Consider the following 1153433-nt stretch of genomic DNA (forward strand, 5'->3'; position numbering starts at 1 on the left):
AAAGTTTTATTGGATAACCCTGGCTTGGAGAAAAGGGCCAGGTGTCAACAGGAGGTCTGTTTATTTCACTAGTCGCCTCACTCCTGGACCAGGCACTGATTGGGATGGATTGGCTGTTGGAGTCACTGGGAGATTGGCAAGCGCACGTGCGTACATGTGCAGGTGGTAGACAGTCGGGGTTCCGCCTTTCAGCCTTCCAGATGAGCTCATCCCCACTCCCCACTTGCCAGGCTGGACCGTGGAGTCAAGTCACAGAATGAGAGCCTGCCCCAGAGGTCCCAAACCTGCCCCATTTGTGAGGCAGGAAGGCTGGGAGAAGCCCACACCCTGCAACCCAGTTCAGACATCGGGTCCCAGGAGGAAAAGGCCTCCCAGGGAGGAGAAAGACAGTTCACATGAAGCTACAAGATGCAGGTATGCAGCCCTGATGGCTACTTTGGTTCAGAGTCTAAAAGAAGGACGCAGTGGGTAAAGCAAATGGGCTCCCCAGGGAATCTGTCCTCTAAAGTCACGGAAGAGGCCCTGGCCGGTTGGCTCAGCGGTAGAGCATCGGCCTGGCGTGCGGGGGACCCGGGTTCGATTCCCGGCCAGGGCACATAGGAGAAGCGCCCATTTGCTTCTCCACCCCCCACCCCCCCTTCCTTCCTCTCTGTCTCTCTCTTCCCCTCCCGCAGCCAAGGCTCCATCGGAGCAAAGATGGCCCGGGCGCTGGGGATGGCTCCTTGGCCTCTGCCCCAGGTGCTGGAGTGGCTCTGGTCGGGGCAGAGCATCGCCCCCTGGTGGGCAGAGCATTGCCCCTGGTGGGTGTGCCAGGTGGATCCCGGTCGGGCGCGTGCAGGAGTCTGTCTGACTATCTCTTCCCGGTTTCCAGCTTCAGAAAAATACAAAAAAAAAAAAAAAAAGTAAAGTCACGGAAGAAAGGACTGGGCGTTCCAGGGCCAGGCCTGTCCTCCCTGAGCACCTCTGGGTCTTTCATTCAAAAACATTGCATTCTCTCAAGTTGTTCCTGGTCACGAGGGAAATGTGACTCTTCTCCATCAGGCCTACTTCTCAGGGACTGATGACAAGCTTCCCACCCAAGTCCACTTCTGGGCACCAGCTATGTCCTAAGCAGGTAATGACCATAAGGAGAAGCAGAGCGTGTCAGCCCTGGAGGCCCAGGCGACTCCCTGGAATTGTTCTGCAGAGATGCCTGCCCTCTGAAGTGCCTCCACCCCCTGCATTCATTCATTCATTCATTCCATTTGGAAGTCATTGGAGCCGCAGGCCTCTGTGCTGGCCTGCTCCTTGGGAGACCATCTCCATGGAATATGATACACCTCTGAGTTAGGAGCCCAGCTTTTGGAGTCAGCCCTGTACAACCTGCACAAGTCACTTCCGTTCCTTCAACTGCATGCAAAGAACAGAAGCCCCCCTCGTAGGGCTGTTGGGCTTAATGAACGAATCAGCACGGTGCCCCAAATACAGCAGCTATTACTGTTATTATTATTCTTATTAAGCTGTGGTGACACACAGAGCTGAGCCCATACAACTCTGGGGGTAGCAAAGGGGGTCACTGTGGTGGGTCTGAGAGACAAGCAGGGTCATGCTGGAGAGGGAAGTGAGGAGGACCATTGTGGGAGGAGGACAGTTGCTTTGCTCTGCCCTTGGGGCTACTGGACTGGGCTGACACCCTGAGTCTCACCCATTTCTCCCTCCCTAGGCCAATCAGGGGACACCTTGATGGGTAAGAGGGAGGGAGGGAAGAGGTGGCCACGATCTGTGCCCTGGTTTGGGATGGACAGAGATCTGAGGGCTGGATAGCTCTCCATCCCCTCTTCATATCTCTGGCCATAGTGAGCCCCTGTCCCTGGGAAAGTACAATTGGGAGTCAAGAGCAAAGCAGTGTCCTCAATATAAGCGGCCTGGCCCTGGCCAGTTGGCTAGTGGTAGAGTGTTGGCCTGGCGTGCAAAAGTCCCGGGTTCAATTCCCGGCCAGGGCACACAGGAGAGGCGCCCATCTGCTTCTCTACCCCTCCCCCTCTCCTTCCTCTCTGTCTCTCTCTTCCCCTCCTGCAGCCAAGGCTCCATTGGAGCAAAGATGGCCCAGGCGCTGGGGATGGCTCCATGGCCTCTGCCTCAGGCGCTAGAGTGGCTCTGGTCACAACAGAGCGATGCCCCAGATGGGCAGAGCATCGCCCCCTGGTGGGCGTGCCGGATGGATCCTGGTCGGGCGCATGTGGGAGTCTATCTGACTGCCTCCCTGTTTCCAGCTTCAGAAAAATACAAATATATATATATATATATATATATATATATATATATATATATATATATATTCTGATGGTGGCCTCTAGGAAGAGAAGGTCTCCTGCCACTGCAGCGTGGATTACCCTGACTTGTAATGGGAAGTGAAGAACAATGGCAATCATTTCTAAGAGCTGTAATTTTTCTGTTAGCAATTTCCTTTCGCTACAGTCATGATTCATTCATCCAGAATACAGTATATGGCAACCTCACTCATGCAAAACAAAGCACAGAGTCAGAAGTCAAGCGAAGAAGAACAAGCTGCAGAAGCTGATATAGATGTCACAAGATGGAAGCAGTGGTGCTTTCAGATGCCATTTATCCTTATGTTAAGCACCATTCTAACAGCCTGGGTTACTTTCTGAGTCTCAATTAGATCGAGCAATTTAGAGAGTAGTTATTGAGACAGGCACCCTGACAGTCATGAGAAGTGGCAACTGACAATGAAGAGAGCCCACAACACACAGCAGCCTGGATCTGGTTCAGCAGCAAGTGTTTGAGGACCTCCCTGCAGTTCCTACAGAGTTCCATGCTCTTGCCAATGGGCTCAGAACACACACCTCTGGAAGTCCAACGGGTGAATGAATGGCCCAATGGTTAGAATTACGCTTCTACGGGGCCAGCTCTCACCCATCCAGTCTCAAGTTCTGCTCAGCATGTAACTAGGAATAAGTATACTACTGATTTACTGATCTTAGTTGGACTAGCCATAAAAGACAGCTAAATAAGAACAGACAAGAAAAGTAAGCTAACGAAAGCATTCCTGTAAAATGTTAAATCCAGTTTATTGCGCTTACAGCCATGATTCAGTATCACCAGTTTGGTGACCAGTTATGTATTCTGTAACAAGTCAATAGTGTATAATCAATCCTGTGCTTTCACCTCTGGCCAACCTCTCATTACAGTTAAAAGGGCTGCTCCCCTCGGGCTGACACAGATCAAGGGTTAACATCTGGGCAAGAAGAGTAAGCGAGCATGAGCCCGGGGCCTCCCCTCCTTCTCCTCACTCCCACCACCCGGAGGCGTGCAGTTATGATTCCAGCTCAAGGCCAAGAGGACAACCTGACCGTGGGAACCTGTTACAGAAAACAATAACTCTCGTTTATAAGTTACTTGCTAGCTTCAGTTTCTGTAACAATCAAAGAAACAGACTCGGCCTTCAGAGATGCCAGCTCCAGGAGTTTGCTGACCTTCAGTTATCGGAACACACTGCCTGGCTGGCACATAGCTCCCCGCTCAGCAAAGAACTCTCAACCCCCTCCTTTTGATTCCTTTGTTCTGTGTTTTATTCATTTCCCCTTCATCTCTCTTCTTATGAAAACCCCTTTCTGCATAGCCCTAGGAGTAAGATCTGCACATGAGCGAGACCACACGCACAGCCCATTGACTAATCAATCACCGTTTTTCTGTTTTCCTCCAGGTCTACATTTATTGGGAACGTATCTTTAATCACACAGTTAAGACCTCAATGTCTGGTCTTCAAGTGAGAGGAGATTCACCTTGCTTGTAGGAGCTGGGCTTCCAGGAGCCCCAAATCCTAGACCTGCGTGGGCGGGCACCCCACAGGCTGTAAGAAGTGCCTGCTAATTCAGTTGTCACACCTGCACTGGGTTGGGACTTCCCAGGGGCTGGGGTGGGCAAGTAGAAGCCTAGGAAGCTAAATTTAAGGAGGCACGCACTTTCCGGGTGCCTATCCTGCACCTGCGTGACTAAGGGTATGTGCTTCCTTAGACTTTGAGCCTTAGGTGGCCGGTGTTCTTGGGACATCACAGTTACCTGCGACTTGTGACCACCTGGCCACTGCGCTTTGCTGGCCTTCGCTGTTGTGCTCTTGGGGTACTTTGAAGCGCCAGGCTCCAGTCCTAGGAATTTCTGGTCTGGGCAACTCCGAAAAGGGGTGAGACTGCTCAGCGACAGAATCTTCCCACCACGTGTCACTATTTTTGACCCCAGGAAGCCTGCAGACCGTTGACTTCTCACTGGTCTCTAAATTTTGCGTTGGTGATTGCTGGGGCCCGCTGGTCCACCCTCTTCTCGTCTCCCCTGCTAACTGCTCCCCTAGCAGCAGACAGCCTCTCCTGGGAGTCGCTGGGCGCAGGGGGCCTGGGGATGCTTTTACGCCAGCCTCAGGTGCGGGAGGCCAGGCTGGAGACTGGCTGCTCACCTGAGCTCAGCTCCAAGCACTCACATCACCTGGGAGAGGCAGGCCTGGAGCTGGGCTCCGCCCCTGCAGGGGGCTGCTTTGCAGCTGGCACCCGGGGTTGTTGGAGTTGAGAGGGCCCCTCCCAGGAGGGCTGAGAAGCACAGGGATTTTCCAGGGCCAAGATTTCCAGAGCCAACTCAACTTCTGATAGTCTTTGCTCAGTTGGCAAAGTTTCTAAAGAGAGGATTCCCCAACCCAAGAAAGCAGATCTCCTGGGGATGAACATGGTCCCGGCAACTTCTGTAGGAAATAGAAAAAGGAGCCCTACTCTGGGCACTTGTAGTCCCTCGGGGGTGTGGCTTGCCAAGTGGACAGAGACGTTAGGTAAAGAAAAATCTTCCCTCCCTTTGGGGAATGCAGCCCTGGGCTGGGGGTGGGGTGCCGTGGACTGCGGAGCGTGGACTGCGGAGCGTGGACTGCCACGTACCCTCTTAGTGCATTGTTGTGAGTGGTGGTCCTGAGTAGGGGGGCTGGTGAACCCCTGCAGGTGATGCTGATGGTCAGCCAGGTGGGAGCCTCTGAGGCCTGGAGAGCAGATGTGACCAGATGTGGCTAGCATGTGGCACCATGGCCACCACTTTCCTGCTGGCGATCCTCAGACATGCCCAGGCTGAGGTTTGACCCCACACAAAACAAGCAAAAAAGAAAGCCTGCCGTGCAGGGGTAAATTCTAGGGAATGGGGTGAAGGAAGAAAAGGGGAGGAAGGGGGGAGAGAAGGCGGGAAGGGTCCTTATCTATGTTGAACAGGCCCGCTCTGCCTGCTGGCACAGCTGAGTCATGCGGCACATCCTGCTCCACCCCTCCTGGCTAGGAGACAGCTGCCAGTGGGTTGGGTTCTGGGGGGTCGGCAGGGTGGAGGGCACTGCTGGGGAAGCAGAGTCTAGGCTGACCTCCCCCAAAGGCCGGCTGAACCCCACGGAGAGAGTGACAGCGCAGGGGCACAGGGAGGTGGGCTGCAGGGCGTTCGTGAGAGGGCACCCGCCCCCTCCACGTCAGGGAGATGTTCCCGGCCATATAGTACAGGTAGGGTTTGAACTCATGCTTAGGTTCCAGAACCCAAGCTCTAGGCAGGCATCCCCAAACTACGGCCCGCAGGCCGCATGTGGCCACCTGAAACCATTTATACAGCTCCCGCCGCATTTCCGGAAAGGGGCACCTCATTCACTGGTGGTCAGTGAAAGGAGCACTGTATGTGGGGGCCCCCCAACGGTCTGAGGGACAGTGAACTGGCCCCCTGTGTAAAAAGTTTGGGGACCCCTGCTAGAGCAATGCTTTTCAAGAGTGGTTTGTGTGGTACTGCTCTATGACAAGATAAGAGCTGAAATTGAGAGTGAATCTGGAAACTGAGCGCAGCTGGGCATTGCCACGGCATTCAAGGGCACGAGTGAGGCCTTGTCTCATTGCACAGAATATGCCTCAGTCTGAGTGGTGTACACGGCTCTGGGAAGCTGTGTGTGGTGGAGGCTGTGTCCTAGTCATGCACACAATTGTCCAAGACTCAGGAGACGTGAAAAATGCCAGTCTTCACCACAGACGGTGTGGGGAGCACTGCCCTGGAACCCTGGGCTGGGCCTGCCCTGGGCTGTGGCAGGCCAGGGAGATACGGTGGCTCATAATCTGTATCTGCGCTCAGCATCTGTGATTCAACCAACCTCTGGTCAAAAGTAGTCAAAAAAATGTTCCACTGTTACTGACAGGCCTACGATGGTTGTCTCTCTGCTGAACATGTACAGACATTTTTCTTGTCATTAGTCCATAAACAATACTTTATTAGCAACTATTTATATAGCATTTACATCATATTAGGTACTATAAGTAATCTAGAGATGGTTTTAAAAATATGGGAGGACGTATATAGGTTATATGCAAATATTACTCCATTTTGTATAAGGACTTCAGCGTCTCAGAGTTTGGTATCCATGGGGTCCTGGAATCAGTTCTCCAATGGGTACCAAAATGTGACTGTACTCCTTGTCAATCGAAGTGATACCTTGTTTACACTTGGTGTGTGAGGCCTGGAGGCAGGAACTGTGCTTTGCCGACCACGGCACTTGGTTTATGTCTTGTACACAGGACGTCTTCAGTACAAGTCTCCGGTGCCAGTGAGTGAATGATGGCACTGATGGGCGAATGAGTGGATATATTTCTGGTTGTAACAGGGCAATGGGCACATGTCTCTTCCAGGTTTTCCTGCTGTCTTCCCTTCTGATTTGCCCCTTTTCCCCCTTTTTGTCTCTGCCCAAGTTTTTAAGTGCCTTCACCGTGCTCTTCTGCTGCCCAGGACCCCACACAGCCTCCTCTTCCTGTGATAGTACCTTCCTTTGGGCCTCTTCCTGCCCTCTTCCCCAGCACGTTCTCAGTTCCGAGCCTCTTCCTGGGGACCTCCTCCGGCTGGCTGACTCCTGGGAGTCCCCAGAGGGTTAGCACGACAGAGATGACACAGAGCATATGCAACTGGCATGGTCTCTGTTGATTCTGATAAAATCAGCAAAAGTTTCTAGAAATACTACACTTGATGTTGGTATAGACACCTGAGACTGGTCTGATCGTACATGTCTGGTGAGGGCATCACGCGGTACATTTCTGGAAGCAGTTTGGTGATATATATCAAGAATTTAAAACATTGATGCCCTTTAACATAAAATTATGCTCTAGACATTTTATGAAATAATTTTTCATAATGTTTATAAAATAGTCAAGGATGTGACAATCAAGGGTGTGACAAAATGATTATGTACAGAGATATTTATTATAGCACCATTCACACAGTGAAACAGGGAATTCCGTCTAAATGGAAATGATTAACTACATTACGACACAGGCACGGTAAAATATTACACAGCCATTAAAGTTCTATTTTTGAGTTGTTTTTAATGGTTTGATAAGATGCTTCCTAGCTAGTATCAATGAAAAAGGAAGGGCTCAAAACTTTTAAATAAAAGTTAATAAAAATATACGTGCATGTAAAAATGTTCACCGTCTGTCTAGGTGATGGGATTTGAATGGTTTTTATCCTTTTTGGCATTTTCTATAACGAGCACAAAGCATTTTCACAGTTGGAAAAAAAAACAGAGAACATTGTTTAAAGCCCTTCCTGATTTTGCAGACAGAGCTCTTCCTGGCCTGCAGTCACTGCTCCCGCAAGGGCAGCCCCGCTGGGACGTGGCCACCGCTGGGGCCATGGCCCTGGGCTGAGAGCAAGCCTTCCAGTACTTACGCTTGTAGCCTATATCCTAGTCCTGGCTTTGCCAGTAACTGGCTGTGGGACTGCAGACAAGTCATTTTATTTACTTGAGCTTTGGCGGGGGGTGATCATTTACAAAATAAAGTGCCTAGATTTGATGATTTAAGGGCTAGATTCTGGTTCTATGATTTTGATATATTCACTAAATCAAGGGATTCATTGTGAATAAGACTCCATGATTTACCCTTCTTTACTGTAGGTATCTTAAACAGGGGATTCTCTTTTTTTTGTTTTGTTTTTTTTTAATTTATTTATTCATTTTAGAGCGAAGAGGAGAGAAAGAGAGAGATAAGTGGGGGAGGGGAGGAACAGGAAGCATCAACTCCCATATGTGCCTTGACCAGGCAAGCCCAGGGTCCCAAACCAGTGACCTCAGCGTTCCAGGTCAACACCCTACCCACTGCGCCATCAGAGGTTAGGCGAACAGGGGATTCTTGTCTATAGCTAAAGGAGTGGCTCTCCAATAGCGGAATAACATCAGACTGGAATCACACCCACACAGTGGCCTGATAGCTCTCTACAGCTCACACATTCTAGACATTATCAGGCCCTTCTGAGAGAGTCAGGGTCCCCTCCATGTCAGCCTCTGAGCCTGAAAGAAAGAGGAGAGATGTCTGCCTGAAAGAGCAAGTCAAGGTCCTGGGTCCTAAGCTTTGTTCCCTTCCCTGCTCCCTTCCCCCAGTCTCAGCTGTTCACTACCTTCTGTCTGCTTCCTCTGTCTCCATCCTCTTCCCTGTGGTGAGTCGGGCTTATGTCAGTGTGGTTCCCTAGCGGAGTGATGGGTGAGCCACCGCAGCCAGGGGAGTGGGGGTGTGACTCATGCCCGGGTCCAGTGAGTCAGACTTGGGGTGGGCTGGACCAGGGGCTTCGCTAGGATGGGGTGGTGAGGCTCTAAGTATACAGAGGACTTAGCTCCTTCCTGGTAGGGGCGCTGCCAAGAGAGAACCAAGCTTTCTCTCCCTTTCTCATTTCTTTGAACTCATTCAGGAGCCCTTCTTGCCAAAGACAATGCCACCTCTTCTAAGCCTCAGAAGGTTGTGTCTGGGTAAGGCCAAAACAAACTCCATGCTAACTGCCTGCTCCCCTGGCATCTGGGAGGAAGAAGAAGAGTAGGTCATAGTTAGAGCCAAAGAGGATAAGAATTTCCTGTTCCAGCTTCTCATGTCCTGGGTTCCAGCGCCACAGGTTTGAGCTCAGATTATTCTTTCCTCCTCTTCCCTGCGCATGAACTGAGGAGCAAGTGCATTCACGCCGCCCTGGAGTTAACAATTGGTGACCATTGACAAGTTTTTTAACTGCTTTAAGTTTCTGTTTTCTTGGCTTGAAAGAATGGAATAATAAACTCGCCTCATGGGGTAGCTGTGCCTTAAAAAACCTAACACCAAACCCCCCCCCCCAATAAAAACCTAACACCCACTGTAGGCCTGGCTTCAGAAGGTGCCGAGCCAGTGCCCACTCTGAAACGGATTGGAGGCACCACTGCTTTAGGACTTGCTGGGAGATCCAAAAGTCAGTCTGTGCAGAACCTGTGTGGTTTAGGTGGCAGCTCCAGGCTGATTTATTTTTATTTTTATTTTATTTATTTATTTATTGATTGATTGATTGTATTTTTCTGAAGTTGGAAACAGGGAGGCAGTCAGACTCCCGCATGCGCCCGACCGGGATCCACCCGGCATGCCCACCAGGGGGCGATGCTCTGTCCATCTTGGGGCGTTGCTCTGTTGCAACCAGAGCCATTCTAGTGACTGAGGCGGAGGCCATGGAGCCATCCTCAGCACCCGGACCAACTTTGCTCCAATGGAGCCTTGGCTGTGGGAGGGGAAGAGAGAGACAGAGAGGAAGGAGAGGGGGAGGGGTGGAGAAGCAGATGGGCGCTTCTCCTGTGTGCCCTGGCCGGGAATCGAGCCCGGGACTCCTGCACACCAGGCTGACGCTCTACCACTGAGCCAACCAGCCAGGGATTCCAGGCTGATTTTGAAAGGCACGGCTGGCCTTCCACAGTCTGGGGCCCCTTTTCCCAGGCTAGAGCCTTTTCTTCCCTTTTAGGCATTTGGGGCCTTTCCCCTTCCTAATGAACCCTTCTAAAAGTGTGTAGTACAAATAACAAATAAAATGACTGTGTCATAAACATGAACTAGACAGAATCAGTATTACTGAGGTTTTCTTTCATTTCGGGCTCCAATATAATCTGTTGTTGATTTAGTTATTTAAAATTTTTGATGTTTTGTTCAACATGGATTTTTGCATTAATTTTAATTAAAAAAATATTGTTGTAAAAATTATTTATCTAGGGTACTGAGTTCCTTGGCATTCCCTTAAATTTTGCCCCTAAAGATAAAATGATTAGCCCTAGCCCTTGTGAGGGAAGGTAGGTATTGGGGGACAGAGGGTGCATGCAGGGGGACTGTGCCTGCTTCCTTGAGCTGTGACCCTTGCTAATGGGAGCTTTTCTTCGTCCCTGCAAGAGGCCAGGATAAAGTTCCTAGTCCGGCACCACCCCATCCGCGCTTGTACCCTTGTTTCCATTGAACTCAGATGACTCTAAATGAGTGATTTTTGACCATTGTGCTGCAATAATTTTTAAAATATGCGATACCTGACTATTTAGTCAGGGGCACTGACCCCTTTTTCCTTAGACTGTCAAATAACAAAATGACAACAAGCCAGTACAACAGTAGCCCTCTCGTGTGAATGCCCTGTCTTGAACCATAAATATTTAGGTCAGATAATAAAGTTGTATCTTATTCGTCACGTGGCATAATAAGGTTGCGTCTGACTGGTTAATTCTTTTAAAATTTATTAGAGAGAGAAAAATTATATCATTATTTATTTATTTTAAAGATTTATTGATTGATTTTTACAGAGAGAGGAGAAAGAGGGAAGAAGGAGCAAAAGCTATCAACTCATAGTTGCTTCACTTTAGCTGTTTGTTAATTGCTTGTCTATGTGGCTTGAACCAGCAAACCCGAGGTTGGGAACTAGAGACCTCAGCATTCCAGGTGGATGCTTTATCCACTGCGCTACCACGGACCAGGTGAGAGAAATAGCAATTTGTTGTTCCACTTATTTATGCATCCATTGGTTCACTTTTGTATGTGCTCTGGCCTGAGATAGAACCCACAACCTTGGTGTATTGGGACAATACTCGAAGCTACCCAACCAGGCAGGGCTAGTTAATTCTTGGTACCAGAAATAAAAGGTACCTGATTTTTTAAAAGTCACTTTGGATCTAAAAGGGTAGGTAATTACTTTTTCTTTATAAATCAATCAAAATCATACCTATTTTTTTTTTGTCAGATCAGCAAAAACTACATTTTTTGGTGTACTGCAGAATTTTAGTAATTAGTCTATGTGTGCCATGAGATTAAAAAAAGGGTTGAAAATCGCTGCTCAAAATTCTTGAAATCCTTTCAGTTCCATTTAATACCAAAACTATCACTCAAGGAAAGTACACTCAGTGCCAGGCAGGCAGCGGGTTGAGGCTGGGTAGGAGGTGCAGAGCGCGCTGGGGAACCCGGTTGGGGCGCCCTGCCCCGCTGGGGAGAGAGCCTGGGAAGGCCCCAGGAGGCGACAGCAGCGGCAGATTCTGTTCCCTAAGGACTAACCTGGGCACATTGTGGAGGTGGGGGTACGTCAGCTATCCCATCCCGGTCTGACTTCCTCCCTGGGCAGCCCCGCGGCGGTGTCGGCTCTGGACGCCGGCCAGAGAGGCGGCACCGCGCGGGGTCGGAGGCGGTTCCTGGGCGCAGCGGCCGCCCAGGAGCGGAGCGCGCGCGGAGGAGCAGGCGGAGTGGGGACAGAGCACCTGGAGGGCTGTCTGGCGCTCAGGTGGCGACATGGAGGACGGCGGCGTGCTCAAAGAGGGCTTCCTCGTCAAAAGGGTGAGCGCGCCAGAACCTCTCTGGACTTTGCCCGAGGCAGCCCTGCGGTGGGCGGGAACCCATCCACCTGAGCGGGGTCCCCAGCCCGAGCCCTGCGGTGGACGGGAACCCATCCACCTGAGCGGGGTCCCCAGCCCGAGCCCTGCGGCGGGCGGGAACCCATCCACCTGAGCGGGGTCCCCAGCCCGAGCCCTGCGGTGGACGGGCGCCCGCCCACCTGAGCGGGGTCCCCAGCCCGAGCCCCACTGCAGATCGGACCACCTGGGCAATGCTGGGCAGAGTTCCTGTCTGTGGGGAGAGCGTGGACAGTGGCTGGGCTCAGCTTTCTATAGAAGGGTTCCAGAGCACAGGCAAGGAGGGCAATCCCCATTGGCTAGGGCAGGTGGCAGCTACCAAAATGGATATCTTAATGAAAACAACTTATTAAAATATGAAGAGTTCAGGATTTAGATGTGAAGGACTAAAGCAACGTAAGCGCGCGCGCCCTGTACTTTAGGGCGCCCGTCCACGGAGTGCTCGCCTATGGGCTTCACAAGCACCCATGAAGAAGGAGCAAGCCCATGTTTCTTCAGCGCTCACTGTGCACCGGCCTGGAACATTGTCTCCTTTAGTCCTCCTGACAGCCCCACAGGTGGCAATACCACATGGCCCCCTTTCTCCAAGGGGAAAACAAAGCTCAATGAGGCAGCGAGGTAACTTGCTCAGGATCTGAGTGCTAGCCAGTAACAGAGGAGGATCAAACCCACTCAGGTTGACTCCAGACCTTCTGTCCACTGCAGGGTGGGTATTGTTATCACTCTGTCGCAGATGAGGAAACTGAGAGTCAGAAAGATGAAATCGTTGGCCCAGAACCCCAGGGCTAATAACAGGTAGGACTGGAACCTCCATCCTCAGTGCTTTCCCGTCACCCCACCATGGCCTTTCCCATAGTAAGCAGGAGTCCAAACAAAAACGGGATACGCAGGATCAAAGTAGAAAATGAACCAAAGAGCAGGTGTAAGAGGGATTTCGATGTTTTAAAATTCTTTTAACATTGATATTCACGCTTAGCTTTTATGCTGTGAGCCAAGCATAAACCTGGGCACCAGCCTTTGGCTCTTACGTTGAATTCACTGCTTTGGGAAGGGCTCCCTTTGCCATCCCCTCCTCTGACTTCGGATCAGCCCTGAAGTCTGGTGTGGCTTTAAGGTCCATAGGTAACATAGTCATGTTTTGTTGCACCTTGATTGATAGTGGAGAGTGGGTGTGTTGTTTGCTCAGAACTGTAAGCAGAGGAGTGCTGGAAGGCTGAGCCGGATCAAGGGTCAGGCTGGATATAGTGAGGTACAAAATTCCACACCTGCTTCATGCCACTCTGATTAAAGTCATAGTCTGAGCCCTACGGTTTGTGGAGGCAGATGCACCTCAGAGAGTCAGCCTGTGGGGGAACTTCTGTGGAGGCAGATGCACCTCAGAGAGTCAGCCTGTGGGGGAACTTCTGTGGTCTCCACTTCCATGGAGCTTCTGAAGTTGGTCGGGCAGGGGGTTCTGTGGGCATTGCTGATTGCTGGGGTAGCTGGGTCCTGATAGGGGCCTGTGGAGGACAGACCCCCTCAGATGGGCCCTGTGGGCCTCCCCCTGTTCCTAGGGGTTAACTTACACAATTCCCCACCCCTGCCACCACACAGAGTTAGGGGAAGGGAGGATGTGAGTTCTCTTCTGGACAGGCACCAGTGCTGGGTGTCCAGCTTACAGAGTCCAGGGTGCAGGGAAGTGAGGATGGTCAACAGGTCTGACCAAGAAACCTGCAACAGGGGCTTGGCTGAAGTACATAAAGCTCATTCCAGACAAACCCAAAGACAGGAGTTTGGAGCCTGACCCTGAGGCAAGCAGAAGCCACACCCTTTCCTGCAAGGTGATTAGTGGGCCCCTGCCTACTGACCAATCTCAACTTTTTCTCTTCCCCATATCCCCTTTCCTGGAAGCCCCTGTGTCTATTGGAGAAGTTGTGGGCTATGGCCGGTGGGATTCCATAGATTTAGGAGGGTTTGCATTTCAGAGGTGGGGCAGGGCCCGAGCTGGAAGCTCAGTGTACAGAACAGTCATCACCAGTGAGGGTGAAGCAAGGGCAGGCAGGGGCAAGAAGGATTTGGCTCCTAATCCTGCCCAGACAAGAAAGAAGCAGAGCTCCAGGCAAAACGCAGGGTGCTCAGTAGGCCTGGCTTTAGAGGAGGGGGAGGGGAGGGGAGGAGGAGGAAGCCAGGATCAGTGTGGGTAGGACAGCTTTTCCTTTCAGAAGAGGCTGAGGCACTCGAGGCATTGCTGCCCTGTTCCCACCTCCAACAGCACTCTTAGAAAACAACGTGGCTCTGTTAACACGCTTTGGCCTAGACATTTCATTGGTGGGGTGCTATCCCAAGGAAACACCATAGAAGGTTTATAAACAAAGTGTTATTTATGTAGTGAAAAATTGAAAACTACCTATATAGACCCCCAAATAGACAAATGATTAAGTGAATTATGCTTATCCAGATGTTTAAAATGTTCATAATATTATAACTTAAAGAGAAAAAATATAAAAGGTATAAGTAAGAAAAAATGTGCATAGAAGAGAAAAGTCTAGGCATTCTGGAGGCTAAAAGACTGAGATCAAGGGGTTGCCATGTTCCTCTTTTTTTTTTTTATGTGACAGAGACAGGGAGAAAGAGACAGAGAGAGGGACAGATAGGGACAGACAGACAGGAAGGGAGAGATGAGAAGCATGAATTCTTTGTTGTGGCTCCTTAGTTGTTCATTGATTGCTTCTCTATGTGCTTTGACTGGGAGGGCTACAGTAGAGCGAGTGACCCCTTGCTCAAGCCAGAAATCTTGGGCTCAAGCCAGTGACCTTGGGCTTCAAGCCACAGACTATGGGGTCATGCCTATGATTCCATCGCTCAAGCCAGTGACCCTGCGCTCAAGCCGGGTGGGCCTGGCTCAGGCCAATGACTTAAGGGTTTTGAACCTGGGTCCTCTGTGTCCCAGGCGGATGCTCTATCCACTGTGACACTGCCTGGTCAGGCACCATACTCCTCTTGAAAGCTGTAGGGGAGGATTTTCCCTTGCCTCTTTGCTTCCGATATTTGCAGGCTGTAGAGGAAAAACCCAGCCATTTCCTTCCTATGTAGAGAAATCCTAGTTCTTCCCTCCTGTGTGTGGGTGTTTACCCTGTGAGTCTCCTTTTCTTTTATATAGAACACTTCTCTTCTGACACTTCTGGTCACCAAATGTGTGGAGATTTTCTCCACTCCAAGCAATTCTTTGGGATAGCAGCTGGGTGTCCTACACTTCAGCTCAATTCTGACACTGTCTATCCAGAGACAGTGTCAGATCCTAGGTTCAAGGCTCAGTCCCACAAGACTGTCCCATCCCCAACACACATACACGCACACACACACACGTACACGCGCATGTACACACATGCACGCACACATGCACGTGCACACACACGTACACGTGTGCGCGCACACGCATGCACACACATGCACGCACACATGCATGCACACACACGTGCACACGCACACACACACGCACACACACACACATCTCAGCCTGTTTGCCACCTGTGTTCTGACCAAACAGCTGTATAGATATAGATGGGAGGTTCTAATGTCCCCTCCACCCCTCCTTGGATCTGATTAATTTGCTCGAGCGGCTCATGGGACGTAGGTAAACGCTTGTGTTTACCGGTTTACTAAAGACTGTGCTAGAGGACGCAGATCAGCAGCCAGACGGACGGGATGCACAGGGCCGGGCATGTGGGAAGGGGTGAGGGGCTTCGCGGCCCCTCCCAGCACCCACGCGCCCAGTGCTCAGCGCCCAGGAGCTCTCCGAACCCCGTGCTTTGGGATTTATGGAGGCTTTGTCACCTAGGCACTGCTGATCATTAACTTCATCTTCAGCCCTTTCTCAAGAGAATGGGGTCCGGGGCTGAAAATTTGATGCTCCTAATCATGGCTTCGTCTTTCCGGTGACCAGCCCCCGCCCAGGAGCCTCATTGGACAAGGGACATTGCTATCACGTCGGAAATCACAGGGCTTTCAGGAGCTCTGTGCCAGGGAACTGGGGACAGAGACCAATAGATGTATTTTCCAGTTTCTTACACAGGCAAGACCTGGTGTTTCTCAGCTTGTAGATGCATCTCTCTAATCTCTGCCTCCATTGTCACATGACCGTCTTCTCTCTGTGTCTCTCAGTGTGCAAATTTTCCTCTCTGTGTAAGGACCCCAGTCATATTAGTGTCACTGGGGTCATCCTAGTCCAGTATGACTTAATCTTAACCTGATTACATCTGCAGAGACCCTATTTCCAAATAAGACCACATTCAGAGGGACCAGGTGTTAAGACTTCAATACCCTTTGTAGGGGGGCAAAATTCAGCTCATAGCAAGTACCATACCTGCTTCTTTATAGGTTTGTAAAGTCTTGGACAGACCTTTCTGAGCCTCATTGTTCTCATTACAGTTAGGGAGTGGTACACACTTTTTCAAAGGGTCCCTCCCGCTGTAACATTCTGGCCTCTTAAGCCCAGCCTAGAGTTGCCATCCCAGCTCTGGGCTCTCATCCTGCCCCCTAAAGAAGCTGTAGGGACTCCCAGCCACTCATGGTCCAGCTGGTTTCTGGCCCCAGCCAGCTACTTACAGACAAGGAGCCCGGAGAGGGAGGAGGCTGCCCAGGTGGAGGGCCTTGTTCAGCTTCTGCTTACTGTGATTTTGGCCTCTGACCCTCTTTGCCGGCGACTTTGGACCATGCCTTATGCCCCCTGAACATGGCGCAGCTTATGTGTAGAGCAGGGGTGACGGTGCTCTCTTCCCATTCCGTGGTCAGTACAGCAGCCGCCCGCTGCGCAGCCCGCCCAGCGCGGCCTACTTTATCCAGCGCTGCCAGTGTGGTCAGGGCAATCTTTGTAACAGCAGAATTTATACTCTCACCCTTCTGCTTAAAAGTCTTCAAAGACACCCCTCCAGCCACCATATAAAGATCAAACTCTACAACACAGAGCCTGACGCTGACTGGGCCCCCCTCGCTTCCCAGTCCCTTCCTCACGGCCTCTGAGCCCCATCCATACAGAACTAGCTGGAGTTTTCTAGAAGTCGGAGCAGTTTTCTGCTCTCCCTTCCGTGCCTTCCCAACCCGGCCGGCTCCAGAATCAGCTCCTCGGGGAGCCTCCTTCACTCTCCCTCACCCCCTCCGCCGCCTCCCAGAGAGCTGCGTTCTCCATCTGAGCTCGTCTTTGGGGTTTGCACCATGCCCTGCATTCGTTATCTGTTGTTGTATAACAGTCACTCCGAAGCTTAATGTCTTAAGACAACCAACATTTATCTCACACAGATTCTAAGGATCGGGTAACCAGGAACAGCTCAGCTGCAAGATTCTGGCTCAGACTCCCATGAAGTTGTAGCCAAAATGTTGCCCAGTGCGGCAGTTGCCTGAAGGCTGCACGGCCTAGGGGACCCATTTCCAAGCTCACTCACATGGGTAGTGGCCGGAGGCCTCGGTTTCTCACGGGCACAGGGGCTGCTCAGTGTGGCAGCCAGCCTTCCCCAGAGCGGGGAGGGATGGTGGTGGTGGGGGGAGAGACAGAGACAGATCACATGGGTAGTGGCCGGAGGCCTCGGTTTCCCACCTGCACAGGTGCTGCTCAATGTGGCAGCCAGCCTTCCCCAGAGCGGGGAGGGATGGTGGTGTGTGTGGGGGGAGAGACAGAGACAGACCCAAGACTGCAGCTGCAGAGTCCTTTCTAACCTAATGTCAGAGCTGACAGACTATCTCTCTGCCATGTTTTCTTGGTCACACCGACCAACCCCGCCCAGTACAGCGTGGGAAGAGACCGACCAGTGTAACTTCTAGAAGGTGGGGGTCTTGGGGGCACCCCCCCCAGTCATCTGTCCTGGAACTTACCACACCGGGAGGGGTCTTCGTCTGTCTTCCCCACTATCCTGGGTCAGAATGTTGTTCATTTTCGTCTCCCTGCTGCCAGTGTTGGGCTTGGTGCAGGGTATTTAGTCATTCGTTGTTGAATGAACACTTTCTCTAATCATCAGGATTTTTAAAAATTTGGACTTAAATTCATTTTCCATTATAAAAATAATGCATGCATATTATTATTATTATTATTATTTATTTATTTATTTATTTATTTTAATGGGCCGCTTCACAAATTTGCATGTCTCCCTTGCTCAGGGGCCATGATGATCTTCCCCGTGTCATTCTGATTTAGTCATGTGCTGCCGAAGCAAGCGTTGTGCGTCTTATTTTTAAACACTACAAAACTACTCAAGGGTGTAAAATGAAAAATAAGTTTCTATTTTAACTCCCTGCAGCCAGTCTTAGCGCCTGGAGGTGATGACCACTAACATTTCTGGGGTGTCCTTTCAGAAGTGTTCTGAAATAACTGGCAGGGTTATTCTTGGGTATCATATGAAGTAATGTAAGTGAAAGTGCTCTGCTCATGTCAGAGACCACGGCTGCTCTGACTCTTGGTGGCTCAGACTGCTGGGGCTGACCTGGGGACCCCCAGTGGCCTCCCTGGTCATCCGTTAGGACCGGAAGCCCGCTTCTGCAGCCACAGTGTTGTTACACATTAGAATAGCTTGCATTTATTTTTTACTGTTATAAGTTGTGATCCTCTGAGTGTCTTACTGCATACAATCTTTTCCAGATGATTTATTTAGCACAAATCCCTATAAGTGGAATTACTGGGTCAAAGAATTTGTATATTTTTATGAGGGCCACCAGCTGCCTGGAGTTTTCTCCCTGCACAGTAAATGCTCCTCATCAGCCTTTCCCCTCAGACCTCTCTCCTTTGCCAGCTGTCAGGGTCAGCTGCTCACAACACAGGCTACTAGCAGGTCTGAACAGGGGGTTTCACTGTGAATTATAAATACAGAGGAACTCGGGAATATTGGGGAGGGGCAGAGAACCGGGCTGGGATGCCATACAGCCGGGACGCTGCAGTCAGACAGAAGTACCTCACAGCACCCCGGACATTTCTAGTGGAAACCGCTGCTGATGCTGTTTGCCGGTTGTGCCTGACAACCCCGGGGTTGGGTGTCACAACAGCAGAACCTGTTCTTCCACCACGGCCTTGCCAGAAATTCCTGTTTCCCGTGTTTGGTTGCTGCCAAATGGGCCTCAGTGCTCCATGCCTGTGACGGGCAGCAACTCGGTCACCAAGCTGCTCTCTTTGGGTCAGGCATTCTGGGAAACGTAGCACTTGGTCCAGGAAAGTACAGTGTCTCCTCACTGGCTTGTTCTGCTCCACATGTGTTGGTTACACTTTTGCCTGTAACATCTCCACCTCCTTTCTCCATTCCCTGGTGATTTATTTTTCTAGGGCTGCCATAACAAGACACCACAGGCTGGATGACTCAAACAGAGAGGTCCGGTTTTTCACAGTTCTGAAGGCTAACGTCCAAGGTCAAGGGGGCAGCCGGATTAGTTTCTTCTGAGGCCTCTCTCTTGGGCTTGCATATGGCCCCCAACTTGCTGTGTGTTCACATGGTCCTTCCTCTGTGCCCGTCTCCCTGATGTCTCTCTGTGTGTCCAAATTTCCTCTTGGCTCCAAGGACCCAAGACAGATTAGGGTCCACCTCCTGTCTTATTTTAACCTAATCACCTCTTTAAATGCCTTATCTCCGAATGGAGTCACATGCTCAGGGAGTATGGGTTTGGGCTTTAAATATGATTTGGGGGGCGTAATTCAGCCCATAGCACCTATGCTTTAAGATCGTTTCATCTTCTCCCCTTTGCTACCTCGCCCCAGCACCCACACCACCAACTTTGACTGCATTCTCCTCCCCGGCACAGACCATGTGTCGTGTGCCAGCAGCTTCCTGGAGCCCCTCAGTGGGGGTCACGGGAAAGGCCACGTGGAGAGCAGTGGAGAACCCCCACTGCTGAGGAGTCGGAGCCAAATCTTTTCTGTTTCTTTAAACATGTCTGCCCACGTCCAGGAAAGCTGTCCACTGTCATATTGCACATGGATTCCAAGGACAGGACAGAGTGAGGACAGCAAGAATGTAAAATTCAACCTGACCACCTAAGTGCTCTCCTGTGAACAGCCTGGTAACACTTAAACATACTAATGAGCTCTTTATCAGATTGACTTTGTTAAATGTTTGATTTGGTTGCCACCGGAAATTCTGTTGGGCACAGGCCAGTGTTTATGAGGTCAACTCCTTTAAACTTCCGGCTCCCTAGTAGCACTTGGTAGAGCTCAGCGTGGAACAGCATCACTGCCCCGCAGGCATGAGAGCGGGGGGCGGGGGGGGGGGGGGCTCTGAAATGAATATGTGCTGGGTAAGGAGGTGAGTCTCTGATTCAGATGAAGTGCACCTCTCTCGGCTAGAATCTATCCTGCCTGAGGAAAACATGGAAAGAAAGTTGCTTTCATGAGTATGTTCTAAGTCTATTCCTTTCTGACTCCTCAGTAGACATTTCTCATCTATTGGTCTGTTCTAGCAACAGGCTCCCTGCCTTCACCTGACTACCCTGTCCACTGGCTCTGTGGCCCACCTGAGAGCCCCCCAAACTGCCCTGCCTCTCAGGCCTGTCGTACCAGGCTAAGCTGGCATTCTTAGCACTGGTAGACCGTGTGTGGCTTCCACTTTACAAATTGTCCACGTCCTTTGACTAGTAATATTCTCTCTCTAGGAATATATCCTAAGGAAAGAAATGAGAGGTGCAGATCAAAATATTTGTGCAAGGGTATTCATTGCAGAATTGTTTATAATAGTGGAAAATATGAAACAACCTCAGTTACAAACACAGGAGACTGAAAAGTAAATGATGCATCCACCTAGTGGTCATTTAAAAATACGGTTTAAAGACATTTAATGTTGTGAGATGATGCTCAGCAAAGGTCAACAAAACAAAAACTAGGAAATAAAAGTATGTGTAATTTGGCCTTGATTTAAAACAAACAAACAAACAAAAACTAAGAAGTACTAAAAGGAAAAGAGACTGGAGGGAAAGATGGAAGTTAGCAATGGCTGTCTCCTGGTAATAGGAGTTTCTCTTCTGTATACTTTGCAGTATCTTCCAAGGTTAATAACCAGAAAAAAGGCCAAATGAGAATAAGAAGGCCAATGTCAACGGTTTTTGTTAACATACTCAAAGGGATGACAGAGATATCCAGACAAAAATGAAAATAAAACATGATTCTGGACTGGATCCTTTGGCCATTAAAGTCATTATTGGGGCACTTGGTGAAACTTGAGCTGGGTTTGTGGAATAGCTGGAAATAACATATTAATGTAAATTTCCTGATGTTTATGGCTGGATTGTGGTTTTGTTGGAAATATCCTTATTATTATTTTTTTTGTAGGCGATACACAATAAAATATTCAGAAGTGATGGAGCCTCATGTTAAAAACTTACCCTTAAATGGTTCTGTGAAATAAGTTCATCTTTTCTCTGAATTGCAATTATTTCAAAATAAAAAAATTAAATGAAGCTAAAAAAATGATAATGCTATCCCCCTTGTTGGAGAGTCGGTTCCATGCCACAGACTGGCTACCGGTACCGTGGGCACCTCTCCCTGGACGCAGTGCTGTCTCCGAGCCACCTCACCGCGGGGCTCTACCGTCTGTCCTCAGGGTCACATTGTCCACAACTGGAAGGTGCGCTGGTTCGTCCTTCGGCAGAACACGCTGCTGTACTACAAGCTCGAGGGCGGTCGGAAGGTGACCCCTCCCAAGGGCCAGATCCTTCTGGACGGCTGCACCATCACCTGCCCCTGCCTGGAGTATGAAAACCGACCCGTAAGTGAAGGAAGGCCCCGGCCTCCCAGCAACTCCCTGGCCTGGACCCTTACCTCCGGCCTCTTTGGTGAAGATGGTGTGGGTAATGGGAAGAGAGAGCTCTGTTATCACTGAAAAACTTAGTGCAAATCCTGGCGATGCCACATGCTGGGTATGCGGCCTAGGGCAAGTCGTGAGCCTCTCAGAGCCTTTGCATTTCCTGGGCTCACATCAAGGGGTGTATGCCCCAAAAGTCAGGACAGCTTCCACACTACCTTCAAAAAAATGTCTGAATCAATCGTTTATTGGAAGGCCCAGTATGTGCCAAGAAATTTGTTAGGCTTGGAGGAGTCAGGGAAGAAAATGTCAGGTAAGATCACTTCTCCCTGAGTTAATAACTGTATTTTGAAAGCAAGTGGTTAATTGAAAAACATTCAGAGATACATGTTGATTCAAACATTACTAGCCATAGAGAACGCTGTACCGTGAAGAGGAGGACGTCCGCTCAGGAACGGCTTTGCGGGGAATAGAGGTTTGAGCAGAGATTTACAAGAGGAGAAAGATAGACGTTCCAGGCAGGTGGAGGGTCTTGAGTAAAAGTAAGGGGAGAGAGAAAGATGGATTTGGAGATGAGGATGGCCAGTGTGCAAGGAAAATGTTCACTGAGGGAGCAGTCGTGGGGTGGGGGCAGATGGAGGTAATGGGGAGTCACTGAAGGTTTTGAGTAAGAGATTAAACTGACGAAAACCCTCTTAGGAAGAGCAAAAGTCAGTTCCTAATAAGATTGCTAGAGCCATAAAGAAGATATCTTGCCTGACCAGGCTGTGGCGCAAGGGGTAGAGCGTCAACTGGGATGCTGAGGACCAAGGTTGTTGTTGGCTTGAGCGCAGGATCATAGACACGACCCCATGGTTGCTGGCTTGAGCCCAAAGGTCGCTGGCTTGAGCCCAAGGTGGCTGGCTTGAGCAAGGGGTCACTGGCTTGGCTGGAGCCCCCTCCCCTCACCCCCGTCAAGGCACATATGAGAAAGCAATGAATGAACACCTGAGGTACCGCAACTATGAGTTGATGCTTCTCATCTCTCTCGCTTCCTGTCTGTCCCCCCATCTCTCTCTCTTTCTATCTCTCTCTCTCTCTCAAAAAAAAAAAAAAAAAAAAAAAAAAGGTACCTTCCCCCTGAGTCTAGCCGGCTGTCTCTCCCGCAGTTCCTCATTAAGCTGAAGACTCGCACGTCCACAGAATACTTCCTGGAGGCCTGCTCGCGAGAGGACAGGGACGCCTGGGCCTTTGAGATCACAGGGGCCATACATGCCGGGCAGCCGGGGAAGGTCCAGCAGCTCCACATACTGAGAAACTCCTTCAAGCTGCCCCCTCACATCAGCCTGCAGTGAGTGCCGTCCCCCGGATCCTCAGCGGCCTGGCTTTGCTGCGGCCTCATCTGTCTGTGGGCAGCGGGAGGGGGCTCTGTGGTGGCCACACAGGCCTGGCGGCCACCACCTCAGGCCTTTCGTTTGTATTATTTTCTCTCTGGCGAATCCCCCCCCCCCCCGTCACTCTGGGGGCCTCTGCTGCTTCAGCCCGTCTCACTGTCTGAGGGCCTCCCCCCCAGTGTCGGGGGTGGGGGGGGCTCAGGCTGTGTCACAGCTCCCCAGGAATCTCCACTCGCCAAGTCGTGGGGCTTGTTTGCAACCTGGTCGCAAGAGTGATGAGTTCTGGTCACAGTGGCATTCTTGCCCTGTGGTGTTCCTCACTGGTTCATTCATTCACTCGAGAAATAGTTCTTGAGTCCCTACTGCATGCCATACCCTGGGCTAGATTCTCAGGAGGTGCAAATGGGACCAAACATGGTCTCATCGCGGGGGCTTCCCAGCCCAAGTCCATACGTAGAAAATGAGAAAAGAGCTTCCATCGGTGGCAGGAATCATCCCACAGAAGAGAAGGAAAGCGGGCCAGTGGTGGGGTTATTCTATGAAGTAGGGGTGTTTGAGAGGAGCTGCCCTCATGGAAACTGTTACAACAGCCCATTTGTAGGAAACACCCCTAACCTTCCAAGCGCAGACGTGTTCTTCCCGTCAGAGATGCAGTGTGAGTTCATTCCTGGGCTCACAAAAAACTCCATAGCTGGCCCTGAAATCATGACTGGGAATCCCAGACCACGGGGAGTGCAGGGAGCAGCAGCGGCAGGTCAGAGTGGATTCAGTGACGGACGACTTTGAGAAGCAGCTGCAGGAGTTCGGACTTGACACAGTAGGTCATAGGGACTCACTGCACATTCTTTTCTTTTTAAATGAAAAATCACAGCTCTTTAGTTTTACAACAAAGCGATACCTGTCTGGTATAGAAATATTAGAACATTTAGATGAGCAAGAAGAAAAGAAAAGATCCGAAATCCTACCTCTCAGATTCCGACCCCTCTTTTTTGTGATGTGCGATCTCACTGTTGGCCACTTTCCTGATAGCCTTAGCAGCTGTCCTTGGCCCCTTTCTGATATCTGTCTGTGTGATGAGGGTCCCCTCTCCTTTGTCCTCCTCCTGCGTAGTCGCATCGTGGACAAGATGCATGACAGTGGCTGTGGAATCCGGCCAAGCCCCAACATGGAGCAGGGAAGCACCTACAAAAAGACCTTCACAGGTGAGCCTGCCCTCCAGGGCAGTGGGAGCCTGGGGCAGGGCGAGCTGGGGCTTAGCCGTGCCTGCCCAGCTTGTGTTGAGGCCAGAGCTGCCTGCTGTCCGGCAGGCTGGCCCGAGATGGCCGCGTCACATGTGGGTGTGGCCACAGCTCTCTATAACAGGTGTGGCCTTTGGTCTGCTTTTGTGTGGAGCCCCAAGGCTGCCCAGGAGATCAGAGTCAATGAGGTCACAGCCAGGCACCCTAGAGGAGGCTGGTCCGCAGCCTGTCTCCTGACGGCCGCTGCCCTTGTGCTGATGCAGGCTCCTCCCTGGTGGACTGGCTCATCTCCAGCAGCTTTGCAGCCAACCGTCTGGAGGCCGTGACCCTGGCCTCCATGCTCATGGAGGAGAACTTCCTCACGCCGGTCGGTGCCCGGAGCATGGGAGCCATTCGCTCTGGGGATCTGGCCGAGCAGTTCTTGGATGACTCCACGGCGCTCTACACTTTCGTAAGTTATGGACCGGGTTTCTCTGGCTGCCATGGTAGAGGCAAGGAAGGGGACGCAGAGTGGAGGCCAGCGGGCCCACAATCATGGGTTTGGGGGACAGCTTCACCCCCAGGTAGAGTGGGTTTCTTTTCTTTCCTTTTCTAAGTGAGAGTAGGGGAGATACAGAGATAGACTCCTGCATGTGCCCTGACTGGGATGTGCCCACCCAGCAACCCCCATCTGGGGCTGGTGCTCTGCCCTTCTGGGGCCATGCTTACAACTGAGCTATTTTTAATGCCTGAGGTGGAGGCTCCATGGAGCCATTCTCAGTGCCTGGGGCTGATGTGCTCAAATCAATCAATCCATGGTTGTGGGAGGAGAAGAGAGAGAAAGAGAGAGAAGGGGGAGGGGGGGGACAGATGTGCCCTGACTGGGAATTGAACCTGGGACATCCATATGCCAGGCCGACGCTCTACTGCTGAGCCAACCGGCCAGGGCCTAGAGTGGGTTTCTGTATGGAGGATTTTCCTTTCCCCTGTGGGAGCCCCATAGCCTATAACTGGGACTTTTTGTAACAGAAGCTTTTCTCTCTTCCCACTAGGCTGAGAGCTATAAGAAGAAGACAAGTCCCAAGGAAGAAATTAGCCTCAGCACCATGGAATTAAGTGGCACAGTGATAAAACAAGGCTACCTGGCCAAGCAGGTACGGCTGCCTTGCAGCAGGGAGGAGATGGACAAATCTCAAACTCAGGGGAGACAGCAGTTTCCTCAAAGGCTGGGAAGGGCTGAGACTGCTGGAGGGCACTAGCTATCAGCAGAACCAGCTACAGCAGGAGCCCAGCAGCAGCCACAGGGACCAAGGCATGCAGGTGTTTGTGCCCCTGTCCCAGACACAGGGGTGTTCAGGGAAAGGTTCCACACAAGTAATTATCACATTACAAAATATCATCTATGTCACGTATTTGTCTGGAAGGGCATCGCTACTGGGTTGTTCTGCATTTGCCACCTTATGCTCTCTGAGGCTTTCTGGGGTCTCTGCTGTCTCTTATAGGACTCTGCATGCCCCCTTGATACATTTTCCCAACAAAAAGTATTTTCTCCCCCTACTTCAGTAGGTTGAAGGTGAAATTTTACAGGGTCATCTCAGTGTTTAGAAACTGACCATGGCCACTCCTCCTAGGCATGTCTGGGAGAGCAGCCCTGTATAACGGGAGACGGCCATGTCACAGTCACACCTGCGGCATTTCCACCTGTGCCTAACAAAAACTACCGCATTCGGCACGTGAGGTGTGAGTCGACCTCCGCAAATCCCTCGTGTGTGTGCACCTTACACACTGTGTGAACGTGCATGTCTGTGCAATGGGCACGTGCTGCTCAGTGCCACTGTTACTCAGAGCCCCTGGTGTTGTCGTCATCTGTTCCTTGCACATCAGGATCCCCACCGGCTCTCCAGTTATTCACATTCATGACGCTGCCTGGTGACAGTCTAGTGAAAGGAGGTGGTGAGGTCCTGGGAGGCCACGGGGTGGATGGGGGAGGGACATGGGTGTTCCAGACTAGCAGGGTCAGGAAGCTTTGTGACCCAGGGGGCGGTGCCAAAGAGAGACATACACGCGTCAGTATCTTAGACATTTAGATTTTAACGCCTGATCGATCATTTCCTTTTGTGACATAGAATGTTAAAGTGGATTTTGCTGTATATGTGTACACACATATACATGCAGCTGCAGGTTTGTTTTGACACTTAAGTTGGTGCCCTTGGGCTCAAGTTTGCTTGTGAGCTCTCAGTTCAGTTGACATCTGCCGCCTTCCTGCCTTCCTTGTGCCCTGAGTGGTGTCCGGGTAATGCTCCTCTTTCCTTCAGTGCTGACCCTCTTTGGCTCTGTCAACTCAACTAAATGTGACAGTGTTTTTGCTAAGTGTCACTGAGCAGCGAGGTCCATGACACATCACTGCAATCCTTGGGTCTCCGGCAGGCCCTTCTTAGAAAGTAGTCCCATTGGAGCAAGCTGGCCTGGAGGTTGGGCGTGCAGTACAAGGAAGTGGGAGGGAGTGACTTTGAGCTGTCACCAATGAGCCTTGAACCCTTTCCTGACTTCAGGGCCACAAGAGAAAAAACTGGAAGGTGCGGCGCTTTGTCCTGAGGAAGGACCCGGCTTTCCTGCACTACTATGACCCTGCCAAAGTGAGTACTGCATGCTCACTTAGTACCGCGTGAGGCACTACTATGACCCTGCCAAAGTGAGTACTGCATGCTCACTTAGTACCTGCGTGAGGCACTGCTACGACCCTGCCAAAGTGAGTACTGCATGCTCACTTAGTACCCGCGTGAGGCACTGCTACGACCCTGCCAAAGTGAGTACTGCATGCTCACTTAGTACCCGCGTGAGGCACTGCTATGACCCTGCCAAAGTGAGTACTGCATGCTCACTTAGTACCCGTGTGAGGCACTGCTATGACCCTGCCAAAGTGAGTACTGCATGCTCACTTAGTACCCGTGTGAGGCACTACTATGACCCTGCCAAAGTGAGTACTGCATGCTCACTTAGTACCTGCGTGAGGCACTGCTACGACCCTGCCAAAGTGAGTACTGCATGCTCACTTAGTCCCCGCATGAGGCACTATGACCCTGCCAAAGTGAGTACTGCATGCTCACTTAGTACCCGCGTGAGGCTTCCTCTCTCCCAAGCATGGCCGCAGCCAGCTGTACCCCTTCCTTCTGCCCGCCTCCCCACCGTACTGCCGCACTCTACCTTTCCCTCCACAGTCCGTGCTACTCTTGTGAAAGCACAATCACTCTTTCCTTTCTCACCTCATTGCCTGCTCAATGGAGCTTCACTGATTCGCAAGGAAAAGCATCTTTTACTTTCTCCAAAGCTAGCTGTGTGGCTGCGGAGGGTGAGGTGAGCTGATAGATGTCTACCAGGGGCCTCCCAGGCTCTTCCCCCCATTTTTATCAACAGATTTTGTGAATTCTGTCTCAACTTCTAGTCCCACCAGTGTTTTGAAAACTTTCTTTTACTATATAATACATAAGCCATAATTTACCAATTTTCTTTTTTTTCTCACTGATCGAAGAATTGCTATTCTGAGTTTCAGATATAATACTGCCTGCTGAGTTGATACAATTCCAGTCAAAAGAAGAGAAAAATGGCCTTTTAGTTGGCTGGTTGAATCTTGTCTTTGGTAGATGTATGATTTTCACTTAGTTTTTGAAAGAGTGAAGACTGGGCAGTCCCTCCCTCATGAGCGTCAGGCAGAAACCCCGACCCTACACCTGGAATGTGAGGAGTGTGAGGGAGGTCCCGGGACCCTGCCAGACCCCAGGGAGAGCCCGGGGCCACAGCGGGGTGTGGCACTGCTGCAGCTGCTGTGAGATGAAGAAGCCTCAACTTCCTCACTGGTGCTTCACTATTGGCCACGTGATGTCCAAGTTCAGCCTCATCTTCTGTTACAAATGACTCACTGACTTCTTTGGCACGACTGAGGGTGGCTATAGGCAGGTGCACCTCTTCCCTTTTGTCTGGTCACACAATTCCTAATCAGGTCTCCTTTCCTCTGCAGGAAGAGAACCGGCCAGTGGGTGGCTTTTCTCTTCGGGGGTCACTCGTGTCTGCTCTGGAGGATAATGGCGTTCCCACTGGTAAGATGCAGCTTCGGCCCAGCCTGAAGAGCTCAGGGGCCTCCCTCCTGCAGTCTCCAAAATGCTCTGCTGACGAAGGACTGAGCTATGGGAGCTGATAGGGCTTTCTTAATGAGATGATGTTGTGAGTTTTGAAGCCAGTTTCAGAATTAGAGAAAAGGGCATGTGTTCTTAGTGTTTTAATAATACAACTGTATAATCCTTGCCTTTAATATATAAAAATATTCTTTCCCCTCAATTTCTGTGTTTCCTGGTCCATAAGTTCCCACCTAAGAATATTGGCTTACATAGTGTTAAGGGTTAGTAACACACTTTTTTTTTTTTGTATTTTTCTGAAGTTAGAAGTGGGAGGCAGTCAGATAGATTCCCGCATGCACCTGACGGCGGCCCACCCGGCATGCTCACCAGGGGGCGATGCTCTGCCCATCTGAGGCATTGTTCCATTGTTGCTGGAGCCATTCTAGTGCCTGAGGTGGAGGCCATGGAGCCATCCTCAGCACCCAGGCCAACTTTGCTCCAATGGAGCCTTGGCTGTGGGAGGGGAAGAGAGAGACAGAGAGGAAGGAGAGGGGGAGGGGTGGAGAAGCAGATGGGTGCCTCTCCTGTGTTCCCTGACTGGGAATCAAACCCAGGACTTCCACACGCTGGGCCAATGCTCTTACTGCTGAGCCAGCTGGCCGGGGCCTTGACACATTTTAATACTTATTATCACACTAATACTCAGCGAGGGTAGGAAGATAGTATTATTCTTATTTTATGGATGTGGAAATTGAGGTTCAAAAAAGTTAAACAATTTAAAAGTCAAATCCAAAATCTGTGCCTGCTTTTTACATAAGCATTCTAGATTCTTTGGTGTGAACAAAACTGGAGATCTACGGTCAGCATAGGGGACAGGCCAAGAGGGCTTCCAAGAATGTCTGGACATACCACTGGCCGGCGTAAGGCACCGGCGAGGGAGGGACTGGGAGGGAGGACAAGCGCAAAGCATACTGCGTCTGCTGCTGGGATTCCCTAACCTTATGTTTGTATTTAATGAATACTTCATTATTTGTGCTTTTGTCTGCATCTCATTTGATTTTCAGCTGGTTCTAGCTGAAAGCAGACATGGATATTAATTCACTGATTTTTTTTTTTTCCTGCCTAGGTGTTAAAGGGAATGTCCAGGGAAATCTTTTCAAGGTGATTACTAAGGATGACAAACACTATTATATCCAGGCCAGCAGCAAGGCTGAGAGAGCCGAGTGGATTGAAGCTATCAAAAAACTAACGTGACAAGGACCTGCGGGGACAGGGCCAGGATTCCTCCTGCCTATCAGATGATTCAGACAGGATTTCCTGGAAAATGAGTGTGTCAAGACCTCTTTATTTGGTACTGCTTGGGAGTGAGACTGGTGTTGCGTTCCCTAGATTACAACTGGCAGTGGTGCTGTTTTCTTCCCCACCTCCATGTTAACCTGGAAATGCTAGAACAGCCCTTGGGCATCAGCAGCTTGACTTTTGCCAATCACCACGGCCAGCTGTTCGTCGGGCGCCAAAGTAGGTCTTCCTTATAACACTACCTAGCCACGTTATAATACTAAGTAGAACGCTAGTCTCATTGGTGGTTCTTTCTGAAATGTTGTCAACAACTCTTAACTCCTTCTTTGGACTTAATAAAAATTGACTTTTGTTTCTGGCTATTAGAATTCCTTTACAAAACTTCATAGTTTTCAGAAGTTTTTCATGCTTGAGGCTGTATGAATTCAGCAAGGTGATCCTAGAGACATCTCGAGATCTCTGGTGTGACTAAGATGTGCTTCATCTTGAATTGGGAATGGTGGCAAAATTTTACTTGAATATTCAAAGAACAGTGTTTTCCTTTGAAAAATAAGCTTGTGTAAGTATTATAGACCACAGAAAAATCATGGACTCAGTTGAAGAGATTAGTCATACATACCCCCCTCCCCCCCAAAAAGGTAAAATTATTGTTTTACTATGGAAAATGGCATTTAGAAAGATGCAGAGCAGGAGCTCTCTAAAGGATAGAGAAAGATTAACAGGAAGTTAAATCGAGGCATGGAATTTTGGTTTTAAAGTGAATGTTAACTGAGACAAATAGGTACCAACAAGCTTCACCAGTTGGGAGGTTAATCTGAAGTAGTGAAAAGTCTGTATCATACAATATTTTTAAAAACATTTTTATTGCTTTCAAGTTTATACAGTAATCTGGCACAAGCTACTGCCAGCATTCTTGCTGAGTACAAGTGCTTAAACCTTCCTTTAATGAATAGGTAAGATACGTAACTTACACTTAAGGGGAGTAGTTACTTTCAAAGTATTTAGGTAAAAATTTGTCTTCTTAAAAAGTTTGAACTGTCTTCTTTTAATCTCATCTAGAATACCTGACCTGAACAGGAATTCCAAGCTAATGAGCTTTTACTTCATTCCTTACATTGTAAGAGACTGGCTTTTAAAGCACCATTTCCCATTTGGCATTTTACCAAGGCCTAATGTCCCTGGAATGTTTCTTTATTGCTTTTTGAATATAGACAGGTGTTTATCTGAATTCAACTGCATTTGGTCTGAAGGCTTGACTCTAAACTGGCACAGCTGCAGCGCACTGTATAGGAGACAGCAGAATCCTCCCGCATTGAAAAGTAGATGACCATCGCCTTGAGGAAGATTAGGGGACATCTCTTGTCAAGGTACCAGCAGCTAAATCAAGAGTGTATGAAGGAACAACTCAAGTGCTGCAACAAGTTTATGCTTCTCATTTCTCTCCCTTCCGGTCTCTCTCGCTAAAAGAACAAAACCAAAAACGTTTTCAAGTATGGCTGCCGAGTCATTACTGCTTAGTGTGTCTCTGTAAGTTCCCACTGCTTGAGCATTACCCAAAGTATTGGTTTGTCTTCTTTTGCTATAAAAACATTAAGGGTTTGAATTTATTATTTTTTGTTGATCATTTTCAATTAACCATGCATAAGACCCAAGCTATTGCTAATCTTGTTTGGAGTCGATATCCGCTTGACCTCAGTCAAAGGCAGAATGGGAAGTAGCTTAACATCAATTTTTAATGAAGAGGTTTTTGGGGAAGAGATTCAAGATTCAGTTAACTAGTCAACTGTCTTTGTCAATCCGTTCAAGTTATTTGGAGCTGGGTATGTTTCTTGTCCTCAATTTTTAAAGTGATACTTTTAGGGCAGCAGAGTATTTGTATGCTTTAGGTTTAGTTGGTTCTCTTCGTATTACTGAGGTATTGGTCTTTCCTCTGGCAAGGGTCACAAATTCACAACTGTTACAGAACTGAGCAAAAGGCCTGCATGAGATAAATTCACTCATCATGAAGGCTACCATATTTCTCAACAGTTATGGCTTTTGAAGTATAAAAATATTCAGTAAACAAAAATTCAATTCCCGTCTATAGCAAATATTTAAGGAGCACCTGTTATATTTTTGATGACATCTTGATGCTGTGAGCTTTACAGACTTTTGACTCCTCAAAAATACTGTGAAAATTATGTGCCAATCTTGAATGCACCCCGACTCTTCTCTGAGTATTCCCAGAAGGGCATACTAGCTTGCAATCATGGCTCCCTGGTTGAAATGGCCATATAAAGTCAGACTTCTGGATTTGAAAAGCTAGGACAGGCTACTATATTAAACAAAGGGAGAACCTTCACATATGGCACACACTGTCTCACCAATACTTCTGTTTTCCAGTCCCTTTAATATTGAGTTTAGTCCTGGATTGATGAAGGTGGGTATGGTTTAATCTTCCAAGTATTTAAATATCTATTCTTAGGAATAATTAATAAAATTAATATATCTAATGCCTCAAGTACATTAAGAGACTAAATCTATAAAGACAAAGTAACTCAAGACTTTCCCCACTGGGTTCTGTAGCTATAACTTCAAACCATGGGTTATCTACAAATTTATTTACTTTTATTATTTATTTACCTTTAAATTTACATACCTTTAAAAGAATTAGTTTTTAAAGATAAAAATTATGGAACTATAGAAAAATCACTGTAACTGTATTTTCAAACAGACCCCTATTCTGCTGTCAAGAACAATGGAGCTCTTTAGGTAGACTCAGTGAGTATTTTAATAGAAAAAAATGTCAAAAAGTTGGGCGATGATATTCAAAATAACTAAATTAAAGAGCAGCATCTTAAAAAAACAAAACAAAACTTTACCACTCTGAATTACAAACTCAAGGCAAGCAGCTTAGTATACCAACTGGGACCAGTGTCATCAATTCTCCTCATACATGTCATCAACCTCAGAGAGGTAAAAGGCACACAACCAATGTAATCCTTTAATTGCATTTTAAGGCTTTCCCCCCAAGTCAACTTTCACTGTGGTTAAAATTAAAATTATTTTCTCTAGCCTCTCCTTTCGAAAGGATCTGCTGTGTAGATCCTTTGAACACCTGCCCTGGTATGTCTACATCCAGACTAAAATGAACAGAATTAGAGTCTTTGTAATCATGGTGCTTTTAACTGGTGACAAGAAGGAAGAAACCTACAGTTAAATATCCCAGAAATTTATTTAATGTTTGCTTGATACATTTATATAGAAAGGTTGGGACCATTTGCTTTGGGTGCCCCGGCAAATTACACGGAGGCACTGAACTACAAAGAGGTGTCAATCTGGAGACATAAGAAATGGAAAGCCCAATTTTATGACTGTTCTTAAAGATTTGTCTCTAGTGAAATTAGGCCACTCCCTTAAAAAATGCTCAATGTGTTGGAGCTACTGTGTGAAAACAGCTGACATTTTAGGAGGGCATTTCACGTTTTGGTCTGTTAGAACATTTAAATACTTGGAAATGAAAAATATTCAGCTTTGAAGTTTTCAATACTGGAAAACTTTTAAGTCTAGGGTTTACAGCCAGGAAGGGCTGTTTCGTGTTCCTTAAACTGGACTGTTTCCCACAAGTTAATCTTCAGCTTTGGCTTCCATTTCTTCCGCATCATCATCTCCGTCCACTTCTGCATTTTCTCTCTCAAGCCTCTCCAGCTGCCTCGCAAGCTCAGTTTCATCTGTATCTGTGACCACTTTTGGCTGTGGAAGCAGAGGCATAATTTCAAAGTGAAGTAGTTAAACTACACAATTCAATTTCAATGCTATTACTGCCTAGTATTTTAACTCTTAAAGTCACACTTTTCTTTCTAACAATTCTGCCATATCTCTCCACTTTTGAGTACTGACACATCACTAATAAATTGTTAGATCAATAATGAAAGAAATTTATGAGAGTAAGACAATATAGGAAAAAGAAATAAGTGTGTATGAAAATTAAATACTTATTTTTACAAGCTAAAACTGAAATATGTATAAAAATAATCACAGAGGCTGTATCTTTCAAACCCAAAGGAAGTCCTATCAAAATGCATCTTCTAGATTCAAAATAATTATTTTACTATTCTTTTCCAGAGAAGGAATTTTTTGTGTGTATATACATACATACATATGAACATTAGGTTTATTCTTATTGAGATGAGGAAAATATAGGCAACTACTCTTGTTTCTAATTCTGAAGTAAAATGTTAAGTATTTCACATTAAATTCTGACAATGATCAATCACTAGTTTTCATTGTCTATGTTTCTCCTTGGGCGGGGGACAGAGGAAGGACAGGACACTACACCGCCAGTGCCCACAGCTCTTAGGAACCATCCCCTGGCAGTTCTAACTCACAAAAGGCCCGTTCAGGGACCCTCTGACTCAATAGTTATTTTATGCTTAGTAGAGTTGTAATCCTAAATAGACCTTATTTTTTAAGATATCTAAAATGCAAATAAATTATTTAGATGTTTTAAATTTCTTAAAAACTTTAAGATCAAAGCAAAACCATCCTGATCTCACCTCCATTTGAACATTGAAGACACCCCTCTTTTCTTCGATCTTCTCTTTTATGACAGCCATAGCCTGGTTGAGGACAGAGAGGCCTTCTGTCCTCTCCAGGGTGGTTGTCGTCATCACATACCGAGGAGGGGCTATGAGATTAATCTGAGGAAGAAGACTAAAAGTTCAGTAACAACAGAACACCCACCTATTAAGAACTGTTTTGCTAACCTGCTGCTTAACATCCAAACTACAGCCAGCAATTTGGGGTAGTTTGTTAATTTAGCAAAAGCTAATTGATACAGCACTCCAATCAAATCTACTGGAATATTAAATATAAAAAATTATGACTTTTGGGTGTCTTTGGTGGCTAAACTAACTATAGCCATCATGAACAAAATGGTTAACAAAAATTCCGATCTGGTTTTAACCTAAACTGACAGAAGAAATTCTTCTAAGGGAGTTAAATAACAACAATTCAGTTAATTTTATTGGTATGAAAGACTCAGAGCAAACCTCCTGTAAGTGTGTGAATAAGAAAGAATATGTTGCCCTTTTCAAGATTCTGTGAGCACTATGGGTATAACTCTTTATTGTAAAGGAGCCCTCTGCACTGAATACCAATATGAACCTCTATCCACTGTGACAGCAGCAATAGCTACAGCAAAAAGCCTGATACAATTGTAAATATCCCCTAGAAAAATCGCTAAGAACCACTTTTCCTAAACTTGTAATGAGACATGAACATAAACACATCTGCTGTGGCCTCGGTGGCGATTCAAGCAGGGAGGGAGATGGACGCTTACCTTGATGGGCATAGTCTCCGTGGAACAACTCAAACCTGCTCTCAGGGCTTCTTTCACGGCATCGATGCCTTCATACCCGTAACAAGCCACTTCAATATCTAGGATTGTAAAATTCAAAAGTGTACACAAAAAATGTGACAGATACATGAATATTCAAACACTTAGGAAAGCTCTCATCCTTTAAATCAGAAACAAATCCCAACTATTAGCTTTCATAATTAAAACTATCTGAAATAATATCCTTTCCAGACACATTTAACAAACACCTTGAATTCTGGATATGCCTGGGTTAAAATCATGATCTCAACTCCTCTGTACCTCAACTTCTCATTGTAAAATGAAGAAGAGGGGGAGCATTTTAAAGACTGAATGAAACAACTGCAAATTGTTGAGAACAGTTCAGCAATTGCATAACACTTTGGATCAGCAATTCTATTTTTAGGAATTTGCCTTACAGAACACTTACATAAATGGGTAAGTTACATATGTGTAAGAGTGAACACTATAAATTAACACCCTTATACATTTATAATTTATGGTGTTTTTTATAGTAATAAAAAAATCAGCACAGCTATGTACACCAAGTGGGAAAAGCTAGCTGGAGAAAATTTTGCATAGTATGAGCTCATCTTTGAAAAAAATAAAAAAGGTTCTATCTGAATGTAAATAACATAAATTCTTATTCTTATTAGCCTATGGGAATAAAAAAAAGTGTCTGAAAGAATATATTCAAAACTATTAACAGTGATCCAGAGACATGGCAGAATATTACCGTGCTGTTAAACCATTTTAAAGTATGCATTAACATTAAATAACCACCCCCTTAAAAAGGGCTACCTTAAGATTAACTTGTGCAATATTAAGGTGACCAACCATCCTCCTTTTGTAAGTTCCATCTTCCTCAAAAAGTGTTCTCCTACATGTCCTTCTTTTTGATATTGAAGACTAATCTGTAAATGTCCGTATTCGATCAATGCAGAGTCGATCCATTGCGTGTGATATGATGTATTTGTATCTAAATGAGTTCTTTTTTCTTAGTTATTATTAAAAATAGGCATGTAAGCATAATTACAAAATAAAATATTACAAATGCTTTTATTATGCATTTATCATATTATAGTGTATTACTGTTGCAATGAATAAAATGTTCCTTTTATTTACGATATTGTTTTCTTCAATTTATTTTTGTCCTCCTTTTCATTGTAAAAAAGTTCGTCACCTTAGCAATATATACATTTTATGATGAATCAGCAAAATAATTTAAGTTCTTAAACTTAAGAAAAATACACATTTAGAAAAATTTAGATATTGATATAGTAACATATTCTTTAGTAAGGCAAATTATTTAACAACATTTCTGATACAAATCTTTTAACATCATTTTAAAAATCATTTACCTGCTCGGATTTTGACAGCCTGTGGGGTCAAACGCCTATTAATATTGTTAATGAGTACTTCCCGTTCATCTTCATTCAAATCTAAACTATCCAAAATAGATGGGTCTCTGATTAAAAAAAGAAACCAAGAAAAGGTCAAGGTTACTTTACTGACAAATGCAACACTAAACATAATACCACAGAATAATGTGTAAGAGCAAAGGCTTTAGAGTTAGAACCAGTTCTAATTTTAGCTTTGCAGTGTGGTAACTATGTGTCTTTGGGCCTTTCCAGACCTGTTTCCAAACCTGTCAAGTGAGGATGAAAACAGTGTATCTTACTAGATCATGGCATTAAATGGGATAATGTAGTATTCAGCAGTATATGATAAACAGAAAACACTTAATTGATCATTATTAACAGAAAAATTTTAGAGATCTAGTGAAAGCAAGCAATTTAAAATGTTTCCCTGCCTGACCTGTGGTGGCGCAGTGGATAAAGCGGATAAAGCGTCGACCTGGAACACTGAGGTCGCCAGTTCAAAACCCCAGGCTTGCCTGGTCAAGGAACATATGGGAGTTGATGCTTCCTGCACCTCCCCCTCTTCCTCTCTCTCCTCTCTCTAAGATGAATAAGTAATTAAGAAACAAAATAAAAGTAAAATGTTTCCCAATATATCTGAAGTCCCACTATAATTAAGCACTTCCATGTAATTAGCAGTCCCTACTTCAGGAAGCTTACAATCTAACCTGAAAAGAACAAAAACATAGAAAAAATAAAAAATAAAACTGAATCCAGGCCAAACCAGTGGTGGCACAATGGAGAGAGCATCAACCTGGGACACTGAAGTCCCAGGTTCTAAATCAGGGGTCTCAAACTCGCGGCCCACGGGCTGCATGCAGCCCGCCGAACAATTTTGTGCGGCCCGCAGACTAATCCACGAAGTTCAAAATATTTTGGATAAAATTAAGTAAGCCTAGGGGCCTACTTGTATTTTTCATTTCTCTAGCATCCTAGCTAGATATTAGCTTAGTTAACAGCAGTTGTGATGCGAACTACAGTTTCTGGTCGTTTTGTGACACTGAGTAAACTGCATGTACGATTGTGCTTGTTGTACTGATTTTTTTTTGTTTTCAACTGCAGTGAGAAAAGTGTTGCGTAACAGTTGCCTTTTGTAGACCTAGTGTGGCCCGCCGAAGGGCTGTGATATTGCTCTGCGGCCCACATGCTGAGTTGAGTTTGAGACCCCTGTTCTAAATCCTAAGGTTGCTGGCTTGAATGCAGGCTTACCAGCTTTAGCGTGGGATCATTGACACGATCCCATGGTTGCTGACTTGAGCCTAATGGTTGCTGGCTTGAGCAAGGAGTCACTGGCTCAGCTGGAGCCCCCCCAACTTCCCGGTCCAGGCACATATAAGAAGCAAACAATGAACTAAGGTGACTCAACTATGAGCTGATGCTTTTCATTTCTCTCCCTTCTGTCTGTCTCTCTTGCTAAAACAAAACAAAAAAAGCAAACAACCCCCCTATGCATCCCTGGGTAATAGGAGAGAAAGGTATTATTTCTAATCAGTGGGTCAGCAAAAGGTTCATGGATAAAGTGGCATTTCCTCTGACCTTTCTAAGTGCCACAAGATAGGAACCAGGGGCTTAGTCAATGACATGGTTACTGAGCAAATGACAAAGGAAAATAAATGAAATGACTAAAAAAATGATGGGATTTTAACAAGCAAAGGTAGAACTGTTTTAAGAAAGGTGTTTCATTAAATAGATAAATAAATGGAACGAGCAAGCATCAGGCTTAACAGCATCGGTTAAGGAATGAAAAGCAAAAGAAATCTGGGTGGAGAGAACTTGCATTCAACTAATACTGCCTGCAAAGCACAAGAAGACAAATCAACAGAAAATGGGCAAATAAGATGAACAGTAGTTTCAATGAAGAAATATAAATGGTCAATAAACATGAAAAGCTGTTAAGTTCACCAACAATCAATAGAATGCAAATTAAAACAAGACACCATCCATCAGTTTGGCAAAAGGAAAAGAACGAGACATACACCAAATGCTGTAGAGGACAGAGAAACAGGGATGCTTATACAACCGCTAGAGAATACAAATGGAGAACCAACCTGCAGAGCACTTTGGCAGGACGGAGTAAAATTTAAAGATGCAAATAATAAATCCTATTCCTATCCTATGTATATACCTTAGAACTCCCCAATGTGTATACACAAAGACATGTACATCAGTAGTCATCACAGCACTGTTTGAAAACGGGGGGAAAACAGAGGGCGGTGGGATTACCTAATATCTCTTAATGGAGGAACAGATAAAGCACATCCTCACAATAAAATACTACACAGAAATTAACATGAAGTAGGCATACAGCTTCATGGATAAAGTGGAGATTTGGAGAAATCCTGTTTAATAACAGCCTTATAAGTAAAAATTCAAGTTACAGAAAGACAAATTTGTATTTTAAATACAAAATAAAATCTACATGTACTTTCTGAATACATATATTTATTAATACTAATTTCAGAATAGTGGTTACCACTAATGAGTGAGGGGAATAGACTGGGAAGGGTATTTTTTTTTTTTTTGTATTTTTCTGAAGCTAGAAACGGAGAGAGACAGTCAGACAGACTCTCGCATGTGCCCGACCGGGATCCACCCGGCACGCCCACCAGGGGACGATGCTTTGCCCCTCCGGGGGGTCGCTCTGTCACGACCAGAGCCACTCTAGCTCCTGGGGCAGAGGCCAAGGAGCCACCCCCAGCGCCCGGGCCATCTTTGCTCCAATGGAGCCTCGGCTGCGGGAGGGGAAGAGAGACAGAGAGGAAGGGGGGGGGGTGGAGAAGCAGATGGGCGCTTCCCCTGTGTGCCCTGGCCGGGAATTGAACCCGGGACCTCTGCACGCCAGGCCGACGCTCTACCCGAGCCAACCGGCCAGGGCCTGGGAAGGGTATTTTTAATTTTTCCAATTATTTCCAACTATCTCAGAAATTTTATTTCTTAATTAAAAAATATGAAGCACACGTGGCAAAGACTCAGCATTCCTTAAACCTAGACAGCCTCTACATGACTGATGACGCACAGCCGGCTAGGGGAAAGGGAACACGCCCGCCAGGCCTGAGCAGAACGGAGGGAGTGCTGGAGACGGACGCTAGAGAGGGAAGCCGGACGACAGCCAGTCACGCTGGAAACATACTGACTAAGGAGTACAGGACTGACGTCAGGGAGGGCAGAAATATAAAGCAGTGTTTAATGATTAATAGCATGAACTCTGGATGGAGCCAGATGCTTAGGTTTGAATCCTGACTCTACCACTTGCTGTGTGAACTTGGACAAACTACTCTCTGCATCAGTTTCCTCATTTATAAAATAGGGATTACCAGAACTTACACCACATGTGGTTTTGAGAATTATATAAATATTAGCTATTATAATGATTACTGTTCTCACCTCTCTGACAGTGGGATATGAGGGGGTAAACTGGAAGGGATGTGCAGAATCCACGAGTCAGCCAGCCACGGGCTCGGGCAGGCCCAGGCCCCTCGGGCCTTCTGAGGGCTGAGCACCATCACCTCGTGGCAGCACAGAGGCTGGGAAAGCACCCTGGTGCCGTGGGAGGCTGCCTGCGGGGCACTGACATTTAGGAAGGACTGAGAGGTAGAGAGAACTGAAGTCTGCTGTTTCAAGCAGCTTACTCAGGACAAAGTATAGAGAAGGTCAAGTTTGTTTAGTGTAAATGGGAGAAATCAGAACATATTTTTATGCTGCTGGAGCAAAAGCAATGAAGAGAAAGACAAGGCCCAAGGAGGGAGTAACAGATGGAAAGAGGCCCCTTAGCAGTAGCTGGGCACAGGCGGTCAGATTAGTTGGAGTTGAAAGGACGTGAATCCCAGTGACAGGAGCACAGGAAGGAGAATGATGGGTGGGCTGGAGATAAGTTTCTGAGACAGTGGAATGTGCGAGCATGTGCAATGGCTTCTTTTCTTTTTGAAACAGGTAGTGAGTGCACCAGGAGAGAGGGAGAGCAGAGGGGTGGAGGGTATCTGAGGAAGAACGTGGAGAAGCTGACCAGCTGCAGAGACAACGTGGAAGAACAGTTAAGGCCCAGCTGAGGCTGGAACCATGAATGTGCAGGGGCACCAGCCTGTAAGTAAGACTGGCTTTTCCCAGCAGCACGCAGCAGGCTGCAAGTGCAAAGGCAGGAACACTGATCCGATCCAAGGCTGGATGCAACAGAAGGAGAACAGGGCCAAAGCTCATGATATTGGCAAGAAAGTAGTTGAAATGATGGCCCATGGTATATGTATGCTGAATAAGAAAGAGAAAGCAGAAAGATTTTGTGAAAAGGCAGGGAGAAAAAAGGTCAGGAACCAGAGCCTGACATAAGAATTAAGAAGACGAAGAGTAAGACTAATTACGTGGGAGCTGGAAGGACAGGGGGCTGTGTAAAAAAAATAGAACGTGTGAGTTTAAGGTTTTGGAGGCAGAGCAAGTGCTGGTGACAGCAGACCCAGGGTGAAGCCATAGGGAAGACTGGCTGAAGCGGCACAGGCTGAATGGAGTTCTAAGGAATTGTAAGGAAACAAAAATAAGTTACAGTTTTAGATGAGACACCTAAATTGGCCCTGAAGTCACCTAGGATAAAAACAAACAAACAGGGCCCTGGCCGGTTGGCTCAGCGGTAGAGCGTCGGCCTAGCGTGTGGAGGACCCGGGTTCGATTCCCGGCCAGGGCACACAGGAGAAGCGTCCATTTGCTTCTCCACCCCTCCGCCGCGCTTTCCTCTCTGTCTCTCTCTTCCCCTCCCGCAGCCAAGGCTCCATTGGAGCAAAAGATGGCCCGGGCGCTGGGGATGGCTCTGTGGCCTCTGCCTCAGGCGCTAGAGTGGCTCTGGTCGCAACATGGCGACGCCCAGGATGGGCAGAGCATCGCCCCTGATGGGCGTGCCGGGTGGATCCCGGTCGGGCGCATGCGGGAGTCTGTCTGACTGTCTCTCCCTGTTTCCAGCTTCAGAAAAAAAAAAAAAAAATGAAAAAAAATAAAATAAATAAATAAAAATAAAAAACAAACAAACAAACAAAAAACTAGAAGGAAATGGATAAGGGAGTAGTATGAAATGAAACCATATGGTTTATGAACCTGTATAACTGATATAAGAAATTATATAGGCTTGCTATATAGGATTGGCCCAAATGATGGGCTTTTTATACTGAAATATTTCAATTTCAATTTGGCAAGGACTTAACACATGGATGTTGTACGAATACATGTCAGGCTGTCAACTTGCATGCTAGACCCAGCAGCTCTGATATGGAGGCAGAAGCAGAGCCAAAAAAATGTTCTTACGAGACTGCATGCTTAAATGCATCGTAGGCACCGTATCCGGGTCTCTTGTACTTGTCATCGAAGACCCAAGCGGTTCTCTGGAACAGGCTCTCCAGCTGCTCATCCTTAGTGTACTCTAACACCTCAGCGACGTGACGGAGAATGCTGTAAACCTAGGGACAAAATGAAGGGCTCAACAATTCAAAGGTAAGAGACCTACTTTAAAAAACATAAGTATCATTACACTTCACTAGATAGCCTATAAAAACAAACCTTTGGTTAATTTCACTAAAATAATTCTTAACAAAAGACTGCCATACAACAAATTCTCCATAAAAAACTCGCTTTCCCATAATAATAAACTCAACTAGGTACAACAGGTAGAAACAGTAGAGAACTTAGTGTCCTAACATCCAGATTAAGTCCTGCCTCAGACAAATGAACCACTCTGCATTTGTTTCCTCATCTGGGAAAGGGAGATCCTAGTCTCTCCTTTCTACTGCACAGAGATAGAACAACATATACGAATGCACAATATAAACGGAGAACATCACACAAATGTTCTATACAAATGTATGAAATTTGTATATTATACAAACCCTGTTAAACAAATGTAAGCTATTATTACTAAGACTCCATATGAGATCACAGAACCAGGCTGGAGATTTTAGTATTTGCTCTGTTATCATTCAACAGTTATCTTTCACTCTTACCCACTGTTGCCAAACTTTTTCTAGTATCCAAATAAAAGGGCTAAAGGGGAGAAAGAATATATGAAATGAGGTTTTCATATTAATTATATATGAAAATTGAGTGAGAGAAGGTACCAACACTGGCTATCCATTCTATCATCTTATCCTGATAAGATCTCCTAACAGTCATTTTATACCCCGGTGACAAAACAAAATAGAAGTTTTCCAGAGCAGTAAGTCTCAAATGTGGATTCTCAAACTTGTGGGACTTGAGGTCCTGCATTTCTAATAGGCAATCCGATAATGCCAATACCGTTGGCCCACAGACTATATTCTGAGTGGCAAGGGTCTAGAGCAGTGGTAGTCAACCTGGTCCCTACTGCCCACTAGTGGGCATTCCAGCTTTCATGGTGGGCGTAGTGGAGCAACCAAAGTATAAATAAAAAGGTAGATTTAACTATAGTAAGTTGTTTTATAAAGATTTATTCTGCCAAACTTAGCGAAAATCCGACATAAAGTACTTGGTAAGTAATTACTATTATATGTTTTAACTTGCTGTAACTCTGCTTTATACATTTTATAAAGTAAAGTTACTTCCCTACTTTATAAATCACCATTACTGTGGAACCGGTGGGTGGTTAGAAAATTTTACTACTAACAGCGATACAAAAGTGGGCGGCAGGTTGACTTAAAAGGTTGACTACCCCTGGTCTAGAGTTTATAAAAAAGGGATTTTAGCGATAGCACTTTTGAATGTGTAAACCACATTGCAGTAATAGTAAACAGATCAGTAAAACAAAGAGAAAGATTAGGTAAGACAGCCGTCCCTTGCTATATCGTGGTTCACTTTCCGCGGTCTCACTGTATCATAGATTTTTAAATTGTACATGTTATTCTAATGTATACCATCAGACTAATGGCTTTTAGATTAAAAAAATTATTTGTTGATTTAGAGAAAGAAGATAGGAGAGGAAAAGAAACATCTATCTGTTCCTGTATGTGCTTGAACCAGGGATGAACTCACCACCTTTGGGTACTGGGATGACATGCTAACCAACCAAGCTATCCAGAGTACTTTTAGATTTTTATTGTTTTATTAGGGTTAAGCAAAACTTAAAAAATACTCTCTTCACTTAAACATTGTTTTCTTGGAATTTTATCTTGAGGGCAGCAACACATATAGCAGACAAGAGACCCAAGAGAAGGACAAACAAAAAAGAAACAATGGACACAGTGTCATCAAGAACTGAGGATCCAGGGAACAAAAGATAATCTAAACAGGACCAGAGAACAGAACAATACAGACCGAAGATGAATGCAGAAAAAACAAAACCTAGTATAGGCCCCTGCCTTGCTTTCCTAGCTTCACAAACATTTTGTAAACCTTTGTTCATTCTTAACATACAACATATCCCAGAATAGGGGCAAAAGTCAACAACTACATGTTATGACCTATTCCTAAAACAGCTTGAAAACACTAACTTCTGGTACTGTTTTGAGAATATTATCATAAGCAATACTTTAAGGTAAACATTGTAGTAATACTCTCTTGAAATTGTCTTTAAATTATTTTTCTATGAAATAAAAATACAGTCCAGAAAATGTAGGTTTTGTTTTTAATTTTTTGCCAGAAACATGGCTTATTTATTAAGTATATCAAATAGTGAATTAATTTGACTCAAAAATCAACTTACAGTTTTAGATTTGGTGAATTTATCTTCACATTTAATTGCTTCCTCTGGAGAAACTCTTCTTTTTGACAAATCAATATATCCTGTACAAAAAAATTTGAAAAACATTATCCCTGTCCAGATGCCAGCATACCAATGTGACAGATTTTCGCAGCCAGCCGTGTGATTGGTATACCTACAGTAAAATCCTATAGACAAAATACTGCCTAAATACAAAATAAATTTTTTATTTTTCAAAATGTATCTTTATTATCATGAAATTATACACTCTCTATTGCCTCACTGGAAGGAACTAATGACTCTAAATTATCCAAATGAATACTAGTCAAAAGAGTCTCTATTTGTCTGTTTGGCATTCATTAATCACAGGCTCAATTATGTTAAGTATATTTTCTGTATTCTTTTTTTCTGTACAATCTGTTAGTAGTACTTTGATCAGAGAAATTCGAAGTCCATCATACCAGAGGGGTTCTGAAATTTCAGGTTGTCACTTGGATTACGGACTGTAAGGCCTCAGCTTGTCATACTGGATGAGGTTTCCCCAGGAGATAGACCTATAGCTACACCAGCAAAGATACCAGGAGAGTCCTAGTCTTCTAGCAGGGGTCTGTGGGTGAGAGATACTGATATACACAGTGAAAAGAAGAGTTGGATATTTCACCCTCATCAGGAAAACTTAAGCTCCATGATTTGTGCTATGCCAAGGGCATCAGAGTACAACGTGGGAACTGAGGCCACCAGCCCCCCCCCCCCATCCAACTGAGAAGCTTGCATTTGGACATCAATTGTGGGCCTCAGTGCTGACAGAGTCCCATGCCCAAGTGGAAGGGCCTAAGGACTGAGGTGTAATGGAACTAGAGAAATCTGAAACATACAGGAAAAAAATAAGGACTGGTTGATGCTGTGGATGACATGGGCACATTCTTGGCTGGAAAACTCTGGTTTGGTTGCTTTAGTGACAGCTGTTTTTGCTGTTGCTGCTTCCTCAATTTGACTCACAGTTCCTAAACCAGGTCTTTATTATTCACTCTGGTAGGGTGAGTTTCAAAACGAGTTCCTTCTGGAGATTTTTATCAGGAAATATGGAGTAGGAAAATAGAGCCTCCCACTGTTCATGCTGTGGGTGCATGAAAGAGGTACGTTTTCGGTGTGTCTTCATATCATAGGACTAGCTGGATTCTGTGGTGCCCAGTTCATGCTGGAATGACCCATGTGGATAAAGGATCTGGCTGGTGATTCTCTGGGGCCACTTTGTTTACCAGGGTGTTGACATCTGGGATGACAAGCTGTGATCAACTTTGTCTTATTATAGCGTGTTAATACTGTAATCATGCACGTGGATAAAAGAGTGGGTCCGGGGAGTCCCAGAGGCTCCTCTGTTCATCTGAGCACCAGAGGGCTGCATTGGCATGCTGAAATTTGTGGCCTGGCTGACTGGGTGGGGAGAGAAGCCCCTTCCCAGGGCTAGTCAATTCTTACAGATAGCAAAAGGTTCCACTGGAGCAGCCTTTCACATGCAAACCAACCAATCGAGAGTGCAGAACCCCAACCATCTCATCAAAGTCTTACACACCAAGACAATATCCCCCCTGCCCTAAATCAGCCCAGAGCCAGGTCCAGACCATTTCAGAACAGCCCTGATGCCACAAGGCCTGCCCAAACTATTCCAACTACCCACTGTCTGTTCACTCCAGACAGGCCTTGCATTTTCTGTGGAAATCTTAATGAAGGCTCGGGCTTTTCCCTTGCTCCTCCTACCTCCTGACCAAATCTGGTACTTCCTCATGTGGCCCAGCCTGCATGGGACAGTCAGGTCCCCATCTCCTGGGAAACTGAATAAAAATCTTTAAAGGCATTGGACTCTCTGTCATCAGTCACCTCCATACATTGAAATCCTACCAGTACAAAATGAGAGCAGCTAAATGTATTCTAACGAATTTAGGAAGGAAAAAAAGGTCTTTAAAATTTACCTACATAGTTTTGATTTTAGGTATAACATTTCTTAGGCCTGCACAATTCTTTTACCATTTCTTTTTTTTTTTTTTGACAGAGAGAGGGACAGATAGGGACAGACAGGAAGGGAGATGAGAAGCATCAATTCTTTATTGCAGCTCCTTAGTTGTTCATTGATTGCTTCCTCATATGTGCCTTGACCAGGGGGCTACAGGAGAGTGAGTGCCCCTTGCTCAAGCCAGCGACCCTGGGCCCAAGCCAGTGACCTTTGTGCTCAAGCCAGTGATCATGGGGTCATGTTGATGATCCCATGCTCAAGTTGGTGAACCTGCACTCAGCCAGATGAGCCTGCATTCAAGACAGCGACCTTGGGGTTTTGAACCTGAGTCCTCTGCATCTCAGTCTGATGTTCTATCCACTGTACCACCCACCTGGTCAGGCCCTTTATCACTTCTTATAATGCTGGTCTATTTGGTAATAAATCCTCTTAGTTTCTATTTAACTGAAAAGGTCTCATTTTGGTCTTCACTGTTGAATATTTTCTTTATAGAATTCTGGTTTGACAGTTTTTATTAGTGCTTTTAAGATGTCATTCAATGCTCTGACCTCCAATATTTCAAATAGGAAGGCACAGTAATTTATATTACTGTTTTTCTGTAAACAATGTTTCATTCTCCTTGGCTACTTTGTGTGTGTGTGTGTGTGTGTGTGTGTGTGTGTGTGTGGCGGGGGGAGGGAGAGACAGAGATAGGAACACTGAGCTGTTCCTGTACGTGCCGATCAGGGATTGAACTGGAAACCTCTGAGCTTCCGGACAATGCTCCAACCAACTGAGCTCTTCAGTCAGGCTTTATTTTTTATTTACTGACTGATTTCTAGAGAGACAGAGAGGAAAGAAAAGTGGGGAGGGGGAAAGGGAACATTCATTTGTTGTTCCAGTCAGTTGTGTATTGACTGGTTGCTTCCCATGAGTGCCCAGACCGGAGATCAAACCCACAACCCTGTCGTTTCAGGACGACGCTCTCACTAAGCTAGCTGGCCAGGGCCTCCTTGGCTACTTTCAAGATTTTCACTTTATCTCTTTTTCAACAGTCTGATATGCCTAGATGTGATTTTATTGGTACTTATCTTTGAGGTCTGCTGCGATGCTCCAATTTATAAATTTATATTTTTTCAGCAAATATGGGAAACTTTTGGCCACAATTTCTTCAAATATATTTTCTGCCCTGTCTCTCCTTTTCTTCTGAAATAGAACTTTTAATATTTGACAGTTTTCCCCCCTGTTCTTCAGATTGGTTACTGAGCCTTCTGTCATCTTTCATCTGTTAAGTCTATCCAGTAAAATTTTAAGGTAATACACTTTTGATTTGTAAAATTTATATTTAGTTCTTTGTGAAATTTTCTAATTTTTCTACAGAGATTTCATTTTGTTCATTACAAGTATATTTTCCTAATATCCTTGAGCAGTTACATCTACTTTAAAATCCTTAATTTGCTAATTCCAACATAACGGTCATCTCTACATCAGTCTTCATTGATTGCCCTTTCTCTTCTGTAGGGGCCAGATTTTCCTGTTTTGTCAAATGTTTGGCAATTTTGGACTACACCTTGAACACTGTGAATGACGTGTGACAGACCGAACTCCTTTACATTCCTCTTAAGGATTCTGCTTCTGCTTTAGCAGGCAATTTGTCTGGATTCAAAACAGTAAGTTGTCTCCCCAGGTGGAAAGCACCTGAAATCTGTTTAGATCTTTACCCTGTTGAATTGCTTGCAACCCACCCTGTGTATTAGTAGTTCAGGGGCCAGCCAGAGATTTCAGCAGAATTTATATGTTAATTTAAGGGTTCTTCCCTGTGTCTTTCCTTTCTCTGATCTCTAAAACTATTTTCCAACCACTGTGATTGTCCAGAATTGCCACCTCTGGTTCTTAAGCCATTAAGTAGATCTCCACTAGAATTTAGATGTCCTGCTTGAAGCCACCTGTAACATGCAATGAGACAAAAAACTGCAAAACTTACCCAGTGCAATTCCTTTCTTCCTTCAATTTCGGCCTACTTTTGATTGTTCCTATTGCCTTTAGGTAGTTTTAAATTTTTTTCTGAATATTTACTCAGGGTTTATAGCTGTTATTTTTAAAGGTCTGTCCAATTGGACCTAACCTTCTAGTACAGCGGTTCTCAACCTGTGGGTCGCAACCCCAGCGGGGTCGCCTAAAGCCATCGGAAAATACATAATGCATATCAGGTACTTACATTCCGAATCATAACTGTAGCAAGATTACAGTTATGAAGTAGCCATCAAAATTATTTTTTGGTTTGGGGTCACCACAACATGAGGAACTGTATTGCGGGGTCCCAGCATTAGAAAGGTTGAGAACCACTGTTCTAGTATCAGAAATGGATCCCCTCCACAGGCTCTTCTGTACTTTGCTTTTTTCCTTATCTTATCCCCAGTCACCTTTCCGCATCAGAATATTCAAATCTCATTCTATATAAAACTGCATTGTGTGCATGTGTCAAGATTTATTTAATCATAATTTTGATTATTTCCTGTTTTTAATTAATACTGTAAACGATGCAATTATGGAAATCATTTTTACATGTATCTATTATATATGCAACTTTTTCTGATAGCAAGTGGAAATTTGACTCTTTCTTGTGTTATATTTTATATAACAGAAATATCAGGCACCATTCTAGATCATTCTGGGGCAGTGATATGAAGACTAAGTTTAAGTACTATACCTCTCTTACTCATAGGAGATACAGTTCAAGACCCCTGAACTGTGGGTGCCTGAAACTGAAGATAGTATTAAACCCTGTATATACACCATTTTTTCCCCTATACATACACACTTTTTCATTTAAAGGATGTACTTCACGGCTTTTGTTTGGCATAGCCAAATTGTTACCAACACTACACTTTGCTCTTTGGGACCATTATTAAGTAAAATAATGGTCACTTGAACACAAGCACTGCAATACCTTGCCAGTCGATCTGATAACTGAGATGGCTACTAGGTGACTAATGAACAGGTAGTGCAGACAGCGTGGATACGCGGGACAAAGGAGTGATTCACGCCCTGGGCACGACGTCTAGAGATTTCACCATGCTACTCAGAATGGTGTGCAATTTAAAACTTAATTATTTTACCACGGTCCAAAAAAAATTAAATGAAAAATTCCTCTGAGAATAAAATTCAAGTTATTTGACCCATAAAAATAAGCCTTGGGATGTATTAATTAAACCACTAACTTAAGAGACCTTGTTTAGCTGGCGCATTGACATCCTTCTTTAACAACTTTGTACATAAAAGAATTTATAAAAGGTTTTTTTTTGTTGTTGTTGTTATTTTTCTGAAGCTAGAAACGGGGAGAGACAGTCAGACAGACTCCTGCATGCACCCAACTGGGATCCACCCGGCACACCCACCAGGGGGCGATGCTCTGTTGCGACCAGAGCCACTCTAGCGCCTGGGGCAGAGGCCAAGGAGCCATCCCCAGCGCCCAGGCCATCTTTGCTCCAATGGAGCCTCGGCTGTGGGAGGGGGAGAGACAGAGAGGAAGGAGAGGGGGAGGGGTGGAGAAGCAGAGGGGCGCTTCTCCTGTGTGCCCTGGCTGGGAATCGAACCCGGGACTTCTGCACGCCAGGCCGACGCTCTACCACTGAGCCAACCGGCCAGGGCCTAGGTGTTTTGTTTTTTTACTGCAGCAGGCAATTTACAAAAAAATTTTTTTATAATAAACCATTTTAAATCTGAAATTTACACAGGTTAGGGCAAAATTAGAGGTACAGTTGTTTGTATGGAAAATACAGTAATTAATAAATAATAATACAAGAATAAACTTTCACATATTCACAATTATAAAAGTACTTTTGTCCCACCCTGTATTTTAGATATTTTTCTCACTTACCTTTTTCTTTGTCCACTCTAATGACAACAACGCATTCATTCCTGCCAATTCGGATGAGTTTGTTTATAGAACGAATTCGTCTTCTGGACAACTCACTAAGAAGAATCATGCCTTCGATATTATTGTATTCCAGCAGGCTGACATAAGCCCCCATTTCAGCAATGGACCTTACATTCACCATCACTACATCTTCCACCTCAGGAAATTTGTGTTGATAAAATCTACAACTTAGACCCGGCATTCTGCAATTTAAACAAAAGAACCAAGTAAGTGCTTAGTTAAGATTAAAATAAAGGTCGGTTTTCCACATTTTGCCACTGGAAGACACTGTTAGTCTTCTTGCCTCTTTAAACTTCTTAAACAGTATCAGAAAACAGATGATGCACAGGAACCAAGCTTTAATTTTTTTATTCTGCTCATTTGTGTAAGGCTTGGGTGATTCTTTGCCATCACTTTCAGAGGAATCATAAAAAATAATGACCCTCTATAAAGTACTCTGAGATCTAAGATTAAAGCTACACCTCAAGAGTAAACTACTACCTTAATATCACCACCTCAAACGATGGGAAGCATCGTTTACCTATCAGCAAACTCTAAAGCTAGTCTTTCTCCCAATCAGCTATAAGGCTACTATCTACTACATAAAAAGGGAAGAATCTTCTTAAACCCTAACCATATATCAAATGATATATCCTGTAACTTATTATAGCCAAAATTACAATATCACATGTCAGGACAAGTAAAAGTTTATTAATCACAAAAGATATGAAATTTAACTAACATGTATCCTCCTTTACAGATTCTTTTCCCTTTAAACCTGAATTTAATTCACAAGTACCATAATTTCTAGCTTCTATTTTTTCCATTACTCCCAAATATTCTTCTCTTTTGCGGAAGAGGTAAACCGAATCTTGAGAATAGCTTTATAGATCGCCATTACTATAAAATTGAAGTTTCTATTAGCCTCCAAGCATTATATGTATTTTAAACTATTCCCTTTGATCCACCCAACCTCCTTTCATCACCATTCATTCCTTTTATGACCCACAAGCCTGAAATCATACCATGACTAAAAATATGGTTATAAATGGAAGCTCTCAAAACTAATCATAGTTGATGAATTTCATATTTTTCTAACTTGAAAGCTCAGAAGACAGGCAGACTGACATAAATACCTATGAAGAATTTTTGAAAATTCACATAGTTTTTTCTTATTAACTGAGAAATAAGGTTGCCATTACTTGATCTTAAAGACAGAACATCCACATCCAGCTCACAGGGCACCAGAGTTCTGCTGCAGTGCAATCTAACTGCTAACTGCAGCCACATGTATCTTTCCTGTGGCTCCCACTGATTTATATACACCTTTCCACTACCTGCAGGTTCCTGTGTGATCTGGCTGTGGCCTCATGTCCTGAGGTTTCACTTTCTCCCTAGTTCTCCCCATTTTCTAGATGAAGAAACTAAAGCACAGGTTAAGCAACTTGTCTATGATATACTAATAACAGTGACAGTGTTAGAATTTGATCCTATGAAGTTTGGATCCATTGTCTGTGCTATTCAGCAGGCAGTATTTCCTCTCAACATTATTGATAAGTATTTTATAAACATCTTAAACAAAGAGCAATATTAACATACACATTTAGTGCTGAAGCACACAGTAGAGATTAGTGAAAACTTTTGGTACTAACCTATCCTGTTTAACAAAAAAATAAACCAATACATTGATAATAGAAGAGTTGTATTTGTCTTGTAGCTTGACAAAATAGGGATTTAGCAAACAAAAGGAAGAAGACATTCAATGGCCAGAATTACCCAATTAGAGAACAGCTGAGTTGGTCACTTCATTTTTAAGCAGGGCTTTTTTTCTGGGGGGGTAGGGGGACAACTATTGTCAAATATCTGTATATAAAGTGCTAAAATTTGATAGCTAAAAAAGTTTTGAACTGGGTATCAGAATAAAATGTCATGGAAATGTGTGAAATAGTTTTAAGAACTTTAACATGTACTAACCACATTTACTTATCAAGTTTCTTTACACACTAGAGCTGATAATTTGGGGAAAGCGAGGTTTAATTTCATGGCTAAAGACCACAGGCAATAGTGTAAAAGAATCCTGGAGGGAGAGATAAAACACTACAGCTTCAGGAGGTTCAAGTCTCTGCAATATAAAGGGTAAATAGAGGTACACTGCTGATGGTATGTTACTGACAGACAAAAGAGAAAACAGCTGCTAAGTGCAAAAAGTGCACAAAGAACCTGCATACTGGTCGACAGACTTTGACTATATCTTCTGATGTATGCTAATAAACACTAACTTAGAAACATCAGTCAGGAAAACAGAAGCCACCAGGTATGTACTGTCAGCCCTTTACGTCATTTTCAAAGCACACTGACTTATTTTATTTGGCCCTCAAACAGGTCCTCAAGTCAGGCAAGCAGTACAGTGAACTCTGGGAACAGCTGTAGATGGGTACCAGTCCTTGTTCTCTTACATGCTAGCTGCCTTTGTGTGGGAAGTGTACTCCCATTTCTAGTCTGAGCCACGAACCTCACAGATCTGTGAATATCAAATGAGATAAAACACGTAAATACATTTTCAGAATGTAATGTGCTATACAAATATAGAAAACATTTCCATCTTTTTTTTTTGTGTGTATTTTTCTGAAGCTAGAAACGGGGAGAGACAGTCAGACAGACTCCCGCATGCACCTGACCGGGATCCACCCGGCACGCCCACCAGGGGGCGACGCTCTGCCCACCAGGGGGCGATGCTCTGCCCCTCCCGGGCGTCGCTCTGTTGCGACCAGAGCCACTTCAGCGCCTGGGGCAGAGGCCAAGGAGCCATCCCCAGCGCCCGGGCCATCTTTGCTCCAATGGAGCCTTGGCTGTGGGAGGGGAAGAGAGAGACAGAGAGGAAGGAGAGGGGGAGGGGTGGAGAAGCAGATGGGCGCTTCTCCTGTGTGCCCTGGCCGGGAATCGAACCCGGGACTTCTGCACGCCAGGCCGATGCTCTACCACTAAGCCAACCGGCCAGAGCCCATTTCCATCTTTTAATTTAATTCATTAAACAATTACGTACTTCTGCAGTATCTACTACATATTAAACACTACCAATAAAACAAGACGCTTATCTAAAGAATTTTAGTTTAGAGTGGAAAACAAAGCAATTGGAAATGATTGCTATATAAGGTATTATGAAGGATCATAGTGGTACAATCAACAGGGAACCAAGGAACAAATTATTAAGTGACTTCCTTAAGGACAAATGCTTAATAGGTATTAGTGACATTAAATCCAGTGTCAAGAACCCACAGAACCTCAGTATGTCACAGTACTATAATACTATATGTGTTCTTTGTTAAAGAACACCCATCTTTCAGAACATATTAACTCAACTCCAAGCTAATTTCAAGTAACCTGCACTGTCAATAATGTCTGGTCAAATGGTAGGAAGGACTTCTGTCTTATACCAGTGTATGGTGAAGTCACCATAATGGACACAGGAAGTCCACATTCTTTTCCAAAGTGCAGTGTATTGTGTTAGAAATAGCTCTTGCAGTAATTTTAATTAGACTCTAACACTTATGCTCTCTGAATGCTAGTTTTTTGTTATAAAGCTTTTAAATGATCTCACTGTAGTTGAAAAAGGAAGCACCAAAATCTACAAACATCAATGTGTGTCTCTGTGATCTTTTGAGAATGTCATTTTGCATCGGGGGACTGAGAATTGGCAGTACTGCTCTATAAACAGAAAAAATTGCCAATCTGTTCAAAGACACAGGCTCTTAAGTTTTGTCCTTGAATAACAACTTCAATCGGGAGAAAAACCAAGATTTCTCGTGTACACCTTTTCTCTAAGAAACAATGTTTCTTGTTTAATGAAAATTAAAGTAGCTTAATTTTGGCGTATAATAAAAGGGACCCCCATGTTGAATATGTATCTAACCATAAAATTCCCTTATGTTTTAGTTTTACTTAACTAAGACCACAGCGTGTAATTGTATGTATAATTCTGTTCTCATCGGTGCTGAAATACGACAAACCGGCAGGATGCGTACTGAACTCTTCAACAGCATGTTTTCGTTTCAAGAAGTGACTCATTCTACAGAAATGCACATCTCGAGCGCAAGGCAGTATGAACTTAAACTTTAAAATAATAAGCGATCAAATGAGTAAACCACTCATGGACCCTTTATAATCCAGCTGGTGTCAACACTGTGACCCTTCCCACCACTGGTCCCCTGAAGTGCTCGGTCTGCATTCCACTGAGAGGTAGTATCGTCTGGGACCGAAAGGTAAAAAAAAAAAAAAATTAAAAAAAGAAAAAGAAATCGAAATTCGCAAGCCCGGAAAAAGCAAAGTGCTCGGCGTCCTGGGGCGAGGGTGTCACTGCGTCCTCCCGGGGCGCCCCACCTCAGGCATCCTCATTTCTAGTACACCGAAGAGTGTACAGGCACGGGGCCCACTTTCCTTCCCGAGGTTCCTCCGCTCGTACAGAGGCACCTCTGCAAGACCAAAAGAGCGACACGAAACCCGCGGGTGGTGGCGGTGGTGTCCAGACACTTCCCGCGCAGGGACGGGAGAGCTGCTAGCCCAGGGCCTAACCTCTAGACCACCCATGTACTGGACCAACCACAGTGAGTTCTTTGAGAAACCGACCTAGGGGACTAGTCACCTGAGGTATCTGTAAGAATCCTGCTGTGGGGTCCCGGGCCACGCTCTTTAAGCCGAGAGATCAGACCTGATCCACCCGCAGCAGCCGATTCTCCTCAGCGTGCGCTCTGCTCAACTCTACTGCGCATGCGAACCACCTCGCAACACGCAAGCGCCAACAGAAGAGGGGTTCCTCTTCGTCACTGACCATAGAGTCCAGGTCCTCCCAGAACAGGGAAGAGCGTAGATCACAGGAGGACCTGAAGAGTACCCTGTCTCGCTCCCTTTAGTTTTTGGTAAGGAACCTTCAAGGCGTAGGGAAGAGGTAGGATTCTGATTCCTTGTCCCTGAAGACTAAATCCTCTCTCAAGTCTCCGGTCAATCATGAGGTGGCGCTGTGACCGAAGACAAGCAGAAGACGAGAAGGAGTATACTCTTCTTTCCTGTTCTTTCGCTTCACGGTTGCAGAGCCTTGCGCAGCCGCCTGGAAACAGGAGCGGGAGGGGCTAGGAAGCGAACCGGAACTGAGGGGGCCGTCTCGTGGTGCGCGCGCCTCATCATCCGGGCATCGTTATCTTCACGCCCGCCCCTTCCGCCTGCCCACAGCCCTCTATCCGCCCCCAGCCAACAGGAAGCGGAAGTGGAGAATGAGTATCCTTGCGGCCTCTTAGCAACGCGAGGAAAGGGGGGCGGGTCAAGTGACACGACCAGCTGACTCCAGTAGAGGAAGATACTGTGGTTGGGTCTGTAGTAGCCGCGATTACTCGGCCGGGAATCCGAGCCGGACAGTAATCGTCAGGATGTCGGGCAAAGACCGAATTGAAGTCTTTCCCTCACGAATGTAAGTAAAAGAATGGGACCAGCAGCCCTCATCAGGTTCAGGAACGCCTGGCGGGATTCTCGGTGCCTCCGTCCCCCGGACCGGCAGCCAGGTTCCTTATTTCCTGGGCGGATCCTGCGCGCTCTCGGTCTCTTTTCGTGAGTTCAGGGCACGGCTCTTTGACGGCCCCGCACACATTCCTTTGAACCGAACAGCGCTTCCAGCCCCTAAGAACAGACGCCCGGCCTGCTGGCTGGTGTGGAGGTCCGCTGAGCCTACTCAGTAATCGAGCCATTCATTCCACACTCCCTGTTGAACCGGGCACTGGATTTATATAACCGAGTCGTCGCTACTCCTGCTTTAACAGCTCTGTTTAGCGGAGAGATGGACAAGCCAACGAGGTTTGATAAGTGGATTGAGAAGGGAAGTTTACCGCAGTGGGAAGCATATAGAAGAGACTTCTAAGGCGAATTGGGTGTCGAATCGAAATACCCTAACGTGGACGTCAGATTCGATCTTAGATCCCCTTAGTCGTTTTCCAGGATCCCGTGAAATGTTACCTGCGGTGGGAAGTTATCCCTGAGTTTCTGAGGCGCTCCCCTTGCACTGTCACCATTGCGCCTTGCCTGGTCCTCTGTTAATGTTATCCATCACGCTGTAAAGTGGATCGTATTTGTTTACATGTTTCCCACTGGTCTTTGAGCTCTCTCCAGGATGACAGTGTGTCGATTATTAATCCACAGACAATCCACAAAAAGTGTTCCTTGAATGAACCCATGCTTTGGCATCTGCTCAGCTTTGGGCTGGCTTTCTCTTTTGGCCTAATTTCATTGGCAGGAGAAATAGCACATCGCCCTAGGTTTTTGGCCAGTCTGTAAAGAAAATTTTGAGGTTTTCTCAAATGTACCTAACTATGTGAGTGAGGAAAGTAAAGATTATTTGTCCTCTCTTCCTTTTTTCCTCTTCCTCTTTTTTTCAGTGAGAAGAAAATCTGACATTTAGATCTTTATTGTAGTCTGATCTTTTTGTAAGTATTCTGTTGTTTTTCTTCATCCTGGCCTTTTTTTCTCAGAGAATCTGAGGACTCTGAAAATGAAAGAGTTATTTTCAAACCATAAACCTAGATTTCTGCCAGCTCTCAGTGAAATGAAGTTTTGGCTTTTTGTGTATTGCTTTTTACTTTAAGTAACAGCTGTTTGTACTAGGTGGGAATCAAGTCAGTTGTGGAGAAAGGCAGTGCTTGTGAATGAAATCAGTAAGGGCCAGAACTGTGCTGGGATAAGGAGAACTGCAGAATTTTCAGCACTTGATGACCGACTATCCAAACCTCTACATTGAGAGACAGCCAAGCTCCAGCATAGCTTCCAGCAGCCTAAGGCTGTGTGTTCCTAGCATGACACCAGCCCCCGTTAAAATGTCTGCCTGAGAAAAGCTCAGCGCTGCCAGGAGAGTTGACTGTTCTAACGCCAACTCCTGCTGGTAGATCCCTGACCTTCCTTTCCTAGAGCATGTACTGAGGGCTTACAATTAGGAATCCTTCATTTTCCCATTGAGTTGTTTATGTCTCTTCTCCAGATTAGAGGTATGTTTCTCAAGGACCTAAAAACCATTTCTTTGAAATGTAATCATCAGGAAGGATGTCTGTGAGGCTAGAATCCTAACTTCCATAATTGCCAGCTGGCAGACACAGCTGGTGCAATCGTATCTCCACTGACCAGTCCTTTGTCTTTTTACTTACCTGACTCTAGTTGAGTCCCCTTATTCCTCTCCCTATTCTTCCGTTAAAATGCCGGGTCACCTCTGCACAAATCAGAAGGGAGCTCAGCTCTTGCCCCTTGGTGGTTGCTGAGTAAAGCCTGATTTCACTGCTTCGGCTCAAGTTTGGCTGTGTTTATCTTAGTAGTCAGAATGTTAACAGTTTTGTTTCTTTTATTTTAAAAGGTGAAAATAGACTTCTTTGGGCTTCGACAAGAAGAATGTGATAGGTTTGAGAAGGGGGAAATTGCTATTTGAGGGCACTCAGCTTGCTGTTCTAGGAGGAAAATCAGGTGCAGGGAAGAACTGCTTCTCTACAAATATTTTCCCCCAGGTACTTTGTCATGTAATCAGATGTCTTTGATTCATGTGGAAACAAAGTTATCATCCTAGCTGAAGGTCAGACCCTTTTTAAAAGGGCTGAGCAGCTCTCAAATTTTTGAAAAAACAGGTATTTTTAAGAGCTAGGCTAGAAAATACACTAGTGACTTCTGTTTCAGACAGTTCCAGTTAGTCTGAACAGTGGAGCTGGCACCCACTTGTGCACCAGAGAGAAAAACAAGTTTAGGGTAGAATCAAAAGAAGCATGAAGGATGTGAAGTCAAGAGAAATCAGTTAAATCCAGGTTATACTTACAAGGGCGGGAAGCCGGGGCAAGTCACTTTGGGTGTCAAGAGTAAAAGGTTTTCTTATTTTGCAGAGGTGCCATTACCTAAGAGGAAATTTAAATTAGCATGGTAAATTCAATTTTATCAACAAGTGTGCCTTTTTAAAAAAAAATAATTATTCATTTTAGAGAAAGTAGAGAGAGAAAGAAGGGGGGAGGAACAGGAAGCATCAACTCCCATATGTACCTTGACCAGGCAAGCCCAGGGTTTCGAACTGGCGACCTCAGCATTCCAGGTCGATGCTTTATCCACTGCGCCACCACAGGTCAGGCAACAAGTGTGCCTTTTTATTATGAAATTGCCAGAGTCTGCATTTTTGGAGTCTGACTTAAATGTGATCCAACTCTTTGAGTCCACATTCTGGTGGTTAGTGTCAACAGTCCGTTATGTTTAAATGTACACACTGGGGTGGTTAGGTCCTGCTCAGGCAGGAAACTGAACCTGCTTCACTTGGTTAGACCTCCAGTCAGTGCAAAGTCAGCCCCTGACAGATACGAGAGAGCTGTTCATTTGGTGCTATTTATAATCTGTAGGGGAGGCATCGCCCCATGTAACTGGGACACAGTGGACCTAGGTTTTAGCCCGAGTTTGAGCCTTGGGCAAGTCACTGGATTCAGAAATCTGGTTCAAGTCCTGCTCTGCTTTTTCTTTGACCTTGGGAAAGTTGTGTCATTTTTCTGAGTCTCATTTTCCTAACTTTCAGGAAATGAATAAAGTTCCTTCCAGCTATAGAATTGTCTCCGTATCATTTGCCTTTTGGTAAAACATTTCCATGTAATCTGAAAATTTACCCAAAAGGTCCATTAATAGTCACTATGATGCAGTTGGTTATAACACCATTCATATGACATTATATCCCCTTAAATCACTTTAAGTATCTAAATTAGATAATCTGTTGTTGAATATTGTTTCCCACGTGTTTTCTATTAACTTTTATCTGGCACACGATAGCAAGAACAGAAATGTATCTGCTGGTGGTTTTTTGACTTTGGTATTGGGGTTTCTGATGGGAAAGATTGAAATAGGAGGTAAGGAGACTTGAGTAGCTTATTGTCTTTCAGGAGTCTATTTATATATGTCATTTATAAGTTACCCGAAGTTAGATTCATTTGTTAGGTAAAGTCACCTACAAATTAGTAAAATGATTGGTAGTAGGGTCTTGATTGATGATATCAAAACACTTTATACCACACTTTTAGTAGAAAAATACGTTGTGAAATAAAATACAAAAGCTACAAAAGAATATGGTAGTTAAAAGTAAATCTTTTTTTTCAGTCAGCCACATCTCCCAAAGGAAACTGTTACCAGTTTCAGTGAACGCTTTTTAGTCTATTCTATCTATAAATGCATATTTATCCTTCCTTACTTTGCATAGCTAATACCCTGTAATTTAGGGAGCACATGTAGATCTACCTTCCTCTTTTTTTTATGACTGCATATCATCCCATTGTATAATGAACCATAATTTATGGAACATTAACTTGTTTGCCCCCATTTGGTATGAGAACTAATGCTGGAACACTTAACCTTGTACATGGTTTTGTATACATGTTGGAATAAATCTTTAGTATAAGTTCCTCAGAGTGGAATTGTTGCTCTCCTGAAGGTAAGTGCATTGTGAACTTTGATATAAAAACTTTATGCCTTGGCCAAATAGCTCATTTGGTTAGAGCATCAACCCGAAGCACAGAGGCTGCTGGTTCGATCCCCAGTCAGGGCACATACAGGCACGGCTCCATGCTCCTGTCTCTCTCTCTTGCTCTCCCTTCCTCTCTCGCTGAAGTCAATAAAACAAAAATCCTTTATACTTTTCGAATGGAAATAGTTTTAATTTACAAATCAAGTAAGTATTTAAACGATGCTAGTATCGAAAAATAGTGTTCCTGATAAATTTTATTATGAGTTCGTAAACATTTATTCCAGGTATTGATTAAAACATTATTTCAGTTTTAAAGAAATAAACTTTTTACCTCTGGAACACTCAAGGGTGGCAATCTGCATTACTGAGAAACCAATTAAACCTGGCTGCTATAAATGCTGTATATTACTCTGAAGACATCAAAGAATAAAATATAATTTTAACATTATATTGGGAAGGTGTTTTTCTTTTAAACAATGGGAATGAATGTCTTTCATTTCATTTCTATAGGGCACAGACCATTATGAAGGCTCGATTAAAAGGAGCACAGACAGGACGAAACCTCCTGAAGAAAAAATCTGATGCCTTAACTCTACGATTCCGACAGATCCTAAAGAAGATCATAGAGGTAGAATGAACTTGCTTAGAACAGTCTTTACAATACCTTAGAAATAGCTAAGGAAAATCCAGCACGGCTGTTGCCATTTTAATTTTCCTGTTATTTTAATATTTTTCTTTCAAAAGTAAAAGTACCGTTACAGAATGATGAGTTCCACCTAGTTCATTTAATAAAACCCAAGCTCCTATTCTTGCCCGGTAGCCCCAGTTGATCTAACCTGACCGGCCTGCCCCTCTGACCTTATGTGTTGCGATCTTCCTAACATTCTCCTCCAGGGCTTTGTGTTAGGTTTCTTCTGCCTGAACTGCTCTTTTCCTGGAACTTCTGGCCATTCTGGTCTCTTCAGAGAGGAGGCCATCCCTCTCTCTCTTCCCCCTCCCCTTCTCCCCTTCTCCCTCCCCTACTCCCTCCCTTTCTCCCTCCCCTTCTCCCCCTCTCCCTCATCTCTCAGTCTCTCACTTGGGTAGCACATACCACAAGGATTGCTTTTGTAAAGTATATACCGAGAGTATCATGTGTGGCTGTATGTCCACACACAGATGTTTTTAGTAACAAACATGCAGCTATTTTATATCTATATCTATAATACTTTCTGCCCCACTCCCCCTTCCTTCACTCCACGGAAGAGTATGGACAGCTTTCTACGTCAATAAATATAGATGGGTCTCATTCTTTATAATAGCTGCATGGTACTCCATCTCATGGATAATGGAGTTGAAGCATTACTTTGTTGATGGATGTGTAGTTTCACCATTTTGTGGAGGAGGGTACTCTTAAATCCTTCTGTGTATATATGCTCGCATTTCTCTGGAAAAGAGTGTTAGAATCTTGAATGTGAGGGCGATCTGGCTGTGACATCTGTCACCCCATTGATCACCAGGGTTGATTCGGCTGATCTGGCTGGAATGGCGGGTGTCCTCTTCCTGCCTCACTGCTCTCTGTGCTTCCCTCCTGAAGCTGTGCGCTTATTCGAAGAGGACGACCTTCCCTGATAGAGGACCGTTCTTCGGTCAAGGGTATGAGTAGCTGCGCTCCCCTGCTAGAACCTCCAAACAAGCTCTCAAGAGTCTTAGAATCTCAAGAATCATTTAAATGTTTGATAGGTAACTGCCAAATTGCCCTCCAAATTGCTGTACTAATATACTTTCCTACCAAATGATTAGTGAGGATCTGTTTTCTTAAAATCTTCTTAATTGGGTGTTTATTTTTGCCAATCTATTGGGCTAAAGTTGCGCTCATTTTAGTTTGTACTACTTTTGATTATTTGTGAGGTTGACCATCTTTTCATCTTTACTGATAATTTGGTTTTCTTGGTGAATTTCTTCTTTTATTTTTTTTGTAGAAGTTCTGTGTATATTCAAGTTAGTGTATAAAATGCTAAAATTATTTCCTTCAAGTCTAACTTTCTTAAAAATGGTATCTTAATCTTTTATGGGTCAAATCTGTTACTTTTTTTTTTTTTTTTTACAATGACAGAGAGAGAGTCAGAGAAAGGGATAGATAGGGACAGACAGACAGGAACAGAGAGAGATGAGAAGCATCAATCATTAGTTTTTCGTTGCGACACCTTAGGTGTTCATTGATTGCTTTCTCATATGTGACTTGACCGTGGGCCTTCAGCAGACTGCGTAACCCCTTGCTCGAGCCAGCGACCTTGGGTCCAAGCTGGTGAGCTTTGCTCAAACCAGATGAGCCCACGCTCAAGCTGGAGACCTCAGGGTCTCGAACCTGGGTCCTCCGCATCCCAGACCGACACTCTATCCACTGCGCCACCACCCGGTCAGGCTGTTAGTCTTTTTCTTTATATAGCTTTTGGGTTATGTATAATGCTTAAGAAGGCCTGAAAAGATTAGAAAAATATTCTGCTATATTTTATTTTGTAGTTTTTTAAGTAAACCTTTATTTTTAGGGATTTAGCTTTATCATTTTGTAAGTGGATGGCCAGTTGAATGGTCTCTTTAACTAAATTCCAGTATAATCCTGAGCTGTTTCTGAATATTTCATTTCATTGACTTATCTGTATGAGTACCAGATTTATTTCCTTATCGTGGCTATACATTTTTAATACTTGGTCAGGGAACTCTCTACCCACCTGCCTCAGTTATGCTTCTGTTTCAAAAAAAAGTAGGCCCTGGCCATTTGGCTCAGTGGTAGAGTATCGGCCCAGTATGTGGAAGTCCAAGGTTTAATTCCCGGCCAGGGCACACAAGAGAAGCGCCCATCTGCTTCTCTACCTTTCCCCCCTCTTCTTTCTCTCTCTCTCTCTCTTCCCCTCCTGCAGCCAAGGCTCCACTGGAGCAAAGTTGGCCCAGGTGCTGAGGATGGTTCCATGGCCTCTGCCTCAGGTGCTAGAATGGCTCCAGTTGCAACAGGGCAATGCTCCAGATGGGCAGAGCATCGCCCCTGGGTGGATGCCGGTTGGGCACATGGGGGAGTCTGTCTGCCTGCTTCTCACTTCAGAAAAATACAAAAAAAAAAAAAGTTATTGGATACTCTCAAACGTTAAATATTTCAGATTTATTTTAGAATCACAATGCCATTAGGATTTTGACTGCACTGCAGTGAATCTAGGAGATTAATTTGAGCAAATCATCATGGGCCCATTCAAAAATAGTATTGTCCTACAGTAAAGATTCAGTTTTGTATTTCTTAATATCTTTATTTTGATCTTTTAATTATAAAACTCGTGGTTTTACAACATTGTTAGTGACCATAACCAAAACTGTTCAAGCAAAATTGGAGATTTTTATTTTATCATCAAATCAATGTTTTATTTTATCATCAATCAATGTTTACTTGACATACAAGACTGATGGTTATTAAAGGAACACGATTATATGATTTTTCCTTGTCATAAACTTGGTTGAATTGGGGATTGGTTTATGCCTTTCCAGACTAAAATGTTGATGGGCGAAGTGATGAGAGAAGCTGCCTTTTCACTTGCTGAGGCCAAGTTCACAGCCGGGGACTTCAGGTAAGAAGACTCAATGGGGAGTTTTGAAAAATCAAAGTGCTTTTATGTTCATAATTCCATTGAAAACGATGTAAGCATTAACGACAACTGATATACTAGTAATAATGACACTTTTAATGCCATTGCTCGAACAGCACCTTCTTTATTACTGTCCACCTGAATCTGTTACGTGGTTGCAGGCCCAGGATATTTAATATCTTATAGTTCCTTTTCATTTAACATTGTACTAAACATTTCTCCTTATTTTCACTTAGCTGCACACTGGTTCTCTGGACATACCATCATTTATTAAGCTTTTCTCTTAATGGTGGACCTTTGGGTGATTTTCATATTTTTGGAATATTAGACAAGGTACCATGAATGTCTTCATGCATATGTATTTTTGTTCCTATTGAATTCATTTCCTTAATATAAATTTTTGAGGGTGGAATTGGTTGTTTAAAGCAGTGGTCCCCAACCCCCAGGCCGCGGACCAGTACTGGTCCGTGGGCCATTTGGTACCGGTCTGCAGAGAAAGAATAAATAACTTACATTATTTCCGTTTCATTTATATTTAAGTCTGAACGATGTTTTATTTTTAAAAAGTGACCAGATTCCCTCTGTTATATCTGTCTAAGACTCACTCTTGACGCTTGTCTCAGTCACGTGATACATTTATCCGTCCCATCCTAAAGGCCGGTCAGTGAAAATATTTTCTGACATTAAACCAGTCTGTGGCCCAAAAAAGGTTGGGGACCACTGGTTTAAAGGGCATGAATTTTATGGCTTTTGTCATGTTGATATCTGCTTTACAAAGCATACAAAATGGTTTAGCTATTGCTTTACAAAAGGGTTTTGCTTATTTACATGTTATGTGATTCCCCAAATAAGCCTGTTGTTATACCAGGGAAGCATTTACTCTCAATGTAAGTTTGGTGTCTTCCCGAGTCAAATGGCTATTAAGGGGAAGAGGTGCAAGTTATTTTCAGGGGTTTTGATTTTAGTCATTCTTAGTTTTTTTCTCTAAGAGCATTGCCTGGTGGGTGGGTCTGACAGCTGAGGGGCAGTAGACTGTTTGCCAGTGTTGGTAGGATAACGGCTTGCACGGACTATTCCAGCACAGGGAGGGAGGCAGGGGTGTGAGTGGTATGTGCATCTTTTCGGGTAGCTATGGGGAGAACACTTCTTGATAACAATGAGTAGTCAGGCAAAGCCAGGTGGCAGTTAGAGGAAGCTCTAGGGCAGGGGTCCCCAAACTACGGCCGTGGGCCACATGTGGCCCCCTGAGGCCATTTATCTGGCCCCGCCGCACCTCCGGAAGGGGCACCACCATCTCATTAGCCAAAAGCTGGCCCATAGTTCTCATTGAAATACTGGTCAGTTTCTTGATTTAAATTTACTTCTTTATTTTAAATATTGTATTTGTTCCCGTTTTGTTTTTTTTTACTTTAAAATAAGATATGTGCAGTGTGCATAGGGATTTGTTCATAGGTTTTTTTTATAGTCCGGCCCTCCAATGGTCTGAGGGACAGTGAACTGGCCCCCTGTGTAAAAAGTTTGGGGACCCCTGCTCTAGGGGAAAGGAATTGTACTCCTGCTTAGCCAAACTGAGAAGGCTTGAACAGCAAACCTAAAAAGAAGGAAAGTTTTCTCTAAATTACATTAGCAGGATGAAAATTCCAATGTCTGAAAATTTAAGCAGTCCGTGCACTTTAAAGTCATTCTTTTATTATTCTCTTACGGCTAATTTTTTGAATGTTGTTCATTCTGTGCTCTCTGAGGCCCTCCTCTGGAAGCAGTGGTTTTTCTCTTTTTCTGGAAGAAGACAACTATTAAAACATAATTGTAACATCTCCCTCTTGTTAACTTTACCCAGTGGGTCCCTGTAGGTTTATTTCTCTCTCTCATAACTGCACTAAACCCAGGCCTTTCCCCCTGCAGCACCACGGTTATCCAAAATGTCAATAAAGCCCAAGTGAAGATTCGTGCGAAGAAAGATAACGTAGCAGGTAACTTTTCAACCTTTTAGAACCCTTGGGGGAGAAAAGGTGACATTTTAAAATTAATCTGTTTGTACAGCAAGATGTTGATATCCCAGTTAATCTTTTCTACTTAGAACAAGTTTATTGGCTTTACGTGTTAAACCCACTGTAACTGGTGGTTACAGTGGGTTGGGGCTCAGGAACAGGGTTGTACAGGATGAATACATTCTAGAGATGTGCTGTACTGGATAGTGCCGATGGAGTAATAGGCTGTTGTGCACTTAGAAACTTACGAAGATAGTTCTCATGTTGCGTGCGTGTGCGCACACACACATACAGAGGAAAAGGGACACAAACAATCTTTTGGAGATGATGGATGTTTTGTACCTTAATTTTGATGATGGTATTATGGATGTATGTGTATGTCTAAACCCATTGAAATGTATATATTAAATATGTGTAATTTTTTTTGTATATTAAGTATACCTCAGAGTTGAAAGGGAAAAAACCCCACTGTAACAATTAGGTCCCTTTATTACTTAGGCTGATTTAACCTTTGAATGGACTGAACACTTAAGGCACGTTCCTAAATTCATTCCTTGAGACTAGTTATAATTCCAGACAATCTGTTGACTTTTTTCTGTGTTTAACAGGTGTTACTTTGCCAGTGTTTGAACATTACCATGAAGGAACTGACAGTAAGTGTGTCTCTCTGGGTTCTAATTCCTCTTTAAATGAACCTTGTTCTGGGACATGGTGCTAGATTGAGTTTGAGGTTAGAGCCTTATCTAATACAGTCAGGACAGGAGTCAGTGAGTTAACCAAAGTGTATGGCAGGGAGTCATTAAACATTGTATATGTCTTAAAATATTTTATTTCAACCTAGAAATAGATGAATGTAGTCATTTAACATTTTAAAAATATAAGCTCATGGTCTTTCTTTGCATATGAATCTACTGTGATTAGGCTTTCATGTTGTTGTTTTTGCATAAACCACACCCATAATGCATTGTTTATCATTTCCAGTTTGGGTCTCTTTAAAGTAGAATAAGATCTAGGACATTGTGACATAATCATAATGCTGAATCTTCCAGATTTTTATAGTCTCACTTTTTCCTAATTTGACAGCATTTTTGTAGTAGTAAACATCTTTACTGTGTTTGTCAAAAGTAGTATTTTTAAAAATAGAAACAACAGTCTTCTTACTTTGGCACTTTCATTAGTTCACATAAAATACTTAGTATAGCTCGAATAAAGCAGCAGAGCATTCTGGAGAGCCACCTGTTAACAGACTGAATGGTGCATGTTGGTTACTCCAACAATCTGGTTAAGTGAGGGTTGGTTAGAAACCTCCGTAGTAAGAATAGTATCCTTGTGGAAAACAATTCAGCATCATGTCCTATGCGTTTAGAGCAGTGGTTCTCAAACTTTTTGAAGTTAGGGTGCATTTAAAATCCTACAAATAGGCCCTGGCCAGTTGGCTCAGCGGTAGAGCGTCGGCCTGGCTTGCGGGGGACCCGGGTTCGATTCCCGGCCAGGGCACATAGGAGAAGCGCCCATTTGCTTCACCCCCCCTCCTTCCTCTCTGTCTCTCTCTTCCCCTCCCGCAGCCAAGGCTCCATTGGAGCAAAGATGGCCCGGGCGCTGGGGATGGCTCCTTGGCCTCTGCCCAGGCGCTAGAGTGGCTCTGGTCTCGGCAGAGGGGCAGAGCATCGCCCCTGGTGGGCGTGCCGGGTGGATCCCGGTCGGGCGCATGCGGGAGTCTGTCTGACTGTCTCTCCCCGTTTCCAGCTTCAGAAAAATACAAAAAAAAAAAAAAAAAAAAAATCCTACAAATAATTGTAGGCACACTATATACAAATTTCTGAGAAATATGTTATAATAATTAAGTCAAATATTAAAGAAAAAAAATAAAGTCCAAGCATGCTTTTATGGTAATTAAATGAAATAAATATGACAAAATTAAATTTATTCTGACATTTAAAAATATTTTTATTTTTTGTTATGCTTTTTAGAATTTGTAAAAAAGAGGGGTTAAAAATTACAAAAATAATAAAAAAGTTATCTTTTATATATATAGATACATTCTTAGTACGATTTAGTAAATTTGGCAGGTCCCGGCATGAATGTTTTAAGTTTTTTCATTCTTATGTTTATGAGAAACATGAGCCTGATGTGTCCTAGCGATTTCTTCAATGTTTGGGGATATATTTAAAAGGCAAACTCTCATTTCCTCGTCAATACATTGAAGAATTCCTCTCTTTTTATGCTTGTGTTGAGTGCAGAAAACCCCCACCATACATATCATCTTAACTTTACACCAAACAAAGGACAGAAGAAACTTGCCTCCAGTCTTTCCGGGGAACATGGGGGGTAGTGTAAACAATCCAGCACCACAGCTTAACAGCCTTTTGCAACCTAATCAGGCAAGTGAGGTGGGGGGTTGGGCAGGCTGTCAGCTTACAGCCAATTCCCCACACTTCTGTCCCCCAAAAATCTAAACTCCAAAAACCCTGTTGGTTTTTTGGTCCCCAATAGCTACCTATTTCTCTGGAATACCATAGGGCACACCTGGAAATCTTCTAGGGCTCACACTTTGAGAATCACTGGCTTAGAGAGATGGGCACTTCGTGTTTGCATTTAACAGTGATAGGGGATTTGTTTTTCTATTCTGACATTGTTCTGATTTATCTTCTTTTGGGGAATTTTAGGGGAAGATTATTATTCTGTAATTACAAATGTTGTCTGACTGGTTCTTCCAGGTTATGAACTGACTGGTTTAGCCAGAGGTGGGGAACAGTTGGCTAAATTAAAGAGGAATTATGCCAAAGCAGTGGAACTGCTGGTGGAACTCGCCTCACTGCAGGTAGGTAGAGAACTGCCCCTGGTTTCTTGTATTTAGTGTGGGAGACTCGGTTCTTGACTTGGCACACTCTACTTGGTTTTCTGTTCTCATGACCTTCTGTGAGACAAGCCAGAGATGTGTCGATTTCTGAAATGGTGGCTTCTGCACTCTTGTCCAAACTTTTGTTATGAACAGAATGTGCAGTGGTGTAGTTTCACTCTACTGGATGAGAACAGCTACAGTCAATGCTAGATTTAAATGCAAATGTAACATGGTTTATGCATGAAAGCCACGCTTTTTTAACATGTTGGAAAGGAGTAGTCTTGGTTTCCAAATATTCTCTACAAGTGCTGTCTGAGTGGAGCCACAGTGAGGAGGACACGCTTAGGGAGTCTCCGTACTTATTATTTGTCCTTTTATTTTAGACTTCCTTTGTTACTTTGGATGATGCTATTAAGATAACCAACAGGCGTGTAAATGCCATTGAACACGGTGAGTGCAAGCTGCTGAGGCTCTTTGTTCGTCCCTGTTACACACCTGCCGGGACCAGGCACTGCCTGCCAGGTGGCAAAACACTGCCCACGGCAGTGGGGGCAGCGCAGTGAGTCAGAGAGCAGTGAAGTGTTAGGTGCTTTCACAGAAGGGGGTTAGATGAGATAGGTGAGCTCAAAATTATGAAAAATTTTGATCATTACTGGTAACACATGAATAAAGGGTAAAGACGATTTCTCAAGAGTTCTTGTGTTTTCTTTAGTTCTTTCCAATGATTGAGTGAATGATACATTTTTGAACACATTAAACATTTACCTTGAAATCCTTCTCCCTTAGGCTTATGTCCTTGGTTTCTGAAAACAAACCAAGATGCATTATTTTCCATCTCTCTCATTATTTAACAATTAAGACTGCTTAGTATTTTTGCTTAAGAAACTCAGTTTTCATTAAAGGAACATTTTTCCCATTTTAAGGTAATAAAGGAGCAAAATTTGAATAGCAAAGAAATTATTTTGCTTGGGCTCTATTACTGTTAAGAGGTAGTTACCTCACTTAAAATTCTTTTCTTTTTCCTTTTTACTGCATTTTTTAAAACTTAAAACACATTTCCTGACTGCTGGCTAGTGGCAGCCCTCGTACACTGTATTGCAAGCAAAACAAAATGGATGAGGTAATAGTTCCAAATCTTGAGTTCACATTCTAGAAGCAGAATAGGCAAATTTTATGTAAACTAGAACCTTAGACTGACTCAAAACTCGGTTTACTGCATTCTGTGGTCATATAAATTCAGTGTCATATGTATCATGGTCCAGTGTTATCTGTCCACAGAAAAGACACTAGGGCATATACCAAATACTTGTAATAGTTACTTTTGGGTGGTTGGATTATACTTCATTTTGTTTCTTTTTATGTTTTTGTTTTCTAAGTTTTCTGCATTAAATGTACATACATTGACTTTATAATTACAGAAAATAAGTGATATACAAAGGAGCACTGGCAGTTTGAAAAAAGGTTTGAAGTTCTCACGTGTGTGTATTTTTTTAAACCCTAGTCATCATTCCCCGGATTGAACGTACCCTTGCTTACATCATCACAGAGCTGGATGAGAGAGAGCGAGAAGAGTTCTATAGGTTTGTTGGAATTGGCAATTACCGACCACTTTCTGTCTTCCATAATCCAAAGACTGTTTGTGGACGCATTAGCTTATGCTCTTTAGAATTAGCACAGCTTGTATTTTATTCTAATACAGATGAAACAAGAAATAATATTGCTAAAGGCTGTGAAGACATCTATGGTATCTCTAAAACTTTGGTCAGAGGAGACTATTAACAAACTTGATTATTTTGAAAAGTGAAACAGTGATTTAAACTGGGTGTCTCCCACATAAAAACAGACTTAATCAACCAGTACGTACTGCATGTTGAATGTCTTCCATGAAAAGAGGATATGACGTAATAGTGTCAACTGGACCATTAGAGAATTAGCGCAGTACTGGGAGAGACTTGGTGCACGTACATAACCGGTTATGAACATTAGAGCTGGGAGGGACAGTAAATACTGAATATGTGGTGTACACGGGTCAGTGTGCCAGACTCCGAGAAACGGGAGACAGGTGAAAGCAGGCACATTCAGGTAAGACATGCTGACTTGAACCTTGAATAGCATCTGAGTATGATCAATAATCTTAATTATCAAAGGCTACTTAGTTTCTGCTTCATTGACAAAGTTGTGGTGATCCAAAATTTTAGTAAACGTCTGAATGCTCAAAATCTGTTCCATTATTAGGGAATGGATAGCAAAGTTTATTCACCTTGGGACAGGCGCTTTTGAAATCAGTTATTAGCTTAAAATATTTGTAGTCTACCTCCAATCCCTTTTTAATGGGCTATAAATTACTAAAATAGAAATTAAAGCCAAAATTTGTTCTAGTTTATTATCCTTGTTACAAAACTAGAAGAAAACAAATCTTAGTACTGAATTGGCATTTAGAAAAATCCTTTATTTCACAGGTTAAAGAAAATACAGGAGAAGAAGAAGATTCTCAAGGAAAAATCTGAGAAGGAGTTAGAGCAGCGGAGGGCGTCGGGGGAGGTGCAGGAGCCAGCCAACCTTCTGGCTGAGGAGAAGGATGAGGACCTTCTGTTTGAATAATCTCTCCTGCTCTGGTTCTTTCAGAAGTCCTAACAAAGCACCATTTTAGTTCACTGTGTGCAGGTTTGGTTTGTGTGGCTGTTTATTTTCTGGCCTAAGAATTTCATTGGTTGTAAAATTTCCCTCGATGTCCATTTATGGGATTACCTTTGCAGAATCCCAATTTAATAACCATTTATCACAGATGAGATTTAGAGAACCTGCCCAGGAATTTGTAATTTATTCTGCAGAAGTGTCACCTGCTCTATTTACATCTGTGTTAGAAGTGACCAGCTTACCTAGCATATTAGGAAATCCCCCTAGGAACCAGCAGTGGTCTCAGGCCAGCGACTGCGGGAGCGTTTGGTCCTACCCACGCGCACACCCTGGCGCTGTGGTCTGAGCCACCACAGCCTTCCTAGTGCTACTGTGGCACGTCTCCAGCTCTGTGAAAGCCTTCACGCATCTTACTTTGCATGGCAGGTCTGTCTCTGTTTTGTCTGTCACGGAACAGTTTTGCCAATTTGAATGTGATTATGGTGTAAACAATAAAATGAACTTGAAGACAGACTGACTGGTCATTAGATATGCTGAAACCTTGAATGGCAGAGGCTATAAATACAGCAGGAGAGAGTACTCAGTGACATTTTTTTATTTGAAATATAATTTTACTTTTATTTTTACAATACAGTGTGCAGTATGACATCTCAAAATAACAGAGTGCAGATATAGGAGAGTACACAGGACTAACAATACATGTCAGAAACGTTACCTTAGTAAGGCTAAACCCCTGGTTCATATTTTCCACACACATTCACAAAGTTACATTCAAATTATTCCTCATCAATACTTATTCCTTAGGCTTGAGAAAAGAAGAAAACAAATCCAGACATTAGATTTTCATAGAAAGCAAGTCTGGATTAGTCTTTAAAACACTATTTTCCTTTCTGTTTGTTCTGACTTAAGAAAATTTACTAAAGGAAGACATTTCCTTATTTGAACTAACTAACATGTGCATTTGATTAGCTATTGGTATCATTCCTATAAATGGTTAAGGACGCCTCCCCCACTGGGGTCTCCAATCAACCACAGAGGGACAGGAAATGGAACTGGCCACAGCGGCTTGACAGCCAGGTGTACGGCAAGGTTTTCCACTATCTTTCAGGGACATCAGCAACAACTCAGTGTTCACCGTGTTTAGGGACTGTGTTGAATATCAGCACATCCATATTCACTGGGACAAACATTTCTATCCTTCTGTCATTGCTGATGGGGAAAGAACTGTAAGACTTCTTGACCCCCAAAATATCTGTCCCCTTAGACGTCCTACCTGAGTCTTAGCACATGGCCCAGTGTGGCTCTGTGGTCTGAGGCTCACTTGGAATGGGGCAACAGCCACACTGACACTGCTGAGCTCTCATCTCACATAATTCACACCGCCAACACTTTAGATCTCCGAGTTGAAAACAGTTGTCAGTTATAAGCTGCTCAAAGAATGCCACATCTACCATAGACTACTGCTCATTCCTGAGGAGAAAGTAAACTGCAAGTGCTTGTATTCCTTATTTTTTGTGTTCCTTCCATTGAAAATCAGGGTGAGTTTTGCACTGTCACCTGAAGAGATAGCATGTATAGCCTGCCTTCCTTTCGCCAGGAATGTTACTTTCTTCCTAACGAACGTTATCTTGAAATTATTTCCACGTAAGACGCCACAGTCAACTTCAAGGCCATGCAAACTTGAACAGAAAAAGGCAACTCAAATGGTCTATATTTGTTCAAATAAAATTATGTAGAAGAAATATATATACATGACACTGAGACAGACTACTCATTAAAAACAACTGCTTACGTTAAATTAAGTGACAATTCAATATTATTCCAGTGTTTAGCTTTGAGAATAGGAAATGCGGTAGCTAAAGTCATCATAAAAATGAAGACATTCACATTTGAGGTTGTTTGTCACACATCACACCATCCCTAAAGGCTTGAAAAGATGACAAATTAACTTTCCATGCCAGTGTGAAAATCCCATTAGCTTAAACATTTATGATTTAGCAAGCCATTGCATTTACTTGCAGAACTTGTTAGGATAAAAAAACCTCTTTATATATGCTAATGCTCCCCACCCATTTTTCCTAAAATGTTCAAATGACTTTCAGGTCATCTTTCCCTCTGATCTCAAAGTCAATTGTCATAGTATTTTCCTCAGAATTTTAGTCCAATGCTGACAAGTGTGATCAGTGACCATTTGTCAATGTATTAAATATTAGTATACAGTACAGCAGCTATCTTCACCACAGAATTCCAGTTTATTACCTATGTATAGCACAGTCAAGTTATACTGTGATCCTATATAAAAATGCAAAAACTGTCAAATGTGCTGTGTCCTCTCATATATAAAAAACTTTACATCATGATAACAGTCAACACAGCTTACATGAACATCTGCCATTCATAAAAATGTGATATACATTCTGTTGTGCTATGCAGATCAGAGAAAGGAAGCAAGATTATCATATCAGTTGTGACAATTTAAGGGAAAAAAATCAGAAAATCTTATCTTTAACAAGATCTGCATGTTGTGTACATTTAACTAGACCAGAATCTGCTGTGTGCAGTGAAGTCCAATCCATAAAGTTTGAGCTAAAAATTGGTGCTTCTAGTGGAATGTTTTTCAAGAATTAAAAGACATATAAATGATTTCAAGGCTAACAGAGTAGCTCCACACCAAAATGACACCTTAATTTTTTTTAAATCACTATAAACAATATTTAATATATTTTTTGTAATAAGTTCTTGAAATCTGGTGTGTATATTATACTTTCAACACATAAATTTTTTTAAAGTATTTCTGATGACCAAACCAGTTTTCTAACCAAATAAAGCTCAGTACACAGAAGTACAGTCCCTACCCCCCCCCATCCCCATGAAGTCATTTAAGTTAACTGTTAAATAACATCATTTATAACTATGTGAGACACGACTGTTGTGTACACACACACACATTTTTTATGGAAATACCACTAGGCAGAAAAGATTTAGGTGGAAAAAAGTTTTTACATGAATAAAATGGAACTGATCTGTTGAAAGCCTCCATTTAGAATCCCCCAATGAGGCAAGAATAGGAAGCCATGGAGCATAGAGACTGCTGTACACAATTTACCGAGGGGGTTTCTTCTCAGCTGAGACCTAAGGACAGGTCTTGGTCACCTGCCACCTTACCGTCACAGCCTCGAGTATCAGGTTTACCTCCTAGCAGTGTGCCAGATCAAGTCCACTCATGCCACAGAATGGGTGTTTCCTTCACCTCAGCCAAGTGGACGGCACCCACTGAGGTTCAGTATCAAGTTTGTTAATTAACCGAAGCAATTCCTGGTAGGCTTTATCGAGGTCTGAATTCACAATTGCCGTGTCAAAGTAGTGGCCGTTGTTCTGCTCCATCTCTCTAGTTTTCTCAATGATTTCCCTCAACTCTTCTGGCTGTAAAGAGCAGATAAACACTGTGAGGTTAACTCCATTCTTTACCAAAATATATGCATCAGAGATGGCCGAAGAACAAGAAATAACCTTACACTGCTTTCCTTCTCTCAAAATATTCACCTTGTCACTGCCACAGTGCTCTCCTGTGCTCTGGCATCTTCAGGATTCATACTGTGACTCATTTGGGATTCAATATAATCTGTTTATACTGCGATTTAGGTTTTCATATATTTCTGTCTTACCACACCCACAAGACAAAAGTCAACTTTGAGTTCCCCACAGACATTCATTTTTAAATATTTTAGAGCTTCATAACCTCTTCCTAAAAAGAACAGAGTGAACTTCTCTGGCTGGAGCAAGGGTGGCGGCTCTTAGACCCGTTCTGTCTACTGCAAACTCAGGCAATGCAGACATCACTGGGAAAGCAAAGGATCGATGCAATGGGTATCTTTTTAATAACAACACTGCTGATCAACCCTAGATTTAAAAATCATATACAGCTGACCCTTGAACAACACAGGTTTGAACTGCACAGGCCCACTTACATACAGTTTTTCAAGAAAATATCTGTACCTTTTCGAACTTCAGTTGGGAGTCCGTGGATGTGGAAGTATGCACTGATGAAACCATTTCTTTTCCCTCCCTCCCTTCCTCTTTCTTTCTCTCTTTCATTCTTTCCTTCCTTTCCTTCTCTCCCTCCCTCTCTCCTTTCCCGTTCCCTCCCCCCCTCCCTCCCTCCTCCTCTTTTCTCTCTCTCTCCCTCATTCATCCATTTTTTATGTTGCACTAGGTTAGAATGGACCACCTCAGGAGCTTCTGAGGCGAAGACATTTATTTCTATTACCACAATTACTTAAGCAAGCCTGGTCCCTCTCACTTCTGTAACACTATGCAGCATTAGTGATCGAGTTTGCACAACTTACACCATTTTATATAGGGGACTTGAGCACCTGCAGATTTTGGTATCGGTGAGGGGTCCTGAAACCAATCCCCTGCAGATACCAAGGGCATTTATTAACTTAATGTTTTGGGGGAGTCAAAACTTAAATGGGATTCTTGACTGCACAGAGGTCAGCATCCTTAAACCCCATTGTTTAAGAGTCAACTGTATATATATCTATATCTATATATATAATACATATTATATAAATATATCATATATTCTTTGGGAAATACTCAGCTTGGTATGTTAAATTGCAACTCTTTTTTTTTTCAACATACAAACATCTTTAAGATGCAAAAAGCATCCTAAGCAGTTTAGAAAACGATATAAAGCAAGCTACTTTAAAATACTGTGCGAGGGAAACAACTGCTTCACACAGGCAAGCAGGTGGCAAGGCTGTGTGCCTGATCACCAGGCACAATTCAAGAAAGTGAAACTGCCTCGAGGGCCACCCTGTCAATAAAGAGAACTAATTAACCTCAAGTCCATATGTCTCAGCTATAAAAGTCACATAACAATACTATATTGGGTCCACAATACAAAATGACTGGTATCACTCAGCTGCTGAACTGTGTAAGAGCAGGAAACCGAACAAGTGGAGCTCCGGCCGCCCTGAGGCGCTCTCCCCTGTGCGCTCTGCTTCGCGGGTGGAATGCTGTGCGTCTGGCTCCGCACACAGAGCCCTTTGTTCCCTAACAGGCACTAGCTACACTGCTGTCACTGAGCACACTGACATTCTTGCTGAAACTCATGTCTATTCAAAGCTCATTCAAAGCTTATTCAAAGAACATTCCAGAACTCAAAATAGAATCTAAACTTTGTGGTACCAGAGTTGAAATGTAAATGTTAAGCCCCACAAATGACCCCACATAGGGTCACATGAATATCCAACCCACCTAGTTTTTCTTTATCGAATTTAAGGCTCTATTCCTTCTTTTGCCAAAATGGCATCATTTGTTTTAATTTCCTCTTACTTCTCAACTTATAATGCACGACTCAAATAAAACAAAACGTTTTTGCTCAAAAATAAAATTATTTTTTGTTGACGGGTAAGATTAGCCTTCAGGGCAAGGTGACTAGGAGTTTGTACCATCAGTTTACCATACTCAAGCCCCATTTGGACAGAACACATTCCAAGACTCCAGTCAAACCAGATAACTGGTTCTTTACATTTTGCAATTTCACTGACTTAAAACTGAGGAGTTTTTATTCAACACTTCTATTTTGTGAGTGATAAAGCACCACTGGGAAAACCAAAGGAGATAAAACGTAAGAGAAATTAAAAGGCAGTCAGGCCCTGGCTGGCTCAGTGGTAGAACGTCAGGAGAAAGGACCGTCTTTTTCAAGAAATGATTCTAGAGCGACTGGATAGCCACTGGATTTAAAAAACCAAACAAAACACCAACCCACTCTTACCTTACACTAAACAAAGATGAACCTGAGAGAGATCATACCTGAAAGTAAAAGCTAATACAAAAAAGATTTTAGAAGAAACCACAGAATGAAATCTTTATAACCCTGGAGTAAACAAAATTTTTTGTACAGTAAAAATATTAAGCCTGACCAGGCGGTGGTGCAGTGGATAGAGCGTCGGACTGGGATGCAGAGGACCCAGGTTCGAGACCCCAAGGTTGCCAGCTTGAGCGTAGGCTCATCTGGTTTGAGCAAAAGTCTACCAGCTTAAATCCAAGGTCGCTGGGTCCAACAAGGGGTTACTCGGTCTGCTGAAGACCCGCGGTCAAGGCACATATGAGAAAGCAATCAATGAACAACTAAGGTGTTGCAAGCTCAATGAAAAACTAATGATTGATGCTTCTCATCTCTCTCCGTTCCTGTCTGTCTGTCCCTGTCTATTCCTCGCTCTGACTCACTCTCTGTCTCTGTAATACATAAATAAATAAATAAAAATATTAAGCATAAGAAAAATTGAAAAGGGCACTTCATTAAGATTAAACACTTCTGATCTTCAAAGAACTCATTAAAAAGATACAAAGGCTTTGAGAAAATATTTAATATCCACATATAAATTAAAAAAATATTAAAATAAGACTTGAGACATTTCACATAATATGCCTAAATGACAAGGTGAAAAGATGCTATCAAAGTAATCAGGAAAGTGCATAATGATAACACTTCACAACTCTTAGAACTAAAGAACTGTCACAAACCAACAGCAAAAGATGGTTAAATGTAGAGCAAATGGGACCAAAGGGGGAGCACAAAACAGCAAACTGCTGTAACACAGCCTGGCAGGCTTTACCCAGGTAAACATACGCTTAGCGTTGAACCAGCAATTCAAGAGGACGAAAACATATGTCCCTGAAAACTGTAAATGTTTAGGGCAGCTTTGGTCATATGAGCCAAAAACTGCAAAAACCCAAATGGATTTTAATTGATGAGCAAACAAATTGTGATATATTTTGATCATGGCACATAGAGCACTTAGCAATAAATAGATATAACTACTGTTAGATGAATATTAAAACTAAACATACTGTACAGTCCCATTTATATTAACTTCTAGAACAGATAACAAATCTATAGTGACACAAAGTAGACTGTTATTAACTATTAACTTTAAAGGGGCATGAGAAAATCTTTTTGAGTGATGAAAGTATGTATTCTAAATCTTGATTGACATGGTAGTTACACAGGTATGCATTTTGCCTATATTCAATGAATTATACAATTAAAATGTATGCATTTTATTTATGCAATTAACCTCAATAAGTTTAACCTCAATGAAAATTTAGAAAATTCTAATTAGTAAGTCAAGCATATTGTATACTGTTAAAACATTTTGGTAGTGATTAAGTCTGTGCTTTAAAACATGTATAATTGGGACTGACATGTGGTGGCACAGTGGATAGAACAACAACCTGGATTCTGAGGTCCCAGGTTCGAAACCCTGAGGTTGCTGGTTTGAGCGTGGGCTCATCTGCCTTGAGCACGGCGTCACTGCCTTAAGCATGGGGTCCTAGACATGACCCCATGGTCACTGGCTTGAGCTCAAATGTCACTGACTTGAAAGCTCAAGGTCAAAGGTATGAGCCCAAGGTTGCTGGCTTGAGCAAGGGGTCACTGGCTCGGCTGGAGCCCCTGAGTCAAAGCATGTATGGGAAGCAATTAACGAACAACTAAAAGTGCCGCAATTTTGAGTTGATGCTTCTCATCTCTCTCTCTTCCTGTGTGTCTGTCTCCTCTCAAAAACAAAACAAAACAAAACATATACATATATGTATAAATATATGTATGTATACTTGGTATCTTTCTAGACCTCACTCAATTTGGGATGGCTAAAATTTACAATAAAGTAGGCAAAAAAATTCCATGAGAGCACTGCCAGAGACCATTAACCAAAAGAAAGTTGTTTAACATGCTGTGAAATGGTATATGGCCACTGGCATCATATTGAATCCTTGCTGAAGAAAAACCTAACTAAAAAAGAGTGTGCACGTTCAAAAACTGAAAAGAAGGCTGAACAAGTAGAATGAAGTTCACTGGTCCTTAAGGTTCAACTCTGAACAACCATGGTATTCCTTGTTTACCAACGTAGTTACTGGGTACTAAGTCTCAGAGTATTATCATACGTTGTGATCCTCCCTAAGAACAGCAAGTGACCACATTTCATATTTCTTCTGTATCTTCCCAAGTGCTAAGGACAATAGATACTCTGACTCCACTTACTTATGAACTATGATTATGCTGCAAAAGGTAAAAAAAAGGTAGTGCCCTGGCCAGTTGGCTCAGTGGTAGAGCGTCGGCCTGGCGTGTGGAAGTTCCAGGTTCGATTCCTGGCCAGGGCACACAGGAGAAGCGCCCATCTGCTTCTCCACCCTTCCCCTCTCCTTTCTTTCTGACTCTCTCTTCCCCTACCGCAGCCAAGGCCCCATGGGAGCAAAGTTGACCCGGGTGCTGAGGACGGCTCCATGGCCTCCGCCTCAGATGCTAGAATGGCTCCAGTTGCAATGGAGCAATGTCCCAGATGGGCAGAGCAATGCCCCCTGGTGGGCATGCTGGGTGGGTCCCGGTTGGGTGCATGTGGGAGTCTGACTGCCTCCCTATTTCTAACTTCGGAAAAACACACACACAAACAAAAAAAGTAAGAAAAGGTGAAACACGTCTTTATCCAGCTAGCCTACTTAGCCTAAACATTATGTTCAACATGTAGGATGAGAAAGCTCCTGATGTCTTGTCTCAGACACTGAAAAATTCTACCTTCCCATACATACAGATTGAGTAAGAAATGTTAAGTAGGCCTAGAGTAAAAAAAAGTATCTTGAGGTAGAAGAAGGAGGGTTAGTCATCCAGAATTAAAGGAAAGGACGCATTAAATAAATGCAGTTATTTCTGAATGACTTCAAAGGAAGACATGGTTTTATGGCGTTTAAGGAGATTGAGAGGCATAGCAAATGAAATGAGGTCTGAGTGATTCCTCTGTTAAATAGCAATATTTTAAAAAATCAGTAAAAACCAAGAAAGAATAAGTATTTGTTACTTTGACATAGCAATTCACATGAGAGTTTTCATTTTGCACATTTAAACGAAATGCCAATGCTTTCTGGTAATTGGTATATTATCATTTTATTATTATTACTTTTTTGTACTTTTCTTAAGTGAGAAGCGGGGAGGCAAAGAGACAGACTCCAGCATGTGCCTGATGGGGATCCACCCAGCAAGCCCACTAGGGGGTGATGCTCTGTCCATCTGGGGCTGTTGCTCCATTACAACTAAAGCCATTTTAGTGCTTGAGGCGGAGGCCATGGTGCCATCTTCAGTGCCCAGGCCAACTTTGCCCAACAGAGCTTGGCTGTGGGAGGGGAAGGGAGAGTTAGAGAGAAGGGGGAAGAAAAAGAGTAGAGAAGCAGATGGTCACTTTTCCTGTGTGCCCGGACCTGGAATCGAACCCAGGACATCCACATGCCAGGCCAAGGCTCTACCACTGAGCCAACTGGCTAGGGCCTCATTTAATTATTAATAATGTTTGGTAAACTATGGACTTGCTCAACCATGTCCAGAACATAAAATAAGTTTACAAAAATTTTCATTTTTAGATCATGTGAGAAGACCACAGGGAGGAGACAAACAGAATATAAAATTTCAATGAGAAAAAGAAGAAAAACAGGAGCGCTCAACACTGGCTCCCTGCATATGCAGAGTATCTACAGAGAAAAGTGGGCAAGCCGTAAGCATCTGTGTGTGGCGGGTGCCACAGACTCCCTGCGGAAGAGTGAGGAGGGCCAAGGAATGCCAGGGCTACCGTACATTTGGGCTAACAAGAGGGGAATGTGTGGGGAACAAGAAAAGCTGCCTTCTTGGAGAGCTGCCAGAGTCCACCCAGAGGCAATGGTGGCAATTCTGGGAAAGCAGTACGGCAGACAGAATCATCAGTCTGAAAGCTAAGCTGACGTGCTTTTAAGCACTGACATATTATGGCCATGACTGTTTCAGGTTTCTTTTCAATGGAAAAGTACACAGTATAAAACCCTACCTTTGGATTCTTGCCCTCTTTGGCCAACAATGCCCGAAGTCTTTCTTGTGAAGGGGGTGCAATAAAAATAATATATGGTTTCAAGTCTGAATTCCGGAGAGTCTTCAATGACTGAAAAGAAAAGATATTTTGGATCTTTAAAGTAATTTTCATTATTTATCTACTTCCCAATAATATACTTGGGATATAATAATATCTTTAAAAAAAATTACCCATGAGTGTTTCTAAACATTTTTGTAACAAAAAATTCACAGTATTTTAAGATCCTACCATTCACTGTAAAAATATATTGTGTACCTATAAAAATCACACACACACACACACACACACATACACGCTATTGGTTTGCTCTTCCAATGTAATGACAACGAATGATACTGAAGGATTACAACTATGAAATGCTAAAACAGCTTGCTCATAAGATCCATGTATAATAACTGTACTAAAAACCCATTTTTGAGGAATTAGAAATGAGTTGTCACCTCACCATGTGCCAGGGTCTAAATTCAAGCACAGAGAGAAAGACTTTAAATACATATACAAAAAGTAATTCTGGAAAAGCATATCCAAGAAAAACAGACTCTGTGTGGAACAAGAGGTTGTGGCTGTCCCCTCGTCTGCCCCTGCGTGACGGTGTGTCTGCAAACTGGAGTCTCTATCAAAATGGGAATTATAGGGGCAGGCCCCCCTTTTTAACCTGAAAACATTATTAAGACAATATGCTTAATTTCTCTATGTTCTCTGGCACATATGCTAGCACAAATAATATAAGAATTTTGAAGAAATTTACTAAAAAACATTTATACTTCTCTTAAATGTTTAAAATTGAAATAGTAGAGAGTAAACTCTTTTGTCCACTAAAAACAAAGAAAACCTAATTACTATTTCAAGAGAGCCATTTTAGTCAACTCCTGTCCCCTGCTTGTTTAATGACCACTGCTTGTTTCCTGTGTTCACACACACAGTGGATTCCAGCACATTAAGGAAAGTGTTATGCTGAAGCTGTTTAGTTTAAGAAAGCTTTACCACAACAACCTTAAAAATCCCAAATTTCTAAAATTATTTCTTAATGAAAATCTGAGAATCAATTTAGTCAATCTGTTAGTCATTTTTTAATTTTTGCTTAGTCTTCCAAACAACATAAACCAATGGAAGTTTCATTATTTAATACAACGAAGCATTCATTATAATACTTGAACCAGGGGTCCCCAAACTTTTTACACAGGGGGCCAGTTCACTGTCCCTCAGACCGTTGGAGGGCCAGACTATAAAAAAAACTATGAACAAATCCCTATGCATACTGCACATATCTTATTTTAAAGTAAAAAAACAAAACGGGAACAAATACAATATTTAAAATAAAAAACAAGTAAATTTAAATCAAGAAACTGACCAGTATTTCAATGGGAACTACGGGCCTGCTTTTGGCTAATGAGATGGTCAATGTGCTCCTTTCATTGACCACCAATGAAAGAGGTGCCCCTTCCGGAAGTGCAGCGGGGGCCGGATAAATGGCCTCAGGGGGCCGCATGTGGCCTGCAGGCCATAGTTTGGGGACCCCTGACATAAACTATGGTATTTAAAGCCACAACTATGACTTTTATTCTAATTTTTATCAGATCAGAACTGGAAAAGGGATATTCTTTTATAATCTCTAAAACCTTTAAGGTACTACCAGTACTACAGTTACTGTATTTTAGGTTTTAGAAAACAGGTATGTGTGTGTAGGTAGATGCGTATTTCATTCTCTGAGGAAATGGAGATTTAGCAATCTGTCTGATTTCACACAGAGAATCAGTAGGGAAAAGCTGTGTAAGAACTTAATTAGGTCCTGTGGTTCTCGGAGCAAAATGCCATTTCCACTAAGTTACTTTGCAAAAAATACCGTCAAGTTCAACACCCTAAACCAAAACAGCTTTACCTGTGCACGAAGACTTAAAAGACATATTTTCCCAGAGTTGATCACTTGCCGTACAGAATCTATGCTGGTTCCATACAAATTTTTCTCAAATTCACCATGCTCAATGAACTTCCCAGCTGCTATGTCTGCCTCAAATGCTTGCCGAGAAACAAAGTGGTAATCTCGACCGGCTACTTCGTGGTCTCGCCTACTCCGAGTCGTATCTGGGTAAACAAACCACGTAAAAATAATTGGCATGGATCAGGGTAGGACTGGGGATAATTCTGTTAATCAGGAAAAAATTTTATTTTATAATACAGGTTATAAAATATGAATTGAGGACATGTTAAGAACCCAGGTGTTTAACACTGGTTTTATTTCTAGATTGAGAAATGAACAAAAACGTTTTTAGTATCTTAATAGTTACATTTTTAACTTAATACATTTTATGCTTACACTTTAAATTACTTCATCTTGCATTTAAAATACTACTACTCACTTTTCCCCAAAGTTTATTTCCATAAGATTAGGTATTATATAAAGTACCATATAAATTTTAAACAGAGCTTCCATGTTCAGAGATTATGTCTCAATTTTTCTGTCTTCTGCATCAGTTTAAAAAACCAGAAGCTGATTCCATATTGAATAGAGAATTATAAGAAGTCCAAAATGAAATTCATTTAGAAAGTGGTACCCTAGTCTTAGGAAAAATTGAAATTTTCCAAGAAGATTTGGTTAAAACAAAGTTCTTTCCTGGACAATACTGTTTTGATAAAATGGATAAAAGATTTCCCTAGCCAGTTAGGTTCTAAGGTTACAGTATGAAAAGCACAGGACAGTGGGAATGCATCCAAACTTACGGGGAACTGCAGATGCAAAGCGGTCCTTCTCTTTGTTCATGAGCCTCTGACGTAATTCATTCTGGCCACAGTTCTGTGGCCCAATCAAAATGATAGGTCTTTTCCTATTTGCTGGCTGATGATAAAGTGACATTTCCTCATAAGTTAGGATTTCTTCATTGTCATAGTCTTTAGAAAAAGAAAAAGTTAAGCCCTTCAGACAGATTTATTGCTATGTAATAAACAAATACTCATAGATCTTCCAAAAATACTGGAAAGAACACAATTTATTATTAAAAACACTTAGCTTTTTGAATCAAGATAGTATTATGAGTATCTTCCCATGTCATTATATCCTTTCCAGGATACTATGAAAATAAACCAGACAATATATTGTTCTTAGAAATGTTTATTGCCCCTCTTGTTGCAATCTATGTTTGAATGTTTAATATAAATATACTGTGAAAGAGGGTGGGGCACCAGGGGATAAAATAAGGAGAACAGTAGCTATCATTTTTGTAAAATGGAGATACTAACACTTTATTTAGAGGGTTGGTTTGAGGATCAGACATTGTACACGCTGAGCATAGGCACAGACAAACATTCACAACTAGTGGCTACAGCCAGTGGTATCAGAGAAGGCTGGAATGCTTTTCTGTGATTACACAACTTGAAACCAGGTCGTATCTGTGCGATTCACACTTCCTGCATTTATATTTATTCTGGAATACCTGAGGTCATGACTCAAGAAGAGGTGTAAATTACGATAGGTGGGGTAACATTCCTAAAGCCCATAATTCAGATGAAATCAGAGCTGTTAAGTGAGAAGACAAAGGCAGACACAGATGGCATTGCCCGCGGACAGTCCACGTGACTGGGAAGGGCACCAGGTGCCCACGGTGCAGTGGGACTCTCAGCTAGAGGCTCCATGGAGTGGGGAGCTGTCTTAGTCTTGCCAGTGCTCAGCACAAAGCACAGAGTAGGAACTCAAACAAGACTGGTTTCAATTTCAGCTCAACCATATTGTAGCTGTAAGAACTTAAGCAGGTCACTTTAATATCTGAATTTGGATTTATTCACCTATAATCTCAAGGACTTGATTGTGAGAACTAAGTGGATGAAGGTATCTAAAGCATATACAGTTAGCCCCCCAAGACTACAAGTTACTATAAGTGAGTTATTAACAAAAATGTTAATTATGATGACACCATTATAAACAGAAATGTAATTCCTTCGCTTCCCAAAATGCTTTTCACTCTGAAAAATCTGAGTTCCTTCTTCTAATATGTATAATCAGACTGTGGCAGCAATGTAATCTACAGGCTTCGTTTATGATCTGTAGACATCACATTTGTAAATTTTGTAGAGAATAATATCTATTAGAGCTGAACTGATTAACTTGTGTTTCAAAAAATGAAAAACACATTAATCACTTACTCAAGCATAGACAAGTGGCCTAATAATTCAATAAATCTTCTTAGTTACAGTATATATCAATTAGCATGAAGGATATTTATTTTGGAAAACTTTTTTTAATTAATAGATGGAATCTCAGATTTAGTTTTATATGGAGTTTTTCAATACTCTATAACACCTTATTTTCATGTTTAATTTATGCTGCCTAAAAATTATTTCAAGGTATTAAGAGAATAAACCTTATAAATTGTTTAAGAAGTTCAGGATTGCCTTGACTTTATTTTTTAGCCTGTTTCTAACATGAACAAAAGCAGAGGTAGCAAATTCTAATGCCCATAAGGACCAACCAAGAAAGTAAGGAAAGCAGTAAATCAGGTTTAGTTTATAAAAAACTGGATGGCCCGACCAGGCGGTGGCGCAGTAGATAGAGTGCCGGACTGGGATGCAGAGGACCCAGGTTCGAGACCCCGAGGTTGCCAGCTTGAGCGCGGGCTCACCTGGTTTGAGCAAAAGCCCACCAGCTTGAACCCAAGGTCGCTGGCTCCAGCAAGGGGTTACTCGGTCTACTGAAGGCCCACGGTCAGGGCACATATGGGAAGGCAATCGATGAACAACTAAGGTGTTGCAACACGCAATGAAAAACTAATGATTGATGCTTCTCATCTCTCTCCGTTCCTGTCTGTCTGTCCCTGTCTGTCCCTCTCTCTGACTCACTCTCTATCTCTGTAAAAAAAATAAAATAAAAAAAAATAAAATAAAATAAAATAAATAAATGAATAAAATAAAAAAAAACAACAACAAAAAAACTGGATGGTGTGGAAACTGTTGAACTAAAATAGTAGGTACCCAATGTAAAGGCAACAGCCATCATTCAGTCCAGCAGAGTGTTGTCACCTGGGAGTATAAGCCGTGTGTTATTAGAGCTTTTGATTTAAAGAAAAGCTACAACTTGAAAACTCCTGTGTGCCTAACAGCCCGCAGGTAGCCTCTGTGCAACGGGCTAAGATAGTCCTTGTTTACTTAAAATACAATTATACTGTTGTATTACTTTTGCATATAGACAGTTTAAGCATTAGAGGAATTTCAATTCAAATTCCTCAATTTAGAGGACTATCAATGTAATACTATATGTTAATTGTCCTTTAATTTTTATAACAATTTTTATCAGAATTTAAAACACTGCATTACTCATAGGATTCCAAAAGAAAATCATTTTTGCTAAATGGTTTTGTTAAGCCCTTGTGTCATATTATGAGTCAAACAGGACTAGAAACAAAACTCCCTGAAAATACTAATTTAATTTCCTTCCAATGTTAAATAATGGGTCTCTTTTAGATATAATATAAATCCAGCCATTTCTAAGAGTAAAACTTACCATCATTTTTATTGGCATTATATAAAACCTTTTTCCTCTTCTTTTTATTTTTCTTTGCACACCATAGTTTTCCTGTGGAATAATCATAAACATAACTATAAAATGTAGTATTTGTTTCCTTGAATAAAGCTACAAATTGAAGAACTCTATAATAGTTTTTAATTTAAATTTATAAACACATGACATTGTTCATAGGAAAACTATTTTTCAGGAAAGTATTTACAACTTTTCCCATTTACCTCACATTACAGATCAACAATCTTTGATTTTAAATCTTGTCTTTTCTTTCCAGTTCTCAGATAATCGGTTTTGTCGTTCACATCACTCTGGCCACACACACACGCTCCCTGACAGTTCTAAATGACATGTAAACTTAAACACCGTTCCAGATGGATACCAAGAACCCTCTCCTCAATGTCGAATAAAAATGTCAAACCTGATTTTTCTGGCTCCTTATCTTCTTCTATGGTTTGTTTCATGGCTTCCCTTTGCTGCTGGAAGCTTTTCCCTTAATAATAGAAATGAAAAAGAGTAAAATATGTAAGAGACTAGAAGTATTTTTTTTTTTAAATCCAATGGAAAACAACAGAAGTAACCATTTATATTCTCTTCTACTTCCTTCTGCCACTTATGAGAGTGTATCAGCTATGATTATAGGCCTACAAATGTTTGAAGTATGAAGTTTCAACCTCACTTTCAACCGATCCTAAGATATGTATTACTAGAATATATCACCTACTGGAAAAGACAAATATACTAGTGTTAGAAAATCTATAGTTCAATTTTTACAAAGCTTTCATTGAGCCTTTACTAAGTGGAAAGTACTGTGCTGGATCTTACAACAGAGGAACCATTTAGAATGATTTGAAATCAAGCAAATTTATTCTAAGAGCTAACTTTCCAAAACAATACGTGACCATTCATCACTTTTAGACTCCACTCAACATATGTGTAAATATGTGTATATGTTTTAATAATTTTTTTTAAAAATCACTAATTTTTAAAATTTAGTAATTTATTCTTACTAATGATACAAATAAATGAAAGATTGTTTTCCTCGTAGGAATAAGCTTTTCATATAGGAGGCTTTCAAGGTTTCTGACCTTTTTTTTTTTTTTTTAAGCAAAGAGAGACAGACAGGAAGGGAGAGAGATCAGAACCATCAATTCTTCATTGTGGCACTTGAATTGTTCACTGATTGCTTTCTCATATGTGCCTTGACTGGAGGGTTCCAGCTGAGCCAGTGACCCCTTGCTCAAGCTAGGGACCTTGGGCTTCAAACCAGCAACCTTTGGGCTCAAGCCAGAAGCTCTGGGCTCAAGCTGGTGAGCCTGCACTCAAGCCAGGTAAGTCTGTGTGCAAGCCGATGACCTCGAGGTTTCGAACCTGGGTCTTCAGTGTCCCAGGCCAATGCTTTATCCACTAAGCCACAACTTGGTCAGGTCTTCATCTTCTTTTAAGATGACTACCTTAAAACTAAATGTATTTTCTTTGAAAGCAAAAAATAGTTTTACTTAGAAAATTCTGGATTGGAGTTCTACTTTTATATTTAATGTTTTATCTAATTCTTTCCATTTCAAGCCAGGGATTTCTAAACATCAACAGGCAATTTCCATCTACATTGGAATAGTCTGTAGAAGGTAGTATACTTCATAAAAACACTTGAGTGTAACACACATAAGCATGAAAGGAGCCTGACCAGGCGGTGGTTCTAGTGGATAGTGTCAGCCCAGGATGCTGAGGATCCCAGTTTGAAACCCCGAGGTTGCCGGCTTGAGAACGGGATATAGATATGACCCAGTGGTCGCTGGCTCGAGCCCAAGGTTTCTGTCTTGAACAAGGGTTCACTGGCTCGACTGGAGCCCCCCAGTCTAGACACATATGAAAAAGCAATCAATGAACAACTAAGGTGCTGAAACTATGAGTTGATTCATCTCATCTCTATCCCTTCCTATCTGCCTATCCCCGTGTCTCCCTCTTTCTTACCAAAAAAAAAAAAAAAAGAAAAAGAAAAAAAAAAAGCCTGAAAGGAAACCAGGTTGTCTCCAGGGGCTATACAGATTGCATTCCTAAACAAGTAACTGTGACTAGAGGGAAGATTCTAAGAGCATTAATAATTGAAAATGAGTATGTCTCTTTAACATAAAAAAAAGGGAACAAAATAATTTAAATTACTTTACATATTAAAATGTTTAAAAATATTAGTGTCATACTTCTCAGGCACATTTTTATAGTATACACAAATGTAACTATTTTTTAAATAGAAGCAGACGTTAATGAAAAATGGACATTATGAACTCTTAAAAATCCTTCTAACAGAAAACTATTATCAAACTCAAACTAAGGTGGCCCTATTTAATTGTCCAATAAAAAGATTAGCAAAAGATATAACTGAAATGTACTTGACTCATGTACATACTTTTAGAAACTCAATACAATCAATTGCCAATAAACACCAGTTCTAAATATTTCTGGGCAAAGGCTGGCATGGGAAGAGGATATGAAACTGATATCCGGCAGAAGCAATGAGGAGAGAACTATGATGCCTGCTAGTACCCCACATTCCAGAGGAATGCCTGTAACACACTGGGAAGAAGCAGGGTGTAGCTTAATATAAGCAGCTCATTCCTCCTTTCCTGAAATATGATTGAGTATCGACTCCCACAAGTCACCAGCTTTTGGGTATAAAAGCAGACGACTGTGGGAGCACCCTTCTATATAGTTGCCAGATGAGATGCTGCTCAATTCATGAACTGCTTAATAAAACCAATTAGATCTCCAAAAAAAAAGTTGATGAGTCGGGATTTTTTTGTAACCTTCTATTATACACAAAAAGAACAAATGTAAATACTGTATTATGTCATAATTTCATTCTAAAGCCCAACAAATTGGTCACAATTACATTCAATATACTTATGTTACAGATTTAACATAAAAACATGATTACATGAAAAAGGAATTACATCATTTTTTAAAGGAATGAAGAAGTGAGTTTTCACTGTGAAGGTTTGTGTTTTAAATGTTCTTTTAACTACGTTTCCTACTACAGCGTCCTTACCTGGAACAAGCCCAGCTAGAGGCTGATTATCCTCATCCCCTTCCCTGTAGGCTTGCCACCAATTTGGATCTTCCTGACTGATCACATGAAGTATATCCCCTTTCTGAAAAGACAGACCTAACTCTCGACATGGAACATAAGGGTCATCTGAAGGGTCATAGTCAAAATGAGCTTTCACATGGATCTAAAAGATAAGGATAAAAATGAAAAAAAATGATGAATTGGCAACACAAAATATTTAGCATAAAATGTTACATTTTTCATTAGTGCGAAGAAACTAAGAGTTGAAATGGGGGGGGCTAAACAACAGCATTTGGGGGCAGTATTTTCTCAGGCTCATCTGTTTTCTTTGTTTAAGTTCATCTCTTTGTTGACTGCAACCATGTACAAGAGTATGCAAAACCCTGTACGTATTGTTAGCCACCAACAAGCTGATGTGTTAAAGGGCTTCCAAGGCTTAAGAGAAGCAGAAAGAATGTACGAAAGACCCCCTTCTTCTCTCTCCATTCCTGACCTGTAAAAATAGTACCTCTGCAGTGCCCCTCGGCATCTCAAATCTGTAAAATGGACCTCCTGATTTTTCTCCCCAATCCAGATCTTCACCCAGATTTCCTGTTAGTAAGCAGCACCACTACTCACGGGGCTGTTCAAGCATGCTTGCTCCTCCCTTTCCTTTACCCTCCAGGTGCATTACAAGGTCCTGTCACCTGTCATTTCTACTTCCAGAACACAGCCCAGCTGATTCATTTTCTCTACTACCACTACTATCATCCAAGTTTAAGCCATTATCGTACTTCATAATGACTTTAGCAACAGTTTCCTAAATCTCCTTGTTTCCTTATTGGTTCTAGTGATCCAATTTCTACACAGAGGCCAAAAGTGTTTTTTAAAGATATGAATCAGTTCACTTACTGTATTTAAAATCCAAACTCCCTGCCATGGCCAACAGACCTGGCCCTACCTACCTCTCCAGCCTCATCTCTTAGAATCTCCTTCCCTACCTTTCTACTCTCCTACTTTGCTCCATGCCCACAGGCTTTCCAAACACAGGGTCTCTAGAAATTACAGCTGAAAGCTCTTCTGGCAATTGACAGGCCAGGCTTCATCTCATCCCGGAGGTCTCCGCTTCATGTTGACTTCTCCAAGAAGCCTTTCCTGACCATCTTATATAATTAATCCCACTTCTTAGTCTCAATGTTCACAGTCTACTTATTCCTACCTTATCACTTACTGCAAGCTATAATTATTTTATGTCATGTTCGTTATTATAAACCTGATACTTAGTAAACTGCCCAGTACCCAAAATGAATCCAATAGATACTCACTGTAAGGAAGAAAATTATCTGGGACCCTTAAGAATATATTTCAATAATTAAAGCCACTGGGCTAGTGGCTAATTCTACGGCTTATATCCGTGCACTGTGAGGTTATCATCCTCCTATCCTGAGCCTTTAAGTTCCTCATAAACCAATTATTTCTATCTTTCTAATGCAGACCCTATGAATCAAGACTTCACAAAAGCTTGCTCCCAGTCTTATAGAGATATTAGTCTTCTATAGGCAAAAGAAATCCCAAAGCAATTTCAAATACCAAAATCTCATAATATGCTTTCCTTGTCCTCTGAATCCAAATGATCACATAAGTAGTTACTAAGAGGTTAATTCATCTATAGTTATAATTTTCTATCACGGTGATAGGGGGAACTCAAGAGTTAAAATTTTAGCTTATGTAATTGTGGCTTTGGTTGTGGTCAGTGGGCATACTGGCTAATGCAAGTAAAAGCTTTGTTCCAGGAACTGGCATACCTGAACAGGCTTATAGGATTTAACAGGATCTCAAGTGATCCACCTTTGGCCCCAAGATTAGAATGCCTGCTGAATGTGATCCAATTAACTTTGACTATGATCTGATTAACTCTCCTGGAAATTCCAAAACCCTTAGCTACCTTTTCCTTCCCCTTATAAAAAGGTGGGCTGGGGAAAGATGGCTGAGATGATTTGGGAATGTAACCCCTGTCTCCCCAGATTGCCACCCATCTAAATAAAGCCTCCATGAAGATTCTACCCCTGGCCCTGGCTGGTTGGCAGTGGCAGAGTATCGGCCTGGTGTGTGGATGTCCTGGGTTTGATTCCTGGTCAGGGCACACAGGAGAAGCACCCATCTGCTTCTCCATCCCTCCTTTCTCTCTCTCTCTCTCTCTCTCTGTGGCCTCTGCCTTAGGTGCTAAAAATAGCTTGGTTGCCAAGTAACAGAGCAGCACCCCAGAGGGGCAGAGCACTGCCCCACAGGGGGATTGTGGGTTGGATCCTGGTTGGATAGGTTGGAGTACATGCAGGAAGGAGTCTGTCTCTCTGCCTCCATTGCTCTCACTTAATTAAAAAAATCCCGTCTTTACTTTTTGGTTGAAATGATGCAGTACAAACTCCATATTTCCAGTTTCAATGGTGTTCTAATTTTCTTTGGACTGATAATAAACAATAATGCAGAAACCTAGTATTTCATGGCTTATGGGACATTACCTGTTATACTATACTGCAATTAAGAGCATGAGTTCTGAAAGAGGCATGGGTTCTAGTCTTGATTCACCTCTCTATCAATAGCGGGCTTGGGAAATTAACTTGACCTTTCTAAGTTCTAGTTTCAATGCCTATTAAATGGGAATAATAAAGCTATATTCCATAGGCTGGCTGTGAGAATTAAGCAGTGTAATACCACTTCATTTCAATTTACTCCTGTTAGATTAGGGCATTAGACTATTTGAAAAACATGCCTTCAGCTCAAGTATTCTCTTTCCTCCCTCCATATTATTTCAATTACATTGTGGAATATAATTTTAAAATTTACACACTTGTTTGGGAACTCTAAGTTTTTATTTTTTTTTTAAGTCAATATAAAGAGAAAGAAACATACAATTTAAGCAATGCATGTTTCCTGGGATAAATGTGTCAGTTACCCAGGAAGTGAATGACAAAGGTGCCACAACTCTTGTGCTCTGCAGCTGACAAAGCAATCACTCGCTGCCTGTGTGTGATGAATACAGGAGTACTTCTGACAGTTTACTCTCGCCATTTATGATGTTATAATTCAGCAAGTGGTTATTGTGGGGTGTCAGGTAACACTTATTTTGTTTAGCTACTTAAAATATATGTTTCTTTCTAATATCACAAAATGTACGCCAGAAAGCTGCCTATGCTTTTACTAGATCCTGACTTGTACCATAATGATGCTCAATAAACTGGTTTTAATTTCTTAAAATCACAAATCTCAGGTACTTATTCCGCATATGCCAACTATGATGCCCTACCACTATTTTCTTTCTGGAAAGCTTCAGTGTGAGCTTTAGTAATTGTAGTTAATTTTAAGCCTGTTTGATTTGATAAAAACTTTGCAAGAGATACTGCAATTGAGAGTTCTCCACAATGAAAGGAAGAAATGAAGGAAAAGAAAAATATTGAACATTGTTTCTATTTTGAAAAGACCTTGCCTCACCCAATACTGTTATTTTAAAAGAGCATCGTTTCATTTCCTTTCTCTCTCCCTTTCTTTTTGAAGTCATATAAGTAAGGACACATCCCAACCCTCTGCTGTGTCTTCTCAAAGCGCAGAGCTACTCTGAAGTCCAGGGCTTGTTCACTGGAGACGTGTGCAGAAAGGCACAGTGCACAGAGAACAAGGCTCCTGGAATTCAGAGACAACTATTTCCTCACTTCTCCTCCTACAAAACTTTAAACAGAAGTAAGGTTGCAAATGCAGTATTAGCTTTATATGTTCTATAAAGAATAAAGGAAAAACATGGAATGATTACCAAAACATAAAACTATAACTGTAATAAAATATTGAGAAAAAAATAAACTATTCTCTTTCAAACTGTTATGCTTTTATAAATGTTAAGAATAATAACAGATGTAATACTTCAGGCTTCCATGTTAATCCAGCACTTTGAAGTCTGTAATTTTTTAACAGCTTTCTTGAGATATAATTCATATATTATACAAGTCACCCATGAACACAAGTGGATGGTTTTTAGTCAATTCAGAGCTGTGCAATCACCAAAAATTTTAGAACACCTTTATTGCCTCAAAAGGAAACACCAGACTGATCAGGAATCCTTCCCATTCGCTCCTAACTTCCCACCGTATACAGAATGACTCATCTACTTTCTGTCTCTGGATTTATCTATTCTGGGCAATTCATTATAAATGAACCAATAAATGACCTTTTGTGACTGGCTTTCCTCACTTACCATAATTTTATCAAGGTTCATCTATGCTGAAGCATATTATATAAGTACTTTCACTCCTTTTTATTGCCAAACAGTACCTCCTATTTCATTTTCCATTCATTGGCTGGCAGATATTTGGGCTGTTTATACCTTCTGGCTATTATAAATAATACTGCTATAAACACTCATGTACGAGTTTGTGTGAAATGTATTTTCTCAGTTCTCTTGGATATATAATTAGGAATGGAGCTGCTGGGTCATAGGGTAAGAAAGTCTTTCTTTTAATATAGCTACATGAGTAAATGTTTAACATAAAGAGCAATACACATTCTAAGTAAGAGTTGTGCACCCTTTGTAAAAGCACCTTCCCCCTATGCTAATGGTTAAATAAAACCACTATGACAGAAAAAGACAAAGTTCAATGTTACAAGAAGTCATAAAAATTCTGAAAATTGTATGAGTTTACTCAATTTGAAATACTGGTATTTCATATTTATTTAAATAAAAATGACTAAATTTCCATGTTTTTATTTGAGCACAAGAAATGTTTAGGGTGACACTTCTTGATCTTCAAATAACAATATCTGTGGTGCAAGTTTTTATGTGGATCTAAGTTTGAATAAACTGAAAACTTATGCCCACATAAAAACCTGCACAAGGATGTTTATAGCAGTGTAATTTATAACTTCCAAAACTTGGAAGCAACCAAGACATTCTTTTAGTAGGTGAGTAGATAAATTGCTATATATCCAGACAACAGAATATTATTCAGTGCTAAAAAAGAAAGCAAAACAGAGTACAGAGGATTTTTATGGCAGGGAAATGATGCTGTACCATACAATGGTGAGTGAATACAATATTATTCATTTGTCAAAACTCATATAATGTGTACCACTAAAAGTAAATCCTCACACAAACTATGAACTTTGGGTAATAATGGAACCATCAGTTCACTGATATAACAAACATGTGATTCTGGCGCAGGGTGTTGACAGTGGGGGAGATTATGCATGTGTGCGTGTCGGAGGTAAGTGAAACTCTGGACTTTCTGCTCCATTTTGCTGTGAACCTAAAACTACCCCAACAAAAACTTTACTAATTTAGAAAAAAGTGAACAGTATCCATCAGACAAGAAATACCAAACAAGAAAACTTCACTTACTACAGTTTCCTTGGCAGGAGGAGGCTTGATTTGTTGACTGGGAATCAGAACAAATGTCAAAGTACCATGCATATCAGACTGTAACAGAGAAACCAGGCAATTCTTAAAATCTGTATCAATGAAAACCATTTCATGATCTTATGAGCAATACTCCCTAAACTGGATTATTCTGGAACTCCTAGGAGACTTAGATGAATCGCATTTCATCAGTAAGCACAAGCTGTGCCTTTCATGGACTCCATTATAGCAGAGCTACCCTGTAATATGGCATTCTATAACTCTGGCACCCTAGGGAAAGCCATTTAGCACATAAATCTTGGGTTTTGATCTAATTAGGGTAAGTTTAGGAAGATTCCACAAAAGGATTGGACAAAACTAGAGTGTTATAACAATTCTGAGTTATCGACTGTGACATATGTCAATTTTAATACAGTAGAATTTGAGCCTGATCAAGAGGTGATGCATGGATAGAGTGCTGGCCTGGGATGCAGAGGACCCAGGTTCAAAACCCCAAGGTTGCAGGCTTGAAGCCCAAAGTCGCTGGCTTGAGCCCACAGTTGCTGGCTTGAGCAAAGGGTCGCATGCTCTGCTGGAGCCCCCCTGGTCAGGGCACAGATGAGAAAGCAATTAATGAACAACTAAGGTGCCGCAATGAAGAACTGATGCTTCTCATCTCTCTTCCTTTCTGCCTGTCTGTCCCTCTCTCTCTCTTGCTAAAAAGAAAAAAAAAATTGAAATAGTTATTGTGAAAAGTGATAAAAAAATACAAATATTTTCACTTCCCAGATGCATTGTCTCTGTTTTCCATTCTATTTTTAACTACAGAGTCTCACTGTTAGGCTATTATTTCCCAGTACACTTAACTAGATCGTTCAGATACCTCCAGTCTAGACTGTAATACAGTAATCAGAATTTCTGGTCTTGAGACAGCAAGAAGCAGTGCTCAACCTAGAGACAGCAGACAATAAAACAAGGGCTAAACACAATAACCACTGGTACTTTGCTGTACCAAAGCAATGAATGGAGTTGGGTGAAAATACATACATAAGAATGTTCTCTAGATTCTTCGACAGACATCAGTAGATAGGAGAGACTCTACTGTAACAACTGATATTAAGTCAGTGAGAATATAAATCTGGTTTGTGGGTATACGCGCAGTGATCATAAACTGCTTTCAAAAGTTGTCTAAAAATGGCTTCCTGATTACACTAACAGAACTTTCTATGATGATAGAAATGTTCTAAATCTACACCTTAATATGGGAGCCATTAGCTACAGACTGCTCTTGAGCACCTGAAATACAACTAGTAGGAATAAGAATCTCAATTTTAAATTTTATTTAATTTAAATTGAAATAGCTAGCACATGTAGCTACTGGACAATATAGATCTACAGCACTGCTATTATCTAATATTGTTAATGAAACAACAATCAATTGCAAATAAACAAAATGAATATAAAAATCATGAGGGCATGGGCTTTGTTCTGTTACTGTTTCTCTAGCAGGTGGTAAATAACATATGTTGACTGAATTAATGAGATATATTAGTGACTTTAGAGGTAAATAAAATATACCAAATAGTATTTATGCTCAAAAGAAAAGAAATATCAGTATACCCATCCCAAAATGAATCTCTACTGATACTTACAGTAGGAATATCATGTGAAAATTAGGTTCAAAATTATCTAGTGTTCTTAACAGTTGTTTTTAAAATGCTTTAAAATATTTTATCCAGAAGTCTAATAAACAAAAAAACCCAGCTTTAAAGAACCTACCAATTGCCCTGGCCAGGTAGCTCAACTGGTTAGAGCGCTGTCCCGATATGCCAAGGTTGTAGGTTTGATCCCCAGTCAGGGCACATATAAGAATCAACCAATGAATGCAAAAGTAAGTGGAATAATAAACAATGTTGTTCCCTCCCTTTCTCCCTCTCAACCCCCCACCCTTCCTCTCTCTCAAAAATCAATTAAAAAGAAGAGCCTACCAATTATTCTTCTACCTGTGTCAACTTACCAACAAGTCAAAAACCTCATTGACATCTTTCCCTCGAATTTCAATGCCATTAATCTCCAGAACTTCATCTCCTTCATGTAAAAGGCCACTTTTCTCTGCTGCACCTCCTTTTACTATCCGACTAATGATGACAGAATCCATTTCATTACGAACTGTAGCACCCTAAAAAAATTCAACATCCAATTTTAAAATAAAAATGCAATCAACATCCAATTTTAAAATAAAAATGCAATTTTTTGGTTAAGCATTTCTTTATTTTTAAATTCTTATTATTTCCTACTCAATAACACTAGCCTTCAGTTATCTCGAGGAAAAAAAAAACTTACACAGCTAAAATAATCATGATTATTAGGTTTGAAAGCTGACAATTTCCCTCATATTTTCTGCTTCAGAAACATTCTATTCTTTAAAATTCTAAAAATCACGCAGACTTAAGCATACAACAGAAAAATGCACTTGCTTAAAACAATGTGAAGACTTTTAATCAAACTTGTTCTCTACATGCTGGATGCTATTCAAAATAGTTATTCTACATTTAGGTATAATTAATGAACATGACATAACAATAAAAGTCCTTTTATAACATTCAAAATATGAAAGATAACTGCTAATTTGGTTGATTATTACAATGTTAAATATTATAGCTACATCCAATTCACATTAAAATGTATTAAACATTAATATTTATTAATACAAATTAGAAACACAACTGAAATATATACATTCTAATAAAGAAATATAAAATACACAAAAAGGCTTAAAAGTAGAGTTTGTAACATTTTTCTCCTAAACTTTTGTCAGAGCTTTACACCATTTCTTTTTTCTGGTGGGGGAAAAAATAAGTTATGGTACATAATCTGCTCATAAAATATGGTCCTTATTCCATGTACCACACTATTCAAAACACAATTTGAGATTAGGATTCAAGAATATCCTCTGAAAATAAAGAAAATTAAGGCAATAAGAGCAGACTAAGAGACTGAAAAAGGTTTTACATATAAAAACTATAAAACAAGTAATACCATTAAGGAATACAGACTAAGTATATATGAAGTATATATAGCTAGTAATTGTGTTTCAGTAGATTTAACTGAATGAAAAAATTTGATTTTCTAATTTGTTTAAATGCCAGGAGAATAATAAAGCAGGTTACTTGCTCCTTTGTTCCCCAACAGTTATCTCACAAGCTACTATTTTTATCAAATTAGGGATGACAAAGATGAAGAATAAATTTTTCTCTGAATAAGGAGTATGAGGAAGAACATAAGAGAATTCCAAAAAACTGACCTCAAAAGAGAAAAACTACCAGAAATATAAAGGGGTCTTTATCTGCCACAAAGATGACCCCTGTGTAGAAAGGACCTGCGATGGGAGACATGGAATACTTACCAGTGGGATATCTCGAGCCTTTTCTATACGAACTATTTTTACAGTTTCTCCTCCATACTGGCCAATGCTTTCATAAACTCTCTCATCTGTAACGGGCTCTAGCTGCATTTCCTGCTCAGCGACCTTATCATGGGCCAGTAAAAGTGCCTGTTTCAAAAAAACCCACAGTATTTAAGGTAACAGTATGATTTATTTCTCTTGAGAGATTTTACCATCATGTATATACAGGGTATGGCAAAAGTAGGTTTACAGTTGTTTGTAGGGAAACTAATACAATAATAAATGATAATATCAATATAAGAATAAACTCTTATACTCACAACTATAAACCTACTTTTTGCCTATAGTATTCTTATTAAACCCTTAAAAGGAGTGCTATAATTAATGATATATTCAGATCAGTTTCCAAACCTTCCAATGAAGTACAGATGCAACCCTGTATCTTTCATACCTAATAATAACTAAAGATGGGTTGGTTATTAAAGTCTAAAATGCTTATTATACTGAAAAAAAAAAGAAAAACACCAATCAACTTAAAGGTCCAATGCCTTAAATATACATAGTTAAATTTATGAAAAATATAACCAAAAAAGCAGATAATTTTTTAAAAGAATAAGATGTTTCAAAAATAACGTTAGGCTCTGGCCATTTGGCTCAGCAGTAGAGTGTCGGCCCAGCGTGTGGAAGTCCTGGGTTCGATTCTGGCCAGGGCACACAAGAGAAGCGCCCATCTGCTTCTCCAACCTTCCCCCTCTCTTTTCTCTCTGTCTCTCTCTTCCCCTCCCGCAGCCAAGGCTCCATGGGAGCAAAATTGGCCGGATGCTGAGGATGGCTCCATGGCCTCCACATCAGGCACTAGAATGGCTCTGGCTACAACAGAGCAACGCCCCAGATGTGCATAGCATCGCCCCCTGGTGGGCATGCTGGGTGGATCCTGGCAGGGCACATGCGGGAGTCTGTCTGACTGCCTCCCCACTTCTAACTTCGGAAAAATATAAACAACTAAAAAATGTTAAGTATGAAAATATATAATCCAATAACAATTATTTTACAGTGGAAGTTGTGAAGAATCAAAACAATGTTTGAAGTCTCTTTCATCCCTAAAAGACTGATTCAAAGAGACTGAGAATGTTGGAAAAACCACATACAAAATGCTGTCCATTTTCTACCTGAATATGTGGAGCATTCAGCAAAGCTGTTAATTCTTGTCCTTCTTTCTGGTGGATTGGCTTCAAAACAGTTTGTACCTAAGGAACAAAAAGAAAGGTTAATATCACCAGCACATATACAAGTATTTTTAAAAGATACAATTTAAAATAATAAACTACTTATAAGAAAGGTACAAAAAAATTGTTAAAAAAATTATTTTTTTCTCAGAGCTTTCAATAGTTATCATGGTTAACAATACATTTATTATTAATTTTTCCTTTTCCAAGTGAAAGGAAGGGAGACAAAGAGATAGATTCACAAATACGCTGAACCAGGATCCACCTGCCAACCCCTGGCAACTGCCATCTGGGACCAATGTTCTGCACATCTGGGGCCATGCTCACAACCAAGCTATTTTTAGAGGCTGTGGTGGAGGCATCACAGAACCATCCTCAGTGCCTGGGGCCGATGTGCTTGAACCAATCAAGCCATGGCAGTGGGATAGGGTGTGGGGTGGAGAGGGAGGGAGATAGAAGAAGAAGGAGGAGTGGAAAAGCAGATGGTTGTTTCTCCCGTGTGCCCTGACTGAGAATTGAACCCAGGACATTCACACGCCAGGCTGATGCCCGACTGCTGAGGCAACCAGCCAGGGTAACAATACATTTTTTACTTAAGAAACAAACTAACAAAAAAACACTAGATAAGATTTTTGTATTTATGCATGAATGAACTATTTCCTTCCTGTTTCTCACAATATAATGATTACATAAGGGAAGAAAAACTAAGTTATCTTATTTTATAGTTTTTAATCATCTTTATGCAACATTTTAAATCACAGACAACACAAGTTATAGGCTTAAGATAAATTTATATGAGTAACATAACCACCATATTATATAGTGAATTACATTAAAAAATTTCCCAATGTGAAGCAATTCTTACATTCCTAGGATAAATTCCACTTGATTATGATGAATTTTTTAGGCTTTGTTTTCTCATCTTAAATGGCAACTACCATTTAAGGTTTTCAAAAGATTGAGATAGTCCATATAAACTGCTTAAAATATATAATAAATTATTACTTAAATATATTTCTAGATTCAAGTTATTAATATTTTAAGGTTTCTACTTTAATGTTCGAAGTTGGACTGGCCCCCAATTGGTGACTGTGGTCATGTACCCTGGTTTATAGAACTGTCTGGTTTTATTACCTATGTCTTTATAGTCTAGTACAAAAAATTGGAAAATCGTCTGTATTTATGTGTCAAAACAGTTTAATATTAGATTTATATGTTCCTGAATGTTTTGATAGACCTTGTACATAAAATCATTTGGGCCTGGTAGATTTTTCTAGGGATGAATTTCTGACTTTCATCTTTATCCATAGTTATTGATCCATTCTTTTGGCTATCTGTTCTTAAGCCACCTTTGACAGTATTTTCTTAGAAAACCACCCACTTGATAGCACCTTCATATTTAATAATAAAGCTGTAACTATATTATGCTGTTATTTTTAATCTTCTGTCTGTATTTATGCTTTTATATCTTTCCTAATGTTATTGATATTTTTTCAGCAAAGATTTCTCTATTTTCTTGTACTTTTCAAAGAACTAGCTTCAAATCTTCAATCTATTTTTCTTTCCATTTAAACAATTTAATCCCTTTCTTTTGCTTTAGTTTTCCCTTTTTATTTGTTAATCATTAAGCTGTATGTTCAGTTCATTTATTTTCAATCATTTTTCTTCTGTAATCAATATATAAAGGTATAAATTTTGCTCTGTGGGTTACTTTCCCCAAAGATTGTATATATTATGTATGTTCTCATTGTCAATGCCTCTGATTTTCTCCCCTTTTCTATTTCCAAACTCAATTACACACCAAAAAGAGTATTTTGCAATAATGCAGATAACAAAACCAAAATTATCACCATTAATGAAAATATATAGAAGTAAATTCATACATAATTATTATTTACAAAAGTAACTCATGATTAAAACTAGAAGCTAGTAATTCTCACACCTCTTAGGGGTATTTTAAATCACTTTATTAGTAATTCCCTATTGAACCTAAGGGATTGTAATTTTGGGATTAATTTAAAATCAAAGTAATGACAGTAATAAAACCAGCCTGTCCTCTGGTTTTGGTCCTAAAAAAACATGTTTCTAATTGTAGAGTTCTGTATGTATAAAGAGGATGGCCTAGCAATTATCTTCTCCAAGAATTCCATTAAAACCTTACTAATGGACAAGTGCAGTAATCCAAAGCTGTAATTAAATGCTCATTTTAAAAATAGGGTGTGTCTTTCTTTTTAAAATGCAGCAAATCTAAATTAATTTAAAATGAAATTTATAGTCCGTCATCATATATTTTGTAATAGCTGGAGAAAATAATTTTTACAAAGAAAGAAAACTTTGGATTAAAAATGTACCAAGGGTTTACAAAATGTACCAAGCCAACAAATTAATTTTCTGTACAGACATTTTCCCAATTTTTCCTTTTTAATAAAAGTTCATTTAAAAATATTTATTGATTGATTTTAGAGAGAAAGAGATAGAAACATCAATCTGTTTCTGTATGTTCCCTGACTGGGGATTGAACTGGAAACCTTTGTGTCTCAGAACAATGTTCTTTTTTTAAAAATATCTTTTTATAGTTTTGCTTTTTATTTTTGAGAGAGAAAGAGAGAGAGAGGGAGGAAGGGAAAGATGAGAAGCATCAACTCATAGTTATGGCACTTCAGTTGTTGACTGTTTCTCATACATGCATTGACGGGGAAGCCAGTGGCCCCTTGCTCAAGCTAGCAACCTTAGGATCAAGCCAGCGATCTTGGGGTTTCAAACCTGGGACTTCAGCATCCCAGGTTGATGCTCTATCCACTGCACCACCACTGGTCAGGCTAGGACAATGTACCAACCAACCAAACTAACCAGCCAGGAGCTCTATTGTTATTTTTAAATCAATTGCTAAACGTCCCCTACTTATAAAAAAGCAATGTGTTAGATTATTTCACAATTAGGTAATGTTCTTCTATTGGTTTCTTCATCAAGTTAAGAAGATGTGTCTGGCTTCCTAAGAATTTTCATCAGGGGAAATGTATTAAATTTTCTTCAGATGCCTTTTCTGCATCAAGTTGATCCTATAGCTTTCTCATCTACTCATTTAATTTTTAAAAAATATTGTAGAGCCATCATAAATTTTAAATTATTAATGACTTATCTGGACTTTAGGATCTTTTAATATCATATCCTACCCCTTAATAATTATTTAAGAAATATGCCAGGTTTTCTCAGTCACTACTATCTTTGTACCTTTACTAAAGGACAGCTTTTCCTCTTTCTTAGGCTTCTTGGAAAATTCTCAATCATCCTTCAAGACTTAGCAAATTAGGCCCTGGCCAGTTGGCTCAGTGGTAGAGCGTTGGCCTGGCATGCAGAAGTCCCGGGTTCGATTCCCAGCCAGGGCACACAGGAGAAGCGCCCATCTGCTTCTCCACCCCTTCCCCTCTCCTTCCTCTCTGTCTCTCTCTTCCCCTCCCGCAGCCGAGGCTCCATTGGAGCAAAGATGGCCCGGGCGCTGGGGATGGCTCCTTGGCCTCTGCCCCAGGCACTGGAGTGGCTCTGGTCGCAACAGAGCGACACCCCGGAGGGGCAGAGCGTCGCCCCCTGGTGGGCATGTCGGGTGGATCCTGGTCGGGCGCATGCAGGAGTCTGTCTGACTGTCTCTCCCCATTTCCAGCTTCAGAAAAATACCAAAAAAATAAAAAATAAAATAAAATAAATAAAAAGAAAAAACAAGTACAACTGTTAAGTTCAGGTTGGATAAAAACCACAACCGATTCTTGGCAAGTATACAACCTAACTAGTGGGAGTCATGTGTGTATGGCTGCTTTAAAAAAAAAAAAAAAAAGAGAGACTTAGCATATTAAATTTTCTTCTGCTTCCTTTCCCCCATGCCCACCCCCAAATACATCCCCAGAACTAGGCCCATCTTCTTCTCCTGCCCTAACTACCTTCCTCACACTTCTCAAAAGATTGTAATTATTTACTTGCTCCTCCTCATCAACGCAGCTTTTACTGACTAGCTGATGGACCTCTGGGTTGTTTCCAGTTTCTGACTGCTATGAACACTTGTGCGGAAGCCTCTGTGTGGATATGCTTTCATTTTTCTCAGGCACAGACTCGAAGGGGGACTGCTCTGTCATAGTTTATAGGTATATTAGTTTTAACAGATATTGCCAAATTACCAAAGTGATAGTACCAATTCATACTTCAACAGTAATGTATGAGAGTTTCAGTTGCTTCATAAGCTGACCAACATTTAATACTACCAGACCTTTAAAAAATTATTTTAGCCATTCTGGTGTCCATGAAGTGGTACCTCATTTTGTTTTAATTGCACTTCTCTGTTGGCTAATGATGCTGAACACTTCAAATTTCTCAAACTTACTAGACATTTGGATTCTCTCTTTGTGAAGTGTCTGTTCAAGTCCTTTGCCTATTCTTTAAAACCTGATTAGTCTTTTTCTTCTTAATTTGTAAGAGTCCTTTTGGATATAAGTTGTTGTCATACATACTTATACACACCCATGTATATACCTCAGTATCTCAAAATCAAATAATCAAATACCACTTCCCAGTCTGCTGGCTTGCATTTAATGACCAAAAAGCTTGGTTTTCATTTATTAATAAAAATCCTAGACTGTCAAAGACTTAATATGAATCTTCAAATTTGAAGTTTTTAGTCTTTATTATTATACAATTCATGATTGATATTTTAAGTGATAGTAGCAAAGAACACGGATGTTTTAAGATACTCTTTTACTAAATTCCTTGGGTGTTTTTTTTTACTTATTCAAATTAAATTTCCACATAAAAATAATACAACTGAAGTATAAGGTAATTTCTTCTTTAAATAATGCATATTAAAATATGCTGGAATTATGAATGCTAAAAAGCAAGTCACTAGACAATGGGCACACGAGCAGCCTAGTCAGTCAGGCAGTCTTATGCCAGTAACAAATCCTCACCTGGCCTCAATATTCAGAAATATAAAACAAAAAGGTTGAATCAGGTGATTGTTAAGGTTTTTCCAGCTGTAAAACAAAGGCCGTGAGTCCACTGACTCTTTAGTTTTGTTACCAGTCTTATTCCTCTTTGAAGAGCTCTGAGTGTGTACTTTTCTTAAGTGTGATGCACTGTAAGGGCTGCCACACAGGTGTGCACAACTCCAGGGCAAGTCAGTCACACTGCAGCACAACCATATGTTGTGGCCCACGAGGTTCATTACTTTGCACTCATTTTAAGACCCTTTTTAGCCCAACATCACTGTCACCCACATAGCCTACCACCATCAGAGCAATACAATCCTCAATTATTACTGAAGATATTTTACGGATGCGAAAGCCAGCCTTCAGAAAATTTCCTTGATATGATACTTTCAAAATTGTGGACCATGTAAATATGTTAACAGTCTCCCCCCAAAATACCCCTAATATTCAAAACTGATTTTTAAATCCCTTTCCATTTCTTTCTCTCCCAAAGCTTTACTCTTTAAGCCAACTCTATTTCTTTGTCCCTTTCTATCTTAAAACCCTTTAACCTATGTTGCTGATTTTATCCTTTCTTTCCACCCTTTCTGGTGCTCTGTCACATTTTTCAATTGAAGTGATTCTGATCTCTCTTGCTTATCGCATTTTCTTTTCTACCTATTGTTCTATTCAACCAAACAAAGCCCCACAGCTAGCTGGACTAAACCTCCTACTCAAATTGGGAAGAGAAAAAAAGATTTTCTTTTACTTAAAAATAAATAAGATAGGAAAGACAATTGTAATGATTTATTATGTGTTCCTCCCAACCCTATAAAATAGAAGTTACGCTATATTTGTGAGTAAATAAGATTAAAATGGTTCAGAGAAGCCACTTAAACTATGATAAGTAAAGCTACAAGGATAATATCTTAATAAATAAAAAATTTTGCGTATCTAGTCTTGGTTGGGTGGCTCTGTTGTCCCGGAGTGCCAAGGTCACGCGTTTGATCCTGGGTCAGGGCACAGATAAAAAGCAATCATGAGTGCATGGCTAAATGGAAAAACTAAGTGGAAGGAGTTGAGGCTTCTCTCTCCCCACTCTATTCCCCCCTTCAATGAAAAAAAATACTTAAAAATGAACAATTTAGCATATCTAACTGTAATGACAAGATGCAAACAAAGAATAGGTTTCCACTAGCTGTCTTTTAAACTCTAGTGGATGGAAAATTTCTTTTCTAGGAACAGGTCCTTTGGTCATACTTTCTTATCACGGGCAACACTAGACTTCTCTCAGCCACTTTTACACACAGGATCTTTGCCCATCATAGGTATCTAAGTAAAGAAAATATATTCTGTGCTAATTTGAGAAGTGCCTCCTAACCTATTTTATAAGCTCTGGAGGTCCCACCCTTCCCGCCTCCCATTTCCTGTCTTGTGCCTGGATTCAATGAAACCGATTTACTTGATGGGCTTCCAGAATTAATAGTTTTTTTTGCTATCAAAATAACTTAAATCCTATAATAACAACAAAATACCTACCCTTCCCCAAGACAGGAGAAGATGGCTTATTTCTATCTTTTAAAAACCTTTCATTTAAAATATGTTTGCAGGCCCTGGCCGGTTGGCTCAGTGGTAGAGTGTCGACCTGGCATGCAGGAGTCCCAGGTTCGATTCCCGACCAGGGCACACAGGAGAAGCACCCATCTGCTTCTCCACCCCTCCCCCTCTCCTACCTCTCTGTCTCTCTCTTCCCCTCCCGCAGCCAAGGCTCCACTGGAGCAAAGTTGGCCCGGGTGCTGAGAATGGCTCTGTGGCCTCTGCCTCATGCACTAGAATGGCTCTGGTTGCAACAGAGCGACACCCCAGATGGGCAGAGCATCGCCCCCTGGTGGGCGTGCCGGGTGGATCCTGGTCGGGCACATGTGGGAGTCTGTCTGACTGTCTCCCTGTTTCCAACTTCAGAAAAATACAAAAAAATAAAATAAAATAAAAGATGTTTGCAGAACACATTAAAACACTGAGCATCAACAAGCAGCAGAAACTTGAAGTCTCATTGTACGTTAAAATTTATTTTTGAGCTTCTACATAGTTCTTATAAAGGAAAAACTTCAAAACACAGTCATGTACCACTTGACAAAGATAGCTACTGAGAATGCATCATTAGGAGATTTCATCATGCAAACTTCACAGAGCACACTCACAGAAATCTAGATGGTATAACCTACTACACCATTTAGTCTATATGGGGTAGCCTATTGCTCCTAGACTACAAACATGTACAGCATGTTACTGTACTGAATACTGTAAGCAACCCTAACACACTGGTATACTATTATAGGATAGCAGTGCATGTTTGTTTACACCAGCATTACCACAAACATGCTGTGTTAGGATGGCTGCAACATCACTAGGCGATAGGAATTTTCCAGCTCCATTATAATCTTATGGGATCACTGTCATCATTTATGTGGTTCGTTGTTGACTAAATAATGCAGCACATGACCGTATCTACAAGTAACAAATCTTAGAACGTACATATTTATAATGCCTGATTATCAGATATAATTTTTATCTCATTAGTATTCATTTTCTCAGTTCATAATGTAAAATGCTTAAAATAAAACCATACTAAAAATATTTTAAAACTTTCCCCTTTAGTAATTTAGACAATTGTTCCTCTTACTACACAAATATATAATTTTATATACAAAACTCTCTCTCTTCTTTCATGAAATAGTTCTAACTCTGGAATAAGTATATATTTTTTCAGGATAAAATATATGTAGCAAATTTTTCCTCACAATTAATTATTACGTTAAACAAGCTTTATACTCACACCAGTATTTTCCAATAATACTGCCTTACTATTGCTAACAATTACCTTGTACAAGCCAACGATAGCTTTAGAATACATACCTCTTGTGCAAGATCTTGTGCATTAGAGATAAGAGGAAACGGAGGGCTGGCCTTGTTCATGTGGACTGTGACAGCATTGTGTATCTTAAATGCATTCTGGAAATCTTTATTTTGTACAAGCTGTAAAAGCAGTGAAATATCTTCCTGGCTCTGAGAATCAACCAAAGTATGTTGGATATGTTTAAGTGAAGAAAACAAGTCTTCCACTTCTAGTAGGAGAAAGAAAAGACATCGAAAATTAATTTTCTGTCTTAACATTTAAGATAAAATTTTTTGAATCGTAACAATTTACATTTAAAAAAAACTTGCACATATACTTGAGGTGCATGGTCCTTCCACTGATTCTTAAGTAACACTCTTTAAAATTATACAACAGATTAAAATAACATTCTTTGACAGTGTTTTAAATATAAAACTAAAACGAGAGTACAGAAATGAAAAAAAATTAAAATCGACAATAGTCCATCACCTAGAAACAACTTTATTTTAAAAATTGGCCCTGGCCGGTTGGCTCAGCTCAGCGGTAGAGCGTCGGCCTGGCGTGCGGGGGACCTGGGTTCGATTCCCGGCCAGGGCACATAGGAGAAGCGCCCATTTGCTTCTCCACCCCCCCACCCCCTCCTTCCTCTCTGTCTCTCTCTTCCCCTCCCACAGCCAAGGCTCCATTGGAGCAAGGATGGCCCGGGCGCTGGGGATGGCTCCTTGGCCTCTGCCCCGGGGTGCTAGAGTGGCTCTGGTCTCGGCAGAGCGACCCCCCTGAGGGGCAGAGCATCGCCCCCTGGTGGGCAGAGCGTAGCCCCTGGTGGGCATGCCGGGTGGATCCCGGTCGGGTGCATGCAGGAGTCTGTCTGACTGTTTCTCCCCGTTTCCAGCTTCAGAAAAATACAAAAAAAAAAAAAAAAAAAAAAATTTACAGCATTTCCTTTTTTCATTTAACAGTATATTTTAACCCTTGGAATAGTGAGTTTTCATGTTTGCTGACCCCTGGGAGTGAGTTTATTTTTCAAAAAATGAAATTAGTTCCAATTACAGTTTTATTAACTTAAAATCATGTTTGTCTGATAAGCAAATTATGAAACAAGAACATCTGCCTTTTTTTAATGTTGCCTTACATGTTTTTAAAATAAAAATTTTGGTACAATCGTACTCTGGATGGTCAGGAGCACGAGGACATACAGAACATTCGTACTACTCAGAGGGTTGTTTTCCCAAATCGCCAGTTTTTAAAAAACACTATATGATGGCTCTGTGTGTGATATTTTATTACATGCTGAACCATAATTTATAATAACCATTACACTAAAGTTGAGCATTCATGTTGCTTCCAATTTCTGCTACTGTAAGTAAGAGGCATTTCAGTTATATAATGATCATTCCTGCATAAAAATATGTCTGAGATTCTGCTGTTTCCTTAAACGCCTAGAAATGAAATTTTAAAATAAGATTCTGGCATTTTACAAGTAAAACAGCTTTCCAGGGAGATTTTACTAATTTACATCTCATTAGCAATATTTTCACCAATATTCAACATTACTATTTTTTTTTTAATCTTCAATTTCTTTAATGGGATAGTTAAGGCTTATACATATTTACCAGGTACTTCTTTTGTGCTCCAAAAACTCTTATGACAACAAGTCTCCTAAAATTATATTGAAACTTGTGGCAAACGTGTGTGCGTGCTTGTTAGTGTGTATATGTAGCACATGCATTTTTCTGAGAATTATCCCTAAATGGTGAAGATCCAATGGTTGATTCCTGTCATCCCAATGGGGAGATGTGTGCGTTTTTGTGTACACTTCGTCACATTTCTTAGAAATAGCTTTCTAATTTTTCCATTTGTCTGTTAATATATTTGTTGTAGCTTTTACTGTAGAAGTTTTCAACTCTTGTATGAGGAATGGTCCATCTTTTCTTGCATGATTTCTTTCACTGTTTCTATGCTTATAAGCTCCCTTTCCTAGGTCATTAAATATTTACCTAAATTTCTTACAGCTTCCTGTGGCTTCTATTTCATAATAAATATTAATACATTTGGATGAGCTGCAAAGTATAGAATGGTGACAATAATTCCAGTGCCATGCGGACTTTTCCTGGACTCCTGCTCCCTGTGACAGGTCCTAACAGACTGGACTGTGGTTGGGTTGCATTTTTCAGGGATTTGGCATGGTGATGGGGCCAACTTGGACTTGGTGAACATGTTAAGGACACTACTCTTTTATGGATTCTTGCTGTATTGGCCAAGAGTTTGCTTAAAGGCTTTAATCACTGTAAAAAAAATAGAAGACTGGATAAAGAAGATGGGGCACATATACAGTATGGTATACTATTCAGCTAGAAGAAATGAAGACATCGGATCACTTACAGCAGAATGGTGGAATCTTGATAACATTATGCGGAGTGAAATAAGCGAATCAGAAAAAAACAAGAACTGCAGGATTCCATACATTGGTGGGACATAAAAGTGAGACTAAGAGACATGGACAGGAGTGCGGTGGTTAAGGGGGGTGGGGGGAGGGAAGGAGGGAGAGGGGGAAGGGGAGGGGTACAAAGAAAACTGGATAGAGGGTGATGGAGGACGATCTCTCTTTGGGTGATGGGTATGCAACAGAACTAAATGACAAGATAACCTGGAAATGTTTTCTTTGAATATATGTACCCTGATTTATTGGTGTCACCCCATTAAAATAAAAATTTATTTATAAAATAAAAAATAAAAAAATATTAATACATTTGGAATTTATTTTGGTATAGATTTGAAGGAAAATTTTAACTTCATTTTTTTCTTCTGGTTAATCAATTATTCCAATAACATTTGTTGAATTATCCTTCCTTTTCCACTGATTTAAGATGCTACTAAATTCTCAGGTTTATCAGGGTCTGTTTCTAGTATGTTGGTCTATCAGAACCACAATGTCTTATAGTAGCATTATTGTCTTTGCTCATATTGATACTGACAAGTACTTGCTTATTTCCTTTTAAAAATGTCTTGACGATACAAAATAACAAAATTTTTTCAAGATATTTTCTATTGTCTCTTTCCTATTCTCCCAAGAGAAAAGGTCTTAATGAGATTCTGTCAGTTTTATGAGAATAAGTTGAGACCTAATGTATAGCATGGTGACTACAGTAAACGTAGTTACTGTATTGCATATTTAAAATTTGCTGAGAGTAGCTCTTAAGTATTTCCTCCCTCACACCCAAAAGGATACCATGTGAGGTAAAAGAAGCGTTAATTAATGTAACTGTAAAGACTTCACAAGGCATACATCAAACCCTCACATTGTACACTTTAGATATAGAGAATTTTGTCAATTATACTTCAGTGAAGCTGGGGGTGTTGTGGGAGGAAGAACATGGAACGTCAGATTTCATTTAATTCAAAGAGGTTATCATAGAATTACCTAAGTGTCTAAAGAATTCCCCAACAGTATAAAGAATTCAATAGCCTTAAAGTATCTTTAGAGTAAAACATTTAAATATTCTTAAGAAGAAAAAAAAAAGAATTACAAACTAACAAAATAGTTGAGGTAATTAGCTATAACCTTATAGGTACTACTGACTTCTCTGAGTGGATAATGAGATTTCTGCTAAATTTTTAGTAATTATTTAAAGGGGCTCAGCCTGCTTGTCAGGGCAATGAGAAAAATGAGGAGCTTCCTTCCAATCTCAGCATTGACTGAAACCAATAAGCAACTTTCGTCAGCCCAGAAAGCAACCATCTCTCTATTGTATCTCTTCAACCCTTGGGAGATTTAAGTTTTTAAAGGTAAAGGAAATTATGCATCTCTCCTGTGTACCAAAGCTACCCCCTTGGACACTAACATACTGACATTATATAAAAAATTACCTAAAGTTGTAATTTTCAACTATAACTACTGGTGTTATTTTGTTATACTAAATAGCCTTTCAGACTAAAAAAAAAAAATTGCTGATTTAAATATACAGGTCAGATTGTAAATGTTGTTTTGCAATCTATGATTTTCCCATTTCTTTAGAATAAATTCCTACAATAAAAGTACTGATCAGATAATAAAACATTTATAACTTTGATACATATTGCCAAACTGCCCTCCAGATTGGTACAGTACTTATAATCCTACCAGCGATTAACTTGAGTGCCTGTTTCTACAAACACAGACCAAATTAAGGATTATAAATCTTTTCAGTTTTGGTGATCGGCTAGGAAAAGGTGTATTTGCCTAGGAGTGAGGGTGAATAGATTTTCACAAAGTTAATATTTGTATGTCTTCTTTCATTTATTTTCTGCTTTTGCCCATTTTTTTCTACTAGAGTTTTTTCTTCTTCTTTTCATTAATGAGGAATTAAACTGATTTTATTAAATCCCCAGTCTATAATTTTATCTTTTCTTGTTATATTGGAATAATGGGTTTTAATCAACAATATTTATGAGAATTAGTAGGGAAATTTACAGAGATGTTTATACTGAGTTCTACCTCAAACACAATCAGAATCACCTATCTTCTTTAAAGATATAGATATCTTTTATATAAATTAGTATGTATTTGCATGTATATATATTTATTTATTTGATTATAATATACCCTTCTAGGTAAGAACCATTGATTTGAAGGCTTTATTAACATCAGTTATTATAATATTTTAAGACATGATATATTTGGGACTAAGATTATTCAAAACCATTTTCTTCTATACTAAGTAACTTTCATTGCTATATTGTTTCTGCGTTTGTTTTTAATAGTCATGCTATTTCTTCCTTGTCAATGTTTACTTTTGTTCCCCTCTTCTTGCTTCTGTTATAAACTGGGCATAATAATTTTCATATTTAGTATAGTTTAAGTATAATAAATAAGATGCTGTAGTCATCAGGAAGAGAAACTAGGGAAACTAAGGTAGGGTAACCTAAACTAGGAATGGCTTAATGAGAGAAACAACTTGAGACCAACAAATGACCTAATTTCAGGAGATCAGTTAACAGTTGAGACATTGCTCAATTAGAAAATGGGAAATTTTGCAGTTAGTCCTAAAGAAATGATAGCTCTAAAGTTCTAAGAAATTAGTAGGCTTCTCATGTTGATAGGAACTGAAGGAATACAGGTTCCAGAGAAAGAAGAAATCTGGCCAATTTGTTCATACTGTGTTCACAGTGTGGAATCCTAAAGCCATAGAAGACCAAGTAGGACTGTTTAAAATCCAGGAAAAAAATCTTCAGGGTCGAACTGGAAATGTCTTTCACTCAGGAGGTCAGGGACCAAGGTAAAACCTACAGGAACAGGAAGGCTGTAAAGCAGAAGATAAGCGAATCAATCCCAAAGAGGCTAATGACCTAGTATATATAATGGGTCATAAGGATCATGCCAATGCTAGAAATATCAACCAATTTAACTGGGCTGAAGGTTCAAGCTTTTTAGGTTAGCATTAAGACCTATTTAAACTTGTTAATTATTATCTGTTAGAACTTCACTTACCTTTACAAAGTCCTCTTCACATTTTCTTTAATTAGTAAAAACTGTTTTCACTGAAACGATCCTTTCTAAGGAGTTGTCTCCAAACTTATGTCAATGTTGCCAAACTAAATTAAAATCACTTGCACTGAAGCTCAGTTTTACAATTAAATGTTACCATTACTGAAAAACTCTAAATGTCTGTTTGCCCTGAATTACATATTTGTTACTGCCATTACTGAATGTAAAATATATAATACCACCATATTATAGGCATATATATTATTTTATGTAATCCTCACAAAAATCTGAAAAAAATTTCCCAATAAAAACAAAAAATATCAAAACCTGAGACATACATAATTCAGATCAAATCTCTACAAAGGGAGAAAATGATGTCATAAACAAAAATGGCAGCTGGATGAATTAATTTCAACTTCCAAGGCAGTGAATGCTTTTTCTGCCACACGAAGGGAATAACAAAACATAAACTTTTTTTTTTGGCAGGTTCTAGAGCTTGATTGTGATATATTGTTTTTCTGTTTTAGAAAACCTGTCCTTATGTCTTTTCACTCAATATAGCAGCATGTAATACACATTGACAAGTATTTAGAGAAGCTTATACATTCTACGTAGTTGTTACCATGAATCTGTAGGAAGAATTTCCTCCAGTTGACTGTGTATGTTTTCACATATAATGCATGTCTTAATTATTTTATATACTTTTAATAATATTGCTGCATTTTACTTCTGCTATTTGAGGCAAGCGTCTTATGCTTTAAATATTTTTTCAGAGTGTTTTAACTCCAACATTACAATAGTATGCTAGGTAGTACACTGGGAAAAGTTCAGCCAAAGAAACTAAAACTGAAATGTCTGTGAACGTACAGGCTATATATCTTTTTGAGAAATGTCATAAATCTTTGACGTGTTGCACTAGCCTGGGAAGCAAAGTAGCCTAGCAAAATTTGATAACTATGGGCCGTGGCCGGTTTGCTCAGTGGATAAAGCGCCAGCTTGGTGTGCAGATGTCCCAGGTTCGATCCTGGTCCGATCATCTGCTTCTCTTCCTCTCCCTCCCCCTTTTATCTCTCTTTCCCCCGGAAGCTGAGGATAGCTCAGCTGGTCCAAGTATTGACCTCAGGTGCTGAGGATAGCTCAGTTGATTTGAGCAACAGCCTCAGACAGAGGTTGCTGGATAAATCCGAGTCAGAGCACATGTGGGAATCTATCTCCCCTCCTATACTTAAAAAAAAATTGATAACTATGATTTACACAGAGTTTTCTTATCTGCTTTCATGACCAATTTAGCCAGGAAAGTTTCCAGAAAGCAGTTCTAGGCTGGAAAGCTGCCTAAAGTTCTCTTATTCCTCAAGTTCAAATATGTTTCCACTAAAACTTTTTAATGAATAAGTGGAACAGATTAAGTTATCAGACACTCTGAAGAGTTTTTAAAACTTCATGAAATTTATGTAGCTTGTCAAGATATGGACTAAACCATGTGCTACTGAAACAAATGAATATTTAAGAGAAAATATGCAATACCAAATAATACAAAACCTCAGATGAGATTAGTACATATATACTTGTAAGCTTATCAACTTAAAGGACATTAAGAATGATGCTCCCTCTGTCCAGTAACACTTTTAATATCACATAAAAAGACAAGTACCTACAGCATTAGTCTTAAAATACTGATTATGTTATCAAGATCCAACCATTTCTTAATAACATTATACGGAGTGAAATAAGTAAATCAGAAAAAAACAAGAACTGCATGATTCCATACATTGGTGGGACATAAAAACGAGACTAAGAGACATGGACAAGAGTGTGGTGGTTACTGGGGGGGGGGGGGGGAGAGACGGAGGGAGAGGGGAGGGGGGAGGGGGAGGGGCACAAAGAAAACCAGATAGAAGGTGACGGAGGCAATCTGACTTTGGGTGACGGGTATGCAACATAACTGAACGACAAGATAACCTGGAGATGTTTTCTTTGAACATATGATATGTACCCTGATTTATTGATGTCACCCCACTAAAATTAATAACAATTTATAAAAAAAATTTAAAAATACTGATGATAAATGAGTTGTCTTTACTCAGTTCTTTGTTGAAAAATTCTGAATGGAATTCTCATAAAAGGTCTTTTCTTTGACATTAAGTATGATGCCATAAAAAACAATTGTTGGCAACATCAACTCAGAAATTCTCATTTTGACATTCTCATTCATACTACAGTTTCATATAAAAATTCTTAATTTCAAAAGTCAGAATCTTTAGATGCAGATTAAAAAAAACTTTCCAAGAAAAAAAAAACTTTCCTCCTATATGGTACATTTTTAAAAGCACTTTACAAATATCTATTTTTTTTCGGAACAGTTAATTTTCTACCTACTTATAGAAATGTCTCACTCTGATGAAGCAATCAGGTTACATGTTACTTAAAATGCCACCCAACTTCAATATTCTGTGCAATTTTAGAGGAAATTTTAAAAATCTAATCAGATGCAACTTAATCGGTACTGTCAAATGTGTAATAACAGAGATAAGACAGACAACAGAGGCAGGACACTGAGAGAACAGACCCCCAAGCACATAAGCCTCCCTTCCCACTCCCACACACAGACACAAGGGGAAAGACCACATGGACAGAGGAAAAAAGAGGTAAACGGAGAATCACAGGGCTAGTGAGAAAGACTGACACAGTGCAGTGTGGGAGTGGACAAAAAAGGGAATACTCAGGTCGAGAGGTACAGGGGGCAAGGCAGGACAGAGGAGGGCAGAAATGGGATTACTGCACAGGGGAAGCTGAAGGGGAAGGGGAAGCGGAAGGGGAAGCAGAAGGGGAAGGGGAAGGCAGGCATAGCAAATCTGGCTTTGGTGATAAATTCTAGTCTGTAACAACTTCTCTTCAAGTAATTTCTTTATATCTCGTTTATATTCCTTGTCCTACAGTTTGATCTATTTCTTATAAATATTTGGTAGAAATTGTTTCAAGTTTTCATCATCTTCTCTAACATTTTATACAACACTTACATCTTGATTATTTACATTAAAAAGAGAGGATATATTATCTAAAGAAAAATTATATGTGGCTTTGGGATATAATTATTCAGATAACTACAAACACACATTAAGGCCACAAATCTACCCCATGAACTTTCCTCTCTCCCTTTGGAACTCTCCTGGAAACCTAAAATGTAAAAGAAAGAATACTGAAAATAGGCAGAAAGTAATCACCAAGAGTTGCTCTACCTGAAAATTCTATCTTCAAATACCCAGGATGAAGCAGCATTACGCCATTTTTGGCTGTAAGGGTAAACAGTGAGATTATCCAAGGAAGCTGAGGAATCTCCACCTCAAAATCTTTCAAGGCAACAGAGATAACAATCAATCCTGGATTAGCTTTGCTTATTTTTACTTACTGATATTTACACCACACAAAAACAGATACTGTCTAGAGAGCTATTCTAGCATAAAGATACTTTCATTGTTTAAATAATATCAATTCTTTTAACCTATGCTCAGAAATTTCTAGATTTCAACCAACTTCATGACTTCTTTTCTGAAAAGTTTTAGGATTTCTTCTTTTTCTCTCAACTTTACAGTTAAACTGCATATTAAAATGAGGAATTTAATGTTACTGAGTATGAGAAAATTACCTCAGTTGCAGCATATCTATCTGCTGAATCAATATGAGAATTTTCATTCAGGATATCTTTGCTTTAAGAGGGGTAATCTTTTCTTTTTTTCTTTTTAAATTTAAGAACATAAAATTTAGATCTCTGAACTTTGGTTTTTAGTAGACTGGGTCAAAATGAATTTATTAAAAATAAACATAAGCTCATGAAAGATCCTAAGTAGTAGTTACTACTCATTAACAAATTGGGATACAAATTATAAACAAATACAAGTATATAAGCAAAAAAGCAAAAATAGTTCAGTGAGACAGCAGAGAAAAAACCTTGTCCCCAAATATAAGACAATGGAAAACTGTCTTATTTGCTGTGTGATTTTTCTCTGTTGAAATGAGTTTGGTGAGAGAGAAAAAAAGTAGTTCCAAATTTGGAGTCCTACTTATGGCTTGATCAGTTATTAGTTTCATTATATGACACTGGACACCCCACTCCAAGTCTCTGAGCCTTTTTAATAAAACGTGTTTGACTAGGTTAGTATTTCACAAACTTCTGTTGGTGACCCAACAAAAAAAAAATGTGGAATTAAAAAGTATTTTGCCCTGGCCGGATAGTTCGGTTGGTTAAAGCGTCATCCCAAAGTGCAGAGGTTGCCAATTCAATCCCCAGTCAGGGTGCATAGAGGAGCAGACCTATGTTCCTATTCTCTTTCTCTTTCCTTACCTCTCTCTCTAAAATAAATAAATAATAATAAAAAAAGTATTTAAACTCTACATCTGACTCCAGACATCCCCGTATTTTCTAATATACGACGTCATGCATTTCTGAACATAATATAATGATGCAAGTCTTTACAAGAAGGAAGACATTAAAACATTACTTATTAGGTCCAATGAAGTTTTGATACATTGTGTCAAATGCTGAATGGTGTAGCAATTAATCATTTCTCAGTAGAATTATGTATATTTAACAACTAAACATTACATGACTATAACCCATATTCTAGTGAATTTTTAAAATCTTTTATTTTAGGTTAGCTCTAATTTTAGCAATATTAACAAATCAGAAAATTTTCAAATGTTCCCAACACTTTAAATGTTAAACCTAATACCAATAGGTCTAATTATTTCACTTTTAAAAAAAAAAAAAGTCCCTCAAAGAATAGCTAATAAATATCTACAGCAGTGGAGCATAAATTTAATGGGAAGAATAATTAGCTTCTCAGAAGTAGGCTGACCTCAAGGTTTACAGGCAAGGGAATTTTGTTTGTTGGCTTTATATAAGCTTTATTCAAAAGCCAGTCTTAGAAGAAGTTCATCACAACCCAGAAATATTCCAGACTTCACCATGGTCAATCAAAAGTTAAATGTCAGAAATAAATGTGGAAGAGATATTTTACTTTACAACATTAAATACATACACATAAATACTCTACAATGTAAAATAAATATGACTTGAAAGTTTAACTATCCAGAGCTATCTGGCAAAAAATTATGTAGATACTAATCAAGATTGAAACATGTTATTATTAATAATTTAAAAATATTTTATTCACAGTTTTCTTCCCACTGGTGTGTCTTCTGAACTTTTTTTCTTCATATTAATAGAAAGTTCTTATGGTATAAAACAGAAAGCCCTTAATCACCAATTGAGTCTTATTAACCACAAAACAGCTCACCATGGCTGTGTGGGGATGGTTGAGAATGCCTTTCCTAAGCTCTTTTGAAAGATGCAACAATCATATAGTCACATATATGATAGACTACAGTGTTTCTGAGTTTATTTCCTTTAAATATTCTGTCAACTGTATTCACTGGTCCACAACTGTGGTCCAAAATTACTTATTTGTGAAAAACCAAAACTGAAATCTACAGCCTAGACATACCTGAAAATGATCCCACTCCACCTTGTCCCACTCTGTCCCGTGTTCTGTTCTTTCCTCAGGGTTTCTCTCACAAGACTTGTGAGAGGAATGCTTATGAATGAGAACTAAGTAAGTTTTAATAACACATGTCAATTTTAAGGAAAGACTACCTAAAATATCAAAAATTTTAAATAATTTATAATACTAATATTCATTCAGAATTAGTTCAAAAAATTTTAAAAATATATAATTGTTTTATACTTTCTAACATAACATTAATTTTTCATTTGGAATTAAGTTCCCACATCACTATTTTTTAATTTTCAATAAGGTTCCAAGTACTTTTAAACAAGAAAATTCAGTTCACCCGTTCTGAATATTTTCTATTACATTCCATTCCTGTACTTTTTAAAAAAACTTTGGTGATTTGTGCATTTATTTAACAAATTTATCATAGAATTTACTCTACAACAATACTCCTGTAAGTGTGTTAGCAAATTATACCTACTTTATGTACATTTCTATACTCTGAGAATTCAAGGCAAACTCACACTCGTTAGGATGGCTATCATCAGCGCATTATTGGTGGGAATGTAAAACAGTACATCCACTCTGAAAAACAATACGGTAGTTCCTCCATCCCTGCACTTTTATTACCAGACAGTGCCAAATTTACAAATGCTTTCATTAAAAAACACCACCCAGAGAAAGTATCTACCTAACCTTTCCAATCACATTTTCAGTTCTTAAAATAATTATTTTCTCTACTCACAGATAAATGATGATGTACCCTGGAAACTGAAGGCTCTTCTGAAAGGAATAAACCAGCAGCCCTGTCCTATGTACCTCATTTAAAACAAGGATGCTGTTCTGGCTGTGAAAAAGGCTGACAAATTGTCTCCTGGCATGTGAGCATTAATCAAAACACCAGCAGGGAGACACAACTTTAAGGGAGTATGTCTGTTGTAGTATGATGTGTTAGCAAATTATAAACAGGAAAATAAAAACTGGTACAAAGGTATTAAACTTCATTTTAAAATGAAAACTTAAAAGTGAGTACATCTAAACACTTCTGAAGCTCTGAATATAACAACTTTATAACTTACGCTAACTTTTCATGTTTCCTACAATTAACACATTTGTGTTGAGTTCATTAACATTAACTCTGTCACTTATTTCTGAACATATTAAATATTTTCCTATTCAAAAAATGAGTTACAGACTCTACACTTCAAATTACTTTAAAATAAAATAAGTAGAACAGCTTTAGGTTCAAGGACTGCACAAAGGCATTTTTATAAACTACTGTGGATTGCAAGTTGAAAGAAAATATAGCTGTCCTTTCATCTACACTTGTAGGTAAGTTAGCCACGTAATACCATATATAAACAGAAAGAGGAAAAAGCAAAAAATTTAAGATAAATGGTCTCCAGTTTTCTGCGCTTAGGCAAATAAATAAACTCCCTAAATGTCATCTGGTTTAAGCTGTTTTTGTTTCTTTATTGAGATTACATATTATCTTTTAGACGGACATTCATGCCTGATCTAAGTTAAGCAAATGGACAAATACATTAACCTTAAAGAAATTTAAACAGAAAAATCTTCCAGGTTTGGGCTGGATACACTACAATGTAACCTTTCCCAAATCATTGAGAATACCGACAATAGTTTAATTTTAAAAAATGGGGTGATGGGAGATGAGAGCCAGCAAGAGGCAACTGGGAATGAAATATTTTTACTCTAAGAAAACTCTCAGGTAAAAGAAGGGTATAAGATTCCTTCAGATAAATGTATTAAAAAATATGCAATCTTTCTTTCACTGTAACATCGGAAGGCACTTAGCAGATTTCACTGTCACTGAAAATGTCAATGACTTCTTCAAACACTAGTGAAGCATGCACACTGCTTTCTCTCAAAAATGTGGATTCTTAATAAATTTACAGCATAGAAAAAAAGTAGATGATGTGATGCAGCAGAAACTACTTGAGATTTAGAATATAGAGACTTAGTGAGGAACAAATCTAGTACACAAAGTACCTTTGGGCAAACCAGAAAAAGGTATTTCTCTCTTGGCAGCCAGAACTCTGGTTCAGCGAGTTAAAAACAGGTAGGAGTCAGTCTCCACTCAAACTCTTTGCTCTGTGCAATATACCAACTACATATTCAGATCAGGAAATTCAAATTCGGTTCCACTGCTTAATAGCCTGGAGTCTTAAACATGTGATTTAACTTAGGCTCAGTTTCTTTAGTTCCAAAATGGTGATTACAGAGCCCGGTTAACAGGATTATTGTAGGTATCCCACAGAATGATATTTGCTCGCACATATAAGGACAAAAAAATTAACATATACTCCTAATACTAGTTCAGCGATCACACTTGGATGTGTGTAGGAAGAAGGGACGGTAAGTTCAATAGTTGAGCATTCTAAGTTTGTAAATGAAGAAGACACCCAATGAAAAAGAAAATTTTAATTAGCAGCTAAGGCATCTACAGGATAAAACCACATTCAATGAGAAAAAGACTATGTGAGTGATCGGTCTCTTGATTCTGTAAAACCTGTACCTGTAGTACAAAATCCATGTTACTTGAAAAATTAAAAAAAAAGAAAAACTTCTCACATCACATAATAATGCTATGAAAATGTATCCATGAAGGAAATCTAAGGGGAAAGATGGGAGAAAAAAGTAGAAGAATCACAATATAAAAGACTTTACATAACCCACTTCTTATTTGACATCCATCTCTATTGTAGATTCATAATGCCTATTAGCACTCTAAAGACTCTAAGAAGTCCTGTAAATAAGAAGCTGTTCGACTTATTTAACCCATTGTTCTCAAAACTTATTTGATCACAGGCCATTTTTTTGGTTTACATTTATTAAAAACTCACAGAACTAATTTTTTATTTTTTTCCCTACAGAATGGAATTGGGAATATGTAGTATAGGGAATTCTGAGCCATGTTTTATTTGTACAGTGCCATATAAACAGCACTAGTTCCTAATGATGTTAAAATCAAAATTAAGCTACAGATCCTATTTTTATTCTTTTTATAAATCTTTTTTTTTCCAAAGTTGGAAACGGGGAGGCAGACAGACTCCCGCATGCGCCCGACCGGGATCCACCCGGCATGCCCACCAGGGGGCAATGCTCCGCCCATCTGGGGCGTTGCTCTGTTGCAACCAGAGCCATTCTAGCGCCTGAGGCAGAAGCCACAGAGCCATCCTCAGCGCCCGGGCCAACTTTGCTCCAATGGAGCCTCGGCTGCGGGAGGGGAAGAGAGAGACAGAGAGGAAGGAGGGGGGGGGGTGGAGAAGCAGATGAGTGTTTTTCCAGTGTGCCCTGGCCGGGAATCGAACCTGGGACTCCTGCATGCCAGGCCGATGCTCTACCACTGAGCCAACCGGCCAGGACTCTATACAAATTTATGTAAAGGCAAAAGATACAAAAGTGAAACATTTCCTATTATTCTACTGTTTTTACTCACCTAATATTTTCACAGCATAATGAGGACTTTCTAAGACAATTCCTTCTTCTGTATCAAATATTGGGTTATCTATTCCAGTCTTTGGAGGTATTTGGGCTAGTTTCTTAAGCCTCACAGAAGAATTAAGGTCAAGTTCTTGTTTTTTCCCTTCTTCCTCTCGCCTACGCCGTATGTCCTCCTGTTGCTGCCGAATGCGCTCCAGCTGTGCACTCCGGCGTACAGGCATCATCCTGGTGCCCAGGTCCCCAGGGCAGTCAACAGCCATCTCTCGGTGCTTCTGATGTTCCTCTGGTGATGCAAGATCAACATTTTTTACTTCGCTGTCTGATTCCTCAGTAACATGCCCATTCATATGCGATGTTGTCATGGTTATCTATGAAAACTTGTACCACGTTTTATAAATCAATTTTTCCTATAAAGCCAGTCTCTTGATTCTGTAGTATAAAATCCATGTTACTTCAAAAATTTTAAAAAAGAGAAACTTCTCACATCACATAATAATGCTATGAAAATGTATCCATGAAGGAAATCTAAGGGGAAAGATGGGGAAAAAAATATAAGAATTATAATATAAAAGACTTTACATAACCCATTTCTAATCCCTACACAATAAAGAAAATATCCCATTAAATATATAATAAAGATTAAGTACTTTCCTTTGCTATATAATGTACTTTCACTTTACAGATAACACTGAGAAAATCAAGGCGTCCCTCTCCCCCCCAAAAAATCCCCTCCCAAGAATTTGATGCATATTGTTATTTTACAGGTGAGAAAAATGATGCATTGGAAGGTTTAGCAAAATGGGGAAGAAAGTTTGAGAATTAGTTTAGTAGAGCATAGGTTACTTAAGGTATAAAGATATATATATATATCTATATTTTTTTTTTTCCTGAAGCTGGAAACGGGGAGAGACAGCCTGACCGGGATCCACCCAGCACGCCCACCAGGGGCAACGCTCTGCCCACCAGGGGGCGATGCTCTGCCCCTCCGGGGCGTTGCTCTGCTGAGACCAGAGCCACTCTAGCGCCTGGGGCAGAGGCCAAGGAGCCATCCCCAGCGCCCGGGCCATCTTTGCTCCAATGGAGCCTCGGCTGCGGGAGGGGAAGAGAGAGACAGAGAGGAAGGAGGGGGGGGTGGAGAAGCAAATGGGCGCTTCTCCTATGTGCCCTGGCCGGGAATCGAACCCAGGTCCCCCGCACGCCAGGCCGATGCTCTACCGCTGAGCCAACCAGCCAGGGCCAAGGTATAAAGATATTTTAATGATCTTTGTATAGTTGTCTTAACAGTACTTTTACACTCCATTAATACACATAAGATTAAAATAACTTCCTAGTTAACTGCTAAAGAAACTGGCATATAGCATGTCACGTTGGTTTCTCACTTGAGGTAAAGGTAATATTCTACACCCAATGAAAAAGAAAATTTTAATTAGCAGCTAAGGCATCTACAGGATAAAACCACATTTAGTGAGAAAAAGACTATGTGAGTGAACAGTATATCTATAAATGGTCACATTAACAAAACAATTTGGGAGATGACGTCAGAGTAATGGCGGGGTAGGAAGCGATTCCGATAAATCTCCCCCAAAACTCAACAAGATCTTCAACCAGAAACAGAAAAACCTATACTTGGAGCCTCCAGATGCTTCGCAATACACCCAAAGGTATGGTCGAGTGAAAAATTGGCTAAATATATAACCAAACCCCGAAGGAAATAGGGAGTAAGAAATGCTCCGCCTTCCTCACTAACGTAAACAGGGCGGCTTTCTCTGGTAACTGTGAATATAGAAACTGAGACGGGCAAAGGGGGTGAATAGATCCAGGCCGCGGTACAAACGGCCGAACCAGGCTGTGGCACGGAGATCCAAGCCGAGGAAAAACTGATCCTGTGGCAACCCGGGCAATACAAGCTAACACTCGCGCCAAACCCAAACAAAGAAAGACAAGCAGGGCGGCCATTTTACCCGGTCTCCTGGTTGGTGCGCAGTTAGTGGGCGAGAGATTTCTTCCTAGGCCCCGAGAGTGGGTGCCCGTGTTGCCCCACGGAGAGGCAGGGTCAGAGGCCTTTCTGTGGGCCGAGGGCAGAGTCTCTGGGCAGCCCCAGCGCCCTGGGAAAGCCACACACAGGAGGGAGTGAGAACTAATTCCAACGCTGGAAATTTTCCGTGCTGCTGGGGGTTTCACTCAGAGGGAAACGCGGCCGGCCTCATATCCGGGTTTGCGTGTGCAGATAATGAATGAGAGATTCCTCCGAGTGCCTCGGCAGTGCGCGCCCGTGTTATCGCACAGAGGGGCAGAGTCAGGGGCCTTTGTGTGGGCCAAAGTGGAATCTCGGGCCGCCCCAGCGCCTTGCAAAAGCTGCACACGGGGACGGAGCGAGACTCAATTCCAACGCTGCAACTTTTCCCTGCGGTTGGGGGTTTCACTCAGAGCGTGAGACTGCTGGCCAGATATCCTGGTCTGCGCACGCAGCCAGTGAGTGAGAGTTTCCTCCAAGCACCTCGGAAGTGGGCGCCCGCCTGTGTTACCGGACAGAGTGGCAGACAGAGCCAGAGGTCTTTGAGTGGGCGGAAAGCCCGCCTGATTATGCTAGCAGCTCTGACTGACTGAGCCTTACCCAGAGCCCTGTGCTGAGTGGAAATAGAGTGGGGAGTTGCCAGCTCTTTGAGCCTCTTACTATCCAGGCAGAGGCAGCAGCAACCCCATAGCTGGATTATCAGGCTACTAATTGAGGAAGGAAAGACTAGGAGAAAGGCTCCAGGAACACGGACTCTCTCACTGTCGGAGCCTATAAATGCTAATAGCCTCGACTGCCAACGAGACTAAAGCACAATACATGACATTGCCATAGAGACTTATCAGCTGCAAACCTCTACCTGAGCGTGCCAAAGGGGCAGAACCTGGGGTACAGAGTCACTGACCAGGAAGAGGGAGAGAAAAGAAAAAGCAAGAAGATAACCTCTCAAAATCAAGAATAATCTGCAGACTTTATAACCTATCCCATTTTATTATATTTGTTCGTTTGTTTCTCTTATCTTCATTCTTGATACTTTTTTTCCTCCTCCAATTTGGCCGATTAACTCTCTGCCGGTCTTACTCTCTCCTCTCCTTGAACTACACTACCCATAAGTGTTACATCTCCCATTATCTTTTCTCTTCTCTTCCTTTCTCTCTATGAGGGTTGCACTCCAAAACCCTTAACTCTCTCTCTCTCTCTCTCCTTTCTTTTTTCTTCTATTAGTGGTTCCCTCTTTTTTTCTCTCTCTTTCTTTTCTCCCTCTATATTAGTTTCCTCCTTTCTCCTTTACATCTCCTCTAATTCAAACCTCAATAACAAACAAATTATCTTATCTGGGACTCAAACTTATGTTTGTGGCATTTTGGGGGGGGTTTTACTTCACCTTTTTAACTCACTAGCAGTGCTCCCATCCCTGGCTCTCCATTTTATCTAGTTCTTGTTCCACTAAATAGTAATTTTTTAATTTGTCTCCCCATTTTTCCGTTTTCCTCTTATTCCTCTCATCATAACTCTTAGACAGCCATCACCTAAAAGCAAATCATTTTATTCTTGACCCAAATTTTTTCCTTATTTGCTTTTTGTGGGTCTATACGCTCTTTTTTATTCTTTTTTTCTTTTTTTTTTCATTTTTCTTTTTTTTTCTTTTCTTTCTTTTTTTTTGCCCCTTTATTACTTTTCCCCAATTCAGGCCCTCCATCACAGGCATTGTTTGTTATAATTCACAGTTCACCACAAGATTTTCTCAAGAAAGAGGGGAGAGGAGAGGAGAGGAAAAAAGGAGGGGGGGGGAATAATTTCCTTTTTTAAAAAAATTTTATTTTATTTTATTTTTCTTTATTTCATTATTAATTTTTTTTAAAAAAACAACTATTTTCGATTTTTTATTTTTTTTATTATTTTTTTTAACTTTTTATTCTTTATTAAATCTCATTAATACTATCAACAAAACCATCCTCAGATGCCATTAAGGAAGAGAAAATCGAATATCATGGATACAAAAGAAAGAGAGGTAACACAGCTAGATGAGGAAAAATCTATGGAGAAAAAATTTAATATATTGGAAACCTTGGAGCTAAATGACAGAGAATTCAAGATAGAAATCCTAAAAATACTCAGAGATATACAAGAAAACACAGAAAGACAATTTAGGGAGCTCAGAAAACAACTCAATGAACACAAAGAATATATGTCGAAGGAAACTGAAACTATAAAAACAAATCAAACAGAGATGAAAAACTCAATTCACGAGCTGAAAAACGAAGTAACAAGCTTAGCTAATAGAACAGGTCAGATAGAAGAGAGGATTAGTGAAATAGAAGACAAGCAACTTGAGGCACAGCAGAGAGAAGAAGAAAGAGACTCAAAAATTTAAAAAAATGAGATAGCCCTACAAGAATTATCTGACTCCATCAAAAAGAATAACATAAGAATAATAGGTATAACAGAGGGAGAAGAGAGAGAAAATGGAATGGAGAACATACTCAAACAAATAATAGATGAGAACTTCCCAAGCCTGTGGAAAGAACTAAAGCCTCAAGTTCAAGAAGCAAACAGAACTCCGAGTTTTCTTAACCCCAACAAACCTACTCCAAGGCATATCATAATGAAATTGACACAAACCAAAAGCAAAGAAAAAATTCTCAAGGCAGCCAGGGAAAAGAAGAATACAACATATAAAGGAAGGCCCATTAGATTATCATCAGATTTCTCAGCAGAAACTCTACAAGCTAGAAGAGAGTGGACCCCAATATTTAAAGTCCTGAAAGAGAGGAACTTTCAGCCACGAATACTATACCCATCAAAGCTATCCTTCAAATATGAAAGAGAAATAAAAACATTCACAGATACAGAAAAGATGAGGGAATTTATCATCAGAAAACCCCCACTCCAGGAATTACTAAAGGGGGTTCTCCAATCAGATACAAAGAACAAAAAAAAACAGAGCCACAAGTAAAAGCTCCAAGAAGAACACAATAAAACCAAATTTAAACTGTGACAACAACAAAAAGAAAGAGGGGGAGAAGATGGAGATTAACAGTAGCAAAGGACAATGGAGTGCAAAAGTACTCACAAAATAGTTCGCTACAATGAACAGGGTAGGGACCCTTTTCATTACTCAAAGGTAACCACCATTGAAAAAACCACCACAGAAGCACATGAGATAAAAAAGATAGCAACAGAGGAAAGATGTATGGAATACAACCAAATAAAAACAAAAGATAGAAAAACGAAAGAGAAGGATAAAACAAGACACAAAACTAACAGAAAGCAAGATATAAAATGGCAATAGGGAACTCACAAGTATCAATAATTACACTAAATGTAAACGGATTAAACTCACCAATAAAAAGGCACAGAGTAGCAGAATGGATTAAAAAAGAAAATCCAACTGTATGCTGCCTACAGGAAACTCATCTAAGTAACAAGGATAAAAACAAATTCAAAGTGAAAGGCTGGAAAACAATACTCCAAGCAAATAACATCCAAAAAAAAGCAGGTGTAGCAATACTCATATCGGATAATGCTGACTACAAGACAGGAAAAGTACTCAGAGACAAAAATGGCCATTTCATAATGGCTAAGGGGACACTGAATCAAGAAGACATAACAATTCTTAATATATATGCACCAAACCAAGGAGCACCAAAATATATAAGACAGCTACTTATTGATCTTAAAACAAAAACTGACAAAAACACAATCATACTTGGAGACCTCAATACACCGCTGACGGCTCTAGATCGGTCATCCAAACAGAGAATCAACAAAGACATAGTGGCCTTAAACAAAACACTAGAGCACCTGGATATGATAGACATCTACAGGACATTTCATCCCAAAGTGACTGAGTATACATTTTTCTCCAGTGTACATGGATCATTCTCAAGAATTGACCATATGTTGGGCCACAAAAACAACATCAGCAAATTCAGAAAAATTGAAGTTGTACCAAGCATATTTTCTGATCATAAAGCCTTGAAACTAGAATTCAACTGCAAAAAAGAGGAAAAAAATCCCACAAAAATGTGGAAACTAAACAACATACTTTTAAAAAATGAATGGGTCAAAGAAGAAATAAGTGCAGAGATCAAAAGATATATACAGACTAATGAAAATGACAATACGACATATCAGAATCTATGGGATGCAGCAAAAGCAGTAATAAGAGGAAAGTTCATATCACTTCAGGCATATATGAACAAACAAGAGAGAGCCCAAGTGAACCACTTAACTTCCCACCTTAAGGAACTAGAAAAAGAAGAACAAAGACAACCCAAAACCAGCCGAAGAAAGGAGATAATAAAAATCAGAGCAGAAATAAATGAATTAGAGAACAGAAAAACTATAGAAAAAATTAATAGAACAAGGAGCTGGTTCTTTGAAAAGATCAACAAAATTGACAAACCCTTGGCAAGACTTACCAAGGAAAAAAGAGAAAGAACTCATATAAACAAAATCCAAAATGAAAGAGGAGAAATCACCACGGACACCGTAGATATACAAAGAATTATTGTAGAATACTTTGAAAAACTTTATGCCACTAAATTCAACAACCTAGAAGAAATGGATAAATTCCTAGAACAATACAACCTTCCTAGACTGAGTCAAGAAGAAGCAGAAAGCCTAAACAGACCTATCAGTAAAGAAGAAATAGAAAAAAACATTAAAAACCTCCCCAAAAATAAAAGTCCAGGCCCTGACGGCTATACAAGCGAATTTTATCAAACATTCAAAGAAGACTTGGTTCCTATTCTACTCAAAGTCTTCCAAAAAATTGAAGAAGCAGCAATACTTCCAAATACATTTTATGAGGCCAACATAACCCTCATACCAAAACCAGGCAAGGATGGCACAAAAAAAGAAAACTACAGACCAATATCTCTAATGAATACAGATGCTAAAATACTAAACAAAATACTAGCAAATCGAATACAACAACATATTAAAAAAATAATACATCATGATCAAGTGGGATTCATCCCAGAATCTCAAGGATGGTTCAACATACGCAAAACGGTTAACGTAATACACCATATCAACAAAACAAAGAACAAAAACCACATGATCTTATCAATAGACGCAGAAAAGGCTTTCGATAAAATACAACACAATTTTATGTTTAAGACTCTCAACAAAATGGGTATAGAAGGAAAATATCTCAACATGATAAAGGCCATATATGATAAACCATCAGCTAACATCATTATTAAATGGCACTAAACTGAAGGCTTTCCTCCTTAAATCAGGAACAAGACAGGGTTGTCCACTCTCTCCACTCTTATTTAATGTGGTACTAGAAGTTCTAGCCAGAGCAATCAGACAAGACAAAGAAATAAAAGGCATCCATATCGGAAAAGAAGAAGTAAAGGTATCACTTTTTGCAGATGATATGATCCTATACATCGAAAACCCCAAAGAGTCCACAAAAAGACTACCAGAAACAATAAGCCAATACAGTAAGGTCGCAGGATACAAAATTAACATACAGAAGTCAATAGCCTTTCTATATGCCAACAATGAAACAACTGAGAAGGAACTCAAAAGAATAATCCCCTTCACGATTGCAACAAAAAAAATAAAATACTTAGGAATAAACATAACAAAGAATGTAAAGGACTTACATAATGAAAACTATAAACCATTGTTAAGGGAAATCGAAAAAGATATAATGAGATGGAAGAATATACCTTGTTCTTGGCTAGGAAGAATAAATATAATCAAGATGGCTATATTACCCAAAGCAATATACAAATTTAATGCAATTCCCATCAAACTTCCAATGACGTTTTTTAAAGAAATAGAGCAAAAAATCATCAGATTTATATGGAACTATAAAAAACCCCGAATAGCCAAAGCAATCCTAAAGAAAAAGAATGAAGCTGGGGGCATTACAATACCTGACTTCAAACTATATTATAGGGCCACGACAATCAAAACAGCATGGTATTGGCAGAAAAATAGACAATCAGACCAATGGAACAGAATAGAAAGTCCAGAAATAAAACCACATATATATAGTCAAATAATTTTTGATAAAGGGGCCAACAACACACAATGGAGAAAAGAAAGCCTCTTCAATAAATGGTGCTGGGAAAACTGGAAAGCCACATGCAAAAGAATGAAACTGGACTACAGTCTCTCCCCCTGTACAAAAATTAACTCAAAATGGATCAAAGATCTAAACATAAGACCTGAAACAATTAAGTACATAGAAGAAGACATAGGTACTCAACTCATGGACCTGGGTTTTAAAGAGCATTTTATGAATTTGACTCCACAGGCAAGAGAAGTGAAGGCAAAAATTAATGAATGGGACTACATCAGACTAAGAAGTTTTTGCTCAGCAAGAGAAACTGATAACAAAATAAACAGAAAGCCAACTAAATGGGAAATGATATTTTCAAACAACAGCTCAGATAAAGGCCTAATATCCAAAATATACAAAGAACTCATAAAACTCAACAACAAACAAACAATCCAATAAAAAAATGGGAAGAGGATATGAATAGACACTTCTCCCAGGAAGAAATACAAATGGCCAACAGATATATGAAAAGATGCTCATCTTCTTTAGCTATTAGAGAAATGCAAATCAAAACGGCAATGAGATACCACCTCACACCTGTTCGATTAGCTGTTATTAGCAAGACAGGTAATAGCAAATGTTGGAGAGGCTGTGGAGAAAAAGGAACCCTCATACACTGTTGGTGGGAATGTAAAGTAGTACAACCATTATGGAAGAAAGTATGGTGGTTCCTCAAAAAACTGAAAATAGAACTACCTTATGACCCAGCAATCCCTCTACTGGGTATATATCCCAAAAACTCAGAAACATTGATACGTAAAGACACATGCAGCCCCATGTTTATTGCAGCATTGTTCACAGTGGCCAGGACATGGAAACAACCAAAAAGCCCATCAATAGATGACTGGATAAAGAAGATGTGGCACATATACACTATGGAATACTACTCAGCCATAAGAAATGATGACATCGGAACATTTACAGCAAAATGGTGGGATCTTGATAACATGATACGAAGCGAAATAAGTAAATCAGAAAAAACCAGGAACTGTATTATTCCATACATAGGTGGGACATAATAGTGAAACTAAGAGACATTGATAAGAGTGTGGTGGTTACGGGGGGAGGGGGGAATGGGAGAGGGAAAGGGGGTGGGGAGGGGCACAAAGAAAACAAGATAGAAGGTGACAGAGGACAATCTGACTTTGGGTGGTGGGTATGCAACATAATTGAACGACAAGATAACCTGGACTTGTTATCTTTGAATATATGTATCCTGATTTATTGATGTCACCCCATTAAAAAAATAAAATTATTATAAAAAAAAACAAAAAAAAAACACAACAATTTGATTTAATTCTTTATGAGGATTCATTCAGAAAAAAATGGTAGTTACCACTCAAAAAATTTTTAAAGCCAAACTGTACAGAAAATAACATATTGGACATGGAGACCAGAAAACTGAATTTTAATTCTGGTTCTGACACTTCCTTTAGCTTTATGCTCTGAGACTAGTTTCTCTCTCTGAACTTCAGAGTCCTTTGGAAAATTTTTCAGTCACAGGATTGTTCTGAGTTTTAAATGAAATAATGCATGCAAGTTTTAAAACTAAAATATATATATACTTATTAATTTTTAGTATTAATTTTATTCTCTACTTCTAAAAAAACCCTCAACATATTTTAGACAAGAAAAATATTTTACTAGATGACACCGGCTTTTTCATAAAGCCATTTCTTGGGCATAAAAAAAGCAGATTGTTATTATATGTGAAAGCCCACACATTATATCTAATTAGTTTTCTTTTGCTCAAGACTTTAAAAATATTTGCAATAATAAACCTACTACCTCCTTAAACTGAGCACCACTTCAGTAAATAGGTGTGTTACAGCACATGCCTACTAAGCAAAAGCTGAGTTTTCAGACAACATTCCTGATGCCCGCCAATCGTCTTTCAACATCTTTGTCACAGGCTGCTTAACGCAAACCCACTTAAACTACCAGGAAAACCATGAGACCAACAATCAGAAAAATAGATACAAGCTACATGAGCCACTAGAATTACCTACATTTCACAAGAATTTTGGGAGATTTCTCTGTCTTATACCCAAATCTTAGCTTCTCTGTTTATATGATCTATACATAAATACCTTATTTATCATTAGACTACCTTCTTTTCCATTAAAATAACAGCTATAAGAATTAATTAGGCAATTCTTAATATTTTACATATTAATTTATGCAAATGTAAGTTCAGCTTATTTGATGTTTTCATTACAAGTAACCAGAAATTTGTGTAGGAGTTACTCTAGTGCTGAGCTTAATTTTAATTATAAAAACCAGGAGTGTATACACATTTCCAGAAAATTAAACCCAACTTTCTCTATTTACATTTACTGAATATTAAAAAATCAATCCTAATAATAATGTATTTTTTACTTTATATAATAGTCTAAAAAATTATGATCTGAAATTAATACTGTCAGCTTAGAAACAATAAGGCCATGCTCATATTCACTATACTAGATGAAGGGGAGTAGATTATAGATCATGTAAGAAAAGACTGGGCCGGAGGATTCTGGGAGTTCCCTTGCTTAGACTATCATGCTTATTTATCTGATCTAGCCTTTGACTCAGAAAAATGTCTGCAAACTGATATTAACTGAGTTAAAATTCTGTTTTAATCTTCTCCCTTGGAATGTTCATAGTCTACTGTAAGAGACAGCAAAGAAATGGAATGATTCTTCTTTCTCAGTTGGTTTCTCTTCATTAGATTCTAAACTCGTTAAAGACAGGGATCATGTCTTATTCTTATATCCTGCAGTGCTTAACACAATAAATTTAACATAAGAAATGCCCAATAAGTCCTGGCTAGTTGGCTCAGTGGTAGAGCACTGGCCCAGCACGTGGATGTCCTGGGTTCAATCCCAATCAGGGCACACAGAAGAAGTGACCATCTGCTTCTCCAACCCTCCCCCCTTCTCTCTCTCTCTCTCTCTTTCCCTCCTGTAGCCATGGCTTGATTGGTTCAAGCGAGTTGGCCTCGGATGCTGAGGATGGCTCGGTGGCCTCTGCCTCAGGCGCTAAAATATGGCTTGGTTGCTGAAAAATGGAGCTACAGCCCCAGATGGTCAGAGCATCACTTTTAGTGGGCTTGCTGGGTGGATCCCAGTTGGGGTGCATGTGGGAGTCTATCTCTCTGCTCCCCTCCTCTCACTAAAAATTAAAAACACAAACAAACAAACAAACAAAAAAGAACAAAAAAAAAACCCCAAAAGAAATGTCCAATAAATATTTATTCAACTAAACTTAGAAATGTTATAAATTCACAGAAGATGTACAAAGGACTCTAAAACTTTGTGGCAAGGAGTCATAGCAAACAGTCAAAACATAAGAATACAGTTCTTTGAGAGGCATTTCAAGGAACTAAATATTAGCTAGATAGAAAAGACTATTTCAGAAGGAGGGAATCACATGACCAATACAAAGGAAGAGTATAAAAGTACCGTGCTTTCAAAAAAGAGAACAGGGCCCCGGCCAGTTGGCTCAGTGGTAGAGCGTCGGCCTGGCGTACGGGGGACCTGGGTTCGATTCCCGGCCAGGGCACATAGGAGAAGCGCCCATTTGCTTCTCCACCCCCACCCCCTCCTTCCTCTCTGTCTCTCTCTTCCCCTCCCACAGCCAAGGCTCCATTGGAGCAAAGATGGCCCGGGCGCTGGGGATGGCTCCTTGGCCTCTGCCCCAGGCGCTAGAGTGGCTCTGGTCGCGGCAGAGCGACGCCCCGGAGGGACAGAGCATCGCCCCCTGGTGGGCAGAGCATCGCCCCTGGTGGGTATGCCGGGTGGATCCCGGTCGGGCGCATGTGGGAGTCTGTCTGACTGTCTCTCCCCGTTTCCAGGTTCAGAAAGGAAAATAAAAAAAAGAGAACAGAATAAAAAAAAAAAAAAAAAAAGAGAACAGAATAGAATAAGGCTGACTGGGCAATGGGAGTATGTGATACATAAATAATGATAAAACTGGTAAGCCATTTATCCTGAAAGTACTGACTTATTACAAAAATTAAAGCAGGGGATGGCATGATCACATTCACTTTTAAAAAAATATCACTCTGGCAGAAGTGTAGAGGACTAACTAGAGGGTGGCAATGAGACCAGTTTGAAGGCAACTGTAAGAAATGTGGCCCTGAACTTATGACAGTGAAATGAAGAAAAATCATATTAAAGAAATGTGTAAGTTATAGATGCACTAGAACTTAGCTCTGACTGGTTGGCTCAGTGGTAGAGCATCAGCCCAGCATGTGGAAGTCTTGGGTTCGATTCCCAGTCAGGGCACACAGGAGAAGCAACCACCTGCTTCTCTACCCTTCCTCCCCTCTCTAGCTCTCTTTTTTCCACTCCTGCAGCCATGGCTTGAGTGTTTCAAACAAAAGTCCTGAGCGCTGAGATGGCTCCATGGCCTCAGCCTCAGGTGCTAAAATAGCTTGGTTGCTGAGCAACGGAGCTGCAGCCAGGTTGGGCAAAGCATTGCCTGGTAGGGGCTTGCCAGGTGGATCCCAGTTGGGACACATGTGGGAGTCTGTCTCTGCCTCCTTGCCTCTCAATAAAAAAAAAAACAGATACTAGGACTTGGGGTCTATTTCATATAGCAGAGAAAGAAGAAGAAAGAAGGAAAAAGAAATGAGGAGGAGGGGATAAGAGGAGAAAGGGTGGAGAAATGAGGGAGGGGGAAGGGGAAGGAAGAAAAAGGAAGGAGGATGAAGTAGTAATAGTAGTAATAACTACAACTATAACATTTACTGATCACTATGTACTGTACAATACTGCAAGCACTGTACAGCATTCATTTAATACTCATTACAATTGTTAAAGGAAGTCCAAATATGTCCATTTTGTAGATGAGGAATGAGGACTAAAGTAGGCCTTGAAGATAGGATGGAGGAATAAGGGAGAGGCCATGAGCAGGGAGATAAAAGGTATGAGAAAAGTATATATAAGGATAGTTGAACCAAAGCAGTCAGCTTGTACAATAGGATAGTGGCTAGAAGGTTTGTATTCAACTTGTGAAAGGTCTTAATTATAAGTCCTTAATTCTCAAGGTGGTAGAAAAGTCATCAAAGGTTTAGAAAACGGGTGATTTGTACTTAATTTTAATTGAGCATTTATCCCTGGCTATGATCCAGAGTTATAGAGACAGGATCCCTGCCTATTAGTCTACCTACCAAAATGTCCTACAAGGTCTAAAAATTAATGTGTCCAGAATTAAACTCATATTTCCCTTTAATTCTCTCATATTTTCTTTAACCTTCTTCTTCCACTCTCAATTCTAACTAATGCCACTATATCCATCCAGTTATCCAAAACAGCTGAATGCTTGAGAGAACAGGCTCCAGAATCAAACTGCCTGGAATCTCATCGTTGCCTATGCTCTTTTTGAGTCTTAGCTCAAGCATATTCTCCTCTGGATTTCCATGACTCCGCAAACTGAATGTTTAACTCCTCCGGAATCCCACAATCCTGTCACATCTCTGATCAAACTGGACTACAAACTATTTATACCTCTGTCTCTCTTCCTATCAAACTAGAATCCCTAGAGGTCAGAAACCAGGCTGCCCAGTCTCTGGATCTCTGACACTGCCCAGCACAAGGCCAATCAAACAGAAGGCTTCAGGAATTAAGACAGCGTGACGCCAAGGCCACTATTTTTGGGTCACTAGGTAGACGGCGCCATTAACGAAGATTAAGAATAGAGGAGAGGGAAAATTAAAAGGAGCAAAAAATTAAAAGGTCATATGGACTTATTTTTGGACACATTAATTGCAAGGCAACTGTAGATCATAGAGGCAAATAATCTAATCAGCATCTGTCTTATTCGTCTCTCTAGTCCTGATATCTAGTAAGAAATAAACGTTTAATTAAGTATATGAGCAAATCACTATTGTTCAGAACCTCTGATAGCTTTCATATTACCGAAAGAACAGTTTGAACTTACAAAGTAAACCCAAACTTTCTAACTGTATCTTTTACTACTTTACTGCACAAGCCTTCTAAGTTAGCTTCCTCGTTTGTGCCTATCCCATTTTTTTTCTTCCTGCCTAAATGCCTTATAAACTAAGAAATATGTACAGCTTCTCCTTTCTTCTTATGCCTTCAAGATCTACCACAGAGCCCTATTCCTTCAATACGTTTCTCCAGACCACCTTGGTTAAATAATCAGATAACACTCCACATGTAGTATAATGCTCACAAGTTAATTCAGAAAAGCTATGAAAGATTCAAAAAGTTCTTTCAGAATCAGAAACTTATGCTGTGCCTTCTAGTTTTACCTTTAAGATAACATTTTAGACAGGAAAATTCTGAATACCCTAGCTTATACATGTAGTCAATACAGATTAATAAACAGTGGAAGAGTTGAGACCACCTTATGCAGATAACGCAGTTACAATGTGTTGACCCTAAGAGTAGTCCTCTCTTCTCAATCCTCTAATTATAAATTGCTTTATTTATTTTATTTTATTTTTTCTTTTTACAGAGACAGAGAGTGAGTCAGAGAGAGGGATAGATAGGGACAGACAGGAACGGAGAGAGATGAGAAGCATCAATCATCAGTCTTTCGTTGTGACACCTTAGTTGTTCATTGATTGCTTTCTCATATGTGCCTTGACCGCGGGCCTTTAGCAGACCGAGTAACCCCTTGCTCGAGCCAGCAACCTTGGGTCCAAGCTGGTGAGCTTTGTTTTTGCTCAAGCCAGATGAGCCTGCGCTCAAGCTGGCGACCTTGGGGTCTCAAACCAGGTCCTCCGCATCTCAGTCCGACGCTCTATCCACTGCGCCACCACCTGGTAAGGCTAAATTGCTTTTTAAATGCCTCAAAAGCACACATTTCAAATTCTCATAGGAGTCTCAGCTCATACCCATCAATGATGGGAAAAAAAAATTGAATAAAAATAAAATAATAAATCAATCCAAACTCTTTACATAGTCCAAAAAGCAAGAAAATGAATTTTCAGGTCGGCAAGCCAAAGCTTTTTCAATGCTAACTTCAAACTAGTGGGGGAAAAAGGGCTGTGCTTATGTGAATTGGATGCAAGAAAAGGGAGTAAAAAGATGCTAAGTAAGATTCAATAAATACAAATCATTAAAATTTTGGAGCATGAAATAGTGTGAGGAATACTGGCCCACTGAAAACTGCACACCAACAGCCAGAACCATTTGTGTGAGAGCTGGGAAACATGACAGGTTAGCAGGAAGACAATTTCCTATATAACCAACAGCCTAATTTTTAGACAGAGGAAAATGTAAAATATATACTTCATACGCATAAACATGGTTGGCATATACTCTTGTCCAGAACTCTAAATTTATTTTCAATCCATTCTCCCTCTCTTTCTCCCACAAGTAATGCCCTTTGACCAGCAGCTGGGAAGTCTCATTTTAAGTGATCAGCATTCTTCAGACATTCTAAGAACTTGAACCATTTGTTTCCATAGAAACAGCTTTTTCAGCTAACACAAGATTCAGGCCAACAACAGTGAAAAGAACTTACATTATGCTAATTGGAAAGACCTTGTCTACTATTCTTAGTTTCTCTTCTCCGGTTTTTCACAGAACGCAGGCTAACCTTCTTACTCTGTAAAACAGAAAAGAGACAATTAATCAAGTAAAAAAGTCTGCAGTGTTTTTTAGAGAGGGAATGGAAGAGAAAGGTTAATTTAATACAATATCCAGTTGTTTGCGGATAGCAAGCCTTTCTTAGCATAAAGTAGTAAAAAAAATGCAACCCCTCCCAATCTCTAATGGACACATATCAAAAGCAATATAAATGACCTGAAATCCGTGATGAGAAAAAGGTAAACATAAGGGTAAAACCCTTTTGCAGATTATTTTTTACGACACTTTTGACCTCTAGGTTAAGATTCAAACAAAAATTCAGTGTTTTGTTCTTTGTTTTAACTACAATTTCTGGGTCAATTTTAAACATTATGAATAATTTATGATGCCAATAAATAATGTTTCAAAAATGAGAATTTGACAAATGGGAACCACAGTTAATTCAGAAGGGTAAATGTTGATACTACATTGGAGACCAAGAAAGAAGATACTGTGAGAGGATGAGAGGTAGTGAGACTCCCACAAGTGCCATGGCCGGGATCCACACAGCAACCTCACCTGGGGCCGATGCTCAAATCAACCAAGCTATCCTCAGTGCCTGAGGTTGACACCTGGACCAATTGAGCCACTGGCTGCAGGAGGGAAAGAGGAAAGAAGGGGGAGAGTAAGGAGAAGAGAAGCAGGTGATGTCTTCTCCTGTGTGTCCTAACTGGGAATCAACCTTGGAATGTCCATATGCTGGGAAGACACTCTATCCACTGAGTCAACCAGCCAGGGCCAGGCCTGCAATAAATTTTAAAACATGCAACACCTGACTATTTTAGTCAGGGGCATTGACTTCTTTTGATTGTCAAATAAAAACATGACCACAGCCAACACAACAATAGCCGCCTAGTGTGAATTAATCAAAATTATATCTATTTTTTTGTCATATTGGCAAAAAGTGTATTTTTTAGTGTCACAAAGAATTTTGGTAATTAATTTATGTGTGCCATGAGATGAAAAAGCTTGAAAATCTCTGTAGCAGGGTAATAGATGATAAAACGCAAACACAGTAAAATGACTTCAGATAAAGGGCTAGAGAGAACGTAAAACTAGGTAATATTGAAATAGGGTATGTGGCAAAACAGCTGCAACTGATAAAAGGTACAGAAACAGTCAAGATGAAGGCCACCGCCTGACCAGGCAGAGGCGCAGTGGATAGAGCATCGGACTGGGATGTGGAGAACCCAGTTTGAGACCCGGAGGTCACCAGCTTGAACGCGAGCTCATCTGGTTTGAGCAAAGCTCACCAGCTTGGACCCAAGGTTGCTGGCTTGAGCAAGGGGTTACTCAGTCTGCTGTAACCCCACATATGAGAAAGCAATCAATGAACTAAAGCACCACAATGAAAAACTGATAATTGATGCTTCTCATCTCTCTCCGTTCTTGTCTGTCTGTCCCTATCTAGCCCTCTCTCTGACTCACTCTCTGTAAAAAAAGAAAAAAAAAAGATGACGGCCACCACCCACCATATTTAGGGCTTAAAACTGGCAGAGACCAGCTGATAAAAATGTCAACTAATTTCACCTAACAGTAACTCCTACCCTTAGTAGAGGTTCACTGTAAAACATTAGCACGTTAAATGACACATGCCATGATCACAAACAGAAAGCCCATTGAGGGACAAAAAATGGCCAACAGAGATCCTCTGCAAAATTCTACCTCTTTCCCAGGGAGATCCTGAATACTCCTCCCCCTCATGAATACACTAACCCCTGATTAAAAGAACCTTGATAAAGGAAGCAGATACCACTGAAGGGGCGCTGCTCCATTTTAGGGTAGCCCAATCCATCTCATGCTTCACTAATAAACTCACTTTCACTTTAAACTCTATGCTGGCCTGTATTTGAACTCTTTCCTGCACAAAGTCAAGAACTCACAGTGGGTTCCCACACCCCCCAAAAAACCAACATCAATATAATACAGGTTATGATGTTTAGAAGGGGCAACATTAGATAAGATGGTCAAGGAAGTCCTACTTTAAGAGGTGACAGTTGAGAACTGAATATCAACAAAGTGAGTGAGCTTTGAGAAGATCTAGAAATAAAAGTTTCCAGGTTGAGGGACTAGAAAGTACATTTTCTATGGATGTCATCTGGAATCTCAATTTCAATATACAGATGCTCCTCTACTTACGATGGAGTCAAATCACGGTAAGCCCACAATAAATTGAAAATACCATTAAGTTGAAAATGCATTTAATACTACACTGTAGGGCAGGGGTCCCCAAACTATGGCCCGCGGGGCTGCATGTGGCCCCCTGAGGCCATTTATCCAGCCCCTGCCGCACTTTCGGAAGGGGCACCTCTTTCATTGGTGGTCAGTGAGAGGAGCATAGTTCCCACTAAAATACTGGTCAGTTTGTTGATTTAAATTTACTTGTTCTTGCCCTGGCCGGTTGGCTCAGCGGTAGAGCGTCGGCCTAGCGTGCGGAGGACCCGGGTTCGATTCCCGGCCAGGGCACACAGGAGAAGCACCCATTTGCTTCTCCACCCCTCCGCCGCGCTTTCCTCTCTGTCTCTCTCTTCCCCTCCCGCTGCCAAGGCTCTATTGGAGCAAAGATGGCCCGGGCTCTGGGCATGGCTCTGTGGCCTCTGCCTCAGGCGCTAGAGTGGCTCTGGTCGCAACATGGCGACGCCCAGGATGGGCAGAGCACCGCCCCCTGGTGGGCAGAGCGTCGCCCCTGGTGGGCGTGCCAGGTGGATCCCGGTCGGGCGCATGCGGGAGTCTGTCTATCTCTCCCTGTTTCCAGCTTCAGAAAAATGAAAAAAATAAATAAATAAATAAATAAATAAATTTACTTGTTCTTTATTTTAAATATTGTATTTGTTCCCGTCTTGTTTACTTTAAAATAAGATATGTGTGGTGTGCATAGGGATTTGGTCATAGTTTTTTTTATAGTCCGGCCCTCCAACGGTCTGAGGGACTGTGAACCGGCCCCCTGTGTAAAAAGTTTGGGGACCTCTGCTGTAGGGTATCATTGTTTACCCTCATGATCATGTGGCTGGCTGGAAGTTGCAGCTTGCTGCCACTGCCCAGCGGAATGAGGGAGTATCGTACCACATACACCTAAGGAAAAAAAATCAAACTTCAAAATTTGAAGGACAGTTTCTATTAAATGCACACTGCTTTTGCACCATCACAAAATCGAAAACTCCTAACTTGAACCATCATAAGTCAGGGACCGTGTGTATCCCAAACTAACAACCTCTTCCCTACTATTAATTATACCACTATCTTCAAGATCTTTATCTTTCTCAAGTTCTATTATACAATTAGTTGCCAACTTAATTACACAAGGCTGTTTGAACCCATGGAACAGTGGCAGAATGTAACCCCCAAGTATGCCACTAAAAAAACTGTTAAGAAAATGGAAAGGCAAAGATAAAAAAGGAAATATTTGCAAAATATTTATGTCTGCTATAATTACTTACAACCCAGAAGTCAAAAATCAATTTTTAAAAATAGGGCAAGAGCCTGACCAGGTGGGGGTGCAGTCGATCAGCCTAGTATGCAGAGGACCCAGGTTCAAAACTCCGAGGTCACCGGCTTGAGTGCAGGCTCATCAGCTTGGGCGCGGGGGTCACTGGCTTGGGTGTGGGATCATAGACATGATCCCACGGTCACTGGATTGAGCCCAAAGGTTGCTGGCTTGAAGCCCAAGGTCGCTGGCTTGAGCCCAAGGTCACTGACTTGAGCACGGGGTCACTTGCTTTGCAGTAGCCACCCCCCCAGTCAAAGCACATATGAGAAAGCAATCAATGAACAACTAAGGTGCTGCAACAAAGAATTGATGCTTCTCATTTCTCTCCCTTATTGTCTGTCTGTCCCTATCTGTCCCTCTAACTCTCTCTCTGTCTCTGTAAAAAAATTAAAAAATAAAAGTAGGGCAAGAGATTTGACCACTTCAACAAAGACAGGCAAATGACAAAAATAATCATTTGGAGATACTCAACATCATTAATTCTTAAAAAATGCAAACTTAAAACGACGAGATAGTGACATAAGGATAGAAATCAATGGAACAGAATTAAGTGTCTAGAAATTCTCAGATATACAGACAACTGATTTTTAACAAGGGTGCCAAGAATATTAAATGGGAAGAAAATAGTCTCTTTAATGAATAATCTAGGACAACTGGATATCCACCCAAAAGAATAAGGTTGGACTCTTACCTCACACCATATAGAAAAATTAACTCCAAATGGATCCAAGACACAAATATGTATATAAGAATTAAAACTAGCCTGACCGGGCGGTGGCACAGTGGATGGAGCATCGGACTGGGATGCAGAGGGCCCGGATTTGAGACCCCGAGGTCACCAGCTTGAGCGTGGGCTCATCTGGTTTGAGCAAAGCTCACCAGCTTGGACCCAAGGTCGCTGGCTCCAGCAAGGAGTTAGTCGGTCTGCTGAAGGCCCACGGTCAAGGCACATATGAGAGAAAGCAATCAATGAACAACTAAGGTGTCGCAATGTGCAACGAAAAACTAATGATTGATGCTTCTCATCTCTCCGTTCCTGTCTATCGGTCCCTGTCTAGACCTCTCTCTGACTCTCTGTCTCTGGAAAAACAAAACAAAACAAAACAAAACAAAACTAAAACTATAAAACTCTTACAAGAATACACAGATGTAAATCTTCATAACCTTGGATTAGGCAGAGGTTTCTTAAGATAGGACATCAAAAACACAGGCAACAACAACAAAACAGATAAATTAGACATAAAAAAAAACCCCAACTCTGTGCTTCAAAGAACTTCAGAAAAGTGAAAAGTCAGTTCATGGAATTGGAGAAAGCTTTTGCAAATCAGTATGTGACAGGGAACTTGTATGTAGAACATGTAACAAACTCTTGTGACTGTAATAAAAAGATGAAATGGCCTGATTTAAAAATGGGAACAGTACCTGAATACAGTTCTCCAAAGAAGATATAAAAAGATATTCAACATTCTTAGTCACCAGAGAAAAGCAAATCAAAACCAAAAGACCAGTTAGGCTCTGTCAAAAGGACAAGGAAATAACAAGTGTTGGTGAGGACATGGAGAAAAAGGAACCCCTGTGCACTCAGGTGGAAATGTAAATTGGAGCAGCCACTATGGAAAACAGTATGGAGGTTTGTCGAAAAATTAAAAATAGAACTACCAAATGATCTAGCAATTCTACTTCTGTGTATTTATCCAAAGAAAATGAAAACACTAATTTGAAAAGTTATACATACTCCTACATTCACTGCAGCATTATTTATAATAGTCAAGATTTGTTAATAACCTAAGTGTGCCCATCAATGGATAGATAGATGAGTTGGTAACGAAGACGTGATGTAATAAACACACTCTCACAACGCCATAATACTTAGCCATTAAAAAGTGAAATCTTGCCATTTGCAACAACATGGATGGACCTGAAGGAATTACCCTCAGTGAAATAAATGAGATGGAGAAAGAGAACATTGTATGATTTCACTTACATGTGGAAGATTAAAACAACCAAAATAAACAAAACAAAACTCATACACAGGTAACAGGTTGGTGGCTGCCAGAGGGGAGAGGATGCTGGAAGGGGGTGGGTAAAAGGGATGAAGGGAATTAAGAGGAATAAGCTTTCAGATATAAAATAAGTAAGTTGTGGAGGTGTAATGTACAGCACACTTACTATAATCAATATACTGCGAATCTGAAAGCTAAGAAAGTAAATCTTAAAAATTCTCAACACAAACACAAATTTTGTAACTTTGTATTGGAAGAAATAATAACTATACTTACTGTGGTGATCATTTTGCAATGTATAAAGATGTCCAAAAAAAGTCAAATAATTATGCTGTATACTTGAAACTAATATAATATTGTATGTCAATTATACTTCAATTTAAAAAAATGAGAAACCACTTAATATCCATTAGGATAGCTAGATACAAAAAGATAAGTGCTGTGGAGGATGTGGAGAAACTAGAACCCCCATACACTGCTGGTGGGAATGAATGTCAGATGGTGCAGCCACACTGGAAAACAGTATTCCTTAAAAGACTAAACACAGAGTTACTATATGCTCCAGCAATTTCACTCCTGAATAACTCTGAATATACTTAAAGCCACTGTACACTTGAAATAGATGAACTGTATGGTATGTGAATTGTATCTCAATAAAGCTGTTAAAAAACAACAAAATACCATTACAAACATAACAAAATAGCTAAAATTAAAAAGACTGACAACACTAAGCATTGGAGAGGATGTGAAGAAATTGAAATGCTCAAATAACAGTGGTGTTAATGTAAAATGGTTGTCAGTTTCTTAAAATATTAAACATACACTTATGATATAACCCAGTGATTCCACACAAGAGAAATAAAAACACATTTCTATTTGTAAAAATCACAAAGATCTGCATGGAGCATTCAAATATTACTAATAACTTAAAATTGGACATAATCCAGATGTCCTTCAGCTGGTGAACAAATAAAATACGGAATACGATTCAATAATAAAAAATAATGATATGCTACAACATGGGTGGCATTTAAAACAGTATCTAACACAGAATATCTACTGCAACATTCCATTCATATGCTATTTCTAAGTAAAGGCAAAACTAGCACTGTTAGAGAAAGTAGTTTGCTGGTTTCCTACAGCTGGGAGTGGGAGCAGAAGCTAGCTACAAAAAGATGAGGGACATTTCTTTAGGCGATGAAAGTATAACAAAAATATATTTCAGTGATATCTGCACAATATAAAGTTATTAAAACTCAAACTGTATCCATAAAATATGAATTCTACGAAATATAACTTATACTTCAATAAAGTTGGTTTTAAAATTCATCAAATTGGCCTGGCCAGGCGGTGGTGCAGTGGAAAGAGCGTTGGGCTGGAGGCTGAGGACCCAGGTTCAAAACTCCGAGGTCACCAGCTTGAGCGTGTTCTCATCTGATTTGAGCATGGGATCACAAACATGACCCCATGGCAGCTGGCTTGTGCCCAAGGTCTCTGGCTTGAGCAAGGGACCACTGGCTCAGCGGGACCCACCCCTGCTCAGGCACATATGAGAAGCAATCAATGAACAACTAAGGTGCAGCAACTGAGAGTTGATATTTCTCATCTCTCTTCCTTCCTGTCTGTCTGTCTCTCTCTCTTAAAAAAAAATCAAACTGAACACTTAAAATTAGTGAATTTTAATTACCTTCTGAGCTGCTTTTAAGATATACATTTAAAACCGCATCTTATTACATGTAAATTATATCTCAGTCAAACTAATTTTTTAAAGACCATTGTATAAATATAAAAATATTCCAGAAACAAGTCATATATGACTTCATATAAAAAAAACACTTTATTTGCTCAATAAATGTTTAACTCAATGCATAAATTTCAGTTTCCAATAATAAATGGCACACACATCATTTTCACAGAGAATGAACTTACCCATTTGTAAAAAATAAGTAAATTACAAGTGTTAGTCAAATTAGTTTGTAAATATAATGTACTAGCTGTACCTGGCCGGCCACGCGTTGCTGTGGCTCAGTCTGGTTAAATGGAAAAGAAAGAAAAGAGAAAGCGCACATTTCTAATATGTTTAATTTCACAATGCTTGTGGGTATACAATATTTTTTGTTGTTCCATTGTCTGTGCAGATATAGAGATTGTCTGGTTTGCCAACTCTAGAACACGCAACATATAACTGTCCATGTGAGAAGCAATCCGTGCCTAGATCTAAACTGCACAATTCTAAAGACTGGCCCTGAGCTTTGTTGATGGTAATTGCAAACACACGCCAATTGAATTGGGAACTGCAATCTCTTAAATTGAAATGGCATATCCGTTGGAATCATAGGAATGCGAGGAATGAGGACATCTTCACCTTTGAAAGGTCCTGTCGAGATTATTGCTTCTATGGCCCTGGCCAGTTGGCTCAGTGGTAGAGCGTCGGCCTGGTGTGCAGGGGTGCCGGGTTCGATTCCCAGCCAGGGCACACAGGAGAAGCGCCCATCTGCTTCTCCACCCCTCCCCCTCTCCATCCTCTCTGTCTCTCTCTTCCCCTCCCGCAGCCAAGGCTCCATTGGAGGAAAGATGGCCCCGGTGCTGGGGATGGCTCTATGGCCTCTGCCTCAGGCGCTAGACTGGCTCTGGTCTCAACAGAGTGACGCCCCGGATGGGCAGAGCATCGCCCCCTGGTGGGCGTGCCAGGTGGATCCTGGTCGGGCGCATGCAGGAGTCTGTCTGACTGCCTCCACGTTTCCAGCTTCAGAAAAATACAAAAAAAAAAAAAAAAGGGAAAAAAAAAGATTATTGCTTCTACAACGTTGCTCATTAATTTTTTTTACTGCAAGCCGCGTGCTGTTGCAAAGCTTTGGTTGGTTGGTATTTCGCAACACAATAATTGGCACACCAATTTTCAATTGCAGTACGTGTGGTGGCATTCCTGGCAGATCGAGTGAATTCAAAAACTCTGTTGGATAATTAACCGCTTCATCTGCTTCCACAACTGTGTCGACGGACTTGTATGTGACTGCCTTGCTTTGAATGTTAGACTGAATAATATTGTTAAGTTCGTAGACGTCTTTGTTCTTGGCCGCAAGAATAGCTCGTTCACTCAGCCAATCGTGATTTTTATAATTGGTTTGAATATTGGGAAATACTTTTTCAATCAATTCTTCTTTTGACGTCACTAAATTGCAGAAGTTATGAGGCAATGAAATTCGTCCTGAGGTCAGATCAACCAGCACCTTTCCGTTCCCAATTTCCAGCCATTGATGTGAAAATATCTCAGCTGATCAATCATTTTGCAGCTAGACACGCATATTTGTAGTTAATTTTAATGTCTTTATGTGTCGCCACAAAGTAGAGTATTTCAGGCAAGCATTTATTTCATCTGCTGGTGTCGATCGAGGAATTACAGGTAATGTTTGCCTGAAATCTCCTGCAAGCAATATTAATGCGTTCCCAAACGGTCTGATGTTTCCACGCAAATCTTGCAATGATCGATCAAGAGCCTCAAGCGATTTTTGTGTGCCATTGTGCACTCATCCCAAACAATAAGTTTGCATTTCTGCAATACTTTTCCCATGCCGGATGCTTTGGAAATGCTGCACGTGGGAGTTTCAATGAATTGCATGTTCAATGGCAATTTTAAAACGGAATGAGCAGTTCTTCCACCTGGTAGCAATGTCGCAGCTATTCCGGATGACGCAAGAGCTAAGGCTATGTCATTTTGGGATCAAATTGCTGCCAGAATCAATCTAATTAGGAATGTTTTACCAGTTCCTCCTGGCACATCTAATAATATTTCTCCAACCCCGCTATTGACAGTTCGCATTATTTGATTGTAAATGCCTTTTTGCTCAAGCGTTAGCTTAGGAATATTTGATTGCACATACGACAAAAGATCACCCGTGTTGTAATTTTGTTCACGACGCAATTCTACATCGAACAAAGCAGCAGCAGATCAATTCAGTGGTGGCATTCCCGATTGAGAACTTTGTTCAAGATTTCTAAGCACAAATCTTCAATCATTATCAAGGCTTCGTTGTAGATTTCTGCTGTGAAATCCACGTTCATATTTGAATTTTCCTTGCGTATTCGACGGAAAATATCTTCAGCCATGTGTGATTTATATCATATTTCTCCCATATAACATTGAAATGGAATTGTAAAATATTTAGTATAGCGTGTGTTGCTTTTACGTCCAACAGATGGCGCTTTTTTTCAAAAAAGCATGATTTTACCTGTCACAGATGTGACATCTATATAATAGTAGGTATATAAATACATAAAAACACGCATATTCGAATGCAACGCTGTGTCAAAATTTCAAAGCAATTGGTGAAGAACTTTTGGAGATTTAAGATTTTGAACAAACATTTACATTTTTATTTATATAGATGTTTACTCGCTTATAGTTTGCACTGGGTGTGGGAGACAGGCTGTATGCTGGCAAGGTCCTCATAGCCTGAGGCTTAGTTTTAAGATTAAGCCTCTCCCACCCTTTTAACACTAAGATCTTTTCAACATCCTTCTAATACTAAGATCTTCTCAAAACTAAGCTTTTCCCCACACCCTTGACTGTTGCATGATGTGGGGTAGTGCACTCTTATAAGGAATCCCACTTATGTTTCAGATAAGTGGCTTTGTATCAGAGACTTCCTTATTTGTATATTGGCTTAAAAGCTTTAATTTTCTACACTCTAAAATGAAGCAGACTGGGGCTCTCGCTCACTCAGATCCTGCCATCAGCATTGCAGATGAGAGGCAGCCAAGATGGCGGAGTGCTGAAGGAGAAGCCAATCTCTGCAGAGTTAGTGCAAAGAGAAGGAGATAGGGAACAGAGGTGAATAAGGCTGGTAGGGCCTTCAATTCTAGGAATACTCGGGATGAGTCAGTGGCTCTGGGAACCCTGAATGGAAAGGGAAGTGTTTTCCCACTGTGCATTATTTCTTGTCCACCTGGTGTGAGCTAGGATTAAAGGTAATGGCCCACCAGTTCTTGGCTCCGTTGTTTCATTACTGTCTGTCTGAATCAAATGCAAACCTGCATGGGTCAGGTGGCTGTGATGGTGGCCATGGCTACTGACTTTACAACAAATCAAAGCTCAAATATATTTGGACTAGTTGTACAAAGTATTAGCTCAGAAATTATTACTGACAATAATTTAAACAAAAATATATAGACTCAACAAAGACAGCTAAAATACTAAATTTTCAATTATTCTTTACATTAGAAAACAAAATATTTTTAAAATAAAAAAATTGTATATATTTGAAGTAAACTGAACTTGAACTCAACAAGTACAATATAAGTAAGTTTTTCAAGCTATTACCGGTAATGACATATCAAGCCCCTTAAAGCAAGAAAAAGACCATGTGTAAATGTCCTCAGTTTACTTTTTAATGGGACATTAATGGACAAGCCCTACAATAAAGATATTTTGAAAATTCTACCTAATTCATGGTTTAGGTTTCAGATAGAAGTACCTTTGTTTATCATCTAGATCAGGGGCCCCCAAACTTTTTACAGAGGGGGTCAGTTCACTGTCCCTTAGACCGTTGGAGGGCTGGACTATAAAAAAAAAACAACTATGAACAAATCCCTATGCACACTGCACATATTTTAAAGTAAAAAACAAAATGGGAACAAATACAATATTTAAAATAAAGAACAAGTAAATTTAAATCAACAAACTGACCCGTATTTCAATGTGAACTATGGGCCTGCTTTTGGCTAATGAGATGGTCAATGTCCAGTTCCATATTTGTCACTGCTAGCCGTAACAAGTGATATGATGTGCTTCCGGAGTCATGACGTGTGCGTCCCGCGGAAGTAGTACTGTACATGAGCAACACCGCGCTTTGTAGCACCACCACATACAGTACTCCAGGAGCAGCACAGGATGCAGATGCATCCACATCCTGCGCTCCCCTCACTGACCACCAATGAAAGAGGTGCCCCTTCCGGAAGTGCAGCAGGGACTGGATAAATGGCCTCGGGGCCGCATGCGGCCTGCGGGCCGTATTTTGAGGACCCCTGATCTAGATAACTGTGTTCCAAGATGCCATTGCAATCCTCATTAACTTTAAAACTAACTGTATTTAGCCTGACCAGGTGGTGGTGCAGTGGATAAAGGACTGGTATGCAGAGGACCCAGGATCAAGACCCCGAGGTCGCCAGCTTGAGCGTGGGCTCATCTGGTTTGAGCAAGGCTCACCAGCTTGAGCCCAAGGTTGTTGGCTTGAGCAAGGGGTCACTCAATCTGCTGTAGCTCTCTGGTCAAGGCACATATGAGAAAGCAATCAATGAACAACTAAGGTAACATAACAAAGAATTGATGCTTTTCATCTCTCTCCCTTCCTCTCTGTCCCTATCTGTCCCTCTCTCTGACGTTCTTTGTGTCTGTCACTAAATAAATAATAAAATGCTTAAAAGAAAACCAAAAAACTAACTGTATTTAGAATGTACCATGTCAGATAAAATTGTATAGAACAGGGGTCCCCAAACTGCGGCCCCCCGAGGCCATTTATCCGGCCCCCTCCGCACTTCTGGAAGGGGCACCTCTTTCATTGGTGGTCAGTGAGAGGAGCATAGTTCCCATCGAAATACTGGTCAGTTTGTTGATTTAAATTTACTTGTTCTTTATTTTAAATATTGTATTTGTTCCCGGTTTTTTTTTTTACTTTAAAATAAGATAATGTGCAGTGTTCGTAGGGATTTGTTCATAGTTTTTTTTATAGTCCGGCCCTCCAATGGTCTGAGGGACAGTGAACTGGCCCCCTGTGTAAAAAGTTTGGGGAACCCTGGTATAGAAGCTAAACTCCCTTAATTGAAAAATACTTCAAAGTAAAAATCAAATAAAATATTAAAGATTCAAAGGGAAGTAGGGCCTGACCAGGCGGTGGCGCAGTGGATAGAGCGTTGGACTGGGATGCAGAGGACTCAGGTTCGAGACTCCGAGGTCGCCAGCTTGAGTGCAGGCTCATCTGGTTTGAGCAAAAGCTCACCAGCTTGGACCCAAGGTCGCTAGCTCGAGCAAGGGGTTACTCGGTCTGCTGAAGGCCCATGGTCAAGGCACATGAGAAAGCAATCAATGAACTAAGGTGTCACAACAAAAAACTAATGATTGATGCTTTTCATCTCTCTTCGTTCCTGTCTGTCTGTCCCTGTCTGTCCCTCTCTCTGACTCTCTCTCTGTCTCTGTGTAAAAAAAAAAAAAAAAATCAAAGGGAAGTAGGGGTAACACACATTATAAACTAACACCACATAAGTCATCTGCCCTCACAAACCGAAAGAGAAGATATAATTCCTGATGCTCAATTTAACTGGATAGCTTAGAAGACACACCTTTCTCTGATATAAACTTTCAGAGACTAAGCAGCTTTGAACATTCCTGGCAAATATTGTATGTACATAGAACACACCAGCAATGGAAAGATTTAGTCTACAAGTTCCTGTTCTCACCTTGTCATTCTAAGCCATAAAATTGCCTTGAAACAAACAAATAGCTGGAAAAATAGTGCTGTATTTATAATCTACTAAATGACTTTATCCTAAAATACTCATTTAACCAGTTTAGCAAAGATTTATTTACAAATATCAACTTGACTCTTCTTGAACATTTGGATTCTCAATGGTTCTCAACCAAGGGTGGTATTTCCTTCCACCTATCCACATTAGGAGAATTTTGACAACATCTAGACATACTTTTTTACTGTCAGGACTGGGTTGAGGAATGCTACTGGTACCTCCTTAGCAGAGGCCAGGGATGCTGCTAAACAGGCACAGACAGCCTCTCCTAACAAGGAATTATCTAGTCAAAAATGTCAGTAATGCCTGTTATGTGCCCTAACCAGGGACCACTGTCTCTCCCCCCCCCCCCCCCGCCACTCTCCATCTCTAGAATCAATAAATAAATTTTTAAAAAGTTTTTTAATGTCAATAACAATAACACCATAATTAAGAAACCTTGAGTTAAACAAAGCAAAAACTGGAATATCATCTAATCCAAAATTGAGGTGTTCACTCATTCAATAATATTTAGTTAAGTTTCTCATGCATTCAAGACAAAATTTTAAATATCCAAGCTTCCTTTTTAACCACTTAATGGTATTTTAACTGATTGCGTTTCAACTTTTTCTCAAGTACTATGTGTTTCCAAATAATTAATACTGAGCCTGAAAGATCCTTAAATATCAACTATTCCAGTGTTTTCAAACTGTTCAGGAAGGGACTTCAAGGGTCATCTTGGAAATGGACGGGAAGAGCAGAAGCTTACTTTCATCTTTCGTTTTAAGGTTTAAGGGGAAAAAAGCTCTGCTAACTTAAATCTTTATTATATGCGGCTTAAGTGTCTGTCGCCGATAGCTTATTGGTTGCTTGCGTAACTGTACTAGCCAATGGGGTGAAGTTGCCACAGCATTCAAATAGTCCCGCCTTCTGGCATGCCACCTCACAAATTGAGGTTAAAGATTGGAGCAATTATTATGCTGTTAAGAAATCTTAACACCAGAAGGGGTCTTTGCAATGGTACAAGACTAGAGGTTCTCCAATTGAAAATTAATGTCATAATAGCTAAGTCTTTGACTGGCTCCTCTAAAGGTGAAATACATGTCATTCCAAGAATTGATTTGGCTCCATCTCAAACAGGGTTGCCGTTTCAATTGAGACGTAGACAATTTCCTGTAAAACTTGCCTTTGCTATGACCATCAATAAGTCTCAGGGCCAAACGCTTAAGCATGTTGGCATTTTTTTTTACCTGAGCCTGCATTTGGACACGGTCAACTTTATGTTGCCTGTTCAAGAGTTCGTGAAAGAACGGACGTAAAATTAAAAATAATTGATGGTCCTCTGCAAGGCGAGCTTAAAAATGATGGAAAGATCTACACAAGAAATGTTGTGTACAAAGAGATCTTTGACATGTGAATTAACATTTTATTATTTAAATCACCTTTATTTATTGAGCTAGCGGTGGCTCTTAAGAAATGTACCGCCAGTGGTTTCCTTCATTGCACTCTACTTTAAGCAATTAAGCAAGTAGCAGGGGGAAACCCCATGGGGCAGTAAGCAAAGGGGTGTCCTCGCCGCCTGCCCTGGGTAATTCAGTTTGAATTAGCAGACATCTTTGCACAAATCATTTTAATTACAATTTATAATATCTAGAACAGCGGTCATTTCGTATGACCGCCGGGCTTTCTAGTGTTTACATAACAAAACAAACATTGATTTAATGAATTCCTCTATTTTACAAATGACAAAGGAAGGTCCAGAAAATCTAAGTCACTTGTCAAGGTTACACAAATACTTAGTGGCAGAGATCAATAAACCCCAAAATTCAACAAGATAATGACTGCTAACAGAATAGCCACAGAGTAAAGGGAATAAAAACTATTGCCAAATAAACTGCCTTACACTCTATACTGAAACCTGAATAGGAAAGCAAGCCCAATTTTAGTAATCTATTCCAGCACATGATACACTCCCAACCATTAATTAAATGCTTACAATCTAGCGAGAGAAACAAAACATGCATATAAAATTATAAATGGAATAGTTTCATTAAGAGTAGCCCAAACAAGGAAAGTCTAAAAGAAGTATAGACAAAATATAGTTAATGGCCATATTATTTACTGACTGTGTGATAAACATCATGCTACCATACTTAATGTAGTTAATCCTCCAACAATTCTACAAGTTTGAGTACTATTGTTATCCCTGTGACAAATGAGAAGACAGGTTTAAAGAAACAAAGATTCTGCCCAAAGAGCACCTCAAAATAAACATTCAACAGTTATAATAGGTACTCTTGTGTATACGGTTTCACAGCCATTATATCATGATCCTTACAACATCCATGAATGGTATTTTACAAGAGGAAAAAAGTAGAATGATGAAATGATTTGAGTAAGAAGTGAGGGTGACAGTGGTTAATAGTAGAAGTAAAAGCAATAGGACTGCTTGCCAGGCAGAGTGCCAAGAATTTCAAATAGATCATCTTACTCAAGCCTTTTTACTCCTCAAAGTCATCCTCAGCTTATACATGTGAAAAGCTAGTATGAAGAAGTTAAATTGCTTCCCAAGGTCATAAACCTAAATGGCAAAGCCAAGACTCATACCGAGTCTGTTTGACTTCAGAATGGAAATTCTTCATTCTTGCCATTATTTTTTATTTTTATCCAGTACTAAAAGAAGAAAAAGAAAAACCTGTATTGATTATGACGATTCTCAGTTCAGTGTTTTGAAGGGTACCTTTTTAAGATTTTCCTTCACCTGTCCACAGATATCCTTTTTTTGGTGTGTGTGTGACAGAGACAGAGAGAGGGACAGACACAGGAAGGGAGAGAGATGAGAAGCATCAAGTCTTCATTGCAGCACCTTAGTTGTTCATTGATTGCTTTCTCATATGTGCCTTGACCAGAGGGCTACAGCAGAATGAGTGACCCCTTGCTCAAGCCATTGATCTTAGACTCAAGCCAGTGACCTTGGGCTTCAAGCCAGAGACCTCTGGGCTCAAGCCAGTGACCATGGAGTCATGTCTATGATCCCACGCTCAAGTCAGCGACCATGTGCTCAAGCCAGATGAGCCCGTGCTCAAGCCGGTAACCTCTGAGTTTGAACCTGCGCCTTCTGCATCCCAGTCCAACGGTCCATCCACTGTGCCACCGTCTGGTCACGCAATGTTCTCTTTATTAAACAATGAAATTCTATAAAAAAAAGATTTGCAAAACCAAATAGTCTCTTTTTGCTTTTTTATGTTTAAAATTTAGCTCTGGCTGTTGTAAGTATTCCCAGGGGCCAAGGGGATTGCATAATGAATCATCATTCACCGTTTTCCTTTACAAATCTTGATATTACTTTTATAGTAGTACCCTGCAATATAAAAGAGTTGGAAGAACAATAAATATTTTTTTAAATCAGATAATTAAGTTTTCTCTATATTATATGTAATATTCTCTGAAGTAAAAAGTATGTATTTTTTTAATTGAGTGGGTAAATTCTCCATTTGCTTATATCAAACACAAGGTTGAAGGTCTTTGGAGATATTCAAGACCACACACTCATAGTAGGAATTGGTTAAAAGCCAAACAGTATCAAAGATATCAAGTGGTTGGTTACTTGAACTGTCCCATTATCACCTTCAACAACTTTGTAATAAAAGATTAAATGAATCCAAAAGGTTAGTAAAGTTTTTTAAAAGGTACTAGGGCAATAGGTAATTTATAACATTTCAAACTGACTCTGACATTTAAAAACTGGATTTTTAAGCCTGTGGAATAAAATTACTTGCAACATGGCTTTTCAGTATATTGCTAACAATCAAGAATATATATGGCCTAGTTGGAGAACAGTAGTCTTGATAAGGAACACAGCCAATGTAAGAGATAGAAGATAAAGTCACAGTTGACTGAATGCTAAGCTAAATTGTTTGAATTTCTCCTGCAAGCAATGGGAGACTATGGATATGAGTTAAAACAAAAACAAAAAGCTTTCTAGAAAGTTAAATTTATACTGTAACCAGAGTTGACTAGAGGAAATATAAGTAGAGTAGCCAAGAGATACAATGTTTTCACACTTTAAGCATGGGAAGATGAAGTATCAGAAAGAATGAAAAGGAATAATTTCAAACAATAGTCACTAAAAGAATGATTTGACCAGAAGCCTAATATAATTCTAAAATATTAAGCATGACAATTGAGCCTTGGGGAAATTATAGGACCTTAAAATAGAATAGTTCAGAGAATATGGCTCTTCTCCCTGGGAGGGAGAGAAAGGGGATGGGGAGAACTGGAAAAATGATAAATTCCACTTCAGAAGTATTGCATTTAAAGTGAGAATGCTGACAGGCTGTTAATTGCTAGACAAGGAGCCTGACCAGGTGGTGGTGCAGTGGATAGAGCATCAGCCTGGGATCCAGAGGACCCAGGTTCGAAATGCTGAGGTTGCTGGCTTGAGCGCAGGCTCATCCAGCTTGAGCGCAGGGTCGCAGGCTTGAGCATGGGATCACAGACATGACTTCATGGTCGCTGGCTTGAGCCCAAAGGTCACTGGCTTGAAGCCCAAGGTCACTGGCTTGAAGCCCAAGGTCACTGGCATGAGTCCAAAGTCTCTGGCTTGCTCTAAGGTGCCAAAATGAAGAATTGATGCTTCTCATCTCCCTTCCTCCTGTCTGTCCCTCTCTCTGTCTCTGCCTCTCTCACTACAAAAAAAAGAAAAAAAAAATTGCTGGACAAGGAATTCAAAGAGAATAGGCTGGAAATGAAAATTTGTAAGTATTAATTTACATATTCACATATTACATTTGTAAATAAAGCTTTTCAGTTTCTACAGTAAATTCAGACACATCTCATTTGATCTCCATAGTGGCCCTGAAAGGTAAGCAAGCCAGATACCCCCATTTTCCAGAAGATATGTAGGCATAGCAAGTTAAGACACAGAGCTAAATATTAATAGACCAGGAACTAAAATCCAGATCAGTGAACCTTTACGTGGATCCACAGTGCTATGTAAGGTGGTATCATGCTTACTACAAACCTCTTTTCAAAAATCACATAATTACAGTTGATCCTTGAAAAACAATGATTTGAACTGAGCAGCTCCACTTATACACAGATTTTTTTCAATAAATACCTGTATTTTTTTTCAATTTGCAGTTGGAGTCCCTGGATGCGGAGGGCAGACTGTATGTATTGATCTATACTATTCTAAATAAGGGACTTGAACATCAGAGGATTTGGGGATCCATGGGGAGTCCTGGAACCAATCCCCTGCAAATGCGAAGGGTTAACTGAAGTTTCTGAGGAGTCAAAAGTTATAAAAGGATTTTCGACTAGGGGTGGAGGGATGGAGAGGGTCAGTGCCCCTAACTCCCACATTGTTCAAGGGTCAACTGTACATCATTCTTTTACCTTTAAAATATGATTAGAAAAAATTCATCTTTTTCAACTTCCTGCTTCATAAAATGAACTTTAATATACTATTTCACTGTTATAGATGTTAACAGACTTTAAGTTTACCAACAATACCAGACTGCAGTAGCATGATATCTACTGCTGCAAGTTTTTAAATACTCAGCCAAGCAGCAAAGATAGTCAAGTGGAGAAATGGTAAATGCATGTGGTTTTCCCACTCTTTTGAAAAGAGAAATTAAGTTACCAACATTCCAGGTTCCTGGTAGAGTTTTTAAAATTTTAGTCTCTATTCTGTATTGCTCCAATTTCCATATGTGTTATCAAAGTGAGCCCATGTCCTACATTAATAATTTAATAAAGTATTAATTTCTACCTTAAAAAATTAGTATCATAAAAATACAATACACTAGCTCCTGTCAGATAAACCAGCTATCCCCCAGAGTCAAAGTTAAGTATTAAAAATCATAACTATATTATCCCTAAATATGTTAATAACTAAATATATCAACCCATCAATTCTCCCTCCTTAATATCTTCCATATATAAACCCCAGCTCCTTTCTCATACTACTACCTTATATACACATTACTTCTTTCAAGACTTTTCTATGAACTTGATAGTCATCTAACTTGGGTCTTTCTAGTTGCCAATCATTTTCCACAGTACTGCCATATTTATCTTTCTTGAAGCACCTATTTATATCGACAGTGTCCCTTTTTCAGAAGTGTCTGTTGTCTTTCCCCTCTCTTAAACTACTGTTTACTAAGGAATTACTATGCAGTCATTCATTCACTGGACCTGGCATGCATTATCTCATTAACCCTCACAACTATCTTCTTGTTCAATTTTGTAACTTAGCTTAATAAAGACAAGTAACTTGTCCAATGTAAAAAGCTAACTGGCACAACTGGGCACCAAGCTGAAGTCTGTTTGTTACCACCTCGATTTGCTTGGTGCTAGAGCAGAACACATCCTCTTTGAGTTACGTATTCTTTTGCATCCTTGCCCCCAACCTTAATTCCTCATGGCTTCCATGACTTCTGGCTTTGTCTCTTTGTTGTTCTCCCAAGAAAACATAGTGAGAGTGACCCTCTTCTTCCAATTAGAGCAGAAGGATAGAAAGTATAAATATGTAAAACTATTTACTTTGGTTAAGGTTTTTGTGTGTCTGTGCAAGTGACTATCACGTCCAGTGCTGGACACAATATAGGAAAAACAGACATTATATACTGTTGACTCTATAAACTAGTACTATATTATGGAGCATAATTTTGCAATATCTATCAATAATTTAAAATAAACCTTCGATTTATCAATTCCTTTTCTAGAAATTTATCCTATAGAGCAGTAGTCCCCAACCCCTGGGCCACGGACCAGTACCGGTCCGTGGGCCATTTGGTACCGGTCTGCAGAGAAAGAATAAATAACTTACATTATTTGTTTTATTTATATTTAATTCTGAACGATGTTTTATTTTTAAAAAATGACCAGATTCCCTCTGTTACATCCATCTAAGACTCACTCTTGATGCTTGTCTCGGTCACGTGATACATTTATCCGTCCCACCCTAAAGGCCGGTCCGTGAAAATATTTTCTGACATGAAACTGGTCCGTGGCCCAAAAAAGGTTGGGGACCACTGCTATAGAGTATGTTTGGTATAACTTGGGTATGTTGATCTAATTTTCCAATTGCAAACTTAACAAAATCTAAATATAGGTCAAGTATTTTCAGTGAAAATTTATCATTCTAATTGAGAGGTACCATCAATGTAAAATATACTGAATTTTGAACTCAGTATGGAAGAAAAATTGATGTAAAACATCTCATTAACTTTTTTTTGTAGCTAGTACCTGTAGGTGCATTAATATTTTTTATATATTGTGTTAAATAACCTATGCCATTAAAATAAATTCCACCTATTTATTTAAAAAAATTTAATGAGGCTACTAGAGCATGAAGCTATGTGAACTGACGTGGAACAAAAGCAAGTGAATGAAGCAAGCTCTAGAACAGTGTTTATATATCATTCCATTTTTACCATCACATGTAATATACATAGCTTTTAAAGTTCCCAAGAAAAAGTGAGTTTTCATTTATTATCTATGAAAAATAAGAATAGCAGAATTCTCCGGTCTTATTTTCTATTTCGGGATTACCAGGGTATCTCACAAAATATTGACCAAAAAAAGGTTACTTTTATAACTGAGGGCGGGGGCACGAAGATATTACTCTTTTGGGGAAAAAAAAACCTCAGAAACTAAATTACAACTACCTTCTAAAAGTCTACCAAAATAAGCAGCAGCAACAAAGCCCTTTCAAGAGTTCTGGAAGCTTTACACAAAGCTAAGTAGTAAAATATCTTCTGTAAGACCCTAAACAATTTCATAAACAATGCAACACTAAAGTAAGAATTTCTAAGTAAAGCACTTAAACCATTATTAGAATCATGATTCTTCAAGTAGTCCGGACTTTCTCTACAACACAAAAATGAATATACTACATCTGTAATTTAAAAATGACAGGAAACCTGTTCACTAAATGAATAAGGGCATTAATTATAAGAGAAATTCCAAAAGGGATCACCTACACTTTAAAATATAGTAACAAAACTGCTGCCTTTGAGCCCTTCCTGTCGTAGAAATTCCAGAGCCTTGTCATCATTCTGATTGCATCTGTTCTTTCATCACATTAATAACTCACACTGACAACTCTCACAGAATCCCAATTACAACTCACATAGCTATTACTTTGCTTTCTATATGCCTATTTCTATACCTATTTTATATAGATTTTCTCTATCCCTTTTAATCTTGGGTGTCAATCTTCAGTCAATTATTTGTCACAAGTTCAGGTCTCCTAAACATGTATTAAAGAGATTTCAACTTTTGACCTCAAGTAAGTTATAATTTATAGCTTACTACATAAAAAATATGCTTCAAAGGTCAGCAAATTAGTAGATGATTACCTCTACCTACATGGCTTATTGATATACAATTCAACAACTGGCCATAGAAAAGAGAGAACAGTTTGCCTAGTCATTAAAGAAATACCAAATAATTTCATAGCCATTAGAACAAGAACATTAAACAAAATTAATAAAGACTCGTATCTATTGTCATCTATAAATTAAACTAACAGTATTTTTCAAGATCAGAAGTAGGGTTGTATCATCAGAACAAGAAAGAAGAAACTGAGAAGGAAGAAGACTGATAAAGATTCAAATATCACCAAGTTTAGAATCCATTGAACTTTTAGTACTTGTAGTATTACTGACTGAGGGTATGAGCCATGTTCTGATCTTGACCAGAGACAGTCTTTTATTTTTCCTTTTTATTGAATTTATTGAGGTGTCATGGGTTAAGAAAATTGTACAGGTTTCAAGTGCGCAATTCTACAACACATCCTCAATATACCATATTGTATTTATCATTCCAAGTCAAGTCTCCGTCCATCACAATTTATCCCGCCTATGCCCTCCTCAACCCCGGCAATCACCACACTGTTTTACTGCCTATGAGTTTTTCCTCCTTTTCCCCCTCAATCCTTCCACCTCCTTCAGCCCCCCCCCCCCACACACACACCCAATTGACCAGACAGTCTCAGAAGGCAGAAAAACATAAGGGAGTTATTATGCAACAAGAAATAGGAACAGAAGGTAATCTTAAAGATTACTGGACAGCAGATCCTCATTATCTGTGGGTGATATGTTCTATGACCCCCAGGGATGGGATGCCTGAAACTGGTGAGAGCACCCAACCCCCTACGTATACTGCTTCTTTCTCAGTATACACACACACACACACACACACACACACACACACACACACACACCTATGATAAAGTTCACTTACTAATTCGTAATTAGGCACAGTAAGAGTAACAATAATAAAATAGGTCAATTATAACAATATATTCTAATAAAAATTAAGTGAATGTGGTCTCTTTTTTCACTTAAAGGAAGCACTTCATGGCTTACTTTGGCATCCACATTGCCAGCATCACTACTCTTGCACTTGCAGCCACTATTGAGTAAAAGAAGGGTTACTTGAACACAAGTATTGTTGACATCCCAACAGTTGATCTGATAGCCAAAATGACTATGTATTAAGTGACCAATGTGCAGGTAGCATATAGTGTCGATACACTGGACAAAGGAATAATTCACATCCTAGGTGGGGAAAAGAACCACACTACTCATAATGATGCATAATTTAAAATTTATGAATTGTTTATTTCTGAAATTTTCCTTTTACTATTTTTGAACCACAGTTGACCACAGGTAACTGAAACCACATAAAGTAAAACCGTGGATAAGAGGGACTACTATACTGCAAATTCTACAGTTAAAAAGGGTTACAAAACTGTACTTTCATTCAACAGTGTGAGTACCCACTTGGTACAAAACCCTGGATAGTCACTGGCAAGAAAAAGAAACTTAAAATCTAATACGGAAATTAGATAAGTAAACAAGCCAACAAACAAAACCCCTATACAACTGCAGTGCCATTTGATAAGTGCTATACTACAACTGCAGAAAATACTACAGGAGTTACCTGTAGAGAAAGAGCATCCCAAGAAAACTTGTATAAATGGGAAAAAATGTAAGACCCAAGACAGAAATGAAAGATACCAATTATACAAAAGGGAAAAAAGCAAAATATTAATACAAGTACACTGGATAGCAATAAAATTAAACAAATGACTTATCTAAATATAAGATCTTAAATCATTGTAATGCAATTCAAGTTTTTAAATTACATCACTTGGTTTTTTTTGTTTTTTGTCATTTGTTAAGCCTAATTAAAAATATGTAGTAAAAACAACCTAGTGAAAAACACCCTGAAGTAATGCTGGTACTGGTAAAGCTGAGAACTTGATCTCACTACATATGTAAGCTGTTTATTAGTGGGGCAACAAAAATTGCCCCCCCTACTGACTTGCAATATTATTTCAGAGATGAAAAGAACTTTATCTCAGCATATAATTACAGGTATTTATCACTGATTCAGTCTATAATCGATTCACATTTCTTTAAAATTGCTTAATCAAATTATTGATAATCATGTAATCTATTCAAAAGTATATTTATCAAAACATAAGTGCAGTTTATGCAATCTCTGCCCCTGATCTGTGAAGGAGTACAGATTTTTTTTTTTTGGAATGGAGAGGAGTTAAAAATCTTGAATCCAGCTCTGGCTTAAGAGAAATTCAGAAAGAAGAAAAACAACTCTCTTAAGCCTCACTTACATACCAAACATTAGACAAAAATGAGTAGCATACATATATAAGTACTCTTTAAGTACTGTACAACCAAATCCTAGCAGAGTACCTACTCTGGTGTACTCAGAGAAGGCAGTCAATTACTTCAAATGAATGCAGTCTTAAAGGCACTTGTGGAGCACACAAGTAAAATAAAGAAAACCTACTTGCTAGGTCAAATCAAGGTACTATAATACATTTTAAGTGATTTCATCAAACATTTTCCATGACACTGTAAAACCCTCAAAATGTGAAACACAAATTCTCAGCGTTTTTGATTTGTTTTGTTTTTAAGAGAGAGGAGGGGAGATAGTGAGACAGACTCCCACACGCTCCCCAACTGGGAACCACCAGGCAATCCTGTCTGGGTCTAATGCTCGAATCAACCAAGCTACTTTTAGCACCTGAGGCTGCTGTGCTCCAACAGAGCTATCCTTAGCGCCTGGGGGCCATGCGTTAACCAATCGAGCCCTAGCTAGTTGGCTCAATGATGGAGCATCAGCCTTATGTGTGGATGTCCCAAGTTCAATTCCCAGTCAGGGCACAAAGGAGAAAGGCCCATATGCTTCTCTAACCATCCTCCTCTTGCTTCTCTCTCTCTCTCTTGCATGCATTCTCTCTCTCTCTTCCCTTCCTGCAACCATGGCTGGATTGGAGAAAGTTGGCCCTGGGAGCTGAGGATGGTTCCAAGGCCTCCACCTCAGGTACTAAGAACAGCTCAATAGAGCAATGCCCTATATGGGCAGAGCATCGCCCCCTAGTGGGCTTGCCTAGTGGATCCAGTGGGGGCGCCATGTGGGAGTCTGTTTCTGCCTCCCCTCCTCTCACTTAATAATAATAATAAAAATATTAAGTATAGTTAATGAGCATGCATCTTTGTACCACACATCCACAATATTTATGAAAAATTATAGCAAAGAAACCCTGGCTTTAGTTTATTTCATATTTCACTTCACACATTTTTTATTTAATACATTCACTGAATTCCTTCTACTCTGACCAAGCCAAACATTTATCTAATTATTCAAGGGTCTATAGGACATTTTCTGGTGTGAGGAATAAGCATGCTTTTTGATGTTTTTTAAATTCCCATTATTATTTCAAGTAGAAAATCTAATTCTGTCATTTCATCTTCTTCAAAATATACTTCACTATCCAAATACATTTAAGCAACTTGCCTAAATTAACCTAACATAAGGAATGTGTGATTACAATGACACAAATAACATTTTCTTTCTTTCTTTAGTAATTTTAAACAGGAGTCCTCCAATGGTATAGTCCACAAACTCTATTATAGATTAAGAAAACTGACTACAGCCATACCACCCTGAACGTGCCGGATCTCGTCTGATCTCGTCAGCTAAGCAAGGTCGGGCCTCATTAGTACTTGGAAAAGAGATTAAGAAAACTAGCCTGACCAGGTGGTGCGCAGTGGACAGAATATCGGACTGGGACGCAGAGGATCCAGGTTCGAAACCCTGAGGTTGCCAGCTTGAGCGCTGGCTCATCTGGTTTGAGTAAGACTTACCAGCTTGAGCCCAAGGTCACTGGCTTGAGCAAGGGATCACTCAATCTGCTGTATGCTGTAGCCCCCGGTCAAGGTGCATATGAGAAAGCAATAAATGAACAACTAAGGTGCCACAACAAAGAATTGATGTTTCTCATTTCTCTCCCTTCCTGTCTGTCTGTCCCTATCTTTCCCTCTCTGTCTCTGTCACACACATAAACAAAAAAAAAAAAACACTTAAGTTCTACCAACATGTAAAATTGATACAACTGTTAGTGAATATCTTGACTCCCGACTTTATAAACACTTTAGATCACAAAATATTATATTCAGCTCCCTGCATTTTAAAAAGTAAATGTTAATGTACATTAGCCAAAGAAACATAATCCACAGCATCTTTTGTTTGAAACAACTCTCGAGTTATTCCTAGAAACATGCAAGGCTGGTTCAATATTTGAAAATTACTTAGTATAAATCACCATATTAACAGATTAAACACAAAATCAACATGACCTCAACAGATGCAGAACAAGCATTTACTCATGATACAAACCATCAGCAACCTCAGAACAGCAGGAAATTTCTTTAACCTGATTTAGAGACTCTACAATATGACCTCAGCTAACATTTTAAAAATGCAAGACCGAATGCTTTCCCTTTAAAATTGTGAAAAAGACAATAATGTTCCCTTGTACCATTCCTATTCAATATTTCACTTGAAGTTCTAGCCAATGTAGTAAGTCAAGAGAAAGAAAAGGCATACAGACTAGAAAGAAACACAGCTCTAATCACATTACATGATTGTCTACAAAGAAAATCCCTCAAAATCTACCAAAAGACAAAACAAAAAAAGCTCTCAAAATAGATGAGTTTAGTAAACACTCAGGACACAAAGTCAATATGCAAAAAAACAACAACTGTATTTCTATCTCGTCAATGATCAATTAGAAACCCAAGTCTTTTTAAATGACCATTTACAACAGGACCAAAAAAGTGAAATAGTTAAGTATAGATCTAATAAATTATATATAGGATGTATATATCGAAAACTAAAAGACATTCATAAAAGAAATCAAAGACCTAAATAAACAGAGAACACCATGTTCACATACTGGAAAACTACATTTTGTTAAAATGTCAGTTATCTCCAAATTGAGCTATTCATTAAACATAATCCCAATCAAAATTTTAGCAGATTTTTTTTGTGGCTATCGACAACCCACAATTTATATGGAATTCTACAATTTATATGGAAAGACAAAAGAACTAAAATAGTTAAAACAATTTTGAAAAAGAATAAAGTTGGAGAACTCACATTACCTGATTTCAAGACTTATTTTAAAGCTCTAGTAATCGAAACACTATGATACTGTCAAATGATAGACAAACAGATCAATGGAACACAAAAATCTAGAAACAGACCCACACAAATGTAGTCAAATGGTTTCTGACCTAGAGACAAAGCCAAGTCAATAGAGAAAGGACAGTCTTTTCAACAAATGGTCAAATGGTCATGGAACAATGGGACAAATAAATGAAACACAGCCCAAAATCTCTTCATACAAAAATTTACTCAAAACAGAAAACAGACCTAAAATCTAAATGTAAAATACAAAACTTGTAGAAGAAAACGTAGGAGAAAATCTTGATGACCCTGGCTTAGGCAGAGTTCTTAGATACAACACCAAAAGTGAGATTCATAAAAGAAAATACTGATATTTTGTACTTCATCAAAATATAAAACTTCTGTACTTCAAAAGACACTTTTAAGAGAATGGAAAAGGCAAGCCACAGATTGGGAGAAGATCTTTGCAAATCACATACCTGACAAAGGACTATACAGCACTCTCTAAACTCAAAAATACAATTTTTAAATGGGCAAAATATTTGGACAGTTCAACAAAGAAGATATAAAGATGGCAAATAAGCAGATAAAAAGGTGCTCAATGCCCCTGGCCAGTTGACTCAGTGGTAGACTGTCAGCCCGGCACGTGGATGTCCCGGATCTGATACCCTGTCAGAGAACACAGGAGAAGCACCCATCTGCTTCTCTACCCCTCCCCCTCTTGCTTCTTTCTTTCTCTCTTCCTCCTCCTCCTCCCATAGCCATGGCTAGACTGGTGTGAGGTTTTCTTCCCTCCACCTCCACCCCCTGCAACCCCCAGCACTGAGGATGGCTCTGTGGTCTCTCCTAAGGTGCTAAGAATAGCTGGATTGCTGAGCAACAAAGCAATGCCCCAGACAGGCAGAGCATTGCTCCCTGGTGGGCTGCCCCCGATCCTGGTCTGGGCGCATGCAGAAGTCTGTCTCTGCCTCCCCTCCTCTCACTTACAAAGAAAAAAAGGGGTGCTCAATATCATTAGTTATGAGAAATATGCAAATAAAAAATACAAAGAGATACCTATTAGAATGAATAAAGTCAAAAATATTTACCACACCAAGTACTAATGAGGATGTAAAATAATGAACATTCATATATTGTTGAGGGAGATACAAGCTGGTTCAGCCTCTTTGGAAAACAGTATTACAGCATAAAGTTTCCTACCCCATGTAACAAATTATCAGAAACTCAGTGGCTTAAAACAACACAAATTTACTTTATATTTCTATAGGTTAGAAGTCTAAGGACTCCCTACGCTAAGGCAAGGAATTGGCAGAGCTGAATTCTTTTCTGTGGACTCTAAAGTTTAATCCTTTCCTAACTTTTTCCAGCCTCTATAGAGTGCTAAATTCCTTAGCTTATGCTCCCCCTTCTCCACCCTCAAAACCAACCTGACATTTCCAAGTGTGGGCAAGAATGATTCAGATACTGTTGGCAGGAATGTAAATTGCCTTGGCCACCATGAATAATGCAGCAATAAAAAATGGGAGTGCATGTGTCTTTGCTTATTAATGTTTTTCAGGTTTTTTTGGTCAATACTCAGTAAAGGAATTGCTGGGTCATATGGTATTTCTATTCTTAATTTTTGAGGTACCACCATACTGTTTTCCATAGTGGCTGTACCAGTTTACATTCCCATCAGCAGTGAATGAGGGTTCCTTTTTCTCCAAAGCCTCTCCCAACACTTACTACCTATCTTGTTGATAACAGCCAATCCAACAGGTATGAAATGGTGACTTATCGCAGTTTTGATTTGCATTTCCCAAACAGCTAGCAAAGATGAGCATCTTTTCATATATCTGTTGGTCATTTGTTGTATCTTATAGAGAGAAGTGTCTGTTCAGGTCCTCTACCCACTTCTTTTCTTTCTCTCTCTTTTTTTAAAGAGAGACAGAGCAGGAAGAGAGAGAGACAGGAACACCAAGCTGTTTCTGATGTATGTGCCCTGACCAGGGGCTGAACCAGCAATCTCTGTGCTTCAGGACGACGCTCCAACCAACTATCTGGCCAGAGTCCCCATTTTTTAGTTGGATTGCTTGCTTCTTTGTTCAGCTTTGTTATATTTTGGATATTAACCCCTTATCGGAGCTGTTGTTTGTGAGTATCATCTCCCATTTGGTTGGATGCCTTTTGTTTTGTGGCCGGTTTCTTCCGCTGTGCAGAAGTTTTTTAGCTTGATATAGTCCCATTCATTTATTACTGCCTTTACTTTCCTTGCCTTTGGGGTCAAATTCATAAAATGTTCTCTACGGCCAAGGAAACCGGCTCTTCTGGGTTTGATGAAGACAAGCCCGGACTTCTTCCACAGCAAGACCAAGATGAACCAGCTGGCCATGAATGAGACACCAGGAGCCTGGGGACAGTCATTTAATTCTATCCCAATAAACCTGACCACTATACCTCACCCTCCCATGCATATCCCCAAAATGCTTTTCTTCCAATTCTGTGGAAGAACCCAATCTCCACCAGCGAAAGAACTGCTGATACCCTCAACAGCATGGGTGAATGCTCCAAGGTATTGTGCTAAATGAAGGGAACCAGACTCAAGAGATTAAATACTGTATAATTTCATTTACATATATGATACTGTGGAAAAGACAAAGTATGGAGAAAGACAATAGATTATTAGTTTTGCCAGGGGTTACGGTGGAGAAGAGTTCATTATAGAAGAGCAGCTCAAGGGAATCTGCAGTGCTCAAACTGTTCTCTCTCTAGATTTTGGTAGTTGCACAGATTTATGCATTTGTTAAAACAACTGTACAATAAAAAGACTTAATTTCATTTCACGTAAATTAAAAATAAAGTTAAAGTCTTTTTGGAGGAAAGATACAAATGCAACATTTCTCACCCATCAGATTGGCAGAAATATAAAAATCTGACAATGCCAATATGACCATTCCCAGTGTGGGCAAGAATGACTCAGATACTGCTGGCAGGAAAGTAAATCGTTACAAACTTTAGAGGATAATTTGGCTGCAGTTAGTAAAATTGAAAACGCACATTAATCAATGGCCCAGCAATTCCACTTACAGGTAAGTATACATTCTAGGGAAATCTTCACACATGTGCTCGAGCAGAGACGCACAAGATATTCACTGAACATTGTTTGAAATACTGAAAAACTGAAAACAACCCTTCAGTAAGGGAATGAATGAATTAAATGTGGCTAGTGATTATTTTTAAAAGGAAAGGAAAAGGCAGTGGTGCAGTGGATAGAGCGTCAGACTGGGACACAGAGGACCCAGGTTTGAAACCCTGAGGTCACAAGGTTGAGCATGGGCTCACCAGCTTGAGCATGGGGTCGCTGGCTTGAGTGTGGGATCATAGACATGACTCTGTGGTCGCTGATTTAAGCCCAAAGGTCCCTTGCTTGAAGTCCAAGGTCACGGGCTTGAGCAAGGGGTCAGTCCCTCTGCTGTGGCCCCCCAGTCAAGGCACATATGAGAAAGCAATCAATGAACTAAGGTGCTACAATGAAGAATTTATGCTTCGCATCTCTCTCTCTTCGTATCTGTCCCTATCTGCCCCTCTCCTTGTCTCTGTCACACACAAAAATTAAAAATAAAAAAAATAAAAAGGAAAGAAAAAAAATGCATAAGGAAGAGAATCCCGCCGCTGGCTACATACATGATTTTGAATCGAATAGCACTGGGTTGTTTATTTAACGACAGTATATACTGAAAGGAGCACCTCACTTGGAATCTGGAGACAAGCATTTTAGCACTTAGTCCCAACTTTGCAAATAACTAGCAGTCAGACTATGAACTACATAAACCTCACTTTACTTTTCCTGGAAAATTAAGAAGGCTACACAACCACTAAGAATATTTCCAACTCAACAATTCTATGACTCAATAAAAAAATTATATTCTAAAGCCTCAATGCTGAGAAATTATTTTTTTCAGACACCCGGAAAACAGAACCTCTCAGAGAAAGGAGGACATCTTAGTATATTGATACATAAAATCAACCAAATTTCTCAGTATGTCTTGATAAGCTTTTCAATCAATATCACAAGAAAGACATAGAAACAGCTCACTCTCAGGTAAAACATACTGTATCCTCTCTTATTTTAACATTCTAAAACAAAATATTACTGAGCCCTCTTTACTGTCAAGTCAAAAGTCACTCAAATACACAATAAGATTCACTCGCTTTTTTTTAAAAACAATGATAAAATGAATTGCCATTTGCATTTTTGCCTGTTTCACCTATAAAGACCCTTTAAAAACCTGTAACATGCCATGTTCACAGGGTAAAAAAAAAAAAAAAATCAGTACTTCATAATCCAAAAAAGCCATTTAACAATTTCATTACCACCAATGCTTATTTTGCAAAAACACCAATAACCAACATGTCATTCGTTCCTCTCGTAGAATTTAATAGGCTATTAACTTCTGGTATAATCCAAAAGCATAATTAGAATACAATCATTAAGACATATTACTTTTTTAAAAAGCAGAAATATTAACGCCTTTCACATTGTCAGTAAAATCAAAATTTCAAAATCTTTGTCCTATCAGGCTTTCCAAATCTAAATTCTTACAATTCTAAGAGTATGGAGACAAAACATTCACTACATGCTACGGTACTTCTAAAAACCTCCCCTAGCTATGAGATTTTAATTTTAGCGCCAACTGCCAAAAAATAAACCTTTCGACTGAAACCTAAAATTCCGTACACATTACTATATGTCAATCAACTAAACATAAGGTGAGTTATTATTAGGAAGTTACATAATTTGCACCAAAGATTGTTTGAACCGCCTTTCATTAAATGCAGCTTACCACAATTTACAGGCTTCAAAGTTCACCTTGCAAACTGAAGAGGAAATTACCAGAAACTATTTACGAGATTAGGCTTTTCTTTAAAAGTGGTCAGAAGGAAGTAGGAACTGTTTATTTGTTTACAGAACGCAACGAGCTGCTGAATACCAGGAGCTGAGTCAGGCAGAGGAACGCTGACTGCATTCCGTCTTCTAAAGGAAAGCGTTCGCCCGCCGACTTCCCCGACTCGGCCTCGAGGGTGTCCCGGGCGTCCCGAGCCCACCGACCGGGGGCGGAGGCCAGGAGGCGGACGCCGCGCCGCGCCCCCTGCAGCTCGGGCCGCCAGGCAGACAGGAGCCCCGCCAAAGTGGGTCCCCCGTCCAGACAGAGGGGCTGGACAGGCCGGGCAGCGATCCTCCCAGGGACAAAGGTTAGGCTCCCGCCCTCCGCGGCAGGCTGCGGCTCCTGCTGCGCGGGGCAGCCCGCAGAGAGCCGGGGTCCCTCCCGGGCCCAGCGCGCCGCGTGTGGGGGAAGGGGCGAGCCCGCCGCCCCTCCCCCGCCGCGCTCCCGGGACCTGTTGATTGAGACCTCCGCACCGAGCCGCCGCCGGTCTGTCTCTTACCTCTGCGCCACTGCGGCCGCCGTCCTGCTGCCGCAGCCGCCCTGAAATACTGCAGGAACGACAGCTCCCCAGCGGCACTCAGAGATACGGATAAAGAATCCAGAAACTCCCGATTCCCCACCTAGCAATCCTCAGTCCCCGCCCCCGCCCCACAGCCAGCCGCCGCCGTCTCCGCCGCCAGCCACTCCACCTCGAGACCGCGCGAGACCGGCCCCCGAGGCCGCCGCGAGACCGCGCACGCGTCCCCGGGCCACTGGCGTAACGGGCGCGCCTATCCCAGTCCCTCCTGGGCGCGCCCCACCCGCTGCTAGGCAGAGAGGCTGGCGCGGTTCGCCCAATCCCGAGCCGGCGCGGAGACAGGACCCGCTCATTGGTCGGCTCTGCGGCTCCTGCGGCCGGTCGCGCGCACTTGCGCGCCTCGAAGTATAAAAGGCAAGCTGTTTGGGGCTCTCAGGCATCTAGGAGAGCGTTTTGGGGTTCGTCCGTGGGACTAGGTTTGGTGGCGACGCGGCGTTTCTCTGCGAGTAGTCGGTAGCAGGCTGCCGTTCTGTAACCCTTGACTCTTCTCATCATGGATGGCTGTCCGCTCCTGAAGAAACTTGATTCCGTATGAGGCCACTCCTCATGTCCTATGAAACACGTCCGTCACACGACCTAACATTTGTTTAAAAACAAAAAACCTGTGGCGTACTTGAGCACTGCACACAGTGCCCCCAGAAAGAATTCTTTGCTACCGCCGAAGACTCCAAAAGGCTGGCTGCTAGGAGCGAGTTCTGAGAAATCAGAAAGGACGAATGCCAAGGGCCACAGCTGTTCCACAAAACTCAAGTGAATGGGGTTTAGAGTTACCTGGGCCAACCCACATCCAGTGCGAGGAAATCCAGATAAAGTCTCCAGAATTCCCTAGAAAGTGAATGTGAAAGAAAGAAAAAAAAAATGTGTGTGACCTATTTCCTTTTTTAAGTTCTTAAATGCATAAAACAATAATTGAAGAAGACGCCTCTGCTCCTCAATGAATTTTTCTTCCTCTCGCTCAGGACATATCAACCTCGGGGCTCTTGACAGTAGGGCCACATTATTCTTTGTTGTGCAGGCTGTCATGTGCATTATAAGATGTTTAGCACCATCCTTGGTCTCTACAACCTAGATGTCAGTAGCCCCACTACCCCCGTTATTACCATGAAAAATGTCACTAGATATTGCCAAAGGTCCCGGGGTGGGGGGCAAAATCACCTCCAGTTATGAACCATTGATCTATTTAAGAAAGCATCTCATTGCCTGTACATTCCAATTGCCTGGTTCCAAGCAATTTTGCATAACACTCTACCCAAATGAACTCTCCAGCTATGTAGGCTTCTTCCCCAGCGCTTGGACCGCCTCTGTCACAAGACCACACCCTAATATAAAGATGATCACTATCTGTGTGAGATAGCAGCTGATGTCTCAAAATGTGTGGAAATTCCTTTGTAAAGTGCTATACACATGTCAGTTATTATTTTTTACTTCCTGAAGGCATTTTCATTTTAAAAGAGGGTAGACCCTATGGCAAACAAAAAAATTATTCTCTGATTAATAAAGTCCTCCCCAGAATCCTGAAATTACTCAATTCACTGGCCTTGTGTGCAAAAATGAAGGAAAGAGTGGAGAATATAGAAACTGGAGGTAAAATGACTGGATCTAAGTTTTAAAATTGATGCTAACAAGTTCTGTGATTTGCTTGTGTGAGAAGTTTCCTAAACTTTTCCTAAATTTAGTTTCCTAAATTTTCTCATCTGTAATATAACAGATTTCCCCCCAGTTTTAAGATTCTGGTAGCTTCTGCATATGGAATCTAATATGGATAGCATACAGAGTTAAGAAAATATGATTTCATCCCAAAATAGAATGAAATGAGTGATCTGTGGTTTAAACCCCTTCAGAAGAGTTGTTCGTCCTTGTCACAATGCAGATTCACCCACTGAGCCACCCTGGCAAGTTTGTAACCAAGCATATTGGGTGAATAGTGAAAGCCAAATTGTAAAAACAAGTGTATAATGGAGAGGAGCCATAGTAAATACCCTTCCTCCTTCCTCATCCTGGCGTCTGCTTAGCCCTTCATCTGCCAACAGCCTCTATTACATGTTTATGTAATGAAATGTGTTATTTTATTTTGTTACGGGTTTGGGGGAGATATATTACTAATGCATTTAAGCCATTTGCAACCGGACTGAAATCTCAGCTTTCCAGATTCTACCATACAGTTCTGTGTGAAACCCTTAGCTAAGGCTATTATATCGCTTTAGTTTTATCATCTCTATGTACTAGTGAAAGCCAAAGTTTTCATAACTGAATTAGTAGCCTAATCTCTTACAATTGTATAAACCAGATGATCATAAATGATGTAAATTAAAAGAAAAATACTGGTTCAGATATAAGAGAAGCTATGAAACAAGTTATTAGTTACATTATTAAATAACTATCTAACATTTTTAAATACCAAAAAAAAAACCCCAAAAAGTAAACCAATAAACCATGAACTTTTCTAATTTAATTGAGTTTAGTTATTTTGATGTTTTGTAGTACTTCTCAAACTTTCATAAATCTAACTAAAATGATTGTGTCCCTAAGCTAAGGATATTAAGCAGTTGTTGCCATGTGAAATGAGAGGTCCCGCTGTCTTTGGTTAATTTAGCATCAGTATCATTCAGTCCAGGTGAGTATCATTCAACTTAATTGATTTTAATATGTACTCATTTATATATATACACACACTGAGCACTTACTATGTGCTAAGTACTATGCTGTAGGGAACTGAAATGTGACAGTCCCTGTCCTGGAGGAATTAAGTAAGGTGGGGAAAGGGACAAGACAAGTCCATAAAGGTAAAATATTATATAGTAAATGAAAATAAGGCTCTATGAACTCAAAGAGTGGTAAAAATATTTTACTAGGAGAAGCTTTACTATCTAATGAGGAAGGAAAGGCACAAGGACAGAAAATAAACTAATGTGAAAATACTCATAATAATAGAAAAATTAAGATCTGATACATGACTTTAAAAAGATGAAACTTATTTAAAAATCAATTTGAATGACCAAGTGAAGTACAAGAAAACATGAGATTATTATGGAAACAGCAAGTAGTCAACAATAACTTTAGAGTAGCATTATTCAGTATTTAGGATGTTAGTCACTTATCACACTTATCTTTATAGCCTTCTTGGATGGTCCTGTGCTAGGCTGGGGATATGTAGACAAATAAAACATGGTCCTGGAGAAGTTTGATTTTGGAGAGAGAAGGTAGGCAAATTTGGAACTTGGACATTTTTCTAATAAAAGAAAGACCAGGACTGGATGCCAAGAGAAAGGAAATTCTCTTTATTCTCCTAAAAAAGGCTATAAAATTACCCATATCTTTTCCTCACTAAGCTCCTAATCAAATTTCCGTTTTATGTGACAAATCTCAGCTACTGCTTTAATTCATGTCCATATGTAAATATCTCTGACTGGGTCTGGGCTGGTATCTGTGCTGAACTCCAGAGACTTTAAGTCTCATGTCCCTTCTATCCTTAGACTCACTCTGATTGAGATTTAACTCCATCACTGCTTCCAGTTTTTAACAAGGTGAACTATTAGAGCCATTTTGTTAAATGCAGAAGTCAGTTTTCAGTCCTTGTCTTCCTTGACCCGCCAGCAAGTGTCTGATGCCCTTGTACATTTTCTCTATTTTGTCCTCTGGATTCCTGTCCACTATAGCTTCTCTTCCTGCCACTGGAGTCTTCTTCTCTGTCTCCTTTGCTGGTTCTTCTATATCTCCCTAATTACTAAAAGTTGAAGTATCCTAGGAGTATATCTAACATTCAGTATTTTACTTCTCTCTGCCTGGGTTTGAATCCCAGTTCTACCACTTGCCAGTTGTTTGATCAGAAGAAAGTTACTTAATTTCTCCAAGATTTAATGTCTTTATCTATAAATTAATGATTATAGAAGTAGTAACTTCTTACAGGGGTTGTGAAGACTGAATCTATTTATGTAAAGCTCTTAGTATATGCAGGCACTTTACACATTATTTGTCCTTATTCTGATCATCATGTTCTTTATCCCTCACTACCTACCTGATTGTATCTGGCCTCGGTGGCTTTAAATTCCATCTATATACGCTGCTAACTCTAAATTTGTCTCTAGCCAAAACTTCTGCCATAACACCAGAATCATATATTCAACCACTGGCTCAGCATCTCCATTTGAATTTCTAATGATCATTAAAAATTTAACATGCCAGAACTCTTCATGTTTGTTTAGTTTTCTCTTCAGTACATGGTAATCTTACTATTTCAGTTGTTCAGGCTTTCTTTCTACTGAAGATGAAATCCATCGGGAAATCTTTCCATTTCTACCTTTATATCCAGAATCTAACCACTTCTCGCCAACCCCACTGCTACCCCCTACTCCAAGACATCGTCTTCTGATGAATTACTGCAACAGACTCTTTCCCACCTATATTTTCTCTTCTAAATACTTCAGCCATTGTCATCATTTATCATACAGATATATATATATATATATGATTTTAAACAAGTTACTTAACTCTTCTAAGCTTCACATTTACCATCTGTCCATAAAACAGGAGAATAATAATACTCTCAGATTATTGTGAAGATTCAGAATGCATGCAAAGCACATTTTAGAATGACTGGCAGCTTTTTGCGAATGAATTAAGTGGTGGCTTTTAGAAATTCAAACTACTTTTTTGGATGAAGATTGTTGTTTATTTTTAAAAGTATAGGGATTTTTTTAAAAACCTGTCTTAATAAGGCATTGGTTGATTCCATAAATACCATCTCTCAGGCCAGGTGCTCAGCTAGAACTCTAGGACAGAAAGAACACAGTCCTGTTTTCAAGGACCCCACAGCACCCAATCTTAGAAACAACATAATATTGGGCTAATGTCCAAATGAGAAGAGTAAAACCAAAGAGCGTAACAAATTTATCAGCAATGTCGAAGGAAAGAAACCCTACAGATGAAAATTGAGTTTATGAATCAAAAACCTTAAGTTTTGTATATTTCTCTATCTTCCTTTAAAATCAATATCCACGCTTAATTAAGATGTAAGAAATTAGATTGACACATTTAAATGCTTTATGATTAACCGTAGACTTTATTTCTGCCACATGGAATACACTGCACTGTTTTTTCTTTGTGTTGTTTTTTATTGCTTGAGCTGTGCTTCTTTTTTAAGTTTTGTTGTTTGTATTTCTCTGGGGGAAAAAAGATGGAGAAGTCAGTTCAATTAATTCAAAAGTCTGAAATACAGAATAAAGCCATTTCTGTTCAGTAAAAAGCTTTTAAAAACTAAATATGCATAATGTAAATGATTGAAATGAGTAAAAAACAATGTTAAAAAAACCTCTAAATTTCTTTAAATTTTTAAAGCTATTTCCACCCATTTGAGAATCTAATAAATCAAGATGTCAAGATTAAGATTATGGACTTTTATCCTTTTAGATTCACAGATACATCATTGAATTATTTGCAAATTTTTTTATCATTGCTAAACTGAGTCCTAAAATAAGTCATAGATATATGAAATTTACATGCATATAATATATGCTCATTAAAATAAGAGGCCAAGTAACTTTCACAGTACTTCAATTGTAATAACATGAAGTCTTTATTAGTAACAAACTTCTTTTACCATTAAAAAAAATCATCTACATTTTACCACATATAAATGATTCGCCGTTTAAATATTTGAGAGCCACTTTTTAAATTTCAGGAGTCAAGATTTAAATATGGTATGTATAACATCGTTTTTGCCCTTCTTTACAAATTTTATTGTTATGGAATATATCAATCAAAGGATGAAATTGTCGGACCAGGCAGTGGTGCAGTGGATAGAGCATCGGACTGGGATGTGGAGGACCCAGGTTCGAGACCCTGAGGTCGCCAGCTTGAGCGCAGGCTCATCTGGTTTGAGCAAGGCTCAAGCAAGGGGTCACTTGGTCTGCTGTAGCCCCCCCCCCCGGTCAAGGCACATATGAGAAATCAATCAATGAACAATTAAGGAGCTACAACGAAGAATTGATGTTTCTCATCTCCCTTCCTGTCTGTCTGTCCCTATCTGTCCCTCTGTCTGACTCTGTCACACACACATACACACAAGGATGAAATCATTATAGAATATTGCATTATCTTTAAAGGAACTCTCTCTCTAAATTCTATAATATATTGAGAGATAGCAGGACTTGGGACTCTCTGTAGGTGAATGTAGAAACCAGTACATCACCCTGAGTGCCACCCTTCCCTGTCCACCAACTACCATAGAACAATGTTAAGAACATTCTTAAAGGGAAAAAGAAGTGACAAAAGCATAGGCAGAGACCATAGAGTGTATGTGGAGGCCAGGGGACTATTGTGCATGAACGTTTATTTTTTTAGCCATATGGTTTTCCTCTGGTGCATTACCTCTGGCTCATGGTGTGCATCTGGGTGGGAGACTGTATAGACTAAGTGTTCAGTGCTAAACTAGCTGACTTTAGTGGCAGCATGACAGAACAGGTGAAAAAAGAGTGGGCACCTCAATTCTATCCTCATATCCCTGATGAGGTGGGCATTTGGTTCCTGGCAAGGCCATCCTTAGTTCTCCAACCTTCCCTTCCATTCTGCAAATTCAGTCCCTAAATGTGCACATGTATGCATATGTATACACATACACACACAGATACATACAGATACATTAGCTATGTTGGGAGAGGCAGCTGAAAGAGATTCCATTCTTAACTCACTGCCAAGCTAGTGTCTCAAAGAAATTTAGAATACAGTAGGCCAGGGCCACCTCATATAGCTATGCAGGTTATGCACTGCACATAGGCCCCAATGTAAGTGGGCTTCCCAACACTGGGCAGTGTACAATTTGTACAACTGTATGTGGCAGCCCAGTAGGTACTCTATAAATATTTACATAATTTTGGTACGATAGAAGGAGGCCTTGGTTGTGTTGCCTAAGCTCAGAGTGCAGGTTGGGAAAGGGTATGATGAGGGAGGCAAAGAGGAAGAGTTAGAAGCAGAAGGAAAGGAATCACTTAGAAAAGCAGAACAGGTACTCTCCCAGTGCCTCCTCTGAAGCATCCTCTTTTCCTGTGCTGGCCCATTCTGGCCCATGATGGCATTCAGAGCAGAACAAAACCCACCCTCAACATTCCAGTCCTCTTCTATTGTTACTACACTAGAAGTAATAAGATTCAATGTTAAAAGATTCAATTTACGACAACGTTTTTGTGAAAGTGTCACGTCTATGCTTTATATCTATAGAGATTTATAATTGTAGAAAATTACCTTTAGGTTGTCTTACATGTGTTTTTCCCCCATTGGCCTTTTCTTTTTCTGTTTTACTTTCCTTTCCTCACATCCACTCCCCTGAGAAAGGGGGAGACAGATGAGGCACAAGCTTGAGGAGACGAGAAGAGGATTTGACAGGAGGGGAGAGAGAGCGCAAAGGAAAAATAGGGCGGAAAGTGGGAGAAAGGGGAAGTGAGGAAGCAAGACAAAAACCAAAAGCAGGGGAGAGAAAAGGCACAGAAGAAGAGGAACTTATTTGGGGTCTTAAATTCCAATGGTGTTCTAGCCACCTCATCAAAAACATCGTTTTTCTTCCTAACGGAGCTCATTGTTAAATCTCATAGACAGGTTCCCTTTAGGGTCCTCCCTTTCTCTTTTTCATAGGCATAGAATGAACCTGGTTGCTTAGGATTCCAAGGATTTTGATTTGTAATCAGAAAAGAAGGTGGGTGGGGGTGGGGAGGACACTCCCAGTATTTCATAAGTACTTTCCCCCCTCTCTTCTTTTCTTAAATCTCTATTTTTTTGTCTCGTTTCTTTCAATCTTGGAAATGCCATAGGATCATAGATAAGCCTATATTGTTTGGGCTCACTGTCAAAGAAGTCAGCAAAGTTAAGGAGAATAAATTTAAGAAGATAAAACGAAACACAAGAAGGGAGACAGACCTACATCCAGAGGGACAGGTTTAACCTGGGCCCTGCCTCGTAGCCTTTTTGTAAAAGTACATTTGAAGTGCCACTTTATTCAAAATCTTACTCAGAGATGAGAAAAAGTGTGATTCTGTTAACCTGTTGGGAGGTTTGAGAGGTGAATTAGTGACTGGCCATTGCCAGGAACGGGGTGAGTATGACTCTGACCAGGTGAAGGGTGCCAGGGTTTGTCTCACTGCAGTGGGAGCACTATTGTCTTGGCTCCTGCCCAGGAGAGAAATCAGATTTACAGACTCAGTGTTAGTCAACACCCAGTCTAAATTCCATGGGTCAAGGGAGCATGATTCTACTAATCTTTGCTCCTCTTGGGATAAAGAGTGTTAATTGTGAGTAACAGAGTACAAAAAGGGAAAGGAAGTGATTCAGAGGAGGGCGAAGAAGGGGAAAGAAATGCTAACCAGAGGAAAAACTGAAAAGCTATACAATCCTAAGTAAGGAAAAATGGGAAGATAGAAGAGAGGAAAATGGAAAGAATGAGGAAGTATGTGAAAGAAAACAAACAGGGAAAATAATTAATACTTTCGTGACGACTGCATGCCAGATTTGTATCTTGTACCATCCTTGTGATTTCACAAGCTCAGAGTGGAATTCTGCTGCTTGTTGGCTGTTCTTTGCTTTGCTTGTTTCCAGAGCCCTGTTTTGGGCTATCTGCTAAGTCTGCCAAGATGGGCCACCAGGATCACAAACATATGAGTTTACAAAATCCTAACGGCTGAAAGGGCCTTGAGACAGCTAATCATGCCCTCCTCATTCCCGATCCATATGCACACACATTTGACAATTGAGAAACTGAGACCCAGAGAGATTCAAGATGACATTCAGGAAGTAGAGCGCAGTTAGAGGTCAAATCTAGGGTTTTTGATTCTAAGAAACTCAGTGTTTGATAGTTGACTTCTTTCACAAATTCTTTCAATTCCTTTCCCAGCTTGTTTCATGGACTCACTATTTGCTAGTTATGTTGCCTCCCAAACTCTGTCATCTTCAGGGTTTTTTTTTTCTCTTGTCCCCACAGGTAGTCAGTCAATAAATCTTGCTGACTATGTATTCATGTTTTTTTCATCTCACTGTTTCTTACCTGGTTCAAGACTATGGCATCCTTCATCTGGACTATCATTATGATTTCCTATCTCTAGTATCTTCCAGCTTCTCTTAGAAATCACAATTGTCTTAAAACATCACACTAATTTTGTCATCTCCCTGTCATTCAGAGGCTACTCCTTACCTACCAAACAGCACCCTCACTCTCCATACTCCCTAGCCTGGCCCAAGACCTCCAAAGCCTTGCTTTCTGGCTGCACCTTTCATTATTCCCATATTGACCATGGCCAGCACTGTCCCATCCTTTGATTTTGTTCACCCTGTTCCCTATATCCAGGATACTCTTGTTTCCCCTTTCCTAACTCAAAGATTGCCTCCTTCATAGCATCTTTCATGATTTTCTCTTGAGCTAAAACTAGGTTCTCCACTTTTCTCTCAAAGCACCTATCCCATTACAATTTATGTTTTTTTGTGCACATGTCTGGAGGCCAGGTAATGTGTCCTGTTATTTATTTAGTTTTTATCTCTTCCACAATCTGCCAGTCCCTCGTATATAACAGATAGGCATCGAATGCTTGTTCAGTTGAACAAAATTGAGTTTGTGCCAAAAGACTGGTGAATCAGTCACATGCAGGATAAAGATAAAAGTATTGATGTTCTACATTCATTTAAAATTCCCATGGTTTAATTAATGAGTGTTTCAGAGTATGTGTAGAATGTACTAATTATGTGCTAATGCACTATGTATTAGTATTAATGATAAAGCTACCGCTAGATTGATCCTTGACTTTAGAGAATGAGAGAAAAATATTTGCCAGTTGGACATCTCTGGAATGTCTCCAAATTTACTTTTATTTCATTTTGAAGTACAATTTGAGATAGAAATTGATAGATGAAAAATCTATATACTACAAAAGAGATTTTGCATTTTTCTTATGAACTACAATAGCATTTCCCTACAAAGTTCTCAGGTTTAGTACTGTGGATTGTAATATTGGTAAAGCCACGTTACAGTCAAGTTGATCTGTTACTCTGGACATCAAAGCCCAGTGTGAAGGCCCAGGGACAAATCCCATTTGTATAAATACCTCCATTTACTTGCTTTTTGGAGCAGGACTTTTGCAAATGTGACTTAAAAATGCCTTTAAGTGTTAATTTTTTTAGAATATTTTTTTCCCTTCTTCACTAAAGTCCAGTGAAATGTGCCTCTATGTTTCTTCCAAACGTTGTTTTATGTGCATGACTGGAGCCGGGGTCTGCTCTGCTCTCCGGGTTAGACAGTAACTGAGAAAGTGGGTCAGCCGCAGGCAAAGGAAGAGACCACACTGATGCCTATAGGACAGCCTCCCTGTCAAAAGCTTGTGTTATGACTTTAGAATCCTGAGACATGAGAATTTATAAAGAACAAACTGCCAAACAAAACATTAAATAGTATCTCACCTTACTGCAAAGCAGAGGCCAAAGCTAAGCTGAAAGCAGGAAGAAAAGAGAGGCCAGATGATTTCAGATTTACCAAGAAACTTAGTTGCGGACCATTCCTTCTCCAAGTAAGCCAGGACAAGAGGCCCTTATTGTTTGGGTTCTGCCTGCAGAGCTAGCCTGGGAGTGGTTCACACCCGGGAGTTAGATAACTGGGAACTAGGAAACCAAACTCTACCAACACAGAAAAATGTGAAGTGATGCCTTCCACTTGAAAGAGAGCGTGAGGACAGGCTCTGCGCAAGAGGTTCTGCAGTGTAGGGCTCTCCTCTCAGAACCAGCCACGGCAGGATAGGGAATGCATCAAAACATCTCGCTTGATTTCTTTGTTCTTAACGACTCTGCTCTAGGATGCAGAGGTGACTCCCGGACACCAGGGATCACAAAGCAATGTAGTGGCATTTGTTCCATACCTGAAGTGTTTGAATCAGTTCTCGTGCTTCTGTGAAAATAAACAACACATTTCAAAAATTTTGCCAGTGTAACCACAAATATTTAGAAAAGAATTACTGGGTATGAGATAACTGACCATTCTCTAAATGCTTTATAGGTAGTAATGAAACATGGGCATTATTGGGCATTATTGATTATAATGCTTATTAAAGTAAAATTACCTAAATTTCTCTAACATGTAAGCTAGCCAACCTGTAAAAGCCATAAAAGTAAACTGTATGTAATAGCATATGACCTATTTCTATTGTATCAATTACCTGTCACTCCATGAGGCTGAGGCATCATCCCTCAGCTGCTTCTTCTCCAGCCCCTGAAAACTCATTTGGGGCTGAGACTGAGAAGAGCTCAGGGGCTTACCTGAATAGAGTCATTTGGGAATGCAGGCTTTCATAGAGACCTGTGGGTAAATTCTGGAATGGATGGATGCCTGGGACTAGAAGTTATCCACCTCTGCTAACTTCTTCATCATTGTCTCTATAGCTCTGATGGGGGTGACAGTGCTTGGGAATCTTGCAAGTGAGGGGAAGCAGAGTATGCCAAACCCCCAAATATGCATATTGATTATTTTAAGCTGGTTATTTCTAATAAACAAAAGACTCAGAAAGAAGCTTTGACCTTCCCCCTTACCTGCTCGAAGGAATTCAGGTGGTAAAACCTGCTCAAAGGGAGGAAGCTATTACCTTAGTGTCATAATAGGATCTAACTGTGTGGTAGAGAGAAAGAAGCCAAGCGTGGTTGGTTCTTAGAATCCCCTCTGAGTTTCATTCTTTCTGGGTGTCCTGGCAAGATTTGTTCACCAAATGTTTCTTCTTTCTCATCTACCTATGAATTGCCCACCTTCCCTTTGACATCCCAGACCCCTGCCTCCTTCTCCTTAGCCTAGAATGACATATAAACCTCAACTGCCCAATCTGTCCTGAAGCCCTATATTCTTAGGTAACTTACATATGTACATATGTAATAAATCTGGCGATTTTCTCTTGTTAATCCAGCTCATGTTAACTTGATTATTAGACCAGTCAGATGAACTTGAAGGGTAGAAGCAAAATTATTTTTTCTCCCCAACACAGGTGAATAACATATTCAAGTATTTGTTCAAGCCATATTTCTTATGGTTTAATGGATAAAATAGAAGATGAACTGTCAGTTTTTCACATTATTTCACTTTTAGAGATGTCTCTGGTAAAGAAGTTTGTTTTCTGCTCTCCTAATTTTAAAAATTAATAACAATAGTTAAAATACTTGGTTTTTAAACCTCATTGGCATGCTAAAACATAAACCTAAGTCACTTAATTTTCACCAGATATTTGTTTCTTCATCACATTTTCAATACATATTTTGAAACTGTTGCTGTTTGAGTAATAGAAAGTGTTTCAGAAAAATAATTACTTTTAGATAACATCTTTCCCAGATAAGTACAAAGACATAATTATGATCCTTTTCAAGGGTTTTGGCATATCCAGTTCAAGTTCTACTAATGAATCTTTCCAAAGTAAAGGTTAAATTAGTAATTTTCTGAGAAGTTTACAAAAAATGTTCATATAACCTTTATATAAATAGGTCTGGTCATTTAAATGAAGGTTAAGCATAATAATAAAAGTTTTCAAGAGACTGAGAAATATCAAGTAAACATACTTTAAATATGTGCAAATTAAAACAAAGCCTGCCATTATCCTCCATAAAGCAAAGGGAATATGCAAAAAAAATAAATAAATGCTTAATAAAGCAAATCCTTCACTCCTAAAAAATCTAAAGCAACATTATAGATGGCTTCACAATCGTTCACTTATCTAGATTTAAATTGCTGCTGAATTTACAGCTTAAAAATTAATAAATTTGAGGACAAAAATATCTAACAAGGTCATTGTTAATTTTTTTCATTGTTCCAAAGTACATGATTATAAAGTGTCACAGAAATCCATGGTCTTGAAGAAAAAAAAGGGGGGGGGAATTTATTTATCACTTTCTCAATGTTCTGACCCAATCCTAAAAATCCTACAATATCCTCCAAATGTCCCCAGGATAAAGCACCTTGTGAATGATATTACACCTATTACTCATACTGAACATTTTCAAAATTAGACTCTAAACTAGTAATTACATTCCTGATGCAAATTGGCAATAGAAAAGAAACCAGGCTTGATTAAATTGGGCTTAAGAGGATTACTTGGAACCAAAATTTGCTTTTTGTTTTTTAAAAGAATTTATCTATTTATTTTTCTCCCCAGTAGAGTCATCAGATAAATGACATTGAAAGCTGAGGGAATTTGGGATTTGCTAAACTTCAAGATCCCTTTTATCTTTATAAAAGTCTGTGATTTTTTTGTTATTTTTATAGGGACTTATTTTTTTATTTCTAATAGTGATTATACTAGTGGGACTAACAAAACTTTGCACTTACAGAGCATTTTTCATCTAAATAATTTTTTTATCTCACAATTTTAATATTTTAAAAAGCTATTAAGAGCTAATCTAATGCTCAGAGGATTTTTAAGGTAGTGAGACTATTCTTTATGTAATGGTGGATACATGTTATTATGCATGTGTCAAAACCCATAGAATTAGGCCCTGGCCGGTTGGCTCAGTGGTAGAGCATCGGCCTGGCCTGCAGGAGTCCCAGGTTCGATTCCCGGCCAGGGCACACAGGAGAAGCACCCACCTGCTTCTCCACCCCTCCCCCTCTCCTTCCTCTTTGTCTCTTTCTTCCCCTCCCACAGCCAAGGCTCCATTGGAGCAAGGTTGGCCTGGGCACTGAGGATGGCTCTATGGCCTCTGCCTCAGGTGCTAGAATGGCTCTGGTTGCAACAGAGCAATGCCCCAGATGGGCAGAGCATCACCTCCTGGTGGGCATGCCGGGTGGATCCTGGTTGGGCGCATGCAGGAGTCTGTCTGACTGCCTCCCCATTTCCAACTTCAGAAAAAATACAAAAATAAAATACCAAACAAACAAACCCATAGAATTGTACCACACAAAGAGTGAATCTTAAGCTCAGGACTATAGTTAATGATAATGTATCAATATTATTTATTAATAATAATAAATGTACCATACTAAGGCAAAATCTTAATAGGGAAATCTGGAAGTAGAGGAAGAGTGAGGAGTTGGTAGGGGGTGGGTGTGTGGAGTTCTAGTCACTCAATATTCTTTAAATCTAAAACTGTACTTAAGAAAATAAAGTTTTTAAATTATGTGTTTGTTATATTAAAAAGCTAATCTAAGAGCAAGGAAAGAAGTTGAAATGATTTAAACAGTTAACCTTGTGAAATTTCAATTGTAGTGTGTTTCTAAAACCTCAGACAAGGGCAGGGCATGGAATTTGAGATATATGAATGAAATAAAGCCAAAGGAAGACATCAGAGTATTCAGACCTCATCAATTATTCTTTAGGACAAATTACTAAGTTGGATAGATCATTTTTATCTTGTTCGTTTGTTTTAGCACTTTTATGCTTTTTTTTTTTTTTTTAAAGAAAGCCATACTCTTGCCTAATAGTGAAAAGTATGTTTTCTTCTGAATGGCACCTGTTCTGTTCCTCTGTATTTTACAATCCTTTCTCCCGTCTCTCCCTACTTCTGACTGGTGGTTGCTGTTTCTTGTCTCCCTTCCTATTCTCCGTCTCTCTTGGGTTTTTTTTTTCTTTATCTGTGTCTTTCTTTCTCCTCTAACAAATCAAACTTACTAATAGCCCTACAGGTTTAGTTCTACTGAGGAAAGTTAGTGGTTATCATCAAGTAATGATAGATCAGACGCTGCCCAGTTAGCTCAGTCAGCTAGTGTCATTCTGAAATACCAAGTTTGTGGGTTTGATCCCGGGAACACAGGATAATGACCAATAAACACACAAGTAAGTGGAACAACAAATGAATGCTTCTCTTTCTCTCTCTCTGTCTCAAATGAATCAATAAGAAGAAGAAGAAGAAATAGTAGGTCAGTGTTCTGGGGGAGATTTCTCTATTTTAGCTAATTCTCTACTCTCAGTCTGAAACAGAAAAATTTCTTGAACATTGAATCAATTCTTTTACATCATTTTTCTTTTTGGAACCCAATTTTTAGAGCTTGTGGTCATATAGGAAAAATTCCTGAAGAAGTCTCCCATGAGTTCATGTATATAGTTTGTCCTATGACTATAATGGGAGACTCTTGTTTTGGCTATTGGGCCTGAAAACAAGCCCTCAGAGGAAAGGAATCCTTGCTAAACTGTACTTTGTACCCAGGACTGATTTTCCTGTTCTTTTCTTTTTTTAAATTTAATTTTAAACTTATTGTGTTGACATGGTTTCAAGTGTCCCACTCAATATAATACCATATACACTGCATTGTACCCCCTATGCCCCATGCAAAGTCTCTTTCTACCCCCCTTCTCCCCTTTTGCCCCCCCCACCTTCACCCCCTTTTCCCTCTGGCCATTGCTACCCTGTTGTCTGTGTGTGTGTGTGTGTGTGTGTGTGTATGTTATGTATATATGATTTTGGCTAATTTCTTCACCTTCTTTGATCCAGTCCCCTCTTCCTCCTGCCCTCTGACAGCTGTCCATAAGCAATGATTCTCAAACCTGAGCGTGAAAACCTCCTGGAGGTCTATTACAGCACAGAATGCTGAGCCCATTGCAGAGTTAATGATTTAGTAGGATGGGATGGTCCCCAGAATTTACATCTCTAACAAGTTCCCGGGTGATACTGCTGGCCAGAAACACACCGAGAACCACTGGTATCGCATCCCCAGATATTAAACAATACTTTGCTTGAGCAGACAACCAAAAGTACTGAAATTGTAATTGAGATCCGCCAACACCTGGCATGCCTTGGCACTTGGAGAGGCTCTAGGATTGCTAGAACGCGCAGCCCAGGAGCTAAAGTAAACATGACTAATTTCCAGGTTTGTGCACCTCCTAGGGATTACCCATACTACTTTTTTTCCCTTGAAAGCTAAGAAAGAAGGTTAAAAGAAAGCCAGCTTTGGGTGCTTAATTCTCAGTTGGTTAAGATATTGTTGAGTAAAGTGTTGTTTGTTTTTCTGACACAAAACCAAACTTTCTTTTATATAAACTATTGGAATGAATTATCAGTGACAACAGCGATCATGTACTGAGCACCTACTGTGTCCCACACCCTTTACGTACTTTTATTGCTCTACTTCTTGGAACCTTACAACTTACTGAATGTGTTAACTATTTCTATTCTGGTACATTCCATGAAGGACTCCCAGGAACACAGTTATATTTGACTTCACCATGCAGTCAGTCAATCATCTATTTAGCAGTAGATTAAAATTACATAAGAAACATGAACAGGTCTGGATCTCTGGTAGGAGAATGTCTAAAATCAACCCCAAAACAAATGTCTTAATGTTTGTTTTTCAGAAGTTTCCAGGGACAAAGACTTCAGAACAACCACCAGAAATCAGTTCTGTTGTTTAAAAATATCTAATCAATGATCTGTATTAATTTGCTTTTTATTGATTAATTGGCTGTCTATTATATTACTTTACTGTGTAATAACTTTGTTCTCTGTGGGTTAAAGTAATTTTCACTTTAAATTAACTTTTTTTTTTTTTGTATTTTTCTGAAGCTGGAAATGGGGAGAGACAGTCAGACAGACTCCCGCATGTGCCCGACCAGGATCCACCCGGCAAGCCCACCAGGGGCGATGCTCTGCCCACCAGGGGGCGATGTTCTGCCCCTCCAGGGCGTTGCTCTGTTGCAACCAGAGCCACTCTAGCGCCTGGGGCAGAGGCCAAGGAGCCATCCCCAGCGCCCGGGCCATCCTTGCTCCAATGGAGCCTCGGCTGCGGAAGGGGAAGAGAGAGACAGAGAGGAAGGAGAGGGGGAGGGGTGGAGAAGCAGATGGGCGCCTCTCCTGTGTGCCCTGGCTGGGAATCAAACCCGGGACTTCTGCACGCGAGGCCGACGCTCTACCACTGAGCCAACCGGCCAGGGCTAAATTAACTTTTTAAATTTAGCTTTTGGTGGATTTTTTATACATTGAAGATAGTAATTGTCACCTGTTAGCATTTTACTCTTCAGTATAACTTATTTTGTTTGTTTGTTTTGTTTTTTTAAGTCATATTTTAACTAAATTAACACTTTATATAATTACAACAACAATAATAATAGATAAAATGTGAACCCACTATGTGCTGGCATGGTATTAAGTGCTCTGCCTCCATCATTGCTTTAATTATATCAATCCTAGAAGGTAAGTGTCTTATCTGTCTTTTCACTTTATAGATGAGAAAGTTGGGGGTCAAATAATTTAGTAATAATAATAATAATGAACACATATCCAATGATTATAATTTAGTAGGCCCTAATGATAAGAGCACAATGTATTAACTTATTTAATACACACACACACACACACACTGAGTAGATATTATTATTTGTTCTAAATTTTATTTTAATTCTTTTCATTTGATGGGTTTGAGTGTCTTTTTTTCATTTTGACAATTAATTTTAACGGAGTGACATGGATCAATTAGAGTACACAGATTCAGAGAAAACATCTCCAGATTATTTTGACATTTGATTATGTTGTATACCCATCACCAAAAGTCAAACTGTCTTCCATCACCTTCTATTTGGTTTTCGTTGTGCCCCTCCCCTCCCCCCACCCCCTCCCTCTCCTCCCTTCTCCTCCTCCTGGTAACCACCACACTCTTGTCCATGTCCATGAGTCTCAATTTTGTGTCCCACCTATGTATGAAATCATACAGGTCTTAGTTTTCTTCTTATTTACTTATTTCACTCAGTATAATGTTATCAAGTTCCATCCATGTTGTCGTAAATTATACTATGTCATCATTTCTTATGGCTGAGTAGTATTCCATAGTGTATATGTACCACCTCTTCTTTATCCAATCATCTATTGAAGGGCTTTTTGGTTGTTTCCATGTCTTGGCCACTGTGGACAATGCTGCGATGAACATAGGGCTGCATGTGTCTTTACGTACCAATGTTTTTGAGTTTTGGGGGTATATACCCAGTAGAGGGATTGCTGCATCATATAGTAGTTCTATTCTTTTTTTTTTTTAATTATCTTACTCATTTTTATTACTTCTTGTTTTTGTTTTTTTTTTATTAATTTTAATGGGGTGACATTGATAAGTCAGGGTACATATGTTCAGAGAAAACAGCTCTAGGTCATTTTGACATTTGCTTATGCTGCATTCCCATCACTCAAAGTTCAATTGTCTTTTGTCACCTTCTAACTGGTTTTCTTTGTGGCCCTCCCCTCTCCCAACCCCCTTCTTCTCCTCCCCCCCACTCCGTAACCCCCACACTCTTGTCCATGTCTCTGAGTCTCATTTTTATGTCCCACCTATGTATGGAATCATATAGTTCTTAGTTTTTTCTGATTTACTTATTTCGCTCAGTATAATGTTATCAAGGTCCATCCATGTTGCTGTAGATGACCCAATGTCATCATTTCTTACAGCTGAGTAGTGTTCCATAGTATATGGAAAGTGGTGGGGTTTTTTTTTTATATATATTTTTCTGAAGCTGGAAACGGGGAGAGACAGTCAGACAGACTCCCGCATGCGCCCAACCGGGATCCACCCGGCAAGCCCACCAGGGGCGACGCTCTGCCCACCAGGAGGCGATGTTCTGCCCCTCCAGGGCATCGCTCTGTTGCGACCAGAGCCACTCTAGCGCCTGGGACAGAGGCCAAGGAGCCATCCCCAGCGCCCGGGCCATCTTTGCTCCAATGGAGCCTCGGCTGCGGGAGGGGAAGAGAGAGACAGAGAGGAAGGAGAGGGGGAGGGATGGAGAAGCAAATGGGCGCTTCTCCTGTGTGCCCTGGCTGGGAATCAAACCCGGGACTTCTGCACGCCAGGCTGACGCTCTACCACTGAGCCAACCGGCCAGAGCTGTACCAAAGTTTTTTAATCCACTTGTCCTCTGACGGACACTTGGGCTGTTTCCAGATCTTCGCTATTGTGAACAATGCTGCCATAAATATGGGGGTGCATTTCTTCTTTTCATACAGTGCTATGGTGTTCTTGGGGTATATTCCTAACAGTGGGATAGCTGGGTCAAAAGGCAGTTCGATTTTTAATTTTTTGAGGAATCTCCATACAGTTTTCCACAGTGGCTGCACCAGTCTGCATTCCCACCAGCAGTGCAGGAGGGTTCCCTTTTCTTCACATCCTCACCAGCACTTATTCTGTGTTGCTTTGTTGATGAGTGCCATTCTGACTGGTGTGAGGTGATATCTCATTGTGGATTTAATTTGCATTTCTCTTATGATTAGTGATGTTGAGCATTTTTTCATATGCCTATTGGCCATCTGTATGTCCTCTTTGGAGAAGTGTCTATTCATTTCTTTTGCCCATTTTTGGTTTGGATTGTTTGTCTTCCTGGTATTAAGTTTTACAAGTTCTTTATAAATTTTTATTATTAACCCCTTATCAGACGCATTGTCAAATATATTCTCCCATTGTGTAGTTTTTCTTTTTATTCTGTTCTTATTGTCTTTAGCTGTGCAGAAGCTTTTTAGTTTGATATAGTCCCATTTGTTTATCCTGTCTTTTATTTCACTTGCCTGTGGAGACAAATTGGCAAATATATTGCTGCGAGAAATGTCAGAGAGCTTACTGCCTATGTTTTCTTCTAAGATGCTTATGGTTTCACGGCTTACATTTAAGTCTTTTATCCATTTGAGTTGATTTTTGTGAATGGTGTAAGTTGGTGGTCTAGTTTCATTTTTTTGCAGGTAGCTGTCCAATTTTCCCAACACCATTTGTTGAAGAGGCTGTCTTTACTCCAATGTATGCTCTTACCTCCTTTGTCAAATATCAGTTGTCCATAAAGCTGTGGGTTTATTTCTGGGTTCTCAGTTCTGTTCCATTGATCTATATGCCTGTTCTTATGCCAGTACCAGGCTGTTTTGAGTACAATGGCCTTATAATATAACTTGATATCCGGAATTGTGATACCTCCCACTTTATTCTTCCTTTTCAAGATTGCTGAGGCTATTCGTGTTCTCTTTTGGTTCCATATAAATTTTTGGAATATGTGTTCTATATCTCTGAAGTAAGTCATTGGTATTTTAATCAGTATTGCATTGAATTTATAAATTGCTTTGGGTAATATAGACATTTTAATGATGTTTATTCTTTCTAACTATGAGCACGGTATATGCTTCCACTTGTTTGTATCTTCCCTGATTTCTTTTATCAATGTTTTATAATTTTCCGAGTACAAGTCTTTAATCTCCCATGTTAAATTTATTCCTAGGTACTTTATTTTTTTGGTTGCAATGGTAAAGGGGATTGATTCCTTAATTTTTCTTTCTGACAGTTCATTGTTAGTGTATAAAAATGCCTCTGGTCATTCTTAATTTTTTGAGGAACCGCCATACTTTCTTCCATAATGGTTGCACTAATTTACATTGCTACCAACAGTGAAGGAGGGTTCCTTTTTCTCCACAGCCTTTCCAACATTTGCTATTACCTGTCATGTTGATAATAGCTAATCTAACAGGCATGAGGTGATATCTCATTGTAGTTTTGATTTGCATTTCTCTAATAGCTAGTGAAGATACTCACCTTTTCATATATCTGTTGGCCATTTGTATTTCTTCCTGGGAGAAGTGTCTGTTCATGTCTCTTCCCATTTTTTTATTGGATTGTTTGCTTGTTTGTTGTTGAGTTTTGTGAGTTCTTTGTATCATATATTTTGGATATTAGGCCCTATCTGTGCTGTTGTTTGAAAATATCATCTCCCATTTAGTTGGCTGTCTGTTTTGTTGTCAGTTTCTTTTGCTGTGCAAAAGCTTCTTAGTCTGATGTAGTCCCATTCATTTATCTTTGCCTTTATTTCCCTTGCCTTTGGGGTCAAATTCATAAAATGCTTTTTATGGCCAAGGTCCATGAGTTTAGTACCTATGTTTTCTTCTATGTAATTTATTGTTTCAGGTCTTATATTTAGGTCTTTGATTCATTTTGAGTTAATTTTATACAAGCGGACAAACTATAGTCAAGTTTCATTCTTTTGCATGTGGCTCTCCAGTTTTCCCAGCACCATTTATTGAAGAGGCTTTATTTTCTCCATTGTGTGTTTTTGGCTCCTTTATCAAAGATTATTTGATCATATATATGTGGTTTTATTTCTGGGCTTTCTATTCTGTTCCATTGGTCTGAGTGTCTATTTTTCTGCCCATACCATGCTGTTTTGATTATCGTGGCTCTATAATATAATTTGATATCAGGTACTGTAATGCCCCAGATTCGTTCTTTTTCCTTAGGATTTCTTTGGCTATTTGGGGTTTTTTATAGTTCCAAATAGCCTGACCTGTGGTGGCGCAGTGGATAAAGTGTAGACCTGGAAATGCTGCGGTCACCGGTTCGAAACCCTGGGCTTGCCTAGTCAAGGCACATATGGGAGTTGATGCTTCCTGCTCCTCCCCCTTCTCTCTCTCTGTCTCTCTCTTCTCTCCCTCTCTCTCTCCTTTCTAAAAAAATGAATAAATTAAAAAAAAATTGAAAATAAAAAAAAAAGATTCTATAGTTCCATATAAATCTGATAATTTTTTCTTTCATTTCTTTAAAAAATGACATTGAAATTTTGATGGGAATTGCATTAAATTTGTATATGGTCATTTTGACTATATTTATTCTTTCTATCCAAGAACAAGGAATCAAGAAATGTTTTTTTATTTCATTGTATCTTTTTCGATTTCCCTTAACAATGCTTTGTAGTTTTCATTATATAGGTTCTTTACATTCTTTGTTATGTTTATTCCTAGCTATTTTATTTTTCTTGTTGCAACCATAAAAGGGATTATATTTTTGAGTACGTTTTCTGATGTTTCATTGTTGGCATATAGGAAGGCAATAGACTTCTGTATATTAATTTTGTATCCTGCAACCTTACCGTATTGATTTATTGTTTCTAATAGTCTTTTTGTGGAGTCTTTGGGGTTTTCGATGTACAGGATCATATCATCTGCAAAAAGTGAAACCTTTACTTCTTCATTTCCAGTATGAATGCCTTTTATTTCTTTCTCTTGTCTGATTGCTCTGGCTAGAAGTTCCAGCACTACATTGAATAAGAGTGGAAAGAGTGGGTAACCTTGTCTTGTTCCTGATTTTAGAGGAAAAGTCCTTAGTTTATGCCATTTAATATGATGTTAGCTGATGGTTTGTCATAAATGGGCTTTATTATGTTGAGGTATTTTCCTTCTATACCCATTTTGTTTAGTGTTTTAAACATAAAATGATGTATTTTATCAAATGCCTTTTCTGTATCTATTGATAGGATTATATGGTTTTTGTTCTTTGTTTTGTTGTTATGGTGTATTACATTAACTGTTTTACATATGTTGAACCATCTTTGTGATTCTGGGATGAATCTACTTGATCATGATGAATTATTTTTTAAAGGTGTTGTTGTAGTTGATTTAATAGTATTTAGTTTAGGATTTTAGTATCTGTATTTGTTAAAGATACTGGTCTGTAGTTTTCTTTCCTTGTGTTGTCCTTGCCAGGTTTTGGTATGAGGGTTATATTGGTTTCATAAAATGTGTTTGGAAGTCTTGCTTCTTCTTCAATTTTTTGGAAGACTTTGAGTAGAATAGGAACCAAGTCTTGTTTGAATGTTTGATAAAATTCAATAGTATGGCCGTCTGGCCCTGGACTTTTATTTTTTGGGAGGTTTTTTGATAGTTGTTTCTATTTCTCCCTGCTTATGGGTCTGTTTAGGCTATCTATTTCTTCATGACTCAGTCTAGGAAGGTTATATTGTTCTAGGAATTTATCCATTTCTTCTATATTGTTAAATTTGGTGGCATATAGTTTTTCATAGTATTCTATAATAATTCTTTGTATATCTATGATGTCTGTAGTGATTTCTCTCCTTTCATTTTGGATTTTGTTTATATGAATCTTTTCTCTTTTTCCTTAGTGAGTCTTGCCAAGGGTTTGTCAATTTTGTTGATCTTTTCAAAGAACCAGCTCCTTGTTTTATTGATTTTTTCTATAGTTTTTCTGCTTTCTATTTCATTTATTTCTGCTCTGATTTTTATTATTTCCTTTCTTCTACTGGTTTTGGGTTGCCTTTGTTCTTTTTCTTCTAGTTTCTTAAGATACGATTTTAAGTTGTTTACTTGGGCTCTCTTTGTTCATAGAGGCCTGCAGTGATATAAACTTCCCTCTTTTTACTGCTTTTCTGCATCCCAGAGATTCTGATATGTTATATTGTTATTTTTGTTTGTCTGTATGTATCTTTTGATCTTTGCTTTTATTCCTTCTTTGACCCACTCATTTTTTAGAAGTATGTTGTTTAATGTCCATATTTTTGTGGGTTTGTTTACTTCTTTTTTGCAGTTGAATTATAGTTTCAAAGCTTTATTGTCAGAGAATATGCTTGGTATAATTTCAATCTTTCTGAGTTTGTTGATGTTAGTTTTGTGGTCCAACATATGGTCAATTCTTAAGAATGTTCAATGTACACTGGAGAAAAATGTATACTCTGGCATTTTTGGGTGAAATGCACTTTAGATGTCTGTCATATCCAATTTTTCTAGTGTTTTGTTTAAGGCCCACATTTCTTTATTGATTTTCTGTTTAGATGAATGATCTAGATCCATCAGCAATGTATTAAGGTCTCTAAGTATGTTTGTATTTTTGTCGGTTTTTATTTTTAGATCAGTTAGTAGATGTCTTATATACTTTGGTTCTCCTTGGTTTGGTGCATATATGTTAAGAAGTGTTATGTCTTCTTGATTCAGTGTCCCCTTTATCATTATGAAATGACTATCTTTGTCTCTGATCACCTTTGCTGTCTTGTAGTCAGCATTGTTAGATATGAATATGGCTACACCTGCTTTTCTTTGAACAATCAATTGAGATAACTCACTACCTTCGGACCAGCCACCTGCTTTTCTTTGGATGTTATTTGCTTAGAGAATCGCTTTCCAACCTTTCACTTAGAATTTGTTTTTATCCTTGTAGTTTAGATGTGTTTCTTGAAGGCAGCATACAGTTGGATTTTCTTTTTTGATCCATTCTGCTACTGTGTCTTTTTATTAGTGAGTTCAATCCATTTACATTTATTGTAATTATTGACACTTGAGGGTTTCCTATTGCCATTTTATGTATTGCTTTCTGATAGCTTTGTATCTTGCTTGGTTCTTCTCTTTTGTTTTTCTATCATTTGTTTTTGTTTGGTTGTATTTCATACTTCTTTCCTTTGTTTCTTCTTTTTTTAAGCCATGTGTTTCTGTAGTGGTTTTTTCAGGGGTGGTTACCATTGAGTAATAAAAAGGATATATATCCTATTAATTGTAGTACATTATCTCATGAGTGCTTCTGCAATCCATCCTCCTTTGCTACTGTTAATCTTTGTCCTCTTCCTTTTTTTGTTTTTGTTGTCACAGTTTAATCTTGTTTTTATTGTGATCCTGATGGAGCTTTTACTTGTAATATTTTTGTTGTTTATATTTGGTTGAATAACCCCCTTTAGTATTTCCTGAAGTGGGGGTTTTCTGGTGAATAAATTCCCTCATCTTTTCTATATCTGTGAATGTTTTTATTCCCCCTTCGTATTTGAAGGATTGCTTTGATGCATATAGTATTCTTGGTTGGAAGTTCCTCTTTTTCAGTAGTTTAAATATTGGGGTCCACTCTCTTATGACTTGTAGAGTTTCTGCTGAGAAATCTAATGATAACCTAATGGACCTTCCTTTATATGATGTATTCTTCTTTTCCCTGGCTGCCTTGAGGATTTTTTCTTTGTCATTGGTTTGTGATCATTTCATTACGATATGTCTTGCAGTAAGTCTGTTTGGGTTAAGGTAACTCAGTGTTCTGTTTACTTCTTGGATTTGAGGCTCTAATTCTTTCCACAGGCTTGGGAAGTTCTTGTCTATTATTTGTTTGAATATGTTCTCCATTCCATTTTCTCTCTCTTCTTCTGATATACCCATTATTCTTATGTTGCTCTTTCTAATGGATTCAGACAATTACTGTAAGGCTTTCTCATTTTTTTAATTCGTGAGTCTCTCTTCTCTTCTCTCTGTAGTGTCTCTAGTTGCCTGTCTTCTATGTCACTAATTCTCTCCTATATCTTGCCTGTTTTATTAGCTAAGCTTGTTATCTCATTTTTCAGTTCATGTATTGAGTTTTTTTTTTGTTTTGTTTTTAGCTTTTTTTTTTTTTTGCATTTTTCTGAAGCTGGAAACAGGGAGAGACAGTCAGACAGACTCCCGCATGCGCCCAACCGGGATTCACCCAGCACGCCCACCAGGGGCGATGCTCTGCCCACCAGGGGGCGATGCTCTGCCCATCCTGGGCGTCGCCATGTTGCGACCAGAGCCACTCTAGCGCCTGGGGCAGAGGCCACAGAGCCATCCCCAGCGCCCAGGCCATCTTTGCTCCAATGGAGCCTTGGCTGCGGGAGGGGAAGAGAGAGACAGAGAGGAAGGCGCGGCGGAGGGGTGGAGAAGCAAATGGGCGCTTCTCCTGTGTGCCCTGGCCGGGAATCGAACCCGGGTCCTTCGCACGCTAGGCCGATGCTCTACCGCTGAGCCAACCGGCCAGGGCTTGAGGTTTTTTATTTTTTTTTTTATCTCCACTTGATTCCTTTTCATAGTTTCAATTTCTTTGGTGATGTATTCTTTTTGTTCATTGAATTGTTTTTCTTAGCTCTCTAAATTGCCTTTCCATGCTTTCTTGTATTTCCCTGAGTATTTTTAGGACTTCAATTTTTAATTTTCTGTCATTTAACTCCAAGGTTTCCAAGCAATTAAAATTTTTTCTAGAGATTTTTCATCATTTATCTGAGCTACATCTCTGTCTTTTGTAGCCATAATATTTTATTTCTTTTTCCTTAATGGCATTTGAGGGTAGTATTGTTAAAAACACTAATAAGAGATGATTAAAATAAATAAAATAAAAGTTGAAAAAATACAGTGAAAAAATGAAAATTCTATATGATAAGTGGAACAAAAAGTACATAGAATGGGGAGCTAGAGCTGGGGAAAATGACAAAGGACAGAAAATGAAATAAAAACCATACAAAATGCCACAAGAAAAATATAATCCAGAATAAAATAATTTTGTGATTAAGGATGATCAAATGAGAGAAAATGAAAAAGAGAACAAAAGAAGAAGAAAAAAGGTTAATGTTTTTGAAATGTAACCATCATAAAAAAACAAGAATGAAAAATGTAACACCTATGGATAATGAAGTTCAAAAGGAAAAGGAAAGAACAAGATGAAAAGAAGATAAAATGACTAAAGTGAAAAAAAACAGATAAAAAAACAAGAAAAAATTTAAAAAGTTATAAAAAATGTAATTTCTTCCTGGTTTTCAGTGGTAGCTTCTTTTTTTTTCTTTTTCTTTTTGACAGGTGGCGCTGTACTACAGGTTTTGCCCCTGTGGTGCTCTTGAGTAGAGATTTGCTGATGAGTTGCTATAGCATTGATGTACTCTGGGCCTTAGTCCTGTTGGTAGGTGGGGCTTGTTAGGGTTTGCAGGCTCTGACAATGGGAGACTCGGTTTTCCAGGTTCTTCTCCCCACATCTCTTCTTTTCTGAGCTAGCAGCCTGGGGAGTCAGCTGTGAAGTTGCTCCAGCCACTGCTTGTGGAGCAAGAGGCTCTAAGAGCTGCCGAGTCCTTCCTCCAGCACCGCTCAAAGCACAGTTCTGGGTAAGGCTGTGCCAACCAGAGCTGCCAGCAAAAGCATGCAGGCAGGGCAGGGAGCCGATTGCTGATCAGGCACCTTTTTAAGAGCCCCCCAGGCATGTCTAGTATGCCTCAGTGCTCCGTGGTTCTTATCTCCCTTGTGCCTTGTTTGGATGCCTGCAGCTGGACCTCATGACTTCTGCAGTGCACTCGGAGGTCTGCTCCATGGGAATGTGCTTTCTGACTTGTATTGGCTGGCAGAGGTGCCCCACCCGGATAGGTCCAGGCCTAGGGATGCCGGCTCTTGTGCACTTCCTATTCTGTTGGTCAGGGACCTGGGCCACACAGAAACACTGGCTACAGCCCATGTGGAAGTCCACTGCTAACAATCTCGGGCCTAGTCATTCTGCCTGTGAACACATGCGCCCACTCCAGAGGTACCGTGGTGGAGCCACTCACACACCTCCCGTGATCGCGGACCGGGAGCACACAAAGCCCAAAGCCGCTCTGGCGCCGGCCTCCATGGGCAACCCACTGCAGCCACCTTCGTCGAAGTCTGCCAACCGCGCTAGCCTTGCGTCTGTGATCTCAGGCCAAGCCAGCTCATTCTCTCCTCTGCTTGATCATTTTCCCTAGTCTAGCTTCTTCCCTCTGCCCCAGATCCTTCGTTTCTCTTGGTTCCAAGTGAAAGCGGCCCTTCCTCAGATCAGTGAGGAAAGTGGAATACTCTGTTCTTCATCTTATTTCCTTCAGAGTGGATTATATATTCAGCCACCTTTTTGCCCAATCATACCTTTGTCTGCTGTGTATATATTTCAGATGCTCCTGAGATTGTTTCTTTGTCTCTATTTGTTGAAATTTCAGGGGAAGATATCGGGAGCACCCCTCATGGTGCCATTTCTCTGATGTCACTCTGTTCTCTTTTTTGTTTTTTTTTAAGTGAAAGGAGGGGAGATAGAGATACAGACTCCTATATGTGCCCAGATAGGGATCCACCCAGCAAACCCCATCTGAGACCGATGCTTGGACCAACCAAGCTATCCTCAGTGCTTTGGACTGATGCTCAAACCAATCAAGCTGCTGGCTACAAGAGGGGAAGAGAGTAATGGGGGGATGGGGTAAAAGGAGTGGGAAAGAAGCAGATGGTTGCTTCTTTTGTGTGCCCTGACTGGGGATCAAACCCAGGACATCTGCATTCTGGGCCAACACTCTGTCCACTGAGCCAACTGGCCAGGACCTGTTTATTTCTTTTTTTAGGTTTGTTTCCATATGCTCCTTTTTTATATTTAAAAAGAATTCAGATACCATTCATTGCATCTCTCATTTTCATTATTGCTAATATAAGCATTTAGATCTATATTTTCCTCTGATTTCTTACTCCAGAATGATTGAATTACCTTTCATCTTTATAATTCTATAGTGCTTTCTTCCATTCATCTTGCAGCTGAATATTAAAGTTATGAAAATAGTTTTTTCAGATTACTAAGCTATTAGTTCAAAATGTATAAAAGTGTAAGGGATACATAGAGGAGAAAATATAGAGATGCATAAAAAGAAAAAGGACCCAATCTTTGCTCTAGAAATTGTGTCCCCTAACTCCTAAATATGGACCTGTGATTATAGTCTATTTTCTTCAGCATACACAGTTGACACTAAGCAGACAGCCCAGAAAGCCAACTGAATGGTGTGGGAAGCGGGTGTGAAAATAAAAATTAGACAAGATTGAACCAAATGTGGATAATTAAAAGTTGACTATGTCATCATTAGATTATATTGTCTCTATGTCTGAGACTCTTTAGATACAAATGTCCAAGTTGCAGAGACTTTAAAGTTGCACACACTTATTTACCTTACCTCAGCCTTAACAGCCCGCGGCATTTCCTGCGTCACGTACCTGGATTCTTCAGCCTTGAGAGTCGTGTTTTTAAAATCAGTTGTCCTTTTTTCTTTGTTTTTCTTTTTTTTTAAATCAGTTGTCCTTATTTCCAAGGTTCCATCACTCACCTCCTTGCATGTATTTGCCTCACTTCCTTTAGTAGACAAGGTAGTATGAAAACATTTTTCACCTTCAAAAGTCAGTGTTACGTCTGAGATGGTGATGTGTTTTGAGCTTCCTTTTAACTCAGTCTTACTTTTTGTATCTTGTAGACACCCATGCTTCAGAGTGTTTTCCATTTTTTGCTTTGAAAATAACAAGCAGCAGCAAATCAGATAACAGAAGGACATTATAGAGATATACTTTATTTATAGAGCTGCATCTAAAACAGTAATCATTTTATTCATATCTGCTGAGCGCCTTTGAGTGCACAGGCGCATTACGGAGGGAACAATGCTTGCTGTTACATCGAGGAGGCCAGGTTGGGGGGCGGGTGTCGGAGGCTGGCAATGTGGAGACCTGGCACAGCACATTGAAAAACTCATGTAGTATTACACCAAAGTCACCTCACACAGGAAAATAAGTACTTACTTACAGTACTTCCTGTGCCTGAATTGTCAGGGAAAGGAAGGTTTTCTGAACTGCCTTGCTACCTAATCTCCAGTGTGAGGCTATGCTTGATTTAATAGGTGAGAGGAGTTGTAAGTTCATAATAATATTGAAGTGTTTGTTTTTCAAAAGTCTTAGAACCTCTATCTAAAACTTAATATCGTAAAATCTCCCCTCTTCTCCTAATTTCCTAATTTCTGTTAATGCACCACCTCTCTGAGTCACACTCACTGTCTTCCTCAGAATCTCTCTCAGGCCGGGGAGCAATTGGCCAGCCAGTTCTAAAGACTGCGTCTCTTGCATCCCTTGCTTCACACCTACCTAGTCCATAGCCTCCATTCCCTTTCCTTGAAAACAATGCAATCATTTTCTTCCTTAAAAACTTCATTTTGTCTGACAATGAAATACCTATTTATTATAGAATACTTTTTAAAATCCTGTAAGCTATAAAGTAAAAGGAAAAAAAGATATTGCTTGCTTGACACCACTGGTCAGAAATAACTACAACTATGGCACATTTCACTGGTCTTTCTGTCCATTTATTTATTTTTTATCTTTATTTTTTAGTGAGAGTAGGAGAGATACAGAGACAGACCAGGCATGCGCCTGGACTGGGATCTACCCCAACCCCTGTCTGAGGATGATGCTCTGCCCATTGGGGGCTATGCTCACAACTGAGCTATTTTCAGTGTCTGAGATGGAGGCTCCACCTGAGCCATCCTCAGTGCCCAGGGTGAGGCGCCTGAATCAATCAGGCCATGGCTGCAGGAGAGGAAGAGAGAGAAAGAGAGAGAGAGAGAGAGAAGGGGTAGGGGGAAGGGTAGAGAAGCAGATGGTCGCTTCTCCTGTGTGCCCTGACTGGGAATCGAACCCAGGACTTCCACACGCTGGTCAATGCTCTACCACTGAGCCAACTGGCCAGGGTCCATTTATTTTGTATATGTCCGCTTTCTGATTCTATTTGTTTCATATCCTACACTTTTCACTTAATGACTTATTATAAGCATTTTCCTTATATCATTAAAAATTGAATTGTTTTTCATTAAAAGTTAATTGTTTTTATTGTAGGAAACAGAAAATTCAGAAAAGTGTGAAGAAAACATGAATTTCCTATCATCTCCAAATCCAGAAATAAACTGCTGTTAACAATAGGACTTTTTCTCCTTCTATTATCTCTGTGTGTTTTATACAGAAGGGATCATAGTCTTCATTTTTCACTCAACTTTATATCATGAAAAGTTCTCCAAGTAAAGAAAAATTCTTCAACAATTTAAATTGCTACAGAATAGTCATTCATTTAACAAATATTTACTAAGTACCTATAATCCTGCCAAATACATACTATGGTCACTCCTGAATAAGACATATATGGGCCTTCCCCTCATGAATTTAAGTCCATTTAGTCACTTCTTCTGTAGTGAACATTTTTACTTCCCTATTTTCATCATTTCATTTTTGTAAACATGGTATAGATGTGGTATGATTAACATCTTTATATCTAAATCCTCATTCCTATTTCTGACTAATTCCTTTAGAAAGATTTCTAGAAGTGAACTTACAAAGAGTATAAACACTTTTAGGTTCTTGCTTCATAATAGTTTCAAGAAAGTTTGTATCAATTCTCATCCTTACCATGATGAATTCTGCGTTGACCACAGCTTTACTAACATCAACTATTTTTATTATTTTAATTAATAGTTTTAGAGTTATATCTCTCTATATATATATTTGTGTGTGTATGTGTGTGTGTGTATGTGTATGTGTGTCTGAAAGAGACAGAGAGAGAGACAGAGAGAGGGAAAGATAGGGGCAGGCAGAAAGGGAGAGAGATGAGAAGCATCAATTCTTTGTTGCAGCTCCTGAGTTGTTCATTGATTGCTTTCTCATATGTGCCTTGACCAAGGGGCTACAGCAGAGCGAGTGACCCCTTGCTCAAACCAGTGGCCTTTGGGTCAAGCCAGCAACAATGGGGTCATGTCTATGATCCCACGCTCAAGCCAGTGACCCTGTACTCAAGCTGGTAAGCTTGCGCTCAAGCTGGATGAGCCCGCACTCAAGCTGGCAACCTTGGGTTTTGGAACCTGGGTCCTCTGTGTCCCGGTCCAATGCTTTATCCACTGCACCACTGCCTGGTCAGGATAGTTATATATTTTTTCTGAGTTTGCATTTTTTTTATTCCTAGTGACGTTAAACTTTTTCCCAGTGTATTTATTGGAAATTTCTTTTTCTGTGAAACTTCTTCCTTGCCTTTTGCCAATTTTATTATTATTATTATTATTGTGGGCTCCATGGAGGTTCTCTGCAGGAGACCTCAAACTGATTTACCTATAATTCATTCTGCCATCAAATTAATCTTTTAAAAATACAGCTCCTTCACACCGAAAGGATGAAATCCACACTTCTTATTTTGATATTCAGGGTTTGCAAGCAACTGTTCAATCTTATATCCTAATATTCTCTACATAGGTTATACCCCAGCCAAAATGAAGTGACCATTATTAAATATGGCTGTGTTTGTCCACTTTCTGGGCTATACTATAGCCACTCACTTTTTTTGGTATTTTAGTTTCTTATTTCCACCCTTACTTTTACCTATTGAAGTTTCACCCCATTCTTCAATGTACTGCATCTTTTCATATACATTTAAACCTTATAATTGCCCTTATATGATATTAATATCCTCACTTTTGAGATGAGGTGGAGACTCATGCAGGTTCAGTGACTTGGCCAAACTACCATGCAGCAGGTCAAAGTTCTGACCCAGGTCTTCTGATGCGGATCCCCAAGTTCTGTCCATCCCACCAGAACTCTCTGATACTGAGGGAATTTTGGTGGTAAGGGTGCTCACTACCTATTTCAAGAGACACCTAACAAGTTCTTTACACCAGGTTCAAGGATCAGATCTCCTAATTCAAATTACGCTACTCAGAGTAAGTTCAACAGGATTTTGATAGTCAATGTCCAGTAACTAACCAAGAAGAGTAATCTTGGTAATTATTCTTGTTCTTGATTATTAAAGAACGAAACTCTTTGATGTCACATACCTTTTCCTTTTGCTTGGCCCTTATTATGTCGTCATTTTCAAATACCACTTTGACCTCTGAGCTGTTTGTGATGTTATGGAGATCTGTGACTTCTGTGACTTCTGTGAAAATTCTTATATCTGGGGCCTCAGAGACCTCGTTTTCTGGAACATCCGTGAGGTCGCAGATATCGGTGGTGCCTTTAAATTCTGAGAAATCAACGCTTCCTATGGTACGGATAGGGTCTGAACACATGCAAACCTGTGGGGTCTGTGCAGCTGTGAGGGCTGCAATGTCCACGGTATCCCCGGAGCCTGTGACGTCTGTGCTATTTGTGATTTCCGAGAGGCTTGAGACTTCCGACACTTTGGAAGCTTTGGTTTTCTCCTGATCCAAGAGGGAGATGAGTTCCACCCATTGAGAAAACAAGGTGTCCTGTTTGCACGCAGGGGGGCAGAGCTGTAGGTAGTAGCCTCGGCCACTCACCAGCTTTACTCTGAGTTGCATGTTCGCAGCGTTGTGCACAGACAGCGTCACAAACTGCAGAGGGAGAAACCTGCAAACAAACACAGAGGCCTGAATGGAGATTATCCAAAGCTCCTTCCTTTTATGCTTTATAGCAGTTTGAGGAGCGAGACATAGGTCAACAGGCTTGTCTCCCACACAGGCCTGGGTAGGGGCAGGCAAGGGGTGAGGCAGTGCCTTCTTGTGGCCGCCACGCTCCCAGGTCTGGTCCTTCATGTAGGAGGCTTAGAACTTATCGTTTTTAGTACATGTACTCGGGCTCCTGGGGATCATCTCACTTGAATCCATTTACTCCTAAGACTCCGATGTAGTAAAAAAATCAGAGTATCAACTACTTACCACGAGAAATTGTCCTATTTAATCCTGCAAAATTGTGAGTTAGAGAAGTTGGATGATTTGCTGTAGGCCATAGAGCAAGTTGGTGGCTTGGGAGAAGACCACAGCTAATTCTGCTAGAGGTTGGGATGCTGGGGTAGTGGGGGGAGCATAATCTAAGAGAGGCAGTTTGAGTCTTTGGTTCCTGTTACTTAAGTTTAATTTTGTTTTTCAATTGACTTCCTGTTTGACTGCCAGGTTGTCATAAACTATTTTCTCAGACTTTTAAGGTGCAGTTCTCTCGCCTGCAGCAAGGAGTGCAAGTGAGATGCTCCCTTGTAGCAACTGTCACCAGTGATCTCTATTTTCAGCTCCTCAAGGGTAAAGCATATTTTCTGAACCATCCTTCTCCTCGTCCTTTGGCAACTCACCTGGTGAGCACCAGTTTCTCTGGAGAAGGAGATGTGAAGAGACTTTTAAACAGCGGTTCTGAATCTTTCTGGGCGGCGGGCGTCAGATGTGCTAGCAGCATCACGTCGGGGGTGTTGCGGCTGCAATTGGTCGAGCAGATGCCTACAGCCACCCAGTTGGCTCGATTATGAAGGTAAATGGATTCACCTTTCCTGTTGACCTAAGGCAGAGAACAGGAAGAGGAGTTTTCTGATTAGGTGCATGGTCCCGGCAACCCCGCTTATCTAAACAGTGTAGGAAATAATGAGGAAATGAGCATGCGATGCAATTTTTTCACTCACTTATTCATGTGAATTCTTAGAACTATCACAGTGAAAAGGCAGACATGGTCCCTGACCCGTGGAGGTCTCCCAGGGAAGGTGAACATTAAACAACGGTCACTAATTATTACTGTAAGAATCGTTACCAAATCCAAGTTCAGGGTGCTGTGCTGTGGGACACAGAACAGGGGACTTGACTTAGAGGGGGATGGAGGAGTGGTGTGCTGGTAAGTGTGTAACAACTGTCTCTTGGAAGGTACATGGACATATATTTATTATAAATTTTACTGACATAAAATATAAGTATTAATAGAACACAATTTACAAATAGTGATATATAATGCCCTTTTGTCTTAAATTCCATTCAACCAATTGAGTCTCACAAAAGTTGTCATTGACCTTTGCCAAACCCTTAAATCCATAGCCTCAAATGGAGTGAAATAACAGGAATAATGAGCCTTGAGTATCCGTTGCCTCTGCTTTTAATAATTAATTTTTAATAGTGGCTGTGTTTAACAAACACTTGCAAAATGTCTGAACACTCACCAACTGGCCAGTCCTGGACCCCCTGGACATGCGGTTAGAGAAGTCTCCCCTGATGAAGGCACTTCTCACTGAGTGAGAACTTTCAGGCCGAGGATTTGCATGTGCAAAAAGCCCCCAAACCCAAGAACCTCAGCCAGTAGGTTCTCTGCCAGTTGGAAGAGGAGGAGGCTGGGAAGTGGGAGGATGGGGATGTGAAGAAAGTCAGAGAGGTTCCAAGCAACACTTGGTTTCTCACCTGAACAGTAACTTGTTCAAAAAATAAATCACTTAAAGACAAACAAATTCTGAAAGAGGTCATAGCCTACACTATTGATTATGTACCCAATGCCATGCCCTCTTCTTCCCTATTAATAGAATTCTGGTTTTGTTTAGAACCCACCCCAGAGATGGTGCCTCATCTCAGGGGTTAAATGATATTTAACCTAAAGTCAGTCATGGTGACCCATCCCCTGCCAGTAATTGCTTTTAGCAGTGGCATGTGACCCAGGTCTGGCCAACGAGACACTAGTGGGAGCCTCCTGGTTGCTCTGGAAAAGGATTCTGAGCTCTCACAAAGATGTAAGGACAAGAGGCATCTCTTGTTGCTGGAAGCTGTCACTCTCCTGTTTGCAGGGGATGTTCAAGGGGAGCTAGCTTGAGGGTGACAGAGCAAAACGAGGAACCTGGGTCCTTGATGACACTCTCTGGGTGAGCTGATGCCTTGTGGTTCTTGCACTCTATTTGAGATAATTTTTTTTTTCTTCGTTTAAACCTGTTGAATCAGGAACCCTTATGACTTACCACATGTTGAAGGGCCTGATATGGGGCCATGGATGGTTTATAGAATGCTATAAACTGCCTCCCCCAGAGTTCATTAGAACATGCAAAGGTTATTTGAAAAGTGTGCAAGAAGTGTGAAAAATAAAATAAGAAGATTATTAGTAGGAACGAAGCATATGGGAAGTAAAGTACATAAAACGATGACTTATTGCATGAGTTCTGTGGCATCACTTAAACATCAGTGTTTGTGGAGGTGTCGCCTCCGGCCTGTGGCTCCGCAGCTGGAAGGTCTCCCTAGTTCCCAGGTGTCAGTGCAGGGAGGTGTTTATGGAAGATAAAGAGGATGCCGTGCTCCTCCCTGCCACCCCACCGTGGAACCAGCAGAGGAGCTCTGGAATGGGTGTGTTTTTTTAATTTTTTTTTTAAATTTTTTAAAGAATTCCTGCTACAATTTTCTTTTTATTTATTTATTTTTTATTTATTCATTTTTAGAGAGGAGAGGGAGAGACAGAGAGAGAGAGAGGAGAGATAGAGAAGGGGGGAGGAGCAGGAAGCATCAACTCCCATATGTGCCTTGACCAGGCAAGCCCAGGGTTTCGAACCGGCGACCTCAGCATTTCCAGGTCGACACTTTATCCACTGCGCCACCACAGGTCAGGCTGGAATGGGTGTGTTTTGTGCTCGACGTGGTTGTGGCATTGCAGTGAAGTTTAGGGGTATGGCCCACACCACTGAATTCATTTCCTTATTTCTTTGTCTGACTATTTTAACGTCGAATGTCCAAAGGAAAGTTAGGACTGCTTCCAAATGCATTTAAATGTAGTTTCATTCATAATGTAGCTACATTTCTCTGAAAGAAAACTTTTCTCCCTGACACAAGTTGGCAATCGTAATTTACCTTTAGAACTAAGAGCCAAAATTTACTTTAAACCTTATTTGTGTCATAAAGGTTATTCTTTAAAATGTCTTCTGAGTCTAAGAAAGGAGTTATCTGACTGCTCTCCTGTGGCAGGATATCCTAAAGATGACTGCGGGTTCTTCCCGTAATTTTGGGCAGATGAAGATAGACAATTACGGTAGAGTTAGGACAGAATTCCTAGGTTAGAGTTGGGAAAATTTGAAATGAATTTTGCCTTCATATATCATCATTATTTTCAGTTGTTTTTAAAGCTCTAAAGCTGTTCCCTTTAACTGTATCTCACATTCCCTTGTCACATTTAAAACATTTCTCCTCCCAACCTTTCCAGTCATCTTCAGCTAAGTGAGTGAGGTTATTGTAACATAATTCAGGGCTCAGAGACTTACCTGGATAAAACTGCCCTCTAACACAGGAGGCGACAGGTAAGGGACATACTCCCCTCCATCCGACATAGTTTGGAGGTGTCCTGGGCTGAGCGAGGGTGGGATGGCGATGGCATTTTGCTCACTGATCCTCGCGGGAGACTTCCTGTTCTTCTTCCTCATTGTGCTGACACGCAGGTGTTGGGAAACCAACCAAAGTGGGCAGACAAGGAACAGATGCAGAGAAAATTTAATATGACACTTATGTAGCCTCGCTTATTCATTCAACAGCTTTTATCCACGTCTAGGATGTGCTAGGGACTTGGCATACTGGAGATACACCTCAACGGGGCTGATAAGATCCCTCCCCTCAGGCAGCTTTTACACTGTGGGGAAGCAGAGAGCAAAAAACTTAAAAAAAGAAAAAAAGAAAAAGAAAAAGATCTTGGGTGATAAGGGCTACAAAGACTCTAGAACAGATACAGGGAATAAAAGGCGCCTGGGGCTTGGGGCTGGCCCCATTGACTCTCTGGGTTAGGAAAGGCCTCTCACAACATATGCCCCATGCCCCCCAAACCATTATTTTCTGTCTTCTTAATTAATGTACTACTCTCCCTTCCAGCATTCAGGGTTCACAAGTCATTTTTTGTAAATAGATTATAAACACTGTGCTACGCTGAGAGCATGTCTTCCTGACCATTCACCCATGCCCGAGGCGGAGCTGTGGGACGGGAGGTAAATAGGGGATCTGGATCTAATCCATGACAGTTATTCATCTCCTGCTCTCTCTCCCAAAACCTCTGCAGCAATGGCTCTGCATCACTAGGTCTCATCTACTAAGAATCACAGAATCTCAGGAAGGCAACAAGGCCGCAGAATAGAATTCCGTTCAAATGTTCACCCCTCTCTCTTCACAAACTCCATACCGGTTAGAGGAAGAGTCCTTAGCTGGCAGCGGAGCTCCTGTGGACACATTTCCACCTCAGTTCTTCCTAGAGACTTAATTTTCCCCCTGGCCTGAACTAATGGGTACTTAGTGGACCTGGCTCCTTACTGTCCTAGTCAGAGCCGTGGGGCACAGAGGCCACACTGCTGCCTGACATCCTTCGAGCGTATGACTGGGCGCGGTGAGTGTGGGAGCTCCTCACAGACCTTCTGCTGGTGGACACTAAATGAATGCCTCCCTAGCGCCAGCTCACGCTGGAACATACGGGAAGTAAAATGAGTCAAGAAGAACAAAAAAGTAAAATAGTCCAGAGAAGTGAAAACATAAGAAGAATGAGACCAAAAAAAGAAAAAAAAAAAAAAAAAAAGAAGCACTTCAGGAAAAAAAGAAAAAGAGAGAGAAGAAACAAGTGCCACCTAAAATAGAAAGGAAAATAATAACCAACAGAATTTACTTAGTGCTTGTTGTGTGGGAGGCAATAACAGCTTACGTGCCCTCATTTAATTCTGGTGACACTAGGAAGTAGCATTATTAACATAATCATTTGATACATTGTGCAATCGAGGCTTGGAGATAGGAAGTAACTTACCCAGCGTCACACAGCTAAACTCCCAGAGGAGGGAAAGAGGAAAAGAAAGCCTGGAAAGTAGAAAAGGAAGGGAAAGAGAAAGGAGGAAGAGAGACAAAAGGGAAGGAAAGCATGCATGGTGTATCTCACATGGTCTCATCAACACGCACCGTCATATCCTACCTTAACTCATGACCAAGCCCCAGGCCTTTCCGGGAGACTGTTTTAAAACTCACTTCAGTTTGGACTTCTTCTTTTTCATGATGAAGTCTTTTGTGAAAGAAACACAAATAGAAAATAAAGTATCTAGTACAATTTCAAGAAAATTTCAATAGTAATCCTTATTTTTATTTCAAATGTGAGCTTCATGGTTTAAAAAGAGTTCTTCCAGTCAAACTAGGTGGGTGAAATGTTCAGAGGGCTGCTGTCTATATCTGAGCTAAACTTTTGTCAACGGTCCTACTCATGGTCTTTTGGCAAGTAGAATGGGCAATCATAAGTCTATAGCTCATAGTTGGCCAGAAACTGCCAAACAGTGAAATCCTGGGCTCCTATAGCCAATGAAGATATTTGTTAATGTGACAAAGGAAGTAATGTAGATGCAAATAACCTTTATGCAGTGGAGCTTTGTAAGAAGCCTGAGAGTTTTCTTTCTGTACATAAGCCAGAGTAGCATAAACAACTCTCTAACTTCCCAGCTGGTAGTTATTGAATGTATGCATAATATTTATATATACTTATATATGCTTATGCTCAATATTTTGACACTTGTGTACAGTTCTCATATCCTATTGTGATTACAGTCACTATAGACAATTCTATCTCATCTCCATACAATTCTGATTCAGGTAACCCCTTCAGGAATACCTGAACCAGGTGAACTACAACTATAGTTACTATCAGAATTTAAGAGGCACAAGGCCAATGTGAAAACTGGGTTGGTGGGAATATAATGGATTCTGGAGTCAGACACATCCAGGTTTATATTTGGACTCTATCACTTGCTACTTTTGTGTCTTTGGACCATGTTACTAACATCTCTGAGCTCAATTTCCTCATCTATAAAATGAGGATAAAACTAGCCAACTGAATGCAGTGTTGGGGTGAGTGAATGCACACTGATGTATAGAAAACACTGAACAAGGTGTCTGTCTCTCTTGATTATTGCTAGTTTCATATTTCCCACATTTCATCCATTCTAAGAAACATGTTTTTCCTTAGCTTAACAACTCTGAAATGGAATAAATCTTGTGACCACTAGGAATAATGGCATGGTGGTTGTCATTTGGCTGCATATGCATGAACTTAATCATGGTTGTTCATAATAAATTATGTACATTGATTGTAGCTGGGTTGCATTTAATTGCCATTTAAAATATGTTCCTAACGGGTTACCTGAAAACCTTTTGTTGCTATCTTCTGGTAAAATTGAGAAATTCTAGGACATAACTTGCAGAGTGCATGTTGGAAACCCAGGAAAATTTTCCAGAGACTAGAATGGAACACTTCTTTAAGAAATGCACAGAGGATGGTGGCATGGAAGATGACTAATTATGTGTGGAAGACATCTAAGTAATAAGAAAGCATTGAATTATGTAATTAGTAGCATTTTTTTTTTCTTTCTCAGTGTCCACAAAATAATGGTATCTTATAATTGACGGTTGGTTCAGTGGTAGAGTGTTGGCCCAGCGTGTGGAAATCCTGGTTTTGAAGCATCCCCCCTCCCCATATCTCTCTCTCTTTTTTCCCCTCCCATAGCCATGGCTTGAGTGGTTTGAATGGTTTCAGCAAAAGTTGGCCCTGGGTGCTGAGGATGGCTCCATGGCCTTAGCCTCAGGCTCTAAAATAGCTTGGTTGATGAGCAATGGAGCTGTGGCCCAGCTGAGCAGAGTATCACCTAGTAGGGGCCTGCTGGCTGGATCCCGGTCAGGGTGCATGTGGGAATCTGTTTTTGCCTCCCTACCTCTCACTTAAAAAAGAAAGAAAAGCACTGTTAGCTTTCAGTAAAAGGTAGAGAGATTCCATATTAAATCTGATCACAGACCAGAAGCCAATGCCAGTGGTTTAACAAGGAAACTAAGTTCAGAGAAGCAATCCCAGAGAAGCAATGAGCTGCATACATTTCAGGGGTGGAACTACTTCAGTAGTTTGCGAGAGCAAATTACTTTTGCTCTAGCCTTTGCATAATGTCATCAGGACCTCCCTATCTGGATAATGTTCCAAGGATGACCAAGGCCCCATTAGAGCTAAGAATAGTGTGGGTGTGAGGTACTACCCTACGGTGGTGGTGGTATGTCTTCAGTTTCCCAGGAATAAATGCAGTCATTAGGAATTATTTTTTGGAACCAGGAAAGCTTGAGTTTTAATGGAAACTGAGAAGGGGGAGGGAGTGTATGTCTGGGAGACAGTGTAGAAGTGTTTCTGTGGGCTTTTCTGACCGCCTAATTCCGAGTGTTGTCTACAAATGCTCCTACAATGTTCTCTATAAGTATTTGCTATTTACCATTCCCATGTGGTTTCCCCCCTGGTATTTTGTTATAAAAAAATTTCAAACCTATGGCAAAGTTGAAAGAATTCTATAGTGAACACCCATATATTGACCACCTAGAATCTCTTGTCTTTTTCTTTTATGTTATTTCAGTAATGCCAGGAAAGCTCTTAAATGACGGTGTTTACCCATCACCTGTTAAAGCTGTTCTCTGTGATACTTGGTGCCAAGGCTAGTTCTTCACAGTGCTTTGAAGTGTAGCATTTGCTTAGATGAATTTTTCTAAGATTCTTAACACACTAAGAAACATTTTTAGGATTGAGTCCATCACAATTCCAGGTTGCAATTTTGGTTACACCTTTGAGAAGTCTAAATATTGTGGCTTTTCTCTCCTGACAACAAGATCTCCTCAACTAACCTCTGAGCTTTGCATAGAAAAGCCCCGTGTTCCGATCTTCTCTCCCATTTGAACAATTAAAAATCACTGTCTTTCCACAAATTCATTCCATTCTCAGGCACTTGTGGAAGAAAATTGGGGTAACCATTTGAAAAATCAAAATTTGTAGAGAATCTGGAAAACTTATTCTAATTTCAATCTCAAACTCAATGAAATTATTTTTTAAAATTCAGCAATCAGATGTTGTTATTTCTGAGCTTTCCCGCTTGTTCGGGTTATGGTACAAAAAAATGAAACTAGAAGGAAAAGAAGAAAAAAAAACCCAAAAAACCAGACACTTTGTCCTGGGATTATTTGAAATTGCATTGAACTATCCATTCCTTTAACTTCAGGTTCACAGCAAAGTTGAAGTAACTGGAGAGTCACTTACACAGAGGCGAGGTTGAAACAGACCTCCGGAGATCTCCTGGATGTTCATTAGAAGATGAGTCTCCAAATATCACGTTTCCAACTCTTCACATTTCTTTGGCAGAAGGTGTTTGTGTCTAGTGGCCAGGCAACTGACTAGCTAGTGAAAGAAGCCCTGGCAGCCAGGCTGATCCGGGCATTGTTCCATCGCTCCTGCATCATAATGGGCTGACATAGCCTCCCAACGAAGACAAGAGCCATGGGGAGGAGCAGCCTAAAGTGAGGTTCTGAGATTCGGTATTGTCACTATTCCAGGGAAGCCCAGACAGCTCAGGACTGGTCATTCTGGTTGCAGTGTAAGGTTTTCAGATGAAAACTCTGGAGAGAAAAGTCAATTTAGCAATAGAATCACCATAGAAAAGATATACCGAGAAAGTTGAAAATACTTTATATCATTCATCATTCAACTGACACAATTGATACCCGATATCCCCGTTTCCAGAGACAAACATATTTAAGTCACTCTGAGCTTTGGTGAGGAGAAACTTCAAAAGAATGTATGAATCTCAGGGGCAGAGGCCTCTGTCTTCAGACCGCCATCACTGAGTGTATTCTGGACACATCCTGAGTAGGCACTCAGTCTTTGTTGGACGAACGAATGGGTATAAATACACACACAGTATTTTCTTGAGGCTGTGTGATTAGGTTGCCTCCGCTTTTCTGTGTGGCTAGGAGGTTCTCCCCTTCCCTGTGACAGCATCCTCTGTTGCCTTCTGCATTTTGTCACGTACCACAGATGCCTACCTGTGTAGTTAACTCCTCATCTGCTCATGAGGATTGAAGGGCACAAGGGGTGACTAGCTGACCACTGAGGCTTGGAGATGGCCTTGGTGGATTCACTTCCTGTGAGTCACCATATTCTAGATTGAAATACTGGCTTTGGACAGGGCCCAGAGAATACCCAGTCTCTCCGAATAAACATGAACCATCTGAGTTTTGAGAGGATAGTGTTCCTATTTCCTCAAGAATTGTAGCTTCCCTTGGGGACCAGGCATTGGTGTTGGAGAGACCACAGGATCCACTCCCATAGGATGTATATCAGGCAGTTTTCCCAGAGACAAAGTTGAGGGTTGGTGTCTAACTAGACTGTTGAATGGCATCAGGCTCTGGTGACAACTAGCTCAGCCTGCAGGCAAGAGCGGCCTCTCCATGCAGGCTCAGAGGGTTTCCCATTATTTTGGCCTCAGACACACCCTTTGCCATCTCCTCTCTGTAACAACCTCTTTTGGATGAACAAATTCTTCCTCTAGTCATCGGATTGCCCTGGACTAGATGGCCTGCCACCCATTTCTTCATTCAGTATATTTATTGCATGATCCACTTGCCATGGAACTGTTCTTCTTGCCTCAGGGCCAGGAAACATTTTTGCATAAATCTGATCTCATCTCTTCCAAGTTGATGTTATTAATTTAATTATGATGTACCTTGATGAAAGTCTTTGATATTGTCTCTTCCATTTTCTTTTGCAGCTACTGGTATATTAAAAAGTGAAGAAATAGCAAAAGGAGAAAATAAAAATCATGCTATATTTTAAAAATTAACTTTTAAGATATTAATGCTTTTTAACACACACAGAATGTAAAACCTTACATATAAATTTCATTTGGAGTGGATGCCATAAGTCAGAATTTGAGGCTCTTTGTTGAAGTGAGGTTCATGCATGACCAGTTAGTACTCTGTCCTGTACCTCACGAGATTTGCCCGCTTGCTCATGCCTGCATGGTTTCTTCTCTGTAGATCCCATGTTCTAAGCTTGGGATATGAAGTTTTCCTGCCAGGTTCTGTCTCTGGTTTCTTGGTGAGTGTAACCCAAGGTCAATTCTGTTCATCAGCTCGGTAATGAGTACCTACAGCTTACTGGGCTACAAAGGTGAACAGCTTCTGCCTCAAGGAACTTCCTGTCAAGTCTGGGACGGGTCATGTGAGCAGATTATTCCGCGGAGATGCAGTGATAAGCAGGAGCACAGATGAGGGGCACTTAGTTCAGTCTGGGGATTTAGGAAAGGGTTCCTGGAAGAGTTAATGCCCAAGTTAAATTTTGAAAGATTAGCCAGCCTGAGGAAAGGCACTGAGGCATGAAATGACATGGTTTAAAGGGGTGACTGCAAATGGTCAGGTATTACATAAAGTTGGAGGGAAAAAATATAGTTGGTGGAGGGGGAGACTGGATTGTAGAGGGCCTTGAATGCCCTCCTGAGGGCTTGGACCTCATCTGCTACAGTAATTTTCTAAGGAAGCGTTTTAGCAGAGGGAAATTTATGTTCTGGATTGATCATTCTGGTAGCAGCACAAAGGATGGATTTTGGGATGACAGTTCTGGAGGTGCAGAGACCAGGTAGGTAGTAGTAGAATAAAAAACAGGGGGTTAATTTAGGAACTATATATTAACAGAGTTGATAGAATTTGGTGACTAACTGGATGCGGGGAGTGAGAAGAAAGAATGACTCAGAGGTTTCTGGTTTGGGAAACTGGTTAAATGGTGGTGTCATTAACCAGAAAACAAAAATATAGGCAGAGTAGCAGGTGTGGGAGGTAGAGAATGAGTTGTTTGTGGGAACCCTTGTCTAGCATGTTGTCTTGTGTTCAGTGGGTGTTTAGTAAATAACATTGTTTTTCTGAAAACTTCAGTTGCTTCCCAATGCTCTTAGAATATCTGATGTATATCATAAAGTGTGTATATGTGCATTTAGTATTACACCCAAGATCCTATACATTTGTGAGTGTGATCTGGCTCCATTTCTCTCCAACTGCTCACAAAAATTAGGGGATATTTCAAAATGAGTATGAAGCAATAAAATACCCCTAATTTTTGTGAGCAGTGTATATCTCAGACCACTTCTCCCTCCCTGATCATACTTCTGTCTCCCTTCTGATGTATTGTTTAAGCCCTTTTCTGTCTGAAATGCTCTTCCTCCAATTCTTAATGTGTGGGCCTTATTTTCAGATCTGAGTTCAAATGTTACCTGTTTAGAGGGCCCTTCCTCGATCTCTTGACAAGTGATTATCTCTCAGCTCCAAATCCGCCATTGCATTTTGCATTGTGGTGCTGGGGCTGGAACTCTGCAAACTACATTTATTTTGCCAGCTGACTTTCCTGTTAGGTTCAACAATAGGTTGCATTAGATTACAGGGAGCTTTGCAAGCAGAGGGAGGGAAGAAGGGACTTATGTTCCTTCCTGTTTATTTTTGTTTCTGTCACTGTCACCCTGACAACAAAGAGCAACTAGTTCTAGACTTTTTTTCCATCTCTCAGAACAACTGGGCAGTGCCCTCTCCTTAGGGTTGAGTCTTAACTCCAAAGGGTCTGACTTTTGAGCTTCTAGATTCTGATTATTCTAACCTCTTCAGCCCTAGTGTGGTAGTTGTTTCCTATAGTTACCATCTCTGACATCTTAATGTTTCCTTTGTGCTTTTCCATCTTTCCATCTATTTAACCTATTCCTAAAGTCTCCTAGTGTGATTTCTGCTTTTTTAATGGCTGGACCCTGACACAGTAACTGAATATGATTTAGGCCTCCACCCACTTTTTCTCTAATATATCATTGCATTTCTTCATAGACTTTTCATAATCTGTATTTAAAAAAAAGTTTTTTTTGGCTTTCTCATTATCATTTTCTCCAAAGACTGGATATCAGTCTTTGTCTCATTCATCACTGTATCACTAGTGCCTAGCACGGGGACTGGCATACTAGTATAGAAACTTAATAAATGTGTTTAATAAATTATTAAATTATTACAAAAGTTTACAGGAGAAATATTGGTAACTGACCATACAAAATGGTCAGAACTGAGCAATTCTTTAAACTTTTGGTTCTAGGCTAAGTTATTGATGAACAATGTACCTTTCTGTTAGAGTTGGGCTTAATATTTCTTATAAGCATGTTAAAATGTGATGTATTATTTAACTTTGATTCATCACCATTGGAATAACAAGATAGTTTATCTGCTTTGAATTCTATACTTACACAAATCTCCTTTTTTTTTTCTGAAGTTGGAAACGGGGAGGCAGTCAGACTCCCACATGCGCCTGACCGGGATCCACCCGGCATACCCACCAGGGGGTGATGCTCTGTCCATCTGGGGCATCGCTCTGCTGCATCCAGAGCCATTCTAGCGCCTGAGGCAGAGGCCATAGAGCTATCCTCAGCACCCAGGCCAACTTTGCTCCAATGGAGCACAGGCTGCGGGAGGGGAAGAGAGACAGAGGAAGGGGAGGGGGCGGGATGGAGAAGCAGATGGGCATCTCTCCTGTGTGCCCTGGCCAGGAGTCGAACCCAGGACTCCTGCACACCAGGCTGACACTCTACCACTGAGCCAACTGGCCAGGGCCAAATCTCCATTTTTTATAATTGGGAATAATAATGACTTACCTTGTTAGGGTTGCATGAAGATCAAGGGTTCATTAAGGGTTAGATCCACAAAGTTTTATTGGCAAATAATTTTAAAAATGAAAGCCATGCAAAGAATCCACTTGCTGTAATATGCAACATCACTTAATAGCATTTACTTGGTAAACTTAATCTACTTATATTTTTTTCATTGTGTGATAGGGTTTGAAATAACCCACACATAGAACCAAAAAAGCAGGTTAAAAAGAAACTGCTTAATTTCCACACAGCTATAAGCAAAAATCTAAAAATGTCTTCTCTAGTCTTTTATTTAAATATCAACTACTAAGACAAAGAATATATGTCATTTATATGTAATTCTAAAATAATTTTGGTCAAATAAATGCAACTAGATTAGATGATAATGAGACTTCTACTGTGTCAAGTAGAACAATTCATTGAACCTATACTTTTAAATTAAATTTCTTTTGTATCTATTTCAAATGACTTTATATTTTTTCCCTTTTCTAACTCATAAGGAAAAAATGTTTCTTTTCTTCTCCAGGCTAATTGGGCCACGAGGGTCCTTAAATCCAGCCCCTCCTTCTTCTTTCTCCATTTGGAACCTTACTCTTACATTTTTAATATGCCCACCATTGTTTGTTTCTCTTTTCTCAAAACCTACAAAAATGTTTCCTCCACCTTGTTATCTGTTCAAGCTACCATCTGGTATCTTCCTTTGTTATGCACAAGTTCCAAAGAATTCATATTCATGGTTTGTATTCTGCAATGTCTTATTGCCCTCAACCCATTATTGAACTTGCATTTGTGTAGCTCACAAATAATTGCCAAATCAATAAATCTTTCTGAGCCTTCATCTTTCTTGACATTTCTTTTTTACAGTTAATTATTCTTCCTTCTTGAAACTTTCCTTCTTGATTTTTGGACACTGCTCTACCTGGCTTACTCTTGTCTACAAAATGCTCTTCCTTTCATTCCATTCCTGGCCCTTTTCCTCCAACACTCCAAACAAAGATGTGCCCAATGGCCTTGCCCTCTTCTCTAACAATTTTCTGTTTCTATAGCGTAGTGTTTAAGAGTATGGACTCTGAGCCAGATTGCTAAATCTGAATCTTAACTCCTCCTCTTATTAGCTATGTGACCATGGACAAGTTGCTTAATTTTTCTGACTTAATTTCCTCACCTGTAATATAGAAATGTTAATCCTTACAGGGTTTTGTCAAAATTAAACAAGTAAAAAGTTCTGGCTATACAGAAAGCTCTATGTAATGTATTTCATTAAACAAATATGTTCTGATGCCTACAAATATATACATATGCCAGGAAATCTTCTAAGGTCTTGGGGATAATTTAAGTAAATAAACAATCATTCTTGCCCTTATACAGCTTACATTTTACAATAAAATAATTATCATTAATTTCCTATTATTCTCTGGAATACCCTTCTTCCTGCATCATCTTTAAAACTGTATACTTCTGCCTAGTCTGTGGTGGTGTAGTGGATAGAGCATTGACCTGGAATGCTGAGGTTCTCGGCTCGAAACCCTGGTCTTGCCTGGTCAAGGCACATACCACAAGCAACAAACAAGCAACAAACAACTGAAGTGAAGCAACTGAATTGATACTTCTCATTCCCCTCCCCCTCCTCTCTCTGTAAAATCAATACATAAAATCTTAAAAAAAATGTACACTTCTCTTAAGACCCATTAAAATGACATCTTATCCCTTGAAATCTTACCTTTTAGGAGGTTATCATTTGAACTCCTCCAACTCTTTAAATCTTAATTATGTCATCATTTATTACATTTTACACACTCTGTCTTTAAAAATTTTTTTTATAAGAAGTTTATTTATGCATCTGTGTATAGATGGGCTGAGACCCTAATGGCATCAGCTCTACCATGCATTTTTAAGTATCAAACATCAAATATGGTGGTTACATGAATTTTTATTATCTCCCTTGATGGAGTTTAATTTTAGCTACTACCTCCATTCATCTTCGTAAGTAATAGCATGATATACATTGAACTCAAGCACATAGTAGATGAACAATAAATATTTGTTTTTCTTTTCTTTTTTTTTGAGTGACAGGGAAAGAGACAGAATAAGAAGGAGAAAAAGAGATAGAGAGAGAAATAGAAAAGGATCAGCTCATTGTTCCACTTAGTTGTGAATAAATATTTCTTGAATGAATGCCGGTAAAGTACTGTTCATGATCTTTCATTTGACCTCTATTAACTAACCTTATCTTCTTTAATTGCAAATATAAAAGAAAACGTAAAATATAGAACATTTTGGCTCTGGTCAGGTATCTCAGCTGGTCAGAGTATCATCCTGATACGCCAAGGTTGTAGGTTTGATCCCTAGTCAGGGCACATAATTAACCACTGAATGCATAAATGGGTGGAACAACAAATCGATGTTTCGCGCTCTTTCTATAAAAATTAATCAATCAATGAAGAAATTTTTTAAAATGTAGAAAATATTTTATTTTCAACTCTAGAAATACCAAATATTTGTTGTTCACAACTTGGCTTTATTCATTCCCATCATTTGTTTACTTTGTTTACTAGGAGGTCAATTTTTGTTGTTCACTTTACCAAGTATCCCTTACAGCATATTCAATGTCCCCTGTTATCACCATTTGAAAAGTGCCTCTCAATTTTTATTCAAGGAGCCATGTGGCTACAATATATTTCATTTTTTGCATTTTTTTATGGACAAGCACAGATTTCCCCCATTTTTCACTTCCTTTCTAACATGATTAAAAAGGTTGTAGGTATTCATCTGAAATTTTGTGGTTTATTACTTACCTTTCCCCCCTCCATGCCAAAGAACTGTAGATGTTTGAAATTTGTGGCACCTAAACCAAGAATTTAGTTTTTTACCTCCTAAATTATCAATTATCTTTCCTTTAAATTTGCTAGTTATTCTCAGCTGTGACAGGAAAGAGCTGACCGACTGCAGGTTCTCCACTGTTTTCTGATCCATATTTTCACAATGCTACAGATCACATTACTGCAGTAAAACAGAGTTACATTATGCCACATTTCAAATCTCCTTCATATCAGTTAACCTTGTTAGGTCATCTTAAGTATGTCTTTTATCCAGGCAGAACCCCATCAGAATGCGTGACAGTCTTATCTTTTTAATAACAAGGCCAACACAATAAATTTTTATATAATGATCAAGGATTTTTTTTTTATTCATTAAGTTTCAGTATCATTACAGAAAATGTTATGGTACAGAGTTGTTTAACATTATTTTTTCTTTGCTCTTGATTTCCACATGAATGCTGGTAACACTAATATCTGTACAAGATCAGTCTTTGATTTAATTTTTTGTTCTGTACAATTTTAAATGTATTGGTTAAAAAGGCTGTCAGCACTTAAGGAAGCATTTTCCCCCCAGTTTGTTTGTTCAAATAAAAGGTATCCAGTTACTGCCCAAGAGTACTGTGCCGTGAGGCGACTGGGGTGAGAGACGTCCCTGGAAGCTCTGCGAGGATGGTCTCCTGGAGGCAGGCGGGGCCTCCACCCAGTCCCTCTTCTGTGGCACTGTGCACATAAACACGGTACGTGATAAAGAACAAGCAGAAGCTCTCTGGAAAGCGGTTATGAAGCATACTAAGAAGGGAAATCCAAGTGTTGCCTACGCTAGTATAAATAAGCAGACAGCCTTGATTTAAGAGCATAAGTAGTTGTTTAAAGATGAGAAAAACACAAGTTCTGCAGGCACCTACTGCTGTCTACTAAAAGCTATCGCTATCAGATCTAGCATTGAACACACAAAGCAATTTGCAAGAAAGGAAAAATTTGCTTTGATATAATCAGAATAGAGTTGTCTGTTAAGATTTATTTTTAGGTGTTTTTTTTTCTTTAAAAGGTATTTAAATTCTTTGAAATATAGTTCAAGATGTTGACTATACAGATCAACTTTTATCCAAATCAGAAAAACTAGCTGTGCCGTTGCATATTACAGGATACAGTCAATGATATGTGGACATGCATCAAAGCTTTCTCCCGCTGGTGACCATCATAGTCGTCCAATGACCATGACGTCCACCACCTCGCCCTTGTGGAGCTCCACGTACTGCTCTGTCTTTGGAGGTAGCATCAACAGTCCATTGGCGCTGCGCATGCTCATCAGACGGCTGCTCATCTGGTTACCTAGAAAGAAATACTCTCATTACAGTGGCATGAGCATCACAGTGGATACATCTGGAGCCCTTATAGTTCTTTTCAAAGTAAGAACCCATGAAGAGAAACAGGTCTTTGAGAGGAAGAGAAATGATAAGACTTTCCAGTACCTTTTTCAGGTAGCCTTATTACTGTATCTTACCACCTTTCCAATAACCTCTACAAATAAACATTAGAAATTATTGCTTAAACAAATAAAACCAGGATTTTATAGCATCGTGCAAAATGCCACAGAATTTCTCTCTTCAGGCTAAAATGCTATGTGTGTCTGAAAAGAGAGGCTTTTAAAACCTATTAAAATAATAGCAATAATAATAGCAGCAACTACCTGTTCTTTAGTAGTATTTACTAAGTGCCAGGCAAAGTGTCAGGGACTTTATTTAACCCTCTTGTTTAATTTTCACATTACTCAAAAGAGTTGAGGTAACTTGCTTAGGGTCCTGTACTTAACCACTGTTTTAGTTAATATCTGCACTTGGCCCTGGCCGGTTGGCTCAGCGGTAGAGCGTCGACCTGGCGTGCGGGGGACCCGGGTTCGATTCCCGGCCAGGGCACATAGGAGAAGCGCCCATTTGCTTCTCCACCTCCACCCCCTCCTTCCTCTCTGTCTCTCTCTTCCCCTCCCGCAGCCAAGGCTCCATTGGAGCAAGGATGGCCCGGGCGCTGGGGATGGCTCCTTGGCCTCTGCCCCAGGCGCTAGAGTGGCTCTGGTCGCGGCAGAGCATCGCCCCCTGGTGGGCAGAGCGTCGCCCCTGGTGGGCGTGCCGGGTGGATCCCGGTCGGGCGCATGCGGGAGTCTGTCTGACTGTCTCTCCCCGTTTCCAGCTTCAGAAAAATACAAAAAAAAAATACAAAAAATAAAAATAAATAAAAATAAAAAAAATAATATCTGCACTTGACAGGACTTTTGCTTAAAGAACAATACAAATTTATTGGAGTCACATCAAAAATGACATAAAATGTGACTAGAGAAGTTGAGTTAAAAGTTTAAACTCTACAGTACGTAAATATATGGAACTCTGAATTATCAATATGGCTTTACCAACATCCAGGGTATAGTAGTGTCCATAGAGACTCACATTTAACTGGGCTTTAATCTCATCTTTCAGGGTGGCTTGGCCATAACCCATGCTTTTCCTATAACCAAAGTTGTGCTCAGAGCTTATTGATTGAACAAATAGATAAAGACCTTTTATAATTCTAGATTTGTATTTCAAATGTTTTCTAGAAAAACTGGCTCCATGGAATAACTAAACTTTTATTATATATATTTTTTACTCTTGTCCTGTTATGCTGTACTGTTTAGAAAAATTTACCATATTTTTCGCTCCATAAGACACACTTCCCCCTCCCCCAAAAGTGGAGGGGAAAATGCCTGTATGTCTTATGGAGTGAAAAATACGGTATTTTGTTAAATATTTTAACACACCATTTGGTTCAGACTTTTTTTTTCTCTTATTTTCCTCCTTAAAACCCTAGGTGTGTCTTATGGTCAGGTACGTCTTATGGAGTGAAAAATAAGGTAACTCATCTAATCTTTCAAAAAGGAAAATGTATAATAATTTCAAACTAGGTATACCCAAGGAAGGAGGTTATATATATAAAAGTGTGTTTTGGCAGGACACATGCATAGACATACCTGCAGGTGTGAATGACTAACCTGTACTCTGTGCCCAAGGCAGTGGTTCTTGGTGATGCCAAGTCAGTATACACCGATGGTATTCTGGGCGAGGATCCAGTTTTACATCACATGATAACTATAAAGAAGAAAAGAAAACAAATTTGGTTACTTGACCATCTCTTAAAACTACAAGGTGGTGGAGGCTGTGCAAAGAATACAGGGGACATGGAAAATATCTTGACATTCTGCTGTTTCCACCACTGCACCTTATGTTCTTAATGCAGGAAGTCCAGAGGTTGGGTTGCTCTGATGAAAAGAGAAAAGAAGTCCAAGAAGTTGGTATTCATAGTGGGGAAAAGGGCAGATGAAAAAAATAGGGTCTATGTTTGAAGTAAAATATTATGGGTTGTGAGGACAGATACCTCTAACCTATGAATTCAAAAATTTTAACACTGAAAATAAGAGGCACACATAAACAAACAAACAAGATCACTATCCAATTATCTGTATGTCTTTCTATCTGTCCATCCATCCATCCATCTATCCAATATTTACTGAGGTGCTGTTCAGCTACACAATCATATACCAATCTTCAACATAAATGGGATGGCTATTTTCTTTTCCTCTTGAATGTTTCCCTAATACTCCAGTACTAATATATAGGCTCATTGAGACAACCAAAAGTAATCTCTACTAAAAGTTGTATTATTTTGATTTAGCCATATCACTGGTACTAAAATAATTCCTCTGAATGAGTCTTTGTTAGGAAATGGTATCTTTTATATCCTTCTAACAAGGATGGAAGCCTTTCCATCATAGCATCTTCAGTTCACATACATGATATAGAATGACTAACCAACCTTTAACCTGAAGCCATTGTTTATTTATTAATCTGTTAATAAATTCATACTGAAATCTGATAAGTTAAAGTGATAATGTGTTAGTAGCAGATACCTAACAGGTATTCTTTGGACAAGTTTATACAGTATATAATTATGGACAATAACCCAAAGATTAACTCAAACTTAGTGAAAAGATTTATCATAGTGTATAAGAATGAATGTTTTTTAACAATTATTTAAGTTACTCTACCTTAAAATGTTATAGAAATGTGTTATTCAAATAACACAGATATTGATTAGATTAAATGATACAATTAAAATGGAAAATTTTGATTCTAGTAAGTCTGTCTCCAATCCATCCTGGTTACTATGTTTGTAAGCATTCTAATTATTCATTCTGATATTCCAGAGAGATTTTCCTCTGAAATCCAGAATAAAACTTAATTCTAGGGCATTTTTTCTTGATTAAATCACATCCCACTCTTTCACTTAATTTGTTTATGTTTATACTCTATTTCATATCTATTTGAGGCTAAATTGCCATTATTTCTGTTATTTTGTGCTTACCTGAGGGCAAAAATCTCTTTCACTCTTTCTCTGTGTGTATGTGTGTTCTCTAGCACTAAACTATAAGAGCTACTCAACATGGCTGTGTGATTTTCTATGTGTTTAAGCAAGGTTTTTGCCTCCTAATAATGCACTTATTGGTTCATGGTAGTATAGTGGAACAAATGTTGGAATGAGATGACAATTGACACCTTCACTGCTAACTGGTAGCTGTACTAGCAAGTTATTTTCCTTCTCTACACTTGTTTGTTCATCTACAAAATGGGGTTGTTTGTTTTACAGGAGATATTTATATTAATTTAAGAAACAAGAATCAGTTGCATTAAATTTTTTCATAGCTTTACAAACAGCTGTTCCTTTTGCAACAAAAGATTAGATTTTTATGGTACTTCATCAAAATGCAGAATACTTTATTAAACAGTATGTTTAGTTGTTCTGACATTATAATTCTGGTATATTAATTACATCACTTAAGCTTAAATTTAAGAAAGCACATATTTACTACGAGCTTCAACTTACAAGAATAATGTACCATGAATAAACATAGACACAATTTTTGGTGAAAAAGCATTGCAAATGGTTGGTGTTTAACTCCTGATACCTTTTTATTCATTCAAAATGGGTAGTGAGCTGGGGACTTGGACGGTTTCCTTTGCATATTTTCATGGCACACAGTAGTCATGCAAGGGGTAAAACTGTATTATTTGGTGTAGTATTATATGATATGCTGTATATGTAAATGTATAAGGAAAAGAATTAGGAAAAAAGAGAGGTCAACAGAATCAGAAGATAAGCCATAGATTGGGAGAAAATATTTCAAAAAGATTTATCTGATAAAGGCCTGTTATCCCAAATATACAAAGAATTAAAAAAACTCAGCAAGAAAAAGAATAATCCAATTAAAAATGGGCAAGAGACCTAAACCGATTCCTCACCAAAGAAGGTAAGTAAGCATATCAAAAGGTGTTTACCATCATATGTCATTAGTAAACTGCAAATTAAAACAACAATGAGATATCATTACACACCTACTAGAATGACCAAAATCCAAAACACTGGCCACACCAAACACTCTGAGGAATGTGGAGGAACTGGAACTCTTATTCACTGCAAGCAGGAGTACAAAATAGCACAGCCACTTTGGAGGACAATTAGGCTCTTTCTTACAAATTAAACATATTTTTAACATACAATTCAGTAATTATGCTTTTTGGTATTTACCCAATGAACTGAACATTTATGTCTATCCAAAACCTATACAAAAAGATTTATAACGGCTTTATTCATAATTGCCAAAAGTTGGAAGCAACCAAGACGTTGTTTAGGGAGGTAAATGGATAAATGGTGATACATTTAGACAATAAAATACAATTCAGCATAAAAAGAAATGAGCTATCAAGTGGTTAAAAGACAGGAAGGAATCTTAAATGTATATTACTGAGTGAAAGATGCCATTCTGAAAAGGCTACCTACTATATGATTCTAACTGTATCATCTGGAAAAGGCAAAACTAGGGAGACAGTAAAAAGATCAAGGGTTAGCAGGCAGGGAGTGATAAATAGGCAGAACATAGAAGGTTTTTAGGACAGTGAAACTATGCTGTATAATACTCCAATGACAGATATATGTAATTATATACTTGTCAAGACTGATAGAATATACAACACCAACAGTGAACCCTAATGTAAACTATGGACTTCAGGTGATGATGATGTGTCAATGTAGGTTTATTGATTGTAATAACTGTACCACTCTGGTGCAGGATAGAAACAGTAGGGGAGGTTGGATGCATGTGAGGACAGGAGGTATATGGGAACGCTGTATGTTCTGTAAATTTGTGATAATCCTAAATGTGCTCTAAAAAATAAAAAGTACTAATTAAAGAAGCAGAGTACATTTTACCTCCCCCCCCATGCTTATCTTATAAAGAAGTGCCCTCAAAGAATTCTCAGATAGAGTAAAAAATTAATTGTAAATATAGTGTAATGATATTATCACAGTTGTTTATGTGGTATAAAAGAATATGAAGAAGTAATCAACTTTTCTTAGGGACATTAAGAAAAACTTCACAGAGATGTGATGTTTGAGTCTCATGACTAAGGGATTTTCTAAACTGAAAAAGGAGATAGTGGCGGTTAGCGGAGAACCTTCTAGGAAGGGGAATAAACACAGGCATAGACAGGGGTTCTCATGTCCACTGCGGAAGCAGCAGTTAGCTTGGTATGGCCAGACTGCAGGATAGGAAGCAGATGAAGCTGGAGAGGAAAACAGGCCTAGAAATGGAGGGCCTCCTCTGCTCACTTCCACAGTTTGTATTTAACCCTGGGGTCATGGGAAGCATTGAAGGATTTTCACTGGTGATACTGGTATGATTAGAGTTAGACAGAAAAGGGATTTTAGAGGAGGCATGATTAGAAGAAGGCAAACCATTAAATATGCCAAGAGTTATAATCTAGTAAAGGTTGGAGCCATCATTCAGATCTAGGCTTATTTGGCTACAAGACTCAGAGGATGTGGAGTAGAGGGGGCCAGTAAGGAATGGAATAAATTGACCTATGGGATATATAAGGATCATCAAAAGGAATTTTGGCCTCGCTGATTTGTAAATTGAAAGTGATAACTTAAATAGCTGTCAACTCTTCTCTGGTTGTGCTTAGAGGCCTGGGAATAAAAGTGAATGGCAAAGAGGGATTGATCAAAGTTTGTGGATTCTTACAGTAGGTTGTAGTGGAAGGAAGATGAGGATAAAATAAGTTGAAGGTGTTGGAGAAAAGCTAAACTGATACACCAAGAATTTAGATTGAATGAAGAAAGTGGTAAAGCCAGAAGGGGCTTGTAGACTGAGGGAAAAGGAGTGTTTATACTGTTTTACATCTACTGATTGGTAACTTGCCACTGTTCCTAATTTGTACACCAGAGCTGGTGAGTTTTGAAATGGGGCAGTTCTGGTTATTACAAAGGATGTGTGTGTGTGATTTGCTGAAGTAGAAATAAAGGTTTTTAGAATAAAAAAAATAAAACAACTGATGGTAGGAGGTGAGGTAGAGAAGAGAAGTTTGAGGCGATAAAAAGGAGAAGGTGAAAACTTCAAAAGATAGGGAATAGGTTGGGACTAAGAGCTGCACAGATTGGAGAAGAGAGTTTATGAGAAAACAGATGACCAAAGAGGATTCCATTTGGGTGAAGGCCCAACATTTGGGTGAAGGGAGTAAGGCCCTGCTGGGTGCTGAGGTCTTGGCCTCTACTCGGATCTGGTCAAAGTTTCCAGAGTGGTTAAAGGAGCTTTATGCTAAGTTTTTTGACAAGTCCTATAGAAGTTATAAGGCACAATTTATTGGTCTACCAGACAGGACCTTGAGAGTACCACCCTATACATCACCTGTCTAAAGTGTATCACATAACTTTATAACTTTAAAATCCTTGCACATGCAGGTATGGAACAGTTTCAAATTCATTTTTCCCCCCAAATTTCTATTTATCATTTTCATTTCCTAATAATAAGCTAAAGCTGATTTATATTTCTTATAAGTCATGGACAGGTCTAGCATTTTCAATTCTGCTTTTTGATCCATTGGCCATAATTTTCTCATATGACAGGTATCCAATATCTTTTGATGATCAATGACTGATTTTTGTCACAATGAACACATTTCTCTCAACAGTTGCAAACACTTTAGCAATTTTCAAGCAATATAAACATTTTGTTGAAATGCTTTCTGTTTTGTTGTTTATGACATCAGTCAGAAAGCATTAATCAAGTTCTTATAGCATGCAGGACACTAATTTCAAAAGAAGAGGAAAGGTGAACAAATTGAATAGCGTAGTGAAGTACCAACATGCTTGTGCTATCCTAGGACATGCTGATCTGGTCTCATGGGAGATAAAAGTATTTTTCCCTTTTCCTTCTCTCTCTCTCTCTCTTTTTTTTTTTTTTTTGAATTTTTCTGAAGCTAGAAACCGGGAGAGACAGTCAGACAGACTCCCGCATGTGCCCGACTGGGATTCACCCGGCACGCCCATCAGGGGGCGATGCTCTGCCCCTCCGTGGCGTCGCTCTGCTGCGACCAGAGCCACTCTAGCGCCTGGGGCAGAGGCCAAGGAGCCATCCCCAGCGCCCGGGCCATCTTTGCTCCAATGGAGCCTCAGCTGCGGGAGGGGAAGAGAGAGACAGAGAGGAAGGAGAGGGGGAGGGGTGGAGAAGCAAATGGGCGCTTCTCCTGTGTGCTCTGGCCGGGAATCGAACCCGGGACTTCTATACGCCAGGCCGACACTCTACCACTGAGCCAACCAGCCAGGGCACTTTTCCGTCTCTTAATCAATGCCTGAGATGAGGTGAGCTGTTAATACTCACAGGAGTTATGTCATGTATGTTTGCAGTGAAAAATGTTGAGAACAAGGGGCAGTATAGAGTGCTTTGATGGGATAACAAGGAAATACACGATAGGGTGTTTTTGTGGAATCATTAGGTCAATAATTCTATCCAATGAATGGAAGGATTATATTTCTGATTGTCTATTCAAAATCAGAAGTATTTCAACTTCAACTATACCTAACAAAGGAAACAGCAAATATTTATCATAAACTAATGCTCTTCAGAATGTGTTGATATAAAGGGATGACATTTTTTGTGCTGCCCTTTTAATATAATCTAGCATTGCCGTACCCATAGGACCGCTAAATCACAGTCCAGCAGGATGAGTTACTGACACCAGCATTTAACATCCACTCCACATCCCCAAGTGCTGTGGAAATAAGAGAGGCTGCGATGGTGGCAAACATTTCAGAGAACGGTAATAAAAGATGTTTGTAAGCTGCATCCTGGATGGCCAGAAAATAGAGACAATAAGCTTTAACCATGTTTCGAGTAAATGAACAGGATTTTGTTCTAAAGTGTAGGTCAAGTCAGTCAAGGTGAGGGAAAAAAGTTATGTTTACTCCTATGAATATAAATAGGAAGTGAGCTTTGGTTCAGGCAGGGTGCAAGGTATAGCTGGAGAATAAGGGGGGTGATTTGAGAGTAAAAAGCAAGAAGTAAGCAGCTGGCCCTGGCCTGGTGGCTCAGTGAATAAGGTGTTGACCTTGCGCTCCAGAGGTGATGGGTTCAACCTCTGGTCAGGGCACATGAGAAGCAACCAGTGAGCACACAACTAAATGGAACGAAGTAGAATAAGTTGATGCTTCTTTCTCTCTCTCTTTCCTTTTCCTGCCTCCTTCTCCCTCTCCGTTCCTCTTCCTCTCAAGTTAATGGGAGGAAAAAAGAAGTAAGCAGCCAAGAATACTGAGTCGCGCTGGCACTGCTCTATGGGAGAAAGGAACGGGATTCTTAGACCAGTTCTCAATTCTACGGGCTGACAGGAAGGAGCAGCACCATTAGCAATGCACTAAGCTTCAGTCTGATCACAGAGCACTTGCTGATCATTGTCAGACCAAATGGCTGCCCAAATGTCAGTTTTAAAGAAGAGATGGATGGTGGATGTTAAAATGAGAAATAAATAAAAAGATTCATAATAGCTGGGCAAAGTAAAAGAGAAATCCTCTGTCATAATAATATGGATTTTTCTTATTTCCTAAATTTAGTAAATATGAAAATTATAGGCAATTTCAGAATAACTGGTTTAAATGTCTAAATCTAATGTCATGGCTCTGACCTTTTGATTTGATCAGAATCATTGATGTCTTTTTTCTCCTTTTGCCACTTAATTTAAAATAAGACTACCACTGGGGTTATTGAGAAAAATAACTTTAAAAACTTTTACTTCAGAAATATCTGGCCAAACTTGTACTGAAATTTTGAGAACTTTTCCTTTACATACTAGTCTACAAAGTCTCTATATTTAGAAGCTCAATGTTAAAATATCTAAAGCTTAACTTTTCTTAATGTTTTTATCCTATATATTCTCAGAGTAATATTATATTAATACTTCCTCTTACTCTTTTATATTTTATATTCTTCCTAAGAACTAATCATAGCATTTTGTCATATCTGAATTTTTTAAAGAGTTCTTGAAAAGTAATGGTTTGAGTACTGGGGAAACTGTATATTTACATTCAAAAGAATAAAATTGGACTCGTTTTACACCATGCACAAAAATAAACTCAAAATGGATTAAAGACTTAAATGTAAGGTCTAAACTGTAAAATTCCTAGAAGAAAATGTAGGAGAAAATCTCCTTGACGTTCATCTTAGCAATGATTTCTTGGATTTGACACCAAAAGCACAGGCAAAACACCAAAAAGTGGTACTACATAAAATTAAAAAACTTCTGTATATCAAAGGAAACAGTCAATAAAGTGAAAAGGCAACCTATGAAATGAGAGCAAATATTTGCAAACCATTTATCTGATAAGGGGTTAATATCCAAAAAAATAAGAATCTCTGAAAACTCGATAGCAAAAATCAAATAACTTGATTAAAAAATGGGCAAAAGACTTCAGCAGACATTTCTCCAAAGGAGACATGTAAATGGCCAGCAGGCATAAGAAAGGGTTTTCAACATTACTAATATTAGAAAAAGGCAGATTAATACCATAATGAGATATTGCCTTAGACCTATTAGGATAGTTATTATTAAAAAAAAGACAATAAGTAATAGTGAGAATGTGGAGAAACTGGAACTCTTATACACCTTTATTGGGAATGTAGAATAATACAACCACTATGAAAAACAGAATGGAGGCTCCTCAAAAAATTAAAAATAGAGCTACCATATGATCTAGTAATTCCAGTTCTGGGTATATGTCCAAGATAATTAAAATCAAAGAGATATCAGCATCCCCGTGTTCACTGTGGCATTATTCTTAATAGCCAAGACATGGAAACAACCCAAATGTCCGGATGAATGGATAAGGAAAATGTGGTGTATACAGACAATGGAATATTATTCAGCTTAAAAAAGCCTACCATTTCTGGCAACACAGATAAACCTCGAGTACATTATTCTAAGTGAAATAAGTTAGTCACAGAAAGCCAAATATTGGATGAGTTTGCTGTGCTATCAAAAATAGTCAAACTCATAGAAGCAGAGAATAGAATGTTGGTAGCCAGGACCTAAGGGGAAGAGGAGATAGGAAATTGTTTATCAATGGATATAAAGTTTCTGCTACACAAGGTGAAAAAGTTCTAGAGATTTGTTGTACAACATATAGTTAATAATATTGTACACGTTAAAATATGTTAAGAGGATAGTTCTCATGTTAAATGTCCTTACCATGAAACAAACAAATCAAACCAAACCAGTAAGAACACAAGAAAATTTTTGGAGGTGATGGATATATTCAGTACCTTGATGGTGGTGATATTATGGGTGTATGCATATGCCCAAACACATCAAAATGTATATATCAAATATGTGAAATTTTATATATAAATTATACCTCAAAAAAGCCTTAAAAAGTCATGGTCTGGTACTGTAGTGTATATTTCTAATAAAACTCTTCATTAGGTATACAGAAAGTGTGTTACATAATTAGTTGTGTAGTAGTAGTAGTAAATCAAATTGAAGAAAGTGGCAGTAGAGAAGGGAACTCTAATTTCCAAGTGACTTTTACCTGCACGTATAATTCCTCAGCCTTATATGTCCTTTTCCAAACAAAATGGTTACTCTTCCCTTCTTACTCACTAGAGTCTTTTTCTAGCTGTCTTTTTCTTAATTGTTTAAAATTAATCAGTGAGTTTACAGAAAACGTAGACAAGTATATTGCTGTCCTCTGTGAATTTACACAGGGGAAAGGGACTTCTTGCTCCTCCTTCCATACAGGTTTAGTGTGGTTTAGTGCCAGCCACATCTGTCTCCACTCCCATGTGGGCTTCTTGCTGGAGAAAAATATTCACATTATAAATCACAGAATAATTGGGAGAAGATTAAAGGGACTTTTCCCTCTTTATTTTCTATCACAAAGGGGAGACTATAACTGCATTTCTCTTCAAAACTAATATAAAATTCTAGATGTTTCTAGATCTAGATCATATCCTTAGGTGTTATGAGGCTTCAGTTTCGGTTCCTGGTCATTAGAAAACATTACCCTGGCTTTGATGATGGTTGGCCGAGGATCCAAGATGCCCTGCATCTTTCTCAGTGCAGGCACAACAAAGAGATTGCAGGTGACCACGGCTGACACAGGATTCCCTGAAAGTCAACCAAGCAGTTATTTAAAGTACACACATAAAAATTTACCAAATAATTATGACTGTCTATACCTCCAGGTATCATAGAGAGTGAAGTGATTACTAGTCTTTCTCTTTTGAATCATCTTGAATCCAAAAGGATGTCATAACAGATCTATAGACAACCAAATGCCACAGAGGGTACAAACTTGTGGGTCTACCAGTGAGACACAAACTTTTTATGTCCAGAAGCTGTTTAACACTATTTATTTCTACTTTTCTGAGATCTATACATTAAAAGCCATGACTAATCTTGGTAAGTTTTAAAGCAGTTTCTACTGGCTATTTTTAAAGTGTTTAAAAATTTCCATAGTAATATGATACATGCTCAGTACTAAAAATTATTAGAAAGTATGATAAGCATAAAGAACTTTATCCATAATCTTCTCTACCCAGACATTTCTTGATATTTAAAAAATAAAACTCAATGATTTAAAATGTGAAGGATTTGAAGATAAATACTGCATCAACAGAATTGTGTTGTTTTCCCTCCCATTCATTTGATGAAGTCTTAACCTCCAATGTGATTTTAAGGCAGGGCTTTTAGAGGGGTAATTAAAATTATATAAGGTCATAAGGATGAGGCCCTAATTCCATAAAACTAGTGTCCTTATAAAAAGAGTGTATTAGGAGTGTATGTGCACAGAGGAAAGGCCATGTTGGGACATAGTGAAAAAGTAGCCATCTGTAGACCAGAAATAAAAACCTCACAGAAACTAACTTTGCCTGCATCTAGATCAGTGGTAGTCAACCTGGTCCCTACCGCCCACTAGTGGGCGTTCCAACTTTCATGGTGGGCGGTAGTGGAGCAACCAAAGTATAGATTTAACTATAGTAAGTTGTTTTATAAAATTTATTCTGCCAAACTTAGTGAAAATCCAACATAAAGTACTTGGTAAGTAATTATTATTATATGCTTTAACTTGCTATAACTCTGCTTTATAAATTTTATAAAGTAAAGTTACTTCCCTACTTTATAAATCACCATTACTGTGGAACCAGTAGGCGGTTAGAAAATTTTACTACTAACAGGGATACAAAAGTGGGCGGTAGGTATAAAAAGCTTGACTACCCCTGATCTAGCTCATAGGTTTCCAGTCTCTACAACTGTGAGAATATAAGTTTCTGTTATCTGTAATGCAGTCATCTAGTCTGTGATATTCTGTTCTGGCAGCCTGAATAGACTAATACAAACACCAAGTTCTTTTAGAATTAAAAAAAATATTGAGAAATTCAATTGTACCTCTCTAAGAAATCTGGGTGTACCATGCACTTTGAAGAAAGGAAAGGTAGGTTATGGAAAAAAATGACTGTGCTGATAATAACAGATTTAGTGTCCTGTCTGGTACATTAACTAACCAAGCTGTTGTGACCTTGGTGAGTTCCAAATCTTTTTTTTTTTTTTTTGTATTTTTCTGAAGTTGGAAATAGGGAGGCAGTCAGACAGACTCACACATGCACCCGACGGGGATCCACCCGGCATGTCCACCAGGGGGCAATGCTCTGCCCATCTGGGGCGTTGCTCTGTTGCAACCAGAGCTATTCTAGCGCCTGAGGCAGAGGCCATGGAGCCATCCTCAGCGCCCGGGGAAACTTTGCTCCAATGGAGCCTCGGCTGCGGGAGGGGAAGAGAGAGACAGAGAGGAAGGAGAGGGGGAGGGGTGGAGAAGCAGATGGGCGCTTCTCCTGTGTGCCCTGGCTGGGAATCGAACCCCGGACTTCCGCATGCCGGGCCGATGCTCTACCACTGAGCCAACCGGCCAGGGCCCAAATCTTTTTGAGTCTAACTTAACTCATTTACAAAATGAAAGGCTGGACTACATGTTTCTCAATATCCTAAAATTCTAATTTTATTAATACAGTTGTATGTGAATATGTATGTATACACTGGGGACGGATGATGGGCTATTAGATTTTTAGGTTCCCTTGTCCTTGCTATGTGCTGCTAATTATAATACAAAGTAAAAGGCAATGGTCAGTTTAGCCTATTATTAGCTCAAACCATACCTTTAATTTCCTTTTACCTATAAAAGTGGTTCAGAATATATATTTTAAGTTGTAGAAAATGATGAGTGATATTTATTATTTCAACAGAAAAATGAGTTGTGCAACTGAACAGCAGTCTCAATAAGAATCAACACTTTTCCCCTTGCCTCAAAATACACATACATGGAAATTGTTCTGGAAAAAAGCCAGCTATTGTCCATTTAACAATGATTACAGAGTTCCTGTAACTGCTATTGCTTTATAAAAGTATTCTATAAAAGTAGGACTGGAAGGACTGACATAAAAAATTGCAAATAGTGGTTATTTCAGGGGGGAAGGGATTATGAATAACATTTCTTAATGCTTATCAGTATTTTTAATGTTTTTATAGTGAATATATGTTATACAATAATTTTAAAAAGTCACAAAAATAGCAAGTAGATACACAAAACATTTAAATCCCTTTAAAACTCATCAAGATTAGTAATGGCTTTAAAGGCATGGCCCTGGGAAAGCAGAAATAAAATTCTGAATTTTAAAATCCTTGTGAAAGGAACCTCTTTGCTGGTTCTACAATCTCAACATGTGAGCTGTTGCTGCCCTCTTTTGGTTTATATAGGCTCAGCAGATAAACTTTCAAATTAAAGTAGTAATTTGAATATAGGTCATTTAATTATAATTACTTGGGTAGATAAACAATATTTCCTTAGTAATGGTGATTTAGGCTTCCATTCTAATAGTCCTTTTTGTATGTATCACCGATGGTCTTTAGGTTGAGTCATTTCTTCTACGAGGCAAATTAAAGCTAGAAAGAGGATCATACTTTTATATAACAGTTTTTAGAATATTTAAGACTATATTAAAGGGTTTAAGAAGTTCTATATTATAGACAAATTTTGAAGATTATTTTACTTACATGTCCTCTCTCTTAAAATTTCCTATATGATAGAAATCTAATATCTTTTATGCTCATGCATAGGGACTTTAAAAATGATTTTAAAGTTCTATATTTTTCTGCCTGCTTTCTTTTTTTATATCTTTATTTTGAGACTTATTTAATATAAAAAGCAAATAAATATCTTAAAGCTACCAGATTTGTCCTTCTGAAAGAAATAAGTAGGTTATTTTCTGAAGGAACCTGTATTGAAAAAACAGACTAGGACACTGCTAAAGATTAAAGGAAAATTTTAAAAGTTGAAAAAACAACAAGTAGATGCACGAAACGTTTAAACTGCTTTAGAATTTATCAAGATTAGTAATGGCTTCAAAAGCACGGCTTTAAATACACAGATAAAATCAATAAAAAATTGAATTTGAAAGTCGCTGTGAACTGAACCATTTGGCTTTTTAGAAAGCAAAAATAAGCATTAAGAAATGTTATTCATAATCCCCTTCCCCCCGAAATAACCGTCATCTAAACATGTGAGTTTCTGCTCACAGGGCAGTGAGGGTGAGGAGAGTGATGTCGTGTCCATGCTGCCCCTGCCCCAGTCGAAATCTGGCGGTAACCAAAGGCAGTTTTGTGGAGTTTTTGTGCTAGCATTTGCACAGGTGAGTCAAGACCCTTTGGCCCCTTGAGCACAATACTTCAAGTTGTGGGATGTGATTAGACTGCTAACTTTGACTCATTTCCTATATGGAAAAGCACATACCCCAGAAAGATCCAGTGACAGCTGATACTTGGTTATTGTCTTAGGATTTTGAATGTGCTCTGAAAGAGGCTATCTAATTTGACTTTCACACCAACCCTGTGAAGTAGATATTAGCCCCATTTTATAGATGAAGAAACGCTTTCGGTGAGGTTAAGTGATTTGTCCAACTAAGTAAAGCTGGGACTTGAGCCCAGGTCTTTTAGATTCCAAATTAATAGCTCTGATAAAGAACTGGTTACCATGGATTAAAAAATATTTTGGTTATATTTTTTCCAGAAAAAGGCAAAATAAACTATTTCAATTATTCTTACCTGGTAGTGCAAAAATTATTTTTCTTACGCCATCAATATCTAAAGTTGCAAATGTCGTTGGCAGGCTAGAGAAAAAAAGAAGTTGTTAGTGACTGCAGTAGTACAGTGAGTACATTTAGTACTCCAGTTTTCTTGTTCTGTCGCTCTCCACATGGAAAGCTGATCACATAAAAATACTTTTCTGATTATTCTTTAAACCTTTATACCCTGAAGTGTTTCAAGAGCATTTAAATTAATTTGCTTTTAGCATCTACTGTTTCCAAGTAGCCGGACTCCTGGGTTTTCTGTAGCTTGCTTTCCCCCGCTTCCTGCCAGTGTCACAGCAGAGTATCCCAAGACCTGGACTCCCCCCACACCCCAGCCAGCTAATGATGTGTATACTATTGTTGCTGGAGGGTCACAGCCATCACTCTGATTATCAGAAGACTACCGAGCAATACATGCCTATCAGATAACTATTGCTCAAGATGAGTATTTCTCAACCCTTTAAAATGGTACACAGCAATGAACATAAGAACCTCCCTCCTATGAAGGCAGTGTTTTGAAATGTCAACATAAATACCATGGCTAGAACAAAATTAAAGCAACAGCAATTTAAAAATTCTCAAATTATGCTTCCTCAAGATTCCGATGTGAATCCTTCGCATGAGCGATAAGGAGAGAGGTGAGTGAGTGGCATGGAGGAAGTAGGCATTTAAGAATAGTGTTCTTTTCCTATCGACTACCCTCTCTATAAAATTTCAACTAAAATTTTCATTGTATTAATGAAACTTGAGTGATGTAGAACCCTTAGGGAATGCTGAAATTTCCACATAGTTGAAAAGTTATCTTTTTATTAAGCATCCAATTGTTCTTATTTTCAGTTTTAGCAGGTTGATTTTTTAAAAATGGGTTACTCGCCAATTACCTTTAGCAATAATAGTTTTGATGATTTATAGCCATCATTATTAACTTAATCTATTCTTGGTGGTTTGGGGTCACAAGGTTAGTATTATGTGTTTTTTCATTTATAAATCATAACCCCACCCCACGTACTGCTGTGTTTCTTTCTTTTCTTTTCTTTTTTTTTTTAGCAAAAGAGAGAGAAAGGGACAGACAGGAAGGAAGAGAGATGAGAAGCACCTTAGTTGTTCATTGATTGCTTTCTCATATGTGCCTTGATCAGGGGGCTACAGCAGAGTGAGTGACCCTCGTGCTCAAGGCAGCAACCTTGGGCTCAAGCAAGCGACCCTGCGCTTCAAGCCAGTGACCTTTGGGTTCAAGCCAGTGGCCATGGGGTCAAATCTATGATCCCACACTCAGGCCAGCAATCCCTTGCTCAAGCTGTTGAGCCTGCGCTCAGGCTGGATGAGCCTGTGCTCAAGCCAGCGACCTCAGGGTTTCGAAAATGGATCCTCAGTGTCTCAAGTCTATGCTCTACCCCAGGGGTCCCCAAACTTTTTACACAGGGGGCCAGTTCACTGTCCCTCAGACCATTAGAGGGCCGGACTATAAAAAAAAACTATGAACAAGCGGTAGAGCGTCGGCCTAGCGTGCGGAGGACCTGGGTTCGATTCCCGGCCAGGGCACATAGGAGAAGCGCCCATTTGCTTCTCCACCCCTCCGCCGCACCTTCCTCTCTGTCTCTGTCTTCCCCTCCTGCAGCCAAGGCTCCACTGGAGCAAAGATGGCCGGGGCGCTGGGGATGGCTCCTTGGCCTCTGCCCCAGGCGCTAGAGTGGCTCTGGTCGCAACATGGCGACGCCCAGGATGGGCAGAGCATCACCCCCTGGTGGGCAGAGCTTCGCCCCTGGTGGGCGTGCCGGGTGGATCCCGGTCGGGCGCATGCGGGAGTCTGTCTGACTGTCTCTCCCTGTTTCCAGCTTCAGAAGAATACAAAAAAAACAAAAAAACAAAAAAACTATGAACAAATCCCTATGCACACTGCACATATCTTATTTTAAAGTAAAAAAACAAAATGGGAACAAATACAATATTTAAAATAAAGAACAGGCCCTGGCCAGTTGGCTCAGTGGTAGAGCGTCCGCCTGGCGTGCGGAAGTCCCAGGTTCGATTCCCGGCCAGGGCACACAGGAGAGGCGCCCATCTGCTTCTCCACCCCTCCCCCTCTCCTTCCTCTCTGTCTCTCTCTTCCCCTCCCGCAGCCGAGGCTCCATTGGAGCAAAAGATGGCCGGGGCGCTGGGGATGGCTCCTTGGCCTCTGCCCCAGGCGCTAGAGTGGCTCTGGTTGCGACAGAGCGACGCCCCAGATGGGCAGAGCATCGCCCCCTGGTGGGCGTGCCGGGTGGATCCCGGTCGGGTGCATGCGGAGTCTGTCTGACTGCCTCCCCGTTTCCAGCTTCAGAAAAATAAAAAAATAAATAAATAAAATTAAATAAAGAACAAGTAAATTTAAGTCAACAAACTGACCAATATTTCAATGGGAACTATGCTCTTCTCACTGACCACCAATGAAAGAGGTGCCCCTTCCGGAAGTGCAGTGGGGGCCGGATAAATGGCCTCAGGGGGCCGCATGTGGCCCGTGGGCCGTAGTTTGGGGACCCCTGCTCTACTCACTGCACCACCGCCTGATCAGGTGGCTGTGTTTCTATAGTTCTTATTTCTATTTTTTTTTCCCCTGGTGTTTTGCTGTGGTTCCCCATAATGCTAGACTGCTGTCGTTTTGACCCTTAAAGCTCGCTTTAGGCTTGAGAACCAGAGAGTAGTAAAAGTTATGTCACTGGAATGAGAAATATAATAGCAACAATAAAAGCTACTATTTTAAAAGAAACATCTATGCATTACATTCATTATTTCATTTAATTTTCACAGCAGTCTCATGAGGTGACAATCATTCCATTTTTTCAGATAGGAAACTGAGACTCAGAGAGATTAAGCAATTTGCCCAAAGTCAATCAGCTACTAAGAGGGGAAATAAAGATTTGAACCAGGGTTTGCCTAACTGTATGGCTTGTAATTTGATGAGGCTTTCCTCTCATAGGGTATGCTGTATATGGATTTTATAACATCTATATTGGACTACTCTTAGGGCTTTTGAAAATTTATTTTGTTAGATGAAGTAATACCATTATGATTACATTAGAAAATGTTGCTGCCATTGTTCTTATCTGAGATGTACACAAAATGATATGTCTAGAAGTTACTTTAATAATCCAGCCCTCTGTTTCCCCAAAAAGTTCAGGAATGAGGCTGATAAAATAATTATGAAGAAATGTTGATAGTTATAGAAGCTGGGTGATGGGTTTATGGGGAGTTCACTGTACTCCCTACTTTTTTGTGTGTGTCTGAGAATTTTAATATTAAAATGTTTTTAAAGAGAGACAAAGAATCAGTATGGAGAGAAAGAGAAAAAGAGAAAGAAGGAACTAAACATGAGAATTAAAGGGAAAAAGGTTTGGAAAGCTGCTTTGCTTTGTTTATATCAAACTCAGTGATTCATAAGAAAGATGAATTTTCACTTCAGATAGGAGCTCCACGTGGGCAAAGAATTCTAATACTATAACATTTCTTTTATAAGAATGTTATAAAAGATAATCCATACTTGGATATAAAAGCATTTAAGGCTCTGTTAGTCTAAGCAAGCCAAATCAATAATAATAAGATTATTTTCATACCCTGGTTTCATAAAAACTCTGCCAAAATGGATCTGAGCATGAAGATCAATGTCCAGCACCTGCTTGAGATAGTCCTGCAAATATGAAAAATAATCACTTTACTTTCAGGCATTCTAATACCAGACTTTAAGACTTTCAATGAAGATAAAATAAATTTATAAGGTTAAAAAAAAACCCCACCTTATTTTAGTGAAGTTGATTTGCTTATGACAAACATTCCTTCATCCCTCAGTCATTCATTTATTCTTCAATAAATATTAATTAAGCACTTGTTATATACTGAGTACCAATCTAGGTACAGGGGCTATAGCCTTGTATAAAAGACACAATGTTCCTGTCCTCATAAAAAGGACATCCTTGTAGGAGTACTTAGATAATAAACCAAATAATCACATTAACATAAAATTCATTACTTGATGGGTTATTATCTCTCTTTTAAGACATAATTTTATGTCTGAGAAAGAATGTTAGCAAATATGGCTTAAGAAGCTGTGCCTGGGCAGGGGAACCATGTGTGTGTATCCTATACTAATCTGCTTAATACATTTAAAATAATGTATATTTCTTTAGGAGAGACTTGGGGAGTTACGCACAGATTGCCAATTCTAAATAAACCAGCAAAAACAGAAAGTAGGATGGAGCTCTAAACAGAAAGTCAAGGGAGTTTAATTGCTAATAAAAACACAACCAACCTAAGGTTATGATCAACCCAGAGTGATCTGACAAAACCTCGTCTTTAGAAATGAAAGGCAACACTGCCCTGCAGTTGGTTTTTCAGACAGAAAGGGAAAAAAGCTGAAGTCCTTAAAAATTCTCAACCTTTTGATCTATTACTGAGTTTCTTGTTCACTAATCCAAGGGTGAGTCTAGGATTTCATAAGGTAAGGGACACTGTATTTTTAAATTGGTTCCTTTCTCTCTATCTCCTCAGCTTCAGCCAACACCCTCTCACCCGGATTATTGAAACAGATCTCTCTGCCAATAGTCCTGCCCTCCTCCAATCTGTCCCCCCCACAGCAGTGAGAAATACCTCCTGAAAAACAGTTCTCAAGTCACTACATAATACTTCAAGAACTTTCTGGTTTCCAGGAAAAAGTTTCATCTTTTAAATATTGCATCTAGATACTTGTATTTCTAGCCCCCTTTAAATAATCATTGCTCTCATCAAGCAATCCTCACTCAGTCCCATCAATCAACCAACCAATCAATCAATCAATCAATCAAATCAATCTCCCTCCCTGAATTTCTGGGCTGGACAACAGATTTTTTAAATATTTATTTTATTTTTACTTTTTATTTTTTTGATGCTATATTATTAGATAAAATAAATTTAGAAATGTTACATTTTCCTGATGAACTGATCCATTTCAATATATGAATGTCCCTCCTAGTATTTAGTAATCCTTTTTACCCTAATTTTCTCTGGTATCAATATAGCTACACCAGCTATCTTTCAGTGTAATTTTTTCTAATCTTTTACTTTCAATTTCTTTGTTCTTAAATTTAAGATGAAGGAGGGGGTGAGGGAAAGGAGTAAAGAGGGACAAATATATGGTGATGGAAAATAATTTGACTTTGGATGATGGGTACACAACATAATCAACAGTTCAAATGCTATAGAAATGTTTACCTGAAACCTATGTACTCTTATTGATCAATGTTTCCCTTTAAATGTAATTTTTAAAATAAATAAATAAATAAATAAATAAATAAATAAATTTAAGGTGTGCTGCCTGTATCATATAATTCATTGTTTATTTAAATCCACAATGACAATTTTTAATTGAAGGGCTTACTCCACTTACATTTAATATAGTTATTGCTAACGTGGATTTAAAACCATCACCCTACATTTTTTTTCTATTTGTCATTTTTGTTTTTATTTCCTTCTTTCTTCTTGCACTCCTTTTGGATTCACTATTTTTAAAACTTTTTAATTCCTTTCTCTTCTATTAGTTACACCAATCTTTCATTATTATTATATTTATTTGTATTTTTCTGAAGTGAGAAGTGGGGAGGCAGAGAGACAGATTTCTGTATGCACCTGACCGGGATCCACCCAGCATGCCCACTTGGGGGCATTGCTCCGTTGCAACTGGAGCCATTCTAGTGCCTGATGTGGAGGCCATGGAGCCATCCTCAGCACCCAGGCCAACTTTGCTCCAGTGGAGCCTTGGCTGTGGGAGGGCAAGAGAGAGACAGGAAGGAGAGGGGGAGAGGGGGAAGGGTGGAAAAGCAGATGTGTGCTTCTCTTGTGTGCCCTGGTTGGGAATCAAACCTGGGACATCTACAGGTCGGGCCGATGCTCTACTACTGAGCTAGCTGGCCAGGGCTGGTTATTGTTATTTTAGAGATTACAACACGCATTCTTGACTTATCTCAGTCTAGCATAATTTGATATTTTTATCACTTCCCAGACAATATAAGAAATTTAAAACACATTAACTCCATGTATTCTTTTTCTGCTTTTTGTGCCCTAATGTACCACAAATTCTATATACATTTTAAGTAATATATCTATTTATTCTACATATACTGCACAGATAATATATATACTCTATATTATATTTAGTATATATTTATATATATTTTAAACCTCATTTACATATTATCTACATATTAATTCTTTCTCTTTTCAGTCCTTTCTGCATTTCTATGCTTCCATAATCTTTCTGCTTAAAAACTTGCTTTAGTATATAGGTTTGTTCAGGTTTTATTGGACTAAAAATGTCTTTCTTAATTTCTGAAGGAAATTTTGCTGGATACATAGTTCCACACAGGCAGTTATTTTCTTTTAGCACTTTACAAATGCCATTCCAATGTTTTGTGAATTTTATAATTTCTGTTTAAATCATTTCTGTTATTTTTATTGTTGTTCCTTACAGGAAGTGTCCTTCTGGTAAGATTTTCTCTTTCTCCTTGGCTTTCAGTAGTTTTGTTAGAATTACTTAAGTATGGTTTCTTTGTATTCATCCTGCTTGAAATGATCTTCTATTGGTTTGGGAAACTCCGTCAATATCTCTTAAATATTGTTTCTGCTTACTTTCTGTCTCCTTTTCTTACAGAACCCAAATTACACATATGTTAGACTTCTCACCATATTCCATATGCCTTTTATGCTTTTTTCATCCTTTTTCTAAGATTTTCATTTAATTTTTGAGTAGATTCTAGTTTTCTAGTGAAATTATTCAGTTTTTAAATTTCTTTTATCAAACATGTTAATTATAGTGTTTTAAAGTCCATTATTTTTTAGGGATTTTATATCTTGTTTTTCTTTCTTAGTTTTTTATCATTTTGACTGGTACTTTTAAAAAGTGAAGCCCAAATATTACATGTGGAAAACATTAAAGAGGCTCTAGATCAGTGGTAGTCAACCTGGTCCCTACTGCCCACTATTGGGTGTTCAGCTTTCATGGTGGGTGGTAGCACAGCAACCAAAGTATAAATAAAAAGATAGATTTAACTATAGTAAGTTGTTTTATAAAGATTTATCCTGCCAAACTTAGTGAAAATCCGACATAAAGTACTTGGTAAGTAATTATTATTATCTGCTTTAACTTGCTGTAACTCTGCTTTATAAATTTTGTAAAGTAAAGTTACTTCCCTACTTTATAAATCACCATTACTGTGGAACCGGGGGGCAGTTAGAAAGTTTTACTACTAACAGAGATACAAAAGTGGGCAGTAGGTATAAAAAGATTGACTACCCCTGGTCTAGATGATTATATATTCCTCCAGAAAGGATTTAATTTCTTCTGGCAGTCAGTTAAGGTAAACTAAGTTCACTTTGATCTATTCAGAGATTGAGATAATTTGAGGGAGGATTTCAGTCTCTGTGAAGGCTGTTTTTTCCATTTTATCCTTACTCTAGATCACGGCCCTTCAAGGGTTTAAATTGAAAGCCTGAGATATTTGCTTAGGACACCCCTCCATGGCAGGCTCCTATCTCCTATGACTGAAAAATTCTGTTCGTTTTTTTAATTTCTTAGTTAGTCCTTTATGCTTGGCTTCTTGGCCTCTTGTACCATTATGCCTCCCCTTTCCCTTGGCTTAGGAATTAGTAAATGCTTTAAAGAAAAACATGGTGAAGAATCCCAGTTTCATACTTTGTGGTTCATTTTTTCTGATCTTTTCCTTTTTGTTTTTTTCTTCCTTTAAAAAAATTAATATCTTTTATAGTTGTTCTTGGTGGGAGGATTGATCCAAATAAGCCACTCCATCACAGCAGAAGCAGACATATACAGCTCTTTCTTATGTGCTATTATAAATACTACATCCTTCAGACACCACATACTTGTGTTATACTGCTATTGTTAAAAACTGATATGCATCCTTTATTGGACTACAGAGTTTGTGAGAACAGGAACCCTGTATCTATAATGAATCCCTAATGAATAGCACATGCCTTCCATTTATTCTTTAGTTCTACAAATGCTTTTGAGTGTGAATTATGTATCATGAATTCTCTATGTGCAAGAGTTAATGGTGAACAAGAGAAACACGGTCAGTGACAAAAAGACGCTCTGTTATATTTTACTTAGAGAGGCAGCTTACAATAAGCAAACAAATAAAATAATTAATATAAAGTATGGTACATGCTATAAAGAAAATGAGAGGTGCTGGGATAAAGAATGATGGGGTGGGTTAGAGAATAAGAAAAGGCCATTTTAAGAGGTGGTTAAGATGAGAAGGATCAACCAAGTGAAGTGTGGAGGAGTGAGAATTCCAGGCAGAGGGAAGGACATCAAAAGCTTCTAAAGCAGTAAAGAGTGTGCCTAGAACAGAGAAGACAATGGAAGACAGTGAATGAGTAGAAAAGAAGCATAAGGTGAGTTTGGAGGGACAGGAAGTGGCCATACCTGCAGGGTCTTAAAGGTTATGAGGCAGTTTGGAAAGCAGATATACTCATTACATATTTGCTAAATAAATGAAAGTATTTTATTTTTCTTGAAAATAAAATCCCCTTTGTAATTTTTAAAACTGCCCCCAAATTCTTTTTGAACATGAAGGAAGGCTGCATGTTTCTTGTGACAGGGGAAAACCTTGTAACAGCATAGCAATAAAGGATGAGAATCATCACTGTTCATAAGTTTTTGTTTACTTATTGAAGCAGCAAAGATCACTGTCTGCTATTCTAAAAGCTAGAGTTAGATAGAAAAAAAAGAAAAGTAAATGAATAAAAAAATAAGGTCTTTTCCTCATCCCAGGTAAGAATATGAGAAAAATTGTAAAAGACTGAAATGGGCAAAAAGAGATTACTGGATGCCCATTACAGCACAACCTCTGGGTTATCTGGGCCTTTCATTGTCTTTGAGCTATTTTACAAAAATTAAGCTGTAGAAAACTGATAATGAACATGATTATTATTCAAAGAAATGCAAATTAGTTCTGTTCATGGAGATGTAACTTATTATTTACCTGTAGATACAGAATAGTTTTGCATCTATTAGCAAACTTATTTCAGCATTCCTGACTAGATATGTGTGTGTTCTCTGAATTTTCCTTTGAACCAGTTGTAACATCTTATTGGTTATCTCATCAATTGATGAGTTACATTAACTGTGACGTGTTTATTTTATTTATTTGAGATGTATGATTTTATTTTTAAAAGTTATACTTTAATAATTTTGGAGGCTCTACCGAGATGCTCCATTGATTTACCTGACAGAGCCAGGTAAACTTGATTGCCAAAGAAATGCACTTCATGGGTAGCTTAAACCTGGGCACATCTTTCCTCGGTTCCTGGACTGAATACCAAGCAGTAATCAAACTTAAACTCTGCTGACTTTTGGCTTATCTAATTTTGTCCCTCTATTGATTTCAGTTCCATTTTTGTTTCTGTGCATGGTAAGGTATTCCCCCTTGTGGCAGCTATGATTGAAAATCTGGTTTATGGTCTGACCATTTGGTAATTCCTACAAATAAAAGATAGAAATCAATTCTCTGTTAGGTAAGACAAGACAGAGAATCTGGCTTAGTTTTTCTTATTCATTTCTCTTACTGACATTTTAAGCCAAAATCAATTAAGGACTCTGTGACCTCTAGGAAGAAAAAATAGTTCTTTATTTGAGAATCATGAGTGTTTTTTGTTTCTATGTTTACTCTTGACCTGTGGTTGAAGTTATAGAGCTGAAGCTGTTATGTTTTTTTTTTAATTTTTTTTTTTTTTTTGTATTTTTCTGAAGCTGGAAACGGGGAGAGACAGACAGACTCCCGCATGCGCCCGACCGGGATCCACCCGGCACACCCACCAGGGGGCGAAGCTCTGCCCACCAGGGGGCGATGCTCTGCCCCTCCGGGGCGTCGCTCTTTTGTGACCGGAGCCACTCTAGCGCCTGGGCCATCTTTGCTCCACTGGAGCCTCGCTGCGGGAGGGGAAGAGAGAGACAGAGAGGAAGGAGAGGGAGAGGGGTGGAGAAGCAAATGGCGCTTCTCCTGTGTGCCCTGGCCGGGAATCGAACCCGGGACTTATGCACGCCAGGCCCATGCTCTACCACTGAGCCAACCGGCCAGGGCCAGAAGCTGTTATGTTTTTTGTGTGTCTGTGATCCTTAAAGGCATTTATCTCGTTTTGTACGTATGAAATGTGTTCTTATTTCTAGAGGATATTCATAAATTATGTCTGTGAGACTATGTAGAGTGGGCTTTCCTTGGGGTGGGGTGTTGATTCAGGGTAACCCCTACCCAGATCTCTCCCTCTGAGTCTCAGTGTGGAGTTGTTGCGGGGGGGTGATAACACAAGTGCACCTCACGACTAGCTTTCTGGTTTCTGCAGGACCTGGGAGAAGAACCCTGACCTCTGAGCCACTATACAGTTTGTTTTGCCAGTGGGAAAAATACAAACATCAAAACAATTACACTGTCTCTTAAAGGTGCTTTGTTCTGATTGACTTAATTAAGTGCTTATATAAATAAAGTATTCCTCAGATAATGAGAAAATTTAACTTATAATATTTTAAGTATACTGCACTAAAAGTATTCTTATAATTTTAAGAATCAAAGTTCACACAGTTAAGGCAAATCTTTGAGAAATGAGACTAACTTAATTATTTTGGTTATTAAAAAAACCCCAGCCATGTTTTTTCTATTATTTATCAGTGTTAACTATAATTAGGCAAATATATTTTATTACATTTGGGTTTGTTTTTCCTAAATTTATATAGGTTTATTCATCAAATAAGCTAACACTATTCCAACATAATATTTAAGATTGTAAAAAATGTAAAATTGGGTTCAACAAAATCAAGTCATTATTCTGAACAATTTTAAAAAAATTCTTTTATTATATAAGTTTCAGTTATACAGTATTATAGTTGAATATCTGTATACACTATAAAGTGATCACCACAACAAATCTTGTTATGATCCATTACCATATAATTGACCCTTCACCCATTTTGCCCACCCCCTAACTTCCTTCCCCTCTGGTAACCACCAATCTATTCTCTGTATCTATGATTTGTTTTATTTTGTTTGTTCAGTTGTTTTGTATTTGTATTTTTAATTTTCTGGGGAACCTCTGTTTTCCATAGTAGCTGCCTCTATTTACATTCCCATTAACAGTAAATGGTTTCCTTTTCTTCACATCCTCTTCAACACCTGTTATCTCTTGTCTTTTTTATAACATTCGATAGTCATTATGACAAGTGTGAGGTGATATCTCATTGTGGTTTTGATTTGCATTTCTCTAATAATTAGTGATGTTGAATATTTTTTCATGTGCTGTTGGCCATCTGTATATCTTCTTTGGAGAAATGTCTGTTCAAAATCTCTGCCCAGGTTTTTTGTTGTTGAGTTGTTTATTTATATATTTTTAGATATTAACCCCTTATTGGATATATGGTTTGCCAATATCTTCTCTCATTCATCAGGTTGCCTTTTATTTTGAGGATGGCTTCCTTTGCTGTGCAGAAGCTTTTTAGTCTGATGCAGTGTTTTTCAAATGCTGCTTTGTGGACTAGTCCACCAGAAATTTCACACAGTTTCACAAAAGAGTTAACCACTCTGATGTTGTCTGAAGATTACAGACCCAATGATCTTAGTCAAAATCATTTATGCTCAGGGTGATTTCTGCCCTAGAGGTCCCTGAAATAATTCTACTACTTTCACTGGTCCTCAGTGTAAAAAGGAAAAAGCCACTAGTCTAATGCAATGCCAGTTGTTTATTTTTGCTTTTGTTTCCTTTGCCTTTGGAGTCAGATCCACAAAATCATCACTAACAATGGTGTCAAAGAGCTCACCGCCTATATTTTCTTGTAGAAATTTTATGGTTTCAGGTCTTATATTCCTGAATCTATTCAGGAATATAATCTATTTTTTTGTTTAATGTTTAATGTTTTTTATAATGTTTAATCTATTAATTTTTGTATAAACAGTGTAAAAACAGTGGTCTAGTTTCATTCTTTTGCATGTGACCATTTGGTTTTCTCAACACCATTTATTGAAAAACTATCCTTTCTTATTGTATGCTCTTGGCTCCTTTGTTATAGTTAATTGTCCATATCTGGGTTTTTATTTTTGGGATCTCAATCGTTTCATTGATCTGTGTCTGCTTTTTTGTGCCAATATCGTAATGTTTTGATTACTATAGCTAGTAGTATAGTTTTTAAGTTGGGGAGAGTGATATCTCCAGCTTTGGTTTTCTTTCTAAGGGTTGCTTATGCTATTTGGGATCTTTTGTGGTTCCATATAAATCAAGAATTATTTGTTCTAGTTCTGTGAAGTGTACATTTGGAATTTTGATAGGGATTGCATTGAATCTGTAGACTGCTGTGGTTATGATAAACTTTTAATTTCAATAGTAATTATGTTTGTAGGATGTCAGCTTGAAAATAACTTAAAATCTTGAACTGATATTAAGTTAATTAATAAACTCACTGTGCAGTCATGAGAGAAGGAGAACAAGAAAGCTAAATAGAGTCTTAGTTTTATCATGAAAATAATTGTGACCTTGCAGACACACTTGAAGGATTTCAGGAACCCTCACAGGTCTGGGGACTACTCTTTGTTCTAAAGTAAAGTGTAAGTTTGTTCAAAAAATATAAAAGAGCATAATAAAGGACAGAAGTTTGAAAGAGACTTTTCTTTGACTTGGTTTATAATATCTATGTTTGAAATGAAGCTGAGAAATATATTAAAATTATAGTAAGTTCACTCAGGTTTGATGAGCTTATTTCTTTGGTTTACTACTGATTAATGCTTTCCTTATGATATGAAAGTTTATTTTTTTGGTGTTATCTCCTTTTCTGTGCATACTGTTTGCTTTATTTTGCCTTTGATTAAGGCAGTCAAAAAGCAAAGAACTAAGTTTACTCTTTTATGAATGAGCTGAGATTATTTACCATCATGTGACATTCTATGCTTATTTTCAAATATTTTGCTGCTGTTTGAAAATTAGGTAACTAAGTACCATTTCTCAGATACCCACAATCTATCTTAATCAGGTATCTAATTATTTTTTGATAACTCTTGATTTTGCCTTCTAAAGACTGGACCTAAATTTAGAAAAAAGAATAAAATAAATTTCATAGTATCTTTTACAACTAAATTATCTTTGAAATTTCTTGGAGGGCTTCTAGGAAATCACAATGAGTTGTTCTTTTGTCTTATAAAAAGAGATGTTAGAAATAATTAGGTTTGTTTGATACATTACCACTTTAAGAGTTTTATGACAGGGGAGTTGCTGTCATACCTGAGAAGAGATGCCCAATGTGCCCTATGGTTAGATTCTTATAGGTAAAATGTTATTAATGTAACTACTTCAGAAATTGTATGCTTTATGGGAAATGCCTGGAGATCAGATCCCTTGCTGTTCCTTATGTTTTTACCCTCAGGGAAAACACTGATAATTTATTTTTATGAAATGGTTAGATATTGTATCCCATTGGAGAATTTTACTTATCTTCTTTTCTGATATTACTGATTATAGCAACAAGTGATGCACAGCCACTAAGTATCTGTCATTGATAGAAAGTTTCTGTTTTACTCCGGATGCTTATATGTAGGCTCAGCTATAAGCTACAGGCAATAGTTTGTGTCTGCAACAAAGGCAGATTCAGAGCATGAGGGAGAAACGACTTTGAAATATTGATACTTCAAAGAAGAGTCTCTTGGCTTCAGAGATGATATAGCTAGATAACTTTTATTTTATTATTTATTTATTTATTTATTGTATTTTCCTGAAGTTGGAAATGGGGAGGCAGTCAGACAGACTCCCGCATGCGCCCGACCGGGATCCACCTGGCATGCCCACCAGGGGGTGATGCTCTGCCCATCTGGGGCGTTGCTCTGTTGCAGCCAGAGCCATTATAGTGCCTGAGGCAGAGGCCACAGAGCCATTCTCAGCGCCTGGCAAACTTTGCTCCAATGGAGCCTTGGTTGTGGGAGGGGACGAGAGAGACAGAGAGGAAGGAGAGGGGGAGGGGTGGAGAAGCAGATGGGTGCTTCTCCTGTGTGCCCTGGCCGGGAATTGAACCCAGGACTCCTGCACACCAGGCTGATGCTCTCCCACTAAGCCGACTGGCCCGGGGCTAGATAACTTTTATACAGTGCCAGTGGACTGAGTCAGGAATCCCAGGACTTTTGATAGTGGAAACATATGGCATTATGAGAGCAGACTGCTACCCCCAGCTCTAGCAGAATAAGAATGACATAGGGCTGAATGAAATGATAAGGAAAATTTTATTGTACTTATTTGTTTAGAATACTGTTGATTAGTTATAATACACTATTGTTGTATAACTCTAAATTTGCAAAATGAACTTAAGAAGGCCTAAATGGTTAATTAACACCCTTGCTGCTATATCAGGACAAGCCTAGGAGACCAGCCATTTTTTTGTGATCAGTAATTACCTTTGTGATTATTTTGATCATATGAGGTAAGGGAAACACTCTCAGGAAAAATTAGGAAACTCTTAAAATAGGCAAAAGAAAAAAATTATTGGGTGTCCACTCTAGGTGTATCCTTCTTGGTTATCTGTACCATTCACTGTTTTTTAGCTTTTTTCAATTCTGTAGGTTGTAGAAAATTTATAGTATTGCATATAATTCTTTAGTTTTCAGGACAAAAAGCATATTCTGTTTACCTGAAAATTCTGGTGTTTTATAAAAATAAAAACTCTTTGACAGGTATTTGTGGCGCAAGAGGAAGTTGAGGTGGAAAAGATTTTGAGGGAAGCAACTGTGAAAGAGTCATTTTTCTTTGGCTGAGAAGAGGATAGAGGTCTGTGGGTCCCCAGGCATCAGGGGACCCTTTATAAAGAACACCAGTAGGCTCTACTATATTGGCTCTGTTGACTTGTGAGCAAATCCTTAGGATAAATGACATCTTGGTTAGTTATAAGCTGGTTGCCTCTTCAGAAGTATTAGAAAAGAGAAACTTTAGGTATGACAAGTAGATCTTGTCCCACAATCAAATTCATTAGCAACCAAGACAGGTTACACATGAAACACTCCCTGGGAATAAGAAACTTAATATTTAGACACTCAACTTCAGGATTGCTCTTGCAGGCAGTTTGGTGATAATAAAAACAGATAGGTTGCAAAGTATTTCTTATACATGTACTACAATGCAGACTTCAGCCCCTCACCTTTGTGATCTCAGGTCTGCAGCAATTTGCTCTACCTAGGACTATGGACTTTTAGGAGACTTGAGGGAAGATTAACCCAGCAAACAGTCTGCTCTAAGAAGAATCCCCTGCTACATTTCAATAACTTTACTCGGGGATGCAATTTGAGAAGACAGTCTTGGACTGAGATTCTCTCTTTTTCTTCTATGGTTTTGGCATCTGAAGTGAATTCTTAAACTTGAGTTGTAAATGAAAGCAGGCATTCTCTGTTCAGGCCGCTGAATTCTGACATTTGTTTTCAGAGCCAGTAGAGTTCACTGTACAAAGAGTCAGGTAATGAATTTCGGTAGGCTTCTGTTTTTTAGAGAAAGATAAGAGAGACAGGAACATTGAGTTGTTTCTGTATATGCCCTGACCGGCAACCTCTGTGCTTCAGGATGACGCTCCAACCAAATGAGCTATCCAGCCAGAACTTAATTTTTTTTTATTCACTGATTGATTTTTAGAGAGAAAGAGAGAGGAAAGGAGAGAAAAGGGAGTGGGAAGTGAAGCATTCATTTGTTGTTCTACTCAGTCGTGCACTCATCACAACTGATGAGTGCTTCCCGTGTGTGTCCTGACTGGGGATCGAACCCGCAACCTTGTCGTTTCAGTATGATGTTCTTAACTGCCTGAGCTACCTAGTAAGGCCAAATTTAGGTAATTTTATAGCTAGTGAGTGCAGGGACCAAGAACAAGCATATACATAAGATCTAGCTAAAAATAAGTCAAGCTCTTGAAAAATATGAATTTTAGTAAAAGCTGCTATTACGACAACCTTTTTATAATTTTCATTTCAGCCATTAATATGAGATTTAAAAAAAAACAAGGAAAGATATTTTAGGCTGGCAAAACATTCTGTGTCCTGAAATATTAGTGTCAAAACATAAGAACATTTCACTTTTATAACATTATTCAATAGACCCAATAATCATCATGCATCAACACATTTCATTAAGATATAAACTTAATGATACTGGATACTGATATATTCAAATTGCAATTTTATAGGACTAAGCATATAATATATGCAAATATAGTCTTATAAAATCCTATATATATTTATATCTATGTATTTGTATTTTATTTTCTTCATTATTATGATTATGATTATTTGTCAAGAGGGGCAAAGGAATACCTAATCTTCCCTTTAATTCCCTGTAGGGAGCTAAGGGTTCTTTACCAGGTTTGGAATATGTGGTAGGGATAGTCATCTTTAATTTAAATTTAAGTAGAAGGAAGGATCTTGGAGCTTTAACTTAGGAGTAAATATTACATGTAAAGGAAGTCCTAAGATACTGTTGAATGAGCAAAAAGCCAGAAATCTCTGGGGGGGGGGGAGCAAAACTATCATACAAGTTGTGGGATCTTTCCCTGCTTGTATCTTCCTGAGGCAAGCTCTCTGATCCCTTCATCCCTTTTAGAATGCCCAGAAATTTCTGATAGCCCCATGGATTTTCAGCTTTGTGGGGGGCTGGTTATCTATCAGGTATTTACCAGATCACAGTTAATCAACTGCATACAGTAGATAAAATTCCATGAGTCCCATTTTTTCATACCTTTTCCCCCATGGATACACCCCCTGATGTGATGATGACATCAGCACGACTGATACCCTCATTCAAGGCATTGAGTAAGTCATCTGGGCTGGAAAAAAATAAAGATGAATACATTAACACACAGGGAAAATATTTTAGATATAGTGCCCACTTAAAACTAAACCACATTATTCACTGAGTATACACTATATTCTGTATGAAGTAGGAATCAAAAGGGTCTCTGCCCAACTGGAGCATAACTCTTATATTGGAGAAAGAACTGAGAGTACGAAAGTAGTGGCTATTGGTACTTTCATAGTATCTATCTATCTATCTATCTATCTATCTATCTATCTATCTATCTATTTATCACCTATCTATCACCTATCTATCTACAAGGCAACATAATAAGGGGAAACAATGAGGTGTTGGTAGGCTCTCTAACCATCCCAGTTTGCCTAGGAGTATCTCAGATTTTAGGTTGGAAAGTCACATGTTCTAGGAAATTTCAGGCAAACTGGAACAGTTGTTCACCTTAAGTGTTGGAGAGATCACATAAGAGGAAACATGACTTAAGTTAGTTAGTTCTTAAAAAGTGGGCTGAATTTTTATAGGTAGAAAGGAAAGGGAAAGAGGATCAGTCTGTGATGAAGCCTGCAGTGCTTCTAGATCAGTGGTGAAAATAAACTGTCTAGAGTAAAGGACTTGACTTAACTGGGATAGATGGGGTAAGACAAGATTTTGGAGGGCTCTCAGGCTCAAGAATTTGGACTTGATCTAATGGGAGTTCTCTAAAAGTAGAAGGCGCCAGTAGGTATTTCCTAGGGAAAGAAAGGATAGAGTAGAAAAGAACATGGAAAGCAGAGAACATATAAAACATTCTGAGAGGGCAAAGGGACAGGATGAATATTAGGGACTGAAACTAGGCAGATTCCTGATAGTCAACTAAAAAGACAAGTGCGCCAGTCCCTTTGACTGCACAGGCCAAAGGCCTAGGAAGAAGAGATGGAGTGAAATCAAAGGTCTTATCTTCTGGAGATTAGAGGGATGCAAAGGCCTAACTTGAGACTGATCAGAGTGAGAATAAAAACAAAATGTCAGGTGTCAGGGCTTATGGAGAAACAGGAAGGCAGGAAGTAGGTGTAAAGGAATTTAGTTACCATTTTTAATTCAATCCATAAAAGCAACTGAGTGACTTGAACTGCATCTGCATTTTCCTTCAAATGATGGAGTACAGAAAAGGAGCCTTTTGAGGACTATTTGTCCAGACTACATCCTTGTTTTCTGAAAACTACTTGCCCTGTGGGGAACGGAGGCAGGGGTGGGGTGGGGTGTTTCCCTTCCTCTCCCTTGGACATGTAATTTGTACATCTAAAAAGGGAGCAATCCTAGCTTCTGATTTTCTAGTTCTTGCTTTTATACCCTCTTGAGACCTATTTTTGCTCTTGGGTTCCATGAGATAAGGCTACATCTTCCCATAAATCCCTTAGCTTAAGCTAGTTCCATTAGGTTTTGATAACCTGATATTCAAATGATGTCTCAATGAGATAGTATATATTTTCCCAAGTCTTTTGTGGTAGTGAAGTTTGTTCAAGCAGGAGGAAGAAAAGGAGGAGAAAAAGGAGAAAAAAAAATGTAACTAGGACATAATTTTTTTTTCTTTTTTTTTTTTTTTCTTTTTTCTGAAGCTGGAAACAGGGAGAGACAGTCAGACAGACTCCCGCATGCGCCGACCGGGATCCACCTGGTACACCCACCATGGGGCAACGCTCTGCCCACCAGGGGGCGATGCTCTGCCCATCCTGGGCGTCGCTATGTTGCGACCAGAGCCACTCTAGCGCCTGAGGCAGAGGCCACAGAGCCATCCCCAGCGCCCGGGCCATCTTTGCTCCAATGGAGCCTTGGCTGCAGGAGGGGAAGAGAGAGACAGAGAGGAAAGCGTGGCGGAGGGGTGGAGAAGCAAATGGGCGCTTCTCCTGTGTGCCCTGGCTGGGAATCGAACCTGGGTCCTCCGCACGCTAGGTTTTTTTCTTTTTTTTGTGACAGAGACAGAGAGAGGGACAGGGACAGACAGGAAGGGAGAGACATGAGAAGCATCAAGTCTTCATTGCAGCACCTTAGCTGTTCATTGATTGCTTTCTCATATGTGCCTTGACTGGGGGGCTACAGCAGACCGAGTGACCCCTTGCTCGAGCCAGTGACCTTGGGCTCAAGCTGGTGAGCCTTGCTCAAACCAGATAAGCCTGTAATCAAGCTGGCGACCTTGGAGTCTTGAATTTGGGTCCTCTGCATCTCAGTCTGATGCTCTATCCACTGCGCCACTGCCTGGTCAGGCCACTTTTCTTTTTTATCCAGGGTGACAGAGGCAAGGAGAGGATCTTGAGATGTACCAGGGAGGCCCTGGCCGGTTGGCTCAGTGTTAGAGTGTCGGCCCGGTGAATGAGCACTCTGGGTTCGATTCCCAGTCAAAGCACACAGGGGAAGTGACCATCTGCTTCTCCACCTCTCCCCTTCACCCTTCTTTTTCTCTGTATCTCTCTATCTATCTTCCTCTCCCACAGCCATAGCTCAGTTGAAGCAAGTTGGTCCCGGGTGCTGAGGATGGCTCCATGGCCTTGCTTCAGGTGCTAAAATAGCTCGGTTGTCGAGCAATCTCCATTGCAACAGTCCCAGATGGGCAGAGCATCACCCGGTAGGGGGCTTGCCCGGTGGATCCAAGTTGGGGTGCATGTGGGAGTCTGTCTCTCTTCTCCCCCCTTCTCACTTGAGAGAGAGAAAAAAATAGGAGATTAGCTAGTTGGGAGGGGGCATAGCACAGAGACTAAGAGTGTGGTCTCTGGAGTCAGGATGCCAAGTTTAAACCCTGGTGTTAGTACTTGCTAGATATAGAACAAGTTATTTAACTTCTTTTTGTCTCTGTTTTCCATCTATAAAGTAGGGATAATATAGGATTGTTATGAGGATTAGCTGACATACTATAAATGAAACAGTTTATGGAATAAAAGTTTTAAGAAGGGTTAATTGTTATTGCTGTGGTATTGACGGACGTTTATCCTACAAACATACCTAACAAACTGACAGAGTTCAGCTTTAGCCTGCTGTGCAGTTTTTATTCAGGAGAATATCCATGATTAACATAGAAGAAAATCATAAATGGGGCCTCAAATACATTCACACAGCTTTATGTACAAAGTCTAAATGACTTATCAGCAAGCTAGGCCTACTTCTAGTCTTCCTTTTTTTTTTTTTTTTTTTTTTTTGTATTTTTTCAAAGTGAGAAGCAGGGGAGAGGCAAACAGCCAGACTCCCACATGCGCCCTACCAGGATCCACCCGGCATGCCCACCAGGGGGCGATGCTCCGCCCCTCTGGGGAGTTGCTCCACTACAATCGGAGCCATTCTAGCATCTGAGGCAGAGGCCATGGAGCCATCCTCAGCGCCTGGGCCAACTTCACTCCAATGGAGCCTTGGCAGTGGGAGGGGAAGAGAGAGAGAGAGACAGAGAGCAAGCAGAGGGGGAAGGATGGAGAAGCAGATGGGCGCTTCTCCTGTGTGCCCTCGCCGGGAATTGAACCTGGGACTCCCGCATGCCAGGCTGACACTCTACCGCTGAGCCAACTGGCCAGGGCTGGCCTACTTCTAGTCTTAATAGTTTCATTTATTATTATGTTCTTACTGAATCTGGAAAAAATTCTCCTTAAGCACTGGCCTGCCCATGAGTGTAGTGGGGGTTGCTTGGCTCTGAAGAGTGTGCTCCTAAGAAGAAGTAACAAAGTAAAAATTTTTTAAATGGCTCACGAGAGGTTCAACCTATCAAGTCATCCAGTTAATTGCTTATGCAGTCAAAAAGGAACCCAGGTACTCAATAAAGGTAGATCTATGTGTGATACATAGACAACTTGAGAAATATACCAATTTAGTCTTTTGTGTTGAAATACCATAAGATATGCATGTGATGGGTTCCTTGATCACTCCATGCCCAGGGTTCTTGGCCCTTTGCCTTGTTGCATCATATTATCATTAAGCTGAGCCAAATGGTGGGCCTCTGGAGTAAATGGGGAAAACACTGCAAACACAGATTAATGTGGAATGCGGTTCAGGTGAGACAATATTATCTACAAAATACGATTTGTGTTATTATAAAGAGACATTAGCTAATTTCATGAATGTTGTGTAATTTATAATATGATGACTATAAAGCAGCAGTGACATACATATCATCATGGCATTAATCTTCATAGGTAGATAAAGATTCTAGGACAGGCTAGCTGATGACTGCAAATAAACTTTTCAATGATTTCTTTTCTCATTCATTGCTTTCATATTATCTGGGAAAGATTTTTTCCCGTATTTTTTAAAACAGCAGAGTCATAAAATTTCTAAATAAAAATTTCTAATTTGCAGAAACAAACTAACATGGATTTAATACTAAAGCCTTATTGTAATTTATGATATTTCAAAGAGTATGCTTAATGTTACTTTCTACTTCATGATTGGTGGGTTTACATCACTGAATGTCAACGTTGGAAAGGTCTTTCGGGATCATTATGTTAAGTATCACAGCGAGGTGCATCCTTTGAGTCCTGTCCTTCTGTCTCCCTTTTCTTCTCTATTTGACTCTATTCTGTTGTATGCTTCTGATGTCTGGGACAGGTACTAATGTATGACAATAGTTAGAGTATCTGTAACTTCATTTATGTTGCATGCTATAATTCCGTTTGTTCCCTCACTATCTATGTGTAGATTGAACAAGTATTATTATGCCTATTTTACAGAAAAGAAAAGTGGTATTCAGAGAGGAAAAATAATAAATTAAAGGCAGGTAGAGCAGTAAGTGGCAGAGCTAGGACTCTTTGTTAACTCTGGCTCTTTGTTAAGTGTTTGTTCCATCCCACTACCTAATCAGAGAGATGTTCTAGTTTTTCAGGCATGTGACCTGTCATACAAGAAAAGTTCTCATGTGAATGAACAAAAGTATCAAATAGAGGGTGCTAAGGCAGCAGGTGGGGATCTGTCTGGTGACCAGAAGAGCGAATGTGTAGACATGTTAGTATAGTTCTGGGGAACGAAACAAACATGACTATGAATCTAATATGCAGGTGGAAACTAAAATTTTTTTGATTAAATATAACTTTAGGAATTGTTTACAAGTCACAAATTTGCTCTTTTTTTGTGATTCATCTTTTAAGTAGTGAAATATTTCCAACATAAGATAATAGTATAATAAACACTCATGTATCCTTCTCTCTCAGATTTGACAAATGCTAGTATTTTCTCATATTTACTTCATATTCCCTCGCCTTCCATTTTTTTACTTTTAAGAAATGAAAATGGAGTGTGCTTTCTCAGACTAAGATATTATACTAAATAATGGTAAGAGGAATAGGAAAGCCCTGGCTGGTTGGCTCAGTGGTAGAGCGTCTGCCTGCTGTGTGTATGTCCCAGGTTTGATTCCCTTTCAGGGCACACAGAAGAAGTACCCATCTGCTTCTCCACCTCTCCCCCTCTCATTTTTTTTATCTCCCCCCCCCCCTTCTCCTCCCTCTCCTGCAGCCAAGGCTAGATTAGAGCGAGCTGGCCTCGGGCACTGAGGATGGATCCATGGCCTTTGCCTCAGGTGCTAAAAAATGGCTCCATTTGGAACAGAGCAAGGGCCCCAGATGGGCAGAGCATTGCCCCCTAGTGGGCTTGCTGGGTGGATCCCAGTAGGGGTGCATGTGGGAGTCTCTCTCTACCTCCCTTCCTCTCACTAAAATAAAAAAAAGTGGAATAGGTAATAAGGATTATAAATCATGGTTATTATATAGGATAAAAACAATTCTTGATTTTCTCAGTTTTGTTAAATAAAGAGATTGAAGCATATTAATTTACTCAAAGCTAGGAGAGTAAAACTATAAAACATTATAATTTGATCTTATGTTATATAACGTGAGCTTATATAATATGACCTTATATGCCTTATATATGATATTACTTCCTATACATAAGATCAGTTGATATTTAAGAATAAGATCAATGACAATAATATTCAAGTTTTATAAGAGCAATACACTTTCACACATATGTGTTAAATTTACAATTCAATGAGGTAGGCAGGGCAAGAGAGGGCACTGAGGTTCATAGGAGGTAGTGACAGACTCAAGGTCACCCTATATTCATTCTTCTATTCTTTAATAGTAATATTCACATCGTGAAAGGCACTTCTCTATAAATAGTACACCTTCAGATAAAGCTATCATTATCTAAATATATTAATCATACTTGCATATGCCAAATAGTGATAATTAAGAAACAACTTGTACTTTTAAAATCTGAAATATATTATCACCATTGCCACCAGAGGATATGTAAAACATAGCTTATGGGAGTAGCATCCTTTGTCTTGAAGAGCAGCAGATCTTAAAGGGATATTGTGATATCATTTAATTCTGCCTTCATTAACAACCACAGGTGTTTTAAAAAATTATTTATTTTAGAGTGGCAGGGAGAGCGAGAGAGACAGGAACATGGAGCTGCTCTTGTATGTGCCCGGACTGGAGAATCCAAACGGCAACATCTGGCTCCAGGAGGATGTTTCAATCAACTGAGCTATCCAGCCAGGACTTAATTTCTTTTTTATTTTCAGAGAGACAGAGAGAGGAGGGGAGCCAGAGGGGAAGGGGAAGGGAAGCATTCATTTATTGTTCTACTCAGTTGTGCAATCACTGGCTGCTTCCCCTGTATGCCCTGAGAGGGGATTGAACCTGCAACCCAATTGTTTCCAGACGATGCTCTTAACTGACTGAACTAACCAACCAGGGCAACAACCAAGTTTTAATTAGATTTGGATGCTGATCAATTATTTACTTAAAGATAAATAAAAAACCTAGCATTAACTCTTGATTTACTCACACTTTCTATCCATTTTCACTTAAATTAAGTACCTACCCATTGTTCTGTTAAGACTGCCAAATGTTATATGAAAACAATCTATAAGAGAGTTGACTTAGTACTAAATGCTAAAAATTTAAGTACCAGGAACAGAAAATAGAACTGTTAGCTGAAGGCCTAACTGTCACAAGGTCTAGAATCCAATTTTGTTTCTACTACTGAGCTGACTCTGAAAAACCAAGATCATTTCTGAGGCTGCCATCATTTTTATTTGTAAAACAAGAACATTTAAACTAGGTCCCTTCCGTCTCTAACATTCACTAATTTAAATCACTTGAAGCTAACTGGGACCCAGGTTAATAAGGCATCATTTTAAAGCTGACCTAGAAGTCTATCTAAAAAATACTAAGATTACCCTATTGTGAAAGGCTGGGGAAGCCCAAACTTTCACAACTAAATGTCCAGGGAGCACAGAGGCTTCTTGTACTTCAACAGAATACTGGCAGCTTGCTGTTGCTGCTTTGCCAATTCAGGAGTTGTGACTTCCATGCCCGTACCACTTGTGGTCCTCTTTTCTACTACAACTCCTCTCCATCAGGGTCCACGGTACCCTAGCAGCTTCCTGAGGGCTGAGGGCAAACAGAACTCTCAGTAGGCAAGGAAAATACCAGCAATTTAAGAAGTCAGCAACAGGAGGGTGAAATAATAAACATTATATTTAGGACAGCTCATAGTGAAATAAAACTGCTGGGGGAAATATATCATTTTAATGACAACAACAAACAAATAATTAAAGCAAATAAAACAAATAATGGACAGTCACAACATTAAAAGGATGTTTTGGAATAAAAAACCATAGCTTTTAAATTTTAAAATTTAGTAGATGTAGGCAAATAGAATCCCTGTTGAAAACTCAACTAGTGGCCTGGAACATCAAGTGGTAGAAATATCTCCAAGAAATGGATGAAAATACAAAATAATGGAAGTCATGTGGGAAATAAGAGACTTGAAGGACAGAGCAGAGACTGACATATCACCATTAGAAATTCCACAAAGAGAAAAAGGAAATGTTGAAAGGGGAAATCAGAAGAAAATTTCATTCAATTAAAAAGACTTGGGCTTGAAGATTGAAAAGACTTATTGAGTTCCAGGTAAGGTTGCAAACATTCATATATGTATATATGAATGCCCAGTAAAATTTTGTAATTTCAAGGATAAAGAGAAAATATTACAAGCTGCTAGACAATATTAGATTTACCAATAAAAAAGAATATTGGCTTTGAACTTCTTACATACAATATAAAAAACTGTAAAACAGTCTATTAACACCAACATATTCTGAGAAAAAAGGCCTGACACCACAAAATACTACATCCAGTCAGATAGCATTCACCCATCAGGATAGAAGAATGATATTTGGGAAAATATAAAAATTCATATAATAAATCAATAAATAATGTTCTGTATAAATAAATCAGATTAGAGAGCTCAAGATAGGGGAAGAGAAGAAGAAATGTTAGTGAAATACACAAACATTCATATAACTGTATAGCTAAATCTAAGTATATAATGATCAAATAAATGGAGGAATTATAATATATGTTCTACAATATATATGGGTTTTCCCAGAAGTTGTCAAGGCATACTGCAAAAGAAAACTTAATAATAGCCTAGAATTAAGAGCATGATTGTAGCAATACTACCTAAAAGTTGAGGGTGTGGAGTATGGGGGAAGTAAAAGTATTCTAAAGGTCTCACTGGTGTAGGGGCATATAGAAGTAATGGGAATGCTTTGTAGGAGAGACATAGTTAGTATCCTTTTAAAAATATAATAGTGGAGAAATGTATACTTGATCATGAGCATCAGAAATTGGAAGAAAAACTATGAAAGTGATGGTAAAGTAAAGCATAATTTCCAAAATAATAAAGGGGTAAAAAGGAACAAATAACATCTGGATCAAGCAACAATAGGAAAAAGAACAAGGAAGAAGTAACAAAGCTGTTTATATAAATAGTAAACATAAAATTTAACATAAATATAAACATAAAGGAAAAGAGAAGATCAAGAGATGTTTTTTATAGCAAACTTCATGGTCAAGCAAAATGAATTTTATTCCAGGATCAGGGTTACAGTAATTTAAGGCAGATGCAAGATTGAGGGTTTTTTTTTCTCCTTTAGCTCAAATCCCACTTGAGTGTTATTTATACGGGAAACACTTAAAGATAAAAGATTGAAAGTAAGGATAAGGCAAAAAAACACCAGGAGGCAAATGCAAATAAGTAAAAAGTAGGAGTGGCATATTAATGTCAATGTGGAATTTCAAGTTAAAAAAACTAAAAAGGATAAAGAGAAGCAACAAACTGCACACAAGTCAAATTTATAAAGCTGATACAATATATGATTCTCAAGAGACAAGGGCTCATTTTATCTAGGCTTCTTGATTGCCCTCCCAAATCCCTGCACTTTGTAGAAACTCAACAAAGACCTGAATGAACACGGGCCTCTACTCAATCTCTCTCCACAGTAGATTTTTTGAATGAATAATGTACAATTATTACAACTAACTATAGTGTTATCATGGACAATAATACTGTCTATGAATGGAAGAGAAGATACTATTTAACATTTATATAATCAAAAATAGTACTTTCTTTGAAAGGTTGTCATGTATAAGTTAATTTATTTGGTGTTGTGCCCAGTGGGCAGAATTAGAACTAATGGATGGGAGTAACAAGGATACAGACTTTGGCTCAGTGAAATGGAACAGCCATCCAACAATAAATGTGTTGTCTCATGAGGCAAATAAGATCTTTCTCACTAAAAGCATCAAACAAAAACCTGGTGGCTAGTCAGAGATATTATCTAATACCTCTAATGATGAAAGATTTGACTAGGCTAACATCAGAAGTTCCTGTCAATTCCAACATATTGTGATTCTATGGAAATAATGAAATTTATATACATAAATAAAGTGACTATTTCTCTTCACACATAGACTGGAGCATAAAGGGAGAAACTTACTCAAGCACTACAATATAATAATCATATTGCAGATCATACTTTTCTCCCTCTCATCTTCTGAACATCAAGAACATTTGACTGTTTGACTTGAGTAAAAAAAATAAAAGTGTATCTCAAAATAAATCCATCAAAGAATGAGTGTGGCTTTCTCAAAACTTTATGTATCAATCAGTTTCTGTGAAGGAAGAATATGTCAATGATATCTTTCATCTATTATATCTTTTTCTGATTTCAGTGGGCTTTGGGGACCCAATTTTAGTTCAGGCTTTTAAAAATTTGTATCTGCCTTAAATTACCATAATTCTGATTCTGGCATTAATTTTTTCTTTTCTTTTTTGCTTTAACATGAAGTCTTTTATAAAATTCAAAACCAAGACAGAGTTTTTTCAAGTTTAGATTTTATGGATTTCAGACAGGATTCAGAATGCAAATGCCGTTTTATTTTAAAATATTTAATATAAACACACAGATGGACAACAGCTGCTAATTAGTTTTCTGTTTCATCTGTTACACCAACTGTGAGCTATATCATTCTAAGATGAGTGAAAAACGACAGTGGGAGAGTGAGAAAAAATTCTGGGATTGGAGATTAAGGAATAATGGCAGTTGATCATACTAAGATAACAAAAAAAAAGATAGTTCAGACATATCTTAATTTCTTCAGCATCAATGATAGATTCCTCAACTACGATTATTTTCTTGTGTCTATTTATGTGTGGAACCAAACTACATACTACATATCGCATCATTTAGTCTTTCTTCAGTCCTCCTGGGTGTTTAGACACGAGGAGTCATATAAAGATAGGAGAGCCCTGGCCGGTTGGCTCAGCGGTAGAGCGTCGGCCTAGCGTGCGGAGGACCCGGGTTCGATTCCCGGCCAGGGCACACAGGAGAAGCGCCCATTTGCTTCTCCACCCCTCCGCCGCACTTTCCTCTCTGTCTCTCTCTTCCCCTCCCGCAGCCAAGGCTCCATTGGAGCAAAGATGGCCCGGGCGCTGGGGATGGCTCTGTGGCCTCTGCCTCAGGCGCTAGAGTGGCTCTGGTCGCAATATGGCAACGCCCAGGATGGGCAGAGCATCGCCCCCTGGTGGGCAGAGTGTCGCCCCATGGTGGGCGTGCCGGGTGGATCCCGGTCGGGCGCATGCGGGAGTCTGTCTGACTGTCTCTCCCCATTTCCAGTTTCAGAAAAATTAAAAAAAAAAAAAAAAAAAAAAAAAAAAAAGATAGGAGAAAGCATGGTCTCTGGCAAGAGTTTAGGAAAATGAGTGAAATCAGTAATAAAATTAGTATCATTAATTGAATTCAAATATGTTAATTAAAATTAAAGTAACAATGCATATAAGGAGAAATAATATAAATGTTAAGTGGGACATAATGATTATAATTTGTTTGGCATATATTTTTAGCAAAATAAAAATTAGTAATAAAAATACAAATAAAAATAAAAGTGTTTTGGGATAATTAGAAGAGGCTTTTTGGAAGCTGTTCCTTTATATGGGTCAGTAAGAAAATAATTTCTAAATGTAGAGTAAGACCTAGAGGTTATTCTTAGAGGAATTGGTAACATCAACTTTTAAGGATTAAGAAAGTCAACTATAATAGCCCCTAAAAAAAGTCTGTCACTGAGAGTGGAAAGAAACTTTTGTTATTAAACACATGTTTGTTAAAGTAGAAAGAATACTTTTGGTTAACTAATTGAAAATCAGAGCTCTGTGCTGATAAATGGTTAGAATAGAAACCTATTATGTTGACTTGAAAATTAATATTTTGCTTTTGAGCAGAAAAGGGAAGCAGGCAGTTTAAAAAGATGACAAGAATCAATTAAATTTAGATCAAATTCTCCCTGATAATTAGAAATTTCTACTTTTAGAACAGTAGGTAAGCACTAGGAAGTTAGCATATGTTTTGTTCACAAACTGGAAGATGCAAGGCACTGGCTTTGTCCAAGTAATCACTGCACTGTTAAGTCTATCTTGATAATTCCTGCTAAATGTGCCAGTTTTATAAAAGTCCAATTTGCTATCTCAGTGCTTATTCCCCTTCTGTTCATGCTTTAATGTGAAGAGGCAGCTTCATAAATTGGCAGCAGCAGGAGCAGGCAATTGAAATCCAAAACACCATCTATGACAGCCAAGCAAGCCAGCATGACTAAAGTGGGGTATGCTTCTGTGATGGCAACTTTCCAGAATGGGGAATTCTTTTCTTAATTATAGGAATTTCCCTGCCCTTTAGGCCTTGAAAGTTTAGAAGGTTCAAGTAAAGAGTTTGGAAGCTATATTACTGAGCTATTTTACAATTGAGGTAGAAATATAAACAGCTTAATAGTTAAAATCAATTTTAGGAATAACACACAAGTTCAATTAAAATAAGAATACGATTTCTTTGGTTTCTTACACTCACATACAGAAACAGTATACTGCATAGAATTAAAGAGTAGAAGAAGAGTAACACTGGTTAATGAAATTATGTGTTAAAAATTAGCAAAATTTAGCCCAATTCGATCCAAAAACATTACAGTCTTACTCTAAACTTTTAACGTAGATTGTTAAAATTAGAGTAGGTGATAAGAATAACAGTTGAAAAGTAGAATCAAATAGAATTTCACTACCAGACTCAAACCTTTTTTTAAATGAAGAAAAGAGCTAAAGAGCTCTTACTACTCTTATCTGTCATAGCTGAGTAAGGGTTCTGTGCTGGCTGACATTTTTAAGCTATTTCTTTCTCTGCTTTAAATACAGGGTAGTTTCTCTTATGACACCCCCCCCCCCCCCAGCTTCAGGTAGAGGCTTCTGTGTAACATTACTTTCTTTAGTAAATGGTTACACAGGAAAGAGAAGCCTGAAAAGGGAGGCAACCTTCACTGAATATCAACAGGATGCAGATTAAATGTATCTTGTTTCCTTTGCTAAACTCCCAGACCAGATTTCCATTAGAACAGCTATAAATTCTTTCCTTCCACACTCTGCCACCTCTGCATTCTCAACCATTTACTCTGTGCCTCTTCTTTTTTCTTTTCTTTTCTTTTCTTTTCTTTTCTTTTCTTTTCTTTCTTTCTTTCTTTCTTTCTTTCTTTCTTTCTTTCTTTCTTTCTTTCTTTCTTTCTTTCTTTCTTTCTCTTTCTTTCTCTCTCTCTCTCTCTCTCTCTCTTTCTTTCTTTTTGTGTGTGACAGATACAGAGAGACAAAGTGAGGGACAAATAGGGACAGATAGACAGGAAGGGAGAGAGATGAGAAGCATCAATCCTTTGTTGTGGCACCTCAGTTGTTCATTGATTGTCTTCTCGTATGTGCCTTGATGGTGGGGGGGGGGGGCTACAGGAGAGCGAGTGACCCCTTGCTCAAGCCAGCAATCTTGAGCTCAGGCCAGCAACCTTGGGCTTCAAGCCAAGAACCTCTGGGCTCAAGTCAGTGACCATGGGGTCATATGTCTATAATCCCATGCTCAAGCCAATGACCCCACACTCAAGCTGGCGAGCCTGCAGTCAAGCCAATGACCCCAGAGGTTTCAAACCTGGGTCCTCTGCGTCCCAGTCTGATGCTCCTATCTACTGCACCACTGCCTGGTCAGGCTGGGCCTCTTCTATATAGCATTTTAGACTGAGAAAGTCTAGATTTACATCAATCATATATATATTTTAAATTCACTGACTGAATTTTAGAGAGAGGAGAGAGGAGAGAGGGAGAGAGAGAGAGAGAGAGAGAGAGAGAGAGAGAGGCATTCATTTGTTGTTTCACTTACTTATGCATTCATTGGTTGATTCTTGTATGTGCCCTGACCAGGGACAGGGATCGAACTTGCAAACCTTGGTATTTGGGGACAATGCTCTAACTGATTGAGCTAATCAGCCAGGACTCACATCAGTCATATTTTAAAAAAATGATCTGTTTTATGAAGGTATTTCAATCTGAGAAAAGGATATATGCTGGAATACACCAGAATTGCCTATATTTGCTTAGTTATGTTCTTCATATGCTATTTTCAAGATACATTTGGAATTATATGTAATACCAACATCAATTATTAGGAAATGTCTACCATAAATCAACAGTGTGGATTCCAGACAATTAAATATTCATCTCTCTATATTAGACAATTAAATATATGAATCTTTCAATGGTGTTTTGCCCTTTATAGTAAGGTAATAAAAATATATAAAGTATATCAAGTTTTTTTTTTTACATACAAAAGTACCATAATAAGAAAGTAAAATGGACAGAATTATAGAATTTTAGTCCAGAACAGATTAAGGTTAAAATGTAACCTCCTCTGCCTGACTAGGTGGTGGCGCAGTGGATAGAGCGTTTGACTGGGATGCAGAGGACCCAGGTTCGAGACCCGGAGGTCGCCAGCTTGAGCATGGGCTCATCTGGTTTGAGCAAAGCTCACCAGCTTGGACCCAAGGTTGCTGGCTTGAGCAAGGGGTATTCGGTCTGCTGAAGGCCCACGGTCAAGGCACATATGAGAGGGTGATCAATGAACAGCTAAGGTGTTGCAATGAAAAACTGGTGATTGATGCTTCTCATCTCTCTTCATTCCTGTCTGTCCCTATCTATCCCTCTCTCTGACTCTGTCTCCGTAAAAAAAAAAAAAAAAGTAACCTCCTCGATCCCCCCCCCCCCCCCGCCACCAACAGCTCCTTTATCTTATACTGTTTCTCAGAATTGAGTAATGCACTTGAGGCATGGCCAGAGCCAGTGGTAGGTAGGAAACAAAGCCTAGACAACATGGTGAATTTCTTTTATAGAGTTTCAGGCTTGCTCTGTGTTTTTGGAACTCTTGGAGTTGTCTTATTTTTTTCTCAGAAGTTAATTTTTGTCTTTTTAAGATATGTATCTACATCAGGATAATTTTTAGGTGCTTGAAGTTTATATGGAAGGACAGGTCACTGGTCAGGTCCAAATTCAAATAACATATCCCATCCCCCAGACCCCCTTTTATTTTTAGTGGGTTCTTTCTACTCCTCAGGGCTAGAAAGCCTGGATTAGGGTGATATTCAACAGCATGGGTTCCATAAAGGCTGGTCATTTAGCTATGGACATCTCCAGAACTAAACATCCAGGCAAACACAAGTTGTGAAGAATCTAAAAAGAATATCTTTTGAAAATATGTCTCACAGCCTCTACTACAATGTCCTCGAGAAAGAAATAAAATCAGGAGGAAAGAAGAGAACCTTTAAAGGTGAGATGATATAAAAGCTACTGTTTCTCAGGTTACTGGCAAGATGCTGTGCCCAAGGTTTGATCTGTGTTGTGTCTAGTTTGAGCCTAAGCTGGGGTTTATAGGCATGAGAGCATACCTGTGAAATGGTAGAGCAGAGTCCTACCGAGAAGGCACTCATCTTAAGGATGAAGAATCAGGGTATACAGTGATGAACTTTACTCAGTGACAAGGTGGTGATGAGAGGGAATGATGATTTCAGGTGACAGATACATCATGGTATCCACCACTCAGATTTGTTTCCTAGTTTTGTCTCTACCAGGCTAATATTTCAGAATTACTAAAAGCAGGCAACCTCTGGTGAACCGGAAATAGTGCCTGGTGAAAGACAGTTGAGGCCCTGGCCGGTTGGCCCAGTGGTAGAGCGTCGGCCTGGCGTGCAGGAGTCCCGGGTTCGATTCCCAGCAAGGGCACACAGGAGAGGCGCCCATCTGCTTCTCCACCCCTCCCCCTCTCCTTCCTCTCTGTCTCTCTCTTCCCCTCCCACAGCCGAGGCTCCATTGGAGCAAAGATGGCCCAGGCGCTGGCGATGGCTCCTTGGCCTCTGCCCCAGGTGCTAGAGTGGCTCTGGTCGTGACAGAGCGACCCCCCCCCCCCATGGGCAGAGCATCGCCCCCTGATGGGTGTGCCGGGTGGATCCCGGTCGGGCGCATGTGGGAGTCTGTCTGACTGCCTCCCCGTTTCCAGCTTCAGAAAAATACAAAACAAACAAACAAACAAACAACAAAAAAAGAAAGACAGTTGAATAGTGGTGTTGCATGGTAGTGGGATGCTCAGAAAGAACAGATTTGCTTTTGAATACATGAGACACAACTGGAGAATCATAGAAATACTTGGAGAATTTAGCAGAAGGCTGACTTAATTTAGTAAATAAGCTGTTAGAAATAGTCTATAATTATAGTCAACACGTCTCCCTTTGAAATTCCAAGTGAGCAAAGCTTGGAGAAACTCAGGTTACATAACGATACAAAAATAAATACAGAAGCCCTAGAAAACAACTGTACTTAAACTTCAAAGAATCAGTTAGTGATAATTTTGACATTCTCTCTTACTCATCTCACCCATGTCTTGCCTGTCTTTTTTGAAACAGCAAAAGTGTGAATGGGAATAAAACACCATCGCCATTAGTTCCACGAGACTAAAGACAACTCTAACAAAAAAGTTCCCTGCAAACTTAATATAACCATAGAAAAGCAAACTATTTCTCCTGTTGTAATAGACATTCCAGAAAAATGTCTGTTCCTAATAGACACAGATATCTCCATAATTTTTTGGCTTCTGAAGAATAAAATATGCGAAAATTATGATATTTAATTTTTGTCTTTTTAGCAAAAATCCCATCTAGTTAGTACTCCCAAAATTAATATTTGCACAATAACAACTTAAGAATAAAATCTAATACTTACTTGTCTCCCACAATTCCCAAGTTGATTGTGGGGTAACCATGTTCCTGAATTGTGGCTAAGAGGGTTGAACGATTGCTGTCTCGAATCTTTCCTGGTAAGAGGTCATCTTCAGGATTTAGCAGCTACAAAGCCAAAAAAACCACCACAAATTATATTCTTAGGATAATGTTGCCTATTGTTAATGGGGAAAAAAAATAGATCTAGTAAACAGAGTTTAGCATATCCAGTCCCTACAACAGTATTTGGTACATAGAAGATATATGCTCAAAGGATCTTTAAATATTGAAAATATAGGAAATATCCTGCAGAAAGGTAAATGGTGACTGGACAGCAGACCAAATATTACACAAGCTTTGGCTACAATTTGACAATAGTGCTCTGGAGATACTGGCTTTCCAAGTGGTTGCTTACTAGGGCAAACTAAATAAAACAACTTTGATTTTAACTCCCAATATTATTTCTCAATTTGTTTTTCATTGACAACATTTGAGGTAGAGACTATGTGACAAAATATTGTCAAATCTGAAGAGAATAATCATTTACCTTTTCTTTAAGGCTTTTAGTTTCTTTTCTGAAGTGGAATCAACAATACCTAAGAAGTTAGACTAATTTGACAGGGAAGGAGACAGATATTATGTCTCTTCATCAGCAAACTTAAATAAATAATACTTAACTACACATATTCATAATTCCATGTCTCTGAATTGAATCACCTTTAGAGATTTAATATCTACTATTATATGTCTATAAAGGAAAGTACAAGAAGCTTATTCTATGTTAGGATGTTAAAATGAGGCAGTGTGGTATAGTAGAAAGAGCTTGGGATTCAAATGAAGTTCAAATTTAAGTTGCCCAAACGTTATGCCTTAATTTTCTCATTTATATTATATGGTGTGGGCAAAAGTAGGTTTACAGTTATAATACAAATAAATAATACAATAATAAATTATGATACAAGAATGAACTATTTAATGTACTCACAACTATAAACCTACCTCTGTCCACCCCTGTCTTGCAATAACTACATTATAGTAATTATTAGGATTGATTGAGATAATGAATACTCGGTTAATATAAATAGACAATAAACAAGATTCTTTCCTTTCTTTGTGATATATTAAAAAATCTATTTTTCCCTTAATTGTTCTCATACTGTTATCCCTAGATGCCAGTATAGATAAAATTAATTTATAATGTGAATATGGATTTAGATTTATTTGATTATAAAATAATTAAAAGTAGGGGGTCCATGCATACACACACATAACATACAACTTTAGTTTATATATTAATTTTAAGATGCACTTTGATTTCAGAAATATTATAAAATGAATAACCGTATATATTTAAAGTGAGAAAAATATGGAATATTATCTTAGGAGGGTGAAGGCCAGCCTGCACATTTAGATGATAAAGCTGTTAATATAGCTAATACCCAGGGCTTCGTATCTCAGTTCTAAACAATAACCTTTAGCCCCTTCAATCTTCCTTCTGACTCATAAGTGATATCATGTGGCTGGCCCTCTGGCTTTATGTTGGAAAAGTAGTAACTTTGCAACTAACTATCCCCTTATATTAACTTAAGAAAAACTCTGATGTCTTATTCAGTGTCACCTAGGAGTCTTCCCTTCTGCTACTGCACTAATTTAACTTAATCATATGCCACGTGACATTGCAGCCAACTTTCATCCTTAGTTACTGGCAGAGCTTGGAAAATTGCTATTGTAGTGCATTAATATAGATTAATTTTCTGATCTTAATTAACATGTTTATTGAAATTATTTTAATTTTAGAAAGGCCACGGCTTATAGCTCTTTAATGCCATTTATAAGATAACTTGTTTCAGAAGGAATACTGTGCAGTTACATAATTTTTTTTTCACAAAAGGGTAGTTCCTACCACTAAGTAAGACTCCTCTACTATTAGGGTGCTTTCTTTGCCATTCATGCTTGTCTGCTATTTTGGCTGTCAACAGTTTCAGAAATAACAGGACAAGTAGAGATCACTGGAGAGTAATTTGTCTATAAAATTGACATAATGAAATAATAAATAAACCAGGGGATAGAATTTACAGTTAACTTCAAGTATTTTCAAAGAAAGCATACAGAATTGAATGAAATATAAGGCTAAGTATACTAGAATAAATTCACAATATTCCCCTTTAAAAAATGGAATCTTAGGCCTTGGCTGGGTAGCTCAGTTGATTCGAGTGTCGTCTACAAACCAAGGTTGTGGGTTCATTCCCCAGTCTGGGAACACACAAGAAACAACCAAATGAATGTATAAATAAGTGGAACAACAAATTGATCTCTCTCTTTCTCTTTCTCTTTCTCTCCCCCCTCCCACAACCATGTCTAGATTGATTGGAACTATAGTAATTGGCCCCAGGCACTGAGGATGAGTCCAGTGGCCTCTGCCTCAGGCACTAAAAATAGCTCAGTTACCAAGCAATGGAGCAACACATCCCAGATCGGCCAAGCATCACCCCACAGTGGGCTTGCTGAGTGGATCCCAGTTGGGCCCCATGTGGGAGTCTGTCTCTCTGCCTTACTTTCTCTCTCTTAAATAAAAAAAATACAAAGGAAACAAAAGTAGTTGCAGGGACAGTACACCAGCCATAAGCAACGACATTTCATAGATAAGTTAAATTGGTATTTAACAGCAAGGATCCTGGCTTTGGGTTCAAAATGGTAGACTGGGAAACTCCTGAGTTCATATTCTCTTACTGACACCAAAAACTACAACTACATATAGAACCATCTCTGAAAATGATCTGAAGACTAGCAGAACAGATTTTCTACAACTATGGATATATGTGTGCATATATATGGATATGTATACACAGACACACACACATATACATATATACCTACACATATAAACATATACACATACATACACCCAAACATATATAAGGTCAGACTGAGACAGGACACACACACACACACACACACACACACACACACACACACAGTCAGACTGAAACATGAAACAGGTAGGAGGTGTAGAAACTCAGTCTAGTTAAGACCCACAGAGTTCCCAAACTCGCCATGTGGTGACTAGTAAGTAGGAGTGATATCACAACCACAAGGTCCACCTGATAATATAGGAGCCTCTATCTTATCTGGCTTTGAGAACCAGTGAGGGTTAGGTCTGGGAGAGCTAAAGGCCTATAGGAAACCAATGTTGCACTCTTCCTGAGTCCTAGTGAACAGGTAGCAGTTTGAAAAGCACCTGAGTCATACATGAAGGTAACTAATTTTAGGGCATCTGCTGAGGGACAAGGATCTGTTGGAACTTTTTCCAAAGTTTGAAGTGCTGGTGAGAACCACTCTCCTCCTTTTAATTCTCCTTTCACTTACCTGGTCTGATGCTGGCAGATGCCACTTCTGACATTAACCTTGCTAACACTGTCACCTTGTGTTAGTGTTTCTCTGAGGACTCATCCAGGCTGGGAACTATCCAAAATGGTTCCTACTCTGCTACACCTGGTAGATGGCCTCAGTGGCACATAGCAAGGTGTTTGCAGCCAGCCACCCCAAAGGACTGCCTTCTACACCAGAGCACCTGCAACAGGTGCAGCCAGCTGGCTAGAAACAAGCCTCACCTGCCAGTATGTCCATAGAAGTTGTGGCCCAACCACAACAGAAGGCAACACTAGTTCATACAGGGAATCCCTCTGGAGCACCTGGCTCTGGTGACAAGGAGGGATTCCACCACTGGGCCCCACAGAAAACCTTCTAAATAAGGCCACTTTCAGACCAGAGACAGCTGATCTAACTGTTACACAGAAACAAACAGGTAGCCTGACCAGGCAGTGGCACAGTGGACAGAGCATCGGACTGGGATGTGGAGGAGCCAAGTTCAAGACCCCAAGGTCGCCAGCTTGAGCATGGGCTCATGTGGTTTGAGAAAAGCTCACCAGCTTGGACCCAAGGTTTCTGACTCGAGCAAGGGGTCACTCGGTCTGCTGTAGTCCCCTGGTCAAGGCACATATGAGAAATCAATCAATGAACAACTACTAAAGTGCCACAACGAAAAACTGATGATTGATGCTTCTCATCTCTCTCTGTGCCTGTCTGTCTGTCCCTATCTATCCCTTCCTCTGACACTCTCTGTCTCTGTAAAAAACAACAACAAACAAACAAAAAAATCCAAATAGGTAAAATGAAGAGACAAAAGACTATGTTTCAAACAAACAAACAAACAAACAAACAAACATCACCAAAAAACCAAGATAAAACCCCAGAAAAAGAATAAAATGGAGGCAAAGTGTCTACTAGGTAGAGAGTTGAAAATAATAGTTATAAAGATGCTCATCAAACTGCAGAAAAGTGGATAAACTCTGAGAACTTCAACAAAGAGATAAAAATTGTAAAAAAAAAACCTATCAAAACTGAAGAATATAACAACTGAAATAAAAAATACACTAGACAGAATCAAGAGATCAGAAGATGCAGTATAATGGATCAGCAATCTGGAAGACAGGATAGTGGAAATCACCCAATTGGAAGATCAAAAAGAATTAAAAAAAAAAAAAAAGGATAGCATAAGGGACCTCTGCAACAATGTCAAGTGTATTAACATTTGCATCACATGGTTGCCAAAAGGAGAAGAAAGAGATAAAGAGATGGAAAGCCTATTTACAAAAATAATGGCTGAGAACTTCCCTAACCTGGTGAAAGAAACAAACATCCTAGTCCAGGAGGCATAGAGAGTCCCAAGCAAGATGAATCCAAGAGACCCACACTGAAACACGTTATAATTAAAATGTTAAAAGTTAAACATAAAGAGATAATCTTAAAAGTTGCAAGAGAAAAACCACTACTTACATACAAGGGAATGTCCATAAAAGACTATCAACTGATTTTTCAACAGGAACTGTGCATGATATATTCATGATGAAAGGGAAAATCTACAACCAAGAACACTTGACCCAGCAAGGTTACTATTCAGAACTGAAAATGCAATAAGGGTTTCCCAAACAAGCAAAAGCTGAAGGAGTTCATCACTAAACTGGCATTACAGAAATGTTTAAGGGCATTATTTTCTTTATTTAATTTTTTCCCTCTTTTTTAAGTGAGAGGAGGGGAGATAAAGAGACAGACACTTGCATGCACCCTGACCAGGTTCTAATCGGCAACCTGTCTGTGGCCAATGCTCAAATCAACTGAGCTACTTTTAGCATCTGAGACTGATGCACAGTGCTGGGCCAATGCTCAAACTAATTGAGTCACTGGCTGTAGGAGGAGAAGCAGGAAAGAAGTGGGAGAGGGAGGGAGAGAGAAGCATATGATTGTTTCTCTTTTGTGCTGGAAATTGAACCTGGGATGATCATACGCTAGGCCAATGCTCTAAAGGGCATTCTTTAAGTAAAAAAGAAAAGGCCCAAACTAGAAATAAGAAAATATATGTAACCCTCCAAAAAACAATAAAAACTTCACTAGTAAAGGCAAACATACAGTAAATGTAGTAGATTACCACTTATAAAGCTAGTGTGGAAACAATTAAAATGGCAACAACTAATTATCTATCAATAATTACTTTAAATGTAAGTGGACTAAGTGCTCCATTCAAAAGACATAGGGTGGCTGAATGAATAATAAAACAAGACCCTTACATATGCTGTCTACATGAGACTCACTGCAGCTCGAAAGATACACACAGACTGAAAATAAAGGGATAGAATAAGATATTACAAGAAAATAAAAATCAAAGCTGAGATAGCAATACTTTTACCAATCAAAATAGACTTTAAAACAAAGGCTATAACAACATATAAAAAAGGATTCAGCAATTCCACTTCTGATTGCTTATCCAAAGAAAACCAAACACTAATTCCAAAAGATACATGCACTCCTCCTATGTTCATTGCAGCATTATTTACAATAGCCATGATATGGAAGCTACCTAAATGTCCATCAATAGATAAATGGATAAAGAGGAAGTGACACACACACACACACACACACACACCACACACACACACACGTATATTACTCATACACAAAAAAGAATGAAATCTTGCCATTTGAAACAACATGAATGGACTTAGGTATTATGCCTAGTGGAGTGAATCAGAGAAAGACAAATATTCTATATGTGGTGAAAGACAAATTTTCACTTATACGTGGAATCTAAAAAACAAATGAACAAACAAAATAAACAGACTCAGAGATACAGAGAACAAACTGAGAGTTGCCAGAGGGTTAAAAGGTGGGGGGATGGGCAAAATAATGAAGGGGATTAAGAGATAAAAATGTATAGTTACGACATAAATAAGTCACGGGGATGTAAAGTACAGCATAGGGGACACAGTCAATAATATTGTAGTAACTTTGTATGGTGACAAATGGTTACTTTCTGTGGTGATCACTTCATAAGGTATATAAATGTCAAATCACTGTTGTACACCTGAAACTAATATAATATTTTATGTCAATTGTACTTTAATTAAAAGAGCTTTACACTCAAGAATGGGGAAAAAAACAAACAAAGTAAAACAAAATATAACCCATTATCTCCACACCTTGCTACTTTCCTATCTACCACATTTAAATGTCAATTTCCTGTTTCTGTAATTGTCAATGGTACCACTGTCTTCCAGCTTTCAAAAACTTAAGCTTTGATTCCTTTTTTCCCATTGTGGTCCACTATCTTCCTAAATGTCTCAATCATTAAGAATATCCTAATCCATCTCCTCCTTGACCGACATTTTCATTCACTCTTTTACAATACTACTCCCCCGTCCCCACCCAATTTCAGGTATTCAATATGTCTGAATATCTGTAAAAGTCTTACATTTGGTTATCTTGCATACAAACCCTTGCCTTCTGAGAAATAAAACAGAAATATCAAATTGCAAAATTGTACTATTACTTGCATAACAGGTAAACTATACCAAACTGTAGTTATATAGCTCAAACTACCTTAAAAGTCAAATTGTTTTAACATAAGCTTGTTCAGAATTATATACTCCAACATAAGACCATGGACAAATTAAGACCATGGTAACTCTACATGGATTCATATGCTCCAAAGATAAGACTGTTTTTAGCAACTCACCTATTTGACAAAATCTGACCAGTCTCTGCCTAGACTTTGCAAAATTTTACCTTTAAACTACCCCATGACCAACTCTAGTCCTCAAAATCCTATAAGTATCCTTATGTAACTTCTCCCTTTTGAGATACTATTGAGACTCAGTAAAGGTGATGTTTACCCTTGCTCAGAACGTTCATATACAGTATCCAGCTTTTGTGAAATCAACAAACTTCCTTGGTTGTCCTTGTGTTAGAACTTTGATAGTCATAGAGGCCCCACCAAAACTTAGGCAAGACCCCTTGCTACCAGTAGTCTCATACTAGTTACATTGTACTCCAGTGGGGACTCATGAGCCTCCTTGTTAGGGAATTCTTTGTCTATGATAATAAGTCCGGCACTTATATTAGGCTCTGCTCCTTTTTTGTTGAGCTCCCAAAGCTAGCTGATATTCATTTTGTTTGTTGTAAGAATAAAGTGCCCAAGACTTCTTGGCTATTTGATTAAATTTGTCTAATTTTTGTTTTTAGATTGCTGGGAAAAAATATGAGGGAAATCTTAAGGTAAAGAGAAGGAAAAATGAAGGAAACTGTCATCTAGTTTACTTTGAAATATGTTTTAGCTTCATTTTTTTCCATAAAGGTCACCAGTGAGGTCATCTGCCAAGAGAGAGAAAGTAGGGCTACTACTGAAGTTTATAGAGGGTATATGAATAAATGATCTAGTTCAGGAATGCGCTTGGGAATCAACAAGGCAGTTACATCAGAATTACTGAGCAACTTTAAGTGCCAGGTTAACATTAAATTGCAGAAATTTGTAGTGGGTCAGGTTATTACACTTATGAAATTTTCAGTAATATTTTTCTGCTTGGGAGCAAAAATGTAGGTGGAGGATAGAATTATCCAGTTTTGTATTAGCACAGTAGGCAAAGGAATAGATTAGAGGAGTGTAGCTAACTGAAATGTTAGTGAAGGAACTTTAAAGTACTGAGCCATAGTCTTTAATGTGGACAAGAAGTATAATATAGCTAGAAAAAAGTAATGCACTATTTAACCTGATAGATTTCAGAGACTGCCACTAAAAAGTTGGAGAAATGAAATTTAAGAAAGCTCTAGTGAGAAGTATTGTAGCATAGTGGGAAAAAGTCATTACAGCCAAAAGACTTATAATGTGAAACAGGGCTATATCACTTACACAAAATATATTAGGCAAGTTGCTTTGTTTTTGAGTGTCAATTTTCTGTATAATTACACTAGCCTCATAGTATGGCATAGTTATAAAGTTCATAGCAGAGCTGAGCATAGTAGGCACTCAACTTCCTATTTCTTCTCTTATTAGCAGGGACAAAGATATAAAGATTCTAGCTTTATAATAGCAGCTGCTGTGGAAGGCCCCAAAGAACATTAGAAAAAAGTTTCTAGACAGACTGTATATATCTAAAGTTCAAACTTGTTTGTATAGACCTCCGCTATTGACAGTAACCAAGAAAATTATTTTAAAATGGCATAGAATAAGCAAAAACATAGTAGAGATAAATACACTTACTTCTCTCTCTCTCTCTCTCTCTCTGTGTGTGTGTGTAAAAAGAGAGAGAGAGAACATAAATGAATGAATGGGTTATGAAACATGGTTGAAGGTAACTGAAATAGTAACTTCAAAAATAGAAGACCAGCATCTACTGAAAGAATAATTATTGCTAGCACTTTAGTTAAGTAGATAATAAGCATACAATCTTGACTTCCCAAAGATAATGGCAACTGACTGACTGATATTCAGTAAAGAACTGTAGGTCACTAGCTAAAGGTTCAAGGGGACAAGAATATATTTTATAAATAAAGAGATGATGTCATCAAGAGTCAAAATTAGAAAATACAACTGGAATCTATAAAGGTTGGTAAAGAAGAGAAAGATACAACTGCTTCCTAAGTATAAAACTTAAATCTCTTGTCTTTTTTTTTTTTTTTTTTTACAGTGACAGAGATAGAGTCAGAGAGAGGGATAGATAAGGACAGATAGACAGGAACGGAGAGAGATGAGAAGCATCAATCATTAGTTTTTCGTTGCGACACCTTAGTTATTTATTGATTGCTTCCTCATATGTGCCTTGACCGTGGGGCTGCAGCAGACCGAGTAACCCCTTGCTTGAGCCAGCGACCTTGGGTCCAAGCTGGTGAGCTTTGCTCAAACCAGCTGAGCCCACACTCAAGCTGGCGACCTTGGGGTCTTGAACCTGGGTCCTCCGCATCCCAGTCCGACGCTCTATCCACTGCGCCACTGCCCGATCAGGCTCTTGTCTTTTATTTGTACTCATTTTGTAGGTGACTTTATCTAGTCTCATGATTTTACATACTATGTATAGCCTAAAAAAAAAAGCAAACCAAAATCCCCACTATGTATATGTTGGTAACTTCCAAATATATGTCTTCATGTCTGTTCTTTCTCCTAAGCACCAGATTAGATATGTTAATCGCCTATTCAATTATTTCTACTAGGATTTCTAGTAAGTATCTCAAAATTAACATGTCCAAAATAGAATCTCTGGTTTCTATTGCCTAAATCTTTCTCACTGAGAAAATAACTATCCTTAGAATTGCTCAGGTCAAAATGTTGGGAATTCATCTTGACTCCTCACTTTCTCTTAGCTTTGAATTCACTAACAAATCCTATTAGCTTTATCTTCAAAATATATCCTGGATCTGGTTACCTCTCACCACCTCCACCACTACCACTCTGATCCAGATCTTTTGCTGGAGGATTTAGCAGATCCTTCTGACTAGTCTCCCTGCTTTTTTCCTTTTCTTTCTTATATGACATACCATATCGAAGCCAGAGTAAACCTTTTAAAAATTAACACGTTACTTTTTTAAAGAAGACATTATATTCCACATTATGTTTTCCTTCCTCAAAATGGGCTATTTAGAATAAAATGATCTTGTTTCTATTACCTCTCCAATCTCATCTCCTTTTATTTTGCTCCTTTCCCTCTATACTTCAGCCACATTGACCTCTTTGCTGTTCCTCAAACATGACAAGCATGCTCCTTACCTCAGGGCTTTTCTGTTTGCTGTTCCTGATGTTTGGAACACAATTCCCTTCATATGACATATGCCCTCAATGCCTTCTGATTTCCACTTTAATTTCACCTTATCAGTGAGGTCTGATTACCCTATATAAAATAGAAGACTCTATCAATCAGGTCCAGACAGGAAATCCAAAAGTCCTCCAGGTATTTCAAAGGAAGGGGGTGGGAGAAAGGAGGATTTAATACAGGGAATTGGTTACAAACGTGTTGAGAGGGTTGGAGAAACAAAAGGAGAAAAGTGTGTTACCAAAGATCAGTAACTGCAGGAAGTCACCATCATCCCCTGTTGGGGCAAGTGATATAACGGACTGTTAAGGAGTTATAATTCTGGTAATTTTTTTTCCACTTTCTAATATCATGTTAATGCACTCCAGTGAAAAACCTAACAGTAGCACAGCTGGAAAGTCAGCCTGGGAAATAGTTTTCAGGCTTCTAGCCTTATTGTTTAGGAGAGATTATAAAAGGGCTAAAGTGGAGTAAGTTTCAACAGATAAATATCTGACATATACCTCTTCTACTACCACTCTTTTATCACCTGATATTTACACTATTTGTTTGTTTATTGAATAATCCTCGTCTAAATCCCCCCACCCCATTAGAACATAAATTCTGTAAGAGCAGGAATCTGTCTACCTTGCTTGCTGCTATATCCCCAGTAGTCAGAACAGTGGTGGCATCAGTATGACAGCATCTTAAGGGGGAAGGGGTGGTGGGAGTAGTCTGCAGTAGTGGAGAGGAACATTTCATCATTGATCTTATTTAGAATTCCCAGTGCATGGTGATAATAAAAAGCAAAATGACTTGTAGTCAGTTCTATTATTGGTTTCTAATTTTCTACAGATAATTCATCTGTATAGGATAAAGGATTAACAAAACCTTCCTCCATCTTTAAGGACAAATATGACCTTGGGTTAACTTTCTAGCTCCATTCCTCTAGAAATTTGATAAAGATGAATTGTCTACTTTTTATTAGACAACATTTTTAAATAGAAATAATGACAAAAAAGATAACTTGCATATGTACTGAAAGGAACTACAAATGAACTGGTTCACAATACAGTGTATTTACAACTTATAAGAGAACCCCTAAGGGGCATTCCAGCCCTGTAATTAGTTGCTCAAAAATATTGAATAAGCCGGGTGGATCCCGGTCGGGCGCATGCGGGAGTCTGTCTGACTGTCTCTCCCTGTTTCCAGCTTCAGAAAAATGAAAAAAAAAAGAAAAAAAAAATTGAATAAGTGCATGATTTGGGAAACATATGCCTATAATTAGGTAATTACTGGATGTTATTAACTAAATTTTAACATAGTTTGTTGAAATCAACAAGAGTCTACAGAAGCTACTCTATGGTAATTATAGTGTATAATTGTACTGCCCCAATTTTGAAATAACTCCCTCATCCTGAACAAGTTCATGTAGTCATAAAATACTGGACAAGTTTTAAGTATGGTATACATAGACATCTTGCATGACATTCTTGGGTTGCCTGAGGCCACTGTTCTGCTTACCAATATGTCGCACTGGATTCAAGAAGCGGACATATGTGAGGACTTATATGTTAGGGGAAATCAGAAATAATACTTAAGGAGAGCTGTGTTATGAATGACTAAATTATAGACTTGCCACATTGATAGACCAGTGTAATTTCTTTTGGCCTTTCTGAACATAAATGAATGAGTTTTCCTATTGTTTTTTGGCGATATAAGGATCTTAAGCCTTCAGAAGAGATACTACGCTTTATTTATCTCTTTTATCCCCAGTTTTCAGTATAGTGCTATTCATAGAGGTACCCAGAAACATTTGTTGAACTAAACTATATGATCATAGAGAATCATAACAACTAATTTTGGGTGGGAGTAGGGGAGGAATGTTGAGCTAAGTCAAACGAGAGAGTATAGAATTAAGAAGCATTATTCCCTTGGGAAACCATGGTAATACAGCAGGCCAGAGAAAGTAAAAGAAGGAGGTCATACAGAATTTAGCAAAGCCTCTCCCAGAATTATCAAGTCCATGAAGGCAGGAAACTAGAACTACTTAAATTCCATAATGTAAGTATCATCTCTGTTCTCATCCTATCACCTTCCCCTACCACCAGTAAATAGTTTTAATAAAGAGTGTAAAGGAAAGCTTTAAAAAATACTACCAATATACTCTGGGGATAACTGAGAATATTAGTCTAGTTTTGCAAAAGCATCAGGAAGAATATAAGAAATACAGTTGAAACAAAGTTGCCTAACAACTAGTTATTTATGAGTTTTCCCAAACCCCATGAACTCACATAGATATATAAAGTATATAAATAAATCACAATTAGGAATAGTTTATTAAGTTTAAAATGAGTTACTTTCTGACAGTATCAGTTGGTCCTAGGGATATTAAAATCATCAGTATATAATCAACTGAAAAGAGTGTTTGCTTTGGGTCAACCACTAGTTTCAGGGGATGACTAGTATATACACACTGGGGAGCAAGCATACCTAGAATGTTGATTTTCTTCTCTGTTAGCAAAACAAAATATTCTATTTGTTTCTTTTGTTCTTTCCAAAAGAACTATAAGGATAATACTGAGATCCTTGAAAATGTTAATTTCCAAGGCTCTGAGAAATTAAAAATAATGGTAACAAATGTCTTATTTTCAGAGCAAAGTTAGAGCTTAAAAGAGAAAAAAGAAAATCCTGTTATTCTTTCTATAAGTCATAAGGTCGCAAGGAATTAATTTTAAAAATAACAATAGTTTTTGATTATGATATTAGGCTTTGAATTTCCAGCAGATTCACTTTTTAAAATTCCTCGTTTGACCTTAGAGCCTCCAATTGAATTTTTGTATAACCTAAGCAAAGCAAGGAATAGGAAGTTTTTCAAGAGTTCTCAGAAAAAGATTGATTAAATTCACCTTCCAAAATCAGGGCTGAGATGACATTTGACACATTCTAAACAGCATGCCAGTAGAGATGCTATCTTTAGAGAACACAAACCCTGATTATCAAACCCTTCCTGGTGATAAAGTTCTCATGAACACTAGCAAGAAGAAGGCTAGCCATCGTATCCCAATTCACTAAATTATTTCCAACATAGAGGTGGCCTACATCACAGCAGCAGAGTGGGCACAATTTACTTTCCTAATACACTCAGTATTGAATTTGCACAGTTGAATACAGCTACCATATTAGTCAACATTCTTTGTTTATACATGCTGCATGTATGGAAAGGCAACTGGTTGTAATATTTCATTCTAATAAATGGAAGGGATCATTTATATCTAATTTCTAATTCTTTCTTCTCATTTGCCGTACTGAGATCAATTTTTATTTCCCTGTTGTAAGAATGTGGTAATATCTATAATCCATAATATTCTATTTACAACATAGATGTCAGAAATGCTGTTATCTGAAAGTTCCATTCCTCCACCTTCCTTTTTACCTCATTCCCTGTTGACATGACTGCAACCACCGGAAACTTATTCACTTCAACCTCCGTGACACCTACAGTTGCCAGAAGACCAATCTCTGAGGGGCCCATGTGGGTTCCTTTGGCCAACACGCATTCCCCTCTTTTAATGTCATGGCCGATGGGTCTGAAAGTCAAAGCAGAACCATAAGCATGATAGGCACCAAGAATAATATTTTCTCAACTCAGAGGGAAACTTAGTGTAAGAAAAAGAGGATCCTTATTGGGAGAAAAATGTCAAGAGATGAGGCAGGAGTAGAATAATGAAATTAAAAGATTCTAAAAACTCGATGCTTTTAAAATTAAAAATATTAAATCACACAACAGAAGACAGAAATCAGATTTGTATCTATTAGCACTAAACAGAAATATCTTACTTCATATTTGAAAATTATTTTACAAATTGCTTTGTACCACATTACTGTCAAAAACACCAACTGCAAACTTTATTTGCTGTAAGGCAAGAAATTACATGGCATTAATGATAAAAAGTCTATAGCTTGTCAGTTTAGTGGTGAGGAGAATAATGTTAATGAGATTACAGTCATGGAGATAATTTCCACTTGGGCCATTTAGGTTGGTCCTGTTATGTGTACACAGAAGTCCATTCACCTTGGCCTCCTAACACAGGGATGGGAGAAGCATAGCTTTGTTACAATGCTATTTGAGCATATTAGTATTAAGGAAATCAGGAGAATTATATTCCATTGTAAGAATAATAATTTAAAGTATATGCCCTACTTATGATAGGACAAATGGTTTCATCTTTGCTTTTGATTATTTCATTTGCCTTTACCATCTCCATAAAATGTAGGCAGGGTAGACATGGGATATAGAGTTCAGAAAATTCATTTTCCTACTTGCTGAAAACCCTGAACGCTAATGGTTAATTGACTAAACTCTGGAACCCTGCTGAGTTCATGATTATGAAGGAACAAAAGTTGGCTACACATTCTATATGTTATGAACTTACCTGATATCTTGGCCTGGCCGAGCTTGCACCAGAATTCGTACTTCAAGTTCCTCAGTGCCCTATAAGAAGAAGTCATGTAATTTCAAACAGAACAATCTAATAGAATTTCTGATCAATACAATTTAGCTAGTCAGATACTTTTATCATCAGATAGGCCCAGAATAGATACAAATACAGGGAAATAGAAAATCATTCAATAAACCCTTTGAACATTTTGAATTTCTACCACAGAATCCTGAAATATTAGGTTTGATGCCAAGGAATAAATATTTTCACACTTTAAAAAATATACTGATTAAAATAGTGATATCCACCTATCTTTATATACCTACATACATATATACACAGGGTGGATAAAAATAGGTTTACAATTGTTCAAATGAAAAATAATAAAATTATTAAATAATAATTCAAGAATAAACTCAGTGTTTTGCAGACTCACAACTTTAAATCTACTTTTGCATCACTCTGTGTATATATTTGGCTGCCCTAATAGTGCAGTGAATGTGTATGGAGATAACCTATCTCTTCTGTTCCTATGAATCACGGGTTCAGTACTATACAAAGGTTCCCAAATAGATGCAGAAATTTCAGTGAAGGACTTATAGTTTTCCTGGTAATAAATTTCTGTAAATTAATAGGGATCATCAATTTTACATTTATGGGCTGTGAATAATATTGTGACACTGGGACTGTGTTTTGTCATCGAGCAGAGTGTGGATGCATGTGTTCTGCATTTCAATGCTCTGCTGGCTTCCCTGATGCAAATAAATCTGCTGGACAGTTTTAACATCAAGCAATGTGATCTGTATGCCAGGAGTTGAATTTTATAAGCCTTATGTGTAGGAAGATGATTAAAAAAATCCCCAGATCAAGAAAAGTGGCTCTTTCAGTATGGCCAAATTTTACTCTATGCCAGACCAGGAGAATATTACTTTCAACTCCAGCTTTTAAAATATATCTTTAACTTCTTCACAAAACAAAATAAGAGACAATCATAAAACCTCAGTTGAAACTATTTTTTTTTATTGGTAGCTGATCCTCTGGTTTCAATAGTTGTCACTAGTTTCAGTGAGATGAAGGCTTGCTTAGACCAAAGCAGATCCAGGGACTCTTTATTTCAGGTAATAGAGGGGGGAGTGTGCATCAATTTAATATTTCCAGGCTGCCATTTGGTGGCACAGATTTTTCCTGAAATATGGATACCACAGCTGAGTGCCATTTGGTTCAAATGTCTGGCTTAGTGTAATATTCAAGAACTTGACCAAGTGTTCTTTGTTAAATTCTTCTCTATTAAATTCTCTGTCACATTTTATTTGAAGCTAGGGTGGATGAACAAATTTCTCAGCTAGAATGCATGTCAACAATTAATACCTCTGCTCTTCTATCTTGAGTTGGTTTCCTTGTTTGCATGTGAAATTTCTTAGATCAAAGTGTGGTTCAAATTCTGCTATAATCACAGTAATGATCATAAATACGTCTCTTATAATCAAAGATTTTTCAAGCCTAGGGCAATCCCTTATTTAATGGAGACCCGTACATCATATTGTAAGATCCTAACATAACCAAAAAACACTGGGTTAATCCCATAAATATTGCAGAAAACAGGCATGACTTAGAAGACTGCCACAGGAAGGCAGCAGTAAGACCTGGTGATGACGTACATCATCGGACTCCCTGATAAGTTCAGTATCTTCTACTTGTACTACTGCGTCAGCACCGCAGGGGATTGGAGCACCTGTTGTAACCCGCATGACCTGTCCAGGCATGACTGTCTGAGTTGGCTGGAAATACAAACAGGTAAGAAGAGTTGATTTAGTCTACTGCTGCAAAAGAAAAGTAGCATTTTCCTGCAGGAGATGAAACATTTTTTAGAAACAAACCATAAAAGGAAAATCTTACAGTCCTCTTCACTTTGGGCAATGTAATAAAAGTTATCCATAAACAGGTACACTCACACCAAGAGCCTTTAAGTTGATATATGGTAATGACCATTAGATGTCTTTTTTGGTGCCCTGTTTTCCTTTTGAAGAACTTCCACTTACATCTGATTTGGCACTATTGTCTCTCATTCAAATAATGTGAATTTTCTTAATACATGTAAAATGATTTGATTCTTTAAGAAAAAAATACCATGAAACATGATTTTATTAATGACAATTATGAAAAAATCAGCACATTCGTCATCTACTAGAGTTCTGATATTTGAGAAATGTCATAATTTGTAACTAAACCTCTTGCTTAAATATAGGCAAGTTAGAAAAATCATTCAAATTATTGCTTTTGAAAATCTTTCTAAAACCTATTATTTCATCTTCTAATTGATAATAAGTACAGCAAATATAATTAAAGTAATTTTAAAATGATTCCTGTGTCTGTAGTGATTTGGGTGAAACATTATATCTGAGATTTTCACTGTCTGAACTCTCATATAAATGGTATAGAAGACTGACTACAGGCTCTGCCTGGAAAACTTCTCTTAGCACAGGAAAAAGCTTATTTCTGCAAGAGCCATCTGATAGGTTTGCTCTGGCCTCAAAGAGTCACTTGTCATTGGCCATGATTTAGACCAGAATTGGGGAAAATGCTTCAAATGTCCCTGAAAATAAAATTCTAGGGAAATATTAAGTTCCCAATAATAAAAGATCTTTCCAAAGATATTTGCTTCATAAGTATTTATTTAAAATCTTAGGCCACGCCTGACCTGGCAGTGGCGCAGTGGATAGAGTGTCAGACTGGATGCAGAGGACTCAGGTTCTAAACCCTAAGGTCCCTGGCCTGAGCGTGGGCTCATTCGGCTAGAGTGCAGACTCACCAGCTTGAGCACGGGGTCACTGGCTTGAGTGTGGGATCATGGACATGACCCCATGATTGCTGGTTTGAGTCCAAGGTCACTGGCTTGAGCAAGGGGTCACTAGCTCTGCTGTCCCTGCCCCCCTCCCCAGTAAGGCGCATATGAGAAAGCAATCAATAAACAACTAAGGTGCTGCAGCGAAAAATTGATGCTTCTCATCTCTCTCCCTTCCTGTCTGTCTGTCCCTACTTGTCCCTCTCTGTCACACACACACACACACACACACACACACACACACACACACAAATCTTAGTTCACAATAATGTGACTATATTTAACACTACTGTATTGTGCTAAAAAATAATTAAGCTGGTGCATTTTAAGTTACACATATTTTTTTTTGCCCTGGCCTGAAAGCTCGGTTGGTTAGAGCATTGTCCTAAAATGCAGAGGTTGCCTGAAAGCTCGGTTGGTTAGAGCATTGTCCTGAAATGCAGAGGTTGCCAGGTTGATCACTAGTCAGGGCACATACAGAAGCAGATTGATGTTCCTGTCTCTCTCTCTCCTCCTTCCTCTCTCGCTAAGATCAATAAATTAAGTTGTTAAAAAAGTTAACGTATTTTTTAACAGATGGAAAAATTTTGGCTAAGGAAATGTACCTCTCCACTGGATATATAATTGAAGTAAAACTGGGAATTGAATTATTAGAACAGCCTTAAGCACTTCTTTCAATATTATTGCTACAAACAATACTAATAGATAACAATAATGAACCCTCAGTCTATACTAGGTAGAATGTTAGGTGCATTACCATATTCTATTTATATAATAATCTAAGCTCAACAAAAGACAGGAAATTGTTTTATTTTTATTTGCCTCTCCAGATCATATCCTCATACTATCCTGTGCTGTGGTCCAGAAGGCTGACCTCTGTGGACTATTTCCACCAAGTTCCCATTACTGGCTTTTGGTTAGGTTAAGCAGATGGAAGGGGCCAACAAGATATTAGAGTGTAGAAGAGAGAGAAAAGTCAGGGTTGTATTTCCTTTGCTCTTTCCCTGCTGGGTTGCATTTTGGTGAAGGCCCTGACATCTCTACTACAGAGGGGCAATCCTTTCCCATAGCTATGAATCTCCACTTTTTCCCTTTGCTCCTTCAGACAGTGGTGGTAATGCAGTTTCACTGTCAGCCTCTGGGTACTTCACATTCCTTTGTTAGTTTCCCTTAACCCTGTCTATTGGATATAGCCCCTGCATTAATCTTCTTATTCATTTTTTTATTTTAGTGAGAGGAAGGGAGGCAGAGATAGACTTCCACATGCGCCCTGACCAAGATCCACCCAGGAAACCCACTAGGGTTTGATGCTCTGCCCATCTGGGGCCCTTGCTTTGCTGCAACTGGGGTCATTTTTTATTGCCTGAGGCCGAGGACATGGAGCCATCCTCAGTGCCCTGGGGCCAACTCACTCTAATCATAACATGGCTGCAGGAAGGGAGGAGAAGAAAGAGAAAGAGGGGGGAGGAGGGCTGGAGATGCAGATGGGCTTCTCCTGTGTGTCCTGACCAGGAATTGAACCCGGGATATCCACATGCCAGGCCGACACTCTACTGCTGAGCCAACTGGCCAGGGCCCTGCATTAATCTTCTTAATCACCCCTTTCCAGACATATTTATTGCTCTATCATCCCAAAGCCTAGAATGTGTCTGGCGCAAAGTTGATAGTCATAAATATTTCCAGAATGAATAAATGAACATGTATAATCTCATTATCACAGCAACTACATGAGTTATGCAATCCTTTGTGACTTACAACTCCAGCTTTTCTCCCAGTCATAGGAGAAAGAGATTCTTAGGACTGAACTATATATCCTCTTATTCTGTTATCTGAATAAAAGACATTCCAGGCTTATTCAGAATTGCTATATTTTAATGTAACCTTCTACCAAGGTAATGCATAGGATTGAAAATAAAAAGTCTAGGGTCCAATACTTTAAAACTTCTTTAAGTTTCAACCGCAGATACTACTACTACTTATTGTCTGGGACATCTCTTAATTCACTGTATATGACCATTTTCGCAATATAGAGACTTTTTATGAAAAGCATTAAAGATTTGATATTTGTATTTTTTAGTAAAGATGTTAATGTCAAAACAATCTTCTGAGACTGTGGAACAAAGACATTTAATATAGGCCTAATAAGGTCTTTGGCTGAAAATGTATTTTTAGCTAAGATAAAAAGTAAATCCTAAAGTGAGTTTCAGGGCAGTTGCTTCTTATGCCAGAAGTACGTTAGCCTGGAACCCTGCCTTAATTTAATTGGGTTCAATGTACCATATTCTACAAATATACTTTAAGTTTTATTGTAGTTGTACCTGTAATTTTCTCTACTTCTTGGCTTAAACCAACACTTAAGAAGTGCTTCTGTGTGGTTATTAAATAAAAAATTTGGCTCCTCTTCAAGACTAGTCATTCTAAATGGTAGATGAAAAATTACTACCAGCTCACTTATATTAAATCCAATGATATTATTAGATACATAAAGACACTTATGCCTCCACTTAGAGTAGATGTATAAACTATAATTAAATTGAATAAACTGAAAAACTCTAGCAATAGATGAGGTACTTTCTTTAGATTGTTAAGACTAGTAACTGTTTTTTATTTTTTGATATATCTTATATGCTTTATGTAGAATAAAAACAGTTTAAATCTTCATTTCCTTAAAGGAGGTATTGAATTGGAGTTTTTGAGCTTTGTCCAAAGACAGCACTGTATAATTAAGTAATATTTTCTTCGAAAGTGTCCAGTGCTAATCAATGGGACCAAACTAAAAGTTATTTAAGGTAAAATATTTTGGTATATCAAAAAGCCATTTTTAAAATAACTGTCTCAGTTTATGCAATGGCATCCCAACACTCAAGTGTATATACTTTCAGTAAATGAGCAATTTGGCTTAGCTAGATATGCAAGTGATGGATAAAGGACATCTGAAGTAATTTGAAAAAAATCCATTTTCTTGTACAGTTTTGATATATTTTCCCATCAAACTTTTGTAGGAACTTACAAGAAGTTGACAACTTTTAAATTTCACAACTTTTCTTGTGTTCCTGATTCTCTAGTACAGTTGGTGTTTTTTTGTTTTGTTTTGTTTTTGTTGCTGTTTTTTTTTTTTTGTGACGCAGAGAGAGACAGAGAGAGGAACAGATAGACAGGAAGGGAGAGAGATGAGAAGCATCATTTTTTTGTTGCAGCTCCTTAGTTGTTCACTGATTGCTTTCTTATATGTGCCTTGACTGGGGGGGGGGGCATAGCAGAGCAAGTAACTCCTTGCTCAAGCCAGTGACCTTTGGGCTAAAGCCAATGACCGTGGGATCATGTCCACAACCCCAAGCCAGCAACTCCACACTCAAGCTGGTGAGCCTATGCTCAAGCCGGATGAGGCCGTGCTTAAGCTGGCGACCTTGAGGTTTCAAACCTGGATCCTCTGTGTCCCAGTCTGATGCTCTATCCACTATACAACCACCTGGTCAGGCCAGTTGGTGGTCTTAACTAGCAAACAGAGTTTAAGAAGTACACAAAGAATTTAACAATCTGCTACTTATCCCTATGTATACAAGGCTGTGATTACCACAAACTATTTGTAGTTCCCTAAGCATTCCATGCAATTTTAAAAATACTTCTGGAATGTACTTCTATTCAAAACATTGATGTTTATACAGGAAGAAAGAATCATCCAATGACAGGGCTGGAAAATGTTATGGGCGTGTCTGCGAGACATACCAACAACACCATGCCAAATATTAGTAGGTGCCAATTCTTTCAGTTAAGAAAGAACTGGTTCTTTCTCATGGGAATTATCCTTTAATCTCTTTGATAATGTGTCTAATCCTCCTTTAAGATGTTCCATACAATGATGGTAAAAACTTAGAATTACATCCTGAAAGCCCATGGAACTGAAATATTTAGGGCCTGTCAGGCCTGGGAACCTCACCTGTTCACCAGCTTGGGATTCCCCAATGATGAAACGATCTCCTGGGCCATCAGCAGCTGTGAGACAAACAGAACCAAGAACAAACATCAGAATGGACCTTATCAAGGAATTCTAAAATTTGATTCAAATGATCAGGTAAGGCTTTAGGAAAGTGGAATACATTTCCGACCTCCTAGACTAGACATTGGCTTTGTTACTCTGGTTTGATCTTTGGTATCCAAAACTCACAAGTACTAATAGAAGTGTTCCTAATTTGTGCCTTTTCTTGGTGTCAATTGAGATGGTCTTCTTGTTGCTTGAAAATTTCCACACATGTACTTTTTTTTTTTTTTTTTAGAGAGGAGAGAGAGAGAGAGACAGAGAGAGAGAGGAGAGAGAGACGGGGGGAGGAGCTGGAAGAATCAACTCCCATATGTGCCTTGACCAGGCAAGCCCAGGGTTTCGAACCAGCGACCTCAGCATTTCCAGGTCGACGCTTTATCCACTGCGCCACCACAGGTCCACACATGTACTTTTTAAGTAGGAAGTTATTTTTGCCTATCCCCCTAAATAAATACTACCTTGTTCATGGGAATGTTATGTGTCATGTGTGTGTGCACACTCATGGATATCACTATATATAACCATATTCTCCAGTTTATAGAAATTTTAACTATCTCATACTTTCTTATATATCACCCAGTTTAATCTTAATAACCCAGTGAAGCAGGAAGAACATACATCCTTTTCTTCATTTGACATTTGAAGAAAATGAGTTACAGAATGAAGGAACTCAGGTAGAAAAGGTCAAGTACACTGAACAAGTTTTGATTAGTGGTAGAGCTAGTACTAAAATACAGTCCCTTAATTTCAAGTACAATGTGTGTGTGTGTGTGTGTGTGTGTGTGTATATACATACATGCATTTTATAATGGGTCAAAATGCTATTTCCAAATCAGAATACATACACAGTGCTGCATCACATTTTGCATTGACTATTTTTAAATTGGAAAAAATCCTTTCAGAATTGATACAAAAGAAAAACTTTGTATTTATTTTTTTCTACATACAGCATAGTAATGACTGGATAAAAAATATTCCTAGAGATAAATGTATTCAAAAGGGTTTTCTTCACATATGATATAGATTTTAGACCAATACTACTGGTAAGGCAATGCCTAACTAATGAATTTTATGATTAGGACTATTAGTTCCATATTATCTGCATACAGCAGGGTTTGGGATATATACACAGAAAAGGTAACACTTTTTATATGACTATTTTAATTATATTTGTAGTCATGTTGATAAATAATAAAAATATTTCTAATATTTTAAAAAGGACATACAAAATTTATTATTTCTTTATATGACTACAATGCTGTGTTCTTACTGAAGGCTTAGAAACATTATTGTTTATAATGGGTCATTCTTTTCGTGCAGATGGCTTTGGTTAACTTATGGAGAGAGACAAGAATTAACATTGGGTATCTTCTATGTACAAGATGTTGTATCTCGTGCTTCACAGACACTATCTCAGTTAATAAACTCTTGGCTTTCTTATGTTATTTTCTTTTTGAATCTTATTGTATTTTCAGTGTTCACTTATAAAAAAGAGAACATTTTCCCTGCACTGTTATTCTTATTATGCTGTTTTTATGGTTTCTTCTTTTTTAAAACTTATTTTTAAGTGAACAATTTTAAACAAACATAGAAGTCATTGCTTCAACAATTATCAATATTTATCAATTTTGTTTCACCTATCCTTCCACTTATTTTTACAGTATTTTAAGGCAAATCATGATTTTCTTACTGTAGAAAATTAAAAAGTTAGATATCTTTCAGATTTCTGCCCTAAGTGCGTCTCAAATATGAATAAACTTATTTTTAATTATTTTTTACTAAAGGTACTACCAGCTTGCCATCTCCCAGTAGCAACTTAGACATTTTCTCTTTTGACTTTTTTGCACAAGGGGAAATTAGCATGATTTTAGAGTAGAACAAAGCTGAATCTAAATCCTGGTTCTGCCAATTATTAGCCTTAGGACTTTTAGCAAATTACTAAACTTTTTTCTAGCCTTCAGTTTTCTTGTTGATAAAAATGGGAATGATTATACTTTTAAAAGACTAATATCTTTTAAAGCTTTTCATTCCTTTCACTCATTTATAAAATTTCTACTGATTGTCTTCTATGCCCCAAGTGTCATATAGGTGCTGGTATAAAGGGTAAAACCAGGCATTGTTTCTCGTCTACTGCAGTGCCAGTCTGTTACAAATGTTTTTTAACCTCTGGATCACAAATGAAAGTGAGCTGTAAAATCAACTTGTAAACAATTTTTAAATAAAAATAAATAGGAAATATATATATTTTATCACATATGGGTAAGGATAAATACTGTTTCATGAAACTTATTTTTGTTTATATGTATTTGTGCATATGTGTATTTGTATGTATTACATATATTACATGTGTGTTTATCATTGGCTTGTAATATTATATATTCTGTATTTAACTTGTGTCTTCCTACCTGTGCAGTTAAAATAAAATTCTTAAAGCCACTGATGTAATAGGGGATACAGATATAATGAAACAATCATATTAATGAATATATAAACACAAATTAAGAAAACCATTCTATGTTGGAGAGGCTGTGGAGAAAAAGGAACCCTCATACACTGTTGGTGGGAATGTAAAGTAGTACAACCATTATGGAAGAAAGTATGGTGGTTCCTCAAAAAACTGAAAATAGAACTACCTTATGACCCAGCAATCCCTCTACTGGGTATATACCCCCAAAACTCAGAAACATTGATACGTAAAGACACATGCAGCCCCATGTTTATTGCAGCATTGTTCACAGTGGCCAGGACATGGAAACAACCAAAAATCCCGTCAATAGATGACTGTATAAAGAAGATGTGGCACATATACACTATGGAATACTACTCAGCCATAAGAAATGATGACATCGGAACATTTACAGCAAAATGGTGGGATCTTGATAACATGATATGAAGCGAAATAAGTAAATCAGAAAAAAACAGGAACTGCATTATTCCATACGTAGGTGGGACATAAAAGTGAAACTAAGAGACATTGATAAGAGTGTGGTGGTTACGGGGGGGAGGGGGGAATGGGAGAGGGAAAGGGGGAGGGGGAGGGGCACAAAGAAAACAAGATAGAAGGTGACAGAGGACAATCTGACTTTGGGTGATGGGTATGCAACATAATTGAACGACAAGATAACCTGGACTTGTTATCTTTGAATATATGTATCCTGATTTATTGATGTCACCCCATTAAAAAAATAAAATTATTATTAAAAAAAAAAAAAAGAAAACCATTCTAAAGGAACATGGTTTTATGAGAACACATGATGAAAGGACCGAACTACAATGGAGGGTAAAGGAAAGTCACCTGATAAAAGGATTTTTATTTATTTATTTTTATTTTATTTATTCATTTTTAGAGAGGACAGAGAGAGGGAGAGAGAGAGAGACAGAGAGGGAGAGAGAGGAGAGAGAGAGAGGAGAGAGAGACAGAGAGGGAGAGAGAGGAGAGAGAGACAGAGAGAGAAGGGGGAGGAGCAGGAAGCATCAACTCCCATATGTGCCTTGACCAGGCAAGCCCAGGGTTTTGAACCGGCGACCTCAGCATTTCCAGGTCGATGCTTTATCCACTGTGCCACCACAGGTCAGGCGATAAAAGGATTTTTGATTTGAATATGAAGGATGAATCAGGCTAGGTAGGCATAAGATAGATGTGTGTGCGTGCATGTGAGTGAAAGAGAGAGAGAGAGAAAGTGCTCCATCTGAAGATCTTCACCTAAAGAGAGCAGTATGTGTAAAGGCCTCTGGTTCATGTCCTCCTTATGTCTTATACTCTAACCACTCTCAACTTCTAGTACTGTAGCTCTCTGGGATGACTCGCATTTCAGCTCTATAACATACTACTTTCATTGCTTAATTGTCCTTTCTTTATCTGTCTTTGGTGAGACTTCTTAGCTTTTAAGACTTAATTCAAATGTCATTTTTTAATGAAGTCATATCTGACTCCCTTTCCTCAAGAGTCATCACGAGCATCCTTTCGTTTTTCCAGTGTGTTCCTGAAATAATTCTAATTATGGCTTCCTAATGTATTTTTAATTATTTGCTTATTTGTGTCAGGGGGATCACTAGCACTTGCTGCATAATAGGTATTCTATAAATGTTCAATATATGAAGTATTCAAAATGTTCAATAAATAAACGATTGTGGCTCCTATTAGAATAATGCATGCATGAATGAACAAATAAGTAATATTTTTCAGTACAAAATTCTGTCTTTCGAAAGCCTTTCATTTTCTGCTAGGTACACTGGTTTCTTCAAAACGTGTATCAACATTCACCATGTTTAGAATGTTTAGAAAGACTGCTCTGATTAATTCTATATAACTTAGATTATATTGTTATTCAGTCAAACATAGTGCCTAGCTCATCATTAATGCTCAATAAATACTTATTAAAAGAATGAAGATATGACCTGACCAGGCAGTGGTGCAGTGGATAAAGTGTCGGACTGGGATGTGGAGGGCCCAGGTTCAAAACCCCGAGTTCACCAGCTTGAGCACAGGCTCATCTGGTTTGAGCCCAAGGTTGCTGGCTTGAGCAAGGGGTCACTTGGTCTGCTATAGCCCCTCATCAAGGCACATATGAGAAAGCAATCAATGAACAACTAAGGTGCCGCAATGAAGAATTGATTCTTCTCATCTCTCTCCTTTCCTGTCTGTCTGTCCCTATCTGTCCCCCTCTCTCTGTCTCTGTCACATACACACAAAAGAATGGAGATATGTAAACTGACTTGTATGTGTGACTATTGTGTTTTGTAAATCTTTTAAAAATCTCTTATGAGCTCTGTAGGAGGGATCACATCCTTTATTTCTGTTTTGAAACCCTCTGCTCTTCTACCTTCCTCTTGTCTCCTGTTCCCCACACATGCAAGAGCAAATACACTCAAAATGCTTACATCAATGCTCTGTATAAATACTCTTAATAAATGTCACTGAATAATGAGTGGCTGGAGATGATCTGGGGCAAAACTGGTATAGAGTGTCAGGAAAGCCACTATTGAAAGAGCCCTTAAGTGATCCTTTGTGATTATGGAGGTGCACTGACTGGGTAGAGAATATGTGCTCACTTCAACTATGTTCTCCGCCTTGCCTTGGGAAACAGGAAGGCTCAGCCAACCAATATTATAGAAGGCTCCTGAAACCAACAGAGGTGTTCTTTTTTTTTTTTTAATTTTTATTTATTTATTTATTTATTTTGTATTTTTCTGAAGCTGGAAACGGGGAGAGACAGTCAGACAGACTCCCGCATGCGCCCGACCGGGATCCACCTGGCACGCCCACCAGGGGTGATGCTCTGCCCACCAGGGGGCGATGCTCTGCCCCTCCAGGGTGTTGCTCTTTTGCAACCAGAGCCACTCTAGCACCTGGGGCAGAGGCCAAGGAGCCATCCCCAGCGCCTGGGCCATCTTTGCTCCAATGGAGCCTTGGCTGCGGGAGGGGAAGAGAGAGACAGAGAGACAGAGAGGAGGGTGGAGAAGCAAATGGGCGCTTCTCCTATGTGCCCTGGCCAGGAATCGAACCCGGGTCCCCCTCACGCCAGGCCAACGCTCTACCACTGAGCCAACCGGCAGAGGTGTTCTTTTTTATAAGTTCTCTTATAATAGGGCTTATCAGCCCTTAATGTGCATATAAATCACCTGGTGACCTTGTTAAAATACAGATTCTGATTCAGTGGTTCTGGGATAGGGCCTGAGGTTCTACAGTTCTTACAAGCTGATGTTGATGTTGCTGGTTCATGAACTACTCTTTGAGGAGCAGAGAAGTCTGAAGTGAATGTAGACACATTCAAACTAAGGGAAAACTTAAGAAATAAAAAGTCGGCGAACAACAATACAAGTCCTGATTTTACATTAACACCAAAGTTCACTATTTCTTAAAAGACAGAAAAGTAATGACCAAACTATCTAATTTGCTGATCTTTACTTGAAAATATCTATCAAAGAGATATGTAAAAGAAGAAAGTTGCCATTATCAAGATGAATTCTACCAGCTTGGGTGTGAGGGGCCTGAAGTGGAGGAATGGTGGCAGGTGAACCTAGAGCTGGAAGAAAAGTTAAAGTAAGTCACGGTATGCCATTAGAGAGATGGATGGATTCCAAGGATTTCTGTAAAGGCGTGGAATCTTTTTCTCCCCTAATTATAACATTGATGTTAATAAGTTTTCTTTTCTGCTTTGTAATTGTAGAATATAATTTGAAGGAAGGGATAAAAGCAATATAAACCTGATTCTAACAGCAAATGCATTATGTAAGTAATTTATAATGCTTCCTGCTAAATCCTGAAGCAGCTCCCATGTCCACCCTTTTGTTAATGTACAGAAAACAGTTTGTCTTATGTACCTGTTAACTTAAAATTTTTTAATTATATCATTTGATATAAAATAACAACATTCAATACCTATTCATTGTGGCAATATATAGAAAATAATCTTCCCTAAGTCATTTGTCATAGAATTATTACTCATTTTCTTTTTCCAGCCATTTGTGAGCTCTAAGCCTCTTGAAACATTTTATAGCTATTCATTTTTTTTTCAATAATAAAAGAGTCCCATCACTTCCATGTTAGGGCTGAATAAAGTGAGACAATAGAGATAGCATAACTTTCAGAGATCCTAGGTAATATCTTCAACAGAAGAACAAGGCAGAGGGATTAAGAATTTGTTTACTTTGGCCCTGGCCAGTTGGCCCAGTGGTAGAGCGTCGGACTGGCGTTTGGAAGTCCTAGGTTCAATCCCTGGTCAGAGCACAGAGGAGACACATCCATCTGCTTCTCTATCCTTCCCCCTCTCCTTCCTCTCTATCTCTCTCTTCCCCTCCTGCAGTCAAGGCTCCATTGGAGCAAAGTTGGCCCTGGGCGCTGAGGACGGCTTCATTGCCTTCACCTCAGGTGCTAGAATGTCTCTGGCGGCAACGGAACAACACCCCAGATGGGCAGAGCATCGCCCCCTGGTGGGCATGCTGGTTGGATCCCGGTCGGGCACATGCAGGAGTCTGTCTGACTGCTTCCCTGCTTCTAACTTTAAAAAAAATAAAAAATAAAAAAATTTGTTTACTTTGATAATGGAACCAAACTGTCTAAGACCAGGATGATAAGCAATAGGGTAACAGTATTTATGTGTATACTAAAATTAAGATTTTAGGATGAGTAGGAATGGTGAAAAGAAAATGTGACAAGACTAGCACAACAGGATTAATACTTGTTGCAATTATACTGAGGGATTAAATTGGGTGAGTGTGTGTTTTGGAATTTTCAATCTATTGCCTTTTCTTATGAAAAGCAGAGAGCTAAGAGTAGGATAGATGAGTGAGAAGGCATTTTATATCTTTTGTCATAATATTCCAGAAGAAAAATGCTCATTTACTCTTTGTATTGGGAGAAGAGAATTCCTTAAATACAGTACTAACTAAAATTAATTAATCCAAATTATATTTCTGCTCACATGAGTAACATTCTCATGTCATGAGGCTCTCTTCTTCATTCAAAATGTCATATAGTGGAAAGCAACAGGCTTCAAATGAGTTGGAGAACCAGCTGTGGCCAAAGAGGTTTGGAATGGGCAAAATAAAAATCATGGAACGTGACTTACATGAAAGACGAAGAACTAGCTCTACATCTAAAAGGTTATACTGATAAATAAATGCATGAATGGGAAAAAAAGTTATACTGAATTTTAGTATGCAGTTTAACCTATTGGAAGAAAGTAGAACAAAATATTAATAGTGTCTAGGCAGTAAGATAAATATTTTTTAAGTGTTCTTTTTGATTTTCTGTATTTTCCATAGCACATTTTAAAACTGGAAAGTAAAAACAAACAAACAAAAAAACCCCACTTTAAAATCTAACCAAACGGTAAGGATTCTCTTAATACAGTCTTCCAGAATTGTTTGCAACATGTGGTTCTCAAAATACTTACTGGCTTATTCACATTTTTCTCTTTTTCTAAATGACCCCAAAATAATTTCTGAAGGGATAAACTTTCAGGTTGAACACTTTCAAGAAAGCTGAATCTGGAATCCTGAGATATTTTTGCCTTTATTAACATCTAAAAAAAATTGTATAAGAATGAGGTCTAGTTTCTTTTTTTTTTTTTTTGCATGTATCTGTCCAATTTCTCAGCACCATTTATTTATTTATTTATTTATTTATTTATTTATTTATTTTTTCATTTTTCTGAAGCTGGAAACAGGGAGAGACAGTCAGACAGACTCCCGCATGCGCCCGACCGGGATCCACCCGGCACGCCCACCAGGGGCGACGCTCTGCCCACCAGGGGGCGATGCTCTGCCCATCCTGGGGGTCGCCATGTTGCATCCAAAGCCACTCTAGCGCCTGAGGCAGAGGCCACAGAGCCATCCCCAGCGCCCGGGCCATCTTTGCTCCAATGGAGCCTTGGCTGCGGGAGGGGAAGAGAGAGAGAGGAAAGCGCGGAAAGCGCGGCGGAGGGGTGGAGAAGCAAATGGGCGCTTCTCCTGTGTGCCCTGGCCGGGAATCGAACCCGGGTCCTCTGCACGCTAGGCCGACGCTCTACCGCTGAGCCACGCTCTACCGCTGAGCCAACCGGCCAGGGCTCAGCACCATTTATTGAATAGACTACTTCTACCCCATTGTGTATTCTTGCCTCCTTTGTTAAATATTAATTGATCATACCAGCATGGGTTTGATCTGGGCTCCCTACTCTGTTCCACTGATCTATACGTCTGTTTTAATACCAGAACCATGTTGGTTTGATTACTATGGCCTGCCTTGTAGTATAGTTTGATATCAGGTAGCACGATACATTCAACTTTGTTTTCTCAAGGTTGCTGAGACTATTTGTTCTTTGGGTTTTTTGTGGTTCTATATAAATTTCTGGATCATTCATTTTAGTTCTGTCATATACACCATTGGCATTTTATGTGTGTGGCAGGATGGATGAACCTAGAAGGTATTATGCTCATGAAATAAATCAGTCAGAAAAAGACAAATATAATACGATTTCACTTACATGTGAAATCTAGAGAACAAAGTAAATGAACAAACAAAAGTGAAACAGACTCAGAGACACAGAGAGCAGACAGGTGGTTGCTGGAGGGGGGATGGGTTGGGAGACTGGGAGAAAGAAGTAAAGGGATTAAGACGTACAAATTGGTAGTTAACAAAATAGTCATGGGATGTAAAGTACAGCATAGGGAATGCAGTCAATTACATTGCGATAACTACGTATGGTGCCAGTTGGGTCCTAAAATTTTCGAGGGAAACACTATGTAAAGTATATGACTGTCTAACCACTAAGCTGTAAACCTGAAACCAATACAAAATAATATTGAAGTAAACTGTAATTATAAAAAGAAATTGTGAAACAATGGGTACCACCCATATCATCTATAGGAGGGTGTGAATGCATCAAGATGATTGATTGGCTTAATCAGGATGAAGGGAGAAATAACTTGAAAAATATGAAGAATAAAAATATTGCATTGGTCTAATTGATAATATGCTTTTTTTTTTTTTTTAATCTTTCAAATTTACTCTCTCCCAAATGTAGTTTCAGGTTTGTGAGGTCACAGCTCTTTCTATTATTTAAACCATCATCACTTGATTCCTGCCTTCTTCACATTCTGTTTTTTAAAGCTGTTCCTATTTCTTACTTCCTTAGTCATTTTTTACTATCTTGACTTTTCAACCCACATACCTTAAAGCAAGTGATCCTCCAACTGGTTTGGAGTTTTATGCCACATGTTTCTGAAGGATACTGGCTAATGCTTAGTGATCCAGAGCAAGTTAGCAACCTCTTTACACCTAGAGGGTTAGCAATGCTCACAGGTGCCACTGGTTATTACTGGAAGGCCTAAGGCAAAGGCAGAGGAGAAGAAAAAAAGGGAGAATAAAGGGAGTGGGGAGAAAGGAATGGCTGTAAAGGAAGACAGGGGTAGAGAGAAGAAGGCACACGAAGTAGAGTGGTAGAAAACCACAACAGCCTCAAGGATATTCTTTACCAAAACACTGATTGAAGGTGGTATTTTAACACAGACAAGACTAAAACCATGCCTTTTTGTTCACTGACAACTTTGGTTGCTTTAATTCTGTTGTTGCTATATATGCATAGATATACTGACCATTTCCAATCTGACATTTTTCTATGCCTATAATGTTATCTATTATGTGCTATGTCTCTGTTACATGTTCTACAATATATATTAGAGAACTATCAATACTTCATAGGAAAGAAATACTATTAATCAGCTGCATGATATATATATATGTATATATATATAATCTACTGAAACTATGTACTGTGAAATGTCATTTTAGATGTTTTTCTCTGTGTAAAACACTGCCACTTCAAAACAAAAAAAATAAATAAGATACTGACTGGTAACTTCACATAAAAATTTCTTTGATAGAGTCTATAGCAGAAAGGTTCTTTTATAGCTCATGTGGGCTAAATGATCTTTTTGGCAACTAAGGAAAGCTAAAAGCAATAGTTTCTTTTTTGTGTGTGACAGAGACATATATAGACAGAGAGAGGGACAGATAGGGACAGACAGGAAGGGAGAGAGATGAGAAGCATCAATTCTTTGTTTGTGGCTCCTTAGTTGTTCATTGATTGTTTTCTCATATGTGCCTTGACCAGGGGACTACAGAGACCGAGTAACCCCTTGCTCAAGCCAGCGAGCTCGGCCTCAATCTGGTGAGCCTTGCTCAAACCAAATGAGCCCGTGCTCAAGCCGGTGACCTCGGGGTTTCAAACCTGGGTCCTCTGTGTCCCAGTCTGATGCTCTATCCACTGTGCTACCACCTGGTCAGTCAATAGTTTCTTTTTATTGAGCTGCTGTTATTTCATGCAAAAATCATGAAAAAAATTCTGTTTGAGAATAATTCTACCTCAAATAATTTATTTTCTTACTTTACTTTCTCCTACTATATATTACAAAGGATATAAAAAATAGACTTTCTTGTCCCTTTGGTATTTCATCTGTTGTACCTCTTTCTTATATTCTTTGTGAAAGAGGAAGTAAGAATTCTTTGTGATTTTATAGTATCTGTATAAGTTCAAAACAGAATTTACATTTTAGATTGGGAATAAGGAACAAAAGGAGCCAATGAGGCTATCAGAAAATTAAAATAATTTTATTTCTGGACAGTATGCATTATATAATAAACACTGTAGAAGAAATGAATTTGGAAAAAAATTTGTTAGGAATTCTTTATTTATGTTTTCATAAATACTCGAATTTAGTGACATCAAGCTGAATGAGGTACATACAAGACAGTGTTCCTGAGAAAGCATATACTAGTAGGAATTAATTTCCTTACCATTTTATTTACATAGAATATGAGATTAACAATTTAGATAGATATACTTTTTTCAAAGATGTGTAAGTAAAAGTGTTTATCATACGAACACTAGTGGTATAAATAGTTACTATTACTAAACATTAAAAAACACAATTAGTAAGTGCCTGTTTTTGGTGTCAGGATTGTCTAAAAGCCTTTATTAAGGCTTTTTATAGTCTTATTTAATCCTCACAACAACCTGGTGGGTGATGTACTGCTACAATTATCACCATTTTACAGATGAGAAACTGAGGCTCAAAAAGTTTAGGTAATTTTCTCAAAGTTTTATCAATAGAACTGGTATTAGAATCTAGATCACTCTTTTGCTCAAAGCCCATATCCCTAACCATTTACTACACTTCCTCCAACACAAAAAATACTGCTAAGAAATGGCTATGAATGGAACATGGAGATTAATGGATGTATATAATTAAAAAGAGTAAATATTTGAATAGCTAGATAGAGTAAAACCAAAATAACTATAAAAAAAGGTAAGAGATCCTGTAAATGATCATTAAAAAGGAGTTGGCCTTCTTAACAACACTGATAAATTGGGAAATGTTTTTAGATATTTCTTCAATGACATTAGTCTTGAGTTAATAACCAGTAATAGTTTCTAAGCAATTCAGTTGCATTTTCATTTTGGGTTCTTAGATTGGACTTTAGGCAGGCAAATGCTATTCCATATTTGCTTTTAAGCTTTATGCAATCTCAGGCAACTTCGAAGGTGTGAGCTGCTGGTACCAACTGTGACTTCAGAGATTCGAAATATGGCACCTTCCAGGGAATTAGAGGTTTTCCTCATGCTTCCTTTTTATGAAGGCTTTATTGACGTTTCAGATTAAAGCAAGAGAAATGACCACCCACTTCATCCCTATGTTGGGAATATGTTCTTTTTTCTTGTACCATATAGATGTTTTCAACTAGAAAACATGTAAAAGACTTCCAGATCAAGCAAGACTATCTACTCTTTGTATGTGTAGAGACAGAAAGAATAAAACAGTACAGTGTTTTTTTTCTTAAATAAATTTCTACATATATTTGTAAATAAGAAATTTCAGGCCCTGGCTGATGGCTCAGTGGTAGAGCGCTGGACCAGCACGTGGAAGTCCTGGGTTCGATTCCTGGTCAGGGCACACAGAGAAGTGACCATCTGCTTCTCCACTCCTCCTTCTTCTCTTCTCTCTCTCTCTCTTTCCCTCCCACAGCCATGGCTCAATTCATTTGAGCAAGTTGGCCCTGCACACTGAGCATGGCTCTATGGCCTTGCCTCAGGTGCTAAATAGCTCAGTTGCTGAGCAATGGAGCAATGACCCCAGATGGGCAGAGCAGCACATGGTAGGGGGCTTACTGGGTGGATCTTGGTTGGGGCGCATACAGGAGTCTCTCTCTGCCTTCCTGCCTCTCACTTAATAAAAAAAATTTATTTTTAAGTAATTATATTAATTTCACTGAAAAGTTTTAAACAAGATTGTGTCAGACAATATATAGGTATAGATTAACTTTGTTATTTGTAAATGAAATTATTTTGACACCCAAGGGGGAAAACAGATTTAACAGTTGTTGGGTGCCTGTGCTGAGCCAAAAATCTGAAAAAAAAATACAGTGTGAGTTATGATGATACTCAAGAAGGCAAAATATTTACCTCGAACAGCATAGCCATCTTTTACTGATGCTGGGAAGGGGGGTAGGTTATCTTTTGCATATACATCTTGAGCAAGCACTCGGCCCATTCCATCTGAAAGAAAAGAGGCAAAATATAAATGCTGAGAGTAATGGTTAAACAGGCAGTCATAGACAAGATGAGCATGTGCGCTTGTCTGACGAGGGCTCTGTCAGATCTGGTTTCTATCACACAGAATAAGAGACAGAAGGAAGATGTGCATTCTAGTGTCTGAAATGAAGATTATGTTCAGTCAATTAATAGTAATGCTTGCAGAGATTATTTGAATATGAGTACCTACAAAGTCATCAAGATGTGTTCAAGTTGACATGTCATTATTCCTTTGACAACCCAAAGATGACTTTAAAGCCAATTCTTAAACATTTTCATATCCATTGACCCAGTAATTTGACTTGTAGAAATCAATCTTCAGAAAATGAATGAATCTTTATGTACATTTATTTCATAGTTACTTTTATTAGTGAGAAATGGGAAGAAATCAACAGGTCAATAATTAAGAAATTTACATAGACAATGATCTACCATATTTCTCCAAGTATAAGATGCTCTCATGTATAAGACGCACCTGAATTTTGGGGCCCAAAATTTGAAAGAAAATGTATTGCATAAAGTTATTAAACTCAAGTTTTATTCATCATAAAATTCATATAACTCCTCATCACTGTCAAAATTCCCATCCATTAGCTTGTCCTCATCTGTATCTGATGATAAATCACTGTCTTCAACATTGAGTGCAAAAATAAGCACTCATAAAAAAGTGGGAAATGCAAGTAAAAAAACCTACAATCACTGCATATGATGCACCCAGTTTTAGACCTCAAATTTTTGGAAAAAGGGTGCATCTTATACATGGGGAAATACGATATCTTTACAATAGATAAAACCATTAGACAGGCTAAAGTAATATTTATGAAGAATTTCCATTGACACAGGGAAATTCTTATGATATAGTTAAAACATGCAGAATTGCACATGTAGTTAAGATATATGTATATGTATCAATAGAAAAAGATGGGGAGGGCACACATGAAAAATAAAGCATTTGTTATTTCATTATGTTAGAATTATGTATATTTATTCCTTTGCTTCTCTGAAAATTTCTAAGTTTTCTGCAATAATCACGTCATTTTTATAAAGCATTTTTCCTTACAGAGAGAAAAAAAAAAAAAAAAGCTTCCTTATCATTCCATTTGAATTGCAGCCTTGATTTTGGCTTTATTAACCTAAAAAGGTTAATGATTATAAGAGAGCAGTAACCTACTGAGTGAACTGACCATTCAAACCACACATGATAGCAATTATTTTTTACTACACCTCAGGAATTTGAACCAGTGCCAGCAAGAATAAGTTTCAAGAATCATGAACAATTCCTTATATCCTCTAATCATAATCTTCATTATTACTATTTTAAAGAAGTAAAATAATAGTAAATAGGAGGTGAAGAAGGAAGAAAAGGACAAAAAGAACAAACTTCTCTACAACGACTGTAAGAAAGGACTTGATTTATATGAGATGTTTGTATAATTTAGAACAGGGGTAGTCAACCTTTTTATACCTACTGCCCACTTTTGTATCTCTGTTAGTAGTAAAATTTTCTAACTGCCTACTGGTTCCACAGTAATGGTGATTTATAAAGTAGGGAAGTAACTTTACTTTATAAAATTTATAAAGCAGAGTTATAGCAAGTTAAAGCATATAATAATAATTACTTACCAAGTACTTTATGTCAGATTTTCGCTAAGTTTGGCAAAATAAATCTTTATAAAACAACTTACTATAGTTAAATCTATCTTTTTATTTATAGTTTGGTTGCTCTGCTACCGCCTACTATGAAAGCTGGAATGCCCACTAGTGGGCGGTAGGGACCAGGTTGACTACCACTGATTTAGAAGGTTCCATTGTTTCTAGAGCTGGATGGGTAAGACTTTTTTGTTTGTTTTTGGCTTTGTCCTTCATAGTCACCTAGGGCCTCTGGTTTCAAGATGTAGGACCAAGAAGTAAGTACTGAGAGATACTAAATTTTCTAATCTCATCCATAGTGACAGTGGTACTGACTCTTCCCTTACAGGGAAGTAACAGATGAATTGTAAGTGAGAACTTCTTAGCAGATTGTAGCTTAATACACTCCTAGGAGGTTAAAACTGTTTTTGGAGCTATCCTGGAGCTATGAACCATTTTTTTTTTATAAGATCAGGGTAGTGGTGAGACCAAAGGGTCTGTTTTGCATTCACATAAACAACATTAACTTCCAAATGAACCTGAATTTATAAGGTAGTCCCTGGTAGTAAGCCCCATAGCATTTGTCTAGGATCACAATAAACCTCTTGGGGAGACTCCTTATCTGGAATTAATCTGGCCTGGGGTAGCAAATAAATATGTGAACTCTACACCAGTTCAGATCCTAAGAGAATAACTTTGCTGGGGATTTGAATAGCTTAATAATAGTGGTTAATTATCAAAAACAGCACAAGGGTTGAGTTTTTCTGTAACCTGGCCCAGTAAAGTGAGTAAATGTTTATATAGCACTTTATAAATTATTAAATAATATATAATCTCATTTAATTCTCACAAAAATCTAGCAAAGCATTATTATTTTTATTTTACAGATAAAGAGATGTTTAAAGAGGGTAAATGACTTACCCAAGGTCAGATATTTCATAGGTGGCTTTACTACAATGGTAATAGCTACTGTTCATGTTCCCTCCGTAACTGCTCTTCCTCTATTTCTCTGACATGAGAAAAATCTACAAGGTGATTCCTCAAAAAATTAACATGGAATTACCATATAATTCAGAAATTTCACATCTAGGTATATGTCCAAAAGAACTGACAGCAGAAACTTGAACAGAGATTTGTGAAGCCATTATGTTCATAGTGATGCCAAAGGAGGCCTCAACTCGATCCACATTCTTGTCGAGGTCCAAGAAGGAATTCAAGAGCATGACAGATTTAGCAAAGCACAGTAAATTTATTAAAGTGATAGTAACCATCGGTGAAGTGAGGGTGGGTGACCTCAGAGAATGAGAGGTGCCGATGGGATCTGGGTGGAAGGTTTTAATTAAATGTGGGCAAGGGGGTAGGGATTGGGTCGTCATTGGCTTCTGATGCTGGTGGGGTGACTGCTGATATGGCTCGTCCTTGTCTCCCCTCTCCAGTAGATGATTCCTTTCTTTCTTTCTTTTTCTTTTTTATCTCCCTCCCTTTCTTTGTCCTCTCAATTACAGGAAACTGGGGAAGGGGAAGCAAGGGAACAGGTGGTCAGTGAAGGTCATATCTGTGATGTTCTAGCCAAGATGGAAAAAGAGAAGGGGAAGAGGTGGAGGACTCTGTCCTATATTCTAGCTTTCCTGTCTCAATGGCTGCATTATTTACAATAGTCAAAAGGTGGAAGCAACCCAAGTGTCCATTAGTAGATGAATGCATAAACAAAATGCTGTCTATACATATAAAAATATGATTCAGTCTTAACAAAGAAGAAAATTCTGACATATAAAACTTGAGGACATAATGCTAAGTAAAATAAGCTAGTCACAAAAGAACAAATTTTATATATTTACACTTATATGAGGTAACTTGAATATTAGAAATCATAGAGTCAGAAAGGAGACTTGTGGCCGCCAGTGGCTGGGGAGAGAGGAAAATAGGAAGTTACCATTTAAGGAATATGGAGTTTTAGCTGAAAGAGATGAAAAAGTTTTGGAGATCGATGGTAAAACAATATAAATATACTTAATGCCACTGAACTGCACAATTAATAATGGTTAAGACAATAAACTTATGTCATGTGTTTTTTTACTATAATAAAAGAGGAATGAGGTACTGATACAGGCTCCAACATGAATAAACCATGACTTTGTCTTTATTAACCTAAAAAAATTAGTGACCATAAGAAAAGGTCTAAGTAGAAAAAGCTAGTCAGAAAAGATTCCATTATATAAAATGTCCAGAATAGGTAGATCTATAGAGATGGAAAGTAGATCATTAGTTACTTAGGACTGAATGGGGGTATGGAGAGAGTAGGAGGGGGATGTTAGCTAAAGGGGACAGGAGTTCTTTTGAGGTGATAAGAATGTTTTAAAATCGACTATGGTGATGGCTGTACAATCTATGAATATACTAAAACACTGAATTGTATACTTTAAGTAGGTGAATTGTATGGTATATGAATTATAGATCTATAAAGCTATTTTTTTAAAGGGCAAGGATAAGAGAGTTTTTTAAAAAAGAATATTCCTCTCATTCCAACATTTAACTATGCTTAGATAAGTCAAGAAAAATTACATTTATAGCACACACATACCATCTGGACTTTTCTTCCTTTTTATTGAATTTTTGGGGTGACATTAGTTAATAGAATTATATCATTTTCAGGTGTACAATTCTATAATACATCATCTATATCTTGTATTGTGTGTTCACCACTCCAAGTTTAAACTCCTTCCATTACCATTTGTTTGACCTATACTCTTGTCTACCTCCCCTACCTCCCTTTCTTCCTGGTAATCACCATGCTGTTGTCCATGTCTATGTTTTTCTTTTTTTATTCTTAATCCCTTCACCTTTTCACCCAACCCCACAACCACACTCCCCTCTGACAGCTGTCCTGTTCTCTATCTATGAGTCTGTTTCTACTTTGTTATTAGTTTATTCTGTGCGCTAGATTCTACATATGAGTGAAAGCAGATGAACTTGTCTTTCTCTGATTGGCTATTTCACTAGCATAGTATAGCACTCTCCAGGTCCATTCATGCTGTTGCAAATAGTAAGATTTCCTCCTATTTATAACTGAGTAGTATTCCATTGTGTAAATGTACCTCAGCTTTTCCCCCCTCTTTTTAACATTTTTTTTTTAATTTAGAAAATTAAATTTAACAGGGTGACATTGACCAGCCAGAGTACATAGATTTCAGGTAAACATCTCTATATCATTTGAACAGTCGATCATATTGTATACCCATCACCCAAAGTCAAATCATTTTCTGTCGCCTTATATTTGACCCTCTTTACATTCTTCCCCAAAACCTCCTTCCCCTGGTAACCACTGCACTCTTATCTATGTCCATAAGTCTCAGTTTTGTATCCCACCTATGTGTGAAATCATACAGTTTTTAGCTTTTCTGATTTACTTATTTCACTCAGTATAACGTTCTCAAGGTCCATCCATGTTGTTGTAAATAATACTGTTATCATTTCTTATGGCCAAGTGGTATTCCATTGTATATATGTACCACATCTTCTTTATTCAATCCTCTATCAAGGGGCACTTTGGTTGTTTCCATGTCTTGACCACTGTGAATAATGTTGCGATGATCATGGTGGTGCATGTGTCTTTATGTAACAATGTTTTCAAGTTTTGGGGGTATATACCCAGTAGAGGGATTGCTGGTTCTAGTCTTAATTTTTTGGTACTTGATCTTTTTTATTCATTCATCTATTGATGGACACTGGGTGAAAAAGATGAAGGGATTAAATTTATTCCTAGGTATTTTATTTTTTGAAGCAACTGTGAATAGGATTTTTTCTTAGTTTCCCTTTCTGATAGTTCATTATTAGTGTATAAAAATGATTTGTGAACATTTATTTTGTATCCTGCTACTTTACTGAATTTATATTGGTTCTAGCAGTTTTTTGGTGGGATCTTTAGAGTTCTCTCTATACAGTATCATATCATCTGCAAATAATGACAGTTTTACTTCTTCCTTTCCAATCTGGATGCCTTTTATTTCTTCTTCTGTCTGCTTGCTGTGGCTAGGACTTCCACTACTACATTGAATAAGAGTGGTAAAAGCAAATAGCCTTGTCTTGTTCCCAGTCCTAAGGGAAACACTTGTAGTTTTTGCCCATTGAGAATGATGTTGGCTGTGGGTTTGTCATATATGTTTATATTCCCATTTTGATGAGTTTTTATCATAAATGGGTGCTAGATTTCATCAAATGTTATTCTATATATATTGATAGAATCTTGTTTTCTTTTTTTGTTTGTTTTTGTTTTTTTGAGAAGGAGAGGCAGGGGGAGAGAGACAAGAACATTGAGCTGCTCCTGTATATGCCCGGACCAGGGAATTGAACCGGCAACCTCTATGTTCTGGTTGATGCTCTAAAGGTTCATGTGGTTTTTATCCTTCATTTTTTTAATGTGATGTATCACACTTATTATTGATTTGTAGATAATATACCAACCTTATGTTCACCAGAATAAATCCCACTCGATCATGGTATATGATCTATTTAATGTTTTGCTGGATCTGGTTTGCTAATGTTTTGTTGAGGAGGGGTGGATAAGCAGATGGGCGCTTCTCCTGTGTGCCCTGACTGGAAATCAAATCCGGGACATCCACATGCTGGGCCGACACTCTACCACTGAGCCAACTGGCCACGGCCTACTTTGAACTTTATATCTTATAAATTACTTGCCTACATGTAAATTAGCTCTTTTTCTGAAGACTTCTGTTCTTTCATTTGGGGCCTGTGTCTTTGTCTCTTCACTTTGGCTACCTTTTTGTGTTTGATTCTATGTATTAGATAGATCTGCTATGACTCCTAATCTTTGTGGGTGGTCTTATGCAATAGATGTCCTGTGGGGGGTCTAGTGGTGCAATCTCCTGATCACCTGAGCTGCGTGCTTGAGAAACGCCCCTTTTATGGTTATGTGGGCCCTTTGGTTGTAACTAAACCTTGTTGCTATTGGCCCATCTGTGAATGGGATAGATCCTCAGGCTGGCTGGCTGTGAGGCTCAACCCCAACCACAGTGTGTGAGTGGATGTGCAGGTGCTGACCACACAAAGGAAATTTGTCTCAGTAAGATTTGGTGCCTGCTAAGATTTCCCTTTAGATATGTCACTTGTGAAGCTTACTGGATCCTGTTCTGATGTTGTCTAAAGGTGGCCACTGCATGTGTTGGTTCTGGGTCTCTTAGGAAAGAGTCTGGTGCAGGACAATGTCAGACATTGCCTGTGACTGACCCTGGGCAACCCATGTGGAGCTACAAGTAATCCACAGTTTGTGGCTGCCTCTGCTGGGCCTGGGTGTGCATGAGAAGGACGAAGCTGTGCACCAAGGCCTGCTTTTACCAGCTCTGGGCCCGGAGGCAGGTATGAAAAGTTTCAAGGCACCCTGAGATCTGCCTTTGTCTGCCTCTGCCTACTGGCTGCCTGTTAGTCTCAGTCACTGAAAAAGCCTCTGTTGGTAACTCAGGTTGCATGAGGTAGGTTCACAGTGTGTCACCAGATGGAGGTGAGTAGTGTTTGCCAGATTGATACAGGTTCAAATTCAGTTCCAGTGCTGGGTCTGAGGCCATTCAGCAAATGTCCCCAGGTAATCCGAGTCTAGCTGACACCCGCTGGCTGCTTGCATACCTTTGTGTTGAAGTGATGTCTCAGGGAGTCATCAGGGTGAGGCCGGCAGATTTTATTGGGTTCAAACAGACCAAGATTTGACCATATGAAGGGAAAGCCCTGCTCCATTTGGGCATGTGAGGGTAAACTGGCCCCTGTCCTAGAGCCAGAGAACTCTGTCTGTCCCCAGATTCTGCTGGAAGATGAATCTCTGCAGGGTGGGGCCGCTGGAAGTTGGGAGCTAGTGGATGTCCTATGGGGGGGGGGGTGCCAGTTAGACTTTGGTAAAGATAGGGTGTGTGGCCCAGGACCAGATCCACATAGCTCAGTCTGTCCCAGATTTTGCCTCAACTTCAGCAGGGCAGAGCCTCTAGGAGTTGGGGGGGGGGGTATCTGGAGCCCAGAGGGCGATTCTAGCAGATCTCCTGTGAGGGGAAGTACCAGTCAGGTTCACAGGAAAGTGGAGGGAATGACCCCTGCCCAAAAGCCACACAACTTGGTCACTGATATATCGAGTCTACCCAGACTACTACACCCTGAACAAGGCAGCTGACTCCTCAGTAGGGTGTAAGCTCTGCAGGGTCTGGCGAGAGGGAGTCCAGATGATGGGGCTATTGTTTTTCTCCAGGCAGATGCCACAAGAGGGGAGTATTCCACCCAAGAAAGATAGCATCAGCGTATGGGAGAGTAAGTCAGCACAGGGATCCCTGTGGCTGTCCCCTCAGCTCTCTGCCCAGAGCCACAAACTCAGGCTTTCGTCAGATAACTCTAGTCCCCTCCAGCCTCCCTTAGCCAGAGCCCATTGTGAGTGGCTGAGATAGAAATTTTGTGTGTTGGCCCTTTAAGAGGGAGTCTGTGTCTCTAGCAGAGTCCTGTCTCTCCTTGATGGATAGAAATCCTGCTACTACAGACAGATGTTATGTGGGTGCCTCTTCCCAGCTATAGTGCTCTGGGCTGGGGAGTCCGGCTTGGCATTCAGACCCCATGCTTCTTAGCTCCTCCTGCAGCTAAGATATCCTTAGCTGCCTTAGCCGCCACCTGCAGGAGCAGGGCCAGCCTTTTTCATGTCTCCACCCTTCCTACCAGTCTCAATGGGGCTTCCCTTCAGCTAGTCTTCAGATGACTGTTCCATAATTTAGTCGTAATTCCAGTTTGGTCCCGGGAGGAGGTGAGTGTAGCTTTCACTTACTGAACCACCACCTTAGATTCCCTACCATTTGGCCTTTAGAGACCTTTTTAAAATATCATGAAAAGAAAAAGAAAACATTTCATTTGAAAAGAAAGAATGGCTTCATACTTGGGTTATTAATATAAATTTATTAATATATGTACATAATGGGCCAGTTTTATTTTGGTCTTGTGCTAAATATAGAGTTGCTAAGCTTTAATATAAATTAAATCCCTACTGGATTAGTTCTACTTTTGGAGTTGATATTAAATTAACTTATCAGCAGAGTTTAAATCTCTTAAAAGAGAAAAACATGTATTACTTCAAGTTTTAGTCTAAAAGCCTAAAGCAAAAGACAGCATTTATAGAGAGATATATAATTGATTGGAAAATGATAAGAACTGCCAGTCACAGCAGATACAAGAGTACTGAGGGAATAAATGCCAGGTACAAAGGCATCTACTGAATATCCGCATCGCTCAGCAGGCTTCAGGACAAACAATGGACAGCTCTTCCAAGCAGTCAATATTAGAATTCATTCAGTATCTGACCAGGTGTGCATGTGTGTATGTGTGCGCGCGCGCACACATATATGAAAGCATCCCTTTTCTTTACCCATAGGTGGAGCCCAAGTATTAATGTTGAATAAACTTTGGGAATGTGGTTTGAGAGAGAAAACCTCAGTCTGTTTCAGACTTGAATGGAAACCAAGCAGCAGTAACTTCTTAACTAGATATTATGATTGTTTTAGGTTTCACATTTAGTAGAGAAACAACACCGAGCAGCTGAAGCTGTTGGAGCCAAAAGTTTTACTAAAAGGTATTTCAGAAAAACAAGAGCAAAATTCCTTTTTCTCAGATGATCCACTCCAATGAGAGCCCTATTTATAATAAGCAAAAGATGGTTTCCCCAACATGTAATTAAGATTACTAATATGCTTTCTTAGGAGTGGTTGGTGGTGGGAGTTTGCAGCTCTTCACTGTCAGAAGTGAGCCTTTCAGTTGTAGAAAGTTAGGCTGTGTGCCAAGAAGCTATGGTCCCACACCTAGAGTCTGAGGAGATAATGTCCACTGTGTTCCTTTTTCCTTCACCCTGTGTTCTCTAAGTTCTGTATAATAAAGAATGTCTTCAATTTGATGAAAGTGATAACAAATATTAATATTTCTAGATCTGTGGGAGTCAGAAATCTTAAAGGCAGAAGCAGGGCTATGTATCACTAGGGACCCTGGGCCACATATACAATTAAGTGTTCTGAAGAGGTTGATAAGAAGGAGTGGAAAAGACTGACTGATGATTATATTGTTTTGTGCAGTATGCTTACTTGTGCTGCAAGAAGACAGTGATAGAGTGCTTGGTCAAAAGGTGGTATCCTTTTTATGTTGTCAGCAGGAAACACATATATACAAGTCAGCTTTCCACAGAAAACAGCCATTAATGAATTCCCTACTCTTTAGAGTGTTAGCTTCTTTGCACTGGGATGACTGGCCTAAAATATGTCTTCAGAAACAGTCTTCACAAATTCAAATGGCTGACAGTGAACACACATACAAGGAAAATCAAGACAAAGAACTATTTATAAAGTCAAATATGATTTGCGAGCATTAAACCCAAATGTATTCTCTGTAAAAGTAAATATTTAATTTGTTTGGTTGGGCATTTATTCTGGCCAGATAATAGTTTTCTTCTTCTTGTCTAAATTAAGATATTAGGAGAACTGAGTGACTTTTGGATGTAAGAGGGAAAAGCATATTAATTTTTCAGGGTCACTATCACAATGATTTCATAGTTATAATGTTCCTGGTGTAGTTAGTTCTAAGAAGGCTTTGGAGGAAATCAAGGGAAAACCCTTGAGTACAGGGGTCCAGGAAATTAACTCCTTGTCTTCACTTTGGCTACTCGAGATACTTATTAGTTACCGTATTTCCCCATGTATAAGATGCATCTTTTTGGGAAAAATTTGGGGTCTAAAAACTGGGTGCACCTTATACAGTGGCTGTAGATTTTTTTATCTGCATTTCCTGATGAGTTGTATGAATTTTATGATGAGTAAAACTTGAGTTCAATAACTTTATGTAATACATTTTTTATTCAAATTTTGGGCCCCCAAATTAAGGTGCATCTTATACATGGAAGCATCTTATACTTGGAGAAATATGGTATATATTTCGGGAGTGTCAGAAGACTGTGGTAGATAAAAGAAGGATGAAAAGAAAGATAGTATCCAAGACTTCCTAATATAAAACATGGTATCAGTCAGTTTTCTATTGATTATAAACTCCTCAAAAGTTATGTTACTACAACATTTAAAAATCACCATCTCAGGCCCTGGCCGGTTGGCTCAGTGGTAGAGCGTCAGCCTGGCGTGCAGAGGTCCCGGGTTCAATTCCCGGGCAGGGCACACAGGAGAGGCGCCCATCTGCTTCTCTACCCCTCCCCCTCTCCTTCCTCTCTGTCTCTCTCTTCCCCTCCCACAGCCAAGGCTCCATTGGAGCAAAGATGGCCCGGGCGCTGGGGATAGCTCCTTGGCCTCTGCCCCAGGCGCTAGAGTGGCTCTGGTCGCCACAGAGCGACGCCCCGGAGGGGCAGAGCATCGCCCCCTGGTGGGCAGAGTGTCGCCCCCTGGTGGGCGTGCCGGGTGGATCCTGGTCAGGCGCATGCGGGAGTCTGTCTGACTGTCTCTCCCGTTTCCAGCTTCAGAAAAAATACAAAACAAACACACACACACACAAAAAAATCACCATCTCATCCAATCTATGTGAGAGGCTACTGACCTAACAGCTACCCATTGTGCTCACAAAAGTAGTTGAGAAGGCATACTTATATGATACTTACCCTGGCCAAATGATCATTGGTAGGAACAATGTCAACTGAGTGTAAGGATTAAGAAAGTGAAGCATGTACAGATTTGGGTCATTACAACACTAATGAAAAAAGTTTATTATGAAGTATAACATACTTATAGAAAGCTTTGTGGTTATTTAACAGACACTGAACCTTCAATATGATGAGTAACCTCAAGCCTATCTCAATATAATTTATTCCCCAGATTTTGACTGTAAATTTGAGAGACTGGACAATATTGGTACATTATAAATCTCTTACATATAACAGGCTTCACATTTGTGTAAACTGAGAAAGAGTGAATGATTTAGGGGTGAATATCTTTTTGATGAAAACAAGTAAATTAATTAACCTCTAGTGGCTCCAGAAGTCGTGTGTATGGAGTAGTACAATAAAGTCCCTATGCTTTTAGAACGTGTAGCTGTTCAAAGTGGAACTGTGTTGTGCATTTGTATTTTTCCATCTAGGGATGCTCATTATCTGCCAATGTACTGAGTAAGAGCAAACGTTACAGTTCTTCATAAAATGAAAATAAACTGTGTACAAGGAAGGCTACAGAATTTGGATAAATACAAATGTTATAATTATCAGAAATGATTAAGTCATGATTTAGCAATACAAAAAGATGTAATGGAATTGGTAATGAATTAGGTCTTAAGTTGTGTTGTGGTTTCATGATGTAAATTTTATTCTTGAATACTATAACTTATATCTGTATTATATATTAATTTCTATATATTAAATATTAACCTTTAAAAATAATGTGTGTAACTGTAAAAAAGTATTTAACTTAAATGAAAGATTTTTTTTTTTCCTTTTTTTTGTACTTTTCTGAAGCTGGAAACGGGGAGAGACAGTCAGACAGACTCCCACATGCGCCCGACCGGGATCCACCCGGCATGCCCACGAGGGGGCGACGCTCTGCCCACCAGGGGGCGATGCTCTGCCCCTCCGGGCGTCGCTGTGCCGCGACCAGAGCCACTCTAGCGCCTGGGGCAGAGGCCAAGGAGCCATCCCCAGCGCCTGGGCCATCTTTGCTCCAATGGAGCCTTGGCTGCGGGAGGGGAAGAGAGAGACAGAGAGGAAGGAGGGGGTGGGGGTGGAGAAGCAGATGGGTGCTTCTCCTGTGTGCCCTGGCCGGGAACCGAACCCGGGTCCCCCACACGCCAGGCCGACGCTCTACCGCTGAGCCAACCGGCCAGGGCCTGAAAGATATTTTTTTGAGGGAATGTTAGTTTTAAAAAATACCTACCCAATATGTTCTTGAGGTTACAGAAATGTTTCAAATGAGAGTAAATGCTCATTTCTTGTGGTACTTAATGATGCAAACCTTGCTATACCTAGATCAGATGAATAGGGTGTTACTGATAAATGGGTAGAACTTAGTTCCAAGGGATAGGTTTGTTGGTCAAGATTTGGTAAAAACAAACACCATGCTCTTTCTATACTTTGAATAATTTAAATTCTTCTTTATTGGTAATTTCTTAATCACTGTCCTATATAAACTACAATATGTTCCACAGGAAAAAATATTTTCTTACTATAACTTTCATAATTGTAAAACAAATACTCTAGTAACCCCGAAATAATTTCTAACTTTTTCAACATTTATTGTCCTATATTAGGGTATTACTCTATTTTAAAAAGTGGTGTTACAGAATAGCAATGGGGATATAAAGTACATACAGCACAGGGAAAATTATCGTTATTATTTTAATAATCATGTATGGTGATGATCCCTAGATGGCTGCGAGATTTATGGTAATGATCACTGAGTAAGTTATGTAATGTTGAATCACTGGGGTATACACCTGAAACTAATATAATGTATGAATCTAGAGGTCAGGCAAGGTCTGGGTAGTGATACAGGTTTAGAAATCATTTAATAGGCAATATTTGAAATCACTGGCATGCATGAAGTTATTTGAAGTGCATGTGCAAGAGGTGAAAAGGACCAAATACAAAAATGCTATGTTTATATTCAAGGAGAGGACAAAAGAAGGCACACCTACAAAACAGCCGATAATGAAGACAAGTAACCCATTGTTTATCTGTCTCTCTCCTGCACTACACTGAAGACAAGTAACCCATTGTTTATCTGTCTCTCTCCTGCACTACACAGTGAGATCCATGGGGCAGAAGTGTTGTTTTATTCATCTTTGTCTATCCAAGACTTAACATAGCACCTAACATTTAGTAGATATTTCATAAGTATTTGTTGAACAAAATGAATTATGCTTCTATATATAAAGTTTTTAAAACACCTACCTAAAAGTGCCTAAGAGTTTAATTATAATACTTTTGCATTAAAAATTGAGTTTGATTCAAATCAAAGGCTGAATGCAAACCTTACTATTATTATTCATTATCATGGGTGGAAACACTTGACAAGAAATGTAATCATCCATGAAGAGTTTGCTAACTTATAAGTGACAACTGATTTGATGAATAAATGAAGAGGAAACAAGCATATGAAGAAAAAAGAGAATCTGTCTGACAGTTTTCCTTTTTTTTCTAGAGGATGCATGGCCACTTCAATTCTGTTTATTTCCATAAAAGGATTAAAATTTCTGTTTAAATGTAACTTGGCATACACTGAGATTTTTCTAAGGACCAATGTTAGGGAAAGCTCCTCTGATATTGTAAGAGGCCAGAGATGGTTAATTTATGCTTCTAATAGGTAAAATATCATTCAAATTCTTCCAACTTAAGTTTACATTCATATTTTCTGAATTTGTCTTGGTGTTGATGAATATTTTGCCTTTTTTTTTTTAAGTGAGAGAAGGGTAGATGGAGAAACAGACTCTTGCGTTCACCCTGACCGGGATCCACCTGGCAGGGGCTAATGCTCAAATCAACCAAGCTATCCTCCTGCATGAGGCTGATGCTCAGACCAAACAAGCTATCCTCAGCACCCAGGCTGACTCTTGGACCAATAGAGCCACCGGCTGGAGAGGGGAAGAGAGAGACAAGAGGGAGAGAATAGATGGCTGCCTCTTATGTGTGCTCTGACTGGGGATTGAGGGTACAGAACGTCTGTACACTAGGCCAATGCTCTATCCACTGAGCCAACTGGCCAGCACTGAATATTTTGCATTTAATAACAAAAAAAACCCTATTTCATTAAAACTGATTTTGAAATTACATAGTTAATTCTTGACTAATTCCCCACTCTAGTGAGTTTCTAATCTTTATTTCCTTTAATAAGGGCTAATACAAAAACAAAATAAAAGTTTAAGCCATATTTAAAAGAATGTAAGACAGGCATAGGATCAGTGTGACCTATATAAAAACACGTTCTGTTTAAGTAGTATCAGGGAACAAAGAGCTAGAATTTGGCATTTAAATTCTCACTAGTTTTAGGCCTTTTAATTTTAACACTATTTGTTTTGTTATCTGTCATTTTTTTTATATTTCAATACTGGAAGAAGAGCACTATCATGTAGTAAAAAGAAGGAATAAAAGTCTTGAACCTTAGTCCTATTCCTTTTTTGCTGTTCTGAGTGTGAGTTTCCTTACAGAAAGATTAGGGACTTTCTACAGGTACTCTTTAATATTCACTAAAGTAAGAATATTTTATGATCTATGAATAAAGTCTTTTTATGTAATCAATCCTTTCGTGTTGTTTTCATCTGCATAACAAGCATAATTAAGAAACTGTATTTTATTTCACATTGTATTAATATAACTTTCACATTGAATTTTTAAGAAAGAGGGTGTTGATTAAAAACTGAAAACCCTGGGAACACCAGCTCTCCAATTGTCTTTCCCTGAGCTGGTCTCAGTGCACCGCTAAGCTAAGAGCAGAAAGTGAGAAGAGAGGCGAAGCAAGAAACTGAGACCAGACTGCTTGTTCCGTGAACCATGGACAAATTAATGTTGTTTTCACATTTTACATTTAAAACCTATTTTCCACAAAGAAAAACATCATTACAAGACACAGTATTTATCTTCCATTTTTGACATAAAGGACATCAGGAAGACTCATAGTTGACTATTTTCCTCACTCAGTGCTAATTGCCCTCTCTTTGGTTTACAGCATTGGTATTTTGATAAACAGAAGAAATACAGTTTATTTTTATTTTTATTTTTTTTAAATTTTATGAAAAGGGAAGCTTTATAGCTACTTTTCTCTGTATGTCATTAAGGTTGATCTTAGAGCTAAGTAGAAATAAGAAGTAAAAAGAATAATGACAATAATTGTGATAGTAATTAACCTTTCTCTTTCAGGGAATTCTTTATTAATGGTCTATGAATCTTACTTGGAAAAAACAAAAAGACAAGGCAATGGGCAAATACTATTGTACCTCGATAGTTGATGATTTCTGTCCCAAGCACCGGAGTCATCTCCAGGACCGTGATGAAGGCTTTGTCCATAGATGTTAGAGGGAAAGGAGACATGCGGTGTCTTCTGGCCACCTTAGTGATATCGACAGCACTGTGACCTAAAGAGGAAGATAATTAACTAAGAATATGATGCTGAAACACCGATTAAAAAGTGGAATTGATACAAATATCAACAACTCTCAATTTCTTATATTGGTAAATGAAGATTATAAATTGAAAAATTTCCTCTTGCTTCCAAAATATAGTCTGCTTTGGTGGAACATTAAATCAAGTTAGCAATGTTACATCATGTATCAAAACTTGCTAAACTTTAATAATGATATTGCCTAATACTTTTTGAGTGTTACTATGTATTCTAATTTAATTCAATATTCACAACAACCTTACAGGGAAGTTATCATTATTATCCTTGTTTACAGATGGGGATAGAGAGGTTTAGAGAGATTATATGCTTTGATCACAAAGCCTGTAACAGAAGAGCCACAATTCAAACCTAGGTAGCCTGGCTTCAGAGTACACGTCCTTATCCACTATATTAAACTTTGAACAGTTAATAAGCTAGTTAGTAAAATGCAATACCCAAATTTGATCTTCCTTAGGATTTCATAGAGAATTTTCTTTCTTGTGAAAAGTCATAGAAATGATTATTACTTAGCAACTCTCTACATAATCTCATCTATACCCATGGAATTAATATCATCCATTCACTAAAGTTCCTAATTTTCTATCTCTAATTCCAACCTCTACCAGCAACTCTAGATTTGTATGCCATGTGAAGAACCAGTGTAAGTATATCACCAAACTTACAAATCAACCAACATGCACCAGGATATGTAACATAATTCAAACCTAACCTGTCCAAATCAAACTCTTGATTCCCCACCCTCTCATCCTATCCACACTATGTCTTACTCTCTTGCAATTCCCATCTCAGGATATAGCAATTTCATTCTTTCAGTTATTAGTTAAAAACCTTGGTGACATCCTTAATTTTTCTTTTTGTCAGAACTATATCTAAACTATCTTTGAAATACCTCTAAAATCTGATCATTACAATCTCCACTACTAGGACAACAGTTGGAACTCTCACTTATTTCCTGGGAAACTGAATAGCCTCCTAACTGGTCCCCTTGCTTCTATCCTTGTCCACTACAACTTATCCCTCACACAGTAGTTATAGTAATCCTTTTTAAATTGTAAATTAGATTGTGTTCATCTCTGCTCACACCTTCCAATGATTTTTCATTTCATTAAGAGTGAAAGATTTGCTATGGCTTACAAAGCCCAACTGTTCTTATCTACCATTTCCCCCTCATTCACTGTGCTCTAGCTATACTGGTTCCTTGTTTGTCCTTGAGCATGCCAAATACATTTTACTTCAGTCTTTGCTTTTGCTGTTTTTCTACGTGGACCTTTTCCCCCCAGATATTACGGGTCCATTTATCCCTCATTTCTTTCAGATCTTTGCTAAAATATCACCTCATCTGAGGGTTTCTGTTAAACATCCTATATAGACTATTCCCTACCATCACTCTCTATTCTCTTTACCTCACCTTTGCTTTTCTTAATGGATATGTGTGTGTGTGTGTGTGTGTGCGCGCGCACATGTGTGTGTGTATAGATATTGGTATCCACATATCTATAATATACAATATATAATATATACTTATATTTATTTGTTTATAGCCTTGTAAGTACAATGTGAGTTCCATGAGAACAGCAACTTTTCCTTTTTGTTCAGTGTTGTTATCCCCAATACCTATAGCAGTATCTGACACATATTTGACAAAAAATAAATATTTGTTGAATTAATCCATGAATCATTTAATCATTTAATGACAAAAAGAGACTTGTCAGAACACTATATCCTAATTTATAAATAATTTGAACTTTTCGCCTGACCAGGCGGTGGCGCAGTGGATAGAGCCTCGGACTGGGATGCAGAGGACCCAGGTTCGAGACCCCGAGGTCACCAGCTTCAGCGCAGGCTCATCTGGATTGAGCAAAAGCCCACCAGCTTGAACCCAAGGTTGCTGACTCCAGCAAGGGGTTACTCAGTCTACTGAAGACCCACGGTCAAGGCACGTATGAGAAAGCAATCAATAAAAAAAAACAAAAAAAACTAAGGTGTTGCAACGCGCAATGAAAAACTAATGATTGATGCTTCTCATCTCTCTCCGTTTCTGTCTGTCTGTCCCTGTCTATCCCTCTCTCTGACTCACTCTCTGTCTCTGTAAAAAATAAATTAAAACAACAACAACAACAAAAAAATAATTAGACCTTTTCTTTGGAACCTTAAGGGTCTATAGCCCAAAGGGTAAATAAAAAACAGTAACTGCAAACACTGTTGCTTAGCTATGCTAACTGCTATCCACAACTCCCTTCTTCATGAGCCACTTTGCAGCTAGGAGTGTCCATATGATACAGTTCTGGTCAGTGAGATGTAGGAAGAAGTCCCTGGGGCAGGCTTCCTGTTACAAATAAAAAGATAAAGATGTAAAGCTTTAAGAGGAGAATGCTTTTGCCCTCCTACCTTCTTTCTATTATACTTGGAGCATGGCTAGATATTGAAGGTGCTGTAGCATTTTCCAGTTATGAAGATGAAAACCCACTCAGTAAGTATGGAAACAGGAGAGGAAAAAAGAACCCGAGCCTCTGGTGACAATGTTGAACTGCTGACTGGCCTTCGGCCGCCTGCTTCCAGACTTTTGATAAGTGAGATGAAGCTCCCATCACTTTAATCCACTCTATAATGATGGTATATATCTCTCAGTAGTCTGTTAGTTCCCAGTTGGTGCAATTCACTGAATTCAGACTCTTACCCCAACCCCAGAAGCTGCTTCAGATATGTTCATTGAATTGACTTAAAGGTACTTACCTCAAAGAGCTTCTATTCTAAGACGATTAACATTGTTATAAGTACTCAAGAGAAAAATACACATAAAGATGCTTATAATTATGGCATTTTTCTCTATGGACAATCAAAATTTAAAAATTTCAACACTTGAAGGACCTTAAAGATTGCTTAATACTAAATATAAACAGTATTTTCTATTTAGAATATTAGTAAATATTTTAAAAAGGATAATATATGATGCATTATTCACTTACAATTGAAATGTTTATTTATAACTCACTTTCATTGAAGTCCTAGTCTTGTCATTCAACTACTATATTATAAAAAAAATACTGTTACAACCAGTGTAATTGCAGAGAATGATAGAGATGTTTCTGCTTTTTTTTTCTTTTTCTGTATTTTTCCGAAGCTGTAAATGGGGAGGCAGTCAGACAGACTCCTGCATGCGCCCGACCAGGATCCACCCGGCACACCCACCAGGGGGTGATGCTCTGCCCATCTGGGGTGTCATTCTGTTGCAACCAGAGCCATTCTAGCGCCTGAGGCAAAGGCCACAGAGCCATCCTCAGCACCCGGGTCAACTTTGCTCCAATGGAGTCTCGGCTGTGGGAGGGGAAGAGACAGAGAGGAAGGAGAGGGGGAAGGGTAGAGAAGCAGATGGGCGCTTCTCCTGTGTGCCCTGGCCGGGAATTGAACCCGGGAGTCCTGCACGCCAGGCCGATGCTCTACCACTGAGCCAACCAGCCAGGGCCTGTTTCTGCTTCTTATTAAGACTGAACTGGGGTTGGGTTGCATTTTTCAGGGATTTGGCATGGTGTTGGGGCCAAGTTGGACTTGGTGAACATGTTAAGGACACTACTCTTTTATGGATTCTTGCTGTATTGGCCAAGAGTTTGCTTAAAGGCTTTAATCACTGTAAAAAAAAATAGAAGACTGGATAAAGAAGATGTGGCACATATACACCATGGTATACTATTCAGCCATAAGAAATGATGACATCGGATCACTTACAACAAAATGGTGGGATCCTGATAACATTATACGGAGTGAAATAAGTAAATCAGAAAAAAACAAGAACTGCAGGATTCCATACATAGGTGGGACATAAAAACAAGACTAAGAGACACGGACAAGAGTGTGGTGGTTACAGGGGGCGGGGGGGAGGGAAGGAGGGAGAGGGGGAGGGGGAGGAGGAGGGGCACAAAGAAAACTAGATAGAAGGTGACGGAGGACAATCTGCCTTTGGGTGATGGGTATGCAACAGAATTGAATGACAAGATAACCTGGACATGTTTTCTTTGAATATATGTACCCTGATTTATTGATGTCACCCCATTAAAATTAATAAAAATTTATTTATTAAAAAAAAAAGGTTTATAGATATTAGATTTGATCTTTTCTTTATGGTGCAAATTGCATATAATCTCATAAAAGAAGTCCTTTTAAGATGTTGTTTCTGGGAGAAAACTGTACTTTCTAATTGTGCAGTGTTGTTGTTGAACATGTGTTGTAATAGAATAGAACTTTTCTTATTAGAAAGCAAGTTTGATTATCAGTGATATACACACCCATTTAACAAATATTTATCCAATGCATTTTGTAAACCAGGAACAGTTAGGAACTTGAGATACTCAGTGTAAGATATATCCTGCCATGAAGAACATTATAGCTCAACAGAAAGAAAAGACATGTGGCGCTGGCCGGTTGGCTCAGTGGTAGAGTGTTGACCCAGTGTGTGGAAGTCCCGGGTTTGATTCCCAGTCAGGGCACACAGGAGAGGCGACCATTTGCTTCTCCTCCCCCCACCTTATCCTCCGCCCTCCCTTCCACAGCCATGTCTTGATTGATTTGAGTACATCAGCCCCAGATGCTGAAGATAGTTCCTTAGAGCCACTAAGCAGCACCAAATGGGCAGAGCATTGGCCTCAGACAGAAGTTGCCAGGTGTATCCAGTTTGGGGTGCATGTGGGAGTCTGTTTCTTTATTTTTCCTCCTCTCAGTTAAAAAAAAAGACATGTAAGTAGATAAAAAATAAAAGCAGAAGGTAGTAAACCATCTGATGGTTCCCTCTAACTATAGAGGTAGGTAGGTTTCTCTCTCTCTTTTTTTAATTGGAAATTATAGTATGGATATCTACCAGCCTGGACAACTATTCCCCCTCTTTAAAATAATTTGTACCTTGTTTACATTATTCTTGTGGCACCTACCACCTTTCACCTTATTTATATTTAAATATTTGCCTTACCTATGTTAGTCGATTGTAAACTTCTTAAAGGCAGGATCTATATCTTATTAATCTTTGTATCCTTTGTCACATTTAGAACAGTGCTTTCTCCTATACTTACTTACAGTAGTTACTAAATATAAATAGATACCTGTATGTATGAACAACAAATCTTTCAAATGAAGTTTAAAAGTCAGGAAGAAAAAAACAAAGTGGCACCTCCTGCTCTGCCTTTTATTTCTCTACAACCTCCAGTGTTTATATTCTCTGCCATAAAGTGACTGCTCACTGAGTAAATAATCCAAACTTTGATGCTAATGCATTAATATTGGTCCCTGGCTAAACTATTTGCATGTTATCACAGAGATCTCTGGATATAAAACAGATTAACTGAAAGAAATATCTCAAAGGGGGAGTATTTTAATTATCTGGCACATTAGCAGGTGTATGTGTGTGTTTTCAATAAATATTTACTGAGCACATATTTTCCATGTGCCAAAAGGTATCATCCCACTCACAACCCACCTAAAATCACACAGCAAGAATAGTCAGTTCCTTCACCAATAAAGAAGGGTTAACTTGGTCCTATAAATATGAGAAAACAGTATTTGTATCGGGCCTTATACACATAAGAATAAAATTAATGGAATAGACAAAAGCTCCTCTTTTTAAGTACAAGGAACTATTAAATAACATTAGCACACCTAATTGTGTTTTATCCCTTACAATATGCAGGGTGACTATTTGTGTGATTTCATTTAACAAAAAAATTGTAGCCAAAGAAGGTTTAGAAACCATTGATCTAGGGCAGGGGTCTCAAACTCAACTCAGCATGTGGGCCGCAGAGCAAGATCACAGCCGTTTGGCGGGCCGCACTAGGTCTACAAAAGGCAACTGTTACGCAACACTTTTCTCACTGCAGTTGAAAACAAAAAAAAATCAGTACAACAAGCACAATCGTACATGCAGTTTACTCAGTGTCACAAAACGACCAGAAACTGTAGTTCGCATCACAACTGCTGTTAACTAAGCTAATATCTAGCTAGGATGCTAGAGAAATGAAAAATACAAGTAGGCCCCTAGGCTTACTTAATTTTATCCAAAATATTTTGAACTTCATGGATTAGTCTGCGGGCCGCACAAAATTGTTCGGCAGGGTGCATGCGGCCCGCGGGCCGCGAGTTTGAGACCCCTGATCTAGGGTGATCCAGTGCTCTCGTTTCCACATCAAAAGTGAACAAACCATGCTCCAGAGACCACGCCAGGGACACACACAGGGAGGCGTGACAGCTGAAGATCCAGGCTGAGAATACAGCACTTGCACATACAACAGGGGCTCTTATGTTGGTTTCCCAAGGGTGGCCCGTTTTTAGAAAGTATACATTTCCAAAATAAATCTGGTAAGCAAGGAGTTATGTTTCCTTTTTTGGTTTGTTTCCCTTTTTAAAAGAAACACAATTTCAACTGTTTTCTGATGTTGACACCAGTGATTTAGAAGAAGTTTCAAAATAAAAACTTCAGAAAATTTAAGAATAGTTATTTCTGACTGCTCTTATTTTGCAAGTTACAACCTCAAAAAGTGTTCTGTCTTGGGTCATTAGAGAACTCAATCAGGCAGGGTAAAGGATCAAGAAATGTTCTCTCCGAAATCCCAACCCTCTTCTTGATTCTGAAACTAGCACAAAAATCTGACAGAAGAAAAAAAATGAGAATAAAAAAGTATGCACTTTTTGTGTTTTGAAGGTCAGATGGGTTATATAGCCTAGCATCCAGTTTTCGGTGATGGGTTCATAAATCCCACTTAGAAGAAAGAAAGGATAATTTTTTTTAAAAAGTAAGAAGGTTATAATGAAAGAAAGTTTGGTTTCTGGATAGCAGAAAAATCCCAAATTGGATAGAAAATTTGGATAGAGTTTTTCTTATAAAGCAAACAGTCACATGGCCACAAATATATTCTGATTGCCACCTTACAAATCGATACCAATGGTCACAAAGAGGATCTATGAAGACTTTCGCTCCATTCAACTCATACATACTACAACACAAAACAACAGCAACATGTAAAAATATGCCCTACTGAGAAGACTATAGTATTTAAAGGAATATTTATTTTAACTTACAGTACTAAAATTAGCTGGTTATGTATAGTTGTTAGTGCTAATTTGTAGAAGGTCTAGCTAGTTTGACAAAAAATAAGCTATATAGTGCTTTAGGATATGGATATTTACATGGGAGTGAGGGCGGGGATGGGGAAATGAAGTCTAGACATTCTCCCCACTAGTAACAATGGGGAAGTAACATTGTGAGTTATTATAACATCTAAATTGACAGCATTCTTCTATAATGATTTAGTTTTCTGAAATAGATTTGTAGGATTAAAGTGCTTCTAAATTAGCCAAAGATTGATGATCTAAAATTTCCCTAATAAGCCTGGGTTTCCATAAGTCAAACTGAATTTGTCTCATTTATGTTTTCTGGTGCATAAGTCTAAACATGGGGTTGATTATATTAGTTCAGAATCTTTACAGGTACTCAAAATGTTATTGAGATTTCCTATCTTGCATGCAGCAGCTATAATCACCAAATAGATTATATAAGAAGTCAGTGTAAAAACAATACAGGTTCACTCATTACTGTGCCATCAAAGACATGTTTAAATACTAATAGTAATGTCTAGGATGTAGAAGGATTTCAAAGGGACACAAAGTACAAATGGATTCCTTACACTAAGTAGAGTAAACAAGGATCTTCACTGTGTAGCAGTAATATTTTTTTCTTATGGCATGGCTATTTTGAAAGGGAGCTGCTTATACCAATGAAATTATTTTTCCCACTGCAAATGCATCTTTTTTTAAACATATATTTTATAAATTTTAATTTATCGTGATAACATGGATTCAAGTGTCCCACTCAATACAATACTCTTTCCCCTCACCCCCCTGCCCTTCTTTCCCTTCCCTCTGGGATTTCCGTCCTGTTATATCCGTCTGTATCTATATGTGTATATAGTTTCACTAATCCCTTCACCTCTGATCCCATCCCCTCATCCCTCTTCCCTCTGATAGCTCCCTGTGACCCCAACTCTGCCTCTATTCTGTTCCTCAGTTTACTTCGTTCATTAGATTCCACATATAAGTGAGATCATATGATATTTTTCTTTCTATGCCTGGCTTATTTCACTTAGCAAAATGATGTCCAGGTCCATTCATGCCATCACAAAAGGTAAGGTTTCCTTCTTTTCCATGGCTGTGTGGTATTCCATTATGTATATGTACCACAGCTTTTTAATCCACCTGTCCACTGATGGACACTTGAGCTGTTTCCAGATCTTAGCTATTGTAAACAATGCTGCAATAAACATGGGAGTGCATATCTTCTTTTGAATCAGTGATTTGGTATTCTTAGGATATATTCCTAAAAGTGAGACAGCTAGGTCAAAAGGGAGTTCCATTTTTAATTTTTTGAGGAAACGCCATACTGTTTTCCACAGTGACTGCACCAGTCTGCATTCCCACCAGCAGTGCAGGAGGGTTCCCTTTTCTCCACACCATTGCCAGCACTTATTGTGTGTTGATTTGTTAATGTGCGCCATTCTGACAGGTGTGAGGTGGTATCTCATTGTGGTTTTAATCTGCATTTTTCTAATGATTAGTGATATTGAACATTTTTTCATATGCCTATTGGCCATCTGTATGTCCTCTTTGGAGAAGTGTCTATACAGGTCCTTTGCCCAATTTTTAATTTGATTGTTTACCTGCCTGGTGTGGAGTTTTAGAAGTTTTTCTTATAAATTCTGGTTATTAATCCCTTATCAGATGTATTGGCAAATATGTTCTCCCATTGTGTGGGTTGTCTTTTTATTTTGTTCAAGGTGTCTTTTGCTGTGCAAAAACTTTTTAGTTCGATATAGCCCTATTTGTTTATTTTGTCCTTTATTTCACTTGCCTGTGGAGATAAATTGGTAAAAATATTGCTACGAGAGATATTGAAGAGTTTACTGTCTATGTTTTCTTCCAAGACGTTTATGGTTTCACGACTTACATTTAAGTAAGTCTTTTATCCATTTTGAGTTTATTTTTGTGAATGGTTGGTGGTCTAGTTTCAGTTTTTTGCAGGGAGCTGTCCAATTTTCCCAACACCATTTGTTAAAGAGACTGTTTTATTCCACTGTATGCTCTTACCTCCTTTGTTATATATCAATTGAACATAAAGGTGTGGGTTTATTTCTGGGTTCTCATTTCTGTTCCATTGATCTGTATGCCTGTTCTTATGCCAGTACCACACTGTTTTGAGTACAATGGCCTTATAGTGTAACTTGATAAAAGGAAGTGTGATACCTCCCACTTTATACTTCAAGATTGTTGAGGTTATTTGTGTTCTTTTTTGGTTCCATATATATTTTTGGAATATTTGTTCTATAGCTTTGAAGTATGCCATTGGTATTTTAATAGCAATTGCGTTGAATTTATAGATTGCTTTGGGTAGTATAGACATTTTAATGATGTTTATTCTTCCTATCCATGAACACGGTATATGCTTCCACTTGTTTGTATCTTCTTTGATTTCTTTTTTCAATGTCTTATAATTTTCCAAGTAGAATTCTTTTACCTCCTTTGTTAAATTTACTCCTAGGTACTTTATTATTATTATTTTTTGTTGTTGCAATAGTGAAGGGGATTGTTTCCTTAATTTCTCTTTCGGACATTTTATTGTTGGTGTATAAAAACGGCACTGATATCTAAATATTAATTTTATATACTGCCACCTTGACAAATTCATTTATCAGGTCTAGTAGTTTTTTGACTGAGACTTTAGGGTTTTCTATGTACAGTATCATGTCATCAGCAAATAATGATAGTTTTACTTCATTTTCAATTTGGATTCCTTTTATTTCTTCTTGTCTGATTGCTGTGGCTAGGACTTCCAGAACTATGTTGAATAAGAGGTGAAAGGGGGCACCCCTGCCTTGTTCCTGATCTTAAGGGGATTGCTTTTAATTTTTGCCCATTGAATATGATGTTGGCTGTGGGTTTGTCATAGATGGCCTTTATTATGTTGAGATATGATTCTTGTGTTCCCACTTTGCTGATTTTATCAAATGCTTTTTCTGCATCTATTGATATAATCATGTGATTTTTATCCTTCCTTTTGTTTATGTGATGAATCACATTTATTGGTTTGCGAATGTTGTACCAGACTTGCCTCCCCGGAATGAATCCCACTTGATCATGATGTATAATTTTTTTTGATGTATTGCTGGATCTGGTTTGCTAATATTTTGTTGAGAATTTTAGCATCTATGTTCATCAGGAATATTGGCCTATAGTTTTCTTTCTTTGTAGTATCTTTACCTGGTTTTAGAATGAGGATAATGCTTGCTTCATAAAAGGAGCTTGGAAGCCTTCCCTCCTCTTGAATTTTTAGAAATAGCTTGAGAAAGATAGGTGTTAGTTCCTTGAATGTTTGGTAAAATTCGCCTGTGAAGCCATCAGTTCAGGACTTCTGTTTGCTGGGAGTTTTTTTTATAATTGTTCAATTTCATTTGTTTTACTCAGTCTCTAAGTTTTCTGATTCTTCCATACTGAGTTTTGGAAGATTGCATTGTTTCTAGGAATTGATCCATTTCGCCTAAGTTGTCCAATTTTTTGGCATATAGATCTTCATAGTATTTTGTTACAATCCTTTGTATTTCTCTGGTGTCAGTTGTTACTTCTCCACTTTCATTTCTAATTTTATTTATTTGAGTCCCCTCTCTTTTTTTCTTAATGAGTCTGGTTAAAGGTTTGTCAATTTTGTTTACCTTTTCAAAAAACCAGTTCTTGGTTTCTTGATCTTTTGTATTTTTTTTTTAGCCTCTATGTCATTTGTTTCCACTCTGGTCTTTTTTATTTCCTTCCTTCTACTTCCTCTGGGTTTTATTTGTTGTTCTTTCTCTAGTTGTTTTAGGTGCAGGGCTAACTTGTTTATTTGAGCTTCTTCTTTCTTCTTAAGGTATGCTTGTAAAGCTATGAACTTCCCTCTCAGGACTGCTTTTGCTATGTCCCATAGATTTTTAATTGTTGTGCATTCATTTTCATTTGTTTTGAGGAAATTTTTTGAGAATTTTTTTTATTCATTTTTAGAGAGAAGAGAGGGACAGAGAGGGAGAGAGAGGAGAGAAAGACAGAGAGAGAGAAGGGGGAGGAGCTGGAAGCATCAACTCCCATATGTGCCTTGACCAGACAAGCCCAGGGTTTTGAACCGGCGACCTCAGCATTTCCAGGTCGATGCTTTATCCACTGCGCCACCACAGTTCAGGCCTGAGGAAATTTTTAATTTCTTTCTTGATCTCATTGTTAACCTATTCGTTATTTAATAACATGCTATTTAGCCTCCAGGTGTTTCAATGTTTTTAAGTTTTTCTATTGTAGTTGATTTCTAGTTTCATGCCATTGTGATCAGAGAAGATGTTTGATAAGATTTCAATCTTCTTAAATATATTTAGATTTATTTTGTGTCCTAACATGGTCTATCCTAGAGAATGTACCATGGGCACTTGAATGTATATTCTGCTGTTTTGGGGTGAAAGATTCTGCAGATATCAATTAAATTCAGTTGATCTAGTGTGTAATTTAAGGCCGCTGTTTCTTTGTTAATTTTCTGTCTGGAGGATCTATCCATTGATGTTAGTGGAGTATTAAAATCACCTACTATTATAGTGTTGCTGTTGACCTTGCCCTTTATGTCCATCAAAATTTGCTTTATATATTTAGGTGGTCCCTTATTAGGAACATATTTTTACAATGGTTATATCCTCCTGTTGGATTGCTCCCTTTATCATTATGTAGTGACCTTCTTTATTCCTTACTATAGCATTTGTTTTAAAAGCTATTTTGTCAGATATAAATAAGAATTGCTACCCCAGCTTTTTTTTTCATTTCCATTTGCATGAAATACCTTTTTCCATCCCTCCACTTTCAGTCTATGTGTATCATGTTCTGAGGTGAGTCTCTTGTAGATAGCATATGTACTGGTCCTGTTTTCTTATCCATGCAGCTACCCTATGACTTCTGATTGGAGCATTTAACCCATTTACATTTAAGGTTATTATTGATATGTACTTATTTATTGTTTGAAGAAATCATAGCTAAAAATTTCCCTAAATTGATGAAGAAAAAAAGTCACAAGTTCAAGAAGCACAGAGAGTCCCATTAAAGAGGAACCCAAGGAAGGTCTACACCAAGACACATCATAATTGAAATGCCAAAGCTAAGAGACAAAGAAATCATACTAAAAGCCCTGGCCGGTTGGCTCAGTGGTAGAGCGTCGGCCTGGCGTGCGGGGGACCCGGGTTTGATTCCCGGCCAGGGCAAATAGAGAAGCGCCCATTTGCTTCTCCACCCCCCCCCCTTCCTCTCTGTCTCTCTCTTCCCCTCCCGCAGCCAAGGCTCCATTGGAGCAAAGATGGCCCGGGTGCTGGGGATGGCTCCTTGGCCTCTGCCCCAGGCGCTAGAGTGGCTCTGGTCGTGGCAGAGCGACCCCCCCCCCCCCGAGGGGCAGAGCATCATCGCCCCCTGGTGGGCAGAGCATCGCCCCTGGTGGGCGTGCCAGGTGGATCCCGGTCGGGCGCATGCGGGAGTCTGTCTGACTGTCTTTCCCCGTTTCCAGCTTCAGAAAAATACAAATAATACTAAAAGCTGCAAGAGAAAAGCAGTTAATTACCTACAGAGGAGCCCCCATAAGGATGACATCTGACTTCTCAACAGAAACACTTGAGGCCAGAAGAAAGTGGCAAGAAATACTCAAAATGATACAAAACAAGAACCTACAACCAAGACTACTTTATTCAGCAAGGCTATCATTTAAAATTGAAGGAGAAATAAAAAATTTCCCAGACAAAGAAACACTCAAGGAATTCATTACAACCAAACCAGACTGCAAGAAATGTCAAGGGGCTGCTGTAAAAACAGCAAAGGAAAAAAGAAATTGAGAGAAAGAGGATTGTAGATTTAAAAAATAAAATGGCAATAAATAAGTAGATATCAAATGCACCCTTTTTAGTCTGCCAATTCTTAATATACATTGTCTCATTTTGGCTTGAAAATCCACTTTTAAAATTAGAATTGAAGAAAAGATTCTTTTAGATTGAACAGAATATAATACAAATAAGATGTTTATGCAGGTTCTTCTTGATTAAATTAAAAAGCTTAAGAGGAAATTTTGTTCTTCAAAACAATTGGTAAAAAAATTCCCCAACTATCTAAAGGTAAATCAATATTCATTCTTTGAATATAAACAAAATCTCAAGGAAGAGACTGTTCTGCTCTATTACAGGCAGTCCCCAGGTTACAAAAAAGATGTTTTGTAGGTTTGTTCTTAAAATCCATTTGTATGTAAGTTGGAACAGGTACACTTACCTATTAAATGCAACTTTGATGTTTGTCTTAACATAGAATTTATTTTTACTTTTCTATGCTTATAAATACTCAAACATTTTCAAACCTATAGAACCTATCTCATTTGTGACCCAGGGACTATTACTGCCTCTATTCCCCATTGAACTTGCAGCTTGCATTCCTTGTATTCCTATTTCTGGATCTTTGTGAACAGCAAACCACCTAAAATAATAAATAGCATTCTTAAGAAACTTAAAGAGGGAGGATGATAGTAATTATTTTTTAGGTTAAATAGCTAAGAACTTTGGTAAGTCAAAGAATGTGTGGTTCAAATACACAAAGCATTTAGTCTTTCACATAACTCTCTCAAATTAAGTGAAATCAGGTATAGAGCTCTCAGGAACACTGGCAATAGTAGAGTTCTTAGGCTCAGGACTACAGGGCACTTTGTATATCTGAAAATAATTTCTTGTATTGTTTTCAATAATAGCTTTATTAAGTTTTCTATTTGTTTGTTAAAGATAATGAGCATCATAGCATTTCTGATAAAACCTAGAAAACATGGCTAAAACGACTGTGTTAGCCCTGGCTGGTTAGCTCAGTGGTAGAGCATTGGCCTGGCGTGTGGAAGTCCTGAATTTGATTTCTGGTCAGGGCACACAGGAGAAGCCCACATCTGCTTCTCCACCCCTCCCCTTCTCCTTTCTCTCTCTCTCTCTCTTTCCTCCCACAGCCAAGGCTCCACTGGAGCAAGGCTGCCCCTGGTGTTGAGGATGGCTCTTTGGCCTCCACCTCAGGCACTAGAATGGCTCCAGTTGTAACGGAGCATCACCCCAGATGGGCCAAGCATCGCCCCCTGGGGACTTGTCAGGTGGATCCCAGTCGAGCACATGTGGGGTCTGTCTCTCTGCCTCCCTGCTTCTCACTTCAGAAAAATACAAGAAAGAAAGAAAGAAAGAAAGAAAGAAAGAAAAGAAAGAAAGAAAGAAAGAAAGAAAGAAAGAAAGAAAGAAAGAAAAAGATTGTGTTATTTTCTACAGTTGTTTAAGAAATATTAAAGCAAAGTACTATTGATATTTCTGTGCACCAAAATGATAAAACAGGGCATTGTTGTCACAAAATATTTGCTCTATAGTTTATATCATCAGGTCACTATCACTTAACAAGATAAAATTCAAATTCCTTAGAATACTGTATAAAACCCTTCCTTGCTTCCTTTTCAACTCATCACTTCTTACTCGATCACTTACAAATTGATTCCATTGTAGATATTGAAATATAGCATACTATTTCATATTTTCCTGACTTAGCACATTTTGTTCTTTTTGTCTAGAATAAATTTTCTCTCATCTTTTTCCTGGGAAGTTATTATTCTTTCTTCATAACTTTCTTTGGTAAGGAAGAGCTCAAATAATGATGGAAACATATCAAGAAGGTCTTGGGAAACAACTTGAAGAGACCCTTTTAGCTAAACCTGGGATAACTGAAGACTCAAAATCAATTAAAAGCCTGACCTGTGGTGGCACAATAGATAAAGTGTCAACCTGGAATGCTGAGGTTGCCAATTCGAAACCGTGGGCTTGCTTGGTCAAGGCACATATGGGAGTTGATGCTTCCTGCTCCTCCCCCCATCTCTCTCTCTCTTTCTTTCCCTCTCTAAAATGAATAAAAATAATTTTTTTAAAAAAAATTATAAAATAATTACAAAATCAATTAGGAGAATATATTATAACAGATTATACAATCCACTTAAAATAGAGATAAGAACCATTAGCACAGTAATATATATAAATGATTAAATAAATTTGTTTCTTACAACAGAATGTCCACTGGTAAGTAAAGAAATCTTGGAATTGGAAAGTCATCATTTGGCAACTATCACTATAATAACTGGTTCAGGCAAAAATCATCAATGGATACTAAAACTAAAAGGTGAAAACCTCAAGAAAAATAATATTCATATGATTTCAGTGTATATCCCAAGATTTTTAATTACAAAGAAAAATAGCAATTTTACAGTGGAGAAACCTGGCAGACACCATCATAACCAAGTGATGGCACAAAATTACCTCATGAGCATTCTGACTTGACACATAGAGGACACATCACATACGAGGTATTAGTGATGAAAATGTGCAACCTGAATCAGACCATCAGGAAACATCAGGAAAAGTCTAAATTTTTTAGACATTTTACAAAATAACTGACCTATACTCTTCAAAATGGCAAGGTCATGAAAGACAAATAAAATCTGAGGAATTGCTCTCAATAAAGAGGCCTAGAGTCCCATGAAAGCTACACATAATACATGATTCTGGATCGGATCCCAGATCAGAAGAGAACTGTTTTATTTCTTTCCCTATAAAGAATATTATTAGAAAAACTAGCAAAATGTAATTTGAATAAGATTACATAATAGAACTGTGGCAAGGTTCATTTCCTGATTTTGATTATTATACAATGGTTATATAAGAATATATATATATTTTTTAATATTTTTCTTTCTTTCTTTTAAAAAAGGAAAATATACGTTTGGATTAATTAGGGGGTAAAGAATGATCATGTCTGTAATGTATTCACAAGTACTTCAGAAAAATATATTAATACATAGAGAGAAATGATATAAAGCAAATGTGGCAAAATATCAACATTTGGGGGAATCTGGGTGAAAGATACCCAGGAATTATTTGTTCTACTCTTGCAAGTTTTCTAAAGTTTAAAATTATTTCAAAATAAAAAATCTCATCTTTTTTAGTAGTCCCTCCTTTATGAAGCAATGCATAACCATTCCATTGTTTCCTGCACAAGGGCACTATAAAATACTCTATCTTAGGATTCTCATTGCATATTGTATTAACTACTTAGTTTACAGTAATTACACTAATTTATATTCATGTCTGTTTTCATAACTAGGTTATTAGCACTTTAAGAAAGAAAAAAAGTGTCGTAACAGCAAGGCCCAAGAATGATGTGCACACAATGATTGCATAGAAAATTTCTGTTGAATGAGCTTCTAAGTGTTTGATTCTTTTTTTTTTTGTATTTTTCTGAAGCTGGAAACAGGGAGGTAGTCAGACAGACTCCCGCATGCGCCCGACAGGGATCCACCCGGTACGCCCACCAGGGGGTGATGCTCTGCCCATCCACGGCGTCACTTCTGTTGTGACCAGAGCCACTCTAGCGCCTGAGGCAGAGGCCACGGAGCCATCCCCAGTGCCCGGGCCATCCTTGCTCCAATGGAGCCTCGGCTGCGGGAGGGGAAGAGAGAGACAGAGAGGAAGGAGAGGGGGAGGGGTGGAGAAGCAGATGGGCGCTTCTCCTGTGTGCCCTGGCCGGAATCGAACCCGGGACTTCTGCACGCTAGGCCAATGCTCTACCACTGAGCCAACCGGCCAGGGCTAAGTGTTTGATTTTAATCAGTCTAGCATACATACCCTGACAAAGAAGACAGACTGTATAGATAAATATTACATAAATTTCAAACCTTATTCTGGTTATAATTTCAATGTGCTTTTTATTAGAATTATTGATTTTTTTAAAAAAATTGCAAATATTTGTTAACAATAAAAGTAAAAGTTTTTCCTTTTTCCTCTACCTTTTTGTTAAAAGTGGTGAAAGAGTCAATGTAGTGGTGAAAAGAAAAAGGAAAGTAAAAAACTATTTTTAGCTAAGGCCCAGTAATCAGGGAAATGAAAAATTTCCTTTGTTTAATGTATATACAACCACATTTCAGGTTTAATGATAACACTGTAAACAATACTAAAAGTAAATCTTTTACAGGTCAGTTTTGAGATCAGGAGGTTTAATCTATAAGAAAATCACAAGACCAAAGGAAGGAAAAATTTATCTCTCATGGTTAGGGTAAACTGTTTTATAGATTTTTGTCACATATAAGTAAGCTAAAAATATATTATTAAAAAAATAAGACGAAATTAGCTGAAAACAGGATAAAAAAAAGAAAATGGTATTAAAAATATAATGATATAATAGATTTGCTAAAGTAACACTAAAAAAAAGGTTAAATTATTTTTAAAAGCTTTAAATGTAGAGGTCAAGTGCTAATGTTCCCAACAAAGGAAAACAAAGTCTTTTGGGCTGAGGTGGCTTCAGATGATTAACAGGAGTTTTTCATGACTGTCTTTTTTTTTTTTTTTTTTTAAACAGAGGCAGAGATAGACAGGGACAGACAGACAGGAACGGAGAGAGATGAGAAGCATCAATCATTAGTTTCTCGTTGCGCATTGTGACTTCTTAGTTGTTCATTGATTGCCTTCTCACATGTGCCTTGACCGTGGGCCTTCAGCAGACCAAGTAACCCCTTGCTGGAGCCCTGCGACCTTGGGTCCAAGCCGGTGAGCTTTTTTTTTGCTCAAACCAGATGAGCCCGCGCTCAAGCTGGCGACCTTGGGGTCTCAAACCTGGATCCTTCCACATCCTAGTCCGACGCTCTATCTACTGTGCCACCGCCTGGTCAGGCCATGACTGTCTTTTGAAGCTGGACTTTACAACAAGGTGTTTGTAAAGACAGAGCTCTTGAGGAAGACCTCGAATCGAGATCTCTGGGTTCCTGACCTTACTAGCGACACTAGTGCTGAATATACATTAATAATTGTGGATACTGGTTATAGCCACCAAGGCAAAATAAAAGCTTCAGACACAATCTTCCCCTGTTCTGCATTGTTCTTTCATCAGATCTTTCTTGTTTTTGTTTATACTATTGGTTAATTACCCTTTGCTTTGCTGTCACTCTGGTTCAGAAATAGAAATCTCAGAGCTTATATATTATCTGAGCTGAAATCCCTTGGTTCATGCCTGTCCTGCTATCTTATTTTTGTTTTGGTCCCCTTTTTGGTTCCCTGAACTCCAGCTTGCTTTGTTAGGCTAGTAGGATCCTTTATTCCTTAACCCTAAATAGCCAAAAAGCTGATTAAGAATTCTCTTATTCCCAAAGACAGAGGTTGTCAGAAAACAATTTCAGAGGCATTAATATATACTTTGGTCAGCTTGAATTTGTAATGTTTTCATTTTAAGTACAACTGGTATTAAAACGCAAAATTAGAATTTTGTTTAGTTGGTCCTTGTTCTAAATATTCTCTAGACAAGAGTAGAGAAAAAGTAATTTTTCTTTAGTAATCATAAACTATTATTTTATCTCTAAAAGTGGAATCTGACAAGTACCTTTTAAAGCACTTTCTAAGCATTAACCTGGGAAAGGACCAAGAGAAGTTCAAAGTCATCTTTGCAGGTAGAGGATTTTACCAGCTCATAAAGTCTCGTTTGCCTTAGTTGACCTTCTCTACATGATGTTGTTTCTCAAATTGTTATATATTTATATATATATATAAGCACATAGGCTTCAACTTCCAGAATGCCTACTCTATACATTAATTCGATGACAAATAGAAAGTAAATTTCAGTTAATATGTTTTGTAAGATATAAACATTATTAAACATGACCTTTAGGCATGTGGTAGATCCTACTTTGTATAGTTGAGAAAAAAGACCTTTGAATCAATGATTGCTCATAGAGAATGCAAAGACTGAGTCACTGTAATTGGTATTTTGTAATTTAAGGTATTTTGCACATAGATAAAATCTGTATAGTTTATTCTATATTTATTTGGCACTTGATATGACTCAGGTCTTTCTATATGCCTAAAAAGTGGAGTTAATTTACTACTAATTCTGTTGATACAAATGCTACAGTTTTTTAAAAAGTATAAATCATAGTATGATTATTACTGTAGAAATAAAAAACAATCCAATGTATTAGTTGTAGGAATCTAAGTAGTGGGATGAAGGTAATTTTTTTCTTTCCTACTTTTCTGTATTATTCAGATTCTTGACAATGATCATGCATCACTTAAAAATATTTAATAAATGCTTTTTGATATGAAATAATTATTTTCTTAATCAATCTCAGCCAATATTTTCCAAAGTCACGGCCAAAATTCTGGGATTCTAAGGAAATGTCTCAATAGCCTCTGACTGAATTGTGTTTTTAACCATCAAAAGCTTCCTATTGCTCTAAAGTTTTTACTAGAATAATGTGCTAAGTCTTTCATGATTTGTCCTTTCTCTTCAACTTTATTTCTTTTTGCTCTTACACATATCCTTATTCCAGCTATAGCAAACAATAATGTCTAGTACACAGCATGATTTTTCCCCCACACATCTGTCTTAACTGTTCTTCCCCTTCTAGTCCAACAATCAAACACCTGCTTATCTTTTCAGTCTATGAAAATAAGGTATGGGTCATATCAATACAAGGTACTATAATTCACATATTGCCCAAATTAGAAACTGAGGGTCATTCTTAACTTTTTTTACCTTCTACATCTAGTTCCCAATCCTGTCAATTGTGATTCCTTAATATTTAAAAAATTCTCCTTTATTTTTCTATTTTTATTGCTTCAGCTTTAATTCAAGTTCTCATCAGATTCCTGCTTCTGATCTCACCCTGACTCAATCCATTCTCCACATAGCAGTAAATATTCTTTCCAAAGTTTAAATTTGATCTTGTCATTTCCTTGTTTAAATTCCTTTACTGGCCTTTACAATAAAGTCTAAACCCATTAGCAAGGCAATTAAGAGATTCATTTGCAAAACTATGTGGCCAATTGGAGGTCACAATCTGGTAACTTTCTTCTTCTTTCCTTCCTCCTTCCACCCCTTTCTCCTCCAACTATACCTGCTCCTCCACCTGTGTGTCACAATGCATAGTATAGTAAGCTCTCCACTGATGTTAGATACTTACATTAATATTATTAACATTTCTAAAATTGATTTGAGAGACAAAGAGAGAAACATCAATCTGTTGTTGTTTCACTTATTTATGCATTTATTGGTTGGTTAGTGTATGCACCCTGATGGGGGATTGAACCTGCAACCTTGGCATGTCAGGATGATGCTTTAACCAACTGAGCTAACCAACCTGGGCTAACATTCTTTTTAATAGAGCCATTATCTGAGAGAAATAGACTTAAATTATGGTGGGGAGACCACTGAGTAAGCAGCTCCATTTGCTCTTCCACATCACTATCTATCCTTTTCTACCTTGCTCTGTACCCACAATGGGCTAGCATTTATGTATACAACAAACAGTTTCTCTGTCACTTTGGCTTCTGCTTGATTTCATCCAATGGGGAGCACTGGCAAGGGAATGGAAAACAGAAGAATATAGAGAAGGTATTTATTCCTTTGGCCTCCTGTCTGCTAATAGCAGTGGTTATGTTCCTCTACTAAAAACCATCAATTCTATCAAACAGCCCTTTCTAACAGACTGAACAATTTGTAAGTGTAGAGTACAAGTTTTTAAAACTATATGCACATTTGTACAACAGATCTCTAGAAATTTTTCATCTTGTGTGACTATAGCCCTATACCTAGGGAATAATAATGCCTTATTTTCTCCTTCCAGCCCCTGGCAAGCACCATTTTCTTTTGTTCAATGAGTTTTGTTATAGTAAACATAAAATCAAATTAACATAAATGTAAAAAGGAAACCATAAGTGAGTTAGGTGTAACCAGTTATGCTCTTTTGAGATAACTCCATATGTTTCAACTGCAAGCCAATATAATGTGTGAAGTAATGTGATTCACTATATTTTACGTAAAAGCCCACTCTGGAAAGATCGATTAACAAGATGTAATGGTTTTACTGCCTTTTCTGATAACTCTGGTCTGTCAACCTTATCAAGCTCATGTGTGACTTATGTTTGAAGTGTGATAATGTAATCCCATGATGTGATGAATAGCCAAATCAGATCCAAGTAGTTGGGGTGAAGATCAAGGCAGTTGCCCGGGACTTCAACGTAGACTCCACATCACCTGCCAAGATCCCTTGGCAACTGCAGCAAAGCACTGCCTCTCCAGGGAAGTTCGTTCAAGGCCACACTGAAGTGAAGACCTAGACTTAGCTGTCTCAACCGCGAGTGAATTAAAGTCTATGTTATTTAGCTTGCTATGAATGTCTCTTCTTATTCAATTGACTCCTAATTACTTTATGTCGTGAAATATTAGAAATAAACCCAGCTAGAATAAAAATAATATTTTATCACAAGTTCGATTACTTTAGAAACCTGTAATATCTCATGGAGTATTTGTCTTATAGTAATTGGCTTATTTAATTTAGCTAAATGTCTCAGATTCATTCATGTTGTAGCATACGATAGGATTTCCTTTTTTAAGGCTGAATAACACTTCATTGCATGTATGTATTCATTCATTTGTTGATGAACATTTAAGTTGCTTCCATATCTTGTCTATTGTGAATAATACTTCAATGAATATGGGTGTGCAAATATCTCTTTAAGATCTTGTTTTTGCCTGGCCAAGTAGTTCAGTTGGTTAGAGTGTCGTCCCAATAGACCAAGGTTACAGGTATGATCCCTGGTTACGGCACATATAAGAATCAACCAATGAATGCATGGATAAGTGGAACAAGTTGATGTTTTCATTTTTTTCTTTCCCTTCCCTTCTCTCTAAAATCAATACAAATTTTTAAAAATGTTGTTTTTAATTCTTTTGGATAGATATGCACAAGTGAGACAGATGGATCATATGATGGTTTTTTAAGTTTTTGAGGAACTGCCTTAGTTTTCCATAGCAGTTACATCATTTTACAATTTCACCAACAGTATATACAGTGGTTCCAATTTCTCTATATCCTCACCAACACTTGTTATTGTTATTATTCTGGTAGTGGGCATTTCCCTTATGTTTAATGATATTAAGCATGTTTTCATATGCTTGTTGGCATTTGTATTATCTTCTTTGGAGAAATGTCTATTCAAGTCTTCTGCCCATTTAAAAATTTTTGTTTATTATCGAGTTTAGAAGTGTTCCCTCTTCTTAAAAGTCTCATGAGAGTTTGAGAAGAACTGGCTTTAATTCATTTTTAATATTTCATAATTTAATAGCGAAGACCTCTGGTCTTGGGCTCTTTGTTAGGAGGCTTTTGGTTACTGATTCAATCTCCTTACTGTTATAGGTCTGTTCAGATTTACTATTTCTTCATGATTTATGTATGATTTTTTATTTATTCATGTTTCTAAGAATTTATCCATTTCTTCAAGATTGCCCAATTTGTTGATGTATAAATAATTGGTCACAGCAGTCTCTTATTCCTCCTGGTGTCTGCCTGCAGTAGTGCAGGCTCTCTGGTGCTGCAGCCGGCAAGCCACTCTGATCTTTATCCTCCGTTGCCTCCAGGCATCCTAAGTATGCTGGCTCACATGCCCAAAGTCAGCTGAGATAGAAACCAGTCCTTTGGGAAGCTCTCCCCCGAAATGAACTGTGGGACATATGCTCTACTCTTCTCCCTTCTTCCTAAGGAATAAGCTGTGAGGTGGGTGCCTTCTCCCCACCTCACTGAGCCATGACAGCGTCTACACCATTTCAGGCTCTCAAGCAGCCCTTACTTTTAGTGGCCCCAACACACCGAACTATGACAGTTCCATTAGTGCCCCAAGCCAGATGAGATAGACACCAGTTCCTCAGGCAGCCTTCTGAAAGCTAAAATGGTGGATGCACATTCCACTCTTCTCTCTTAGTCTCCCTTCAGTGAGAGGCTGCAAGCCAGTTGTTCTCTGCTGATCATAGTGACCTGTGCTGACTTGTGAAAGGCACAATCACATGTAAAGTAAAAAGGCTCTTTTTTTTTTTTTGTATTTTTTCCGAAGCTAGAAGTGGGGAGGCAGTCAGACAAGACTCCTGCATGCGCCCAACCATGGCATGCCCACTGGGGGGCGATGCTCTGCCCATCTGGCGCGTTGCTCCCTTGCGGCTGGAGCCATTCTAGCGCCTGAGGTGGAGGCCATGGAACTGTCCTCAGTGCCAGGGCCAACTTTGCTCCAATGGAACCTTGGCTGCAGGAGGGGAAGAGAGAGATAGAGAGGAAGGAGAGGGGGAAGGGTGGAGAAGCAGATAGGTGCTTCTCCTGTGTGCCCTAACTGGGATTTGAATCTGGGACCTCCACTCGCCGGGTCGATGCTCTGCTGCTGAGCCAACTGGCCAGGGCCAAGGCTCTTCTCATTTTAATGTAGCTGCTCTTAGCTTGTTCTTGGCTTTGTGCTTACCTAGGGTATTTGCAGCCTCTTAACTGGCTTCTGGAGTTCTCATAAAGGTATTTTGGTCTATATGTTGCTGTTAAGTTGGTGTCTCGTGGGAAAATATGAGTAGAACTTCCTATTCCACAATCTTCTAACTTATACCAGATACAATATTGACTGACAGTGAGGAGGCTACAAAGGTTGACTGAAAGCAATGAGTCACATATTTTCATATAAAATAAAAATGTGATAACCTAGGAAAATAAGACAAATAGGATAAGATTTAAACTGAAGGCAAATACTGCTTATGAATTACTTTCACAAATAAAAACATAAAAATGTTTGCAAACTTGGTAATTAAACTGTATGAGGATATCTAAACAATACCATTGATTTATTTCGGATATTAGATGAGAAAGTTGAGAAGAGCAGTACTTACAAATAGTACCTCACTAAATTCTTATGGAAATGAATTGCTAATTGTCTTTAGTTGTATAAAGAATAAGTGATGCCCTGGCCGGCTGGCTCAGCGGTAGAGCGTCGGCCTAGCGTGTGGAGGACCCGGGTTCGATTCCCGGCCAGGGCACACAGGAGAAGCGCCCATTTGCTTCTCCACCTCTCCGACGCGCTTTCCTCTCTGTCTCTCTCTTCCCCTCCCGCAGCCAAGGCTCCATTGGAGCAAAGATGGCCCGGGTGCTGGGGATGGCTCTGTGGCCTCTGCCTCAGGCGCTAGAGTGGCTCTGGTCGCAACATGGCAACCCCCAGGATGGGCAGAGCATCGCCCCCTGGTGGGCAGAGCGTGGCCCCTGGTGGGCGTGCCGGGTGGATCCCAGTCGGGCGCATGCGGGAGTCTGTCTGACTGTCTCTCCCTGTTTCCAGCTTCAGAAAAATGAAAGAAAAAAAAAAAAAAAAGAATAAGTGATGATAAGCTGCTGTTGTCTGATCCAATAAGTATGCAAATTAAGATGGAAAGGGGAATTTGGAAAATTTTTCTAAAAATAAGAACTATAAAAATTTAGCATCTTCTTCAAGAACTATTTCATAATTCTTTTTTACTGAAAATCATAAAAAAAAAAACCCTTCATGTTTGTAGTAGCAAGGTATATGAAAATTAACTAGAAGACTTATCTCTTTGGGATAGCTTAAAGGGTATAAACTAGAACCAAAAAATATAATAAAATACTCCAGAAAACAGGTAGTTATTGGTTCTGAACATGGGTGGCAGTAGTAAAAATGAATGAAGGGATAAGGGCAGAATAAAAACATGGAATAATGTGAAGAGAAGAAAGTAAAGAAAAAAAGTATTAGTAACAAAGAGATTAGTATTTTTGCTAATGTTTACAGTTTTCCTTCTCTGTTCCAACTCTGATTTCTTATTTGATGTTCTGTTGTTCCTTGCCTGCTCTGCTTGTCCAAAGTTTTCTTCTCATTTATTTACTTACTCCACCCAATCAACCCATTCCGTGAGAGACAGTCATTATACTAGATCCTGGGAATAGTACCAATGAACAAGATAAATGAGGTACCTTCAAGGGGCTTGAGTTGGAGTGGGGGAAACAGCAAAGTACTATACTGTGAAAAGGCTTGCAATAAAGTATGGAAACTACAGGGAACGAGAAAATAACATAGGAGGGAGAGTTTGCTAAGATTTGAGCAGTGATGAAAAGCCTATTGGGTGACATGTAGGATAAGAGGAAGTGATTCTAGGGAAGAGATGAGAAAACAACATTTTGGGAAAGAGGGAACTATTTATAAATGGAAAGTTTCATAAGGCTGATCCACTGATTTCAAGGTGGGAGTGATAGAGGTAAAACTAGAGGTAAGCAGAGCTAGACTGTAAACAACTTTAAGGGGTTGGGATTTTATTTAAGTACAATGAGGCCCTGGCCGGTTGGCTCAGTGGTAGAGTGTCGGCCTGGCGTGCAGAAGTCCCGGGTTCGATTCCCGGCCAAGGCACACAGGAGAAGCGCCCATCTGCTTCTCCACCCCTTCCCCTCTCCTTCCTCTCTGTCTCTCTCTTCCCCTCCCACAGCCGAGGCTCCATTGGAGCAAAGATGGCCTGGGCGCTGGGGATGGCTCCTTGGTCTCTGCCCCAGGCGCTAGAGTGGCTCTGGTCACAACAGAGCGACGCCCCCTGGTGGGCAGAGCGTCGCCCCCTGGTGGGCGTGCCGGGTGGATCCCGGTGGGGCGCATGTGGGAGTCTGTCTGACTGTCTCTCCCCGTTTCTAGCTTCAGAAAAATACAAAAAAACCAAAAACCAAAAAACCCAACAAAACAATGAGAAGATATTAAAGGTTGAATAAAAGTCATTAAAGGAAAACAAAAGATTTAGATTTGCATTTTAGAAAGATCAAAGTAGTTGAAGGAAGAAGGATATAAAAACCAGTTAACAGATTTTCACTTAAGTAATAGTTTTTTTTTTAGAAGACAGTGCCCTCACCCTAAGAACAATTATCATAACAATGACAGTAATACTAGTAGAATAACAGTTATAGCAGCTAATATTTATTGATTATTGTGTACCAAGCATTTAGCTGTTTAATTCTCACAACCATGAGGCAGATACTTTCATTATCCTCATTTTACAGATAAGAAAACTGAGACAGAGATAATGAGCATTTGCCCAAGTTCATACAGCTAGTTAGTAGAGAACCCAAGATTTGAACATAGGTAGTTTAACCATACAGCATGTTTTATAAGGTGAGACAATGAGGATAAGTTTTCGAGGCTTGCAGATTTTTTTTTGAACCTCAAAATATGTTAAAAACTCAAGCACTTGGCTCTACTTATGTTTGTGAATTTGAGCAGATCAATTTAGATGATATAGACTTGTTAAAACACTGATATTGCTTCTTTAAAATTGTTTTATTGCCTCTTAAATTAGAGTTAACATTTGAGATAAGTAATATTTTAAAAACTAAGAAGTTTTAACAGACTGGGTCTATCATTATGGGTAATATTTATCAAACCTGATGGTAGTGGGTGAGGGACAGTTTTCTTAAAAATATTTAAGATCACTATTATTAAAATAATGACAGAAAAAAAGGAATATCTGGCCCTGGCCGGTTGGCTCAGTGGTAGAGCGTCGGCCTAGCGTGCGGAGGACCCGGGTTCGATTTCCGGCCAGGGCACACAGGAGAAGCGCCCATTTGCTTCTCCACCCCTCCGCCGCGCCTTCCTCTCTGTCTCTCTCTTCCCCTCCCGCAGCCAAGGCTCCGTTGGAGCAAAGATGGCCCGGGCGCTGGGGATGGCTCTGTGGCCTCTGCCTCAGGCGCTAGAGTGGCTCTGGTCGCAACATGGCGATGCCCAGGATGGGCAGAGCATCGCCCCCTGGTGGGCAGAGCGTCGCCCCATGGTGGGCGTGCCGGGTGGATCCCGGTCAGGCGCATGCGGGAGTCTGTCTGACTGTCTCTCCCTGTTTCCAGCTTCAGAAAAATGCAAAAAAAAAAAAAAAAAAAAAAAAAAAAAAAAAAAAGAAAAGGAATATCTGACATTTATGTATGGGGATTAAAATTATGTGAAGAAGGTAATATAAGATTATAAATAAAAAGTCATTCATTATCTAATAATTTTAAAGTTTAATATCATTTCTAAAAAACTTTAGAATATTGGAGTATTAAGATCAGTGGGAGAAACCCTAAAAAGCACAAAGTTCAGTTGATTAGCATAAAGCTAACAAACTTTTACACATAAAGTAGAAAAAGCAAAGCCTCACAGAAAGTTAGGAGCTGCAGATAAACTAACAAACCTAAAAATTTTCATTTAATAATTCTAGTAAGAATCTTAACTAATAATATTTATCTTTACTATATTCCACTGAATGCTGTTCTATTATATAATGAATGTCTCCAATAAAGCAATAATGTCTTCAAGTAAACATGCCTTTAAAATAAAATTATTTTAAAATTAAAGTCCATTAGAAACCAGGGATAAATGTGTTAGTCTTTGAGAACTGACAAAACAATTTGGGAGAAAATAGTTGTTTAAAAAAGAGGGCAATGCTGAATCAGTTCAGTAGAGAGCCATGGGAAATCCTTTACTTCAGTAGGGAATCAACTAAATCATTATTCCAGTGTTTGTTACTGAAATACTAAAATCCCTTAATTCATTCCAAGGAGAAAGTCAGTTTTGTTTCTATACTGTATAACCCAAAACCAAAGCCTCTATTTTACTTATTTAATAGTTTATTCAAATAAGAAACTCTATAAATTAGCATAGAATTCTACACATAGTTAAATGAAGCAGGATGCCTTTTCACCAAGTTAGGGTGCAGACAAATTATTTTGTACCCTAGGAATATTTCTGCCTAGATAACTACTGCTAGCTATTACATTAGAATGAGAATTGAGACATAACTGTACCATTCCACACTCTTCATCAACATAACTTTAGTAATCCAGAGAACTCTTGTTTAGGAAGAAAACATTTACAAATTCATTCTAGGAACTTCCTGAAGCACCCATTGGCTCTTAAATAGACATCTTCAAGCCAATTTACACACTAAGATTCTTTTAAGCCATCAACCCCAAATGCTTGCATTAGAGGCAGCTTAGGTACTGCTGTAGTGCAGATCTCCTTTCCAAAATTGAGGCACACTGTGGGCACAGGGCCCTGGCCTCCACTGGGGGCCATCGGGTGGCCTATTGCAGGACTGACAATTGGCTTGGCCTGCCTGGCCCTGAGCCATGGCTGGAGAAGTGGATAGAGGGGCAAATAGGGAGAGATGCCTAGAGTCTTGCACAACAGATCATACTAGTCCTAAGTTTGACATTGATATGTTGGTTCCAGTTCTGATACAAGAAAATGCAAGAGACAGTTGTGTGATAAAAGTTCCTCTAGAGATGAAACATATACATTACTTTGTGACTGGGAGTGGAATCACCAAAAGCCATGACCTACTTCATTGTGAAAATGTACAAATTAGCATAGAATGTGTAAAAGTGAGCCACATGTTAAGATTCAAAGGAAGATAGGTTAGAATACTTAATATTAAGATAGCAATATTACTCAGAGCAATTTATGGATTCACTGCAATACCTATCAAAATCCTAAAGGCTTTTTTTCTTCCAGAAATGAAAAAGCCAATCCTCAAATTCATATGGAATGGCAAGGGGCCCTGAGGAGTCAAAACAACATAGAAAAACACAAAGTTGGAAGACTCTCACTTCCTAATTTCAAAACTTACTACAAAGCTACAGTAATCAAAACAGTGTAAGACTTGCATAAGGGTAGACATACAGATCAATGGAATAGAATTCACAGTCCAGGAATAAACCAGTATATCTATAGTAAAGTGATTTTCAACAAAAATGATAAGACCATTCAATGAGAGAGAAAAGCTTTTTCATCAGCCTGACCTGTGGTGGCGCAGTGGATAAAGCGTCGACCTGGAATGCTGAGGTTGCTGGTTCAAAACCCTGGGCTTGCCCGGTCAAGGCATATATGGGAGTTGAAGCTTCCTGCTCCTCCCCCCCTTCTCTCTCTCTCTCTCCCCCCTCTAAAATGAATAAATAAAAATAATTTAAAAAAAAAAAAAGAAAAGCTTCTTCATCAGTTGGCATTGGGTCAACTGGATAGCCATAAGCAAAATAAGTCGGATCCCTTCTTCACACTACATCAACCTTAAACTATACCACTGCAACACAATCTCTTCCTTGTAATAAAAAAACACTACTCTGCCTGACCAGACAGTGGCGTAGTGCATAGAGCATCGGACTGGGATGCAGAGGACTCAGGTTCGAAGCTCCGAGGTCACTGGCTTGAGTGTGGGCTCACCTGGCTTGAGTGCAGGATTGCTGGCTTGAGTGTGGAATCATAGACATGACCTCATGGTCGCTGGCTTGAGCCCAAAGGTCGCTGGCTTGAGCCCAAGGTTACTGGCTTGAGCAAGGGGTCACTTGTCCTACTGTAGCCCCCCCCCCCCATCAAGGCACACATGAGAAAGCAATCAATAAACAACTAAGGTGCTGCTACGAAGAATTGATGCTTCTTATCTCTCTCCCTTCCTTTCTGTCCATCCCTATCTGTCCCTCTCTCTGTCTCTGTTACAAACAAAACAACAAAAACAAAAAACACTACTCATTGGTGGGTATCTCTAACAATTCTCTGATAGTTCCATATGCCTTCTAACTTTCACCCTTGGACCTTTAACATAGAAACAGCCTTTCCTCCTCTGCAGTATCATTCCTGCTAACTTGATAGGCAGGATGTACTATATAAATGGAATTGCTAGATTAAATATTCTCCAGGTGGTTTTCTTCCTTGAAATCCTTGAGCACTCTCCTATTTGTAATGGGATTATAACAAATTCAGATATTGAAGATCTCAAGGAGATCAAACCCAAATTTAAGATCTCAAAAAGATGACAGATCTTTTACATTTCATAGGCAAAATTTCAACAACATAGAAGGATCACAGGGGTTGAACCCATTAAGATTCAAATCAAGCCATTTAAACCTCTACCCCAAGTACAAAATACTCTTTTATGATCTTTATTTTACAGATGAGGAAACTGAGGCAGTAGATGATTGTACTGCAAGAAACTTCTTCCAGAATCTGTTTTAGCCCATCAGTTTCACTTCTAAGAAAAAACAGATTGCTAGATAGTTAGATTAACAATTTTTAAAAACTAGGAAAAGTGGACCTTGATTTAAGAATCAAAATCCTGATTACTGAAAGAAAATTCTGGATTTCTTTCTTCCTTTCTCAAGCCCCTTTACTTCTGGCTTTACAAGTGGCTGTGTAAGTAGGGAAGGTGCTACATACTAAGATTCAGAAAATAGTGGGTGTGTTACATAATGCCACCAAAAAGCTAAGTAACTCATCACTTGAAAGTTTCACGAAATTACAAAGACAGTGGCTCAGTTGCTTTAGAAATAATATTGGTCTCTCATGGAATAAGATGTGCTGATTTGGGGTAAGAATGTTCATTTAAAAAAATTAATCAACTTATTTTTAGAAAGAGAAGATATACATTGATCTGTTTCTATATGGGCCCTGGCCGAGGATCGAATCATCAACCTTTGCATATCAGGATGACACTCTAATAAACTGAGCTATCTATCTAGCAAGGGCTAAGAATGTTCTAATATGCTTGTAGACTTCTCTGGGATCACTGATATTACTAAAAAAATTCAGGAATCAAATAAAGAAGTCAGAAAATTAGATAATTAGACTAATAATCCTATAACTTGTTCTGAATGCTCCTCACATTGAGAAAAAGATTTATTCTCTTGGCTTAATTTTGTTTTTCCCCCCCCAGTTTTACTGAGCTATATTGCCATACAGATCTGGGTCAGTGTAAAGTGTATACAGAACTACAATTTGACTTTCACATGTTGTGAAACTATTATCACAGTAAGTTTAGTTAACATTATCATCTTATATAGATACAAATATTTTTTTTCCTTGTGATAAGAACTCTTGGGATCTACTTTCTTAACAACTTTCAAGTATACCACAAAGTGTTAACTGTAGCCATCATGGTAGTTTGTACCTTTTGACTACCTTCATCTAATTTCCCCACCCAACATCTCTGGACTTCTGGTAACCACAAATGATCTATTTCTCTATGGGTTTATTTATTTTTTTAATTCCACATACACGTGAGATCATACAGGATTTACCTTGCTTGGTCTCACTTTTTTAATTTATCATAATGCCCTCATGGTCTATCTATGTTTTTGCAAATGGGAGGATTTCCTTCTTTTTCATGACTGAATAATATATATATTATTGTGATACAGGTATATCACAACTTCTTTATTAATTCATTGGTTGATGGACACTTTAGGTCCTTTCCATGACTTGGCTATTGTGAGCAATGTTGCTGTGAACATGGGAGTGCATATACCTTTCTGAGATAGAGATTTTGTTTCCTTTGGAGAAATACTCAGAATAGCTAGCATATAGTATTTCTATTTTTTAATTATTTGAGGAAGTTCCATACTGTTTTTCATAGTGGCTATAACAATTTATAATCCCACCAACAGTGCACAAGGATTGAATTTTCTCCAATCCTTGCCAGCATTTGTTATTGCTTGTGTTTTGATGACAGCCATTCTAACAGGTGTGAGGTGAGATACCACTGTGGTTTTGATTTGCATTCCTGTTATGAACAGTGAGTTTGAGCATCTTTGCATGTACCTGTTGGCCATTCACGTATCTTTTCCTGAAAAATGTCTATTCAGGTCATTTGTCCATTTTTAATTAGATTATGTGCTTTTTGGCTATTGAGTTGTATTAGTACTTTATATATTTTGGATACTAACCTCTTACCAGTTAACATACTTAACAAATATTTTTTTTCTATTCCTTATGTAATCTTTTCACTTTGTTGATAGTTTCTTTTGCTGTACAGAAGCTTTTAAATTTGATATAGTTCCACTTGTTAATTTTTTATTTTGTTGTTTGTCCTTTATGTGTCATATCCAAAAATTATCATTGCCAAACTTATGTAAAGGGGTTTTTCCCCTGTGTTTTCTTCTAGGAGTTTTATGGTTTCTGGTCTTACAGTTAAGTCTTTAATCTATTTCAAGTTAATTTTTGTGAATGGTGTAAAATAGGTGTCCAGTTTCATTCTTCTACACATGAATATCCAATTTTCCCAGCATCATTTATAGAGGAGACTGTCTATTCTCTAATGAGTATTCTTGGCTTTTGTGTCAAATATTAATCGAATGTATATGCTCTTGATGCTGTTCCATCAGTCTATGTGTCTTTTTTATGCTAGGACCATATTGTTTTAATTACTACAGCTTTATAACAAAAGTTTGAAATCAGGACATTGTAAAACCTCCCTTTGTTCTTCTTCCTTAGGACAGCTTTAGATATTTGGTGTATTTTGTGGTTCCATATAAATTTTAGGGTTTTGTGTTCTATTTATGTAAAATGTGTGACTGGAATCTTGATAGGGATCGCATTAAATCTATAGATGATTTTGGGTTGTAGGACATTTTAAAAATCCATGAATATAAAATAACTTTCCATGTATTTATGCCTTTTTCAAATTCTTTCATCATTATCTTACATTTTCAGTGTAGAGAGCTTTTGTCATCTTGGTTAAATTTATTAAGCATTTTATTATTTTTGAAGTGGTAATAAATGGGATCTTTTATTTTTTTGTCAGTTAATTCACTGTAAGTATATAGAAATGCTACTGATTTTTTATGTTTATTTTGTATCTTGCAAACTTACTAAATTTGTTTATTGGTTCCAACAGTGTCCTGGTGAATTCTTTAGGATCTTTTCTATATACAATCATGTCATCTGCAAATAAAGACAATTTCACTTTTCTTTCCAATTTTGATCTTTTATTTTTCTTGCCTAATTGCTTTGGCTAGAATTTTTAGTATTATGTTGAATAGGAGTGGTGAGTACTCCTGACTTTAAAAAAACTTTCAATTTTTCATTGTTGAGTGTGATATTAATTGTGGGCTTGTCATGCATAGCCTTTATTCTATTGAGGTATGTTCTTTTTATATCCAATTTGTTAAGAGTTTTTACCATGAACAGATGTTAAACTTTGTCAAATGTTTTCTGTGCCCATAGAAATGATCATATAATTTTTCTTTCATTCTATTAATGTAATGTATTGCATTTATTTATTTGTGTATATTGAATTCTCCTTGCATCCCAAGGTTAAATTCCACTTGATCAGATTGAGTAATCCTTTTAATGTGCTGCTGAAATCAGTTTGTTAGTACTGACTGAGAATTTTTGCATCTATATTCATCAGGGATATTGGCCTGTAGTTTTCTTGTAGTGTCTTTCCCAGCTTTGGTATCAGGGTGATGCTGGTCTCTGAAAATAAATTTGGGAATGCCCTCTCCTTTTCAGTTTTTTGGAAGAGTTTGAAAAGTATGATGTTACCATATTTCCCCATGTAGAAAATGCACCTTTTCCAGAAAAATTTAGGGTCTAAAAACTGGGTGTGTCTTTTACAGTGGTTGTAGACTTTTACTTGCATTTCTTGATTTTTCGTGCTTGTTTCTGAGCTCATTGTTGAAGACAGTGATTCATCATCAGACACAGATGAGGATAAGCTAATGGATGGGAGTTTTGACAGTGATGAGGAGTTGTATAAATTTTATGATGAATAAAACTTGAGTTCAATAACTTTATGTAATACATTTTTGTTCAAATTTTGGGCCCCAAAATTAAGGCGCATCTTATACATGGGAGCGTCTATACATGGGGAAATATGGTAATTCTTATTTAAGTGTTGGTAAAATTCACCAATGAAACCATCTGCTCCTGCCTTTTCTTTGTTGAAAGTTTTTTTGTTACTGCTTCAGTCTCCTGAATAGTAATTGGTCTGTTCAGATTTTCTACTTCTTCCTCATTCAGTCTTGGCAGGCTGTAATTTCTAAGAAATTTTCTATTTCATCTAGGTTGTCCAGTTTCTTGACATACAGTTTTTCTTGGCTCAATTTTGGATACTCTCCCCTTCTGGCTGAGAAAAGGACTATAAACTGTGATAATAATCCTTTTCACATTGTGCAGCAGGTTCAGAGGTATGATCTCCACAGTTCTAAATGCTGCTATACAGGCACTATCTCATCAACTGGTTCAATAAATCCAACAAATAACAACAAAAAGCACAGGAAAACTGGACACTTACAAAAGTTGAAATAACTTCCTAAAAAGCTGATATACTGTTTAATTCCTTAAGTACAGGTGAAAGCCTAGATTAATTGATTCATCATATCTTCAGATGCTAAAGGTCTATCAGTCTAGGCCACAAAGGGAACCCAGATACTTGAAATAATCTGTAATTACATAGCTGACTGTCTTCATTAGCATAACATTACTATTCCATTATATTTTTATCAACATAACTGTTATTCCAGGCCCTGGCCGGTTGGCTCAGCGGTAGAGCGTCGGCCTAGTGTGCGGAGGACCCGGGTTCGATTCCCGGCCAGGGCACACAGGAGAAGCGCCCATTTGCTTCTCCACCCCTCCGCCGCACTTTCCTCTCTGTCTCTCTCTTCCCCTCCCGCAGCCAAGGCTCCATTGGAGCAAAGATGGCCCGGGCGCTGGGGATGGCTCTGTGGCCTCTGCCCCAGGCGCTAGAGTGGCTCTGGTCGCAATATGGCGACGCCCAGGATGGGCAGAGCATCACCCCCTGGTGGGCAGAGCGTCGCCCCATGGTGGGCGTGCCGGGTGGATCCCGGTCGGGCGCATGCGGGAGTCTGTCTGACTGTCTCTCCCCGTTTCCAGCTTCATAAAAATGAAAAAAAACAAAAACAAAAAAAAACCATAACTGTTATTCCAGAAAAATCTTCCCTGGAAGATAAAAGTTGTGAATAACTTTATTGCTTTTTATGAAAACTTTTTTTTCCCAACAGAATACTACACAGCCATAAGAAACAATGACATTGTAACATTTATGACAACATGGATGAACCTTAAGAACATTATACTGAGTGAAATAAGTAAATCAGAAAAAGCTAAGAACTGTATGATTTCACACATAGGTGGGATATAAAACTGAGACTCATGGACACAGATAAAAGTAAAATGGTTACCAGGGGGAAGGGAATGTGGGGGTAGAGGGAGGGACTTGGATGAATGGGGAGGAAGAAGGGGTAGAAGGGTATAAAGAGGGACAAATATAAGGTGACAGAAAATGATTTGACTTTGGGTGATGGGTATACAACATAATCAACAGTTCAAATGCTATAGAAATGTTTATCTGAAACCTATGTACTCTTTTTAAAATTTTAATGGGGTGACATTGATAAATCAGGGCACATATGTTCAGAGAAAACATCTCCAGGTTATTTTGACATTTGATTATGCTGCATTCCCATATGTACTCTTATTGATCAATGTCACACTGTTAAAGTTAATTTTCTAAATCAAATTTAAAAATTTAAAGTTTATTTAACATTTTTTAAAAATTTTATATTAAAATTTTCTTTTTTTTAACCTTTGAGTAGTGAGGTGTTTTTTTTTGTGTTCACTGACCCCTGGGAGTGAGTTGTTTTTCAAAATATAAAATTAGTTCCAGTTCCAGTTTTATTAAGTTAAAATCATGTTTGTTTGATAATCAATTTATGGAAACAAGAAGAACATACATTTGCCTTTTTTAATGTTGCCTTACACATTTTTAAAATAAAAATTTTTGTACAGTCGTACTCTGGATGGTCAGGAGGCATGAGGACATACATGAACATTTGTACTACTCAAAGGGTTAAGAGAGAGAGAGATAAGAAGCATCGACTCATAGCTGCTTCACTTTAGTTGTTTATTGACTGCTTCTCATATGTGCCTTGACTTGGGGGGGTGCTCAAGACAAGTCAGTGAACCCTTGCTCAAACTAGTGACCTTGGCCTCAAGCCAGTTACCTTGGGCTTCAAGCCAGCCATCTTGGGCTCAAGCCAATGACCTTTGGGATTCTAGCCAGAGATCTTTGGGCTCTCACCAGCAATCTTGGATTATATTGATGATTCTGCACTCAAGCTGGTGACTCCATGTACAAGCTGGCATGCTCATGGTCAAGCCCACAAGCTGGCACTCTAATTAGTAACCTTGCGGTTTCAAACCATTACTTTCAGCATCTTGGGTCAATTCTTAATCCATTGCACCACCATGGGTCAGGCTACAAAAACTTCTTAAATAGAAAGTATCAAAAGACAGTTTACATACCAAGACTCTCAGAATCCCTTGCCTTACTGTGTCCATGATTTCGATATGATTATATCATGATCTTTGTTTAATTCTAATCAAACTTCCATATTAAAAGATTTGCTTTAAATTTAACTTCAAGATCTCATAAATATCCTGAGCTTGCCCTTCCCTTTGTAAGACTCTGATTCTGAAACTAAGATTTAGCTGAAGTGGCATTCTCCCTTACCATAGTAAGAATAAACTCTGCTTTATTATCAACAGGTTGTCTTGATGATATTTTTGAAGAGCCAAAAGAAAGTTACCTCTTACTTGGACAAAGTTATCAAAGTTAACCCTTCCTTGGACAATTCTAGACAAGCCCTATTAAGTACTAACTCTTCTTTTTTCTCTAGGATCCATTGGTGTTATGTTATGAGACATTTTTATATATGCTAAAAAAGATGATTATATCTCAGTTACATAAATTCTTTGTTTTCCCAGTGCCTATAAAAGATGATTATACTATACTGTAGTTCAACAGTATTATGTCAAAAAAATGCATTACCTTAATTAAAAATACCTATTGCTAAAAAATGCTGATCATCCTTTAAACCTTCAGAAAGTCATAATCTTTTTTGCTAGTGAAGAGTCTTGTCTTGATGCTGATGGCTATTGACTGATCAGGGTGGTGGGCTGATAGAGGTTGAAGTGGCTGTGGCAATTTCTTAAAATAAGACAAAAATGAAGTCTGCCATATTTATTGACTATTCCTTTCACAAACCATTTTTCTGTAGCTTGTGATGCTGTCTGATAACATTTTACCCATAGAACTTCTTTCAAAATTGGAGTCAATTTTTTCAAACCCGGCCATTGATTTATCAACTAAGTTTATGTAATAGTCTATCTAAATCCTTTGTTGTCATTGCAACAATCTTCATAGCAGTATATTCTATCATGAGTATATTCCATCTCAAGAAACTACTTTATTTGTTCATTCATTAAGAACAACTGTTTATCTGTTCAAGTTTATTGTAAGATTGCAGAAATTCAGTCACCTCATTAGGCTCCACTTCTAATTCTAGATCTCTTGCAATTTCCATCACATTTGCAGTTACTGCTGCCACTGAAGTCTTCAACTCTCAAAGTCATCCACGAAAGTTGTAATCAACTTCTTCTTAACTCTTGATATTATGACCTCTCCCCATGAATCACAAATAATCTTAATGGCATCTAGAATGGTGAATCCTTTTTAGAAGGTTTTCAATTTACTTTGTCTAAACCCATCAGAGGAATCACTCAACTATAGCCTTGTGAAATATATTTCTTAAATAATATTTGAAGTCAAAATTAGTCCTTGACCCTTGGGCTGCAGAATGAATGTTGTGTTCAAGCAGGTATGAAAACATAGTCATTATCTTTCAGGGCTCTTGGGTGACTAGGGCCATTGTCCATGAGCAGTAATATTTTGAAAGGAGTCTTTTTTCTGAGCAGTAGGTCTCAAAAATAGGCTTAAAATATTCAATAAATTATGTTATAAACAGCTGTGCTGTCATCCAGGCTTTGTTGTTCCATTTACAGAGCACAGAGTAGATTTAACATAATTCTTAAGGGTTCTAGGATTTTTGGAATGGTAAAAGAACATCAGTTTCAACTTAAAGTAACCAGCTTCATTAGCCACTAACAAGACAGTCAGTTTGTTCTTTGAGGCTTTAAATATAGGAATTGACTTCTCATTTCCAGCTGTGAAAGTCCTAGCAGGCATCTTCTTCAAAGAAAGTTTTTGGTTCACATTGAAAATCTGTTGTTTATGTAGCTACCTTCATTAATTATCTTAGCTATCATCTGGATAATTTGCTGCAGCTTTTACATCAGCACTTGGTGCTTCACCTTGTACCTTTATGTTATGGAAATGGATTTTTTCCTTAAACTTCATGACTTCTCTTCTGCAGCTTTCTTACCTCTCCTAGTCTCCACAGAATTGAAGAGAGTTAGGGCCTTGCTCTGGATTAGGCTTGGGCTTAAGGGAATGTTGTGGCTAGTCTGATTTTCTATCCAGATCACTAAAACTTTTTCCATATCAGCAATTAGGCTGTTTTCTTTACTTATCATCAGTTTGTTGGAAAAACACTTTTAACTTCCTTAAATAACTTTTCCTTTGCATTTACAACTTGGCTAAGTATTTGGCTCAAGAAGCCTAGCTTTCAGTCTATCTGAGCTTTCAACATGCCTTCCTCATAAACTTAATCATTTTTAGCTTTTCATTTAAAGTGACTCTTCCTTTCACTTGAACACTTAGAGGCTATGTTGGCCTAATTTCAATATTGTTGTGTCTCAAGGAAAGGGGAGGCCCAAGGATAGGAAGAGATGAGGAAATAGCTGGTTGATGGGGCAGTTAGTACACCCCCATTTCTCCATTAAGTACGCAATCTTATATGGTTTGTGGCACCTCAAAATAATTACAATAGTAACATCAAAGATCACTGATCACAGATAACTATAACAAATATAATGATAAAGTTTGAAGTACTGCATGAATTACCAAAATGTGACAGAGCAAATGCTATTGGAAAAATAGCACAGACAGACTTGCTCAATGCAGGGTTATTATAAACATTCAATCTGTATATAAAAAAACCACCCCACAGTATCTGCAAAGCATAATAAAGGCAAGTACAATAAAACAAGGCATGTGTGTAGAGTTTTCTTTATGTTGTCAACATTCTGGAGATGTTTCTTTGAGGATAGTTAATTCAATAAATAAATGAAAAATGATTAAAGTAAAAGGACTAGTAGGGACATACAAGGAAGATCCATCATGTTGCCTAGGGGAGACTCAGAGAAGGCCTCCAGAAGAGATCAGTCTTGAACTGAGTCTCCACAGGTAAGAATTTTCTATGAAAACAAGGGAAATGGATATTTTATGCAGTGGGGGAAAGGGTCCAGAAGAATAGAGGCAGGGCATAGCATTGAGAGAATGGTGAACTGCTAATAAAATCTATATAAAAAATAAAGGGAAATAAAAGTAGAGTAAGCAATAAGATATTGAAGTTAGGAAGTTCAAAGTTAGAACTGCTTATGATGATGAAAGAGCTCTGGGTGTGGCTAAGGGCATGAATATGAAATACTAAAATGGTGTTGAGAGGAAAGAACTTAAGTTTATTGAAGTCACTGAGCTATAAGTCTATGATGTTAGAAGGGCTCCCTACATGGATCTAAATGGCTATGTGGATCATTGACATGGTGATTTCACCCTAAAAAATATGATCAGAAAAAACTGGACCATCATGATGTCCAGTCAAAGTGAATAATAGTCAAAACAAGCCAATGAGAGCATAACTGAAATAAAAGACGGCCCTAACAACACAAAGAACCATGAGAAGTGTAAAAAGGTTCAAAGAAGCCCGTTCTCCAAAAGAAATTATTTTTGTCCTAATCACCATAATTACTATCAGTTTATCCATCATCATCTCATGATCAAGTGAAAATCATGCAGTAATCAACATAAAATATCATTTTTTAAAGTTCATTTATATCTATTATTTTATTTTAGTGACTATTCAATTATCATTTTCCTGACCCTTACGGTTTCTTAACCTTAGGTTTTAGTATGGGACTACAGGACTTTACATCTCTTATAATTAAAGAGCCTTCCTCAGATGCTCATGTCTTTTAAATGTTGTTGACAATAACAAAGGAATAGAGGTTAAACATGGCTGTCTGGATTTATGTTTATTTAACTCTATTATAAAGGTCTTGAGCAAACAATTGCAACTATTAACTCAAGGGATTCAAGCTAAGGCAACAGATTCACAACACAGAAATTGAAAAAATTTACACTAAAGAAAATAAAACATGACTTGTACCTATTTGAAGTTCTCCAATTATTTTTTGACTTGTTAAATAATATACACATTCTACTGGAAATATAAGTTATTCCATTTACTAAAACTCCTGGTGATATAAGTATCCAATAGGCCCATTTCAGTATGATTCACTTGTACTCCTACTCTTGATAAAGTTTAGGAAGAATAAAGTATGATATCATTAATATTAAGTGAAAGAGATCAATATTAAAATAATTAGCATTTATATAGCACTTTCCTCTTAGGATCCCAGATTTTAAGGTACATTTTCAAAGTCACATCATTTCAAGGATACAGGTAAAAAAAAAGCTATTTATAGTTCCTTTTTATAAATGCATAATACACAAAGTTAAATGACTTCCAAATTAGTGTTATTAGTAATCAAACAAAAAAAATGGTTTCTTCACCCATAGTTCAAGGCACTATTTCTAAAATATGCTGCCTGTGAATTAAGATCTTTTAGAAATTTATATTCACAAAATGATTATAATGTATTTCTCAGAAGTCACTTTATTTTTAGTGAGATTTATTTAGTGAATTTATATGATTATTTTCAGTTAGTCTGTTTTTAAATAACTTTTTGACAGTGGGGCAATTAAAGAGAGCTCTCTCTCATCTTAGAATTACAGAGGAGCTCATTACTATCCTAACTAGGAGCGCTGTCAAAATTTTGCTGTTAGCTTGCAAAAACAATTAAAATAAGGGAACTATCCATTAATATATCACTACTAATAGTTTTAGAAAGTAAAAGCCCTAATATTCATATTTTATTTATTTATTTATTAATTTTTTTAATTAGGGGAGGCAGAGAGACAGACTCCTGCATGTGCCTCAACCAGGACCTACCCAGCCAGCCCACTTTGGGGTGATGCTCTCCCCACTGGGGCCATGCTCCCAACTGGGCTGTTTTTAGTACCTGAGGCAGAGGCTCCCCAGAGCCATCCTTAGCTCCCAGGGCCAACTCAATTGAATTCTTTAATCCATGGCTGCAGGAAAGGGGGAGAGAGAGAGAGAAAAAGAGAGAGAGAGAAAAAAAAAGAGGGAGGCAAGGAGAAGCAGATGGTCACTTCTCCTGTGTACTGTGACCAGGAATCAAACTCGGAACATCCATATGCCCAGCCAATGCTCTACCACTGAGCCAACTGGCCAGGGCCTCATATTCTTGATATGAACATTACATATTATTTTCTTCATTCTTCCATCAAAACGTCATTTTTAGCTCTCGTTCCTGTTGAACAGCTCTAATTCAGTAGTCCGTCTAAAGTAATGACATACTTACTGGCTCTGAGAATGTTTTCCTTGCTGCTGCACCGGGACTGGACCTGCAGAAAAAGCATAAACTCAGTAATTTAGGGTTTATAACACATTTAGTCAGATATATGCATTCCTATTGGGCAAGCTCCTGAGGTCTAGGAGCAAAGGTTTTATATATCTCAGATATCATAACATGTTAGTAAAAAGATGTTACGTTTGTCCCATATGTGTTTTTTATCTTTTCCTTATTTTAAATAACTGATTTCTAGAAAAAGTTCAGAGTACAATATTATAAATGTGACAGAGATAGAACCAAAGGCAATTTTTTATTGATGTGTATTTGAAATGAATATATGGAAAAAGAATATCAAGTTACCACATATTTAGCTGTGAATACAGACCCTTAATTTTAAGGCATTATGCAGATCTCTTGACAGGAATAATGCAATTCAAGTAATAAAGTTGTAATCAAATATTCTACTGTAGTTATATTTGGTTATATATGCTAATAAGGGGAAATCCTCAAATACAATATTTCTGTATGATTCTAATGACCTTTGTTATTTATTATATTTATTAATATTGGTTATAAAAGATGCTTCTGTTGAAAATCAACAAATTTGAACACATTTATTTACCAGTTCTTAGATATGTATATAGTTTATTGATCAGAAACACTTATGCTTTGATTCAAATATTTTCAGTCAAAGTAGAACATTGTTTTCATACTGAAAAACTATTGAATTCAAAGGCGATGTTGAATACCACCACCACTTGTAATTTCAGAGGAAACTCTATTTAAACTCCATACCTTGTCTTCCCAGTTCACAGCAGCTTGCCCCAAATGGATATATACACAACAAACTAATTTCTATTGCTTAACATAATCTACTATTGTAATGAAACAATTTATGAAAGGAATGTTGCAACTTAGGGTGGGTTATGGTTGTCCTTCCCTGAAAAAAAACAATTGTTAATGTTTAAAGAAACAACAACAATAAAAAAAAAAATCACAAACATACACACAAGAAAAACATACACACACATCAAAAAAAGAAAAAAAGGGAAAATAACTCCAGATGTGATTCTCTTTTGGCCCAGATTGTTTAATTGGTTTAAAATATACTAGAATGAAGAAGCTAATATAGAAGACAGTACTCTTATATTCTTTCAATCAGAAGTTTTATTGAGGAGCAATTCTGGACCAAATGGGAAAGAATTAAGGACTACTTGAAGAAAACAATACAGGGAGAAAAACACAAAAAGTGAGAAATAAAAAAAGAAGAGAGGGACTTGAGGGGTAACTCTAGTAGATAGGAAAGAAAGTATGGGTTTATAGAAGGAGATAATATGTAAATGCAGAATATTCTGCTATTTATTATTGAAAATTCGTACCAAGAGGGTAAGAATGACTAATAAACTTGCTGTAAGATAAACAAGCAAGTTGGCATCCTATGGAATGAAAATAAGTACAACTATAGCACTACAGCCTTAAAGGAGAAAATAAACAAACACTAGTAGAAAAATTAATAGACAAGCTTATAAAGAGATAAACTACATTTTAAAAAGTGATTCAAAGAACACAAGAGAAAGCTAAAGAGTGAGAGAAAAATCTGGGAGCGAGAAGAAAAGAAAGGGGAAAATGTTGAAAGACAAAAACAGTTCAAAGAAGTCAAATGGAAGTCAAGAAAGTCTTCAACAAGATGTAGAAACAGAAGGAGCCCAAACCCATAGCGCAAAGCAACGTTTGCGAATGGAAAGCAGCTCCTTTGATCAGTAATAGTTACTCTTAAGTCGTAGCCTCTATTCCTCCAGAGTTCATCTTTAAGCCCTTCCAATCTAGAGTGGAGCTAGTTAATGGATAGAAACAAGAGATTTATAATGAATAGAGCAGTTTAGATGAGTAGTTCAAATTGTCTCATCAAATGTTTCAATAGATTTATATAATGTCTAAATGGAAATGGTAGTGACTAACTAGCTGACTTTATCAAGAAAACCAAAATAAAATACAAACCCAAACCAAAACAACAATAAAAGACACCATCTCCCTTCTTTAGATGACTAAAAAAATTAACAGAAAGTTCATTCATAGCATAAATTTAATAAAGAAATACAAATCTTGCATTGTGGCACCTCAATTTAGAATATTTCAAACAGTTTTGAAAGAGAGATTTGGATGATGAAAACCATTCCATTCTTTGAATCTGAGTTATTTATTTAGGTTTACAAATTGCCAATAGCAGTAAAACCAATGTTTTCTCATTTACGTTACATTGGTTAATTGACCCAGATTTGAGGGAAATCACTTTTAAAATAAATAATTATGTAACTTTTACTTTAGTGATCTTGAGTATATATGTAAAAAAGTGGATAGTAATTGAAAAGATTTAAAAACATCTAATACATATGATGATGCCCCTCTCTCTTATGCCATGAAACATGTCATCTTAATGTATTTATTTTATAAAACCCCATAAAGATTTGACCTAACTCACAATGTAATGAAATTTACTGGAAAGAATAAAGTTAAGAAACAATTATCCTTGTTCTCACTCTTATGAACTATAAAGAAGGTGTTACCCAGGTCTCCCTCAAGTTTTATGATTTATTGTTTTTTTTTCCTTTATTTTATGCTGGTTTTTTGCTCAGTGGGAAAATAAAAAAAGTTTGAAAAACAATACAGAACTAAGCTCTTGGCCTAATACCAAATTTTTCAGGGATTAAAAATTAAAGGTATGGTACTGGATTACCTATTACTTTATTCTATTGGATTAACATCTGACTTTATGGTGTTGACAAAAAAGTCCCCTTTCAATTGGAATCAGAATTAAAATAATGTGTAGAAACAGTATATTGTATTAAGGTCAATGGAGGAAATAAATATACAAGAGACTTACTGAAAATATAGGTATTCATTTACTAATCAAGACTGCTTTCAGACATCAAAAAATTCATTTAATTCAATTCAAAATGTGTTTAGATGTATAATATAATTTTGCTGAAGATCACATTGTCCATCTTAAAGCCGTAAACAGAAAATAAAACGGGGGAGAGCACGTAATAAATGGTAAGGGGAAAAGTGAAAATGCTTTAAACAAAGCTGAGAAAATTTTAACAAACAACCACAATCTTTAGATACAGTGAGAAGTGACTTACCTTATGCTTAGGTCATAACAAGAATAGCACAGTGTTTAAAGTCAGCTCTTCATTATGGGAGGTACAATTGAAAGCCATAGGTTATAATAACATGAATTGCTATACAGAAATGAAGACTTTTGCAGCCCAACATGAAAAGCTAACTCTTACAGGAGAACATTTCAACTTATGTTTAATGCAACATGAAGAACAATTGAGGGTATAAACATCAAAACACATGAATCTGACACCAATAAGAGAGAGACAGCCCAGTCTCTCAGGAACACAGAAGATTTAATCTGTGACCAAAATCTGTGACACATAAGGGAAGGCACATCACTCTAACATTGAAAGATGCATGCATGATGTATAATCATCCACTGACAACCCCACCCCCACCCCATACCACTCGTACACACACAAGCTCACTAAGATACAGGGAAAGAATGTAGTGCCAAGCTGTTATGAAGAAAGCAGGACACACAGAAGCGCAGCAGTGGTCATGTGATTTGAGAGGTGTTCTTCCCTTAAACCATCCCATCACCATGCTTATTTTAAAGAAGCCAGAAAAAGACCCTCTTCAATGCTGCAGTAGCTACGAGCCCCCAGCATGAAGCTAGTGTGTGGAATTTTGATCACCGTTCCCTGCGATGTCAGGGGCTCTCCAGTGGAAGCCAGATGTGTAACACCAGTTAGTGGGGGTACAAATGTGTGAATAACAAACACCCTTTCTCTTCTGCATTTCACAGAAGTGAGGGAGGAGAGAAACAAATAAAATAAAATCCACGCTAAGAATAGGTTCATAACAATATAAAGATGTATAAATATTAAAATGAAGATTACATTTGATTCAAGTTAATACAACTTAGGTTTCTTAAAAACTGTCTCTATTTTGCTGCTCACCAGGCTAATTTGTATTTTTTCTCCTGTAAACACTTGGATTAAATTAATCAATACAATATGACTCATATTGAAAAATTCTGAGCAGTTGGCAAATGGGGGTTAAAGTCAAGAACAAAAGAAGTCATCTTTGGGGGACATTAAGAAAGCCTACTCTTTCTATTTTTAGCATAATTTTACTGGTCAGCAGTTAAATTTAAAATTAGAAATTAAGCTTCTGTATATCTGCTTACTCATGTAATCTGAGAAATTCTATGGCAATTTTTTTGAAACATGTAATTTAAATTTCAATCTTTTTACCTTTTAAAAAGCAAACAACAAAAAACACTATCTATTTAGAAATTGTTACTAACTTTCCCTATGCACTTTTCTCTCTTGTCAATTAAATATGGGCCATTTCTGTTCCGGTCCTGTCAATAATACGGTCATATCAGCTCATTAAAAAAATTTCAAAATTTTTTTCTATAATTGATGAGAGTATCTAACTTCATCTATTTTACTTTTTGTATGAGCTGATTTTGAGTCATGTGTTGCAGGTAATTTAGTAAGCAGATTTTTAGTTGTTTAGAGATCATTTGCTTGTATCACCATTTTCTCTTCTGCATCTTATTCTTAGCAGGCCAAAATATCTTGACTTCCTTGTTAGTATATCTTGATTATTTTATGCTCTGGGTCCTCTTTTAATCTCAGCTTCTTTATGGGAAAAATAAAGACTATAGGCTCATAGGAGATAATACAAATATCAGTGATTTTAGCTATAAAGGTAGAGACAAATGTCAGGAGTTATCAGTGGAGCCAATGACAGTTGTGAAATAACTCTGTAATTACACAACCGCTTACTGTAACTTCTTCATCAGTTCAAAATGGAGGCGAATACTTATTTTTAATTAAAAGAAAAAAAAAAAAGTATATCCATATGGCCATATATACTGGTAGAGTTGCAAGCCACTTATGGAACAAAGTCTGAACTAACTCCTTTAGAATATTCCTTGTACTCTTGAACTCTTAGCCCTTAGACAAACTGTTTCCTCTGCCTGGAATATCCTGTTGCTTTTTTTTTTTTTTATCCTAATACGACATGTCCTTTAAGATCCAGCCTAAATTATACCAGGTGCAAAAATATTCCCCAAGTTCCTTAATCAGAAATATTTTCTTCTTTCTAAACTCTTTTAACAGCCTTACTGAGATATAATTTACCTACCATAAAATTCACTCATTTTAAGTATACAGTTTTATAACTTTTAATAAATTTATATGGCTGTACAACTATGACCACAATCAAGTTTTAGGTTTACCTAAGTTCTTAAAGCCTCTTATGAACTTCTATTTAAAAGAGTTACCACAGTTATTAATATTCCAATTATTGATGTAGGTCCCCAAATATATTGGAGGTTCTAAAGGGAAAGGACTTGACTTTAATTCTCTTTCTACCATGTCAAACACAGTGCTTTGTACAGAATAAGTATTTGCTAAATTTGAATAATTGTTTATTTTGTAGTCTTTCAATCTCAGCAGATTAAAAATGATTTTTTTATAGTATGAGTATGATCATAGCCATTCATGTACTAGCTTAAAAATAATTTTTACTTATTTGGGTCTGCTAATATTAAAAGTAAAATATGAAAAGTATGTAGATTATATCTAAAAAATATATGAGTTCCCTACAGAATGATCTTAAAAGTTTGGAAAACACATTACTATCATTATTACATAAGGTTATTCAAATAGTACCATTTGGAGTCCAATGAAAGTTATTCTATATAAAAGGTTTCAGTTCAGGTTAAGAAGATCCCTTATTTTCTAAGAGAAGAGGCTATTCTATATTTCATATGGTCAAATCATTAGAATGAGAGATATGAGATTTTTGATGCCTTATGGGCCCTTTTGATTTAACGTTTTTACCTTATTAAACTTATTTAAGACTTATCTGTCTATGAAAGAACAAATTTATTGAGTACCATTTACTCATAAAAATAAAATTTAAGAGGACAGAAAAAAGAGAACCTCATTGGCATTTACTCGGATTATTTGCCTCTTTAGCCTACCCAAAAACAGAGGAAAGAAAGGTTTAATTTAAACATTAAGCAAACAACTCTACAATCTCAGACTCCGTAATTCTTTTTCCCTTCTTTTCCCATTTCTTATAGCAAAATAGATAATGGTCTAGAAAAGCTCTCTTGCACAGTTCCATTCATTCATCACTTTATCTATAAATTAGTATACAAGCATTTGGCTCATCTGAGCCTCATGACAATTCATTTGTGTTCAATTAGCTTTATAATATCACAAACATATGTAATTGAAGAACTTAAAATTTTGGCTTATTTATGACATGAAAGATGGCATGACAATGGGAATGGTTTCTAATATTGGCTTTTCCTTTTTCTAGCTGTGTGTGCTCAGACACAACAATCAACATTTTGAAGTTTTAATTTCCTTATCCATAAAGTGGGGAAAAATTAAGTAGGATAATGTATGTGAAAGTGAAAATGATCACAAATAAAAAAGAGTAACATAATCTAAGTCATTATTATTATCCTATGTACATTTTAAATCACCTACATTATATATTAGGAGAATTTGAGACACAATGAGAATAAAGAATTTGCTCCAGATCATGCCATAAATCAGTGACAAGATAACTGCCAATTTCTAGACTAAATCTTCCAAAAGGCTAAGTTAAAGTCTGAGGTTACCTTTGTAAGGATTCATCTAATTTTGTTTTGTATAATTGTAGTCAAGTTATTTCATTTCTATGGGACTTAATTTCCTCAACTGCAAAATGAGGATATTTTCCAGAGGTTTCAATTGAAGTTGATGGACCCTTTGAAAGAATCTGTGAATAAAAGTTAAAAGTCAGGGTAGGGGGAAAAGGGGTGTCCACTCACTGGAATGAAGAAAAAATTATAATTTTTATATTTACCAACCTAAATAAATTTTAATATTTTCTTTCATTATAAACTTGGATAAAAAGCAACAGTAATATTAGCACAATCTATTGCTTCAAATTAAGAGTATCTGAAAATACTGTCATATTCATCAAGATTTCAAATTATAGTAGTCTAAGAGCTCACAAATAGATTATTTAATGGATTTATAAAGCAGTATTATATCATAACTTATTTTATACATATTCTGATAATGATTTCAATGTAGTTTTCTTTGTAATCCAATGTTTTTTATTTTATATATTTAAAAGTCTTCCCTGAAAAGAAGAGTGTCAGCTTTTCCAGATTCCCAAATGGATCCATGGGAGGAAATAGGTCAGAACTAGGTAATTTCTCAGCTTCCTTTTATGTCTAGGATTTTATGGCCTAAGAAACCTTTCTCATCTCCATCTGTTACCCTTTATCAAATCATATATAAAAGAACTCCTTTTTTTTGAAAAACTGATATAAAATTGGTCTCTAAATTAAGAAATTGTCCATTTAATAGGACTATCTATGAAACAAAAAAGGAATATGGTTATCATGAAAGTTATAAAGATCTCAGACTAAAAGAAATTATGCTGTGCTTGCTCTTTTCCCATTGGTATAATTAATTAAATGGAATAATCACTTACCAGTCATCACATTTAAAACTCTCTAACGAAAGATAAACTTGAACACACACACATACGCACGTGCACACACACACACCTTTATCGCTAATTATTTTTTAAACTTAGTCATGTGTTGATCACAGGTGAAGAGCAACAATGCTATTATATATGTATAACACAAGCCTTTGAAAACGCACAGACAATACTTATAAGCATTACAATATTACAAAACTTTTTCCACACGATCCTTTTTAAATGTTTTCCCACTATTGTATAAATTATTAGTCTTAAATTCCCCTGAGCCTTAAGTCCTCGGTAAATGTGAAGAATTGTTTTGTTTTTTGTTTTATTGTTTGTTTATTTTCAGTACTGACCTCTTCTAAAAGAAGCTAGAACTATGACAGGTTACAGAGATGGTGAAATAAATAATAATTACCATTATAAATTAAAAGCCTATTTATGCTGCTTTATAGGTAACTTGGTATGTTTCTTATTCCTAAAGAGTATAATATGTAGAACATAATTCAGAATAAAATTGGTTATCATTCTATCTCAAGGGAAAATAAATTTGAACACCAATGATAAATATTCTTAATGTATTTCCTATGTAAAGCTTTACTTGTATATAGAGTCACTCTCAATGACCTCTAGAAAATTTGTAATCCCTAGCTGGCCTCCCCTTGGTACCAACAATATTTAGAGTTGATGTCTGTTCTGAGAATTTCAATGTTAATTATGAAAAATATGAGGAAAATATACTAAGAATATCTATAAAGCAAAGCTAAAATATTTTTTGACTAATAGGGATTTGGGATTATTCATGACACCACTTTCCAATCTTCAGATGAATAACTGATTATTTTACAAGAAATTTACTTCCATTCTAGAGATGAGAAAGCAGAAATTGTTGCTACCTTTAGATAACACAGTTAAGTAGTGAAGGGGAGCAGAATATGCCACCCCCAAATGCTCCACATTGGCATGTGGATTATTTTGAGTTGAGGCAATCTAGACTCAGCAGACTCAAGAAAAATTTTTACCCCCTAAAAAAATCTGAATAGGTGGCTTGGCTCAGAGAAAGAGAGAGAGAGAGAGAGAGCGCTATTACCAGAGATAACTTTTATCTGCATACTCTGTCTGTATGAAAGGGCAAACATATAATTAACCAATTTATTCTCTAATTGTCTTATGAATTATTTCCTTCCCTTTGAAGCCTAAGGCTCACATCCCATTCCTTGACTCAGGATGGCCTATAAAAGCCTCAACTGCCTGACTTGTTGCTGGGTCTCGTAATTTTATGGGGCTCCCATACACATAAAATTAAAAATTTGTTTTTCTCCTGTTAATCTGTCTTATGTCAATTTAATTATTAGATTACCCAAATAACCTACAAGAGCAGAAAAAAATTTATTTTCCTCAACAGAAGTTATGGAGCTTGGACCTCTGACTTCCAAATTAATTTCTGTGTATAACAGAAGACCCTACCTTTTTAACCTACCAGTGGCAACCATTACATTTCTAATCAGACCATGAATTTTCATTGCTTTTTTACTGCTATTTCTTTCAGTAATGAGAACCATTCAGAATAGGCATGTGAATGTAGGAGTGAAAGAAAAGTGGCATAATTAAAGGCAGTTTGAGGTATAGTAATCTAAAGCAGATTGTCTGGATCTGAATCTTGGTCTATCATTATTGGCTGTGTAAACACTGAATAAGTCATAATCTTTCTATACTTTTGTTTCCTTATATATGAAATGAGAATAATAGCAATACCTATTTCATACGGTTGTTAAGAAAATAAGATAATATATGTAAAGTGCTTAGAAGATGATCTGGCCCAGAGTGAATGGTGTATGAGTATTAGCTGTTGGTATGTTTGTTGTTACTATTATCATTCTTTTGTTTGGATAATATTCTGGGCCTGTAATAAAGAATTTTAAATACAGTAACTTCTCTTGTGATGTTGACAGCTCTCATAATATCAAGTAAGATTAGTTTAGATTAGATTAAACACTTGAAAAGAAAATTTAAGAAGAGCATTTTATGATAGAGACTAAGAGGCAGATACAGTCAATAACATGAAAACCTGAATTATAGAGCATTTGTAATTATTATCATTTTCTGACATTTTTGGAAGAATGTCACATTGGTTTTCATTAAACATGAGTTTTGAAATACTGAGTTTCCAACTAGACTTGATATTCTCCTTGGTTTTCATTGAAGTGTAGCAGAACATGCAATCCCAAAAAATGCCTCTTTGACATAAAGATTATTTTGAATTTACTATTTTGAGAAAACAGATACAGAAGAAGCTCAGTAAAAACAATAAAAATTAGACAAATCTCCATTCATAAGAGTGTCTCCATCTTTGTACCTAGAAAAGAAGGATGACTCTAAATCACAAGAGAATCTATTTTATTTATTTTTATTTATTTTCTTGTGAGAAAGAGAAAGAAGAAAGGGAGGAGAGGAAGAGAGAGAGATGAGAAGCATCCACTTATAGTTTTGGCACTTTAGTTGTTCACTGATTTCTTTTCATAAGTGCCTTGCCTGGGGGGGGGGGTCTAGCTGAGCTAGTGACCTCTTGCTCAAGCTAGCGACGTTGGGCTTCAAGCAAGGAACCTTTGGGCTCAAGCCAGCAAACATGGGGTGATGTCAACTATCCCATGCTCAAGCTGGCAACCTTGTGCTCAAGCTGGTGAGCCTGCGCTCATGCCAGATGAGCCCAAGTTCAAGCCAGTGACCTTGGGGTTTTGAACCTGGGACCTCAGTGTCCCAGGGTGATGCTCTATCCACTGTGCTACCACTGGTTAGGCCACAAGGAGAATCTTATCTATGTAGTAGGCACTGATTTCGTTTTGCATAACATCTTACTCTTCTGTTGTTTTCTGTGCTTTTCCTGGTAACCTCCCCAAAACTGATCTCCCTGCTCCCACCTTTCTTTTGTCTTTATCTGAAATTGATATTTAAGCTTGTAGTTTAGGCTATTTGGGGAAGTTACTCATTTTCCCCTGGGCATCTTCCAAGTATACATTAGGTATACATGTTCATAAACTTGTTTGTTTTTCCCTTATTAATATTTTATCATAGGGAGTCTAAGGCAAGAACTCAGAAAGACAGAATTATTTTCCTCCCCTACACATTCTTAAGTGTTATATCACTCCTTTATTCACTACAAAACAAACTATTGCTTCTACTGAGTATAATATGCCATGTGAGAGTGTGGTTGCATTGTTTTCCTTTCTAAATAAGGCTGGTATACTGAAATATTGGTTTAAAAGTTGTGACTTATTTCTCTAAATGCTTACTTAGCATTCTTAAGGTATGTGGAAGATGTATACAGGTAAAGACATACTTCTATACAGTATTACTAAAGTAGCAATGATTTAGAAAATTGGAAGTTTCTTCAAGGACTGAAAAGAGCTAAATTTTCTGAAGCCTTATATTGCAATCTGTTTGCAGTGTATGTTATGTTGTTATTCAAGCCTCTCATGATCTAACCAAGAAACAGGTAATAGATATAGTTTGATATTATTGTCAGACTCTCATTATGTCCTTTCCACTTTCTCTGAAATCTCAAGTTTTAGAGGTCTGGGCTAAATCAAATGGAAAGAAAGCCCATTGCCATTAAAACTAAAGTTTTAGCTTACAGAGAAGGGATAAACTGTGTTAAAAATTATTATTTTTTAAAAAATGTAAACTCATGGCTCTCATATGAATATAAAATAAATGTATGTCAAATATTGTTATCTAAAATGTTAATGAGCCTGACCAGGGTAGAGCGTTGGACTGGGATGCAGAGGACCCAGGTTTGAGACACCGAGGTCACCAGCTTGAGTGCGGGCTCATGTGGTTTGAGCAAAGCTCACCAGCTTGGACCCAAGGTTGCTGGCTTGAGCAATGGGTTACTCGGTCTGCTGAAGGCCCACGGTCAAGGCACATATGAGAAAGCAATCAATGAACAACTAAGGTGTTGCAACAAAAAACTGATGATTGATATTTCTTATCTCTCTCCGTTCCTGTCTGTGTGTCCCTATCTCTCTCTCTCTCTCTCTGACTCTCTCTGTCTCTGTAAAAAAATGTTAATGAGAGAACCAGGAAGATGTTCTAAATGGTTCAAAACTGAGTTAGAAAACACACATACATGAACCATCAGAAACATTGAAATGAATTTTCACACCAGTTGAGCAAAAATCAATTGCTTCTCCAACTGGACAGAATATACATTTCCATGAATTAGGATAATTTCTATTACTATTCATATGCTATGACTTAGTATTGTACAATAGTTCAGACAATGAAAGGAGATGACTCAGAATGGTGTCCTACACAAGAAAGTCAATAATCTCCTTTTGAATATTTTGAAGTCTTGAACTTTATGGCCTGTGAGTAACTATTAATAGAATTTATGTCTGTTAGATTCTAGTGTATATTTGAGTGTTTATCCCCAAGTATGTACCTTCTGGTGCTAAGATTATATGAAATACCTACTATATTCACTTTTAAATGGACTGTATCTTTGTTTTGACTCTAATTTTAAAATAGTTTATCATATTGAAAAAACTAAAATACACTTAAATAAAATATCTGTCCATTACAAATTTGACTTAAAACATAGTAATTTTCAAGAGTTAATACAGAACAATTTTGTGTTTTACTTTTCACCCAACTCCACAGAGAACTTAGTTTGAATATAAACTTATCTTGTCAAGATTCAATCATGAAAAAATCCAAAGGCAAAGAGACAAACCCATTAAAATCAAAGATATACTATGTAATATAATATAGTATATAAGATAAATATATTGACCATGGATTACTATGTAACTAGGCACTATATTTTCAGAATAAAGTTTTATTTTAGACACCTCTTTAAAAAAGAAAAAGCTAAATAATCATTTGTAAGAAGAATTTTGAATTAGAGGGATAGTGTGTCTTAGAACACTGTTAAATTTAGGTTCACAAGTAGTTTGAATTGTTTTAGCCAATTTAATTGCCTTGCAAAATATGCGTTTGCTCCAACTACATTACTGGTTTTGCTCCTTTATACCAACGTAAGTTCACATGTTCACATTCATTCTGAGGGTGAGCAAGATAGGTTAGATTATTTTAGATGAGTATAAATTATTTTTCATCATAAGCCCTATAGCTGTAGGTCCAGAAACGTGCTAATTTGATCTCATAAAGGTAAAACTTTGCACGTGCAACAAATCCTTTTTTAAGCATTCAAAAATCAGGAAGTTATGCTAGCTACATTTAGCTTGGCTAAATTACTTAACGTTTTAAGTATCTGTTTTCCTATATACAGGAATCAGGATAATTACATCATTCATTTACCAGACAAACACTTCTTAAGCACCTACCTAGTACCAGGCTCTGATCCAGGGGGTAAAACAAAAACAAGATTGACAGGAATCTTGAAGCTTACATTCAAATAGGAATAGACAGATAATAAGCACTTAAACTATCAGAGGTAAATAAGTAAGGTAGTTTCAGATAGCATGTTTTTGTTTATTTACGTTTTACTATAAATTTCTGCATAAAAGCTCTTGTGATACCATATTGCTATTAATCCATGATAGTAACTATACTTGCTGATATTCTCCAGACAGATCTGTACTTAATTGGAAGTATTAAAGCATTTTCAAAGTTTATAAAAATATACATCACACATAAAATATAATTATCATTAAACAGTGATCTTAGCACAACATACACATATATACATATATGCAGGGGTGAACAAAGTGAGTTTACAGTTATTCATATGGAAAAAGCCATGCAGGTTACGATTATTACATTAGACTTATTAACTGTTTTGTGTACTCACAACTGTGAACCTACTTTTGCCCACCCCTGTATTTAGTATATTTACTCATATAGTACCATTTGTGTATGTTTGTGTGTGTATTCTATCTCAATTAGCACATACAAAGCATTAAAAAAATTCCAGTAAACAAGTATTATTTAAAAAATAAATATAAGCAGAGATGTGTCAGGATGTCACAAAAGCAAGAGAGCCTGGGAAATACAGTACCATTCAAATGCAGAGTCAATCTATGCCATACATATGGAAAGAATATATTTCTAATATTCTATCATAAAACATAATTCTATGCAAAGGGAACTTGAGCTTTGTCATAACTTTTTAAAATGTTAAAAGATCTAAAGATACTGTAATAAAAATAATATTTGTTAAATCTAGGTGGTCAGTATATGGCTATTTGTTATTTATTTTTTGTTATATATTTGAAATATTTCATTAAAAATAAGAATGGTAAGAAAAAGAAAGAGGGAACCGATCCACTAAAGAACATTTAAATGAGGTTGCCTAGATGTATAAACCCTTCAGCTTAAATTTCTTGATTTAAAATTTGGGATCAGCTGGATACTCTTTTGCCTTCTTTATGCTAAGAAAAAACACAACGCCAGTGTTTTCAAACAATATATTTTTCATATTTTGGCTTTCATATTTCCCTTGGCTAAGTATATATTGAACTGAGAATGCTGTTAAATTGTTATCATTGTCCTTGGCAGTTTCACCATTAACCAACTTAATCCTTTTACTCTTCTCAGGGTTGCTTCAGAGACCTTTGTTATGCCTTTCATTGCTCAGTTGTTACATGAGGAATACAATCAAGTCCAACCCTACAGAAACTCATCTACCAGATCTTTCCAACTCTTAAATCTCTTCTATACTAATTGTTCTTAAAAATTTTCCACATAGAGAATTCTTTAAAGATAATTATTCCTTCTATAGATGCTTCTTTATTTTTTATTTCTGCTACATTGTCTTTAGAATTACCTTTCTCTTCTCTTTTCTTTAATTTACTATCTTTATTATGGTATTTCTTTCTATTATATGTTAACAGCAATTAACATGAGGGTATTCAAAGGTAACCCATGAATACCCACATTCTTTGCTTACCCATATTCTTCACTGAACATGTGAAAAACAAGACGAACATTGAAAATGAAAAAATAGAAACTGCTGTTGAAAATAATACACATTTGATTTAAAAATATTTCTAAAATTCAGGCCTCTTACTATAGTATAAACCAGGGGTCCCCAAACATTTTAAACAGGGGGCCAGTTCACTGTCCCTCAGACTGTTGGAGGGCCGGACTATAAAAAAAAAACTATGAACAAATCTCTATGCACACTGCACATATCTTATTTTAAAGTAAAAAACAAAACAATTACAATATTTAAAATAAAGAACAAGTAAATTTAAATCAACAAACTGACCAGTATTTCAATGGGAACTATGGGTCTGCTTTTGGCTAATGAGATGGTCAATGTCCAGTTCCATATTTGTCACTGCTAGCCTTAACAAGTGATATAACGCGCTTCCGGAGCCGTGATGTGTGCGTCCTGCGTCACCAGAAGTAGTACTGTACGTGAGCGACGCCATGCTTTGTGGCGCCGCCACATACAGTACTCCGGGAGCACAGGATGTGGATGCATCCTGTGCTCCTCTCACTGACCACCAATGAAAGAGGTGCCCCTTCTGGAAGTGCGGTAGGGGGCCGGATAAATGGCCTCAGGGAGCCATAGTTTGGGGACCCCTGATATAAACTAACCATTTTATTCGTTCAAATCAGTCTCATTCAATTGTTGATTTATTCTGAACCATCAATACATTCTTCTTCAGTCCTCCCCTGCATACATATCTACAATAAAATATTCAGGATCAGTTCACAGTCTTTAACCATAGAACAATTTTGAAGCTAGTTGGCTTTACAAACCTTTAGCCCCGGACTCATTCATTAGCATTAAGTTTAAATTCAACTAAGCTGAAAAAGACACATATATCCTTCTCATTAGTCTTTTCACAGGGTTATTATATGACATAAAATTTTATAGGTAAAAATGTTATACCTAATTAATTTATGTTAATTTCATCCAGATTATCTTTACCACATTCCTGTGAGCTAGTCTGCCTAGAATACAGGCACAGTATATGGTTGGGTTGCCATATTTAAACACTAAAGCAGCTATGCTCATCCCATTTTGTTTCTTTATAGAAAATGTAGATATACATATTAATTTTATCAACAACTATTAAGGTTCATACTCTTTCTTGCTGGCTGAAATGGGTTGAGTTATTATTCATTGAAAAGGGAAAGGAAAATAAGAAACATGTAGAGATAAAAAAAGATAGGTAGTTTCTATTAAAAAAACAAAACACATGCATACAAGGAAAGGGAAAAGCAGCACAGAAAAGAGCAAAGTGTATGAGTAGATAACTCTAGCTGGGGAATATTTCAGAGCAAAGGCTTGAAACAGAGCTCAGGTATATCTGAGAGTTAGGTAACTGCCAAGTGAAAGAACAGTGATATAGATGGAATGAAACAGGGTAACTATGTTCTCAAGAACACTTCAGAAATGCTATAATCTCTGATCTGTAATAGTGAGAATGGCTACAGAGACCCTTGCTATATATGGTGGCAGTTGAGCTTGAATGAATAACCCAAGATTATTTTGACTTGTCTTTTGTTTTTTGAAGTGTGTTACATGGATTAGTATGTAGCCATGCATTAGTTCATGCTATGCTTCTCAACAAGAAGAGTTAGGCATGGCAGCCCAAAGAGAACAATATTTAATTATTGTTTGTTGGTATAGACGAACTAGGGAGATTATAGATAAACTTGCTACATAAAAGGGAAATTAGCTAATAGAGCTCACTTAGATGATTTGAGCTTCTGGCCATACAATATATATATATATTTTAGTTTAAACTTTATTATTAGACTACATATCAAAGGCTAGAGTAATTAGAGAAATGCAAATCAAAACTGCAATGAGATACCACCTCACACCTGTTAGATTAGCATTATTAACAAGACAGGTAATAGCAAATGTTGGAGAGGCTGTGGAGAAGAAGGAACCCTCATACACTGTTGGTGGGAACGTAAAGTAGTACAACCATTATGGAAGAAAGTATGGTGGTTCCTCAAAAAACTGAAAATAGAACTACCTTATGACCCAGCAATCCCTCTACTGGGTATATACCCCCAAAACTCAGAAACATTGATACGTAAAGACACATGCAGCCCCATGTTTATTGCAGCATTGTTCACAGTGGCCAGGACATGGAAACAACCAAAAAGCCCATCAATAGATGACTGGATAAAGAAGATGTGGCACATATACACTATAGAATACTACTCAGCCATAAGAAATGATGACATCGGAACATTTACAGCAAAATGGTGGGATCTTGATAACATTATATGAAGTGAAATAAGTAATTCAGAAAAAAACAGGAACTGCATTATTCCATACGTAGGTGGGACATAAAAGTGAGACTAAGAGACATTGATAAGAGTATGGTGGTTACGGGGGGAAGGGGGAGAGGGAGAGGGAAAGGGGGAGGGGGAGGGGCACAAAGAAAACTAGATAGAAGGTGACAGAGGACAATCTGACTTTGGGTGATGGGTATGCAACATAATTGAACGACAAGATAATATGGACATGTTATCTTTGAATATATGTATCCTGATTTATTGATGTCGCCCCATTAAAAAAATTATTAAAAATAAATAAATAAAGTACTATACTATAAAGTACTATAGAAGTAAATAAGGGAACGGTATAATTCACCAATTCTATCAACATAAAGCTACCTAATAAAGTTATATCATACAAAAAAAAATAAACTTTACTAGACTACACATCAAAGGCTGGAGTAATTGATAGTTGTGTTGCAATTACTTTACTTACATTGATTTTCTTTTTAAGTTACACTTACTAATTTATGTTCATAAAAATGATCTAGGATTATAAAGATTAAATGCTCAATTTCAGGAACATTCACTAGCTTACCATCTGTTCAAGATAAAACTTTAATGTGAAAGGAAAAAAGGAAGATTTTTTTTTTCCCATTTGGAAAAACAGCATCTTAGTTTAATTTATTTTCTAGTAAACAAGAAGTGAATACATGAAACAAGATGACTATTTACTGGAATTAATGAAGGGTGCTGATCACTTGATCATTAAATCAATGCTTCTAGTACATAGTTAAAAGAAGGCATTATTATAAAGATTGCTTAAAAACAGTTGTAACTGTTATGGACATGAAGGAGCAAATCATGTTTGATATATTTAAAGCTATATGATTAAGTTGTGAAATTTGATAAGACAATTAAAGTCAGTCTTAATTTGACCCAAACTACTTCAGACTCTGAGCCAACTATTTGAGATTGAAGATTGACTCAACATTTCCTCATACAACCTCTTTCAAGTCTCAATGGCCCCCTTTTTTCTCTTTGCTACTGTCTCACTCATGTTCATTCTTTGAAGGTATGCCTACCTGCACAACTGAGAAGTACCAGTGATAATTTAGCACTGTTTTGCCTCAGTTTCCATTCTTATTCCTGAGGAATTTCCTTCTCTGTCAAGCACTATACAGAAACTCATTATCTATTACTGGGACAGGTTGCTATAGAAACTTTTACTTCAGTGCAGATATACACAGCAGTCTTCTCAAAGAGCCATTCATTAGTTCATGCTATGCTTCTCAACAAGAAGAGTTAGGCATGGCAGCCCGAAGAGAACAATATTTAATTATTGTGTGTTGGTGTAGCAGCAAGTGGCCAAAGAGGAAAAAAAAAGCAGCAAGCCAAATTTTTATGACTCTAGGCAATATTGAGTGTAGAATGGCACAGACAAAAATTTAAAAATAAACCCTTCTTTTCTTATTTTAAAGCAAACTTAGAAATAGGACAAGGAAAACACCAATTATAATTGAAAACCATGGCTATAAAAGTCCATATGAATCTGAATTCTATTCAGGGTTTCATGGAACATGAATCCAAAAATATCTTTAAGGTACTTCTGAATTGACCCTTGTTCTAAGGTTGCTGCTTATGTTTTGCAACTATTTAATAGGAAAAATTCAGACTAAGAGATCTATTCTTTAAATACTGAGCAGAAAATGAAATAAAAAAAACACTGCTTGTTTTCTTTTCTCATTTCTCCCCACCCGCTTTTTCTTTCCTTTTCTTCCTTAGAATGAAAAACATTTGAGTATCAACATACCTACTTTTTCTCCACTTTCAATTCCAAGGCATATATCCAATATTAGTTTTCCTACGTATAATACAGAGCCAGCTGTTTTATTATAAAATGTTATTTTATATAATAACATTATGTTTCATAATTTTTTGCTTTCTGTAATAACAAAATCCACATGGAAATTGAGTCAAAAGTACTATAAAGGATAGATTCATAAATGGTTCCAGCACATATATTTCAAAAGCTGTATGTGATTTCAATTTATCATCCAATGCATTGATGCTTACTCCTGGATATAGACCACCTCACTCACAAACTAAACATGAGTTTGGATACACAAAACATATAAACTGAAGAGAAATAAGTCAGTATGATAAAATGAGCTTACCTATAAAACACTCTGACATCATATACATGTAATTATACAAGTTGAACTTTTCAAAGCTAATGGAAAGGACATTAACATAGATTTTCTATTTTCACTTCTAGGCTAGCCTATTAATGAAGATGAAGTATGTGGAAAAAACCTCAACACTTCTCTATTCTTAATTCTGTAATTCTTGTTTAAAATGAGAATAAAAATTCTTAGATGCTGCAAAAAGATAAAAGAGCTAAAAAGCTCTTGAAGAATAGGCATAGCACTATAATTAAGACTGTAAATATTATAGATTAATCTACATTGGAGAATGATAGCTGCAATTGTAATATAGGGTAGAAAACACTTACTAGAGAATACAAATAAGAGGCTAAACATACATGGGGAAGACTATCAGTAATATTAATAACAGATTCCATACAATTCAAAATATGCCTTATATTGAATTGAGTGGGCTTAAAATACATTTTTATCAAAGTAAGTCCTTTTCATAAACTAAATCTCCTTTACATATGCTATTCATTTAGACTTACAATGTGTGCTGAGTTCTTTCTCAGTGTCTTCTATTCCACTCAAATATATTAGATAACTCAGAGCAGACAAGAGTATTTAAAGGGTGAAGATTTGCATATTCTTCCAATAACTAACGTTAATAAATAGTAATAGCATGCTTTTCCTTTATCTCTCCTTTACAGAGAGGCCTATACTTGACAAATAAATAAGTCTTACTATTAAGTTAGAAAAACTGACACCATCTCTGTATAGAGAAAAATATAGCCTAAAGAAATATGGCACTTTTAAAGTTATATAATAAGGCCCCAAGAACTCAAACCTATTCTAGGAAAATCTCCCTTAAGCAAGTTCTTTTTTGGGACTTAACAATAATTTGGTGAATTTTTAAATAACTACCCCATGACTATTTTGTGAACGAAAAACAGGGCCCAAGAATGAGAGTTTTCCTATAGATTTTTTTTTGACACTAACACTGAATAGTTTAATGTTCAGCCTGAATACATAGAGTAAGGTTTTTTAAAAACAGATACTATTCCAATTTATAAAATTCTTAAGTGAGGTCCCATTTAAAATGTTTGCTACATTCTCTATATACCTAATATAAAAATATCTTCTCTGCAGTAGAGATGCTCAGTAGATACTTGATTAATCATAACCTAATGGTAATATTAGAAAAACTCAAGGTATAAACAATCAAGTAAGAATAACACAATCATTGCATTCTGACTGAACTTTAATGCAGAAAGCAAAATGCAGAGAGGATAATCAAGATCAAATTCCTTTAAAATTGTGCCGTTAATATTTTAACAGGATAAAAAATCCTGTTTGCTACATTCATGATAAATTAGCTTCCTCATGAATAAACCAGGCAGTAGAAATAACCTCTTTTAATTTGCATTCATAAGTAAAAATAAATTTTTACTTTCTCAGTTGGCTCCAAAATCTATATCTTGTTTACAAGACATTAAGGACACAGAAGATATTTAATAAGTCAGAAAAATCAGCATTCACTAGGAAGAGGTATTCGAAATAGTAACATCACACTACAGAAACTATTAAAATTTAACTATATAAGTATAAACCATTGATATAAATGTTCAGTTTATAAATTCATTCAGCACTGATTGATGCTACTGTGAAGTCCTTGCCCCAAATTGCCAGAATCTCCCTCTCCCTTCCACTGTAATGAGTATTCTAAGGAAGATGTCCCATTTGAGGTGTTGGAGGAAGAAAATAGAATGTAAGATCCTGTTGCCATTTATACTTTGTCAGGGTAAAACTACTTGGAGTAGGCTGAAATCTGTTAGAGGTTAAAATGCATTTTCTCAAGAAATAATATTACAAATAGTACACAGATTCCTACATTAATACAAACATATCTATTTGAAGTTATTAAGGGTAATTGAAACTTTTGAGTACTAGCCTAGAAATCTGGTCACCATTTATAAAGTTATTTTCATGGCAAACTGCTTTGTCCCACTTATAAGTAATGTCACCCCAACAAATTCAATTATAAAATGGTCAGTAAGTGGCTGTAGAATATGGCAAATAATGTATGTAAATCAAGGATAATATGACAATGCAGACAAGTTAACTTGCCTAAGATTACAAAGCTAGTAAGAGGCAGGGGTGGGTTTCAGATCTAGGGTTGGGATTCAAATCTAACTCAAACTCAAGATTTTTAAGCACTATGCCGAATTGATGATCTTCAGTAAGTTATCTCAATACTGTGAGATAACCAATAGATATTAATAACTCCCATCTAAAAACATCTTTAGAGTATGGTTAGAAGCTGGTTAAATTGATTCTTTTAGGAAAATACTTTATTAAGAACTCTCAAATAAATACATTCGTCAAATTTTCAAACCTTAAATTTACATGGCAAGCATGAGGCTATTTAGAGACTTTCCAAAGAAAAAGGCAATAAGCAGACTTCTCAAAGAAGAAATTTTAAGTATGGTTTTAAGTAACAAATGGCTTCAAGAAGTACTGAACTACTTAAAAGCAGAGAAAGAATTATCATATCTTTCTCAACTCTGGGAGAGAGTTAAGCCTAATGTGCTATAACTCCCCTCAATGTAATAAATTAGCTTCTTTTTCCTTTCTGAATCTGGAATGGCATTGCCTTCACAGGAGCTTGAGAAAACAGCCACACAAATCACTTGTTCTGTGGTTTAGATGAGGAATCCTGGTTGAGAAAGGAGGTATTTTTGAAAGGGGAAAAAGGGTGACCAGAGAAAACTGACATTTCTATTTGCTGAAATCCAGGCTATACATTTCATCGTAACTCAAATGCATGTTTGTATGAAGAAGCAAAAGAAAATTTACATTGCTGGTAGAAGATACTTTTCTGAATTTTTAAAAATTAGTCCAGATTTGGTGATTTACGAAACTTCTCATGCACAGCCAGGTATGACCATGAGCTGCTTAGTATTCCTTAAACCTCTATAATTTACAGAAAGCTATGCCAGTACACATATACTACCATCATATAGAAGAAACAATTGGGTTAACTAAGGAATAAAAAAAGACATTGAGATAAAATGCTGGCCTGTGGTAAATAAGGGCGCACAAAGGAAAAGAAAGATGGGCATCAGCCCAGTAAGGAGGAAAAATCACTTTGATGTCTGTTTTCCTTACTACTGAATAGAGAGCAACAAAACAAGCCACTGGAAATTTATATGTTGATCTAAGAGAGAGAGAGAGAGAGAGAGAGAGAGAGAATGAGAGAGGGGGTAAGAGGGAGAAAGAGAGAGAGAGAGAGAGAGAGAGAGAGAGAGAGAGAGAGAATGAAAGGAAGAGCAGGAAGCATCAACTCCCATTATGTGCCTTGGCCAGTAAAGCCCAGGGTTTTGAACTGGCAAACTCAGCGTTCCAGGTTGATGCTTTATCCACTGCACCACCACTGGCCAGGCATGTTCATCCTTCTTTTGACTTAAATTGCCTACCAATACTCCCTTTGTCTCTTGGTAATAAATAAGGAAGCTTTAATCAGAGGCCTATATACAATTTATAATTAATCAGTAACACTGAATTCTGACTTCAATTTTATTGAAAGCTAACTAAGAAATACTTCCTACTGGCTTAACAAACCTCAACTTTCTATATTTTCTGCTTGTATACCAATTCTGATTCTCATGCAAATTTGCAAAAGCATTTTTAATAGAGTTTTAGTCTCCAGTTATTTTCAAACAGAATGTCAAGGATACTGATTGAGGTCACAGAGAAGAAAGCTGCACTGCTCTAGGTATATACTTCAGGTTTCAACAATAGGGAAAGAAACTCAATTCTACAGTTTGAGACTCCCTTTCCTGCTATTACATTCAAAGTCAATAAGGAATCAGAGTTGTAGAGATTGGAATAACTGTTTTATTTCAATAAAGCCAGCCCACACTCAAGAAAAGCTGGGCCAGCTAACCCTGTATTTTTAAAATTTATTTTAAAAAATGGAATGTTCGAATATACTGTGGAAACAGTCAATAAGGCAATGGAGAATTAAAATGTTTTAGAAGCACTGACCTAGATCAGTGATTTTCAACCTTTTTCATTTCATGGCGCACATAGGCTAATTACTAAAATCCTGTGGCACAAAAAAAATGTTTTTTGTTGATCTGTCCAAAAAAATTGGTATAATTTTGATTCATTCATACTGGACAGCTATTGTTGTACTGGCTGTTGCCACGTTTTAATTTGAAAATCTAAGGGAAAAGAAGTCAGGGCCCCTGAATAGTCAGGTATTGCATGTTTTAAAAATTCTTGCAGCACAATGGTTGAAAATTGCTGACCTAGATTAATATATGCTTCAGGAAATTAAAAAAAAATACACACAGATCTTAGTGATATTTGACACATAGAGAATAGGGTAGCTGAGACTGGATTCAAACTTATGACCTGGTTAACATGTGTTTCTAAAATGCATACTTTGTGCTAGATGTGGGAAGGGAATATAAAACCCAAAAGAGGTTAAGTCAATGTCTCTATCTAACCAAGTTTCATTAATAACAGAGAGAATTCTATTATAAACATAGCAACTAGGAAATAATTGTCATTCATTTATCCATTCATTTAACCCATACTTACTGAACCTACTGTTTGCCCCAAACTGATCTAACCTGTGAATTTTAGGTAAAGAAAGAAAAAAAAAAGAAAAAAAGAAGCTGCCTTCAGACTTTAGGAGCTCACAATACAATAGAGAATGACAGTTATCTAAACATCAATTACAACACATCATGGTAAGTGCTGTAACAGAAGGTAGTACAAACTGCTATTGGGGATATGTAAAATGTATTCCTAACTGATGGGAATGTGGGCTTGGGGGAGGGGTTATCAGGAAGGCTTCTTGTAGCTGAGATATATGAGTTGAGTTTTAAGGGACAGTTATAAGTTAGTTAGGTGAAGAAGAGTCAGAGAAAAAGGCAAGTGCAATTCACAGATATTAGGAACTCTCACAACTAAAATGTGATAAAAAGTATGCCTGAAGCTAATTTTAACGATGACAGAGAGAGGTAAGAGGAGTAGTTGATGAAGTAGGTAGGGACCAATTTTAAGGGTTATAGAGTCACTGAAAGTTTTTAAGTAGGGAAATGGCATGATTACATTAATCTTTCTCTTATTTTTTTAGAAAAAAAGAGGACAAACAGGAGAGAGATGAGAAACATCAACTCATGGTTGTGGCACTTTTTAATTTTCATTGATTGCTTCTCCTATGTGCCTTGATGGGTGTGTGTGTGTGTGGGGCTCCAGCCAAGCCAGTGACCCCTTGGTTCAAGCCAGCAATCTCAATCCCACACCACACTCAAGCCAGCAATCTCCTGCTCAAGCCGATGAGCCTGCGCTCAGGTCGGTGACTCAGGGTTTCTAACCTGGGACCTCAGCGTCCCAGGTCAATGTTCAATATCCACTGCACCACCACCAGACAGGCTACATTAATATCTTAATAATTTCATTCTGATGAGCAATGTGAAGATAGATTAAAGATATTTATGAGGTAAATGATGAGGACAGAGGAACTAATTTGGAGACTAACCTAGTAATCCAGATAAGAAATTGGACTAAATCATTGAAAGCAGTTCTGGAGAGAAGGGCATAGATTCTAGAGATACAAGCAGCAAAATCTGTAGGACTTAGGTCATGAGGGATATAAGTCCTAGGTTTCCTGTCTGAACAACTGAGTAGTGTCATTTATTGTAATAGTGGATGAAAGAACAAATTTGGGGGCTGTTATGTTCAAGGTGCCTATAACATTGGAGAGAGATGTGAGCTATAGATGGGAATTGATGCCAAGGTAGTTACTACATAGTAATATGATGGCAATATATATGAAGTTCCTAGAATGATCCCTGACCAAAGTAAGTGCTATATAAATAATGATAGATGGTGATGATCATCATCATATCAATGGCTGATTATGAGACTGAAGTAGGTAGGCAGACAGACATGAGCAGAGCAAGAACTGCAGGCCAGTCATAGAGGGTAACCAGGGTGTGCCCCAGGTTCCTAGCAACAGATAAAACTGGGAAGACAAGGACCTTGCCCCCAGGGTAACCTTTTCTACTCTGGTCATACAGTTCAGACCCCCTGATTTCATATCTCTGGTCATGCGGTCCTTGACCTTTCCTCTTCTGACATGTTCTTAACATGTGGGTTAGATGCCCTTAGAAGGGGGGGTGGAGAACAAGAAGGCCATAAAATTGCACTTAAGCATTAACCCCTAAGGATAACATCTAGGCCTCAGTTGTGTTTCAGCTCCAGGCCCAGAAGAGCAGCAAAAACAGAAGAGTGATGCCAAGGCTGACCTCAGGACCACCTGCATTGACTAATGACTGTTGCCCTGGTGCCGACAATCAGTGAAGACACACCTGGAGAGCTGATGAATATTCTATTGAGATCTTCTCTTGGGACCTCCCATAAAATCTCCATCCTTAAAATTCCTTAGGACTGAGGACCTAGTGCGCTCTTCTTCCTGGGAGCATGCCAGTGCCTTTTCCTCCCCTTCCCTTCTTTTAGGAAATACAGGCATGTATTCCCTAAACTCTAAGGGTTTCAGACTTGCAACCGGAGGAGCAGTGGGCAGCGGCAGCTTGTCTCGGGGTAACCCCCAATCCTGTCACCAATGTCTCCTTTTTCTCTGACTTCCCAGTGGGCCAAAGTAGCCCTGCCTAGGCTCTCCTGTTGCTTCTATTCTAGGCATTTCCTTGTTTCACTGTCTCCAGCTTTATTAAACTGGACTCCTGTTATGAAGTTTTTCCTGCATGAAGTCAAGAATCCACATGAAGTCAAGAATCCACACAGTACTGGCTGGCCTTAGGTAGACCCAAAGGACCAGGTCCCCTGTCCTGTAACAAGATCAACCCTAAGTATATACAGCATTGCTGTCCAAAGAACTTTTTGTAATGATGGAAAGGTTTTGTATTTATACTTTGTACTATGGTAGCCTCAGGTCATATATGACTATTAAGAACTTGAAATGTGGCTGCTGCAACTGAGAGACTAAATTTTAAATTTTATTTAATTTTAATGAATTTAAATTGAAAGGACATATGTGGCTACTGGCTATTTTATTGGACACAGTAGATATATAGTGAGAAATGAAATAAAGAAAATCTGGGAGTGAATCAAGTTGATCATCAACATGAAGCAACAGAAAAAAAACCAGTCCTATAGGCAGAAGGAGAAGCAATCTAAGATAATACTGTCTTTAAGCACAATTGAAAATTCCCTTGAGAGGATGATTAGAGTGAATGGGAGTTGGTAGAGAAGGTTTTCTGGCAGATGATGGGCTAGAGCTATGAAGTGGAAGAAGGTGCTTCAGGAAGACAGAACAGCAGAAACTATGGCCAATAAGAAAGAAGAAACACGATATGACAGGAAGGTTCACCTTGAATGGCGTCATAGGTATGTAAGGAATAAGGGGCCGACTGTCCTCGTTTGCCTGAGATTGAAGGGGTTCCTGGGATGTATAACTTTCAGTTTTAAAACCGAGACAGTTCCAGGATGTGGTACTCTCAGAGTTAAAACCAGGAAAGTCCCAGGTGAACTGGGAAGAGTTGGTTTCTAGAAAATAATGTGAGACAAACAGTGGTTGGTCAAAGTATGAAGGACTTTGACAGAGAGGCATTTACTTGTGATACAACAACCCATAGGTAGGCTATTATAGCTTTTTTAATTGGAGGGCTGAAAGAAATAAAAGTAGCTTGGGAAGATTAGTTTGACATAAAAGAAAAGAAGGACTATAGAAAGGAAATCCAATTATTTAGCTACTCTTATAATCCAAGTTTGAGGTTAGTAGGGCTTTAAACATCCAAGTTAGAGAGAAAAAAAATAAATTTATGTTTACTTAATGCTTACTATATATTATATATCCCAAGTACTCTATTAGATTTTACATAAATTATCTGTCTACTTTCCCTAAAAACCAGATGTAGAAACTATATAAACTGAAAAGTTGATTGGTTTATTTAAGCACTCACTCACTATTTCCCAAATATTTTTTGAGTGCTTCTTATATGACATGCCAAGTTCATTACTTATTTTACTAAAGTCAGGGTTTGAAAGTAGATCTGATTACAAAGTTCACTGTATGTATTAGAAGAATTAAAATGAGATAATTCAAAGGAAGAAATAATAAAAATGACAAAATTTAATGAGATATTGTCAGAAACAGAAAATAAAGAAGAGTAAAAAATAAAGAAGATTTCTATGGTGGGAAACTTTAAGAACATGACCTTAATAACTTTAAGGACATCACAGAGAGAAGGGAATTAGACAGTACAGTTGGATATACTGAGTTTTAGATCATAAAAAGACGTTCAAACAGCAGTTGGAACCATAAGTCTGAATGCAAGCAAGGTATGTCATTTTTGTGCATAATATAATATGCCAACATTTCTTTGGGCTCTAACTATATTTTTAATTAATCTATTTCACTTGTAAAATGGTAACAGCATGACAATAAGCTAATAGGTATTTGTATACAGCTGGATTTCCATATAAGTATTTTATAGACTTTATTATTTCCATGGAGAATATATATTTATATATATCAATTTATTTATATATATAAATTGATATATATAAATAAATTGATATATATCAACATCTGGTCATTTATTTGCATGTTAGAGAGAGGCATGTAGTTAATTTTCTTATTTTGACCCTAACAGTTTATATACTCCAATTTGTTTTTAGAAATTCAAAAGTGGATAGGAGTCAAGAAACTTTGCTAGTAGCAGTTGTGGTATTTTAAAAAGAAACCATTTCTAAGAGATTTTTTTTTACACTATCTCCAAATTCCTAGCTATCATATACAGGAGTGGAACATTACAGAAAATTATTGAAGTAAATAGAAAATCCATTATTAGACTTTCTAAGTGAGATTTTTTTTTTAAATTATTTTATTTTATTTATTCATTTTTAGAGAGAAGAGAGACAGAGAGGGAGAAAGAGGAGAGAGAGACAGAGAGAGAGAAGGGGGGAGGAGCTGGAAGCATCAACTCCCATATGTGCCTTGACCAGGCAAGCCCAGGGTTTCGAACCGGCAACCTCAGCATTTCCAGGATGACGCTTTATCCACTGCGCCAGCACAGGTCAGGCCTAAGTGAGATTTTATATCATAGAAAATCTTATGTGATTATCTGACAGTGTAAAATATTCATTTTTATGAATCTTTATTTTATTACAGTTTCTTCTAGTTTAAAGTTGGTGGTCTTGTTGGTATTTTTAAAATGGCATTTTTTAAAACAGGAAATGCTACAGTATATGAAGTTCACTTTCCCTCCTCCCTTGAATATGTAGATCTACTATCTGCAATTCAACCAAAACTTCCACCTAGAGAATCTACAAACTGTTAGTTGAGGATTGTTTACAAAAGATTGGTGTTCTAAAAGTGTCCTAAGAATTTAAAGGGCAACTGTTTTGCATGTTACAACTTAAAAATGCCAGCTTTTCTTCTTTAGGTTGTTAAGTTCTTCAGCACACAAAAAAATATAATTGTATAAATCTGTCCACTAAACAGGAAAAATCAATTTAGCTTCAAAATTTCATATTATCTAAACCAACCTTGCTACTGGGAAAAATAAGACATTAATGATGGGTATTAAAGGGTTTAATTTTTATTAATTTTTTTGGTCTAGACATTGTTACAAATCATTAAAAATTAATACCTAGTATATATTCCAGCTTTGCAAATAGTACATCAGAAAAGAATACTATTTCTACCAGAAGACAGTACTAATTCTGGCTTTTGTTTAAGCTAAAATAATTCTGAAGCAATTTTTCAACATATTTAAAAAATGAACACTGCTGGAACAAAGTTGAAGGTTACTTATAAATTTGGAAGGTGAGTTCTTCATTTTTTTTTCATGTGGCCTGAAGGAACAAACCAACCTGAGATACTAATCTCTTTATAGTCATGATATTTTTATGCATTCTTAATGTGAAGATAATTCCATATATCAAAAAATAGCTAGCAGATTATAGTTCTATTTAAATAAAGCATAGTAGGTGCTCAATAAATACCTACTGAATGACTAAGTACAAAAAATAAGAATAATGAATTATACAAAGGAATGTCTTTCTAACATTTCCTTGAGTTAAAGTTTTCTATCTTATAGATACATCTACGTCCTCCCTACAATAACATCCAAAATTATATAATCAACCTAAGACTAGTGCATGACATTCAGAGAACTGATGGCTTTTAATAACTCCTGACAAGCAGAAACCATGGTATTTAAGAAAAATTTTCTGCCACTCACCTGGAAACTTTTATGACTTGAGGTAAGCTATCTAACCTCTTTGAGCCTTAGCTTACTCATCTGTAAAATGAGTATGATGATTATATATTTTCCAAAGACAGCTGTAGGGAAGATTCATTAAAATAAAATAAATGAGCCTGACCAGGCAGTGGCACAGTGGATAAAGTGTTGGACTTGGACACAGAGGACCCAGGTTCGAAACCCTGAGTCTTGAGCACAGGCTCACCAGCTTGAGTGCGGGGTCACTGGCTTAAGCATGGGATCACAGACATGGCCCCACTGACTGGTAGCTGGCTTGAAGCCCAAGGTCGCTGGCTTGAGCAAGGGGCCACTTGCTTTGCTTTGCTGCCCCCCCCATCAAGGTGCATATGAGAAATCAATCAATGAACAACTAAGGAGCTGCAATGAAGAATTGATGCTTTTCATCTCTCTCCCTTCTTGTCTGTCTGTCCCTATCTGTCCTTCTCTCTGTCTCTGTCACACACACACACACACACAAATAAAAAATAGATGCAATGTCAAACACAGAACTTGTCACATTGTAAGAGAATTGTATTTTTTATAACGGAGCCATCAACTACATGGAGTAACATTTGTTGAGCAGTATTAAGCAGGTAAGGTTAGAAATTATCTTGTCCTTGTACAACTAACAAAAGGATTTATTTTAATACAAGACTTATTATTTTTTGGTCTTATGCATGCTACAGAAGATAGTGATATGCAATTGGTAAAGCCAATGTGTTGCATTAGGGATTGGATTGGAAGAGTTATTTCTACAGTAGTGGAGGAAAATGAAGATGAGGTAAATGTGAGGGAAAGATAAAACTAAGCCATGAATGTTTGGCTACCTCCACAGTACTGCTATAAAATAAATAATGCACTTTACCAACAGTCCTGTCAAGAGGCTACCATATGAAAAACTTGAGGACATTCCTTGAAATTCTAAAGATTAAGGCTTATAGTCTAAAATTTTGTGAAACAATCATTTATTAAGATGAAATAAAAATCATTACAAAAAGTTACTTCTGTTCAGATGATTATCATGAATATTAAATTCCCCATGAAATTCTTCATGGAATTGGTCTTTATAGCATCATAAATTAAATAGAATACCGCCTATAGCGTGGCATTGAGTGGAATATAGAAACCCTACCACAAGTGACAAAAGAAGAAACACACTTCATGACAAATAAATAAAGCTCATGTGTCACAATGAAAGAAACAAACCCAGATCAAGCCAGAGTTCATTTAAGAGCTGAGTGCTATGGAGCAAATGCCACAGCATACACAATCCCGTCCCCCAGAGGCCAGTTCCACATCCAACCTGAGAGCCCTCCTGCACACATGCTGTCACAGAGAAAGTAATACCCTGATGGATGCTGTAGGCTGTGATTGGAGATGATGCCAATGGTAGACTTCTTATACACTCTCATGGGAAATGAAGAATTGCCTGGATGAAGTGGCAGAAAGAAATGGGTTATATATTTTTTACATTGGGAATCATAATCCTGGGAAATTAAGAAAAGACCTATGAGAAATGAGATGAGATGTTATCAATTTTCTCTTTCAATAGTCTTTGCTGACAATTCATTTGTCTTTTGTTACTTTGCTTCTCTGTACAAATATATATTTCAAGAAGAAATTAATTATCCACAAAATCAGTTTTAAGAAAAAAATATCTGCAACTTGCACAAGAAAAAAAATTTTAAAAGATGGTTGTAATTTTATCGATTCAATAAATTAAACTTTGTGAGCTTTAGTCATACTAGTCCTCCTGGTATTGTAGAAAGTGCCACCTTTCTGTTTCTTTTTGCTTAACATTATGAGATAATATTTCTGTGGTTAGATGGTAAAAATAGTGATCTACACAAGGTAAAGATGTGTAGCAATGTTATATCTTTAACAAATTAAGATCTTAAAATTAATAGGCTATTAAAGTCCTTTTATTTACTAGTTATATTTTCAGGTACACACACTCTTTTCTTTTAGCTACTTAACAGTGCCCCTGCTTTGGAAAGAATATTCAAAGTCTATTAATAATATTTTAATACATCTGGCTTATAAAAACACAAAACCCATTTATGCTATGGTTTAAGACAGTAATAATAAGAAATATTGATAAAACCCCCAAAAAGGCAAAGAACATAAAGGTCAAATTTCATGTAAAATATTTTGTTAAAAAAACATGAATCTCATGAGCTTTTGAATCTTCCAGCTTACAAAAACTTTGTAAAAATACCAGTATCCAGAGTAACCTAATTAGCTTTCTAAAGGGAGTGAATCTTCTGTTTTACATAAAAATAGGGGAATCATATTAGCTTTTCATTTATAATCAGTTTTGGATGCTTTCTTGTTGCTATGGTTAATGGGACAGAGTTGTCATTAATGTAATGTAAAACTTCAGCTATCAGAGTCAGACCTACACAGTTCTGCAAACCGGAATCTTTGTCTTCAGCTAAAATGAGTTTACTAACGAATTACTTGGTTCAAAGGAATCTTTATGTAATTAAGGTGGTGGTAAAATCAAGTTGGGTATTTGGGCTTTAACCATTTCAATGTGATACAGTGACTGCCAGAAAAAGTTACTCAGAAACAGTGCAGTATAAAAATATAGAAATTTCCCCCTAAAACAGCTAACTTTTCCCCTTTCAGCCAAATGCAAAGTGCAAGGCAAAATAAATTAAGGCAAAATGAAAATAAGAAATATGGTGAGGGCGAGCATGTTGTTGACCATGTAATAAAACACGTGCAAAGTATACCTCAGATACACTATAGGTAGATGAGCACGAGGGAAGCCGAGCCTGGTTTTGCAGTGGGGAAAAGAAAACACTGTTAAAGAGGAAATGATAGCATAGTAAGGGTCTCAGAAGTTTAGATGGCTCCATCACCAACACATTCGCCAGATAATAAACAAGCCTTATAAGAAGACACTTGAGTTTGAAATTTCAAGGTTCAAGCTATTTGAGGAGAACCTTGTGATAAAAACAAAAATACCTGGCATATATATATATGTATATATAGAAAAATCCATGACGAAGATGATTCCCTCTGAGATCAGAATCTGGTATAATCTTGCTGAAAAGAGGCTCACTTAAGGTTAACAGGAAAGCAGAACACTGATCACTTTTTCCTATGGTAGCACACTGATCTTCATTGGCTTAACACTAGCAAAGGACATGTGACATTATTTATAGAATGACTCTACTGTACATCTTCCTATTATTCTTTAAAGAGGGCACTAAAGCCAGCATAGTATTGTAATTCTGATGATCTTGTTTCTACTATTCCATTCTCAGTATTACTAAATTTCTCCTCTGACACCCCCATATATATGGCAACAACACCAAAAAAGATATGAGAACTTAAACATAAACTCTTTTTCAAACCTATTTTTTTAATCAGAATGTTTTACTGATTTTTAAAAAGAACTATTCTATATTTGAAATCATGCTTATGCTTCATAACTTTGAACTGATAATTTTCTGGCCTGATTTTCTTTCTAGGTTGTCACACCGCCATATTCAGGTCTGCGGCTTCTTCTTTTACTAGGTTGTCACAATGCCACGTGAGGTAAAATTTTAAGTATGCATTCTCTAGTTACAAATGTCTTCATGAAGTTCCAAAATACAAAGTTAATGTGGGAAAATGACGGTATAGGAAATGTCAAAATGAAGAAATCAGAAATACCTTTATTATTTGATTTGTTCTTTAACTGAATTTCAGAACCCAGCACAGCTAAATGTAGTAGGTGATCAATAAGTGTTTACTGAATGAATGAATATGTAAACTTTTTTCTATCCTTAAAAACAAACAAACAACTGAACTATGTGAAGTAATATTCAGAAGGTTTTACACTTACCATTATAAATATTTGTGATAAAATGTATGACTGCCACATAATGGGTTACTGTGAAGTAGTTTCTAGAATATGGTCAATTCTATACACATTAATTATACTTTTTTTTAAACCACATACACTTCTGATTTTCTTTAGCAAGATGCCAGTTCTAAGAAAATCTTGTTCTTCCTGTTCATTCCGTTTCTATAACTATACCCATAAAAATAAAAAAACTTTGGAAAAAGATTTTTTCTCTCTCAGTTCCCCATTTTTTATTACTTAGGGAATTTCCTTGTCAAAATTTTTTATTAGTACCGTATTTTTATATAAAATTTCTGAGAAGGGCAATTCTGCAGTAAGCATTAAACATTTCACAGATATGTTATTTCCACTTTAAATGATGTCATAGGCTATTGTAGGTGATTCTATAAGTATTAGAGGAAAATTTTTTAGTATGAAGCACGGGATAAATTTTTATATTTCAGTAGAACCCAAACCTCAGAATTATATTAATTTATTTTAAATGTTAAGCAAATTCTAATAAGTGAATGGTAGCAAAATAAGCCTGTTTTCCAAAGAGATAACTCTAAAATTGATTTACTGCCATCTTTATTGTAGTCTGATCATATTTATAAGACATCAGCTATCAAGGTACTTAAAATGTTACATATTATAAATTAAATGCATATAGTTAATATGAGTAAATGCCAAAATGTCAAGACTTAAAAGGCTCAAATAATGTTCTATATACAAAAACCAAGACATAGAAATTTTCCTTAAAAAAGGAGAGTATACAAACTGATGTTTACTCATTTAAAAGCTATTGAATGTTTATTTACCAAAGGGCTAAAGTCCCAGCTGTTCTTCCTCACCTCAAAAAAAGGTGGCTGATTCAATGCAGATAACTTTTAATTTTTAAGTGCTGTATATTAAGATATATATTACTTGTTTCTATCAGGCTATCTTTGTCAATAGTATGACATTTCTTATAGAAGGTATAATTTTAGGTGAGGTCAAACAGGAAATTCAGCAGAAATCAGAAGTTGATCATGGTGTTCAGGGGAAATATCTTTATTAAGAAGTAATGAAGCAATAAACAACAGAAATACAATATATATATAGCAAAAATACTTTAAACACACATTTTAAAAAAGGTTTAAGAAAACAAGAATAGAATTTATCTTTATACAAGCAGGAGTACCCCAAAGAAGAGGAATTTATAATCTATAATTTCTCCATATGATAGTTCTGTATTTGAAGGGTTATCAGCTGGATGATAATTTCATAGTGAGTTTTACTTTCTGTGGGTGTGTGTGTGTGTGTGTGTGTGTGTGTGATGTAAAGAGAGAGCTGGGAAAAAAAACAACATAAAAAGGAAGAATAAAATTGCAAAGGTAGAAGATTTCAGAGGATCAACTCTTTCAACACATGCTTCCATGCAGAATAATCTGAAACTATCCCTAGAAAAATAAACAGCTCCCTTTTCTCAAGCTTAAAATGAAGATAATGTCACACAGCTTCTACTACAATCATTTCTTTGTCAATGTCATCTTGACACACTACCCAGTCACAGCAGTCCTTGGCAAATGTTTTCTGCAAATGGTCAGATAGTAAATATTTTAGATTCTGTGTGTCATATGGTCTGTCCTGCAACCATTCAACTCTGTTGTTATAGTGTAAAAACAACCATCGATTGTATGCAAATAAATGAGTATGGGTATGTTTCAATAAAACCTTATTTTTGGACTCTGAACTTTGAATTTCACATAATTTTCACATCATGGTATGATGTTCTTTTGATTGCATTTAAAAATGCAAATATCATCCCTGGCTTGTGGGCCCACAAAAGAGAAACGGGATTTGGCCCAAGTTTGCTGACTCCTGAAGTATAGTATTAATTTGACAAATATAAAAGCACAAAAAACCCCTAAAGACAATTCATTGAAAAATATAAGAGGTAGCTCAGAATGAAGGCTGAAATAAAAATACTATTATTAAAAAATCTATAAAACCACAACCATCTATTCATGATTTATATTAGCCCTATTTCATATTAGTCTTATTTTGGCATTCAGGATATTGTTAAACAATTAAAAATCATTATTCAAAAGACTTACTACTTTCTGACATGATTCAAGTATTTTTCCTAAACTTAGTAAAACACATGCCAAAGTAATAATTTCTCTCTTTTTCACTTCAGATAATACCATATTTTTTATTTGTGTTAGCATAACAAGTACTTATAATGATCATACTCCTATTTCATCACCTTTCCTTTTAGTTCACTTTGTGCCAATAATCTGCCTTCATAAGTCATCTTCTCTTTTATTGTTTGTGAAAGCCCTTAAAGCAATTAACATATTTGGTTACCTATTTATATATATACGATATATATTTGTACCTGGATATAAATTTACTGTCATACAACATAAACTAAATTAAGGCCACAAAATTTGTGGCCTTTGGGTATTTTTATTCCTTTCCTTGCTTTACTTTTTACTTGTCATTATTTTGTGAACTTTTATCTAACGTTTCTTCTAAATATTTTAATATTCAAGTTGTCCAGTATCCCATTTTTAAAAAAAAATTAACTTCAATTTTGTAAATTTACCTTGATTTATATTATTTAAACAAAGTGTTAGTTTGCCTTTTCTTATCCCATGTTTTCCAATTTTCAACTCTGTCTGCACTATTCTTCAATCTTGTGCATTATTTTTAATTGTCCTCTTACTAGATTCATGCATTTGATTAAATAGAAAATTAGTATTTTCCTTTATGTGCACATAGTTTTATTCTTGTCATTATTTTCAACACATTATCAGTCTAAGGATTTGTAGTAGTTTCAGCAGTCATTAAAGTAGGCAAACTCTGCTTAGGTACAAAATGATAATTTTATTATTATTATTAAAATTCCTAAAAACCCACTGGGAGTTCAGAATACTTCAGCTTTGTACAATGTACAGAAAAAGATGATAAATTCTTAATTTAGAATTCAAGACTCTAATATATCTTATTTTTTGCTAAAGAAAGGTAAATGCAAAATTAAGAAGTATATAAATAAAATGTAATATTATTCAAAAAATTACCTTTTAACAGAATATTCTATTTTATATCATTATCTATAACAAATAAGAATTCAAGATCTTTTTTCTCTAAAAACTAATATATTGTGTAGATGACACCAATTAAAGTATCAATGATTTAATGAAGTCCTTATCCCAAACTTCTGAATGATGTCTCACCTTCTACTGCTATTAAATAAAATATTTAAGTGGCAACATGGTTCTGAATCTTTCCTCTTATTGAAATATTTAGCAATGTTTAAATTAAAAGGCACCCAAAGATTTGTTTTTGTGTGTGAAAACCTACAGTAATTTTTGAAATATTGAATAGTCACTATCTTCCAATTTACCTCATTTTAGAAATAAAATCTGTTTATATAGCCTATTGCACTGAGGATAACTATTCTGTTTCTTAAAATATCTAAGCAAGATTTTTTCATATTCAAGTCATATTCTTTAACCATTCTGGGGTAACAAGAATTCCAGGGGAGGGAGAGAAATTGAACATTCAGCTAAGCATTTGATTTGCAACTTTTCTTAGCTGAATTCTCTAGAGAAGATACAATTTGCCTTTTGATAGTTTTATCTATACTTACCAAGTTAACAGAAATCTTAGAATGATATGCCTCTAGTTAATCTTTTCAGAAAAAAGGTAATCAGAACAAAGTGTGACCCCGTAAAATGAAACAAAAGATGAAGATACTGAGATTAGTCATTATGTACTTATACTATGCAGTGTAAGTGTTGAAAAAAAAGAAACGGAAGAATGGCATGAGAAAAGCTAATTTGCAAAGTATAGAATTTTTAATCCTCATCTAACATTAACTCCCTACCAAATTGAGTTTAGCAACTCTAAATTTTCTAATCTTGGTTTGATTGAAAGAAAAATAATACCAGCTCTCATGATTGGTTATGGGAGAGTATAACACTAAATACACACATTATTAGAATATTTTTAGTTGTTTCTAGAATAGCCAGGTATGTTTATTGCTTTAGTCATAAAGTACATGTTAATTAAAAAAATGTGGAATAGATTCTGATGGTGATTATGGATGATCTTTTAAATTCTATAAGAACATTAATAGAAAAAAAAAGACTGGCTCAAAAGAAAGAAGAAGAAAAATGAGCCATTTGTTATATTTTCCTTCTCTGTTTAGCTATTAAAATTTAATGACTGATATTAATAAAAACAATTTGGACTTCAGCAATCAAAAATTTAATATAGAGATACACATAACTATATATGGATATAATTAAAAACAAGCTGAGGAACCAGAGAATTATCATATCACTATTATTTTTCATTCTACACTTAATAGCAAAACTATCATAGCAATGTGAATTAAATATATGGCAATAATCTTGGGAGAAGTAAAACAGGGCTAGGATTCATAGGAACTTTTTAAAAAAGTCTTAGGAATGGGAGCTCAGGGCTAGAGACAGAAATTATTTACTACAGTAATTTAACTTTACTTCTGCCATAGTTAATACCATATACCATTTTAGAGACTTATCTTGAAAAGAAAGATTCAGTAGAAAAGCCACGTTTCTTGAGCTTAAACTACTGGTCACAAAAATACTATTTTTGCCTCTGATTATAATATATATATATATAGTATTGAGTGGCTAGAAGGTATTGTTCTCCTTCAAAGTATCATCTTGAGTACATTAACTTTTATGTCAATATTTGTAAGATGTTACATGATGGTGTACCTAGTGAGAATTATTACTTTCTTTTTTTTAAACAACAAAAGAAAGATTACTTAAACAAAAAATACCTGACAGTTAATCTCAAAGAATCTGAGTTGAGAAAAGTCTATTATTTCAGGAAAAAAGTCTAACTACCAGAGTACCTATGATAACACTCAAAAATTGATCATTTTTTTAATGCCCAAAACTGAATCATAAAGTCTCTATCACTTGGATTCAGCCTATAATTTATAATCCTGTGGACACACTCAACAGGGGGCAGAAGGCACAATGAATAGGAAAGCTCCAAATGAAGAGACATGAAAAGGTCCTCAGAAAATTATATAATTGTACAAGAAACACAGCTTTTCCAAAGGCAGTGTTTATTTTGTAGCAAAGCTAGAATGTTATTATTATCAACCTCAATGTTAATGTGGCTTAAGGGTCCTCTGCTCTGCCAATTTAATCTTTATTTCATAAACATGAGCATGAAGCTGCAGCTAGGAAAGAAAGAGGGAGAAAAGAGACAGAAAGTAAAAAAGATGGAGATGAGAGGACAAACCAATCAGATTTGGGATTACCAGTCAGTCAGCAGAAGTTTAGGGGGAAAAAAATCACCAAGTGAAATCGTACATTTACTCTGAGAGAGTATCCTTTCACATTGCCTTCTAGGCGATCTCTGAGCTCCTCCAGCTTTCGATGGAGCTACATGTAAACATCAGAAAATGAATTGAAAAGCAACTTGTTCTCTTTTCAGTTTTCCTTTTAAAAATAAGATCATAGCATTATACATTCCTCAATGACTTTGGCAAACATTTTAACACATCAAAGACCTTTGTATAACACAAAAATACATGCTCATAAAACTGACTGGGAGGCCATCATTTTATTTTCATTATTTTATCTTGTCTTCCTAAAGTGCTAGAAAAATAATTACTTATCTTTATAATCACCTAGAGATTCACTTAAAAATTTTCTATTTGGTAGAAATATGGAGTAATATTTAAAAATTATGAAATTTGCCTTTCTTTCCCAAACACACTTTACACTTTGATTTAAGGCCGCATCCATATTAAAATGACTGAACCCTAAAATATATCTTTTGTTCTTATATATAATGTGTGTATATACATAACCGTATTGTATATACACTTAAAAACAATAAACATACAATTATAACCTGAAGTTCTACACACTCAAAAGCTGAATGTAGAAATAATTAAACATGCACACACTCACACACACAATCCAGTTTATAGTAGATGGTGCTGAAATGATGGATGCCATTTAATCTTTATTTCATGATCAGTAATTTCCAAAAAAGTTATATTGCTCTGCATTTTTTTGCTTATGTCTGAGTCATAATCCATAGTCTAAACAATTATGGATTTACATTTCCTTAAAGACAAAGGTAAAATGATACCTCACAGGTAGACAGTGAGGAATGCTACTGATAAGTCATCAGGGTACATAAACTCATATTTTTCTGACTGAGTAACATTAACTTGCCTCATTTTTGAAACAGAAATATAATATACACTTCCCATCCCCTCTGATTACCCTTAGTGAAATAATATTTAAAAATTGCTACCCAGTATATAGCAGTGTTAGAGAACAGAGAGGATGACTTGTCTGGAATAAAGAACACAAACGTACAGACACACCTTCATCCATGTGCACTCACACGCGTGGCACACACACAAATAAATAAACAGACACAAAAAAGAAAAATTAAGAAGGCAGAAGAGGCAAGGAGAGGACCAAGTGCAGAAATTAGTGCTTCATAAATTGTTAAATGGAAATAAATTGAAAGTGTGTTAAATTTTGATTACTGAATTTTAGGACATCCCAGTGCAGTGAAGTATTTGTCATTTTCATTAATTTAACAGTTATTACTGTTGTAACAACAAATGGGATTGAGATATAAGAAATGGTTAATTTGGGGAGAGATTCCTCTGTATATTTTAAAAACTCAAATATTCTATCTTGCATTTATGGCGGCAGCATTAAAAGTTATCAAAGGCTATGTTTGTGTTTCTTAAGAGTGATAACTTGTTTACCTTTTCATTGTAATTAAATATTAGAGTATCAAGTGCCCAAGATATTTAACAACTAGCAAATGGGACCATCAGATCGGAAATCTTTAAGTTGTATATTAGCAGATCACATGTACAAATGGGCAAACATATAGATATATATTATTTCTATTGATTGTTATAGCAATTTTTTAACTTAAAAAAAATAAAACAAAGGGAATTAGGAGTGCTTAAATATTGTTAGCTATATGTGAGCCATTATACTAGCTAGCATCATATGAAATTTCTTTTCTAATTCTTAAGATTTTATATATATGTATAAAATGTTATTAACTCATATATTTATTTTTCAGGAATAAACTAAAAATGATAATGACACTAAAATAACATTTTATTACTTTTTATAAAAAACATAAAAGGGAAGATAATATTCTGAAAATAAATATTAGTTCTCTGTGTGACAGGAACTTAACACATAGTGACATCAGTCAGAGGAACGGTTTACTCTAGAACCCCAAATTTAGGCACCTGAAATGAGGCAGTTGCCCTTTTTCTTGTTTGTGGTGCCATTTAAAGCTAGTTATTTGGCAGCTTGCCTTCAGCTGGTTGCTCTATGTGTAGCTGAAACAAACAAAAAATATGACCCAACAGCCAATAAAAATATTAAAATAAAAAAAATGGGATGGTGAAAAATGGAAAAAGCCCCCTTCCTCCCTCCACCCTCCAAAAAGGAAGAAGTGTAGGCTATAGACAAAATCTTGCCAAAAAATGTTAGAAACATATTTACTTTGAGGGATCCAACTCTACTAGCAACTCCTTTGCTTTCATCCGGCCGTCTAATTTGCTACAATGAGGGAAGATGGGTAAAAAAGACAGAATAAAGAAAAAGTGAACTTAAAAATTTTTCTATGCATTAGTAAGTAATACATGCAAAAACATCAATTGACTCTTTGAGGTACTTCTTAGGAGATCAAGGAGTTAACTAACCCAGAAGCCACATAACATGCTCTGCAAACAGGCTGGTCACTAGAATTCAATCATTGTTATGGCACTACTCCTGAGATGAAGAAATGGGCACTTACTTTCAGTTATCTTGGGGATTTCTGATGAAGCAGTATCTGCAGTAATGTTACATTTGCATTTGATTTATGAAAAACAAAGAATTTAAAATACACCTATGCATAAAACTTTGTCTCTTTCAGTGTTTTAATGTCTATTTCACTGTAATAACAGAAAACATCAAAGATACGATTAGAAACATGAATGTTCCCCAAGTGGAAAGATCAGTCCTGACAAGCATCATTCATGATCAGGTGACAGAGTGAAGCTCCTCGACTTGAGGCTGTTCAGCTGCCACTGAGATTCCCAATGAAACAATTGTGCTGCCCAACCAGAAAATTTTAATGCCAGACCAGTGTTAGATATAGTCACTCCCTCAAAGTTTTCTATATTTCAGCTGCATTTTCCTCTTATGTAAGATAGAAGAAAATAAAGCTGCGATTTAAAAATTTTGTTTTATATCACTATATAAATGAGAAAAGGAAGGTTCTTAACAAAGTGTTTTATCAGATGAAGTATGATCTAAAAATTCCTAATTAAGTTTAGATTGCTTTTTAATAGAGCTGTAACAACAACTAATACTTTGTTTAAAGAGGAAGACAACAAGGAGAGGAAGGAAAGGAAAGAGAAGCTTCATATCGGGTGGATTCCTACATGTGCAGAACGATGGTCTCCATTTAGATCGCCATAGGTCAAGTTAGCTGTGATGCTCTTGCTTGTGTGAGGGGACAGTAGATGATACCAAGTTCTGAGTGTTAAAGCCCCCTGGAAAAAAATCCTGACCATGCTACAGAATTATATTTGGCATGCTATAGATTGTCTTATTGCTTTTAGGAACTCTCTGATAGTATATGGAGATTGCTTAGGAAAAATACCAATTAAATTAACATTTTGGAAAAAAGCATCATTGTGTCAACTTCTGGTTGTATTCAATATAAATAGTTCTTACTAATTCTTCAGCATTAACTATATGTTATATCCAAAAGATAATCAGTAATTCTTAGTAGAATAGAATTTTCAAATATAGAAACAATGGATACTAATTAGAATGGCTACCCTCTATAGGACAAGGCCTCTGGGTAGACAGTGAGTTCCTAATATCTGTTTCTTCTCTTGTGCTATTTTTTTTTATCTCAGAGAATATCTTTATATCAAAAGCTGTTTCCCATTTTAAATGGAGACTCACAATATCTTGATTACAAAGATAAGTAGTTTCCTATAAAAATAAAGGTTTAAGGCCTCATGCTGCTTTCTGAAAACTTTCAGAAACTATAAAAACTTTCAGTAACGAGTGAACACCATTTTCTACCTTTTCTTCTTTTCTAGAAAGCTTAAAATTATATCAAGTCCAGCAACATTAGGTATCTTCTTCAAGGTTACATAGGATGTTAATGACAAATCTAGGAACAACATCCACAGTTCCTGATTTCTACTTTAAAGTTGTATTCCCTTAATAGACCTGAAAATAATTGGTTAGCACAAAAAAATTGATGCTTATAAGATGATATGTATGTATATATCTCTTTGTGTGTCTATCTATCAATAAATTTTGTTATTATATACATTTATGAAAGAAATTTTTCTCTAAACCATTTCAGTTCCAATTTTAAGTGTAAGTACAGAAATTTAAAGAATGAATTATAAGAAAAGAAAAGATAGTCACCATTGAATACTAAACATGAAATAGACTATAATAGTAATTTTAAAAAGACTCAAGCACTGGCTGGTTGGCTCAGTGGAAGAGCGTTGGCCTGGCGTGTGGAAGTCCTAGGTTCAATTCCTGGTCAGGGCACACAGGAGAAGCACCCATCTGCTTCTTCACCCTTCCCCCCCTCCTTTCTCTCTATCTCTCACTTTTCCTCCCACAGCCAGGGCTCCATTGGAGCAAAGTTGGCCCGGGCACTGAGGACGGCTCCATGGCCTCTGCCTCAGGTGCTAGAATGGCTCCGGCTGCAACAGAGCAACACCCCAGATGGGCAGAGCATCACTACCTGGTGAGCATGCCAGGTGGATCCCGGTTGGGCACATGTGGGAGTCTGTCAGACTGCCTCCCCGCTTCTAACTTCAGAAAAATACAAAAAAAAAAAAGATTCAGAGCACACAGCTAATTTTTCAATAGTTGATAACAATTTTCTTTATGTAAAAATTGGACTTTGTAAATTCAAACCAATCATGAGGAAGATTTTAGAAATACAGTGTGGTTATCAAAGTCAGAAGTGTGATTTTTGGCTCCTGAAATGTAATAATAACAAATAGTGAAAATCATTACAGAAAATTTGAAAAAGATTTGCCTTATAAACTAAAATTTGAGAAATAGAGAAAAATCAAATTAATAGATTTTAAAATACAATGCTCTCATTTATTCTAGTCAACCCTTAACCATCAATTATGATGGAGTAGAATAAATAAAATAAATTCACAGCTAACCCAACTGCCTGTATTATTTTTCTTTGATAAGAGTTTAAAAGAAATCACAAAATATTTACATGTGAATAAGGTGAATTAATTACTCTTCATGATAATTTTAAGAGCCTCACATGTTAGATAACTGTATACATATTTCTGTGAGGCTAACCATTTTCTATCAGAAGCTAAGGTTAAACTGCAAATGTTTTGGTTACATATAGGGTCATTGCAATATTAATAAAGTTTGAGAACCGGATGTAAAGAATTATAGGGATTGACTTGGTTGAAATTGTTAGTTTATTTACATATATTGAAAATTAAAATGTCAGTTGCAAAATAAAATGTTATTACTAATAATTTTTCTACCCTGAAGGAATCCTTTTATAAGCATTTCATTGAGATTGTAAAAGATATAAACTAGAGAAAAAAACATTTCAATTTTCTGTTCAGTCTCTTAGCTAAAATATTTAATAAAACATTCATTAAAAAATAGTCTGAAAATATTGCACTGTATTACTTCTTTTACAACATTCAGAGAATCTTTCTTCAGGGATTAATTACAGGGGAATCTATCATTAGGGATTAAATACCATTGTGGGGCCTATAAATCAGTGAAATCATTCTGCTGTTGCAGTTACCTTTTTAATAAAAGTTTGGATTTGAGAAATATGCAACAAAAGTCATTGCCTGGAGGCTAATACAATACGTGTTGTCAATTCTCTTTGTTTTAGACCAATTCTTCAAAACTAAGTTCACTATAAAATCATTTTGACTGCTAACAAGGTAAAAAATAATCCCACCTTACCTTCTTTTGCCAATAATATGCAGTTGTGTTATGTTTTTATAGAAGCAAACATAGATTTTGGAGTAGAAGGCTAACTTTATATTAATTTATTTAAAAAATATGAAAAATTTCAAAGAAAGTTTAGGCTTGCAGAAGTCTCATTAAAGTAAGTGCCTCTATCACTGGTTGTATGCATTTATACATCTCTGTAGTACATGATCTTTGCTGAAAAATTTTGAGACAGGTTGTATATTTTGTCTGTTTGTTCTATTGATAAGAGAACTCAGGTCTAGAGAGGTTCAGTTCCATTCTGGAGAAATATAAATTAAAAAAAAAACACCACTGGTATTAAGTTCTCTGTATCTCAGGTTTTTTCATTAAATTTAGACTCTCTCCTGTGAAATAACTAATGTAGATCTCCTCTCTGTCTCCCAGGATATATTTTTTATTGATTTAGATTAAGATTATGTAGATTAAACAAATTTTTCTGTCTGTTTGCCTGAGGGGCTGAATTGTTTTATATTTAGAATTACCTAATTTACTATGAATTACACTGAGAGACAAAAGTTTTTGTTTTTGTTTTTGTTTTGTATTTTTCTGAAGCTGGAAACGGGGAGAGACAGTCAGACAGACTCCCGCATGCGCCCGACCTGGATCCACCCGGCACGCCCACCAAGGGCGACGCTCTGCCCACCAGGGGGCGATGCTCTGCCCCTCCGGGGCGTTGCTCTGCCGCGACCAGAGCCGCTCTAGCGCCTGGGGCAGAGGCCAAGGAGCCATCCCCAGCGCCCGGGCCATCCCTGCTCCAACGGAGCCTTGGCTGCGGGAGGGGAAGAGAGAGACAGAGAGGAAGGAGGGGGCGGGGAGTGGAGAAGCAAATGGGCGCTTCTCCTATGTGCCCTGGCCGGGAATCGAACCTCGGTCCCCCGCACACCGGGCTGACGCTCTACCACTGAGCCAACCGTCCAGGGCCGAGACTAAAGTTTTTAACTCTAATTATGCCACTTTATTTTTTAAAGTATGGTCATCAATGATCAATGACAGGAAGTAAAACTCTTTTCTTAGAAACTATTTATCTTCCAACCATTATCACTCTGTATGTTGGTATAGTTATAAATTGCTTCCAGTAGTTTTATAATTTGGAGGAGGATATTTTTAAAAAAGTTTTAGCTGAAACCTCAAAATTTAAACATTCTCCTATAAATAAAAATAGGCTGTTTAGGAACTCATTAATATTTCAATTCGCTATATTTTAGCCCTTTCAGTATAATGGTACTTCATTGTAGAACACGTCTGTTTCAGTTGTGATTTATTAAGACAAAATAACACAAAAAATATTTTATATAATATGCACTAAAGTATTCATTGAATAAGTTTCTGAATTAATTTTTGTCTAATGAAAATAGAATGGCTAGGGAGGAGAGCAGATAATCCTGAAGTTTTGGGTGAGAAAAATACATGATCGATTTTAGAATATATCTAATTTTAAAATGTAAAGATCGTGTAGGATATGTTTTTTATTAAAGTGAATGAGACATGGTCAGTTAATTACTACATAGATTTAAACCATAGCTCTGTCTAATAAATTCTGCTGCTGAAATATTGATGGCACAGGTTATTTTTGTTGAACTGCTTTTGCATAAAACATTCCCCAAACCACTAAAAGGAAGTTTATAAGAATCAAAACTGTTAAATTAAATTGAAAGTTACTATTCTAAATTTCACTATTCCTTGTATTCCTAAAGTTCTTACTTCCTTATCTTCCTATAAGTTGAACAAACTCTAGAAGATACCAACAGAATCATTATTTCATCTAACAGAAGCAAGCTTGACCTAAATGAGAAAGATCTTAAATGAAGTTAAACCATTTTCAGTTGAGATATCTAAATTTATATAGCAACATGGAATGCAAAGGCTGAATAAGTAAATGTAAATTATTTAATATTAATTGGATATTAAGATCAGATAGAAGGCTAAACAAAATAGTCATATTTATTCAGTGTTATTTCAAAGCAACAGATTTACAAGCCTACAAGGAAGTTTAGAGGCTACTTATTTTAAGACCATAATGTTACAAAATATAGAAACAGATCTACTTTCAAAATGCTATAAAGTGGCAGACTATAGCTGATCTTTAATATTTACTGCCTCATAGTGCAATATGTTCACATATGCAATATTGCTGTTTTGAAACAACTTGGATCCATAATTTTTAAATGTCTGCCAGTAAATAAATCAAATACAAATGCTAAAAAATACTTTTTCTTTCTAGAATATCATTAACTTAAATTCATCAAGATGCAAAAATGATCTCTTTCTGGTATCCATATAAATTATACAAATCAATGGCCTAAAAATTCTGCATATACTTTAAAGAAAGGTAGAATTAATACAAGTCGCTAAGTTCAAAAAAGCTTTTAAAAAATGTTTATTTTTTATTCATTTTAGAGAGAGGAAGGGGGAGAGGAACAGAGAGAACCTCAATTTGTTCTTGTATTTGCCCTGACTGGGGATGGAACAGACAACTTCCAGGACAGTGCTCTAACTGAGCTATTCAGCCAGGGCAAGTTGCTAAGTTTAATTAAGAGAAAACTATAAAACATTTAACGTCAGAGATCATCACATCATTATTTTTAAAACAGAAGTAACAAACAATTGAAATATAAATAATAGGGGCTGATAAAAAACTATGCTAAATCCACAAATTAAAATGGCAAACAATAATCAATAATAATGTTACATAAGATTATTTAAAACATGTTAAAATGTTCATATTACTAAATGAATAAGGTTAAAATAATGTATAGTTTAATAATAATAGCTAACATTTAGTGAGTATAACTTAAATTTCAAATTTTGTGATTAGTAATTTACATGAATTTTAAACAACCCTATGAGGCAAATATTAGTTTTCATTTTACAGATGAGATAATTACCACAGAGGCAAAGCAACTTTCTGAAGGCCACAAATCTAATAGTGATAACGCTCTGAGATTCATCACCAGGTCTGTTAGACTCCAGACTCTTAGTCTCTATCTTCCCATTATGAAACATTTATATAAAATACTTGAATGCATAGAAAAATATAACAGAATGATATACAGCAAAATTTTAAGTGTATTTTTAGAGGAACTCTTTTTTCCCTTACATAAATTTTCTAAAGTGAACAGGTATATTACTTTTTATAAAACAATAAAAGAAGAATGTAGCTACTTATAGACTATCTAAGCTATAAAACTTAACAGATAATAATGTCTGGTTAGAGTATCTTCTCAGGCTAACTAATCAAATGTCATTTGCAAGTTCAGATTTCAGAGTGGCAATTACACATTTCACAGTTAAGTTATGCTTAGCTTCAAAGATAAATACAATTCTGTGAACATTAAATACTTAGAAAAAGATGGGGGGAGAAATTTCATTTTCAATTATCATTATATATAAAGGAAGAGGGGACAATCAGATGAAGAAAAAAATCTAAATCCTATATATTTAGCAGAGTATCACAGAACAACCATTTAAAATTATTTGTAAACTCAACTTTAATAGCTAAATATATAACTGTTATCTAATTTAAGTTTTATTAACATATAAAACATTTACCATACTAGGTAGTGCCTTTTTCATTAGAATAAACATGTTGTTCTAAAGGAGGAGAAACTAAATAATGAACAAGAGTACAAATCAGTTACTCAAAAGTCTAGAAGAACCAGTTGTTTAAAGCATAGAGGGTACAAAGAATGCAGGCTGAGTACTGATACATGTCTGGTGCTGCCTAGTAATGTTGATCTTATCTTTTTAGGAAAAGCTGAAAATTTTTATTTTTATTTAAAAGCTCACCAATTTTAAATGTTCTAAACTAGTTTTTATAAAAGAGCCCCCTGCAAAATACCTCTAATAAAATTATCTGCCAATAACTAGGTTATGACTTGAAAGAGGGCTCTCTTATCTATTAGTTGACAAGATATCCTAGTTAAACATTAGTTGCTATCCAAATGCAGAAACAGTATCACTTTGGAAATGGGTAGAGTTAACTGGGAATTATAATTTCTGGTCTTGTATTTTCAAAGGTCTTCCTGAAACCTTCTCTCATTTTGAATCAAGGAGGAGAAATTCTGCTCCCTGCTCTAGAATTAATCTGGATCACAGATTGAGGGTGAATCATTTATAATGCTTAAGCTTGGTAGTGGTGGTCATTTACATAAAGGATAAGAACTCTGGTCTGACAATACCACTGTAACATTGTTTCACTGGAAAAATAAGATCCAAAGTACATAATTTTGACCCAGGATATTTTCAAGAAACATAAGCCAAATTGCCCATTTGGTTAAGTGTGGTCCACAACCCCAGGAGGGTCTTTGAGATCCTTTTAGAAGTCCAAAGGCCAATTATTTTAATAATACTACTATGATATTTGCTCTTCCACTATGTTCACATTTTTAATGATGTACAAAAGCAATGGTGGGTTGGCACCTTAGTGCAATTTAAGGCTGTGGATCCAAATAGTATGAATAGTCATTGTATTATTCACTGCCATGTACTACTAACAGTTAAAAAAAATCTAATAGTTTCAAAAAAGAAAAGCTATTCTCATTTAACATTGTTCTCAGTCAAACAGTAAATACTAATTTAACTCAATTTAAACTTGTCCCTTAAGTGTGACAAAATGAGAAGTATGAATAAAATACTTCTCCATATCAAAGGATGATGATTGTTTCAAGAAAAAGCACTTATGCAGTTGTTTGAGTTGCAAGCTGAACTAACCAGGTTTTGAACAGAATACCATTCTTACTTGAAAAACTGAAAGAATACTGACAAAATATGATTATTCAGACTTAGATATTTGGTAGATATTTTCCCAACAATGAATGAAGTGAGCCTGTCAATTAAACAACAACAACAAAACCAGAAAGGAATTGTTGTTTTGCCAAAGATAAAAATTATAGCTTTAAGCAAAAAGTAGAACTGTAAAAAACATGTAATACTGTGAGTTTGAGAGCTTCCAATGTTTCCAAGTCTTTTTTGATGAGGTTGGTGGTTATATTAATGAAAATGATTTTTTAATATAATGAAATTATATCAACACTTGGAGAACTTATATTTCCCGTTACCAAGAAATGTGTTATAAAACCATGCCTGGGTATAAGATCCATTCTGGATTTCAATATATCAGAGTATGGAATGGTCCTTTACAGGATTTTAGATTCTATACTTCAAGTAACTTTTAATAGACTATCAATTGGAAATTTTTGGTGTAGTTTCAAAGAAAAACCACAATTATCTAAAAATGATATTAAAATAGTCCTTCTTTTTCTGATTACATAACTGTGTAAGGCTTATTGTTTCTTCATAATCTTCAACCAAAACAACATATCACAACAGACTGATTACAGTAGCAGATGTGAGAATCCAGCTGTCTTCCATTAAACCAAACATAGAAATATGTTTGAAAAAAATGTAAATGCCATCCTTTTCAGTATTTTTTTTTTTTGTTTTGGAAAATACTGTTTCCATAAAAATCTTATTTATGTTGACATATAAAAGCTTATTATTCTTATTTTGAAGCAAATAAACATTTAAAATTTCTCAGTTTTCATTTCTTTTACAGTAGCTATTGTTAGGGACAACCCACATAAACAAAAGCTATCTGCAATCCTTAATAATTTTTAAGTGTGTGAAGGGGTACTGATACCATTTCATCTGAGAACTGCTAGATTTGACAAATATGTTGAGAACATTATTGCTCAATCCTCCTCAGATGGGGCAATTAACTTTGCACAAAAGACCATATATTTTTGTTTCAAGAATGTACTTTTGATGTCTCTAATTCAGAGTTTTCTAGCCTTTTTTGATGTTTGCTGACTCTACATGTATAACTTATATTTCTATAATGTCATTACAGCTGAACAGATGTTAACATACCAATGTTGATATAATTTCAGACAAAAGCAAAGAACTTAATGTTTAGTGTCGTCTTATAAAGATAATTCAACACATATACTTTTAAATCATTTTATACATTTAAGTTCAATTAGATAAATAGTGTTTATTTTTTCTCCCCATGAGTTAAAAACTAACTTGCAGGTTAGACTGGCAAAAAATTCCATTCCAATCTTTAAGGTACAAAAGAATATGTGACAATTGACGACATTTATTTTTTAAAGTCAAACTTCAGATGTTTAGGGAAGAAAAGAATAAGTGAATTGGTCCTTTAAAATGTTCCCTATTTTAATAACACCTATAGGGAGTAATAAATTGATTGAAGGTTTAGATTTTTTCTTTTTTGCTATGGTCATTATTCTCTTCTTCAAGCCTCATAATTTTTAATAGAGATGAAACCAGCCTTTCATAGTTGAAACCAGCACTCATTGTGAACCATGCTCACTTTAAAATAGAATTTATCTGTTATATATTCTGCAGCACAAACCATTTTTGGAGACTATTACCATTTTATAACTTGAATCCTCTACATATTGCTCACTTCTTATTTAAATAGAATCCACACACTACTTGACTTTTGCTTAGGTACTATTTTAATAGGGAAATAAAAAGTTAAAATCCCCAGATTGTTCTTAAATAATATCTCACTGTATCACAGAGCAAAAAGAATGGAAATCATTTATTATCTCAGTCAGATTTCATTAAAAGAAAATATCTGATATAAAAGAGAAAGAACCTTTTCCCTAAATACAATAAAATAATGTCATGTTAGGCAATAAATATTTGCTGGAGATAATGCATTTCAATGAAAAATTGCTTAGGAAAGTAAATATATATATTTTAATTAAAAACAAAACAAAAATTATAATGATTTATAGTTATCTTTATGAGATTGTGAAGTGTATTAAAAATGAAATCCAAAGTTGGTATATATTTTATAGGTTTTGTTCTCACTACAGCTGGAGAATCTTAAAGGATCAAAAGTATAATCTAGGATGTTATATTGCAGTGAACATATAAAATGTGAATCCAAAATATGTATAAGGTTATATTTGTTGTCATTAAGTGAAACAGATGCACACATGTAAATGTATAGGAAGTCTTCCAGCTTAAATACTGCCCAATAATAAAAAGCTCCAGATGAAAAGGTTGGAATTGTTAGTTTTGAATCCTGATTCGGTTATTTAAAACTTTTGTGTTTTCACAAAGACAAGGTTAAATTCTGATGGTTATTACTAGATTATTCTGTATTTCTGATGATAAATCCTAACACTTCTTATATTCTATTACAATTTGTAGTTGCCTGTTTTGTCTGTAAAAGTAAGAACATGTCTACTAGCTCATGACTGCTCTCTTAGCACCAGGCAAATACTTGTTTTATAAATTAATAAACCCCGCTGTAGAGGCAAAGATTATTGGTTTCATCACAGACATAAAGCTCAAAAAAGTTGAGCAACTTGTTTAATGCAGTGTGGTTATTAAATAAAGAACCCAGCAATTTAATCTAAGTCTTCTACTGTCAAGTCAGGTCTTTCTAATGCTGATCATTGAAAACTGTATTGTATATCTAATTTAAGAAAAATATTTGTACATGTATTCTGTACATGACAGACTGCATCCCTAACCTAAAACATAGAAGGGGAATTTCTATGGAGTTTGGCCAACACTAAAATCAACTAAATTATAAATATCATAACCAAGATGCGGTAACAAAAAATGTTGAACCCAATTGTGTTCTAATTTTGTACTGGATATCATTCCTAGGATGTCTCATACATATCTCACTGAACAGTCAGAATCAAAATGTATTAATTCTTCTTTCTTTTACTCTCAAAACTTGCTTCTTCTCTATTATTACTTAACATAGTTAATATCATCATTAACGCACATCTCAAATGAAAAACCTGACTTTCTTTCTGACTTTTTCTTTACCCTAAATTTTTATGCTAAAAATTAAAATAAATAATTCATCTGAACAGATTTAAGTGCTAAAACTATAGCCTTAAAATCTGATCAGTTGGCAAAGTCAAAACTTTTTCATTATTTAAAATTTTAAAAACTGATATCAAAAACGAATTTTGAAGTCACCGAATTAGACTATTCATGTACAAATGAAGTTTTTGTCTTAGAGTTTTTGAATAGTGATAACTGTCTGGTAACAAATGGCTTTGAATTGATCATTATTGCTAAATATAAATTCTCAAAACCTCTATCCAGCACAAAAGCTTTTGTTTTATGTTTATTTACCCTTCATGTCCTTGGTGAAATACTACTCCTTAGAAAGGTCTTCTCTGATCATCATATCTAAGTAAGGTTTCACTCCTATTATTTTCTATCACTACTTTTTCATTTCTTCTTGCATGAATTTCAAGTTATAACTATTAAGTTATTTTAAAATTATAATTAATAAAAATTTTATCTACCTATTTATTTTAATATACCACTGACTGAAATGCAAAATACAAGAAGGTAGAGATTATATCTATCACTGATATAAAAGCACATAATAAGAGCATCTAATTTAGATTTAATCAGCAGTCTTATAATTTGAGACATTTAATACAAAGAGTAATATGACTTTCTTCACTCATTTAAAATAACAATATTCAAAGTAGTTTTCTTATTATATTAGTATTCTGATTCAGCCTTAACAGTTTAATTTTAGTATTATACTAAAACACTAATTTTATCTTTGAAGAATATATTCTGCTTCTGGTAAAAATCATCTATCATCTAAAACTAACAGAATCTTATTCCTAAATAAAAATATAGAAAAAAATTCCTAGGGAAAAAAAATTCAAATACACTGCTTTATTTGAACTCACTGTCAGCTTGAGCATCTAAGTGTTAACTAAGAAAAAATATCAAGACAAGCCACTTGCTTCCTACAGTTTGCAATAAGCAAATGAACTTAACAAATATTAACATTTTAATTTTTTGAATTTGACTTAATTGAATTTGGAAATACCAGGTGATTTTAAAAATTGGATTCAATATTACTTTTGTAATTAAAATGTAATTACAAAGTTTTAAAAAGGTCCGAGAAAGACTATGCATCATTAAATTATGTTTAAAATATTTATGTTCACAGTATATTGTCAAGGAAGAAAGTTGCTGAGTCTTAGACAGTTCTGTATTCCCAGGATTTAGATCTTAATATTTGGTGAATGGCTAAATGTTACTAATGACTTTAACTTTCAGCTTTAATTGTTTACCAAATGTTATAAATGAGTACAGCTTGTACCATTAGAATTTAATGCAATTAAACAATAAATTATTTTGTTTTATAAATTTAAAAGACATAGATGAGATTCATTTATTCAATTTAAGTTTTGAGCACTCAATATTTTCATTTAGTTGAAGATGCAGTTGCCTGGCATCTGAATGGCATTAACATCCATTTTACATATAGAATGTTCTTATAATTTTTCTTCACTGAAGATTTAGGACCTTAATTCTTTTAAATTATAAATTTAATATCAATTACTTTTGATACAGGTCTAAAAACAATGATATACAACAGTAACACTCTGAAGATTTTGCTGAGAAGGTTATGCTGTGGACTGTAAAAGCAACTGTACTACACATCTTCAAGAACTGCTTGAGATCACATGCAGTTAAATCCAATAATAACATTGATAAATTCAGAAAAGTTGGAATTAAGAAGGACCGCTTAAATTTGATGACAGAGAAAGTCACAATTTGAAAGATTACCTGCAGATCCCTAGAATAAACAGAGTGTATAGCTTGATAGCTAACAGTGTTTGTTATTAAGAAGAATTTTTACTGTTACCCTTTTGATGCCGATATCAAATCCATCCTATCGAAAACATAAGGTACAAACAATTACCTTAATCAGAGAAGGGACATTGCAGGAGAAAACAGTTATAACCATAATTAAGTTTGCTATTTACTTTATCATTTACATGAAAATGTAAGGCAGCAAAAAAATGTCTAATCCTTATTTCCTCCATACATAATCCAGTTCTTGGGAAAATTATAAAAAATAAATACTAAGATACTGCTTCCCTCCCCCAAAGTTTGGCATTAAAACTTTCTTTCTAATCAATTTAGATATGTTTCCAAATATTAGGCAGCAACATTCCAAGTTGAAAATGTTTGAAAAAATTTGGAATGATACTAGAGCAGGGAGGTACCCCAACCTGGACAAGCTAAAAAAAAAATCCCTTTGGTGACATATTTTTTTGTTAATCTTGCTATTTACTGGCCAGAAATGCATTTATCTTATGCATAAAAATGTAACTCCACATTTATACTAATGAGTATGCTAAGAAAATAACAAGTCTACAACAAAGAAACAGGAGCTACAAAAGTGATACCTGTAGCCGTGATGTAGGAGTAGACATTTTGCATGAAATTGTTCTACTGTTGGCCTAATATGACAATTTGTGAAACAATGGGTGGTAACTATCTTATCGTTCATTAATTTTTCATTGTTTTATCATGCATGCAATCCAACCTTGACAAGCAGAGGAAAATATTGGTTAGTTTTTCCAGAGTCACATAAATAGACAAGGCCAAGGAACTATACTTACTTTTGGTGTTGGGCAGGAAGCTGTAGAAAGGCGAGATGTAGCCTGAGCACGAGGCGATTCCGAAGGAGTAGTGCTGAGGGAAGCTGTGTCTCGTGGGAGCACCTGAACACCACGAGAAATTATGGAGTCTGGAATCTGAACAAGGGAAATAAATATAGTTTAATATTCTGAATACCAACAGCATGTAAAATCAATACATATCCACACCTAATTTTCTTCTTGAGTGTGGGAGCATTCTTTGCTCAGTGCTCGTGTATTTCTTCTTATGTACTGCTAGTTATAAATGCATCCAACTATTTGGGATAGAATATAAACCTTCAGATTAAAATATTTTCCCTGGCCAAATAATATTTTATTAAACATTTTTCTCCTAACCACAGTTGCATTGTGCTTAGGAGTAAAGTATTTGACATTCACATAATGGTTCTGCCATTTAATATTTATGTATTTCCTAGATATATTCCATTTCCCTTTCAAATTCATTATCCATTCTTCTTCACCCTCTCTACTCCAGGCTGACTTATGTATAAATAGAATCAACAAACTTCTTGTGTTCTCTGGTTTCTAGTTGGATTCAGCCAATGGAAGGCACTATCAGGAAACTGAGGGTTGGAGGAAGGTAAGCTTTGATATTTATTCCCTTGGCTTCTTCTCTACCGGGTCATCACAGGTTGGCTAGTATGCTAGGATCACAGCTCTTGTCAGATGACACTTGCTTATAATCTCTTTTCTGAAGTCGAATAGCAGCTCCCTCACCTTGTCCCATCAGGATTAGGAGTATTACTGATTTGCACTATTACTAGTCCTAGGGCATTGCATTATGTCTGGTTACTTTCCCTAAAATCTAACTACACCTTTGTAAATACCATAGTCCTTTATTAAACTCTTCTCAGTTATCCATTTAAGTATATTATGACTTCTGCTGGGGCATTGATAAATATATTTTTCTAATCGCTATTTTCATTATCTAAAATATGAAGATAATGACAGCATCAACCTCACTGGATTACTGCTAAGGATTAAATAAGAAAATGTATATAAATTTTCTAGCACTTATAAGTAGTAAATACTTAATAAATGTTGGTCATTATTATTATTATATTATTCCTATAACATCATAAAGACTGATGTAGTTGAATATCACTATTATAAAAATATACAAACATCAGGACAAATAATGTGATTTATTTTTTAAAAAATTACTATATTTATGTTAATTATAAAATTTATTATTTGGGGCTATGCATAATTTAGTTTATGTTCTGGGCTAGTACTAATGGGTGTAGTACTCAATCTTTTTTTTAATTTTTAAATTTTATTTAGAAAATTCACTTTAACAGTGTGACATTGATCAATAAAGAATACATAAGTTTCAGGTAAACATTTCTATAGCATTTGAACTGTTGATTATGTTGTATACCCATTACTCAAAATCAAATCATTTTCTGTCATCTTACATTTGTCCCTTTTAAACTTTTCTCCCACACTTAACCTCTTCCCCCTGGTAACCACTTCACTTTTATCTATGTCCATGAGCCTGACCTGTGGTGGCGCAGTGGATAAAGCATCGACCTAGAATGCTGAGGTCGCCGGTTCAAAACCCTGGGCTTGCCTGGTCAAGGCACATATGGGAGTTGATGCTTCCTGCTCCTCCCTTCCCCTTCTCTCTCTCTCACTCTCTCTCCTCTCTAAAAATTAATAATAAAAAAAAAATCAAAAAAAAAAAATCTATGTCCATGAGTCTCAGTTTTATTTACAACTGATGTATGAAACTATACAGTTCTTAGCTTTTTCTGCTTTACTTATTTCACTCAGTACAATGTTCTCAAGGTCCACCCATGTTGTCCTAAGTGTCACTATGTCACATTTCTTAAGACTGAGTAGCATTCCTTTGAATATATGTAGCACATCTTCTTTATTCAATCCTCTATCAAGGAACACTTTGATTGTTTCCATGTCTTGATCACTGTGAATAATGCTGTGATAAACATGGGGATGCATGTGTCTTTACATACCAATGTTTTCGAGTATTGAGGGTAGAGACTCAGTAGAAGAACTGCTGGGTCAAATAGTAGTTCTATTCTTAATTTTTTGAGGACCCACCAAACATTCTTCCATAATGGTTCTAATCTTAAAGTGAGAACTTGACCACTTTCAAATTTTGTGCATGAGGGAAAAATCATTTGGTAAAAATATATGCAATTAACATTCAATCAATAAATATCACTTACTACGTAACAAGAAAGAGGTAGCAGCCAGGCTTTGTGACTAGAAAGGTGCTCCTCATCTTTTTCTCACAAAGGATATAAAACTATTTCCAAAGAAACTCTTTTATTTAGTTTCTCTACCAACATCCTTAAAACCAATGGTAATGCCACTATTACAAGAGCTTGACAATTTATATGATTTATGAAAAATATCCCCAAACTAGGATGCAAAGCAATGGGAATTCAGAAAAGAAAAATGGTTCCATTTGCCGGTACATTTGAGTACTACATTGTGATAAATATTTTAATGAAATGGAGGTAGCCTAATTTAAAAGAGCTCTATGTTGTCACTTATGTCTAATAAAAAGGCCATGTATTAGAAAGAAGGTCACATGCCCCTATTATAGTTCACATGACATCATGTTCCTATCCTTTTAGCAATGATCATACTTACACATTATAGTGTGATAGTTTGATCAATGTCTATCTCCCATACTAGAATGTATTTTTATGATAACAGAATGTATTTTTGTTGCTACTGTGTGTCCAGTACACAATGAAATAACTGCACAAAGTTGTATGTATGTGTGATACATGTATTACCAGACTTTTATACACACACACACACACACACACACACACACACACACACACACCACATGCCTCTTTCTCTGCTCTGTGGATAAATGTAAACAAAACAGTTTGATATTTAAGGGGGAAGATAGGTTTAAATTTTGGGGTATATCCTTTTGAGTGAATAATCTGGAGATGGCCAATAAGCTACTAGAAATCCGAGAATGCAGTTTAGGAAAGAGGGATTAGATATATATTTAGGGAAATATCAATGGAAGTGGTAGTTGCTGTTATGTAAATGATTCATATCACCCAAGGAGAATGAATAAAAGAACAAAATATAACGGTTAAAAATTCTAGCTGATTATCATATTAAAGGATTAACAGAAGAAAAATAATTGGGAAAAATCTGTAAATGGGATGGACATACATCCCATTTTTCCTTGTGCAATCTGAGTTTATACCTATTATCATGGCTGAATTACTAAAGAGCACACTTTTCACTTTCAAAAGTATTTCAGTTTGGGAGATAAATTATTTCGTCTTCCTCTCTTTAAGAAACTGTTAGAGACAAAAGAGAAAATTAAGAAAGAGCAGAAAAAAGGAAAGAAAAAAGGAATAAACTCTCAAGATGTTAAAAATATTGGAGAAAGAAATAGGAGTAGAATGAGAGTGGAAAAGAAGCCATTAGTTTGATCAATTAAAGAAGTTACCAGAAAAGTAAAAAGAGAAAAAGTGAGTTGAGAAAGCAAATAAGGATGATAAAATAAGGTAATTTGTGGGAAGAGAGACATTCATTATCACTCTTTTCTTCAGTGCTTGGTGTAAAGATCTACTCATGAGAAAATAGGAAGGTAGAGGTGGGAAAGATAATTTTAGACACATCATGGAAATCTGGATAAATGCCTTCAGATGAATAAGCATGGAAGACAACGAGGGGTTCAGCAAAGGAATTATCAACCAGCCTTGTGGATTCAGTCAATATTGATAATCATAAATGTTCAATTTCAATATTTAGCCTGGAAATAAATTTTCAACCTATCTCAAAAAAAAGAAACTTATGCTGGAGATAGAAACTTAAAAATCATTTGCACAGATGTGGTTATGGAAGCTACAGAAATAGATGAGATCATAAAGACAAATGATCATATTGAAAGAAAACTATATATATATATATATATATATATATATATATATATATAGATATAGATATAGATATAGATATATATATATATAGATAGATAGATAAAGGGAAAAGAAACAGACACTAAGTAAGATGGGAGTAGTCATTAGTTGCCAGAGAGAGCTATTTAATTATTTCTTGAAAATACATACCTGATTATAAAAGGTAAATACAAAAGTAGGATGTAAGAAAAAAAGAGGCAGTGAATATAGATTAAACTGTTAATGGACATTTGTATTGTTTCCATTTTGGAGACATTATGAACAATGCCATTATGAACATTCTTATGCATGTATCACAGTTTCCATAGGCATTAATTCTAGCAGGTATATATTCTCAAGAACAAAATTACTCTTATAGGGTATAAATATCCTCTTTTACAAATTTCTAAACTGGTTAAGCCAATGTATATGTCTATCAAGAGAGAATGACAGTTGTTCTTACACCACGATTTATCTCAACCTAATATTGTCAGTATTATTAATTTTTGTCAAATCTGGTAGCAATATCTTATGGTGGTTTTCATTTTTCTTATCTTAACTGTTAATGAGTAAGCACCTTTCTATGTTTATTAGTTTAGATATTCTCTTTTGTAAAGTCCCTGTTCAAATCTTTTGCCCATTTTTTGTTAAATTGTTATATTTATGTATCTATTTTAAATAATTAGTCCTTTATCAGTTTTATATGGTGTAAATATTTATTCCTACTCTTCAGTTTGTCTTCTTACTTTATCATGTCTTTTTTTTTTAAGTGAGAAAAGGGGAGATAGTGAGACAGACCAACCGGGATCCACCTGGCAACCCCCGTCTGAGGCCAATACTCAAATCAACCAAGCCAATTTTAGCATCTGAGGGTGATGTGTTTGAACCAACCTCAGCGCTTTGGGCCATGCTCAAACTAGTTGAGCCACTGGTTGCGGGAAGGAAAGAGGGAGAGAAGGGGGAGAGGGAGGAGAGAAGCAGGTAGTCACTTCTCCTGTGTGCCACGACTGGGAATCAAACCTGGGACATCTGCACACCAGGCCAATACTATATCCACTGAGTCAACTGGCCAAGGCCTTTATCATGTCTTTTGATGAATATATTTTCATTTGAATTTAGATATTTCTATCAATATTTTCTTTTACAGTTAGTAGTCTTTATGTCTTAAAAGGAATCCTTCCTGAGTGACCCAGTGGAAATGGTAAAGTAGTAATGCCAAAAGTCCATCCTTCCACTAAAGAGGTAAATAAATCCATAATAATGTCAAAATCAATTTTACCAGAAATCTAGAAACTAATAAAAAATTTATAGTAACCAGGAGAATGCTTAATCAATTAAAAATAAAAAAACCAAATGCTCATACACTACACAGCTTAGTGGTAGTCTTGAAGACACAGTCCAATTCCTGGTAAAGGTTCTTACACTAAAAGAAGAACAAACCTTCTTCTCAAAAATTGTGAATTTTTTCCACATGTCTGGCAGCTTAATGAAGGACACACTTGAAGGGTCTGCCTTTATTTCCCTTGACTAGCAATACTCTCACAGTTCAGGCAATTAACTGGGGGGGGGCAGTAATTGTCAATTTTTTTTAATGTAGTGAGAGGAAGGGAGGCAGAGAGACAGACTCCCCGCATGTGCCCTAACCAGGATCCACCCGGCAAGCCCACTAGGGGATGATGCTCTGCCAATCTGGGGGCATTACTCCATTGTTCAGCAACTGAGCTCTTATTTAGTGCCTGAGGCGGAGGTCTTGGAGACATCCTCAGTACCTGGGGCCAACTCAATCCAATAAAGCTATGACTACAGGAGGGAAAGAGAGACAGAAAGAGAGAGAGAGAAGCGGGGGTAGGGGATGGGTGGAGAAGCAGATGGGTACTTCTCCTAAATGCCCTGACCGGGAACCAAACCCAGGATATTCACAAGCTGGGCTGATGCTCTATCACTGAGCCTACCGACCAGGGACAATAATTGTCAAACTTTAAAAGCAAATGTATTAACTGCTGTCCTGACAAGGAGTAACAGTTGGGATGAATAACAGAGTAACTGAAATATTCAGGTATAAAGGCTTTGAAAAGTTCCTAGATATTACTGGGAATCCAGAAGTTTATGCACATGCCCAGGGTTAGATTCATTCTCGGAAGACTTCACTTAATTTTTACTTCTTCTTGAACTTCAGACTGCACAATCGGGAAGTAAAGGATAACACAGGATTGTAAACTGCCTGGGGGAGTGCTGTAGGCATGCCCTGATATATACAAAGAACCCATCTGCAAAGAATGGAAGATTTATATATATAAAAATAAATGCATATCCTCCTCCATCTCCTGGCATTTAAGGAAATCTCTGTCCCGAATCACTAGCTGACCAGGAAACTAACAGAACCGAGACTTCAATTGCCATACACTACAAAGAAAAACAGATCTGACAAAAATAGTTCCGAAAAGTTAATCAAGGCCTTGACTGGGTGGCTGAGCTGGTTAGAGCATCATCCTGATAGGCCAACGTTGTGAGTTTGATACCTAGTCATGGCACATACAAGGATCAACCAATGAATGCCTAAGTAAGTGGAATAAAAAATCATGCTTCTCTCCCTAAAAAAATAAAACATAAAATTTAAAACATTAATCAACAAATAAACACCAATTATAATAATAGGTAGTAATATGCCCCAGAAAGAAGGGAGAATCCAATTTCCAGATTGCCACTTATTACATTCAAAGAATCCAGTTTGCAATAAAAAATGATAAAGTTTGCAAAGGAACAAAAAAAGTATGCTTCATGCAGAGAAAAAAAGAAATAGAAATTGTCCTTGAGAAAGCTGAACTGACTAGGCAAAGATTATAAATGAAGTTTTAAAAATATACTCAAAGAGCTAAAAAAAATCCTGGACAAAGAACTAAGGAAAGCATGGAAATGATGTCTTGTTAATAGGGAATATCAATAAAAATAAAGATAAAAATAAACCACATTGAATTTCAAAAGTTGAAAAGTAAAATAACTAAATTGAAAAATCCAGTAGAGGGGTTCAGAGGCAGACTTGAACAAGAAGAAAAAAAGAATTAATGAACTTGAAGATATATCAATTTAGAATACCCAGTTATAGGAGCAGAAAAAAAAACAGGACTCAGGAAACCAATGGGACACCAACAACTGTACCAACATATGCATAATGGGAGTTCCAGAGGAGAGGAAAGAGGCAGAGACAATATTTGAATAAGTAATGCCTGAAAACTTTCCAAATTTGATGAAGATATAAATCTGTATCTCTGAGAAGCTCAACAACCTAAGTGGGTAAACTCAAAAATATATCAACTAAGATATATCACACTGAAACTGTTGAGAGTAAAAGAGAAAAACAGAATGCTGAAAGCAGCAAAAGAGAAGCAACTCATACAGGAGATCCTCAATAAGAGTAACAGTTGATTTCTCAACAGAGAACATAAGGATCAGGAGGCAGTGAAATGACATTCAAATGCTGAAAGATAAATAATACTTCAATCAAAAATTTTATATCTGTCAAAATCTTTAAAAATAATGTAAAAACCATGCCTGGCCAGTGAGTTTAGCTGGTTAGAGTGTTGTTCTGAAACACCAAGGTTGTAGGTTCAATACCCAGCCAGGGCACATACAGAAAGCTACCAATGAATTCACAACTAAGTGGAACAACAAATGAGTACTTCTCTTACTCTCTATCTCACTCTTTTCTTCTCTCTGTCTCTCTAAAATCAATCAATAAAAATTTAAAAAATAAAGGACTAGTCAAGACATTCTCAGCTAAACAAAAACAGAGAGTTCAATGCTAGTAGACCTACCCTACAAGAACAGGGAGGGAGTCCTTCAGGCTGAACTAAAAGAACACTATAGTAATTTGGAATTCACACAAAGAAATAAACAACATTCTTACTCACCATAGGTAAATATAAAATTCAGTGTTGTGTATTTTGGTTTGAAAATTTACATTTATTCTTATATAATTTAAAAAGATATTTCAGGTAAAAAGTAATCAAAAGAGAGCTGGGATGATTATAATAATATCAAACAAAATAAGCTTTAAGATAATAATGGTTATAAGAGATATTATATAATGATAAAAGATCAATTCCATTAGAAGATAGAATAATTATACACATACATGCATCTAACCAGAGTCCCACAAAATATGAAGCAAAAACTGACAGTATTGAAGAGAAATATGGTCAATATTAGTGCTAGGAGATTTTAATGCTCTACTTTCAATAATGGTTAGAACAATTAGTTAGAAGATCAAAAGTAAAACAGATGACTTGAACAACAGTGTAAACCAATTAGACCTAGCAACCATGTAGAAAACAATCAACCTGATAACAATAGAACATACATTGTTATCAAGTGGATATGCAACATTCTCCAGGATAGACAAAATGTTAGGCCACAAAATAATTCTCAGTAAAATATTAAAATCATACAATGTATTTTCTCTGGCTATTAGAAAATATTTTGATATGAGTAAAAATGAAAACATAACAGAGGTCTTCTGGTCAAGATGGTGTAGTAGGTAAACATAGTACTGGCATTCTCCCACAACCAAATCAAAATTTCAACTAACCTAGAGAACAACCATCATTGAAAATGGCCTCAAATCTAGTTGAATTGATGTCCTCTAACTAAGGATATACAGAAGAAGCCACATGGAGACTGGTAGGAGGAATGGAGAAACGGAACATGTGGATCCCACATTCATGTTTGGCAGTTAAAATGGGGAGGGATATCTTAGCTTCAGAGGTTCTCTGTTGAGGAACAAGGGGTCCCAGCCCCACACCATGCCCCTTAGCACAGGTTTCAGTGCCAGTAAGAGGAGTCCACATAACTTCTAGTTGTGAAAACCAGTGGAGAATGTGGCTAAGTGAGACAGAGTTTCTGGAGTCCCAGGTGTTCCCCTTAAAGGGCCTGCACAAGGATTTACGCAGATTTACTCCCTCTGAGCTCCGGCACTGAGACAGCAGCTTCAAAGGTGCCAGGGATATATATGAGAAACTGAATTGTCTGGCATCAATCAAGGGCTGGAGGAGCAGCTTCCTCCTAGACAGAACTGCTGGCAGAAATCATTGTTCTTTGCAGAGACCTCTCCTTGCAAAAGCAGGCCGGTGCCATATCTGAGTCTCCATCAATCTAACATTGTTCACTCCACACTGTTGATTATCTGAGCCTGGCCTCACTCAACTTCTGGGCCCACTGAAGCTGCTTCTGTGGCTTTTCCATACAAATGGCTTGTCTTTCTCATACTGAAGATTTTCCTAAATTCTCTCAAAGGTTAATAAATCCCAAACAAGCAGCATCTGGTCTTGTCATGCCCTACACCTCTTGCTAAGTGGCCTCAGGCCCAGCACTAGTAGAAGCCAGACTTTGTCCACAGCTTGGCCCATCCAGGGCACCTTTAAGAAGACTAGTGCAACTAGCAGCCAGCTGCAGACTGCTTTGTAGTTCATGCTGCATGGCACTAGGCAGGGCATAGGTAGCAAGCAGCTGGCCTTGGCCTGTACCAGAGTCAGTGCACTCTGTAGCCAGCATCAGGCCAGGGTTGAGCACCACCCAACTTTCATAAATGACACACCCAAGGGATGGATACTTTGGACACCAGAGCCCCACTGAAGCCATTTCTGTTCTGTGGGGCAGGTCCCTGTGCAGCAGTTCCTCCACTGTAGTGGCAGGTTCTCATAGCTAATTGTCCAGGGAGTCAATTCCTCCCACTGACATGCCAACAGCAATCAAGGCTCAACTACAACAGGAGGGTGCACACAGTCCAAAAGAAGGAGCACCCAGAGTACCTGGCTTGGGTGATCGGGGAGGCTGTCCCACTGGGCCCTACAGACACTTATTACATAAGGCCACCGTTCTAAGACTAGAAGAGATCTACCTATACATAAAAACAAACAGAGAAACAGCCAAAATGGGAAGACAAAGAATCATGTCCCAAAAGAAAGAACAGGAGAAATCTCCAGAAAAGAACAAAATGAACTGAAGGAAAATAAACTACCACATACAGAATTCAAAACAATGGTTATAAGAATTCTCAATGAACTCAGGGAGAACTTCAAAAGCATAAAAAAATACATATAAACCATAAGAAACAGCTTGTTAGAAATGAAGAATAACTGAAATGAAGGATACACTAGAAGAAATCAACAGATTATTAGATAAAGCAGCAGGTTGAATAAGCAACTTAAAAGGAAAGGTAGCAGAAAACACCCAGTCAGCAAAAAACAAAACAAAAACAAAAAAGGATAGCTTAAGGGTCTCCTGGGACAACATTAAGGGTAACAACATCTGCATTATAAGGGTGGCAGAAGGAGAAGAGAGAAAGCAAGGAATCGAAACTTATATGAAGAAAAAATAACTGAAAACTCCCCTAACCTGGTGAAGAAATAAGACAAACAAATCCAGAAAGCCAGAGTTCTAAACAAGATGAACCTAAAGTGGTCTATACCAAGACACATCATAATGAAAATGGCAAAGATTAAAGACAGAGAGAATCTTAAAAGCAGTTAGTTGCCTATAGGGGAGATCCTATAAGATTAATTTCTTAAAAGAAACTTTAAAAAAAAATTTTTATTAAATTTTAATTTATTGTGTTTACATAGATTCAAGTGTCCCACTGAATATAACTCCCTTACCCCCCCAACCCCTGGGTCCCTTTTTATACCCCTTTTGCCCCCCTTTCTTTTACTCCCTCCCCCTTTCCCTCTAGTATTTGCTGTCCTGTTATCTATACCTCTGTGTTATGTATACTTTAAAGGTTGTAAGGGATTGGCAAGAAATATTCAAAGTGATGAAAAGCAAGGACCTACAAACAAGATTACTCTACCCAGTAAAGCCTTCATTTAGAATTGAAGGGTAGATAAAGACTTTCCCAGACAAGTAAAAGCTAAAGGAGTTTATTACCACCAAACCAGTATTACAAGATATTTTAAGCGAGGCCTGTGGTTGTGCAGTGGATAGAGCATTGACCTGGAACACTGACATAGCTAGTTCAAAACTCTGGCTTGCCTGGTCAGGCACATATGAGAATCAATCAATGATGAAAAACTAAAGTGAAGCAACAAATAGTTGTTCTTTCTCACTCCACCTCCTCACTTCTCTGTCAAGTCAATAAAATCTTAATTTTTTTAAAAAAAGATGTATGTTAAAGAGTCTTAAGTAGAAGAAAAAAAGATCAAATACTTGAATAACAAAAGGGCAATAAATGCATAGCCATCAACAATTACTTTAAATGCAAATAGATTAAATGATAAAATCAAAAGATATAGAATGGCTGAATGGAAAAGAAAACAAGGCCCTTACATTTGCTGACTGTAAGGGACTCACTTCAAATCAAAGACAGAGACTGAAAACAAAAGGATGGATGAAGATAATTCATGAAAATAGGAGCAAAGAAAACAAAAAAAGCTGGGGTAGCAATACTGATAAAGACAAAATAGACTTTAAAACAATGGCTATAATAAGAGACAAAGAAGGACCCAGCAATTCCATTTCTGGATATTACCTGAAGAGACTAAAAAACCTAAATATTATAGAAAAGACATATGTATATCTATGCTCATTGCAGCATTATTTACAATAGCCAAAATATGAAAGCAATATTAAAAACCCATAGCTAACCCATAGCTAATCTCCTACCTAATAATGAAAGACTGAAAACTTTCCTCTAAAATCAGGACCAAGGATGTCTGCTCTCAATACTTCTTTTCAACATTGTACTGTAAGTTCTAGCCAGGGAAATTAGGCAAGACTAAGAAATTAAAGGCACCCATTTGGAAAGGAAGAAGTAAATCTAGCTCTACTTGTACATGAAGAATCCACAGAAAAACTGTTACAGCTAATAAATTCAGCAAAGTTGCATGATACATGAAGAGCCCACAAAAATCAGTTTGATTTTTATATACTACTACAGAAAATTTAAAAAGAAAATTTAAAAAGCTAATTACATTAGCATGACAGAGAAAAAAATATTAAAGAATAAACTTAACCAAAGAGGTGCAAGACTTGAACACTGAAAATTACAAAACATAAAAAGACGTAACTAAGTTGGAAAACATATTGTTAAGATAGCAGTATTATGCAAAGGGATCTACATATTCAATGCAATCCCTATTAAATCCCAACAGATTTTTTTGCAAAAATTAAAAAATGCATCCTAAAAAGAAAGTTGGAGGACTCACACTTTTCAATCTCAAAGCTTACTTCAAAGATACAGTAATCAAGAGTGAAATTTTGGCATAAGAATAGACATATACTGCTCACAAAACTTAGGGGATATTTTATCACTTCATATTCATTTTAAAATATCCCCTAATTTTTTTTGTACTTCTCCAAAGCCAGAAACGGAGAGGCAGTCAGACAGACTCCCGCATGTGCCCGACCGGGATCCACCCGGCACACCCACCAGGAGGCGATGCTCTGCCCATCTGGGGCGTCGCTCTGTTGAGACCAGAGCCACTCTAGTGCCTGAGGGAGAGGCCACAGAGCCATCCTCAGTGCCCGGGCCAACTTTGCTCCAATGGAGCCTTGGTTGCGGGAGGGGATGATAAAAGAGACAGAGAGGAAGGAGGGGGGGGTGTAGAAGCAGATGGGCACTTCTCCTGTGTGCCCTGGCTGGGAATCAAACCCAGGACTCCTGCATGCCACGCTGACGCTCTACCACTGAGCCAACCGGCCAGGGCCTAAAATATCCCCTATTTTTTGTGAGCAGTATATATTTCAATGGAATAGAACTGAGAGTCAGAAATCCCTTACCTTTGAGGTTAACTGATTTTTGACAAAGGTACCATGACAGTTAAGAATAGTCTTTTCAATAAATTGTGCCTAAATAACTGGATATACACATTAAAAAATATAAAGTTGGACCTTTACTTCATACCATATACAAAAATTATCTCAAAATAGATCAAAGGTCTAAATGTAAAAGCTAAAATGATAAAATTCTCAGAAGAAAACAGAGGTAAATATTTATTACTTTAAGTTTGGTAATTATTAGATATGATATTAAAATCATAAAAATATTTTTTAGCCATATCAGACCATCAAAATTAAAAACATTTGTGCATCGAAGTTCATTAATAAGAAAGGTTGAGAAGACAACCTATAGAACTGGAGAAAATATTTGCAAATCATATACAGGACATGGGTCTAGTATCCAGAATATATAAAGAACACTTACAACTCAACAGCAAATGATAAATAACCCACAAAAGAATCCCCCAAAACAAACAAAACCCCCCTCCATTTTATAAACAGAGGCAAAAGGCTTGAACAGACATTTCTCCAATTGAAAAGATGTTCATCATCATTAGTCATCAAGGACACGCAAATTAAAACTACAATGAGATGTTACGGCTGAGGAACAGTAGAGACTGTTCATCGTGCCATCCTCCCAAAACCATCTGTATGTATATATCTTTAAGTCTCTGTCTATCACTTATTCAATTTCATACCTTTTCCCATTCGAGACCACTAATAGACTTGCTGCGGCTGGACCACAACAATTGGCACCCATACGTGTGGCCATCGAATAAGGGAAAGAGGAGAGGAGATGAAACCCCCAGAAGTGTGCACACGAAATCCCAGAATAGACTCGTTGCAGCTGGACTGTGATAGAAGAAGGTTCAGTCAGGAAAACCATAGGAGCATGGGAAGAGCACAGTACAAGGGAGACCTAAAGATGACAGCAGAGTAGACAGACGCACAGACTCCCAGCTCACACCACTGAATTGGATTACAAACTAATTTATGAACAATCAGCATGAAAAACCAAATCTGGACTACAAGAACAGCTCTCAAAAACCAAGGAGCAAAGAAGAAGCCACAACAAACCTGGTAGGGAGCGCCTGAATCTCCCTTGCTTACAGGAACAGAGGGGGAGGGCTGAGGCTGAGAGCCCAGAAGGGATCTCACTCCAAGGAGAAGAGCAGTAAATACTGCTCACAGCCACTTGCCTGGCGACCAGGGAACGAGGTGTGTTGAAAGGGCCAGCTTGTCTTCCAAAAAGAAAGGGGAGAGAGAGAGACAGATGGTGAGGGGCAGAGGAATGCAGGGGATGACCTGAAAAGCTGTCTCATTCAGTGCTGGAGGTGGCCATAGCTGGGGGAGGGGCTGATCCTTCCACAAAACAAAATACAAAGTGCTTCCAGGTCACAAACCTCCAGACATCTCTCCAGCTCCAATCAGCGTAATAAGACAGAGCTGAAAACAAGAAGTGGGGAGGAGGGGCAGTAACTCAGGTCTCCATGGAGATCTAAGATATACCTCCCTCTACTGAAGCTGAGAAAGTAACCTGCCCCCAGAGAGATTAACTGGCAGAAGAGGACTTCAGAGTCTTAGGTTACACCCACCGCATTCCTGGATACAGTTTCAAATAAGCCCCTTGCTGAGATCAGCAAACAAGACAATCACCTGTTAAGAAAACAAACAAATCAAGACTTCAAAGTGACCCAAATTGAAAGTGAATTACAAATAATAGCTGATGCCAACACAAGAAGACCTAGAAATAACACAATTGAAAACTGGAGGCAGACAACACCAAGCCTAGACTCAACTAGCTCTACAAACAAAACACCCAAACACACAGATATAATGAGAAGACAGGGAAGTGCAATCCAAATGAAACCACAAGAAAAAACATCCAGGAAATGAAGTGAGTGATATGGAAATAACCAAACTTCTGGATGTGGAGTTCAAAATAACGATTGTAAGGATGCTTAGGGATCTTAGAACAACAATGGATGGTCATTACGGACACCTAAATAAAGAAATAGCAAGTATAAAAAAGGATATTGAAATATTAAAAAAGAATCAGAGATGACAAATACAATATCAGAAATAAAGACCACAATGGAAGGAATTAAAAACAGGAGGGATAGAGTTGAGGATCAAATCAGCGAGTTGGAGAACAACTGGAATGAAGGCATGAAAGCAGAGAAGAAAAAAGAAAAGAGACTCAAAAAGTCTGAGGAAACTCTTAGAGAGCTCTGTGACAACATAAAGAGAAATAACATTCGCATCATAGGGGTTCCTGAAGAAGAAGAGAAAGAACAAGGGATAGAGACTTTGTTCAATCATATCATAGCTGAAAATTTCCCTAAATTAATGCAGGAGAAACTCTCACAACTTCAAGAAGCACAGAGAACTCCATTAAAGAGAAACCCAAAAAAACCTACACCAAGAGACATCATAATTAAAATACCAAAGCTAAGTGATAAAGAGAAAATATTAAAAGCTGCTAGAGAAAAAAAGGCTATCACCTACAAAGGAGCCCCCATAAGGATGACATCTGACTTCTCAACAGAAACACTTGAGGCCAGAAGGGAATGGCAAGAAATATTCAAAGTAATGCAGAATAAGAACCTACAACCAAGAGTACTTTATCTAGCAAGGCTATCATTTAAAATTGAAGAAGAATTAAAAAGCTTCCCAGACAAAAAAAAAAAAAAAAACTCAAGGAATTCATTACAACCAAACCAATGCTGCAGGAAATGTTAAGGGGCATGGTGTAAACAGATCAAAGTGGGAAAAGAATATAGCAAAAGAGGAACACAGCTTTAAAGAATAAAATGGCAATAAACAACTACATATCAATAATAACCTTAAATGTAAATGGACTAAATGATCCAATCAAAAGACATAGGGTAGCTGCATGGATAAGAAAACAGGACCCATATATATGCTGTCTATAAGAAACACACCTTAAAACAAAAGATGCACATAGACTGAAGGTAAAAGGATGAAAAAACACATTTCATGCAAATGGAAATGAAAAAAAAGCTGGGGTAGCAATACTTATATCAGACAAAATGGACTTTAAAACAAAGAATATAGTAAGAGATAAAGAAGGCAACTACATAATGATAAAGGGAGCAATCCAAAAGGAAGATATAACTATTATAAATATCTACAAACCTAATATAGGAGCACCTAAATATATAAAGCAGACTTTGATGGATATAAAGGGCAAGATTAACAGCAATACTATAATAGTAGGGGATTTTAATACCCTACTAATATCACTAGATAGATCATCAAGAAAGAAAATTAACAAAGAAACAGAAGACTTAAAGGACACACTAGACCAACTTGATTTAAAGATATCTTCAGAACCTTTCACCATAAAGCAGCAGAATATACATTCTTTTCAAGTGCTCATGGTACATTCTCTAGGATAGACCACATGTTAGAGCACAAAAGTGCTCTCAACAAATTTAAGAAGATTGAAATCATATCAAGCACTTTCTCTGATCACAATGGCATGAAACTAGAAATCAACCACAACAGAAAAGCTCAAAAATTCTCAAACACATGGAAACTAAATAGCAGGTTGTTAAATAACGAATGGATTAAGAATGAGATAAAAGAAGAAATGAAAAAATTCCTAGAAACAACTGACAATGAGCATACATCAACTCAAAATTTATGGGACACAGCAAAAGCAGTACTGAGAGGGAAGTGCATAGCACTACAGGCACACTTTAAGAAGCTAGAAAAAGCTCAAATAAACAACTTAACCCTGCATCTAAAAGAACTAAAAAAAGAACAGCAAGTAAAGCCCAAATGTAGTACAAGGAAGGAAATAATAAAGATCAGAGCAGAAATAAATGACATAGAGGCTAAAGAAACAATACAGAGGATCAATGAAACCAGGAGCTGGTTCTTTGAAATGGTCAACAAGATCGATGAACTTTTAACCAGACTCACCAAGAAAAAAAGAGAGAGGACTCAAATAAATAAAATTAGAAATGAGAGTGGAGAAATAACAACTGACACAACAGAAATACAAAATATTGTAAGAAAATACTATGAAGAACTGTATGCCAAAAAACTAGACAACCTAGATGAAATGGACAAATTCCTTGAAACATACAATCTTCCAAAAATCAATCTGGAAGAATCAGAAAACCTAAACAGACTGATTACACCAAATGAAATCAAAACAGTTATCAAAAAACTCCCAACAAAAAAAAGTCCTGGGCCTGATGGCTTCACAAGTGAATTCTACCAAATATTCAAAGAAGAACTAACTCCTATCCTTCTCAAGCTATTTCAAAAAATTCAAGAGGAAGGAAGACTTCCAAGTTCCTTTTATGAGGTGAGCATAATTCTGATTCCAAAACCAAGCAAAGACAACACAAAGAAAGAAAATTATAGGCCAATATCCCTGATGAATATAGATGCTAAAGTCCTCAACAAAATATTAGCAAACCGGATCCAACAATATATGGAAAAAATCATACACCATGATCAAGTGGGATTTATTCTGGGGAGGCAAGGCTGGTACAATATTTGCAAATCAATCAATGTGATTCATCACATAAACAAAAGGAAGGAGAAAACCCACATAATTTCAATAGATGCAGAAAAAGCATTTGATAAAATCCAGCACCCATTTATGATCAAAACTCTCAACAAAGTGGGAATACAGGGAACATACCTCAACATGATAAAAGCCATATGACAAACCCACAGCCAACATCATACTCAATGGGTAAAAATTAAAAGCAATCCCCCTAAGATCAGGAACAAGGCAGGGGTGCCCCCTTTCACCACTCTTATTCTACATAGTCCTGGAAGTTCTAGCCACAGCAATCAGACAAGAAGAAGAAATAAAAGGCATTCAAGTTGGAAAAGAAGAAGTAAAACTATCATTATTTGCAGATGATATGATATTGTATATAGAAAACCCTAAAGTCTCAGTCAAAAATCTACTGGACCTGATAAATAAATTCAGCAAAGTTGGCAGGATATAAAATTAATACTCAAAAATCAGAGGCATTTTTATACACCAGCAAAGAACAGTCAGAAAGAGAAACTAAGGAAACAGTCCCCTTCACTATTACAACCAAAAAAATAAAGTACTCAGGAGTACATTTAACCAAGGAGACTAAAGACTTGTACTCGGAAAATTATAAAACATTGATAAAAGAAATCAAGGAAGATACAAACAAGTGGAAGCAGATACTGTGGCTCATGGTTAGGAAGAATCATTAAAATGTCTATATTACCCAAAGAAATTTATAAATTCAATGCAGTACCAATTAAAATACCAAGACATACTTTAAAGGTATAGATCACATATTCCAAAAATTTATATGGAACCAAAAGAGAACACGAATAGCCTCAGCCATCTTAAAAAAGAAGAATAAAGGGGGAGGTATCATACTTCCTGATATCAAGTTATACTACAAGGCCATTATACTCAAAACAGCCTGGTACTGGCATAAGAACAGGCATATAGATCAATGGAACAGAATGGAGAACCCAGTAATAAACCCACAGCTCTATGGAGAACTGATATTTGACAAAGGAGGTAAGGCCATACAATGGAGTAAAGACAGCCTCTTTAATAAATGGTGTTGGGAAAATTGGACAGCTACCGGCAAAAAAATGAAACTAGACCACCAATTTACACCATTCACAAAAATAAACTCAAAATGGATAAAAGACTTAAATGTAATGTGTGAAACCATAAGCATCTTAGAAGAAAACATGGGAGAATATATTTGACAGTACTTCTGATAAGGGGTTAATAACCAAAATTTATAAAGAACTTGTAAATCTCAACACCAGAAAGACAAACAATCCAATCAAAAATTGGGCAAAAGAAATGAATAGACACTTCTCCAAAGAGGACATACAGATGGCCAATAGGCATATGAAAAAATGCTCAACATCACTAATCATTAGAGAAATGCAAATTAAAACCACAATGAGATATCACCTCACACCAGTTAGAATGGCACTCATCAACAAAACAACACAGAATAAGTGCTGGCGAGGATGTGGAGAAAAGGGAACCTTCCTGCACTGCTGGTGGGAATGCAGATTGGTGCAGGCACTGTGGAAAACAGTATGGAGATTCCTCAAAAATTGGAAATCGAACTGCCTTTTGTCCCAGCTATCCCAGTTTTAGGAATATACCCCAAGAAAACCATAGAACTCTTCCAGAAGGAGAAATGCACCCTATGGTAATGGCAGCATTTTTGACAATAGCGAAGATCTGGAAACAGCCCAAGTGTCCGTCAGAGGACGAGTGGATTATAAAAACTTTGGTACATATATACTATAGAATACTACTCAGCCATAAGAAATGATGACATTGGATCATTCACAATAACATGGATGGACCTTGATAACATTATATGGAGTGAAATAAGTATTTATTTATTTTTTATTTATTCATTTTAGAGAGGAGAGGGAGAGACAGAGAGAGGGAGAGAGAGAGAGAGAGAGAGAAGGGGGGGAGGAGCTGGAAGCATTAACTCCCATATGTGCCTTGACCAGGCAAGCCCAGGGTTTCGAACCGGCGACCTCAGCATTTCCAGGTTGACGCTTTATCCACTGCACCACCACAGGTCAGGCCGGAGTGAAATAAGTAAATCAGAAAAAACTAAGAACTATATGAATCTATACATAGATGGGACATAAAATTGAGACTCAGAGACATGGACAAGAATGTGATGGTAATGGGGGGTAGGATGGGGGGGGTAGGGAGGGGTGAGGAAGGAGAGAGGGTGGGGGGAGGGGAGGGGCACAAAGAAAACCAGATAGAAGGTGACGGAAGAGAATTTTACTTTGAGTGAGGGGTATGCAGCATAATCAAATGTCAAAATAATCGGAGATGTTTTCTTGGAACATATGTACCCTGATTTATCAATATCACTACATTAAAGTTAATAAAAATAAGATTAAAAAACTACAATGAGATACCACTTTGCATCCACTCAATGGCTATCACTTTTTAAAAATGTTAAATAACAAATGTTGAACATATAGAGAAACTGGAAACATTATATATTGCTTTTGGGTATGTCAAATGTTACAGCTCTATAGAAAAGAGTTAAACATAGAATTATCAATGATCCAACAATTCCACTACTAGGTATAGTATATCCAATACACTTGAAAGCTGGTGTCCAAATGAAAATTTGTACATGGATTCTTATAACAGCATTATTTAATAACTAAGAAGTGGAAATAACCCAAATGTCCATCAGTTGATCAGTGGCTAAGCAACATGTGGTTTATCTATACAATGAAATATTGTGTAGCCATAAAAAGGACTACTGATACATGTTACAAAATGGACAAAACCTTGAAAATGTAATGTTAAGTGAAAGAAGCTAAACATAAAAAGCCTTATACTGTATGATTCCATTTCTATGTAATGTCCAGAACAGGCAAACCCATAGAGACAGAAAGTAAATTAGTTGGTTGCCAGGGAACAAGGGGTGGGGGACAAGGGGAGTGACTGATTAATGGATATGGCATTTTTGGGGAAGGTTGGAATTAGACAGACGTGATAGTTGTAAAACATTGTGAATATACTAAAAGCCACTGAATTATACACTTTAAAATGGTTAAAATGGTGAATTTTGTTATGTCAACTTTACTTCAATTAGACTTAAAAATGAATCATTTGACCTTTAAAAATGTTGTCTTATATCAATATATAAAAGCTTTAGTTTTGAATTTCATGTTTGAGTCTAATAAATTTAGAATTTTTATAAATTGTATGAGATAGGGGAACTAATTTAATTTTTATCATATATTTACATATAGCCTGTTATCCCAACATCATTTATTTAAGAAAGAACTTCATTAATGTATAGTACAAATTCTGCCACACACAGTGTCCATATGTGTGTTGGTGTTTTGGTCTTATATTGTACTCCATAGGTCTAAGTGTTAATTCTTGTATCAAGAACGTACTACTTTAATTATATAATTTATGTCTTGATATTTATAGAGGCTTTCCCACTTTGGTCTTTCTCTTTGTCAAGAGTATAGTGATTATTGTTGACCTTTTCCATCTTTAATCTATAAATTTTTGGAAGTAGCTTGTCAAATATCTCTCTCCCTCTCTTAATTACACATACACAAAGAAACAAACACGCCACTTACAGATTAGGATTTTATTTAGTATGTTTGTATAGAAAAGTTTTGAAAAATACTCTCTGATCGAAAATGATTTACTTCTGAAGAAATGTGAAGGCAAACGAGAATGAAATTAGAGGGTGGTTCAAATTAATGTTAATCTTACCTATGCTTCATTTTTATTTTCAATAAGGAGAATATAAATATTCATATACTAGTCACAATTTAAAAAAATTAGTAATGAAAGCATGCAAGAGATGGTTTCAAAATTGATAAGTGGTTACACACTCAACAACTAGGAAAATGTATTATAAAAGAATGAGTACAATGACTTGTACACAGTTGATTACTAATAATTATTTCATAATAATAAAATAGTAAAACCAGTCATTAACTTTGAGAATTACAACCTCTTTTTGAGTATTAACTAAAAAAAATTTTTTAAGCAAAACAAAAAAGAAAAGAAATAAAAACATGTTTAGCCCTGATGATTTTTATTTTAATATAAGAAGCAGCAAGAGCAGAGACTAGGGGAAATGAGGTGAAAAAGTAAAGGTCTGCATCTCATCAACGTATATAAAGGAGTCAATAAGAGATGAACCAAAGCCTTGCCAAGAAGTAGTGAGAATCCACCAAAAGTAAGCAAAATTTATAGTAGATTAAGTCAGCACAAATGAGAAGGAGAAATGCCAAATCACTTTCAGAAGAAATAATATTCCTGCTTTTAGAGAACTAATCTGTATTCCTATTATCTTATGCAACCGCAGCATGGAGAAAGCAATTTGTCCCAGTTGATCTAAAACCCTCTGTAGATATGCAATTAAAAAACAGAATTTTTTTCATTAAGGGAAATTGTAATGGGAATACAATTGAACAAAACCTTCTAGAAGAAGAAATGGTTATATATCAAAAATTAGAATATACAGCCAAAGTACCATTTTTCTTTTTTGAATTCTGTCACCTTTGAAATGCTAGTAAGAATACCAATACTGAAAATATACAAATTTGTTTTTGATGCAAGGGAAATTCATAAGTGAGCATATATTTCCCCCTTTGAATCATTATTTTTACCACTTAAATTTTTTTCTGAAAAAATGTTTAAACTTACAGAAAAGTTGCAAGACTAATATAATAAAAGATCTCTATTATTTGGATTTAATTTTGTGTACCTAGTGAACAAATTTATAATAATTGGAGTTAGTCTCCCAAAGCAGCCATATATGAAGAAGTATGGCTTTCATTGCCACAATTTCTCAGTCTCCTCTGGTAAAGCTTTTGAAGTCCTTGTTCACCTTGGTGGTTAGTACCACAATGTGTACCCTTTCTTAATAACTTCACTGTTTAGAAACCTTTATGGTAGAATGCATTTTCTAAAACTCCTACTAGTCATCTCAGTGTGCAATATAAGATCAGAATAATAAAAATAGATAACATGAATACTTAAAAGGGGTCTTTTAGAAAATATGTGTCATGTCTCTTTCCAGACCTTTGATACTGATCCTTTAAAGGCTATGATTAAGTATAATGACAATTTTACTAACGAACAAAACTATCAAACTAGTGTATCTTGAATTCAGTAAGGTACTAGACAAGTCATTCATAAAACACTTACGGACAAGATAAAGAAAGTGGGTTTTGATGATTGCAAGAGAACTATATGTTAGCTGGTTAAGCAAGTATAGCCAAAAAGGTTTCTGGTAGTATGTGCAATGGCTTATCCTCAAAAAAAAAAAAAAAAAAGTTCTATCAGTGACTTGAATGAAAGCATAGTTAACATATCTGTAGGTGACAGAGCAAGACAAGACAGATAATATACTGAATGCCAATAATGATTTAAAAAATATCTCCTTAGGCTAGATTGATCAGGTGAATGTAGCAAAATAAAATTTAACAAGAATAAATACGAAGACTGAATTTAGATTAAAATTAATGATACAAAAAATCCACAAGAATTTGATTCATAATATACAAAAATATGCACTCTGATTTTGTCTAGACAGTAAACATAAGGTATGACTATACCTTTTTTTAATGTAAAAATTTAAATATTCCTATTAGTGTTTCTTTACAAGGACTATCTATACTTAGCATCAATTTCTGATAGTATACATAAAACACTTAGCCTGGTGTGTGCTCTATAGTTAGCATTCAAAAATTATTTATTATCATTATTACTACAGTTGCTTAATACCATTGATTTACTATTGGGAGAGAATATGATTTTTGTCTCTTTCATGGAAGAGTCCTTATACAACATGAGCACAACAAAATATGTTTTTGTTTATTTATGATTATTAAAGTATAGTTGGCATACAATATTGGCTTTGACTATACAACATAGTAATTTAACATTTATGTATTTTGCAACATGATCAGCATACTAAGTTTAGTAACCATCTGTTGTTATCATGCAAAGTTATCACATTATTATTAATAAGTCTTATAAAATTAATGGACAGCTATTCCTTAGAAAACAGTATTTTTTCATGAAACATATTTAACAGTATATACAGTATATAATATGTGCCAAATTGTGTTGGATGGTGCATGGATTATATAATCTAAGACGTGTGATCCTTATTCTCATGGACCTTATACAGTCTACATACATATAAATCAAACACATGAATAAGTACATAATGGTAAATTGTGACAAGTGCTATAAAGGAAAAGAACAACTATGAGAAAGAATAATTGTAACAATAATTTAAGTTGGAGGAGGCAGATTAGACAAATCTTTCTGTGAGAAAGAGAGAATAGACATTAGCCAGGCAGAGTGGGGTTAAGAATGTTCATACTCAATGATTCTGTGTATGAGATTTTGAAGAGGGGACAGAAACAATCACATTCCCAAAGAAGATGACCATTTATAAAATATAAGAACCACTCACTGAGGTAGGCCTTAAATGATGGCTACAGGTTGAATGAGAAGGAAAAATAAAGGTTTGTTCAGTTGTGTAAAGGAAGGAGGTATGAAGAGAGAATTGTGTAAGCAACATCTGAAGGTTGAATTAGTATCATTGATGATATCAACTCCCTAATATTAAATTTTTTCATCCAGATACTGTTAAGTGCTTTTACATCCATTTTCTTAATTAAATATTCATAAATTACTCATAAAGTGATAATGGAGTTAATATCATTGTTATTTCTATTTTAGAGTAGATTAGGGCTTAGAAAAGAGAAACAACTCACCCAATGTCAGAGATGATAAGTGATTGAGCTAAAGCTACCAGATGTCAGAGCTCATGTTGTAAAGTACAATGCGTACTGCTTCCCAGCTTTGAAAAAGGTGTGTGTAGTTTATTTTAACATACCTATCTACATACTTTATTGATAAAATAATAGTAAACATTGTGAAAAATTTATGAGAACACATTAGCCCAAATATAATTACAACTAATTCATCACACTTATGTACCTATAGTCCAACAATATTACTCAATACCAGGAAAAAAAATTGGCATCCTAATAAGACAATTCCTTTGTTAACTACAATAATTAGATAAAAACTTTAAACATTCATTTATTATTATTATTAAATATTTTACAGAGAGAGGTGGGGGTAGCAAGAAATATCAACTTATAGTTGCTGCATTTTAGTTGTTTATTGATTGCTTGTTGTATGTGCCTTGACCAGGCAAGCCCAGGGCTTCGAAACAGTGACTTCAGTGTTCCAGGTTAACACTCTATCCACTGCACCACCACAGGTCAGATAAAACATTCGTTTATTATTAAATATCACATATAGCCATCTACAAAATCTTGCTATGTGTTGCTTGTAGAAACAAGCAAACAATAGTATAAACAATAAAAATGCATGTGAGGCACAGAAACATCTTTAACAGAAATTTAGGTTTTTTTGGTAAACATTCATGCAGCATGGTATTCTTTCTGAGACAGGAAAAATTGTGAAGGACTCTAAAATGGACAAACAATATTACTAGGTGTCTTGTGCAATGAACCATTCTGGATTTCTACACCGTTCATAGTCTTTCATCTATTTTTTAACTCTAAATTGTAAAAACTGATAGTAATGTAAATGGTTTTGGTCCAAATGATTCTTTTGTACTGTGGAAGTGCAATGGACTGCCTTGCAGACAATGACCAAGTAAGTATTGCATCTATTTGTAAATGCATTTCAGCATTCCTAATGCCTTTAGTTTTGTTCTCTGAATTTTACTGTAAACCAGCTGTAACATCTTTCTGTGATCCTCATTAATAAAATGACATCTTTGAGGTGGATTCATTTGGTATTTGTAAAAAAATATTACCTTTAAAAATTATTATTTTTTTACAGTTTTAGAGATTATCCACTCAGATGCCCAGTGAATTTATCTATAGAACCAGCTAAACTGTGCTGTCAGAGGAGTACACTTTCAAGCACTTGCTTAAGCCCACAGGTGATCTTTTCCTCTTCGCAACCAGAGGTGCATCTGAAATGCCAATAGAACTTCACTTATATAACTGTTTTCCTAGGTTTAAAAAATACTTAAATGAAAACCCCATTATATTAATTTGTTTTTTTTTCTAGTTTGTGTACTGCCAGGAAATTATTGTTCATTAGTGACAGTAATACTTGGGACTTTGATTTTATGGTTTGACCATTTGGTGATTTCTGTAAATGAATTACAAATTTTTATTTCCTATTGGGTGAAAGATGACAGAGAATGCTGTTTATAGTCATTTTTATTTGTCTATTTCTTCATTTTGAGCTCAAAAGAATTAAGAATTTGGTACCCTCTGGGAAGGTGAACAAGTCTTTGACTTTTTTTTTTTTTTTTTGGTGGGGATAAATTTTTGTGTTTCAGTGTTCATTCTAGACCTGTGGCTGACACTGTAGAACTGAAACCATGAGCTTTTTGTGTTTATGTGTTTGCAATTCAGAATGGCCTTTAGCAATAGTGTGAGTGTGAAATGTATCCCAGTCTCTGAAAATTCTTAATTAAGCTATATTAAATTACAGAAATTTTCTTTTGACTTGGCTTATAGAGATAAATGCTTAATTTAGTTATTATTTCTAAAATGCCCCCAAATAAGAAAACTGAATTTCTAATATTTCAAATATTTTAATTAAAAATCTTTCAATATAAACTACCTCATAAATATTCTAAGAATACAAGTTCAAAAAATTAAGGTAAATCTTTGGCAAACAAAACTAGCTTAATAACTTGTTTAAAAATTATTCTTAAAATATTTCTCAGCCCTGGCCTGTTGACTTAGTAGTAGAGCGTTGTCCTGGCTTGTAGATGTCCTGAGTTTCATTCCCAGTCAGGGCACACAGGAGAAGCGACTATCTGCTTCTCATCCCCTCTCCTCTCCCTTCTCTCTCTTTCTTCTCTTGCAGCATGGCTCAATTGGTTAGAGTGCATTGGCCCCAGGCATTGAGGATGCTCTGTGGAGCCTCCACCTCAGGAGCTAAAAATAGCTCAGTTGGAAGCATGGCCCCAGATGGGCAGAGCATGGCCACAGATGGGGGTTGCCGGGTGGATCCCGGCTGGGGCACATGTGGGAGTGTGTCTTTCTATCTCCCCTCCTCTCACTTGTAAAAGAGAAAAATAATTGATCAATGTTAAATATAATACAATTATAAATATTGTTTTTCTTGGGTTGTTGTCCTTAAACATATACAGATTTACTGATTGACTATGCTAACATTACTCTTATATAATACTTAGAATTATAAAAGTTATATTATGTTTAACTAAATTGTATCATTCTGAAAAATTTTACTTCGACAGTATTTATGTTTTTATTTCAGCTTAAAGATAATTTTTATGGATCTATAGCTAACTTAAATTTGTATTGACATTAAATTGAGTTAATTAATTAGATAAACATTAGATGCTTAAGTAATTCTTAAGTAATATGAAATTAGAAAGCATTGATTACAAATCATAATTATTTTTTATTGTGGTAAGATATATGTAACATGAAATTTATCATTTTAACCACTGTTAAGTATACAATTCAATAGCATTAAGTAAATTAACAATATAATGTAAACATCACCACTATCCATTTTCAGAACTTTTCCATCATCCCTAAGAGAAACTCTGTACCTTTAAACTATAACTCCCCATCTTTCACTTTCTCCAGCTGCTGGTAACCTCTATCCTATATTTTGTTCTCTATGAATTTGACTATTCTGGGTACTGCATGTAAGTCGTATCATTGAATATTCGTCCTTTTCTGTCTGGTTTAATTCAATGTTTTCAAGGTTGTAGCGTGTGTCAGAACTTAATTTCTTCTTATGGCTAAATAATACCCCATTGTATGTCTATACCACATTGTGTTTATCCATCAATGGCCATTTTGAATAATGCTGCTATGAACATTGTTGTACTAGTCCTTGCTTTCAATTCATTTTTTGGTATATGCCTAGAAGTGGAATTGCTGGATTATATAGTTAACTTGTAGAGGAACCACAAATGTGTTTTTCACAGTGGCTGCATCATTTGGCATTTCCTCCAGCAATGCATGTGTTCCAAGTTCTTCACCTCCTTTGCCAACACTTATATTCTGTATTTTTTCTTTTTCATTTGTGTATGTGTGCATGTTTGATAATAACGACCTAGTGACTGTAAACTGGTAGCTCATTGCGGACTTGATTTTCAGTTCCCTAATAACTAGTGATATTGATGATCTTTTTGTGTGCATATCATTATTTGTATATTTTCTTTAGAGAGATGTTGATTTAAATTCTTTGCACATTTTAACTGGGTTCTTTGTTTTATCACTGAGTTACAGGAGTTATTTATATATTCTAGATATTAGTCATTTACCAGACATGATTTGGCAATATTTTCTTCCATTCTATGGTTTGTCTTTTCACTGTCTTGATAGTATAATATGGAAAATTGTTAATTTTGATAAAGTCCAATTAGTCTTTTTTCTCTTGTTGCATAGATTAGTAATCATTTTTCTGAGTATATATATTTTTGCTTCTTATATTTATTTCCTGTATAGACACCAAGACTTGTGTGTTATGTTTATGAATATGTTTCTTTCTGCTACTCTAAAAAGCAGTAAAAGAATTGTGTGTTGTAGAAAATGTATTATGTATGTTTTGAGCTTTGTTGTCTGCTAAGATGATTGTCCAATAGTTCTTAATTACCTATTACCTCCCATGTTTTCTCTGTGAAAAAGAAATGTCTTGTTTTCAATTAAAGTTATAATTGATATGAGTCGTTGAGACTGTACTAGGAGCTACAGTGATAGAGAGATATAATTTTCACGTGATTTTTTTTTTTTTTAAGGAAAAGAATGTTTTGTCCTAAAGCTGCAATTTCAAGCTTTTGGACTTTGGACACTTTACACATGGAAAATTTATTTCAACTCTTACAGCTTTAGTACATGTGGGTTATAACTACCAATATTTATAGATTATAAATAAAAAAAAATTTAAAATACTTATTAATTCATTTGAAAAAAGCAATGATTAACATATTGCATATTAAATAAATTATATCATAGTATTATCATAAATTAAGTTTCTCATTACCTGAGAAACAACTTCAGTCCTAGAGTATGTTAAAGAATATACTTTAGGCCCTGGCTGGTTGGCTCAGTGGTAGAGCATTGGCCTGGTGTGCAGGAGTCCCGGGTTCAATTCCCGGCCAGGGCACACAGGAGAAGCACCCATCTGCTTCTCTACCCCTCCCCCCCCTCCTTCCTCTCTATCACTCTCTTCTCCTCCCGCAGCCAAGGCTCCATTGGAGCAAAGTTGGCCTGGGCACTCAGGATGGCTCTATGGCCTCTGCCTCAGGTGCTAGAATGGCTCTGGTTGCAACAGAGCATCGTCCCCTGGTGGGTGTGCCGGGTGGATCCCGGTCGGGCACATGCAGGAATCTGTCTGACTGCCTCCCCATTTCCAACTTCGGAAAAATACAAAAAAAAAAAAATATATATATATATACTTTAAAGCAGGGGCTGGGAAACTTTTTGGCTGAGAGAGCCATGAATGCCACATATTTTAAAATGTAATTCCGTGAGAGCCATACAACGACCCATGTACGTTATGCATTATCCAATAAAAATTTGGTGTTGTCTTGGAGGACAGCTGTGATTGGTTCCAGCCACCCGCAACCATGAATGAACATGAGTGGTAGTAAATGAATGGATTGTAATACATGAGAATGTTTTATATTTTTAATGTTATTATTTTTTTATTAAAGATTTGTCTACAAGCCAGATGTAGCCATCAAAAGAGCCACATCTGGCTCATGAGTCATAGGTTCCCGACCCCTGCTTTAAAGTTTATTCAAGAATATTTAAAAGCATACACTAAAGAATAAATCTTAAAAAGTGAAGTTTATTACCTTTTATTTTTAATACCTGAGCCCCAAAATAAGTTATAAAATGTGTTAAATATCAACAAGGTTTGCTTAATTTTGATGCGCTGTTCTCCATGGCTAATTGATTACTGGCTTTACCTACTATCTATGTAATTACTCAGATAGCAGAAATGTTGTATTACCAAAATAATTTTCTGTGCCAGATCAGATGCTTGAGTATTTAAGGGAAAACAAAAAACAAAGATCCTCATTATGAAAGAGCTAATCTTAACAATTGTATTACCTTTCATGCTTCCAAAAAGGATTTATTGTCATTTTAATTAAATAGGCTACCAAAAACTATTTCATAGTCTTACAGGATCCTATCAAAATGAATTGTGCAACTTTCCTCTGACAACTCAAAATTGAATCCTAAATATAAAACAAATTTTAAAAAATTCAGGATATTGTTTCACTTAAAATGTTTTTTGAATTTTCCAGCAGTCTCCTAGAAATCACAAAATTTGTTCATTCAGTATAGAAAAAGAGTGAAAAAGATATAAATAGGTTTGTTTGAAGTGTTACAACTAACTGCAAGTTTCATGGGAAGTTAACATATCAAAAGAAAAGTCTAGCCTTCTCTAGGTTAAATTTATATAAAAATGGTATTAATATAACTATTTCAGAAATTGTATGTGTAAAGTCCCTGGAAACTGTCAATTCCCCCATAATGTCTTTATGCTAAGCAGACACGCTGCTTAAAATTTTTGAAATTGTTGTATTTTACCCCCAATAGAGAATTTTACTATCTTTTATTCTAATATTGTTGGTTACAGTTAATAACTGCAGCTATAATACCTCTGTTATCTACAGATGGATTTGATGCTTGCCTGAAAGTTATGCTATAAGCTTCAGTTCAGATCTCGTGTATTCAACAAAGAACTGTACCAGATACTTCAAACTACTGATACTTCAAAGAGTAGACTCGTGGGTACAGACTTCTGAAGTGACATTGCTTATATAACTTTTAGGCTATAACAGTGGTTATAGTATTTCTAAAAGCCCTTTTAGTCTGGAAGCGGGAAGCTTCATGAAAGCAGACTGGCATTGATCCAGTGGAATGAGAATTACATGGGACTGAATAAACTGAAGAATTTATTTCAGGGCTACTTGTTTGCAATATTATTGATGTTGTTTCAAGTGTTTTCTTTTCTGATGTGAAGAAGCTCCTTTTCTTTCTCCTTAAGTTATATATAAACCACACAATTTAGTAGAACCTGGTTTTTAAAACTAAAATGAAACATTTAAAATTTGATTGTGCCTCCCCCCTCTGAATTCAGAAACTCTCACTGTCTTGACAATACAGTGATTTTCTTGATAATATAGAGAATTTCCTAGATTTAATAAGAATTTCTCCCTTTTTAACATGATATGACTGGACAAATTTAAAACATTTTACTCTAATGTATTCCCTGAGAATTCAGAATCTCTTATCTTGTCAATATAGTAATTTCCCTAGATTTGATTACAGTGTCCTCCTTTTTAGAAGGATAAAATTGAACAAACTGATGGTGGAACCAAGGATTTATCTGGAATGTCATATCAGAATGGTGCTCACTTAAACTAATAAGATCACTGCTTTTGAAGAACAAAGATTGGTTGTACTCATAAAGTCAGAGCCCAGAAAGCCCTCCCAGGAAAAATGACCTGGTCCCTGGAGTAGAGGGTCTAGGTCTTACATGAAGGTAAGGAGGATCACTTATATATGATAATAAAATTTTGGTGACCTGGAAAAGATCTTACCCAAATGACAGGTACTTGAAGGTGAAATAGGGTAAAGAGAGTTTCTTAGGCTTGGTTTCCTATTCTTGGGATGGCAAAAACGGGCTCCTTTATGAAAAATCAGAGACAGAACTTAATTTTGTGACCTCTATATTCACAAAGCAATCCACCTTGCTGTACCTATACAAATAATCAAGCCAAAATTAAACCATTCTTTTGTGTTCAAATATCATATTTGAGATAATTATGATCATGGGTGGTTGTCAGAAAAATAAAGAGACTATTAAATATCTTGATTTGTATGTCCTTCTGCATTATCTGTACTTTTTATTGTTTTTCACTATTTTACAACTCAGCAAATTATAGAAAATTGATACTAATGCAAATTATTCTTGTCTATAGAAATGCAAATAAATTTTACATTGAGAAGAAACAATCAATTATTGCACAGTGATACTGACCAAGTTTTGTATCTATTTGTATATTCATCTTAGCCTTCAAGACTGTTGAATGTATGTGTCCCTTGAAATTTCCTTTGAACTGGTTATAATAGTTTACAGTTCTCTCAATTAATTTGTTAAATAAAATTTTTGACACAACTTTATTTTATATTTCTATGAGTATTATGACTCAACTTTAAAAATATTATCTTTTAACATATATCATACTATGTTCTCCAAAGTATTTGGTTTCATAGACTTATCTAAATATATATATATCTGACTCCACTGGTTCTTATATCTTAAAGCTCTGTTGCTTGAATAAATAAACTTCTTGAGCAAACATGTTCTATTGTTTACAACTCCTAGGTTGTGCAATGCATTTTATCATTCAAGTATTTAAAGTCAAGGTCTAAATGTCCCAAGTTTCATTTTTGAGAAGAATTTACACGTAACTAGTCATCTCCCAGAAATTTACTCTGTTTCTTTCTCACTTGTGCTGAGATGAGAAGCAGAGTAGTCAAGAATGCCAATTCAGGATCCAGACTGCTGGGACTTGAATGAATATCATCTCAGTCATTAGCTTCTCACATGTCCTTAATGTCTTTGAGCTTCAATTTTCTTATAAGTAAAATGACAATGTATGAAAAGTGTTGATATATGTAAGATATTTAGAAGAGTGACTGGGACACATTTAATATTATTTTAATACACAAAAATCCTGATGATAGAAAGGAACAACATGGTTGTATATGTATAGTTTTATGTTCTTTGATTTCATAATTTAATAAGTATCTGTGTTTTTTTGTGATGGTATCATTTATGTCCAGACACCTCGATGGAACTGACAGGTTGCTAACTCTGACTGGCCATCTGAATTCAGCATATTGTTTTCTCCATATCCTTTACCAAAAGGAAATCAGTCATTCTTTTTCTTCTCAGGGAAAGCAACAGATTCTTAGCAAAAATCATTACTGTGCTGAACTTTTCCAGAAGATTTCATTTTTGTCAGTGAGACAAGATTTCCTGTTCTGTATATCTATGGGTATCTTTTTTCTTTGTCTCAAATTCCTCCTTGACTGTCACTATGACTTGAAGTTTTTAATCTAATAGTTGCCTTGAAACTGCATTGCACAAGTTATAATTTTTACAGATCTGGTTCCAGTCTCCTTGAAAAGACCTTAACAGTTATTTAGTAACCACAGAAAGGCAGGATTTATATTTCTTCTTTTCCTCCTTTGTTTTACATTTTTCTACTCTCTATCCGTTTGAACTAGGATTCTCACTCAAATATGAAACTCAGTTTCCTAGTCGATATATTTCAGTAATTACAAGAAAGAATTTTCATCTCTTTGATGAGACTCTATATTGAGGTCTATTAGTTAAGATGCTTTTTGGTTGCAGACAACAGTATATCCATTTCTATCTCTAATTAGCTTTTTTTTGGGAAAGTAACTTACTGGCTCATGTAAATGAAAGTAAAGAGGTAGGTATATAGTTCAACATGGGCTTGAGTGAGTGGTTCAAAGTGTGAATAGGACCCTAACACCTCTCTTTCTCATACATTTCTTAGGATTGCTTCTTTACTATTGGTACCATTGTTGGGAGGCATTCCTTTCATGGTTCCAAGATGAAATTCTTGAGGTTGTATATTTCTCCATTAATAGCCAGTAAGAAACAGAGTTTGTGTACCCAGTAATTCAAATAAAACTTAAGAAACAGGACCTATTTACTTCTACTGGCCTGAATTATGTTTTTTTAAACTAAAAACTGTGGCTATGTGAAATGCATATGTTGCTTATATTATGCCAATCTATCCTGGAGGATTAGTCAATTCCCAACCAAACTATATGACTGGGAAATACAGTAAAGTAAGAAAGAAGGAATGGAGAATGTCTGCCAGAGAGGCAATTAACATATATCTAAAATAAGACACCTTGCTTGAGCCTCTTTATTTTCTGAAAAAGCAAGCTGATAAGTTTGGCAAAAACTAGTGATCAGTTCATTAGTAACTATTGAAAAGTCAGTATATTCATCAAGTTTCACTTTCTTTATCATAAGAAGGGGATAATTGAATTAGGAAAGAAAAAAGTAATAAAAAGAACTGCATGGACCTGGCTGGTTGGCTCAGTGGTAGAGCACTGGCCTGGCATGCAGGAGTCCTGGGTTCGATTCCCTACCAGGGCACACAGGAGAAGTGCTCATCTGCTTCTCCTCCTCTCCCCCTCTCCTTCCTCTTTGTCTCTCTCTTCCCCTTCTGCAGCCAAGGCTCCATTGGAGCAAAGTTGGCCCGGGTGCAGAGGATGGCTCCATGGCCTCTGCCTCAGGCGCTAGAATGGCTCTGGTTACAACAGAGCAACGCCCCAGATGGGCAGAGCATTGCCCCCTGGTGGGCATGCCAGGTGGATCTTGGCCGGGTGCATGTGGGAGTCTGTCTGACTGCCTCCCCGTTTCCAGCTTTGGAAAAAAACACACAAAAAAACAAAACATGGAATACTACTCAGCCATAAGAAATGATGACATCGGATCATTTACAGCAAAATGGTGGGATCCTGATAACATTACACGAAGTGAAATAGGTAAATCAGAAAAAACCAGGAACTGCATTATTCCATACGTAGGTGGGACATAAAAGTGAAACTAAGAGACATTGATAAGAGTGTGGTGGTTACGGGGGGAGGGGGGAGAGGGAGAGGGAAAGGGGGAGGGGGAGGGGCACAAAGAAAACTAGATAGAAGGTGACAGAGGACAATCTGACTTTGGGTGATGGGTATGCAACATAAGTGAACGACAAGATAACCTGGAGTTGTTATCTTTGAATATATGTATCCTGATTTATTGATGTCACCCCATTAAAAAAAAAACAAAAAAAAAAAAACAAAAACAAAAAAACAAAACAAACAAAAAAAAAGAACTGCATAGTTAGGCTGTGAACTCTTTATAGGCTAGGATAATTCATTTATAGTTGTAGTCTGAGCATCAAGCATAGAATTTGGTGTCTAGAAAGAATTTTGTAAATATTAAATCTAAATTTAAAAAATTATAATTTTCCCCTTTATGCATTACAGATGCAAATAAATAACCTCTTATGACTTTATAGGATGATTATTATTTCATCTTATTGATGAGAAACTGAATCTTAAACTTCAAGTAATTTGCCCCAAATAATAAGTGGTACAGTCAGGGCTTATGTCCAGTTTTTCCAATTTTAAGTTGCATAATTTTACATTATTTCACACTGCTTCACCTGCCTCACAATGAGAACCAACTGAGGAAAATTGTGATTTTTGTTTTCCAATAGGTAATTAGACTCTCCCTTTCAAAACTTAATTTATAAATTTTACAGTGGTAAAGCTTGTAAAAATAAACCAAATAGTTCTCAGCAATATTACAAATGACTATTCTCATGTGGGGATCTAAAACACTGACAATAAACCAGGGCATTCAGAACCAGTGAGGCTCAATAATGAAGCTGGTGCCAGATAAGCACTCACAGGGTTAACACAACTTCTTTAGGAGCACCAAGAACATTAAAAACTTTCCTTTTCATGATTTTCTCTTATCTCTTTCTTCTTTTTCATTCTTTTATGGATGCTAGGACTAAATAAATAAAACATTATACTCTTTGATATATAACTCTGATTATCATGTCAAAAAAAGCATAAAAATGTAAGTCTACTTACAAAACTGAATTATGTGTCCAAAAGACCATAAACACTACTTACAAAGGATTATTAAATATCAATTAATAAATAAGAAATTCCCGGGTGATGCCATATGAGGACATCCAGTAGGAACACGTAAATAGCAATTCTCAACTAGTTCTGCCAGAGAATGAAATCCTAATAACAGAAATCCATTGTGTGTAATAATTAATTTCTCTTCCATACATCTATGATGGTACTAGTTATGTGTAATCCTTGGGAGAACTAAAAAGAGTCACTAAAATAATTTTCAGTATAATATAAAACTCAGAATATATATAATAACTTAAAAGTTTGGTTATGAATACAAAACTTCTAAATACTTTAGTTTGAAACCAGGATGATTATTATAGTTGTGGTTGTTTTATAAGATGAGAAAACAAAAACAATCCTGCTTCAAGTTTGGTGTAATTTTGAATGTGTATAATTTTTAACAAAGCTATAGCTGGATAATTCACATACTAGTTGTCAACTGAAATTTTTAAATAGTTTTACTAATCAATATTTAAATTTGTACTTGTTCTTTGACTAACCCAAGTTTATTTACAACCATGCAGGGCTTGTTCACTATAAGGGTTAAAGACTTCATTTTGTTAGTATATTTCTAAGAGACTACTGATGCCAGCTCCTCACCAACCCTCCACATACCTCCTTCCCCACATTCTGAGTGCTTGCTCTTCCTAAGTTTTAAAGTCAAACTTTACTTTAGTAGTTCTTTTCCCTCTAAGCTTATATTCATATTAGAAATTGAGATAGATTTTTCTTTTTCAGTCATGGTCTCAATTTTATCACTGCATAATCAGTTATACTTGTCAGTTTAATCTTTTCTAGCCTGGCATATTTTGCAAACTATCAGCTAGCCAGTCAGTGACTGAAAGAAGTGATATGTACCCTTAAAAGTCTCTATCTGAAGATTAGGAATCTCAGAATTAGTATCAAAACTCAACTCTCTAAATAGTTGTAATGAGAACACAGTGAGAAAAAAGAAAATAAGATGTAAAATCATGAGCAAAAAAACAACAACAAAATAAACAACAACAACTAAGGCTAATACAAATGAAATACTAGCTTGGCCAATCTGTTTAGATTTTAAGACAAAGTGAACTTCTTACACGGATTACTTTAATTAAGCCAGGTAATTTAGTTGAAGGCATGTGATAAAACTGGTAAAGAAAAAAATTTCTGAACAATGAATTTCTTTGAAGTCATGTAATGAAAGTTCATTGCCACATACCACAGAATCTTAATGATATTAGAGTAGTTTAGATACAGAAGAAACTCTTATAAATTCCTTGATGGAATATACTCAGTGGCATTTACACTTTCACAAAAAAACATGGCTGAAGATCCTTCAGAATAAAATACATCTGCCATAATATGTTATAGCATACCTCCAAGTATAGGAGGTAAGCAATATACTTGCAAAATCATTAATGCAAAAGTCTCTTTGTCTTACCCGTTCATCTGTACTGCCTGTTGCATGATGGGAATAATTGATGAGACCAGGGATGGGCTGCTCACCGTGTGCCATGATAACAGCAGGACTGGTGTAGAATGGATGCTTCTAATGCACAACACATAACAACTATGAATATAGTGACAAGAAAACATGAAACTACACAAGCAAAATGACTGGAAAGGAAAAAGGGTGAAAACAAATGGAAGAATGACATGTCAAATCAGCTTAGATTTCAAATGCTATAAGCTTTTTTCTTAAGACTAAAATTGATGGTAAATTTTATTCTTTTAATAAAGAATAAAAGAGGAAGAACATATATTGATTTTTAAATGTACCTAATTCACCAATTAATTCCATAAAAACAAAATAAAGCAAAACAAAATAAACTTCACACACAACTTAAATGCTTAATAGCAGTAAGTAAGAACTTAATGGATACTTAAATAGATCTGGAGATAGAATCATCTGGTCTTCAGTGAAAGAATCACCTACTGGTTGTCTGAATGGACACTTCAAAAGGACCTCTATGATCTTTGCTAAAGTATATGTTGTCAAAAGACCCTCTCATGCTATCCTCATAGTTAAAAATATCTGGATGATCCATAAAACTTTACAAATTACTTAAGATAGCAATTAAATTTTCAATCTTTATTGGTCTCAATCAATAAACAATCATCATTCTCAGAAGTATGTTACTTTCTGAAGATTATAATCCATACTGGATTATACTAGGTATGGATAATAATGTACGTCATGTTCTATGACTTTAAGATAACTAAATTTACACAAGTACCTTATGGTACTCTACTAACAGAATTTCCCCAAATGATTGTTAATACTTTGGTACTGTCTTAATAATGTTATCTTATAAATTAAAAATTCAAATACCTTATATCCATTTTCTTTCTATACCACTATGGTAATGTGTGTCAAATTACATTTAAATAACTGTTAAGTTAATTGTTGAAAAGTCTTGTATTAAAAAGATCTTTATTAATCTTTTAACTAATTTCTTGAATCATATAAAGTCTTCTACCTTCAGTTTGCTGTTCCTTTTTAAGAATTTGTGAATAATTGATGTTTTGAATATATGAACATTGTGTATTTAGAATGACAACAAAAATGACATCTCCAAAAAGTTCTTCAGTTTAACTTTATTATTGCAGCTATTACTTCACTAGGTAACAGCAGTATGTTTAAGGCCTCAGAACACAGAACAAGCTTTAATGCCTTCAAGGACTCTACATTATGGAGAAAACACAGCAATGGAGTGTCACGATTATCCCAGTTCTTTTAAGGATGCACTTATGGAATGATGGGATGGAAAGGGGGATGGAATTAGTGAATTTACCTGTGGGTCCTTTAGATCTTTGGGTCTCTCTCAGCAGGCTTACCTTGGCAGCAATTGCTGCTGCAGTTATATGTGATGAAGAACTGTCTTCTGTTGAAGCAACACCGCTGTCTTTCTTCTCTTCTTCCTCTTCCTCACATTGAACCCCTTTGTCTTCTGTCTGTTTATGGGGGCTAGTTGTGGGAGGAGGGGAAAGAGGAGGTGGTGGGGAAGGTAAATCTTCAAGTTCATCATGCACTTCCTTTATTTTTACAATGGCATCACGTAAAAGGTCAATGGCATGAGGTAGAGCTGGCAGTATGAACTGAAAGCATTCCTGTATGCAAGAGGAAGAAAAAAATGAAAAGAATGCACTCTTATAGGCATATAACATGACAGCAATCAAATTTATTTGTGATTTTGGATTTGCATGTTTCTCCATCAGTATTAGGAATAAATCAGATTTTAAAGCATTATTATTGTAATATGAAATATTGAGTAAGCATGGCATTATTACAGTCTTCTCTGAAGAACTACAGTACTATATAAGCACATAATACGTTTTTTTAAAAACAAAAATTACTATACAACTTTGGGATTTAAAGATACATTATGGAAAAGAAAAAATAGTTTTCACCTTTCAAATTAGAGCAGAGCACTAGAACGAACTGAACTACTACTGAACTACAATGGACTGAACTACTTTATTCAGAGATCTAAAGTCCTGACTACCATCATAAAGCATAGCTAGACAATATTAGATTTAAGTTTGTACAGAGCACTGCATTAAAGTCAATATAGTCTGCTCAGCTATAGATTATTAGTAATAATGTATCACCAAAAAGAGAATAGGTGAGAACATTAACATTAGAACACAGGGCCTGAGGTGTCTGGGAAATGTTTGGGCAGAGGTCTTTCTCTTTTACATTTAAAGTAACTTACCTTAAAATGTAAGATGTAAAGAAGTATCTTAAATTTATGGAGGGTTACTGGAATATGTGAAAGGGTGCCCAATATTTTGACCTCTCTTTGTATGGCTTAATCACCTTATTGATAAAGGCTGTACAGAACAGAATTTAACCTTAGCTGAAGGGAGGTCTGGCCTTCACTCTCAGATTTTGGGAGGTGATCTCTAGTTACTTGGAATGTCATGCCTGATAGAAGTGTCTTTGTTTGCCTGGGGGCTTCAGCTACTGAACAGTCTAAAAATGTGGTTTATTATGAGGGCTTGGGAAAATATTATCACTTTTGCCTCTGGAGTGAACTAGAGAGTAAAGGCATCATTTTTCCCTCTGAAAAGGTCTAGGCTAAATGTCAGCTATGTGGGCAATATGTGATCAAGTCACAATAAAAACTGAATACCATAGGCCCTGGCCGGTTGGCTCAGTGGTAGAGCGTTGGCCTGGCGTGCGGGGGACCCGGGTTCGATTCCCGGCCAGGGCACATAGGAGAAGCGCCCATTTGCTTCTCCACCCCCCCCCCTCCTTCCTCTCTGTCTCTCTCTTCCCCTCCTGCAGCCAAGGCTCCATTGGAGCAAAGATGGCCCGGGCGCTGGGGATGGCTCCTTGGCCTCTGCCCCAGGCGCTAGAGTGGCTCTGGTCTCGGCAGAGCGTCGCCCCTGGTGGGCGTGCCAGGTGGATCCTGGTCGGGCTCATGCGGGAGTCTGTCTGACTGTCTCTCCCCGTTTCCAGCTTTAGAAAAATACAAACAAAACAAAACAAAACAAAACAAAACAAAAAAAACTGAATACCATAGACAAAAGTGAGGGTACTATGCTAGCAATACTCTGTCATATTGTCTCATATGATGGAGAGGAGGTCATGAGAGGATGACCAGAAGTTCCTCATCTGGTACCTCTTAGACTCTTCCCTAGCAGCTTCCTCCCTTGGCTGATTTGTATTCTTTCCCTGTAATACACTGTAACTGAGTATAACAACTTTCTCAGTGAGTTCTCTGAATCTTTAATTGAATTATTAGAACTGAGGGTGGTTTAGAAATCCCTTGAATTGCAATTGGTGTCAGAAGTGAGAACAGTCTTGTGAAGTGCTCCAACTTTGTAGTTGGTCAAAATTCTTTACAGTTGGTATTAGAAGTAGGAATTGCTAGAAAGACTCTGATGTATGAAATGTGATCCGGGAGGAGGAAGAAAGAGAGGGTGAGGAATGATGACTCTTTAGATCATGAATGAACACAGGGTCATCCACAGAATGGAAATGCAACTGTGCTGTGATTAGTTATTGAAGAAAAAAGTTAGCAATGGAATTTTGAAATGAAAGATCCAGATCCTAAGGATTTGTGTCACTGGATTCATAAATAAATGCAAAATAACAAGATACAGGTACATATCTAATCTGTTGGTTACTGTTATCTGTGTTAGCTAAAATGAACATAAAGGAGAATGTTGGGGTGGATCCTGAGGCTGAGTCAAGCTGAGATTCTGGCTGGTTTGATATATAGCTGTTAGCCTTAGAGCTGCTTCCAAAAGAAAAAGTTAGGTGAATAAAGTTAGACTGATTTATAAGAGAATAGGGAAAGAGAATGAGAGATACAAGGGACTTGTCCTAGCAGGGTGGAAAGTGAGAATATCATGCTAAGTAAAATAAATTGGATGAAAAATGTTAAGAACCATATTATTTCACTTATATGTGAGATATAAAACGGAAAGCAACAAATGAACAAACAAAACAAACAAGATCTCATGGACACAGACAACACCATGGTGGTTACCAGAGGAAAGGGTAGTGGTGGGGTTGGTAGAGGACAAAGGGGGTCCCTTATGTGGTGATAGAAGAAGATTTGACTATGGGTGGTGTGCATATAATGCAATATACAGATGTTTCATAGAATTGTACACTTTAAGTCTATATTACCTTATTAATCAATGCCATCTCAATAAATTTAATTAAAAAAGAGTAAATAAAGTGAGCACTGATGGGGGCAAAACAAAGGTATTAATGTAGCACCGTGTGGGTTGAGTAAACGGATGGGAGCACATGCTGGTCTCCTGATAGGCGTGTCTTTGTTTTCCTGGTGACTATGGCTACTGGACAATGTAACAAGGTGGTTTAATATGCGGGCTCTGGGTCCTAAAATAAACCTCTATTGAAGGGTCCTAGACAAATTTTTTGATTTACCTTAGTTTAGAAATATTTAAAAAGCTAGAAGGCAAAGGATGACATAAGAAACCTCACCTTGAGTCACCTAAAGTGATGGTCCAGTAAGCTAATCAAGATAAAGCCTGAAAAAGGAGTCTGGATTCCTTGGCCCTGTGCAGGCCCAGAAAGCCAAGGCCACAGGCACATAAATGGGTAAAATGGTCAGGGAATGGAGAAAAGATTTTGGGGGAACTTCTTGACATGGGAATCCCATGTACTGTGATTCTAAAACCTGTTGAAGTCCTAATTGGGGGATACTATTAGATTGAGACAATATAGCAATAGGAATTAAGGTGAAAGTCTGGATAAAAATAAAATGTTTGTACAACGAACTTTTAAATGAAGTGGTGAGTCTCCTTTACCTAAATGTATTATGGAAATGGCTATTGTGTTTGACTGCACAATTCTTCCCCTACCTAGTATTGTAATACAGAAGGCATGTAAATCCACTCTTCTGCCAATATAGACTGGATATGCTAAGTGGGAATCAATAAGATTGTTTGAACCCACACAGGTTATTAATTTGCTCTACAATAGCCTTGTGTGGAATATAAACTCGGACTTACGGCAAAATCCTGTGAGTGCCACCTAGCAACAACTGCTGGAATTCTGGACCAGAAAATTTTTATTTGAGAAGACAATTACTAGCTTGTTACTGAAATTTAATTGAGAATTCCTTTATTACTAAAGAACATAATATAATCTCAAAATGTGAAATATCCATAATGTCTTAGGCAATGTTAGAGAAATGCTCTAATGGGGAAGGCAATGTCCAGGCGAGTTCCATAATAAAATGGAAATGGTGGATACAGGATCATGCTACCAGGAGAATGCAAGGAGGTACTCACGAGCAGGTAGCCTCTTTTCACCTAGGGCCGACTTCGGAACCACCTGAGGAGCTGCTGGATCCTATGGCCACTTGGGCCACTTGGGCGGTGCCCTATAAACAGCTTTCTATTGATCAACAAAGAGCTGCTTGGTTTATGGATGGCAATTCCAAGGTGAAGGGAGACATCCTGTTTGGAAGGCCGCCATTCTGATTGAAGAAGGTAAAAACATATCAGCTCGATGGGCTGAAATGCGTGATGTTTGGCCCTATGTTGGGGTTTTTATTGACTCATGGAAAGTGTCTAATGGCCTGGCCATATGGTCCAGCAGAAGGACAATGGAAAACCGTTCTACTAAAGGGATTCTTATATGGGACATGGCCCTATAGAAATATCTCTGGGAAAGCAAGGGGTATATTAAAGTAGGATATGTTAATGTCCATCAAAAGAACCTCCTTCCAGAATTGAAAACTGATTGGGACTGGTGAGCAGATATCAGTGTGCTTCTTGATATGGCCACCTGGGCCCATAAGAGTGAACATTAGGGGGAGGCAGAGATGAGATGATGTAGATACATTCCTCTTGTACCTCTGAGACATAAAATGTCAAAAAGAACTGTTCTGTCAGCTAACAAGAGAGACAGAGATGGCAGAAGGCCATGCAGCAGATTCCATGGGGGAAAGTCCTGCACATTGCTGGCAAGTCTGCCTGATGACAATAATCCCTGGAGGCTACAAATCAGTCCTAACAGGAATAGACACTTGCTCTAGACTGGGCTTTGCTTACCCAGTGGTAGGTACAATTTCTCAGCATAGTATAAAGGACCAGAACAGAAGACATTACATCAATGACCATCATACCAAGAAATACACTTTCACCTACAGAGCAATGATTTGACAGAAAATTGGAACATTTATTGTCTCAAAGGGGAGGAGATAAAGACTTGAAGGGCTGGCTTACACACCTTCATTGGTGTGTGATTGCACTCAACATGAGGGAGCAAGGGACAGTCCCCACCAGACAGATTCCTCTAATGTTCTGGGGAAGAGAGGGTTAGGGGAGGATGCTGTTATGACAGACTTTTTACTTTAAGATTATACTTTTTTTCCCCTATGTCACCTTGATTTTTTTTTCCCTACCAGATGCAATGGTCCTAGGACCAGGGCTGCAACTGTGAGTGCTTACTACTTCTGTATGTAAATAATCCTACCTTACATACATGGAAATGAACTGGGTGGGAGGCACTTGCTAAACAAGTATTACTAATGGTAATCTGGATTGCAGAGTGGTCAAACCAAGTGTTTCATTCAAAGATTTTTCAAAGGAAAAGTTTGGGTATAACCAGTGAGAAGAAATGGTAGCTAAAGGTAAATGAATGAATAAATGGCTTATGCAACAAGGTATATTCAATATTATATTGTGCATCAAAAGAAGTTTAGAACAAGAGATGATATTGCTTCTTAGCTCTGTTCTAACAGTTGCCAGAAAGGGAAAAGCCATATGTGTTGTTGAGACTACTGTTTTTGGAACATGAAGAACTTTAAACCTGAGTAGTGTCATTCTGGGAGGTATTTTTGTCATATGATATGATGATACCAGCCTAACTTTAATGTGCATGTAGGAATTCAGTTATGTGCCAGTATCTTCTGACTTATTTTTCATATTACATCTACTTCTATACTGTAATATGTTATAATATTGGCAGTTTAGTACAATTATAAAACTGATATTGATGGTTACATGGGCTAGGAAAGTGAGTTCAAGTCTACTCAAAATGTAATACCAATGGAACATGACTAGCCTGAACAAGAGAGCCAATAGTTTTACATGAATGTATCATAGACTATAAATAGATCAAGGTGGAAAATCAGTAAATTAGTACAAAAATATGAAAATGGCTAGAGAGGATGGATTAGCTGTTTCTCTAAAACTGTCCTAATCCCACACTGGCTTCTCTAAATTTTAGGCATAGCCACACTTGTACTATTTTTGTATCTATAATAAAAATGCGAGACACATACAATTATTTTGCTATAAGATAGCCTTGGCTAAAGGCCAAGGTGTAGCTTCTTGTCTAATAAGGAATTAACCTATGCCTGACCAGGCGGTGGTGCAGTGGATAGAGCGCTGGACTGGGACATGAAGGACCCAGGTTCGAGACCCTGAGGTCGCTAGCTTGAGCGTGGGCTCATCTGGTTTGAGCAAGGCTCACTAGCTTGAGCAAGGGGTCACTCAGTCTGCTGTAGCACTCCCAGTTAAGGCACATATGAGAAAGCAACCAATGAACAACTAAGGTGCTGCAACAAAGAACTGATGCTTCTCGTCTCTCTCCCTGTCTGTCTGTCCCTATCTGTCTCTCTCTCTGTGTCTGTCACAAAAAAAAAAAAAAAAAAGAATTAACCTTATTCAAAGAGAATCTGGTTTTTGACCTCAGAAACAGAGAAGTAATAGGAGTGTCTTTGCCCTGCAGTCTTGGACCATCACAGTCTAACAGTGTGATTTAGTATTATGGGGGTTTGGGACAATGTGGTATCTATCGGTTTTGTCTCTGGAAAGTGATAGATATTAAAGGTGTCAGCCATACCTGCGGGCAGGGCAAGGGACTAATGGTCAGCCAAATGAGCAGTATGTGATGAGCCCCAGTAAAAACCTTGGACACCAAAAGATTGGAGCTTCCCTGATTGGCAATACTCTCTATGATGTTACACACTGATGCCAGGAGATTAATGCATTCATGACTCCACAGGAACAGAATAACATAAGCTCCCATTTGGTAACTCTCCTCTACTTTAAAGTACTTCTTCCCTTGATTGATTTTACTATGTATCCTTTCCCTACAATAATCCATAACCATGAGTATACCATCTTTCAGTAAATTCTGTGAATCGTTTTATCGAATTATTGAAACAAGAGTGGTTTTGGAAGTGCACTGAATTGCAACTAGTATCAGAAGTGAGGGTATCTTATGGAGTGCTCCAACTTTTTCGTGGGCTCTCACAGATAGCCAAAACATTGTATACTAAATCATATAATTCTCAAAGTTTCTTACCTGAGATCCTTTCTTGCTACCTGGCAAGTTAATTATGAGAGTTTTCCCTCTAATTCCACATACAGGCCTAAAAGGAAAGAGAAAATGGATGAATACTAAATAGCAATGAAAGGTTAATACATTCAACAACAAAGACCAATCACTGTATTTTACATGTGAACAACAGTTTTAGAATAAAACTGTTGGGGCTAGAGATTCACCAATTGCTATACAAATTGGGAAATCTGGCTGAAGTTTTTTACAATAATGGTTAATGTGGTAGATGGGTAACATTCACTGAGCATGGAACCAGAATAAATTAAACCCACTTTAAAGAAATTATGATGATCTTCTTTCCCTAACTTCAGGTTCTTCATATCTCATACAGTTGTAAGACTGCAACAAGACAGTGTGTTAAAAATGCCTAGCATAATAATATTTATGTTCAAAAGTTTAACACATAAGGCACTCAAGAGCTAAGTGAGACATCTGAGCTGTTATCAAGGAGATATAAATATTTTCCCTCAATATATTTGAACTTTTTTTGTCCAAAAATTAAATCAGATTTTAACGGTTAAAAATTAACCTTGAGATGTACTTTTGCATCTATACAATGTTCAGAGTCATTGCAAAGAGTACTTTACTTTACCTTTATATATTCCTTTTTAGTTAACCCTTTGAGTAGTATGGACATTTATGTACGTTCTTGTGCCCCTTAACCATCTAGAGTACAATCATACAAAAATTTTTATTTTAAAAATGTGGGCCCTGGCCAGTTGGCTCAGCAGTAGAACGACAGCCCATCATGTGGAAGTCCCGGGTTTGATTCCTGGCCAGGGCACACAGGAGAAGCGCCCATCTGCTTCTCCACCCTTCCCTCTCTCCTTCCTCTCTCTCTTTTCCCTTCCCGCAGCCAAGGCTCCACTGGAGCAAAGCTGGCCCGGGCGCTGAGGACTGCTCCGTGGCCTCTGCCTCAGAGCCACTAGAATGGCTCCAGCAGCAACAGAGCAATGCTCCAGATGGGCAGAGCATTGCCCCCTGGTGGGCATGTTGGGTGGATCCTGGTTGGTGCATGTAGCAGTGTGTCTGACTGCCTCCCCGCTTCTAACTTTGGAAAAATACAAAAAAAAAATGTGTAAGGCTACATTAAAAAAAGGCAAATGTATGTTCATTTTGTTTCTATAAATTGGTTATCAAACAAACATGATTTTAAGTTAATAAAACTGTAACTGGAACAAATTTCATTTTTTGAAAAAAACTCACTCCTGGGGGGGTCAGTGAGCAGGAAAAAAACTCACTACTCAAAGGGTTAATACAGTATTTTATTAACACTGTCTCATTTAATAATTTCAAAAACCCCGTAAGTACCATAGTTTTAGCATATTTCAGCACTTATTAAACAACTAAAGATCTGCATTAAGTATTATGGAATAAATGCAAACCAGTTCCTTGCAGTTTATAAATTTAATACAGAACATTAAAGATGTAAACAAAGAATTACAAGACAATACAAAATGACACAAATTAGCATAAAATATCATGAATTCAAAATATAAAGAGTAAACTTCTATTTGAGAGTTTAAGGCAAGTCTTTATGTAAGAGGTAACATTTGAGTGATTTTATAAAGGAAAATATTTCAACAGTTATAAAAGGGTGAATAAAGGCAAACAAAAGAGAGGACCATTTAGGTAGAAGGGAAAAACAAGTAAAAGTACAGAGGCAAAAAAAGCATCAAGTGCATTTTGGGTATATTAAATCTCTCATCTAGTAAAAGCACACTGTACTAAGAAGATTAATGTGAAAATGCTGCAGTCTAATAACTTAGTAGTTTCCAAAGTGTGCTCTCTGTATCAGCAACATATGCAACATTCAGTATTCTGTTAGCAATGTAAAAATCCCCCAAACTGTCCCTCTCCTCTTCTCACTGTTCTTCATCTACTCAGAAAAAATGGGTGTGAAATCCAGCACTTAGTTTCTTACCAAACACTAGTTCATTTTAGTCCATGGTTAAGCTTCAGAACTACTATACTAGATTGTCCTTGTATTTTGAGAGTACCATTTCCTATCAGTTATAATCTTGGCTTAGTTACAGAACCTCTTTGATGCTTAGTTTTCAAAATATGAGTTGTGTAAGGATTAATAAAATCAAATTACATAAGAATTAGACACTGGGAGTCATGTATTAATTATAAAGAGCTAGCATATATTCTGAAGAAATTGAGAACCACGGACAGATTCTGTTTAATATTTTCAAGTACTAATTCAGGAATAATAGTCTAAAATAAACTGAAAGGGAATAATGCAAGATATAAAGAAAATAATGTCTGGTAAGAGAAAACACTAAATATAAGTTAAATTTTTAGTTCATTTTCTATGATGTATGTGTTTCAGTACAGTGGTACCTTGACACATGAGCACTTTAAATCACGAGCAATTTGAGATGAGCAGTCACTTGTGGGATTTTCTGCTTTAAGTCACGAGTGGATATTTGAATCACGAGTGTTGGGCAAATGAGTGTAAAATTTGTGTTTTTTGAGTTTGCTCACTTTTATTGTTAAAAATGGCACTGGGCAGCCACGTGTGTGCTTGCCCTCAGAGCAGGGCAGTTGATTGAAAATTGCAGATTACCTTCCTGCTTTGGAAGGGAATTGTTATGGTAATGTTTGCTGGAGGAGAGATTTTGTTGCCAGAAAAGTTTTTAAAAGGAGACAAGAAGGAGGAAGGGAAGAAGCCATGATGGCAGAGTAGAGCAGAGAGGATGTAGAGTGCTGAATGAGGAACCAAGATGGCAGCGAAAGAGAGAGAAGCCAAGATGGCAGGTGCTGAAGGAGAAGCCAGTTTGTGCAGAGAGCAGAAGGGAGAAGGTGTCCAGATGGGGAACCAGAGGTGACTGAGACTGGTGGGGGCCTTTGATTCTAGGAAAAACCAGAGAAGATTCTCCTGGTTGTGGAACTGGAGAATGTGTAAGTGGCTTTGGGAGCCCTGTGTGTATTTACTCATTGGCTGGTACGAGTCTTGAATAAAGGAATGGCCCACCATTTTTTAGCTCCACTGTTTCTTTCTTTTTTTTTTTTTTTCATTTTTCTGAAGCTGGAAACAGGGAGAGACAGTCAGACAGACTCCCGCATGCGCCCAACCGGGATCCACCCGGCACGCCCACCATGGGGCAATGCTCTGCCCACCAGGGGGCGATGCTCTGCCCATCCTGGGCGTCGCCATGTTGCGACCAGAGCAGAGGCCAAGGAGCCATCCCCAGCGCCCGGGCCATCTTTGCTCCAATGGAGCCTTGGCTGCGGGAGGGGAAGAGAGAGACAGAGAGGAAAGCACGGCAGAGGTGTGGAGAAGCAAATGGGCGCTTATCCTGTGTGCCCTGGCCGGGAATCGAACCCGGGTCCTCCGCACGCTAGGCTGACGCTCTACCGCTGAGCCAACCGGCCAGGGCCTCCACTGTTTCTTTACCATCTGCCCGAATCTAATGGGAACCTGCATGTGTATGGTCATGACAGCCACAACTACTGGCCATACATTTGGCATAGTTTGAGGCAGGATTTGGATCAGATAGGTATGGAGCTGCCACCACCCTTGAGAGGTGGGGTAGAGGAGTGGTTGTTGTTATGGTTCCCCATGGCGGTCATTTTGGGGACCATGGGCTGGCTGATTTTTACAGCCTTGCAAGAGGAAACTGAGAGCTCTGTGCAAGAGGCTGCCTGAGACCTGCAAACCGAGGAGCGGAAGGAGTTGGAATGGCCATGGGAGAAAGATGCAGATCCTGGAACTGGAGCAAGCACTGGAGAAGGAGGCTGACTGGGTTTGCAAGTTGCACCTGGAAATGGAGCAGTCTCTGGAGAAGGAATTACAGGTTCATGAGTTGCAGTTTTCCCTGGAAGTTGTGGAGAGCTGGCAGCCACAGGAGCCTAAGCTGCAGCCGTGCCGGCAGAGTGGCTGAGTTGGCAGGAACAGGTGTTTCCAGCTCCTCTTCTGAGGATGAGGAGACTGGGACTGAAGTTGCCATCTGAAGACTCCAGAAGGTAAAAACCCATCAGCAAAGAGTACCTACTAAGCCCCTGGTAGATTTGCTACAATTATGGGACATAAGGGTGGATGGCAGCATGCTCTCTGGAGCAGAGGTGGAAATGTTGGCCACCATTACCACGTGCTCCCCTTGGGGCAGCATCTTAAGAGCTGCCAGGACGGCAGGGATGAGTGCGGAGGCCTGAGGCCCCATGTGCGTGAACTGACTCATGGTCTGTGACCAGAGGGGACATCAGCTCCCTTGTTGGATGAACATGCCGCTTTTGGACAATATGAGAGACCCTGATGGAGGGGGGAGCAGGTCTGGTTGAAATTCTACGACTTGTGCTGTAATTTGTTAGTGTGCTGTACCTAATTCCTTGCACAGGAATGCCTGTGGTATGAATTGCAAAGTGAGAAAAAGGGGTGGAACGTTGGGCAAATGAGTTTGTAAAATTTGTGTTTTTTGAGTTTGCTCACTTTTATTGTTAAAAATGGCTCTGGGCAGCTGTCTGTGAAATTGCTAATTACCTTCCTGCTTGGGAAGGGCTATTGTTATGCTAATGTGTCCTCCCCCTCCACCAGCATCTTCACCTGACCTTGAAGGTAAATACACTTCATAAACCAGTTTATTTCTTTACATTCTCTCTTATTATATATTTATATATGTATTTGTTATTTATAAAGTATATTTTCTTATTTAAAAGCATATAAAAAAATTTGTGTGCTTTCTGGGGGCTGGAATGGATTAATTGCACTCCCATTAATTTTAAATGGGGAAATTTGATTTGATACACGAGCAAGTTGAGTCATGAGCTCAGTGATGAAACTAATGAAAATCGTGTGTCAAGGTACCACTGTACCTCATAAGAACCTTATTTTTTTCTAGTCTTAGGCTACTTCCTTTTCTATTGTTTCTTTTTCTTTTCTTTTTTTTTGGGGGGGGCATAAGGCAGAATGTGACTTATTCTTTTGCTACTAATGATATTGCAGTGAGATTGTAAGGACTTTTAAATAACAACATCTAACTAATGCTTGCTGTATGTCTCATACTTTTTTTTTTTTTTTTGTATTTTTCTGAAGCTGGAAATGGGGAGAGACAGTCAGACAGACTCCCCGCATGAGCCCGACCGGGATCCACCCGGCACGCCCACCAGGGGGCGACGCTCTGCCCACCAGGGGGTGATGCTCTGCCCCTCTGGGGCATCGCTCCATTGCGACCAGAGCCACTCTAGCGCCTGGGGCAGTGGCCAAGGAGCCATCCCCAGCGCCCGGGCCATCTTTGCTCCAATGGAGCCTCGGCTGCGGGAGGGGAAGAGAGAGGCAGAGAGGAAGGAGAGGGGAAGGGGTGGAGAAGCAGATGGGCACTTCTCCTGTGTGCCCTGGCCGGGAATCGAACCCGGGACCTCTGCACGCCAGGCCGACACTCTACCACTGAGCCAACTGGCCAGGGCCTGTATGTCACATACTTTAAAGATATTTTTATATTACTCATAAGAACCCCATGAGGTAAAGATTGTATATTACCTTCAGTTTTTATATGTATATATAAATTACTGTTGCCTTTGACAGCTATGACTTGTCTTTTAGTTTTAATTTTTAGATATTTCTATACCTGATATAGAAGATAAAATTATTATTTTGTCAGCACTATTGTTAGAATACAAACATATTATTTAATGAAGGTTTGACTACAATGAGATACCACCTCACCCCTGTTAGATTAGCTATTATCAACAAGACGGGTAATAGCAAATGTTGGAGAGGCTGCGGAGAAAAGGGAACTCTTATCCACTGTTGGTGGGACTGTAAAGTAGTACAACCATTATGGAGGAAAGTATGGTGGTTCCTCAAAAAACTGAAAATAGAACTACCTTATGACCCAGCAATCCCTCTACTGGGTATATACCCCAAAACCTCAGAAACATGGATATGTAAAGACACATGTAGCCCCATGTTTATTGCAGCACTGTTCACAGTGGCCAAGACATGGAAACAACCAAAAAGCCCTTCAATAGAAGACTGGATAAAGAAAATGTGGCACATATACACTATGGAATACTATTCGGCCATAAGAAATGATGACTTTGGATCATTTACAACAAAATGGTGGGATCTTGATAACATTATACGGAGTGAAATAAGTAAATCAGAAAAAAACAAGAACTACATGATTCCATACATTGGTGGAACATAAAAACGAGACTAAGAGACATGGACAAGAGTGTGGTGGTTATCAGGGGTGGGGGGAGAGAGGACGCGGGAGGGAAGGAGGGAGAGGGTTAGGGGGAGGGGGAGGGGCACAAAGAAAACTAGATAGAAGGTGACGGAGGACAATCTTACTTTGGGTGATGGGTATGCAACATAATTGAATGACAAGATAACCTAGACATGTTTTCTTTGAATATATGTACCCTGATTTATTAATGTCACCCCATTAACATTAATAAAAATTTATTTAAATAAAAAAATAATAATGAAGGTTTGAGATAATTTTTTTGAATTTGTCTATAAAATAAATCTTGGAAATTAAAAAGGAAACAGAAATAAGAATATTTATTTCCTTTGAAAGAAGATTCTATTTTTTCTTCTTCAAACATAAAATTAGAAGAAGTATAAACAACCAAATACATCCAATATTAAATGGTAATGTAAAAGTAGTTTCTTTTTTAAATAAAGAATATATTTAAAAATCAGGTCAATTTAGCTAGTGCACAAGCCAGAGTTATTGATTGAATTGTCACTAATTTCAATATAACTTATCTAGTGAAGACCTATCATGGACAAAAACCAAAAACAAAACAAAAAATCTGAACCTATTTGCCAATTAACTGTGGAATAATTAAACTTATTTTTGTTATTTTAAAACATCTTCAAACTATATAAAGTATGTTTAGCAGAGTGAATTCATTCACTCACTTAATAAATATTTATTGAGTATTTACCATATGCAAAGCAGTGTTAGGTAATGGGGCCATGCCAGTGAGTAAACTGTCTGGCTTTAGGGGAGTTTACAGATTTACAGAAAAATATCAGTAAGTGTTAAGATAGTTAAGCAAGTGCTACAGGTACAGTAAAAGCTATGGCAACAATAGAAAAGTCCTTTAGTCTTTGGTGAGGAAGGTTAAGTGAGAGTGGTTAGGGAAGGCTTCTAGAAGGAAGCAAAATCTAAATTGCTACCTGAAGAACAGGTATATAGAAGTAGAGTGGGAAGAACATTCCAGGAAGAGGACATGTTATGGTCCAAGGACCAGGAAACTAGCAGGAAAACCTGATGTGTGAAGTAATAAAAATGAGAATGGGTAGATGGAATGGAATAAATGTCTGTGTCCTCCCAAAAGTCATATGTTAAACTCCTAACACCCAATTTGATTATATTAGGAGGTAAGGCTTTGCGGAGGTAATTACTAATTACATAGTGATGATGAAGCCTTCATGAATGGGATTAGTGCCCTTATAAAAGGGACTTGAGGAAGCGTGCTCTCTCTCTCTCTTTCTCCCCTACCCTTCACCATGTGAAAATACAACATGAAGTCAACAGTCTACAACCTGGAAGAGGGCTCTAACCAGAACCTGAGCATACTGTACGCTACTCTTGGCCTCCAGAACTGTGAGAAGCAAATTTCAGTTGTTTCTAAGCCACCCAGTCTACAGTCTTGTCAAAATGGCTCAAATTAAGACAGTGGAATATGCTGCTAAAAAGACAGTGGTAACGACTTATACAGGTCTTGAAAAGTAATCTTATAGAGTTCAGCCTTTAGCCATAGAAAAATGAGATTCCCCTGAAGTTTTAAACAGATAACTTACTGATGTTTGCATTTTCAAAAGATTTTTCTGGGCTGAAATGTGAAAATTAAAAGGTGCAAAAAAGGAAGCTAAGAAGCCAGCTAAGAGAACACTGTACCAATATGAGAGGTGAATTAGAAAGACTGCGGTGGTGATAAAAAAAAAGGTCAAAGGGATTAAGAAGTACATATTGCCAGTCATAAAAATAGTCATGGGGATGTAAGGTACAGCATAGGGAACATAGTTAATAATATCGTAAAAACTATGTATGGTGCCAGATGGGTACATGACTTACTAGAGTGATAATTTCATAAGGTATATAAATAGTTAATCAATAAATTGTATATCTGAAACTAACATATTATTGTATGTCAACTATAAATGAAAAATAAATTATATTAAAAAAGAAAAACAGACAGGTTATAGAGTTCTTTAGGTCTATTCTGATTTATAGAGTAATCTTAATTTTGGGGGGGGTGAGCATTGAAAAATAAAGTACTTGCCCTGGCTGGTTGGCTCAGCGGTAGAGCGTCGGCCTAGCATGTGGAGGACCCGGGTTCGATTCCCAGCAAGGGCACACAGGAGAAGTGCCCATTTGCTTCTCCACCCCTCCGCCGCGCTTTCCTCTCTGTCTCTCTCTTCCCCTCCTGCAGCCAAGGCTCCATTGGAGCAAAATGGCCCGGGCGCTGGGGATGGCTCTGTGGCCTCTGCCTCAGGCGCTAGAGTGGCTCTAGTCGCAACATGGCGACGCCCAGGATGGGCAGAGCATCGCCCCCTGGTGGGCAGAGCATCGCCCCATGGTGGGTGTGCCGGGTGGATCCCGGTTGGGCGCATGCGGGAGTCTGTCTGACTGTCTCTCCCTGTTTCTAGCTTCAGAAAAATGAAAAAAAAAAAAAAAAAAGAAAGAAAAATAAAGTACTTATTTGAAATTTAAATACATAAAGAATAATATTTTAAAAATGGGACACACTGGATGAAAACTGGCCCTAGTCCAGTTTTATGTCAGAATTTTGATGTTCTATGTTGTATTTGATCAAAGCAGACATAAAAATTTTTGTGTCCCTTAAAAATAAATTTTAAAGTATTTAATTCATAAAAAATTATAATGCCTGTATGAAATACAGACAATAACAATAAAACATTTACTTGTATACCTACAATTTAGGTTAAGAAACACACTATTATATCTTATAAGACTGTTGTGTGCATTGCTCTGATCTCAAGTCTTTTTCTCCTAGGATAATTATTTTCCAGAACTTTAAAATAATTACCTTATTTTTATAATAATTTAATCAAAATATAATTTATATACTATACAATTTACCTATTTAGAGTTCACAATTCAATGTTTTTTATCAGTATATTCACAGTTATGAAACCACCACCACAATTTTAGAACATTTTTATCACCTTTCCAAAAAAATTCCATACCCATGAGTACAGTAAGTCTGAGTTACAGACACCCGACTTCTGTACAAAATGTACTTATGAATGAAGCGCCATAAGGGCTTTGGTAATCAACTGCAGTTGGACATCAGTGAAAATGATATCATAGAGCTACTTGACTTCCATGGCAAAGAACTACCCAGTGAAGACCCTATGAAACTAGAGCAGGAGATGACAGCATTTAGGGAAGAAAGCACAGACCTAGAGACTCTGGAACCAAAAAAATTTTCTACAAAAGAGTTAGTTGATGCTTTTCATTTCATAGAAGCAGGAATGGCAAAGTCAGAGGAGCAAGATTCTGATACAGAGAGGTTAACCAAAGCTTACTGCACAGTTACAGAAGGCCTGAGATGCTACAGGGTCACTTAAGATGAGAAATAGAAAAGCTCTGTACAAACCTCCCTTGATGCTACTTCAAGAAACTGACTCCAGCAGCAGAATCAAACCTGACATTCTAACACCAGTTCCATCCTCTCCAACAAGCCCATTATCTTCTGCATCATCCAAGATTGTTTAAGGTTGTATTTGAAAATGTTTAAGCATTTAAATGCACAGAAAGGTAAAAATACTATGTTAAGACAAACATCTAAGTTGCATTTAATAGGTAAAAGTACTTGTTTCAATTTACATATTGATACATAGTCCACATTTTCTCCCAAACCCTCCCTGTAGGCAACCACTTATCTACTTTCTGTTTCTGTAGATTTACATATTGTGTGAGATCACATATGTTGCTTTTGGTGACTTGCTTTGAACTTTCACATAGCAAAATGTTTTCAAGGTTCTATGTTGGAACATGTATCAGTTCTTTGTTGACTTAATTAAAAACTTTTGCAATTTATCTAAATATATTGTTCAGTTTAGCCTGTTTTTGAAATCAATACATATGTAATCATAATTTCATATATTGTTATATGACTTGGTTTTTTCACTTAACATTGGGTTTGTGAGATTCCTCCAAGCTGATGTACATAGCTATTGTTCATTTTCACTGCTATAAAATATTCTTTTTTTTTTTTTTGTATTTTTCTGAAGCTAGAAACGGGGAGAGACAGACAGACTCCTGCATGCGCCTGACCGGGATCCACCCGGCACGCCCACCAGGGGGCGACGCTCTGCCCACCAGGGGGCGATGCTCTGCCCCTCTGGGGCATCGCTCTGCTGCGACCAGAGCCACTTTAGCGCCTGGGGCAGAGGCCAAGGAGCCATCCCCAGCACCCGGGCCATATTTGCTCCAATGGAGCCTCGGCTGCGGGAGGGGAAGAGAGAGACAGAGAGGGAGGAGAGGGGGAGGGGTGGAGAAGCAGATGGGTGCTTCTCCTGTGTGTCCTGGCTGGGAATCGGACCCGGGACTTCTGCACGCCAGGCCGACACTCTACCACTGAGCCAGCCGACCAGGGCCTCTATTGTACAACTATACCATAATTTATTATCAGGTCTTCTGTTGATGGATATTTTTTTCCTTTTCTTGCTATTACAAAAAAATACATCTAGTCACATTCTTTTACATTTCTCTTGATACATGTGTGCAAAGCTTTCTCTAAGGCAATGTTCTTCAATTTGCAGGTCAAAATCAATGAATAGGGTAGCAAACTGACTTAAATAGTAATAAGTAGCATCCAAAAAAAGAAAAGAACAGAAAATATCAGAATGCCTTTCTTGTAAGGATAAATATTATTTTCCCAAAATTTTGTACCTTCAGCATACATCTGTGGGCATATGTTTATACATATGTATATATACATACCTACATACATAGAGAAATACACATACATTTATGTATGAGTACTGGATTACAATGTCAAGTATACTTCTTACTGTTGCTCATGATCAAAAAAGTGAAAGCACTGTTTTAAAGTATATAGCTTGACTCATAGGAATAAGCAGATATGCAGCATTGCTATTTAAAAACAAATTGTTTTCCATAGGGTCTATACCAATTTACACTCCCACGAATAGTACTGCTACCTATTCTGACAAGGCCTGATGTTGGCATTTTTTTTTTTTAATGTCTTTTGGATGAACGACTGATAGATAAGTGATAAAGCTACTACAATAAGATGTTAGTGGTAGAATTTAGGTCTTTTAACTTCTTTACACAATATTTTATAACTTTCAGTGTACAAGTTTTTTACCTCCTTGATCAAGTTAGTAACTACAAATTTTATTATTTTTAATGCTATTGTTAATAGAATATCTAATAAGTTTGTATATGTGTGTGTCTGTAATCTTTAGGGTTTTCTACATAGAAGAACTTGTCAAACAGAGAGAAAATTGGAAAGAGACTTTGCATTGGCATGAGGGAGCATGATGCAGTGTGTAGAGGGTGTTATTTTGAGTGTGATACTTGAAACCATTTCAACACAATACATTAAAATAAAAATTAAATAAAAACAGAGGCAGATTTATTTCTTCCTTCCCAATTGCCTAATGCCCTGGCTACGACTTCCAATAGTATTTTTAATAAAAGAGGCAAAAATGAGCATCCTGGTCTTATTCCTGCTCTAGAGGAAGAGCTTTCAGTCTTTCACCATTGAGTATGATATCAGCTGTGTGTGTGAGTTTTTTTTCTCCTAATTCAAGGCCTTGCCTTTATTATATTAAGATAGTTTCCTTCTATTTACAGTTCATTAAGTGTTATTAACATCAATGCATGCTGAATGTTTGTCAAATTATTTTTCTGTATTAATTGCGATTTTCAAAGTGGTTTTTTTATCCTTTATTTTGTTACTATGGTATATTACACTAATTGTCTTCCAGTATGATGAATTATCCTTGCATTCTAGAAATAAATTCGACTTGATCATGGTGCATAATTCTTCTAACATGCTGTTCAATTTTGGTTTGCTAGTGTATTGTTGAATATTTTAGCATCCATTTCATGGTTTTCTTGTATTTTTTTTTCCTTTGTCTGTTTTGGTATCGGTAGTGCTGGGTTCATTAAATTAGTTAAGAAGTGTTCCTTTCTCTTCAATTTTTGGGAAGAGTCTGAGAAGGACTGGTGTCCACTTTCTAATGTTTGGTGGAATTATTTAATGAAGCCATTTGATACAGCTATTATATTTGTAGGTAGGCTTTTGATTACTGGTTCAATCTCCTTACTAGTTATAGATCTATTTGGATTTTCTACTTCTTTGTGATTCAATCTATTAGGCTTTGTGTTTGTAGAAATTTGTATATTTCATCTAAGTTATCCAATTTACTGCCATATAAAAATATAATACTGTTCAAAGTGTTCTTTTATAGTAATTTTTAGTTCTGCAGAAATGGTAGTAATGTCCCTATGTTCACTTCTGAGTATAGTAATCTTAGTTATATTTCTTTTTTTCTTAATCAATATAGCGAAGTTTGTCAATTTGTTGAAAGTCTGTCAATTTGTTGATGTTTTTGAAGAACCAATATTTGGTTTAGCTAATTTTATCTATATTGTATCTCTTTTATTTATTTGTGCTTTAATTTCTATTATTTTCTTCCTCCTGTTAGATTTGAGTTTCCTTTGTTTTTCTCTTTTCCAGTTCCTTAAGTTGTACTGTTAGGTGTTGTTTTGAGATCTTCCTTCTTAAATCTAAGCATTTACAGCTCTAAATTTCTTTATTAGCATTGCTTTCCCTGAATCACTGAAGTTCTGGTAGAAATCCTTAAGCTAGAAAATAGTGGTATAACAGTTTTTATTTTAACATGGTGAAAGAAATAAAAAACAAAACAAAAACCGGTCAATCTAGAAATCTATATCTAGTGAAAATACCCTTCAGGAATGAAGGCAAAATAAAGGTGTCTTCAGATGAAGGAAATCTATTGGAAGGTGTTTTCAGCAGATTTGTCTAAGAACTGGAACTCTCAAACAATAAAACTCAATGATAACACTTAACACAAATAAGAATTATTATAAATCAATTGTTCTAAGCACTTTAAATGGACTCCTCACTTATTCCAAGAAGACTGATACTATTAACATCCTCATTATACAGATAAGACAACAAAAAAGATGTTCAGTAGCTATAAGTAACAGAGCCAGAACAGAGCCTAAGCCAACCACGGGCCTTCAGAGATGATGCTCTTAACCATTACTTGATACTATCTTACAATTTACTTGTACAGAAAAACTACAGTATATTAAGTAATCAAGTAGATAAAAATGAATTGAAAAAGATTTAGTGATTTTAAAAGTTCTCTTTATTTAATTCTGCTCTCTAGAGATAAAAACAGGAATGCAAGGCATTGACTTGATATATTACTTTACCTTGAAAAAGTTCTATTAAAAACTAGAGTGAAATATTGATTTCTCAATAGCAACCATAACAATAACAATTTTTTGAGTACTTAGTATATGTTAAAAGTTATTTTAGGGGTTGAGGATGTAAAAATGAATATGATAAAGCTCTTGTTCTTAAGGATTTTATACAAATTAGGTAGTATAGGCATGTAAGTAAATAATTACAATATAGCATGTATTATAATAGAAGCAAGTACAAAGGCCAAAGTATATACAAGGTAAAAATGCTATAAAAAGGAAGCATTGATCTAATCATGGCTATTTTAAAAATGGAAATTTTAAGAAAGGCTTTAAAAAACACAAAAAAATAAATATTCTATGATTCCTTTTTCTATAACTCATGTAGACTATTATGTTTCAAATCTGTGAAAACTCTCAGTTAAGTCAGCAATGGAAGTCAACAATGAACAGAAAGAAAAGTCAGAAGAATCTGTTACCCTGCTGTATTATGTTTTAATTTTTAAAGCCTTTAGTATAAAGATGATGAGCTTATATAAAGTACTTAGAATCAACTCCTGCTGATTAATTTTCCACTTACTCAGCTTTCCAATACTCAGTAATTATGTGGACTTGAAAAGTAGAAGAGGAATTAATCCATAAAAAAATCTTTCAATAAGACAAAAAGTAATATATCTATACTGGATCAAGGAAGCTATAGTCCATTTAACAGTTGCAAAGAACAAGTTCTAAAGGTTAATTGTGGAATAAGACCAGGCCTTATTTCTTTTTCCATTCTTAGTATCCTTAATGGTTAACATGGCAAATATAGTGTTACTGTGTTTGCTAAATTAAATTTTTATTATAAAAGAATTAACAAGAATGAAGTTTAATTCTTTCTTGACTATATTCCTTGTATGCCAAGAAAGAGTTCTTCTATGTTCAAAGATCAGTACACTTAATTCCATAGAGAAAAGGAATAAAATGTGACCCTTGACCTCATTTGTGTAGGTAATATAAATAAGGGTTAAAAAAAACAAAAAAAAATTAGTAGAAGTTCCTTAAAGACCAGCATGTACTTTTAAATTTAAAAGCTCTCTCACTGTACTTTAATTCTATTTTTGCTCCTTACTAAAATAAAATATTATAATATAGTACATGTGACAGCAAAGGGAATATAGTATCTAATGACCTATTCACATTTCCTTGTAGCTATGACTCAAGTGGCTGCCATTAAACTTAGTCCAAGTAACAGAAAGGGCATTATAACTCATATTCCTTGCATTAAATGAATATATTTATTTCTGTATTAATATTGCACATAGGATCAATAAATGGTTATAAAAATAATTGCAAAAAACTTAAATTACAAAGTTGCTATGTATTTTTAGGTTGCTTTGAGATCAAATGTGTAGTTAGTCAAATGATTAAATCAACAGATTCTCAGTAAGTTGATATTTCTGCTTTTAAATAATACATGCTATCCCTATTAAAGGGGATTTTAATGTAAGAGTTACTAAAATAATAACAAATAAATAACTAAGCCATCAGACTGAGAATGGATGTCAACATCTATGACAACAAAGATATAGTTTTAAATATACTACTACTACTACTACAATAATATACTATCAGTATATTAATTGTGCTTTTCTTCATGACATGTCAATATGTCTAATTACAAATTGGAATAAAAGTTCCTAACTTGTGAGAACGTCTTTTAAAAAACTCTATTGTTGAGTTTTATTAAATTAGTATTTGATGACAACTAATGAATGCTAGATACAAAAAATAATTTTACATTTAAATAAACTGGACTCTCCTCTGGGTTAAGATTGACAACTTTAAGAAGTAATATAATATTTTCTAAAGCTTTAAATATAATATAGAAAAAATAACTTAAAAGAAACAAATGGCTAAGATTTAATGGGACAGGATACTAAGACTTTTAATTCTGGGGAACAAATGGGGCAAACTTAAGTGTTAGAACTCAACTTTTTTGGGTGTATCAGTCTGTTGTAGTGACTAGTTGCATGGAGTTAATTTTATTTGTAACACACTGGTTACTTTCTTACCTAGAGAGCATGCCCAGAGGTGTAACATTAAGTGATCCCATCAGCATTGCCAGGGCCATCCCTGGTGCTTCCCGTTCTATTACTTCTTTTGTGGCCTGTAATTAAAGATTAAATAGCAGACTGAGTGAAATTAGCCAAAAAGAAGGAATGCAGAGAAGTAAAATTAACTTCAAAATAATTATAAACCATCTTTTCTATAAAACATACTTTGTAATTCCCCAAACATTTTTAAGGTATCAAGACTAAGTTCTTGGGGACTACTCAATAAAAGCAGAGGACCAGAACATCTGGGAAACTTTTATATTAGCTGGTGTCTCTTATCTCTTATAATTTAGAAGTATTTGATAAAAGCCTTATCTCACCTAATGACCTATATTTCAAAAGGAAGTCTTAGATTGCTGTTATTACACTTCAGATTTTCATAGGGTAAGAAATCTGGGTGTTTTTTTTTTCCTTTTTTTACTCTTGAAATAATTAGCTCCTGGAAACCTGAGATCATTTTGTATCTTCCTTAGCTTTATAATTTTATGGCATAATTAAAAGGGACTCAAGAATTTACTAGTCAACTTTCCCATGTATTAGATATAGGAAAAACTCTAGATTCCATATATTCAATATAAATTAACTGTTTTAAAAAGTATTAATGAAGTGATAGGCTTTAATCAAGTTTTAAGATAGGGCTTTCTTAGGACAAATGTGTTTAAACCTGGAAAAGCTAATGAAGTAGACAGAAAAATTACATTTTCTAAAGGTAAATCAAAATAGGTAATTAGTTATTTTTCTGTGATGGTAAAGGTATGATTTAGGTTAAAACGTGGGAGTAAAATATGTGATTTAACCAATTTCTAAGCCTGTTTTTTTAATAAATATAGCAGATCACAATACTTGGGAGGCAATACAAAAATGAAGTTTGCAAAAGAAAGTATTCTAATAAATAAAAAATTCAAATGAAATAAAAAGTAAATTACAGAGTAATAAAGGGAAAGGTTGATATTTCAATATTTCATTACAAGTAGAGTGATATTCTTAAGTAAGATTGTAGCTCTGGGGCAATTTTAGGTTGAGGATGGCCAAAACAGCTAATATGTAACAATTATGTGTTAGATGCCAGTTGATGTTATAAATTTTTAAGATGAATATAAATTAGTTAGGCAACCCCTTATAACAATACAGAATAAAGAACTTCTAAGATTAATGTATTCTACTGGCCTATTGAATCCCAGCATAATGCAATATTTAACAATAGCAGAAATTTTAAAGAGAAACTAATATTACCAAAATGCTTTTCAATAAAACATGCTTTAAAAATAGAGGATCAGCAGGCAGGAGAAAAGGAAATTCTTAAATTCCTAAATTTGAGAGTTAATTACTTTCATTTAAATACACAGCTAAAAATTGTCAAGCTAGCATTATCCTGAATCTATCTTTTGTTTTCCAGATTTAATCTATCTGGTATGATTTTGAGGTCTCTTGAGAAGAAACATTATTTCCATATCATAATGATATAGTTGGAAGTATAGTAGCATCTTTATTTAAGGATAAAGAAAATATCAACATAAAGTATAGCTGAGATATACTTTAGCAGATACTTTAAAGCACATTTATCCATCTCTACATTAGTTATTAAGCACCTACTATGTACTAGGTAGTATTCTATGCATTGATGTTGCATTACTGAAAACAAACTTACAAGAGTGTGTAAACTCACTGTCACCTAGTACATTAAAAAATCAATTCGCAGCCCTGGCCGGTTGGCTCAGCGGTAGAGCGTCGGCCTGGCGTGCGGGGGACCCGGGTTCGATTCTCGGCCAGGGCACACAGGAGAAGCGCCCATCTGCTTCTCCACCCCTTCCCCTCTCCTTCCTCTCTGCCTCTCTCTTCCCCTCCCGCAGCCGAGGCTCCATTGGAGCAAAGATGGCCCGGGCGCTGGGGATGGCTCCTTGGCCTCTGCCTCAGGCGCTAGAGTGGCTCTGGTCGCGACAGAGCGACCCCCCGGAGGGGCAGAGCATCGCCCCCTGGTGGGCAGAGCTTCGCCCCTGGTGGGCGTGCTGGGGGATCCCGGTCGGGCGCATGCGGGAGTCTGTCTGACTGTCTCTCCCGTTTCCAGCTTCAGAAAAAAAAAAAAAAAAAAAATCAATTCGCAAATTACATTTGAGAACTACCTGAAAGTGATACAATTCATTAAATTCTCTAATACTCTAAAATTATAATTGGATTTGGCTAGATCACAGTGGTCTACCTGAATACCTCATCTCACTTTTCAAAGAATTGTTTTATTAAACTTTTTTTCTTTTTAATTGATTAATTTTATAGAGACAGAGAGAGGAAGGGGGAAGAGGGAGAAAGAAAGAGAGAGGCATTCATTTGTTGTTCCACTTAGTTGTGCATTCATTGGTTGTTTCCCGTGTGTGACATGACCAGGGATCCAATTCAGTGGTGGGATTCAGCTGGTTCACACTGGTTTGGCAGAACTAACACCTAATTTTTGTTGAGTTCGGTGAACTGGTTGTTAACATGGCACTTATAATCAGGGGTCTCTCTAAGGTGGGTGGCTTGTGGAAATCACAAATTCAAATTCACATTCCTTACTCTTTTTTAACATTCATCTGTGCAACAGCATATTCTAAGCACCTGTAATAATAATGTTCATTCTGTTCATAAGAGAGAAAAATTTAATGGAACTATGCTTGTAATATTTATTTATTCATTTCATAGAACTCCTTATACCTTTGATGAAATACTACATTTTAATTCCCTCACATTTGTTATTTCAGTAAACAAACACATAATGTAAAGAGAAAAAGTGTCAAACAACCAGGGGGTGACAAGCTGTCATTGGAAATATCTTAAATAACAGTTTGATTGCTTTTTGTCAGGTATTATTTAATATTTTTTTCATTAATATTTTAAAACACTTTCTTACAAACAAGCTAGTTTTGTGTACCTCTTTTATTGTTCTTATTTAAATATTAAATGCATGAAATAATGCACCACCTTTTGGTATATTGCTTTTTTTTTCTTTTCTTTTTTTTTCTGAAGCTGGAAATGGGGAGGCAGTCAGACTCCCGCATGCCCCCGACAGGGATCCACCTGGCATGCCCACCAGGGGGCGATGCTCTGCCCATCCCGGGCGTCGCTCTGTCACAAACAGAGCCACTCTAGTGCCTGAGGCAGAGGCCAAGGAGCCATCCCCAGCGCCTGGGCCATCTTTTGCTCCAATGGAGCCTCGGCTGCGGGAGGGGAAGAGAGAGACAAAGAGGAAGGAGAGGGGAAGGAGTGGAGAAGCAGATGGGTGCCTCTCCTGTGTGCCCTGGCCAGGAATCGAACCCGGGACTTCCGCACACCAGGCTGATGCTCTACCACCGAGCCAACTGGCCAGGGTCGGTATATTACTTTTTAATGCAAAAACAGTCATTAGGGCAGAGAACTGGTTATCAAATTATTTAATGCCTGTAAACTTGGTGTTTTGGACAATGCTCTAACCAACTGCGCTAAGTGGCCAAGGCATAGAGTTTCTTTTTTGTGGCATGCAATTGAAACCACTGAAACTCATATTCACATTAGAAAGTATTTGAAGCCACTGTTTAACACATTGCACTGTGGCCTTCTTTAGGAGAATCTACAGAAGAAATCTCCTCGTGTCAAAACTAGGAATGGGTTCTTTTCTGTGCTTCCAGTTTATTTCTAAATTATGATGCTTGCAAATCAAGTTACCCCTAAGCAACAGAGAAAAATTTGTGGATACCTTTTTAGTAGGTTTCCTGAACACAACCTAATTTCATCTTATTGTTCCTTGCCCAATTTTTTCCACACTTATCTTATTAAAAGTTGTGGTTTATGTATTTAAGTAAATCTTAATTATTTTTAGGGTATTAATAAATATACAGATGATTGATGGATGGATTAATGAATGTATGTAGTCTTTACACAGAGGTCTTCATCTTTTCACAACATAATTTAGGGAGGACAATTAATTCTTTCTGAAAATTTTCTAGAAAATTAGGATTTACAGACACAAATCTTGTATATTTTAGAACAGAAAAGAAAAATATATATTGTGGTGATATCACTAAAAGGCATTGATGCTGAAAATGGTGATAGGAAGATTGTCAGACTCTCTAGGATGAGCCAAAAACCAACCTTTTCAATAGGGTATTCCTAAGTCATACATAAATATCATCTTTTTCATACCTATGTTAAATATACATTTTCCATGAATCATAGGAACCTTCTATTTCCCCTTTACCCTCACCCTCTTAAGTTGTTTGGCATAGCAGGAAGATCACCATCTGTGAGGTCAGAGAATACCACTACATAGTTAAGGTCCAGGAGAATAAGGACTGGATATATTGCAGCATCTAGCACAATGCCCAACATACAGTACGAGCACTCAATAATTTTTTTTGTACATATGTTCAGAGAAAACATCTCCAGATTATTTTGACATTTGATTATGTTGCATACCCCTCACCCAAAGTCAAATTGTATTCCATCACCTTCTATCTGGTTTTCTTTGTGCCCCTCCTCTCCCCCCACCCCCTCCCTTTCCTCCCCCCAGGGGGAGGACATTCTTGTCCATGTCTCTTAATCTCATTTTTATGTTCCATCTATGCATGGAATCAATAAATTTTTTGTTGAATAAAATAATTAATGAATAAGTGAACCAATAGGTTTGAAACCTGGCTTTATCACTAGGTTGTCTGTGCAATGGAACAAAATGTTTATCCATTTTGGGGTCGGGAACCTATGGCTCGTGAGCCAGATGTGGCTCTTTTGATGGCTGCATCTGGCTCGCAGACAAATCTTTAATAAAAAAAATAATAATGTTAAAAATATAAAACATTCTCATGTATTACAATCCATTCATTTCCTATCACCCATGTTCATGGTTGTGGGTGGCTGGAACCAATCACAGCTGTCCTCCGGGACAACACCAAATTTTTACTGGATAATGCATAAGGTACATGGGTCATTGTATAGCTCTCACCAAATTACATTTTAAAATATGTGGCGTTCATGGCTCTCTCAGTCAAAAAGTTTCCCGACCCCTGGTATCCTCTCTGAGCGTCAGTATACTTATGAGTAAAATGGAGATAATAATAAAACATACCTCCGTCTTCTGAGAACTAAATGATATAAGTAAATCGCCTAGCAGAGAGAAGGTATTCAATATATGTCAATTCTCTTTATGCCTCTGCTTTCCAATCTTCCTTATATCCCTGCAGTTTTGATCATACTGTATAGTTAGAGAATATGAGTAATACAAAAATCCAGAAACCAAATCTAGAAACAATGGTTGAGAACCAGAGGAAGGAAATGAAAATGGGGAGCAAGAATCTTAATCTTAGAATGCTGGCAAGTGGAGGGCAGGAAGCAGAACTCTGAAACAGCGGGACTTAAGGGAACAAGAGATCAATACAGTGGAAGTTGGAAGATGAACAGGAGGGTAAGAGCTAGTAAAAACATCTCTAAACTGTAGATGGGGAGGCACAACTAGAAGGCAAAGAATGAGAGAACAAAACAAGAAAAAGTTATCTAAATTATTAAATTCAAACAGAAGAATAGTTTTAACAATACAGCTTTATCCTTTCAATCATATATACTAGTAAGCTATAATGCTTATCTGTGCTTTTATTATTCAAGTAGATAACAACTATTCATTATCAATAAGCTATTCATAATCCATGGTAAAAAAAGATGCCATTAAAAGTTTGAAACCGGCCCTGGCCGGTTGGCTCAGTGGTAGAGCATCGGCCTGGCGTGCAGGAGTCCCGGCTTTGATTCCCGGCCAGGACACACAGGAGAAGCACCCATTTGCTTCTCCACCCCTCCCCCTCTCCTTCCTCTCTGTCTCTCTCTTCCCCTCCCGCAGCCTAGGCTCCATTGGAGCAAAGATGGCCCAGGCGCTGGGGATGGCTCCTTGGCCTCTGCCCCAGGCGCTAGAGTGGCTCTGGTCGTGACAGAGCATCGCCCCCTGGTGGGCAGAGCGTCGCCCCCTGGTGGGCGTGCCGGGTGGATCCCGGTCGGGCGCATGCGGGAGTCTGTCTGACTGTCTCTCCCCGTTTCCAGCTTCAGAGAAATACAAAAAAAAAAAAAAAAGTTTGAAACCATTTTTCTTAATTAGCTTAATGTTCCCACTTTCTCACACATTATTAATTTTATTATCAACTTTTTTTCATTGAGCAATAGTAGAAATTTATATCCTTACCTCAGATTTAACTGTTTTTGAACTAGTAGAGTCCAAATTAATGAAGTTTTAATTGGATTTAGCTATTCTAAATAAGACATTTTATCTTTAACTTCTAAATACTTTCTAACTATAAAAGTTGCAACTTTTTACGGAAACCATTTATTATGATCTTTTTATTTTACCCTTGACACTTTGAAGGTAACATTAAAGTCAAAAGATGCTTCTAAGACTGCTCAGTTGCAACAACAGGGTGTCATAAACAATGATTCCATAGGTGAGGGAACTTGTCAATGAAACTTCACAGAGAAAATGACCTTAAAAAATGTTACTGCTAACAGGCAATTACTATGTTTAAATATGTACAGTATACACAATAGTTACATGCAAATGTGTAGAAATTCCTTATATGCATGGTGACTATATAAATCACTTAGTATAGTGCTTTTACTTATTTCTATAGACATTTACTAACAAAGCATTATTTGTATTAATATTTAAATGTTTTTTACTTGACTATGTAGATTTAATAAAATTTCCTCGTAATAATTACTATAGTACCTTCTGCTGCTTAAATAATCTTAAATAACAAAGAATATCCCTGTCTATAAAACTAGATTTTTACCAAAACAGACATATGTGATGAAATGTGAGGAACAAGAAATTGTGAGATAAAGGATAGTAAATGAGTGAAAGAACTAGTGAAGAGAGAAAAAAAATCCCATAAAACAGCTTCTTTGTATTTTAATTATTATTGTAGGGTATTGAATTTTATCATCTCATTTCATCCTCAGTTTTAAAAGTATGGGCCAATTGGGAATAAGAAAAATGAGAACACTACTATTTTTTTAAAGATTTAATTTATTCATTTTAGGAAAGAGAGAGAAAGAGAGAGAGAGAAGGGAGATACAAAGGGGGAGGAGCAGGAAGCATCAACTTCCATATGTGCCTTGACTGAGTAAGCCCAGGGTTTTGAACCGGCAACCTCAGCTTTCCAGGTCAATACTTTATCGGCTGTGCCACCACAGGTCAGACGAGAACACTACTTTTTAAAGGCAAAGATATCCAATCTATTTATTGTCTTGAAATAAAGCTTAACTATGACGTTCCTAGTAAGGATGAGAGAAAAATGTATACTCTTAAGTGTTTGGAGACTATGACATGCTGTAGCTTCATTTAACTTGTTCTCTACAGATTGATTTTAAAGCTCCTAACCTCTCATTTTATGATCAGGATTTTTATACATCATCTAAAACCTAACAGTCCTTCATTATTCACATATTAAATGAATATCAGCTTTTGTTTTATGCTTCCAGAAATTTATCTCTCTCTCAGTTTTTCATTTGTAAAAAGGGGTAATGATATTTGTTACCCTGCTTAAAAATTAGTGTTAACATTACATATAAAGCATTTTTAGTTAACTATAAGGGAATGTCACGATATTTATAATGCTAGTAATAACATTATATAGCACATAAATTTATAATGCTCTGAAAAACTCTTATTTCTCTCATTCAGTACATTGGAGAACTAAACATGAATACTATTATTTAGCTACATAATTCAATAATAGAAGAAATATTCATAAGAGAAGTTATTTATGGTGTCTTTCGTACATAACACTTATATTCTCTATTTAAATAGTTAAAATATTCTTATATTACATAATACAGAGGAGTCATATTTACTTCTCTTTTTGTAAGTGAAGAAATAGATGGAACAATAAATTCTAATCCAAAGCAGAGTAAATCAATAGAAAACTTCACAAGGGAATATAAGAGTGTAGATGCCAATTCAAAACTTAATTCATTAATCTATATATTATTATGTACCTTCAGTTTATAAGGCATTATGCTGTAATAAAATATAGGAAGGATCTGTTACTCTGTTTAAATGAGATAAAAGATATAAAATGCTCACTATCATTCTTAACACATAGTATTTTAAAAATGTTGGGTACTATTATTTGTATTAAAGCACAAATATAAGTCACCTATATTGCAGAAATTGCAGTTATAAGACAATATGAAATAAAGGCAATTATGAAAACCAAACAGTTCTAATAAGAACTATCAAAGCAATGTAGAAGCAATGAGTGTGTCTTCTCAGACTGTGTATAAATTACCAGATGTTTAAAGAATGCAACATGACAGCAAAAATCTTGAAAACTTAATAAAGATTTATCAAGAAGTAACAGTTTTGAAGATTCCAATTACCAGGAATGTAGCCTTGTACATTACCACAAAACCTCTATAGTAGATTGGGAAAAGATTCTGAAAAGACTAAAAATACCTTTTGAAGAAAAAAGACTTAACAGCACCTTCTGAATTTTTGCTTTCACTTAAGTCCAAAAGAAAACAGCAATGCAATTATGTACCTAAGCAAAGATGAAGACATATAAGGAAGTGTCCATAACTATTTGTGTTAAGTAAACTGTTCTAATTGTAATCCAAATACCTTTATATCAATTTTTAATTTCTGTAGGAACCGCAAACTAAAATCCAAAGCTGCAAAAACAATAGAAGCCTAGGCTTTTTCTCTTGTCAGGATGAGATTAAGATTCAGGGTGATATAAAATTGGAAATCACCAAGAGTTCTATACAAGTTGTCTAAGGTGATTAATTATCCTCCTTTAGGAAGGACAGTCCTTCTTTTGTAAGTTTCATCCTCCCTCAAAAAGTGTCCTCTTACATGTACTCCATTTTTTATATTGGAAGACTAACCTGTAAATGTCTGTATTCAATCAATGCAGTCGATCCATTGCGTGTGATGTTACGTATTTGTATCTAAATAAGTATTTTTTTCTTACAATTATTATTAAAAATTAATAGGCATGTAAGTATAATTACAATATAAAATATTACAAATGTTTTTATTATGCATTTATCATATTATAGTGCATTATTGTTACAATGAATAAAATGTTTGTTTATTTACGATATTGTTTTATTTTAGTCCTTTTCATTGTAAAAAAGTTGGTCACCTTAATACAGTGGTTCTCAAACTTTTTGAAGTCAGGGTGCATTTAAAATCCTACAAATAATTGTAAGTGCACTATATATAAATTTCTGAAAAATATGTTATAATAATTAAGTCAAATATTAAAGAAAAAATATAAAGTCCAAGTGTGCTTTTATGGTAATTAAACAAAATAAATATGACAAAATTAAATTTATTCTGACATTAAAAAACATTTTTATGATACAGTTTTTGAGTTATGCATTTTAGAATTAGTAAAAAAGAGGGGTTAAGAAATAAAAAAACGAAGAGAGATGGCACCGTGAGGGGTGATCTTGATATCTCCCCCTGAAATTTCAACAAATTCAACAACTAGAGACAGAAAAACAACCCCAGGATCATCGGAAATACACATACACCAAATAAAGGTACGACTGGGCGAAAAGGTGGCTGAATATATAATCTACTCTGAAAGAATAAGACAGAGAATGGAGTATTCCACTTTCTTCTCTGCTCTGAGGAAGGGACACTTTTGCTTGGAACTGAGAGGAAAGGAGAGTTAGGGGTAAGGAAAGAAGCTGGGATAGGGCAGATGATCAAGCTGAGGAGAGAGCGTGCCAGTGGCTCAGCCTATGATCACGGACGTGGAGCTAACGCAAGCAGCAGTCTCTGGCTGAGGAGGTCGAGAGTTGCCTGCAGAGGCCAGCACCAGAGTGGCTTTGGGCTTTGTTCAACCCTGGTCTGTGATTGCAGGCAGTGTGCGAGTGGCTCCACCTGGCGCCTCTGCTGTGGGCACACATGTTTGTGGACAGAGGGTCTAGGCTGGAGACTGTCAGCAGTGGACTTTTGCTGGGGCTGTAGCCAGAGTTTCAGTGTAGTCCCAGCTCCCCAAACAACAGCAAGGGAAGTGCGCAAGGGCTGGGATTCCTAGGCCTGGACCTGTTCAGGCAGGGAACCTCTGCCAGCTGATACAGATTACAAAGCACATTCCCATGGAGCAGACCTCAGAGAGCACTGCAGAAGGTGTGGGGACTGTGCTGCAGGCTTCCAAACAGGGCACAAGAGAGAAAGCCTGTGGAGATAAGACCCACAGAGTGCTGAGGCATACTAGACATGCCTGGTGGCCCTTACAAAGACATCTGAGCAGCAGTTGGCTCCCTGCCCTGCCTGTGTACTTATGCTGGCAGCTCTGGTTGACAAACCCTTACCCAGAACTGTGCTTTGATGGGGCTGGAAGGGGGGCTTGGCAGCTCTTAGAGCCTCTTGCTCTGTAAGCCGTGGCTGGGGCAAATTCACAAGTGAGTCCCCAGGCTGTTGGCTCAGGAAGGAGAGATGTGGGGAAACACATTGGGAAAACTGAATCTCCCAATGTCAGAGCCTGCAAACCTTAACAAATCCTGCCTACCAAAGAGACTAAGGCATAGCTCACATCATCGCCATAGTGACACCTCAATTGCAAATCTCTACTCAAGAGTGCCACAGGGGCAAAACCTGTGGTACAGCGCCACCTGCTGAAATGAAAAAAAAGAAGAAGATACCTCTCAAACTGAGGGAAAAAATTACAATTTTATAACTTTTTTCCATTGTTTTCTTCTATTTTTCATCTTTTCTTTTTCCACTTTGGTTACTTTACCTTCTTTCCATCTTATTCTTTCCTTTTCATTTTGAACTTCATTACTAATAGGTGTTACATTTTCCATTCATGTTTTTTCTTATGAGGGTTACATTCCAAAAATCTTAACCTTTTTTTTCTTTTTTCTTCTTTTCTCTTTTACTTTTTCTCTCATTCAGCCATCATTTACAAACAAATTATTTTATTCTGGATTCATATTTTTTATTTGTGGAATTTTCTGTTTTTTATCTCTTTGTAATTTTTTTTTGTATTTTTTTGTATTTTTCTGAAGCTGGAAACGGGGAGAGACAGTCAGACAGACTCTCGCATGCGCCCGACCGGGATCCACCCGGCACACCCACCAGGGGGCGATGCTCTGCCCACCTGGGGGCAATACTCTGCCCCTTCGGGGCGTCGCTCTGTTGCGACCAGAGCCACTCTAGCGCCTGGGGCAGAGGCCAAGGAGCCATCCCCAGCGCTTGGGCCATCTTTGCTCCAATGGAGCCTCGGCTGCGAGACGGGAAGAGAGAGACAGAGAGGAAGGAGAGGGGGAGGGGTGGAGAAGCAAATGGGCGCCTCTCCTGTGTGCCCTGGCCAGGAATCGAACCCGGGACTTCTGCACGCCAGGCTGACGCTCTACCACTGAGCCAACTGGCCAGGGCTCTCTTTGTAATTTCCTCCCAACTCTGGCTCTCTGTTCTATGTAGTTTTTCTTCCATTTAGCATAATAGAATTTTCATTTTTCCACTGTATTCTTTCAATTTTTTTTCTTTTTTTAATCATCTCTTATTAGTGTTATCAAAAATTCCACTCTCAAATGCAATTAAAAAAAGAAATTAAATATCATTAATACAAAAGACAGCGATGTAGCTCAGATAGATAAGGAAAAATTTTTTTTTTTTTAAATAAATTTTTATTAATGGTAATGGGATGACATTAATAAATCAGGGTACATATATTCAAAGAAAACATGTCTAGGTTACCTTGTCATTAAATTATGTTGCATACCCCTCGCCCAAAGTCAGATTGTCCTTCGCCACCCTCTATCTAGTTCTCTGTGCCCCTCCCCCTCCCCCTAACTCTCCCCCTGTCCTCCCTCCCCCCACCCCCTGGTAACCACCACACACTTGTCCATGTCTCTTAGTCTCATTTTTATGTTCCACCAATGTATGGAATCATGTAGTTCTTGTTTTTTTCTGATTTACTTATTTCACTCCTTATAATGTTATCAAGATCCCACCATTTTGCTGTAAATGATCTGATGTCATCATTTCTTATGGCTGAGTAGTATTCCATAGTGTATATGTGCCATATCTTCTTTATCCAGTCTTCTATTGAAGGGCTTTTTGGTTGTTTCCATGTCTTGGCCACTGTGAACAGTGCTGCAATGAACATGGGGCTACATGTGTCTTCACGTATCAATGTTTCTGAGGTTTTGGGGTATATACCCAGTAGAGGGATTGCTGGGTCATAAGGTAGTTCTATTTGCAGTTTTTTGAGGAACCACCATACTTTCCTCCATAATGGTTGCACTACTTTACAGTCCCACCAACAGTGAATGAGGGTTCCTTTTTCTCCACAGCCTCTCCAACATTTGCTATTACCCGTCTTGTTGATAATAGCTAATCTAACAGGGGTGAGGTGGTATCTCATTGTAGTTTTGATTTGCATTTCCCTAATAACTAATGAAGCTGAGCATCTTTTCATATATCTGTTGGCCATTTGTATCTCTTCCTGGGAGAAGTGTCTATTCATGTCCTCTTCCCATTTTTTTATTGGATTGTTTGTTTGTTTGTTGTTGAGTTGATAAGGAAAAATCTTTAGAAAAAATTTCAATTGCTTGGAAATCTTGGAGTTAAATGACAGAGAATAAAAATTGAAGTCCTAAAAAAACTCAAGGAAATACAAAAAAGCATGGAAAGGCAATTTAGAGAGCTCAAAAAACAATTCAATGAACGAAAAGAATACATCACCAAGGAAATTGAAAATATGAAAATGAATCAAACAGAGATGAAAAACTCAATTCATGAACTGAAAAACGAGGTAACAAGCTTAGCTAATAGAACAGGCCAGATAGAGGAGAGAATTAGTGACATAGAAGACAGGCAACTAGAGATACTACAGAGAGAAGAGGAAAGAGACTCACGAATTTAAAAAATGAGAAAACCCTACAGGAATTGTCTGACTCCATCAGAAAGAGCTACATATAAATAATGGGTATATTAGAAGGAGAAGAGAGAGAAAATGGAATGGAGAACATATTCAAACAAATATGAGAACTTCCCAAGCCTGTGGAAAGAATTAAGAGATTAAGAGCCTCGAATTCAAGAAGCAAACAGAACACTGAGTTATCTTAACCCAAACAAACCTATTCCAACGTACATCATAATAAAATTATCACAAACCAATGACAAAGAAAGAATTCTCAAGGCAGCCAGGGTAAAGAATAAAACATCTAAAGGAAGGCCCATTAGGTCATCATCAGATTTCTCAGCATGAACTCTACAAGCCAGAAGAGAGTGAACCCCAATATTTAAAGTTCTGAAAGAGAGGAACTTCCAGCCAAGAATACTATACCCACAAAGCTATCCTACATATAATAAGAGAAATAAAAACATTCACAGATATAGAAAAGATGAGGCAATTTATCACCAAATAACCCCCACTTCAGGAAATAGTAAAGGGGATTATTTACCCAGTTACAAAGAACAAAAGAAAACAAAATTACAAGTAAAAGCTCCATCACATCACAATAAAAACAAGATTAATCTGTGACAACAAAAACAAAAAAGGGGAGAGGACAAAGATTAACAGTAGCAAAGGAGGATGGAGTGCAGAAGCACTCATGAGATAATGTACTACAATGAATATGATATGTATCCTTTCTATTACTCAATGGTAACCACTCCTAAAAAAACCACTACAGAAACACATGGCTAAAAAAGAAGAAAAAGAGGAAAGAAGTATGTAATACAACCAAAGAAAAACAAATGACAGAAAAACAAAAGAGAAGAACCAAACAAGATACAGAGCTATCAGAAAGTAATATATAAAATGGCAATAGGAAACCCTCAAGTGTCAATAATTATACTAAATGCAAATGGATTGAACTCACCAATGAAAAGACACAGAGTAGTAGAATGAATAAAAAAGAAAATCCAACTGTATACTGCCTTCAAGAAACACATTGAAGCTACTAGGATAAAAACAAATTCAAAATGAAAGGTTGGAAAACAATTCTCCAAGCAAATAACATCCAAAGAAAAGCAGGTGTAGCTATACTCATATCTAACAATTCTGACTAAAAGACAGCAAAGGTAATCAGAGACAAAGATGGTCATTTTATAATGATAAAGGAGACATTGAATCAAGAAGACATAACACTTCTTAATATATATGTATCAAGCCAAGGAGCACCAAAGTATAAAAAACATTTACTAACTGACCTAAAAATAAAAATCGACAAAAATACAATCATACTTGGAGACCTCAATACCACTGATGGCTCTAGATTGTTCATCCAAACAGAAAATCAATAAAGAAATATTGGCCTTAAATAAAACACTAGAACAACTGGATATGATAGACATCAACAGTACATTTCATCCCAAAACGCCAGAGTATACATTTTTTTCCAGTGTACATAGAACATTCTCAAGAATTGACCATATGTTGGGTCACAAAATTAACATCAACAATTCAGACAGATTGAAATTATACCAAGCATATTTTCTGACCATAAAGCTTTGAAACTAGAATTCAACTGCAAAAAAGAAGTAAACAAACCCACAAAAATATGGAAATTAAACAACATACTTCTAAAAAATGAGTGGGTCAAAGAAGAAAAGCAGAGATCAAAAGATACAGATAAACAAAAATGACAATACGACATATCAGAATCTCTGGGATGCAGCAAAAGCAGTAATAAGAGGGAAGAAGTTCATATCACTACAGGCCTACATGAACAAACAATAGAGAGGCAAGTAAACAACTTAACTTCACATCTTAAGGAACTAGAAAACAAAGAACAAAGGCAACCCAAAACCAGCAGAAGAAAGGAAATAATACAATTCAGAGAAGAAATAAATGAAATAGAGAACAGAAAAATTACAGAAAAAATCAATAAAACAAAGAGCTGGTTCTTTGAAAAGATCAACAAAAGAGAAAGGACTCATATAAACAAAATGCAAAATGAAAGAGGAGAAATCACCACAGATATCATAGCTACACAAAGAATTATTGTAGAATACTATGAAAAAGTATATGCCACCAAAATTAACAATCTAGAATGGATAAATTCCTAGAACAATACAATCTTCCTAGACTGACTCATGAAGATGCAGAAAGCCTAAACAGACCCATAAGCAGGGAGGAAATAGAAACAACTATCAAAAACCTGCCAAAAGAGAAAAATCCAGGGCCAGACGGCTATACTAGTGAATTCTATCAAACATTCAAAGAAGACTTGTTTCCTTTCTTATTCATAGTCTTCCAAAATATTGAAGAAGAAGCAATACTTCCAAACACATTTTATGAGGCCAACATAACCCTCATACCAAAACCTAGCAAGGACAATACAAAGAAAGAAAACTACAGATCAATATCTCTAATGAATACAGATGCTAAAATACTAAACAAAATACTAGCAAATCAAATATAACAATACATTAAAAAATATTCATAATGATCAAGTAAGATTCATCCCAGAATCACAAGGATGGTTCAACATATGTAAAACAGTTAACATAATACACCATATCAACAAAACAAAGAACAAAAACCATATGATCCAGCCTGACCAGGCGGTGGCGCAGTGGATAGAGCATTGGACTGGGATGTGGAAAGACCCAGGTTCGAGACCTCAAGGTCGCCAGCTTGAGCACGGGCTCATCTGGCTTGAGCAAAAGCTCACCAGCTTGGACTCAGGGTCGCTGGCTCCAGCAAGGGGTTACTCAGTTTGCTGAAGGCCCACGGTCAAGGCACATATGAGAAAACAATCAATGAACAACTAAGAAGTCGCAATGTGCAATGAAAAACTAATGATTGATGCTTCTCATTTGTCTCCATTCCTGTCTGTCTGTCCCTGTCTATCCCTCTGACTCTCTCTCTGTCTCTGTAAAAAAACAAAAACAAAACACAAAACAAAACAAAACATATGATCCTAACAACAGATGCAGAAAAGGCATTCAATAAAATACAACACCATTTTATATTTAAAAAGGTGAAAGATTTATGCGATTTGAAGAGAAACCAGAGTATGCCATTTTATGTTTAAAACACTCAATAAAATGGGTATAGAAGGAAAATATCTCAACATAATAAAGGCCATTTATGACAAACCATAAGCTAACATCATATTAAATGGCATAAAACTGAGGACTTTTCCTCTTAAATTACGAACAAGACAAGGTTGCCCATTCTTTCCACTCTTATTCTACGTAGCGCTGGAACTTCTAGCTTCAGCAATCAGAGAAGAGAAAGAAATAAAAGGCATTGATTTTGGGAAAGAACAAGTAATGGTTTCACTTTTTGCAGATGATATAATCCTATATATTGAAAACCCGAAAGACTCCACAAAAAGATTATTGGAAACAATAAAGCAATACAGTAAGGTTGCAGGATACAAAATTAATATACAGAAGTCCATTGCCTTCCTATATGCCAACAATAAAACATCAGAAAACGAACTAAAAAAAAAGAATCCGTTTTACGGTTGCAACGACCAAAAAATAAAATACCTAGGAATAACATAACAAAGAATGTAAAGGACCTATATAATGAAAACTACAAAGCATTGTTAAGGGAAATTGAAAAAGATACAATGAAATGGAAAAATATTCCTTGTTCTTAGATAGGAGGAAAAAATATAGTCAAAATGACCATATCACCGAAACTGATATACAAATTTAATGCAATTCCCATCAAAATTCCAATGCCCTTTTTTTAAATGGAACAAAAATCATCAAGTTTATATGGAATTATAAAAAATCCTGAATAGCCAAAGTAATCCTAAGGAAAAAGAACAAAACTGGGGGCATTACAACACCTGACTTCAAATTATATTATAGGGCCCTGGCTGGTTGGCTCAGTGGTAGAGCGTCGGCCTGGCGTGCGGAGGTCCTGGGTTTGATTCCCGGTCAGGGCACACAGGAGAGGCGCCCATCTGCTTCTCCACCCCTCTCCCTCTCCTTCCTCTCTGTCTCTCTCTTCCCCTCCCACAGCCAAAGCTCCATTGGAGCAAAGCTGGCCCGGGTGCTGGGGATGGCTCCATGGCCTCTGCCACAGGCGCTAGACTGGCTCTGGTTGCAACAGAGCGACGCCCCGGATGGACAGAGCATCGCCCCCTGGTGGGCGTGCCGGGTGGATCCCAGTCGGGCGCATGCAGGAGTCTGTCTGACTGCCTCTCCGTTTCCAGCTTCAGAAAAATACCCCCCAAATTATATTATAGAGCCATGATAATCAAAACAGCATGGTATTGGCAGAAAAATGGACACTCAGACCAATGGAATAGAATACAGAGCCCAGAAATAAAACCACAATCTTTGATAAAGGAGCCAACACACAATGGAGAAAAGAAAATCTCTTCAATAAATGGTGTTGGGAAAACAGGACAGCCAAATACAAAAGAATGAAAGTCGACTACAGTTTTTCCTCTTGTACTAAAATTAACTCAAAGTGGATCAAAGACCTAAATATAAGACCTGAAACAATAAAGTACATAGAAGATACATAGGTACTAAACTCATGGACCTTGGCCATAAAGAGCATATTATGAATTTGACTCCAAAGGCAAGGGAAGTGAAAGCAAAGAAAAATGAATAGGAGTACATCAGACTAAGAAGCTTTTGCACAGCAAGAGAAACTGAGAACAAAACAAACAGTTAATTAAATGGGCGATGATATTTTCAAACAATAGCACAGAAAAGGGCCTAATATCCAAAATACATACTATCTTAACTTTACACGAAACAAAGGATAGAAGAAACTTGCCTCCAGTCTTTCCGGGGAACTGAGGGGTAGCATAAACAATCTAGCACCACAGCTTAACAGCCTTTTGCAATCTAATCAGGCAAGTGAGGTGGGGGGCCCTGATAATTTGTTTAACACTAAGAGTAAGGGCAGACTTCTATACTAACTAAATTTGGTTCTAAGGAAAGAACATAAAACAAAGCAATAGGTGGAAATGTAGGGGTGAGCACACTAAGATTCTGTCATGTCTTGGTCTCCTAGAGTTTTTTTTCTTCTTTCTTCTATTAAGGTAGGTTTCCCAGAAGCTATCAAACTTTTTTACTATTCTCTGAATAATTTTCAGATATCATCACAGCTCCTGCAAATTCTCTACTTTTTAAACCTTTTTACATACAAAACAATGGGTATATATATGAAATATTTTCCTTAATCTTCTTGATCTGTCTCTGTCAGCAGCAATGACAAAAAATATCAGAGAAACAGTAGTTGTTTCAAAAGGAAGGAATCAGAAAAAAAGAAAAAAAGAATAAAATTATGACAGTATTCATTTCCAGCACTTCAAAATAAATTTGGCCTAAATCAATCATAGCAAATGTAGGTGTATTCTTTTTTTTTCCCCTCATTCATTTTATTTATTTATGTATTTTTAAAAAAATTTTTATTAATGTTAATGGGGTGACATTAATAAATCAGGGTACATATATTCAAAGAAAACATGTCCAGATTATCTTGTCATTCACTTATGTTGCATACCCATCACCCAAAGTCAGATTGTCCTCTGTCACCTTTTATCTAATTTTCTTTGTGCCCCTCCCCCTCCCCTCCTTCCCTCCCACGCCCCCCCCCCCCCCCAGTAACCACCACACTCTTGTCCATGTCTCTTAGTCTCCTTTTTATGTCCCACCAATGTATGGAATCATGAAGTTCTTGGTTTTTTCTTATTTACTAATTTCACTCCATATAATGTTATCAAGATCCCACCATTTTGTTGTAAATGATCCAATGTCATCATTTCTTATGGCTGAGTAATATTCCATAGTGTATATGTGCCACATCTTCTTTATCCAGTCTTCTATTGAAGGGCTTTTTGGTTGTTCCCATGTCCTGGCCACTGTGAACAATGCTGCAATGAACATGGGGCTACATGTGTCTTTACGTATCAATGTTTCTGAGTTTTGGGGGTATATACCCAGTAGAGGGATTGCTGGGTAATAAGGTAGTTCTATTTTCAGTTTTTTGAGGAACCACCATACTTTCTTCCATAATGGTTGCACTACTTTACAGTCCCAACAACAGTGAATAAGGGTTCCTTTTTCTCCACAGCCTCTCCAGCATTTGCTATTACCTGTCCAGTTGATAATAGCTAATCTAACAGGTGTGAGGTGGTATCGCATTGTAGTTTTGATTTGCATTTCTCTACTAATGAAGATGAGCATCTCTTCATATATCTTTTGGCCATTTGTATTTCTTCCTGAAAGAAGTGTCTGTTCATGTCCTCTTCCCATTTTTTTATTGGATTGTTTGTTGTTGAGTTTTATAAGTTCTTTGTAAATTTTGGATATTAGGCCCTTATCTGAGCTGTTGTTTGAAAATACCATTTCCCATTTAGTTGGCTGTCTGTTTATTTTGTTGTCAGGTTCCCTTGCTGAGCAAAAACTTTTTAGTCTGATGCAGTCCCATTCATTTATCTTTGCCTTCACTTCTCTTTCCTTTGGAGTCAAATTCATAAAATGCTCTTTAAAACCCAGGTCCATGAGTTTAGTACCTATGTCTTCTTCTATGTACTCTATTGTTTCAGGTCTTATATTTAGGTCTTTGATCCATTTTGAATTAATTTTCGTACAAAGGGACAAGCTGTAGTCGAGTTTCATTCTTTTGCATGTGGCTTTCCAGTTTTCCCAGCACCATTTGTTGAAGAGGCTTTCTTTTCTCCATTGTGTGTTGTTGGCCCCTTTATCAAAAATTATTTGACCATATATATGTGGTTTTATTTCTCGACTTTCTATCATGTTCCATTGGTCTGAGTGTCTATTTTTCTGCCATTACCATGCTGTTTTGATTGCCATGGCCCTATAATATAGTTTGAAGTCAGGAATTGTAATGCCTCCAGCTTCCTTCGTTTTCCTTAGGATTGCTTTGGCTAATCGGGGTTTTTTATACTTCCATATAAATCTGATGATTTTTTGTTTCGTTTCTTTAAAGAATGTCATAGGAATTTTGATGGGAATTGCATTAAATTTATATATTGTTTTGGGTAATATGGCCATTTTGATTATATTTATTCTTCCTATCCACAAACAAGGAATATTTTTCCATCTCATTGTATCTTTTTCGATTTCCCTTAACAATGCTTTGTAGTTTTCGTTATATAGGTCCTTTACATTCTTTGTTATGTTTATTCCTAGGTATTTTATTTTTTTGGTTGCAATCATGAAGAGGATTATTTTTTTGAGTTCATTTTCTAATATTTCATTGTTGGCTTATAGAAAGGCCATGGACTTTTGAATGTTAATTTTGTATCCTGCGACCTTACTGTATTGGTTTATTGTTTCTAGTAATCTTTTTGTGGAGTCTTTGGGGTTTTCAATGTATAGGATCATATCATCTGCAAAAAGTGATACCTTTACTTCTTCTTTTCTGACATGGATGCCTTTTATTTCTTTGTCTTGTCTGATTGCTCTGGCCAGAACTTCTAGCACCACGTTAAATAAGAGTGGAGAGAGTGGACAACCCTGTCTTGTTCCTGATTTAAGGTGGAAAGTCCTCAGTTTTATACCATTTAATATGATATTGGCTGATGGTTTATCATATATGGCCTTTATCATGTTGAGATATTTTCCTTCGATACACATTTTGTTGAGTGTCTTAAACATAAAGTTGTGTTGTACTTTATTGAATGCCTTTTCTGCATCTATTGATAAGATCATGTGGTTTTTGTTCTTTGCTTTGTTGATATGGTGTATTTACGTTAACTGTTTTACGTATGTTGAACCATCCTTGAGATTCTGGGATGAATCCCACTTGATCATGATGTATTATTTATTTAATATGTTGTTGCATTCGATTTGCCAGTATTTTGTTTAGTATTTTAGCATCTGTATTCATTAGAGATATTGGTCTGTAGTTTTCTTTTTTGTGCCATCCTTGCCAGGTTTCGGTATGATGGTTATGTTGGCCTCATAAAATGTGTTTGGAAGTATTGCTTCTTCTTCAATTTTTTGGAAGACTTTCAGTAGAATAGGGACCAAGTCTTCTTTGAATGTTTGATAGAATTCACTAGTATAGCCGTCTGGGCCTGGACTTTTATTTTTGGGGAGGTTTTTAATGGTTTTTTCTATTTCTTCTCTACTAATAGGTCTATTTAGGCTTTCTGCTTCTTCATGACTCAGTCTAGGAAGGTTGTACTGTTCTACGAATTTATCCATTTCTTCTAGGTTGTTGAATTTAGTGGCATAAAGTTTTTCACAGTAATCTACAATAATTCTTTGTATATCTACGATGTCCATGGTGATTTCTACTCTTTCATTTTGGATTTCGTTTATATGAGTTCTTTCTCTTTTTTCCTTGGTAAGTCTTGTCAAGGGTTTGTCAATTTTGTTGATCTTTTCAAAGAACCAGCTCCTTGTTCTATTAATTTTTTCTATAGTTTTTCTGTTCTCTATTTCATTTATTTCTGCTCTGATTTTTATTATCTCCTTTATTCAGCTGGTTTTGGGTTGTCTTTGTTCTTCTTTTTCCAGTTCCTTAAGGTGTGAAGTTAAGTGGTTCACTTGGGCTTTCTCTTGTTTGTTCATATATGCCTGAAGTGATATGAACTTCCCTCTTATCACTGCTTTTGCTGCATCCCAGAGATTCTGATATGTCATATTGTCATTTTCATTTGTCTGTATATATCTTTTGATCTCTGCGCTTATTTCTTCTTTGACCCATTCATTTTTTAAAAGTATGTTGTTTAGTTTCCACATTTTTGTGTTTTTTTTCTTCTTTTTTGCAGTTGAATTCTAGTTTCAAGGCTTTATGATAAGAAAATATGCTTGGTACAATTTCGATTTTTCTGAATTTGCTGATGTTATTTTTATGGCCCAACATATGGTCAATTCTTGAGAATGTTCCATGTACACTAGAGAAAAATGTATACTCTGTCGCTTTGGGATGAAATGTCCTATAGATGTCTATCATATCCAGGTTCTCTAGTGTTTCGTTTAAGGCCACTATATCTTTATTGATTTTCTATTTGGATGACCGATCTAGAGTTGTCAGCAGTGTATTGAGGTCTCCAAGTATGATTGTATTTTTGTCAGTTTTTGTTTTTAGGTCAATAAGTAGCTGTCTTATATATTTTGGTGCTCCTTGGTTTGGTGCATATATATTAAGGATTGTTATGTCTTCTTGATTCAGCATGCCCTTAATCATTATGAAATGACCATTTTTGTCTCTGAGTACTTTTGCTGTCTTGTAGTCAGCATTATCAGATATGAGTATTGCTACACCTGCTTTTTTTTGGATGTTATTTGCTTGGAGTATTGTTTTCCAGCCTTTCACTTTGAATTTGTTTTTATCCTTGTTGCTTAGATGTATTTCTTGTAGGCAGCATACAGTTGGATTTTCTTTTTTAATCCATTCTGCTACTCTGTGTCTTTTTATTGGTGAGTTTAATCCATTTACGTTTCGTGTAATTATTGACACTTGTGGATTTCCTCTTGCTATTTTATAAATTGCTTTCTGTTAGTTTTGTATCTTGTTTGATTCTTCTCTTTTGTTTTTCTGTCATTTGTTTTTGTTTGTTTGTATTCCATACTTCTTTCCTCCGTTGCTACCTTTTTTAAGTCATGTGCTTCTGTGGTGGTTTCTTTAAGTGTGGTTACCATTAAGTAATGAAAAGGGACCTACCGTATTCATTGTAGTACCCTATCTTGCGAGTGTTTCTGCACTTCATCGTCTTTTGCTACTGTTAATCTCTGTCCTCTCCCCCCTTTTTTTTGCTTTTGTTGTCACAATTTAAATTTGGTTTTATTGTATTCTTGGTGGAGCTTTTACTTGTGGTTTTGTTTTGTTTTGTTCTTTGGATCTGGTTGGAAAACCCCCTTTAGTATTTCCTGGAGTGGGGGTTTTCTGATGATAAATTCCCTCATCTTTTCTGTATTTGTGAATGTTTTTATTTCTCCTTCGTACTTGAAAGATAACTTTGATGGGTATAGTATTCTTGGCTGAAAGTTCCTCTCTTTCAGGACTTTAAATATTGGGGTCCACTCTCTTCTAGCTTGTAGAGTTTCTGCTGAAAAATCTGATGATAATCTAATAGGCCTTCCTTTATATGTTGTAATCTTCTTTTCCCTGGCTGCCTTAAGAATTTTTTCTTTGTCGTTGGTTTGTGCCATTTTCATTATGATGTGCCTTGGATTAGGTTTGTTGTGGTTAAGAAAACTCGGTGTTCTGTTTGCTTCTTGAATTTGAGGCTTTAGTTCTTTCCACAGGTTTGGGTAGTTCTCGTCTATTATTTGTTTAAATAAATTCTCCATTCCATTTTCTCTCTCTTCTCCCTCTGATATACCTATTATTCTTATGTTATTCATTTTGATGGAGTCAGACAATTCCTGTAGGGCTTTCTCATTTTTTTTTTAATTTTTGAGTCTCTCTCTTCTTCTCTCTGTTGTGCCTCAAGTTGCTTGTCTTCTATGTCACTAATCCTACCTTCTATCTTGCCTGTTCTATTAGCTAAGCTTGTTACCTTGTTTTTCAGTTCATGAATTGAGTTTTTCATCTCTGTTTGATTTGTTTTTATAGTTTCAATTTCCTTGGTAATATATTCTTTGTGTTCATTGAGTTGTTTTCTGAGCTTTCTAAATTGCCTTTCTGTGTTTTCTTGTATATCTCTGAGTATTTTTAGGATTTCTATTTTAAATTCTCTGTCATTTAGCTCCAAGGTTTCCAATATATTAAATTTTTCTCCATAGATTTTTCCACATATATCTGTGTTACTTCTCTTTCTTTTGTATCCATGATATTTGATTTCTTTTTTCTTAATGGCATCTGAGAGTGGTCTTGTTGATAGCACTTCACCTTCAGGGTGTGAAACTCTCGGATGCTCCGAGGGTAGATTTTTCTGTCTCTGGCTATTGAACCTGTTGAAGTTTTGGGGAGATTTTTCGGTCCGTGTCCCCATGGCGCTATTTCTATGACGTCACTCCTGTAGGTGTATTCTTAAAGTTATTTATAAAAATGTTCTGTGTCATTCACAGAGGTAGGTCCGAAAGCTAAATAAATAGCAATTAATAGAAATCTAAAATACTAGTATGTTCAAGACTGTAAAGATTATATAATGCAAGGACAAATGATATGGCTCATTAGAGTAACAGAAAAGTAACCTCACAATTACTCAGTTGCTATCTCAGTACAATGTGTTTTGAGTCTGATAAATCTTTTTTTTTTTTTTTTTTTTTTTCATTTTTCTGAAGCTGGAAACGGGGAGAGACAGTCAGACAGACTCCCGCATGCGCCCGACCGGGATCCACCCAGCACGCCCACCATGGGGCGACGCTCTGCCCACCAGGGGGCGATGCTCTGCCCATCCTGGGCGTCGCCATATTGCGACCAGAGCCACTCTAGCGCCTGGGGCAGAGGCCACAGAGCCATCCCCAGCGCCCGGGCCATCTTTGCTCCAATGGAGCCTTGGCTGCGGGAGGGGAAGAGAGAGACAGAGAGGAAAGTGCGGCGGAGGGGTGGAGAAGCAAATGGGCGCTTCTCCTGTGTGCCCTGGCCGGGAATCGAACCCGGGTCCTCCACACGCTAGGCCGACGCTCTACCGCTGAGCCAACCGGCCAGGGCCTATGTCTGATAAATCTTTAAAGATAAAAGGACACTGATTTTTGCTGAACTATGGATACCTATGGCATGAGCCTCAAAAATGAGTGAGTTTTCAATCCTGATATATTAAGATTGTTTTGTGGATTATGCTGAAGATTTTCCAAAGTTTTTAAGTTAAATAGAACAATAAAATTATTATATGTCAGAGGCCAAATTATGTGCGAGAAGCAAAACTTTTGATATACTATTTTTATATTAAAATGTAACTATTTTTATTATGTGATGGGAGATTTCAAAAAATTGCTCCCAAAAATATCAAAGTAGAAGGCAAGTAGCATGAGAAAAATTTAAAGTATTGAATACATTAAAAAGAAAAAATATATAATCTTAGAAATTTAATTCATTTTTGAATTATTTTATTTAAATATTAATAAAGTCAATCATGATTATTAGATTAAAAGCATCTAATATGCTTAAAACATATCAATTCTTCTCTATCTAAATCAAATACTATTTTAATGAAAAAACTTTATAACTTTTAATATAAATCACTAATCTAATGGGAAAATGTCATTTTAGAATTTGATATTATTGTTGTCCTGACCTAATAAATATGGTCTAAATGGCTCTATCCAAAAATTTAGAACAAATTTGTGTATTATATTGTGAATCTCAGTAAACATTTCACATATGTACATCACAAAATGGTAAACTATGCAAAGTAATGTCCAATATAACTTTTTCAATACTTTGAAGAAAATTTTTAAAATACTCTGAAGGTATTCAATATATATTTTTTTAATTCTTTCTGCTGTCATTTTTATATAATTGATCTGTCCTTTCTCTGTGGTTACTTTTGAGATCATTTCTTTTTCTCCATTTTTTCCTTTTGGGCTATGATGTAATGTATTTTGGATCTTATTTCATTCTCCATACCTATGTTTCTTTCACATTTCCATTAAATCATGTTTCTAATGTAATTTTCCAATATGAGGTAATTTCCTCAGAAAAATACTTCAGTATGCTAATTCACTCTTCTGCTGGTCTAATTTGCTGTTTTATCTGTTCACTGATATTTTATTTTAATTTTTTAAAATTTATTCATTTTAGAGAGGAGGGGGAGAAAGGGGGGAGGAGCACGAAGCATCAACCCCATATGTGCCTTGACCAGACAAGTGCAGGGCCCCGAACCGGCGACCTGGCCAGGTCGACGCTTTATCCACTGCGCCACCACAGGTCAGGCAGTTCACTGATATTTTAAACTTATATTTTCTTATTTCTTAGTCCCATTTACCCCCAAATTTGCTAATTCATAAATAATGGTCTCTTGTTATGTCTTTATCTTGTTATGTCTTTGTTCTTATGGACTTTTCACCATAGGCAGGTTAAACATACATCCTGGCTTGCTAGGGACAGTTTGATATACTTCTGTTGTGCCTGCTTCCTGTCTGGTTTCACATTTGTCCTAAATGAAAGTTCGCCAGTATGAACAATATTAATCACCTAATTCTTAGATGTCTTATATTTTTGTATTTGACAAGTTCTAGTCCATCTAATGCAGCAGTTCTGAACCTGTGCGTCGCAACCCCGGTGGAGGTTGAATGACCAAAACACAGGGGTCGCCTAAAGCCATCGGAAAATACATATTTATTATACAATACATTTTTAAATAAAATATGTATTTCCGATGGCTTTAGGCAACCCCTGTGTTTTGGTCATTTTCTGATGGCTTTAGGCGACCCCTGTGTTTTGGTCATTTTCCAATGGCTATAGGCAACCCCTGTGTTTTGGTCGTTCGACATGTTCCCACCGGGGTTGCGACCCACAGGTTCAGAACCGCTGATCTAATGAATAACAGTTTTCCTAAATTACTTGTGGTTAGTGAGTTTTGGCCATATTCATTACTTGATCTTAATCTGTTGGGAGGATGGCTGAATTAAAGTGGGGAAATTTCCTTTGGAAAAAAATGATTTCTGTTTCTACCTTTAGCTGAAGGGCACCACTGACAGTTTCTACTTCAGCTTCCCACGTGGGTCTCATAGTCTCAGGGAATCCCAGGCTGAACTTTACACATTACCATTTGTCTGAAGATAAGTATTTCACCAGCAGTGCTGCTATAGACATCTGCCTCAGGGTACCTTCTGTCACTCCTAAGTCCTGGCTTCCTATAGTCCTGGCTCCTATTCCCTGCTGCTCTGACCTCCAAGTCATGGTACTATTTGGGATGAGTGAGTCTAAAGACTGATAGTGCATGTCCTTTTACAGGGTATGCCTCAGAGGGTATGGCCTTTTACTGGTCAAGTTCTTCTACAGAGGAAAGGTTTTTCAAAGTACCAAAGGAACTATTTCAGACTGTATACTATTTGCAAACTGCTTTATTTCCCTATTAAATGAATGTCTTTTATATCATTACATTAAAATATCTGACACACACTGAAGTCTGCCCTACAGAAGGATGGTACCAATTTATCTTCCAAAGAACAATGTGTTTTTCACCCAAACTTGCCTATTGCAGGCAATCTCAATTTTAAATAGCTTCTGAACTGAGGCGTTCAAAGCAATAGAATATTTTTAAAACTTGCATTTCTTACAAGTTATAACAAGTACATATGTAAAAGCATCTTGCATCTTTTTCCTTGCAAATTGTCTATATCTTTTGCCTACTATTCTATATTGAGGGACATGTTCCTCCTATTGAATTATTAGAAAACTTTATATATTAAAAATATTAAACTGTTGGCAGTTAAATGTATTGAAAATATTAATTTATAATTTGACATGTGTAACAGTTTTTGCAAGATGATTTGGCTATTCAGAGGTTTCAAATGTGGGCCTTACCACTGGGTAGATCAGTTGGTTAGAACATCATCCGGATACCAAGGTTTTGATTTGATCCTTGGTCAATGCACATACAAGAATAATCAATCAATGAATGCATAAATAAATGGAACAATAAATTAATATTTCTCTCTCAAATCAATAAATATAAAAAATATTAAAAAGCTTTCAAATGTTTATATAGGAGGTTCTATTAATATTTTTATTATATATTCTGGGTTTCATGTCTCAATTAGAAAGGTTTCTCTCGCCTAGAGACCATAAATAGAACTGATTAATTTTTAAAATATAAAGTTATAGTTTTTGTTTAAATGTTTAATCTATCTATAGATTAATTTTATGTTGCGTGATCAATCTTCTTGACTAAAATAGATATCCAATTTTCTCAACATCTTTTATTGAATGATTCATTTTCCTCCAATGTCTTGAAATGTCGCATTTATAATTATTAAGTTCCAATTTTATACATTTATAGATCAATGAAACATCATTTGGTTGGATTATTTCTGAGTTTGTTTTCATGTAATGTACTGAACACTTACTGTGCTTTGTTTTTACATCTGATTGAGTAAGGCCCTCTCACTAGCAATTTTCATTCATTTGTTCTTTTAAAACTACATTCAGAATCAACTTGGTATATTCTCCCCAAAATCCACTGGGAAGTATATCACATTTACCAATCCATTTAACATAAACTGACAATTTCACAGAAATATTTGCATTTAAGTACATGGCATTACTTCCTAATCATGCAAGTGATATGTATGTCCTTTAATAAAGTTTTCTTTATTCAGAGATGGCAAAGTTCTTAGGTATTATGAAGTTTCCATTGTTCTGCTATAGAAAAGAAGATATTTTTCCATTTATTTTCTAGTGGATTGTTTCTAATTTAAATAACATTAGTCTGTTGATATTTATAAAATAATATATATACTCTTATATTCAGCCACCTGAACTTTTCTTGATTCTAATACTTTTTCAATGGATTCCTTTGGGTTTTCTAGTTGAATAATAATATCTATAAATAAGGGGATCACAACTTTAAAAAAAGTCATGTTAAAGTTCTTCATCTTCCAAAACATTGATAGGCAGTGCTGTGGTTCCAAAAGCTAATCATATTCATTTGCTAAGTCACAAAGAGACCACTAGCTTGACCACTGTCTCAGATAGCAATCAAAATGTCTTTGATCTGATGCTACAGCTTGGTGACTATAAGGAATTTACTGACTCATTGCCTTTATTTTCTTAAGGGAAGCATGTATAAATTAAAATACAGTAATCATTCCATCTAGAGATAAAAACCAGGAACTCTATTAATTCTATACTTCAGACAATTTCTTTCTTATTCATAAAGATGCAATATTTTAATCCTTTTTCCTTTCCTCTCCCAGCTCTTGCTTTTAACACGCATATACACACACACACAGATGTATGCACAGAAGCACAGACCCTCTCTCATTTTTTTCTTTCTGAGCTGAAAACAACTTTATTCATGATTAAACGTATAAATTTAGTGAAAAGTAAAACTAGTGAAACCTAAAACAGCCTGATCTGTGGTGGCACAGTGGATAAAGCATTGACCTGGAACATTGAGGTTGCTGGTTCAAATCAAGGCACATACAGAAAGCACCTACTATGAGTAGATGCTTCCTGCTTCTCTGCTTTTCCCCTTCTCTCTCTCTCTTCCTCCTGTCTCTAAAAACCAATAAATAAAATAAAAAAATAAAAAGGAAACCTAAAACTACAAAAAAAGAAGAGTAAGTTTTAAATTAAAATGAAAACAAAAGCCAATGCTGTTAATCAGACTAGACTAACCAATTTCCTTAAAGATTTCCATCAATTTATTCATTTTCAACAGTGATATTTATTGTTCTACAAGTTTGAACACTAAAGGTAACTCTAGACATTACTTTGCATTCAATTTTCATTATTAATATCTAATTCTATTTTTTTCTTCATTGTTCACATTTTGTATTTCAGTAACACATACAGGTTTTTGAAGGTTTGCTCAGGAAACTACTCTCTGCAATTTTCAGACCCAGTTAGTCAAAAAGTGCTATAAATTCTGTTCAGAGAGTCATCTATCCTTTAAAAATATATATTTTTAAAATTTTAGCCATCTATCCCTTTTTATCCTCAACTGCATTTAGGTTTTCAGCACCTTTGTTTGAATATTCCAATAACCTCCTGATTTATGTGATAACTAAGTTTACTTTCACTCAACCCATCTCTACTCTGTTGCTAAAGTGGTCTTTCTAAATTTCAAATATCATTAAATGCAGTTCTGTTTAATATCTTTAAAAATACCTTCATTGCCTTCTACAGGCAAATCCAAGTTTTACACGACACAGAGAGCCTCCACCATCTGACCCTTTCTGCACCTCTGAGGGTTCTCTCCTGCCACTTCCCTCTCAAAACCCAGTCTGCAGCCAGGCTGACCTACTGGAAGATTTATGATTTCACCCATTGTGCCTTTACAGAAATGATAACTTCTTTACCGTAGAACAAATATCGGCACATTTCTATAACAGACTACTATGTGATAATGACAACGAACAAACAACTACATACAAGAATATGAATTGTTATTACAAACATAATATTGAGCTAAAGAATCCAGACAGAAAATATTACATACTACATGGTTTCATTTATACAAAGTTTAGTAAAAAAAATAATCTATACAGTAGTCACTCTTAACAGTTGGGCTGTAATGGAAAGGCAGCAGCACAAGATGGTCTTCTGGGATGCTGATAATATTCTGGTGTCTGGAATTGGAAGTTGCTGGATATATGAATATGTTCATTTTTTGAAAATCCATTAAGCTATAACTATACTATTCCTGTGCCCTTTGTAAATATAATTAAAAGATAAACAGTATAAACAACAACAACAAAGACAGTTCTAGTATGACTGTGCAAATTTCTCTAATTCCCTCAGGCAAACATTTTCTAGCTCCTAAATATATCAAATATGCACACTACCATATCGATAATCAAGTTGTCCTTTATTGATCCAATTCTTTCCATTTACTAACTATAATGTAACTTCCCAGAGTGCTAAGATCATAACTTTCTGTCCATGTGTCCCCGGCCCCAACACAGTGCCTGGCAGTTAGTGAGTATTCAATAATATTATATAAATTTCTGCATTATTAACATTTGGGGCCAGAGAATTCTTTGTTGTAGGGGCTGTCCAGTACATTGTAGAATGTTTAGAAGTATCCCTGGCCTCTATTCACATGATGTCAAGTAGTACACCTCTAGTTGTGACAACCCAAAATGTCACCAGGCATTGCCAAATGTTCTCTGAGGACCAAAAATGCCACTGATTGAGAATAATATACATAAATAATGTTTCTGTGGAAAATTACAAGCCAAGTGTTAAACACTTACCAAAAAACTTTGGGCTTAAATGGTTAGCGGAGACTAAAAATATAGGCTCTTTTGAGGGAAGCTAAGCTCTGCCTGTCAGAAAACATTTATAAAATGCTTTAAATGTCTAGATAATTAAATGTAACTCACATTAATTGCATACCAGAATATTGTTTTCACTGGAATTCTTTTTTTTTTTTTTTTGTATTTTTCCGAAGCTGGAAACGGGGAGAAACAGTCAGACAGACTCCCGCATGCGCCTGACCGGGATCCACCCGGCACACCCACCAGGGGGCGACGCTCTGCCCACCAGGGGGCGATGCTCTGCCCCTCTGGGGCGTCATTCTGTTGCGATCAGAGCCACTCTAGCGCCTGGGGCAGAGGCCAAGGAGCCATCCCCAGCGCCCAGGCCAACCTTGCTCCAATGGAGCCTCGCTGCGGGAGGGGAAGAGAGAGACAGAGAGGAAGGAGAGGGAGAGGGATAGAGAAGCAGATGGGCGCCTCTCCTGTGTGCCCTGGCCGGGAATCGAACCCGGGACTTCTGCACGCCAGGCCGACGCTCTACCACTGAGCCAACCGGCTAGGGCCTTCACTGGAATTCTTATGGTGCAAAATAATTTGCAAATAGGACTCTATCTTTGGTATTTAAAAAATGTGAATAGTAGCTGTGTGTACTCAATTTAATTATAAATTATTTCCCAAGGTTTTAAAAAATCTATGAACAAAGTATTCATTCTAAAATATTAAGGTTCAAGGCCCTAGCTAGGTGCTTCAGTGTAAAAGGTGTTAACCTGGCGTGCTAGAAGTTGCATGTTTAACCCCTGGTCAGGGCAGGTATGGGAGGCAATTGAGTACAGAACTAAATGGGACAACTATGTGAAACAATGAGTTGATGCTTCTCTCTCTTTCTCTCTCCCTGTATCCACTCTCTCTTAAATCAGTGAAAAAAATTTTTTTAATTAAGTGAGAGCAGGGCAGACAGAGAGACAGACTCCCTCATGAGACCCGACTGGGATCCATCCCGCAAGCCCCCTATGGGGCCATGCTCTGCCCATCTGGGGTGTTGTTCCATTTCTCAGCAATGAAGCTATTCTTTTGGTGCCTGAGGCTGAGGCCACGAAGCCATCCTTGCTTGAGCCAATCGAGCTATGGCTGCAGGACAGGGGAGAGAGAGAGAGATGGTGGAGAAGGGAAATGGGTGGAGAAGCAGATGGTTGCTTCTCTTGTGTGCCCTGATAGGGAACTGAACCCAGGATATCCACACACTAGGCTGATGCTCTACCACTGAGCCAACTAGCCAGGGCCTGAAAAACTTTAAAAAATTAAAATACTAAGGTTCAATAATTTTCTATTCATAAAGTATTTATCATAAACATTTCATTAAAAAGTTAGAAAATAAACTATTGTGCATCAGCTATTAAAAAAAACTCCACAAAGGGCATAAGTAGCTTGCTAGAAAATGATGTGTATTTTATTAACTGCATGCCTTTGATTCAGAAAGTGTTTGAGCTTGACCTCTGTTGTAAGAGGGTAATGAAATAATTGATTCCTATTTTATTAATGGAATTTAAGAAAAGAGAAAGTAAACTGCTATATACATATTTATGTTTCAAATGTTATAGTTAAAATATAAATCTGACTCTGCCAAAAGTATTTCCTGATGAGCAATTCCTTATACTTCTCTTTGTAATTAGAATTGGTCCTTAAGAACAGGTTATTGAGACAAAAGAAAACTGAGCAAAGAAAACAGGTGGTTTAAAAACCCAGTCCATAACTTTCTTTTATATTCCCTAAATTTATAACTTTCTTTTTGGCTTTTTCTTTTCTTTTTACCTTTAATTTTTAGTAAAAATAAAACAAAATTTAATATGGATACTCAGAATTTTCCACATTTCAAGGACAATGAATTAATAGATATATACACACATAGACATATTACACTTGTATGCAAACATACACACTGTAGTATAAATCTACTTAGACTCTTGAAATTGTTTGTTAATGTAACCAAAATTCTCCACTTCTTGATCTTATCTTTTATTTACCTATCAGCGAATAAAACAACAAGCTTGACAATGCAGATAGTTGTTTACTCCCATTTCTTTTTCAATGCCAAGTACTCAGCAAATAATGGAAAAAATGTTAATTTTAAAAGTTTACCCACTCAGAAGAAAAAATGGCCTAAAAGAATGTAAAGATAAATACATCAAAAGGATCTCTAAGGAACTGATATTATATAAATTATGGGGCAGCTAAAAAATGATATTCTCAAAGAAAAAAAATAGATCGAAGTAGAAAGATACTTTAATCTTAACTACAAAGAACTATAATTAATTTATTATTTTTAGAGATGGTACTTTTAAGTTTTAAACAAAATTAATAGGAGTTAATTGTCCTCATGATACCCTAGAAAAATTAGGGAAACTAAATTAGGAAATAAGTGCAGTATATAAAAAATTATGAAAAGATGCTATATACAAGAAACAAAAGTACCTAATAAATGATGTGAAAAGGCAACTGAAGCAAACATAAATCTATTCCTAAATAAAGAGAAAAATGTAGAGTTGTATTAAAAAGATGAAAGGATGGGTGGTAACGAGTTTAAAAGTCAGTTTAGGAGTAAACCGGACTGGACTGTTAAATAGCGAAGCATTTTCATATTTCTAAGATATGTTTGGACAATATATAGGCAACACTTTTCTTGGAAATAAAAATCTGATCAGGGATACAAGACAACAGAGGAACAATGCCAGTGATTTATCAGATGCAGAGAAATATAAAGGAGGCAATATGGGCCAATCACCAAGTTTCAAGACTGAGTACATAGGAGATGAACATAATATCTCAAGTTGATTAATGGGGCAGCCATGTGCAGCAAATAGGTAGTGGAGACAGTAGTCAAGCAAATTCATTCAGCACTCCAACTTAGTGGCAAAAGACAAGTAGAGATAGGTAGCAGAAGTGCTATACAATCTGAACCTACATATAGTATTACAGGCATAGATTGGGCAGGGTAAGATCAGGCAGGCAGATGGCATAGGAGTATGGTAAGAGAGCCAACGGACAATGCTGAGCAGTCTAAAATGCTAAAATAGCAGATGGATATGGCAGTACCAGGCCATTTGCTGATGGACAAAGCACCAGTGAGCAAAGAATGCAAATCAATCAGCAGATGAGTAAACTGGGGCAAAAAGTAGAGAGGAAAAAAAACAAAGGCAGTCAAAGCAAGAAGATAGAATAGCAGAGAGGCCTGATAGATCATCAAAAGCAGTAGGGTACGATAGTGAAAAGCTGTCAGCAGGGGAACAAAACACCATCAGGAAAAAAATGAGACTGCGAAGCAATCTCCTGAATTTGGTGTCTTCCATATAGGAAACAGTCACCAATAAACTGCATGACAATCCACAAGAGAACAGCACACAAATGGAAATAGCCAATGGATCTGAACTCTACTGCCCAGGGATACAGAGTGACCCTAGAACATAGATACATAACAATTCACAAGAAAATTAAATAGATGGGAAAAATGGGTCCAAGCATTTTTATAATGATAAAAAACAAAAATAAAAACTAAAACACTAAAAATTATTAATCTGAAAATGATTGGCTGGGATTGAAGTCTTCGCTTACCCCTTTCTGGAGCCCACAAAATGGGAATGTTGGGAATTTCTGCAGCAGAAAAACAGAAGAGAAAAGGGATTTCTGACTCCCAGTTTGAGGAAAGCAGGTCAAATTTAGGGCTGTATGAACTGGTTCATGGAAATACAAACCAGCCTGAACCTCTCCGTTCCTCAGAATCAAACCATTTCTGAGGTTTAGGAAAGGTTTAGGAAGCCCTCACCCCATCATTTCCCACAACCTCCCCTTTCACACTTACCTCCAGTGCAAACAGTTTCCAGCAAGGAGGTACTTGGGAAAATTCACCCCCATGTTTACACCATGGCAAAATTTGAGACTGGCCTACTCAATAGTACTTCCTTTGTAGGTCAGGTTTCTGATTCAATGAGACCCCTCCACCCTTCGTGTGTGAGCAGAAGGGACAGGTTACTAGAAACGACCTACCTCTTTAATAGTAAGAAAAGAAGCAGGGGCAGTAATACCAATAAAGAAATAGTAATACTACAGGAGGTCCTCAGGTTATGACAGTCTCAACATACTATGTTTAGAGTTTATGACGCTCACTCCCATAAAAACTTTAAAAAATTGAGACATCAATGTTTTGGCTTACACCATTTAGCATTGTACTTAGGGACTATGTGGGCAAACTATGTTGGTTGGGTGGGGTGGAAGAATACGCAGTACCGTGAACAATACAGTACTGTGTTGTTCAAACACAGTGAATCAAACAGAACCTGTATGTCACCCTTAGTTGTGTTTCTATGTTCTAGATTATGATTTTACAACTGTGTTAGGATAGGTAAGTGACTTAGACTAGGGTGTGTTTTGACTTTCACCAAAAGTTGGGTTATATCACTGTTGTAGGAATGGCACTATGTCATAACGCAAGGATACTTTGTAATCAATACCCTAGTGATTTTATCAATTGTCATGAATTCTATTTCTATTAAAATGTTGATGTCTCTAAAAAAATAGTATCTCTAGCCCAGATTTCTCCTCTCCAGATATAAATATCTAACAGCCAACTTAACACTTCCACTTGGATATCTTAAAGGCAGTTCAAGTTTCCACGACCAGAGTAAAACTCTTAATCTTCCTCCTCAAACCTACTCTTCCCACATGGTCTTCTCCATTGCCGTATATGGCTATTCCATCCTTCCAAATGCCCATCAAAATAGTGGGTCTTATACTTGATTTTTCTCTTATTCCATTTGTTACCTCTACCTTAGAAATATATCAATAATGTATATACATTCCTTCTCTGCCTAATAAAAAAATAAAAAAATTATGTATATATATCTCACTACCTCTACCTCTATCACTAATCTAAGTCACTATCATTTTTCATCTATTGCATATTATTTCAATAGCTTCCTAAATGATTTCCCTGTTTAAATATAAGTCAGATCATGCCATGCCTCTGTTCAAAAATCTCTATAAGGGTGACATACAGGTTCTATTTGATTCATGGTTTGTTTCCTCTCCTGCTTTAGGTGTTTGCTCAAATGTCACCTTATTAATGAAGCCTTTCTTGATGGCCTTAATTACAATTACAATCCTCTTTCTTTCCCACACTACCTATCAACCTTCCCTGGTTTATTTTTATCCACAGTACTTAGCACCATCCCTAATACTACATATTTTACTTGTTTACTCATGTAAGTGTCACCCCACTAAAATGTAAATTCCAAAGAGGTGCAGACTTTTCACTTCTTTGTTTTTTTGCTGTACTCCCAATATCTTGAACAGTACTTGGCATATATATGAGGATTTCAGGATATATTTAATTTATTGTGGGGCATCACTTTTTGCTGTCTTAAATTTTCAGAGCCTTCTTCTGAAAGCTTACAAACTATGGGCTTTTAATTAACAGAGAAGATGCTATTTCATCATAGTATAGGAATGTCCTAAAATAGGGTTTGGAAAACTCATAGCCAATGGGACAAATTCTCCTTGCTACCTTTTCCTTTATTTTTTTTCTTTTCATTTATTTATTTATTTATTTATTTATTTATTTATTTATTTATTTTTGCATTGCCTGCAATTTAAGAGTGATCTTTACATTTTTAAATAATTGAAAAATAAATCAAAATAAAAATATTTCATGACATGTGAAAATTATACAAAATCCAATTTCAGTATCTATGAATGAAGTTTTATTGGGTACAACAAAGTTCATTCATTTATATCATCTTATATTGGTTTTTGTAGTACCAGGCTGGCAAAGGTGAGTCATTATAATAGAGACCATATATCCCAAAAAGCATAAAATATTACTATCTAGAGCTCTAAAGAATAATTTTGCTAACTCCTGTTCTAAGTTATTTTTTTTGTTTTGTTTAGAAGGCAAAGAATAACTGAATATGAACAAATATAAACTAGAGCGATATTATTAATTCTGTTGCTATTGTTGCTCAAAATAAATGTATGGGAAGGTATATTTATACTAGGACTGATTTCAATATTATATAAAGCAGCTCTACCATTTCACTTAATATTATTCAATACTGATGGTGATACTTTTTCATCTATCCACCACACAAGGCAGCCCTATCTCAAAGGACAGGTTACATTATAGTAAAGTCTTCAAAATGGCAAAAAGAGAGGAAATGAGAAAGGAAAGTAAAACAGGGCCACAAACAGATCTCATATCAAAGTATCATAATTAACCAAACCTCTAAATATCCTGTGTAACAACAGTGGGAAACTGGCATCACTGTGAATCTCTTCTGAACCTCACGAATGGAGTTAAAAAGTCACCTCATGATAATGAAGGTCTCCTATACAATACAGTCTTAAATCATAGCCAAAAACAGACACATAATAAGAGTCCAATATATTTATACAATATTCAAAACTAACAGTTATCTTTTCATTGGTTCAAATGCCCACATTTTGTAGAGAAGTATTTTTAAAATTTGCCAAACACTATTCAGAATCACCTCCTAATCAAAAGTGACCTTTTTTCTTGGTACATAAAGTTTATCCTAAGAATTATTACATGAAAGGATATTATATCATATACTGCAATCAAACTATGGAAAACAGTGAAGGTGAGGGGAAAACACACTTAAATTATTCCAATGACATCCATCCCTACAATGCTACCTTCAATCTTCATAAAGTAGTATAATTTATTTCCTGTTGTATCAATTGGTCCGTCGAGCACAATCAACTGCTTTTATTACCTTTGGTGTCTCTCTCTCTCTCTTTCTCTCAGTGAAACTGACAATGGTTCATTTTTGGACTCCATACTTCTAACAGTTTGACTGCTTTTTCCTTCTCAGTACCTTTTGATCCAAGAACTTGGATTCTTCCTGCAATTTTTTATCAGGATGTCTGTCATTAATGGTTATCTGAAATGGTTATTCCCTCTATTGGACAATTGTCCTCCATTCTTAAAGAAATAACAGCCATATTCTTTCCAAGTTCCCATATGAAATAATAGCACTTCCAGACTTATTCGAATAATCATATAGTTTATTTTGTTATATAAATCTACTTTCTGACTCTCAGTTCCCTATCAGTTTCCATTTTGGCAAGCAGTAACAAATTTACAAACATTCTGTCCTTCTAATACAATGATACCATTCTAAGAAGCTCTTAGGATTTGACAGATAAAAATCCATTTGTTGTCATTTTTTTTTCAGAGAAAACATCTCCAGGTTATTTTGACATTTAATTATGTTGCATACTCATCACCCAAAGTCAAATTGTCTTTGTCACCTTCTATCTGGTTTTCTTTGTGCCCCTTCCCTCCCCCCTCCTTCTCCTCCCCACCGTAACAACCATTATGGAAGAAAGTATGGTGGTACCTCAAAAAACTAAAAATAGAACTACCATATGACCCAGCAATCCCTCTACTGGGTATATACCCCCAAAACTCAAAAACACTGGTACATAAGACACATGCAGCCGCATGTTCATTGCAGCATTGTTCACAGTGGCCAAGACATGCAAGCAACCAAAGTGCCCTTCAATAGAGGATTGGATAAAGAAGATGTGGTACATATATACTATGGAATACTACTCAGCCATAAGAAATGATGACATTTGTTGTAATTTTATTACATTTTTTTGAAAAGCAACATTAAGTCCATTTTACAGAAGAAGATCTAACATAGAGAGATGAGCACATATTCTTGATTTCAGACAATAGTAAAAGGAGTATCTTGAAATCTTTCATTCTTGCAAATATATCTCTAGATAAACATGCTTTATCTCATATATTGCAATTTATTTAATGACATTTAGTTGCCAATGTCTTAGTGTGTGTATATATAATATATATATATATATATATTTTTTTTTTTTTTCCCCCCCAAAATCAAAGTATTCCAGTATGCCAGACTCTGTTCGTGTTGTGAGAGTATGCTTATACAAATGAGCTGGAAAGGCAATTTCAAGATTTTATCACTAACAGATTCAAGGTAAAAAAAAAAAAATCAATACTTAGCATGCCATCTCTGTTTTTACTTTTCCACAACTCTGCTACTGTAAACTTTAGGTCCTATCTTGCTTGATTTTTCCCCAGAGAAAAATTGTTTCAATATTTATTCAACCATTATCTAATTATTGTATAAGTTAAAGTTTTTGCTATTTATACTGCAGGTAATAATAGCAAATTTTTATGCAGCAAACAAATATTGGTTTTAGTGTTTTACTTACATCAGTTCACATTTATAACTACTCCATGAGGTAAGTACTCTTACTCTTTCCCTTTGACATGTAAAAAACTAGGTATAGGAAGCTAGTCAAGTTGTGTAAGGTCACAAACTATTAGGAGGTAAATCTAGTATTCAAACCCCCGCAGTCTGTGCTTTTAATCACTATGTTATGTTGCCTCATACATGGTTAAATGGGCAATACTACTCTTCTAGTACAAGTTCTATTTAGACATAAATTTTTGTCATAATAAATATATTTGTATTTTATTGATATGATCTCTTTTCCTCATAGGGCTCCCAAAATACTGAGTACACATTTCTAGTACAGTGTAGGCATGCAATTAAGAAATATATTTAAAGGAAAATGAAGATACCATTTTATTTATGGGTTCTTCATGTATAAAATTTTTGTTTTTGCATTATACTCAAAATTCCAAAATTCTCACCTTGAGGTGCAATGTGCTTTTTCCCTCTTTAGTGTGGGTATGTGGAATGGGAGTCTTTTAATGTAATAGTTTCAAATGCAATATCATTTATTGCCCTAATTACTTCATCTAAATAGTTTAATTTTATCCTGTAACTTCTCCACTGGTACTAAGGAGATTTTCTTTTTAATGCATAAATAAAATAGAAGGTGAATGTCTTGGGAAAATCTGTGACTGGTAGAAAAATACGAGTGCAAAATTAATACTAAAGTAAATGGACGTAATGAGGAAATGTAATATTTATCTTCCAGTATTAGAATGGTCATGCAAAAGATGAATTTATCTACTTTTGTGCATTGCAAAGGGCAAAATTAGGACTACGAGGTAGAGAGAGATTATAAGGCACTGAGTTTCAATTTGATATGTTTCGACTTTCAAACAATTAGAGTTCCTCAAGCAACAAACTCCCAGATGGAAGAAGCAGTGATTGAGATGTTCAGGCAAAGGTGGGGAATGATGAAAAGGATATAATAGGATTCTGAATATAGCATCTCCTCAAACTCCGAAAATTGTGATTTCTCCATTACTATATTATTTGTAATTTTATATAAAATGCTAAACTAACTCAAGATTTAACACTGAAAAAATCGATAATAAGAAAACATTGCTTGATTGTAAGAGTAGTATAACTGAAAAGGTTTCCAAACAACTAATCAAAATTGGAACTTGGTACATTATAGCAGTTTAAATTTTATACACAAATAATGGTGTGGATAGTAACTAGATTTCCAGATTACAATGGACTTAAGAAAGAAAAACAAAACAGGTAGGTTTACAGTGTCATCCTGATATGCTAAGTCTGTGGGTTTGATCCCTCGTCAGGGCACATATAAGAAACAACCAATGATGGCATGAATGGGTGGAGCAACAAATCAATGTTTCTCTTTTTCTCTCTTTTCCTCTCCCTTTAAAAATAAATAGAAATTTTAAAAAAACAAACAGGGCATAAAAATAATCTTCAACAAGAACAACAGTGGTCTACTAGAGAATGTATTGATATGCATCCGAATTAATGCCAATTCTCAAAAGGGTCTATTTTTAGAGAGCCTTGATGACATGAATGTACTGTGTGTACTTGTTGATAGTAGACATGAATTCTGGCTTCTAAGGAATCTCTGAATAATGACAGTGGCTGTTTTTCATCTCTACAGATGGTACTACTCTAGCTGTTCTAAGAAAAAGATTAAAATAACATAGGTCTAGTTTATCCATTTTTCTCTGTACAGTGAATTCTCTGCTCTAGCTAGAAAGATTTTTTTTAATGTCATCTTTCTCTGTGGCTTCCCCTTCTTTCTTATTCCCATCAGTAATGTTCTCTTCTCTCCTAATCTAAATACTATTTTTTCCCTCAATCTTAGCTCAAATTCTATTTGTATAAAAATTTCTCTGATTACTGAGCTCTCTCTTAATCTTTCCTTTTAAAATCTCATGGCTTGAATTGGTATGACATTTCTGGTACTAGGTTTATAGGGTCTTAATTTGTCAAATGACTATTTTAGGAGTACATGTACTTTAGCATTTGCTCAATAAAGCCCAAAGTGCTTGATAAATACTTGTTAAATGGAACAAAGAATAAGTGTGCTTATACTTTGTTTTTCAGTGGATAATGTAAAGTAATTATAAACCCCAAGATAAAGTGGACCGTTAAAAAGTATGACCCTGAATATCACATATCTGAGCCATTTAAAGCTATATTCCAATCATTTTAAACTATGGAGGAATTAGAGACTTAAAACAAAATAAATAGGTTTAGGTAGACTATCAGGAGGTATTGAATGCAACTGTACTAAAAATCCACATTCTTCATATCATATAGACTATAGAAATTATTATTTCTTTGTCCTATGCTTTAATGTAGTTAGTAAGGAAATGCTGACTTACATCTTTATTTTTTAGACATATCTACCGGTTATGTTAGTAGCTAACAATATATACATAAAGTACAATGGTAAACAGCAGAATTATTTGAGGTTGCCATGTCTAATTAGAGGTAACAGGTAATAATATTAATTAAACAGAAAGAAAGAGGTAAAGAAAAAAACCAAATGTTTACCAAGCATCTACAAAGGTGCCAGGCATTTCACTACATCCTTTTACATGCATTATTTACACTAGCTTATATAATCTTGGGAAAATTAATTAATTGATCTGTGTCTCAGCAAATCTTAATCTTTTAAACAAATGTTACAATAGTACCTGCCACGGTTTTTTTGAAGGCTAAATAAATTAAATAAATTAACATATGCTTAAAACAGCAACTGACACATAGTAAGTGCTATTTTACAGTGTTAGTTATTATTTTGGCTACTTTTATTATCTCAAATATTAGAGAAACAACCTTGAGAGGTAGGAATTAGCTAAGTTAGCAGATGAGAAAATTGAACTTTGAATATCATAGTTAGTGGTGGAGTTAGGATTCAAATTCAGATTTGTGACTCTATAGTTTTAGTGATTCCTCTGTATCATATACTACATTGTGAAATGTTTAGACAAAGAGAAGACATGGAAACATACAGTGGTACCTTGAGATACAAGCAGACCAACAGATGAATTTCTTTTTAAGATACGAGCTGCGACTTGGTTCATATTTTTGAGATCCGAGCAAAATTCCGAGATACGAGCTGTGATTCGGGAAGCTGCTGCTAGTTGGTGTGTTGGCACATGGGTCCAGTATCAGTAGCACTACACCAGCATCTCGTTCTTTCTTACATGTTACCCACAGAATCAAGTCGAATCTCATGTGCTGTACTCATTCTTGCATCATTTTTGCAGTTTTTACTAACTTTTCTGTATGCTATCATGGGGCCGAAGAAAGTGAGTGTACATGACAGTGGTGAAAAGAAGAAGAGAATGATGTTGATAGAAGTAAAGCAAGAAGTAATAGAAAAACATGAGCATGGTATACGAGTGATTGCACTGACAAGGCTGTATGACCACAATACATATACAATTCGTACCATCCTTAAACAAAAGGATGCCATCAAAAGCACAAATCCAGCAAAAGGAACTACAATTCTGTCCCAATTAAGAACAAATATCCATGAGGAAATGGAGAAGCTTCTGCTGGTGTGGGTGAAAGAGCTGGCAGGAGATACAGAGACGGAGACTGTAATATATGAAAAGGCACATATAATTTACAGCGACTTGAAGAAGAAAGAATCATCAACCTCAAAAGAGGCAGCAGAAGATATGAGTAAGCAAGTCATGGCTGGTTTGAAAATTTCAAGAAGAGATCTGGCATCCACTAGTGGTGAGGCATGGTAAAGCTGCGAGTACAGACATTAAGGCAGCTGAGGAGTACATCGCACGTTTTGCTTCGCTTATCGCAAAGGAAGGCTGCATCCCCAACAAGCGTTCAACTGTGACAAAACAGGATTGTTCTGGAAAAAATGCCCTGAGGACTTTCATCACCACAGAGAAGAAGAGGCTGCCAGGCCATAAACCCATGAAGGACCGTCTGACCCTTGCACTGTGTGCAAATGCTAGTGGTGACTGTAAAGTAAAGCCACTGCTAATGAATCATTCCAAAAATCCTCGAGCCTTTAAGACTCACAAGATTCTTAAAGAAAAACTGCAGGTTACGTGGCATGCCAATGCTAGGGCATGGGTTATGTGGCAGTTTTTATCAAATGGGTAAATCTCGTCTTTGGTCCTGCAGTGAAGAAATATCTTCAAGAAAATAAACTCCCGATGAAAGCATTACTAATCCTTGATAATGCTCCAGCCCACCCACTTGGTCTTGAAGATGACATTCTTGATGAGTTCAAATTCGTGAAAGTCCTCTACCTCCCACCCAACACAACTTCAATCTTGCAACCTATGGATCAGCAGGTCATTTCCAACTTTAAAAAGCTTTACACAAAGCATTTGTTCCACCGTTGCTTTGAGGTAACTGAGAATACAATTCTAACCCTTCGAGAGTTTTGGAAAGATCACTACAACATCCTGATATGTTTACGCATTATTGACTTGGCATGGCAAGAGGTGACAAGAACCTTGAACTTAGCATGGAAAAAGTTATGGCCTGATGTTGTTGCAGGCAGGGACTTCAACGGATTCGAACCAGAGACCGAGACCAAGGTAGAAGTGTTGGAGGAGATTGTATCCCTCGGAAAGTCGATGGGTCTGGATGTAGATGAGGGTGACATAAACGAGCTCGTCGAGGAACATGAGGAGGAACTCTCAACTGAGGAGTTGAAGGAGCTACAGATGTTGCAACATACGGAGCTTCTGAAAGAGATTAGTAGTGAGGAGGAGGTATAGTCGGAGGAAGTGATTTCTACAAGTGAAATTAAAGACATGCTGGCAATGTGGGAGAAACTCAAGTTTCATTGAAAAGAAACACCCAGAAAAAGTTTCACCTGGTTGTGCTTCAACACTTTTTAATGACACTTGTCACATTTCTGAAACATTTTAAAAGGCAGGCAAAAGCAAACCTCTTTGGATAGATTTTTATTCAAAAGTCCTGCAAGTGAAAGTGCCGAAAGTGCAACCAAAAAGGCAAAAAGCAGGTGATGATTAAATGAAAAATACGTAATGTTGCCCTGGCTGGTTGGCTCAGTGGTAGAGCGTCGGCCTGGTGTGCCGGAGTCCTGGGTTCGATTCCCGGCCAGGGCACACAGGAGAGGCGCCCATCTGCTTCTCCACCCCTCCCCCTCTCCTTCCTCTCTCTCTCTTCCCCTCCCGCAGCCAAGTCTCCATTGGAGCAAAGTTGGCCTGGGCACTGAGGATGGCTCTGTGGCCTCTGCCTCAGGCGCTAGAATGGCTCTGATTGCGGTAGAGCGACGCCTCAGATGGGCAGAGCATCGCCCCCTGGTGGGCATGCTGGGTGGATCCTGGTCGGTGCGCATGCGGGAGTCTGTCTGACTGCCTCCCCGTTTCTAACTTAAGAAAAATACAAAAAAAAAAAAAAAAGAAAAAAGAAGAAAAATAATAATGTTAAGCTTAGGTTAAGTTTAAAGTTAAGAAAGTACACTTTTTTACAATTAAGTTTTTGTGGTTTCATTTTAAGTAAAAAAAGTTGTTTTAATTTTGTTTAAAGTAAAGAAAATGCAGTTTTAGTTTACATTTAGTGTTAAGAAAGTGCAATTTTAGTTTACATGTCTACAGTGCCTGCATCCCTTCCTCCCTCCCTCCTCCTCCGCCATTCACCTCCGTTAGCCGCACACATCTGTCTCCAAGGTAAGAATACAGTACTAAATAACACTTTTTTCTTTTATTTCATATATTTTGTTATGCATTGGTAAAGTATACATGTGTGTTTCTTAATTAAAAACATGTCATTTTCATAATTTAGGATGGTTTGGGGATGTTTCACAGGGCTGGAACGAATTAAATCTATCTCAGTTATTTTAAATGGGAGAAATTTGTTTGATATATGAGTTGACTGACTTATGAGCTTGGTTACAGAACGATTTAAACTTGTATCTCAAGGTACCACTGTATTTCCCATGTTCAGGACTCTTTCATAAAACTTGTAGAAAACACTCCTTAAAATGGCATAAAATATAACTTTCTCTGACCATAGAGTACTAGTATATTTTATTCAAATTAGTTTTAAATATTTCAAGTATAAGGGTTTCTTGTAGTCTAATCTATTATCAATTTCATAATGTCAAATCATCCTATTTATATAGAATAATTTTAAGATAATTATAGCTCAATATTGTTATTTTTAGCTTTACCATGTATAATAGGCATTTTATTTTGGACAAACAATCCTAGACTATAAAATATATAGTTAAAGAATTCTTGAGTACCAGAATATATTTTGCCAGGGAAATAGTCAATGTTTTCTAGACAATATAGATATATACTTGAAAACAACTATATATAATATATATATATATAATATATATATTATATATATAAACATATATATAGTTTTTTTTTAATTTTTTAAAATTTTTATTTATTTTTTATTTTTTTAATTTAAAAAAATTTTTTTAATAAAATGTTCCCAATAGGTTGAATGCTAGCAATGTAGCAGAAAGAAAACCTAATGGGAAAATGTTTTGTGGTCATGTCCACGGCAAATGAGTATATATATATATAGTTTAAACGACCTATGTTAGAAAACAAATTCTCTCAAAAACAGTATTATTAATTTTATTTCCTATGCTTTAGTTACTTCTTTATGGCTATTTTTTTAATCTACCAGTTTGTGCTTCTCAGTCTCTTTACCTCAATATTGTGATAACTATATATGGTGCTAGTTGAGGTACTGGAAATATCAAAGGGAACACTATGTAAAGTATATGATTGTTTGATCACTGAGCTGTATACCTCAGACCAGTACAAATGAAATTGAAAAAGATTCTTTTAAAAACAGAAGTTATTAAACATGGTGGTTTTGCTATGCTTCTGCTATAATATAGGAGAGTTTTTCTGATTACTAAAATGTCAAATGTTAACTTCTATGTAAAGCTCTTAAATGTCAATTATCACCAATTTTCAACAGTCATCAATTGTGAATCATTAACATATTGTTAGACACTTCAGGCAATTATGTCTCCTTCCTTTAACTTACACAGTATTCTTGTTTTTGAAGTATTACAAAGTAAGAAAAAGAAATGGTTAATAACTACATGAAATATTAATAATACCTAACTTCAGGTGTTTTGAAACAACCAAGATGCACTTCTAATCCCTTCATCTTTTTCACCCAAGCCCCCAACCACTCTCCCCTCTGGCAACTGTAAGTATGTTCTCTTAATGTGTGAATCTGTTTCTATTCTGCTTGTTTATATATTATGTTTCTTAGATACAATTGTTAATAGGCATTTATTGCCATTTTATTGTTTATATTTTTAACCTTATTTTTCTTCTTAAAGAAGACCCTTTAATATTTCATATAATGCTAGTTTGGTGGTGATGGATTCCATTAACTTTTTTTTTAATCTGGGAAGCTCTTTATCTGTCCTTCAATTCTGAACGATAGCTTTGTGCCTTACCAGGCAGTGGTGCAGTGGATAGAGCTTCAGCCTGAGATGCTGAGGACCCAGGTTCAAAACCCCAAGGTCGCCAGCTTGAGTGTAGGTTCATCCAGCTAGAGTGTGGGCTAACTAGCTTGAGTATAGGATTGCTGGCTCAAGCATGGGATCACAGACATGATGCCACGGTTACTGGCTTGAGCCAAAAGGTCACCAAGGTCACTGGTTTGAAGCCGAAAGTTGCTGGCTTGAGCAAGGGGTCATTGGCTCAGCTAGAGCCCCCAAGTCAAGGCACATATGAGAAAGCAATCAATGAATAACTAAAGTGTCATAACTATGAGTTGATGCTTCTCATCTCTCTTCCATCCTGTCTGTGAGTCCCTCTCTATATAAAATAACAATATTAATATAAATAAATAAATGATAGCTTTGCTGAGTAGTCGTGTTTGTGGATCCTTCCTTTTTATTACTTTGAATATTTCTTTGCAATCCGTACTGGCCTGCAAAGTTTCTGTTGAGAAATCAGCTGATAGTCTTATGGGAACTCCCTTGTTGGTAATTATGATGTGTGTTGGTGTGGGCCTCTTTGAGTTCATCTTGTTTGGTACTCTGTTCTTCCTGTATTCTATGCCTATTTCCTTTACCAAGTTAGGAAAGTTTTCAGTCTTATTTTTTTACAGACTTTCAAGTCTTCATTCTATCTCTTCTTCTTCTGGCACCCCCATGATATGGAAATGTTAGTACACTTAAAGTTGTCCCAGAGGCTATTTATATCTTCATTTTTAGTGATTATTGTTATTATTATTATTTTTTTGCTGTTCTGCTTGGGTGCTTTTTGCTTTCTAATTTTCCAAATCTTTGATTTGATCCTTTCCTTCATCTATTCCACTGTTAATTCCCTATAATGTATTCTTCATGTCAATTACTGTATTATTCATTTCTCATTGGTTCTTTTTTATGGTTTCTTGTTCTATTTTTATGTTTCTTATTTCTTTGTTGAAGTTCTAAGTTCATCAACTCTTTCCCTAAGTTCACTGAGAAGCCTTATAACCACTCTGCATCTAGTGGATTGTCTCCATGTTGGGCAGATAAAATATAAATATATTATGCTCACTTTGTTAAAGATGACGCTGCCTACGTGGAAGCCCGTTGCCCAGGTGATGGTATTGGTTGCCTTCTTGCTTGAGATGGGCGTGATTATATTATGTGTGTTGGGGATGGGCTGTGGGCAGGCAGGATCCTTGTAGTCTGGGGCTTGGTTTTGGGACTAAGCCTTTCCCAGCTTTTTTGATGTGGGGTGGTGCACTCTCATGAGGAATCCCATTATGCCTCAGATAAATGACATTGTATCAGAGACTTCTTTGTATACTGGATTAAAGGTTTTGGTTTCTACACTATAAAGTGGGGCAGACTGGGAGCTTGCTTTCTCTCAGTTCCTGAGATTAGCATTAGAGAGGAGAGCAGGGAAAGGCCATGTGGAGGCCAGGAGAAGCAGCCAAGATGGTAGAGTGCTGAGAGAGAAGCCAGTTTGTGCAGAGTTTGTGCAGAGAGAAGGAGATGGGGAACAGAGGTGAATGAGACTGGTGAGCTAGAAACCTTTGATTCTAGGGAACTCGAATAAGTCAGTAGCTTTGTGAGCTCTGTATAAATGGGTTTTGGAGCCCAGTGTGTGTTTTTACTTGCCTTCCGGGTGCAAGCTAGGATTAAAGCTAATGGCCCACCAGTTCTTGGCTCTGTTGTTTCATTACCGACTGTCCGAATCTAATGTGAACCTGCATGGGCCAGCGGCTGTGATGGTGGCCGTGGCTACTGGCTTTACACTCCATTTTATTTAGTTCTTATTCTGGAAATTTGTTCTGTTCCTTCATATGGAAGGTATTTCTTTGTTCCACATTTTGGCAGCCTCCCTGTGTTTGTCTCTATGCATAGGTAGAGTTGCTATGTCTCTCATACTTGGTAGACTAGTCTACTACACTAGATGTTCTGTCGGGTCCAGGGGCACATCCTCCTTCATCATTCAAGCTAGGCACTCGAGGTGTGACCCCGGGTGGTCTGTATATACCCTCCTTTTGTAGTTGAACCTTAACTGCTGTTGGCACATCAATGGGAAGAATTTACCTCCAGGACAATCAGCTATAAGGACCGGCTCTGACCACAAACCACCAACCTTTAACCAACATGGAGGATCAGCTGTGCATCCCACAAATCAGGATTTACTTCAGCAGGGCTCTGGGGCTGTCTGACTCTGCTTCTTGAGTGTGTCACTTATAAAGGTGTTGGGCAGATAAAATATATTATGCTCATTTTGTTAAAGATGGTGCTGCCCACATGGAAGCCCATCACTGAGGTGATAATATAAATATTAATTGCCCTTCCTGCTTGGGATGGGTGTGATTATATTAATGTGTGTTGGGGGTGGGCTGAGGGCAGGCAGAATCCTTGTAGCCTGGGGCTTGGTTTTGGGATTAAGCCTTTCCCACCCTTTTTGATGTGGGGTGGTACAATCCCATCATGTCTCTGATAAGTGACTTTGTATTAGAGACTTTCCTATTTCGTATATTGGATTAAAGGTTTTGATTTCTACACTATAAAATGGGGGCAGAACGGGAGCTTGCTCTCTTGGTTCCTGAGATTAGCAGAGAAGAGAGAGCAGAGAGCAGAGAAAGGCCACGTGGAGGAGGCCAGGAGAAGCAGCCAGGATGGCGGAGTGTTGAGTGAGAAGCCAGTTTGTGCAGAGTTTGTGCAGGGAGAAGGAAGGAGATGGGGAACAGAGGTGAATAAGTCTGGTGAGCTAGAAACCTTTGATTCTAGGAAACTCGGATAAGTCAGTAGCTTTGTGAGCACTGAATGAGTGGGTTTTGGAGCCCAGTGTGTGTTTTTACTTGCCCGCTGGGTGCAAGCTAGGAGTAAAGATGATGGCTCAGCAGTTCTTGGCTCCATTGTTTCATTACCGTCTGTCCAAATCAAATGTGAACTTGAATGGGCCAGGCGGCTGTGATGGTGGCCATGGATACTGCCATTATAGAAGGTGATTGGGTGGTGTTTTGATGTGGACTCAAGATGTCCAACAGGTGTGCTGGCTCTGGGGCCTCCTGGGAGCTGCAGGCCAAGGTCAGCCACCACTTGTGTTCTGTCTGGAGCAAGCCAGACTGAGTTACAAAGTGATCTGCAGATTGCTGTTCCTTGTGCTGGGATTAGAGGTGCCCATGAAAGGCAAAGCTGTGAACCAAGGCAGGCTGCTACTAGTGCCAGGCCCGGGGCCACTTGGGGAGAGGTATAGGGCTTACTGAGGCCAGATCTTGCTTGTCTGAGAGATTTTAGGAAAATCTGAAGCATGAGCCAGGACAGGACAGTCATATGGAAAAACCTCTGGAAACAGTTTTGGTGGACCTGAAAGTTGGGTGTGGTGGTTCCTCAGGGAATCACCAGGGTGGAGCAAATAGTGTAAACCAGGTTGATGGAGTCTCAGATATAGAGCCTACCTGGGGGCTTTGTGGGGGGAGGGCTTATCAAAGGAACTATGGCCTTTGCCAGCACTTCTGTGTTGGAGAAAGATGCCCCCCCAGCTCTAGTTTTGGTGCTGGATAATTCAGTTCCTCTGGTAAGGTGATCAATTGTCCTCCTTTAGAGAGGACAGTCCTTCTTTTTTAAGTTCGATCCTCCCTTGAAAAGTGTCCTACATGTCCTCTTTTTTGATATTGGAAGACTAATCTGTAAATGTCTGTATTGATATTTGATTGATGCAGAGTTGATACATTGCGTATGATGTGATGTATTTGTATCTAAATGAGTACTTTTTTCTTAAAATTATTATTAAAAACTAATAGGCATGTAAGCATACTTACAATATGAAATATTACAAATGTTTTATTATGCACTTATCATATTATAGTATATTACTGTTGCAATGAATAAAATATTTCTTTTATTTACTATATTGTCTTCTTCAATTTATTTTTGTCCTCTTTTTCATTATAAAAAAGTTGGTCACCTTACTCTGGTAAATCTCTGGTGCCTTTCAAACTGCTGCCTCAGCACTGGAGCTCAGAGGGAGTGAGCTGAGTAAGTCCCTGTGTGGGCCACTGAAGAGGAATTAACTGGTATTTTAACAACCCTCTGTCTCCCTCAGCCTGGTTTTTAGAGCCAGAAGTTATAGAAACTTCTCTTCCTGTCACTGTAACCCTGGGCTAAGGGATCTGTGGGGCTGGGACCCCTTGCTCCTCAGGGGGGTCTTCTGCAGCCTACATAGCTCTCCCAATTTTTATACAACATACGTGAGTGTGGGACCAGCCCATTCCCGGTCTTACCCCTTCTACCAGGCTGATGTGGCTTCTTTTTTTGTTATTAATTTTAATGGGGTGACATTGATCAATCAGGGTACATAGGTTCAGAAAAAACATCTCCAGGTTATTTTGACATTTGATTATTTTGCATACTCATCACCCAAAGTAAATTGTCTTCCATCACCTTCTATTCTATCTGGTTTTCTTTGTGCTCCCCCCTCCCCTTCTTCTTCTTCTTCTTTTTTTTTTTTTTTGTATTTTTCTGAAGTTGGAAATGGGGAGGCAGTCAGACAGACTCCCACATGCACCCGACCGGGATCCACCCGGCATGCCCACCAGGGGGCGATGCTCTGCCCACCTGGGACGTTGCTCTGCTGCAACCAGAGCCGTTCCAGCGCCTGAGGCAGAGGTCACAGAGCCATCCTCAGCACCCAGGCCAACCCTGCTCCAACGGAGCCTTGGCTGTGGGAGGGGAAGAGAGAGACAGAGAGGAAGGAGAGGGGGAGGGGTGGAGAAGCAGATGGGCGCTTCCCCTGTGTGCCCTGACCGGGAATTGAACCCGGGACTCCTGCACACCAGGCCGATGCTCTACCACTGAGCCAACCAGCCAGGGCCTTCTTCTTTAATTCTCTATTTGTAAGGTGACCAACTTTTTTACAATGAAAAGGAAGACAAAAATAAATTGAAGAAAACAATATTGTAAATAAAAGAAACATTTTATTCATTGCAACAATAATACACTATAATATGATAAATGTGTAATAAAACATTTGTTAATATTTTATATTATAATTATGCTTATATGCCTATTAATTTTTAATAATAATTGTAAGAAAATAGTACTCAGTTCTTTTCCATTCCATTGAATGAATATTTTTGTCAATGTATCATCTTGTAACAATATATTGGAAATATCTGAACAAGAAATATCCTTCATATTGAATTTTATGGCAAGTGCTGCAGCTTGAGTATCAACACTGAATCTCGACTTCTCACTTGTCCAAAAATCATTAGCAATTGAAAAAACTCTTTCAACTGCTGCATTAATTCCAGGGCAGCACAATGTAAATTGAACGAGAATAAATAAATTTTCACATGGAATATGTTCATTTTTGAAATGGCTGAATATTTTCACCCATCTTTTATCAATATTGACGTGTTCATTTTCCCATTGTATTAATTTTTCGGAATTTAAATATACATTCAGTCTTCTAATTTCTTCAAAGAGACAATTGTCTATTTTAATGTCTGGCACTTCTTTAGATAAAAACTCAAGACAAGATTCAATATCTGTCCAATATATTTGTGATGAAATAAAAAAACACCATTGAAAACTGTTAATTCCCATGACGTTTGTTTCAGACCATTCTTCGATATGTTGAAAACACGTCTGGTAAAAATTCCTCACTTTATTGATAAACTTTTCTGTTATGCCCGGATTTGATTCCTCTGACAATTTTCTTTTTATAATTAAAGGAAGAAATTTTTCTTCAAAACGAGATTATATTGCAGGATAAAGTCATTCAAAATAAGACTAACTTCCTTAGCTGAAATATGTTCACCTTCAATCTTTTGAATCGTTTTGTGAAAAATAGATGTTTGATTATGTACAAAATACTTTACTGAAAAACAATTCCAGGATTTTAAGACATTTGTCTAAACTTAAAAAATATGAATGAAGAGGCTCAAATAATTGTAGAACATGCTCTATTAGCAGGTGATAGAGAAAGCCATCTAACTTTTGAATATCCTAAAACTTTTTTGTACATTTGCTTCTTCACAAAATTGTTTTAAAGTAGCAACACGAACGGTAAAAGGATTAAAATGCAAATAAATTGTAGTTATTATTACTTCTACATCAATTGGCATGGCACATGATGCTGTGTCGATTGCATTTGACAAAATATGTGCATTACAACCTATTTCTAGTATTTTCTTTTGGAGTAACTCTTATAATTTTACATATATTATTCATCTCTTTGCGTCTTCGCCCACCAAAATTTGTATTTCTATTATCAGGCATTAGTGCAACAACTTTGGATTTCAAATTGTTTTCATTTATTACTCTGCACAGATGGTTTGACAAAATTTCAGAAGTTTCGCCCTCAATGGATTCTAAATATAAAATTTTTACTTGAATGCCCTTGGTAACATTAAAATATCTTACTATTATTGGATACAATTTAATTTCATTATGATTTGATGCATCAGATAAAATCGTTACAAATGCTACCGTTTCCAAGTCCTCTGTAAGTATTTTGTCACAGTAATTTTAAAATACTGATTTCAAAATAGCCTCACATTTTGTCCTGGCACATGAAAATTTTGCATTGTGAAACTTTTTCAATAATTTAGCTGTACAATCCATACTACAAAAACTTTGTGAATTATGGTATGAAATACAAACGTTCCCTCCATTGCAGCCAACTATTTTTCATCTTCAGAATAATTTGAAGTTTTAAAAAAACTTGTTACTTTACAACTGGAAGCTGATGCATCTAATGATTGCTTATGTTTGTTGGTGTTCAAGTGTTTTGTTATCACTGATCTGCCCCCAACTGCAATACAAAATTCTCCACAGCAAACATTGTAGAAAACAATGGTATCTTTCTTTGATATGAGGAATGGAAATTCCTTTTTCAATTTATCATTGAAATGGCATTTTCTCTTTTTTGAATTTTCCATCCCTTAAATGAAATTTAAAATTAAAAATAAAATATAGAGCTACACGAACAATGCAAGCACATTAGGAACTGAAAACCTTACATCATAAGGCAAATTTTCTGGAAGCTAAATTAACAAAACTAAAAATCAAACAAAACCACAAATTTAGAGTAATATTTGGGTGTATTTATCATTTTCTAAATAAAAAGTCTGTTTTATGCAACTATTTAATCAAAATGCGTTATTAATAAATATGGTTTGTGGTTAGATTTCTACTTTAAAACTCGAATTTCAGAAAATACTTGTAAATAAAATTATATGTATTTGGAAATTATAAAATAGATAATGAGTTAATAAAACGTGAATTGTTCTTACCTGTCTATAATTGAATATTCACTGAGAAAGAAACAATCATGACTCTACAATGTCATATGTGTTGTGTCATATTTCAGTAAGAAGTACACAAACCAGCCTGACCAGGTGGTGGCGCAGTGGATAGAGCATCGGACTGGGATGCGAAGGACCCAGGTTCGAGACCCCAAGGTTGCCAGCTTGAGCACTGGCTCATCTGGTTTGAACAAAAAGCTCACCAGCTTGGACCCGGGGTCGCTGACTCAAGCAAGGGGTTACTCGGTCTGCTGAAGGCCCGCGGTCAAGGCACATATGAGAAAGCAATCAATGAACAACTAAGGTGTCGCAAGGAAAAACTGATGATTGATGCTTCTCATCTCTCTCCGTTCCTGTCTGTCTGTCCCTATCTATGATGCTTCTCATCTCTCTCCGTTCCTGTCTGTCTGTCCCTATCTATCCCTCTCTCTGACTCTCTGTCTCTGTATATTAAAAAAAAAAAAAAAAAAAGTACAAAAACCATTTGTGTGCTAGGTATATTGTGCGCTCTCTCAAGGTCTCCCGTGCAGAACACATGCGTCTCATAACCACGTCTCGCTGCACTGTACTGACCCTTGACGAATCGTCAAGATAAATATGAATACATCACATCACATGCAATGGATTGACTCTGCATCGATCCGAATACAGACATTTACAAATTAGTTTGCCAATATCAAAAAGGAGGACATGTAGGAGGACACTTTTCGAGGGAGGTCATAACTTAGAAAAGAAGGACTGAGCTCCCTAAAGGAGGACGATTGGTCACCTTACTATTTGTATAACTTTCATTCAACCAGATTTCAGGTGGTTCTAAATAATTCTGCAGTTTAATTATAATTTTTATGCCTCCCCCTTCCTTTTTTTAATAGAACCTGGGAAGAAATCTAAGTCTATTAAATTATCTGTTTTTCTCTTGGGCAGTGTTTTTCAACTTCTGGTCCACCAAATGTTTGAGTTCGTCTACAAAAGAGTTAAACACCCTGATGTTGTATGAAGGTTATAGGCCCAGTGATTATAGACTATAACCTTCATACAACATCAGGGTGGTTAACTTTTTAATGAACCTGCCTGCATTTTCTGGTAGGACACAGCACCTGTCTGTGGACCAGCAGTTGAAAGCCACAGCTCTAGACAACAACTTCAGATGCTTTATTTCATTCATTCAATTTTTCATTTTCCCTTTCATTTTTTATAACAACACATACATCTCACAAACAATCATTCTTTCTGATTGTAGATGAAATTAATTACTGAAAATTACTCACTATAAAATATTAGTACCTGAAGAGAATTTTATAATACAGATATTTTACCTTTATCATTAATATTTTTTTTAATAAATTACTTCTAAATCTTTTAAAAAATATTTGCAACCCTAAGTTGTATTTAGGTATATGTGGTTTAGAAATAGTTTCCTCTTTTTTTAGGTATAATTATCTAAGACATACAAGTTAAAGACAAATAATTATATTATTACATTCCCCAAATTATATTTCTGGATTCCTCGCTGGCATTTTAGTGTTGTTTTTAAATATCACAAGAATTGCAACTATTCAATGGTGTAGAGGAAATAGAAAATTAATAGAATTATTTTTGAATGGCCCTAAATTGCTTTCATGTTTAATTTTTCAAAGGTTTAACAGTCCTATAGACCTTATTGTACATATTCATAAAGTACATCTATTATTCACAATGAGGTAAGTCACCTATTTTCAAAATAGAGAAGACATATTTATGTATATTTTAAAATCATTTAAAAAAAACCTAATATAATTTTACCCAGTTACTTGATATATGCATATATGAATATAAGAATATCTCTAAGTGTTTCAGGTAACAAACAGGAATAAAGAACTTCTCAATTTCTAATATAATTAAACATACAAGTTCATAGAGACTCTTGTCAACTAACAGTACCTAAAAAAATGGAACAGATTATTAAACAGATATTAGAATGATAAAAATTCCAGACTTCTGATCTATATGGAAGTGGTAAAGGTAAAATATGAATATCAAATTAAAAATAATTTAACAGGATTGTGATGATTTCATGCATATACTTTAAATCTAGTATAAGACTTTTGATTCATTTAGTAGTTACATACAAAAAATACTATAAAATTTGTCAACTTGGTGGTTCTGTAGAAACTAAAAAAAAAAAAAATTACCCCCTGTAAGTTAATCCTTCATAGCACTTACTAAAATAACAGCAATAGTTCTCAATGAATCCTCACAGTCATGTTGGTAGATAGGTACTTTTATTTCCCTCATTTTATAAGAAACTGAGGCACAGAGCAGTTTAATGACTAGTTTACAGTCACCTTGTTAGTAAGTGGCAGACAAATTTTCAACCTAGCATTTTGGTATTTTGAAGTTCCATATAATACGAAATACTAAACTTTGTGATGTAAATTACTTCTCCATAATTAGAAATAATGTTGTTATCTGGTTATAAATGAATTTATGGTAACTTTTTAATATTTTTCTGATATAAAAATAAGTAATTATTATAAAAATATCACACAAGTAGGAACATATGAACCTAATTTCATTTACTTCAAGCACATAATACCTAACTCCCAAAATCAGTGTCTTTATATATGTAGGCAATTTTCTTATATACAAAACAAAATAAAACATAACAAAACACAAACACATCTCTATAGCAGATGGATTGCTTCCAAATGTATTTTTAGGTTAGTCTCACAGTTTGAAAGAAATGTAAAAATTGGTCAGAAGACCATTTCCCCTTAGGACCCTGAATCTAAATAAATTATGTAAGGATGATTTTTTTAAAGCAATTGAAGTTAACAATTTCCCAATATAATATTTTTCTGATTGATTTAAAGGCAAAACCATTTTATTTTTATGTCTACTTATAATAGTATCCAAAAATTTTCATTGTCATGATTTTACATAGAATAGGAACTATTTTACAACTTGCTTTAAAAATTGTATTTTTATATACTAGAATAGTGGTTCTCAAAGCTTAGAAATATGGTCTATGGGCCAGTAACATCTGCATCATCTGGAGCCTTGTTAAAAAGACAAATTTTCAGCACCTGTTGCAGATTTTACTGAATCAGAAACTCTGTAGGTAGGGCCCAGAACTCTGTTTTAACAAGCCCTCTGTTTATGGTGCAGGCCAAAGTTTGAAAAGGACTGTAATTATTTAATAGGTGCAGAGCAAAAGTATCTTGCTCTTCATAAGATCATGGACACAACAGTGTACTGATTTGAAAATAGAAGGACATAGTTACCATTAACTTGAAATTTAGCCAAGAAACACTTTTTTGGGGTTGTAGAGGAAACACTGTCTCGATTGGTAATACAAATTTGCATATGACTGAAAGTGAAACCTGGTTTATGGCTTATTTAAAAAGAAAGACTTCCCCCTACCATTGAGCACTATCTACTCTTCATTCTTTCTCTGTTATTTCCCCCTGTCCAAAGGTTGAGGTGATTCTTGTTGCATAAAGCCTAGATATTATATGCTTTTTGACTTACTAACTTCACATTTAAAATATGGAATATACAACCCTTTCTCATCAAAAGAACTGTAAAATTGGTATAAATATCCTATTGTGACCAGCTCACTGTGCTTTGAGACCAGTGACACAGCTATCTCAAGAAAAGAGAAATCAGATACATTTTGAGTTATATTATGAACACATCAGACCAGACGTCATGCTAAAAGTCAGAGTTTTGTTATCACCAACTTTGGCAATATGCCTGAAGTTCAACTGATACCAAAGACACTGAGCAAATGCAGGATTACCTCGGGACCAGCTCAATCTTCCACATATTATATTATTTATAGGCTCAGTCCAAAGAAAGAAAGTCAAGAAACATTTTTTCAGATAATTCTTCCAAAGCAATTTTTTTTCATTCTCTTGTTCTGTACCGCAAGTCTCTTGTTCTGCCTAGCAGAGTAACAAAAATAATATTAAAAATATTAAAAATAACATAAGCCTGGCCTGTGATGGTGCAGTGGATAACGTGTCAATCTGGAATGCTCAGGTGTCCATTTCAAAACCCCGGGCATGCCAGGTCAAGGCACATACGAGAAGCAACTACTACAAATTGATGGTTCCTGCTCCTTTAATTCCTTCTTTTTTTTCTCTCTCTCTCCCCTCTCTCTAAAATCAATAAATAAAAATATTTTTTTAAATGGTTTTTAAAAAATATCATAAAAAGTTAACTCCTTGAATAGAAAAGCATATTCTATCTCACCTCTGGAGTGACATCTCGTGGTGCAAACCCTGTTCCTCCAGTTGTTAATATCAAATTAAGTTCTTTTTCATCACACCAATCTATCAGGGTTTCCTGAAAAAAAAAAACAGGAAATAATGTCACATGCAGAAGGACATGACTGTCTGCTCAAAACATCCACATACTCAAATACATTATGTCTAGTGAGGAAAAACAAATTCTTTTTAACAATCAACATAAAAATCTTGAACCATAATTCACAGAAAAATCTCACTGTTGATCAAAACACACCATGGTTTTGGGTATTTCTTTTACTCATAGAAAATAAGGATGCAAGCATCAAATTCTTGAAAGTAAATGAAAAACATTTACTTTCTATAAAATACCATAAGATGTTTATAATTAATGTTTGTTATGTACTCATATGGCATATCTAAGTTCTTTTCAGCCATTCAAAATATATTCAGGTTGCCCTGGCCGGTTGACTCAGTGTTAGAGCGTCGACCTGGCGTGCAGAAGTCCCGGGTTCAATTCCCAGCCAGGGCACACAGGAGAAGCGCCCATCTGCTTCTCCACCCTTCCCCCTCTCCTTCCTCTCTGTCTCTCTCTTCCCCTCCCGCAGCCAAGGCTCCATTGGAGCAAAGATGGCCCGGGAGCTGGGGATGGCTCCTTGGCCTCTGCCCCAGGCGCTAGAGTGGCTCTGGTCGCAACAGAGCGACACCCCGGAGGGGCAGAGCATCGCCCCCTGGTGGGCAGAGCGTCGCCCCCTGGTGGGCGTGCCGGGTGGATCCCGGTCGGGCGCATGCGGGAGTCTGTCTGACTGTCTCTCCCCGTTTCTAGCTTCAGAAAAATACAAAATATATTCAGGTTAAAAAATTCCAGCACTATCTATGTGTCAATTATTCAATCTCATTATTAAAACCACACCAATCATACTTTACTTTTATATTTAAAGAAATAGACTCATTCATTTTTTCATTAACAGATTCTAGGAGATCAAGAAACTTATTCACTTATGGGCTCATAAACTAGAAGGAGATAGAGCTAGAATTCAAACTAGATCTATGGGATCCTCAATATATGTTTCCCTACATTCCTCCTGTGATTATGTCAATATTTTCTGCTAAGTTTCAAGATATTTAAGAAAGCTTTACAATTTGGGAGGTAATTATTTTACATGGCTGCATAAAAAAAAAGGTCTAGGGATAGATTATTGCTTCAAGTTTTATTCCCCTACAATGCAATGACACTTAAAAAGACTAGGTTTACAGAATTATATACCATAAAATTTTGGAGTTGGTAGAGATCTTAGAATATTTGCCTCTTCATTTTCCAGATAAGACAACTAAAGTACAAAGTGGTTAAATAATTTACTAAAAGTTACCCAGCTAGTTTGTAAAGAAAGGGAACTAGGATCTCGAGTCACCTTACACTACTGGTAATTCTATTCATTCATTCTGCATTTTAGCTATTTATTAAAAAGAACTATTAAGTGAACATTTAAATCATTTCATTATTTTTTTTATAATACAGGTCCCAAAATTTAATAATACAATTATAATAACTGCTGATAACTAGGTATAAAATACAAGTATCAGGCTAATAAGTAGAATATAATGCCCTCAGTTCTTATATTCATCAGTGATATAAAATGCAGGATAATTAAAAGTACAAATTCAGGATCTAAAAATGATTTTTTTCTCTTTCTTTGCACATTTTTGGATCACAGGAATGGAGAGCCTGAAGCTCCAGATTAAGGAGATTTTCCCATTATGATTTATTAATGGCAACAAACTTTTTTTTTATTTTACAGAGACAGAGAGAGTCAGAGAGAGGGATACACAAGGACAGAAAGACAAGAACAAAGAGATAAGAAGCATCAATCATTAGTTTTTCATTGCGCATTGCAACACCTTAGTTGTTCATTGATTGCTTTCTCATATGGGCCTTGACCCAGTCCTTCAGCAGACCAAGTAACCCCTTGCTCAAGCCAGCAACCTTGGGTTCAAGCTGGTGGGCTTCGCTCAAACCAGATGAGCCTGTGCTCAAGCTGGCGACCTCAGGGTCTTGAACCTGGGTCCTCGGCATCCCAATCCAACGCTCTATCCACTGTACCACTGCCTGGTCAGGCAACAAACTATTTTTAAAAGATAAAAATTATACACTATTGAGAGCCCAACTGAAGACTTCCATCCTTGATATAGTTATAAATTGGTTCTGAGGAAAGCGCACACACAAAATCAATGAGTATTACAATAGAAGTTATTATGAAGTGGTTCACAAACCACTTAAATTTTCCATTGACTTGTGCTTTTATTTAAAAAGTAGAAAAGCATAAATATTTATCATTCAAAGTAGTTATTATTTCTAGTCTCAAAAAAAAGGTTGATATCACAACTCAGCAAAAGGACTAACTGAATTTGGCCTCCCACTAATGGATCTTAGAACACTTTATTTTATTTTTATGTATTTTTCGGAAGTGAGAACCTAGAGAGAGGCAGACAGACAGACTTCCGCATGCGCCCAACCAGGGGGCGATGCTCGGCCCCTCTGGGACGTTGTTCCGCTGCAATTGGAGCCATTCTAATGCCTGAGGCGGAGGCCATGGAGCCATTCTCAAAGCCTGGGCCATCTTTGCTCCAATGGAGCCTTGGCTGCAGGAGGGAAAGAGGGAGACAGAGAGGAAGGAGAGGGAGAAGGGTGGAGAAGCAGATGGGCGCATCTCCTGTGTGCCCTGGCCAGGAATCAAACCTAGGACTTTCACACGCTGGGCCAACGCTCTACTGCTGAGCCAACCAGCCAGGGGAGAATGCTTTTGATTTCTTTTTAACAATTCTAAATACCCCACAGCAGCACTAGAGTGTTGTGCCACAGTTTTCTCATCTCTGACCACACTCCATTTACATCAGATCTTGACTAAAAACAGATATGATATCAAAGTTGTATCAACAAAATATACCAAGTACAAAAAACAAACAAAAACAAAACTCTATACCAAATGCCAATTTTCAGTATTGTCAATACCAAGAGGGTATTCAAACTTTTTAAACTGCAAGATGCTAATATAGTTAAGATAGTCCCTTTATACTGAAGAGTTCTACTGTTTGGTAATAACACAATTCATCCAGTGATTAAGTAAACATTACTGAGTACCTATACTATATATTAGGTTAAAAGTGTAAAAAATAAATGAAAGACTGACCCTTGGTTTCAAAGAACTCATAGACAAGTAATGTTTCTCAACCTTGAACGTCCACTGAAATTATCTGGGGAGCTTGGAAAAATACTGATGCTTGGATCTGATCCCCAGGGGTACAACCTGGGCATTGGGATTTTTTAAAAGCTTCCCACATAATTTTTAAAAATGTAGCCAAGAAACTGAGAACAACTTAGGAGATGATTTTGTTGAGTTATATGAAGATGAATTTCACTTTACTCAACTGGTTGTCAAATAGCTTAAGTTTAGTTGCATGATAAAAATATTACTTGTTTTTCTATTCCCAGGATGAATATCTGGTAACATCTATTATAAAGCTTCTTTCATTAAAAAAACATTTGCTCTCTTAAGCTGGTTGTTCCAGTATTTGAGAAGTAATATTTTGTTGTCTGAAGTAGTTGTATAATGTGCAACAGTTTTTCATTTGAGCAAAATTTTTAGTTAGGCTTTTAGACTTTTAAGACAAAACAGCAATTCTATCATTTACTCAGTTCGTTTCCAAAATATAAGAATTTTTCCTCAACCACCAATATAGAATATGAGTCTTCTAGGCACCTAGTAGTCATACAATTATATATTTAACAAAAATATTTACAGTCATTCTTTTATTCAGGCCAAGACTTCTGTTTTAATGCTATATGTAATAACACTGTAGAACATTTTTTTTTCATTTTCTGTTGCATGAGGTTTTAGAACTGTTTCTATATATTTCTGCATCGCTGATTCCAAATCTGAAATCTGTTTCTTGGTATATGCTCTAGTTTTTATGCAACTTAATTTCTTTTTGTTACAGTTAATGGTATGCATTGGTTTTTAAATTGGAGTTAAAGGGCAACGACTCTTGGATTGAACATAACCACAAGGCAATTAATGTTTTACAAACATCACTTTTACATAATTGTAGTTGTTTTTAACTGTAAAAAATATTATCTGATAAAAAACACCCTCTTATTTTGTGTTAAGACGACTTCTTCGAGTAGGCGTAAATGTAAGAATAGTCCTAACACCTTCTGTTATATATGTAGCTATTACACACTTCAATGTCAAAGGTGCAATATTTCATCATTTGTGACATGTGCATATATTGACTATTTTCAGCGGTTCTAATTGGTTATTCAACTCATCTGCGAGATTATAATGACATAAAAATTGTCCTTGACTTTCTGAAGTATGAGGAGCATAACTGGATCATTTGTGTGGATCTTAAAATGGTAAATTTCCTGATAGGACAACAGAGAGGTTTCACAAAGTATCTTTGCTTTCTGTGTTTGTGGGACAGCGGAGCTTGGGAGAAACACTGGATACAGAAGGAGTGGCTAAAACGTGAAGCTCTGGAAGTAGGGATGCAAAATATTGTGAATGAACCCATAGTTAATCGAGACAGGATCATTTTTCCCCCACTTCACATCAAACTTGGCTTAATGAAGCAGTTTGTTCACTGAATAGAGAAAGTGAATACTTTCAACATATTATTTCTGCTTTACCTGTCTTGTCTTTTGAGAAAATAAAAGCAGGTGTATTTGATGGACCTCAAATTCGAACCCTCATATGTGATGAAGAATTTTGCCAGGAAGATGAAAAAGAAGCATGGCAGTCTTTTGTGGCAGTTACAAAGAACTTCCTTGGCAACAAAAAAGCAGAAAACTATGAACTTCTGGTTCAAAGGATGCTGTTGGCTTTCCGCGACATTGGATGTAACACGAGTGTTAAGATTCACTTCCTGAACAGTCACCTTAAGAAGTTTCCTGAAAATCTTGGAGCTGATAGTGATGAGCAGACTACTGCTGGAGCATCAAACGAGATTGTCCTCAACAAGTACACAAACGCAAGAGCTACAAACGCAAATTTTTCCTGAATAGAATTTAAATAAGTTTTGCGAAAATTTTATGATTAAGATAAGTGTTTTAATATGTTCTATTTTGAATTGTAGATAAATTCTGATGCAATCAAATCTTTTAGTGTATTTACTGCATTATACAAATTATTATATTTTCACAAAGATGATGCCCAAGAAGACATTCTACTTCATTATGATAAACTAAATGTTGAAAATTTTACAAGATGAAAACCTAAAACCTTGAGTTGCAAAAAAAACTATAGTTTACAGAGAAAAACTAATATTAGATTTGAGATCAGCACACTCAAATTAGGTAAGAACAAGTGTTTTTGGGGATGCAACAAAAATTTTGTTCCCCAGTGTAATTAGTAATAGAAACAGTAGAACATTGCTCTATCTATAGCAAAAAATAGCAGAAAGACAGGCAGGCTTAAACTATCTTCAAAGATAGCCAAGAACTGTTCCCTTTACCAGATCAGAGTGTTCTGATGTTGAGAAAAAAATTACCTATTCCATATTATACAATGGTAACACTAACTTCTGTTTTTCTATAAGGGGTTGGGGAACTAAGTGATCAGACATACAGCCGAGACAAAACCTGTAGCAATTTGATATTCTTTATACTTGAAATATATGTATTTTTTCCATCATTTCTCTGGGATGCTCTTACTCTGAGGAGAAGATAACATATGAAAAGGGACTCTCAATTAAATGAATAGTACCAGCAAAGGATGAAAACTGTCATCAGTGAACAGACAAATCTATAAAATTATTTGGTTGGGGAAATGAATAAATTTCCAGTTATAGGATATTACCTGTATGCCTTATAAACCCCCAACATTCATTACTCCCCTCAAACATGATTCTTCCATGAAGTTGTCTAAGCTGAAAAACTAGGTTAATCTTTATTTCTAATCCTCACTTCTCATGTCTACTTGAATCATATATCATATAACTGTCATTTGTGTTTATTGTGTACCAGGTACCATGCTATGTACTTTACAAACATTTAAATCTCACAATAGATCTTGTAATTGAAGCAAAGCATTTTTAGGAAAACAGAATGATTAAGATAAACACAAGGGCGCAATTCAATTACACTGCAGAGCCTGTTTTATTAAGCATTGCGCTATACCTCCCATAATTTTCACTACTGCTGCCACTGATATGAGCCTTGTCTTTATCATTGTTCATCTAGATAGGTATAAAGCAGTGTAAGTGTTCTGCTTTTCTCTGCCTCTTTCCTATTTATTTTGATATGGACAGTAAATCCTCTAAAATAAAATCTAAAAATGTCTTTCCTTCAAAATCTCTAGAAGCTTCCCTCCGTAAGACGTACAAACCATTTAATGTGACTCTAATTTAACTTTCTAGCCCCATCTCCTGCAATTATTCATATATATCCCTTCACTACAGCCAAACATGGCTGTTTTTCTCTTATGAATAACTGTAGATTATGGTCCTATACACAAGTGAGACAAAGTGAAAATTACCAGCTTTTGAGGCCTGTATTGATTATAGTGGAGGCAAGAGAGCTAAAGTGGAACCTATGAACATAGAGGTAAATTTTCTATTGTCATTCATGAATAAAGAAATGGAAACCCACTATATTCTTAATGCATCTCTTACTTAGCTAAATTCCAAATCGGATTGGAGTGATCTGTTTCTCATACTTCCTGTCTATTGGTAGAAAGGGAGACAACCTGACAGATGATAAAACTTTTTTACCAATATGTATCTTTTACATACAAAATAAATTTATAAAAATTAGTTGGCATGCAAGAAAACATGATCTAATATAATATAAAAAACATATTTTAACCCTGGCCAGTTGACTCAGTGGATAAAGCATTGGCCCGGCATGCAATTGTCCTGGGTTTGATCCCCGGTCAGAGCACACAGGAGAAGTGACCATCTGCTTCTCTTCTCCTCCCTCTACCCCTTTGCTATCTCTCCCTCTCTCATAGCAAGTGGATTGATTGGTTTGAGTGTTGCCCCAGGAACTGAGTGCGGATAGCTCAATGGATTCAAGCATTGGTCCCAGATGGGGGTTGCCAGGTGGATCCTGGTTGGGGTGCATGCTGGAGTCTGTCTCTCTACCTCCCCTCCTCTCACTTAAAAACAACAAAACAAAAAGAGATTTAAAAACCCCTACAACAGATGTGTGGGGAGTTTGCAGCAAGGAATTTTAAAATACAATATGGTTAATATATTCAAAAAATAGAAGATAAACAAAACAGATAAAAAGAAGAATTTCACCAGAAAATTGGAAACTAGAAAAAAATTAAAACAAGATAAATAGGACATAAAATTACAATATCTGAAATTCAGATCTAAGTAAATAGGTTTATCAAAATTAAAGAATGTAAACACATTTAAAAATTCAGCAGAACACAAGAATATTAAACTCAAAGACAAGTTAACAAAAAAACACAAATTAATACAGAGAAAGTAGAAAGAATAAACAAACAGAAAATGACAAATATGTGAGACCTACTCAAAAGGTCTAATTTATGTAGAATTAGATACCAAAAGGAGAAGACAAAATGGAAGACACAATAGTCAAAAACAATCTTGTTTTTTTTTAAGTGAGAGTAGGGGAAATTCAGAGAGAGACTCCCATATCTGCCTTCACTGGGTTCCACCTGGTAACCCCATCTGGGACTGATGCTTTGCTCCCCACACATCTGTTGTAGGGGTTTTTAAATCTCTTTTTGTTTTGTTGTTTTTAAGTGAGAGGAGGGGAGGTAGAGAGACAGACTCCAGCATGCACCCCAACCAGGATCCACCTGGCAACCCCCATCTGTGGTGGCTGGCAACCAAGCTATTTTTAGTGCCTGAGGTAGACCACAGAGCCATCCTCAGTGCCCAGGGCCAACATGCTTAAATCAACTGAGCCATAGCTGAGGGAGGTAAAGAGAGAGAGAGAAGGGGGAAGGGGAGGGTTGGAGAAGCAGATAGTCACTTCTTCTGTGTGCCCTGACCAGGAATTGAACCTGGGATATCCACATTTGGAGCCATTGTTCTACCACTGAGCCAACCAGCCAGGGCAAAAACAATGTTTAAAAATTTCCCCAAATTGATGAAAGATATCAAGAAAAGCAATTACTATTAAAAATGATAAAAATAATTATTAATAGTAAAAAAGGTAACAGATGCATGTTGTATTACACCCTGGGATAAATCACACCCCTACACACACATACACAAACCCAAAACAAAACATATTCTTAGTATATATAACTAACAAATTAATAAAAGGAAAATACTGAATAAAAGCTACTTCATTAGAGAAGATGTCTATATTTTCACCATGTATATGTAATACTAAATCCAACTCACTGCAGAATGTCTCATCAAGTTTTGATAAACTGCAATCAGAGAGACAGAATCAAGCACTATGAACTGTATCACCCCAAAACTAAATACTAGATAAGATGAAACATTTCTATAAATGTATTCTAGTTAAATAATTTTAATTCTGTCATTTTTACTGTTGTTTGCATGACATATTATTTTATATCCTTTTAATTTCAACCTACATGCATATTTCAATACACAATATCTATACGGTAGATAACAAGAGTTGGGTCCTTACAAAAAATTTTTATCCATTTTGACAGTGTGCCTTTTGATTGGACTGTTAAATCCATTTGCATTTAATGTTGTTATTGATATGGCTAGATTTATATCTGACATTTTACTTTATGTGTTCTATTTGTCTCTTATTCATTCCTCTATTACACCTTCACTGTTTTCTTTTGCATGGAGTGAACATTTTCTAATATAACATTTTAACTCCTTTAATAATTTTTTCACTATTTTTACTGGAGCTATTGTCTTAGTGGTTGCTCTAGAGCAGGGGTCTCAAACTCAACTCAGCATGTGGGCCGCAGAGCAAGATCATAGCCGTTTGGCGGGCCGCACTAGGTCTACAAAAGGCAACTGTTACACAACACTTTTCTCACTGCAGTTGAAAACAAAAAAAAATCAGTACAACAAGCACAATCGTACATGCAGTTTACTCAGTGTCACAAAACGACCAGAAACTGTAGTTCGCATCACAACTGCTGTTAACTAAGCTAATATCTAGCTAGGATGCTAGAGAAATGAAACATACAAGTAGGCCCCTAGGCTTACTTAATTTTATCCAAAATATTTTGAACTTCGTGGATTAGTCTGCGGGCCGCACAAAATTGTTTGGCGGGCCACATGCGGCCCGCGGGCCGCAAGTTTGAGACCCCTGCTCTAGAGTTTCCATGTACATCTTAGCAGAATCTACTTAGATTTATATTAATTTAATTCATGAGATATAGAAATATTACTCCCATATAGTTCTATTCTCTATTCTTCCTTTTAGTGCTATTACTGTTATCCATGTTACATATATTTTGTACACACATACAGTGTGTCCGTAAAGTCATGGTGCACTTTTGACTGGCACAGGAAATCAACAAAAGGTGATAGAAATGTGAAATCTGCACCAAATAAAAGGAAAACCCTCCCAGTTTCTGTAGGATGATGTGGCAGCATGTGCGCATGTGCAGATGATGACGTAACACCGTGTATACAATGGAGCAGCCTACAGCCATGCCAGTCGAGATGTGGACAGTTCAGAGGAAAGTTCAGTGTGTTCTGTGGCTTGCTAAATTCGAATCCGTGACCAAAGTGCAACGTGAATATCGGCGCGTTTATGACGAAGCGCCACCACATAGGAGTAACATTACTCAGTGGGATAAGGAAACCAGCAGTTTGGTGGAGAAACCCTGTTCTGGTAGGCGATCAGTCAGTGATGAGTCTGTAGAGGCTATACGGGATAGCTACCTAAGGAGCCCTAAAAAATCTGTGCATGAGCCCACATCGAACTGCACTGAATAGGTATGAAACTGGGAGAGTTTTCCTTTTATTTGGTGCAGATTTCACATTTCTATCGTCTTTTGTTGCTTTCCTGTGACCGGTCAAAAGTGCACCATGACTTGACGGACACACTGTATATATAGCAAGTACAATATATTGCTATAATTATAAATAATAAGGAAGCTGAGAAAATAAAGAGGACAAGTATATATTTATAGAGTTTGTTACATTAACCTTCTTATTTACTGTTTCTGTTTCTCCTATTTTGTTCTTGTGAATTAGAAATACAATCTGGTGTTATGTACTTACTCCAATGCAGCTTTGCTTCCCAGCTACCTTCTTTGTGCTGTTATTGTCAAATATATTACATTTGTATATTATAGGTTTAACAAAACAGCTATATATGTATTGTTTATAAAATCAGCTTTTAAATCAGTTAAGAGAGAAAAGAAAGGTGTATTTATACTGTCTTTTATAAGTACGTAATTACCTTTACCAGGTTTCGTGTGTATGTGTATTGTAATTACTGTCTGTGGTCACTTGCTTTCAGCCTGAAATAAGTATTTCTTACAAGGTGGATCTGCTAGGAACAAATTATTTCAGTTTTTGTTTATTTGGGAATTTATTTCATCTTCAATTTTGAAAGACAGTTTTCCTAGATAAAAGATTCTTGGTTTGTAGACAGTTTTTTTTTCTTTCAGTATTGAATATACCTTTTAGTCTCCATTTCTATTGATGATAAGTCATGTAAATTTTATTGTAATTCACTAGTGTGTGATGAGTCATTTTTTTCTTACTGCTTTAAATTTTTTTCCCTGTCTTTGTCTTTTGGCACTTTTAACTTTGATGAGTGGTATGAAATGGAAATTATTGTCTCATCAAAATTCATGTTGATAACCTAATGCAAATATGATGGTATTTGGATTATAAATGGGATTAGTGCCCTTATAAAGAAGAGGCCAAGGAACTAGCTAGCTCTCTTTCTGCCATGTAAGGATATAACATGAAGTCCACTATCTGCAACTCAAGAGGATCCTCACAAAAATATGACTATGATGTAAACTCTAATCTCAAAAGTCCAGTCTCAGAACTATGAGAAATAAATTGTTATTTATGAGTCACTCAGTCTACAGGTATTTTGCTGCCTGAACTGACTAAGACTATGTGTGTAGGTGTGGACCTGTTTGTGTTTGTACTCTATGGAATTGATAGAGCTTCTTGGACATGTAGATTAATGTCTATAATTAAATTTGGCAAGTCTTCAACCATTTTTGCTTGTAATAATTTTTTTCTCACTTTTCCATATCAATATGTTGGTATGCTTAAAATCTTACATTTCTCTGAGGTGTTATTCATTTTCTTCTGTTATTAATCTTGCATAATCTCTACTGATTCCTCTTTAAGTACACTGATTCTTTCTTCTGCCAACTCAGAACTGTTGGTGAGTGAGCCCCTTTAGTGACGCTTCCATTTTGATTACTATACTTGCAAGCCCAGAATTTGCATTTTGGCTTTCTTTACTTCTCTCAGAATGGTGTCCTATAAGTTTTCCTTTTTAAAAAATCATACTCAGATACACTGCTTTGAAATCCGTCTGTTAAATTAAACATTTAGAACCTCTCATAGGCAGTTTCTGTTGTCTGCTTTGTTTCCTGTGTATGGTTCACACTCTCGTATTCATTGCAAGTCTTGTGATATTTATTGAAAACTGGATATCTTATATATCTTAGCAACTCTGGATACTTTCTTCACCCCTCTTTGGGGCTTCGTTGCTGTTTGTTTGTTTACTGAATTGGCTAGGTTACTTTAGTAAAGTCTATTTCCAACCAGTGTGATACTTCTGATACTGCTCCTCAGCCAAGGCAAGCACCAAGTCCCCTTGGGTGACATTGGTTTTAGAAAAATTCTCTGTCTCTTTCCATTCATTGATCTCTCTGTTAAACTATTTGTCTCTTTGCTATCCACACCCAGCTGTCATGATCCATTGATTTTCAGCTAATTGCATTATTATTATAAATAATGCTCAGAACATAGATTACTTTATAGTCTGATCCAATTAAATTCAGGCAAGATAGTTTTTCAGACTACTCTTTGAGGTTTATTCTGACTCAAATGAGGAATTTTTTTAGCTCTTTCCCAGGGTCTTTATGGTAAACTAATTTATCTATCTTCTTGCTCTTGTAGAGCAACCATCAGCTTCTCCTTAATGGTTTATCACCAAAATCTCAATTGTTTTTCAGAGTGACTTTTGGCTTGAACTTCCCTACATTCCATTTCAAATAAGGCCATTCCTTTGGGAAGAGCTTCAGAGCAATATGTTCCTCTGAACTGCTCTGGATAAAATCTTTAAGCCACTGTTTTAAGTGCTGTGTAGGGTTGGTAGTCTTTGGTCTTTCTAACTTGCCTTACCTATGTGGATATTCTCTGCCCAATGAGCAAGCTAAGTTGAGGGTGATCACGCCCCTGTATTCTCAACCTGCTGCACCTGATCTAGAGCTTCCATCCTATGAATGAGTATTAAGTGAAGGAAGGGAGTCGAGTCCCTGACCTTCAGTGGTATTCATCAGGAATTTGACCTCTACAAGACAGAATTGGAGGCATAAGAAATGATGAAGTTCTGTCCACCTTGGAAAAATACTGTATCTCTTAGTTGGGAGCTGAAGGGAGAGGGAGCCCCATACTGGAAGCCCTGCTAAACTGAAATTTCTATCAATCTTAGGAGAGTTAAGGGAGGAATAGCATTATGGCTAAGTGCCACAGATTCACTGTTTCACCTGGTATTGAGATTTACTTGAATGTTTCCTTATTTGCTATTGTGCTTAAAACAATATCCAGGTACTTTAAATGGTTGTTTATCATTTTTACCAGATATGGTTAATTCACAGAAGAATGGGTCCAACAGAAGTCCTCATTCATGATTTGCAGAAGTGGATTTGGCAATAATTCAATTTTTAAAGATACATTATGTCTCAATTATATTAAAAGATATTGATAATGTTAAAACTATATAGAGAAAATATTATGTTTCTAGCATGAAATAAAATAGGACATAACTAAAAGAAATTTGTAAGCCTGACCAGGTGGTGGCAGCGCAGTGAACAGAATGTTGGCCTGGGAGGCTGAGGACCCAGGTTTGAAACCCCGAGGTCGCAATCTAGAGCAGGGCTCATCCAGCTTGAGTGCGGGCTCACCAGCTTGAGGCGGGGTCACTGGATTGATTGTGGGATCACAGATATAACCCTATGGTTGCTGGCTTGAGCCCAAGGTCGCTGGCTTGAGCCAGGGGTCACTGGATTGGCTGAAGCCACCCTCATACCCCCCGGTCAAGGCACATATGAGAAAGTAATTAATGAACAACTAAGGTGCTGCAAGGAAGAATCGATGCTTCTCATTTCTCTCCCTTCCTGTCTGTATGTTCCTGTCTGTCTGTCTGTCTCTAGCTAAAAAAAAAAAAAAAAAGTACAAAGGTCTATATGAACAAGACTAAGATGACTTTACTTACAGACATGTTACATTTCTAAATGTGAATCCTCAGTATTGAAAAGACATATAGTTACGTGACAAATAACCTTTGGGTCAATGATGACCATATATAAGACAGTGTTCTTAGTATTATAATAGAGCTAAAAAATTCCTCATGCCTAAGTGGCACAAATCATGGTGTATTACTCACGTGTTTGTTATGATGCTAGTATCAATAAAACTATTGCATTGTCAGTAGTATAAAGTATACAATTATATACAGTACATAATATTTGATAATAAATGGCTATATTTTTGGTTTATGTATTTATTATACTTTTAATCATTATTTTATAGTATGCTCTTTATACTCATAAAAATAAAAGTATGCTATAAAACAGTACACTGTGTTATGCTGGCAGCAGCCTCATATATCTTCTGTTTACTGTGTCTACTAATTACATTTCTTTTTTTGTTTGAGAAAATGTTTTGTATAGCACATGCTATACAGGCTTGTAGACTAGGAACTATAGAGCTTAGGCATATAGTAGGTTGGACCATTTAAGTCTGTGTAAGGACACTCCATGATGTTCACATGAGAATGAAAACATCTAATAAAGTATTTCATAGAATGTATCCTGTCACTAAGTGGCACAGGACTGTATTTGCTTCTCAAAATACCTGTTAAGTTGATAAACTTTCATCTAAATTCTTGCAGAAATATTTTTCAAAAAAGCTATTTTGTCTCATTTTCTTTCCCATTTTAATAAAAACATTTTTGTTACTGTTGAGTTTGAGAATATTTAATATCTTCTATGTAGTATCCCTTTGTTGGATATGTAATTTACAAATAATTTCTCCCAGTGTTCAGCTTGTATTTTCACTTACAGGTTCTTTTTCATAGGAAATTTTTTCCTTTTCTAAATTGTGCTTTTAATGTTGAGTCTGAAAACTCTGCTTAAGCATAGGCCCTGATCATTTCCCCTTTTATTCTCTAACAGCTTTATGTTTTAACATTTAAGTCTATTATCCATTGAGTTAATTTTTGCATAAAGTATAAATAAGGTTTAGATGAAGTTCATTGTCTTTTTTTTTTTTTTTTTTTGGCTAATGGATGTCCAATTCTTCTACCATCATTTGTTGAAAAGATTATTCACTGAATTGCTTTTGAAGCTTTATTAAAGATCAATTGAACATATTTGTTTGAGTCTACTTATTGGTTCCATCCATATATGTGTCTTTCTTTTGGCCAATCAATCCTACAGTGTCTTCATTACTGCAGCTAACAGTAAATAAACCTTATTATTAGATAGAGACAGGTTGGTTTTTTGTTTTTTGGGTTTTTTTTGCTTTGTTCTTTTTAAAAATTGTTTTAGCTGTTCTAGGACCTATGTCTTTCCATATGATATTACTTTATTTATTTTGGATAATTACATAGGTTACAGGTGCCCAGTTCTACAATACATTGCTGTACACTATATTGTGTTCATTCCCCCAAGTCACATCTTCGTTCATTACCATTTATCGCCCCTATGCCCTTCTCCACCTCCTCCCACCCCAGCAATCTCCACACTGTTGTCAGTGTCCATGAGTTTCTTTTCTTTGTCCTTTTCTGCTCTACCCTCCTACCTCCTACATCCAACCTGTCCAACAGCTGTCAGCCTAATCTCTGTGTATGAAATCTGTTTCTATTTCACTTATATGTTCATTTTTGTTCATTCGAGTTCACATATGAATAAAATTATATGGCATTTGCTTTCTCTTGACTGATTTATTTCACTTAGCACAATAAGCTTCACGACCATCCACACTGTTGCAACAGGTAAGATTTCTTCCTTTTTTTATAGCCATGTAGCATTCCATTGTGCAAATGTACCACAGCTTTTTCATCCACTCATCTACTGAATGGCACTTGGCTGTTTTCTGATCTTGGCTATTGTAAATAATGATGCAATAAATATAGGGTGTATATATTCTTTTGAATTAGTGTCATGGGATTCTTTGGATATATTCCCAGAAGTGGGATCACTGGATCAAAAGGCAGTTCCATTTTTTTTTTTTTTTTTTTTTGGTGCTGTGACTCGGATGGCAGTTCCATTTTTAATTTTTGACATAACTATATACTACTTTCCATAGCACAGGCAGTAAAATCTCAGACATATCTCAGTAATTTTTTTAGATATATCTCTTTGGGCAAGGGAAATGAGAAAAGGTAAACAAATGAGACGACATTAACAAAAATCTTTTGCATAGCTAAGGAAATGATCAATAAAATGAAAAGATAATCCACTGAATGGTAGAACATATTGTATTGCTGACATATCTGAAAAGGAATTAATATGCAAAATTTATAAAAAAACTTTTAAAACTCAACACACACACAAAGGAACAATACAATTAAAAATGGGCAAAGAATCTGAACAGATATTTTTCTAAAGAGGACATACAGAAGGCCAATAGACATATGAAAAGATGCTCAACATCACTAATCATCAGGGAAATGCAAATTAAAACCACAATGAGATATCTCTTTCTATATAATTTTAGAATAAATTTATATAATAGTATATCTACTAAAATTTTGATGGTTTTGGATAGGAATCACACAAATCTTTATATCATTTTGGGGAGAACTGATATCTTTACTATGTTGAATCTTTCAGTCTACGAACATGGTATATATCTCTCCATTTCTTTACATGTTCTTTTACTTCTTCAGCATTTCGTAATTTTCAGCATAGATACATTTGTGTGTTCTCAAGTGTATTAAGTACTTAATTTTCATTGGAGTAACTGTGAATAGTATTGTTTTAAATTTGTTTCCAACTGTTGTGAGTATATAAAAACATAACTAATTTTGGGGGGCAGGGGGTTGATCTTATATGTCCCAACTTAACTGAACTGACTTGCTAGTTGTAGAAATTTTTCTGTAGGCAATTTTTTTCTACAAAGACTCTCATGTAATTTGCAAAGGAGTTTTATTTCTTAGTTTACAATCTTGTGCCTTTTAATATTTTTCATGCATTATTGTGCTACTTATAAATTATAGTTTTTAAAAAAATAATTTGCCTGACCAGGTGGTGGCGCAGTGGATAGAGTGTCGGACTGAAATGCAGAGGACCCAGGTTCAAGACCCCGAAGTTGCCAGCTTAAGCGTGGGCTCATCTGGTTTGAGCAAAGCTCACCAGCTTGGACCCAAGGTTGCTGGCTTGAGCAAGGGGTTACTTGGTCTGCTAAAGGCCCATGGTCAAGGCACATATGAGAAAGCAATCAATGAACAATGAAGGTGTCGCAACAAAAAACTGATGATTGAGCCCTGGCCGGTTGGCTCAGCGGTAGAGCATCGGCCTAGCGTGCGGAGGACCCGGGTTCGATTCCCGGCCAGGGCACATAGGAGAAGCGCCCATTTGCTTCTCCACCCCTCCGCCGCGCTTTCCTCTCTGTCTCTCTCTTCCCCTCCCGCAGCCAAGGCTCCATTGGAGCAAAGATGGCCCGGGCGCTGGGCATGGCTCTGTGGCCTCTGCCTCAGGCGCTAGAGTGGCTCTGGTCGCAATATGGCGATGCCCAGGATGGGCAGAGCATCGCCCCCTGGGGGGCAGAGCACCACCCCTGGTGGGCGTGCCGGGTGGATCCCGGTCGGGCGCATGCGGGAGTCTGTCTGACTGTCTCTCCCTGTTTCCAGCTTCAGAAAAATGAAAAAAAAAAACAAAAAAAAAAAAAAAAAAAAAAAAAACTGATGATTGATGCTTCTCATCTCCCTCCGTTCCTGTCTGTCTGTCCCTGTCTGTCCCTCTCTCTAACTCTCTCTCTGTCTCTGTAAAAACAATAACAATAATAATAATTTATTAATCCTCTGGTTCTAGATGGACCTTCCCCAGGGCAACAGTTTTGGTTCATTATTACTACCTACTATAGCTTTTTAAGGCAATTGTATGGCCTCAACTAACCTGCATAATGACATATTCCAATATCAATCAAAAGACAGTATTATGTTTTCTGTGCTCCAGGCTGAATTATCCAATGAAATAGTGGATATCTGGTTATTTCAGAGGGATATATAATAACAAATTAAATAAGTACAAAACTTGCCCTCTTTCCTCTCAAACTTAGTCCTTTTCTTGTATCTCTTCTTTAAGTTAACAGTTAACACAATCTACTCAGTTTCTTAAGGCAGAAATCTGAGCAATCTTTCCATCTTCTGTATTTTTTAATTCTACTTAAATAATATTTCTTGAATCTGAGTCTTTTCTTCAGCCTTACTGCCTCCACTTTAGCTCATGTTTTAGTAATTTTTGCCTATATTCCTGCCATGTGGTGTCTTCTGTTAATAGATAGAATGCCCTCTTCACTGAAGTCACTTTTCCCACTCATCACAGTAAAACCTAAGTGCAACAAGCTGATTATGTTATTTTCTTTCTTAAAACCACATAATGCCACCCCATAGTTTTCAGTATAAAATCTAAATTTCTTAACAGGGAATAAAGGTCCACTGATAGTCCTATATCTCAACAGGTTTTATTTTACACCCTATGATCTATTGCCATATTATCTCATATTTATGCTCTCACAGAATACAAAACTGTATAAAACTCCAATTTGCTCAGTTCATAGAACACTTTGTTTACCTTAGTCACTTAATGTATTATAATTGTAAATAAGACAGAACACCCTTTAGGGAGATGAATTTCACCTCTATATCCTTTATATAGATGTTGCTTAATTATTTATATATGCATGTATTGATTACTTAAAGTTTCTACAGTCTAAGTTCATATTTCAAGAAGTAATATGCTCATGTTATTCTGATCCATTAAACCTTCGATTATATGATAATTTTGGAAGTAGTTATCGATTATATGATAATTTTGAATTTTGGAGTTCAAACAATTTTAACAAGTTCACCTTCATTAATTCCCATTTTCTCTTTTGAAAAATGAGAGATCTGGATTATATCAATTGTTCCTCCCAACCAACTACTTTGAGAATTTATATCAACTTTGAATAAATCTTGACACTCCTGTATTTTTTTTAATACCAGAATATAGTCATGGCATCAATTTCTGATGTTGACTAAACATAACACCTGACATACTGAAACTAATAGTATGTTACATAATGAATATGAATGAGTTCAACTAACTTGAAAATAAGGTAAACATATTAAAGAATTATTTATTAAGATATGGATTTATTAAACTTGATTTTGAAAAGTTGATCAAATCAGACTTAATGATTTGTTGATAACTTTACATGTCATTCTTAACTACTTAATTCAGTATTGTTTACCCTTGATTATTGCTATCCAATTGTTAAATTTTATTTATGGAACAGGTAGTAAGTTAAGTTCTTCTTATATTGTACATTGCTTTTAAACAAGGGCCACAAGTTATGTTAGAAGACTAATAGTCCAAAGGATTTAGTAAAATGTTAGAGACAGAGATTGTAGTAATGCTATAATCTTCAAAAAGGTCAAATTTTCATTTATTGTACTGTAAACTTTAAACTGAAATAAGCATATTTCCTTCAAAGGAATCAGGAAATATTTACAAGTAGACTGATACTATTTATAATTTGGAAAAGCATATCACAAAAGAAATGAAAACAAGATAAAAAGATAATCCATTTTGGACACTAATGTTTATATGCAATGCTTTCTTAAGTAGATTTTCCAATGAATTCCACAGAAAAAGTTTCCTTTTTGATTCTCCTAATACTTTTCTTAGGCCTGACCAGGTGGTGGCACAGTAAATAGAGAGTAGAACTGGGACACAGAGGTCCCAGATTTGAAACCCTGAGGTGGCCAGTTTGAGCATGGGTTAATCGGCTTGAGCATGGGCTCACCAGCTTGAGGATGGGGTTGCTAGCTTGAGCGTGGGATCATAGACATGACCCCATGGTCGCTGGCTTGAGCCAAAAGATTGCTGGCTTGAAGCCTAAGATCGCTGGCTTCAAGTCCAAGGTCACTGGCTTGAGCAAGGGGGTCCCTCACTCTGCTGAAGCCCCCCCCCCGGTCCAGGCTCATATGAGAAAGCAATCAATGAACAACTAAGGTGCCACAATGAAGAATTGATGCTTCTCATCTCTCTTCCTTCCTCTCTGACTGTCCCTATCTGTCCCTCTCTCTGACTCTGACTCTGTCCAAAAAAGAAAAAGAAAAAAGTAAAAGAAAATGAAATGCATTGATAATGATGTGTGTGTGTGTATCCAATAACTACCATCAAATTTTATATATTTTAAATATATATTCAAATAGGGTAACTGGGAATTAAATGTAGAATAAAAAATAAGCAATTCTTTTTTTTTTTTTTTTTTTTTTTTAGATTTTATTTATCCATTTTCATTGGAGAGAGAGAGAGAGAGAGGGAAGAGATAGAGAGAACAGAGGGAGGAGCAGGAAGCATCAACTCCCATATGTGCCTTGACCAGGCAAGCCCAGGGTTTTGAACTGGCAACCTCAGCATTCCAGGTCGATGCTTTATCCACTGCGCCACCACAGGCCAGGCCAATAAGCAATTCTTGTTGCCCCACTTTCCACCAAGATACTAAGTTGTTATAGAGTTGAAAGATGCCATACTATACCTTGATTTCTTCTATTTCATCTGGTACTATCTTGTATGCTGATATAGTCCCACCCAACCTGAAATCAGGAGAAGAAAATATTCTCAAAACCGGCAATAGTGTATTCAAAAATAAGACTATTTCTTCTATTTGCATCAGAGTGCCACCAATAATGCCTGTTATACACTCCATTAACATGGAGGAAAAATAACCACTTTGTGATTAATTTGCCCATATATTAGTTTAAAAGAAGTAGATAATGAATGACTTCTGGAAGAGGAAACATTAAGTTAGATTTAAACCATAACTAAATTTCTCTGATTGATAGTTTTAATGGTATTGAAACTGCCACTTTTACTGATGAATTCTGTCACAACGAAGATATATCAAGAGTTAAGAGCAGATCTGGTGTTTGCTTTTTTGTTTGTTATTATAATAGACTGTACTTTTTTACAATATTTTTAGGTTTACAGAGAAGTTAAGCAGAAAGTTAAGAAATTTATTTCACAGATTCTCCCATTACAGTTTTCTCTTTTAACATCTTATATTAGTATGGTACATTGTTATAACTGATAAACTGATACTGATTTGGTCTCTTTTAAAAAATAATTTAAACAATGGTCCAGAGACGTGTGTATCCAGCACTGCCCTATAAAAAAACATGAGGGTTACAAATTTAATGCCTAAGATAAGATTTTTGCCTAGTGGCAGTAATGTCATTCATTACATGTCATGTTTGTCTGAAATAATTTTTGGAAATCAGCTAAGATTTATGTAAGACCATTTGCTGGCATGTTATATATTATCTAATTTAACTGTTATAACTGTCTCCACTGTAAAAGTGGAGAAATTAAGACAAAAATATTCAGCAATTTTAAGTAACAGAAAGAACTAGTAAGTAAAGGTGCTAATTGAGAGGTATATTATATGTAAAACACATAACAGATTTTCAATATTTAGTATAAAAATGGTTAATTTTAAAATATTGATTATATGTAAAAATAACATTGTAGGTATATAGAATTAAATAAGTTATATTATTAAAGTTAAATTCATCTGCTTCTGTTTAGTTTTTAAAATGTGCTACTAAAATTTTTAAATTACATATATGGCTTATATTTGTGGCTATTATCATATTTCTATCAGATAGGTGTTCTAGGTCCTTAAATTCCAAGATACCTACTGCTTTCAGTGCTTAAAAAAGGAACTTTCTGATAACTTATTTGACTTTGTAAGCACGTACTCAATATTTTTAAAAAAAGCATCATAAATAAGGCACTTATATATTCTAGATACTTAGGATATTGCCTGTCTCATATGTAAATCAATAAATGATACTCTCATTCTCATTAAATAATTTAATCTAACCAAATTATCTTTATTGAAAATTCTGCTCTTAAACTCATTAATGTTACCATTTGTCTTTGCTAATGGAAGTAGTGTTTAGATCTTGACTTGAAATTTACTAGACTTAAAGTGTCATGACTGAATGAAGAAAATACTAATGAAATTTAATTTAATTCATATTATATAAAGTACATAAGTGACATACTAAATAAGACTAGTATGTAAACAACTAGAATAAAACAACTAGAACAGTATACTAAATGTTACTAAAATGAAAAATTACATGACTGTAGGAAGTTTAAAGTAGCTATTTAAAAACATTTTGATTGTCAATTTTTAAAGCTATTCAATTAGGAGTTGAGATTGTTGGGATATAAGTCATTAGAGCAAAAACACTACTGAAAACTGAGGACTTCAATTTATAGCCTTGCAAATAATGAGCTCAACATTTTATTCATTGAGTTCATATTATGTAATAGATACAATCCAGAGAATGAAGATGCAAAGAAATCATAGTTTTGTAGGGAAACAGATGGGTACACAAATATCTGTAATACGTATAATACACCAGAAGTTGAAAATTTGAAATTATTTCAAAATAAAATTTAAGAGCACTGTAAAACAGACTGGTTATAATATAAGAAGTCTATAACACCTAAAACATAATGGAATAAATTACAGAAATAGTTTCAACTTGTTAGTATAATAACGTTCAAAGATGCCATGGTGATGTTTGATTTCTAGAAGAAAAATAAAAACAAAGTTTCTATGATAAACTTCAGTTGTACTTCAAAAAACAACTTATTTTTCTTTTGATTAATGTTGACTAATATAGCCTCAATATAGCTTTTCCTAGAATCCCAACTCAGGGAAGTTAAGCTTCCAGATTAGTATTTCTACATCAACTTCAAACCAGTCATAATGATTCTGATTGTTAAAAGGACAGGTAAGGGAGATGGGGAGATAGAAGAAGGTAAAGAGGAGAAAAAGGGTGATGAAAGGAGACATGACTTGGGATGGTAAACACAAAATACATTATACAGATGATGTACATTAGAGTTGTTCACCTAAAACATATATAATTTAACATATTTCTACTTGAAATAAAATGGACATATGACATATAAACATTATGCAAATGAATGATATACTGTCAAGTCCCCAAGTTACAAAATCTGACTTACATACAACTTGTACTTATAAACAGAGCACCATAAGGGCTATTGGTAATTAACTGCAGTTGGACATCAGTGAAAATGATATAGAGTTACTCAACTCCCATGGGAAATAACTAACCAGTGAAGACCCTATGGAACTAGAGCAGCAGCTGACAGCATTTAGGGAAGAAAACAGGGACCTAGAAACTCCAGAACTGAAAAAATTTACAACATAAGAGTTTGCTGATGCTTTTAATTTCATAGAAGCAGGAATGGCAAAGTTAGAGGAGCAGGATACTGATACAAAGCGGTTTGCCAAAGTTTACTGCACAGTTACCAAAGGCCTGAGATGTTACAGGGTCACCTAAGATGAGAAAAATAAAACTCTGCACAAACCTCCCTTGATGCTACTTCAAGAAACTGACTCCAGCAGCAGAATCAAACCCTCACTCTCTAACATCAGTCCCATCCTCTCCAACAAGCCCATTATCTTCTGCATCATCCAAGACTGTTTAAGTTGTATTTGAAAATGTTAAAGTATTTATATGCACAGAAAGGTAAAAATAAATACTATGTTAAGACAAATAACAGTCTAAGTTGCATTTACTAGGTAAATGTACCTGTTTCAACTTACATACAAATTCAATATAAGAACAAAACTACAGAACCTATCTTGTTCATAGCCCAGGGACAGCCTGTATTGACAAAACAGTAGGATAATCATATGATCAAGTGGCTAAAAATGCAAGAAAGTTGAAGGGCATCTGTATTATCCTAAATAAAGAATGAGAAAGGAGATTAGAGCTGATAGAAACACCAGAAAAAATCCAAAGAAATAATCTAGAAGCAGTGAAAGGAAATTGAGTCATAAGCATTATTTTTAAAAAAGAATCAAGAATAAACTTACTGCAACCCATCTTTTTTTTCTATTCCTTATGACCAAACTAATAGTAATTTTACCAACAATTAAGTTTGACCTTTGAACTATTTTCTGAAAATGACATTTCTATTTTCATGTTGTCGTGAAACACAGATTGATTTAAAATACCTATAAATTTAATATACTATCACTATTCCATAGTGTAAGGCCAGGAGCCACCATCGTGGCCATTCACATGCAGGTTCCCATTGGATTCGGGCAGACAGTAAAGAAATGGCAGAGTCGGAGGATGGTGGGCCATTCTATTTATTGGTGTCTCACCAAGACAGGCAAACCACAAAAGAAGACAAGGGAAAAGCAGAAAACCAGCTTTTCCTATGAAGGGCAAGGAATCAGGGAAGCCCCTGCAATCATGATAGCAGGAACTGTGTGAGCCAGCTCCTGGTCTGTCCCACTTTATAGTGTAGAAAATAAAAAACCCTTAATCCAATATACAAACAAGGAAATCTCTGATACAAAGTCACTTATCCGAGGCATAATTGGATTCCTCATGAGAGTGCACCACCCAGATCATACAATCAGTCAAGAGTGTGGGGAAAAGCCCAGTCTTAAAACTAAACCCTAGGCTACAACGACCCTGCCTGCCCACAGCCCGTCCCCCACACCCAACACAAATCACAAACAAGCAAACACATATATCATATTTACAAACTCATTTGACCAACACATAGTTACTGCACTTAGGTAAAATTCATTCCAAATTTCATATTCGTTTCATTATAACACACTGTTCTCATTGTAAAAGAAAGAATACGCTTGCGGCAGAGTTCTATTTTACTGTAGTCAATATATGATATATATATGGTATTACATTGGCAGTAACAATAGTACTAAAAGTAGCTGTTGGTCAAATAAGTTTGTAAATATGATATATATGTTTGCTCCCTTATAGTTTGTATCGGGTGTGGAGGACAAGCTGTAAGCAGGCAGGGTCGTTATAGCCTAAGGCTTAGTTTTAAGACTAAGCTTTTCCCCATACCCTTGACTGATTGCATGATGTGGGGTGGTGCAGTATCATGAGGAATCCAATTATGCCTCAGATAAATGACTCTGTATCAGAGACTTCCTTATTTGTATATTGGATTAAAGGTTTTGATTTCTATACTATAAAACGGGGGCAGATCGGGAGGGAGCTTGCTCTCTTGGATCCTGACATTATAATTAGAGGGGAGAGCAGAGAGGAGAGTAGAGAAAGGCCACGTGGAGGAGGCCAGGAGAAGCAGCCAAGACGGTGGAGTGCTGAGTGAGAAGCCAGTTTGTGCAGAGTTTGTGCAGGGAGAAGGAAGGAGATGGGGAACAGAGGTGAATAAGTCTGGTGAGCTAGAAACCTTTGATTTTAGGAAAACTCGGATAAGTCAGTAGCTTTGTGAGCACTGAATGAGTGGGTTTTGGATCCCAGTGTGTGTTTTTACTTGCCCGCTGGGTGCAAGCTAGAATTAAAGAAGATGGCTCACCAGTTTTTGGATCCGTTGTTTCTTTACCAACTGTCTGAATCCAATGCGAACCTGCATGGGCTGGGCAGCTGTGATGGTGGCCGTGGATACTGGCCCTACAGTAGCCATACTATTAGTAGTAGTATACTGAACATTTACTATATGCCAAGCTTATCAGGCTTTACTTCTGTTTCCTCATTTAACTCTTATAACATAAAAATTATTAAGAAAAAAAATGAGATAAGCAATTTTTCAAAGGTCTCACAACTAAGCCGAGTTGGGCTTAAGAACTCAGTTCTGGCCCTGGCCTGTTGGCTCAGTATAGAGTGTTGACTGTAGTGCAGACACCTTGGGCTTGATCCCCGGTCAGGGCACACATGAGAAGCGACCATTCTGCTTTTCTTCCCCTCCCTTCCTCCCTTCTCTCTCTCTTCTCCTCTCACAGCCAGTGGCTCAATTGGTTGGAGGGTCAGCCCTGGGCACTGAGGATAGCTAGGCTGGTCTGAGCAACAGTCTCAGGCACTGAAGATAGCTCAGTTGACTCGAGCAAGGGTGGGTAGGTTGCTAGGAAGATCCTGGTTGGGGTGCAAGCAGAAATCTGTCACTCCTGTCACTTACAATAAAAGGATACAGCTCCAAAAACTGATAAGCAAATTCTAAAACTCATATGGAAATTAAAGGGACACAGATTACTAAATCCTGAAAAGAAGAAAGTTGGAGGATTCCCACTTCCTGATTTCAAGTTACTACAAAGCTTTGGTAAATAAAACAATATGGTACTGGCATAAGGATAAAGTAATAGAATATAACTGAAACTATAGACATAAATGTCTCATTTATAGTCAACTAGTTTTTGGTTTTTTTATTTTAATGTGGTAAATATATTTAATAAATTTGAATTTTAACCATTTTAAGCATACAATTAATTACACAGTGACATTAATTACAATCACAATGATGTGACACCATCTTTATTATCTGTTGGGCAGATAAAATATATTATGCTCACTTTGTTAAAGATGATGTTGCCCACGTGGAGGCCATTGCCCAGGTGATATTAATGTGTGTCTCTATGGGCAGGCAGGATCTTTGTAGCCTGGGGCTTGGTTTTGGGATTAAGCCTTTCCCACCCTTTTTGATGTGGGTGGTATAATCCAATCATGCCTCACATAAGTGACTTTGTATTAGAGACTTCCCTATTTTGTATATTGGATTAAAGGTTTGGATTTCTACACTATAAAATAGGGACAGAATGGGAGCTTGCTCTCTTGGTTCCTGGGATGATTAGCATGAGAGAGCAGAGGGAGAAGAGCAGAGAGCAGAAAGAGGCCATGTGGCCAGGGGAAGCAGCCAAGATGGCGGAGTGCTGAGTGAGATGCCAGTTTGTGCAGAGTTTGTATCTGGGATAAGGAAGGAGATGGGGAACTGAGGAGAATAAGGCTGGTGAGCTAGAAACTTTTGATTCTAGGAAACTCGGATAAGTCAGTGGCTTTGTGAGCACTGAATGTGAGTGGGTTTTGGAGCCCAGTGTGTGTTTTTCCTTCCCGCCAAGTGCAAGCTAGAATTAAAGAAAATGGCCTATCAGTTCTTGGCTCCATTGTTTCTTTACCGACTGTCCGAATCCAATGTGAACCTGCATGGGCCAGGCTGCTGTGATGGTGGTCCTGGCCCTGGATACTGGCTTTACACAGTCTATTTTCAAAACTTAACCAATCTTATAATTACAACAGATGGTTTTTATTTTGGAATCAGAACAGACTATTTTTTTAAATTGAGTCAAGGATAAAGCAGCTAGTTTTAAGTTTAGAGGCTGTATTGTACGTACATGTATTTTTAAATATATAATTATTCTTACTAAGTTTGGTCAGATGTTCACATTATAAGAGCAACTTAGTGACCTATGACCAACTAAGGGCACTATAGATTCAAAATTCTTGTCTCATACTCGAGGGAATAAACACATTGAAAAATATGCTTACAGAACATGCAAAAATTTTTTAAATAATTCTGTACTATTCATCTGATATAATATTTGTGAATATGGTAGGTTACATAGCAAAATAGAATGAAATTGCAGATGAAATTAAGGTTGCTAATAAGCTAACCTGATAAAAAAAGGCATTTATTCTGGATTATCTTTGCATTCCAAATGTAATTGCAGAGAGATGGCAGTGTGAAGACTAGGCCTGCCTGATGTTGCTCACTTTGAAAATGAAAGAAGAGGCCCATGAACCCAGGTATTTGGCCACTATACCAAAGCTGGAAAAGAAAAGGAAATGGATTTTTTCCTAGAGCCTTCAAAAAGGATGCAACCCTGACCATATCTTGACCTTAGCCTAAATAAGATCCTGTACAGGATTTCTGAACTATAAAATTATAAGGTAACAAATTTTTGCTTTAAGCCATTATGTTTGTGATAATTTGGTATGGTAGCTATAGAAAACTAGTACAAAAACAAACATATGACCTCTAAAATTGATAAAGCAAAGGACACAGTATTAAATAAGAATGTAAATATTAGAAGAAGCAACTAAAAAAAATGCTTTTGGAAGCACAATAAAAACAGCTGGATTTTATTGTTATTAACTATTTTAGCATCATTTGACTTTATAGAACATGGGAATGCATTACTTCAATGAACAACAAGAATTAAGTTAAAGAAAAAGAACAAGGAGGTTGTTTATTTAGCAGAAAAATCTGGTTGCTCTTCTAATGTTCTCAGGAGAGTGGAGGAATCAGCGATCACTTTTTTATTTTTATCATTAACCAGCAATCATCTTTCAAACTTTTCTTTTTGCCTCACCCAAAATATACCTATTCTTGCTTCTCAAACTCTAACACTATAGAATAAACAATATAACTAATAGGCAGAAAAGGTTTTTTAATCATGACTTTTAGTAGTAAAATAGTTTATTTTCATTTCTAAGTTAATTGCAGAGAGGTTAGTAGAACTCATCATTGAATTGTCCCACACTATTGATTGGAAACTTGCAGGTAGAGGGATGTGTGGCTGGAGAATATCCCCCAACTTCAGGTCCATAAAATGAGCTCTAAATTCTGGTCAAAATTTAAATGAGGAGTGTAACAAGACAAAGATAGTCTGATTTTTAAAGAAAGAACAGAGTAAATACAAGATGTTTCTAATAAAAACTGCTTGGAAAATAACCTTATCAAGACAAAATGATCTATTTTTTTCTACAGACTTTGAACACACATCGGATATTCCAATTCATTTGGTATGTAATAACATACACTGCCTTGTTTTTGTTATTGTTTCTGATGTGTATGTGTATATGTGTGTGTACTTTCACAATGCATTATAAATTACTAAGAAGCAGGAACAGTTAGTTCTTAACTTTTTTTAAAAAAAGAGAGTCTACTAAATGTTTACTATTCTTGTATGCATATATAAGGCACTTTATATATAACTGTTGAATAAATATTATGAAGATGTTTTACATTGAGCAAGAAGAAGAACAATTAAGGATGTACCTTGTTCATTCTCTATTTCTATTTTCTCTGTTCCCTACTAAGTGGTTCGTACAGGCTTCCTGCCAAAGCTAATTCAACATTCTGACAATTTACCTTAGATATTATAAAGCTACTAAAGTTATAAATTTGAATAGTACTGAATGAACATATCCTTATAGCAGTCTTCATAGTCCAGCAACATGCATTTGTAATAGTATAGAAATTCAATTAAAAAAAACTGAAAAAAAAATGGCACTTTCAATAAGTTTATAATTTTTAATTGCTTTCTCTATGTACTTATGCTCAGTTGAAAAAAATAATCAGCTAACACCATGAGAGTGGCTTTTCAATTGGCAACGATTTTGTTCCCAAGGAACAACTGGCAATGGACACATTTTTATTAGTTACAGTTTGGATGGTGCTACTGGTGGGAAGAGGCCAGAGATGCTGTTTAACATTCTACAATACATAGGAGAGCTTACCACAACAATTATCTGGCCTAAAATGTCAATAATACTGACAGTGAGAAACCTTGCATTAAAGGAATGTAGAAGTCAAATACAAACATGGAAACCATTTTTAGAAATATCCACAATTAACATATCATGGATCTGATATAGATTAAGGTCTACTAGTTCTGCCCCAACCTGTCTTTCCAACATACTAATTTAATAGTAATAATAACTGTCATTTGTTTATTTAATTCAAATAAATTTAATGAGCACGTAGAATATACAAAGCACTGTGTTATGCACTGAAGAGAATACAAAGAAAAAACTTGAGAATACAAGGAACTTTAGCTTTGGCCTATTAGCTCAGCTGGTTAGAGCACTGTCCCAATACATGAAGATTGTGAGTTTGATCCCTGGTCAGGGCATATACAAGAATCAACTGATGAGTGCATAAATAAGTGGAACAACAAATTAATGTTTCTCTCTGTTTATTTTTCCTCTCTCTCCTTTTACTTCTCTCTAAAAATCAATAAATTAAAAAAATACAAAATAGTTTAAGTCATTATCCTGGCCTATCATGAACTAACAATTTGGTTATAAAAATGTGATATAATTAAGTATAATGAAAAATAAACACACTTAAAATAAATGATAAATACAGTTAGAACTATCAAATAGTATAGCATAGAACACAGAAATCAGGATGGATTAGAATGGTTACTCAAGAAAAAATGAAATTAATATAGGGCCTTACATGGATTGAATTTAGATAGGTAGAGATAAAGGAAAAATGTACTTCACATGAGAAGCACAGTACGAATTAAGATAACAAAGAGCTACAAATATTATCTAGAGCATAAGTTAGATGTTCAACTGAGAACCAAGGACATCTTAAATGTTAGGCTGAGAAACAGTTATTATGAAGTTAATGAGGAGCTACTGAACTTTCTTTAATAAGGGAAAGCAGAATTAAAAAGTGTATTAGAAAGCAGAAAGCAATGTATTAGAAGGTTCTTCAGAGAAACAGAACAAATAGGATATAGATTGTGAATATGAACATAATTATACATATTGCTATACATATATAAGGAGATTTTCAATAGGCTCACAGGTTTATGGAGTCCAAGAAGTCCAACAATCAGCCATTTCAATGCTGTAGCACAGGAAAGCAGATGGTATAATTCATTCTGAGTCTGAAGGCCTGAGAACCAGGGAGCCACTGGTGTAAATCTGTATTCCCAAGGTCCTAGAATCAGGAGCTCCAATGCTCAAGGGCAGGAGAAGATGGATATCCCAGCTCAAGAAGAGAGAGAGAATTCATCCTTCTTTGATCTTTTTGTTTCATGTAAGCACCATGTGGACTGGATGATGCCTCCCCACATTGGTGAGAAAAGACTCTCCACTCAGTCTACTGAATCAAATGCTAATGTTTTACATAAAATTAACCATCACAGAAAGATTAGTTTGGACGTAATACTGGAGCATGGGAAAGGCAGTGCTGACAGAAACATCAGAAAGGGATAACTGTATGAGAAAAAAACATAGGCAGTAAATCTCTGACATTTCTCTTAGCAATATATTTTTGAGACATATCTCCTTAGGACAAGAGAAACAACAAAAAATAAACAAATGGAAGAAGATATTTGCCAATGAGACATCGGATAAGAGGTTAATATCCAAAATTTATAAGGAACTCATATAACTCAATACCAAAAAAGCCCCAAGCAATCCAATTAATAAAATGGGCAGAGGATGCAAATAGATACTTCTCCAAAGAGGACATACAGATGGCCAATGGGCACATGAAAAGATTCTCAAAATCACTAATCATCAGATAAATACAAATTAAACCTACAATGAAAAATCACCTCACAGCTATCAGAATGACTATCATCAATAAATCAACAAATGGCAAATGTTCGTAAGGATTTGGAGAAAAGAGAATACTCTTGCCCTGTTGGTGGGTTTGTAAATTTGTGCGGGCACTATGAAAAACAGTATTAGATATACATCTGAGGAAACTCAAAACATAGATTCAAAAAAATATATATGTACCTTTATGTTCACTGTACTGTTACTTACAAGAGCCAAGATATGGAAGCAACCCAAGTGTGCAAATAGACAAGTGAATACAATAGCGGAAGCATACATACTTGGCCATAAAAAAAGAAGGAAACCTTACCATATATGACAGCATGAATAGATGTAGAAGGTATTATGTTAAGAGAAACAAGTCAGACAGAGAAAGATAAATTTCATATGATTTCACTCATATGTGGAATCTAAAGAACAAAGTAAATGAACAGAAAAACAAAATAAAACAGAAACAAACTCATAGACAGAGAACAGGCTGACAGTTGCCAGAGGGGAAGAGGGCTGGGGAACCAGGTGGAAAAGGTGAAGGGATTAAGTACTAGTTAATATTTACAAAACAGTTATGGGAATGTAAAGGTACAGCATGAGGAGTTAGATCAATAATATTTAATAACTATGCATGACGCCAGGTGGGTATTTGAAATATTGGGGGAATCACTGTGTAAAGTATATGATTGGTCACTGTACTGTATATGTGAAACTAATACAAAATAGTGTTCAATGTAGCTGAAATTGTGATTGAAAAGTTAAAAGAAAAGGGATAACTGCAATAATTCAAATATGTGATAATGAGGAAAAGAATAGAGAGAAGCAGGGAATTTAAAGCAAGGAAAAACAAGACTTTGTTTTTTAAAAATGAAGAGTTAACATTCCTTTAAACATTTAGTAGTTTAAAGAAAGTTTGGAATGCGTATTTCAGACATGTCTATAAAACACTCGGCAGAGAATAAAAAAATCCCTAGCATAACAGCTTTATTACTAACAATGAGATACAAGACTTTAATAAATTGCTTAATCTCCTGACAGCCAGATTTTATTATCAGTAAAATGAACAAAATCGTGACCAACCTGAGTATCTCATACCTTTGTTGCCAGAAGCAACTTAAATAATATATAAAATATATATGAATATGTCTCAGGTGGACAAAAATAGAGGTGCTAATGTAAATCATAAATTCCTAACTGGTAGGTCATGGTAGGTTGTTATGACCAGGCATACAACTTCTTTAGTAAAAGGCCCATCTTTGCTTTAAGCAAGCTCTATCCATTGTTCCTGAGCATGTAGGTTAACATATCTTTAAAATATCTTTTTCAGACCCTCCTAAAGCAGAATGCCCTTGAAAAAGCACATATTCTTAACTATCCTTTAATCCAATCTCCATCTTGCTTTCTCCTACCTTCATGTAATCTTTAAATATCTTCCATAATCTCAAGTATAAAAGAAACTTCAAGCTGTTCTCAGGAGCCTCGTTTGAAATCTTGCTCCCCAGCATATGTTGTCCGTTTGGCTCAAATAAACTTACAAAAATTCCCTACAGGTTTAGATTTTTTTTTTATGTTGACACATATAAAGTTTAAATGCAATAGAAACACTATTGTTATTTAATGTAAGAAAAGGTAGACAGTACCTGATAATTTTTATAATTATAATAAATATGGGCTTACTAAGATATGATGATCTTAAAGTAAGTAAAAATGATCTATTTTTTAATTTAAAATGATTAGATACTAAAACTCTATAGATTTTTGTATAAAATTTTACTTTGCTAAATAGGTGTAGTTTATTTTCTATATTTAGTCTGTTGTATACATTTCTGACTACAAAAATGACTTTAAATTGTGTCTTTTCTTATTATAGATTTATACAAGCAGATAACATGAAAATACTGTAGTATAATGGGAAGAGCACTGACTTAGAAGTCATCTGATGAGTTTTATTTCTAACTATTATATAAATTCAGGTGATTTTGTAATGAGTTGGAAACAACCTAAATGTCTAAAAAATATAATTAGTAGAGAAATGGTGGCGTGAGAGATACTCCTGATTTCTCTCCTTAAAATTTCAACAAATTCTACAACTAGATGCAGAGAAAAAAACCCAGATGAATCTGAAATATACACACACTGGATAGACAAAGGTATGATTATGCAAGAAGGTGGGCCAAAGCACAAAGAAAAAAAAATACCAGAGGACCGAATCTCTTTCCTCACAGACCTGAGGGAGGGAGGCACTGTTGACACAGGCTTTGTCTCAGACCTGGTGGCACCGGGAGAAGAGGAGAGTCGGGGGAGGGGAGAGAGCTGAGACAGGGGCGACGACCAAGAACGGGGAGCAGGGCCATTTCCCAGTGTCTGCCGCACCCGTGATTGCAAGACTGGGCGATTACAGGTGTGGGGCGCACACAAAGCCAGTGGCACACTCCCAAGAACTCCAGGTGAACAGCTTGTGGAGACTGGCCCACAGGACACTGGGGTATGCTTGATCTGCCTGCCTTACCAGCACAGTTTAGTCTTGTAGTGCCAAACGTGCTTGATCTGAGATCTGTGCGCCACTAGCTCTGAAGCTCGGGCACCAGCTTGCCAGAGGGAGTTTGGTGTGTGTGGGCAGGAAGCCCCTAATCTGTGATCTCTGCCGCAACTGCTCCCAAAGCTCGTGGACACAGGCTTGAGGTGCGCAGCCCCTGCTCTGTCCAGCGCTGTGCTTGGAGTGCTTACAGTGGTATTGGAGGAAGGACTGGACTGTGTCACTCCCGCTTCCCGGTTCCTCATTGCACCCCTTGCTGTGAGAACAGTGGTGGCATCGGACCCGCCTCCACTAGGTCCACAGACTGCTCTCTCCTGTGAGAGGTGGGGGCACCCGGATACTTGACCCCTTGCTCTGTTGGGATGTGGGGGAGGGCTCTGGAGGACTCCTGGTCGGCCATTGCCAATGCCATAAAATTACAAAGCCCTAACAACAAGCACGACCTACCAATGTGATGACCCTGCCTGCATCATTACAAAGGTGACAGTTAAGCCTTAGCAGAACATCCAAGAATCTCAGAGGCAAATCTTGTAGTACAGTGCTCCCTACCAGAAAAAGGAATAATGATCTATTAGGGTTATTAACAATACCACTTGCAATTGCCATCAAGGAAAAAGAAATCAAATATGGATATAAAAGACAAGAGATGTAGCTCAGATAAATGATGAAAAATCTCAATTACATGGAAACCTTGGAGCTTCATGACAGAGAATTCAAAATTGAAGCTCTAAAAAGACAGAAGAAAACAATGAAAAGCAATTTACTGAGCTCAAAAAACAACTTAATGAACAAAAAGAGTACTTCACCAAGGAAATTCAAACTATAAAAAAGAACCAAACAGAGATGAAAAAAACACATGAACTGAAAAATGAGATAACAAGCTTAGCCAATAGAACAGGCCAGATAGAGGAAAGAATCAGTGACATTGAAGGCAGGCAACTAGACATAGTATAGAGAGAAGAGAGAGACTCACTAATTTAAAAAAAAAGAGAAAACCCTACAAGAATTGTCTGACTCCATCAGGAAAAGCAATATAAGAATAATGGGTATATTAGAAGAGGAAGAGAGGGAAAGGGAATGGAGAACACATTGAAACAAATAATCATTGAGAACTTCCCAAGCCTGTGGAAAGAGAGCCTTGAATCCAAGAAGCAAACAGAACACCAAGTAACCTCAACCCTAACAGACCTACTCCAAGGCACATCATAATGAAATGATCACAAATCAATGACAAAGAAAGAATCCTCAAGGCAGCTAGGGAGAAGAAGAATATAACATATAAAGGAAGGCTCATTAGGCTATCATCAGATTTCTCAGCAGAAACTCTACAAGCCAAAAGACAGTGGACCCCAACATTTAAAAGTACTTAAAAGACAGTAACCACCAACCAAGAATACTATATCCATCAAAGCTATCTTTCAAATATGAAGGGGAAATGAAAACATTTACAGACATACAAAAGCTGAGGGAATTTATCAGCAGAAAACCCCCACTACAGGAAATACTAAAGGGGGTTATCCAACCAGATACAAAGAACAAAACAAGACAAAATTATAAGTAAAATTTTTTTAACAAAACCACAATAAAAACAAGAATAATCTTAACAACAATAACATAAAAGGGGAGAGGATAAAAATCAGCAGTAACAAAGGAGGATGGAATGCAGAAGCACTCACAAGATAATGGACTCTAATAAATATGATAATTTTTCTTTTAATAACCTAATTGTAACCACCCCTGAAAATGCTACTACTGAAACACATAGCTTAAAAAAAGAAATAGAAGATAGAAGTATGGAATACCACCAAACAAAAACAAATGACAGAAAAACAAACAAAAAAAGAATAAAACAAGACACAAAGCTATCAGAAAGCAGTGTATAAAATGGCAATAGGAAATCCTCAAGTGTCAATAATTACACTAAATGTAAATGGATTGAACTCACCAATAAAGAGGCACAGAGTAGCAGATTGGAACAAGAAGCAAAAACCCAACAGTATGCTGCCTTCAAGAGACATATCTAAGCTACAACAATAAAAATAGATTCAAAGTAAAGGTTGGAAAACGATTCTCCAAGCAAATAATACCAAAAGAAAAGCAGAAGTAACTATACTCATATCTGACAATGCTGACTACAAGACAACAAAGGTAACCAGAGACATTTCATAATGATAAAGGGGACATTGTATCAAGAAGACATAACACTCCTTAATACATATGCACCATGCCAAAGAGCACCAAAATATATAAGACAACTACTAACTATCTAAAAGTGTAAACTGAAAAAATATAATCATACTTGGAGACCTCAATACACCATTGATGGCTTTAGATCATTCATCAAAAGAGAAAATCAATAAAGAAATATAGAACTTAAATGAAACACTAGAACAAATGGACACAATAGACATCTACAGGACATTTCATCCTAAAATGCCAGAGTATACATTTTTCTCCAGTATACATGGAACATTCTCAAGAGTAGATCATACGCTGGGCCACAAAACTAACACCAATAAATTCAGAAAGATTGAAATTATACCAAGCATACTCTCTGACCGTATGTCTTTGAAACTAGAATTCAACTACAAAAAAGAAGTAAACAGACCTACAAAAATGTGGAAATTAAACAACATATTTCTAAAAAATGAATGGGTCAAAGAAGAAATAAAAGAAGAGATCAAAAGATATATACAGACAAATGAAAATGAAAACATGACATATCAGATCTCTGGAATGCAGCAAAAGCAATAATAAGAGGGAAGTTCATTATCATTACATGCTTATATGAAAAAGCAAGAGAGAGCCCAAGCAAACAACCTAACATCACATCTTAAGGAACTAGAAAAAGAAGAACAAAGGAAAATCAAAATCAGCAGAAGAAAGAAAATAATAAAAATTAGAGCAAAAATAAAAGAGAACAGAAAAACTATAGAAAAAGTAATACGACAAAGAGCTGGTTCTCAATAAAATCAACAAAACCCTGGCAAGACTCACTAATAAAAAAAAAGAGAAAAGACTCATATAAACAAAATCCAAAATAAGAGAGGAGAAATAACCACAGATATCATAGATATACAAAGGATTAATGCAGAATACTATGAAAAATTATATGACACCAAATTCAACAATCTAGAAAAAATGGATAAACTTCTAGAACAACACAATCTTCCTAGATGAAATCACGAAGAAGTAGAAAGCCTAAATAGACCCATAAGCAGGGAGGAAATAGAAACAACTATCAAAAACCTCCCAAAAAATAAAGTCCAGGGCCAGAAGGATATACTAGTGAATTCTACCAAACATTCAAAGAAGAATTGGTTCCTATCCTTCTCAAAGTCTCCAATACATTTTGAAGAAGAAGCAATACTTCCAAACTCATTTTATGAGGCCAACATAACCCTCATACCAAAACCTGGCAAGGACAACACAAAAAAAGAGAACTACAGATCAATATCTCTATTCATCCCAGAAACACAAGGATAGTTCAACATACGTAAAACGATTAACATAATACAACATAACAATGAAACAAAGAAGAAAAACCATTTGATTCTATCAATAGATGCAGAAAAGGCATTTGATAAAATACAACATTCTTTTATGTTTAAAACACTCAACAGCCTGACCTGTGGTGGCACAGTGGGTAAAGCGTCAACCTGGAAACGCTGAGGTTGCCGGTTCAAAACCTTGGGCTTGCCTGGTCAAGGCACATATGGGAGTTGATGCTTCCTGCTCCTCCCCCCTTCTCTCTCTCTCTCTCTCTCTCTCCCCTCTCTATAATGAATAAATTAAAAAAATCTTTAAAACACTCAACAAAGTGGGTATAGAAGGATAATACTTCAACATAATAAAAGCCATTTATGAGAAACCATCAGCTAACATCATACTAAATGGTAAAAAACTGAAAATTTTTCCTCTAAAATCAAGAACAAGATAAGGCTGCCCACTCTCTCCACTCCTATTCAACACAGTGCTATAAGTTCTAACCAGAGCAATCAGATAAGAGAAAGAAATAAAAGGCATTCATATTGGGAAAGAAAAAGTAAAGGTTTCACTTTTTGCAGATGACGAGATCCTGTATATAGACAACCCAAAGACTCCACAGAAAAGCTATGAGAAACAATAAACTAATACAGTAAGGTCTCAGGATAAAAAATTAATATACAGAACTCTTGCTTTCTTATATGCCAACAATAAAACCTCAGAAAAAGAACTAAAAAGAAATCCCTTTTACAGTAGCAACAACAACAAAAATACCTAGGAATAAACATAATAAAGAATATAAAGAACCTATATACTAAAAACTACAAAGCATTATTAAAGGAAATAGAGAAAGATACAATAAATGGAAAAATATTCCTTGTTTGTGGATAGGAAGAATAGATATAGTTAAAATGGCCATATTACCCAAAGCAATATACAAATTTAATGCAATTCCCATCAAAATTCCAATGTCACTTTTTAAGGAAATGGAACTAAAAATCATCAGGTTTATATGGAACCATAAAAAACCTCGAATAACTAAAGAAATCCTAAGGGAAAAAAACGAAGCTGGAGGCATTACAATACCTGACTTCAAACTATAGTTCAGAGCCACAATAATCAAAACAGCATGATAGTGGCAGAATAATAGACACACAGATCAATGGAACGGAATAGTGAGCCCAGAAATAAATCCATATATGGTCAAATCATCATTTTATTGATTGGTTGTCCTCTGTCGCCTTTTATTTGGTTTTCTTTATTTCCCTCCTCTTCCCCCACCCTTTCCCTCTCCTCCCTTCTCTTCCCCCTGGTAATCACTGCATTCTTATGCATGTCCATGAGTTTCAATTTTGTGTCCCACCTATGTATGGAATCATACAGTTCTTAGTTTTTTATTTACTTATTTCACTCAGTATAACGTTATCAAGGTCCATCCATGTTGTCGTAAATGATCCTGTCATCATTTCTTATGGCTGAGTAGTATTCCATAGTATATATGAACCACATCATCTTTATACAATCATCTATTGAAGGGCTTTTTGGTTGTTTCCATGTCTTGGCCACTGTGAACAATGCTGCGATGAACATGGGGCTGCATGTGTCTTTATGTACCAATGTTTTTGAGTTTGGGGAGTATATACCCAGTAGAGGGATTACTGGGTCATATGGTAGTTGTATTCTTAATTTTTTGAGGAACCACCATACTTTCTTCCATAATGGTTGTACGACTTTACATTCCCACCAGCAGTGAATGAGGGTTCTTTTTCTCCACAGCCTCTCCAACACTTGTTATTACCTGACTTGTTGATAATAGCTAATCTAAGAGGTGTGAGGTGGTATCTCATTGTAGTTTTTATTTGTCTTTCTCTAATAGCTAGTGAAGATGAGTATCTTTTCATTTATCTCTTGGCAATCTGTATTTCTTCCTGGGAGAAGTGTCTGTTCATGTCCTCTTCCAATTATTTTATTGAATTGTTTGCTTGTTTGTTGTTGAGTTTTGTGAATTCTTTGTATACATATATTTTGGATGTTAGCCCCTTATCTGAGCTGTAGTTTGAAATTATCATCCCCCATTTAGTTGGCTGTTTTCAGTTTCTCTTGCTGTGCAAAAGCTTCTTAGTCTGATGTAGTCCCATTCATTTATCTTTGCCTTCACTTCCCTTGCCTTTGGAGTCAAATTCATAAAATGCTCTTCATGGCCAAGGTCCATGAGTTTAGTACCTATGTTTTCTTCTCTGTAATTTATTGTTGCAGGTCTTATATTTAGACTTTATTTCACTTTGAATTAATTTTGGTACAAGGAGACAAACTATAGTCATTTTATTCTTTTGCACATGGCTCTCCAGTTTTCCTAGCACGATTTATTGAAGAGGCTTTCTTTCCTCCATTGTGTGTTTTTTGCTCTTTTATCAAAGTTGATTTGCTGGGAGACGACTGCAGATCTAGCTCCTTCCTAAGGGCCAGCAGACAGGTCTAGCATGTCTCAGCATGCTGTGGGCTGGGAGCAGATTGCAGATCAAGGGCCTTTCTAAGGGCCCCCTGGCATGTCTAGTATGCCTCAGCACTCCAGGGATCTAATCTGCACGGGCTTCTCCCTTGTATCCTGTTTGGTAACCTGCAGCAAGCCACATCACGTGCACACTCAGTCCTCATGACTTCAGCAGTGCACACAGAGGCCTCTCTGCAGAAGCCCACTTAGGGGCACAGTGTCTGTGATCTCAGTCAGAGCTGGGAACGCAGGAATGCACTTTGAAGCCTGTATCAGCCCCATGGAGGTGCCCCATCAAGGCAGTCCCAGGCCCAGGACCTCGGCCTTTCTGCACGTCCAGTGCTGGTGGTCATGGAGGTGAAAATGCACAAAGATGCTGGCAACAGCCATGCAGATGTCTATCGCTGATAATCTCAGGCTAAGCCCTCCAGCCTGCAGGTGTACTTGCCCACACTAGTGGTGCCAGGTGGAGCCACTCTCGCACACCGCCTGTGATCGTGGAGCCGGGAGCACACAAGGCTGCTGGTGCTGGCTCCGGCTCCTGCGGGCACCCAGCACCAGTAACCTTTGTTGGAGTCTACCACCTGTGCACACCACTCGTCTGTGATCTCAGGCAGAGCTGGCATGTTCATTCTTCTGCTTGATCATCCACCTTAACCCAACTTTCTCCCTCTGCCTCTGACTCTCTGCTTCACTCAGCTTCAGATGAAAGTGCTCCTTCCTCAGATCAGTGAGGAAAGTGAAATACCCTGTTCTCCATCTTATTTCCTTCAGAGTGGATTATATAATATATTCAGCCACCTTTTCACCCAATCGTACCTTTGTTTGGTGTATGTGTATTTCAGATGCTCCTGAGATAGTTTTTCTGTCTCTAGTTGTTGAATTTGTTGAAATTTCAGGGGGAGATATCAGGAGCACCCCTCACGGCGCCCTTTCTCTGATGTCACTCAAATCATCTTTGATAAAAGAGCCAAAAACACACAATGGAAAAAAGAAAGCCTCTTTAATAAATGGTGCTGGAAAAATTGGAAAGCCACATGCAACAGAATGAAACTCGACTACAGTTTATCTCCTTGTACAAAAATTAATTCAAAATGGATCAAAGTCCAAAATATAAGATCTGAAACAATAAATTACATAAAAGAAAACATTGGTACTAAACTCATGGTCCTTGGTTGGCGATAACTTTTTACGAATTTGACTCCAAAGGCAAGGGGAGTGAAGGCAAAGATAAATGAATGGGACTTCATCAAACTAAGAAGCTTCTGCACAGCAATAGAAACTGTCAACAAAACAAATAGACAGCCATAAATGAGAGATGATATTTTCAAACAACAGCTCAGATAAGGGGCTAATATCCAAAATATACAAAGAACTCACAAAACTCTGCAATGAACAAACAAACAATCCAATTAAAAAATGGGAAGGGGACATAAACAGACACTTCTCCCAAGAAAAAATATAAATGGCCAACAGATATATGAAAAAATGTTCATCATCACTAAATATTCAGGAAATGCAAATCAAAACTACAATGAGATACCACCTCACACCTCTTAGATTAGCTATTATCAACAAGACAGGTAATAACAAGTGCTGGAGAGGCTGTGGAGAAAAAGGAACCCTCACTCTCTGTTGGTGGGAATGTAAAGTAGTACAACCATTATGAAAGAAATTATGGTGGTTCCTCAAAAATTAAGAATAGAACTACCATATGATACAGGAATCCTTCTACTGGGTATATACCCCCAAAACTCAAAAACATGGGTATGTCAAGACACATGCACCCCCATGTTCATCGCAGCATTGTTCACAGTGGCCAAGGCATGGAAACAACCAAAATGCCCTTCAATAGAGGATTGGATAAAGATGTGGTACTTATATACAATTGAATACTATTCAGCCATAAGAAATGATGACATAATATCATTTATGACAACATGGATGGACTTTAATAACATTATACTGAGTGAAATAAGTAAATCAGAAAAAGCTAAGCAGTGTATGATTCCACACATAGGTGGGACACAAATTTGAGACTCACAGACATAGATAAAAGTGCACTGGTTATAAGGGGGAAGATAAGATTGGAGAGGGAGGGGATGGGTAGAGGGTAGAGACTTAAAGAGAAACAAAATATAGGGTGACAGAAGATGATTTGACTTTGGGTGATGGGTGTATAAGCATAATCGACTGTCCAAATGATGTGGAGATGTTTCTCTAAATCTATGTACTCTGGTTGACCAATATCACCCTGTTAAATTTAATTGTCTAAATAAAAGAAAAAAATATATATAATTAGTTATATAAATTATGGAATGCATAAGTAATATATTAATAAATAAAAAAATTAAAGATCATTTAGTAACAAAAATAATATTAAAAAGATAAACTATGATGTTATTCAATAATCTATAGTAAATCCTACCCCCAATTTGAAAAAAATAAAGGAAATTAAAGGTTTCTCATGAAAATATAATTTTCAAAACTGATACAAGAGACAAAATAAAAGTTTTTTAAAGGCTCAAAATAAAGAAGAAATTTTAAAAGCAGGAAAAATCCACTTTTAAAAAGATATTGTGAGCAGAAACTAGATGGTTTTTACAGGTTAGTCTTATAAAACAGTAAATCAACAGATAGTGCCTATGTTGTATAAACAATTCCAGAACATAAATAAGTTAGAAAGCTTCCCAACATATTCTATAAAGCTATCTTCAACACAGTACCAAAACCAGATTAACGTCTTTTAATAATGTAGATGCAAAAATCCTAAATAGATTCTAGCAGTGTATTAGATAAATAGCATATCATATACAAGTAAGGGAAAAATGGTAAGATTATCTCAATGAAAATGTCCTAACAATGTTATAAGTCTACTCTGATTTAAATAAACAAAAACTAAAGCTCCAAGTAAAGTAGAAAAAGAAGGAAATTTCTTCAACCTGATTAAGGGGAGATACAAGAAATCAAAAGTAACATCACATTAAATGGTGAAAAATTAAAAGTATTATCACTAAGATATGTACAAGGCAGGAAAGCAAAGAACCTTCAGTTTTAAATAAACTCATATTAAAGGCTTAGTACAACAAATAAGAGTTCAATATGTTGGGTGGACATGAGATTAATAAGCAAAACTCAAAATATCAATGACCAAATTATAAAATGTAAGAGAGAATTGAAAGGGCTATGTTCACCACAGGAAATACACATGCTCATACATACACACACACACACACACACACACACTAAAACACATAACCTAGAAATAAACCTAATAAGAAATTTGAAAAATCTGCCTTTTCACCAAAAATAAGCTAGTTGTATGTGTGTCCACTAGCATCTATTTTTTTGTGAAGGCACTTCTTTCAAGTTCAAAGTCCTTCCAGACACCTGAAGATTGATCCCCAATGTCAGAGGTTGGGTTGCAAACCTAAAGGCATGCTAAATTCAATCTTTTAAGGTAATTTCTTTGGATATCTGTATATACATGTTTGTTTATGTGAATGCCTTTAATCAGGGAATTAACTCTCTAAGTTAACACAGGTCCTAACTCCTCTATTACTTGACATCAAGACATTTAGCATGCTTAAAAAACCTGTCTGGCAACTGAAGATAATGAGTTTGTAGCTCTAGGTTTTACTTTTTATCAACTTCAATATAGACTTTCTGAGGACATAAAAGTGTAATCATTTTTACAGCTTCCACAGAAAATAACACAATTACTAGGAAATAAGTGTTTAATAAATATTTGTTGGTTTATTGACTTCTGAATGACTTCAGGGAGATTTTAAAGCAGTGGTTCTCAACCTGTGGGTCGCGACCCTGGCGGAGGTCGAACGACCAAAACACAGGGGTCGCCTAAAGCCATTGGAAAATACATATTTATTATACAATACATGTTTAAATAAAATATGTATTTCCGATGGCTTTAGGCGACCCCTGTGTTTTGGTCGTTCGACCCCCGCCGGGGTTGCGACCCACAGGTTGAGAACTGCTGTTTTAAAGCAAATTTGTGTTAGAACAAAATGCATACATAACATGCAAGATAACTACACAGTTTACACATTTTAAGTATTAAAACAGTTGCTTATAAATTATATTTTGATTGGGCTTATTCCCATGTTTGCTAGAAGATTAACTCTAGTTATATGGTTATAGGTTTATACTCTTAATTCAATGATATGAAAAAGAAATAGTGTAGTTAGAATTTACTGTGGTAAGCATTAATAAACATATGCTTTTGATTAAAATTAGGCAATTTTCAAAGAATGTCAACACATTATAGCAATGAACTTGCTACACAATGGGACTGATAAAAAGCCTTATAGGAAGTACAATAGTGAGAATACAGAGGTTAAGAAATACCCTCTCCTAATACCAAACTATACTGCAATGGCATAGTAATCAAAACAGCATGGTATTAACATAAAAACAGACATGTATATCAATGAAACATAACAGAGCACTGAAAATAAACCTACACCTATATGTTCAATTAATATTTGACAAAGGATGCAAGAATATATAATTGGTTAAAGACAGTCTATTCAAAAAGCGATGATGGGAAATTTGGACAGATACATACAAAAAAAATAAACTAGACCACCTTCTTATACCACATATAATAAAGATGTCAAAATGGATTGAAGACATATATAAGACTCAATACTATAAAAATCTTAGAAGAAAACACAGTCAGTAAAATCTCAGATATTTCTTGTAGTAATATTTTTTCAGGTAAATCTCCTCAGGCAAAGGAAATGAGAAAAGATAAACAATGGGACTACATCAAACTAAAAAGTTTTTGCACAGAAAAGGAAACAATCAACAAAACAAGAGACAACCTACTAAATCAGAGAACATATTTGCTAATGATACACCTGATAAGGAGTTAACATCCAAACTATATTAAGAAGACATATTACTCAACACTAAAAACAAAACAAAACCTCAAATAAATCCAATTAAAAATTATGGGCAAAGGACTTGAACATATACTTCCCAAAGAGGACATACAGAAGGCCAATAGACATATGAAAAGATGCTCAACATCATTAGTTGTCCAGCTTGCCTCTATACCTTATATCCAAAAAGAGAGTTAAGAGATATAAAGAGTATAAAACATTGTAAACAACTATTTTTAATTTTTATTTAAAGACTTTATTCATTTTAGAGAAAAGAGAGAGAGTGAAAGAGAGAGAAGGGGGAGAGGAGCAGGAATCATCAGATCCCATATGTGTCTTGACCAGGCAAGTCCAGAGTTTCAAACTGGCGACCTCAGTGTTACAGTCTATACTTTATCCACTGTGTCACCATAGGTCCAGCCATTGTAAACATTTTGAATATTTATGTCATATGATTAGATGGAGATAAAGGAAAATACAATCCTGAATGGAAGGCAGGTATGAACAGAAGCATGAAGATAGAAATTAAAATAGTACATGTACAGAGGGCATTTTGGTGAAATTCAGTAAAATATAAATGAATGCAAATAAGGAGGGAATAAGTTGTGGAAATACACTATGCACTTTTGAGTAAGATGAAAATAATTTTTACAAAAATAGTATGCAAAATGATTCAACTAGTAAGAGTAAAGACAGAGAAGTCAGGAGGACAGTGAAATATTCCAAAAAATAAGTGATAAGGTAGTGTAAGCCAGCAGAAAAGTTCAGACAAAAAAGATATGAAAAAATATAGATGCAGAAATCATCAAAAAAATTCTAGCAAATTGAATTCATCAACACATTTAAAGGATCATACATGATGAGGAAGTAGAATTTATCCCAAGGTGCAAAATGTCCAAATCACTGTGATGCATCACATTAACAAAATGAAGGATAAAATTTCATAACCATCTCAGAAGATTCATAAAGAGTATTTGACAAAATTCAACACCTTCCCATCATGAAAGCACTCAACAAATTTGGTAGAGAAGGAATGTACTTCAACATAAAAAGTCCACAGCTGCCTGATCATGTGGTGGCACAGTGGATAGAGCACTGGACTTGGACACAGAGGACCCTGGTTAGAAATCCTGAGGTAGCAGGCTTGAGCACGGGCTCACCACCTTGAGCACAGGCTCACCAGCTTGAGCATGAGGTCACTGGCTTGAGCGTGGGATTATAGACATGATCCCATGGTCACTGGCTTGAGCTCAAAGGTCGCTAGCTTGAAGTTCAAGGTCGCTGGCTTGAGCAAGGGGTCACTTGATCTGCTGTAGCCCCCCACCCCTGTCAAAGCACATATGTGAAAGTAGTCAATGAACAACTAAGGTGCCACAATGAAGAATTGATGTTTCTCATCTCTCTCCCTACCTGTCTGTCTGTCCCTATCTGTCTCTCTCTGTTACAAAAAAAAAAAAAAGTCCACAGCTAATATCATACTCAACAGTGAAAAACTAAAAGCTTTTCCTCTAAGATCAGGAACAAGACAAGAATGTTTACTCTCACTACTTCTTTTACAACATAGTATTGAAAGTCAAGCCAGAGAAATTAGGCAAGAAAAAGAAATAAAAGGCTTTCAAATTGGAAAGGAAGAAGTAACATTGACTCTTTCGTAGATGATGTGATACATAATAAATGTGATACATAATAAATGCTACAGAATCCACACATACAAAAAAATGGAACTAATTAACAAATTCAGCAAAGTTGCAAGATAGAAAATTAACAAACAAAAGTCAGGTGCATTTCTATATGCTAAAAACAAACTACAATCTAAAAGGAATATTTAGAAAATAATCCCATGTAGAATAGTATCAAAAAGAATAAATTATTTAGAAATAAACTTCACCAAGGAGGCAACTGATTTGTACAGTGAAAACCTTAAAACATTACTAAAAGAAATTAAAATAATACAAATAAATAAAAGACAGCATGTGTTTATGTATTGGAAGATTGAATATTGTTAAAAAGTCCATATTATCCAAAGCAATCTACAGAATTAATGCAATCCCTATCAAAATTCAATTTTTAATAGAAATAGAAAAAAAATCCTAAAATTAATATAGAACCACAAAAGACCCTCAAATAAACAAAGAAATTGCAGGAAATAAGAACAGAGCTATAGGCATCACACTTCCTGATTTCAAAATATATTACAAAGCTACGCTAATTAAAACACTATGGCATTGGCATAAAACCAGACATATATCAATGGAACAGATTAGAGACTCCAGGAATAAATCAATGTTTATACAATCAAATGATCTTCAACATATCGCCAATAACATAAAATGGGTAAAGGATAGACTCTTCAAAAAATAATGTTAGGAAAACTGGATATATACATGCAAAAAAAAAATAAAATTAGACTCCTGTTTTATAACATGTAAAATAAAGAAAAACAACTTTAAATGGCTGAAGACTTAAATATAAGATCTAAAACTGTAAAACCCCTAAAAGAAAATAGGGGTTAACATTGGTCTTGGCAATGATCTCTTGGATTTTGAATCAAAAGCAGAGGTAACAAAACCAAAATAGACAAGTAGGACTACATCAAACTAAAAAGATTCTACACAGCAAAGAAAAAAATCAGAGTGAAAAGACATCCTGCAGAATAAGTGAAAGTATCTGCAAACCATTTATCAGATATGAAATTAATATTCAAAAAATTTAAGAATCTCCTATAACGCAACAGCAAAATACCGATGATGATAATAATACTAATCCAATGAAAAAATAGGGAAAGGACATGAATAGACCATCCCCAAAGAAGACATACAAATAGCCACCTGGTATATGAAAAGGCACTCATCATTACTAATGATGTTCAACATCACTCATGATCAGGGAAATATAGAAAAAAATCATAATGAGATATCATTTCATATCTGTTAGGAGGACTATGGCCAAACAAAACAAAACAACAATAAAAACAGGTAAGCGTTGGGTAGATGTGGAAAAAAAGAAATCCTTATATAGTGTTGGTGGAAATGCAGAACTGTATGGCCACTTTGGAAAATAGTATGGAGGTTCTTTAAGATATTAAAAATAAACTTCAATATTCTGAGCAATCCTACTTCTGGGTATATCATATATCCTAAAGAACTGAAATCAGGATTGAGAAGGGATACTGCACCATGTTCATTGCAGCACTGTCCACAATAGCCAAGATACAGAAATAACCTAAATGTCCCATCAACAGCGAATATAGTATATGCCTACAAAACAGTATTATTTAGCTTTAAAAATAAAGAAATTCCTGACATTGCAAAAACATTTAGAGGACATTGAATTTAGAGGATCTTATGCTAACAGCCAGTCATGAAAGGACAAATACTGCATGATTCCATTTTATGAAATATCTAAAATAGTCAAATGTCATAGAAGCAGAGAGTAGAATGGTGGCTGCCAGAGGCTGGGGAAAGGGAATATGAGAAATTGTTTTTCAATAAGTATAAAGTTTCTGTTATGCAAGATAAATAAGTGCTAGAGACCTACTACAAATATAGTAACTATAGTTAACAATATGGAATTGTGTACTTCAAAACTTAAGAAGATAGATTTTATGTTACGTGTTCCTTATCAAAGAACAAGAAGAACTCAAAATAATACAAGGAAATTTTTGGAGGTGATGAATATATCTAGTTCCTTGATTATAGTGATGGTAGCATGGGTGCATGCAAAAACCCAAACTCATCAAAATGTATGCAATAAATGTATAAATTTTTGTATGTCAATTATACCTCAATATAGGTAAAATATTCTATAACTTTTTCATAATTTTATTACTATCAAGTGGATCACAACCAATCTAAAAAAAATCATGGTTATATCAAATTGTTAGGAACCAATTAAAAATAAAACTTTTAGAGAAAATTTGATTGAAAATCATAAAATCAATATGATTACAGTTTCTTTTGTCATATTAAGACATCATTATTTTTTTCATTTGTTTCTTTTTGGAATAAGTAACAGATTTTTATAGTAAAAAATTCCAAAATTAAGGAAAAAGTATTCCTCCATACCATGATAAAAGTTTCTTTTGTGTCCCTCCATGCATATAAAAGCAATGGCATATAGAGATGGAATAAATATTCCACTTTTTACACAAGTACACACACTTTGTATACTTCATTAGACATTTAGATAATAATTGTATATTTTTTTCAAAAAAGATGCATTTAGATAATAAATACCTTTAGTCTTGGAGATTCTATCAATAAAAACATATATACCACTAAGTTTTATGTTTTCATATCCTCATTGTTTTTCCCACATATCTCACCTCTATCTCAGACACACCCTTCTCAACTAAAATATCTTGCTCTACTCAGTTTTCATCTTCTTGTATTACCTCCAGTGGTATTCATTTTAAAGAAATAGTAGAAAATTTAATGAGTTGAATTCATGTATTTGTTGGGCAAGCAAGAAAATAACTAATTTAGGCAATTCAAAAACCACTGTGTTACTTCTTCATTAATGCCATGGATTTCTAATCCTGCTTTTAAAAATTGATTTAGAAATACGACTGCTGTTTTTATTTATGTGATTCAAAGTTAAATGAATCAACCTAGATCTATGAAATTTCATGCTCATTATCAAAGATGACTACTATTGTCAGCACATGTGAAATAATCAAAAGTACTCATTTATTTATTGTATATCTTAGTGATAATTATATGTATCTTAATTTTGCAAACATCCCTTAGTCAGTAAAGAACTGAGTATGTGATAAAAGTTTATATAAGAATTTAAGAAATAGTAAAAACAAATGGTTCAAGTCCAGGATCTGTCACTTATAAATCCTTGCAGGAAATAATGTATCTAAACTCCCCAATGCTTACTTGTAAAACAGAATAATACCATCATCTGCCTCAGAGGATTACTGTGACAACAAATAAAGTGTTAAGGCATTTTGCAAACTTTAAATACGCATTAAATAATGGTTAGCTGTTAAAATATTACCATATAAACATTTGATTAGTATTCATATTACATGTACGATAAATCTACAAGCTCTCCATAAGTACAGGGGGTCCTTGGGTTACAGAAGTCTCCACATACGAATGTTTTGAGTTTACAACGCTTACTCCTATGAACACTTAAGAAAATTGAGATGTGTTTCAGCTTATGCTGTTAGCATTGTATTTTTTGCACTCATTTTTTTTGTCATTTTTTCTGTTACTACAGTACAATGTACAGTATATACCCTTTTCCTTTTTCTGTGGCTTAGTTGTGAGTCTAGATTATGATTTTACAACTGTGTTAGGATAAGTAAGTGACTTAGGCTAGGGTGTGTTTCAACTTATACCAAAATTCAGGTTATGTCACTGTCACAGGAACAGAACTGTGTTGTAACCGGAGGGCCCCCTGTACTTTTTAAGTTAATTTGTAAATTACATACTCAAACTTATGAATATATTTAATAAATACTGTTTTGAGAAATAATGTCATATGCTAGACAATGTGTGGGATTGGGTATAAAGGAAAAAATAGTCATGGTACTCATACGTATAATTTATAATAAAAAAAGACATTTAACAGATAATTATAGAAATATTAATTAATTATAATTGTGATGGGTTGGTAGGAAGAAATTCTTGAAGGTCAGGACGTAGGATAAGCTCTGGCATGTATAATCTTGTATTTCTCTTTCTCATTCAGCAACTGAAATATTGTTTGGTACCATTCAGAAAGGTTTTCCTTTAAACTATTCTTTTTACCCTTTTTAGAGAGTAACAACACACTATTCCTGGAACTCCTAGTCAATGGTGCTTTTATCTTTCTATGCATTCTATACGTTGTTACTTTGCTTTTACTTCATTTTGAGTGTTTTCATTTTCCGCAGGAGTGATATTGGCCTGTAATTAATATCTGTACTTCTCTTGCTGGTTTTGGTTTCAGTATCAAGGTTTTACTAGTATAACTGAGTGAATTTGGAACTGTTTTATTTCTTTTCTCCCAACCATTCTTTGTTTTAATTCTTTGTAGATGTTATATAAGATTAGAATAATTTATTCTGTGAAGAGGGGCTCTCTAAACTTTACATTAAAAAAATGAATGTACATTATGTGAAATGAAAACACTAATTCATTAAAGAACTAAATCAATATAATTATTTTTAAAAGGGAGGCAGGGAGAGATGGGATACTGAGTCAATTCTTCACCTTTACAGCAGGAAGTCCATAATATTGTCGAAATTTGACAGAATTAGCAACAAAATAGGGCTATAATTTTTAGTTATGAAAGTAAACATGAGAACAACTAAAATCAGAAACAGTTAAAAGTGACTATCTCACATGTACTGCCATGTTCATCGCAGCATTTTTCACAGTGGTCAAGACATGGAGACAACCAAAGTGTCCCTCAATAGAGGATTGGATAAAGATGTGGTACATATATACAATGGAATACTACTCAGCCAAAAAGAAATAATGATATATTGCCATTTATGACAATGTGAATGGATCTTCAGAACATTATACTAAGTGAAATAAGTATATCAGAAAAAGCTTAGAACTATATATAATGAGAGGTGAGATATAATATCAAGACTCATGGACATTGATAAAAGTGAAGTGGTTACAAGGGGGAGGAGAGTAAAAAGAGACAAATATATTCCCCATATAGATGGGATATGAAACTAAAACTCATGGACACAGATAAAAGTAAAGTAGTTACCAGGGGGAGAGAAGTAAAGAGGGACAAATACATGTAATGAAAAATGATTTGACTTTGAATGAAGAGCACACAACACAATCATCAATTCAAATGCTATAGAGATGTTCACCTGAAACCTATGCCTCTTAATGATCAGTGTCACTCCATTTAATTTAATTTCTAAATCTAAAGAAAAGTGACTGTCTCTAGGGAACCTGTAAAGGGCTGGATGGGAAAAGCAGCATCTTCCTTTTAATTTTGTGCTCTTCATTTCTATATGAATTATGTTACCACTTAGATAAGAAAGAAGAAAAAAATAGATTTCTGAGTGACAGAAATTTTACAAATCTGTCACTAGGTGGCAGTCTCAGCAGAAATCTAGACTTTCAGGTAAAACCAGTGTGTCAAGACAAGCACTTCTTAAACTTAAACATGTGAATTCTGATGGGGGAGATCTGGTGTGGAACTTGAAGTACTGCATAATTTATAAGGTCCTAGGTGATGCCAAGGATCACACCTTAAAAAGCAAACAGAAATCAACTCTACATTCTGTAGGCCTATTCGCAATTACTATATATAAGAAATTCTATAATTTGAGATTCAACATAAAATTAAGACAAAATCACTACTTTTACTTTAAAATTACATTTCCACTGAAAATACACTAAGTAAAAATGTTCAAGTCAGTTTTTAAAAATTTAAGTTGTGTCTGTATCTAAATAAAAAGTAACTACTATATATGAATTCATCTATATTTGTGACAAATCAGTAAACCCCACTTCACAGACACCATAGTGACACATGATATTAAAATTAGACAAACATTGTTTTTTTAAAACCCCACTGAACTATTCTAACTATAAGTTACAAACAAGCAATTATATATGAATGTTACTGAAATCAGCAGATTTAAGTGTTAAAAGAAATTCTTTAGCTTTCATTTGACTGTATCACAAGTGTTTAGTAAAAATCTAAATTTAAGCTCAAATTTGTTTGAATGATTTTTCAGCTATACCCAGAGAAACATGATAAAAGATAGACACATTTAAGTTCAGTAGTACTTAAAAGTTTCTTAGCAGGCTCTTAAAATCAATAGTTCTTCTCATTAATTTAATCTCTCACAATGACACAAAAATTATCAGTTCAGACTTCAGCTATATACTAACTATAAATAAGATATGTGCCATCTTCATTATTTGGATGGATGAAAAAGTAAAGAATAAGAATAACTGTTTGGGAAATTGAGAGCTTTTAATTCCCAAGTCAGTGCTTATAAACTCTAGATTAGCACAGTCCAAAGGAAATCCATGCCAGTTGTATTGTAATTAAAATTTTTCTAGAACCCCAACTTAAAAAGTAAAAAGACATGAGTAAACCAATGTAATATAGATACAATGCAATCTACACAAAAATACCCATGGCATTTTTCACAGAATTAGAAGAATGGTAATATTTGTATGGAATCACAAAACCTCTGAATAACTAAAACAATCTTGAGAAAGAATACTAAGCTGGAGGTATCATGCTCCCCAAGTTCAAATTATACTACACAGCTATAGTAATCAAGACATTATGGTCCTGGCACAAAAACAGATATATAGATCAAGGGGAATATAATAGAGTCCAGAAATAAACCCACACATATATGGTTAACTATCTATGACAAAGCAGGCAAGAATATACAACAGGGATTATTGTTTTCTCAATAAACAGTTTTGGGAAAACTGAACAGCTATATGCAAAAGAATAAAAAGACCACTATCTTATACCATATACAAAACATTCAAAATGAATTAAAGTCTTGAATGTAAGACCTGAAACCACAAAACTCCTAGAAAAAAACACAGGCAGTGAGCAATTTGACATTAGTTTTAGCAATATTTTCTTGGACTAGTCTTCTCAGGCAAGGACAACAAAAGAAAAATAAACAAAGAAATTACATCAAGCTAAAAAGCCTTTGTATAGTATAAGAAACCATCAACAAGGCAAAAGGGCAACCTACTGAATGGGAAAAGATATTTGCAAGTAATATATCCAATAAAGGGTTAATATCCAAAATATATAAATAACTAATACAATTTAATATCAAAAAGATGGGAAAAGATATTTGCAAGTAATATATCCAATAAAGGGTTAATATCCAAAATATATAAATAACTAATACAATTTAATATCAAAAAGACAAATAATCCAATTAAAAATGGGCAGAAGGCCTGAACAGACATTTCTTCAAAGACATTTAGATGGCAAAGAGACACATAAAAAGATGCTCAACATCACTAATTATTAGGGAAATACAAATAAAACCACAATGAGATATCACCTCATATCTGTCAGAATGGCTGTTATCAAAAAAGACAACAAATTACAAGTGTTTCCCACGATGTAGAGAAAAGAAAACACACATGCACTGTTGGTGGGATATAAACTAGTGCAGCCATTATGGAAAACGGCATGAAGATATTTCAAAAATTAAAAGCAGAACTACTATTATGACCCTGCAATTCCACTTCTGGGTATATACCTGAAGAAAATGGAAACAATAATTTAAAAAAATATGCTACCCTATGTTCACTGCAGCACTGTTCACAATAACCAAGTTATGAAAGTAACATATGTGACCATTGATAGATGAATGGATAAAGAACATGTGATGTATATATAATGGAATATTATTCAGACATTAAAAAGAATAAAATGTCATGCTAAATGAAATAAGACAGGCAGAGAAAGAAAAATATCATATGATCTCACTTATATGTGGAATCTAATAAACAAAGTGAACTGAGGAATGGAATAGAGGCAGAGGTGGGGTCACAGGGAGCAGAGGGACAGCTGTCAGAGGGAAGGGGGATGAGGGATGGGATCAGAGAAGGTGAAGGGATTAGTGAAATTATATATACATAACACATAGATACAGATAACCAGACAGCAAATTCCACAGGGAAGAGGCGGAAGGAGTTAGGGAGAGGGGGACAAAGAGGGTGTAATGGGGGTCACGAGGGTGGGGTGAGGGTGTTATATTAAGTGGGACACTTGAATCCATGTTACCACAATAAATTAAATTAATAAAAATTTTTAAAAAAAGTAAAAAAAAGAATAAAATATTCCTGTTTGTGACAACACAGATGAACATAGAGGATATTTGCTAAGAGAAATAAGTCAGACAGAGAAAGGTAAGTGTACCATATAATGTCACTTATATGTGAAATCTATAAAACAAATAAAAAACTCCAAACAAAACAACAAATTCATAGATACAGGAAGCAAAGAGGTGGTTGCCACAGTTGGGATAGGGAGGAGGGCAGGTGTATACAGGAAGGGGAATTAAGAGGTACAAACTTCTCATCATAAAATTAATAAGTAATGGGGATAGAATGTACAATATAAAGAATGTAGTCAATAACAATGTAATAACTTTATACAGTGACAGATGGTAACCAGACTTACTGTGGTGATTATTTAACAATGTATATAAATATCAAATCATTATAACATACACCTGAAATTAATAGAACATCGTATACTAATTATACTTTAAAACATATTGTATAGAAGAGATACCTTTAGAAAGTCACAAGATAAATGACAAACTTAAAAGTACTACCTCAACACACTAGTAGGTAAAGGATTAATGATGAAATAATTCCTGTTAATCAATAAGGGAAAATAAACTCTATGGGAAAATGGGCAAAGGTCAGGAATAGACAGGAAATAAAAATGGATTTTAAATTATGAAATAATTATCAATCTCACTCCAATTAAGAGCAAAGCAAACCCACACAAAGGAAACATCTAAAGTCAACAGAGAAAACATCTTTCCTAAGGGTGTACTAACAAGGATGTGGATAAACAGGCTCTATAGTGACTTATCATTGAGATTATAAATTGTATAGATGCAGGAAATTAGTTGAGGGCTATTAAGCATACATGTATCTTTCAGCCCTGGACTACTGGCTCAGTGGATGGAGGGTCAGCCCGGTGTGCAGATGTCCTGGGTTTGATTCTCTGTTAGGACACACATGAGAAGGACCACCTGCTTCTCTTCCCTCCTCTCTCCCTTCTCTCTTTCTTCCCCTCTGGCAGCCAGTGACCTCAGGCTCGAATAGCTCGGTTTATTTGAGCATCAGCCTCAGATGGGGGTTGCCAGGTAGATTCCAGTCAAGGGTACAAGCGGGAGTCTGTCTCTCTATCTCCCCTCTTCTTAAAAAAATAAAAGTATACCTGTATCTTTGCCACAGTGATCCCTATTATTAATTCATAATTTATTTGCATATGCATGCAAAGACATAACATGGATATTCATGAAGCTTTGTTTATAATAACAAAAACTGAAAACAGTACCAATGTTTATTATTGTGAAGAAAACACATTCAATTTTAATAATTCATACATGGAATACCATGCAACTTTTTTTTAAAAAGGTAATTATAAATGTAAAAATACAGAACATTATGAGGTATATGAAAAAAATTTTAAAGTGCATAAGAGTATGAAGAGCATGCTACTGTTAAATTAATTTTATTACTGTATTTTATTTAACATAGCCAAAAATTATGATTTCAGCAATAAACAAATACCATATTTCCCCATGTATAAGACGCACTCTTTATCAAAAAATTTGGGATCTAAAAACTGGGTGCATCTTATGCAGTGGTTGTAGATTTTTTACTTGCATTCAACAGTGATGAGGAGTTATATGAATTTTATGATGAATAAAACTTGAGCCTAAGTGAATAGAGCGTCAGACTGGGATGCAGAGGACCCAGGTTCAAAACCCCGAGTTTGCCAGCTTAAGCCCAAGGTCACTGGCTTGAGCAAGGGATCACTCGATCTGCTGTAGCCCCCAAGTCAAGGCACATATGAGAAAGCAGTCAAAGAACAACTAAGTTGCTGCAACAAAGAATAAATGCTTCTCATCTCTCTCCCTGTCTGTCTGTCTCTATCTGTCCCTCTCTCTGTCTGTCACACACACACACAAAAAAAAACCCCCAAACCAAACCAAAACAAAAAGCTTTAGTTCAATAAACTTATGTAATACATTTTTCAAAAAAATTTGGGCCCCAAAATTAAGGTGCATCTTCTAGGTGGGAGTGTCTTACACATGGAGAAATACGGTAATTATTATGAGATATTTTATTAATACATTCTTTTTTATGGAAGTCTTCAAATGTGTATTTTATACTTATATCCCATCTGAACAGGCCACTTTCCAACTGCTTACTAGCAACATGTGGCTAGTGGTTAGTGAAAACAAGATGAAAGAAAAAAAGACCAGTCTACTATAGAACAATGCTTTTTTAAAGAGCCTTGAGAAGATCATGACCAAAATGTGAGTACCACAAACTTTTCAATATCATTTACTGTTCTTTTGCTATTTGTTAATTATACAACTTCTAGAAAAAAAATACTATAAATAGGGATCTGACACTGATACCAAAGTAAGACATAAATAATTCTGTTCCAAGGCCAAGAAAATGAGAAGATCAGCCAAAAGATAAACCAGTAGTACAAAAACTTTATTTTCAGAACAATTGTTCCAGCTTGCCTGGCTTGCTGGAATCTAAGCCAACACAGTCTAGTACAATGAGGCGTACTAGTAACACGGGGAAGTCAGTTAGAAGGATCAAAATGATGAAGTCTTAGAACATGTTCAGTTTCATCTCAAATTCATTTATTTGTGGAATTAATCATCAGATTTAATACATGAATAAAATACAAGAAGGCCAATGACATTTATTATTTTACTTAACCTTGTTAAGCTTTAACTTATTTTGTTCCTGCTACCAAAAGAAGTAGTACAAATTGACATTATTATAAATCAACCTTATCTCTGTTTTTTAAAAAAGGCACTGAAACTATCCTTCCTACTACCCTCCCACCCAAATTAATGTGTTTTCCTTATTTTAGAATCCATAAGATTATGGTTACTTCTTTTGTGTTAATCCTTTCCATATTTTCAGATTTGGAAATGAAAGCTTTTACAAGTCTGATTTAGAATCAGAGAAGTGATACTTACAGAGTCAAGTATCAGAACACCAGCCTTCTGAAAGAACTCACAATATATAATAAGATGATTGGATTTGTTTGGGTTATTTTGTTTAGGTTTTATAAAAGCAAAATATTTCAAAAGTAACTTAACTCTCTATTAAAAAAGCACACACATAAATAAGTACCTTGTCCAATGTCATCCCTATTAACATTTCATCCAGTCATAGAAACCATACCTCTTGGCTTCTATGCCAGTATTCAACTTCAACATAATGCTTCTGTCACCTCGTTAGATGAAATGTAAAATAGACATCAAATCTGAGAGCTAATACTGGACACATTATAACTTACATTTATAGACATAAATTTATACACATATACAGTTATAGACATAAATTGTCCATAAAAGAATGTACAAAGTAATTGAGTTGTATGTTAATGATTCCCTGATTGTAGAAGGAATCACCAGACTTTGGCTCTAAAGAGATCCCAGTATTCACTATATAGAAAGGCATATGGACTAAGAAAACATAAACTAAAGGGTGCAGGAGGAGAAAGTAGGACTAGTAAGAAAAATTCTCACAGTTGCTTAATATTCAGAATCTTTTCTGATGTTTCACACAGTAATTAAAGCAAAAGTCATTAGAAAAACGATTGTTTTATTGACAATGAAAGCTGTCTATTTCAACATGTTTGTTGGGTGATTAATCAATACCATTAGTTAAGTTGAGAAATCACAATAAATTCCTTATCATTTTATTTTACCTTAAAATATAAACTTATATCTACTAATCCATCCTTTGATGTGAAGCTGAGGCTCTTCTCTAAGTATGGGTCTTCCAATTGAAGTTAGTTAGCATCAGGTTTCATTAGACATACCAATAATTAATTATCTATAACTACTTAGGTAACCATCATTAGAATATCTTTATGTTTTTAGCCCATAAATAATCTAATCATATGATTTTTACTCTCTTATTCCAACAGTTTTTAATATTTTATTCAGTAATTACAATAAAAGCTCTATTGGTATAAACTAGTTTGGGATAAATACAACTGATCTTTGGAAGTGTAAATTTCAATTACTGGGAATAGAATTATGCAGCTATGATAGAGAGTAGCCTATTACTCTAATTGTAAAGGTTTAGTATATTACAAACATCTGTCCCTGTTTCTTTTTTTAATTGATTTTAGAGAGACAAAGAGAGGAAGGAGGAGAGAGGGAGGGAGGGAGGGAGAAAAAGAGAGAGAGAAAGAGAGAGAAAAGCATTTATTCATTGTCCCACTTAGTTGTGCATTCATTGGTTGCTTCCCATATGTGCCCTGACCAGGGATCAAACCCGCAACTTGGTGCTTTGGGATGATGCTCTAACTGACTGAGCTAACCAGCCAGGGCCTTGTCCCTGTGTTTTACAGAAGCAACTGAGAAAAAAATTAATCTAAGTGCATTGGTTAATGGGAAGTCAATTAATTGTGCATATATTATACTTGTATTCCTTATATTTTGCCATTTGTTTTATTTCATTGATTTTGTTACGATGGTTTTCTACCTTACCACATAAGGCCTTTAAAATGAGGAACTATTTTATTTCTCCAAAGCCAAGAAATATGCCTGACTAAAGGAGGAGCTTTATGTACACTTACTGCAAAAATAAAAGAGAGGCCTCTCAATAACTCATCAAATTGTCTAAACTTCTCATTAATTTTCCTTTAAAAAATGATAAGAATATCCACATTCTGTTATATGAAATAGAAGTATCCTGGTATAGAGAAATTCCTTAAGTCAGAAATAGTAGAAACTGCATTCTGAGTAGTAGATGTAATAAAGTACAGTCAGGAAATGATACTGGGGAAATGGCCCTGGGAAAAGAAGGTAATTATGTAAAGGCATGATAAATGTTCTTAGCCAAAGTTACCAGATTCCAAACTCATTATTTAACTTAATTTTTAATATAGAATTTAAAATATCATCAGTAATATATCACATTTGGCAGGTCTAAAACAATTTTTAAAGTCTATAAACTAATGATATTTTAGTTAAAAGTTCAAAATTTGGTTTAGCAATTCTACATCCAAATGTAGTTATAACAATTTTTTTATAAATAGTTATAAAATTTTTTATAACTATAAGTTATATTTTTTATAACTTTAAGTTATAACAATTTAAACAGCTGTAGTTCAACAAAACATTCTCTGAATGGAGAGATCTGCTCACTGAAACGAAACATCTAAAGGTGGGGGAGTGCGAGCAAGCTGGGGTGGAGGAAAGGGAGAAGAGTAAAGATGGGTGCCATGGACAGACTGTGTCCAGAATTCACTTAGGGTCTTGGAAAAAAGAGAGTAATCAGGTTGTCACCTGCACTCTCTGAGCCAGAGTAGCAAGGAGATCCTGTGAGCTCTGGTCAGTGGTGCTGAGACTGAGTCCAGTGACAGGGTCAGAGATGGAGCACATAGTGGGGTAGAGACAGAGCACAGATGTGTGACTGCAGTTGTCTGGAGGCCACCATTTCCAGAGAGAATAACAAAGCCAAGGAGTCAGGATGCCTCCCTTCAACCTTCCAGGGCTTGCCAACCCGCTGCCCAGAGCAAGTAGCTGGCCCAGGGAAGGCTACAGTGGTGAGTGCTGGGCTACAGAACACATTGTTTGCAACATTGAGCAGCGGGCACAGTTATGGCTGATCCCAGTGAAAGGGAGTAGTGTAGAGACACAGAGGTGAAGTGGTTGAGGTCTGGCAGTCACCAGAACTGAGGAGACAATCTCACAAAGGCACCAGCCAGTCTCTCCCAGCTTACCTTGCCCCCATCACCCATCAAGGCTACACTGCCATCAGTGTCTGGCTGCCTACTCTCACCACTCTTATTCAGTATGTAGTATGGGAAGTCCTAGCCAGAGCAATTAGGCAAGAAAAAGAAATAAAAGGCATCCAAATTGGAAAAAAAAGTAGTATTTTCACTTTTTCAAGATAACATAATTGTTTATATAAAATACCCTAAAGACTCCACCAAAAAGCCATTAGAAACAATAAACAAATACAGTCAAGTTGCAGGATAAAAAAACCAACATACAAAACTCCATGGTATTCCTATATAATAGCAATGAAATTTCAGAAAAAATGAAAAAAAAATTCCTTTTGCAATTGCAACAAAAACAATACCTAGAAATAAACTTAAAAGGTGTGAAAGACCTATATACAGAAAACTATAAGACATTATTTTTTAAAAATTGAAAAAGACACAAAGAAATAGAAAGATATTCTGTGTTCATGAACTGGAAGAATCAACATAGTTAAAATGGCCATATTACCCAAACCAATATACAGATTTATACAATTCCCATCGAAATTCAAATGACATTTTGTTAAAGAAATAAACAAAGAAAGCATCAGATTTGTATGGAATCACAAACAACTCCAAACAGCTAAAATCATCCTGACGAAAGAAAAGAACAAAGCCAGACGTTATCACACTCTCTGACTTCGAATTATACTATAGAAAGTGACAATAATCAAAACAGTATGGGATTGACAGGGAAAAGACATAGAGAATAATAAAGAGAATTAAGAGCACAGAAGTAAATATATATATATGAAAAGAATCTTTGACAAATGAGCCAAAAACACACAATGGAAAAAAGAAACCCTCTTCAATAAATGGTGCTGAAAAACTGGAAAGCCACATGCAAAAGAATGGAACTAGAGTGTTGTCATCATACACAAAAATTAGTTCAAAATGGATCAGACCTGAAAATAAGACCTAAAACAATAAATTACATAGAAAAAAAGTGAGTACTAAACTTATGGACTTTGGTCTTGGAGAGGATTTTATAAATTTGACTTCAAATTCAAGGGAAGCCATAGCAAAAATAAATGAATGGGATTATATCAAACTTAAAAGCTTCTGTGCAGCAGAAGAAACTATCAATGAAACAAAAAGGAAACCAATGGAATGGGAGAAAATATTCATAAACAACACTTCTGATGAAGAGTTAATATCCAAAACATATAGAGAATTCATACAACTCAATGACAACAAAAAATTCCAATTTAAAAAAATAAGCAGAGGGGCAGGATTGGAGGTCCTGGTACCCCAGTGACCAATCCATGCCCACACAATCCCGTGCTACCTTGCCGCGCCTTTCCACCTTTTGGTCACAGATTCAAGTTTTACAACTCCCCAAAATACCTTTGGTCACCAGGCCACTGCTCCCATTGCCATTCTGCTGCAGAATTTTCCAGAGCTAAGGAGGACACATTTGGTTCTTTCTTTCTTTTATTGATTGATCGATTCATTGATTTTAGAGAGAGAGGAAGGAAGAGAAAAAGAAAGATAGAAAGACAAGAACATCAATGTGTTCCTGTATTTGTCTTGACCAGGGATCGAACTGGCAACCTCTCCATTTTGGAACAAGGCCAGGCAGGGCTGGGCTTTCTTTTTTTTAGGGGACAATGAATTTGTTAAAACTATGTTATTGTTTGTTTAAATAAAATGCTATGTTCCAGTAAGGAAGTATTTGCTTTCTATTTGGTCTGGAGACAAAATTGATTCCTAGCCTACCTTTTAAGAGTGCTTTGCCAGAAAAATAAAAATTTAAATGAAAGGTGGAACATGCTCTCTGGTTTAAGTGATTGCTCTTTCCTCAGAGGGTGGGAGACTGGAATTTAAAAAAAAAGGGTAGAGGACGTGAACAGACACTTCTCCCAAGAAGACATACAATGGCCAACAGATAAGGAAAAGATGTTCAACTTCACTAGCTGTTAGGGAAATACAAATCAAAACTGCAATGAAATACCACCTCACACCTGTCAGCATGGCTATCATCAACAGTACAAGTAACAATACATGTTGGAGAGGTTGGAGAGAAAAAAAAAACATTATTCACTGCTGGTGGGAATGTAAACTGGTATAGTGATTATGGAAAACAGTATGGAGGTTCCCCCCAAAATTAAGAATACATGATGACCTCAATGTCTTTATTAGTTTAACTTGACTTCTTCCTGGAGTTTAAGATCTTCATTTTTCAAAATCTCTCAAAGTTCAAGACTACTACAGATACAACATGTATTTGTTTCTCTCATTTTCACTGCTGTGTCTATGACATATCAACTAGTGGGCACTGAATTGTCAAACCATTTTCCCTCCATTTTAATAGTTTTTAGGCTCAATAAGGATGTAATTCAGAACTGACACAGAGCCACAATCAAGTGTTATGGTTCATATCAATAATCTTTGATATAATAAATATAGTTTGCTTTATAAAATAGTAGTGTAAGTAAATTCTTTTTTAAAATTTAGAACAGGGTTACCATAAGATCCAGCAACCCTTCTTTTGGGTATCTACCTGAAAATTTGAAAACATTTATTCTTAAAGATATTATGTACCCCTATGTTCATTGCAGCATTGTTCATGGTGGCTAAGACATAGAAACAACCAAAGTTACTTTTGATAGATGTAATACATATACACATGGCCATAAGAATAAATGAAATACATTTGTGACAACATGGATGAGTTTTGAAAATATCACACTAAGTGAAATAAGTCAGATAGAATATGTAGAATACAAAACTGAAAACAATAAACAAACAAACAAGACAAATAAACAAAAACTCAGTGATACAGACAACAGTATGGTAGTTACCAGAGACTAAGGACTGTGGGAGTGATAGTATAGGCAGTCAAATATACGGTGACAGAAGGAAATTTAATTTTGGGTGGTAAACACACAATGTAATAATACACAGATGATGTATTACAGAATTGGATACTTTAAACCTATATAATTTTATTAAGCAATGTCATATAAATAAATCTAATAAATAAAAAATAAAAATACATAGGGAATATACACACTGAAATAAGATATTTATTCTGACAGAAGATAATTTTAAAAGACTATGAACCAAATGAAGACCAGAAAACCAGGCTTTGAAGATAAGTAGAAACAAAATCAATTCCAAAGGCAGCAGAAAAAAAATGGTCATATTATTTTAGTGGTACAGCATGGCTTGAACTATATCTACCACACATTTCTTCAACCTCAGAACACTGTCATGGTTGCTGGATATTATCACCAATGCGTCCATAAATGAATCCTAATGGAGGATGGGATACTAGCCAGTAAAAACAAGCAAACAAAAATAAACTCCTAATAAATTTCTACAGTAAGAGCTATACAGACTGAGAGGCATATTCAATCCTATCTATCTGGGATAGCATCCACAATACAATGTCCTCCAAACTGCACACATTTGTCTAGTGTTTCTGCTAAGTTTTGTTCATGATATCCCATTTTCTTGTGGTTTTTCATATACACTGTAAAACAAATTATGGTATTTCTCTGAATTTTAGAATAAAGCATAGTTACCTGAGAACTTGCCTTTCTTTCTGTCAGGTGCTCAGAAGCACCAACAGTCATGAACTATTTTAAATTAAATTCACAAATTTAAGATTTTTTGTATAGTCCAGGTGATAAAAATCTGAATTGCAAATTCATTCTAAAATCAGTTTATGGTTACAACTTCTCAGGGACTTTTCTTAAACCATTGTTTTGCCTAGCTCTAATGCATTTTTCTTTTTCAGTTTCAAGAGCTCTGGGAACGGGGCGGGGGGGGGGGGAGATGGGGGTAAAAGGAAGTACAAGGGTAACTACCCTTTCTCCTCATATTTACTGGAATGCTATCTAAAAAGGAAATACGAAAAGAGCACTCAATAAAATAAATATTCATAAAATGGCTAACTGAAGATATTACTTTCCTGGAGTTACAAAGATAATAAAATAATTTTATTTGAAGGAGGCGGGGAGCATACTTTCCTCTTAATATTTCTAACAGAAACTTTCTTAGTTAATTAAGACAATGATTTGAAACATAAATTTACCTAACAGAACTCTACAGTTAAATATATTTATTGTGGGAACAAATATATTGAATAAAGGGATTTCATTTGTGTTTATTTAGTTGGGTTAGGAATTACGTAGATATTTTTAGTAAAATAATTTCATCCAGATATAGAGGGGTTAAAACTTTGTTTTCTATAATGGTTTTTAAACTCTGGTTTTCTTTTTAATGAAGGCAATGCAATGTTTTTCAAATAAGCTTTCTGCATAATTTATTTCTACTCAAAGCAAGACACATGCTATAAAAAATCAAGTCAGTAACAAAGGTTTTCAAGTATTTCCATTTTTCAGATTTTAGTCTAAAATAATTATGGGTATTTAGCAGAGCAGATGGCTTCAAAGATAAATATTTGTAGCTTAACATTTTAAATAGAAACTATACACTTTATAATAAAATAACTTTATAATAGAATGACTTCTGTGACAACAGACTGTTCTTCTGTAACTATTTTGCGATAGGAGGAAAGTCTCTCTTAACATTTTAAAATAAAACAGAAAGATAGTTTTAAATTAACAGTGCTTCAATTTTAACTTGAGTTTTATTACTCTTTTGGAGTAATATTTAAAAATGACTATAGAATAATAAAAACTGGTATCACCTCTTAAAGCCTAGTATACTTTTTCAAAATTTCCTAATTCTTAGGTCAGCCTTATGTTTTAGGTAAATTTTATTATTTCAAATGGTCCTTGGAGAATTAGGAGTTGTTTAGCTGTGGCCAGGGCAGTTGGAATTCTAATTCCACCTCTGAGTAAAGTAACAGCAAATCCACAAAGAAGAGTTCTAATGTTTGTAACTTGCTTCTGACTCCAGTGAACACAGATTCTAGCAAGGGTCTTCCAGAAATCAAACAGGTTGTCTTTTTGTACTATGACAGACCAAGATATTTGCCCTTCCTAGTATACCACATCTAAAAATGTTACACACACATACATAAACACACACACATATATTTAAACTGGGCTGGAAACTAAAAATATTTTTATAAGATCATAAGATAAAAGGAGGTAAAGAACCAAATACATAGAGTTCTGGAGCCAGTATTTGCTGGATCCTGGTGCACTGCTGATATATAGCCTACAGTCTGAGTATTATAGAGCCTCATTCTTAAACATTAGGGATTCAAAATTTATTCTGGACATGAAGTTCTATCATCTGAAATCCATATACAGTCAAGAATCTCCAAATTATAAACCATGAAAAACAAACAAATAAAAACCCAAACAAATTGTTGACACTGACAGAGGCCCATCTGCCTTTGATCTGGGTAGAACGGAAAAAGGATTTTTAAAAAAAAGCTCCCCTGAGAATTAATAACTACAAACCCATACCTATGAAGGTTTACAGCCTCAATTCACACTACCCAAAAATTTAAAGCGGTTCCAGATTGGTACTATCTCCATGTTCATGGGAGAATCACATTTCTCATAAAGAAATGAACTTCACACATTCCAAAGTCAACAAATAAATTTAAAACAAACAAAAAACTACCACAAGAAGTATATATATAGAAACAACAAGCTATAGATTCTGACCTAAAAATATTATAGTATTAAAATTATTCGATTAAAGATTGATATATCTAGACAAAGTACTAAATGTAAGAAAACTAACTAGGCAGACTTGAAAATAATCAATCAGACATCCATGAATGAAATGTACCAAGTATTTTGGGACTGGGGAGAAACTAAGGAGACTGCAGGAGATCAGAGTTGAAAAGAGAATTCATACTGAAGACAGGTCTCAAGAAATGATAGAGAATGCAGCAAACAGGAGTCAAAATATGGACAATAAAAAGCAAAGATTATCCCTCACTTTCCCTCTGCTACTAAGGGCTGTCTGGCCCTATAGACAAACACTTTGAAAAGAATAATAAAATAAAAAATTTAAAAAGCAAAGATTAAAAGATATGGAGACAAATTGTAGTCAAGTTCCATTCTTTTGCATGTGACTTTCCAATTTTCCCAGCACCATTTATTGACGAGGCTTTCTTTTCTACATTGTGTTTTTTTGCTACAATTTGTCCCCATGCACAAAAATTAATTCAAAATGGATCAAAGACTTAAATATAAGATCTGAAACAATAAATTACACAGAAGAATACATAGGTACTAAGCTCATGGACCTTGGCTGTAGAGAATAATTTATGAATTTGACTCCAAAGGCAAGAGAAGTAAAGGCAAAAATAAATGAATGGGACTATATCAAACTAAAAAGCTTCTGCACAGCAAAAAAAAAAAAAGGCCTTGACAACAAAATAAACAGTCAGAAAACTAAATGGAAGATGATATTTTCAAACAACAGCTCAGATAAGGGGTTAATATCCAAACTATATAAAGAACTCACAAAGTTCAGCAACAAACAAGCAAACAATGCAATTAAAAAATGGGGAGAGGACCTGAACAGACACTTCTCCCAAGAGGATATACAAATGGCCAACAGATATATGAAAAGCTATTTGAGAAATGCAAATCAAAACCACAATGAGATACCACCTCACACCTGTTAGATTAGCTATTATCAATAAGACAGGTAACAACAAGTGTTGGAGATATGGAGAAAAAGGAACCCTCATTCACTGCTGGTGGCAAATGCAAATTAGTATAACCATTATGAAAGAAATTATGGAGTTTCCTCCAAAAATTAAGAATAGAATTATGTATCACCCAGCAATCTCTCCACTGGGTCTCTATCCTCAAAACTCAAAAACACTGGTACATAAAGACACATGCACCCCCATATTCATCGCAGTATTATTCACAGTGGCCAAAACATGGAAACATCCAAAGTGTCCCTTGATAGAGGAATGGATAAAGAAGATGTGGTACATATATTTACAATGGAATACTACTCAGCCATAAGAAATGATGACATAGTGACTTTTACGACATGTATGGACCTTGAAAACATTACACTGAGTGAAGTAAGTAAATCAGAAAAAGCTAAGAGTGTATGATTTCACATAGGTGGGATATAAAATGGAGACTAACAGACATAGATAAAAGTGAAGTTGTTAGCATGGGGAGGGGGTTATGGGGTGGGGTAAGGTGTAAAGAGGGACAAATATAAGGTGACAGAAAATTATTTGATTTTGGGTGATTGGTATATAACATAATCAACAGTTAAAATGCTATAGAAATGTATACCTGAAATCTATGTACTTTTATTGATCAATGTCTCCCTGTTAAAGTTAATTTTCTAAATATAATTTTTTAAAAACTTAATAAATACAAATTTTAAAAATTAGATGGAACTAAGTGGGAAAATAAATAAAAGATATAGAGAATGGTCAAGATAATTTAAAACACTATAGAAGATACAGAATGAGATAATAGAGAACAAAAAACAAAAGGCTTTTTATGGGCTCCAGTAATGTTTTTATGCTCTGAAAGCACAAAGGCAAAAAGCACATTCAAAATGAAAAATTCATAGTGAAAGCTAACTCTATAGTACTTGACTTCTATGGACTATTAAACTGTAAATAATCAAACTTAACTGTGTACTCTAAAATAATATTTACTGATTGTCTATTATAATAATAAGGCTGCCAAATATACTAACAAATCTAATAATCCAGAAAATGATACAAACAAACAAAAAAGCCCAACATATATAATATGTGCAGGGTTCTTCCAAAGTGAAGGCAGGGGGATGTATCAGAATAATTGGTTGGAAAAAAACAAACTAAAAACCCCTAACTCCAGCTTTTTTAAGAAAAAAAAAAGGGGGGAATAAACTCAAGAAATAGAAGGGTGGAAAACCAAATGAAGACCAGAAAACCAGGCTTTGAAGATAAGTAGAAACAAAATCAATTCCAAAGGCATCAGAAAAAAAAAATGGTCATATTATTTTAGTGGTACAGCATGGCTTGAACTATATCTACCACACATTTCTTCAACCTCAGAACACTGTCATGGTTGCTGGATATTATCACCAATGCGTCCATAAATGAATCCTAATAGAGGATGGGATACTAGCCAGTAAAAACCCCTAGGACGAAGAATTAACATAAAAATCTAACCTTTAGTGTTTACTTCCAATCCTAAAATCTACAACATAGATCTTTGTTTCATTGACATTCCACACAATTACCCTAAATTGAAAATACAGTAATATGTTCAGTATCACTTCAAAAAGCCTTCATTATAGGGTTCCCATAAACAAAAAAATTACTTGTCCTCCTTCATAAAAATAGCTTAAGCTCTGGAACTACATTTATTTATATATGTATGTATGCATGTATGTATGTATGTAACAGAGACAGAGAGAGAGACAGAGAGAGGGGCATATAGGTACAGACAGACAGGAAAGGAGAGAGATGAGAAGCATCAGTTCTTTGTTGTGGCACCTTAGTTGTTCATTGATTGCTTTCTCATATGTGCCTTGAAGGGTGGGGAGGGGCTACAGCAGACCGAGTGACCCCTTGCTCAAGCCAGCCACCTTGGGGTTTCGAACCTCTGTCCTCTATGTCCCAGTGTGATGCTCTATCCACTGCACTAGTGCCTGGTCAGGCTGGAACTACATTTAAGTACCAGCTTCACCCATTTATCTGTGTAGTCTTGAACAAAACATTTAATTTTTGACCTTTGATTTCTTGCCTATAAAAGAGGAATAATATCACTCATGTCTCAGGATTGCTGTGTATCTCCTCCTCCTGGTAACCACTTTACTTTTATCTATGTCTGTTAGTCTCAATTATATATCCCACCTATGTGAAATTATACAGTTTTAGGTTTTTTTAATTTATTTATTTCACTCAGTATAATGTTTTCAAGGTCCATCCATGTTGCAAATGTCATAAGATTAAAATATAATGTCTGTAACACAGTAAGCTTCCATTGTACTCTATATACTAGTTATAAACACAAATATCTTCTATAGTAGTTCCCAAATTTTCTCAGTTCAAGATGTTCTTAATGTCTCAATCTTTTTCATGGTATTCCCAAGTCAAAAGAACTACAGTTCTGTTTATTAGTTAGGTCCCAACAAATTAATATGTTTTTATGTACTAACAGCTTAGTAGCTATTCATAAACAAAACAGTTGAAAGTAATATTTTAATTTCTTCATTGAATAACCACAATTACTTATCAATGGAATGGGTGCACCTACTAGGACCTACGCATATTCTAATCCCTTAAAATCATAAAGGACACTGCTGCCCTCATTTCCTGTTCTATGGTGATTTTCCTTCAGTATCTGCTTTATTCCACAGTAACCACTGGTATCATCACAAAGATATGGCATCATCAAAAGTACACTCTCATGTTGAAACTGTGAACTATCTTGAGACAGTACTCTCTCTGGTGTCCAAATAATGTTGCTAGGTTTCCCTCAAAAATTTTAACTGTCCTGTATAGTGCCTGGAAGAGTTTGCTTTGACAGCAACCTGAGGCATCCTGGAGCAGTTTGGTAATTATGGGTGACTTCTTGTAGAAAATAACTACTAAAAGTAGTTGATTTCATGAATTCTGATGAGTGTCATTCATCTTCTACACCAGACCCCCAATTACCTGCCATGTTTAGAGTGCATGCTGACAACATTTATTCTTCCTTAACTAGGCAATTCAGCTTGTCTAACACAATGCTGAACAAAGTAAACACTGAGTTTAAATTAGTAATAACTTTATACTTGTGAATGTATATTAATTCTTACCTTTCACTTTATTCCTCTGAAAATGAAAATTTACATTATTCCTTTTCAGCTATAATCCAAAATGTTCACTAATTTAAACTGTCAACATGGGTTTTAATTTTCAGAAATCATCAGTTATCAATATTAATTTACATGGATGCTATTTCCTGTGGTTATGAGCCTACATTACAGTTCAAACTTTACTCAGAAGATGGTGAAATACTCAGGTGAGAAATATATTTATTGAGCACTTAAGTGCCAACTGTTCTTCTGGCAAAACAAATATAAACATAGTGAAACTGCAGTTCTCACAGAACTTAGGCAGATTAAAAATTGAGTAAGAAAACAAAGAGGATAACGTCAGGTCAATGTAAAGTTACAGTGGAGATTACATTAGGCAACTTTATTTGAGAAACTGTCTGAGGAGGTGATGAGTTAATATCCATGAGGCATCCCTATAAAAAGATAGAGAACAGCAACAAGTGAAAGGCACCAAAACAGAAAAAGGCTTAGAATAAAAAGAAAATTTTTTCAATATAAAAGGAAGTCAACAGCCTGACCTGTGGTGGCGCAGTGGATAAAGCATCAACCTGGAAATGCTGAGGTTGCTGGTTCGAAACCCTGGGCTTGCCTGGTCAAGGCACATATGGGAGTTGATGCTTCCAGCTCCTCCCCCCCTTCTCTCTCTCTGTCTCTCTCTCCTCTCTCTCCCTCTCTTCTCTCTCCCTCTCTCTCCTCTCTAAAAATAAATAAATAAAATAAAAAAATAAAAAAATAAAAAATAAAAAAATAAAAGGAAGTCAACATATTGTGTATGAAGAGAGAAAAAATGGCAATAAAATAAGATTTGAGAGAAAGTCAGGAATCAGGTAAGAGTGAAATTAGTAGTCAAAATAATTTTTTTTAACTTTTTTATTACTCAGTGAGAAGAAGGGAGTCAGAGAGACAGACTCTCACATCACCCCGACTGGTATCTTCCTAGAAAGTCCCCTATAGGGGGATGCTCTGCACATCTGAGGCATTGCTCTATTGCTCGGCAACTAAGCTATTTTTAGCTCCTGAGGAGACACCATGGAGCCATCCTTAGTGCCTGTGACCAACTCACTGGAATCAATTGAGCCATACTGCTGGAGAGGAAGTGGGAAAAGAAAGAGAGGAAAAGAGAGAGAGGGAAGGAAAATGGGGGAGGAGTAGAGAAACTGATAGTCACTTCTCCTGTGTGCCCTGACTGGAAATTGAACCTGGGACACACGTTGGGGCAATGCTCTACCACTGAGACAACCGGCCAGGGCAGTAATCAATCTTTAATAGATTAGATTTTATTGTTAAATATTATATAAATCCATTAAAAGATCTTAAGAAAAGTCATGATCTGATTTACAAAATATTTCTCTGGCAGCTGTATAGGGAATGAATTAGAGAATGACAGGAAACAGATACTTAAAAAAGTACTGCAATAAGATTGGCTTAAACCAGGACAGTGTAAGAAGTATGGATAGATCTGATATTTTTTTGCAGGTAGAAGTGATGGGGTTTGATAAAGGACTAGATTGGGTGGTGGCAGTGGTAATTGTGGTGAAGGAAAGGGCACAAACAAAAATATTTCCTAGAGTTGGGAATTGAGTAACAAGGAAGATGATTGTTCCCTTTACTGAAATTAGATAGAATGATGAAGAGATTTGTAGAATAACCAGGGAGGACTGAATATGTAATTATTATTCTATAACCTACTATCAAAATAGCTCAAAATTGTAAGAATATGTTTCAAAATGATTAAACATATGTTTTTATGTTTTTAAAAACACATTCTTTGTTGTTTATAAGAATGATACTAAATTACCTTTGGTACTCTCTAAAATACCTTCTCTTCTATATATGAGAATAGATTTCAATCTTAACAAAAGTTTATCTTTAAGTCTGATATAGTTATATCAGTCTGCAGTTATTAAGAAGTTACTGTGATTATTTGATTAATATTTGCCTTTCCTATTAGTCTATAAGGTTCAAGAGACCAAGAACCATGTTGTTGTTTTTTTAGCACTAAAGCACTCAGAATTTTTTGTGAATAAGTAAATAACTGAATACTCAGAGAAATATAAACGTGATAATCAGTATATTCACAATAATACAATAGAGACTATCATAAGGAATATACTTTAAAAATTGAGTAAAATTTAAAACGTATGTAAAATCATACATTTTAATAGACTTGACTTTTAAAGTTTTTATTGCATTTATTGGAGTGACACTGGTGAATAAAATTATACAGGTTCAGGTGTCCAATTCCATAATAGGTATATCATCTGCACACTGATTTGTGTGTTTACCACCCCAAGTCAAATCTCCCTTCATCATCATCTTTCCCCACTCTCCTCTCCTCCACCATCTCCTACCCCTACTTTCCTCCTGCAATCCCCATACTGTTGTCTGTGTCTATAATTTTTTTCTTTTGCTTAATCACTTCACCTATAAATTAGTTCTCATCTTACATAAAAACGGATTTTAATTAAGTTCTTGGAGGACATAAATATTATGAATTCTATAAGGAATGCTAGGTCTCTGATCATATAAACATTTATTCAACATTTACTGAGTATGTAACAAAATACGCAAGGTGTTCAAAATTAAATTATTATATATTCCTTTCAAGGAGCTTGTAATTAATTGATATGCACTTAGTATTTAGTACATATTAACCAGTACTATTCAGTATAAATTAGTTAAAATGCATCCCTCTCTATAGCTCAAAAACTATTTCTGAAATTAGTTTTAAATACTACTTACGGATATTTTAACACTCCTTTTCTTCTGTCATTTAAGCTTTGTGGCCTTTCCTGTCTTCCAAATAAGCACTGGCATACTAACTTTTTATCTAACCACACATTATCCTTCTCCAATATTTTCTTTTAAAAACAACACCAAAACCTCTAATTCTAAGGTGGAATAATGAATAATGAATTTCCCCTATAGCTTAAAACAACTAAAAAAAAGTCAGGCAAAATATATAAAATTAAGGCATTCAGGCAGTGAAGGACAGTGTTCCCAAGAAAGAAGGGAAACAAATATCCTATGCAATTATCTCCATTTTAAAGGCCTGAGCGAATTTCCAGGTGGCTGGCATAGTAGGAACCCATGTGGAGCCCTGCAGATTCTGGGTCGAGGAGATTGAATACAAAAGAACCATATTTAGGAATAAGCCTAAATCTTATGATAAGTCCTTATTAAGTCTCTCTTATCACAGAATCCTCATTCTTCTGGTGTCCATCCTCTCTTGCTGCAGCAATCAATATTATATTGTTTACAGGCTTATTAATATTAAAAGCTTTTTAACTATCTTAACCTGGAGAGAATACAGTACATGATAGTGCTGGTGATCACCATCTGGTGTATCTTAATAAAAAGAAATTCCTGGCAGAAAGTTGAAGGGACTTTATTGCTTTATATAATCTCGTAAGATATCAAACCAGAATTGCAGTGTATATAAGAAAATTTTCTACCAGAATCTCTTGTTCAATATAAAAAAATGGTCATTGTCAATTTTCTTTCTGACAACCACTAATTAATGCCCAGGAGACATAATCTTTATTTTACATATATTTCGTCTCTTTTGCCATTGCTAAATTGATCTTAAATGCAAATTTAGTCATATTATACCCTTACTCAAATTCTCAAATAAGGTTAACACACACACAAAAATAAATATTTTGTGTGGTATTCAATGATTTTTGACAATTTTATATACTTGACATACTTGGGAAAATGCCATACAAACAAGATATAGAATATTTCCATCACCCCAGAATATTTCCACATGACCCTTCCCAGTAAACATCCTATCCCCCAGGCAACTGCTTTCACATCTGTATAACCTAAATTATATAATTATTCAACTTGCTTTTTTTGTTGTCGTTGTTAGATTTTTCCGAAGTGAGAAGCGGTGAGGGGCAGGGGCTAACAGACTCCCGCATGCGCCCAACCGGGATCCACCTGGCATGCCCACAGGGTGCGGGGCAATGCTCGGCCCATCTGGGGCATTGCTCTGTTGCAATAGGAGCCATCCCAGCACCTGAGGCGGAGGCCATGGAGCCATCCTCAGCGCCCAGGCCAACTTTGTCCCAAGGGAGCCTTGGCTGTGGGAGGGGAAGAGAGAGATAGAGAGAAAGGAGAGGGGGAAGGGTGCAGAAGCAGATGGGTGCCTCTCCTGTGTGCTCTGGCCAGGAATTGAACCCAGGACTTCCACATCCCTGGTTGACGTTCTATTGCTGAGCCAACCATCCAGGGCCTTGCTTTGTTTTTTTAATTTTTTGCATTGATTGATTTTAGAGTGAGGGGAAGGGGGGGTGAAAGAGAGAAGTGGGGGAAGAGGGGGGGAGAGAAACATTGACTTGCCATTCCACTTATACTTACCTATGCACTCACTTGTTTGTGCCCTGACCAGGGATTGAACCTGCAACCTTGACATATAAATGATGATGATCTAACCAACTGAGCTACCTGGCCAACGCTGTTTTGTTTTTTAAGGTGAAAGTAAAACTTTCTACACACAAACCAGATATTCATTCATATATTTTTAACAGATGGATCAGGAAATAGTTTCTAGTAGTGTGTGAACCAGTAGAGATTTTCTCTTAGCTATATGCATTTCTCTTGTGTTCAGAGGAGTTTTCTGACTAACTTTTATGAAATATCTGACCTCATAAAAGGGAATATACTATACAAATGCAACCTAGTAATAACATAACATCATCATATCATCAGCTAGTACTCTGACTATCCATTCTCCAGCCAAATAACTAAAACATTCCATAACATCTCTGGAAAAGTCAGCTTGGCAAGTGCAACTAGATGCAGATAATATAAAAAAGGATTCATTCAATTCTAGGTTGATTTGTTCATCACTGATAGTAAAAAATATGCTAGGTCTTCATCAGAACTCATCTTTATAACACTACCATCTTCTAATTATAATTTGTTGTCAACTTAAGTTTTTCTCTTTGATGAATTTCAAAATACTTCTACTTCTGCTGCTTTTTTCTGACAGACACCATCTTAAAAACTTGGAGAGCTAATTAGTCTAGATTTTTCTATAATAAAACTAAAAAGAAAGTACTGTAGTACATGTTTAAGAATAGTGTGTTTTTATTAATTTAACAGAGAGTAAATAAGGCTTATTTGATTTGTCTTCCAAAGAAGTGATTACTTTGTGGTACTAGTTTGATAATTTGTGCTTTCTAATTTTAAAAAGCTTTAGCAGTATCTGTATGTCTTTCAGCTAAAACAGAATCAGTCTTTATTTCATCTCTTTGATCGAGAACCCAGAAGAAACTGATTTAGTGCTGATGACAAAAATAGCAATAATTATGCTAAAGACCAGATTTATCATCATAGTGCATTATAAATGTCAAAGAAGAGTCACAATTTTGATAGTAAGGTGTCAGAGGACTTTATTGACCTATTTCATGTATGAATTGCATGACCATTTCATGAGTAGATGCCAAACATTAAAAACTGAAATATCTTATTAAAAAGCTGAAATAAATGTTTTATTTAACATAAAAACACTAAATTCAATACTCTGTATTTATAAAATCATGTAGAAATGGGACAATTAAAATTATCTGTCCTATACATAGAAAGGTACACCAGAAACCTATATAATTTTATTAACCAATGTCACCCTAAATATTCAATTAAAAAATAAGTAAAACTGTCCTTTCTGCACTTAAAAGTATTATTTACAAGGACAGACTGCCACAATACAAAGCACATTGTTTTCCAGTGAAGGCAGGGAATATGAGGGGAAAAGGTTAGAACTAAATACTCAACTAAATCAAAACCCAAGAAAATAACTATATACACGTTAAATTTGGTAGCTGTACAACATGAGGCTTGCCAAGTATCATAATCAGTTTATGTGCCACAACAAAATACCAGATTAGATGGCTTACACAACAGAAATTGGTTTTCTTAAAATTCTGCAAACAAAGCCTGAGATTAGGGTACCAACACAGGGGCTTCTGGTGAGAGCTCTCCTCCTGGCTTGCCTGGCACCTTCTCCTGTGCCCTCACATGGTATCCTGATCTATACCTTACAACTTCAATGAACGGGTTAAACCAGTCAGCACAGGGATCATTTCAGGTATATGACGTAAGCCAGCCAATACAATCAGAGTATATCTACAATCTTTCATTGGGAATTCAGAGATATAGAAGTTTTCTCATAAATTCAATTAAATAAAAACAAACAAAAAGAAGAGCTGGAGCTTTGATTAAACCATACTTGAACCCTACCTATAAACTTGTTAAATTTTATAAACCAATATATTCCCTTTTATTGTTTAAGCCAATGTGAGTTGTATTTTCTGTTGTTTCTTAAATGATAAAAACCTACTTTAGTAGAAAGCTTTCTCTTAAATGATAATCTAGAAATATCTTAAGACTGAAACTGTCACACAAAAGAGTAAACAAAAAACTCACTAACAGAAAACAGAACTTTTCTTTTATCATCTAATACCCTATTTTCTGTTTTATTATTTGTCATAAAAATTCTCATTAAATTGATTGATTAATTTTCTACTAAAAGATATCAGCAAGGAGTCAGAACAAATTCTGGCTGTGTTTTGGTTTATGGTACATATGTTTTTATTATTAACTTACTGGCTGTGTTTTGGTTTATGGTACATATGTATATATGTATGCATGTATATAATGTCATATCCTTGACTAATGCCTGCCAGCTCTCTTTTAATATGCCAGCAGACAAGCAGAAAGCAATTACTAATAACCCTTACTGAAATGTTCTAGAATTGTGTTGTGTGCTCACTTCAGCAGCACATATACTAGAATTACATTGATAATAAATACATTTTTTTTTTCTGTGAGAGTCAGAAGGGTCACTGGAGTCAGGGCTCTACTCAACAAATAGACTAGAAAGGATCCAACTCTCCTGAATTTGTTAGAAGACTGGTTTATAGTAAAACTTGTAAGTTCTGTTTTGTTTTGGTTTGTCTTGGGAGATGCTATACAATACAAAGAAAGGTGAATCTAAAAGGGTAAATAATTAAATTTAATTCACACATTATGTAGTTTATAATAGGTTCATATGTATAGTTTCTCCCTTTTTAAAATGATTTTATTCAATATTTATTCATTTTAGAGAGAAAGAGAGAGAGGAGAGAGAGGGGTAGGGAGGAACAGGAAGCATCAACCCTTCTGTGCCTTGACCAGGCAAGCCCAGGGTTTCAAACTGGTAGCTTCTCCCTTTTTAATTAATCCTAGGCCAATGATTTTAAATTTAAACACAATTTTTTCATTCTTCCTATACTTGCTAGTTATCTTTTTAAAGAACTGCAAATGTAGTAATCATAAAAATAAAGTTTTTATGTAGTTTTATATAGGTTATATAAAAAGAAACTATGCTTTTTAGTTTTCTATATATTTCACTATGATACTATAATATATGTAATTATAAATTATAATAATTATGTAATGATCCACCTGACAGATAAAAAACAAATTAGATAGTGACCCATACTTACATATTGTCATATCTGACATCAAATTTTTAGAAATAAAGGTAAACTAATAACTTTTTACATTATTTCCTTAGGAATAATGCTCAACAATGGAATTAACATTTTTATAACTTTTCATAAAAATATCAAATTTATTTCAAAAGTTGGTTTACATGGCAACTAGTAATATCCAAGCATCAACTTTATAATAGTGTGACTGTTACATTTTCTGAAACTTAAGAAAATTTTCAGAAAATGTATCCTTTAATAGGTTTACTTGTGACGATTCTTTAAATGCAAATTTCTGCATTATATCCCTATTTTAATAGGTCAGACTCTCTCAGCTATGACCTATCAATATATAACAACAAATTATTAGCATGTGTACAATAAAACTTTCCCAATAAAGTTTGAGAACTACTCTATTAAAGTATGTATAGTGCTTTCTCAGATTATTTAAAAATCATGAGATAAAACAATGATTATTAGAAGTTATAGAGTGCTTTCTGTTTAATAGAATCTGCTATAAGAGTTTCACTTGTATTATCTCACTTAAGCTTTATAATAAGCCCTAAATAATGTGGTAGGTAAGAATATCATCTCAATTTTACAGTTGTGGAAGTTGAGAACAGTGGTTAAGAAGCCCTGTTAAGTAGAAAACATACTATTTCAATCCAGATTGTTAAGTTAGGATCTGAGCTCTTAACTTTTGTACTATTCTGCCTCCATATGTCAATTATTTTCCCAAATACTACTCCACCATTTATCATTCATTTCCTTAATAAATGTTCTACCTGAGGGCAGAGGGGGGGAGATCTGATTAAGTTGGCTATGGAAAAACTAAAACAGTAAAGTATAAAGGATGATAATAAAATTTTGGAAGTATATAAAATAAAATAAAGGGAGCATAAAATATAGGGAGAAATAATATTTGTCAAACGCCTCAAAAAGAAAATTTATACATATAAGTGCTATTTTTTTTACTCATATATATGTGAAAATAACATATCACGACCTAACAGCTTCTGAAATGTGATGATGCACACACTAAGATTAGATTCACTTAAACACAGCTCATATAATATGTAAAGTGTTTAGGAATTAAAGAGACTTCTCAGACTCCAAACCCTGAATACATTCTGGATTTATAAACAAAGAGGAACAACTTATTAAATGACTGACAACTGGAATCTATGTGGCATATATTTGTAGTTGTATTAGTAATTTTAGCATTTCAACAATTTAATATAAAGTTATCAATTAACTTTTGAAATAAGAGTAACTTAGAATCCAGAGTGATTTATGGGAGTAGAATGTAAAGTATATAATTTCCATGTTTTTCTGATCCAGTCTATTTCATACACACTACTTTCAATCATCCTTATAATAAATGACAACTCTAAACATGCCTTTCCTGCTCAAACATTTTCCTCCTTTTTCATTCAAAGTCCCTTCCTCCAACACAGTTTCCCATTACTTTCTTTTATATGGGAATTCATATAAAAGATTCTCTGCCTAAAATGAGAATCTGTAAAAAGAGGCTAAAAAAACCCTCAATTGTCATAAATCTCCTAGGGAACAACTCTAATCTTCTCAGAGAAGGAGGAGGCAGCACACCAAAACAGACATTGTCACAACAATCCTATCTCTCACCTAGTCTCGTAAGGGTCAGTTTATCTTCCCAGAAAGTCATGTGTTATACCATGAATGACCTCTATCCACATCTTCTAAAAGTCACTTGTTCCCTCTCTCTTCTTTCCTTCCCTTTTCCCTATTGAGATGGTATATAAAAACCCACAAATTCTAACACCAGTTTGAGTAGTCACATTTTTTTATGAATCCTGTACATACATATATGATTAAAGCTGTTTTTTTCTCACTAATCTCTGCCAGTTTAATTCACAGGTCCTCAAGTATTAAATTTAAAAGGTAGCAGAAAAGACTTCCTTCCAAGCCAGTAAATTACAAAATATTTAAATTTATTTATATTTCCTTATATGTTGTTACATATTGAAAGTATTAAACATGTAAAACATCTGTTTCCTTTAAAGGGAGTTATTTTCTCCTATAAATGAGTGCCCAAGAAAATGTTGCTGACTGCCTCTGAATGTGGTTCAATGCTTGTGAACTACAGGAAAGTGGTATTAAAATAACAGAATTTTCAGATCTATAATGAGGTAATATTACACTACTGTATGATCTCTCAAAATATTTATAAAACTTTAGAGATTAAACACCATTATATGCTTACCCATTTTCAAATGAAATAAATATATTTATAATTTGCACAAAACTAAATAAAATTGAGAAGGCCTACATTTTCCAACACCTTACTATGGTGAAACATTGCAAAGAACTATAGACACAAGTTAAAGAGTTTAAAAACTAAAAGGTAAAAGGAAGGAATTCTGAATAGAGCAAAAAGAAGATACCACTGTAGGCCATGGCCGGTTGGCTCAGTGGTAGACCATCGGCCTGGCGTGCAGGAGTCCCGGGTTCGATTCCTGGCCAGGGCACACAGGAATCCCTGCCCCTCTCCTTCCTCTCTGTCTCTCTCTTCCCCTTGAGCAGCCAAGGCTCCATTGGAGCAAAGTTGGCCAGGGAGCTGAGGATGGCTCTGTGGCCTCTGCCTCAGGCATTAGAGTGGCTCTGGTTGCAACAGAGCGATGCCCCAGATGGTCAGAGCATCGCCCCCTGGTGGGCGTGCCAGGTGGATCCTGGTCGGCACATGCAGGAGTCTGTCTGCCTCCCCGTTTCCAACTTCAGGAAAAAAAATACCACTGTAAAAGTATTTAACCTAAAATATTTAAACATTTCAATACTGTTTGAAGATTACAGGCAATTTATTTAAAAAAATAAAAAAGCTATTTTAAAATTACACTTTTAATGTGGCTAAAAACTGTTTAAAGCATGTGTATATGTACAAAAAAATAATTATTCTGATTCTGTCACCTTTTATTATCTTGAGAGAGTATATATAAAATATTTAGGCTCTGGCCAATTATTGGCTTAGGGAATAGAACATCGGCTTGGCGTACGGATGTCCCAGGTTTGATTCTGGTCAGGGCACACAAGAGAAGTGGCCATCTGCTTCCCTTCCCCCTCCCACCCCTTTTTTTCCCCTTCTCTTCCCACAGCCAGTTGCTCCACTAGTTCAAGCATTGGCCCTGGGCGCTGAGAACAGCTTAGTCGGTCTGAGCGTAAGCCTCAGCCAACCGAGGATAGCTCGGTTGATTAGAGCATTGGTCCCAGACAGGGGTTGCTGGGTAGATACTGGTTAGGGTGCAGGTGGGAATTAATCTCTATCTGCCTTCCTCTCACTTAAAAAAATTGTTTAGCTTTATTTTAAAGCACATTCTTATTTACTTTTTAAGACATGATTTTATTTTAGAAGTTTTTCAGTAGACTGGTTTTATGGAGCCCACCAATACACATCTAATTTTCTAGTCAATAATATTTCAAAACATATAATTTTGTTTTAATGTCTCATTTCTCTTTAGACATGAAGTTGTTGGAAATGATAAATTAATTTTATGTTTAGATTACCAATAAACTGCCTGACACCTACTCTACTGCAGTTCACTAACCACCTTGACAAAGATGGAGTCCAAAATTACACTGCTGGAGTTTATGGTAAATAGAGCAAAACTGGCTTAAGACTGAATAAAATGTTGCCTTCCAATAATGAACATTATGAACCTTCTGAGATGAACTGCAGGGAAAACTAAAATTCTGGTAAGGGATTCAACTGTAATCTTACTAACATTTCAAAGTACACTTTGATTACAAATTCTTTAATCACAAACTACTTTCAAGAATACCTCCTTAAAGTTCCATACTTGCACATGTGAGAAATACAGCATGAGGACAAACATTTTTATTATATCAATATCTGAGTAGCAAAGATTGAACATATCCAGATGACCCACAGTTATTTGGATATCCAAAGGACTAATTGAATTATATCCATAGAACAAAATGCAATGCAGCTGTTAAAGAAAGATAGGTCTGTTTATGCTAATACTAAAAGATCTTTGAAATATATTAAATAAAAAACATGTGTTAAAGTATACATTTATTAACACTTTGAGTAGTACAAATGTTCATGTATGTCCTCGTGCCTCCTGACCATCCAGAGTATGATTGTACATGTGTAAGGCAACATTAAAAAAAGGCAAATGTATGTTCTTCTTGTTTCCATAAATTGGTTATCAAATAAACATGATTTTAAGTTAATAAAACTGGAACTTGAACTAATTTCATTTGTTGAAAAAAACTCATTACTCAAAGTGTTAGTAAGTATGTGTGTATTTTTACTCAAATGTATATTAAGTACATGCACACATATATATATACATACATATATATAATTATAAAGATATATACATGTGTGTATGTACCCATACATTCACATTTGCTTATGTGTGTGTGTGTGTGTGTGTGTGTGCACATTCATATGTGCTAGCTGGACAGGGTAGGGCAGAGTCCTTGTGTGTGTGTGTACCCTTTCGTAGCTTCATGATCACATATTTTATACTATAAAAAGCTGAGGGTGGGGAGGACAGGCGGGGAGGGGAGGGGCACAAAGAAACCAGATAGAAGGTGACTGAAGACAGTTTGACTTAGTGATGGGTATGCAACATAACCAAATGTCAAAATAACCTGGAGATGTTTTCTCTGAACATATGTACCCTGATTTATCAATGTCACCCATTAAAATTAATAATAATAAAAAAAACAAATTAAAATACATGAGAAAAATATATTTAAGTGGACCTTTGTTTTTCCCCCCTAAAATGAACAATTAAATGTAAGAATTTGCATAAGTACAAATTTTTTAAAAAGATGTAAGAAACTTCAAGCTTGCAAGAATCCTAGAGAACTGTCCAAGAGCAATAATTTAGTAAATACAGAAAAACATATAAAAATCAGATTATAATAAGGAAATGCAATCTAAACAATAAAATCACAACATGCCTACATGTATTACTGTCAGATTTCCCCCCTAAATCTTAATTACAAATACAATTTTTTCATTGACTCTTAGTTGTAAAATATTTTATTTCTCATCCTATATGGAAGTCTAGTATTTGTGGCAAAAATGAAAATATTAGTTGGATTTATGGTGGCTAAGTGTTTCTATTCAAAAGCTTACAGTTACATTCATTCAATCATCTCATTCTCTCACTTTTTCCTCTAAAGAAAAATAGACACCCTCAACTAATGGAAGCCACTAAAAATGGAGACGGTGGCTTAAACAATCACAAAGGTTTAAGAGAAAAGGCTCACACTGGCCTAACTGAAAAAGTTCACCTCCAATAAGACCACTCTATTAAATAGGAGAGGTGGCTATTTTATCTATTTTATTTGAACCAACACCAAGAATCAAGAAAAATGAAGATACAAAAGAATATATTCCAAACATAAGAGTGAGATAAAACTCTAGAAACAGACTAATAAAATGTAGAAAAGTGATTAACCTAATAAAGAGTTCAAAATCATGGTCATAAAGACTCCTCACTGAGGTGAGGAGAACAATGCATAAACAAAGTGAAAATTTTAACAAAGGGAAAATATAAGAAAAATACCAAGCAGATAACAGAGTTGAATACAAAAACTGAACTGAAAAATTCTACAGCCAGGTTCAACATCAGAATATAGAAGGTGGAAGAAAGGATAAGCATACTTGAAGATTAGGCAGTGGAATTCATCCAACCAATCAAAGGAGTAAAAAGAAAAAAGAAAAAGAATAAAGACAGCTTAAGAGATTTATGAGACACCATCAATCATACCATATATGTATAGTAGAGGTCCCAGAAGGAGAAGAGAAAGGGGAAGAAAGCTTATTAAAAGAAATAATGACTGAACACTTCCTCAACATTGAGGGGGGAAAAATGTAGACCAGGAAGCCCAAAGACTTCCAAAGAGACCTACACCAAAACTAATTATAATTATACTGCCAAAACTTAAAGATAAGAAGAGAATCTTAAAAACAGCAATAGAAAAAGAATTTTTCATATACAAGAAAAACCTATAAGACCATGAGCAGATTTTTAAGCAGAAACTTTGCAGGTCAGAAGGGAGTGGCATAATACACTCAAAGTGAGGAAAGAAAGAAACTGCCAAACAAGAATACTCTACCCAGCCAGACATTCAGAATTGAAATAGAGATAAAGGGTTTTCCAGACAAACCAAATGAAGGAGTTTATTACTACCAGAGTGACTCACAAGAAATGTTAAAATGATTTCTTCAAGCTTACATCCACTGTGGAAAACAGTATGGTGGGTCCTCAAAAATTTTAAAACAGAATTACTATAGGATCTGCATTTTTATTTTATTTTATTTTATTTGAAGCTGGAAACGGGGAGAGACAGTCAGACAGACTCCCGCATGCGCCCAACCGGGATCCACCTGGCACGCCCACCAGGGGCGACGCTCTGCCCACCAGGGCGATGCTCTGCCCCTCTGGGGCGTCGCTCTGCCGCGACCAGAGCCACTCTAGCGCCTGGGGCAGAGGCCAAGGAGCCATCCCCAGCGCCCGGGCCATCTTTGCTCCAATGGAGCCTTGGCTGCGGGAGGGGAAGAGAGAGACAGAGAGGAAGGAGGGTGGGGGTGGGGGTGGAGAAGCAAATGGGCGCTTCTCCTATGTGCCCTGGCCGGGAATCGAACCCGGGTCCCCCGCACGCCAGGCCGATGCTCTACCGCTGAGCCATAGGATCTGCATTTTTAATTCTAGGTACATATCCACATAAATTGAAAACAGGGTCTTTAACAGATATTTGTACAGCAATGCTCACAGCCACTTTATTCACAATAACTAAATGTGGAAGAAACCCTTGTCCATAAACAGATGAAATGACAATCAAAATGTAGTATATACATACAATGTAATATTATTTAGCTCTGAAATGAAAAAATTGACATACACTACAAACAGATGAACTCTAAAGACAATAGGCTAAATGAAATAAACTAGTCAAAAAAAACCAATCATATGGTTCTACTTATATAAGGTTTCTGGAGTAGTCAAATTCATAGAGACGGAAAGTAGCTTTTGCCAGGAGCAATTTCTGGGAACTGGAGAGGAGCACAGAATAGGAGTTAGTGTTTAACAAGTACAGATTTCATTTGGGGAAGATGAAAACATTCTGGAGTTGATGATGGTGATAATTTCACAACAATAAGAATGTACTCATCACTGAAATACACACTAAAATATTAAGATAGTACATTTTAAATTATGTATTAAAAAATTGGGGGGAAAAAGAGGGATCAATCACTTCAGAAAAGATTTTGACCCTTCCTTAAAATAGTAAATATTAAGTTACCACATGACCAAAAATTCCACCCCTTGCGATATATGAAAATAAATAAATAAATAAATAAATAAATAAATAAATAAATAAATAAATAAAACATACTTCCATACATAAACTTTAAAAGAATGCTCACAGCTCTGGCCAGGGGCACAGTGGATAGAGCATCCTCCTAGAGCACTGAGTTCACCAGTTCAATCCCAGGGTTGCTGGCTGGATCCCAGGGTCACCAGCTGGATTCTAGGGTCACCTAGCTCAAGCCCAGGGTCACCCATCTCTAGGGTGCTTCCAATGGCAACAGTTTGATCCTGAGAGCACTGTCATGACCCCAAGGTCACTGATTCGAGACCGGGTAAGGGCACATATGAGAAAATCAATGGGATACAAACTAAGTGAAAAAATGAGTTGACACTTTCTCTCTCTCTCTCTCTCTTTCCCTCCTTCCCTTCTCCCCTTCCTCTCTTTCAAAAAATAAAAATACAAAAGAATGCTCACAGCAGTATTATTCATAATATCAAAAAAGTGGGAAAACCCAAATGCCTGTTAATGGATAAATGGATAAACAAATATATTTAGTATATCCACACAATGGAATACTCTTTGGCAATAAAAAATAACAAAATACTGATATATGCCTACAAAATGGATGAATTTTAAAATACTTTGCTCAATGAAAGAAATCAGTCACAATATATTTTGAATGATTTTATTTTTGCAAAATATCAAAATAGGCAGCTATATGGACACAATGAGTAAGTTGATTAATGGTTGCTTAGGAGAGGGAAGATGGGAGAAAATGGGGAGTGGCTGCTAACAATTCAGGTTTTTTCTGGGGCAATGAAATATTCTGAATTGATAATGTTTATTGGACAAATTTGTGAATATACTAAAAACCATTAAAGTGTACACCTTAAATGGATATACTATATGGTATGTGATTTACATCTCGATAAAAATTAAAACTTTAAAAAAATTTTAACAGATCCCTATGAAAGGAGGGTAATATATCTGATTAGGCTACCTATTCACTCCCTGCTTCCTTAAAAAAAAAAATTATAAATTCACAAAAAATTTAACAGTGGTTGGCAAACTCATTAGTCAACAGAGCCAAATATCAACAGAACGACGACTAAAATTTCTTTTGAGAGCCAAATTTTTAACACTTAAACTATATGGGTAGGTACATGGTTATTAACTTAATTAGGGTACTCCTAAGCTGGCCAAAGAGCCGCATTCAAGGGGCCAAAGAGTGCATGTGGCTTGCGAGCCATGGTTTGCCGACCACTGAATTAGAAGTATAACAAACATAATTTGAGCTAGTTTCAATCTCCTCAGTGACAGCCAGGTCAAATCTAAAACACTTTTACAGATCTATCTTGGTAGCAAAAAGAGTAAACTGAGTTCCATTTTATTACATGGTCACAAAAATTATTACAAGGACTACGCCTACTTTATTCACCATTATTTTGAGGTCCTACCATATTAAGTGAGACACAGTAGGTACTCAGATATACACTGGCTATTTTTTTTTTCCTAAACTCATGGCCTAATGATAGAGTAAAAGAGAATGTTTTAAACTAAGCATTTTAAAGTATCCTAATTACATTTAATTTATTTAGGATTTTAAAAAGCGTCAAGACTTAGTATTATGTTACTTCCAATCTAAACTGTAAGAATTTTTATTCAATGCCAGGTGGCTAAGTAAAATTCTGACCAGAATACAAATGTCATCTCATCCCATACCCTGCAACTCATTTATTTTTCCAGTGTGACCATGCTCTTAGTGGTTTATAAAAGAGGGAGTGATAAGATAGAACTTTAAAGAGAAAAAAGAAAATATCATCTTAACTTTAAATTAACTGTCTTTAAGAAATAAGATAATTTAGGACTGAATTACTCAAAATACTTTTTCCTCCTCCAAAATTATGCTATAAAAGTTTTTCTGAAAGTGAACTGCTCAGAAAAATATACTTTAAAAATGTTTTCAGGGGTCTTCCTTGATTTCACTAGGAAATAATGGAATCCTTTCTTGGTTATATCTGTTCTCAGTATTCTGAGCAGTATGTACATATAAATACAAACCATGGGGATTAGTGAGGTCATCATTTCATTTTGCTCCTGGAGTTAGGTCTCCCATTATCTCATACACACAAAGATGCTGAGGTTGCATATAGAACCTGTGTTGATCAAAGTTTAAATACAGCCATCAAGTTACTTGAGAGTAAATTTTTGTATTGAATAACTCCAACAAAGGCTGAATATTAGAATCAGAACTGTGTGAAGAGTAGGGAAAAAGGCAGGTTTTGCCAGTGTATGTTCACCATACATTGAGTTTGTTACTCTCTTATTTGCTCTGTTATCCAAATACATATTCAGTCACTAAACCACATGTGAATGAATCATTCATTCATCTTTTTTAGGAATATTTCTGGTGGGCCTAGATAATGCTGGTGCCAAGGCCAGGCAGGTTCACATTGAATTCAGGCAGATGGTAGAGGAACTGCAGAGCCAGAAAGCACTGGGCTATTCCTATTTATTCGAGTCTCACAATGGCAGGCAAGCAAACAGGCAGGGGAAAACCTCTTCTCACAGCAGGGGGTGAGCAAACCAGAAAACTGCCCCCCTTGTGATGGTGGGCAAGCCATCTACCAAAACGGCCCCTTGCAGTGGTGGGCAAGCAATCTGTGCCAAGGGAAAGAACTCATAGTCTTACACATGTGGCTTTGCCACGTGCTCATGCACTAATCATGCAAAGTTCTAGTGAGCAAGCCTAACACAGCTGTTTTCCCAACAGCTTACTATTAAGTACTATGGTAAATAGGAGTGATGCTACATTAAAAATGAACTTAGTCTCTGCCCTTAAGGAGGCTATGTTCCATTGAGAAATATAGGCAGTACAGAGACAATGATAATATAATACAGATAAAAGCTATGACAGGTGCTGAGCTAATACGTAAAAGGAGCACATAGGATCGATCATAGAGGGCTCCAGGAGGAAAATACCCACGCTCAACCAACCTTCCTTCCTAAATGGGTTACCCTAAACTTAAAAATCAAGCTTCCCCCTAAACTTCATTTGTATTTATCTCAGAGAGCAAATATATATATATATATATTATATATATATATGGGTTATATATATATATATATATATATATATATATAGGTAATTATCATTTATGACACTGTTTAGGTAGGAGAGAACAGAAGGAGCTGGGTGGCTGGCTTCCTTGAAACTGCTGCCCCAAAGTCTAATATTATGGAAATTTTCCCTGCTGAGTAGAGGTAATTTAATTCTGCATAATCCCTCAAAAAAATAGTATTTTCAAATTTTTAAACTTTCAAAACAGCTAAAAAAGAAACAAATAGTGTCCCCTAGCTTTTCTGTTTTCATTTTCTTTCTAATTGGGCTGAGTCATAAGCAGGTGTTTCATAAAAAGCTCATTAGGGAAGCATACTTAGCAAACTTCTTTACCTGCCTGTTTGATTGTTTTTCCTAACCCACAGCCAGCAATTCTCTACCAACATAACCCACAGAAGCGTTCAGAGAGGAGGACTCAGTTGAGGCTTTTCTTCTTGCAGGTGTTAAATCTCACTTTCAGTCTCACTTTTAGTTTCTGTAGTCTCACTCCTCAGGTAACAACATAAAACAAAACCAAAGGTAACAAAAATTCTATTTTACCTCCACCTCACAAAAACTGAAAACTGAGAAAATAAAATATATATGGTTAGAGAACAAGTAAATAATCATAAATCATACTCTTATCGACCATACAGAAAAAAATACTTTCAGACATTTTAATGTCAGCGCCTACGTGGCCAGTAATGTAAGTCATCATATTTTTAAATAAACTTTGTAACACAAATTAAAACCAAATGTGAAGTCATTGTGCTGGACATCTTAAATTTATACAGTGATGTATATCAATTATATCTCGATAAAACTGAAAAAAAAATTTAATTTAAAAACCAATAAATGTGACACCAAAACCAAGGAAGTCAAAGCTGAGGTGTAAATGGAAAGAGCACAAAACCTGATTGTTAGGTGGCCTATTACTTTAGATAAATCACACTTAGTTGAACTTTAGTTTTTATATCTCTAAATTGATAGGATTAAACTACATAATTGAATATAACTTCCAATTAGGAAGGAACATTTCAAAAGTGTTGTGACTGATAGACCCTGAGGTGATCCCCAACAATTCCCACATCCTGGTTGTAATGCCAGTGGTCGAGGCCATGCAGGTTCACATTGGATTGGGGCAGACGGTAGAGGAACTGTGAAGCCAGAGCATTAGGCCATTCCCGTTTATTAAATTCTCACAATAGTGGGCAAGCAGATGGGAAAACTGCCCCTCACAGTGGCAGGCAAGAGATCCACGCTGAGGGAAAGTAACTGTAGCTTTCTATAGGCTACAAACACATGTGGCTTTGCCACGTGCTCATGCACTAATCATGCCAAGTACAAGCAAGCAAGCCTAACACAGCTGTTTGCCCCACACTGGTGTTCACACTTTTGTGTAATCCCCTTGAATGTGGGTGTAATCTGTGACTTGTTTTTAGCCAAAAGTTTACTTCCATGATTAGGTGACATTATATGGCAAAGATGATGGGAGCTGTGGGTGGAAACCAGCCAAAACCCAGCAAAAACAGGGTATTTAACAACTTCAATTAGTTTGAAGCAATTCTTTCCCAGTGTCAGTCAAATAGTTTGTAAATATGATATATATGTTTGCTCACTTATAGTTTGCATTGGGTGTGGGAGACAGGCTGTAAGCTGGCAAAGTCATTATAGCCTAAGGCTTAGTTTTAAGACTAAGCCTTTCCCGCCCTTTTAATACTAAAATCTTTTCAAAACTAAGCTTCTCTCCACACCCTTGACCAGGGGTCCCCAAACTTTTTACACAGGGGGCCAGTTCACTGTCCCTCAGACCATTGGAGGGCCGGACTATAAAAAAAAACTATGGGCCCTGGCCGGTTGGGTCAGTGGTAGAGCGTTGGCCTGGCGTGTGGAAGTCCCGGGTTCGATTCCTGGCCAGGGCACATAGGAGAAGCGCCCATTTGCTTCTCCACCCCTACCCCACTCCTTCCTCTCTGTCTCTCTCTTCCCCTCCCGCAGCCGAGGCTCCATTGGAGCAAAGATGGCCCAGGCACTGGGGATGGCTCCTTGGCCTCTGCCCCAGGCGCTAGAGTGGCTCTGGTCGTGGCAGAGCGATGCCCCGGAGGGGCAGAGCATCGCCCCCTGGTGGGCAGAGCGTCGCCCCCTGGTGGGTGTGCCGGGTGGATCCCGGTCGGGCGCATGCGGGAGTCTGTCTGACTGTCTCTCCCGGTTTCTAGCTTCAGAAAAATACAAAAAACAAAAAAAAAATTTATATATATATATATATATATATATATATGAACAAATCTCTATGCACACTGCACATATCTTATTTTAAAGTAAAAAAATAAAACGAGAACAAATACAATATTTAAAACAAAGAACAAGTAAATTTAAATCAACAAACTGACCAGTATTTCAATGGGAACTATGGGCCTGCTTTTGGCTAATGAGATGGTCAATGTCCGGTTCCATATTTGTCACTGCTAGCCGTAACAAGTGATATGACGCACTTCTGGAGCCATGACGTGAGCGTCCTGTATCACCGGAAGTAGTACTGTACGTGAGTGACGCTGTGCTTTGGGGCACTGACCACCAATGAAAGAGATGCCCCTTCTGGAAGTGCACCAGGGGCCGGACAAATGGCCTCAGGGGGGTGCATGTGGCCTGCGGGCTGTAGTTTGGGGACCCCTGCCCTTGACTGTAGCATGATGTGGGGTGGTGCATTCTCATGAGGAATCCCATTTATACCTCAGATAAGTGACTTTGTATCAGAGACTTCCTTATTTGTATATTGGCTTAAAGGTTTTGATTTCTACACTATAAAATGGGGCAGAGTAGGGACTCTCTCTTGGTTCCTGAAATTAGCATTGCAGGAGAGAAGGCAGCCAGTGGAGGGCTGAAGGAGAAGCCAGTTTGTCCAGAGTTTGTGTAGAGAGAAGGAGATGGGGAACAGAGGTGAATAAGGCTGGTGAGGTAGAAACCTTTGGTTCTAGGAAACTCAGATGAGTCAGTGGCTTTGGGGGCCCTGAATGGAAAGGGAAGTGTTTTCCCACTGTGTGTATTTCTCGCCCACCGGGTACAAGCTAGAATTAAATGTAATGGCCCACGAGTTCTTGACTCTATTGTTTCATTACCATCTGTCTGAATCAAATGCAAACCTGCATGGGCCAGGCGGCTGTGGCTACTGGCTTTACACCCAGTCAACTCTCCAGATAAAAATGCAACCCAGTCAATATCTAGATTGGAATCTTGGGCAACTGAGCAGAGGATCCAGTTAAACTGTGCCCCAAATCCTGAATCATGGAAACTAAAAGGTAATAAATGTGTGTTGCTTTAATTCAGTAAATTTGTGGAGATTTGTTAGCATAGCATTCTAAAACTAATATAAGTAAACAATAAAATCACCATTTTTGACTCTGAGCATCAATGTCAGATGTGTCAATGTATTTTGGATTAATGAATTACATGGATATCAAAATTTTGTTTTAATCAGTTTTAACCTCCTAGATGCTTATTCATATTCAGCTAAACTGGATTTCTAAGCCATATGATATACTTATGGAGTTTTCATTCTCCTCTTAATCTCTCAATCTCTCTCTCCTCCTTCCCTTCTTTTTTTTTTAACAAAAGCTTCATTTCAAGGATCACCTCTTCTTGAAATACTTGATCAGTGTTCCCATTAAACTTTTATATGCCTCTATAATAATATTCCTCAGGGAAGGTATTATAATGAAATTATAAATGAGAATCTTTTACTCCACTTCCCTTTATGATTTATAATGGTTAAGTTCCTCTTTTTAAGAAACATGGATGCCTTAAACTTAGGGTTTATACTTAAGAAAGAAAGATGGAAAAACAGAAATAACCTTCCACTTGCTGTCTATCTAGATGAAATTAAAGAAATAAATTCATCTCAGTCTTTTCACATTTATGTGTGTGTGTTATACAGTCAATAAATAATATCAGCAAGTAGGGAACAACTATTATCAATTAATTGAATTTCATAGTCCTTTAAAATGAATACAGATATTACTACCAATACTTATCTAATTGAGATACTATGCTCAGGCAAGCAAGATGTTCTACGCTAAGTAACAACATTTCTTGACAAGTATTAGTTCTTCCTTAAATTAACAAGTGAGAATCAGTACAGCATACATCTCTTGGTTTTATCGTTCTTTTTTGGGAACTACCCTGCCCCATTTAATTAAGATATTTTACTATTCTAGACATAGGCATTTGTCCTATGACTACTTAATTAATATAGCCTATACCCCTGGACACAGTGATTGGCTATGGTACCGATTAACTAAATTAGAACCCTTTCAAGGGATTATGTGTTTTAGAGTTGGGAAAGTGAAGAGAAACCAGGGAGCTAGAAAGAAGGAAATTAGAGTAAATTAGTCATTATCCTGGTTTCATGGATACAGCTTGACTGCAATAAGTGAGACTAAAGCCAAAAACAGACCAAAAAGATAATAGCAGTTACACAAACTCCTTAATTCTCTTCTTTGAGGTTCCTAATCCTGTCCTGGTTTCTAATGTTCTTTCATGATTGCATGAGAGGTACTACTTAGTTACATAAGCCAATCAAGTTCCATGTTGCTGTTTAAGCTAATTTGACTTAGGTTTCTGTATCCTGAAAATGTAAAAGTCAACTAATTAAAATAATACATTATTTATTTATTTCATTAAAAATTTTTAATACTGGATTGGTCACCTATATGTCTCAAGTGGACAACTTAGATACTGTCCATCTTCAATCATGTTCCTTGATTTTAAGAATAATGTCTGTTAAATTTAAATGCTGAAAAACTTCAAATAAGTATCTATTACAGATTTTCAATTAAGTAAATTAAAAAACAAATGAACTCTCAAAAAAATTACACATCCATTCTCAGGAATGTATGCAATGATAGAAATGAGGAACATCTTCTAAAAGTAAAATAAAATTTGAAATGTTTGAATTTGCCGTTCTAACACAGAACATAGTACAATAATACCATTGTACAATATGATAACATCAGTCTACATTAAGCTACATTGTCCCAACATACATTTTATAGACAATATATAAACTAAAAATGAACCTGAATAAAAATGATAAAGAATTAGATATTATTATCCACAAGACAACTTTGATATGTCTTAGATTTAGCAACAGAGAAAAATGATCAGTAATGTTTAAAATGCTGCCATTAGAAAAATGCATTTCCACACCAAATACAACTTATTTACAGAATAACAAAATATAACGATATAAAAAGAACTCTTCTATTTTGTTCAATAAATAAGAAAGGTCTCAAAAATACTCTAACTTGATATTTAATAAATGGACGATTAAAAATTTAACTAAATTCATCTACCTGAAAATGTAGTATGAGAATGTACAGCTCTATGGAAAATACCACTTCAAAAATCACTGTTTATCCTCTGCTGACTGGCATTTTTAAGAAATTCAATTCACCATAGCAACCTGTTTTAATACCAGCAGATAAGTACAAGCTATATTTAGATATGATTGCTTCCCAGATGACAATCCTGCCTTCCTTCATATTTAATGCCATGATCCAAGGAACCAAAATATCATTCAGATTGTAGTGTGAAACCAAGTATACTAAAGTGGATAAAGCTGTGTTTCAGAACCATGAAAAGAATAGTTTCCACCAAAAATGGTAATAAAAAAAAGTACATAAAGGTAAATAAAATGTTAATGCCTAAGAAATTTACAATCAGAAACAACTATTTTGATCAATTTTATCTTGTTTTTAAAGATGAGACACTATTATCAAGCACTAATGATCTAGAGTATCAAAAAACATGTAAACTAGCAAGTTATTGTTTTTTAAAAGTATGCTGCATTTCCAATCTGGCATCTTCTAATTTAAAAAATTTTTTTTTGCCCTGGCCGGTTGGCTCAGCGGTAGAGCGTTGGCCTAGCGTGCAGAGGACCCGGGTTCGATTCCCGGCCAGGGCACTCAGGAGAAGCGCCCATTTGCTTCTCCACCCCTCCGCCGCGCCTTCCTCTCTGTCTCTCTCTTCCCCTCCCACAGCTAAGGCTCCATTGGAGCAAAGATGGCCCGGGCGCTGGGGATGGCTCTGTGGCCTCTGCCTCAGGCACTAGAGTGGCTCTGGTCGCAACATGGCGACGCCCAGGATGGGCAGACCATCGCCCCTGGTGGGCGTGCCGGGTGGATCCCGGTCGGGCGCATGCGGGAGTCTGTCTGACTGTCTCTCCCTGTTTCCAGCTTCAGAAAAATGCAAAAAAAATAAAAACAATAAAAAAAAATAAAATAAAAATATTTTTTTTACCTGAAAGTAATCCTTTAAATGAGATACAAGAGCAGTAGTAATAAAGCAAGTAATATAATGCAAATTAAGGAAAATAAATTAAAATAATATTGTTACAAAACTACTATGGACCTATTTATAAACTTCACAATAACAGTGAAAACAGTTTCTGCTTTACTAAATAAGTACCATAGGTTTATATGGTTTACATCACAATATACCAAAGTATCATAATAATGAAACATAAAAAATATCATTTCTTTTTCTTTACTCTGTAGATGAGTTGCATCAAAATCATAATTGAAGACAAGATGTGAAGAAGAAAACTTGAATGAAAAATACCAAGTCCTGGGCCCCGGCTGGTTGGCTCAGTGGTAGAGCGTCGGCCTGGCGTGCGGAAGTCCCGGGTTCGATTCCTGGCCAGGGCACACAGGAGAAGCGCCTATCTGCTTCTCCACCCCTCCCCTTCTCCTTCCTCTCTGTCTCTCTCTTCCCTTCCCACAGCCAAGGCTCCATTGGAGCAAAGTTGGCCCAGGCGCTGAGGATGGCTCTATGGCCTCTGCCTCAGGCGCTAGAATGGCTCTGGTTGCAGCAGCTCAATGCCCCGGATGGGCAGAGCAGCGCTCCCTGGTGGGCGTGCCGGGTGGATCCCCATCGGGCGCATGCGGGAGTCTGTCTGACTGCCTCCCCGTTTCCAGCTTCAGAAAAATACAAAAAAAAAAAAAAAAGAAAAGAAAAAAAAAATACCAATCCCTGGCCGACAGCTCATTTGGTTGGAGCATCATTCCAATACACCAAAATTGCAGGTTTAATCCCCAGTCAGGGCACCTACATATAAGAATCAATCAATAAATGCATAAATAAGTTGAACAACAAATCAATGTCTCTCTCTCTCCCTCCCCTCTCTCTAAAATCAATAACAAAATTTAAAAAAAAAAGCAAGAACATATCACCTTATACTCATTAGGATGGCTACTATCAAAAACAAACAAATGAAAAACAACAAACAAAAACCAAGTAAACAAACAAAAAATAATGACTGTTGGTGAACTGGAGAAATTAGAACTCTTGTGTATTGCTGGTGGGACTAGAGAACAGTATAGACATTAGGAAAAACAATATGGTAGTTATTCAAAAAAAAGCAGAATTGCCATATGACACAGCCATTCTGCTTCTAGGTATATAACCAAAGAAATGGAAGCAGGGTCTCAAAGAGATATTAGCATGTTCATAGCAACATTATTCACAATAGCCAAAAGGTAAAAGCAACCCTGTGTCCACTGAAGAATGAATGAACAAAAGATGGCATCTTTTATTTCTTCTCAAAGAAGACCCTTTAACATTCCATGTAATACAGGTTTGGTGGTGATGAAGCTTTTTCTTGTCTGGGAAGCTCTTTATCTGTCCTTTGATTCTAAATGACAGCTTTGCTGGGTAGAGTAATCTTGGTTTTAGGTCCTTGCTTTGCATCACTTTAAATATTTCGTGTCAATCCTTTCTAGCCTGTAAAATTTCTGTTGAGAAATCAGCTGACAGCCTGATGGGAGCTCCCATATAGGTAACTAACCACTTTTCTCTTGCTGCTCTTCTCTGTCTTTAAACTTTCGCATTAAAATTATGATGTGTCTTGGTGTGGGTCTCTTTGAGATCATTTGGTTTCGAACTCTCTGTATGTCTATATCCTTCACCAGGTTAGAGAAGTTTTCTGTCATTTTATCATATTGGTTGGTTCCCTCCCTCCCTCCCTCCCTCCTTCCCTCCCTCCCTCCCTCCCTCCCTCCATATTTATAATATGTATTTCCGAATATGTATTTTCCGATGGCTTTAGGCGACCCCTGTGTTTTGGTTGTTCGACCCCCGCCGGGGTCGCGACCCACAGGTTGAGAACCTCTGTTTAAGAGGAATGTATGAAACTTCAGCTGCCAACTGTCTCAGTCACAATCCTGGTTGTGAGAGAATACAACCATAAGTTATGAGGACTACTCTTGTAAGCACTGGAACCCTGGGCTGGGGGTTCTGGTTTGGGGCTGGGACCCCTGGCTCCCCTCCACAGCCTAGATACCCCTTCTTATTTTTTATCACCATACATGGATATGGGACTGGCCCTTTCTGCACATCAGTCTCTCCTGCCAGTCTTGATGTGGCTTCTTCTTTATATTCTTAGTTAGAAGACTTCTGTTTAGATTTCAGGCAGTTCTGAATGATGCTTGTTCTGTAGTTTAGTTGTAATTTTTATGTGGTTGTGGGAGGATCCAAGTAGCTTGTTTACCCATGTCACTATCTTGACTGGAACTCCCCTAAACTAGAAAGTCTTGCTTAGGGATTCATAATTTTCTCCTTCCTTCATCATGTTCACACAATATAGTTCACTCAGATCATTCAATCCCAATAATTTCTTTACTCCAATAAAAGCAAAATCTTGAGGTATGTACTATATACAGCATAGATAAATTACCAAGGGCCTTTCATGTTATTCCAGTAGCTTGGCAAGATTTAGAGTATGAATTAGTCAGTCTTGGTTCTGCCTTTCCAGTCTACTCTGGAGCTGTAAACCTCTCAAACTCCACTCATTCATTCACAGACACACAAGCACATAAACACGACTCAGTTTTATTTCTGTTCTTTGTTCAAAGAAATTCAGTACCTGCTCATTTATCTGATTAAGACATGCTATGTATTGCTACGCGTGTCAATAGTGACCACTTTAGTATGGGTTCTCCTCAGCCTGGTTTTAACTTCTTTCTTTATTGTCTTCCTTTCTAAGAACATTAGTGACTGAAATACCCAATTTCTCTCTGCACATCAATTCCTTTTAGTATCAGCAGCTGAAGTACATGAGCCATAATACAAATCTACCAGGCATATTAACACAAAAAGCAATCATTCAATATTGTAATGGTATTTTTAAAAATTTGGGACATTTATTAAAATAATATGAACATGCAATTTTAACAACCTTAAACTAGTCTGGAGTATTCATCAAATGCCATTGATTTTTTTTTTAAGAAGGGGATTTTTATAAAAAGGTTATTTCTGACATATTTCCAACTCAGTGTTGCCACAAATAATTCAACTCCATATAGAACCACAAATTGTACCTGAATCAGTGAATAAATAGTAAAAACTTATGTCATGAGTCTGGGACAGAAAAGAGATAGCTGGCTTAAGAAAATCCTTATGGATGAGTTATGTACTAAGTAAATATTGCTATATAATAATAACTCAGAATAAATTATTTATCATAACAACTGAATAAAGTAGACTGTTTTTCACATTTGGCATGTCATTCCCTACAGTCTTTTACAAAATTAAGAAATATACTCCTAAAATATAAATTAGAGGCATTAATAGTAAATTTTCATAATTCTTAATAAAGAAAAAGTTCTTTCCAAATCCAAGTTACAAGAGCAAAAAAAAATTCCTTTTCACTAAATTCTAACATTCTAGACTAATGCCAAGTTAAGAGAATAATCCTAAATTAAGATAATATCTGGTGGGCCCTGGCCAGTTGGATCAGTAGTAGTGCATCGCTCTGGTGTGCGGAAGTCCTGGGTTTGATTCCCAGCCAGAGCACACAGGAGAAGCATCCATCTGCTTCTCCACCCTTCCCCCTTTCCTTCCTCTCTATCTCTCTCTTCCCCTCCCGCAGCCCAGTCTCCCTTGGGGCAAAGTTGGCCCAGGCACTGAGAATGGCTTGATGGCTTCCACCTCAGGCACTAGAATGGCTCTAGTCACAATGGAGCAACACCCCAGATGGGCAGAGCATCGCCCTTGGTGGGCTTGCTGGGTAGATCCCAGTCAGGTACTTGCGGGGGGAGATGTTTCTATGCCTCGTCACTTCTCACTTCAGAAAAATATAATAAAAATAATAAAAAAGATAATATTTGGCTGTTTTAAAACAGAAAACTCTAAAGTATTTTGTCCATCCCATGGAATAGTAATCTGAGATAAGTATTTCTTAAAACATTAAGATTAAATTTAGAATTTAGTTACAGGCTGCATAATGAATATTATTATTCCACATTCTGGAAAGAAATTCGTAATTCTCTCAAAATATAACAACTCATTATAATTTGCAATTGAAGTATAATTCTCCTCAGCCTTTATACCATTAAAGTCCATATAGGCACATTATTTTTCACAAAGATTGCATTGAACAGATATATAATCCCATTGTACCAAAAATACACCTTAAAAATAATATAATAATGGAACTATTTATTTGTTCAAATGGGTGAAATCTTTAAAAAAATTTATAACATTTCCTTTCACATCCATAAGAAAAATAGAACTCTTCATTCAAATAAACATTATTCAATATTCATCTACTAGGAATATTTACATTCAGAGATTAATTACACTCCTAATTAAATATTTATAGAATTGAAAGGACAACTGTCAATCTTCATTGGAATAAAAATCATGGAGAAAGACTACTGGCAATCCTTTTGAAAGAAGAAAAGAGAGATTAAGAAAAAAATTGAAAGAATTGGTTTTAGAAACTCATTTCTGAACTCTTTACATTAAAACTTTCAATATTCAATCATTTTCAATATCTTGTAACTACATATTTTTTAAATAAATAAAAAATCATTAAAGAATCAATAACCTTCAGATTCAAAACATTTTTTTTTTTATTCCTCACATTCTCAATGAATTACTTACAAAAGTTTTGGAAGTGTAGATTACATGTGATGTGGAAGACTGATTTTCTGTTAAAATATATTCTACTGAATGCATTATACACCATTAAAGAAAGCACTGCCAGCACTCAATTTTCTTTTCTCTGCTGCCCAGGGCTTTACTAGTTTGGATGTTGTTTTTATTTTTCTTCAATAAGAGGTAATCTTCCTGGGAGGATATGTTCATGTAGAAGATAGTACGTGGCTCTGGTTGGTTGGCTCAGTGGTAGAGCATTGGCCTGTAATGTGGATGATCCAGGTTCGATTCCTGGTCGGCATACAGGAGAAGTGACCATCTACTTCTCCACCTCTCCCCCTCTCACTTCTCTCTATCTCTTTTTCTCTTTCTCTTTCTTTCTGTCATCCCCTCCTGCAGCCATGGCTCAACTGGAGCGAGCTGGCCCATGGTGCTGAGATGGCTCCACAGCCTCCACGTCCGGCACTAAGAAGAGCTCGGTTGATCACCAAGCAACACCTCAGATGGGCTGAGCATTGCCGCCCTTAGTAGGCTTGCCGGGTGGATCCTAGTTGGGGGACATGTGGGGGGGATCTATCTCTCTGCCTCACCTCATCTCAATAAATAAATTATAAAAAAGATAGCATGCATAATTTCCAGTAAGTATACAATTGCAAGAATTGATTTATGAAATAGGAAGTGACATCATATTAAAGTACATGCTTATAAAGAATGGGATTGACTCATAAGCAAGAACATTAAAAATTGAAACCTATAAAATTCTTCAAAAATCTTGTGCTGTGTATAGCACTCTAATGTAAAATATTAGAAATATATTTAATATTTTTTTCAAATTATTACTTTATATTTGTAATTAGGCTTACAAATAATGTTAAATTATTTTAAAAAGAACTTAAAATTCATGTATAAACATTCAATCTCTCCTTCCCAAGCAAATAAACTACTAATCATCTTCCCTGCTTGGTATCTATTGCTGTATTGGCAACATATCAACCATTAGCCCTACCTCTTGAAAATCAATCATTAGTTATAATACTACCCCTCTTCTAAAATCTTTTATACTTTTAAAAAGTAACTATCCTATAGCTTCTCTTCTGTTTAACTGTTCCATGTGCTTCATTATATGTAAAACAAATTATTAGAAAATAAAAAATTGCTCAACCTTAAATAAGTTCTCAGTTACATCTCTTTTGAAAAACAATCACACAATAAACTTAATTATAATTAATACTAATACTCACAAAGAAGGATCTTGTACGAGATCTTTGAGATTTATTCCACTGCGGTCTTCTGCAAGATTCCTGAAGCAACTATCACTCACTATATAGGAAAAGGAGAAAGAAAAAGAAAATTAATTTTTGTTTACATTTTACTTAAATTACTGCTGACCAAAATGAATTTTGAAATTTAAACTGACTCTTGGGATACAGTTTTTCCAAACATCAATATTGATCATTTTGGGGCCTTGTAAATCTAGCAACAAGTATTAATATTCAATAACAAACCAATAAGCTAAGCACACAGACTTTATATAACTGCGATATATAAGAGAGTAAACATATGGGTCTAACTTTTGTTCTTCTTTTTAAAAAACTAATTTACCAGCATATAGTGGCAAGTAACTACTTCCACAACTAGAAAAAAAGATAAATTATTCCCCCAAAACATATTTTTAAATATACTGGAGAGCAATGGAAGCAAAATGAGTAAAAGTCTTATCTATTCTCACATAAACTGAGCCTCCTGTTGTTTTCACCTCTAGAAAATATGCCACTTAGATACAGACTAAGAATCAGAGTGACACTACCAAGGAAAAGAGACAACTGCATAGATCTTTATGGTTCATATACTGGTATGACAGACTAGAATCTTATGAAATCCCCTGAAATATTTGCAGAGGGGTGGGACTGCATGAGTGGACTAGGAAAGAACGAGATTGAGTTGGAGGGAAATAATGTTCTCTGCAGTGTTAAGATGATTAGGAGTCAAACTCACACTTCAACAGGTGGCACCTACCACTTTAGTGTAGAATTTCAGCAGGTCTCCCCTAAAGATATTTGCTCTCAACCAAAAGAACCCTACTTTGAGAGGGTGGATGAGAAAAAAAGAGAAAAATCCCAAAAGGTAGAGTAAAATCTCTCACAATTTCAAAGTTCATTATGTACAAAGTCCAACTAAATACCTGCAACACAACCAGAAGTAGACAAGGTATATCTAAAGCTAACACTGACATCATCCAGCTCAAGTCATGGCTGAGTTGAAGTGATTAGTATTTCATCATTTCTTTCTAATATCACAGAGAAAACAACATTTACATAAATCTACAGTAAACAATATTTAATATACAATAATAATTATGAAGCATAGGAAGGGCCACAAAATGTGACCAACAAAAAAATATAAATATAAGTTATATCACAGATTATACATATCATATTTAGAAGACAAAGACTTTAAGAAAACTATTTAACAAAAGTTAAAGAAGGCAGAGAAAAATATTCACAGTAGATGAAAAGAAGAAAATTTGAACAGATAATCTAAATCTATGAAAAAGAATCAAATAGTCACTTAAAATTGAAAAATACAATGTGTAAAATCTAGAAGTCAGTGGCTAAGTTATACAGCTGACTAAACACAGCAAAACACAGGTAAGTGAACTTGAAGAGATCAGCAGAAATTATCCAACTAAAGCAAATAGAGAAAAAACAAATGTAAAGAGCAAAACATAACACACATGTGGGAATCAAACAGCCCAATGTAACTGCAAATGAGTAGAAAAGAGAGAAAATGAGAATGAAGCAACAATTTCAGGACAAAAAAACAAACAAAACAAACCAGCTAAGAATATACCAAAACTGATACAATACATTAATTCACTGACTCAGGAAGTAAAACCAACCCAACACACAATACATTAATTCACTGACTCAGGAAGTATAACCAACCCAACACTGGAAAAAGTGAAAAATAAAAAGTCACATCCAGGAGTCAAATGGCAGAAAATAAAATAAAACGAGAAAATCTTAAATACAGCAAGAGGAGAAAAAGGACAAATCATCATCAAAAAAAAATCAAAACTTACAGATGAGTATTCATCATAAACTATGAAATCCAGAAGACAATGGGATGACATGTTTAAAATGTTGAAGGAGGGGAGAATCTAATAATCTAAAAGTCTATACCTTGATAAAATATTAATTCTAAAATTAAAGTAAAATTTTATATAATATTTTTATACTTGTTAGCATAAATATTAAGTGGCTGATTAGTTTCTATTTAACAGTATCAGTATATATGTGTATTTATAAGCTGCATAAAAACCAAAAAGAATATAACACTTGCCTTGTTTCTTTCAAAGATACTAATTTTTATTTAAATGTCATATTACCTTTTCATACAGCAAGTCCTTTAAAATTAGAAGCTTAAGCTCCCCAAGTCTGGATCATATAAATGATTACTACACAAACAATTACGCATTAAAAATATCTGAAGTTGGGCCGTGGCTGGTTGATTCAGTGGTAGAGTGTCAGCCAGGCGTGTGGAAGTCCCAGGTTCGATTCCCGGTCAGGGCACACAGGAGAATCAACCATCTGCTTCTCCACCCCTCAACCTCCTCTTTTTTCTCTCACCCTCTTTTCCTCCCGCAGCCATGGCTCAAATGGTTTGAGCAAGTGGCCCTGGGCAATGAGGATGGATTCATGGCCTCACCTGAGGTGCTAAAATAGCTTGGTTGCTGAGTAACAGAGCAGCAGCCCCAGATGGGCAGAGCATTGACAGGGGACTTGCCTGGTGGATTCTGGTCAGGGTACATGCAGGAGTCTGTCTGTCTGCCTCCCTGCCTCTCACTTAATTAAAAAAAAAATCTGAAGTTGAAAAAGTTTGGATTCTTTACTAACTCCAAAAAGATATCCCCACTTTTTTTGTAATGAGTGGAGTGGTTTTGATTAATATATAATTTTTATTCCATAATTAAGAGACACTGATCTCAACCTATTGATTTCAGACAAATTTTATACTTTTTATAATTTTAACACAATGTTCTTTATTATACTATTTCCGGAGTAGGGGCAAAAAGAAAAAAAATGTTGGCACACTTTAAGTTGGTTTCCAGCTGAGCTGAACTAAAATTAAAAGTATAATATATACATTTTATCATAAAATTTGTTCTCATAAAGTTTCTTGTTCAATTTGGCAAATAGGAGTGCTTAGTTATAAACTTCAAGATCGTGAAAGTTTGGGAGGCTTAATTAAAATGGAATAAACCTTTGCTCCTTTAAAGGCTTGCTAATCTGCTATCTGTGAAATGAGTTTTGCTTAAAATAAATAAAAATAAATAAATAAAGGCACTTTTCTAAAATTCATGACCAATTCAAATTTTAAGGTAAAGACAGCAAGAAATATAAAGAAACAGTTTAACAAAAATTATGAAACTTTAGCTTCCTCATAAATTCATTTTTAGTTAATATTTCTTCACCAATGCAACAACTATTGTTTCTGCACTATAAATAAGATATAGTACATTTTAATTAGCTAGTGAACATACTTTTTCATGTGTAAATCATACAAAGTAAATCAGTTTTGGTCATATATAATATTTTTGTTGTCTCCCTTCCAGCATACTGCCAACTAAAGGAATTACTATGTTCTCTGTTCCAATAATTAATAAAAATTCTTCAACACGTCATTACAAAAGTCAGATAAAACAAAAGAAATTACAATAAGAACATGTATTGAAACTTTATGGCAGTAACATGAAAATTATAAACTTGCATATCAATCTGGTTTTTAACAACTTGGAGGAGAACAAACAAAAGTTAATTAGAAATGTTTGTAAAATGCACTTGTTAGCAGTTCTTATTCAACCATATGCATACTTTCCTGTAAATAATAATCTTTTGGATCTATAATCAAGATAATTGATACTCGTTGTGTGTTAAGCGTTTCATATTCAATATTTCACTTAATCTTCACAATCATCCAGTGATATACCTATTATTTGTATCCTCCTTTTACAGATAAGGAAGCATAAGCAAGAAGAGATTAAGCATCCTGCTAGAGATCATATATCTAATAAATAGCAGTACAGGGAAAATCTCGACCCTGGAACTCTAGAGCCTACACTCTTAACAACTATGCCATGGTGACCATAGTTCTCATCGATTCCTCATATATTCTTGATTCTCATGCAGAATATATGAAAAATTTCCCATAACTTTAAAACAAAAGTTAGACAATTAAAATTAATTATAAGCTAATAAATACCACTCAACATGTTATTAAAAACTAGTTTTTAGCCTGACCAGGCGGTGGTGCAGTAGATAGAGTGTCGGACTGGGATGCGGAAGGACCCAGGTTCCAGACTCCGAGGCCGCCAGCTTGAGCGCGGGCTCATCTGGTTTGAGCAAAAGCTCATCAGCTTGGACCCAAGGTCGCTGGCTCGAGCAAGGGGTTACTCGGTCTGCTGAAGGCCCATGGTCAAGGCACATATGAGAAAGCAATCAATGAAGAACTAAGGTGTTACAACGCACAACGAAAAACTAATGACTGATGCTTCTCATCTCTCCATTCCTGTCTGTCTGTCCCTGTCTCTCCCTCTCTCTGACTCTCTCTCTGTCTCTGTAAAAAAAACCCCAACAACTAGTTTTTAAAAGTTGAATGAAACATTAGGGAACTTCTATTTAAGGGGTAAGTTAATTGTGCTTTATACCTCATGGGTTCTATGGTGGTATCTCAGATCACTGACATCCTTTTCCTCTTTCAGCTAAAGAGTTCTTTTTCTTATATGTTATATTGCTTCAAAATTACATGTGAAGATATTTTGCTAAAAAATTTGTTATAGAAGCTGAAACACACACATAGCTTAAAATAATATTCGTTCTACTCTTCATTATTTTATAGGTGAGAATCACAATTTGCTATGGTCGCAAGAGTCAGCATTCAAACTCAGTATAAACTTAAAATATCTGTAAAGTGGATCCTTAGCAGGGTTCATAGTTCATCGTTAGTACCTTTTTTCTGTATTTATTAATCTTTCTGGTCAATAATCAAGATAATATTATAGTTGACGTTCATTATGTGTTAAGCACTTCACATTCATTTTCTCACTTATAACAAGTACAATATAGTATTATATAATCAATAATTCCTGATAAAACCTTAATAATGTATTTTCTAAGTCCTATTTTATTTGGATTATTTCCTATAGTTATTAGGAACTATGTTATAAAAGACATAGATATTTCCTTCTTACTTCAAGGATGACATTTACATTCTATCTTGTTCTGGTAATGGAAGAATTTGCCTAAAACAAAATATCTAGCTTCAAAATATCATGTTTAAAATATAGCATGGGAGGAATTCAGTATTTATAAAATTGACTGTGTTGCCCTATGTTTAAGAACATGAAAATAAAGCACCATTTGAAAATTTCTTAAAAAAACCCAAAACAGATTCAATTTCAAAACTCATTCATTCTCGTTTCTAAATATCCAGTGAAATAAAATCTCAAAATAAGGAATGGCCTGTGAAAACAACTGATAATTAAAATGAAAGAAATGTTATAGACAGATTCCAAATAATTATTTCAAAGTTTGACTAGACAATGAGACAATAGTTTACATGCAGAGAAAATGATAAGGATATTGATATAAGCACTTCAAAAGACAAGTATTTGAATATCAAAAAGTTAAAAGCTTGAGGACATTACATACATTTCCAAAAATATTCTTCTCTGTGATCACAGGGTGGAAAGATATATGCTTAGCAAAAAACATCACCATGCTGTAATTTTAAAACAGAGCCAAAAATTAAATACTTGATTGGTTTTATTCTATCTCAAAACTAGTATTTCAGATAATTTAACACCTGATATTAGAAAAATCAGATTGACTCCATATTTCTTGTTTTGATTTTCAAGACAATACAAAATTAACCATTTTAAAGTGCACAGTTCAGTGACACTCAGCACATTCACAATGTGCAACCACCATCTCTACCTATTTATAAACATTTTCATAACCCAAGAGATAATCCAGTACCCATTAAGCAGTGAGTCCTCAATTCTCCTTTCCTCACCCCCTGGCAATCACCAATCTGCTTTCTGTCTCTACAAATAACTATTTAGGATATTTCATACAAATAGAGGCACAAAAAGTAACTATTTGTGTCTGGATTTTTTCACTTAGCATATGATTTCACAGTTCATTCATGTTGCAGCATGTATGATTATTTCACTGCTCTTTATGGCTGAATAATTTTCCACTGTGTATAACTGTTACTTTTGTTTAGCCAGTCACTTTGATGGCCATTGGGCTGTTTCTACCTTTTGGCTATTGTGAATAGTGCTAAATGAGTATTGTAGAAGTACCTGTTTGAGCTCTTGTTTTCAATTATTTGTGATATATAACCAGAAATGAATTGCTGGATTATATGGTAATTCAGTGTTAACTTTTTGAGGAGCTACCAAATTGCAGTTGCAATATTTCATATTCCACCAGCAATATACATGGGGTCCATTTTCCCACATCTATAGTTGTTATTGTTTGTCTTTTTCTTTTATTTATTTAGTCAGAATAGTAGGGTGTGAAGTATTATCTCATAGTGGTTTTGATTACATTTCCCTATTGACAAAAGATACTGAGCATTTTTTCATATGTTTATTGGCCATTTGTATATCTTCTTTGGAGAACTGTCTATTTCAGGTCCTTTGAATTCTTTTGAATTGGGTTGTTTATCTTTCTGTTGTCGAGTTATAAGACATCTTTTACATTCTAGATACTAGATTGAGACATATGATTTGCAAATATTTTCTCCCATCTGTAGGCTTGGCTTTGTGCTCTTTTGACAGTGTCCTCTAATATACAAAAGTTTTTCATTTTGATCAAGTTTAATTTGTCTATATTTCTCTTTGGTACCTTGTGCTTTGGTTGTCGTATTTAATTTCCAAATCCAAAGATATAAGAAATTTCCTCTATGTTTTCTTATAACAATTTTATATTTTTAACTCTTATATTAGGCCTTTTATCCATTTTGAACGAATGTTTATATATGGCATGAAGTAAAATTCTAACCTGGTTTTTTTAGGTTGTGCATATCTATTTCTTACAGCATCATTTGTTAAAGAAGCTGTTTTCCCCACTGAATGGCCTGGGTACTCTTTTGAAAAATCAATTAACCATAAACATATGGAATATTTCTGGACTTGAATCTATTCCATTAATCTATATGTCTACCCTTATGCTAATAGCACAAGTTTTTGATTACTGTAGCTTTGTAGTAAGTTTTTAAATATGAAATTGTGAGCCACACAATTTTGTTATGGTTTTTCAAAATACTTTTGTCTATTAAGCATCCCTTGCAATTCCTTATGAATATTAATATTCTAATCTATTTTTACACCAAATTTTGGACCCCATTTTAAGCAGATTAATTTTAAGACACATTTTTATGTTACCATTTATTATCTATCCTCAAATACCATATTGTATTTCTTTATATGCTAAGTTCTATCATTTTCTACTTGCTAGAAGAAAAATTCTTGGATTTTTTTTTTCTAAAAAAGGATGCAAACTAAAAACAAAGAACTATTACTGATCAACTGAATGAGATATGTGAATAATAAAAGAAGGTAAAATGTCATGATGAAAATTTGGTAGGCTCTGGCCAGCTGGCTCAGTAGATAGAATGTTGGCCTGGGTTCAATCCCTGGTCAGGACACACATGAGAAGCAACCATCTGCTTCTCTCCCCTCCCTCTTCCTCTTCTCTCTCTCTTCCCCTCTTGCAGGAGTGGCTAGATTGGTTCAAGCATCAGCCCTATGCGCTGAGAATAGCTCAATTGGTTCATGTTTCAGCAACAGGCACTGAGGATAGCTCTGTGGTCTGAGCATTGGCCTCAGGCACTGAGGATAGCTTGGTTGATTCGAGCATCAGCCCAAGATTGGAGTTGCTAGGTGGATCCCAGAGGGGGCACAGAAGGGAATCTGTCTCACTATTTCTCCTCTCACTTTAAAAAACAAAACAAAACAAAAAACACCTATGAAAATTTGGTAACTGTCTTAATGCACTGAACGTAATATTACAAGCCAAAAGAATGCTTATATGTACAATTTATACACTGATAGTATTTTCACAACTACCAATGTTGTTTTAATTTTAAGTAATTTCTAGCTTTTATATACTTAGTGTGCTTTCTAGGGTAACATATTCCCATTACAAAAGTTAAAACACGATGGAAAATTTTCTTTCCAATAAGTTTCCAACAGATATGATTTCTGAGTTTAAACTACAGTTCCTGCATCATTTTTGGATCTAATGCAAGTGAAAACAAAATTTTCATATTTTAAAATCCATTTAATTCTGCTGCAGCTCAGGAGCTTTCCACCTTATCTTCAATTGAAAATGATTATTCTGAAATCTAATGACATGCTAAAAGACAAGAAAATCTAATAGAATTCTAAAAACACATTCTAAATAATGAATGTGCTCAATTAAAATCATATTTTCATGGACTGATATCAGCATTTGCCAATCACTATCTTTGTGAAAAGACATCTGCAAAGATAAAAAACTTTATACAAATCAGCATTAATAGCTAAATATTTGCAATTGATTTTGATGACAGGAAATAGTAACTATAAACTCCAATTATCCCCAATTCCATTCTTTAAATTGGTAAATATGTATTAAACATATATTACAAATATTGTACTCTATTATTACATTTAGATTTAATAAATTTATAAAATTATAAAAATGTTTTCTTTTTTGTTATATTGGTGAATACACAATATTCTCATTTTGCCTCTTGACCTACAAAAACTAGAATATTTACTTTTTGCCCTTTATGGAAAAGGTTTACTAAACCCCAGTTTACAGAATTACAATAAAATTATCATGTACTATAGAGAGCTAGTGGATGTTGTAATTTATGGCCCATGCTAATATTGCTATAATATAAATACATGCTGATGACTTTGTACAGAAGGTGCTAACAGGCTAGACACTCTTCTCTATTCCTTTATCTTTGTCTAAAGCCCATATCAAAACTCAAGCTACTGAGGAAACTTCCAAATATCTCACCGATCCCCTTATAGGTTATTTTTCAAATTCTAAACAGTGAGAGATCAGTAAAGACTCAGTGGGGAACCAGAACTACTGTCCATTCAGCAGTACCATGGAGTACCATGGAGTCCCTGCCTCGAGTATCAAGGAAGCCAAATGGAGAACTTAACTGCTATCACAAGCAGGCAGTAAAAAGGCAGAGTCTGTCTCCCTTTATCAGCCTCACCATTACATGTAATGGTGAAATGTTAAAAACTTTCCCTTTCAAATGGGGAACGAGACACAAGTATCACTAATATACTTCTATTGACGCCCCAGATGGGCAGAGCATTGCCCCCTGGTGGGCATGCCGGGTGGATCCCAGTCAGGTGCATGCGGGAGTCTGACTGCTTCCCTGTTTCCAACTTCAGAAAAATACAGAAAAAATAAAAATTAAAAAAATAAAAAATAATCATAATAATAGCACCTGGTGGTGCTAGGTAGGGCAATAAGGTAAAAAAATTACAAATGATAAACTATTAGATTAATAAGTACATTTAGCAAGGTTGAAAGATATAAAGTCAATATAAAAATTAGTTGCATCAAGCAAGCAGAAATACAGATTTACAAAATGATACCGCTAACAAAGGCATCCATATCACATAACAAGTAATATGTCTAATAAAAGACATGCTAAATCTCCACATTGAAAAGTGTGCACTTTTATTCAGAACAATTAAAATATCTATATAAATGGAGAGATAAATCAAATTCATAGGTTGGAAAGCTCAATATTTAAAGATGCACCTTCATTCATTTACATCTTAACTGAGGATAATAAACAGAAACTTAATAAAATACAGTAGGTTTTAAAGCAGATTCAGGTGGCAGTACTATGTTGTATAGTGGTTAAGAGCACAGGAGTTAGATATGTCTGGGCTTGAAATTATGTTCTATTACTTTCTACTCATTTGATCTGTAATCAGTTACTTAACCTCAAAAAAGCTTGATTTTTTTTGTTGGGAAACCAAAATAATTAATTATAAAAAGTTTATTTACCACTATGTTATTTTTATAGTCCAAGGTCTCAAAACTTTTAAGTGGAAGAGCTAAGCTTTAAATCTAGGCAATCTGGCTCCAAAGTTTGGGCACTTAACCTCCAAGGCTAAAACAGTACCTCTTAAACATATCAATTTAACAAATACAAAGGTGAATCATATGCTGTCATCAAAAGTTTCCAGTTTGGAGAGGAAGGAAAGATAAAACATGAACTAATAACTATAGCAAACAAAAATGAAATGAGCACTACAAGGGTTAAAATTAAGAACTGAAATATCAAACATTAGTATTTCAAATAACTGGAAATTTTATGCATTGCTGGTGGGAATTAAAAATGATAAAACTACTTTGGAAAAAGGTTTGGCAGTATTGTATATATAAAATTAAACATACTATTTGACCCAGTGATGCTACTTATAAATATATATCCAAGACCAGTGAAAACATATGCAGTAGATATTCATTACTCAAAGAATACATCTGTGTGTGTGTGTGTGTGTGTGTGTGTGTGTGTGTGTGTGTGTGTGTATGTGTGTGTGACAGAGACAGAAAGAGGGACAGACAGGGACAGAGAGGAAGGGAGAGAGATGAGAAACATCAATTCTTCTTTGCAGCACCTTAGTTGTTCATTGATTCCTTTCTCATATGTGCCTTGACCAGGGTGCTATAGCAGACCGAATGACTCCTTGCTCAAGTCAGCGACCTTGGGCTCAAGCAGGTGAGCCATGCTCAAACCAAATGAGCCCACACTCAAAGCTGGCAACCTTGGGGTTTTGAACCTGGGTTCTCCTCGTCCCAATCCGACGCTCTATCCACGTGCCACCGCCTGCTCAGGCAGAAGACATTTTTGTGAATTCACTTGCTTGCTAAAATTGTAACCTAATAATCAATATTCAAAGGCTTTCACAATAATTTGTGGACATGTACAGAAATATGTGAATTCTTTCAAATGCACATTCTCAGCTAAACTTGAACATTCTATCTTGTATAACCCTCATAATGTAAATTACAGCTCTTTTTGTAGTCTCTTTAGTGCCATGTTTTTCATGCTATTGTACTTTCAGTTGGTGATATCGCTGTTTAGAATGGTCCCCTAGCATAGTGCTGAAGTGCCATCTAGTATTTCTAAGTGCAAGAAGGCTATGATGTGCCTTAAGGAGAATATATGAGTGTTAGATAAGTTTTATTTAGTCATGAGTTATAGTGCTGTTGGACATGAATTCAATGTTAATGACTCAACAATACATATTAAATAAGGTGTCTTTAAACAAAACTATACATAAAAGCTTATGTTTTGATCAGTTGACAAAAAATATTGTAATCAGAGGTTCATAGGAACCTAATCCTGTACTTCCCCTAGAACGAATGGTTCAATATTAACTAAGTCAATGTTCACAGGGACTTTACAGAACATAACTCCCATAAATAATGAGAATCAATTGTATCCACAAAAAGACATATGTACATATCTATAATAGTTGTAGTAACAACCACCAAAAACTGAAAATGTCACAAACGTCCATTAACTGAATGAATAAATAAACTGTGAAATAGTCATACAAAGGCTTAACAATAAAATGGAATAATAAGCAATAACAAAAGATAAATATAAAAAATATTATACCAAGAGAAAGAAGCCTTATACAAAGAGTACAATCCGATTTACATGTAAAGAATAAGAAGGTGTAACAAATATAAGATGAAAAAATTAAACAGTACTTCTCTCAGGGTGTTAAGACCAACTGGAAAGGGGCATGAGAAACTTTCTGAAGAGATGGAAACATTCTACATTATGATAGGGGAAGAGGTTTCATGTGTGCACTTAATTGTCACTATTATACAGCTAACACTTGTAAATTTTAATATATGTAAATTTTACCTAAAAGAATTGACAATAATTGAGTGGAAGTTAAAAAGTTGGGGGAGATATAAACAAAACAATGTCATAATGATAACTGCTATACATGGGTGGTGGATACATGGGAGTAATAACATACTGTTAACTTTGTATATTCCTTAAGTTTTCCAAAAGAAAAAATTAAGGAAAAAAATAGTAGGAAGTACACAGAGGAACTACAAGAGAGTAAATGAGATTTAAAAAGGAAAGTTAAAGCGATAACTTAGGTTGAAGTCTTCATGTAAGAGTCATTAGAATTGGGCACATTTGGTATATTTTGGACATGCAAAGGCAAGGAAAGGCCACTTCATAAAAAGAAAACAGTACTGTCTACTGACATACTACCCCGAATATGCCGAATCTTGTCTGAAGACATTATTAAAAAATTCTTAAAAGTATTATTGATTTGGGGTTATTTAGGGAACAATTTGGCTTAAGTATATGGAATATAAACCACAAAATATAGATGGAAGCTGAAGTCACACAAAAAGCCTGAAATGTTAGGCCAAAGAAAACACATTGGGTAACAGGGAATCATTTTCACATTCAAGTTTGGGAATGACAGGATCAGAGCTAATCTAACAAAAATGTGAAGAATAGTATGAAAATACCAAAAATGTCCCTGTTAAAATATAATAATGCTCTAGAGCAAGGCAATGATAGGGAGATTAGGGAGCCAACGACACAGGCATTTGAGTTGGTAATTGATGGCTAAGATTTAAAAAAGGAGCAAATATCAAGTTATGTAGCTTTGAAAATGTTTAAGCACTGAGATTCTTCTCCTTAGCACAATAAAATACTGAGAACACTAACCTACTGAAAACAGAATTTGTTGAAGTCTAATGCCAATTCCTCAAGATTTACAACTGGAAGTGTTAAGTTACAACTAAAAGTGTCAATCCAAGTAATGCTGGAATTTCGGTTTTGTACGTTGGTTTTAAATAACCTTGTTATGGAACACTATAGAAGCATAAGCAAGGATTCCACATTTGCCACAAAATACTCCAAATAGCCCTGGCTGGGTAGCTTAGTTGATTGGAGCATCGTCTGATACACCATAGTTGGAGGTTCAATCCCCAGTCAGGGCACATATAAGAATCAACCAATGAATACACAAATAAGTAGGACAACAAATCAATGTTTTCCTCTCTCCTTCGCCTTCTCTCTCTATATAAATGAATAAGTAAATTTTTTTTAAAAATATCCAAATTATTTTATAAAACAGGTAGGACATTAACCCCACAACTTGACAAAAACTGCACACACACAAAAAAACTACAGATCAATCACTTATGAATAACAATGTAAAAACATTATGATACTATTCAAAAGAATCCAAAACACTATGATAAAATTATGAAAAACTGAATTATATTCCACAAATTCAAGGTATTTCAGTATTCAAAATTCATTAATAAAAATAATTATATCAACAGAACCAAGAGAGAGTATCATACATTCATCAATATAACTGCTGAAAACACAAGTGACAAAATTCAACACCATTCATGTATTTTTAAGTTTAAAAGATATTTAAGTTTAAGAGATATTTTCTTAACCTTAAAAACATACGAACATGTTTATGCATGCTTAAATAATCAGCATCTTAATGGGAAACACTAGATACTTTCTCAGAAATAAAGAACAAGACAAAGATATCCATTATCACCTCCATTATTTACCACTTATTGGTAGAATTAAACAACACAATTAGAGAAAACAGAGACCAAAGATGGGAAAAAAAGACAAAGAAACCTTTATTTAAAGCAATCTATATTTATAATGTAATTTCTCATATCTTAAAAATACAAAAATATCAATAAAAAATATCATAAGATAATTAGTACAAAGGATATAAAATTAACATATAGAAAGTAATTTCATATATCCCCTCTCCCAAAAATACTTAGATTAAAAAAGTAGAAAACTCTGACTATAATGAAAATAATAAAATTAAACTCCAAGGTATATACAAAGAAGAGCAATATAGGAACTCAGAATAAGGAAGAAAGAACTCCATAAAAAGAAAAAAAATGGTAAGAAAAATGAGGTCAATAAAAGTCTGAAAATCTTCACCTTAAGTCAGAATTACGGTGAACCTGAAATTGTTTTTGTATCCAAAAATGTGTATGTCCTACTTCCATCTAATAAAAAGCTTTAAAAACAATGATTACAATAAACACCCCTAGCAGATTAAATTCCTTACTACCACCTTTACTAAAATGATTTTCTTCCAGGTAAGAGAAGAAAATGCACAAAATGAGCTAAGGATATTTTATGCTTGAGAGTAAGAAAACTATCAAAGATCAATATTGCAAAAGCATCTTAAACTCAATGTATACAAAACTATACTAAATGGCCTTCTTTCCCAAACTATTACAGTATTCAGCTAAAGACCACAAAAATGGTAGAGGTGAATGAAATGACCACTGATAGATCTTTTCATAGCAAGACTAGGAGTCTGTTGCCTGTGCAGTGCCCAAGGGGTGGTAGCCTGCCAAAAATTGTCTGATTGTTGCAGTCTCATGGGAACCATGAACACAATCCCCCTTGGCCACCAGAGCCAGATGAGAGTGTCCCTTCTATGGACTGTGCATACCTGCCAGCTTCAGTGAGGCAGTGGGAAAGCACAGACTACACAAACAGTGCTCCTGGAACCTCCATCCACAAAATGAGTTCCAAAAGACCCCTGCCCCTCCAGCAGATGCTTTAAGATTAGGAAATGAATCTCCTTCCTATATAATATAGTCTAGGTCAGCGGTTCTCAACCTGTGGGTCGCGACCCCGGCAGGGGTCGAACGACCAAAACACAGGGGTCGCCTAAAGCCATCGGAAATACATTTTATTTAAAAATGTACTGTATCGGAAATACATATTTTATTTAAAAATGTATTGTATCGGAAATACATATTTTATTTAAAAATGTATTGTATAATAAATATGTATTTTCCGATGGCTTTAGGCGACCCCTGTGTTTTGGTCGTTCGACCCCCGCCAGGGGCTGCGACCCACAGGTTCAGAACCGCTGGTCTAGGTGCTTTAAAAACTGCAGCTTTTCCACTGGGCCCCAGAGTAAGTCTATGCACAAGCCCTTGAAGAGCAGTATTTCAGTTTCCTACAGCCCTTTGGGTCTCCTGGATATGCAAGCAACAATCGTTTTCAGAGCCAGGCATTTTGAGGGCTCATCTTTTCAGTGCAAGTCCCAAGGGTTAGGGTGCCTAATATGGGACATAAACCCCTCAATCCGTTAGGGAGCAGCTCCAGATTTGTGTGATCTCTCCTGATTGTGGGTCATCATACCAGGGTGGGGGGCATTTGGTGAGACCCTGTCTCTGCCTCTCCTGTCTAAATGTGGCCCTTTTATCATTTACTATGAAGGAGCTAGTTTTCAGGATTTTTTCAAAAGGATTGTTCCATGTTGATTTGGTGTCTGTGGGAGGACAAGAACTTTCTGGGCTGCCATTTTGGACTGCCCCACCCATTTCATCTCTGTTCTGATGAGCAATTGGACATTCAAGAAACAATTGAAATAAAGTAGTCTATAGCAGTGCTTCTGACTTAATTTCTACATAATCACCCAGAAATCTTAAAATGCAGATTCTGAATCAATATGTCTAGGGTTGGGACCTGAAACTGCATTTCTGAAGATGAACACAGCACTTGGCCACTTACTGGTTGTGTGACTTCTTTTTTATTTATTTATTTATTTATTTATTTATTTTGTATTTTTCTGAAACTGGAAATGGGGAGAGACAGTCAGACAGACTCCCGCATGCGCCCGACTGGGATCCACCCGGCACGCCCACCAGGGGCGATGCTCTGCCCCTCCGGGACGTCGCTCTGCCGCGACCAGAGCCACTCTAGCGCCTGGGGCAGAGGCCAAGGAGCCATCCCCAGCGCCCGGGCCATCTTTGCTCCAATGGAGCCTTGGCTGCGGGAGGGGAAGAGAGAGACAGAGAGGAAGGAGGGGTGGGGGTGGAGAAGCAAATGGGCGCTTCTCCTATGTGCCCTGGCCGGGAATCAAACCGGGTCCCCCGCAAGCCAGGCCGACGCTCTACTGCTGAGCCAACCGGCCAGGGCTTTTTTTTAATTATTTTTATTTTTATTTATTTATTATTTTTGGGGGGGTATTTTTCTGAAGCTAGAAACCAGGAGAGACAGACAGACTCCCGCATGCGCCCGACCGGGATCCACCGGGCACCCCCACCAGGGGGCCACGTTCTGCCCACCAGGGGGCGATGCTCTGCCCCTCCGGGGCGTCGCTCTGCAACAACCAGAGCCACTCTAGCGCCTGGGGCAGAGGCCAAGGAGCCATCCCCAGCGCCCGGGCCATCTCTGCTCCAATGGAGCCTTGGCTGCAGGAGGGGAAGAGAGAGACAGAGAGGAAGGAGAGGGGAGGGGTGGAGAAGCAGATGGGCGCTTCTCCTGTGTGCCCTGGCCGGGTCGAACCCGGGACTTCTGCATGCCAGGCCGATGCTCTACCACTGAGCCAACCGGCCAGGGCCTTTTTTTTTATTTTTTTTTAATTTATTTTTATTTTTTACAGAGACAGAGAGAGTCAGAAAGATGAATAGACAGGGACAGACAGACAGGAACCGAGAGAGATGAGAAGCATCAATCATTAGTTTTACCTTGCGTGTTGCAATACCTTAGTTGTTCATTGATTGCTTTCTCATACGTGCCTTGACCGGGGGCCTTCAGCAGACCGAGTAACCCCATGCTTGAGCCAGCGACCTTGGGGTCTCGAACCTGGGTTTTCCGCATCCCAGTCCTACGCTCTATCCACTACGCCACCGCCTGGTCAGGCTGAAACTGCATTTCTAATCAACTCCCCAATGCTGCTGCTACTAAAGACCACATTTAGAGTAGCAAGAGATTTATAATAGAGTAGATAATAGGTTATTACAAAATTTTAGAACTGGAAAGTACTTCATAAAATTTATAATCCATCTAAAAACACAAGTCTCCTCTGTTTTAAAGATGAGGACAATAACAGAGAATTCAAGGGTCTTGATAAAAGTCACTATAGCTAGTAATATAAAATTCAACTTATTTCTAGATTCTATGCACTTTCCACTACCTCAGTGCTTTTCAAACTTCAGATATTTATGTATAATTATTGGACACACTCCAGTAAATTTATATAGAAGCCTGAAAACTCAATTGTTCCTTCTTCATGTAACCCACAGTGTTATTGTAAGACAAGACTTTCCAATCAAGGTCTAAATGATATCTGTACATCTACAATAAGGGAAAATAACATGAAAATCATCCTTCAGAAATTTAAAAATTCTGCTCTGTTTTGACTAGTCTCTTTCTTTCTGAGATATTTTAGAGAGAGATTTGTCCATTTGATTACCAAATAAAGCAAAAAAAAGAACTAAAGGGATTTTGCCTGAGAAGTCTAATGAGATTTCACTATGGACAGAATTATAATAAATTATGACTAAATAAACATTGCATTTAATAAGAAATAAAAAGTAAATCTCTTTTACCCATATCTCCTAAAATTTCTTTTTATTGAGATTTGTAAATATATTAAAACAGAGCAGGCAAGAGAAGAAAGTCATCATTAATTTTGATAGTTCTAAAAATAATATACCAATGTTAGCCATTTTTAATTAACTCACTTCTTAAACAAATCTTTTATCATTATCACAAATAACAAAAAATATGACTTGCCATAAATAAAAGATAACAGTAAATATCTATTTTATTAAATCCACTAGAGAATGTTCCTTATAGAATGTTCTGAGCGTAAGGCTCTCTGTTAAAAAGGGGAAATGGTAAGTGTTCAAAAGGTGTCAAGAACTTATATTTAAACATATACAAAAAGTACTAAAAAAGAGTTAAAAAGGGTAAAGCTTTTTATGTGATTTGGTATTATTTAATGCTCTGTCCCTAACATCCCTAATATCATCCCAAGCATCTGAATGTGACACTTTGAGAAACACCATATACCATGTTGTTTCTTAACTCTTTGAGTAGTGAGTTGTTTTTTTTCATGCTTGCTGACCTCTGGGAGTGAGTTTTTTTTTTTCAAAAAATGAAATTAGTTCCAGTTCCAGTTTTATTAACTTAAAATCATGTTTGTTCGATAACCAATTTATGGAAACAAGAACATACATTTGCCTTTTTTAATGTTGCTTTACACATTTTAAAAATAAAACGATTGTACTCTTCGATGGTCAGGAGGCACGAGGTTGTACTTGAACATTTATACTACTCAAAGGGTTAACTGATATTTTTCTCTAAAAATATTTCTCCCTACAATAGTTTAAATTGTATCGACAGAAAGTGAATCTTATATTTAATTCTCCAGAGTATCTAGTCCAATAACTGGTACACAATAGGCACTTAATGATATGTTTAAGAGAATTGAAAAAATAAGTCAATAAACTAGGCGATTTGTTTAGAATTGCTAAATTCTTAGAGCTGAAAAGCTTCAAGAGATCACCTATTATCTTTTTTTTTTTTTTTTTTTTTGTATTTTTCTGAAGCTGCAAACGGGGAGAGACAGTCCGACAGACTCCCGCATGTGCAGGACTGGGATCCACCCGGCACGCCCACCAGGGGTGACGCTCTGCCCACCAGGGGGCGATGCTCTGCCCCTCCGGGGCGTCCCTCTGCCGTGACTAGAGCCACTCCAGCACCTGGGGCAGCGGCCAAGGAGCCATCCCCAGCGCCCGGGCCATCTTTGCTCCAATAGAGCCTTGGCTGCGGAAGGGGAAGAGAGAGACAGAGAGGAAAGGGGAGGGGTGGAGAAGCAAATGGGCGCCTCTCCTATGTGCCCTGGCCGGGAATCGAACCCGGGTCCCCCGCACGCCAGGCCGAAGATCTACCGCTGAGCCAACCGGCCAGGGCCGATCACCTATTATTCTAACTTACTCATTTAAAGATGTGAATGTAAAAGACCAAAGACGAGTGACTAGCCTGATTATCAGAATTGTTTTTAGGGACACTGAGATTTCTTAGTTCTCAGTCTTACAGCTCAATAAAGGCAGATGTCAAATGAATGGCTTAAAGCAAATCAATTCTATTAAAATTTTATTTAGGGTCAGAGGGATAATAGGTTGGAGAAGGGAGAAGGAAGTGTCACAGACATTGCGAGATACAACTTGCCAAAAGATGCTCCACAAGAAGAAGAAATCTTAGGTTGTAAAAGATACCCAGCGAGAATTCCACTCACATTTCAAAGATTCTCTCAGGTTAAAGAATAGAGAGGCAGAGGATCCTTTCAGGGAGATGGTTGTGTCTGTGCCTCAGTGAGAATTTTCTAAACTTCTTTTATCACTGTAAGAATTGTCCCATGCCTGTAATCTCAAACATCTGTTAACTCCACGGATTTCCTCCCAACTCCCAAACTTCAATCCTGAACTGACTAGCAGTACAAAAGAATAACAGTAAAAATACCAAATAAGGCCCTGGCCAGCTGACTCAGTGGTAGAGCGTCAGACTGGCATGTGGATATCCTGAGTTCAATTCCCAGTCAGGGTACAAAGAAGAAGTGACCATCTGCTTCTCCATTCCTTCTTCTCCCTCTTCTCTCTCTCTTTCTTCTTCCACAGCCATGGCTCAATCGGTTTCAGTGCATCAGCCCTGGGTGCTAAGGATGGCCCCGTGGAGCCTCCATGGTGCTAAAAAAAAATAGCTCAATTGCAAGCATGGCTCCAGATGGGCTTTGCTGGGTGTATCCCAGTCAGGGTCTCCATCTCCCCTTCTCTCATTTTGAAAAAGAAGAAAAAATAAAGAAGAAAGAAGAAAGAAGAAAGAAGAAAGAAGGAAGAAGGAAGAAGAAGAAGAAGAAGAAGAAGAAGAAGAAGAAGAAGAAGAAGAAAGAATAAGGAAGAAGAAGAAGAAGGAGGAGGAGGAGGAGGAGGAGGAGGAGGAGAAGGGAAGGAAGGAAGGAAGAAAGGAAGGAAGGAAGGAAGGAAGAAAGGAAGGAAGGAAGGAAGGAAGGAAGGAAGGAAGGAAGGAAGGAGAGGAGGAGGAGGAGGAGAAGAAGAAAAAAAAGAAGGAGGAGGAGGAGGAGGGGAAGAGGAGGAGGAAGAAGGAGGAGGAAGAGGAGGAGGGGAAGGAGGAGGAGGAGGAAGAAGAAGAAGAAGAAGAAGAAGAAGAAGAAGAAGAAGAAGAAGAAAGAAGAAAGAAGAAGAAATAAGTAACCTTTGAAGTGAAAAATTTGTCCCTAAACCCCTGATTTAATAATATTTTCTAGCCCATAGAAAAAAGTTCTTGAGGACTAAGGTAGAGTCAGCTTCCTCAAAAGATAAGCTTAAATAATGAACTGGCGACATTACTATGTATGAAAAATAGAGTTATTTTATTGGCAAATGATATAATTTAACTTATAAAAGGGGAAGTGCTTAGGGTTACTATAAGATATCTAGAGTATATAAAAAATAGGCCAGATTCAGGGCCACTTCAGGGACATGGAGAACTAAAACCTGGGAATCAGTCACGCCATCAGGATTCTCTCTGCCTCTTCAGCAATTGGGTCACCGTTTCTCTGAGAGTTGATCTCATTCTCTCCAAATAAACATAGGTTACCTATCTAGATGGTATGGGAGATATATAGAAGAATGGGCATGACATCTGGCAGACTGGAACTCTTGTAATATAACCCCTGGATATATTACTATTACAGTGGGGTGCGGCATTATGATTGGCTACATCTGGGTTAACTCCCCAGCCTAATAACCAAGAGTAGAATATTATGTTTGGTATAGTTCCAACAAAAGCATATAGTATGCATTGGGGAAGAAGTGTGGTCTGTTAACAGAAATTAGAAATGTATGCTGGGCAGGGAATATACTACCTACCCTATTTCAATTCAATTTTACAATGATAGCAAAAGTTTCCCTTTCTGTTGTATATAATCAATTCCCCAAGATACCAATAAATTTACTGGTGCATAGGGAAATATGCTTGGTTAGTTCTTGAGAAGGAACACCTTCATTAGTCAAGGTTTATAACTATCAACAGAAGTGTTTAAACACAGGCCACCACTCAGTATTAATGAACTAAATATATATATATATGAACTAAATATATATAAATATATTCATATATATATATGAATGATGTACTATTTGTTTAAAATTATTTGAATTTAGCTACAATATACAGCACAGTATGTTTTCTTCAACATGCCTTTTTATTCTTGGAAATAGGTATTTCCTATATCTTTTCAAGGCTAAATGTAACTGTATGTTTATAAATATGCTATGAATTTATGTAATGATGGGATATCAAAATAATTTTCACAATTCTCTGAATTACTCCACTGAGCTGAAAAGAAAAGATTCAATTCATTATTAAAAACACTTTGACTTGGGAAGCAGAAAAAGATATGCTTGTGAAATGGGTAATATAAAAGGTAAGAAGCATAGGATAATGATGGATAAAGTGATATATTCTATAAATAGTTCAAGTAGGCTTTTGATAGTATTCAATCTGTTTAATGTCCTAGAAAGAAAATGTATTTAAAGTTCAAATTCAACAGCTATTTCCAACCAAAGAATTTTTAACTCAAGCACCTATTTACTCAAATTCTTTTGTTAAAATTTCTTTTGAGACTGAATAACAAATAAGATTTTAAAATAAATTTAGAAACAAAAATAACTGAATAAATATATATTCCCCCCCCCTTTTTTTTTTCTCCTGGAAAATACAGATGTTATACCATGCTAGTGACTCAGTAGATGGCACTGTTCCCATTAAGTGAAAATGGATCTAATAATCTGGTTGAAATGTCATAACAAGAAACAGGGTATGTAAACTTAACCAAGAACACTAATGTGCTTTTACCAAAAATATAAAACAATATCTTGAATATGTTATAAATCAATGAACTGAATCAGTCAAATCTTAAATTGGTGAATGATTATTTATCAAACATTTATATATTTTCTACTGCAGCTTAACTAGAATTCTATAAATTTTTTTGTAAATATAAATAAATGATCTAATAACACCTCTATTAAAAAATAAATCAGCCCTGGCTGGCTAGCTCAGCAGTAGAATATCAGCCCCGTGTGTAGAAGTCCCAGGTTTGATTCACAGCCAAGGCACACAGGAGAAGCACCCATTTGCTTCTCCACCCTCTATTTTCTCTCTGTTTCTCTCTTCCCCTCCTGCAGCCAAGGCTCCATTGAAGCAAAGCTGGCCTGAGGAAGGCTCCATGGCCTCTGCCTCAGGCTCTAGAATGGCTCCAGTTGCAATGGAGCAATGCCCCAGATGTGCAGAGCATCACCCCCTGGTGGGCATGCCGGGTGGGCCCCAGTCAGGAGCATGCATGAGTCTGTCTCTCTGCCTCCCTGCTTCTCACTTCAGAAAAATACACACACAGAAAAATCAGTTCTCTTTCCTCTAATAAAAATGTAAAATAACAGTATTTTCTGCCCTGGTCAGTTGGCTCAGTGGATAGGGCATCAGCCCCGAATGTGGATATCTTGGGTTCGATATTTGGTCAGGACACATGTGAGAAGTAACTATCTGCTCCTCTTCCCCTCCCTCTCCCCCTTTTCTCTCTCTCCCTCTCTCACAGCCAGTGGCTCAACAGGTTTGAGCATTGACCCTGGGCACTGAGGATAGCTTGGTTGATTAGAACATTGGCCCCAGACAGGGGTTGCTGGGTAGATCCCAGTTGGGGCACATGCAGGAGTCTATCTCACTATCTCCTCTCCTCTCACTTAAAACAAAACAAAACAACAACAACAAAACCCCAAAACAGTACTTTCTATATATTTTAACAATGCCCTGTTAAAATTAAAAAAATATTAGAGAATAATATTTTCAAAATACTAACTAGAATGTCATTATCCAGTTTTAGATGTAGAGTTATAAATATTTTCTTCTTTAACATCATTCATCACACTCTTCACTACTGACTGGCATACTTGCCTAACTTTTTGTGAGTTAGCTACTCTAAATTAAGTTCATTATAGACAAGGAATAGATCTTACTCATTTGTATAGATCCCACAGTGTATAGTACAAACATACTCAGGATGACCCTAAGAAACACCTACTTAACAAAGGCACAAAATAAAGTTAACAACTAAACATAACATTCATCAACAAAGTGTATTAAATTATTTAATGAGAGGGATATACATCAGTGAACAAAAGCAACAAAAGTGAAACCAATAAAACCTATACCCAGACTGGTAATTTAACCTGGAGATTTTGTATTTAAGTTCTAAAGTGATGAATTTTTTTTATTTCCACGTAGAATAAATAATCCACATAACTTAAACTAGGTCATATTAACTGCTCTATGACATCTGAGCAACAATCCTTATTTAGTCATTCAACAAGTATTTTCTGAGAACCCTACTGAATCTCCTGATATGCTCTTGACTGCCTGATTAGCACCAGCTCCATTTGAGTACTCAGTGCCAGTAACTTTGTTTTAAAGACAACCTAGCCTACCACACCTTATGATTACTCTTACCTATTTAGTTCAACTTTGAAAATTAGCATCTATAGCCAAATCTGTTCTGCAAAGTTCCAAAGAGGATAGGCCTCCGTTAAGTCCCAGGCTCATTATTAACTGTCAATAGCCATGCATCAGCTTTATTCTGCAAAATATTTAGAAGTCTATACACACTCTTAAGCCTCTAAAACTCAAAATATCTCTAGTGCAGAAAACAAATCAACAACAACAAAAAAATTAACTGATTACATGTCAGTGCTAGGCTTAATTAAAGATCTTACAGATGAAGAAGAAAAAACTCCTTTTCTGAAAGAGCTCAGTCTAATTGGGCTAAAAGTCTTCCATTAAGTTAACAGTAAGAATAGCTTGGTAATGGATACAACCTAGACTAGAAAAAAGTAGTCAATAAAAAAATATTTACCAGCTGCATTCTAGGTATCACAGACAGTCAATACACTCCCTTAGTATATTTATTTCTTCATAAAATGGCCTAGCTGTCTTCTAAAGTCAGCTACAAAATAAAGAAAATTCTCAAGAGATAAAGATTTGTCTTTCATATGCCTACCTATTTGGTTAAATAGAAATACCTCTTCAACAAAAGCTATTAAATACTTGAACAGATTACAATGAAATGGTGGAATCTCTCCTGAGTTAAAAAAAATATTTATTTATTTTTAGAGAGAGGAAAAAAGAGAGAGGGGGATAGAGAGAAAACATCAATTTGTTGTTCCATTTATTTATGCAGTCATTGATTAATTCTTGCATGTGCCCGACTGGGGATCGAACCTGGAACCTTGGTGCATCAGGACAATGCTCTACCAGGTTAGGACTATTCTCTGAGATTTAAAAAAAGTAGTACATAGGATACTCAAATGTCTAGAAAGCCTTAAGTTTAGGGTTAATGATAGATAATGAATTAACTGAAATGTCATCATGTAAAAGTTAAAGGCAGAAGAATGGAGAGAGACTTTTAAAAACAATATGAGAAGTGGTATGTGTTTTGTGGGTGTTAAAATTATTATCACTCAAATGAAGACAAGAAGAATCTTTGAGATTGGTACACTGATGATTTAAAAAAAAAAAGAAAAGATCTTAAAATAAATAGTCAAAAGAATAATATTCTTTTTTGCTTTTGTTCTGGTTTTTCCCTTTAATTACTTCTACTTTTCCTAAATATTTTGCAAGAATTTTTCTAATCTGACACATCTTTTATTTTCATGTTTTTAGTATTTTCTTATCTACCTTAAATCTTAGATAATTTATGTAGCAGTATGGTAAAAATGACAAAGATAAAATTAAAAATGCATAAACATAAGTTAATACCTATTAGTTTACACAAAATGGCAGAAGTTTAGAAACAATATTTTCAATTCAATGGTTACTTGTGTTTTGTATTTTTATATATGATATATTTTGCTACTGCTTTTCTTGATTTTAAAAATTAGGGTAGTAATACCTTTGAATATATTAATAAACATGAACATTTTACAATATTATCTTTTCACATTAACTAGTTTAATCCTAGCAATCACAGAGGTTCAGCAAATCTGTTATCAAATTATATAAAAGTAAACCAAGACTCAAAAGACTGAAATACAAAGATCAAACTTTGAAAAGAGGAGCTGTTGGAGTAAATAATCTCTACAGTCCTTATGAGTCCTAACATCTTATGACTATTGTTGGGCAGATAAAATGTATTATGCTCACTTTGTTAAAGATAACACGAGGAGGCCGACACTCAGGTGATATTAATGTGTGTTGGGGTGGGCTAAAGGCAGGCAGAATCCTTGTAGCCTGGGGCTTGGTTTTGGGATTAAGCCTTTCCTACCCTTTTTGATGTGGGGTGGTACAATCCAATCATGCCTCAGAGAAGTGACTTTGTATTAGAGACTTCCCTACTTTGTATATTGGATTAGAGGTTGTGAAGCTACAGTATAAAGTGGGGGCAAAACGGGAGTTTGCGCTCTTGGTTCCTGGGATGATTAGCATGAGAGAGCAGAGGAGAGCAGAGAAAGGCCACGTGGAGTAGGCCAGGAGAAGCAGCCAAGATGGTAGAGTGCTGAGTGAGATGCCAGTTTGTGTAGAGTTTGTATCTGGGATAAGGAAGGAGATGGGGAACTGAGGAGAATAAGGCTGGTGAGCTAGAAACCTTTGATTCTAGGAAACTCGGATAAGTCAGTGGCTTTGTGAGCACTGAATGTGAGTGGGTTTTGGAGCCCAGTGTGTATTTTTACTTGCCCGCCGGGCGCAAGCTAGGATTAAAGACTATGGCCCACCAGTTTGTGGCTCCGTTGTTTCTTTACCAACTGTCCGAATCCAATGCGAACCTGCATGGGCCGGGAGGCTGCTGTGATAGTGGCCCTGGCCTTGACTGCTGGCTTTACAACTATACTGTTCCAAGCTTTGTCTCTCAGTACTAGAAATGACATACCAGAGAAGTGTATGCTATTTTTCTTACATTGGAAATACTTCTTAACATTTAATTTAAATAAATTTGCATCTGGACCAAGAAAGCAAACTTTTGACAACTAACGGAACAACAGATCAGAAACTAGTACAAAATCACTGCCTTTCCTTATCTTCCATTTGATTGTTATTTCCAGTGATAATATACTTCAAAAAACAAAGGCTAATTCTCTACAATTAAACACCAATATATTTTTAAGAACATGCCAGTGTTACAACAGTAAAGCAAACTTTACCTTATGCTTTGAAATATAAGACAAACTTATCTGTAAACTGTTAACCCATTAGTCATAAGATTACTTAACAACTCATATCAGTGTTCTGTCCCTCTCAAACTACATAGTTTTAAACAAAGCCTTGTCTTATCTTAATTAGAACTATATGATTTACTGTAAAAATCCGGGAGAAACATTTCCTCATCCTAATCAGTTTTCCTTTACCAAATGAAAGGAAGAAAATAAATTATTAAATCCTTGTAATTCCATCTTAAAAATGTAAACAAAATTATTCTCAATTTTTTTTCAGCCCTATAGTTTTATATTAATTAAGAAATAACACTTAGCCTGACCAGGCGGTGGCACAGTGGATAGAGCGTCAGACTGGGATGAGGAAGACCCAGGTTTGAGTCCCCAAGGTCACCAGATTGAGCGAAGGCTCATCTGGTTTAAGCAAGGCTCACCAGCTTGAGCCCAAGGTCGCTGGCTCGAACAAGAAGTCACTCGATCTGCTGTAGCCCCCTCCCTACCCCACCCGCGGTCAAGGCACATATAAGAAAACAATTAATGAACAACTAAGGTGCCGCAACGAAGAATTGATGCTTCTCATCTCTCTCCCTTCCTGTCTGTCTGTTCCTATCTGTCCCTCTGTCTGACTCTGTCTGTCACAAGAAAAAAAAATAACACTTATATTTTATTCCTGCCCATATGATATCTATTCATTTCCTATGACCTATGAATTTTCATCAAAATAAACTTTATATTGATTTAGAAGTATCAATAATTTTCAGTATAATTTTTAAAAGAATAAGAATTTATATTTGTATAAACAGCACTATGTAATTTAGCATACTTACCATATAAGCTATTAAATTAATCTTCAAAATAACCTTTCTGGTAGGTTTATTACCTTAATTTTATTGATAAGGAAACTGAGGCTGAAAAAAAATAAATTGTAAAGTTAAATTTAAATTCCTGGTACCAATTCCAATGCTTTTCCTACCATACCACAGCAATCAGATAAATATATGACACTATTATAAAAAATAATCAACCCCCAAAGGGTCCTAAGACTCCTTATACCATCATATAACCATTTGTCCTTATGAAAACAAATGGGATTAACATCATGACCCTTACTCTTAGGCAAGTTATGAAAAGTCACTGTACCCTTTCCCACAAAGTGGATTACATTTTTTCTCTGAGAGAAAAGAAATAACTTCCCCAAATGCCCTGTTTAAAGATTTCTTATTGTCCTTTATCATGCTTGATGCATTTGTACTAATAAATAAATTAAGGACAAACCTGTCCCTGTCCCCTAGTTTTCCAAACAAGGCAAAAAAAGGTTGTCGCCAAATACCACAATTTCTGGCATAAAGTAATATGATGAGTCAGAGCATGCCTTCTTTTGCTGGATCAGTCATTTGATAGTATCTAGATGCCTTGACACAGATTGGCAAAACTCTTCTACTGGCCAATCTAGAATTACTGAGGAAAGAAAGCTAGTTCTGAGTACAAGGACTTTTTGGAAAATTGAGGAGACCCACCTTCAAGTGAAGAATAGAAAAGTACAAGGATTGTTTGCATTCCATTGGATAGGAAATAAATGGTATGAGAAATTCTTTTCATAGGATTCTGTATTCTAGTCTACGGAAATTTTCATCTCATTGTGATGAAAAAAACCAAAGTACATCTAGTACAGAGAAAGGTTGTTCCAGCATCCCTAAAACTGTCAGTCCCAAGAACAAATATGGTTCAGCATTAACATGCAGAATAAAGGAGTTAAGAGGTCAAAAAATAATATAGTAATCCAAACACAACTTGGAATTAAATTCTTAATTAATAAATGATTTAAACACAGCATTGAAAACAACTGCTTTAAAGGTTAGACAAATTTAAATTTTGATGGATTATGAATAAAGAAGTTTAAAATTTGTTGCACTCCTCCTCCACCTGGATCACATGGGCAGGAGTACATTCTGGGTGCTCTAGCCAGACAGCAAAAGCCTTCAACTGCACCCAGGCTCTAGGCCCACACTAGCTCCAAGGCTCGTCCCTAGGACTCCCTGCTGCCTTTACCTTCTTTAACTACAGCTCAGACCCTTGTGCAGCTTACAGCTAGTTCTCTTTATAGCCTATTCAGGTCAAATTTCAACCAGCCTGCCATGGCAGACTGGTGTGCCTTGCCTCTAGAAATACCGTTTCAAAGGTGAATTCTACCAAGCATTCAAAGAAAAATTAATAACTGATCTTCTTAATACTCTAATGCCTTAGGCAGCAGCGGCAGAAGAGGTGGAGGGACTGCAGACAGACCACACCTAGAGAACACAGAGGCCACACCCATTGGACTCCAGGGACAAAACCTTCTTATACACAGACAAAATGGGAAGGCAGAGAAATGCAACACAAACAAATCAAGAGAAATCCCCAGAAAATGACCTGAATGAGTCAGATATAACCAAATTACCAGATGCAGAGTTTAAAATAACGATTGTTAGGATGCTCAAAGATCTTACAATAACAATAGATGGTCATTACGAACACCTAAATAAAACATAGCAAATATAAAAAAGGACATTGAAATAATAAAAAAAAAATGACTCAGAAATGACAAATACAATATTAGAAATAAAGACCACAATGGAAGGAATTAAAAGCAGGATGGATGAAGCTGAGGATCAAATCAGCGAGTTAGAGAACAAGATAAATGAAGGCAAGGAAGCAGCACAGCAAAAAGAAAAGAGACTCAAAAATTCTGAGGAAACTGTGAGAATATGAAGAGAAGTAGCATCTGCTCAGGGGTTCCTGAAGAAGAGAAAGAACAAGGGATAGAGACTTTGTTCAATCATATCATAGCTGAAAACTTCCCTAAATTAATGTAGGAAGAAGTCTCACAATTTCAAGAAGCACAGAGAACTCCATTAAAGAGAAACCCAAAAAGACCTACACCAAGACACATCATAATTAAAATACCAACGTTAAGCGATAAAGAGAAAATATTAAAAGCTGCTAAAGAAAGGAAGGCTATCACCTACAAAGGAGCCCCCATAAGGACGACATCCGATTTCTCAACGGAAATACTTGAGGCCAGAAGGGCATGGCAAGAAATATCCAAAGTAATGCAGAAGAAGAGCCTACAAAACAAGACTACTTTATCCAGCAAGGCTATTGTTTCTAACTGAAGGAGAAATAAAAAGCTTCCCAGACAAAAAAAAAAAAAAAAAATTCAAGGAATTCAATACACCAAACCAATGCTACAAGATATGCTATGGGGTGTGTTGTAAACAGAAAAAAGGGGGGAAAGATAGTAAAAGAGGAATACAGCTTTAAAGAATAAAATGGCAATAAACAACTACATAGCAATAATAACCTTAAATGTAAATGGTTTAAATAATCCAATCAAAAAACACAGGGTAGCTGCATGGCTAAGCAAACAGGACCCATACATATGCCATCTACAAGAGATACACCTTAAAACAAAAGATGCACATAGACTGAAGTTAAAAGGATGGAAAAAAATATTTAATACAAATGAAAATGAAAAAAAAGCTGGGGTAGCAATACTCATATCAGACAAAATGGATTTTAAAACAAAGGCTATATAGTAAGAGATAAAGAAGGTCACCACATAATGATAAAGGGAACAATCCAACAGGAAGTTATAACCATTATAAATATCTATGCACCTAATATAGGAGCATCTAAATATACAAAGCAGACTTTGATGAATATCAAGGGCAAGATCAATAGCAATACTGTAATAGTTGGGGATTTCAATATCCCATTAACATCACTAGATAGATCCTCAAGAAAAAAAATTAACAAAGAAACAGCAGGCTTAAAGGACACATTAGATCAACTCGATTTAATAGATATCTTCAGAACCTTTCACCCTAAAGCAGCAGAATATACATTCTTTTCAAGTGCTCATAGTACATTCTCTAGGATAGACCACATGTTAGGGCACAAAAGTGGTCTCAACAAATTTAAGAAGATTGAAATCATATCAAGTATTTTCTCTGATCACAATGCCATGAAACTAGAAATCAACCACAACAGAAAAACTGAAAAATAAACACTTGGAAACTAAACAGCATATTATTAAACAACAAATGGGTTAACAATGAGATCAAAGAAGAAATTTAAAAATTCCTAGAAACAAATGATAATGAACATACATCAACTCAAAATTTATGGGACACAGCAAAAGCAGTCCTGAGAGGGAAGTTCATAGCATTACAGGCATACCTTAAGAAGCTAGAAAAAGCTCAGATAAACAACTTGACCCTGCACCTGAAAGAACTAGAAAAAAAACAGCAGGTAAAGCCCAGAGGTAGTAGAAGGAAGGAAATAATAAAGATCAGAGCAGAAATAAATGACATAGAGGCTAAAGAAACAATACAGAGGATCAATGAAACCAGGAGCTGGTTCTTTGAAAAGGTAAACAAGATTAATAAACCTTTAACCAGACTCACCAAGAAAAAAAGAGAGAGGACTCAAATAAATAAAATTAGAAATGAGAGTGGAGAAATAACTGACACAACAGAAGTACAAAATATTGTAAGAAAATACTATGAAGAACTGTATGCCAAAAAATTAGACAACCTAGATGAAATGGACAAATTCCTTGAAACATATAATCTTCCACAAATTAATCTGGAAGAATCAGAAACCTAAACAGACCAATTACAACAAATGAGATTGAAATAGTTATCAAAAAGCTCCCAACAAAGAAAAGTCCTGGGTCTGATGGCTTCACAAGTGAATTCTACCAAATATTCAAAGAAGAACTAACTCCTATCCTTCTCAAGCTATTTCAAAAAATTCAAGAGGAAGGAAGACTTCCAAGCTCCTTTTATGAGGCAAGCATAATTCTGATTCCAAAAGCAGGCAAAGACAACACAAAGAAAGAAAATTATAGGCCAGTATCTGATGAATTTAGATGCTAAAATTCTCAACAAAACATTAGCAAATTGGATATAGCAGTACATGAAAAAAATCATACATCATGATCAAGTGGGATTTATTCTGGGGAGGCAAGGCTGGTACAATATTCACAAATCAATCAATGTGATTCATCACATAAACAAAATGAAGGAGAAAAACCACATGATAATATCAATAGATGCACAAAAAGCATTTGATAAAACCCAGCACCCATTTAGGATCAAAACTCTCAGCAAAGTGGAAATACAGGGAACATACCTCAACATGATAAAGGCCATCTGTGACAAACCCACAGCCAACATCATACTGAATAGGCAAAGATTAAAAGCAATCCCCTTAAGATCAGGAACAAGGCAGGGGTGCCCCCTTTCACCACTCTTATTCAACATAGTTCTGGAAGTCCTAGCCACAGCAACAGACAAGAAGAAGAAATAAAAGGCATCCAAATTGGAAAAGAAGAAGTAAAACTATCATTATTTGCAGACAATATGATATGGTATATAGAAAACCCTAAAGTCGCAGTAAAAAAATCTACTGGACCTGATAAATGAATTCAGCAAGGTAGCAGGATATAAAATTAATACTCAGAAATCAGAGGCATTTTTATACACCAACAATAAACTGTCAGAAAGAGAAATTAAGGAAACAATCCCCTTCACTATTGTAATAAAAAAAATGAAGTGCCTAGGAGTTAATTTAACCAAGGAGATTAAAGACTTAGACTCGGAAAATTATAAAACATTGATAAAAGAAATCAAGGAAAATACAAACAAATGAAAGCATATACCATGCTCATGGTTAGAAAGAATAAACATCATTAAAATGTCTATATTACCCAAAGCAATTTATAAATTCAATGCAATACCAATTAAAATACCAATAACATACTTCAAAGATATAGAACACATATTCCAAAAATTTATATGGAACCAAAAATCAACATGAATAGCCTCAGCAATCTTGAAAAGGAATAATAATGTGGGAGGCATCACACTTCCTAATATCAAGTTATACTACAAGGCCATTGTACTCAAAACAGCCTGGAACTGGCATAAGAACAGGCATCTAGATCAATGGAAAAGAACAGAGAATCCAGAAATAAACCCACACCTTTATAGACAACTGGTATTTGACAAAGGTGGTAGTAGCATACAATGCAGTAAAGACAGCCTCTTTAACAAATGGTGTTGGGAAAACTGGACATCTACCTTCAAAAAAATGAAACTAGATCACCAACTTACACCATTCACAAAAATACTCAAAATGGATAAAAGACTTAAATGTAAGCCATGAAACCATAAGCATCTTAGAAGAAAACATAGGCAGTAAGCTCTCCGACACCTCTCGCAGCAATATATTTGCTGATTTATCTCCACGGGCAAGTGAAATAAAGGACAGGATAAACAAATGGGACTGTATCAAACTAAAAAGCATTTGCACAGCTAAAGACAATAAGAACAGAATAAAAGAGACAAACTACACAATGGGAGAACATATTTGACAATACGTCTGATAAGGGGTTACTAACCAAAATTTATAAAGAACCTGTAAAACTCAACACTAGGAAGACAAACAATCCAATCAAAAAATGGGCAAAAGAAATGAATAGACACTTCTCCAAAGAGGACATACAGATGGCCAATAGGCAGATGAAAAAATGCTCAATATCACTAATCATTAGAGAAATGTAAATTAAAACCACAATGAGGTCCTGGCGGGTTGGCTCAGCGGTAGAGCGTCGGCCTGGCGTGCGGGGGACCCGGGTTCGATTCCCGGCCAGGGCACATAGGAGAAGCGCCCCTTTGCTTCTCCACCCCCCACTCCTTCCTCTCTGTCTCTCTCTTCCCCTCCCGCAGCCAAGGCTCCATTGGAGCAAAGATGGCCCGGGCGCTGGGGATGACTCCTTGGCCTCTGCCCCAGGTGCTAGAGTGGCTCTGGTCGCGGCAGAGCGACGCCCTGGAGGGGCCGAGTATCGCCCCCTGCTGGGCAGAGCTTCGCACCTGGTGGGCGTGCCAGGTGGATCCCGGTCGCGCGCATGCGGGAGTCTGTCTGACTGTCTCTCCCCGTTTCCAGCTTCAGAAAAATACAAAAAAAAAAAACAACCCACAATGAGATATCACCTCATACCAGTCAGAATGGCTCTTATCAACAAAACTACACAGAATAAGTGCTGGCGAGGATGTGGAGAAAAGGGAACTCTCCTGCACTGCTGGTGGGAATGCAGACTGGTGCAGCCACTATGATAAACAGTATGGAGATTCCTCAAAAAATTAAAAATCAAACTGCCTTTTGACCCAGCAATCCCGCTTTTAGAAATATACCCCAAGAACACCATAGTACTGTTTCAAAAGGAGAAATGCACCCCAGATGTTCACAATAGCGAAGATCTGGAAACAGCCCAAGTGTCCATCAGTGGACGAGTGTATTAAATAGGTTTGGTACATGTATACTATGGAATATTACTCAGCCTTAAGAAATGATGACATCGGATCATTTACAACAACATGGATGGACCCTGATAACATTATACTGAGTGAAATAAGTAAATCAGAAAAAACTAAGAACTATATGATTCCATACATAGGTGAGATATAAAATGAGACTCAGAGACATGAACAAGAAGGTGGTGGTTACTGGGGGGGAGGGGCAAAATAAAAAATAAATAAATAACTGTTCTTCTTAATTATTCCAAAAAATTGAAGACAAAGAAAAGCTTCCAAACTCATTCTACAAGACCAACATTAACCTGATACCAAAACTAGAAAAAAACACTATAAAACATTTAAAAATTACAGACTAATATCCCTGCTGAATATAGATGCAAAAATCCTCAACAATATATTAGCAAACAAAATTTAGCAATATATTTAAGATACCACATACCATGATCTAGTGGGATTTATTCCAGGAATGTAAGGAAGGTTCAATATCTGCTAATCAATCAACATTATATACCACATACAGGGTAAAATCATATGATCATCACAATAAACACAGAAAAACCAATTGAAAAAATTCAACATCCATTTATGATTTAAGAAATTTCAAAAAAGTAGATATAGAAAATAGGTACCTTAACATAAGTAAGGTCTTAGCCTGACCAGGTAGTGGCACAGTGGATAGAGTGTTTGCCTGGGACACTGAGGATCGAGGTTCAAAACCCAGAGGTTATCGGCTTGAGCACAGGCTTATCCAGCTTGAGTACAGGGTCACTGCTTGAGTGTGGGATCACAGACATGACCCCAAGGTCACAGACTTGAACCCAAGGTCATTGGCATGAGCAAGGGGTCACTGGCTCAGCTTGAACCATCACGTCAAGGCATGTATGAGAAAGCAATCAATGAACAACAAACGTGCCGCAACTATGAGTTGATGCTTCTCATCTCTCTCCTTTCCTTTCTGTCCCTTTCTCACTAAAAAACACAAAAACAAACAAAAAACAACCCCCCAGTTTAATTAAGGCCTTATATAACAAATCCACAGCTTAACACCACCATAGTCAATAGAGAAAAGCTGAAAGCTATTACTCTCAGAAAAAAATAACCAATCTCACCACTATTACTGAACATAGTATTGGAAGTCCAAGCCACAGCAATTAGATAACAAAATGAAATAAAAGGATCCCAATTGTAAAGAAAAAAGTAAAACAGTTACTATTTGCAGATGACATTATTATGAAAAGAATCCACCCAAAAAGTAAATTTAGTAAAGTTTCAGGATACAAAATTAATATTAAGTATATGTTGTGTTTCTATACTCAATTAACAAACTATCAGAAAGAGAAATTATTTTTAAATCTCTTTATACTTACATCAAAAAGAATAAAACAAATTTAACCAAGGAAGTAAAAGCCCTGTACTCTGCAACTTTAGGACACTGATGAAAGAAATTAAAGATGACACAAGTAAATGTGAAGAATATATGTTCATAGACTGAAAGAATTAATATCATTTAAGTGTCCATGCTACCCAAAGCAATCTACAGACTCAATATAAACCCTATCAAAATACCACCAGCATTCTTTACAGAATCAAAAGAAATAATCCTAAAATTTATATGGAACCACAAAAGACCCCAATTAGCCACAATAATGTTAAAAAAGAACAACAAAGTTATAAGTACCACATTCCCTGATTTCAAACTATACTACAAAGCTATAGTAATCAAAGCAGTATCGTACTGACACAAAAACAGATACCCAGATCAATGAAACAGATAGAAAACCCAGAAATAAACACATGTTTCTTATATGGCGAATTAATCTATGACAAAGGAGGCAAGAATAAACAATTTAAAAGTGACAGTCACTTCAATAAATAGTATTGGGAAAACTAGACAGACACACACAAACATACACATACAAAAGAAACTAGGCCACTTCTTTCTTACACCATATACAAAAATAAACTCAAAACGAATCAAAGACTTAAGTGTAAGACCTGAAACCATAAAAGAAAATATAGGCAGTAAACTCTTTGACATCAGTCTTAGCAATATTTTTTTTAGATATGGTTCTTCAGGCAAAACAAACACATGAAAAAAGGCTCAACATTACATCACTAATCATCAGAAAAATTCAAATCCAAACCACAATGAGATACCACCTCACTCCTGTCAGAATGGCTCTTATCCTAAAGACAACAAATAATAAGGGATGGCAATGATGTAGAGGTAAGGAACCCTCACGCACCACTGGTGAGATTGTAAACTAGTGCTGCTATTATGGGAAAGAGTATGCAGAGTCCTCAAAAAGTTAAAAACAAAACTATCATATGATCTAGCAATTTCACTTCTGAGTATTAATCTGAAGAAAACAAAAACAATAATTCAAAAATATATATGCAATCCTATGTTCACTGCAGCACTGTTTACAATAGCCAAATATGGAAGCAACTTTGATAGGAACAGATGAAGAAGATGTGGTATTATATATAATGGAATATTACTCAGCCAGAAAAATAATGAAATCTTGACATTTGTGATAACATGGATGGACCTAGAGAGTATTACATTAAGTGAAATAAGTCAGACTGATAAAGACAAGTACCATATGCTTTCACTTATATGTTATAATCTAAAAAATAAGACAAATAAGCAGAATGAAAACAGAAACAAACTTCAGATACAGAGAACAAATTGATGATTACCATAGGTTAGGAGGTTCAGGGGAGGGTGGAAAAGGGGAAAGGGATTAAGAAGTACAAACTTCCAATCATAAAATAAACAATGGGGATATAATGTACAACACAGGAAATATGTCAATAATATCATAACTATATATGACAGATGGTTACTAGACATTGTAGTGATCACTTTGAAAGGTATATGAAATGTTGAAACATGATGCTGTACACCTGAAACTAATATTATACTTCAACTATCTTTAAAAATAAATTTTAAAAATTTTCTTTTGTTTTTTCATAACTTATTCAAAACTATTTACTAATTATCTACTTATAAGAGGTATTAGGCTAGCCACTGAGAATATAACAAGTGAGAAAATAGTCTGCTGCTGATAATTTAGCTGTTTCCAATGAACTCATCTATTTATTGTTAGAAGTTAAACTGTCAGAAAAAATATGCAGCCTACTGCAGAGAGGAAAATATATAAGAATTAGGACTTTGTTACAGAGATGATGCAATTTCTCACTTAAGTACTTTATGCTTTTATTAAAAAAGCAAGTTTAAAAATGATCTTTATTATATCACCACAAAGATGCTAAGTTTTCTGAATATTAATATTAAAAAGTAGAAAATAATAGAAAGAGACTGATGTGTCTGTCTCTCTCCCTTTCTCTCTCTCTCTCTAAAATCAATAAAATAAAGTTAAAAAACTTAAGATGGTATTTTTTAAAAAAGTAGAAAATATATGTAAATCTACAGGTCAAACCACAGCAGCACCCAATTTAACTTAGCAGTACACAAACCATGGCCCTACTAACCGATCATGTCTTTTTATAAAATTATATTGGAACAGAACCATATATATTGACTATAGTTACCTGTGAGCTATGATAGCAGAACTGAGTAGTAGTAAGAATCCATATGGTTCACAAGCCTATGTTATTTACTAGTGGCCCTATAAGAAAAAAATTGCCAACCCTTGATATAACTGATTAGGTTCTATTGTCTATATTAAAATCAAATAATAAACTTAAAAAACTAGATTTTTTAAAAACGTTTAAAAGTCCAACAATCTTATATAAAAGGTTTAAAAAAATCACAAAGACATGTTTAAACTAATTAGTATATGTCTACGTTACTTAATTACTAGGAATTATTCCACTAGGAAGTTGCTGAACCTTCCTGTAGGTTTTCATCTATGAAATGGTAATAATAATTATTAGTTACTACAAATAATTGTAACAAAATGGGCTTTTTAAAAAATTAAACAAGGATTAAATAAGATGTAGAGTTTAACAAGGTGATTGACAAACAGAATTTACTCAATAGAAAGAGAATAAATAACAGGATTTACATGTCAAAATAACAGGTACTTGTCAGAATAACATACAGCTTATAAAACTGAAACAACCTATAGAACAACGGTCTGTTTTTAGACACTGAACAAGAGGCAGCCCAGGACTGACATTCATAAGAGAAGGAAAACAGGATAAGCCTCACATCAGTCAAGGCTTTCTGCCTATAGGCATAGTACAAATGACCCTGCAGGGACGTAGAACCCAAGCAGAGCACAAGGGCCTCAGTGAAAGGAGGACACAAGATAAAAGTTTAGGGATTTAGATGTGAATATATTTGCAGGGCAGTTTACAAAAAGTAGGCAGCTTTACAGGGAAGTAGCTCCAGAATCTGAAAAAGGCCTAATGCTTTGGTAAATTCAAACTGCGTGCACAGGGTGAGATTCTGTGATATCTGGCAGACTGTAGTACTAGGAAGCTTGAGCTAAACTGCTGTTTCCGAAATCACAGTGCTGTATAACACAGGAGTCCTGACCAGCCAGAGTAGGGCAGTCACTGAACACTCCAGGCATTCAAATAAGATCCCAGAAAGACTACTTCTTAGTGCAGTTACTCCAGTCCTGCCTAACAGTTTCAAAATGATCACACTAACAAAAGAGCATCTGTGATGCTCATATTTCAGAATAAAAATTATTAGAAATTCAAAGGAGCATGAAAGAGTGATTCATAAAAACAAATCAACAACAGCAACAAAAAACCTGACAATAAATACAGAAGAGGGTATACAGGAATTTTAAATCAGTATCATAAATATGTTTAAGACACAAAGGAAAGAGAATGACTTAATGGATGGATAATATAGCAGCATAGAAGAAAAAATATTTCTTTAAAAGCAAAAGAATTTTCAGTTTAAGATCAAAGATGCAAAGAACAGAAATGTATGTCACTTTCACTAATAGAAGAAAAATAATCTGGAAAACTCCAAATTAATGACTTTCCCTAAACCCATCAGAGAACTGAGGCCACAGGTCAAACAACTAAACTGATATCTGAAGAAAGACAGGCACCTAGGGGGTGAAACAGGGCCTGAGGTTTTCCTAACCTTAGACAGATGCCAATGAACACTACATAAGCTGCCAAGAAATTTAAACTAGAAATTATAAATGAACTGTTAAAGGCTGACTGTGAGCTATCAAGAGTGTGAAACCCTAGGAGTTGCAGATACAGGGGTATTGCATACTGTGATATTGTGATTTATAATAAATATATATTTGTTCTTCCTCCCCATTTTTGGCAGAGCTACTAAAACCCTTGGGATTTCCTAAACGGTGAGAGGAATACAAGTGTTGTTTGTTCTTCAAAACAAGCTCCTTTTAACCATATTATGAGGTGACATTTGGAAAGCCTCTAGATAACCTAAGAATGAGGATTAGCTGCCAGGGTAACCAAGGAAGTGATTAGACAGTTGAAACTTTCAGCTCCCACCCCCCACTCTGAGGAGGGGAGAGGTTGGATATTGATGTCAATCACCAATGACCAATTATTTAATCAATCATGGCAACATAATGAAGCTTCCATAAAAACTAAAAGGTCAGGGTCTAGAGAGTTTCCTGGTTGATGAACAAACACTTTGGAGATGCCAGGGGGTTATTGCACCTGGAGAGAGCATGGAAGCCCCACAGCTCTTCCCATATAACTTGCCCTATGCATTTCTTCCATCTGGCTGATCCTGAGTTACATCCTTTTATAATACAGTGGTAATCTAATGAGGAAACCATTTTCCTCAGTTCTGTGAGCCACTCTAATAAATTAATTGAATGAGGAGGGGGTCATATGGACTTCCGATTTATATTACATCATCAGAAGTACAGGTAATAATTGGACTTGCCACTGGCATGTGAAGTTGGTAGGAAGCAGTTTTGTAGGACTAAACCCTTAACTCCAGGTAGATAGTGTAAGAATTGAGTTAAACTGCAAGACAACCAGCTGGTGTCACAAAACTGCTTTGTGTATGGAAAATGCACACATATGGTGTAGAGGTGTTGTGAACTAGAATGTTCTAAGTGTGAGTAGAGTACTGAGGTAGAGGAGGAACACAGAAGTGTGTTTTTCCTTTATATACACCTTCTTGCACACTTTTCTTCCTGGAATCCCATTAGGAACACAGGTAAGAACGAATCTCAAGTAAGATCCCCATTGCTAAGGGAGAATAATAAACAATGTAAAACTCCATCCAGAACCATCTAGCCTACCCTACCTCCCATACAAAAAAACTTGACTCCACAAATGCACCCAAGAATACCGGTGCAATTCCAGTTGATGTAGGTGGGAAACTTTGACCATATGCATTTGGTTTATCTCCCCTAAAGAGAAAAATCCTTTATATGTAGGAAGAAGTATAATACTGTAGACTGGTAGAAACTCACTGCTGCTTGGAGAGGGAAACATGAAAAGAAGGGTGGCTCTACTCTTGGGGAGAAGCAGGAATATGTGTTAGTTCCAGCATTCTAACTGGAAGAGAGATGAGAACACTTGTAAAGACCATAATCCCAATACCCAGGTTCACAAATGCCTGACTAAAACTGAGGCTTAATGATAACAATATTTGATACTAGGAAACACACACACACACACACACACACACAATCTTAGTGTCTTCACCTCACACTAGCCTAGAACCCCTGATTCTTTCATTCCTTCATTAGATTATACATTTGGTTAGTTAGGAGATTATTAGTAAAATTTTGTCTCATTTAGAACTTGTACCCTCTCAATTTCTGAGTCCTAAACTATGTTTATATTTAGAAAACAATAAATTAAGTACAACTTAAAACTATTTTGGCCTGCAATGGGGGGACAGAAAGAAACATAAAATGTCATCAAATTTTAGAAGTAGACTGGATTACAGATACAAATTGGGAATTCAAATCCACTATTTAAAAACTGAGGGAACTAAAGCCAATAGGGATTTTACTAAAGTCACACAAATAAATAATGGCAGAGTCAGGGTTGAACTCCAAGTTAACTTCTTTGCTGATGAATATAATACAGGGGTAGACAAATGTGGGTTACAGTTGTGAGTACACGAAACACAAAGTTTATTCCTGTGTTATCATTTATTGTATTATTTATTTGTATTCTTATTTCATATCTTTACTTATAATTTATTGTGACATTCTTTTGAATTAATAAAGCTATAATAATCATAACCTGCATGTCTTTTTCCATACAAACTGTAAACCTGCTTTTTCCTACCCCTGTATCCTAGTCCACTGAATATAATAATCAAACTTGTAGCCCATTTAAAAATTTGTTCAAAAAGTTTAAGATCAAAAACAAAATACTAGTTATTATGTAAGTTCCATTCCCTGACAATAAATATTTTATTTAGAAATTTAATTTAGCCTGACCAGGCATTGGTGCAGTGAATAGAGTGTTGGCCTGAGACGCTGAGGACCCAGCTTTGAAACCCCAAGCTCACTGGTTTGAGCACAAGCTTAACCAGCTTAAGCGCAGGGTTGCCAACTTGAGTGTGGGATCATAGACATGATCCCATGGTCACTGGCTTGAGCCCAAAGGTCTCTGGCTTGAAACCCAAGGTCGCTGGCTTAAGCCCAAGGTTGCTGGCTCTGCTGGAGCCTTCCAAACAAGGCACATATGAGAAAACAATCAATGAACAACTAAGGTACCGCAACTATGAGTTGATGCTTCTAATCTCTCTCCCTTCCTGTCTGTCTGTCCCTCTCCCTCTCTCTCTCTCAAAAAAAATAATTTAATGGGGTGATATTGGCCCATAAGAGCACACAAGTTTCAGGTAAGCATTTCTATAGCATTTGAACTGTTGTTTGCGTTGTGTCTAACACCCAAAGTCAAATCATTTTCCATCATTGTATATTTGTCCCTCTTTACTCCCATCCTCCTAGCCCCACCCCCCTGGCAACCACTTCACTTTTATCTATGTCCATAAATCTCAGTTTTATGTTCCACCTATGTGTGAGATCATATAGTTCTTAGTTTTTTCTGATTTACTTATTTCACTTAGTATAATGTTCTCAAGGTCCATCCACGTTGTCATAAATGGCAATATGTCATTATTTCTTATGGCTGAATAGTATTCCATTGTATGTATGTATGTACCACATCTTCTTTATCCAATCCTCTAGAAAGGGACACTTTGGTTCTTTCCTTGTCTTGGCCACCATGAACATGAGGGTGCATGTGTCTTTCTGTAGCAATGCTGTCTAGTTTTGGGGGCAGATACCTTGTAGGGGGATTGCTGGGTCATATGGTAGTTCTATTCTTAATTTTTTGAGGAACTGCCATACTGTCTTCCATAATGGTTGTACTACTTTACATTCTCACCAGCAATGAATGAGCATTCCTTTTTCTCCACAGCCTCTCCAACACTTGTTATTGCCTGTCTTACTGATAACAGCCAATTTACTACGTATGAGGTGGTAGTTCCTTGTAGTTTTGATTTGCATTTCTCTAATAGCTAGCAAAGATGAGCATCTTTTCATGTATCTATTTATTGTTTGCATGTCTTCATGAGAGAAGTGCCTATTTAGGTCCTCCTGACGATAAATTAATTTTAGCTTCCCATACCATTACAAAAGCAGAAACTCCCTACCTAACTATGAACATTGTAAACTCAAGCGATGCGTCACTTTAAACATATCAATGATCATCATCATAATCACATTGATTCTGTAATGAAGACAATCAAAAATTTCAGAAAACAAAGGAATTTGACAATCTGTATTCAAGCTAGATAATCTTAATAAATATGTATATGTACAGTTATGTAGAAAATACATCAGGCAAGCCTTAAAAGTGAGAAATAGTATTCCAAATTTGTGAACCACATCATGCAACCAACTCATTCAGATTATTGGATTGTATAATACAGAATTACATAGATTTTGTGAACATTGTTTATCCATTTTGTATAATCATTTAGGATTATCCAATTTATGAATAAAGAAATTATTTTTTTACCTAACTAAAGTGATTTAATTTTAAAAGTTCAAACACCCAGCGTAAAATCTCATATTCATTGCTTCTAAGAAGTGACTTTTATTATAAATGGCATATCTAAATTAAACTAAACACAGCAAGAAACAGCATAGCAAAAATAGCATGCATCTTACACTAGGTTAGCAGATTGCTTTTGTCAAGACACCAAATTCACAGTCTAAGAAGAAACCTTTCAAGTCTAGGTAAAATGGACCTCTGAAGCTCAAAATACCACCCTATTCTTGAAGTTGTCTATTGTCATTAAAGAGAAGGACTCTCAGCCTACATACAGTTCAGTAATTTGCCTAAATTATGAAAGAAAATGTAATCAAAGAAGTACACAATATTTAGCTGTAGAACATCAGCAAAAGAAATGTATAATACATTTACAATTTAAAAAATGCTTTACACTGTAGTTGCTGAGATAAACTGCATTTTTAGGAATGGGCATAGTCACTAACATACAATACACCTTCCTCTTGTGATAATTTATTTCAAATCCATCTAAATTAACCAAAATCTGACACATGAACCTTCTTCTTCCCCATCTTATAGATGACTCAACCAACAAAATAGCTAACTAGAAAAAACAAATTTTACTTTTTAAACATCATGGTGCTATAACATTTGAGGAAAAGATTTAATGATATACATGCCAAGAAATTGTCTTTGTAATACTTTTAACTGTTAAAAAAATTCTTGACTTATAATCATGTTAACTCTTGTAAAGACAATTAATTATAGCATACTAAAAATAAAAAAGTACCAGTTATTTGTTTGTATCTTACTTGTACCAGGTACAAGCATATTTTAAATGTGATGAAACAACATAAATTAAACATAAAATCTTTAAAAAATGTAAAATAGTGTAAGGACAAAGAAGATTCAAGAATAGGCTAAATGTATCATTTGTGTAAACCAATTTGTGTATGTTTTAATAGATGTATTTATTAGAAGACAAATTTAAATATAGACAGCTACTGGTATAGGCATAAAGTATTTTTTAAAGGGTTATACTAGAAATTTACAGTGATTATCTTTAATGAGAAGAATAAGGAGTTAATATTAAGAAATAATTTTTTATTTTAAATATTTCAGTGCTATACTGAATATATCGTGTATATCATATATGTAGCTAAAATTAGTAAATTAAAATAAATATCAATTTATAAAACTAAAGTTACTTATAGAATATATATATATGTATACTACATTAGTTTTCTATTGCTGCTGTAACAAATATATGTATCATGTGTAAGGCTCAAAGGTATGGAAAACACAGAGAACTTGTCAGTACTCTCCCTTTAAGGTGAGAGAATATGCTATTTCTATTTTTAAAAAATAAAGTATAGGGTAGGCAGAAAGGGTAAATATTTACTTATTATATCAAAATGTTGAATTTGTGAATAAAAAAAGTCATCCTAAGAAAGACTACTACTTCTAAATTCCTCCTAGTCCTTGTTTTCAACCATTAGCTAGTTTTAGGACTGAAGAAAACCACATTTAAATAAAACAAAAGGGGATGAATAAATTGGTACCTAACACCAATTTTTCAAAAAGTTTTGGTCATTCTTAGTAAATTGAGAAACGTAAATGACAATGTACTGATTTTTTTTCCAAAAAGTTAAAGTTACCGAATTTAGGGGACGTTTCCTTCAATGACTTTGTTCTTCCTACTTTTTTTATGTTCAAATGTTTTAATGGTGACGGCTGATAACCGTTATGCTCTTAGAAAAGTAAAAAGTTGGCTTTTAGTCCATCCTGCAAACTTTTTAATACATTTTACTAGTCAATAAAATCTAAAAATTTAGGAACCACTAAAATAAATCTAAGCATAGTTATTTTTTAGTCTAATGGAAAATTCAACTCTCCGTGCAATTTAATAAGGAACCACATTTACACAGAGATCACTATCTATTTCCCCAGAGGTACAAAGATGAATAGGAACTCTAGCAATGATTAGGAAATCATTAAGAATATATGTTCATGCCCTCTAAATGCTTCAAAGAGAACATGAAATTAATTTATTCATCAAGCACTTACTGTGTAACTACCATGTTAGTAGTGTCAAACATTAAGGCAACAATTTTCAACCTTTTTCATCTGATAGCAGGCATACACTAATTATAAAAATTATGTGGCTAAAAATATATTTTTTGCTGATCTGACAAAAAAATAGGTATAAGTTTTATTCATTCACACCGAATGGCTATTGTGTTATTAGCCACTGTCATTTTTTTATTTGACAATGTAAGGGGAAAGAGGGCAATGCTCCTGAATAGTCAGGTATTGCATGTTTTAAAAATTCTCGTGGCACAATGGTTGGAAATCACTGCATTAAAGTAATAAAACTTGCTATGACCTCACTTGAACTTTCAAGAGAAGAACCAAGATTTTGTCAATGTGCAAAAAATGCTAGACTAGAAATTACCAGCCCCTGAGATTAGAGAGAGACATATAAGCATCCAGTGAATTGAAGATGCTAGTAAACAGAATTGCCAGATGAGTTGGCCAAAAAATCAAAACCTAGGGGTTGAGGTCTTAGGAGCGAGTTCTTTATATACAAAGAAATGAATCAGGATACCTATTACTGAAACCAAAGGACTAAAAAAGAGCTGCCATAAAAAGTAAAGAATGATTTTAGAACTGGGTTGTAAACTAAAAATATAATTAGTTTAGTTACTCATTTAGAAATGCTTACATTTTCTTTAACACAAAAGAGGTTGGTCCAATATTAAGGTTTGGATGCACTCTCAAATAGCACTAAACAGCATCAGATAAAATATTTAAAGAACTAAAAGAAAAAAGGGTGAAGTCATTTAAGTGAAATCTAGTATTCAGAAATTATACATAGGTAAAATTATGAACAAAGAATTAGTAACATATATACAATAAACTTACGATGTATCAAACCCATGTATATATGTAGCAGGAGGTTTAAATTACATCTTAATTTATTATTGCATTTTAAAAATCTGCCACCCTAGATGTTACACCTGTATTATTCTTTAAAATTGTATTTGTAGCATTCAAGAAACTAAGTTTGTGAATCTTATAACTAAAATATTATGATTCTTAGAAAGGGTTGCAGCTTTATATTTTGTTTAATAAGAAGTCTTTCACAGATTATATATTTAAATCAACAAAATCCCGTAAGAAAAAAAAAGGATTTAATATTTGTCTCCCCACTAAAAGCTATCAACATCCTAATCCCCAGAACCTGTGAATATGTTCTCTTACATGGCAAAAGGGACTCTGCAAATGTAATTAAGATTACGAACCATGAGATGGGAAGATTATCCTGGTTCAGCTGAGTTGGCCTAATCTAATCACTTGAATTCTTAAAAGATTAAATCTTTCTCAGTTGTTTTCTGTTTTGTTTTGTTTTAGCGAGAGAGAGGGACAGATAGGCAGTAAGGGAGAGAGATGAGAAGCATCAATTCTTTGTTGCAGCCCCTTAGTTGTTCATTGATTGCTTCTCATATGTATCTTGACTGGGGGGCTCCAGCAGAGCCAGTGACCCCTTGCTCAAGTCAGCAACATTGGGTTTCAAGCCAGCGACCCCGTGCTCAAGCTGGTGAACCTGCAGTCAAGCTGGTGACCTTGGGGTTTTGAATCTGGGTCCTCTGCATACCAGGTCAATCCTCTATCCACTGCACCACTGCCTGGTCAGGCTGTTCTCTAAGAAAAGAACCAGGCTCTGGCTGGTTGGCTCAGTGGTAGAGAGTTGGCCTGGCATGTGGATGTCCTAGGTTCGACTCCTGGTCAGGGCACACAGGAGAAGCAACCACTGGCTTCTTCATCCTTCCCCCTCTCCCTTCTCTCTATATCTCCTTCCCTTCCTACAGCCAAGGCTCCACTGGTGCAATTTGGCCTAGGCACTGAGGATGGCACCATGACCTCGCATCAGGCACTAACATGGTTCTGGTTACAATGGAGCAATGGCTCCAGATGGGCAGAGCATCACCCCCTAGTCCAGTTGGGCACATGTGGAAGTCTGTCTCTCTGCCTTTCTGCTTCTTATTTAAGAAAAATACAGAAAGAAAGGAAGAAAGGAAATAACCAGACAAATAAGAGTGTGAGAAGGACTCAACCCATCCTTGTTGAGTCTCAAGATGGAAGGAGGCCTTAAGCCTGTAGAAGACGGAAAAGGCAAAGAATCACATTCTTTCCTATAGCTTCCAAAAAGAAATGGTGCCCTACCAACACAGCAATTTTTAGCCCATTGAAATCTGTGTTGGTCTTTTGACTTACAAACTCTAAAGATAAATTTGCTTTGCTTAAGCCATCTAGTTTGTGGGGTCATTTGTTACAGCAGCAATAGAAAACTAATGTAGTATACATGTATATTCTATAAGTAACTTTAGTTTTATAAATTGATATTAATTTCAATTTACCAACTTAGAAACAACATACACATGAACATATATGTAGACAAAAACACTAAACTAAAAATAAGATAACCTGTATTCTAGTTACAGTCTAACAATTAAATATTTGTATGACCTTGGGTAAACTTTTTCTTCCCCATTAAGACTCCAATTTCCTCATCTGTAAAATGAAATTCATAAAGCAATTGCTATGTAATAAACCAGGAGCAGCACTTATAGTCAATATTATCTTATAATATTAGACTCAAGAAACCTCAGGATTAAACGGAATATAGAAAGAGCTATTAATTCAAGATTATGTTTATGAGAGTAGCATTACATAATTAATTCCACTTATAACCTTGAATTTTATACTAAATGATATGTACCTAAAAAAGAATATCCAATGAGATTATTTAGACATTCCTAATTATGTCCTTTCATTTCCATTCCCATACTTTTTTGTAATTTCTTCATATAAAAAATTCTGACTTCAAAAATATTCTCATTGAACTTCCTATTAAAATTAAAATAAGAATGACAGTATGAGTTACAGAGCCTTTAAGGATCACATTTCAAGCTTTAGAACAAAAGATTTCTTTAAAGGAAGCCTATGATATAAAAAAATAGGGGTCTGATGAATATCACTATCTGAGGTATAGACAGTAAATCATATTATTTTTCACTTCTTTTGACATCTCTCTTATTGTTTAAATTAGAGAATTTCACAGAAAAATGGTTTTTGAACTTCAGAGATGGAATGTTATCTTATTTGTGTATTTTCCTCAGTGTATTTCAGTACTTTTTGCACAGAAGATCAATTATAACAAGGTGTTTATGTCATTTATTAAAATAAATTCTGAGTGGGTATATATATCCCATGATACTGTACTTCTTCAGAAAGATATAAACCATCAGTCCTATGTAGTGATGCTTACTAGCACATGTTGTAAAGGTTACCAAAACTCTTCCACTAGAAACCTACCCTGCTTTGTTTTAAAAGATTTCATTAGGGGGGGGGGGAGACATTTTTCCTGGTTTTTAAAAAAAAAAATTTTATTGTGAAGGCTCTTAGTAATTTTTTAAGTGAATTATTAAACTACTCCTAAAATAATGATTATCTACTTAAGATTGTCAAATGCCTCTAGTAGATAGTAATTAGTGCCATATTATAAATTCAAACCAGCACAAAGAAAATTCTCAAACCAAAATAAAAATCAAGGGCAAAAAGATTATCAGTTTTGAATTCTACAACTACCAGATATAGTAATAACTTACATAACTACAAAATAATTCAGTTTTTTTTGTTTTGTTTTGTTGTTTTGTTTTTTTGTTTTTTTGTATTTTTCTGAAGCTAGGAACGTGGAGAGACAGTCAGACAGACTCTCGCATGCGCCCGACAGGGATCCACCTGGCACGCCCATCAGGGGGCGATGCTCTGCCCCTCCGGGGCATCGCTCTGTCGCGACCAGAGCCACTCTAGCACCTGGGGCAGAGGCCAAGGAGCCATCCCCAGCGCCCAGGCCATCTTTGCTCCAATGGAGCCTCGGCTGCGGGAGGGGAAGAGAGAGACAGAGAGGAAGGAGAGGGGGAGGGGCGCCTCTCCTATGTGCCCTGGCCGGAAATCGAACTCGGAACCTCTGCACGCCAGGCCGACACTCTACCACTGAGCCAACCGGCCACGGCCCAAAATAATTCAGTTTTAAGAGATTTATTCCACACATTAATTCTGAAATAGGACACACTTTTTAAAGTCAAGATGATTTTTAGTGATTGCCTTGTTTAAACACAATTAAATTGAAGTCCACTGAATTCAGAAGAGAACAAAAAGATAATCTGACAGTGAGACCTCAATTACATTCCTTGTAACAATATTTTGGTCTTATTCATGAGAAAACATGGAGGCTTTCAGAATCAAATTATACACTGTTTTCAAAAACTATCTAGTGTGTTCCACCTTACAATTTTTTAATCTATCTTACGACTTGATGTAAAAAAGTATCTTCTTTTTCTTATATTTCCCTTAAAATCATAACTCTGCTAATTAAACTGAAGAAAATTCCTAATGATATGATGTAATTTACATCAGCAGTCATTCTATTTATAAGCCCCAAGTATCTCAGTTATTTTCACTGAAGTCAGTGATGACATGTCTTTTATTTTAAAGTGGTAATTACAAGTTGCTTTGCATTAAAACCATCATTTTATAATTATAATTATATTCTCAACAAAGCTTGGGAAAACATTTTAATATCTTAGTACTTATTAAACATTATTAGCTTTTTTAAAATTAGGACATGTAACAAATGCAGTAGAAACTTTTATATAGTCTAGCAAGCAAAATAATATGACAACTGCTATGAAGGCATACCAATTTAAAATGGTAATAAAATAAAACATGTCAATATAAAGTACTGTAAACCTTCAATAATTCAATGTTAAATGTTCAATATATTTAATATAAAACTATATAAACATAATTTTAAAACTAGTTTGTAAATACAGGCATTTATAATTTTGTGAACAAAATCAGGCTTACACTAATCTCTCAAAATCTGTTGATCTTAATATAAACTAATTCTATTTAATTTTCTAGATCAGAACATGTACCTAAAAAGGAATAGCCAGTGGGATTATTTAGATCTTCCAAATTATGTCCTTTCCTTTCTATTCCCATAGTTTTTCACAATCTCCTCAAAATAAAAATTCTGCCTTCAAGAATATTCTCTCTGAACTTTCTAACAAGATGAAATAGTGAGTTTAAAGAATCTCATCCTGTCAGCTCCAAACACATAGTAATGAGAGAAAAAAAATTGGAGAGGACAATAATATTTAGCGAGGTTTAAAAATATATATATATTACAACTCAGTAGAGGGCAGAAGACTTGAACAAACCTTTCACCAAATAAGATATACAGATGGCAAATAAGCACATGTAAAGATGTTCAACATTGTTAACCAGTAGAGAAATGCAAATCTCCATGACATATCAGTATATACCTATCAGAATGACTAAAATATACTGACAATAACAAGCGTTGAGGAAGTAGAGCAACTACAACTCTCATACATTGTTGGGGGATGAAAAATGGCACAGCCACTCAGGAAAACAGATTGGTAGTTTCTTAAAAAATTAAACATACATTTACCATCGGACCCACAATCCCAATTCTAGGTATTTACCCTGAAGAGATGAAAATGCATGTTCACACAAAAACCTATAATACATCAAAGTGTATAGCAGCTCTGTTCAAAATCTAAAAATAAATTTTTTTTTAAAAAAAGCACCCAAATGTTCTTCAACTGGTGAATGAATAAACTGTGGTATATCTGTACAATGGCATACTACTCAGGAATAATAATAATAAAACACCTATCATACATGCAACAATTTGGATTAATCTCAAAGACATACTGCATAATGAAAGAAACAAGTCTCAAAAAAGGTTAAACACTGTATGATTCTACTGCTAGGACATTCTGTTTTTAATAATTTTATTTTAATTTATTGGGTGTACATACATTATGGTGTCCCCTGAATACCACCCCTCTTCCCCCTTGTTCCCCACATCCCCCTTGACTTCCTCCCTGCAACGCCTTCCCCCCGTTTTGCTTTTCTGCTCTCAGCCCATTCTATCATCCCCTTTCCCTCTGTCCACTGTCCCTCTGAACCCCTTTGATCCTGCCTCTGTCTCTATTCCGTTCCTCAGTTCATATTGTTCATTGGATTCCTCAAATGAGTGAAGTCATATGGTATTTTTCTTTCTTTGCCCTGGCTTATTTCACTTAACATAATAGTTTCCAAGTCCATCCATGTTGTCGCAAAAAGTAAGAGTTCCTTCTTTTTCATGGCTGCATAGTATTCTATTGTGTATATGTACCACTGCTTTTTAACCCATTCATCCACTGATGGAGACTTGGGCTGTTTCCAGGTTTTGGCTATTGTAAACAATGCTGCCAGAAACATGGAGGTGCATTTCTCCATGTGAATCATTGATGTGGTGTTCTTGAGATATATTCCTAAAAGTGGGATGGTTGGGTCAAAAGGCAGACCCATTTTTAATTTTTTTAGGAATCTCCATACTTTTTCCCACAGTGGCTAACCAGTCTGCATTCCCACTAGCAACGCAAGAGGGTTCCCTTTTCTCCACATCCTCACCAGCACTTATTATGTAAGGTTTTGTTAATGAGCGCCATTCTAACTGGTGTGAGGTGATATCTCATTGTGGTTTTAATTTGCATTTCTTTAGTGACTAGTGATGTTGAACATTTTTTCATATGCCTATTGGCCATCTGTATGCCCTTGTTGGAGAAGTGTCTTTTCATTTCTTTTGCCCATTTTTTGATTGGATTGTTTATCATCTTGGTGTTGACTTTTACAAGTTCTTTATAAATTTTGGTTATTAACCCCTTATCAGATGTATTGTCAGATATGTTCTCCAATGTGTGGTTTGCCTTTTTATTTTGTTCATATTGTCTTCAGCTGTGCAAAAGCTTTTTAGTTTGATATACTCCCATTTCTTTATCTTGTCCTTTTATTTCCCTTGCACGTGGAGAAAAATCAGCAAATATTGTATATTGCTGCAAGTGATGTCGGAGAGCTTATTGCCTATGTTTTCCTCTAGGATGCTTATGGTTTCACAACCTCACATTTATGTCTTTAATCCATTTTGAGTTTCTTTTTGTGAATGGTGTAAGTTGGTGGTCTAGTTTCATTATTTTGCAGGTAGCTGTCCAATTTTCCCAACACCATTTGTTAAAGAGACTATCTTTACTCATTGTATGCTATTACCACCTTTGTCAAATATCAATTGTCCATAATTATGCGGGTTTATTTCTGGGTTCTCTGTTCTGTTCCATTGATCTATATGCCTGTTCTTATGCCAGTACCAAGCTGTTTTGAGTACAATGGCCTTGTAGTATAACTTGATAACAGAAAGTGTGACACCACCTACTTTATTCTTCTTTTTTAAGATTGCTGAGGCTATTCGTGTTCTCTTTTGGTTCCATATGAATTTTTGGAATATTTGTTTTATATCATTGAAGAATATCATTGGTATTTTAATTGGTACTGCATTGATTTTAAATTGCTTTGGGTAATATCAACATTTTAATGATGTTTATTCTTCCTAACCATGAACACAGTATATGCTTCCCCTTGTTTGTATCTTCCTTGATTACTTTTATCAATGTTTTATAATTTTCTGAGTCCAAGTCTTTAACCTCCTTGGTTAAATTTACTCCTAGGTACTTTATTTATTTATTTTTATTGCATTAGTGAAGGGGATTGTTTTCTTAATTTCTTTTTCAGACAGATCATTGTTGGTATATAAAAATGCCTCTGATTCCTGAGTATTCATTTTATATCCTGCTACCTTGCTGAATTCATTTATCAGGTCCAGTAGTTTTTTGACTGCTACTTTAGGGTTTTCTATGTACAGTATCATATCATCAGAAAATAATGATAGTATTACTTCTTCTTTTCCTTTTTTATTTTATTTTATTTATTTATTTTTTGTATTTTTCCAAAGGCAGAAACGGGGAGGCAGTCAGACAGACTCCCGCATGCACCCGACGGGATTCACCTGGCACGTCCACCAGGAGGCGATGCTCTGCCCATCTGGGGCGTCGCTCTGTTGCGACCAGAGCCACTCTAGTGCCTGAGGCAGAGGCCACAGAGCCATCCTCAGCGTCCAGGCCAACTTTGCTCCAATGGAGCCTTGGCTGCAGGAGGGGAAGAGAGAGACAGAGAGGAAGGAGAGGGGGAGGGGTGGAGAAGCAGATGGGTGCTTCTCCTGTATGCCCTGGCCAGGAATCGAACCCAGGACTCCTGCACGCCAGGCTGATGCGCCTTCTTTTCCAATATGGATGCCTTTTATTTCTTCTTCTTGTCTGTTTGCTGTGGCTAGGACTTCCAGAACTATGTTGAATAAGAGTGGTGAAAGGGGGCACCCCTGTCTTGTTCCTGATCTTAAGGGGATTGCTTTTAATCTTTGCCTATTCAGTATGATGTTGGTTGTGGGTTTGTCATAGATGGCCTTTATCATGTTGAGGTATGTTCCCTGTATTTCCACTTTGCTGAGAGTTTTGATCCTAAATGGGTGCTGGGTTTTATCAAATGCTTTTTGTGCATCTATTGATATTATCATGTGGTTTTTCTCCTTCATTTTGTTTATGTGATGAATCACATTGATTGATTTGCAAATGTTGTACCAGCCTTGCCTCCCCAGAATAAATCCCACTTGATCATGATGTATGATTTTTTTCATGTACTGCTATATCCAATTTGCTAATATTTTGTTGAGAATTTCAGCATCTAAATTCATCAGATACTGACCTATAGTTTTCTTTCTTTGTGTTGTCTTTGCCTGGTTTTGGAATCACAATTATGCTCGTCTCATAGAAGCTTGGAAGTCTTCCCTCCTCTTGAATTTTTTGAAATAGCTTGAGAAGAATAGGAGTTAGTTCTTCTTTGAATGATTGGTAAAATTCACCTGTGAAGCCATCTGGCCAGGGCTTTTATTTGTTAGGAATTTTTTGATAACTGTTTCGATCTCATTTGTTTAATCGGTCTATTTAGATTTTCTGCTTCTTCCAGATTGATTTTTGAAAGATTGTATTTTCCAAGAAATTTGGCCATTTCACCTAGGTTGCCTAATTTTTTGGCATACAATTCTTCATAGTATTTTCTTACAATCCTTTGTATTTCTGCTGTTCAGTTGTTACTTCTCCACTCTCACTTCTAATTTTATTTATTTGAGTCCTCTCTTTTTTTCTTGGTGAGTCTGATTAAAGGTTCATCTATCTCGTTTACCTTTTCAAAGAACCAGCTCCTGGTTTCATTGATCCTCTGTATTGTCTTTTTAGTCTCTATGTCATTTATTTCTGCTCTGATCTTTATTATTTCCTTCCTTTTACTTCCTCTGGGCTTTCTTGCCATTCTTTTTCTAATTCTCTTAGTTGCAGGGTTAAGTTCTTTATTTGAGCTTTTTCTAGCTTCTTAAGTTATGCCTGTAATGCTATGAACTTCCCTCTCAGGACTGCTTTTGCTGTGTACCATAGATTTTGAGTTGTTGTATGCTCATTTTCATTTGTTTCAAAAATTTTTTTTATTTCTTCCTTGATCTCATTGTTGACCCATTTCTTATTTGATAACATGCTGTTTAGTTTCCAAGTGTTTTTCAGTTTTTCTATTGTAGTTGATTTCTAGTTTCATGTCATAGTGTTCACAGATGTTTGATATGATTTCAATCTTCTTAAATTTGTTGAGACTCATTTTATGCCCTAATATGTGGTCTATCCTAGAGAATGTACCATGAGCACTTGAAAAGAATGTATAATCTGCTGCTTTAGAGTGAAAGGTTCTGAAGATATCTATTAAATCCAGTTGATCTAGTGTGTCCCTTAATTCTGCTGATTCTTTGTTAATTTTCTTTCTTGAGGATCTATCTAGTGATGTTAGTGGGGTACTAAAATCCCCTACTGTTATAGTGTTGCTGTTGATCTTGCCCTTTACATCCATCAAAGTCTGCTTTATATATATAGGTGTTCCTATATTAGGTGCATAGATATTTATATAATGGTTATCTCTTTCTGTTGGATTGTTCCCTTTATCATTATGTAGTGACCTTCTTTATCCCTTACTATATATAGTCTTTGTTTTAAAGTCCATTTTGTCAGATATAAGAATTGCTGCCCCAGCTTTTTCTTCATTTCCATTTGCATGAAATATTTTTTTCCATCCTTTTACTTTCAGTCTATATGTATCTTTTGTTTTGAGGTGGGTGTTTTGTAGACAGCATATGGACAGGTCTTGTTTTCTTATCCAATCAACTACCGTATGTCTTTTGATTGGAACATTTAATCCATTTACATTTAAGTTTATTATTGATATGTAGTTGTTTATTGCCATTTTTTTCTTTAAATCTACATTCCTCTTTTATTAGATTTTTCCCACTTTGTTCTGTCTACAGCAGGCCCCTAACATTTCTTGCAGCATTGGTTTGGTTGTGATGAATTCCCTGAGTTTTTTTGTTGTTTTTTTTTTTTTTGTCTGGGAAGCTTTTTATTTCTCCTTCAATCTTAAACAATAACCTTGCTGGATAAAGAAGTCTTGGTTGTAGGTTCTTGTTCTGCATTACTTTGAATATTTCTTGCCATTCCCTTCTGGCCTCAAGTGTTTCTGTTGAGAAATCAGATGTCATCCTAATGGGGGTTCCTTTGTAGGTGATACAGTTTTACTCTTGCAGCTTTTAGTATTCTTTCTTTATCTCTTAGCTTTGGTATTTTAATTATGATGTGTCTTGGCGTGGGTCTCTTTGGGTTCTTTTTTAATGGGATTTTCTCTGCTTCTTGAACGTGTGTGACTCTTTCCTGCATCAATGTAGGGAAATTTTCAGCTATAATTTCTTCAAATAGGTTCTGTATTCTTTGTTCTTTCTCTTCTCCTTCAGGAACCCCTATTATGCGGATATTGTTTCTCTTCATGTTGTCACAGAGCTTTCTTAGAGTTTCCTCGGACTTTTTGATCCTTTTTTCTTTTTGCTGTTCTGCTATCGTGATTTTGCTTACCTTGTACTCTAAATTGCTGATTCAATCCTCTGCATCATCCAGCCTGCTTTTAATTCCTTCTAGTGTAGTCTTCATTTCTGATATTGTATTTGTCGTTTCTGTCTGGTTATTTTTTATGATTTCAATGTTCTTTTTGATACTTATCTCTTTATTTAGGTGTTCATTATTTCCATCCATTGTTGTTCTAAGATCTTTGAGCACCCCAACAATCATTATTTTAAAATCTGCATCCAGTAATTTGGTTATTTCCTTCTCACTCAGTTCTTTTTCTGGGGATATCTCTTGTTGATTCATTTGGATTGCATTTCTTTGTCTTCCCATTTTTTCTGTGTATACACTCTTTCTTCCTTTTGGTGTGTTGTTTGTGTAGCTAGCTGAGTCTAGGGTTGATACTGTCTGCCTCCAATTTTCAGTTGTGTTGTTTCTAGGTCTTGGTTTGGCATCAGCTGTTGTTTGTAATCTGATGTAGACTGCTTATCTGCTATCGTTATTCTTTTTCCTATTTGTGTCAGCGTTTTCTGTTCTTAGCTGGGTCAGCTGTGAGGAGCCCTTCCTTAAGCTACCACTCTAACAAGCTACCTATTTCAGTTGTTAGGTCGTGAACTGATGCTCTCTGTATCTGGCTGCTGGATGTGCCTTCCCTGGACCTCTATGGCCGGAGCCTGGTGCAGATTGGTGGGGGTTACTGCTTATGACTGGTTCTTATCTACCTTTTTGGAGCTACAGGTGATCCAGATCTTGTGGCTGCCTCTGCTGGGCCCAGGTGCCGTTGTAAATACCAGCTGCACTCCTAGGCTAGCTTTTATCTACTCTTGGCCTGGGGGAAGTTCCTTTGAAAGTTCAAGTACCCCTGATATCCGCTTTCTGCTGCCTCTTATTGCTGGCTATTTCTTGGGCTCAGTACTTTAATTCAGAGATTAGTATTGGATGTGGCTTGCCCCTTAGCCTCAGATGTCTTTCTATCCAGACTTTTTATTTATTTTGTTTTTTGTTTTTATTTTTCTATTTCAGCACTCAAGTGTGTGGTCTCAGGGGACCAGTGGGTGTGGCCTCTGTGCTCCCGATTTGTGGTCTGTCCACCAGCCCCCACCACCGCTGTTGCCACCTCGGGCATTTGGGCTCTGGCGCTGCCAGTGCCAGCCTCCCTCAGCAGCCACCAGAGCTTCTGCTGCCCCTGGTGGACCTGCACATGCCCGCTTGGACCAACCTGAGGTTACCCGGGCCCCAGCCATGGCCAAGGGCTGGCTCTGGCCACGGGCTGGATTGTGTGCGAGCCTGGACCTCTGCAGTGGCTTGCCATGGCTTTCGGTGCCTCCACTGTCACCTGGGCCCCAGCCACTGCCAGGGGCGGGCCCACTCTGCAGGTGGGATGGCACGAGAGCTCAGACTTCCGCAGCAGCCACCATGGCCTCAGCCTCTGCCTCTGCATGTGGGCCCATGCACAGCCACTTGGACTGCCACCACTGTCGTCTGGGCCCCCTCCGCCTCCAAGGATGGGCAGGATTGCTAGAACATTATTAAAAGACAAAACTATAGTAACAAAGAACAGATCAGTGGTAGCTAGAGGTTATGGATGAAGATCAATTATGGATAAAATAAGATAAAGTGAGGTTTTTGGTGTGATGGGATTGTTCTGCATCCTGTCTCTAGTCTTGGTTATATGAATGCAAATATGTGTTAAATTCATAGAACTATACCCCCAAAAAGTCAGTTTTACTCAACATTAATCTTACAAATAAAATAAATATATATACATATACACACATATATACATACATACATATGTCTGTATTACTATCCTATAGTCCAATCAGATTAGATAAAATCCATTTTTTTACACAAGAAGATAAACAGGCCTGTCTATGTATTGGGTTTCTCTTGAATCAGGTGTTCCCTCCTAAATCTCAACAGCTATGGTTGCAAAGAATGATATAGAAATACAAAATGTACTTATGCCTGGGCATGCCTCTTTGGCAGGGGTCAACAGTACAAAAGCTGTTTCCCTTAGAAAGATATATGGGTGGAAAGGCAATTAACAACATCTCTAAATATAACACTTGTGCTCTGCAACCTCCCTTAAATCTTTTAATATTATATGTATTGACCATCATCTACATGAACAATATTATGCTACATGGCAAATAATTGTATAAAACAGGGTCCTTATACGTAAGAAGTATGCAATCTAGTTGTATAATATTTATGTACATGAAACAAATAAAACAGTATAGAAGGTGATTAAATACCAAAATGAATGAAAACTATTGAAAGTGAGGGGTAAATAGTCTCAATAATTTTAGATAGTCATCACATAAAAATACTTTAGTTGTTACCTACCTGTTCATTAACAGAAAATTTAATGTTCACTGAAGGAGATGCAGAAGAAATCCGACATACTAAAGAAAAACAAACCCAAATTATGAGGATAACAGCTCTATTCAGAGTATTTGTGTGGGCTTATTCCTAGTTACATAATGATAATGTATTTGGTAATACAGTCAGTATAAAAATGAAATCCAATAAAAATAAAAATAAATGAAATGGAAAGTCATCTCTCTGTGCACTTTTTCAAAAGAATGATTCTTTTTAAAAATAGGATATATTAATTTACTAACTCAATACATTTACTATATTTATTAAGCATCTACCATATGTCAGACACCATGATGGATCTAGGGAGATAGAGTGATAAACAACATAGACATTTGCAAAGTAGTTACTTCATTCCCCTACATTTATGAATCCTGTATCAATATAGGGAAAAAGAAAAACTTATTACTTGGTAATATAGAATTCAGTATCATTTAGACAATGTGTACATACACACACACACACACACACACACATATATATATGAAATAATACCATATGTGTAATGTATCATTCCAAGTAATCTACCATATGTTCAGGATCTGGTGCAGAGATTTTGTTCTGTGACAAAATAAAAAATTCAGTGCTTATGCTACTATAACCTTCTTTTGCTTTTTGTTTTCTGTTTTAACCAGTGACTTGTTTATCCCTCAAATTCTGAATCCACTTTTATTCTAATAATTTAAATCTATACATTAATATTATCTGTCACATACTGGCTAAGAAGTATTGAAATACTGCAGCAGGTATATATCGTATTATGTATTCTTGCATAACATTTTGCATTGGAAGTTATCTATCACCTATCTGTTCAATCCAGTGTAAATGAAATCTTTGTGTACCCATTCCAAAAGAATGAAAAGAGATTATAAGAATCACTTCTTAAGTCTGTTCAGGCACTAGAAGTCTATGATTTCCTGACTATATAATTGACGATATGAGAGCAAAACACAGGTAAAATCCAATAATCTACTGGGCTCTGTACCTAATTTAAGACATCACTAAAGCTATAGTCCTACTTGTTAGATTAGCCATTCTGTAGAATCTAACCTTATTCTTATTTCTGTGCTCATCTGTGCCCTTGATTACATACCCATCCTGGCATAAAACATAAGCCACTGTGGTTTTCAAACATTAATATCTCAAAAAGTTCAGAAAATTAAATTATTCCAAAAAGCAAGCTTCTAGATAATTAGTCAATTTTTAATTTGCACTAAATTTTATTTTTAGTGCCTTCATAATCAAGATCAAATAAAATAATAGGGCTTTTTGAAAAAAATTAAACAAAAGGAAAATAAGAAAGGGACTATTCATATTAAAAACCAAATAACATAGCTTAACTGAGAAATTACTAAATGGAAATAAAGAACCAAAAGGAAATTCTGGAACTTTAAAGTATTCTAATTTAAATTAAAAATTTACTGGAGAGGCTTAATAATATATTGAAGATGGTAGAAGAAAATGAAGCTGAAGACCAATCAATCAAAATTATCCAATCTGGCAGAGAGAAAGAAGACTGAAGAAAAGAAAAAGACTTCAGGGGACTATGAAACAGTATCAGATAATCTAAAATACGTGTGATTGTTGTACCAGCAGAGAAGAGAATGAGACTGGAACATAAGAATTATCTGAAAAATAATGGTTTAAAAATTCCCAAATATGATAAAAAAAAACACCAACTTTCAAGAAGTTTAGCCAATCCCAAGCAGGATAAATATAAAAAGAACTACATATATATAAACCATAGTCAAACTGATAAAAACTGAAGGAAAAAATATTGAAAGCAGCCAGAAAAGGGAATAAAGATACATCAAATACAAGAGAAACAAGGATAAGAATGACTACCAACTTCTCATTGAAGATCAGAAGATAGTAGGGGTGGAGAGAAAGTAGCAACCTAAAATTTTATATTCAGCAAAAGTATCCTTAAAAATAAGTGTGAACCACATATATTTTTAGCTAAATAAAAGTTGAGAGAATGCTTACTAGTCAATTAGCACTGTAAGAAATGCTAAAGGATGTCTTCCAGGCCAAAGAGAAAGGATACCAAATGGATTCTTAGATCTACAGGAAGGAACAAAGAGTGCCAATAGTAGTAAGTGGTTAAATACAAAGACTATGTTTTTTTCCCCCCTCATAATTCAAGTAAAAGTCAAATAACTAATACAAAATATAACATCACTCACTGTAAGGTGGGATTTGTAATATGCATAGAAGTAATATATGTAATGAAAATCGCACCAAAAAAAGGGGCAAGAAAAAGAATTATATTGTTCTAAGGCCCACACTGGAAATTTGAACCCAGAAGCAGGATGGCTCAGGTGGAAAATGAGACAGAGACAGAGTGATGTAGAAGTGTCAATTGTGAAATGTATGATAACTTTCTAAGGACATAAAAATACTATCCTGCTTGTGGTGGTGGTTATATGAAAAAAAATAAGAAAAGTAAATGGCTTTTCAGATATACTAGGGATTCAGGCATTAAACAGTAAATAGATGTTGAAAAGAATGAAAGAGAGATGTCTAAAATAACTTCAAGTTTTCTGGATTATAGAGCTATCAGTCTCCCTTAACCACACTGGGAGCAACAGTTAAAGATGTCAAGGATAAAAGCTATAAGTTCTGTTGGGGTACATAAAGGAGCCAAGAGGATAGCCAAGTGGAAAAGAGGATAAAGAATGTAATGTAAGAATCTGGAGGGCAATAAACTTTCTAGCTTAAGACATATATAGGAAGCTAGAACATAAAAGAGATAGTTTAGGTAGTAAATGTAGGAAAGTTTACCAAAAATGAGTAAGGTGGGCTAAGGACCAGAGACAGAGCTCCAATAAAAGCAGATATTTAAATAGAAGGGGGAAAAGCCTTGAAGAATGAAAAATAGCTATTAAGAAATAAGTGATAAGGAAATAGTAGTATCACTGAAATAAAGAGTATAGGAATTTAAAGGAAGAATTGTTTGATCAGTTAATCCAGTGGTAGTCAATCTGGTCCCTACTGCCCACTAGTGGACGTTCCAGCTTTCATGGTGGGCGGTAGTGGAGCAACCAAAGTATAAATAAAAAGATAGATTTAACTATAGTAAGTTGTTTTACAAAGATTTATTCTGCCAAACTTAGCAAAAATCCGGCATAAAATACTTGGTAAGAATTATTATTATATGCTTTAACTTGCTGTAACTCTGCTTTATAAATTTTATAAAGTAAAGTTACTTCCCTACTTTATAAATCACCATTACTGTGGAACTGGTGGGTGGTTAGAAAATTTTACTACTAACAGAGATACAAAAGTGGGCAGTAGGTATAAAAAGGTTGACTACCCCTGAGCTAATCCAATCCTGGGGAGACTTTAAATAAAGATAAATACATGAATGTGAAAGCACAAAAAAGAAAATTTATATTTTCCAGAAACAAAAATGAAATTCAAATCCACAGTAGTAAGTAGGACTCACACTCAGCAGCCCCTGTAGACATAAAGCCCATATATACATCTTACAGGCTAAGGTTTTTAATACATACTCCCAAAGGAAAGGCAGTTGGAGAACAGCTAGCACTGGCTTTCTTTCACAGAGTCAAAAGTCAGAAAGAAGCTATCTCTTTTTAAGAAGAACTAGACAAACACTGCTCAGTGGCCTCAGATAGGACATGGAAGCTGGGTGGCTTACCTGTGGGTAGAAAAAGAGACAACCTTAAAATTAGTCAGAGATGAAGCATAGAATCAAGGAAGAATTTTGACAAGATAGGAAAAACATGAGCATGTATATCTGTTATCTTTTGTATGTAATACACTAGTCTAAAACTCAGTGGATTAAAAAATAACCATTTATTGCCTGACCGGTGATGGCGCAGTGGATAGAGCATCAACCTGAGACACTGAAGTCCCAGGTTTGAAACCCTGAAGTTGCCAGCTTGACTGTGGGCTCATCAGCTTGAGCTCAGGCCAACCAGCTTCAGTACAGGGTCGCCAGCTTGAGCATGGGATCATCAATATGATCTCATGGTCACTGGCTTGAGCCCAACGGTCTCTGTCTCGACGCCCAAGGTCACTGGCTTGAGGAAGGAGTCACTGGTTTGAGCAAGGGATCCCCCAGTCAAGGCACATAGGAGAAGCAATCAATGAACAACTAAAGGGCTGCAACTATGAGTTGATGCTTCTCACCTCTCTCCCTTCCTCCCTCTCTCTCTCTCTCTCTCTCTCTCTCTCTCTCACACACACACACACACACACACACACACACACACACACACACAGAAACAAACAGAAAACCATTTATTTAGCTGATAATTCTATGGATCAACTGGATAGTTAAGGTAAAAATTAAAGGAAAAGTTACCCAACTCAGCTAATCTCTACTGGGCTTGCTCATACATCAGCTTATGTATCAGCTAATATCTGGATGGTGGCTGCACTGACATATCTATCAGTGATTAGCCTATCAGTCAGGACAATAGGAGTGACTGGGTCATATGTGTATCTCATCATGCTGGAAGCTAATCCAGGCTTCTGTACACAGCAGAAGCAGAAAGGCTTCTAAATCAGCAAAAGATAAAGCTATAAGATCTCTCTTGGGGTTTAGGTCAAGACTTGTGAAATAGCCCTTAATCAAATTCAACTGGTCAAAGCAAGTAATAAGACCAGACTCAAGGGGTGAGATAAAGGGCCCTACCTCACAATAGTAGGAGATGCAAAAAAAAAAACTGGCCACTTTTGCAATTTACTACAGCACATTTCATGGAGAAAAGAGGCAGCTTACTTAACAGTGAAGAGTTCATGGTCACTGAAATACAAATGAAGTTGACAGAATAGAACTGTGAATTAGGTACCAAATAACAACCAAAAAAACATAGAAATAGACTTGATGAGGATTTCTTTAAAAGAGAAGGGCTATGGAAGTAATATGTAATCTATCCGTACTTCTGAAATAGTTACCACAAATAAGCCTCAATCGGGTTGTCAAACTCACCATTTTAAAAATAAAACCTGGCCTGACCAGGCAGTGACACAGTAGATAGAGTGTCGGCCTGGGATGCTGAGGACCAGGTTCAAAACCCCGAGGTCGCCGGATTGAGCATCTGGTTTGAGCACGGGGTCACTGGCTTGAGTGTGGGGTCACAGACATAATCCCGTGGTTGCTGGCTTCAGCTCAAATGTTGTTGGCTTGAGCCCCCCCCCCCCCATCAAGGTGGAAATTAGAAAGCAATCAATGAACAACTAAGGTGCCACAGCTATGAGCTGATGCTTCTCATCTCTCTGCCTGTCTGCCCCTGTCTGTCCCTCAATATCCCCCCCTCTCTCTCACACACACACACAGACACATACACACATGCATGTGAATAAATAAATAAATAAATAAATAATAAAACCTGGCATTTTTTGCTAACTTAACTCAAGGACTTCACATAATGCTACCAAATTTTAATACTAGCATGCTCACTTTAGCATTATTTTGTATCAATATATTATTTCTACATTTCTTTTACATTAATCCATATTGAAAGTATTTATTTTAGAAAAGACAGGCAACTTCAGCACATTCATTGAAAAAGAAGATATTTCAATGCCATCTTCCTTTTGACTTCAATTATACCAAAACATTTAAAATTATTATCATTTGGTCATAAATAAGCCAAAAAATCACAGAGTAACAGCTTTATATTAACTGAATACAGTGGCTTAAAACTTGATAGATACCTGAATAATTGTGCATTATTTTGAAAAGTACAAACAAGAGTTTACTTTGCTAATTCTATTAAGTAGATATTATTGAATATCATATTTTAAAATATTTTAATTCCCTCACTTCAAAACACATTCAAAGATCTAATTATGTTATCTTTAAGCCATTTATCTCAAAGAAATAAAATTGTAGTGTAATATAACATAGTGGGGTTAAGAATATGAACAACACAGACATCACAGGTTGAAATTCTAGCTGAACCAGTAAGCTGTATGACTTAGATATATCACATCACTTCTCTGTGCCTCAATTTCCTCATAAGTAAAATCGCAATAATAGCCTATTCAGGTGTCAAACTTTTTATAAAAGCCGCCCATTTTTGCAGTGCTGGTCAACCTGGTCCCTACCACCCACTAGTAGGTGTTCCAGCTTTCATGGTGAGCCAATCGCAGTGCCATTTGGTTGCAAGAAAACTGAAACCTGAAACTCAGGGCAGTAGGGACCAGGTTGACCAGCACTGCAAAAGTGGGCAGTTTTTATAAAAAGGTTGATGACGCCTGGATATTATCTTATCAGTTTATGATTAATCTTAACTGAATCAATACATGTAATGTGCTCTATACAGAGCCTGATAGATAGTAAGCATGATCTAAGTGTTAACCATGATTCTTTAAAGTTTTTCTCCTGTTATACAGAAAAAGCCCTGGATTGGGGCTTAAATTCTAATTCTGCTACTCATTACATGTTTGTACAGTTTACTTGACTTCCTTCCCTGTGCCTCCTCCAGTTCCTTACCTGTAAAATGATGGACTCTAAAGTGTCATTCAGTTTCAGAATCTCTGATTATGTTAAATGTGTTAAGGAGAAAATCTATAGGTACTTCTTCTCATTAAATGGGAGTTCATATCATCTATTTCTCCTGCTCATTATGAAATTATTTCCTTGACCCTTAACTTCTCATTTCTTTCATTCATTTTAATGTTTACTAATTTTTTTCAAATTCATCATCCCGTTATTTCTTATTTGTCTCTGGTGACATTTTCCTAGTGGCTTGATTTAACTATATTCTTACTTGCCTCTACTCAGTCATACCATTATCTATAATCTCAATCCAGTCATGGTCTGCCACCCTTTGATGGAAGAATAACTCTACTAACACATTTTTATAGTATTTTTACATTCACTCTCCCATCTGAGTCTCATAACCATCACCCTGTAAAAGGTTATCGGGCTCAGAGAAAGAATGTGATTTGACCTATAATATGCAGAGCCAGGACATAAACCTAGGATAAATGTGTTATTCCTTATTGTTTCTTTGTTTTACTAGAATGAGCATGAAATTAGTTATCCAGAGAACCTAATAATTTTGAGCATCAACATTGATGCTTCTTGTTTGAACTTGTGCAAGATATATCACCACTCTGCAACTCAGTTTCCCCATTTATAATAATGTGATAACAAGAAGTTTTGTAAGAATAAAACAACAGAAACATTTTATACAATCTAAGGGGCTATGCTTTTATCAGCACCTTGTTCTTGTCAAAAACCTGTCTATTCTGACTCACTGCATACCTCTACTTTCTTCTCTTGGCCCATGTAGCATAGGACTCGGTCACCTTTTTACCCACTGTTATGAATTAACCACCTAGACTTCAGACTCTTTGCTTATTTTAACCCATAGAAGAGACCTATATTTGGAAAGATCAATTTCACTGAACAAGGAAATACAGTCATTCAAAAATTTGTTGAGCATCAAGTACATGCCAGTAACTCTGGACCAGAAAATAATATATGGAGAGAAAAATCATTAGAGGTCTGATCAATTTTTCTCACATCTACAAGAATTTAAGAGACATTTTTCCTTCTTTTTCTTTCTATTCCTTTAATTCTAACTCCTTCCATTTCTTCTGTTGGATGGAAGAAGAGAGCAAAAAGAAAAATGAGGAAAAGCTGGATTCAGTTGCAAAAACTACACCAGAAAGAATGGGATAAAATATAGTATCTAGAAGTCTACATAACATTTTCAGATATCCTACACAAAGAATTAGTAACTAAGAAACAAGAAAAAAATAAAACAAAATTACTAACCGTGTATAGCTTGCCAGTTATTGTTTGAGGTTCATACAAGTACATTATCACATGTAATATCTATACAATCTTGAGAGGCAGGCATTCTTCCTTCACTCAACAAATTTTTACTGGGCACTTACTATGTGCTAGGCAATGTTTCAGGTACTTAAAATATATCAGTAAACAAAACAAATAGATAAAGATCCCTGCCTTGGTGAGGCTTAATCTAACAAGAAAAGACCAAAAACAATTCATATGCAAATTAAAATGTTAAATGGCAATAAATGTTATATTAAAAAAAAGCAAGTAGGAGTGTATAGAAAAAGACTGTATGTGAAAAAGAGAGGAGGCTGTAATTTTCATAACAGTGGTTTGAGAACATGACATTTAAGGAAGTTGTGTACTTCCTAGGGGGGCACTGGAGAGTCCTTGAGCAGAGAATTAAAATATTTTACTTACTTTTTGAAGGGCTCACTCAGCTACTATGTTGAGAAAAGACTGTAAGAGAGCAACTGAGAGACAAGTTATGAGGTTACTGAGTAATTCAACTGAAGGTTAATGTGGTTTAGACCAGGATGATAGCAGTAGACGTAGTGAGAATAGACATATTTTTAATATATTATTATATTTTGAAAGTAGGGCTTGATAAGATTTTGATTACAAATTGGTTGTGGGAATAAGAAAGAGAAGAATCAAAGGGGATTTCAACTGGAAAAATGAAGCAGAGATTTACTGAGCTGACAAATACTGTGAGAAGAGCAAGTTTTGAGCAAGGAATCATTAATTTGGTTTGAGACAAATTAATTATAAGATATTATTAGATAACTAAATGGCTATATGAACATATATGGGTATATATGTGTCTGGAATTCAAGAGAGGGGTCTTAAATGGGTCTTAAATTTGGAAGTTGTCAAGATATAGTTGGAATTTAGAGCCATGGTTATCAAAGGAGTAGTGTAAAGAGAACCAAAGACAGATACTCCAACTTTTAAGAGACTGAGGATAGAAGGAGAACAAGTGATATAGGAAGAAGAATTTTTTAAAAGCAGAATTTCCTGAAAGCCAGTGAAGAAGGTGTATGTAAGAGACAACGATCAACTAAATCAAATGCTGCTACTAAGTCCAGGGAGAAAAGTGTTAAGAAAGTAACTTGAAATTTAGCAATATGAAAGTCATTGGTAACCTTATCAAGAGTAGTTTCAGAGCAATGACAATGGCAAATACCTAACTGTATTAGATTTAGAGGAAACAAGACTGGAATTGAACACAGTGAGCACAGACAACTCTTATAAGGAATTTATTGTAAATGGGGATCAAATAAAGTGCTACCTGGTAAGGCAAGTAGGGCCAAGTAAAAGATGTTTGAAAGAGAGACACAGCAGTAAGTTTTGTCTTCTTATGGCAGTGAGGCAGTACTGAGAAACCTTTATGACAAAATAAAAGACTTGCTGAAGCAATGTCCTTAAGTAGTAATAAAGAAATAGAACCTAATGTACAATGGAGGAATTTAGCTTCAGAAGGGTAGAAAATAAGTGAGACTGAAATTGGAGATGTAGGTAAGTAAATGCCAGGCAAGGGAGTTTATATAAGATCTCTTCTTCTGATTGCTTCAATTTTTTTCAGTGAGCAAGGAAATAAAATCATCAGATGAGTTCAAGTTTGAGGATGAGATATTGTTGGAAGGTCTGATGACAAAAAACATAAAATAAGTCACCTAAGAAAATAGAAAAATAAATGATTTAGGAAAATATGATATAAATACCAGACAGTATTAAGGACTCAGCTGATTGTTGTGACCATGAATTTAAAGTAAAATTAGCATGATTTTACATTTTCCTCTAAAACCATGCAATTCCATAAGTACTGAACTGGAGGTGAAAAATAATTGGATTAATCTGGGCTATAATTTTTCAAAATGAGTATGACTAAGAGAGACAAGATAGTTAAGGGTATATATGAGTTGAGGATAAAAATAAAATTTAGGTTGGCTAAAAGAGATGGAGATGCAAGAGATCAAGAAACAATTAAAAGATGGCAGGATCAATTAGTCAATTATTATCTCTATTTTATAAATAACACTTAAGTTGCCCAAATCATACAACTTTTCAGTGCATAACTGGAACAGAATCTGCAGCACAAAGCTGTCTTGCAAGTTTGATTTTCACTGGCATGCCAACTTTCACCAGCTTGAACCTAAGGCAAAATTACAAAGTAGAGAATTTTTTCCTGGCCTCTTTTATCTTTGTTTTCTTTCATGTCCCAAATGCTAAGAGCCCTTAGTGTCCTAATTCAAAAGTAAGTCTCATTCTCCCCCAATTTGTACAAAATTATTATTACTTTCCCCTACAGATGGGCCCTCTTCATGAAAATCTGAACCACTAAGAATTGTTCTGAGTAGAAAAATAACTATGAATTAATGGCTAAATAAACTTAACCCTCTTCATGGGTATTCTCATTCTAATAGCCTGGTTAATCCACTTTAAATGCCACTAAGAAATATACTAAGTAAAATAAAATGAGCTGGATCGAGAACTTTATGCTCTGCTCTTGACCTTCATTATTTCTAGCACTCTCTCCCTTAAAAAATAATATATTCTTTACAAAATTACACAATTCTGATTTATATTTTCTCTCAGAGAATAAGAAAGTGATAACACTATATGCCATGAATCAGACTTGTGTTAAATATATTTTATATTTGGGACTATGTGGCAAAGTAAGACTAAATGTGGCCAATTTCAGGGCTTTTCTGTAATTATGAGTAAATATTTGAAAATACAAAGGTATTATTTGTATTTTGCCAAATACCTTTCTTTTTTTCCTGTTATAAGAACAATGTGGCCCAAATAGTTGGCCTCCAGCCTGAATCTCACAATTAGAAGATACATGGAGCAAGAACAGAGCCAGTACCTACCTTTAGCTAACATATAGCGAGAGCAAAAAAATAAACCTTTGTGGTTTTAAGACAATGGATTATTGGGAACATTTGTTATACAGCATAAGTTAGCAGAAGTTAATATAGCATGAGTTATTTTTATAACCAGAACAAAAATAGATTTCACTGTTTCAGTCTTTAAGGACAGCAGCTATTATTATACTTCAACAACTAGGAAAAATATGAATGAATTGCAATCATATTTTTACAACATGAGAGAGTTTATGAAGTAACAAGAAAGAGATAAACCAAAATTCCAAAAAGAGAAGAGCCCTTCCTAGGTGAGTTGACAATCATGTGCTATTTCTTTCCTAGAATCATTTAAAGATTCTGGGCATAGATTGAGAACTGAGATTGGCTCAGGCAGAAGGATTGGTGAAAACAAAAAGCAGCAGAGCATTTTTTCAGTGTGGTGGGCTGAACACGTTCAAATGCTAGACTAAAAGGAACATTTGCTGAGTTCTATGGTGACGTAGGAGTCTGTAGGAAATGAGCTAGAACGGCAGAGTAAAATCCCTTTTGGTCTCAGTGTGAAGCAAAAGATCAAAGGGCCAATCTCAAAACCTTCAAAGAAAGAAACTGAATCTCCTATAGACTTTCAGGACTGTGGGTAGGAAACCTGACAATCTCTCAGTTAAAAACTACTAAATCAAGGTTGGCGAACGAGAGATGACTAAATCTTACTAAAACTGCAAATCTTGACTTACCCTAATTAAATCCAAGTCTTAATTAAATTGAGGTGTCAGCACCTTACCCATTTGGTCTAATAGTTAAAAAGAAGAACCATTTCTGGAGGAGGTTACCTTCTATAGCCTCTGTGGAATTGAATTATTTACAATAATCAGTATATAATTAAAAAATTGAACTTATAGTAATATAATCATTCCTTCTTTTCATCAATATTTTTATGGTATATTTCTTCCTTACTTCACAACATATGTGAGAAGACAGGAAAATGTGACCTGTAACCAAAACAAAAAGCAGAAAATAGAAGCAGAGTCACATATGATGCAGAGAGTAGAGTAAAAGACTTTAAAACAATAAGCACTAATGTTCACAAAAAAAGTAAAGAAAATATTTGAAAGGATGGAGATAGTCAACACAAATGGGAGTCTATTAAAAAAGAATCAGAGATTTCCTAGAATTGAAAAAAATAGAATATTTAAAATTAAATTCACTGAGTGGGTTTAATATTAGGCTGAACACAGGAAAAGAGAGAACTAGTAAGCTTAAAAAAATAGATCAGTTGGAAATTGACCCATACAGAGAAAAATGTAGACAGAACAAACACAAGAGATTAAGAGATACAGCCAAAACATCTCACAAGTTTGGAGAGAGGAGAGAGAGATTGTAATAGAAGCATTTAAAGATATAAAAGCCAAATATTTTTTCTAAAAGTGGTGAAAAACATCAATTCAGCAAACCCCAAACAGTATGAATGCAAAGAAAATCATTTTTAGACACCATGTAGTCAAACTATTAAAAACTAAAAACAAAAATAAACTCTTAAAGCAGCAAATAAATACACATTATCTGTAAAGCAGCTACTATTAGACTGGTGGCTGACTTTTCAACATAAATTATGGCAGCCAGAAAAGAAAGAAATGACAATTTGTAGTGTTGAAAATATTGAAGATGCCAACCTAAAATTCTGTACCAGAAAATTTTTCCTTCAAAAAGAGTAGCCTAACTTCCAGTCAAGATGGCACTGTAGGTAAATGTGGTACTTGCCTCCTCCCACAACATCAAAGTTACAACTAAACTACAGAATAACCACTATTCAGAACCCCCTGAAATCTGGCTGAATGGAAGTCATACAAATAGGGAATTAAAGAAGAAACTGCATCAGACTGGCAGGAAGAGTGGAGATGCAGAATAGGCTTCTCTCACATCCACGTGTGGCAGATAAAAACTGGAAGGGATATCTCAGCTGCGTAGGTCCCCTCTGTGAAGCAGGGGGTCCCAGCCCCATAGCAGAACCCCCAGCCCAGGGTTACAGTTTGAGGAAAGAAGTCACCATAACTGCTGGCTGTAAAAACAGCTGGGGATTGAGAATGCGGGAGATTGAGGACTGTTGGAATACCAGTGAATTACTTTTAAAGAGCCCATATATCGATATTAACTTATTCAGACTCATTCCCTCTGAGCTCCATTGCTGGGGCAGCAGCTTGAAAGGCACCAGAGTCACATGGGAGGAAGTAGATTAACTGGCATCAAGCAAGAGCTGGGAGGGCAGTTTTCCCAGAAGCATTGGGCCAATGCTTGAGTACCAAGCTATTTTTAGCACCTGAGCTAATGCACCTCACTGCCCAGGGCCACACTCAAACCAATTGAGCCACAGGCTACGGGAGGGAAAGAAGGAAGGAAGGGGGAGGCGGATGGAGGAAAAGTACAACCAAGATTACTCTACCCAGCAAAGAGCAAAGCTATCATTTAGAATCAAAGAACAGCTAAAGAGCTTCCCAGACAAAAACTAAAGAAGTTCATCACCATCAAACAGTATTCTATGAAATATTAAAGGGTCTTCTTTAAGCAGAATTAGGGGGGGAAATGTGAACAATAAAATGGTAATAAACACACAGCTATTAACAATTGAATCTAAAAAAAACCAACAAAATAAATGAGCCAGCAGAATAGAAACAGACTGAGATAGAGAACATTTTGACAACTGACAGATTAGAGGGGGTTGAGGGATGGGCAAAAAGGTGAAGTAATTAAGAAGTACAAATTACTTGTTACCGGATAGTCATGAAGATGTAAACTGCAGCACAGAGAATATAGTCAATAATATTCTAATAACTGGGCCCTGGCCGGTTGGCTCAGTGGTAGAGCGTCGGCCTGGCGTGCAGAAGTCCCGGGTTCGATTCCCGGCCAGGGCACACAGGAGAAGCGCCCATCTGCTTCTCCACCCCTCCCCCTCTCCTTCCTCTCTGTCTCTCTCTTCCCCTCCCGCAGACGAGTCTCCATTGGAGCAAAGCTGGCCCGGGAGCTGGGGATGGCTCCTTGGCCTCTGCCCCAGGCGCTAGAGTGGCTCTGGTGGCAACAGAGCGATGCCCCATCGCCCCCTGGTGGGCGTGCCGGGTGGATCCTGGTCAGGCGCATGCGGGAGTCTGTCTGACTGTCTCTCCCCGTTTCCAGCTTCAGAAAAATACACACACACACAAAAAAATTCTAATAACTGTATGGTGTCTGGTGGGTACAAGATTTATCAGGACGATCACTTAGTGATAATCACTGGGTGCACACTCTAACTAATACAATAATGTATATCAACTGTAATGGAAAATATTTTAAATGAGTTTTTTAAAAAGTCAATATAAAGATGTTTACATACAAACAAACAGCTAAAAAAATCTGCCTCTAGACAATCAGTACTACAAGAAATATTAAAGGAATCTCTTCAGGCTAAAAAAAAATTATTCTGGATGGTAGCAAAGAATGGAAAAAATAAATGAATAGTAGACAAGGTATATGTACAGATAAGTAAAAAATATATTTTTTACCCCAAAAATCCCAATATCTATGTGGTTTATAATACATGTTGAAGTAAAATATATGAAAAACTAGCACAAAAGCCAGGAAAAAGCAAATGAAGTTATACTGTCCCAGGTTTTCCATTGTTTGGGAAATGGTAAAAGCATTAATTTATAATATATGATATTAATAAATTAGAACCTCTAAGATGACTAAAATTATAATTATAGAATAATATATACTGAGAAGCTAATTATTAAAAATAAAATTTATAAAATTTGACAAAAAAATTGGCAAGAAAGCAAAGATTATAAAAAACATACAAAATGAAAAATGAAATAGAAAGACAAGACCTAGTGAGATGATCGTTTTTTATCCAACAATAACAGTAAATACATTAAATGTAAACAGAATAGACATTCTAATTACAATGCAAAGATTGGCAAACTGGATCAAAGAAACAAATAAACCAATAATATGCTATATCCTAAAAGCACACCTTAAATATAAAAGTACAGATAGGTTAAAATAAAATAAAGAAAAAATAAACTATAGAAAAATATTGATGAAAAGGTAGAGTAATTATATTAATTAAAATTTAAAGTAGACTTCAAGACAAGAAATACTATTTGTATAAAGGACATTTTATAATGACATAATGGTTGAACCACAAATTATAACAATCCTAACTTTTTATACACCTAAGAAGAGCTCCAGACTCAGACTACATAAAGGAAAAGATAAAAAGAACTGAGTGAAAAAAGAGACAAATGTACAAAGTTGGTGATTTTAAGATTCTTCTATCATAACTGATAAAAACGGGAAAAGAGCACAATCCTTAAAAGATTTGAACATGATTAATCAATTTGACCTTATGAACACATAACCTTAACATCAACAAACTGCAGAATAAACATTCTTTCCTACTCTAGATGCAATGTACCAATCTAACACAAACTCCTTCAGAGAATAAAAAAGAGAGAGAATACTCCCTATAGTTTATGAGGGCAGCAAAGCTTAATAGCAAAATCTGAAAAATTTTGCCAGAAAAAAAAATGACAGGTTAATCTCTCTTAAAAACAGATATACAATCAATGAACAGCTAAGGTGTCGCAATGCACAATGAGAAACTAATGATTGATGCTTCTCATCTCTCTGTTCCTGTCTGTCTGTCCCTGTCTATCCCTCTCTCTGACTCTCTCTCTGTCTCTGTAAAAAAAAAAAAGAAGAAAAAAATATAAAAATCCTAAACAAAATATTAATAAATTTAATCAGTGACAAAATACATCATGACACAGTGGAACTTATCCCAGGACTGAAAGGTTGGTTTAACAGTGAAATCCATCAGTGTAATGCACCATATTATAGAATGAAGGACACAAACCAAATGACTTATTTCAATAAAAGCAAAAAACTATCTGATAAAATTTAATAGCTACTAATAATTTAGAAAAATAGGAATAGATGAGAACTTTCTTAATATGATAAAGGGGATCCACCAAAATCTATAGCTAACATAATAATAGTGAAATACTAAACATCTTCCCCTCTAAGTTCAGGAATAAACTATCACTATTTCTATTGTTCTGGAAGTGTTGGCCATTGCAATAAGGAAAAAGAAAAAAAAAGTATAAAGTCTGGAAAAAAAATAAGTAATATTATCATTATTCTCAGATAATATGGCTGTACATGTAGGAAATATAAAAGAATTTACAAACTATTAAGTATTTAAAATAAGCTAATTTAGTAAGACCAAATTGCAAAAGTCAATTTTATTTGTGTATTAATATGAAACACCTAGAAAATTAAATTTAAATAATACAACTTATAACAGCACATTTAAAACATCAAATATCTAGCCATAAACCTAACAAAATGCATGCAAGATGTCTACCTTGGACACCATAAAACACTGCCGAGAGAAGACACAAGTAAATGGATAAACAATCCATGTTCATTGAATGTAATACTCTATATTGTTAAGATGCCAATTCTCTCCAAAATGATCAATAGTTTCAATGTAATTCCAATCATAATACCAACAGATTGTTTCATTATAATCTGATTATAAATGTATATGACTACACAGAGGATGTAGTATATAGCTCCTTACCCCCCTTCAAAAAAGGTTAAAAAGTTAGAGAAATCACCTTACTAGATATCAACTTAGTATAAAGCTATTATAATCAAGACTGTAATATTGGTGCAAGGATAGACAAATAGACCACTGTATAGTATATACTCTAGAAAAATATCCATCTGATTTAGGTACCCTAAAATCCAGTGAGGAAGGATAGGTTTGTTTGTTTTTTTTTCAAAAAAGGATGATGAATCAACTGAATGCCCATGTTTAAAAACTAAATCTTAGTCTCTATCTTACATTATTAGTACAAATTAATTTGAAATGGGTCCTAGAACTTCAAGTAAAAGGAAAAGCAAAAAAGCTTCTACAAGAAAATTTTGGAGAACAATTTCATAACTCTGCATAGACAACAATTTAAGACACACACACACTAAATACTTAAAAAATTAATATATTAAACTTCCATAATACTAAATATTTAATTAGCCTGACCAGTGGTGGCGCAGTGGATAAAGCCTCAACCTGGGACCTCCGTGTCCCAGCTTGGATAACCCAAACTCATCGGCTTGAGTGCAGGATCAGCAGCATGAACCCATGGTCACTGGCTTGAGCCCAAAGGTTGCTGACTTTAAACCCAAGGTCGCTAACTTAAACCCAAGTTCGCTAGCTTTAGCAAGGGGTCACTAACTTGGCTGGAGCCCCCAGTCAAGGCACAAATGAGAAGCAATCAGTGAACAACTAAAGGGTCACAACTACAAGTTGATATTTCTTATCTCTCTCCCTTTCTGTTTCTCTTTTGCTCCCTAAAATATAGATAAAATTTCTAAAAAAAGAATATTTACTAAAAGACCCTAATAAGAGAATAAAAAGATTAGCCACAGACTGAGAGATAATACCTGCCATACAAAAATCCAAGGTTCTTTTATTCAGAATTTCTACAAATCCATAAGACAAAGACAGTCATATTAAAAATACACTAAAAATTAAAATATTAAAAGATGCTCCAACATCATTACTCATCTTGGAAATGAAAATCAGAAGCCACTACACACATACTAGAATGATTAAAATGAAAAAAGAGGCCCTGGCCGGTTGGCTCAGCGGTAGAGCGTCGGCCTGGAGTGAGGGGGACCCGGGTTCGATTCCCGGCCAGGGCACATAGGAGAAGCGCCCATCTGCTTCCCCACCCCACCCCCTTCCTCTCTGTCTCTCTCTTCCCCTCCCGCAGCCAGGGCTCCACTGGAGCAAGGATGGCCCGGGCGCTGGGGATGGCTCCTTGGCCTCTGCCCCAGGCGCCAGAGTGGCTCTGGTCGCGGCAGAGCGACGCCCAGGAGGGCCAGAGCATCGCCCCCTGGTGGGCAGAGCGTCGCCCCTGGTGGGCGTGCCGGGTGGATCCCGGTCGGGCGTATGCGGGAGTCTGTCTGACTGTCTCTCCCCGTTTCCAGCTTCAGAAAAATACAAAAAAAAAAAATTTAAAAAAAAATAAAAAATAAAAAAAATGAAAAAAGAATGACAATACCAAATTTTGACAAGAATGTAGAGCAACTAAAACTCTCCTCCATTGCTGGAAGAGACAGAAAATGGTACAACTTTTTGGGAAAACAACAGCTCAGCAATTCTACACTGAATTAGCAATATTGAAATGAGACAATATATTCATCAAAAGACATGTATGAGACTATTCACAATAGTCAAAAACTTCAAATGTCTGCTAATGCAAGAATAAATAATGATACATTTCATTCAATATAATATCACACAGCAATAAAAAGATTAACTGTTAAACACAACATGGATAAATATCACAGATTCACAGATATAATGATGAATGACAAAAGTCATTCTATTTATATAAATAAAGTTCAAGAACAGGCTAATTTAATCCTTGATGATAAAATCAGAACAGTGATTATTGGGGGCAGCAGGGGAAGTCAATACTGACTAGTAAAAGGTATATAGGATGATTCTGGAGTGCTGGAAATGTTCTACATCTTGATCTGGGTGGTACTTACAAGGGTTTATACAAATGAAAAATTAATCATGACCTACAATTAACATATGTGTACTTTACTGTATGCATGTTATATTTCAAATTTAAAAACTGTTACCACCTGACCTGTGGTGGTGCAGTGGATAAAGTATCAGCCTGGAATGCTGAGGTTACTGGTTTGAAACCCCAGGCTTGTCCGGTCAAGGCACATACAAGAAGCAACTACTATGAGTTGATGCTTCCTCCCCTCCTTTCTCTCTTTCCTTTCTCTAAAATCAATAAATAAAATCTTTAAAAAAACAAACAATAAATAAATAATAAAAACTGTTACAGCAGGTAAATCAAATGGATGTATATTTTTAATAAATATTCTTCCTACAGAGAATACAATAATTTTTAAAAATAACCAAAGACGAGGAAAAAAAGATAGGCTAGGTGTTAGACCTATGTCTATCATTTAGATGTGTAAACTTTAATAAATCATTTAGCTGGATCTGTTTCTTTACCTACTAAAGGGGTTAGTACAGATAATCTTTAAAGTTCTTTCTACAGTGTGTCCGTAAAGTCATGGTGCACTTTTGACCAGTCACAGGAAAGCAACAAAAGAAGATAGAAATGTGAAATCTGTACCAAATAAATGGAAAACTCTCCCGTTTCATACCTATTCAGTGCAGTTTTATGGGGGCTCATGCACAGATTTTTTAGGGCTCCTTAGGTAGCTATCCCGTATAGCCTCTACAGACTCGTCACTGACTGATGGCCTACCAGAACAGGGTTTCTCCACCAAACTGCCGGTTTCCTTCAACTGCTTATCCCACCGAGTAATGTTATTCCTATGTGGTGGTGCTTCGTTATAAAAGCACCGATATTCTCGTTGCACTTTTGTCACGGATTCAAATTTAGCAAGCCACAGAACACACTGAACTTTCCTCTGTACCGTCCACATCTCGACTGGCATGGCCGTGGGCTGCTCCACTGTATACACGGTGTTACGTCATCATCTGCGCATGCGCACATGCTGCCACATCATCCTACAGAAACTCTACCCTACTGGGAGTGTTTTCCTTTTATTTGGTGCAAATTTCACATTTCTATCGTCTTTTGTTGCTTTCCTGTGACGGGTCAAAAGTGCACCATGACTTTACGGACACACTGTATATCCAAATATCTGAATCTCTGAGATAAACTGATTAATTAAAAAATCAAATTCTCAAGTTATCATATAGTCACCTAAGGCTTGAATGCAGCAAAATCATGTTAGCTCTTGTAATGCTAATTGAAGAAGGTTAAAGTCAGATAAGTGCATGCTGCTGTTTATCCTGAATTCCCAGTATCTATATTTAAGCTCATCTACTTTAGCCTAGACATTCGGTTGCCACCCCTTCAGCAGTCAAAAAACCTGACAGCCAGATTACCTTTCTTTGCTTTTCTAAGGATGAGTTATTCATTCTTGCAGGCCCTGCTCAAACACTATCTTATTTAAAATACCATCCCTCCTACAGCCATTCAGTCAAAATTAATTGTTCCTTTCTCTGTACACCCACAATATACTGCTTGCACTTCTATTACAGCTCTTACTTCATTCTGTATTATAGTTACTTGCTTTTGAGTATGCAAGTTGGCCCTTTCCAGAGGAAGGATATACCCTCTCCGCCAGCCGGATCAGCCAAATGAACTCTGGAAAAAAGTGAATAACCACAGAGTAAGATCAACTTTGTATCTGATTCTATGTTAATGGTGGCAAGATAAAATAGATACCAATGTTGCAATCCCCTACTCAAAGCAAGAAAAGATTATAATAAATATTCAAGATACTAAACTAATTCTAGTCCTTACTTTAGCCTATTCTCCAGCAAAACAATGCAACATGCAAAGACAGTTAAAGAAAGAAGTAAATTGGAATGAGAAAATAAATTATTTTATGTTCATACATAGATGGTTAAGGAGGGGGCAAGCGAATTACTTGGGAGTTATATATTCAGCAAACTTTTCTGTTAATTGACACTGCTCCTAGCCACATGGTTGGGATTACATAACTTTTATCGCCTGATCACAAATAATTGGTCCAGGACAAAGTTCTTCCTCAAAATTTTTAGAAACAAAACTGTAAAAATAAAGTCAGTCTTTCTTTGAATAGCTAAAATGGGAAGATATAAAAAAACACAGGAACTGTCAGTGGCAGTTTTTCCATTGTGGAAAAGCAGATCTATGGTAAGAGTAAATGAAGCTTACAGAGTAAAGCCAACTTAAGAAAGTCCTGAGGACCTTCAATCCCTGAGTCCAATATTCCTGAGGACTCATCCTGTATTCAGGTTTTGTGAGATGGACATCCCATTATTCTTACAATGTTTTCCCTTTACTAAAACTAGTTTAACTTGAGCTGTACTTACAACAAAAACAACCCTGTGATAAACTGTCATTTTGATGACCCCCAATTAACCACGCTTCCCAGTATTCCTAGTCTCTTACCACTACTCTGGGCTGGGCCTGTGACTACTTTGAGCAATACAATAATGGCAAAGTGAATCTGTACCAGTTTCAGGCCTAAGCCTTAATTGGCCTGGCAGCTTCTGCTTCCTTGCTAACATAGTGCTTACTCTTGAAATACTTCTTGAAACCCTGCCATCATACCATGAGGTTAATGAATCCGCCACATGGAGAAACCCACATATAGAAGAACCAAGACTACAACAGTCCTAGTAAAGCCCCAGCTGACTACAGCTATAACCAGCATCCCAACAAATGCCATCTAAAGTAGAACCACTAAGTTAATTCATAGATATGTGAAAGACATTAGGTTATAGTTTTATGCCACTAAATTTTGTAGTGGTTTTCAATGTACATTTTAATGAATATAAAAGTTCATTCATATGCAGGTAACTTGGAATTATACTTTCCTAACACAGACTATTATTTTAGACTTTGGGATTCTGGCCCACCATTTGTTTTTGCAAATAAAGTTTTATTGGAATATATTTTATTTACATGTTGTCTGACTGCTTTCATGCTACAAGGACAGAGCTGAGTACTACTACCTGTGACAGAAATCACACTGCCCACAAAGCCTAAAATATTTACTACCCGACCCTTTACAAAAACAGTTTGGTAAACCCAATCATACAGTACTTGGCAAGTGTTTTAATATACAAATGACTTAACATGTCAACATACTTTACAGCCAATTCTTCACATTTAAAGATTGATCCTATAAATATTTATAGGCATATCTTGTTTTATTGCACTTTGATTTATTGTGCTTTCCAGATACAGTGCTGCATTTTTTCCACCAATTGAAAGTAAGACTACACCAGCAAAAAGATTATAACTCCAATGATAGCTAACATTTTTTTTTTTAGCAATAAGGTATTTTAAAGGCATTTACATTGTTCCTTTTTAATATAATGCTATTGTACACTTAATATGCTATAGTATAGTGTAAATATGACTTTTCTATATACTGGGGAACCAAAAAATTCCCTTTATTGCAGTGGTGTGGAAGCAAAACCACAGTATCTCCAAGGTCACCTGTCAGAGGTGTAGCCCACAATGCAAAGCACGTCAAATGGTTCACACTTGACATACACTAAATGTTTGTGTCCCACCTCTCCAAAATTCATATGTTGAAACCTATTCCCCCAGTGTAATGGCTTGCGGTTTGGGGCGGAGGTTAGTCATAAGGCAGAAGCCACAGAGAGTTTCCTCCCCTCTTTCACCATATGAGGAGACAGAGAAAAAAGAACTGTCTTAAGGAAGAGAGTACTCACTGGACACTGAATCTGCTGGCACCTTGATCTTGGACATCTCAGTCTTCAAAACTGAGAAAAATAAATTTCTTTTGTTTATTAGTTACCCAGTCTATGGCACTTTGTTACAGCAACCAAAATGAACTAAGATAATACTGAACTGGGTTGTACTGTGTTTAACAAGTGAGGCTATGGTCAGACTAATATATTCATCATGGACAGGAAAACAACTAAATAACAAAATCAGATCCACACCTAAAAGCTAAAAGCTGCTTAAAAATTCCTACTATTGGAGTAGGGGTGTCTTCATTTCAAGTCTCTCACATATAAGATATGACTCACTTCTGAACTGCATTAGAATCAGAAAGGAATAAATGTTTCATTATGATGTATAATTTACAATTTTAAAAATTAATATTCCTTCACTGACCCAGCTGCAGAAGACAATTTGAAAATCCAAGTCTATAATAACCTAAGTCAATGATTGCCAAACTTTCCTGCTAAAAATGATCTAAGGTAGTCATTGGTATTCCCAATTTCACAAATGAAAAAACTGAAGTTTAGAGAAGTAAAGTAACTCTAAAAACTTAATGTCACTTTATGTATAAATTCAGGCGATCTAATCCAGAGCCCACCTACTATTCTGGGTATTGTAAGTCCTCACTTATCATGGATAGATTTCTTAGAAACTATGACTTTAATCAAATGACATATAACAAAATCAACTTTACCATAGACTCATTGACATAAACAAGAGTTAAGTTCCTATAGCATATTTTTAGTAACAAAAACATCACCTAACTTCTAAATAAAGACCCAAAACACTTCTAATATTAAAAACTGAAACAAATGTGAGTCATACATACACTTAAGAAAAACTAATAAAAACAAGAAGATACTTATTTTTTCCAACCTACTTCTTCCATTTGAAGAAGGTGGCTGAAACCTGTCCCAATAGTTCAGGGCACAAGGAGGGTCCCAACCCTGGATAGGATGCCCTTCCATCACAGGGCACATCATACACACCCACACTCACTCAGACTGGGACAATTCAGACACACCAGCTCGCCTAACATGCACATCTTTGTGACGTGTGAGGAAAGAATGCCTGCAGAAAACCCAAACGGAGATGGGGAGATCTGTAAACTCCACACATAGTGGCCACAGCCTGGGATTGATTTTATTTTATTTTTTCTCATCAATGTTTTAATAAAACATGTTAAACAAAACGATGTAATTGGAGGACCTGCTATATCTGTGTGAACCTAAAATATATATAATATTGTTTAATAATGGTATATGTATTACTTTTATAATAGCCTTATTTTAAATACATATAGCAAAATAATCATAACTTTTTTGGAAGGAGTGCTAACTTTGCTTTCCAGATCTCTGGTATATTACCACAATTAAAATTTTAAAAGAAAAAGGTAACTCAAATACCGCTAAATCAAAAAAAAAAATACCACTAAATCACTATTATTCTCCCAAGCTTGATTATGTGAATTAGTTACTATATTTACATGTATGTAATTTTTATTCTAAGTCTTAAGCATTTTGCAATTTGAACTCTGTAGCATGTGATAATGAATGAAATAAAACTGCAAATATTATGCATTGGAAATAACAGCCATTTATTTCCATTTTCACTCGGCATAAATGTTGGTATCTTTTTCTAGCAATTTATCTTTTTTGAAGGAAAGCATTTCAGATCACTAATTTTGCTTTCTTTAATAGATTGTAGATACATCAATAACATAACAAGCAATGAGAGAACTGTAAACATAAGGTATGCTTATGATTGGGATTAATAAGATTAGAAAAATAAATGAGATCTGAGAGAGCACCTACTGCCCTTTACATATTACTGATAATGATACCAAACTCCCATTGGAAAAAATCAAAATAGAAATTGATCTAGTGTTCTTTCCCTACATCACAGTAATAGAATCAAGATTAGTCTTTCTAGTCTTTGCTGTAATAGATGTTCTGAGTAAGATACTAATATATTCAGCTAGTATTTTAATATTAAAAAAGAAAAAGAACAAAATAAGAGGTGCTGAATTATTGGGGGGGAATGTGTGTGTGTGTTTGTGTGTGTTATAGGAAACCACTATTTCTACATCAAAAAGTTAAAGAATAAACTTCCATAAGATCATAAACTTCCAAATGCTCACTTGCAGAGGAAAGATCACTACATATTTCCAAAAGAGGTATTGAACAGAACTCTGGTATGCCTTAAAGAAGTTATCAAAATGTTTTGGAAACACTAGACTAAATAAAGTTCAACAGGATTCAAAATTGTATACTCACACCTTTAACATGCTTTAATAGACTGTAAAACTCCAAAAAGAGGGATATATTATATAGCACTTTCCAAATTTACCTGACCATGTAAAAACCTCTTCCTACCATACCTGTTATAACATCTCCCAGAAAAGTATTGCTAGCACAAAATTTAGGAAACACTGGGAGGGATTATTTGTAGGGAAAAAAAGAGACTAAAGACCCATAGCTGATCATAAAATTAAAATAAAGCAACATAAAAGGACCATTGTAAAAACTAGTAAAATTTTACTCTCTGTTAGAGGTATACTACTATTTCAAAATGTTCTTAAATAACCATGTACTCCTATGTAGAGTATGAACAAGTGGAAGTCATTGTAAACAATCCTGATAAATACTGTTAATATTAGGAGGCCCTGAGTTTAACCCACTAATTATCAGACCTTAACTTGCTCCAGTTCTAATTTAGAACTACAAGTATCTGACAGAGGGCCATTTTTATGGAAGAAGCAAGAGAAAGAAGAAATGGGGCAGATATAATAAACTATATTCTTAGAGAAAAAAAAGAAGAAAGTAAAAAGACCTCACGACTACAGGGAACCTCTAGAAAGAGTTGTCCACTCAGCACCCTTTTCCTCTTCCAGTGGCAGAAATGGTGAGGCTGCCTATGTAGTGTCCCCCTCCCAAGATAGGCATGTGAAAGAGAATTGGCCAATCAAAGCCTTCACTCTCTTAGTCACAACAGTTAGCCCCAAATATGAACATGTGAGCCAAAACAGATGAGAGAGCATCCTGGAAATGTACATACAAATGTCACAAGAAAAAAAATCCTTCCTGTGGATTCACTAATTGGGAAGGGGAAGCCTGAAATTGTCTATTACTTTACCTCCTAACCTACCCCTCTCCCTAAATTCTGGCTACATAAAGGAAGCGAGCCTGAAACATACTCAGAAAATCAAATCTCTGAAGTGGAGAATAAGAGTCTGTGATCATATTAACTACTTGATCACATTGCTTAAGTCCCTAAACAGAGTTTCTCCTCCGTACTCTGTGGCTAAATAAATTAATAGATTCCCCCTTTCTATCACACTAATTTCGAGCTGAGTATCTGTCTCTTGCAATAAAAAGGTCCTGATCCAAGTATATAAGTAACTCAAAAAAGAGATATATCTCAAAAGAACTTGTAAAGATTAAAAAGATAATACCAAATGAAGGTGAGAATATTAATTACAATCAGTAATTCCTTTGTTGAAGGCATAAATAAGTGCATTCTATCAAAATTTTAAAATTTATATACCATTGAACCAAAAATTTACTAATTATAATCTTACATCTTAAAAAAAACTCACAAATATATAATATAATGACAAATGTACAAAAGTAATACCTACATTTGTCACAGTAAAAAATTAGAAACCTCAATGTCTACCAATTGAGGATTGATTAAATCATAACCTATAATATAGTTATAATAGAACCATCAAAAAGAAAGCTGTAAGTCTATATGAGCTAATTGGTTTTTTGTTGTTGTTGTTTTTGTGACAGAGACAGAGAGAAAGACATACAGGGACAGACAGACAGGAGGGGAGAGAGATGAGAAGCATCAATTCTTCATTGTGGCACTTTAATTGCTCATCGATTGCCTTCTCATATGTGCCTTGATGAGGAGGGGGCTACAGCAGACCAAGTGATCCCTTGCTCAAGCCAATGACCTTGGGTTCAAGCTGGTGAGCTGTGCTCAAACCAGATGAGGCCACGCTCAAGCCAGCGAGCTCAAGTCAGCGACCTCAGGGTTTCGAACTTGGGTCCTCTGCGTCCCAGTCTGATGCTCTATCCACTGTGCCACTGCTTGGTCAGGATATATGAGCTAATTGTTAAATGCCAAGGAGTATAATGTCATGAATAAGAGCTTACACTCTAAGAATAGACTACATGGGTTCAAAAGGCAGCTTGGCCTCTTGTCTTAGTAATTTGAGCAAATTACTTAATCTCTACTATAATTTCAACTGTAAAATAGTGATACTATTCTGAGGATTAAATGTAATAGGCTCTAGGAAAGCATTTTATACTGGGTAAACTCTCAATAAGGTTAACTATTATTCTTTTCACTAATATGAAAAGATGTCCAAGACAGGCTGGAGAGACAGGAAAGTTCAGAATATCATGTTATGCTTTAGCAAAGATCACAAACTCAAATGCCTATGGAGTAAGGCAGATTAACATACTTAGGTTAAGTGGAAATCATGGAAAACTGGACAACCCAGGCCCTTTTCTTCAGGGGACAGCCACTCTAACCAACTACTGTCATGTGAGATAGAGATTACAGAGTTACTGAAGCTTAAAAAGCTAAAAATATTGGTTTTTATGGAATATATAATTGGACTTATTTATGCATTCATCTTTTGTTAAATGGTAGAAACATATTTTTTTGTAAAAACATAATATGGACCTAATGAAACATGTTTACTGGTCAGTTATGGCCAGTGGTCTGCCAATTTGCAAATTCTGATATAATATATTATTTCATATGTGCATATTTAAATATATACTTGTATACAGAAGAATAAACAAAAACAAAAAGCTTAAAGGTGGTTAACACTAGAGAAACTGGGAAATAAGGTAGTAGGGCTTAATTTCACACTTTACCGTTCTGTATTGTCACATTTTTTACAAAGCACAAATACATTATTCTAATAAGTTTTTTAAACTAATTTAAAATATGACTTAATTTAGGAGCTTTCCCACTTGCGACTGAATGCAAATGTAACCTTATTGTATGGATATTAATTTTATAATAATTTTTAAAATTTGCATTAGAATAAAAATGTTCAGTATTGACTATTTTTTTATTATTAATCTTTTTTTGAGAGAGGAAGAGAGACAAAAAAACAAACTGAATTTGTTGTTCCATTTATTTATGTATTCATTGGTTGATTCTTGTATGTACTCTCTCCAGGGATCAAATATGGGTGACAATGCTCTAACCAACCTACCTACCCAGCCAGGCATCAGTATTGACTGTTGTGTGGAAGGGGAAAGGTGATCACTTTTTGAAATAATTCATCTTTTTTTTTAATATTCAACTCCTTATTTCCAAGATATCCAGAAATTCTTAACCTGAATTAGACTTGAATGACTGTTCAGTTCAAATGTACTTTTTTCTTAATGTTCTTTTAAAAAACAACTTAACAGAACACAGAGAATTAAAGAAAACATTTCATTTCTACTTAGCACTCATACTGTACTTGCTCTCTTTCTTTCACAAGTTTCTAAATTTTATTAACATTTTCAGCATTAGGCAGATCAAATTAACCATGATCCTGAAATCTCATGTACAAAGAAATAAGTAAATTAATAAGTAATAAACAATTTATCCTCTGATGCCCTCAACCCCAAAGTGAAAATACTTACTCTTTAGGCCGCACTTCAAGTCTAACTGAATGTGAGATCATATAAAATTCTTAGCAAGGTTGTTTATGTGCTTCCGAAGGCTATAGCAGACTACAAATATAAGGGAAAGGATAAGTATGTAAAGTCACAACTGAAAAGCAAATACTGTAAAGAACCATACTACCAAACTCCATAATAACAGATATTCATAATAGGATACAGAAATATAATTGCTAAGAGTACAGTCAAACTTGTGCTTGAATTTTGGCACTGCCACTGGTGTAGTCTTGAGCAAGTTACTTAAACTCTACTTCTCAGGCAGTATAAGAGGAAGGACTGAATAACATATGCAAAGTGATTAGAACAAATAGAACATGTTTATACTATATATATAAGCCCCATACATGTTAGCAGTAATAAGTTGAACCTAATTGAAAAAAACAATTGTATTATATTCATTCAATATTTTCTATCTTAGAAAGCAGGAAATTTGTAACGGTTTAAAAATGTGTGTAAAAAGTGGCTTGAAAGCAATTTTGGTCCTTATACTTACCCACATCAAAAATAAAATATGGAAGCTCTTTATTCTTTGAAATGCAACATAAATTAAGCTTGAATTTGTCAATATCGAACTTGATTAAATACTATGTTCATGTTATTATGGCTAAAATATTAGTTCCAAGAAGAAAAGGTCTTCTATCAGTCTTATTCACTATTTTAACCCTCACTTGAGCACAGAACCTTTGTACCTCACATTAACCCTAGAAGGTAAGCATAGTCACTCCCATTCAAAACTAAGGAAAAGGGAAACTGTGGTTAAGTGTCTTGACTTTTGACTCCTATTTTTCGCTGTTTTTCTTTTTTCTTTCTTTTTTTTTAAGATAGGAGAGAGAAAAGAAGAGAGAGAGAGAGAGAGAGAGAGAGAGAGAGAGAGAGACAGGAGGGAGGAGCTGGAAGCATCAACTCCCATACGTGCCTTGACCAGGCAAGCCCAGATTTCGAACCAGCAACCTCAGCATTCCAACTCAACGCTTTATCCACTGCACCACCCCAGTTCAGGTACTGTTTTGCTATTTTGGTCAACACAGTTAAACTTCAAAATAAATAACAGCATTTTCGGAATTTCTAATTTTACCTATAATTTAAATTTTTTATTTTGTAAGATGATATTTTTAAAAATTGCTGTAAAATTACCCTAAAATAATCCTCATACAGACTATGACCATCAACTAGGAGGCGATATATTAAATTTGATAGTATAAAATGTCTCCAATACATATTATTAGTATCACCCTGTTACCAGTTATAAATATATAAAAAATATTAAACCACCTACACTGAACTATCTTTTCATTAATAACAGTGAAGTTCTGGTATACCTAAATATTTCTGATTAGCTGCTTCCTAAGATACCATGTAAATGTCACACCACTCAGTTTTTTCATTAAACATCTTCTATGCAACTACTTCATTAACAGTTGCTATGACAAAAAGGTACAAAAGAAATAAGAAACATATCACCCTTTTCAAGGACTTTAAAATCTATTTTGAATAAGATGCTTATACATGAAGCTGTTAGCAACTTGCACCAAGCAACATATGAAAAGGTTAAGGTAGTAAAGATTGAGTATATATTCCAAGTCAGACACACATATTAGGCATTTTCATGTACATTACCTCAGTTTCCTTTTTTTTTTTTTAAGTGAAACAAGAGGAGATAGTGAGACATACTTCCGCATGAGCCCTGACCAAGATCCAACCTGAAATCCCTGCTTGGGGAGGGATGCTCTGCTCATCTGGAGTTGATGCTTGCAACTGAGCTATTTCTAGCACCTGAGGTGAAGGCTCCACAGAGCCACCCTCAGCACCTGGGGCAACACGCTCAAATCAATCGAGCCATGGCTGTGGGAAGGGTAGAGTGAGAGAGAAGGAGGGAGGAGGAGGTGAGGAGACACAGATGGTTGCTTCTCCTGTGTGCCCTGACGGGGAATCAAACCTGGGACTTTCAATGCTGGGTCGATGCTCTACCACTGAGCCAAGCAGCTGGGGCCAGCTACTTCTTTAAAACTCTATGAAGTAAGTATTGCCATGTTCATTTTGAAGGAGGAAACAAATTCAGAGGTTAAATGACTTCCCACTGTCAAGGGCAAACCAGAGTTTGAAATCTAAGTCTGTGACTCCAAAGTCCTTAAAAAACAAAAACAAAAAACCCTACAACATGCAGCCTCCCACATGTACATGATTACAGGGGATAAATAACAATTTATAAACACTAAAGGAAAACAAAGAAAAATATCATTGTAGAGAATAAGTCCTTTTGTTAAAGAAGTGAGGTTTGAGCTGACTTTGAAATTAAATGTAAGACTGAAACTACTGGTAACAGAAAAAAAGTTAATGCCACAAAAATTTCTAAACTGAAAAAATATAAATATTTTTCCTTCAATTTATTCTGATAACACCTGCTCTCTGAAATTTTATCTTTTCTTCCATTTTTTATTCTCCTGATTTTTTATGTATAATTTACCTCTTCTCCATAATCATTTCCATTGTAAAGACAAAAAAAAAAAAAAAAAAGAGAAAACAATTGAGAGAAAGAGTTAAGTAATATTGCTCATGGTTATAAAAAGTTACTGGCCAGATTAGCATTAGAAAATGAGCCTTCTAGTGTTTGGTGACCTAGTGTTCCTTAAATGTTTTTTTGCCAAAGTACCAATAACAGAAGAATGATGAAGTCTGGAGTTATATAATGGGCTCACTTGAAATCTCTTTGAAGATTCAGATTTTATCTTAAAAGCTCATGAGAATTCTACATTCTGTGCCTAATTTACTCATACTTATCTAATATTAAAGTGGTTTCAATTACATGGTTTCAAGTAAAATAGTTACTTCAAGTATTATGTTTGATTTTATTAACCATTGTCAACCCAGTAAGTTTAATTTTTTTGTTTTTGTTTTGTTTGTTTGTTTGTTTTTTACAGGGACAGAGAGTCAGAGAAAGGGATAGACGGGACAGACAGACAGGAAAGGAGAGAGATGAGAAACATCAATCATCACTTTTTCATTGCAACACCTTAGTTGCTCAGTGATTGCTTTCTCACATGTGCTTTGACTGCGTGCCTTCAGCAGACCGAGTAACCCCTTGCTGGAGCCAGTGACCTTGGGTCCAAGCTGGTGAGCTTTTTGCTCAAGCTAGATGAGCCCGCGCTCAAGCTGGCGACCTCAGGGTCTCGAACCTGGGACCTCCGCATCCCAGTCCAATGCTCTATTCACTGCGCCACCACCTGGTCAGGCAAGTTTAATTTTTAAAAAAATAAAAATTTAAAATAATTGTTTATTCCCATACCTTAGATTTTAAGGTGTACAATCCTTAGAGAATTCCCATATACCCTAATTTGAAAAGTAGGACACAAATGTGTAATGCTTCTTTCACCAGATCTCATTTCCTTGCTTCTTTATTTTTCATATTAGTAAATTTTTAAAAACATAGTAAATTTTATTCTATTCTTTTAAAAAGTATAGTTACTGCAAAATTACTGTAAACATTTGGGTTGTTTATATTAATTATAAAAGTTTCAAAAAGTTCTACTTACTTGGTTAAAATCAATTAATTAAATACAACTTATAGACTCACTAAACAACCTGGACAGAGCTACATGACAATACTCCATTAGGTATTTGCTTTTTGAGCAGTCATTCAAAAATTAAGTAAGAATTGCATGCTATTCATATTAACTACAGTCCCAATTACTGTTAAGGAGGTTAAATAATCTTTTCTTCTTCCTAATTTATTTTCTCTGCCCAAATATGAAGGAAGAAATCCCTGTGGTTTCATTACTTTCTTTTTTATTGTTTTTTTTTTTAACATTTCAAATTCCAAATATGCTTTGTTGTTCTTCAATCCCATTTCCAGCAGCAACATATAAATTTTTCCTGTTTTTACACACTGTTCCAAAAAGGCACCCTATTCAACTTAACCAGGAATCTATCACCTGTAAGAGTAAAAACAGACTCATACATCATTTCCTCCTCAGTAATGTATTGCTGCTTTTCCATCATAAACCTCAGTTAAAATGAATTAGTCATAGTGTTTTTAACAAAGTTCAATCTCTTAATATGTAAAAAACAGTGTACTAATAGCTTATAAAGTATTTGACAAGTGATGACAGTATTAAGTATATTCATTAGAAATTAATTTAATGATTTTCTACTTTAAAATTTTAATTCTCTATTATATTGCTTCTAACCAAAAATTCATGAAAGAAAGAACAACCTAGTTTAAGAAATGGGCTTCCTCATACAGCACCCCTGAGGGGACAGTGATGAAAAATATTCTCCCTGCCCCTCAGGAGCTCAAAGTTTATTCAGGGGGAGGATCACAGCAGAATACCGTAATACATTTTAAGGACTTATGATAGAGTTGGGCACATTTTGCAGCAGCTAAATTAGAAAGATGAGGAAAGAGAAGGATCTGAGTAGGAAGAAATGAAATTCAAACTGTATCATAAAGGGTAAGTAGGAGTTTAGCAGAGAAAGATGAGGTGGGAAAGGGGATTCTAGGTGAAAAAAAAAAGCTTGAGAACACAAAACCATTTTACAAGCTCACTGCCCCTGGCTCCATGCAGGGGACTGCTGGGGAAATGGTTTGAGCCAGGGTCAGAAAGACAGGAGGACACAATTATGGTGAGCCTTATTTATCACTCAAAGGAGTTTGGATTTGATGCTGCAGGCAGTGAAGAGACAATGATATGCATAAGTTATACATTATGGAAAAAACATATTTGACCCTGAATCATTTCTTATGTTTGCTGTTGTTAAAGTTGTGTAAGGTGAAAAAAAAAAAAAAAAGCAATTAGTATTATTAATACACATGATAGTTTCTGTAAACAGAAAAAAAAATAGGCTTCCTTTGAGCAAAAGTCATACAGATTAATGTTGGTATGTCTGCCAGAATCACAATTCCATTTGGTGGGACTTAAGGGTTGTTTTTGTTTTGTTTTGTTTTTTAATTTTTCCACTGATATGAGAGAGAGAGAGAGGGAAGCATCAACTCATTGTTCCACTTAGTTGTTCCCTCATCAGTTGTTTTCCTTACTCCCTGACCTGGGATCCAGCTGAATCTGCAACCTCCACGCCCCAGGAGGATGCTCTATTCACAGAGCCACCCTGCCAGGTCTGGTAGGCTTTAGGTTTTGTTTGCAACAGTGATTTGGCTACTTAATGAAAACTTCTATTCTCAAAACAAAGATATATTTATATATTTACATCGATAAATGGGCTTTTCAGAATATAATATTGACAGTATAATGCACATGAATAAGCTTGAGTAATGAAATAAAAAAATGCTTGAACAATTCCAGAGTTACAGAATTATCATCCTCTTGGCTTAGAATTTAGTTTTTCAATATTTTGAATGATTAAGATGCTACACATGTAACTAATATTTTAGGTGTTCTCATTTACAATTAGTCTTTTCTTCCTATCATCTAGCTTTATGTCCTGTTTTAATATATTTCTTATTGATTACAGATCTACAGCTCAGTGTAATAAAAACGTATATTACTAGAGCAAAAGTATGATTTTTAAAACTTCCTTTCCCAAATATTTGCATCATTTCTCATCCATGCCACTGTTAGTGAAAATTTAGGTAATGAATTATCATCTTTAGCTATGTACTTTGATATCAAACATTCGCTGTGGCTACCTAATACAATAGTAATTACCTAGTGGAATACAATCTATCTCATTCTATATTATTCATGTATGTATTCATTATTTTTCTGATATCTCAGAGAATCTTTTATAGCGGTAGACCTTTTATAGCCCAGTGGCTCAGTTGGTTAGTACGTCCTTCCAATAGCCAGGGTTGTGGGTTGGATCCCAGGTCTGGGCACACACAAGAATCAACCAATTGTCCTGGAGGGTTGGCTAAGCATATAGAGAGCATAGACCGGGCTTGCAAACATCGGAGATTGGATCTCACTCAGGTCAAGGCAAGCATGAGAAGTGACCATCTGCTTTTCCTCCCCTCCCCCTCCCCTTCTTTCTGTTCCCCTCTCACAGCCAGTGACTGGATTGGTTTTAGCATCAGCAAAGTGCTGAAGATAGCTTGGTTGGTCACAGCATTGACCCAGACTGGGGTTGCCAGGCAGATCCTAGTTGGTCCAGGTGCATGTAGGAGTCTGTCTCTCTATCTTCCCTCCTCTCACTTAAAAAAAAAAAAAAAGAACCAACCAATAAATGTATAAATAAGTGGAACAACAAATCAATGTTTTCTTCCTCTGTCTCTCTAAAAATCAATAATAATAAAAAGTAGAAAAACTTAGGTAAAAAGTGACACATTTGAAATATAGTTACTTAACTATGTAATTTTTAAAACTCACTTAAGTATAATTACTACTGAAGGTATCAAAAAAAAAAAAATCCTACATCTGCCCCACATCTTATTTCTAGTTTCAAAACAGTAGATACTTGTTTGTTTGCATCATGTTATTCATCATCATATTATCTTTTTTCTCTGTTATAAAGAGTAATATAAGTAGGGAATATAAGAAACAGATAAATTAAAAACTAGATCTTAGTTGTGTAACAAAGAACTATAATACTTCATTTATGGCAAATCAACATAAGAGCGTTACTGACAAAAATACTGTTCCTAGAGATGGACAATAATGTTCAACATAAAATGTTTCCATAACCTATTTTATATACAAAAAAGTCCCCAATTTTCCTGATAAAAAATAACTAGTACAATGTCCATGTTATATTATCATAATCTGATTTCTAAGCCCTAAATAATTCGAGATATCAAGTAAGAAAAATATGCCTTTACTAAATATTTTCCTTTATACCACTATTCTTTCAAAATTTTGTTTAAAAAATTCTAATAGTTAATTCATCTGATAAGAAGTTTCAATAGACTAGTACTATAGTTGCCAATTTCATAGGTGAGCTGAAGACTAGAAAAACATCTAGAAGATGAAAAATTTCAAAGCATATTATCTTGGGGCCCTGGCCAGGTGTCTATATGGATACAGAGCTGTCCCAGAGCACAGAGGAGGTCAGGTCTGGGGATTGATCCCAGGTCAAGGAATATTTTAGAAGCAACCAATGAGTGCACAACTAAGTGGAGCAACAAGTTTACGCTTCTCTCTATCTCCCCATTCTTCTCTCTCTCTTAAATCAATGGAAAAATGTAAAAAAAATATTATCTTGCAACAAAAAATAAATAAAAAGTCACAAAGAAACCAATTAGAAATTTAGAAATGACAGTACAATTTCACAAAAGTACTATCACATCATAAAATGCTTTGCACTGGTAGACAGTACTTTCCACTACCACTGTAAAATAGATTTAGCTAAAATACTTAAAATGCCTATTATGAAGCATACAGAGAATATTTTACAAAACAAGACATTCATGTTTAAAGAGAGTCATAAATTACCACTCATAAAATCAGTATTAAGTGCGGCCTCTTAACTCAATCTTAAGTATAAAATCATAATACTTAAGTTCAGTAAAGAATAATTTCACACAGTGAACCTGCAACGCTTGAGGTTCAATAAGACACAAAATTGTACAATATAGCTTCATTTTCATAGGTGTTTTAAAAAAACTTTTATTGATTGATTTTTAGAGAGGGAGGAAGAGAGAGAAACATCAATTTGTTGTTCCACTTAACTATGCATTTATTGGTTGATTCTTTTATGTGTCCTGACCCAGGATCAAACCTGTAATCTTGGCATATCTGAACAACACTCGAACCAATTGAGTTATAGCGGGGGTTGGGGGGGGGGTTCAAAATCAATGGAATGTCAAGAGCATAAATATTAACCTGTTTTTAATAAAATCCACTACTTGCAGACTGAGGGATGGTGCTCTTTCATCTGATTCTTCTCCATGTATCCATCAGAGTAGACAATATTTATACAAATAACTTTTTAAGTAAAAATCCCAAAGTTATTTCTGACTTCAAATATCCATTTTTTTTTTACAATTAAAAATATTCCACTGATTTGAGAGAGAGAAACATCAACTCATTGTTCCACTTAGTTGTGTTCTTACTGATTGCTTCTCCCCTGAATGGGGATTGAACCAGCGACCTTGGTGTGCCAGGACGATGCTTTATCCACCGAGACAACAGCCAGGGCTCAAAAATCCATTTTTATCATCAAATCCTATCGCTCTATGTTACCACTTCTCCCAAAGCTGCAACTTTCTCTTCATTCCTTCAGCTACATCCTTATTTCTGACCCTAGACTTTCCCCAAAAACTGCTATACCTCCTTCTTCAGATTATCTTTAATTCCACTGGCAAAGTTCTCTTCTCTCCTTTACATTTTGCTTATGGCATCTATCTAACCCATTTGGGCTTCCCAAGACCTTCACATTACATTTTGGGGGGGTTCAAGAACCTTATCATCACCAACATTTTCATTTATAAGGTTGCCACTGACTTTCAATTACAGTACCCTTAAAAATGCCAGTTTAGCCGGACCTGTAGTAGAGCAGTGGATAAAGCCCCTCTATGTGGAATGCTGAGGACACCAGTTCTAAATCCTGAGCTTGCCCAGTCAAGGAACATAGGAGAAGCAACTATTGTGAGATGATGCTTCCTGCTCCTCCCCTGACTTTCTCTTTCTAACCTCTCTCTAAAATCAATAAATAAAATCTTTTTTTTAGGTCAGTTTCTTCTTAACCTCTGATAAATGTACTAAATTCTGCCTCAGGCAATCACATTTGCTCCTTATCATTCTGAATATGGAATTTCTTTTACTTGTGTCTTCAAATGCATAAGTAATTTATTTAGACAATTTTAGCAAAATAATGAAATAAATTGCCTCTTCAGTTGTTTGCCTATCAGTATTATCCCTATTTGACTATAGGGATACAGATAAGGGCTGCATCGTTCAAAGGGTTCTGTACAACCATGTCACTTGACCCAAGTAAGATAATTCACTAAATAAAACTATTAGGGAAAGCTTAAATAAACAAAAAAATGTTTAAAAATCTCTGTAGTTTAACTTGAAAACATCCATGATTTTTCATTTCCTTTGTCAGCTGACACACTTTGTTTTTTATTAAGCTTCACCCTTACTACTCTAATTTTCAAAACACGGCTAGAATTTAAAGTGTGAATTGAGGATTGATCTAGGGAATACACTCTTACACCCATGATTAGATTTTTTGAAAATCAGCAATGCCAGTTCCTACAATTCTGAGATATAACTGAATCTTTGCACATGGCAACAGATTCAAAACACACACACACACACACACACACACACACCAGCTCATATGATTTGGGGGGATTCCCTTCCCAGAAATTGGTTTAGACTAGTTTCTCTATCCAAGAGCCTTTCGAAATTCCATCAATAAATCGCCATTAATATCTAAAATGAAAACCAGGAAAGGGCAACCCATTTACTTAAGAGTGGAAGGAGTGTCACGGATATCTCCTTTCCATAAAACTCAGCAGTCAAATTAAGCTTTGCACTCAATATCTACCGCAGAGAATTTTTTTTTCTACCTAATATTAACAGCAAGTCTCATTCAATTTAGTCCCTTCTCGAGCACCGTCTCAACCTGTCAGAATTTGACAAGGGGAAAAAATTAAAAAGAATTTGGGGGTTGGGGAGTTGGGGGACACTAGGATTCCCGTCTACCTCACTTCTTTTTCCGAAATCACAACAGTAAATCTCGGATTTCCTTCACTCCAAACTAAATATAGTTCTTTAACCCCCGCCTTGCCACTCAATTACACATAAACCTTGCCAACTACAGAACCACAGCAGAAAACCCCTACAGATTGGCTTGCTATTCATCTCGGAAGTCATGCCCTGCAGCAACTGCCTATCGCCGAACTAAGGGATATCACCCAAATACAACGCAGCGGAATCAGACATGCAGGGCACACACGGTGTTCGCGAGGGAGGGAAACGCGACCCGGGAAAGTGCGCTCCTCACCGGCCTCGGGACCGTGTGGGGGGGCGGGGGGTCCCAGGGGGGAGGAGGACGGAGGAGCCCAAGTCGGGGAATCCTTCCCTCTCAAGTGAAAGGGGCTGAATCCCAGCCGCAGGCTCAGCCCGTCCCTCTAAGGAAACCGAGAGGCGGGCAGAGGGCCCTTAGCTGGGAAGGCGGAATGCAGACACTTTGCGAGGTCCGGTTGTAAGCCGATCCCCCACCTCCCGGGGGAGACGAGGGGTGTCCCATGGGTGGCCGAGGGGAAGCCCAGCTCGCGAGGGGCAGCCCGCGGCGGAGCAGAGTTCCGCCTGATGAACACCCAAGTCGTGTCCGGCCCGAACCCCCCGCAAGCACAGCAGAAGCGGCGCGGGGCCACTCGGGTGGGGGAGGGGGAGGGTGGCGAGGGGGTGGCCGTGGGATTCCCCCGTCTCTCGGACTTGCGGGAGCCGAGGAAGCGCGCGGGCCAGCCGAGAGCGGCGTGCTTCAGGCTGCGGAGCCGGGATCCCGCCGCCTGCACCGGCAACACGGAGCCCCGCAGCGCCCGCCGCACCGGCCCCTCGGTCCCCGGGGGCCAGGGACTTCGGCTGCGAAGGCGCTGGGGCCTGACATCCCACGGGACCGGCTCCTGCTCCCGGGGGGTCGCACGGGAACACCCCAACCTACAGCAGCTCTCAGCGATTGTAAAACGCCCCCCTTTCCCGTCCCCCCTCCTCAGCCTTCCCTCCTCCCAGGGCCTCAGAGAAGGGTCACCACAGGCAAGAAGCCTGAGGCAAGTCGGGGACAGAGGCGGTCCGGTCCCAGATCTCCTTCCCGGTTACCTGTGAGGACTCCGACACGAATTTGATGGTCGTGGTTAGTGAGGATCATTCCCTCGGTCGCCATGTTTCCCAGCGCAGTCACCGCACTGACAGGAGCCGGGAGAAGCCGGAGCTCGGAGCGCGCCGGCCGGGAGCGCGCTCGCCTTGGACAGCGCGAGAGCGAACGCGCGAGGTGAGCGGGAAAGGCGGAGGGGGGGCGGCCGGGCGCGGGTCGGACTGCGCCGGGGAGAGGCCGCGCAGGAGCGCGCGAGTCCGCGGGAGGGGGCGGAGTCAGGGCGCGCGACCCCGAGTGCCGGTCAGAGACGGCGAGGTGCGGGGCGGTACGCGCTGTGGCCGCTGGAGGGGAACGCGCAGAGGTGTCCGTCGGGGGCCGGAGACCCAGGCCGCTCTGCAGCGCGCCAGAGGCAGGGCGGCTGGACAGCAAGAACCCGAGGGGAAAGGAGAGCACACGCTCGGTAGGTTGTGGGGGCGGACTCGGGAACGGGGCGGGGCTACACCGCGAGGCGTGGAACTCGTGGAGAGTGAGGGAGGAGTGAGAGCTCGCTGGCGGAGTACTGGGAGCGGTGCGGAGCCGGCCCAGCCCGGGGAAGACCGGGAACGCTCCGGGACGCGCGAGTAGCCCTGGATTGGCCGGGAGAACGCGAAGCAGGGTGCGCGCGACACCCGAACGCTGCCTCAGCGGAGCGCCAGACAGAAGCAATCCCCTGCCGAGCCGGGCGCCTCGTCGTTTGCGGGGCCTCTGGCTGGGTCTCTGGGCTGCGGAGCGGCTCTCCTGGACAGATGAGGAAGGGGCTTAGCGCGAGGGGCCACTCCTCGCCACCCCAGGAGCTGCCGGAGACCCCTGAGCGCGCCGGGGAACCTAGCGGTAGCTTGGAAAGCTGCGTGGGCTGCGGAACGGCGGCTGCCACCAAGAGTCGGCCGTGGGCCTTGAAGAAGGAGGTATCCTCCCCTGCCTCGTCTTCCCGCGGGCTTCCCCAGTCGGCTCCCAGCTCCGAGTATCTACATGGCGATCTTAAGAAGCTTAGGAGTCTGCAGCAAAGCTTCTCTTCCTCCTGCTTGCTGCCTTGTGGTTTTGTGGCTTCATCGCCATGGTCTCTGCTTTTAAATGAAAAGCACCAATCTTAGTAAGAAGTTGTTCCTCCTACCTGAACTGTGTCACAAAAGTGGAAATAGTTATACTCGGGCCATGGCAATTGAGTTTCATTTCCGTATTTGTGTGATATACGATGACCGTGAAAATAGCTTTTGTGGCCGCTGTTTTTCATAAAATGTGTTATTAATCACCTGTGGCTATTTCGTGTCAGTTTCTTAGTTCCATTCTCTTAGCCCTTTTAACTTCTGATTTAAAAAGCTACATGCACACATATGTACATATTCTTTTCTTTGATTCTCAGCCATGGTAAAGCCTGGAAAACTTAAAAATGAAAAGCAGAGTGTCAAAAATGTGTTGTCAACGTTTGTACACAAGATATCAGTCAATTTGATGAATATAAGTTTTTTATCATTTCAGTTGGAACACGGACTTATCCTCATTCACATTGTTACGTATTTCATTTTAAATAATGGGAGTACAAAGGAGATGTGGATGGAATTGAAGTGGCACAAAATAAATTAATAAAATTTCTTTTGAGTATGTGTATTGCTAGTATTTTTGACAAAGCATTAAAAATGGAAACCAGATCACAAACCCACTTTCTATAATTATCCTGTAGAGCCTTGTGGCCAAGGGATTCTTAACTAGTTTCAAATGAGCTATATATACCTGTAGTATATGGGAAAGTATGTCCAGAAGTTTCCTTTTTCTTTAAAGATGAAGAACAGTTGATTACATTGTTACCTTACTAATCTAGCTTTATTCTCTACAGTTACTTCAAATTTCAAATGATTAAAAGTCTCAAACTTTTAGAGAGAAATCTCAAACTTGCCCACTAATAGATTCTGTAATCTTAAACAAATTTGGACCTTTTTCTTCATCTTTTAAATAAAGTAGTCGACTAAGCATCCTTTCAACTTATAAATTCTATAATTATTCATGGAAAGAAACTGACACTTTTGTTTCACTACATTTGTTTCCGTAAATAAAAAAACAAGGAGCTTTCTGTATAAAAGTGATGGTAAGCTTCATTAAAATTTAATTGGGAAGGGTGAATATGAATTAAACCTTATAAAGTATATGGAGGTTTGTTTACTAAAACTACTAAAATTGCTGGAGAAAGTGATATTAGTAGAACTAAACTAGACAATTATAATAGATGTTTTTGTCTTCCAATAATTTTTCTCAAGTGTATTTATCTCTGCCGAATTTAGTGAACAGTAACAAAATTTACACAGGAAAAAAACAGTGGCCTTAATGTCTAATATGACTCTTTTTTTAACTGCTGGTTATTGAATGAAAATGGCAGTATACACATGCTTTTTTACTCCTGTTACAATGTGGCATTTCTTCAAAATTCATCCTGAATCAGGTGTTACAACAAAGCAAATTTTCTGGAAGGTAGGAAGAGAGTAGCATTTCTCAATACTGACAAATGTCTCAGGAATATGGTCGGAGCAAGAACCCAAGTAAAAGAATTAGAGTTAGTATGTAAAGAATTCGAAGCACACAGGAACTTATTCCCCATTTTTAAGGTTTTAATCATGGAAACTATAGGAGTTCATATGAACTTAGAGTTAACATAAAAGGTAAACATCTGGCATTCATAATGATTTTCATTATGAAGATGGAACTTTTATCAGTAGAGATGAATTAATGAATAAATAAACTTTGACTTTTTTCCAGTAATGGTATATTTACACTTAGCCCTCCTGTACTTTAGCTTTCCTGTGGTTAATTACAATTTCAATATAAATAAGGCAAAAGCTAACTTGCTTTTCTGTGGCCAGACTCTCCTAATTAGCACTAAATGTGAGCAAGAACGAATTTGGTAATGTATTATTCTGTTTCTAAGGCTCATTTCACTCATTCTTCTTTCCTCTTTGGCTAATGACCATAACTAAAACTGAGTCAGTTAAAAATGGGTGCTGACAACATTTTGAATGTAATACTTAATGCCACTGAATTGTACACCTTAAAATGGTAAATTTTGTTGCATGTATTTAGCACAATTAAAAAAATGGGTGCAAGGTGAAGCTCTAGTTGATTTTAACCTAATATTTTCCCCCAGAAGAAGGTTGGTTATAGCGAAGATCAGTTTTAGGCTGGCTGAATTAGTGTATTAAGTTCCTAGGGATGCTCTAACTTAGTAACACAAACAATAGAAATTTATTCTCTCACATATCTGGAGGACAAGCTATTGCAAACCATGCTTCCTTTGTAGGCTCTAGGGAAGAATTCTTTCTTGTCTCATTCTAGTTTCTGGTGGTTTCTAGCAATTCTCAGCATTCCTTGGCTTATATCTGCATCACTCCAATCTTTGCTTCCATCTTCACATGACCTTATTCTCTACGTGTATTTTCACTTGCCCTTCATATATGGATACCAGTCATTGGATTTAGGGATCACTGTAGTCCAGTATTACCCCATTTAACTAATTACATCTACAAAGACCCGATTTCCAAACAGGTCACATTCTGAGGTTCTGAGTGGGCATGAGATTTTGAGGGACACTATTCAACCCAATATAGGTGGTGATAGATAATATTACTGTGTATAGCCATGAAAACATGTAAATTAGAAATTCAGCCTATCAGTAATGAAGGTTCAGAGGTTTCTATAAAAGCTAGGATTTACTAGTAGTTCATTTGGTTAGAGCATCATCCTGACGCACTAAGGTTGTGGGCTTGATCTTGGTCAGAGCACATACAAGAATTAACCAATGAATATATAAATAAGTGGAACAACAAATCCATGTTTTGCTCTATCTCCCCCTCTCTTCCTCTCTAAAAGTCAAGAAATAAAAATCAATAAATTTTTTTAAAACCTGGGATTTAGAAATTAGATATACTCTTAATGAAAATACAGTGCTATAGCCTGACCAGGTGGTGGCGCAGTGGATAGAGTGTGGACTTGGGATGCTGAGGACCCGGGTTCGAAATCCTGACATCACTGGCTTGAGCCGTGGGTTCACCGGCTTGAGCACAGGGTCGCCCACTTGAGCATGGGATCATAGACATGACCCCATGGTCGCTGGCTTAAGCCGTAAGGTTACTGACTTGAAGCCCAAGGTTGCTGACTTGATCAAGGGGTCTCTGCCTCAGCTGGAGTCCCCGTCAAGGCACATAAGAGAAACCAATCAATGAACAACTAAAGTGACACAACTACCAAGTTGATGCTTCTCATTTCTCTCCCTTCCTGTCTGTGTGTCTGTCTCTCTCCCTCAGTTTAAAAAAAAAAAAAGAAGAAGAAAAAAAGAAAAGAAAAGAAGCTCTGTTAATATTTGGCCTAAGTAGCCTTAATGCTTTTCTCCTAGAAGTAGTTTTCTAAATTAGAATTTTCCAAAGTCTGGTGAGATAAATTTATTCATTCCTATTAATTAAATTGACATTTTCGCTTTTAGTTCTATGCCCTTGTTATCTTCTAGTGAAGTGAGACTGAGCCACCTTAGTATCCCATGGAGTTTGATGGCACTGATTTTGGAACAAGTAAGACAGTGTTTTCCAATGTTCTCTATGATTAAGATAAATTTGAACTTTTCCTTGCATTTTTGATATTATATTTGTTCTGTGCAGATTGCTGCATGAATATTTTGTGACCTGATTCTTTGTATGTTTTCCACACTTACTCTCTTCCTCTGAGGTCCCCATCTGGAAATCCAGATATATGAGAATATTTTGGGTTGCGAGTAATTGATCATAGTTTAAGCCAGAAGGAATTTTTGGCCCATGCAGCTAAGAAGTCCAGACATACGTATAGCTTCAGGATTGGCTAACCTTCAGGATCTGGAAGCATGTCATCAAGATGCCATTTTTCATCTATGCTTTGTTCTTTGTTGACTTAATTTTTACATCAGTTTTTTGTACATGGTAGCAAAGATGGTATTAGCTTTTATAGGCTATAATTTAAATCAGTAATTTTTGAGTCCATCTGGGGCACTTGGAGATTCCCAGGACCCTTTCAGGGGGGTCTGCAAGCTCAAAAATATTTTCATACTAATACTAAGGTATTGTTTTTCTTTCCACTCTCATTTTCTCATTACATACAGTGGAATTTTCCAGAAGCTATGTGATGTATAATATTATCACTCTGATGGCCAATGGAATGTGTTTGTATATTTTTATATTTAAAAAAAAATTAGGCCCTGGCCCATTGCCCAGTGGTAGAGCATCAGCCTGGCATGTGGATGTCCCAGGTTTGATTCCTGGTCAGGGCACACAGGAGAAGCGACCATCTGCTTCTTTACCCCTCCCCCTCTTGCTTCTCTCTCTCTCTCTTTTTCTCTTTCTCTCTCTTTTCTCCTGCAGCCATGGCTCATTTGGAGCAAGTTGGCCCCGGGCACTGAGAATGGCTCCGTGGCCTCCTCTTCAGGCACTAAGAAGAACTCAGTTGCTGAGTAATGCTCCAGATGGGCAGAGCATCGCACCCTAATGGGCTGGGGTACATGTGGGAGTCTGTCTCTCTGCCTCCCCTCCTCTCACTGAATTTATATATATATTATATATATATATAAATATAACCTACATAAACAAAAGCTCTTTGGAATCCTCAATAATTTTTAAAGTGAAGAAGGATCCTGAAACAAAATCTTGAGAACCATAGATTTAGGTCATGTGCCCACCCTCAAAGCACTTACTAAAGCAATGGGAGTGGCATTTTTTGATTGGTTTGGCCTTGATCATGTACTCACCCAGAGGATGGAGATCAGCTGTCCCCAGTGGTGGAATTCAGCCAGTACGCACCTGTTCAGCGGAACTGGTGCCTAGTTTTTTGTTGAGTTCAGCGAATAATTTGTTAAAATGGCACTTGTAATCAGGATTCTCTGTAAGATGGGTGCCTGGGCAGCCACCCAATGTGGATATTTCAGATTTACATTCCTTACTCTATTTTAACCTTTATCTGTGCAACAGTGTATTCTAAGCAGCCGTAGTAATGTTCATTCTGTCTATAGGTGAAAAAAATTGCAAGTGAGGATGCCAAGCAAGAAGCAATATGGAAATATCTTAAATAACAATTTTATTGTTTTTTGTCAGGTATTATTTAATATTTTTTATTAATATTTTAAAACTTACATGGTTTTGTGTACCTCTTTTATACTTATTTAAGTATTAAATGCATGAAATAATAAACTACTCCTCACTATATTATTTTTTATACTTAAAATGGTCATTAGGGAAGAGAACCAGTTGTTAAATTATTATATTTGAATTCCACCACTGGCTGTTCCTCTACTCAGTGGACTAAGACCAAGGGAGGATGGGTTTGGGTATCATATGTAAAGCTAGTGCCTTGATAGGTTAGCAGTTAGTTCAACTGTTCTCACAGAGTCCTATCTCTCCACCATAAATACAGATTTTGTTCTTTTCTGAGGGCTCTAATTTATACCTTTAATACCATCTGCATCATTTCATGTTAATATTCACAAGATGGAGAAACTCTTCCATATGTGTTCTGACAATTTACAAATGTACAAGGTCACTACTTATTTATATGGCTGCTTATCTCATAAAGGAAGAAAACCAGGAACAAGAAATATAATTTGATTTCTAAAGAAAGCAGTGGTATTTCTCCCCCCTAAATCCGAAGAAAGGATGGATTATAAGGAAGGAGGACAGAATTTGCTAGAGACGGAAAGAATTTTTAGATAAGAAAAGGAAGGTGAGATTTGCTATGGAAAAGTAACATTAAGTGCCCAGAAGCCATTTGATTTCTCAAAAGGGCTCTGTTTACAAGGCCTGCAGTTCTTAGTGTTCAGTAGACACAAGTCAAGAAAAGATAGTCCCAGACTTAACTGACATGAATGAAAGTTATATGAACTTTTTAAAAAAAAATCAAAAGTGTCAGGCTTTCCTTAGATTACTATTACTTAATTTCTAGCTCATCAAGCAGTATAAAGCCTAGCTATCCTAGAAAAAAATATTTTTGTCTCTATAAAAGCAGTTTATAAAGAGAAAATTAATTTGTTCACCTAAATATTTTCTCGCAAGTTGACTAATAATTGAAGGAAATATGGTTTATAGGAATGTTTACACAGTATTTTAGCTTGAAATGAACTTTAAAAGTTTGAAATGTTAGGAAGCATAATGAATTTGCCAAGGAAGCAGTTGTTCTGAAAAATCTCATTTAATTTGTAATAGTTACATTTTATATTTGTCAGCTTTTATAGCTCCTGTGGTATTTGATTGGTTGCAGAGCAAGTATCCCTTTCAAACGCAGGACCTTGTTCTCCTCCTATTTCCTAATATTTGATTACTAAATCCAGAACATATGAAGCAATGGGGACTTGGACCTGCTAGCAATGCAAGTACCTTCTAAGGGGCCAGAGGGGCTGTTAGAAATTTGCCCTAGCTTGTAACAGATTGCAGAAGCCTCTGCTTGTAAAAACAGATGCCACTTAAGGTGGCCAGAGTTCACTCAGACAATACTAAAGCTGTATTTTCTGCCTCAATCTAAAAGTATAAGGCATAATATTGCATACTGTCATGTCCTTTTTGATGCCTGAAATTCAAGACTAAAACTGAAAGTATCAAGCTATTGTTGGCTTTATTTCATTTAGGAAAGAAGTGTTTGACAAACATTATTGATCACCTTGAGGTCATTGCAAAAAGGTGAAATGTAAGCAAATATTTTGTAAATAGCTAGAAAGTCAAGGTAAAATAAATGAGATAAACCACAAAAATAAAACTACCCAACATTCTGGTTTGTAAATGTATTGCTGATGGGACAGAGTTTATCCTCATTTGAACTTGAAAAGTATCTCCCCAAATACAGTCAGGGATAGTGGGAGTTTTATTCTCAGAAAAACAAAATTGGAATATTATGAGAATAAATTAAACTATAATAATGGTGTTTCAATTCTACAAATATTTTCTACTTCTAATTCAGTTTCCCTGATAATTTGATTCAGAGATAGAAGATGCCCTAACCATAGATATATTCTAACTACATTGGAAGGGATAGCCCTCTCTGTAATTTAAAGTAATATTTCATTTGTCAGTGAATCTCTTAGGAATTTGAGTAGCTTGAATGAGTCTTTGATCTGTTGGGTAAGTAAACCAAACTAATTTGTACACACAAACCTGAGATCAGTAAACCGGTTTTATCAAAATGCAGACACCCATGAGTAGCCAGCCGACCCAACTGATAACTTTGCGCTATCGTATAATGAAAGTCAAGAGTCCAAAGTAAAATCTTAAAAACAAACTAGAATTAAAAGCTACAATATTTCAGCTTTGTGTTTTTAAGAAATTGAAAGATTTAGAGCATTAGAAGAAAAGTGATAATCCTGACTGATAACATTATCTTATTATTTCAACATTTTGAAGATGGTAAATGATTCATTTTTCAAGAAGTCTCTGCTAGCAAGTAGACTAGCTTATTTTATGCCTTAGTTAATGAATAATAATAACAAATAATTGCAATATAGTTCAAAAAGTAAGGGGGAAAGGTCAGATATTCATCTACACCCATTAAAGGGGTAAAACAGCAACAACAACATACAATTTTTTTAACTTTTTTAATTTTTAATTTTTATTAATTTATTTTAAAGACTTTATTCAATTTTCAGAGAGGAGAGAGAGGGAAAGAAGGAGGAGCAGGAAGCATCAACTCCCATATGTGCCTTGACCAGGCAAGCCTGGAGTTTCGAACCGGCAACCTCAGTGTTCCAAATCTATGCTTTATCCCACTGCGCCACCACAGATCAGGCAACAACATACAATTTTAAGACATTCAAAATGTGCTCTTTTAATCGATTTTTAGATGGGGAATCCAAGGCCCTAAGGTTAAATGATTTGTTCAAGGTAATGGTACAGTGAGATTTTATATTCCTGATTTGTGTTCTTATCATCTAACTGATTTGGAAGATCTCAAGACTGCTGACTTTCTTAAAACCGAATGCAGATTGCACACTCAGCTAACTCAGTTGGTACAACATGAAACTATCTCAGGACTGCAGAGCCTGTTAATTTTTGTGGTCAAGGGAAGCAAAATATGAGTTAGAGTGGAATGAGCTTTGGTAATCAGCTTAATTGTTAACAGCCCCAGTTAACTGGAACTTTGGATAGCCTTTCAACATAATCTAACTCCAGTTTTCGTCTTTTGTGAAATGAAGAAATTATATGCTTACTTAAAGCCCCTTCTAAAGTCCAAATTCTGTGATTTTGGTGTAAACTTTTTCTAGCCCAAAAATACATTTTAAAAATGTAATTTAAAATATACCTTTAAAATTTTAAATTGACTTTAGGAGAAATAAGATTTTCCCCCAAAATCTTATTGGCTTACTTTGCCCATTACTGGAATTTTAAAGGATTCCTACAGGAGATGAAGTGTTTTGTCACAAATCAGCTTTCCTTGTATTGAGATGAGATAGAAATTTAATGATACCTAAGCAGAAGAAAGACAAGACCTGAAGATCTCAGGGACTACCATATGATCCAATAGTACCATATTGATGCAAGACAGGTGTCAAGGGACCTGGGTCTTTGCAGTTAACTTTCTGTGGCCTTCTACAATATCTGAGCCTCTAGCAAATCTCAGACACTGTTAGGTGATCAAAATGAAAAGATGAACAAAATATCGTTTTGGGCTTCAAAAAGCTTAACATTTTTGGTGAAGGAGATAACTGGGTAAACAGATAATTGCAATATGGTTCATGAAGTGCTATGACAGAGGTCAGAGAACCTTGAACAGTGATTCTCTAACCTGGCTGCACTTAAGAATTTCCCAGGAGGTTTTAAAAAATACAGATGCTCTTGCCCTGTCCGTCAGAGATTATGATCTAAATGATCTGGAGAGGGCCCCAATGAATTGGTATTTTTAAAAGCTCCCAAAGAGATTCTGTATACAACTTGGGTTGAGAATTACTGGAATAAAAGATGGGCACCAAATTCAGCCCTTAATACAAATAGACATTGTTCGGACAGACAAGGAAAGAAGACTCTTTCAGGCTGAGGAACAGGTTTGTGTGAAGGCATGGAGATAATAATACAGTGCATTAGGGGAACTGCAAATAGTTCTGCAGATCTCAATGTAGAACATACGAGGGAAGAGGGGTATGGTGAACGATGAGCCTGGGGATGTAGGCAGGAGGCAGATAATTATTATATGGTCTGAATGAGTTTGGACTTTACACTAAAGGGGAAACTCGTAGGGAAGTGACATGATCTCATTTCTATTTTAGAAAAGGTAGTTTCAGTGGTGCTATAGAAGATAGATTAGAAGGACTGGAAGCAGGGAAACCAATTAAAAGGCTGTGGTAATTCAGGCAGGAAATAGGGCCTGAACTAAAACAGTGGTACTAGAAGATACTCAAGGAATACATAATTAGGGGGCAGAATCAACTGGGCAGTTTTATGTGGTTGATGAAAGAATAAAAGGAGTCTATGGAATATAATTTTTATTTTGTACCTACTTTTATTCAATGCCCATGGTGAGTCTGCCCAGAATTAAACATTTCAGAGGTGGAGAGGAGCTGCTTTTTATGGACTTAACAATATGCAGCGTGATTGGATCTAGTCATTTCAGAATCAAAAGCTATCAACAATCTCTAAAGGACTAAACTCCTAACATGCTTAAGTCCAAGCATATTACTGGTATTTCCACCCAGTTTGGTGGGGAATGAGAGGAGAATCAGCACTAAAACAAAAGTTTGAGAGATTTTAATGAACACAAAGGGCTGTGCCTATCTGTCCAAGCAAGTGGAGTGAAAGCCTTTTAATCCTTCAGAGATTCATCTGGCAGTGACCTCAGAAAAAAGAGCCTCCTTCCTGCATCATCATACTGACTTCCTTTAGTTCCTTGTTGTTCTGGGTAGGTCTTTGATCCCAGGAGTCTCTAAACCAGAAAGAAAAGAGAAAGAGAGAGAGAGAGACAGAGGGAGGGAAGGAGGGAAGGAGGAAAGGAAGGAAGGAAGGGAGGGAGGGAGGGATGGAGGGAAGGGGAGGGGAGGGGAAAGAAATTAAATTAGAATGCACATTAACAAATGCATTCCAAAAATCTACAACTTTTCAAGACTTAAAAGTGATTTTTGGAAATGAACATAGTTCTCACCACATTAGGTTCATTTTTGCCCTTCGTTGCTCTGCCATAGTTGTAGTGCCCACAGTACCTGAAGGGAAATGAGATTAGGAAAACGAGAAATGTTTTTCCTTTGAGAAAAAAAATAAAATAACTAGTTTTAATTTGATTTGCAAGGCTCTTTTAACGGTCATTGTATGACTATAGGACTGACTCTAATATTAGTATTGTGAATTTTCTAATTGCTGTTTTATAAAATCAATTTCTCAAACTGTATTTTTAAAGCTGGAGTGACAAACTTTGTTGTTGCTAAGAGCTCATGTCCCACACGAAAAAAAAAATCATTGCCTACTACATGCAAATAAAAATAATTTGAGAGGCTACAAAATGTACTTCTAAAACAGCTTTTAAATGAAGAAATGTGATGGTAATTCATATACATATGTTTATACCTCAGATACCGCAGATATGTATTACACACACATACACACACACACACACACAAATGGCTAACTGTGGATAGTGAAGAACAAACCAAAGATTAAGGTGGGGGTAGGGAAGGGAGAGAAGCAGTAGAGAGAAAGAGAGGCTGAGAGAATGGGACAAGGAGGCAATAAAAAGGTGAGAAAAAAGAGGGAGAATTGTAGGGTGCTAAATAGGCTCTGTGGTGAATCTGTCCTAGGTTAGTGTTGCCAGACTAACATAGGATGCCCAGTTGAATTTGGGTTTCAATAAACAAATAATTTTTAATTATTTGTGTAACAGAGTCAGAGTAAGTGTGTCCCATACAATATTTGGGACTTATTTATACTAAAAAGGTATTGTTTACCTGAAATTCAATTTTAACTGGGCATCCAGTTAAGTCAAATGTCTTATCACCACTTCTATTATTATTCAAGGTAAACTTCTTTAAACCCCAGAAGGCATCCTCTTCTTATTTGCTAAATATGACAACCCTATCCTAGAAATCCTGCTGCTCTCCTGAGTGTGTGATGCAAGAAAAAAAAATTGGAATCTATTGTCACTCATTGAAATTAAACATAATATTAATAAAGATACAGTTTACTTTTTAAAAAAACCTTTAACATTTATATTTTGGAAAGAAGCCTTTTATTCTCCTCCTGAACTTCTGCAGGGTTTTATATAAAGTGAAAGGATGATCTAGTTAGAAATTAACTTCATAACCTACTAATACCATAAACCTAACCTTGACATCAAGTTGCCTCAAAGCTTAAAAAGCCTGTGTTTGCAAGCAGTACTATTTATCAAGGACCCAGATTTGAGCTAGCTGTAGGTTTCCGCCCATGCCTTTCAACATTTTAACTTAACACTACTATTTTCCTTTCAGCAGTACCTGCTGGAGTGAATTTCAGTTATCAAGAGGAGTAATACTAAAGTGAAGTAAAGGTTAAAGCCAGGAAGAATGAATTGCGGTCAGAACAGGGAGTTACAGAATAAATAACATCTCAAGAGTATTCATTTCCCACCTCACTGGACTTTCATCAGAATTTATAAATGTAGCAAAGTATTCACATTCAACCTTCAGCTTCTCAAAAGAGCTCAAGGAAATGCTAAGTGTTTAGGGAGGGGTGAAGGAGAGAAAAGCAAGGCTGTCAAAATCAAATGTCTTATCACCACTTCTACTATTACTAAAGAGAAATCTTTTTAAACACCAGTAGGCATGATGGAAAATTTAGCTGAATTTCAAGATTGCTTCATATCTGCGCTGTCAACTGTACTTGAAGCCAGGGAAGGGCTGCCATAGAGCCAGGGTCAGTTTGTAATTTTGCACTGGTGGGGAAGTAAATTTCTTCAAATGTGACCCGTCTCTGGACTTTACCCTACACATAAAATGGTTTCTCTTCTGTAAGGCTAGGTGATGCAGTATGCTAAACAGATAAGACTGACAAGGGTTATACTACAAACTGGGCCTCATGGGAATTTGCAAGAAGTGACTGAAGTGTAACAGAGTCAGTAATATTAACACAGGATTGTATCTTGCCAACCAAATAGGTCATACCACTGTGTCATGGCCCACCAGCACACAGGACAGTTGATGTGGGAGGAGGAATTCTTGGCCAAGAGCAGAGGGAAATACCTTCCCTCTACTTGGAAATGCCTTGAACAGAAGGGACTGTATCCTGATTTTCTAAGAAGTGTGTCCAAAATTACACTCCACCCTTTCCTTAAGGCAGATTTGTGAAATTCAATTCTTTTGAAAGTAGAGGAAAAGAAACATTATCCAGGAACATTCTTAAGTACTTAGCCTTCAAAAAAAGAAAAAAAAAAATCCCTGTACCTTATGCCATTGTCTAACTGATGTTTTAACTCAGTGCCCCAGTTGCCTGATTTATCAATGGTAGAAAGAAACTGTTAGATAGGGATTGGGATTGTGGAAGAAGTGGACAGTGACATTTTTGGATTGGAAGGAGTAGAATAATAGGTAAGGATTGTGAAGCCAAATACCAAGTTTAATGCCACAGAGCCTGGCAGAAAACAAATAGTTTTTTTCTTCTATTTTTATTTTATATGTAAATGTAACACTTTTTTTTTTCCTTTTTAATATAGCACATTTTGTCCTAAGGGTAATTAATACAAGGCCAATCTCTCTCCCACAGCGTTTCCTGAATTACCACGATTTATGGACTAGGAGCCTGGATGTGATTGGTGCCACCTACTGGGATAAACGCAGAATTACAAATCTGTCAATCTTAGGGAACCAGTTTATTACTGAACAAATTAATCTTAGGGAGTATGATTCTTTGTAAGATTATACATTAAACAAGTGATAATTTTGAATTCAAGTCATAGTCTATAGAAATGGAAGAGTCATTGGAAATCACATATTTTAATACTGCCATTTTATAGCATATTCTAGGAGATTTCAGATATGGAGTCAGAAGTCTGACTTCTCTGATGTTGTTTCTTGTTCTATAATAACTGCCCCACAGAGTCATTGTGAAGATTAAACGAAACCATATGTTTTTAACATGCTCTGCAATATTTTATGGTTGTTTTAGATAAATAAAAAACTGAAACTAAGTGTCTTGCCCAAGTTATTTAGCCTCAGAGTAAGGCCTTCAGTCAGATATGATTCTACACCTAATGCTTTTTACATTAAACTACTACCTAAGATTTAATGGTGAGATGATTTTAGGTGGCAACTGAGATAAATCTAGAAGCTACTAGACACATTAAATACTCTACAGCACAGTGGGAAAATTATTCCCTTTTCAATTCTCTCTAACTTGATGGTATCAAGGAGAAAGTTTCAATTTGTTGCTGGATTTCTTTAAAACTTTCTACATCTTGTTAATTTCATTTTCTAATAAATATAAAACACCTCGGGCTTCAACATCTTGTTAGTATATTAAAATTTTGTTTTCTCTATACTTATTAAGTTTAGTTCCCATTATAAGTAACTCCAGTAGAATTTCATTTAAAACAATAATATAAATTTTATTTTCAAATAATGCATTTAAGAAATTAAAGGAGGTAATCTCAACAGAAAATACTGAGAAAACAATAGTCCAGGGGACACTGAAGTTGGGAAACAGTGAGCACCACCAAACCACCTTCCTATTATATCACTGTGGGTAATAATCTTAACATAATTACTTTAAAAATCTCTCTTAGAGAAAATGTTTCTTTTGTTTACTTTTCAATAATCAAATACTAGGTTATAAATAGGTCAATATAACTAAACTCTAAGACAGATTTCAGATCCACTTGGGCTCAAACAAACCTAAAGATTTTATATATTTGTGTATTAGAAAATGAAACTGGCCTGACCTGTGGTGGCGCAGTGGATAAAGCGTCAACCTGGAAACGCTGAGGTTGCCGGTTCGAAACCCTGGGCTTGCCTGGTCAAGGCACATATGGGAGTCGATGCTTCCTGCTCCTCCCCCTTCTCTCTCTCTCTCTCCCCCCTTTCTATAATGAATAAATAAAATCTTTAAAAAAAAAAAAAAAGAAAATGAAACTGGGCCCTGGCTGGTTGGCTCAGTGGTAGAGCGTCGGCCTGGCGTGCAGGAGTCCCAGGTTCGATTCCCGGCCAGGGCACACAGGAGAAGCGCCCATCTGCTTCTCCACCCCTCCCCCTCTCCTTCCTCTCTGTCTCTCTCTTCCCCTCCTGCAGCTGAGGGCACTGAGGATGGCTCTGTGGCCTCTGCCTCAGGCGCTAGAATGGCTCTGGATGCAACAGAGCGACGCCCCAGAGGGGGCAGAGCATCGCCCCCTGGTGGGCATGCTGGGTGGATCCCGGTCGGGCGCATGCGGGAGTCTGTCTGACTGCCTCCCTGTTTCCAGCTTTGGAAAAATGAAAAAAAAAAAAAGAAAGAAAATGAAACTGGCCTATAATCCATGCTCAGTGAATGCACAGTTAGTAAAACACAGGAGCAATGGGTCGCTGATGTCTGTGGCTACAGCCATTTATAGTAACTAAACAGTTTGGTGCCCTTTCACTTAGTTCTCTAGAAGCATAAGAGAAGAGAAAAGAGGGTGTTGATCCGTGGGCTGTCCTAGCTCAAGCTCAAAGACCCAAAGTTCTTCAAACAAGCAAAAAAGAAAAACTCAGGTGATCAAGTTGAATGGAATCTTTCATTTTTACTAAATTTGGCTTGATTTGAATCTGGAACTAAGAGAACTTTGGCTCTTTACTCTATGGATCCCCTCAAGATGACCTTCAGCTAATTTTAAATGAAATATCCTTCTTGTAACCTTTTCCTCTATCATTTTCATTCATATCTCAATGACTTTATACTACTTATGATTGCACTCCAAGTTCTTATCAAGCTTTCTACATCCAAGTCTTATCAAAACACCAAGAGAAAAACATGAACTTTTTTTTAATAGGTATAGGTATCCATCCAGTCTTCTAGATTTTCTAAATTTTATAAATTTTATTTATGGATCAAGTCAGGCCAACAGTGTGCTATATACCTGGACCAAATCATCTTGAGCTAATTCAATATTTTTTTAATTCAAATTAATAATTTATTATCAGATTGTGCCAAGAAATAGATAAGAAACAGCCTAGGAAATTTAGATTCTGAATTCATTTTATAAATATTATTGAGAACACTAGCTACTATAATTAATACACATAGAGTGTCCTGTCCCCATGATAAGGACTTGGAAAGAAATTACTCTCTGATCTCAGTACCAATAAAAGCTATGGTTCCCCTGAGCAATTGGTGATTGTTATTTTGTGGGCAACATAAATTCGTGTCTCTTTTTCTGAGAATTCAGAATCAAGTTTGAAGCCTGCCTTTACCAGCTACATAGTACTACTTCTATTATGTATTTTCATATATTTACCTGGCTTCAAATTATTTTCCCTTTGCCTTGATTTGTCTATTTAATCCTGTGTGCTGTTTATGATTTTGTAAACTGTTCAAGCCCTTATGGAATAGGATTGTGAAGAAATAGAGATACACATTACTGATACTGATAAAACGTCATGATTTCTCATTCTCTGTCTCTTTTTTAAAATACAGAGTGCAGATTCATAGATCACTGGAAATTTTTTTAAAGATTTTATTCATTTTAGAGAGGAGAGAGAGAGAGAGAGGAGGGAGGGGCAGGAAGCATCAACTCCCGTATGATCAGACAAGTCCAGGGTTTCAAACTGGTGACCTCAGTGTTCCAGGTTGATGCTTTATCCACTGTGCCACCACAGGTCAGGCAGATCCCTAAAAATTTAAGAACTCTTTTCTCCTGCCCCTCAGAAACCATTTCTTTATTCTCTCTCTCTCTTTCTCTCTTTTTATGGTAAACTATGATTTCCTCTAATGATGCCATAAATTCTTTGGAGGGAAATGCTGAAATTTTCAAAGGAATATCTAGATTGGTGAAACTGACAACCATTGTCAGATGTCTATCTCCTTGGCCTTCAGTTCTGAAGTAGCAGAGCCTATTCCAACAAGATTCATGAAATCCTTTAATTCTGTGGAGAAGGGAGAGGGTGGAGAGGAAACTAATAGTTTATCAAGTGCCAACTATGTATCAATTACATATGCCAAGTACATAATATATCAGTTTTTACAACAGAAAATTTCATTTCCTCCAGAGGAATTCTTACCTTGTTATGAGAGCTAATATGTAACACTGTTAACACCATGTGGGAGACATGTGTTGATCACTTTACATGTAATGGGATCTTTAATGTAAAATAAAACAAAACCTTAGGAAGCCAATGAACAATGTGAACTGAGGAACGGAGGAAAGATCAAAGGGACCAGAGGAAAAAAAAACAGAGGGAAAGGGGATGATAGGATGGGATAAAGCTGAAGGGAAGGAGGGAGGGCGCTATGGGGAGGGGGGCAAGGGAGATGTTGAGGGAAATACGGGGGAGGGGGATGCATTCAGGGCAACACTAGAATCTATGTAAACACAATAAATTAAAATATATTTTAAAAAATTAAAAACAAAAATAAAACCTTAAACTGTGTACCTGTGGAACTCCACCTACCTTCTTGGAACCCAGGGAGATTTAAAAAATGCTTGCTTTGGCTCAAAATTCCGCTGTAAGTATAGTGATAATATCAGGTCACTGGCCTTCTGGTAGTTCTTTAGGGCTTCAATTCTGATCTCAATCACTTTTCCATTAAGGTCATTCTACAAGAGAACATTTTTCAAAACTACACATATACTGTTGACCTCTCTAAAACCCCTGTAACTTGAATCCTTATTTGCTCAGAAGTTTAAAATGATCTCATTATGCTTAGTTTTTAAAAGTTGGGGAGAAAGCATATGTGATTTTCTTTCTCATTTCAAATAGAACAAAGTCAAGACCATAGGAAAAGAGTGCTATGTAGCCCAAGTTACCCAAGGTGAAGCTGGAGACAGTTCTTTCCAGCCGTCTCCCCGTGAAACATTGCTTTAGCAGAACAATTAGTAATTGAGGTGAAGATCAGGGTTAGCATTATGAAACTAAAAGCTGTTATACTGGATGAATGAAACTGTACCCTAAGTCTACCCTGGGAAGACATTAATACCTGAAGGTTGTTGGCTTGCTCCTGATACCTGACCCATTCTATTTTCCTCTGTTGCTTTTCCTGGTGGAAGAAAGAGCCTCTGGGTGACAAAGTAGATTGAGATCAGAAATCAGTTCTTTCAATATACCACAAAGCTATGTAGCAACATTATGGTATCATAGATTCACTAATAAATCGGTTTCAACTGGACAGTCCTTTTACTTGGCCTCACCTGTACAGTCCACTCTCCAAAAGTTAAAATCTAAATAAATAGTATCATTTTCTATGAATGAATTGGCTGAGAGATTAGATACAACATAATGCCTCTAAATAAATGTTCAAAAACAAATTAACAAGTGTTTTGATGTCACATAGCTATTGCGAAGTTGTCATTGTTGGCACAGCTTCTCCCACTTTGCCCTGGCCAACATGATTTCCGGGAAACTTGCAGTGTCACTCTGACTCAAATATATCACAAGGGAGTCAGATCTCCTATAAATTTTTGCATCAGCTCAGGAGTACACTAGAGTATAGGCATATTACTACTACATTAAAGATACCTAATCTATCAGCTCTAAAAGCCAGTGCCATTCAGAAAGTTTGTACTACCTTTCTGATCTCCTTCACTTTCTCTGCATATGATGTCTCCCATTCATTCATGGTCTTCTGAGGCAATGAGGTGGTTTGGGGAAGCTGGTATGGAAGAAGAGAGCTAAATGACTAGGAGGTCAGGAAAGAAGTGCAGTGTCTCAGCAGACAGTTAATCCAGTATATCCTAAAGGCCCAGATCCTACCTATCTGCTTACCTACAGTAGCCCTGATTGTCAACAGGCCATTTTCAGTTGTGTAGCATCAACAATTTTTAAATTCTAAGTACCATAAATTCTACTTGCCTTTCCATCCTGCGAGTTTGCTTTGCTTTTTATCTGTGGTGCTTTTTGTTGATCACTGAGTTCTTCTGTGTTGAATGTCTATAGAGAGACATTTTGGCAGAGTTTTAAATTAGCCATAGTTAGTAAAAGAAGTAGAAAGCCAAAATGGGTCAAGGCTTATGGCTCCTGCCCGTCAGCAACCTCTCAGGGCCCAACATGAAAAATGAACTAGCAAGGGGGCTCAAAATGGAACAGGCCCTTCTATTTGGTCCCTTGAGTATACCTTATAATAATAATAACTATTAAAAGAACCCCTATATGCTAATCATTATTATAAACAAATTATAATTTCCACTTACAATGCTCTACTACATCGAAAACATTCTTATTTAATCCTCACAGGACTATTTTTCCTTTCAATATACAGAGGAGAAAACAGATTTGGAGAGTCTATCGGGGTCCCAAACTTTTTATACAGGGAGCCAGTTCACTGTCCCTCAGACAGTTGGAGGGCTGCCACATACAGTGCTCCTCTCACTGACCACCAATGAAAGAGGTGCCCCTTCAGGAAGTGCAGAAGTGCGGTGGGGGTGGATAAATGGCCTCAGGGGGCCACATGCGGCCTGTGCGGCCATAGTTTGGGGACGCCTGGAAGTCATTTGGGGTCATACAGGAAAGTACAGAATTAGAATTTGAACCAGCTTTCTCAGACTGAAGCCTGTATTTTTAACCATTAGGCATGCTGTTCTCTCTCCATTTCTCACTATCTAAAAAATATGGGTAAAGAAAGTCAATCACAAGCTAAGTCATACAGACGTCCCTTCTAAAAAGTCTTTTGAGAGCTCTAGAAAAAGCTGGATTTTGATAGAGGAATTGTGCTGGCACATTTCCTGTCACAAGGACTCAAGGACTCAGGTACTAAAACTTATGTTGATTCATAGAACTGATTTGTAGCTGCCACTGAGAACTAGGAGCAGATCTTAGCATAAGAATGCAAGGCTTGATGGTAGCCTGATTGTTTATGGAAAGGTGAGGTGAAAGGAAGCAGTCAGAAATTACATGACACACGTGTTTTTATCATAAGACTCAGTCTCATAGTCTATGAAAAAGCACTCGGATACTGAGGGCTTTTGTCCACTAAGAAATTTCTATCCCTGCCTGGTTTCACAGACAGGCTATTATTGTTGCAAAATTATATGGGAATTAGAATTAGGTATTCATTCGTTCAATTTACAGTTATTGATTGTCTACCAGGTTCCAAGCATTGTGCTGTGTGCTAGGGATTCAGAGATGAACAAAGCAATCGAAATACTGAAGGAGCTTGTATCCACAGGGGGGCAGGGAGAGTACAAAAAGTTATGGAGGACACAAATAGGGTTGTATAGTAGGAAGTAGGGGGGATTGCCCTGTTTTAGATAGAGTGAACAAGGAGGGCCTCCCTAAGGAGGTGACATTTAAAAAGACACCTGAAGGATGAGAATGAGCCAACCATAAGAAAATACCATTACAGGTCAGGGATAAAGCAAGAGCAAAAGCCTTGAGATGGAAAAAGTCTTGGCATGTTTGAGAAATCACATGGAGGCCAGTATGGGAGGAAATTACTTCTTTTTAAAAAAATGATTTTAGCTTTGGCTGGTTGGCTCAGTGGTAGAGCATCGGCCTGGTGTATGGATATCCTGGGTTCAATTCCCAGTCAGGGCACAGAGGAGAAGCCCACATCTGCTTCACCCCTCCCCCTCTCTCTTCTCTCTCGCTCTTCGCCTCCTGCAGCCATGGCTTGATTAGAGTGATTTGGCCCTGGATGCTGAGGATGGCTCCATGACCTCTGCCTCAGGTGCTAAGAAGAGCTTGGTTGCTGAGCTACAGAGCAATGCCCCAGATGGGCAGAGCATCACCCCTAGTGGGCTTGCTAGGTGGATCCTGATTGGGGTGCATGTGGCAGTCTGTCTCTCTGCCTCCCCTCCTCTCACTGAATTAAAATAAAAAAAAAACAAAGCAGAGAGAGAGGAGAGAGGAAGAAAGACAGAGAGAGAAGACTTCTATGAGAGAAGATTAGAGAAGTAGACAAGAGCCAGCTTTTGCCACAATAAGAAGCATCTGTAGCCTGACCTGTGGTGGCACAGTGGATAAAGTGTCGACCTGAAATGGTGAGGTTGCCGGTTCGAAACACTTGGTTTGCCCGGTCAAGACACATATGGGAGTTGGATGCTTTCTTCTCCTCCCCCCTTCTCTCTCTTTTCCTCTCCTTTTTTTTTTTTTTAAATTTTTTTAATTTTTTTATTTATTTATTAATTTTTAGAGAGAGAGACAGAGAGAGAGAAGGGGGAGGAGCTGGAAGCATCAACTCCCATATGTGCCTTGACCAGACAAGCCCAGGGTTTCGAACCGGCGACCTCAGCATTTCCAGGTCGACGCTTTATCCACTGCGCCACCACAGGTCAGGCTCCTCTCCTTTCTAAAAATGAAAAAAGTCTCATTTTTAAAAAAAAAGCATCTGTAAAGGGTTTTCATAAGAAGAGTAATGTAATTTTATTGTTTAAAAAATATCACTTTGGCTACTCTGCAAAGAATGAACTGAATGAGGCATGAGTGGAAACAGGGACATGAGAGAACTGAGGGGGACAAGAGGAAAGGGAACTCTTCTGTGTTAACGTCTGTAAGACAATATTTTCAAGAGATCCCAAGAGGCACACCTTGTTCCATAGCATCTCCATTTCCTTCCGAAGCATCTTGTTTTTCCTTTCCTGTTGGGGGGCGGGGACCAAACAAGCAGAAACATGTGTTTGTCCCATTATTAAAGTGAAATTGGAAGAAATTACTAAGTAATAGAGGAGAAGGAGTGCAGGGACATAGTCAACCACAGAGGAAAGCAATAAATGAGCCTAACCCAAAATTCAGGAACACAGAGTTAAGTTTGATGATGATAATGACAATAAAAAAGTAATAAAAAATTTCAATAACTTTAATTATCATAATTGGGGTACGAGAACAATAGAAATGAGTTCCTCACACTTACAATACTTAAGGTGTTCTGATCATGTGGCAATGTCTGCGGCTTAGACCATTAATTTTTAGTATTTAAGATCCTTTACATTGCTGATTTTTAAAAAATCTTATAAGACTCAGAGCAACTATTTTTTATTTGGGTGGGCATTTTCTAATCCTTCTGAAATGTGAAGGATTAATATGCTTCTATTCATTAACCGCTGGATGAAAAGTTTTTTAAAAAGTCAAAGAAATAGAATTTTTGCTGGTTACTCATCCTTGTTCTTCTCAACATTTTTTTTCTCACTGCCTTTGAATGATCTGGAATCCTGGACTTTCCAGATTAGGGAATAGAAGTATTAGAGCATCAACACTACAGGTGAGCATTCTCTTTCCTTCCACATCTGATGACAGCAATGGCATTGATCCCTATTTAGGAGGCCATGCCTTGGAGTGCCCATCAACCTCTTACCAGATTCTGCTTCATCTCCTCTGCTTCCCTAATGAGCTCCACGACTGAGGAATCTTCACTCCCCTTACCTGCCATGATCTGCCTCATGATCTGCAGACTGGAAGGAGGAGAAAGACATTATAAAACACAATACTTCCTAAAGAGTAATACAAATGTTTTGCATTTGGTTAGAAAGTACCATGGAAATGAGATGGGGGCTGAAATCATGGGAATTATGGAAGTCCTTCTTGACATAGCAGGTCTTTATAGGATGACTCTATTCCTAATTGACATTTACCTTAGCTGTGTGCTCTATACTGCTCAAAACTTAGGTCTTCAACAGCCAGTGAAACCTCTCTCCACCCTGTCAGAAGAATGTTTTGGTGTATGGCTTTTGGCCTAGAAAGGGGCACTTTTGCTCCTGTGAAGAAGGAGGTTAGAGAACCTGCTGTCTTCAGGATAAATTCCAGAATTGTTTCCTACCCTGTCTTGTCAATCTCCCCACCTTGCATCTATCTCCACATAAAGACATTTAAGTTAGTTGGGGAAAGCACTTATATCTTTATAGTGCCCCCCAGAGAATCAAGCCATCAAGAAGTTTCTAATAAAATCTGAATCAATAGCAAGTCTTCGACTGTGAGAGAAGAGATCCTTTAATAATGTTTATATGCATTGTACTTTTTCCTCTCCAATTAAAGCAGAGAAGCAAGACTTTGTGTTCTCCTGCCCGAGGCAAGTCTGGGTTTCGGGGTTTGCTTGATCACAACTTTCTGCATGGCATTTGTTCTCCAAAAATCTGAGCTGCTTATAGTTAAGGATAGATTCAGAATGAAGGCAGACCTATGAAGGTGAGATTGCCTGAGACTAGAAAGGAAACTAAGAGGAGATAGATCCTAAGAACAGTGAATATCTTAGTGAACCACTAAGACCTCAGCTGCCTAGAATGCTTAGAGAAGCCAGACCCTAGACTTTGAAAAGCCATTTCAGTACTTGGCATGGGAAGAGCAGAGTCATCTATCCTGAAGTGATTTCACAAATGTGAATAAGGAGCAATCAGTGTGACCATGATAAACTAAAGGTATTAAAGGCTCTTATGTGTTTCTTGGGTAGATACCCTGGGGAAGAAGAGTAACAACGTAATCCCATGAGATGAGGGCTGAGCCTTATTTAATTTTATTAAAAGAAAATAAAGGAGCCTGACCAGGCAGTGGAGCAGTGGATAGAGAGCATCAGCCTGGGACAATGCAAATCCAGGTTAGAAACCCCAAGGCCACTGGCTTGAACATGGGCTCATCCGGCTTGAGTATGGGCTCACCAGCTTGAGCGCAAGGTCGCCAGCTTGAGCATGGGATCATAGACATGACCCTAGGGTTGCTGGCTTGAGTCTAAAGATCACTGGCTTGTCTGGAGCCCCCCAGTGAAGGCACCTATGAGAAAGCAATCAATGAACAACTAAAGTGCCACAACTATGAGCTGATACTTTTCATCTCTCCCTTCCTGTCTGTCTGTCCCTTTCCCTCCTTCTCTCTTTTCTCTCTCTCTCTCTTAGAAAAAAAAAACTGTTCTTTGCCATTCTGATTTTGTGGCTACAAATTCTTTAGTGACTACAGCAGAATGTTTAAATCTTTTTTTAATGTAAATAATCATTGCTAATCCTATGGATTAAGGTTCTCCAGGTTTTCTCCCTTTAGGAACTGCTGAATAAGGAGCCATTACCTTCTTTGTTTTTCATCTAAATTGGACATTAACTTCTGGAATAAGAGATTGTTCTTATCTTCAAGCGGTTTTAGCATCTCTAGCAGTTCCAGCTTTCTTAGTTTTAAGTCCTCATTCAATTCCTTCAAGTAGTTGTACTCTATTTTAGAACTTCTGCAGGAAGAGACACCATAATATCTGCCTTTAGTCTGGGTTAATAGAGACCCTCTTTTTTCCTCCTGGTTAGCTGCCAGCTAGCATCTTCTGTCAAAGACTCACCTTGTTTTTGAGGGCAAGTGACAACTTGGAGAGTTTGAACTACTTGTCATCTTGAAGGGAAACTTCTACTTTAAGAATGAAGAGGTTTTCTGGAAAATATGTGTCTTCTTGTTCCATTCAGTTGTCATCATTTTTGTGCTGCTGTTCTTGAAACTTCTGTTGCATTGGACTGATTTTAGCTGCAGCTTGAGGTCACAATGGCCCTAAGACACAGAATCAACAGGTCTTTTAAGTAACTTCAACATCAATGACAGTTTGTTGACTAAAAGTGCTATTAGCTACATCTTATAAATTCTTAAGCTTTAGCCAGCACCAAAAAGTTTATTCTGAAGTCTTTGATTGAATTGTAAACAGAACATCTGTATTATGTAGTAGAAAATGGTAACATATCAAAAATAACTCATCAACACCATCTTCCGAAGCAATTAACCTCCATGAAATAGCCTACTATCTGTAAGGCACAGTGATAGACTCTATGAGTGAAGAAACAATAAAGACAAAGTATCCATCTTCTGTGGGTCTTAGGAGGAGGAGAAGATAACTCTAAGAGACATTAAAAAAAATAGAGGCCAAACTGGCAATTATAAGGTATAGATATAATATTAAGTAATATTATATATGTGGCAAATACCATTATTTTCCTATTTTTAAAACTTGATATATCTTAATGGGAAGGTAGACTAATATTGGACATGTAGCAAGAGGATATAATTTGTGAAAGAACTATACTATCAGTATGTTCTTCCCCAACCAGGATTTTTCCTGAGAGGCTGACTTACCTCCAGATTCTGTTCTGTCTCCATTTTCCTCTCCTTATTAGAACCACATTTCTCCTAGACCCTATGATTTCCTGTCTTCATCTATGTCAATGAGCAGAAGATAACCCAAAGAGTTATACATTTGTTTCTTCATGTCCTTAAATACAGTCTTAGGGCAGTAATTTTCATGATATTCTCAAATGTGAATTAAGTCCTGTCGATTTCAAGAATTACCTGAGCATTTCGAAGCATTTTCTAGGAACAGTCTCCAAATTAACTTAAACCCTTCGTTATCTTTTGAGAAAATTTTCTTTTTGAGAAGAGCGTAAATAAAGAGACATACTCCCACATGCACCCTGACTGGGATCCACCCAGTGACCCCTGTTTGGGGCCAATGTTCTGCCAATGATTGCAACTGAACTATTTTTAGTGCCTAAGGTAGAGGTTCCACAGAGTCATCCTCAGCACCAGGGCTAACATTCTCAAATCAATTGAGCCATGGCTGCAGGACTAGAAGGGGGCTGGGGGGAGAAGCAGGTGTTTGCTTCTGCTGTGTCCCTGGACTGGGAATCGAACCCAGGACTTCCACATACCTGGTTGATGCTCTACCACTGAGCCAACTGACCAGGGCCTGGGAAACTTTAAAGGCAGATTATTGCAGTGGAAATAACATAAGATTCAGTTAATCAGATCTTGGTTTGAATCTCACCTTCACTCTGAGGCATGAGGTGTAAGTTACTAAATTCACTGAGCCTCAGATCCTACTTTAGTAAAATGAGTATGGAAAATAAAAGGGTTTATTATGAGAATAAAATGTAGTATTATATCAAGTTCCTGGCTCATCTCAGATGTTTATATTTTAGTGCATTTTTGGTTTATTTGGGTTTGGGGATTGTTTAATGCCCTATAAGTAAGCAGTCAAATATAATAAAAGCTGATTTGTATGAAACTAATTAAGCTTAAGCTTTAGAGCCCTTCATTTTCACAGACCCTTACCAAAGGTCTTTAACCTAATTTTGTGTTCTTTTTGGAGGGAATTTCCCAAATTATCTATACTTCAGGGTCTCATGAAACCTGGATCTGCCCCTGGTTTACTATGATAACATCTCTCCTAAGTATTTTCTACATCAAAACTTCTCATTAGGCAGTCTCTAAAAATACTTTTTCTAATGCATGTCATGTATGTGTCATTTGTAAGTTTTGTATAATAGCTAGTACAATATGACATTAAATTAGAACAACCAAGTCAGGTAAAGCCTAATGTAATTCACATTGGTTGCCCTAGGGAGTGTCCACGAAAAGTTTGGATTGAGTGAGGGTGAGTCAATTCTACACAGTTAAAAAGAGAAACTAATTGGACTAATTATTATTAGTAGTAGCTTTTTAGACTGCAAATGTGGCCGTAGGAAATGGTAGAGGACAAAAATGGCATCAATCACTAAAGCACTGCCTCTTTAAATTTCATGTTGTGACATTTGGTTGGCAGAAATATGTTAGAATTTTAAAACATTTAATAGGCAGGCAGCATCCCAACTCACCTTCCTTTCTGTCCTTGCTTATGAATGATTGAAAGTGGAAGAACACTTGCTATTCTGATGTGCTCTTTGCTATAGCCAATCAGCTTCTTTTATTTCCTAACATTCTGATGGTCATTCAACCTGGAATATAACTTTAAAAAGGGTATTGTCTGTTAATAATGTATAGACTTAAAGAGTAAAACAAAAAAAAGGTATTAAAAGGGCATCATTGATACACTACATTAACTCTGGGACAGAGGTAGAGAGAGTGAAGCCATAGTTACCTAGAGAAGTAGAAAGAAGCGAAGTTCAACACTACCTGCAATAAAAGTTAGGTCATCTGTTAAGTTGAGGAAGCATGGTAGGAAACTTTGAAAGAGTAATGACCTGAGGTTTGGAATAGCACCTGAGCAGTGGCAAAGGAAGCCAACCAAGCAAGAGGGAAAGGATTGCCAAGTAGTGCTAAAGGTCAAGGTGAGTTTGGGAACTGCAGATTTATGACGCATGAACCAGCAGTTATACAATTTCTCCAGCAGTGCTTGGCAAACTAGAAGTGGTAGTAGAGAGAACAGATGGTGGTTTGACTCTGAGCTGTGACTTGGCAGAATGGATAGGCAGAAGTTTAAGGGAGTAAGGGGGCTGAGAGTGATGGTGAGAGTATCCTTCAAAAGGTTGAATGTTGCATTCAGACTATTCAGGGAGGAAAATGAAGAAGAGGGTAGCTAAGAGGGAAAATCAGGAAGAGATTGAGTGTAAGGACTTTGAGATGGAAGAAAAGATGGTTATAGTTAGTGAACATCTTAGGAAATAACTTGTGGAACCTCATCTGTTTAGATTAATTGTAGTAGCAATTCATTTTTTGTTTTCTGCAGTAAACTTTCTGTTGCTTTCTGTCACTGCATAATCATCACTGAAATTCATGTGGTATCTCAAAATAAGCCTTATAGCAAGCTATTCTCAGTGACCTCATCCAACATTATAGCATTTGATTTTAGTATTCGTTAAGAAAAAAGTGTGATTGCTCTATAATTAGAGGACTCGGAGCAGTTACATTTTAGTGTTAGCTTTACTAGTAGAAAATAAGATTAGTCTAATTATGCCAGGTCTCCAAGAGTCCAAGAGTAGAAGCAATTATTTTCTTATTAAAGCAAGCAAAAGAGAGAGAGAGAAAGAGAGAGAGAGAGAGAGAGAGAGAGAAGCTTCCCTGTCTTCACCTCCCCCATCTTTGATTGTGGCAACAAAATTACAGAATGAGGACTTTCTGGTCCTTTCTGACCCAGAGCCAGTTCAGCCCTTAGGAAATTATAAGAATTCTACTAACTGAAATAAGGTGGGAATGCTGGCAAAATTATAATAGCAAAACTTGTAGGCTCTTAAAGATCACCCACATTTCCTTGTGCTGTCATGACCATTTTGTTATCTCTTTCACCTCAACCCTTACTATAGCTATCCCAAGCTAGGTTGCATCTGCATTTGGAGTGAAGCTATGTTGTTAAAAAGATTGAGATAAATTTTTGGAAATAATGCATTCTCCCAGTGTGTCCTGATACTAGTATAATAGTCTTCAAACTGAGGTATGCAACTTTTCACAAAGCCGTTTTAAGAAATGTGGAAATAAGGGTAGGAATTCTCAGGGTATCTTTTGATGGATCCTAAATTTCCATCAGTATGTTTTGCTAAAATGGGTTGACCTGAAAATGCTCCTTGGCCTCTTTTTCTGTCTCCTCATTCCTACACACACTTTTCCTGCTTGGTAAAATGTAGTATCTTTCAACCATCTGAAATCCTACATCAGTAATATATTTATCTTACTTCAGTGATTTTCTTTGGGGGTATATAAAACCTCTAGGGCATTAAACTAACCACAATTCAAAATGTTGGTGTTGGATTTAAACCATGATTGTTAATGACTAAACTGCAAATTCATTTGCAGGTTAGGTAGTTTCCAGTTCTTGACTTTCAACAAAATTGAATAGTGGCCTAATCAAATTGTCAGCTTAAACTTATTGAACAGACACTTTGGTGATAAATTACTATATGTTTTTTTGGCTTATAATTCAGAAGGAATTAAAAAATTTGAGTGACACTGCTATAACAAACACTTTCCTTCTCTGTTTACTTATTTGCATAAAAAGTTTTCTCAGTGAGTATTGTATGTAAAGCAAAAAAATGTGAAATAGTCTGACCTGTGGTAGCACAGTGGATAAAGCATCAACCTGGAATTCTGAGGTCGCCAGTTTGAAATCTTGAGCTTGCCTGGTCAAGGCACATATGGAATTTGATGTTTCCAGCTCCTCCCCCTTCTCTCTCTCTCTCTTTCTTCTCTCCCCTCTTTAAAATGAATAAATAAAATAATTAAATTAAAAAAAGGAAACATAATGCTGAAGACTGTCTTAATCTAGTGATAAGTAACATTCATCTATGAATATATAAACTAAATAGGAGGAAAAAATCTATTCATAAAATTAATAGAAGCATTTCCAAGTAAAAAGCTATACATTTATGAAATATATTTTTTCAATCACATACTACTGATTATAATGCTAATGCAATTTTAAAGAAATTTTAACACTTAGCACTTTAGATCAGTGTAAAAAGTTAAATTTCAATGTACACACACACTGATAGACTGCTTTAAAAAAAACTTTCAAGAATAACATGCATTCTATTTGAATAAAATTCTGTGAAGGGAAGGAAAATGCAAACATCAATTCAAAGAGAAAAAAGAGAAATGTAAAAATTCTAATTGTTAAAGAGTAGTTCATGTCATTAGATTTCATTGGGTATAGGTTTTTTTAATTGATTGTATACATTTTAAAGTGATATAAAAGATTTATTTGAAAGTGTCAATAGTACAAAGAACTAAAAATTATGTTTTTGTAACTACTTAAATTTACTAAGAACCTAAAAATGTGAAATGATACCTAGTTTTTCAAATTCTTTTAGAAATATACAAGCAAAACCAATAATAAAAAGCCTAAGGCCATGGCTCTGGGGCAGTGGTTCTCAGCTCTGGTGTATTTAAGAATTCCCTCGGGCCCTGGCCGGTTGGCTCAGCGGTAGAGCATCTGCCTAGCGTGCGGAGGAACTGGGTTCGATTCCCGGCCAGGGCACACAGGAGAAGCGCCCATTTGCTTCTCCACCCCTCCGCTGCGCTTTCCTCTCTGTCTCTGTCTTCCCCTCCCGCAGCCAAGGCTCCATTGGAGCAAAGATGGCCCGGGCGCTGGGGATGGCTCTGTGGCCTCTGCCTCAGGCGCTAGAGTGGCTCTGGTCGCAACATGGCGACGCCCAGGATGGGCAGAGCATCGCCCCCTGGTGGGCTGAGCGTCGCCCCATGGTGGGCGTGCCGGGTGGATCCCGGTGGGGCGCATGCGGGAGTCTGTCTGACTGTCTCTCCCTGTTTCCAGCTTCAGAAAAATGAAAAAAAAAAAAAAAAAAAAAAAAAAAGAATTCCCTCGGGAGACTTGTAAAAGCTACAGATTTCCAGGCTCATCCCCCTGAGAACCGTAGTCTGTACATCTGGAGGATGTGCAGCTTTTATGAGCGCTCCCGGGTGATTCTGATGTGTGCTGTGTGGGCTGGCCTTTGAAAAATACCACTACAAGTGTCCTCCAATCACAGAACATCCGCAGACAGCTGCCTTACTTGAATTGTTTTCTTCTGGGCCATCTGTGAAACTGCCTCCTCAGAGCCATATTTTCTATCACACCTTTACCTTTCACTTGGGATACCCTGAAAATTTTGTGAAAGCTTCCTGCATTTGTAAAGAAAATTATCCCAGACATCATTTCATCACTAGCTCCCCCAGCCACCGTTGCTGCTCACAGGTGACCACGCATCATATTTCTCTTTTAGAATTTGAGAGTAAAGAAAGTGTTGCTTCTCTGAGGAAATGCTGGAATTTTTAGGGCTAAAGCATACACTAGTTTTGTTTTTCTTTTCTTCTGGTTTACTAGGAATCTCAGAGATAATTTTGTGACTTTGGACATTTGGGTTCTAACTCCTGCTTATGACCTGCTAACATAGTTAATATTATTCTTGGTCCTGATTTTTTAAGTAGGTTTTTATCTTTTTTATTATTTTAATAAATCACCTCATGCTCTTTCTGTAGAACTATAAGGAAACAAGCAAAAATTATTCTTTGTATATATTTTTTAAATATAAATAAACAATGGATTGGAAACAAAAGCATTTTCTCATTTTATTTATCTCTGTGTGTCAGTGTTGTGTACATGCATGTGTGTGTTTGTGTGCGTGCATCTATAAAAGAAGTTCACTTTGCTGTGAAAGTATAGAATGGACTGATGGAATTTACTTAGATTTTGGATGCACTCAGCTGTAAGGCATACTGAAATTTCAGAAGCACAGCTGGTCAAATGGGGCATAGGACAGGGTAGATGGACTTGGGGAGCCACCTAGGTGCCCAGTTTCAGTTCCATTAGGGAACTGTAGTACATGGCAAACCATGGCAAACAAGAAAAATAGAATCTCAATATAGAATCGTCTAACCGGTCAATAAGGAGATACAAGGTCCACAGATTCACCTGCAAGGAGGTCTAGATCCCACAGGCTGATGACTACAAAAGTGCCAGTATTCCTCCAATTAATTATACCTTATGTTTTTTGAGAGTCCTTGAAAATAATGTTTGGTAGAGGGGAGAAGCTAGAAATACATATGCAAGGGTCATTTATTAGCCCTATCTTTAAAAATGACTATTGTATAATCTAGACCTGCTCAACTTCAGGTTGCAAAGACAAATGAGACAAATAAGGAAATTCTTGCTCATAGAACTTTCCAGGCATAGACCAGGAAATGCAAGGGCTACTAGCTACAGGTCTCCTTTAGGAAATTAGACGGAGTTTCCTCTGGGCAGTAAGGGCCCTCAGGGGCAAGGCCTGGCAAGGGGAGGGGATGAGGGCAGCCCCCATTTGCCTGCTTGGTGAGAGTCCTTACCAGGGCACACCTGCACAACCACACGCCTTAAATGAAAGGAGCTGGCAGGGTATGGATGCTGAGTGTAAACGTGGAGCTCCCTGCATGGTGGGCACTGTGCAGGGATAGAGGGTGGCTGATCCTAGTCTACAGTGGGGTGTGCGATGGGAGCCACCACTTGGCTCCAGCTGAAAATTCAGACCAATCCTGCCAATTCTGAATGACTTTCAAGAGAAAATGGAAGTCTGGGGGGTTTTTTTTGTTTTTGTTTTTTGTATTTTTCTGAAGCTGGAAACGGGGAGAGACAGTCAGACAGACTCCTGCATGCACCCGACCGGGATCCACCTGGCACGCCCACCAGGGGGCGATGCTCTGCCCACCAGGGGTCGAAGCTCTGCCCCTCCGGGGCGTCTCTCTGTTGCGACCAGAGCCACTCTAGCGCCTGGGGCAGAGGCCAAGGAGTCATCCCCAGCGCCCGGGCCATCTTTGCTCCAGTGGAGCCTCGGCTGCGGGAGGGGAAGAGAGAGACAGAGAGGAAGGAGAGGGGGAGGGGTGGAGAAGCAGATGGGTGCTTCTCCTGTGTGCCCTGGCCGGGAATCGAACCTGGGACTTCTGCACGCCAGGCCGACGCTCTACCACTGAGCCAAACGGCCAGGGCGAAATCTGGGTTTTAATGTGACCTTTTCACTTTGAAACACTGCATGGACCCAATAACATATCTGTGGGCTTCATTTGGCCTTCCAACTGACATTTTGAAACCTCAATTCAAGATAAATCAATCCTTGCCCTGGCTGGATAGCTTGGTTGGTTAGATCATCATCCTGAAACTCACAGTTCAATCTCCAGTCAGGGCACATTCAGGAACAGATCAGTGTTCCTGTCTCTCTCCCTTTCTCTGTTGCTAAAATCAATAAATAAGCATTTTTTAAAAAAGAGATCAATCCATTTTTTTCTGTGCTTTCTAAGTTTTTCTTTTTTCTTGCATTGAAGTGATTATTTTTAAAGAAGGCATTTAAATCCAAATAATTCAAGCAGTGTTTTACTGAAATTATATAAAATTGATAGATTTAGATGCTGTATGTCAGAGAATGAATGACAGAGGTTACATTTCTAAAAAAAATGTGAAAACCAGAATCCCAAAAGAACGGATACTTTTGTCATCTGTTGGTAAGCAATTTAGGGAAAAGTATTACATAGATAAAATGTAAAATTTTTAAAGGGTTTGGGAAATATAATGCATCTTAAATTAGACAATCTGGTTATATTGTGTAGCCAGAATCAGAAGTAGGCTCAGCCCTCTGAACTGAGCAGAGAATTTTCTAATTCTGCTTTAGCTGTTCATATAGGCTCATGTGCTACCTCAGTTGAAAAACTAAACAACCTAAAACATTCCTCTTCTATAATATTTGTATTTAATAATAGCCATGCGTAATTTTAGGCACTCCAAAATAAAAATAAATACCAAATTATGTACCCTTGTTATCTATCAATATATGGCTTCAATGATCAAATACTGAAAATAAGAGATAGCATTTGTTATAACACCAAGCTTTTCTTCTGCATAGCAGAATTTTTTCTGGTTTTTTTTTCCATTTGCACTTGCAAATAATTAGAGGAGTATAAATGAAATTAGCAAAGTCTGAGCAGGGATTACATTTTTAAAGGCTGTGTAGTCCTGAGCGACAAAGTTGAGAATCTCCTTGCTTTATAAACTGCTCTTTTCTATGCACAAAAAATTTTTACTCAGAGACTTGCTTAATATATACCAAATCAGACTCCCTTTCCAATTTCAGTTGAGTTCACTGTAGTGCATTCCTGAATGTTATAAAACAAGTCATTGAATAAAACACTTTTGAACTACAGAGTCATTTTAAATAAATGAAGTGTTATTACTTGGGTATGTGTATTATAAACTAATCTATAAACCAAGCAGTATGTACTAATAAACAAAATGAAGCATCTGAATAGTAACTTTTCATAACAGTAAAAGACCTGAATTAGTCTCTACCTAAATTTTTAAAATTCACTAAGGACTATTTATACCCATATCTAAATAGTCACAAAGCTTGATTTAAGAGGTTCACATTAATTCAGTATAATTTCTTTGGCAGTTATAGTTTATATGGATTGACATTTAAAAATAATACTGCCCCGCCCAGTCTGGACCACTTGGTTAGTTAGAGCACTGTCCCGAAGTACAGAGGTTGCTGGTTCAATCCCCAGTCAGGGCACACATAGGAACAGATCAATGTTCCCCCCCCCTCACTCTCAATTTCCCCCTTCGTCTCTCACTAAATTAATAAATAAAAAATTTTAAATAACTAAATAGTAATACTGTCCCAAGAACATGAAGTTTTGTTGTTGTTGTTTTTTTCAAAAAGATCGAGTGTCCTAATGGCTGTCAGTCCTGGGAAGTCCTCTATAAAGCCACTCTTGCGTAAAGCCACTCTTGGGTGAGTAATCATGTCCTATAAGAATAGAAAGCTTGGAGGTACTTACTGTAGCCATTGTGCAACAATGAGGTAGATGGTCAAAAGAATGATAAAGAAACTAACCCAGCACCCTGACATGGTAAAACTGCTAAAACAACCTTTGAACCAACCATCTGCTTCCAGACTTTTTGATACATTAAAAAACTAAATTTCTTTATTGTTTAAGCCACTGACAGTAAGATTTTCTATTACTTGCAGCTTAATGCATTCTACCTGGAACACCAGACTAGTGGTATGCCAAAGCCAGTTTCACACTAGCCTGTGAGAGAACTGTGCCTCTCTCTTCCTAATTCTGCTTTCAGTGATTTTCGAACTATAGCTTTAACTCACTTACAGTGGGTGTGTACTTGTGGAACTACAACAATGATACATATCAGGCCTCTTTATCGCAGCACACAACAGAGGGGCTCACTGTACTCCTATAGATACTGTAATAACAATTACTGTGCTATCTATCATTTTTCAAAGTGTATTTATAATAGCAAATGGGTAATAAATTATATCAAGACATTTTTAAGTTGTAGAATTTTAGCGCTAAAAAGAATTTTAGTAGATTTAAGAAGAGCAAAGTTAAATCTTGAGTGATTTTGAAATGAACATAACATTATAAAATTGGTTAATAGCCTGGTCAAATCCACACTTTGACCATTTATGCCTATCTTAGTGACATTTCCAGTACACCATAGAGCCATAATAATATTATACAAGAGTACTAATTCTTTGTCAACATCTAGCCTCAAATAAAAATATTAAACCAGTGAGATGCTTAATTTCTCTATAAAAAGACCAACCTAAGTTATTTTTTATTTTTTAATTTTTCCATTAGAGAGAGAAAGAGAGAGAGGCAGAGAGAGAGGCATCAACTTGTTATTCTACTTAATTGTGTACTTACTGATTGCTTCTCGTATGTGCCCTTACCAGGGATCAAACCTAACACCTCAGTGTGCCAGGGTGACACTTTATCCATCCAGACACCTGGCCAGGGCCCAACTAGTTTTAGTGATGCATATAATAACCCATGTTTAATTACATATTCTAAATTTTAGTCTACTCAGCAAAGATGCAGAACTTGAAGAAGAATGACATATGGAAACTGTTAGCATGAGAATAAAAGCTGCCAACAACCTTCAATCATCATTGCTCACAGTAAATCCTGATGAGTAATGAGATGATCAGTTGGGCTTGGGTTCCCCCAGTACACCAAGGATGCTCTCATGGAGACGGAGCTGCTGCCCACATTCATTCTCCCGAGGCTGAAGGACTGTCAGTTAAAGTCTGACCTTCTCTGATTAATTGAAGATAGGTAGACAATCTTGCAAAATAGAAACTACAATGTGGGATGAAATGATTCTCGAAGGATCTGGACTGGACTCGTGGGACAATGCAATGCCAGATTCTGACAACTTGGGTGAAATAGCTGACCCTGCTAATTTAAAAATTAGAAAGTACAGAGAAAGGAAAGAAAATATTGAAACATCTCTCTTTAGGAAAAATAATATAAAATTAAAAAACAATAAACTAAAGTCCTTCCAGTCACTTGGGGATTGTTCTGATAATAAAGGTTATCCATCTCAATCAGCATTGAAGTCTAGACAGGAAAACAATGCTCCCAGTTTATTCATCCACAGAGTAAGGGTCAAAGCAGATTGATTAATAATGCCTTCAGGAGGTGAGGAAGGAGAAAGGTAGACCCATTGGCTGAGTATTGGGTAAAGTTTTAGAGAAGTTGAAAGTTGAGAGTGAATGTTTTGGGGAGCAGCTGCCATCTGTGTTAGGCTACTGAGAAGTACAGCAAACAGAGAACAACTTAAAGGATTCTTGCTCTGCATTCAGAATGTACTCTCTACTTTGAGGTGCATATTTTTCCACTCAAGTAATATTGAATAGAATGAGGAGAGTATAGTACTAATAATTGCTTTGTGACTTCCCAACCGTGTCTTTTTGAATATGAGAACAAGTTGTGAGTGAGGCAAGTGAGGCCCAATACAATTAATTTGAGTTATACCATCATCTCCAAACTTAAGAGTTTATACCATCATCCCCAAACTGGTTGTCCCAGATATGCAATTACATGCCCTAGAAATCTGACCAACTTTCTCACATGACCCGAAAAGCCCTAAATTAGCCCAGTGGTTGTCAACTACTTTTCTTTGGTAATACACAAGACAGATGGTATTCCTGTACAGAATGTATTCCCTTGGTGCACCCAGGGTTAAGAGATATTTCTCTAACTCCAATTCTTTCTATCCAAATTTTAAAAAGTAATGCTACTGAGCATAATGTTATTATAAAGAAACCCTTGACTGTACTTTGAGCTATATTAGAAAATAGTGATTAATTCACAAACTTTGGCTGTCTTTAACAGGCTCACCCCTCAGGTAGGGCCCCTAGGGTTAGCACCCTGAGCCTCATATTTTAAGTCAGAGCCATGTAGGTTTTGTAGCTTATTCCTCTTTTCTGAATGTAATTAAAATCACTTTCAAAAATCTTGAGTATAATGCAATCCCAAGAGGCTTATGGAAGTTGCTGATGATGCAGCCTCCTTCCAAGTGAGAATATTTGGGGCAGGCAGGACAGGTTATATTGCCAGGGTCCAATATCCATCTGGGAGTAGATTTGCTTTTTAACTTTTCTGAGAATCAAATTGTAAATAATCTCACTTGAAAGAAGGTGTTTCATCTTAAACAGGCCCTTTTACCTATTGATCAGAGGAAAGTAAAACTGATGACTGATGATATTTATTCATTTGTTAATTAATTAATTATTTAAACATTTACTATATATAGGTACTGTTGTAAGCTCTAGGGATTCAGCGGTGAAAGGAGACAGACAAGATTGATCCCTCCTTTCATGAGGCTCTCATTCTACTGGGGGGAGACTGACATGGAAGAGAAAGCAAAATCAGAATTGTTGGTTCCTCTGCTCACTCAATCAACTATTTCATTTAGTTAACACGTACTAAAAATACCTATTATGAGCTAGGCATTCTAAATGCTTTCACATAGATTGTCTCATTTAATTTGTGCATTAACTCAGCACAAAAATGTATTATTACCTGTTCTGTAGATGCACAAACGGCATAGTTTGTTGTCATAATATGAGAGAGGAAACAATAAATTTGTGCAATATATGAGATTTGCTATGTAAACTACAGTAATTTGTTCAGTAAAAATATATTATGCAGCTATTATAAAGATTCATGTGCTGATATGGAAAGCTGCCCAAGATACAGTATTAACTTTAAAAAAGGGCAAAATACAGAACAGGGTTTAAAATCAGCTTTTGTTGTTTGTTTGTTTGTTTTTTAAAGGTAGTTATACACTCGTGTTTGTATAGGAAAAGTATATGAAAAACTACATAAATAATTCAATAATGATCAGTTCTGGGGATGGGACTAATGATTAGGATAAGAGGAATACTTACTTTTAATGGTGTATCCATCCTTTGGGAAGTCAGAAATGTTAACCATATACATTAATTACATTTTAGGTTAAAACAGTCCATTTTTTTAGGAGAATGTTGATTTGATTTCTGGGACTTGAGGGATATGATTGATTTTCTCAAGGTCATAGGAATTTAGTTTCTAGGTCCTCAATTTAGAAACAAATATAGGTAAATGTCATGTAAAGGAAAGAAACATATGAACTTGTATACTTGTAGGTAAATGTGTGTGTGCATGCCTGTGCACGAGTGTGCGTGCTGAAAGACAGGTGGGGTCCTGAACAAAAACTGAGGGGCCCAAGGTAAGCGGGGTGATTTAGAAAATCTGTTACTGTTTCATCTTTGCATCCACAGTGCCTAGTATACTGCTTGGCACTGGTGGATAATTAATATTTATTAAAAGTCGGTGAGATTATCTGAGGATTTGGGGAGTGAGAATGCAATGAGGTGATTTCTATGAAGTCAGAGCAGCTCCTGGAGTTCATAACATGGCTTGATCATTCCGGCTGGATGGAGGTGCAAGAAAATGTGGTTCAGAATATAAATCACTCAGTTCCTTTCATATCCAGTAGAAGGCATGTCCCCCAGGTTTGCTGATTTGGAAAATCCTTATTTTTTGCAAGGATTGAATTCCCTTGTTTGCTATTAATCAGCATTCTGCTGACCAGTCTTGTTCCTTCTCTGTTCTTAGCCCCTTTTTTTGTGTTTTTTTGTTGTTGTTGTTGTTAAAAGATATATTTAAAACAAAAAAAGCAGTTCAGTAGCCCAACTATTTCAAGATCTCATTCATCTCATTAGTCATTTATTAATGAGATTATTTTCTTCTCAGTGTTTTTTAGCCCCCAGTATATTTGAGGAAACTCTTTTTAAATCCCTTGGGCTATTATTACATCTCACTACTACCCTTTTTATTTTTTTACTGTCTTAAAAAAAAAAGATTAGACTCAGATTTTTAAATCACTCATATATTACTCCCTTGCCCCCTTTTCTATTTCAAGTACTTTTTTTCTCTTCTAAATCTAGTACTCTGAAAAATTCCTCGTGAGTCCAAGCTGGATGTATTTTTGTTTTGAGAGTTGTTTTTTTAATTTACATTCTTTTTCTTTTTAAAAGACATTATTTATTTATTTTAGAAAGGAGAGAAAGAGGAGAGAAGGGGGGAGGAGGAGCAGGAAGCATCAACTCCCATATGTGCCTTGACCAGGCAATCCCAGGGTTTCGAACCAGTAACCTCAGTGTTCCTGGTTGACGCTTTATCCACTGAGCCACCACAGGTCAGGCTGTTTTGAAAGTTTTATCAGTTGAATTATAATTTATTCTGCTTACCTCTAGGTTATTTAAGGATGGTCTGGTCTTTTTCTAGCTAACAATTGCCTGTACCTTCTGTTATCAGAAAACACAAAGATGCAGCTCATTATGTGGGTATTTAATAATTCCCCTAATTTTGATTTGCAACTTGATTCTTAATCTTAAAAATAGGCTTATTTGTAAGCCACTTTTAATAAACTCTGCCTTCTAAACATGTCTCTCATCTATGTCCAATTCGAAGGGCCATTTTAATGTTCTTCTTTTCCATCCTAATGTTCACTTGGTGTTACTGAATAGCAGATTCAAGAGAAGAAGAAACTTTTGCTATTAGAAGGATCATAGATAAAACATTAGGTTCAGAGTTAGGGATTCACCATTAAGCTTTCTGTTTCACACTTCTTTTATTTACTTACTTTTGAGAGAGAGAGATAGAGACAGGAAAGGAGGGAGAGAGAGGGTGAGAAGCATCAACTCACAGTTGCTTTCTCTTTAGCTGTGTGTTGAATACTTTTTGTACATGCCTTGACCAGTGTCCACTTGTTTAAGCCAGTGACCTTGGGCTTTTCTAGCCTGTAACCTTTGGGTTCAAGCTGGTGAGCTTTGGTATTATGTGAATGATCCACTGCTCATGCCAGTGTCCCTAGCTCAGAGCCTGCAACCTCAGAGCTTCAAACCAGCAACTCCAGCATTCTGGGTCGACCCGTTATCCACTGCACCAACATTGGTCAGGCTCACTTCTCTTTTCTTTATGTTCCTTTTGATTTAAGCTTTACCTATCCCTCTTTGGCATCTAGGACAGCTATTTCCCCCCTCTTCTTATCTAATATTGAGAAAATGTATAGAAATTTTGCAAAGCACTATGAACACCTGTGAAAAAAAGACATTATGTAAATGTCAGTATTATTATGCTGGAATTTTGCCATTATGCTATCTGTAAATGAATAAGATTTAGAATAATATTATCTCCTTTCGACCTACAGTCCAAGCAGGTTCAGTTACCAAAGTACCAAGAGAATGGTTCTTGTATAGTAGGCTAATAGCAAAGCTCCAGGACACTATAATTATGCCTTTTTTTCCCTTACAGTGATTCCCATAATGTTTATTGAGTAAACTAACAAAACAAACAAAAGTAATAATCAGTGGTAGAGGTGGTTATAGAAGCTCTCCCCAGGTAAAAAGACAAGGAGAACAGATGTTATCTTCCCCTGAAAGCCATATTGCTTTCTATTAGCAATAATGTTGCCATTTGTTTTTATAAAGCTCATTCACATCAAAGCTCAGCAATGTTTTTCCTGAAAGTGTGTTCATTTTTCATTCAAAAAATATTTATTTGGCATCTATTATATGCCACACAAATTCAAACTACTGAGAATACAAGATCCTCTTTTTCTGGAGCTTATATTCTACAATAACATTGTATAAATATAATAGAATATTCTGTAATGATAGAAATGTTCTGTATCTATGCTTTCCAATAAGGTAGCCACTAGCTATTTGTACCTATCAGGAACCTGAAATATAGTTAACACTGTTTGGAAATTATATTTTTAATTTTACTTAACTTTAATTCATTTAAATTTATAGTTAGATAGCCACATGTAACTAGTTGTTAATATATTGGAGAGTCCACTTTGGTGAATGCATGAGTGTGGTGTGTGTGTGTGTGAGTGTGTGTGTGTTGAGGGGGTACTGACAGACTCGCTAATACATAAATGAATAAGAATGTCAAATTGTATTAAGCACAAAGCAGCCAATTAAAACAGGATGACATGATCAAGAGTGTTAGGGAGGCTATGTTAGAATGGGTGGTTGAGGAAGTAATCTGACAGGTGAACCTTTAAGCAGAGAACAGAATGATAAGAAGGATTCATGCAAAGATCAAGGGTGGAACATCCCAAGTAAAGGAAACACCTAATGAAAAGCCCTGGAGTGGGTACTAGCAAGGTGTTCCAACACCAAGGACAGAAAGGAGAGCAGTGTGAATGGAAGGTAGACAGCAAGAGAAGGCAACAGAATTTAAGCTGAAATTTAAATGCTCCTATATTCATTACCTAAAGCTGCCATAACAAAATTCCACGAACTTGGTGGCTTGAGAGAACATAAATTATATTCTGTTGCAGTTCTGGAGCCTAGGAGTTTGAAATTGAGGGTACTGCCTGGCACACGATAAACATTCAAAAAATCTTAATGATTTTCAGATTTCCTCAACCTGCCTGTCTTTCTGGCTTTATTCTGAAATAATTGCTCCAAAGGCTCTGGTCACCAGGGGAGAATTTTTGCTTGCCTCTTTCCAGCTTCTGCTTTTTTCAGCAATTGTTGGTATTCCTTGCTTTGTGGCTACGTCGCTCTGATCTTTGCGTTTGTCTTCACATGGCCTTCTCCATATCTCCTCTGTTTCTGTGTCCTCTGTCCTCTCCTGTTCTTTTTTTTTTTTTGTATTTTTTTCTGAAGCTGGAAACGGGGAGAGACGGTCAGACAGACTCCCGCATGCGCCCGACCAGGGTCCACCCGGCACGCCCACCAGGGGCGAAGCTCTGCCCACCAGGGGGTGATGCTCTGCCCCTCCGGGTCGTCGCTCTGCCTCGACCAGAGCCACTCTAGCGCCTGGGGCCGAGGCCAAGGAGCCATCCCCAGCACCCAGGCCATCTTTGCTCCAATGGAGCCTTGGCTGCGGGAGGGGAAGAGAGAGACAGAGAGGAAGGAGGGGGTGGGGGTGGAGAAGCAAATGGGCGCCTCTCCTATGTGCCCTGGCCGGGAATCGAACCCGGGTCCCCCGCACGCCAGGCCGACGCTGTACCGCTGAGCCAACCGGCCAGGGCCTGTCCTCTCCTGTTCTTATAAAGGCACCACTCATTGGATTTAGGGCATATCCTAAACCCATAAGACCTCATCTTAATTATATCTTCAAAACCCTATTTCCAAATAAAGTCTTATTCTGAGGCTCCTAGTAGACATTAACTGGGGGCAGAGCACTATTTATGTATTTAGCCTGCTACAGCACTGACTTTGTAAGACTTTGAAAGCCAGATTAAGGTGTTTGCCTTTTCTTCTAAATGTGATGAGAATCTGCTGGAGGATTTGGAGTAAAGGAGTGTTATATGCTTTTAAAAAGTCATTCTAATTTAAGGGAAATGAATTTTAGGGAAAAGTAGAAGAATGGAGACCAGTAAATAAACCACTACAATAGTCCAGACAAGGGATGGCAGTGGCTTGGATAAGGCAATGCTGGTAAAAATAGAAGAAGTGAGAAAATAAAGTGGAAAAAGTGGGCAGATTTGAGATATGTTTCGGAGATAAAGGGGATGAAATTAACTGATGGGTTAGGAATGGGAATGAGGGAAAAGGAAGAACCAAAGAAAATTCCTAGATTTGGGGTTTGAATAAAAGGTGGGTTGCCATCTGTATGCCAGGACAGAACAGGAATGAGATAGGTTCTGTTTGGTGATGTTAAATTTGATATTCCTCTAGATAGCCAAGGTGAGATACCAGCCATACAAATATACAGTTCTGAGGAGTAGCCAATCTGGAGGTATAGGTTTGGAGATTTGATTAAGACACTAAGGCACAGAGAAGAAAAGAAACTTTCCCCAGTAGTCTGGCTCTAGAATCTATGCATTTAACACCTTTGCTGTAATACTCAGTAGCACTTAAGAAGAACTGAGAATTTTGAAGGATGGAGGAAGCAGCAGTGGGGACAAGGAAAACATCTGTAGCAGTTTACCTGAATGAAAATGTAATCTGCATTTATTTACTTACGTGTGCTTTAAATTATATTTCAATATCAGTGTATGCATATCTTCAGACATTTTCAGGGAGACAAAGTTACAGGAGTCCATGTTTTATGCAAAACATGTTGACTTGTACACTGTCAGGAATTTATTTATAAAAAATTTTATGTACTATGTGAGATTCAAAACCTCACATAGTACATAATGTGCAGCATTGCCTTCTGGGAAGGAGAGTTTCTACATCCTTTCCTGTTGTGTCTGTGTATCCCTGATTCACTTTCAAGCTAATCGTAACATAAAGATTACATCCAATGAGAATTCAGCAACGTTCTGATCACATGCAATCATACAAAAATAATTTTATTTATACCAACTATCAAAATCTAGTAATTAAACTAGCAACAGTTGATGTAGCATATTATTATTATTATTATTATTATTATTTAGTGAGAAAAAGGAGAGAGAGAAGGACAGACAGAGGAAGACAGGAAGGGAGAGAGAAGGAGAAGCATCAAGTTCTTGTTGCAGCATTTCAGTTGTTCATTGATTGCTTTCTCATCATATGTGCCTTGACTGAGGGGGCTCCAGGTGAGCCAGTGACCCCTTGCTCAAGCCAGCAACCATGGACTTCAAGCCAGCAACCTTTGGACTCAAGCCAGCAACCAGGGGGTCTGATCCCATGCTCAAGCCAGCAACCTCGTGTTCAAGCCGGGTGAGCCCACACTCAAACCGGCAACCTCAGGGTTTCAAACTTGGGTCACAGCATCCCAGGCTGATGACCTGTCCACTGCACCACTGCCTGGTCAGGCTACAGCACCTTATTATTAATATAGATCAATTTTTTAAATGCCACCCATAATTAGTGACAAATAGTGAAATACTTAAGGTTATTGTCATTGTATTTACTACCAAGAGAGAATGTAGCATTGGTAGAAAATTCAAACTTTTGAAAAGAGAGGAGGAGGAGATTTTAGAAAGATACAGTATGTACTATAAACTCTTATTTTGGGGCTTTTATGGCTTGTCAGCTTAAGTAGCTTGGTGTGTTGGAAAGCAAGCAATAATGCACAGTTATTAAAAGCACAGATGGCTCTGCCATGTACTAGATATAGAAAGTTATTTAACTTCTCTTGCCTCCATTCCTTACCTACCTCTTAGAGTTATGGTCAGAATAAAAGCAGATGATATACTGAAAATGCTTAGAGCACTGCCTCCACCTGCTTGTCTTTCTGCTCCCAGTCTGAAATAATTGTTTAAGGATGAGGTGACAAATACATGTTCCATATTTCTGAACTGGCTAGATCTCTTCAGAAGCTCCCCCAGTATGTAAGGGGCCACCCAACTTCTTCTTTTCTCTTACTTATCTCGGCTCTTGGAAGTTAAATTTTTCTCCAGGAAATCATACAGAATCCTCATTTTCAACCAGAAAATACTACTTCTAGAATTTACTAAATTTATCTTTAAAAAAATTAAGAATTTATACTCAGATTAGCTGCAATGTTGTTTACTAACAGTGAAGAAATAAATTCAGAAAAACTTAATGAACAACAATAGGGGATTGATTGGATAAATAGTGGAGCACCACACACACACAATAGAATTTTAAGCTACTCTAAAAAGAATGTTATATAAAAATAATAATGACAGAAAATGAAGTTCAAAATATATATTTTCACAATTTTTAAATTAATTAATCTATTTATTTTAGAAAGAGAGGAAAGGAGAGAGAGGACCACTGATCTATTCCTGTATGTGCCCTGACCCAGGGTCAAACTGGCACTTCAGGATGATGCTTAACCAACCAAGCTATCCAGCCAAGACTGTTTTCCATTTTTAAAAAGCAGACTGCAATTTAGCATGTGCTATATGATACAATTTTTAAAAATGTAAATATAAGTATAGAAAACATCTGGAAGGTTTTAGTCACTAAATGTAGTGCATTACTCACTCCTCCCATTAACATTAGTATGGTCTACTAGCAAGTCTAGAAAATTGGCCATTCTTGTATAAACTCAGCTTAACCTTTCTTTTGCTAAGCAAAGACTAGGAAGAGAAAGGAGACACATTGGTTACAACTAAAAGTAGGAGTAGCAGTTTGCATCCTTTTAATTCTCCTCTTACACTTCTCAGTTTTGATGATTTTTTTTCCCTCACCTGGGGTGTCTTCTGTGACAGTGTCCATAAGTAGCTAAGGGAGTCATGTATGACCACAGAAGCAAAGGGTTTTATTTCTTGTGTAGGACTTTGCCCATGGTCACTGCCATGGTTCTGGGACCATTGTCTTAGCCCTGATATAGGCTGTTCAAATCACTATGATCATTTAGGAATTTAAAATTGTTCAAATAGTGAATAATCAAAATTATATTTCCTTTTATCATTATTAGGGGTGTTGAAAAATAGAAATCATAGGCCCTGGCTGGTTTGCTCAGTGGTAGAGCGTCGGCCCAGCGTGTGGAACTCCTGGGTTCAATTCCTGGTCAGGGTACACAAGAGAAGCATCCATCTGCTTCTCTACCCTTTCTCTCTCCTTCCTTTCTATTTCTCTCTTCCTCTCCCACAGCCAAGGCTCCATTGGAGCAAAGTTGGCCCAGGTGCTGAGGATGGCTCCATGGCCTCTGCTTCGGGCACTAGAATGGCTCAGGTGGAAATGGAGCAATGCCCCAGATAGGCAGAGCATTGTCCCCTGGTGGGCATGCCCGGTGGATCCCAGTCAGGCACATGCGGGAGTCTGTCTGACTGTCTCCCCGCTTCTAACTTCGGAAAAATACAAACAAAAAAAGAAATCATAGACCCACTTTATTATCAAATTCTTAATTATGAAATGCATGACTTTTTCATCCTTATTAACTATAATAATCAAGATGCTTGTTTTGCCCTGACTGGGTAGTTGAATAGAGCATCATCCTGACCCACCTAGGTTTATGAGTTCAATTCCTGGTAATGGCACATACAAGAATTAACCAGTGAGGATCAACAATTCAATGTTTCTTTCTCTCAAAACAAAACAAAACAAAACAACACTGATTGTCTTAACTTCAGAAATAAAAGAGACTGCTATGTGTTAAAGTAATCAATACCTAAGGTCATTAAATCTTCTTATAATACATTCAGATGGTCATTCCACAGTTTCTAGTAGAAGATTTGTGATCAACCATAAAAGTTAGTAGTAAAGATGTTAACTTCAAATATTTTAGTGAAAGTACTAGAAAATTTGTTCTGATTTTTTAGGCCACTTTTCATTTTCTGGCATTGGAAGAAAAAATAAAGACTATTTTAATGAACATTAAAGTATATTTTTTCCAACCTTCGGTTTTTCCATCACTTGAAACTGTAGGCATAAACCAGCTAGTAATTTATAAATTAAAATCAAACCATATTAAATTGCCAATATTTGACCACCACCAACAAAAATATGACAATTTTTATGTTATACCTAATGGTGTAATAAAGGTATATAAATGTTTTTAATAAATGTTTTTAAATAAAGCCTTCTAAAAATATTTTTAAACAATTATTTTTCTCAGATATATTTGTTATAGACAACAGTTTTGTTTTGGTTTCTGTTAGTTTGTCTCTCTCTTTTTAATTTGAAGTTTACTTCAGACAGTGTTATAATCACACTTGTTCAGGCTCACTATGTTCTAAGCGAACCAGGAACATGGAAATATTTAGTAAAAGTTATGCAACTTGCCCTAGGAAGTAAACAGATTTAATGGGCAACTAAGGAGGGAGCTCCAGAGCCGAAATAATCTTGTTATCCATTCAACAAATATTTGCTGAACACATACTTTGTGCCAGGCGCTATGCCAAGTGCTGAGAACACACCAATGAACAGTTTCCCCTTATGATCCAACTTTTTATTTAACGCTACATAAACTCTCATGAGTATATTTCTTGTTTAAATTTGAGGAGACATTTAGCTCCTGTTTATGTGTTATCTCACACTAATGAAGTGTAATTATTTATTACTTTATATATGATTATTACACCAAAATATTATTTTTGCAATGTGTAAGTTTATATTCTTACTTATGAACTATCATGACCCTGATGCATTTTTTTTTAAATTGTGGTAAAATGCTTTTAACATAAAATTTACTATTTTAATTATTCTGGTTATATGTTTTTGTCATTAAGTGTGTAAAGAAAGTGTTAAATCTATGTGCTTTTAATACTGTAGATCTATGTGCATTGGACACTGTAGCTCTACCTAATGAAGTAACAAAATGTAGAAAAAAGTAGGAAACCAAGAAGACCAGCCTACCCTTTGGGAAACTGGCAATCTGAGCATGGTACGAACTTGGCAGCAAAGTCTAGATCAGTATTTCCCAAACTTGTTTGACCTCATTATAATGGGGTAATAGAAAGTCAACATGAGCTCATAAAATATAGGCATCTGCATTAAAGTAAACAATATAAAAATGATATCAAAGTATATGTAATTGCTGTTAAACATAATAAAAATTTTATCAGTATTTCAAATATGCATAATACAAGCTGAAGATCATGGAATAGTTTACATACATTAGTGTTTAGATTAAGTTGTTAAGATAGTCAAATCTGACTCTGTATTTACTAACAAACTAAGCACCAGGGAATTATCCTTCAGGTGACAAATGTGAATTTATTTTCTCTTAGAATTGCCCATCATTTCTTAAGACAGATACTTGCATAATAAGAGCAACAGAAATGTGCTTAGTATTTTTCTTACATATAGTTTTTTTGTTTGTTCTTTTAAAGATTTTACTTATTGGTTTTAGAGAGAAAAGAGAGAAAGAGAACAAGAAGGTAGGGGAGGAGCGGGAAGCATCAACTCATAGTAGTAGTTGCTTCTTTTATGTGCCTTGACCTGGCAAGCCTGGATTTCAAACCGGTGACCTCAGCATTTCAGGTCGACACTTTATCCACTGCACCACCACAGGTCAGGCTACTTACATATAGTTTTGAAATGTATTTTTGAAGAAAATATTGCTAATACCAGGTTTTGAGTTTTGTTTTGTTTTTGCTGACTCTATTAATATTATAGGACAGTTTGGGAGCATTGTTCTATATGCCATGAAAAACTGGAAAGGATTAATAAAAAAATTTGGGGCACATGTGTCATCTCACCTAATTTTTTAAAAGGTTCTATGAACATTGAGAATATCTTCCAATTTATGAGGCTATGAGTAATTTCCCCACTTCTTTAAAAATCAGATTGGGATGTTAAATAGAAAGCTAAGATGATGAATAAATTAATTAAGGGATTCCTTCTTTAGACTATGAACTCTGAGAATAAAAAGAGAATCGTCTCCATGTTTATATTTGTGGAGCACCTAGCATAGTACCTTGCATATAGCAGGCATTTAATAACTGTGTCAATGTAAAAAACTTCCAAACCTATAAGACTTTTTTTAGGAGTTTATTTGAGCCAAACTGTCGACAATTGCAAGAAACAGAGTCTCAACAAATTGAGAAAACGTTCCGGAAGATGGTGGTTTCACCACTTATTTTATACATTAGAATTAAAGGGGAAGATGTAAGGGGGCTACATGAAATTGATTGGTGATAGATTAGAGAGGTGGGAGAAAGCAAAGCAGCAAAATGTCCGGGATTGGATAAAAAGTGAAAATGTATATGTTGTTGAAACTTTTACATAGGCAGAAGCAAGACAGTTAACAGTTAATGGTTCACATAACAATAACAATGAGGGGGTCTGTTGGCTCCTGCTCTGGTGGAATGTCTGGCCTGATTGAAAAAAGATGACCCTCACATTCCAAAGGCATGTTATTAGGTACATTATCATAGATGCAAAAGACCCTAGGACATGACTACCCCCATAAACTGCTTATAGCTATAAAGGTTTAATTTAGACCAGTGGTAGTCAACCTGGTCCCTACCGCCCACGTGGGCGTTCCAGCTTTCATGGGTGGGCAGAGCAACCAAAGTATAAATAAAAAGATAGATTTAACTATAGTAAGTTGTTTTATAAAGATTTATTCTGCCAAACTTAGCGAAAATCTGACATAAAGTACTTGGTAAGTAATTATTATTGTATGCTTTAACTTGCTGTAACTCTGCTTTATAAATTTTATAAAGTAAAGTTACTTCCCTACTTTATAAATCACCATTACTGTGGAACCGGTGGGCGGTTAGAAAATTTTACTACTAACAGAGATACAAAAGTGGGCGGTAGGTATAAAAAGGTTGACTACCCCTGATTTAGACCATCCTGAGTGTTTACTTTAGGTCTCTGAGTTTGCAAGGCCATTGTGCAGGCTTTCTCTGAGCTTGTCAGGTTTAGTTTGTGGCCCCATCTTTATTTATTCAGAAAAAAAAAATTTTTCTTGCTTTTTTTTTTTTTTTGTCCACACTGTCTAGGGAAAAGAGACAGTGGAGACTAGTCGGATACCTCTGAATTCAAATTCTGACTCTACATCTTACCGCTGAGCTGCCATAGGTAAAATTATTAATGTCAGAATTTGTTAATCTTGTATTATATGATAGTAATAACTTGTTCCACAATTGCTATGAAAATTAAATGAGATAATAAATACTATGTAATATGCCCAGTACAAAGTATAGGCACATAAGAGAGGTCCAATGAATGTTAGGTTCTTTCTTTTCCTTTACATATTCCTCATATCAGAGTCAATCCTAAAAAATAAATAAATAAAGTGAGGCCCCTTCCATTTCCCATAGTTCCCAATGACATTTCCATTTGTGGGGGGTTACTTGGGGCTAAAGTACAATTCCAGTAGGTTTGAGTTCCCTCTTTTGTCATGAAAGATACTTGGTTGAAAAACTTGGTGACCTTTGAAGGTTTGTTCATCTCAGGAATTCTTTCTGCTCATCATTCCCCTCCTCTCTTCCCTACCAAATTTCAACTTAACCTGATAAACAAGGCATTAGGGAAAAACTACTGCATATTGCCCAAGGCTTCCAGAGGCAGTTTTCTGGGCACAGCAATTAGCTGCCCAAGGCAAAATTGCACAGTAGGCAAAGCTTTCCTCCTCCCTCCCCTGCAGTGCCCACCCCCATGCCTGCAGGGTTCCTCGGCTGCCTTCAGCCTGCCAGAGCTCTCACACCCACCTAGGATTTTGTCTTGCACCCAAGCCTCAAACTCTAAACTTTCCTGTCTCTCCCTATATAATTATTTTTATTCTCTCTTTGAGGTTCATCTCAGCTAGGGTTATACAAGGTAATCTGACTTAGAATTTTCTGACTGACACCTGCATTTTAAAAAGTCTGTGTTAGTATAAATAGTGTGATATTTATGGGAAATATTTCTGAGCCCTTTAAGATGAACCCATTAAGGTGTCCTTTGCTCATTCTAGGCTGCCAGAGCATATGATACCAGTTTTATTTCTTCAAAAGAAGAGAGATCATTTCTTCTTATCGCCAAGCCCTGTGATAAATCAATCAATGCCACTAGAGCTCTCAGATAATGTGCAAGTCTTGGTAATTTTTTATCATATTACTTCTTCAATCTGTAATTCCTCACTATCCTTCCTCCAACTATACAGATCAGGGGTCTCAGACTGGTGGCCTAAACTATCTATAGGGCACTAATATGTTATGTCTGCCCATTTCATTGGGCCTACAATAGGGAATGAAGCACATGTTGTTCTTACCCAGCAACACATGCAGCTTAGTACTCATTGTGTTGTATCTGGTCTACTTTACATAGGTATGTTAATTGTACAAGACACATGAATTTGTGATCCTCTATTTACCCTTCAAGACTCTCCTCCCACCATAAGTCATCTTTTCAATGAAGATTGAGACCCAATCTTTTGAATACTTACAGCAGGTTAGTTGTTAGCTGCATTAAACATAAGCACCTAGTCCTTACACAGGGGGCTTCAAATAGAATAATTGACTGCTAATGTAACCCAATGGATAATGTCTCATTGTGAAGAAAGTAGGTATTCTGAAACTGACTTAGCTTTTCTATGCTCTTAAATGGTCCAATGTAGGATACTAATCTTTATGTCTACAAATGTATAGAACAGCCTTGTACCTTAGAATGGCTCCAGAGACAGAACATACCCTTATACCCTATGTACACAGTGTCAACATTTAACCAAATTTCATTTGCTTTAGGAAACATTATTTTCCCCCCTTTCACGTGGAAACTGAGCTATTTGGACCATTTGGACTACAGCCAGGACCCACTCTTTTGTTGTCTTTTCCCTCATCTAAGCAAAATAAGTAAAGCAGCACACCCTGCCCTCAATTCCCTTCATTGCTATGTTTCTCCCAAGAGAGTAAACATAATAATGACAGTAATCACTGTTAAAAAAACCCCCACAACAGCACATAATTGTAGTGTCCTGGAACTTTGCTATTGGCCTACCACATAAGAACCATTTTCTTGGTATTTTGGTAACTGAACCTCCTTGGACTATAGGTAGAAAGGAGATAAAATTATTCTAAATCTTATTCGTTTGCAGACAGCATAATGGCAAAATTCCAGCATAATAATACTGACATTTACATAATGTCTTTTTTTCACAGGCATTCATAGTGCTTTGCAAAATTTCTTATGCATTTTCTCAATATTAGGTAAGAAAAGCAGAGGAGATGATTGGTTCTAGATGCCAAAGAGGGACAGGCAAACCTTTAATCCAAAAGAAAAGGGGTGTGAGCCTGACCAATGGTGGCGCAGTAGATAAACATTGACACAGTTTGCAGCCTCAAGTTTGCTGGATCTGAGCATGGGCTTGTCAGTATGGGGTCACTGGGTTGAGTGGCGGATCATCCACATAGTCCAAGAGCTCACCAGCTTGAGCTCAAAAGTCACTGGCTAGAAAAGCCCATTGTCACTGGCTTGAAAAAGGGACACTGACTCAACTCCGTTCAAGGCACATACACAAAGCAATCAATGCACAACTAACGTGAAAGCAATCAATGCACAACTAACGTGAAAGCAATTATGAGTTGATGTTTCTCACCCTCTCCCTTCCTGTCTCTCTCCCTCTCTCCCTCTCTCAAAAATAAAATAAGTAAATATTAAAATTAAAAAAGAAAAATAAGTAATAAGTGTGAAACAGAAAAGTTACCAGTGAAACCTTAGCTCTGAACCTAATATTTTATCTATGATCCTTCTAATATCAACGGCTTTTTTCTTCTCTTGAGTCTGCTATTCAGTAACACCAAGTGAACATTAGGATGGAAAAGAACATTAAAATGGGCCATCGAATTGGACAAAGATGAGAGACATGTTTAGAAGGCAGGGTTTATTAAAAGTGGCTTATAAAAAGCCTGTTTTTAAGATTAAGGATTCAATTGCAAATAAAAATTAGGGGAATTATTAAATACCCACATAATGAGCTGCATCTTTGTGTTTTCTAATGACAGAAGATACAGGCAATTGTTAGCTAGAAAAAGACCAGACCGTCCTTAAATAACCTAGAGGTAAACAGAATAAATTATAATTCAACTGATTAATCTCTCAAAACAAAAATACATCCAGCATGGACTCATGAGGAATTTTTCAGAGTAATAGACTTAGAAGAGGAAAAAAGTACTTGAAATAGAAAAGGGGGCAAGGGAGTAATATATGAGTGATTTAAAAATCTGAGTCTGACTTTTTTTAAAGGCAATAAAAAAAGAAAAGTATTACTGTGATGTAATAATAGCCCAAGGGATTTAAAAAGTTTCCTCTAATATATCTGGGGGCTAAAACACACTGAAAAGAAAATAGGTCCATTAATAAATGATGAATGAAATGAAATGAGATCTTGAAATAGTCGGGCTACTGAACTACTTTTTTGTTTTAAATATATCTTTTAACAACAACAACAAAAAACACAAAAAGGGGGCTAAGAACAGAGAAGGAACAAGACTGGTCAGCAGAATGCTGATTAATAGCAAACAAGGGAATTCAATTCTTGCAAAAAATAAGGATTTTCCAAATCAGCAAACCTGGGGGACATGCCTGCTACTGGATATGAAAGGAACTGAGTGATTTATATTCTGAACCACATTTTCTTGCACCTCCATCCAGCCGGAATGATCAAGCCATGTTATGAACTCCAGGAGCTGCTCTGACTTCATAGAAATCACCTCATTGCATTCTCACTCCCCAAATCCTCAGATAATCTCACCGACTTTTAATAAATATTAATTATCCACCAGTGCCAAGCAGTATACTAGGCACTGTGGATGCAAAGATGAAACAGTAACAGATTTTCTAAATCACCCCGCTTACCTTGGGCCCCTCAGTTTTTGTTCAGGACCCCACCTGTCTTTCAGCTGCACACTCGTGCACAGGCACACACACACATTTACCTACAAGTATACAAGTTCATATGTTTCTTTCCTTTACATGACATTTACCTATATTTGTTTCTAAATTAAGGACCTAGAAACTGAATTCCTATGACCTTGAGGAAACCAATCATATCCCTCAAGTCCCAGAAATCCAATCAACATTCTCCTAAAAAAGATGACCAGTTTTAACCTAAAGAGTATTTCATGTATATAGTTAACATTTTGACTTTCCAAAGGATGAATACACCATTAAAAATAAGTATTCCTCTTATCTTAAATCATCAGTCCCATCACCAGAACTGATCATTATTGAATTATGTACTCTTTCATATACTCTTCCTATACAATCATAGGTATATAAATATCTTTTTAAAAAAGAACAAATGATGATTTTAAACCTGTCTTGCATTTTGCCTTCTTTTTAAAGTTAATACTGTATCTTGGGCAGCTTTCCATATCAGCACATGGAGATCTTTATAATAGCTTTATAAAAATAACTACATAATATATATTTTATTGAACAAATTACTACAATTTACATAGAAAATCTCATATATTACACAAAGTTATTGCTTCCTCTCTTATATTATGACAACAAATTATGCCATTTATGTATCTAAAGAACAGGAAGTGTTGTAAGGTGCCAAAAGCTACAGAATTAATATTAATATTTTAGGAAGCTTAAAGAACATTTTGTTGATTTGGGCTGGGCTGCAGAAAGGTTTTGTGGATGATCTCTCTGTACTTGTGTGATTAGCATAAAACCAATATGGCTGATGGCATTGTATTGTAAATGCAGAAGAGGAAGGGTGAATAGCTAGCCAGGTACAGGAAGAAAAGGATTAAATTGATATCTTCTCTTATACTGATGAACCATTTATAGGCATTTGTCCCTATGGAAACTACCCCTCCCATACCTCAAAGCATGTAGTTAATGTATGTATCTTAAAACCAGGGGTAGTCAATCTTCTTATATCTACTGCCCACTTTTGTATCGCTGTTAGTAGTAAAATTTTCTAACCACCCACCGGTTCCACAGTAATGGTGATTTATAAAGTAGGGAAGTAACTTTACTTTATAAAATTTATAAAGCAGAGTTACAGCAAGTTAAAGCCTATAATAATAATTACTTACCAAGTACTTTATGTCAGATTTTCACTAAGTTTGGCAAAATAAATCTTTATAAAACAACTTACTATAGTTAAATCTATCTTTTTATTTATACTTTGGTTGCTCCACTACCGCCCACCATGAAAGCTGGAACTTCCACGAGTGGGCGGTAGGGACCAGGTTGACTACCACTGCTCTAAACTAAAGGTATAAACTTATGCCATGATGTCAGGTTTTCTCCCCTCCCATGTATAATTAGGAGTATATAAACAGCCCCTGAACTATTTTGGGGGTCTGCACAATTTGGGTCTATTGCTCTGTGTCAGCCATATGTGGCCGGCATATTTAATAAATTTCTTCCTTTAATAAAATTTTTCAAAAACTTATTTGGACTACGTGCCTTTACAAACACCCACGGAATTGTGGATTTAGTTACTTTACAACAGTAGTAATATACTTTGTGCTGAGTTAATGCAATAAATTAAATGAGACAATCTATGTGAAAGTACTTAGAATGCCTAGCACATAATAGGTATTTTTAGTACGTGTTAACTAAATGAAATAATTGACTGAGTGAGCAAATGAACCAACAATTCTTCTGATTTTGCTTTCTCTTCCATGTCAGTCTCCCCCCAGTAGAATGAGAGCCTCATGAAAGGAGGGATCAATCTTGTCTGTCTTCTTTCATGGCTGAATCCCTAGAGTCCAGGCTTAATGACTATCCTTCATATATTTGTGGTTATGCAAACTTCTCTTTACATGACCTCAAACCAAAAAGCAGTTCAGCTGTTAAAATATAAATGATGCACAAAATCCCCATGGATATGATCAATCGAATCAGAGTGTCACTGGAGCCTTATTATTTAGGAATTCCAGTCTTACTTCCAAGTCTAGCTTACTCAGTGAGTGTTGAACTACAGCAATGATGGCTGAAAAAACTTCCTTATTTCTTATTGGCTTGGTTTACTATGTGTCTATCATTCATTATACCAGCACTAAGGCCAAAATCAGAAACAGGAGACCCACATCTTTCCCATTCTAATTGGTTCTTCCTTACTTTTACTGCAACTAAACAAAATTTATAGAAATATTTCTGATTATTGTGTTAAGTAAAATTAAAATAGTATGAAATATTTTCAATAATTTATAAGTAGTGATTTCTAGTTCAAAATAATAACAGCATTATTATACATATTTGTAATGAATGCTATAAATTAACCCAAGATTTCAAGCTATCACATAGACATAAATGTAAGTTCAAAACTCAACAGGAATTTCTCCAGACTATCACATAATATCTTATTATTGTGAAACTTTCAACAAGAAGTTTGCTGTGATATTGCTGGGCAAGGTTGCCAATTAGAATCAGTGAGGTTGGATGACGTCACAGTGATGGCGCGGTAGGAAGCGATACCGAAAATCTCCCCATAAACTCAACAAGTTCTTCAACCAGAAACAGAAAAACCTATCCTTGGAGTCTTCAGATGCTTCACAACACACCCGAAGGTAGGATCGAGCGAAAGACTGGCTAAATATATGGTCAAACCCCGGGGGAAATAAGGAGTAAGAAATGCTCCGCCTTCCTCTCTAATCCAAACAGGATGGCTTTCATTGAGAACTAAGAATATAGAAACTAAGGCGGGCATAGGGAGTAAATAGGTCCAGACCGTGGTACAAACAGCCAAACCAGGCTGTGGCATGGAGATCCAAGCCGTGGAAAAACCTGGGCAATTCAAGCTAACACGCGCACCAAACCCAGACAAAGAAAGACAAGTGGGACAGCCATTTTCCACATCTCCTGGCTGGCGCGCGCGGGGTTAGTGGGCAAGAGATTCCCACGAACACTTCAGGGGTGGGCGCAGCCCGTGCTAACCCACAGAGAAGCAGAGTCAGAGGCCTCTGTGAGGGCAAAAAGCAGCATCTCCTAGGAGCCCCAGCGCCCTGAGGGGACTGGGCATGGGGAGGGAGCTGGAGCCAACTCCAAAGGCGAAACTTTTCTGTGTGGGAGGAGGGCTTTCTCAGAGTGAAAGACGTCCCGCCTGAGACTCAGAATCGGGTCAGCGCCCACGCATGGAGAGTGTGCAGGAGATTCCTCCGAACTCCTCAGGGGTGGGCGCCCGTGTTTTCCCTCAGAGGAGCAGAGTCAGAGGCCAGTAAGCGGGCCAGGAGCGGAAGCCCCAGCGCCTTGGGAAAGCCGCACGGGGACAGAGCGAAAGCCAATTCCAACCCAGTAACTTTTCTGTGTGGGAGGAGGGCTTTCTCGGAGTGAAAGACGTCCCGTCTGAGACTCAGAATTGGGTCAACGCCCACGCACGGAGAGTGTGCAGGAGATTCCTCCGAACTCCTCAGGGGTGGGCGCCCGTGTTTTCCCTCAGAGGAGCAGAGTCAGAGGTCTGTGAGCGGGCCAGGAACGGAATCTCAGGCAGCCCTAGCCCCCTGGGAAAGCCGCACGGGGATAGAGCGAAAGCCAATTCCAAAGCTCGATCTTCTCCGTGTGGGTAGGGATTTCACTCGAAGTATGACCTGTCTGGTCTGACATCCTGGTGGGTGCGCACGGAGAGTGGGCAAGAGATTCCACCGAACGCCTCAGGAGTGGGCACTCGAGTTATCCCACAGAGGGGCAGAACCAGAGGTCTTTGAGTGGGAGGAAACCACGCCTGATTATGCTAGCAGCTCTGACTGACTGAGCCTTACTCAGAGCCCTGTGCTGAGTGGGAATAGAGTGGGGAGTTGCCCGCTCTTTGAGACTCTTACTATCCAGGCAGAGGCAGCAGCAACCCCATAGCTGGATTACCAGGCTTCTAATTGTGGAAGGAAAAGACTAGAAGAGAGGCTCCAGGAACACTCTCACAGTGAGAGATCCTCTCACTGTTGGAGCCTATAAACACTAATAAGCCTCGACTGCCAACGAGACTGAAGCCCAATACATGACATCACCATAGAGAATTACCAACTGCAAACCTCTTCCAGAGCGTGCCACAGGGGCAGAACCCGGGGTACAAAGTCACCGACCAGAAAGACAGAAAAGAAAAAGCAAGACGACAACCTCTCAAAATCAAGAATAATCTGCAGACTTTATAACCTATCCCATTTTATTATATTTGTTCGTCTGTGTCTCTTTTCTTTATACTTGATTTCTTTTTTTTATTCCAATTTGGTCATTTAATTCTCTTTCAGTCTTACTCTCGCCTCTCTTTGAACTACACTACCCATAAGTGTTACATCTCCCATTATCTTTTCTTTCCTTCTCCTTCCTCTCTATGAGGGTTGCAATCCAAAACCCCTAACTCTCTCTCTTTCTCTCTCCTCCTTTTTCTTTTTTCTTCTTTAAGTGGTTCCATCTTTTCTCTCTCTCTCTCTCTCTCTCTCTTTTCTCCCTCTATATTAGCCTCTTCCTCTCTCCTTTACATCTTCTCTCATTCAAACCTCAATAACGAACAAATTATCTTATCTGGGACTCAAACTTAAGTTTGTGACATTTTGGATGGTTTTTACTTCACCTTTTTAACACATTAGCAGTGCTCCCATCCCTGGCTCTCCATTTTATCTAGTTCTTGTTCCACTAAATACAATAGTAATTTTTTAATTTTCCACCCCTTTTTCCTGTTTCCCTCTTATTCCTCTCATCATAACTCTGAGTCAGCCAACACCTAAAAGCAAAGCATTTTATTCTTGACCCAAATTTTTTCCTAATTTGCTTTTTGTGGGTCTATACTGCTCCCCCCCTTTTTTATATATAAATATTTTTTTCTTTTATTTTATTTTTTTTCTTTTTTGTCTTTTTCCTTTACCCCTATATTACTTCTCCCCAATTCAGGCCCTCCGCCACAGGTATTGTTTGTTCTATCTAGTACAATATAATTCACAGTTCATCACAAGATTTTCTCAAAAAAGAGGGGAGTGGAGAGGAGAGGAAAAAAAGGAGGGGAAGGAATTATTCCTTTTTTTTCCTCAAATTTTTATCTTATTTTATTTTTCTTTATTTAATGATTAATTAAAAAAAACACGCAATTTTTTATTTTTATTTTTATTTTTTTATCCTTTTATTCCTTTTAAAATCTCATTAATACTATCAAGAAAACCACCCTCAGATGCCATTAAAGAAGAGAAAATCGATTATCATGGATACAAAAGAAAGAGAGGTAACACAGAGAGATGAGGAAAAATCTATGGAGAAAAAATTTAAGATATTGGAAACCTTGGAGTTAAATGACAGAGAATTTAAAATAGAAATCCTAAAAATACTCAGAGATATACAAGAAAACACAGAAAGGCAATTTAGGGAGATCAGAAAACAACTCGATGAACACAAAGAGTATATCTCCAAGGAAATTGAAACTATAAAAATAAATCAATCAGAGATGAAAAACTCAATTCATGAGCTGAAAAATGAGGTAACAAGCTTAGCTAATAGAACAGGCCAGATAGAAGAGAGGATTAGCGAAATAGAAGACAAGCAACTTGAGGCTCAACAAAGAGAAGAAGAAAGAGATTTAAAAATTAAAAAAAATGAGATAGCCCTACAGGAATTATCTGACTCCATCAAAAAGAATAACATAAGAATAATAGGTATATCAGAGGGAGAAGAGAGAGAAAATGGAATGGAGAACATACTCAAACAAATAATAGATGAGAACTTCCCAAGCCTGTGGAAAGAACTAAAACCTCAAATTCTAGAAGCAAACAGAACTCCAAGTTTTCTTAACCCCAACAAACCTACTTCAAGGCACATCATAATAAAATTGGCACAAACCAACTGCAAAGAAAAAATTCTCAAGGCAGCCAGAGAAAAGAAGAATACAACATATAAAGGAAGGCCCATTAGATTATCATCAGATTTCTCAACAGAAACTCTACAAGCTAGAAGAGAGTGGACCCCAATATTTAAAGTCTTGAAAGAGAGGAACTTTCAGCCACGAATACTATACCCATCAAAGTTATCCTTCAAATATGAAGGAGAAATAAAAACATTCACAGATATAGAAAAGATGAGAGAATTTATCACCAGAAAACCCCCACTCCAGGAAATACTAAAGGGGGTTCTCCAATCAGATACAAAGAATAAAAAAAACAACAACAACAAAGCCACAAGTAAAAGCTCCAAGAAGAACATAACAAAACCAACTTTAAACTGTGACAACAATAAGAAAGGGGGGAGAGGATGAAGATTAACAGTAGCAAAGGGCGATGGAGCGCAAAAGTACTCACAAAATAGTGCACTACAATGAACAGGGTAGGAACCCTTTTCAGTACTTAATGGTAACCATCATTGAAAAAACCACCACAGAAGCACATGATTTAAAAAAGATAGCAACAGAGGAAAGATGTATGGAACACAACCAAATAAAAACAAAAGATAAAAAAATGAAAGAGAAGAATCAAACAAGGCACAAAACTAACAGAAAGCAATCTATAAAATGGCAATGAGGAACTCACAAGTGTCAATGATTACACTAAATGTAAACGGATTAAACTCACCAATAAAAAGGCACAGAGTAGCCGAATGGATCAAAAAAGAAAATCCAACTGTATGCTGCCTACAAGAAACTCATCTAAGTAACAAGGATAAAAACAAATTCAAAGTGAAAGGCTGGAAAACAATACTCCAAGCAAATAACATCCACAAAAAAGCAGGCGTAGCAATACTCATATCTGATGATGCTGACTACAAGACAGCAAAAGTACTCAGAGACAAAAATGGCCATTTCATAATGGCTAAGGGGACACTGAATCAAGAAGACATAACAATTCTTAATATATATGCACCAAACCAAGGAGCACCAAAATATATAAGACAGCTACTTATTGACCTTAAAACAAAAACTGACAAAAATACAATCATACTTGGAGACCTCAATACACCGCTGACGGCTCTAGATCGGTCATCCAAACAGAGAATCAACAAAGACATAGTGGCCTTAAACAAAACACTAGAGCACCTGGATATGATAGACATCTACAGGACATTTCATCCCAAAGTGACTGAGTATACATTTTTCTCCAGTGTACATGGATCATTCTCAAGAATTGACCATATGTTGGGCCACAAAAACAACATCAGCAAATTCAGAAAAATTGAAGTTGTACCAAGCATATTTTCTGATCATAAAGCCTTGAAACTAGAATTCAACAGCAAAAAAGAGGGAAAAAATCCCACAAAAATGTGGAAACTAAACAACATACTTTTAAAGAATGAATGGGTCAAAGAAGAAATAAGTGCAGAGATCAAAAGATATATACAGACAAATGAAAATGATAATACGACATATCAGAATCTATGGGACGCAGCAAAAGCTGTGATAAGAGGGAAGTTCATATCACTTCAGGCATATATGAACAAACAAGAGAGAGCCCAAGTAAACCACTTAACTTCACACCTTAAGGAACTAGAAAATGAAGAACAAAGACAACCCAAAACCAGCCGAAGAAAGGAGATAATAAAAATCAGAGCAGAAATAAATGAAATAGAGAACAGAAAAACTATAGAAAAAATTAATAGAACAAGGAGCTGGTTCTTTGAAAAGATCAACAAAATTGACAAACCCTTGGCAAGACTTACCAAGGAAAAAAGAGAAAGAACACATATAAACAAAATCCAAAATGAAAGAGGAGAAATCACCACAGATATCGTAGATATACAAAGAATTATTGTAGCATACTATGAAAAACTTTATGCCACTAAATTCAACAACCTAGAAGAAATGGATAAATTCCTAGAACAATACAACCTTCCTAGACTGAGTCATGAAGAAGCAGAAAGCCTAAACAGACCTATTAGTAGAGAAGAAATAGAAAAAACCATTAAAAACCTCCCCAAAAATAAAAGTCCAGGCCCAGATGGCTATACCAGCGAATTTTATCAAACCTTCAAAGAAGACTTGGTTCCTATTCTACAGAAAGTCTTCCAAAAAATTGAAGAAGAAGCAATACTTCCAAACACATTTTATGAGGCAAACATAACCCTTATACCAAAACCAGGCAAGGATGGCACAAAAAAAGAAAACTACAGACCAATATCTCTAATGAATACAGATGCTAAAATACTAAACAAAATACTAGCAAATCGAATACAACAACATATTAAAAAAATAATACATCATGATCAAGTGGGATTCATCCCAGAATCTCAAGGATGGTTCAACATACGTAAAACGGTCAACATAATACACCATATCAACAAAACAAAGAACAAGAATCACATGATATTATCAATAGATGCAGAAAAGGCTTTTGATAAAATACAACACAATTTTATGTTTAAGACTCTCAACAAAATGGGTATAGAAGGAAAATATCTCAACATGATAAAGGCCATATATGATAAACCATCAGCTAACATCATACTAAATGGCACAAAACTGAAGGCTTTCCCCCTTAAATCAGGAACAAGACAGGGTTGTCCACTCTCTCCACTCTTATTTAATGTGGTACTAGAGGTTCTTGCCACAGCAATCAGACAAGACAAAGAAATAAAAGGCATCCATATCGGAAAAGAAGAAGTAAAGGTATCACTTTTTGCAGATGATATGATCCTATACATCGAAAACCCCAAAGAATCCACAAAAAGACTTCTAGAAAAAATAAGCCAATACAGTAAGGTCGCAGGATACAAAATCAACATACAGAAGTCAACAGCCTTTCTATATGCCAACAATGAAACATTTGAGAATGAACTCAAAAGAATAATCCCCTTCACGATTGCAACAAAAAAAATAAAATACCTAGGAATAAACATAACAAAGAATGTAAAAGACTTATACAATGAAAACTATAAACCATTGTTAAGGGAAATCGAAAAAGACATTATGAGATGGAAGAATATTCCTTGTTCTTGGTTAGGTAGAATAAATATAATTAAGATGGCCATATTACCCAAAGCTATATACAAATTTAATGCAATTCCCATCAAAATTCCAATGACATTTTTTAAAGAAATGGAGCAAAAAATCATCAGATTTATATGGAACTATAAAAAGCCCCGAATAGCCAAAGCAATCCTAAAGAAAAAGAACGAAGCTGGGGGCATTACAATACCTGACTTCAAACTCTATTATAGGGCCACGACAATCAAAACAGCATGGTATTGGCATAAAAATAGACACTCGGACCAATGGAACAGAATAGAAAGTCCAGAAATAAAATCACATATATATAGTCAAATAATTTTTGACAAAGGGGCCAACAACACACAATGGAGAAAAGAAAGCCTCTTCAACAAATGGTGCTGGGAATACTGGAAAGCCACATGCAAAAGAATGAAGCTGGACTACAGATTGTCCCCCTGTACTAAAATTAACTCAAAATGGATCAAAGATCTAAACATAAGACCTGAAACAATAAAGTACATAGAAGAAGACATAGGTACCAAACTCATGGACCTGGGCTTTAAAGAGCATTTTATGAATTTGACTCCACAGGCAAGAGAAGTGAAAGCAAAAATTAATGAATGGGACTACATCAGACTAAGAAGTTTTTGTTCAGCAAGAGAAATTGATAACAAGATAAACAGACAGCCAACTAATTGGGAAATGATATTTTTAAGCACCTGCTCAGATAAGGGCCTAATATCCAAAATATACAAAGAACTCATAAAACTCAACGACAAACAAACAAACAATCCAATAAAAAAATGGGAAGAGGATATGAACAGACACTTCTCCCAGGAAGAAATACAGATGGCCAACAGATATATGAAAAGATGCTCATCTTCTTTAGTTATTAGAGAAATGCAAATCAAAACTGCAATGAGATACCACCTCACACCTGTTAGATTAGCTATTATTAACAAGACAGGTAATAGCAAATGTTGGAGAGGTTGTGGAGAAAAAGGAACCCTCATCCACTGTTGGTGGGAATGTAAAGTAGTACAACCATTATGGAAGAAAGTATGGTGGTTCCTCAAAAAACTGAAAATAGAACTACCTTATGACCCAGCCATCCCTCTACTGGGTATATACCCCCAAAACTCAGAAACATTGACTTGTAAAGACACATGCAGCCCCATGTTCATTGCAGCATTGTTCACAGTGGCCAGGACATGTAAACAACCAAAAAGCCCATCAATAGATGACTGGATAAAGAAGATGTGGCACATATACACCATGGAATACTACTCAGCCATAAGAAATGATGACATCGGATCATTTATAGCAAAATGGTGGGACCTTGACAACATTATACGGAGTGAAATAAGTAAATCAGAAAAAACCAGGAACTGCATTTTTCCATACATAGATGGGACATAAAAGTGAAACCAAGAGACATTGATAAGAGTGTGGTGGTTACGGGGGGGGGGGGGGGGGGGGAGGGAGGAGAGGGTGAGGGAAGGGGGAGGGGGAGGGGCACAGAGAGAACTAGATAGAGGGTGACAGGTCAATCTGACTTTGGGTGATGGGTATGCAACATAATTGAACTTTAAGATAACCTGGACATGTTGTCTTTGAATATATGTATCTTGATTTACTGATGTCACCCCATTAAAAATAAATAAAAGAAAAAAAAAAAAAAAAAAAAGAATCAGTGAGGTTTTTTAACATCTTTATTTTTAAAGTTATTGATATGCAGTATATTATCTAATTGCTTCCCAGAAATGTACCAATTTGTACTTTCACCAGCACTGTGAATTTCCTACAAGTACTTCAGCCAGTACTGAGTATTTTTGATATCTAATCTTTGCTGGTTAATTTTGGTCAGCTATTTCACTGAAGTTGTCAGACTATGGCATTGTATTGTCCAATGAGTCCAGTCCAGATCCTTTGAGAATCATTTCAATCCACAATGTAGTTTCTGTTTTGCAAGATTGTCTACCTATCTTCAATTAATCAGAGAAGGTCAGACTTTAACTGACAGTCCTTCAGCCTCGGGAGAATGAATGTGGGCAGCAGCTCCGTCTCCATGAGAGCATCCTTGGTGTACTGGGGGAACCCAAGCCCAACTGATCATCTCATTACTCATCAGGATTTACTGTGAGCAGTGATGATTGAAGGCTGTTGGCAGCTTTTAATCCCATGCTAACAGTTCCATGTATTATTCTTTTTCAAGTTCTGCATCTTTGCTGAGCAGACTAAGATTTAGATTATATCGTTCAACATAGGTTATTATATGCATGGTCAAACTAGTTGGACCCTGGCTGGGTGGCTCAAGGAATAAAGAATTGTTCAGGCACACTAAGATCTCAGATTTGATCTTCTGTCAGGGCACATACAAGAAGCAATCAATGATTACACAACTAAGTGGAACATAAAGTCAAGAATTATTATTCTTGTATAATATTATAATGGCTCTATGGTGTGCTGGAAATATCACTAAAATAATAATGAATGGTTAAAGTGTGGATATGACCAGATATTAACCAGTTATGTAATGTTTGGTTCATTTTAAAATCACTCAATATCTAATTTTGTTCTTACATTTACAAAAGTTCCCTTTAGTGCTAAAATTTCACAATTTAAAAATGTCTGGATATAATTAATTACCCATTTGCTATTATAAATACACTTTGAAAAATGATAGATAGCATAGTAATTATTATAGTATCTGCAGAAGTAAACTCAGTCCCCTGTTTTGTCCTGGAGATAAATGGTTAAAAGCCAGCTCTCTGAGGTACAGAGCTCTGATATGTATCACTGCCCTACTAGTGATTTAAAGCTACCATCCTGAAATCACTGAAAGCAGAATTGGGAAGAGAGAGACACTGTTGTCTCACAGGCTAGTGTGAATTGGCTTTGGCATACCACCGGCCTGGTGTTCTAGGTAGAATGCATTAAGCTGCAAGTAATAGAAAACCCTCTTATCGGTGGCTTAAACAATAAAGGCATTTAATTTTTTAACATATCAAAAAGTCTGGAGGCAGGTGGTTCAAAGGTTGATTCAACAGTTCTATTATGTCAGGGTGTTCAGTTAGTTTCTTTAGTATTATCTGGACCAGCCTCCTCATTGTTGCAAAATGGCTACAGTAAGTACCTCCAAGCTTTCTATTCTTGTAGGAGTGTTCAAAGTAGGGAGAAAAAAGGGTAGAAAGTAAATATACTTTTTCCTTTTTTTCCCCCCTCCTTTTATTAGTGAGAAAATAATTTGCCCAGAAACCCCAGCAGTCTTCGCCTTATGTTTCATTAGTCAGGACTGAATCACATGTTCATACTTAGACTTATCACTGGCAAACAGGATCTGAATTGACCAATTGTTTTAGACCAGTTGTGATTCCAGCCCTGGGAATGAACGCAGAGAAGAAAGAGGAAGCAGTACTGATACAGGCAAATGATGGTGTCTGCTACATCAAAAAGTTTTCAAGCTGAAAAATGCTGATGTGTTCCACTATCAATTTCAATGGAAATTGATAACTATTGAATCTGTTCAGTGAGCAAGACAAAAAAAAATTATCTCTCTTTCATCATGATTACACACCTAAGAGTAGCTTTATAGAGGACTTCCCAGAACAGCCCTTAAAACACTTAACCCTTTTAGATTTCTTATATTCTTGGGGCAATATTATTTATAGATGTGAATCCATATTATACCTTTACTTCCAAAGAAATTTTAATTAATGTGAATCTTTTAAATCAAACTTTGTGACCATTTAGGAGTCAATAGTGCTTAGTAAATTAAAAATTTAGTTAGAGCCTATTTATAGATGTTTACTGTTATGAAGTTACTATTCATATACTTCATTATGTTTATTAGTAATGCTGCTTAGTTTATAGATTAGTTCATAATACATGTATCCACGTAATAACACTTCATTTATTTCAGTGGTAATCAACCTTGTCCCTACCACCCACTAGTGGGTGTTCCAGCTTTCATGGTGGGCGGTAGTGGGGCAACCAAAGTATAAATAAAAAGACAGATTTAACTATAGTAAGTTGTTTTATAAAGATTTATTCTGCTAAACTTAGCAAAAATCTGACATAAAGTACTTGGTAAGTAATTATTATTATAGGCTTTAACTTGCTGTAACTCTGCTTTATACATTTTATAAAGTAAAGTTACTTCCCTACTTTATAAATCACCATTACTGTGGAACCAGTGGGTGGTTAGAAAATTTTACTACTAACAGAGATACAAAAGTGGGCAGTAGGTATAAAAAGGTGGACTACCCCTGATTTATTTAAATGATTCTGTAGTTCAGAAATAATGTTTTATTTGATGCCTTGTTTTATAACATTCAAAAATGTACTACAGTGAACTCAAACCAAAATTGGAAAAGTAGTCTGATTTGGTATATTAAGCAAGTCTCTGAGTAAAAATTTTTTGTGCATGGAAAAGTGCAGTTTATAAGCCAGGAGATTTTCAACTTTGTTGCCCAGGGCTACACATTTAAAAATGCAATACCTGTTCAGATTTCGTTTCTTCATATTTTCCTAATTATCATTCATACTGCTTTAAAAGTTTGTGAGTGCAAATGGAAAAACCCCCAGAAAAACTTATGCTATGCACTAGAAAAGCTTGGTAATATCACAAATGCCATGTCTTATGTTTAGTATTGGATCTTGAAGCCATATAGGTGACAAGGGTACATAATATGGTATTTATTTTTATTTTGGAGTGCCAAAAATTATACATGATTATTATTAAATTAAAAAATTACAAAGGAATGTTTTAAGTTGTTTAGTTTTTTAACTGAAGTAGCATATGAGCTGATGTGAACAACTAAACCAGAATTATAAAATTCCCTGCTCAGTTTCGATTGCTGAGCCTACTTCTGATTCAGGCTATGCAATAGGACCAGATTGTCTAATTAAAGATGCATGATAAACCCTACATCCTTTACAAATTTTATATTTTATCTGTGTAATATTTCTATGCCCCCTATAATACTTACCAACAGATGTCAAATATCTGTTTAGGGGGGATTTTGGTTTTCATTTTATTTAAAAAAAATGTTACCTCTGTCATTCATTCTCTGACATACTGAATCTAAATCTATCAAATTGACATTTTATATAATTTTAGTAAAACACTGCTTGAATTATCTGGATTTAAATGCCTTCTTTAAAAATAATCATTTCAATGCAGGAAAAAAGAAAAACTTAGAAAGCACAGGGAAAAAATGGATTGATTTATCTTGAACTGAGCTTCCAAAATGTCGGTTGGAAGGCCACATGAAGCCCACAGATACAGTATTGGGTCCATGCAGTGTTTCAGAGTCAAGAGGTCACAGTAAAATCCAGATTTTCATTTTCTCTTGAAAGTCATTCAGAATTGGCAGGATTGGTCTGAATTTTCAGCTGGAGCTGAGTGGTGGCTCCCATCGCACACCCCACTGTAGACTAGGGTCAGCCACCCTCTATCCCTGCACAGTGCCCACCATGCAGGGAGCTCCACATTTACACTCAGCATCCATACCCTGCCAGCTCCTTTCATTTAAGGCGTGTGGTTGTGCAGGTGTGCCCTGGTAAGGACTCTCACCAAGCAGGTAAATGAGGGCTGCCCTCATCCCCTCCCCTTGCCAGGCCTTGCCTCTGAGGGCCCTTACTGCCCAGAGGAAACTCTGTCTAATTTCCTAAAGGAGACCTGTAGCTAGTAGCCCTTGCATTTCCTGATCTATGCCTGGAAAGTCCTATGAGCAAGAATTTTCTTATTTGTCTCATTTGTCTTTGCAACCTTGAGGTTGAGCAGGTCTAGACTATACAATAGGCGTTTTTAAAGATAGGGCTAATAAATTACCCTTGCATATATATTTCTAGCTTCAAGGACTCTCAAAAATCATAAGGTATAATTAATTGGAGGAATACTGGCACTTTTGTAGTCATCAGCCTGTGGGATCTAGACCTCCTTGCAGGTGAATCTGTGGACCTTGTATCTCCTTATTGACTGATTAGACTATTCTATATTGAGATTCTACTTTTCTTGTTTGCCATGGTTTGCCATGTACTACAGTTCCCTAATGGAACTGAACCTGGGCACCTAGGTGTCTCCCCAAGTCCATCTACCCTGTCCTATGCTCCATTTGACCAGCTGTGCTTCTGAAATTCCAGAATGCCTTACAGCTGAGCGCATCCAAAATCTAAGAGTAAATTCCATCAGTCCATTCTCCACTTCCACAGCAGAGCAAACTTCCTTTATAGATGCACACACACAGACACACACATGCACGTACACATACACCGACACACACAGATGAATAAAATGAGAAAATGCTTTTGGTTCCAATCTTTTTTTTTTTTCTTTTTCTGAAGCTGGAAACGGGGAGAGAGAGTCAGACAGACTCCCGCATGTGCCTGACCGGGATCCACCCGGCACGCCCTCCAGGGGGCGACGCTCTGCCCACCAGGGGGCGATGCTCTGCTCCTCCAGGGCATCGCTATGTCGCGACCAGAGCCACTCTAGCGCCTGGGGCAGAGGCCAAGGAGCCATCCCCAGCGCCCGGGCCATCTTTGCTCCAGTGGAGCCTCGGCTGCGGGAGGGGAAGAGAGAGACAGAGAGGAAGGAGAGGGGGAGGAGTGGAGAAGCAAATGGGCGCTTCTCCTGTGTGCCCTGGCCAGGAATCGAACCCGGGACTTCTGCACGCCAGGCCGACGCTCTACCACTGAGCCAACCGGCCAGGGCTGGTTCCAATCTTTTGATTCCTTATATTTAAAAAATATATACAAAGAGAATAATTTTTGCTTGTTTTCTTATTCTTCTCTAGAAAGGACATGAGGTGATTTATTAAAATAAGAAAAGGAACCAAACCTACTTAAAAAATCAGGACCAAGAATAATATTAACTATGTTAGCAGGTCATAAGCAGGAGTTAGAACCCAAATGTCCAAAGTCACAAAATTATCTCTGAGATTCCTAGTAAACCAGAAGAAAAGAAAAACAAAACTGGTTTACTGCTTTATCCCTAAAAAAGTGCCAGTATTTTTTTAGAGAAGCAACACTTTCTTTACTCTCAAATTCTAAAAGAGAAATATGATGCGTGGTCACCTGTGAGCAGCAACGGTGGCTGGGGGAGCTAGTGATGAAATGATGTCTGGGATAATTTTCTTTACAAATGCAGGAAGCTTTCACAAAATTTTCAGGGTATCCCAAGTGAAAGGTAAAGGTGTGATAGAAAATATGGCTCTGAGGAGGCAGTTCCACAGATGGCCCAGAAGAAAACAATTCAAGTAAGCAGCTTTCTGTCGATGTTCTGTGATTGGAGGACATTTGTAGTGGTATTTTTCAAAGGCCAGCCCACACAGCGCACATCAGAATCACCCGGGAGCGCTCATAAAAGCTGCACATCCTCCAGATGTACAGACTACGGCTCTCAGGGGGATGAGCCTGGAAATCTGTAGCTTTTACAAGTCTCCCGAGTGAATTCTTAAAGACACCAGAGCTGAGACCACTGCCCCAGAGCCATGGCCTTAGACTTTTTATTATTGGTTTTGCTTGTATATTTCTAAAAGAATTTTGAAAAACTAGGTACCATTTCACATTTTTAGGTTGACATCTAACAGTTCTTAGTACGTTTAAGTAGTTACAGAAACATCATTTTTGGTTTATTGTACCATTGACATTTTCAAATAAATCTTTTATATCACTTTAAAATGTATACAATCGATTTAAAACACCCATATCCAATAAAATTCAATGACATGAACAAACTACTCTTTAACAATCAGAATTTTTACATTTTTCTCTTTTGTCTCCTTGAACTGGTTGGTGTTTGCACCCCACTGTCACCCACAGGATATTTATTCTTTTTACGTGAGGTGGGGGGAGGAGATAGTGAGACAGATTCATGCTCTCTGATCGGGATCCACCCTGCAACCCTCATCTAGAACTGATGCGCAAATCAACTGGGCCATCCTCAGTGCCTGGGATGGACGCTGGAATCAATCAAGCCACTGACTATGAGAGAAGAAGAGAGAGAGAAGGGGGGTGAGGGAGGAGTAAAGGAATGGATGGTTGCTTCTCATATGTGCCTTGAGTGAAGATTAAAGCCAGGATGTCTGCTTGTCAGGCTGACACTTTATCCACTGAGCCAACCAGCCATAGCAGAATAGTACTCAAATGCAATATATGTTATGTTTGAAAGTTTTAAAAATCAGTCTATTATTGTGTATGTACACTGAAACTAATTTTTTTCAGTGACCTTAAGGTGCTAGGTGTTAAAATTTCTTTAGAGTTGCATTAGCATTATAATCATTAGTAGTATGCAATTGACAAAACATATTTTGTAAATAATTTTATGTATAACTAATTAATTTGGAAATGCTTCTATTAATTTTGTGGATAGGCTGTTTCCTCCTATTTGGTTAATGTATTCGTAGATGATATTACTTATTACTAGAATAAGACAGGCTTCAGCATTACTTTTATTCCTATTATTTTGCCCTACATTTAAGAACAGATCTGGTTGTAAAGAAGATTTCAACAATTTTTCTCATCTTGAGTGGTGGCTTATTTGGCTTATAAATACAAACTTTTAGTAAGGATCCGTTGAGAAGTAGAAGGAGGGCAGATGGGAGTGTGGGTGGAATATTATCTTCTGTGCAATATAGTATTTGCTTTAGATTTCTAAAAAGACAGTGTTATCAATCTCACATCTTTAATAATAACTTCTCTGTGCTTTGATTAATGTGGGTGTAAAATGTGTCTGATGTAGCAGCATGTGTCTGAAACATTCTGAGACGAGAAGAGTCAAAAAGTATTTTAATTTAAAAAATTAATTCTAAATAGGCTAAAGTGGAATGAGATCATTTAATACAGCAGGCAGATACTATATTACTGCATTAGAAGGAAAATCATGGAAATAAATCTTTGTCAGACGTACAGGGGTAATAGAGCCAGTATGTTTTTAAAACATTAAAACTTTGGCTATCAGTGCCTTATTCAGTTTTCAAATCATCACAAGATCAAGAATAAAACTTACACTTGGTACTATAGCCTACAAAAAATGATTTCTCTACCTCATTCCATTCATATATTTTAATATTCAGATGCTGGTGAAAGTTCTTATAATAAAGCTCATTGATTAGGTAATGGAAAATTATTATTGATTAGCAATGGAGAATTATTACTCTAGGAGTACCTGTGATTGAAATGCTAAGGACCAACAATCTGGAAACTAGTTCAGAATGGGTGAACTTGAATAATATTTATTAACACTTACCCATTTACTATTACAAAATTGACCACAGAGTGGGGTTAGGGCACTATGGAAATGTAGTAATCATAACTTGGTCTGAAACAGTGTACAGATGCTCTGTGCACTACTACCTAGTTAGACTATAATATTTCCAAATCATAAACTTTATGGCTTTTACATGCAATTGAAATGGAGGAAAACACATGGAACTAGATAGAACTTCTTTGTTCTAAAAAAGAATAAAGTGGGACATTTGTATGTGTATGTGTAAGAGAGAGGTAAGGAGGAGAATAAAAAATTAGAAATGATAGGAATATGTTTGATTTTAAAAATAAAGAAAACAGAATCCTGAAAGGGTTCAGAAAGTTCCATACAAACTCTAGTCTAGATGATCGTCTCCTCCAACTCTCCAACAAAGAGGGACATCTCAGCATTTCTGTGCATGTTCAGTGGCCAGAAGCCCAGGCCTGAGCCCCAAAGCTCCTCTGGTGAGGAGGGTATCTCATCCCTACTGGGGTTTTGGTGAGAGGCAAGATGGCAGTATGAGGGCTGCAGCACAGTGATTCCTAGAGCTTTGATGAATAGTGCCTTGATTAATGTGACACAATTTCAGATCCACCAATGTAGGAAAGAGGGAAATCCTTTGGATGTGGACAGAAATGACGAAGAAAGAAGAGTGTGCTGTTGAAGGTTCCCCTGCACAGTCTACCTTTTCCAGAAAGTGAGTCTCCCATAGTAGAGTCAACGTTTCTTTGAAAAAGTCTCCATATTTTCTTTCTCTTTTTTTGTATTTTTCTGAAGTTGGAAACGGGAAGGCAGTCAGACAGACTCCCGCATGCGCCTGACCGGGATCCACCCGGCATGCCCACCAGGGGGCGATGCTCTGTCCATCTGGGGCGTTGCTCTGTTGCGACCAGAGCCATTCTAGCGCCTGAGGCAGAGGCCATGGAGCCATCCTCAGCGCCCGGGCCAACTTTGCTCCAATGGAGCCTCGGCTGTGGGAGGGGAAGAGAGAGACAGAGAGGAAGGAGAGGGGGAGGGGTGGAGAAGCAGATGGACGCTTCTCCTGTGTGCCCTGGCCGGGAATCGAACCCGGGACTCCTGCATGCCAGGCCGATGCTCTACCACTGAGCCAACCAGCCAGGGCCTCCATATTTTCTCTTGCTTTGTGTGTTTTTCTGCCATGAATGGGAGAATGGGAAAAGGCAGTGAGAGCAGAACTGGGAAGAAGAGAAGAGAAAAAGAAGAAAGGGACAAAGTATGATAGTATGGAACATTTGTGAGGATTCCAGATAGGCCTTGAAATCAGGATCCCTCAAGGCTCTGCTTATAAAAGGGTAATAAATATATATATTTAGATAGATGAGAGAAACACACAGGCATGAAGCATAACTTATAAAAGTATATGCATCATAAAAATCAAATGTTACCCCATCCTGTGTGCAACCAAAAGAACCCCTCTCTTCTCTCCTTTGAACAGTTGAGGTGGATCAACATTTAAAGAAAAGACTGGTTCTGACAGAGGAGGGGGTTGTAGGATGGAGGTATATGTAGAGGGGGAAACCAGAGGAGGAGGGACAGAAGGTGAATGTTTCTGCTGAGGGCTGCAGAGGGAGTTTCCTTAGATGCTCCAGGCAATTGCAGAATTAAACTTGTGTCTTGAACTGGTCCCATGGTTCCTCTCCTAGACTTGAAAATAGGTTGAGTTCTGAGTAGAGGTCACAGCCTCATCATGCCCATTTTATTTCTGCTTTCTTCTTCCTATTTACTGCTCTTCCATTCTTCTTTCTGAGCTTTTTTTGGCCAGTGTCTAGAGAATGTGCAGAGAAAGAACAGTTGCTGTGGCAGTTCTCATGTTTATTCTCTCTGTCTTTGACCTCTGACTTCTTGTCCCAGGAAAATCTTTGAGGACCCCACTAGACTCGTAGCCCTGTTTCACCTCTGCCAGTCACACATCATACCTGCAAATTAAGGGAAAGAAGAGGATTAATGGTATTACTTTGCTGACCTTCTTTTAACTCATCACTGAACCAAAAGGTAGATAGATAGGAAGACAGTGAAGAAATAAAGGTTGGGTAAATAAACAACTGTTCTCTTTTTGGGAAATCTTTGCATGACAAATCTCAAATTGGACAAAGTTGGATTAGTGCTTTACATTGCATAAGCCATCTGTCACTGCAGGTTCAGTAAACCAAGTAACATCTAAAATTTCTCAGTGATATGTTATCCTGCAAGTGATAAGAGCAAAATCTGTGATTTAGGTGCTGTAGAAATTGGAAATGTGGGGTCCAAAGGAGACAATTTCCTGACGGTCTAGTTGCTGTACCTTAAAATCTAGTCAATATGCTATTACCAGACCAAAGTCCCTTAAATTTCTTTTATCATATGTGTTCCCTACCCTAGAAATTTCATCCTCTTCCTATTTCAAATATCTTCTTTCTTCCTACACACTTTCTTTTAAATTGACATTCCTGCAAATTTTAAATTAGGCTTTTACAGCCCACCATGCCCATCTATAAGGCCTCTGATTCAGTGAAAGCATATGCCCATGAATACACCCTGATTCCTGTGTTCTTTTCCTTGCCTCCTTTGGGTTTGATCCCTTTCCTCTGGAATGTGCTGCTTTCTATTCAACTTTACCTGCTCCTGAATAGTTTAACCTCATGGTTCAGTTCAAATCCTCTAATTGCAATGCAACCTAATTGGTATCTCTCTCCGCCAACCTTCTATAGCTCTTAGTAGACTATACTGCCTACCCTTTGATTATATACACTTGCTCACTCTTAAATAACATAACATGTGAAAGAGTCCTACAGTCTAAAAGGCATAACAGTAGCTGGCATATCATTTATTAATTTCCTTATTTATTATTATTGCATATTAATTGTTTTCTCTCCAATAAGACTGGCAGCTAATGAAGAAAGTGGTCATTTTATTTCTTCTTCTGTGTGTACCCTACAGTGCCTGGAACCATGGAGAGCACTCAGTAGATAATCAATAGATACTTACTGACTGAATGATTGATTGACTAAATGCACTTTGTATTTGAATTCCAAGTACAGAAGCCCTTGAGGATGTCCTGGTTTTCCTCCAAATGATCTGAAATTGACCCCTACCACATGGTGAAAAATCCACTGCTCTTTTGCTGATGAGAAAGTTGAAATGCAGTGAGAATTTAAATACTCCCAAAGGGCATTAGTTATAGGCTACAACCTAGAATTAAAGGCCAAGCATCCTGGCCACCAGTTCATTAAATTTAAAGTCATTGAAGTGCACTTTTCTTCTGACATGGATAGCTTCTCCACCTGTTAATCTCTGATGTGTAAGCAATACCATTTTGCTATATAAATCCGATTCTCTTTCTTTTTTGTTTTTTATTTTTTTTTATTTCTGAATGACATAAGTAAAACGTATCTAATTATTTATCATATTGGGTGTTTTAAAATTTTTTAAACTGAGGCTCTTGCCTGATGGCTCAGTGGATGGAGTGTCATCCTGGCGCAACAAGGTCCTGGGATCAATCTCTAGTCAGGGCACATACGAGAAACAATCAATGAGTGCACAACTAAATGGAACAACTAAGTAGTACAGCAAGTCGATGGTTCTTTCTCTCATCCCCCCCATCCCCTCTCCCTCTCCCAAAATCAATGGGAAAGTTAAAAAAATTATATGAGGTATAATTGACATATAACTTTACATTAGTTTCAGATGTACAACATAATGATTCAATATTTGTATATACTGCAAAATGATCACCACAATAAGTCTAGTTAACATTGATCACCATACTTATTTACAAAAATTTTTTTTCTTGTGATGAGAACTTTTATGATCAACCATGGTGGTTACTTTTTTATATCTTTATTAGCCTTTTAAGGTCAGGAAATGTGACATGTACCCTTACTTACATTTTTTTTGGTGTCTAGCACTGTTGCTGCGTCATTCCTTTGCGGCTCCTCTTCATGAAACCCTGATTACTAACAGCATAGCACAGGACCTGACACCTAATAATGCTTAGTAAATATTTACTGAATGGCTGAATATTACTAGAAAAATGATCTTTTCAAAGTATTGACAATTAGCACACCTAAATTCTCTTTGTAGCATGTGGGGGAGTTAAACTTGTTTATTACAGTCTATTCTTAATGTCAAAATATAATTCCTTTGCCTAGTTATTGTCCTTTAGGGATTACATAAGAAATTGAACCTATCATAGCATAGGTTTAGTTTGATTCATAAACTATGGTTTAACCTAAGTTTAATTTCCAATCCACAAGTAAGAATATAACACCATAGGAGGTAGTATAAGGAGAATATAAGGAGACAGAATTATTGGCCCCAAGTAAACAAAAAGCATTTGATCCCTGACTCATCTGAGCCATACGGATTTCATAACTGATGATTAGCTTCTCTTAATCAGTTGAACATCCATTTAAGGGACAAACTGATTAACTCCTTGCATAATTAACGAACATTAAGTACCATCACTCTAAATTGAAAAAATTCCTTTTATTAATAACAGCAAATGTGCACAGTTTAACATGAAGACATTATAGGGTGTTATCTCAAATTATTAGTAATATTTTTTTTCTCTCAAAATGTTAAGGAGGTGTTTGTAGCTAGTTCAGTGACCTATGTTTGCAATTTCCAAATCATTTTCTTTTTTTTTTGGCTGGCATTGAATTTAATATATATAATTACCACACTTGTGTGTGATCAAATTCTCAGTTTGTACAACTCTATACTTAGTGAGATGGCAAACAACAGAATTCTAAGGCATAATAGAAGGAAAATAATTAAATATTAAACATTTACAAATTATTTCAAAAAGAATTGGTGATGAATTGGAGAAGGGTTGGCAAGTATGTTAAAATGAAGAGAATGGTTATTAAAGGTATCAGGATCCACCCAGGACATGATTCATGAGTCAGTAGAAAACACAGAGTTGAACTATGCAGAGATATGAAAGAAGGGAAACAAGTAAAACGTTTAAAATTTTATATATGTAAAAGACTCTTTCTGCTGAAGCTAAGTCCAAGGAGATATTTAAATGGGAAGAATAACAGATCTTACAATGCACAGGGGGTCAGCAAAGTTGTTTAAAGATGGAATTTGTCAGTAGTCTATAGAAAATTGCATTAAAGTCCAGAAATACATAATTAAGCTAAACTTTCAGAATGTTAAGACTTCACCATTCTGAACCAGATGGTAGTTGATTCTGATTATACGTTGGGCACTGAGGACCTAATTAGTCTTCTCAAGAAGGCGTACAGGTGTCAGTGAATTCAAAGGTTATTGCTGAGCAAGACAGGTTAATGGAGACTCTGGAATATTTGAAATTGATGAGGCCTAAGGCAAGTTTCAAACACTATTAGCTTTAGCTTAGGAACTTAGTAAACATGCAGGAAATTCATTTTAGATTTGTTTTTGAAAATCTACATCTCCTAAATGTTTGTCTTCTTAATTCATCTCAAATCACCAGTCCTAGTAAGAATTAGTTAAAAAGAGGGCCAATCAATAGGATACAAATAACAAATATAAAATTGTCATGTTCCTTTAATATTATTATATTCTATCAGTTCACTAAGGGATGTTTGTGACAATGGAAATGTTACCTGAATGGTAGCAGGTGATGCACAGTTGCTGAGAAACGAAATAAGATGAGTTTCTCAAACAATTATTGTGCCTAGCAAGTTAAAAATATGATTCCCAGGATTATCCTTGGTGATTCTCAATAATTCAGTCAGTTTGGGGTGGGGTCTGAGAATCTGCACTTTTAACAAATACTGACAGAAGATTCATGGGCCACCCCTCGAGAATCACACAGAAGTCAAGAGTTCCTTGAGGGTAAAGAACATAATTTATATTTAATAATTGCTTCAGGACCTAACATGATGATGTTTGACAATAGTTAATAATGACTTGTGGAGTGAATGCACAAATAAGTGGATGATTATTTCTTGCTGTGGCTTATGCTCACTTAGCATCAAAGTATTTTCAGGTTCCACAATGTTTGCCAAGAAGTTCTTGTCTTAAATTCTTCATTCTATACAAAAAAAAATCACATCTTGTCATTGGGGTTCCTGCTCATTTATTTATTTAACATTCAACAGAAATAGTCATTGATCTCACACTATGTACCAGGGACTGTTCTAAACAATTGGGATACATCAGTGAAATAGACAAAGATTGCTCCCTCATGAAGCTTACATTCTAGAGGTTGGCATGTATCCTACTTCTAACTCTGAGGTTTTATAATAATTTTTGGGAAATTATATATTATAAGTTTTTCACACCAGGAAGTTTCTTATAGAGTCTTGAATTAAGTAAAAAATTCATCTTGGTAACTTTCAAAGCTCACTGAGGAGAAGAGAGGTTGGCTTAAAGCGCCAGGGAGTTTTATTTTTGCACATAAATATTTATGTGTGTAAAGGAGCGTGTGGTTAATTATAAGTGAAGGGAGGAGAATGACAGATGCTTAGATCCTCTGTCCCCACGGAGAGACAGACCTTGCTTGTTGGAGTGTAGTGGCACATCGTGTGGTTTGTGTACTGAATCACTGATTTAAATATTGCAGCAGCTGGAGTGCAAAGTATATCAGCAAATACTACAGGAGGAGGAACGCATGTGTCTTGAATACAAAGTAAGAATGAAACAGGTTTGCACAGTCATATTGCACAAGGCTGTGGATGGCCGTTTTCTTTTTTATATTTTAGTTTCAAAGGAGAGTTGGAAAAGGGTGACTGGACAGTCCATGGACACAGACAGATGAAAGGGTAGAGGGCCTGGTGTGGCTTCCTAAATCCTAAATTTCTATTCCCTATAGAGAGAGATAAAGAGAGAAAGTCTCATCCTGCCAGGGAAAATCTATTCAGAGAATTCATCTCCATAATGAATGCACTAAACCAAACAAGTATAGTTCCTATATCAGTGCTCATGGGGGAAATGAGAAGGAGAACTAGTTCTCGTTAGTAACTTTCATTTCATTGCCCCTACTTTTGATCTAATATGAAATTCAAAATCTTTTACTCATTTTTTCTTTATCAAATCATGTCTATAAGGACTTGCTAGTTTAGTTTACACAGACCATGCCTTACATCATTTACTGCATATTTTCCCTCTAATTTACAGATTAGGAATCTGAGGTGCAGAGAGTTCAAATGATGTTACACATAGATCAATCATTTAGTAGGTTGCAGAGTGAAGACTAAATCCAGGTTCCCTGATTACAAAATCTGTCTCCACCATCATGCTGCCTCTTTTTACTCTCATTCCTTTTTTTGTGGTGGTTGTTTTCTCTTTCCCTTTTATAATTCTCCCAGTTACAAATGACTGGAAAGTTGGAGGAGTGAAGTATTGTGGGTGGGAGGTGAAGAAAATGGTTAATGCTGATGGGTAAAATTTTTCTACTTACAGATAAGCTGTTGAAAAGGAGTAGAAAAAAAATAAAGTTGGTGATGTCAGAGAAATGGCGCTGTGAGGGGTGCTCCCGATACTTCTCCCTGAAATTTCAACAAATTCAACAACTAGAGACAGAAAAACAATCCCAGGAGCATCTGAAATACACATACATCAAACAAAGGTACGATTGGGCGAAAAGGTGGCTGAATATATAATCCACACTGAAGGAAATAAGACAGAGAACGGAGTATTCCACTTTCCTCACTGATCCGAGGAAGGACTGCTTTCACTTGGAACTGAGAGGAAGGGAGGGCCAGGGAAGAGGGAAGAAGCTGGCTAGGGCAGAGATGTTCAAGCCGAAGAGAGAGTGTGCCCGCAGCTCAGCCAACGTGGAGCTAATGCTAGCAGCAAACTCGGGCAGAGGTGGCCAAGTGGGCTGCCTGTGCAGACTGATACCAGAGCAGCTTTGGGCTTTGTTTACTCCCAGTCTCCCGGTTGGTGAGACTGGGCAGTGTGCAATAGGTTCCACCTGGTGCTTTGGGCGTGGGCGCCCTTGTTCCCAGATGGACGGGCCGGGCCGGAGACTGTCAGCAGTGGCCTTCTGCGTGGGCTGTAGCCAGAGTTTCTGTAGAATCCTCACTCCCCAAACAATGGCACATGGAAAGTGTGTGAAAGCTGGCTTCCCTATGCCTGGACCTATCCAGGTGAAGTGCCTCTGTGAGCCATACAAGGCTAACAAAGCACATCCCATGGAAGAGAAATATGCAAGTGGTGGGGGCAGGGCACACAGGCAGCCTCTGGAGAGCAGACCTGCAGAACGCTGAAAGGAGCCTAACCCACAGTCTGCTCACTGCCTGGCTGGCTGGTGGTTCTGGCTGACAAAGCATTCTTTCCCAGGCCTGTGATTTAAACGGACCTGGAGGAGGGACTTGATAGTTCTTAGGGCCTCTTTCTCTATAGGCAGTGGCTGGGGCAACGTCTTGCCAGCTGATATAGGTTAAAAAGCACAGTCCCACGGAACAGACCTCAGAGAACACTGTGGAAGTTGAACAGGCTGGGCTGTAGGCTTCCCAACAAGGGAGAAGCCTGTGGAGAGCTGACCTGCTGAGTGCTGAGGCAAATTTAACTAGACATACCCAGGGAACCTTAGAAAGGAGCCTGACCAGAAGTAAGCTCACTCCCCTGCCTGCTTAAGTTGGTGGCTCTGATTCACAAAGCTTTCATACACAGAGATGTGCTTTGAATGGACCTGGAAGAGGGACTTGGCAACTTTTAAGACCTCTTGCTCTGCAGGCAGTGACTGGGGCATCTTCCTGCTAGCCAATACAGGTTACAAAGTGCAAAACACCTGGGGAGAGTAGACCCGAGAGTGCTGAGGCATACTGGACATGCCCCAGAGGCTCATAGAAAGACACCTGAAAAGCAAACAGCTCCCAGCCCTGCCTGACTACACTGGCGACTCTGGCTGGCAAAGCCTTATCCAGAACTCTGAGCGGGGATAAAAGGGGGATTTGGCAGCTCTTAAAGCCTCTTGTCTCCAGGCAGTGGCTGGGGCAACTTCACAGCTGGGTCCCCAGGCTGCTGGTTCAGGAAGGAGAGATCTGGAAAGAGACTCCGGGAAAATGGACTCTCCCATTGTCGGAGCCTGCAAACACTAACAAGCCCCACCTACCAATGGGACTGAGGCCTAGTTTATGTTGTCAGCATAGCAAAACATCAACTGCAAATCTCTGCCTAAGAGTGCCATGGGGGCAGAACCTGGGGTACAGCACCACCAGCCAAAAAGAGAGAGAAAGAAGAAAAGGGAAGAAGATAACCTCACAAAACCAAGAAAAATCCACAGTCTTTATAACTTTTTCCATTTTTTTTTCTTTAATTTTTTATTCTTTTCTTCTTCCACATTGGTCATTTTATCCTCTTTCCATTTTATTCTTTTCTTTTCATTTTGAACTTCATTACCCATAGGTGTTACATTTTTCATCTTTTTTCTATGAGGGTTCCATTCCAAAAACCTTAACTTTCTTCTTTTTCTTTCTTTTCCTTTCTCTTTTTTTCTATCTCTCTCTTTTGGTTTCTTCTTTTCTCTTTCACTTTTTCTCTATTTGATCCTCACTCAGAAACAAATTATTTTATTCTGGATTCAAATTCTTTCTTTGTGGCAGTTTGTGTGCTTTTTACTTCGCTTTTCATATCATTAGCATTTCCCCCAACTCTGGCTCTCCATTCTAGGTAGTATTTCTTCTACTTAATACAATAGAACTTTCATATCTCACTGTAATTTTTTCTTCTTTTTTCTTTCACTATATCTCTCATTTGACCAACATTTACAAATTATTTTATTCTTGATCCAAATTTTTTCCTTGTAGTATTTTGTGGGTCCTTCCCTCATTTTCCCCCTCTTTTTCACTTTCTCCCAACTCAGGCTCTCCGTTCTATGTAGTATTTTTTTCCACTTAGAACAATACAATTTTCAGTTTTTCACTATATTTTCTCCAAAAAAATTATTTATTTATTTTTTATCAATTCTTATTAGTGTTATTAACAATACAACTCTCAAATGCCATTAAGGAAAAAGAAATTGAATATCATGGATACAAAAAACAGAGATGTAGCTCAGATAACTGAAAAATCTATAGGAAAAAATTTCAATACCTTGGAAACCTTGGAGTTAAATGACGGAGAATTTAAAATTGAAGTTCTAAAAATACTCAGGGATATATAAGAAAGTACAGAAAGGCAGAGTAGGGAGCTCAAAAAACAGTTCAATAAACAGAAAGAATAATTGAAAGGTAATTGAAACTATGAAAATGAATCAGAGATGAAAAACTCAATTCATGAACTGAAAAATGAGGTAACAAGCTTAGTTAACAGAACAGGCCAGATAGAGGAGAGAATTAATGACATAGAAGACAGGCAACTAGAGGCACTACAGAGAGAAGAGGAAAGAGACTCATGAATTTAAAAAAATAAGAAAGCCCTACATGAATTGTCTGACTCCATCAAAAAAAAAAAAAAAAAGAAGCAACATAGGAATAATGGGTATATCAGAAGGAGAAGAGAAAGAAAATGGAATGGAGAACATATTCAAACAAATAATAGATGAGAACTTCCCAAGCCTGTGGAAAGAACTAAAGCCTCAACTTCAAGAAGCAAATGAGTTATCTTAACTCCAACAAACCTCCTCCAAGACACATCATAATGAAATTATAACAAACCAATGACAAAGAAAAAATTCTCAAGGCAGCCAGGGAAAAGAAGAATACAACATATAAAGGAAGGCCCATTAGATTATTATCAGATTTCTCAGCAGAACTCTACAACCTAGAAGAGAGTGGACCCCAATATTTAAAGTTCTGAAAGAGAGGAACTTCCACCCAAGCATACTATACCCATCAAAGCTATCCTTCAAATATGAAGGAGAAATAAAAAACATTCACAGACACAGAAAAGATGAGGGAATTTATCACCAGAAAACCCCCATGTCAAGAAATACTAAAAGAGGTTTTCTGACCAGATACAAAGAACAAATCAAACAAAACTACAAGTAAAAACTCCATCAAATCACAATAAAAATAAGTTTAATCTGTGACAACAAAAACAAGAAAAGGAAGAGGACAAAGATTAACACTAGCAAAGGAGGGTGGAGTGCAGAAGCACTCATGAGATAATATACTACAATGAACATGATTTGTATTTTTCAATACTTAATGGTAACCACCCCTGAAAAAAACCACCACCAAAGCACATGGCTTGAAAAAAGAAGTAACAGAGGAAAGAGGTATGGATTACAACCAAACAAAAACAAATGATAGAAAAACAAAAGAGAAGAATCAAACAAGATACAAAACTATCAGAAAGCAATATATAAAATGGCAATAGGAAACCCTCAAGTGTCAATAATTACTCTAAATGTAAATGCATTGAATTCACCTATAAAAAGACACAGAGTAATAAAAAAAAGACACAGAGTAGCAGAATGGAATAAAAAAAAATCCAGTGGTATGCTGCTTACAAGAAATATATCTAAGCTACAAGGATAAAAACAAATTCAAAGTGAAAGATTGGAGAACAATACTCCAAGCAAATAATATCCAAAAAAAAGCAGGTGTAGCAATACTCATATTTAACAATGCTGACTATAAGACAGCAAAGGTAATCAGAGACTAAGATGGTCATTTCATAATGATAAAGGGGACACTGAATCAGAAGACATAACACTTCTTAATATATATGCACCAAACCAAGGAGCACCAAAATATATAAGACAGCTACTGACTGACCTAAAACAAAAACCGACAAAAAATACAATCATATTTGGAGACCTCAATACACCGTTGATGGCTCTAGATCATTCATCCAAACAGAAAATTGATAAAGAAATATCGGCCTTAAACGAAATGCTAGAACAATTGGATATGATAGACATCTACAGGACATTTCATTTCAAAGTTCCAGAGTATACATTTTTCTCTAGTGTACATGGAACATTCTCAAGAAGTGACCATATGTTGGACCACAAAAATAACATCAAAAAATTCAGAAAGACTGAAATTATACCAAGCATATTCTCTGATCATAAAGCCTTAAAACTAGAATTCAACTGCAAAAAAGAGATAAACCCACAAAAATGTGGAAACTAAACAACATACTTTTAAAAAATGCATCAGTCAAAGAAGAAAGAAAAGCAGAAATCAAAAGTTACATACAGACAAATGAAAATAACAGTACAACATATCAGAATCTCTTGGATGCAGCAAAAGCAGGAATAAGAGGGGAGTTTATATCACTACAGGCCTGTATGAACAAACAAGAGAGAGCTCAAGTAAACCACTTAACTTCACATCTTAAAGAACTAGAAAAAGAACAAAGTCAACCCAAAACCAGCTGAAGAAAGGAAATAATAAAAATCAGAGCAGAAATAAACAAAATAGAGAACAGAAAAACTATAGAAAAAATTAATAAAACAAAGAGCTGGTTCTTTGAAAAGATCAACAAAATTGACAAACCCTTGGCAAGACTCACTAAGGAAAAAAGAAAAAGGACTCATATAAACAAAATCCAAAATAAAAGAGAAGAAATCACCACAGATATCATAGCTATTTAAAGAATTATTCTAGAATACTATGAAAAGCTATATGCCACCAAATTTAACAATCTAGAAGAAATGGATAAATTCCTAGAACAATACAATCTTTCTAGACTGAGTCATGAAGAAGCAGAAAGCCTAAACAGACCCATAAGCAGGGAGGAAATAGAAACAACTATCAAAAATCTGCCAAAAAATAAAAGTCCAGGTCCAGACGGCTATACTAGTGAGCTCTATCAAACATTCAAAGAAGAGTTGGTTCCTATTCTACTCAAAGTCTTCCAAAAAAATTGAAGAAGAAGCAATACTCCCAAACACATTTTATGAGGCCAACATAACCCTCATATCAAAACCTGGCAAGGACAACACAAAGAAAGAAAACTACAGACCAATATCTCTAATGAATACAAATGCTAAAATACTAAACAAAATACTAGCAAATCGAATACAATACATTAAAAAAATAATTATCATGATCAAGTGGGATTTATCCCAGAATCACAAGGATGGTTCAACATACGTAAAACAGTTAACATAATACACCATATCAACAAAACAAAGAAAAAACCCCATATGATCCTATCAATAGATGCAGAAAAGGCATTTGATAAAATATAACATCATTTTATGTTTAAAACACTCAACAAAATGGGTATAGAAGGAAAATATCTCAACATAATAAAGGCAATTTATGACAAACCACTAGCTAACATCATATTAAATGGCATAAAATTGAGGACTTTTCCCCTAAAATCAGGAACAAGACAAGGTTGTCCACTCTCTCCGCTCTTATTTAGCATAGTGCTGGAAGTTTTAGCCAGAACAATCAGACAAGAAAAAGAAATAAAAGGCATTCATATTGGGAAAGAAGAAGTAAAGGTTTCATTTTTTGCAGATGATATGATCCTATACATTGAAACCCCCAAAGACTCCACAAAAGGACTACTAGAAACAATAAACCAATACAGTTAGGTCACAGGATACAAAATTAATATACAAAAGTCCATTGCATTTCTATATGCCAACAATGAAACATCAGAAAACAAACTTAAAAAAATAATCCCCTTTATGGTTGCAACAAAAAAAAAACAAAAACGTAGGAATAAACATAATGTAAAGAACTTATATAATGAAAACTACAAAGCATTATTAAGGGAAATCGAAAAAGATACAATGAAATGGAAAAATATTCCTTGTTCTTGGACAGGAAGAATAAATATAGTCAAAATGATTATATTACCCAAAGCAATATACAAATTTAATGCAATTCTCATCAAAATTCCAATGTCATTTTTTAAAGAAATGAAACAAAAAATCCTCAGGTTTATATGGAACTATAAAAAACCCCAAATAGCCAAAGCAATCCTAAGGAAAGAGGCATTACAATATCTGACTTCAAATTATACTATAGAGCTATAATAATCAACACTCAGACCAATGGAACAGAATAGAAAGCCCAGAAATAAAACCACATATATATGGTCAAATAATTTTTGATAAAGGGGCCAACAACACACAATAGAAAAAAAAAGCCTCTTCAACAAATGGTGCTGGGAAAACTGGAAAGCCACATGCAAAATAATGAAACTCGACTACAGTTTATCCCCTTGTATTAAATTAATTCAAAATGGATCAAAGACCTAAATATAAGACCTGAAACAATAAATTACATAGAAGGAAACATAGGTACTAAAGTCATGGACCTTGGTTATAGAGAGCACTTTATGAATTTGTCCCCAAAGGCAAGGGAAGTGAAGGCAAAAATAAATGAATGAGACCACATCAGATTAAGAAGCTTTTGCACAGCAAGAGAAACTGACAACAAAACAGATAGCCAACTACAGCTAGTGCTGGACTTACGACCACAATTGGTTCCAACAGACCGGTCGTAACACGATTTGGTCGTAAGTTGAGTAGGCTATATGTACAGTACTGTGAAATGATGTTATAAAAATCTTTAAGTCATATTTTATCATAATTTTCTTTCATTATTGTTATATATCATAATTTTCTTTGTTCATTTTATGCCATTGGTATCATCTCTACACCATTTTGTTTCTTATTTTTACATTCATCAGGTTTAAGTAAAACACTGCATTACCGGTACAACTGGTTTAATATTTGCAAAGACAATTTCCTCTTGGTAGACATCTTGGGAGGGGTTTGATGAAAAATATCCAAGACACAAAACACAAATTGTTGTACCGAGTCTGGGATAAGAGTTGAAATGGTGCACGCGGAGTTGGTAGTGCTGCTGAAAGCTGGTCCATGCTGTCATACACCCAGCTGGGCAATGCTTGCACTGCTAGACGCGGAGCAGTTTTGGCTAGAGTTGTGGTCATAAGTCGAATGGTCGTAAGTTGCATAAGTTGTAAGTTGATCAATATTTGTAAATGGGAGATGATATTTTCAAACAACAGCACTGATAAGGGCCTAATATCCAATATATACAAATAACTCATAAAACTCAACAACAAACAAACAAACAAACAATCCAATAAAAAAAATGGGAAGAGGACATGAACAGACACTTTTCCCAGGAAGAAATACAAATGGCCAACAGATATATGAAAAGATGCTCATCTCCACTAGCTATTAGAGAAATGCAAATCAAAACTACAATGAAATACCACCTCACGCCTATTAGATTAGCTATTATCAACAGGACAGGTAACAACAAGTGTTGGAGAGGCTGTGGAGTAAAAGGAACCCTCATCCACAGTTGGTGGAAATGTAAAGTAGTACAACCGTTATGGAAGAAAGAATGTTGGTTCCTCAAAAAATTAAAAATACAACTACCATATGACCCAGCAATCCCTCTACTGGGTATATACCCCCAAAACTCAAAAACACTGGTACGTAAAGACACATGCATCATTGTTCACAGTGGCCAAGACATGGAAACAACCAAAAAGCCCTTTAATGGATGACTGGATAAAGAAGATGTGGCACATATACACTATGGAATACTACTCAGCCATAAGAAATGATGATATCGGTTCATTTACAACAACATGGATGGACCTTGATAACATTATACTGAGTGAAATAAGTAAATCAGAAAAAACTAAGAACTATATGATTCCATACATAGGTGGGACATAAAAATGACACTCAGGGACATGGACAAGAGTGTGGTGTTTATGGGGGGTGAGGAGGAGAGGGGGGAGAGGAGAGGCACAAAGAAAACCAGATAGAAGGTGACGGAAGACAATTTGAGTTTGGGTGATGGGTATGCAACATAATCAAATGTCAAAATAACCTGGAGATGTTTTCTCTGAACCTGTGTACCCTGATTGATCAATGTTACCCCATTAAAATTAATAATAAAAACATAAAGAGCCGTTTTAGGAGTATGAATTCAAACAGTAAATGAGCAGATACATTTTATCCTTGAAACAGTGAAATAGCTAGAAACATTAACTCCTTTTCTCAATATTGTAGATCTCTATGCTGTCCCCTGCACTGAGGATTTCATATTATCTGGTGAACTTGGGGAGACTAACTGACTAAGAGTATCCCCCCAAAGTTCCATGATATCATAAGAAGAGCCACCTCAATCGCAACCTGAAAATTTCAGTGATGGTCATCAGAAATTATGGTCCATATTTGATGAACATATTTCATATGTTCATTCCTTATGAGTCTGGGTCACAGCTCACCATTCATGTTGACACCAGTGAGTTTTGTAGAGTTTGTTTTGAAGCAGCAGGGAACAGCGAGTTGGGTTCATTCTGCCTCATGCCTCATCAACCAGATGGTTGGCTGTATCAAAGCCAGTAATGCTGATGTCAGAGGCGAGAGAACACAGCTGGATTTTCAGGTTTGAGGGGAAAGAGAGAATGTATAATGCTAAAGTTTGGGAGGAAATTGCCTTTGGATTAGTGGATAGAGCCAACTAGAACTGATGGAGAGTTTTTTATGTTCAATCCTGTAGGAACATTTCTGTGTAATGGCTTTCTGAGCCATGGTAGGATTTGAATCCTCTTTACCTCACACCTGCTAACAGGCCTGCTGGTGCCAGTCAGCTAGCTATTGTGTACCAGATCCAGATGAGATTTTAGCACTGACATATTAGACTCCCCTCAACTCCTGTGTCATGTTGTTTCTGGGATTTCTGGTAACTAGCTTGAAACTAAAAAATGCAAAGATGGAAAATAGTTTAGAAGGCCAGATCCCAGGAACTTGTTGATGAAGATTTTATTTTTATGAGTACACCAGTGTAATTTTGCACTCTGACTGGGCTGTGAGAAAGGTAATACATGCTGTTCTTCCTGGCAAGGGCAAGAGGGAAATCTAATTGCAGGCACATGAAGCAGGGGAGTGGGGACAGGGCTGTTTCCCTACCAGAAGTACACAATGTAGGAAACTTGGAGAAAGTGCCACCATTTTTATTATACTGTAGTTGCCACTAAGATGTTCATTGTCCAAGACCATCTGGTCCATTTGAATATGAACACTCCCTTACACCAAACTTGCTCATGATTTCAAAGGTCATGGTACCATGTGTTGCCACATCAAATGTCTGACCACTCCTGGGCCACAGCAAGGGAGTGAGGTCCTAATCTTCTATCTATACCTGAAACACACCATACCTTCCCCCCCTCCCAAAACTTCCCACTCTATAAGAATCTTTCTTTTCAAGGTTCAGGCCATGAATCATTGTTTTCCAAGCACCAGCTTCTTCTCAAAGAGCTGGGTGTGAGGTTCCAGGTTGGGGGTAGGGGGTTGGGGGAGGTCTTGCTTTCAGGGTCTTTTCTGAAACACAAAGAAGCTACTAAAATAATTCCTACAAAACAAGGTAGGCTGATCACAGTGGCATGATTATTATTCTTGGAAGGGAGGTTGATTAGGAAAATTTCCTTTTCATTCTTTGTATTCTCTGACTGCAGCAAGAACAAGGTAAAATTAATATCTCAATGAATCATCCTGCTTCAGAGAAGTAGGTGACTTATAGGTTACTGAGGTTCAGTGAAGACTTGTAGGATAGGTACACATTATCTATGATTGAATCAAGCTTAGGAATGTAGGATCACAGAATGACTGAATAATGATTTGCAGATGAGTGCTTGATCCAGGAAGATTCAAGCCATACTTCACTGGGATTGTAATTATATCATTTGGTGTCAGGAAAGTAACATATCCAGAAAGGGAGGGCTAATCAAATGTAAATGTACAGGAACAATAAATAGTATTTTGTTGCCAAGGTATCCACATATGTGTGCATAAAATGATTAAGCAGTAACCCCTTTGTGATGCTGCAAAAAGACAGTTTCTCCTACAGTTACTACAACAAGGGGTGCTATGGATTTTAACCCACAGGAATTAAGCTATGTAAATGACTTCTGGGTAGCAGGAAAGATATTTTCAAAAAGCACTCAGCCCAGAAGTTGCTCTTGCCAACATTCTGGGTGATTTATACAACTGTTCCCACTGAAGAGTGCAGAGAGAAGGAATTTTGCAGCAGAACGTGACTATAGAACTGGCGGCAAGAGATATCTCCTGAAGTTGTAATGATTGCACAGAAGCACAGTGAAAAGATTAGGTGAGCCAAGACAAATGTATTTCCTTTAGCTAAAACAGTATACTGAGGAGACAGATTTAACAGTTAACACCTCAGCTACCTGGTTCTTATTACTATTACATGTAGTAACTACAACGTGCTTGTTGTATTTATTATAGATAATATATTACAATAAGCTAAGGAAAAAATTAGTGTCTATAATAGATTGCAAAAATGGCAAGCTATCACAGATTTGCCTCTTTTCTCTATTTATTGACTGGGCTGTGCCATATGGTTTGTATTAATAAACGGGAAAATAGAAAATGTGATTGAGGCAGAGACTTGAGAAGTGCTTGGGCAATGGAGCGTGCATTGCTGCTGCTCTTAGAACCCTGTACAGTCATGTGAACAAGCCCAGGCTATCGTTTGGGAGGATGAGGGACATGTGCAGGGAGCCATTATTTTCTTCTGTGCCTGGGTCATTAACCGACCTTAATCCACCTCTGGACATGTAGTTTATTTACCCCCATCAGGAGAACCAGCAATGAACTGAACCCCAGGAGCATGGTCACTAGCTGACTGGCAACTGATGGAGTAAATTACAGAGACTAGCAGAACTTCCCAGAGAAGCCCAGTCAAAATTGTGACCTAACAAACTGAGCTAAAGAAATGGTTTCTGTTTTAAGCCACTAAGTTTTAGAGTATTTTGTTATTTAAGTTTGCATTGCAGTAATAGATAATGCATATAGTACCTTGCACACATATGGCTCACTTAATGTTCATAACAACCCCATAAAATAGGTGGTATTATCACTTTTACTTTACAGATGGGGAAGCATAGGCAAATAGGAAATGAGACCATGGACCAGCCTTACACACAGCTTGGAAATGGCAGCACCAAGATTAAAACAACTTGATTCTAAAGTCCATGCACTGAACTGCTATGCATAATCAAACAATAACGTATGTCTTAGCTAATTGTTTACTAACCAAGGAAACAAAACAAAACACTTGTCTTCAAAAAGCAGTTCAGTGATTTTCAATTAATCCTTTTACTTATTTCTAAAATGTCTTGCATTAAAAAGAATGTCTTGCATAAAAAGAATGTCTTGCATTAAAAAGAACTTCTGGTCATGATGAAGTAATAAGGACTCTATTTTCTCACCTTCTTTAAACAACTATAAAATTGGGAAAAATAGATGAATCAGTGGGTTTCAGACATTAGACAATTGGCAGCATAGGACAGTGATCCCTAGGACAAGAAAAATAAATGAGGTGAGTCCTACAATTATAATAGCTTATTTATCTGGAGGGAATTTCCAGAATACAGCACAGGGAAGGGGAATCCAAAAAGAGACTAGCAGTCCTGCTAACTTGAAGAGACAGAGCTTAAAGTTTAAGCAGACAAGCGGTTAGAATTTTCAGGGAAAAATATGGGAAGGTGAGAACTTCACAAAAAGAGATCTTTGCATATCTGTAGAAGGAATTCCTTGAGTCTCAGACACTTTGGAAGACATTTTGGAAGTTTCTTACAAAATGAAACATAGTCTTACCATATAATCCAGTAATTGTGTGTCATTGTATTAACCCAAAAAACTTGAAAACTTATGTTTTCACAGAAAAAAAAATTGCATGTGTATATTTATAGAAGCTTTACTTATACCTGTCAATATTTGGAAGCAATCAAAATAACCTTCAGTAGGTGAATGGATAAGTAAACTGTGGTACATCAAGACAATGGAATATTATTCAGAACTGAAATCAGCTATCAAGCTATGGAAATACATGGAGGGTCCATAAGTAAATATTACTAACTGAAAGATGCCAACCTGAAAAGATCACATATTATATCATTCCAACTTTATCACATCCTGAAAAAAGGCAAAAAGCATAAAGACAGTAAAAAGATCCATGGTTGGCAGGGTGGTGAAACTATTCTGTATGAGACTATCATGTGTATACATTTGTCAGTATCCATGGAATGTACAACATCAAGAGTGAATCTTAATATGAACTATGGAATTTGTGTGACAATGATGTGTGAATATAGGTTTATCAGTTATAAAAATTGTACCACTTTGCTGGGGAATGTTGATATCAAAGACATGCACATATCCCCCTGTGCATATGTGGGGACAGGGGTTATATGAGAACTCTCTGCACTTTTTTATTTTTTTCATTTTTTTTTTTCTGTATTTTTTCTGGAGCCGGAAATGGGGAGAGACAGTCAGAAAGACTCCCGCATGCGCCCGACCGGGATCCACCCAGCACGCCCACCAGGGGGCGATGCTCTGCCCCTCCGGGGCATCACTCTGTTGTGACCAGAGCCACTCTAGCGCCTGGGGCAGAGGCCGAGGAGCCATCCCCAGTGCCCGGGCCATCTTTGCTCCAGTGGAGCCTCGGCTGTGGGAGGGGGAGAGAGAGACAGAGAGGAAGGAGAGGGGGAGGGGTGGAGAAGCAGATGGACGCTTCTCCTGTGTGCCCTGGCCGGGAATCGAACCCAGGACTTCTGCACGCCAGGCCGACGCTCTACGGCTGAGCCAACCGGCCAGGGCCCTCTGTACTTTTCATTTAATTTTTTTGTGAACCTTAAGTTTCTCTTCAAATAAAATCTACTAAATAAATGAAATAAATAAAAATAAATAAGCAGAAAAATATTATCTATAACTTTTAAAAAATCAATAGAAGCATTTCCAGAAATCGATAGAGATGATGGAATTGCCTGACAAAGACATTAAAACATCCATATCCATATGTTTGAGAAGGGATAGGAAAACAGAAAACTAATAAAGGAAAGATATTTTTAAAATTCTAGTGTAACTTCTAGAAATAAAAATAAATATCAGAAATGAAAAATACATTGAATGGAATCAATAGGTAATTAGAAATCTGCAGGAAAAGACCAATGAATTTGAAGATATCACAGTGAAACTATCTAAAATGAAGCATATATAAAAAAAATTGGTAACAAGAAAATCAGTGATTTCTGGGATAATACTAAATGGTCTATTGTACATGTAATTGGAACCCACCGAAGAAAACAAGAAAGAGAGACAGAAAAATAGTTGAAGAAATAACAGTAAAAAAAATTCCAGATTTAATGAACACTATGATCCCCAGATTCAAAAATTTTAATGTACCTTGAGTAGAAGAAACAGAAGAAGACCATAGAGAACATAATCATAATCAAACTTCTGAAATTCAGTGATGAAGTCAAAATCTTAAAGCAGCTAGAGGTAAAAGATATATTACATAAAAGGGACAAAGACAGACATGATAATAGACTTGTTAAAAACCATAAAAGTCAGAAAGCAATGGAATAATATCTTTATAGTATGGAAGGGGAAAATATCTAACCTAGGATTTTATAACCAGCAAAAATATTTTTTGAAAAAATAAAGGTAAAAATGACATTTGTATAAAAACAAAAGCAGAAAAAATTCATCACCAGCAGATTACATTGCAAAAAATATAAATCAAAGGCTTATAAAATTATGAAGGAAAACAATACTATTGTAGATGGAAATATAGATCTACACAAAGGAATGCAAAGAACTGGAAATGGCAAATATATGACTAAGATAGCAAGCAACAGAGTAAAGAAAATAACTCTTCCCAGTTTGCCCAGAACTTTCTATTTTTTAGCAGTGAAAGTACATTTTGACAAACCCTTCATTCCTAGGAAAACTGAGACACTAGGTCACCCTATTTAGAGTCTGCCAATAACCTATACGGTAATTCCCCTTTAGCCTTGGTTTTTGCCTTCCAAGCTTTTAGTTACCTGTGGTCAATCTTGGTTTGAAAATGTTAAACGGAAACTTCCAGAAATAAACAAATCATAAGTTTTAAATCGTGTGCCTTCTGAGTAGCCTGATAAAATCTCATGAGTCCCTGCTCTGTCCTGCCTAGGACGTGAATCATCCCTTTGTCAGTGTATCCACACTCTATATGTTCTCCACCTGTTATCTTAGGAGCCTCCCCAGTCAACAGATTGACTGTTGAAGTATCCCAATGCTTGTGTTCAAATAACCCTTTATTTTAATGATCGCTCCAAAGTGCAAGAATAACAATGCTGGCAATTCAGACGTGTGCAAGAGAAGCTGTAAAGAGCTTCCTTTAAGTGACAAGGTGAGTACAGTACACTAAGATATTTTGCGTGAGAGACCACATTCACATAACTTTTATTATTATATGTTATTGTAATTGTTCTATTTTATTATTAGTTACTGTTTTTAATCTTTTACTGTGCCTAACTTATAAATTAAACTTTAGTTATGTGTGTATGTATAAGAAAAACAGTATATATGGGGTTTGGTACTACCTGCCATTTCAGGCATTGTCTTAGGGATCTTGAAATGTATTCCTGTGGTGGACGGGGGCGGGGGGGGGGAAGCTACTGTACTCTTTTAAATAAAGACAATTTTGTTGTTATAGATGTTGCCCATGGTAATTAAAAAACTGTGCTGGATCTCAGTTTTCTCACTTGTAAAAATTGGTATAATATTTTCTATAAACACTACATAGATTTTTGGGGGACATTAAAATGTAGAAGTTCTTTAGGTGTGTGTGTGTGTGAGAGAGAGAGAGATAGAAAGAGAGAGAGAGATCTCCACATACTGCCTAAGTCTTGTGAAGTATTTTTTAACCAATAATATTAATAGTTTTTTTATCAAATATTTTTCCAGCAGCTGATAATTAGGCAAATTTACTGATTTAATTGTGTCTTTTCCTCATCTTTACCTTTGTCAAATCAAATGACTAAAACCTGGGTTGCAGAAAGAATTGCAAGGCAGGAACATACTTCATTAGAATCTAATCAATTGAATGAGGAAGGTTGCCTTAGGCAAGTTAGAGTGCTAAGGTTTCTGTAGGAAAAGAGCTGGTGATGGTGAATCTCAGCATCTCCAGAGATGATCCTTGATTATAGTACGTACAGGCCACTGTAAGTGAATTACACAATACACGTGTATTATATAACATCTAGCAGGGTCTGTGGAAAGTACCCTGTAATCAAATGCATGAATATTTCTGCAGTGAAATATGTAAGGAGTAAAAATAACTTCCCAGCCATTCAGGTCATGTTTTCGGACAAACAAGTTCTAAAAACGTTCAGTTTTAGAAGCACTTCATGTTTTGTTATTGCAGATTAAAAATTTTGCATAGTTTTCAGTAAATCATGCTAGTATCTTTTGGGTTTAAATCATGAAATATTAAAAAATAGAAGAGAACTCAGGAGTGATCTTGTCTAATCATTTATATCAGCTAGAAAATAACAATATTAAATGGACACTTATGACACCTATCTTGCATTATCTGATTTAATCCGGCTTGACCATCACATTAACAAACATCAGCACTAATCTCCAGTAAAAGGCCTTAGTCAGATAATACTTGGATAAATCAAGCAAGGTTGGTTACTAAATGATAGAAGAAAATCAGCATGGTGGCAGTTCTCCAATGAGACAGGAATTTAAACTTCTAGAGTTTCTCCCAAAGAGCCACTCCAGTGGATAGGCAATGGTTGGCTACTTAGTCTGACTGAGTTAGCATCACAGAGATTTGATCAATTCACAAAAGTAGTTCTTTCTGAGTACTCTATTTAAAAATATTTTTCAGCTGGACTTATTTGACAGCTTCATCAGTTACTTATTCTCTGTTAGCAATTCTGTTTATAATAATAGCTAGCCTTTATTAAGTGCCTGCTATGTGCCAGGAACTTTATCACTTTTAATCATCACAACATTCAAGGTGGATATTATCACTGCCATTAACAGAGAAGAGAGCCGAGGTTCTGATAAGCTAAATGTTTTGCTAAGACTGCACAGAAAGGATGTTACTGAAATTTTAATATGGGCTTATTAGTCTTTTATTATTCAGCTTTGAGGTTTTTACTTAATGAAAAGTACTCTACAGAAATATGAATATAAATTTAGATAAATTAGAAACTTATTAGTTATAAAGTAATACTTTACAAGTAAGTTTTCTTAAATAGCAGAATTCTTTTAAGTTAAAATGTTCTTGGCACATAATTATTAGTCATCAGTTACTTGATGGAGAGTCTGGGGTAACCACTGCCAAATGCTGATCAATCAGAAATGAGGATAAATAATTTCTGGAATAATAAAGTAAATCTCGGGAAAGTACAGCAAAATATATTCCATTTTCCATAAATACATGTATCCTAGAACTGCATTGGCTTGGACTGGAAAGGTATTCTTGCCTAGGAATTTAGAGAACATATTTTAGAAGTCTTGTACAGGTATTGTATTTAAAAGACCCCTGAAAGATATCATTGTGAGAGTCACCATACTGAACTGAAAACTGGAGACAAGATTCTTGTTTATGAATGGGCTGACCAGCTAAACAGGTTATGCTACAAGTAAATAGTTGTGCCTAAAACCCACCTAAGAATATTGTCACTGTTATTTTTACTCTATTAAGGTCTTCAAACTTGAAGATCTCCTTCCTCCCTTTCAATTACTTCTATTTCAGATATTATGCATGGAATACCCAAATACTACTCAAGAAGTGCATTGATCAGAGAACCACAGAGGTGACTGAACATCACCGAACAATAATAAAAGATTCATGGAGAAGATACAAACATATTTTGAGTAAACAAAAGTTAGCATTCTTGTGAAAGACAATTATTTATAATGAGAAAATGACAAGAAGAGATGAAAATGATGAAAAGAAAGGTGAACACACAGTGCAATGGACAGGTGATGTATTACAGAATTGTACACCAAAAACCTATATAATTTTGTTAACCAATGTCACCCCAAAGAACCCAATTTAAAAAAAGAAAATGATACAAGGAGAAATGGAAAAACAAGCTTCTGCTTCTATGATTAGGTAACAAGATACTTGCATAATTAAATAAGGAACTACTACTACGACGTTAAACTGATTCAAGAAAGCAATTCTTCCTAAATACTCCATTTAAAATAATTTTCCATTTTAATTCTTCACCTTCATCCATCCCTTATTTTGTTTTGTGTCATTGCTTTTCAAATCTAAGCATTTGTTTTTATCACCATATTCATCTTACACATGTCCCCTTCCTCCTTTTCCCCAGAATTCTTTACATTTTGATTGCTCTGTACCTATAAGATACTTGAGTAATGTTTCTTCCTTTCAGAGCAATAACAATAACAAAGGCAATAATAATAGCATCTGCCATTTGTGGACTTCTTCTCTGCTACTGCTTGCTAAGTGTTCTCTATCTCAGTGGTCCCCAACCCCTGGGCCGTGTAACGGTCCGTGGGCCATTTGGTACCGGTCTGCAGAGAAAGAATAAATAACTTACATTATTTCCGTTTTATTTATATTTAAGTCTGAACGATGTTTTATTTTTAGAAAATGACCAGATTCCCGCTGTTACATCCGTCTAAGAATCACTCTTGATGCTTGTCTCGTATGTTCGACAATTATATTTAAAAATACCACAGTTTTTATGCCAATCGCACAATTTTATTTTGTGCATTTATTTGTCCCACCCTAAAGGCCGGTCCGTGGAAATATTTTCTGACATTAAACCGGTCTGTGGCCCAAAAAAGGTTGGGGACCACTGCTCTATATGATTCATTTTCATTTAATTCCCCAGCAAGGAGGAAATTGAGATTTAGAAAGATTATGTGATTTGTTTAACATCATACAGATCTAAATAGTAGTGCCAGAATTTGAACATAGAGGTCCATCTGATTTCAGAGTCTTTGCTCTTAATCATTGCATAGCACCAGCCTCCCCTCCACATGTGGTGTCCTTGGGTGGTGGTGGTCGAGTTGTAGTCCTGAGGCTACAGCCTTGACACCACTCACCTTGTGGAGAGAGGGTGGACTCTCAAGAGACCTCAGGCTCTGTCATCTGATAACTGGGCAATAACCCTTAGGTCCCTCTATCTACTTATGTATGGCTCTTTTAATTCTTGATTATTTTTAGCAGATCTTTGGAGGAGTAGCTAGACAGATATTGTTTTAAATCTCAAAGTTAGGTCAAAAAAGAGAATTTGTCAAAGATTAACTTGCCAGCGGAATGGAATTGGGGGATATTGAGTTCCTCTGGACTAGGCTCTGTGGAAGGGGGATATTGAGTTCCTCTGGACTAGGCTCTGTGGAAGAGAGAAAAAACAAGTCAGATGGGGTAATTGCCCTCACCCTGGGCTTCCTAGCCTAATGGGGTTCAGAGCTAGAGCTCTGGATCTACCCTAAATCCCCCCAGTGGTTTGTTTATCCACCACTCATCTCTGCTGCAGAGGAGCTGTGTTGTCCAGATTTATTTTAGTGTACCTTGGGGCTGTCCCTGGAAGGTTACTGCATAAAATTACATGCCATAAATTGAGGTTTCTGTTTCTATAATGGATGGAAGGAAAAGTAACAAAACAAACAACTCATTGTGTTAAATCTGATTTTGATTCTCCTTAAAAAATAAAGCAACTAGCATGATATTTTGGCAGCTTTTTGACAGTTCCCACATTTGATTTGCTGAGACACGGGCTCCTATTTGTGTTGTGTCCAAAAGAGGGCAGACAGATGGAAGGCTTTCACAAAAAAGAAAAAAAGGAAAAAAAAGCCCCAATTAGTATAAGCCTGGAATTTCTAATTTGCTTTTAATTCCTTTTCTCTTAAAAAGCAATATATAGGTCTTAACAGATGGGCTAACGCTTGAGTTATAAGCATCCTTTGAAAAATTACAAACAATAAATACCTTTTATAAGTTGACCAACTTTTTACAATGAAAAGGAGGACAAAAATAAATTGAAGAAAACAATATCATAAATAAAAGAAACATTTTATTCATTGCAACAATAATACACTATAATATGATAAATGCATAATAAAAACACTTGTAATATTTTAAATTGCAATTATGTTTACATGCCTATTAAGTCTTTTTTTTTTTTGGTATTTTTTTGAAGTTGGAAATGGGGAGGCAGTCAGACAGACTCCCGCATGCGCCCACCAGGGGCGATGCTCTGCCCATCCTGGGCGTCGCTTTGTTGCAACCAGAGCCACTCTAGCGCCTGAGGCAGAGGCCATGGAGCCATCCCCAGCACCCGGGCCATCTTTTGCTACAATGGAGCCTCGGCTGTGGGAGGGGAAGAGAGAGACAGAGAGGAAGGAGAGGTGGAGGGGTGGAGAAGCGGATGGGCGCTTCTCCTGTATGCCCTGGCTGGGAATCGAACCCGGGACTTCCGCACGCCAGGCCGACGCTCTACCACTGAGCCAACCGGCCAGGGCCACTTCCCCAGCACCCGGGCCAACTTTGCTCCAATGGAGCCTCGGCTGCGGGAGGGGAAGAGATAGACAGAGAGGAAGGAGAGGGGGAGGGGTAGAGAAGCAGATGGGCGCTTCTCCTGTGTGCCCTGGCTGGGAATCGACCCTGGGACTTCCACACTCCAGGCCGACGCTCTACCACTGAGCCAACCGGCCAGGGCCAGTGAGGCTCCATTGGAGCAAAAGATGGCCCGGGCACTGGGGATGGCTCCATGGCCTCTGCCTCAGGCGCTAGAGTGGCTCTGGTCGCAACAGAGCGACGCCCCGGATGGGCAGAGCATCGTTCCCTGGTGGGTGTGCCGGGTGGATCCCGGTCAGGTGCATGCGGGAGTCTGTCTGGCTGCCTCCCCGTTTCCAGCTTCAGGAAAAAAAAATAAATAAATAAAATAAGAAAAAAGTACTCATTTAGATACAAGTATGTCACATCACACACAATGGATCAACTCTGCATCGATTGAATATGGACATTTACAGATAAATCTTCCAATATAAAAAAAGAGGACATGTAGGAGGACGCTTTTCGAGGGAGGACGGAACTTACAAAAGAAGGACTGTCCTCCCTAAAGGAGGCCAATTGGTTACCTTACTTTTACAGATGTAGATTTCAAACACATGCAAATCATAACAAACCACAGGGTGAGGCTAGAGACAGGAACTTTGTATAAAACAATCTGCTGTGGCCTCCAGCACAGTTTTTCAAACTGTCATGAAATGAATTAAATGGGTTGTGACCAGAATTTGAAACAAAAGATGGTGGTAGAAACAGGACAGAAAATATTCAGAGTGTACCATGGGTAGTAAGAATAAATGCTGTTTCATGATGGTTTCTTTCCATTACCCACTGTCTACTGGGTCATGATGTATTTTTTACCATAGCTCATGGCTAAAAAAAATTTTTTTTAAAATGCTGGTCTAGCAGCTAACTAATGCAATTATATCACAACATAACTCCATTCATGAGTAACTATACTTTATTATATACTAAGTAGCATTAACACTTGAGTTGTGCTTCTGAATATGCCAAGCATAGTCAAGGAAATCTTACTTGGCTTGAGCAAAGTTGGCCAGGGGTGCCCTATAAAATGTCTTACCTGCCAGAAGTCCCTGGAAAGAATGCCTGGGGCAGACTCAGTATTGTGCCTGTTGGCATGAGGTGGACACCAAAGAGCGATTGATCAATTGTCTTTCTTTTGTGGACCCAACTTAAGGAGATACTATGTTCAGATCAATGAAGATGGTGTGATTAGGTGTGTGATAAGAAATAAGAGACCCAGAGCTAAGCACAGCTGTTTCCTTATAAATAACTCTCTCTCTTTTTCTGATGGTTAAATAATATTTTATTATTGTAAAATTTTATTATTGTATTGTATTTTTAAAACTATCATCTCTATATTGCATTGTGTGTTTACCACCCCAAGTCAAGTCTCCATTCATCACCATCTATTCCCCTTCTATCCTCCTCCACTCCCCAATACGTTTTTTAGTTTTTAAAAAATATTATTTATTGATTTTAGTGAAAGAGGAAGGAGGGAGGAGAGGGGGGGGGGAGAGAGAATGTGTGTGTGTGTGTGTGTGTGTGTGTGTGTGTGTGTGTGAGAGAGAGAGAGAGAGAGAGAGAGAGAGAGAGAGAGAGAGAGAAAGGGACATAGGTCTGTTCCTGTATATGTATTGATCAGGGATATAACCGGCAACCTCTGTGCTTTGGGATGATGCTTTAACCAACTGAGCTATCTGGCCGGGGCTCCCCAATAATTCTTAATGAAAAAGAATAATGGTAGCCTAACATTTATTGAGCACTTACTGTATGCTACTACTGTGTTAAATGTTTTCCATGAATTATCTTGTATAAATTCTAGGAAACAGGTACTATTACCATTCTATAGATGAGGAAATATTATTAGTGGTGGAACCAGAACTTGAGTTTAATTTAGATGCCAAAGCTTAAGTCTTTCCTAATTCTCTGTGCTGTCTTTGTTGCCTCAATTTACTACATCCATGCCTCACCTTAAAGGTGCTCTATTTTACCAGAATAGATAACAAAAACTTAGTAAATTATTCTTGTTTGAGTTCTTTTTTTTCTCTGGCCATTCTCCACATGTAGTTCATTAGATTGCTGCTCAAAATATGTGATATGTGATATCCATCCACTTCTCCCCATTTCCACTGCTTTCCCCCTAATCCAAGTCACCTCTTCTCTCATGTTAGGCTATACAGAGTGCTCTCCAAACTAGCCTTCTGTCTGTTATTCATGTTCTACGAACCATTCTTCACATGGCGGCTAGAGGAATCTTTTTAAAACATAAATAACATCACTCTTTTTGCCTGAAACCCTTCATTGTTTTCTTTTGAACTTGGAATAAAATCTAATCTTCTGAGATGCCAACACCTGCATAAACTGGCCCCTGCCTACCTCTCCAGCTTCATTACCTATGGACCTCCCTCAGCTCATATTTGACAGCCTCAGGCCTGTGTCTGTTCTTCTTTTTGCCTGGAAAGTGCTTTGCCCAGGTCTCAGCAAGGCTGGCTGGCTTCTCTCCAGCACAAGACTTTCTGGTGCTATGCACATGAGGCTGTGCTCTCTGGCCCACCCATGTCAGATCCCCTGTACCAGTTGCCTGACATTTACTTCCTTTGTAGCACTTTCTGAAGATACTTTATTTACTTGATTATCTCATAAGCTAGATGCCAAAGTACTGAAACTTTGTGTCATCGTTGACTCTTATCTTCAGCATTTAGGACAAGCCTGCAATAGCAGACACTGAAAAGTATCTCTGAATGTATGAACAAAAGAAAGAAAGAAAGAAAGAAAGAAAGAAAGAAAGAAAGAAAGAAAGAAAGAAAGAAAGAAAGAAAGAGGAGGAAAGAAAGAAAGGAGGAAACAAAGAAAGAAAGAAAGAGAGAGAGAAAGAAAGAAAGAAAGGAAGAAAGAAAGAGAGAGAGAGAGGAGGAAAGAAAGAAAAGAGGAAAGAGAGAAAGAAAGAAAGTTAGAAAGAAAGAGAAATTAAGAAGAAAAAGAAAGAAAGAAAAAAAGGAAGAAAGAAAGGAAGGAAGGAAAAGAAAAGAAAAGAAAAGAAAAGAAAAGAAAAGAAAAGAAAAGAAAAGAAAAGAAAAGAGAAGAAAGAATTTGTTTCAGGATTTTCCTAAGGCCCACATTCTGAGCCCACAAAACCTAGACAAATTACAAATCTAGTGATACTAGAATGTTCTCCTGCTGCTGCTAATTGAATATGGTATTTGAAGCCAAAGATTCTTAGTGTAGCTTCCTCAGTTCCCCTTTCCCACAAAACTCACTATCATCACCCTGACTTGAAAGTCTCTTAATGTGATATCAGAACACCAGAGTTCTGTGACCTCTTTGAACCCGATACCTTTATCTCTAAAATAAAGCTAAGAACAAATCAATCTAGTTGGGATGTTTTGAGGTTTTTAAATAAGACAGCAGCTACAAAAAAAAAAAAAAAAAAACCCCAAATATTTTCTATTGTGTTTGCTAGTCTTTTAAGCTGCTTTGGAGAAATGAGAAGTGGATGTGGAAGTGCTTGCTAATTCCAAACTCAGGAAAGAGCCCTCCATCTGGGATGTCATCCTCAAGGCCTCCTTTCCTTTTATCCCCACGTCCAATCACCTACTGGGTTCTACCAGTACTTCCTCCTGGCTATACAGAAGGGACACCTTCACTTAACCCCTTTATCATCTGAGGTCTAATGAGGGGCCCAAGAATTTCATTAGATGAATTGACATGCCTGGAGTTCAGAGATATTTTTAAAAAAATATTAGTTTCTTTTCCTGTGGAAAATTCACTTGTAGCTTTCCCCAAGAAACCCTGCTTTTCTGTGCCACATCAGGCTCTCCTGTGAAGATCCAGGGCTTTCACGGGGTTGTCAGTCCTCGGTTGCTTAGATAAAGTGAAAGAGAAAATCCGACAGTTTTTTCTTCCACATCTTCTCCCTCCTCTCCACTATGATTTAAATCATTGCTGAAACCTGATGGCATCCCACCTGGGTACCTCAGCAGTTCTACTTGACTCCTAACCTCTAACTGGCTGAAGTGACTGTAAGCTCTTACCAAACAAGACTTTCATGCAGAGACCTCCTCCATGGTCTTACCCAGGAAGACAGTTATATTTTCACTTGCTTGCCTTGTATTTTTGCTGAAAATAAACCTCCTTAGTTTATTATGTTTTCTTAATAAACTTCATTTCCCTATATTTTCTTCCCTTCCCATCTAATTATTTACCACCTAGATTACTGAAATGGCTACTAAGTGATTTCCTTGCCTTTAATCTCACATCCCTTCAATCTAACTTGCTGTTACTCTTATTCTCTCATCCCCTTAGGTCCATCTCCTGACTTTCCCAGTGACAATCATGTGATCTGGAAAACAAATTAAAGCCAGAGCTGGTGAGATATGGCTCTTAACTTTTTTATTTATCTCAATGGGGCTACTTTAAGTTTGCTAACTGTGGACCAAATAAGAAGTATTTCCCCAATAGACCAATTCTGGTCTGACTATACTAGATTGCTGGTTAAACTGGGCAACTCACGTTATGTCTCTCTGAGCTTTAATGTATTCATCTGAAACAATGAAAACCATAATGGTTAAAATTTCTTTTGAATTTATTGTGTCAGGTACTGCTTTAAGTGTTTTTCATGGATCTACTTCTTCCAATATCCTTTTAAATAAATACTACTACATATTGTCTGTGTTTTACACATTAGAAAAACGAGGCAAAGAGAGGTTAAGGAACTGGTCCAGAGCACACAGTTAGGAATTGTTGGGACTCCCCCATTTGAACCTAGGTAGTGGCTCCAAAGTCTCCACTTGGATGGATGCTGCAAAAAAGAAAAGAGTTCAATGAGATAAGTGGGGTCTCTCTAGCTCTAAAAACACCTTACGTTCATATGTCAGAGAAGGCTGCTGGCTCCCCCAACAGAACGAAGGGCAGGAACAGAGCTGTGTGAAGGTGTGACTCTGCAGCCAGTAAAGTTCATCCTCAGGCAGGGAACATTGTCTAAATATAGAACCTCCCTTAACATTGGAAGGTCTGACTAAATTGGGTTAGTTGCCGGGTGAGGTGCTGGAGGCAGAGCGAGTGGAAAGGTGTGCCAGCTGCGCAGTGCGCTGCGTAACAATGTAGGGCAAGATCTCTCCCTAGCTCGGCCGGCTTGCCTCGCTGCTTCCATCTCACGGCCTTCTGCGGGATTATATAACGCTGATTAAGGTAGACTACTTTATGAATCAATCTGCCTCTCAGAGTAACCAGGGCATTTTGCCAAGCCCTTTTCCACCAGGATGACAATTTCATGACTTTAGGTTGATTCTCCTTGCTTTTGTCAGTTGCAAGAGAAACTCTCCTATATGTCTGATCCAGGCACAGCTGGACTGTCTGTCTTTAGGCGTGCACACCTTCCAACAGTGTTAATTTCTTCCCTGGCATGCTCTTTGAAGAAATGTTTCTAGGCCCGGTAAATACCTTTGTGGGTTGAACTGTATACTTCCCCAAAAAGATGTTCAAACATTTTCCTCCCAGTACTTGTGTAAGTGGCCTTATTTGGAAATAGGGTCTTTTCAGAGGTGATCCAATTATGATGAGGTCCTACTGGATTCAGATGGCCCCTAGTCCAATGACTGATGTCCTTATAAGAAGAGGGAATTTGGACACCAACACACACATACAGAGGGGAGAGCCATGTGACAAGGGAGGAAGAGATTAGAGTGAGGCTTCCACAAGCCAAAGAAAGCCAAGGATTGCAGGCAAACACTACAACGTAGCAAGAAACAAGGAAAGATTCTTTTCTAGAGCCTTCGGCCTGGTGACTCCTTGATTTCAGACTTATAGCCTCCAAAACTGTGAGCAAATACATTTCTGTTGTGTTAATCCACTGCCTCTGTAATAGTTATGGCAGCCCTAGGAGGCTAATTCAGCTACTGCTCTAGATCTCTTGCTAAAGACATTTGAAAGCCTTCATAAATATAAATTACATTAACCAGTACAACATGAATTGAACTATCTGGAAAGAAGAGTAGCAGGAAAAGAGAGCTAGAACCTAGGCCTAATGACCTGAGATATAGAGCTAGCCCGGCTACTAACTACTGATTAGAAACGTGGGACTACTGTAAAATTACTGCCCCACCTGCTTCCTAAAGTTATTATGAGAATCATCAGTAAGGATTTACATTTACATAGCACTAGAATGTTTACAAGCACATCTATATAAAAAATATTATTTTTTTCCCCCAATCACAGTAAAAGGTGGATCATTCTCTTAATCAATGCAAAATTTAGGGGAGCTGTTTAGTTGCCAAAGGCAACAAAGGTGATAAATACTAGGGACAGGACTTTTTTGGTTCATGGTAAATGGTCAATATATGTTTGTTGAATGAGTAAAGGAATAAGTGAACCGCCATTGGATGTTTACCAAGTTTTGGGCATGGGTCTAGGTGTAGACATACAGCGATGACAAAACAGACCAAGTTCTTACTCAGATAGAGCTTTCATTCTAGTGGGGGTAATAGAAAAGAAACAAACTTCTATCTTGATATGAAATTGCTATGGAGAAAATTAAACAGGGTAGCGGGAATAGGGATTACAGAGTGGGAGAGAGGGGAGAAAAGGTGTTATTTTATATAAAGTCATCAGGGAAGACCTGTCTGATAAGGTAACCTTTGAGCAGAGCTTTAGAAGAGTAATGGGGCCCTGGCCGGTTGGCTCAGTGGTAGAGCGTTGGCCTGGCGTGCAGAGGTCCCGGGTTTGATTCCCGGCCAGGGCACACAGGAGAAGCGCCCATCTGCTTCTCCACCTCTCCCCCTCTCCTTCCTCTCTCTCTCTCTCTCTCTTCCCCTCCCGCAGCGAGGCTCCATTGGAGCAAAGATGGCCCGGGTGCTGGGGATGGCTCCTTGGCCTCTGCCCCAAGCGCTAGAGTGGCTCTGGTCGCAACAGAGCGACGCCCCGGAGGGGCAGAGCATCGCCCCCTGGTGGGCAGAGCGTCGCCCCCTGGTGGGCGTGCCGGGTGGATCCTGGTCGGGTGCATGCAGGAGTCCATCTGACTGTCTCTCCCCGTTTCCAGCTTTGAAAAAATATAAAATAAAATAAAATAAAATAGTAATGGGTATCTCGGGAATGGCTATTTCAGGCCCAGGAAATAACCAATAAAAAGTGATCCCAAGTAGTTTGCTTGGGAACCTTCAGAAAACACCAAGGAAGGCAGTGTGGGAGAGGAGTGGTTTGGAGGTCAGAGAGTTATGGGAAAGCCGATCATGTGGCCTTGTAGACCAGCAACAGGAGTTTTCGGCCCTTACTCTGAGAATGGCAGCCTTTGGAGGGTTTTATAAGAGGATCTAATTATCCTTCCGCATAATGCCTGATGTAGCTATGTTTTAAAAGGATATGTTTAAAAGGATGATTTAAAAGGTTCATTATGGTTGCTGTATGGAAACTAGATGGTGGGAGAGCAAGAGTGGAAGCAAACCAAGGTTTTAATGATGCAGACAAGAGGTGGGTGGAGCCAGTGAGAAAGGTGTGATTCTGAATACATTTTGGAGGTAGAAATAACAGGATTTTATGATGGGTTGGATGTGGAGTGTAGGGGGAAATGATGTGTCAAGGATGACTTCAATGTTTTTAATATGAATGACTAGAAAAACTGATTTAAGAGTTATTAATACAGTGATTTCTGTGGTAGAAGCAGGTTTGGGGTACGTGTGGAAAAACCAGTTTAGTTTTGGACATTTTAATATAAAATTCATTGAAGACTTCCAAGTAGAGATGTTGTGTACCCAATGCACATGTGAGTTTGGAGTTCAGGGAAAAAGGTCCAGAGACAAAAATCTTGGGAATTGTTGGCATATAGAAAGTATTTGAGTCAGTGAGATTGGGTGAGCTCACCTTGGGAGTGAGTCGAGATAAAGACTAGGTTCAGAGTTTGAGCCCTGGGATATTCCTTCCTATAGGGGTACAGAACATGCAAAGGAATAGACAGAAGGGCTCGAGAAGGAATAGCCAGTGAGGTAAGAGGAAAAAACCAAAAGGAAGTGGTGATATTGAAGCTGAGGGAAGATGCCATTCCAAGACTGTCTCAAAACTTATTACACAGGAGAGAGGACAATTGCTAAAGCAATAAACTCAGTTCACAAACTGCTGACTGGTTGAGTTGAGTGAGTTCAAACTGTTACTATTTAATGTGATGACTTAGAAGTAATTAATAGGTAACCTTGACAAAAAAGCACTTTAGGTGTAGGTGGGACCAAATCCTAATTGCCGTGGGTTCAGAAGAAAATGGGTGGAGAGAAAGTGGAGATGGAAAATACAGACCCCTTGGAAGATTTTGTTGTAAAGGGGGCCAAAAAATACTGTGGGAGCTAGAGAGTAATTTGATATCAAGGGAGAAGGAGGTTTGTTTGCTTATTAAGAAGGGAAATATTATTGCCTGTTAACAGTAATGATCCCATAAAAGGGAGAACATTGTATAGAGGAGAGAAGGGAGAATTGCTGAGGTGATGACCTGAGTCAGTGGGGAAGAGGAAGTCCACTGAACAAGGGAAAGGTAGCTTTGGAAAGAAGCAACAGATTCATTGTCATAGGAAAGAAGAAGGAATATATGGGCACAGACATGAGGAGGTTGTTATTTTACACAAGTGAGAGGGTGTAGAAGTTTTCTCTGAATGCTATCTGCTAAGAGTAAAGAGGAGAAGAGCTGGAATTGTGAAGAGGTGTAACACTCAGAAGCGCCAGAGAGTGAATGTATTAAGAACATGCAGTGGTAGGATTTCCAAGCAGCACTTTATAAAAATGGAAGGGATTATTTTGATGGGTGAAAACCAAAGGCTAGGAATTTGATACATTTGCTGACAGCTCACTCATAGAAGCCTTGTTGCAGACTCTAGGGTACAAAGAATCCTTACCTGCAGGGGTTTAAAATCAAGTATAAGAGATAAATAATAAACACATGAATGATTCAAATAATAATTTAAGACAATAGGAGAGATTCATGTGACAGGGAGACATATTAAATTGCTGAATAGGTTTAAGGAGTTCAGAGAGAGGTGATTTAGAAGGGATATGATGGTTGAGCCTAGTAATAAGGTATGTAAATTCAGAGCGTGGCAAATGAAGATGAAGGAAGTAATGGGAACACAGACCAAAGCCGGGATGGAAGGTGGCAGAGGATGATCATCTCCCAGTAGAATTGCCAGAAAATACAGGATGCCTAGTTAAATTTGAATTTCAGATAAACAACTAATAACATTTTGGTATAAATAGGTCCTGTACATATTTATCTGAAATCAAAATTAACTGAATATCCCATAGTTTTATTTCATAAATCTGGCAACCATATCAACAAGATTAAAGAAAAGCAAAAGAAGATTAGCTGAACCAAGGGAAGAAAGAATTAGCTAGAATGTGAAGATGAAATGTTAAAGGTGCTCAGTGGTGGCAAATGCTTCAATAAATCTATGAGAATGACATATTGTCATTAGGTCACCATTGGCATCATCTAGCACAGCAGTTAAGGCAGAGGCCCAATACAACAGTTATATACCACTCAGTAGAAAGGTTTGATAGTAAGAAGGAGAGAGATATATAGTCTAAGAGGTCAAATGTGGAGATGCACTCCAGGCTCTGGACCTACAGCCAATAAAATATTATAGGCATTTAGATAATGTGTGAACAACAAAAATCCTGTCTTTAAGACCTCCTATAAATGCCAGAGGTTGACTCAACGGTGAGGTCACAACTTAAGTGGCCAAGTACTCTAGGGCTCAAGCATCCTCTACTGCAGGGGTCGGGAACCTTTTTGGCTGAGAGAGCCATGAACGCCACATATTTTAAAATGTAATTCCATGAGAGCCATACAACAACCCATGTACGTTATGCATTATCCAATAAAAATTTGGTGTTATCCCGGAGGACAGCTGTGATTGGCTCCAGCCACCCGCAACCATGAATATGAGCGGTAGGAAATGAATGGATTGTAATACATGAGAATGTTTTATATTTTTAACGTTATTATTTTTTTTTTTATTAAAGATTTGTCTGTGAGCCAGATGCAGCCATCAAAAGAGCCACATCTGGCTCGCGAGCCATAGGTTCCTGACCCCTGCTCTACTGGGAATCAAGACAAGGGAAGGAGACACATTATCAAGTAAAGTATAAGAGAGAGAAAAGGAAATCCTACTGCCAGCAAAAAGTTTATTTTAATTTAACAGACTAAATTTAGATACTCCCAGATGGAAATAAGATCGTGAACTTCAGGTTATAAATTACTTAATAGAACATGCTCTTTTCTCAGGTGGCTTGTCCCAATTGAATTTTATTTTATTATAATTGGGTAAAAGAAAGCACCAAACAAATTCCACGAGAGTCAAAGTTCTGATGTGAAAAAGGCAATAGGAGAATTGTTCTTGCCTGGCCACCAGAGGTAAGGACTTGGTCACTGAGGACAGCAAGTTCAAGGGCCATGAACAATGAGTGGACAGAAGTGTTAGAATGACAGTGATATATGCTTCTCCAGCCAGACTTATCCTTAAGCAACTCAAGGTTGTAACATATCATTGTAGAATATTTATTGCTGAAATACCTACCCCCAGGAAGAAAAGGTGGCATCTTTTGGAAAGAGTTTTTAAAAATGAGGGTTAACTGACTGACCTTTGACAATAACTGCTAATGGATTAGGGTCAGGGACAGCTCAGTGCTCACAAACTTTAAACATACTGCCATCTATCTTTCTCCTTGAATGGAGTGTTCATCTTGCCAGTTCCTATAGTTAATTAGATTGTTAACTCTGTCTATTTATAGCAGCAAGCACTTCACTGGCATGTAGCAAATGCTGATTATTAATCAGGGGCCTCTATTGATGCAGGGTGGAATGAAATGTAATTATTCAAATAAGAGTTAAACCAAGGTCCAATGACCTCACAGGCGACATTCTGATTTTGCAAGCACTAGTTTCTGTAAACTGCGTCTCTGGAAGATGTAGAGATCCCAATCTTAAGGAGTCTTGGGGTGAATAGTGATGCTGAGTTTAGGTATCTCCTAACATTCTTAAAAAGATTGCCTTCTCTGCTATAAATGTACCTATGCACCTGCCAGCTCATGACTCAAAATCAGCCTTACCCAGTAAGTCATTATACAAAGTAGTTATGGATGTAGAATTTTAATAGCAAATCAATGAAAGTTAATTTTCATGGAAGCTATTAGGAAGGGTGTTCAGCAAGCCTTTCTCCTACCATATATCATATTACTTTATACTTTGGGAGAAAAGCCTAAGATCTTATGTAGGTGATTAAAAAAAAAGGACTGACTTTGGAATGGTCCAGTCCTCTCTACTATATTTGACCTAGTGTCCTCCCCAACATTTACCATTTAGCCTTAGGTGGGAAAGAAGGTACCCTCCGGGAGGGAATGGTAAAGAAGACTTGAGAGGAGCTCTTTGGCCAGTTTGCAGCTGCTCCAAAAAAAGGAGATTCCTTTAAGCACCGATTTAAGAGTCAGGTGAGTCCAGCATTTGCCGTGTCCTCCAAGTGCCTTGTCCCCTGGGTTAGACATATGTTATGTTACTTTAAGCTCCTGCTATGTTTGGTCCTTGCAGCTTTTCAAGTGAAAGCTTATTGGTTCCTGCCTTCCTTGCCATGTCCTCTTCGGTCTTTGGCATCAATCAGACATATGGTGGAGTATTTGTGTTGCTTGAGTGGTACCTTTGAATATTGAAAGAGATTTGTATAAAGGAGACAGGTAAAGGCATCATCATTTTCTAATCCTGGAGGATAGATATTTCAGCAGACGTCCTGGCTGAAAATAAAGAGGGAGACTCGGTCTAGATGTTGGGTTCTCCAGGTTCTTTCACAGAGAGGGGTTGTTGTGGTTATAGGTGTAGGAGGATAAAAGTGATGTATGTCCATGTGCCTTTTCTTCAATAGGATCAGGTATTAGGTACATAAGGGTATTTCCACCTTCCTATGCATGTCCTGAGAGACTTGGAAAGTGCTTTTAACTTCTTATTGGCATATGGACGGGAATAAGTGCATTAACTCTATTGCATTTGCTTGGTGTTTATCTTAGACAGGGATTGTTTGGTTCCAAGTAACAGAAATCCTCTCAGACAAGCCTAAGAAGAAGTAGGGGATCTATTAAGTAAGTAGAGCAGTATCTCCCAAGGGCGGGATATTCAGCTGTGTCTTACAGGGGTCCACACCAGGACTTGGAGAGCTTCTCACTCCTGGGGGCTGCCAGTCACCTTGTCTCTGTTGCTCCTGGAGTATCTGCTGCTTCCGTTTCCCTTGCACACTTTCTCTGCTTAGCTTGTAGATGGCTCATTATAAGTGCCCTTACGTGGTATCTTCACACTCTGTGTTATAAGATGTTCCTAGTCCAGAGCCTATAGATATCTGACTTAATCCTATTACTTTTTAAAAATATACAGAATGGGACATAAGTAGGTTTACAGTTGTGAGTACACAAAACAGTTTATTCTTGTATTGCTTATTAGTAAGTACATTGTTTTCTATGTGAATAACTGCAAATCTACTTTTGCCCCACCCTGTGGTATTTTAATTGAGATATATTTCACATAGTGTAAGCCACTATTTTATGGTGTATATACTTCAGTGATTTTTATTTATTTATTTATTTATTTATTTATTTTTTTAAATAAATTTTTATTAATGGTAATGGGATGACATTAATAAATCAGGGTACATATATTCAAAGAAAACATGTCTAGGTTATTTTGTCATTAAATTATGTTGCATACCCCTCGCCCAAAGTCAGATTGTCCTTCGCCACCCTCTATCTAGTTCTCTGTGCCCCTCCCCCTCCCCCTAACTCTCCCCCTGTCCTCCCTCCCCCCACCCCTGGTAACCACCACACTCTTGTCCATGTCTCTTAGTCTCATTTATATGTTCCACCAATGTATGGAATCATGTAGTTCTTGTTTTTTTCTGATTTACTTATTTCACTCCTTATAATGTTATCAAGATCCCACCATTTTGCTGTAAATGATCTGATGTCATCATTTCTTATGGCTGAGTAGTATTCCATAGTGTATATGTGCCACATCTTCTTTATCCAGTCTTTTCAGTGATTTTTAAATCTGTTCATCATGTTGACTAACCATCACCACTATCTAATTCGAAAACACTTCCATCACATCACCCTGTACCCACCGGCACTTAGTCCTAATTATCCCTTGTCCCATTTCCTGGTAAGCACTAATCTACTTTCTGTCTCTATAGATTTGCCTATTATGGACATTTCATATAAATGCAATGTTATAATATACGCTTTTCTATGTCTGATTCCTTCCCAAGTTTTACTTACATTGTAACATGTAACAGCGCTTCATTCCTTTTAATGGTTAAACCATGTTCTAGTTTATGGGTATACCACATTTTGTTTATATATCCATCAGCTGATGGCCATTTGGGCTGTTTCTATTTTTTGGCTATTATCAATACTACTGCTATGAACATTTGTGCGCAAGTTTCTATATGGACATATGTTATCAATTCTCTGAGATATAAACCTAGGGGTAGACTTGCTGGGCCATACAGTAATTCTATGTTTAACTTTTTGAAGAAATGCCTTACTGTTTTTCAAAGTGTCTATATCATTTTACATTTCCATCAGCAATATATGATGAGCTCTTCTGTCTTTTAGTTATTTGTTAAAAAGGATTTTATTTATTGATTTTAGAGAGAGGAAAGAGAGAGAGAAAGAGGGAGAGGAGCAGGAAGCATCAAATCGTAGCAGTTGCTTCTCATATGTGCCTTGACCGGGCAAGCCCAGGGTTTCAAACTAGAGACCTCAGCATTCCAGGTTGATGCTTTATCCACTGCACCACCACAGGTGAGGTTGACTTCTAAGTCTCTAGGAGACAGTGACTGGTTACCTCATCTCAACCTCAGGATGAGTTCCCTGCTGATTAGGTATCTACTCTGCTCACTGTGGCTCAGGATGAGGGTAGACAGTGGGGTGTGGAAGTAGAATGCTGACATGGTATACACCTGCAGAGGCCCACTGTGGAACAGTTTTCAAAAAAGAAGGGGAGGTCTAACCCCAACCTTACCCTTGGCATACCACCTTCAGAGTCATTCTGAGTTTTGGTAGTGACTTGTTGATTTGTTAAATTGAGCGTTGAACTTTTATTTAAGACAAGGCAAAAAATTCTGTGGCTAGTAAAAAAATGTTCACTTTGAATAGATATTTCTTATTTCAAAGCTATGAGGCAAATGAAAACTCCAAACCAATGTGGAACTGTTAACCAATGTGTGTGAGATCAGAAAGTGAGCTAGTGACCATCCTGGACTTAGCATTTGGAACCTTGCTGCTACTGATTGGATTCTCAGACCACATGTGGGTTAGAACTGTAATTATTGTCTTTGTTATTTTGGAAACAAAATTCTCATTCTTTATTTATGCCTTTGGAGAATTTGTAGAAAAAAAATCTCTTAAAATTTCCAAAATAAGTTACTTTATAAAATCCCAGAATGCAGTCAAGCCCATCTGTTTTCTTTCTTACATTAACTTATTTGTTGCAGTAAAGCCCCAGATAGTCCTCAGAGAGATGCAGTTGTAGGAAAGAAAACTGATTATGAGGGAGAGATTTTAGGGTTATTGAGATTTATTCCCCTTATATGCAAAGTCTGCGTAATGTGTGCAATAGCCTGAGATCACCTTGGCATAAAGCAGGGCTCATGTTTGAGCTGCTAATCATGCAGACTGCACATGAGGGGAATAGTAAGCAAGGGATTCCCACCACAGAAGATTTAACAATCGGGAGATTAAGATATTGCGATGGAAATGAGGCTGGTCGTGCAGCATTTTAACTGAGCATTACTCTGAAGCTTGTCTCCTAGGATTCAGGCTCTCAAAAATTATGGGGAGAAGGATTTAATATTTGCCTTGTTTGCTGTGAAAGTCAAGATAAATGCACACCAACAACCCGAACCTGAGTTAGATTGTGTGTGTGTGTGTGTGTGTGTGTGTGTGATAGAGAGAACGATATTTAGTAGATATAGAAATCTGAAGGTGGAAGGTAAATAATGACAGTAAGCCTTACAAATAATTTTTATTGATTCCACATTATTTACAATTTACAATTATTCTTATTCTTGCTTTATTTGTGGTGTTAAAGGGACAGGATTCTCTATGTCTGTTTCCTAGATAAGGCTCTGTCTATGAGGTGGAGTTAGATGGCCGAGTCCCCATGGAGTAGCAATTCAAATGTTCTACGAAACTATTTCCCAGCTCACAGACTGTGGGCAGTGTTACTTCTCCCAGACTCCTGTCTCCAAGAGGGCCTCTAGACAGAGCAGGTGACACTGATGGATAGTCCCTACCTGGCTCTTTACTGAAGCTCCACATTGTATACAGAACGGGTGAGGTAAGTGATGCCTCAGTTAGGGTGGACAGCAAACAGGTCAATAGAAACTCAACCCAATATTGCTGTCGCAGCAGCTTGTTATAGCTTTTGGCTTTGATGTACAGCTACCGTGCTTTGTAATTCAGCAAATGCGGTGCTGCAGGATTGCTCCATTAAGTGTAGCTGTAACTAGAAATCAGGTGATCTGGAGCCCAGTTCCAGCTGGAGCTCTGTGACCTTGGGAAGATTTCTCAGTGCTTTTGAGACGGTGTCTTCATCTGCCAGAGCAGTGGAGTGGGTGTTAGACTTTCCTAACCAGATCTGACTAGGATAAAGCATGTGAACGAACTTTGAGAATGAAGAGAAAAAGTGTTAATACAACCAAAGCAGTCAGGTCAGAATTCCTTTGCAGATGTTTCCCCTTCTAGGTTGGGAACTAATATTCTTCTGAAACAGGCATTACATATTTTGTCTCCTTTAACTCTATTTTGCAGATGAGTTGACTGAGGCTCAAAGAAGGCAAGCAACTTGTTCAAAGTTGCTCTTTCGATTGGTACTTGGCAGAGGCAAGACTGGAATAAGTGTGATTTCGACGCTGTGTCTGAGGTATGTCACCCCTACCCCATTGTTCAGCTCAGCACTTCCTTCTACACTAGCAACCCACCCTTTCTCCCTTGCTTCTGTTACTTAACTGTTATATGACTATGGGCAAATTAAGTCCTTTGAGCCTGGTTCCTCATCTATAAAAACAAGGTTACTATCCCTCACTTTGGGCTTGTGTGAGGCTTCAGTGAGTTAATCTATGAGGAGCGTCTGGTCAGACGTGGGTGCAGAGAAGGAGCCTCATCTCTGCCCACCTCTGGCCACCAGCCGCATCCATGGTGCCTGCTCTACAGTGCTCCCGAAGCCCAGCGTGTGCCTCAGGCTCCCCGTCTCCTTTCAGCTAGAGGAGTGAGAAAATGTCACTGCACATTATCTTTCCATTTTTACTAACATTAGGAACATCTTGAGAAACACACTTAGATATTTTCTAAGTTAAGCACCTAGCTTCTCTGGGGGAAATCTACTCTTTTATTTTTTTTATTTTTATTTTTTTTTTTGTGACAGAGACAAAGAAAGAGAAGGATTTATAAAATCCCAGAGAGAGAGACAGGTAGACAGGAAGGGAGAGAGATGAGAAACATCAATTCTTTGTTGCGGCACCTTAGTTGTTCATTGATTGCTTTCTCACATGTACCTTGAGTGGGGGGCTACAGCAGACTAAAGGACCCCGTGCTCAAGCCAGCAACCTTGGGTTCAAGCTGGTGAGCTGTGCTCAAACCAGATGAGCCCGCACTCAAGTCAGTGACCTCGGGGTTTTGAACCTGGGTCCTCTGTGTCCCAGTCCGATGCTCTATCCACTGAGCCACCGCCTGGTCAGGCAAGAAATCTATTCTTCATTGGAGGGAAGGAATGCGCCCTAAGCTGTGGTTCAGTGAAATCTCTGGGCAGAAATTTATTTATTTATTTATTTAGACAATTAAATTTTAACAGGGTGATAATGGTCAATCACAGTACAGAGATTTAGAGAAAACATCTCCACATCATGTGCTGTATACCCACCACCCAAAGTCAAATCATCCTCTGTCACCCTATAATTTGTTTCTTTTTATGCCCCTCCCCCAACCCCTCCCTCTCCTCCCTTCTCCTCCCCCTGGTAACCACTGCACTTTTTTCTATGTCCATGAGTTTCAATTTTGTGCCCCACCTATGTATGGAATCATACAGTCCTTAGCTTTTTCTGATTTACTTATTTCACTCAGTATAATGTTATCAAGGTCCATCCATGTTGTCATAAATGATACTATGTCATCATTTCTTATGACTGAATAGTATTCCATTTTATAAATGTACACATCTTCTTTATCCAATCCTCTATTGAAAGGGCATTTTGGTTGTTCCCATGTCTTGGCCACCATGAACAATGCTGTGATGAACATGGGGGTGCATGTGCTTTTATGTACCCATGTTTTCAAGTTTTAGGGATATATACCCAATAGAGGGATTGCTGGGTCATATGATAGTTCTATTCTTAATATTTTGAGGAACCACCATACTTTCTTCCATAATGGTTGTACTACTTTATATTCCTACCAACAGTGAATGAGGGTTCCTCTTTCTCCACAGCCTCTCCAGCACTTGCTATTACCTGTCTTGTTGATAACAGCTAATCTAACAAGTGTGAGGTGGTATCTCATCGTAGTTTTGATTTGCATTTCTCTAATGGCTAGTGAAGATAAGCATCTTTTCATCTATCTATTAGTAATTTTTATTTCTTCTTGGGAGAAGTGTCTGTTCATGTCCTCATCCCATTTTTTTTATTAAATTGTTTGCTGTTTTGTGAGTTCTTTGTATATTTTGGATATTAGCCCCTTATCTGAGCTGTTATTTGAAAATATCATCTCCCATTTAGTTGTTTGTTTATTTATTTTGTTGTCAGTTTCCTTTGCTGTGCAAAAGCTTCTTAGTCTGATGTAGTCCCATGCACTTATCTTTGCCTTTACTTCCTTTGCCTTGGGTGTCAAATTCATAAAATGTTCTCTACTGCCAAAGTCCATGAGTTTAGTACCTATGTTTTCTTCTATGTAATTTATTGTTTCAAATCTTATATTTAGGTCTTTGATTCATTTTGAATTAATCTTTGTGCAAGGAGACAAACTATAGTTTCATTCTTTTGCATATGGCTTCCTAATTTTCCCAGCACCATTTATTGAAGAGGCTTTCTTTTCTCCATTATGTGTTTTTGGCTCCTTTATCAAAGATGATTTGACCATATATATGTGATTTTATTTCTGGACTCTCTATTCTGTTCCATTGGTCTGTGTGTCTATTATTCTTAGGGCAGAAATTTTTAACATCAATGGCCATTTCATCTAAATTTCCTTAATAGCTTGGCACTGATCTTTCCTCAGAGTGCTCATGACTAATCCCATTTAATACTTATCAATAAGTGGATGTTGATAAAGTCTATGAATAACATTATTTCACTTGAAGATGGTGGTTTGTATACACACATTTTACTCTCTTTCCATCCCAATTCCATTTGAAATGGCCGAAAAAAGACTGGGTAACATTTATAGCAGAGCTAGAAAATGGAAAACAATGCCACCATCAGGCCAGAAATTTTAAGAAATTTCAATAAGATATGGCATATATAAAACTAGATTTAGGGTCTTACTTTATAGTAATGAGACAACTTTATTAATTTTTCTAAAAAGGTTTGTTGCAGCTTGACTTGTAGGCCCCAAAATGATAAGTTCAAGTCTCAACCTCAGTACTGATGACTGTAGCCTTATTTGAAAATAAGGTCTTTGTTGATATAACCAAACTAAGACAAGGTCATACTGGATTAGATGGGCCGCAATCCAATGATTGGTACCTTTATACGAGAGGGATTTTTAGACACAGAGAAGATGGCCATGTAACAATAGGGGCAAAGATGGGAGTGGTGCAGCTGCAAGGTAAGGGATAGGAAGGGGTGCCAGCCACCACCAGAAGTTAGAGAGAGAGTCAGGGAAGGAGTCTTTCCTAAAGCTTGCAGAGAGAACAGGGCCTTAATTTTGGACTTCCAGCCTCTGGAACTGTGAGAAAACAAATTTCTAAGTTTTTAAGTCACCCTGTTTGTGGTGATTTCTATGACAGCCCTAAGAAACTAATACAAGCATGAATGAAAACCTTTAAAAGTAGATTTAGGGAAGGACTGGCCCAAATGCAATTCAGCACATGTGAAGGAAAGACTCACCTGGAAAATAAGGGGTAGATTGACTCAGCAGACCCCCAGATAAATCCAAGCTCAGACTAATAAAGACTTAACTAAATGTGGGACATACCTGAACCCGACCAATGACCTTGGAAAGGTGGCTCTTGAATGCACCATTGTGATAAACTGCCACATCAAGTAAAATGGAGGCATTATCATAGTAGCTTTGTCCTGAGGAGACCTGTGACAGTCAGAGAAGGGGCTGGGTTGGGGGATGACAATATACATGGACAAGCATCCACTAAGCACAGAAGTCTAAGCAAGTGACTTATCTTGCATATGCTCTTTCCTAACTTCTGGGTGCAAACTAGACTGTCAATCTTGTAAAAGTAAAGCTACAAAAATATGAAATTTTCCCTTTCTCCTTTGTCTGAAGCTAAACAGTTTGACCGGAGATTCATAGTTTCTGATAAATCACCTTTCAAATCTTCAAATAGAAAACATGTAGACATTCATTCATTAAACTCAGTTTTTTTGAGCACCTCAAACGTTATGCTAGGATAACAGTTTCATTCAGAGGTTTGCATCATATGCAAAGGCTGGAAGGCAGGACAAAAGAGAGCATGGGGCAGTCATGATGCTGCAAGGGTGGTAAGTAGAGAAAAACAATAGGGTCTGAGAAACTATTCAATAATTACTCAAATTATCCAAACAAGGGAGACCAGTCAGAGCAATCAAAGAAAATGACCTTTCTGAAATGGAAATATTCCAAGAAATTGGAAGAAGAAGAGACTTAGTTGAATCACTATTTCCTTTTAATATTTCAATACAAGATTAGAGAAGACACTGTTTTTATGAAAACAGAACAATCTGAGACTATAAAATATTACCATAATATCAGAAATATTATCCTTAAATTGAATTTTTAAATAAGAGCAGGATAGAGAAAATTAACTACTGAAGTAAAATGAATTGGTGAATTAGATGAATGAGTTTGTAAATTCTTCTAGAATATGGAGAAAAAATACACAAACTTAACCATAATGTGTACAAAAGAAATATCCAATAGATCTAGCATAGGTATAATATTAAAAGCATACAGCAGCTAGAGAAATAGCAACAATAAAGGAATAATAGAAAAAAATCTTAAATTTAAACATTTGAGTCTTCCGACTGAAAGGATCTTCTAGGAATCAGATAAAATTAGTGTACAGACTCCTACACTGAGATGGCACCTAATGCAGGCTCCTTCCTGCGTTCAGGCAAAAACAACAAACAAAACAAAATTAATTATCTAGAAAGGGGAAAAATAAGAGCCTCAGCACAATACTTTTCTACCATACTAATTGCTGGAAGACAGGGAATATAGCACATATATAATTTTGAGGAAAAAGAAAAAGATTGTTACCTAAGTGTTTCTTATTCAGTTTATGTGTGAGAGCTATAGAAAAACCTATGCTCAGATGGTCAGAAACACATAAAGTATTCTTTGTCCTGAGAAAAATTTCTTGAAGAAGTCCTATAGCAATTCAAGAACAAAAAAATAAACAAATAATTCAAATTGGAGGAAGCCAGAGCATCACAGAAATGAAACCAGTAAAATTACATGAAATGAAACCAGTAAAATTAATTTAGTATGTGTATAAATTGCTGTGATAAATTTTATCATTATTAAATTTAACACAAAATATTTAAAATTATAATAATCTGGACCTAAAAAGATATACACTTATTCAGATATACACTTGTGAGTATGGAGAAAGAAATAAATAGAGGCTCTGTGAGAATATGAATTTTGTCTGATTTGTTTACTATCTTATTCCCAGGCTTAGAGTAGTGCCTGGAACATAGTAAGTGTTTAATGCGTGAATGAAAAGCCTGACAAATCACTACAATCAATTAGAATTCAAAACTCCCATGAATCAATAATAAGACTACTTGATAAAAAGATAAAACAAAAACATAATTTGTGGTCAATTTGAAGAAACAAAAGCCAAATGGCAAAAAAAAAAAAAAAAAAAAAAAAAAAAATTTAATCTGACTGGTAATCAGAAAAATGTACACTAAAATGACAAAGACATACCAATTCTCATTTATTAATCTGATTTCAAAAGATCATTATATCTGATAATACCAAGTATTGGTGACTACATGGGGAAATAAGACCTCCCTTAGTCTGCTGGTGGGACTTTAAATTAGTACTAATACTTTGAAGAATTCGGAAATATAAAGCAAACTTGAAGATGTGTATATCCTATGTTTCAGTAATTCCACTTCTATGTGTATACCTATGTGTATACCTTGCAAATATGCTTCCCATGAACTATTCCAAAGATGGTCATTAGGTATTTGGAATAGTGAAAAATTGGAAACAACCTAAATGTCTGTCAAAGGGAGAAAAATAAACTGTGATTAATTCATACAATTGAATACTATACATTGGTTAAAATTAATGAACTATGTTTGTGTTTTAACTAAATATTTTTTAAAAATTGCCAGAAGAACAAATTCCAGAATAGTATGTATAGCATGCTAGCATCATGCACATTTAACAAACACTCGAAGCCGCGCCTATGTGATTACAAATTGTGTATGTCTACATAGACAGCAAATAATAGTAAGGAACAAGAACTAAATAGAAACATGTCAGATTCATGATAGTGATCTTCTCAGGGGAGGAAGAGATGGAGAGTGTTGAGATTGTGGATTGGACTAAAGAACTTTAACTTTATAATGGTTTACTTCTTTTAATTTGAAGCAAAGTGACAGAATGTTAACATTTGTTAATTCTGAATAGTGTATACATGGGTGTTTGTTATATTATTATACTTTTCTTTATTTTTAAAACCTTTCACAGTCCTCCAAAAGTGTTATAAATATCAAACCTTATGTCCTTACAACAACAATTCCATTAGAAGACTGATGAGTTTCTAAGGGAGAGAGCGGATCCATGTAACTTCTGAAATGATATTTAAAGAACAAAACTTTGTGAGTGCACTGTGTGCATTATTATTTTTTTTTTGAGAGAGAGTACAACTTTATTTCTTCCAAAAGCATTTGGAAATGTATGAGGGTAGATTTAGATATTCACTATACTTGAATGGTGCTACTGGCATTTTAGAACCTGGGGCCAGGGATGCTAAATATTCTTCTATTTGCCTGTCTGCCCCAACACAAAAGGAACTGACCAGCCCCAAATGCTAATTACATCCATTTGTAAAATATTGAATTGGGAATTGTATTCTGCTAAGGATAACAAAAAATCCTACTACCAGTAGTTTGAACACATAATCACTTTCATTTCCTTATGTAACAGGAAATCTGGAGGTTGCTGGTATAGATCAGTGGTTCAAGGGTATCAGGGCCCAGTTCACTGTGCTTCTATTTACCTTTTTCCCATAGCCCAAGGAGGCTGCTAAAGCTCTAGCTATCAAACTCAGTGTCCAGACCAGAAGAAAGAAGGGCTGGAGAAGAAAAGGGCAGTACCTGTATTTGGAAAGCAAGATTTTTAAAGAAATCCTCAGTAGACTTCTATTTGCATCTCATTGTACTACTGCATGGCCATGCTTGCTGCAAAAGAGTTTTGTTTTTTGGCTTTGCAGCCTTTATACTACAGGAAGACAAGAAAAAAGAGGTTTGGAATAGGGGTTAAGGAAGTCAACCCACCGTATTTGCTGCAAAAGTGAATAGGTTAAATTTTCATATGAAAAGGAAAAGAGTGGGTATATCAAGGTTCACTCAGGAAAACAGAAACTACTTTGAATATTTACAACAAAAAGAATTTAATGCAGAAAATTGGTTACACAGGGGAAAGAAGAGTAGAGAAGCTAAACAGGAGACAGTAAGGCAGTGCAGAGATTAGCAACCTCAGGAAGCCACTGTCCACTCAGTGTTAGATGGAGAAGACAGAATTCCTGGGGTCACATGGCAGATGCTAGAATGGGACAGGCCCACTAAGCAGGAGCTGGAGCCAGAGGGGATCTACAGCTATTGCAGAAAACACAGGAGAGGAAGGAGGAATGCAATATCCTACTAATCCCCGTCTCCCACCAGTTTGCTCTATTGGCCAAACCCAGTAGAGAGCCAGCTGCAGTTCGAAGGGGCCCCACTATGATGCAGAGCTGGCAGACAAGGAATAAATTAGAGGAAAACTTGTCCAGGACCAAACATGCTGGTTGAAATACAAAACACACTTCTATATTAAAGTGAAGGAAAGTATGGACAGAAAAAGTAAATCAGGGGTGAAAAAATTTATATTTCATATCTTACAATTTTAATCAGATGATAGGGAATTCAAGGCAGGCCATTAAATGAGATTTTAAAAAGGATTTTTCTTCCTTTTTTTATAGCTAACAGGTGCAATCTATAACAAAGATGGAAGAATCCTTGAAACTTTAAGTGCTAAGTAGCATGGCATCAAATGTATATATATACACATACACATTTTAGAACTACAAGGAGAAATCTATAGCAACTATAATCATAGAGGGACCTTTAATTCCTATGATAGATCAAGCAGACAAAAGTAAATAAGAACATTCAATAATAGTTCATATTAAGACATATAACAGCAGCCAAACCAGAAACCAGAGATATACAAAGCTTTAAGTGCTTTCATTAATACACAAGAAAAATGAAAAGAAATAGATTCAATTATGGCTTCAACTCATGAGGACATAAAAAAACAAATATAACTTTAGGAAAGCAAGAGAAAGGAATCAATAAAAACAAAACCAGAAATCAATACATTTTAAAGAAAAGTAGAATTGATAAATTGACCAAGAACCTGTTTCAAAAAAGATCAATAAGAGAAACAAACTCTTGGACAACCTCCTCACAGAAAAAAAAGTGAGAAAAGACTGAAGTACACAGCTTTAAGAATAAGAAATATAATATAACCACAGATATAGAGATTAAACACGTTGTAAGAGCCATACTATTGAAAGAGGCCTTAGTATGGCTTATGAGACCCTGCAGTTCTACTCTGTCGTGGAACCCGTGTTCTCCTATATGATGGAATCTATCATGATAGAATGCAAATTAGATTTGCTGAACTGTGTCTCTTCTTAGGATATAAGCTTTCTGTGGGCAAGGAAAATGTCTTATTTAATTTTCATCTCCAGGATGTAGCTAAACCATATACTGAAGATGCTCAGGGGATGTCTGTTGAAAAAAATTTCTTTCCTCCCTCCCTTCCTTTCTTTCTCCTTCTGCCCTTACATCCTTCCTTTTTCCTTCTTCAGTACCTCAGAGAAATATCAAGATCCATGTAGCTTAGAATAAAGGGAGCCCTATTTGTGTCATTCTTTAGGCCCTATCAGGGCTCTGTTCTCTATAGATCCTGTTGCCCTGTGAAGGAGGTGTGTGCTGGCAGGCTCTCGTGTGGGGTCCGCAGAGGTTCCTCTGCAAACAGCACTGCTTATCAGGAGCTGCCTGGAGCTGATGACTCACAGAATGGCCCAGCAGGCTCTGACTGTTGCTAGGAAACCACGTTCCCTTGTGGAACCCAGAACAACACTTGCAGGTTGTCCCTGATAACTTAGAGGAAATGAAGAGCTGTCAGAAAAGGTAGAGGGAAAAACAAACAGCTAAAATAAAGTAAAATTTCTGGCTCTGCACTAAATGACATGTATCTATGGGGAATAGAGAAAAAAAATAATCAAAAGTGAGGTTGGCATCATTAACAAAAACCACTTTCACTCTTGCTTTTGATGTTGTAAAAATGTGCTTTGAGAACATGGCCAGAAAGATGTCTTTTCTGCAGACAGTCTCAAATTTTTCTTGAACTTCAGCCATAGAAGGGACTAGGTTAGGGAGTAATGCAGGGCTCTCCACTCGGATTCCTGTTTATACTTGATTCCTGTCCAGTTGCCAGGTTAGTCAACATTTGCAAATGAGCACCTCCTCTTGTCTCCAGCACACCTTTGACCAGCTACAAATCAGTGTTGCCCTAACGTACCTAGAGAGGAAGCAGAAGAAAGAATAATAGAACCCTACAGCAGTGGTTCTCAACTTTGTGTCTGAATTACCTGGAGGGTTTCTTAACAGATTGCCAGACCCTAATCTCAGAGTATATGATTCCGGAGGCCTCAGTGGGGGTCGAGAATGTGCATTTCTAATAAGTCCTAGATGACACTGATGCTGTTAGTCCAGGGACCATACTTTGGGAACTTCTGCCTTAGACTATTACATTTTGCAAGAAATTGACAAATCACTTAACTCATGAAGACACAGAAGTTCAAGAAAGTGCAGGGGTTTGCTCACCACCACTTAGCTACTGGTGCTGGGATAAAACCCAGGCTTCCTGATTTGAATACCAGTGTTTTCTCCACTACAAAATGCTCTCTAAGCAGTGCCTCTTTAAAAATTCTCCAAAAGACTCCAGATGGCCACGAACAGGGGTGGTCCTATCAAGTGAATGCCAAGTTACTAAATCCAACCCTGATAGCAACAGCTTTCATAAGGAAGCCAGAGATGGTTTGCAAAAGCTTCTGTGTTCTTCGCAGCACTTTCCCTCATCTTTCCAAATTCTGTAGATAGAAAAGGAAGCATGTTAGTTAAGGAGGAGTAGACACAGCTAAGCAGGGCTCTGATATGTTTCCAAAGAGGCCTGCCTCCCATGCCATGCTGCCAAGCTGGGGCTGCTGGTGGGAATCCCCATTGGCTTTGAACTCAAACCATAAGGCAAGTCTCCCTCTTCCCACCCCCACCACAACTTGCCCCTGTGAATGCCGAGATAGCTTCAGAGATATATCTAAAGCTTAAAAAAATACACATCCCTTCCCACTTTTGCTCGAATATGGGCTTTATCAGCTATTAAAGCTAATTGTAAGCTGCAGGATGCAAAGAGAATGAAAGTCAGGCAAACAGCATATATGAACAAGACCTGGCTCAAGCAAAACTGTGTGAATGTGGTGTCTGTCTTTGGTTTCTCTGGTCTCTTTGATTTCTCTGGTCTCTTTGATTCTCTCAGGACTCTCCAAGGCCTTCCCGTCTTCCCTGCCCCTCTTGATTTATCTTCTTGTCCAACTTGGCTCTGCTTTACCTTCAGCTACACTCTGCTAAGATGTGAGATCAAAGAGGTATAAGGGGTTATTTGCCCACAGGTCTTTTAATTTTAATAGAAGGTGTTTGAAGACTCAACATTCTTCAATGCTTGAAAACAATAGAGCTATAGTGATAAAATTTGGGGAATATCAGGGTGAGGGTAGATTCAGTATAGACCGAGACTTTACCCAGAATTCCTTATATTGTACCTCACTGGTGGCCACTCATTTGTCTCCTGCTAAGGCTGAGACTTAGCTTGTGTGACAATGGTACCGACAGAAGCTCATGCACTTCTGTTTCCAAGAGAACTTTGTATCCACTAGATGGCATTCAGATAGAGCTCGTGGACAAATTCTAATTTCTGTAGCTTAATGATGGTAGGGCAAAAATGAACTGGAGAGTACCTGGTTCCTGCAGGGTTTTAGATTTGTTCATATCGTTTCTACCTCATGGGGTGAACTATGTGCTTGTGACTGCTACCAAGTGAGTGCAGAAATAAATACGTGATATTTTGCTTGTGTTACAGTGCTCTATAGTTTTCAGTGTGCTTCCTATGCATTATTTCCTTTCAGCTCACTTCTTGCATTTATGGATATTATCATTTCCATTTTACCTCTGAGGGAACAGAGGTTCAAATACATTGGCTAGCAGAGCTAGGACTTCGATATAAACCTCTTGATTTCTCATTCCCCATTGTCTATATTTTATCCAAAAATAGTAAATAAGAGATGTATCACAGAGGAGACAGTTTAGTAGGCAGAGAGGGTGTTGGAGGACAAACTGGGATGGTGCTGGTCTTCCTTCTGCTGATACTAGTGAATATCATGATTTGCATGTGTTAGGTCCAGAGTAGCAGGGCAAATAACAACTTAGTGTGGCCTGTGACATTCAGAAAGAAAGGAGAGTAAGAAAATGTGGGTTGGGCTGACAAAGAAGAAAGACGGAGCTTAAAATGGGGCATAGGCTTCTCCTGGTTACCTCTGAGAGTTCACTCATGCAGTCAAGACAAGTCCTGAGAAGGTGAGGAAGCTCCTTTAAAATCATTAGGAATGCAAAAATGACCATGGGCAAGTAGAAGGGTTTATGCTGACCGAGGTCCCCCAAGAATTATCTGTATGTTGTCTGCTGACTTAATGCTTTATGTAAGTATCACAAAGTGTTGTATTTCATTAATATTGTTCTTTCATAGAGTGCTTATCCTGTATTTCAGATGTTCCCAGGGATGCTGAGAGAAGGAATTATGTTAACCAGCAATATTCAATGCATTTAATTACTCCTGGGAAATTAATATAGCAAGAGCGTTGACTAAGGGCTTAAGAGAAGAAGGAAGGCATTTTAGGTGTGTGGACTAGCAAGGTGCAAAGGTACTAAGATGGGAATGAGCTTAATCTCCGGGGAAAAATAAAATCCCTGCTTTGTCAACTGGAGAATCTGGGGATCATAGAAAGTAAAGTTGGACAGGTAACTTGAGACTTGATTCTAGGGCCTGATATGTCAGCCTGAAGAAGGCTGCCTTGATTATGGGTATCACTGAAGGTTTTTAAGCAAGTGTCATTTTAGAAAGACCGTTCCAGCAATGCAAAGGATGGTTTGGAGTGGGATGAGCCTGGGGGAAGGGAGAAAAGACACAAGACTCCTGGTATAATTTTTATAGGAGATAATAAAGGGCTGACTTTGTATGGAAATGGAGGGGAAGGACAGAAATAAAAAAGACACTAAGATGAGTCCCTATTACTTGCCAATGAGAAAGCCAATTTTTTGTTGAACATATTGTTCCCATTGGGATCTGGTGGCAAGAAGCAGGTTTCCCTGCTAGTCTCCTAGCCTCACATCCTTGCTGCTTGTTTTCCCAATATGGTCTCCTGTTGTCTTAATTGAGCAATGGCACTCTGCTCATTAAAATTGTGCAGCACATTACAAGTATCACTCATTTTGAATAACTGATTTGATAGCATTTCAAACCTGCCAAATTGATAAATTAGGTACTGTACTATTTTGCACACAATCTGGAGTCTCAGATTTAGGGAATTTTGAAAATGAGCAAATCCTGTGGCAAATGGCAGCACCTGCTGGCAAATATAGTATTACAGGCTAACTCTAGTAGACAATGTAATGGCCCAGAAAAGGATGAACAAAGGGAAGAAAGCTGCAGGAGCTGGAAGAGGGGAATCCATAAGCCTGGGAGACATCAATATATTCCAGGGAAAGCAATTAGATGGCACAAAAACCCCAATGTTGGAGAAATCAATACAGAAATTATGTAAAGATCTAATATGTGCCTATCACTCTGCTAGTTCTTGGACAATATAAATGTAACATCAGACAAAGTTCCTGACTTCACAGGTTATTATACATTTAGAATAACAAATTCTAAATGTTACAAAAACTTCTTTTAGGATAACAATGCAACCAGAATTTCAAGAGTCTGACTGCTGTCCCCAAATGTTCTTCAATAAGAACTTTGTGTTTAATGAATTTGAGAATTATTTTCTTGGAATTGTTTTCACTGTGAAAACACTTTTAAATATTCATATTGGTATCAGTGTGTGTATGGAGAAATGAGACAAGGTTTCATGTATAGCATTTGTTGTTAGAATACATACATTTTTTTAAAGTCAGATTTCCAGACTATATAATTCTCATACCTGATTCAAAGAAATGACCAAAGTCTTTATGGATCTGGTTATAGGTTTTTCAGGAGGACTGGGATTTAAGAAGAGTTCATAGCTTTTTATTTATTTATATTCCCTTTTTTCCCCAGAAAGGATTTAAGACTACTTTGAGGCACATAAGATCAGCAAGTTGTAAGGAACTAACTCTATACTAGCTAATGAAATAGATAAGATAAACCACGAGACATAGTGACTACACTTAAAGAATCTAGTTGGGAAGATTGAAGTAGGTGTAAAAAGTTAATGAATAATGAAAGAGTCTCTACTAGACTATAGTGAAGAGCATAGTTTCTGGAGCTTAGTGCCTGGGTGAAAATTCTGACTCTGCACTTGTCTAGCTGAGTAAGCTTTGGCAAATTGTGAGACCTCTCAGTGTCTGATCTGTAAAAAGGGGATAGTAATAATACCTGCCTGATAGGGTTGTTGGGAGTGTTAAATAGGTTACTTTGTGTAAAGCACTATACAGAGCCTAGCATTAGTAAGCACTATATGTGTTGACTACTATTATTATGGAAAGTGGTAAATGAGTGGCATATTCAGCATCTCTGCAGGAGTTATCTGTAAATCCTTTTGGGAAGTAGTGATATAAATAGTATTGAAAAGAAAAGAACACAGAAGGATGTACTTGGGAAGCTGACGGGAAGGGTGGTAGTGGTTCATGTAAGTTGAGTCTTTGAAATGAAGTAGGATTTATATGAAAGAAAAGGCAGGCAATATGGCCTCATTAACAGTTCAGAGACAGATATGCATATGTCCTGTTGAAGGGCCAGAAAGAGGCTGGTTTGACTGGAGCATTGTGAGCATAGAGGGGAAGTAGTCAAAGTCCTACACATGGTGATTGTGGAGGGCCTCAAATACAACTGAGTCAGAACTTTACTATGAAGACTTGGGAGCCACAGGTGGGGTTTCAATGAAGGGGCATGGCACATTAAGAACATTAATCTGTGCTGAAAGGATGAAGGAATCTGCAAGACCAGGAGATTGGTTATGGGTTACAGGGAGGGGAGGAACAGAATTTTACTTCTACTCTTCTTAGTTCTTAGCTGAGATCTATGTAATAAGAAAAAGATTAACAAGAGAATATATGCAAAATACCCAGGGAAAAATGAGTAACTCCCTGAGGTGGCTTAGAATTTAAGCTTAAATACCATCTTAATAAGGAAAAGGGAGGGAGATATAGGCCTCTTAGGGAAGAGTAAATGGTTTTTAAGAAAGATGAATAGGGCCTGACCTGTGGTGGCGCAGTGGATAAAGCGTCGACCTGGAAATGCTGAGGTCGCCGGTTCAAAACCCTGGGCTTGCCTGGTCAAGGCACATATGGGAGTTGATGCTTCCATCTCCTCCCCCTTCTCTCTCTCTCTCTCTCTCTCTCTCTCTCCTCTCTCCCTCTCTCTCTCTCCTCACTAAAAAAAATGAATAAATAAAATAAATAAATAAATAAATAAAAATTGTAAAAAAAAAAAGATGTGTGTGCATGTATTTAAAAAAAAAAGAAAAAAAGAAAGATGAATGGCCCTCAGAAGAAGAGATGGGAGGAATGATAGTTTGTGACAAAGTGTCTAGGTATAGTGTGAACCTGTAGTCTCCTCTCTTATGATAAGAGTCAATCTTCCCTGATTGATGAAACTCCCAGGTAGGGGATTTATGACAAGAGAGTTTCAAAGAATCTTACTTTTGGTATATAAGGGGAGTTCAAAGAAAGCCTCCCCCTGAATTTGCTGTTTTTCAAATGCCTGTAGCTCAAAATAATCAATATACCAAAGTGACAATATTTGGCATTGGCATATTCTGCTACCCTTCAGGGTCAGGTTAGTGTAGGACCAGAGAGCAACAAGAGAATCTAGGCAAGGGGAAAGGCAGATGGAAGAACGCTGAAATGAACTTCACTAAGGAAGACCTGATGACATTGGAAGTAGGGGCCAAGGGTGGGGTGGGCAAGATCCTACTGTTTGAAGCTGAACACACTGGGATTGTTGAGGAATCAAGTGTGCTTAGGAGGAAGCTGAGGATGCTGCAGATGATATTCTATGAGTGTTGAGGTTGAGGTGCTAGAATAATTCGAGCATGCATAATGTTTGAGGTAGTTCCATCAAGGGACTCAGACAAATGTTCCTAACAGTGCTAGGGTAGAGGCTATGGTATACTTCCCAAGACAGAAATCCATATGATTTCTTTAACTTTTTACTTTTAGTACATGTAATGTCATTATAGGACTAGTGATTTCACTGCTTTTCTGATGAATCTGGGTAGCATTTGTCTGAACTCCTCAAAGAGCACTTGAACAATGTAAAGTTTTCATCATTAGCACTAAGTGTGGCCCCATCCATCCTGGCTGATTCACATTCAGCCTTTTGTGCTGACTTTCTGCCTGAGGACCCCAATGTCTCTCCTTCCCACTTAGCATTAATATTAATGATAACTGCTAGAGCGGAAAATCAGATCAGCTTGCAGAGTCAGACCTGCTCCTTCAAAAATTCCCAGGTTACCCAAATGTGAAGGTCTGGGGGGTATTTTTATCCTTCAGGTGAAGCCTGTTAGGTGATAAGAACTCCTTTCCTCAAGTGAAAGGCTGATGCCATTAGTGATGATTCTCTCTTTGCAACCTCATTTAGCAGCACACTAAACAGTGGTCCATTAGGCTTTAAGCAGCTGTGTAGTGACACCAGGGGCTTCTGAGGGCACTGGGCTGAGATGGTGGCTTCACAGTTCAACTTATGAGTCTGGGGTCATTTAGACCTCTGGAGAAAAAACAGACAGAATAGAGAGTGCAGTGAAATTGAACATGGCCAGATTTGTCCTAACATTGAATGAAGGCTATAGGCTCTGAGATCCAGATATAGTAACAACATTACACGTAAAACAAGATGGGGTAAATTTTGCAAGGGATCATTCGTTTTCCCATTTCAAGGCTTGAATGGTCAGATGTAATAGGAATAAAAAGTAAAGTAGAAGTAAAAATTGTTATCTATAGTTTGGCCCAGCTGCCATATTGTAGTTAGGTGCATTTTGGTATATCTGAGATTTTTAACCATTTTTTTTCTACATGACATTGTGGATGGGCTCAAACTTATCTTAAGGTTATGGGATTTCTCTGGTGTACACTCTTAATCTTTTCACTTGTTCCCTTCTATTTGTAAGTGAGCAATGCCCCCAGTGGCAGTGAGCATAAATAGCTCAATCTGCTCTGAGTCATACTTTCCATTTTTATAACTTTTACATGTTTTATAGTCTAATTTTAGGCCTGACTTATTTTTCATTTCTTACTGCTCTATTTATAAAATTCACAATGCCTATATTGTAGCAAAGAGTCAAATATTCTCTGAATGACTGTTTCATAACTGTAGTAGGCAGGAAAGTGCCAGCTTTGGTAATGTTATTGTGCAAGCAGTGTAGGCATAAGAGTAAGGCATACTTGCTTCTCATCCTGTCTTCATAGGCAAGTTACTTCAACTATCTGTATCTGTTTCCTCATCTGCTACATGAGGGTATGTGGTCTTCACAAATAATTGTGAAGAATGGAAGAATGAAGAGATAACATATGAAAAGTGCTTACCAGAATACTTAGCATATTAGTAGATCCTTAGAAAGTGTTTTCCAAAGAAATGAACAACTCGAAGGCAAAATGTCAGAAGACATGGATAGTCTTCCAAATACAGCAAATTTCTGAAGTGGCATGCTGATAATATCATATCTATTACGGCACTAGCTGTGTGAGATAATCCTTTTTGTCAATCTACAGTTTTTAATTGCTAGTTTTGTGGTGAAAGGGAACTTGGATATCTCCTGAAATGATGTGAATTTCTGAAGGTAAATTGAAAGGGATTTAGTCTTTGCTTGTAATAATACAAAGCAAAAATAAAATGGACTCTGTAAGGTACATTCTAACTTATTGTGAGAACTTCAGCTTGCTTAAAATGATGAATAAACAAAAAGAAACAATGTGAAGCGGGCTATAGGGAAACTCCAACGTCTCAAAGGAGCATTTGCAGACAAGCCTGTGGTTTCATGGCTTGAAGATTGGACCACTGTCCCCTGAGAGCCACCAGGAACATTGTGTTCTCATGGACTTCCCAGACCATTAGTGAACACCTCTAACAGTGACAAAGAAAGATAGTGCAATGGACTTATTTTCATTTTAGGGCTCAAATAATTTTCTCTACAACATAATGAAGTGGAATTCTTTCTGGAAGGAAGAAGTGGAGCTTTATGCTAAGAGGACTGAGACAGTTTGGCCTTTCTTATCAAGTATCCATAACTCAAGCAATCAATAAAGAGACAGGCTCAGAATTAATGAACAAACCACTCAATGAATCAGGTAAAAGTGGAAGCCCACAGGTTACTTGTGACCAAATGTTCTCTAAATGTAATGTTGGAGTTTAATTGAGCGTGTGGAAATTGAGCATATAGTCCTCGGGAAGACTGACTCAATGGGCTTCAGAGCCACTCGGTGCATCCAAAATGCTGTAACTTAGTCCCGCACCCAACCCTGGTTTTTAAAAGCCTTAGCTTCTCAGCCACACCCTTTTCTGACCCTAAATCTTAACTTAGTTTATTGCCTCTCAAAGAGAGAAGCTTAACATTTCACAACATTAAACGAACACACTCGAAGCTGTCTTAGTAGATAATCATCTTAAGCTTTTATGAGAACCTGCCTTCAGTTTAGCAGTCACTTGGGGTGTCCCATTTTCTAGCCGCAATTCCGAACTCCTGGAGATGGTTTTGATTCTGTATCCAACAGACTTGTAACTTTACTCAACTAGAACAGTAGGGAACTCCTGAAGATGGCAGCAGCACTTTAAATTTCACCAGACTTGGAAGAACCTATGGTTAACACAACCAGAAATCAGATGACTCTGCAGTTTCCTGTTGTTGTCTCCACTCCCCCACCAACATTTCTAGCCACTGTGTCAGATTTCAGTGTTACTTCTTTGAACCTTGCATAGCTTGGGGCATAGGGAGAAGGATGTAAAGCCCAAGAAATGTCTGTCTAATTCTCTTTATCAGAAGCGAAAGGCATTATTAAACCTTCCAACACTATCAGCCCCTCCATTTCCCTTTTAAACGTGGGTTCTTTCTCCATTTGAGTATGACACTGAAGGAACAGAAACAGATTGTAGATCCTGCACACACTTAAAATGATATTACCGTCCACTGCCTAGTTATCCATAAGAAAACCATTTCCTCTGCTTCCTATCACCAGAAATGCTCATGAAAGAAAATTAATGTTTATTCTTCAATTGCTGAGAACTATAAATTACAATGCTTGTAAATAAGAGGTATTCAAAAATATAAAGCTGAGTCTTTTACATTCAGTTTCAAAAGCTGTATTATTTATATGATTTTCTATATGGAGCTGAAGCTCTAAAACATTTTCTAGGTTGATTATTATAGTTACATTGATAATTCTTTTTTACTTAATTGGAGTTTTAAATTGTAGTGGTAATGCAAAGCTTGTATAAAAAGTGAAAATAATTCAAAAATATATATAGAAATAGTTAATAATCTCCTATTCTACTTTTTGAGGTAACTGCTAAATATGTTCATAAAAAAATATTTACCAAACAAGTGGGATCAAACTGTACACATTATTGCAACTTTCTCTGGATTAATAGGTATAGATTTCAGATTAATAGATATAGATTTAACAGTGGCATAATATTCCATAGTATGGAAGTAACATGATTTACTCAACCATAACCCCTGTGATAGGTATTTATGCTATTTCCAGTTTTGATATCACTATAAACAATGCTGCAGTTTCACACACAGCCTTATACACTGATGCTTTTATTTCAGCAGACCAGAGCCCTCAAAGTGGAATGTTATATAGATGGTTTTGTGTACCTCAAATTTTAGTGACTACTTCCAGATTGCCTTGTAAAGACGATGTAACAATATTTGAGTGTTAATTTGCCTATATCCTTACCAGAACTTGATGTTAACAATATTTAAAATTATTTTGCCATTCTGTCGGATAGAAACTGTTATCTTGTTTGAATTGGCATTTCCTTGGCAAGACTGCATGACATGGTTCAAAAGCATGGACCTAGCTGGGCATGGACCACAGCACATGCCTAGCTGTGCTGCTTACTAGCTGAGTGACTCAACAAGTTATGTAACTTCTCTGTCCCCATTGAAAATTGGAAAAAAGGATAGTACCTGACAAATAAGATTATTATTGGATTTAATTGAGTTAGTATTTGTAAAGATTTAGAATGGTAGCTGGTGTTTAGAGCAGTGCCTGATACATAATAAGCCCTCTCTGAGTTAAATATATGCATTCAAGTGATATCGAGCATCTTTTTTTTTTTTTTTAAAGTGAGAGGAGGGGAGATGGTGAGTCAGATTCCTGCATGCTCCCCAACAGGGATCCACCCAGCAATCCCCATCTGGGGCCAAAGTTCTGACCAACCAAGCTATCCTCAGCGCCTGAGGCTGATGCTCGAACCAATTGAGCCCTGACTGTAGGAGGGTAAGAGAGAAAGAAGGGGAGTGGGAGGGGGAAAGAAGCAGATGGTTGCTTCTCCTGTGTGCTCCAACCCGGGACCAAACCCAGGACATCTGCACGCTGGGCTGATGCTCTATCCACTGAGCCAACTGGTACAGGCCAGGGCCGAGCATCTTTTTATATATTTATTAACTATTTGCATTTTCTGTTAAATGTGAATGTCAACATGCTTAATTTTTAGTGTAAAAAAGTGAATGGATGTTTTCTTTTTTTAAAAGGTGAATATATTTTTAAATTGATTTTAGAGAGAAAGAGGAAGGGGGAGAGAGAAAGAGAGAGAGAAACATCGATTTGTTGTTCCATATATATATATATATATATATACACACATTCATTGGTTGATGCTTATATGTGCCCTGACTGGAGATGGAACCTACAACCTTGGCATATTGGGAAGATGCTCTAACCAACTGAGCTAGCTGGCCAAGACCTGGATCTTTTTTTTGTTGTTTTCACTTTTGAAGTCAAATCACTCCCAGGAAAAAAAGAACATAGTAATCCCCAACCTGCCCCCGCCCCCCCCCCCCCCTCAGTATTCCACTGCTTGTAAATGCCACATATCGAAGGGAAGAATTTTGTTGAAATGTTTGAGTGAGAAGGAAAATAAAAAGGTTTTGAAAACTAGACAAATACTTTTCTAAATAAAAGAACATTTCAGGATTAACCCTTACTAATGTAAAAATATGAGTTGAGCTTTTCTAATAGGTGAGACCTCAATTTGCCTGGACAGAGATATAAATTAATTAGGACTTTTTAGGGTGGAGAGGGAGAGAGAGAGGCAGAGAGAGAGGGAGGGAGAAAGAGAGAGTAGGCAGTTGAAAGCAACTTAATTACAATGGGTACAATATTATGAATAAAAAATTATCATCTGATATCTTGGATTTGGAAATAGCTCAGCCTTTTTTTTTTTTTTTTTTTTGGTTTGATTACTGAACATACCTCCGTTTTCAGTTGGTTATTTTTCACTTGGATTTGTCCTCTCCAGGGACTCTTCTATTATTTATCAGTCACATAAATCTAAAAACATCAGACTTGTTTAAATGTCAGAGACAACTATTTCTTGTGTTCTTCCTCTTAGCTTCTGCCAGCAACATGCTCTTTTTGTTTTATTTTTTCTGCATCTTCCATGTGATGGAAAGATGCTCTTTCATCAGGCAAATTCGAGCAGTTTTATTCCATTTCAGAATTATGAGAAGGAAGAATGGAAGAAGGGAGGGGGAGATGAGAGGAAAGGGAAGAAAAAAGAGGTAGGGAGGGGGAGGGTAAGATTTTTTTGAACCACATTTATTGGCATTTACGTTGAATTCTTAGGCAATGTCAAACTGACTTTTATTGAACATTGGAAACAATGGCAAATTATGAGATATTAATGGGAATATACCCCCTTAATAATCTCAAGTTCAGGCATTCTGATATCCTACCACCATCTATCTCCTCTTTTTCCAGCTTATTCCTTCTAGATTTGTGCTCCAATTGCTCTTGCACATCACCTCCAATCCATTGACCCTATCTGCTTTGCATTGAGCTTTATCTCCCCTCATCTTAGCTTTTCTCCTTAACCATCTTCATACCTTTCTTCATCACCCTGTTCTCATGTGCATCGTGTGGTCAGACAGTCTTGCAGCATTGCCCTAGTCACTTCCTTCCCTCCCTCCCTCCCTCCCTCCCTCCCTCCCTCCCTCCCTCCCTCCTAGAACATGATCTCATAACTTCTCCCCTCCAATCTTCAACACCCCTCCCTTCCTACTCCTCACTCTTATCTCGTGACCTAATTTCTTATTTTACTGAGGGGATACAAGTGATCGGAGGAGAAATTCCATGTGCTCTCACCACCAAAATCCATAACCCGGCGGCACCTGCTCCCATAGACCAGCTCTTGCTGTTGACACAGTGGGTGACGTATCCCTTCACCTCTTTCCACTTGCACATTCTGCAACCTTGACTACTCAAAGCCAGCTTGGCTGCAATTTTACACTCTGTCTCCTGCATGATCACTTTTCGCCTCCAAACTTGATCATTATTGTGAACATACAAGAATGTTGTAATATCCTATCTTTTAAAATTTTTCAAGAGAGTTGTCAATCATAAGCTATATAAGCAAATTAATGTACAGTCATTTGAATAAGGGAAAATATTATTATCAAAAGGTACAAAGCGTAAAGCTGGCTGCTTTCCCTCAATGAAGCATAAAACATTTTTTCAAAGCCCCAAATTAGTGACACAGAAATAGACATTCTATAAAATATGCTTCCACAAAATTTTGTTAATTGTTATATTTAAAAATAGATAGACTCCAAAATAAAGCAGAAAGGAGTTATTACCAGGTTTCTGTGGAAGAATTTATAAAATGAACGCTGATGGGCCACAAACTTCTAGCCAACATAGGAAGTCTTGTAACTTTGAGACTTTGATATATTGTTAAACTTAGTTTAGAGTATGATAGCTTAGACTCTCCCACTTGCAATAAAGTACTAGAAAGATAATATTCAAGTTCTTAAATAGAAAGCTATTTAGAGCACTAATAAATTGTGCACATATTGCATAAGAAAAATGAATACTTCTGTTTCTCCATATTCTTAAATTGGATTTCATCACTTCTGAGAATACAGGGGGCTGGTGTATGGTGCTGGATTGGCTCTGTCAGTCCAGGTCAATAAACTCATTGGCACCTCTCATCTCACACTGTTACAACTTCTGGTCGCATGATATATGAAGGCACCTGGTTGTCCTGTAAATGGCAGCTGTCTTCTGTTGGACTCCAGTCACCCACAGCTGCATCCTTCATCTGGGTCACATCCTCTGCGCCTGCCATTGAATACTACAAAGACATGGCTGGGATTTTGGGTCACCTCTTCGAAGCCCTAAGCACTTGAGAAGTAGAAATCCCCATTGCAATAGAAATACATAACTTCAGTTCCATAATGCCTGTTTCTCCCCTCCATACAAAAAAAGATCTCTGATTGTTGGAAACAAGCCATAGTTTCAGATATTTCTGATTTTTCAGAAATCACAAGTAGTAGTACCCTTGGTCTATCCAGGTTCCACTTAAGATCCTCAGGGCAAGGATTTAAAAGTAGCAGCACTTGCCACCCCAAAGACAATAGTGTTTTCTGGGATTATGTGAAATTTGGTGTCACACTGTGTCCATCTTGGACACTCCTGGTCCAGGACCCACTGTGGTTCCTCCACACCAGCCTGGCTGCCCTGCCCTGTGCTTGTATGCCAGGAGAGTACCAGCTTCTTAAGTGTCAAGTACAGGGCCACTCTGGGGATAGGATGCCAGTTCAGCCACCTGTCCCAGCTGCTGACCACTATTTCATCTTTAAAAAACAACACATCCAGCCCTGGCCGGTTGGCTCAGTGGTAAATTGTCGGTCTGGCGTGCAGAAGTCCCGGGTTCGATTCCCGGCCAGGGCACGTAGGAGAAGCGCCCATCTGCTTCTCCACCCCCCCTCCTTCCTCTCTGTCTCTCTCTTCCCCTCCTGCAGCCGAGGCTCCATTGGAGCAAAAAGATGGCCCGGGTGCTGGGGATGGTTCCTTGGCCTCTGCCCCAGGCTCTAGAGTGGCTCTGGTCGCAACAGAGCGACGCCCCGGAGGGGCAGAGCATCGCCCCCTGGTGGGCAGAGCGTCGCCCCTGGTGGGCGTGCCGGGTGGATCCCCGTCGGGCGCATGCGGGAGTCTGTCTGACTGTCTCTCCCCGTTTCCAGCTTCAGAAAAATACAAAACAAACAAACAAACAAACAAAACACATTCTTTGACCCAAATTACCCTCCAGCTACTGTCCACTTATATACTCCCCATTACAGTGAAATGCAAAAAGTATTGCATATATGTTCTTGTTCTGTCTGGTTTCTCTTCTCCTATTTTTTTTTAACTCACTCCAATCAGACTTTTCTTCCCCATGCCACCTCCATTTTGTCAAATCTAGCAAATGAACCAATTAATCACCCTTCTTTCTCATAACATTTTCTTCCCTTGGTGTCTAAACAACTGTGCTTCCTGGTTTTCCTTCTACTTCCTCCATTGGCTCCTACTCCTCTTTCTGACCTCTTTTTTTTTAAAAGCTGGTTTTTGTTTGTTTGTTTTATTAATTTTAGAGAGGAGAGAAAGAGAGAGAGAGAGATAAAGGGGGGAAGCAGGAAGCATCAATTCTCACATTCGCCTTGACCAGGCAAGCCCAGGGCCTCAAACTGGCAACCCCAGCATTCCACGTCGATGCTCCATCCACTGCGCCACCACAGGTCAGGCTCTGACCTCTTAACATTGCTCTGCCCCAGCGCTTAGTCCTTGAGGCTTCTTCTCTCTCTTCTGTTCACACTAACTTACTTCCTATGTGATCTCAGCAGCCTCATCCACAGATTTGAAAGGTAAAATTCAAGATTCCCAATTAAATTTGAATTTCAGATAGATAACCAATAAATCTTTAGTCCTATAATTTTCTACGTCTGGCAAACTTACCCATCCAGTGTTTTTTTTCCCCCCTAATGACTCTTAAATTTCTATTTTTAACCTAAATCCCGCTTCTCAACATTTTACAGATGGGAAAACTGAATCTTGCATATTTAATACCCTCAGCACTTCCACTTAAATTTCTAACAGGCAACTCAAACCTGCCATGTCCAAAACAAATCTTTCCTCCTACCAAATGTATTCCTGTCATAGTCTGCCCTCTCTGTGACAATGGCATCACCATTCTTTACGTTAGTGTACTTGCCTTTAACCCCTCTTTCTCACCTGCTGCACACCCAGTCCATTAGCAACCTCCAGAGACAGCATCTTCAGAACATAATCAGAATTCTCACTTCTCCCACCTTCACTGCTACCACGCTAATGCTGGCCATCATCATCTCATTTGGACATTTGCAACAGTCTCCTAATTGTTTTCCCTGTTTCTACCCTTCATCCTCTCCCTCAATATATAGTCCGCAGAGGAATCTTTTAAAAATATAAATCAGATTGTGTCACTTCTTTAAGTAAAGCCTATCATGTCTTCTTGCTCTGAGTAGAATGCAAAATCCTTAACATTGGCCTGCAAAACTCCACAGCATCTGTTCCTCTATCACCTCCCTGACCTCATAGGCCATCACTGTCCCCCCTTGTTCTCACTGCTCCAGGCGCACTGGCCTCTTGGCTCTTCCTAGAACATGCCAGTACCTTCTAGCTTCCAGGATTTCATTACTGTCCCCTCTGTTTGGAATATGCTATCTTCATATATTTAAATGACTTGCCACTTTGTTGTGTTTAAGCCTCAGCAGCAATGTCACTTAACGAGAAAGGCATAACAACCATCCTGTCCGACACTCCCTCCCTCCATCGTGCTCTGCCCCCTAAGGCTGTTTTATTCTTCTATTGACCACCTGGCATGCTTACTTGTCTGTTTCTACCCCTACTTCCAACTGGAGTGTGAACTCAATGAGAGCAGGGCCTTGGTCTGTCACTGCTGGGTATCTGGGGTCGAGAATAGTGCCTGTGATTATAATTGCCATCAGTATTTGTTGAAAAAATGGCTGAGCCAATTAAGGAATGGAAGAGATTTATGGTAGATTGTTCTGATGAAAGAAATTACCTTTCCTTTTGTTCTGTATCTTAGTTCTGTTTACAACTGGGATATACCTTTTTTTGTTGGCCTAACTTTTCAGCTAATGTTTGTGTAGGAATAGTTGTCTCCCTCCCCTGAAAATTCACTAAAAGTCATCCATATTTAGAAGGATTCAAGCAGAAGGGAGGGACACATCTTTCACAAAAATAATTGATAGGATCAAGAACTGGGAAACTTCAAACCAGAATTAAATATAAAAAGTTAGTGGGGTATTTACCCTTGTAGCTTTTCCAGAAAGTATACGGGGTGTGCAAACGTAGGTCTACGGTTGTGAGTACACGAAATGATTTATTTTCGTATTTATTATTACTGTCTTATTTACTTGTATTACAATTATACGTGCCTTAGAAGACAGCTATTCCTTTAAAGTAGACAAAGAGCTTCTATTCAGAATCACCATCTTTATTTCACCAGTGGTAAACTGAGTCTCAGAGAGGTTTCAACGTCAGTTAGAGGTGCAGCTACTACTGGAGCCTGCGTTAGCAGCCTCAGTCCAGCCCAATGAGATAAGGAGATAGGGCCTTGGAAACTTTTCTTATTAGAATCATTTAATTTGACTTTGAATATGAAAAAAAATACCTTTCTCATAATAATTACGAATAGGGATTGAGAAGGTGACACTTTCAGAGATAAAGTTGAAATTTTTTGTGGAAAAATTGAGAGAACCAATTCAAAGATGCTTTTACTTTGGCTTCCATTTTGCTTATCCATATCTGTCAGTCTTGAGTTTGTTTTATACAGTTTCCCATATCTCGTTGTTCAGAGTGAACTGTTGTCATGGATTTCTCCATCTTGCGTGGATTTTGAGACTTCAGAAGCCTGCGACCCAGAACGCATTTATCTTAGTCCGGTTGGGCTGCTAGAACAAAATACTATGAACTAAGTGCCATATAAACAACAAGCATTTACTTCTTACAGTTCTGGAGGCTGAGAAATCCAAGATCAAGGCACCGGTAGATTCAATGGCTGGTGCGGGCTGTATTCTTGTTGCTGTGTCCTCTCATGGCCAGAGAGGAAAGGGAGATCTCTGGGGCCTCTTTGATAAGGGCATCAGTCCCATTTCTGAGGGCTCCACCCTCACGACCTAATCACCTCCCAAAGGCCCCACCTCCTCATACCATCACATTAGGGATTAAATTTCAACATATGAATTCTGGGGAGGCATTTATTCAGTCTATAGCAATGTTTACATTATTTTTAAAGCTGTCATTACCATAAAGTCACAAAATTAAAAAATATATATATATAATGAGATACTTTGTAGATCCTGGAGGGTTCCAAGATCTCATTTAAAAAGTACTTATTCACTACTTTCTCCTCATGCTAGAACATAATGTATCGTATATTATAGGATAGGTAGCTGATTTAAGAACAAGCTTTACAACCTGTTGTTCAATTTTTCATAAGTGAAAAATCGCTAGCACTTTGCATGCTGGTATCACCTCTCCACTCAGCTTTTTTTTTTTTTCTTTTTTCTTTAAATGTCATCCAAAACCAGTTTTAAATTGAACCTGCCACGTTTACCATTCCTAGCCGCTATCTTCCTCCTGGCTCCTCCTGAGGAAAGAGCACAAGCAGCCAGTGTGATGTGAGCACCCTCAAGAAACAGGCTGGTCAGAAATGTAAGGTGAAATGAGAAGGCAGCTTGCCTAATTCAGTGCCTCCTTTGGCCTGTTTCCTCCCTCTCTTATGTGGCTTTAAATTGTTACATGCAGGAAATGTTGGGGAGAAGTGGGCCTGTTCAGAGCTTTGCAAAGAGGAAAGAAGCCTTAATGGGGAGAGTTGAGATCCATCCTCTAAATAAGCAGCAGGGTCTGGCTAGAGAAGACTCGAACAGATGCTCCTGCCAAGGTGGAGGAGAGGGCGGAATGACTACACAGAATCATGGAATGGGCAGTGCCAGAGGGAGAGTGCTCCTGGACAAAGATCTGTTCAAGTCCTCGGGTGTTTGCACTCTGGAGTATTCAAACGGCAGATAGACAAGAGATCTTGCTTTAGTTCTCTTACTAACTTTGGCAATCTTATTTCTTCATTGTCCAAGAAAATTTTACTCAACTCCGTATGCATTTTAGGGACACTTGTGAGTGGTGGTGGCCAGAGGGATTGATTAGGAGATGTATAAGTGACAGCTAGATGAATGGAGTTCTGGGAGTGTGTGCACGAGCGTGGTGGCTGTGGTCTCATCTGTTGTGTATAAGGAGGGTCAGAGAATTGCCAGGGGCCACATGGTGTCTAGGGGGCTCCCTACCTATGCAGAGAGAAAGGCAGAATATTTTTCAGAATTAGGACATCAATGGGGTCGTTCAACACTTGCTCTTTTTTTTATTTTTATTTATTTATTTATTTATTTTTGTATTTTTCTGAAGCTGGAAATGGGGAGAGACAGTCAGACAGACTCCCGCATGCGCCCGACCGGGATCCACCCGGCACGCCCACCAGGGGGTGATGCTCTGCCCCTCTGGGGCGTCGCTCTGCCGCGACCCGAGCCACTCTAGCGCCTGGGGCAGAGGCCAAGGAGCCATTCCCAGCGCCCGGGCCATCTTTGCTCCAATGGAGCCCTGGCTGCGGGAGGGGAAGAGAGAGACAGAGAGGAAGGGGGGGGGGTAGAGAAGCAAATGGGTGCTTCTCCTATGTGCCCTGGCCAGGAATCGAACCCAGGTCCCCCACACGCCAGGCCGACGCTCTACCGCTGAGCCAACCGGCCAGGGCAACACTTGCTCTTAATAATGAAAAATATCTGAGACTTGTGCAATGCTTACTGTATTCTAGGAGCTACTCCACACACTTTATATGTAGTCACTCATTCACTCCTCATGACAGCCTACAGAGGAGGCAATTTTATCATGCCTGTGATACACGGTAGGAAGCTGAGACACAGAGAGGTTCGGTCACTGCCCAAGGTCAAGTAACTAGAAACCAGCAAAGCTGAGAATTGAACTCATGAAGTCTGGCTGGGGCCTGTGGCTCTTTCACCACACTACACAGTTTAACTACTTATGTCTCAGTAGTGGCTGGTTAATCAAACAGTTAAGCAGTTATTCAGAGTCACTGACTTGAGCTAGATAACAAAGATTGGGTGGGATGAGGGAGTGTGTAGGGGGCAGTCAGCAGCATTGAGTTAAGGAAATAACTACTTGTAGGTAATGGTGAGATGATGTTGCCCAGAAAGGAGGATATCTGAATGGAGTGAAGGTGCTTTTTGTATGACACTTATGGCTTATGTATCTGTACAGATCCTCAGGGGAATAGCACAAAGAAAGAAACCAGAGTTTGCTATTTCCAGCTTTTTGTCTGGTTTTCTTTAGCTCTAAAGTACATCATGTAGTGTTTATTTCCACGATCGCTGCAGAATCTCAGATAGGAAATCTTTAATGGGTTACAACCTGAGTTCAAAATGTTCACATTTTGTGCCTGGCTAAAATCATTGTGGGTCATTGGATGTTCTGATTTTGAAAAGGAACTAGATATTCTCAGTGTCCTTTGCTTGAGAAAAGAACAAGTTAGTCCCAGGTTTTTTCCAGTTAGATTTTATGAAATTTTGGGTCTTTTCTGCCCTTTGACAAGTTCAAGATCAAATACTAGATAAATGACTAAGCTCGTGTCAGTCCATCAAAATACATATGTTATATGATAAGTTCATCTCCAATTAGAAGCTCAGACTTCCAGACCAGGCGCCCAGCCATGCTGTAACTCTAACATTTTCAAACCTAGTTTGGAATTGTCTGTGTGACTGAAACTAAGAACCAGAAGTGAAGCTTAGTCTTTCTCTGTGGAAATGACAACTGTCTTTCCACCTCTTCCTCTTCTTCCTCCTCTTCTTCATTCCCCTCATTATCACCAACACCAACAAATATTTGTAGGGTGCTTTACAGTTGACAAATCATGGCACATGACATCGAGTGTGCCTTGTTTTTTCTTTCCCATTTCTACTTTCTTTTAAAGGCTAATGTTAAATTATTGAAAGTCAAAAAACATTTCTTTGTATTTTAAAACTATGAGAGGGACATATACAATTACCAAGTCTACTTATTTAAAATAATTAAACAATGGCTAAAATTATGATATTAATAATTATGTCAACCCACTTGGACAATTGAGATATAAATATAGCCTTTGAATATTAAAACAAATAAAGAACAAAACCAGGCTTTTAAGACTGATGGGAGGATAATCTCAAGTATGTAGTCTTTTTATATTAATGCTATTTCATACAAGAAAATTCATTTTAGAAGCACATACTGTATTGAAATAGTGAATGAGGCCCTGGCCGGTTGGCTCAGTGGTAGAGTGTCGACCTGGCATGCGGAAGTCCCGGGTTCGATTCCTGGCCAGGGCACACAGAAGAAGTGCTCGTCTGCTTCTCCACACCCCCCCTTCCTCTCTGTCTCTCTCTTCCCCTCCCGCAGCCGAGGCTCCATTGGAGCAGAGATGGCCCAGGCGCTGGGGATGGCTCCTTGGCCTCTGCCCCAGGCACTAGAGTGGCTCTGGTCGCGACAGAGCGACGCCCCGGAGGGGCGGAGCATCGCCCCCTGGTGGGCGTGCTGGGTGGATCCCGGTCCGGCGCATGCGGGAGTCTGTCTGATTGCTTCCCCGTTTCCAGCTTCAGAAAAAAAAAAAAATAGTGAATGAGAGAAAAATACTAGGAAATGAGTAATAAAATTGCTACAAGTTTGGCCTGAAAATTTTTCTAGTGGAAATGACTTAACTGATGAAAACTGGAATTGAGAATAAGATGGCTCTATAACCTTATTTTAAGTTCTTGCTTAAAAGACATCTACTCAAATATTGTTTCTTGATTTGAGATACTGGGCAAATAACTTGGCCTCTATGAGTCTCATTTGCAAACTGGCATTCTCTGACATGACCTCTAAAAGGTTACTGCTGATGGCCAGCTGATAGCAATGCTTATGAAGAACAGTCACAAGTGCACTTCTGTGGAAATGCTAAACACCAATGATGATAATGATACAGAGTGGGAGGGAAAGTACGGCTGCCTCCTTTGCCTGAGCTGTGTACAGTTTGACCTCCAGGAAAGTCATTTTATTTGCGGGTGTTTGAATAAGTGCATGCATTTGAATTATCATAGAATATAGATTTAATAATTTTCAAGTTGCATTTTTATTTTTACCTCAATGTCCTTAATAAGAGCTTTCAGATGTCAAGTTGGTAACATATTCATTCAGATTTGTAAAATGAGGGTATTTTTCTGTACAGACAGTTTTTCTTTTGTAGCTGAGCTTGTGTATATGGATAGATGGAAACACAGAGTTTTATTGTCATTAACCAACTTTAAAGGCAACTTCAGTTTAATAGGCTGTAGCTGAGTGCTCCCAGCCCAGTCAGCCTCTCTCTGCTTGAGCGCAGGCAATAGTAATTCACTCTCAGTGGGAAGCAGAAAGGGCATGTACTATTTTCCTAAGAAACCAAAGTAAAAGCTGTGTGTCTGACAGGCACTGACATCCTCCATCCCACTCCCAGTGGTGGCTGTGTAGCAAGTCTGTTGAGAACATTTTCCACTGTTGTTACTGAGGTGTGTTGATTTCTTTTCCGCAGGGACTACTTTCTGGAACAGTCTTCCTGGTGTGACTGCCCTCCCCGTAAGATCACATCCTAATTTTGCATTTATCTGTTACTTCCTGGAAGAGGATCAGAAATCATAAAGAAGAGAAAGGCTAATTGTAGCCAAGCCCCAAATATTGTAGGAAATGGGGATTTAATTTTTTTGAAAAGACTTCATTTGAGCTTGACCAGGCAGTGGTGCAGTGGATAGAACACTGGCCTCGGATGCTGTGGACCCGGATTTGAAACCCTGAGGTTGCCAACTTGAATGTGGGCTCATCCAGCTTGAACGTGGGCTCATCGGACTTGAGCATGGGCTCAACAGTTTGAGCAAAGTGTTGCTGGCTTGAGCGTGGGGTCATAGATATAAATAACCCCATGGTCACTGGCTTGAGCCCAAAGTTTGCTGGCTTGAAGCCCAAAGTCACTGACTTGAAGCCCAAAGTCGCTGGCTTGAGCAAGGGATCACTTGCTCTGCTGTAGCCCCCTGGTCAAGGCACAGGTGAGAAAGCAATCAATCAATAACTAAGGTGCCGCAACAAAGAATTGATGCTCTCATCTCTCTCCCTTCCTGTCTGTCAGTCCCAGTTTGCCTCCACCCCAGGAAAAGAAAGACCTCATTTGAGAGAACTCACTTGAAAATTTAATTGGACTGTATGATTTTTCATTCCTTCTATTTCTGCAACATTTGGTTTTGTTCTGTGAAATATACTGGGAAGCCACATTGTAAAGAAGCATTCCATCTCTTAAATACTTTTAATTAAGACTATATTGGTGTTTGACAATGTCCCAAACTGACTCCTATTTTTCTGTCCTTATTATAAATAACATCTGGGATCATAACCTTGAAATATAAAGGCCATCCTCTGTTGTTTTGTCTGGCGTTTTTAGGAAGAAACATTTCATCCACCGTTCCTTTGCACTTGGAGCTTGGCTTTGCAGACCATGTGGTAAAAGTCATGTGAACCTTAATTGCAATATGGAGGCAGCTGAGTCTGCAGCCAACCTGATTTTTCATAGCATGCATTCTGCTTTCTAAGCAAGTGCAGGGGGATCTTTGTCTGCCAGTCATGGTTTTGTTCATCATGGATAGATGTAGCCTCTGGCATTTCCTGTCTGCCTATCTGTCTATCATTTGTGACTAGGTCAGACTCCCTCAGTTTTCATTTAGTATTCAAAAAGTAGCTAAAACAAACGGTCATTTCTCTTCTTCTATTTCTTGGAATACCTAATACATGCAAGACACTCCTTGGGTGCACTGTCCTGCAGCTTGGTGGAGAAGTTGAGAAAACATATGTAAATACATATGCACATACTTCTCTTGAAGGCCTTCATGTCTCTTCTCTAATTTCTACCTCAATAGTTTATCGCTTCTGAATTGAGCCCACAGAATAAAGATTGGATCTAATTATACATTGTGTAATATAATTTCTGGCATTCAACATGCCACCTTTTTACAAATAGTAAGAACTATAAACCAATTTTTGATGGTAGCTAGAGCCTTCCTAGGAAAAGAAGTTCGAAGGAGGTAGAGATTTTCTTAAGAGTTTCAAAATGCCATAGAGCTCTCACAGACCTTGATTTTCTCCCTTCCCCATCTGGGGTATTATTTGATTTACACCAATAAGCAGGAGCAAAGACTGTCTCCACCTGTGCAGATTCTCCTAGGTGTGGATAGAGGACATAGTTTCTAACACGGACTGCATGGAGTTCCAACTTTGATGAATGGTTCTTTGATAAGTCCTTTGATCTTGCTCAATTTTTAGACATCTGTTTCCAGACATCCGACAATAAGCACACTCAGCAGAAACAGCCTTCAGACTTCATTTCCCTCTCACCCGGGGAAGCCGTCAACCATGCCCTTTCATCTCTTCCACTAAAGCCAGATTGTGTCTCTGATTTGTACTTGCTGAATTCATATTAGGGTTCTAACCTTCCTCACTCTTTGCATTTTTACCCAAACGAAGCATCTGTTGCTGGACTTTTGATGAAATTGAATGAAATGAGACTCAACTTCAATAACTTTTTAGAGGGCTGTGGTGCTTGGGGAGGTGTGAAAGGGAGGAGTGGGTAGGGTTTCTAACAAAGCCTGGCTCTTATTTCCACCCACTTCTGCATTTTTTCCTGGGTTAACAAATCCCAGTGCTGAACACCACTGAAACATAGAGGGTGAGATGCACAACTAGGACACGGTCCTGCCAGGCTGTGGATGGTACAGATAGGATGAACAGCAGGAAGAGAAAAGGGACTAACTCTGGGTAGAAAGGAAATAAGTGCTAGTCTAGGGCTCAGAGATTTAGAGCATATCTGCATGAAGAATCTTAGGGGGTTAAATTGAAAAGGAAAAAGAGCAAAGATTTGTATATTTTGGCATGTAGTTATAAACTTCTTATTCAAAATGGTCTTTTTGAATATCTTACTTATGCTGCTAAATCATAGGATTTAATGCTGATGAGAGAGTTTAGCCAACAGGACATTTCCTAGAAAAGGAGGATGACAGATCATACATTGTCAAATAAGCTTTTTAAACAGTACGTTGGGGGGGAATGTTTTGATATACATGTTAGAATAAAAATGACATTTTACCATCTCAGAGCACTTGATGACTATCTGAATGATACAGATAATTTGCCCAAAGGTGCAGGGTGCAAAGGAGGGAGAGATCACTAGAAAGGGTTGGGCAGGGAAGGTTTTGTGGAAGAGCCATCATCAAGTGCCTACTGTGGGCATTTCTCTCGACATAAATGATTTCATGGACTTCTTGAAAGAGAGGTACAATTATCTCCATTTTACAGATCATGAAACAAAGCATCAGGGAGGTACCATCATTTGTCCAAGGTTTTCCAGTTCATCAGTGTTAGAGCTGGGATTTGAATTGGGGTAATTAGAAGTTTCCCTCTGTGCCATACTGCCTTCACTTGGGTTGGATCTGAAAGATGGATGCAATTTAGTTATAAAGGAGAGCAGCTTAAAGGGAGCACCGGACCTAGACAGAGGGAGAAGCCAAGGAGTGGGAGAGATGAATGAACATTTCCTCGCCCTGAGCATCCGTCACCCTGCAGTGGTGGCATCTGAGAAGGCGACCAGCCCAGATTCATCAACGCAAGGCCCCTGATACCAAAGAAAATGCTCTTTTCACTCCACTTTTTGCAATAAAAGTTTTAAAATACAAAAGCATAAGACACTATGAACAATTTTGCGATTATATAAAAGAAGCATGGGGAGGAGAGTTTGAAAGCCAAGGACACTAAACTAATCCTTCAAGCAATATAGTAAGAAACAATAGCATCTATTTTCTTGGTTTTACCCCAGCGTGTGTGTGTGTGTGTGTGTGTGTGTGTGTGTGTGTGTTTAATTGTGCAGTGGGGCACAGCCAGGAACTCCCAGAGATACTTCCTGTCCTGTTTGGCTCGGGTCCACCTACTCTCCATGGACAGAACTAATTGTTCCAGCTTTCTCTGAATTGTCATTGGCAGGACTTCCCATGACCCAACTCCTAACCAGCTCACATCTTACTCTTTCTGTCTCTGGAAGCACCAGGCTGGCAACCCAGGTTTTGGTTGGGCCTCACCATAGCAAGAAATATTGAAGACCATTTGCCTGAGGTGAAAGTTTGTCACACTGTCTGGGCCTGATGTTTACCAGTTTTCCTCTGAATAGCTGATTCTCAAGTCCCTCCCATTCCTGAGGGCTTACTTTCTTGCATGTATGTTCTTTTAGCTCTGAACAGCTTCTGGCCCCTTGAAACTTCCCAGATATAGCTCCTGGACAGGCACAGATCTGCCCTTTTAGGTCTGTTGTGGAATGGCGAGGCTGGGACCCTATAGTCAGTGGATATCCACTGGCTTCGCCTGCCTTGGATCCTTCCCCTCTCTCTGTTGGTAACAACTACACTTCAAGCAACTCTTGGTGAGATTTCCAACTGAAGTATATCCTTTCTTACCGTGTGTATGCATGCTTGTCGAAATCTGATGCTTTTACCAGATGTAGGGATGAAACTAACTATGACAGGAAAAGGTGTTTCACTTTCTTCTGGAAGCACAAAAACTGACAGAAATTCTGGAATTCTATCATGACCTGTGAAAAACAGAAGGAAGAGCAGCCATCTACACTTACAGCAGCAGAAAGAGACAAGATCTTGAGAGCAACGAAAAAGATGCCCTATTGAATGTTTGCATTAAAATTGTTGACATAACTTAGACACAGATTGATTTTCTTTTTTCTTTAATGAGAGAGAGAGAGAGAGAGAGAGACAGATAGGGACAGACAGACAGGAAGGGAGAGATGAGAAGCATCAATTGTTCATTGCAGTACCTTAGTTGTTCATTGATTCCTTTCTCATATGTGCGTTGACTGGGGGGGGGGCTGCAGCCAAGCCAGTGACCCCTTCCTCAAGCCAGAGACCTTGGGCTCAAGCCAGTGATGTTGGGGTTATGTCTATGATCCCCAACTCAAGCTAGCGACCCCGTGCTCAAATTGGTGAGCCTGCTCTCAAGTTGGATGAGCCTGCGCTCAAGCCAGCAACCTTGGGGTTTTGAACCTGGGACCTCTGTGTCCCAGGCCGATGCTCTATCCATGCACCACTGCCTGGTCAGGCCAGATTGGTATTTTTAATAAGTGAATACTATAATCTTTTAAGACCTAACACACATTCACATACACTCATTCAAACACTCACATACCACATAAAAGCCAAGCCAATTAGATATTCTATTGGGGCATTTAAATTTTAAACAGATTGACCCAGGGATGAAAAGTGATCGGAGGAGTGACCTGAAGTGACTGTCCAGAGCATCGCTTATTGAGAGTGCCTAATCTCTCTCATTTCTGACTTCTCTAAGGTCTAAGGTTCAGCTTTTCAAAAAAAAATTGTGAACAGCTCCATGTCCTTCCCCAGATTTCTTTTTTATTAGTGTTCAATTTTTTTTATTATAATTTTATTTTTTTAATGGGGTGACATCAATAAATCAGGATACATATATTCAAAGAAAACATGTCCAGGTTGTCTTGTCGTTCAATTATGTTGCATACCCATCACCCAAAGTCAGATTGTCCTCTGTCACCTTCTATCTAGTTTTCTTTGTGCCCCTCCCCCTCCCCCTTTCCCTCTCCCATTTCCCCCTCCCCCCCCCCCCCCCCGTAACCACCACACTCTTATCAATGTCTCTTAGTCTCACTTTTATGTCCCACCTACGTATGGAATAATGCAGTTCCTGTTTTTTTCTGATTTACTTATCTCACTTCGTATCATGTTATCAAGATCCCACCATTTTGCTGTAAATGATCCAATGTCATCATTTCTTATGGCTGAGTAGTATTCCATAGTGTATATGTGCCACATCTTCTTTATCCAGTCATCTATTGATGGGCGTGTTCAAATTAGCTAGCCTCAGTTTCTGTTGCTTGCAACCAAAGTACCGTAATCAATGCACTTCCTTACTTCAACTGCCCAGGGCAGGGAGATAACGGACAATGCTCTGTGTGTCTGAGTTCTATGAACGCTCACTGAGTTATTGGGATGAGATTGTTCTCCTTGTGCTCACTTGAACCTGGACTGGAAGCCTTTTGTATGCTCTGCCATTCTGGTTACTTCGACCTAGAATTTCCCTTCTTTGAACATTAAATTCCCAAGATAGTTTCCTTAAACTGCCTCTGTTCTACCACCTGCTTTGGCACTAAAAATGTTAAGCTTTTTGTCTTTGGTAGTTACTCTAAAAGTCTCTGAGTTTCTCTGTAGATTCTGTGGCATGTCCAAGCAGGGTTTCTATTCCTTTTTCCTGGGGATTCATTGTTTCAGGAACTCCTTCCACCCAGGTATCTATAGTCCTCAGGCAGTAGAGAAGCAGGGAAGGGGTGAGTCTGGGATTGCGACAGACCTGGATTAACATCTCACTCCCACTATTAATGAGTGATGTTACCTAATCTCTCAAAGCCTGTTTTTACAGAAATAAATGCTATTTATGGCTGCAGAGTTTCAGATTGCTATCTGTATATTGGAATTGGTGTGCAGTGAGACAAAGACTTCTGGGCAAAAGAGTGTGGATAACTCCGTGCAAAACCATCAGTCTCTTGTGAGAAATGACCCTGCATGGGCTCTAGAGATGATGAATTTACAGGTGTCATCTTTCTATGTATATAAAATATCACAGAATTAAGAAGTATGGGCCCAGAGAAGTTTAGGACAAAGACATATAGCTAATTAGTTACAAAACCATATCTAACATGCAACCTCCCTAATTCTCTTTGAAAAGAGAAATTTACGCTATTTATGCTGAAAGTTGCCTTGGATGCCTTGTCTGCATGGTGTTTTGATACATTAACTCTAGTGCTGAGTTCTGTCCTGGAAATATTCTTCTACCTGTGATGGCAGTGATAAGAAAGGCCTGTATCCAGAAGGAAAGTGAGCTGTTCTCAGCCAACAAAATAGGATGGGTCCCTGTTTGGTTTAGTTTATTGAATCAGAAAAGCACAAGTCCTCTGAAGCTCAGTCTGAGTTCTCTCCAGTGATGTTCCAGGGCAACCCTGGTGTAGGACTTCCACATCCAGCCAGCAGTGATAGTTCACGGCTTTGGCCTGTGTCAAGCAGGAGCAGACACTTGCAAAGCTGATCTGGTCACTGTGACCCTGCACACTTGATTCAGCCAAGAGATACACACACACCTGAGCTAGTCGAGCTGCTCTGCCAGCTTCTTATCACTTATCAGTCTGGGCAGGCTTCCCTGCACAGGGAAGGACTGCTGAGTTACATCAGACGTAAATAAATCAATACAAACCAATTTCTTCACAAAAGAAAACCTAATTAGTCACACTGCTGCCCAAATCAACTGCTTCTTTCTCTCTCAGCAGCTGACACTTTCCAATTTCAGCATACAACTGCCCTCTTAATTCCTATTAATGAAAAATACATATCTATTTTGTTATTGCCAAGTTTAAATCTTGCCAAGTTTGTTTTCTAGAACCCATCTAATAATGGGAACGTTACTATGGCCTTAGAGGGGTTTTCACAGTTTAGAGAAAAGTCAGGCTTTTTATGTTAAGAAATAGACCAAGTTCACAAGACATTTATGATTTAATCAGAGGTAGGTCCTTGCTTGATTTTATTTGCAAGAGAATACACAAAACTGGGGGTTGAAATGGTCCCATGGCACTTTCTGTAAGATATTGCAACCCAATTCTAATTTTTGGGAAGAACAAACACTTCCCGGAGGCCTTTCCTACTAATAGATGCTTTGTATCACTGCAGGAGCCCCAAAGAACTCAAAGGCCAGCTGATAATTTTTCATTCATTTATCATTCATCACTCTTCCCAGTGACTCAGGCAACCAAGGAGATTGCTGCTTTCTAGGGCCAGTGGAGAGCATTCATTACCATACCGGCAACCCAGATGCTGTGAATGCTAATTGCCTATCAAAGGTGGTCCCATAGATAAAATTAAGTGTGTGGGCTTAGAGTCAAACTTTCTGGGTTCAAATCCTGGCTCTGCCATCCACTAACTGATAGCTGTGGACAAACCACCTCATTTCACTATGCTTAAGTTTCCTCACCTATAAAAATGGGGCTAATACTGTATTTTCTTAGCTCTAAGGTGTCACCATTCCTTTAGGCAAACTAAGAAAGAAAAATTGTTGCCAATCAAACTATGACACAACATTGATTGTCATAATCACCCATTTTAAAATGTAAAAAAAGAGTAGGATATTACTACAATTGAGGAAATAGGATAGCATCTACTTCATGGTACTGACGTGAGGACTGAAATAATTTGTATGAATACTTAGCATTTTGTCTGTCACACAGTAAGTCCTAATAAATGATTGCTGCTATTTTACCACCAGAAGGTGGTAGTTTGGATAATTTCAGCAAATCACTTAACCCTCTGTGCTTTATTCTTTTCATCTTTAAAATGAATGCATGGCCATATGGTCCTGCCACCCAAAATTGGAAAGAAAACTTAATTAAAAAATGTTTGTAGGTCCTTAGAAGCTCTAAATGTGAAACACTATCCATTCCTTCTGCTATTCATCTTCCGTGTCTGGAAGCTGATAAGGAAATATACTCTGTATATTTTTAATATATGTATTGATTTAGTTGGAGTTACAAGGCCAATTAAAACTTTTAACTTGGAGTATTTATATTTCTTTTATAATTGTTAAGAAAGAAATTTTAATTTTTCTTTATCCTCATCAATATAACTCTGATTTTCTCTGAATTTATTAGTTTTATATTGAGAGGGGAAAAGTTACCTTAATCTAGTATCTGATGTTGGACAAGCCTAAGGAATAATATCTGGCTGCAAAATTTTGCCTATCAGGCCCTGGCCAGTTGGCTCAGCGGTAGAGCGTCGGCCTGGTGTGCGGGGGACCCAGGTTCGATTCCCGGCCAGGGCACACAGGAGGAGCGCCCATTTGCTTCTCCACCCCCCCCCTTCCTCTCTGTCTCTCTCCTCCCCTCCGGCAGCCAAGGTTCCATTGGAGCAAAGATGGCCGGGCGCTGGGGATGGCTCCTTGGCCTCTGCCCCAGGCTCTAGAGTGGCTCTGGTCGCAACAGAGCGACGCCCGGGAGGGGCAGCGCATCCCCCCCTGATGGGCAGAGCATCGCCCCCTGGTGGGCAGAGCTTCACCCCTGGTGGGCGTGCCGGGTGGATCCCGGTCGGGCGCATGCGGGAGTCTGTCTGACTATCTCTCCCTGTTTCCAGCTTCAGAAAAATACAAAAAAAAAAAATTTTTTTTTTGCCTATCTGTGAATTCCCACACATTTTAGAAGACTGGTAGAGTTAATTTAAATTATGCTGGTATGTGAGAAAGTAAAATATTTTCCATATTATCGGTAATAATTGCTAAAGGGAGAGTCAAATAATAGTTACTAAAGCAGCAATTTTCAACCTTTCCATCTCATGGCATACATAAACTAATTATTAAAATTCTGCGGCACACCAAAAAATATATTTTTGCTGAACTGGCAAAAAAAAAAAAAGGTATAATTTTGATTCATTCACACCAGATGGCTATTGTTATATTGGCTGTTGTCATTTTTTATTTTTAATTTAACATTCTAAGGGAAAAGAGGCCAGTGGCCCTGACTAAATAGTCAGATATTACATGTTTTAAAAATTCTTGTGGCACATTGATTGAAAATCGCTGCACTGGAGCCTTACTGTTGGATCTCACTTTGAGTAACAAGGAGCTAGACCAGTTGGGCCAAGTGTTGCGTGAGAGAAGTTCAATTTAATTCATCTTTTAGATATGGACTCTTTAGTTATGAAGCATGCATTGTGTTAGGTGATCGAGATGCAAAGAAATTTAGGTAAAATTCTTGACCTCTCAGAATTTATAGTCTGAAAAGAAATAACAAAACAGTATGATACATACTCTAGAAGTGATATGGTGTTCCAAGGAAGCAGTAACTAACTGCCTGGACAAGCAAAGAAAGGCTTTAAGGGTTGTATAGGAGTTTACAAAATGGAGAGGTTGGGAGACAGTATTGCTTGCAAAAAGAAATTTGCAAAGCTATGGGTATAAAGAAGCATAACTTTCATGTAACTTAGCGTGACTATAGTGCAATGTACCTTGTGTGTGTGTCTGTGTGTGTGTTAGAGTTAATCGTGGTGGTGATGAGATACTGGCAAAGAAGATGGAGAGGAAAAGAGCAAAAAAGGATACACACAAAAAACAAAAGAAACTCAGGGACATGAATAACAGTGTGGTGACTGCATGGGGAGGTGAAGGAGGAAATGAGGGGATAAATGGTGATGGACAAAGCTTTGGGGGATGAACACACAATACAGTGCACAGAGATATGCTGTAGAATTGGGCACCTGAAATTTGTATAATTATGTTAACTAGTGTCACCCCAATAAAACTCAATTAAAAAAGACAGAAAAGATTGGAATAAGATTATGAAGGGCCTTAAGTGGCTATATTAAGGAATTTGGAGTTTTTCCCACAGACAAAGGTATAGATTCAGACATGGTTGGTAATGGACTCAATGGATCATCGTGACAAATTAGCTGTAGGATGGTGAGCATTATAGAGGAACCAGAAATGATGCCAGGACTCCTTGGTGACTGGAGGGAGTGTTGATCACTGGTAAGGTATATGGGAGGGGCAGCAGTAATGAGAAAAGCACATGACCAAGACTCAGCAGGCTTGGAGTTTGGTCTAAGCTTTCAAAACACTGTCTTTGAAAAGAATGAGATTGTGTTAATATAATATATTACATGACATACTACACTCCTCTGTGCCTTGTTTTCCTCATGTTTATGGAAGTAAGGAGGAGAAGTATGCCAAGATGACTTAGGAGTCAGGGTGCATGAGTTCAATTCCTGACTCTGAAAATTATTAGATGTGTGGTTTGGGGAAAATTGCTTAACCTAAGTATCTCATTTGGAAAGCGAAGATCAGTAATAACTTCCGCACAGGTTATTTTATAACTCATGTATCTGGCATATAGGCCCTCAGTAGATGTTTGTTTTTACTATTTTTATTATTATCCTATTATACAGTTTCAAAATTGATTCCATGACATTTTGGCAAGAAGAATATCATTAATAGATACATTTGTTATTTATTTATTTTAAAAAATTAAATTCATTGGAGTAACATTGGTTAATAACATTCTTTTTTTTAAATTTTTTTTTTTACACCGGCGCGCCCCCACGCAGGGGTGGGGCGCCGGGAGTGGGGAGAGCGCGGCGACAGGTCTGCTTCCTCGGCCACGGGATTCGGCGAGCGCTGCTGCCGGGGGCCTGTAACACCCGGGGGGGGGGGGCCCGTCCCGTCCCCCCCTATAACATTCTTTGTTTCAGGCACACACTTCTACAATTTATTTTTTCTTTAATATGAGGCAGCATAGCATAGTGGTCAAGAACAGGAACATCCGAAGTTTAATTTGTATCTGCCTCTCTCTAGCTGTGTAATCTTGTGCAAGTTGCTAACTTTTCTGAGCCTCACATTACTCATCTGTAAAATGAAGGTAGTGAGAACATCTACCTCATTGGGTTGTTGAGAGGAGTCAATGAGATAATGCATGTGAAGTGTTTTGACCAGTGCCTGGCACATATTAATGCTTTTATAAGTGTTTGTTATTATTGACTCTCACATGCACCCTGACCTGGATCCACCTGCCAAGCCCCCTAACTGGTGATGCTCTGCCCATCTGGGGCTGCTGGTCTGTTGCTAGGCAACTGAGCTATTTTTTTTTTTTTTTTTTTTTTTTAGCACCTGAAGATGTGGCCATGGTGCTGTCCTCAGCACCTGGGGCCAACTTGCTCAAACCATTTGATCTATGGCTGAGGGAGAAGAAGAGAAAGAGAGAGTGAAGGGAGAAGGGTAGAGAAGCAGATGATTGCTCCTCCTGTGTACCCTGACCGGGAATCAAACCCAGGACTTCCACACACTGGACCGATGCTCTACTGCTGAGCCAACTGGCCAGGGCTAAATGTTTTTATTTTTAAGTTAAAACTGTTTGGGAATTGGGTACTCCATTGAGAAGTCATTCCTTTTCCATACCAGTGACTTTGTTCAGACCTCCGAGTAGTCCCAGAAGAGGCAGTCCTGTAGTCAGCCTACACTTGGTGTGTCCTGTGGGGCAGTGAAGTCGGGGACTGCAACTAAGCTCTCAAATGGCCCCTCTGAATTAAATGGCATGTCTTTCTCCTCCAGATTCTGTGTGGGAGGCTTGTGCATTTGGTTTGGTAATAAGCTTGCTTTGTAAGCCAAAAAAGAGAAAAGCATAAAAGAAGAGAGAAAGCATGAGAGGCAATCTTAGAAACCTGGAGACTTAGATCCTACAAATATGAAAAAGGAGCCTGCGTTTCTACAGGAAAAAAAAAAAAAGAAAAAGAGAGAAACAACTAATGATCTCAAAGCTCATTATGATTTAACTTTGAGATAGCACAAACTGACAGTAATGTGACTACCAGAGCCTGTTGTAACTATAAGCAGGACAAAAGAGTGGAAATGGAGTGTATTTTGCAGGAGCGTGAAGATAACCTCCTCACTTACAGGCTGGGCACACATTGGTGCACGGATGTGCTGTTCAAGGTACTAAATCTTTCTAAAGTGCCATTTCCTTTTCTATGGCAAATGATTGAAAAAGCTTTGTTGTGTATTTACTTCAACAAAATTCTTGGAACCTTTAAGACAGGTATTTAGGAGAATGCAAATTGTATTTAGAAGGCACACTCAGGACTGATAGTGTCAATAGATAGGAAATAGTAATGAATTCAGAGGGCACATTGCCTTTCATAGCTCAAAAGAGTAAAGTACACATTTATCTAACTTTTTTTTCTGGAAAAAAGATTCTGTTTGTGTTAGAGTGCTGTAGATTTAAAAATGGAAGCATACGAGTGTCCTATTTTCTCGCTGACAGGGTCGGTTCCTTTGGTTTTCCACGTGTCTGTTATTACTATGATTCTCACTGTTATTATTATCTTTCTTTGACTTTTCCCATCTGAGGAGTGAAAATTATCTTCAGCATCATGTTGTGAGACAAAAGTCTAAATGGAAGAGCCAGACATTGGTGTTTGTTTAGACTAATTGTTTAAGTTGGGGACTTTGTAATTTCATCTTGGGTATTAGAGGAAGTCAGGGTCCATAATAATTTCACTTAAATATTTTTTTAATTTAATTTAATTTTTATTTATTTATTCATTTTAGGAGGAGAGGGAGAGAGAGAGAGAGAGAGAAAGGGGGGAGGAACAGGAAGCTTCAACTCCCATATGTGCCTTAGACCAGACAAGTACAGGGTTTTGAACTGGCAACCTCAGCATTCCAGGTTGATGCTTTATCCACTGCACCACCACAGGTCAGGCTCACTTAAATCTTTTAATATATATCATTCTAAGGGGAGTTTTGAAGAATTTCAGTGGATCTGAAGAATTTATAAAATTTCAAGACAACTGAATTGACTCACTAAAATGTATTTTGAAGTGATATCAAGGGGCAGCTGCCCAATTGCAAAGCAGAGATGCCGCTCAGTGAAGGTCATAAGTCCGTCCCATTTGTTGAATTCAAATGAGAATAGATGGAGAGATAAGAGGCATTTGGGTGAGAAGACTGAGCAGAAACATCTAAATCTGGGTGCTAAGCTAAGTAAGGGAACTGCTATAGGTTTTTAGAAGGAGAAGAATTGTGTGGTATAATAGAAAAAATGATGGAATTAAAGGCTTGTAGATATGGGTTAGGCTGCTAACTAGCTGGGTCAACATTCAAGTTGCTAAATATCTACTAAGCTCAAACTGTGTCTATGTAGTTAGTATGGGCACAGCCAAGGTGTTTAGATGGTAACCCACCTAAGAGATCACTACTACAGACAATTTTAAAATGCACATCAAGCGTAAATCATGGACCGGCCATTACATAGACTCTGGGAACAAGAGGAATAAGAGGTGGCAAGGAAATGGACTTCCCAGCCTGCTGGACACCTGGAGGCAAGATATTGTTCAGGAAGAGCTGGATATAAGTCCTTACTTAACATCATTGACAGGTTCTGCGACTTTGAGCAAAGAGCCATAGAACAAAACCAGTTTTACCATAGGCTAATTAATATAAACAAAAAGTTAAGTTCCCCTAGCATCTTATCAGCGTTATAACATGATGTAGAATGAAATGACGTTTGAGGAGGACCTGCTGTACTTGCCTTTACTTTTCCCCCTTCCATCTCACCCCATTCATCCTCTGGATGTGGCCTTGCTGGTGCTGGGTTTGACTCGAGAACCAGAAGGATGACGGGCATCCAGAAATGTTTCCTATCAAAGACACAAATTATCTGCATGCATTCTTGAACAGGGAGGCGACTCTCAGGTATGAAAGAATGAGGCCTGGGCAGCATCCTGACACCCAGCCAGCCCCTCAGGTGCTCTGGGCACCCAGGGAAACTGCCCAGAGCTTCCCCTGCTTCTGCTCTGGGTGGCTGCCCTGCCGCTTTGGCTTCCCTGGCCAAGTCAATCAGGAGCCTCACCTCACAGGTTAAGTGGGTGTGGTTTCTCTCTGCCAATTGAAGCCTCCCGGACGCTTCGTCAGTCTCTGCCGTCAATGGATTTGCAGTTTAATAAAGAAGATGTGGCACATATACACTATGGAATACTACTCAGCCATAAGAAATGATGACATCAGATCATTTACAGCGAAATGGTGGGATCTTGATAACATTATACGGAGTGAAATAAGTAAATCAGAAAAAAACAAGAACTACATGATTCCATACATTGGTGGAACATAAAAATGAGACTAAGAGACATGGACAAGAGAGTGGTGGTTACCAGGGGTGGGGGGAGGGAGGATGCAGGAGGGAGGGAGGGAGAGAGTTAGGGGGAGGGGGAGGGGCACAGAGAAAACTAGATAGAGGGTGATGGAGGACAATCTGACTCTGGGTGAGGGGTATGCAACATAATTTAATGACAAGATAACCTAGACATGTTTTCTTTGAATATACGTACCCTGAATTATTAATGTCATACCATTAACATTAATAAAAATTTATAAAAAAAAAAATAGGAAGATGGACACGTAACCCAATCAATGACAATGTGACAAGTGGTCCCTCTGTCTGCAGACGGGCAGAGTGGTCCTAGGGCCCTGAAACAGAACAACTCACTCTGCTGGAGTGGACTGCACCCTCATTTTAGGGTCTCAACTGTTTCTTTCCGTTTCCTCCTAAAATATTGTGCTGGGTCCTGACAAGAGGAGGTGCCCTGGTTGCCCAGGAGAGGATGTTCCTCCGTGGGCTGCGCAGGAACTTGGGACGAGGGAAATGAGGTTCTTCTCGCTTCGACAAAATTAACCTCGCTCTCCCCGGCCGATAGTCACACGGCCTATGCCGCCTGCGTGCCTTGTCGTCTTCTCTGTCCTGGCCCTTCCTAGGCTGCTGATCCGACGGAAGCTGACTGATGAAAACAATCGATCTTTGTCTTTTGTAGATGCTCACCCGGAAGAGAAGCGCCAAGCTGATGAGGCTGCAGGTCTGGGCTCTGTCATTAGTTAGATACGAAAATTAAGGTAAGTCATTTATCCTTTTGGGTATAATTTGCTCATCAATTAAAAAGAGATTGCCTGTCCTTCTTACTCAAAATGCTAATATGAGGGTGAAATACTATTTGAGAAGACATTTTTGCAGGATTTTTTAGAAAAAAAATCACTAAAGAGTCCTGCAAAACACACTGTTTAATAATCTTTCAATAGCCTTTTCTAGCCTCCAGTATCTACTGTTTTGTAGTTTCATTAGTTGCCTTAAAGCATTCTTCTTAAATTATTGCCATTTTACTCACACACACCACGGGTAAGCAACCATAATTCACATTCTTGCTGAGGGACACCTGAAGTCTGCCTTCACTCCTCTCCAGGTATCTAAAGCCAGATTTATGTTTCTTTTTCAAAAACAAACAAATGAACAAAAAAAGGAAATGAAAGACTTAATAAAAAGGTTGACTGGCGACCAAATAAAAGAAGGAATTTCTTTCAAGCTTTCCAAGAAGCCTTAAAATATAAATTCCTTTTTAATGGTGTCTTGAAAAGGTGTCCTTCTCAATCACCTGCTCCCTCACCCCGGCTCCTGAATGTGGTCCATGTAGGCAATTAAACCACTGTGTGTCTTTAAAGTGAAAAACTACAGTAGAGGTGTTTTAGGAGGTAGGAGGAATCTCAGAGAGGTCCTGGTTCACCCATCTCATTTCTGAAGCAGGAAAGGGGGATTGAGAACAGGTGAAAGATTTCCTCATGATCTCCAGCTTGTTAGAGCCGAGCAGACGCCTGACCCACAGTTCTTACCTCTCAGCCCCGGGCCCTCACCACTGGGCTGGAGGTGGGATCTGAACACAAGGAACTACACTCGAGGATGGTATTCTAAGTATAGCACCAGGCCTCAGTGAACCACCTGGTGGAAAGGGTGTCAGGAGCCGTCCAAGGTGGGATGTGCCTTTTTGCCCATACTGTCAAAGGGCATCTGGAGTGGAGAGCATAAAATGACACTATGATGTTTACCTCGGAGGGGAAGAATCTGCTCTGTTGAATTGAATTGCGTCACAGAGAGGGGCCAGTTGGTTGGTTTCCTTTCTCCTAACTCAGAATGGCTCCAGTTATTCTGACCTTTCTGCTCTGGCCCAGGCCCTCCCATCTGCCAGTGGAAAGCCCAAAAACTTTCCCGGGGTGTTGGGTTGTGGAGAATGAGAGATCCTCAAAGGTCAAGTCTTTCTGGTTAAATCCCATTACAGGGAAGTCGCCATGACTGTCTAAACTGCCTTGATGTTGACACAAATCAAGCCCTCCTGAGTTATGTTTGCCAGAGCCTGGGGCTTAGAAATAGTTGTTTCACAAGATCTCACTGTGATGGAACATGCTTCCTACTGCCATCTTTCCCATAGAGATGAGTCTATGACAAGCCCAGCAAGAGTGGAGCGCACCTGCAAAGCAAAGGGCTGCCCCTGCCTCTGCCTCTGCCTCTCTGTCCCACGTTTGGTGACACAGTGCACGGCTTTCCACCCTCTGTTGTGTAGGATGCGCCATGTGGTGACTTACCCTGCTGCCTCCTAGGGCTCTTCCTTGGTGGATTCGGTGGCCGGTAGGGTCTTCCCTGGAGTCTTGATGGTCCTGCCTCTGCAGCAGATTTTCTGAGGATGATTTATTGTTAGTTACAAAGCTTCCAGGTATGCCAGCGACTCCCAGGCTGGGGGAATTAAGTGTTAAGCAGTTCTGTGTATGGGAGAACCTAGCACATAGAATTAAGGAGTCCTAAAGCTGGGAGGGGTGTAGGGTTATCTAATCAATGAAGATGGGTTTGGGTGGGAGACACTTTAGGCTCTGGCTGCAGCACAGGATCAGTGAGGAGGCAAAGGCTTGGCAGAGGCAAACATGTTGATGGAGATCTAGCAGTGCAGAACTGGGAGGAAGGCACAAGGAAGGGGCGGGTTCTCTGAGGCTCTGGAAGTGAAGTGACTTGGCTAAGGACACACGGGTAGTTCTCTTCCTATGCGGCAAATCAGGTGGATCTGCTTTGCAAAGCAGCTGGTTTGGGGAGACAAAGAGAACTATTTTTTTTGAATGAGTCAGAGAGAAGCCAGATGTTTGCAGGTGGAGTTGGGCTGTGTGACTCCTGCCACTTGCTGCTGCCAGTTTGTTCCTGGGTTGACCCTCTGACCTTTTGCCCACCAAATGAAGCAGTGAAACACCTCTTCTACCAACAAAGTAAGAGAAGGGGTCCTCCTCTCATTGTTCCATCATTAAAGCAGCATATCTAGTGTCTGTTGGTGTTTGAAAGTTCCAATTACCCATGATGTTTGCCCTTTGGATCCTGAACTAATTGAGAACTAGGCGGAGGAATCCAAAAAGTCTCAGTGGTACCTGCCTTATTCCAACTCCAGGAGAACACGGCTCAGATGTTTCTTCAAAGAAGATATACAAATAGACAACAAACATATGAAAAAAATCCAGCATCATTAGTAATTAAGGACATGAAAATAAAAAACCACATGAGATACCACTTCATACTCAATGACTATTTTAGAGTCTGGATTCCTAAGTGCACTTTAAGGTACCATAGCTGATGGTGCCGGTCCTCTGCCTTTGCTACAAAACCTGTTCTTGCTGCATTTCCCGTATCTATTACTTATAGCTCATGCATCCAGGCATGCAGATTTACATCAACTCTTTTCTCCCCACACTGCGCCTTTCCAAATCCCATTTAGGGTCAGTTACCAAGTTCTGGGAATCAGTGGTTCCTGACATTTTAGACTAGTGGTAGTCAACCTGGTCCTTACTGCTCACTAGTGGGCATTCCAGCTTTCATGGTGGGCAGTAGTGGGGCAACTAAAGTATAAATAAAAAGATAGACTTAACTATAGTAAGTTGGGATTTTTTATATTTTATAATTTAATTTTTTTAATGGAGTGACATCAATAAATCAGGATACATATATTCACAGAAAATATGTCCAGGTTATCTTGTCGTTCAATTATGTTGCATACCCATCACCCAAAGTCAGATTGTCCTCTGTCACCTTCTATCTAGTTTTCTTTGTGCCCCTCCCCTCCCCCTTTCCCTCTCCCTCTCCCCCCTCCCCCCATAACCACCACACTCTTATCAATGTCTCTTAGTCTCACTTTTATGTCCCACCTACGTATAGAATAATGCAGTTCCTGGTTTTTTCTGATTTACTTATTTCGCTTCGTATCATGTTATCAAGATCCCACCATTTTGCTGTAAATGTTCCGATGTCATCACTTCTTATGGCTGAGTAGTATTCCATAGTATATATGTGCCACATCTTCTTTATCCAGTCATCTATAAATGGGCTTTTTGGTGTTTCCATGTCCAGGCCACTGTGAACAATGCTGCAATGAACATGGGGCTACATGTGTCTTTACGTATCAATGTTTCTGAGTTTTGGGGGTATATACCCAGTAGAGGGATTGCTGGGTCATAAGGTAGTTATATTTTCAGTTTTTTGAGGAACCACCATACTTTCTTCCATAATGGTTGTACTACTTTACATTCCCACCAACAGTGAATGAGGGTTCCTTTTTCTCCACAGCCTCTCCAACATTTGCTATTACCTGTCTTGTTAATAATAGCTAATCTAACAGGTGTGAGGTGGCATCTCATTGCAGTTTTGATTTGCATTTCTCTAATAACTAAAGAAGATGAGCATCTTTTCATATATCTGTTGGCCATTTGTATTTCTTCCTGGGAGAAGTGTCTGTTCATGTCCTCTTCCCATTTTTTTTATTGGATTGTTTGTTTGTTTGTTGTTGAGTTTTATGAGTTCTTTGTATATTTTGGATATTAGGCCCTTATCTGAGCTGTTGTTTGAAAATATCATTTCCCATTTAGTTGGCTGTTTATTTTGTTATCAGTTTCTCTTGCTGAGCAAAAGCTTCTTAGTCTGATGTAGTCCCATTCATTAATTTTTGCCTTCACTTCTCTTGCCTTTGGAGTCAAATTCATAAAATGCTCTTTAAAACTTAGGTCCATGAGTTTAGTACTTATGTCTTCTTCTATGTATTTTATTGTTTCAGGTCTTATGTTTAGATCTTTGATCCATTTTCAGTTAATTTTAGTATAGGGGGACAAACTGTAGTCCAGTTTCATTCTTTTGCATGTGGCTTTCCAGTTTTCCCAGCACCATTTGTTGAAGAGCCTTTCTTTTCTCCATTGTGTGTTGTTGGCCCCTTTGTCAAAAATTGACTATATATATGTGGTTTTATTTCTAGGTTTTCTATTCTGTTCCATTGGTCTGAGTGTCTATTTTTCTGCCAATACCATGCTGTTTTGATTGTTGTGGCCCTATAATATAGTTTGAAGTCAGGCATTGTAATGCCCCCAGCTTCATTCTTTTTCTTTAGGATTGCTTTGGCTATTCAGGGTTTTTTATAGTTCCATATAAATCTGATGATTTTTTGCTCCATTTCTTTAAAAAATATCATTGGAATTTTGATGGGAATTGCATTAAATTTGTATATTGCTTTGGGTAATATGGCCATCTTGATTATATTTATTCTTCCTAACCAAGAACAAGGAACATTCTTCCATATCATTATGTCTTTTTCGATTTCCCTTAACAATGGTTTGTAGTTTTCATTATATAAGTCCTTTACATTCTTTGTTATGTTTATTCCTAGGTATTTTATTTTTTGTTGTTGTTGCAATCGTGAAGGGGATTATTCTTTTGAGTTCGTTCTCAAATGTTTCATTGTTGGCATATAGAAAGGCTATGGACTTTTGTATGTTAATTTTGTATCCTGCGACCTTACTGTATTGGCTTATTGTTTCTAGTAGTCTTTTTGTGGATTCTTTGGGGTTTTCGATGTATAGGATCATATCATCTGCAAAAAGTGATACCTTTACTTCTTCTTTTCTGATATGGATGCCTTTTATTTCTTTGTCTTGTCTGATTGCTCTGGCTAGAACCTCTAGTACCACATTAAATAAGAGTGGAGAGAGTGGACAACCTGTCTTGTTCCTGATTTAAGGGGGAAAGCCTTCAGTTTTGTGCCATTTAATATGATGTTAGCTGATGGTTTATCATATATGGCCTTTATCATGTTGAGATATTTTCCTTCTATACCCATTTTGTTGAGAGTCTTAAACATAAAATTGTATTGTATTTTATCAAAAGCCTTTTCTGCGTCTATTGATAAGATCATGTGGTTTTTGTTCTTTGTTTTGTTGATATGGTGTATTATGTTAACCATTTTACTTATGTTGAACCATCCTTGAGATTCTGGGATGAATCCCACTTGATCATGATGTATTATTTTTTTAATATGTTGTTGTATTCTATTTGCTAGTATTTTGTTTAGCATTTTAGCATCTGTATTCATTAGCGATATTGGTCTGTAGTTTTCTTTTTTTGTGCCATCCTTGCCTGGTTTTGGTATGAGGGTTATGTTGGCCTCATAAAATGTGTTTGGAAGTATTGCTTCTTCTTCAATTTTTTGGAAGACTTTGAGTAGAATAGGAACCAAGTCTTCTTTGAATGTTTGATAAAATTCACTGGTATAGCCGTCTGGGCCTGGACTTTTATTTTTGGAGGTTTTTAATGTTTTTTTCTATTTCTTCTCTACTAATAGGTCTGTTTAGGCTTTCTGCTTCTTCTTGACTCAGTCTAGGAAGGTTGTATTGTTCTAGGAATTTATCCATTTCTTCTAGGTTGTTGAATTTAGTGGCATAAAGTTTTTCATAGTATTCTACAATAATTCTTTGTATATCTATGATGCCCATGGTGATTTCTCCTTTTTCATTTTGGATTTTGTTTATATGAGTTCTTTCTCTTTTTTCCTTGGTAAGTCTTGCCAAGGGTTTGTCAATTTTGTTGATCTTTTCAAAGAACCAGCTCCTTGTTCTATTAATTTTTTCTATAGTTTTTCTGTTCTCTATTTCATTTCTTTCTGCTCTGATTTTTATTATATCCTTTCTTCAGCTGGTTTTGGGTTGTCTTTGTTCTTCTTTTTCCAGTTCCTTAAGGTGTGAAGTTAAGTGGTTCACTTGGGCTTTCTTTTGTTTGTTCATATAGGCCTGAAGTGATATGAACTTCCCTCTTATCACTGCTTTTGCTCCATCCCATAGATTCTGATATGTCAAATTGTCATTTTCATTTGTCTCTACATATCTTTTGATCTCTGCACTTATTTCTTCTTTGACCCATTCATTTTTTAAAAGTATGTTGTTTAGTTTCCACATTTTTGTGGGATTTTTTCCCTCTTTTTTGCAGTTGAATTCTAGTTTCAAGACTTTATGATCAGAAAATATGCTTGGTACAGCTTCGATTTTTCTGAATTTGCTGATGTTGTTTTTGTGGCCCAACATATGGCCAATTCTTGAGAACGATCCATGTACACTGGAGAAAAATGTATACTCTGTCACTTTGGAATGAAATGTCCTGTAGATGTCTATCATATCCAGGTGCTCTATTGTTTTGTTTAAGACCAATATATCTTTGTTGATTCTCTGTTTGGATGACCGATCTAGAGCCATCAGTGGTATACTGAGGTCTCCAAGTATGATTGTATTTTTGTCAGTTTTTGTTTTAAGATCAATAAGTAGCTGTCTTATATATTTTGGTGCTCCTTGGTTTGGTGCATATATATTAAGAATTGTTATGTCTTCTTGATTCAGTGTCCCCTTAGCCATTATGAAATGGCCATTTTTGTCTCTGAGTACTTTTGCTGTCTTGTAGTCAGCATTATCAGATATGAGTATAGCTACACCTGCTTTCTTTTGGATGTTTCTTGCTTGGAGTATTGTTTTCTAGCCTTTCACTTTGAATTTGTTTTTATCCTTGTTGCTTAGATGAGTTTCTTGTAGGCAGCATACAGTTAGATTTTCTTTTTTAATCCATTCTGCTACTCTGTGCCTTTTTATTGGTGAGTTTAATCCGTTTACATTTAGTGTAATTATTGACACTTGTGAGTTCCCTATTGCCATTTTATAGATTGCTTTGTGTTAGTTTTGTGTCTTGTTTGATCCTTCTCTTTCGTTTTTCTATCTTTTGTTTTTATTTGGTTGTATTCCATACATCTTTCCTCTGCTGCTATCTTTTTTAAATCATGTGCTTCTGTGGTGGTTTTTTCAATGGTGGTTACCATTAAGTTATAAAAACGGTTCCTACCCTGTTCATAGTAGTGCACTATCTTGTGAGTACTTTTGCACTCTATCGTCCTTTGCTACTGTTAATCTCCATCCTTTCCCCGCCCCTCTTTCTTTTTGTTGTTGTCACAGTTTAAATTTGGTTTTATTGTGTTCTTCTTGGAGCTTTTACTTGTGGCTTTGTTTTTTTTTTTGTTCTTTGTATCTGATTGGAGAACCTTCTTTAGTAATTCCTGGAGTGGGGGTTTTCTGATGATAAATTCCCTCATCTTTTCTGTATCTGTGAATGTTTTTATTTCTCCTTCATATTTGAAGGATAACTTTGATGGGTATAGTATTTGTGGCTGGAAGTTCCTCTTTTTCAGGACTTTAAATATTGGGGTCCACTCTCTTCTAGCTTGTAGAGTTTCTGTTGAGAAATCGGATGATAATCTAATGGGCCTTCCTTTATATGTTGTATTCTTCTTTTCTCTGGCTGCCTTGAGAATTTTTTTTTTTTGCTGTTGGTTTGTGCCAATTTCATTATGATGTGCCTTGGAGTAGGTTTGTTGGGGTTAAGAAAACTCGGAGTTCTGTTTGCTTCTTGAATTTGAGGCTTTAGTTCTTTCCACAGGCTTGGGAAGTTCTCATCTATTATTTGTATGAGTATGTTCTCCATTCCATTTGTCCCTCTTCTCCCTCTGATATATCTATTATTCTTATGTTATTCTTTTTGATGGAGTCAGATAATTCCTGTATGGCTATCTCATTTTTTAAAATTTTTTAGTCTCTTTCTTCTTCTCTCTGTTGTGCCTCAAGTTGCTTGTCTTCTATTTCACTAATCCTATCTTCTATCTGGCCTGTTCTATTAGCTAAGCTTGTTACCTCATTTTTCAGCTCGTGAATTGAGTTTTTCATCTCTGTTTGATTTGTTTTTATAGTTTCAATTTCCTTGGAAATATATTCCTTGTGTTCATTGAGTTGTTTTCTGAGCTCCCTAAATTGCCTTTCTGTGTTTTCTTGTATATCTCTGAGTATTTTTAGGATTTCTATTTTAAATTCTCTGGAAGGTTTCCAATATATTAAATTTTTTTCTCCATAGATTTTTCCTCATCTATCTGTGTTACCTCTCTTTCTTTTGTATCCATGATATTGGATTTTCTCTTCCTTAATGGCATCTGAGGGTGGTTTTATTGATAGTATTAATGAGATTTAATAAAGAATAAAAAGTTAAAAAAAATAAAAAATAGAAAAAAGTTTTTTTAAAAAAATTAAAAAAATAAAAATAAAATAAAATAAAAAAAGGAAATTATTCCCCTCCTCCTTTCTTCCTCTCCTCTCCCCTCTTTCTTGAGAAAATCTTGTGGTGAACTGTGAATAATATTGTACTAAATAGAACAAACAATGCCTGTAATGGAGGGCCTGAATTGGGGAGAAGTGATAAAGGGGCAAAAAAAGGAGTATGGACCCACAAAAAGCAAAAAGGGAAAAAATTTAGATCAAGAATAAAATGATTTGCTTTTATGTGTTGGCTGACTAAGAGATATGATGATAGGAATAAGAGGGAAACAGGAAAATGGGGGGGGGGAATTAAAAAATTACTATTGTATTTAGTGGAACAAGAACTAGATAGCCAGGGATGGGAGCACTGCTAGTGAGTTAAAAAAGTGAAGTAAAACCCCCTCAAAATGCCACAAACATAAGTTCGAGTCCCAGATAAGATAATTTGTTCGTTATTGAGGATTGAATGAGAGGAGATGTAAAGGAGAAAGGAAGAAACTAATATAGAGGGAGAAAAGAAAGAGAGAGAGAGAGAGAGAGAGAGAGAGAGAGAGAGAGAGAGAAAGAGGGAACCACTAAAAGAAGAAAAAAGAAAAAAGAGGAGAGATAGAGTTAAGGGTTTTGGAGTGCAACCTCATAGAGAGAAAGGAAGAGGAAAGAAAAGATAATGGGAGATGTAACACTTATGGGTAGTTTAGTTCAAGGAGAGGGGAGAGTAGGACTGGCAGAGAATTAAACGACCAAATTGGAGGAGGAAAAAAAAAATCAAGAATGAAGATAAGAGAAACAAATGAACAAATATAATTAAATGGGATAGGTTATAAAGTCTGTGGATTATTCTTGATTTTGAGAGGTTATCTTCTTGCTTTTACTTTTCTCTCCCTCTTCCTGGTCGGTGACTCTGTACCCCGGGTTCTGCCCCTGTGGCACACTCAGGTAGAGGTTTGAAGTTGATAAGTCTCTATGGCAATGTCATATATTGGGTTTCAGTCTCGTTGGCAATCAAGGCTCATTAGCATTTATAGGCTCCGACAATGAGAGAGTCTGTGTTCCTGGAGCCTCTCTCCTAGTCTTTCCTTTCTCAATTAGTAGCCTGATAATCCAGCTATGGAGTTGCTGCTGCCTCTGCCTGGATAGTAAGAGGCTCAAAGAGCTGGCAACTCCCCACTCTATTCCCACTCAGCACAGGGCTCTGGGTAAGGCTCAGTCAGTCAGAGCTGCTAGCATAATCAGGCAGGGCTTCCACCCACACAAAGACTTCTGGCTCTGCCACTCTGTCCGGTAACATGGGCAGGCGGGCGGGCGTCCACTCCCGGGGTGCTCGGAGGAATCTCTCGCTCACTATCTGCACCCGCAGACCAGGATATCAGGCCAGCAGTCTCACCCTCTGAGTGAAACCCCCACCCTCATGGAAAAGCTCCAGCATTAGAAATTAGCTCTCGCTCCCTCCCCGTGCATGGCTTTTTCAAGGCGCTGGGGCGGCCCAAGATTCCACTTTCAGCCCACACAAAGGCCCTTGACTCTGCCTCTCTGTGGGGTAACAAGGGCGCCCACTGCCGAGGCGTTTGGAGGAATCTCTTGCCCACTCTCCGTGCGCGCCAACCAAGATATCAGGCCGCGACCAAGATATCAGGCCAGCTGCCTCACACTTGGAGTGAAACCCCCGCCCGCAAGAAAAAGTTCCAGCGTTGGAATTAGCTCTCGCTCCCTCCCCATGCGCGGCTTTTTCAGGGTGCTGGGGCGGCCTGGAGTATCCCCTTTTGGCCCACACAAAGGCCTCTGACTCTGCCTCTCTGTGGGATAACATGGGCACCCACTCTCGGGGCTTTCAAAGGAATCTCTCGCCCACTATCTGCATGCGCCGACCAGGAGATCGGGGCGAATGGCTGCCCCACTTGTCTTTCTTTATCTGGTTTTGGCGTGAGTATTAGCTTGTATTGCCTGGGTTGTTGCCACAGTCACAGTTTTTCCTCGGCTTGGATCTCTGTGCCAAAGCCTGGTTCGGCCGTTTGTGCCACGGCCTGGATCTATTCACCCCCTTTGCCTGCCTCAGTTTCTATACTCTCAGTTCCCAGTGAAAACAGCCCTGTTTAGGTTAGTGAGGAAGGCGGGGCATTTCTTACTCCCTATTTTCTTCGGGGTTTGATTATATATTTAGCCAATTTTTCGCTCAACCATACCTTCGGGTGTATTGTGGAACATCTGGAGGCTCCAAGGATAGGTTTTTCTGTTTCTGGTTGAAGATCTTGTTGAGTTTTGGGGGAGATTTAGCGGTATCGCTTCCTACTGCGCCATTACTCTGATGTCATCTCCCCAGTAAGTTGTTTTATAAAGATTTATTCTGCCAAACTTAGCAAAAATCCGACATAAAGTACTTGGGAAGTAATTATTATTATTATTATATGCTTTAACTTGCTGTAACTCTGCTTTATAAATTTTATAAAGTAAAGTTACTTCCCTACTTTATACATCACCATTACTGTAGAACCAGTGAGTGGTTAGAAAATTTTACTACTAACAGAGATACAAAAGTAGGCGGTAGGTATACAAAGGTTGACTACCCCTGTTTTAGACTGTCCTGTCAATCAATTGCAAACTAATTTACTATTGCTAATAATAAAATGCCAAAGTTCCTAAGTGATTTTCATTTTTTATCTAGTATATAAAATAGAGGGGAGGCAAAATCAACTCCACAAGCTGTCACTCTCACTTAAGTGAATTTTGATGACACCAGGGAGAATGGACTGCACAATCTTTCCCATCTGAATTGAATTTACAATCCAATCATGGTCAGGGCAGCTAGATTCCACAGCAGTGAAGGCAGACTTTTTAAGGCATGAAGAGATCTGGCAGGTGGTGATTCCTGCTGCCTGTGGGTGGGTTGGATCTGAAAGAGAGCCAATGAGAGCTAATCAGGTGCTCAGGACACTTCCTGTATTGGCAGATAGGACATTGAGGGAATGTAGGAGATTGGGGACAAGGCACAAGTTCTGATTTATGATCTGATGCAGGAGTAGGAGGAGAAAGGAGCTCCTCTAGACCCATCTTCCCTTTCTCAGTGAACCTACTTCTCTTCGCATCTTCAACCACAGTTCCCACTTGCTGCCCTCCCAGACGTGTCTTCTGCTTCTGTCGCATTTCCCCTCAGCCCACACAGCACTGGACAGAGTAGGATTCTCAGCCAGTCCATGCTCGGATCTTGGGTTACATCTTGGTGAAATACGGACAAGCCATTTCAGCAAGTGATTGTCCTAGGGTGGGTCTTCCCTGAGACAAGGATTTGGGTGCTAGCAGTTTATTTGGGAAGTGATGCCAGGAAATACCAGTAGAGGAAGGGGAAAGTGAGATTGGGAAGGGAGGCAGCCGGCAAAGGGATGTTCTCAAGTGCCTTTGGGCAACTGGAGTTTGTGCCCCTGGAAACCCTACAGCCAGTGTACAAAGGCCACCTAGAATTTGACCAGTCCAAGTGAAGGGCCCACATGCTTATGAACCACACTCCATCAGCCATTGTTTGAGGCTGCTTTTCTAGTCCTTCTAGCCTGCAATGCACATGACCTGTAACTTGTGCTCTTTGGAGTAAACCCAACCTAGCAGTTAGGTGTGAGCCACTCATCAACTTATTGTGGTTTGTCTCTGTGTTTCTGCTGCTTTGGTCACAAGAGATCTTCTAAGCTCCTCACCAGGCAGAAGGCACTGCAGCATTCTTCAACTGTTCAACTGTTCTGCTGACAGCCCCCACCCTCGCTAAGCAGCCATCAACCTCTGACATATACGAGAAAACAACAGCCTCGAACAAAGCTCCATAGCTAACTCACTAACTGGATGAGGTCTTGTAGAAATTGTCAAGAGAGATGGCAGGTACCATGCTAGGTACCATGCTCCTCTAGAAGCTCCGGAAAATACCTGCTACGGCCAAGTTGTTGACCTCATTTTCAGATATCGATGAGTTGAGAGTGAATTGGCTTCTGACGAGCTTCTCCTTGTTGGAGTTCGAGATGGCTCCTACCAGCTTTCTACTTGACCATTCAAAATGCTGGCAAGAGCACCTGGATCATCCCTTGGGGCTGGTGACTGAAACCCACCTCCCAAGGCTGCTCTCCGGCTCTTCCTGGGATGGATGGGGAGCTGAATCATGAGAAGTATCTGGGAAGACTGCCTGCCAGATGTGCTCATCACTGGAGCTTCCTGGCTTCTGTACCGGCTCCAGCTCTTAGTCACTTATACTCTGCCCAGGTACCCTGGAAGCCCCCCGCTCACCCGGGCTGGTCGTAGGTTTCTCCTCTGATACCTCTGCACTACTGGACCCACCACGTGGTAACATACCCCACTGTCTCCTAGGGCTGATCTCTGATAAACGTGGTGGCCAATGGGGTCTTCCCTGGAGCCTCGAGGGTCTCGCCTCTGCAGAAGTGAGCAATAGGTTTTTAGGGGATTATTTTCAAATTCTGCTCAATTTAGAGACAGCCTTGTGTGAAAACATTTTCTAGGTTACAGATCAAGCATCTTCAAGGACCGACTTCATTAAATTTCTTGTTTCTTGATGGTAGCGAAATAGTTTTGGGAGCTCAAATTTCAGTCTACATAATTTAAGTGTGCAAAAGTAGAGCTTTAATCCTCTTTAACTAAACTTAAAACTTGTTATGGGTTGAATTTTGTCCCTCAAAAATGATATGTTGGAGTTCTGACTCTCAGTTGATCTTATTTGGAGATAATCTTTACAGAGGTAATCAAGTTAAAATGAGTTCATTAAGGTGGGCCCTAATCCAATATGGCTAGTGTCCTTACAACAAGGGGAAATTTAGACACAGACATGCACACAGGGAGAACACCATTTGAAGATAAAGGTTGAGATGGGGGTGATGCTTCTACAATCCAAGGAACAGCAAAGATTGCTGGCAACCCACCAGAACCCGGTGAGGAGGCATGGGACGGTTTTTCTCTCTTGGCCCTCAGAAGGAAGTAACCATGTTGACACCTTGATCTTGGTTTTCTAACCTTCAGAACTGAGAAAGGGAGAGAGAAAATTTATATTTCTGTTGTTTAAGCAACCCAGTTTATTGTGCCTTGTTATGACAGCCCTAGGAAACTAATATAACTCTCAAATATTTTGTTTTCATTGACGGTGATAAACTTGATCTTGTCAGTTCAAAGCAAATCTGAGAATCTTCAGGTGAACTCAGTCTCTGAGAAAAAATACACAGGCAACTCAGACTTTTCCCTCCTCTCCTTCTCTCCAGGCTGTGACCCTTAGCCACAGGTATCTGTCCTCTAGATCCTGCTGCTCTGTCTCTGTTTCTCTTTGTTGTGTTGACTCTAAATGCTCCATGTCTGTTGCTGCAGTGTCCATTCCCCTGATATCAGGTCACTGGATCCAACCAGTTTATTTGCTGCTATACCTTCATCTTAACTGTGAGGCTTAGCCAGGTCTGCCAGCTCACTCACAGCCTCATCTACATCCATCTTGAGCCATGTGGGTGCAGGGTGGGGTCAAGTAAGGGGACCCTTTCCGATGTTGTCTGCAGCCCGTCTCTGAAGGAAGAGAGGTGATGGTCCCAGGACATATCTCTGCTATCCCAGACCTGTGCTCTCACCACTGTGCTTCTTGTCTGGCTGCCCATGTGACAGAGACCTCCTGTGAGGTCAAGGTGTGTGAATTCTGTGGCGTTACTGTAACAACCGGAAACTGAAACCATTCTGAAAACCCATCAGTGGGAGAATGATTGAATAAGTAAACGAATATCCATGTTATAGAATACGACACAGCTGTTAGAGGGTGAGAGGGACCTCCTGGTATGGGAAGAGCTTTAAGACCTGTCACGTTCTAGAAGAATTCACATGATGTAATTCCATGGTTTGTAAAAAAGAAAACTATATATGTATATATGGATGCAAATGCACAGAAAAAACTGCGCAGATGCATGTCTAAGTGTTAACAGTGTCACCAACAGGAAACAGGGATTGCCAGAGGGAGAAGTAGGTAAAAGGGGATGTTTCCTTTTTCCCAAAGTCTTTTCGTGTTGTGTCAAATACTAACAGGGCTATATTTTTAAATTATAAAATTTTGACAGGGAAAAAAATAAATAAACCAAACCCCCTCCTCCCAAAATAACGAGTCATGCTAAGAATGGCCTGCTTATCCCTTTGCTCAGTGCCTCAGAAGTAACCTGTCCACTCTCTTTATTTAAAGTCTGAAAAGGATCAGGCATACTTGTTGCCTTTTACTGAATCCTAACTTTCACCCGGACATGGTTAGCGCAGAACTTAAATGAATAAATAAGGGACCAGAAAATACAGCTCTCAATTGCCCTCCATGCCACAGGCTATGTTGTCACAGAGGCCATGGGCAATCCAAAAGGAATAAAGTTGAATCAAGTAACAAGGAGGAATCAATATCTTATTCATGTTAAACCTGGCCTAATGCCCTCCTTTACGTGACTCACCTCGCAGAGAATCGATCGGTTTCTCTTCTGGTGGAACACGGGAGCTCTAAAATGTTCATTTATATATATTAATTTTGGAGACGAGAACCTCATGGAGCTCTTCCCTCTCTCTGTTAAAACTGGTGGATTAATAGCAGAGTTTCAGAGCCCCTTGTGTCTGACTCAGCTCCCGTCCTGCATACTAAGTAAACAGTCTTGGAGGAATAGTGCTTAGGTCAGAACAAAGATAATAATGGTCATTAATACCCATTATTCATTACACGGATTTTCTTCCCCTCAGCTCTTCAAGCATACTGTTTATAAATGCTCTTTAATGTGTCAAATGCACTGGCCCCCCCACTGGAGGCAGACACGCACGCGGAGGGAGGGTAATTGCTGCTGTCGTTATGAGCCCTGGCCTGTGCATGCGGCATTCTCACACTGCTTCTCCTACCTCTGGAGCAGAGAGTTAATAGCCACTGTGCAAGACAGCCTGGGACAGGGAGTTATGGAGTCTAATTACAGGCTCTGGTGGGTGGACCCATGTGTGTGTCTTTATGAACAGGATGAGCTGAAGTAATCTCCAAGTCTGTGTGCTAACTACCTTCTGGAAGCTATTGTTACTTTGAAGGCCCTAAGGAAATGATATCTTTATTGTGAGTCTAAAATGTCCCCTATTAACTCTCTCTGTTGCCCTTACTTGATTCTTATTGCTCTGAAATCCTGCTGCAACTAAATTACCTCCTCATTTTGTACCAGAGAACCTGATTGATTCTGTTTGAGTAACCACCATCCCCAGTGTGGATCCCTGTCCTCATTTTCCCCTGCCTTCCCTCCTGAACACCCCCCTCCCCAGCTGGTAGATTCCCCATGGATTCAAGTGCATACATTCTCTCTTCCCAAGCAAGTTGGAACAGATTTTATTTTTTCTACTTTTCAAAAATGGAGCCAACACCTTCAAACACAGGTTCTTATACTTTTATTTTCTCATCTTAGAGTAGGTGGCCGAGTCATTAGAAATCAGAAAGAATAAATGGGATTGATGGTGAACATTATATTTATGGTCAGAATTTGAAAGAATATTTACAAACTCTTGTGAATATGATTTTTTTCTGATCTCTGTATGTGTGTTCCAACATTGAATACCTATATTTATTTGGTCGGTCGGTAGATTCTTTATTCCCTGGAACGCCTGGAAAACAATGTTTCTCTGTTAACACGCAGGTGAATATTCTGCACACATATACATCCCCTTGTGAATATTTTGAAGGTAGATATTTTTCTATAAGAGGCAGAAGCTAAAATGGAGAGGTATATCACCTGACAAATAATTAGGGAATTCTTCTTAAATCAAATGAATGCCCAAACAAATCAGCTCCCTAAAGTGAAGTGAGAGCTTCTTAAGCTGTGCCTGGGAATATTAATAAGTGGAAGAGACACCTCTGCCCACAGCTTGTCATTTCAGTGTCCCCCAACATCGCAGGCAGCAGACCAAAAAGCATTGGTGATCCATTTGGAGGTTCAAGCCTGCCATCTTGTGGCTACTCTGAAGAATTACCCAATATTTTATAAAGTTTAAGAAGGGCAAGTGTTAGAATTTATCAGAGGTGTTTATTGGCATGCATTGACAAGTGGCATATGAATTTGGGCTGCGGTTCTTTTGCAATAGGTACCAGAAACTCTGAAGCTTGAAAACAACCACCAGGGCATCTTTGACCTCTTGCCTTTAGGAAGCAAGTGAGAAGGTGGATGCTGGAGAGGGGGCTCTAGTGTGACAGGTTCCTCCTCTAGAATCTGTGATGCTGAAAAGTGGGACCATCTGGGATGCCAGTGACTGCAGCCGCCTGCCGTCCTAGACAAATGGGTAATTTCTTAAAGTGCCCTCCTGATGAACAGAAACATTTAAGGCTTGTAGTGAAAGTGTCATTTGTGAGTGTACCTGGAAAGATGATAGTAGGTAGAGCACCCAGTTCAAGAGGCAGATCCATCCACTGGGTGTTCAACAAATGAAAAGTAACCGTGCCTGCTGCTGGCATTGGAAGATTTTCCTTCAACCTGGAGAAGTGGAGATTATATATATATATATATATATATATATATATATATATATATATATATATATGTATCTTCAAGCTGCTCCCTGTGGCTTATGCTTTTTAAATTTATTTTATTTTATTTTATTTTTTTGGTTAGAAAACATCTGGAAGGCTTTGCTTTTTAAAAACTGTTGGTTGGCATTATGGAAGAAAGTATGGTGGTTCCTCAAAAAATTAAGAATAGAACTACCATATGACCCAGCAATCCCTCTACTGGGTATATATACTATATACCCCCCAAACTCAAAATCATTGGTATGTAAAGACACATGCAGCCCCATGTTTATCACAACATTGTTCACAGTGGCCAAGACATGGAAACAACCAAAAAGCCCTTCAATAAAAGATTGGATAAAGAAGATGTGGTACATATATACTATGGAATACTACTCAGCCATAAGAAATGATGACAGGATCATTTACGACAACATGGATGGACTTTGATAACATTATAATGATTGAAATAAGTAAATCAGGAAAAACTAAGAACTATATGATTTCATACATAGGTGGGACACAAAATTGAGACTCATGGACATAGATAAGAGTGCAGTGGTTACCGGGGGAGGGAAAGGGAGGAGAGGGAAGGGGAGGAAGGGAGGGGCATAAAGAAAACCAGATAGAAGGTGAAGGAGGATGATTTGATTTTGGGTGATGGGTATGCAACATAATCAAATGTCAAAATGATCTGGAGATGTTTTCTCTAAATCTATGTGCTCTAGTTGATCAATGTCACCCCGTTAAAATTAATTGACTAAATAAAATTATTTTTAGAAAAACTGTTGGTTGGATTTCGGGGAGTTTTCTACACCCTGCTTCTGCTTTCTACAGTTTGTAGGAGTTGGAAAATGACAGGGGAAGATTGTCGCTACAGTAAATGCAATCTATCTGGAGGTCAAGGCATGGGAAAAAGAGATGAAATTGGGATTATCTAGATCTCAAGGTCATACGTGAAGTAAGAGCAATGTTGAGGGGGCTGAAGAGCTTACATATGATTAGACACAGCTGCGTAATTCTTTTCTGTTTTCTCATCTGCGTGTTGGAAATGAAGGGAGTTGGAATGCCAACTGATTTCCTTCCAAGGATGTTAATGTTGCGGGACATTACTACACCAAGGATGTTAGTGTAGCAAGACTATTTAAAGAAGTGCATGGGTAGATTAAATTTGTAAGTTTTATTTTCTGTCTTTTTTTTCTTCTTCTTTATTGCCATCTAATTCAGCTGAGTTGGGAACAGAAAATCACCTTAAAAGTAAATTCTCCTTGTCTCCCAAAGAACACTTGAGACGCTCCCTTGGTTATGTAGATGTCAGACTAGTAGCCACTGGCCCCAGAAGTGAGTAACAAGACATCTTGTACTTGGAGTGGTTTAGAAAAGGTCGCCTCATACCTTGTGGGAGGCACTGGGGCACAGCAGCCGCGGCAGGGAGGGCTAGGTGTTGAATGCTTTCATGTGGTCAAATAAGATAAAAATTAAATACCCTTGGATTTAGTTGCTCACTCCCTGCTTTTCAAAACATTTGTCTTACCTGGACTTTTGTGCCCTGACAGTCCTGCTTCTCCCCTGCTTCAGCGGCTGCTTTTGTATTCCCTGCTTTGCAAGATCAGCCTCTCTCTTTGTCGGCCTTCCTCAAGGGCTTGGTATCATTTTCACAAATGTAAAATCAAGACTCTCAGGCAAATGTAAAATGAACACATCAAAGATTTTATGTAACTCATTAATTAATGAAGAAACTAGTAAGGAATTAAAATCAGATCTAAGGAGAATCTGAAGAACATACATATAATATATACTCAGGAATGCTGAAATGAATTAAAAATAGATATAAATTGGCGACAGAACAATAAAAAGTAATTCTTGTGGCGTCTTTTAGAGTAAAAATCAAATATATTTCTATTGAAACAACATTCATTCACAGTGCTGTAGACAACAATCATTTGCATTATATCAGTTTTCTATAAATTAACTTCTGTCCTTAGAAAGTTGTAAAATAGCCTGGCCAATAAGAAGGTCATCAAAGGTACACAGATCTACAGAACCAGATAATACCTGCAGGGTCCACTGAGCAATGCCCAGGATTTAGTAATGTCTATTGCCCATTTCAAAGGCTTTAATAATTTTTCCTGATAGTCTTGATCTCTCTAACCATTCTGTGTGCTTTCTCTGAGCAATTTCACCTAAGCCGTAGCTGCAATTTACCTCCAATAAGAGCTGACTTTCAAGTTTATGTCTTTGATCTAGTTCTCTCAGTCCCGAGCCTGACAACTCCTCTTAGTTGGTTTTGAGTAGACAACTTACCCAAGGTCACTTAGCGTGTTAGAAGAAGAGCTGCGAATTGAACTTCAGACTGTCTGATTTCAGAAATGAAGCTAAAAGTCTGCAGCATTAATAAAAGGTGATTTTGGAGGTACCCAAACGTAGGGAGCAGAACCTATGTGGTAGACGCTTTCTCGTTCTGTCACAAGGTGGGGGGGAGTGTTCTCTGGCTGAGTTACGGATAAGAGTCCATGCTGCTGCTGTCCATGGTTAGTGTTCCACATTGATAAGATTGGACTAGGTGGTACCCCCTTTTCACGGCTGGCATTTCAGAGACTGTGGGGTTCAGGTGTTGTGCTCTTGACCTAGCTACCTCTGACTTTTTCCTGTATGAGGAAAGAGGCTTCCAGCCCGGGCTGTGAGTGGCAGTAGAGTCTGGGATGGGGCTGGGAGAGGAGTGCTGGGTGTTTCCCACGGGACTGGACACTTCCCAGGTTTTCTGAGGGTGTCTGCACCTTCTACCTCCGCCCCGCTGACCCAGGTTTCTGCTCTCCTCTCCGGTTCCCAGCTCTCTCCCTCCGTGTCCACACTTCCCTTCGGGAAGAATGAAGTTTCTAGCCCATCAGAACATGACTAGTCTCAAAAAGTTAGCAGCGAATTTTGTTGTAGGTAGTTGCTCATTCCTTCCTCTGTGGACTCTCGGAGTCTATGGTCTGGTGATGATTGATGAAGACCAGCGGCAGAGGCGAGGCCACTCAATGGTCATAAGCCTCTCAGTGCCTTTGGAGAGAGTCACTTTCTGTCTGGTGGAAAGTGTTGGGAAGTATTCGTAAGCAGGAGGAGCCCTGTTTTCAGTGGTATCGAACCACTTGCCTGGTTCTCCATTCTTTTTTTGTCTTGGAGCCCTCCTCTCTGCAGCCCCTCTGTGGGGAAAGCCCATCTCAGCAGAGGACTGATTTCCTTCATCGAGAGGGTGAGAGAGAGGAGGAGGGTTAGGTTGCTTGGCCTTAGAGTTATTTGGGAATCAGAGATAATGCATCCTGCTAACCTGGCATTTCCTAACCTCTAATCATTCTGAACCTAAGTGGTCTGGAAAATGAGTTCCAGTGAAAAAAGAACCACAAACTTGGGGGGGGGGGGGGCTGAGGGCTAGAACTGGGTGGAATGCTTATTTTACTCAATTTGCTTGAGTTACCATCCATGTCCCAGTATTAGCCTCTGCCAAACCTCACCAAGGTACCTGTGCAGTCTGCAGCCTCTCCGAACCTGCCACAGCCTCAGCACTGGTGCCTGGTGGGTGGTGGGCAGCGGCTGTGCAGGGGTAATTCCTCTTCCCAGACCTCACAGCCGGCCCAGACCTGCGCTCCCAACGGCGTCACTGGGGAGACTCTTAGCTGGGGCTTGCTCTCCTGTTTCCATCCTGCTCTTCCTGAGAACATTCCTTGCTTAAGAGATCGAAGGCTTTTCTACAAGCCACATTCCTACCCACACTTCCTTTGAACTGCCACTCTGAAAAGAAAAAACACATCTGCCCACAACATGCCATGTTGAAAGTCTCTTTTCTCTCTCTCTTTTTTCAATAACTGTCTGAAACCACTTTATAGTTTAGAAGAAATTGTGATTTGGTGTAATACTTCAAACTGGCCTTAATTCCCTTGAATTAAAAAACACACACACACACACTCTTTTTTAGGGTCTTTCTCTAGGAATGAGGTGATTTCCTCCCTGACAACTGTTTCTTTTCCTTTTCAGGGTTACCTTCTTTTGGTTGTATTTGGTGAGAAGGAGGCTTTTAAAAAAATATTATTAAATTGAGATATAATTAATATATCACATGATTCATGCTTTTAAAGTTGTACAATTCAGTGGTTTATTTTAGCATTTTCAAAAAGTTGTATCACCATCCTTACAATCTAATTTCAGATCATTTTCATCATTCCCAAAAGAAACTTCAGAGCCATTAGGCAGTCTCTCTTTGTTATCCCCTCTCCCCAGTCCCTGGCAACTATCATTCCACTTTCTGTTTCTATAAATGACCTATTCTGGACTTTTCATACAAATAGAATCACACACTATGTCGCCTTTTATGTCTGACTTCCTTAACTCAGCATAGTGTTGTCAACGTTCATCCATAGTGCAGCATTTATCTTCATTTCTTTTCATTACTGAATAATATTCCATTGTTTGGATATATCACGTATTGTTTATTCATTCATTAGCTGGTGGATATCTTTGAGTTGTTTCTATGTTTTAGCTAAAATCAATAATGCTTTTATGAGTATTTCTGCGCAAGTTTTTGTCTGGGAATATCTTTTTACATTTTTTGGATATATATCTAGGAATGGAATTCCAAGGTCATATTATACCTTTGTGTTTATCTCTTGAGGAACGGTCAAACTGTTTCCCAAAGTGGCTGTATCACTTCACATTCCCACCAGCAATGTATGAGGGTTCCAATTTCTTTATTCCTCTCCAGCACCTGTTATTGTCCATCTTTCTTATGATAGGTATCCTAGTAAGTGTGAATTATATCACTGTGGTTTTGACTTTCATTTCTCTAATGGCTAATGATGTTGGGCATCTTTTCCTGTGCTTACTGGTCATTTGTGTATCTTCTTTGGAGAAATATTAAAATTCTTTGATCATTTTTTAGTTTATTGGGCTTTTTATTGCTGAGTTATAAGAGTTCTGTATATATTCTTTATACAAACCCCTTATCAGATACAGGATTTTCAAAAAATTTTTCCCTTTTGGTGGGTTTGTCTGTCACTCTCTTGATGCTATCCTTTGAACCACAAAAGATTTTAATTTTCATGAAATCTAATTTATCTTTTTTTCTTTTTATTGCTTGTTCCTATAGTGTCATGTCTAAAAACCATTTTCTTACCCCAAATCATGCATATTTATCCATATGTTTTCTTAAAGCATGATGTAGTTATATTTGGATGTTTGGTCCATTTTGAGTTAATTTTTGTATATGTTGTGACATAGGATCCAAATTTATTCTTTTGCATGTTCTAGTATTATTTGTTGAAAAGATTGTTCTTTCCCATCGAATTCTCTCCCCTACTGAAACACAATTGACCATAGGTATAGAAATTTTAGTCTCTAATTAATATTTATTGCTTTTTATGTCTATCTTTATGGAACTAACACACTATATTGACTAGTATAGCTTTGTATCAGAAAGTACTAGTCCCCTGAAACTTTGTTATTTTTTCAAAATTGTTTTGGCTATTTTGGTCCATGGCATGTTTATATAAATTTTAGGATCAGCTTGTCAGTTTCTTTAAAAAAGGCAACAGGAATATTTATATGGATTGCATTGAATCTGGGACTAGATTAATTTGAGACAATGGTCATTTTAAAAATAATGTCTTCTGATAAATGCACGTAAGATTTTTTAAATTTGTCTTTAATTTTTTTCAATGATAATGTGTTGATTTTAGTATTTAAGTCTTGTATGTTTTTGTTTATATTTATTCATAAGTATTTTATTTTGATGTTATCATAAATGGAATTGTTTCTTTAATTTCAGTTTTGGATTGATCATTGCTAATGTACAGAAATACAATTGATTTTCATCTATTGATGTCATATTTTACAACCTTGTAGAAATTTCTCTGTTGGTCCTGATGTTTTTATTGTGGATTTCTTAGGATTTTCTACCATGTTTGCACCAAAATAAGACAATGTCTTATATTAATTTTTGCTCTTAAAGATGTACTAAGTCTTATTTTCAGGGAATATCTTATTTTTCCATGAACAAGAATTCACATTTATTGTTGAACAAAAAAAATCAACATTTATTAATATACTGTAGTCATGTAATCACAAACATCAACATAATCAGCCAAACTCTGAATTCCGTCAAGAATTTCTTGTGACTCTATTTCCATGTACAACAATCTACCCTATTTCCCTGAAAATAAGAGAGTGTCTTATATAAAATTTTGCTACTAAAGACACGCTAGGTCTTATTTTCAGGGGAGGCCTTATATTTCTAAACTTGGAAAAAATTGCACTAGGTCTTATTTTCGGGGGATATCTTATTTTGGGGGAAACAGGGTATGTATAAGATCGTGTCATCTGTGAATATAGATAGATTTACTTCTTCCTTTCTAATCTTGGCCATGCCTTTATTTAGGAAGCTATTTTTATAGCCAGTCTTACTCCCCCCAATGCCCTTCTTCCTATCACTGCTCCTGTCTCCTCTAAAGCTGTTGCCCTCTCCCAGGATCCCATAGCATTGTAAACAACTTTAAACTTGGTTTCAGGCATCACAGTCCTAACAGCCATTGACCATCTCCATTTAGAGGATTTCTTCTTGGCCAATTTTCTCTCTTATGGCCCCAATGCATGGATACATTCTTGGGCCTCCTTCTTGATAGATTATGCTCATACCTCTTCCATTATCATCATCTCAAGCCCCTTATCTTCTCTCTTTGGGAGAACCCTAACCTTTTCTTTATTATGCAGAGTAGTTCAACCTTATTGTCTCATAAGCTCCTATCCATTTATGTTCAGGGGCCTTTCCCAATAACAGAAAAAAATAAAAAATAAAAAATAGACCAAAGTCAAGTCCAGAATAAAAACACCCCATTAAGAAGCATCAAAGTATTTTTCTAAACTAAGAATTGTCTCCTGCATGACCAGGTGGTGGCGCAGTAAATAGAGTGTTGGACTGGGATGTGGAGGACCAAGTTCGAGACCCTGAGGTTGCCAGCTTGAGCGCGGGCTCATCTGGTTTGAGCAAGGCTTACCAGCTTGAGTCCAAGGTCACTGGCTTGAGCAAGGGGTCAGTCAGTCTGCTGTAGCCCCCAAGACAAGGCACATATGTGAAATCAATCAATGAACAACTAAGGAACTGCAACAAAGAATTGATGTTTCTCAACTCTCTCCCTTCCTGTCTGTCTGTCCTTATCTGTCCCTCTCTCTGACTCTCTCTGTCTTTGCCACACACACACACACACACACACACACACACACACACACACACAAAAGAATCATCTCCCTTGGAGAGGAATTTTGCCTCTCCCTTAGAACTCAGGAAGAAGTAGCTGCCAAGTGGCTGTGGTGAGAAATGGTGCCGTGAGGGGTGCTCTCGATATCTCCCCCTGAAATTTCAACCAAATTCAACAACCAGAGACAGAAAAACAATCTCAGGAGCATCTGAAATACATATACACCAAACAAAGGTACAATTGGGTGAAAAGGTGGCTGAACATATAATCCACTCTGAAGGAAATAAGATGGAGAACGGAGTATTCTGCTTTCCTCACTGATCAGAGGAAGGGCTGCTTTTGCTTGGAACTGAGAGAAAAGGAGGGCTAGGGGTGAGGGGAGAAGCTCTGGTGGGCAGACGATCATGCTGAGGGCAGACGATCATGCTGAGGAGAGAGCGCTCTGGTGGCTCAGCCTGAGATCACAGACTCAGAGCTAGCATGAGCTGCAGACTCTGGCAGAGGTGGCCAGAGCGGGTTGCTCATGGAGGCCGACACCAGAGCAGCTTTGGGCATTGTTCACTCCAGATCTGTGATCGCGGGCAATGTGCAAGTGGCTCCACCTAGCGCCCCTGGAGTGGGTGTGCGCATTCGTGGGTGGAGGGGCTAGGCCTGAGACTGTCAGCAGTGGGCTTCTGTGTGGGCTGTAGCCAGAGCTTCTGTGTGGTCCTGGCTCCCCAACCAACAGCATGGGAAGTGCACAAGGGCCGGGATCCCTAAGCCTGGACCAGTCCGGGCAGGGCGCCTCTGCCAGCCGATACAGGTTACAAAGCACATTCCCATAGAGCAGACCTCAGAGAGCACTGCAGAAGGTGTGGGGGCTGGGCTACGGGTTTCCCAATAGGGCACAAGGGAGAAAGCCTGTGGAGGTCAGACCTGCAGAGTGCTGAGGCAAATTAGTCATACCCAGGGACCCTTAGAAAGGAGACTAACCAGCAATTGGCTCTCTGTCCTGCCTGCTTACACTGGTGGCTCTGGTTGACAAAGCCTTACCCAGAACTATGCTTTGAGTGAACCTGGAGTAAGGACTTAGCAGCTCTTAGGGCCTCTTGCTCTGCAAGCAGAGGCTGAGGCAACATCATATCTGGGTCCCCAGGCTGCTGGCTTAAGAAGGAGAGACATGGGGAGAAGCACTAGGAAAACTGACTCTCCCACTATTGGAGCCTGCAAACCCTAACAGCCCCACCTACCAACAGAACTGAGGCCTAGCTTATGTCATTGCCATAGTGACACATCAATTGCAAATCTTTACTCAAGAGTGCCACAGGGGCAAAACCTGTGATACAGCACCACCTGCCAAAAAGAAAAAGAAAAAAAAAGAAAGAAGATACCTCTCAAAATCAGAAAAAAAATACATTTTTTATAACTTTTTACCATTTTTTCTTGTATTTTTCATCTTTTTTCCCCCCACTTTGGTCATTTTATCCTCTTTCCTTCTTACTCTTTCCTTTTTATTTTGAACTTCATTACCCATGGGTGTTACATTTTCCATTCTTGTTTTTTTTTAATAAGGGTTACATTCCAAAAACCATAACTCTTCTTTTTTTTTCTTTTCTCTTTCACTTTTTCTCTCATTTGATCATCATTTACAAACAAATTATTTTATTCTGGATTCAATTTTTTTTGGTAGCATTTTGTGTGGATTTTACTTCATTTTTTATCTCTTTGTCATTTCCCCCCAACTCTGGCTCTCCATTCTATGTAGTATTTGTTCCACTTAGCACAATAGAATTTTCATATTTTCACTGTATTTATTCAATTTTTAAAATCATCCCTTATTAGTATTATTAACAATACCACTCTCAAATGCCATTAAGGAAAAAGAAATCAAATATCATGGATACAAAAGACAGAGATGTAGCTCAGAGAGATGAGGAAAGATCTATAGAAAAAAATTTCAATTGCTTGGAAACCTAGGAGTTAAATGACAGAAAATTAAAAATTGAAGTCCTAAAAATACTCAGGGAAATACAAGAAAGCATGGAAAAGCAATTTAGAGAGCTCAAAAAACAAGTCAATGAACAAAAAAAAATACATCACCAAGGAATTGAAACTATGAAAATGAATCAAACAGAAATGATAAACTCAATTCAAGGCACAAACAGAACACCGAATTATCTTAACCCAAACAAACCTACTCCAACACACATCACAATGAAATGATAACAAACCAATGACAAAGAAAAAATTCTCAAGGCAGCTAGGGAAAAAAAGAATACAACATATAAAGGAAGACCCATTAGGTTATCACCAGATTTCTCAGCAGAAACTCTACAAGCTAGAAGAGAGTGGACCTCAATATTTAAAGTTCTGAAAGAGAGGAACTTCCAGCCAAGAATACTATATCTATCAAAGCTATACTTCAAATACAAAGGAGAAATAAAAAACATTCACAGATATAGAAAAGATAAGGAAATTTATCACCAGAAAACCCCCACTTCAGGAAATACTAAAGGGTGTTATCTGACCAGATAAAATGAACAAAATAAAACAAAACTACAAGTAAAAGCTCCATAAAGATCACAATAAAAACAAGTTTAATCCATGACAACAAAAACAAAAAAGGGGAGAGGACAAAGATTAACAGTAGCAAAGGAGGATGAAGTGCAGAAGCACTCATGAGATAACGTACTACAATGAATATGATATGTATCTTTTCCATTACTCAATGGTAACCACTCCTGAAAAATTCACTACAGAAACACATGGCTTTAAAAAAAAATGAAACATAAGAAAGAAGTATGAAATACAACCAAACAAAAACAAATGACAGAAAGACAAAAGAGAAGAACCAAACAAGATACAGAGCTATCAGAAGCAATATGTAAAATGGCAATAGAAAACTCTCAAGTGTCAATAATTACACTAAATGTAAATGTATTGAACTTACCAATAAAAAGACACAGAATTGTAAAATGTATTAAAAAAGAAAATCCAACTGTATGCTGCCTTCAAGAAACACATCTAAGCTACAAGGATAAAAAAAAATTCAAAGTGAAAGGTTAGAAAATGATTCTCCAAGCAAATAAAATCCAAAGAAAAGCAGGTGTAGCCAAACTCATGTTTAACAATGCTGACTACAAGACAGCAAAGGTAATCAGAGACAGAGATGGTCATTTCATAATGATAAAGAGGACATGACTCAAGAAGACATAACACTTCTTAATATATATGCACCAAATCAAGGAGCACCAAAGTATATAAGACATCTACTAACTGACCTAAAAATAAAAACCGACAAAAATATAATCATACTTGGAGACCTCAATACACCACTGGTGGCTCTAGATTGTTCATTCAAACAGAAAATCAATAAAGAAATGTCGGCCTTAAACAAAACACTAGAACAATTGGATGTGATAGACATCTATAGGACATTTTATCCCAAAGCCCCAGAGTATACATTTTTCTCCAGTGCATATGGAACATTCTCAAGAATTGACCATATGTTGGGCAACAAAAATAACATCAACAAATTCAGAAAGATTGAAATTATACCAAGCATATTTTCTGACCATAAAGCATTGAAACTAGAATTCAACTGAAAAAAAAGTAAACCCACAAAAATGTGGAAATTAAACAACATACTGCTAAAAAATGAGTGGGTCAAAGAAGAAATAAAAGCAGAAATCAAAAGATACATATAGACAAACGAAAATGACAATATGACATATCAGAATCTCTGGGATGCAGCAAAAGCAGGAATAAGAGGGAAGTTCATATCACTTCAGGCCTATATGAAAAAATGAGAGAGCTCAAGTAAACCACTAAATTTCACATCTTAAGGAACTAGAAAAAGAAGAACAAAGGCAACCCAAAACCAGCAGAAGAAAGGAAATAATACAATTCAGAGCAGAAATAAATGAAATAGAGAACAGAAAAACTATAGAAAAAATCAATAAAACAAGGAGCTGGTTCTTTGAAAAGATCAACAAAATCTACAAACCTTGGCAAGATACTAAGGAAAAGAGAAAAAGGACCTATATAAACAAAATCCAAAATGAAAGGGAGAAATCACCACAGACCTCATATATATACAAAGAATTATTGTAGAATACTATGAAAAACTATATGCCACCAAATTTAACAATCTAGAAGAAATGGATAAATTCCTAGAACAATACAATCTTCCTAGACTGAGTCATGAAGAAGTAGAAAGTCTAAACAGACCCATAAGCAGGGGGAAAATAGAAACAACTATCAAAATCTCCCAAAATATAAAAGTTCAGGGCCAGACGGCTATACTATTTTGAATTCTATCAAACATTCAAAGAAGACTGGGTTCCTATTCTACTCAAAGTCTTCCAAAAAACTGAGGAAGAAGCAATACTCCCAAACACATTTTATGAGGCCAACATAACCCTCATACCAAAGCCTGGCAAGGACAACACAAAGAAAGAAAACTACAGACCAATATCTCTAATGAATACAGATGCTAAAATACTAAACAAAATACTAACAAATTGAATACAACAATACATTATAAAAATAATTCATCATGATCAAGTGGGATTCATCCCAGAATCACAAGGATGGTTCAACATATGTAAAACAGTTAACATAATACACCATATCAACAAAACAAAGAAAAAAAACCATATGATCCTATCAATAGATGCAGAAAAGGCATTTGATAAAATACAACACCATTTTATGTTTAAAACACTGAACAAAATGAGTATAGAAGGAAAATATCTCAACACAATAAAAGCCATTTATGACAAACCATCAGCTAACATCATATTAAATGGCATAAAACTGAGGACTTTTCCTCTAAAATCAGGAACAAGACAAGGTTGCACACTCTCTCCACTCTTATTCAATGTAGTGCTAGAAGTTCTAGCCAGAACAATCAGAAAAAAGAAAGAAATAAAAGGCATTTGTACTGGAAAAGAAGTAAAGGTTTCACTTTTTGCAGATGATACAATCCTATACATTGAAAACCCCAAAGACTTCACAAAAAGACTACTAGAAACAATAAACCAATACAGTAAGGTTGCAGGATACAAAATTAATATACAGAAGTCTATTGCCTTTCTATTTGCCAACAATGAAACATTAGAAACTGAACTAAAAAAAAAACAATCTCTTTTATGGTTGCAACAACAACAACAACAAAAAATACCTAGGAATAAACATAACAAAGAATGTAAAGGACCTATATAATGAAAACTACAAAGCATTATTAAGGGAAATTGAAAAAGATACAATGAAATGGAAAAATATTCCTTGTTCTTGGATAGGAAGAATAAATATAGTCAAAATGACCATATTACCCAAAGCGATATACAAATTTAATTCAATTCTCATCAAAATTCCAATGTCATTTTTTAAAGAAATGGAACAATAAATCCTCAGGATTATATGGAACTATAAAAAAACCCAAATAGCCAAAGTAATCCTAAGGAAAAAGAACAAAGCTGGGGGAATTACAATACTTGACTTCAAATTATATTATAGAGCCATGATAATCAAAACAGCATGGTATTGGCAGAAAAATAGACACTCAGACCAATGGAACAGAACAGAGAGCCCAGAAATAAAACCACATATATATGGTCAAATAATGTTTAATAACGGGGCCAAGAACACACAATGGAGAAAAGAAAGCCTCTTCAATAAATGGTGCTGGGAAAACTGGAAAGCCACATGCAAAAGAATGAAACTCGACTATAGTTTGCCCCCTTGTACTAAAGTTAATTCATAATGGATCAAAGACCTAAATATAAAACTTGAAACAATAAATTACATAGAAGAAAACATAGGTACTAAACTCATGGACCTTGGCCATAAAGAGCACTTTATTAATTTGACACTAAAGGCAAGGGAAGTGAAGGCAAAGACAAATGAATGGGACTACATCAGACTAAGAAGCTTTTGCACAGCAAGAGAAACTGAAAACAAAACAAACAGCCAACTAAATGAAAGATGATATTTTCAAACAACAGCACATATAGGGCCTACTATCCAAAATATACAAAGAACTCATAAAACTCAACAACAAACAAGCAAACAATCCAATAAAAAAATGGGAAGAGGACATGAACAGACACTTCTCCCAGGAAGAAATACAAATGGCCAACAGATATATGAAAAGATGCTCATCTTCATTAGCTATTAGAGAAATGCAAATCAAAACTACAATGAAATACCACCTCACACCTGTTGGATTAGCTATCATCAACAAGACATGTAATAACAAGTGTTGGAGAGGCTGTGGAGAAAAAGGAACCCTCATCCACTCTTGGTGGGAATGTAAAGTAGTACAACCATTATGAAAGAAAGTGTGGTGGTTCCTCAAAAAATTAAAAAATAGAACTACCATATGACCCAGCAATCCCTCTACTGGGTATATATCCCTAAAACTCAAAAACATTGGTACGTAAAGACACATGTAGCCCCATGTTCATTGCGGCATTGTTCACGGTGGCCAAGACATGGAAACAACCAAAAAGCCCTTCAATAGAGGATTGGATAAAGAAGATGTGGTACATATATACTATGGAATACTACTCAGCCATAAGAAATGATGACATAGGGTCATTTACAACAACATTGATGGACTTTGATAACATTATACTGAGTGAAATAAGTAAATCAGAAAAAACTAAGAACTGTATGATTCCATACATAGGTGGGACACAAAAATGAGACTCATGGACATGGTAAGAGTGTGGTGGTTACCAGGGGAAGGGGAGAGGAGAGGGGCACAAAGAAAACCAAATAGAAGGTGATGGAAGACAATTTGACTGTGGGTGATGGGTATACAACATAATCAAATATCAAAATGACCTGGAGATGTGTTCTCTGAATCTATGTACCCTAATTAATCAATGTCAACTCGTTAAAATTAATTGTCTAAAGAAAAAAAAAAGAAAAAGAAAGAAGTAGCTGCTAACAGTTTGGCTAAAATAGATAATAGCTCACCCCCCTCCCCACTACAGGGGCGTTAGAACCACATTTGTAATTTCTGAGAGGCTCTAGTCTGATAAGAGAAGTATTACCTGGGAAATAAGAACATTCTCAGATCTCTGGGCCTTATGATGGGGGTCTGAAGGTGCCAGCCCCTACCCCTTCCCCTAAAGTGGAGCAGGCTGAAGCTGGTAAGTGTGTGAGTCGGCACAGCGTCACTCAGATGCTCAGCTGCTCTGTGATAGGGAGGTCAGGGGCATTCCTTGTGGGAGCAAGTGTCTCCTCTCAGGTCATGGGTGGAGAAAATAAAAGCTACTATTGACAAAGTAGTTAAGAGTTTGGACTACGGAGCCAGACTACTTGAGTTCAAATCTCAGCTCTGCTACTTAATAAATGTGTGATCTTGGGCAAATTACTAAAACTTTGCTATAATCCTACCTTACATTTATATTCTCTTATGCATACCTCAGTTTTTTTAATCTGTAAAATAAGGATAATAAGAACATTTTTTCTCATAGGATTATTGGGATTAAATGAGTTAATATATGTAAAGCTCTTAACACAGTTCTTAGCCTATAACTATGAAAATGTTAAACAACAATCCCAACCACAATCCTACCCTGAATTGCTTGTGTCTCTCCCGCCTGAGTTTCCAGGTAGGGAGGGGCTATGTCTTATTTATAGATTTTTGCATCTCAGCACCGGTGCCGGACACATAGTGAAGACTTTTATTAAGTGTCTATTACTTGAAAGGATGAGAAAACATTTTTGACCCACTCAGAGGGTGATTTCCTACCAGGCTACTGATCAAAAGGAGATGTTATCAAGTGCCTTTGTGAGCATCCTTGGGGAACTGTTCCCAGAGTCACTGGGGAGTGTGTGGATGAAATGTTTCAGAGAGTTAAATTTCAGAAGTTAAAGTTAGGAAGAACAATCCAGAGAGAAGATAAACATTAAGCAATATAAAAGTAAAGGTCTTTATTTGTGGGGAAGGAGATTCTGTAATAGTTAGCTGAAAAAAACATTAGAACACGGATTGGCAAACTTTCTGTAAAGGACCAGATAGAAAATATTTTAGGTTTTGGGGGGCCATAGTCTCTGTTGCACTAACTCGACTCTGTTGTTGTAGAAAGATGTGGATAAATGCAATATATAAACAAATCGGCACAGCTGTGTTCCAGTAAACCTTTATTTACAACAGGAAGTGGGCTGGATTGGTTTCCTGGCTGTGGTTTGTTGACCTGTTCTGTTGAATAATGTCAGGAATGAATAAAGGAATATCAGTGGACTGTGACAGCTGGAGAAGCAACTTGAACAGAATCCTCTGAGATGAAAGAGTGGTTACCTCAATATCCTGGGGAATCCTTCTGCCACATGGGTAGCTCCAAGGAGACTTAATACAACTACTTTAATCTTAATATGACAAATATGAGAAGAATGGACAAAACAACAACAGCAACAAAAACCCCAAGAAATGCAATACTAAAATTTTTTTGATAAGGACACTTCAATTGAGTTGAAACTGATTTACATTAAAGGAGAGAGGAGAGATAATTCAAAATAAAGACTCCTTAAATTATTATTATTTCTATTTATCTACAGAATGGATTTTTATATCTGCATTAAAAATATATATTTAAAAGCTGGGATTTTACAGAATTTCAGGCACAATAATAAAACCAAGCCCTGCAAACATCATCTCTTGACCCCCACTTCAGCTCTCAGCTTCCTTCTCTGTGCTGTAGAGATGCTTCAACCTCTCTTTAGGCAGGGATGGACTTATGAAAGATGAAAGTGGTTCATTGGTAGCCTAGAAGCGCAGCCTCTCCCAGACCACATGCCGACGCAAGAATACACGACCTATTAAACCAACCTGGAAAGAGATGACGTCAGAGTAATGGCGGGGTAGGAAGCGATACCGATAATCTCCCCCAAAACTCAACAAGATCTTCAACCAGAAACAGAAAAACCTATACTTGGAGCTTCCAGATGCTTCGCAATACACCCAAAGGTATGATTGAGTGAAAAATTGGCTAAATATATAACCAAACCCCGAAGGAAATAGGGAGTAAGAAATGCTCTGCCTTCCTCACTAACCTAAACAGGGCGGCTTTCTCTGGTAACTGTGAATATAGAAACTGAGGCGGGCAAAGGGGGTGAATACAAACGGCCGAACCAGGCTGTGGCACGGAGATCCAAGCCGAGGAAAATCTGATCCTGTGGCAACCCGGGCAATACAAGCTAACACTCGCGCCAAACCCAAACAAAGAAAGACAAGCGGCGCGGCCATTTTACCCGGTCTCCTGGCTGGTGCGCAGTTAGTGGGCGAGAGATTTCTTCCTAGGCCCCGGGAGTCAGTGCCCGTGTTGCCCCACGGAGAGGCAGGGTCAGAGGCCTTTCTGTGGGCCGAGGGCAGAGTCTCTGGGCAGCCCCAGCGCCCTGGGAAAGCCACGCACGGGAGGGAGTGAGAACTAATTCCAATGGTGGAGATTTTCCTTGCCGAGGGTGTTTCACTCAGAGGGAAAGCGGCCGGCCTCATATCCTGGTTTGCGCGCGCAGATAAGGAGTGAGCGATTCCCCCGAGTGCCTCGGCAGTGCGCGCCCGTGTCATCGCACAGAGGAGCAGAGTCAGGGGCCTTTGTGTGGGCCAAAGCGGAATCTCGGGCCGCCCCAGCGCCTTGCAAAAGCCGCGCACGGGGACGGAGCGAGACTCAATTCCAACGCTGCAACTTTTCCCTGCGGTCGGGGGTTTCACTCAGAGCGTGAGACTGCTGGCCGGATATCCTGGTCTGCGCGCGCAGCCAGTGAGTGAGAGTTTTCTCCAAGCGCCCCGGAAGTGGGCACCCGCTTGTGTTACCGGACAGAGTGGCAGAGCCAGAGGTCTGTGAGTGGGTGGAAAGCCCGCCTGATTATGCTAGCAGCTCTGACTGACTGAGCCTTACCCAGAGCCCTGTGCTGAGTGGAAATAGAGTGGGGAGTTGCCAGCTCTTTGAGCCTCTTACTATCCAGGCAGAGGCAGCAGCAACCCCATAGCTGGATTATCAGGCTACTAATTGAGGAAGGAAAGACTAGGAGAAAGGCTCCAGGAACACGGACTCTCTCACTGTCGGAGCCTATAAATGCTAATAGCCTCGACTGCCAACGAGACTAAAGCACAATACATGACATTGCCATAGAGACTTATCAACTGCAAACCTCCACCTGAGCGTGGCAAAGGGGCAAAACCCGGGGTACAGAGTCACCGACCAGGAAGAGGGAGAGAAAAGAAAAAGCAAGAAGATAACCTCTCAAAATCAAGAATAATCTGCAGACTTTATAACCTATCCCATTTTATTATATTTGTTCGTTTGTTTCTCTTATCTTCATTCTTGATACTTTTTTTTTTCCTCCTCCAATTTGGCCGATTAACTCTCTACCGGTCTTACTCTCTCCTCTCCTTGAACTACACTACCCATAAGTGTTACATCTCCCATTATCTTTTCTCTTCTCTTCCTTTCTCTCTATGAGGGTTGCACTCCAAAACCCTTAACTCTCTCTCTCTCTCTCTCTCTCTCCTTTCTTTTTTCTTCTTTTAGTGGTTCCCTCTTTTTTTTTTTTCTCTCTCTCTCTTTCTTTTCTCCCTCTATATTAGTTTCTTCCTTTTTCCTTTACATCTCCTCTCATTCAAACCTCAATAACAAACAAATTATCTTATCTGGGACTCAAACTTATGTTTGTGGCATTTTGGGGGGTTTTTACTTCACCTTTTTAACTCACTAGCAGTGCTCCCATCCCTGGCTCTCCATATTATCTAGTTCTTGTTCCACTAAATACAATAGTAATTTTTTAATTTGTCCCCCCATTTTTCCGTTTTCCTCTTAATCCTCTCATCATAACTCTTAGACAACCAACACCTAAAAGCAAATCATTTTATTCTTGACCCAAATTTTTTCCTTATTTGCTTTTTGTGGGTCCATACGCTCTTTTTTTTCTTTTTTCTTTCTTTTTTTTTTTGCCCCTTTATTACTTTTCCCCAATTAAGGCCCTCCATCACAGGCATTGTTTGTTATAATTCACAGTCCACCACAAGATTTTATCAAGAAGAGGGGAGAGGAGAGGAGAGGAAAAAAGGAGGGGGGGAATAATTTCCTTTTTTTTTTTTTTTAAATTTTTATTTTATTTTATTTTTCTTTATTTCATTATTAATTTTTTTTAAAAAAAAACAACTCTTTTCGATTTTTTTTTATTATTTTTTTAAACTTTTTATTCTTTATTAAATCTCATTAATACTATCAACAAAACCACCCTCAGATGCCATTAAGGAAGAGAAAATCGAATATCATGGATACAAAAGAAAGAGAGGTAACACAGCTAGATGAGGAAAAAATCTATGGAGAAAAAATTTAATATATTGGAAACCTTGGAGCTAAATGACAGAGAATTCAAGATAGAAATCCTAAAAATCCTCCGAGATATACAAGAAAACACAGAAAGGCAATTTAGGGAGCTCAGAAAACAACTCAATGAACACAAAGAATATATGTCCAAGGAAATTGAAACTATAAAAACAAATCAAACAGAGATGAAAAACTCAATTCACGAGCTGAAAAACGAAGTAACAAGCTTAGCTAATAGAACAGGTCAGATAGAAGAGAGGATTAGTGAAATAGAAGACAAGCAACTTGAGGCACAACAGAGAGAAGAAAGAGACTCAAAAATTTAAAAAAATGAGATAGCCCTACAAGAATTATCTGACTCCATCAAAAAGAATAACATAAGAATAATAGGTATATCAGAGGGAGAAGAGAGAGAAAATGGAATGGAGAACATACTCAAACAAATAATAGATGAGAACTTCCCAAGCCTGTGGAAAGAACTAAAGCCTCAAGTTCAAGAAGCAAACAGAACTCCAAGTTTTCTTAACCCCAACAAACCTACTCCAAGGCATATCATAATGAAATTGACACAAACCAACAGCAAAGAAAAAATTCTCAAGGCAGCCAGGGAAAAGAAGAATACAACATATAAAGGAAGGCCCATTAGATTATCATCAGATTTCTCAGCAGAAACTCTACAAGCTAGAAGAGAGTGGACCCCAATATTTAAAGTCCTGAAAGAGAGGAACTTTCAGCCACGAATACTATACCCATCAAAGCTATCCTTCAAATATGAAGGAGAAATAAAAACATTCACAGATACAGAAAAGATGAGGGAATTTATCATCAGAAAACCCCCACTCCAGGAATTACTAAAGGGGGTTCTTCAATCAGATACAAAGAACAAAAAAAAACAGAGCCACAAGTAAAAGCTCCAAGAAGAACACAATAAAACCAAATTTAAACTGTGACAACAACAAAAAGAAAGAGGGGAGAAGATGGAGATTAACAGTAGCAAAGGACGATGGAGTGCAAAAGTACTCACAAAATAGTTCGCTACAATGAACAGGGTAGGGACCCTTTTCATTACTCAAAGGTAACCACCATTGAAAAAACCACCACAGAAGCACATGAGATAAAAAAGATAGCAACAGAGGAAAGATGTATGGAATACAACCAAATAAAAACAAAAGATAGAAAAACAAAAGAGAAGGATCAAACAAGACACAAAACTAACAGAAAGCAAGATATAAAATGGCAATAGGGAACTCACAAGTATCAATAATTACACTAAATGTAAACGGATTAAACTCACCAATAAAAAGGCACAGAGTAGCAGAATGGATTAAAAAAGAAAATCCAACTGTATGCTGCCTACAGGAAACTCATCTAAGTAACAAGGATAAAAACAAATTCAAAGTGAAAGGCTGGAAAACAATACTCCAAGCAAATAACATCCAAAAAAAAGCAGGTGTAGCAATACTCATATCGGATAATGCTGACTACAAGACAGGAAAAGTACTCAGAGACAAAAATGGCCATTTCATAATGGCTAAGGGGACACTGAATCAAGAAGACATAACAATTCTTAATATATATGCACCAAACCAAGGAGCACCAAAATATATAAGACAGCTACTTATTGATCTTAAAACAAAAACTGACAAAAATACAATCATACTTGGAGACCTCAATACACCGCTGACGGCTCTAGATCGGTCATCCAAACAGAGAATCAACAAAGACATAGTGGCCTTAAACAAAACACTAGAGCACCTGGATATGATAGACATCTACAGGACATTTCATCCCAAAGTGACTGAGTATACATTTTTCTCCAGTGTACATGGATCATTCTCAAGAATTGACCATATGTTGGGCCACAAAAACAACATCAGCAAATTCAGAAAAATTGAAGTTGTACCAAGCATATTTTCTGATCATAAAGCCTTGAAACTAGAATTCAACTGCAAAAAAGAGGAAAAAAATCCCAAAAAAATGTGGAAACTAAACAACATACTTTTAAAAAATGAATGGGTCAAAGAAGAAATAAGTGCAGAGATCAAAAGATATATACAGACTAATGAAAATGACAATACAACATATCAGAATCTATGGGATGCAGCAAAAGCAGTGATAAGAGGGAAGTTCATATCACAGAAAGCCAACTAAATGGGAAATGATTTTTTCAAACGACAGCTCAGATAAGGGCCTAATATCCAAAATATACAAAGAACTCATAAAACTCAACAACAAACAAACAAACAATCCAATAAAAAAATGGGAAGAGGATATGAATAGACACTTCTCCCAGGAAGAAATACAAATGGCCAACAGATATATGAAAAGATGCTCATCTTCTTTAGCTATTAGAGAAATGCAAATCAAAATGGCAATGAGATACCACCTCACACCTGTTCGATTAGCTGTTATTAGCAAGTCAGGTAACAGCAAATGTTGGAGAGGCTGTGGAGAAAAAGGAACCCTCATACACTGTTGGTGGGAATGTAAAGTAGTACAACCATTATGGAAGAAAGTATGGTGGTTCCTCAAAAAACTGAAAATAGAACTACCTTATGACCCAGCAATCCCTCTACTGGGTATATATCCCAAAACCTCAGAAACATTGATACGTAAAGACACATGCAGCCCCATGTTTATTGCAGCATTGTTCACAGTGGCCAGGACATGGAAACAACCAAAAAGCCCATCAATAGATGACTGGATAAAGAAGATGTGGCACATATACACTATGGAATACTACTTAGCCATATGATGACATCGGAACATTTACAGCAAAATGGTGGGATCTTGATAACATGATACGAAGCGAAATAAGTAAATCAGAAAAAACCAGGAACTGTATTATTCCATACGTAGGTGGGACATAATAGTGAAACTAAGAGACATTTATAAGAGTGTGGTGGTTACGGGGGGGAGGGGGGAATGGGAGAGGGATAGGGGGTGGGGAGGGGCACAAAGAAAACAAGATAGAAGGTGACAGAGGACAATCTGACTTTGGGTGGTGGGTATGCAACATAATTGAACGACAAGATAACCTGGACTTGTTATCTTTGAATATATGTATCCTGATTTATTGATGTCACCCCATTAAAAAAATAAAATTATAAAAAACAAACAAAAAAAAAAAACCAACCTGGAAACCTTTTTCTTGTTCCTGGATAAGGTTTTCTTTATATTTTACTCCTACCTGGGAAAGAATGGAGAAAAAAGGAAATAGGTTATTGTGTGGAGGCAAGCTCTTACTTTCTCACACCTTCACATTCTATGTGGTGGCACTATGACACTTCAAATAAAGTAGCTGAGAATATTGGGTTTTAGCTCTGACAGTCAGTTCTGGAATGTTAATTTCCTAACCATTGGAGCCTTCATTGTTGTTGCTAAGTTTGTTGCCTCTCAGAAGAAATATACCTTCAGCCTGTTGTGTAATTATCTCAGGAATTATAAAGGCAATAAATGCATGATTGCTTTTTTTATTAATACATTAGAGCAGAGATGCATAATGGGCACTTTAATGATCTAGTGGCAGCAAATTAGACAATAATGTGATTTAAAAATGACAATTACTTTTGTCAATTAATTGGCATCACCTTTCAGTAGCCCTTTTCAATACATTGCTGGGGACTCTCTCTGCCGAGGAGAAACAGGATTATTTTAAAGCTGATTGGGAGCTTTGGGGAAGAGTTAAGTTAATTACTTAACATAACAAGTGGTTGATCTTTATATTCTTGGTCAATGGGTCTTTGGGGTTTAATGAGAGCAGTAACATACTACCCCCCCTCGTTCCTCCCAATGAGCCCAAACGATGTATAAACTTTTTGTAATGTAATTACCACCCATAAATCACTTCATTTCTGAAATATGGTGGCTTCTGATAGGATGATATTGCTTTTAACAATCTCATTAATTTAAGAAGCGAAGAAGAAAAATCTTGCCTCTACCAGTAAGGCAGGAAAAGAGGGAAGGTGGTGTCTAACATGTTATGTGCAAACTGGCTGAGAAAGAAACAATGTGATCAAGTGCTTGCAAAGCACTTTCCCATAAACAATTAAATTTAATCCTCACAGCTCTGTGTTTTGGTATAGTGGGTTTACATGAATTATTTTAGAAAAAAATCCCAAATCATAAATCTAAATGGGACATTTGACATGTTTTAATAGATTAAAAATGTTAATATACAGTGTACCAAAAATATTCTAACAATGCTTTGTTTAAATAATTATAATTATTGGCAGGGAAACTTATATTGAAATTGGTAATTGCAACATTATCCTGTTACTAATTCAAAGTTATATATTTTGTCTGTATTGAATTTCACTACATGTCTCCTGTTCTCTCCTGAAACTGAATAATGAAATTAAGCATCTCTTAATAATGAGAACAGACACTATATTGACTGATTTTTAACTGCTCAGCTCTATCTTTGATTTTTAAAAGGTAACTCAGAGTCTCCAAACAGTTCTTTCTGCATTTTAATACCTAGCACCATAAACTATATTATAAAGCAACTGAGAATACTGGCAGAATGAGAGCCAAAATTGAGGCCACCCCACAGGACCCTCAAATCTTTATTGAAAAAGGCCATTTTGCAGTGCCAGAGAGATGGTTAAGTGATAGCAACTAGGTGCAAACCTGGGGATGGTCATATTGGAATTCTAGTTCCAAGTACTTAGAGTGAATGCATAAAATCTGTCCTAGGTTTTCAAATTATTGGTTGTAGGGTGAATATTTATGACTCTAGGGACATAGGCAGCGTTCATTCATTTATTCATTTGCACAGTTCATAATTATTTAACAAATGCTTGTGATGTTCTGGGTACTGTGCTAGCTATGGAGTGTGCAGAAATGAACAAAGCAGCTGTGGTCTTTGCTTCATAGAAAATACAGCAGAAAGGAGAAGACAGTCTCACGTCATTCTGCTTGTAAGCAAACTTGAACCCACAAGGAGCATGTTGGTTTCTGTTTTTTCCCCCTCTTTTTCCCTATGTCTTCCTTTCCCTTTCATCTCCTCCCCCTTCTCCTTTCCTTCCTATCTCTTATCCGTGGAGTTCTGACAGTTATTCTCAATTTAGTCCAGGTTTGATATCACGTGGTTTATTCCATACTGGTAACTTGAGAATGCAAGATAACAAAGTCATGGTGACCAGTCATGTTTCTATCTGGATCACATTCTTTTGTTGATGAGTTTTGGGTTCCCTGGTAGTGTTAACATCCCCAAGAGGAATGCTAGTATTTAAGAACAGCTTTTGCTATTTCCATTCTCTCTTTCCTAACTTATTTTTAACAAAGGAAGAATAGAAAGAAAGGCCAATACCTAGTCCACTGAATACCATCTATTGAACTCCTACTACATGCCAGGTACTTTCTGTTGATTATCTCTAGCTTCTCACAGAATACGTCTGAGGGAATATTGCCATCCTCTTTCTATAGATGAAGAGGCTGAGTGAGGTTTGGTGACTTGCCTATGTTCACATGACTTCTGTGTGAAAGACCTGGGATTTGAACTCAGAACCATGAGAGCACAAAGCTCTTGTTGCCTTTATACCAGTTCTTCCTGCTTCTAGAGCCTTCCCCTTCAAGTGTCCTTGGATTCACAGCTTTATAGTAATTTGAATTCTTGTTTACTTCAAATAAGAATATAGACAGTGGGTGCTACGTTTCCCCTGTCCATAAGACTGAGTTAACTACCTTTTCATATCAATTACCAGCTGGTAATTTTGATTTTGGTTCAATCCTAAAAAGAGCTATAGCTTTGAGCTCATTTCAGTTATGGCACAAAGTCTATCCATGTCTTTCAACCTATGAAGAAAAATAAATGTATTTCTTTCTAGTATAATGAGGGAATTGACCTCATTGTTAAAGCATATTAGGAACAAGGGATTTCTATGGATTCTCTTTTCACATAGGATAAGCAGTCAGTTTTTGTAGGTAGGAAAAATGAGGTACAAAGTTATAGTCATTTTAATTTTGCATCATTCTGAAGTTAGAGATTAGTTGCAAGTCGGATAAAGACTGCTTTTCTAAGGATATCATCTAAAGATGATATTATTTTTAACAAAGATTGTGTTAGTTGTGCTGATACCTTTTTCAGTTTTACCACCATTTAGCATTTCTTAGAAGGTGGTCATAGGGCATTTATAAATATCACTGGTTGCAGACATTTTATTTTATTTTAAGAATATTATTTGCTTACCACAAAATTAAGTTTTTTTTTTAACTTGACTTTGAAGTCTGCTCAATAGAAAACTGCATTTGTGGCTGAATAAAAGCTTTTAATTCAATGCGGTGTCTTGGTTGCTTTTATGCCTGTTTGCAATCACTTCCTGTAAAATCCATACATAGCATACTTATCTAGTGTCAGTAGATAAGTTTTTTAAGAGTTAGAATTAATTGCAGGGTGTCTAACTGAGACACAATGCTCATTTGCTTCAAGGTTTGCCTGGAAGCACAAGGTTATATGCTTGAAACTGCTTATAGTCACAATTACTAACAATGATGACCAAAAATGTGCATACTGGACAGAATCTACTAAAAACCCTGCACACACACTCACTATACTTGAAATATATAAAGTATTCATTTATTTGTTATTTCAACAATAATTTATTGAATTCTTATTAGGCACTAGGCACTAGGATAGACAGAGATGAAACAGAAGAGAACAAAAACAGTCATGATTTTTGCCTGTGTGGAGCTTACAGTGTAGCAAAGAAAACAGATATTTTAAAAGTAAAAGTTCAAAATAATACAGACTTGCAAATTATTATAATAAGAATTCTGAAGGGAAAGTATAGGATTCTAAGAAAGGAAATCATAGGATGGCCAGGAAGGGTTCCGTACAGAAGCATCATTTAAGCTGAATCCTGAAGGTTGGCTAAGAGTTGGCCAATGAGAAATGGGTAGAACTTTGGAAGTAGAGGGAGCAGTCCTGAAGAGAGGGGACTAGCTTGCAAAAGCAGAGGACTGAAAGAGGTCAATCTGCCATAATGGGTTGGGAAGCAACAAATGATGTTTGAAAGAAGCAAGGGGTCATGCAAACACTGATAAGCATTTTGGATTGTTTTTCCAAGCACACTGGGAAATTGTTAAACACCAGTGATGTAATCTGATTGACGTTTTAAGATAGTCAGTCTGTCAGCTAAGTGGATTTGAGTAATAGTTCGAGGTGCAAGAATAGAAACCGAGAGACCAGTTACAAGTCTATGGTAATAATACACATGAGAGATTGCAAAGTGGTAATGAACAAGAGGGAAAGAGTAGATGAACTCTGGAAACATTTGGCTATAGAATCAATAGATTGGCAATGGATTGGAGGCAGAGAGACTTAACTCTAAATGCTAATTTTCAGATACTCGGCTTCAGCAATTTTTGATGGATGGAGATGTTATTTTACTGAGATGGAGAAGATTGGAAGAAGAGTGAATCTGGAGCAAATAATTAAGAACTTCAATTTTATTTCATTTTTTGTAGATATTTATCAGATGAAGGATGTTACTTTCTATTTCTAGATTGCTATAATTTTTTTTAAAAATTCATGAATGTTGGATTTATGAACTGCTTTTTTCTGCATCTATGGAGATGATCATAGGATTCATCTTTATTTTATTAATGGAGCAGATTGAATTGAATGATTTTTGAATGTTCAATCAACTTTGCATTTTGTTTCTGGCTTGGTTGTGATGTATAATCTCTTTTACACATTGCTAGTTTTGATTTGCAAGAATTTGTTTAGAATTTAAAAAAAAAAACAATGTCATGAGAGAGATAGGCCTTCAGTGTTTCTTTCTTTTAATGTCCTTGTCCAGCTTTGGTATCAAGATTATGCTTGCCTTAAAAATGACTGAAGGCCTGACCTGTGGTGGCGCAGTGGATAAAACGTTGACCTGGAAATGCTGAGGTCGCCGGTTCAAAACCCTGGGTTTGCCTGGTCAAGGCACATATGGGAGTTGATACTTCCAGCTCCTCCCCCCATCTCTCTCTGTCTGTCTCTCTCTCTCCCTCTCTCTGTCCTTTCTAAAAATGAATAAATAAATTTAAAAAATTTAAAAAATGACTGAAGAATGATATTTCCTTTCTCTTCTCTGAGAATATGTGTAAAACTTGGCATTGTTTCTTCTTGAAATATTTTATAGAATTCACTATGAAGTCATCTAAGCTGATAGTTTTTTTTTTGTGGGAAAGTTTTTGAACAGTGAATTAATTTTTAAATTTATCTTAGTTTTGCTAGGTTATGTGTGCATTTTATAGAATATATATAATTTATCTACATTTTCAAATGTATTGCATATAGGTTTTTAAAACAATCTTTGTTTTATCCTTTTATGTTTGTGGGATGTATAGTGATCTCCCCTTTTTCATTCCAAACATTATTTGTGCCTTTTTTGAAGGAGTTTATCACTATAGTAGTCTTTTCAACAAACCTGTTTTCTTTGATGATCCCTTTATTTTTAAATTAAACTTTTTTCTTTTTTTTGAGAGAGAGAGAGAGAGAATGAGAGAAAGACAGTAAGGGAAGGAGGGAAGCATCAACTCCTAATTGCTTTCACTTTACTTGTGCATTGATTACTTCCAAGAAAAGTGAGAGTGAGAAGCATCAACTTGAAGTTACTTTCATTTTAGTTGTGCATTGATCGCTTCTCCTACGTGCCTTAGCCAAGGCCGAGCCAGTGTCTCTGTGTTGAAGCTAGTGACCTTGGGCTTTTTGTGCCAGCGATCTTTAGGCTCAAGCTGGTGAGCTTTGGGATCATGTGGACAATTCCTCCACTCAAACCAGTGACCTTGTGCTGACAAGCCTGCACTCAGAGCCAGTGACCTTGGGATTTCAAACTGGTAACCTTAGTATTCTGGGTCGACACTTTATTCACTGTACCACCAGCAGTCACACTGATGATCCCTTTGTTATATGTCTGTTTTCTTTTTCATTCATGTATATTCTTATTATGATTTCCTTTCTGGTTTCTCTCTATATATACGCATATATAAACATATATATATAGCCATAGGTATACACACCTATACATATGTGTATACATCTTTTTAAAAAAAATTTTTAAGACTTTATTTATTAATTAGAGGGGGAGAGAGAGGGGTAGAGGGGTAGAGAGAGGGAGGGAGGGAGAGAGAGAGAGAGAGAGAGAGAGAGAGAGAGAGAGAAGGAGGGAGGAGCAGGAAGCATCAACTCCCATATGTACCTTGACCAAGGAAGCCCAGGGTTTCGAACCGGTGACCTCAGCATTCCAGGTTGATGCTTTATCCACTGCGCCACCACAGGTTAGGCTGTGTATACATCTTGTTGGTTCTGTTACTCTGGAAAGCCCTGACTAATAATTAATATAAGGCCTTAAAGCAAAGCCTGGGTAGTTAATGACAGGTTCCTTCCTTAGCAGTTACTAAAACTCTCATTTTTGTTCCTTTGCCTTATAAGTTTGTTAAATGCTCTGTTCAATTTCTCTGCTTCTAGGCCATCTATGCCTGAATTGGAGGATCTCCCTAGAGAAATGTGGTCCCCAAAGTTGAACTCATTACTCTGGGTTTCCTCTTTTGGGGGATCTTAGCCTCATGAGCATTTACCACCGTGATGGTTCTCTGATGCCTTCAAACAGATTTAAAACTATTTCTCTAGCTCTTCTAGTTGTTCCCAGTGAGAAAGTTGGTCTTATTTATCTGGTTCACCATCCTAGAAGTGATTCTCCCTGAATAGGTCACTGTCTGTCCTTCTTGATCAAAATCTATGAGAAAAATCTCAGATCTCTTTTGGCTCAAGACATCAGTTTTGATTTTGTTAAGTGTGAGGAGTTTTGGAGATATCCAAGGTAAGAGATCATAAAAATTGTTGGATAAGCAAATACAGAACTGGGGAGAGAGATCTCTGTAGAGAAAGAAATTTGGTGTGAACAATATACAGATAACATTTTAAATGATAAAATGAATGAGCTCACCTAGGAGAAAGTCTAGAGCAGGGGTCCCCAAACTTTTTACACAGGGGGCCAGTTCACTGTCCCTCAGACTGTTGGAGGGCCGCCACATACAGTGCTCCTCTCACTGACCACCAATGAAAAAGGTGCCTTAAATGGCCTCAGGGGGCCGCATGTGGCCCCTGGGCCATAGTTTGGAGATGCCTGGTCTAGAGAGAGGAAAGAATGGAACTGGGAATGCACTTTTAGGAGCTCCAGTGTTCAGGAGTTAGAGGAGGAGGAGGGATCAGAGAAGCACTGGGAAGAGATTGTCAGAGGGGCTAGAAAATAACTATGAACGTATAGTGTTATAGAAACAGAGAAAAAAGAGGATTTAAAGAAGCAGAGAATGATCAAATATGATTTATTTGATGAAAAGTCTGACAAAATAAGGCCTAAAAAGTATCTGAGAATTTGAGCCTCACACATACTGGAGATATTTGATAGATGATCATACTTGGAAAGTGGTGTGGGTGGACAGCCTCAGAAAGAGTGACTCCGGGCTATGGGAGGCCTGCCTAGCCGCAGTCAGTCACCTGGTAGCTTTCAATCTCTAATCTGATAATGAGCTCTGTGCTATCTCAGCCTGGAAGACTAATTGGAAACCTGTGCTCTGTCCTTTTGGCAAATAACTTGGGTAATACCTGCCAAGAGCAAAGAAGAATGACAGTGTTTCTACTTTTTCCTAATACTTTTGCTGATCTTCAGGGAGCAAACCTGTAGTTTTTGTTCTAAACCCAAACCCAGCTGCACCTCCTGAGGTGAGCTCTCATCGCTGAGCCCCACAGAACTCCCTCCCATGCTGGATGTCTCATGAGAACCAGGAGGCAGAAGAAGTACTGATTCCTTATCTCAGAGATATGTGCCTTTTCACAGCTGGCCTTTTCTATCTGAGCTCTCAGTGTAGCTTTCTTTAGTGTTTGGTCCAGAGGAAAATTTGGGCTAAAGGAGAACTTGTTACTTCTATTTGCTAATATTTCAGAAAAGTCCGTTGATGGGGATTTAACAAAGTGGTATAATGACCTATACCTCATTATGGTCTCCTTATTTCCCTATAAACATTAAAGATTGGTTGCTTTCTGTGGAAGTGCTTGGCAATGGATTTATATATTTACAGTGAGTTTGACCACTAGACACACTGATAGTAGCTAGATCATGGTGAAAAGGGCATCTATTTACGTAGGAAGGAAAACCCCAAAGCCCATTTCCCTTGTGGGTTAAGTATGGAGTAACAGACTGGCCCTCGTTCTAGTGACTTGGAATCATGTGCACAATGAATTTAGTTATTTCTTTAATTTATCTGATTCACACCTGATGAGACAAGTAGAGCCCGTGAGTCTGAAATGATAGCAAATGGTTCACTCAAAGAAAGAGTGCTTCAGAGAGAAGCCATTCTGCTGCTTTGGGAAAAAGCTGTTTGGACACAGTTCAAGGATCCATTAAATGTAGTCTTTAATCAATGCAATCTTAGCCAAGCTGTCTAACTTTACTCGTGTGGTGGGTCTTGATGGTTAACGAAAAGGATCTGCTCAGATGCGATAGGATCTCTCTGAGTGAGACTAAGTAATTGTTGAGTGATTGGTGAAATGACACAACCTGAAATGTTTCAATTCTGTGTAATCGAGTCGCTTAGTTTTTTTCTGATTTTGGTTCCTAAATGGAATGTGGGAATAAAAGAGTACTTGTCCTGCCTACATCATAAGGCTGTGAAGATCAAACAAGATAATGTATGGAAAGCTATAGATAAAAATAAGACTTTGTTTGCTGCAATTTAATCACCTCCTTTTCAGAAATCATGAGTGTGGTTTTACCTCCTGTCAGTCATGGATTGTTGGAAAGGTTCTCTGTGGCATTGCGATACTGCCCTAGTTTATCAGTATCCAGCACTCATCATCGCCGAGCACTACCACAACACCTGGGGAGACCTCAACAAAAAAGATTAGTATAACCACTGGGGAAAATAGTGAAGAACTTAAGCTGCAAAGGTCATAGACAAAGTCCTGTGATTGATCACTTTGTCAGCCCAGAAGAAAGAGAGAGCATTTAATTGGCTGGTGATGGTTATAATAGATAACTCTGGCAGCACCAAAGCCATGAAGCATAGGAAAGAGAGAGAGAGAGAGAGTAAGAAAAGCCTGGTGTATTAGGGTTCTCCAGATAAACAAAACCAATAAGATATATCTGTATATCCACATATACATACATATATAGATTTATTTATTTATGTATGTATTATAGGAATTGGATTACATGATTATGGAGGTCAAAAGGTCCTTATGACCTGCCCATATGCAAGCTGGAGAACCAAGAAAGCTGACATTGTAATTCAGTCTGAGTCCAAAGGCCTGAGAATGTGGGGAACCAATGATGTAAGTCCTGGTTTGGAGCCCAAAGGCCCAAGAACCAGAGGCACCAATGTCCAAGGGCAGCAGAAGTGAATGTCCCAGCTCAACCAGAGAGCAAACTTACTCTTCCTCTGTCTTTCATCTATTCAGGTCTTCATTAGATTGGCTAATGCCGACCTGCATCAGTGAAGGCAACCCACTTAACTCAGTCTACCTATACCAACGGTAATATCTTCTGGAAGCACTCTCACAGAAACAGCCAGGAATAATGTTTTGCCAGCTACCTAGGCATTCCTTAGCCCAGTCAAGTTGTCATATAAAATTAACCATCACAGTTGGAGAAGAGATAAGGGTGGGGGAAAGAAAAATAAAGAGCAGATGGTTTGGGAGAAAATAGCAGAAGCAGCAGCAGTGATTAAAAGTGATAATGAGGACAATAATAAGGAGCCCTGGATCAGTGAAGAAAGAAATTGTAAGTTTTCAGATTTGGAAGCGCTCAGAGATCATTCAGTCCAAAGGTGGCAAGTCTACAGGTCATGTGGGGCAAATTCCTCACCTTTCATCCACAGTAGACAATGCTGATTAATCACTTCACTCTTTCTACTCGGTCAAAACATCTGAATGACAAGGCAGAGTGATCCTAAAGCTGATGTACTTGCTCTGTGGGAATGTTAAGTCTCACCCAGAGCTTGTTGGAACAGTGTGTGACAGGGCTGGATATAAATCATTAAATTATCTGAGTCTCACCTGATGAGACGAGCAGAGCCGGTGGGTCAGGCTCAGGGATGCAGGGAGCTGATTCATGTAGAGTGGTCAAGACTGTGCTCTAGGTTACTGCCATAATTCAGAGCAGGCACAGAGATGAAACCTATTTGTTAACCAGAATTTTGTTTAACCTCCTTATAGGACAATCGGGAAACTGTGGCATAAGAATATGAAATAACTTGTTCACGTTTACACAAATAGTCTTATCAGGATTAAATTTCATACTTTTCTTTACCTGTTGGACACTCAAAACCCATGTCTATTTGGAGCTATTTGACCGAAGACTGATTCCTGAGATGGTTGGGTAAAGTAGAGATAGGAACGTTTTTGGATATTAGGGTTTACATCAATAAGTCTTGAGCTAGGGCTTTGAAGGTTAGAGTATTAGTTTGCTTGGACTTCTGTAACAAAGTACCATGGATTGGGTAACTTGAACACAGAAATTTATAGTCTCACCATTTTGGAAGTAAGGAGACTGAGTCTGAGATTAAGGTTGGCAGGGTTAGTTTCTTCTGAAGATCATGTGAAGGAATCTGTTCCATGCCTCTATCTTAGCTTTTGGTGGTTTACTGTTAATTTAGACCCATCACCCGATCTCTGCCTCTGTGTTCAAGTGACTTGTCTCCTATGTGCATGGGACTATCTCTCTGTCCAAATCTTCCTTTTTATAAGGACACAGGTATAGTGGATCAGGGACCACCCTAATGACTCCATTTTAATTTGATCATTTGCAAAGACTCTATTTACAAATACAATCACATTCTTTTTTTTTTTTAAGTGGGAGGCAGGGAGGTGGAGAGACAGGCTCCTGCATACAACTCAACCAGGACCCACCCAGCAAGCTCCCTATGGGGCAATGCTCTGCCCTCTGGGATGTTGCTCTGTTGCTTGGCAACTGAACTATTTTAGTGCCTGAAGTCAGGCCATGGAGCCATTCTTAGCACCTAGGGCCAACTTGCTCAAATCATTCAAGCCATGGCTGCGGTAGAGGAAGAGAGAAAGAGAAAAAGAAAGAGAGAGAGAGAGAAGGAGAAGGGGAAAGGGTGGAAAAGCATATGGTCACTTCTCTTGTGTGCCTGACCAGAAATCGAACCCAGGACTTCCACACTCCAGGCCACACTCTACAGCTGAGCCAACTGACCAGGACCTATAGTCACATTCTGAAATGCTGGAGGTTAGGACTTCAACAGATAAATTTGGGGACACAATATAACCCAAAATGGTATGGTTTAGTTTTCCCTAAGTGTGAGTTCTCCCACTATGGGAGTCAGCTTGAATTTAGACCAATAGCTTTCTTAATGGAGTCATGTTTAAAGTTAGGGTTGATTCTTCAAGAAATTGACAATAACAGACCATGCAGATCAATTCATGATACACTATGAATTGTATCATAAGGATTTTCAAGGTGTATATTACTGTGGTTAAGAGCGAGAAGAAATGGCCAGGGGGAAGGGAGACTCTAGTGATTCGTGTGAAACTTCAGAGTGAGGTTCTGCTGTTCTGCTGCTCATTAGAGGATGGGACCAAGAACAAGCACAGCTTGAGCAGCTGACAGACACCCTTGGACAGGGCTACTCTATATAAAGATTTAAAGATAAAAATATGAATCAGGAAATGCCAGGAAACCATGTATTCTCTGACAGGGCACAGAGGCATGTGAAGTGGGCCAAGTACCCCCGGCTGCCTGAGGACTGAATTCCCCAGGAAAAGCAGTGAAATATGACTTGGATGCTGATTCTATGCTTTTCATCTTTTCTTCCCAGGGGCCACATTCTGTGGCAGTGCTTCTTTTTTGACTTCCTCAAACACAAGCTGTGGAATACTGTTCTTAAAAGGAGATCTATAATATTATACATTAATTCACATTTAGGTAAGAAAGACTAATAAGGGTGTGCAGTGGGCTCTGTCCTGAACGACTTGGAAGTGACTGTCAAAAGCCTTAAATTAGAGGACTGGGGCTCTAAGACTGGGAATGTGGGATCATCCGGTTCTAAATGGCACCTCTTTTATTAGCTAATCAGCCCTTAAATTAAAATGCGTTCATGTTCATTTATCCTCGACAACTGTCAGTGATCTAGGAAATGTGCTGATTGCATTAGCAATTTTTCTTTAACTCCAGGAAGATGCAAAATAGACAGTTATGAAGACTTGAACCTAAACTTGTATGCCGTGCTTAACTCACTGACGTTTATGCTGACGATCTCATCTGATTTATTTAGAAATCATAGCACAGGACTTTCTCTTCAGTTCTTATCACAGCCCCCCTCTGTTTTTGGCTGTCTTAGAAGGATAAAATTCAATCTTCTTTGTTCCTTGGCAACCACAAAGGAACTGCTCCTTCTGCCTTGGTCTGTTTGATGATGCCGATAGTGCAAAACCGCTTTGAGAGAAAAGTTTCCCCTATTTCTTTCAACCATGAAATTCACCAGCATTCCCTTTCCTTTGTCTGTGCTCAGTCCACCTATCTTTTGTCCAACTCAGTCAGAGATAAGTGCCTCGGTGCTGGTTAAGTCCAGGCACTGATGTAGGAATAGATGTAGGTGTAGGTGTAGATGAAGGGATTGTGTGTGTAGGTATAGAATAGATGAAGGGCCTGGCAAAATCTGTGGGAAGTGAGGGGGCCTAGACTGAATGTTTCTTTTTCTTTTTTTTTTTCTGAAGCTAGAAACGGGGAGAGACAGTCAGACTCCCACATGCGCCCGACCGGGATCCACCTGGCACGCCCACCAGGGGCGACGCTCTGCCCCTCCGGGGCATCGCTCTGCTGAGACCAGAGCCACTCTAGCGCCTGGGGCAGAGGCCAAGGAGCCATCCCCAGCGCCCGGGCCATCTTTGCTCCAATGGAGCCTTGGCTGCGGGGGGTGGGGGTGGGGGTGGGGTGGGTGGAGAGACAGAGAGGAAGGGGGGGTGGAGAAGCAAATGGCGCTTCTCCTATGTGCCCTGGCCGGGAATCGAATCCGGGTCCCCCGCACGCCAGGCCGATGCTCTACCGCTGAGCCAACCGGCCAGGGCTAGACTGAATGTTTCTTAGGTCCCAACCTAACTCCCTGCTGTCCCTCAGTGGCTTGGGAACAGGCTTGGCCGGTTGCTGAAGGTGGTTGTCAGCTGCCAGGGGGTCTCCCTGGCCGAGAGTCAGCACTCTCACCATCAGAAGAGTTCACAGTAACCTTCAGAGGAGCAGGCTGGGTTCTTTCCAGAGCTTAACTCAAAGGCAGAATTCTTGCTCTCTCTCTCTCTCTCTCTCTCTCTCTCTCTCTCTCTCTTACTCCCAGTAATTGACCTAACAATTTTATAGGACATATTAACAAGTGGTGAACACAGGCAACAGGACTAGCAGATAATAAATAATTCAGTGAGACATACGTCCAAGAGAGCTGAGTTGATGTGACTGGAGAGTTCTTTGATAAATGTAACATGTTTCCAAATACTCATTACATTATATTGTTATCACAGAAGGCAATTTCTTCTGATTGAAAACGATTTACCATGGAAAGAATGGCTGGAGAAGCTAAAAGTTCTGCAGAAACCAACCCCATAGTTACAATTAAATAGTTTCTCTGAAGCAAATGAATTTTTACATTAATTGTCAGATCACTGAGGTCCTTTGGCCTTGGGATCTAGCAGGTGCTGTTGTGTGCTTGGAGGCTTCCCTCCTGCTGAGAAAGAGAGGGTGAAGATTCAGGACCATGTTCTCAGCAGACACACCCCCAACCCACCCTGAGGCATCAAATTCCTGTTTGTTTGAGTGAATTCTGATTGATGGATCTGACTGCCTGCCCACCTACCCTCGTAATTTCCTTTAGTTTATGATTATGTTTATTTCATATTTATAAAAAAAATTCATTCACACCAAAAATTAAAAAAAAACCCCAAAACTAAAACTTCAAACAGGACCAAACTCTCTTAAAAATCAGTCTCCTTCTACCTTCTTACAGTTTCTTAGTTCTGTTTCCTATAAGCAGCCCCATTAGCAGTTCCCTGTATGTCTCTCAATAAATATTAACATATGTGTAATTCTCTCTCTGTCATATGTATTATTATACTAACGTGGAGTACTATCTCTTGCTTTTATTCATTAAACAATGTGTCTTGACCATTGTCATCTCTTTCTTTCTCTCCCACCAGCCTAATGATTTTTAACGACTGCATAGTATATATTTTATCTTACAAAGGGACCATCGTTTATTTAATCAGTTGCCTATTGATGTTGGATTTGTTTTGCCTTTGGCTGAAGTAATTTCTAAGGTGGAGATGGGAAGCGTGTGCAGAGACTCTAGGCTTTGTTTTGATGGTAGGTAATTTCTAGATTTTTGGGACAATTGACAGGCATTTGTGGAGACTGGGTGACAAAGGAGAGGAGTTACATCAGAGGACAGATGTCCAGTGGGGGACTGGGTGAAGCCTTGCTCCATGGGATGTGACTTCATTGTCTCCTCCATCTCACCAGGAAAACCTCAGTAAAATGGGCATTATTGGCAAATGCTACGGCATTCGTTCATCCACCCAGCAAATATTACCGCATTTCTCCTATGTGCTAGGCACTGCTCTTGGTACTCAAAGCACAGCAGTGAGTAAAACAAAGTCTCTGCTATCATGGGGTTTACACCATGTGGGGGAAAGTAAAATTGAAAGCAAATAAATATACAACTTTTCTAAAGACCAATAAGGCGGGGCAGTCGCTGGAGAGCACAGAGGGTGTCGGAACTGTCTTCCTTGGAGGCAGTGCAAGGTGGATCGTTCGGGTGGGCGTTGAGGCTGCGGGGCAGCAGCACAGACTGCATCTGGGCCGACTGTGGCTTCGTCGCTCTCCCATTCCCATTCTCTCGTCGGCCTGCTTCCACCTGGGCATGGCCAGCAGGTGCTGCCTCTGTAGCCAGGAATGAAGTGCCATTTCCTTTCAAGATATGTGGTGGAATTTGTAGGAGATGGAGAGGTAAAAAGGGATGAGAAATAAAATAAGGGGACGGTGTCTTAGAAAAAAATGTGGGTATTACACCATCATATTAATTCACCATCACTGAATTATCAAAGGGCTTCTCATCATTCACTGTTTAGCAAGGGGCAAGGAAAATTATTCACTATTCAACGTGAGCTGAAATGAAAATGCCATACTTTGTAAAACATGCAAGGTTACCTACTATAGAAACTGCTCCCAGAGTTTTAATGTGTCTGCTGCACGGCTAATTAATTTGCGCTGAGCTTCATTGGAATTCCTATTTGAGATGATTGTCTTGATAAGTGAATGCACCACAGAGAGCAAGAACATCAAAAATGCCGTTTGGGGCTGCTGTAGCAATCTGAGTCCTTCCCAGGGCTTCTGCAGCCGACATCAGCAAGGACTGTCTGTGCTCCTTTCTAGCCCCTGTTAGACTTGTAGGGTGAGCAGGATTTTCCAGAAGTTGCATAGCCCATAGGGTTATATGTGTTGTGGTTTAGAACCCAGACTCTGAAGTCAGACCAGTCTGAGATTTCACATTTACTAGCAGCCACTTAATATGTCACCTTAGGTGTTTAACGTCACTGTTTTCTTATTTGTAAAGTTAGAATAATTGTATTACCTACCACAGAGAGATGTTGTAAAGATGTCAATAAATGTGTCTGTGAAGCATCTGGTCCATTGTGCCCTCTTACTAAATAGAGCATTTTCTTCTTCTTGCTCTTCTCCTCATTTGTTGTCGTCAACATCATCATTGTCATCGTCATCGTCGTCGTCGTCATCATCATCATCATCTTTTTTCCTTTCTGCCTGCGTGTCTAATGCAGTTGGGATTTGAACTATTGTGTCCAAACTGGAAAAACTATAATGGGCAGTATTGGAAGAGCTGAAACCATTTTCTAAGGCGTCAGGAGATAAGAGACTGGGTGACTGGAACCCTGCGTGGTCCAAGTTTTGCTGCTTCCATGTGATTTGAGCTAATCCCTTCATTTCTTTGGCTCCACTCCCCTTTTCAGTAAGATAGAGAGGTTGATATTAATGATCTCTTAGGTCCAGTCCCACTCCAAGGGGAGTGGTATACAAAGGACTACACTTAGATAGGTTAGGGTATGTTTGCCAGCAAGTAGCAAAGGAACCAATTAAACAAATGACACAGACTTAAAAAAAAATTCTAGACAAAATTTAGGAGGCCAAATCCAGCATATGTGTAAAAAAATGATTCTGTATCACAGTCAGATTGGAGTAGTTTTCTGTTTGCATCCTCTGAACACAGCTCATTAAATATTCTACGTAACAGGTATATGGTTTCCTCCTCAACAACACTGAACTTTTCTCAGGAACATTGGTATCCTATATATCTCAGTACCTTTCAGAATTTCTAGCTTCGTATATTGCTAAGTAAGTATCTGTTGGTTTAAATGTAAAGTCAGAGTGAATGCAAAATTCGGGGTAATCGTCACAATAACCAGTACTTGATCACCAAGTCTATCAACAACTTATAAATTAGTAGATCATCGAGAGACTTCGGCTGTTAGTCTAATGGTGTGCATATATAATTCCTCAGGAGCTCTTAACACATCACAATAATACTATTAAACAACAATTAACCTTGTGAACAAAAGAAAAGTCAAAAGCATTATTTATTACTTTGCCATTCTTAATAAAGACCTAATGTGCTAATAGCTTCTCCTGGAGACAGCTACCATCAGTTAAGTAAAAACATTATTACATTGCAATTACAAGTATCAATAGAGGCAGAACTGACTAATCGCTGACAGCCATCAACTGGTTTATGGGTATCTATTTCAATAGCTTTCTGTGGCACTGTGTTATTTTAGGTCTATCTATCCAACACATCCACATCTACACACACTTATTCAATATGATAGCTGAAAGGCACTTTAAGAGCATCTCATCTAATATTTTTAAAACTGTATCCCAAAGATCTCTTAGGGGTTTCTAGAAGTCTCTTAAGGGACTTCCTGGGTGTTGTGAGGTCAGGGACAGTGTCATGTATAGTTGTATAGGCAAAGCAGGGCACTTTGATATGGCTATCTTGATATAAGGATCATCCGGCTCAATCACTTAAGTGCAGGAATTGTGTCCTGGTATGTCTGCACAGAATGATCCTGTGAAATCATAAAATCACTGGTTCTAATAATCAATAATGTATACAGTAGCCACCTTTGATTCATATTCTACTCAAACCCCTCCTGGTATAGTGATTTTCATTTTTTATTTTATTCACTTATCTATTGTTTAAATTTTTATGCATATTTATTACTTTTACTCAGAAAAAAAATATTAAAGATATGTCTTAGAGGTTTAATTAAACTAGGATAGGTTTTTAGGAACATCAGGCTTATCTCCCTAAACCAGCATTACATAGGAATATTATGAAATGAAAGGGTATATTACCAAAAGTTCTGAGAGAATTGCTAGAAATATAATTGGCAATTTTCTGTGCAATCTGGAGCTGAGAATAAAGGGTTTAATATCTTTACACAAAGTGACTTTAAGTCTGATGAATGAATGAGAGAATTTGCGACCTGGACCAGCCAACGCATAGGTACAGTCTTAGAGAAATGCTGGGCCTCACCCAGTCTCTGAACCTCATGCACCTCGCTGCAGCCTTCAACTTGACCTCACCCTACTTCTCTACCCGAGAATGACACCGCCAGGGTGGTAAAGGCGTAGTGTAGGCTTATTGTTTTTTCACATTACTTTGTGTGTTAGTTTCATGTGGCTGCTGTAACAAATTACCACACACTTGGTGGCTTAAAACAGCAGAAAATTATTCTTTCACAGCTTTGATGGCCATAAATCAAGGTGTCAGCAGAGCTGTGCTTTCTTTGAAATCTCTAGGAGAGAATCTTTACTTGTCTCTCCCACATTCTAGTGCAGTGGTTCTCAACCTTTCTAATGCCGTGACCCCGCAATACAGTTCCTCATGTTGCGGTGACCCCAAACCAAAAAATAATTTTGGTGGCTACTTCATAACTGTAATTTTGCTACAGTTATGATTCGGAATGTAAATACCTGATATGCATTATGTATTTTCCGATGGCTTCAGGCGACCCTGCCGGGGTCGCGACCCACAGGTTGAGAACCGCTGTTCTAGTGGGACAAGTTTTCCCTTGGTGTATGGCTGCAGAAGTCTACTCTCTGCCTCTGTTTCCATGTGGTCTTTTCCTCTGTGTCTGTGTCTTCTCTTTTGTTTCTTATGAGGACACTTGTCATTGGATTTAGGGCCTTCAAAGGGGGAGGATGCACTTAAGGGGCTGGGAAATATGACCTGGAAGAGGATAAGCTTCATCTCTTTATCTCAAAGTCCTACAGTATATCGGCAAAGGCCCTTTTTCAAATGACATTCAATCTGTTGCCATATAAAGTAATATTCACAACTAAATGTAAGTTTGGAAACTCCTATTTCTTATCTAATAACTTCTTTTATTCTCCAAGGAAACAGAGTCACTGCTATTGAGTCTTAATGGCTGCCAATTTCGTGCCATCTTCACCGATGATCAGTTCTGGGATTGTGGTCGCATCACCTACTGTCATTACTCTTTAGTTTCTCCACTATAAAAAGATGATAATATTTCTGCCTCTAACTTGTTAGAATTGTTATGAGTATAAAAATACTCTAAAAGAGGTACACAGTTCTATTTATGATATTATGATTTATGATATTTTTCAACATATATTTGAAATTACCCCTGAGAGGTATTTATGTCTCTACATTAAAAGTAAAGAGAAAGAACAGGTAATTATAAACTCAGAGGTAGAAGAAACTTACTCTATTATAACCTGCAGCTGCCGAGGGAACTATTGAGAACACACACACAAATTATAATTTAAAGGATCGGAAAAGGAAGTAATGAGGCAACTATGAATAAGTTCAGTTAAGAGTAGAATTTGCAGATTCGCAAGTAAAAAGTCCAAGCAAGTAATAGAAACAAATACAGCAGCATAAGAATAAGAAAAATAGCAACGGGCATGTAATGGAAAATGGTAATTGAATAATAATTGAGCTGCAGTGATAGGGAGTACTGTGAATGGTAATGAGCTGGGCACTGGGGAACAGTGTTTGGTTTAGCCTAAGGGAAACTGCTGGGTGACTGCTTACTGATGGTTGCCACTAAGGTACAAGTCCAGCAGGCTGGATCTTCCATTTTTACATGAAATATTCTTGTAGTGTTAGGTAGTTAGGTTAGCTGATGCTGTGATAACAAATAGCCCTGAAATCCCAGTGTCTGAACAAAAGTTTATATCTCCCTCCTGTGGTCCCCTGGGAGTCTGGGCAGCTGTCCAGGGAAGCTCCTCTACATGCATCGACCCAGGGAACCAGGCTCCACCATCTCAACACCAGGTCTCCATGTTCCCAATGGCCAGGTGTTATGGGTTAAATTGTATCCCCCAAAAAAAGATATGTTGGAGGTTTAACCCCTAGTGCCTGAGAACGTAAGCTTATTTAAGAGATAGGGTATTTACAGAGGTCATCAAATTAAAATGAGGTCATCAGGTGGGCCCTCATCTAATATGACTGGCATTCATCTAAAAAGGGGAAATTCTGGGCACAGAGAAAAGACAGGGACATAGGGAGAATGCCATGTGAAGAATTATGCTGCCACAAGCCAGGGTGCTACTAGAAGTGAGGAGAGTGGCCAAAGCAGATCCTTTCCAAGTGCCTTCAGACGGAGCATGGCCTTGTCAACACCTTAGTCTCCAGCTTCCAGCCTTCAGAACTGCAAGACAAGAATTCCTGTTGTTTAAGCCACCCAGTTTACAGTACAGTGTTACCGCAGCCCTAGGAAACTAATACACTGGAAGCAGAAAGACTAGAGAACACACATAGGAGATTTTCCCTGCCTTGGTCCCAAAGACAAATGTCATTTCTGCTCACAGCCTGTTGACCAGAGCAGTCGCGTTGTCTTACTGGTGACTAAGAGGCTGGGAGTGTGGCCAGAAGAGGATAAGTGGATATTGGTGATCACTAGTAATCTCTACTTTTTACTTCTGACTTTAGAGTGCTAGCCTCTAATACAGTTTGAAAGAAAAGAATACAAGACTGAGTAAGCGTTCAGTGAGTGAGCCAAACAAACCCTCCTTTGGTCTGGATCTCACCAGTGGGTTCCAGACTGGGACCTGTCCTGAGGACGAGACCCAGGTATTGCTGGTCTGTTCATGGGGTAAGATTTATGATTCCAAGGTCATGGGCAGCAGTAAGCACAGTTGGTGCATATAGCAATTTGTATCAAATGGAGGTCTGAGCGTGGGGAAAGGATTCCAGAAAACATGAGACTTCATGCAACATGGGGGTCTGGGACAGGGGAACATGCACAAGCCACCACCCACTGACAGTTTTGAGCGGAGGCTGATTTTTTTCTCCATCGTATGCTCTCCTATCCTCTTTTTCTTTCCTACTCTACCCAGAAAAGAGACCAGGCTGCTTAGTTTATTTGAATAATAGGTTAAGTTGGTTTTCGAAGATGACCTTGGGAAACTGCCCAACATTCATGCCATTATTTCTGGAAACATACAATCTAAATGTCAAACAACTAGCTTAGAAAAATAATTTTTTTTAAAAAACAGCTCATGCGTGAATTTGAGCCACTATATGTGTGTGTGTATGCATGTACATATTTATAATATTGATTTATATTCAACCCAGTAGTAGCATTTAAAATTATTTGTGTGCAGTATACTTTACTCATGTGCATGTAATTTAAAAATAATATATCTAGAAGCTTTCAACTGAATTTCTCTCAGAATATATATCATATTAACTTGACTTATGGATTGTGCTCAAAATTATTCTTAAAGAACATGCTTGGTTGGTTTCACTGAGCCAAATTCTTTTGAATATTTTAAAAAGCTAGAGAAAGCAATGAGACAAATTGTACCGTTCATGTACTGTGGCACAAGCTAGAGAAATATAATTGGGCTTCAGGCCAAATTCTGAAGGCAATTGGAGCTGCTTATGTCAATTGGGCATAATTATTCCTTAGCTCCTGTTGACAGAAAGAAAAATTGGTTGTGATCTGCTTCCCGATGCTGGAGATTCAGAGAGGATATTTGGGCTCCAGATCACGGCAGATGGGTGCGTGTGGAAGCCACTGATTTGTCATTTGCAGGGAACAGGGAATCCTCCAGTTTGAAGGAGTCCTTGTGAATTAGTTGCCTTGAGCAATCTGTTCTACGGCTGAAGGCAACACCATGCACTCAGCAAATGTTCGCGGAATGAATAATGACTCTCACCCAGAGACCTTCCCTGCAAGGGTATCTCCCCTTTTCTTTGTACCTGACCACTGTCTGGTCCATTCTTCCGTGACCATGAGGAGGTGCAAGGTCTGCACAGAACAGGCTAAGGCTCCACCCCTAGATTTATTTACTCAGCAAATATTTATTGAACCTACTAGGCACTGGTACTGTGCTAAATCCCGAATGTCTAACTAACAATAGCCCAACCTGGAAAAATGTGTTTGTCCTGACAAGGAGCTGGCAAAGGCCTACCGTGAGGTGGAAGTGGTGGCAGGAAGACAGGGTGGGGAGAGGGAAGAGCTGCAGCATGCTGATTCTCTTCTTTGACTTCAGGGTGAATCTGTCCACGCAAAAGGTTCTACCCCATTCCTTCCACCTGGACCCTGGATTGCACCCCGTTTCCTTGGAATCCTTACACCATCCATTTCCTACACCTACTATGTTTTCAGTCTACTGTTTATTGGCATACCCCCCTCAGCAGCTAAATGCATTTTAAGTCTTTTACCTGAGCAAAGCCAAGTCCTTCATTTGCTTTTAAATCCCTCATTAGTTTCTATTCTTTTCTTATTTCCTTCATACAAACAAACTGAGTTAGTTTGCTCACCCCCTAGCTGTGCCCCCTTATCAGTCACCCCCAGCCCAGTGTGGCTTCTGCCTCTCTGGCTGTGCTAGAACTGGTCCAGTGGGGGGTCACTTATGTTATCACATGCTTAATCTATTTTTCAATGCGTGTTGTTAATATTTTGATGGCAGGTGACCCTACCAACCAGGCTTTCCTGAACCCCTTGCTCTCCTGGCTCTTGTGACCTCAAGTGCTCTTGATTTCTCAGTTACCTTCCTGGCTCTCTCTCAGGCACCTTCACAAGCAATCCTTATTGCATCCACTTTTTCAAATGTTTTCTTTCCCGAGGTTTGGAGTTTGGCCACCTCTGCTTTTCATTCTACTTACTTTTCTTGGGCGATTTCATTTACTCTCACATCCTTAGCCGGCCCCTATCCATGCTGACAATTCCCACCTCCATATTTCCAGCTTAGATTTCTTTCCTGAGCCAGACCACATGCCTACTACCTGTTTAATTTCTCCATTGATACTTCCCCCAGGAACCTCAACACCAGTGAAAAAGTGACCTGTTCACCTTTCGCCTACATACTGCTTCTCTAATCTCAGTGCATGGTATGATTATTCCCTACTCAGGTGCCTAAGTCAGACCACAGTTAATCAGCAACCACATCGCATCAATCCTACCAAGGTTTTATTATTCAGATACTTCCTCTCTTCTTCATCCCTACTCCCACTAACTCAGTGCGGGCCTCATAATGTTTTGCTTGGATTGTTTTTACCCAATAGCTTTTACCCAGTGGTGGGATTCAAATAATTTAACAACTGGTTCTCTGTCCTAACAACCACTTTAAGTATAAAAAAAGATATATCAAAAGGTAGTTTGTTATTTCATGCATTTAATGCTTAAATAAGAACAATAAAAGAGGTACACAAAACTAGATTAGGTTATAAGAAAGAGTTTTAAAATATTAATGAAAAATTATTAAATAATACCTGAATAAAAACAATAAAACTGTTATTTAAGATATTTCCATATTGCTTCTTGCTTGGCATCCTCACTTGCAATTTTTTTTTTATCTATGGACAGAATGAACATTACTACAAGTGCTTAGAATACGCTGTTGTGCAGATGAACGTTAAAAAAGAGTTAGGAATGTAAATTTGTGATTTCCACATTGGGTGGCTGCCCAGGCGCCCGCCTTACAGAGAACCCTGATTACGAGGGGCCATTTTAACAACCAGTTCTCTGACCTCAACAAAAAATGGGTTCTGCTCAACCAGTGCAAACTGGCTGAATCCCACCACTGCTTTTACCTCTCTGCCATCACACTTGCCTATTGTTATAGACTGACTTGTGTCAATCCTCCCGCCCCTCTGCCCCCTGATGTGACTGTTTGGGAGATGGAACCTTTAAATAAGTAATTAAGGTTACACAAAGTCCTAAGGGTGGATGCTAATCTAACATGATGTGTCTTCACAGGAAATGGAGAAGTAGGGATTATGTGCTGCAGAGAAAACACCATGTGAGGACCCAGCAAGAAGGTGGCCATTTTCAAGCCAAGGAGAGAGGTCCTCAGTACAAAGCAGAACTGCAGCTACTTTGATCTTGGACTTTCAGAACTTTGAGAAAATAAATTTCTGTTGTCTAAGCCACCCAGTGTCTGGGGGGGGGGGGTTGTTTGTTTGTTTGTTTGTTTGTTTGTTTGTTTTTGACAGCCCTTGCAGACTAATAAACCCACTTAAATAGATTCTTTCACAAACAGATTTAATCACATCACTGTCCTGCTTAAATTTCTTCTTTGTGTAGATGACCCCTCTACTTTGCCCCTTCCCCTCACTCAGCGCACTGGCCTTGCTAAATGACAGAATGTACTGAGCTCTCGCTGTACTTTTGCAAATGTTCTTTCTTTGGTTGGGTCGTTCTTTTTGTCCAGACCATCCCCTTTCCTCATCGTTTCCATTGGCCTTTTGTGACCTGCCTCTTGCTTCCAAGGTCTTCAGGGTGATGTTGCAGAGCTTCCATAGTCCCCTTCTCCAGACTGAACTCTTGAAGGACAGGACTGAGGTCTTATCTTTCTATTTTCATCATCTATGTGACACTTAGATTATAGTAGGTATTCAAAAATTATTTTGAATAAATGAACAACCAGTAAAAGTCCTTATTCTCAGGGATACAAAAGAAAAGTTGACAAATCACCATGTTATCACAGACTGGGAGTATCCTCTTTTGGGGTCCACTTTATATTATGACTTATTGAATCTACTCATGCTGTGGCCCAAAACCCAAGAACAACTTTATCATTATTGTTATTATCGTTATAACAACAGCAGTTTTTATTTATTGAGCCAATACTATATGCATAAAGGATGCCATGAGTTATTAAAGGGTTCTGAGCTCAATTTCAATGTATATGTGTGTTTTTTTCCCCATACCACCAACAATTCTTCAACACCAGGTAGGTGCCCTTCAATTCAATTCTGACACTATCAGCCCATAGATAGTATCAGATTCCACAAGTTAAGGGCTCAGTCCTACAAGATAGTCCCATCATATACTACTTCAGATACCAATCGCAAATATAGTAGTCCCCCTAACCCCTGGGGTAATGTTCCAAGAACCCCCAGTGGCTGCCTGAAACCACAGTAATAGCAAACTCTATATGTACGTGTTACGAGCCATTGAGCTGGTTCTGATATCTGGTGATCCCATGAATGAAGGATGTCCATGATACTCTGTTCTCAACAGCCCTGCTCAGCTCCTGTAGACTCATGTCTATGGCTTCTTTTATGCAGTCAATCCATCTCAAATTTGGTCTTCCTCTTTCCCTGCTGTTTTCCATTTTTCCCAGCACTGTTTTCTTTTCCAAAGAACCCTGTTTTCTCATGATGTGCCCAAAGTAGGACTGCTTCAGTTTTGTCCTTTTTGCCTTCAGCAATGTTTCAAGCTTACTTTACTCTACAATTCACTTGTTCATCTTTCTGACAGTCCAGAATATCCATAGAGCTCTCCCCTGCTACCGTATTTTAAATGAAACCTTTTTTTTTCTATCAGCCATCTTCACTGTGCAACCTTCACATTTATACATAGGATCTGGGAACATAAAAGTGTGGATGATCTTAGCCCTGGTCTCTAAGGACACATCTTTGCTCTTGGCGATCTTTTCTAACCTTTCTATTGCTGCCTTTCTGCGACAAGTCTCAGCTTTCTCTTGATTTCTTGGCTGCAGTCTCCATTGGAATTGATGACAGAACCAAGGTAAGCAAAATCTTTAACAATTACAATGACTTCGTTACTTACGTTAAAATTGTGTATTATTTCTTTAGTCATGATTTTTGTCTTCTTGATATTCAGATGCAGTCCTGCTTTGGCCCTATTTTCTTACTTTCATTGGAAGTCATTTCAAATCATTGGTACTTTCTGCCAATAAGATGTTGTTATCTGAATATCTTAAGTTATTGATATTTTGTCCACCAATTTTCACCCCACCTTCCTTTGAGTGTGACCCAGTTTTTTGTATATGTTCTAGGTGCAGATGAAACCAATATGGAGATAAAATGCACCTTTATCTGACACCTTCGCCTATAGGAAATATTCTGTCCCTCCAGTGTGTTCTGTCCTAACAGTGGCTTCCTGTCTACAGGTTTCTTATTAAAACAATCAAGCACTGAGATACTCCCATTCCTCTTAGAGCGACCCATAACTTTTCATGACTGACACAGTTGAAGGCTTTACTGTGTTCTACAACACATAGACTAACTTTCCTCTGAAATTCTATAGAATACTTCAGTATCCAACATATGCTCACAATTGCATCTCGAGTGCTTCATTTTTTCCTGAATTCAGCTGGAACATCTGGCATTTCTTGCTCCGTATAAGGTAGAAATCTTTGTTGTATCACCTTGAGCACCACTTTACTTGAGTGGGAAATTGGAGCAATGGTCTTACAGTTACTGCATTCCTTGACATCTTTTTGAAAATTGCGATATATATTAAACATTTTCAGTCTGTAGAATATTGTTTTGTTTTCCAAATTTGTTGACATATTCTTATGATTTTGACAGATTCTGTCTCTGAGGCTTGAATTAATTCTATCAGTGTCCCATTTCTCCCTGGTGATTTATTTCTTTCCAGTACCTTCAGGGCAGCCTATACCTCACTTTCTAGAATTACAGGATTCTTAAAAAATTTTCTTCATAGGTATCAGTCATCCTTTTGTCTCGTCGGTATAGATTTTCTGTACACTGTTTCCACCTTCCCTTCATTTTCTCAAGGTCAGATAATGTGCTTCCTTGTTGGCTGTTCTGCATTCCTGGTTTAGGTTCAAATTTCTTTTATATTTCTTTAATCTTCTGGTAGAGCTCTCTTGTTGTTCCTTTTTTATTCTCTGCTATTTCCTTACAGTGACTATTGTAATAGTTCTCTTTATCTCTATGTGATAATCTCTGAAAACCTGCATTCAGGATTCTAACTCTGCTTTTGTTACCTTTTACTTTTGCCTTTCACCTGTCTTTAACAATTTTTAACATTTTTCTGTCACCCACTCAATTTTTCTTTCCTTTTAACTTCTATCATCACATCCTTTCTTAATTATAATTCTAGTGTCAGTCCACAGTTCTGGTTATCAATCAGTTAAGTTTAACATTGCAGGGTTTTTTTACACAAAATTTAAACCCATCAGGAATGTATTTACATTATGTTTGGCACTGAGTCTTTTACTCTCTTCTTCAGCTTTACTGTAAAGTTTGATGGAACCAGTTCGTGCTCAGCACTGCAGTCTGCTCTTGGTCTTGTTTTGGCAGAGAGAATACAGCTTCTCCATCTCAAATAAAGTTACATACTTTATTTGATGTCTATATTGGCCATCTGGTGATGTCCATGTACATAGTCATCTGTTTGGTTGTTTGAAGCATGTGTTTGTGATGAACAAGTTGTTGGTTTCACAGAAATCCACAAGCTGATCTCCTTCATTTCTGACCCTTAGTCCAAATTTTCCAGTGCCATTTAATTCTATTTTATTTCCTACTTTTGCCTTCCAATCACCAATAATTATCAGCATGTCTTGTTTTGGTATGTGATTAATTTCCTCATGGATACTTGTGTAAAAGCTCTCAATTTCATACCAACTTTGAAGTTGGAGCATAGACTGAATGATGGTTATATTAATAGGTTTTTACTAGAAGTCTGATTGATAGTATCCCATCTGATCTTGCTTTGTAACCTCTAAATGCCTATGCTACATCTTGCCTCAGTGTTAAAGTCACTCCATTTCCACTAAACCCTATATATACTATGCTTTTTCTTATACATATATACTCTTATGGCTTCTCTTTGGCATATCCAAATTGCCACCATTGCTGCTCTTGTGCTTTGGGGCCATAAGAGTTACCTGAACACAAGCACTGTGGTAACTGCAACAGTAGTTGTGATAACTGAGATGGCTATTAAGTGACTAATGGGTAGTATATGCAGCATGGCTATGCTTGCTGGACCAGGGATGGTTCACATCCTGGTGGGGACAGAGCAGAATGACATGAGGTTGCATAGCACTACTCAGAATGATGTGTAATATAGAACTTATGAATTGTTTATTTCTGGAATTTTCCATTTAATATTTTTAGACCACAATTGACCACAGGTAACTGAAACCACAGAAAGAAAAATCAACAATAAGAGGGGACTCCTTTAGCAGGTCCTCACTTGTAGGAGGACAAGGCTTCTGTCCAACTTGGCTACATTTTGGAGGTTCCAATGATCCCCTTCTTTGGGTTTAATTTGCTAGAGTGGCTCATGGAACTCAGGAAAATACTTACTAACATTTATAGTTTGTTATAGGATATGCTAAAGGATACAAATGACTATTCAAAAGAGGAGATACCTAGGGAGACATACAGAGGGATGGGGAGAGTCCTCGGTCTAGGAGCTTCCAGCCTTGTGGAGTTAGAGTATGGCACCCTCCCTGCATGTGGATGTATGCCCACCTGTAATTTCCCTTAAATGGTACTATTGGGATTTTTATGGAGGCTTCCTCACTAGGCACAATCAGTTATTAACTCTCCTTCCAGATCCTCTCTTGTTTTTTAAGAAGTCAGGAGCAGTACTGAAAAATCCAAGCTTTTAATTATGGGTTGGTCTTTCTGGAGCCACTGAGGAGCCCACCCAGAGCTACCTCATTAGAACAAAAAATGTTCCTAGTGTTCTTATCACTGAAGCAATAACAAGGGTTTCAGGAGCTTTGGGCCAGGAACTGGGAAGAGAGAACCATATATATTTTTTCTATTATCTCATAGTCATGTAAAGAACATCTTATTTAATCCTCACTACCACTCTATGAAGTAACATCTACACTGAGAAGAAACTGAGGTTTAGAGAAGTTAAATAACTTACCCCAGATTGTAAGTGGTGAAGCTGGAATTCAGTTCAGCTAATATTCCATTTTCCTTCCTATATTTTCTGAACTTCTTGCTATTACTTCTAGTCTAGATGGGATTATATGACTATTTCTGCCCTAGGAGCCATGAGCAGAAATGAGCTGTATTAATTTGGTCTGAAGCATGATGCTCTAGCATCTCTTCCCCTCCTGAGGAAAACCTGAAGGCCCATCATGAACGGGCAGAGTGTCCGTCAGCCTGGGACCCTGAATGACTAGGTGGAGCAGAGCCCCCAGCTGGCCTGCAATGGATATGTAGTGCGAGTGAGCAATAATTTTTTTTTTGCAGCTGCTGACATTTTGAGCTTGTTGTCACTACAACATGTTCAAGTTTACCTTGACTATTAAAGACCCTTATTTCCCCCTACACAGGGATCTCTGGGGTCCATTACAGCAGTCCCATTCCCCATATAAAGAGAATGTGGCAAAACAGGAGGAAGACCTAGTACTTCTCAACCATCTAATCTCTGCCAACACAGAGTAAGACTGCTGGGTGCCAACTGCTCAACCAGGTCTTACTGAATTATTACGTGTATATGAAGTATCAGCTTTTTGAAGACCTTAAATATCTAAGTTGAAGAGACAAGGAGGATAAAACTGTAATCAACAAAAACACAAACAAATACAGGTAGTAATTATGTAAGTACATTGTGGAGGCGTTATCAACCTAATAATATTAATTATGATAAATTAATGATACTAATCACAGATGAGAGCTGTAGACCTTGAACTGTCATGTCAAAGTTGAAGGGGTTTATAATTTTAGCATTAACATTTTGGGCCAGCCATTTCTTTGTTGTGGGGTCTGACCTGTGCATTGTGGGGTGTTTAGGATATTAGCAGCTTTCCTTGCCTCTACTTACCAGCTGCCAGTAGCATCACAGCCAGTGTGACAATCAACATTTGTGTAGGTCCCCTGGGGGCAGAATGACAGCCAGTTGAGAACCACTGGCTTATTGAATGTATAATTAGCCGTAGATGATCTTCTGTCTCATATATTCTCTTAGGAGCTCGACAAGAAGAGTTGGGGGGAAATGGTGGTTGCTTCCGTAGCAGGTTTAAGGAACATCAGGAATGCTGCCACAAACATCACCCCTTCTTGAAAGATATTATACATGTCCTGGGGCCCTTTTTGTTGTGGGTTGAAGCACAGAGGCTTTACTTTCCCTTTTAATGTCTGGTATCCTTGTGAAGGTTATACATCAACAGAGGGAGGACCTGAGAATAAATTTGAACTGAAAAAGCAGCAGTGCCAAGGGCAGAGCTGATGGCAGGAAGGGACAGGGGCTCTAGGATATGTTGTTGCAGGTTAGTCCAAGATGAGAGCCCTGGTGTTTCCATGGGGAGGCAGGAGGGCGAGAGAGCATTTTAAAATGCAAAAAAGGGAGTGTACAAAGCAGAGTCAGTTGCAAGCTTGGGGGAACTCTGAGGATACTGAGCTCTGGGGCAAAGGGATAAAGAAAAGCCCAAAGAAAACCCTCAGGGTCCTGGCATGTGCACAGGGCCTGTGATCTGTCTGGCTGGGCCTCCTTCAGTGGTCTCATTCCACTGCACTCTCATACTTGGGGCTCAGCCACTGTGATCTTCTTCTAGTTTCTAAATTGTTTTGTGTGTTTTTCCTGCCTTTTACATGCTGATCTACCTGCCTGGAACCCCCTTCCCAAAATTCTTATCTACCCCCCTATTCCTAGTAAGCTGTTTCTCATGCTTCACAACTCAGGTCAATTTGCTACTTCCTCTGAGATACTTCCTAGTATCCTGCTTTTCTTAGCACATTTCTTAGTATATAATTTAAACATTGATTTGTGGGATTACTTTATTACTGTCTTATTCCAAAACTTAAAAACCATAATGATAGCAGAAAGTATGTCAGTTTTGCTCATCACTGTCTCCATAGAACCTAATGTCAGGTGATATATGTTCAATAAATAAATTTTGAATGAGTAAAGGTCAGGATTTTTCTACTTGATAATTGTGCCGGGTTGCACAGGGGCAGGATCCACACTGACAGCAAAAAATGGTAGGAGGAGTAAAGAAAAAATACCCAAGAAAAGACACGAACTTATCATAGCAATAGTCTTATTTTTGTTATTTAAAAAGATATTTTTTTTAAGAAATCAAATTCTAGGCCATTAAAAAATGACATTCCTAGCCAAATAACCAAACTTATCTTAGAAATGTGCTAATAATTAGGTTATGTGACTGTTTTAGCCAGACCTCAAGTTCTTTTTTCATTTAGAGTTGAATCCTATTGGCCAAAGGAGCTCTGGATATGTGGGCTCAATGAATCTGATTCTCAGTGGGGCAAGAAACAGTTTCTGTTTTCAGGTTTATCTTCTGGAGCCAAAATAGTGGTGAGGAAGCAATTCCCCAGCCGCTTAGACTGCTTAGGGACTGCTGGGGAGCCCTGCACATCTCACATCATATCGATTTTAAGGGTGGTTGAACTGGGTTTTAATCACTGTATATTTCGATTGTATTTATGGGAACCAGTAACACTAAAGGCCTCATATGGGCGGGTGGCAATTCCTTTCTCAACTTCACATTCTTTGAACCATGCAAGTTAACTCCAAATCCAGTTCCTCCTAGATATGTCCTTGTTTAAGTGATTAGCAAATATTAGAAAAGAAACGCAAAGAGAATCTTCCATGAATTACTTCATTATTGACTCAGACTTCATGAGGATCAAGGTTGAGATGTAATCAACAAAAAAATTTTAACATGCTGACTGTATACCCAGCATTGTGCTAGGGACCAGTGTTACAGTGTTTAACTAGACTGACATGGAGTCTACAGACTAGGTTCCTAAAATCATGAGATAGATTTGTTTCATGTATCTATTCTAACAAGGAGAATACTCAGAAATAAAATAATCAAGGCAAACTCTGTTCAATGTCAGTTTAAACAAAAGCACTAAACTCTTAACAGTAAAAACTCATCAAAAGGAAAGAAAATTTTGCCTGATATCAGCAAGAGAAGAAACTTTTAATTATTTTATTTATTCATGAATGATGAATGGAGATTATTTAACAATACAAAATGTCCTTCTTTAAATAGTGTTTCTCTTGTATAATCTCTCTCTCTCTCTCTCTCACATACACACACATACACACAAATGTGCAATATTAATGAATACATGCTATTTAGGGAATGAATTGGATTTTGTTTTTCTGTATCAGTATCTGATGTGAGCATGTTTTGACAAATCAAAAAAGGTACGTGAAGTCTGGTGATAGGCCAGAATGTTTGAATTGGAACAGTCTTGGAAACTGAAGGTCGTAGAGTAGTCATGTTTATTTCTTAGCCCTCTGGTTGTTCCCCAATATCCTCCTCTCTCATATCTGTTCCCTTGTTAGATATGCGTATATGTAAGACATGGCTTCATTACCTATGTAGGAGGCTTACTTTAGACGGTCTCATAACAATTTTCTTATCCCCACCTCCTTCGCATCTCCCTCCCTATCCCAATGATGTCCTTGGGACTGAGGCATTAAAGATCAGCCATAAGGCATGCCTCATGCGATAGTGCAGGTCCAGCAGAAAGCAGATGTCAAGACAGGATTTTATTAAGAAAGATGCCTGGGAAAATGTCAGAGGAAAAGGAAGGAAGCTGAGAGAGTCTGAGAGAGCCCGCTGATTAGAATGTAAGGCTGACTTTAAGAGAAGGATAGAGGAAAAAAAGGTTGAATGAAAGCACCCTAGACTGCTGAGCAGGCTAAGGAAAATTCTGAGGAAAGTTTGGCAAGGCTCTAGGGAAGTCCTTGAGTCAAGGTCACCCATCAAATGAGTCCCATATCTTCCAGGAAAGTGCCTGCCTTTTCTGTGCTTAGTCATTGCCTAGGAGCAGGTTGTGGAAAGAGTGGCCTTGGCACCAGTGCAGGGAGGAATTTCCACGGGTGCCAGAGCCAGCAGCAGCTTGACGCCCTTGGTCAGTTATACTCCCTGCAGTTGGAAGACTGAGACTCATTCTCATGGCTGCCACAGCTTGTGATTTATTCAGAGCTGGGTTTGGAAAACATACCTCCTCTATGCAACAGATGGGAATGTTTTCAAGATTTTGAGAAAACATTTGCTAGGACAGATCCACATCTCAAATTACTATAATTTCTTTCCAGAATGCTGGCTTTTTCTATGTAGATGAACTCATAGAAGGAATGATATTTGGGGAATGGGGTGAATTTTATTTTTCTGTATCTGATGTACACAATTTTATAAACCCAAAAAGGTACATGAGGTATGATGATGGACCCAAGTCTTTGAACGAGAACAATGCTAGACAATCAAGGCCATGGAATAGTTCTCTGTTTTTCTCATAGCCTTTCCTGTTTCTTCTATTGCTTTGTCTTTTGTCATAATTAAAACTATCCTCTCACTAGATTGAAAGAGCTTTTTGACCTGGATTGGCTCTTAAGTTCTTCCATCCATCCTCTTTCTAGTTCAATATGTTAGGAAGCTATAAAAGCTGCATGTCTCAGACTCAAGGATGCAAATTTTGTTCCTCTAATTAGGTGTCCTGGGCTGGGATTTGGAAGAAAGGAGGCAGATGACATTTTACTACAGCTGTTGTTTCTGGCAAGCAGGGTCATAACACATAAGATTTGGAAGAGCTGGGGTGATGGGACTAGGATCCCTGTCTAGTCACCAGATTTGTGGGTATGAAGCATAGTTGTGGCCGTGGCCAAAGCAGCAGTTTCCTGATCTGTGGTTTGTCATTGTGAAGCAACCTTGAAATCTATAGCTGAGTGACAGCTCACTGACTGATATTTCTTTAGCCCTGCCAATGTCTTTGTAAACTCCCAATAGCCAATATCAAGCTCTCTGTTGGAATTATCTGGAGTAGTTCCTGTTTTCTGCACTTAACCTTGATTGTACAGTAACTAAACTCCTCTCGAAGGAAGATTGTTGTTTATTAATTCATTTAAGTGAATTAATTTTTGTTTATTCAGTCAATAAGTATTCTTCCATTCAGTTATTGAGTATTGACTTTGTGCTTAGCACTATGCAAGGCGCGGAGGATTCTCTTTTGAACCAGATGCAAGTTCTTCCCTTAAAGAACTTACGATCAAAGCCAGGCTTCACAGTGGGGTGAGGAGGCCGTATAGAGAATTATTAATGATTAAAAAGTCCAGGGTAGAATGCCTAATATGGTAAGAAGGAGGGAGACGAACACTCATCTGACATCCATTGTGTATTAGATATTACGATGGGATTTAATATACTTTATTATATTTAATCTTCACCACAATCCAGTGAAACAGGTACAAACTAAAACTTTTTGTCTTGTTCAAAAATCTGATTCAGGATCTGTCTGACCCCAAAGTCCATGCTGTTGGAAAGCTTTGCAATGCCAGGTTCCCTGAAGAAGTGCATGAAGGACATGGCCTTGCGCCTCATCAGGTCTCAGTGTCTGCAGCCCAGCATTTATTAATCCATCCCACTTTCCTTTTTTTTTTTTTTTTTTTTTTTTAAATTCAGCGAGAGGAGGAAGGCAGAGAGATAGATTCCAGCATGTGCCCCAACCAGGATCCACCTGGCAAGCCCACTAGGGGGCGGTGCTCTGCCCATCTGAGCATTGCTCTGTTGCTTGGCAACTGAGCTCCTGTTAGTGCCTGTGGTGGTTATCCTCAGCTCCTGGGGCCAAATCGCTTCAATTGAGCCATGGCTACAGGAGGGGAAGAGACAGAGAGAGAGAGAAGTGAAAGGGGCAGTGTGGAGAAGCAGATGGGCACTTCTCTTGTGTGCTCTGTGAATTGAACCCAGGACATCCCACACCGGGCCTACCACTGAGCCAACCGGCCAGGGCTCCCTTTTCATTTTGATTCTCATTATTTTGCCTTTCCTTTGGGTTTCCTTTGGCCTACCTATCAAATGCCTTTTCTCTAACTTTCACTCTGCCGTTGATTTCCTTTCACCACTTTTCTCTTTCCCTCATTCTGGGCTTCTTGATTTTCTGTCTCTCCAACTCTTTCTCTCCCTCACCTTCCTTGAATCGTAACTTCTTTGTCTCATTTCTCTCTCTGCACTCCCTCAGGCTCTCTATCTCTCTGTGTCATTCATTCTCTGTGTGTTGCATCTCCCAAAAGGAGTCCCCTGGTTTAGAGCAGTTGGGTCCCTGTATTCCTGGTTCCATGTGAAGGTTGAAGGGACAGATGGTTTTACCTTTTTTATTGGTTCTGCCTTTTGAAGGGAGAGCTAAGGAATTTTTCCTTATCTCTTAGTCATTAGTGAAAATACTCCTTTGTCAGTATGCAGGAGTTTTGGCTTACCATTCTTGTCACTGTCAGCTTCCGTTTTGTCTCAGGTTGCTCATGCTCTCACAGATCTCAGCCTGAGGAAGTCATTCTTCCTTCTTTCTCTGCCTGGCTCTGCAGGGAAGTAAGAGCTTTGCGGATATGCTGGCTGCATTGGGATGGCATGGAAAGAGTTTAAAAATTATTATTAAATACTAATTCGGAAGAATATATGCACCCCTATATTCATTGCAGTGTTATTTACAATAGCAAAGATTTAGAAGCAGCTCAAGTGTCCATCAGTAGATGAGTGGATAAAAAAGCTGTGGCACATTTACACAATGGAATACCACTCGGGCATAAAAGGAAGGAAATCTTCCTTTATGTGAAAACATGGATGGACTTGAAGAGCATTATCATAAGTGAAACAAGCCAGTCAGAGAAAGACAAGTACCATATATATTTCACCAATACCTGTATGTGGGATCTAATGAACAAAATAAATTAACAAAAAAATGATAACAGATTCATAGAAAGAAAACAAACTGACAGCTGTCGAGGGGATGGTGTTATGAGGCTGGGTGAGAAAGGTGAGGGGAATAAGCAAAAGAAAAAAACCCCTCATAGACACAGACAGTAGTACAATGATTACCAGAGGGAAAGAGGGGAGGTAGAAGAAAGTATGGAAGAGATCAATGGTGATGGAGGGAGTCTGGACTTGGGGTGGTGAACACACAATACATTGTATAGATGATGTATTATAGAACTATATACCTGAAACCTATATAACTTTATTTAAAATGTCACCCTAATAAATTCTTTTCTTTTTCCTTAACTTAGAAGTGGGGAAGCAGAGAGACAGACTCCTGCATACACCCCAACCGGGATCTACCTGGCAAGCCCCATACAAGGCAATGCTCTGCCCATCTAGGGTCATTACTCTGTTGTTCAGTACCCGAGCTAGTTTAGTGCCTGAGGCAAGTCCATGGAGCCATCCTCAGCACCCAGAGCCAAATTGCTCCAACTAAGCCATGGCTGTAGGAGGGGAAGGGAGAAATAGAAGGGAGAGGCGGAGGGGTGAAGAAGCAGATGGGCGCTTCTCCTGTGTGCCCTGACTGGGAATCAAACTGGGGACATCACATGCCAGGCTGATACTCTACCATTGAGCCAACCAGCCAGGGCCCCTAATAAATTCAATAAAAATATTATTGACATGAGTACAAATTGAATGAGGAATAAAAGATTCTAAATGGATCTTACTCCCAGTTCATCTTCTCGTGTGCTATGATGGCATGGTAATTGCAGTTCTCTTTGCTGGAATGTCCTTTCTCTGCTGATGGGCAATGTGCCCTGGTTGAGTGCCTGCAGGGAGGAGAAGTGGTGATTTCAAGGGTAAAGGTCTGTGTTTAAAAAGATCATCCTTAGGGGGAAAATCCCATCATACTTTTTTTTTTAATGCAATTTTAACTTTTGAAATGACCTACGTTTTCTTTTTTCTTTTTAAACTAAAAAGGAAGAGCCAGTGAAATTTTACTCTCTATCTTCGTTTTCCCTGATTGTCGGACATCATCCTAAGAGTCTGTTTGTCCCGAGCGGAGCGATTGCCTTCCAAATTTTCAGCTCTTCTTCCTGATATTTCAGCAGTAAAGATGCAGATTACTGCTTTATATTTTGTAGTAGCACCTTAACCTTTTCACAGAATGTAATAATCACAAATGAATTATGTAACTCAAGATCTCATTTCCTCTCCATTTACTAAAAACTTCAATGGGTGGAGTTAGGTAGATTTTTTTCCCCAAATAAATTACTCTCTCTTGGCCCTTGGGCTAGAAGGGCCCTTTTTCATCCTTATGTGGAATGGCTGCTAGAAAGTTAATGGGATCCAAGACTGAATTAGTGAGCAAGTTATCCAGTTCAACAGAAATAAAAGGTCCATTGTACTTTGTCGTAGTGACTTGGGGTTTCTGACTTGGGGAGTCATACTGTTTGAAAATTACCTGCAAACTGGAATTAACAAAGAAGGGCAATTAGAGTGATGCGGTGACTAAAACTACATTGTATAAGGACTTGTGAAGTAACTAAGTTAGAAAAGAGAAGTGTCTGGAGGAGGAAACTGGGGAGTGGCCAATAAAAGACAGTGTGCTCCTCATCACAGGGTGGAATTCATCCTTTAATTTAGAACACAGGACAGCGAGATGTGACAGTAATTAGAAGATAGTTAGGCCTGTCCTGTGGTGGCACAGTGGATAAAGCATCGATCTGGAACGCTGAGGTTGCCGGTTTGAAATACTGGCTTCCCTGGTCAAGGCCCATATGAAAGTCGATACTTTCTGCTCCTCCCCCCTTTCTCTCTCTCCTCTCTAAAATGAATAAATAAAATCTTTAAAAAAAAAGATATTTAGCATGTATGCTTAGTTAGCACTTTACACATTTTTCTTAGTTTTAATTGTTATTATATAAACTTTCGAGGTAGGCAGAATTATCTCCACTTAACTGGCGAGGCTCAGAGAAGTTAAGAATCTGCCCCAAGTCAGGCACTTAACAAAGGCCAGAGCAGAATTCAAACTTAGGGGCCTCTGACTCTGAAGGCAACATCCTCAGACACAGAACATGTATGTCTCAACAAGAAGAAATGGTGAGCAAACAACTGCTCGGTTTGGGAGGAAAGCAAGCATCCTTTGTTTTATGTACGGTTATGTCTTTGAACCTTCCCATTTGATACGCTGTGAGACTGCATTACCTCTTATTTCTATGCATTAGCAAGGTGAATGCATCCCACTTGTCTCAATCCACAGAGCAAATGCCGCGGTGTGGGTTCAATGGAATTTTTCTCTCTGGTGTTCCAATCTATTGCTGATGTGACAAGGACAGAATTGTCAGAACAGCCGCTAATTAAATAGTTCAGAGCTTCATTAGGAAGATGTGACTGGGTGCGGGACTCACCAGGCAAGTGTTGACATCACAGTTGACACTAATTGGTCCCTTGGCTGGCAGCCTCAGCACAACAGAGGGACTGGGCACTGAGGGGAGGGCAGGGCTACCAGACTTGCTGAAACTACTTCTGAGGCAGACTCAGAGACCGTCGCTGTGGGTCACGGATGCAGTGCCTGTAGGGTTGAGCTTGTCACGTTGGCCCTCTCTCCTCGGAGCCAGGGCACTTCTGTTGTGGTTGACTCATACATACACACATACACAGACACGTGTGTGTGCGTAGGCTTGTGTGTGTGCACTCTGAAGCAATACTTTAAATGTTTGGAATCATAAGCAGTAGTAAAATATTTTTATTGTATAAAGATCTTCTTTATTTTTTATTTTTATTTTTTTGACAGAGACAGAGAGAGAGAGTCAGAGAGAGGGACAGAGAGGGACAGACAGACAGGAAGGGAGAAAGATGAGAACCATCAATTCTTCGTTGTGGCACCTTAGTTGTTCATTGATTGCTTTCTCATATGTGCCTTGATCAGGGCGGGGAGGTGGTGGCTACAGTAGACTGAGTGACCTTTTGCTCAAGCCAGTGACCTTGGGCTCAAGCCAGCGATCTTGGGCTTCAAGCCAGCAACTTTTGGGCTCAAGCCAGCAACCATGGGGTCATGTCTATGATCCTTTTTTTGATTCATGTAAGATATTTAAATATGCTTCTTCTATTTTTTAAAATTAATAACAAAAATTCATAAAAACCCTTTCTTTGTGCCAGGACTGTGCTATGTGTCTTACAAGCAGTGTCTTATATGAGTCTCTCAAAAATTCTGTGAAGAAGGTATTATCTATCATCAATTTCATGGATAAATTAGGAAAGGGAATCTGAAGAGGTTAAGGAAGATTAAGGGCAAAGAGCTAATAAGTGTTATGGGGGTATTAAAAGAGACAACTCTTGCCTTAGAAATCTAGAATGTTAGAATGAGAAGGAACCTTAGAGATCCCCCAGACAACCATCTCATTTTGTAGAACAGCCCAGAGAGGTTTAATCCGTTATGAGGGACCCACAGTAATTAATTAGAGGCAGGGGATGGACAGAGCCCACCACTCTCAAGTCTCACCCCAGTGTGCTTTTCTACTCCATGCTGCCATCCTCCAAGAGTTGAGACTAATGCAGCGATACCACCCCCAGCATGGTAACAGTGAGAGTGGACATTGCGTAATACAGAAATGAGGGGTGCTGATGAAAAGTTCCTTTGGTGCTGAGAGAGGGAGGAGGAGGTCCTTGGGGGCTGCTAGTATTCCAGGAAGAACAAGTAGAGAAGGAGCACATTAGCTCACACCCTAAAGCGGGTGGAAGATCTGAATATTCAGGGAAAGAAGAGAACAGGTATTCTAAGAACTAGTCTGAAAGAAAAGTTGAGCATTTCAGGCAGGGATAAAGAGGAGACCTGCCTGGTTGGCAGGGGAGTCGGACAGGGAGTCACAGGAGACAGAAGAGGCAGGCTCTGCTGAGCTTTGTGTGCCAGGAGACCAGGGACGGGACGAAGACAGAAAATAATCTAGATGTAAAATGATGAGGTGCTGGGCAAGAGTGGTGGCCACGTGAGGATGGAGAGAGGACATTCTCATACAGTGACAAGAGTTAGGGCATTACAAGGAGAAATATGTATATATCTGGGCAAATAGGCAGATGTTGGGGGAGCAGTGTGAGGCGGGCATGAGGAGCTGTCTTTGGGAAGCAGGAACGATGTAGTTCCACTCTGGGGTCAGAGGCCACGTGCAAGGCCACAGGCCTGACTGCAGCTGCTCTGCACTCATTGATTTTCCCAAGCAGATCTTTTTCACTTCATTGATTTTCTCGGTTTATTGACCTGCGTTTTGTTGTTGTAGAGGTCATTTTGTTCCCTTTAGATTCATTTTTGGCCTCTTGCTACTTCCTCTTGTTAGTGTGTGCTCTAATCATGACTGCCGGCTATTGACCAAATATGACATTCCCACCTTTGATAGTTTCATTGTTTGGGGAAAGTTGAGTGTACAATCAAAAGGTTGAACTTACAGAGGAATTTGGACTTAGCTCAGTCGTCCTGAGAGAGGTGTCACTGTGGAGAGCAGAGAGAGACCAGGATCACAGGAAGGTGACATTGTCCACATGTGTAAAGTGCTAGGTGGACCACCAGAGGCAGGTGGGATAGTGAGTAGAGTTGCATACTCACACGAGTTTCTCACTCCCACAATTACAACTGAGCCAGGTCTGTTGAAAACAGGTGAGTCTGTATGTTTAATCATCTTTAGGTGATTCTAACAAACTGGTCTGAGGCCGGGTGTTTGTAGATCTCTGGTCTGTGTGACCTCCAGGATCCTTCTAGTTATATTCATTTGCCTTTTGGGAGAGGTTCAAGGGGTCTTTAGGACGTACTCTCTCCCCTTTCAGTAAGAACCTCCTAACTCCTCACTCTTCATGTAAAAAAGACCTTTCTGCCCTGATGTAAAACCTGCTTTTCTACCTTAATAGAAATGCAATACACTACACCACCTATCCCAGACCTACAAATATTTTAAGTCATATTTCTGTTATGGAATGCCTGTGTTTCCAGTTAAAGAAATTCCAAGCACCAACAATCAGGTAGAGAAAACAACTTGGCGGTTCGGAATGGGACAGGTTCTCTCTGTGGGAGAGTCTGCGTTAAGGGCAGCCTTGTATGTTGGCTCTATTTATTCTCCCCAACCTTCCTAAAGAGGAGATGGGAAACCACAGCAGATTTACTTTCTTCCGACCTATAGATTTTATGTCTGTTGCCAGGTTCCAAATTTAAATTAATGATCTCTAAACAATACAGGTATTTTAGCCTTATAGAGAATCTCCTCAGAGAATTTCTTCCTTAGGAATAATAACAATGGATGATAATGGTGATAACCATCTCTACTGAATACTTACTGTGGTCTGTACACCCTGTACTAAGTACTTTCATACATCACCTTCATTTAATTCTCACAAAAGTGTCTCAGATAGGTACAGTTATTTATTTATTTATTGTATTTTTCTGAAGCTGGTAACAGGGAGGCAGTCAGACAGACTCCCGCATGCACCCGACTGGGATCCACCCAGCATGCCCACCAGGGGGCGACGCTCTGCCCATCTGGGGTGTTGCTTTGTTGCAACCAGAGCCATTCTAGCGCCTGAGGCAGAGGCCATGGAGCCATCCTCAGCGCCCAGGCTTACTCCAATGGAGCTTTGGGTGTGGGAGGGGAAGAGAGAGACAGAGAGGAAGGAGAGGGGGAGGGGTGGAGAAGCAGATGGGCGCTTTTCCTGTGTGCTCTGGCAGGGAATCGAACCCGGGACTCCTGCACGCCAGGCCGACACTCTACCACTGACCTAACCAGCCAGGGTCAGAGAGGTACAATTATTATCTTCACTTGATGGATAAGCAAATGAAATTTAGAGAGGTTAAGTGACATACCTAGAACCACATAGCTCATAACAATGAAACAAGGATTAGGCCTATTTCTCTAGGTCTTTAAGGCCTGAGGGCTGAATCATCCACTGCATTATTTGCATTGTGTGATCTGATAGAGGAAAAGAAGGAACAGGGCATGCATGATCATCAGGAGATTGTGGTCTTGATTCCTGGACATCAGTCTATATTTTACAGCCTTTTTATGTGTATACATCTCAAGTCAAAGCAAGGCATAGGTATTACCTGATAGGTGCGAAGGAATGTGACAACCACAAAGTAATTTTCCTACTGTGTGTGTCAATTTCAGAATGAATTGTAAATCCTTTGTCTGTCTTAATCCACATATGCAACACATGCTTTGAAACTAGCATAGTCCTAGAAGCCCACTGAGCTTTCCAACCTGCTGTCCTGAGGTTTTTGGTTACAATTTGTCTAGGATCCCTCTTTTACATTTAGTTTAACTGCACTGTGGTTAGAGAACATACTTTGTATGACTTATATTCCTTTAAATGTGTTATGTTTCATTTTGTGGTCCAGAACAAGGTCTGTCTAATAAATGGTCTATGTTCATTTGAAAAGAATGTTTTCCACTTTTGTGAGGTAAAGTGGCCTATCAATTAGCTTTAGTTGGTTGATAGTGCTGTTTCTTACTGATTTTCTATTTTCTTGTTCTATTAATTACTGATAGAGGAGTGTGGAAGCATTCAGTTATAACTATAGATTTGTCAATTTTTTCTTTCACTTTGACTACAGTATTTTTTTGATACAGTTGGTCTTGCTTTTTTCTACAATTAAATAATCTCTGCATTTTAATCAGTGAATTTAGACCATTTATAATTAGTGTGGCCATTGATATGATCGCTTTAAAATCAACTATCTAGATAGTATTTTTTCCACTTGTTTTTAAAGTTTTTCTTATTTTTAATTTTGTTAGATTAATAAAAAATTGTATGATTCCATTTTATCAACATCATTGGCTTATTATTTATACCCTTTCTTTTTAATTTTTTTGTGATTGTCAATAGGTTTACAGTATACAAGTTTGTACATCTGTAATTAATCAGAGTACATCTTCAAATAATATTATACCTCTTCGTGTGTAATGTCAGGACCTTACAAGTATAAAGTCTCAATTCTTCCGTCTCATCCTTTGTACTATTGTTATATTTTAATCTATATATGATAGAAACACACAATATATTGCTTCTATTTTTTCTTTAAACAATCATCTATTTTTACAATCATTAAAATAAGAAGAAAAATTATTTTTACCTTCTTTATTTCATTTCACTACTTGTCATTTCATTGTGTGGATCTAAGTTTCTGTCTGGTGAAGTATTGCTTTTGCTTGAGAATTTTTCTTTAATGTCTATTATCCTGGAGGTCTGCTGCCAGTGAGTTCTTTCAGTTTCTGTTTGTTTGAGGAAATATTTCTACTTCATTTTTGAAAGATATTTTTACTGCTTATAGAATGCTGGTTAATTTTTTTTTTTTTTCTTTTAGCACTTTAAATATGTCATTGCTTTGTCTTCTAGCTTGCTTGGTTTCAGACAAGAAGTCTCCTGTAATTCTTACTGTTGTTCCCTTGTATGTAATGTGTGTCTTTTTCCTCTGGCTCTGTTAAAGATTTTAAAAGTTATCTTGTGTTTTCAGCAGTTTTCATATGATATGCTTAGTTTTGGAGGGGGTGGATTTGTATCTTGATAGTATTGGTTTCTCTCTTTTTTTTTCATATGCCTTGTAATTTTTTTTTTTAGAAAACTAGACATTTTGTACAGCATAGTGGAGACTATAAATAGTTTTTGTGCCTGGAATGAGCACACCATTCTTTCTGCAAGGCTCTCAGTGACTGGGGCTTGAGGTCTGTTGTTGCCATGGTTAGCCTCAGTGCACTGCAGGCTGACAATTCCTCTGGCATTGCCTCGTATTTAGGGTAGGGGCTGGTTTGTCAGAAGGTTTTTCTTTCTATCTTCTCCATTCCCAAGTTGCAGTAGTCTCTCAGAGCTGTGCCTCCAAGAGAGTCTCTCTCCATACTCTTGTATCATATTAGAAGTCTCTCAGCAGTAATTGATTGTTATTTGTTATTAGCTGCTTGCTCATGGGAAGTGGTAGGGAGTGGAGATGTGTTCTCTGTCATTCTATTTACACCCTCTCAGACAGGTACACTGTCCTGGGTCTCAGGCTGTGGTGCTTTTAGTGCTTCTGCTCCCTCCCAGAGGTAGTTCTGACTCAGGAGATATTCTTGCTTGACCCCCAGAAGTAGAGGGTTCTTTTCTACAGTCTTTCCTCAGCTGCAGTAAGTTTCCTTCCATGCTCTAAGGGCGAGAGTGTGCTGTTCTTCTCCCAACGGTTTGATTTTTGTTCTGTTGAGGAGATAGAGCAATAGGATCTAGGTTAGGTTTCTTGTTTTCCTCCAGCAGCTGCTCTTTCCTTCCTAATAGTACTGTACGTGAGCGACAGTTTCTTGCCAGACTTTTCTGGGAGTGCCCAGTGAGGTCCGTAAAGAGGAAACTGGAAGTGGGTGTGGGTTTTGGTTTTTTTATTTTGTATATCCACTTCCCCCAGCTTACTCTCACTAGGTTGTACTTAGCCTTTACCAATTGGTTAATAATTATAGCTGAATTCTTTTTTTTTTTTTTTTTTTCATTTTTCTGAAGCTGGAAACAGGGAGAGACAGTCAGACAGACTCCCGCATGCGCCCGACCGGGATCCACCCGGCACGCCCACCAGGGGCGACGCTCTGTCCACCAGGGGGGCGATGCTCTGCCCATCCTGGGCGTCGCCATGTTGCGACCAGAGCCACTCTAGCGCCTGAGGCAGAAGCCACAGAGCCATGCCCAGCGCCTGGGCCATCTTTTGCTCCAAGGGAGCCTTGGCTGTGTGAGGGGAAGAGAGAGACAGAGAGGAAAGCGCGGCGGAGGGGTGGAGAAGCAAATGGGCGCTTCTCCTGTGTGCCCTGGCCGGGAATCGAACCCGGGTCCTCCACACGCTAGGCTGACGCTCTACCGCTGAGCCAACCAGCCAGGGCATAGCTGAATTCTTTAATGTCCAAAACCACTGTCCCAGGTAAGCAAGAGCTTGTGACTCATTATCTTTCCTTGCAAGCACCTATCTTTCCTTAGGTTTTGGGTTAGATGGTTGACCTGTCACCTCAATTCCTGATGATTTCAGTAAAGTTTGGGATGTGCTATTTGGCAATTAAAACTTTTATTTTGAGGGTAGAGTAATAGCCTATATCTCAAGTGGAAACTGCAAGTCTCACGCGATGCTTATAAACCTCCCTGATCTTGCACATGTTCACCCTCTCTGCAATTCCCTTGCCCTTTCCTCTACCCAGCAGCCTCCTCCTTGCCTGTGACCTCGTGTTGTCGTTTTCTCAGATGGCTGGGCTGGCTTACACTGGGATTAGATGATTACATTTACGTCATAGACAAAGCTCAGGATTTATCATCAGAAAACCTAGAATTTGAGTCTCACCTTTGTCCTTGGCAAATCCCTGGTCATATATGAGACCTGGTTTCCTTATTTCTGACATAGGAATGCCAATATCTTCCTAACTTCCTTTGCCAGGTAAAGTGATGTGTAGCAATATCTGACACACTTCTCAAGCTAAGTTCCCGCCCAACAGCCCAGCAAGCAATGGGCCTGTCCTGAAGAAGCTCTAACTCTCCCCAACAACTAAGGAGTTAGTGGTTCGGGGGTCACTAGCTTGGTCTTGTGTCAGAGTAAAACCCCAGGGGGATGAACCCTGCCTTCAGCCTGCAGCCAAGAAGTAGAAAAGGTTAAAGCAAAAGGCTTGTCTGGCTCTAGAAACCCCACTTTTTTTATTTACAAAGTTTATTGCCAAATACTACAGAAAATAAATTGATTTCCATCCTTACTGATGTGTTAAAATTGCTGCAACACCTCATGTTACCAAATAGATTTTACTGTATAAATTGGAACATAATTGGTACTTCAGGCAGATCACAGATCTACTTTGGCAGGAGCATATCACTCACAGTACATTGATTATAAAACTTAGTTAATTCAAGACAAACGTCACATTCTCTGATTCCTGGCACAAATCCCTCCAAATCCTCCATGCATTACTGATACTGAGCTAAAAGGTAGCTATCCATCAGGTCCGTTTATTCTCTGCAGACTTGATTTAGATGGTGCTTACGCTTGTGCATCCACCAAGAAGAGATAGATCATGTTTATTAAATCTGTCAGGGGGGGAACTAAATGATGGGATTTAGTAATATTGCACTAATCTGTTGCTTTTATTTACTACCCTCTGTCTTACTGGTGTAAATCTCCTCATGGAGAATGTCTCCTAATTCACTCCATTTGATTCCTCATGAGGAGCAAGGTGGCTCACTGTAAGGTACATCCTCATGAGAACTAGCATTTTTGAGTGCTTCAGTGCCTTGGACAATGTTGGTGCTCCACTCAGATCACTTTGCAGAGCTCTGTAATGATGATAGTGTGTGTGTGTGTGTGTGTGTGTTGGGGTGGAGCGAGGGCTTTGGTGTCCTGTGTCCTTTCACTTCCAGTAGCCAGCATCTGCAGCTCTTTTCCTGGGAAACTGGCCTCGGGCTACTTCTTTCAGGCTGTTTGGGCCTGCAGGCACACACAGAAGTGCCCAGGCACTTACATTCTCTAGGGGTAGCCCTTCTCCAATGACTGATGGGTTCAGGAGCATGAAAGTCTAGTTCCCTTGATGCAAGGTAATTTATACTCCAGAGTTCTCTCACAAGATCAAGCGGAAGCCACTTTCTACAAACTTGGCCCCAAATTGCACCTTTGCTTCGCTTCTCCCTTTCTCTGACTTAATCTCGATGCCCTTAATCCTTGGAGCACTTCCTTAGTAAATAATGTGGACATGAGTCCTCATCTCAGGGCCAGCTTCTGGGGGATCTGATCTGAGATACTCTGAGTGCTAATAGAGGGTAGGCGCTTCAAATTCACCATCGCTTTTAATCCTTGGGATAAACCCAATGAGTTAAGTATTATTATTATTATTATTAGCCTCATTTTATATATGAGGATATGAAACTCAAAGAGAGTTAAGGGATTTGGTCACTAGTGTTCCAGTTATTGCTTTGTTAAAAAACAACAACCCAAACTTAGTGACTTGAAACAATCATTTATTTTATTCATGGACCTGCAATTTGGGCAGGACTTAGTGGGTCCAACTCATTCAGCTCTATGCAGTGCCAGCTGGGGCAGCTCTGCTGGGTCTGGGTTATTCTTTACCAGCATGACTCATTCACACTGCTGCCAAGGATGCTAAACTGTGGCTTCTCTCCACTTGTGGCCTTCCAGTGGGGTGGCTTGGGCTTCCTCACAGCATGGTGGCTGGGCTCTAAGATCAGTCATCTTGAGAGACAGTAAGTGTAAGATGCCAATCTCTAAAGTCTGGGCCTGGAAACTAGTGTAGCCTCATTTCTGTTGTATTCTATTAATCAAACTCACAGAATCCGGAATATATTTATCTCTGCCTCTATCTCTATTTATATCTATATCTATCTAGCTAACTATATATTTCTACTTCTTGATAGAAAATTTGGGACCATATTTTTAAACTGCTTTACTCTTAAGCTAGTAATAGGTGAAGGCAGGATTAAAACTCAGACCTGCATAAACCTATAGTCTATCTTTTGCTTCTGAATGTCCTTAAAGTTTTTCACTGTCTTCTTCTTATTGGCTGAGCTGTCCTTTGGGGTGATTCTCTGTCTTTCATAGAGCATACATCTTGAAGAAGTCATCTTGCACCTTTTAAGATGGATATTCTATCTTGGCACATAGGGTCTAATATGACATACCTCATCTGTGAAGAGAAAAGAAAATAAATACATTTTAAGTTGAAAATTATAACCCAATTTGGGATGTTAAAAATATTTATAGTAAAGATTTGCCTTGAATAATCAATAATTGGAGAGAGATTAATTTTAGCTGGGTAACAGAAAGGAATGCATTAAGAGAACATGTTTGGATCCTAGAGAGCACAAAGGAAAATGGGGAAGGCTTATATCAGGACTCAGTGAATAAGTAAATTATGCAGAAAAAGAAGCAGGAGGCCTTGGATGAATCAAGGGCAGACATCTGGGTGCTGACAGCCATTTATGGAGAGAGGGAAAATGGAATTTTTGATTGATATTATACTTGGGTCAATATAGGGCCCTGGTCCCTGAGTCTGGGTTATCAGGAAGATGTTGGTAACAAGATCAGTGACAAGTAGGTAAAATTAAGACACATAGGAAGGGACTAGAGATTATGTCGGCTTGATACTGGGCCATTAAGCATTTGTCTTTATTAAAGCTTCTTGAATTCACCAAGAGGTCTGGAAACAGCACTAGTATTGGAGCCTAAGGTTTGGCTTAACCTACGAGTGAGAGCCTGTGGAAGGCAGCTGGCAGGGTAGGGGTGGGGGAGAGGCATGTGTGGGTCATTGTCTCAGGGGCTCTCTTTGGGAGGGCAGTTCTTACTGACACCCAGAGACTGAGACAGACTTTGGGCTTTAGACTCAAAACAGAACTTATCTTTAAGAGGTAGCCTCATGACTTTTGCTGTATAATCTTAAGCAACTTTTAATTTTAAACTTCTCACCCATAGTTTAGCAATCAATAAAATGGAGACAATAACAGCTATATAGTTTACAATATTGTTAAAAATATTACCAATATTACAAAGTTCTTGATATATTGCAGGCATTATACATATACAAAATGTATGGTCAGCAACAGAGAAAGGGTAATTTTCCTGGGAGTGAAATGGGTGGGGTGAAAATTGATGGAACGAGGCTGAGCCCCGTAACTAAGGAGGGTGCCCCTGCAGTAGACTGTACTCTGAGCTTCCTCATCTACAGTAACTTGTCCTAGTTCTCTAGTTAATAGGCTCTCGGTAGGATAAGCTGGATGTCTTAGCGTAAATGACGTTTCTTTTGAAACATTAGTGGCTAAACTTTGGGGATAAAAACCTAGAATTTTAGAGCTATAAGGAACCTGATGTAATAGCATCGTCATGGACAGCTGACGCCTGGGAAGGAAAAATAACTTACTCAAATTCACTCAGCCAGTCAGTGGGAGTGGAAGGACCGCAACCTGCTCATCAACACTCAAACTCTTTTTTTTAGATTGTATTCATTTTTAGAGAGAGGAGAGAGAGAGAGAGAAGAAGAAGGGAGGAGCAGGAAGCATCAAATCCCATATGTGCCTTGACCAGGCAAGCCCAGAGTTTCGAACCAGCAACCTCAGCTTTCCAGATTGACATTTTATCCACTGCACCACCACAGATCAGGCTATGCTCAATCTTTTATAGTCATTACCACTAATGCCAAAGCTACTCCAAGGATTAAAGTTCCAGTAATAATAACAATAACTGTTATTATTCACAATATTTATCATCCAACCAGACACCATTTAAAATGCTTTATATTTGTTTTGTACTTAATCTTCATAACTGTATGAGGCAAATACTATTATCATCTCCATTTATAGATAAGGAAGCTAAGGAACCTTGCCCAAGGAACTTGTTAAAGATCATGGTGCTGGGAAGGGGTATAGCCAGGGTGTGTCTCCAGGGATCCCATTCTGACCCTTCTGCCACACTGCCTCTTTTATAATTCAGTGGTTGGACAGTAATGACCATATGAGGTATCTGATAGCTAGTGGGTGGCCTGCGCTGGTGTTGGTGGTCTTCCTGCTCTCCTTTGCCATTGTTTCTGAGTCCTGCTGCCCTGCAGAGGTATCTTCCACCCCTCTTCAAAAATATTGTGACACTCTTGTGGCTACTCATCTGAGGATTCTGTGCAAGTTACAGTTAGATCCCTCAGGATGTGCTTTTTATTATTTTATACACTAACACAGGTTCCCTTTTATTTTACACAGGATTATTATAGCCAAAGCTTTTGAGGTCAGTCAGAACATACCAATATTTCCCAATAAAGAGGAAAGTTGAAAGAAGTGAGAATTATCAGTCCAAGCTTTTTCGATGGGTCCCACATTTAGGGAAAATATCATGTAGTATCTTTTTAGCAAGCTGAAAGAGTGATGTCCTAAACAGGTGACAAAAGATTGTGCTAGGTGCAAAAGAGAAGGGAAAATAAACTTAATAATGACAGGCAAAGAACGTGACCGGGGGGCACAAAAATGAAAGCCAAGTATTCAATTTCCCAACATTGCATACAGCTGGAGTGGATCATGTGAACAACTTCTGGCCAATAAGATGCAAGAAGTCTGCTTGGGGTACCTGCAAATGCCTTTGCTTTTCTTATAAAAGATGCAAACAAGAGAGGAGAACTTACCTATTGCTGCCTTTTCTCTTTGAACTTGTTCATGATGCCTGGGGTGTGGCTGTCATCTTGTAACCATGAAGCAGCCAGCAGGAAGTAGAAAAGCAAATATGCTGAGGAGGGTGGAGCAGAAATTGAATCTAGGTCCTCAGTAACACCGTTGAGTTGCCAAAACAACACCAGCCACGGTCTACCTCTAACTTTCTTGTCATATGAGACCGAACCCTAATTGTATACCCCCCAAAAGTACTATGATATGTTTTAGTTCAAAAAGTAAAGAAATTAGCAAAACTTACTTAAGGGTAATCAGATGCTGAAAATTAATGTGAAAAGCTGTGGTGAGCTAGGTGAGAATATGAAGAATTCAGTAAGTTGAACAGCTGGATTTCGTGTTGAATTTGCTTTTGCTTCTGTGGCTACTGATTGGAAGTATCAAGCAAGTCATTCCTTATTCTTGCAGGGACCAGTAAAACACTTGGCAAGATGAGCTCTGCGGGCATTATCTCTGATTTTCTGCAGAACACAATGGGAGCTCTTCACCGCTTTGCTGAGGGGCAGATTCCAGCTTAATTTCATAAACTGGCTTTGGAAAGGGACACCTGTGCCTTGCTCCTTCATGCACTCTTCAGAGGCCTGCGCTGGAATTTGCTGCCATGTGCCGGTTGCCTGCTACATGGTGAGCTCATAGAGGAGTGACTGATTGAATTTCTAGCCCAGGAGATGAGCACAGTGCCTGGCACACAGATGGTGCTTGTATGAGTCAGGGTCCCGACAGAAAGCAGTTGGTGCACTCTGTCGATGAAAGAACATCCAGCCTAAGAAATAATCTCATAAGAGTGTATTTGAGCCAAAGTGATGGCACTTGCTGGGAAGCAAAATTTCAATGTATTGAGAAAATGCTCCCGAGAATGCCAGTCTTACAACTATTTTTTATGCATTAGAATCAACATAGGAGATGTGGGGGGTGGGGGGGACAGGTTACAGGAAATCCATTGGTGGTGGATTAAGGGGGTGAGAGAAGTCTCTGAAATTGTATAAAAAGTAAAATGGAGAGACATATACTTCTTTTACATTGGTGGGTATAGGATAGTTAATAATTTAGATCCACAGCACATAGAAATGGTATTCAGGGAAGACGAAAACAATGAAGGTTATGCTCTGAGGGGTCTGGAAAGGGGATTACTCTGACATTCCAAAGGTATGTTACCTCAGATGCAAAAAGACAACAGACAAGCTCCCTTAGAGTAAAGATTGAGCTTTGTCAAGAAAGCTGCAGGCCTAGGTTGTGACTACCTGCCATGACCATTGTTAAGAATTTTTATGTTCAGACCATCCTATGTGGTTACTTTCAGTCTCTGAGTTTGTAAGGCCTGCCATGCAGGCCTCCTCTGAGCTTGTCAGGTTTAGTATCTGGTCCCTTTATCGTCTACAATTCAAATGAAGTTAACCCAAAGTTTACTAATATGATCATTATTTATAGAGGTGTGAGTAGGATGTAGATAACCAGAAGGTAATAGTGCAGCACCCTGAGTTAGCAACAGCGTTGGGCTGTTACCACCTCAAATCTGAAGGGGGGAGGGGGGAGAGATTACTGTAACCCAGAGACCCAGAGAGTTCTGTGAACAGGGAGGGCCTCTTTATCCAAGGGCTGCAACCTGCCTGTGGCAACCCCTTAGAGAGGGAGCAGGGAAATCAGTTCTCTGGTTTTACTCTTCCCCCTCCTTTATCTCCTGCGAGTATTCCCCACTGACTGAATCCAGCGGGGTGCTGGGTGCAAGGGCATCCTGTCTATGTAGTTGTTACAGTTTGGTCTCCTAGGGCTCAGAGCAAGTGGGCAGGGTGGGGAGAAATATGAAGAGGGGAGAGGGAGATCTCCAGCATAGTGCCCAGTAAATATGTGCTGAATGAGTGACTATTATGTTCATATAGTGTGTCCCCTCAGGGACTGAGCCTTAGATGCCTAATGTTTCTACCTTTTTTCCTCCTTCCCTCCCTCCTTCTATTTGCCTCTCTTTTCACCTGCTCAATAAATGTTTGTTACTTGCCGTGTGCTATGTGCCAAATGATGGTAGAGAGCACTAGGCTATCAAGAGCAATAGGGCATCATGGTTAGAAATAACATTTTGGGGTATGGTTGTGATAACATTATGATGGCATTCGGTTACGGAACACAGAAATGTGCATTGTCTGCTGCCCCAGCCACACTTTCCTGTGAGATTGCCAAAGGAAATATCTGTATGGAAAAGAGAGTGATAAGAAGCAAGGTGTCACTATGAGCCAGGCCCAGGAAGCTGGGCTGGATCATATGGAAGGCCCCTTCTCGCCTCACTAAGAAGGCCCAAGTAGCATCAGCCAGAGCAGGCCTTCCTTCTGACTGAGGTTCTATTTAGTGACTCTGCTAACTCAAGAGAGAAATCATTCTTACCTCCTCTCCTTTTCTTCTTTCTGCCCTTCCTCCTTTCCTCCCTCCCTTCCTCCTTTCCTCCCTCCCTCTTTTCCTCCCTCCCTCCCTCCTTCCCTCCCTCCCTTCCTCCTTCTCTCCCTTTCTCCCTTCTTTCCTTTTCATTTTAGAGTTCTTCGTCTTTAAACAGAAGTATAGATTTGTGTAACCACCACTAAAATTGATATACAGTATGTACCAGTTTTATCACCCCCAAAACTCTTTGTGCTATCTTTTATAGTCTTGCCTTCCCAGGACCCCTATCCCTGGGAATCACTGATCTGTTCTCTGTAACTATTATTTTGTTTTTTCAAGAATTGCTTATAAATGGAGTCTTACAGAGTGTAACCTTTTGAGATTGGCTTCTTTCACTCAGCTTAATGCCTTTGAGATTCACCCATGTTGTGTGTTATTACCATCTGCTCTGGATCTTTCGTGTATTGAATCTGCCCTCGTTCAACAACGCAATGCCTGCAACAGAGAGACTAAAACATTGTACTGCCTGTTGTTCAACTTTTATTAAAAGCCTGTGTTCTAGTCAGGCTCACTGATGTTCAGGGAATAAAGATCTATTCAGCCTTACCCAAGAGCGTAAGAGTTTCTTATAAGAAACCGAGGCTATCTGGGAATCCAAAAGTAAGACTCTCATCATAGCAAGGTCTGGGAGTGGGAGATGGTTTTGGATCCAAGGCAGCTTTTGGAAGGAGTCTGTATCACCATGTCTCTCTTGGGAGCTGCGTAGTCTCTCACTCATGCTGTTTCTTTCTGTGCGGATGCACTCTGTCCTTTACTCTTGACCAGCTGGCTGTTCCTGGTTACCTAGGACATCTTCTTCCTCTCCCCCCACCTCAGCAATCTGCCATCACAGTCTTTTCTACCTTGCCCTTAGAACCATTTCTGGTTCCAACTGGGGCTTTGGATTAAAATTCCTGATGAACAATCTGATAGGCTCAGTTCATCATGTAAGCCAAACGTCACAGGTGTCTGGCCATCTGATGAAATGCCTGCTCTGTTCTAACCACCTGTGTCCGGTGCAGATGGGATCTTGGTGGTTCATTGGAGTAGATTCCTTAGAAAAGAGGGAGTTGGGAAGTAGAGTAGCCCATGATTAACTGTTCTAGCATATCCCATAAAGAAAAGTACTCTTTATGGAGGACTGCTGAAAGGTTCTTCCACTTCTTCAATATTTCTTTTTTCATTCTTTGATCAAGCCAGCCATAGGAAAGATGTGCTTGGCCTCCAACAGGCTGTTCATAAATTGTGTTTTGTTATCCTGTTGGCTTTCACTAAGAGAAATGACAAAGCCTATTGACACTGTGACAGCATTTCTATTGTTGACATTATCCTTGCATTGCATCTGATATGAAGCTTCATGGGAGAAATTTACTTTAGGGAAAATTGTAAGGACATGTTTTACTTCCTCTAGGAATTGGTATACTTCCTTCTACTTGAACAAAGGGAGCTGGGGAACTCATCAAGCTCCTTTGTGTTGGTGCCCAGGAAACTGAGCTCTCAGTAATGAGGTTCATCTATTGCAGCTGTCTAGCTCCGGATGGTCTCCATCTCTGAGTTTCTGGCCTAGTCTTCACATATTCTTACTTTTCTTGATCTTGAATTTTAAACATGTATTTGTTTGCTGTGATCCATCTCATAATATTTCAAATAATGAGGACTGATATATTCAAATAAACAGACAAAACAAATAAACAAAACCATGCTAGACAGAGCAATGGGCTATAGAGTTTAGTTCCTAGACCTAGGCTGCCATATCGACTGACGGTCCCATTAGGTCTCTTCCAAGACAACTGCCCACTTAGCTAATGATAACAATTATACTTTTTAAGGTGGGGAAACCTAAGCAATCACCGAATAGCAGGTATTGGGCATTTTACCGAGAGTTAGAAGAACTTATTTACATCATCTTATTTATTTATTTATTTATTTATAATTTTTAAAATATTATTTTTATTTATTTATTCACTTTAGAGGAGGGGGAGGGAGGAGCAGGAAGCATCAACTTTCATATGTGCCTTGACTGAACAAGCCAGGGTTTTGAGCCGGTGACCTCAGCGTTCCAGGTCCACTGTGCCACCACAGGTTAGGCTACATCATCTTATTTAATCATCACATACCAATAGAAGATTGATATGAGAGTATGTTATTTAAAACTCACTAATGCCACACATACAAAAAAAGTGGTTACTAGGTAAAATGAGGGGAATAACAATTAGCTTGATTCTGGTGAATATTTTACAATATACTTATATTGAATATATATAGTTGTACACATTGAATATGTACATTTTAAAAATGATCAGTTTTACCTTAATAAAGCTGGAGAAACAAAAACAAAACAAAATGAAACAAAATACTGAGCTTCGTTTGTTAAAAGGGGATAATAATATCTTTCCCCTAAGAGTATGATAAAGGTTAAATGAGATAAAATATATACAATAGTTAAAATGGTATGTGACACGTAGTAGGCGCTCAAAAATATTAGCAGCCTTTCCTGCCCTGTACAAACATGCACTGCCCAGGGCCTCACCTGTCATTTTTGGCAAACTTCTTACAGGTGATGTCAACATTGATTTTTATCTAATCTAAGTATCTCTTCAGTGTTTTTGGATTTCTAATCTGCAAGTGCCTAACTTATTTGGCTATAGCCAGGGCAGGATGGATGCTTGATATCCTTTGTCCAGTCACAAGCATAGAAGGATAATTCCTGGAAGTCATTTTTGATGATAAAGGTGAGATTTTTACCTATGGAACTTGTTTGTGGCCCCTTTGGAACTGGGAATAAATTAAAGAAAGGTTTGTTTTCTGGAAAATGTGGAACTGCCCCCTGATAAACCATTTGGCCTTCATCAGAGGGGTAGGTGTCGGGAGGGATTGTCACCAAGCAGCTTCGGAGTCATTGCTGCTGACCTGACCTTCCTAGAGGGAAGCTCCTCCAACAAGGAGCTGCTCTTTGTACTGTGGGGCAGTTGGGAACCATAAAGCTTGGCTGTGCCTTTATAATCTTTATTGCAATTTATCATGGGACCCATAAGTATTTAGCTTGAGAGACTGTCCTGAGCTCCAGTGACACAGAACAGGTCAATAGCAGGTCAACTGTTTTAAAAGGCCACAAGGGCTGCTTAATACAGTAACACATGTCAACACATCCTTGCCAGGCCAATCCAAAATGGACACTGTGGTCCTCTGTATAGAGAGCTTAGTGTAGGGATCCAGTTAGAACCTGGGGGCCACTCTCATCTCAACCCTCACCTGCAGCCCTCTTGAAGAAAACAAGGATATTGTCATCGAGAGACCAAAAAATTATATTTATGTGGAACCCATAAGATCACACTTATATTTCATACCCTTTTAGACTGTGGCTACTAGAAATGGTATTTTCTCATTATTAATAATTTCCTGGACATTATTCCAAATGAAGCTGTCCTGAGATCGGGCTGATAGGATGAATAAGGATGCCACGCCAAGTTTCCACCCAGATGATTTAGAATTAAAGGTTTTCCTCAAATGTTTAGTTACCTTCGTTTCAGACACTGAGTGACTACGAATCTGATAGTATGGGGGGCTTTATTTTCCAGCCACTGACTTCACACTTCAAATTACACAGAAAGTCAGCTTTTGTACACAAGAGGCTCCAGGAGAGGGTCACGACAGGAAGTGTTTCATGGGAGGCTGCAGGCTCGTGGAACCCCTCTCCAGCTTCACGATGTTCCTGTCTCACCTGCTTAACCTTGAACTATAAGGGACAAAACCTTTTTGGGGAGAGTAGTTTTGAGCAATAGACTAGAAACTACTGGTATACAGTCCTCAAAATTCCCTTCCCAAACATCCATTTCTTGTATGAATGTAGACAATTTATTCTGGACAACCAGCCTTGGGAAAGCAGATACAATCCCCACTTCCCTAAACATAGGTTTCTTCTTAGAGATGTTTCTTTGAAGAGTTGTAACACATTTATGTTAATTACCCTCCTGCAAGGAGAAGGCAGAAGAACCAGAGGTGTGGTTAATTGTAGCCCCACCCTCCCAGACCATGACTCTGTTCTTGTCCAGAATCTTCAGGGCCTTTCCTATCATACCAGTTAGACTTCCTTCATCCTTTGTGTTTCCCCATTTCAAGAAACCAGATGTCATGAGCTTAGCAGAACATGCAATTCCATTCAACATTTTGACACCTTCTCTTCCTTGGGAACTTACCTCTCTGGTAATAGCCAGAAGCTCCCCAAGGAGGAGTATGCTTGAGCAAGTGAAAAAGGGAAGGAGGGGATGAGAAGTCTTGGTCCAGCAGAAAATATGCCAAAGGAGAAATAGAAAGTCAAACCAGAGCCAAAATGAAACACAAAAAACAAGTTTATATACATATTTGGGGAATATAGTAAGTCTCTGTTATAATGTGTCATGTGAATCTATAATTTAAATGATTTTTCATCATTTTTGACTTTGTCCCATAGTAAGAAATAGATTTTATATTATTATTCAGTGTACATACAGTTTTACAAAACAATATTCATGCTTACTTCATGGAATGAATGCTGATATTTTTTCCTATCCTATCCCATTCCATTTTTTCCTACCTTACCCTATCTTATGCTATTCCAACATTTTCTGTTCTATTTCACTTAAAGAAAAAAAAGAAGGAATGATGTCTACCCACTAAATTAATTTCACAATTCATTAATAAATCATAATTCACAATTTCAAAAACAGTGGTTTGTTAAACTTTAGGGATGAGCAGATATCTGGATTCATAGACTTCTAGAACCTGGATTTGTAGACTTTCAGAATTGTATAGATCATTCATTTATAGTGTAACCTCATTTCCCAAGTGAATACCCTGAACCTTAAAGAAGTAACTCATCCTTGATCATATGGCTGGTTGGTGGTAGGAACTGTGTTTTTTACAAGTTTATGTAGTGATATAAGAGGGATAGGGGCCCAAAGACTGGGGCTAAACTTTGTAAACATGTCTGTTTAGAACTCTGTGATCTTGAGCAAATCACTTGGATAATTTGACCTCAGTTTCTTATAAAATGGGCTGTTGTGAAGACCAATTAGGAGAAGCTTTGTAAGTGAAGTCCAAAGGTAAAAAATAACTGTTTGCCCTGCTTTCTGCATTAGCCTATGATGTGGGGGCAAGTGTTTCCTGTATTTCTAGATCGTTGGCTTTGGCATAGGAAGGAAAAAAGTCTATGCAGTCTTTTTATCAGAGACTCCAAACCTCTACTTCAATCTCTCTTCTTTTTCCTTATGATTTTATTCTCAATTTTATCGTATCATTTATTGATATTTCATTACAAAGATATTTGTTAGTGTGCTTTGATTTTTGGGTATTTTTGAATTAGTCAAGGTCAATGAATGGTCAGAAGTAAACCATGCCTGTGGGGATGATAAACATTTTCAAAAGTGTTTGTGCAAGTCTGTAGCAACCAATAGGCCTGTGTCTCCCTCAGTGTGTGAAAAGGAAAGGGTCAGTCTAACCAACTGGAAATTCTTCTGTGTCACTTGTGTCTTAAGATAATGCTGACGTTCTACAAACAGAATCACTAGGAATGAGTAAGACGTGTAGATCTTGTCATCAGTTGGTTCCAGGGGAGAACAGTGTTTCCTCTGGGGCTTTCAGAAACATGGGAATTTCTCTGATCTGCATGTAAGCAAATGTGAATGGTCTCACACCAGGAGAAGCCACTCTTTGACCTGACAGCTTTACACGGCATCTGAAGGGGCAGAGTCTTGTTCACGGGTTGCTTTGTCCAGAGGAGGTTCAGTTGACACCGACTGCCTGTCAGGGGCTCTGCTTATATGTTCAGGTTCCCCAAGGGTGAGTAACCCAGACGGTTCCAGAAGGAGGGGGCATATTGTGAGCTCTCCTAGCAGCTTCTCATACTTGGTTTATCCTGGCTAAGTGCTTTCAGGAGGAGAGTTGAACTTGAGCTGGCTTCGTGGTCACCCTGGGGCCATTTCTCTGCTCTAAATTAGAAGGGGTTCAAGGGACTGGAGTTCACTTCTCTACGGACCTTGCTATGTCTTAGAACCACAGGAAATGTTTACCTGGAAAGCACGTAAATAAATTCATCGGCTTATCCCTCCTGTTTCATATTTGAAAGATATGGCAACAGTTAGGCTCCTTTTTGTTTTCTCTCCTATCAACATAAATTCTCCTCAAATATCTGGTTCAGTTTCTTTAGTAATTTATGCGGTTTCAGCTCAGTGATTCTCTATAGAACCAGCCTTTTATAAGAAACTAGAGTTTTCCCGGGGAGAAAATTGCCTTCTCTGTCACTGTAGTCTGTATTTAGCGCACAACCACCTGTGTGACATGCCCTGAGTTTCCACCTCTAAAATGAAGATGCTGTACCAAGAGCAGACAGCTCTTTATAGTGGTAAACAGCACTCATTTGGGAGCCAGGCTTCCTGGTTTGATCCCTGCTTTTCCACTTACTTGTGATGTGACCTTGGAAAAATTACTTAACCCATCTGTGTTTCGATTTCTTCCATCTATAAATTGGTGATGGTAATAATAGTATCTGTGTCATGAAAATGATATGAGTTAATATAGTGCCTGGTTAGAGTAACTGCTATTTGAAATTTGGTGTTTTCCTCACTGAGAGGACTTACAAGATTCCCTTATAAGATGATAAGAATATAATACTATAATGCCATTTTACATTGGAACAGCTATTTATTGCTTGTTAGACTTGTCTTCACATATAATCTTCCACATGAGGAACTGAAGCTGGGAAAATAAGGGACTTGTTTAAAGACATACCTTGTAAGGGGAGCAACTGAGCCTGGAGCTGAGCCTTCTGACTCTTGGTTTCCTCACTTGATGATGTCATTCACTGGATATTGATATTACCCTCTTAAATGATCCTCCTCTTGATACTGCTCATTCTATTAAGACTGCCACCATTCTCCAAAATACTAGCTGCTACCAGGAACCCAAAGGTATCCATGACTTCTCATGCCCCTTCCTACTTTAACTATGATAACACTGGCTGCTATAGCTGCTAAAACAGATAATCTAAAAATCTCACTGGATTAACATGATAGCAGTTTATGTCCCACTCACATAAAGTGCAGTATCAGTGTCCTCAGTCCTCAGTTTGTAGGTGGCGTTCCAGCCATTCAAGGCCACAGCCCTCTTCCAAAGTGTCTCTGTCCAGCCTCTTCCAGGACCTTGAAATTCTCTCCTTCAAGGAAGTAGATGAGACAAAAGATCATAGAAACTGTCTATCCCCCGCCCCCAAATCAATTTGAACTCAAAGGGACACATATTACCACCTTTTACATTTCAACAGCAAAAGCTAGTTGTGAGGCTCCACCTATGTATACAAGGGACAAGGAAAAGTAGTCCCTGGCTGGACAGTCACTTTTTGACAATACTCTAGGAAAGCACACATTTTTGGTTATCGGCTAGTCATCTTAGCCTCACTTCTTCACCCCATATTCAATCACTTGCCAGAGAATAGGCATGCCTATTCTTTCCCCCAAATTTTCTCTCACATCAGTGCTCACCTTCCAGCCCATCACCACCACCCTGGGCCAGACCCTTTGAATCTCACACTAAGGTACGACCACCATTCCTGGAGTCTCTCACTTCTCTTCTCCACACTTTTCCATGTCTCCCACACGCCACAGCCAGGCCAATCATCCCGGGCTACCCTTTCAAAACATCATTCTCATTGGCTTCATTCAGCAACAACTCAGCCAACAGTGGTGGGGCTCCTATCCACACAGTGATAGGCACTTAAAGGACACACTAAAGAATAATATCTAGTTAAGAATTAGCATAAAAAAATAAAGCACTAAACTTAGGGGGGCAGTGATGAGATTGTACTTAATTTCTGAAACTGGCCTCAAATCTCTGTGCCTAGTGAATTTTATTTCTGGGAGCTGAGAGGTACAATTGAAAACTGCTGGGTAACTGGGTAACATGTAGGGCATGGTGGTGATTTGGAAAGGTCCTGAAAGATTTAAAATGGATAGATGTCTGAATTAAAAAAAAAAAGATACAGGGGACTCTATATTCTATAGTTTAGTGAGCTTAATTTCTATATTTAGAAACATTATAAAACTTATTAACAAGTAGGTGGGATGAATCTAGCTCACTATGAACAAATCATCTCTGAATGGTCTTTTTTTCTCTTTTAGTAAGATCATTAAAGATTATTTATCTGAATTTTAGCTAGAATTCTGATCCATTTAAAAGAAATTCTTATGGAGATGTTGGAACAACATAGCCTGGATGATTGTATGGTTTGGTGGACTTAAGTTGTTAAATAAATTAATATGAACTTGGAGGAAAGTTTGTTAAGATGTGTTCCACAAACTGTCATTGCCCCCAACCCCCTTTTTAAAAAAATTAATGATTTTGGTGGAAAAGTTTGATGCTCAAGTTGAAGGTTGAAATGAATTTGGGAGCTAAGTTAATATCTTTGAAGTAGTGAATTCTTAAAATCTCTGGCTAATTTTCTAATCTTGAGGTTGGAATGAAAAAAGACAAATGAGATATTATTTTATGTGTGATACTTTTCCTCTGTGTATGTTTACCCCCTTTGGAAAAGATAGAATCCTAGGAATTTCTAATTATATTTTGGCTCAAAAGTGATCACGTATTAACAGCTAACTTTGTATCCGTCAGCACAACTCGGCCAGAGGATGCTCTTGCTTATTAAATTTAGAAAAGAAGTGGTCAAATAGAAGTTAAATGCTGAATCCACTGCCTGAGTTTCAGGAGGTAATAAATCAATTAGTTATATCTTCCTCCACACCTCCCTAATCCCTACCCTGCTCCCAACTTCTGAAGTATCAGCCTTGGGGGAAAAGATCGATGAGAAGTTGGCTGTGCTCTGATGAACAGAAGTTTGAAAATTCAGCATAGACGTCTGAGCCATGGGCACTAAATGGAAGCATCAGGAGATATCTGAAGGCCCAGATCTACTCCCCTGGGTACTCCAGAATGAAGATAAAGGGGTCTGCTAAGCTGAGCCATTGTTTAGATGCAGTGATTAAAACCTTAACACTATAGACCAACTCCATCTAGAGAAGAAGAACCCTGGAGCATCTTCTACTCTTGGGCAGAAGTAAAGGAATATTGGGTGGATCCTACTCCTAATAAATGGGCTACTTTCCTTTTCTATCTCCCAGTACTAAAGAGTGTTTAATTTAGTTCAGTCATGTCAGGATGCTCTTCTGAGTCAGCAAGGACCCGTATCTGGAAACATTGAAACAGAAGCTACATGGTTCCTTGCTAGTGATGTTGTAGTGGGAGTTCCTAAGCAGACCACAGGTCAGGAAGGCTTTAGAGCAGGAGCCTTTGCACAACCCTTAGGATACCAAAAATATGCAAACTCCCTACTTGCCTCTCAGAGCCTCCACTGTCTGGTTAAAAGCTTGGTCTTTAGCATCATGAATATTTGGGTTTTAGTCTGCTCTTTAATTTTGAAACATTGAACTAGTTAGTTCACCTTTCTGTGCCTCAGTTTCCTCATCTGTGAAATGGAGATGGATATAATGTTAAAATGTCAGCAGTTGACTCCTCAAAGACTACTTAAAAAAAAAACCTGTTAATCAAGCACAATGTATTAAACTTAAGTTTATTAGCCTTAGAGCAATAAAGGCAAGATTACCACTTGGCAAAGACTAGAGCAGGGGTCAGGAATCTTTTTGGCCATGAACGCCACATATTTTAAAATGTAATTCCATGAGAGCCATACAACGATCCATGTACATTACTCATTATTCAATAAAAATTTGGTGTTGTCCCAGAGGACAGCTGTGATTGGCTCCAGCCACCCGCAGCTATGAACATGAGTGGTAGGAAATGAATGGATTGTAATACATGAGAATGTTTTATATTTTTAACTTTTTTTTTTATTACAGATTTGTCTGTGAGCCAGATGCAGCCATCAAAAGAGCCACATCTGGCTCGCAAGCCATAGGTTCCCGACCCCTGGACTAGAGTATCTCAGAAGGGGAAAGTCAAGAGAGGGTATTTATAAGATTTTAGGACTGTGTGACTTTAAGGCAGGTCTTGAAAGGCAGGAGAGGTTGGGATTGGGCAGTTTATGACAATAGTTTTGGAGTGGCAGGAACCGAGGCAAGGGTCCTAAAGTGAGTTATTTCAGGGGTTTCACAGTCTTCTCTTCAAGGAGTAGCTATTTTAGTCAGAAGTGGCCAATCTATTTTTGTCAGGTGCTAGTATTGTTTCCAGGGACAGGAAAATACATTGGTTTCAGTTAATACTTACCTCATAAGGTTGTTATGAAGATTAAATAAAATAATGGAGAAAGGTATATAAAATGCCCACCAGGTATTCAGCAGATGGTCAATATTAACAATTATTATCTACTTTTTTACACGCCCTATGTTACTTGTGGCTAAAGGAAACCTCACCTTTATCTGTCAGTATCTTTGGAGTGTCTTCTCTTCACTTGTTGATCTAGAGAAATACAACACTTCAGAACTGCTTCCTGTCCTTTTCTCTAGCCTGTTTTGACTTCTGAACTGCATGTCTTAGTTTGGTGCTTTCCCGAATGACACTCGTTGTATTCTATTTTCTACCTACGGTAGTCATGTGCATGTAGGTATCATTTCTCCTGTTAGATTCTAAGATCATGATGTTGCCCCCAGGTAGTCTCCCAGAGTGCTCAGCCCAGAGCCTCATCCACAGAGTGGTTCTCTAAATGCTTGCTGATTTAGTAAATGTAATTCATTACTGATCAAACATGAAGTTGAAGAACTTAGATAAGGACTGAAGTTTAAGGTAAAGCCTAGGTCGTTTTGTGTACATTGCATACAATAGATGGGTGCTTTGGGTTATCTATACCTGTGACTGGTTGTGCCAGGTATGACAATATGAAAGAAGGATGTATGTGGAAATAGCCAATAGGCAGAGAATGTCATGCAGAAAGTGGTGAGAGAATCCAAAGAACTAGTATTTAAGGTCAGAGATATGGGCAAAAAAAGCCATTTCAAACATGAATCATTGACTATAACTCATGGCTAAAGATCTAACAGGAAATACCAACTAGCAAATTCATAAAACGATCCTGTTTCCCTTAGGTCATGGTCATAGCTTGTTAGGTTACCACATTTATCAACATTTTTCTTCTTGAGAACCATCTGACAGGCTACAATATTTCTGAAGGTAATAGAGACTTAATTTTTAAAGTTAGAAACTGATTAAGTTAATTTAATATTTACTAAAGCTTCCATACATAATTTATTAAATATTTTAATTTTAAAAATGTCACATTGTTTTATAGTAATAGCTACCATTTTATAAATATGGTGCTTTATTATACGTTAACTCATGTAATCCTCACAAGAACCCTGTAAGTTCAGTATTTTTAGCCTCTGGGTGAAAACTGAGGTTCAGGAGGTTAAGTAACTTGCCCAACATCTCATAGCTACCAAATGGTAGAGCCAAAATTCAAATTTAGTTGACTTCACTCCAAAGTCATATTTTTAACCACAAAAAATAATTGAATAAGGCTCTTATCTAGATGCAGGATATTTTTACTACATGAAACTAATTGTGAGGAATCAGGAGAGACATTATAGAAGTGATGGTATATGAATATTATATAAAAAGTTATATAAAGTTTCTAAGATCCTTATATTGATTTAATTATACATTTATGTATTTATATATATAAACTTAACTAGTTATAAATGTGCATAAAAGCACATATGTCTGTTACATTTGTCCTTACTACATCAGATTTGTGCACATGGATGTTATGATTAGAAGAGATATATATTTATTAATAAATGAAGGGGGAACAGACTGAATAGTCAAGGTCTACCAAAACTCAAAGTATATCACTTTAATTACTTATATATACTAACAAGTATAAAGTGAACATTGGGCTCTTAGACCCTTGAGTAGGCTCTGAAGTTTATAAGTAAGTTTTTAAATAGTTGTTTTATTTTTCCTACCAAAAAGTCAAGCATAGCCAATATGAATGTTCATATAGAAGCCTATGTAAGTGGTCAAGGGTACAAAAACTAACCATTGACTGCATTTCAAGTTAAAACAGGTTACTGTTTATCTTTCCCAATGGTTCTCCTATCTCTGGAATTATAAAATAAAGTGCCTTTCATCAATCTCTGTGGCTGCCTCTTTTCAACAAACTGACTGGAACTCTTATCAAATAAACATCATTTATACGGGAGTAGCTCGATGTTCCTGTCTCTCTCTCTCTCTCTCCCTGACTCTCCCCCCTTTTGCCAAAAAAAAAAAAAAAAATTAACATCATTTTGACTGATGATATTTCTGATGTTTTCTCCAATTTTCTCTTTTAGAAAAAATGGGGAGGAAGCACTTGAGTCTGGCAGGTGCTGCCGCCACCCAGGATGCATTGCTCACAGCCCGGTCCTGCTGTCTGGTCTTCCGAAACCAGTGAGCAGCTCCAGTAAGTCCCTCTCCAACAGTGTGTTTTCACAGCCAGTTCCTGAAAGTCCAGGCAGCACACAAGCTGTTGAGGAGTCATTCTCATGCTATTGCTTCTGCTTTCCCTGCTGGTTCATCTCACTGACTTCTTTTATTTTTTTATTTTTAAAGAGACAGACAGGAAGGGAGAGAGATAAGAAGCATCAACTTCTTGTTGTAGCACTTTTAGTTGTTCATAATGGCTTTCTCATATGTGCCTTGACTGGGGGCGCTCCAGCTGACCCAGCAGCCTTTGGGCTCAAGCCAGCAGCCTTTGGGCTCAAGCCAGCGACCATGGGGTCATGTCTATGTTCCCATGCTCAAGCCTGACTTTTAGAACAGGAGGAGTGCTTTGAGATCACTTGGTTTCCTATTTCATTTTACTGATTTGGAAACCTAAGGCCCGGGTGGGCCCAGTGGGTTGCAAAATGTGGTCCTGGGACCAGCAACATCAGCCTTCTTTGGGAACTTTATGCAAATGCAGAGTCTCAGACCCACCTCACACCTGTGGAATCTGAAACTCTGAGGGTGGGGCCCAGCAATCTGCATTTTAACTAGCCCTTTGAAGAATTGATTCCTGCTACAGTTTAAGAAGCACTGGCTAACAGTCATAGGGATATAAAGTACAGCACAGCAAATATAGTCTATAATGTTGTAATAACTATGCATGGTGACTGGTGGGTACTACACATACCCAGGTGATTACTTTGTAAGTCACATAATCACTATGTTGTACACCTGAATCTAACATAATATTGTATGTCAACTGTAATTAAAAAAAAAAGTACACTTGTTTTGAGCCATTTTGGCCAAGGTTTTCGTAGCTGTCAGCAGGACAAACCCGAATTTTGACACCCAATTTAGAGGTTTTTCTGCTCTGGTGCTCTGCTTCTGCCCCTTCCTGAGTTTATGCTCACGGCACTTTTTTTTTTTTTTTTTTTTTTTTGGTATCCTTTGTAAGTTGGTATTTACTCACCTGGTTTTAATGAGGTCCAATCTAGCTGCCTCCCCCAACCCCCCACCTCTGGCTTGCTGAAAGAGCTAGTTCAGGAGCTATTACCTAATTATATTAATTTCATGTCTGAGGATTTTAACCACAGTTTCTTCAAACTGAAATTTTAATTTGACCAGGAATTCTTGCCCTGAGCGGAGATGCTCGTTCTCCAGGTTCATGGATTTTTCCTCGCTTTGCAAGCAGAGTGCAGCGGCTGAGCAGATGCGTTTTCTTTCCCTCTTCTGAGTAGATGAGAAAGGCTCCTGCCCTTTCATGAGCAATTTTCTTTCTTTAGTGACAGTTTTTATCCAATTCTGAGAAAACCACACATCAAGATGATGCCTTTCAACTTCATTCTCAGAACGCCAATTTCAGACTCTCACCAACCCTGACCCCATGTAGAAAGAACAAGGCCATATACACACTACGGAATCTCTCCCTCGGCCTCAGCAGACCCCGGGCAGGACGGACGCCCTGTGTCTGACCCTTTTTCCTTGGTCCTTCAGGACATCCCCCATGTGGCTGAGCTTCCATCCTTGGGCTAAAAGCCTGTGTGGTCACAAGGCCCCAGCAGGTAGCTGTGTGTGTCTTATGGCTTTCTTCTTCCTTGAAAAAAATTTACACGACAGCTGAAAAGCACATCTGAACTCAGCTAGTCTTCTGCCAGTGCGAAGTTTATTCTGGGCCAGGAAACTCTGAGAGCCTTGGAGTAGAGTATTTTCTTTTCTTATTCTTCTCTTCCTCCTCCTCTCCAGGGAGCTCTCTCATTGCGGACCTTCCCCACATACCCACTCTGGGGTTCTAGGGTAAACTCTGGAATGGGGAGCATCCTGGGGAGGCTTTGAACCCAGAGGGCCTGGATTTGATCCGACCAGAACCCAGAGAGCCACAGGGAGAGAGAGGTGAAGATTTCAGGAAATTTCTCTTGGGTATTTGGATCCATGACATTTGTCTACTTGAGGTTAAGTTTTCAATATTGAAAACTGTAAATACTTACTCGATGCCTCTGGGCTTGGTTTTAAATGAGTCCATTTTTGCATAGTGTTCTGTTTACATAAGAAGCTGTTGTGGAGTCCCTCTTGATATATAAAGAACAAACTATTGTTAGGGAGTACATACAGTGGCTTCCCGTAGTGGACATTTTATAGACATTGCCACAAATTCTTCAAGCCAACTGGCAAGGTGAATACAATTAGTTTCATTGTTCCGGTGAGAGAGCAGGGACTGAGATTAAGCAATGCTCAAAGTAAAACCCTTACTAAGGGAGAAAATTTAATGACAGTTTCCTTTTTTTCTGAGAGTTGAGAACAGTAGTTAAATACATTGACTCTGAACGCAAACTGCTAAGTTCAAATCCTAGCTCTGCAACTTTGTATTATAAGACCTGGCTATATTCTATCTTCCTGTACCTCAGTTTCCACATCTGTAAGGTAGGCATACTACCATCATCTATTTCATAAGATTGAAAAAAATTCAAAACTTAGTGTGCATTCAGTACTTTAAAAATGTCTGGCATAAAGTAATCACTATATGCATGTTGGTTATTAAGAAAATACAAGGTTGAAAAATGTGCTGTTTCACGTTATTTGCCAAATGATCTAATCCTTTAAAGTAGATTTTCCACGTGTCTACTACTCATTTTTCTGGCTCTTTTCAGGGGTTGGTAATAAAACAATTCAGCGCTTAGTAAGACAGTCTCGGAAAGGATATGTAATTATTACTTAGAACAAATAAACCATTCATCACTCCCTTGGCCCCTTCTCCTCCTCTCTCACCCCTTTGAGAGGGCTCTCAGGCACTCTGCACCTTTGAAAGTCACGTGGCTGCAAATCACAGAGCAGCCAGTGCTGAAGCCCATTTACAGTACAAAGTGATTGCCAGGAAGGAAGCAATGAGCTTAATTAGTAAGAGACATGCGAGGGAAAGCTTTGCAAAAGAGCTAACTGTGCTATGTTAGAGAAAAGAAATATGATGAAAGCCACCATTACCAGATCCAGGATGACGCATATATTTCCTTAGCCTCTGCCTGTCAGTTCGCATCCGATTATGCATCCCAGAGGCAGTTCAAAGCGGAGGTTTCTGACTAGGAAACCTCAACGCATCAAAACAGTGTGAGAGTCTGGGAGCTTATGCTAGCAGATCTTTAACAACACTGGCCAATTAACAGTTTCAACCAAGTTTGGAAAAATATAAGTGAAGAAAACAGGGATCCATTTCCCAGAGCTATATGTGAGAAATGTACGTAGAAGTATTCAATCCCAAACACAACTGGAGATTTCTAAATCTAAGCCTGGAGATAGAGCACTACAGGGGCACAACCTTAACTGAGAGATGAATTTGGATGGTGAGATAGAAGCAGCTAAACAGGCAGCAACAGTTCTGTAAGGTTGGGACCTGACCAGGTGACTGGGTAAAAGGGAAGGACAGTGTATGGCCAGTAGTTGCCGCCATCACGGACATTCACATGCAGGTTCCCATTAGATTCGGACAGACGGTAAAGAAACAGTGGAGCCAAAAAATGGTGGGCCATTCCTTTATTCAAGTCTTATACCGGCTGACAAGCAAACACACAGGGCTCCCAAAGCCACTGACACATTCTCTGGTTCCATAACCAGGAGAATCTTCTCTGGTTTCTCCCAGAATCAAAGGCCCCACCAGTCTCAGTGGAGCTCGCAAAAGCCCCTCACCTCTGGTTCCCCATTCGCACACCTCCTCTTTCTCTGCACAAACTGGCTTCTTCCTCAGCACCCTGCATTCTCTCCTCTCTCATTCTGCAAACATGGCTTCTGTCTCTCTCCTTCTCTTTTTTCAAAACTTTCTGGTGTGAAACCTCTCCTCCAGCAAACATTAGCAAGACAATGGCCCTTCCCAAGCAGGAAGGTAATTTGCAATTTCACAGATCACATACCTAGCGCTGCCCAGCGCCACTTTTTAACACTAAAAGTGAGCAAACTCAAAAAACACAAATTTTACAAATTCATTTGCCCGACAGCATGAGGAATAGAATCTGAATTCTCAGTTCTAACGTTAACATTGCCATTTGACAATGTTGTGATATTGAGTGACTCTCTGCAGCTGTGGGCTGTAGGTTTTTAAAGATTTTACATATTTTTCTTATTAATCTTTATATATACATTAACTTCTATCCAAGGGCTTTAAGGACAAGACAGAGAATCTTCTCCAACAAATTGTTAAAGGCTCCAGAGAGACTTAATTGAAATTTTTGCTTCCATTTAATTAACATTTCCTACCTAGCAGTGGATAGACATCTTAGAATTTGTAGTCATCCCAGAAACAATTTCCAAACTCCAATTACATGGTTATTAACCATTTCCTGGCTTTATTTATGATCATTAGAAAGATGTGCATCTTGTTTCTAGGATTAATGATCTATCTGGAAGTTTTGGAAAGATTCTTTAACCAAACTCAATGTGTAGACTCCATTAGGAACTTTCTGTGTGTTACGATTCTTGAGAGTAAAGAAAATTTGTTAAGATTCTTGAGGGTGCATGATATTTGAAATAATTGTATACTGAGCAAACTTGGTTATTCATTCATTCACCAATATGTAATGAGCCCTGAGTACGTTGCAGGCACTACACTAGGTGCTCTGGAAATGACCGTAACCAAGGGAAACCCTGCCATAACACAGTAAAAAAATCTACATGTGTGCCATCTGGTTCCATATGCATTTGCAATAGGATAGAATGTGTTTCATGATAGAGAAGTGTAGAAAGCATGGCAGAGGCTGTTAAGTGTCCCTTATCTCATTTATCTGTGTTTCTACATTTCTCAGTCCCTTGTATTTGGTAGGGTTATGTCATTAGTTTTGATCATAAGCACGTGAGTAGAAGTGATGTGTTACATTCATCCAAGGCTTACTTTTTCCATGCTCACTCTTATTCTGCCTGGATTACTTTGGATGCCACACATTCTAGAGAATATAGCTACAAGATGGAGGGGGGTGGCCCCATCTGCTTTAGACTGTGGTGTGAATAAGAAATAAACTTTTAATGTCAATGTCAAAAAAAGACAAAGAAAGACTATGGCAATATTCCAGGTTAAAGGAGGCAACTAAACGCTGTCCCTGCCCTTAGAATGGATTTTGTACTAGAAGGGGGAAATGCTACAAAGGACATAGTTAGATCAACTGACAAAATTGGGATACAAAGGTTAGATTTAATTTTAAAAAAGGTTTGTATTGATGTCAATCTGTGAAGATGACAATTGTACTATGGTTATACAAGAGACCTCTCTATTCTTAGGAAATACTGAATCATTAAGAAGTAAAGGGCCATAATTTATGTAACTTACCCTCAACTACTGATGCAAATGGAAGTAAAATGTTAACAGTAAGTAAATCTGAGTAAAGGGTATAAAGATGTTCCTTGTATTGTTTCTGCAACTTTTTAGAAGTTTTAACTTACTTCAAAATTAAATGTTGAGAAATAACATGTGATAAAGTCACTAAGGTGTTGGTGTTTATTGTTGCCACAGCATAGTCCGTACTTTCTTGATGGAACTGGGGATTTGTTACAGTTTAACAAGTCAATTTAGTGGGTGAAGGAAGAGTTCCCAGGGGAAGATGGTTTGAAAAATAAGTAGAAAGTAACCAAGTGAGGAGAGAGGAGTATTCCAAGCAGAGGAACTATGCATATGAACGCCAGTAATATAGAGAGCACAGTACAGGAATGGAACAGAAAGAGTTCAACACACCTGGAGCATAGAGTTTGAGTGGGTGGGGGAAGAGGGGAGAAAGGAAGCAGGAGATGTAAACAGGGCCAGGTCCTGAAAGGCCTTATAGACGTATTAAGGCATTTGGACTTTATACTAAGGGCAACAGAAAACCATGAAGGGTTTTAAGCATTTTAAAATGGTTTGGTATAGAGAAGGTTATCTCAGAAAAGGTCAATGGGTAATAGCTGTAGGTATGGGGAGGTGGGGGAGATTTGAGGTTTGAGAGCTGGTAGGCGATGAAGCCTGTTGTTCTGGATGATTGATTAGTGAGAAATGGGAATAATCACCTAATGTTGCTACCATTCCCTAGACTAAAAAATCTGGCGAAAGGGTCAGGTTTGTCAAGGGTAAATAATCTCAATTTAGCCATTTCAATTGGGAGCTCCAATAGAGAAATGGCCTGAAGGCAGAGAGCTCATAAAAGAGGTAAAGGCTGCAGGTAGAGATGTGGGGGCTCTCAGTACGGTTGTAAGAGTGGTAAATTCAACAGGGAGAGGGTAGAAAGGAGAAGAGGGCCCAAGGCAGAACCTGAAGAGACAGTAGGAATATGAATGGGTATAAAATTTGATAATAAGCCTGGGTTTCCACAGTACCAGTAGAGAGAGGCCACTCTTGTGACTCAGTTTCTCCCTTTGAAAATCGGTCTTATTGGGATAATTAAGCTCTGTTCATTGATACTTAGGCAAGAGTTTAGATTCAACTAAGAAACTTCAAAACAGCATTTTCTTTTTATTTACAGGGATTTCTGCATGTTTAGTAATTAAAGTATTTTCTGTGGTAAGTGAATGATTTGTTGACATCCATTTTATAGATGAGGTCATAAGGTTCATAAATGCTTTATTTCTTGCTTCTCAGGGATTTGGCTGACAAGCTAGAAATGGGATGCCAAGATTTTGGCTTTTAGACTCAGTGTAATTCCAAATTAATTATTTATCAAGACACGTTACATATGCCTTTTTAATATTCTTTTCTGGGTTTTAATCCTCCGGTTCAATTAGCCACTGCTCTCCTTTTCACTGATGTGCTTTTTGGATGGCTACATGGATAGACAAATTTTCAATTAACTGATCACCACCTTTCAGCTCCTAACTACTACTGATGTTACATGACTGAGTTCAGGTGTGCTCCTAGAAGCATTATCCACTCTTCCTCCCTAGACTGGGCTAAGTGCCCAGTCAAATGTCCAGCACTCTGCTGACAATGTTATTATGGTTTTCTCCTACTAGCCCATGAACAACTTGAAGGCCAGGACTGGGTCTGATTTATCTTTCAATCTTCAGCACTATGAGCAGAGCTCATAGAAGATGCTCTCCCTTAGGATATTCTCAACTTACTAGAAATGCTTGAAATAGGTACTCCTAAGTGAAGGGACTAGGGCTTAGGTCCGTGATGCCGAACCTTTTTATAAAAGCCCACTTTTGCAGTGCTGATCAACCTGGTCCCTCCGGCCAACTAGTGGGCATTCCAGCTTTCATGGTAGGCCCATCCCTGCGCCGTTTGGTTACTCTGCTACCGCCCACCATGAAAGCTGGAATGCCCACTAGTGGGCGGGAGGGACCAGGTTGACCAGCACTGCAAAAGTGGGCGGTTTTTATAAAAAGGTTCGCCATCTTGGGCTTAGGTGGTTAGAACAACTATCTCCAAGGTGAGGCTCACACATCTCAAAAGTTTGACAAGATAATCTGTGGAAAATAAAGGAAATATTAGAATTTCTATTTAAGAATATATTATTTGTCCCTTCACTTAATCTATTTTTGAATATGTTTTATAATACATTATAATATAATAATATAATACAGGAATATAATATATTATATATGTGTATGTGTATGTTTAATTATATTTGCACTTATATATGTTGGGGTTTCATGTTCAAAATTTTAATTTTGAATGTAGGTGTAGGTTGTCAGTGTGATACCTTTGTGAATCTCTCACTGACTCTTTAAAGGCTGCGGAACAATTCAGCAATTCCACTTCTGGGTACATAGCCAAAGGAAGTGAAATCATTATCTTGAAGACATATATGCACCTCCCCCATGCTCAATGCAGCGTTTTTTTACAATAACCAAGACACAGAAACAACTAAGTGTCCATTGATTGATGAATGAATGAAGAAAACGTCACACACACACACACGCACTGGAATAATAGTCATAAAAAAGAATGAAATCCTGCCATTTGAGACAACATAGATGAAACTTGAGGGCATTATGGTAAGTGAAACAATAAGACAAGAAGACAAATACTGTATAATTGCACTACATGTAGAATCTAAAAAAAGTCAAACTCATGGAAACAGAGGGTAGATTAATGGTTATCAAGGATGGGGAAGTGGGGAAACTAAGGGAAAGTTGTCAAGGGTATAAGCTGCCTTATAAGATGAACAAGTTCTGGTTACAGCATGGTAACCTTAGTTTACAATACTGTCCTGTATATTATTAGAAAGACACTAAAACTAGATCTGAAAAGTTCTCAACAAACACACACACACACACTAAAAGTTAACTATGTGAGGTGATGAATGTGTTTACCAACCTTATTGTAATTATTTCACAATATATACATATGTCAAATCATCATGTTGTATACCTTAAACTTACACAATGTTCTATGTCAATTATATCTCAATAAAGCTGGGGGGAAAGAAGCCTGCAGTCTTACCCACTTATGCCTAGTGAACCTCCTTTCATGCAATTGTCAGCTTTCAGAGTTGGCCACAGAATCCAATCCCCTCTTCTCATCCATTTCTCCTTCCTACACCCACACCACCCTGCCCAGTGTTTGGCTTTTGGCACAGAATAATTTGGCCTTACTATCAATTTATTGGTTTTATCTCATAGGACACAGGTGGCTAGTCATCATTTATCAAAGTAGTAGACACAGCAGACACCTAATTAATGGTGATGATGGTAATAATATAGTGATGATTGAACTAGACACCTTCTGTTTGTGTTGTATCCTGTAGCAGGGGTCTCCAAACTTTTTACACAGGGGGCCAGTTCACTGTCCCTCAGACCATTGGAGGGCTGCCAAATACAGTGGTCCTCTCACTGACCACCAATGAAAGAGGTGCCCCTTCCAGAAGTGCAGTGGGGGCTGGATAAATGGCCTCAGGGGGCCGCATTGCGGCCTGCGGGTTCGTAGTTTGGGGACGCCTGCAGTAGAGACTGCTGTCTTCCTTTGTTTGGATCAATGTCTTTGTACCGGTCCTTGAAAGATGATTTGTGTGCTGTGGAGATGAATTTGCAGGTAAGCTGACAGACCTAATGGGCTGATACTGGTGGGATGGCTGAAAATTAAGCTTTTATGAGAAGGTAGGAGAAAGAGAAAGGAGTAGAAAGAGGTAGGAAATGAGAAATTTGGAAGGTGTGGCCACTACTTTTCACTTTACAGGTCATCTTAAAACATCTTCCTCCTCCTTTCCTCACCCTCCCAAGTATTGTCCTCACATTACAGATGAGATAACTGGAGCCCTGAGATGTTCAGTAACTTTCCCAAGATCACATACTTCGGAAGTGACGGAGCTAGGATGCAAACCCAGGTCTGAGCGACTGAAACCCATCTTCTGAACCCATAATCGCACCCTGCAAGACTCAGCATTTCCAAAAAGTTGGCTTGGTCACATAGTCTGGAAGCCTTAGAGAGGTACCTGCAGGCCTTTCGTCCTACCTGAAATCAGAAAAACTAGAATATGATGCTCCGTGTGACCACCTTGCGACCACTAAGGAGTTAAAAGATCTGCCTAGTGTTAGCATGTGCCTGGGGCGGGCAGGGCCTTCAGTGATTACTTCACAGCTGTTCCCGGGGCGGCTGCTGCCTGGCACTGCGTTCTTGTCTCCTTTCAGAATGTTCTTTCTTGCTCAGAAATATGGAGTGTGACACTATTTGGATTGTGCAAGTTCTAGCATCTGGTATTTTGTGTGCATTTTCTCTGAAATATACATGCATATATGTCTGTCTTCTTGTTCTCCCTGCAGCAAGATCTCTGGGTCTGCCTGTGCCCGCCCCTCCCACCTTTTACATTTTTAAGCATTTCCTTGGCACATTCTCTTCCTTTCACACCATGTTAATCTCAGAGAAGTTCAGGTTCAAGAGTCTCCGCTCTGGTTCCAGCAGGATATCGGGGACTTTTACATTTGTCAGCCAGTCCCCTTAAGCAAATGCTACCCTTTCAATAATTAAAGGAAAACACCCCAAAGCTACTAACAACCTGCCCTTCCTTTTTTTATTTTCACACTAGTTCCAACATTTGGGGTTAACAGTACTGCTGGATAAATTAGAAAACAAAATCTCTGTGGGTGATCAGGCAAAACTTATTAATCATATAACCCTAGCAGACAGCATAGCCCTAATACAAATATTTGCGCTTCTGTCATTGGCAGACATCTGATCACTGCCAAATAGTGACAGATTTTAAAGACAATCACATTAAGTATTAATCAGGCTTGAAAGATGCAGCCATTCAGAGGCATACTAACCAGTAGGCATTTCCAGCCTGCTTTCTGCACTACCAGCACTTTGTACCAGGACATTATTGAAAATGTTCTTTTGCTTCATAAAATATTACTTTCAGCACGCCTAAAAGTCAAAAAGGCCTTTGGCAGCTGGGCGACCTTAAGTGACACAGCTCCTACCAGATTATACTCTGGGCTTCCCTGACCATGTTCACCCCCCTTATTCTAGCTTCTCTCTTGCTGCTGGGAGTGAGCAAGTGCTAGACATGTGGTTTGGCAAGTAGTGAGAACTTAGAAAAGTGAACCAGTCCATCAAGAAGGGCCCCTGGGGTCAGGGGCACGCAGGCTGGGCCTGGAAGAAAGGGAGAGAACACTGCCCGCGAGGGACCCAAGCATGGGTGGAGCGTGGGGTTGGCCGTATCTGCCTGGCTGGGGTGGAGAATAGCAGGAAATAACATTTGCTAAACCAGGTGAGTTGGCAAAGACAACAAATTAAGAAAGAAATTCATATGTTTTAATAAAAGCTTCTGTTGGCCCGAGGAGGTGCTCTGAAGAGAGAATGTATCTGGCAGGGCAAGAGTTGCCAGTCGGTCCGCTCTGGGAAGTCCATCCCAGAGTGAAGGGAGTGGGTGGGGGCGTAGACTCCTTACACAGGCAAGTCAGGATGGTAGTCCAGTATCACTCTGAGGATGCAGCCAGGAGGAATCAGAGCTCCAGTCCCAACACAAAGGCTCCTTGAGTTGCTCAGTCCTGACCCACAGCAGAGGAGCCCCCAGAGGCTCTGGAGCTGTTCAGAGTCCTGCTTATTAAATGTTGAAGAAAGAACAGAGTTACCAGAAAGAGAAGTGAGCTGGCATCTTGGTCAAGGCCTCATGGTCCTTGTCTGCCCAGTGGTCAGCTTTTTAGCTTTGTGGTTTCAGAAACACGAGTTTGTTTGTTACAAGAAGACAGGGCTGAGGGAATTGACTCACACTCACTAAACTCATGTCAGCTTGATGTATGAGTAGAAGACCCCAGCTACTTATTTATAATGAGAATATATAATTACTGGGATGAGGTAGGGGTGAGTGAATGTGTAGTTATGTCTGTATAAACATTGAATTAGCTGGTTGTACCCTCCTCTCTTTACAGGCAAATCCACAAGTTATACTTAATTTGAAAAGTTGTTTGTTAACTATAAGTCCATAAAAAGGACACAGTATCCTTGGGACATTGCTGAAAGTGTACCAGCAAATTCTCATTTTTTGGCTTCTATCTGGCTGGACTCCTTGATGATCACTTGACATTTCTTCACAAACAGAAAAAAGAATCTATTTCTACACAACTCTCTGTATACTTAATTAGGTTCCAAGTAACTTCTTGGTGATTAAAACTTCTCCAGTTAAGGTTCTCTGAGTGGGAGGGCCAGGGCTTTGGGGTCTGCAGGTGAGATACTAGGTAGAGAAAAATCAGAATATAATTATCTCTCAGTAACTCTTTGCCAAGCAACCACTCATTAAAGTTCCTAATACCCTCCTCTACCTTCATTAAGGGGGAAGAATCATAGAATCATAGAATTTTAGGAGCTGGAAGAGGCCTTTGAACTAATTTAATTCCGCTTCTTGGATTGGTATAATAATCTTTGGCCACTTAAAGTGAATTTTTACCCATAAATCTTCATCTTTTCCTTATTATTTAATTTGAGGTATAGATGTTCTTCTGTCAAGACCAACTGCTCTCCCTGCTATACACTTGATCCCATTTCCTTTATTGTGACCATATAATTCATTATCCAAACTAGGACATGATTGAGAGTAAAAGGGAGCATTATCAATAATGAAGCCAGGACAACAAGCAAAACCAGGACTGTCCAGCAAATACTTGGACATCACCATTTCTACTGCCCCCTCCACACCTTTAAACCTTGATTCTTCAAAGAGCTTTTTTCCGTTGCTTTTTTTTTTTTTTTTTTTTCTGAAGCTGGAAACGGGGAGAGACAGTCAGACAGACTCCCGCGTGCGCCCGACCGGGATCCACCCGGCACGCCCACCAGGGGCAAAGCTCTGCCCACCAGGGGGTGATGCTCTGCCCCTCTGGGGCGTCGCTCTGCCATGACCAGAGCCATTCGAGCGCCTGGGGCAGAGGCCAAGGAGCCATCCCCAGTGCCCGGGCCATCTTTGCTCCAATGGAGCCCCGGCTGCGGGAGGGGAAGAGAGAGACAGAGAGGAAGGGGGGCAGGTGGAGAAGCAAATGGGCGCCTCTCCTATGTGCCCTGGCCGGGAATCGAACCCGGGTCTCCCGCACGCCAGGCCGACGCTCCACCGCTGAGCCAACCGGCCAGGGCCCCGTTGCTTTTTCAATCTCTCTTTTTCATCTGCTTAGAAACCAAATTCCTGTCCACATTTATTACGAGCCATCTTTGTGATGATCTTTAGGGGTTTGAGGTATGATTTACTCCTTCGGTAAGACTCGGCTCCTGCCTTGGGGAAGAGTGGGTGGGGAGGGAATGAAGGCAGAAGCTCTTCCCTCAATGGCTCCCTCAAATACAGATTATTTCTCTGGTAAAAAATGCTGAGTAAGAAGTTCAAGGTAAGAAAGCTGAGATGCAGAGAAAAATGGTTCCACCATAGCAATCTTGGCTGCTTCTCCCTCTTCACCACCAGCTCACTATTGCCTCTTTGGCTTCTACCCCTGTTCCAAGTCCCTCCAACTTTCTTCATCCTCCGTCTCTCCTCCTCAGATCTTGTCCTTCACAGCCACTGCTCCTTTTGAAATGCTCGTCTTACCTCCAGTGTCAGGACACTGTCCCTGGAGGACCTGGGCAGTGCACTGTTTGCTGTGTGTGACTGCAGGGGCCACTGTGTCCCAGCAGGGAGTGGGGCACCCAGCCTACAGTGACAGTTCAATATGTATCTGCTAATTGGAATGAAAATGTGGGTCTGTAGGTGGAACTTCGGGGTTTTGTTTCAGCTCTCTCTCTCTTGTTCTTCCCCAGGGTGACTGAATATTGTGGACATTGTCCTCTCTTTACCTGGAGGAAGAAAGAGCAAATGTGTTTGGAGAGTCATTTATTCACATAGTAGGAGTCAGATTGTCATCAGTTTACTAAATCCCAAAATGTAGTGCCTCGTGGGAGATAAAGTGCCAGGATCCAGGGCTCTCGGGGCACCTGGTTTCAGAGAGTGATGAAATCACAAGTTACTTTTAAGCTTCTCTCGGTTTCCAACTTTTGGCCCGTCCTGTCTCTTAAAGGTTAAATACCCCCTTGTCTCCCCCCACCCCAACATACACACAAAGCCACTGACAATACAATGAGACACCCACTAGAGGCAGCCTGATGACTTCTTAGTAGGTATTGGTAGAAGCCGGTTTAGCTCAGGGTGTGGTTAGAGACAGGTTCATGGAGGATTTGGGAATTTGTTTCAGGAGTTAGCTCTGGGAATTTGTCTAATAACAAGGCTGGAACTGTTTCCTGACCCCTTTCCATGTTCTGCCAAAAATCTCCAAAGCTTCAGAAAGACTTGAGTTCATTTTCCTGAATTGCTTCTTGCTCATTATTTTAATGTCACCCTCATCTCAATTTCTCCCTCGACTAGCAATGAGGCAGAAATTATTGATTATATTTTCCAAGAAGCTGCTTCAAGACTTTCTCCAGGGCATTGAGCTTTTGGGCAGGGCCAACAGTTCTGAAAATCCTTCAGGCTTCTAGATATTTAGTTGCATAGACTCTTCTACCATCTGACCTGAAATAAATGCATGTTCAGCCCACTGGCAGATTCAGACCCAGCCCCCACGGTGTGCCTGGCCCGGTGCACCCCTAACTCCTTTTAGTGTACCAATTCACTTCTCTCCCAGCTTTAGCATGCTTGGGATTCTGTCAGCCTGCCTCTGCTTCCTTCCTCTGAGGACTGTGTCCAACCACTGGGCCCTCTGTTTCCACACGCAGTTGTCAGGGCCTGTGGACAACCCTTAGCCAATGACAGGTATGGAGTAGGAAAGACCAGCTCCCTTGCCTTGGGTTGGGACAAACTCAGGCATCGTTTCTACTCTGGAGTCCCCTGTGCATTCGGATGGAAGGAACTCACCATGGGGCTTTGCCTGAAACTGTAGCTTGGCTTTGTTTCTTTCTTGTCCAGTCCTGCTTTCCCCACTACCTTCCCTACCTCTCCTGGGAGCACTTTCTATGGATCCACTTGCCTGTGAATCCTCATCCATCTTAGACCCTGCTTCTAGAAAACCTGACCCGAAACAATGTCAACTCATTGAATTCTCACAGCCATTCTGTAAGAATTAAATTTTCTAAAATTTATTTTTGTAATTCTCATTCATAAACAAATAAACTGAGATTCCTAGAATTTAAAGGATTTCCTCAAGGCCACACAACTAATAAATAAGGCGCAGAGCTGAGGTTTAAGTCCAGAACTTCTGACTCCAAGTCTTAGATCTAGTTAATGTATTCAGAAGCACCTTGGTGTGGAGGAAGGTAAGTTTCCTCAACAACAGAAACAAACTCTTTTCTGCCTGAAATGCCGAGGCATACAGCTAAATGAAATTGTTGACTTTTGTATTTTCTATCCAGATAAGTTTCTTTTTACAAGTTTTGTGTGGCCGGGAGCTCTGTTTGTGTAGCTTGCTCTCACTGGCTGTCAACAACATGCAAAAGACTATCTGCACACACAGCTCACGGCTCCCTTCCATATGCCCCAAGACCTTGGCAAGCCTCCTCGATGCCAGTCAGCAGCCCCAAGTAATGTAAGAGGCAATGGCCGCTGTGGCTTCCCACGGCAGAGCCCTTCATTAAAATCTGTGCTTGACAGAGCAGCTGGTCCCGGATCACAGATTCCAGCTCGCGGTGGGGCGCTCGGTGGAAATGAGTGCCCACAGCTTGTTAATGACACTGTCAGAAGTCATGTGGTTCCCTTCCAGGTATTTCTAGAGAAATTTGGGCCATTTATTACACACATAGACATTTATTCACTCATACCTAAACTTTCATATTCTTTCTTTGTGGGAGTGTTATTAATAAGCAGAATTTTTAAAGTCTTTTCTAGTTGGTTACTAGAAAGAGCTGCTAGTTTTGGTGGTAGGGGGAATTCCAAGAAGCATAAGACCATCTTCTGCCCTTAAGAAAGTCCCTGTGATTTCATTATTATCAGGGGTAATAACGATGGTGACGGTGATTGGAATACTCATCCACGATCTGCTATTGTATAGTTGATAGAGTATTTTCACCTTTGTTAACTCATTCTTCCTGTGGGCTTTTCTCTGGCGTGGAAACTCAGCAAACTTTCTCATACCAATTTATCATCAATAAACAGAGAAGCTTGGTCCACTGTTACTGAGTTAATCAGAAGTTTCTACTGTCACTGGTGAATGACCCAAACCACAAATTATGAAAAAAGAAATGTATGTATATATATACAGTATATAATATCTATATCTATATCTATATCTATCTATCTATATCTATCTATATATAGATATATATATATATATATCTTCAGTCACGTGGAATTGGAATGAGTAAAAGCCTGAACAGCTTTTATGGCACCAGTTCTCTCAAGGTCTACTTAAGTGAACTTCTGGTGGAATCATATTTTTAACTTCAGAAATGTGCACCCACACCTAGAACCTCAAAAATCAGAGAGAGAAGATTTTTCTTAATAATAGATACTTGGTAGTGTAACATAATGAATTAAAAAATTATTGTGGCCTAACTACATTATAATGATAATGACCAAGATTTATTGAGTTTGTATTATGTGCTACAAACTTCACTAACCACTGTGGATCCAAGATGTATAGGGTGAGGTTCATTTCCTCAAGCAGTTTATACTCACGTTGGGAAGAGCCACTTAGGCTAAGTGGTGGATGGTTGGTATGAAGAAAAAGCTTAGTTGGTGGAGAAATTGTTCTGGTCTGGTACAGTCAGAAATGACTTAGAGAGGAGATAGGATGATTTAAAGACCTTAAATGAAGGATAATATTTAGATGAAGCAAGTAGAATGGGAAGAATGCTCCAGGCAGGGCAGCAGAAGGAACCAGTATTTAGAGCTTGGGGTGCATGAGTCATATTTAGAAGGCAATGAGCACACGAGTATGACTGGAGTGAACTGTTGATACAGGAGAGGGCAGATACAGAAGCCTTGAAATCCAGGTAAAGCTTAAATGACAAACCAAGACGTTGGATCACTGGTGACAGCAAACATATACTGTATGATAATTACCGGTAATATGGTAAATACAATAGTAATGATGATTGGTGCCAATATTAAATGTCTAATATTTACCTAGGCCTGCAGTAGATGTTTAATGTGTTGTCTCAACTTAATCACTCTTGAAATCAGTAAGTATGCATTGTCTACTATAACCCTCAAAGCAATCCAGTAAAGTACTTGTAATTACTTCCATTTTAAAGTTGAAAAAACTGAGGCTTAATAGGGCTCAGTAACATGCAAAGTCACACAGTTAATTAATGGCAGAACCAAAATTTGGACCCATGTCTCTTTGACAAAGCCTGGATTTTTTGTACAACGCTACATTACAGGTTCCTAAGTCTTTTAAAAGTCAGGAATAACGGAAGTTGTTTGGGGAGGTGAGGAGGTCAGAATAGAGAGAGTCTGGAAGCAGAGCAACCATTACCATAGGCCAGATATGAAGGGGTGACTGTGGTGTGAGGAGAGAAATGAGATTTGTGGTGACATTGAGGTGAATGGAAGAGGTAAAGATGAATTCCAAAGACGCAGCGAAGGAGTAAGAGTGCTCAGGACTTCGAAATAGATATAAGGGGGGGGGGGGGGGGCTCAGACGTGTTTACAGAGATTCAAGCCCAGGATTTGAATGTGTGAGAGAAGTGGTTATGATAATCAAGACTCTATGATTCCTTAAATATACTAGAATACACACATCTGAAAAATAAGGTTCTTCAAACTAATGACCTTTGAGGATTCTGGTCTTGTTTTGACAATGCTGCCAGTGCTAAACTCTTTCTCCAGGGCCACCTTCATTCACTTGGGAAAAGTCTCCTAATGTTAGCCAAGAATGTTATTTCTCTGCCTGACCACCCACTTGATTTTCCCAAACTTGGCTCCAAATCACTTACTTGTTTAAAAATATATTAGTCAGGGTTCTCCTGAGAAACAGAGCTAATAGGATAGCTGTATCCTAGGAATATATCCTAGGAAAGCCCGTAGTGTAATTCAGCAGAGGCTGAGGCCTAGAACCAAGTAGAGCTGAATGGTATGAATCCCAGCCCGAGGGCGGAAGATGACCACTGTCCCAGCTCCCACGGACAGGCCGCAAGGGCCAAAGTCTCCCTTCCTCAGCCTTTTGTTCTAAGCAGACTCTCTCTCCACAGCTTGATTAAGGCCCACCCACAATGGGGAGGGCAGTCTGCTTTGCTGAGTCCACTGATGCAAATGCTAATCTCACAGACACACCCAGAAATGAGGTTTTTGCCACATACCCGGGCACCTCCTGGCCGAGTCAAGTTGCCACATAAACTTAACTGTCACAGAGATGAACTTCCTCACTCCTAGGGAGACAGCCTGGATGGCTCAGATACCAGGCCATCCTAGGTTTGAATCCTGCCTCGGCCAGCTCCTCAGCCAAGTAATTTAACCCCACTGTGCCTCAGGCTTGACAGCTATAAAATGGATGTTTCGGTTTTTTCACCAGAATGTGGTAGTTTTAATTAGGATGCTGTCAGCAACAACAGAAAAGTCAAACTCAAATGGACTTAAACAATGTGGAAATATATTTGCTCATAAAGGGAGAAGTCCAGAGGTAAAGAGAGCTCCAGGCAGAATGGACTGGGGGCCGAGTTTAAGTTTCCTCCAGTTCTCATGTCTCTGTCCCCTTTTGTCCATTTAGTGTTAGGCTGGCTCCCTTTGCCTCTGCCAGAGGGTCATCAGCAGTGCCTGGGGCAACATACTTCTCCTCCTGTCTCATTCCGGGAGACAGAAAATAACCCTCCCTCAACTGTTGAACAGAGACACTTCTATATAATCTGTTAGGACCCTCTTAGTACATGTGCCTCCCCATGGACCAACAGCCAGTAGCAGAATGACAGCACGAATTAACACGGGGTGGATTGGATGTTGGCAAGGATTCAATAGTATAACCCATGGGCATTTCTGCCCATACCTAACACTGAATAAAGTTAGCTATTTTTCCTAATAATGAAGAGAGTATTATTTGGGTCAATTACATATATATATTTGGCTATATGTGGAATGTTCTTTCTCTTTAATGCTTATCTTTACTCCCTCCTTAGTCAACAGGCACAATCTCACTTTCCATCAGAATGGATAACAGGACATTCACACACTGGGATGGTAGCCCTAGGCTTATTTGTACATGAAAAACAGCTTCTTCTTTTTTTTTTTTTTTTTAAGTACAAAGGCAAAGATGTGAGCAGGAAAGGAATGCTGAGTGGGGGCTGGGAAAAGGAGGAGTTGGGATTCAGGAGCAGAAATACCGAAGTGTTATTGACTTTAAATCTCTGCCCTCAGAATGACTCACTGCGGGGAGGTGTGGGGAGAGGACGGATCTTGGGGCAATAAGAGGGAAGTTTTAAACAAAGCATCTATCCAGGCATACTGAGGACCTCATTTCATCTTGACATATTTGGCAACTAGCTAGGAAAGACCAGAACCAAGCCTTTTACACCTATTTAGCACCTGGTTAAGCATCACTTGGCACCTGCCAAATGGGTCTCTACATTTAGGGGGAATTTGCACTGATTACTGTACTAATTAAGCAGAAGTCATTGCTGCTCACAATCATTAGGCTAAATCGGTTTCTGGGGAAAAGTCTTGATAAGCAGCTGCCCAAATGAAATGGATTCAAAGGCACCCCACGCACACAGGCTCGTGTACTGGCAGCTGCTCACACGCCATCAGCAAGCACAGGCTGAATTCTTATGACCAGGTTCTTGGTGATGACTGAACCCAGGGATATTTGGCAGTCCCAAAGCTAGGTGACATGGGTTGCAGAATTTTAAAAGGTGAGATGTTCATATTTAATTGAAGTAAATTATACTACTAAGTACCAAATGTTAGGGGCAAGTCCTGTATTGAGTTGACACTTCATCAAGTGTTGGCCTATAATTCTCTTTCCTTTAATTTCCTTTGTAGAAGTTTCTTCCAGTTCTCTTGTCTCTGTTCTCTTCTGTCCCTTTGGTGTTAGCCTGGAGCAGTTCCCTGCTCAATGACTCTCTACAATGCCCTGTAAGTTACTTAGAGCATTTTATAGGCTTATTGTATGACTGGAGTGTAGTAGGTTGTTGTAAAGCCAGAAGGCAGGGCCACTATCACAGCTGCCTGGCCCATGAAAGTTCGCATTGGATTCGGACAGTCGGTAAAGAAACAACGGAGCCAAAAACTGATGAGCCATCTTCTTTAATCCTAGCTTGCACCCAGCGGGCAAGTAAAACACACACTGGGCTCCAAAACCCACTCACATTCAGTGCTCACAAAGCTACTGACTTATCTGAGTTTCCTAGAATCAAAGGTTTCTAGCTCACCAGACTTTATTCACCTCTGTTCCCCATCTCCTTCCTCCTCCCTGCACAAAGTCTGCACAAACTGGCTTCTCACTCAACACTCCACCGTCTTGGCTGCTTCTCCTGGCCTCCTCCACATGGCCTCTCTCTGCTCTCCTCTCTGCTCTCCCCTCTAATGATAATCTCAGGAACCAAGAGAGCAAGCCCCCGTTCTGCCCCTATTTTATAGTGTAGAAATCCAAACCTTTAATCCAATATACAAAAATAGGAAAGTCTCTACTACAAAGTCACTTATCTGAGTCATGATGGGATTGTACCACCCCACATCAAAAAGGGTGGGAAAGGCTTAGTCCTAAAACCAAGCCCCAGGCTACAAGGATCCTGTCTGCCCACAGCCCACACATTAATATCACCTGGGCGACAGCTTCCATGTGGGCAGCGTCATCTTTAACAAAGTGAGCATAATATATTTTATCTGCCCAACAATTCACCCCTATGCTCACTTTACTACCCACAATCTACACCACCGGCATCCCTGTGCAAGGAAATTAGGCACATTACACAAATTACAACATGACAAATCATACAGTTTCAACAATCACAAAGGTACACTTCACCAGTCTCTGAGCACTTTGCCCAAAGCGCAAAATGTCCTTGGCCTTCTTTCTAGCCATGGGAAAAGCTTCCCGGGACAGGGGAGTGCTTCCAGCAAAGCCACCCCCCTCATCCCTGCTGTCCTGGCAGGTCTTACACTGTCCCAAAGAGGAGCACGTGGCAATGGCAGTCAGTGAGCATAATATATTTTATCTGCCCAACAGTTGTCTAAACTATGATTCTTAGGATTTATATGAACTTGGCATTTGCCAGACAATAATTATGAGACTTGGGAGGGTGTGGCAGGGAGTGTATAGAGTGATAGCCTTGATATTCAACACATTGGGGGTGATTGTGAGCAACTGAGAAACTTTCTTGTGGGCAACAGGTTTTCATAAGAGACCAAGAACTCCTCAAGTAATAGCAGCAGATGCGCAGCCTGAGGACAAGCGCTCTGAATCATAAACTGCATCCAAAGACTTGCCATTCTATCTTTTCTTTTCTTGTCTTGTCTTTTCTTTCTCTCCTTCTTTCCTTTTTTTAATAACATGACTACTGCTTTTTATGGACTGTTGTTTGAGAAGTCAGGGGAATGTTGAACTGGGTGTGCATTATGAAAAATATAATGTGGGGAAAGACCTGACCTGTATATATTTGGGAACCACATTTACTGCTTTGAGCTAAGCTTGAGGCGTTGAATTGGCTGCTTCTGTGAGAGATGCCAGTGTGCATCCTGAGGTGTGCACATGTTCCTGATACTGCACATGCCAGTATATTTCTGTCCTTACCAGGTTTTTTTTTAGAAAAGTTGTTTCTTTTGGGGGGAGGAGATAGACAGCTCCATATCACTTAAATTGTGATAATGTTTTGAGCAATTGTATCTCACTTTCTAGAAGGTCAGAGAAAAGAATTCAATTTGAAGCCAATGGAAATTTCAAACATGGGTGCTGTCCCATAGAGCAAATATCACTGCAATGACAACCTCTCTGTCCCAGTGATTCCCAGTGGCTTGTTTGTATCAGGCAGTGTTCAATGAGGAAAAAAATGTGTCCTAAATAAAAATATGGATAATCTCTTGGAGGTTGTTCTAATGGGAAACTGTTGCCAAAAATCCAGAGGGAGCAGAGCTGAGGGCACTGACTCGGAGAGAAGTGTCTGTGGAAAGCTCTTCGAAGGAGGTTGTTGGAGAGTTTAGGGGGGAGGGGAAATCAGATTGATGACCATGAGGACATGAGCCCTTTCAGAAACACACAGAAACGTCGGGGTTTAATGGAGTGAGAGAGGGACGCTCAACCTTTTTAATCTTTCAAACTGAAGGGAAGGGTGGCCTGGGAATGTTTGGTAATTTGGGACACACAGGTGGCAGGCATTTGGGTGACATTTAAATTCTATTCTGCAAGGGACTCCCTTCATTTTGTGCAGTGCTTGGTACTTGCTAGGTGTATATTAAAAAGCTATTGTGCATACCAAATGAGAATGGACACAAAGGTGTCCTGTCAACACTGAGGTGCTACACAAAAGTTAGGTACCACGGCTGGTCATCAGATTTTAATGACGTAGCAAGTCCATTGCCAGGGAGGAGGGGTGGAATGTGGATGGGAGATGATGGAAACAGGGAAAGAGCGTGGAGATGGGGAGAGAGGAAAGTTGAAGACTTCACTCTCCACTGTAGCACAGAGGGACACTCCCACCGTTTGGTTTTGAAAGAGAGAAACATTTTTACCTTTTGAGAACCCTTTCCGGGACATCCCTCCAGCCTTTTTTCTCTCTGGTTTGAGAGACAAATATGGATGTCCAGGCCCCTCATCCCCACCTCCCCACCCCAGTGGCAGCTTCACAGAGCTCTGGCTGAGTAAGCTCACCAGGTCTACCTACCAGCGGGCTTCCAAGGGCCCGCCCCTAACACAGCCTGCAGGGAGCTGCATTTGTTCTGCAGTCACAAAGCTGTTCCCACCCCCTCTCAATGTGTAGGGTATTCCAGTGACAGATCCCTTTAAGGAGATCTTTGGGTGGAACATGTGGCTGGTCTGCACTTGGCCTGAGCTGCAGGACGGTGAGAAGTCCAGGTGTTACATCTGCTCAGCTCCTCCTTTCCTTACAGCTTTTTCCCCATAAACCCTGTTTAATATCTAGACTACATGATCTCTTTTGCTCCTTGGGAACTGAGGTCCTTTTCAAAATGAGGTTTAGGCTTTCTGGGTGCCTGAAATGGCAGAGGGATAACTCCCCTACCACGAGAGACTCACCATCAAGAGACCTTTTTTTTTTCCTGGGAGCAGACGAGGAAAGAGGCAAGAAAGGTAGACAAATCTTCTTGTGATGCTAAAGAGAAGCCAATTTCCGAACTTTTCTTTTGAAAGGGGTGTCGATGAGTGCTTTTTTTCTTACTTTCAGAAGCTACCTAGAGCTGCTGGTTGCTTGGGGCTGGCTGATTCTTTGCTTGTTTTCAGGGAAAATAGATATGGAGTTGCTGAGGAAGGAAGATTCTCTCTGACTGCTAAGTGAGGACCGAATCTGAGATGTCCCTGATGGGGAAGCATGGGCCAGTGGAGTGATTTGTTGATTGGGACACGAAATGCATGATAGAGCTATGGGCACAGAGGCTGGAGCAGGTGCTGATCCTGCTTGGAGGGGTCATCCAGCCTTCAGTGGCCTCCAGCTGAGTTGTCTATTTCTTCCAGAAAGTGCCCTGGAGAGCCCAAATGAGGCTCCTGGGCAGATGTCCTCCCTGCTGGGTAAAGAGCCTGTGTCTGGGCAGGGGATGCTGCCTTATCCCGGAGGCTGGCCAGAGGAACTACAGAAGGGATTGAGCTGTTTGCTGAAAAAACAGCCTTTCTGCAGATGGAAGGTGGCAGCTCCTGATCCCAGAGTATTGATTTGCTGCAGTTGGCCTGCTCAGGTTGTAGAAAAACTCTGCGCAGTTGGCTGGCTAAGGAAGCGGAAAGGAGGCCCTGCCAGGCAGACTGGAGTGGGGACTGGTCAGATCTCAGTGGAGCCTGCAGGCCTTCAGCAGCTCAAGTCAGGGGCTCCGTCTCCCCGGCCTTCCGTCTGTCCACACAGTGCTGGTTCCAACCTCAGCACGAGAGTTCAGACAGCCCTGGCTTCCAATTCCCCTTCTCTCAGTACCAGTGTGTGGACTTGATCAAGTACTTAACCGTTTCTCATTCACTGTCATATTCACAGGATTTTTATGGAGCTCCTAGTGCACGGGCTAGACACTGTGCTAGGGCCTGGGGACAAGGGGTGGGCACGATTCACCCCGGCTGTAAAATCTGGGCAACAGTAGCACCACTGTCGGCGGTTGCTGTCCAGAGAATGCCAGCCCCAGTTCCCTGGGAATCTGCGTCTTCACACCCCTGTGAGGCAGGTTTGGCTCCCTTTGTATTCGGGATATGTGCAAACTGCCAGAGGTGCAGATGGGAAGGAGGCCGCCTGGTCTCCCTCTCTAGCACTTTAATTGGGAAGGAAACTTGGACCCAAGACGGCCCCTCATGTTCTATGAAAAAGCGCTATTTTGTTTTCCTCAAAAGGAGTCAGGGAACAGCTAGAAGCTCTGTCTAGGAGAAGAAGGAGGCAGCTGTCACCTGAGAGAGGCCCTAGCATAAATCACATGCATGCCAAAAAGGGAGAGCAGGTTCAGTAGGAACATTGGGTCCTTCACGGCTTTTCTCCGTTGATGACCTGCTAGGGAACTGGTTCGTGCTGCTTTTTTCTCTTTCTACAAATCAACACTTTAGAGCTGAAAATCCTAGCCCTCACTGCTCTCCTCCTCAGACAAAATAAAGGACGGTTCTGGACACCCAAAGAGAGTGTTTCCCGCACGTCTTGCCCCATGCCTACTTTGCCAGGGCAGCCAATGCTGATCTTGTCAGCCCTCTCATGGCATCCCCTCCTGAGCTGCCTGACACCATGATTGTCCAGTGCTAAGTGCTGGACATATTCCAAAATCCTAGTTCCTTTCAATTAAACACAGCACTTTAACCCATTGCAGTCAGCTCTACTTCCTCCTGGAACCTCACTATGAATGACTACCTGAGAATAAAAAACACTATGAGGCACAGGATAGAGGGAATGTGGGAAACTATGAAGGATGTCAGTGCATTCTTAGAGAATGGAAATCAGATGAGGGAATGAATGGCGACTGACCCAGAGGGCACTAGATGCAACAGGGGGCGGCATGGGCTGAGCCAAGGGGTTGATTAAAAATCTGTCTGGATACAGTTCAAACCCCAGCTCCCACCCCAATCCTTGTAGAGAGGTGATAACTAAACCACTCCCCACCAATACTCCCAAATTCTCCCTTTAGAAACTGATGCTGGGTAGGTTCAGGCCACAAGGACATTGTGCACCGCAGATGGTGTGGGTAACACACAGGCTGGCTGGGGTGGTCCATTGCAAGTCTACATTCAGAATGAGGGCGCCCTCCAGCTACCTTCCCCAGCCCTGCCGTCCAAATGCTTACAGCCAGGGCCTAACCCTCATTGGGGGAGCTGGCTTCTCTGGGGAGACTGAACAGAAAATGCTTATGGATCATGATGTTTGAGGATCGCCTTTAAACCTTAGAAGGTGCCAAGCCTAGCCTGGGCATTCAGAACTTTTCAGCACTTCTATTTGTGTTTGTTTATTTATTATTTATTTCTAAAACAATTATCAGGAAGTTAACTTGTCTGAACTCAAAATGAAACACCTCTCCCCGTGATGAGCAGCCCTGAACTCCCGGGTTCATGGTTTTCACTGTGGCTCAGGAGAAGCCAGATATGGGCGGAGTCTGCACACAAAATGTGGGCTGTCCTTGTCTGAATTTCTACTTTCCAGGTTGCCCACCCACTTTGTTGTTGCCCAGGACTCTACAATTACTCAAGCCAGTAAGCCCGAGGGTTTCTATTAAAATTTTTACCCATTGCTTGGTTTGGAATGATAGTTGTTCTCAGGCTAGAAGCCGTAACAGAATGAGAAATGACCCTATGCCTCTAAATTTCAACTCTTCTTCCATATCTGGCTACTTCTATTTGCTCTTCAGTACCTTTGGGTAGTTCTAGATATATATTTTTTGTTCAGGGTTTACAAACTTCCCTTTCTTGGGGAGCATAGGTTTCATAAGAGCTAATAGAAATTTGGTAGTTATTACTTTTTGGGAACTTGTATTTCCCATCACTTTTCTCCACCTTACTTTTAAAAATGAATTAACAGCTAAGGATTGGCAGAAGTTTGAGGAGAGAATCCAACATAAAAGATGGAGAAAGAAAAAGAAACAAACAAAAAATAAAAATGGGGGAAGGTTGGGAAGAGAGGTGTTGAGAGGAAATAAGAGATATTAATCAGAGTAGAACAAAACATAAACTCTCCATAATAATTTTCTTAGAAAAACAGAAATATTTAATCAGCAAAACAAAAGCTGGCTACTGTTTTTAAAAAAAATCAGAGAACAAGAAAGGCTTTTAGAAATTAAATAATAGAATTACAGAAATATTCAATAATAGGAAAAATCTCCCATAAAGTAAAACAAAAAGAATGATGTGGACAATAAGAAAGAAAAAAAGATTAGAGAATCAATATAAGAGGGCCAACACGTGATTGATAGAAGACCTAGAAAGGGAGAATAAGAAAGATGGAGAGGAAGATATTATCAAATAACTAACACAAGAAAATGTCCCTGAGCTGAGGACCATGAGCTATATAGAGTCTAGATCAGGATTTAACGAACAATGGTCCATGGGTCAAATTACCCTGCTACCTGTTTTATAAATAAAGCTTTATTGGAACACAGCCATGACCATTTGTTTATATGATGTTCATAACTGTTTTATTATAATGATAGAGCTGAAACGTTTTGACAGAGACTCTGCAACCCACAAAGCCTAAAGTATTTATTATCATGTCCTTTCCAAAAGTGTTGGCTGACTCATGCGGATGAAAAGATCCTGGCATTGGCCAACCCAATGAATAAAAAAGACTCAGAGCAAGGACACTACTGTGAATTTTCAAAACACCAGCGAAAAAGAGAAAATCCTATGAGATTCCAGAGAGAAAAGAAAGTCACATACAAAGGATCAGAAGTCGGAATGGGATTGGACTGCTCAAAAACAGCATTGGAGACGACAATAAAATGGAGTGATGCCTTCAAAATACTAGAGGAGAAACAACTTTCAATCTGGAATCCAATCCGGTGTAAGGATGGAATAAAGGTGTTTTCAGACAGCCATGAGTCAAACATGGTACTCTTAGTTTTCCGTGAGAATATGCTTCAGCACAGCAAAGGAGTAACCCAAGAAAGAGGCTAGGAAGGCCTCCATGCAGGAGGGTGATGGGAGACCCTGGGATGACCGCTGTGTTCCAGGCCCTGACAGCAGCCGGTGCGGGCAGGGGGAGGGGGTGACAGGCAGGTGTCTCCAGGGAAAGCACACAGAACTGATAGTTTATCTCTGTACAGGAGGAAAACTTCCTCTGCCCTCTCAAATTCTGTGATTGGCCTAAGAATGAAACTGACATAAGACAAATTAGCAAGAGAAAAACATACATATTCATTTAATAATTTTATGTGCACACTATAGTCTTCAAAATAAAAATAAAGACCCACAGAAGCCCCTAGGCCCAAAAGCTTATAAACCTTATTATACACAGAACAATAAATTGTGGAGAGGTGACCAAAGAAAGGGGCTTGGGCTCGGGGCAGTAAATTGTGGGCCTGGGATTAGGAAATCCGTGCTGGGGAACTAGGGAAGATCAGGGTTAGCTGAGTAAGTGTGTTAGGTCCATGTTGCATGGAGTCCCACACTCAGGGTGGTGCAGGAGAGGTACCTTTCTCACAGAGAATTTTATGACCTGCTTTTATTAATAGTTAGAAAGAGGGAGCTGAGAGAGCTCTAACTCAGGTACCTTCAGTTTAAAATTGTCAGTATGCCAAAGCAGGATATTTTGGGTTGGCGTGTTCTGAAACTCTTTGTCTCTGAGTTGGATCAAGCAGAGGAAAGAATTAGAGAGGTTTCACAGACTTGTGAGCGTTCGGCAACATTTGTCACTGGTTGTACCATAAAGTAAACAAATCGCCAAAAAAAAAAAAAATGCTGTCGTCTCAGGAAAAACAACAAAAATTGTTTAAGAAGGAAAATGTAATCACAGTACTGACTCAAATAATATTAACACAATCTGCCAGGTGGCCGCAGTGGTCCCCTTCTGCTGGGTAGGCCCAAGAGACACCCCCTTCCCCTTGCTCTCTGGCCCCAGGAGAGGCGGGAACAGGAGTTACTGGTCTCGTTTGCTCTTTCAGCAATTCTAACATTTTTCTAACTCACATTCTCAATTAAATTTTCCTCTATTGGATTATCTGGCATAGGTTTATGGTGTCTGACTGGTACAAGAGTCAATTAATAATGTCTAAAATGAATAAATCAAGAAATAGCAGTGTAAGCATCACGCTGAGAATATGGAAGCAAATGCCGGAAACAAAAAGACAGTGAAAGAGTTGGAAGTGTTTGCCTTTGAACTTGGGGCTGGGGTTGGGGGTAAGAGAGGTGTATTAGGGGAGATAAAGAAAAGGGGGTGATTATTGGAAGAAATAGGTTAATGGCCTTTTTGGTTCTAAAAGACAAGGTTTTGGTATAGTTTGAAAGAGAGAGATTAAGACAAAAGGAGTCTACCTGATCTGTCTGAGCAGAATTTTTGAGCCCTCCCCCACCACACACATAGCCACCTCTGCTGGCCCCAAACTGTCAGCGTGGGAGCCAGTTCCAGCAGTCTCTCAAGGGAGAAAGGATATGGGAGAATCAGCCTCAAGCACGTACTATGGAAACACTCAGGAGAAAGCCGGGCTAAAATGGGTCTGCTGGGTGGAAATGACCCAGAAGCTCCGAGAGCAGTGATGTGCGACTTCCAGGGGGAGTGTTTTCCTGAACAGTGTTCTAATCCTCGTCTGCTGCTGAGAGAAGGTGGACTCCACACACCAGCTTGTATTAGAGATGTTAGTCGGACTGAAAGAGGAAGTGGCCAGTGTCCATGTGTCCATATTTGGTGAACAAGACTCAAAGGCCAGAGAGGAGCTGGAGCTCAAAGAGGAGTGACAACCACATGAAAATGGAAACACTGCCCCTCCCCCGGAGTGCTCCTGCTCTTCGGTCTTTCATGGATTCAACAAACATCCACTGAATGGCTTCTATGTGCCAGGCCCTGTCTGGGCACTGGAGACATAGGGTAAATAAGACAAAGTCTTTGCCCTCATCTTATTGCTCTCAAATTGATTCTACTACCGTCTGTCCTCCAGTCTCTCTCTAAAAGTTTCTCCTTCACCTAATGGACCTCACTGGCTAAGTCCAGGCCATCAGCCTTCAAAGGTGGGGTCATACAAGCTTTGCTGGCTCATCAATGGTGACCATTTACTGGTGCTGTGTGCCAGGCATCCTGTCAAACCCCTTATGTACCTAATTTAATATGACAACAACCAGGGTCTGTTTGACTCTAAAGTGACATCCTAGACCACTTATGTCATTCAAATACTAGCATCTTAAAACCCTAATTTACTTTTCAAAAAAAGTACTTCAGACCCAGCCAGTTGAGATTATTTTAGAATCTGCATCGTTGGGGGGAGGATAGTTTTAAGCATTCTTTCTCCCAGGGGAGTTTTTTGATTATTCTTTAGATCAAATATTCCTAGGCTTAAATAACATCATTATTAAAATATTCTCTTTCAAATGTTAAGATATTCCCTTTCAAACTCTGGTCCCTTGTTTACCTGTCACTAGAAAGTGCTTTCTGGATAACCACCAATATTTAACATGTTAATATACAAAAGAGTACAGCTTTACATGTAGGCAATGGCACTCAATTCCTCCTGAAGGTCAGATCATGGTGGGGGTCAGATGGAATATGACATGGTCTAATTGTCTCATGATAAACGTCCCCACGCTTATTAGACTATAACTAAGTCATCTCCAGGGACTGCTTCAATAAAATCCCTAGCAGAAAGAAAAATGCTAATTTTTTTATTTCAATTATGAGTATGCTCTTTAATTCAAATGAAATGCCCCACAGTGTGCTGGATGCTTTATGAGGTCTGCCCTGAAGACCATTTTCCCGGTCCTTAAGGGATTTTTATCAAGGAGAGATATGACACATTTTGGGGCCATAGACGGCTAGGCAAATAATACAGAGGACAAGGAGAAGGGTACATGAACTTTTTCTCCCATGTCAGACTGAAGAGAATGAACTGTCATTAACCTTGCTTCTCCTCTTTGGAGCCTTGCTGGGGGTAGAGAAAGGGAGCGGATGGAGCAGGAGTGATGCTTCCCATCCTTTTAGTGTACACAAGCTCACCTTGAAATCAAACCCTCATTGTCAGCATCAGCCAGGTAAGGAAAAGCCATACAGGCGCTTCCAGACTTCCATAGAGCCTATTTCCTCTCCTGCCAAAATATCTCAGGAGTTTGTAAGGAAAGTACAGACTTTTCAAGCAGCTGTACTCCCTCCCCTGCTCGTTCCCTGCTGCGAGGGATGATGACTAGGAAATGGCCATGTGTGCTAAGTCCAGATGACGCTGGTTTGATCAGTTTCCGCTTAGCAGGAGTTGTTTCTCCTGCTGTACTTTTCCGTGGCGGTGGTGGCTTTAGCTGTCGCCTGGGCACCAGTTTACTTGGATATAGTCATGCTAGGTATACGCATCAGTTCAGATTAATTTAGTAAGGCTGCAAGTAATAGAAACCCTATGTTAAAGTATGGGTATTTTTTTAAAAGGTCAAATTATCACTTCATCCAAATAGAGCATAAACACATACCAATTATTTTGTCTAACTTATTAGAGAGGGAACCAGTAAGATATTACAACCAATTCAAAAAAACAAATTCAGAGAACAGAGGCATATTTTAGGCAAGGAGGAATACTAAAATGAATTTGCTTACTAAAGTAAAACTGTGGGAGATTAGTTGTACCTCTGCCAGCAAAATTCATTTGCTTATTTACAGACAAGAGTCATTTACATGGCTGGCAGTTCCAGATAATTACAGAGCTGTAAAATGGCTCAGTGACCTGAGACCCGATAGAATAAGATAACCTGGGAGAGTCACTGCTGTCAGATAATGGCTGATTTCCATTTGAAGACAATTGGTCCATTTCAAAGTCTTTCAAACTTTTCTCTTTTCCCCTGCAGTGTCTACACCAGTAAGGTGTTTCTTTTTCTCATATACCAAGAAGTCTGGAGATAAGCAGTCCTGGGCTGGTGCAGTGGCTTCCAGGGGCGTTACACACCCAGCCTCCTTCTGTCTCCTCCTGCTTTCCACCCTTAGGTTCATCCTCAGTTCTTCAAGATGGCGGCTACGCTTCCACACATCTCTTTCTGAATTCCAGGCAGGAAGAAAGGGAGAAATCCGAACCCTTCTTATTTTGAGATTTTCCCTTTATATTTGGGAAAGGAAAACCTGCTCAGGGAGCATGCAGCTCACCCCAAGCTGTCATGGAGACTGGGAAGGTGAGTATTCTAGATTTTTGTACTCTATAGCAGGTGGAAACAAGGGGAAGGGAAGGGGGGCGCATAGTAGTTTGGGGGCAGCTGGTTTATATCTGCCATTTTACACCCAATTCCTTATTAATAGTTTCAAAGGTGGATCCTAAAAAGTTTCTTCATTCAACACTATATACAAACCTGTATTTAAGATTTCAAAGATGTTTAGATTAGGTGTATGCAGCAAACTACACGTATAACAGCAGCACTACAAAGTATTCAGTTTAAATAAAAACCCAAATATAAAAAATATTAGAAACCTGTTACTGGGAGGATCATTAACCAAAGTTCCAAGTTCAGAGAATTCCTCATTCATACAGAGTAGCTTGGAAAAAAAGGTCCCAGAAACTGAAATGATTCATGGAAGAAATTTTTTTCCTTAATTTTTTTTTTAAGGATTAAAAATTGAATCCAAAAATCTGACAGCTAAAGGCTTTTGTGTTGTAGGTAGAATTAGTAGCAATGGAATATTTGAAGTGTTGTGTTTCGTCCAAGACAGTTATTCTTTTGTACAAATCTCTTTGATTTTCTATTCTTTTTAATAGGGAAACAGCCCCAGATGTGTGAGTCACGTGTTTCTAGGTAGCTCTGGAAAGCCTTACCTGTTATCTAGACTACTTTGCTCTCCACTTTGGGAGCATAAGATCTCAATCTTATTGATGTATATTACTGTGTCGGGGAGGAAGAAACTTTTCTCTACCTTTCAAGGTTATTTTGCTCGTTTAATAATTAAACCTACATGAGACAGATTAACAGTGAAAATAACCAAGTTTTATTACATACATAAATATGAGAACCCACACACCTGAGACTAGAGACCCCCCCAAACACAGGAGGTTTAGGCACAGAAAGTTAAAATGAGGTATACATAAATTTTGTGGGGACACAAACATTTAGTCCATAGCTCCATGTTAGGTTCATTAGCTGGGGCCTTATAAATTAGAATGACAAAAGATAGATTAACAAGAGAAAAACAATAGAAGTGTGTTACACCTGCATTGGTCAAATACACATGGGAATACCTTGTAATGAGTAACTCAAGGAGTGGTGGGAATTTGAGTTTATAATGCATCTTAACAAAAGAACAATAAATTTTCGAGAAGTGACAAGACAAAGAAAAGAAGACTGAGTGTGTAAGGTGTCAAATTGTGAGAAGTAAATATAGGATGGAAGTAAGGACTGGTTAGTAAAGTTTGTGTAGATTCCTCTGGTGCCATTTGTGGGCTGATAAGGGTATGGAACTATCTTGGATAACTAACTTCTGTCTAGGGTGGTAGACAGGGGAGGAGCATCACCTCTACAAACTCACTTCCTCTTTTGGATGAATAAGGGGAGGGAGGAGACCTTTCCTTATATCTGCTTCTTCTCAGTTGCCTTCATTCAAATTAACTCCTATGCTGTTCTTTCCAAAAGTGGCCTGAGGCAACCTCTGAGAATGATCCACTATTCACTTGATCCAGAAAAACCCCACAAAATCACGCAAATCAAGAGGTTCAAATCTTGGTGTTCACTTTAAGAATGCTCGTGTCTCTGCCCATACCATCAAGCGTAAACATACTCAGAAAGCCAGCAAGTATCTGAAGGATGTCACTTTCAGTAGCCATGTGTGTCATTCTTTCTCTCATTACAACGGTGGAGTTGGTAGGTGAGCCCAGGCCAAACAGTGGGGCTGGACACAGAGTCAGCAGCCCCAAAAGAGTGCTGAATTTTTGCTGCACATGCTTAAACATGCAGAAACTAATGCTGAACTGAAGGCTTTAGATGTAGATTCTCTGGTCGTTGAGCACATCCAGGTGAACAAAGCTCCTAGTTGCGGGGCAGAATTTACAGCCATGGTGGATTAACCACACGTGAGCTCTCCTGGCCACGCTGAGAGGATCCTTACTGAAGAGCAGCCCATTGTTCCTAAACCTGGAGAAGAGGTTGCACAGAAGAAAAAGATATCCCAGTAGAAACTGAAGAAACAAAAAGTTATATAGCCCAGGAGTAACTTCAGCATAAAATAAATGCTAATAAGAAGAAAAAGATAATCCTTAACCAAAATGGTATATTTAGGGGTGGCGTTCTTGCAATGCCGTAGACCCAGGATGTCCCCAACGGTCTCTTCTGTGGAACAGCTGCCATCTTGTCCTCCGTGTTCTTTCTGCTGTGATCCTTCCCAGCTTCCTGTTCTTCTTTTCCTCTTTCCCATTTCCTCTGGTTTTCTTCTTCCTCTCTTATCTCTTGTGCCTTTCCTAACCTTTGTATCAGTGTCTCAATGTGTTTTCAGTGCCTCTCTCTCTTTGGGCTTCCCCCTCCTGCTGTCGGAGGGAGGGCCTCTTGGTTTCCTCTCAGAAGGCGGTGAGGAGGACAGTCTCCTCAGGAAACAGAGGCCTCAATGCTGGGAATTCCTGCCTGTTTAGACACAAAACCAGGAAGCTTTCTTTTGTTCACAGCTAGTGGCAGAGGCCTTCAGGGATACAAATGGTTGCGGTTCAAAGGCTGTCTGCTGATTAGCACCCTGAAGAGACCTGGGAAAAATATACCTCAGGGCTTTTAACCTTCCTTGTGGGGGTCACAGTACAAATTGTCCATTTACATTTTGATGAATAACCGTGAGGCCGGAAACCTGTTGGCTTTCTGGAAAAAATGTCTGTGTGGATGTAACAGTGGGAAAAGAGGAGCTGCTGACTGAAGGAGTCATGGTCCTTACAACAGCCACAGAGCTATTGTGCCAAGGGTTACCTTCAAGGCACCCAGGAGGCACCCAGGAGCAAACTAGGAATAAATGAGTGTTCGGTGCAAACAGGAAATCCTGACCGGTCTTTGTCTGAATGTGGACAGTGGAACCGTCCTAAACCCCAGATGAAATTTGGTTCTGTTATTGGCTTTGCCTCTCTAACATGTGTAGGTCTTGCTTTCTATGACCTTACTTTTAAAAAAAATTATCAAATCTACAGTCTCCAGAATCATTTCTAGCTCCTAAATATGGGTTCTTAAGTGTTCTGTTCTTAGTAAACTACACCACCAACACAATCCCCTGAAGAGCAAGGATATTCTCAAAAAGCCTAGTGCTCAGAAGGTGTATTTAACAGGGTGGGCACTGAAGATGCAGCGCAAGCATCACACTGAGGAGCAGCCAGGCTTTGTAGCTGGTCTCGGGAAAGTTCTTTATCATTAAGCCAAATCAGAACATCCCAAACCTTTTCTCATGTGTCCTTGGAGCGATGAAGTCAAAGAGTTTAAACAGTAAAGAAACTTAAAATGAATTTTTGACAAAACAAACTTTTGTTTTTTGATAAGCCATGCTGGAAAAGATGTTCACATAGGTGGAGGTCACCGGGATCAACCTTGGAGTGGGTGTGCCACTCATTCCCATTCCTTAGGGACCCAACGATTGGGGGCTTTATCTTCTACCTTTTATTTTTGTAAAGTATAATAAAAAAGCAGAAACGCATCTGTCAGCAGACACATGGTTGAAACGAAGAGTGTGGACTATCAGGATGGGTACCTCCATTTAGATCTTTGATCATATCCCTCCACGTGTCATCACTACTTGTCAAAAACATCCCGTATATATATTTTTGGATTTATACATGCCCTTTTTTTCTTTTCAGAGTGATTATAATTGATATTGTACTATAAAATTTTCATATCCATGTGTTTATTACTAGTGTATAGAAAAAAAATTGATTTTAGTATTTCTTTTTAAAAAAGACTGGATACCTCCACATTGTAGGCCAGTGTAGGGAAAGGTCAGTGAACAAAAAGAAAAATGAGGGAGACCTTGACATTAAGTTTAGGACTTGCTGAGGCAGAGAATAGATGGAAATATGGTTTTAACCACAAGGTAAGATAACAGTTACTCCCTCTGACTCAAACAGTACTGCAGTTCATGTAACATGAGCAATAATAATTATAATTACTAGCCAAGATTTATTAAGAGCTGATGGCTAGATATAGTGTTTCACATGAGCTTCAAAACTGCCCTATCAGTTAGGTTATTGCTAGAGGTTATTATTATAGATGAAGAAATTACTTGCTCTAGTTTTCCGTGTAAGTCAGGGTGTTGAGATTCCATACCCGCAGGTGGGATTCAGAGCAGTGGACTATGAGAAGTGTTGTCTCTGATCCAGGAGGGTTATTCGTTGTGTTCTCTCTGACTCCAGAGGTCATGCTCTCAACTGTTCTTCTGTTGTCTTTAGTTCTTGTCGGGAGGCCACGGCCTTCCCCAGCACAGCGGCAGCCATTGCTGCTGTAACTGCTAGTGCAGCCTTTCCCAGGCCTTTCTTTTGAAACTTTGGGGTTCCAGAGGAACGAGGCTTGTGATGGGTACTTTGCAACTGGAGGTAGCCTCTAGGTGACTTTGTGAAGTCACTGCTTTCTCCCATTTCCTATTTTAAATTTGTGCGTAGCTTATTTTTTCCTCTTGAATTCAAATCTTTTTTTTTCTTTCTTTCTCCAAATTAAATCCCTTTCTTCCTTTCTGATTCAATTAAAGTCTATTCCTGAATGCTAAATCTGCAAGTGTTTCTGGCTAAAGCAGAACATTCATTATACTTGTTTAATTGTAACCCAGAGAGGAAACAACATGAGGATGACATTTTTGTTTCAATTCCCCTTCAACCTACATCCCTAGTCCCATTGTTCTATTTTTCCAGCTTATACCTATGTGGTTGTGCAGAGCTCCCTCAGGAAGGGCTGGACAGTGCGGGAAAAAGAGTCTAAAATGATTGCCTGTTCTAGTCCTTGCAAGGAAAAATCTTTAGCAGTAAGGAAATAAAAAAAAAGGGACCTTTATAAATGGGTCAGTATGTGCCTGACCAGGTGGTGGTACAGTGGATCGAGTCAACTTCAGATGTTGAGACCCAGGTTCAAAACCCCAACGTCGCCAGCTTGAGCCCAAAGGTCAATGGCTTGAAGCCTAAAGTCAATGACTTGAGTCTAAGGTTGCTGGTTGGGCAAGGGGTCACTGGCTCAGCTCAAGCCTTCTGGGTCAAGGTACATATAAGAAAGCAATCAGTGAACAACTAAAGTGTTATAACTACAAGTTGGTGCTTCTCATCTCTCTCCCTTCCTGTCTGTCTCTCTCTTCCACTAAAATTTTTTTTAAAAAAATAAAAAATTTGTCAATATCCAACATTTAAAATTCTTGTTTAGAATACCCTGAGTACATATCTCTGGAAGAAGACCCATTATTTTGGGGGTCGGACCTCTCATCCTGTTTGCCTTCATGGTCCATCTCCCACGCTGTTTTTGAATTCAAATCAAATCTGTTGAATGGATAATACAAATGCAAGCCTCTTTGTTTAATTCCCTCAATCTATGCTAAACTCCTATATTCGTGTTGAACAAATAAATCATTGGATGTTACAGAATCAACTGTTCATATTGTCTTTATCCTTAAATAAATATGAGCTAAAAGTTCCAAGGGAGAGGGACTGTGAAGCTGAGGGGAGGACTCCCAGAGCAGCTCTCCTTACCCTGGTGTGCTGGGGAAGGTGTGAATGCAGAGCTCTCCTTGGCCTTGAAGGGCTGATTGCTGGTGCATTGTTCCTTAAGGTGCCTTTGAAAGGAAGGAGGTGGGAAGGGGTGGATTTCTGGGGATTCACCTGCTTGGGGTCAGGTTGCTGAGAGGAAACTAGCCAGCATGAAGGAAGCACAACCCAGTGGACTCAGGATGCCCAAGAGCTCTTGTGGGATTTGTTGTAATCACTCCTCAGGACGTGCATTACCAAGGGTATCTTTCCATTGTTACCAGGAGGTTGGTAGCTTAGACAAGCACAGAGTCTGAAACCTATCAAAGACACCCTGGGGTCCTTGCTGTCCTTGCACCTGTTGCTGAACAAGGTCAGCCCCAGCCTGAATCCTGGATGGGTGACATTCCGACTGGCAGTTCACAAATGTTTTCTTTCTATGATAATAACAACAATCCCAAAGATTTGCTTAGGGCTCTTTATTTCACCAAGACTTTTACATATTTTGTGTCATTTGAACTTCAGCCAACTTTCTAGGCAGACTCCTCCACCCCCCCAACACACACACACACACACACACACACACACACACACACACACACAGCTCTCCCCTGCCTGTTACCCCATCTAGACCTGCCTTTAGACTTTATCTGGCCTATTTCTGCATTCTCCTAGTGTCCAGTAACCACTATGTCATGCATTTATTTAGATGGCTGTAAACTGAATCAGGCTCACAGTGCTCTCCCAGTTGTCTGTCTAATTAGTTTGAGTCATTAGAGGTAAGGCAGCCATGTGAAACAAGTAGTAAAAACAAGTTGATTTGTTGCTCTTGTCAAGGCTACTGGCCTTATTGCATTTTATTTTTTAATAAATATCTCAAACAACAGGCTTTTTTTTTTTTTTTTACAGCATGTTACTTCAGTGGTAGACTTTGAGGCTTTGTGTCTTGTTGCACTGGAGAATTTTTTTGTATGTATGTAGGGGAAACCAATCTTCCTGTTGTACCACTGAAGTCGGTTGTTCATATAACCATGAGATGCCTCTCTACCTTCCACTAGACATGTACTGAAGGCCTTCTACGGCTCAGCCACTGTGGTGGGCCCTGGGAATTTAAATTGAAGATAAGGATACCCAGTGCTGAGCCTCGGGGTGGGGGATGGTCTAAGGAAGAGACCAAAAGAGAATCAGCAACGGTAGGTGAAAGCAGGAAAGCAAGTGAGAAGAGAGTCACAGAAAAGAAAGACGGTAGCTAAATACATAAGAATCCAGGGGTCTCAAACTCGCGGCCCGCGGGCTGCATGCGGCCCGCCCACCAATTTTGTGCGGCCCGCAGACTAATCAAACTTCGTGGATTAGTCTGCGGGCCAGTCTGCGGGCTGCACAAAATTGGTGGGCGGGCCGCATGCGGCCCGCCAGCCGCGCGAGTTTGAGACCCCTGAATCAGACCCTTCCAATGCCCAAGAGTATATAATTATATGGTAGAATGGTTTAGGAACAATAACAAAGCTACTGCCATTCCTACGTCAGTATGTAGCAACATGGAGAGAACTTTTTCCCCCTCAGCTCTGTTGAGATATAATGGCAATATAACATTGTCTGTTTAAGGTGTACAGTGTGATGATAGGATATATATACATTTTTCAAAATGATCATCACAATAAGGTTAGTTAAAACATCTATCACCTCACTTTTTTAGTTGTTTTTAGAGAGAGAGGAAGGGAGAGAGAGAGAGAGAGAGAGAGAGAAAACATCAATTTGTTCTCCCACTTATTTATGTGTTCACTGGTTGATTCTAATATGTATATGCCCAGACCAGGGATTGAACCCACAACCATGTTGTATCAGGATGATGCTCTAAACAACTGACCTATTTTATATATAAATATATGTGTAGTGAGAGCTTTTCTGATCTACCCTCTTAACTTTCTTTTCCTTTTTTTAAAAAATTTTATTAAAGATTTTAATTGATTTGAGAGAGAGAGAGAGAGAGAGAGAGGAACATAGATCTGTTCCTGTATGTACCCTGGCCAGGGATTGTACCAGCACTTCAGGATGATGCTCCAACCAACCAAGCCATCTGGTCAGGGTTACAGTTTTAGCAACTTTCAAGAATATAGTACAGTATTGTTAACTCCAGTCACCATGCTCTATATTGGATCCCCAGAACTTTTTTATTCATCTTATAAACAAAAGTTTGTACCCTTTGGCTACCTTCAACTGTATGACCACCAATCTACTATTTCTATGAATTTGGTTGTTGTTTTTTTTAATTTGCCTTTCTCTTTCTGAATTATTTCATTTGGTATAATGCCCTCAAGTTTTATTCATATTGTTGCAAGTGGATGGAAGGATTTCCTTCTTTTTTTTATGGCTGAAAAATATTTTACTATATATAATGGAATATTATTATATATATCAAAATTTCTTCATTCATTCATAATGGAAACTTAAGTTGTTTCCATGTCTTGAATATTGTAAATAATGCTTCAAAGAACAATACGGGAATGCAGTTATCTCTTCGAGATGGCGATTTTATTTCCTTTCGATACATACCCACAAGTGGGATTCAGGGACCATGTGGTAGTTCTATTTTAATTTTTTGAGGAAACTCCATACTGTTTTCCAAGATAGCTGTACCAGTTTATATTCCAACCAACAGTGCTTAGCATTCCCTATTCCCAAGCACTTATCTCTTGCCTTTTTGATAATAGCCATTTTAACAGGTGTAAGGTGACATCTCACTGTGGTTTTGATTTGCATTTCATTGGTTTCCCTGATTAGTGATGTTGAGCACCTTTTCTCGTGTTGTTGGATATTTGAACATCATCTTTGTAAAAATGTCTGTTGAAGTCCTTTGCCCATTTTAAAATTATATATATTGATACTTTGCTATTGAGTTGTATGAGTTCCTCATAAATTTTAGATGTTAATCCCTTATCAGATATTTGCAAATGTTTTCTTTCATCCTACAGGTTATCTTTTAATTTTGTTGATTATTTCTTTTTCTGTGCAGCAGCTTTTTGGCTTAATGTGCTTTGAGTCATATCCAAAAAAATTATTGTCAAGACTGATGTCAAGGATCTTTACTCATGTTTTCTTCTAGGAGTTTTATGGGTCTATATCTTACATTTAAGCCTTTAGTCCATTTCGAATTAATTTTTGTGAGTGGTAAAAGATAGGAGTCCAGTTTTATTCTTTTTTTTTTCTTTTTTTCCGAAGCTGGAAACGGGGAGGCAGTCAGACTCCCGCATGCACCCAACTGGGATCCACCTGGCACACCCACCAGGGGGTGATGCTCTGCCCCTCTGAGGCATCACTCTTTGCATCCAGAGCCATTCTAGCGCCTGAGGCAGAGGCCACAGAGCCATCCTCAGCGCCCAGGCAATCTTTGCTCCAATGGAGCCTCGGCTGTGGGAGGGGAATAGAGAGACAGAGAGGAAGGAGAGGGGGAGGGGTGGAGAAGCAGATGGGCGCTTCTCCTGTGTGCCCTGGAAGGGAATTGAACCCGGGACTCCTGCACGCCAGGCCGACGCTCTACCGCTGAGCCAACCTGCCAGGCCCAGTTTTATTCTTTTGCTTGTGAATATTCAGCTTCCCCAACACTTTACTGAAGAGACTATCTTTTCTCCAGTGAGATTTCTTAGCCCACTGGTCAAATATTAGTTGACCACATATGCACTGATTTATTTCTGTGCTTTTGATTCTATTCCATTGGTCAATGTGTCTTTTTAAATGTATTTTGATGACTATAGCTTTGTAGTATAGTTTGACCTGTCATGGCACAGTGGATAAAGCATCAACCTGGAATGCTGAGGTCACCAGTTTGAATCCCTGGGCTTGCCCCATCAAGGCACATACAGGAAGCAACTACTACGAGTTGATGATTCCTGTTCTTCCCTTCCCCTTTACTTTCTCTCTCTAGAGAAACACAAGAGAGAGAAAAAGAGAGAGAGATATGTTAATTCTTCTTTAAATGTTTGGTAGAATTCACCAGTGAAATCATCTGGTCCTGGGTTTTTCTTTTTTGGGAAATTCTTGAATACTGCTTTAATTTCCTAACTTGTTATTGGTCTGATTAGATTTTATATATCTTCATGATTCAGTCTTGGTAAGTTTTAAGAATTTATTAACTTTTTCTAGGTTGTCCAATTTGTTAGCTTATAATTGTTCATAGTAGTCTCTTATGGTCCTTTGTATTTCTGTGTTATCTGTTGTAATGTGTCTGCTTTGATTTAGAATTTTATTTATTTGAGACCTCCTTCTTTTATCTAAACTATTTCATTTTTCTGCTAGCTTTGGGCTTAGTTCTTCTTTTTTCTAGTTCCTTGAGGTATAATGTTAGGTTGTTCACTTGAGAGCTTTGTTTTTCTTAATGTTGGTGTTTATCACTATAAACTTCCCTCTTAGAACTGCATTTGCTACCTCCCACAAGTTTTGGTATATTGTGTTTTCATTTTTGTTTGGCTCTGGATATTTTTTTAATTTCCCTTTTGATTTCTTCTTTGATCCATTGGTTGCTCATAAGAGTGGTGTTTAATTTCCACATACTCTCCCTTTGTATAAATTAAAGCCTGATTCTTGTATTCCAGAAGAACACAAAAGGCAGGGGCATAGGGCAGTTTAATACATGACAGTTCAAAACCTTGCTAGTCTGACAGAATTTCCCTGAACTGTGGAATCAGAAGGACAGGAGCCTATCCTCATCCCTTGATCTCAGCATAATATTTCTGTAGAGAAGTAAAGTGTGGGGCTCTACATTGACAGCTTCCTAATGCAGTAGAGATTCCTTGGTTTCAAATGCATTAGGAAAGAACTGTTTTGGTTTCAGAATGATTTGGAGCTGATTGGAAGATATGCTGTTTTTGCTAACCAAATGATATCCAAAGAGGACTTTCACTTTTACAAAAAAAAAGTGATTCTCTACTAATGTAGGTTATTCACAAAATTAAAGTAGCTTAACATGAACTTTCAGAAAGCAGAGGATACTCTTTGCTTTCACCATTTTGGCTTATAAAAATTTTCATAGGAACACTACTTTCAGATAGTGAAGGAAACCTGTGTATATCTATATTAAGTTCTCATGGAACATTTATAAAAATTGACTCTAAGTAATTAAATCCTTACAATATTTATTTATTTGTTTGTTTGTTTGTTTATTTTCAAACAGATTCCTGGCACCTCACCGCTGCCATCTTAGATTGGAATTCTTTGGGGATGGAGCCTATAAATATAAATTTTGATTTATTTATTAATTGATTTTTGGGAGAGGAAGTGAGAGTGAGAAAGAAAGCAGAACATTGATTTGTCATTCCACTTATTTGTGCACTCACTGGTAGATTTTTGTATGTGCCCTAATGGGAGATCAAACCATCACCTTGGAGTGTTGGGACAATGCTAACCAACTGAGCTACCGCTCCAGGTCTCCTTACAAATTTTAATGATTTGATATTATCAGATCATGTTCAATGATTGCAGTGCTAAAAAATTAGAAACTAAACACCAAAAAGAGAACTTAAGAAGACGCATGTTTGTAAACTAGCAGCTACTTCTAAATAATCTATGTGTCAGAAATCGTGGGTATTAAAAATGTATTAATATAAAAAGCAGTAGCTGAACTGAGTACTAGGCAAGTCATTATTAAAAATTTGTCTTCATCAACAGATGTGTAGATGTATATACATGAGATATAATCAGAAAAATGACTTCCCAAGGATACTTGGAAAATAATTTTTATTCAATATGAGAGAAAGTAATATTAAGTTGTTTAACAAATTAATAGACTGGCAACTTCACAGGGAATAAATGCTCTGTGGTCTTAGATGGTTTGGTCAGTCTTTGTATTAGATCTTAAAGACAGAGTTTATGCTCAAATCAGTAATTATTTGTAATACTCAGTGCTAATATGTACTCCATGGCTTCTCCTTTGGGAATTATTGGAAAATTTAGATCAGGTATAGACTGACAGATTGTGGTGATTGTAAATGCCAGTAATGTACAGATTGTAGGTATTACAAGATTCTTTGGCACTTAGAGCTAAACAACAAAGAAATACTATGTATTAAAATGTGTGATAGTATACTCAGAGGGAAATTTATAGTCTTACATATATGTGGTACTCAGAATATACAGCCTATTATGTTCATATTGGAAAAGAAGGCTGAAAATAAATAAGCTTAGCATCCAAATTACGAAGTTAAAAAGAATAGAATAAACTTCCAAACACATAGAAGAAAGAAAATAATCAACAAAAGACAGAAATTAATGATCTAGGGAAAAGCAGTTGCATTAAAGGGATCAACAAACTAAAAGTTTTTGTTTGAAAAGCTTTAAGAAACTGACAAATCTCTGGCAGAATTACTTAAGCAAAAAATGGCAGAAGCCACAAAGTAATATCAAGAATGAGACAGAAGACAAAACTACTGATGTAAACAAGTTTAAGAATATTAGAAAAGAATGTGATGAATAGCTTAATGTCAGTGAACCCCAAAGTATGAGAAATGTTCAAATTTATAGAAAGTACCTATTATTATAGAGTATAAAATAGAGATAAAGCAGCCAGCCTTCTGCCCTCTCTTTGTCTTGTTTGTTGCATCATCTTTTGTTCATGTCATATAACAGGGTCTCGTAAATACTTGTTTGAAATAATAATTAAATTCACATATAGTAATTGTTAACATTTTGGTTCATTTATTTTTATGTGTATTTTAAAACATTGTTCATTTGTATATTGATTTTTAAGCACCAATAACACAGATACCCTTAGAGATAATAGACAAAAAATGACTTAAAATGACAGACAGCATTGGGCTTGTTATTCTTTACCACTTGACAAAAACTGTATGAGTTTTAAAGCAGTTAATCTTATCTCACTTTCCTTGGTAATGAAAGGAACAATGTGCTCTTCCTGCAGCTATGCTTTTGTGGAGGAAAGAAAGATTTTTCTAGCAGTTCCCCTGGGACAGCATCCCATCCACATGGAGTTTGCTCATTATTAGCAAGGGCTGGAACAGCATTATTATTATTTTATGATGTTAGGAGACAAAACTAGCAGTCACTGGGGACTGCAGTATATGACTGAAGACCCAGTTTCCTGACACTAGAAGATGCAGAAACAAAAGAGAGGAAAATAATGTGAAACGTTGTCAAGAAAGCTGGTCCTCTGACCACAGACCTCACCTGAAAACATAGACTACAAGTCTGGCATCAAAACTGTGTGGAGAAGAGCCATGAGTGCTTTGTAATCACAGTTTTTATCTTCCCTTAGATTAAAATATTTCTCTAAGGCTTTGCTTTGAGATTACATGGGTGGTATATATGTTTAATGTTCATGTATTTTGCTGTTGTCTTCTCAAGTAAAAGACATCCTATCCAAGTTAACAATTCTTGAGGACCTCATTTCCCCAATCTTCCAAACTAGTGGTGTTTTTCCGGTTACATATATATATATGTAAAGGTATAGAGATAATTCAAAAAGGATGCATACCAAATTTTCAACAGTAGTTACCTCTGTTAAGTAAGGAACAGATATTGTGTGTGTGTGTGTGTGTGTGTGTGTAGTATAGTGTTGGGAGTGGATAGTGGTTAAAGACCCTGTTAATGTTAACTGTAGGCTTTTTATTTTTTTAAAGCGAGGAGATTATAAAGCATATCAAATAAAATTAGAACTTAATCTCTTGAGCCATAACATTTTTCCTTCAAGAATCTGTAGACGTTGTTTTATTACCCCTGGCACTTCTATAAATTTCTTCAAAAAGTTTTGAATGCCAACTGTGCAGCATCGTAAAGGGGATACTTTACTGGGTGCAAATGGACTTCGCAGGGCTTACAGCAAACTGGGAGGCAGAGACACTAATCAAGTAATCATAGAAGAAAGACTGAGATAAGGGTTTTGAAAAGAGGATTCCTGATGCTTATAAGGGCACAGCACAGGAGAACTGACCTGGTCAGGCAGTCAGAGAGGAGCCCCTGAGGAAGCCACTGTGAAGCAAGGTAAGAGCGCTCAGAGAGAGGGAGTTGGAAGGATAAAATTTCGGTGACAGGGGTTGAGCATGGCACTTCTGTGGAACTGGGGACAAGTCAATGTGCCTAGAGAGCAGCAAGTTGAACTGGAGAGGTAGGAAGGGGTCAGTCTATGGAAAGCCTTAAAAGCCAGGCTAAGGATTTCACTTTCCATGGGAAGCAGTTGAATGGTATAAATATGGGAATGACATACAGTATCAGATTTTTACTACAAAGAGGTCACTCTGGATATGTGTGGAGAATTAAACACACAGAAGCAAGGGTGAAAGTAGGAATACTTAAAGGGGAGTCAGTGGCTGCATTAGAAAGAGGGTGTCTATAGAGACAGAGAGGGGGTATATTTGAGAGACATTTGGGAGATAACAGATACAGGGCTCCATGATCAATTGGATATAGGGATGGGCGGTGAAGAGGGATATGTCAATGACATCTTGTAGTGTCCGGCTGAAGTGATTGGGTTGACAATGGGATCATCCATGGAGATGTCATAGGAAGAGAACCAGGTTTGGAGAGACTATCACAAATTTAATATCAGATGGGTTGAATTCAATAATTGTTTGGAATGTTTAAGTGGAGATGTTGAGTAGGCAGTAGTTCTGTAGGTCCAGACCCAAGGAAAGACTCATCTGTAGACGTTGTTTTATTACCCCTGTGTCTCAGGCTACAGAGTTTAGTGGACAAAACCCCAGTCTTCTTCAAGCACAATGCTCTACACTTGGACTGAAGCGGACAGGTGGGGACCAGAAATCAGAAAAAGCCTCCTAGATTTAGTATTTCTACCCTGTTATTTCTACCAAGAAGGTTCCTCTCTCTGCTTTTGAGATGGCCTCAGCTAGAAAATCCCCCTTCATCTTCTATTAGGAAAGCACAACCCAGACCACTTGTGGGCCAGTTAACTTTATTCTGTTCTTTTGCTGACATCATTTTGGAAATGCTTTGCTTTTGTTTACAGATGGGTCTGAACAAGACAATAGGGAGAGGATCACTTGAGTTAGCCTGAATCCCTGGAAAGGTGATTTGAATGAGGCCTGTGTTAGGATGGTTGCCTTATAAGACCAAGCTGAGTTGCTGCCCCAGATAGTTCAGTTCACATGGACTCTATCAGCCTTGAATTCCTCAGGAAGCAAACGCCTAATCCCCTAGGAAGAACGTGAAATGTGAGTTCATGACATCCTCTGGGTAGAAGACTCTTATGACCAGGAGACAGCCAGCTGGGAATGTGCCTTTATGCTGGCCTCTGCATCTTGTGGGTCAGGACAATCTTCTCTGAGTAGCTGTGGAGCTAGATCTGTGGAGGGTGAGTGAAGGGGCTTGGTACGGTCTCTGTCTCCAGTGCCATCTTGATTAGCACCAAGAAGTACTTTCTCTCCAGGGGTTAGAGAATCCACCCTGAGTGAACTGTTAAAAACATAAGACATGTCCTGATTGGGTAGCTCAGTTTGTTAGAGTGTCTTCATGATACACTATGGTTGTGGGTTCCATTCCCTGGTCAGGGCACATACAAGAATCAACAAATGAATGTACAAATAAGTGCAACAACAAATTGTTCTCTCTTTCTGTCTCTCTCTGTTTCTCTCATCAGTTAAAAAAAAAAAAGACCAGCTCATCTTTTAAAAAAAACAGGTAAGACATGGCATCTGGACACTAATGAATGCTGACATGAGTCCACACTTATATTTCTTATCTCAATTAGACTCTCACTCTCCTTTGGACTCCAGCTACCTCAGGTGCTGGCAGTGTTGTTATTAGCTGGAGGCTGACAGCGCCCCTGGCACTGAGCTTATTAGGAATAAATGAACCTTGGGTTGAGACCCCATAGGGCTTTGGCTTTCTGAAGCTAGGCACAAATAAAAACTCAGCTGCCTAGGTTTTGCATTATCACATTTTCTAGGTTATATTGGTCTCCAGGGAATCTGCTTGAGGCATTTCTAAGTTGTTTGTTTTGATTTTAACAGAGGAGATCAGATTTTAAATGACCCTCAATTATCAGAGAAGCCTCCTTTAAAATCAGAGTTATGGGCAGCAAGATGACTATTTTAAAATTCCCTTTTCTCGGTCAATATGTCGGCTCCCCAAGCCTCAGTCCTGGCTGCTGACTCTAAGTGTGCAGCCACAACTTTTTGCCCCAGTTAACATTTGTTGGGTCCAGCACAGCTATAGGCTTGGAAATAGTTTCTAATTTTCCTGCTGCCTCGTCAGCAAAATTGACAGATTCCGATTGCTGAGGCTTTATTACTTGTGAAGATGTGAGAGCAGAATACAGCACAGCTGGGTCCCTCGCCCCAGGTGGTGTTTACAGGCCTGGCAGACCAAGAAGTCAGCTTTTGACTGTTAACTGAGGACAATTTAACCTGAAGGTGATTATGAGCAGATCAAATTTGACCCCTCTCCCCCCCCCCCCCCCCATGTCTGTGTCTGTGAATAACTGCCCTTTTGGGAGCTATGCATCCGGGTTCAGCACTTTCTCAGTTAAGTGTCATCTAAAAGGCCAAGGGGAAGAAGTTTCAAGAAGCTCCGCTGTTGGGGTAAGACAGATATGACGGGCCATTGTGGTTGCACAACTCACCCGCCAGTGTATCTGCGTGTCTTGCAGAGGCTGTAGAGCTTGGCCTGACGAAAGGGCAGCTTAGGGGTGGGAGAATTTTGGGGATTTCTTGTTAGGTGATTGTGTGGGCAGAGGAGGTCAGCTAATGGCTTTCTAGGCTGGGGTCTTTGTTAAATCCTTGGATAATTATTTTGTGGCCGCACGTTCACGTGTTTCTGTTTCCTAAAACGAATGTTGACTGCAGAAGAGATCCCTGGCGCGGAACAGCTGCAGTCCCCAGGAAGTGCAAGCCCAACAGTCCTTTCCCTTCTACCTGGGCCCTTGCTCAAGATGGTCATTTACCAAAAGAGAGTAATTATGCAGTTGAAAAGTCTTTAAATTGGATTGTCTGGGAAATGTTGTGGAGCTTTTCAAAACAGGCCAGGTGTGAGTGTAAAGTAATGAGACTATTCTTCCAATATTTCTGTGGCAGAGCAAACAAAAGCAATGATTCTGAACTCTGACTTCCTTCTTCCCCAGCTTAACTTAGGCTAATTAAGGCAGAACCCTGGACACATTTTATGTTGGAAACTTTCATCAAATGTCCCTGTTGCTTCTTCTTTATTTATTTATCATCTCTGAGAAGGAGAGGTCTCTCTTGCTCTGGGGCTAGTTGTGGGAGAGGACATTTTTCTTCCTGGGTCTCACTGGGCATATGGTTGTTCTTAGAATCCTCTCAGCTCCTGAACTGAAAGGTTGGTTGGGTGCACAGCCAATTTTTTGCAGTGTTTTTTCCTTTTATTTTTTGCTATTTCCCAAGAAAAGGGTGAATCAGGTTACCAACTTTCTGCTATTTTATCCAAAGATCTTTCCTCCATTGTTGAATAACAATTCCTTCTCCCATTCTGTGGCTGGTTTTGGAATAAGGAGCAAGTATGGGCCTAAAGATTATCTAAATTTCTCAGTAGACTCTCGAGGCACTAGAAATTGGGATGGGCATTTGGCAACACAGGCATATCTGGCATGGGGGTTATACAAATTAGAACAGATGCATTTCAGATGGCTGTGATTTCTCTTCAAACTAGTCACTTCTGGGGTCGATGAACTTATTCCAACAATAATACCATTGCTCAAAACGTCCATACATCTCCTCTTCTTGAGTTGTTTCCCAAGCAGGCTGGCAAGTCATATGGCCTGTCTTAAAATGATTCACAATCTCATCTTTTAAGATCAAAGCCAGTATTTATTTTTTCCTAGTATTGCCTAGCTGGATCACTTCCACTCACCTTTATCTATCAAAATGGGCTCCAAACAACTTCAGTTTCTCAAAATCATACATACCTCCAAAGGATGAATATTTAACAGCCACTATTAATGGGATTTTAAGGAAAATGCCATAGGCTATAAAAGCAATTCCTAAAATGAAGCTCCATGAACTTTTCTAATGGCAGCAGGATTTGACTAGAATTGAGACCCCCAAGGAGCAAGTAATACTTGTTTAGATATAAGAGTTCTGACACGTTGGTTAAGAAGAGAGTTTCGTTTGGTTGGGAAAACTAGATAACTTGGTTTAAAAAGAGAGTCTCATTTGGTATTCAATAAATGGGCCCAGCCCTGCCAGTGAACATGGATACAGTACTTAGCATCTCAAGATTTCTGATTTTTTACATTTAAAATGAAGGGTTTAGATTACAAAAGCTCCAAGGACTCTTTTCACTTCAATATAGCACAATTCATTTATTAAACACATATTGGACAACTAGTGTTGTTAGAAACTGTTCTAGAAAAAAGTGATACAACATCCTTGTCAAAAGACCTCAAAATCTAGCCAGCAATAAAAACGGTATACAATTTTTAAATTATCAATATTGTCAAATGATATCTTATCTTAAATACTATTTTATATAACATAATACAATATTTATTGCTATGTAAACTGGCTACTTGTTCATGAAACCTTTTTCTTTTCTTCCTGGGTTCTCTTTTGGCAGACTTGCTTATAGTAATATATCAGATGAGGCCCAGTAACTAAAGTCTGACTAATCAATGGGGGCAGAAGTGACATGTGCCATGTGAGAAGCCATCCATGAAACTTTCCCTTGTGATAGAGAACTCCACGGAGCCAGAGAAGTGTGGAGCATAAGGAATGAAGGAGCCTGGGACCCTGAATGACTGTGTGCAACATAGCGTTCCCCCAGGCATCCTGACAACCTGCACTGGACTGTGATATGAGGAAGAAATAGCACTTACTGAGTTAGTCCACTTCAATTTTGGGGATAAGTGGTTACACTGGTTAGGTTACTCTGCATCAAGATGATGGTGGCAAAGACAGTTAGTTAGCCATTGAAACAGTCCCTCAAGTGGGCAAAGAGTTAAAGTGAGTCCTGGGGGCAAGGGGTTGTGTATAAAAGGTAGAAGATAGCATAGGATGGGCCTGGAGGGACAGGGCAGTGAGGAACCGATGATAGCGTAATTGGTAGAGTGGTTGATTGTTGAACCCCAGGATGTCTGACTAAAAAAAGAAATTACTTGGGGGAAAAAATGGGCTATGCCAGCACTTCTAAAAAAAAGTAGGGGAATGATGGTCATTTTGGGAAATTAATCCCCTCTTTCGACCCTTTTAAAAGTGACTTCCAGTTACTTATGAGAGTTCTGCAGATAATTGACTCACTGACTCACAATTGTCTGACCCAGACAACTGACACAATTGTCTCTTAATGTCTTCTTCCCTTGCTGCCTTTCTGTGCTGCCACACAGCCTTTGTGACTCATGCCTCCTGTGAGAGCCATTCTGCTGGACACCACTGTCCTCCCCAGGTGACCTCCCCTGATGTTTTCTCTCTGTCCTGGGGGAAACAGGGGAGAGAAAAATTCTGCCTTTTTCTTGTCTAAACATTCTCTTCCCCAAAATACAAGTGTTGGGGGCTTCTGATTCAAGATGCAAAAATTGCTCATTCATGAACTTTCCTTATTCTCTAAGACTTGGTTGAAATTTCAGGACTTAAAGAAAACACAGAAAGGAATAAGCTTATAACAGCAAAGAATTTGGAAAGAGAAATCATTGGTCAATAAATTATTTCAAGAAATGTCCAGAAGAGGCCTGAACTGTGGTGGCGCAGTGGATAGAGGATCAACCTGGAATGCTGAGGTCACTGATTTGAAACCCCAGGCTTGCTCGGTCAAGGCACATACGAGAAGCAACTACTATGAATTGATGCCTCCTGCTCCTCCTCCCTTTCTCTCTCTCTTCTCTCTAACATAATATCTTTTAAAAAAAGAAGAGAAAAGAAAGAAATAAAGAAAGAAATAAAGGAAAAGAAAGAGAGAAAAGAAAAGAAATTCCCAGAAGAGAAAAAATTGAAATGTGTTGATTTGGCTTCAGAGGAAGCCAAAGTGGGGCTTGCAGGAGAGGTGGAAGCCAATTTTACCTGTGAAACCCTTAAGAGGTTCTGCACTCTGGGTCAATAGTTATAGAGGGCAGTAATGAGAGGAAGCTGAAAAGAGAAGGATTGGTTGAAGATAAGAGCATCAGAAGCCAGCCCCATTCTCCCCTTCTCCTTGGCCTCCTTCTAAAGAACAACTGATAGACTGGATTTACTCCAAGCCTAAAAAACAACTAAACAAATCCAAAAACAAAAAGCAAAACAAACCAAAACTGAAAAATGTTTTCTTTCTCTTAAATAAAGGGAATAAACAATCTGTAGAGACCTAAGACTTTTGGTGGATATTGCTGCTGCAGAATAGGGCATTTTTTCTTCTGTAATTTGGGCAGCTTGTTCTTCACTGATCACCCAAAAGCAAAACCTGCTATTGAATATATCTCATCCAGATACACAAAGGTAATGATACGCCTTACAATTTAGGGCAGAGTTCTGTTGGGGAAAATAATCATACAGACCTATAAAGCAGCAGAAGGAAACCTTACCAGCTAGAATTATCAACCTTGTCCTTTATGCTTGAATGTGAGTGAACAGTATATGAGGAAGAAGAGCACTATATAAAAGAAGAACCGAAATAAATATAACTGACCCAAGAGCAGCTATTTCAGGAAACAGAAGATAACTTTTAAAAATCAGATTAGGTCCTCCCAGAGAATTCAGAAGACATTGTGTTCCAGACTAGAGTGATATAATAAATGAATAGCTAAAAAATGAACTATTGTAATAAAAATTATTTTTAAAATCTTTAAAAATCAATAGCAAGTGTTAATAATGAAGTAAAGACAACATTCCAAACCATAGAGCAAAAGGGTAGACAAAAATCATGAGAAAAAAATATGTGAAAGAAAAGAACAAACCAGGTTCAACATATGACTAATGGTAGTTCCAGAGTTAGACTATATATTTAATACAGGGTAGATTTTTTTTAATAGTGAGGAAAAATTTCAAGAGTTGAAGAAAGGTACAAGTCTTCAGTTTGACAGGGCTCAAGTGCTGAGCAGTATAAAAGGAAAAAGATCCTCACATAAAAGTAATTACATCCAATTCAGAAAGATCAGAATAAAGAGAAGATCCTAAAAGTTTTCAGTGTGAAACAATTAGCAAGTCAAGTAATCTGCATTGTAACAAAAATCATCCAACATCAGCAACATAGGCTGCTAGAAGTTAATGAAGCAATGCCATAAAGTTGAAAGGGAAAATTATTCTTTTCTTTTTTTATTTCTTTTCTTTTTTTTTTTTTTTTTTTTTGAGAGAGAGAGAGAGAGAGAGAGGGAGGGAGGGAGGAAGGGAGAGAGATGAGAAGCATCAAAGTCATAGTTGTGGTACCTTGGGGACTAAAATACATTTTAGACACAAAGAACTCAGAATATTTACTTGGCAAAATAAAGGAGTGATTTCTAGCAAAAACATGGGTGGGGGTGGAGAAAGCCATGATTGAGGTGAGAGTGGCTCCACCCCAGTCCTGTGGCAAAGCAAGTCCAGCATGGCAGTTGTACCTCAGGCCTGGAGGACACTCAGTCCACAGGGGGAGACGGCTCTTGGAAGTTGTCACTGAGAAAAATGGAGTACTCCATGCAACACTATCATTGAGAAAAAGAAAAAAGCTAAGGATACTTTAATAGCTTATTAATTTTCTTTTAACAGGAAAAATAAAAGGCAATTAAAAATCTCAGAAAAAAAAAGCTAAATAGTTTTATAACAAAGTCATGGATCACATAGAATATTTTATTACCGTATTTCCCCATGTATAAGAGGCACCCTTTTCCAAAAAATTTGGGGTCTAAAAACTGGGTACGTCTTATACAGTGGTTGTAGACTTTTTGTTTGTTTGCATTTCCATAGATGGAACTGAGGACGAGGCAATATATGAAGACAGTATTCATCATCAGACACAGATGAGGACAAGCTAATGGATGGGAGTTTGACAGTAATAAGGAGTTGTATGAATTTTATGATGAATAAAACTTGAGTTCAATAACTTTATGTAATACATTTTTTTTCCAAATTTCAGGCCTCAAAGTTAAGGTGTGTCTTATACACGGGAAAATACAGTATATTGTGACATGATTGGAGCACTGGTTGCATGTTGGGACAGATGATGTATTTGACCTTGACATTAACAATGTTCTTCAAATGTCCCAGGGTTTATGGCATTTTATCTGTAGAGAAGTAAAAGTAATTTAAATGTTACCATTTGGCTCTGTGGTGAATAATATTTACATAATAATTACTGCAAAAATGGTATTTATCGGCTTGTTAGTTTTTAGAGTTAACCTATAAACAAAGTGTAGAAGACTTCATTAAGGTTATGGATTAGCATTTAAATGTTATTATCATCAACCATGTATAAGAAAATATACAATAGAAGTATGGGTAAGAAAAGTAGGACAATAAACCAAGGACAGTAAAATAGTTAAATGTCAGGTGATAGTCAAGAAATACTACCAAAAGTTGATGAAACAATATCAACAAAATAGTTGTTTATGTAGAGTATTTACAATTGCACTGGTTGCTAATAGATATTGTGAATAGTCAGTTGAATGCTGCTCTTCATTCCTGATAGAAAACAGAAGGTGGTAGAAGAAAGACTGTTGTCATATCCTCAGCTCATCACTGAGCAGTAAATAATCATGGTAATTGCTAAGAAAGTTGACTTGGGAATATTTTTAAATTAATGAGTACAGAAATACAGGGCCTTTTAATTACCAAAATATTTTCTGTAAAGGGTAGGGGCCCTCTAGGGCACTGACTTAATGTTTTTGGTGCTTGAGGCCCAAACAGAGTAAAGAGTACAAATATTTCAGGTTCCCAACTGTCCTGATTGTCCTTGATAATCATAAAACGGTTGGAGAAATATCGTGTTAAAAGCCAAAGAAGGCCAATTTCCAGATGCACCACTGAGCACAAGTGTGCTCATTCTGCCAGCCTGTTTGATTGCTGCTCAAGTGGCACTTTCTGGGGACATGAGTTGGAGGCAGCAGTCCCATCCACAGACCCAGGGAGTCCACAGAGGCAAACTCTAGGCCTCCAGTAACCAAGGCGACCTTCCTGCTGAGCCATCCCCTTAGATCCAGACACCAGGGGATGTTTGCCTGGGACAGATGTCTTGTATAAGGCACATGACAGCTTCAGACCCATGTCAGTACTCTGCTTGCTGACTGATTAGACAGTATGACTAAATAAGTGACAAGGACAGTCTTTTTTGTGCGGGTTGTCTTCTGCGATGTCCTGGAAACATAAGCTTCTCATTATGAGGAAAGAGATGTTTTCCCACTCAGGGAGACACCTGCTGACACTGGGAAACCCCACTAGGACTGACACCCTAAGTAGGAGGCCCCTTAACTTAGGCCTTTTGTCAGGCATCTAGGCTCTCTTTTCTGCTTATTGATACCTTCCACTTTAAAGTGGAAATTGGGTCAAATATTTATAGTTATTGTCTTTCTTACAATTGAGAGGACGAGCTTCTATAAACTACGACTTTTAAAAATTACTATTTATTCAATACTATCCAAGAGATATGCAAACGTATACTCAGCTAATGGACAATAGATCTCTGACATCTTAGTTATTCCAAGTAAGCTCAGCCTTGGGAAGTCTGTCCTGACCACAGCCTCATACTAGGGGATTCCTGTGCACTGCTTTCTACTGATGGAAGCAGTGACTAAGTTCTATACCAAGGGTCCCCAAACTTTTTACACAGGGGGCCAGTTCACTATCCCTCAGACCGTTGGAAGGCCAGACTATAAAAAAAAACTATGAACAAGTCCCTACGCACACTGCATATATCTTATTTTAAAATAAAAAAATAAAACGGGAACAAATACAATATTTAAAATAAAGAACAAGTAAATTTAAACCGACCAGTATTTCAATGGACACTATTGGCCTGTTTTTGGCTAATGAGATGGTCAATGCTTGGTTCCATATTTGTCACTGCTAGACATCACAAGTGATATGACGCGCTTCTGGAGCCATGACGCATGTGTCCCGCGCCACCAGAAGTAGTACTGTACGTGAGCAAAGCCGCGCTTGGCGGTGCCACCATATACAGTACTCCAGGAGCACAGGATACGGATGCAGTACTCCAGAAGCACAGGATCCCTCCGCCAAACAGAGACATCGTGAGTCTTCCTCAGAACACTGGACTACAATTTGGACCAGAGGGTTGATTAGTTTGTAGGAGGAGCAGAAATACAACAGCACACGAGGAGAAGGTAGGGCACAATACCATGACATAGAAGAACCCAGGAGTACATAATAGCCATGAACACAAAAAGTTAGGAGCTAGAGTGGAAGCTGACCTGGTTTGTGGGGGCAGCAGCAGCAAAAGCAAGATGGAGAAGACCTGCATCAGTGTAAATAGTGGATTTCAGAGTAGGGATTAATGAAATGTTTTGGCCGAGAGAATATCTGAACTAAGCACCCGTATTCCCTCAAAGCCTGATATGCACCTGTTTCTGGTGTTCATGGCACCCCCTTGCTTTTACACATGTCCTTGTGATAGACTCCCATAATGTGAACTAATCTGAATGGGTCTCTGTTTTTTGCAGCCCAAAGGTCCTGGCTAAACATGCCAACACATTCATCCTGCCTTTCTAGTTGGGCAAGCTCCTTTGAGATTGCTTTTTGGGAAGGGGGGCGATGAAGTGATTGAGACAATGAAAAGAGGGTCTGAAGGAAAGCAAGTCAGCATTGCTCTGGACAGCCTGAGAGCTGTACACCAAGGTGTGGTCTTCCCGGGAGCCCAGGAAGTGGCTGAAAGGGCAGTGTGGAGAAAGTGCTGTGTGCTTGGGATTATGGCAGAACTGTGTTTCCAATGTCTTCACCACCAAGAACTCCCTCTCCCTTTACCCCCCTCCCCACAACCACTTTGATTTTTTTTCTGTAGACCCTAAGTTTTGAAAAGACGTAATCTAGCAAACCAATGGTATTCATTTAGCTAATAAGTTATTTCCCCATTAAAATAGATCTGAATCCTAGCCATAAACTCAGAGTACTTAAATCTTACCTTTATTATTTCTAATTTACCTAATTTGAGCCCAAGTCCTCATTTTACTGAGTTGGGAGGAAATCTAACCTCATTCTTGAAGCTCTATTTCCCAAATGAAGTGGACTGTAGGGAGTGGCACTGGCTGTTTATGCATACAAGTTGTCAATTCTGAGATCTCCGTGGTCCCTTCCAGCCAATCTGCCACACCTCCCGTACCATGTTGAGGGCATCAAAGTCTTCACTGTGGCTGGAAACCTGGGACTAGGGATCTTACTGAGTGTGGCATGCCGCTGTCCCTCTGAGGGCTGGCCTTTGCCTGGGAACATTGTCTTGAAAAAGATCAGTAGTCAGTCCAAGCTTTTTCTCTTCTGGGCCAGTTGGGAAATCTTTGATTGTTAGTTGGGGAGAGCCAGTAAATTTCATCTGAATAATAGATTGATCAGGAAGCCCAGTACCTGTGAGAAATCTGTAACTAGAACTTGAACATTCAGACACACTCACACACAAATGTGTGTACTCGTCTGGATTAACATCTTAAGTAGCGTCTTCTCTCTCAGAATGGAATAACAATTATTGAGTAAATAATGATAATTGAGTGAACACTGTGTCTGAGGTAACATGGTTAGTATAAATAAGCCAGGGATTTCTGGAGTTTCCCTTGGTTGAGTCTCAAAGTGAAGAGGAGCCATGTGGATTAGAGACACTTGTAAAATAAATTCTGCAACGCAAGTCAATGAACTATCGGCTCAGTCTCATTAACTTTGGGGAGACCCCAGATGAGGCTTTATTTCTAGCATAGCTGGTGGCATAAAAAGCAAAAACGTGCAAATGTCTCCTTAATGCCTCTTGTTGCCACTAAATTGCTGTCTGCTTACTTCTGACTGTGGGTCTGTGCAGGTGGAATTGAGCTACCCTGGACTGGAGGGTAGGTTTCTTTCAGGGCTCCTGAGATTCCCTTTACAGTGCCCTCCTGTTCATCTTCCACAGTGTGTGGAGTGGCTTCCTCTTTCTGCTTCTTGTCTGCTAGCAGCTTTGAAATAGTAGCCCTGATCCCTTTGGTTGGTAGGCACTGGCTCATCAATGCCAAGGTTTTCTAAAATGTGCCTTTGGTGCCCTGTGGTGGGAGAGAGGGAGAGGCTGGGTAGAAGTAATTCTCCTTTTCCCAGTGCTTCACGTTGAATGTATTCAGTGCTTTCATGTACATTAATTCATCCTGACTTCACACAGACTTACAGAGAGGTAGTGTTCTTTATTTACAAATGTGAAAAATGGGGCTAAGAGAGGTAGAGGAAGTTGCTCAAGGTCGCAGAATGGAGCGGTAACTGGGAGCCAGCTCTTCTATTTCTCACTCCTGTGCCCTTGACAGCTAGTCAGTAGGCAAATGATGGGTTTTTAAGGTGAAATGAGCACTCTTCAGGCCCCATGTAAACAACTGGAGCAGTACCAGACACTTCCCTTTCCCTCAAGTTGTGCACAGTTTAGATGAGTGTTTGTGTCTGTCTGTATGTGGTAGCCTGCTAGGTCACGCAGAAACACAGTCCTTGCCCTTAGGATCTTACAGCCTAAAAGGAAGTCAGTATCAGCACTCTGCTCCCTTGTTAGCTGCAGAGAGTGCAGTTTGAATCAGGTTTTCTTTGCTTACTAGCTCTAAGGAAACAGTCCCCAGGAAACCTTAACCCCTCACAGAGCTCAAAGACCTTCTCTTTGTTAATCTGCCCTTTGTTAGGCTGAGGATGGAAGAAGCAATCTGGCCTATCAGGGGCACAGACATGGTTGTCATACAGAGTACTTCCACTTCTCCCCCAGATGTGGATAGCCTTGATTTAAATGGAGAGAAAGGGCTGGTTTGGGTTGGGAGCAGGTGATAAGAAAAAGGGAGAAGTGGTGGAAATAGACTTGACTCATCTGAGGTCAAAATAAACAAAGATGTTTTTGTGGCAGACTGGCTTAGGGCCGAGGCCAGGGGCTCACAGAAGGTTTACAAAAACTGAGACCCTGGCCCCACAGTGCAGCTTGGGTCCCAGAAAAATAAATGTGGCCCAGTTTGGGAAGGAAAACATTCTCTCTGACTCTGCACAGAACCCTATACCACCAGGCTACCCAAGGACAGGCAGGATAAGTCAGTCCCTGGGCTAGAAAAGGATTCTGTAATGAACATGGGAAGTGTAGTTATGGCTGTAAACAGGTGGGAACAGGAGTTTGAAAAGAACAAGGCAGAAACCAGGGATTTGGAAAGTGACAGACTACTCTGTAGGTATCCATGTGTATCCCATAGTAAAATGGTGACAGTGAAATGGGTGTTGGCCTTAGAATCATGATATGATCCAGGTGACATTTGGGGTATGAGCACCAAGAGGCTTTGTTATAAGGTGTGAGCTCTCTGGGCACAAACCTTACAAAAGTAGATAAATCAGATTAAAAAAATGTATCCCTTTAGAATTTTCTACCTATTTTTTCATATATATGTATTTTACATACCTTTTACATACCTTTCATCTAGTTAATATATATTGTCTCTTACCTCTTCTGTTCACAAAGTAACAGGATCTTTTTGTTCCTAATTTTTCTCTGCTCTGTTCACCATGCCAGCCTGACTTACTCCACCAGTGGTTTTAAACAGGAATCAGCCCCCTGGACTGAGAAAATTAATCCATCAAAATCTCCATGAATGCTTCTCTCTCTTGTACAAGAACTGAAAGCAGAGATGTTATTTAAAGCCATAGGACTGAAGGAGTGAATGTAATTAGAAAAGGGGCTGTATCATGTTATCTGCAAATAATAACAGTTTTACTTCTTCCTTTTCAATTTGCATGCCTATTATTTTTTCTTCTTGTCTGATTGCTGTGGCTAGGAGTTCTAGTATTATACTGAATAAGAGTGGTGAAAGCACACATCCCTGTCTTGTTCCTGATGTTAATTAAGTAAAATGCTTGTAATTTTGCCTATTGGGTATAAAATTGGCTGTGGGTTTGTCATATATGGCCTTTACTATATAGAGTTATGTTCCCTCTATTTCCACTTCATTGAGAGTTTTTAATGTAAATGGGTGCTGGATTTTATCAAAAGTTTTTTCTGCATCTATTGATATAATCATGTGATTTTCATCCTTCATTTTATTTATATGGTGTATCACATTTTTTTACTTGTAAATGTTGTACCAACCTTGTATCTCTAGAATAAATTAGATGTATTAATAATACATCATTTTTATATGTCTTCAGTATACATATCATTTGATGATGAGATGATTTGCGAATACATGGTGAGAAGAGATAATAGGCATAGAAATTAATACTGAGAACTGGGCATCAGAACTGGGATTGCATATAAATTACATTTGGTGAATGGGTAGAGTCTGGACAGCTGGTGGTAGAAAAAGCAGGCAAAGTTGGGAGGAAAGTGTGCAAAATGAAGAAAAGGCTGTATGTAAGGAACAATGGGAAGTGGTGGAGAAGAGCAATATAGGAAACAAAAAAGAAAAATAAAAAAATAAACAGCCCTATTACACACACTACCCCAAAGTTAATTCCAGATCATAGATTATAAATGTGCCATTAGCCAAAAGTAAAACTTCTACAAGATAATACAGGACCTCTTGATAATAAAAGGGTGTTTAAACAGGACAATAAAAATGTAATTATAAAGGAAAAGTAAAAATTTGGACTTTATTGGAATGTAAAGCCACTGTTCAATAGATATCATTAAGAGAGTTAAAAGGCAAGCAATACAGTGGGAAAGAATATTTGAAACATATATAACAAAGGACTGGCATTATAAATATATAAATAAGTTCTATAAACCCATAAGAAAATAACAGACAACCCAATGGGAAAATGGGTAAGAGATTTTTACCTATTTGAATAGATACTTCATAAAAGAGAATATTTAAGTAAGCAATGAACATATAAAATTTAATTAGTCATGAGAAATACAAAGTAAAACCACAATAAAATAATACCCAATTTTCATGGGAACAGGATAATACCTAAGGTTTGGCAAAGATATGGAGCAATCTGTATTCTCATACATTGCTAGTGGTAATGGAAATTAGAACAAACACTTTAGAAAATAATTAGACATTATTTACTAATATTAAAAATACACATACCTTGCCCTTGACCAGCTGACTTTGTTGGTTGGAGAATCATCCCATATGCAGAGGTTGCCAGTTCGATCCCTGGTCAGGGCACATACAGAAAGAGATCAATGTTTCTGTCTCTCTCTCCCTCTTTCTCTAAAAACAAATAATAATAATGATGATGATGATGAATAAATTTTTTAAAATATACATACCTTATGATCTAGCAATGTCACTCCTTGATATATGTTCATCAGAAATACATACACATGAGCACCAAGAAATGTGTTCAAGAGCAACATTATTCATGGTAACCTCAAGTTGGAAAGAACTTTAATTAATATTTCAATAGTAGAATGGATAAATGAATGTTGTATGTTCATGTGATAAAATGCAAGACAATCAATAAAATGAACAGAATAGAGCCATGCACAGTAAGATGGATAAATCTGAACAATAAATGTTGAGTGAGGGAAGCCAAACATTTAAAGTATAGAATTCTAATTAAGTCAGTTCAAAACAAATTGTAACTATGATATTCAGGAATAATATTTATGTGAAAAAACATTAGAATTGAAACAAAAGAATTGCTTCTCTCCCCAAAAAAGTCAAGATGGTGGTTTCCATTGTAGAGGGGCAGGAATTGGGAAGTGGTTCTGAATGTTGTCTTTTTGATCTGAGTGTGATCACACAGGGCTGTACTTCATGGAAAAAAAACTGAGCCACATGGTTTAGATTTCTGTGCATTTTGTATATATTGGTTTACAATCAATAAAGAACAAGAAATAAGCTCAGAAATATAGGGTTACAAGAGACTGTACAAAATTTGAAATGCTAAGCTGGGTCTAGATTTATTCTGTAGAATAGGGAGCCATTGAAGTGCTCCTTTGCTAGGTGGGAAAGTGATCTTTTTACTTGCACTATAACACTAATAGAAATCTAAATAAAGGAAAATTTTTTCTATAATACCACCATTTTCCCTTTCAAGTATTTTTTTTTTCACTACCCTTGTTTCATTAGTAGATAAAACAAGATAAAGTTTTAATTTTCAATACTCTTTAAAAAGAAATAGGTCATAAGAACATTCCATGACACTAACCAGTCTTCATAATAATTTTTATTGAATTTATAATAGTTATTTGAGTGGATTTATCATAATTGATTTAACCATTCTCTTGTTATTGCTTTAGATTCATCCTGACATTTCATTATTACAGACAATACCTCATAAACATCATTTCCTGATTGAATGATTACCTTAGAATATATTCTCAGGAATATCATTTTAAGGTCAAAGATTATGAATATTTTAATGAATATTGATATTTGCAAATTACTTTCCAGAACTTTTACTAGTTCATATGCCAGCTACTGTGTATGAATAGACTCATTCATTTAGTCATTCAGCAAATATTTATTGAACACCTAGTATATGCCTGCACTATCTCTGCTGCTAGAGAGTTTAATATCAAATTAGGAAGACACAAAAATTTACTACAATTGTGGGCTGGGGAAGGTCCCCCAGAAGACCAGATCCACATATGTGATTTGCCCCAAAATGTGTTATTTTAAGAGATGTGAAAGTTTATTGGTGGGTTTTTAATTTATTTTTTCCATTGATTTGAGAGAAGGATACAAAGGGAGAGAGAGAGAAAAGCACCAACTCATTGTTCCACTCAGTTGTTGCATTTTGCTGTCCACTAGTTGTTTGCTTTTTGTATGTTCCCTGACTAGGAATCAAACCCGTGACCTCAGCACACAGAAACCATCCACTAAGATGGCCATTGGTAGTTTTTGAGCAATGGTTGACATGAATAGAATGGGGCCTTAGAAAGATTAGTTTGGTCTTCTGTTGCAGAGAGACTGGTTGGGGGAATGTGTGAAGAATTGTGTGAAGCTTTGGGGTGAAAAGCTGTGTGAGTTCCTGAACTAGAGATGAACTGGGGAAAGGAGACAAGAGAAGTGACCATAACATTAATTAACAAGTTAGGAGATGGAGCATAAGCCATATAAAATGTCATAGTACAAACACAAAGTACAGTAAGACCATTAGGGTTGACAATTCCACACTGCAGATGGCTGAATGACTTTAGGGTCTAATAGTGACACTTGTCTGCCCTGCTTAATGCCAAACACAATCTGATGGTTAGATAAACATGTGGCCCAATTAGTGTGGCTGTGGGAACCTTCATATCTGTATGCCTAATTTTCTGTGTATTTAAAAATATGCCCTAGGCCCTGGCCAGTTGGCTCAGTGGTAGAGCGTCGGCCCAGAGTGTGGAAGTCCTGGGTTCAATTCCTGGCCAGTGTACATAGGAGAATTTCCCATCCCTCCTTTCTTTTTATCTCTCTCTTCCCCTCCCACAGACAAGGCTCCATTGGAGCAAAGTTGGCCCAGATGCTGAGGATGGCGCCATGGTCATTGCCTCAGGTGCTAGAAAGGATTTGGTTGTTGCAGTGTAGCAGCACCCCAGAGGGGCTGATCATTGTCCCCTGGTAGCCATACTGGGTGGATCCCAGTTGGCACAGGCGGGAGTCTGTCTGTGTGCCTCCCCCCGCTTCTCACTTCGGAAAAATGCAAAAAAAATAAAAATAAAAATGTGCCCTAAATGATACTTGAAGGTGGTAGTTTTTTGCATCCCATATATAATATGATTTTCCCAGGATGCTGCCAGCCTTACACCCCAATGGACTATGTCTGATACACTTGATCTTGCAACACCATTACAACTTATTTCTGAAAATGAACGCAAGTTGCATCAAACTGCTCCTCAACAGCTTTTACCAGCTCTCTTCATAAAGCCAGAAGGCCATAAATCAGGTGGATGTTAAACATCTGAGCTGAAACTGCATCTCTAGGTCTGAACCCAGAGTCTGTGTGGCTGGAAACCAGTTACTCTTGTCTTCCCTGCCACACATACGGAACAGCACTGACCTAGAGTTACAGACTCGGGATCCTGAAATCCCACAAAATTAATGACTTGTGAAGTTTTCACAGAGATGGGAGAAGGGGACAAAGTATAACTTTGGGAAATGGCTTGGTTTAGCAACCCTTCATCTACTGTCTGTTCTGCGTCTTTCCATGTGCCGTGGGTGTGGAGGGCAACACTCAGGCCAGCACGGTCCCAGCACTTGTGCGTCTCTGTGAGGATTGCACCTGTCAGTGCTGTAAGCTTCCAAACCAATGCAATGAGATTCTGAATGCTCAGGAGACATTGGCTTGACCTTGGTAATTTAACGTTTTGTAAAACCAGGAATAAATCCTGAAAAACTGCAATCTATGTAAGAGAAACCTAGCTATCCATATATTCCTCTATCCCTGTTGGCTGCCTGTGAATTTCTCTGATGTTTTCTTCACCTGTAGTCACATAATTTATGATTTTCCTGCATTTTCCTTAGTATTTTCTTTCTAATCTATAAGGCCAACCCTTGTTTTCTGTCTTGTGTGCCTTTTGGAATGTTGCAAATTCAGTTAAAAGCTTCTAGGACAATACATCTGTCATTTGTTGAGAACTTGCTATGTTCCAGGCATTGCACTGGTCTTGACATGTATTATTTCTATAAGATTATCACCATGTTTTACCTGAGACAGTGGAAGCTCAGGCTGCTTAATAGTATCCAAGGTCACAAATCAGTAATGGCTTTTCTGGTATCAGAATCCACATCTGACTCACTCAAAAACTTATTTTTCTTTCTATGTTGATGTTCTATCTCCCATCAAAAAGTTAAAATAACCTGAACCCAATTTTACCCCCTCAAGAATTTGGAACGTTTGATGCTTTATCAAATGTATTTGTACATCTGCTCTTCTTGTTACCTCTCTGGCCCCCAGGAGTAAATGCCTTGCTGAGCTTCACCTGGACTCAGAGGTGTGGCTGAGGTTTTTCAGAGACTAGGAAAAAAAATCCTATCAGCTCCAAACTGCAGACACTGAGCAGCGCTGCTGCTGAGTCTGGGGCCTTCCCTGGAGCTGAAAAGCCTCCCTAACCGTGTCCCCATCTGGCAGATAAATCTTGCCGTCATCATGCCTGTCACCGACCACATCTCAAAGCCTGGGCTGTCCCCTGAAGAAGGATTGCCTCTCCAGGGGACTGTTTAGGCTCGAATCACTGCTGCATACATCACCCGGGCAAGTCAGATCAAGCCAAGAGCGAATTCATGCACATGTTGAAGAATGATTTCACCAGATAAAATGCATAATGTGTCACAGTTGATCTAACAGTCACCAAAACGACCTTGTCTAGTTGCTTATTAGGAAGAGGAAGGCTTGGGAGAGGAGTAAGAAACCACTATACAATTACTATTGAGTCCATGGCGAGGTGAGATCCGAAAACCATGCTGCATCAAAAAAAGTTGTCGCCCTGGCCGGTTGGCTCAGCGGTAGAGCGTCGGCCTAGCGTGCGGAGGACCCGGGTTCGATTCCCGGCCAGGGCACACAGGAGAAGCGCCCATTTTCTTCTCCACCCCTCCGCCGCACCTTCCTCTCTGTCTCTCTCTTCCCCTCCCGCAGCCAAGGCTCCATTGGAGCAAAAGATGGCCCGGGCGCTGGGGATGGCTCTGTGGCCTCTGCCTCAGGCGCTAGAGTGGCTCTGGTCGCAACATGACGACACCCAGGATGGGCAGAGCATCGCCCCCTGGTGGGCAGAGCTTCGCCCCTGGTGGGCGTGCCGGGTGGATCCTGGTCGGGCGCATGCGGGAGTCTGTCTGACTGTCTCTCCCTGTTTCCAGCTTCAGAAAAATGCAAAAAAAAAAAAAAAAAAAAAAAAAAAAAGTTGTCATCTTTTTGTAACAACTTTCAAACACACTCAAAAGTAGAGTTAATAACCTAATAGGGCTTCATATGCCCATAGATTAGTTTCAACAAGCTACTGCACCAAAAATTCAGGGACCAAATTAAAAAGTGAAGATAATTACTAGATTGGTATTTCTAATACTATGGACTATATTTGACTAAAAGTTCATAGCCAGATTTGTATTTCCTTCCTCTCATTGAAATATGACTAAAAGTAATTCACCAATTATCTGTTTATTGCTGGAAAGTTTTTCATATAAAAACAAGCATATATGTGTATATTAAAAAATATTTAATTACATTTGCTTTATTTATTCCTAAAAACCCACTTTGGGGGATCAGAAGTAAAATAGCTTATGTGTCTTGCATGTGCAATAGAAGAGAAGTAAAAAGAGACAAACTAACGTTTCCTGTTCCCTTTACTCAACAAATAGGTAACTATACTACTGCTCACAAAAATTAGGGAATGTTTCAAAATGAATACGAAGCAATAAAATATCCCCTAATTTTTGTGAGAAGTACATTTATTTGTTTAAAAATATTTGCACGTGCCTATGATATACTAGACTCTGCTAGGTATAGGCAATAAATATGACAAAAAAGAAAAAGGCAAGAAGGTATTAGAATATTGGTTCTGCCACATGCTGGGTGCTCAACAAATGGTCATGAATGATATTCATAACAATAAAGTTATTATTATTTATTTGTTATTATTATTAATATCAGAATGAGGTCCTGCCCTTAATGTTTTCGACCTCATTGGTTGAGACAGATATTCAAAACAATAGGTACAACAAGGTTATAAATAAATATTGTGACAGAATTATCCATAGGGGTTTAGTAGGGAAAGGAATTAATTGTTTCTGGGATGAATGACAATTGAACTGATGCGGTTACAGACTTGGTAGGTGCCCTTCCGGTGGGGGCGTGGGAAGCAGGTGGTGGAGATGGGTGATAATTTAGTGGAGGGAAAAGCCTGAGCAAAAGCACAGAGGTGTAAGTCTATGGAGGGCTCATGGCACTTCAAATAGGCACCATGACTGAACTGGTGGTTAGACAGGAGGCCACATCAGAAACAACCTTTTTTTTTTTTAATGGGGTAACATCAGTAAATCAGGATACATATATTCAAAGATAACATATCCAGTTTATCTTGTCGTTCAATTATGTTGCATACCCATCACTCAAAGTCAGATTGTCCTCTGTCACCTTCTATCTAGTTCTTTTTGTGCCCCTCCCCCTCCCCCCTTCCCTCTCCCTCTCCCCCCTCCCCCCGTAACCACCACACTCTTATCAATGTCTCTTGGTCTCACTTTTATGTCCCATCTACATATGGAATAATGCAGTTCCTGGTTTTTTCTGATTTACTTATTTCACTTCGTATAATGTTATCAAGATCCCACCATTTTGCTGTAAATGATCCGATGTCATCATTTCTTATGGCTGAGTAGTATTCCATAGTGTATATGTGCCACATCTTCTTTATCCAGTCATCTATTGATGGGCTTTTTGGTTGTTTCCATGTCCTGGCCACTGTGAACAATGCTGCAATGAACATGGGGCTGCATGTGTCTTTACGTATCAATGTTTCTGAGTTTTTGGGGTATATACCCAGTAGAGGGATTGCTGGGTCATAAGGTAGTTCTATTTTCAGTTTTTTTGAGGAACCACCATACTTTCTTCCATAATGGTTGTACTACTTTACATTCCCACCAACAGTGGATGAGGGTTCCTTTTTCTCCACAGCCTCTCCAACATTTGCTATTACCTGTCTTGTTAATAATAGCTAATCTAACAGGTGTGAGGTGGAATCTCATTGCAGTTTTGATTTGCATTTCTCTAATAACTAAAGAACATGAGTATCTTTTCATATATCTGTTGGCCATTTGTATTTCTTCCTGGGAGAAGTGTCTGTTCATATCCTCTTCCCATTTTTTTATTGCATTGTTTGTTTGTTTGTTGTTGAGAGAAACAACCTTTAATGCCTTTGAACCATATCCTGTCAATAAGCCAGTGAAGAAATTCAAACAAAGGAGGCCCAGGATTCAGTCTGGGGGCTGTGGGTGATGTGGCTATCCACAGTGCCTAGAATAGCTGACTCTAATAATTGTAGGGAAAAAATTGTTAAGTAAATGTTATATCTCTCTATAAAGCTCTAGACTTATTGTAAAAGCTGGTATGTAATGGTAACAAGAACCATAGGACATTGTCTTTGTGTGTGAGCAGGCATTTTCTGATCAAGCGTGCGTATAGCCAGAGTCCAGTAGTAAAGCCCATGAAGCCTGCCATACCGCTCATCCCAGGCATGAAAGCTGGACCCCCGGAGTCAGCTTTGACTCTGCCCTGTTACTCAGAGTACCTCTGGCCCCTGCCTCATCAAAGATCTAGAAGATCACTAAGTCCACCTGATCTTATCACCTGGATGTTTCTCATATCGTCTCCCTTTCTTTGTCCCCATCTGCTACTGTCTTAGCACAGGCCCTTGTCACCTCTCACCTGGACTAATGCCGACTGACTAGTTTCCCTGCCTCCAGTTTTATAAGCTTCTCGTTGCCCACATTCCCAGATAGAAACCTGTGATTCCTTTAGTTAAAATTCTTCACTGGCTCCCCGCTGTTTACAGGATACAGTTCAAAGGCATAAAAGGTGGTTTTTGATGTGGCCTACAGTTTAACCACCAGTTCAGTCGTGGTGCCTCTTTGGAGTGCCAAGAACTCTCCATATGTTTATACCTTTATGTGGACAGTAATGTGGATACTGATATAATTGTCCTTAAAGCAGGGGCCCCATAATCCAGTCTCAAAACATGATAAAAACAACAACAACAACAACAACATAATGTATCAACTAAAAAGAAATTTATAAATAGCTTTATTTTAAATTGCTATTCTTGGACATTTTAAAGAGACTGAATCTGAGGAAACATTTCTCTTTTTACAAGTCTTTTGTCTTCCATCTTTTTTTTTTAATTACAAATTCTCCCCTCCTCTTTTCAGAACCACCCCTGCTTAGCCCTCCCCAACCTCTGCTCTGATCACTCTCATCCTTCTATTCCTCCTTCTTCTCTAGACTCTGTGCTACCTAAGGACCAGAGGGCCAGACAGAGAGCAATTGGTCAGGCAGACAAAGCCAGATATCTCTTTAGTGAGCAGGGAGTGAGAACAGGCTGGAAATATATACAATTACAATTTGGGCTTCATTACATGAAGATGAATAAGCCATCTGTGATGATGGACACCTGGCTCCCCAGTGATGTGTACATCATAATTATTTTAAGTTTATTTTTGTTGTAGGCAACTTTCACCTTGTACTTGACATTGCCCATATTATAATGAGCCATGAAAGCTTGCTTACTGGAAGAGGGGCTGAGGGAAACTTGTATTAGGGGAACCGCCTCTGCCAAGAAGCTGAGACGGTCTGCTTCCCTCCTCTGATTTCACACTTCAAGCCGCTCTAGGCTGGCGTCACCTGCTGCGCTTCAGGGAGATGTTTTGGGATCAGCTATCAAGAAGGTAAAGCGGTATAAGGCAGCCAGGGCTGAGCCAGCAGCCTGTTTTGGCTTTGGGGGTCTTCTTGTTGCTGCTCACTTGTCACTGTTGCCTTGCCCTGCCGGCTGGACATGTGCAACCCTGTCAGCATTCCTGGTTGCTGACTTAGGCTGTCTCCTTGCTTAACCACTTGCTCCGTGAGCTCCGGGGTCTTCCAGTGTCTGTGTCATCTTGACTCTGGGTACTATTTGCTTCTCTGGTCTTCAACCCCACACACACTGCAGCTCTTATCCCTGCATTCTGAAGGACGCTGCTTCCCTGGGACCTACTGCCCCTGCCCCTGCTCCTGGCCTGCCTGCTTAAGGACCTGGGAGAATTCAGCATCAGGTGGTGATGAGCCCATTTGAAGAACATGACAGGGGAAGGGATTAAATTGACAAAGTTGGGCTGAAGAGAAGGTAACTTAGGAGAATTTGTATAGTGTGGTTTATTACCTTGGTGGCTCATTGGTGTTACCTAGAAAGTTTAAAAATGCTTGGGCCCCAAGCCAGTTAAACTGAAATCTTTTGGACAGGGCTTGTGGAGGGCAGCCTCTGGGATCATTCTCAGTGATATTTCCCTTGGGTATTCATGCCCTTTTATAATCCCTCCCCATTAAGTGTGGGCAGAACTTTGCGACTGGCTTCTGATGAACAGAATTAAGGTGGGAGTGAAGGTATGTGACTTGGACACTCGGTCATAAAAGGAAGTGGGTTTGCTTCCCGGCTCTCTCAGATCACTGGTTGTGGGGACAGCCAAATGCACATCATGAACAGCCCACATGGTGAGGAGCTCTGGCCACCAGCCCTGTGAGTGAGCTTGGAGGTGTACTCTCCCTCCCACCACCCCCCAGTCAAGCCTCAGGTGACTGCAGCCCCAGCCAACACCTTGATTGAAACTATAAATCAGAACTACCTCGCTAAGCTGCTACGATTCTTGACCCACAGAAACTGTGCGATGATAGATATATATTTCTTAAGCTGCTAAACTATGGGGTTATTTATTATACAGCAATAGATAACTAATACAGAGATCAAGCAACTGTCTTTTTAAACAAGTTTCCCAGGTGATGCTAAGGTGTAGCTGCTGGTATGGAGGATTAATGGGAGGAGGCACCTGGGAGCTGCCTGGGAAGAGAATGGTACCCTATGTCCCTAATGGGGTGACACACTCAGATCTGGTATCTTGCTGATTTCACAAACCACTTCGGGAGTTACAAGCTATCATCTCTACTTTACAGATGAAAAAACTGAGGTTTAGCAAAACAAAACCTGCTCAAGATAAGAAGACTGAACCTGAAGGTCTAACCTTATTCAGAAGCCTGCATTCCCTTTGCTGTTGCTGATGCAGCAACCTCTGGTCCCCTGAGGGAGAGGCAGGACCAAGGAGAGGGGTCCGGCTCCTGCTAAGCCGGGAGCTGTAATTTACCTGCCTGGCAGTCATTTGTACCTGGGTTTGCCTTCTGCTCCAGTGGCTGCTAAGTGCTCTCCAGAGGGAGTGCTGACAGCGTGCTCATCAGGGAGCTGCGTGCACCAGCATCTAGCACGCAGCAAATGCTTGCTGGGGAATCCTGAGGCAAAAGTGGTTTTGGAGAAAAGAGGCCAGGCCAGGCCAGGCTGTATAACCCTGACTGCCAGCATGGATTAAATGGGGGCTGTCCCTTCATTCCTTGGAGAAGATTCATGGGCATGCAGTCCTTAGCTATTCTCTCTAATCATTTTATGTCACCATTTAGCCACGAGTATTAGACCTAAAACCCTTTCTAATTTCCACCCACTGCATACTAATATGGTCCCCAGGGTGCCAGGTGTGCCCGGGCTCCCAGGTACTAAACACAGGCCGCCTGACTCTGTCCATCTCTAACTCTGGGAGGGTAAATCTGCCTTGAATTAAAGCTGCTTCTGGAACAGCTAGCCGTAGAAGTGAGAAAGCACCTTTCCTCCATTTGGAACTCGTCTGAGAGTGTTTTAAAATCACTGTTGTCACCCAAGCCCCACCATATTCATCAGGCTTCAGCGACAGAGACCATTCCTAACAGCAACACATTATCATAATCGAATCATCTTTAATTACTCATTCGAAATGAAAAACAGCAAAACAAAACCCAAACCCAGCTCTCAACGTCAAGTTAATATCTGGTGGAAATAGCTCAGTAATTTTAATTACTTGGCAACGGTGTCCTATAAATCTGGAAGTAAGGAGCTAAGTCAGCTGCTCCAGGCTGGTTCACATTATCTTCACCTTCTCTGATGGCTTCTGGGTAATGTCTTTAGTAACCAGGAACTGTTCTGTCATAGTGCTCAAGTACATAGAGACACCCTTGGGGTTGTGAAAGGTTGTGACAGTCATAGGGAGATGTCATGTTCCTCCAAAGACTGTCCGTCACTGTAGGTCAGAAAAAGCAATGAAGCAAAGTGCGGCCAAGCAGCCAAGGGCTGGGGACTTGGTGAGAAGTAGAAGTGGAGTCAGTGAGGTGCAAACAATACGCCCATGAGGTCAAAGCACCGTTATACTCCCTGCTCCTACTTCGTCTCGTCCCGGCAGGTCTGGATACCATTTAAAAGTGTGTTTGCAATAAGAGTAATATAACATTTACAAAGTAAAACAAAATTAATGGGGACAAATATGAAGAAAAAAATAAAAACCACCTGTGATTCCACTACAAGTATATAGATAACTACTTTTAATGTTTTGAAAACTTTCTAGTCTTTTTAACAGACTCACATTTTTAAAAAAATATGCATAGTTTGTTTTCTTGACTTTTAATTTAGAATCATGTCATTGAAAAGTTATTTAACGGTGCTAAGTATTCTGTTATAGGGCCAAGCCATGAGTTAATTAACCAGTTTTCCTTTATTGGACATGCAGGTTTTCAGTTTTTCACAATATAAACAGTACTTCTACATGACTTTTTTTTTTAACATAAATATTTGTCCTTTTTCCTTGATAATTTTCTTAGGACACATTCCAAAAAGTGGACTTTCTAGGTCAGAGAATCACAGATTTTTCAGTCCCTTTTGGTAAACTGTTAAAATCGCTATGCCTCTGAGATACAGGACCGCCCTGATTGGTTGTGCAGTTTGAACACTGCACAGTGCCGAGCTCAGAATGTGATCTGGGGCAGAAATCCTGACTGCGCTTCCGTGCCCAGCTTGCACCTGCTAGTGGGACACCACACAGAGAGAAAGGAGTGCTTTTCTCCAGGGCCCAAAGTTCTACCTGATTGCTATGCCATTTACCTGCAGGGGCTCTCTGCTCAGAGGGGACTTGTCGTCTCACCTTGACTGTCTATATAAGTGCTTTTTTTGTTTGTTTGTTTTGTTTTGTAAATCCCACATAGGAACGGTACATGCTAGAGGCTGGCTTAACAGCATGATTTTTAAAAACTGACAAATGGACATAGAGAAATTGGTGTCTCATTCAAATTCACACTGGGTGTCTCTTTCCATGGTTTGGATTGCCAAAGCCTCTCTTTAAACCACCTCCACTATTGTCTTGCATCTGCTTATCAAAGTGCCTTCAAATAATTGTTCTCTGGATTGCAAAGTTCTCCAAATTGGGCTTTTAGTCTTATCTTGGCCACTGTGATCCTCACGCTAATGAGGTGTGTTTGTTATCAGCCTCCTCTCTGGGGTCTGACCCACACTTGGGCAGAGATGGATTCATCGGGAAGCTAACGTAGCTGAGGCTTCCAGGCCCCTTCCAAGGCCCTGGACCTCGTTTAGTGGTAGTAGTTTTTATTTTGTTTCTTTGTTGTTGTTTTTCTTTTTTGTCTTTAATGGAGAATCACCCAAATCATATAACCCTCACACCCTGCAAAACATCAACTTATTCCTTCCTAGGAGCTACCTCTCTCAAAGTATTTCCAGTCCTAAATTTCATCTGAGAGACCAAGGACATAGCAAACTGATACTTTTACATATTTGCTTGGGACTAGTCAGTCTTTTTAATACCAACTCTATATTTTCTCTAGTTATTACCTTAGGATTGTAATCATCTCTTCTATCCAAATACGGTTTCTTTCTTAATTTTTCCATTGATTTGAGAGGGGGAGGAAAGAGAGAGAGAAGCATCAACTTGTTGTTTCACTTAGTTGTTCCATTTAGTTGTGGACTCATTGATTGCTTCTTGTACATGTCCTGACCGGAGGTCAGACCCATGACTGCTGATGTACAGGGTTGGCCCTTTATCCACTGAGCAACTCAGCCAGGGCCGGTCCAAATACAGTTTTTTAAAAATATATAATTTGAAACATCTTTTAAAAAATAACATGTGGCTCATCTGCCCTTTGGCTGCCAGTTCCATCCCAGTGTTTCTCAGTCTTACTTTGCCAGACATGCGCATCCAGCTTTTTCCAGGATCACCAGACTGTCACTAGTTAACAAAGTTGTCAGTGCCTCCTGCTTACATTTGTGCTGACTTTGAACCTCTTGGCCACACCGAAGACCCCAGGGTCTACTTCAATATATGCACATCACCAGGCTAGTTTTTCGTGAGACACCTGTTCACGTTTCAGTGGTGCTGCATAGTCTAACTGCTTTGTAAGCACAGACAGGAATGTGGAATCTAAAGGTAGTTTAACCAAAATGCCTGGTGTTATATCTTGCCTTTGCCCCTTCCTAGCTTAGGTTAAATTTTTGGTTCAGTTTTCACATCTGTAAAATGAGGATAATAATATCTACCTTACCAAGTTTTCTGAGAAATAACAAGATAATGTATATAAAATATTTACCACGGAACCTGTAACTTCTGTTGTTTTGTAATAATTACCAGCATTGTTTTTAAAGCAACAATAGTTAGAATTGCCATTTTGGAAAAGAATAAATTAAGATCCTGTCTGTTTTGTTCATTTCTATATCCGTAAAGCCTAGACTAGTGCCTGGCACCTAATAGATGATCTATACATGTTAGTGTTTAAATGAGTCAAAGAATGATATGTATAGATCCAGAACTCACTGATGTTAGGTAAAGTACCCCCAAGATACTGAAGTTTTGATTCAAGAGACTGAAGCAGCAGATGGCTGATACAGCAGTTTGTGATCTAATTAGGGATTCTCAAAACCTTCAAGTGGAGAAAATCAATAACTAAGACATGATTTGCTTAAAGGAAGTTGGCTGTTTCCCCTCGACCCAGGAAACAGCTACTGAGTGGTACATGGTGCCAGTTCAACTGGCAAGCAACCTTGGGCTGAAACCAGGCCAGTTGGGGAAAGTAGGAAGGATTGGGGGCGGGGACTATCATCCAGAGGCATTAGCAACAGAGCACCTGCCTGGAGACAGGGCTCCAAACCTCAGATCTCTGGAATCTGGGTGGGAGTGAAATTGAAATTATATGCAGGATTTGGGGAATATCTGAGTACAAGTATACATGTGTTCTTCGGGGGATCTCAGTACTTTGGCAATTCTCAAATAGTTCCAAGACCTAGAAAAGGTTAAACTTCGTTTAAATTTTTGCTTAAAATGAAGAAGCTAGAGGGAGAGGAAGATTCGGGGTGGCACTGCCCTGTATGTGGAAAAGGAAGCAGCAGCTTCTGTGTGATGCCTCTTATTACCTCTGCCCCTCAGGTAGGGAGAAACGGGCTGTTGTCCAGACCAAAATGTGCCGTTTTCTCCAGCTGGGCACTTTGGGGTCCTCACCAAACATTAGCAGATTTTTCTATTCTTTCTGCGTCATCGACCTGATTCTTGGCTTCTGATTGGGAATTAGACCAGGCAACATCTATTACCTAAAGTCCAGCCCTGGCCATGGAGCTTAGTTGCTTTTAGAGCATCCTCCTGATGTGCAAGATTGCAGGTTAGATCTCCGGGCAGGGCACATGCAGGAATCAACCAGTGAGTGGGTGAATAAGTGGAACAACAGATCTCTCTCTCTCTCTCTCTCTCTTTGTCTCCCCCTTCTCTCTAAAATCAATACATTAAAAAAAATTTTAATGACTGTACAGAGGAGACATCTGGGATGGGAGAAAAATAACAGATACATGTTTATTATGTTTATCTCATGGCACGGAGGGGGATGCCTATATTCTTTTCTCCTTTCTTTGTTTCACCATAGGAGGTCTGGGAAGAAAAGCTTCATGTAAAGACATTGAACTTTAGGAAGGGGTTTTCAAGATGGACAGCTGCTGACTTTGATGTGAAAGTGGAGAAACTTCCCTGGTCATCAGGTTGGATTTTGATGGCGATGAAGCTGTCACTTTACGGCTGATAGATAGCATTCAGCTTCAAATTTAAGCCATAGATGACTGGATAAAGAAGATGTGGCACATATACACTATGGAATACTACTCAGCCATAAGAAATGATGACATCGGAACATTTACAGCAAAATGGTGGGATCTTGATAACATGATACGAAGCGAAATAAGTAAATCAGAAAAAACCAGGAACTGCATTATTCCATACGTAGGTGGGACATAAAAGTGAAACTAAGAGACATTGATAAGAGTGTGGTGGTTACGGGGGGAAGGGGGGAATGGGAGAGGGAAAGGGGGAGGGGGAGGGGCACAAAGAAAACAAGATAGAAGGTGACAGAGGACAATCTGACTTTGGGTGATGGGTATGCAACATAATTGAACGACAAGATAACCTGGACTTGTTATCTTTGAATATATGTATCCTGATTTATTGATGTCGCCCCATTAAAAAAATAAAATTATTAAAAAAAAAAATTTAAGCCATAAATGAAAAAAGGTTCCTTACTGAATAAGCTTCTTTAGGTCGAGTCTAACGCTAAGGTCCTTGACATTCTACAGGTTCGTCCCTTTGGTGTTGTCTTGGAATCCATGGTTTGTTCATGTGGCAGTCAGATGGGAGCCCAGCAGCTGACCAAGGGTGTTTGGCTTCCCTGACCTTCCCACCCTGCTGCCAACTATTTGAGGTTAAAATCTTGACCCTGGAAAGTAGGGAGGTGAGAGCTTACTTTGAGATTGAAAGTGAACAAACCCATTTGATTTTGAGAACTTTGAAATACTCCCTGAAATGTGTTATTTTTCTTTACTTTTTACATTGATGCCTTTTTAAATTTATTTATTTTTTTTTAAAGAAAAAACTATGAGACATGAATGACTGGAGATTTCATGAGACTGAGTGTCCTACACATCGGTGGAGGTGGAGGGGTTGTCATTCTAATTTTCATCTTGTTGGTTCTAATTAAACACTACCCCACTACCCTGTTGGTGGTGCAGTGGATAGAGAGTTGTTCTGGAGAGCCGAGGTTACTGGTTTGAGGCCCAGTCAGGACACATATGAGAAGCAATCAATGGGTGCAAACCTTAGTAGAACGTTGAGTTAATGCTTCTCTCTTCCCCACTCTCCTCTTTTTCTCTCAAAAAAAAAAATTACCACCCTACCATCCAAGTGCACACATAATAAAGTCAGAGACTTTAGAGCATGTGACCTGTTTTAATGCTGGATATGCATAACTCATGATGCAATAAAAGGTCAACCTTATTATTAGTTTTGAGTTCCCACTGTCTCTCTAAATTTATCTGCTACTCTCAGAAAAAAAGATGGCAAAGAGTAAACGATTCTAAGGTCATTTTAAGTCCCAACACACAAACTCAATTCAGTGACTAGAATAAAGCCAGTCCATAATATTAATCAGTTTCTCAGTCTTCTTCATTCAGAGATGTGATGTCTCCTCATCTTTTCTGGGCTAAGGCTGGTAGTGGGCAGCTACCTGCCTTTAAGGAAGGGACTATGATTGGCTTCTGCTCCTTGTCGCACTCACCTCTCCCAGACTCCCAAACTGCTATTTTATATTCTGCAAGGGCTGAAGGGACAGAGGCTGAAGCAGACGTAAGGGCAAAGGAGAGCTCTGACTTGGCTGGGTCACTTCTACTCTCTGTCCAGAAAGTGAACTCATTCTTTCTCCTGGGATCGGCAGACACTCGTCCCTGGGGACCTCTTACATGTGTCTCACACTGTGAGGCTTGCCTTTCGTTCCCTGAGCAAGGTCCTTCCCAGCGGCCCCGGTCTCACTCACCGGTAGCCCACCCAGTGCTGTGCTGGAGCCAGCCTAGCACTGCACAAATGCTGACAGGGCACGCCCACTCCTGGCTGTTTCTTGGGACTTCAGACCAATAGCTGGAAATCGGTCACAGTGGGAGTCTTTACACCCAGGAAATTGGGAAAATGCAGAAAATCAGAGCTTATTGGTTTATTTCTTTCCAGAGAATTGGCTCTTAAACAGTTATAAACACACCACTGGGTCAACCCTGCTCAGATGAGGTTGTATCATGCTGCTGGAGTCCCCTTGCCCTCCTAGGCAGTTTTATTGGGTGGCATTTAACCCAGATCTAGCTCAGTTCCCTCTCACCTGTATCTACAGGTAATCCTAACCATATGTTGTCCTACCAAACTCTGAAAGGATTTCAGGCAGATCACAGATAGCAGTAACAACCACTTTCTCCCAAGAATTTCTTCATCACACGCCCTCCCCTCTTTATGCTTTGATTCCTTTTTATAGCCTTTACTTCCCTGAAGGGGACCAAGAATCATGGAACCAGTTTAACCAATCATTTCTTTTATAAACTCTGTGAGGCTATCCCAGATCCATTTTGGTATTGGATGTGTCTAAGTCCTGTTTAAATTCTTCTTCTTTATCCATGTCATTGTGGGCCGGGTTGTCATTCCGGGGCTTCCTAAATGCTAGGGACGCAAACACAGTCCCATGTCATGAGCACGTAGAATTTGTGCTGTCCAATATGGTAGCCACTAGCACAAGCTACATTTCAAGTGCTCAATAGCCACAAGTGACTAGACTTTTCTTTATTAGACTAAACATTTTTATCATTGTAAGTGTTGCATTGGACAGTGGTGATTTGAATGGAAATTGCCATGAGAAGTTTGAATTGATAGGGATCTGATATGAAAATGAAGGAGAGCTCTAATTCAAAATAAATGTCAGTGGATATGTATATGAAATTGTGATCCTGAAGTTTAGTTTTTAAAACCTACATAACATTTCACAATTAAGATGTCATCGTCAAGCCCTAGAGACGGACAAGAGATGAGGTCATACCATTGTGAAGCCTTTGGCTATACAGTGCCTCAGAAAACGGACAGATTTCTTGGCAAATGTCATGTACATTTGTGAATTTTAATATGTGTGCTCTCAACTTTGTCACTTGCTTTTAAATCACTGCTGTGTTTTTGACACTGTCATCCATCAACCTTTGCTAATCTGCCTAAAGGTGGAAGATTTAGGACGTAGGGCTGAGAAGAGGAAGCCGAGAGATCGCAGGAGGCAGCCTATGTGTCAAAGGCTGTTGAAATTGGGTAGTTTCAACAGAGCTCAAATTTTATGGGTTCTGGGAAAAAATTTCCCACTAGGCTCCAGAAATTTTTCTGGTTATATGGGAATTTGGTGGGGGTGGGTTATTAGACTTGGTTTGGAGATCTTGACATTATACCCACCTGATAAGTTCATTCATAAGCTTAGCAAGTAGATTCTTGCACTGTAGGCTATGGATTTGACCCAACCACAGGTAAAGGGAAATTTGTATTATGTTTCAGTATACATGTATGAATGAGCACAATTTGAAGTATGCCATACTAGATCTGATCGCCAGTTTTGAGATCTGAGCAATGGGCCATGCCTGGCTAATGCCCTCGAGTTATCACCATCAGTTTTAACATGGAGCACTTTGACAGAATCCTTGAGTGAAAAATGGCTTTGGTCTTAGAAGTGGCCTTCTGAACACGACCCATCAAGTTCAGTGCTTGAGGGGCCTGTGTGTGCTGTGACATATCTTTATAACCTGGAGCCGAGACAGCAGTGAGGCAGTTTTGCTGATGTATGTAGGCTTAATGGTCTTGATATTGTCATCCTGAGTTATGAGGCTTTTCCAAGGCTGATGGTGGTATAATGCCTGATGGCAGAAGAGGACATCAAGGTGAGGAAGTGTGAAGAGCTCCACTGCTAAATCAGGGGACCACCCCAGACGTGGAGAACAGGGCATGGCTTGGGAGGGTGTCCCCCCACCCTACACACAGAAGTCGTTTAAGGAAGATCATTAAACTACTGCAAGCAAAAAGAAAATGGCCCAAAGATCACTTGGATGTTGATGGGTGAATGGAAGATGGTTTGTTTATATTTTTCTGGAATGCTGTGCCAACGTGGACTGATCAAGTAGACTGGATAATACCTCAGAGCTAGAAAGACACCATCCCATAGTAGCAGCCCCTTCCTTCTGTGTTTATGTTTTGGAAGCTCAGTACTTTTCTCTGTGCCTTTTAAGAGAGGTTGTTCTTGAAGATCAAAAGTAAATCAGATTATATGCCTTGAAGTGTTCTTTTTTTCTTGTTTAGTGTTTAAGAAATAACATGTGCCACTATCTTCCTGGAGGGACCTTTGAGAACACACCTCAGTCAGGTGTCTCCAGGTCCCTGGTTCACCTGGGGATCAGACCAGCACTGATGCCTGACTCTATGGATGCTGCATGAAAACTTGGAGCCTGTGTCAGAAGACCTGCTTCTGTTATAAAGTCCTGCTTACCGCTGCTCCCTGATTCTTGAACCTGTTGTCCAGGTTCTTTTGGGGAATCTTTCGCCCACTCTCTTGTCATTTCCACTGGGAAATAGAAAGATATCTATTCCACATTTCTATTTTTGGAGTGTTTTTATTCTTGCCACATAGGCATTATCCCTGGATTCTCAATATCTGCATGTATAGGTCCAGATTCTCAACTGGAATCTATGCTCCACTGATCATCTGCTTCTAGAACTATTAGAAAAAGGACACTACCTTTGCTTGAACACAAACTTGGGCTCAATCTCCTTAGGCTAGTGTTTTGAAAACACCAAAGGGAAGAAACTGGTCTTACCCCCAAATGTTACTTTAGTCTTTAGTTACAAATATTTCATGGCACTAGTTGTTGGCATTAACTTATAAAGAATACAAACATGTACAAGGCTCAACCCTGTCCTTTAATATCTTAAACTTTAGTTAAATATAAAAACTGGAACATTCTTTTTTAAGTATTTTTTATTTTACTTTATTTTTATTGAATTTATTGGGGTGACATTGGTTAATGAAATTATATAGGTTCAGGTGTGCAATTCTATAATACATCATCTGTATATTGTCTTGTGTGTTCACCACCCTAAGTCAAGTCAATGATACAAGTATTAATACCTTCCATGTAGTAAATGCCAGGTGATTTACATATACTATTCTGATCTTTAAAATTATACTACAAAGTATGATTATCTGCAGTTAACAGACGAGGACCCTGAGTCTTAAAGAGAGTAGGGAACTTTCCACAGTTTACTCAGTTAACAAGTAGTGGCACCAGGGCCTCTCTGCAAAGCCAGAGTTCTTTCCTCTGAAATATGTCACCTTTATCTCTGTTCATTTTACCAAGGACAGAGATTATCGCCATGTACAATATTGATGCTTAGTAAAAGGAGTTAAAAGGAAGTCTGAAGAAGAAAAGTAGTCTGTGGCCTGGAGTGACCAGAGGTGGACTGATGTGACCTAAGATCTAAAGAATGAGGAAGATGAGCTAGGAAGAGGAAAGTGGGACCAGCCTACTTACAAGGGGACTGGCTTGAGCCTCAGCATCCTGGGGCGGGCTTGAGGGGTACACCTGGAGGAGTGGCTTAATCTCCTCAATTCCTACTGAGAGGCTTCTCAGGGCTGGAGGAGTACCGTGGATAAAGCAGAGTCATGACTGTTATTTCCCTGGTTGGGTTGCCGCTCAGGGCCCAGGTTGCTCCGGAAAGAATTGCCCAAGTTCATTGTTCTCTGTGGCCATATTCTAGGTGAGCACTAGGAGAACAAAGTTTTTGGATATCAAACTGTGTTGGCAGCACACTCTGTTGATGCAAGTTCTGGAGCCTGAGACTTGCCTTAGGGGTTGCATAATTACTAGGTTTATGGTTTCCTTGGCTTTATAGTTAACTTAAAAACATTTCAGACTTTTGGTCCATCTATATGCTTCTGAAAGAGAGCCAAAGATCTTAACTACACAGAGCTACTGAGCATGAGACTCGCTGTCTCACAGCCAGGAGACTGTGCTCTCATGTCTCCGGTGCTGTCAGCTTAATAGCTTGGGGCACTACCTGTAATTGTCTCCATAATCCAATCTTGCCCACTTCCATTTATACCAGTGGTCCCCAACCATTTTTGGGCCATGGACCGGTTTAATGTCAGAAAATATTTTCACGGACCGGCCTTTAGGGTGGGACGGATTAATGCACAAAATAAAATTATGTGACTGGCGTAAAAACTGTGGTATTTTAAAATATAATTGTTGAACTTATGAGACAAGCATCAAGAGTGAGTCTTAGATGAATGTAACAGAGGGAATCTGGTCATTTTTAAAAAGTAAAACATCATTCAGACTTAAATATAAATAAAACGGAAATAATGTAAGTTATTTATTCTTTCTCTGTGGACCGGTACCAAATGGCCCACGGACTGGTACCGGTCTGCGGCCTGGGGGTTGGGGACCACTGATCTCTACCACCACCTCAAGAAGCAGGTACGATTATTATTTCAATTTCACAGTTGATGAAACTGTTTCCTACAGAAGTTAAGACACCAAATAGAAAGGAGTGGAAGTCATGAGGATTCTTCTTCCTCTCTAGGTTTGACCAGAACCTGGCACACAAGTTCTCTCGGACTGCCCCAGGTACATTCTACACAATCCCCATCATTCTTTCTCTGCAAATCTTCTTCCCAGGAAACTCCTCTTATGAAATCTCTCTGCCTTTGATGTAAAAAACAAACAAACACAGCAGCCCAGCCAGTGAGCATCAGGCTGCCCGACTCATGGCTCCTCCTCTTTGGAAGTAGACAGTAGTGTGTGGAACCTCGCAGAGTGCACTTGCCCCCCTGTGCCTGTCAGAACCACCAGGAATAAATCCCCTCACAGCCCAGCAGCCATCAGCACATACTTTGAAGCATGAAATTTGATTAGCGCTTTTTATCTCAGCAGCATCCCTTGGACTGTTATTAGGGGGTTGTAAAATTTACTGAGTTCCCGCCCCTCCGACAGTGTGACCCTGGTGTAGGACTCAGCGACCTCCGTGAACAGGCGCAGGGCTGGCTGCTTACTCAGAGGGGAGCTTTGTTTTTTCATTTCTGTGATCGTGCATACCTAGACTGAGATAATGCTGCTGGAAAAGGAGCTGACTTCTCAGGGAAACCTAAGGCTTCTGAAGTTGGTTGGAATGTCAATGATATTGGATTTGCAGTATTTATTTAATCTTCATGGCAACTCAAAGAGCTACGTGAAATTATTCTGCCCATTTTAAAATGAGGAATACAGGGAGTGGAACATCTGTGCCACGTGCTCTAAGTAATATTGAATGTAAATGGTGGTTCTAGGATTCCAATTTCTCTAAGTAAAAACACATGGATTCCATCCTTATTCCCACTTTACATCTAAGCAAACTGAAGCACAATGAGTTCATGTAACTTGTTGTAGGTCAAATAACTCCTCAGTATTAAAGCCAAGTCTGAGCCGAAGGTGCCTGGTGCTACAGCAGCTAGAGGAACGTAAATGTCACACACTCAAACTCTGACAGTTTGATAGGACTTAAGGGCAAGAAATACTTATTCTTAATTATGCAGATTCCCCAGAGGAGGGTTGCTGTGCAAACTCTTTCTCACAAGGCATGCATAGGACAGATTCTAGTGTTAGCTGCTGTGTGTCACCAAGACCCACTGACTCCTTCTAATGTCAGGCCCTAGCACTGCATTCGGCTCATTATAGTTTAAGTCTTCTTCCTTTATGGGGAATAGGCTGTCAGCACCCCTACTGCTGCCTCGCTTAAGCTGGCTTTTACTAGTTTCACTGCTCCCCACCAAATGGCAAAAAAGTGGCAAGAGGCAAAGGAAGACCTATATCTCCGGGCGCCTGCTGTGTGGGCCCCAGAAACTCACTAACTGCAAACAGTTGTGGCCTCAGAGTATAGGGAAAGAAAGCACAGCCCATTGCATGGTCCCTAGCCACCTTTTTTTCCTTTTTGCCACAGGTGGAAGAGGCTTTATTTATTTATTTATTTATTTATTTATTTAATTAGAATAAATTTGACACATAACATTGTGTAAATTTAAGATATACATTATGTTACTTTGATACATGTATATTATATAACATGATTGCCATTGTAGTGCTATTTATCATATTATATAATTATAGCACAATATTGTTGTCTATATTCATTATACAGTTCATTAGACATCTGTGGTTTATTTACTACTCTTTACAAGTTTGTACCATTAAAAAACATTAATCTTATTTCACTCCGTATAATGTTATCAAGGTCCATCCATGTTATTGTAAATGATCCAATGTCATCATTTCTTATGGCTGAGTAGTATTCCATAGTATATATGTACCAAAGCTTTTTAATCCACTTGTCCACTGATGGACACTTGGGCTGTTTCTAGAAAAAACTAAGAACTATATGAATCCATACATAGATGGGACATAAAAATGAGACTCAGAGACATGGGCAAGAATGTGATGGTAACGGGGGGTGGGGTGGGGGTGAGGAGGGCGCGAGGAAGGAAAGAGGTGGTGGGAGGAGGGGAGGGGCACAAAGAAAACCAGCTAGAAGGTGATGGAAGACAATTTGACTTTGGGTGAGGGGTATGCAACATAATCAAATGTCAAAATAATCTGGAGATGTTTTCTCTGAACATATGTGCCCTGATTTATCAATGTCACTGCATTAAAATTAATAAAAATAAGATAAAAAAACATTAATCTTATCCCTCTACCTCCTACCCCCTGGTAACCCAACAGTATATTCTCTGTTTTTTACAAGTCTGACTTTTTTATTTTATTTTATTTATTTTTTTTACAGAGACAGAGAGAGAGTCAGAGTGAGGGATAGACAGGGACAGACAGACAGGAACGGAGAGATGAGAAGCATCAATCATTAGTTTTTCTTTGCGCATTGCGACACCTTAGTTGTTCATTGATTACTTTCTCATATGTGCCTTGACCGTGGGCCTTCAGCAGACCGAGTAAACCCTTGCTCGAGCCAGCGACCTTGGGTCCAAGCTGGCAAGCTTTTTGCTCAAGCCAGATGAGCCCGCGCTCAAACTGGCTACCTCGGGGTCTCAAACCTGGGTCTTCCGCATCCCAGTCTGACGCTCTATCCACTGCGCCACCGCCTGGTCAGGCAAGTCTGACTTTTTTAGATTCTATATATAGATGATATTAAATAGTTGCTGTCTTTCTCTGTCTTACATATCTCACTTAGCACAATATGCTCAAGGCCCATCTATGTTGTCCCTAATGCAAGATACCCTCTTTTCTCATGGCTGGTTAATACTCCATTGTGTGTATATCCTCCCTCTTTTTTATCCACTCATGTGATTGCTGGGCATTTAGGTTGTTTCCATAGCTTGGCTATTGTGAATGATGTTGCGATGAACATGGTGGGGGGGGGGGGTGCAGATATCTCTTCGAGATCCTGTTTCCATTTCCTTTGTGTGAAGACCCAGAAGTAGAACTGCTGGACTGTATGACAGATCTATTGTAAAAGGTAAATTAGTCCAGCCACTATGAAAAACAATATGAAGGTGTCCCTGGACATCTTACACCCTCTTTTTACTACTCTACCAAGCTGCTTTATCTGTTAAGTCCATCAGCTATGTCGTTTATAACTGAATCCCAGGATTTGAGACTTTATCCCAGCAATTTCTCAGCATTTATGTAAATCATGGAATACAAATGAATATATTGGGGGCAGTGGTACAACCTATCTCCCCCAGCTCCGACTCAGTCAGTACATATGGGATCAGAACAAGGAATATTTGAGTAAGATATTTGAGTAAGTGTATAATGATGTGAGGCTAAGATGGCTCTAACAATCCTTTGACAAGGGCATCCAGACCATTTAAACCTCCCTCCTTCCAGGCCACTGCTTTTGTGGACACTGCCAGTGGTTGCTTTTATGGCTTTTTTTTCTCATGGCTAATCAGCCCACACTTGGATAAGCATGTATTTCCTTTACTCATGTTAATTAAATTAAAGGTGTGACGGCAAAGTTTTGCTGGTCAAGGTGCCAGAATTTTGGAAAGGATTTAACTTCACGAATTCTAGAACTTTTATATTAATAACCCAAATGGAAGTGTTTGGTTGGGCAGAAATTGATGAGTCTTGATCCGATCAACTGGGGAGAGGGCTTGGTGTACCTTGACACCTGTGTGTTTCTCCTGGATGATTCATGAATCTGTCAGTAGAATCCAATTGATTTGTGCTAAATGAAGTTATCAATCTGCCTTTCTCTGGCCCTTAAGCATATTCATATACTGTAATGGAAATTATAGGGTTGCAAACTCATAACACCGTTGTCACTTGTCAAAGATGACCTTGAGCATCATTTCTATGGATCTGGCCTGTGGGGGGCATGTCTTCTGCTCCCTGCCTCTATGTGCTGGCTCTGCCAGTTTATAGAAATGTTCTCACCCATTTGACTCCTGGAAAGGCTGGTTTCAGAGCAATGCTCTATTCTGTAGGGCTATGGGTACAGCTGGGCTCCAGGAAGCCACAGACTGGGATGCCCCTTGTTATTGCTTCTTTTGGTCAAGAGTTTTCCTATTTTGTACTCTGTGTTCAGATTCTACTGGCTCAGCCTAGATGATAGCTCTTCAGCAGAGGGATTGAAGGTCCCTGCAATAACAATTTACCTGGCATTGCCCAAATGAGAAATTCACACAGAAGAGCAGAGTATCTTTCTCTGAAATTCACATCCCTGGGATAGATGATCTAAGCAGTGTATTCAGCTTCCTACTGGCCATAGCATTATTTCCACATCTACCTTCATTTGCATGGTGTGATAGGGAAAGGCTCTGAATTAAAACCAATGTGGATTCAAATCCCAGTTCTACAACTTACCCTGTGACATTGGGAAAATTACTTTATTCTTTATGAGCTTCAATGTCCTCATCTGTAAAAACAGGATAGTAATACCTGCCTCCCAGTCCCAAATGAACCTGAGCAGAAGCTGGCTCATGGGGGAGACTCAATAAATGCTGATTTCCTGCCCTTTGAGAGATTTTAAAGGCTAACTTAGAGGCTCTCTGAAATGCCAATGCCAGATAACCACATGGAGCAATATAACCACATAGGACCTTGCATCTCAATTTTTACCTTTCTTGGATGCTGTGAATGTCAAGGGCTGATTTATCCAGTTCTGGGTGATGCCAGAGTGAAGAGCACACCAACTGACCATAGAACCTTGAGGTAGAGGCTGCCCCCACAACAAAGAATTGTCAATGTGTCAAATGTCAATAGTGCCGAAGTTGAGAAACACTGCAGTAAAACCAAATGCAACTTTATCAAAGACAAGTGAGAAATGTCTCCCAAGTTTTCTAATTTCCCTTTCAGAGAGTCATGTATTCTGAACATGTGCTGAGTTTCTGAGAGGACCAGAATATTCCTCTTGGAAAAGGTGTCATTTGTTTCTGTAGCCTTGGGAAACATCTTGTTTTTATATTTTTTCTTCTTTTTTGCTCATGAACTCTTGTGGGGACAAAAATTAGGACTTAAACTACTTTTGCAATCTCCCACAACACTGTACATGGCTCTGTACTCCACAAGGACTCAGTACTTATTATTAATGATCATCATAAAAGTAAGAATTTATTGAGCACATATTATGTATCAGGAAATTTTCTAATACTATTGCATTGTTCTAATTTGTCAATTACCCTGTGAGATATGTATTGTGACTATTCCCATTTTACAGATGTGGGAATTGATCATCAGGAGTCTAAAAGCTTGCACACAGTCAGAATTAGTAAGTGGTGACATTAAGATCTGTAGCCAGGCAGCCAAGGGTCTGGGTGTGTAACTATTTAGTCACACAATATCATGTGCTTGGACAGCCTTTAAGATGAAAATCAGTTTGAAAACCCTTTAGATTAAAGAGCAAACGCCTTATTACTAGTGTGCTTTAGGGGTTTCTGTAGGGCAAGAGTGAAGCAGTCAGGAATAAAGGGTGTAAAACCCCTATGAAAAGACTCTGAAGTAAAATCTGCATAGCCAAGAACTTTGTTGGAAGGAAGAAAGAACCTGGGTAATAAGCTGGTAACGTCTAAACTCTTCTCCACTCCTCTCTAGGGTTACAAAGGCAGGAAGAAAGCAGCAAAACCCCAGGCAGAGTGCCCAGGCCATGAGTCTTTCAGCTCAGCCCACTCTGTCTCTGGAAGGGGAGGCTGCTGCCTGTAGCTTGTGTGGTCAGTCTTCTGTACACGTGAGCTGCAGTGGCTGTGACCTGCTCTAGCAGAACTCCCCATGGCTGCTTCTTGTATAGGTAGTGCTTGAGTAATGACTTTTGCCTCTTGCTATTCATTAGAGGCTGTTCACACTGAATTGACTGTCAGGTTTTGCAGGATTCATCAGCTTGAAGGACACACTGATACTGAAGAAAGAACAGGCTAAAGTTTGAGAGGCACTAATTAGAAATGCCTACACGAGGTATTGTGGACACTCATTCATTTTTTCACTTATTTATTCATACATTTCCTTATCAAACATGCATTGAGCCCTATGTGCCTGAACCTGTGTAGTCTCTGAAAAAACAAAGAAGGCAACAACAAGAAACATGAGCATGCCAAGGAATGATTGGTTGTCATATAAGAATCTGGTTTCTCTAATGAAAGGTATAGTGTGGAGAGATTTTTAAGCACAGGCTACATGCTTCAAATCCTGACACTGTCGCTAACTAGCTATGTGACGTTGGGCAAAATTATTCATTTAATCGTTGTGTACCTCAGTTTTCTCATTATGAAATAGTAATAAAAATAAAAGTACTTACCTAATAAAGTTGTGATGATCTCAACTGTAAAAGTTCTTAAATTGTGCCTCACACATTGTAGGTGCTCAATTAACATTAGTTATCATTGATTGATTATTGACTGTTTATTGAATAAAGGTTAATTAATATCATCTGTTGAGTACAGTGAAAACATGGGTGAAGGAAAACCCACGGGGTCAGAAGTGTTTCAGAGCAGGTAGCATGTGGCTTGAGACTTGAAGCGTGGTGACGGATTGCCGAGAAGACCAGCAGTGCAAGGGCATCCCAGGCAGAAAAGACAACATATGTGACAGCAAAGAGGCCCGAAAGAGCTGGCATATCTGGGGGACTATTTGTAGGTTGGGTGTATTGATCACAGAGTGTGGTGGGAGAGAGGCCATAGAGGAGACTGAGCAGACAGCCAGGACCAGTTCATGTGCCCTGAGGGAGATTTGGGCACTTACTTAGTCATTGAATGATTCTGATCAGGGTTGAGATGTAGTGCCGTTTTCAGGTCACCCGGACAGCTGTAGGAGCCTAGATGGGAAGGTGGAAATGACAGCAGAGAGACCAGCCAGAAGAAGAGCACAGGCCCAGGCAGGAAGGGGTGGGTGCAAAACGGAAGGAGAGTGGCAGCCCGTCTGAGGGATCTGGAAAAGGGGAACCAGCAAGAACTAGTGTTTGAGCAGATGAGAGGGCCGAGAGAAGAGGAATCTGGGACGAGTCCCTGCACCAGCGTAGATGTGGTGGTGCCCTTCCTGAGATGGGGCATTCATGGAGGAGCAGGTTTTGAGTGTGAAAACGAGTGAGGCAGCTGTTTAGGTGAATCTGTCCAGTGGAGAGCTGAACCAATTGGCTCAAGATCTCTCAGAAGAATGAAGAGAAAGGAGATGCAAAGACTGTTCTCCAAGAGACACATTTCAAAAAACAAGGCAGTGGCCCCAGTGTCAATACTATAGAGAAGTCAAGGAATAGAGGGTCCCAAAGTTTCTCAGTAGGCTTGTCAGCAGGTGGTGTTTATAAACCTGGTGGGAGGTGTTTAGACGAGACCAGCAGCCAGACCAGAGAGGTGACAAAGTGAAGACAAGGCAAGCATGCTTTTTAGAAGTCTGATCACAAGAAGAATTACTGGGTTTTTTTCAAACATATTTTTTAAACAATATCTGTAAATCTAAGGTGCCCAACAGGGAAATCTCTGGAACAGCTTGCTGTGATAAAGAGCAGAATACTAACAAGTTGGAAACTTGGGTAAAGATAATTTCAAAAATGAACCTATATTAAATTAGGGCAAGCGTATAAAGGAAAGGAATATTTTAGAAATTGTTTACATGTTTCATAGGCTCTAACCACTAGTATGCTCTACTATAAGACTTACAATTTCCAGGAACTTATTTGCATTGGATTCCCTGAAAATACAATTTATTTTTTATAAGCTAAACTTCTAACAGATGTGTTTGTCAGAGGGAACTGTAGTTTACAGGCAAAGCTCCAGATTTCAAATGACTAGTCCTTGTAATGTAAGATCCTCACACATTTTATAAATTTGCTTCCCTTAGGTCATTAAACTAAGGCTCATATTTTGTGTGGCATGGCCACAGTTCTCTCTCATCTTAAATTCTTTTTGTTTTCCTTTTTATTGAATTTATTGGTTAATAAAATTACATAGGTTTTAGGTGTACAAGTCTATAATACGTTATCTTTATACTGTATTGTGCGTTCACCACCCCAAGTCAAGTCTCCTTCTATTACCATTTATCCTCCTCCCATACCCTCTACTACCTCCCCAACCCTCTCTTTCTAAATTCTTATAAAAATTACAAAAGCAATACTTTCTTTAGACACAGAGCATGTATTAATTTTTCTTGGCAGGAGTTTGGTGAAATCACTTTCTAAAAGTGGTGGCAGAATATTAGACAGGCAGGGAGAGAAATCTTACACTTAAACTATTTAATTTAGTTTGAGTCCAACACCAAATTTTAGTATCAATGATGGTAATCATTTTCTGCTGAGGGAGTCACGGGTGTCCAGGAGGAAGATTGTTTTTGAAGCACCATTTGAAGAATGACTGGAATTTAGATGGGAGAAAGAACCACCCAAGTGATGGAACTAGCACAAGCAAAAGCTCAGAAGCTGAGATGTAGAAAACTAGTTGAAGGACAGTAATTTAAAGGAGAGTGTTTTTTGAAGGACATATTTACGAAGAAAAGTGGGGCAGATAAAATCAAAAAGAGCAATTAAGATAAGAGTTTCCAGAACAAGGATTCGGACTTTGGGAGTTTATAGAGCCAGAATCATGTCATTACTTTATTTGGGTGGGAATAATTTTCCTTAAAACTATTTTTGCAAGTCTTGGCCAAATTATGTTCCCACAAAACCTTGTGCCACTGTTGATGGAAATGCAAATTGTGCTTCCACTATAGAAAATGGTGTGGAGGTTTCTCAAAAAATTAAAAATGAAACTTCCATTTGACCCAGCAGTTCCACTTCTGGGAATATAGCCAAATAAATCCAAAGCACTAATTTGAAAGAATACATGCACCCCTAAATTTATTGAAAATTTATTTACAATAGCCAAGATATGGAAGTAGTACAAGTGCCCATCAATAAATGAGTGGATAGTAAAAGAGCTGTGATACATATATAGAATGGAATATTACTTGGTCATAAAGAACATGAAATTTTACCAATTGTGACAGCACAGATAGACCTAGAGACTTTATGTTAAGTGAAATAAGTCAGACAGAGAAAAACAAATACCATATGATTTCACTTATATGTGGAATCTAAAGAGGAAAATAAATGAATAAATAAAATAGAAACAGACTCACAGATATAAAGGTCAGACTGATGGTTGGCAGAGGGTATTAGAAGGGTATTGGAAGGTTGGGTGGCAAAGGTAAAGGGATTAAGAAGTACAAATTAGTAGTCACAAAATAGTCACAGGACTGTAAATCACAGCACAGGGAATATAGTCAACAACATTGTAATAACTATGTATGGTGCCAGTTGGGTACTTAAAATATTGGGGGGACCACTTAATAAAGCATATGATTATCTAACCACTATGCTATACTCCTGAAACTAATACTTGAATAATATTCTAATTGAATGTAATAACAATACTCAAATAATATTGACTGTAAACTCTAACTGAAAAATAAAATAATAATAAATTTAAGTTCCCACAGCCTGACAAAGGAGAAGCAAAAACCAGAATCCAAAAGGGTGGTTAAATCCTGATTAGCGGGTGATGGGAAGAAGATGGAACAATGGAGCTACAGTCTATGCTGGGCTCACAGGACTCAGTGGAAGTGAGTGAGACCATCCAGGTAGATGTAGTCAAGCTGGACTGCATGTGTCCGGTGTTTGGATTAGGCAGTAACAGCAGCTTTCTCCTGACTGCCTGACACAGCTATGATTTTGCATTATGGTTTTGCAGTGTGTTCTAGCCTTTCCTTCACTTGCCCTGAATGTCCCTGGAGGAATTGAGCTTTCCTGCTTGTGTTCATCACCTCTGAGTTGAACTTGGCTTCTTCTCTGGAAGCAACGATTTCTCCCTGTGTTATTGTGGACTGGCAAATTGTGAAGCATTCTCTGAGCTCCCTCGTCATTCTTCTGTCTGTGTATATACGTGCATACAGATAAATCCTCATTTCCACTTTTGTGGGACCAGGAGATATCGTACTTATATCATACTTTGCGGTTCTGGGGAGACTGTTACTCATGGTGCTCTGCTCCACTGTGTGTGGCCATGTGACCAGAGTCTGCCAATCATAATGCCCCATCCTTTGGGCCACAATGATTGGACATGTGTGGGCATGTGACTGAAGCAGGACCAATTGCAGTCCTTCTCTGGAATTCTCTGGATGTTCTGGGATAATGGCTAGTATTTTCTGCAACCAAATCTTTCTTCAGTCAGAGAGAACAAGGATACCACACAGAAAGAAGAAGAGCTGAGAGAAAGAGAGGTCTCATAATTTCCTATTGCGTTCCTGGACTTGGATGTGTGGGCACTTGTTCCCCACTCTCCATTCCCACAATGTTTTTGTTGTTGTTTATTTATTTATTTTTTTTGCTTGAATTATTTTGACTTGTGTTTTGGTCACTTCAACTGAAAAATGAGTCCTGACATAAGAACTTAGGTTTTTGGTCATTTACTTTATTCTTAGCTTCACTTTTGTAGCTTTTTTGGTCCCAGGCAATCAGCAAAGCCTTCTGAGAGGAGGACCCCTCACCCATGATGTTAATTTAAGGTTAGCCCGGAAGGCATCCTCACAGATGTGACACTTTTCAGCACCTCCTACGCTTGTGGGCTCCATTTAAGCTCAGTGCTGTGGAGTTATGCATCTCTAAAGAAATCTCAAAATATTTGTTAACAATGTAGCCAAGGATCCCTGCTCTTTGGGTTTCAGTTTCATGACAAGGAAAATGGATTTTGCAGAGTATTTCTGAAAAACAGATGAAAACTGTGGTAATAACATATATTAAATACTAAAAAGAAAAGTGGTTCAGAGAAAAGTCATTATTTCTAAGAGTGTCATTATGGTGTTTCATTACATAGTGAACGAGATGCAGTTTCACACCCTATCAACTTGTGTGTGTGTGTGTGTGTGTGTGTGTGTGTGTGACCTTGTTGCCAAAAACGAGGTAATTTAAAACCATTACAAAATCTTGGATCTTTATATTAGGAAAAGTTTTGCTGTGTATAGCTATCTCTATCATGTAATATGTATGTGTGTGTGATCTTACAACTGGTCCCAAGGCCTCCATCAAGAGTCCTCACCCACTTCTTCACCACACCTTCTATGTTTCCTTCACCTCAACAGGCACTTCGGTGGGTCAAGGCCACCAGCCCTGGTGGGATGGCCCACACCTTTCTCTTCAAGGCCATGGTTATACAGGTGGCCATTTCTGTAGTCATCACTGGGCACAGGCACCCAAGAGACACCCTAGGAGATCTCCTGAGTTCCAGACACAGTCTCCCTGCCTCCCTCTGGAGAGCAGCAGCCCAGCTCCTGTGGTCATCAGGAATGGTTACCCCTGCCATACCAGTACTCCCTTCCTTGTCTGCTCATCCACGGACATGGGAGGCCTACATTAAACAGGTGGCAGTCATGGCTCCTAGTGGAACGCCATCTATGTTCTCATCTTGAGACCCGGGGACTCTAATGCACCAGAATTTGAGGTTATGAGACAGGAGCACAAATCCCACGGGGGGCCACTGAGAGTAGTGGTGGGGAGGGAACCACCCCTGCTTCCACCCAGGCTAGCCCTTTGCAAAGCTGAATGCCAAGGCATTATCAGATGGAACACCAAAGGTGTCTGATACACTCGGACTCTATTCCCCTCCACCTCTCTTCCTGTCTGTGTCTGTCTCTGTCTTTCTCCCTGCTCTCTGCCTCTCTCCATCCCCTGAAAGGCTGGTCCTCCTGTCAGAGGACGGACACTATGGCTGCTGAAGTCACCTCTGTGCCCCATGCTCCTCAGCTCTGCCTCACCTGGGCTGCTCCCTCCTCAGTTAGGGGACTCTTTAAAGTAAGGGGCAAAGGAAAGCCTGTGGACAGAGGCTGCTTGTGAAAACAGTGCTCAGATGGAGGAAAAATTCTAGAACAGAAAGTTCCACTCAGAAACTTGCCAAGAATTTGCACCTTTTGAATTTAACTAGAAGGATGTCCCATCACAGGGTAAACATCACTTTCCTCCTTTCTGTGCTGCCCCCCACCATGGGGAGGTAGTGAGAACAGATGCTGAGGGAACTGATGGGAGCAGATGGGAGATGAGCCCTTCCATTCCAGGACCGCTGTTCCTGCACTCCGTCAAGGATTGCTTCCTCTGTGCAGCAGGAGCTCCATAGAGCATCAGGACAGCCTCCTCTCCTGCAGGCTCAGGCCCAGCAGAGCCTGGGAGAGGGAGGCCTGAGGCTCCAGCAGCATCCCCTTCCCAGGTCTCTCCCACTCTAGCCTCTCACCAACCAGTGACTTGTGCGTATTTCCACCTCTGTGTCATTGTGATGCTGGCCTCTCCTCTAGGATGGCCTTTCCAACCATTTGTAATTCTCCTTAAATTCTTACTCAGTCTTTTGAAGGCCCACCCCAGCTAGTATTTCTTCTGTGAAGGTTCTGGTGGAATTTTTCTCAGGTATCCTATGCTCCTTTGATAATATCTCTACAATAGCACTTAAGTGCTTTATATATAATAGCTTAGTTAATTCTCATCACAGCCTTGGAGACAGAATCTATTACTATACCCATTTTACAGATAAGAAAACTGAGTCTTGGGAGGCTAAATAACTTATCCAAGATCACAAAATGAATAATGTTAGTTCCTGGTTATGTCCTGCCTCCTTAACAATGTGTAGCATTGTGTCATATAGCAGGCCACTTATTAGTGAATGATTTGGATGCTGATGTTTGCTTAGAAGAGCCAAATCAAAACGAGTGTAGTTGACACTTAATAATCCTGTAGCAGATTCTCTTGTTTCTCGACTCTCTGGGCCTTTTATTCCTCTCTTCATCTCTTCTCTTTCTGGTCATTTTTCTGGTTTATTTCTTTTTCTTCAGGATGTTGAACCTCAGATGAAATTACCAAGTTTTTCTTGGTAAGAGGAGAGGTCTGAGGTCTTCAGTAGGTTAAAGTGTTTGGTGAATCCGTTGGCTTCATGTTCTTCATTTGGGTCAGATAAATGAGAATTGGCTTCAGGCAGGGGTGGAAGAAGGAAGCTCTCGGAGTACCTGCTGAGAAATTGAATTCACAGAGAGGGAATGAAGTGGAATATGTTCCTTTCAGTCCCATTGATCTTTCTTTCCATCAAAGCATCTCCTGCAGGCTTCAGTTAAAGATATAGAATTATAGGAATTAGATATGTTACCCTATCTACAATGATGGCAGGATCATTTGTCAGTGAAAAAGAAATCAATTGTAGGGTTTCTGGAACACTCTTTATGCCTGACTTGTTTCTGAGATCTTTTTAATTGAATTTGAGTCTTCTGTTTTGTTTCTCTGGACAAAGTCATTAACCCCTGCTCCACTGGATTGAAAGAAGAAATGAAAGATGGCTTTGACTATCAGGAAACCTGAGGAAAATGTAAGAGTCAGAATCCATGCCTGACTATATGGTGTAGGAGCCACACCTACTCCTTCCTCGTTTGCCTCAGCACTGCTGGGGGACGGGGGAGATGTGGTCCACTATGACTGCCATTCTCACTGGAGGGTTTCTAAGAAATGCAGCATCAAAATCATGAGCTAAGCCATAGGAGTTGGGAACATGCTGCTCTGGTGACAAAGGCACAAAATAGAGGGAAAAGATCTGCTGTCTAGTTCTCACTCTGTAACTGAAGAAAGGATTGGGAGAAGTCAGTGCATTAGTATTGAAAATGTAGGCCCTGGCCAGTGGCTCAGTGGATAGAGCATTGGCCTGATGTATAGATGTCCTGGGTTCGACTCCCAGTCAAGGCACATAGGAGAAGTGACCATCTGCTTCTTCCCCCTCCTCCTTCCCCTTCTCTTCCTCTTCCCCTCCTGCAGTTAGTGGCTCAGTTGGTTCGAGTGTGGCCCTGGGCACTGAGGATAGCTCCGTTGGTCCAAGCATCAGCCTCAGGTGCTAAAAATAGCTTGATTGATTCAAGCATCAGCCCCAGATGGGTTTGCTGGGTGGATCCTGATTGAGGCACATGCAAGAGTCTGTCTCTATTTCCCCTCCTTTCACTTAAAAAAAAGAAAGAAAGAAAACAAAAAGAAGAGAAAATGTTTCCTTGTTTGTAAAGGGGAGGGAGTAAATGAAAAGTGTACAGGTCTTGCCTGGTGGGATGGCTCAGTTGGTTACAGCATTACCCAGAAGCTCAGAGGTTGCCAATTTGATCCCCAGTTAGGGCACATACAGGGACAGATTGATGTTCCTGTCTGTCTGTCTGTCTGTCTGTCTCTCTCTCTCTCTCTCCCTCCCTTCCTCTCTTGCTAAAATCAATAAAAGAAAAAAAAAGTGTCCAGATCTCAGGACCGAGTTGCAGTGTAGAGTGCTGGGTCTACAGTCCAGTGTGGCACACATTTGTCCTTACCTTTCACTCCCTCTTTAATGTCTCCTTTAGTTTTTAAACCATTCTCTTTTTAATCCTTTTATTCTGATTGTGTACCCAGAATATGGAATAGATGAAGATAATAATGAGCAAGACAATAATGATCTATTATCTATTATAAATCTATTATATATAATTAAATACATAATTCATATTATAAAACTATTAATAAGGTGATCAATTCAATCTAATTAAAGAGTATGAACAACTCTTTCTCAAGCACTGAGTATGTACTAGACACTCAAAAATATGATTTCATTTAATGCTTAAAATAATCTTAAGAAACAAATAGTTATCCCTATTTTAGAAAGGGAAAAACTGAGGCCCAAAGAGGGAAAGTGACTTGTGCAGGATAACAGCAAGTAATGGCTAAGTCACAAATGGGCTCCCAGAATCTTTTTAACCCAAAGCTCATGCTCTCAATAGTTTCTTACACTTAGTAGGAGAAAGGAGGTTAACTATAGTCCCCAGAGACAGAATCCGGTGGACTTTTCCTTCATGATCCTTGGCCTCTCAGTGCCCATGTTTGATCATTATTGTCTATGTTAAAACCCTATCCTTTGTCTCCTTAAAGATATGTCCTCATCTTCTGTGTTCATTAATTTTATATGCCAAGCTGGCCAGGCCACATTGCCCAGGTAGTTAGTTAGACATTATTCTATAAGGGTGTTCCTTAAATTACATTTAAATTCGTAAACTTTGTGTAAAGCAGATTGCCCTCCATAATATGGGTGGGCCTCATCCAATCAGTTGAGACCTTAATACAACAAAGACTGAGGTCCCCAAGCAAGAAGAAATTCTGCCAGCAGAAGGCCTTTCAACTTGAACTGCAGCACTGGCTCCTCCCTAGGTCTCCAGTCTGCCGGCTTGCCCTGCAGATTTTGGACCTGTCAGCTTCCATAATCATGTGAGCCACGTCCTTAAGATAAACTGCTCTCTCTGTTATGTTCTTCCCCTCTTCTCACAAATTCACAATGGGTGTGAGTTTCTCCCGAACCTGAGTTCCCAGCCCTGACTGCTTTCTCTCCCCCAAGTTTGCTGCTAGCTGGGACTTTACAGAAGGTATCATCAAACTCGGCTGCTTTTCATTCAGCTTCCACATCACTGGGCCCCCTCCAAGTCCTAGCTTCTTTTAGCCACCCAGATTTAACCCATTGGAGAGTCTCATCTCTTCCTTCTCCCCTGCCCTCTAGCCACATGGTCAGCCAATATTTCAAATTGCTTTTCCTTGAGACCATATTTCATTTTGCTGCGGTCTGAATGTTTGTGTGTGTGTCCTCACAAAATTCGTATGTTGACATTCTAACCCCCAAAGATGGTGGTAGGACTAGGTGGGGCCTTTGGGAGGTGGTTAGGTCCTTATGAATGGGATTAGGTCCCAGGGAGCTCCCTATGCCCACCTGCCATGTGAGGAGGCAGTGATTAGCCTGTGAGCCAGAACGGGCCTCCCTAGCACCCGACCGTGCTGGCAGCCCACTCTCAGCCTTTCAGCCCCCAGAACGCTGAGCAGTAAATACTTGTTTACAAGCTACCTGACCTATGACATGTTGTTACAGCAGACTGAATGGACCAAGGCAATCCTTTCCTTTACATTTTCACTGTTAGCACCACCTGGGTCAGGCCCATTTGTCTCCCTTCGGACCCCCTCCCTGTCTGCACATCTACTCTGTCCCAGGCTGCCTCTCACCGAACAGCAGATCAGCTTTCCTCGGGCACCGTGTTCTTCATCTCTCTCCCCCCTTGTCTGACAGGACTGGAAGGCCAGCCCTGACCGGAACCAATGCTCACACTGGAGCTGAAGCTGATCCTTTATTTGAGAAGAAGGCCCAGCTCCACTTCTCATCACATGCTCCCAAATCTCTGGAAGCCAAAGCCACAAGATCCTCTGTGGCTCCACTGTCTCTTTTCAAGAGCTGTGAACATCCAGCAGCTGTGAGGGAAACTTAGAAGGGATTGAGCTTGGCAGGCTAGGGAGGAATACACCCAAATCCAGGACTAAAACCCCATAGCTTCTTCTTGCACCTGAGGCCTGCTTCCTGCCACCGGCACTTGGCGGGTCAGACTGAGCTTGTTTCCCTAGAGGCTGAACTCAGATGGAGATGTCAGGGAGGGGATAGAATTGGTCCAATGAAAGGAAAACATTTCTTAATTTCTGGATGTTATGTTAACTCAATAAGAGTCATTGGTTCATAAAGACCAGCAACTCCTGGGACAGTGGCTTATCAAAATAATTTGCCTGCAAATATCTATATTGGAAGGCAAGCTATAATTTTGGTGTGGGAATAATATGACTTTTTAATTCTCTTTTAAGGATGGTACAAGCACTCTTACAGCACTTTGAGATGACCATTTTTTACCAAAATTCTTTAGTAATAATAACAACAGCTGTTATTTATTGAGTACTTAATGATGTCACATACTCTGCTAAGCATTTTGCATATATTAGCTCATTCCTCACAACAAGCTCAAGAGTTTAAATCATTATTTCCATTTTACAAATGTGGAAACTGAGATATAGAAAGGTTTACTCAAGGTGACAGCTAATGAGTAGCAGAGTCAGGATCTAAACAGGCAGTCTGGCTCCCCAGCTCAGAGACATAGGGAAGGAAGGAGACCTAATCAATTCTTGGGTTTTGTAGGTAAGAATTCACTCTATTTCATGCCTAATTAGATGCTGGCCCAATTGGAAGAGTTTTTGTTTAGCTAAGGAAGCAGTAATTTCTCTACAATGGAAATCTAACTTTAAGACTTCTGATATGTAACTCAGAACTTCCAAAGGCACCACAGGGCTCTCATATCCGGAGTAAAATTAGGTAATCTGCCCAGAGAAGCCCCCCTTCTCTAACCTGCACAAAGGTACCCTACAGGTTGCCCTGCAAAGTCCTCCCTAGGGAGAGGGCTGTGTGCCTTTTGGATGTGCCCACTGTGCTACTGGTGGCCTTTAGCATCTCACAGCAGCTGTTGGTGGGAACTGGACAGTGCAGAATGATAGTTATCTCTTTCTCTTTTTCTTCCAAACTCTAGTCTTAATATGCATTTGTTGCTTTTGCTACAGGGCTGATCTTGGCCTTCCCATAGAGGAACAAGCGACATTGTTGGAAAGTTTGACAGTTACTGGTTCTTTTCCTTTATGTGTATAACAGAGGCTCTTGCTAGCGTCCTTTATCTGGGAATGTATGGACTTGGAGAACTGCCTCTACGAGATGATAAGACAACAAGGCTTATGTTGCTTTATCTCCAGGAGAAAACCCAGGCAAACTAGAGATAGAACCAAGTGGGGTGCAGGGAGAGCTTTATTTTTTATTTCCTCTATTATGTCATGAGAATTTTTGCATGTTTGGTGTACTGTAGAATCTCTGTTCAAAAATAAAAGTCAACTGCCTCTTGGAGTTCCACATTACATGGAAAAAGTGTAATTGGGTGGCATTTTTGTTAAACATCTTTGAATTTAAATAAAAGGGGCAGGCAGTTCACTTTCAAGAGAAAGGCAGTGAGCAGCTGGTGTCCACGCACCTTATCCATAGACCTTTATCCTCTATATCCTCTTCTGTCCTATATAAGGATTGCCTTATCTTTATCCTCTTCATTCAGCTGTCCCTGGACATAGGGCAGGCAGGTCTTAAATTTCTGCTCTGACTTTTGACACCAATCAAAAAGCAATCTCATTAAAGAAAAAGGACTGAGAAACTAGCGTGGGTATTTTCTGATTATAATTTAACATTACCTTGAGTACAAAATGACAGGATTTTGTTTTAAAAAAAAACAACATAAAAAACCCCTTCTGACTGATGTGTGTCTCTTTTAGTCCGGATCATTTCCTTCACTCGCTGTCTTCTAAAAAGAATTTTATTGATCTGAGGCTTGACAACGAGAAATGATCCACTCCTCAGTCAAAAATTGCCTTATAAAAAACATGTGACCTGTTTGTATTTTTTTTTCCTTTCCAGAAGTTTACTGTACCCTCTCTTCTCTCCAGTATTCTAAAATTTCATGATGAAATGCCTTGGTCTTTTTCATTTATTGTAATGAGTGCCAAATTGGGCCTTTAATCTGAGAAACTATGTCCTGTGGGGAAAATACAACATTTTTTGTCTATTACACTTCTTTGATGATTTTTTTCTCCTTCTGTTACTCTGTTTGTTTCCGGAGCTCATAGAATTGAGATGTTGAATTTCCTGGACTAAACCTCTAACTTTGAATAAATAAATAAAATCTTTTTTTCTCATGATTTCTCTTTCTTGATTAATTATTAAAAAATTTAAGGCAAGTTCAAATTTATAGAAAAGTTGAAGATATAATAGAAAGAACTGTTTTTCCTACATTATTTGAAAGCAAATGGTAGACATGATAATGTCATAATAGTGGATGCTTTAGTGTGTGTTTCCTCCAAACCAGGACATTCTCCAACGCAGCAACAATACAACCACCCAAATCAGAAAATTAACTCGGATCCGTTGCCACAATCTCACTCACAAACCCGGGTCAAGTTTTCATGATTTCCTTATTAAGGTCCTTTAGAGCAAAAAGATTCAGTTTAGAATTGTGTTGTTATGTTTAGTTATTTCTATTTAGTCTCCTTCAATCTAGAACAATTTCTCAGTCTTTCCTTTATGACCTTGATACTTTTGAAGAATACAGGTCAGTGATTTTTCTAGACTTTCCCTAAATTCAGGCTTGTCTGATGTGTCCTCTGGGTCAGATGCAAGTCACACACCACTGGTAGAAATATCACAGGAGGGATGCTGTGTGCTCCTCGGTGTATCCTATCAGGGGGTGCGTGATTTGAACTTTTCCTGATACTGCTGATGTTCTCTTTGGTCATTTGATTTTAGAGGTATCTGCTAGGCTTCACTTCTTAGAGTTTTATTTTTTTGCCTTTGTAATTATTCAGTATTTCATGGGAAGGAATTTTGAACCTATGCAAATATCCTGTAAACAATGTAAGTAGTATGAATAGCAATTTTGAAGAAAGATAGCTCTCGGGAAGAAACCCTTGACGGCTTGCTCAAAATATTAATCTATTTCCCTGTGTGTGTTCCCTGGGAGGGGATAAAGAAGAACGCTGACAACTGCCCGCGTTGACGAGGCTGAGGCATTTCTCTGGCTCTTCCTCGCATAAGCAGATTTCAGCAAATGTCATCTTCATCTAAAATTTGAGTCTCTATTTATTTTTAAAACAACCACAGGAGGTGGACATGTGTATGCGTATGTGTGTCCAGACGCTGATTTTCTAGCTCTGTCTGCTGAGTGTCTCTAAGAAGAAGTGCACCTCCATAGCAACGAGTATGCCTCGCGTTCATCCTGGTTTGAATCATCATTTTCTAGTAAAGGCAAAGAGCGTACCTTGGAGAAATAGCTCATTTCCAGCTAGGCCAGAAAAAGTGCAGGACCAGCCTGAAGTACGTTACGGTGCCAGAAAGTGAAAAATGATGGGGACACATCCGAAGGACAGAGGAGCCAACTTTAAAAAGCTTTCATTGGCCAAATCTGGAACAATGTGAGCAACGAAATAAAAAATGAGAATAGAAAAAGATAAGATGAGAATAAGATAACTATCCCTGAATCCATACCGATATAAATAACTACTTAATAAATAAAGAAGTGATTGGAAGAGAATAGAAAGTTCTAACTATAGAACTTTGATTTAAAATGTAGGAGAAATGGGGAAAAGCTTTTTTAATCATCATTTGGCAAACCCCGTAGGAATAATCATCACAGGCAAGAGCATCAGTGGATGTTAAGATGAGTGGGTCAAAGTGTGTTGGGAAGTAGAATGTTTTGTTCCTCATAATGTAGTCATTAATTAGCAAAGTAACAGAATGGAGAAAAGTGGCAGATGCCACATTAACCAAGTGATCTAACTTAGTATCTCCAGTAATAAGATCTGTCAACATCATGTGGTTCTGATACGATGCCCTGAGAAGGGACATCCTGCAAGGTCACTGGCTAGAACCCTAAAAGTTTCAAAGTCATTCAAGACAAAGAAATAATGAGCATCTTCCTAAATTGTAGTAGTCTAAGGGGACATGACAACTAAATGCATTGTGTGGTCCTAGATTCAGTCCCAGAGCAATGAAGGAAATCGGAGAAGTTTGAGTTAGGCCTAGACATTAATTAATAGCATGGTATCAATATTTTATATTTATTACTGTACTATAGTTATGTAAAATATTGACATTCAGGAAAAGTGGGTAAGGGCTCTATGATAACCATGTACTATATTTGCAACTTTTTTAATAAGTCAAATTATTTCAAAATGAAAAGCCTAAAAAATATTTTTTAATAAAATAAGTCAGTGGCTGTGCCTTTCTGTTAAGCAACCCTGAAATGTCATCATAGATAAGTCTTTCTCTGGTGTTGCTAATTTTTTCTGAAGAAGCTGCCAGCCTCCCGGGAGGGGTAACGACGTGCTTGGAGTCTCGCTGTTTAGTATGCGGTCTTCATGCGATTCCCTGGCTTTCATTCAGGACTTACTTTGTTGAACCTGCGTATCCAGGCCCGATAACTTTTTGCCTCAGTTTCCCTAGGGACTATGCCTCCTTTCTGCCGTAGCAGATAGAGGAGAGCTGGCTCTCTGATTGCATGGGCAGTGCTGGGGCATAAAGGCCTTCCGTGAGGACTTTGCCCAGCAGGCTGTGTCCGGCCCTGCTCCTCATCCCGGCCCTTAGCAGCACCTGGTGCCTTCAAGCCCAAAGCCTTCCAGGGGCTCCATGGCACAAATCAGCTTGCTGCTCATCAGCCAACTCTCTGAAGACAGTTGGTTTCCAACTTTTTCTGGTCTGCAGTTGTCACTCATCCATTCACTTTCCATCATCTTGCTTTCTGTCATCTCCCCTCCCATTCTCTTTGTCCTATGCTTTATTCCTTTAAATTTCTTTTTTACTTTCTTTTTTTTTTTTTAACTGAGAGGAAAGGAGATGGAGAGACAGATTACTGCATGACCAGGATCTACCCAACCATCCCCATCTAGGGCCAGTGCTCGAATCAGCCGAGCTTTCCTCAGCGCCTGAGGCCAATGCTAGAACCAGTCGAGACACTGGCTGTGGGAGGGGAAGAGGGAGAGGAGGGGAACAGGGAGGGCAACAGAAGTAGGTGGTCACTTCTTCTGTGTGCCATGACCAGGAATTGAACCAGGGACATCCACATGCTGGGCCAACGCTCTATCCACTGAGCAAACTGGTCAGAGCCTGTTCCTTTAAATTTCTGTACTGTCATTTTGGAGACATTTCTGTGGGAAGCAAAGACAAATACATGCTTTCAATGTCCAGGCTCTACTGGAAGTCCTCAAAGAATATTGTGCCATTTCTGTGAGCAGGTTCAGCTGATCCTCATGCAAAATGGATTTGGGCTGACACGGAAGCTTTCCAAATTCCTGAGATGCACGTGAAGATCAGGTGCCTCTTTTAGACCCTGACAACCCTGATATGCTGGTACTTTACAGGCTCTCTGCTCATGTACACAAATGTAGGGTTTTATTTCAGCAAATAGTGTCTAAAATATCCAGATACTAGACCTCAAGGTGTATTGTAGAGGTCATTTTCTTTGGAGGGTTTGACATAAACCAGGCAATTTGATTGAGACTTCCTTTGGGAAGGCTGGAATCGGAAAAGGAAGACAACATAATGAGGAGCATGTGCTTTGGAGCCAGGAGATCTGGGTTCAAATCTCCCCTCAGCCATTTGCTTGCTGTATATTCTTGAGTATGTTATTTATCCCTTAATATCTTTAAGTTGTTTACATGTAAAATAAATATATTATTTACTTTATTGGTTCATTGTGAAGATTTGATATTATAATATTAATGGTACCTAATATTGTTACTATAGTCTATTAAAATGGTTTAGCTACTTGGCTCCCAAAGATGACAGAGGCAAATAATAGGGGGAAAAATAGTCTTGTGTTCATCCAAGAGCTAAACTATGATTATCTCACCACTTTGAACTGAGCTGGGAGGCAGAGACCTGATGCTGCCCTCCCCCAAATAATCTGATTCTCGTTTTGCTGTCTGAGCCATTAAAGCTGTAGGAGTCACCTTCCCCCATGGCGTTCTTACCTGCTAGTGATGCTGCTGTCTCCTTAGCAAACCACAGACCTGTCAGATCAGGCTTCTTGCCAAAATTTCTCTTTTTGTTTTCCTTTGGAGTCTGTTCAGCAAAGAGGACTTACTTTGTGTGCAGCAAAGAGGATCCTTGCCTTGTTCCTTTGGATGCTAAAACCCATGTCTACCTTTGGTGCAAAGTGCTGACACCTGCCTAAGGCCTTCCTAATACTCCAGATGGGAAGTCATGCCTGAAGCCTGAAGGAGGCAGCAGGCTGTCTGGCCCAGGCAGCTGCCTCTGTTGGGGTCATTAGATATATAGGAATGTGTACAGGGTCTTGGAGAGCTTTCTTTCTTGTTCTCTTTTTCATTTCATTGCCACATCGCTAGATGATGGCTCACAGAGAGTCATCTGGATCACGCAGAGATCAAGGATTGGTGGGAATCTGCTCTTGAACATCAGTAGGTTCCCTCCAGGGAAGTTATAAGAGCCCGTCTCAGGGCTGCCAGGAGAGTTGCTGTTACAACAATAAGAAAGAGCAGCTGTTGCCTCCAGGACTGTTGTTCCAGAAACTCATAACAGCACAAGCCTTGACTTTAATATTCTTTTATACAGGGGTTAGGAGAAGACGTTTCATGGATGGCAAATGTTTTTAATCATCACAGGGTGTGTGTTCATCAAGGAGCCCTGCAGAATCCAAGAGAATGCTGGGTATGAGCAGAAACCTTGTGATTTCTTTGTGATAAAGAAAAAAAATTGACAAAGAGGAGATGACAAAGTAGAGAAGGAGAGGTGATGGTTTTTGTCTTACAAGGCAGAAGAGAGTCCAAATAACTTTTTTTAAAAGATGTTTTGGGAAATAAGATAGTTTTTACTCACAGACGGACAAATATTTTAAAGCACATCTTCTTTCTAACCTATAAATCAAACTTCTTCAGGACAACTGAGACCCGCTCTCTGCATGAGTGACTCACACAAGTTCACCTCTTGTGAGTGTTGCTTTTAAATTATAACTGAAAAGTTTTGGAATCCCTCATTTTTATATTTTTATTGAATTTACTGAGGTGACATTGGTTAATAAAGTTACACAGGCTTCAGGTGCATGATTCTACAATTCATCATCTCTATATTGCAGTGTGTTCGCCACCCCCAGTCAAGTCTCCCTCTGTCTCCGTCTGTCCGCTCTCTATCTTCCTCCCCATCGCCTTCCCCTTTCCCTTCTTCAATCTCCACACTGTTGTCTGTGTCTACAAATTGGGGTTTTTATTTATTTGCTTTGCTTAACCTTCACCTTTTCTACCCTTAAATAGCGCTGTTTTCAGGCCGTAGCATATGATTCTGCTACAGCGATGGTAATGTCTGTGTGTGCAGCAAATGTGCACTCAGACTTTGAACTGTGCAGTCCAAACGTGTCACAGCTCCTTCACTGGTATCCAGCCACTGGGTGGGGGCTCCTAAGTGAATGAATTTGAAAAATAATCAAGTTCAATTGGAGAAAGATCTAGGTAAGTCAGAAGAATTCATCTTCACTGACTGTAATGTTAGCTAGGCCCAGAAGGAGAGGACTCTAAGAAGCATCTTAACTAAATGGACATTCTTATAGATTTTAAAGTGTGTGATATTATTTGGGGGAGATGTTAATTTTTAAACCAAGATTCAGGGTTATTATGAAGCAGCATTAACAAGGCCAGCCAGTGGCCCAAGCAGGCTTCATGGAGTAGCCCTCAGGGGACATCTTTTTTTTTTTTTTTTTTTTTTTTTAATAATTTTATTTTTTTAATGGGGTGACATCAATAAATCAGGATACATATATTCAAAGATAACAAGTCCAGGTTATCTTGTCGTTCAATTATGTTGCATACCCACCACCCAAAGTCAGATTGTCCTCTGTCACCTTCTATCTTGTTTTCTTTGTGCCCCTCCCCACCCCCTATCCCTCTCCCATTCCCCCCTCCCCCCCGTAACCACCACACTCTTATCAATGACTCTTAGTTTCACTATTATGTCCCACCTACGTATGGAATAATAGAGTTCCTGTTTTTTTCTGATTTACTTATTTCGCTTCGTATCATGTTATCAAGATCCCACCATTTTGCTGTAAATGTTCCGATGTCATCATTTCTTATGGCTGAGTAGTATTCCATGTGTATATGTGCCACATCTTCTTTATCCAGTCATCTATTGATGGGCTTTTTGGTTGTTTCCATGTCCTGGCCACTGTGAACAATGCTGCAATAAACATGGGGCTGCATGTGTCTTTACGTATCAATGTTTCTGAGTTTTTTGGGATATATACCCAGTAGAGGGATTGCTGGGTCATAAGGTAGTTCTATTTTCAGTTTTTTTGAGGAACCACCATACTTTCTTCCATAATGGTTGTACTACTTTACATTCCCACCAACAGTGTATGAGGGTTCCTTTTTCTCCACAGCCTCTCCAACATTTGCTATTACCTGACTTGCTAATAATAGCTAATCGAACAGGTGTGAGGTGGTATCTCATTGCCGTTTTGATTTGCATTTCTCTAATAGCTAAAGAAGATGAGCATCTTTTCATATATCTGTTGGCCATTTGTATTTCTTCCTGGGAGAAGTATCTGTTCATATCCTCTTCCCATTTTTTTTATTGGATTGTTTGTTTGTTTGTTGTTGAGTTTTACGAGTTCTTTGTATATTTTGGATATTAGGCCCTTATCAGAGCTGTTGTTTGAAAAAATCATTTGCCATTTAGTTGGCTTTCTGTTTATTTTGTTATCAGTTTCTCTTGCTGAGCAAAAACTTCTTAGTCTGATGTAGTCCCATTCATTAATTTTTGCCTTCACTTCTCTTGCCATTGGAGTCAAATTCATAAAATGCTCTTTAAAACCCAGGTCCCTGAGTTGAGTACCTATGTCTTCTTCTATGTACTTAATTGTTTCAGGTCTTATGTTTAGATCTTTGATCCATTTTGAGTTAATTTTTGTACAGGGGGAGAGACTGTAGTCCAGTTTCATTCTTTTGCATGTGGCTTTCCAGTTTTCCCAGCACCATTTATTGAAGAGGCTTTCTTTTCTCCATTGTGTGTTGTTGGCCCCTTTATCAAAAATTATTTGACTATATATATGTGGTTTTATTTCTGGACTTTCTATTCTGTTCCATTGGTCTGAGTGTCTATTTTTCTGCCAATACCATGCTGTTTTGATTGTCGTGGCCCTATAATAGAGTTTGAAGTCAGGTATTGAAATGCCCCCAGCTTCATTCTTTTTCTTTAGGATTGCTTTGGCTATTCGGGGTTTTTTATAGTTCCATATAAATCTGATGATTTTTTGCTCTATTTCTTTAAAAAATGTCATTGGAAGTTTGATGGGAATTGCATTAAATTTGTATATTGCTTTGGGTAATATAGCCATCTTGATTATATTTATTCTTCCTAGCCAAAAACAAGGTATATTCTTCCATCTCATTATATCTTTTTCGATTTCCCTTAACAATGGTTTATAGTTTTCATTATATAAGTCCTTTACATTCTTTGTTATGTTTATTCCTAAGTATTTTATTTTTTTGTTGCAATCGTGAAGGGGATTATTCTTTTGAGTTCCTTCTCAGTTGTTTCATTGTTGGCATATAGAAAGGCTATTGACTTCTGTATGTTAATTTTATATCCTGCGACCTTACTGTATTGGCTTATTGTTTCTAGTAGTCTTTTTGTGGATTCTTTGGGGTTTTCGATGTATAGGATCATATCATCTGCAAAAAGTGATACCTTTACTTCTTCTTTTCCGATATGGATGCCTTTTATTTCTTTGTCTTGTCTGATTGCTCTGGCTAGAACCTCTGGTACCACATTAAATAAGAGTGGAGAGAGTGGACAACCCTGTCTTGTTCCTGATTTAAGGGGGAAAGCCTTCAGTTTAGTGCCATTTAATATGATGTTAGCTGATGGTTTATCATATATGGCCTTTATCATGTTGAGATATTTTCCTTCTATACCCATTTTGTTGAGAGTCTTAAACATAAAATTGTGTTGTATTTTATCGAAAGCCTTTTCTGCGTCTATTGATAAGATCATGTGGTTTTTGTTCTTTGTTTTGTTGATATGGTGTATTACGTTAACCGCTTTACATATGTTGAACCATCCTTGAGATTCTGGGATGAATCCCACTTGATCATGATGTATTATTTTTTTAATATGTTGTTGTATTCGATTTGCTAGTATTTTGTTTAGTATTTTAGCATCTGTATTCATTAAAGATATTGGTCTGTAGTTTTCTTTTTTTGTGCCATCCTTGCCTGGTTTTGGTATGAGGGTTATGTTGGCCTCATAAAATGTGTTTGGAAGTATTGCTTCTTCTTCAATTTTTTGGAAGACTTTGAGTAGAATAGGAACCAAGTCTTCTTTGAATGTTTGATAAAATTCGCTGGTATAGCCGTCAGGGCCTGGACTTTTATTTTTGGGGAGGTTTTTAATGGTTTTTTCTATTTCTTCTCTACTGATAGGTCTGTTTAGGCTTTCTGCTTCTTCTTGACTCAGTCTAGGAAGGTTGTATTTTTCTAGGAATTTATCCATTTCTTCTAGGTTGTTGAATTTAGTGGCATAAAGTTTTTCATAGTAGTCTACAATAATTCTTTGTATATCTACGGTGTCCGTGGTGATTTCTCCTCTTTCATTTTGGATTTTGTTTATATGAGTTCTTTCTCTTTTTTCCTTGGTAAGTCCTCAGGGGACATCTTTGTCCAGCAGCTGAGTCCTCAGCCTTGAGATTTGGTAACTCACATTATTAGTACACACAGGTGTGCTCTCGCTCTGGAGTATGGAGGGACGTTTTCCAAACTCATTGGCACTGATTTATGAACACATTAAAGCAGAACTTCTACAAATCAGATACTCACATCCACTTATCTGGATCATATCCTTCCCATTGTCTTCCCTGAAGACCCTAAGTTTCCTTAGAGCACTAACCGGCAGTAGAAGAAAGAATTACCTCGTCTCACAGAACCAGCTCTAATAGATCCGGAAGAACTGTCCCAGGAAAAAACACTTTTCTAGCATAACTTAGTTAGACCTTGTTCTTAAAACCCTGACCAGGACTTTTCTACTTGCATCCTGTCTCTAGAGTTCATGTAGAACTTTCCATTGCATTTATCATTAGCATGTTACAATTTGCAAATCTATAGTTATTGCAATAAAGTCCATTTGAGATCATAGTTTCCCATAGAAATATGGAAGACCTCAAAGCCCTTGATGGTATTTAGGAGACACTCCAGTCTTCCCTGTAATGTGCTTGTCGAACATCTCTGAGAGTAGATGAGTAACTTTGGGGGACTAATCCCATTCATTGCATATTGATTTTTGTAATTTTGGGTTTTCAAAGATGTCACTTTCTGATCTTGTTTCTAAATCCTTTGTGTGCTAATTTCAAGGACTTCTCTGACTACTTAGAAGGATTATTTTTGTAGCACATTTCCTGGGTCATCAGGAACACAACTTGTTATAATGCTTAGTCAAGTTGCATATACAGAATCAATAAGAAGGAATAAAACAACCCCATAGCTTGCCCCCTTTAGCTTGATTCATAGAAATGCAGCCATTCAAGATTCTTCTTTCTGACCAAAGGCAAGGGCTAGGGAAATCTCTGGGATGTCTCATAAACCAGTCTGTCATCCAGATGTGCTCACGGCAAAGTGTCAGGTCAGTCCCAATGAATCAGAGGCTGAGGGTTTAGCCTCAGAGGCTGAGGGTTTACCCCAGTAGTTGGTCACCACCTGTGCACTTGTATCCCGAGACTTGATGGCCTCTCTGAAGAGCCCCTCTGGGTCTGGTCCATGAACAGACATTGGTCAACTACTGAGATGCACCAGGGCCTGATGGAAATGTTGCAAGTGCACCTATTAACAGGTAGCTTTGCCATCTTATGAAAGCTCTGCTGGGCCCTGGCCGGTTGGCTCAGTGGTAGAGCGTCAGCCTGGCGTGCAGGAGTCTGGGTTCGATTCCTGGCCAGGGCACACAGGAGAAGTGCCCATCTGCTTCTCCACCCCTCCCCCTCTCCTTCCTCTCTGTCTCTCTCTTCCCCTCCCGCAGCTGAGGCTCCATTGGAGCAAAGTTTGCCCGGGTGCTGAGGATGGCTCCATGGTCTCTGCCTCAGGCGCTAGAATGGCTCTGGTTGCAACAGAGCAATGCCCCAGATGGGCGGAGCATCGCCCCCTGGTGGGCATGCCGGGTAGATCCCAGTCGGGCTCATGCAGGAGTCTGTCTGACTGTCTTCCGTTTCCAACTTCAGAAAAATTAAAAAAAAAAAAAAAAAGAAAGCTCTGCTGAGATGCACACATTTAATCTATAAGTTGTGTAACAAGAACATTGACACCCCAGGAAAAAAAAAGCCTCACCCTTCTTTAGCCCTGCCCCTCAGTCAGGGCTGCGCTTGCTTGTGGTAGATTTAGGAAAAATTTTCAGTTTCCTAGAGAAAGCCCAAGAATTTTAATCTTAAACCCCAGGTAAGAACTTGATTCAGGGTATTGGAAAACCTTTAAAGAAAAACTTTATTTTTCAAAGCTTTTATTGCTTTTCTGCAATACTAAAGGTTGAGATCAAAATTCACTTTGATTCTATTGTTTAGGAAATTGTCTGTAGAAACATTAAAAAAATCTTTATTATTTTTTTGAACAGATTATATTTACATGTCTCCTTAGGTTCTTCTTGGCTGTGGTGATTTGTCAACTTCTCCTAGATTTTGATGCCTTTAGCATTTTGAAGGAGTACCAGACAGGCATTGTGGGAGATGCCCCTCAACTAGAGTTTGTCTGATGCCTTCCTCATGATGAACCTGGGGCTATGAAATTTGAAGAAGAAGCTCATAGAGGCAACGTGTCATTTTTATCACACCATGTCAAAGTTACATACTATCAGCCTGATTTATGACTGTTGATGTTGACCTTGACCACTGGACAGAGATGAGTTAGTCAGGCTTCTCCACTCTAAAGCTACTCCTTTCTTCCCTCTCTTTCCATACTGTCCTCTTTGCTAGAAAGTCACTCTGCACAGCCACACTTAAGGACTGGGGAGTTATGTTCCGCCTCTTTGAGGGTAGAGTATCTATTGATACATCAATAATTTGGGATTGCTCTGCATATATGATTTATTTTGTCTCCTTTCCCCCATTAATTAATTTATTCAATCATTTATTTATATTAGTATGGACCCATAGATATTTATTTTATATTTAAATTGTAATTCAATACTTTATTTTGTTGCTCAAACTGTTCCAGTAATGGCCATTGGGAGTCCTATGCCTTTGATGTGCCTATCAATGTGGGTTATTTTTATTTTAGCTTTTTTAGTTCTTTCTTACTTTATGGCATTAGAAGATGCTCTAGGCTCATCTTGTATATTTCTTTCTCTCCTCCTAGAACCAGTCATTTCTTCAAGGAGCCCTGGCTCCTGGTATTGGAGGATAGTGTTCGAAATAAAGATCTGGACACTGGGCGAGCGCCTTGCTCCTGGACTGTCATTTCTTCTAGACCCACTCAGCTGACAGAACAAAGACATATAGGTGTGTAAACCAAACTGCATGTACACACATATCTATAAATATTCTATATGTAGCCATCTGTGTCTATAGTAAGTGAAGCATGAGTTCATATAGATGCCTCAAACTCTAATCCATTACCATATGGATTATTCTAGCCTCCTCCCCTTGCTTATCTATAAATTCCTACTTCAACAGTGAGAAGCCTGGTTCTGCAGGAGTTATTTTATGCCCATAAACCAATGCTAACATTTTGATGAAAAAATTTTAAACATCTCTATCTTCATCTCTATTCATGTTCTTGCCCTTCTGCTAATATTTTTATAAATATGTCCATAAATGCATGTATATACATACATGCATGATTGTATATGTATATATTTCTTGATTTTTATATAAGTGGTATATACCTCCCATGCTGCTTCATAACGTGCTTTTTCCTACTTAACTCCATGTCAGCAATACCTTTTCAGGTTAGTAAATTCTGATGTATATCTTTGTTTTTAAAAATGTACATCTTTGTACATTGTAAAAATATGTGTTCCATAAATGAACTAGCTCCTCCTATACATGAGTACTTTCGTTGTTCCCAGTTTTGTCACATTACAAACAATGCCACCATGCACAATCCTTCTACATATTATCTCTATAGAAAATATTCCTTGCTGTACAATTTATCCTATGGAGGTAGGAGTTTTAAATTTTCAAAGTACTTCCAGGAACATATAATTTCATTTAGACTGAACTTCCAGAAGTTCACCTCAATTTGCTGGTTTATTTGGGTGCTTGGTGAGCACATAAGACAGAGTGGGTGAGGGGTGGTGGAAGAGGGGCACGGGTATGCTTTTGCCTCTTAGCGGAATCAGGGCTGTCTCTGACCTGGTCTGACTTCGCCCAGGAGCCAAAGGCCGGAGGCTCCCCCGTGAGGTCAGTCTGGTCTCCCCCAGGCTCTTCCCCCCAGCCCCCCCCCCCCATCTGAGAGCTCTGAGTGCACCAGCCCCTACTTCATCCCCCTAATGCCATTAACACACTTCTTTCAGTAGCTCACATGGGTGAGCCAATTTGCAGATCAAGTTGGAAAGGATAAAAATTAGATTAAATCTTCACTCAAACCTTGGAATTGAACTCAGGGCAAGACCTACTAGAAAGTGCCAGGGAGAGGCTTTGTCTGACATCTGGTGTGCTCGTGCTACTAATCTCCTCCCTGGTGTCAACTGCTAAATTGCTCGCTGAAGAGGCCGTAGAGACCTTCCTTCAAGGTAGTTTCGTTAAAGAAATTCTTAAGGATTAGAAGTCTTTAATGAAGTGACAAAATGATAGGCAGTAGAGCCTGGGACCCCTCCTGAACTCGTATATTTGTTGTGAGGATTAGAGAAGATAATGTAGAGCATTTGGCATACGGTAGACATTTAGTAAACAATAACAGGAAAAAACAGCTAATATTTATTGAGGGCTAACTATGTATAGACACTATTCTAAGTACTTTACATGTGCTAAGTGATTTTATCCCTTTGGCAAGATGTGAACTGAGTGTCATTGTTCCCCCAATTTCATAGATGAGGAAAATGAGGCACAAGAGGATAAAGCAGTTGGCCCGAAGTCATAAGGGGAAGTTGGGGGGCTCCAGGGTTTGTATTTGCATCCCGGTCTGATGACCCTCAGAAAGCAGTGTCCCCCCTGGAATGAAGGCTGCCTTTGGAATACATGACACATGCTCATAGAGGCCGCCTCAATATCCATTGTCCCCTCTGCCTTACTAACTGAACCCCAATATTTTTTACAGGGTGGTAATATGCCCAATTAAAAATAAACACCTCCTCAGACTTCCTTGCAAGTAGGGTGGGCATGTGATACAGTCCTGGCCGGTGAGATGGAAGCTGAAGGGACAGACTCAGCTGGTACTCGCCTTACCATCTTTCCTCTCCCCCCTTTAACTGCCCGACTGCCATTGTGATGACGAGGAGTTCAGGAGCCTTCTTGTGAGCAAAGGATGAAAAAGTCATAGGCCAAGGACAGAGAAGCAGAAACACAGAAGAAACCTGGGATGTTGACAGCATTGTAAAACCATACAGCAGTCCTGGAGGGCTCGCCTCTGACCTCCTGGGAAGGAAAAAAAAAATTTTCTCCTGTTAGTGAAGTCACTCTCAGTCTGGTTTCTATTATCTGCAGCCAAAGCAGTTATAACGGATACAGAATCCCAGCTCTACCAGTAGGCCCCTGGAGCGAGGGCGGAGTGCATGCATGCCTGAGTTCTACCGCACTAAGCTCAGAGCCTCAGCTTCCTTATTTACTCTTATTTCCCATGTTACACCCCACAGTATCTGGAAGGGCAGGTATACACAGCCCATTACCCGAAAGAAAGGAAAGAAGAGAAAGGCAGGGAGGGAGGAAAGGAGGAAGGAACGGAAAGAGGAAGAGAGGGAGGGAGGAGGAAGATGGGAAATGAATTACTGCCAGCTGCTCATGAACACCATAGTGCCGAGGATGGGACAGAGCACGACCTGTCTCTGTTTCCCTCGGGCCGCACAATGTCAGCCTTGCCAGAGGGATGCCTGGGAGCCTTGTGTTCTGCGGGCCTTGTCTCCACTCCCTTTTCTCTACTTTATTTCCCTGTCTCGGTCTGTTTATATTGCTGGTGCTCCCCGTGGCCAAGCCCAGAACCTCTAGCCTGGTTCTGTCACCATCTCTGGTCATTCCGTGCTTGGTTCCCCAGGAGCAGATTTATAACAAAATAGCTTTTCATCCCAGGGACAGGATGCTGTGTGCTACAGCGGCCCTGGCAAAACTCACCCCCACCCAGAGTGTGGGGCCCATGAATCACGACAGTAAGAGGAAGACCATCCTAGTACAACAACACAGGGCAGAGGGTGTGGAGGAGGGTCCCCTGGACCCTCAGAGAGCAGTAGGGGAAAGTTGCATAGAAGGATATGCTTGAGCTGAGACCTGAAAAAATAAGTAGCTTTCTAGAGATGGATTAGGGGTAAAAATTTTCAAAGAGCTGAAAACAACATGTGCAAATGATGGTAACAATGAGGGGTGAGATGAGAGGGCACCCTGTGTTCAGGGTTCTAGAGATGAGTGTTGTTTGTATTGCTGGGATGCAGTTTGGGGAGCGGCAGAGGTGTGCTGCCTGCTGAGAGGTGGGGCCAGCACGCAAGGCTGAGCACAAAGACCCCTGCGCCCACCTCTGGGGCTGCCAGAACCCTGCCTTGTTCTCACCCGTCACCCATGGCCTTGAGGCTGTGCTGCGATTGGTGCTTTCAGACCTCCCACCCGTCTAGACTTCTTCATATTACCTAACCCCAGACTGGGCCAAAGCTGTTCTTTGCTTGCCTGGCAGCCAGCCATCCTGTGCCCCGCTGCTGGTCCACCTGCTCAAACCCAGAGAGTTCCCCAGTCTTCTGGCTTCTGCAGGAAAAAAAAAAAAAAAAAAGAATTCTAATTTCCCTGGGATGGGCCTCTCCTTCCTACTTGCCAATGAAATCTAGCCCCACTTCTTTTTCTCATTCAGTCTGTGAGTGGAGACAGGGGTGATTACACACAGGGGAATTCTTATCGGGTAGACCCAGGAGACACACAGGCACATGATGTCCTCGTGAGTCTGAGCTGCCCAGAACGCCTGCCTCAAGTGACGGCTGTAGGGAGCCCGGGCTCGCCTGGGAGATGCGAGCCAGGAGGCTGCCGGGATCAGCTCAGTCAGCGGAGGTGGTTTCCCGCTTCAGATTTTTAGTCTCTGGCTCTGCTGTAGTCCAATCGGTTGTATTTCTGCAAGGTCAATAGGAAAAGCCCCAATATTAGGAATTCCATCTAAGACCCTTAAAATTGAGTGAATTTGAACCCTTAAAGCAGCGGTTCTCAACCTGTGGGTCGCCTAAAGCCATCGGAAAATACATAATGCATATTGGGTATTTACATTCTGAATCATAACTGTAGCAAAATTACAGTTATGAAGTAGCCACCAAGATTAATTTTTGGTTTGGGGTCACCGCAACATGAGGAACTGTATTGCGGGGTCACGGCATTAGAAAGGTTGAGAACCACTGCCTTAAAGGCTACTGATAAGATGACGCAGTTGATGAGGAAAGCATAAAGGCAGTTCCTCAAGAAATGTTAAACATTTGATGAAGCAATTTTGCACTGATCTATAAACCCAAGAGAAATGGAAACGTGCTCACACAAAGCCTTGTACACAACTGCTCGTAGCAGCAAAATATTCATAATTGCCAAAAAGTGTAAGCAAACAAAATGTCCTTCAACTGATGAATAGACAAAGGGGTCTATATGCACACAATGGAGTATTTTTTAACCAATGAAAAGGAATGAGATACGGATGGGCCTTGAAAACGTCATGCCGAGTGAATGCAGCTGACACGAAAGACCAAATATTATGTGACTCCATGTATATGAAATAGAATAGGCAACTCTATGGACAGAAAGTACGTATAGTGGCTACAAGGGTTGGGAGGAGGGGTGAGAAAGGAGTAACTGCTTAACGGGCACAGGGTTTCCTTTGGGATAAGGAACATGTTCTGGAATTAGAGGTGATGGTTACACAACATGTGAATGTACTAAAAGCCACTAAATTGTACACTTTAAAAATGGTTAAAATGGTGAATTGTATGTTTTGTGGTTTTACCTCAATTAAAAAAACAAACGGTGAGTATATTCAGCTTTAAGCTTCCTGTGCATCTAGAGCTGTCTGCTGAAGCAGTGATTTTTTTCTTTTTTTTTTAATTGATATATAATCGACATGTAATATGCTATTAATTTCAGGTGTACAACATAATGATCTGATATTTGTATATGCTGTGAAGTGATCACCACAATAACTCTAGTTACCATCTGTCACCAAACATTGTTACAAAAATTGTTTTTTCTTACACCATGATGTTTCTGATGTCCTCATACCCTGGCTCTTGTAGATCCTGAAGCCTGGTGGGCCTGATTCCAGTTTAGGACATTCTGCCAGAAAAACATGGAGTGGGCCTGGCCTTCCTCTATTCTCAGCAATAACCAGTCATTTCTCGCCCATGACATCATCAGGTCAGACATTTATATTTTTATCTTTCATTTGTTATTCTGATGAATTTTGCTGTCTGCGTGCTTGATGTTCCCTGGGGACCTGGGGGCCCAGGATGAACCCCAGGCAGGATTCTAGGTCTCTGTGGAGAGAAGTGTCCTCCCTCTCTCCACCACACCCCCAATACTGCCTCCAGTCTCTCTCCACAGCCTCTCCCCACCGGGGAGGGACCCGTTCACGCAAAGAATTGAGAATGGAGGGCAGGTGGCATGGGCAAGTGGGTGAGCAGATGCAATTGGACAGCTAGGAAGAGGCAGGGCTGGGAATGCTTTGTTCTGCATCTTGAGTTTGGAATTTACCCTGACAGCTACTCAAGGATTTTAAAAAGAAAATTTCCATAATCAGATTTGCATTTGGGGGTGGGGGGAGGGACATACTGGGAGCAAAAGAAAGACTGAATCAGAGAGAGTTGGAGTAGAGGTCGTCCAGGAGGCTACTGCAGCAATCAGTGCAGGAGGGGATGGAGGCAGATGAAGGGCACTGGCAGTGGGGGTGGAGGAGGCGGAGACAGAGCCGCCTGGACTCCGAGGCTGGTATTGGCACTGGGGTTGTTAGGGAGCAAGAGCAGCACCGGGAGACACTCAGATGTCTGGCTTGGGTAGGAGTCATTATGTGAGAAAGAACCTAGAGGTGGAGCAGATTTGGAAGAAAGGAAAAGCTGAGTTTGGGGCAGGGTAAGCCTGAGAACCTGAGGCACATCTGAGTGTGAAGGTAACTTCTACCTGTGTGTCCCTGCCTGCAAGTCCCATTTCTCCCCAGAGGTTCGGCTTTGAGACCCTTGACCTGGAAGCTGCCAGGGCCTGATCCTGTCAAGGTTATGCTGGTTTAAATTCTTTCTTCTTGTTGGCTTTTCACTTCTCTTTTTAAATGGAAATGCAGAAAATGATCTTCACCTTCTAGGGGAGACTGAGAATTTTTTCTCTCTCAGCTCTGACACCTGTTACAGGTTCACTTGCTATGAAAGGTCTGTGTGACCGGTGGTCTGCCTCACGTGGTGCTAAATGGGTCTCCAGGAGGACGTGAGGTAATGTTAGAGGGGTCAGCATGTGACTCACAGCCAAGGGCAGCAAAGACCTGCACGAAGCAGGTGTGAGGGTTTCTGATTAAGGACCATGGTACGTGACCCAGTATAAAGGTGCCACCTTGTGTCTAGCCTATAAGGCTCTGCGGCTCTCTCAAAGCCTCCTTCCTACCATTCACCTACTCCAGTCCACCTCCTGGGCATGTCTCATTCCACCTTACTGAAGGTCACATACTTTATATATAGTGGAGCCAGAATACGAAGTCAGGTGGCATATGACAGAGTCTGTGCTCTCTATCTCTCCACCATAAGGACTGGTCCCAACAGAGTGAGATTCAAGGACAAACTACCCAACCCAACCCTACCTGGCTCCCACCATGGCACTCAAGGGGGAGTTCCCACTGTAAGAGGGAAAGAGATGTTGGGGTGGTGGGTGCTTTGTCTAGCCCCTTGCCCGCCTCCCCCAGGAGCCCACCACCACCTTGGCTCTTTCTTCTTCAGTCCTACTCAGGCTGCAGAGTGGGGCGGAGCCGCCTTCTAGTCCTGGCTTGTTTGCCAATTCATTTTCTTTCAAACAAATTCTGCCTTGTGATATTGTTGCTGTAATGGAAAGGAGCTTCATCTATTTCCAATTCCGCAATGTGGGCAGACTTTTAAGGAATCTGCCTGTTTTCAGTTCACATATTAATATGCTGCCTGCCACAGCTCCAAATACCATCTGCTCCAAATTTTGGGCCACTTTACTTAAGGGGGTGCAGTGGGTGGAAGGGAGATGATATTTCATTTGTTGCATTTTCAAATGGGGCAAGGTTAAAGGGACTTGTCTTATCTCAAGACAATACCTGAAGGGATTTGGACAAGATAAAAATCCATGTCTTTTTTTTTTTTTTTTTTTTCATTTTTCTGAAGCTGGAAACAGGGAGAGACAGTCAGACAGACTCCTGCATGTGCCCGACCGGGATCCACCTGGCACGCCCACCAGGGGCGATGCTCTGCCCACCAGGGGGCGATGCTCTGCCCATCCTGGGCGTCGCCATGTTGTGACCAGAGCCACTCTAGCGCCTGAGGCAGAGGCCACAGAGCCATCCCCAGCGCCCGGGCCATCTTTGCTCCAATGGAGCCTTGGCTGCAGGAGGGGAAGAGAGAGACAGAGAGGAAAGCGCGGCGGAGGGGTGGAGAAGCAAATGGGCGCTTCTCTTATGTGCCCTGGCCGAGAATCGAACCCGGGTCCTCCGCACGCTAGGCCGACGCTCTACCGCTGAGCCAACCGGCCAGGGCAATCCATGTCTTTTAGTCATGAAAATTCTTGGCTCAACCATGCTGAGAAGCATGTATGTGTATGTGTGTACGCATGCATGAACAGGCACACCCATGCAGGCGTTTACTTAAAGCTGTTGAGATCTCAGACTAGCCCTTCTTGGGGACAGCAATACTTTCTAACTGGAGAGATGAGTAGCCTCAATAATGTTATGGTTTCCTTTCTATCTGGGAACACCAAAGGCCTTCAAAGGACCCAAGGAAGGAGTAGGAGATTCTTCCCCCTGCTCTTGAGTCTGGCCACAGGCATATTTATCAACATCTTCTTCCTGTGTTCCCCAAAGAGGTACAGGCTAAGATCCTATATCACAAGGCTTTGGCTAACATTTAATTTCTCCAATCCATTTGATACCATGATATCATCACATGTGTAACAGATAGAAAGCCACATGTTGGCTTTGGTGGGCAGACAGTCAGAGTTCAGCGGCTGGGAGGCCAGGAGTGGAGACCTAGAATGGACCCAGGTATTCTGCGGCCACTGGCCCCGCCCCATAACTGCTGCCGTGCATTGCTCCTCTTGTGTTGGTCCTGGTGGGTTTAAGGATTTGGCATAGCCACCAGAAAGCAAATTTTAAATGTCCTTAATTCTCTGCCCTGAAAACTTCAGGTTCATTAAAACCCTCATGTTTGTATCTTTTTTTTTAGATTGCACTTCTCAATTTATTTTCCCCTTCCTCAAATGGGAACGTAGTGACTTTCGATTACCACTATCTGAGAAGAGATAGGTTTGTGTACCTAGCTAGGGGCTTGGAAGTGCTTATTATTTGCAGAGCGTTCTTTGTACTCTCCCAGGTTTTTCCTTGCCTACGTGATGCTACTTAAAATGCACTGTGTTATCTCAACACTCTGGGTCTCATTTGCTTTCAGACTTCTGAGCCCTCAGATCCATGTGTGGCCGGCCCGTCTATGTATTATTAATAGACACACCTGTTCTCAAGTAAGAAACCAAATAGAGATTGATTCATTTTTCTTAATTGGAAGAAAAGAATCACAGCTCTGATTTGTAAACCTGCTGTCCTCTCCACTCATAAGTTATTCTGAAAACATCCCTCGAAAGCTTTTTTTTCTCCACAGCTAAAGGAGGTCTGCCTTATCTCTGAAGAGGCAGGGACCTCTGCCCATAGAAACTGCTCTGTAATCCTTGACGTCACTCCGCTGTGTTCTCTTAGCCAGGCAGAAATGGTTGGTTGTGTGGCGAGAACATGCCTGTGTCATTGGAACGCATTTTATGTTGGCTTAAGAAACATCTAGAATTTGGAAGATGGAGCACACTGTATCCTATGAGAAATCTACAGGGCTTCCCTTATTGTCAGACTTTAAGCTTTGCTATTATTGATTATCTTTGTTTCTAAAATTAACTTCAGAAATATTTGAAGTTGTCTTTCAGTTGAGGATTATTTCTAACCTCTTAGTTTTTCCTTTAGTGTGTATTTGTCTATGAGCTTCTTGGTTGTACTGGCTTAAGTAGCACCCCATCCTATGGTAGATTTTTCTCCCAAAATGAACCAGCTGCTGTTTTGATTTACAGAGGTGTGGCAAATGGACAGGGCCTGGGAGGCAGAGACATTCAGGAAGTCTCCCGACAGGGTGTTGATATTTTGAAGTTAACAGAACGACAAAGATGTTTATGATGTTGTAACATGGTTTAAATCATTGAGATTGTGGCTGCTGGGGCTAGGACAAACTCTACCACATATCGGTCAACTGACCTCAGACAGGGTATTTAATGTCTCTAATGCTAAGTAACTTCATCTGGAGAAAGAGACAGATAGAGGGAAAGAGACAGACACACAGAGAGAAAGGGAGAGAGTAAGGGATTAAATAAGGTAATTAATTACATTTTCATGTCAAACACCCTCAACAAGTGCTGGTGATTATATTGTTACCATTGAGTTTGCGACCCAAGATTTAAAAGCACAACACTGAATGCAAGATGGTCTGACATGTCAATAGATGCACAGGATGGTTTGTGTTGAAGGCAGCCATCTCCATGACAACCACAGTGCCCTCCACTTAGCAGGTCCCCTGACAAATCACCCAAGGCACCATTTTGCTTACAGCTCAATGATTCTCTGGTTCTTCCAGGTACTTTATGAATAAAGATTAAGAAAGATTTTCTTTCTTTTAAATACAAATCATTTTTAAATTCATTTTCATAATACAAGTAATACGTGGATGTATTCTCTTTTATAAAAAAAATGAAACATTACAGATAAGGCTAAAGTTGCCTTTGAACACCATCTTCATTCTCATCACCCTCGTGATAACCCTCAATGTCAATTTGATGTGTCTTCTTCTACACGTTTTGCCATGCATTAAAAGACCCATAGGAAAAAAAAAATATTGTTTAATGTACAGGGGTGTTTTCTTATGTTATTCTATTGTGTGTTATTCTGCAACTTGATTTTTGCTTACTCAGAAATAAATTTTGAAGATCTTTCCATATAAGTACATATAGTACATTTTTAAAAACTGGTGTGTGTGTTAGGGATGAGCCACTTTGTTGCCACTGCAAAGCTACCACAAACATCCTTGAACCTGCCTTCTGAGAACACAAGTAAGTCTGTTTTCCGATGATGAAATGGAGGAGGGGACTCACTGGATTGGAGTGCATAAGCACTGATACTGCAGGGTTACTCTGCAAAGGCACCATGTCAATTTACAGTCTTCTCTATAAGTGTATGAAACATGTTTTCTCCTCTACCTTTTTTTCAATTTAATAGATAAAAACAAATATAACTCCACTGTGCTTGAATTTCCATTTTCTTGATTACTAGTAAGACAGAAGTTTTGTCATGCATTTTTGGGAAAAACTTATATTTCCTTTTAATTTATTTTTTATAGCTTACCACAAAAGGGCAGGCTGCCTGTCCTGCCCTTCTCACAGGACTGTCACAATGAAATGAGACCACACATGTGTGACTGCTGGGTAAACCAAGACCTGCAAACAAGACTCTAGCTGCAGAGCATAGTTTAGAAAGGTTTGGTTTTTTTTTAATAAAAATTTTTCTGAGGAAGGCAACAAGATGGCAATGGAGTAGGCAGACGTACCAACTTCCACCTCCCAGAACCAAAGTGGATTACAACTTAATTTTAAGAACCATCATCTGGAAAAACCAACTTTGGACTAAACTAAGAGGACTCTTCAACCAAGGAACACTGAAGAAGCCACACTGAGACTGGTAGGAAAAGCAGAAATGCAGAGAGGGCTGCCCAGCTCCCAGGCGCAAACGGCAGCCAGGAGAGACTTGCATGGTGAGAAGTGAGTTTAGCAGAGAGGGGAGAGTCCTGAGCCCCAGGAACAAAGCCCCAGCCTGCAGCCCCAGAGCCTAGAAGAGGCATATAGACATTATTCAGCTGGAAAAAAGTCAGGATACTGTTTGTAAGAAAGAGACTGATTTCTCAGACTCAGGATTCTTCTTAAAGGGACCGTGCAGAAAACCTCTCTCACAACCACTCACCCGGGGCTCTGGGGGACGGGGAGAGAAGAAAGGGCCAGAGCAGCAGGAAGAGAGTGTAATCTAGGAGGCACATGGAGAAACACTTTGAGAGACAGCCACCCTACCCCCTGGGATGAGTCACTCCCCAAATCTGAAGTGAATATTTCCCCTGGAAATAGCAATACCAGTAAAGGGAAGCAGGACACCAGCCAAACAAGCTCTCCCATGGTACTTAGAGCAGAGTCGCATAAGGAGGGAGCTTTCGGGACTACAGTAGTGAATCTTAGTGTTTGAGCTGCAGCACCCCCACCCACATGCTGAGGGCTCACCCGAGGGTGGGCAGTGGTGGAACACAGAAGCATGGTTCTGTTGGCAAGGGTGGAAGCTGGCTGGCCACAACTGAGGCCCAGGTGTGAGTTCGGTCTTGCCCGGCTGAGGAGGAGGGGATGTGCAAAAGTGGTCAAGCCCAGCTGTGGGCCGCCTGCAATTCAGCCTGCGGGGGAAGGGCAGGAGCCCCAGAAGGGGCGAAGACACACCCTTGAGCAAGGGTGCAGGAGCGCAGCCTCACCGCACCCACAGAACCAAGGCTTGTGGCCTGATGCGGGAGCCAGTTCCTCCTATGGGGGTGGAGCAAAAGCTCAAAATAGGTGGAGTCCCGCTACTGAGCATGGGCATGCAGTCCTGCCCAGCCCCTGGAGCCAAAGTTTGCAGCTGTTCCACCAGCAAGCTCCTCCTGCAAGGGCAGGACAAAAGCTCAGAATCAGGCAGAAACCCGCAGCTGAGCAAAGGTGCTCACCCCTGCCCTCAGGGCGAGCATAATGCCACCCGCGATCACGGGGTGAAGGCCAAAGCCACAGAGGCTTGTACACCTGAGCATGTGATCACAGCCACTACTGTGAAGGAGAGGTGGAAACCACAGCAACAGCCCCAGTGGGTAGGCGCTGGCAATGCCCATACCTGAATGCCCTAGGCAGCAACAGCAGAGGGGGTGGTGAGCCTGCAGACAGACCACACCTAGGGAACATAGAGGCCACATCCAGTGGACTCCACTGGCCAAAACCTTCTTTTACACAGACAAAATGAAAAGGCAGAGAAATGTAACATAAATGAATCAAGAGAAATCCCCAGAAAAGGACCTGAATAAGTCAGATATAACCAAATTACTGGATGCAGAGTATAAAATAACGATTGTTAGGATGCTCAAAGATCATAGAACAACAACAGATGATTATTACAAACACCTAAATAAAGAGATAGCAAATATAAAAAAGGACATTGAAATAAAAAAGAATCAGTCAGAAATGACAAATACAATATCAGAAATGAAGAACACAATGGAAGGAATTAAAAGCAGGATGGATGAAGCTGAGAATTGAATCAGCGAGTTAGAGGACAAGATAAATGAAGGTATGGAAGCAGAGCAGAAAAAAGAAAAAAGACTCAAACAGTCTGAGAAAACTCTAAGAGAGCTCTGTGACAGCATGAAGAGAAATAACATCTGCATCATAGGGGTTCCTGAAGAAGAAAATAAAGAACAAGGGATAGAGACTTTGTTCAAATGAATCATAGCTGAAAACTTCCCTAAATTAAGGCAGGAAAACGTCTCACAAGTTTAAGAAGCACAGAGAACTCCATTAAGGAGAAACCCAAAGAAATCTACACCAAGATATATCATAATTAAAATACCAAAGTTAACTGATAAAGAGAAAATATTAAAAGCTGCTAGACAAAAAAAGACTATCACCTACAAAGGAGCCACCATAAGGATGACTTCCAACTTCTCGACAGAAACACTTGAGACCAGAAGGGAATGGCAAGAAATATTCAAAGTAATGTAGAACAAGAGCCTACAACCAAGACTACTTTATCCAGCAAGGCTATCATTTAAAATTGAAGGAGAAATAAAAAGATTTCCAGACAAAAAAAAACCCTCAAGGAATTCACTACAACCAAACCAATGCTGCAAGAAATGCTAAGGGGCCTGTTGTAAACAGATCAAAGGGGAAAAGGAATATAGCAAAAGAGGAATACAGTTTTAAAGAATAAAATGGCAATAAACAATTACATATCAGTAATGACCTTAAATGTAAATGGATTAAATGATCCAATCAAAAGACATAGGGTAGCTGTGTGGATAAGAAAACAGGACCCATACATATGCTGTCTACAAGAAACACACCTTAAAACAAAAGATGCACATAGACTGAAGATAAAAGGATGGAAAAAAATATTTCACACAAATGGAAATGAAAAAAAAGCTGGGATAGCAATACTTACATCAGACAAAATGGACTTTAAAACAAAGGCTATAGTTAGAGATAAAGAAAGTCACTACATAATGATAAAGGGAGCAATCCAACAGGAAGATATAACCATTATAAATATCTATGCACCTAATATAGGAGCACCTAAATATATAAAGCAGACTTTGATGTATTTAAAGGGTGAGATCAACAGCAATACTATAATAGTAGGGGATTTCAATACCCCACTAACATCACTAGATATATACTCAAGAAAGAAAATTAACAAAGAAACAGCAGACTTAAAGGACACACTAGATCAACTCAATTTAATAGATATCTTCAGAACCTTTCACCCTAAAGCAGCAGAATATACATTCTTTTCAAGTGCTCATGGTACATTCTCTAGGATAGACCACATGTTAGGGCACAAAAGCGGCCTCAACAAATTTAAGAAAATTGAGATCATATCGAGCACTTTCTCTGATCACAATGGCATGAAACTAGAAATCAACCACAACAGAAAAACTGAAAAATACTTAAACACTTGGAAACTAAATAGCATGTTATTAAATAATGAATGGGTTAACAATGAGATCAAAGAAGAAATAAAAAAAATTTCTAGAAATGAATGATAATGAGCATACATCAACTCAAAATTTATGGGACATAGCAAAAGCAGTCCTGAGAGGAAAGTTCATAGCATTACAGGCATACCTTAAAAAGCTAGAAAAAATTCAAATAAACAACTTGACCCTACATCTAAAAGAACTAGAAAAAGAACAGCAAGTAAAGCCCAGAGGTAGTAGAAGGAAGGAAATAATAAATATCAGAGCAGAAATAAATGACATAGAGGCTAAGGAAACAATAGAAACAATACAGAGGATTGATGAAACCAAGAGCTGGTTCTTTGAAAAGGTAAACAAGATAGATGAACCTTTAACCAGACTCACCAAGAAAAAAAGAGAGAGGACTCAAATAAATAAAATTAGAAATGAGAGTGGAGAAATAACAACTGACATAACAGAAATACAAAATATTGTAAGAAAATACTATGAAGAACTGTATGCCAAAAAACTAGACAACCTAGATGAAATGGACAAATTCCTTGAAACATGTAATCTTCCAAAAATTAATCTGGAAGAATCAGAAAACTTAAACAGACCAATTACAACAAATGAGATAAAAACAGTTATCAAAAAACTCCCAAAAAAGAAAAGTCCTAGGCCTGATGGCTTCACAAGTGAATTCTACCAAATATTCAAAGAAGAACTAACTCCTGTCCTTCTCAAGCTATTTCAAAAAATTCAAGAGGAAGGAAGACTTCCAAGTTCCTTTTATGAGGCAAGCATAATTCTGATTACAAAACCAGGCAAAGACAACACAAAGAAAGAAAATTATAGGCCAATATCCCTAATGAATTTAGATGCTAAAATCCTCAACAAAATATTAGCAAACTGGATCCAGTAATATATTAAAAAAGTCATACACCATGATCAAGTGGGATTTATTCTTGGGAGGCATGGCTGGTACAATATTCGCAAATCAATCAATGTGATTCATCACATAAACAAAAGAAAGGAGAAAAACCACATGATAATTTCAATAGATGCAGAAAAAGCATTTGATAAAATCCAGCACCCATTCATGATCAAAACTCTCAGCAAAGTGGGAATACAGGGAACATACCTCAACATGATAAATGTCATCAATGACAAACCCACAGCCAACATCATACTCAATGGGCAAAAATTAAAAGCAATCCCCTTAAGATCAGGAACAAGGCAGGGGTGCCCCCTTTCACCACTCTTATTCAACATAGTTCTGGGAGTCCTAGCCACAGCAATCAGACAAGAAAAAGAAATAAAAGGCATCCAAATTGGAAAAGAAGAAGTAAAACTATCATTATTTGTAGATGATATGATATTGTATATAGAAAACTCTAAAATCTCAGTCAAAAAACTACTAGACCTGATAAATGAATTCAGCAAGGTGGCAGAATATAAAATTAATATTCAGTAATCCGAGGCATTTTTATACACTAACAATGAACTTTCAGAAAGAGAAATTAAGGAAGCAATCCCCTTCACCATTGCAACCAAAAAAATAAAATAGGAATAAATTTAACCAGGGAGATTAAAGACTTGTACTCGGAAAATTATAAAACATTGATAAAAGAAATCAGGGAAGATACAAACAAGTGGAAGCATATACCGTGCTCATGGTTAGAAAGAATAAAAATCATTAAATTGTCTATATTACCCAAAGCAATTTATAAATTTAATGCAATACCGATTAAAATACCAAAGACATACTTCAAAGATATAGAACACATATTCCAAAACTTTATATGGAACCAAAAGAGAACATAAATAGCCTCAGCAATCTTGAAAAGGAAGAATAAAGTGGGAGGTATCACACTTCCGGTTATCAAGTTATACTACAAGACCATTGTACTCAAAACAGCCTGGTACTGGCATATAGATCAATGGAAAAGAACAGAAAACCCAGAAATAAACCCACACTTTCTTTCTTTCTTTTTTTTTTTTTTTTTTTTTTTTGTTTGTTTGTATTTTTCTGAAGCTGGAAATGGGGAGAGACAGACAGACTCCCGCATGCGCCCGACTGGGATCCACCCGGCACGCCCACCAGGGGGAGACACTCTGCCCACCAGGGGGCGATGCTATGCCCCTCCGGGGCGTTGCTCTGTTGCGACCAGAGCCACTCTAGCGCCTGGGGCAGAGGCCAAGGAGCAATCCCCACCGCCCGGGCCATCTTTGCTCCAGTGGAGCCTCAGCTGCGGGAGGGGAAGAGAGAGACAGAGAGGAAGGAGAGGGGGAGGGGTGGAGAAGCAAATGGGCGCTTCTCCTGTGTGCCCTGGCCGGTAATCGAACCCGGGACTTCTGCACGCCAGGCCGACGCTCTACCACTGAGCCAACCAGCCAGGGCTTAAACCCACACTTTCATAGACAACTGATATTTAACAAAGGAGGTAAGAGCATACAATGGAGTAAAGACAGCCTCTTCAACAAATGGTGTTGGGAAAATTGGACAGCTACCTGCAAAGAAATGAAACTAGACCACTAACTTACACCATTCACAAAAATAAACTCAAAATGGATAAAAAAAACTTAAATGTAAGTCCTAAAACCATAAGCATCTTAGAAGAAACCATAGGCAGTAAGCTCTCTGACATCTCTTGCAGCAATATGTTTTCCGATTTATCTCCATGGGCAAGTGAAATAAAAGACAGGATAAACAAATGGGACTATATCAAACTAAAAAGCTTTTGCGCAGCTAAAGACAATAAGAACAGAATAAAAAGACAAACTACACAATGGGAGAATATATTTGACAATATGTCTGATAAGGGGTTAATAACCAAAATTTATAAAGAACTTGTAAAACTCAATACCAGGAAGACAAACAATCCAATCAAAAAATGGGCAAAAGAAATGAATAGACACTTCTCCAAAGAGGACACACAGATGGCCAATTAGGCATATGAAAAAATGCTCAACATCACTAATCATTGGAGAAATGCAAATTAAATCCACAATGAGATATCACCTCACGCCAGTCAGAATGGCACTCATCAACAAAACAACACAGAATAAGTGCTGGCGAGGATGTGGAGAAAAGGGAATCCTCCTGCACTACTGGTGGGAATGCAGACTGGTGCAGCCACTGTGGAAAACAGTATGGAGATTCCTCAAGAAATTAAAAATCGAACCGCCTTTTGACCCAACTATCCCACTTTTAGGAATGTACCCCAAGAACACCATAGCACTGTTTCAAAAGAAGAAATGCACCCCCATGTTTATGGCAGCATTGTTCACAATAGCGAAGATCTGGAAACAGCCTAAGTATCTGTCAGTGGATGAGTGGATTAAAAAGCTTTGGTATATATATACTATGGAATACTACTCAGCCATAAGAAATGATGACATCGGATCATTTACAACAACATGGATGGACTTTGATAACATACTGAGTGAAATAAGTAAATCAGAAAAAACTAAGAACTACATGATTCCACACATAGGTGGGACATAAAAATGAGACTCAGAGACATGGAGTCTGGTGGTTACGAAGTGGAGGGGAGGAGAGGGAGGGGGTTGGAGGAGGAGGGGGCACAAAGAAAACCAGTTAGAAGGTGACAGAAGACAATTTGACTTTGGGTGATGGGAATGCAGCATGAAAAAAATTACCTTATAAATCATTAAAATTACCCTAAATCAAAAATAATAATAATAATTTATATTTTATACAGTATATTTGATAAAAATTGTACATTTATATTTCTGTGGATTAGTAGTTTGCATTTTTATAATATTTTTCTATTCGGTTGTTTTGCATTTTCTTTTTGATCTGTAGAAGTTCTTTATATACTCTAGATACTGATCCTTTGTGGCCAGTATTGTCTCTTTGTCTTTTAACTTTATTTATGATGTCTGCTGCCATACAGAAGTTGTTGTTTTTGATGTAGTCAAATGTATCATTCTTTTATGTATTTTGTTTTTTGTGGCTTGTTTAGAAAGCCCTTTTTTTTTTTTTTTTTTTTTTTTTAGAAAGCCTTTTTGATACGAAGTCATGAAAAAAACTTCCTGCATCAAATTCTAACGTTTCTTTACATCCAGGTTGTTAATAGAAGAGGTTCTCTAAGTAAGCAGTGCCTTACTCACATTGCAGGCACTGGGACAACCCCGGCAGGAGGATGAGGCTCTGACAGCTCAGGAGGTGGCACACAGCCCTTGCTGAAGCCTTGAGCAGTCCCGACAGTGTCCAGCAGAGGGCAGTGTCTGAGCAGGTCTGCCTCCCTCTGTTGGGGCACTCAGGGGTTCCCTGACTCACCAAAGGGGGCATTCTAACTGTGCTAAAACCAGCAGATTCCAGTGTGGGGGGAATATGTCTAGTCAGGGAAAAGGCCAGGAACAAAGTCTTGCTGAATGTGCTGCACGGTGGGAAATAAAACAAGGCCGAGGGGAAAGTGCCCTGCTGGACTCTGTGTGTATGACTGCATCTGGGGAGAGAGCAGATCAAAGTCAGCCAGGATCACAGAGCATTAATTCCAAGGGCAGCTTCTCTGTCTGCTTCAGTCTGGTCCACACACTTCAAATGAAAGCTCCAGTTTTACAGAGAAAATGTTATTTACTAGACAAACAGCAGGCAGGATGGGGACACGCAATCCCTCAACTTATCCCTTTGATTTCATCAATAATCCAGCCTTGTCTCCTTTTGAAAGGAAGGAAGGACAGAAAGAAGGAAAGTTGGAAAGAAGGAAAGATGGAGAGAAAGAAAAGAGGAAGGAAGGAAGGGTGGGAGGGAGGGAGGGAGGGAGGGGGGAGGAAGGGAGGAATACCAGCAGCCAGAGGCACAGCTGACTTAGCAGGGGAAACTGAGGAAACAACAGCCAGCCAGTACTTACTGTTGTTCCCTCCCCCTTACCCAGACACATCCTGGGCTGGCAGTTCTGTTCTCTGTTGTTGCTTTGTTCAATACTATCAACATGGGATAAACCATACATTATAAAACCAGAAGATTATTGGCTGTGAAATACATCAGTTCACATAAATATATCGATCTACATAAATTTGCCAGTCTGAATCAGCCTCTCAGCTCTCGTGCGGGGTTCTCTCTGCTTGCCCTCCTCATGCACGCTGCACCTTTCCCTGCCCTGCTCTGTGCTTGAGGAAGTTGCTTGTGTGGACTGGGCTGTGGGCCCCCTCACTCACTGGTTCTGGTTTGGATGGACTGTGAGAAGCACTTGCAAAGAGAGAGGTTTGAATACTATCCCCCAGGCTCCCTCCCTGCCGGGTTGTAGTTGGCCCTGGTTTCATTCCTCTGCAGATTCAGGGTAGTCAGTCCTACAGCCACAGGGACAAATGCCACTCTCTCTTCATCCCCTCCCTACCTTGGGCTGTCAGGGCTTGCCAGGTAGACAGGTGCTTCCCCACTCCATATTGGCTTCTTCTACCCCTGCTCACAGCCTTAGAAATAGCTCCTCCATTAGTTCATCTTTAATCATCTCATCTGAAAATACTGTTTTATTCCTGCCCCAACCCAAATCTATTAGGATTCTTCACCCTGAAATAGATTAAATTTTCATTATCATTGTTTAATTCTCTTTTCCACACAAGTCATCTCCAAGCCCAGTGGTGGGTCTGCCCCTGCACCTCCCCTAGAGACGCAGCAACGAGTCATTGCAAACCTGCCCCCAAGCCCCGCTACCTGGGCTTATTTTTTGCAATTCTCTTGTGTTTATTTATCGAAGACTCCTTTCCCCAGCCCACAAAAGTGTCCCATTGCTATAAATACTCTTCAATTCCATTCCAAGCTTTAAAGGCAAACAAACTGGAAGATGAAAGGATGGCAGGAACCAATTTGGATGCCTTGATGGTTTGACTAATTCATTAAGGGATGGCTATAGAAAGTTGCTGGAGATCTAAATTGCATTTACATGCAGTCCTCCCCTTCGGGGAGAGAATTGCTATCCTATAAACTAAATAGCCACAATAAACTGCCACTCTAAGCAGGTGAGGCCAATTAGTTTCCATTTATCCACCACTTGTACATAACTGAGTGACCTGGTCCACCACCCCATCCTTTCTCTCTTCCTTCCTCCTGCCGGTAAAGGCATGAATGAACAAAGCCCAGGGACTGCAATAGGAGAAACAGGACCCTAAGCAGCACAGATCACCATGAATTACTGAGAGCTTTGGACGCCTTCTTTAATTAAACACTACATGGTCCCTATTCCCTGCAGACTGCCACTTGTTCTTTCTGAGGGCATCGCTTCTCCACTGGTTGCTGACCCACTCTGCCTCACTCCCAATCCAGCTCTCACCCTGTTGTTGCCCTTATCTAATGACCTCTTTTGGTGACCTAAAAACACCCTTGATGCCTTTTCACTCTCCTACCCCATACCCAACCTCCTCAAGGTCTGTGGATGTCCTCTGAGTCTCTCTCTCTTGTCTGCATCCTTCTCCCCGCCTCTGACATCACACTTGGTCAGAATCCCCTGGACCACTCTACTTTCCCTCATAACTGGCTTATCCTCTGCTCTCTGCCCTCCCTTCTCCATGATGTAGTGAGATTTACAACACGTGAACCTGTCCCTGATACTATTCTGCTTAAAACCCTTCAAAAGCTCCCCATTGCTTTTAGGATAAAGTCCCAAAGCTTAACAAACTGCACAGCCTGGTCTCTACCCACAACTCCTGTGTCCCTTCCTGGGGTCTCCTTTGTGACCCTTACACTTGGCATCTCTCTCTTGGCTCTGTCCCTTCTGTTGCCTGTAGTGCTCTCACCACTGACCCCTGCTTTGGCCTCGTTAGCTCCTGTAGACCTCCAGTCACACAACCTCTTCCCCAAGGGAGCCTTCCCTGACCTGAGACTAGGCCAGGTTCTTTGTGACACACCCTGCCGTGCTCACGAGCTGTGACAGAGAGCAATGCCCATCTCTTCCACTAAAATCCATGCTGGTGAGGTCGGGGGTCATGTTTGTCTTTGTGCACCTGGCTTTGTGCTGGGCATATAGTATATAATCTCAGAAAAGAATTGCTGAAGGAACTAATGGGCACAATTTTGTGCTTTTCTTTATCACTGAGTGTTGTTGGCACCTCCCCAGACTGAAGAAAACGGAGGTCCGAGGTCTGGAAAGAGATAGGCATGGTACTAATCAGAGTTGGGGGAATGGACTAGATTGGCGACAGCCAGTGACTCTTTGATTTAGGCACTTTTCATATCCTCTTGCCTCTTCTGTTTGTGCAGATACCCTCCCCCCCCCCAAACTGGCTGCCTGTGCCAGTGTTGTTGGGTCCATGCCCACCTCCCCCTCCCAGCCTGTGACCACAAGAGCCCCTCTTCCTTGTGGTTCTGTGCCCTGTTTATTCTTGGGCTGAGAAACCTGGGCCTTCCATTCCCAGGCACACTTCTGATCAGATACAATAAAGCACTTAAAAGCCAGTCGGTCTCTTGGAATTTCTTTTCTCCCACTATTATTGGCAATGCAAATGAAAGATTAAATTACAAGTGAGGGAGGTTTGGTTCAGAAGCTTGCGTTTTCAGCACTATCCCCAGGGTAATAAAATGGAAAAGGGAAAACCCAAGCACATAAGACCTTTCCTCTATTCTCCCAAATGTCAGCCAAGATTGCAGCCTAAGTGACGTGTAAGAAGTAAGTGAGCCGGGGCTGGAGAGGTCATTGTCTATACCAATAGCTCCCAAACTTTAGCATACATCAGGACCATGTGGAAGGCTTCTTAAACAGATGGCTGGGCCCACCCCCCCAGTTCCTGATCCAGTTGGTCTAGGGTAGGGCCCAAGAATTTGCACCTAACACATTTCCAGGTCATGCAGACGCTGTTGGCCTCTGGGGACCACATGTTGAGAACCATTGTGCAATAGTGCACTCCCTCCCTACATACTCAGACTTTCATGTGTTTTCCAATCCTCCAGGCTCCTGTTGAAACACAGAGAAAGTTGGAGAGGGTTTTGGTGCCCATGCTGCTGCAGCGAGGGCCACAGGCTTAGGAGTGATGCTCAGGTAAGTATCACCTTCCTGAGCTCCGGTCCTCTGGAGTCCTTCCTTTATGCCTTCCTGGAATATCAGAGGATATTTTGGATGACCTTGGAAAGAAGTGAGTGCCAGGGAGTATGACTTGAACCTAAGTTTTCTAAGGTCTCATTGGCCCGGCCACCAGGATCCAATGTCCGTTTGCTAGAGACAGCTTTTGCCTCAGATTCAGAAGGAAACCTGACCTTTCTTCATCCCCCTTTGCTGAAAAGACACTTTCCCCAGAATGCTGACAGATATGAGGAGGAGATACACTAGCAGAATCATGCTGCCAGGTCAGACTGGTGCCAGTGTCTCTCTACTGGGAGCTGGATCTCATGGAGGCTGTGAAAGGATGGGGAGTTCACAGGAAAAGTAAAAGCTTTCTCCTTTATAAAAGAACTGAGTGTTGCCTGACCAGGTGGTGGCACAGTGGGTAGAGCATCAGACTGGGAAGCAGAGGACCCAGGTTTGAAACCTCAAGGTCACCTGCTTGAGCGTGGGCTCATCCAGCTTGAGTGCAGAGTCACTGGCTTGAGTGTGGGATCATAGACATAACCCCATGGTTGCTGGCTTGAGTTCAAAGTTGCTGGCTTGAAGCCCAAGGTCATTGGCTTGAGCCCAAGGTTGCTAGCTTGAGCAAAGGGTCACTTGCTCTGCTGTAGCTCCTGGTCAAGGCACATAAGAGAAAGCAATCAATGAACAACTAAGGAGACTAAGGAGCCGAAACAAAAAACTATGTTTCTCATCTCTCTCCCTTCCTGTCTGTCTGTCTCTATCTGTCCTTCTCTCTGTCTCTCTCTCTCTGTCCCTGTCACACAAAAAAAGAAATAAAGAAAAAAGAACTGAGTGTTAAAGCACCTTGTTTACAAGCATGAGCTCTGGGTTTAGACATGGACGCAAAGCTATTTTAGATAAAACAGCATTTGTAAACCCCTTACCACAGTGCTGGCACTTAGTGAGCGTTCAATGAATGACAGCTATTGTTATTCTTTTTAATAAGAAGAACTAATTATCGTAAATCAGAATTCATATCAAGAGGTTAACAGGCAGCTTGATAGCCTATAGAATAAAACCGTAGAACTCTTTGCCCGTTGGGCTTTCCTATTCAACCAACTCAGAGCCTGGCCTGTGGAGATACTCAGTATATGTTTGTTGAATGGAAGGGAAAATATAATACAAGTTTAGCTAAATTAGTAGATGGGAGGATTTGAACTGATGGAAATTGTTCAAAGGGAAAGAATTATGGGAACTCCTGAATTCTTTCAAGTGAGGGTTCAGGACCTGAGTAAACTTGCTCAGCTTTTTTAAGTTATAAGATTGGTCACTACCATGACTCCACAAGGTGATTATGAGAAACATTTGACCATGTGAAAGTGCTGGGTTAACTGTAAGGTACAAATCAAGTATTCGCTACTTTAATAAAAATGGATCAATTACCTAACAGATCTGTTGGGTTGTGACAACTTCAATGCTGAGGCCAGGAGTGAAAGTTATCAGCCCTCAGGTTTTGATGTCCTGGCTTTACCTTTCTGGTTGGCTTCTTTCTATATGCTAGAAAAATCTCTGAACTCTTATACCATTTGCTAAGCAGAATATGAGCCTCTTCAGGAGGCCTGAGTATACAGGTGAGCATAAAAGTAGAGCCACCTAAGAAAGGCTCACCTTGGCTGATAAGCAGGGAGCCCTTGAGCCTGGCTGACAAGAAACAGTGCTCTGGTCTCCCTCCCCCTCCTCTCCACAGTCTAATGCATCTCATTTATTGTTAATGCTGTTTCCACTGGCTCATTTGCAAATAGTATGAATAAAACATCAGAGCAGGGAGGGAGGGGCCGTGCTCTCCCTCTTCCATTACTGCCTCTGCCACATTCCTTCCCTGCTTCCCTTTTCCTCAGGTCCCTTCTCCCTTCATTACTCTGATTAACAATCTTTATCTAATTGACTTGTCATGAAGCAGCCAAATAGGACTCCTGGGCTCTTGCAAGGACGGTGAGAAAACGACTCAGACAGACCAGCATTGGTTTTCGTTGTTTGTTATTTTCCTGGATAGATTGATAACCCCCCCCCCCCCCCAAACAAACCCACTGAATTTGCAATCTTGAAGAGGAGATCTAGGAATCAAGTAGAGGCTCTGCTCCTCTGAGGAACTGCCTCAGCTCATAGGACGGCCAAGGGTCAGCCTGAGAATGAGAGGCCCCAACGCTGCTACTGCAGGGGGTGCAGGTCTGGCTGCAGGGACAAGCATTCTCAGAGGCCCGAGACAAGGCAGAGCAGGGAAGGGCAGCCAGAAAGGCGTGCACTTGGCCTGCGTCTCAATCCACACACACGGTTGCACGGGGAATACAGTTCCGTTCTTTCTCGAGTTTAACTTCATCACTGACTATCCTGATGCTTATAGCAACCACTTCCTTGTGTTTCTTTACAGCTTTATCACTAACAAGTACATCCCTAAGACACTATGATTTAGCCTTGCCAGTTTTTAAAAACTTGCTATGTCTTTTAAATCATTTTGCCCTATACATTCCACCTAGAGTCCCTCTTATTTTTAAAAATTTTCTATTTAAGAACCTGAGCTTTTTAACTTACAAAGTTTCACACCGTCTGAATTTTGCTGATTGCATATTCAAGGAACAGTTTAATATGTTCCTCTGAGCTATTTCCTGAAAATTGGTAGTTGGATCCAAAGGCTTGATTAATTTGAGTTTGATCCCTTTGGCAAGATTATAGACGGTTGGTGGTGTATTTTTCATCAGGAGGCACATAATGTCTGCGTGTCTCCCATTTTGGGTTGTTAACAGCTGTTGATGTTCAATGCCTAGATCCATTAATTCACTGGGTGTTGCAAAATGTTCTATCATTTCTTTTTCATTTATTAGTTGGTATACTTTCATAAAGAGATGTTTCCTTTCACCCAGGATTTGGTTATCCCCTGGTACAGTTCACAAAAGAGAGGGAGGACAAGATCCTTTGTCTTTATCAGTTTTCAAAATAACGAATCTTCTTCCAATAGCAATCAATTAGTTTTTTCCAAATATTATTAGGCAGGCATAGCTTTAAACATATTTGATGAATTTAAATACATTTATGCAATTATTATTCTTATTGGCATACAAATTGTCTCATCTTTGGCAGTGGGAGCTTCTTCAATTGGCTCCTGAGTCATACTGACATGACCCTAGCAGTCTTTGATACCTTTCGTACTATTTGGAATGACAAGATACTCCAGGCATCTCAGACATCTCCTGCCCCAGGTCTGTAACCAGCCATTCCTCCAAGAAGCCCTGATTTCTTTTAGTAGAATACGATGTCAGCGATGGTTATTGCTAACTAATTACAACATTAGTCATTGTTTGTAGTCATTTCAGTGGACAAAGCTAAGAGGTTAACAGGAGGGGAAAATCTAGCCAGTTCTGCTATAACACTTGTTTTAAAAACGGAAATTTGTTCAAACACAATTGCTATGTTAAGGAACAATTTGAACCTAACACAAATTCTGCACTTGTCTATGGGTGATTTTATACAGGAGAAATATTAGGTGAAGCTAAATCAAGCTGGGCAAGAATATACAGAACAGCAAAAACAATCTGAAATAAGTTTTTCCACAATCAGAGAGAAAGCACGATCTATAAACAATGACTGAAATCAAAATTGCCAAACCCTGCAAAATGGCACCTTTCCTGGTTTCAAACATCACTACAATTTCCGGAGTTTCAGCTTCCAGGTGAAGGTACAAGCACAGATGAGGAAGCGGCAGCAGAATTCCCAGCACTGGCACAGAAGGTGGCCATAACATGGATGACATTTTTGATGGTGATGAAACAGGTATCTGTTATAAACATATGCCTTGAAGGGCCTCCATCTCAAAGGCAGAAATAGTGACCCAGGTTTAAGGCTAGAAAAGAGCTTGTAACTCTGGCGTTCAGCATCCATGCCCAACAGGGGACGATGAGCCAGCCACCCACAGCTGGTGTCACGACTTTCCACTCAGTGTCAGGTATGCCTCCTTCCACTGCTTCACAACACCTAACACGTTACCCCCTTCCAGCGCCCACTTCCACAAGCAAACCTCAGGTCTTCTCCAAGGCAGAGTGCCTCATTTATTGCAGTAATTGTGTATTTCTTTATCAGTTAACACGCATAGAACTGTGCTACCATCTTTACTAAGTTTCTAGTCTTTTTAAAAATGTGTCACTGATTTTTTTGAGTGTTGTGCCCTTTCCCCCATTTTTACCATAAGCCCTGTGGTTTTTATTGCATGATTTTTCACACAGTGGTGATTTTTAGAAACACATATTCTAGCAGAACTAAACACATACATGCACTCACTTCAAGAGTTTATACTGATACTTTCAATTCAAATGCAAGACTATGCAATTTTTGCTTAACCTCAGGTAGAGCATATCTGTATCTCATTTCTTCCATGCCCCCAAATTCTGGTTATAAAGAATATAGGAGATGATATAATATTCCAAAATTACTCATTTGCTTTATCTCGTCTTATACACACAACAGAATAAGAATACAAAAACTATCACAGCCTATATAATTACTGAGACTTCTCCCAGAGGGGAAACCTAACTGGTCACTTTCAAGTGTTGGCAAGGTAAAGACCACTCAAAGGTCCCTTAAACCCTCGCCACAGATCCCCTTGCACTCACCGCTACTGGTTTGAGCAAAACCCCTTCTGGGTTCAACGGCTCTTCTCAAGTAGGCCTGCATCCTCTGCCAGATGTCCTCCCTCCCCTACCCCCCGTGGCGCACATCCAATCCCTTAGGATTCGGAAGCTATTGGTGGTTTGCCCTGCCTGTATTTTACGGTTTGTGGGGAGACTTCATCAGTTAACTGTTTTATAAGTTGTCTTTCAATTTTAAAACTTTTTGCTATCTAGATGCTCTGTTTTTATGTGGAAATTCTGAGAGATTTCAAAAACCAAGTCACTGTCGCTGCTATCTTCCCAGAATCCCTCCCTGAAAACTATTTTTTTCATAGTTTATCTTTATAAATGAACATTAGTCTTTTCATATATATATATAAAGATGTTTTAAATTTTTATTTAGTCAAGTGTATTTGACTTTCCCCCATTGTTTTTATAGTTTACAAGGCCTTTGTTTTGTAGACATTAATAAAAATCTCCCCTATCCATCTCATCCATTTGAATACTATATTATAAAATGCTATAGAAGGAATGTCTAAGTTATTATTTATTTTTCTTAAACACTAAACTTCCCCAAGTTTATTTATTAAATTTGTAATTCTTTATTATCGATCAATTAAAAATATCAAAATTCTATAGGTTATTTCTTCTTGATATGTCTGTCTAATTTTGTATGTGTACCAAAATACTTATTGATTTTAGTTTAATAGTGTATTTTAATGTCTAAGGCATGTTCCTCCTCACTATTTTTTTCAGAAGAAACGTTCAGTTGTTTCACGCACATTTTTTTTTTTACAGAGACAGAGAGAGGGATAGACAGGGACAGACAGATAGGAACAGAGAGATGAGAAGCATCAATCATTAGTTTTTCATTGCTCATTGCAACACCTTAATTGTTCATTGATTGCCTTCTCATGCGGGCCTTCAGCAGACCGAGTAACCCCTTGCTCGAGCCAGCGACCTTGGGCTCAAGCTGGTGAGTTTTTTGCTCAAACCAGATGAGCTCTCACTCAAGCTGGCAACCTCGGGGTCTCGAACCTGGGTCTTCTGCATCCCAGTTTGACGCTCTATCCACTGCGCTACCCCCTCTCCCGTCAGGCTTATGCACATTATTTCTTAATGAATTTTGGCAGAGTGAAAACCCAAAGTCAATTTTGTGGGGAGCCTTTTGGCTTTCTATCAATTTTCTGTTTAAAAATGTAACCATGTCTGCCTGTTTGACTTCTTCCAGATGTTGTGTAACATCCCTAGAGGTTCTGGTTATTGGCTGTATTTTAGCTCCAGTTGGTAAGGTTCATGACATCCAACACTGGACAAGTGATGTGGGGGGAAGGGTTAGGGCCTGCCATTAGACCTGCTCAGGAGGATGAAGGGAGCACCGTCAAGCCGGAGAGAGCATCCGAAAGGCGGTATTCACTCAGGCAGATAAGATGTCTTGTACCAAGACACTTAGCCTTTCCAGCTATGATGTAGGAAAGTGCCCAACATCAGTAGGTCCAAGATGGAGAAGAAGGTTCATCCATTAATAAAACAAAACGAAACAAAACAAAAAAACAGCACCAAGCTTCAGTTCGATGCAAATGCCTTTTACAGCCAATTACACACCTTTGCAAGATAACTGGACTATGATATGAAGCCATGAAACAGAACATAGCTAATGGAATTACAAGGAAAGCTAATTCATGATCTTGATATCTCATGGTTGCTGAAACCAACTGACTTGCATAACCACAAGCTAGCAGTAGCAATATAACACATTTGCATTCTGGAGTTGATTTTTTCTGCATGGGGCTTCAGCTCTGACCTTGGGAGGTGAGAGCTGACACTTATAGATGTCTTCTCTTGTCTTCCTGAGACAAAAAACAAAAGCAAAATTAATATGCTCAATAAATGAAATGTAAAGGCTCCCGTCTTATAAATAAACTTGGAAAAATATTTTGGAATATCTCCTATAAAACATCAGCCTACAGTCTCAGCTGAAATTCAGTAGGTTTTATTTTATGTGCAGACTATTGTTTAAAGGGATAGCAGGAGTCAAATGGTAAAACTCAGCCTTCAGGAAGACACAGCGATACTAAATGGGAACAGTCAGCTCATGCCTGTTGGCAGGGAATGCTCTAGTGACACTGGCCCATTAATCTTTCCATGTTTTTTCTCTTCCCAGCAGTCAGAAACTTAAATGCACCTGCAAGAAAGTATATTCACTGATTCCATTAAACACACTCAAATCCAGTGCTCTGAGGACGCTCAAGGATGACCACTTCCATCTCCCTCATTTTACGGACCTATCGGCCTGAAGAGGTGAAGGGACTTGACCATGAAGCTTGTCGGCAGAAAAGCCAGACCTGCCAGGTCATTGCTGCACAATGGCATCTGCAGTTATAGATTTCACTCTTTTCATTTCATAAATGGGTCAAATGCAGCCAGCCACAGGGAGACCGTGTGGACAGAATTTTCAAAGGATGTTGTGTGAATTGTCCTGGTAAGAAAAGCATCAGGCTGCTCCTTGGAAGGACATGAGCTAACGTGGGCTTGCTTCTGTGTATGCTGCCCTTAGGCTCCCTCGGAAGGTGCAGCCCTCGAAACACTCAACAACAGAACAAATACACTGTGCATTTTAATTATCTAAAAAAAAAAATAAGGAATGATTTTAAGCTAGGAAGTCTGACATAACACTATAAATAAAGTCAATACGTTGCTTGGAACACAAATTAATTACTGTTTAAATAATAAAAAGGACTATAAATTATAAAACATTACCACAAATTACTTGCTGCACAAACAACTCCTTTTGCTATTATTAATAATTCCAGCTACTGATTTTCTATAATTGTGAACCACAGTTTTCCTTTGGCTGAACAGCTGAGCCGACTTACAATGGAAAGTCAAGTTCCTATACACACCCAGGAATGTCGCCTGGTGCCCCACCCCCTTCTGCTGACCCTTCAGAGCCAGCTTGCTTCTCAGCCTGGGCTCTCTAGTGTCAGAGACACCTAGGAGAAACAATTGCTTAGTATTTGCTCACTACATTTAGAACTAGCTTTTACATTAAAAGTTAAACATCCAAGAAAATGCCCGAGGCAACATTTTCTGTTCCTGGGCATTGGCTTGCTCAATGAAAACATTCCACCCTGTGTGACCAGCTCGGCCACGGAGGAGGGCAGATCTTGCCGGCTGGCAGATGGTAGGGAGCAGTGTGATTTATTAGGAGGTCTGGGCCTGTAGCTTAGAAGATCACAGTTCAGGCCCCTACTCTTCAATAATCTCAATGTGGGATTTGGGACAAGTTATTTAACCAATTTGAGATTTCGTTCTCCCAGTTAGGAGAGGTAGCCTACTCCCTGCCATTTATTTCACAAGGACACAAGCGAGGATTACAGCTGGCATTTAAAACCCAAGTAAGATGTAAGATTGAGAAAGAAAACCTGGCTTCCTTTTTTCCATTTAAAATAAGTTGTCCATTAATTCTCAGGCTGATGATGATGGGGTCACCCATCTGTCCTATGTGAACAGAGCTTGAGGAACAGAAGGGACAGGCCTTGGGTATTCCTCACCCTCTCGATCGCTCTGAAATTCATGCACAGAGTCAGGTCCTGTGCTGTTAACAGATCCGCACTTACTGAGAGCCCCTGTTGTGCACGCACAGTCCTCACACATCACGTGATTTTCTTATTCAGTCTTCTCCGCACCCTGTGAGGTATGCCGCCTTTGTTCCCTTTTACAAATAAAAAAATGAAGATCTCAAAAGGTTTAGGCCACAGAAGTAACAAATGACAGAGCCAGGATATCAACCTGGGAGGGTTCTTCGCCATCCTGCTACACCATCAAATGCACAATTATCTTTCTTGGAGTGGGCTTCTGCCCGGCACCCTGCCTCCTTTTCTGTTCTGGTAATCTGGGTCTAACTTAGAAGGCAGTTGTCTCATGTCAAGGACTCCATCCTTGCAGAAGCCGCCACTTCCTCCAGGAAGCTCACCATAGCACTCTCATAGCCCCCTGGGCCACCCTTCCTGGCTCTCACCTCAGTGATCCCACATGGCTGGGAGCTTTTGGGGGACAGGAACAATTCATTGTTGAGTTCCCAGATCCTTACCCAGGGTCTGCCACTAGTAGGTAAAACTTTGTATAATAAGTCTCTCGTCTTCTCACACACACATCCAACACACACACACACACACACACACACACACACACACACACGGACTGATGACGTCAGCTCTCATTTTTTCCAGAGTGTCTCTTCAGAACTCCAGAGCTTGTCATCTCTTCCCTGTGACCAATGCCCTTGCTGCTGCACCTGCCCCCAGAGATGGCTACCGGGGGTGAAGGTGAGAGGGAACGGCTGCCCACTCTAATTCTGGGTTTGCTTCAAATATAGTGTGGGGTTTCTAGTGTCTCTAAACCCACCGCCCTCATCTTCCTCTTCCAGGGCACTTAATATGTTTCCAGACCCTTCCCCAGGGGTCTGGGTGGAGTGGCAATGGATGGCGTCCCTGAGAGCGCAAGGCTGCTTCTCTCTACTCAGCTACGCCCATACCTGCTGGCTGGGAGCCACCGCATCCTGCTGACCACACCACCCTGTCGTAAAAGGTGACTGCAATAAAACAGGAAATAAAAGGCAGAAAGCCCATATTCTTTGGCTGATCAGTCTTTGTAATAAATGCTACAAGGTGGAACAGAAATAAATTTATGAACTATCTGAGCTGCAATTCCTTGATTTCAAAGTAATCCAATCGTGGGGAAATGTCAGTTCCAATTGAAGAGGAAAACAAACTTCAAGTTTCTGGTGATTCTCTCTCCCTGAGCAATCGCCGAGGACGCAAACGCAGTAATTGTTTGAGAGCTCTAGCAAGACCTGTGCTGGGCCCTGTGGCCGAGTGTTTGCCTGTGAACTGTGCAAGCAAGCGGCTCCCTCCTCAACATGCTCAGGTCCTCGCTTCCCCTCCACCCACCTCCTGCGCATTGTGGAAGGGCAAGAGGGAAAAGCTACTGTTCTGTTGAAAGCAGGAGCCACCATGGGTCCAACAGCAGAAGCAAGGCAGACCAATGAAAGCCCCTGGGGCCAGAAAGTTCATCTGGATCAATGGGAAATGAGTCAGAGGGAGGGCAGCAAGCCCTGGCACCTGACCAAGGCTGCTTCTCATAAACTTGTCGGGGTTGCCAAGGTCCCTGGGCTGCGGGGCCTGGGTGGCACAGTAACCTGCAGCAGGAAAGGCAAAATTCTGCCCGAAGGCACAGCTCACCCAGAGGACCGGGAAAGGACAGTGACTCAAAATGCCTTGGGATTTTGCTTTTGTTCACTTTCAGAACATCCAGTAAATCTCATCAGTAAATCTGATCTTGTGGTTAGGGCTTTATTGACTCATTTACTGTGGGATTGTCAGAAATTTTTTGAGAAAAAATTTCTTTCACTTCTTTGTTCGTAGTTTGGTAAGGTCTTTGTGCTTTCTTGCAAATTCTTTGCCTCTTTCTTCTCAGTTTTCTGTACAATTGACCACACCTTCGTTTCTAGAGCCCTCTCATTCTTTGTTCCCAGGATACTACCTCCCTAGGCGTGTCTCCTCTTTGCTTTTTTCTTTGGTCTTCTTTGTGGACTCATGTTCAGGTGCCCTTGAATACTGGCCTCTTCAGAGATCTGTCCTCCACATTCTTGCTTTACACCCTCTCCTAAGGGTCCCCATTCAGACCACCTAGGTGCTCATTTATGGTCCAGCTGAGATCTCTCCTAAATTCTAGACCCATGTCTACTGAACCTGTCCCCTTGGGACACCTCAGAGGTGCCTCACATTCAACATAACTAAACATAGCATCTTCCCCCTGCATTCCCCATCTCAACTATTAATTACTCAAGGAAGAACCCCAGGAGGCATTCTTAACTAACTTCTCTCTCTAAGGTTACTGTGTCATGACAGTTATATTTTCTAAGTATCTTTTAAATCTCTGTTTTTATCCATCTCCACCTTCATTATCATGAGTTTTCAACTGACAGCTACAAACCTCCTAATTCATCACTCTATTTCTAGTGCATCCTTGCTTTAGTTAGCAATGGTTGCAATAATGCTGCATACAGAGGACCCTCAACATCTCATTTAAAAAAAAATCTATTTTTCTTATATGGGTTTGTGGGCCAGCTGGGCTGATGCGCTTCAGGCAGCAACAGCAGGGCTGGCTCTGCTCCGCTTGCCTCCCATCATCCTCCTGGGCCCAGGGGCTAGCCAAGGCCTGTTTTGTTGTTGTTGTTGTTGTTAATGCTGTTTTTCATGGCAAGGGCAGAGGTGCAAGAGGAAAAGTGAAAACACCCAAGACTTCTTAAGATCTAGGCTTAGAAATCTAACACAGTCACTTCTATCTCCATGCCATCAACCAAAACAAGTCATACAGCCTGGTGCATGGTTAAAAGGTGGAGAAGCACACTTGGCTCACTGAGCCCCGGGAAGGGTGGGTGGGTGTGCAGGGAGCAGGGGCCCTGGTGCCCATAATGTACTCTACCCCTCAGCCCTCTCAGCTATTTTTTACCTTGTAGCTGGATTTCTAACATGCAAATCTGATTCTTACCCTCTATTGTTTTTGAAATAGAGTCTAAATCCATGTGGGGACCCCAGTGTATCTCTCTTCTCACACCACCGATCACTCTGCTCCTGTCACATTGAGTAATATTGATTTTCTAAATATGCCTGAGCTCCTTTACCTCCAAGTCTCCACACAGCTAGTCCCCTTGCGCCTGGAGCACTTCACCCTCCCCTGGCCCCAGGACCTGCTCCCCATTCCTTGCATCTTACGGCTAATTCTCCTTGTCCTTCAGTTCTCTCTGTGTGTAAATTCTGTAAGCACTCTCCCTTCCCCCGTGACAGGGATGTCCTTAGGCCCATTTCCTGCTCCATGTATTTATGCCCATAAGAATACTTATCCATCCATATTGTAATCACCCAAGGAGTGGGACTATTTTTAGTCTTAGTGCTTAGCCACTATGCCTGGGTCATTGTAAGGACTTCATAAATAACTTTTAATGGGTTATTATCACATGGGAATCTATTCATGAATATAAAGTTTAATGCTTTTGTTGTTGTTGTTTTATATAACCAAAAGACAACAAAAAAATATACAGCAACACTTATAAGTGTTATAAAGGAGGAGGCTAAGATGTTAAAAGAGGATGAAAAAAGAAACTAAATTACATCAGAGGACCAAGGGAGATTTTTTTGAGACACTGAGACCTAAAGATGAGTATAAATTGTATCTAGAAAGAGCTGGGGAGAAGAGAGTTGTCCAAGCCTCAGGAATATCATGTGCAAAGGTCTTGAGGCAAGAAGGGAGGGAGCAAGTTGCCATAGCAATCATGTAGGAAAGAAAGGGCACAAGAGGAGTTGGTGCCTTTTAAAAGCCTTTGGTGGCTTCAGACTATGGTTCTGGTTTTCCTTTGTGAAGCTTTCTATGCCATTAACTATGGGTGCTCATTTATGAAGAAAAACTGCCATAGGGCAAGACTCAGGCTCACAAGCTCCATGGTCCCAAGCAGGCTGAAGTCTGTCCTCTCTCAGGAAGGTAGAAAATGAAGTGTGGGTGACGGGAGTCAGCACCACTCCTATCATTTCTGTCCACCTTTCTCTCTGGCTTAGCTTTTTTGCTGTAACTTCTAGAGATTTTCAAAATTAGGATCATTACCTATATAGGGAGCTCGCAATGCAAATCAGATGAGAGGCTGTGGCAGGTTAATGAAGGCCAGTGACCTGGTGATCTCATGACGATGAGCAGCTTTGTCATAGGTAGAGGATGCCATTGCTTTCTGTGCTGCTTGGAGCAAGAAAAGAGGTAATTTTAGGATTTTTACATTGCTTTGCAAAGGCAAGTAAATTGAAATATGTATCTCTATTTCTATCTATATCTAGTTATCTATATATATGTGTGGCAGGGCAAACTATCATTGAAATACTTTGGACAGGCAAAGAACTCTCCTTATGTTGCCCAGTTAATCAAATTTTCATCATTGCCACCCAAGCTTCAGGTGATAAGGTCGCTAAAGGTCACAAGATGAGCCTCTAAAAGCAATATGGAGGTCTATACTTTGGCATGCCAGAACAAACATTCCAACTGGGATGAAAAGTTAACACAGACAATGCAAAATCAAAAATGTCCTTTTATGTACAATTTCTCAATTTTAAATGTTTGAAAAACATAGGTAGTTTCTGAATTAAACCCAATTCCAAATTCTGTGATAGTTTGCAAAGTCTTTGTCAATATAACTGGTAGACCATTATCCTCAGAATCTATTGTAATTTGTTTTCAATTTAGGGACTCAGTGAGATCCAATGCTAGCAGGCTCTGTTTATGTTTTCCCATTAATGCAGTGAGGTTATAGGATCTTGATTTTCTGGAATTTCACTCACTCAAGGAATGCTAATAATTGTGAAGATGAGGTGCCTGGGTACCATGGTAAAAATGGCAATCAAGGTCAAAGCTCTCAGTGAGCTGACAAAAGGCTGGGAATTTGGGAATCAATTCTCTCCATTAAACAATTTCAAGGAAATTGTAGAGGCCCAGAACAGAGAAACATTAACTTGCAAACCACTTACTGGAGGCTGGTCAATTAAGTTTGTACTTTCTAAGCTTATCCAGTTTTGATAGTAGCTTTTGTTGGTTCGTTTTCATGAAAATTCAGCCCCTGCTTTTATTGTCAATAAGTTAATAGATTTTACTTTTATATCCTTTTATCCCAGCACATAATTCTTTATGTTCATAGATTAATATTAGGGGAAATTTCTTTGCCAAGTAATGATCCATGTAGTCATAATAAAAAATAAAAATTTCAAAGATTTTACAGAGCCAGAAAGAATTATTACGGATACAAGTGGGTCTATAACTGTGTTCTCCAAACATTCCACCAAATTTATTAGCCATTTTTAGCTCTTTCATAATTAAGAGTGAATCACTTGGCAATTGAAGCCGGAAAATAATCTGTTGAATGCTAGAGCTGGAAGTCATCTTAGATACTGTGTAATCCAGTCATGCGCTTAACAATGAGGAGACTGAGGCCGGGCTGATTGACAGCTTCTGCCCATTCAAAACCCTCTAGGTCATGGTCATGTCATTGATTTCATAAATTACAAACAGAACTCTTGACCTATTCTACCAGTCCAAAATTGCTTTTTAAGAAAGACTGTGGCTAAAAGAAGCTAATTTGCTTCACATGATGCAGTTCTGAAAGAATTAAGACTAGACCTCAGGTCTCCATAACACTTAATCTAGGACTAATTTCCATGCAACCAAAAAGCATCTGTAAAATCAGGGTAACTATATATCCTGTATTGTTATGGGAATTAAACAAGGTGAGCTGTGTGAAATCATTATATGTACTGTAAAGCCAAGGGCCAAGGCCAGGGCCACCATCACAGCAACCTCCTGGCCCATGCAGGTTTGCATTGGATTCGGACAGTCGGTAAAGAAACAGTGGAGCCAAAAACTGATAGGCCATTTTCTTTCATTCTAGCTTGCACCCGGCAGGCAAGTAAAAATACACACTGGGCTCCAAAACCCACTCACATTCAGTGCTCACAAAGCCACTGACTTATCCGAGTTTCCTAGAATCAAAGGTTTCTAGCTCACCAGCCTTATTCTCCTCAGTTCCCCATCTCCTTCCTTCTCCCTGAATAAACTGCACAAACTGGCCTCTCACTCAACACTCCGCCATCTTGGCTGCTTCTCCTGGCCTCCTCCACATGGCCTCCTTCTGCTCTCTGCTCTGCTCTCTCCTCTAATGTCAGGAACCAAGAGAGCAAACTCTCGTTCTGCCCCCATTTTATATTATAGCTTCACAATCTCTAATCCAATATACAAAATAGGGAAGTCTCTAATACAAAGTCACTTCTCTGAGGCATGATTGGATTGTACCACCCCACATCAAAAAGGGTGGGAAAGGCTTAATCCCAAAACCAAGCCCCAGGCTACAAGGATTCTCAACAGACATTAATATCACCTGGGCGACGGCCTCACATGGGCAGCACCATTTTTAACGAAGTGAGCATAATACATTTTATCTGCCCAACATGTACCTAGAATTTATTTGTCAGCAGGTAACATGACTGATCAAAAAAGGTGAATTTCTCAAGCCAGCTATGAGTGGGTTTGCATTTGAACTTCAGGAAAGGACCATAATCAGGGACTGGAACCCATTAGGACTCTCTCTCCATCTATCCTCTCAGTTTTTCCTTTAACATCTATTTGATTCTTCATTATCTACAGACAAATATCTTCTGCTTTTCTGAACCATAGTTCAAGTCACCCAATTTGTATGTGAGAAAGACTTGAGTGTCTCTTAATTTCCACTGCTCATTCTCAGGGAAAGGACTTTCCTTGTTCACAGTCAAGTGTGGACCAAGTAACTGGGGGTGTTGGAGGTGGGTGTGCAGTGGGGACAGTAGTAGAGTTACCATGAGTGTGGGGAGTGCCAAAGAGAGGTAGTTCTCCTCAGAGAAGAAAACTCCAGGGAGAAGAAAGACACAAGCCCCCATTGGCTTAGAGTTCAACAGTTTCCTTTAACCCTCAGACAGTAGGACATTGTACTCTGTTGACTTTACATTGTATTTCTCTGTCTCACCTCTTTTATTTCCTGCCGATGCTGGTATGACAGCCTGGAGTGTATCACTTACATCCATCCTATAACCAGTCCTGTGTGTAGTTAACTCAAAACCTGTCTCAATCAACTCAGGCTGCTATAACAAAACATCACAATGTAGGTGGCTGCTAAAAAACAGAAGCTTACTTCTCACAGTCTGGAGGCTGGCAGCTTCAGACCAAGATGCAGCTCTGTTGGGTTCTGGTGAGAGCCCACCTCTAGATTGCAGACTGCTGTCTCCTCACTGTGTTCTCACAAAGTGCAAAGGGACGAGGAGCTCTCTGGGGCCTCCTTTTTAAGGGCACTCATCTGATTCATGAGGACTTCACCCTTGTGACCTAATCACCTCTCAAAGGCCCCCACCTCCTAATACAGGGGTCTCAAACTCAACTCAGCATGTGGGCCGCAGAGCAAGATCACAGCCATTCGGCGGGCCGCACTAGGTCTACAAAAGGCAACTGTTATGCAACACTTTTCTCACTGCAGTTGAAAACAAAAAAAAATCAGTACAACAAGCACAATCGTACATGCAGTTTACTCAGTGTCACAAAACGACCAGAAACTGTAGTTCGCATCACAACTGCTGTTAACTAAGCTAATATCTAGCTAGAATGCTAGAGAAATGAAAAATACAAGTAGGCCCCTAGGCTTACTTAATTTTATCCAAAATATTTTGAACTTCGTGGATTAGTCTGCGGGCCGCACAAAATTGTTTGGTGGGCTGCATGCGGCCCGCGGGCCGCGAGTTTGAGACCCCTGTCCTAATACCATCACATTGGGGGTTAAGATTTCAAACAATATATGAATTTTGAAGGAAAACAAACATTCCATTTATAACAGACCTCAGTTCAAGTTGCAGGATGGAGAGTGTGTCACTGGAAAGAGGTCAGCCTTTTCTTTTACCCACAGTGGCAAATGATAAGTCACTCACGTTAATTAAGTGCCTACTCACTGCATGGTGTGAGGTGTTGCAGGTACAGTGTTGTACAAAATAGACATGGTTCTCCCCTAAATTCTTCTGGGAAGACAGACATTACATTAAGACACAACAAATAAATACATAGCCGCACATAATAAGTGCATGAAAGAAGAGAATAGTATACTAAGAATAATGGGCTAATTTATATTGGAGGTGCTAAGGAAGGTATTTCTTAGGAAAATATACATAAATTAAAACCTGAAAGATAAATAGAAATTAATCAGAGAAAGAGCTGGAGGAATAGATCTAGGCTGAGGAAACAGTACTTGCAAAGGTCCTAAGAAAGGATATGGGGGCTCTGAGTCCTCTTTGGGCTCCTATCATATAGGATGTATTCCTGGAGGGGCAGGAATAGTAAGAAGACAGAACAAATAGTTCAGGAGGTGTTCCCTGTTATTGTAAAATATTGTAGACATGAGGGTTTTATTAGACTCTCTAGCCTCAGATATGCAGATTAATTATGTCATTAACAATCTGACATTTGACATTGACACATTTTAGCAGCTATTGCTCAAAAGTGCTACAAAGAAGAGCATCCTGTGGGCCACTGTTGGGGTTTCTGCTGTGAGAGACGAAGATAACAGAGCTCATAGATTCCAGGGTTCAGCTCTGGACTTCCAGTGGCCTCATGAGATAGAAGTTCACAGTTGCCAGTTTGCTAATCAAGTGAATCAACAACAGTTTGCATTCTTGGTCTCTATCATCTATTTTTGTAATAAATGAGGAGGAGCAATATATTTCTAAATAAATATTCATTGCAGAGCATATATATTTGTGAATTCTATTATAAGGCTGAGATGTGAGAAGAATGCTATTGGAATTAGTGGCAGGAAGGTGAAACGGTCTAGTTTCTTGGCCTCAGCTCTTCCCTCAACCTGTTTAACTTTGGAGTTCTCATACAGGGTTCAGGAGTGGAGGAGAATGCCGAGGGAGCTACCCCAGCAGTGGGCAAGGCTATGGGAAATTCTGGCCTGCTACCTGCTTTTGTAAATAAAGTTTTATTGAAACACAGTCATGCCCACTGACTTAACTAGTATCTATTACTGCTTTGTCATTTGACCAAATGGCCCACAAAGCCTAAAATATTTACTACCTGGTTCTTTAAAAAAAAAAAAATGTTTTACAACCCCTGTACTCTACTACGAATTAGCCATAAATTATTAGCTGGATAATTTCACCCTAAAAAGCTAGGGGAAAGAACCAAGCAAAAATATAAGGCCAATAAAACTACTTTCTTCCTGTGAGAAAATTGTTCCATACAAGGAAAGAAGGAAGGAAGAGAGGATGGGAGGGAGGGTGGGAGGGAGAAAGGGAGGGAGGATAAGGAGACAAAAGAAAAAGCACGATTTTAATTTGATCTAATTCTCTAATTTACTAATGAGGACACGGAAGCTCAGAGAGGTAATATGTCCTGCCCAAAGTCATATGGCTAGTCACACAACTCCCAGTGTCATTAGTGCTTCTACTCAGAGGGGCATACTACATTAAAGTGCTGCAGCTCTGGTTCTAAACTCCATTTTGGGTGTTCATCAGAATTATAGATGTTCCTCACTTGGGAAGTACAGGAGCTAATGGCATGCAAACCTGACATTAGGACAGTCAGAGAGTTGCCTTGATCACTGAGACACAGGCCCCTTGAACTTTCACAATAACAAAAAGATCAGAGTCCATTCAGGGGCTGTGTGCCCAAGGCCGGGGTGGCAATGTACGGGCAGGGCAGGTGGGAGCCAGGACACATTTGCTTTACCACCTCCTTGGGCTCCTCACACACATCTGCAAACAGCAGTCAGGCTTCCCGAATGCGGGTGATGAATAAATAATTTCAAGTACCCTGAACACCGGCTATCTGAATGCAGAGAGTCAAGGACTACTGGCGCTTGCATTCAGCACATGCCACTTAGGCCTTCTCATCTGCCCCTGTCAGCAGCGTGTCAGCAGTGTGTCAGCAGCTGGAGGTGCTTGGTCCACTTTCTTTTGTCTCCCCCATTTCCTTTTGGTGCTGGGGAGTGTTAGACAACTTCCCAGATAGGCCCAGCCTCTGATCTCTAAAGAACAAGTTGCAATTGGAGTCTGAGGACAGGGCTAATTCCCTCCTGGCCAGAAGGCTACTGACTCAGCTGTGGAGCAGCCGTGCCCGGGTGAGTCACAGAATTCACTGGCTTTTCTCTCGTCTGCCGCTCTGGTCTTGCTGCCTCCACTGGGAGACTTCGGCTCCAAATATTTGTCCTGGCCTCTAAATGCCCAATGCTCTTTTGAGCTTCCAGGCATTTGCATGGCCCTTTTGATTCACGATCCTATCTGTCAGGTAACTTTGAAGGAAGCCCATGCTGCTGGGTCACAGGGCATATGAGACTGAGCAACCGTCTTTACCTACCCTATGTCATCTGCCCAGAAAGGCCACAGCATGTGCTGGCTCTCTTTGACCTCTGTTGAGTCTGCGGCCTCATTTCTTTTTAGGGCTGCTCTTTTCTGCCCCCCCCCCCTAATTCTGAGATTGAAGCAGCCCTTTGTTTAAAGACCTCAGATGCCACTCTAGCCCGAAGTTCTCTACCACCATATTTCCCACCAGAACTTGGAGCTTCATACACGAGAGGCCCTTGATACGACCCTTCCAAGTCTCATGAACTAAAACCTGCCTTCCCCAGGCATCATGTTCCGTCATCCTCAATGGGGTGTGGCTGGAGGATTTGGTATAATACTAGGCTTCTCCAGACTTCAAATTCATTAACAGAGATCCAGATAGAGCACACCCACCAGAGTGAGACTGCCCCCACCTCCATGCCTGCCTTGTTCTTCCTCATGGCTCCCTCAAACTATCAACACCACCTGTCCCCTCTTTCTCTCAACAGATGACCTTGTTTCCAATTTTTGGAGAAAAGTGAAGCAGTCAGAAAAAGATTCCCACAGATCCCCACCACCACATCCATCCCACCAGCATCTCACACTTGTCTTGCCTCTGTGTACATTAGCTCAAATGCCTATCCACCTCTTCCCCCCGCCCCCAGGACACCTTTCTAGTGAGTCTATCTTTCTCCTACATCATCAATTTTCTCTCTCTACTGAGTCATTCCCATGAGTACACAAGCAAGCAGTTGACTCCTCTTGCCTGGACAAGCTGTCATTTGTTAATATGCCCACCTTCATCTTTAGTCCTCAGTAACTACAACTGATACTGAATCCGTCAAGGGTATCTTCTTGTCCCAGGTAAGAGGTCAGACCCCAGTATCACACCTGTGCTACTCCCAGCAGCATGAGAAAACAGTGGGCTGCCTCGTTTGGCTGCCTGACAACCAAGCAATCTGAAAATGTTTATGAAGCACACCATAACCTAGACCCTGGAGATGGCAGTACCCAAGTCTGAGAGTCCTTGCCCTCAGAGATTATGTTCTAGAGGGGAGCCAGCTCATAAACACAAAAACAAATAAATTTGAAAAGGTGAGGTGGGGTACTGTGAAGGGAGCCAGATATGGGAAAAGGTCTTTCTAAGATATGGCATTGGAGTTGCAACACAATGAGAAGTAATCAACACATCAGCATCTGAAGGGATGGATTTCCAACGGGAAGAACAGAAGTACAAACGCTTTGAAACAGGGCTCAGTGTGACCTGTTTATTCTGATGTAAAGAGATCCTACGAGGCCATTTCTGCACCATCTCCACATCTCTCCTGCCGAAGCCTATGGGAAAATGTCTGTCGGCCTTGCCTCCCTCCAGAGATACCAAGGAGAAGCCTGACCTACATGCTGTCTGGTCCCCCATCCTCAAATCTTCTGGCATATATGTTGCCCTACCCCTGGATTAGTTGGGAATAGGGGTAGGACAGAGTTCCCCCTCAGGACATCTATCAGACCTAATCACCTTGTCAAGAAAAACTATGAAAGACTTTGGATATAGGCAAAACTGATTACTGAATGTTCTATCTAGAGCACCTTTCTGATCCACCTTTTACCATCTAAGACAGAGGTCGGGAAACTTTTTGGCTGAGAGAGCCAGGAACACTACATATTTTAAAATGTAATTCCATGAGAGCTATACAACAACCCTTGTACGTTATGCATTAATTTTTATCCAATAAAAATTTGGTGTTGTCCCGGAGGACAGTTGTGATTGGCTCTAGCCACCTGCAACCATGAACATGAGTGGTAGGAAATGAATGGATTGTAATACAAGAGAATGTTTTATATTTTTAATGTTATTTTTCTTTTATTAAAGATTTGTCTGCGAGCCAGATGCAGCCACCAAAAGAGCCACATCTGACTCGCGAGCCATAGGTTCCCGACCCCTGCTCTAAGAGCTGTTTTACAGCCCGGTCAAGATGTGGAGAACTGGTAGTAATACCTGTGACACTTGCCCATAAAAATGAAAATTGTGTCCTGCCGAGAGGCAGTTGATTGTTTCCCTATAGATATTGACCAATATTGTATTTATCTATATTTATTTCAGCATTATTAATAGCCTATACATGATTTTTAATCCTCCTTTCAACTACTAATTCCCTCATTCATAATGACAGAAGTCATTTTATATATGTATGAGTCCAGATTTTCTCTTTTATAAATACAGTTGACCCTCAAACAACCAGGGGTTGGGGTGCTGACCCTTCTACAGTAAAAAATTCATACAATTTTTGATTCCCCCAAACCTTAACCACTAATAGTTTATAGTTGACTGGAACCCTTACCAATAACCTACACAGTTGATTAACACATAATGTTTATGTTATACAAGTTATATACTGCATTCTTATAATACAGTAATCTAGAGAAAAAAATATTATTTAAAAAGCCATAAGGAAAATAAACTATGTTCACAGTATTTTTTGAAAAAATTCTGCATGTAAGTGGACTTGTGCAGTTCAAACCCATGTTGTTCAAGGGTCAATTCTGAGTGTCCCTTGGAAACTTTAATCTCCTTCATATTCTTTCTCTCCTGACCTCTTTCTGGTTCTGAACAATCACCTCTCTTGGAGGTAAGTCAGAGAAGCAGACGGCACTTCGCTCTGTGCACAACGGGAGAAATTGTGGCTTGGAGAAGTGAAGACACAGGCTGTTCGCGGACTCCTGTTCGGTGCTCCATGGTGGACAGGAGTGCACCACTGCTATGCTTTAGGAAATGCATTCCAGTGTTTGGGGAATGGGGAGGGGTCTAGTCTCAAGGACATAAATGTCCAGTCTCCAAAATAAAGATTATCCTGACCCAAATGCCAGGAGCATCCCCAGGGAGAAAGGCTGCACTTAGACAGCATCGATCTATAGAATGTTGCTGTTGGATATGGGTGTCTTAATGGCTATCCCTTAAGAATCCTGCTGGGACCCAGACAAACATTCCATTCATTTACCAAATCACTAAACCGGAGCTAGTTTTACGGTCATATTTCTCCCCTGGCATGCAAAAATGTTTATGGCCTTCATTAAAGACTTCTCTCTATTGAGAATTGAGTTGGGTATATATTGTTTTAAACTTCAGTATCCTCCAGTAAGATTTATATTCTTGTTTTGCTTAAGATTCACATTTTAATGTGGCAATAAAAACAAGTGAGATTGTCTTATTGCAAAGGATCCCATTTAGTTAATTATCAGACCTCATGCCACAAATCACTGCATTGTGTTTCTTTTACCCAGAGAAGGCTGCTATTTTCTTCCTCTCCTCACAGGAGTGCCATGAGCCTGAGTTATATTGACGAGCATAGCTGGGGCCAGGGATTATGGGGAGGGCAGGGTAGAAAAGGGGTAATTTCCCTGTACTGTGCACCCCTCCCCAAATAAAAGCCCACCATGTATGCTTCAATTCAGGAAGCCGTGTCCAGATTCTGGGGTCAAATCTTGAATCCCAACTCTACCATCTACCAGGTCTGTGACCTTGGGCACACTGTTTAATGTCTCTAAACCTGCAGTCCCTCTCTTACCCCATAAAGGTAATAATGACACTATATCAAAGTCCTGGCTTTGTTTTAAAAGTTAAATTAAGTAATGGTTTTAAAGAAGCTGGCACCAAACAAAACAGGCAATGAATATTGGATCATTCCCCAGTTGAGGCTCACAACCTTGAGAAGCATCCAGCATGTCATGCCTGATGCTTGCCAGAGGTCACCAGGCAAGTATCCAGATGACTGGGAGCAGATAAGCAGACATCGGGGGTTAGGAAGTCAAGCAAGAGTCTGAGTAGCAAGGAACAAATGAGGTCAACAAAAGAAACACAGAGAAGGAGTGATGGACATCCAAGTGAAGAACAAGAGTGGGACTCATGAGCCTGGTTAACATACGGGGGATTTCTGTACCAAGACAGGAAGGCCGGAGGCTGCAGGTAGAAGACAGGTTACTTTGTTTCAGAAAATTTGGGGTGGGTAGGATCAAGGACTGCCAGGCAGAGGCAAAGCCAATAAGAAGATTCTCTGCAGGTCCCTTCAGCAGAAAGCATGGTCTGCTCTCAAATAGACTGGTTCCCCAGCCTTCTCCCACTATGCAAACAGGCAATGCCGAGGGCAGTCCTGACAATCCGGAATGGCAACTGTGATGAATCAGTGATTCAAACACTAGTTGGGGGGCTGGGGGTGTGTGGGGAGAGGGCGTTATGCCCTGACAATGATTTGGATAGCCTGGGAGGTTTCAAATGGATTTTTATCTCTGATGTCAACTCTGAACAATTGGTAGTGGCTGCCTGGAATATTGTCTTGAGAAATATTTTGAAGGCCACATTTGGGAAGAATGCTATGATTGATGGTTTATGTCTGAGAAGGGCTTAAAAATGAAGAGTGGAGGTGTACTCGCCACCTTTCAGTTGGAAGTAGTACAGCCCATTCCTCCTAGCTGATGTGCAGCTGGACCACGCCCACAGGTGTTGGGGAAGGAATTTCTTCACTTACATATTCATTTATTCATCATTTTCCGGGTGAGCCCCATGAGCAGCACGGCTGTCCTGGAGAAAGTGAGGGTGTGCTGTAGGAAGAAGTTCTAGGGACTCTTGGAGCAATTTTGCACACCCAACAATGCTTTGGCACTTTATTTAAATTCTCGATCAGCAAACAACCCCTCGAAGCAGAAATGATCATTATCACCATCCTAATTGGTAGGCAAGAAAATTAAAGTTTATCTCAGTTTTGAAAACAATTGTTTTGATTCCTACTGATAACTGTTACATCCCCAAATGCACAGTCATTTGCATGGAAGCCAGGAAAAGGATGAGACCGTGCAGGTACAAAGAAACCATTTGCCCTCTGTGTTATTTAAGAGCAGCCTTCCTGACACATTGGCCAGCCCTCAGCCAAGCTCTGAGCATTACCTAAACTCAAGGCATGCGTATTCAGTGAATTGGCCCATATTTTATCTTCCTACAAAATAGCTATTTAAATATCCCTTGAGTATGCACTTTCTGAATCATTAAGGCCTCGGGGGTGCATCAATTACACTAATTTGGGAAAGCGATCAAATTCATGCAGAGCTGTTATTTTTAAAGAAAAGACATTTCAGTATATTGATGGGGAATTGGTGTACGGAGCATATAGATTTCCAGTTATCTCCTGTCATGGCAAGAGTCCATCGGTTTCCTTTAAGAAATGGAGAACACATTATGCCTGGTATTAACAAAGATCAATTTCAGTAAAGGAAGACATTCAACACAAGGGAATTGAACTGAGCTGGGAATAAATGACGTAATGTTTGAAGCGATAAAAGATAAGTCACGAGGAGGAGGGGACTCCCAATTCTTGTATAAACAATGATTAAATGGAATTTTTGTCCCTGACTTTGACTGAAGGTGATATTTCTTTACTGTAAAGCATAATGCATCTGTTTTGGCATTGTTAGCGAAGTACGAAGTTTATAATTGAGCTTCTTAGAAATTTCAGAATTCTTTGGTCTTAACATTAAAGGAGGGCCTTATCTTTACTGCCAACTCATTTCTACCCTTCAAACTGAAGTGACAGTCTTTTATAAGAATTTGGCTTTGTGTGTTATCTTTCAAGAAAATGGTATTCTAAACTTCAATACAGTGAATAGAGTTACAAAGACACCATGAGGATAATATGGAAATAGTGTAAAGATAAGCTGTCTGCTGAGATGTGAGATGCAATTAAAAAAATAAAAACTGATAAGGTGAGTAAGAACAACACTGGGGCAGGATTTCTATCAGTGTCTCTCTGAAAAAAATCACACTAAATCAGACTTTCTCACTTTCTCTGTGAACAAGTTTCTTGGGGGTTTATAAGAGCTATGTAAGTATATTTATATAGATATTTGAGACTGGAAGAAACCTCAGATATTTTAACAGCCCAGAAAGTAATGTGACTTACTGAGGATCACAGTTTTCCCTCTTTTTAGCTTTTAGGTATTTCTTGGTAGCTAACCTTTTATTTTTAAAAGGAAATTTCGTTTTTTAAAAAAACATTGTTCTAGTCTTTCGATTCTGTTTTTTGATGTTCACATTAACTTTTAAATACGTACTGAAAACTAACATCATGATTAGACACCAAAAGTTCTGACTCAGAAGTGAATTGCATGCTATTGTTCGGAACCCATGTCTCTTGGGGATGGCCTGGGAAGGACGCACAGAGTAACATTTAGCAGTCAAGCAAAAATAAGAGAAAATGTTATATAAGAAAATTAGTTTGGGTTCTTCAATAGCTCTTTCTTTACCAGAACCTGCCCTAGACAATGAAGACTGAGGGCAAAAGAGAAAAAAGTTGAGCTAGCTGAGGGCTGGCATATGACAGGTCTAGTTCAGACACAGTTGTGGAGGAGCTAAGGTCTAAACCAGGTAGAAAAAAACCAGGACCCTCACCCTTCTTTTTATTTTGTTCGTTTTTTCCATGCTAACCTCTAAATAGGTTCTGTTAGGGACTTACCCCAGGATGAAGAGGTTGATTGGCAGAGAGGCGTTTCAATCCAAGAGAGATGCACCCCAGTTTCCCTGGGCAGAAAAGAGGCTGCCATCCAGACACCTAGAATTAGAACTCTGAGTGAGGCTTCAGTAAGCTTTCGTCATTGTAAGGTGCTTCCAGGACAGTGGCTAGCAAGAAGGGTGGGCAGCGCCCACTAATGGAGGGCACATGAATGATGGTAGCCCAGAAATCACAGTGCTACTATTAACTAGCTCCCTGTTCTCTAGCAAGATCTGCTTCCTGCCATTAGGCTAACTGACCTCAAGGTCTGTGAGAACAAGTCATCTAACAGCCCAGTCCAGGCCTCTCTACTCTTCTCTTCCCTCTGCTTTGTCCACCAACTGCCACAGCCACACACTGAACCAAGCCACACCCTCCACTCCTTTGGTGATGCCTTGAATTTGGAATTTCTACTTGTCAGCTGGTGCCAATTCAATGCCAACAAGAATCCCCAATTTGGGATGCGGTGAAGAAGGAAATTTTGTTTAGTGCAAAGAGCTAGATGTAATACAGTATGGCAGTGCAAACAGTTTGATATTGCAATAACATAGCTGCTGTGGAAATATCATGTCTATGAAGCTGCTCAGAGCCACGCCCCTCGTCGTGTAAACAGCTTTGCTACACTGGTCTGGACCAGTCTCTTCTAGTTTGCTCTGGTCCAGTGAGAAGTCTCAAAGAAATCTTTGTTGTTTCAACTCAGCGAGGTAAATGCAGTCTTCAGGTGGACAGTGCATTCTCTGAACCAGAGAGGTGCTGGCTTATATAGACAGAAGACCCCGCCCCTGATCCCTGATTGGTCATAATAGAGCCACTCCAATTGGTTGGGTCTGTGCAGCTTCAATTAGATGGGGAAAACCTCAGTCCTGTTGGTTGAGATAGGACTCCAGGGACTTCTTCATAATGGCTGGCTCCAGTGGTAGAGACACAGTGCAGGCAGGCAGTTCAGTGTGGAGGCAGGCAGGTTAGCACAGAGACCTCTCCAGGAAATGCAACTTGGGTGAGAGATTTCTATGCAAAAAAAGCTACTAGGTGTGGTTTTAGCTTGTTATTTTTTAGCCCAGTTAGCCACAGGCTTCTTATTCCTCATGGTTCACACACTCTTGGCCATTTCCCTATTTATCCCACATATAACCAGTCCCACCAGAGAGTCTCTTCCATCCTTAAAGATCTCCAGTTCCCTGAATTTGCTGAGTCTCTTAGTCCATCCCTCCTTTTCTACCATTATGTTTTTCATCAGTAGTAACATCACTCACATTCTGCCCAATACTCTCCACCGCCTCTTGAGCTATCCCTCTACTAATAATCAGCACTCTGTCAATCCCAGCTGTAAGATTGTTGGACAAATCCAACCAACCACTTCCTCAAATCCTGCTGCTTGGTGTACCATCATCACGTGATTCTTATGCAACCCATCGGCACCCAAAGATTTTTGGCCTGGTTCCATAATGACTATTTTAAACCTTTCCCATTCTTTTCCATTTCTCTGCCATATCCCTGCTCCTAGTTTCCATCCCCTCATTTGTAGCACATGATTTGGCTTTTTGTTTCCTGAGTAAGACATCAGTAGGGCGGTTCCTAAAGCATCCTAAAGTTTCATGGAGGCTGAATGACCTGAACTATGAGACCAGGGAGCTGTTCATATAAGAGTAGCATGAGCCAGAAGGGAGGCAGGCTGAGCCGTAGCAGAGGATGGGAACTCATGTGGATATCAAGGTAGGTTGCAATGTGGGAGGCCCTGGAGCTGAGGCAGAATGATTCATTTAGACCCTCTTCAAGGGTACTCTCTATGCCTCATTGAATTTCTAGTTCATTTCAAATCTCCACTAAAGCCTTTAGTGTCTCTTCTGCCTCAAATTCTTAAATTGTCCAAATTACAAATAAATTTGCTCTGAAAGGCATTTTTGGATATAGAGGGAATGCTGCTGCATAATAAAGTTGTATTCTCTATATTGAGTTAGGCTGAGGGAGCCCATCTCTGAAATTTTGTAACTCAAATAGAGCTGGAGCCCAATTATTTTCCCTTTTGTTTTCATCATCTGACTTTCCAGCCCATGAAGAATTTTAGCCTGGAGAAAAATTTTGGTCAGGTATCCTGCTCAAGGCATGGAGTCATGAAGATTCTGACAGATCAGGGGTATGCCAGGTTGAGGGGTACTTTTATGGGTAGCTTCACTGCCTCATCCTTACCTTGTTTTTCCTCTGCTTATTTTTGGTGATTTACAGAATCCCCAAGCAGGGTGGAAGCAAGTAATGACCCAGAGCAAAGAGCATCTGCTCATTTTACTTGTCTTGCTCATAAGAGTTTTATGTCTTTTGGTTCTTCCTTGATGCAGGAAGATAATTGATAACAAGTTATTTTTTAGGGGCAGTGTTTGAGAATCAGTTCCTCATGATGGGAAAAGGTGTGTGCACAGACAGGCCCCAGAGACTCTGATGCCAATGAGAAGGCTTTGTCCTGCATAAAAGTTTCCAAGCAAAGTCCCCATTGTTGAATCTTTCCCCAGGCTGTAACAAAGGCATGTGTCGTCAGAAAAAGATTATGAGGTAGCCTACAAGCTTCTACCCAACCTCTTAACTCAATCAGCAACCCTGAAACTCCAACTGTCCAGTTGGATCACTGGGTCTCCTTTCTTAGAAGCTGAATGAGAGCTAAGGTGAGAAATAGACAATGACAATGGGTGGTGGTCATTGAGAAGATGTACTCACCATCAAAGGAAGGAACTACTGGTCAGTGGGAGATGGACCTACCACTAAAGGAAGGAGCTATTGGTCAGCAGAAGAGCTATGGGTCAGGGCTTCTTTGTAGATATATTTATCTAGCCAAAATCTCAAAAAAAAGGAGGGGGAAAAAGGAAAGAAAGAAAACTCTTTAAATCAGTTTATGTATTTTTTAATAAGCTAAAATGTTTTTTATTTAAAGGAGCCTAGATAAATTATTCTGGAATAATAGTTATACATATTGTTTTCTTGATAAATATATGTATCTGTTAGGTTAGCTGATTTGTAATAGAAAATCTCACCTCCTGCCAAAAGAAGGCTTAAGGGAAAATAACAAAGAAAGATTTGTGTTGACATTTTTCACCGCCTGCCCCCTTGGGTTTTGTTGGAGTCTATTGAGTTTCTGGTTCAGAGTGACCCTGAGTGACAATTCCTTCATGGCTTCTGCTCTCATGGGGCTCTGGTCACAGGCCTAGAGCTAGTAATGGCTTCCCACTCAGCGGTTTCTGGGTGACTCAGCATTCCTTGATGATTGTGTTAACCCTGCCCACACCTTTGTAAGAAAGGTCTACATTAGAGGGTTCTTACTGGATTTTGTTTCCTGTGGAACTCCTATCACTATAGTCTGCAACATGTTGGAAAACTCACAAAATTGTGACACTTAATCTCAATTCTTGTATCTCATACCACCAACTTACAAAATATCTAGCTCTGGGTGGTGTTTTATATTTGTTCAATGTGATGTTTGTTAAATCTTTCCTGCTGAGTCTTTGGGGAGATGGGGAGTATAGGCATTATCAATCCTGTCTTACAAGAAAGAAAATGGTGTCACAGGGAGTATAAGAATTTGTTCAAGGCCCATGACTATTTGGGGTTAGGGTGGTCAAGATGTCAGCTCTCCAGCACTCTCCTCTGGCCCAGATTGTTCTGACCCAGCAGTCAAAGGAAAGCAGACTTTGGCTTTATTCTTTACCCTTTATCAGTTTCTAAAGGCTGGAGAGAGATGTTCCTTCCACAGGGTTGCCCTTAGCATAACTTCCAACTTCAAAATAACAGGACTCCTTTCAAGACCATGTGGTAATCTCCTTCCCTGTTGTTTCCACACAGGAATCCCTGCTGCTTTACAAATTATCAACTTTTTTCATTAGGTTCTGTTTCAAAGATCTTTCAGAAATCCTCACTGGGGACAGGCAGGCTAGGTTTAGCAAAGGACAGGAGCTCTCATTTGATAATTTCAAGAATGTTTTTCTCTTTCTCTGTCTTGCTCTCTGCCTGTTTCCTTGTTTCTGTATCTTTCTCTTTTCTACATGTCTTCCTTTTATAAGAAGTCTTGTGAGATAAGCTGACAGTCCTTTACATGTTGAGGTACTTACAAACTATGATATTAACAGTAGGAAGTTATTACCACCTCTAAGCCTATGACCAGAGCCCAGTGGGAGTCTGTAGTCATAGGGGCATGACTATCAGCCCCTGCCATAAATGTGATACTGAAGTAGAGAGGGAACAGGGGAGAATTACCCTGAGTCTGTCTCTCTCTCTCTCTCTCTTCTCACCTTCTGATTTCTTGCTGGTATTTCCTATTGGCCAAGGCCAACTATAGGTCAGAAGGCAAGGGAGCCTGGGCAATGCAATCTGTAGGGGTAGCCTTGGGTAACTAGCTGGGTAAAGAGGGCCAAGACTGAATAAAAGCAATGGTGGGGGTGGTGGGTGGAGAACGAATAGAAAATAGTCGATATAGGGATGACCGCTCCTATTGACAACAGTGAGACTTCCCTCCAAAATAGTGTGATTCATTTCTTGATGAATTTTAGAAGGAACAAGATGCTAATGTCACTCTCTGGGCATTTCTGTTATCTTCATTCAATCTGTCACTTTGCCTTATGCTCTGTTAGCTGGAGCAATCTATGGACATCTTGACTTTTCTCTTTTGTGAAGTCAAGTTGGGAGTTGCATCTCTTTCTTTCTCCTGCTTTCTTCTCCTTTGATGAATGCTAAAGAGGAAGACCAATTTCTGTAAACAGGCCCCCAAACAAACTATAACAGAAGTCTATTCAAATGGCAACCACAGTTGGGACACTGTTGCTTCCACACATCTGCCAATCACTAGGTACAGAAGACACTCTTCCTGCGAAACAAATGAAATGTAATCATCAACACCCCATCCCACTCACACTGGTCCCTTCTGAGTCCCTCACAGGGGCCCAGAAATTTCATATTCATAATGTTGTATCCTTTTCCTTAAAGAGAGCCCTCAAAATTGTATAAACTTTAAGCCCCACAAGACCTGGACCTTTCTCTTCCTCTATATCTTTGCCCCTGAAGACACCTTTTCCACCCACAGCTATCCTGGCAGTGTTTGCAGAATCCAAAGCAGAGGTAATTAATATAAGATAGAGCTACTAGCTGAGACTCCTAAGACATATGGTCCAGTCAGTGGGCCCAAACAAAGGAGCAATTGCAAAGTGTCACTGCATCTTAATAAAGCTGTGGCAGCGAAACATAGTCAGTGACACCGATGACAGAGGCAGGCTGCCAAACACACTCTGGTGTTCTTCAGTTTAATAAACCTTATGTATGAGACCAGGGATGGGCAGTCACATTATCTGCTGGCTGACCAACATGCACACCTGCTTTCTGGGGAGGTATGGTGAGGGGAGCATGGGAAGGCCCTTCTAGCACAGAACCTGGTTCAGGCCAGGGAGAAGCCAACAGCTGGGTATATCCATGGATGCCAGGGCTGGGACACTGTAGGTCATTAGATCTGGCCCCAGCTAACACAGCTGAGCCCTGGGCTAGGCTCCACTCAGTCTGGTTTGTTTTCATCCACAATCACAAAGCACTAGCATGCTTCATGCGGTTGCCCTCAAGAGCAACTGGGTTAAGATGCATATGCCTTAACGCAGACCCCTTCCTTCTGCAGAAAAACCCACCAAAGACGCATTCTAGAGTGAGAACCTACTATGTGTCAGTACTCAGGATTAAGGAAAAACAATCCACATTTACTTTATATTGCTTTAGCATTTCAATACTTACCAAGCCCTATTTAGAGACAGAGGAGAGGAAGGAAGGGTAAAAGAATATACTTGTAAAAGGGACTAAGAACAAAGGTTCTGGAAGGTCTGACCCCAGCCACTTTACTGACTCTATGGTCTTGGGCAAGAAACAGACTCTCTGAGGCTTAGTTTTCCAATCTTGAAGTATGGGAATAAAAATGGTACCTGCTCATTCAAGTGCCCATGAAGATAAATGAGTTAACATATAAAAAACCAGAGAGCTATTCCTAACACACAGAAGGAGCTCCTTAAATACGAACACTCCTTTATATATACTTGCATAACTTCCCAGACTATGAGCACTGTCTTTGTCGGATAAAGCTCTGTCTTTGCCCAGAAAGAATTAGGGCTCTGAGCTTACCAGCCATAGTATCTGGGTCCCTTGACTTCTCCCCTCAGCATCTCCCATCTATCAGGTAAGGATGCCTATAGTCTCTGCCTCATCAAGTTTGTACTAAGAAGCAAATGAAGTAGGCATCATGCCTGAGCTCTTATTCTCCGTGAAGGACAATGGAATGGCTATCTTATTTGGAAATCATAAAGTTACTCAGGCACCTGGGGTTTGCCTGCCTTATTGTCTTAGGTGTGACTCTCTGTCAACATGCTTCCTCCACCCTGAGATCAGTGTTTGCCTTCGTGGATGGTCAAGGCCCCCGAGAAAAGCTAGTTCTGCGTCCACAACCTGCCAGCACCCTGAAGGATTCCATTCTGGGGCGAATTCCCTTCAAATCCATCAGTCCTCTGGAGTTTGAGTGCTGAGGATCAGCCCCAAGCTCTGATTTCAGGAGACACTTGACAAACTGGCCCTCTGTGCCCAGGAGCCACCTGGGCAGCTGGGCCGTGAAGCGGGCAGGAAGCTGCATCTGTGTCCACAGCCTCCAAGACAAGGGCAGGCCCGCCTGGCACACGTTCTGCCTGCTCCTTTCCAGCTGGCTGGTCCCCTTCATGAACTGCTCTCAGAGCTACAATGAAAGGTCCTTTTTGATGGGCAGAGTTATGAGCACTTTGTTTTAATTATGCTTCCTGGCAGTTCCCCATTTCTTTCCTTCCACATTGCCTGACAATGCGATTAGTGTCACCCAGATACCAGAAGTGAAGGGCAAACTGAGCTACTGTAAATGGGCACGAGTATCAGGCTGGTTGGCAAACGAAGGACAAGAGTTGCCTCTCTTTTGTGTCAGCTGAGTCGGCCATTCTGGCCTCGCCTCGTCTGGAGCGCAGAAGCTGCTTTACATCTGAGATTCACTGGTGTCTGGATGAACTCTAATTTCTAACATCTGATACAGACAATCCATTCAGGAAAGATAAAGAACAACTCACCAGGGGCTCCTTACTGTCATTTCAGTGATGCAATGAAAGAAGGGAGAGAAACAATACCCAACCCATCCGGGTAGCTCTGAGCACACGGGACCAGCAGTAACAGGAAGTGGGAGGGCCGGAGAGGCGAGGGGACCATGTTCTCTTGCGGGAATTACCCGTGATGTGTCTCAGGACCAGTGTGGTGACTGAGAACTCTTCTCTGAGAATGAGGAGGGATCTCTCAAAGAGAAGATTTTTAGGGAGTTTCGGTTGGTGGTCAATTCTCCTGAGATTTGTCTGAAAAAAAATTTTTTTTTCTTTTCCTGTATTCTCAAAAGATGTCCTCACAGTGTTTACTATTCTTGATTCTCAGACTTTTGGAGCTAGTATCCCTCTGCCTTCTGCCTCTTGGTTATGCTGCTGAGGAAGCTAATCTTCCCTTGCTGTTTTTGTAATCCACGCATCCTCTCTGGCTGCTTTTAAGATCTTCTTTTGCCTTTGGTGTGAAAGCAGTTTCACTACAATGTGTCAAGGTTTGGATTTCTTTTTATTATCCTGCTTGGGATTTGTTGTGATTCCAAACCTGGAAAATTCTCAGCCTTTATTCTTTGGAGAATGCCTCTACCCACTTTCTATATTGTCTTTCTTGGGAACTCTGCTTAGATCCATAGTTGACATTCTCTCTCCTTCACACCCTCCTGTTTCTCAGGTCTTTAATGTCTGGGAATCCTAGGAAACTGGGGTGTGTTTATCCAGAGAGAATGTTTGCAATTGCTTTGCCATCTGCCAGAGGGGCTTTTAACACTGGGCTGCTTTAATTAGTCCCAGTGCTTTTTGGTATATTCTAGACCAGGAGTCTCAAACTCAACTCAGCATGTGGGCCGCAGAGCAAGATCACAGCCGTTTGGCGGGCCGCACTAGGTCTACAAAAGGCAACTGTTACGCAACACTTTTCTCACTGCAGTTGAAAACAAAAAAAAAATCAGTACAACAAGCACAATCGTACATGCAGTTTACTCAGTGTCACAAAACGA

At 38.4% G+C, this 1153433-nt stretch overlaps 7 protein-coding genes, 5 non-coding genes and 1 pseudogene across 23 annotated transcripts; 3 read left to right on the forward strand and 10 right to left on the reverse strand.

The window, feature by feature from the left end:
• The first annotated feature begins 11372 nt into the window (after positions 1 to 11372).
• PLEK2 (pleckstrin 2) lies at positions 11373 to 29785 on the forward strand. Its single transcript, XM_066342454.1, has 9 exons — positions 11373 to 11615; positions 21232 to 21396; positions 22581 to 22762; positions 23916 to 24007; positions 24307 to 24494; positions 25075 to 25176; positions 26575 to 26658; positions 28038 to 28116; positions 29261 to 29785. The coding sequence occupies exons 1-9, from the start codon at positions 11571 to 11573 to the stop codon at positions 29386 to 29388; spliced, it is 1065 nt and encodes a 354-aa protein (XP_066198551.1). The 5' UTR covers positions 11373 to 11570; the 3' UTR covers positions 29389 to 29785.
• LOC136377847 (U6 spliceosomal RNA) lies at positions 17771 to 17873 on the reverse strand. Its single transcript, XR_010746469.1, has one exon. It is a non-coding gene; the product is annotated as a U6 spliceosomal RNA (small nuclear RNA).
• A 1236-nt stretch (positions 29786 to 31021) lies between the features above and the next one.
• EIF2S1 (eukaryotic translation initiation factor 2 subunit alpha) lies at positions 31022 to 54864 on the reverse strand. The gene is made up of 8 exons (XM_066341816.1): positions 54401 to 54864; positions 49723 to 49964; positions 43856 to 43935; positions 41491 to 41642; positions 36151 to 36257; positions 34754 to 34851; positions 33969 to 34112; positions 31022 to 33165 (listed from the first exon to the last, which is right to left on the reverse strand). The coding sequence occupies exons 2-8, from the start codon at positions 49961 to 49963 to the stop codon at positions 33040 to 33042; spliced, it is 948 nt and encodes a 315-aa protein (XP_066197913.1). The 5' UTR covers position 49964; positions 54401 to 54864; the 3' UTR covers positions 31022 to 33039.
• On the reverse strand, positions 44366 to 45011 carry LOC136375830 (arginine-fifty homeobox-like; annotated as a pseudogene).
• A 176-nt stretch (positions 54865 to 55040) lies between the features above and the next one.
• ATP6V1D (ATPase H+ transporting V1 subunit D) lies at positions 55041 to 70849 on the forward strand. Its single transcript, XM_066342455.1, has 9 exons — positions 55041 to 55219; positions 59771 to 59888; positions 62774 to 62853; positions 64774 to 64841; positions 65468 to 65512; positions 67577 to 67680; positions 68085 to 68151; positions 69203 to 69281; positions 70161 to 70849. Exons 1-9 carry the CDS (start codon positions 55179 to 55181, stop codon positions 70300 to 70302), a joined length of 744 nt encoding a protein of 247 aa, XP_066198552.1. The 5' UTR covers positions 55041 to 55178; the 3' UTR covers positions 70303 to 70849.
• A 1575-nt stretch (positions 70850 to 72424) lies between these two features.
• Positions 72425 to 168922, reverse strand: PALS1 (protein associated with LIN7 1, MAGUK p55 family member). Of its 3 annotated transcripts, none has more exons than XM_066342451.1 (15): positions 168688 to 168922; positions 136661 to 136744; positions 121072 to 121601; positions 106661 to 106869; positions 98739 to 98816; positions 97570 to 97716; positions 96181 to 96342; positions 94167 to 94244; positions 88784 to 88967; positions 86162 to 86233; positions 85726 to 85797; positions 82956 to 83123; positions 82117 to 82319; positions 80196 to 80306; positions 72425 to 73761 (listed from the first exon to the last, which is right to left on the reverse strand). In XM_066342451.1, the coding sequence occupies exons 3-15, from the start codon at positions 121436 to 121438 to the stop codon at positions 73585 to 73587; spliced, it is 2028 nt and encodes a 675-aa protein (XP_066198548.1). In that variant the 5' UTR covers positions 121439 to 121601; positions 136661 to 136744; positions 168688 to 168922; the 3' UTR covers positions 72425 to 73584. The 3 variants fall into 3 exon arrangements, with proteins under 3 accessions (XP_066198548.1, XP_066198549.1, XP_066198550.1); XM_066342452.1 differs by lacking the exon at positions 168688 to 168922 and adding an exon at positions 168087 to 168418; XM_066342453.1 differs by lacking the exon at positions 136661 to 136744.
• Positions 74541 to 74677, reverse strand: LOC136377877 (small nucleolar RNA SNORA66). Its single transcript, XR_010746492.1, has one exon. It is a non-coding gene; the product is annotated as a small nucleolar RNA SNORA66 (small nucleolar RNA).
• A 4960-nt stretch (positions 168923 to 173882) lies between the features above and the next one.
• Positions 173883 to 212867, reverse strand: GARIN2 (golgi associated RAB2 interactor family member 2). Of its 3 annotated transcripts, none has more exons than XM_066342540.1 (8): positions 212807 to 212867; positions 206674 to 206760; positions 205001 to 205163; positions 202091 to 202290; positions 200841 to 201375; positions 197166 to 197492; positions 179646 to 179674; positions 173883 to 173924 (listed from the first exon to the last, which is right to left on the reverse strand). In XM_066342540.1, the coding sequence occupies exons 3-7, from the start codon at positions 205157 to 205159 to the stop codon at positions 179660 to 179662; spliced, it is 1236 nt and encodes a 411-aa protein (XP_066198637.1). In that variant the 5' UTR covers positions 205160 to 205163; positions 206674 to 206760; positions 212807 to 212867; the 3' UTR covers positions 173883 to 173924; positions 179646 to 179659. The 3 variants fall into 3 exon arrangements, with proteins under 3 accessions (XP_066198637.1, XP_066198636.1, XP_066198638.1); XM_066342539.1 differs by lacking the exon at positions 212807 to 212867 and adding an exon at positions 209806 to 209856; XM_066342541.1 differs by lacking the exons at positions 206674 to 206760; positions 212807 to 212867 and adding an exon at positions 206512 to 206533.
• TRNAA-CGC (transfer RNA alanine (anticodon CGC)) lies at positions 185547 to 185622 on the reverse strand. Its single transcript has one exon. It is a non-coding gene; the product is annotated as a tRNA-Ala (tRNA).
• Positions 212868 to 217357: 4490 nt separating the features above from the next.
• On the reverse strand, positions 217358 to 727252 carry GPHN (gephyrin). 8 transcript variants are annotated; one of them, XM_066388090.1, is made up of 24 exons: positions 726465 to 727252; positions 630476 to 630554; positions 551074 to 551131; positions 531143 to 531235; positions 507501 to 507539; positions 473129 to 473223; positions 457621 to 457687; positions 450654 to 450926; positions 449257 to 449364; positions 412759 to 412893; positions 358177 to 358219; positions 316875 to 317012; positions 301185 to 301277; positions 288136 to 288191; positions 283000 to 283134; positions 281351 to 281409; positions 280351 to 280504; positions 266807 to 266928; positions 250313 to 250400; positions 237148 to 237221; positions 233535 to 233599; positions 229444 to 229547; positions 220052 to 220148; positions 217358 to 218361 (listed from the first exon to the last, which is right to left on the reverse strand). In XM_066388090.1, the coding sequence occupies exons 1-24, from the start codon at positions 726526 to 726528 to the stop codon at positions 218228 to 218230; spliced, it is 2373 nt and encodes a 790-aa protein (XP_066244187.1). In that variant the 5' UTR covers positions 726529 to 727252; the 3' UTR covers positions 217358 to 218227. The 8 variants fall into 8 exon arrangements, with proteins under 8 accessions (XP_066244187.1, XP_066244193.1, XP_066244192.1 ...); XM_066388091.1 differs by having other exon boundaries at positions 217359 to 218361; positions 283015 to 283134; XM_066388096.1 differs by lacking the exon at positions 449257 to 449364 and having other exon boundaries at positions 283015 to 283134.
• Positions 517182 to 517257, forward strand: TRNAT-GGU (transfer RNA threonine (anticodon GGU)). The gene has a single exon. It is a non-coding gene; the product is annotated as a tRNA-Thr (tRNA).
• On the reverse strand, positions 518592 to 518707 carry LOC136377942 (small nucleolar RNA SNORA32). Its single transcript, XR_010746544.1, has one exon. It is a non-coding gene; the product is annotated as a small nucleolar RNA SNORA32 (small nucleolar RNA).
• Positions 727253 to 736974: 9722 nt separating the features above from the next.
• On the reverse strand, positions 736975 to 750883 carry CCDC196 (coiled-coil domain containing 196). The gene is given in 12 exon segments (XM_066388099.1): positions 736975 to 737391; positions 737608 to 737642; positions 737645 to 737665; positions 742221 to 742227; positions 744058 to 744192; positions 744573 to 744632; positions 745161 to 745244; positions 745445 to 745522; positions 748117 to 748167; positions 748881 to 748977; positions 750576 to 750728; positions 750834 to 750883. Coding segments are annotated over 12 exon segments (891 nt in total). The 3' UTR covers positions 736975 to 737271.
• Positions 750884 to 1153433: the final 402550 nt, after the last annotated feature.

Source organism: Saccopteryx leptura, chromosome 6 (genome assembly GCF_036850995.1).
Source record: "Saccopteryx leptura isolate mSacLep1 chromosome 6, mSacLep1_pri_phased_curated, whole genome shotgun sequence".
Taxonomy (NCBI): domain Eukaryota; kingdom Metazoa; phylum Chordata; class Mammalia; order Chiroptera; family Emballonuridae; genus Saccopteryx; species Saccopteryx leptura.

Excerpts from the sequence above, each read along its gene's own strand:
- PLEK2 (XM_066342454.1), top strand. The coding sequence starts at position 11,571 with ATGGAGGACGGCGGCGTGCTCAAAGAGGGCTTCCTCGTCAAAAGG. Across the intron at positions 24,008-24,306 it reads CTACAAAAAGACCTTCACAG|GCTCCTCCCTGGTGGACTGG; the intron begins GTGAGCCTGCCC and ends GTGCTGATGCAG. Across the intron at positions 25,177-26,574 it reads AAGGCTACCTGGCCAAGCAG|GGCCACAAGAGAAAAAACTG; the intron begins GTACGGCTGCCT and ends TCCTGACTTCAG.
- EIF2S1 (XM_066341816.1), bottom strand. The coding sequence starts at position 49,963 with ATGCCGGGTCTAAGTTGTAGATTTTATCAACACAAATTTCCTGAGGTG. Across the intron at positions 34,852-36,150 it reads GGCTGTCAAAATCCGAGCAG|ATATTGAAGTGGCTTGTTAC; the intron begins GTAAATGATTTT and ends TTACAATCCTAG. Across the intron at positions 34,113-34,753 it reads CGGAGACTATGCCCATCAAG|ATTAATCTCATAGCCCCTCC; the intron begins GTAAGCGTCCAT and ends CTTCTTCCTCAG.
- ATP6V1D (XM_066342455.1), top strand. The coding sequence starts at position 55,179 with ATGTCGGGCAAAGACCGAATTGAAGTCTTTCCCTCACGAAT. Across the intron at positions 55,220-59,770 it reads GAAGTCTTTCCCTCACGAAT|GGCACAGACCATTATGAAGG; the intron begins GTAAGTAAAAGA and ends TCATTTCTATAG. Across the intron at positions 67,681-68,084 it reads TGGAACTCGCCTCACTGCAG|ACTTCCTTTGTTACTTTGGA; the intron begins GTAGGTAGAGAA and ends CTTTTATTTTAG.
- PALS1 (XM_066342453.1), bottom strand. The coding sequence starts at position 121,438 with ATGACAACATCGCATATGAATGGGCATGTTACTGAGGAATCAGACAGC. Across the intron at positions 80,307-82,116 it reads TTTTAAGTCTTCGTGCACAG|TCATTGAAGACTCTCCGGAA; the intron begins GTAAAGCTGTTT and ends TTTTCTTTTCAG. Across the intron at positions 73,762-80,195 it reads AAGAGGGCAAGAATCCAAAG|CCAGAAGAGTTGAGGGAAAT; the intron begins GTAGGGTTTTAT and ends TGCTCTTTACAG.
- GARIN2 (XM_066342540.1), bottom strand. The coding sequence starts at position 205,159 with ATGAGGAAGAAGAACAGGAAGTCTCCCGCGAGGATCAGTGAGCAAAAT. Across the intron at positions 202,291-205,000 it reads TAGAGGGCAGTTTTATCCAG|GTCAACAGGAAAGGTGAATC; the intron begins GTAAGTCTCTGA and ends TCTCTGCCTTAG. Across the intron at positions 201,376-202,090 it reads GAGAAACTGGTGCTCACCAG|GTTTCTCCCTCTGCAGTTTG; the intron begins GTGAGTTGCCAA and ends GTTTGTTTGCAG.
- GPHN (XM_066388090.1), bottom strand. The coding sequence starts at position 726,528 with ATGGCGACCGAGGGAATGATCCTCACTAACCACGACCATCAAATTCGT. Across the intron at positions 473,224-507,500 it reads TTTGTGGGCTCCAGAAAGGG|GCCACAAAAGAAGTAATAGA; the intron begins GTAAGCGAAGAC and ends CTTTAATTACAG. Across the intron at positions 358,220-412,758 it reads CTTCCTGCCCAACACCAAAA|GTCCAGTCCCGGTGCAGCAG; the intron begins GTAAGTATAGTT and ends CTTTTTCTGCAG.